The sequence below is a fragment of the Squalius cephalus genome (assembly GCF_949319135.1).
Source record: "Squalius cephalus genome assembly, chromosome: 17".
NCBI classification, from domain to species: domain Eukaryota; kingdom Metazoa; phylum Chordata; class Actinopteri; order Cypriniformes; family Leuciscidae; genus Squalius; species Squalius cephalus.
Window position 1 is genome coordinate 20,467,368 of NC_137138.1, and position 1,143,637 is coordinate 21,611,004.

Consider the following 1,143,637-nt stretch of genomic DNA (forward strand, 5'->3'; position numbering starts at 1 on the left):
ACACATAGTTTTTAGGCTTCAACTAAAAAAGGGCAGGACTTGATTTTGTCCATCGGGAACTGATTAGATAGTTAGATGATAGTGGTTTGCTATTGGTCGATCTCATGCGAGTGATAGGTTGTCCCACCCTCGTCATCAGAAAAGAGAAGTTATTTTAATTAAATATTACGAGGGCACACGAATCTAAAAAAATACTGTGTACTGATAAAGCAAGGCTTTCCACAAGGTTTAGGAGTGTGTTTATGGGAAATTTTGACCATTCTTTTAGAAGCGCATTTGTGAGGTCAGGCACTGATGTTGGACGAGAAGGCCTGGCTCGAAGTCTCCGCTCTAATTCATCCCAGAGGTGTTCTATTGGGTTGAGGTCATGACTCTGTGCAGGCCAGTCAAGTTCCTCCACACCAAACTTGCTCATCCATGTCTTTATGGACCTTGCTTTGTGCACTGGTGGACAGTCATGTTGGAACAGGAAGGTGCCATCCCCAAACTGTTCCCACAAAGTTGGCAGCATGGAATTGTCCAAAATGTCTTGGTATGCGACCAACTCACACAACTATCAGCATTGCCTGCTACGAGCGCAGAGGCAGCTTTTAGGGTTTAGTGGGTTATTTTGGGGTTCTTCTGGGGGATTCAGTGTCCCTTTAATGAAACCTGACCTGCACATTTAACCCCACACCATAATCCCCCCTCCACCAAACTTTACACTTGGCACAATGCAGTCAGGCAAGTACCGTTCTCCTGGGAACCGCCAAACCCAGACTCGTCCATCGGATTGCCAGACAGAGAAGCGTGATTCATCACTCCAGAGAACCCGTCTCCACTGCTCTAGAGTCCAGTGGCGGCGTGCTTTATACCACCATCCGACACTTTGCATTGCATTTGGTGATGTAAGGCTTGGATGCAGCTGCTCGGCCATGGAAACTCATTCCATGAAGGTCTGTAGTTATTGACTCGGCAGAAAGTTGCCGACTTCTGCGCACTGTGCGCCTCAGTATGCGCTGACACTGCTCTGTGATTTTACACGGCCTTCGTGGCTGAGTTGCTGTTGTTCCCAATAGCTTCTTCTTTGTTATAATACCACTAACAGTTGACAATGGAATATTTAGTAGTGAGGACATTTCACGAATGGAATGTTTTCTTGAAACATTTCTTCCCCTATTACTAAATTGCACTATACTATATTACAAAGGTTTACCATCCATCATCTTGCTCAGAGCAGCAGTAGAAATGCTTGGAAATAAAGCTTCATGTCTTTAAAACCATATGCAGTAAGCGGCTTTTCTCTGAATAAGTTGTGAAGCGTGTATATTATTTCCTGATGTCTTTTTGTTGACCAACATCCACTTTAGACTCTTGGAGGTCTTGGAAACCGGTAAAAAGCCACAGGTCAGTTCAAATGCCTTACAAAGCATAAATCTGTATTCATAAATCATTATATCATTTATATAGATCAGTGGTGTCCACTCATGATGGGGAAGGAGAGAGAGTGAGCAAGAGGGAGATTTGAAGAAATACTGTATAAAGACAGATGGCTGAGAGACATTACAAAAGAGAAAAGTTCGGAGGAATAACACTGGAAAAAGAAGTGTAATGATCAGGCAAGAGCTTTAGGACCTGCGTTAATATTAGAAAAGCATTCCAGCGCTGGTGAGATTGATGGTATGCTGCTGACGACTAATGAACTAACGAACCCTTGCTTGTATATACTTGTGTACTGTATGTTCATTTTTTGCTCACTATTTTGCTTCATTTTATTATTTTTTTCACTTCTGCTATGATTAAAAGACATCCACTCTTGTATTGCGTGTTCATACATATTATATTGTGGGTGGAGCAATGATGGGAGGGTGTGTTTGTTTGGGTTGGGGTTCAAATTTCAACAGTGTTCAACAATGATTCTCAGAAATCGTTTATTGCACCTTTAATAACACATTGGCCGATGCATCATCATCCTGTACATGCTAAACTTATATCTAAATATGCTACAACATAAAAGTAAATGCACATTGTTCTTAAAGTGGGCATGTTCACCCCTACTCAAAACAGAAACAAATATAAAGTACAAAGCATGCAAATATGCACATTATATACATATAATGTAATGAAATAAAAATAATACAATTACAAATAGCATACATGTAATGAACAAGTCAAGAAATAATTTCAGATTGAATAAACTTTTCGCCATTACTCATTTGTACACAGACAGAAAGAAAAATACACCTGTCACCCCAGCAGAAATAGCAGTGAGTGTTGCTCACAGTACCGCCAGTGTACAGCGTTTCAATGTAGGATTCGAGACTCATGGGATAGATTAATGTGGACGAGATGTCAGCATGATGTGTCTGTATGATAAATGCGGCCCAGCTCGATTCTCATGTATCACTATGGCTCATGGTACGTTCACATGCTAGTTTAGCATTCGTGAACTAGGTCAGAATGGAACAGAAAGAGCACACGTGGATGTCTGTGCATCTGCAAAGCCCGTTTTTTGGTCTCCTAACAGGCATGTCATGATGTTAGAGCTGTTTGAGGTCATGAAAATTCCCTCTGGCTGAAGCACTGATCCACACTCCCTCCACCTCATCACCTCACGTGTTCTACTCAGGATCCAAATCCATTCTGATCTGATTTAATCACGTAAAACTACTGTGTATTTATGGATATTACTGTTTACCTCCACAGATTATGACTGAATGGACCAGTGTGTTTATTGAGAGAATTTATTCCTGGTTGTTTTTTTTCTTCCACAAATTCTATTTCCTTTGAGCAGATCAGTTCAAAGTCTCTCCTCTAGCCATGCCATCTGGCCATGTTGTTTATGTAACCCTCTGGACACACACAGACACAGACACACACACACACACACACACACACACACACACACACACACACACACACACACACACACACACACACACACACACACACACAGTCTTAATGTAGGCCAGCTTTCCATGTCTGCATCAGGGGGATTAACATTGGAACTGGACTTTCGTATCTCCTCATTTTACTGAATTCAAACTGAGCTGCCAAGTGGAGGAGTCTTCTATGATGTTCTCAAACACAGCAGCATCAGTTACACACAGTTACACAGCGATGAGATGAGAATGTGAGACGAGGCCTGTGCACTGCCTGATTGGTGGTTTACTTAACCATCAGGCATGTAACCAAACAGTTATTTAGATACAGAGGTTGATGCTAATTTCCCTCCAATGAACGTGGAGAGCATGTTAATGAAAGATCAAATATAACATCTGGCTATGCCACTCAGAATCAGATCAGTATGATCAGTATTTTATATATAAAAATACATATGTAAAAATATAATTATATATAAAAATATAAAAAAGATATAAATTGTATCTTCATTTTAAATGCTCATAAACAATATATATATTTAAATGCTGTACCTGATCACCATGTCTTTGAAGATCATCACACCCATTTTTAAACACCTTTTTTTGTCTTTACTAGTTTACATGGTATGACAAATTACTTTGGGTAGCATTTGCCTTAGCAGTGCAGCACTCTTTCAGAAATCCTCCACCTTCCCCAGCTCCACCTGTATAGATCTGCTACGGGTAATTCATGTACTATATTGTACAGCAACAGCAGCAGCAGCAGCAGCATGTCTTGCTCACAGCAGCGTGTCGTGTATTGGAAGTAGCAAGTCCTGTGCTTGCTCTGCAACAGCAGCAATAACAGCAGCATTCTCATTACCATGCCAATCACTCCGAGAGTTGTCATGACAGAACTGTACGCATACACACACAAATATACATTAATAGTTAAAATAGTTTTAACAATGACTTCATGTTAACTACATATGCTTTAAAAAAAGGTATATAAAGATGAACGCAATATAAGTTGAGAAACATTTCAAACAATAGTATTGCATTTCAGTCACATGACTTCATTGTGTATGTTTAATTCAGAAATGACATCCATTTGGAGGTTTTAGCAATCTGACCAAACAATATTTCAATAAAGTGATGTTAAAAAATCACAGCTGATGATCATCCGGTTCATTCGTCACATTGAAGGTCAAGCCAAGTGGATTGCATTATGTGATGAAGTATTTCACACAGTGTGCTCTGGTTATATAATATAATATAGTGCACATTTTGACAAATGTAGTTGGTCATACGTGTGCTATGTGCATGCAGAAAATTTGCATACTGTGCACAGCAGGGATTACATAATATGTACTATTTTACTGGAGAAATAGTACCAGTACTGTCTCCTCTCAAATGCCTGCTTTTAGGAAGAACAATAAATCAATCTACCCTGTCACTCTCAGTGAACTAAACTCCTAAACTATGAGCTGTCTGTCATGCACAGATGTCAGTAAGGGAACATAATGTACGTGGAGGTCCGGAGATTTGCCTTCAGCCCACAGGCGCCCCATGATCATGAGAAGTTTAGAGGCGATCAGGAGGAGTTCATTGACGGCTGACTCATCAGACCTGAAGTTCAGCCAAATAGAAATCTGTTGCCAGACATTACATTCAAATACAGACCCTCAGAGAAGGAATGCAATGTTTTTTTTTTCCTCACTGCATTTCCGTGCTAGTAGCTATGCATAGTTATATGCCTCTACTATGGTGAAAAAGCTAAATGTTTTATTAGTTAACCTGAAAATGGTCTTTATGTGGTATCATTTAAATTAGCTGGATTTATTCAAGTCAAATTATTTTGTATAACTAAATAAACCTGAATTTAGCTACACCAATGAAAATACTTTTTTTATTTTTAAGATTAAGTAGAAATAGCTGCTTCAGGTCACTTTTTTTGTCAGAATATATATATATATATATATATTATTTTTTTTACAATGAGGCAGTTACTGTTGGTAATACACTAAGACGTCATGGTTTGAAATCATGCATGGCACGGAAGGTTCCCCTGCTTAAACCAGCACATGTCAAGGCCCGTCTTAAGTTTGCCAATGACCATTTGGATGATCCAGAGGAGTCATGGGAGAAAGTCATGTGGTCAGATGAGACCAAAATAGAACTTTTTGGTCATAATTCCACTAAACGTGTTTGGAGGAAGAAGAATGATGAGTACCATCCCAAGAACACCATCCCTACTGTGAAGCATGGGGGTGGTAGCATCATGCTTTGGGGGTGTTTTTCTGCACATGGGACAGGGCGACTGCACTGTATTAAGGAGAGGATGACCGGGGCCATGTATTGCGAGATTTTTGGGGAACAACCTCCTTCCCTCAGTTAAAGCATTGAAGATGGGTCGAGGCTGGGTCTTCCAACATGACAATGACCCGAAGCACACAGCCAGGATAACCAAGGAGTGGCTCTGTAAGAAGCATATCAAGGTTCTGGCGTGGCCTAGCCAGTCTCCAGACCTAAACCCAATAGAGAATCTTTGGAGGGAGCTCAAACTCCGTGTTTCTCAGCGACAGCCCAGAAACCTGACTGATCTAGAGAAGATCTGTGTGGAGGAGTGGGCCAAAATCCCTCCTGCAGTGTGTGCAAACCTGGTGAAAAACTACAGGAAACGTTTGACCTCTGTAATTGCAAACAAAGGCTACTGTACCAAATATTAACATTGATTTTCTCAGGTGTTCAAATACTTATTTGCAGCTGTATCATACAAATAAATAGTTTAAAAATCATACATTGTGATTTCTGGTTTTTTTTTTTTAGATTATGTCTCTCACAGTGGACATGCACCTACGATGACAATTTCAGACCCCTCCATGATTTCTAAGTGGGAGAACTTGCAAAATAGCAGGGTGTTCAAATACTTATTTTCCTCACTGTATATACACAAACTAAATGAGCTAATTAATTGAACAACAGGTGAACGGATTCATAATCAAATAAACTAGGAAACTAGGTCAAATGACAGGGCACACAGGCAAACAGGAACAGAACCAAAACACAATGAAACTAAGCCAAAACAGAACATAACATAATTTAATCGTTACAGTACCCTCCCCACCCCGGAAAAGTGAATCGTCACACCGTAACATTCCAACTGAGGAGGGAGGTCAGGTCAGGGGGTTCCGGAGGAGAATGAGGAACAGTAGAGGGTAGTAAACAGTCAGGGGCAGGTAGAACACTCCATGGGAGAGTGGAAGGAGAGAGTAGCTAGGGAGTAGCCAGGAGCAGAGGGAGCCAGGCAGGGACCCAGGCAACAGCCAGAGAGATGTTCCATGGCAGAGTCGCAGGAGGGAGGAGCCATGGTAGAGACCTGGATGGAGGGACCAGGAATGTGATCTCCTGTGACGGAGCCAGCTGCGGTGGGAACCAAGACAGAGACAAGAAGACACAGGGCCAGAGTGATAACACAGGAAGTCCACAACACTACAGGAAGTCCACTACACTGCCGGGAGCCGGCTGAGAATGAGCCAAGGGACTGACAGGAACCAACGGTGGCGGGCTGGGGAACTGGCTGGCTTTGGTAGAGGAAGTGGGAATGGAAGGCTGGGAGGGATCTCTGTAGACTTCGAGCTGGATTCCAGCGGGGACACAGGAAACTCTGAACTGGATGGGACCAGTGGAGAAGGCAGACTAAGGGGTATTACCTCCTCAAATTCATCCAAAATATTTCCAGAGGCCAGGTATAAGTCATTCACAGGGGTGGGAGTGTGGGCGGGGCTTCCATCCATCCTCGCGAATTCCACCAGAACTCCCTCGGGGGTGGGCGTAGTTGCCGGCTCGCATACCTGGTCAGACATGCCCTTGGGCTCAGGCTCCAGGGTGGAGTATGGCTCAGATGGGCCTTCTGGCTCGTTGTCCGCATCAGGCTCTTACTCCGGCTCCGTGTCTGTGGTGGGCACAGGCATCGTACCGTCCGGCGAGGTGAAGGCTGACTGGGCTCTGGGTATAGAGTAGGGCTGGTGACGTCCTCTGCATGGCTAATGGTGAACGCCTACTCGTTGTTAACCAGCACCCACTATACAAATATGGCGAAGTCCTCACAAAGACTGCTTCCTGGGAGGCGTGCCCTAGTCTAGATAGTGTGTTAGGCACGCCAGCTCCAAAAAAATCCTTGGTGTGAAACTCCAGGTCCGGTCTTCTATCATGAGTGGGTGCTGTAAGTAAGAGCACCAAGACGAATAGTTCAAGGGAACAGTATTTAATTAAATAATTCATGAAACAGGCAGGGAAACTTAGGAAACACAACCTCACTTACATCGACGAGACTGGACAAAGAACTGAACAAAACAGGCAGTATATATACACAGACTACATGAGTTAATTAATTGAACGACAGGTGAACGGAATCATAATCAAACACACTATGGAACTAGGTCAAGTGACAGGGCGGACAGGCAAACAGGAACAGAACCAACAAAGCCAAAACAGAACATAACAGAATATAATCGTTACAATCACTTTTTACTCAACTGTTACACCAGTATTTATACAACACAAATACACATTACATTTCGAAGAAGCAGACAAGTGCGTTTTGAACTAGATTATAAAAGATTTCTCATTAAATCAATTTAATTATTGCTTCATGCTTTTTATCATTACTACATCCATAGCCATATACCTGTATTAATGCTGCACTGTATTTGTTAGGCAACTGAGATGACAACAAAACCAAATCAATATATTAGAGTCAGCATTAACAGAACTGACCGTTGAACAACTATTGCTCTCAAACGATAACCACCGTCACTGTGAGTGTATCAGGTTCTAAACTGAAAAATTTAGCCATGAAATCCTGTGCAACATTAATGAGCTTCTCTTCTTACCACCATCTCCAAGGAAACATTATGATACCGGACTCAAAATGTCATATGCTGCAGCTTAGCACATAGTGTCACTAGAAATAACAGTGTTGATGTTGTGGGATCCATTCGTGTAACACTAAACACACCAAGAGCACATCTTATGAACCATATAATTCTCACAAAATAATCTTTGCGCAAAATGTAGCTGAGTGGAATAAATCAATTTATCCTGCACATCAAAGTGCCATATCTTGTCAAGGTGGACAGTGTGGTGGATCATGGATGAATGTAAGGACACACACACACACACACACACACGCATGCATGCACACACGTTCTGACCTCGGATATAGAGGCCTTCTCAAGGGGCTCCACAGCAAACAGAGTGTAAGATGAGCAAACACAGGTCTGAGACGTGGCCAGGAAGGAGAGAAAGACAGTGTGGACATGACTGCGATGGGATGAGCGAGTAGGACAGAGAGAAAAAGACACCCAGCTGTGTTTGCCAAACATACCTCACCCTGAATAAACAGCTTGACATGAAGCTTTTTGCAGAAATCATTTGATTACTACAGTAGTCAAAGGAAATAAGAGCATGTTAAAGTGATAGTTCACCCAAAGAAATGACAATTCTGCCAAACCCGTATGACTTTCTTTAATCTGTGGAACATAAGGGATATTTTTTTAAATGAATTTTCTAGCCCTAATTGACAAAAACAGTCCAAGCAGAAGAAAGTATTTGTTTTACATTTTAGTGCCTAGTTCAAATCTGAAAATGGTAAAATAACTGAAAGCATATTTGAACTTTTTTAAGACATTATTTTACAACTTTGGTTCAATAAATATCGAGTTATGACACATTTGAACCATAAAAATGCTAATGGGGCATTATGTGTGCCAATATGAAATGAAGTTTGATGAGATTTGTCTAAATATGGTAAGTCTCAGTTCAGCCTCAATGGATTTCCTCATTATGAACTATCAGTATTTAATTTATGATTGTATCTACCTCTTAAATGCTTATATAAAAGCTATATTTCACACTGTGTATGAATACAAATAATGAACACACATGGTGTTTTATGGATAACTGAACGTGGCTCCACAAATACAGATTAATGTGAAATGCTAATGAGTTTGAAGAACCTCTTTTGATGTGCTTGTGTCTGCTAGTCGATCACAGAAGCCTTCTGCAAAACCGAGTCACGTTTCCTCTAATCTATCATTATGGAGCTTTTAAAACGAAGTTGTCATAACAACTGTGCCGCTATCAGCCACCGCAAATATGAAGCTGATTGACTTTCTCTTTTTGATCTTCTATAAAGCTTCATTTCAAAGCTCTTCTCCAGTGATTTTTTCTAATGGAGTCTCTTATGTAAGAAGAGTTCATGTCTGAGGAAGAATACCACTTTAAGTGTTTGTACTCTCCTGTTGACATTTCCATTTATGAAATGCAATCTGCAAATCGCAATAGTTAAAACAGACAAAGGAGGAAAACCTTCATGGATTGAACCATCACGAAAACCGTCTGACAGCACTTGCAATGTTCTATTTTAAAAGTTCAGTCTCTCAGGTAATGTGTTGGTATGTGTTGTGTTGCTATTTGGATGCTACACTGAACAGCTGGCCAGCTGAAGATGTTACACCTTCAGGTTTAAGAGTTATCTGTCAAGAACTACCCATTAACAATTGCCACAAAAAAAGTCTAGCAAGTAGCTATAAAAAACCCCGAAACAAAACTATATTTGACACAACAGCCAATAAAAAAACAGACTTTTTAATTCTAAGGTTCAGAGGGAGGGTTAAAAAATGCTTATGAAAACTAAAATATGACAGGTTTTAAGTAGAGCTCAGGAGAAAATGTAAATAAAAACCACTTTACCACTGCCAGATAATTAACACAAAACAAACAAAAAGATGTCACACACTGCAGCTACTGGAAATGCAGTAGGACAGACTGAATGTTTTCAGCATCTCCATTATCTCAGAGACAGAGGCAGACAGGAGAAATTTTTAATAAGCACTTTCAATGTTGTCTTTGAGAATCCTGTCCAGTCAACAGATTTGGCCTCAGTACACTACAAAAGGCAATGACTGAGCAGCGTGAAAGAGATAAAGGTGAGCGTAACATCAAAAACAGCTTTTTGAAGAAAGTTGCATCACAAGGGGAAATATAAATCCACTGGACTGTTAACTCTTTCTGTTCATCCAGATAGATCAAACCTGCATTGTATTTCTGTGGGTCATTGTAGGTATCAAAGTACTTGTTTATCCTTGTCCTCATTTTTTAAATCTGACATTACAGTTTTTCTCAGTCGCTCAAAACTACTTGTTCAACCTCCACATCATCTAGTCACTTGAGCACATCATAAAAGCAATTTCTCATTCTTTTTAACTAATTGCTTTGGTACATTCATGCATTTGATTATGCACAATTGTCTGCTGTTTTCTACATTATCAACGGCTTATGTTTGTTCCCTGTTGGATAGTCTTACCTTCTAAAAACATTTGGCCATTAGATCATAAAGTTATTAAATGCAAAACTGTCAAACATATTTTATATACATTTCTATTAGACCTTTTTTTTGTAAATGTGTCCTGAATAATGAAGGGAAATGTAAAGGGCTCAGAGCCGAACGCCGGGCCGACATGGTGCCAGCGCGAGCAGGACGCTGATCCAGTAGCTCCGTATGTGACGAGTTGTTTTTAATATCTTAAGTGTGTTAAAGTACTTTTTAACTTTTTATATAAAACTAGCTGTGTAAAACTTTATATATCCTATGGATACAATGACTTTTTACGGACAACATAGCGGGGGACAACTTGTTTATTCAAGGGAGAAGCTACTTTCACTGCAAACAATGGGACAAGCCGGCATTTCCCACCACATACCTGAGGAGCTGAGGAAGAGGCACCGAGGCAGCAGAGCCGGAGTGAAGGTGAAGGCTAGGCTAGCGACTAAGTGGTGGAAGTACAAGCCCTCGGTTCCGTCGATTGTGATGGGGAATGTGAACTGTCTGACCAACAAGACGAACGAGCTGGCTGCCCTTGTGAGGACAGACAGGATGTTCAGGGAGTGCAGTTTACTTTGCCTCTCTGAAACCTGGCTAACCCAGAAAACCCCCCACGCTAATGTGGATCTACCTGGATTTACTACAGTGAGACCGGGACTGTGGACGCAGCAGCAAAAGCAAAGGAGGAGGACTCGCACTGTTTATCAACAACAGATGGTGCAACCAGGAGCATGTTACGGTGCAGGAGATCGTGTGCAACAAAGACATTGAGATGCTGGTGGTAGGTCTCAGACCGTACTACATGCCTAGAGAGTTCTCCCACGCCATTGCTGTTGTTGTGTACGTCCCTCCGCGTGCGCACGCAGAGACAGCGTGTGACGTAATCCACTCCACCATCATGAGACTGCAAACACAACATCCGGACGTATTCATCGCCATCTCTGGGGATTTTAACCATGTGACACTGGATTCCACACTGTCAGACTTTCACCAGTTTGTAAGCTGCCCCACCAGGAAGAACAGGACATTAGATCTACTGTATGCCAACATGAGGGAAGCTTACATTGCTACTCCTTTGCCCCCACTGGGAAAGTCTGATCATAACCTGGTCCTGCTCACGCCACAGTACAAACCACAGATCCAGAGACAGTCCACGACCAAACGCTCCTTCAGGAAATGGTCTCCTGAGGCAGCAGAGGCTCTGAGAGACTGTTTTGAATGTACTGACTGGAGCGTCCTGCAGGAAGCACATGGCAGGACATCGGGCAGGGTCACTCACTGCACTACTGACTACCTGAACTTCTGCATGGACGTGGTGGTCCCCACTAGAACTGTATGCTGCTTCCCCAACAACAAGCCGTGGATCACCAGTAATGTCAAGGACAGCCTGAACAGGAAGAAGAGAGCGTTCAAGGATGGTGACAGAGATGAGCTGAAGCGCGTACAGGGGGAACTCAAGGTCCACCTGAGAGAGAAGAAGGTGGACTACAGAAGGAAGGTAGAACAGAAGCTGCAGCATAACAACATGTGGGAGGTCTGGGATGGCATGAAAACCATCACAGGCTGTAAGAAGAAGGGCAGTATCACAGGAGATGGGGATACTGGGAGAGCAAACCAGCTAAAACTGTTTTTTAACAGGTTTGATACACCAGCTCCCACAACCAGCGACAGCACCCTTCATACCCCCATGTCCATCACCTCCCCCAATGTCCCCACCTTGCCCATTACCACCTCAGACTGCAGACCACCCACACCCTCCACACACATGGACAGTTCAACACCCCTCCCCATCACCATCACCAAGGATCAGGTGAGCAGACAGCTGAGGAGGCTCCGACCAAGGAAAGCAGTGGGCCCGGACAGAGTGTGTCAAAGGATGCTTAAAGCCTGTTCTGCTGAACTGGGGGAGCCACTTCAGCATGTATTCAACCTGAGCCTGCAGCTGGGGAGGGTCCCAGTGCTCTGGAAGACTTCATGTCTCATCCCGGTTCCCAAGAAAAAACACCCCAGGGAGCCGGGTGACTTTAGACCAGTAGCACTGACATCACACATCATGAAGACCTTCGAATGGCTGCTGCTCCATGTCCTCAGACCTCAGGTTCACCATGCACAAGATCCACTGCAGTTTGGATACCAGGAGAAGATGGACGTGGAGGATGCCATCCTCTATCTGCTCCACAGGGCCTACTCACATCTGGACAAGGAGAGGGGCGCTGTGAGAATATCGTTTTTTGATTTCTCCTTCGACACCATCCGGCCGCTCCTGTTGAGAGACAAGCTGACAGAGATGAGGGTCACCCACTCCTGGTGACATGGATTACAGACTACCTCACAGAGAGACCACAGTACGTCAGACTGAAGGGCTGCATGTCAGACACTGTGGTCAGCAGCACCGGAGCACCACAGGGGACCGTGCTCTCTCCTGTCCTCTTCACCTTGTACACATCTGACTTCCAGTATAACTCTGGGCTCTGTCATATGCAGAAATAGTCAGACAATACTGTGATTGTTGGCTGTATCAAGGATGAACAGGAGGGGGAGTACAGGAGCCTAGTTGAGGACTTTGTGAGGTAGTGCAGGACCAACCATCTTCAGCTGAACTTGTCCAAGACCAAGGAAATAGTGGTGGACTTCAGAAGGAAGAAACCATATCTCCAGCCTGTGTCCATTGAGGGGGTTGATGTGGAGATGGTCAGGACTTATAAATATCTGGGGCTTCTACTGGATGACAAGCTGGATTGGACAGCAAATATAGACTCTCTCTGCAGGAAAGGGCAGAGCCGTCTGTACTTCCTGAGAAGGCTGGGGTCCTTCAACATCTGCAAAAAACTACTGCAGATGTTTTACCAGTCTGTGGTGGCCAGCGTTCCTCTTTTATGCTGTAGTTTGTTGGGGAGGAAGCAGCAAGAAGAGAGACGCTGGTCGACTGGACAGACTGATAAGGAGAGCTGGATCAGTAGTGGGCTCAGAGCTGGACTCTCTGGTGACAGTGGCAGAAAGAAGGACCCTGGACAAACTGCTGTCCATACTGGACAATGTCCACCACCCTCTGCACAACACCTTCATCGGGCAGAGGAGTGTGTTCAGTGGTAGACTACTGTCCCAGCCCAGCTCCACCAACAGATTTAAAAACTCTTTCGTCCCACTGGCCATCAGACAGGACAATAGACAATTGGATAATTTCTACCTCCCTCTGCACTCTTTACCTAAATTTGCACCGTTTACTGTTTTGCACTGTTTATTGTGGCTATTGTGTTATAAGTTAAGTTAATTTAATTTTAATTTAATTTTAATAGGTTTAATGTATGTTTAATTTATGTATGTTTTCGTATGCTACTGGATACTTGAATTTCCCTCAGGATAAGTAAGGTATCTATCTATCTATCTATCTATCTATCTATCTATCTATCTATCTATCTATCTATCTGAGGTACATGAAGCCTCAAGATACATAGAAAAACTCTTAGATCTTTGAGCTCAGCTCATGAAAAATGGGGGCAAAAACAAAAGTGTTACGTTTATAATTTTGTTCAGTATATATATAGAGAGAGTCTTGTCTTTTTCTTTATATCTTAATGACATTGTACTGTAATTTGTTGACAGAATCATGTCCAGTCTCTTGCAATAAATATCCCACATAGAGTAATGCGTAAATTTGCACTGTTGAAATTGATATATGCGATACAGATAAAGTGCGGTCTTGTGCATTTTCAAACATTGTCATCAAAATTGTAGCCATAGTTTACATCTGAATATACTGACAGAGAACACTGTTATGTTGACAACATGGCTAAGCATTTTGATAGACAGACAGACCGGCAGACAGACGATAGACAGATAGAAAGATAGATAGATCAAGCTAAACAGCAAAACCTTGACCCCTTGAATAACACTGCACACACACTGTATCAGTTGTTAAAAGATGCTGGTGCACTGTAGTACATCAGTTTAATTGAAGAAACAATTGCTGCCTATTGATTATTTCATCGTTACAATTTCAATTAGAGTCTGGAATGAGTGACGCTGCTCAATGTATCCAGCAGGCCTGAAGGCAAGTTTAATAGGATAGCGGTAAAATCACAGCATTATGAAAACGATTAGATCATTTGAATTTCACACGACTACATGTGCTTCACTGGTGCATCACAGAGGTTATAGTACTGATTACTTTTTGATAGTAAATATTCATTAACATTTATTCCAAAGTATATTTGTAAAAATATATTAAATAATTTAAAATAATTCCTTTTTCCTTCCAAACACAAGCACGTTCTTGGATTTCTCTGTTAAATAAACAAATTGCACTATTATTATGACAGCCAATCAATGGCACCTGGGAAAACAGTTTCCTTTCTGCATCTCCTATATGTCGGTGGCTCTGTTGCTTTGGAAACTATGTTGTGGCTTTGTGTCGGAGCCCCGCGTGAACATGTCTCGGCAGGATGCAAAAAACACAGCGATTAGCGACATACTGCGCTTTGCTCCCCATACCTCCATACCCCATAGTGACTCAAAATGCTCCAAGCACTTCACCACAGGAGCCGACCACCTCCTGAGCTCACAGCGTCTCCAATGCATCGTTGTAAGACGTTTCTCCAAAAATATATTTTGGATAGGGACACCTGTAGAACAGCTTTGTAGAGACACTACTAGGTCCATACTGTTTAGCCCCCCGTGTTTTGTATCCCTCTGAGATAAAGCCCTGCAATACAGAAAGTACTTATAAAGGTGAATTGTTTAATTATCTCATAACAATGTTTGGCTTCTACTTACAGTTTAAAAAAATTGGTTATACAAAAGGATAATTGTAAAGGATCATTGTTATGTGCATAAGAGAAACCTACTTACACAATATGACCTGTTTTCAAAAATACTCTTTCTTTTTGATGCAGGTATTATTTGGCATAATTAATAACTGTGTTAGCTCAGTGGAGTATTTGTGTGGCCTCTCTCATCTCTGGCCTCCATTTCCATTAGTCGCATTTTTCTGGAGGGGCGTCTTTGTCGCAGGACTAAATGAATGCAATATGTCATTATCAAGCAGGGCACAGACCATATTTTCCAGCAGTGTTCTGGAGAAAAACATGTTTGTATCTTACCGCAGTCAGATATCCTAGGTGGAAATGTGTGATTACTTCCTCCCCAAATCCAGCTTGACACCCGTGAGCAAAGGTTCATTCAGTTGATTTTCATCAGTTATGTAGACACAAGGCAGACAGTTACAAAACCAAAAGAAAGAGAATTTAAATCATTTATCCTGAGCTGATTTCTGTGGATGGGTTTGTCTCACGAATGCTAAGAGCTGATTAAAAAAAAAAAAACAACTAAAAAAACCCCACTTTTTTTAACACTAAGTATTTTTTAATAGTTATTTATGAATATGTCAGCTTACACTTATAAATGCATCACCTTATATAACAATAAAGTAATACTGTAAAAGATTTCATGCTTAAGCCGTTTTACACTAACAGAAATTAAATCACTGGAGTTTGCTGATATCCACCTCTATCAGGCAAATGATCACTGTCTGACCTTCTATTGGTAGTTTATTGGTAATTTTCTGATCTAAGTCACTGTCAGTGTAAATGACACTTTACTAGTGGCCAAAGTTGATACCACATCCTAATGTCAGTGTCAGTAGGCGCGTTTCCATTACCCTTCAAACTGAGCAAATTGAAATTGCGCATTGAAAATACGCCCAATGGAAACACGTCAATTTCGCAAAAACTCACATTTATCGCAAAAAAGTTTTTACGCTCGCATGAGGTGGTTTTTCAGGCAATTCGAAAAATAAATATTTCGCAAAACTGCAATGGAAACAGTTTTTGCGCATTTACAGGTCACCTGACGTAGATGACTCGGTATGTTTGGACAGAATACAAGACCGAGTTCTTTATTAAATTCATATAAGACAAAAAAAATTACAGGAATAATGGATTCTAAACCTCAAATAAATGCCACAATCAAGACCTTGAAGCAGATATGAGGGAGAAACACCCAGAAACACCTCATATGTGCCGCTCACAAGTATATTAAGGATGGTTCCTTACCATTAATGCTTGGAAACACACATACATCTTCGATTAATAATAATGGCTAGTGCAGTGGCTGGGATATAGTACATAAACCTACCAACGTCCGTTGCCATGGTTTTTGGAATGATTTTACATATCGCGAGAGGAAAAAAATGAAGTTTTAGTCGCACAACATCGGTTAATGGAAACACCGTCATTTCGCAATAGTTTTTTGTCGACATTTAGAAAAAAATCGCAAAAGTTTTGCTCATCGAGACATCGCCCCTAACTACTGGTGTTCCTAGTGGCTAAAGTTGGTATTGCATGCTATTGTCAATTTCAGTGTCCTTACCTACTAGTGTTCCTAGTGGCCTTAGTTGGTATTACATGGTAATTTTATAGCCAAAGTCATTGGCTGCGTCTGAAATCATCCCCTATACCCAGTGGTGTAGTACAAATCCATGGGGCCCCCCTCACGAACCAAAAGTCCATGGGCCCCTTGATAGATATAACGCTCTGGGGTGTGGTTATACTGATCCCTGTGTTCCTGTCCGCTAGGCTGCTGTTATACCCTGATGTACACTCAAAATACCTATGCACTGTGAGTGTCCACCAAATTAATTCCTGTGTCTCGCCAGATGCTTCTGGTCCACTCAGTTTCCGAATTCGCTCATTCACTTTTATTCACTCAGTCAATGGACTATATTCGTTGAGTAATGTAGGGAATAGTGGGAGGGAATACGGGGCTATTTCGGACACAGCCATTAGCCCCTTTCGCACCGGGTTGTTCTAGGAACTTAGTTCTAGGAACTAAAAAGCAGGGTGGTCCCCCGAGAAGAAAATGTTCCCTTAGGCCATTTTCCTGGATGCATTCGCACCGCCAGGAACTCTGAAGTGACGCAAGCCGCATTGTAACTTTTATTTTCCAGCGCAGCGGACATTACATTTTTGCTGAGAATGCCAGCACACATTCGTCTTCATTAGTTTATGATCTGTCTAACAGTCCAGTCTAATATGTTATTAAATAGAACTGTTAAAGAAAGTAGACAGTATATAAAAAAATTAGGGCTGTCAAACGATTAATCGCGATTAATCGCATCCAAAATAAAAGTTTGTTTTTACATAATACATGTGTGTGTACGGTGTATAATTATTTTCTATATATAAATACACACACATGCATGTATATATTTAAGAAATATTTGCATGTATATACTGTGTATATATATTTATATTATATATAATTTATATTAAATATAAATATTTTATATATAAATAACACATTTTCTTAAATATATATATGCATGTGTGTGTATTTATATATAGAAAATAATTATACTCCGTACACAGACATAAATTATGTAAACACAAACTTTTATTTTGGATGCGATTAATCGCGATTAATCGTTTGACAGCCCTAAAAAAATATATATTAGCGTTTGCCATGTGGTTGATGGCACAAGGAACCACGCTAGCTGAGCAGAAATACATAAACATTTTTCGCTTGGTCCCCTCAAATTGCGTTGGATTTTCTCCTTAGCGTAAAGGTTGAGAGGTTCATCTATCACTGTTTTCCATGTTTGTAGAGTTAGTTCTTGGAGTAAATTTAAAGGCTATAATCTGTGCGTGTACACAGCTTTTTAAAAAAATGGCGGGCGCTGGTCTTTTGCGTGCGTTCAGCCAATCAGTGTACACTTACGTCACTGGTAGTTCCTATAGCACTGGTTCAGACCCTACTTTGAAGTAGGAGCTAATTTAGTTCCCCCAAATGATGTTTTATAAACAAAGTTCGAGAGGAGTACGTTCAAATAATCAATCCAATCAACTTGTCATCAAACAATTACTATGTCTACCCTATCAGCATGAGAAGAAGCATATATAGATTCACTCTGTCAACTCACCTAACATTCCTTGACAGTTTTTCAGCATCCCTCCACCACCCCGACTCCTCACTCTTGGCTCATTCTTTTACAGCCAGGAATACGGGGGGAGTACTCTGGGTTCGGACTGAATACCGAGCCCGGAGCCCTCTCCTCGGACAGCACGCCAAATACGCTTTTATTCTATCAAACTTATTTGTAAGTGTGAACTCGTGAAAAGGAGTACCTAGAACTAAAAATGTTCCCAGTTCCTGCGGTGCGAACAAGCCAGAAAGCGGGTACTTTCGCCAATAGTTCTAAGAACTATGAAAAGGTTCCTCTGGTGTGAAAGCCCCTGTTGGCCCTGTCCCAAATGGCACCCTAAATACTTGCGGTCTTCTTACGAGTCCACGCTTTCGTGATGTGATGCTGCTTTGACTGTTGGATAGAAGTCTGCTGCGGCGCTCACTTCATTGGGAGCTCTGAAAAAATGCGCATCGAGGGTGCATATCGACCACAAAGAGGGTGCTCGCTAGCCAAAAATGACAAATGGGACACCCTTCGGTCTTATGGACATATTAGATATGCGCACGCGGCAGCTATTGTAAGTCCAAAAGACCGAAAGTGCACATGAAGGCTGCATTCCAGTCCAAAATGGTTATGCCCTTCACTTGCTAACTTCCCTTAGTCTCATTCACTCGGATGTACGTCATTGCATACGTTGGACGAGTGCCCACTACTAGCAGAAACTGCGGCGGGCTGAATTGGAACGTCCAAAGCCCTTGGTCACTTGGAATCAGCTAGTTGATTTATTATTTACATTTTTTTTCCCTCTAATAATTTGTTTAATTCAGCATCCAAATGTATATAGGTGTATTTGGGTTGTTTTAAAAAAAAAAAACGAGGGTCTGTCCTCATCCACTTCACGAAGTGGAACGCACTTCAAAATGGAAGCAGGGATTCCCCCGAGGGGAAGTGCTTAGGGAAGTTTGCAAGTGTGTATCTAAAAGTGGACTGGAACGCAGCTGAAGTGTGCCATTTAAAATAGGGCCATTGATTGCCCTTTTTCTGTTAGTGCTCCTAGTGGTCAGAGTTGCAACCACATGCTAATTGTTAGCCAGCAAGTTGAAGTCAGCATAAAACGATAGTTGCGATAGCCTTTTTTTCCCTATTGCGACATATATTCAAATGAAACGAGTTATTGAACAAGAAAAAATGTAGGATGGGACTTGATTTTGCCCATCGGAAATTGAATCATTGGATCGTTTGCTGTTGCTGTGATCTCATGTGAGTCACAGGATGTCCTGCCCTTGGACCAGTGAACTCATTATTAAAAAAAAGAAGATATGTTGCAGCAAGAGGGAGGGGATGTTATTATGATTAAAGATTATGAGAGCACGTGAATTAAAAAAATAATGCACAGATTAATCATTTATAATAAATACTGAAAATCTAAAAAAATATTGCTTTCTTGCAAATTAGGGAAAAAAAAAGAGTCATAAACAAATATTAAAGTAAGTAACAAAAAAACAAAAACAAGAAACAAATATTAAAGCAAGTAAGTAAGTAAGTAAGTAAGTAAGTAAATAAATAAATGAAGGAAAGGAAGGCACTACAGGATTTTAATTTGTTTTCATCTGGCAGTTCCAGGCTTCCAAACCTTGAAGTACTAAAAATGTCTAAAATAATATACAGGTTCAGTTAGTCTAAGATGATACACAAATTCTCCCACAGTGATACCTCCACAGAGCACCAACAACACTTGGAGCAACACTCTGACTGGTTTAGGCAAACATCTCCTAACCCTCCCTCTGATTATCACAGCTCCACGAATGACAACATTTACACATGTGCTTGCTCTACTACTTAACCATTCGCCTTGCCCGAGACACCATGGACATCCACATCGGAATGGGTTGTTTGTTTTAGTTTTCTAGGTCCTCCTCGACGGACATCACCAGTACGGGTTTGTTCTGTAGCGTTAGAGACAGAATGAAATAAGTATCTGAGTGGAACGAAGAAACAGCGCGAGAACAAACACTCCGACGTGAGCGAGGACAAAAACTTCACAAGAAGAGAGAGAAAAGATGTGGTTATAAGAACGGGTAAATATTCTTAATTTATTTATTTTTTCTAACTGTCAGTCTAAATTCCTTCACTGCTATATCAGTACGGCTGTGCGCGCGCGCGCGCGCGTGTTTTATCTCATCCGCAGTAGCGGTGCTCGCATACTAACTAATATGCTGCAGTGAACGTGCATAATAACGCATTCAAGGGCCTAAACAACAATAATTGTGTCTTGTATTATTATTTGACAACTCCACCGCTGTCTATATTCGCAGACGTTCAGAGTGCTGCTGAAGGAGACAGGTAAACTAAGTGTTTTCCAGATTTGTGTTTTTCTCGTTAAGATGAACTTATAAAGTCTGGCCATTCTCTCACATATTGACAGTTTAAAGATAAGATGTGTTCTCTTATGCATTATGTTACTAAGTAGCCTAGGTTATTTTGCATGTAGCCTATTAGTCATGGTTGAAATGTGAAGATCTGAAGAACATTTGCATACTTTGTTGACTGGATGATAAGAAGCATTTCAGTTTGGACTCAGGTAATGTGCATGTTGCGCTTTTGGCATTCGCTGTTAGCTGCTTGTTTCTGTGTATAAAGCTTTGGTGGTCAGTTGCCTCAGTAAAAGCTTCATTTATCACCACCTTTGACACATCCATCATGTTAGAGCCTCTATTGGGAAAGTGCTGTTTCTTAAAGGGATAGTTCACATAAATATTCTGTCATTATTTACCCACCTCTATGTTGTTCAAAACCTGTACGATTGTTGTAGAACACAGTTTTGAAGCCGTGGTTGGACATTTTTTACACATTGACAGCGCATAACATACATTTTATAGTTATATCTTTATCTGTAAATGTTAGAAAGTCAAGTTATTATTTCCATTTTACATAAAGGCTTGTCTTGACAGCATGTAAATCTATGTTAAAGTCAACATGAAATAGAAGTTGTGATAGTGTTTTATTCCATATTGGATGTACAATCTTCTCGAACAATAAAAAATGTGGGGTGGGACTTGATTTTATCCCCCGGGTATCAATTGGATCGTTTTGTCTTGCTCTTGTTGTGATCTCATGTGAGTGACTTGTTGTCTCGCCTTCGCTCCAAAAATAAATAATCAGAGAATATGTTGTTATTGCAAGAGGAAGGGGAAGTCATTTTGATTAAAGATTTCGAGGGCACATGCATTTAATTCCACAGATAAATGATTTGCAATAAATACTACACTATTCCATATAAAAAGAATTGTCAATTTTGACTTCATTGTGAGATTTTATACATTACAGTATTTTACTTTAAATGTAGGTTGTCAGACATTAAGTACAGGTTTAAAATTCTGCATGTAGCACATGAATGTAATTGCATTTTTATGAGAAACAGTAAAGGGAGTATTGTAATAGGTTATGCAAATTGTCTACTGTTCAGTTGAGTATGTGTTCCTTGTACCATTTGTGCTTTTGTTTTTCATTTTTAATGCAGTGATTTTTACTTCTGCGTAAAAAAAATGTTAAGCAATCAGATTTTTTAAACTATATTTATATTTGAACCCTTTCTGTAAACTAAAGCATATCCTACATAGTTTTCGAACCTTCAAATTACGCATTGGAGCCAACATTGGGCAGGATGTAGAATAACATTTATTTTTAAATAATGAATTCAAATTAATACACTTTTTTTAATTAGAAAACTCTATGCACCTATTCCATCACTCTCTCTTGTTATGCTGTAGTTTAAGTTGAAACAGTCCAGCACAGACATCAATTCGAAGTATTGTGCAGTGTTTTTATTTATATAAAGATCACCAAGCAAAATAACAGCTGAATGACTACCACAGACAAGAGTAAGTAACTCACTAATCTCAGAGAAAAAGTGGAAATTTTGGAGGTCGGTAAATTAAGATTACAGCCAGTGACGTTTGGCCAGTCATTTTCAGCGCTAGGTATTCAAATTCTGCAACATCATGAAACTCGATCTTGAATATTTTAATAGTCTCTAGGCAAACTACAGGCATTCAGTCTCACGGCAAACTACAGGCAAAATACAGGCATTCAGCATCAGTGAAGGCACCTTAACTCAACATGTAACTTTTGCTACTCACTCCAGGGGTCATATCCTGGATCTCATATGTACATCTGACTTATAAAATATTCTTGTTAGTGGCTCTGATTTTACTTTCTCAGATCACAAACTCATAAACTTCAGTTTTAGTTTTCCAATATCTATATCACCACTGAAGAAAATGCTCACCTATCGTAAAATCAATTCTGTGAATCCGTCTTCTTTCTCTGTTTCAATAAGGGCTTCAACCTTGTCATCTAATGGTCCGTCAGAAATCTGCTGTATTTACAATAATGCTTTTTCTCAAATACTTGAGAGGCATGCTCCTGTTAAAATTAGACTGGTTCCATCTACTCGTGGCTCACCCTGGTTCACTCCTGAACTTCGAACGATGAAAACGGAGGGTCGCCGCTAGAAGACTATACAGGAAAACTGGACTCATTGTGCACTCTCTGGCTTTTAAAGAACATTTGCTCAACTACCGTACAGCCCTCAACGATGCAAGATCCTCTTATTTCTCCTCTACCATTAGGAATTCCATGTGCAGGCCCAAATCACTCTTTGCTATGGTTAACAAACTCACTAACCCACCACAACATGTTATTTCGGGGCTCTGGGGTGCTTGTGAATAACTTTTTCCAATTCTTTTCAGACAAATTGAAGTCAATCACTGAATCCATCACCAAAGACACCCCTCATACAAGTGACTCAAATGTTAATTTGATGTTATCTGATTCAGCTCACTCAACAAACTCTCTCTCTGCTTTTACTCTGACTACTCCTGTTGCCATATGTGATCTAATTGTGAAGTCTAATTCCACATCCTGCCGGCTTGATCCTACACCTACTGTTTTGCTTAAGATGTGTGTCCTCGAGGTTGCACCCTTCATAACACATAGCCTATGATAAACTGTAGTTTGGCTTCCACCATTGTCCCAGCAGAATTAAAAATGGCTGCGGTGACCCCCATTCTTAAAAAAAAACAGGCCATGACCATCTAAACATGGACAATTACAGGCCAATATCTAATTTAGGATTCTTAAAGGAGAACTCCGGTCAATTTTAACATTGAGCTCATTTTTTTGTAAATTTGGAGTGCTGTCAGTACAGAGAACAACGACAAAAATCAGTGTTGCCTACACCGTGTTATCCTCTTTTTAAAATTTGCACCCTGTTGACTTAAATGGGGCAAGTTTTAGACCTGCTTTTAGCCTCTTAACATCCTTGATGTGTCATTACAAGTGCCCAGCCATGTGAGTGATTCCTTCAGAGTGAACGCGGGTGAATCTGACTGCAGTAGATGTGAAAGATATGAATAAAAATGATGTTATTTCAGCCAGCGCACATACCTGTATTTACATCCTGTTTTCGGTTGAAGTCCACAGTAGTCAATTGTCGAGTTCGGGCGCATGATCGTACGTACTAAACCTATGCGCGTGAACTCGACAATCGACAAGTAGTTTTAAATCAGATGAAACTCAGATGAAACAGCCTCAACATTCCCAACACGACTGATGAGGTAAACAGCAGTAACATTGTGCCATGAACGAAGTTACAAACATTTACCATGAATGTACTGTAGTAATTTACTACGGTTTGGGCAGAAATGTGGAATATTTATACTGAATACTATTTTATAGTAATTTAAATTGCTTGCAGTAGATTAATTAGGTGGGTAGAGGAATATACAATTTATTTTGTGAAGCGTTTTTACCTGTGTTTAGACCTGTGTTTATTTTGTTATACAGTGGTAGTGAGTGAGTAGCCATGCATGGTTTTACCTGTGGTTATCAAGTCTCAATGTCAGAATATTTTAATTTAAGCCTATAATAATTATAATTAAAATAATTCTTACCAATAGCTATGATCTTGTATAATTCATATTTTTGTACATAGCTGTAAATAAGTTATTTATTAAAGACTCATAAATCTGCATGCTGTTGGATACCACATTTCCAAGTAAATACAATACTTTTTTAGGTTTACTTTAGCTTATTTATTGATACTGTTATTTTTATGTAATAAATAATGTTTCAATAAATAAGTTAAACCCACCGGCCCTTCTCAACATTTCAATTTCATAATCCGGCCCTCGAATGAAGCTAATTGAATAGCCCTGGTTAAGGCATTAAATGGTCTTGCCTCCATATCTGTCTGATCTACTTCACTCTTACCGCCATGCCTGGTCCCTTAGATGCAGCTGAACTCGGTTTATTGTCCATCCCTCGTTTCTGGTTGTCTACTGTGGTGGAAGGTCATTTAGTGTTAATGATCCTAAATTATGGAATTCACTACCCCTTACACTTCATAATATCTCATCTGTGGCTACATTCAAGACTCAGCTAAAAACATATCTATTTAACATGTATTTTGGATAATGTCACTATATGTGTCCTTATGTGATTGTAATGTGTGTGAGGGTGTGTAAATGTATTGTAATGTACAATGTAAAGCGACCTTGAGTTACGGAAAGCCGCTATATAAATAAAACTTCTTCTGCTATAACAAAAGGCATCCTGCATGGAAGATTATAGCAATAGAAGGAGCTTATCCACTGTATTTTCACAACAGGTAGTAGATTATCATCAGTTTTTCAACATTTCTAACAATTGCTAACCACCCATCAGATTCACATTAGAGAAAGTGACTCCATTTTAGTGCCTTATACCTGTCACTTTAATTACACCTTTTTTGAAAAGCCTTACTACAGCAAATGAAGGCTTGAAATGAGGCTGTATCTGATTGCATTGCAAAACAACACAGCAAAGCAGGTGGACAAGTGATTCATTCTGTTCTTCTTGTTTGCACATCGCTGTCCTGACTAATAGCAACTGTTCCTTAAGATGTTGTGTGTCAGTGTTATGTATTCAACTAGGGCTGCAGCTAATTATTATTTGTTTGCTAATTAATCTGTTGATTATTCTTTGATGAATCAATCCGATAAAAACAGTATTTTACATTCTTTTTTTGTGTGAAAAATAAATATTCCACACCACGCTGCGAGTTCTCATCTAATACAGTACGCAAATTTAATATGTGTACGTATGTATGCAGGGCCTAAAACCTGCCAGAAAATTTACTGGATATAAATATTTTTTACTTGCCGTGAAACTATTTTTGCAAAAACAGACAGTTACAACACAATTTTAGATACCGGTGAAAATTCACTTTTCAGATACAGAAATTTAATAAAGTAATCAAATGTAAAATAACACTGCATAGTCTTCACTGTAAAAAAATAAACAGAGATTAATCCATATTAAAGTTACAAAAGTTATTCAGTCAAGAGCAGTGAGTGATTTTGTCTTTGTCCTTTGCTGTTTGATTAACTTTAAAAACACAAACAGCAGCAGGATTATTAGGATGCTGTCACTTTAAGAGCTAATGCATGGATCCAATATAATGATACACATTTACTATTTACGTTCCCTTAAGACATAACTGACTATGTTTACCAGATCATTTTTGACATCATTTTATATGAATTTATCAGTTCAAGTGCAAGAAGGCATTTAACAAGCTTAATTCAGTATTCACACACTGTCTGATGCGGCTTTTTTGGGTGCGCGCATTGGATGTTTGCACACAGGAAACCTCCAAAACAGCACTCGATTAACACGCTTGAATATTTAAATTGGCATGGCTTAAACATTTGTGACGACGCAGCACAGTTGCAAGCATCGTTTACATTTGTTCATGTTCATGTTCTCACAACATTGCATTGTTAGAATTCATAAAAATGTTATCGGCCAACTGCCGATTGACATAGTTTCACATGCTCACCAAAGCCAATTTTTACTTGCATTTGGTGCTTGGCAAGTCATAATTTTAGGTCCTGTTTTAGGGCTGCACGATGTATCGTTTAGCATCGATATCGCGATGTGTGCATCCGCGATAGTCACATCGAAGGATGTGCTATGTCAAGTATAGGGTTCATAGTTGATCGATTCCAGTTCGGAACACATGTGATTCGCGGATTAATTGAAAAGTTTAACCATCATTGAGTGAAAGTTTCATTTGAAAGTTGAAAGTTTGAAATCATTTGCATGTGTTTTTAAGTCCTGTCAGATTAAACATCAAGCCCAAGAAGACTGGAACTTGCACGCATAGAGCTGCGCAGATAGCATGTGAACACCAAATTCTGGTCTCTTTCTCTTTCTTTTCAGCTTGAACAGACACGTGCATGCAAAAGTCAAAGTCAAAATGCCTGTCTCAGTGAGTATCCTCATAAACACAGCCGGTTATGTGTTGTAAACAAGAAAACGGATGCATATCATGATTATATTTGTTCCGTGCATTCGTCTTAAAGTGACAGCAGCCCATTAAACCCGCATTAAACCCGAGACCTTTGGTGGCAATGGTTCTACAATCTACTTAGACCTACAGTGCTTTTGAGAAATGCTGCCCTGGGGTGCGTTTCCCAAAAGCATCGTTGGCCAACTATGTTCGCAAGTTCCATCGTTATCAGCATAGTTCAACGAGTTTCCCGAAACCATCGTTACGACGAACATTTACAAACAGCATCGCAAAATTGTGTGGTTGGAACGACAGCTCTCCACCTGTGGTTTGAAGTATAGCTTCTAGTTTGCATGACATGTGGACTTAATAAATCCTTATCTTGAGCCAAATATGCAAGCTGACATTCAGTACAACCTGTGTCTTAAATTTAGAATACATAAAAAATGTAATTTACGTCTTTTAGTTTGTCAAGAGATTTAAAGCACCATTTAAAGACTGCGCATGTGTGAATGTGCTCGACTATGTAAGACCGAGCCTATGATTGAATCTGGAAATAAAGCAAAATAACTGAGAAAAATTAGAAATAGTCCTCAAATGCCATGTCTGTAATTTATATCAAAACATCTAGCGTTAATTCGAACTCAAACAGTTTCATTAAAAGAAGGTATTACTCCACCACGTGCGTGACATCATTAGCCAACGTGGTTGAACGACCAATTTGCGACAGTATGGTTTCGGGGAACATTCGTGACTAGCTGTTGATTTCTTCAACAATGCATCACACTACGGTAGTTAAGCAGCGAGTTACGTTGTTGTTCGGGAAACGAACCCCAGAACAGAAACAGGTGCGGGAATAATCAGAAACGAATGACCAAGGAACACAGGTATTTATAATTCTGTTAAAAAGGTTGCAAATATGTACTTTATACAATAAAAACAATTATCATTATATGTTACATGTAGAATTTTAGTTAAATATGGTCCAGATTTAACATCCAACAACAAATATTTTATATTTGTAATATTTAGTCATATTGACAATATAGACAATATAGTCATTGTATTCAGTCCATTTTAGAATGCATTGACCGATGTAGACTGATTACACAAATGATAGTAATTTCATTACCACTTTTTAACTCTTTTGTTGCTGCAGTATATTCAGTAGCTTAGGGAGTCGGGCTCTTCGTCTCATCGTCATGCATGACATCCGCAGCAGCTTTGCATGCCCTGTCACAAGCAACTCACCTGGGAAACTCATACAGCTACGTCTCAGAACGGCACCCTATCAACTGAACAGCTTACATCAAATTACAATGCATGAGTGTGGGCGACTTGTGTAAACATATCTCTGCCGAGGGAAGTGAATATGACATTTTTATGTTAAGAGCATTGCCCCGGCATTCCAGGGTCTTACAGATGTAGCCAGCTATTCCCTGAGCTCTGCAGATTAGAGGATTAAGAGATATAGCCTAGAGTTTGTGCAATATCCATAATGCCGCAACGGTAACACAGACACTGGTGGAAAGCGCGCGGCACGCGTCTCTCTAATGCGCCAAGAGACATTCACGACTGACCTCTGTGCCTGTGGCTTTGTATTTTTGGACTTTTGCTGACTGACCCACTTATTTGTCTGTGGTATCCCTGTTTTGTTATTTGAAAATACTACAGCTGAAAGCCACAGTCAAAACACAAAAACTATACAAGGAAGATCGGGGCTATGGTTTATCACTTTCTTCCTCCAGCTTCAATTTCTGTTTCTGTATAGGCACATACCTTGAAGACTAATAAGCCTGGACATTTGCATAGAAATACAGTTCATCGAACACACGTTGACCCTTTAACGTGTCATGTTGTTATAATGGAATCTGCTATTTAAATATTTTTTTGAATTTTAAAAAGTAAAACAATAATGCAACAAAATAATTCAAGAAACAGTTAATGAACTGAATTCAATTGCAACATCTAAAATGCATGTAAAAACTTATAAAAATGTGAAAACACAATCCTCTTAGACATGCATTTGTCTGCCAGACAAACAAACATTTGTGACAACTAGCCCCTGTCTTCTCTATACATTCATTTCAGAGTTTGGTTCGATTCTGTTGTGTTGGCTTGCAAATCAAGAAATCCATTCGGCTTTATTTGTTAAGCACTCATTAGAGCTGGGAACAGGTTTTTGAATTAAGACTGGCTTACTTCTAGCCTTGAAAGCCAAACTTTTCATTTGATTTCACACTTTTATTCAATCCTTTGTACTAAATGAACCTTTGAACTAAATGAAGTAGCCAGTGAGCTTAAATTTCTGATCAGATGCACTGATTGCTTTTCTCATTTGCATCGTTTCTAAGGAGCGAGACTAAGAACTCTTCAGACAAAGGACAAAATCAAATGCAGCATGATACTCAAACAATAGAGAATTTGATGATGCATCACCCGCTTCCAGATTGTAGTTTGTTTGGAAGGCGTTTGCCATGGAAACAAGGTTCTGCTTTCATGATGATTTCTTAAGAGTTATTAAGATTAAGTCAACACAGTCCAAACTTCAGTATTAACATAAGAGTCATTTGTTTGATAAACCATTTGTTTAACTGTTCAAATCGAAAGATCTCTTTTTGCCAAGTGACTACGAACAGCATGCAAGTTGATCTAAAATGGGGGAATAGTAGTAATGTCCCAGAACCCTAAGCTGGATCCCTGTTCCTCATGTAATGGATTTTAAAGATCATTTTAGCTCATCTTAAATGCTCTTGTCACCTGTGAGATAATGGCAGACTAGTTTTATCATTTGTACAATTAGTCCTGCCATCTCAGGAGGCTTCATAATGATCCTTTTAAATCAACTTATCCCAAGAAACCGACAAGGAGTCTGGCCTTGGAGGTAATGGAATATTGTCTAAGTTAATAAAAGCATGCAATCAATTATTCGTGCTGGCTGTAAGTTGAAAGTAACTACTGAAAAGAACAGCGATTTCCTCTTTTTCTTGCTCTTGGTCATAAAGTAATAATTGAAACCCCATTTAAAGAAGTAGGGTTGCTAAAAATTCTTTGACTTTTGTAATATGTCACCAGTGAAAAAGAGAATTAGGAGACTGCTCATAGTGGATTCATTGCATTATGGCTCTGTGGCTCATTTTTCCTTTTGGTACATGTCCAGTTGATCTACTTTTTTCTACTTCTGTCTTTTTCGTCACCTTTCTCACCCTTCTTTCCAAAGCTCTGTATTGTATTGAAACTGAGTAGCTATATTGTTTTAAACTAGTTTGAAAAGCCTATGACAACAGGAGCTATAGCACCAAGCAGAAATACTGAAATATCAACACTCTTTTCTGATATTTAGATTGTATTGATCAGACAGCAAATATATGCATGTTTGCGTTTGCACCATGTAATGGTTATGTCTCTGAAATTTACTTTTAACATTATGTTTAAATTGATTTTTATTATTTGGCAAAATATTTTATAAAGAGGTTATTAAATAAAGGTTAATAAAGTTATATGCAGCAGTATAAAGGCAAGAATTGCTAAATGCTTAACTGTGGGCAGTTATTGTTATAGAAATATGACTGATTTAATTTGTCGACTTAATTACAGTGCATTAGGGTTGAATTAAGAAAAGTGTCATATGATAGACAATCCTTGTTATTAGGATGATGAGAGCAGATTTGCGGTGCTTTGTTTTTTGGCTATTAGCAGCTTTATGATTATTAGATTTGTCAGGAGAGTGACATACATTGTGAGCGGTGGGCCAGGTGTTGGATCTTTCTAGAACAAAGTAATGAAGAATGGCAAATTACTGTTGACAACAAAATAAACTATGGAATCACGTTGCTTAATACCTGTTATTTGTGTGATTCAGAATGGCTCATTTGTAAGTTTTGAGTGACTACTGAATGAAAGGTGTTTTTGTGAGGGTTGAATTGGCTATAGGTAATTCTTATGTGGCAGGTTGTCAGTCATTGTCTGATGGTTTAACATTGTGATGGATCATAGTCCATCACAGAAAAGGAAAAAGGCTTAAAGCACCATGAGTAAATTCTCGAATCATAATGCATTCATCTTACGGAACACCTTAATATCCAAGACATTATCAGTACTTTTCATTAAAGTCAAACTGTTTCATTTCAAATTACAATCTCGCTGGAAATATACATACAATCTGACAGCTTGACTTTGTGTCACTAATGGATTTTTTTTTTGCAACTGGCTTGATAATGAACTCTTAAAGTTTTGACAGCTCATGATTTACATACATTTTTGTAGCTCCAGTTGCAGTTTGCAGTTGATGTCATTCTAACTAACTTGTTCTCTGGTGCACACCAATTGGAACAAACCATCAAAAGCTGAAAAGGAGAAAAGGAGCATCATGTTCTTACTTGTGGATAAACCAACATTAAAAAAATTTAGTTTAAGAAATTGTTACAGAACTAAACCGAGGTGACAGCTAACAACACTGACTGCCACCATGCAGAGAAAGCATTTCAGTACATTTCTTCCTGAACACCCTAAAATTATAATTGCCTGGGAAAACAGCTACATGGCAGCTTGAGAGACACAGCCCCATTACAGATGTCATTTTCTGACCCATCACAAAGACCTGGCCAGAGGTGTTGTGGCCCATCATTTCCTGTTCTGCATTCAGGCAGTCCTATTAGGCATCTGCATCACCTGCAGACCTGATCCCGGAACAGAATGGAGCCTCTATTTTGTATAATGCCCTCTTATTTAATCCCTCACCCATACAGTTGAGCTCCATGGATGTTGGCAGAGGTCTTGTTCTGCTGCCCAGTTGCTTTGCTCCAGTTCTCCCCCAAACAAGGTTAGGCCCATGTTTACTGATCTTGTGAATGATGGTTCTCCTTTATTTGCTTGGGTCCCTCCAATGTTTTGTCTACATTACAACTTTTTAAAGCTTTGATTCAACTTCATTATTCATTATGTAGCTGTTGTGGAAGCATCTAATAAAGAATACCAGTCACAACAGCAATCGTTCTTCCCTCCACCATGTCTAAAGTTTATGGACCGCGTAGGGGTGGGCGATATGTTCAAAATCTTATATCACTATATGAGTAATTTTATTCCATGATAATGATACATATATATAGTATATCTCACTATATAGTCATTTTTTATAATATACATTTTTGTATGAATTTTGTATAATATATACAATTTTGATACCATAGACATTTCATATATGTTGTCAGGCTTCCCAGAGTCCCTAAATGTTTTCCCTGTCTATTTAGCCCTGCTGTTTGCAGCTTGTTGGATGTCACTAACATGTTGTGGTAGTTTAGCCATCAGTGGCCTAAGAGAACTGCTATTTGCCCAGCTCTAATGGCCCTGTGCATTTAGTGGACCTCATCTCCAGAGTCATTTCCTTGCTTCAGAGGCAGTGGGTAGGGGTTGCTCACATATGCATATTTAAAAGTTTTGCGTGTTTATGTATTTATTCTGCACGCTTGTGGACAGATCTGTTCAGACGAAGCTCCGGCATGTTTCAGTGGCTTTATGGATTCCTACGCGGGTGTGTTCTGTCAACCGGCAAACTATCCGATGTTAAATGGTTGGGTTTGCAAAAATAAACTTGAGCACACACACACACACACACACACACACACACACACACACACACACACACACACACACACACACACACACACACACACACACACACACACATACACACACATACACAAGTGCATACAAGATATTTAAGAGCAGAAAGCGAGTGTTCAATTAGCAGTAAATAAAAAATAAGAGCAAGTTAGTTTGTGTGTGTGTATATACAGTATGTTTGTATTAGCCTTGACTCTTTTTCCTGTTTCAGAGCCTGAGAGCAACCAAGCATGGTGCATTTCATCAGCCTCTAATGGTGCACCATTGCTTTTTTCACATTAACAAATTATTAATTTACTTATAATAAATCACCACATAAATAAAGAACAAGAAAACTTTCACACTTCACTTGATGTATCACATTTCAGCGAAGGTTTTTAATGAGTTCCACCATTTCAGGGGGTAAAAAAACAAAAAAAAACTTGTTTGAATAGACTTTTTTAATTGAAAACCCATTTCCACAACATAAAACTGCAGGTTGGAGGACCAGCTGGTGGTGGGGCTGGGTCTGGCTCGCTTGGCAGCTCGCTGCCACTGAAATGGAGAATTATTGTAAAACAGAAGGGATGAAGAAGCACATGCCAGAGGGTGATCAGATCATGGCTCCCTTTTTTTGCCCGACTGCTTCAGAAGTCTCATTCAGCTCTGAAACTCTCAGAGCTAATGCTCCATATGGCGAGCAGGACCTTTAGTGATCTGTCAGGCCACTTACCATCCACAGAGCAAGTTTCATATGTCCATTCTGCGGCCTTCGAGAGACTCTGGATCGCTGAACTGAGACAAAGAGCTGTTTGTTTTTAATAGTGGCGTAGACACTGATGTCTAATGAGCCCTTGGGGCTTAACAATTACACCAGCACTTGAATTAAGTTTAAATTAAGTTTTTAGATTACCTCAGTCATTTAATAGTGCAGTGTGAGTTGAGACTGAGAGGTGTCGGCAAAGCTGATATCAAACCTGAAGTTTCACTCATGATCCAATTATGATACTGATGTAGGTCAATGACATATAAGAGTATCCATGATAAAGAAAATTAAAAAAATCTAGTTCAAAACATGTTTAAGTTCTTAGAAATGCACTTTGAATTCATGTTAGTTTCATGTGATTTGCAAAACTTTAATACCATTTTTTAGAAAATGAAATTGAATAAAAATATCACGTGGTCTGACCATCAAGTAAAAAGTAATAACATATTTTCCTCACAACTTGAATCATCAGTGTGCAAGAAAAACTACAACTCAAGCACACAATCTTTATTTTCACAATCATTATTTTGCGAAATAATAGGATCAGTAATATCTTTTTCTTTTGTAAAGAAATGTATGCTTTTATTTAGCAAGGATATGCTAATTTGATCAAAAGCGACATTAAAGACATTTATAATGTTACAAAATATTTCTATTTGAAATAAATGCTGTTCTTGAACTTTCTATTCACCAAAGAATCTTGAAAAAATGTATCACGGTTTCCACAAAAATGTTAGACTAATTGAATGAGTGTGTATGAGCCACTATATTCCAGTGATCACTCATCATCACTAGGTCATGGAAAACACACCAGTACAGAGGTATACATCTCATACATCTCTTTTGGTGTAACTAGAATACCCTATAACATTTCCCATATTTTTAAATGGCCTGCAAATGTTTATGAGTGTGAAATATCTTTAATTTAACAGCATGAGGTTAATGCTCCGCAGTTTAATAGGTTCATAACACAGATGTCTTTTTCTTAAATTAATCTACAGAAGATCTTTGTGTGCACTGTGGCGTGCTGTGTGCGTTTGTGCTATGATGTGTTCAATCTGGAAATTGCTATATATATATATTTCCATATATATATAGTAGACAATGATGAGGTCAGCTATACGTTAAAAGACTCTAGTTCCAGGCCTTCTGTAGTCCCTTGTATTGGGCCTCAAAAAATTTATATTTTGATAAGAGGCTTTTATGGCTTTTTTTCTTCAGACACATTGGGGAAAAGAGACTTTGACTTTGCTCAGCATGCACATTAAATGTGAAAATGTGTGAATTGAGTGAGACAGTCAATTCTATTCTAGTCTATTGCGCTTTGTGTGTTCAAACCACATTGTTCGTCTTTTTTTTGTCATTCAGTCGTTCGATCTACAGGCAGTTTTAATATAGCATTTACCATGATTGTAGCTAAGGTGATAGATATGAACCCCTTGCCGGTAACTTTTGCTTAATGTGAGAGCCAGGCAATGGAGAGAGTAAGTCATTTTTCAGCACGGTCAAGTACTGCATTTAAATAGCCATTTTCTCTTCTGTAATTTCCAAGGCATTAAAATGGCTGACTGCTTCATTACTTGAGTAGAATCTGATCACTTCAATAGGTTGTATCTTACTGCTCTCCAGGGCAATCTTCCAAATAATGGCGCAGAGGCCTATCTTTCTTTTGTTCCTATCTATTTCTCACTCTCTCTCACTTTAGTAGTCTCATTCCTTTACCTCACTAGACAAATGTAATCATGACATTTAAATGAATGAAGTTGGCCAGTGTAAGTATTACAGTAATTGGTTGTAAGTGAATAAATCTGAGATGGATACCAGCACTAAGCCGGAGGAAGTGGGTGGATGGATGGATATGATATACCAAGTTCTGTCATGAAACTAGATGGCGCAGGCTGATGCGTCCTTAACGCAACCTGCTGACAATCACATTGCTAACTACATGGTACAATCTGATAGGTTCACGTTGCATTTGTAGCCAGTGAGCTTGTAGCTCAAAATTTAAATAGTCGGTCAGTGATTGCTGTAGCAGTTTGTAGTGCATTTTCAGAGTTTCTCTGAAACCCTCCACCTTCCACAGCTCCACCTGTATAGATCTGCTATGGGTAATTTCATGTGCGAAGAACGGACTGAAATTTAAGCCATTATTCACTGATGTTATGTTGCCCTCCATTTAGTCTGGGCCAATCTGTGTAGTAAACTGGAGGTCTGATTGATTTCTGTCACACCAAATGGCATCTCCTTCCCTCCCAAAACTATATTTACGCTATCCACTCTTTCCTTCAGTCATCTTTTTTTGCTCTCTCAAACACAGCTGCTCTCACGCTGGCCATTAGCATGCTGAGAGGGTCTCAGGCCTGATAAAAATGCTGATTTATAGACCGGGATGAACATTAATCCCTGATTGCTCTGTAAATTGAGTCTTATGAAATGAATTATGTCCCAGCTTTATAAGGGCGATAAAAGAGTCCCCTGACACTTCAGACGCAGATGTGTAATGTGCTCCTGACTACCTTAACATGTTCTCTTCATATTTACACATGTAAAAAAATATTAGGAAGATGAAAAGAAAATGGATGTGTATGCACCAAAGATTACCAGCTAGCAGAACACAGTCCAGATCTGGACCCGAGTTTGGTTCTACCTGGACCACAAATTAAAATAAATACGTTTATTTATGCCTTTTTTTCCCCCCTTTCACATGAAGAAGCAGAGAATCGGAAGCTATGTATATAACATGAAATCCAAGTTAAATAAAGAGTCTTTTGATAAACAATGTGAAATTAACACACACTTTGTAAACAACCAGTCAGAGCATGAAATGACGTAATGATTTTTCTGAAACAATTTGAATACAATTAAAAAAAAATTGTTGTTGTTGAAAAGGATGCACTGAATTGATTAAAAGTGACAGTAAAGACATTTACAATGTTACAAAAGATTACTATTTCAAATAAGTTATGTTTCTCATAGTTATCACATTAATAATTAATAATAATAAGATAATAATAAACATTGATAATAATAAGAAATGTTTCTTGAGCAGCAAATCAGCATATTAGAATGATTTCTGAAGGATCATGTGACACTGAAGACTGGACTAATGATGCAGAAAATGAATCTTTGCCACCAATAAATTACATTTTAAAATATATTTAAATAGAGAACTGTTATTTTAAATTGTAATAATATTTCACAATATTACAGTTTTTACTTTATTTTGTATCAAATAAATCCAACCTTGGTGAGTATAAGCAACAGAATTGCAATTACGATTGTACAATTATAAAGTTTGTATCACAAATGTTTGACATTGCATCTTTGTATCTGGAGGAATAGTCTTCAAATTTAGTCAAACATTTTCCACATATTGTTGTATGTTTTAGGGGCAGTGATTTTATAGCATTTTTTTAAACTCTTATTGAGCTGAAGCCAAATGAGCTGGAAGTGCCTGCTGTTTTCCTCAAGCCGTGGTGTCATCCACTTAGTCTTAGAGTATGACTGTGCTTCTTTGAGAGTTCAGCATTTCGAGAAGAAACTCACTGCTCATGCTTTAATGAGACATCATGAGCCTGCACACGTACTTTTGTATTTTAAGCTGTCAGAAGATAAAAAGCTGAATTAAGTATTGTTAATGTATTTTACTCCAGAGATCCTTCAATCCTCTGTTTGGAGAAAAGCAATTAAATGTATCAAAGCCAAACGTCAAAGAAGATTGTCAAATGTTACATTTAATGTCACAAAAGAATAACTATTAATTAACACCATTCATCATTTTCACATTTTTAGAACACAACATAATTAAAAAAGTTAATAAGTTGAGTATAGGTATTTATTTCATGAATCAAGTCTGCAAATGATCAAGACGTGCCATTTCAATTAGATCAATTTAGAATGAGAGTGTGAAATGCAATGTTCCCTTTCGAAGGGAACTTCAACAATACGTCATCGACGTTATGGGGAACGCCGATGACGTATTGTCTCGTTCCCTGTTCTCAGGGAACAAAGGTTACATTTGTAACCTGAGATGTTTTCTTCTAAGTATATCAAGAGCAGGGCTCTGTTACTATTTTGAAATACACAAGTCAACAAACATGTTTACATTTCATTTTCCAGAAGGACTGATAAAAAAACAGATGTTGCTTATAGCAAAAAACATAGATCCTGTATGCAGTTAAATTTTTTTTTTTTTTTTTCAATTTCTTTATCCTATTTGATTTTAAATGGCCATATATATATATCTATATATATATATCTATAGTTCCCCCTGTGGTGAAAATCAAGCTTTTAAAGTTGTTTATATGTCTATGTGGTTGTTACGACCCTTCACTGTTTTTAAAAGTCTAGGAAATTAGAAGGGGAACATTAAGCCACCCCTCAGCACCATTACCATTAAAACACTGGGAAAGTGAATAAGACCATCGAGAAACAGCAGAACATGTGAACAAATTTATTATATGCAATGACCGGCCAAAAAGATATTTTAAATATATATATGTATGTATATATATATATATATATATATATATATATATATATATATATATATAAATAACAAAGAAAAAACAATTTAAGCAAAGAATTATTATTTACAATCAAAACGAAAGAAATTACACAAAAAAACCCCAGCAAATTATATTGTACCAGACCTGGGAAGGAAAAAGGGAAAATCGGACAGTGTCAACACAAAGAAAAGAATAAAACAAAAATAATCTTTCTAAACCATTTCAACTAACCTATCCAATACAAAAGAAAAATGTAGAAAGAAAAGTCTTCGACGTCCGAGACGTCGTATACTTCCCTACTCTACCTATCAAAACAAAAATTACAACAAATGGCACATGCCCCTAAACCTAGTGTATCTAAACAAAATAAATCAAAACTAAGTGTGCACGATGTACGTCACGTGACATAACTTACCTATCCCCTTTTCCTTTATCCAGCCCAAACACAGTGTTACCACTCTCAAATATTCAATAATAAACGAAATAGGACGGCAAAGTAATTTGATTTCACATGACAATAAAAGCACACTAACAAAGCTTGATAAGTTATAACCCAAAATAAAATCCAACAAAAACAAAACAAGCATAACAGAAAATACTAAGCGCACAATCACAGGTCAAGTTCACACACAAAGGGCCACTTCCTCTAGTGCGTTTGCGTGTCCTTTTATAGTTTCCCGGGCTTCCGGTTACAATATGATTGGATTTCGTCGTCTGACGTCAACACGCTAAACCCCTCCTCTCAAATGATTGACAGCAGAGATGAACCAATTAGCACGTCACCTAAGAGAAAGTAAAAATGGAAAACGGCAGAAAACAATACGGAGGAAAGAAAAACTAAAGAACACCCTAGCCATACATGTCACAAAATAACGTAACAGTGGTGTTTTTAATATGCTTTAAGACAAACCGTGTGCAAATTCATAAGTGAACACCATTGCTGAGTATTTTCTCTTTAAAACTGCAGTGAACCATAGACAGTCTCAAAAAACGCGGTTTGAAATCGCTGGTGTTTCTGACGTCACAAACTACACTGCAAAAAATGATTTTTTGGTGAAGTAAATACTACTGAAAATTTACTAAAATCTACTGTAATTTACATGAAAAAGTTAGTTCAGGCAAGAATAAAAAAAACTAAGTAAATTCCATATCAGTACTTAATTCAAGCGAGTAGAAATGAAAGCGTAAATATCAACTCAATAAAATTAAGTAAAAATTACTCAACTTTTCTGATACTGGGGTTCCCATCATGCACTGGACCTTGAATAATTAATGAGGTCCATTTTTCACTGGTTTCCAGCTGTATTTACACTGTTTTATCATTGCTTTTGTTGTCAGGATTAGTAACTTGCCATTTTGTGACATTTCGAGTAAATTTTGTTAAAATTACTTATTTTCTTTGTTACTTTCACTTAACTAGGTTAAGTAAAGTTTACTTAATTCCATATTCCATTAATTCCAAGTAAATTTAACTTAAAGATTTCTAATTAAAGCTACTGATAAATATGTTTAGGTTTTTCCTTGGCAAATCTTTGTAAATTTACTAGCATTTTCTGAGTGGAAAAAGTTGCCTAGCTTTTTTCAAGTAAATCCTACTCCAAATTTTTTTCAGTGTACCTTGTAACCAATCAAGTCAACGTGTGATCGTCAACAAGTGGATCTTTGAGCTGGTGTGAGTGTGGAGCTTGTGGAGGCGGGGCTAATTTGCATATTCATAGAACTGCGTATACTGAATGAGGCAGTGGTGTAGAGTTACATTCAAGCTATTTTAAAACATGAATCATTTTTTTTTCTCAAGGACAAAAACGTTTAAATATGTCATTTTGGTGATCAAAGATGAGTTTAAGCCAGGGTTCACCAATCTCGGTCCTGGAGGGCCGCTGTCCTGCAGAGTTTAGCTCCAACACACCTGTTTGAAAGTTTCTAGTATGCCTAGTGAGACCTTGATTAGCTGGTTCAGGTGTGTTTAATTGGGGTTGGAGCTAAACTCTGCAGGACACCGGCCCTCCAGGACCGAGATTGGTGAACCCTGGTTTAAGCGATAAAATTATTGACTACAGGGGGACTTTACTTTTTTTTCTGTATGAAACAAGAAACAGTTTGAGATTTTTCTTTTAAATGTATTTCATAGGATTCATGTAGTCTTTGCAAGAAGTAGGCGGTATGATTCATTGTCACTACACTGTTTTATAGCAAAACTAACTGTCAGTTTTATCTGCATCACTACATGTCTAAGGTGCTTTTGTAGCTTTTTCTTTTTGAACTGGATCAAGAGAATAGGTTGAATGTTGTGGCAGCGAGATCCTACATTGGTTCAACACTTGTTGCTATGGTTATGGGACGTCTTGAAGGTTTCAACACTTCCTACAAATAACCCCATGGAAATGGTAGAAGTGAGATGAAAATGCTTAAATTCTGTATCAAAACTGCTGTTAAACTCATCACATATTTCAAACGCACATTGTAGCTCAAGGACATGCTTTCCTTTGATTTCCTTTTCGGATTACTCAGTAGATTGATGAGCTGTTTGATGAGCCGGCTGTTTGTGTGTATTTGTGCTATGAGTCATTTTTGTCCTTTGGGTAAAAGCGAGGGATGCCACAGACAGTAATAAGCAGAGACAGATGAAATGTGCTAACAATACGTGTAACTAGCAGCAGTGTAAAAAACTTGATCTAGTACTTATTTGATTTACTTGTTTGATTGTACTTACAGAATTGATTTCAAGATCCTCTTATTCATTTTTATATTCGTGCATGGTGCTGCTTATTCTGACTTTATTTTCTTTAGTCTGCCATATGTGAATGTTTAGGCAGATTGCCAGCCTGTGCATGGTAGGCATTTTTTTTTATTAATTCTTTCAAGTAATACATTGATTTAATGATTTACTCATAAATCATTCAACCGATTTGTTCAACAACTCTGATTTATTCAGGAATGAAACAAGTGCCCGCCTTTATGGGTCATTGAATCATTCGCTCTGAAATTCATTAAAAAACACAGACTCATTCAGGAACGAAACAAGATAATGTCTTCATGAGTGAGAATGAAACTGTTTTTACTGAATGATCCATTTAGAATGATTCACTCAATTGATTTGTTCAAAACACCAATTAATTTGTGACAAAACAAGTGACTTTTCTTTATGAGTGCATGCGTGACTAAATTTACTTAGTTGAAACATTTCCAACAACAGTTGGAATAACAAAAATAGACAAAGTAACTGGCAATATTTTGTCTAAGGTATTAACTTCTTACTCAGTATTCACTTCTTGTTATACTGTTGTTATACTGAACTTATTTTATAATGTTGTATAAAAGCTACAAATCCCTCAGCAGAATCACTTTGTTAACAGTTCTAAAGCTGTATAAATAAAATATAATTTAATTACTAATCTTCTAGTGTGACCTAAATATGTATCCCTGCTTTTCATAAAAATTATTAGTTGAATGAGAAAAGAGCAGGGAATGTGGGATTTCTTCCCACAGTGAGATTTACACTGGCTCCACTCTCCGACAAAAACTCCTCTAACCCACGTTTTATTCCTAATAGCGTACAATATGTCTGACATCCTTGTGAACAATCTATAGTGTTTATTCGATTGAAGACCTAATTGGAGTGAAAAGTGCCATGGCCTGGGCCGTGGATTAGCCGGGCTTTTTGTCCAGTGCCAAGTTTGGACCTCATCCAGTCAATCATCTGTTACTGAACGTGAGGATAGTGCCGAGAGCTGGACTCATGCCAGTGGCTTTTTACTTAGGGACTCCATCAATATCAGGCCTGGCAGATAGCACTTTTCCTGCAGCTCTAATTCACTCTCACCCTTCGCTGCAGAACAAGCCCGACCTGTTTAATCAGGGGAAGCCTGGTCAGCGTGTATATCTGCATCTGCTAATGCCTGCCTCCTCTCAAAAGTGCTGTTTGTAGAGGGAGTATTGACCTTCTCTCTTTCTCTGCCCACTGCTTGTTGGAAGACTTGTCCGTTCGGCTGAGGTCTGGCAAGTGTGTGGTCCGAGTGCAGTCCCATAAGAAAGGCAAATCATAATGAAATCTCTTTTGCTCCTCCTAGATGGTAATGAGATGAAATAGAGCACAGTGGGAGACAAGTTCGCTGCTTTTCATTTTTTCTTTCTTCTGAATAAAATGTAGTCTTGCACTTGTCTCCTCTTGTTCAGGAGGTTTCAAACTGGAGTTTCAAAGAGGTTCTTGTACTTGTGTACTTTGTACTTAATGTACTTTAAGGGTTATCAAAGTTAACATTTAACAATTTAATATGTTTATTTTTTTGTCACAGTTATTTTGTTTTATTTGAACTATTATAATTATAAAATATTAGTGTTTTGCCATAGTTTTAACAGTGAGAAACAAATTTGCATATACTTTTTGTGCAACAAAGTATTAATGTTTTGTTGTTAAATCTTTATGTTTTATTTAAGCAGTATACAAATAAATTTGAATGTTATTCTCTTTAGATTTATAGATCTAACATTAATTGTGGGTAGAAAAAAGACAAATATATTTTTAATTATTAAATTGTTTAAAAATGTCCTTGGTTCTTTAGTTCAATGACAGTATAGAATTATGATAATATATTTTTGGAAACAACAAATTTTCTTTAAAATCACAATACAGTGTATATTTCTCAACACAGTATAAATGAAGATATATATCCATATATATATATATATATATATATATATATATATATATATATATATATATATATATATGGAGGTTTGTTTTTGAACTCAACGTGGTTGAATCTACCAACCGAACGGATCAGAAAAGTTCCTTGAATTAAGAAGCAGAGTCTTCACTTGACATTACACGTACATAATATATGACCATCCCAGACCGCATTCGAGCAATGGTGTAGATGCAAGTGTGACTGAATCTCAGTGATCACATTGATTTTCATGAGCTTGGTGAGCCATGATTCGGACATGATGCTTGAGTCAGGTTGTTGGAGTCAATGTTGATATGGTGTCTCATTCGGTAGTTTGCAGCACACTCTTCTATCTCCCCCAAACTTACACTTGCACACACCCCAAACAAATCTGCTTTGTGAAGCAAGTGGAAAAGTGTAAATGGAACGTTCACACCCAATTTGATAGCGATCCGATTAATAAAGACGCATGAAGTGCCTTTGTAAGAGTTTGTTAATGTCTTCTAATGGACTAAATTATTCCCATTCAACTCGGTGTGTAGGTGTTGCTGATGTGAGAAAACAGATGTACTACTCATTATACTTAAGAGGAAAGCAGCTCCATTTATAGTTTGTCATCTTTATAGAAATCTGAAGATGAGTGCTGAAATGTTACTATTGTATACTGCAAGTTATAATGTTCTCTTTCCTCGCCAGCGTAAAAATAAAATAAAATTGCCAGCCACCGCCAGCCTTTTTGATCATTTAAAAAAAAAAAAAATTCTGGCCCCCAGAATATTTGTTTGTATGAATATCTGAACATGCAATATATCAAAAGAAAGAACAGACCTCTGCTTTAAAAACGTAAAATTTATTCTAGCTTCATGCATTATTTTTTTATTAACTCTTGAATATGGGTAAGTTTCATAAAAAAGGCAATATTTTTAGCAAAAAGCTGAGAAAATCACAATTTTGTCAAAGACTACGTCTGGATCAGATTCAGAACAATGATCAAAATCACAGATGGAGTAAATTTAGTTTATCAACAGCCCTAATGCTTGTACAGTCATATAGCTCGTCCTGGGTCGACATTTCATTTTTGATATGCAGTTTTGATATGCTGTATATGCTGTTTAATGTTGGTGAAACTTTATGGCTATTTATTCCATTAATTTTAGGGTCATATAAATAACGTTTTCTGAAACTTCACACTTCACCACTTTAACTTTCCAAGTAAATGTATAATACTATAATTAATCATGTGAGGATATTTCACCGTATGCTCAGATATTACTAGATTCATATTAGCCAAGACGTCCTTGTAATGCCCTCAAACACATTCCCTCTGCCTGAAAATATACAGTTGCCTTTGGCAGACATTCTGCCAAACTAAATGTGTGGTTACTGCGCTTTCCTGAGCACAGCTGCTCCCCATTTCATTAGTGTACTGAGGCAAGTCTTTTTCCTCTTTGATTAAAACTAAGAGCATGTTGGCCTTGGTGTCTAGTGCGCTCCGTGCTTCCCAAAACAAATCGCCGACTGCAGGAATCAGCAGAGCACGGAATTGGCCTCATCTCCTCCTCCTCTCCTATCTGAGGCCCACAAAACCCCACCTTCCTTATCTGCCTCGTGTCTCCTTATTGGCTGCCTCGGCCTGGGGATTTGTTCAGGGTTATTTTTACCATTAGAGGCTCCATTACAAACATGAAAAGGTCAAAAAGCACATGTGCACATGTAATTTGGGGCCTGACCATTGTTAGCACGGCGTAGAAGAAAGAGCCGCCAGCAGCCTCCCTCGTTTGTCCGGGGAGTGTGAGCTTTTAATTATTTAGCCTGAACCTATTTGATCGATGCCGAAGAACCGCACTTCTGTACCTCCTGTGGCACAATACCAGCATCCCGGTTCCGTGCTTAAATATTTATGAGGAAAGAGTGTAAGGAGTTCGGAGGATGGTTGAAAGGGTGGAAATTGAAAGAGGATTCCTCAAGGATTTCTTTTTTCTCTCTCTTTGACTCTAATGAATTTTTGATTATCAGAAATATGTAGACATTTCCATAGAAATGAAGTGGATGAAAACGGCCGATGATTGTTTTTTAGATCAATTGAATGCCGGGTATCAAATGCAGAAATTCTAGAGACGGTTGGGTAATAGTCAAGAATAGCTTTTATTGCACAATTTATTGTGCTCGCATGCTCTTAATCCACATCTCTCGTTACTCTATAATCACTTATCATGCCCTTTTATACTGCACTCCATTTTGCCCTTTAGAAGCTCAGGATTCTCTGCCATTCTCGTATAAAGCTCTATCTAAATAATTGATCCCGATTCCATCCATCAATGTCTTGTCTTAGGGTTGCGTCAATATTAAAGGTCTCTCTGCTAATCCTCCACTTCTGTGCTTCCAAATGGTTTTTGGACCTGTGTGAGGCTCTTGTTTACATTTCCACATGAGAAGTTGGTGATGCCTTCTCATTTTTTACCAACCATTGAATTATAAGTGTACTGTAATTATTAATTATACGCTACATGGTCAAAAGAATGTGGATATCTGGACATAACACCTATATTTATTGTTGGGCATTTAATTTATTTTCATTCCATCAGTTTTGTAATTGTTACCTACAAAACTATTAAAAATCATTTTCGTGAAATGAAATAGTTAAAAACTAAAACATAAAACTCTTGGAGACACAAATTGAAAAATCTAATTTTCCTTGATCTTTTGACATGTAAGAGATCATCGTACTATAAAAACATCCTGTAAGTTTCAGAACTCAAAATTTCCAAAAACAGCTTTTATTGAATCCAAGCTCAGAAAACGAGTCGTTATGAATTTTGTCACATTATGACGTAATAGTGCGACGAAAGACCTCCTCTGCAGAATCAAATCAATGCCTACTTCTTCATCATCGCAACACTGGCGCATTAGTGAGATGAGAACAGAAGATACAGGATCAGTGGATTAAAAATAGCATTACATTCCAAACGATCCTAATGCTAGGAAAGGGGTTATTTATTCTAAATATGTGAATGTCTCAGTAGTGCATTGATTGTTTGTTCGGTACATTTCACTGTGGAGTCTTTGGTAAATCAGTCGCATTTCAGCGCTGGCTTTGCAACAGATTTTTACTGCAAGATATGGACCTGACAGTACCACAACTTATAAGTAACCGTGTTACTTCTAATGCCTAATCTGTGATGTAATGATTCATGTTCAGTCAGATGCTCTAAAAAAATCTAATAAAAAATCAAACAACCCTTACATCCCCACATGTTGTTTGGGAGGGTTTCAAGAAAAATCATCCTCGCTCATCCAAAAATAAACGACTGGAACTTAAAACGGCACAGGGTTCTGTGGTCAGATGAAACTAAAAAAAAGAGCTTTTTGGCAGCAAACACGCTAGTTGGGTTTGGTGCACACAAGGATAAAAAGTACCCCATGTGTACAATTTAATATACTGTTGGATCTTTAATGTTGTGGGCATATTTTTCTGCTGGAGGTCCTTGACATCTTGTTCAGTTACATGGCATCGTGGATTCTATCAAATATCAACAGATAATAAATCCAAAACTGACGGTTTCTGCTAGAAATCTTATAATGGTCCATGGTTGGATCTTCCATCAGGACAACAATCTAAAACAAACATCAAAATCAACACAAAAAGTTTCTGCCATGACCGTCCCAGTTCCCTGACCTGTTGAGTGGAGTGAACTGAACAGAAGAAGCACCAACATGGATCTGGGAATCTGAAGGATCTGGAGAGATTCTGTATGAAGGAATGGTCTCTGATCTCTTATCAGGTGTTCTCCAAACTCATCAGGCATTATAGAAGAAAACTCAGATCTTGGCGAAAAGTATTTAATAAAAGGGTGCCAATAATTGTGGCCAACGTGTTTTGGAGAAAAACATTTATTACATAATGTGATTTCCCCCCCACTTTAAATTCTTTTACTTCAATGAAAGGTTCGATTTTTGCATTTTTTTTTTAAATGAAAGATCAAAAGGATAAACAATGCAGATTTATTTTTTACAGCCATTTTTGATCATATTTACCAGGGGTGCCATTAATTCTGACCTCTGTAGTTTACAAAGTTTTAAATATTTATTTTTTTCTTACAAAAACCCGAATGCTTTGCTTCAGAAGGCATTTATTAACCCACTGGAGTCGAATGGATTACTTTTATGATGGATGAATGTGCTTTTTGGAGCTTCAAAAACTTTGGTACTTTTCAATTCTATCTAACTAAAGATAAGAGACGTGGATTACATAGGAGGTGTATTTGGACGACTGCAGCTATAACTGCGTTTCCAAGATGGTCGCAGGATGACCTGACCAGAAATGTACCTTTTACATTAGTGCAGAAAAAGCAGGTGAACATTTGTATTGTATTCACCAAACTGGATATTTATTTTCATTTAGTGTTCCGCAGAAGAAAGAAAGTCAAACAGGTCATAAATAATGACAGTTTTCATTTTTAGGTGATCTGTTGCTTTAAGATTGATCTTCTTTGGATTTAAGGAGACTAACCAAACATTTATTTTGTGTTTTTTGTGTTTTTTGTGTCAAATGTTTATTACATTTGGGTGGCTGTGTACTCCAGTGTGTATTTTTTAATATTTCTCTGTTAACATAAGTGTAAAAATTGTTTAAAAAGTAATTTCACTGGTTGGAACAATTGTAGTTGTTGTTATTTGTTGACACATTTCACTATGTAAATAAAATTTAAATAATGTTGAAAAAGCAGTGATTAGCATAATACATTTTTAAGTGGTGAATTGGTTGCTGGCTGTCTGAAACCCCTTTTTTCAATCAATCAAGCAAATTTGGAGCTGTTGTTGGTGGCAAAACAATGTTTCAGCGGAACGGTTATTAACATTTTAATGAAGTTTTTGCTCAGTGGGTTTTCATTAGATGACTCTGCTTGACTTCTTTTGTTGGGGTTGCTGACAGACGATATTTAATGGAAGTGCTCTACCTGCTGAGTCCAACATCAAATGCACCTGCCTGATAGTAGCTTCACAGATTCGCTTTATTTCCATGTTCATTTGGTCATTGTACTGAGACCGACATTGCGATAATGATAAAGTGGACAGGTCATTCTCTCTCACTGCCTCTCTACTGCTTTGCAATTGGTCGAAGTGTGGAAAGTCTCAGACGCTTTTATCTCTGAGCACTTTTATAGGACAGACAAATCTGATTACTGTCAGCCCTGCTCTTCAGATGCTGGGAGAGTCCATTAGAATAGACTGAGAGTAAGAGAGGGAGGAGGTAAAAACATATTAAGTGTTTTTGTCAATAGCAGTCATGATGTACAGGGCACAGTAACAATATTTCCCAGTATACATTGCATCTGTTTGTTCATTATTAGCACATGTTATTCTTTTACTTTCATTGTCATTTTGTTCAGCATGATCTGTTTCCTAGCAATTAGCACAAATGCTCAAATACATTGTGCGTGTGTCAGTCTATTCAAAGGCATTATTACATTTCATAGTCATATTTCATAATATTCAGTGCAGATTATGCAAAGAAATTTACTCCCACTTAAAGTTTTTCAATGAGACCAGTGTAATATTCTTAAAATTATTACCGAAATCTTACCGTTACTATCACTTGGCAAAGCTTATGTCAAAGCATCTGGCACACAGCCATTTTGGAAAAAATGCTTAAAGGGGAACTTGGCAACTATTTCAACTTCTTAAAACCGTTTAGAAATCATTTAGATGGTTAAATAACCTGTTCTGGTGAAAATGGTTACTTCCCCCATTCCCCCTAGCGTTCCCAGGTGAAAAACCAACTTTGCAACATGGGTACTAACGTTCCGGTAAGTTGGAAATAGGAAGTCTTGTGAGAAGCGAGAACGAGCGAGAAACATGAACTTTTACGGCAATTCGACATAAACACAATAATGTTCTATGATACCGTGTATTATGCATCACCCACCTCGGTAGACATAGCTCCACACGATAGAGTTGGCCGGCTCTGATAATAACAAATGCACATGAGCAGCGGTAGAAAGGGGGAGGAGGGTGCCGCAAGTGAGTTTTTTTATGACAGTGTTGTGAAATATACGCCCCACAGCTGTAGGGGGACCTTTTTGATAAAACATGCGACAACAAAAGTGAAAATCAAGCTGAGAAATGGCTAGAGTTGCCAAGTTCTCCTTTAATGTAGGTTTGTGTGTGTTTTTTATAAATCAATAAATACACACACACACACACACACACACACACACACACACACACACACACACACACACACACACACACACACACACACACACTTTCTCTCTCTCTCTCTCTCTCTCTCTCTCACGCACACACACACACATTCATATAGACCTGGATGCTTTAAAATGCTTTTTTTTTTCATGTGCATCGCTTCATCACAGGCCGTTGTAAATGGTATATGATATGATGCAACCTTTATAAAATATATGATGAAGAGATCATTCACCCAAAAATGAAATTGCCATAATTACTCACCCTCATGTTATTCCAAAAACGAAAAATCTTAATCTTAATAGACTAATAAAAAGACTAATCAATCTGGGGGAGAGTGCTGAATATTGAATTACTGAGTAATAACATGCTTGTATTGTAACTGTTGATGCAGGAAGTGGACACACGTGTGTTAGGGGCATTAAATGCGATCTCTATACAGGAAGATGAGTGTGTGTAATTGTGTGACAGTCTGCTTCACAGATCTTCACAATCCATATTGCTGAGCACATCAAGAACATTCCTTGAACAACATATTTCGTTTGAGCTTGTAAAGTGCTTCTTCCTGTACAGAACTAGCTGGTTAGTTGCTAAATTGTGTGCGGCAACTGAGCACCTCCTGTTCACTTACGTGATTCATTTCAGCCGCTCTGTTCATGCATCTGCTCACCTGTAACCAGTTCAGTGGCTGAGTAATGTTGCGCTCAGTGACTTGAGCTGTGTTTGATATTCCCATATGTCTTTAGCATCTAGTACAGGAATGCACATGGACTCTCTGGGACAGATGACACGTTGGAGTTTCTCTACAGTATGTCTCATGGAGTGAGACTGTACATGGTGAAACAACCCCATTTCAATACAATAGAGTGATTCTCTGAAAAGTAACCCACATGGTGGTACATGTTTGCCAGTAAAACTCACATTTACCACCTCCTCCAGCCATCTGCTGAAAGAGATCACGCATGAACTGTGACATCGACGACAAATCCATTGTAGAAATGTCACACAAATGCGGGCCAGAAACAGTAAAACCTCACAGGAAGTTTATCAGCCTGAATTGCAGGATCTTTTGTGACTTTGACCCTTCTGATGTCTTCTGTAGCCGTTTGGGTTTTTTTTGCTCTAACATCCCCAAATGCGAACAGTATTGAAATAGCTGTACTCTTCTGTAATTAGCTCTTTTGTCATTTCCTGACCTCAACTTCCCCTCTCAGCCATTCTGAATCTTTCTCAAAACAGGAAGGAGAGCTTCCTTTTCATCTCTCAGTGGCGCGGCGGCAAATTGGCGCTAATTGTTTTGAGATAATTAGGACTCCTGGAAGAGGTATGGACGGCCTTGACTAAAATGATGGGTCAGGAAAAAAGACGTGCGTTTAAGGAGAGCAGCGTGTGTGCTACTGTATGTGCCGTTCATCTCATACAACGAAACTAGAGGCCCCTCTGATTTTATTTTCTCCCCAAACAGAAAATTGCAACAAACACCTCAAACCACAGCAATGTCCCCTTGTGTTATTGTGGGTGTAATGATACACTCATGTCACGATTCAATACAATTCACTGAACTCATGATACGATACTATCGCGATACATTAGGCCAAAATGAAGAGTTTTTATTATTATTATTATTATTATTATTATTATTATTACTTCTAAGACATACAGTATAGTATAAATTTAACAAAAAAGTACTGTAGATTAAAATGCTAAATTTAGTATTACATCAGGGTTGGACTTGAATAAGCTTGGACTTGGTCCAAGCCCCTCCCCCTTTTGTCTCAAAATGCTTACCTATAATAAATGTATAACTTGATGTCAGCCTTCTGAGTTTGACCATGTCATTCGTTCTTATCCAAGGCCATAGCAAGTGTTATTAGCTTGGGGAAATACATCTAGTGAAAGGAAATTTTAAGTCCATGTCCAACTTTAAATTGTAAGGAATTTATATCTTTGATTTCATAGTAACACTTTACAATAAGGCTCATTTGTTTATTATTCATATTAACGAACATGAACTAACTATGAGAAACACATTTGTTACTGTATTTGTTAATCTTAGTTAATAAAAATACAACTGTTAACTGTTTGTTCATGTAATGTCACAGTCAGTGCATTAAAGTCCCCGTGAAACGGAAGTTGCAAACGACTTTTCTCCAGTGTTATGACGTATTTCCAAGTGAAACGGAATATTGAATAGAGGGCAGGGTTTTACTTAGCGCTCCTCCTCTCAATCTCTCGCTCATAGCAGACTAACGGTTTGAGGGGAGTGGTTAAGCGTTTTCAAACCAAGCCGTCAAACCTACGTCATCAGAAAAAGACGCCATTCCAGACCGGAAGTAAGTTAACTTTTGATTTTGATTAAAGATTACCATGGTAAAATTTTTTTTTATATATATTTACTTGCACGGATTAATTGTTCACCACAAGACTAGTAATATGCGCTAACAAGGTAAATAGGGTCAATTTTGATTTCATGGGGACTTAAACTAATGTTAACAAATACAACTTTTGATTTTAATAATGTTTTAGTAAATGCTGAAATTAATATTAACTAAGATTAATAAATGCTGTAGAAGTGCAGTTAATTATTAGTTCATGTTAACAAATTTAACTAATGAAAACTTATTGTAAAGTGTTACTGACTTCATGATAGCTAACACTTTCATGAATACATACATAAAATTTACAACATCATCAAAACTAAACATAAATTCCTCATAATTACCTTCTTGATTCTCATTGTTTTGTTTGGTAAAGTAAGTAATATTTAGTAATATTATCATCATTTCCCTATTTTTGTTTGATGTGTTATGCATGTATCAACGTCTTTTCATTTGTAATGAAGAGAGGCTCTCTGACCTACTGCCGCTCTTCATCGAGCAAGATATTCCAATTAATTGTGAGGAAGTCATTAAAATATTTAACCCTTTCACGCATAGTGGTCACTACAGTGGACAGCTATTAAAAAAGCATTTTCTTGAATTTGAACGGGTTTTTATGGCAAAGTTGTACATCAGCCTCTTCATTGGACCCTGGTGCATCATCCTATAAATTGCAATCAAGTGGCAAGCCTTTGTGTTTCGATTTTTTTCCCCCTCCAAACCAAGATGGCCAAGGGTCAGTCAGACATGCCAAGTTGCTCCGGAATATCCACCCATTGCTTCTATCCTAGGAGATTCTTGTAGGTAAAAAAAAATATTGCAGCATCAAGCAATATCTAATGAGTCATATCACAGTAAAATTTTCCAAGTTTTGATTTTAGATTGAGAGAAAACTCTGATTAATCACATGTCCACTGTAGTGGACGTCATGCATCAATTGCTAAATTTCAGCTACAATTCATAATTATAATGTGAATATTGTTTTTGAAACTTTAAAAACTTAATCTGCAGTGACTTTTTTTACTGTAAATAAATGTATTTGTATTATTAGAATGTAATTTTCATTGACATCGAAAAAAGTCATGTGATTACATAATGTATGACACTTGTAATGCATTACTTTACTTGTTAGATCAAAAAGTAATCTGATTTCGTAATGCATGTTATTGTAGTGCGTTTTTTTACTCATAACATCAAAAGTAATCTGATTACGTAATGCATGTTACTTGTAATGCGTTTCTTTACTCATAACATCAAAAAGTAATCTGATTACATAATGAATGTTACTTGTAATGTGTTTCCTTACTCATAACATAAAAAAGTAATCTGATTATGTAATGTGCGTTATTGCAATGCGTTTCTTTACTCATAACATCAAAAAGTAATCTGATTACGTAATGCATGTTACTTGTAATGCGTTTCTTTACTTGTTACATCAAAAAGTAATCTGATTAAGTAATGCACATTACTTGTAGTTAATTACTTGTTAGATCAAAAAGTAATCTGATTAGGTAATGCATGTTACTTGTAACACATTACTTTACTTGTAACATCAAAAAAGTAATCTGAATGCGTTATGCATGTTACTTGTAATGCATTACCCCCAACACTGATCATTTCAGATGAGATTGAAAAAAACGTATCGCTAGGTTTTCTCAGAGGAGGGCTATGATAGAAATGTACATGTCCATCTTGAACATAATCAGAATTATCAGCTAATAAGGGTAAATCTCCATACTCTGGTGCACTGGAGGGAGCATCTGAGTGGTTTCCACAGTTGTACCTTGACAGGCTGTAGAAAATTCTGATGGAATCACGTCCTCATGTTCTGATATCAAAGATACACGAAGTGCAACTTGTATGAAGTTGCATGAAGCCATTGCAATATTTCGCATTTATATTTTTTGTATATATTTTATAGTTTTCACATGATTTGATATAATTGTATTGATTAGTTTGTTAAATTCACATACTTTATCTGTTTGATTATTGTCTTATATTTAATACAGTATATCTTCAGTTTAAACCATAACCGCATGCTGTCCACTCAAGTGGACATCTGAAGATCTCTTTGAAAAATTTGTAAAAAAAATAAAATAAAAATCAATTCTTGTTTTTCATGCCCTAAGAGCAATAAAAACACATAGGGAAAAAAAATCCTGACTGAGGTTATAATAATTCATGCATGAAAGGGTTAAAAACACAACAGACAGACGGGTACTGCTTTAAATACAGGTAATTTATTTAACCCTCTGGGGTCTGAGCTGTTTTCTGGGCCTGGAGGTGTTCTGACATGCTCTGACATTTGTGGTTATTTCTGTTACTTGTTACATTTTCATGGCTAAAGTCTAATTACACTGTATTCAGCACAAACTCTGCTACAATAATATATCAGCAGCATGTATGTAAAAGTTTGTAGTTTTGAGATAATGACATTTATGCGTGGTTTGTGAAAATACAAAAAAAAAAAATTCTCACTGAAATAAGGCCATGAAACCCATACTGATTATTTCTTCACAAGACTTTTGAAAATTGTATGACGTAGCCTAGAATATTTGCTCTAAAACTATGTGAAAATCATTCAGAGAAGACAAAATATTGATTAAAAAATTTTACGACGTGTTTTGTGAGAGAAAGCTTTATGCGGGAGGTCATTAATATGTAAGGCTTTTCACACCTGAGAAAGACAAAGACCCTCCCCTAACGGCCCTATTAGGAGCTATCAGGCCCTGTCATTCTGAGCAACCTTTCATAAAGAATGAGGAGATTTAAAAAAGAATGGCTTTTAGATTGTTTGGATTTATTTACAACACAACATAATCCAAAGATACACAACAAATGACAAAAAAGCACTTATTGAAAACAATGATCCAAAGACAGAGACCTTTCTGCCATTCCTAAAAACATTGTACATACCTTTCATTTCCAAGGTGTTTGATTTTCACTTTACCATGTTCATGTACAGAGACTTGTGTGAATGTTGAAGTCAGCAGGACTCAGTGGCATCTGGGCCCTGAAAAAAAAAAAAAAAAGTGAACATACTGATATCAAGAGAAAGGCCTGCACGATTTTTGGGAATAAATTTTAGATTTTTCTGGTTAAAATTGCTTTTTAAAATTCACAGAATACACACACACACACACACACACACACACACACACACACACACACACACACACACACACACACAAATGTTTACAACAATATATAATATAATGAACACCAGGTTTGTTGTGCCTTGTAGGCATAGGCTATGCGCAGTGCTGCATAAAATAATAACAATAACCTATAGCAGCCTATAAATCTTCCAAAAGATTTCAGTAACAACTAAGCTAGAGAAAAATATATTGATTATCATGTTACTTCAAATGTTTCCATTCGTTATGATGATATGAAATTAGATAATAGTAAAAACATGAAGCCGTTTGGTGCGTTTTGCTTTTCAAACGCGATCGCGATCCAAAATATGATACATTCAAACGCGATCGCGCTCAAATATAAAACATTATGGTTACCATATAGCCTACATATCTACGTTTGAGGAGATATCCACAAACACAGTAACAGTAAACAAGGGTCTTAATATTATAATATTCACCATATATCTAGCAACAGTTCAACTGCAATGTGAAATTTATGCAACAATAACAAACTAATATGTAAGAATTTCTTACCTTACATCTTTCTTGTCTTGTCTTTCTTGTCTTTTCTTCTTCTTCTGATGTAAATCCAACGTAAGCTCACGGCGCGTCTTTCAAACTCGACGAAAAGCAGAGACTTGTGAAGTGTTTTGGTGTTTTGCTTTTGAGGTAATGAGCGCGTTCGCGTTCCATGTGGAAATTTGCATGTGAATCTCTTTTGCGCGAGTGGGCGTGGTCAAATTAAAAATAATTAGGAAGCGTTTGAGAAGCTGGACATCTTGTTGGTTTTATACAAATTACTTAAACAGAGAATATTTGTTTTCAGTTTGAATCCGATCATTTAAAAGTACACACTTAAATGTTTATAAAGGTATATGGCTCATAAATGTGTGACAAGTATTCGCTGAGTTTTGTTTCAGTTTATAGACGTGCTCAAGAAAAAAAAGTTCACCGCGACGGAGAGGCAGAACGCACACCCTGTTTATTTTCTTTATTTTACAAAAGCACAATGTTTTGATTTGATTGTAAGTGGACACATACAAAAGTAGAAATATCACAGATTCTTTTTTTATATTTCTTTTTTCTGTATGACCATAAATGACGGAGAAATTTAAGTTTATAGTGCTACAATGTGAAGAAAATCCAGCAAAACGCGCCGGCGCTTTTGCCGACCTCAGAGGGTTAATAAATAAATGTTTAAAAAAAATGGTGCCCTTTTTGCCCCTGAGGAGGTCTATGCACTAGACCTTTTTTGTTGGTGCCACTGGTTCACAGCCTCATCAAGCCACGCCTTTGTTATTGCTTTGAATAAGCGACCTCTAGTGGTCAAACTTACATACTGTGCCTTTAATATAGTACTGCCACTGAAACTCTGTAAACTTAAAAAAAATGTTTCATGCATGCCAATGTTTCTTGCAATACAGGAGGCTACAGTTTCAGGAATTCTAGGACCGCATTTCTAGCATCTTGAAATTGGTTAAGAATGGGAGATGCTAATACAAGGTGGTAGAATAATCTCAAGTACAGATGAACTAACAACTGGGCAGTTTAAACAAATCACTTAAATCAAGGATGCTCCAAAGGGACTGTCCTACAATTGGTATATTCTGAGGCTGCTGTTCTTTTAGGCAATTTTCAATTGGAAGCTTCATTTACATAGCCATTCAAGAATCAGAGAAAGCGTCTCTCAGTGGGGAACGTTAACAACCCCAGTGACTCAATTCCCTGCTGAGGTAATGGCCTTGTGACTAAATCACAACATCTAGAATGCTTGATATTATTACAAGCAGTGGCTGGGACAGACTCTCGTGGCCTTGGCAGTGACCAATGAGCTTCTTCTCACATTGAAGAACTGACAAGCACATGGTGCTGCTCAGATCTGATCCAAACTTTTTCCTCCGCACAAATCACATACTCTGATTGCATAACCAATATCTCCTACACTTAAATGACTAATAAAATAGAGGGAGAGCAGTCTGTGTTTTAGGCTGAGCAGTAAGTGTTTTTATTGAATATAAATGTTTTTCTTGCTGAAGCGGTGCATGACTTATAATGGCCCCAGAGGGACGAATACACATCCAAATCCTAATTCAGTCTATTACAATAGGTTTTTTTTTTTTGTTTCTTTTTTTTTTTTTGCATGGTGCCCCTGTTCTTATCTTCACATTGATTTGCTGCCAAATCGGGCCGTTGCAATACATGAGGGATTTTGGAGAGACCTCCCAATGAAAAGGGTGAGATTTCAGTGAAAAACAGTCGGTAGGTGTGACATCTCCACAACAATCTGTAGTTGTTCGAGACAGCTTTAGTGAGATGCCGCCTTTAGTTGCTTGGATGAAAAGTATCTGATAAATGCTAATTAACCAAAACAGTTCCCGCATATAAATCTGTTAATTTAGTGGCAAACAACCAAATTTTTCGTGTTTTGAAGAGGCAGTAATTGGGTCTAATTCTACACAAGCAAATCTCTGTGATCTGCTGTACCTTCTGTGGTGATTTGGTGATAGTTGCTACTTAGAACTAAAGAGACTTTACTTATGCATGCACAACCAAACATTTTGATTCACCTACTTATTCTTTATTATTGCTGTTTTTGACATTTTAGAATAATAGTATAGTCTACAAAATTATGATGGCAATTATATACTAACCAAAAATGTTAAACCAATCAAAGTACTTTATTATTTAAAAAAACCTCTCATATTTATTTTATGGTGGACTAAAAGTGTCATTTAAATGGTGAAATCAATTATTAATGTAAAAATAAAATTGAAAATAAATTACATTTTAAATTGACAAATGAATGAAAGAGTAAAATTAATAAACATTTTCTAAATGTATTTGTATTTATTTTAAATTTTCTAAAGTATAAACAAATTGCTTTTCTTTATTCTGTCTAAATATGTATTTATATCTTATTTATTTATTTAAGTTGAAAATATATTTGCATTTGCATTTTTTATTTAATACATTAATTCATTACTTTTAATGGGCCTCATTCATGAAACATGAGCAGAACACATTTTTGTGTAAATCATTCATAAAGGCGTATTCATATTTTTTAAATGTTTGTTGGAACAAAAGAATGTACACCTGCTCCCTACCACGCATACATGGTGCGTAAAATATTAAAACGTTCTGTGTTCTTTTAGGCAAACTTGATGCATTTTGGTAACACTATACCATAATAATATTTCACAAATTCATTTGCCCTGTTGTTTTTTTTTACCATAAGAATTGAAAACTGTTCAACTTTGGGTAAAACGTATGGTACGAACGATTTGCCTTCCTGTTAAAATGTAGGGAACCACTCTTTATACATAAATCATACATAAATCGCGCTCAATCCACTCCGCGTGTTTTGCTTATCAGCTTGCGCACAGCAGCTATTTGTTTAATATTCTGTTAATTAGATACATTTACTCCATAGACATCCTTTTCTGATTTATCCATTCTGCTCTATGTTTGCTCTGTTGTCAGTGTTTCTTTGTCTGGACGCAAACACTACACGCGCTGTGTGGTATCGTTTTTTGGTATCAGAGTATGGTATAATTTTTAATGATTATGAGTACATGAGCGCAGTGTCGGGATACTGGTATCGGTGCATCCCTATACGTTGAAAAATTGTCTTAAACTGAATAAACGTCTTTACTGTCTCTTTTGATTAATTGAATTTGCCCTGGCTAAAGTATTTACTTCTTTGAAAAAAAAAAAAAACATACCACAAACTATAGTGTTAGTCAAACAAGTCCAAATGTTTAATTGGGCTGGCTTTCATTGGACTTTACCAGGACACGGTGTGCTCTGACTCACTTTGTCCATGTTTTTATAATGGTCAAATAATTCCCCCAGAATACAACTGCACTGACTGAAAAAGCTAGAGGAGTATTAAGGGAAAAGGAGAGCGAGAAAGCTCTGTCCATTCTCATTTTTTAAAAGCTGGAGTGAAAAATACACTTCCATGTTGTGAATAGAGCAAATAATGAGATTGAGCAAGGGAAAGAGATGCGCACAGAGTGTGTGTTGAAGCACCATGTCGTGTCTGCATTCTAATTTTATGGCATTTGGGAGTACAGAGTACAGGCCTCTCTGGCCACTTGTGCTGCCCGCCTGCCATGGAATATAATGTGTTTTGAGAGCAGCCCTATTATCCAGGCTTGGGAAGAAGGAGGCTGAAGTGGCCAGTGGAGCAGCCCTTAGACAGTACTGGAGGTCTATTTGTGTGTGTGTGTGTGAGCCACTTCTCAGCGCTGCCTCAGTCTTTATTAGAGTCGCTCCTCGTAACAGCCACTCATGCTGCGGTCGAGTGAGAGCCAACCAGTGAGAGAACACCTCCGAAGAGCATCTCGATTTCTCCTGATCTCTGTCTCTTCCTTTAATTCCGCATTTGTTGAAACATAGTGTTAAAACTATTACAACGTACAAGTGTATGTGAGTGTATTCTTGTAAAATCAGGTTTCGTCACGCTGCTCAGACGTTAGTATTGGCACTGCTGAAACGGGACTGAAGTGTTATTTGTAATTCACAGGAGAGCTAAATGCTGGGTTATGCTGGATGAGATAATAGAGGGCTGTGATGAGTGACAGAGAGAGGCAAACTGAGGTATTCAGCCCACTTTTTGGTAATTTTGTGAAAAATAGCTGTTATTCACTGAAATGTTTCTCCCAAAGTTATTGTATTTTAAGCAGACAGATTTAGCACGTACAGGAGGTTTTCATGTTTCATGATTTTTTTTTTTTTTTTTTTTTGTGATTTCATATTTTTATTTAACAATATGAATCTATTAATAAAATTCGGAATTTGCAAAATATATTTTTATTCAAAAATATTCTTAAAAAGTAATGGATTAAATTTTTACTATAGCCATTCTATAATATAATTAAATATGAACTATACATATTTTTATTATCTATTCTATACTATGATTTAATATTAGTGCTTCATGTTATTATTAAAATGATTCTATAATGTAATTAATATTATCAAATTACATTTATATTCTAAAATATACTTAAATATGAATTAATTATAATAATTACATATTATCTAATCATATTTTATATTATAATTTAATTTTAGTGATTCATATTTTTATTAAACAATATGGATCTATTAATAAAATTCGGTATTTGCAAAATATATTTTTATTCTAAAATATTCTTAAAAATTTGTTATTTAGGCCTACATTTATATTATAGCTATTCTATATATAATTAAGTATGAACTTTTCATATTTGTATCATTTCTATATTATGATTTGATATTAGTGATTCATGTTTTTATTATATTTATTCTATAATAAAATTAAATATTAGCAAATTCTATTTGTATTCTAAAATATACTTAAATATGAATTAATTCTAATATAGCTATAATAAAAATTCAATTCAATTCTATATATTCTATATTATAATTTAATATTACTGATTAATTTAAACAAGATGAATATATTAATATAATTCTGTATTTGCAATATATATATATATATATATATAAAATATCCTGAAATATTAAATTACCAATTTATCATATATTTCATATCGTAACTAAATATTAGCTATTCATATTATATATATATATATATATATATATATATTTACAACTTCACAAGTATTCACAACTTCTATTTTTATTTTGTCACAATAAATACAGCTACTTAGAATGTCCATCAATGGCAGATGCTTCGTGGTAGCAGAATAGCACAGTAACACAGTTAACACATCCAGCAGGGGCTTATCGTTCTGAGGGAGTGTTTTTCAGTTATAAATAAAGTAATAAATAATCAGCACAGAGCAAGTAGGAAAAGAGAGTGTGAAGGAGATTGCTGAGAAACAAAGTATAAGTGGTGATTCTTAGATCAGCTATGAAACACAAGCTAAGCTTTTCTGCAATTGTTAAGCCCTTTTGCACATCTCTTAGGGTTTTTTCTTTCTTTTTCACATAAAAACCCGTCCACAAGAGACGCTAGTAAAAATAAATGGAGAAAACCCCACCGTCCCTCTCCTGATCTATCCCAGCCCAGGAGACAGAGTGCACAGCAGCCCCAGGGCTTTAGGTTCAGCAAAATGGTTCTGTGCTCGCTTTAGGGTGTACTGCGCTCCGGCTACATGCTCTGTACCGCGGTACTTTACCTTCAAAGACTTCAGAACCGCACAAAAGAGCTGAACATCGCCTCCGGTGCCCGCAGAGTGGGAGGAGATTTTGACATAGAGTTTGCCATGTTGAAAATAGACACTGTTCTTCTCCTGGAAAGTTCTTCAGAGATTGTAATTCCAGAAGAGGATGAGCAGTACAATGTATTGCCTTCTCAGCTCTGGCTAATATCAGTTCCTACATTTGTGACATTTTTTGCTGAAATTACAATTGTCATTAGAGAATAATCTGCATCTTCTACCCCATCTTAGACCCTGTAACCCTGGATACTCAAATATAGTTCTTTTTTTTGCATTTATGAAATGATTTAGTGTCAAATTGGATATATGTGTATATGAAACAGTTTTATGATAAATCAAATACAGTTTTTCCAACGGTTTTAAAACCCTTTTCTATAATGCAACACATCTCTTTAAATACAATTTACAGCTTTTGGCAGCTTTTAAGAGTGAACGATGAATCAAAATGAATGAGAGAGGACCATGAAAATGAAAATAGCCATAACTTATTCACCCTTACTTCATTCCAAACCCATGTTATATCTTTTGTGGAACCAAAAAGTAGATGTTTTGCTGAATGTTCATGCTGCTCTTTTTTTTATACAATGAATGGGGACCAAGGAGTTATTCTGGTGTTATTCACTTCCAGTTATTTTACCTGTACAAAAACAGTCCGGTATGTTGTTTTAACAGTCCGTTATGCCGCTTTTTAAAATGTATTATCATAAACACACTGGTTTGTAGTGCAAGTTTTCCTTTTCACTGCACTTTTTTGTTCTTCTAGTTATTTATAGCAATTAATGCATCAGAAGTCTCGCATAAAATAGCGTAGGCTACTTCTGTGTTGCAAAATAAAGTGGATGCTTAAAATAAGGTGGAAATAAAAATGTATCATGAAAGGATGAAAGAAAAGACGTACAGGTTTCAAAACACATGAAGGTGAGTAAATTTCCATTTTTAGTTGAACTCTCCCTCTATCTTTAAATTGAACCCATCAGGCACTCTTCTTCCTCATCACGCCACCAACCTCTCACACCGTTATAAATCTCTCCACTCTCTCCACCTGCTTCTCCTGCTATAATTATCATTCCCTTCCCCGCCGCTTGATCTAAGCATTTCTAATTGAACAGTCACAGTTAACAGTTGGTCACCCTGTTCCAGGCGCAAGCACCAGTCAGTCTCAGCGTGACATTCACTGTGGCCTTTTGTATCTAGACTGATTAAGAGGCTTCTCTGCCCAAGATGGTTTTTGGCAGATTATCTTTAATGGAGTAGCCCAATACGGCCTGCCTTTCTGTGCCACTGAGATTCCCAAATGGATAGGGAGGTTGTATCAATTATTGACGCGTAGGGATCGCTGTTGAAGCGGTGTCTGTATGCAACGTCTCCAATGCTGCAAACTTGACCTGTCCTTTAAAAATGTTAAAAAGCACATACAGTGGATGTAGTTGCACTCGGAACGTGTTTATCTGAAAGCTGTAATGGTTGACCTTGATTCAAGTTATACTTTGACTATTGAGTGTTACATGATTACATTTTGCTTGCTGCGTAGGGTACAATGGGGCTTTTCACTACTCCCATAGTGTATGATTGCAGAAAAAAAAAATATGTTAGCATTGAACATTGATGGAGCAACAGATTTTGTTTGAAAATAAATAATTTTTTTTAGTTTAATTTGTATGAAAATCTTATAAATGTATGAAGTGGCAAGGTGGGTCTTTTACCCTCAACGCCGGTAAAAGGCTCACCAACATGGGGCAATAAGGCACACAGTATACAAATACTTTAGCTAAAATAATATGTTTTTAATAATGGCTAAGTTAATACTTGTTCAAAACAATCAACTTGTTTGTTGAAAACTCAATGTTTTCTCTTAGCAAATTAATTGAGATGGTCGCTTAAAGGATTTGTGGGCTTTTCTAATCATAATATTATTTTTTAAAGTTTTGATTCTGTAATGTGTGAATACTAAACTACAGACTTATTTCTGAATCAATGGATAAAATCAAAATTTAAAAACAAAAGATCACGTTAAGTTATTTGTGCTTTACCTAATTAAAATTCATAATCCAAGTGTCATGTTTTTCTGTGTGTAAATGAGGCAGAAAAACGAGGAGCCTAAATATGTACAGATAACGAGCTAAAAGACTAACAGAAGCAATGATCAAATGAATATCCATCGCACCTAGTGTGGAAAATGCGGACGAGGAGCAGGCGAAGGGCTGGAAAACAGACAGGCATGCAGAAGAGACCAGGTAGGAGCAGGAGGCGGTAGAAACCAGGGATGAATGGATGGTGGACTTGACCAGGGAGGAGTAGACGTGGTAGTAACCAGGAGGTTTTGTGTAGGAGACGGCAGGATGACACCCAGAAACCCACCAAGGTAGCGCCCCACGGCAAAAGCCATGGTGGTTCAAAGATCAACGCCACCCTGGGGACGAACAACGGAAACGATGCCGAGGGGGAAGGAGTCCTGGGTGCAGACGGAGGGTTGATGGATCTGTGTGACACCGTGCGACAGAGCTGCCACAACGACCCCCGGGGTGAAACTGGAGAACCGGAGGGCTGCGGCGGAACCGGTGTGACTGAGGACTGATGCTGAGCCTGAGGGAGGGCGGAGCCAGTCTGAGCCGAACGTTGAAGTGAAAATATTGGCCTTGCTGTACAGGTTTTTAGTAGAGCAATGTGTCCTAAAAGACCTGATGGTAATTTACAGAGGTGTAGTATCTCTTTCATTGCCTTTGTTTTTCCCGTATGTAACATTTGAAGTGGTATTTTTCATGACTAAATGATGTCCTAAACAACAGGCTTTCTGCCAGAGATTCAATGTTTTGATTGGATCCTCCGGTGGCTCCCATGCCTGGCTAACTCAGCACACCAACACAGATGTAGAGTGGGAGGGTGTGATAGTCTCTCTGTCTCTACCTGATAATAAGACATCATGAGGATACGTCTGTCTCGAGCTGAAGATAGCACATTCTGTTTGGGAGGCTTGATATATTGTTGTGATGTTTTGGATTTGCATTTCTCCTGCAATGTGACATAAATGGTTGATCTGCTTACAGAGTTTTCACAGGTTATCGGCTTGATCTACAGCTGATAGTGAGGCATTCGGTATATCTGTAGCTTGGGAATTTGCTAATAGAGAAGCAACTGTTGGTTTTAACAGGTACAGATAGACATATTTTCCATTTTGCATTTGTGCATCCCTCTATAGAAGCTTTTCAAAAGTGCAATTTTAAAGGAAAATCATGGAATCATCATGTTGTCTTGAATCATAACACTCACCACGCTCTCCCAGCTAATTAGGTGCTAAGACCTATATATCAATTAAAATATGCAAAAAATTTATCTTTATCTCCTGTCTACAATAAAATATTCTTAGAGTGCAGACCTTTTTTGCATTTTTGCCATGTTGTCTTGGCAATGTAAACATTTTTGGGAAAATTGCTGCTATCAAAATGCTTTAGAATGATAATGTAGAGGATATATAAGTGAATAATTACAGTATACTACTCACGTAAAAAACAATGTACTGTGTATTATAAAGCAAGTCTCGGCTGTGTGATTGTTTATAACATTGCAAAAATGTATACTGTATTATCGCACAGTTCTATGTATAAAGTGTATATCCAACATAATTTGCATATATAAAGTACACTCAAGTAAAGCGATACTATATAGCAACTCTCAATTGACTGATTTATTTCATTGCAAAATGTAACAATATATACAACTCTATATATAAAATTGGTTATATAAGTATATCAAACTTTATTCACATACATACAGTACAGTACACTCACACAAAACGATACGCTATAAAATCTAAAAAATTAACTATAATCAATCTGCTAAATACGACATGAAGGTATTAAAATAAACCGTAACATCATGATTTTCTGTAAAGTTGATATGAAACTCTGTATTGTGAAAATTGCTATTTAAATAAATTTTGCATTCTACCTAAGATAACAAGAAAATCTAGTAGCTAGCTAGTTAAAAAATACTGACTTTAAGGTGGTGTTTAAAAGATTGGTATTTGTACTCTGTGATGCATATACTGTATTACCAAGTTTCAGGTTCTACTTTTAAATTGCTGACAAAGTAGAAGTGTTTGGTTGTATACTTTATGAAATATGATCATCATAATCAAAATAGGGATAGAAAACACCTTACAGATTGGATGTGCCTGTATATCGTTGGAAATGTTTCAACTAGGCCTAGTTGAAAACAGCAAGCATATTTGTTTCACTTGCAAATTATAGTATTTGTACATAAAAAAATACGCACATGCAATGGGGCGTTCACATAGAACAACTGAATGGAATCAAGCACAAGAACTACTTTTACACTTGTGTAAAACAAGAACAGTGTTTAAAAACTGTTAAGAAACGTGGCACACAGATGCCAAAGATGTCCGTCTAACATGTCTCTTATCGTATCGTACCCGTTGTGAGACTGCTTTCATACACGTTACTGCTGCCTTCACATGCTTTTAGAATTATCATAAACGGTGTTGGGGAAAGTTACTTTGAAAAGTAATGCGTTACATGTTACTCCCTTAAAAAGTAACTAATTACATTACTTAGTTACCTTTTATGGACAGTAATGTGCACTTTTTCTAACCTGGGCTTGTTGTTAGTTGCTTGTTGCTTGTTAGTTTTTTAACAACAAAGAACATAAAACAAAAGAAATGTTTTATTTTTTGCTAATGTAAAGGCCCTTTCACACCTAAAGTGTTTCATTCAGCCTGAGGCTTTTTCATTTCTCTTTAGGTGTGAAAGGGCCTTTACATTTGCAAAAAATAAAACGCTTATAAGCAAATAAGCAAAAATTACTTTACATTTTTTGTATTATTTTTTATTTTAAAAGTGTTGAACAAGTGAAGACTTCAGATGCAAAAGCATCTAAGTGCCATCTGAAATTTTCTTCTAAAATGAGCATTTTTATCAAGCTCGTATATTTAGGTTCAGTAATTTCACTTTAATGACAATTAATAGGTCATTTTCATTGTTCAACACTTTTAAAATAAAAATAATACATAAAAATTTAAAGTAATTTTTGCTTATTCGTATGGTTGAATTGGATCATTGAAGGTCAGCAGCAAATAAATTGGTTAATAAAGTGAGATTATATTTGAGTAAATTAACATTTAATGATTGAAGTTTTGCACAATATTCTGAAGTTGCATTTCACTGTTTTTATTTTCAGGAATACTGAATCTTTTTTTGTGCAAGTGTAATGAGCAAATGCTCACATTTAGTCTAGAACTACAGTAACCATCATGTTTAAACAGCCCACACAACACCTCTATACTTCCGGTTTCTCAACATGGGGAGGTGTCAGTTAATAAATGGGAAAACAAAGTAACTTGCGTAACTTATTTGAAAAATTAACTCAGATATTTTGTTGTAAATTTAAAAGTAATGTAAAGTAAAAATGTACTTTACTAGTTACTTGGAAAAAGTAATCTGATTACATGACTTGCGTTACTAATGCATTACCCCCAACACGGATCGTAAATACGAGTTACCTAAATAAAAATTGGACGTGAACATGAAGTCTTATTTACAACTGGGAATCATTTTGATGAAGTTCCAGTGTTGGGTGAGCCATAAACTTTAAACACAGCGGAGGGAAGAACGATTGCTGCTGTGACTGGCATTCTTTATTAGTCTTTTCCACAACAGCTACATCGCCTTGTCTTGTCATTAAAGGTTGTATCAGTGATTTCAGGCCCCAATTTTTTTTTTATCACATTCATCTAATCTTTCCTAACGATCCGCTAGCTGCCCGCCCCATAAGCAGGCCGTCAAAAAAAACGCGTCTCTGTAGGCAACCTAGGCTCTGAGATCTGCACACAAAAACAATTGGTTTCACCAACCACTCAAAACCAAAACAAATAGTGTTCCAACCAATCACCGACAGGGGGAGGGTGTTGTGAGGTTTTGTGCTCGTGCACGGCTGCACGCGAAGTCGGAGCTGAAGAAGAAGCTGGCTCAAAACCTCACAACACCCTCCCCCTGTCGGTGATTGGTTGGAACACTATTTGTTTTGGTTTTGAGTGGTTGGTGAAACCAATTGTTTTTGTGTGCAGATCTCAGAGCCTAGGCTGCCTACAGAGACGCGTTTTTTTGACGGCCTGCTTATGGGGCGGGCAGCTAGCGGATCGTTAGGAAAGATTAGATGAATGTGATCTTTTTTTTTTTGGGCCTGAAATCACTGATACAACCTTTAAAGTAATGCGTATTTACACATGAATGATCATTTGAAGCATATTTTATGTTGTATCACTGCAAAAATAGACTGAAATTCCAGAATTATCTATATCTAGATAACGCTGTGAATGTTTATATTGTTGTCAATGAATGGGACGCTGAATATCATATTGGTTTTAATAATAATTTTCCCAATAAATAGGCAAGAATGAACCATGTGGCAAGAATAAAACATGATTGTTGTTTCCGACAACAAAGCAATTGAATGCCACAAGCTTGTAATCACAACTGCAAAAAGTAGGAAATTTCCGATAGCAAGTGAAGGCAGCATAAGTGCACATTGCAAAGCCAATTGTGATGATTTGTTGTAGTTGTTGTTTTTTTGTTTGTTTTTTTCCCCCTAAAATAAATCTAAACCCACAACACACATTTCCTCTGTGTCTTCTTCTGCAGGTAATTGACATAATTGTCCGTCAGCTTCTGCAGTGATGGATTTGAAGGACGGACAGCAGCGCTCTCTGACACGGGGTCCGTGCCGAAAGGATATGCACTACGCTACATGCTCTCTGGACAATGAGAACTGCCATGTAGTGTCACAGAAATCATACAGTTCCAGCAAGAGGGTGAAGGCCTACCAGCAGGATGGACGCTTGCGCTATGGAGGATGTGTTGCGGAGTTGGTGCACCAGCAAACAGAAGAGTATGTCAGACAAGGTAAGACTGTTACTGTAATTAAAATATTAATGAAAGAAATCGTAATGGTAAATAATATGGCAGCTATACTACAGGTACATCACATTAGCTACATTTCGACCAAATTTTGCAAGCAAAAACAATGTCTGTTGTCTATTTTCAGTAGTGTAGAGATGTATAAAGCACGGGTCACACAGAAGTCACTTTTAAACCAAACAGCTTTTCTGTTTTTTTCCCAACTTGACCCGTTGTGAAATGTGTGAAGGGAAATCTTTCGCCCTCATGCGAAGTTCCCGATAGCATGGATTCCTATTAAAATGACTGGATTTCAATTTGAATTAATTTGACTTGTTTTATGTTGTCTTTTCACTTTCATCCAATATAACAAATACAGGTTTAAAGCAAATAGAGTGTATTAAAGCAAATAGAGTGTATAGTATGTGCAATTCTTAAGTGCATGTTGGATACAGCAGTCTTTAGGTCAGAGTTTTCTCATTAGTTGAGGCTTTAACACAAATGCCATCATGGATGAACGTTATCCATTTTAAACCACATAATCCCCCTGTAATAAAATCAGAGAAGATTTTCTGTGGTAAGTTTTAATTTGCAGCTATTGAAACTTTTGATCTGTGTGCACAGAAGTATGCTAAAGTTTCAAGACAAATATTTGTTGAAAGCTATTGTTCCTTTCATGCAAGTGACACTGACCTGGTAAATACAAACCGGACTGGAGCAGAGTGATTCTGAAAAAAGGGGGGAAAACTCACTAAATATACTAATTTAAGATAAATTAACTAGCTAAATTAAAGGATTTATTTTATATTACTAAATGAACCTGAATAAATTAGACCGTGGTTCCTAAAATTATTATTTTTTGGTCCTTGAATTTACATGGAAGAACCCTTCATCTATGTAATTTGATTGTTATTAAAATATTAAATTATATGCCATTTAATTTTAAATCAAGGCCATTTATATCAGGAGGGATTTCATGATTGCCATGTGAATATCATTGAGCACTTTCAATCTGTTTTGTCTTCATTTTAACCACAACCGGGAATTTTTACAGAGAATTTTCTTTCCGACAGAAGTTGTGTTCTGTCTGGTATTTAGCCATGACTTTATTTGCATGTTAGGGTCAGTTCATCCAAGAACACAATCTTGCAATTGGGTGGAAAAAAATAGAAATTGAATTTTTTATTTTTTTGAAAACTCTGCTGCCAGGTTTTGTTTTGCTCAAATTGATTTTGCTATGAAGTGTTAGCCGGTTATAATTACGGTTCGACCAACTGACCTTATTTTCCTGCACATAAAATTGATTGAAAACATGAAGTTTTAAAAACTTTGAGCCATGTTGAAAGATGTCCTTACAAACACACCTTAAGCCAGGTTTGTCAATATCAGATAAAGAGATAATAGAGGTGAGCTGCAGTGTTCGATATAGAACCTTCATCCTTTCAGTATATGAACTAACTTTACTATTTTCATCTAGTCAAAATACTTTATATATATACTATTAATCAGACATTTTTCTGTAATTAATCGCGATTAATCACACCTAAAATGAAAGTTTTTAAATATATTTTATATTGTAAAATTTTCACATATAATCTCCATATTAATGTAGAAACAACATAAACACAATATATTTTAAATATTTGATCTAACAGGAAATGTCCAGAAATGAGATAAAATTATTAAACACTTAAGTCTTCACTGCATCATTTATAAATTGAATATAGATTATATTTTATTAAGCTACAAATGTTAGTCAGTTAAGAGCAGTTAGTGATTTATTTGATTAACATTAATGACACAGACTGCAGCAGGTTTATTAGGCTGATGTCACTTTAAGACCTGAAGCACATGACACAGATCTGTCATGTCCAGGGGAATGGCTGGAAAAGGCTCTCAACCAATCAGATTCAAGAATTAGAATTGTAACAAAAACTGTTGTATATGGAACATCTCAGTGTTAACATATGATTTAAAAAAAAAAAAAAAAAACTTTGTTCAAACATTTTTTTCAAAAGTTTGTGGTCCGTAAGATTATTTTTGAAGAAATTAATACTTTTGTTCAGAAGGGACACATTCAATTTAGCAATAGTGACAGTCAAGACATTTACATTTCTATTAAAAAAATTCTGAAAAAATTTATCAATTTCCACAAAAATATTAAGCAGCACAACTGTTTTCAACATTGCTCATAATAAGAAATGTTTCTTGAGCAGCAAATCAGCATATTATAATGATTTCTAAAGGATCATGTGACACTGAAGTCTGGCTGCTGAAAATTCAGTTTTGCTATTATACAGTAGTAAATATATTTTAAAATATAATAAAAAATCTATTTATAATAAAAAAATCTATTTTAAATTGTAATAATATTTTACAATATTACTATTTTATTGTATTTTTTTCATTAATTTTTTTCATATTTTATCAAATAAATGCAGCCTTGGTGAGTAGAAGAGATGAGAGACATAGAGGAATAAGAGACTTAAAAATCTGACTGACCCCAAACTTTTGAACGGTAGTGTATACAGTATTTATATACGAAGGTGTTTGAATTAGCTTTTTCTTATAAAAATAAATGATCAAATATAAAAATCAACTGGTCACACTAAAAACAAGGCGAACTACAAGTCTTGATGTTGAATAAAACAAACTCATGTTATTCATCGACTACCCTTTATTATTACTCCTGATTATATTTGGGCTTTTCCACTCTCAGTCCGGATTGTTTCCAGAATCAACATACGGTTGTTTTGCAGCACAACATTTCTGTGGAGACTCAGCCAAACTCACAATACAGCCTGAAGCGTTTTTTTGTCAGGTTTTGATTTGGGAATGTCCAGGAGAGGGATACTGCCTGTCATTCAGTGCCCCCCCCCCCCCCCCCCCCCCTTTTTCCACAGGCTTCTGTGATTTTTCCATAGATGCTGGCTCAGGTGTAGTTCAAAGATTGCACGAAAATCTTTTAATAGTCTGAGATGAGATGTGCCCCACTGGCAGTGCCCACATCTCATTATAGCAAAGTTTCATCTACCTAAAGCAAGAGGTGACCTTGTCGTCACTTTTCTCCTTCACTGTGTGCTGTAAAAATAGCCCAAACCAGTGAGACCGAGCTACACACTGCTGCCTCATCTTCAGAGTGGATCAGACAGACTGAGACATAGAGAGAGAAAATGATAGACACAGAACCAGGACTAGCAGTCTCTAGCTTTCAGTAGCCTGAGGTTTCTGGTCCACGTTTATTTATTTATTTATTTATTACCTGCCAGCTGTAGTCGGCTCCACATTACATCTGAACAAACTCGCCATGGTTATGCTCATATGGCTTAGGGAGGAGTTTTTGGTTGTAGGACGCGCCAAGCTTGTGGTCCATGGCCGTATTAGATCTACAGGGCTCTGCAGACAGCTTTGCCTCAGTAAAGGCCATATGGCGAGGGATCTTCGGAAGTACGGGAGCACTCGTTATGGACATTTGCGGGAAGGAGTGCTCTGCCTCTCAGGCAGCCCAGAACCCCCTTATGGTCCCTTTAGTGCACTTTTTTCCAGCACAACATCTGGTAGCATGTGCTTATCGTCCTCCATCCGAGCCCTTACTAAGCAGAGCTGCTCCTAACATAGCGGAACATTGAGATTACAGTATACGGGTGATGTGGGTGAACGGGGAAGTGGGAGAGATGATGATGGAGGAAAGTACATTTGGAGGAAAGCGGCAACTATATCAATCTCTATGACCCTGCTTCCACCTGAGATTAACATCCAGCTCAGATGATCCTATCAGAAGTGATCAGACGAGAGGGATTACTGTTTATACTTGGTATGGACATATCATGTGGCAGATGCATCGCTGGTGACCACTTCTGATCAGATTTAGTCAAGTGGATAGTCTCTGATTTCATGACTGTCTCATCAGATCAGCCTGTCATTCAACAACATTGTCTTTTAATGGATGGCACGATGCCGATTATTTTTTATCTTTGATAATTGATATGCAGAATTTTGGTAACACATGATATATGTATTTACTATGGTTAACCCTAATTCTGTAGTAAGTACATGTTAATTAAAATGAGTGTAATTGCACTGTAACAATGTCACAGTAAAATAAATGTGACCGGAATTTTAATGACAGTTTTGTTTCTAAATAACCATTTCACTACAAAAAAAAAAACTTAGTTCACCCAAAAATTTAAATTCTGTCAGTAATTACTCACCCTCATCTTGTTCCAACCCCGTAAGACTTTCGTTCATCTTCGGAACACAAATTAAGATATTTTTGATGAAATCTGAGAGCTGTCTCACTCCTTCATAGGCTTCTATGTAATTTAATTCTGCCGGCCCAGAAAAGTCAGTAAAGACATCGTTAAAATAGTCCAAGTGACTACAGTGGCTCAACCTTAAGTTTATCAAGCGACGAGAATACTTTTAGTGCGCAAAACCCCCCTAAAAATAACGACTTTATTTCGACTATTCATTTTTCATGCACTAGAATTGAGAAGGTTCTTACGGGGTTGGAACAACATGAGGGTGAGTAATTACTGACATAAATTAAATTTTTGGGTGAACTAACCCTTTAAGCATGCATAGTTAATTTTCACATTCATAACAAATATTATTATATTATATTATATTATATTATATTATATTATATTATATTATATTATATTATATTATATTATATTATATTATATTATTATAACACTGTCGTATAAATAAAAAGAACTACAAAACATGGCGAAGAACAGGAAGCAACATAAAAGTACACACAAGACAAGGGGAACACAGGCAGAGATCATAACAATATCGCTTTATGAAGGTTTTTTTTTCTTTTTATTGCTTGATTAGCTCCAACTTAACTTGATTACCTTCTTAGCTACATAGATGTCAGAGCTAAATTAAGATTCTTTAAAACATTTTATTTTTATTTTTCATGTACAGGGTTGGACTGACATGAGGTTAATTAAATAGTGACATTTCTTTCATTTTTGGCAAACTATTCCTTTAATTCTGTGTGTAAACTGCAATGCCTAAAGCTCACTATACTAAAAGGAATATCTAGTCTGTACTTTTCCATTTTGAAATTTGCTCTCCCACATGATGGCTAATTTTAGATCTGCATCATATGGACGTGTCGCTCAAGATCAATACCAATGTGACTGCGTTGCTATCAGGCTTTCGATTTGTTTGGAGTAAAGGTAGGTAGTTTAACAAGCTCTTGATAGGATTTTCATCCATATTACAGCCAGCGGCCATCAAAGCCGACAGAGGGAGCTTGCGATAGTGTAGCAACACTCATGGTCTTTAACTGACAATGAAAAGCAGATTATGTTTTTATGCCGATCTAACGTATTCCTACACCCACCGCCTGTTAGAGGAACTTTGAAATATTGTGGGGGTCCAGGTGAGTCTCCATCTCAATTAGAGATCATTTCCATGTTGAAGAGGAACATTAGGCCTCTGCTAGAGAGTGGTGTGTAATGGGCAGTGCTTGAGATGTAATATTGATGGGAGTGCTCAAGTGGAATAAGAATGAGAATGCACTGGGAATGGTGAAAATGAGATAGCTGGTGTACAAACACCTAAACAGAACTGTCTCATTGGCATACAGTAGCTTTTGATGTCTGCGGTGGTTTTTCCATTCATGGAGATGTTGACCTTGAGTACAATCTATTGTATTTATATGAGCATACCTTCCATTCTGTGAGGCCATTTCATCTTTCTTTCTCTGTTTCTCATTTATTCTCTTCCTCTTCACTCTCTCACTCTCTATATGGTCAATGCAATGCAATCATTGGTAGAATTATGTCACCATGAATTCTGAATGATTCAACCGTGCAGTTTAAAATGTTATTTCGAAGCAAATAAGTTTCTTTTTGTATTTTTTTTTATGGAAATGTAATCACTTGATCTTTCTTTGAAGCAAATTTGCCTTTTTACTTAAGTCATTTAATTAGAACGTGGGCTATTAGATAACGTTAACCAAAAGCCAGGCACAGTTTTAGCATTCATTTTGGCTCCAATCTGGTATATAAAATAGATTTTTTTTTACAAAATTGTGTCGGTTAAAAATATCTATTATCTATTGTTGTGATGTGGGAAGTCACAGCAATATATTGTTGTTATGCAGAAGTCACATTCGAACCAAGCTGCCTTGTGTTGGTCAACACGGTGAATCTGTGTGACAAACTTTATCCCATTTCAAAATTTGAGTGGGAAAATATTTTGCTTTCAAGCTAAATTGTGTGGTTTCCTTTTGAAATTACTCGATTTAGTCACACCTTAATGCCCACTTTTCACCATTCAATCAAGTGCCGGCCTACAATAGTTCATTTCACTCAAAATACATCATAGTAAGGTAAAGAATAATTGCGAACAGTAACTCATGTTGATTTAAAACTGCATCAAACTAATGTATGACATTGTAAGTGCACCTTGCAGACCAAATGGTGAAAGATCTGGAAACTTCAGTGTTGTTGGTTCAAATCACACAAAGGGCAATCCTTTGTGCTTTTGAGGAATGGGCTTAGCCTCAGGTTACTCCTGGGCGAATGTCACTGTAGATAGTGTGTGTGTGTGTGTGTGTGTGTGTGTGTGTGTGTGTGTGTGTGTGTGTGTGTGTGTGTGTGTGTGTGTGTGTGTGTGTGTCTAGCAGTTTATTGAATTCGCCCCAAACCATTTTACATATTTATGCTTTTTTTGTTGCTGAGTTCTGGCAAAATTGTTTTTGCCTGGTTGTACTTTAGACTGTAAGAACAAAAAAGAGGTCTTAATGGTGCACTTAAATATCATGTTAACATTTAATTTGACAGAAGTAGTTTTAATTACTCGTCTGTTCTTCTTTTCTGCAGGCGGTATCTTTTGTAACAATTATATGACAGCATAATTTATTGTTTGCATGTCACTGCATGTGTCTGTTGTTCCCGGACAGGGTTTTAATAAAGGGTTTAAGCCAGGAGTAGGCCTTAATCTAGAATAGTTAATCGTGTCTTAAAAAATCTGTAACACAGATTAAGTATGGATTAGTTACACCTGGACTATAGAGTCCTGAACTAAAATAAACCAGATTAATTTAAAACCAACTGTGCTAATCTGAATTAGCATGATAGAGGTTGCCTATAAAACATGGAATGAACCAAGAAAAGCTTAAAATTGCATGGAACTGAGAAGAAAATCCAAGGAAACAATGGAATCAGAAAAAGAATTTTACTAAACAAGAGAAAATTATTTTAACCCTCTGGGGTCTGAGGGGTTTTTGGGGTCCTTGAGATGTTCTGACATGCCCTGACATTTGTGCTTTTTTCAGTTGCTTATAAACATATTAATGGCAAAGGTGTAAATTCACTCTATTTAGCACAAACAGGGCTACCATAATATGTGAACAACTTGCATGTACATGTTTGTATTTTTGATAGAATAATGTTTATGCATGTTTTTTTCAAAAACAAAAAACTAAAGTTTCTGAAATAAGGCCATAAAACACATTCTAAATATATGTAAATAAGACTTTTGACTAATGGATGACGTTGCCTAGAATTTTTTCTTCAAAATTATGTGAAAATCATCCTGCCTAATCATTCACATAACACAATACATTGATTTAAATCTTGTAAAACACTTTTTGTTTGGAAAGGCCATATGCGGGTGGGCGTGATTCACACCTGTGGAGTCAATGGGGCCCGCATAATGAGGCTGCATACGTAATGAGCCTTTCATTCAGGTGTGTGACTGAGCCACAAGAATGCAAGGACAATATATAACTGGTTTGTTGTTTTTTCCACAAATTTTGCTTGCAAATTGTACAATATCCAAGGTAAACATTTCTAGTAATTGTGCAGTTAATTGTTCTCATACTGTATTTTCAGATTTGGAATATATTCTCTTCCCAAATGTGTCACTAATAAAGCATAATAAAATTATTTAAAGAGAAGGCTTATAATGACCTTTTAAGATTTTGTTTACATCTATCCTTATATATATATATATATATATATATATATATATATATATATATATATATTAAGGTTATACAATTACAACAACATTTAAAATTGTAACAATATTTCCAGTGTAATCTTTCTTTGTATTCGCGATTCATATTTAAACAGTATTTTTGCCAGCTGTAGTAGCTCCACAACAGCGCGCATCTGTGCGTTCATTCATTCATAGAAACGCGATTCATATTTAAACAGTATTTTTGCCAGCTGTAGTAGCTCCACAACAGCGCGCATCTGTGCGTTCATTCATTCATAGAAACGCGATTCATATTAAAACAGTATTTTTGCCAGCTGTAGTAGCTCCACAACAGCGCGCATCTGTGCGTTCGTTCGTTCATTCATTCATACACAGAAACGCGATTCATATTTAAACAGTATTTTTGCCAGCTGTAGTAGCTCCACAACAGCAGGCATCTGTGCGTTCGTTCGTTCATTCATTCATACACAGAAACTCGATTCATATTTAAACAGTATTTTTGCCAGCTGTAGTAGCTCCACAACAGCGCGCATCTGTGCGTTCGTTCGTTCATTCATTCATACACAGAAACTCGATTCATATTTAAACAGTATTTTTGCCAGCTGTAGTAGCTCCACAACAGCAGGCATCTGTGCGTTCATTCATTCCGATTAGAACAAAGCAAACATAACTGACCTAATTCCTCAGCGGGATCCGTTTGCTCCTCGAAATGATACTTCCAGAACTTCTGAGGTAAATTTTTTGCAGGATTATTATCAAGATAGTATTATTCCTCACAGCATCGTAAAGTACATAAGTCTGAAAGTGAACTCGCGCGTGTTATCCAGCTGATGTGGGCGTTTCACAGGTTTGTTTGGATCGCCTCACATTTGCGTTTGAATAGCGCGCACTCTCCGTGGGCGGAGCACATTAAAACTTAATTAGCTGAGATGAGAACGACTGACATCTCTCTCTTTGCATACATATTACATAAACTGTGAATATTTGTTTTTTATAAAAATTACTTCATTTAAAAGTAGAGAATTCAAGCTTCATGCCTGTGTGACTGTATGCCTGTTTGACTGAGTATTCGCTGAGTTACAGTTCATTTTCGGACGCGTTTCAGAATTGACTTCACTGACGGAGAGTAGGCAGAACTCGCATCATGTTTATTTTTCTTTATTTGGCGAAAAGCACAACACTTTGTTTTTATTATGAGCATACACAAAAATAATACACACTAAACAGGATCGATTGATGTACAACACAAGCATATAAGATAAAAAGTAATATTTTTATTTTATTTTTATTTTGCACTCATACGGAAAAAAACGAGCCTATCGCGCCGGCGCGATAGCCGACCTCAGGGGGTTAAGCAAGCTAAATAAACTGCGCACACCAGCTATGGAATAAAAGAGAAGAAATGCTGGAAGTCTGTTTGTAATATATATATATATATATATATATATATAAAATATTATTATACACACACAAACACACACACACACACACACACACACACACACACACACACACATGTCTGGTGCACTATCTTTGTGAGGACTCTCCATAGACGTAATGGTTTTTATACTGTACAAACTGTATATTCTATCCCCTTACACTGCCCCTGCCCCTAAACCTACCCATCACAGGAGACATTCTGCATTTTTACATTTTCAAAAAAACTAATTCTGTATGATTTATAAGCTTTTGTACCCATGGGGACCTCAGTTTAGGTCCCCACGGTGACACGAGTCCCCATGAGTCTGTGTGCATTCATGTTTAAGTCCCCACCGGTGTAGAAAAACATGTCCACACATACACACACACACACACACACACACACACACACACATATGATCCTTCAGAAATCATTCTAATATTATGGTTTGATGCTCAAGAAACATTCATTATTATTATCAATGTTGAAAACAGTTGTGTACAAATTTTCAAAATTATTTAAAAAAAATGAATAGAAAGTTCAAAAGAACAGCATTTATTTAAAATAGAATATTTTCTAACATTATAAATGTCTTTACTGTAACTTTTGATCAGTTTAACTCATCCTTGATGAATAAAAGTATTGATTTATATAAAATTAAAATTCTTACTGACCCCAAACTTTTGAACGGTAGTGTTTAATGTTACAAAAGCTTTAGATTTCAGATAAATGCTGTTCTTTTGAACTTTCTATTCATCAAAGAATTTTGAAACAAATTTGTACACAACTGTTTTCAACATTGATAATAATAATGAATGTTTCTTGAGCATCAAATCATCATATTAGAATGATTTCTGAAGGATCATGTGACACTGAAGACTGGAGTAATGATGCTGAAAATTCAGCTTTGATCACAGGAATAAATTACACTTTACTGTATATTCACATAGAAAACAGCTGTTTTAAATTGGAATAATATTTCACAATATTACTTTTTTTTTTTTTTTTTTTTTTTATAAAATAAATGCAGCCTTGGTGAGCAGAAGATACTTCTTTTAAAAACATTAAAAATCTTACTGACCCCAAACTTTTGAACGGTAGTATATATATATATGTCCACTTTGAAACACAATGTTAATCTGAAGTTAAACCTGCCTCCTGGTAGGTTTAATTTAAGCCTTGATTTAGTCCTGGAGTAACTCTAGTCTTCCTCCAGGAAATCAGTTTATTAAACTCTGGACTAAACTAAATCTAGGACTATTTAAAGCCTTGACCGAGAAAGCAGATTTCTGTTAATCTGTTTTAAAGAGCAATTTTAGTCTAGGATTAGGCTTAATCTCTGTTCGGGAAACCGCCCCTAAATTGTCAGTAGTTGTGAATGCTTGTGTGTATGAGTCCTAATCCATGTAATGGGGAGGTTTTGGAAAAGACTGGCAACCTACCTTGTAAAAAATTATTGCCAAGAAAATTCATTGACAGTCTCTTGCATATGGCAAAAGATGGCCATAGAATCACCAAGAGTCAGATACGACTGAAATGGTAATAGATGGATGCTCTCTAAATCTGAGAAACCAGAAATAGGTCAAACTTTAGTTTGGTGTCCAATTCTCACTATTAACTAGTTGCTTACTAGCATGCTTATTACTAGGATATTGGCTGTTTATTAGTACATATTACTGCCTTATTCTGCATGACCACATTCTACATACCTTAACCAATTCCAATCCAAAACCTAAACTTAACAACTACCTTACTTACTATTAAATAAGCACTAATTAGGAGTTTATTTAGGCAAAAGTCGTAGTTAATAGTGAGAATTGGACCCTATAAAGTAACCCAGAAATTTTGTTAGCTGGTTTGGACCTTTAGAGCTACATTCGTGGCAAACAATTAGACACAAATGAATCATTGAACTGAAAATTAAATCCTGGGAAAGACATGAATTATGAAAAGATGAATTTTCTAATTCATCAAACCTGGCCACAACACAACATGGAAACAATGGAAACAATGTGGTATAAATTTAATAAATGTTTACAATACATGTTCTTTAATTGCTACAGGGTTATCTTTTTTTTTAGTGAAATGCTGTCACGGTTCTGTTAGTTAGGACTTTTTGTGTTTCACCACCTTCTGTCTGAGTTAGTCATTTGATGTCTTGGTCACTCATTATGTTCAGCTGTGCACTCATTATCTACCTCGTTATCACGTGTACTTAAGTTCAGTTCTGTTTGTCTTCATTGTCTGGTATTGTCTACGTTACGTGTGTGTGAGTAGCTCTCTCTCCGTTTTGGATTTATGACTGTGGATTAATTAAAGAGACTTTCCTCTTCATCATCTTGTTCGTGTCGATCATCTACACAGCATATGTGACAAATGCTTGGAATACCCTGTGGATGTAGAATATCTCTTACCAACGTAATAGATGTTAACCTTGAATGCTGATCTTATGATAATCTTTTTTTTTTTTTTACATTTGAAGGAGACCCAACACGGATCTTCTATAGGGATAAGAAAAATACCTCTTTTTTTCTTGTTTCAAAGTCCTGCTATTTATCTTGCCCCTCACAGTGTGTGGCTTTGATATGGTTATCTAGTGAAGCATGGGCTCAAGGATCTGCTACAAACTATGCCAGGGAGCATCTCACCTCTTCTCAGCCCATCTTTCGGAGGCTTAGTATTGGTCTTTACTATCACCAAGGTCAGTGTTGTCCTTGGTTTAGAGTTTAACATTTTATATATATGTATAAAAGGATTTGTTTTATTCTTCATTATGGCATGTTTCAGAAATGTTCTTTTAGTTGGGGGGAGACTTAAATGAACACGCTGACTTTTTGGGACTTTAGCTTATTCACTGTATCCCCCAGAGTTAGATAAGTCCATACATACCCTTTTCATCTCCGTGCGTGCTGTAACTCTGTCTGACGCACCCACCGCTAGCCTAGCTTAGCACAAAGACTGGAGGTAAACGGCTCCAGCTAGCATATTGCTCCCAATAAGTGACAAAATAATGCCAACATTTTCCTATTTACATGTTGTGATTTGTATTGTCACAGTGTGTACAAATAACAAGGTCACATGAGACACATGGAGTAAATCACTCCGCAGAAGTAGCAGTGCTTCGCCTTCTGAGAATATAGTTCCCAGTATGTATACGGTTAGAAGATGGCTGTGTCTTTGCCCGAATCTCGAAAGTAAGTCATATTTGAAATGAGCATTTTTTATTTATGTATTTATTTATTTATTTTTTAAGTTCCCTCTATAGCTTATGATGATTAAAAGTTCTAAATGTGCTGTTCAGTGAAAGAAAAGGAAAAAATCTCCAGAGAAAAGGGCATTGACATTTTGCTGTTCTCCTTGCACTCAAGGTAGCCTATTAGACTCTTAGTCACACCAAGCACCTGGACTCTCTGAGTTTTTAAGTCGGCTCATTTGCACAAGGCAAATGGTAAGCCAGTGGAGTGAACCCTAATTTCCCCCTCCCCTCCAGACCCTAATGGGCTCTAATGCAAGTATCCAGGGGTTCATAAGTCTTGCAAATTAGCCTGACAATCAAAATTGACTCTTTTATGAAGAAAAAATGGTGCTTTATAACCTGTCTCAAATAAGCCCCTTGAAAGCCTGATTTTCTTCATGCATGTAAATGCAAGTTTTTTCTTCTTTTTTCTTTTTTTGCCCTCTTTTAGTTTTTTTTTAAACTAATGATGTGGTCGTTTTGAGACCCTTGTCTTTGGAATAAAGTCAAACCTGATGCAAAGCATCTAAAGGTGATGCTTAAAAATCCAATTTTGGACAATGAAACCGAAACACTTGGTTTTAGACCACATATTAATAATTATAATGTAAAGAAGTTCATTATTGTGGAAAGAAGGAGGCAGAAACTGGCGAACATTCAACACATTTTAATACCAAAAATAAAACAAATACAAAACGAAAGTAACAGACAGCAGCCCCTCACGGACGACTGCTGTCACATAAAAAAAAAACATAAACATCAAATAAAATCCAGGCCTGGCCTCTCTCGATCTCCACTGTAGTCGCTCCTGCTTTTATGCTTCCGCTCCTCTGTGAGAGATACTCGCGTCGCTCTCTCACGGCCCTCCGCCTCGTCCTGCTCGCCACATATAATAATAATTTATTAGTATTGTGTAGGGCCTCCTTTTGTGGCCAATACAGCATCAGTCTGTCTTGGGAATGACAGATGCAAGTCCTTTACAGTGGCCAGAGGGATTCTGAGCCATTCCTCTTGTGATGCTGGTGGAGGGAAACGTTTTCTGACTTGCTCCTCCAAAATACCCCAAAGTGGCTCAAAACTATTTAGATCTGTTGACTGTGCAGGCCATGGGAGATGTTCAACTTCACTTTCATGTTCATGAAACCATTCTGTCACAAGTCTTGCTGTGTGTATTGGTGCATTATAATGCTGATCCGCAGCACCCCCTTCAGGTTCAGGATACAATGTTTGAACCATTAGGTGCACATGGTCCTCCAGAATGGTTCGGTAGTCCTTGGCAGTGACGCACCCATCAAGCACAGTAGGGAATGCCATGATATTGCAGCCCAAACCATCACTTATCCACCCCTGTGTTTCACTCTGGGCAGCGACAGTCCTGGTGTTAAGCCTCTTTAGGGCTTCTCCACACCGTAACTCCCACGGATGTGGGAAAGAGAGTGAAGGTGGACTCATCAGAGAACAACACATGTTTCACATTGTCCACAGTCCAAGATTTGCACTGTTGGTACCAATGAAACTGACATTTGGCATTGGAACAAGTGACCAAAGTTTTGCCTTTGCAGCCCAACCATGAATATTGACTCTGTGGAGCTCCAGATGAACAGTTTTGGTGGAAACAGGAGAGTCGAGGTGCACATTTAATTCTGCAGTGAGTTGGGCAGCTGTGGTTTTATGTTTTTTGGATACAATTCAAGTTAGTACCTGGACCCTTCCAGACAGCTTCCTCTTGCGTCAACAGTTGCTGTTAGATGTGGTTCGTCCTACGTGGTGGCATGCTGACATTACCCTGGATTCCATAGCTCTCAATACACCACCATAGCTCTCGATACACCACAAAGACTTGCTGTCCTGGTCACAAATGAGCCAGTACACCAACAATTTGTCCTCTTTTGAACTCTGAAAGGTCTCCCATTATGTTGTGTGGATTGCAATATATTACGTACAGCTGTGCTATTGCTCTGCTTATTTAACCTTCACACTCTGCTCTTACTTTAAAACATAGTTGGGATAATTCCTGTTCACGTGGCTACGCGGAAGCGATAAATAATTCTTTATTATAATTTTTTAAGGGCAGACAAGTAGTTTGTTGAGGGTTGGTTTGTAAAGAAGGACTACACGCCTGCGCACACACACACACACACACACACACACACTCACACACACACACACACACACACACACACACACACACACACACACACACACACACACACACACACACACACACACATATATATATATATTCAAATGTGCATACCTATAGACTAAACATGTGATGCGCATGTGCGTGCCGTCAGTGTTTTGGCGGGTTTGCGTTTTTGAGGTTTGCGCAGAGATAACCTTTTTTTTTTTTTTTTTTACATTTTCAAGGCTTGCACATTGGAATCTATTTCAGGGTTTGTGTTCTCGAGCCACCAGCCACTGTTTTGTGCGGATGAGCGGGCCGGAGCACGCTGAGTGTTTTCTGATAGATCGGTGTCGTGTTAGCGGCCCCTAAGTTAATAACTAATGATCTTTGCAACAGAAGTGAATAAATCAATCAAAACTAACTTTAGCTGGACATTAACTTTATTCTAGAGCCAAAACCATCTCTGTTACTGTAATTTCCTATTATCACTGTAAAGTTGCATTGAAACAATCTATATTGTTAAAAGCGCTATATAAATGAAGGTGACTTGACTTGACTTGACTAATGGAATGTATATTAGTGAAGATTGGCCATCAGCCTGTGGCAATTATAGGTGTGAAACCTCCAACATCATATTGGCCAGTGCTTCAGTTTCATTGTCCAACCCCTGTGTACATATACAGTATATATACACACACTATTATCATATGTCAGTGATACTAAAATAACACTGGAACAAACTCTTTCAAGTACTCTTTAATTACAAGATACTGCCTCACCTGTTCTGTCATAGTTGACGCCATGCCAGTGCTGTTGAACACATACCTGTACATGTTTCCTCTTGACTGCAATAAACATTCTGTATTCCACACACAGAGCAGCTGCTGTCTTAACAGTTGCTGTGCAAATGAAAGGCAAACAAAAGAAAGCAGAGGGATTAATAATAAAGGTGGCATAGCAAAGGGATGCAATGCTCTAATGTCACCACATGCATTTAAAGAGGAAAGTGAGTCAGAGGAGCTCTCATGAATAAGAGACCCAGATGAGAAAACAGCCGTTAGACAGTCAGCTCAAGCACGGAGCAATACACAACAAAATGACCCAAATGGCCCACGCTGGGGCTAGAGGAATTGGAGGAAGCTCTCTTTTCCACAGCAGCTATATTCTCCAACAGTGCAGTCAGGCGGACTGACATTATTCAGGGTATGCTGACTGCATCCTCTGTACCCTGATGGTATTGATCTCTGGAGATGGAAAGCGTGACTGCTTGGCTTCACAAAAAAGAAAGAAGTGCAACATAGACAATAATGCTCGAAGACCAAAGCATAAGGGATGGAATTTAGAAAGGTCGGAGGATATATTGAAATTGGCTGACATTTATGAAGTAATATAGGCTTCATTGAACCGCCTTCTAGCCTTTTTAGAAAGCATCATTTACACCATGAATGTCTGACTTCTCTGTGAGAGAGGATTTGTTTCTCCAGCAGGAAATGAGAAAAAGGCCCATCTTTCTTTCTTTCTTTCTTTCTTTCTTTCTTTCTTTCTTTCTTTCTTTCTTTCTTTCTTTCTTTCTTTCTTTCTTTCTTTCTTTCTTTCTTTCTTTCTTTCTTTCTTTCTTTCTTTCTTTCTTTCCAGCCGATTCCATTTCATTAAGGCCTGTCTTATGGTGTTTAGAAGCTCTGTAAATGTTTTTCTTTGTGAGATCTGGTTAGAGGTTAGAGAGAACTTTACGCATAACTGCCAGCCTGCATGGAGACTTGACTCCAAAGACACCAGCATCTTCAAATACCCGTTTGCTGCTCTACAGGGTTTTTTTTTTTTTTTTTTTTTTTTTCTCCACAGCTGGCCTTTTAATACAATTTATTTCTTTGACAGAAACTTTCCTTAATACGCCTTTGGGACCTATTTTAACAATCTAAGCGCATGGTCTAAAGCACAAGCCGCAAATTCACTTAGGGCATGTCCGAATCCACTTTTGCTATTTAACAAGTTTAACAATAGGAAAAATGGTCGTCGCGCCAGGCGCATGGTCTAAAAGGGTTTTCCCTATCCTCATAATGAGTAATGGGTGTGTTTTGGGATTTACGTGCTTTTACACGATCAGAGTCTCAACTCCCATTCCTTTAAAATGCCAGTTGTGCTCACGCCATGGCAGATTCGCTATTTACATGACGGAATTTGATAGTGGAAAGACCGAAGCGTCTACAGAGCGCAAACGGAACTGCTCGTGCGCGAGGTAAAAGTGCGCAAGCAGACCATCTACGGGACAAGCCGGATTCCACCATATCTTTATGTACACAAAAATAATCTTTTACATTGTAATCCTTTTATTTTAAATATTTGGCATGTTTGTGTGCTTCTGTACGTGTATCCCTGTGTGTTCAATAAGCAGAGTGTACATGCGTTGTGGACCCGCCTATAGGCGCAAATGCATTTGCTATTTAAACAACTTGGTGCAGGACGTGAAAATGATAACTGCGTCGGACTGAAACTAGCAAAAAACACTTGTGTCGCGTTTGGCGCTGCATTGCGCCGGGTGTAAGATAGGGCCCTTTATCTGACTGGGTTCTTCTGTGCTCTAAATTACAAATCTTTTGACAGGTCGACAAACTCTATTCATTTTTAGCAAAATATTAGTTGTGTTCATGTCTTTTGCAAGACATTGCACCATTTCATGCTTTTCATCTTCAGAAAGATCTTTCTTCCTCCCTATATTGCATGAGAACTGTGACTTGCTTAATAATGTGGAACAACTTCTTTAAGTATGTTTTCCATTCACCTAGGACCTGGCAAACTATTTAACAAACCTGTCTGAGATTGATACCAGTTATCTAAAAAGATATGAGCATCCATCCATCCATCCATTGATTTTTACCTTTTTTTACCTGCAGATTATGTTCAGCCGAATCTACCTGTATTATCTGAACAGCAAACATGTGTGCACCCTGCAAGAACAACTGATATGTGCTGATAGTTCTCACCATACACTTAGGACTTGAGAAACCATTGTCTTTGCTCTGTGCTCTGAAGATGTGAACATTTCAAATCATTGGGGTTTTGAAACAGCATGTATCTTGTTTTTCGTATCCTGTAATGTTTTGATGGGATCTCACAGTTTTAGCAGGCTGTGTTAACATTTGCATCTCCATCACAGCAGGACTCTTTGTCAATCAGGGCGTGTCTGAGGCCTGAAAAGAGATGATTGAAGTGAAAAGAGATTTTTTCCGAAATGCTTCACTGTACCTGACGGCATGTGAAAAATTCTATGTTGCCATGGTAACCCCTCCCTCAACAAATGACCTTGCCACTCTCTCGGATTTTAGCACCTGGTGAAAAAGGATATTCACTTTAATGTCCAGGGTGTATGAGCAAAAGGGGGAAATTGTGTCTAAACAGACAGGGCGCTGGAGGAGGCTGAGTTTTTGGCCTTTTTTTCTTTATAAAGTGTGTCTTCTGGGATATTTTTTTTTTCTAGAATGCCTTCTGGCTGTTCAGTTAGACACTATCTCAAATTTACACCTTGGAAGATTTTTCCCTTTGGAATAGACACACAACAGCGGGGAGGCAGAAAGCTCCGCATGACTTTTCCACACATAAAAACAGCCAGGGAGTTTCTGCTATACGGAGCAGGTTTGTTGTGCACAATGCAACTTTTGCATTGTGTTGCGGGTGATGTTATTAGATGATGGAGGGACATTTTGTTCTTACAGCTTACGTGGAGCTGGCCCCGATTGCCGTTGGTTACTACGTTTCAGGTATGCACTGCATTGGTATGTCTTGGTGCAGGATGAGACTCCACCCCCCAACACCTCCTGCTCCTATTTAAATCCTTGTGTGCCCTCTATTCTGTTTACTCGACCCTCATTAAATATTGTGTCGTGCAAACGTATTATGTGGATGTGGACTGTGCTTTCCCCCCATATTTGAGCAAAATGCAAATGTTCAATAGGTTGTTTTTGCAAAATGTTCCTCCAACCTGCTGAGTAGTAGGATGCAATGCACATTCAGCTTAATGTTTTTAGCTGCTTATGAAATTATTATTAAAGATTGGTGGTTTCCTGCTTTGCATCACTCTAATGTAATAGTGAGTCATTAGTTTGAAGTCATTAATGGCTGTGATTTTATGCAGTGCACATATTTGTGGATCTTCCTAATTCATGAATATTCCTGTCCTTTTAATGTTTATCTCATTAATGCCTAGTCTTCCCCTCATTAATTCATATGTAAATGAACTGAATTCATATATCTGTTGTATATATCTATTGTTTTATATATGCTACAAGTTTGGACATGTTGAAACTTTTAAAAGATTTAAAAAAAACTTTTCTTCTAAGGGCATAGATTAAATACATTGAATAATTAGTTTAAATAAATATGCAAATAAAACAATATAATTTAAAAGCTAAAATATATTTTTTTGCACGCACGCACACACGCACGCATGCACGCACGCACACACACACACACACACACACACACACACACACACACACACACACACACACACACACACACACACATTTCCTATATTTTGAATTGAAATGGTTAGTATAGTGATACGTTTGTTCTTATAGGTGTAAAAACAGCCAGTAGTCTTTGTCCCACCTTAATATAATTTAAATTCATTCCTTTCACTGCTTTACTGAATGAAGATGACTGGGACAATACAGAGCTTAAATTAATTTACACACTAAAATGAAGACTTGCTAGAATGAAGATTGTGTTGTCATTATGTAATTTAGCAAAGCCAGTTCTTAGTCAGAATCATCCAACTCGTTTAGGAGTCAGAGATGCCTTGCAGCCACACACACTTTCTTCTTTTTTTATTTAATACTTGTATTCTCATTACAGGGAGCTTCGCATTGGCTGATCTGGGCATGTGCGAGCCTCCACCGTCATCCAGTGTATATTGTTCCAATATGAGCCTGCTGCAGGACAGATACGCTCTGAGCGCCGGATCCGACGCCGACTCAGACCCTGAGGGGGTCATGACCCCTGAGCGCGCCGTCCAGCTGTGGAGCGGGCAGCCACTCAAGTCCCGCCGCAGCTCTTGCCTGTCCAGTCCTGACCACTCGGTTCTCACTCTCACCGACTCTGAAAACGAACACAAGACTGATGAAGAATCAGGTAGGAGAGAGAGAAAAACACTTGAAAACAAATGAAGAGACAAATGAAAAGACACTGATGATTAGAGATTTATCAGAAGGGTAGTGCATCTAAATTAAGTGGAAAATCTGTAATTTGGTTAGACATTAGTTACAACAATGAATGCCGGTTCAGTGAGACATCTAAATGAAATGTTCTCATTGCTCATTCCCCAAAGGCCTTCAGTTTTTTGGGAGGTGAAATTGAGCTTATTGAATCATTGAATAAGGACTATTTATATGATTCTCAACACTGAGGCGTCAATATGTGTAAAGCCAGTGCATTTTCTGAAGACTGTATTCACTGCATTGGTGAGATCAAAGCAATTTACAGACCAAAGAGGAATCATTTCAATGCCTGCGATCTCAAGTGGCGTTTTGTCTTTGATATAACAAGACTTTATTGCCAGCATGTCTAACTTGCCAATGACAAGTACCGATTTATTCATTTATCGGGTCAAATTTATAAAATGCTCTTCGCTGAATGTTACAACGCAGTTGTAGTTTCTTCTTTTCATATTACAAGCACCAGACATTAGTGTTTGAATTCAGAGACATCTGTATGGATGTACTATTGGTGAAGCTACAAGTGACTTTTATCAGTCTCATCAGAAAGATAATTGAAAACTAGTCACTACTCAATAAAAAACTTATCTTAATATCATTGTTCATTGTTCATTTTACATTTAATTTTGTTTTAGGGCCTAGTCATAGTTTTTGTCTTTTGATGGAAATGTCTTGTGAATTACGTCCATTATACATGTACTGAAATTACATCATTTTAGTTGATAAAAATAATATATTTAGTTAACAATGCAAAACGACAAACTTGCACATTTAAAAAAACGCATAAACATTTATTAACACACTACCGTTCACAGTTTGTTTTTTTCAGCAAGGACACATTCAATTGATCAAAAGTGACAGTAAAGACATTTATAATGTTACAAAAGTTTGAAAATATATGCTGTTCTTTTGAACTTTCATTTCATTAAAGAATTTGGAAGAAAAGATATATCAAGTTTTCATATGCAAAAATATTAAGCAGCACAACTGTTTTTAACATTAATCCTATTATAATAAGAAATATTTTTGCAAATCTTTTTTTTTTTTTACTTTTTTTTTAAATAATATTTTACAATGTAACTGTTTTTACTGTATTTTGATCAAATACATGAATCCTTGGTGAGCAGAAGAGACTGAGCAGAAACACATTAAAAAGTAATATTCACCCCAAACCTTTGTGCGGTAGTGTGTGAAAACTGTTTTTGTAAAGATATGGACTGAAATAAAAGCAGTATACGATGGTAATTATACTACAGTACACAGAGACAACAACAGTACACAGATAGTAAAATAAAAAATAAAGAAAAGAGATACATGAAAAAGATACACATATGTTTATAGAAAATATAAATAAACATAAATAGACACATTTGTATGTACAGGTGTTTTACTGTATATACAGCAGAGTAGAATAGAATTGACAGGGAATTAAATAAAAAAGGTAGGTTATTGTCAAATAAATATAAGTGATATTGCACAAATTTATCATTGCACAGTTGGAAGAACATTTTCCTGTTCATGAGTTAGATTGCCTTGGGAAAGAAACTTTTCTTGTGCCTGGCTGTTCTGGTGCTCAGTGCTCTGTAGCGCCGACCAGACCGCAACAGTTCAAAGAGGAAGTGGCCTGGATGTGAGGGATCCAGAGTGATTTTGCCAGCTCTTTTACTCACTCCGGATGTATACAGTTCTTGGAGGGTAGGTAGGAGAGCACCAATAATCCTCTCAGCAGCCCGAACCGTCCTCTGTAGTCTTCTGATGTCTGATTTTGTAGCTGAGTCAAACCAGTTATGGAAGTGCAGAGGACAGACTCAATGACAGCAGAGTAGAAGTGCATCAGCAGCTCCTGTGGCAGGTTGAACTTCTTCAGCTGGCGAAGGAAGTGCTTTTTTTTTTGCCTTTTTTGCAATAGAGCAAATATGATTGACCCACTTCAGAGATGCCGATGCACAGGAACCTGAATGACTCCAGTGCTTCAACATTGCTGTTCATGATGGTGAGTGGTTGTAGTGCTGGGGTGTTTCTCCTAAAGTCCACAGTCATCTCCACTGTTTTGAGCGTGTTCAGCTCCAGGTTGTTATGACTGCACCAGACAGCCAGCTGTTCAACCTCCTGCCTATATGCAGACTCGTCACCATTGTGTACGAGGCTGATGATGGTAGTTCAAACTTCAAAAGTTTGACAGAATGGTCTTTGGCAGTGCAGTCGTTGGCGTTGCTGTTGGAGAAGAGCAGTAAGGAGAGCACACATCCCTGGAGGGCGCCAGTGTTGATTGTGCAGGTGTTGGATGTGAATTTCCCCAGTCTCACTAGCTGTTGTCTCTCTGTCAGAAAGCTGGTGATCCACTGACAAATAGAGCTTTAGAACAGAGAACTGGGTGAACTTGAGTTCTGGGATGATGGTGTTGAAGGCTGAGCTAAAGACCACAAACAGAATCCTTGCATAAGTCTCTAGTTTGTCCAGGTGTTGCAGGATATATTGCAGTCCCATTTTGACCGCATCATCCACTGACCTGTTTGCTCGATAAGCAAACTCTATTCACATTGAGTTACATATTCTGGCACATAACTGATGTTCACCCGTGCATTTTCTATGCAAATATAAATTGTATTGTAAGATTTATGTTTTGGATACAGATTATTGATCATACATATATATATATATATATGAAGAGTTCAGATGCAAAAGCCTCTAAGTGCCATCTGAAATTCTCTTCTAGAATGTTCATTTTTATCAAGCTCGTATATTTAAGTTCAGTAATTTCAATTAAATAGCAATGAAAATTACCTATTAATTGCCATTTAAGTGAAATTACTGAACTTAAATATACGAGCTTGATAAAAATGAACATTCTAGAAAATTTCAGAAAATTTCAGATGGCACTTAGAGGTTTTTGCATCTGAACTCTTCACACACACATATATATATATATATATATATTGAATGATTTTGAGTGAGCTAATTAACCTGCTAGCAAAGCAGTTCAGTTTACTGGTGTTCAGCTTTTGCAGCTGAAGCGTGGCAAAACATATTTTAAGTGGATTATTAGAATCATCAGTTTTCTGAATTTAAACATTTTTATTCTTTTAATTTAATTTTTATTATCATCATAATGAGTCAGCGATATCAAAGATAGGGCGAAATGAAAAAGTAAACTTTTTGGTTAGTGTTTGGAAACAGAACTGCACATTCTCCAAAATGTTGAGATTAAAGGTTACACGCTACAGAAAGGCTTTTATTGCACACAGAAAAGAAAAAGAAAAGAAAATCAGACCAAACAGAGGAAGCAAATGGGGCAAAGTGTTTAGGGAGGAGATGTGAAACTACAGGGGGTACTAACAAACAAAGAAGCAAGATTTCCTTGTTGAGGTGAGCAAATGTGAAGAAAAGGGAAGTACAGTTGATCTAGAGGGGCTGAAAACAGGCAGTCATCGTTCAAAGCCGGCCCAGCTCTGCTGCTCCATTCCTGGACATCAAGGCCACCACATGCAGTAATGGAAGCAGGTTGTGCAAAGGGAAGGCACAATGTGGGATTTATGATACCTGCGGCGAGACGCAATAAGCACCAGGTGCGTCTCATCACGCATTGCCAGCAGTGTTCCAGTTTTGTTTCCCTTCTTCCTGTTGTGAGCCTTCACATGTGCTTGTGGGATGAGGGACAGGATGATGATGATGATGATGTTGGAAAGGGGAACTCATGGGTATTGATTATCTCTCACACAGTCAGAGAATTTAACATAGAGAATGGACGTTTGCAAAAATAGGGTTCAAATTGGTGTTCAGTGACTTAAAGCAATACATCTTGTGTTCTTTGAAGTGAGAACTAAAATATATAATATAATAACTGGATGTTGCTAGTGGTTGTTTTTACACAATAACATCTGAACACATGAACTCTATTCTATTCTATTCTATTCTATTCTATTCTATTCTATTCTATTCTATTCTATTCTATTCTATTCTATTCTATTCTTGAATAGTTTGGGGTACTAAGACACTTTTATATTTTTTTGAAAGAAGATTCTCACACTCACCAGAACGGTAATATTGTGATATATTATTGCATTTTAAAATAACTGTTTTCTGATCTTCTGATTTGGTGCTCAAGAAACATTATTATTATCAGTGTTGAAAACAGTTGCTGCTTATTGTAGTGTGAAACATTATACATGTCTTTTAGTGTCATGTTTGATTAATTTGTAACACTTTACAATGTTTCATTAGTTAACTTAAGTTAATGTAACAGTATTTATTGATCTTTATTTATGTTAGTTAATACAAATCCAGCTTTGTTTGTTTAGTTCACAGCGCATTAACTAATGTTAACAAATACAACTTTTGATTTTAACAATGTATTACTAAATGTTGAAATTAACTTTAATATACATAAATACATGCTGTAGAAGTATTTTTCATTCTTAATTCATGTTGACTAAAGTAGTTAACTAATGTTAACTAATGAAACCTTATTGTAAAGTGTAAATAATTAATTTAATGCATATTTGCTGAATAAAAGTATCAAGTTCTTCAAAAAACAAAACAAAACAAAACAAAGCAAAAGATCATAGTGGCCCCAAACTTTACAATGTTAGTGTCCTAAATTTTGGTGACATGGTTGCAAAATTCTAAATATATATATAAAATACATTCAAATATTTAAAATATTATAATTCAGTTCAGTTCCGTTTATTTCTTAAGCACATTTAATGACAGCAACAAAGCAGACCAAAGTGCTGTACAATAAAAAATAAATGGCCAAGATAACAGATAAAAGGAAAAAGAGAAGAACAAAACAAGACTAATACGATTAATTAAAAGCCAATGAAAAGAGAAATGTTTTAAGACTACATCTGAATGCAGATAAAGTAGAAGCAGCCCTAATGTACTGTAGTCTGGAAGGCTGTTCCATAAAGTGGGACCAGCCACAGAAAAAGCTTTATCACCCTGACACTTTAAGCGAATTCTTGGAATTTGTAGTAAGTTTTGATCTTCAGACCTTAGGCTTCGTGAGAGATTATAGGGGTGCAGTAAGTTAGACAGATAGCTCTGCATTTGATTATGTTAAGATTCATAGACAAGTAATAGGATTTTAAACTCAATTCTATAATTACCATGGCAACCAATGTAAATCTTGCAGAAGGGGAGTGACATGCGTACATTTTTTACATCCTTTCAGAAATCGTGCAGCTGCATTTTGAACCACTTGTAAATGAGAAATTTGAGACTTAGATATATCATAGTAGATTGAGTCGCAATAATCCAGCCTAGTCGTAATAAAAGCATGGATTGCAACTTCCAGAGACTTCTCAGATCGTAACGGCTTAATTTTAGTAAGCAAGCGGAGATGAGTTAATATGTTTATTAAACTTAAGAGAATTGTTAAACTTCACACCCTTTCCTCACAAAAGAAGAAACAAAAGTTTGTAGATAACCAATAGCGATCTTGTTACTTCCTGGAGAAACAGAGGGGCCAAAAACCATTACCTCTGTTTTACCTGAAATTCAAAAAAAGGAAGTTTTTATAGAAAGCCAATATTTAACTAGCCTGGTTCTACCAGACTCTCGTACATTTCATTTGTACAGAGAGTCTGGCCTCTCTCCATTGATAAGCGTTAACTTCCTTGTAGGCGGGTACTCTGTTGAAGTTTAAAACTATTGGATCTGCCCAGAGTCACTCTGGATCTGCCATAACCAATCGCTAACGTTTGGTCGTGACGTAACCCTATACTCAAACTAGCGCACGACCTCAACGTCATCGTTCTCAGCCACTCCCTCTGTTCGCTGATTGGACCGGTAAAAAAATGATCGGAGAAAACCCCATGTTTCGTAAAAATAGAATGGGAACCCAGGATAATTATTATATGTACAATTATAATTAAAATAAATTATTATTATTTTTATTTATAGATCATTATTATAGATTGACCTCCTGCAGTAGACAGATAATATTTTATGACAGTTAATCACACCCCTTCTATTACCATGTTTTAGATTTTCAAGCCCTGTACCATCTTTTGTGGAAGGTGCCAGTGGCTGCTATACACCCCTAGGGACTTTTCATAGGATCTTCGGTGTGTCTATGAAGGCACTTTGAGTCTTTTTGTTTGGAATGGTGGTTGATTTCTCCACCACGAAAACCTCTCGAGACTGCAGCGAAAGACTCAAACCCTGAAGACACTGAAAACAGTAAAAAGCAATTTTGACAAGTTCAACTCCTCCATTGCTTTTGCCCTTTCTTTCAAATGAGCGTGGACAATGTGAACAATGTGGACAGTTTCCAAAATAGAGAACGGTTTTTGAGAGTATGACAGTTATTTATGCAATAGAAATAAAGCAATATAGACACAATTGCGAATGACCAACAGTGAGTATCCCATATGCATTTGAGACATATACACTGCTGAACTCAGTTTTTTTGCATTCATCTTCACCTTCCTCAAAGAACGAATCACCATATACACACGGTTTCCCACTTAATCAAACTTCTTTTACTGCCATAATTAAATCTTTTCTCGATGGTCCACACCCTCTCAGATGGCTGCTTCTCTGAATAATCTTCATCCAGACAAGAGCATCTGCTTTGTGTGCAGCTGTGTTTGTAATTAGTACACAAGCACCAAAATGACGCGTTTTCGCAGCCACCTGCTGTCCAAATCCAGCGTCTTACATTCTTGGTGACATGGATCCTTTTGTTCAGGTAATGGACACCTGAGTCACATCATGCATTTAAAAAAATAAGTTTCGCTTGGAAGCAATTTTGGCCTGTGGGCGGCGTCGGTGGCCGTGTTGCCGCTGTGACAGACATTCACCAGAGCGTCGGCGTGCGCACACGCTGGGAACAGCGGGACGTTCTCAGAAGAATCGTTCACATTGTTTCCACCACTGCTATGAGCCATGCAGTCTTCAAACAACCTTGTGGCGGCCCACTGATCTTTGTTTTTCTCTTTCTTCTCTGTTCTGAACTTCTCTTTCAGTGCCACGGGCAGATATTGAATCCCTTTCCCTTAAACTCCACCCCTACCGAGACTGAAGAGCACGTCAAGTCTGTGTGGGTTATTTTAATGCGCCACGTTTGAGAAAAGAAGTTTCTCCATTTGTGTGTGTAGTTGTGTTCATTGAAATAAACCCAGCAACACAGCAGGGCGCAGACCACTAATGAATTTCCACTGTGGGAGCTAATTAATAGGGACGACAAGAGCTGGATTTGATCAAGAGAATGCTGGGTGACAAGCCGCAGAAGTGAGTCCTGAGGCATCGTGTTCAGCCACCATTTGCTTGAAGAGCGTGGCATGATGATATGATAAAGACGGCACCTTCAGGCAACACTTACACTCATTACCACTCGCTTTTGTTACCATTCACGGGTCAACTCTCTTGCTCGCCAGCGCCAAAGAAATGCCCTGCCACCATTCCCGGGCTCCCTATCCCAAGTGTCCTCGCTCAGATCTGCCCGTCTTCAGTTGTTTGCTGAGCCTTGGTTACTTTTACAGACACTGGGTTCATGTCCCTGGCAGGTTACAGCTAAATGATTAGAGAAGGAGCCCTCATTAAAATGCAACAGTTAGCCCCGTGGTGCTGTTTGCACTCTTTTAAGTTCTTGTGGTGAACTGTCACACAGGCCATTAACGAGTCTATGGATACAAACTTCAGCTCTCGGGAGTCATTGCGCGTGTTACAGTATGAGAAGTTGTAGCATTATCAACTGTGAAATGGGAAAACAAAGTTTGGCCAAAGATGATTGCATAATATGAGCATGCGGATTAATCCTCATTCATGCATGAATTATTAAATCACAAAGGGAAAAAGTGTTTCTGTTTACTTTAAGTCTTTGTTATATCATTAATTTGCATTGCTCTCTGTTGCGTTATTTCTACATTATCTAAGCAACAATGTTTAAAGTTGGGGAAAAAAAAGAATATACTGAATATACTATGCCCTAAAAGTATGTACTTTTTATGAAGAAAGAGTGTATGAGTGTGTTGCAAAATAGTAGGCAAGCTTTGGGATATACAGTACTACTTTGTCATAATCAGAGCTGCTTAGTGCTTACAAATTGTAGTCGGTTACTGATTCCAAATTGCATGACAAAAATTGTAGTTAGTAACAATCCATTACATTACACATATTAGGTAATATGATCTGACTACTTTCTGATTACTTTTAAATTACTTTTGACCTAAATCATTTATCACTTTGAATTAAATAGAATAATATTGTACCATTAAAAAAAACCAAGAGAATATATATTATTCCATTCTTTATCAACAACATGCATTAAACATTGCATTAAGTCAGGGTTTCCCAGAATGGGCTACATGATGGAACTGCAGGAGGTTTGTGTGTTTAATGAAAAGCTAATAAATAAATAAATCATAAAAATTTAAAATGAAAATAACTCATTTTAAAATAATACAACTTTTAATAAAAATGTGTTTTAAAGACAAAAGCCTTCCAATTACATAGCAATGCATGGTTAAACGACTTACAGCTTGACAATTCATATACCTGTAGTAATTAATGTGTTCCACAGGAGTTGATTCAATACAATGCTGAAATGTTGAGAAAACACTCCTTAAATCTGAAATGATCTCTATAAATTGAATGTAGTGGTCAAATGATGCTTTGTTGCCTCTCAATTTTCCATGTAATTATAGCCAACTGACTAGTGGCTGGTCTGTGTGTGCGATTTTACAAAATTAGAAGACTTTCTAAACGTATATAATCAGTAGGCTTTTTAAGAAAGGAAAATTTAAAACATGGAAAAGAAGAATAAGGAGAATCAATAAATTATGAATGATTTACATTGTGTGAATAATATGCAATCATGTAATCAATAAAAAAGTAACTTTAGTCTGATTACAAGTATTTCAAAACATAAAATAATCTAATTACAAGTACTTCATTTTTGTAATCTGATTATGTAATCCGGATTACATGTACCGTAATCAGTTACTACTACCCAGCACTAGTCGTAATTGCGTTCTGTCAATTAGTTACTTGCATTCTGTCACCCTTTAAACTGCAGCTGTCAATCATCTTGTCACAGTTAAAATCCTCCACATTCGATTTCATTTAATTTCCTACCGTATCTGAGAGAAATGTTGTAGCAGGTTTATCTTCCAGTTGTGTGTTTGCATAATGATGTATTTAAAGGTTAATGACCAAACGTATCTTTATACAAGTCTGTGTTGTTGCAGATGAAATATAATATGGATAACATTGAATACATATTTTGTGTTAAGTTTGATACTGATTATTAATCACTCAAACCCCTTAACCGTTGTTCTTACACATCCGCCATGTTTGTAGTTTTTTAAAACACGTTTTAGTTGTGTTTGTAGTTCTAATCAAATCCTTGTCCAATGCAATGGGTTGTGGGTAATATTAGCCGTTAGACTGTGCACGGATCTGCACTTAGTACGGAAATAGTAGACCATTCGGGTATCTTTAGAATACTCATTTCAACATACTATGATTTGGGGCACACTAATTCCAAATGCTATTTAGAATGGATAGTATGTGAATTGGGAAGCAGCACATGACATGTAAACCTGTTTTGGTTGAAAACATCACACCCTGAATGGTTAAAATGGCTTTTTAAGGTCTGTCCACTGTAGAGACATACAATTAAAACAGAAAATTAGTGTTGAATTCATTAGGCAAAGAGGATCATCTGTTAATTTCCAGTAGATTTCTGGCACACACACAATTGAAGTGTCAGAATAAAGAGCATGAAGATTATCTACAATTAGGAAAATTTGGTAATCTGGATTTTCAAATTTTCTGCTCATTTTCATGTTGGTGGCAGAAATAAAAATGTTCTGTGGATGTCCAATATGAAGGTAAAATAGTAGCAAAACTCGAGAGCACGTAGATGTGAATTTGAGAACTTGTACAATAAATATTCGTACTTGTACATGAACATTTACACTCACAGCTCCAATGTGAAAACCTGTCAAATAAAAATCTGAAGTTGAATGTTGAAATTTGCACTCGCATACAAGAGTCACAAACCTGTATTAACTTGTGCACTTGAAACTCAGAGGCGGTTAAGCCATGTTAGCGTTTCAGTGCACGCACGTTTCTTGACATCATCAAAGTCCCATTTCATTGGCTAGGTGCCAACCAATAAAACGGCTCCTTTGAAACCCCCCCGCTCCCGCCCCCCTTTCTCTCTCACCGCCTCTGAGTTTCAAGTGCACAAGTTAGTTTTGCACCTGATATATCGCGAAAAGAGTAGCAAAAGTTAAGGCGCGAAATTTGAAATTGCAGTGACAGATTTGAGAAGTTGCAAGTGCCTAATTGAGGTAGTACTGCGAATGTGAATGTAAGATTAAACGCAAAATATATATTACAAGTTTGTCTGTCATTGTATTTTTGTGAATGGCATTTTACACATTTGTGTCTACTTGTCTGCAGCTTCAGATTCAGAATACAGGTTTGTGACTCTTGTATGCGAGTGCAAATTTCAACATTCAACTTCAGATTTTTATTTGACAGGTTTTCACATTGGAGCTGTGAGTGTAAATGTTCATGTACAAGTACGAATACTTATTGTACAAGTTCTCAAATTCACATCTACGTGCTCTCGAGTTTTGCTACTATTTTACCTTCATAGTCCAACCTCATTTCTTGAATCGAAAAGGGAAGTGAAGACTGAAACTGAAGACAACTAGTGTTTTAATGAACACCTCAATCCAAATATGCCTAGTAACAGGTATGTCGACAACTACAAGTTTTAAATACTTATTGTAGAGCTTTGGTTTCCATGACAACAGGTGAAACCCATTGGAAGGAGTGTTTCTTTGGAAAGGTCAGTGATGAGTTTGTGTTTGCTGTGTCTGATTATTATTTATTTTTTATTTATTTTTTTTGGTTGTGTGCAAAAGTGTGTTTGTATGTTTTGGGGAAACATATTTTTGTTTCTTCAGCGTAATTATTCTAAACCTGGACTTCTAAAATTAATAAGTACAAAGTGTTGCTGTGTTGCTTAATATGATCTGGATAAGCACAGAATTTACATTAGTCCACAAATGAATCCATATACAATTAATGAACCAGATCATATTTACCAACCATATCAGGTGACGTGATTCTTTCATTCATCAGTGAAAAATACATAAAATACATCATGACATCGTGTTTGCACTGTTACTTATGATGAAAGCATTTGTGAGAGTGTAGAAATCGATGCTCATCGCTGCAACCTTTCATACGATGGGAAGTAGATCTAAATATAATGCTATAATCAACACTTTTCACGGTTAGTTAATCTCGAGAGCCGTAATAGTAAAATGTAGTAAAAGTTTTCAAGAGAGTTCTACGTGTAATACTGTACAATACTAACACGTGTAATAATAATTTCATATGCAAAGATGTTAGCCAATCACAGCAGTGGGCGTTTACATTTAAGTCTACAGCAGACACGCCCCTTCCAACAGAGCATTCAGGTTAGAAAATGGCCTTTAATTTCTAAATTTTGACCATTTTTGGTGTAAAAATCATACTAACATTATAATGAATCTATTATAGTGCACCTCAGGAAATATTATAAAAAATGCAGTTCATGACCCCTTTTAATTTTTTTTTTTTTTTTAAATGAAATCAGTTGCCATTCTTTTCAATGACTCCTTTCTGTCCAAATTAGAATTACTGTAGGCATAAAATAGGAGTTTGTGAACTTTTTAATTGATCATGGCAGCAGTAATTCATCAAACGATGGAGTGGTGCTTTTTAAACAGGCATTTATCCAGATGCATATTGTAGTTTCAGCACAGTTTCAGCATTATAAAGAGCCGCTACAGGTGTCTGGATCACAGTGTGGAGTGATGCTGTACAGTCCAAGTAAAGAATGCTAAAATTGGTCATCTGCAACAAACTTCCCTAACCAAGCACAGAAGTGCATTAAACAAAATGCGTAACATTTGATAGTTCACCCAAAAATGACCCAAAATGCTCACCCTCAAACCATCCTAGGTGTATATGACTATCTTCTTTCAGTCGAACACAATCAGAGTTACATTAAAAAATATCCTGGCTCTTCGAAGCTTTATAATGATAGTGAATGGCGCTTCTGATTTTGAAGTCCAAAAAAGTGCATCCATCCATCATAAAAGTAATCCATACGACTCTAGGGGGTTAATAAAGGCCTTCTGAAGCGAAGCGGTGGGTTTTTGTAAAAAAAATAAAAAAAATAAAATCCATATTTAAACCTTTATGAACTTATGAACTAGGTTACTGCAGATGAAGTTGACTTGCGGCAAAAGGGTAAGCCCTGTCGCAATGTAGGAGTATCGTAAGCTAAGGTGAGAGTAGACTCATCTTGCAGTTCAAACAAATAGGGCTGGGCAACAAACTCAAGCTCCTCTTCTTTTATATCGAAATCCTCCAATATTTAACAATTATCGTTTTAGACTTTTAATTTGTGACCATTTGTTTTGCTCTATCCTCTGTGCTTCCACGTTCTTCAATACGTCATGCGTCAGGTCAGGGGTTACTCTTTTGGCGTAAGTCGATTTGTGTAGACCGTCTGCCGGAAGCTAGTTATTTTAGTTTATAAAGATTTAAATCATTTTATTTTTCCTACAAAAACCCATTGCTTCGCTTCAGAAGGCCTTTATTAACCCCCTGGAGTCATATGGATTCCTTTTATGATCGATAGATGCACTTTTTTTGGACTTCAAAATCAGGACCACCATTCACTTCCATTATAAAGCTTGGAAGAGCCAGGATATTTTATGATATAACTCCGATTGTGTTAGTCTGATGATGAAAGACCTAGGATGGATTGAGGGTGAAATAATTTTTGGGTGAACTGTCCCTTTAAGACCCCAAAACAACGCATTAATTCTTAGTGTCTGTCTTGCCTGACTCTAAACTGAAGCAAAATACACCTGTATTCTTTTTAAACGATGTTTACAAATGAAAAAATCCTGTAAGATGCCACATAATTTTTGTCACATCAACTTTTAAATAAGATGAAGTGAAAATAGCACTGGTATATTGCAGCACAAGGTCATGTCGTATAACGTACAACATAACACACACAAAAAAGCTAATTTCTTAATTCCCTCATTCGTTTACATAACTTGAGTGCCCTACTTTTTGCTAATACTGCTTGTGGCTAAAAGGATGTTGTAAAAGGATGTTGACATGTGTTAGCATCTCTGTGTCTTCATGTGCGTGTGTTTCTGTGCTTGTGCGGCACACCGTGACAAACGCCCGGCAAGCAGTTATTCGGGTCAGAGTGTGACCGTTTCTAATGAATCTCCTAATGCTGCTTGTTCCTTCCGATGCTTATCTGTCCCACTTTCACATCATTCTGTTATTTCATGATTGTTTACAATCCATTAGTATTCGCATGGCTCTCAAATAACGCGTGCGCAGCTATTTCATCGTCGCCTCACAAGGAGAAATAGCTGTGACAGCGCAGAATGTTTATTTAACGTGTCGATGGCGGCGGCAAAGAGGTAATTGAGAATTGATTTGACCATAATGGCTTTTCATATGTTCCCTAAAGAATGCTGATGCCGCCTGATTAAGCAGTGAGACGGCAATTTGCCACTTAATGGGGTCTGCCCTTGTCCTTTGCACAAGACAAACTGGCGATGTGAGAAGTGGTAATAGCGGGACAGTGTTCATGGGTGTCGTCCGCATCTGAGTCATTGTACGGAGCACTGTGGTTTAATCTGCTCTCACTTTTGTCACCTCAGATCATCCGCTTTGTTGAGGGAAGTTTCTTAGTTCCAGCTTGCTGCACAGCGTCAACAACTGCAGCAGAAGCTGATGATACTACCACCTGAGTACATTTCCTGAGCCTGCAATGTTACAAGTGCACTGTTTGTTTCTTTCAACTAAAAATGTGGAAACTAACGATACTTTGTTAAAGTAATACTAAGCACAGATGTTATGTTACTCATAAAAATGAGAGAATCCAAGGCTTGAGAATCTGTAAGATGGAAGATCCTTTATTTGATCTAGTTTCAAATTGGAGGTTGCAATGTTGTTTGAGATTTTTTGTTTATTTAGAGCTGTCAAAGGTAATGTGTGCACTTAGATATTAATTCAATATTTTAAACATGGTGATTTTAGCATTCACATTAACCAAAGTTGGCAATGTTGATATTTAACTACTTTTTAAAAAAGAATTATATTAATTGCATATTGACAGCACTACTGGGGTTGGACAATGAAACTGAAACATCTGGTTTTAGACCACAGTCATTTATTAGTATGGTGTTGGGCCTCCTTTTGCAGGAAATACTTGATGAATGACAGATACAAGTCCTTTACAGTGGCCAGAGTGATTCTGAGCCATTCCTCTTCCAGAGCAGTGGCCAGGTCACTATGTGATGCTGGTGGAGGGAAACGTTTTCTGACTTGCTCCTCCAAAATATCCCAAAGTGGCTCTTTTAGATCTATGACTATTAGACTATTTAGATCTGTTGACTGTGCAGGCCATGGGAGATGTTCAACTTCACTTTCATGTTCATGAAACCATTCCGTCACAAGTCTTGCTGTGTGTATTGGTGCATTATAATGCTGATCCGCAGCACCCCCTTCAGGTTCAGGATACAATGTTTGAACCATTAGGTGCACATGGTCCTGCAGAATGGTTCGGTAGTCCTTGGCAGTGGACTTGGCAGCCCATCAAGCACAGAAGGGAATGCCATGATATTGCAGCCCAAACCATCACTTATCCACCCCTGTGTTTCACTCTGGGCAGCGACAGTCCTGGTGTTAAGCCTCTTTAGGGCTTCTCCACACCGTAACTCCCACGGATGTGGGAAAGAGAGTGAAGGTGGGCTCATCAGAGAACAATACATGTTTCACATTGTCCACAGCCCAAGATTTGCACTGTTGGTACCAATGAAACTGACATTTGGCATTGGAACAAGTGACCAAAGGTTTGGCTTTAGCAGCCCGACCATGAATATTGACTCTGATTGGCCATCAGCCCACACATATATAGGTGTGAAACCTCTGTATAACAAGTGAAACCAGTGTCTCAGTTTCATTGTCCAACCCCTGTAGTTTTTAACAATAAAAAAAATCAATCTGCATTGTTTGTTTGTTTGTGAAAAGTTAATAAAATGTAAATATGAAATGTAAAATACATATTTTCCACATTAACTATTTGCTTTACAATGACAATATAAAAATAAATTATTTAATTTTGTTGTAATATCCCACTTAATATTTTTCTGACACTGTATAAATGGGTGTTATGTGTTCAAATATATTAATGACTTTCTATTTTGCGAAGAGGTCCCTTGTCATTGGCATCAAAATGTAAAATTTTTCTAACTATTAACAGTTAGGTCTAACTATCTCATTAAATAAATCATGAGTTACAAAATATCCAGTGTAAAATCCAAGACCACAGTTGTATCAGCCTGTAGTGAAAGAGAAAAGCATGTCCACCCAGACATGCTAAAACTGTTTAGAGAGTTGTCATGATTGAAATAACATTAACTCATAATTTATGTAGATTATTAAGGTCAGCATTTGTTGATTATTAAAGTGGAAAGACTTAAACATTGAATTGGCTCTGTCAAAAACCAGTTACAGAAAGAAAAATGAATAGCAGGTCGTACAGTATAACTGTAACGGTCACCAGAGCCACCAGAGAGCACTCCACATAAGACTATTGTCATTCCCTCACAAACTACATTTCCCATAACTCACTGCTCAGACTTTTCATCCGTTATCACATTCACCTGTGTCTCATTATCTTGTTTAGCTCACCCTATATAAGCCTGATTTTCTCATTCATTACTCTGCAATTCCTAGCATTCTCCCTGGTTTCATGTCTCTTGGTTTTTGGGTTTCTTGCCTGTTCCATGGATTACTCTTTTGCCCGTGTCCCCTGCCTTATTGTGTTTGTTTGTATGGACTGCCCGCCTGCCTGTGTTTGACCTTGCCTGTACTTTGGATTACCCTGTTCAATAAATACTGCATTTGGATGCTCAACCTTCGTGTCTCAGAGCAGTTCATGACAATAACAGGTTGAGTACATAATATTCACCGGTGCTGCAATGCACAGTTGATCTTTTCTGTTTGCCTGTTGCATTCGTCAGGTTGCCTCATGCATAGGCACACTGTAATTACAATTTCTGTGCTTACATGCTTTAGTCTACACATAAATTACCCTTTTTTTTTTTTTTTTGGCTAAATTATGTTTCTGGTGTAGTCAACACATTCTTGCTTTGCACAGAAGCACACTGAACTGAAATAAATCCAATGCAGTATGCTTGGCATGTTACCTCAGTATGGACATCCTTAACATTCCCCACGAATAACACAAGACTTGAGAAGGGTTTTTATGAGCAATGCATTGATTTCACAGCATCAGATTGTTCAGAAAAAAAGAACAACTGGACTTTCTGTTTATTGTTATTTCTTTGATTTCCCAGGTCTTTTAATTTGAGTTAATTTTCGTTTGTTTGTGTGTTCACTGCATTTGTTGTTTTTATAATTTGCTATTCTTATTTCATTTTTCATTTCAAGCATACTTTGATGACGAGGATGAAGATCTGTTTGGTGATTACTATTTCAGTAAGTTACAATATGTTCAATGTGTTTGCTGTGTATTTATATATTTATTTTTAGATAAATGTATACACTCACCAGCCACTCTATTAGGTACACCTTGATAGTACAGATTTTTACCCTCAGAACTGCCCTAATTCTTCGTGGCATAGATTCAACAAGGTGCATCAGAGGATGGGTACACTGTGGTCATAAAGGGCTGGACATGGTCAGCAACAACACTCAGGTGGTGTTTAAAAAATGCTCAATTGTTACTAAGGGGCCCAAAGTGTGCCAAGAAAATCCCCCACACACATTACACCCCCACCACCAGCCTGAACCATTGATACAAGGCAGGATGGATCCATGCTTTCATGTTGTTTATTCCAAATTCTGACCTTACCATCTGAATGTCGCAGCGGAAATTGAGACTCATCGGACCAGGCAATGTTTTTCCAATTTTCAATTGTCCAATTTTGTTGAGCCTGTGTGAATTGTAGCCTCATTTTCATGTTCTTATCAGACAGGAGTGGCACCCGGTGTGTCTTCTGCTGCTGTAGCTCGACGTGTTGTGCGTTCAGAGATGCTCTTCTGCAAACCTCGGCTGTAATGAGTGGTTATTTGAGTTACTGTTGCATTTCTATCGACTTGAACCAGTCTGGCCATTCTTCTCTGACCTCTGGCATCAACAAGGCATTTTCGTCCACAGATCTGCCGCTCACTGGAGATTTTCTCATTTTCTGACTGTTCTCTGTAGAGATAGTTGCAAGTGAAAATCCCAGTAGATCAGCAGTTTCTGAAATACTCAGACTAGCCCGTCTGGCACCAACGACCATGCCATGTTCAAAGTCACTTAAATCGCAGTTCTTCCTTATTCTGATGCTCAGTTTAAACTTCAGCAGAACGTCTTGACAGTGAGTGAATTCCAATCGGAGGTGAGCATCCCTATGCCCTACTCACTCCGAAGGGCAGAGCCCTTAAAGTGGGATTTTGGCGGGAGCAGGGCACTTGTGTGTCATAATGAAGTGGTTAGGAACACGCTTGGCGAAGGGAGCAATGAAATGTTGCTATGACAACGCAGCATGGTGCCTATCACCCCATTAGCTGTCCTTAAAACACAAATTTCTTGTTACTGCTGTTAATATAATTGTTGCCAAAAAATCTGCGTATGTGTATGAATATATTCCCTCTCTGCTCTCATCTTTAAAACTCTTTTTTTGGACCCTACATGTATTGACATTTACTTGACATATTTACTATTTAACACATTTCATACATGGAACTTCATATGAAATGTATTACAAAAATGTTTGTAATATGTGACAAACAATAGAAAACAACTTACGTTATTCTGTTTGTATTTTAACTGGAACTCTCCTGCCATCTAACTTTAAAATTAATCGCGAGGATTCGCCACCCTGGGTCACATGACTATAAATGATAAAATGACTTCCTTGAAGTGATCATGGCATTGTACCCTTCGCTAACAGACTTCTGGAAGGGCCCTTCAAATAGCATCCCCTTCACAAAGTGCCCTTCAAGGGGGCAAACATTCCATTTGGAATTCGCCCCATGTCTGCATGCCTAAATACATGTGATTGGCTGATTAGATATTTGCATTACCTAGCAGTTGAACAGGTGTACCTAATAAAGTGGTCGGTGAGTGTATATACATATTTTATGGATACATAATTATTTTGGTATTTTGGTGTGTAATGGGAATCATGGGTGCCATGAAATATCTTTATTCAGCTTTCAAATCTGATAATAAGCCATTTTAATTAATTAAAATTCATTTATTGAATTTTCAGACTAAGCTATTAGTGGGAATGCTACAAATTGGATGGTGGTTTTTAAGAAAGGTGTTTTTTTTTTGTTTCCGAAAAATTCCCTTCGTCAAATCACCTTTGAACTGTTCATTTCTAGCCCTGTTGAGAGCTGCAGTCACTGGCTGACAGATTGCTGCCTTCATCATAAAGCTCTCATTAGAAACTTCATTAATCACAATGCCTTAAACAAACCCAAAGCCAATTAGCCTCACATGGCATAAAGCCAGACTTGTCAGTCTATTTCTCTCAATAACATGAGTAACTGTCTTTGAAAAGTCATTTTATAATGACTTTTTTAGATGGCATTCAAAACCCTGAAAGGCCTATTTTACAAACAGAATAACCCTGTTAGACCTTTTGTGTGTATGTGTCTGTGTGTCTGTGTTAATTTTAAAATTACACAATTAACCTTTGATCTACTTACTTATATAAAAGTATTTGAATATTCAGAATATTCAGTATTTATCATCTGCCCCCTTTTTTTTTTTTTTCTGTGTTATTTAGTGTTAATATTGCAGATTTACTTTTTCATGGAGGTTGGCATATGTTCCCACAACAAACCTTGACTATGATTTTCAAAACACTCACCCATGACTCTCATGTTAATAAAATTAGTTTTTCTCATATTGAATTCGTCCTTCGTTTTCTCACATTTGAACATACTTCCCATTTGACCTCAATATCAACATAATGAGCTTCAAAATGAGTGTGAATGAGGTCAGGAATAATATCCGTTCATAATGGCATCTGTGGTTGGCACTCAGTTATGAAGCGATAGTCTCATTTTCACCACGTCTACAGTGAGATTGCATAGACATAGAAGTGAAGTCGCGTCTTAAGAAGATTTAAAGAAACATATTCTTCTCCAAGGAACCATAAAAAGGAGAGCGTGGATGATATTATCATAGTAAACTGATCTACCTGCTGCTAGCAATTTCCTTGAAACTGTGCCTATTAAGTTAACTTACAGAATGCCCTTGTCGGCTACTGACAGTCATCATTTTCCAGAAGGAAACATGCCGTCTGGAACGATGACACTTGCAGCATGCGAAGACGTGATAAATGTTTGTGCTGAGAAACATGGGAAATGAAGTGAGAGCTGCAAGGACCAAACAATCTGTATATGAGCACATAATACTTCACAAACCATGATTTTGACCTTACTGAAATGTTGAAACCGTTAAAATATAAACAAGCTATGAAGAAATGGAGCCGCAGGCCAACATGTGTTGATTATGAATTGCAAGAGAGATTTATGAAAGATACTGATACCTACCAGAACTGTTAGTGGGTTTGTAAGGGCCAATGAAATAGTTTATTTTACCGTACACAGACTAATGCACCATATGATTCACTCTTTGATTGTATCATCTTAATATTGTTTCGTATATGAAATATTTTCTCTGTCGCTCAGTCCCCCTCCTCCCTTTTTCTTGTTCTCGAGCTCACAGACGTTCAGTGTATTCAAGCCCGAAGGTCATATGAAATGATAAGAGTCGGGTTTGTGCTGCACATTTGGAGTTCATTCTGCCCCAGTGTTATTGCCCTGGCAGCACATCAAAAGGGTTTTCGGATAGCTCTGGAGCTACACATGGGCCATGGCTCCATTCATATTACTCCAAGCCAGAGAAAACATTAATTTGTGGATTTAAATCCATAGTCAGTTACGTAACGTCTAAATGTTTTATTTTGATATTTGCGCATTTGTCACCATTGCTTCCGCACTTAAAAGGACGAAAAAACACTGCAACATCATGCGTGGATGATGACACCTCAATGTGTCATAAATGAAATGCAAAACACATCGAGACATTTCTTTTAGCCCACTCGCGCTGTGCCAAATATGAAATCATTTGTCAGTGGGGCTGTTTGTTGTGAGAAGATTATTGGGTTTTATTCTGAGAACTTGAGTAACCTGTAGAGGAAGAACCACAGTGGCTCAATAATGACTGTTTGGGAGAAAACGCTGTTTAAAGGGATAGTTCACCCAAAAATGAAAATTCTGTCAGTAATTACTCACCCTCATGCTGTTCCAACCCAGTAAGACTTTTGTTCATTTTCAGAACACAAATTAAGATAAATTTTTGATGAAATCTGAGAGCTGGATCACACCTCCATAGGCTTCTTGAATAATGCCTGAACTTCGTATTTTGAGCACTTCTTGCGTTGTTTTTGCCTCTTCACGATGACTCGCTTAATTTAGTCCTAATTTGTAAGTCGCTTTGGACAAAAGCGTCTGCTAAATGACTAAATGTTCTTAGGGCTCGAAACTTGCCGGCCCAGAAAAGTTAGTAAAGACATTGTTAAAATAGTCCAAGTGACTACAGTGGCTCAACCATAAGTTTATCAAGCGACGAGAATACTTTTGATTACATGTGATTGCATATTAGTGACAGCAGTTATAAACAAGTCATTAAATCATTCATAAAACCAATTCATTCAAAAATGCTGAATTAAACAAGTGATTTTTTTCTTCTTTTGATGATTCACATACTTCTTATTTCTTGCTTATTGCATTTTAAATAGACTAAAGCAGTTAACTTTATCAGAAGCTTGTTGTGTTTTCTGCAATTTCATTTAGGGGAATATTTTAAAACTATTTTTTGTTTACTAACCACCATATACTGTACTTGATTTTCTCAGAAATACAAACATGTACATACATGTTACTAACATATTATTTTAGCACAGTTTATTCTGAATACAGTGTAATCATAGCCTGGAAATCCAGACCTAAATCTGAAAGATTAATGGTCTGGCATCGACTAATAAAAATCGGCCAGCTCGAGGGGCGGCACCAAGCATGCATTTGAAAAGCTCACTGCACGCAATTGGATAACACTACGACCAATCACAACAAGTCCCATACGCTACCGGCGGAGCTAACTGGTAGATTAGACTCTTGCCATATCTGGTCGGCAAAACAGCAAAAACGCCCTTCTTGCAAAGGATCGATTCGAGCGCCGTCTTCTGTTCCTCTTTTAGATAAAAGGCCAAGTCTAACTCGAACAACTGGTGTTCATCCATAGCCATCTTGCAATGTTTACTAATGACTTCGACGTCACAGCGCTGTCGTCATCTGTTTAGCTCACCCTGAATATGAGGGTGGAATGATGAAATACAGATGAAAAATCATATGAGGTTATTCGATGAAGGGTCACCTTTCATGTTCACAACCTGTCCAAATTGAATCAAAAATAGACTAAATAGGTCAATCTGGTGAAAATAGATAGGCTAGTTGCAAAATTACACTCACTCACTTAGAAATCACCACTTTGTCACATCTGAATCCAAATTAAGTTATTGTGAAGTGATGTTACACTGTAAAAAATTTGCTGTAGTTTTTGCAGCTGTTTGCCAGTAACTTACTGTAGATTTAAATTTATGTTATTTACTGGCAACAGTTTGTTCAAAGTTAAATGAACATTAAACATTAACAAGTCTTTGTCTTTAAAGAATAAAATTATAAAATAACAATCTAATGCAAAGCATTCTGGGAACCAGAAATCTTCATCAACCTTTTTCTGTTTTTTTCCTTCAGATTTTGGTTCCCAGAATGCTTTGCATGAGGATGTTATTTTAGTTTTATTCTGTAAAGATAAAGACTTGTTAATGTTTAATGTTCATTTAATTTTGAACAAATTGTTGCCAGTAAATAACATCAATTTAAATCTACAGTAAGTTACTGGCAAGTAGCTGCCAGTAATACTGTAATTTCTACAGATTTTTCTAACAGTGTATGATGAAAATTATTCAGTGAAATAAGTGAAATGATTGTTTGTGAGTGAGCTGGATTTTAGCGACTTTACATCTGTTGAATTAAAGCTGCATCTCTGCGCCTGCGAGGCTGCGACCTTCATGACATCTGTTGTGTTTACAGAGGATCTGATGACTAAAGGTGACTATTAATGAAAGTTATAGCTACACAAATTTTTGCTTCTGGTGTTCAGTGACACCTTTGGTGCGAATCAACTGAACAATAAAATAATAAACAACTGGATAAAAAAAGTAAAGTTCTATTGTCCTCTCTTGTTATACAGTCTGTCAGCTCACCAGACACCAGTAGAAGAAGAAGCAAAGTTATTCACCAGATATCATAGGTCCATATCAATTTAGATATCCACCTGATGGATCCTCAGACAAAGCTCAGCGCCACAGAAAGCATTGAGTTTCACTCTTCACGCATGCATCCTTGGCACTTCTATTCAATGGAAAAAAATGTTAGAAAGTAAAAAGAAAAACAAAGGAAGTGTGTTGATGATTGTAGTGGAAAATAAATAGAAGACAGACAATGGATTTTTATGGAAGATAATGAGAATGACTGACAACCACCACTGCCAGTTGGTGAAGTGCTCTCAAATATCAATGCCACTTTGCCATACTCTTTTCAATGCCATATTGACAGGATAATCAGAGTGCAATGGAGACACTGCCTTCCACATGTGAATTTTTTTTTTTTTTTTTTGCTTGTTATGACCCTCTAATGTGACTCACATCAACAACAACTCAAATTAGTTTTTAATTTAATTTATTGTAATAAATGAAAAAAACAAAATATAATCTTTAGCAAAAACTCAAAATTAATATCCATAAATTATAATGCAGTCACCTTTACCTTTGCTCGGTGAAACTTTGTGGATGAAATGCGTGAGAGTGAAAAAATTCCCTGTGCAGAAAATTTCTAATGATTTTATTTATTTTTATTTTTTTTTCATTTAGACAACATCTGCTTTTCCCTGTGGAACACAGAAGCTTTACCTATTTTTTGTACAATGCAAATTTAATAGTTTTGAATTTAAGAATTTTGAATTTGGAGTTCTGACTTTCTTCTTCATCTGAAAACTTTCAAAATCAAATCTCAAAATTAAAATGGCCAACTATGACATATGCCACAATTTATTTTGTTAAATGTAATATCTAAATTCTATTTTACAAAATCAAATATTTTGTCATTTTTCTATCTCCATAATAATCCATCCTGAATCAACATGAAAATTCATAAGCTGGTCTTGATTGATCTGCCTGCACTGTTTTCTTAAGAACGGCTATATATATATATATGTAAATGAACTAAATTAATAACTTTTTTACAACAAAAATGAACCATCCCTGAACTTACTTAAGCTGGACTATGGTGCTATTTTCTTTTAGATCTGCTATATAGCCGAAACAAACTTTGTTGCATTATTTTCCTGTTATCACTATAAAGCTGCTTTGAAACAATGTGTATTGTAAAAATATCTATATAAATAAAGGTGACTTGACTTGTCAGTTGAAGGAGGAGCGACGACCAGAGGCCGTTTAAACAAAACAATTTTCAAATAAATTAAACTAAACTTGATTTACATGACAACGCCGTTTGGGGGGCCTGAGAATGCAAACTTTTTAAAAAACAGGATTCAAAGTGCAAGTTATTGAAAATTATACCATTATTGTCTATCGTGTAAACTACGAAAATGCAAATTGGTGAAAACAGTGACATCATGTGCATGCGTATTACGCATTACTATAGGTGCGTAGTGTTTCTTTGCAAAGTGACATCGCCAACTACTGGCCTGGCAGTAGAATACAGCGTTTATAGTCGTTTTTGCAGATCCGTGTGAACAGGGATGGTTTTGATGTTGTTGTCGTCTGTACTCTAAAACCGCAAAGTAAAAACGTTTCCGTTTTTAGAACATTGTTTTAGAACAGGACCGGCAGTTGGACAAGCCTGGACTGGGCAAGGTAAACAGCATCAGGCAGGACAGGACACAAAAGGTAAATAATGACACAGGGCTGAAAGCATAAGGGCTGCGTCCGAAATCGCATACAGGAAGGGTGGGGTTAAGACAATAGGTAGGAGAGCCCATGGCACATAGAAACAAACATGACAAGCCATTTGCTTGCACCTAACTCACCTAACAAGAGCACATGTCCAGTGAACACAATCACAAGCCATGTGCTCCAACAAAACATGACACGAACACGTGACCAATGAGAGCTCTCACCGACTGCGTGTCCACACAAAACATTAAAGCAATCAGCAGATGTAAACAAACCGCGTGCTATCCAGAACACAACACGTACGCCGTACGGCCCGGGCGAACTCGAAACTGCACACTCATTCAACGAGACCAGTGAACAACAGAACACAATGTCCGATCCCCGAAAGAACCAAAACCAAACTAGACCGAAGTGCCGTGATCCGAACACCACACTCCACACACAAAACTCACGAGGATGGAAGAGCGCACGACCCGAGCGAACTCGGAACCGCAAGAAATAGGAGTGTCAGGGCTCTGTCACCAAACAAGAATAAACCAGATCAAAGTGACAGAACCTTGACAGGTCTTTTCAACAGTCTTCCCCCCCCCCCCCCCCATTCTGAACTACAATACTCTTTCATTTGCTTTTTAATATTTTCACTGTTTACTTTGTACACTTCCTGCTGTCTTGCTTCCTGGCAACCTGGTAAAATCACCCTTCCGTGACGCTCTCTGCACTGCTGTTTGTGTGGATGTCAAGGTGGCACAGCATATTTACATTTAATCATTTAGCAGATGCTTTTATCCAAAGTGATTCACAAATGAGAGATACAAGTACCTGCCGAATGTGTTCAGAAGAGCATTGAAGCCATGTTAAGAGTATTTTAAAACAACCTTTATATCTCACAATTGCTATTTTTCCTTATTATTGTGATTTTATATCTTACAATGTTTATATTTCACATTGTGATGTTTTTTTATTTTTTTATGCATTTGCTAATTTGATTTTAATTTGATGTATCATATCAGCTATATGAAAACAACGTCGGGCATATTGTATCTGCCTCACTTGGCTTCAGTGAACAGATGATGAGTTGACTCCGAGTGGTAAAGGAAGTCTCTGCAGTTGCTGGAGAAATGTCCTGTGGTCAGATGCGTCTCCTCTTCCAGAGTCCAAATGGATGATGAAGCTCCTGTGAGCTCTTTGCTGACAGCTTCTGATAATGTGCCCTCTTTATGGAGGAGGCAGAAACTAATGAGAAGTTGAAGGCACTGAATAAATTGGAAAATTGTAGCATAATGATTTTGTCCGCTGGCCTGTTTATGAGGCTGAGAGGGCAGGAGAGAGAGAGACTTAACGGGCTTTCTCCGAGGAAGATATATGCACACAGACAAACTGGCGCGCTCTCTCTCGTATCCCACGGAGAGGCCATCCTGAGCGGGTCAATGGCTCCCAGTGAGTCTCCGGCATTGTTTGAGGCCAAATAAAGCCTGGCACAATTTGACGTAAATTATTATGGAAATGGAGAAGCTTGTGAAAGATTTACTGGCGAAATTTAGAAATAGACTTAGGCGCAAAATATGTTACAGAATGAAGTAGTATGCAACTCTCATTGCTACGCCGTTTATGCTAATCTGCTCAAGAACGTGTGTCTGCTGTATCAGCAGGCATGTGAGGACTTGTCGTCTCTTCCTCCACCTAAGTGATGAATCCATGGGCTGCACTGGTGCTCTGATTTCTACCTTACACAAGCGGCCACCCAATTGCAATGGCCTGATAAGAGCCGGAGGGGCAGTTCAGGCCTTGCTCGTGCTCTTCCAGACCCGGCATCTGCAGAGAGATAAGTGTTTCCTGGCGAGCAGGAGATGAAGGCCGTCGTAGACACATTCCTTCAACAGCATTAGTGAAAGAGTGATAAGCAGTAGGATATTTTGTCGACCGCACGGTTTCTATTTCTGCAGCATTGTGCGGGGTAGCCCCGCCCACTTTGAAATATTATTGGTCCAATAGCTCCCCTCATATAGCTGTGCATAAAAATGTCATGAAATCCTCCATTTCAGTATAGGTAAATTCTAGTAGCAGTGGAAAAACACCAAATAATCCCTTAAATAACCATTTTACATTATCTGTAGAGAGAGAGAAAAATATGTCTGTATGTATGTGTGTATATTTTTTGTCTATACAATGGAAGTCAGTGGTCACCAAAACAATTTAGTTACTAATATTCTTTAAAAAAAATAATAAAAAAAAAATAAAGGTTGGAATCTTTTGAGGCATGAGGTAGTTTTTTTTTTTTTTTTTTTTGGCTATTGGATTTAATTAAACAAAGAAATTAAAATATTTGTATATATTTACAACATTTAAGTATTTATATCATATAATATAATATAATCAAATATGCACATATAATTTAACATCACAAAATGTGATGTTTTTCATGTTTACTCTTTATACAAAGAAAATTCATTTCAAAAACATTCCAATCGGCTGTATTTGTGTTCCATTACAGCCGTCTTTTGTTAAGTTTGGACTGAGAAATAACTTGCATGGTGATGGACAACATGTAGACAACATTTCTGAATGGTTACTTGATGAATTTATGTAGCTCATGTGTAATCTTCTAGTCATTGATTAGCATATTCTGTCATGATAATCTATAAATCACGTTCCCGGGGGCGGGGTTTATGTAAATTTTAGGGTTAGTGATGTCACTAACCCTGGAGGAATGTTGTGTAGTCCCTACCAGCCGCTTGTTGCAGTCCTTAAAAAACAATTTCTTTAAAAGAAAATATCTCCCTTTGCTTTGAACTTTGAGCATTGTAACTTTGCAGATGTTGTTTATGCTCAAACAGCAACATTACTCACTAACTAAAGTTGGGAAAGTGAAATCATAATCAACCACCCCTTTAAATATCTTCTGATTGGGCCATGTTTTGTGTTTATTGTGCACAGTCAAATTGTTTGTCGCTGAAAACTTGTCCCATCGCACACAGTTCTGACACAGTGTAAGGACTCAGCAGGATTTGTGCAGTGTAGTATATAAATTTGTCCCTTGCTGGTATGATTGAGTTGATGGAGCATTCCAGCAACATTTAGCTTGGCAGCAGGGCCAAGACAGAAAAAATATACTCAGGATTACTCATGATGGAGAAGAGCTGTGGTTACATAATCAACCTTCTTTCCCCGCAAGCACAATTTGAGCGGAAGATGATATGAGAATCATTTAGACACTGTTTACTGTTTCCTTCTCTTAACATCTGTCATGAAGTCCTCATATCCACAAATCCTGAAAGACGACGGGTTCCAAACAAGTTTGTTTAACTCGTCTGTTTGCTTTTGGTTCCCGATCCACAGGCCCATATGGACTTTGCAAAATTTGATTTTTGTTAAAAATTGGTGGAATTCTGTGCAATAGATTTAAATGTGTTGAAGTTATTTGCCCCAAATTAAAGTAAAGCGAATAAAAAAAATAACAATACTGTTTGGGATCAGTCATTTTTTTAAATGTTTTTGAAAGAAGTCACATGATCGATAATGCTAAATTTATCTGATCAAAAATACGGTGAAAAAGTAATATTGTGAAATACTACTTCAATGTAAAATAACCGGTTTCTATTGTAATATATTTTAAAATGTAATTTATTCTTGTGAGGACAACGCTGAATTTTCAACATCATTACCCCAGTCTTTATTGTCACATGATCCTTCAGAAATCATTCTGATATGTTGATGTGGTGCTCAAGAAACATTTCTTATTATCAATATTAAAAACAGCTCTGTTAGTTAATATTTTTTGTGTGTATAAAGTTCAAAAGAACAGTGTTTATTTGCAATAGAAATCTCTTTGTAACGATATATATGTCCTGTTGATCAATATAATGTGTCCTTAAATAAAAGTATTCATTTCTTGAAAAAAAAATCATACTCACCCCAAACATTTGAATGATAGAGTATATTTATGTATTTCGTTGCCTTGTACTCTAACATGTGCGAAGACTATAAAGTTGAATCTAAATCTAATCTAATATACAGTATATATAATAAGCTTCATGAGAGTAGTTCATATGACTCATTCCCTATATTCCGAAGTCTTCTGTTGCCACACATAGCTTTGTGTGAAGGACAGACACAAATTGAAGTTTTCTACAGATTCCGTGTGGGTCTGCTGATCCGTAAGTGATCCTGCGCGTACCTCACCCTCTCCGTTTGGGACACAGCATGCTGCGACCCTGCAGTGGCCCAGATCTGCTGTTCAGTCAGCCTAGAGAGGAGACACAGAGATCCACAGGAACATTCAAAGCCGTAAAAATGCGGCCTCAACAAACACGCTCTTGCCTGGGGAGCATCTGACGACTCGCACCCCATTGCCAATGTGTAGCACTGAAGATAGCGCTGGCACGGCTTCAGCGTTGAGTGCAGACATATCAAACGAGCTATGTGCTTGTATCCTTATATTTGTCTCTTTTCTCTCTCTTTCCATCTCTCATCTCTTTTTCTCTACACCTTTTTATGCCTGTAATTTTTTTTTCTCATGCCGTTTGATACGTCTGCCAAAAAGCACAACCGCTTTTTCTCAGAAATCACAGGGATCACAGGTAAAGAGGCAGCAGGAGACATTATGGTGTGCTGCAAACAACTGCTTCAACATGCGTAATTAAGCCCAGCCAGCCTCCTCAAAGTCTCGTCGAGCCCTAGAAAGGCTTTTTTACCCAGTTGATGTTTTGTGTTTTTGTCAGTCTCTATCTTATTTTAGCTGCTCTTTGAGCAAAAGGTTGTTTTTATTCTTCATCACTCATGCTGTTTTGCATTCATATGTAAAAACTCAACAGCTGCGACTTGTGAATGATTATGCTCTTTATAGAGTCTTGTGAATGTACTAACATGTTAAAACAGGAAGCTTCAGACAAATCTACACAGCGAGTCATTATTAGGTTTGGACATTTTACTGAGGCGCTTCATATAACTTGGAAGTTTCCTTTGCTGAGATTGAATATATTGGATCTTTTTTTCTTTCTTTTTATTACAGAATATTACACTTTTTCTTCTTTGTCTTGGTAATTTTCTGCCATTCAAAGTTTGTTTTGTATATTTTTTCGGTTTCATGGATTTTTCAGCCTTTCACCATGTTCTAACAAGTCATGATGACAAAGCGACAAGTTATAATCTCCTCCATATAGGTTCGCATTCATGCAAATTCATGCTGAGAAGCCCCACCCACAGTGAAATCTCATTGGACCAAAGGCTGTATACAGTATTAATGGCCCACACCTCAAGAATATTAAACACGTTTTTTTTGTTTTTTTTACAGAATTTAAGATTCTATTTTCAATCGACTTTCATTACATCAACAGAATGTTTACAATTTTAATAATATTTGCATACTTGATATTTCCATTGTTGGTCTTCTTTCTTGCATATTAACTTTAAATATTTGTTAGACTGTGGCAATTAAATAAAACAACTCAAATATCAGCCAATAACCGATTTTGAACTGATATATCAAGCAATAATATACAAACTCTCTTGATATTAGAGTAACAGTTTCAGAAGAATAAAATAAAGTATATTTTGTTACCTTTTGGAGCTTGGAATGGTTGATGTTTTATACCATCATCGTTGTCCTCGTCAGAGCTCATTTCCCAGTACATTCAGTATATTCACAATCTCAAACATATTCTCAAAACTATCCTTTTCAACATCTTCAAAATCAATATTTTGATCGCTGACAGCTTCTTCACCAGATCCACCGTTAAGTGACAGAGACACTAATATTTGATTGCGTTCAGTATTTGCTCTGCAGTAAATCGCTGAGCCATTTCAAGTTTTGCTGATGATTCTTCCTATTCTTTTGTTTTCTACCTGCGGTAACTATGAGTGAAACGTCACTTAATCATTGTGTATCAGACATTGACACCTTGTGGAATAAAGGTGGATTACACTTATTCAGTCATTAAAGATTCAATTATGTTGTGCAGGAAAAATATACTTAAACTGTTACACACCTCGGGTCATTAGCGAACCTATACAATTTTTACGAAAAATTAATGGGAAAACAGGCATTCTTTAATAATTGTATTTTATTTTATACTTTTATTATATAATTAATTGAGGAATACTAAGAATGTTGATGTCTAACTTTAAAAAATGAATGAGGAGTAGGGTAGTGAATGACGTCTCGAGTGACTAATGACCCGAGGTATGCGTTTAAGGGTTAAATGGTTGTCATGCATAGAGATATTTTATCCATGTAAATGAAAGCGACAGGACATTTTGCATTTTGTCAATCGTCCGGTTTCTATTTATGCAGAGACGCACTACTCATCTCATTGGTCAAATTCCTTTATTAACATCACATATATTCTCACATCATGCAGCAGTTTTGCATTCAGTAATGGCAAACCTTTTTAGCTTGAAGCATTGAAATTTCCTTTTGAGCATACAAATTTAGTCTTATTTTGCTTTCTCCGACATTCTCCATAACATTACCGCCACCTCCATATCAGAAGTTTGATTGTTGCCTGCGTTCGAGAGGGAGAGATACATTAATGCTTTAGTAGATGGGTTGGACGTTAAGCACTAAATGAAGAGTGATGTGTAGTTGACTGCGAGTAGCTTTGCTGGTTGAACAGGGCCGTGGAGAAGAGTGTCATTATGATTGATTGAAAGCCCATCTCTTTGTTGTTCTTTGTTTAAAGTTCACCGCACTGCGGAGGTGTAGCAGCCTCTGCTTTGAAGTGATTGATTACAGCTGCGAGATCTTATACCTGAGCTCCCTGTCACTCGCGTGCCATAGGCCAAGAAAACCGCCGTTTCTATGGATACTGTTACAGAGTTCTGCTCGTCACACCCGATTGGTCGTGGCCTGTGCTGGGTGGGTTGTCCTTGCCGCTCTGCCATCTGGCTGTGGTCCGTTAGTTGCGCTTGAGGAAACCTTGGACGCAAGAATGAGTTGAGTTCTCCTTTGGGTCTCTGAGGAGCTTCATGGCTGCTTGTCACATCGCATCAGGTCTCTGGATCTGATACCGAGCCAGTTGCGAGTCCGCCCGCCCACTCTCTATCAATCACCGAGATGCAAAGTCAAATGGAAACGCTTTGACAGACAGAGCCAGAGGTCTCAGTAATGGCCTGGTGGTTTTTGAATCCTCCTGAAATATTTGTGTTGGCGAGAAGCTCAGCAGAACTGCGACTGGATTTCGATGAGATTGTGGTCTGAATGTGTCTGGAACTTCAGCCCAGTGGAGCTCTTAGTGTCACAGCGAGAGAGATATCCTGTCAGTCAGCAATACCGAGAGGACGTACGCACGTTTGCACGAGTGCGCAGTGCCATGCACATCATTACGCAGGCAGGCGTCGATAGCACGCATCTCTCCCTGACAAGCCTGCTGTCATTTTCCAGGCCGCTGCAGAAAGCTGGCTCAGCCTTGAGCCCGGCATGTTCTCACCTTGACAACGGGCAGAGAAGAAATCTGATCGTCACCTATGAATTATTGATTTTCTGCAAGGCAACTTCTCTGCTTTATCTGAGATGTTTGCAACCGTTCACTACCAGGAGCCCAAAAGAAGTTACTTGCTCTCAGCAAGTGTAGTTGGAATTCATTGACTCTCTCTCTCTCTCTCTCTCACTCACACACACACACACACACACACACACACACACACACACACACACACACACACACACACACACACACACACACACACACACACACACACACACACACACACACAGTGGTTTCTATATGTGGACGCCTGCCTGCCTCACACAATAATTGGCGCTTGGATATGCAGAGTTAGTTTTGAGATTGACACCTACACACACACACTTGAATGGCATAATATCGTAATAGTCCATTTCAAAGTAGAATAAGCATGAATGAGGTCTTTTACTGTAAATTATAGATAATATGCACTATTTATATCACTCATTATGTTTGTTTAGGGTGAAAAGAAAATATGAGTGATGGAGACAATACCACAAATTTAAATTTTTCATAACAACATAAAAAAGCCTTATATTAATTTTTATTTGACCTCAAAGACTGTTAGTATATAATTAATTCATGTTTAATTTGATATTTATGTAGTAAAGTTAAATATCTTTACAATAAAGGCCAGAGTTGCAAAGTCCTCTTTTTATAAGTGACTTTGGATATCGTTACTCTTGTGCCGTTATAGTTGTGGTGTGGACTTCCCTATTCTCGTAGAATTACAACAATTATTAAAACTTTATATAATTTTGATGCTAAATAAGTAATGTAATTGATAATATAAAAAAATGCCAGATATCAATATTTCTATGCCAGTATTTTATGATCAAATTTCCAATTCTAGTGAGCGATGTTTGCCCATGAAAAACTCACAACAATGGAGCTAGTGTAAAGACTATGCTTTTTGTCCTTTGACCTTGTTTATTTCAGTCTGTTATGTCATTCTGTTTACCTGTCTTCTAATTAACTCATTAGTTCCTTTGTTTGGTCAGTGTTTATAAGTCCTCAGTTTTGCCTTGGTCTCGGTCCGTTAATCTGTCACGAAACATTTATAAAAGCTCATGTAGACGAGGAATACGCAGGAAAAACTTTAATAAACAAACTCACAGGATATATACTTAGTATTAAACAAATCAGGCCCGTCGCGACAAGGCAAGCAAACCAAGCAATTGTTTGGGGCCCCGAGCTGATAACAGTGCAATGACACTGTTATCGGGATCTCCCTCAAGGGGGCCCTCTCAGTATTCGCTGACAGCCAGCCAACCACGTGATCTCTGCTGCCGGCAAAATACAAAAACTCCTCGGCAGTCATCATGAAGCGGAATTATGCTTCAGGAAGCCAGAAAAGAATGAAGAGAAAGGAAGAGGAGGATAAGAAAAAACAAGATAGTGGTAGGGGTGTAACGATACACGTATTCGTATTGAACCGTTCGGTACGAGTCTTTCGGTTCGGTTTCCGGTACGCATTTTCAAACCGAACGGTTTGTTGGACCATTTTTCCTGCCGACCAAAATTTCGTCATTTCAAATGTAGGCGCGTTGCGCGTGGCAAGCGCGCTCATAATGTAGAGACGCCGGCGCGACCACAACATTGCCCAACAGCAAATGGCAAACGTAATGCAAGCGGATAACGATACTGCTCGTTATTGTGTTGTTGACGGACCGTTTGTCAGTTTGGACCAAAGCAGCGCGAGCCGATCTTGATCAAGCGACACTGTTACACAGCGCTAATAAGAGATCCAGTAAAGAAAGCATTTGAATTCGCCACAGAAGTAATAACATCGCTGCAAGATCTAGTGAGAAACATTCACATAGTTTGGCAGGAATAGTAGGCTATAATGCCTTAAAGTAACATTACGTCGGTTTTATTTTGACATTATGAATACAATGCCCTCAAATGTTAATCTGAACTAAAACAAACTTGTTTATAACTACTACAATATTACATTTCATTTTTTTCCAAGGAGCTGTTTTGTTTTATATTCTCCTAAGAAGAGTCAATTATAGCTCCAGAATTGCTCAAAGTAAAAAAAAAAATCATATTTTATGATGTTAGTTTTAATTAAAAAAAGAAGAAAAATAAATAAATCAAGGAAATTTCTCTGGCATTTCTTTCTTTTTGCTGTATCGAAAACGTACCAAACCGTAACACAAGTGTATCGTATTGAACCGAACCGTGAATTTTGTTACACCCCTAGTGGTAAGTGATACATTACACTGGATAAAATAGCTCCACTTGTCTTGTACAAATGGTGTAATTTTGCAGCAGGTAGGCTAGAAAAAATATGTTTATGTTAGCTACCTGCCTGACGGCAAATGCTGCTTGTAACAAACAGTTAGTGCAACTTTTTTTTCGAACGGACGGAATATGGTTACATATTATAATATGTTTTTTATTGGGGGGGCCTCCATGTCCATTTTGCTTGGGGCCCCCAAATTCCTTCAAACGGCCCTGAAACAAATGCATTGACGTGAACGGACCAAGAACAAGGCAAAAAGCATACTCGTTACAGGGTGTTGTGGGTGGTTGCCAGGCAAAAATTGTAGATCTGATCAGTTTGTAGCATTTAAAGACCACATTTGTATCTGTAATGCATAAATACAGCTTGGATTAATGCTCTCCTGATCTTTCATCGTTTTGTTAAATAACACTTGGGCATTTGATCTCTTTTTTAAAACTGCTGTAATAACAGTGTCTTCATCCACTTGACCTTGATGTGTTTCAGAGTGATTGTGAAGAGGGGGCAGAGGAAGCTGGCTGATTATGTTCACAGTTTGAGCTGTAAGCAAAAAAAAAAAACAAAAAAAAAAAACAATGTGTCCTCTGAATAATCTTATTTGGTCAGCAGGAGCTCTTCCTGTTTACAAAACACACAGCAGTGGCACATTATGGTATAGCTGGAGTCTGCAAAAGCACGTGTGATAGATAGACAGGCAGACAGACGGACAGACTTTCCTGATCCCTGATGGGAAATTTGGATGCAATTCATCCACAATATGAAGCTAAAAGTGCATGAATAAAACACACACACACACACACACACCGGATCATTACTGTGAGGCACATTTGGTTGTGCTTTTGCGCATATTGTACACCAGAGGCGGTGTTCCTTGTTGAAATGGTGTACAGTTTTTTGGGACATAAAAAAAAAAATCCTCATTTGGTCAATGGATTTGTTTTATATTGCACCAGATAAATGGTTTTGTATACAACCTCAATTATTTAGTATGTTAGATCCTGTGCCAGAAATGCTAATGAACCTGACAAATCTCAATCAGAACTTTCTAAAGTACAAACTTTTTCTTATCATTTTCTGGATTTGCTAATTTCCACAAATGACGTAGAAAAGTGGGTGCAAATGGCATGAAGTTAATGAGACATCTGTGAGCCGATTTCCCTGTGAAATCACGTTTCACCAACTCAAACACATCCAGCTAACCACCTCCTTGTGACAGTGCGCATTCCCCCTAAAGTTGCCACTAGTTAAGGATTTAATTACACTGTGAAATCCTGCGACACATTAAAATCGTTAGCAGCGCATCGAGAGGCTCTCGAACGCTGAATTGCGGGCCCATGTTTGCCACGGTCACCCTGAAGTCGTGTGATGGATAGCTTGTCAGAATCACCCTCGTTTTATGGGCTCACAGATGGTACATCAGTCATTTTATCTTGAAGACGATTCTGTGATATTAGTATCAAGACATAAGGGATCTGGAATAAGTGTCATTTCCTTTCTGACGTGTTCAGCTGTGTACAGTAAGAGGTGTTTATTATGTGATGCAGACACGCTGTCGCAAAGGACCAAAGCCTAGTTCAGACTGTCAGTCCAAATCCGATTTTTGTGCATATTTGATTAGAATGCGATCATATTTTGCAAGTGTGAACGGAAAAGAAATGTTTGATCTACATTCATATGTGTTTTGAAATCCTATTCAAATCGCATTTCTGGAAATTCGTTTCAATCTAATTAATCTAATCAGATTTTGCGTGGTTTGTCACTTTCTCTCCCCACATAAAACGTAAACATGTCAGACGTTGTTATAGGAAACGTATTGGGTTACTTGACTGTAACCCTGAAAAGCGGGAACGAGATGCTGCATTTCATTAATGCTAATGAGAAAGTTCCTTGTGTGACCGGTTGTGAAGCATGTGTGGCAAACATGCCAGGAATTTGGCTTAAATAACCTCTCACTATGACGTCGTTGCAGTGCGGCTTCGCCAGAGGCTCTAAATAGTTGTGAAATAGTTGTGATGTTGATTATGATGATTTGAAACCGATTTTTTGATGAATAGAAAGTTCAAAAGAACAGCATTTATTTTAAATAGAATTATTTTGCAACAATGTAAAAGTCTTTACTGAAGCTTTTTATCAATTTAATACAGTCGTGCTGAAGTAGAGTATTCATTTCTTTTAAAAAATCTTACTGACCCCAAACTTTCGAACTGTAGTGTATTTATTATTGAAATTATATTTTAATTATTATTTTACAATGGAATTGCACTTCTTTTTAAATATCTTTTTTTTTTTTTCCTTTAAAATTTCTAGAACTGTTTAATTATTTACAATTCCCATCACTTGGCAGGAATGACTCCCAATAACTTTTTCTTGTAGGACAAGTGTACAGTAATATCTTATACATTTAGTGCCAGCTTACTATAAAAAAATAAAATAAAATAAAATAAAAAGTCTGTTTCTTACTCAGTGAAGCGGGGTCAAAGCAGTCATTCTTTCTGCATTATAATCTACAAGTCTGATAATGGCTCAGCTTTATCAATTTCACAGGTAGCATTTCTCCATCTGCTACAGATCTTTTAACCCTCACAATGAAATGATAATGAGCTGTCGTCATTAATTGATGAAGGCATATAAATGAGCTGGATATGGACAGAAAGAAACTGTGTAGGCGAAGACAGAGGTTCAAAATCGTGCTGATTTTCTCCCACCAGGCTTCCTGCTAAATTGGCAATATCCAGATTAATGTCCTTTCAGCTCCAGGTTTCAACCTCAATGGTCATTAAAATCTAGACGGTGCTCATTTGAAACGTAGGGGGTGACTTCATTTGAAAATGAATAAAATAATGCCTGAGCCCCTGGACGTTGACATTCTCTTATATGCAGGTCGATCACCCAGCAGGCACTCTGACACCTGAATATCCTGCTCCACGAGGTGCTCCGTGTCCCTAACTCCATCGATGACACTTCGGTGGGGCTGAGCACGGCATTTGCAGACTGCAGCCATCCGTGTCCGCATGCAAATGTTTCTCTTCCTCCCCGCATATGTCAGATGCTAATTAGCAAATATCTAATTAGTGTTAGAAGATTAATCACTCTTGGGAGAGACGGCTGGGGGGTTTCACCGATGTGATGTGACAAAGATAGTTGCAGAGCTGCTCCTTGCCAAACGCAAACAAATGGAATAAACGGAACGAGTTGTAGGATGTTCACGGATGTTCTTTAGTCAGTGGGGTTAAAGGTGAGGCGGACGGACACATCACTCTGTGACGTCGCCTTTAGCTTTCATAGCTTTCCTTTAGTGCTCTGTATCGTAAGCCTCGGAATAACTAAACACCTTAATAGAATGACATTTACACAATAGTAAACAATGTTTGGTAACACTCTATTTTACAGTGTCCTTGTTACATATGTTACATGTACTTACCATAGTAATAACAGTAAATTATGCATAATAACCAATCCCTAATCCTACCCTAACCCTAGAGTAAGTACATAGTTCTCAGTACTTAAATATATAATTACACTGTAACAATGACTCCTTAAAACCCAATGTTTTATAATCCCAAATAAATTAGGATCCCAAGGCACTGATACAAGAGTTCTAAAGTGGTTGATTTTAACCTTTAAATAAATGCTAAATGTGAATATTACATTTAGCCTATATGCTTTTATCCCAAGCGACTTGCATTCTATTCAAGGCAAAGTATACATTTTATAAGTTCATGCATTCCCTGGGAATCGAACCCATGATCTTGTTGTTGCTAGCACCATTCTCTACTGCTTGAGCTATAGGAATATTAACATGCAACTAACCATTTAATCATGCAAAATACAACATAAAGCATCATTTTTAAAAGGAGAAAATGCTGCACATATGCTTCATTGTTATTGTCAATTGTCGTTAAAACTCTAGGATATTCCATTGTAAACTCATCTGTAGCTTGGAAGCTGGCAAATTAAGCAATTGCAAATATGGACAGGTTGCGTAACTTGCCCTCATCTTTGAAAACTGTGAACAAAACTACCAAACTTAAAAGAAAATACGACACAAACTACACTAGGAATGGGTTGCTTAGATCGCTGCTTAATGTCTAATGTAAAATCTTGGACCTGGAGCAAAACTATCTCTAGCGTATTTTCCTTTCTTCAGCAAAACGTCACATGCGTGCAGGTGAACTGCGGGTTATTCTAATCAAATCGCTCTTGCTTTTATCTACACATTGAAAGCAGCTCCTCACGTAAAAGAGAATGTGAGAACTGGACAAGAAACGAGAGAAAAGGGCATAAGTAATCCCTCCGCCATTGATAGCCTTTGTTCTTCCTCGGCTGAAAGGGAATATTTGATCAGGGCCACCTCTCTGAACCACATTCATTTCACCATCGGCCTCATGAAACTGAAATTTGTGCCGTAATTAGTTATCGTATCCCAAAACTCAATGTGATCTTTGAGAGAGAGAGAGAGACAGCTATTCATTAATGTTTCTCATTTGAAAGTAGAAATCACAAGTTTGTTAGTAAAAGCCTGTAATATATTCTTATTTCCTAAAACATTTTGGATGACTGTTGTACTGTTGCTCAGTGAAATGACACCAGCATTTTTTGAGTCACTAATAAATTTAAACACTATCTGCCCACTCTGAATTTCACTAATATGACTTGGGCATGAATTGAACAATTTGACTAAGTATGCAATTATGGCATCAGTTCACTCGAACTGTTGATATGTTGGAAGTAATTTGCAATATGCAAGGACTGTCAAGTGCATGGCTAGCGGCGTTTTAGTGCAACATAGCCAAAAGCAGCTTCTGTGTAAGCGGTTTTACTGATAGCCCTTGGCTGCACGTGATGGCTGGGAAGGTGGACGTCTACATTCTGGTTTTTTTGCTTAATTGGAGAAGTCGACAGTTAGGCACAGCCCTGGAGGAAATCTACAAAGACATTTGGTGTATATTAATGGTGGTTGATTGGCTCTCAGCTTGGGGAGGAGTGGGAGGTTATAACTGATGCAGTTGGCACAAACCCATCCATGCAAAATGACATTGGATTGGACGATTCATCCAGCAGAGGCAACAGCATTTAAGATAATTTGCATATCGTAGTGAGCTAGATGAGTGACAGCCACAGGCAGACACCTGTGCAGTGATTAGCCCAAACCCATGACAGCCTGCAGAGTGTAAGAACAGAGATGCACGAGGGAATGAGCCGCCGCATCTCAAGAGACGTCAGTTCTCCCTTGGTATTAGATTCTTTTTCTGTTGGAGAGTATTTTATATGTGCTTAATCACATTTTCATTATGTGCTTTTGCTTATTTCTGACCTCATCGATAATCATCATCTTTAGAATTAATATTATCATCTCTGCTTTTTTCCTGACAAATATTCATTATCCTGAAAATCTCACATCAATATACTGCTCTTGCATCTGTAACATGGCAGAACAAATCCAGAAATCAGTTTTCATTTCATACCTTATGTGGTATCTTCCATTGTGTCTTTGTATGTATTTCTCTTCCTCTTGAAATGTATCTCATAAAAAAAAGAAATGAATTGCTGCTGACCCAATTGTGTCTACCTGATCAAAGCCTTGCATACAGAAAAAAGAAAATTCCAATGCTAGATACATACTATATGTGGATGTTGTGAACCAAAAAGTCGCTGTTTACAACATGTCTAAAATTCTTTGTGTGGGAAAGATTGCTTATGGGGAAATGCTTTAGTTCAATTCTCTTAAGGGCCAGTGACGTTTAAAAAACTGTGATGAAGAGTCTTTGAAAGTTATAAAATGTGTGGCAAGTTTTTAGAAATATATTATTTGTTTTTGTGTTGGTTTTATGGTTTTGAAAAACGCTCATAAGCATTTTTAGGAAAAGTTTAGATTTAATGACTCTAAAAAGTCATGTAGTGCAACCATCAAGTAAAAATAACATTTACGTGTACACCTTTTAATTCTTTTCTGAAAAATTTGTGAATGTTTTTGATGGTATAAATGTATTTTTATTACCAATTGCCAATTAATAAATATCAATTAAATATCATATCAATAAAAACAAGTTTTGGGGAGTCGCACCATTATATATTACAACCTGAACTAACCTTGCTTAAAAATTTCAAATCATCTGATATTTTAGGGCCTTTACACAGTAATTTGATCATTTTGAAATGATCGTTTCCTATTTTATGTTTTTTTCCGCATGTTGATTGGACCACATGACTTTGATTTGGCGCACATTTTTTCAAATTTTAATCAGCAGTGAAGCATTTTTAGTATTGTTTTCTAAAAAAAATATTATGTTAAAGCTTAGTTAATAAGGATTCTATGGAAGCTTTGTTTCCGCCACAGAATAAAACATTTTAAGAGATAATTGCGACTTTTTATCTCACAATTGCGAGTTTACATCTCGCAATTCTGACTTTATTTCTCAGAATTTCGAGATATAAAGTCAGAATTGCGTGAAATAAAGTCGCAATTGCGTGTTATAAAGTCAGAATTGCGAGATATAAAGTCAGAATTGCGAGATATAAAGTCAGAATTGCGTGAAATAAAGTCGCAATTGCGTGTTATAAAGTCAGAATTGCGTGAAATAAAGTCGCAATTGCGTCTTATAAAGTCAGAATTCTGACTTTTTTTCTCGCAATTGCGACTTTATATCACGCAATTCTGACTTTATAATACGCAATTGGGAGATATAAAGTCAGAATTGCATGATATAAAGTCGCAATTGCGTGTTATAAAGTCAGAATTGTGAGATAAACTATTCTGAGGTAAAAAAGAAAAAAAAAAATTCCGTCTTTTTTTCCCCCTTAGAATTGGACTTTATATCTCACAATTCTGAGAAAATATGTCAGAATTGCGAGATATAAACTCCAAATTGCGTGTTATAAAGTCAGAAAAAAAGTCAGAATTCTGACTTTATAACACGCAATTGCGACTTTATTTCACGCAATTCTGACTTTGTATCTCGCAATTCTGAAAAATAAAGTCAGAATTGCGAGATGTAAACTCGCAATTGTGAGATAAAAAGTCACAATTATCATTTAAATTTTTTTATTTTGTGGCGGAAACAAGCTTCCATAGGATTCCTTTAAAGAAATTCATTATTTTAATGGTGCTTTTTTCCTACATTATGAATATCAAAATGATTTGAAAATTAAAAACATGTTCTCCATAGAATGTGTGTATTCATGTCATTGTGCAGTATGCCTTGGATTTTGAGCATCATGTCATTGATCCTTATATAGCCTTATATAGATTGGCTAAATATAGCTGTCCATCATACATACTGTATAAAGGCACCAACCTCTGTAAGTACCACCACTTGGGTCTATTGAATAATCCCACTGCCATAAGTGCTCTCTCTTGGTTTGGGAATTGGACAGCTCTCATATACCCCACACGTATTCATGAACAGATCCTGCAGTCTAGTTATAGACCATGGTAGATGGAATTGCCAACATTAGTTAACTCGTATCGTCCAAACTTAGACTATATGTGCAGTATTGGTAGATCTGCCTGTTCTTCTGTCATGGGCGCTGGTCAGAGAGCAGATTTATAAAAGTGGCTCAGAGTCAGGATGGGATTTAGGTGAGCAAAACTGCTCATAGGTCAGCGTGAAAGGATAGGTTCTGTAAGGTTTTTGCCCAGCAGGAACAGGAAGCTGACCCATATGGGATAGGATGGTGAGCAGCAGGCCAAGCTTGGCTATGTGAAGCCCAGCAGTCCCAGGGCAACAATGTGGCAGCTTGAGCTTCACAGGAGTATTGGACATCTAATGGTCAGTGATACCCTTATGATTACCACCTGAACAAAACATGATCCTTTGGATCACATTTAGTGACTGGGCTTCAAAAGCTGCTACAGCACTTGGTGTTGGCTCTAGACTTGTCTAAGTTAGGAGGTTTCAAACTTTTTGATGCCAGAGACATCCACATACACTGAAAAAAAAGGTTTTCACTCATAAATTGCTTGTAAATTTTACATATAATTTCTAAGAAACGGCAAGTAAAAGATTTAATTAAATGTAAAATTTGGAAGTTGAACTGAAAAAAGTATTTTCTTGTAAAACTCACCCCAACAATCTTTGTTTTATTACAACTTTTTATAGTGTGTCATGATCCCCTTGTGAGGAGCTCTAAAATATATATTGTACTGTATACATACCGGATGTAGACCCACTTCAGTAACTATCTTTCACATTGTTACTGTATTGAAGGTAGCGAAGTGTTTTCTGGGAAATACTGAATTTGTATAAAGTATGTATATATTTTTTTCTCCTACCCAATATTAATGTTAAATGCATAAACCCAAAGATAATTATCAATTCAATTATTTCTTTATTTATTATTATTATTATTTATTTTTTGGTATATGACATTTTTTCCATAAACATTGTATTCCAAAGCAGTTATTAGATTTGATAATATATATTCTAATAGATTTATTAAGCAATTGAATCACTATTTTGTGTCAGTTCTTTTCAATGGATTGGTCAAACTTGCCAGTAAAATTATTTAAACTTTGTGTTTCTTCGCATTTTCTGGATCAATCAAGGTGAAATTGTTTTAAGTTTCAGATATGCAGACAAGTAGATAATTTATTAAAATACTGTATGCAGATAAGAAACTAGTGAAAAAATCTGTAGCCCTTAGTTTAAAATGGTGACAACATTAAAAGCTGACTGGGTGTCTCTCTCTCCCTCTCTCTTATGCAAATGTCATCCTTGAATGAGTTAAATAATAATAATAATAAACAAACAAACAAATAAATAAACAATCGTGATATTTGACTAATCTGAGTCAAGCTATCCCTCTCTCTCCATCATGACATGTCTCATCCCACCCCTCCCTTACAATATGCGCTGCGAGCATCTTGCTTTATGTGGAGTACAGAACAGGCACAGCTCCGCTCTGTCTCTCCAGAACTACACTCTTTTGTTCCAGGAATTCTCTCCGCTCTGCTACTTTTTAATTCATGTACATTTCTGAACGTTTACTTCCAAAACGAAGCAAAATAAAAGAAACGGAGATGACTGCGAGTGGTGTGTAGATCTGTTGCTGTGGGGAGACGCGTTAGTGTCTCTGTGTGCAGATTCACTGTCAGCACTGCGAAGTTTCAGGATCCGTTTCTCTACCTGTTTAAAAGGATTTCTGACTGACTTCACAGCCGGTAGCGGCGGCATCAGAGATGCACCACCCGGGCATACACAGGGCGAAAGTGCTCCACCACGATCCAGGTAAGAAAAGCCGCTTCACTCTTTCACTGACATCATCGCGTAAAAACGGTCGGCAAAGACAGGCGCGTGCGGTGCGCGCGAAAGTGCCACGGGCAATTAAAGCGCGCGCGCGCGCCCAGGTGAGACGAACTTTCTCTGTCATGGTGGATAAACTGATATATCTCTTTGTAAATATATGTTCACTTGCATTTCTATATTCAGATATTCTGTACGCGACGATTGTTTATTTTGTTTTTTTGATTTCTTTTTAAGCCAATTAATCACACCATTGCATACAACAATTACAACAATTGACTCTGGCTTTCTCTGGCTTCTTTGACACTGCCTAAGAAATAACCAGGAGAGAGAAAATGTTGTCAAATTCACCAGTATTAAATAAGCTTTAACAACACAACTTATAGCCTACCTGTTAACTTGCGCAGCGTCCCCATTTGGAACCCAAATCCAAGAAATGGAATGGCAAACCCAAAGTAAAATACATGTAGCTACTGTAGTTCATGAAACCTTTGGACTTCAAACATTGTAGAAGAATTTACAGAGAAAATAACATTTTGGTAGCTTGTTGTGATATTGTCAGAATTATTTAAATCAGTGATAAAGTTTTGAGATTCGTGGACTATTTTTAAGACCATGCTATGTGATTTCATTTAGAGGAGACTAAAATGCTAACCATTTTTAGGTGGTTTCACCCCCTTTTGCACTCACTGTTGATAGACTGGGGTGTCTAACGAGTAATTTTCTCTAAATCTCAATAAAAACTCCCATACTAGCGAACTTACTTTTTTGGAGCACAGGATTTTGCACGGCAGTAGGAGCTGCATGCGCTTATTGTACTTTGGGATGTCGACCAGGTTTTGGCGCTGGATTATTTACATGCCATATTATCATATGTGTACTATTCACTTTAAATATTATGGTTATTGAGATGTATTGTCACACCCTTAATTAACACAATATCGATATCATGTTTTGAATATCACAGTTATCAATATCACCCCTACTAAATGGTGCTGTAATTATGTAATACAGTGCGATTATTGTAAAAAAAACAAGTTATCAGTTCACTACTGTAACCCGTTCATTTGCACTAAATATAAATGAGATTTTATGATTTGTATATAGAATTTTATCCTACACTACAGACATCTATTAGTACTACTGACATTGCTGGGACAGTGCATCTTCACCATTTCTACCGTCTTACGACTTTTTGCAGTATCCTCTGGATTTATTCTCACAATGAATCTTTAGGGAATGGGAAAAAATGTATAAGCATCAAAAGAATACATAAGGCATCTGCAAAACCCGGGTGCTGCTCCAAAACATTGGCCATGTTTGCTCACCATCCACTTTGTTACAGAGAGAAATGTGTTCCCTGAAAAACAAGTAGAAATTACACACCTTTAAAAGGCATACGGAATACAAACCTCTCAAAATCATAGTCAAGTCTTCTTAATTGTCAGTCTCGATGTGGCTGGCATGCTCATGTCTTTCTTGTTGCTTTGTTGCAGTTGCCTTTGAAACACACACACACACACACACACACACACACACACACACACACACACACACACACACACACACACACACACACACACACACACACACACACACACACACACACACACACACAAAAAAAAATGCAGTAAATCTTAAATTCCATTAAAAAAAAACTATAACAAACTACTGCTAACTAGAAAGGTGCCTAGCCATAAAACGTTTGTTTAACCTAGTTAACATACAAAGTTATTTTCTCAACTAGGCTACTGGCCAACGTTAACTACAACCTGAACAGAATTTCACACAAGTTAACTTAATGTTAATGTAAGCTGAGCTTTCTCGTTAAAATTATTTAAATTCGGTAATTCAGCTTAAAAAGTATTTTGTAAAATGAAACGTTAGCCAGGTTTACTGTGGTAAAGTTTGTTACCGCCATGTTGAGTAAGTGTTAACCTATGTTAAACTGGGGTGCACAAACCTGACAACACACACACACTCTTCCACTCCTGAGTTCCATCCTGGGGCAAAACCTGCAGCGCTGCCGTGTCTACCCCGGATGCGAGCACGAGCAGTGCGACAAAAGACAATAGAACCCAATATAATCACTGACACTGTCTACACTGGATGCGGCTCGGTGTGACATTACAAATTCCAGACAGTAAACTGATTATCTAAAATCTAAAAATGATTATCTAAAAGTTCAAATCCTGTCAATCCAAATGTAAAAAAAAGCATGTTTTTAAAACCCAGTAAATCTCTTTATGTGGTGTTTGATGCCACCGAAAATTCCTATAATGCAAAGGGAATCACAGTTATTTACTGTAAAGAGAATTTGCAGTATTACTGGGTGATATATAGTAAATAACTGTACAAATTACAGACATGTCTAACAGTACACTTTCTGTTAATGGAAAACAGAAGCTTGAACATTTGACATAGGAAATGCCATGTTTCACAGTTGAAACATTAATAGTTAATAGTGAAAAAGTTACATTTCTGGGTGAGCTATTCCTTTAAGACAATGAAGTCAAAGATTTGAGTAGGCTGTACTTATGCTTAATTACCATGACTAAGCAATGAAGTTTCCATGTGTGTTTTATTTATATTCTGTCTTTATCAGCATTAGTATGATTCATCCACATGCTGTGAACAGTAGCCAAGAAACAATATAGTTAATAATGTGTCACTTTGAACCATTTTAAACTTGCATTTTGATTCATGCTGAAGAGGCGTGCAAATGAGCGTTTCACAATGTTTTATATGCCATCATTTATCCCAAGCAACCTGCATAATGAAGAACAGTTGCATTTTTATCTGAAATACAATCCACATTGATTATAAATGCTCACGGAGTGAAACTCAATGGCTGTGAGATGGATTCAGTCATATTTAGCTGTATGATGGAGGGGCCACACATGGAGAAGACGGCTGGATAAATTGCCCAGAGGTCCAAACTGAAATTAAATGCTTTCCACCAAGACAGGTCCAGCAGACTGCTCTGGCCAGCGTGTGTGTGTGTGTGCATGTACACGTGTGTGGTAAAAGCGTGCTGTCTCCTGCAGAGAAAGAGATCCTTTTTCTTCATCTCTACACAAGAGCGTAGCTGTGCACTTCGGGGAGCCGGGGAGAGAACGTGAGCGAGAGCGGCATATCTCTGCTTTTACGAGCTTCTTAAAATTAGACTGGCATGAAGCAATTTACCTCGGCTTAGGCCTCTTAGCCCACAGATGCAGGAGATGGAGAGAGAAGAGGGGGAGATTGAAAAGCCTCCTGTCCAGAATATGTGATCAATGGCAGGCAGTTCCACCCTCCCCTTCACCGCCTGTCTCTATCAATTCAGAACTCAGTGGGCAATCACCCCTCGACTTCACCTCCATCCGCCTCTGTCTCATACAGAAAGACACTGTGGCGTTCAAAGTCCTGATCCTGCCTCCTCCACACACCCCTGCTAGAGAAGGCCATTGCTACGGCATCAGTGTGTGCCTGTTTTACAGCATGTATTCACAAAGCAACACGAGCAGCTGTGCTTTAAACATGCAGTGGGGTAAGATACTGTATGTAGAGTTTGAGAGGGAAAAAAATACAAATCCTAGATCAGTAAAGAGCCCCAGAAGTGGATGTTGAGCTGCAAGATGCGTGCCTGTTTACTTCAGTCTCCTTAAGCTCTTTTGAGCCGTCACTGTCTAATTAGCTGTACTTTTGCATTGGTTCTTGAGCTAGAAGAACCCAATTTTTAAATTGAAAAATATGGAATCCATTAACCTTGCCGGCAAGGGCCACTTGCTGGCATCTCATTAGAGGCGAGGGAAATTGAGCTATACAGCAAAATATATTATTGTTTTAATAAGCCAACAGTTTGTTAATTTACAGGGTCTTAAGTGTAACTGGCATTTTTCATCAATAGCAACTTAATGGAATAGGCACATTGGGAGCAGCTTAGAGTGTTTTGGATAGCCTCAATAAACACTGCGCTGATAGAAACGCATATGCACAGCTCGTGCTGAAGCGCTGCCGTTTTGAGAGAATTTCTAATGTGTGGACACACAGGGCAAAGCTTATTTTTGAGTGTCAGGTTGGTGTTTTTTTAGTTTTTTTTTAATAAAACACCTCAGACTGCTTAAACTTCACTCATTAACCAATGATTGACGTTACTGCACTGATACTTATGCTAATTATATTTTTATTTTGAAGCCAATAACTAATATATTGGTGATATTGGATATAAATCTACATTTTATGAGACTGATTACAAAAATATAACACTTAAAGGTACAGTAAGCGATTTCTGAGAAGACCTGTTGAAATCAGCCCATACAAACACACCCCTTCTTTCATTGCTCCGCCCCTAAAATGCACGAACATGCAATGCAGGAGTGGATGTCTCTTTATCATAGCTGAAGCAAAACAAAATAATGCTTCACGGAAAATAAGGCAAAGATTAGGAACTAATGATGAGGAAAAAACAAAAAATCAGCATATACCGTGGACAAGATGACAAGCATTGATGCTCAATACTGTCCTGTTACAGCTAATATTTCAACAAAAGCAAATCTTGGTTCTGTAAAACATAGCAAAACCAATCTTATTTGCATAGTGCCCATACACAAAAGAAATATATTTGAAATATATTTTCAGATTATATTTTGGAATATATGCAAATATTTGAAATTGGCCCAATAAATATATTTCACACTTAACATCATATATTTTTGTTATATTTCAGAATATATTTCAATGTATTTTTTTCTGTATGGGTCCCCAAAAGTGTCAAAAATATATGTGGCATATATTCCAAATACATTGAAATATATTCTGAAATATAACAAAAATATATGATGTTAAGTGTGAAATTTATAGGGCAAATTTCTAATATTTGCATATATTCCAAAATATACTCTGAAAATATATTTCAAATATATTTATTTTGTGTATGGGTGAGCAAAAACAACGCGACCTCGGCATCCGTTTTCAGGCCTTCCTGCTTAAAGGCCCTTGCACACTGAGTCCGAAATTCGCGTCCGAAATTTTCGCACGTTAAAAATAAATACGACCTCACGTTATGTCAATCACACTTGTACACTGCCTCCGAAACTTTCGTCCGTCAAAAAAAAAATCGAATCGGGTTCGATTTTCTGCGTTTTTCCCATCCGTAACAAGGGTTTGAATGGTGTTTTGACAGTTTAGAGCCACAGAATGACGGATACGAAAAAACACATGCGAAAATTTCGGATTCAGTGTGCAAGGACCTTAAGTCTCTCCAGCACTTGAAAGCTTTTCAAATATTAACACGGGTCCTAAAGCCCTTGCCTGATCATAACCCTTCTTTTCCCTGTAATATTCAGTTTCTCTTGCGTAATGTCCTCAGCCATCTCTCTTTATACAGTATTTCTTCAAATCTCCCTCTTGCTCTCTCACTCTCTCTCCTCCCCATCATGAGTGGACACGCCCCCTAATGCCTATTGGCTGCAAATGTGTTGTGATGCTCAGTTTGATCCACTTTCAACAGAAATTGCTTACTGCCCCTTTAAATGTCCAAATCTCTATGTTCTCCAAATGACACCAAACATCATGTATGTCGTAAAAATGCTTTCCAATTTAAAACAGGTATCAATATTACTTATCCCACAATCATTTAACAAATTTAGGTTTACATAATTATTCATATCTTTGGCAAATTTCTTATATTTTTATAAATATATGGAAAATATATATAAAAAAATGCATTAATACACCAATGATTTTTCTGTTTAACAATAGGTATGCCAACTAGAAATTATGTGAGTATTTGGCTGTAATTTATTAACCGATTATGACCACCGATACATTCAGCATCCCTACTTATATGGACTAATTTAAACACATCTGATTGGCCACTTCATTTATGCTCTGATTCTTTTTATTGTTATTATTTTTTATTAAAGCAGCAGACCACAGTGTGTATGTGTGTGCATAGATGCTCACCTGCACCTCTGCTGCTCTCAGTGGGAAATGAGTACCAAGTTCATCAGTCGGCCGGCCTTAATTAACACTGGGATTAAGGGCTCACTGTGACATCGCCATTGATTTATCTGATTTGTCATTTGGCAAACCCTCAAATTAATCTGGAACAATTGAATATCTAATAGATTATTTGGGGGTTGACTCAGTGTTTTTCTGTGCAGTTTAAAACCTTTTGTGCAAAGTTTTAACTTCATTATCAGATATCAATGCAATGGACACTGGGAAGAATGTTATACATTAAGTAGTCGTGACACTAATATAATGGGCTGTGATTCATTGAAGGGAGAATTGAAAGTAGATTCATGGAGCTGTTGTGTGAGAGCAGGTCGAGCTATAAAGAGGGAGTTTGAGTGTGTGAGTCCATGGTGCTCTGAGCTCTTTATGTGTTAAACTCGCACATTACAGCCACTGTTGCAGGGTCAGACTGGAGTGGGTCAAAGACGGTAAGACGAGAGGGAAAAAGAGTAAGAGCTGGAAAGCAGTTATGTTGTGATGAATTGATGTCGTGTTTGTGTGCGCTCATGTCCTTAGTGTCTTAGATGGAGATGTAGAAGAGCATTACACAGCTGCTATTCTTCTGGGACCTTTCCATGCTGAAGGGCACAGCTGCGGTGTCACATGAAACATGGTCCAGTCTGCCCTGCATGATCAGTCTTTGCCACCCCTGTCGTCTTTCTGTGTAGTGTGAAGGCCCAGGAGATTCGATGCGCTCACTTTTTTTGCGTTTTGGTCAGATGGCAAGAGTGTTCCTGTTGAAACCTGTCCTCGTCTCGTCTCGTCTCCTCCCATCCTCCCGTTCCTTTCCTTTCCTTTCCTTCCCTTCCCTGTTTTTCTTTCCCATTAGCACCTATCTGTCACAGTCACACAGGTGAGAGCAAAGGTGAAAATGTTATGTGATCGTGTCTGTGCTTGTTTTTTTTTTTCTCAATGTTGATATGATCATGTTCTCACTTGTTGAAATTCTCCTCTTGATTTGCCCGAGGACACAATCATATGCGCATTAATGTAAAGTACACGATAATGTTTATGGATGAACAGACATTACCGTATCACTAAATATCACTGTAAGGGCAGGTGGACGCCAGTGATAGCGAGATATTTTATACCTTAAGGTCTCAGGGCAGCACAGCAAACAGCCTGGCTTATGGAGAACATTCATTTGCAGATTTCACATCCAGCTTTCTCTGAAACACCACATTTGTGGCACTGAATGATCACTGAGAAGAAGAGAGGATTCAGTGGCTGAATGATATTTTGTGTAGTTTTAGTGGTACCATCTTGTTTTGTAAGACAGAGATAAAGTGGGGCTTGATCCCGTAGTGAGAGCTTTGGCCCACTGATGGCAATGACAAATAAGCAGCGGTAAACTTCGTTGGGGGGGTGAGGGTTGGGGGAGAGACGAGTGCCCTCCTCATCCATCACTGGCCTACTCACACAAACAAACAAGTTCTCTCTCTCTCTCTCTCTCTCTCTCTCTCTCTCTCACACACACACACACACACTCACAGAAACACTGTTTCTTGAACAAAACCGCATCGTCACCTCTGGGAGAAGAGTTGTTTATATCGCTTCTGTCTCTGTCTCGTTCGTTTGTCACAGTGATGGAGACTGTCATTTGACCTTCATCAAGCTCCTATGCGCTCTTTTTTTCATCACAAGAGCTGTTGAGGTTTGTACGTGCATACACTTTAAATTGTGTTTATATATATATATATATATATATATATATATAGTGTGTGTGTGTGTGTGTGTGTGTGTGTGTGTCATTTATAAACAGTAAAGTAATTTATAATGTCACAAAAGATTTTTATTTCAAATAAATGCCGTTCTTTTGAAATTTCTATTCATCAGAAAATCAATCAAATGTTTCTTGAGCAGCAAATCAGCATATTAGAATGATTTCTGAAGGATCATGTGACACTGAAGCCTGGAGTAATGATGCTGAAAATTCAGCTTTGCCATCACAGGAATAAATTACATTTTAAAATATCTTTTAATATAACTTATAAAAAAATGTTTTGCAGCCTTGGGGAAAATACGACCTTTCTTTCAAAACATTAAAAAAAATCTTACTGATCCCAAACTTATATATATATTTGGTTTGGATAATTTCTGATAAGAAAGAAGTGTTTTGTCTAAAACGCTCTGGTAGAAATTACCTTTGATCAGTTCTGTTTGTCATTTGCCATTTCTATTTGTCTTGAAGCAAGTCGGTTGGTTGATGAAAGGTGCATGTGGTTTGGATTTCAAACAGATCAATGAAGAGAAGACGGGAAGAGAGAGAGAGAGAGGGAGAAGAGAATCTTACGATATCTGTCATTATGTTGGATGACTGCTCATGTCTGGGGTTTAGAGTCAAACCGTGTTGCATTTTCTCTTCTTCCCACGTAGGAGAAGAGCCCAGAGCGTCTGCTTTCATGCAGACTTCAGTGCCGGGGTGTCGCTTCGCAGAAAAATCTGCCTGTGTCTGATAGTTAGAAGCGTTGACTCATGGGTCTGTGGGAAGAGCAATGCAGAAGCATTTCTCTTTGTGTCACACTGCGTTCGGTCTGCACATGACGCTGACTGGGCATCAAAAATAGAACATTACACAAGGTGATGTCTATGGGTGCGTTCCAATAACTCTGCTCTGCGAAGAGGGTGTACGGCCATCTTACATCAAATACATCACTTCAGGATGTGGAGAGCACAATTTACACACCAGTTTTTGTACAGTACATCACACTGGCACTGAGGTTTGACTAAAACTGTAGGCTTTTTGCATATGACAAATCACATTGTTTATTAAACAAGTTGTGTTATTTAAAAATGTTGCAATTGTTACATGCAATATATTATTTAAATTTGATTCATTTTTATTAATATTAATTTCAGTATTTTTTGATGAATAGAAGGTTCAAAAGAATACAATTTATTTGAAATATAAATATTATGTAATGTTAAATAATTCATATCTTTACTGTCACTTTTTATCAATTCAATGTAATGCATCCTTGCTGAAAATAAAACTTTGAACGGTAGTGTATCATACGTTTTATATTATATTATATTATGTTATATTATCTTTCCATTTGCCTTGTGATGATATAATGGTGTTCAGCAGTAATAAGGGTTATGAGAAGCAGCCTGAACACATGTCAGTCAAAACGACTGATGATGGATGAGTGGCACATAGGCTGTCATTCATGTCGTTGGATAATTGTTCCTGTCATTAACTTAATGATTACTGACACGCTCCCACGCCTCCAACAGGTGCGCTGTCACACACACACACACACAGAAATACATCCATCTTAATGCGTCTACAATATCTCAGTTTTAAATGTTGTCTTTGCCTTTTCATTTTATAGGCTAGTCGTTGCTTAGACGAGACGACAGTTCCTGCCAAAGGCTTGTGGTGATTGGGTGGTGGGGCACGTGCTGTCATGTTTCCATGCCAACAGGGTGCCGAATCTCATAAGCTGAAATGTAGGGAGTTTGTCTTAATTATGATTGAACCCTTTTTTCTCTCTGTGGTCTTTGTAATACGTCTTTGTGGTTATCATAGAAAAACGACACTTTGTTTAAAAAGCAGGTGGCTTTGTTCTGGTAAATACCTAAACATTCGAGTCTTCCCAAGAAACCTAGCGGCGTCCACGGCGAGCAGTAGGCATGTGGTTCATGCCCCTTTGTCTGCGGGCACCCCGCAGCGGCAAACACGCTGCCCACGTCGCCCCCTGCCCGGGTCCAGGAACAGGCGCACACAGGGGGCCCGGCCACCGCTTTCTTCTCCCTCTGTCTCTGAAGTGTGTTTAGAACCGCTTAGCCCTGAGGGAAGCATGCAACACAATCACTCTAATCTGCATTTGACATCCAGGCAAGGGTGAATTGTGCCACACACATATGTAAATTTTCCCATGGGGCGATATTTGGCATCTGTGGATTTCGCTCGGCCTGCTTTTAATGGTGACTTTTTGAAATATGAAAAGTTTTTGAAGACATCTTTTTAATATTCCAGCTCATCCGGCATTAGTTGTGCGCAGTATGCGGTTTAACTGGCAGTATTGATCCTCACTAACAGCATAAATGGAGTTTAATTACCTGAGCTGCTTTGTCTGCCCCGTTTTTCCTAACTGCCCTCACGGGGATATGGCTGTATGTTCTCCAACCCATTTGCCTTTGTTTATATATCTTTATGGGTTTCAGCCAGTGTAGGTTGGGCACTGCAAATGCTTTCAGTGCACTACTAATTGATCCAGCTGTATTAACTGCACCCATTTGGGCATCCTCTGCTGGGTCTGGTATCAGAACATATGTATGAAACTGATGTAATGTTTATGCAGAGATATGTGAGGCCTCTTTTGGGTTCTGAAACATAATATAGCATATGATGTGAGGCTGAGTCACATGCTTATTCCCGAATCAGAGGCCCTGCTCTGATTAAAAATGCACACTTGTAATTGCAGTATGCATCCCGTTTACTGCCTCTCCACGGCAGGAGTTAGAAGGGTCCCGGTGTTTGCTAATATGGCCAGCATTAGTTTGCTAATAAGGCATTCTGCCTTAATGGCGTGCTGTACTCTGGAAAAAAAGAAAACGTGACATTGACTTTGTGAAAGTGAAGTTTTTGCACTCAGCTTTTTCAATAAATTTTCTCACTTGATATTAAGTAAAATCCAGTTAACTAAGTTAACTGAAAGTCATTCAAGTTTGGAACATGTTCTGTTTGGGGTCTAATTCACATTCCACAATGAAAAAAATAAAATAAAAGTATTACTAATTTTTGGGGTCACATATAGACTCGATATAAAGCCTGTAATATAATTTAAATGCAATTACTTTTCACACTAGATTTTTAAAATGATTTTGTGTCAGTTATTTACTAATTTATTTGTTTTATTTTATTTTTCTACAACTGACTCCAAAAATAATTTACTGGATGAAAATAAATGTCTGGATAAAAGGTGCATGCCTACTCTGTGGTAAAACAGAGAAAAGAAAAAAAAATGTTTGTACCTCTCTGATTAGATTCATTATAGGTAAGATAAACATATACAATGAATCTGAAAGCCAATAGTTCAATTTTCTATTTCAAAATGAAACATTGGGCTTTCTGGGACCCCATCCATCCATCCATCGTAGGTCCAGCATCCAGCGTCTCGGGCCTTTGCAAAGAAATTGATTGGATGTCAGTCCATCACAGGACCACAAATGCCTGCTACAGGCTGTGCGATTTCAGCAATCCTATAAGATCTTTACAAATCACACTGTATGACATGGATCTAATAAACTTGGGTACAAAATATATGTAGACTGTACAATGATGACACCTATTGAATTGTAGGTTACGACGCAAATTGGCACAAAAAAATAAAATGTCATCAGCATGTGCCATTGGGGAACAAATAGAGCAAGATGAATCGCACTTTAGCAATTGTGGTTTTTATGTGCGCTGAAACAAAGAGGAGGGAGCGAAAGAGGAGAATACACGGTCATGGCTAGGGAAGAGGCCAACTTGGCATGCATTTTGTAAGTGGAGCTTGAGGAATGTAGTTTTAAGTTTTAGCGCCATGTCGCGTTGGATTTTTATTGGCTAGTCAGTAGACGTAGATCGTAGCAGCAAACACACTGTGAGATGATCATGCTAAATTTCTGACACTGTCATTAAATTATCACAGGCTATCTTTGGTCGCAAGACCGTGACAACGGCCGTCTTTGAACCTCTCTCACTGTACGCCGTAGGACCATCGTTTAGGATCCATGACCACAGAAATTGCCACGATTGGTCATCTTTCGTCTGAGACAGCCCAAAATCGTACAAAGAGAGTTTCAACAAAGCGGAGTATTTGGGTTAAAAAATCTAGCTTTCAGTTTGTGTTTAAGCTTATTGCATTTGCACCGGATTGATATGGGTGATTAATTCAAAGATAGTCCCTCAGATATAATAGATAATATAATAATATTAATATAGAAAAACCAGCAACACCAGCAGTTAAAGTTAAGGCAGATAGCTCATATAAAGCGTTTCATGAGTTTGTTGGGGGGTAATTGAGAATGAATGGAGGAAAGTCATGTGAGAAGAGGCTATGCCTCCAATGTGCTGACTGGCATGTTATAAATACTGCCTCTTGTTTTCATAAGTGTTCCATGTTCCACGAATCAGTCTGAATAAATGTTTTTTTATTTAACCTAAAAATATGTCAACAATGAGTGTAACTGGAACATGAATTTATATTGAATTAAAAAAAGCAGTAAGGACGTTGCCTCCTTGTTACAGATTTAATGCCACTGCATTAAAAGTATGTAGCCTGGGAAAACCCAGACAACTTCCGGCAAATTCAGATTTGCTCGAGAAGTAGTCTGGCAAAGAGCTCATTCAAGCCCATTTCCGTGGCCTAGAAATCGCGGCACCAATCAGAAACGTTGAGGCGGGCTTTACACAATGGTCTATCCAATTGCGCCCAGAGGCATTTGAGCGACGTCCGTTCAACTTTTAAATGCATTATTATATTCAAATTGCAAACACATGAGGACAGTCTCCATGAAAGACCCACTGGCAGATGAACGTGCTACTACATGTCTCTCCGAAACAGTAGGAAATTCAATTAGATTTAATAGAGGATTTTAACTGTGACACGATGATTGACAGGGCAGTTTAAGTGACAGGATGCACGCGACAGATCCGTCCGATAAAGATGACGAAGTAGTATGTCCTAAAGTTGCCTACTTTTTTGCTACACATTCAAAAGTAAATACCTGTTCTTCACAAAAAGAGTACATCATTTTATGGCGTAGTGTAATTTAGGCGAATTGGGACGCAGCTTTACACGATGACGATCGCTCTTGACGAGGCATTTGAACGACTTCCGTTGGTGACGCCCCTTTGGAAATGATTTGTCTGCTTTGCCAGACCATAACTCAGTTACTACTGAGAATGGTCTGGTTTTAACCAGGCTAAAAAGTATGATGAATGTAGTCAAAATTACTTCTGTGCTATATCCCAAATCATTTGGTAGCTTTATTTGAGAAAGACATTGAAATGTAGGTAATTAAGGCAATTCAAATAGCTTTTATGGTCCTATTTTGACATTTTTGGAGCTTACCAGCCATGGTCATCAAGAATTAAAGGGTAACTCTCGCCAAAATGCAACCTAGGGTCTTTTTGTTAATCTACTCGAGGCAAACTTTAGTTTAAAAGCATAATTAGAATGGAAACGCCACTTTTAAGTTTGACCGTAATTTCGTTTTAGGTTAAATGCCTTGTGAATGGGAGTGAATGGGGCACTTTTATGATAGCATCAAAAATGTTTTAAAATTTATTTTTTAAAACACTAAGAAGGTTCGACACAACATGAAACTTTGCTCGAAGTATCACCAGGGGCTCTACACATGAACTCGAGCATTGAGAACTTTGTTTGTGTACACAGAGTTTACTAAAAAGAAAGATTTTGAACAACACTGTTTCCGTCCGCCGGCATTTTGTCAGTCAAAAATAGTCGATCTCCGTAACAGGGAGGAGAGTAAAGATGGAAAGCTCCTAAAGCTTAGTTCAATATAAATTCACAGATAATTTGTTGTTTTCTCATTAGTGAAAATCAATATTGACCTTGTATTTGAAAAAGGATCCTCATATAAGAAACAATACTAAAATTCAGAGTCAGTTCATTCGGAAATTAACTATTTTTGACTGTCAAAATGCCGGCGGACACAGCTACAGTGAGTTGTTCAAAATCTTTCTTTTTAGTAAACTCTGTGTACACAAAGAATGTTCTCAATGCTCGAGTTCATGTGTAGAGCCCCTGGTGATACTTTGAGCACAGTTTCATGTTGTATCGAGCCTCCTTAGTGTTTTAAAAATAGTGATTTTTGATGTTATCATAAAAGTGCCCAATTCACAAGGCATTTTAACCTAAAACGAAAATACGGTCAAACTTAAAAGTGGCGTTTCCATTCTAATTATGCTTTTAAACGAAAGTTTGCCTCGGGTAGATTAACAAAAAGAGCCTAGGTTGCATTTTGGCGAGTTACCCTTTAATGTTAAACTCTGTAAAGACTCTTCAAAATGTGTTCTATGAAAAGTGACAGCAAAGTGAATGGCAAAATTAGTTTGTTTGACTTTATTGTCTGTTCAGATTTACTGGACATAAATTCATCTTTAACACTGGCATAAAAAACAGATACATCAGAAAACACTGTACAACCACATTGTATACCACATAATAAACACATGGGGAATACATGATTAAAACAAATGAATACAATATGTATCTGCATAATACATGCACACATTTATGCATACACACGTTCATACACCTATAGTAACTACCTCAATTGAAAATGTTATTTAAAACAGTCACCGCCAATGGAACAAATGATCTTTTATAAATGTTCTTTTTAGCAAACGGTATACGCAGCCTACGCCCCGAAGGGCGCCTTTTTCTCCATAAAATGTGAAAACAGCCCTTGCAATGTACTCTGTTTTTGGCCGGTAATCTTATGTGCTTCGTTAATTACTCGTATTCATTTATTCTTCTGTCTCATTGTTAAATTGCCATACCATGAAACGATATTATAAGTTAAAATACTTTTGATCATCGATCTGTAAACAAAAGTTAGGATCCTCCTATCAATGTTAAAAATTCTTAACTTCCTGAGTAGACCTAAACGCTGTCTTGTTTTCTTATGTATATGGTCCACATTTTCCTGGAATGAGAGTTTGTCATCTATAATTGTACCTAGATATTTAAAATTTGAAACGTGCTTTATCTTTACAAATGGGAGGCCAGCTGTACCTTATATTGATTCCCACAGCTTAATTCCTTTGTCTTCTCAATGTTCAATTGTAGATGACTGTTGTCAAACCAGTGTACAAGACTTTTAATACACTCGAAATAGGTTGAACAATTTTTGTCTGTTTGGCAAGAAATGATAATTTCATTTTCTATATGTGAAATTCACATGTTAATTCTTAAAGGGTGAACTGTCCCTTTAAGGCATTATGTCCGCATGCAATTCACAGGCGACAATGAATTACTGAACATAAAATGTTAATTGAATCCAAACAATATAACAACACTGATAGCACAAAAGATCGCTCGAGGCTGTGAAGATAAACATAGTACATCCTCCTTGTTGTCTCTTCTTTATATTTACTGTTTGTAGAAGAGGTGTTGGGCGAAGATTCAAGAGATTGTAAAGTGTGTTTTCCTTTGGTTGTAGTTTGTGTGTTGTTGTGCACAAAGTTGGTGCAATATTGATTTCTCTTGCAGAGTCCATGGCAAATTTAGATAAGTTAGGTCGTGCTTCTGCACAGGATGCTGATAAGATCTGAGCTGGAGACTGAAGACCCAGACTGTGGTTTGTAGCTAACTGCAAATGCTAGTACTTATTGGCTTTTACCGTGTGGTGGCATTAAACTGCAACAAGTCATTTATGAGATTATGTGTGTGTGTGTGTGTGTGTGTGTGTGTGTGTGTGTGTGTGTGTGTGTGTGTGTGTGTGTGTGTGTGTGTGTGTGTGTGTGTGTGTGTGTGTGTGCGCTTTCTATGACTTAATCCTTGCTGTGATTCACTAATTCTCGTCATACAGAGCTCTGCAGAATGCATTGTACAGAGCCGATTTTGAGTAAAACCTCTTAATGGTTTAAATCAGGGGTGCCCAATCCTGCTCCTGCCGATCGACTGTCCTGCACAGTTCATCTCCAACCCTAATCAAACACACCTCCTGAAGACCTTAATTGGTGGCTTCAGGTGTGTTTGATTAGGGTTGGAGATGAACTGTGCAGGACAGTCGATTGGCATGAGCAGGATTGGGCACCCCTGGTTTAAATAATGTAAAGGTTAGTGCAATGTAATAATATAAAAATACTTTACCCATGTCAACTTTAAAACAAATGTTGGTTTAAAGACAATTCACCCAAAAATTCCAAATGTTGTTCCAAACTTGTATGACTTTTTATTTTCTGTGGAACATAAAAAATGTTTTTTGGGGTTTTTTTTTTGTCCATAAAATGAAATTCAGTAAAGACCAATACTCAACTTGAACTCCATTGACTTTCATTGTATGGACAAAAATATTCATCAAACTATCTCCTTTTGTTTTTTGCAGAAATAAATAAAGTCATACAGGTTTGTAACATGTTCTGTTTGGGGTTCTTTTGTTGTATCGTTGAAGTAACAAGTTGAAACGTAATGATTTATGCGTCTTGTTTTTGAGATAATTGATTATAAGAAAAATTTGATAATACACATCAAATGCATCAAAAGTATGCATCAAATTTCACCATATAAACAAATCATTACTTATTTTTTGGTCTCAGAGTCTCCAGATAATAGCATGTAATATGTATTTTTTTGTAATATGTAATTAGCATGTAAGCATGTAATAGCATTTAAATGCAATTAATATTCACATACTAGATTTTCACAGTTATTTACTTATTCATTTGTTTTATTTTGTTTTTCTACAATTGACTCCAAAAAGAATTTACTAGAGGAAAATTCATTTCTAGATAAAAGGTGCATGCCTACTTTGTGGTAAAACAGAGAAAAAAACTTTAAATGATACCTCTCAGATTAGATTCATTTGGTAAGATAAACATAAAATAAATCTAAAAGTCAATAGTTTAATTTTCTATTTTAAAATGACTACTATTATTTTTTTATTACACCCAGCATTTTTGTTAACTGGGACGCCATCCATTCATCCAATGTAGGTCCAGCATTCAGCGTCCCGGGCCTTGGCAAGGAATCACCCTGGATGGAAGTCCATCACAGGACCAGAATATTGGGTTTAAAAAAAATAGCTTTCAATTCATGTTTAAGCTTATTGTGTGTGCGCCAGATTGAGCTGCGTTATTAATTCGAAGATAGTCTCTCGAATATTACATGGAGGACAAGAGAGGACAAATGCATGTGAGTGTGGTTGAATCTCGGCAGATTAGTGTGCATCCTTGTGGGAGAATGTTCCCTCGGTCCATCAGCTGTCTCTCTGTTTACCCTTTTTCATTGCTGAAACAATTGCTGATAATGTGTACGAATCACTCATGCCATTGTTAGATGAATTCCAGCGTTACTCTGATCTCAAATAACATTAGGTTTTCTTCACTCAACCTGAAAAATCACTCGAATCAAACAGCAAAACCACAGTCATGATGACATCTTTCACTCACAATGTGCAATGTGAGCCTCAAACGCAGGAATCCTTATCCTATTTCTATTTGACAGTCATTGTCATTTTGAGTAAAATCTCTCATTTCGGTGGCCTGTCAAGGCGAGATTTACAATGGATCCTCCCAATGTTTGTTGATTTTTCTAAGCCGATTGGATGCCCTGGAAGAGCAAAGTTTGCCATCTTCGGGAGTGGGGCCATTCATCTCTACTGAGCCATGGGAAGCCATATTGTTTCAGCCACACCCAATTAGCTCTCAGTTTGAGTGAAGAAGGCTTGTTTCACAGTCTGCTGCCTCTGCCACACGCATAAGTGTCCTACACGAACACTCATGCATGACAATGAGACAGGAGGAGGAGCCGCTCCATCAAAGACTACTTATCTGCCAGTTAGTACCCCCGGATTCCCAAAGCACAACCCACAGACTGATCCAAAAGATTAAAATAGATGGTAAATAGCCGGAGTGATTTCACTTCACAACTGTAGTGTTGTGTAGGGCCAAATATGTGATGATTGATGTGGGTTTTATTGAGTTTGATGGTTGTGAACTGTGCCTACTGTAGGATGTTACTGAGCACATTAACTGAAGCTCGTCTTAAGGGAAGTGAGACTCAGTAGCTGGGGTGTACTGTTCTCTGTCTGAATCACTAGAATGTTTTGAATAGGACTGTCAAATTAATGTTCATTTAGTGTGATACACTACACATTGTAATGGTCGGGCTGTATAGATCACACAACCATATTTAATGATAAATGAAGGGAAACTCAGAAGAAAACAACCAAACTAACATTAACGATACAGGACAAAGAACTAGAGAGAACACAGGGCTTATACGTTACTAATATAACTTAGGAACATGTACAAACTCAATGAATTACCAAAGGGAACACAGGCAAACAGGAACAGTACAGAGAAAAACCAAAACCAAAACAGAACTACATGTGATATATACAGTATACACACACTACCATCAGTAACATTAAATTGATCCAAAGTGACCGTAACTGTTTCAAACAAAAATTTTTTTTTTTTTTTTTTTTTTGAGCACCAAATCGGCATATTAGAATGATTTCTGAAGGATCATGTGACACTGAATACTGTAGTAATGGCTGCTGTAAATTCGACTTTGCCATCACATGAATAAGTTAAATGTTAAAATATATTAAAATTGGACACATTTCATTTGAAATTTAACTTTACCGTTTTATACTTTTTTATTAAATAAATGCAGAAACATCAAAAATGGGTATGAACTGCCATTTAGGACAGATTGTGTTCATTAAATTCACAGTCCAATTCACGTAGACCCGGTGTGGTTTAAAAACCACTTTCTCAGACCGAGAATCTGAACAGACCAAACTCTGACGACAAACAGACTTGAGATTGCATCGGAAACAAGTGTGAAATTCATTTTTTTTAAAAAAATGGATTGCTGGAGTCTGCAAGGCAGTTGAAATGGAATTATGTTGATAATGGAAATAAAACAAGCAAAATATTAACTTATAAAGCCACCTTTTTAAAGCTTTTGACAGTCACATAAAGGTAATGTCATTTATTTTAAAAAATGTAATATAATATATATAATATATATATTAACATATATCAACATATATATATTAATTCATTAAAAAATTGGCATATCAATTATTTAGACATGATTGACAGTCCAAGTTTTGACACAGACATACACAATCTATTGTATTCCAGTGAGAGGATTCTTCACTCTTCCCTTTAGTCACCATCGATTTCTGCAGCCTGACCACTAACTTCACCATTGATAAGCATGTCATTGATGAGTTCAGCAAACTTCCCTCCTGGCAATCATTTTTTGCATCCTCCACCTGATTAAAGCCCTCTTTTTCTATGATGCAAACACTTTTTCAGCACAAACAGCAAGCTGCACGGAGCACTAAGGCTACCAAATAGACGGCAGGTGTAATTGGAATTCTCTTGTGAGGCAGAAGCAGGAAATGAATGTGACAGGATCAGAAGGCTGTGGTCTTCTGGAGCAATCTCAATTACAAAGCAGTCCCATGAGGGGAAAATATCTAGATACTGATATGAAATGGTAAATATTAGATTTATGAATAAGTTGAAGAATAAATGAAATAACACTAAAATTCTTTGGAACAATCACTATCATCTCATTCTGGGCCAAAGGTATGGCCACGTTGCTCCTGAGAAAAATAGAGCAATTGTCCTCTTTTGGATTAAATGAAAAGAAAAGATTCAATCAGGCCCCATCTGTATTAGATGAACAATTGTATTTCATGCAAATTACAGACACAAAGTCACAGGTCGGTCTGAAATATGAAAATAAGAGAGGTCTCTTAGCGCGCATTAGAAAGCCTCTCATTTGGAAGTGTTTGGTTTACCCCATTTCGCCACCTGGCTGAACCCTGAAATGAGGCATGATGGGAATATTCAAATGAGCCACAGCGAAGGTGAGTTGAGCCTGTCAGGCCAGAGCGTTTTTTTGTCGATTGCTTTGTATGCCTCTTGGCGTGAGAGAAAAAGGGGCCGATTCATTCCTTTGTTAAATAGCATAATAAACCTTTCCATCAGGCTTATCGGTAAGAACACGGTTCTGTTCACAATTGTGACTCAAAGAAAAGATGAGTGAACTTAAAAGCCTTGTGGCCTAATTGTTTTCAGGGGGTTTTGGCTGGTGGAACGTGTCACGTTGAGAGCAGGGCGAGAAGATTTGTTTTGAGTGTCGGCGATGCTAATGTGCATGTTTGTCGCCCCATTGAACCGCTGAATTTGCATGTGAAACTTTGCATGCCAACCACGCTGAGCGACGAGCTCCCTCACATCTGTGAGCCTGCGTTGTAATGACCGGCGCCTCTCCTAATACTCTTAAATCATGTCACATTAAGTTACAGCCGCTGCTTGGTATAGAGACAATAGCGTCAACAGCGACAACATCTCATAGCAATAGCAAGCTTACTTGCTACATCGCAACGTGAATAGCCTCATGCTAATGAAACCTGAGCCGCATTAAGAATAATGTGCTGTTTGTAAGATACACTCAGGATGTCATGTGGATCCAAAGAGCATTTGAATCCCAATGGAGAACACTGTCTGTTAGTCTTCCAGTTCTTGACATCCTTTCTGCCAGATGCCATGGTTGAAGGAAGCTGGCTGTCAGGTTGTTGGAGTAGCTGGAATTCCCTCTTTGAGACAATCTGATGCATTGAGCTTCCAGGGTCCCTGCGGAGAACAGTCCCTGGTGCTGACCACATTCAGACAAGGATGAAGAGAAGGAGAGGATATAACAATAAAAAAGCAATAAAATAAACAATAAAGGCAGGGCTCGATTTGAGGGGGGATGGCATCCCCTTTGTTGAAAGAAATTACAAAAAGCTTCCCCGCTGTCATTTTAGAGCCCACATTTGATTGATTTATATAAGCCTTGTTGTCACCAATTCTGCTAAACATCTGGCCACTGTGTGATCAAATGTGACCCAGAAATTTCAAGTCTCATCCTAAAGGAACCCTTGGCAGATTTCTTTAGTAGGCCTTGTTTTGAATTTGTCCGTAAGGACGTTTCGTCTGCACTGACTGACACAAACTGGCATTGAGCAGCTCTTCTTCACAGCCGGCCCCACAGCATCCCACTCTCCCTGGATGAAGAGCCTCTTCTAAACTGAAAAACATGGGTTTGAGCACTAGCCACTGAAGTTATTTATAGTGGATATTTTTCTACTTTTGATGTGACTCACAACAGTAAATCTGGTGAGACTATGGGCTTAACATCCCCAGCTGCTCTCTGTACTGTGAAGAATAGCCCTCAACTCCTTTTGGGAAGCTAGTAGTGTTTGTTTTCTCATTCCCTGCTACATTTTTATGTTTACAGAGGATAATCCAATACTGTATATTTCCTTCTGTTTTGGCTTCGGAATGGATGAGGCAGTTAGTGTCTGAGTGCTCTCAATTTTATGTCAGCATATTTAGGTTGAAACATAGTATCAAGCATTACTCTTTTGAAATATAAGAGTTTGATGAGAGCTCCTTCTCCAGTCCACCCACATCAATTATGAAAACTAAGCTGTACATAACCATAAAGATTCAGTCAGAAACCATGATAACCCTCAGGGAGAACTATGTCAAAGAGTAGCCAATCAAAGCTAACTTCATTTACATAGCCTTAGGTATGGCAGCAAAAACAGTCTGTTTAACTCTCAGGGTCAGAGAGAATGTGAAAAAAGTTTGTGTTTATCTTTCTACCAAACATCAATATATTAGTTTAATTTTTTTAATTATTATTATTTTTTTTTTTAAAGTTGTGCATGTTATAGGTCCTATAAAAGGTCACCATTTCTATTTCACCATTTCTTCCTTTACTAGTTCATTTTTGAAATGTTTGAATTCATGTGATGTGTAAAATCATATTACTGTCAAAATTATTGTAACCCACAAAATTAATATAACTATAGAAAAATATTATAATAATTAAAATTATTCTAATTTTAGATTTAAAATCCCTTCCGAGGGAACATCGACACCACATAGTGGTGTTGACACTATGGGAATTTCTGAGTCATGTGTAATACATGCCAAGCCATTGGCCATGGATGAAGTCAGGTGACGCAATGTCGTGCATGATCAAGTCTAGAAATAACACCTCCGCGAGATCGTCACCACCGTCTTGTCTTTAGAAGCCACATGTCTCATGTAACTCCGTGTCAAACTGTCTGTTTCTGTGTCTTAGATCAGGAGTTTGGACTAAAAATTTATTAAAATCAAAGTTTCGTTCTATTCCTTGGGACGACAGACAGGAATTCTGTGTGTTGGGAGAGGATCATGCTCAGTCAGTTCTCGAGGGGGCTGACTGTGTTCATTATGAGGCTCCACACCAGTTTGGCTCTCTTCTCGAGGGATGAGAGTCGGACATCTGTGCCCCATGGTTCGGGTCCCGCGTTTGCCGAGGCGGCGCGGTGACTTTGATCATGGGGATTGTAGCTTAAGTTGGTTAAGTGGAGCTTGAGACAGGTATTCCCCTTTCTCTTGCTCCTTCTCCCGTCTCTTTGTCCCACTTGGATCTGAAACCATTCTCAACGCTAGGGCTCCCTCAACAAGAAAGCTGTTTGCTCTTAAATGGCGTCTTTTCATGTCGCCATTGTGAGCAATGCCATCTTAACCTAGTTGACTGCTTGGTTGGTCTTTCAGCTAGACTGACCCCCACTACCCTGTCGGTGTATGTGGTCGCTATTTCGGCTTGCCACAACCAGATTAAAGGGGCTTCGGTGTGGAAACATGTCTTGGTGTCCCTTTTCTTTTGCGGTGCTAGACTGCTGAGGCCAATCTACAGACTGCAGGTTCTTCATGGGATCATTCGATTGTAATGGAAGGTTTGTCAGATGCTGCCTTCGAACCCTTAGAGTCAGCCTCAGAGAAGATTCGGACTCTCAAGGTGCCTTTGCTTGTAGTTATTACCTCTCTAACCTCTCTTGCAGACCTTGTCAGTTGCCTCCTCCTGTCTGGATTTCACTCCTGGAGTGTTTTATCCTGTTGTTCTTCAAGCCTTCTCCCCTCCATTGTTTAAAATTCAGGAGCAGGAGAGGCAAGTTATGTCCAGTCCGGGCTCTCAGGATTTATGTCCACCGCTCAGGCCAGTGGCGTAAATCTGATCAACTCTTTGTCTGCTTTGGGGGGCGCAACCGATGTATCTCACTGGGTTATGGATGCGGTTTCCCTTGCCAATGAGGTGCGTCTTAGGGCCCATTCTTCCCAAAGTGTGGCTGCTTCAAAGGTTCTAGTAAGAGGAGTGTCTTTGTAGGATGTTTGTGCTGCAGCAAGCTGGTCATCACACATTCACCAGATTTTATAAGTGTGGATGTCGGCTCAACCCCAGACTATTTACATTTTTGTGCTTCTGCAACCTTTTCACAACCTGGGTACCATGGGAATTGTCGTTCCCTTAGCGTCAACACCATGAATTGGCATCGATGTTCCCTCGAAAGGGAATGTTTCAGAGTTGTGTATAGAACAAGACGCCGTGTCACATTGCCATACTTCAAGTACGCCTGTGCTGCTTCTTCAGACAAGAGAATCTGGGGTCGCTTTCGTGCAAGTGTTATTTAAAGACTTGATCACGCACAACATTGCGTCATCTGACTTCGTTCTTGGCCAGTGGCTTGGCGTGTACTACACATGACTCAGACTCCAGCTCACACTTTCCCATAGCGTCAACACCACGATACGGTGCCTCATTCCCTTTCTCAGGGAACCGGGTTATATACATAACCCTGAGAAGTTTTGGTGCAAAAATCCTTTATAGATACTTTATAATTAATTATAATGTAAACATCTAAAGTTAAAGTTTTAATTTAACTGAAAATATAAAAAAAACTTGAGAATTTAATTTGGGCTAGTTCTCATTTCTATTTAGTTTAACTGGATAAAAGTAAAGTACAAAAAAAACTAATAAAAATGAAAATTAAAAAATTTATATAAAATTAATCGCATCCAATATATATTTATATATACAAAATAATTATACACAGTACACACATATATTATGTAAACACAAACTTTTATTTTGGATGCGATTAATCGTTGCCCACTATTTAAAATATGAATAAAAACTATAATAGTATCGCAATGACACTAAAATAACACTGATCTATAGCTTCTCAAACCATCCATTATTGATAAAAGAGGGAACAGCATGCGGAAAGAGAAGTAGGGGAGAGAGAGAAAGCGAGAGCGAGACAGAGTGAGGTGGAGGCCTCGCTGTAAGACACCGTTATTGTTCTGTGTCTGCCTGGTGAACAGCACTTGTCAGAGGTGAGGTGATTTTCCACTGCAGCTTTTCTCCTCAGTATGTAAGCCTGGCGTGAGCAGAAAGTGAAACTGTGACTGAAACACTAATGAGGCAGCTCGGTCTCTTGCTTTCGCTCTCTCATTACCTTCCTCTTCCTCTTCCTTTCCTCCATCTCTCACTCACTCTCTCTCTCTCTCGCTTTCCCTCCCAGAGCAAATTAATTTCAGGAGTTAACATTATCTTGGCTCTTTCTGTAGCTCTGCCTCAGTAGAGAGCTTCTCTGCCGGGGTCCACTGGGAGCGGCGTGTGGGGCGAGTTTGCTAGCCGATAACCTTGGTGAGGTGTTTGGGAGAGGGAGTGTGGCTCTGGAATCTCATTAGCCCCGGCGCCAGGCTGGCTTTAATTGCCGGGCACGTCCTCACAATGCCTGTCTGTGATGAGGGAGTGGGATAGAAGAGGGGGAAAGAATAGGAGTGCGAGGAGGTCAATGAACTGAAAGGAATGATATGGCTTTCAGTGTGGGTGCACCCGTCAGGACGAATAAATGGGTGTTTGGGTGTCAGATATTACAAGATAGAATCCTACACCATCACATTAGGACCCTCAATCATTAACTTGGATGTGGGGTCTCACACTTCACACTCCCGAAAGTGCCAAAAGGCATAGATACGCACGTTTTTTTTTTTTTTTTTCAATGAGTATTCATTAATGTCATGACATGCCACTTTCAAATATTATTCTTGGCCTTGGTTCTTATTCATTGACAGTTTTTTTTCTCATTTTGTGAATCAATTTATGTATGTACAAGGTTTTGCCAATTTGAATTTATTTAAAAGGGAGAAAAATGTCTGTGAAACACAAAAAGGCCACCAAAAAGGTTTATTCATGAAATAAATGAATACGATTATGTAAATAAATTAGATTGTATATATTTAATAGATTTGTTTTTAAAAGGCAATTCAAATCACAAAGGACATATGTATTAACAAAAGACAAGTTAGAACAAAACATTAAAAATTCATTATAACAGCATAAAAAAAGATAATCATTAAAAAGGAATTAAATCGATATCTGAGTCATCAAAGGCCGTTTTGAAAATGTTCACAACTCTGTTTCTTAGTGTGAGAGCTCAAACCCCCTAATCACCATCCTCTGACATGATAGTTTTTCTTGCGCAAAAACTCTTCAAGGACCAATTGACAATTCCCTCACTGCTCTGTAAGCCACCACATTCCCTTCATATAGACCTAGAGCGAGCAACACTGTCACAGTGGCAACACCATCAAATAATCTCACCCTCTTTGATCTTGAGGCTTTAAGCATCAAGTAGTTCATGAAAACTCATGAGGGAAGCATTTAGCTGCAGTGCTGTGCAGTCAGCTAGCATACGGCTTAATCAAAGATGCTAAACACAGATATGAAGGTGAACTATTACTGAGGCTGTTCACCGCATTAGAAATATAGGCACATTAAATAAAGCTTGTAGTTAAATGACATGTATGGTTAAGTCTTGCCTCGTACACAAAAGTCTCTGGAGGCAATTTAGTTTTTGACCTGCTTTAATATGTATAATTTACTTCATTGTACAGTACATGCATTAAATTGTTGTTTTAATATAACAGTATCTTCTCACCTTCCATAAAGGCCAAAAAATAAATACATTCTGACAATATAATAGACATATGCATATAGGTCTTAATCACAAATGACCTCTAACCAGAAAAATGCTGTTAAATTACAGAAAAAGACCATTTTTTCCTCCTTTTTATTGTATTTGTTAGCTTTTTTTCAGATTTTTTAATTTCTTTCATTAGATTTTTAGATTTTTTCCCTATGTATGTTTTCTTGTTTATGTAAATTTGCCTCATTGCATATTCATTAAATGTGTGAATATAACTTTATCTTCTCGCCTCCAATATAGAATAAATAGTAAATATATGCCTACATGTATACAGTACAATATAGATGCACATTTAGCCTTTACAAAAGCCACTTTCATTACACTGCCGTAAAATTGTCGGCACTTTTGTTTTAGATGTTACCCATAAGGATAAAGCCATTACTTTTTTTACACTTGTGAAAAAGTAAAAACGTTAAATTCATATTTGATGAGTCCAAACACACAGACAATTATATTTAGCAGACAACACACGGTGCTGTCAGATCATTCAGCTTCACCCGCGTCACACTTCTCCACTGAGGTGTCCAGGAACAAGAGACAGGAGTGAGTGAGGGATCCCTGTGGTAAAGCCCCACTTAAACCTCGGCAAATAAATTATTTCACTCTTTGATGGTGATGTGGTGGTGTTGTTGGCACATTAACTATTCTCCAGAAGTAGCTGTGCTGCGTGTTATTTGGAATTGGTCCCATTTGCTTTTCATGTGTCGGCAATGTAGGGATGAGTTTTGAAGTGGATGTCATGTTGTATGTGGTAAAAGTGTCAAAGGATGATTAGATGATAAAGAAAGGAAATCTGTCCTTTGATATACAGAATAATACTTTGAAATGAGAAACAATGATGAGTCAAATACTCTCTCTTGATGAAAAATCCAGTGAGCAACTCCTTCAGCCACTAGTTAAACTAGAAAATGATGCCAAGCTCTCAGCAAATCCAATATTATATCATATACAGATACAAATGCCAATAACTTTCAATAAGAAAGCATTCTCGTTGAGTGACCATGTTGGACTGAATTGTCATTCTTTAAGCCTTTTTATCCGATTTTTCATCTTTTTAAACAGATATTTTTAACTGTTCCTTTTATCATTATAATTTCTGATTTTTTCCCCCCGATTTTTTGTCTTTCACTTTTTTTAAACATATTTTTATTAAACCGCCATCGTCAAACCTACTGTTTCTTTCTTTACACAGTGTGGTTTACTCTACCTATGACTGTCGAAGGCTGTTTTCACTCCTGTAAATAACCAGTGTGTACAGAATAAGATTAAGCATTCACAATGAGTGAACTGTGAGTGACATCCGTAACTACTAACATTGCCAATGTCTGCTGTTTCTAGCTTTCCTGCTCGCTTTCTGTCCTCTGCTCTCTTACCTCATTTTACCTCGATTACATGAAGCTGCATGATCTAGACGAGTGAAATAAAAGGAAAGGTCGGCAATTAGCTGTGGGTGAAACAATCCTGGTCAGTGATAGCGAAAATGTTCACTCAGAATATAGTATTTAATCCTTTTCCTCCACTTACCATTTACCCTGCTGTTGCAGGTAATTAATGAGCACTCGCTGTCTTTTTCCTCTCTCCGCAGTGTGTCTTTTTCTGTCTGGGTTGCCTGTAAATGGTGACTGGGGCACAGTGTTTGAGCGAGAAGCGTTCCAGGCGGATATTGTCAGATCATAAATCAGAGACTCTCTCTTTAGGATTATTTCTGACTGCTCTCATTTGGACAGGATCAGGTCTTTGTTATGGTTCCACAGTCTGTTTCCTCAATCTGTCCCACAGAAGCCTCTATCATCCTCTTCCCAGCTCTCTGTCAGCCCTCTCACCTCCCTTCCAGACAATCGATAGGTCACCTCTCTCATTAGAGTGGGTATTCTAGACGTTTGCTTTCGCCTTTCACAAGTAAGCAAGTGTGTGCGCTCTACAGCATCCAGCTTGTTTTCTTGTCTGCTTCCCTCTTTGTACATTCTGTCTCCTCCATGTTTGTCTCACAAGACACCTTTGTCTCCTTCCTTCCTTCTTTTTGGATGTCGCGTTTTTGTTTCCTGCTGTTTTCCAAATGCACCATTTGCCTTTTCCTCCTAAATAAAATCTCTACCATTCTTCTCTCCCCTCATCTATCCTGAAAGGAAGACAGAGTAGGAAGGTGTCACTGCATGAGAATGACAGTGACAACAACACAGGTAAATATGTTTTGTTTGTGCAAAAAGTCTCATCATATTCCCTAGATTCCCCTCTGTCACAATATGTTTTTGTGTGTGACAACAACTGAGAATTATTTCCAGGTAGGGAAGGATTTTACTCATAAGTACCGGTGTTAGAAAGTCACTGGAACTATTTATTTCCTGCTTAATACCTTGTTCAAAGTTAAAGCTGTGACTCAAAATAGTTTTTCTGTAGTTTTTTTCTTTTCTTAGAATCAATATTGAAGTCAGAGCCGTGGTGTAGCTGCACCTGATACATTGAGCTCTGGTTCTCATGTGGGTAATATGGGTTCAGTGTTACTATTTAGTTTTTTATTCGTATTTTTAAAGTCCCCCTGTAGTAAAAATCTAGTTTTTAATGTTGTTGATATGTCTATGTGGTGTTTTAATATGCTTCAAGACAAACCATGTGCAAATTCATAAGTCAACACCATTGCTGAGTATTTTCTACTTAAAGGGATAGTTCACTTTGAAATTAAATGTTGGTATGTTTTAGCTTACCTGAAGGGCATCCAAGATGTAGGTGTCTTTTTTTCCGCAGTAGTTTCAATTTTGATATTTTTAGGTCAAACCGTTCTTGTCTGTCAGTCATATCATGCAGGTCTATGGTCACGGTCTCAAAGAGCATGCACAGAGTCCAAATTAAAACAATTCCCCATCGTCCAAATTAAACAATTCCCCATCGTAAGTACACATTGATGGCCTAAGACACGAAACGAGCGGTTTGTGTGAGAAAACGAACAGTATTTATATCGTTTTTACCTCTTATACACAGCCACGTCCAAGTGATCTGAGGGCGCGAGCGCATCCTTCTGTGTGACGTGTGCGCAGACTGGTGCATAGATATATATACACAAGATTTCGAATTAAAGACATTCTTTCCAATGAACTGCCGTAGCCAAGGCGAAATCTAGTGTATATATCTATGCACCAGTCTGCGCACACGTCACACACAAGGATGCGCTCGCGCCCTCAGATCACTTGGACGTGGCTGTGTATAAGAGGTAAAAACGATATAAATACTGTTCGTTTTCTCACACAAACCGCTCGTTTCGTGTCTTAGGCCATCAATGTGTACTTACGATGGGGAATTGTTTAATATGGACGATGGGGAATTGTTTTAATTTGGACTCTGTGCATGCTCTTTGAGACCGTGACCATAGACCTGCATGATATGACTGACAGACAAGAACGGTTTGACCTAAAAATATCAAAATTGAAACTACTGCGGAAAAAAAGACACCTACATCTTGGATGCCCTTCAGGTAAGCTAAAACATATCAACATTTAATTTCAAAGTGAACTATCCCTTTAAAACTTAAAAAGTGAATCAAAGACAGTCTAAAAAACGCGGTTTGAAATTGCTGGTGTTTCTGACGTCACAAACTACCTTGTAACCAATCAAGTCAACGTGTGATCGTCAACGAGTGGATCTTTGAGCTGGTGTGAGTGAGTGGAGGCAGGGCTAATTTGCATATTCAAGATTTTTTTTCAAAGGAAAAAACTTTTAAATATGTCATTTTGGTGATCAAAGATGGGTTGTAAGGGATACAATTATTTACTACAGGGGGACTTTTTATTTTTTTCCCATTTTTCTTTTCAATTTCAGTTAGTTTTAGCAATTGTTTGTGTTTTTTTAATATGCAGTTTTTAGTATGTATGTTTTTTTAAATATTTGATTTCAATTCAGTTCAAGTTTATTCTACTTAAAGTAACAGCAATGTTTTTATTTAATGGTTTTAGTTTAATAAGTTTAGTTTTAGTTAACTACAACAACCCTGGTTCAAGTCTAGCCTAGCCTGCGCTGGTTCTGATCCTTTTCCTTAGCAACTTCTTGTCATTTTCCACATTTTTTTTTACTTTTTTTTTTTGGACTAAAAAAGAGTGAAAACTCCTCCCCTTTTCCCCAAAATTTCAGGCTTAAGTTTAGAAACAAAACTAATTGGGACTGATTATCAACACACTAAAACCAAATCTTAGACAAAAGAGCATAAAACCACTTTGGAAAAAGCATCTCTCAGATCTGAGCAGATCACTTGTAGTTAGCTAGTTATTTGCTGAGCTTTAGTTCATGCTGATGAAACAAACCTCCATATATCACGCTTGATTTCGAGAGCCTCTAACTGTCTCCCCTCCAACTCTTATCTCATTCTGAGTAGTGACATCAGTGCCATGGCTTGTTACTCACTAACAAGACCTTTCACAACCTTCATTTACATCCCCCACTCATCCACTAGCTAGAAGTGCTTTAAATCATTGTTCCTTCATGCCCCGTTTCCCGCAATATCCATGACGTCCCTGGCCAAGCACAGGGCCCATTGAAGCCATCCTCATCTTTATCTGCTTGTTTAGGACAGCAACCTCTCACACTCCAGCTTTGTCTCTCGTCGCACACTCGCACTTCCCACGGTGGCGTGTCTGCAGGTTTTAATTAAACTTCCACAGCTGGCAAGGACACATCAGATCCTATCTCATCAGTCCAGCCTCTCGAGCCCCATAGATCCCCGTAGGACGCATCGGCCCAGCAGATTTCTCAACAGAGATGCCCAGGGCTTTGCGGGCACAATTTCATACCAGCTCTGGAACGAATGGACATACCGATAAAGAGCCTCGACCGCTCTCTCCCTTGATATGAAGCTAAATGTTTGATGGATGGCATTTGCCGTAAAGAGATGGAGCTCTTATGTCTCTGAAGGTTTGTCTTAATTGCAGCAGAGAGAGGACACACTGCAGTAATGGGATAATGGTGGAGCTGGACTGGACTCTCGAGTGGGGCTAATCAGATTCTCTTCACTGTGCTTTTCCTGATTGTTTCACAGATCTGAGCTGGGCCTCTGTAGATCTCAGGGTGTGTACCAACAAAATTAGGATCACTGTGACACTACGTAGCTTGTGACTACATTACCGTCCATTACTGAAGCAAGTCTGTGATTTTCCATTTACCTTGGATGCTCAATCTCACTCTTGGAGATCTAATTTCCTGCAGAGTTTAGTTGCAACTCGATCAAACACACCTGATGTCAAGGTCGGGGGCTTATTGAGGTCCTTGAGTTCATTTGAAAATTACAGGCAGGTGTGTTACAGTACGAGTCCACAGAATTAAAGGGATAGTTCACTTTGAAATTAAATTTTGGTATGTTTTAGCTTACCTGAAGGGCATCTAAGATGTAGGTGTCTTTTTTTCCGCAGTAGTTTCAATTTTGATATTTTTAGGTCAAACCGTTCTTGTCTGTCAGTCATTTAATGCAGGTCTGTGGTCACGGTCTCAAAGAGCATGCACAGAGTCCATATTAAAACAATTCCCCATCGTCCAAATTAAACAATTCCCCATCGTAAGTACACATTGATGGCCTAAGACACGAAACGAGCGGTTTGTGTGAGAAAACGAACAGTATTTATATCGTTTTTACCTCTTATAACACACCCACGTCCAAGTGATCTGAGGGCGCGGGCGCTTCCTGCTGTGTGATGTGTACGCAGACTGGTGCATAGATATATATACACAAGATTTCGCATTAAAGACATTCTTTCCAATGAACTGCCGTAGCCAAGGCGACATCTAGTGTATATATCTATGCACCAGTCTGCGCACACGTCACACACAAGGATGCGCTCGCGCCCTCAGATCACTTGGACGTGGTGGTGTTATAAGAGGTAAAAACGATATAAATACTGTTCGTTTTCTCACACAAACCGCTCGTTTCATGTCTTAGGCCATCAATGTGTACTTACCATGGGGAATTGTTTAATTTGGACGATGGGGAATTGTTTTAATTTGGACTCTGTGCATGCTCTTTGAGACCGTGACCATAGACCTGCATGATATGACTGTCAGACAAGAACGGTTTGACCTAAAAATTTCAAAATTTAAACTACTGCGGAAAAAAAGACACCTACATCTTGGATGCCCTTCTGGTAAGCTAAAACATACCAAAATTTAATTTCAAAGTGAACTATCCCTTTAATCTCTTGTTTTTTCCCTGTTTTGTATAGTCAAACGCTATTGTGGGTTTTTTTTTTTTTTTTTTTTTTTGCTATTTAAAGCAAATAGGAACTGAAAAATTATATGAGTTGTAGTTTCTGTTCACCACTATAGAAGTTTAACCATGATGACTTCAGCTTCTGAGAACCACTGGATACGTTTACATGCACAACTTTTGTTTCAGTCGGCCTGAATTCATTCCGGTTGATGAGTCTGAATGTAGTGTTTACATGAATGCTAAACAAGTGATCGGGTTGATGTGCGCGTTTATATGTCACAAGCTTAAAATCGGAATACATTTTTTGATATGCGCACACTGCACGAATATACGAGTTTCCCGCTGTTTAGGCATAGGCTACTAACAATTCTGCTACATTGGTTCTTTATTTGTTTTAAACAACAGACTTAATATTTATCCATTTCTGGTCATAATTTGGAGACAATGAACCGTTGTGCTGTGCTGCTTATATTTATCACGCAGTAAAAATGCCCCTCCCCGCGTCGTCTGTGGATGAGAATCTGAATCAAGGACTGGTGGGTCGTTGCCCTGCTTCACTTCACAGACAATGATTGAAAAGAGAATTTTAGAATGACGAGACACTCATTTATATGACACTTTATACGCGCGTCATACGTCATTACGCTATTTCAACGTCATTGCGTGTGCGCAGTTCTTTCAGTTTAGGTTTTCAATCCGATCAAGTGATTACATGTTCTCTCGACCAGATTAGAAAAGGAATAAACCACCCCTTTCAATCGGATCGAAATTTAATTCGGATAGATTAAGGTGAAGGCTTTTCAGTCCGATTGTGACGCCAATCCGATTACTAACGGATTATTTGGTTCCATGTAAATGTAGCCAGTGAAAAGGGTCCATCCGCTGGTCCATCGGCCTCGCTTTTAATCCAATAAAGTCATCATACACATGATTAGGAACTTTATTTCCGAATATTAATACATCAATCTATAGTATTTCTTTGAATTAAATGTATTACTATGTATATAAATATAGCAAAACTCCAGCACTGTCAACTGTTTTTTTTGTCAGTGTCACAACCTTGGCTTGGCTTCAGCTTCAGCTTGGCTTGTCCAGGGTTTTTGCCTCTCATTTGCATAAAGTTTAGCATTTCACAACTTTTTGCTGCTCTCACGTTGCCAATCCCACAGTTCCCTGTGCATGGAGAATGAATTGGAAATTAATTCTGACACTGGGATGCAACTAAACTCTGCAGGCAGGTAGATCTTCACAAGTACCTCTGATTTATGCTTTTACATGACATTTTTTCAATTTTGTTTTGTACAGCATTTCTCAAAATGCATGTTACTCCAAGTTCGTCTCATAAAATATATCACCAAATGACATATGACTTCATATTCACTAATGCACAACCTTAACAAGGAGGAGGATACGACTGCAGGTCTGCAATGTTGTTCTCGTGTTCCCCAGGTGTCACGGTAATTAATTAGGGTGAAGTCAAAGGAACGCTATCAGCGTTTTTTTGTTTGTTTGTTAGTTATTTTTCTTTTTAACTTGGAAAGGTGATGTGACTCTCTGTCCAATTAATGGTCTAATTAAGTGCAGAGTCTCAATAGGGGGCATTAGATTACATCAGACTAATGACCTACAGCCTTTTTATTCCTTGTCACATAGGGACGGTTGGAACCCAGTTTTACCCTTAGGTGCTGCCTCTCCCGATGGGTAAAGGGGCTGATGAGTAACGTTTTGGATTGTTAACTGTAATTTAGTACCCTTTTTAATTAAATGCTATGATTAAAAAGAAATTGAATCTTTTAAAAAATTTTTTTTTTTTTTTTTTTTTTACAACAATGGCAATCATAATGTGATATGATTAGCGTTTTATATTCGATACTACATAAATAAAATTATGATAAAAGATTGGATTTTGCTATAACTGATATTGCTGAAATGAATGCAAAAGCATGAAGAATAGATGATGTAAATAAATGGAAAGATATGCATGAAAGTGTACGTGAACAGATAGAAAGAATAAGAAATAAGTAAAATTCATGTGACTTGCGTTATTTTTTCAATGAATTACAAAATATACACTAATGCTCATAAGTTTGGGATCAGAAAGATTGTTTTATGTTTTTGAAAGTCTCTTATGCTCACGAAAGCTGCATTATTTGGTCAAAATTGCAGTAAAAACATATAATATTATGAAATATTATTACAATTTCAAATAACTGTTTTTTCCCCAGATTTTTTTTTTTATTACACTCGTCTTTACAGTAACGTTTGACCCATTTAAGGTATCCTTTTTTTTATTAGGATTAGGCATATTTTAAGTAGGCCTACTCTATGTGCAAAAAGTGTCATCAGGGTCGGCTGTCGAGTAATTCTGAGTCTTTGATGGGGGTTTTTCTAAAAGTTATTGTGAAAGTCTAAATTATAGCATGAAAAATAATCTATAATTTAATATTCAACTCATATCAGCTTATGCTGTTTCTCTCTTTCATTTAGTGTCAGTAATGAGAATGTGTCTTAATTGAGCTTTAGGAAGTTATGACTCGTTTATCATATCTTTCTGCATCAATGTATTCAGAGAATTAGCATCATCTAAAACAGTAGATCATAGCATCAACAACTATGCCTGAGAAATGCAGCAAAGTAACTTTTGTAACATTCTTATTTGGATTCTTATTTGTTGGTACGGTGGCTCAGTCGATAGTGCTGTCACCTCACAGCATGAAGATCCCAGGTTTGTGTCCTGTTTGAGCCAGGATGCTTCTCTGTCTGGAGTTTACATGTTCTCTCCATATTGGTTTGGGTTTCCTCTGCATCATAGGTGAATTGGGCACACATACTGTTGGACAAGTGGTTTGAAGAATGGATGGAAGTACTTGATGGAAAAAAAGTCAGAAGTTAAATGAGTACAAATCAACCTACTTTTAAAGGTACATAAATACCCTTACTTTAGTCCCAAAGCAGCTTGTCAGTCCAGACGACTCAGGAACTTTTTTTTTTTTTTAGATGGTGCTTGGGCGGGTCTTTTTTGGTCCTTTTCAAGTACTATGGATTATTCAGAATGTCTCTTTTCTATTCAAATACACTCCAAAATAATTGTGCCCTGGAAAAGAGAGGATGGAAATAAAACCCATACAGTACATCTGATTTTTTTCTTGCGGAATTATTGACTACTGCAATTCTTAGTCCAAACTGATGCTGGTATCCAAAGAGCAGATCCAGGTGAAGTTCAGGATTCTTTTTTTCTGCTGCCTCACTTGCCATCGGCTAGCCTTTAGAGAACGGCCCTTTACTGTGTGTTTAACTTTACAGTATCCGGTCTCCATTGTGGCCCTTTCTACAGAGAGCACCACCTGCTCTATAATCTCCTCTGCAGCCCAGCAGGCACTACACACACCTACAGTACTGAAATCTCAGTGGTTTGCTCACTCCTGTACATGTTTCCATCTCTGGGGCTTTTTTGTTGGCCTGTTTCTTTGTCCAGCATTCAGTCTCATTCAATGTCTCTCTCTCTCTCTCTCTCTCTCCTTTAATAAGTCAGGAGACATAGAGGCAGCCTGGCAGAGCGGAATGAAAAAGGAGGGGTCAGTCCCACTGGTCCCTCTCCGTCCCCTCCTTTTTCAGTGGGGATGGCACGACTTGGTGCCGGCGTCCAGGCATGTGTTCTACAACTAAGTGAAATTTAATGAGCGGGGACATCCACTTTATGAGCAGAAATCTGGACTGAGAGTGAAGGCTCCAGGGGTGTACAACATTGAAGAAATAGAAAGTAGCTCTTTGACTCAATGTTCTCTGACACACTCCCTGAGGACGAACAGAGTGGAATGTACAGCACCTTCAATTAGAGTTCCAAAATGCAACAGCACTGCTCCGGTAGACATGGCTCTGCCGTCTTTAATGACGTCTCTGAGTGTGCATGTAAGGTTTTGAAGATGTAGTTGAAGGATGTCGGTTGTATACCCGAGTATAGTTTAAAACCGAGTTTAAATGAACGCAGTCAATTCCATTATAATTATCTTTTAAAAGCTAGGGATAGCAATTATATTGGCTGATATCTCTTGAGTGGTCTAAATGAAAAGGATCATGTTGTTCTAAACCAGTATGACTGTACTTCCTTCTGCAGAACACCAGGCTCACTGGAAAAACATGCTGTGGCGACATTTCTGTAAAATTATATTAGGTTGCTTCTTGCACATCTCGCAGCATTTTGAAAGTAAAATGTTTTGTGATGCAAATGTCAAAATGTATTAGTTTACAAATCATGCACTAAAAGTGTTTTGAGGACTTAACACTTTATTGTGAAAGGAACCACGCAAAAATAAGTTTATTAATCGATAATCTGCCCTTATAATTATAATCAGTCTGAAAAGGAATAGATCTTGTTGGTGTTTTACTGACCCTATCATGTTAATTTTAGCTGGAAACTGCAAGTGAATTGTATTTATAGGTATGTTTTTGATGTTTTGCAAAATTGTTGGTAGAGGCATGTTTTTCCAATGAGCCTATTTAGATATTTTGAAGAATGCTTGAACTGTTTCAGTTCCATACAATGTCCATAAATGATTATGGATTTTTACATTTTTGGTTGAACTTCCCCTCTACGTTCAAGGTTTTCTGTACAATACTTTGCTTTGTTGTACATAATACATTTCATAAGCCCTCGCAACCTCATGCTTTCCCAAGTGCGTCAAATTTAGAAAATTATTGAGCTTTCATTGCTGCTCTGGACCCATGCACAAAGCAGTTTAATTGTTTAAAAAAAAAAAACAAGAATGAGAGATCTATTTGCATTCAGCAAAAAATCAAATAAAAATGGGTGCATAGAGAATAATAACAGCATTTTATTAGCTTGGATGGCACAAAGGCTTGCAAAAGTCTACGACACCTGGCAGCTTGCACATTCAGTTCAGGCCGTGGTTTACTCAAACAACGCTGGCGTAATTGCTTTCTGCTCACTGTCATCACAAAAGAACTGTTACACACAGAAATCTTGCTGCTCTGAATGAAAAACTATATGATGTTGCTTGAAAATGTCTCCCGTGGAACACAAGCTATTGGTCTTTTGTGTTTCCGTCTATTTGTTTATCATCAGTTCTTGGCGTACTGTTGTACCGAATCCCAGAGCATGCGTGTTTTGTATGTGCACAGCACCCCGTTTCTCTATATCTGCGCTTTTCTAAAACATTACTGATAATTGCATTTTGACTTCATTATGGGACGACCAGCAAGAGGCCAAATTGGATCTGTTTATCTGATGCCCAGCAGTGTGGAAAGATTCCATTTAGGAAAAAAATGAGGTTTTCTGGTGCCATTTTTCTTGATAGGGGAGTGGTTCCCAGCATGGGAGCTTTGACATGGCAGAGGAGGGTAAAAAAAAGAAATTACTCCACGTACCGTAAATGGGCCAAGCAGAAACAAACTAATCTTGCGAAGGAAGAAATGAAACGAAAAGAATGCGCTTCACAGTAAAAGAAAAGACTTGTGGCAGATAACATACATTTAAACAGAGACTGGTGCACCTTTAGGGAAAGACACTAAAGACCAGATGCTGAACAAACCAGTTTGCTGACACCAGAGTGACTTTCCCTCAATCTCTTTTTTCTTCCCTTAGTCTCTTTCTCGTCTCTTTCGATTATGGTAGGTAATAGGGGCTGAGCTTTCAAAGGCCGTTTTCTGCAGTATAGCCATTGATGCCATTTTGACAGAGACTGCTTCTGGAATGTGAATGCGTTTGAGAATCATACGAGATGAGATGAGAGGAGACGAGAGGTTGCTGCCACACAATAGGCCCACTGCCAGGATGAGAAGCATGAGGAGAAAGCTCGCCGTCCCTGTGGAGAGACGCAGTGTGTGCGGAGCGATGCAGACAGAGAAGAGAAGGACAGCCAGGCTCAACCTTTATTAGTGTGATAATCCTCTCATCAAAGCCAAAAACTGCAAGAACATCAGATATATTTTCTAATAATGAATAATGAACTTTGAGTGCAGATTTGTTCTACACAGACTGCTGATGCTGTATAGAATCTGTATAGTCTGGTTCACTTTGCTTTAAAGGATAGTTCAGTCAAAAATGAGAATGTTGTCATCATTTACTCACCCTCGTCTTGTTCCAAACTTGTACAGTATGTTTTTCTTTATTCTGTTGAACACAAATTAATTGAAGAATCTTGAAACAGTTGTTGGACCCCATTGACTTCCGTGGTATTTTTTCCATTCTAATTTTATCATGCTGCAAGCTGAAAGAGATGACAAATGACCCTCAGGAACCACCTGAGGAAGCATGCTGCATGCAGTTATATATAGTTTGCCATGTTCGAACATCTACAGTTGCCAGATCGGATTGGAGATGTTGGAGCTGATGGTGATTTCATTTCATTTTTTGTGGTATATAGGGGACTGTGTATGGAAGTCTATTTGTGAATAGCCAATGCAATATCATAATGAAACATTTTAAGTTAGTAAATCTTTACCTACACTGTAAAAAATTTCTAACCCTCCCAAATCAAAAATTTCAAGTGACCGATAACATCTAAATTTTTCAATTGGCCCAAGTGAAATTCTGTAAATTTCAATTGGCCCAAGTGAAAATCTGTAAATTTAATTTTATAATTTACAGAATTTCACTTGGGCCAATTGAAAAATTTAGATGTTATTGGTCACTTGAAATTTTTGATTTGGGAAGGTTAGAAATTTTTTACAGTGTAGAGCTAACTGATGACTATGATCACAGTTCTCATATGAGGTCCCCTCGGTTTCTAATGGCGCTTTCCCACTGCATGGTACAGCTCGGCATGGCTCACTTAAATAGTACCACCTCGGTTGAGGTTCCAAGCAAGCCGTACCGATACTAAAATGCGACATGTAAACACTGCAGATCACTGATTGGTCAGAGAAAATCATCACTACCAGCGTCATTGGGTTTGAGACACGAGACACCAAACCCGGACGTCTTGCAGTGAAAACATCCACGTGCCGAGAATCAAGAACACCATTCAATGCTTGTCAGGTTGTTTGTGTCGCGTTTACGATGATGTCACGGCACGTGCTGAGCCGTACCATGCAGTTGAAAAGAACCATAAGTTTCAGCCTTGGACAGACAGGCGGTTATTAGAGAAAAAGTGTCGTGGGCAGAGCGCAAGCTGATCTTCTTCAGCATTCTGGTCAGCTTGGAACACCTGAGCGGCTCATTAGAGTGCTTAATGTTCTGGTTCCACTCTCTGCGTTTGAGCTCAGGGAGATTCTGCCCACGCCGCATTAGATCAGCCTGTGACTTTCCTGCACAACTTGAGGACAAACTTGTTCTGCAGTTCATAAGTTGAGGACAGACTGAAGCAGGGTATAGAATTAAAACCCACCATCAGCCACATGCTGGTACTTTTTGCGCAGTGGGGGATAATTTTGCTTATCTACCGCCCTTGGTGACGGTTGACATGCAAGACATTATATTGACATTTGACAAGTAAATCCCATTGCTTAGATGCAAAGACGTGCTTGAAAAAACACATTTGATTGTGTCTTGATGAACGGAAAAAAGAAAGGCTGTTGATTTGCTGTTTGTTTGAATGTTCAGTGGCGCTCTGTTGCTCATGCATGCAGCACAAACATTTTCAATATAACTAATGCATGTGAGGAGTTAGTGTTCTTTGTGTCTTAACAGAGAAGTTTTATATACTGTACGTCGCATTCTATATATACATATTAGTACCGATACTATTATTATTATTAGTAGTAGTAGTAGTAGTAGTATTTAAATAAATAAATAAGCTAGTGTCTAATTCCAAATGCCATTGCTAATATTTTGTAGGTAACTTCAAGGGTCAACTTTTTTTTTTTCTTGGGACACATTCGGAATAATGAGGGGATATTACTGTATTTTGTCTTGCTCTTGGGTCAAGGTCAGACAATTTATTTGTTTAGTGTTTGTGATGCTGTTGTGAGCAATGTTTTAAAAGTATTATATGTACGTTTTATTTGTAAGTGCATAAAGGTTTTTCTGTGCATGGCTATCAGTCGAGACTCACTTTCTCTCCCCTATAATGGAGACTCAGTAGTCATATACTATCTCAGTGAAACAGAACCACCAAGGGCACTAAGTATTTTTGAGCGCTCTCTCTCTCTCTTTCTGTTTGTGTTTGTGTGTCATCAATACCTTTACCTTTGTTAGCAAGACCAAGGAAGTTTCATTTTGTCATAAACTGCAAGGCCGTTGAGTTCTGTATACAGGATTGCAACAATTTTGCCCAGTATTCAATTCTCATTTATTTGTATAGCGCTTTTCACACAATACATATTATTTCAAAGCAGCTTTACAGAAAATGCATGTATACATTACAATTTAGAGTGATCTTCTATCAGAGGTTATGTATTTCAGAAATGTACATATACAAATCACACAGTTAGCTATAATGTATTCATTTAAACAATGTATAGGCCGGGTATTCACCCACCACTCTCAATTCTCGTGTTAAAAACGGACAAAATGGACATACCTCCAAAACAATACATAACATGTACTGTATGTCATCAACCATTCATGCCAGAGTCATCCTTAGAGTAGCTTTATGACATAGCAGTGCCTATACACACTTTCCACTAGTTTTTAAGTGGGTTTATGGCGATTGCATGCACAAAGAGTTGAGCTTGGCCTCCTCGCTTGCTCTTTTAAATATGGGCACATACAGTCTCTCTCCTCCATTGTTCTTCTATTCCTGCATCACTTTCTCTCTTGTTTGTCAGTGTGCTGGAGCAGCAGTACTTGCGTTGTCTCTGGGCGGTTGGCTTCTTTGTGAGTGCTGGCAGCAAGGCCCGTGCTGGGGTAATGAGGACGGATGCCCGCGCGTGGGAAGAGCCGGCTGCTTTGTAGTGTCTCTCCGCACAATGCGAAGGTTCTTGGAAATGGTCGAGGAGCGGCACCGCAACACAGCAAATACATCCCCACGCCAAAAGAACGTCAGTTTTAGGCGAGACAGTTTGTCTCTGAATTAAGCTCTAATGAGATCTCTTCTTGTGCTCGCAGCCGATATCTCTAAAAGGGAGGGTGTGCCTTCAGATTTGTCTTGGAGGAAAGTGACACCACCTGGCAGTGCTAGAGGTGCTGCATGGGTAATGTTTTGTGCTCCTTAATAATGTCTAACTCGCACCTAATGTATTATCATAATATGCAGTGACATGAGTGTATCTACCATTAAGAGCACAAAGCTGACAGGCCCTGGGCGAGGACACTGTGACATCCCAGAAATCCCAGGGAACATCCCAGGGAAATTGATTCTGTTGTAATAATGTGACAGCAAACAGACCTTATACTCCTGAACTGATTCATTTAGGTGAGGATAAAACAGATGTTAATAAGGATTAATGTTAATAATTGGAATTCAATCTTTTAACTTTAGTTTATTACCTCAAATGATATTTCTGATCCAATCACAACCTGCTCATCCAGTTTTGTTCCAACAGACACCGCTGTTCACTTCTGACCTTTGTGAGAAAGATTCCAACACCTGTTTATTCTTTAGCATTAAAGAGACAGTTCCACTCAAACTAGCTATCATTTACTCACCCTCATGTTTGTCCCTCATGTTAGACATTCTTTCTTCTGTATAACATAAAAGAAGATATGAAAATGCTTGTTTTTTGTTGCTGTTGTTAATATTTCTATCCACCTAATTTTCAACATAAAAATGTGTGCAGCCATTAGTAAATTGAATGTGCAAGGCTTCAGGTGTCATCCGCTTCCAGTTATTTTATACAAAAAGCTGTCAGTTATACTGCTTAATATTGCAAACTGATATTTTCATATATATATTTTTTTTATTAAACCCACTGGTTTCAAGCACAAATCGTTTTACCTTTTACCATTTTGCCATTAGTTTTAGGCCTACCACTTCATAATTATTGTAGTTTTTTACCTCGAGTGGCTATAAAGATCGCACATTCAGAGAAAACAGCTTACTTTCGCGTTGCAAAATACTTTAAGGTGGATACAACAGCCTGTGAATGTGTGGATAAACCGGATTGTAAATTCTCGTATCTCTGCATTACATTTTGCCCGCTGAGGCTTGCCATTAATGCCAGTTTCAGCAAGACATTTACATGCTCAAACCATAATATTCTGGCTGTAAGGCAGCAGCAGGAATGTCAAATATGAATATTTCAGCACCTGATTAATTAATATCGATCTTTGGAAACGGCGTCAGTGATGAAATATCGATAAAACATCACTGCGTATCCGATGCGATCAGTTTTGGTTTCCTAAGGCACGGAGCCGCGACACCAGAGCGCATTTTTGGGAGGAGAATAACCGTGAGGGGCGCGCAGGAGGAGCCCTGATTCAAATCAGCTCAGTGACTATCACACACCATGAGCTCACCTCACCATCCTTACGCTCGCTCTCTCTCTCATTCGCCCGCGTCTCGGTGAACCGCTGGCTGTGGCGCATCTCGTGGTATAACCATCAGCGCACCAGACACACCTAAACAGCTCACGCGTCGCCGGACTGACAAACACGACGACACGAATACAACGCGGGGATTCAAAATTCGCGCCGTTGAGGAGCAAGCTCTCGTCCCCAGCACTCTTGTAACGGCAGAATGACTGAGTGACAGTGTGAGAGAGGACACTGTGCTCGCAGTATGGAGAAAAGGAAAGGTAAGAGACTGTCATTTGACAGAAGGCTCTCATTTGGTCTATATTAGGTCCATTTACGACTCAGTGACACAGGGAGTTTGACTTTTAGCGGCGTTTTCTTCTTTTCCTGAGGAGATACATTTAAGTTCAGTGATAAATGGTGACAAGGATTGCCGTGCGAGACGTAAATTGATGCGTTGGGATGCAGTATGGCTTAAATTTTACTTTCGTAATAATTATAGTGAGGTAGGCTAATTCATGTTGATATAAACAAGGGGAGGATAGTTTTAATTGGTTTTATTCACGCAAGAGTCATAGTCATAATGGCAATGTGCTAATCTCTACGACAGCGTAAACATCCACATACATTATTTAGTAGTTGTTTTGTATGCGCGCGTATGTAGTACATGGCCGAATTAGGCAACCAAATACTTTTTTTAGCTCACCAAGAAATGACTCCAGTTAAATATTTCTCATTATTATCAAATTATCGTTCGCCTTGAATAAGCATCAGTGTCGCGAGAATATGCGTTGCCTCCACAGTAAGTTACAAGTGAGTTTATATTCAGTATGACATTGTTCATCTGTTAAATGTAATGATTGTTGTCAAATGAGTCTGGAATGTATGATAGTAATAATTTATATTCGTCTGAGTTCTGATTATGTCAGGAGACACACCCATATGTAAAGTTTGACTTGTGGCATCCTGATTGCAATCAAAGTTTGCATCTGTGATACTGTAATTATCAGGATATCTCATGCAGCTTAGCAATTTACTTTTTTGGAGTTTGTTTTTTACTGCTTTATGTTATCCTTTTTTTCCCCCCCGTTTTTTTTACCATTACCATTATAGCATCACCAGCTAAACATTTATGTCTTAGGGCCGCTGCTGGCCAAATCTCTGCCCTAAGTTGAATATTTTTTGTGCACCTCACACAACTACAATAGGGGTCAGATAGATATACATCTTCAATAAAATGATTTTTTTTTAAATGATTTACAATTGTAGCTCTAATGTATAAAATACAAACTAAAATGATAGCCTACATATTAAAAAAAAAACTAACAGTTATTTTGGTAATCCAGTAATCTGTTTATTATTTTGATAATTAATCGAGTAATGGGATATTTTTTTTTTTATTATTATTTTTTTTTGGTGATAAAATAGACCTAAGTGAACAACAGCCTTTAAAGTGACTTAAAATGCATATATAATAACAATGAGGCAATAATAATTGGTTCAAAGAAAGTTTCAAAAGCAAGTAGTTTTATGGTTTTTTTTTAACAACACTGTTTAAATATGTATAATATATATGTGTAATACTTTAACAATCAACTTGTGTACAACAAATGCTTATTATAACAAATGCTGGCAGAGGGCGCAAGTGGCCTGGTGACTGTTTTTGTTACACTTTACAGCATGATTAAATCCTTTTTTAATTTTGGCCAAACAACATTTAATTCAAATGTCCACTTAATCTTGACTATTATGCGATAGAAATGCTATGCCTCTGTAGTTTTTTGAACAAGAACACGTGGACATCTAAACATGCAAACTCAGACCAAGGGTTTAAACATATTGATGGATGTTAGCGTAGCACTTGTACTGTAACACTCCTGTGTTAGCGTAGGTTTATAAATAATAGCACAATGCTATCCTATATTATGATTTTTTAATTGTTTTAATATATTGATCTAATAATGCGGTTCATGGATTCTCATCTGTGGAATTCCGGTATTTTGCTGGTTAATCGGCTCGGAAAAATTGCAATCGAGGATTTTTTTTAAATCGAACACTCGAATTTAATTTAGGAATCATGACAGCCCTACAAATATAGGCTGCACGATTTGGGGAAAATGTCATATTGCGATTATTGAGGTCAATTATTGCGATTGCGATATAGGCTAGCCTAATAAACAAATGGTTTCATGAGTCAACTTGCTTGGTTCTCAAGGAAAATGCTCACACAGATTAGTGATAATGCTGAAATGTGTTTTTCTCAACTCAAACTAGCAACAACAAGTGTTTTCAGATTAAAATAAGATTTTTTACAAAATTAAATAATGACGTCATCTTTGCATTAGTAGTACAATAAAACAAATAGAACAATAAATAAGAACATTTGTATGCTCATGAAAATAAGATATTTTTAACATTCTGTCCAGACAAGCAGGGACATTTAAGCAGGATATAACATAATGCTTTGTCTAAACTCAGTCTGTGGTGTATTTTTGGTGAAAGTGTATTGTGATTGTCAAAACATTTGGTAGCTAAACAGAATTTTAAGTTTAGTGACAACATGTTACAATATTTACATGACACAATGACTGGTAGGCTACTGTTTTTATTATTGTTTGACACAAATTTCACAATTTCAATTCAAATCTTGTGATTTGATTCCGATCTTGTTTCAATATAGATTTATTTGGATAAATATTGTGCAGTAGATACATGTAAAAACATACAGAGAGCCCTGTCAGCTGGTATTATTATGAAAGATTAAAAATAACAACTCAAATTAAATATGTGGTTTTTACTAGGCTACAATAACAACGTTACAATATTTTAATGATATAAGTAAAAATATAATAACACATATTTAGGAAAATAGCCCTCTCTCTATTTAATTTGTCTAGCCAACTAACATGCTATCAAATGACTTTCCTGAGGTAAATGTAACGTTATGTGACATTGTTCTCCAGCTGTTTTATTGACCTCTTTCCGCGGTTGAAAAACACTGATTCATCGATATTATGTATGAGGCATAAACCATTCGGTAAGCTGTACTGTATCTTTCAACACACCTATTGTTCATTCGTCTTTATTTACTATTAACTAGTAAAGAGTAAGAGATGTTCGGTTCACGACCACGATCTGTCACGTCACATTTACAAGCGCCAAAACGCTATTGTTTGAATTTCGTAATAAAATTGACAGAATCTGAGAGCTGAGAATTTGTTTCCTATCAAAAGTAAGCTGCTCTGTCTAGTCTGTCGGTGTCAGTGTCCTCTTTGCTCTGCAATTTTTCTCTGCGTGAGAAAGTGGATGTGTGGCGTGAGAGCGTGTGAAAAGTGTCAATTGCGTGAGTCTCAAGCTGAATGACTGAGACTTGGCAGCCCTGCTCTCTCTGCTCAGTGTCGGTTATCTTATAGCCAAAATATTGCCATAAAACAGAGGTAGATTTTTTTCTGGCCACCAGTTCAGTGTCCGTCTTCTCGGCATTATCTTCACCTGTTTTCCGCGCTGCACACCGGAAAAAGTCACGACGTGACCATAAGCGCCACACGTGCCACTGCCTAAACTGTCTTCTTTTTATTGGCGGTGTAGAAAATGGGCAAACAGCTCTCAGAGAGAATGGGTTGTCATGTCCACACATGCATTTATTTATTTTATAAAATTTTATAAAATTTATAAAATTTTATAAAATGTAGAAAATTTTATAAAATTTATAAAATGTTATAAAAATTTATAAAATTTTATTTTGCGTCATATAATCGCATAGGCTTGACATCGCTATTGCGATATGATTAATCATGCAGCACTAATCTTACCCTGTAAATTTGATAGCAAAAAAAAAGAAAAAACATCTTCACATGTTTGTGAAGTGTGATAGTTGTCGATCAATTATGAGGTGGGGACGGTGCAGAAGCGGGAATGGTGTGTCACAAGCGTGCGCGTTTTTTTTTTATATTTAAGTTAATATTAATATAAGAATGAAAGTTTTTTTTTTTTACCCCCGGGATTGTTGTCCTACACAAAATGCATACTCTGTGTATAGAGAGCGGCGGTACTGTCTCAAGATGTTGTGCTGCCATATTTCATGATTTATGGAGAGTTGTAGAGCCATTATCTCTGCGGCCCCTCATCTCCCTTCCTCTCTTCCCTGGCCTACATTTCAACATTTCTTAGGGACAGGGGAACACTCCCTCTCCCATCACTGTTGTCCAGCAGCTTCAGTCTTCCAGGGACACACTCATATCTCTCATCCACCGCTCATCTCTGACTCCCTCACTTCTGCCCATGCTTTAAGTATCATCACTGGTGCTGTCAAAGAGGAAGTACGTGAGAAATGGTGCCTATTTTCCACACACACTCCTCCAGCCTAATGGCCTGCGTCTCAAAGGCCCACTCCATCATCCTTAATGGACAGGAGTTTAGTCTGGACTAAGTTTAGTCCGTCTGCCATGGTCTCTCGTTTCACGCTTTGTAGTATAGGCTAAGTTTTAGTTTCAGTTGTTGTTGAGAAATATGCATAAAGGCTAGTATGATTGGATAGCAAATGGTGTCACTTGCATTTGAACTTCTGTTTTGCTGTTTCCGGTATAGCTAACCAGAGGCAGTCTGGAAAGGCTTTTGGAATAAGTAGGTCATATGGAATTAGTGTTTGCTGTTAAATCCCCAGTCTTTTATTCATGTTAATTACAGCTATGTGCTTTTTCTCTTTCAGTCTCTGTTGAATGTATGAAGCTTTAAATGCAAGATGGCTTGTTTTGTAGCACTTGTTCATTGTCATGCTCATGTACATCATTTCAACAATCATTTAAATTAAGAGTCTTATAGAGCGAGATTTTTAAAACATGACTCATTTCTATTAATATTTATAAACCCATTTTCATTTAGACTTCAGTGCACACTGTTTTCAGAGCAAGTTATTTTTTGTTCCCCTAACAGCAATATAATGTTTTCTACTGTATTTAAAGACTGTGCACTTGTGCATTGTGTTGCTTATCCAACAATTGATGCATCACTAAGCCTGCATTTAAAAAACATAAAAAAAACGTTACTGTTCATCCTACTTTAGCAACTGTTGCCATCCGCCATTTTCTCAACCAAGCTTTTTCCTCTTTTCTCAAGTAAGTCTATGGAGCATCTGTGCTTTTGGCTAGTTTTGATTGAATTTTGTGGACGTGATCCAAAAATATGGTAAAACATTGTTGCCAGGTCAGTTATAATAGTGACACAATCTACCCAAAGAGGATAAATGCTCTTGTTTTCCTTTAAATAAATCTTTAGAGGTTCATGCTGCGATTAAATGTATGTCATTAGAAAGCACACCTACATATGTTTCAAAGTAAATTAATGTTTCTAATTTAATGTCACTTCATAGTGTTGATTGAACTAAAGAGTTCACATTAGTCAAAGCATATGTTAGAAACAAATATGTTCACTTGAAATTGCAGTTAAATTAAGCCTTTTTATTTGACTGCAAGTACTGTTTGCCTTGATTCTGATCTGCATGTTTCTGTGCAATTTCTTTCAAAGAATCGTGGCAGATAAAAATACTTTGAATTGCTACTATTCATTCAAGCCTATGTAAGAAAAATAGCTCAAATATTTTTTCACCTCTTTACGAACACTGAACGCTCATTTACTGAATATCACACTCTCCTGTTCTCTCTAATGAAATGTTTTATAAAACTTGTAAGCAACAGTAACTAGGTGGCCAGAGTTTAAAATAAATGCATAATGTGCTTCAGAAGAGTATCCTTCAGAATTGAAACCATTTATGCTTTCTTTTCTTTTTTCTTTTAAGTGAGTGTGCATGTGTATGTTGTGATAGCTCCCTTGCTGTACAAGAGTTGCATCACTCCCAGCACTGATACTCTATAGGGGGAGCTGTGCTGAACAACAGCCGCTGCTCTTCTCCTCGGGGTCTGATGATGCAAAGCATTGCTGAGTTTGCCTCAGTGCAGTGTTCCTCATCCTTACTGGAATCAATGGTTTGCCCAGCCCACATGTCAACGGTCACAGCCCCACAGTGTCCAGCCTGATACAGGGTTGACCACCCTGCCCACTAGCCCTCTCCTCACTAATGACCCAGGACAGCTGTTCCCCTGGGCCCTTCTCATCGCCTCTGGACACTGACACACACGGCTGTCACATGTGTCAGCTCTGACTGACATCTGCCTCCCAGCACTAGAGCAACCCCGATCTCCATTAGATTAGGCACAGCTTATTTCAATAATTCATCACTTAGACAGCACTTGATTCTCTATTTATAGCAGTGGAGAACTTTAGGAATTGTCCATTCAGTTTCCTCTCGCTGAGGTTTGTGTGTGATATTTAAGCAATATGTTCGAAATGACAAGGACAATATTCTGTTTTTGTAGAGACAAATATTAATGAAGACGCTGCGTCGTTGATAATCTCATATTGCGAGGCCGCCGATTCATAAACTCATTACCGCTGAGACCTGCTGTGGAAAACTCTGGGCAATATGGTGTGTCTGTGACCAAATCTAGTGCACTTACTTCAAAGGCTTCAGTTAAATTTAGTAATCCCTATTTATGGATTAGATGGCACCGTTTGCGATGCTCAGACAATAAACTGCTCAAGAGGAAAAAACATTTGAGACAATGTGAGAACGCAGACTAATAAATCGTATTTTGTTATGCCAGTGATCCAGACAGACAGACAGTAGTCGGAAAAATGATGCAAGCTGATTGGAACGAGCCAAGTGTTGTCATGCGGAGAGACGGGTTCTCATTGGATGAAACTCATCCTCTTTGATCCCTGGCAAGGCTGCAGAGTTCTTAAGATTCGAGACATAGGAAGGCGTATCGGTGGGAGGATGTTCTATGGAGGAGCGGGGAGGAAGCTTTAGAGAAAGAAGCAAAAAATGAAGGAGAGGGTGAAAAAAGTAGGCCACTTTTGTTCTGTCGCGACACCAGTTAAGAATATTGTCTATCTGACATAGCAGATGTCAAAGGCAGCTGCAGTCGGTGGGTTGGTGCGGTGATTTATTCATGTCCTCGTAGGAGAGCCAAAAGCTGATGACAGAAGAGAAGTCCTAAGTGCTGCTTTGTGTTATATGAGAGCAGACTCAGCAGTTCACAAGCAGACTCTCTTTTATGATAAACCGGTCCAGATTGACTGATAAGCACTGATATTACCATGTATCTTAATACTGTAGCTTGCAGAATATAATCAGTGAAAAAGACTTGAAAGCTTTACTTAAACCGAGCAAGAAGCCTGTTTTTACTTTGGGATATATATTCTGAGTTTCATAATATCTAATGATGGGAATGTCAAAACATTTTAGTACTTTAACTAGTTAAGTTATGTACAATTTTGTTTATAACTTTTTGGATATCTTTCAGTTATTTTTGGTTGACTTTAGAGCTTTTTTAATTGATCAGTATTTGGCTGATAGTGCTATTTTTATATTTAGATAACATTTACAGTCAACACTTAAAGTTAATCTTTAAAAACTCTACGAATTTAATAACACTTAAATGTAATCTTTCTCAAAGGTGAAAATAAGTATTCCTTTTTCATACTGTACATTTTAATGTTGGGATTCCTAAATTCACTTGTAGCATAAATGACTGATTTTAGATTTAGTGTTTTATTTTTTATATTCATTTTGACTCTATTATATAGAATTTTTAAATCTGTCATAACATTCTACAGCCTGTACTAGTGATGCTTCACAGAGCACTGCCTGAATCTCCTCCAGTCATTTTCGGATGGATTTCAAAGACTATAAATTATCATAGGGAGCGACATCTACTGACTACACCAGCCAGACAGTGAAGCATGATTCACTGAATAATGCCGTTTTATAGGATTGGCTTATAAGACTTTAAATCAGTGAATATATCTTGTTAACATATTAAACAATTTATTCATTAAAGACAAAAAGTATTATACATACCATACCATACAGTTTATTGTTATTTGTGGTTTGCCAGAGGAGGATGGGCTCCCCCAGCTGAGTCTGGTTTTTTTTAAACAATCTTTGCCACAATCTCCATGCTACAGTTATAAACTGAAAGCATCTGCTATGCTCCATACAGATACAGCACTAGCTGCAGCGTCGCAGCACAGTGCATCAGGAGTCAGATATCACTTATCACTTATCATTCCAATGTTATCTGTAATAAAATTTCCTCACCATGAAATCCTTACTTGATATGCCTCCTTACTGTGATGTTTGTGACTAGCCTGACCAAAAGACTAAAATGGCATATAGATGCAAAGCCCCACATCTCAGCCAGTTTGACATGTTTGAAATCTGATTGACATGGCTTCAGGTGCACACCTTCAATAAATCGGAGAGCAACGATGAACAACAACCAATAAAATTGCGAGAGGAAAGAGTGTGCGAGGAGGATAGAGATATGGCAAGAGGGAGCAAAAACAAATTCAACTGTGTTTCTCCAACCACAGTCTCATCCATTTTTTAGTCATCTTTTTTCAGTGATTAGTGCTAAATCAAACACAAGCCCATTCTGCATGCTGTTTGTAGGGCCCTATGAAATCCATTTTATTTTTTCCCAAATTCCGTTTTTTCCGTTTAAATTTTTCTGGATTCAGTTTTTTTCCGTTTTAAATGTTTTGGACTCCCATTTTAATGGTTAAATAAATTTTTAGTTTTCAAAAAGCATGTCTAATTATTTGAAATCATGAAACTTATACAATTTAACAATAAATTATAATAAATAAATAAAACAAATTGCATGTTTAGGGCATTGTAAAATATTTTTTTCCCCTCAAATTCCTTTTTTTTTTTTTTTTTTTTACCAAATTCTGTGTTTTCTGTTTTAAGTTTTCTGGATTTCATTTTAATGGTTTAATTAAAAATTTTAAATCAATGATTTAAGAATCAATTCTATGAAATATCTCATAGATATCTATAGAAAGTCTGTGTTGTATTTACATTTTTCTGGCAACAGAATTAAGGCATAAAACTTTAATTTAATTTATCTTTTAATCTTATGTTTTAATTATTATTAATAATATTAGTGTTCGTAGTAATCATAGGGCCCTACTGTTTGTTGAATCCTGAAAAAAGGAATAAATTATATTTTAAAATTATAATAAACAGTTATTTTAAATTATAATAATATTACACAACATTACTGTTTTTTTTTTTTGTATTTTGGATCAAATAAATGCATCCTTGAAAGTGACCATAAGAGACTTTATTCAAAAACATAAAAAAATCCTACTAACGGCAATCTTTTGAGCGCTAGTCTGCTAGTAGTTGGGTAAAGTGAGAGCACCATAATTTCCTCAACATGGCAGAAAACAAGAACTGAGTCTTTAAATGATGTTTTATTAACAAAGGTCGGGAGAAGCACGTTCAGATAATTAACACGAGTGGAGAGCACTCAGCAATCAACGGTAAGAGGTGTATATATATATTCAGCAGTCTCACCTCAATTCGTTGACAGTTTTAGCACCCCTTCTCCCATTTACATACTCTGGGTTCGGGCCGAACTCCGAGCTCGGAGCCCTCTCCCCAGACAGCATGCCAATTACGCATTAAACTTTACTCCCTCTAATTGTATGTAAGTGTGAACTTGTGAAATGTGTGCACTGTCAGAAGCGTACCTATAATGCCTTAAAATACTGTCTCCGTAGGCAGCTCTCTAGGTTTTTGAGCTGTCCCATGTGCCCCCAAACTGTTGCACCTTTCCCAAAAATAGAGAGCCCCTCCCTTCTAGCAATCTGTCCCCAGGGGCTTTAAAGAGAAAGGGTCAAATCTCAGTGACATCAGTGTCATATCACATTATTACCAACTATCACATATTGTTAGAGTGCATCTGTTAGATACGCAGCCTGGTGTGTCATGCATTTGCAGCGACATATTGCACAGTGTCTCGTGTATATATACAGACGAGTTCAAATCTGTCATTTCCAGTCAGTTCTCTTACTACCTTTACTTAAATTACAGCAAAAAAATGTTTATTAAATATACAGTTGGACTTGACTTGATGTTGGCTGACTTTAAAAGAGCTTTTGTGTTCATAGATGCTGAAATTTTAATGATGTTTCATTAGGGCTGGGTATTGACACAAATTTCACAATTCGATTCGATTTCGATTCACAAGCTTGCAATTCGATTCGATTTCGATTACGATTCGATTCGATTCAATATCGATTATTTTGGCTATAAGGTACAATACATTGCAAATTTTCTCAAGGAAAACTTCATTAGCCTACTATAATATTGAAGGTAAAAATGAACTGATTTGTATACAAACACTTAAAATACACTTATTTATTTTTATAATAATAAAGTTATATGAAATTATATACAATTTTAAATGATGGCTGTCATAAAAAACTTTCTAGATTTATTCAAACATGCATTAAATATTGAAGAACATTAAAAATTATAATGAATATATAATATGGTGCATATATTTAACAAAATGCTCCTCTCTAGAGTTAACTTTTCTAGCTGACTCGTTAGTCAGCTAGAAAAGTTTATGGTCACTGGATGTGTTTTTTCTGAGGTAAATGTGACGTTACGTGACATTGTTTACTAACGTCTTTGCACTATTAACAAAGCACAAAGATTATTGCGATTTATTGGATGGGGTGCGCGCAACAATGATCTATTCATTCATCAACTGAAAACAGGATGACTAATCGATTCTTGGGATTTATGAATCGATATTGTTTCGTAAAAATGAGAATCGATTAAAATCGAGAAATCGATATTTTTTACCCAGCCCTAATGTTTCATGATGTTTGGCCATTATAGTTTTCAAGGATTAAAGGATTTGCTGGGAGTTTGACTGTATTGATAAGGGCCTTTTATGAATGTTTCGATCATTGAAATCAATGCCAAGGTTACCACACAGAACTTACTCTGCTGTTGTTCAAGGCTGAGATTTATTACACAGAAAACAGACTTTGGGCAGTCAACAGCTCTACAGCATCCCACAACACTGAAATGGAGAATCACTGTAAGCAAACAGACTGAGAGAGAAATGAGGAAACACAGATGGGTCGAGACAGACGGTGAGATGAAAAGGTAGCTCCCACACCTGTTTTCAACCAAGCTATAAAAGAAAAGAGAAATCCTTGCATACACCTGCACAGCTCTTGATATTTTTGAGTGTGTTTGGCATAAGCGGTTCATTTTTCCCTAGATATTCTTCTCAAGTTTAACGTCTCCATAATTATTCCCACAAACAACTTCACAAAACCATCCATGACGCTGAAGCATCGTGCTGCTTTGAACTTATCGCTTACGGGTGTTATCAAGGGAACTTACTGTGGCCCACTCCATTTCCCTCAGATTTATCTACAAACCACAGGTGCCCAGTCACCATGGGAACTACTGCACTTCTGAAGAGGTTACCCAAAAATGATTCAGTCCTGCTGAAAAACCTGCTGACTGTGATACTCCAGCTGGCCAGTGTGTTTGCCACCACTGACATTCAGACAGTCAGTCACAGCAGTTTTCTACTGCGCTACCTTTACCAATTTTGAACATTTATAGTTTAGATACGGTGCTTTCTTTATGTATGTTCAAAGCCAAATTTGCTGTTCACCCATCATTCCCGTTTTCTTCTTCCACCTACATTTACACTTTCTTTTTATAACTTTAGGGGAAAAAATCAGAAATGGGATGTTTATAATACAGTATCTGAATTGGTTTGCTTAGACAGCAATGAAAGCACATAAAGATCAGCTTTATGATAGATAGCTTTGTTTTACAGAAGTAAGAAAGGTTTAGAACGACGTGAGGGTAAATTATGATAGAATTTTCATTTTTGGTTGAACTATCCCTTCAAGAAAGCAGGTGCACCAAAACAATATGTGTTGGGATTTGAATTTTGTACGATTATTTTTTAAACCAATGTTTAGGGATTTTAAAGTCTGAGATAAAGTTTGTGCAAACTATATGAAAAATAAAGTTGACCTCAATTAATTATTTTGAGCTATAAAACATTAACCTCCAATAAATAAGTGGTTCCTCTATATCCTGTCTAACACAGATCCCATTCCATAACATAATTATATTGTGAGTCAGTCATTTTGTGTTCTTTTCTGTGACTTTAGAGCTGCATTCAAAGTTTATTCGCAAAATGGCATTATTAAGCTTATTGTGATTAACCTGACCAATTCGAGTTATAGAATTGTGTTAGATCTTGTTGATTTGAGTTGATAATTGTAGTTATTTTGGAAGTTTGAAGGCTTTAATTGTGTTCTGCGAGATAATCTTGGCAATAAAATTTGTTTTGTTTGGCGGCCTCATGTGTTGCATGACTTATGATTCCCCCCATTTTGTGCGGGGCGACACAGACGCTCCCCCTCCCCCCCTCTGTGCCCATGATCCTCTTTTGCCTTTGTTTGTCATGTTGGACACCGATATGATAAATCTTCACAAATGTCACTGACCAAACTATTGTGAACGCAGATGCAGCAGATCAAGAGGGAATGCGAGAGAGAACGTAACAGAGGAAAAGGTTTAGAAGAAAGAGATTGAAAAAGGGAGAATGAGTTAGAGGGATTGTGCACGAGTTACACTGTGTTTGCCTGAGAGGATCAGTCCTGAAACAGAGCTAACGGCTGCACTCCAGTTTGAAGACCTGCCAACTCACACTCACAGAGGACAGCGAAAGGCAACAAGATCGCCTGTGTGTGTGTGTGTGTGTGTGAGAGAGTGTGTGGTTTGCAGCTCTTGTGTGTGTGTGCTGTTGTCTCCTGGTCTGCCACAGGTGTCTGCTCTGTGTACCCGACAGATAAAGGAGTGTGGTGAGTGATAAATTGCGCTTGTTGCGGTGTGATTTGTCACTCTTTTTCCCACAGTTGGACTGCGTCCTCTCCCATCTTTCCTCCTTTGATGGTAGACAATAAAGTGCCACTGCAGATTTTCTCTTTCTCATCCACTCATCTGAAAAAGGATGTTAAATCATAATAACAGTGGGACAAGGCGTATACGCGGTGAACATGATTTCACAAAGTGCAACATGTTTCTGGATCAACATCTTTGTTGATGCTGGAACAACATTCCAATAAACCAATCCGATTTGACAGAAGTTTATGTCAAGTTTAACAACCAGGGTTTGGTGCTTCTACATCATTGTTATTCATTTCCTGCTGATCAAAATACATTGATCCCGGAACATGTCTTACTTAGCAAAATCACTGTGACCGGGTATGCGGACAGATAAGTTTTCGTGTAGAAATCGTGATTCATCACTGAGTTAACACTTAACACGCGAGTTAACACTGAGTTAATTGTATGACGCACATTTTTTGCCTGCATCTGTTCATTTAAAAATACATAAAACAATGCAATTCAGATACATACAAACCTTTAAGTGTATAAACATACTATCTTTTTAATATATTATAACTTGGTATAATGTAATACCTTAATTAAAATTCATTTGATATTTTTTGGGCATGAAGGCAAAAATGTCAGGTTGATTTAACAGTCCTGATATAAAAGTCTCATTTAAAGAATGGAATGGAAACTTATTGTGTAGTTTGACATAATCGCTTATTATTATTTCTGTAAAAATTATTCTATTTATTAAGCCAGGTTTTGGATAATAAATAATTACTCAAAACAATGTGGAATGAAATAAATGGTTTTAAAATAAGAAAAAAATTTATGAAATAAAAAGTAATTATATTTGTGTTTACCTGCATGTCAGTGTGACCATTAAACGACACAAGGGAACTGTGAACGTGATAAATATTAACTTAAATTTCAAAAAAATATTTTAGGTTAAAGGGGTTATTTGACAAAAAAAGTGTAGGAATTCCTGTATTAAGTCCACATTCACAAATACTATAAATAGGGTAAGAACAAATGGCCCTTTTTTTCTATCCAAGGACATTTACACAGCAGTAAGAAAGAACACTTGCTCATAATTAGTTGTGAATGAGAGCCATTAGGCTACATTTGGAGTGTGTGTATGTGTGTGTGTGTGTGTGTGTGTGTGTGCGTGTCCACAAAGATGGCAATATCCGGAATCCTTGTCCTTGTGGGGAAATGTTTTGGTCCTCATGAGGGAAACAGCTTATAAATCACACTAAGTGAAGTTTTTTGAAAATGTAAAAATGCAGAACGTTTTCAGTGATGGGAAGGTTTAGGTGTAGGGTTAGTGTAGGGCAGGGGTGCCCAACCCTGGTCCTGCCGATCGACTGTCCTGCACAGTTTATCTCCAACCCTAATCAAACACACCTGAAGCAACCAATTAGCGTCTTCAGGATCGCTTGAAAATTAAAGGCAGGTGTGTTTGATTAGGGTTGGAGATGAACTGTGCAGGACAGTCGATCGGCAGGAGCAGGGTTGGGCACCCCTGGTATAGGGGATAGATTATAGACCTTATGTAGCCCCGCCCCTTTTCAGCGCTGCGCTCGTTGTCTTTTGTCTTCCGGTCTGTATTTTCACAGCGATCTTGCGTATTTATTTATGAATGAACGGCTTGTTTTAAAATCTTCCCGGTCTACTGACTTTACATTGAGTAAATCCACTTCAAAAGCTAATTACTCCTGGACAGCAATGCCATAGAAATATACAGAGCGACCGCAAAAACAAAAGTTCAAAGACAATATTATAAAGATGGCTGCGCCCTCGTTTCTCTGGCGCATAAGGCCTATACAGTTTGTACAGTATAAAAATTATGTCTATGAAAGTCCCCATAAAACATGAGAACACAACGTGTGCATGCGTGTCTGTGTGTGTGTGTGTCTGTGTGTGTGTTTTGTCCACAGCAGGGCTGAATGCTGTCATAGACACAGAGAGAGGAATTGATTAAATTAGTCACTGTAGACATGACATGGAGAGCCCCGATGACACAGTTCCACCCCAGCATAGCAGTTCTTTTGACCGTTGGCTGCACACGAGTGCAGATAGCATGGGGTGGTAAAATGTCCAGAATATATCAGCTGGCCTTGCTCCCAATCACAAACTCAGCATGTGCTTGATGGTTTGATCATATCTGAATCCCTTTCTCTGCTTGTTGTGTCATCACCATGGCCATCCAAATGAGAAAACCACTGCAGCATTTTACAGCTTGATGTCGTCATCCTATTGAAGATTCATAATATATTCACAACAATTTTGTATAAAATTAACCATCATATTTTTATTGTTTTTTTTTTATTTGGCCATTAATCTTCTTGGAGGGTGACATTAGACTAGTTTTACAATATGTCTAGGTAAGATGACTATTAATAGCATCTCAGCTGTTACCTAATAAAAACAGTGTTAGAGTTGATATGTTTTTAGTTGATCGATTCAGAGATCTTTGCAAAAAAAAAAAAAAAAAGTGTTGTTTTTGTACTTAAGTGTTGCCAATTATTACAGTGTGTTCAATTTAAATTCTATATATTAAAATAGTTATTAAAATAGTGAAAATATTAAATATATTTTTTGATTAATTTAGTTATAAAAACCAAGAAAACGTGGCTTGGTTACTCTTATTTTTTATTTTTTTTTGTATTTTAAATTGATTTTAAATGCAAAATCTACTTGGCTACAGTGTTTGTTTGGTTTAAATGCTTCCTCTTAATGAAAAAAAAAATCTTTTAAGCCAATGAAGTGCGAATATATAAATATTGTAACATTTTTCAAGATTTTCAAGATAACCCTAACCTTACATTGCAAATCCCTACTGCATAGCTACAGTACATACGTCCATATGTTCTATCTGTATGTAGCCTGTTCATTAATTTAAAAGCCACATCAAAGCTGACCTCCTTTCAGATCAGGGTTTTTAGAGTTGAAGGTTTTTTAGAGTGTCTCAATGCTTCACAATTCTCTCTTTTCAATGTGTATTGATTCTACAAGCTGCTGTAGAATCTTGTATTTCAATGCTCCATTTCTGAGTTTTCATTTATGTTTTCTTTTGTCTGCCTGTCTCCTTTTTGTAGAACTCGTGTCAGAGTTTACTTTGTGAAGAGATTGAAAATCCACAGAACAAACATATGTGAAAGAAATTGTCTTTGGGGACAGTTTAGAATCAGAGTGTTGCCATCTAAAATCAGTGTTGTTGGATTTATGCTGCACATACTGTACAGTCCTGCTCTCATTTGTTTCCTACTCCCTTTTTTAAATAAATAAATAAATAAGAGGAATTATAAAAATTGGGTTTTGAATTGAAACTAATTATTTTATTCAAAAGGTTACATGCCCTTCTTTCTCAATATTCTCAGTCTCCTCGAGCTCCAATAGCTATGTTTCCATCCATCTATTTTTATGCGCATTTTGGGATATCTCCTAAAAAAAACACTGGATGGAAACAGCAAAATGCGCATAAATTCTAAAAAATGCACATAAGAAACGGAAGAGTCAGATACATTTTTATTCTATATGAAAACATGCACATAAACTACATTTATGGAACATATTTACAGAATAAATTCCTCAATGCACATCAAAGAAGACATGTGACTTTGCGATGGGACGACATATGGACAAACCAGCGGACCGATCTCGTTGCACAGCATCTGAAATGTTGTTTTGGTTGTTCTGAAATGCCATCAAAGAGGTTCAGTATAATAACCTCCCAGAACTGGACAGCAGCATCTGCCTCCAAAGCAAGATAACTTTATTGCGTTTCATCTGTGTGCTCTGAAGCGCAAATAATTTATTATATATGAAATTATTTTTTACAGTGGCTTTTCCTACTGCAGCATTTTTCTTAGTGATATTAAACGCCAGTTTATCAGGAAGTGACAATTTTGTTCTTTTCGGCTCACTGGAAGGAGAAAGTGTTTTATTCGATATTCCAATTTTGTGTACAAGGTAAATTCACAACTTTGGATGGAAACGTAGCTAATGTCTGTTTGTAGCGTCTTTCAGCGATTGATACACACACACACACACACACACACACACACACATATTTCAAAAGGCTGCCAGCAGTCATGGATAAATTATTTTGTCTCATAAAATATAACTGTGAAATGGAGGAAAAAATAAAGGTTGTGATTCAATTTAGTTTGTTGTAATTTCATCAAACAGCACCAACTTCACTCCATAAAGTAACACACTTTTCCCACTGTGTGTGTGTGTGTGTGTATGTGTCCCCTTCAGGTCGCCCCCTCCCTCCCACGCCTTCATCCAGTCTGCTTCCCCCAGCCCCTCCTCCCCCATCCGCCCCCCTGCACCAGGCCGCCATCTCCATCAGGGAGTGTCAGATGCCCCTTTTGGACAACGGCTCATCCCATGCCATACTGGACCCCCCTCCTGACGACGAGTTCTCCCCCAACTCCTACCTGCTCCGTGCACAGCCCCCCACCATCGGTAAGAGCGTCTCACTGCGCTGCCGCATTCTCCATCTTATCCAGCACCCTGTCATCATCATCAAAAGCAACATACGACACTGAACCGTCCTGTACAAGGCTTTCCCGTTGCCATAACCCAGATTTTAGGTAAATTAGATTAGGGTTATTATTATCCTGTTCTTTAAAGGCAAGCTAAAACTGTGTTCATAATACATTTAACTTCTATTATGGAATGTATTTCCAACTAAAACAGAACCAGAAATAATGCAAAACTTGACTTTATCAAAAGGGATTGTACTGGTAAATGAAAACTAAGCAATGGTATTATCACACAGTATTGATTTTGGTGAGGCTGAGAATTTTTTTTACATTTTGAAATATGAAAAACATTTCTCTTTCAAAATAAAATGATTGTCCATGCACAACTGACCCAGGGACTAATTACAAGAGTAAACGTAAATTAATTTACCTAAAATTAAAATTATTCATATAACTGTACACAATATGATTAACACTGCCAATGCTGGATGGACAAATTTATAATATTATAAAAACACAAAAATTATTTCTAAATGTCTGTTCGATTTCAAAGGTTTCATATTCCCTGCAGCTAATAATTAATTGTACAAACACATTGTGTTCAGCACAAACAGTGTTATTCTCGTTACAAGTCCAGTCTCGGTCATATCTTTTATTACCTTGCACAGTTGTTGCTCTTTTTTTAAAGGATGAGGGCACACAACCCTTCTGTGTTTGCATTTGCATTCAGCATTGTTTCCCCCTGCAGTTAGAGAGCCTATCAGAACACAACCAATTTTTTTTTTTTTTTTTTTTTTTGGTCAGAACCGTTCAGCTGAGAGCCACGGGTCAGGTGAACTCTTTGCTTATTTTGATCACAAATATTTAAGCGCTTGGTTCATATTATAATTTACACTCATCCAACAGTTTTAAAAATATAAATAACAAATATATCAATAATAGATTACAAATAAATTTGACATTTTGTCAATATATTTTTGTCAAAATTTTGACATTTTGTCAACAACATTTTGTAATATGCACTATTGTAAAAAGCATGGGCATTTGGCACAGGTGTGTGTTCATGTAAACGGGTGTTGTGTTTGAGTGCAGTCAGTAGTCTGTCAGGGGAAAGAGATCTGAGACGATTCTAGCCCGACACCCTCGGCTCGCAACAGCGCTTTTGCTCTCTCTCCCAATCTCTCTCTTTAGCGCTTTCTCTTTTCTCTCCATACGCTTGTACTGACAATCCTCCTGTTTTCCGTAACCTCTTGACCTAAAACACAATGCTGCTTGAATTGTTAACCTTGGATGAAAGAGATCCTACTGATTTCTCTGATAACCTTTTTGTCATTTTTGCCTAAAATATTTCTTTTGTATTAATATGCTAAATCTATTATTAGTAATGTATTTTTTTTTTGCCTCCAAAAAACAACAAAAAATGTCCTTGACTTTTGTGAAATCTGTTTCTTAACTTAAATGTGAAAAAGTGTGTGTGTGTGTGAGAGAGAGAGAGATATGCTTTAAAGCTTTATTTAAATACATTTCTACATTTCAGATTATTAATACTTATTTACCTTATTAATTATATTTTTCTTATTTCTTACCTGTGCATTCAAAGTAATTTGTTTAAAACATAACACATCATTCATGCAGACACCTATAATAGATTTAGTATTGTAGTTTCCAAAGGTCTGTGTTTCTGGTGTGTGGTTTTATTTTTTTTACCCACAGTGAAATGTGCACATCATTTCACAATAATGCAATGTTGTTGTTGTTTTTGTTTTTCTTGCCCCCCATTATTGTTTATTTATTATATTATAATACCACATGGAATGCAATAATCATGCATATATTTATCTTACATATATATGCACGAAAAAGTGATTTTGATGTGCAACCATCATACTGGTTGTTAATATTAATAAATAGATAATAATGAATTGGCTGTAATACAAATGCTATTGTATCTGCCAAAATTTGTATGATGCATAATGTTCAATGGTACAGAGATGAATAATTTGTTTAATCTTTATACCTAGCAATAAATAAATAAGCCATAAAAGTCTCTGTCTAATACTGATATTTAAAAAACCCCTGATATTGTTCAATACTGATATGTTGTATTATTGTTTTTCTATGCATGTTTGTGTGAGAAACGGTACATCATTTCACACTAATGCAATGTTTTTTTAGCCCCCCCCCCCCCCTTTTTGTGTTTTGTTTTGTTTTGTTTATTATCATACCACATAAATGCATGTAATTAATATATATATATATATATATATATATATATATATATATATATGTGTGTGTGTGTGTGTGTTTTTTTTTTATACCTAGTGGGTTTTAATTAGAGATTCTTTTTGCTCAGTAGTAACGGTATATACACATTTTACATTCAAAACCTTTTTTCCTGTGTGTGCTTAACCTATTGTACTCTAATCTGTTGTGATACATTAAGTAGATACTTCACTGGCATGATCAGAGCAACTGGATTTTTAGAATAATGCTTTATAATTATATTCAAATAATTGTTACATCTGGGCAATTAATCAAATAGCGTGAGATTGTAATTATTCACCACATGAGTATGACAACATTAGGCATTTTTTATTTATTTCTACACAGAAAATCTTTTATTAAATTGTATAATTTATTGAATCAGATTGAAAAATATTTTTTTCACTGCTTTCTCTTGTTCATACATAATGAAACCTGATGCAGGATCATGGGAAAGATATATTGTGTTCTACACAACCTAGCAAACAAACAAGTATCTGTTTAATTGAATTATGAAGGCTGTGGTGATTCCAGTACAAATATATTAACATCAAGCTTTGACACCTTTTTAAGTTAAGAGTGTTAATTAACTATGAGTCTTTCAACACTCTTTGAAAACATGCAGAATGAGAAAAACCTTTGATATTTATATCAGTCATTTTTTTTTTATCAGTCAGCATAGAAGAAATAATACGGATCATATCTTATCTGCAGCGGCTTCTGAAATGGGTCATCATTTTAGAGAAGTGAAATTACAGGCCTATCTTTGTTTAAGAAAGGTGGGATTATTTACCACAGATGTTTGCATTTTATATTCAGTAATCCTTTCATAATGAAGGTTCATTACATGACACCAGACAGTCACATTACTCCTGTGTGCATGTGAAACACTTGCAGATATTTAATATACAGGTGATCATGCAGAACTGTTTTATTCCTCCTCTGAAAACTTAAATCACGGTCAGCTCTAAGAATGTGTGAATTATCACAATTCGTCATGAGTACAGGAAACGGCATTATCTCTATGCTGACTTTTTTTTTTTTATGTTCATTTGGCAGATATGATAGCTGATTTTTTTTTTTCATGTTTTAGATGATAACTAGTATGATGGTTGATTTGTGTAAAAAACAAAAACAAACAAAAAAACAGGTTTATAAATTACTTTATTATTTTCTCTTGTATGTTATGCAACAATATAGAAATTTTGGCAAATAAATTAGCTTTTTAATTATTATATAATTATTAATATTATTAACTAGTATGATGGTTGCACATCAAAACAACTTTTTTTTTTGCATATTTAAGTTAAATCAAATATATTCCTGGTTGTTAAAAAAATTGTTTTGTTTTTTTTAATCATGCAAAATTCAAGCAAATATATCAAATATACTGTGTGCATAATAAAATAAAAGATTTAATATATTTTATTTTATTTAACTTTCATATATGCATGTAAATGTGGTTTTGATGCGCAATATCCGTCATACTAGTTGTTAATATTAATAATTATATTATAATGAATTGGCTGTAATAAAAAATGCTATTGTATCTGGCAAAATTTCTATGATGCATAATGTTCAATGGTACAGATTAATCATTTTTTCATTTTTATACCTTGCACTGAAAAGGAGTGAAATGAATAAATAAATAAGGCATAAAAGTTTCTGTCTAGGCCTAATACTGATATACTGTATATAAAAAACCTGATATTGGTCAATACTGATATGTTGTATCAGCACGACCATGGCAAGCTGTTCAACGCACAGGTCTGAGATGGCAGCAATGCTCACTCCCATCCCTGAAGCAAGAGTCATTGGTATGCACTGATGTTCTTGTCCTCGGTGTGCGTGTGTGTGTGTGTGTGTGATTATGCTGCAGTGAGACGGGTCGTGCTCAAGCCTCTCAGTCTCAGAGGTGTCATCCACACGGGCGAGGTGTGCTCGGGAACAGAGCTTAACCTGCGTCTGGGAGACCTGTCTTGTCAGTTCACTTGCTCTTTTTCCCTTCCCTCTCTCCCTCAGCCGCTCCCTCCTCCGCCAGTTTCTTTCCTCTGTCCTTCCTTTCTCTATCATCCTCTCCCTGTCGAGTCATCCTGTTCACCCAGTTTTCAGCCCTCCGTGCGGCTCGACGCTCGCTACTCCTGGAAAGAGCTTTGCTCTTAGCGTGCTAATGCCGCAGATAAATTATTCATATGTGGTTTCTGTGTTGTGCTTTTTTTTTGCTATTTCTGGAGTGTCTTGACTGTGGGAAAAAAAAATTATAATAAGGAAATTGGTGGAGGTTTGTGTTATGACTTGAATGTTTGAGTTCTCCTTTCTCGGCTGTGAGACAAATAAAACGGTTTCATTTGTGTCAGTCAAGCATCTGAATAAATTGTATATTAGGCGACCTAAACATTAGTGGTATAATGAATGTAATTGTGATGCATTCGTGAACGTGTTGAGGATGCGTTTGGGTGACATTTGTAATCAGAGTAGGATGTTATTACTCCCTAATTAGTGGAGGCAAGTGTCTGAGACTGACCAAACAATGTGTTCTGAATAGCGATTAACTTTCTTTCTCTCTTACACTCACTTTTAATTATTTTTTTTTTTTAAATGAGTAAAAAAAGAATGACTGTTTTTAAACAGTTTCTCTGAACAGTTCCTCCATCAGTCATTGGTCAGGCTGAAAGATGTCTCCACCCCAAACCACACCATTGGCTAAGCTACAGTGTTAGGCTTAATTGGATAGCGATAATGAATATGATATTGACAATAGTTTTGACACTTTTGGGGGAAATTAAATGGACTGTTCACCCAAAAATGAAGATATTTTGAACAATGTTGCTAACTAAACAGTTTTGGTGACCATTGACAAAAAACAAAACAATATATATGTATTATGTATGTATGTATATATGCAATATTAAAAAAAAGGTACAGGTTCAGGTTTAGAATGAGTTGAGGGTGAGTAAATGATGACAAAATTAGATTTAAACTATCCCTTTAAAGGAACACTCCACCGTTTTTTGAAATAGGGCTTATTCACCTTCTTTCCTACATTTAGATAGGTGGGCAAATGCATTTTTGTCTCAGTGCAGTGTCTAGCTTAGCTTAGCATAATGAATGGAATCCTTTGTTGCCAGCTAGCATGTCCTGAGATATTGACTTATATATTAAGGACTATATTAGGGGGAAGCACAGGCGAAGCACTGCTACTTGCTGTTACTGTGCTTCCCCCTAATATAGTCCCAAGTCAATATATGCCTAGGAAATCGCCTAGTGTTAATCTGCATCGCTATTTGTACTTGTTGTGAATACGCAGGCCACAAGAAGTAATTAGGTGTTTTTTTTTTTTTTTTTTTACTTTTACTCAGGAAATGCTAGCTGGCAACAAAGGATTCCATTCATTATGCTAAGCTAAGCTAGCGCCAACCCTGTCAAACAAAAACAATGCATGCACTGAGACAAAAATGCATTTGCCCACCTATCTAAATGTAGGAAAGAAGGTGAATAAGCCCTATTTCAAAAAACGGTGGAGTGTTCCTTTAACTACAAAATGTATATTATAGCTGTTAATTAAACTGGAATAGGAGAACGTATTTCAGTTTCTAAAAAGGACACATTTCAGCTTTAAATCCTAGAGCTAAGATGGAGAAGAAGGGAAAAGGCCAGCTGGTGTCCAGCACTGAGCTATTTCTGTCCATTCTGGATTCTCAGTTCTTTAATAACACAGGAGGGAGACATCAGCTGATCTCACTGTATGTCTCTGCATGCAGATTTGACTTTTATTGAGAATAAAACCGCTTGATATGTCAAGACAGTGTATTGTATTTAAAATGAATAATGAATTGGTCAGAAAGTGTTGGAACATTGAAGGAACTTGTTATTGAAGGGTATTGACAGGCACAAAGTAAGTTTCGTTGTTTATGCTTGTCAAACTAATGTACGGTCACGGTCATGATGCTCGTCCCGTCACAATTTAGCAGTTTTATCATTTTGCTTTTATTGTGTTGATTTTTTTACGTGTTGAATAATGATAAGATTTTATATTGCACATATACATTTTTACATGGTTTTATACAGATATTTTTTTACAGGCATGAGCCTGACTGATAATTCAAAATAATTGTATGTTTTTGGTTTTTGTGTCCATCAACTTTCAAATATAAAAAGAAAAGTAATTAAATGAGATGAAGTTCCTGTCATTTGTACAATATGAACAGAATCATTACCACAGTGTAATTTGATAAACAGTCCCTCCAGTTTTTCGCGATTCCGCGATCGCTGAATACAACGCAAAATCAACAAATTGTCGCATTTTTTTGCGATCCTGCATAATTCCTAATTTAACCGCAAAATAATCACAAAAATGAAAAAGACCTCACAAAACATTAAATTATAAATCACCCAATTGAAATATCTCTAGTTTAATTAAAGTTTCAATGCATTTTTACGTGGATACAGATGTTGCGGGAAAAGGGGAAACTCCTTTTCCTCGATTTACTGAAGCCTGTAATGTAAAACGCATTTTGCAGCTGCACAGCTAGCACAGTGTCTGGCTCACTCATTGGCTGTGCTGCGGCAACTGCACATCCAATGGCGCGGGCGCCTCTGACGTGTGCGCCAATGAGTTAGCATCACGACATTACTTGTCAGAGCCCGCCAAGGGGGCGCGGCCTTAGTCTATATTATTCCAGAGCTCTGATTATTCCCTGAAAAACGCCGTTTTAGCAGGTTTAACAACTGAAGCGACAACTTGCCAGGTTAGTGTGGCCGGCTGCGCAATACTCGTTCCCTACTCTAACCGAGTAGTTCCCTTTCGAACGGTCACTTCGTATTGCGAAGCTATACACAGTGGGGACGCCATGCAAAACGCCGCACTATAAGTAACTGGTTGCCTTCTGCAGCTCTGGACCCCTCAACTCAGGATTTACACACAGTTCTACAGTATAAATTACTACACCTGCTGTTAATATTTACATAAGTCAGGTAAAAAAATTGCCCATAGGTTGTTTCAAAAGTTTTTCATTTGATGAGAATTTGATTAGACCAAAATAAACAAGCTTTATGCATTTTGTTTGTGATTTGTGTCATGTATGACTATTGTGCATCTGACATAATACTATGGTAAATGTGATGTCCTAATTATAAAATATAAAAATCGCAAATTTTTTCACAAATTTCTGGAAATTACCACCACAAAATCAGTCATTTTGATCGCAAAAATCACACAAAAAATCGCGAAATCCTGGAGGGACTGGATAAAGACTATTGTTCAAAGATTTGGGGTCATAAGATTGTTTAATGTTTTTTGAGATTTTTGACGTCTAACTGTATGCTCACCAATGCTGCATTTATTTGATCAAAAAATACAGCAATAACTGTAATACTGTAAAATATTATAAATTAACTGTTTTCTATTTTAATATATTAAAATATAATTTATTCCTGAGGTCAAAGCTGGTTTTTCAGCATCATTACCCCAGTCTAAAGTTGTCACATGATCCTTCAGAAATCATTCTTATATGCTGATTTGATGCTCAAGAAACATTTCTTATTATTAGCAATGTTGAAAACTGTTGTGCTGCTTTATATTTTTGTGGAAACCATGATTCATTTTTTGATAAAGGATTCTTTGACGAATAGAAAGATTAAAGAGACCGCATTTATTTGAAATATGAAAAAATAAATCTTTTGTAACATTTTTGATTAGTTTAATGCATCTTTTCTGAATAAAAAAAAATCTTATTGATCCCAAACTTTTGAATGGCAGAGTATAAACCATTTTTGTTTGAATTTCCAGGAAAATACATTAGTTGCATCATAACATGACAGTATGGCAGAGGTTCTCAAATATTTTGGTCACCGCCCCCCATTAAACCTTTAAAAAATCTACAGCTTGTGATGGGGTCTGCTGAAGAGGTGCTTTTCTATGGAGAGGAACTTCTGCTGGGCTTGTTCAGACGGTGACAATCCAATGGTCTGAAGAAGAGCGATTCAGTGGAATTGGCGTTCAGTGGCGCTTTTTAAAGGCAGAGCGCCAAGCTCTATTCACGCACTTGAATGCCGTTGCAACGGCTGTTTTCTTTCCTTGTTTTTTTTTTGCTGATCTGCCGGGCCCCCGCCCTTGCAGTACCTGTGTGCCCAACACCCCCCGGAGGGCGCGCCCCCCACTTTGAGAACCACTGCAGTAGGGCAATGTTTTTGGCTCAGCTCCAAACGCAGTGTGTGCTGTAACTGTGTAGTGCTCAGTTCCAAATGAACTGCAGTCGCACTTATTTTTATATGTTTTGCAATTACTGTTTCATATATTAGTTCTGTGTCCACATGTTCTGAGTTCATACCTTCAAATGAAAGTGTGAACATGTTGTTGACAAGGTTCCCATACTCCCACTCAGTAGACCTCTGAAATATTGTTGGTTGTCATCTACCGTCTAGCCAGATCTGTCGAGCGAGGGAAAGAAAAAAACGGCGGTTGGTGCGTGGAGAATTAGTCTGAGGATGGATGAAAGACAGAAGGTGGTTGGCCACCAATCATGACACCTCATAGCTCTCTCCTTTTCTTTCTCTTTCCCTCTCTTTTTTGTAAACACTCAACTCTATAGCACAGAGCTCAATTACCCCCGCTCTGTCTCCAGGCTCCTCCTGCCACATTTAGATTGTGTCTTTTATCATTCCAAATTGACATTTATGCTTTTACTCCTATTGTTTTTCCACCGTTCCCACCGCTCATGTTGGGCAATTTATTTTAATCCCTGTCATGGCATGGCCTATAGCCTAGCAAAGCTTGGCTGCAGTAATTTTACCATTGCCATGCGCTGGAAACAAGAAGCTGCCATGCAGAGCTGTTGTCCCATGTCTCTTCCTCCATTCCTCCGCCTGTCTCACCAGCACCATCTCATTTCTTCTGGCCCGTTTACTTTCTATCGCATCTGTCTTTCTCTTACTGTTTCTTTTTACACTCTTTTTACTAATGATGTAGCTCAAGTTAAAGCTGGTGTATTTTTTCAATGCTAAAATTGTTCATTTGCCAAATTAATGTGCCAAGACAACTAGAAATAAAGTAATTATACTAAATAAATAGAAATGACAACAAATTATAAATATTAAAAATAATAATAATCCTGACAAAGCAGACCTAAAATATTTTTGAAAATGGTCCGAATCTAATTGTTACATTTTAATTAGTATATTATACAGATACTTCTCTTGTTCCTGGTTCAGTAAAAGTAACTGAAACTAGGTAGATATCATCTCTCTCTCTCTCTCTCTCTCTCTCTCTCTCTCTCTCTGTGTGTGTGTGTGTGTGTGTGTGTGTGCCTGGGGGCGTGGCAAGAGACACACTTTCTATATTATTTAGCCTGATTTCCGCACGACGCTCATGTAACTAGACAGAGGAAGCTGGAAATAAATTATATTCTGCACTATATCTTCATAGCAGTTTCTCATTTGTATGCCTTGAATGTACATGTGTCTTTTTGTTTTCTTTTTTTTTTAGAAAAGGACAGGCTGGCAGGAAGTTTCAAATCAGGCGAATAGGCCTTTTCTGAGCCCACATAGAGTCGCTTTCCCTGTGTTGCTTGTCGACTATTTTGTCTGCCTCCGCCGTTCGCTCGCTGAATCAAAACTCAATTATTCATAAACACTGCTAAATGGTTAAGAACGGAAAGCGGAGGGAGAAAGAGAAACAGCCTTGTGAAAAGAGATGGAGGCTGGTAGGAAATAAATGGATGTCAGTAGTGGAGGACAGAATAGCTTCACAGCTGTTTTGTGTCCCAATAAATCAAGGTTTTATGAAGCTTGTGTTGAAGCGGAAGTTTTGACAGGGAACGAGCTGCAGCAGAGCAGAATCTGTGACCTTGTGTCATGAAAAGGATTCTTTCTCAGCCCCAAATAAAGCCATTTTACTTTTAACAGAACTCAATCCAGGGTGAAGTTTAGTTATTTTCTTAATTGCGAGAAAAGAAGAACGATTTTAGTCCTGTTCTGTTTTTAGTCCTAGTGCTTTAGGTTTAGAATAATGGTTTTACCAAATAATTGGCGCTGATAGGTGCTATCGTTAATGGCAAAAGTTTGTATTGTATTTTATTTTAATTTATTTAATTTTATTTAAAAAATACATTTACATATAAAGAAACATAAGAGCATGGTAAATTATATAAATCTGAAACATGTGTAATATACACAATACCAGGGCCGTAGCTAGAGGATTCGGGGCCCCCTGAAAAAATATTGATGTGGGCCCCCACCACCCTCCACCAATATCATATACTGTAAATAGATGAGCATGGAGGCCCACATATAACAGAAGATAGTGATGCTGTTGTAAAACCTTTATTTTAAAAGTTAAATGTTTATATAAAAATTACAACTAATAAAAACTAACAAAAAGCAAGAAATTGTTAAATAATAATAAAACCAATTTTAAAAAAGTAACAGCAAAATAATATTTTTTTTCCATCAGTCTGTTATAATTCATAAATCAAAAAGTAAACATTTAGAAATTGATAAGAATGCAGTAAATTTAAAAAAAATAAAAATCATTTATTGTCTTATTTTTTAATAAAGATAATAAGGAACTGGTAATATTATTAAATAAATCTAATAAATGTATTCATCCAAGTGCAGTGTGTTGTATTTATGTTTTCTTGATGTAATAAATACATCATCAGCTGGCAGGTCAGGTGCATAATGCAATGCGTCGTGACTCGTGTAATTTTTTTTTTTTACAATATTGTAAAAAGACAGGAATTTTGACCACGTAATCATTCGGTCGATTGTGGTGCGCACCGATAATGAAGAGTAACAGTACCCGGCTGGCTGTAGACGGTAGTTTTCTTATTCCCAGCGAAATAACAATGCAACCTGTCTTTAAGAACGTCTTGATCGACTGGGATACAACAACTCTCCTGATCGGTTCCTCAACTCTGATTGGTTCTGTTCACGAGCTGGGGTGGGACTTACAATTTTATTGGGTCCATCTGATGTTTGTCACCGACTGAATTATTAATAAATACTTTAGATCGGACTAAACCATTTTTAGGGAGGTAAGAGAAGCAGATATTTGGAAAAAATATTTAACCAAATTGCATGTTTTTGTGGTTTTCATTTAAATCTCAGGCATACAACTAATATAAATATTAGAATGATTCATACAATAGGGGCCTATATAGTATTACTGCTGCATTTTGCCCCCCTGGGCTGCGGGGGCCCCTATAATTGTCACCACCTTTCACCCCACTAGCGACGGCCCTGCACAATACTATTATAAAATAACATGAAAAAACAAGACTTAAGTTTTCATTCATATCATTCATTTTAAAAACATATTATAATTATTATTGTTTTGTTTTGTTTTTTCCTTTATTGCAACAGGATAGTATAGAGTAGACAGGAAGTGAGGTGGGAGAGTGAGGGGGACGGAATCAGACAAGGTCCGTAAGCCGGGACTCCGACATATTATAAATCTGTCATTTATATAGTTTCGCTCTTTAGTTATATGTATTAGGCAGAATCCACTATTGGTCTACCTCTAGTCCACTTGTTTATGTTCAATTAAGTTGCCATATCATCCGTTGGAGGAAAGTTCCAGACAGCAAATTCATAGCTACACACACTGGCAATCAATATCTTTTTCCACAGGCGTCTTAAACGACCCCCTGTCTTCTGCCTCCTGCTTGGGTACGACGTGCACATTACATTGAGAGATTTTGTATTTAAGCTCTTTCCCGTAACTCTGTGCTAATATCAGTAGTCGCCTGTAATCTCTGCATTACTGTACTGACTTCAGCGCCGTTCCCTGGCTGTGCACCATGAGCTCCACATTCTGTATAATGGAGGCGCAGGAGCGGCCCTTTGTCCCTCCGTGATTGCAGCGCTTCACACTGAGACCCCTGGCGAGCCGTTCTCACATGCGAACGAGAAGAAAATCCCACCAGCGCCCTCCTTCATTTGGCCATTGAAGGCCACTGTCACAGGCTCCCATTCACAGGGCGCTTCTTCTGCGCCTGTCGCATCAATTTCCTCCGTATACGCCAGGTCCCCTTGAAAAAAACAAAGAATGAGGCCTCAGTTGTGGCAGCGCTTTGAGCCCATAAAAGCACAAGTTCCTCCATGCTTTTGTTCCAGTGTGTGGAGAGTGGCCTGGCTGGTTTTCATGGCCATGTCATCAGGCGATAATCCAGTGTTTTGAGCACCATTGTTGGAGCCGGAGAGTTCCTCCAGAGTTCCTCTGGTGCTGTAAGCTGAGAGAGCAGGGCTTTGTGCCCGGCCGGGTTTTGTCGCGCTCCGTTTTTAGAGCGCTCTGACAAACTGCATGTAGAGAGATTACACAGCCCTGGCCCTCAGACCGTAGCCGATCTCCCGTTGGTCTAAAATCCTCTTTCATCTCGGAACCTCTTCTTAAGGGACACAAAGGCACTTTTGAATCCCCTGCTTTCACCTCTTTTCACAGGCTCCTGGAAGAATTTGCTTCCGTTTACCTCATGCGCTGATGTCGGGAGGTGCGGCGGAGGGTGTGAAATGCGCATTATCATATTCGCTGTGTTATTTGCAGCCGTTACGTCGAAGAAAAACAAATAAAGGTGGAACATATGACAGAAATAAACCCAGACCTTTTGTGGTAGTTCATGTGGATAATTGATTTTTTACATTTGACACTCAGGAATGGAGACTCATCTGTTAAACCTCTAGGCACGCTTGACTGCACTATTTGTTCAGAGACTGTCAAGTGGGGCAAATATTTTCATTTATGTGCTGTGGAAAATCTTACCTTCCAATGTATCTCAGTTGTTAACAGGCTGAAATAATCACACATTTTTCTTTCATAAGTTAATTAAATGAACACCTATCCATGCCTAAATCATAAAACACTGCAGGCTGTTTTTATTATTATTGTAAAGTCTCTAAATTATGAAGGTTTTGTTTCATAATTTAGGTTATATTGTATTTTTATATTATATTATACATTACATTATGTTATTTTGTATTATAAAGATTGTTATATGAAATAATAGTCATATGAACATGAAATAATAGTCAGAAAAAAAATCTATTTAAAAAAAATAAATAACAATAATAAGAGGGCCATAATGAACAAAAAGAAGCAATTTGGTGCAGTTGCTGACATTTAAATTAGCAAAAAGTAAGATGACATTCTGCTAGCTTGTAATGTAAATAAATGAGATCTTTATAAAAGAATAGCAGACTACTTAAATAAAGTGCATATAAATATCAGTTGTCATGCTACATCTCTTAATAATATGTCTTAGTAAGATGATATTTAAATGCTTAGTTTAATGATCAAATGCATAGTTTTTATGATCAAAGCTCTATAGTCAATCATCAATGTACAAAGATGTACAAATAAACATTCCTCAAAAGCCTGATGTATCATATTTAATTTATTGTCAGAGTAAATGTTCTAGTAAATGTTCATCTCATATACTGTAATAACAATATAAAAATTCTTACTTTTACTTTCTAAAAATCAGTGAAGATTTCACAGCAAAAAATTTTTTTTTTTTTTTTTTGTAGCAAGCATGTCAGGAGCTAGAAGGTAAATTCAATCTAATAAATTCTAATTCAATCAGAGAATTCAGTTTAATAAAAATCCAGACTTGTTTTATTTTTCCTCCTAGCAATAGATTTTATCAAAGTCTTCTTTTTGTGTCTCCTTATCTTATTATCCATAATTGATCCTTCTCTCAGTTGCAAAATGTCTAGCATTTCACCTCTCCTCCTTTGGGTTACAATCATTTCACGCATGGCTACAGAACAGTAAACAGATTACAGCTGCATTGAATCAAAGTAAACTGAACAACTTGATGTTCCGAATCTGTGGTCTGAAAACATTTCACAGACAGCATCCTATGAGGCAACATAAAGGAAGAGATGTTCTGTGATTGATCTCTCTTCTCTCTTTCTTTCAGGTGCATCCGGTCATCACAGTCAGACCTCACTTCGACCTCCTCTGCCTCCCCCGCACAACCACCACCAGTCATCGGCTAATTCCCTCAATCGCAATAACCACGCCAGCCGGCGGAACCTGCAGAGCCACGCACCTACCGCGGCCCTGGCAGATGGACCCTCCACCCCTGAATCCGTCCAGCTCCAGGACAGTTGGGCTCTCAACAGCAGTGTCCCGCTGGAGACACGGTTAGTTTCACAAATACTCCAAAAGATTCCTGCTAGGGTTTCTCAGATTCCTTTTTCGGAAAATTATAGAGCTATTATCCATTTTTATTGGCTGCATATCTTGATGTGTGATGTGGATAAACATGCTTTCTAGTTGTCATTATAGTCATTAATGATCTTTTACCTGTGTGTTATGTTCTAATAAAGGGAATGGTATTGTCATATTTGTTTTGTTTTTTTATCTGAATAGAAAATTATATAATAGAAATGATATTATTAAGATTATATAAAAATAATTAATAAAAATGAATAATTATTAACTGTTAAATTGTTTTCATTTAATATGTTATAATTTATTTAAACATATATATTATAATTTCATTTGATTTCATAAATTAAATTATATGAAATAAGATCATATATATATTTGTTTTGTGATTAATGATACTATAATAATAATTATAGAATAATAGTAATAATACTATAAAAAATAGTATTGTATCTGGTCGGTACTGAAAAGTCAATTTAAAATTTTACGTAAAATGCGATATTCGTCGTGCTTTTCTGTCATGTTTTCTCCCTTTCTTTCCAAACCGCGACAAATTCCATTCTCCCTTCTCTGCAGAATGCCATACATCCGCTAAACCAATCACAACGCACCATTCCACGCATTGTAAACAGTAACGGCGGCGCTTTAAATACACCCGGCTTCCTAGTTTTTCTTATCTACACTGTACTTTTCTATCAACAAACAAACAAAATTGAGAAAAATTTATAATTTTGACGGCATTGATGAACCTGTGGTGGTTTCTGCGGTGGGTAAGAAACGTAAGGCATCGAAATCAAATCAATTACGTGAGGAGATTAAGAAGATGAGGCACTCGGGAGGAGGAAAAATGCCGGCTGTTGCTTGTTCTCACACTACAGCATCAAACTTCTGTCACGCTGACACATTGACCCCAGGGGATCTTTTGAAAAACTTTCAATTGTTTTATTCAAAGTCAATGAAAACCGAGCAGGACCAAGCCATTTTACAGCTGATCGCCGTCAAAAAAGTTCAGCGGCGAGACAACAGCGATATGCAGAAGAATAGGGAGGTCACACTCACAAACGAATACCATTTGCTGCTTGAAGATCATCCGACACAGATGTTATATTAATGCAATGGATGTATAGTATGCACAAGACAACAAATTCAGTGTGTTAAAAATTAATGTGATTTTTATTCATTGTTTAAAACTTGAAGCAGAACTCTGGCATTACTCAACCCATAGCCCGGTTGAGCAAGGTCATTGTGAGCTATTGATTGCTATTCCTTTACCCATCAATAGCTTGTGGTGAGCTTGCTCAACAGGGCTATGGGTTGAATAAAATCTTTAAAAAAATCTTTTAGGCCTACAAGTGATATAAAATTAATACTATAATATGCGAATCTTCTTTACAGTGTTCTTAATTTGACAAAGTAAGTGTTTTTGTCTGTGAAACTTATATATATTATACTAATATTATTATACTAATAAACTTACTTTGTTGTGTATTTTCAACAGTTTCAATATGAATAATAACTTTTATATTGATTCAATGGAATAATTGCATTTTGAAAAAAATAATTGTCATGGATTTATTGCATTTTGGGGGAAAGAAATTATCAGTTTTTTATAATAAATCTTTGAAAATCAAAATCTGGATTTGAATTTGTTATGTTATTATAACCTAAAAGTGCTATGCGAAAGTTTGAAACTGAAAATAGTGGTTTTCATCTTGCCACTTTCTTGGTAAAGAAAACACATTTTTACTCAAATTAATTCAAATGGATTTATTGCGTTTTGGAACCAAACTCTTCATATATATATATATATATATATATATATATATATATATATATATATATATATATATATATATATATATAATTTATTAGATTTTTTTAGATTTTGGAAATAGATTTTTAGAATTATATTTTGGCAGTCACTGCATGTAATTAGTCCCTGGTCTAGGGCACAGACACAAACGACGCAGACTCATATCACCCACCCTTCTAGAGACCCTCAACGAACACTTAGTCACAGCCTGTCGCACTGTCTCTGTGGGTTGTACTTGTGTTTATTTACTGTGTAGTATAGGGTATCTTTTCTTGCAGGACTGGAGGGTTGCTCCCCTTGACTCAACAATACTCTCCTCTATTGCTGAATGCACTATTTATGAGACACACACTCTTTTCATGTCTATTTCTTGTTCTCTCTCTCTCTCTCTCTCTCTCTCTCTCTCTCTCTCTCTCTCTTTCGGTTCCCATCCCCCTATTGTTCAGATGTTTTATTCACCAGGTGCTCCGATACACACCACAAACCAGTTTCTTTAGTACCCCACCCAGCACCACGCTGTGTGTCCAATACCGTGTCAGCATATGCGTTCACTCCACAGAATCCATGAACACGTATAAACACACATTCGCACACACTCCACGTCCATCAGCACCAGTCACCGTCTATCTCCACAGATACCTTCCTCTCGCTGTCTCTCCGTCGCTCTCTCCCATAAAAAAAACTGACACTCACTTTCAGATGAAGCAAGCACCGCCTGAAAAATAGGTCATGCGATGGCATGCATGCAAAACAGGGCTGCAACGGCGAGCACGGGATACGAGAAGTTCTGCTTTGAATGCTAGAGTGCTAGCAGGAGAGAGAAACAAGGCCATATGGTGACAGATTGGTTGAGAGTCACAGAAAGTGAGGAATGTGCAGCTGTCACATGAAATAGAGCGTCTTAGTGGTCGGGATTTTGTAGCCGAGGGGACCGCAGGTGGAGCAGGCAAAAGTTCGGAAGGAGTTTTTACCACCGACACGCAGCTGCATCACAGCTTTGAGCGGCTGCAGGTTTGCTTCTTCAATATTCTCCATGCACACACAGGCAAATGCACTCTCAGATCCTTCAAACGTATCAAGCTGCCTCCAGACGTTGGATGGACTACCCACAATCCCCTGACACTTCAAAGCTCTATCCTTGGCTGGCAGATTAGAATGACTTCTTTCAGGGCATATGGACGTGACCTCCAGCAGCCTCTACCTCATATTGCTTTGTCTGTTAGACAGCCCTGTCTGCCACAAAGTGCAAACCCAGCACTTCTCACGACAGTTTAATGAGATAAATACCATTGGGTATTTACAGAGGCAGTTTAGAGCTACTCTAGCTCTGCCATCTTTTTGTAGTGGAGAGTCGGTGGGGTGATTTGACCCACTATTTGATGCTGCTCTCTGACCTGTGGCTGTTTGGACTTGTGAAGCTAACCTTTAAAAAAAACAGTTAGCAAATAAACTAAAATGTTTAAAAAATAAAATACATGCAATATAACAAAATATAAACTATATAAACATATTTAAAAAATATAAAAAGAAACAAGCTGCTAACAAAAAGTTGCTGACTGACTTAGTGCATAAATAATACATAAATAGTGAGTATTTACATTTAGTCATTTAGCAGACGCCTTTGTCCAAAGCGACTTACAAATGAGGACTAAAGCAAGTGAGTCATCGTGAAGAGGCAAAAACAACACAAGAAGTGCTCAAAATACAAAGTTCAGGCATTGCTCAGAGTAGCATAAGCCAGACAAGGGAGGATTAAAGGAAAAGGAAATTTTTGGTAACACTTTATTTACAGTGTCCTTGATACATTATGTTACATGTATTTACCATAGTAATTACAGAAAATTATGCATAATTACATGCAACTAACCCTCAACCAAATCCTAATCCTACCATAACCCTATATTAAGTACATGTAGTTAATTAATATTACTCAGTACTTGAATGTATAATTACACTGTAACAATGACACCCTAAAATAAAGTGTAACCAATTTTTTTTTTAAATTTTTTTTTATTATTATTGTTATTATTTTATTTCTTTTTTTATGAGGTTAAGTGTTCACGGAAGAGATGAGTTTTCAGTTGTCTTTTGAATGTTGTCAGGGATTCTGCATTCCAGATGAGGGTGGGGAGAGCATTCCACCAGCATGGAACCATGAATGAGAATGTTCTGTAGAGTGATTTTGTGGCTCTTTGTGATGGTACCACGAGACGTCGCTCATTGACCGATCGTAGGCTTCTGGTAGGGATGTAGACTCGTAGGAGTGAGTGAAAGTAGGAGGGAGCTGAGCCTGTGATAGATCTGTAAGCAAGCGTCAATGCCTTGAACTTGATGCGAGCAGCGAGTGGTAGCCAGTGCAGAGAGATGAACTGAGGAGTGACGTGGGGCCTTTTGGGCTCGTTGAAGACGAGACGGGCTGCAGCATTCTGAATCATTTGTAGAGGTTTAGTTACACATGATGGAAGTCCAGCCAGAAGAGCATTGCAGTAATCAAGCCTAGAAATCACCAGAGCCTGGACGAGAAGTTGTGTTGCATGCTCAGTTAGGAAAGGCCTGATCTTCCTGATGTTGTGCAGTGCAAACCTGCATGATCGAGCTGTCTTTGTAATTTGGTCTTTGAAGGTCAGCTGGTCATCAAATACTACTCCAAGATTTCTGACTGACCTTGACTGGGTGATTGATGATGAATCTAGCTGGATAGTGAAATCGTGCTGCAAAGACGGATTGGCAGGGAGGACGAGAAGCTCAGTCTTTGCCAGGTTGAGCTGCAGGTGATGTTCCTTCATCTATGCCGAGATGTCCGCCAGACAGTTTGACATCCATGCAGCTACTGTGGGATCATCTGGTTGAAATGAGAGGAAGAGCTGTGTGTCATCAGCATAGCAATGGTAAAAGAACCATGTACCTGTATGATGGGTCCCAGTGATGTGGTGTAAATGGAGAAAAGGATGAGTCCAAGAACTGAACCCCGAGGAACCCCTGTGCTCAGTTGATGTGCTTTAGATACCTCGCCTCTCCATGCGACCCTGAGGGACCTACCTGTGAGATAGGACTCAAACTAGTGGATGGAAGTTGTGATGCCCAGTAATGAGAGGATGGACAGAAGGATCTGATGATTCACAGTGTCGAAGGCAGCAGACAGATCCAGGAGAATAAGAACTGATAATTTGGAAGCAGCTTTTGCAATCCGCAGGGCTTACGTGACCGACAGTAATGCAGTCTCAGTTGTATGCCCTTTCTTGAAGCCAGATTGGTTTACATCCAGCTGGTTGTTCAGAGACAGTAAAGATGAAAGCAACTCGTTCAAGTGTTTCGCAATGAATGGTAGGAGAGAGACAGCTCTGTAATTCTCTACAAGTGATATGTTTAATGTTTTTTTAAGCAGTGGAGTTACCTGAGCCTGCTTGAATGCTGTAGGGAAAATGCCACTATGGAGGGATGAGTTGATGATGTGTGTGAGTGCTGGTAGAAGTGTGGGAGTGATGGCTTGTAGAAGGCATGAGGGGATGGGGTCTAGAGGGCAGGTGGTAGGATGACTGGAGAGGAGAATTTTAGATGCTTCTTCCTCGGTTAGTGAGAGAAGGAGGAGAGAAGGTTTTTGGCTGTGGGAGAGGTTGGTCTGGGTTTCCTGTGTGTGTGTGTACCTGAGAACTGACTGCTGATAGTTGTTGTTTTGTTGGTGAAGAAGTTAGCAAAATCATCAGCAGTTAAAGAGGAGGTGGGTGGTGGTGGAGGTGGACAGAGGAGAGAGTTGAATGTCTTGAAAAGTGTTCGTGTGTTAGAGGCGATGTTGCTCTTGTTGTGGAAATGAAGATGAAGATTTTGCAGCATGAACATCAACAGTAAAGGAAGAGAGCAGAGATTGTTACATACTCAGGTCAGATGTGTCTTTTGATTTGCGCCATTTCCTCTCCGCTGCCCTGAGTTTGGTCCGGTGTTCACGAAGAACCTCAGATAACCAGGGGTTAGAGGGAGTAGCGCGTGCTGGCCTGGAGGAGAGAGGGCAGATATTGTCTAAAGAAGAAGTTAAAATTGATCATAAGATATCCGTTGCGGTATTTACATCCAGAGATAAGATTTGTGATGGTAGGGAGAAATTGAGCGCAGGTCTCGTATGAAAGTAAATGGTAGGGGGGTTGGTGGTGCACGGGTAGAGAGTAGTAGATTGAAAGTAATGAGGAAATGATCTGAAACATGGAGAGGTTTCACCAAAAAGTTGTCTGTGATGCAGTTGCGTGTTTAAACCAGGTCCAGTTGGTTGCCTGATTTGTGAGTACCTGTGGTGATGAGCCGTTTGAGGTCGAATGAGGCTAGGAGAGAGATGAAGTCTTTTCCATACGGCTTCTCTAGATGAATGTTGAAATCACCAAAGACTACAAGTGGGGTGCCATCCTCAGGGAAAGAGGACAGCAGCACATCCAGCTCCTCTACAAAGCTTCCCAGGTGACCAGGGGGATGATATATGACTACAATATGGATCTTAATGGGAGTTGTAAGTGTAATAGCATGATATTCAAACGAGTTGTTATTGCATAGACAAGAGAGAGTTGAGTATTTCAAATTGTTAGAAATGAGAAGACCTGTACCCCCAACCCTCCCAGACTGGTGAGGGGTGTACGAGAAAGAGAAGTTGTTAGAGAGAGCAGCAGGGGTTGCTGAGTCTTCCGGACGAATCCAGGTCTCAGTCAAGCCCAAGATACTAAGAGTAGATTGAGATTCAAAGGCTGGAATGAAGTCAGCTTTACTGACTGCTGACTGACAATTCCATTGACCCACAGAAAGAGAGAGAGGTGTGTGTGAGGATGAGAGAATGGGACGCAGATTAGCAGTATTGTGCTGGCTTCTGTGCGTGATGAGAGAGCGTTGTCGAGAGACAACAGGAATGTATTGAAAGCACATGTTAAATAAGATAAATAAGATAAAATTTGGAAAGAAAAGGGGAAAAGAAGATAATTAAGTGCCTTACAGGTGTCCTTGTTTGGTGGAGTCGCGCAGGTAGAGTCGCAGGTCTTTACCCAAGTCGGTCGAACATGAGAGCTGAACGCTTCCGCTGACGCTTCTGCGACAGCGCGCACACTACATAAATATAATGCTTTTAAACACTTGAATGAGGACAGCTGTCCCCGCCCTTGCAATTAGCACAGCAAAAGCAAATATCCCGAAAATGGGAGAAATCATTTAAGTGATTTCTTAAGTATGATGTTATGGTCACTTAAAGAAAAACTAGTTCTGAAAAACTAGTTCCACTCAAAGTTTACTACTGTTACACTTAAAAGTGTGCTTTTATACACTAAAAAGTGGGCCAATTTAGGCCCAGTCTCCATCATGACAAGTTTCCTCAAGATATATTGTGTAATACCTGTTAACATGCTCAGATAGAGCTTGAAAAATCCACCTCTGCACGCAAATATTTAAAAAGGACTCAAATGGGAAAATATTCATAGCGACATTGGGGACGTGATAATAAGTCATGGCCACGAGACCATTTTGTCGAAGTAACAACATCCTTATGTCGTGGCCTCATCAAGATCCTATGTTGAGGGAACGATATATAGGATATTGAAATATTCTCACATCTATTTCTCACATAAACTCAAAACTTCACAAATACAGACTTAGACTCAAGAAAAAGACTCAGGAACAGAACAACCAACATAACACAACATTAAGAACTGACAAAGACTGAACTAGACACAGGGCTTAAATACACAAACAAACCAGAGAGCTAACAAGATAAGACGAGACACACCTGAATAGAACTAACTAATCAATATGTAACCATAGGAACAATAAGGCAGGGGTGGAGGAAGACTAAACTGAACTAATAAACAGATAATCAGACACAGACAAGAACAGAAATCAAAACAGACTGCCAATGTGACACCTATAATAATATTTATTTTTAATTATGAATGACAAAATAAGGGCGGAATTAAGAAATTGTTATATTATGCTATATTATAGCCTATAATATTGTGCGCAGTGTTGCCTATAAACATCATTCGAATTAAGTTATGATGTTATTATCAATAAAAGTTTAAAGAATATGTAAGAACATTAAATAGTATTGAAGGGTAAAATAAAGCAACTACATAACAATGAATACAATTTTAACCAGTGAATTAAAAATAACAATAATATATTATTATTATTATTATTATTGGTTACATTTTTTATTCATAATAAAAATATTTAAAAATGATCAGTGAATGGATATAAAAGACTGTTGGTAAAAATGTTTTTTTGTGATTGTTGCGGGCAAAAATCCTTGATTATGCGGCACGTTTTATTAAAAGATGCGATGGAATATGCGGGATATTTATGCAATTTTATGCGCTGAAATTGCGGGAACTTGCAAAAATTGCGGGAACTTGCAAAAAATGCGGTTTGATGAAAAAGAGAAAAAAAAGTGATTCCCGCAACACCCTGTTCTCACTTGGCTACTACCTTAATGTAAAGAGTCATTTCTTATTACTTCCTATGATAAGTAAGCATACTACATCACAGAAAGTGCTGGGAATATTTAAGTTCTCATCTTGTTTTATTTCAGACCTTAATAAACACATGGCTCAAACTTACAAAACATTGATGCGTCAAACAAGTTCTGTAGATTTACAAAAGGAATATGCTGCAACTTCTGTAAAAATGAATAAATAAAATATAAAAAAAATTAAATGTGTGCTTCCTGTTTTACAGAGGTAGCTTCACAAAACAGACATCTTCTATTAAAATAAGTGCTTCCAATGCACAAAGTGCAATCTCTTACTGTAACGTAAATTTACTACTAGTATACTTACAACTGTAATAACGTCACTTCATAACGTTCCCATGGCAACAGGGGAAAATGGCTGCTCTTGTGTGAAGTAAACGCAACATTTTTAAATTTTCTGCTAATATATATGTGACTTTTTTGCAACGAAAATGCGTGGATTATGAAATCATGCAAGCCAAGATTATGTAATATTCTGCGTGCGGAAATCGTCAATTTATGCGGCGTATTTGAAAAAAGGCGGCCCCCGCATAAATATGCGGACTTTGGCTGATTATGCATTGAATTATGCGGTCGCATAATCGCGTTTTTCTGGAGGGGCTGGTTTTATAAGGCATATTCTTTTAACATTTATTGATAACAACCTTCATTCGAATGCTGTCTATAGGCACCATCGCACACAACACAATATAATAGGCAATATGTTAATAATATGCTTGTCATTTCTTTGTGCCGGTCAGTCTCACAATTGGACCTTATTATGCACATTTTGCACAAGTGTATTGGTCCAAATGAACAGACTCTGTGACGACCGTTCCTGGTTTTGCTGGGTTTCAGCAGCACAGAGGGGAAGCTCCAGATGCTCGAAGGTTTGAAAAAATGCAAGCTCACTGTGCAAGACTAATTATCTTATGAAATATGATCTCCATCGTTATCTCCCGTCAGTGCATAAAAAATGGCCCAGTTCTGAGGAACAGCAGAGGGAAGAAACTTTTTTTTCTCAAACTGTTTTCCTCCGGGACGTCACTCCACCATCAAAATCTCAACCGAGTGTTAGCGTGAGTGTGTGTTAATAGCGCAGCATCAGAGTGCACTGAACACTTGAGCTCTGGGAAATCTCCTCCATAGTCTTGAGATTTAAGGCTCCTTTTCAGGAAGCTCAGTATTTATCCAGAAGAAAAAAAATCTGGGCCTGCCACAGAGACAGAGCCCAATTAGAGGTGGTTTACTTGGCCTAAAACTCCTGCAGTGCCCCCCTGAGCTGGAGCTAATGACGGTGTGCTCCATCTTAGTGGACGGAAATGGGAGACGATTCTCTATTAGGCGTCATGGAAGAGGTTGTGTGTCTGCCTGCTGTCTCTTTCTTTTCTTTTCCCCTTCTATTGCTCTCCCCGTGGGCTTGTTTGAAACACCGGTGTCATTTCTCTCACTTGTTCTGCACATGACTTGTCATCCGCTAACAGGCCTCGAACTTCTCCACAGAAAAATAGAAGAAATTCTTGCCTCTCCTGCTCTGAATCTCAGCTATCACTTACTGTTTTTGTTCGTCAGATATAATCGGATATAAAAGATATAATCGCCAGATATAATCGGTGGAATCAGTTGGAATCTGCATACGTTTTGCACAGATTTTTGGGGGAAATCTTTGCAGAGAATTAAACATGGTAAAATGTGTTAAGCTGATAGTACTACATGTTCAGTGGTTGCAGAAAATATATACTCTACTGTTTAAAAGGTTTTTTTATGTTTTCCAATATAATATTGTGAAATAATTTTACAATTTAAAATAACTTTTTTCTATTTTATTATATTTTAAAATGTAATTTATTCATGTGATGGCAAAGCTGAATTTCCCCACTGTTCAGTGTCTCATAATCCTAGAGAAACCATTCTAATATGTTGATTTGCTGCTCAAGAAATATCTTATCATTATTTTAAATGTAGAAAACAGTAATATTTTTGTGGAAACAGTGAGGTATTTTTTTTTTTCAGGATTTTTTAATGAATAGAAAGTTCAAAAGAACAGCATTGTTTGAAATATAAATATTTTGTAACATTATGAATTCACATTTTATCGATTTAATGCGAATCCTTGCTGTAAATAATATAAATATGACTAACATCACTAATAAATAAGTATTTAATAATAAAATTATTGTATAATTTAAAAATCTTTTAAGATCACTGTGCATGTATTAATTCTGTCTTTTATTGGAGTTGTGGTTTACATCTGTGCTGATGAACTGTGTGATGTTGTTTTGTACTTGAAATGCATTTCAGACTTACTTGAACTGCTGTTTTTTTCCTCACTCTCAATGACCAGAGTGTGGACGCTTCAATTCTCACATGGTACAAAAAGGAGATCCGTTGTGCGACATTATTTTCATAAGTGGATGGGAATCACTCTTAGACACTTCACTAGCTGGAGATGGTTGAGAATAAAGTGGACAGGATGTAACAGCCTCAGCTTGAGGTTTCTGAATGCTGCCACTGCATCTTATATTGAGGACAATGGTAGATCGATGTGCTGTAAGAGAGAGTCTCCAGTCCTTTCAATGTATCTCAACATAAAAACATTTTTGGTTGGCTGGTATTCTTGGAGGCATTTATCATATTTTGAGTTTGTGGAAATAAACAGCAGACTTGCCTCTATGAAAAGACAATATATTTTGGACGCTACATGCAAACAGTAAAGGACCTTGGCCCTGTTAAAAATGTTGAACACCAAACCAGAGGCTTCGTCACTGATTCGGAAATCCCAATTAAGTGGACTGTTTATATATTTGTGTGGAATACTAATTCACCTTGAGAGATGTTTGTGTTTGTTTGCATTCTCTGTTAAATCTCATGTTTGCTTGTTAATTGCTCTGGACCTTTCCTCTTGTCCCACAGGAGGAGAGAAAAGGTGTTTACTGTGAAAGCGAGAATTTTTGCGGCTTTGCCTTGCTTTTGCTTATTGCCATGTTTCTCGGTCGTGCTCTGTTTGCGCTTGTTGGTGTGGATGGTTTGCTGGTGAGATGTCCCATAGGGCAAGCATTCTCTGATTGGCTCGCTGTTTTTTTCTCGCTAACACAAGTTAGCGAGTTTTTATTTATTTTTTACAAATAAAAATGTGCAAAAACTTGACATTGGTAAAAGTTTCAGAAGTAATTATAAGCATCATGTGTTACAACAGGGACCTTTCAAATTCACTGTGATGAAGAAGCTCTAGGAATTCATATTATGGCATAAACCGTGATAAACATAAAAATTATGTAAAAAAAAAAATGTATATAATCTTGAGGAATTCATGCGATTTTATGTTGGAAGTTGAAAAGGCATTAAGCAGTAACACTTCAGCTTAGAAACCAATATGTCCATAGCTTATCTATCTATCTATCTATCTATCTATCTATCTATCTATCTATCTATCTATCTATCTATCTATCTATCTATCTATCTATCTATCTATCTATCTATCTATCTATCTATCTATCTATCTATCTATCTATCTATATATATATCTATCTATCTATCTGTCTATCTATCTATATATATATCTATCTATATATCTGTCTGTCTGTCTTCTGTCTGACTGTCTGTCCATCCGTGTATATGTTTAATGCAATATAATTTTCAAACCTTCTAGTGAAAAAAGAATAAGATGGAGCATCAATTAATTTACCTTCTGTATGCCATTTTACAGTTAGTGTCCATCAGTTAGCTTTCCGTCACACATGTGATAACCACAGGGTCTGTCCTGTTTGTCTTTGTATGTGTGCTCATTAATCAATATGTGTGTGAACTGAACCTAAGTGTTGTTTCCATTACCTTGTAGATGCAGTTCAGGGATTAATGACTGTGGGTCACAATATGAATATTTTGCTACAATAACACTTTTATTGGTTGCTTTTTTGTCCCTCCTTTTCGGTCTTTCTCCATTTCTCCATCTCCGTTTCACTTTCACAAATCTCTCCCCTTCTCTTCTTCCACGGCAGTGTAATGTAATTTGAGGGTTTGAGGGTTGACTCTTTTAAGGCTTATTTTAAGTTGATTTATCACATGTCTGTCAAACCATATGATGAAATATGTTTGGACCTCTTATAATTCTAGAATATTATCAAAGTAGGACAAAGTTTCATATTCTGTGCATTGTGTTATTAAGATAGATTGGTAAAAAGATTGTCTGTTTATTTTCAGACAAATCGTAAAGGCTTGAATGAGTTACTTGAGCCAGAGCTTGTCCACAGATGACCATGTCTGCCCAGTGAGATTGCACTGTTTAGAGCAAGGACACACACACAAAGTAAAGGCAGTGGAGTAGGGAATGACAGATTTTCTCTATACCCACTTCACTGCTCTCATCCAGCTCATATGAAAAACACAGTTCAAACTCAGCCACTTATTCTGCTGTGAATTTGAACCATAGCTGTGCAGGAACCTGACTGCCATTTCACAACCTGTTACTTCTTCCCAGCACTGAAATGAGCTGCAGGAACCGAATGCAGAAAAGATTTTAAAGAACAATTCATACTAAAATGAAAATTCTCAATTTTTTTCCTCAACTTTGCCTTTCCAAAGGATAGGATTTTCTTCTGTGGAACAGAAAAGATGTTCAGAAGACGGTTCACGCTGCTCTTTTCCATAGAGTTAAAGAATACAGTGACCAATACACTCTCATATATATATATATATATATATATATATATATATATATATATATATATATATATATACAGTCTCAGTCATATTGACCACTTTAATATATTTATAGTGATTTTTCCTTTTGGAGCTTGACAGCTCATCACTTCATTCCTTTACTGTATTAAAAAAAATCTAAAACCGTTGGGTTCTAAGGAAAAAAAGAAAGTCATACAACATACACTACACTTTTTTTTAAAGAAATGAATTCTATTATTCAGCAAGGACACATTAAATGAGTCAAAAGTGACAGGAAAGGCATTTATAATATAATTTCTATTTCAAATAAATGCTGTCCTGTTCTTTCTATTCATCAAAGAAACCTAAATATTAAGCAGCACAACTGTTTTCAACATTGATAATGATCTGAAATGTTTTTTGAGCAGCAAATCAGCATATTATAATGATTTCTGAAGGATCATGTGACACTGAAAACTCAAGTAATGATGCTGAAAATTCAGCTTCGCCATCACAGGAAGAAATTGCATTTTAAAATATATTAAAACAGAAAACAGTTATTTTAAATTGTAATCATTTCTCAATATTACTGTTTACTGTATTTTTGATCAAATAAATATAGCCTTGTTCAGCATAAGAGACTTCTTTTTAAAATATATTTTTTTTAAAACACACCGACCACTTTTGATTGGTAGTGTATTTGACATGAAGGTAAGTAAATGGCGTCACATCTTATTCTAGACTGTTAAGCAGGTTCAGCTCAGATCTAGCGATAGATTTGTCGCTGAGTTTTGCTGGCCAGTGCTCATGGGTTGTTCTGGCTGTGGGCAGCAGGGAGCAGTTGGATGCCTAGCAGGGGGGCAACAGAGAGGCCTGGTGGAGTCTGACTGGACCTCCTGTCCCGAACAAGACACATGGACAAAGATCTGAGGCTGGTTTAGCATAGGACCTCAGCCTGAGCCAAACCTAGTGCTCATCAAAGCTTCCTGGTCAACTGTTATCTGCTTTCATCCCCTTCCCATCTGCCCCCTTCCCCAAACACGCACACACACGTTACCCCTTTCAGCCCACCTCTGACTCTCTTCACCACGGCTACCAGATCTGACATTATTTGCAATAACATTGCCATTCACCTTATCATTTGACCTCTCATTTTATGTCTGATGGTCATAATCTTTTGAATTATAAAGGTTTGATGCAGTCCAAGGTGATTAGAACTGTGTTATTCAGCATCCTACTGAATCTTAGCAAGAACAGGGATTTAACAACAACAAAAATCAATTCTCTCTGCTGAGTAGTCGATTGGAGTTGTCTTTATGATGCATTCAGTCTACACTGCTAGTACACAAAGTAGTAGTCTAATGCCTAATACTTTTTAAATGGCCAGAGCTGTGTTAAATGAGCCTCATTTAAAGCCATTATGTACAAATTGAACTCCTGTTTGTTAGAAAAAACTACAGCATGAGAATGAAATGAACAACATGAGCTTCTGAAAAATGTGAATGAAACAAATAGCCTACTCCCCCATTAAACACGCTTAAACAGGCTTCTTTTTAGTCATTCAGCTCATTAAAGAAGTTTTTTTTTAAGATTTATCAAAGCCGAGTAAAGCTGTGGGCATATTGACAATTTTCAGAACGTTTAGACTAGTGATACTGATAAGAAAGTGATTTGTCTTTTGCTGGCATTAGCTCAGATTAACAGCTGAGTCATGTTTAAGATGAGTCATGTTATTGTTCTTTTTTCTTTCTTCTTGTAGGCACTTTCTTTTTAAGACACCATCTGGGAGCACTCCTCTGTTCAGCAGCTCTTCACCAGGTTATCCCTTGACCGGTGGTACCGTCTACTCCCCACCACCCCGACTCTTACCCAGAAACACATTCTCCAGGAGTTCCTTTAAGCTGAAGAAGCCCTCCAAGTACTGCAGCTGGAAATGTGCCGCTGTGTCTGCGATCGCAGCCGCCGTGCTGCTGGCCGTTCTTCTCTCTTATGTCATAGGTATGTTCTTCAAAGCACTGTTCAATATAAAAACATTATGCTGTACTATACAATAATTATGTTACTTCACTAAGGCATTGTTCAAAAATGTATTGTTGCAAATTCATAGTTCGTAAAATTATTGGTCAGCATTGGCTTCATTTTTGTGCCGACTTTGCAGATTGCGCATGTCATGCAACATGCCATTCATTGTTTGCCATGGCTAATTTTGTCCCCAAATAATATGCAACTACAGAGAAAGTGTCTCTAGTTGTTCAGATGAAGTTTTCATGTCATTAGTAGGTATTGATGGCAACACCTAAATGAATGGCAATCTGGCACTTGAATTTGTTTTTCTGAGTGATACTCTTAAATGTGATCATCCATTTTCTTTGCGCTGTCCTTGAGGATTTACACTTGAGGCATGTAAAAAAACTCACTTGTTACTTTATAAGCAATTTATTATTTAGCATGATGAAAACAGTGATATTTAATTCACATTTTACAATTCAGTCATGCATAATTAGCTCCTGAACTGAATTGACGGATCCTTGATGGATCATTTATTTCTGTCTAAACAATAAGTCAGCAACCATGGCAAGATGAATAAATTAATGTAATTAGACACTCCTTAAATGTCATGAGCACAAGTTAGTGTAGTTAGCAGAGGGTTTGCTGGGCAGTGCTCGGTGTCCTCCAGCTCACCATGGCCTTTCAAAGCTCAAAGAATGACCCTGAGATGACTCGCTCAGAAGAATGACATTTATCACGAAGAACGAAGCGCTTCAAAGCTTCTTTGATAAACCATTGATGTGTGTTATTGTTGTGGTACAATTGCAGCAAAGCAAATACCCACGCAGAGGGGCGGAAGGAGCCTCAGCGTGTGGACGTTTACTTCAGACGGCAATGTGTGATTCATCCGCCGCTTGATATGGGTTGTGATTCGGATGTATTTGGGGAAGGAGGGTTTGATCTTATCAAGGCACCTCTGCTGGGAGTGCTGCTTAGTTTCAAGTCTAAAGTGCCTCTCTTTTTCTTAAAAAGAGTTACTGTAAGTTAAGTTCTTAGTAACTGAGCAGTGAAAAGTTATAAGGTTTTCTGATGCATCCTCAAGTGAATTTGAGAAAAAAGAACAGACAGAGAACACATTTGGTGTTTTTTCGTTGCTGAGAGTTGCACTTGAACGGTAAGAAAAGGTGGCCCTGAATGTGAGAAAGAGACTGCGTGTCGAGTCTGATAAGAGACGGACCCTTTCCAGCAATACAGTCAACGGTAAATGTCACCAAGCACCTTGAGTGTGTGCCAGCCTGTGAGTTACACCTTTACAAAGCAGTGAAAAAAAGCAGCTTTTTCTGCTCGAATAATCTGCACATTTACACGTTTAACATCTCATTAGTTTTTCCTTGTTTATTTTGCAGGAGCTTTGGCTCTGGCCTTATTTTTAGTTTTTGTGCACATTGCAGAGCCAGTTTCTGCCTCAATACTGTCAAGCATTTATACACACACACACATTATTTATGCTCCGAGTACTTTTGATGTGAGTGTGCTTTTAAATGAATGTGTATTTGTGTGTATCTTGTGTGCAGTGGTCTGTAAAGTGTTCTGTAAACTATTCCAAAACCTCAGGGACTTTTGCCCGTACAATGGGACTCTTAATGCATATGTGTGACTGCTCCACTGAGCTGTAACCACCCAGTTAGCAACACTGTTCATTGCCTGAATCACACAGGTTCTTTAAAGTTTGTACCACACTTCACACAACACCCTGCATTTGAACACACAGTCAGACTGAAAGCCAAAGCTTGAACCCAACTCTGAATGGTAGTGTATTTATACTTTTTTTTTTGGAACTGATGGTTACACCAGAATTTTTGAGTTGTTTGATTAACATTTTATTGAAAATGGTGTTAAAGATCTTCCAAACCTAATGAAACTAATGAGTACATTTTTTAAGAATATGCCACACGTGGTGTAAACTAAAACTAAACTATTTTATTTATATACATTTATTTGTATGTATCTATTTAAATATTTTACTTTATTTTAAACCCACTGGCTGCCATTCTTTCATATTTTTTCTGTCAGTGATATAAACCAGCTTCAAAAACATTTTTTGAGCATAACATCCATTCCCAGAACTCCAAGTGTGCTCCCTTTCAAATCCACTACCCCAGTGCTTTGTCCAATACTCACCCATGGCCTAATTACAGTGTCAATCTCTTGGATGGCTGTTTCTGAGAATGTTTGTTTTGCCATTCTCATGTCAGAGGCAGCATCCCTTGCTTGAGATCTGGATACAGGTTGCTAGGAGACAGGTGTTGCAGTCCTGATGCGGGAGGTTGGGGTTCTGCACGGGGCACAGCGGCTGCATCTGACTGCCATAAGGCCACTGTGACTAATGTGGACTAATTGGTGTAAGATGATGAAAGAAGCAGATGAAAGAAGGAGAGATAAATGATAGATGTCTAAAGGCTAAGTGAAGTATTCTGCCCCCCACCTTCCTCATTGCACACGTGAGCTGAGTGCAATGCTCCCTCTAAGCTGCACGCGTGCGCGCCTGCGCGGCCGCAACCTTCTGATGTCTCAAACGCGCAGAAAGAATAAAAAACGCACAGAGGACAGACGCAAAATGTGTGGGGAAATCCACAAAAACAAGTAAAACACAGATATTTCTGTATTGTGCTAGTGTGAAGCTCTGAATGGGGTATTTATTCTGTTCTTGTATTCAAATTAAGCGCGGTCCGCTGCTGCGCACGTGCTGCGGAATCGATAAAGAAGCAGCTGTATCAGTACTCTTATCGACAAGTAGTATGTGACGATACATTGTTGTATCGATGTATCGAACACAGCCCTAGTCATGCTCCCTGAAGCCATGTCGTGTTCTGTTCCCAAGCCTTGTTCTGCCAAGTCAAGTTGACTGGTCCTGTTAATCACACTGTAGACCCTTCTCTTACACCTTAACCTACCCTTTAACCTTGAAAGACCCATACTACCAAACATGTCTGTCCCTATATCCTTATCCCATATCCCACCTCATGCATTCACGTGTTTCAAGTCAGTAAAGATTTGTGGAATAATTGAGATACATTTAGAATCGTTTCATAATAGTGATTCTTTGAATTGTAAGAAGCCTAAAGATTATCATCCCTACTGTTGAATTATGTTCATTAAGGATGGTGAATTTATAAAGTATTTAGTCAGTTTTGATTTCCCGTTGATTGTAAATCATCTATTTAGTTGCAGAGCGATGTGTGCCGGAAGTGTAATGACTCACCATTCCAGCTCCTGCCAATGAAACAGTGATTTGTTTATGAAACAGGTCAAGACTCTGTCAGGTCTATGGTAACACGCTGTATGTCAGTCAGAATGAGTCATCATGTGTCCATTTACCACTGCTCTCTGTCAGCAGGGACTTTTAGTGCCTATTTTATATTTGTCCTCACCACACACACACACGCACCCTGGGAGCCTTGTGGCACGCTCCTCTGCCCATACTGGCACGCAAACAAACACAACAATCAGTCACACACCTACACACCCCGAGATCTTGGAGATTCTGTCTTTTGGAGATAATATGTTCACCAGCCAATCTCTAACTTGCAGCCCTGCGCCGTCTGCCTTACTGACACACTCCAGCGTACATGCCCGAAGCTGATTAAAATGACACTTTTCATTTTTTACTTTTACTTTTATATTTACTTTCCCCTATATTCTGTGTTTGTCTGACATCTGCTTAATATTAAAGCAACTGAGTGACAGGGGAGCGAAATAGTTTGATTAGAGCTTCGCGTGCAGATCGCAGGACAGAGATTGTGGGATCCCCATCGTTACTCTATACCTGTGATAAAAAATGCTGTCAGTCAAAGCATCAGGCTTTCTGCTCGGGCATAGGACTGAGAGAGGGAGAAGAGGTGTGTGTGTGTGTGTGTGTGTGTGTGTGTGTGTGTGTGTGTGTGTGTGTGTGTGTGTGTGTGTGTGTGTGTGTGTGTGTGTGTGTGTGTGTCTTAATACCGTGGGGAGTGATTGTTGTGCTTTGAGTATTTGACAAGCTGAGTGGAATAGATTGGATCCATCTCGTCATGCCCATGCAGGAGGTTCGGGGAAAGTGTGTGTGTGTGTGTGTGTGTGTGTGTGTGTGTGTGTGTGTGTGTGTGTGTGTGTTAAACTCATAGACCTTGCATGCCTGAAGCAACATCCATGATTTTTTATTTTTTTTTATTTTTTGAGCGCATATGTGTGTGTGTGTGTGTGTGTGTGTGTGTGTGGCATTATAGGACGTTTTATCTGGGGATTGCAAGTTTTCCCAGGGTACTATGAGAGTTTTTTGGTCAACAGTCAAGACTGAGTGAGCTGATGTAATCAGATGGAGCTGGTCCTCGGGGTGTGGCGGTTCACTGTAGCCTTTCATTTATATTCATAGCAGCAGGACTTGTGCACCTCAAATCAAAACACACATCAAAGCCACACACACACTCGAAGGAGATCAGCAGCAATGAAAACAACGTTTCACCTTCAGGGAAGAGGCTGATTTTGTGTGTGTGTGTGTGTGCTTTTGAAGTTAATATACAAAGGCCGTTGTGTTTTTGCTTTTGCATTCCTCTTTCTTGGTCAGTCAGAGAGTGTAATTCTTGGTCACACTTTAGTTTAGGGTCTAATTCTCACTGTTAACTAACTATTAACGATGGCTTTTGCCTCAATAAACTGATAATTACTACTTTTTAATAGTTAGTAAGGTAGTTGTTAAGTTTAGGTATTAGGGTAGGATTAAGGGATGTAGAATATTTGACCCGTGCTGGCAAAATGAGTCGCAATGAGAACATTTTCACAAATTAGTTATTTTCACATACTCTATTAAAAAAACCTTCCAAATTATGTATGATTTACTGGAATCAGACAAAAGAAATACTGAGCTACACCTATTTGAAGTCGATACAGTCAGCAAAGTCAATTTAGAGGAAAAATCAATATAAAGTTTTCTAAAGGATCCGAAACAAAATCACCTAGCTACCATACCTTAAAATCCCTGGTAATAACACCAGATTTGGAACACACCAAGTCAAAACCAAATATTTACAGGAAAAATATTTATTCGACTTTTATTTCCCATGATACCACAATTGTTTGATTAACATTAATGAGACAGACAGCCTATATATTAAGACCTACTGTACCGCACAGATAAAATATAATGTTACACATCAGATGTTTTTCCCCGACAGTTAACCAAACATTCACTTAAGACATAACAGACAATATTTGCGTGAATACTCACCAAGACAGATATTTAGAAATTCTGTAAATCTGTGTAGGCTATACGTACATATCGGTATCGCGCGCTGTCTGAGGTGTCTTTGTGCGTACGCTTCGGATCTGTCAGTCAGTGCGCATAAGATCGTTTTGTTTACATCAGCATGAATTTGAAAATCACATTTCATTGTTTCAGAATCATGCCATCGAGAATTCGCCATGGAATGCTGCGCTTTAAAATGATACCAAACTTGTGCTGAGGGGAAGCACGAGAAGCTAGCAGAGAAAAACAGCATTTTTCATGGACAAAGGAAAGGTACTCCTCTCAGAAAACGTACAGATAAAGATACTTTTAGATGTTTAATTGCTATTTGGAACACTGGGGTCACTAGTGTACTATAAGTATCATATAATGTAAATATCCCTGCAATATAATAATATTAATGAATATTAGAGTTTTATATATTACACATTTTTTATTTTATATAATATTTATGCTGTAATTTCTTTACGTTCATGCCACATTATTTCGGTTGAACCCCAGAGTCTTTATTCTTTTTACGAAACAAACCACTTTTGTGGAGCTTTTACAAACTGAAAGCTGCTCTAAAGACTCTGAAAGCTGTATCATTAGCTCCATGAATGTTTGTAGTGTGTAGTATACAACAGGCAGGACAGAGTGCTGCTCTTTTACTTTGAAGCACATAGTGCATGCAGACTATAGATTTATTTAATTAAATCACCGCCTTTTGCAGTATAATAATCGCAATAGCCTGCAGTGTGATTTTGATTGTATGTAGATTTATTGTGCAGCCCTTGTGTTGGCATTAAACAATCTTCTGTAACATCAGGTGAAGATTGCTGTGAAGTGAGGATGAGTTGCGTCAGGTTGATTTAGGTACATCAGTGTGTGTGTGCGTGTGTGTGTGTTTGTGTGTGTGTGTGTGTCTGTGTTCCATGGGGACATACTGCATGAATGTTTTCATTCACACAGCTCATTCTGGAAGCAACTCTTCCCAGACAAAGAGGGAAGTTGGAACGATGAAGCTTTGGAGCTCCAGGAATAGGACTCCTACCCTCTGGTGAGCTTCCGTCTCACTGGGTTCACTGGACATCTAGCTGTCTTCTGGTCCCCCCAGCCTTTGTAGCTGGACTTCAAAGTGGCTTCAGATTGTGCGATTTATTTGCTTTTTGCTGGAGTGGTACTCATAGGGAGCAGCCTGTTTCATCCATACATATCCCTCGTGGGTATAAATACAACACAAGGCTTAATAAATAATGAAACGGTGGGCAAATATCAGTAGTATTTTATATGAAGCATTTGGCAATGAGCCGTGTTTCAAAGGGTGGCAATAGAATAGCTAGTAGAACTGGGTTTGCTGGCTATGTAAAGTAGTCGTGTGTATGTTTTTGATTTTCTGAAACATTGGTGCACCACAAATCCTGGGGCCTCCCTGCAAACCATGAGATGGGGCTCCGCCTACACACTGTGACATCACGCACAAGCGTTTCTTATTGTGGGTGCAACAGAATAGAGACAGACAGTTATGGTCTTTTCCGGCATTTTTAATTTTTCGTTTAATAAAATTTTTAATACGAGTCTATTTCTTTCATTTTTATCCTCTGCTGTGTGTGACAGTTACTTTTTAAATGTCCTGCACATTCATCCTCCTCTGATACTCTGGTGCTCAAGGTGAAAGCATGTGCTGTCAACTTTGATCATTTGAGGATGCATCGATTTTTTTTCTTGTGGCTGTAAGCCTGAAGAGTAAGATGAAATGATTTGTACAATTTTATTTTTTAAGCCTCTCCCTAAGTCTATTTACATCTATTTACATTCTGTGTGTAACAACAACAAAAATATGGGGAAATACGGGAACATGATTTAATGACAGAATATGCTAATCAATGACTAGAAGATATTTAACTCCACATCAGCTACATAAATTCATCAACTAACCATTCAGAAATGCTTGCATTCTACATGTTGTCACTTCTTCTTCAGTCTCTCCATCTTTGTCCGACTCTGAACATAAAAGGCAGAGCAGTTTCTGACATTTTAGTGCTTGTCTGTGAGAGGTAATTGGAGCTGCGAACACACACACACACACACACACACACACACACACACACACACATACACACACACACACACACACACATACATACACACACACACACACACACTCACACACGCACAAGCTCTTGAAGCTCCGCCCTCTGTCCCGGGAGCAGCAGCTCATTTGCATTTAAAGGGACACACACAAAATGATGCGTTTTTGCTCACCCTCAAAAAGGGACAATTTTAACATGCTATAAACATTATTTTGAACTAAAACTTCACATACACACTCTGGGGATATCAGAGACTTATTTTACATCTTGTAAAAAGGGGCATTATACCACCCCTTTAACATCATAACGCAGCGTTGAGTTCCTCTCGAAAGGGAACTTTCTTTCCCTCACATTAGAGAAAGGCAACTGACAGATAGCTGCTCCTTGATCATGTTAATTTGTGTGTGTCTTCTGTTTGTTATGCACCTGATCAATAATCAGCATTTAAGCACATGATATATTGTCTCCCTTGATTTGGATTCTGTGTAAATACTTTTAGCCTCCGTGTACCCTCTTAGCATTTTATTCTATGCAGAGCAAAATCGTAATACAGCAATACACTCAAACGTTCACACATACCGTCAAGCCTCCAGAGACTATCCGCAGGCACCTTAACAGCACATCGACCACGTATAGTTGTTTCATAAAGCTGACACCACTATCTGTTTAGTGTCATCCTCAATTTCCAAGCATCTCTCATGCTGTCAAAGGTAAGTCAGCTCTTTTCTCCAGTTATTCTGCAAGCGTGAGCTCATGAAGGAGATCAGCTGACTTACCTGTGACTTGGTTTTCAGGGCCGTGCCTAAGGGCAGTGCTTCTCATGGATTAGATCATACTGTAGCTATCACATCAGCAGAACCTTCATATACTGTACACATCTATCAGAGGCCCCTTATGGACCACCAGTGGTTTTGAACAACTCAGACATCTTGTCAAAATGAAGTTCATTCAGAGTAGAAATGTCAAAATACATGTACTTTATATGTATGTACCAAGTAAAATAATGTGAGAATATCTCTGATAACTGATACTGTCTTTCTGCAGTATCGTTAGTGCAGAGCACTTAGTTTGCCTGACCAACAGATCTCAAAAACAATATCCATTATTCACACTATGATTGTGATACTCTTATTGTGATGTTATAACATACTATTATTTTTAATTTTACTAAATGTTTAAACATTTGATATATATTTTAATATACACCACCTTTTTAAAAGTTTGTGGCCAGCACATTTTAAAAAAAATGTTTTTGAAAGAAGTCTCTTCTGTTTACCAAGGCAAATATATGCAGAATTGGGTTGATTAACCAAATCATATTTAACTGTAATATTGTGATTATTATTACAATTTGAAATAAAAGTTTTTCATTTTAATATATTTTAAAATGTAATTTATTCCCGTTATGGCAAAGCATCGTTACTCCAGTCTTCAGTGTCACATGATTCTTCAGAAATCATTCTAATATTCTGATTTGATGCTCAAGAAACATTTATTATTATTATCAATGTTGTAAACCGTTGTGCTGCTAATTATGTTTTGTGGAAATCGTGATACTTTTTTTTTGCAGGATTTTTTTTTATGAATAGAAATCAAAAACAGCATTAATTTGAAGTAGAAATATTTTGTAACATTATAAATGTCTTTAATGGAGCCTTAATTAATGAAAATAATAATTACTGACCCCAAACTTTTAAACAGTAATGCATTTTAATATCATTTTAGTTATGGGGCATAATATGAAAATAATTATTAGATTTTCATCATTTTTATGTTGGTGAACCTAATGTAAACCCAGATAGTTATGTCAGTAAAATGATTTTAATAAGCCAAGATAAAAAATATGTTTTTTGTCAAATATCGGATTCGACATTCTAGTGTAAATCCATTTCGATCATAGAACAGTAATGCATTTTTTAGGGCTTTCTTCTGACCCTAAACTGAATATGTGATTCGTATAAGCATTAGCTCAAAAATGCATTACTGTTCTATGATCGGAATGGATTGCTAAAGAAAGAGTTCCACTTTTGCAATGTTGCTGTCAGCACCAACTCAACTGGTACAGCTCAGTGAAATAAGCTTTGCAGCTTAGATTTCATTTTCTCAGTGTGCTTTTAAGTCCGAGAAGAAATCCAGACTGAAGATGCAGACTTACTCAGGCAAGACAGGGAAATACTTTTGTCATCTGTATCCCAATCTGTTCTCTCACTCTTTCTCTTTCTTCCTGTTTCTTTCTCCATGCTTTAGGTAGGTAATATTATTCATCACTTTGAAGAGGTGAATTATACATAGAGATTACATAAAGATAGGGGCAGCATCTCATGAATTTCACATCTAACACATTTTCTCTTAATAATTAATGCTTATTGCACAGACCAAAAATGTTTGTTGAAGATCTCCAAATTTGATTAGCAAAAAAAAAAAAAAGTGCAAAGTGACGCTAATGCTAATGCTGCCAGACATGAGGCCAGTGTTCGGCCCTTACCTGACCCTTAACCATGCCCACATTCTTCCACAGAGGATATGAAATAACAAGGTACTTCTTGTGCTGTCCGTTTTATTCTCTAGATGGATGCTGAATGAACTTGCTGTATGTAATTTGATGTTACAATTATTTTAATTATATTTGTTTATTCCACTGTTACTGTGTTTACTGTTGTTACTGTTAATTGGCTATCCTCTGTTGACAAATACATTTGCAGCAAATGAAAATAAAAATGCTGTTGAAATGGCTGAACATTTCAGTTAATGAGGCATTGACATACTTTCTATAAATTCACATGGATTGTTAATTACTTTTGAAGCTAATTGATCAAAGATTTGAAGAGGTTGCCCGTACAACTGATAAGGCTTCTGTCCTTATCCAGCTGTGGTGAAAATTTCCATTTATTTTTTAAAACTTTGTATTAAAACATGCTTTAATCTCAATATGTTGACCACACTTGCTACATTAGAAGATAAAGTGATGCTAAAATGTTTTTCGGTGATATTTAAAGGTTGAGTGATTTTCTTTTTCCCTTTTGTGATTGAATTCAAGAATGTTTACATAAACGTGAAGAGAGCAATCCATTAGCCTTTCAATTCAAATCAATGGCTCACCAGTGCTTGCTGCCCTGTAGGTATACTCTGCAACCTGGACACTGGCATATTGCTTTAAGAAAACTCCAGAAGCTGATAACTCTCTATTATAAGGGGGAAATATACATCTATTTCAGATGAAAGCCATTTCTGCCTTTTTATATTATTTATACAAAAAAAAAAAACAAGAAATTAATTATATTCATTTAATGAAATTAAATATATAATAAATTAAATATTTGTTTTTGTGTGGCAAAATCAGCTTTCAACCAATAGCTTGCAGAGGAATAAAACATTAGCCTATGTTAAGAATTTCTCCACAGCACAAGATGTTTCAGGTCATAACAGAGCATCTCTGTCAGCGAGCACTGCGATGAAATGGACAAAAAGAAAGCAGGAGGGATGGAGGATACAAGAAAGGTGAAAAGAACAATGAAGGAGCGAGAGATATTGCTGATTAGAGGACAGAGAGATACGATGAGGAATAGTGCATGTGGGACAATGACTAGATGGCATCAGAGCATCTGACAGCCTGAAGGAGTCAGCTTTTTCTTTTAACCCCTCTACACAAGAGTGATAACACACCCTCAAATGTACAGTCAGGAGGTACCAAAAGACTGAGTTGGCATTGATTTTGCGTGGATGAGATTGAGGGAGGGATAGAAGAACTAGGGGGTGGAGGTGAGGTGTTACGGTTGATACTGCAAACGTCAGCATTTTCCCGCAATATTTTATGTCCGCGCGTGTGTTTGTATGACTGCACTTGTTTTTCCTTGGGGCACCTCATTTGTAATTTTCACCAGCACATCACAAAAACTAACTTTGTCTGATCATTATCATATTTCTTAAACAGACTTGACAGATTTGAATATTGCATATTGAGTGATCTCCATTGGAGCTAATCAGTCTCTACAAACTCTTGGAAGTGCTGAAGCACTGAAGCACTGATTATAGTACATATGGGGTGCGGAGAGAAGCAGGCATCTAGCCAAAATCTTCTCTAGCACACACACACGCACACAAGAATGTGTAGAGAATATTTGGCATCTGTCACCAACTTTAAACTGGCTTCAGTTTTTTTTTTTTCCCAAGACAATTTTCTTGTCCTCTCACAACCTTGCTTTGCAGTTTCAAGATAAGTGTCATTTCCTTTCTGAAATCGTATTGTGTTGCATTTAATGTTTTGTTTTTCTCATTTGCCACCCGCTTCTATGTGACATATTCATATCTTTGGAGAATTTAGGATTCCTGTATTGGTTTGGATTAAACCTGGTCCAACAAAACCTGTCTGGGCACAGAGCCCAAACAAAGCACAGACTGCAGTCAAAGTGTCATTTTCTATAATGAGTGTATTTGTATGCTAAAGTCACCTCTGTCAGCAAGAGTTATAGTTGTTGTGTGTCGCATGCTCTCAGCTGTCAGGACGTGGCATACATAATGTAGTTGGACGGTGTAATGTAGTGTCATGTTTTATTTTTTAATTCTCTCTTTCTCTCCCTTATAGCTCTTAATCTGCTTGGCTTGAATTGGCGGCTGAAGCCCACAGAAGGGCATCTAGTGAACACTGGCCTCAGCATGAGTATTCCTGGCATTGGCGATGTGGCAACAGTGCCCTCCGGAGGCAGAGGTAAAAGCAAAACACGACCCTGAACTCCTGAAACATGACCATGTGAAATCCAAATCACCTGATGACATTAAATGCAAACCCCCTGATAACATGAAATCCAAACTGCTCTCTGTTTACACGTCAATCGTTTTATATTGCACAATTCATGAGCATTCATGTTGTTCCAGTGCGGTAAAAAAAGCTAGTCATAATTCTGTAATTCTGTAAAAAGTACTTGTAATAACATAATTACAGTGTAACCATTAGTGATGCGTGGATCGGAGTTATATCCGCGGACACTGCGAATAATCCAGTGCAAATAATGTTGGGCGGGTCTGGTAACAAAAAAAATAACATTCCAAAAATTGCGGGTGGGACTCGCGGGTGGATGAGAGATAAATCATTAATGTGTGTTGATTTTAATAAAGGCTCGGAACTGTCATTTCACGGTAAAACGCAATGAATGTGAACAAGCTGTAACTTTTGTGTGTGCGTGATTGCTTTCAGAGCTGTGCGCTTTCATTGACTTAAGTGATTTAAATCTCACACAATCATATTTATGGCTTCTAACTTAATAAAACAAGCTGTGTTACTATGATGAATAATTACCTCAAAAGGTAGATCTCTATGTGTGATGTACTTTATCTGAATTGAATATATACACATCTCTCACTTTCGTGCACATACCAGCAATTACCCCTCCGTGTGCCATATAGGTTTCTGACCCCTGGTTTAGGCTATGAGAGAAATTAAATTTTGCCAAGAAGAACTTTTGCATTGAATAAATGTTCATTTAAAAGCAGCCTTCAGTGCTTAACACTGAGATTTTGAATTATTGTAATGTGACGATCGGGTGCGCGTCAGGTGCGGATATTTAAATCAGAGAAAAAAGGTGCGGGTGGGTGACAGGTGGATGATTTGTTTTTAACAGCAGATTCGGGTGACGTTAGAGCTGGTCTGCGCATCTCTAAGCATGTTTTCGAGCATAATTTTCTAGCTGATTTTTTTCATTAATTGAAAAGTAACTTTTTGTTTGTAATGTAGTAACTATGTAATAGCATAATAAAACAATGTAATACAAGTAATCTTGGTTCACAAATCAAGCCCAATTCTATATATTTTTCTAGCTATTTTACTAATAGAAATAATAACAGTGTAATGAAATCAATTACATCATAAACCATTTTTTCATTAATTGAAATTGTTTTAATATGACCTAACAATAACTATTTAATAAAATATTCACAACAACATTATGGCGTAAGTGCAACCCTACATTTTTTCTAACTGAGTATTTTGTTTCACTAAGAAATATGCCATGTTATAATAGATTTTGTATTGTCTTCAACTGGTCCAACTCTTCTCAATGCTCCTCCTGCAGTTCTATATGTAATGCTAATGCAGTTATTACACATGTTAGTCTATGTCAGACTGAGGTTTTGTAAGAATAATCTGAGCCCAAACAGGGATTCTTCTTTACTGGTAATTGAAAGAGTAAATTAGTGTAAAATTACAGTCTTGTGTGCCTTTTTCTCACAGCGACCTTTGATAAACAGTGTTATTTAGATCTCAATGGACTTTAGTTAATGGTTCAAAGCTCTGGCTAACTAACTCTCAGTGGCTCAGACACAAAGAATCTTGCTGTCTGTTGTCAAATGATTGTCACATCAAATGATTTATCATTATCAGTGTCAACACGTTTAGATGATAACGACTGTCGCTGACCTTTAGAGAGTGCCGGTATTGACGTTCTTCACACACAGTACAGCTTCTTCTCCCTTTAGATAGCTCGAAAAGAGTGTTTCTTTATGGAAGAGGACAAATAGGTGCTAATACAGTTTCATTTGGGGAGTGTGTGTGTGCACAATCCTATTTGTTTTGGACTGTATAATGCACAACATAGGCTCATTGGAAAAACGTGCTTCTAGCTACATTTTTGAAAAAAAATCCCAAAATGTACCTATACATACAATTCACTACAGTGTCCAGCTGAAATAAACACTAGTGGAAGTAAAACACCAACAACTTTTATTTCCATTCACACAAATTATGATTAATGGCACAGATTATCGATTAATACATACTTTCTTTTGCATGGTTTCTTGACATGCAATAATGTTAAAACCTAAACAAATATATTTTACCGACTGCCTCACATAACCAAGACTGCGTTTCCCGATAACGTTGTCACTACGAAGACTCTTAAGGTATAACTTAACTAAAGGTATACCATTTCTAGGCGTGTTCCCTGAACCATACCTTAGGAAGCTGCTTAAGCTATACCTTCTTACGTCAGACGTTACCCGGCTCTGTCTGTGGCGATGGTGCTTTATCTGTTGATATCGATGGCTCGAGAATCAGTTATTCTCTCGTGCAGGGGCTGCTCCACTGCATTATGCGAGAAAGCGGTGTTCTTTATAAAAGAAGCACTTCAGAAATAGTTGCATTTATTAGGACACATGGGATATTATAAAAAAATAATCCAAACTATAATAGCCTAGCCTATATATTTTAAAATTGTATCATATATTGCTGCCATAATAACCATTTCAAATTTTTACGTGCTTTCTTCTCTTTCCCAATTTTGTTCGCTGAGGTGGAGCTGCGATGAAATATTGTTCTTGTAAATACTTTCCAGCATTTCAGTAATAAAAGTGTACATCTTACGTACGGTGCTCGGCAGTTATCAAAAAGGATTTAAACAGTGGATTTTGAATCTCTTCTTGTAAACTCAGAGATGTGGATTCAGACGGCAGTTAAATTACCACACGACCTGTTTGTCAAAAAACAGTAGGTACTAATTTGGCCAGGGATTTTTACACGGGTTGGGTGAGAAAAAACACTGACATTATGGATCCGGACGGCAATAAAATCACCGACTTACCCCTGTAAATGTTTCAAATACAGTACAAGCCCATGAGAAACAATTAGCGTCCGAATAGGACTTAACTGACAGTAGCCTATGCTTTCACTGGCCTTTGAAAGCGCTCCGCAGACGGCGCCGTCTTTTAGAACAACTATTCGCTGTATCGCTGCCATAGTTTGAGCAAACTCCCCACCACAATCATTCCCTTTAAATAGACTATTAAGCCTTTAATGGTTTGCCAGCTGATGTACCTTTTACATAATATAATTAAAAATCTAACAACAATCAGTGTAATGACAATTTTATTCTTTGCATGAAAACACTTGAATTCGCCTAATTGAACACTGTCTGTGTGCATTAAAACTTCAGAATTATATTCATATAGACCTGCAACAGTGACAAGGTAAAGCTTAGAGTGGTCCAGACCAACCTTTCGAACGTATGACTTACAGAAGGTATACTTATCCAAGAACGTTTCGGGAAACACATATTAACGATAAGGTACAGCTTAAGGTGTAACTTAAGAACGACGTAGCGTTAAGAAGGTTTCAGGAAACGCAGCCCAGCTCTACAGTATAGCTTTTCTGACATTGTACAAGTCTTGTGAAACATGAGTCACAACGCTCGATAAAAGAGCACAAACGCTTGTATAAGCAAGCTAAAATGCCATGGTTTACTCACATTTGCTTTTGTTAACACTATCAGTTATGTTTAGGGTAGGATTTAATGTAGATGGTACATTACTTTCAAATGTGATTGACCTTTTCAGAGAAAATTGAACATGCACCACTTACTGGACTTGCCACTATGAAAATGCAGCAGAACATGCAAGAAGCAACGCAATATCATTTTGCAGAAATGCCACAGGCACGTTTTTCTAATGAGCCTGGGTTGGTAATGGAAGGACTTCTGTCTGATACTGGATGAACATAATGTGGGAGGAAGGACATCAGGTGCAAAAAGCTTTAGAGTGCATTTGCTTTCTCTCCTGCTCTGTTTTTCTGAAGTGTTTTTTCCCCTTCACTTTGATGGAGAGCTTTCTGGAGAAGGGCTAGCTGTCCTACAGACACACAGACACATGTGTAATGGTGAGCTGTCAGTGGGGGAGAAGAAGCATGATGCTGGGCTCACACCGTTCTCCAGTTTTAATGTTGTTGTTATGAGGATATACATGTCAGGACCTCAGTGAATCTCTCAACACAAGCATCATGTGCCTTTTTGACTTTCTCATGAAAAGTGCTTCTGATAGCGTCACGGACTAGCAATTTTATGTATGCATATAGCATGAAAGCCAGACACAGAAAATACAGAAAGCAAGCAAAAGAGGTCAAGACTGAATAGAAAACATCGCTGAACAGGGGCGCGGGAAAATGTTTTAAGTTGGGGGTGCTGTTTTATTTTTTTTATTTTTTTTTTTGGGGGGGGTCTCCACATTTGGATAAGAACCCATATCGAGTCTATAAAACACGTCAAAACTCCCATGAAGCACAACAAGTGTACCTGTGAGAACACTTGTTTAACAGCGGGACATTTGACTGCACATCACATTTTTTACATTATTGATACTGCTTTCAATCTTAATGCAACGTCTACGAGACACACATTAAGCCTTTTGAGGAATCTTTGATCCTTTTAAGCTCATGATGATAGATTCTTCATTAACATTTTCTGCTTGAATCAACAATAGCAGGTCATTTGACTTGTAATGTGAAATCCATTTGAGTGAAACAGAATTTTCATTTGGAAAACATAGGCCATTACTTGATTTCATCCACTGGGAATTGAAGGCTTGAAAAGGGACGGACTTTTGCTTTTCTGTTCCAACCCCCTCCAAGGGCCATTTGGAATTCCTAAAGGCAAAAAGGTACTGATAATGATCAAGGCCTATAGGCCAAGATGTGTGTACATCAAGGGTCTTCTAATTGTCACACATTTAGGATGGTGGGGGAAGTTGCAATCTACTCATTGGTCAGTTTGAATGTCTCACATTTGGGTTTCAGTCACATGGTCAAGGAAGGGATGAAAGAAGGTTGTAACTGTTGCTCGCGGGCTTCTTTGTCTCCTCTTGGGAGCTTTGCTCTTCATCTCTACCTGAGCTCTGCCTTCCATCTCTCTTTCTCTCTACACTTTCTCGCTCTCTCTTGCTCACTCTCTCTCTTTTTCTTAGGTAACATTCTACATACATTCTGGGTACAATTAACTGTGTTTTATTCAATTTCATATCTAATTATTTATCTAATTTATAACTTATTTAAGTGTAACCATAACCAAATACTGTTATTAAGCCTTCTCGATTATAACATATGTGCTAACTAGTTTTGATTCAGTATTAACATAGAAGTGCTACCTATTGCAATACTATATCGTCATACCATAGCAATGCTCTCCCACATATTTTGCTCTTATTTCCATCATTGGTATAAGTTATATAAGGCTCTGATATAGGCAGTTCTGGCTGATTGAGAGCATGAGGAGTGTGAACTTCAGCTCCTCAACAGAAGACTCTTCTCATGCTCCCTCTCCATGGGATTTTCTCTCCCACTTTTTTTTTGCTTCCCCACCTATCTCACTTTCTCCATCTCTCTCTCTCTCTCTCTGAGTGTATTGCTCTTCTTCAGCACAGAGCTGTTCATCCATGCTCCGTGTTAATGAGGGAGGTTGGTGCGAGCTCCCACTGGTTACGAGAATGGACCGCTTTAACCGACCTGTCACTCAGACCTGACACTGCGTGTACGTGCACATGTTCTCCAGCAAAAAAAAAAAAAAGAGAGGCTTGATCCATTTAGGGAAAGAGCCTGCTTGCGCTCGATCAATTCAATTCATCTCTCTCCATAACTCGTTTAAATGCAGCCAGAGGTTTTTGCAGGCAGGGAAACAGATTGTCTCTGCTTATCAGGGCACATCAAGCATCGAGAAAGCCGACTAGACTGACAGCTAACACCAAGCCCACTCATGTTGTGCTGGCCCATCAGACACAAAGAGTGTGTGTGTGTGTGTGTATGTTGCTTCTGATACCATCAAGGCCCGTTTGCTGGGTTATTTTCTGATTGGAGTTGCTGCGATCTATCTGCGCTGTCAACATGGCAGCAGTTTTCTCTCTAGAGGACAGAATTAGCAGGTGTAGTGGGAAGGGAAGTGTGCGTGTGTGGCCATTGCTGTCATGCAGAGGTATTATGATCTCAAGGGAAAAGACAGGGTTTGATTTAGGGTTGATGACTTTGGCAGCCCGCACCACACACTCATTAGCGCAGAGCTGCGTCTCCGCAGAATAATATATGTTGATTTTTCTTTGTACACACTGCAAATATTTTCATACAGAGCTGAGGATATTCCCCATTCTTCCTGTCTTTGAAAGACTTTTTTTAATCAAACAAATCTTGTTTCTTCTCTTGGCGTCCGTCTCAGGGCCGTGGGTGTTGAAGAACAGCAGTATAAACAGCGGGGAGTTGGAGCTGGGTCAGCGTGTCAGTCAGGATGTTCCTCCAGGCGTCTTCTGGAGGTCTCTGCTTCACCTGCGCCAGCCACACTTCCTCAAGTTCAACATCTCCCTGGGCAAGGACGCACTGTTTGGGGTCTACATGCGGAAAGGCCTGCCTCCTTCACATGCTCAGGTGAGCAAATCGCCTCATGTCTTGTTTCTTCTCTTAAAGGAGCCATGTCCACTTATAATTAAAGTTGAGTATCCAGTTGATAAATACTAAAACCACGTTCGGTTCAGTTTTTGTTAAAGGGTTAGTTCACCCAAAAATGAAAATTCTGTCATGATTTACTCACCCTCATGTCTTTCCAAACCCAGACTTTCATTCACCTTCGAAAAACACAAATGAGATGTTTTAATGAAACCTGAGAGATTTATGTATGTTCATTAAAAGCCCATTCCACCAAAATAATTCAAAAATGTAATAAAGACATATAAACATAATCCATATAAATTGGTTCTGTTTACCGTACAGTATTTGATTTGATTATTGTATGTGTGTTGATGTTTATATGTAAATAAAAGCCTAAATTAAATCTGTGCATTATATAAAGCGATCTTATCTCCTCAGAAAATCTAGACTAGACAGCTCAATTCATATAGATTACTTTTACAATGTCTTTATGGACTTTTTGAATCATGAAAGTGTTGGTGAAATGGACTTTCATTTGAGGGACAAAAAACTCTCAGGTTTTATTAACAATCATTTTATTTGTGTTCGAAGATAAACAAAATTTTTAAGGGTTTGGAACGACATGAGGGTGAGTAAATGATGACAGAATTTACATTTTTGGGTGAACTATCCCTTTAACGCTCATAAGCTTTAATTGAATATGTTGAGAGACAAAGACTATGCAGAAAGATAATATAATGAGTACTAAACCGACATTGCGTCTTAACTAGGACAACTGTGTTGCAAATGAATTAATCTTATGAGCCGGTTCTTTTTAATGATATATTATATATGAATTTTAATGACACTGTTATGTTCACACTGCCCCAGCAAACACCATAATCAAGCGTAGCGTCAGCTCTGGCAGGTCACGTTAGTCAAGCACGCATCAGCTGACTCTCAGCTGATACACGTCTACCTATAGGAATACAACGCCTATCACTGTATTCATATATAAGCTCCTTCAGTATTATCAGCAGCTATCGCGTTTCTCAGGAGCCAATTCCCTCCTCCATAACCAGCTCCTCCTCTTGTCAGTCAGAATGACATTCTGATTCCCCCTGAATCAGACTAAAATTCTCTAATTATGTTTTGCATTAAAATTAATTAATGCTATCTGCAATACATTCATGTTGGTCAATCAGTGGTCCTGACAGAAAGGGTTAACATACTGATCCGACAAAACCCAACCATTGAAAACTGGGATTTGTCACCATTTTGTGGGACAGTGTGTGAGGTAACCGTTTTAGAGAAAGGAAATCTGGTTCTCTATAATGTTCCTCCTTAAAAATACAGGTTTTTGTTAATTACCATGAAGAGACCATCTGTGTAGACAGGCTTTTATTATTTATTTATTTATTTTTTGCAACTCTTCATAATGAATTGTATATGATTTCCAAATTATCGCTGCATATTTGTCTGCAGCATTCTTACATGTGTCTTATCACATTTCAGAGTTGTTATCTCCTCTACATTTTGATTTAATTTGACTTTTTTGATTGTAATTACAGTGTTTAGTGAAGATGACGTCCTGTTTTCACCTCTCTCTCTGTGTCTCTTCAGTATGACTTTATGGAAAGGCTGGATGGAAAGGAGAAGTGGAGCGTTATTGAGTCTCCTCGTGAGCGGCGCAGTATTCAGACCGTTGTTCAGAATGAGGCAATCTTTGTTCAGTATCTGGACCCCGGCACCTGGCACTTGGCCTTCTACAATGACGGCAGAGAGAAAGAGCCAGTCTCATTCAGCACTGTGGCTCTAGGTACACACCTCCAGCTTTTATTTACACACCAAGGGTCAACATTTTCAAAAAGATGCTAAAATAAAAATTTGTTTGCTTGGTGACCTGCTGTAGGCCTATAGAGGATGTGTTTCACTCCAAGCAGCTTACACAGTACACATGATCCACCCTTAACCTTATAATATATTTCAGTTTGAATGTGTGCAGTTGAGGGAGAGCTCCTTTTATTGCTTTCACCAGTGTTGGGCAGTAGCGTCGCTAAGTAGTGACACTACTAGTTTATCTACATTTCTCAGTAGCATGGTGATAGCGTCGCTGTTTTCTGAATTAAATTGCTTTTCAGTAGCGAAACTCTTTTTTTGATCAAGTAGTGCGATAAGCGTCCACACAAGCTACATTTTCCCAAGCATTTCTAAATCTCAAATCAGAAATACAACTGCAAAGTATCACTGCTGGATCAGTAAGTGACGGTGACTTCTTCGTATTTCACGGCGGTTGGCAACCAGGGCCATATGATTTCATTCCCGCGATGTGGAAAACTGGGTATCTGGTGGTCAGTATCTGGTGTGACCACCATTTGCCTCATGCAGTGCAACACATCTCCTTCGCATAGACTTGACCAGGTTGTTGATTGTGGCCTGTGGAATGTTGGTCCACTCCTCTTCAATGGCTGTGCGAAGTTGCTGTATATTGGCAGGACCTGGAACACGCTGTCGTATACGCCGATCTAGAGCATCCCAAACATGCTCCATGGGTGACATGTCTGGTGAGTATGCTGGCCATGCAAGAACTGGGATGTTTTCAGCTTCCAGGAATTGTGTACAGATCCTTGCAACATGGGTCCGTGCATTATCATACTGCAACATGAAGTGATGATCGTGGATGAATGGCACAACAATGGGCCTCAGGATCTCATCACGGTATCTCTGTGCATTCAAAATGCCATCAATAAAATGCACCTGTGTTCGTTGTCCATAACATACGCCTGCCCATACCATAACCCCACCGCCACCATGGGCCACTCGATCCACAACGTTGACATCAGCAAACCACTCTCCCACACAACGCCATACACGTCTGCCATATGCCCTGTACAGTGAAAACCGGGATTCATCCTTTCCAAAGAGAACACCTTTCCAAAGTGCCAGACGCCATGAATGTGAGCATTTGCCCACTCAAGTCGGTTACGACGACGAACTGCAGTCAGGTCGAGACCCCGATGAGGATGACGAGCATGCAGATGAGCTTCCCTGAGACAGTTTCTGACAGTTTGTGCAGAAATTCTTTGGTTATGCAAACCGATTGTTGCAGCAGCTGTCCGGGTGGCTGGTCTCAGACGATCTTGGAGGTGAAGATGCTGGATGTGTCCTGGGCTGGTGTGGTTGGCACTTGGTCTGTGGTTGTGAGGCCGGTTGGATGTACTGCCAAATTCTCTGAAATGCCTTTGGAGACAGCTTATGGTAGAAAAATGAACATTCAATTAACGGGCAACAGCTCTGGTGGACATTCCTGCAGTCAGCATGCCAATTGCACTCTTCCTCAAAACTTGCGACACCTGTGGCATTGTGATGTGTGATAAAACTGCTCATATTAGAGTGGCCTTTTATTGTGGCCAGCCTAAGGCACACCTGTGCAATAATCATGCTGTCTAATCAGCGTCTTGATATGCCACACCTGTGAGGTGGATGGATTAATTTGGAAAAGGAGAAGTGCTCACTAACACAGATTTAGACAAATTTGTGAACAATATTTGAGAGAAATAGGCCTTTTATGTACATAGAAAAAGTCTTAGATCTTTGAGTTCAGCTCATGAAAAATGGGGGTGAAAACAAAAGTTTTGCGTAAAAATTTAATTGTAGTGCATTAGACACGGTTTAATACAATTCAAGATCTTACATAGACTTCATCTGTCTAAACGAAAGCTCTCTAGGATGTTCTCTTCTGTGAACCCAATATGCAATAGATGCAGTCAAACATCAGCATCACTAGGACATATGTTTTGGATGTGTCCTAATATTCGTAGTTATTGGATTTCAGTTTTTCAATTACTGTCAAAGGTGTTGGGAAAACCACTAGATCCAGACCCTGTTATGGCTATTTTTGGTGTCAGTAGTGACAATCTGGAGCTGTCTAAAAAACAGTGTATTGTGCTTGGAGTTGTCATACTCTTAGCACGTAGATTGATTTTGCTCGAATGGAAACAAAAAAATCCACCTCACTGCTCTGCCCTGGTTAGAGATGTTATGCACCACCTTCAAATCGAAAAGATTAGATTTTCCTTAAAAAAGAAGACTGATAATTTTGATGTAGTATGGAAACACTTTATTAATTATTTTAATAAGACTTTAATAAGGCAATAATTGAACCTTAACCCCACTACTACTACTACTACTACCTCCCCCCAACCTTTTTTTCTCTTCTTTTTTCTCCCCTATATCATTACCTGTGTTAAAATATAAATTGTTTACATATGTAAGAATATTACTGCACACTGTAAGCGCAAAGTTAATTTTGTTAGAGTTTTTCTTTGTGCCAATGTAGAAAATTTAATACAGAGAATGTTAAAAAATTATAAAATTTTTTTTTAAATAGCTTAGATGTAGTAAACTACTTTTGCCATATTGCTGTAGCTTTGCTCACTACATTTACCAAGTAGCTTGCCCAACACTGGCTTTCATTTACATTTCTTAAGGCCACACAAGGAATCGTTGTATTTGTAAAATAAAAGTAAGCACTGAAAAATGTTTGTCCAGGCAGTTTAGTCAATATCCACTATATCCACAAAGGTTGCCATAGTGATGACTTCGCATAAGCGAAATGCCAACTTCGAGGCTTTGTTCTACAACAGCTGAGAGGAGCTGTCAGTGAAGGATGGAAAAGTGGAAATTTGACCTCCTGTCTGTCAAATGCAGAACTCCTGAAGCGTATAGGAGGCATTGCTATATTTTACATATTCATGTACTGTATATATTGTGTTTAAATATTCATGCATAAACTGCTCACTTGTTCACTCTTTCAAAATTCAGAACATAGCAACTGTTGTATGCTTCAATATATGGACAAAGAATGAGTGAAAATGGATAGGAATTGTGTCCCAAATGATCTAAAAAAAAAAACAACAAAAACATAAAAAATATAAAAACATAAAAAATCGTATTAATCAGATTTACAACCAGATATGAATGTGTTTCAAATTGGTTTGTAAATATATTCTTTATATATTTAATACACTACTGACTAGAGTTTTTATTTATTTTTTAATTTTTTAAAGAAATCAACAGTTTTATTCAGCAAATTGATCAAAAGTAACAGTCAAGACTTTTTCATTGTTACATTGTTTTACATTACAAAAAATTCAATAGAATAGAAATGCTGTTCTTTTGAACTTTCTATTCATTAAACAATCCAAATTTAAGGAGAAAATTTGCTTGCAATATTGATAATAATAAGAAATGTTGGTAACACTTTAGAACAAGTATAGTGTAATAAAGTATTTACAAATAGTTTTCAAATAGTTAATTGATAGATTATAAACTGTAGTTAATACATTAATAGACTATATACAAATAGTGAGTTCTTCATTCATTGTCACTGTAATTAACAAAGTGTTACTGTTTAATTAGCTCATATGTAAAGAGTTAGATAATGCTTTGTTAACAACATATTAACTGTAAATAGTTATCACTTTAGATTAGGTCACGGAAAATGGGAAAAATGACATTAAGTGCTTTAAACCAACCTTTATTAGACAATAATTCCATTATTATTGAGTTCATTCAAATGTTTACAAATAAAATAAGCCTATCTCCAAAGCTAAACATAACCACTTAAAGGGATGGTTCGGAGTAAAATCAACCTAGGGTCCTTTGCACCATGACATCGAGCCAAATACACTTTTTCCCTTGGTTGAACATTTTTAAAGTTAAAGCTTATTTAGAGATATCAGCCGAATGGCTTAGTGCAGGCGCTATTGGCTCTAAATTTGTATCTCATAAATTACTCCACTAATAATGCCCAGAATGGTACCAAACTTCTACAGTAGTACAAGTAGGTTCTGTACTCATAAAACGAGGCATTGGAAAGTTTGTAAGTACATCAGGAGTTTATTTAAATAACACTTGCCTGATGGCTCATGCTACTGCTAACCCAGACACCGACATCACTTCACTGAGTTGAGAAAAGCACATAAAAAAGTCCTGGCAGAAAGCGATGCATAAGGATGTAGTGATAAATAAATAAATGCTGTCAATCTGAATTACGTTGTTAAAATACATAAGTAAGGATTAGGGGTAGGTTTAGGGCAAAATGTATATAGAATATACAGTTTGAACAGTATAAATCTTTGTTTATCAAAAGAATTTTTTTTTTATTTTTTTTTTTATTAAGAATAAGAAATACTAAAAAGTATTTGCACACTTTCTGGTTGTCAAACATTAGAGTAACATGTTAAGAACCACACCTATGCTTACTCTTTTAGGACACCTGGGTGAACTTGAGGAGATCCAATTTCATACATCCACTCAAAATAACCTTGAGATCAGTTGTTTACAAGTCACTGCAAAAAATGATTCTGAAAAGTCAAATTAGTTTGGAGAAAATGATGGACCATGATTTGTTTGCAGATGCCACTTTGATATTTATCTAATAGAATGACATCCATTAATTTTTAAGTGTGGCTCAAGTGTCCAAATATTTTTTTGGGGTCCACTATATTCAAAACAGTATGTATGCTTATCTATTCAGTTTGAGGAGTAACACACACACTCACACACACACACACACACACACACACACACACACACACACACACACACACACACACACACACACACACACAATGTGCTCTTGAGGTCTCTTAGATCTTGAGATCAAAAAATCACATTCTGTATTAATGTGTGTATGTGACATTCGGTTGATGGCTACTGCTGATTTGAAAAGCATAATTTATTTTAGCTTTGCCACAGTCATAGTGTTATATTTCCCATAAGGCTTTGGTGAAATGTGTCACAGTAATTCACACATTGCCACTGAACTGTCAATGACGCTGACTGAAAGTTCACGTTGCACCATGCTGTGTAAAAGATTATCTCACAAAATGCAAGACAGTTCATAGTGTTATGACTCGCTTTCTTCTGTCAGACAACAGGGTTTAAAAGGTTTTCTACATTCCACTGTCCCTCATTAATAACTGAGGGTTGTAAAATGCGTCCGTCTCTTATGTGTCGTCTCAGACTCAGTGGAAGAGTGCCCGCAGAATTGCCATGGCAACGGAGAGTGCATGTCAGGAGCGTGTCATTGCTTCCCAGGGTTCCACGGCACGGACTGCTCCAAAGGTACTGTTTACTGTCACACTGCAGGAGTGTTTACATTAAAAATGGTGTTTCACATTGCAGCATTTGTCAAAATATATTTTTTAGTAGTCTTACAGAAAAGTTGTGTTGTATAAAAACACTTTGTGCAGTAAAAAACACGTCACTTTCACATTTATAAATGCAAATAAATTATATAGTTTATATTTATTATGACAATTAAGATTTTTTCATATTGTGGCATTATTGTCTGCATTTTTTTTATAATGTTCTCTGAGGTCCACTTATAATGTTATCAAGATTATAACATACATTTTTTTTTCAAACACTCCATTTTGATGGGTGTGTAGCATTCAAGACTTAGAAGTAAACGCCCACTGTTATGATTAGGTAACAGTTTGCGTATAAAAATCATTATCAGTGTCCACGCCATTATACATGTGGAATGTGGAACAACTTCTGATGTTGAAAAATATCTTGTTACATAGTTACATAGTTACATAACAAACATCATTTGCTAACTATGTGAAACATTTATGCATACTAAAAATGCTTTATAAGTCTTGGTTGTGTTGAAGTACGAGTTGAAGTAGAGTTAGCACAGTTATAATTGACAAAGGATGACTTACAGTGTTTCGTGTAAACGGAATTATTAATGAATATACCATTGTTCGTCACACTGTCATTCTTATTGTCTGTTCATCCTTTATTATCATTTGCAGTGTTGCGTTTTATTAAAAATGAAACGTGTTGTAATGTCTTACTGATGACCAAACAGAAGATGTCGCTCACTGAAGCTTTTATTCAGGATTTTATACAGTATATGTGATCTTTGCATAAGCTTTTAAAGAGACAGCAGCCTAATAAATATGCTAATGTTAATCAAAGAACAAAAGACAAGTCGAAAATCACTCGCTGCTCTTGACTGAACTTTTGTAACTTTAATTGTGAGCGTTAATATGTATTTATTTTTTACAATGAAAACTATCCAGTGTTATTTTACATTTAATTACTTTCATATCTGTAGTATTTCTGAATCTGAATACTACTGTTTGACCCACCTGTAAAACTTAAAGCCATGTTTATTTAATTTGTCTCTTTATTCTATTGTATTTATTTGTGCTATTTTTTGCAATTTTTTTTATTTTTATTATTTTATTTTTTTTATCTAGTTCAGTGATTCAAATAAAGCATCCCTGTGCAGTGTGTAAGATATTATAACAAAATTACCCAAATTATCATAGATAAAAGATAAAAACTAATTATTTGTATGATGGGATGTATGACAGTTTCCCCTGTGGTATTGAAAATGTCATTGAATATCAATATTTTTCAAGGTATCGTATCGAAATTATAAATTCCAGTATCGTGACAACACTAATATGTAAACTAAGTAATATCAAGCTATATCATTATTGTGTCATTTAAAACGTAGTTGCTATTCAACATTTACTTTTATATTACATTTATTTACCATGACTTAAAAATAACCTTTGTGATCCACTGCATTTATTTTTAAGTGAGTTTTTATGTGCAATTTGCCATAAGTTGCACAAGTCATATATGAATATGACTTGCTACATGTTTGATTCTGAAGCTGTTTTTCCCAGCAGCAGAATTTTCCCTCGAGCTCAAAATGTGTCATGAGATCGTCAGTGTACATAAGCTCTGGACATTTGTCGAAACGGCTCCATGACACTGTCACATCACGCTGAGATCCAGACGGATGAATTACAACATCCCTGATTAATCCCGTCTCATTTATGCCAAAATGTCTAATGGGTTTGTTGGCATTACTGTGCCAGACAAATCTTTTTGAGTGATGAAGTGCTCTCAGTGGAGGCTTCGTAAAGAGAAATATGTGTGAGCTCACCTGAGGCTAGATACGGCTAGTCTATTACTGTCGATGCTGTCTCCTCTTGAGTAGCAGGGAGCACTGTTGATATTGGCTTTGAAGCGCGCTACCTTAATTACACATGGCATAGTCTTTCTTATTACTATATACAGAGAGAGCATGCAGCGTTTATGCCGAATAGCGAACCCTGTGACGGAAAAGAGCGAGGCATGATTCTTTTCTTCTTTTTCTATATTCATTCACAGGCAAGTTTTCATTGTAAACTTTAAGATTTTCTAATACGTTTCTGCTCATCTTGAGTATATGCAGGCTAATGTTGGAGAAACTATCAAAGAAAGTGTACCTCGTTAAGTTACAAGCTATTTTATTTAGTTTTTTTTTTTTTGCGAAAAAGTAAAATTATCTTAACTACATTGTAACTTTTTAGTTGGAAATACATGGTATGTTTCAGATTATATAATTTGATAATATCAGATTGTAAAATTTCAAATTTAATCTCAGCAGTATATTCTGGCACAAAAGCAAAGTTTTTTTTTTATTCATTTTTTATCTTGATTAGGGTGACATTAAACTTACTTTTATATTCCAATATAAAATATATACAAAATTCCAGGAAATGTATTATTCTTTAATCTGGTTCATCTGAACAATTTACTTTTTTTGATTTACTTTTTTTTTTTTTAAGAAATTGATTAATTAAAAAATCTACAAAGGCTTCATTAAATTGATCACAAAAAGTTACAAAAGATTTCTATTTTAAATATATGCTGTCCTAAAAAACTGCGTCATGGTGTTCACACAATAAAATTAAGCAGTACAACTCTTTTCAACATTGATAATAATAAGAAATGTTTCTTGAGCACCAAATGAATATTTTTTTTAATAAGTATCCATCAAACGAATAAATTACATTTTTAAAATATATTAAAATAGAAAACAAGTTATTTTACAACAATTTTAAAAACAATTATTTTAAATTGTAGTAATATTTCAGATTATAGTATAATTTAATCTCAGCAGTAAAAACAATGAGTGTTTTTAATGAATGACTTTTGATTGGGGTGACATTAAACTTAAGAGATCAATTTCTGTATTTCAATATAAAAGATGGAACATTCTGCCATGGAGTTGATTCTACATAGAGACTGGAATTGATGAATCATTTCTTTTCTTTTCAATCTTGTTCATCTGAACAAGCCAGTTCACATATATGTCAGGACAGTTCAGGAGGCTGCATTTGATTATTGCCAGAAAACAATCACATTAATTTATTTATTTATTCTGATTTGGGGATTCACAGCCCTTGACGCACATGCAGTTTGAGGTGTTTTCAAACAGTTCAGTGGATTCGTTTGAATTAACTCTATGCTTCATTTTTCTCTTATCTTATCTTACATTTCATACCTGAACTTCTCTTAATGAAGCTGGTTTTCACTAATTCCTCTCAAACATCCTCGTCTTCTGTCCTTCCCTCACTCCCTCATTTGTTTTCCCTCCTGCATCCTTTGGTTCTGTCTCCATTGCAGTGGCTTGTCCCGTGCTGTGCAGTGGGAACGGGCAGTACAGCAAGGGTGTGTGCATGTGCTACAGCGGCTGGAAGGGGCTGGAGTGTGACGTGCCCCAGAGCCAGTGCGTCGACCCCAGCTGTGGCGGTCACGGGACCTGCGCCCAGGGCAGCTGCACCTGTGAAGCGGGTTACCGTGGCGAGTCCTGCGAGGAAGGTAATGAGCATGTCGACAGCTTCTCATTTTCAAAACTTGTTTCAGCACTCACGGAAAAAAAACCTCTTCCTCTGAGAATCTCAGATTTCAAATGTCTGCTATAAAAGCGTGCTGATACAAGCATAGTAAACTTTATTAAAGTGATGAAATCCATTCTATTGATCTGGCTTTTAAGAAATTGGGCAGAAACGGAGTCTCTGAGTGCATGTTCATATGAGCAGCTAGTTTCTGAAAGTGTTGAGATCCCAGAGGTGAGTTTAGGAAGGAGAAGTGAAAGATGAGGAGGAAAGCGAAAAGAAAAAAAGAGAATGAGAGAAAAAAAGCTTTTTCCAACGCTCTGTTTCTTTCTCTGCAGTGGATTGTCTTGACCCCACGTGTTCTGGACATGGCAGCTGCGTGTCCGGTCAGTGCCACTGTAAACCGGGTTGGTCTGGGCCTCTATGTGATGTGTCCAGAGCCCAGTGCCCGGATCAGTGCAACGGCCACGGAGTCTACAGCCCCGACACGGGCCTCTGCAGCTGTGACCCCAACTGGATGGGTCCTGACTGCTCCACGGGTGCGTTCCCATCAGCCAATTCCACCTCCTCACTTGCTCTCTTCTCAAGCTGTGCTGCGATGTATTCCAATCTTTCATTTTCATCATCTGCACTCTCAGGGCGGGGGTTCACTAAGCATGAATTGCGCTCGCTGATAGTGTTGTTTATTTGCACTTGCTGCGTGTGCTGTTTTAGCACCAGATTCATATGTAAATAAGACACACCTCAAAACATTTGTGGACGCAATTCAAACTTGTGTGGATGAGGTGCAATCCAAAATAAGCTTCATAAATAAAATATAATAATAATAAAAAATGTTTTTAAATATTCGGTATTCGGTAAAAGCCTTTAACTATAATGCATTATAAAGGTATTCATTATGTACATCATAATGCACTATATATATTTTTTTTTATAAAAAAAAAATCTTATCGCGTTAAAATGCATTATACATTTATGCATTAATGCATTATACTTTCTAAAGGTGTATTATAATATATTATAACTTTGGTTGAAATTATTGATGAGACCATACAATGCATTATAACATGCATTACAAGGCATAATTAATGCATTAAAATACTGGCTTTTAAATACTTTTATAATGCATTATACATAAAGGCTTTAAGTAAAGTGTTACCAATCATTCTAATTCTAATTTACATGAAGGAGATTCATTTAATAATGTTATTGTTAAGGGTTAACAGTTTAGGACCCAAGGACCAGATGTTTGAAAGAAGACCCGGAGTCAGAATTATAAAAAATTGAAGAAAAGTTTTACTGAAGATAGTTTGCAGTTTCATCAGCAGAAGTCAGCTTCAAGACTCACACAGGAGTTCGTAGGCCGCCCCGCTTACAGTTACAAAGATCACAGCAGTTATACCATTTCCAAGGTCTAAGCTACGGCATTGCTTACAGGTTGAATGATTCTCATTGGCTAAGAAACAGATAAACATAGTGATTCCTTAACCTTGTAAGCAAGAAGACTAACACACACACCGATACACAGCTTTTCCAAGGTTGGATTTGGCCTGGCTCTAACTATAAACAGGAGTCTCGTCTCAAAACATTAAGATAATGCGTTCTTTCTCAAGGAGAGCTACATTTCAGTCTAAGTAAGGCTTTAACAAAGAAATGGTCCCTTAAATTATTGGCTTCAATGACCCCTATGTGTTTTAACATGTTGAAGACCTTTCTCAAACACAAAACATTTTCCTATTTAATTTCTTGAAGCCGGGTTAAATGAGCAAGCACTGTTACTGCATTCAGATATCAAATACAGACATTAAAGAAAACATGAAAAGAACATTTCAGTAATAACACTGGTAACTTCTTTAACAAAGTAAAATCTCCAAAGAAGTCATTCAACTCATTTGATATTTAGAAGGAAAAATATTGATTAATACCTTGATTATAATCACTCATTACATATACATTGAAGCAGCAGTGGATTCCAATCCACCCCCTTCAATATTAACTTGGTTAAAATATGCATGCCGCAACCAGCACAGAAAGTTCTCTAGATAGGAAACTATCTGTTGAACTAAATTGTGGGTGATTAGTGAATAAAATATTTATTTATAAATAAATAAATGAAATATTTAAAAAAAAAAAATTTTTGTGCTCAAACATGCATATTTACAAATATTTTGTGGATAAAAATGTAATGTAAAAGTTTGCGGTCGGTACAATTTTTCAAATGTTTATTATTAATTTTCAATTTTGATTTAAATTTTTATAAAGTCTTTTATGGTGACCAAGGATTTTTCAGGATTTTTTGATGAATAGGTTCAAACAGCATTTATTTGAAATAAATGTAGCATTATACTATCTAACATAATAATTATAACATAATAATTATCTTTAATGTCACTTTTGGTCAATTTAATGCATCCTTGCTGAATAAAAGTCATAATTTATTTTAAGAAATCTTACTGACTCCAAACTTTTGTCAATAATACAGCTATTTTAGTGTGATATTGACATAAATGGCATTCAGTACAAAAATTTGTGTTATTTTTTGGCAATGTAATTATTTACGTCGCCAAAGCATTTGCAGCTTTGCTGCAGATCATTAAAACAGTGCAAAGCCAAATAGCAATTAATTAAAATAACAGAATAAAACTGCAAATTGCTTACATTTGAAAGAAACAATAATAATTAAATTAATTAAGAAGGAATAAAATAAAGATAAATATACGAGATGAAAAACAAATGTGAAAACAACTCTCTCTTCCTCTCTCTCTCTCTCTCTCTCTCTCTCTCTCTCTCTCTCTCTCTGTCTCCAGAGGTGTGTTCAGCAGATTGTGGGAGTCATGGTGTGTGTGTCGGGGGCGTTTGCCACTGCGAGGAGGGCTGGACAGGCACAAGCTGTGACCAGAGACTGTGTAACCCACAGTGTGTGAAACATGGGACCTGCAGGGATGGCAAGTGCCAGTGTGAACAGGGATGGAATGGAGAACACTGCACCATCGGTAAACACACACACACGCACACAAATGCTCTTATTCTGCTTTGAAGCTTTGAGCTAGTCAAAGGCATTTCCCTCGGTTCTGTGACTTCTTTTTCAAAGACTTTTCAGCCGCTGTTTTGTTGTTTGGTCTTGATTAATTTGCTCATGTTTGCATCAGCGCATGATACATATTTGTGTGTGTTGCCATTGTTTTATAATCACATTCCGAGCAAAGGACAAAGTTTTCACTGTGTGATCCGCATCTATAAGAATATTAAATGACTTGTTGAACTGTGGAGTCCAGCTAGAAAAAGAATACTAACAGATGCCACTTTGTTTGCATGTATTAGTATGCTTGTTTTCATGCTAATGAGGACAGTTCTCCCTCTCTGCCACCGTTTTCAAATCATTGTTTTCAGACAATTATAGCTGATGGATTCTGAGCACACAACACATCTTGACGCTGAATTCACCATCCAAAATGCAGCAGTCAAACCAAAGTCATTCATAATGGTTTCGCTTGCGTTCATTGATAATAGATGTCCATCAGGAGTTTGTCCGACAGTTTGCATGCCGTCAGTATGGTAGTGAGTTTTAAGTGGCGAGTAACATTTCTCCTTGTGTTTCTAATGGGCATCAAACTAAATCATCTCAAATCCAATATATTCACACAATTGATCAATATCTCTCTCCTCTTTCAGATGGTTGTCCAGGGCTGTGCAATGGGAATGGGCAATGCATCATGGGTCAGAACAGCTGGCACTGTGAGTGTCACACTGGCTGGAGAGGGCCAGGCTGCAGTGTTGCCATGGAGACCTCCTGCAATGACAATAAGGACAATGAAGGAGGTAAGAAATGCATGATGAATGCAGAAATTGTTTCTTTCCCATTTGGCCTCATTTGCATCATATCTGTCAAGACTTGATGGGGAAAATGCTAAACTGATAAGATAGGACAGTTATTATCTCACTACTGCAAAGGCCTTGTTCACACAACGATAAATATCGGTGCGATAAACATTTTAATTTGAATGAACGGTTGTAAATGTGTCTCTTTAGACCAACACTAACTTTCATATGCCATCAATGCGACAGAATGTTTTTGTTCGGAGAGGTGTTGTAATTTTTATTTCTTCTCACTGTGAATAAAACTGGCCAAACAATAAGATTTGCTCTTTTTCTCATGTGCCCATTTTTTTTACTTTAAGCAAATAACCATTCGCATGCTGAGGACGTTTGCATTGTAAGAATGTACAGGGAGACTTCGGATATAAAAATGGTATCTTGTTAGGCAATGTTTTCTGATTAAAATCATATAATTTCCTATTAATTCAATACAATGTGTGAGCTTACTAGGGAATACCAATATGGCGGCGCGATGGCTTCACTTTTATGACGTCATGAGCAATCCAGTTCTCTATATAGATCAGTGGTTTGAACAGACAAAGTGTATCGAACATCGAACAGTTCCTTTATTTATTTACATAAACTGGAAGTATTGATATATCAAATTACAATAACAAAAAAACACAATTCATTTTGTAATTCTGGAAGCTTCTAGAATTGTATGTTCTTCAATAAAAGCTCAAATGTTTTTTTGTTTTTTTTTTAGAATTTGAATTTTGATTAGAGTTAGATTCTTTTTTACATACGAATAATAATTAATTTATTTAAATACTTTTAAGTCATCCTGCAGCCCGAATTCCCAACCCTTTTTCCATTTTTTTTTTTTTAGGTTAGATAGTTTTTTAGATAGTTTAGGTTAAAATTACAACTCAACTTAACAATACATTCGCATGTTCATGGTTCTCTGATTTAATGGTCAGCAGGAACTATTTAAAAAAAATATATATATATATATATATATATATATATATATATATATACAGTGCTATGCATAAGTGAATACACCCATGCTAAAGTTGACTAAAAAGAGGAATAAAAAATCATATTTTGGAAATTGAACTTAATGCCTTAATTTAAAAAATTAGGAAAAATCCAACCTTTAAGGACACCAATTTTCTTTGTGAATGAATAATGTATCGTAAATAAATAAATGTTCTTCCTTAAAATACATGGTGCATAAGTGAGTACACCCTTATGTTAAATTCCCATAGAGGCAGGCAGATTTTTATTTTTAAGTTTTTTTTTTTTTTTTTTTTTTTTAGGATACTATGCATCCTGATAAACTTCCCTTGGCCTTTGGAATTAAAATAGCCCCACATCATCACATAGAGATTGGCATGGTTTTATTTCAGTTAGCCTAAAAGCTAGTTTGATTTGCATTGAGAGATGATCTTATGGAAAGTACCCCATGCCAATCTCTAGGTATGGTGAAGGCTATGTGATGATGTGGGGCTATTTTAATTCCAAAGGCCAAGGGAACTTTATCAGGATGCATAGTATCCTAAAATTTTTTTTTTTTAAATACTTAAAAATAAAAATCTGCCTGCCTCTATGGGAATTTAACATAGGGGTGTACTCACTTATGCACCATGTATTTTAAGGAAGAACATTTATTTATTTACGATACATTATTCATTCACAAAGAAAATTGGTGTCCTTAAAGGTTGGATTTTTCCTAATTTTTTTAATTAAGGCATTACGTTCAATTTCCAAAATATGATTTTTTATTCCTCTTTTTAGTCAACTTTAGCATGGGTGTATTCACTTATGCATTGCACTGTATATATATATATATATATATATATATAATTTTTTTATTTTTTTATTTTTTTTATTCATTATTATCTTTTCATAAACTCCCAGCTCCCTCACAAATCCCAGTTTTTGAAACCCTGCTCTAAAAGAATTGATGCCTTGCCATCCACTCCCCACTCATAAAGAATGGATTTTACTCTGAGATTTGTCCAAAAAAAAAAAAGATAGAGCAGCTCCAGTCAACCGTATGAAAAGGTGATGCGTCTGTTGGCTGGCAGAGTGAGGGATTTGAAACTACCGCAAGGCAGAATGATTATATAACGGGTGGATGTTCAGAGTCAGCCCTAAGCACTGAGTGTCTCCCCTAGACCAATAAACAGCACAGAGGGGCTTTTAGATGGAGCTCTTTGTTGTGTCTTGTTTTAAAATGTTTTTGTTTTCTCTGCGTTGTCTTCTCTTTATCGTTCTCTCACTCTCTTACTTACATGGTCCGGCAAACATGCGGGTGTTTGAACAAACCCCTAACCATTGGTATCACATTGTTGTCACATTAGTCTTAGAGCATGTGAAAATACTTTAGGCCCTTTAATCTAAATATTCCTTCATATTAGAATAGGGAGAGAAAATGATATATAGAAGGGGGAAGGGGATTAGGAATCTCAATCTCTGCTAGACCATCAAACGTGTGATTTAATTTAATTGAATTGGCTGTAATGCAATTTATTTAATCTTAATTGTACTTCTTGTGGATTCAATTTTAAAGATGATCACAAAATACTTCTTAAAGCAGACATTTGAAGGCAATGTTCAGTCTATCCCAGACTCAAACAGCACAAAGAAAAGCGTCTTTTTCTTCTCTCTCTCTTGTTTGCCCTTCGTTTGGGGGTTACTTCATTGTGGTTTCAAAGATCAGAGAGCACCAGGCAAAACAACATGGAGCAAACGTCTCTGGCAACAGGCGCTTGCTGCGAGTTTGTTCCGGATCAAGAAAGACCCATTTAAGGAGAAGGGTTGAAAGGGTGTGCATGTACCTGTACAGTGCACTGCGATATGCAGCCAGTAAGAGATGGGAAGAGACAGAGAGAAAGATGAAACGAGAAGGGAAGCTCTCAGGGGTGTGAGCGATGCCCTCTGTGACTTTGATGCAAGTTCTCTAAAAGTGAAACTGAGGGGTAGAGAGAGCGGAACTAGCATCATTCGATTCAGTGATCATTTCAATCAGCTGGGCTCATTACCACAATAGGGAAAAATAAATATATTTGTTCAATTTAATTTCCATAATGATAAGAAATTCTGCATTTGAGCTCATTATGGTTTTTTTTTTTTAAATCACATTATTAGTCTCCCTCTCTTGACTTCAAAGAAGTGCTGGGTTTTGAACTGAGAAGGGTTCATCAAAAGTACACACTCTGAGAATAAGATGGCAGCCGAACAGAGAGACTTCAGAAGTCGCTTTAAACCATCTGCCACTCTGAAATCATGAAACTTTGTGTGCTTGGGATGTCAAATGTGCTGGTACTTCTGGAACCAAGTCAATACTAGATTTTTGTATTGAAAATATTAAGTACAAACTAAATTCAGTACTTTGGCAAAATGCAGCTGCACACTTTCAATTAAACAATTATTATCATTAGGAAATATTAATGTAAATTCAGAAGGTTATTTTAATGCAAACAGGTGAGACGAAAAAATCATATGTCAAAATATAGTATCTGTACATTAGACATTGACTATGGTTTGGTGTCAGTACAATTTTTTTTAATGTTAATGAAAGATGGGTTTTTTTATGCTCACCAAGGCTGCATATATCAAAAACAATAAGGTTGTGAACAATTTAAAATAACTATTTTCTATTTTATTATATTTTAAAATGTAGTTTATTTCTGTGATGGTGAAGCTGAGTTTTCAGCATCATTACTCCAGGCTTCAGTGTCACATGATCCTTCAGAAATCATTCTAATATGCTGATTTGCTGCTCAAGAAACATTTCTTATTATTATCAATGTTGAAAACTGTTGTGCTGCTTAATATTTTTTAGGATTCTTTGATTAATAGAAAGTTTAAAAGAACAGAACTGAATTGGAATAGACATTATAAATGCATTTACTGTAACTAATCAATTGAATGTATCTTTGCTGAATAAAATAATTGCTTTCAAAAAAATCTTACTGAGCACACAACTTTTGAATGGTAATGTACATTAGAACATTTTCTGCAAAAATGCAAAAAATTCAGCTAAAATATATACAAAAATATATTTAGTAGATATTGAGATATTGACACTGGCATTTCTATCAAGAAATGAATTTTTGGTATCGTGACAACTCTAGTGTGGGTTTATTTTCATACAAAATTAATGTCTCACTGCTAATGCATGCTACAGATCTGAAGTTTTTATGACATGTGGTGACATCTTTTCCACTCAGATGGTCTTGTTGACTGCATGGATCCGGACTGCTGCACGCAGAGCTCTTGTGTGACCAATCCTCTGTGCCGTGGATCACGTGACCCGCTCCAGGTCATTCAGCAGAGCCAATCAGAGGTCCAGAAAGTCCCTTCCTTTTATGACAGAATCAAGATGCTTGTGGGTAAAGACAGCACTCACATCATCCCAGGAATCAACCCCTTCAATGCCAGGTACCTCATCTGCCCTGTCCTTTGATGGACTAAAGACATGGTTTATCATGCTCTAATATTACTTTTTGTATTTGTGTGCGTGATTGCAGCCTGGCATCTCTAATTCGAGGTCAGGTTTTGACCTCTGATGGCACTCCTTTGGTGGGCGTCAACGTGACCTTTGTGAAGTACCCTTACTATGGTCACACCATGACCCGCCAGGATGGCACGTGAGTGACTTCAATTTATTTGAACCCCTTTTGCTATTGAATATGTGCTGAAGTATGTTTCCTGTGCCGGTTCTCCCTAGTTTTGATCTGGTGGCCAACGGCGGAGGCTCTCTTACTTTACGTTTCGAGCGGGCTCCGTTTCTGAGTCAGGAGCGGACGGTGTGGCTGCCCTGGAATCGCTTCTACGCAATGGACACTCTGGTGCTACAAACAGAAGAGAAAACCACAGCCAGATGTGACCTGAGTGGTTTTGTCAGGCCCGATCCTGTGGTGCTTCCCTCCCCACTGTCCTCCTTCTTCAGCTCCAACCCTTCAGAGAGACACATCCTCCCTGAGAGCCAGGTGCCACATTCAACACCGATCTAATAACATCTAATTTCTGTCATGTTCGTGTAGGTCATTACACTCTTCTGTTGGCTTTTTATTTGCATTTTATATTCTCTATCACTCTTCCTCTTCACTCACTCTCCGTTTTCACTCCCTTTGACCCATTTACTTTCTCATACCTTCTCGCAATTACAGTTTCTCTCAGCTGCTCACTTTCCATCTCTTTTATCTCCTTTCTTAGGCCGTTTTTCAAGACTGACGGCAGCTGCAAGAATTTTTGATTCTTGGCATTACTTTTTCCTTTCTCTCTCTGTCTAGGTCCTACACGAGCAGGTGGAAATTCCCGGCACTAGCCTTAAACTTTGCTATCTGAGCTCCAGGACCTCAGGCTACCTCTCACTGCTTAAGGTGATAATGACTCCAGCTCTAGTGCCTCTCAGTCTGGCCAAAGTGCACCTGATGGTGTCCGTGGAGGGCCATCTCCTCCAGAAATGGTTCCATGCCTCTCCTAACCTGGCATACACTTATATCTGGGACAAGACTGATGCCTACAGGCAGAGGGTGCACGGCCTGACCGAGGCTTTGGGTAAGTGATATATGGAGTCATGGAAACAGGTGTATTTCAGCTGTTATCTTGTTTCTTGTCTACGCCTTTGTCTGTTCCCCAGTGTCTTCTCTTAATTTGAGCTCCAAACCACAGATAGTTTCAGTTTAATGAGACTGTCTGTCTCTCATCCATTATTGTGTATGCCAGCGGCAAGTTCCTCATGTGAGCTAATGAATTGTTATGTCCCCGCTCAGTGATGGAGTGTTTAATTAAGATAGTACAGCTTTGCTCTTCCTCTAAGTGTCTTCCCTATCTGTCATTTTCTCCTTCATTCTTCACATTTCTTCACCTATCCCTCTTTCAATCTGTCAATCTTTCTCTTTAGTGTCTGTGGGGTACGAGTATGAGACATGTCCCAGTCAGATCCTGTGGGAGAAGAGGACAGCTGTGCTGCAGGGATATGAGCTCAACCCCTCGAACTTGGGCGGCTGGTCTTTTGACAAACACCACATGCTGAACGTCCGCAGTGGTACGATACTGAAACACCCATTCAAACAAAAGTTAATCTGCTCGATAGGAAAAGGCATGAGAACTCACAAATGACATCAATGATCAGCCATGGAAATACATTAATTGTGGGACTTGTTATTGGACTGTTACTGGACGTTATGAAATCAGCTATACACAACAGGGTTACTGTGGCATTTTGGGTGGTACATTGGGGTTCAGTTGGTTGCTGGGAGCTCCAAGAGAGTCTGCAGAAGAATTTAAAATAAAATAATATAAAAATACAATTTATTTATTTCTCAAATTGTACATTAATACTGTTTCGTTTTGTATTTTGAAGACCGATCAGAAATCATGAGAACTGACAACCATAGTTTTTTTTAGGTTTACACATTTAATATGTAATGGTAGGTGGACAAAACATACAGTGTCAGCTTAACAAAAAATATTTTATACATATTTATGAAAAAAGAAACACAATAAAAAAGTATTTTACAGACATATGTGTGCATAAATCTCCTCGCCAAGTACCCAAGTTCAAAATAGGCATCCCGAACACAGCAACGATATTTCTTTGTGAATTGGCCGTCTCACACATACACCCATAATGCATGTGAATAAAATAAATCAAAATCTTGCATATTATGTTGCAGTTTAACAAAAATACACATTGATAAGTGTCAGGAGAACCCTATGGCGTTCTAATGACTGATATGTTTACAGGTTAAGAGGGCCCATGATATGAGAGTAATTAGAACATGGATGGTTCCTTGAAGGCCCCTGTACTGCAAAGTTTAGCTCCATCCCTACTCAAACTGTTGTCTGTCGTTTTCATGTAATCCTGAACGACCTGAAGACTTAAGCACTTATTTTTGTGAAATACATTTGACAATGAAGAATAGACAGGTCGTCCCTGCAGCTCAAGGCCTAATAAGCTTCTCCAAGAAAAAAAACTGTTTATTTTCTCAAACTGTGTAAAAAGTGTTGGTATTAAGCACTATTATAGAAAAGAAGTTATGCATACTGTTTCACACCTGTGTATCTTCAGGATTTTGTGATTGGAGCTTGGCTAGTGGGAAGTCAAATAAGGACACAGGGATGGAGGGCATGCCAGTGGACTATAAAATAACATGAACACGCTGCCTAATGTTGCTCTTTTTCTGCACATTTGTCACTGCTCATAATTTCATCACTGTATTAGGGTGAAATTCTGTGTTTAAGGGCCCAGCAAGTTTTTTTTTTTTTTTGTCATTATTGATGATTATGAGGTCTTTAATGACTGCTGGTTTCACGCTATTGATCAAGAAATGCAATAAATATGTCACAGTGTAGAAATTGATGCTTTCATTTAAGCATCACATTTGTGCGTGTAAAGACCATTAAGAAATATGTCATGTTTGAAATCTCACTCAATTGCATTTAGTGACAGTGTTTGATTTATTTCACACAGCAATTCTTCATAAGGGCAGCGGCGAGAACATCTTCCTCTCCCAGCAGCAGCCGCCCATCATAAACAGCATTATGGGTAACGGCCGAAGACGCAGCATCTCTTGCCCAAGCTGCAGTGGAATGGCAGAGGGCAACAAGCTGCTGGCGCCGGTGGCCGTAGCCTGTGATGGAGAGGGCAACCTGTACGTGGGTGACCTTAACTTTGTGCGGAGGGTCTATCCTTCCCTCAATACCACAGCTGTACTGGAGCTCAGGTAAAGCTGATAGGATGCACACTTAAAGACAACATGATACAGCATTTTTAATGCATTTCACCTCTATAATGTAACGCATTACTGAGCACAACTCGATATTCAGCTGAAATAAGTGTCTGGAGTTAAAAAATTAAATAGAATCAGATCAAAAATGCATGATCCACTGACAGAAAAAGCTTTACTGAAGAATAAAAATAATCATTCACACTTTTCTTCAAGCTTCATGCTTTTTTGAATTTAGTTTGGAATTACACAGTATATTATAGTATGTTGTGAAATATTATTATATACAATTTAAAATAACTGTTTTAATATGTTGGCCTGAAACTTTTGTTACTTTTTGAAGTTGATTTTATCCATCAGAATTGAATTGAACCATGAAAAGTGGGCTGTTATTATTGGTCATTTCAGGGGTGTGGAGACATTTTATTGGTAGACACAGAAGTAGAGGGAGACAGGAAATTAAGGGAGAGAGAGAAATCCGGGTCTGTCATGAGCACCATAGCTGACCACAAAGCCAATAGTTATTGCAGTTTGATGAACATGCCTTGATGAATCATGCACTACTATACCAAGGACATTTATTAAATAAAGAGGTTTTTAACTACTAGAATAACTTTTACAATAATATATTTTAATGATTTTTTTAATTGATGCATACTTTTTTGTCTCTTCTCTTTCACTGCTCCATGAAGAAATAAAGATTTGAGACACAGGTAATTAAAATAAATGCTTAATGTAAAAATATTCATCATTTGTCTAAATAGCATGCTAATTTAAAAAATAAAACGTATTGTGCAGATTTCTATGCTTGTGCCCTATTCTGTAGCTGTTTTCTAGTTCATTCTATGTAGCAGAATTTCACTCTTTTTTTCTTTTTTTATCAAAGTGGTTTCTTTTTTGAGCTCCAATTACTTTACCTGCAATGAACTATTCACATTTCATCATGTTCACCAAGGTAACCATGCTGTTCGTCAGAGGTTTTTATTAAGAGACATTCTCCCAATTTGCCCTATTTCCATAGCAACAGTCCAAGTCATAAGTACTACTTGGCAGTGGATCCTGTGTCGGGTTCTTTGTTCCTGTCAGACACCAACTCCCGGCAGATCTACCGCATACGCTCTCTGAATGGTGCGCGGCCACTGCTGGAGAACGCTCAGGTGGTGGCGGGAACGGGAGAGCAGTGTGTCCCATTCGATGAGGCTCGCTGTGGCGACGGAGGCAAGGCAGTGGAGGCAACCCTAATGAGCCCGAGAGGTGATGGTTTTTAAGAAATATACCCGTTTTCTTTTCATTCTGTGAGTTGAGTGAGACATAAATGCCTGAACTTCTTCAGAATCAGCTTTTGAGACAGCATTTCTACGCTGTCTGAGACACATTTTTATTTTCCATGAACCTATAAACCTTTACCATTTAATTCCTTAGACAGTTACCAGATGCTGTCATTTTCTACGATATCACAAACCTCAGTAACCTGTAATTCTCTAGACTCCAGACATCATTCTTTAAGCCCAGCATGGCCCACTGATGTGAGGAAAAATAAATGACACAGAAGGTAAAGAGAGATCGTAAGGTTAGCCGACTGCACTCAGAGACCAACTCTGCCTTCTTATCTCAGAATAAAACGCATTCTAGACATGATCACCATGACAGCGTGAATCAAACTGTAGCAGTCTGACTCTTTTCCAGGTCATTGCTCCTACACACATAGACTACTAATTATTTTGCCTTTAAAAACACCTTTCCTCCAGGGATTATCAGAATAGGAGGGAAATAATCAGAGACTTAGGGCGCATTGATATTCTTGAGAAGAGTCAGGAGTGATTTCTGTGACACTGACGAGAAGTTTAAGAAGAAAATTATCATAATTATTAGGTAATTATTATAAAAGATAATTATTCTGTCTGAACCTCCCTTTTAATACCTGGTGAATGTGTCCTACTTTGTTGTAGTCATACATGTCTCATGCAATTTGTAGCATGTCTTAATGAGTTTTATGCACAAGTTTTGAGTTCTTTACTTTCATGCAGGTGTTGCACTGGATAAGAATGGCCTGATGTACTTTGTGGATGCAACAATGATACGAAAAGTGGATCAGAATGGCATTATCTCCACTCTGATAAAGACCAATGACCTGACTGCAGTCAGGCCCCTCAGCTGTGACTCCAGCATGGACGTCAGCCAGGTTGTAATGACTTTCCTCAACTATCTTGCACTTGCACATCAAGCAAGATTCAGCTTCCTGAAATCTCTCAATCTATTAAAACTAACATTGTTAGTTATCATTTTATGCTATCAAAGAGAAATCATTTTTGTACGAGAGCATATTCTAAATTCGAAATTTTTGAGCTAGTTTGATCATTATTAATTTACACAGTGTGTGATTTGTTAAAAAAGCATTTTAATGATAATGTCTTTATTGAAGTATTAATGGAAAGTGTAATTAATACAAAATGAAAAGTAAAAATACAGAAAATGATCGTTTAACCAACATATTTTTAATAATTAACTTGTTTACTATAAATTTAATGAAACAATTGACAGGCCCCATGAAGCAATTAGATAAGCTTTCAAACACAGTTGTGTGAACACATTTCAGCCTGTTCATTTCATTCTGCACTGCGAAATGCGTTTTCTTTACATTTCATCCTTGCGTGTTTGAGCTGGCACTAGCCAATATTTGCTTGTCAGAGTCTCTCTTTGGGTATTAACGTTTGACAATGACAGTGACAAACAATGGAACTGGATTATCAATCAAGCCGCTGTCATCATTTGTCATCATTGTAATAAATTCATAGGCCCGCTGATTCGTTCCACTCAGAAGAATCTGTAACACAATTTTTTTTAAATGCCAGTAGGAAATCTACTGCCAGAAATGGAAAATGCATCCCATCTGACCAGACACAGGGATAAAATGAACAGAGCGATATCAAAAGCAGAGGCTGAAAAATACCCCTCGTCAAAGCTGAATTTACACTCACGTACCACAACTGCTCGACATCCCCAATTATAGTACTTTTTTGTGTTCATGTACTTTTTCCTCTAATGTTTATCTAACATTTGATGTTTCAGGTACGTCTGGAGTGGCCTACAGACCTGGCCATCAACCCTATGGACAACTCTCTGTACGTGCTGGAGAACAACATCATCCTGCGTATCTCTGAGAACCACCAGGTCAGCATTATTGCAGGGCGGCCCATGCACTGCCAGGTCCCTGGCATTGATTACTCGCTCAGCAAACTAGCCATCCATTCTGCCTTGGAGAGCGCCACAGCCATCGCCATCTCCCACACAGGTGTGCTCTACATTGCCGAAACCGACGAGAAGCGTATCAACCGCATCCGGCAGGTTAGCACCAGCGGCGAGATCTCCCTGCTAGCCGGCGCCGCCTCCGAATGCGACTGCAAGAATGACGTCAACTGCAACTGTTTCTCAGGAGATGAGGGCTACGCTGCAGACGCCGGCCTCAATTGTCCCGCTTCGCTGGCGGTGTCACCGGATGGTACCCTGTACATAGCTGACCTGAACAACATCCGTGTGCGTTCGGTCCGCAGTAACCGGCCCAACGCCACAGCAAGTGGACAATATGAAGTGGGTTCATCTCTAGAACAGGAGCTTTATGTGTTTGGCTCCGACGGTCTTCATAAGCAAACGGTTAGCCTCATTACCGGCTTGGCCCTGTATAACTTCACCTACGGACTGGACGGTGAGTTAGCGGCAGTTACCGATGCCTCTAACAATACACTTCGGGTGAGGAGGGAGGCGTCTGGCTCCATCAGGCTTGTGCTGTTGCCAGAGAACCAGGTGGTAACACTGGGAATGGACCCAGCCGGCAGCCTACGTTCATTGTCCGCCCTCAGCCAGGAGGTGGCACAGCTCAGTTATGATGCTAACACTGAACTTTTAGCCTCCAAGTCGGATGAGACCGGATGGACCAACTTTTACGAGTGAGTATGAAATGTGGGATATGACAACAGAACTTTTTAAAATGCAGAAAAATCTTTTGATAAATTACTGATGCAATGTGCATTAAAATCTCTTTTCGTGGGAAGTAATAGTGCAATGTTTATTGACATATGTTAATAAGGTAATCTATAATAAGACCAATTTACATAATAGGAGGCCTGTTTGCACTGAAAAGACTGACATTTACTTAGATGGATGTTAACCTGGAGAGTGATTATAATGCAGGTTTTTTTGCTGAAATGTTGAGCGCAAAAGGGGTGCAACTGTTCAGAATTAGCACCCCAGATTCTCATGGTGTTTTCATCATGGTAGTTCTCGTGAATGATGAATTGGGACTTTTTATGAGTCTAAGCACTGTGGTTATCATCATCTGCCTGGTATCTTCGTCTACTGTCAGAGCAGAGGATGTTTTTGCAGCACAGCACAGCCACCTAGTGTTTGTATGCAAGAACTGCTCTAGACTCTTAAATAGATGAAGTAACATTGCAGTTGTTTTTTCAAACTGTTTTGCTAACTAAAACTAGAATTATTAATAGTTAGTTAATCTTAAAAAAAAAAATCCTTGGCAATTAACTGAGGTTTAAGTCGAAGCATTACAGTTACTAAAATAAAAAAATAAAATAAAGCTGTATAGAAATATTTTTTTTAAATGATAAAAGTGCATAGCAAAATTACTCAAAATATGAATAAATACTATAATAATGCTATATTATTTAAATAAAACTAAGATCACACTGGTTTTAAACTATTTAAAACATTACAAATGAATTATAAATTAATTTTAAAAATAATTAATTTTTACAGACACTGCTGACTATTTATTACAATCATAGTGAGTTTTGTCTTGATTCTCTTCTTCACAGCTACGACAGTGAGGGTCGTCTAACCAACGTCACATATCCCACCGGTGTGGTGACCAGTCTGCGCCGTGAGATGGAGGAGTCCATCAATATTGACATGGAGAGCTCAAACCGAGATGATGATGTCACGGTCATCACTAATCTCTCATCTGTAGAGGCGTCCTACACTGTGGTTCAAGGTACACACACAGAACACAAAGAACAAATCTCAGTCCAGATCTCATGCTGATGCCCCCCCCCCCCCCATTTCTCCTTTAAATCACATCCATTAAGACCAAAACACACAGCAGGCAGGTAGACTGATTTTTCTCTTTACTACCCACAGGGAAGCCACATTGTTTGAATGTGTGGAATCCAGCAGAGCAGAAAAATCCCCATTTTACAATTTACCATAGGCGTCCTTTAGGGGTTCTTTCAGGAGGCAAAAGCTTGAAAGCTTAAAATCTTTTCTTTATATCCAGTGGATTATGTGTTGTTGATGGATTTTCTCACGCAACTTACTTGTACTTCCTGTAAAGAGTATGCTTTTGCTGTTTACTCAAGACAAATTACATGAAAATCTACCCTTTGGGTGCCATCTGCTTGTTAGCAGTATACCAAAATGCACTTGGATTTTTTTTATGACTTTAAAATTGTACATGATTGTATTTCCCAGGTAAATTTCAGTGGAAAGCCGCGTCTGATCCAATTATAGCTTGTAAATGGAACTGAAGATGTTTGTGCTGCTTTTAGCCAAAGCTAAATCTTCTTTATAACCAAAAGCCGCATTACACATATCCGCCCCACAGTGCTGCGTTTCCCCTAATGCACAATAGACTGTCAGATCAGACCTAATGCTTCATACTAAATGAAATGAGGCTGGTTTTAGGGAACTCTTCATAATAACTTGCCTTAATACAAACATTACATTGTAAAATACTTCACAGATAAACAGTAGTTCATGTACTGTATATACATCACATGAAACTGTAATTATATATTTTCATATTCATTTCACTATCGTTTTAAAGATTGGTGTCAGTAAGATTTTAAATAAATTAATACTGTTATTTAGCAAGGACACATTACAATTATTGACAGTAAAGTTTCAGTTTCAGACAGTAAATTGACAAAAGATTATATTGCAAATGAATGCTGTTATTTTAACTTTCTATTCATCAAAGAATCCTGAAAAAATCAATTTCAACATTGATAATAATAAGAAATGTTTCTTAAGGCAGAAAATGGGCATATTAGAATGATTTCTGAAGGATCATGTGACACTGAAGACTGGAGTAATGATGCTGAAAATTCAGCTTTGCCATAACAAGAATAAATTACATTTTAAAAAGTATTCAAATGAAAACATGTATTTTACATTACAGTTTTTACTCTGTTTTTGATCCAATAAATGCAGCCTTGGTGAGCATAAGAGACTTCTTTCAAAAACATTAAAAAATCTTTCGGATCCCAAACTTTTGAACAGTAGTGTGCATGTGTACATTCATAATGTTATGTGAAATATTAAATAATGGTTGTTTATAATGTATTATTTAAAGAGTATAATCTGGTTTTATAATCCTTGCCAACCTCTTTTACAATTTATTGTTATGTTTTCACAGACCAAGTGCGGAATAGCTATCAGTTGTACCACAACGGCACACTGCGGGTGTCCTATGCTAATGGGATGGGCATCAGCTTTCATACTGAGCCCCACGTCCTTGCAGGATCTGTGAGCCCGACCATCGGGAGGCGCAACATCACCCTACCCACTGACAGCGGCCTCAACTCAATTGAATGGCGCATGAGAAAAGAGCTGACCAAGGGCAAGGTCACTGTGTTTGGCAGAAAGTTGCGCGTAAGTTTTTCATATTACCATTGATTAGTTTACAAGTAAAGTCAATTTTATAGTGCTTTCACAATAAACAATGTTTCAAAGCAGCTTCATAGAAATTCATAATATTAATGTTTATAATACTTTAATGCCTAATAGTCCACATGTGGCAGTTCAGAGCTGGGCGATGGGAGAATTTACATTTGGCGATGATATAAACAGTTGAGATTTGAGACAGATTTTGAGACAGTCAGTTGAGATTTGCTATGTAAAATTTCAACATTTGATGTTTGAATTTGGAGTTTAGATCTTGGAAAAACCTTAAATGTTTTCCCGTAGGTCCACAGCAGAAACCTTCTGTCCATTGACTATGACCGCAACACCAGAACTGAGAAGATCTACGATGACCACCGCAAATTCACACTGAGGATCATCTACGACGCCCAAGGCCGACCAGCCACCTGGCTCCCCAGCAGCAGCTTAGCCCTGGTCAATGTGTCTTATTCACCCACCGGACGGTTGGTGGGCTTGCAGAGGGGCAGCATGAGCGAGAAAAGTGAGTTCGACACATTCGGACGGATCTTGTCTCGAACCTTTGTTGATGGGAAAGTGTGGAGCTTCAGCTACATGGACAAAGTGAGTTGACTTTTTTCAACTGCAGTGGAGATTTGTTTTTCCTACAGTACTCATGTATGAATGTATTTTGCTCACCTTTTTAATTTTTCTCTTTCTATTTCACTCTACAGTCCATGGTATTGCTGCTCCAGCAGAGTCAGAAACAGTATGTCTTTGATTTTGACACAGCAGGCCGGCTCACGGCAGTCACTATGCCGAGTATGGCCAGACACACTATGGCCACTCATGTGTCTGTTGGTTACATTCGCAACACCTACAACCCCCCAGAGAGTAATGCCACCATTATCCACGACTTTAGTGAGGATGGCCGTCCACGTGCCATTTTCTACCTTGGAACAGGCCGGCGTGTGCTCTACAAGTACGGGAAGCTGGGAAAGCTCTCGGAGGTGCTGTATGATGCCACTGCGGTTACCTTTGGCTATGATGAGACGACTGGAGTGCTCAAAATGGTCAACTTGCAGAGTGGAGGCTTCTCTTGCACCATTCGCTATCGCAAACTGGGCCCCCTAGTGGACAAACAGATGTACCGCTTCTCAGAGGAAGGAATGGTCAACGCTCGCTTTGACTACACTTATCATGACAACAGCTTCAGGGTGGCCAGCATAAAGCCGGTAATAGGGGAAACCCCACTTTCTGTGGACCTGTACCGCTACGATGAGATATCCGGTAAGGTCGAACACTTTGGCAAGTTTGGCATCATATACTACGACATCAACCAAATCATCACTACGGCTGTGATGACACTCAGTAAGCATTTTGACGCACATGGCCGCATCAAGGAAGTGCAGTACGAGATCTTCCGCTCATTGATGTATTGGATGACGGTGCAGTATGACAGCATGGGCCGTGTTATCAAACGTGAACTGAAGATCGGTCCCTATGCTAATACCACACAGTACCGCTACGAATATGACGGTGACGGGCAGCTTGTGGGCGTCAAAGTTGACGACTGGTCTACGTGGCGCTACAGCTATGACCTAAATGGCAATCTTCATTTGCTAAACCCTGGTAACAGTGCCCGTCTGCTGCCTCTACGCTACGATCTTCGAGACCGAATCACGCGGCTCGGTGATATGCAGTATCAGCTCGATGAGGATGGCATGCTTGCACAGAGGGGCTCGGATATCTTCGAGTACAACTCCAAAGGTCTTCTCGAGCGAGCTTACAGCCGCACGGCAGGGGGTTGGAGTGTCCGCTACCGCTATGATGGCTTGGGCCGCCGTGTCTCCCGCAGAACTAATGAAGGCGAGCATCAGCAATACTTCTACGCCGACTTGAACTACCCCACTCGGGTCACCCATGTTTACAACCACTCGAGAGCTGAAATCACCTCCTTCTACTATGACCTGCAGGGTCATCTGTTCGCTATGGAGGTCAGCGGTGGGGAGGAATACTACATCGCCTCCGACAACGTAGGCACTCCACTGGCCATCTTCAGCAGCAATGGGCAGATGGTCAAGCAGATGCAGTACACGGCATACGGCGAGATCTACCATGATTCCAACCCGGATTTCCAGCTCATATTGGGCTTTCATGGAGGGCTTTATGATCCTCTCACAAAGCTGGTTCACTTTGCCCAGAGAGACTATGATGTGCTGGCAGGAAGATGGATTGCACCTGACCATACTTTGTGGCCAAAGATAGGCAAAGAGCCAGCTCCTTTCAACCTGTATATGTTCAAGAACAATAATCCACTCAGCGAAATGATTGATGTGAAAAACTATGTGACAGGTGAGAGGGTGATAAAGCTTCCTGCTTGGTATTGGTGGGCTGAACAGAAGTGATGTATAAATAACTCATATTGGTTTGTCTTGCAGATGTGAAGAGTTGGCTGGTTATGTTTGGCTTCCAGCTCAGCAACATCATACCAGGGTTTCCTAGACACTCGCTTTATTTTGTTGACCCTCCTTATGAGATACTTGCCAGTCAGGACTTGGATAATACTCAGGTGAGTTAAAGTTGGCGCTCCTTTTTAAATAAAGTAATTTGTCGACATTTGCTGAGCAAATGGCTTTACCATTTTTTTAAATTTTATTTATTTATTTACTTTCAATATTATCACTAATTTAAAAAAAAAATGTGTAAAGACAGTTATGTGAAATATTTGTTAGAAATTTTTTTTTTTTTTTACTTTATTCTGCAAGGATGTACTAAATTGACACAAAAAGGGAGAGTAATGACATTTATGGTATAAATGAGGTTCATTGGTTAACATTAGTGTATTAACTAACATGAAATAACAATGAGCAATACATTTGCTTCAGTATTTATGAATCTTTATTAATGTTAGTTAATTTAAATACAGATGTTCATTGTTAGTTCATGTTAGTTCACAGTGCATTAATTAGTGTTAACAAATACAACCTTTTTGATTTTAATAACGAGTTAGTAAATGTTGAGATTTATATGAACTAAGATTAATTTTATAAAAATAAGTATTTTTCATTCTTAGTTTATGTTAACTAAGGTAGTTAACTAATGTTAACTAATGAACCTTATTGTTACCACATTTCTAATGTTACAAAATATTTATTTCAAATAATTGCTGTTTATTGAACAAACATTGAATTTTCACTTAATCAAAAAATCCTGATTTTTTTTTTTAATCACGGTTTCCACAAAAATAATGAGCACAACTGTTTTTAACATTGATAACAATAAGAGCACCAAATCAGCATTTCTTAAGCACCAAATCCAAATATTGAAGTTTGTGAGGCTATAAAATGGACAAACAGAATTGACAAATTAACATTTTTAGTGTCAACAAAGTACTAGTTCAAAGCAGTTCTGGCCCTCAAGGTCCAGTTTCCTGCAGAGTTTAGATTGATGAACCCTAATCAAACACACCTGAACAAGCTAATCAAGGTCTTCAGGATTAGAAAGTTGCAGGTAGGTGAGGTTTAATCAAGGTTGGAGGGAAACTCTGCAGGAAAGTGGATCTCGAGGGCCAGAGTTGAGAACCCCTGCCTTAGACACATCTGACAACCTAGAACTGAAGGTGACCTTAAGCCCGGGACACACCAAGCCGACGGTCGGCCGTCGGGCAGTTTTTGTGCATCGGCCGACTAAGTTTTCTCAGTGTGTTTTTTTTCGGCCGATTCGACATGTTGAATCGGCGTCGGGCCGTCGGTGAGAGAGAGAACTCTGATTGGCTGTTCAGCTTAGTGAACGAGTCAGTGCACTAGAATAATAGCAAAACAGCGAGCAAAGTAGTCAAAACGGTACAGATAGAAGGTTACGTCATCTTACCTGAGTGTTCCTTGGCGAATATTTCAATATTAAAGGAGAACTTGGTAACTTTTTTAACTTAATAAAACTGTCTAGAAATCATTTGGATGGTTAAACAACCTGTTCTGGTGATATTGGTGACTTTCCCCGCTCCCCCCAGCGTTCCCAGGCGGAAAACCAACCTTGCAACTTGGGGACTACCGTCCCGGCAAGATAGAAATTGGAAGTCTCGTGAGAAGCGAGAAGGGAGAACGAGAACGAGCGCGAAACACAAATTGCTTTACGGCAATTCGACATAAACACACACGCATGTATGATGTATTACCAGATTACCCACCTCGGTAGACATAGCTCCACACGATACAGTTGGCTTGCTCCGATCAAAACAAACGCACATGAGCAGCGGTAGAGAGGGGGAGGAGGCCGCCGCAAGTGAGTTTTTTACGACCGTGTTGTGAAATATACGCCCCCCCCCCCCACAGCTGTAGGGGGAGCTCGTGGGGAAAACATGCGACAACAAAAGGAAAAATCAGCGAAGAAGTGACTCGAGTTCGCTAGAGTTGCCGAGTTCTCCTTTAACATGAACGGAGTGGAATGAAGAAAGTGTTTAGCAGGATTGATATTCAAAACGGTGAGCACGCACTGCTTTGTTTACGGTTTGTGTATAATGAATGTAGATGAATATATCTTCAGAAATAGACAGTTGTCTCATTTACATGCAGGTGCAGAACGTGCATTCTAGCTGAAAGTCGGCTGTAGTTCTCTCTGTGTGTTCAAGTGCAGGTTTTTTCCCCCGACACTGGCGACGCGATGCGACAGCACAGTCGGCTTTCATCAGCGCTAGTTCTTTGGCGTCGGTTTGGCGTGTCCCGGTCTTTACATAACGAGAATCATTACTATGGAACCACTTTTATCAGGTGTCACTAACTATTCATTTCATTACAGCTCTTCACTGGAGTTCAGCATTCAGTAGACAGACACAACCAGGCCTTCATGGTTCTTGAGGGGAGGCGGCTCAATAAACTGCGGCGTGCCAAGCATGACAAGCCCGGTTACTGGTTTGGCACCAGCACCCCCATCGTGGGCAAAGGCATGATGCTCGCTATCAGGGATGGCCATGTATTAACAGATCTGTCCAGCTCAGCTAGCGAAGACAGTCGCAAAATATCACAGATCCTCAGCAACGCCATCTACCTGGACGGCACTCATTACACCATCGATGGCCGGGATTGCCACTTCTTTGTGAAGCTTGGACTTGCTGACAGCGACTTGTTGGCGCTGGGTCTCAGCAGTGGCCACAAATCGCTGGAGAGCGGGATAAATGTAACGATCAGCGGACGCTCCCGCCGCGGCGTCACTCTAGAAATCCACTCCTCCAAACTCACATACAGCGTCCGATACGGGCTGTCAGCAGAGGTTCTGGAAAAGGAGCGGAGCCGCGTACTGGAACAGGCCCACCAGAGGGCGCTTTCCGGAGCCTGGGCCAGGGAGCAGCAGCAAGCGCGCGAGGGCAGGGAAGGAGGACGCGTGTGGGCTGAAAATGAGAAGCAACAACTGTTAGCAATGGGGAAGGTCGTGGGATACGAGGGCTACTACGTGCTCCCGGTGGAGCAGTACCCTGAACTGGCAGACAGCAGCGCTAACATCCAGTTCCTCAAACAGAACGAGATGGGCAGGAGGTAACAGAGTTCAGCTGTTGCTGATGCCACACCATCTCCTACGGAGAGAAACAACAGCGTGCTGCAGAGACGTTTCCCAAATATGGAGAACCGACAGCCAGCAGCAAGAACACTATGACCCAATATTGAAAAAAAGCACTTGTGAACAATGATTTTGTAGTGGCATTTTGACTTTATAGGAAGTGGTAAATATTTTTTAGTCATTTCAGACTGGCTGTGAGTGGGGGACGTTCATGTGATGATAGTGTGATGGCTCACTGCTTTGGTTTTTCATGACTGCATATCAAACCATTACAGAAAATCACACTCAATCAGTTCACCGCACGCTCGGGCCGCATTACCCAATAAAACAGTCACCTGCTCTCATACACAGGAACACATTCAAAAGGACCTGCATCATCTCGACATTTCCTCGTCTCGTTCCTCGTGAATTTTCCTGGTAGACATCACTGCAGTGTTCTGTATGAAGACCATCTGTCCTCTTCTGTTCGTAATATATGACAATCACAACAGGGGCTGATACATTGATCGACGACCTGTACATGAGACTACTGTTTTGTATAATATGTAAGAGAGATTATTGATTGTCTGGGTTTTTTTATTATTATTTTATTAATTTAAGTCATTCAAGTGATATCAGATGAAAGCGTAATATATATATTGTTTTTTTATTTTTAAGTCTTTTAAAACTGTGAAACATACTACACATGTAAAATATTCTCATTGACAACAGTTTGAGTGTGTTAAAGCAAGAACATTTCGAGGAAGTGGCTTCATCGTTACGTAATGTGAAAATCCATTGCAAGACTCATTGCAGAGGTTGTTTTCTTTAAATATTATGAAAGCTAAAGCAGCCATTGGCCTTTTTTTCTCTATTGATGTAAAATCTCTTCTGACTGTGGTAAAGTCAGCGTGGATATGAGCGTCATCTAGAAAAGTTACACTCAGACGCCGGTGGAAGGAGGTTCTTTGGAAATTCTATGAAAATAAAACATTTGCATTTGTACTTTGAATTCTTTCCTTTACAGCCGAGCAGAACACTTCAATCGATGCCATAAGTGACGCTGCGAAAGTTCAGAATTCACTTAATGAAAATGAGGTGATTCTCTGTTTATTTAATATAAAGAGCAACAGCTAATTTATCAGTGGATCAGCCTCAATCCCTACAGCTCTTTCTGTATAAAAGAAAAAGTTGTTTTTTTTAGGTGTACATGGTTGTAATGTTTTATTTTTTTCTAATATGTAACTTGATTTTTTGAAGGATTTTGTTTTTGTTAAATATGTCTGTTTTTGTTTATAATTATGACTTAAAGATCAGTCAACTCAACAAATCTAAATTCCCTAAATTTTGTCAAAATTGCTTTATATTCTGTCTAGTAGATTATTTTATACGACCTAGCATATGTCTCTGCAGTTGAGCCTACATTGTAATTACTGACTCAGCAGTTCCATAACACTGTTACATTGTGAACGCACAGAGAACAATGACTTCTCCTGTTATTCCCTTATCCAGAATTGAAGTTAAAATGCCAGATAACTAGAAGTCAAACAGTGATTGTCTTGGGCCAGTGAGGTGGAATGACAGTCAGCTGAGAACATTAGGAAGAGTTTTGGGAAGATTTCCGTGGACTGACAAACATAAACGGCTGCGGAGATTCATATTAAACTTTGTAAAAAAAAAAAATATATATATATATATATATATATACAGTGAGGAAAATAAGTATTTAAACACCCTGCTATTTTGCAAGTTCTCCCACTTAGAAATCATGGAGGGGTCTGAAATTGTCATCGTAGGTACATGTCCACTGTGAGAGACATAATCTAAAAAAAAAAAATCCAGAAATCACAATGTATGATTTTTTAACTATTTATTTGTATGATACAGCTGCAAATAAGTATTTGAACACCTGAGAAAATCAATGCTAATATTTGGTACAGTAGCCTTTGTTTGCAATTACAGAGGTCAAACGTTTCCTGTAGTTTTTCACCAGGTTTGCACACACTGCAGGAGGGATTTTGGCCCACTCCTCCACACAGATCTTCTCTAGATCAGTCAGGTTTCTGGGCTGTCGCTGAGAAACACGGAGTTTGAGCTCCCTCCAAAGATTCTCTATTGGGTTTAGGTCTGGAGACTGGCTAGGCCACGCCAGAACCTTGATATGCTTCTTACAGAGCCACTCCTTGGTTATCCTGGCTGTGTGCTTCGGGTCATTGTCATGTTGGAAGACCCAGCCTCGACCCATCTTCAATGCTCTAACTGAGGGAAGGAGGTTGTTCCCCAAAATCTCGCAATACATGGCCCCGGTCATCCTCTCCTTAATACAGTGCAGTCGCCCTGTCCCATGTGCAGAAAAACACCCCCAAAGCATGATGCTACCACCCCCATGCTTCACAGTAGGGATGGTGTTCTTGGGATGGTACTCATCATTCTTCTTCCTCCAAACACGTTTAGTGGAATTATGACCAAAAAGTTCTATTTTGGTCTCATCTGACCACATGACTTTCTCCCATGACTCCTCTGGATCATCCAAATGGTCATTGGCAAACTTAAGACGGGCCTTGACATGTGCTGGTTTAAGCAGGGGAACCTTCCGTGCCATGCATAATTTCAAACGATGACGTCTTAGTGTATTACCAACAGTAACCTTGGAAACGGTGGTCCCAGCTCTTTTCAGGTCATTGACCAGCTCCTCCCGTGTAGTTCTGGGCTGATTTCTCACCTTTCTTAGGATCATTGAGACCCCACGAGGTGAGATCTTGCATGGAGCCCCAGTCCGAGGGAGATTGACAGTCATGTTTAGCTTCTTCCATTTTCTAATGATTGCTCCAACAGTGGACCTTTTTTCACCAAGCTGCTTGGCAATTTCCCCGTAGCCCTTTCTAGCCTTGTGGAGGTGTACAATTTTGTCTCTAGTGTCTTTGGACAGCTCTTTGGTCTTGGCCATGTTAGTAGTTGGAATCTTACTGATTGTATGGGGTGGACAGGTGTCTTTATGCAGCTAACGACCTCAAACAGGTGCATCTAATTTAGGATAATAAATGGAGTGGAGGTGGACATTCTAAAGGCAGACTAACAGGTCTTTGAGGGTCAGAATTCTAGCTGATAGACAGGTGTTCAAATACTTATTTGCAGCTGTATCATACAAATAAATAGTTAAAAAATCATATATTGTGATTTCTGGATATTTTTTTTTAGATTATGTCTCTCACAGTGGACATGCACCTACGATGACAATTTCAGACCCCTCCATGATTTCCAAGTGGGAGAACTTGCAAAATAGCAGGGTGTTCAAATACTTATTTTCCTCACTGTATATATATATATATATATATATATATATATATATATATCATTCTGCCTTAATCTAATTATTTAGCTGTCATTGCCATTCAGGGGCCAGACCGAATGGCCAGTGATCACAGTAGCACCTCACTGCAGTACACAAGATCCAGGGGCCGGAGTTGGATCCAGATCTAAGGGGTGGAGATTGGTAGGTTTAGGGGTGGGTTTAGGGATCAGGGGGTGGAGATGGGTAGGTTTAGGTATATGTAAGGTGGGAGGAGTTGGATCTGGATCCAACTCCTCCCCCTGGATTTCGTGTTCTGCAGTGAGGACCATCTCAATGATCAGGCCAGCTGTAGCTGTCATTGCTGACAGCGGAAAAAAAACCCACACAACTAGGCTATAAATAGCATGTTGCAATGCGGGAGTTAAGTTTACACCCATGGTGACCACTTCCAGTTAAATGATGCACACTGGTGCTGGGGGAAGACATCACTCAAGAGTGTTGCACTTTGCTCTTGAGATTCTGGTATGTACATGTTGAAAAGACTCAAAACAAACACGTTATGTCACATATGCATAAACGCTGCTTACCTTACCTCGGTTATTTCAACACACACCAACATATGTAAAACATTAACATTCGGCTCTGGCAAAGCCATATGCTCAGCGTATCTAAAGCCCTAAATTAGCATTCATCTATCTTTGAATACCATCTATCTGCATACAACAGCATAGACTAGATTCCTGTCAGAGATTAGTTTTGAGAGTGGACAAAGGCATGTAGTCTGTAGTACCTGACAGCTGGAGCAGTTCAACAACACTATGAAGAGCCGGTGAGGTGTGAGGACTAATAAAAAGATTCCTCATTAAAAGTGCATTTGTAGCTCAGCAAACAATTCCTTACAGGATTCCCAGTCAATACTATTCTAGTTTAGCTAAAATTCATCATTAAATTTATAGCTGAAAATGCAGACAAGAAAGCTGATAATGAATTAGCATATAATCAGTTGAATATGTATTATACTTTGTGGCAAAGGTTCAGGTCTGTTGCCTCATATTGTGTTTAAAATGTTCACAAGATGTGCAATTAAATGTTCAGAGTGGATTTTTACCAGATGCTTCAGATGTGGAGATAAATATGTAAAACTAAATGTTAAAATACCTCCATCTCAGTTCAATATGCTGAAACTTTCCTCAAAATATAAGTAAACACTGTGGTGCTTTAAAAACATTGCTCAGCTTGTTTGAGCATCAAGACCTTCCCGGCACAGCAACACAACACCGGAGGAGTGTCCGGAAAATTTGTTTTAAAAGTCATTACTTTGGCAGTCCCATTTGATGATGCTAGTAGCGCAGAAACTACACTGAAAACACATTTTGAGTAAACAAAAGCGATGACATGGCTTATTTCCATCATTTTTATTAATAGAAACAAACTTTTTTTGTCTTTGACTCATATTAAGACATTCACAGACTGTGCAAGGCCATATTTGATTATCAAATCTGGCCTTATATTCAAGCAATTTTACATTTTTGCATTCATTAAAGAGATGACATTTGTATAAGACAAATAATAAAAACATTCTGTTTAATATGCCTCTACAAATAAGATCAATGAGTGTAATCAGTCTCTCAGTGCGTATCGTGCGTCATTGAAGGAATAAAAAGAGGAGCTTCAAGCTGGACTACTGGAAATGGAGGCTACATTTGTTTTTCAGTTATTTTTCAGTAGTCATACATTAAATAAGAATTGGAACATGGAGTGAAAGCTCATTACAAATGAAGGAGGGGGTCACAGCGGTTTTCCTCAGTATTCTAAGTTAACATGTCCCAGAGACAGCAGCAACACAGAGCAGTCCAACATGCAGTTAAACATGCCTGGTCCCCAGAATCTTCCCGTCTGCCCTGCTCCACAACATACACTGGGGGAAAAACACAGACATACAGCTCAGATTCTGAAATATTGAACAATTTCTTTTAATAACTTTTTTTATTGAAAAATTACCCCAATTATGGATTTTTGAAAGTGACCTTTCATGTAGTGTGTAACATAGCTCTAAGTGAATGAAAACATCCTGCAAAGTTTTAAATCTGAAAGTGCACCTAATATAAAGTTATTGTCTCTCAAAAGTAAGAGTCAATTCATTTTTCGTTTTTCAAATGAATCCTAAGCCGTTTCGTTTTGACCTCAAGACGAAACATTAGCATATTGCCCGCCCACTTATTGCGTGTGCAGACACCAGGGAAAACTTGAACCTCAAACCTGCAGCTGATTCCTGTGGATACTGGATAGCATCATGTCGAGAAGACGCTGTGCTCTACAATGTGAAGGTTAAGCCAGTTGTTTTCACTGCCCAAGGACGAGCATGTGAAGAATCAGTGGTTAAAATTCATATTTACCACGATACCACAGCAGTATAATCCTAAACTTTTGCTGTGTTCCCTTTATTTTACTGACGACTGCTTCTCAAATCTCGGAGTTCAATGCAGGATTCGCAAAGCGCTTGCTCTTGAAAGACGAGTCAGTACCCGGTTAATTTGGACTAACTTGGTCCTCAGAATCACAACCTGTAAGTATGACTAATTATTGATTTATATATTTTCTAACGGTGTTCAAAATACTAAGTTTTGAGTTTTATATGGTCAGGGTCTCCTGCTAACTCGCGTTATTACTGTCTTACTGAAATACTTCTGCTAATCAGTTGTGGGCCACGATTATCTATAACTGTGTCTATTAATGCAGATTGTCTGTTGTTCTCACTACTTTGAGTAAAGATAAAGGATGGAGCAAGATTTGTTTTACCAACGTTTATGTTACATCAGTCATTCACGCTAGAGCTCGGCTAATGTACTGTTATTGATAGAGTTCCCACATTTTCACCGCAATAAATTCGAAAAATACACTAGTAAATAAATGAGTATAAGTAAAATAATCGGTTTGTTGATGGACATACACTTGTTTATGCTGATGGTGAGGAATTACAGTTGCAACATCTCATAATGTACCTCAAACCAAGTAGTGTATCACTGAGAAACGCCCTGCTCGAGTCGGAGGTTCGGGTTGAATTACTTCCAGTGTTTCACCATCGGGATTGATATAGTAAAATCAATGTCATTGTTCGTTACTATCTTTATTTTACAGTGTAGAATCGCTGAGTCAGGACAGAGCTGGCGTTCAGTTATGCCAATGGCCGTTTTTGTTTTTCGACACGAGCGCTGTATGCGGTAGACCAATCACAACAGACTGAGCTGCCTGGCCAATCAGAGCAGAGTATTCCCAGAAAGGCGGGATTTAGAGAGACTGATTCATCTGATGAGTCGTTTGAGAATCATTAAAAAATGTGGTGATGTGCAAATGTATATATTATGATAAAATGAAACTGTTTTTTGACCTTTGATGCATGTAAACCTGTTGAAGGAGACTCCAAAACAACATTAGGAAACTTTAAAATAGATAATGTCAGAATCTCTTAGTAATTAGTATGGATTTTCCATGTTTTTAAAGTGTTCTCAAAGGGTCCCCACTGTATGTGAAAGTCCATTAGACTTAATTAAAACATGATTTAAAAACCTAGTAGGTGACTGAAGCTAAACAACGTATGTAATTTACATAACAGCTGTTAGACATACTGTAATCCTCTGACCCATGTTAACTTCCTATTTAAAAAAAAGAACACCAGGAAAATTAATACAGCTATTAATGATTACATGACTGTTACTCAAACTATGAGCAACAAACATTTCCACTAACTGTTCTAGCTGTGTTTTGTGTAAATATGTTGATTCCACTGTTACAAATGAAGATGTTTATGAGGAAGTTAGAGTGACACTAACCCAATGACTGTGTAAATGAGAATGTTCAACATGACAGGAAATCAAGAATCTCACCAGTGTTCTTAGGAGGTTCCCCATACATTGGGCCTCCATACTGTGGTTGTGGGTACCCCTGGTATCCTGGCTGGACTGGATATGACCCAGGGGGTCCAGGAGGGTAGTTTGGGTAACCAGGGTTGGGCTGGTCGGTATTGACTGGATATCCTTGGTATGGCTGTGCAGGGAATCCCTGAGGAGGGTATCCCTGAGGAGGGTATCCAGGAGCGTTGGGAGGGGGGTATCCAGGAGCGGTGGGACCAGGCCCTGTGTAGGGGGGAGGCTGCTCGTAATTCATCTACACGCTGGAACTGAGCTAGCTAGCTGGGAGAAAACAATGAAAAAAATTATAATTACTTCATATTACTCAGGCAGCAGTTAAGAGTTGTTGCAATTATGAAGTTAAAATGTGCACTTTTCCTTTTTTGTTTAATTGTTTTTAACAGGCTAGGCATGTATCTAGGTGTAAAATTATACTACTCTACTTCTGTTCACCCAAAAAATGTCCTCATTTTGTCCTCATTTACTCACCCTCAAGTTGTTCCAAACCTGTATGAGTTTCGTTCTTCTGCTAAACACAAAAGAAGATATATTAAAGAATGTCGGTAACCAGACAGTTGACTGTAGCCATTGACTTCCACAGTATTTTTTTTCTCCTATTATGGAAGTAAATGGGGCCCATCAACTGATATGGTTGCTGAATAAACATTTTAAACGATAGTGTATGCCTATATCACATAAATATCCATAAAAATGTTCAAGAGATATTGATAGATTAACAAATAGACCTTATTGAGGATCAATAAGCATATTTAATTTGAAATAAAAGACAATGAGGCTATGAGGGACAGACATATAGATCTTTCAATCACATCATATTAAAAATGACATTTAGCTGTCTACTTTGACTACAGTCTGTTATTTAGGCTATTCAAAGTGATTGTTTTGGGGGGAAAAATCTGAATCACTGGATGCATGAAATGTTGAGTCATATTTCTAAACATCACCCAGTACATGGGCCAAAAAACCTCTTTCTTTCTTTATATGATCAGTGAATATCAAGCCTCATTAACAGTGGATATTCTGTCCACGGAAATGGTATCAGCGCTGACTAATACACTTACAATGGCGGCGTGAGTATTTGATCTAGCTGAAGTCAAACAGTGCTCTCTTGACTCAGTGATGGTAAATTATTAACTTAATGGCTCTTAATGGAACAAGCTGGCAATGCATTACTCGAACAACAGAGAGAGACAATAATGAATGGAATGACTAATACACACAGAGCAAATCCACAAAACAACAACAAAAAAGACTATTGTTGTGGATCAGGACAATATTGCCACATAATCAGAATTCCAAACTTTAGGTTTAATCTTTGCTCTAGAATACCCTTAAATGTATAATTTAACAGGCATATCCACTTACATATGTCACACATGTACAAGTATTACAGTGTGTTTTAGGGGCCTCGGCTAGGGTAGACCATGGGCCCAATATATAGCAGATTGATGCTTTTATTAATTAAATATGATAATTTAATTTATACTTCAGTCTTCCAATTTATTATTCACACAATTTCATGCACTCAAAAGTGATCGGAAACACTTCACAAACTTGCTCTGATAATAATAGAGGCAATGACATCAAAACAGCTGAATGATCAAAGTACATGCTGATACCTAGCTAAACTAGACACCCCATCTGAAATGAGCTGAGTCTGACTCTGAGCTGAACTAATGATGATAAAAAGTGTCAAGCACATCTATTGTTTCTGGCCTATACATTAACACGCCCCACTCTCTGTGACGGTGAATGCAGTAGTGTTACAGACACTGCAGTGATAATCAGAATCAGGCGATCGGATTCATTCACAACAAGATGACTGTTCACCTGCTGCCAAACAAAGGTCAGGATCTCATTTCCCACGCGAATAGATGTGCGACACACACATTATGAAAACACAGTAGTTTACAGTACAGACACAACAAGTTGAATAATACGTTATATCTTCCATGTCTCACAATAGCTAATAATAGAATAGCTTTATATCCTCATGTTCAAGAGATATTTCTTGTGCGCCATAGTTTGTGTGGAGGAAAATGGAGGGGCGATAAGACCCTGAGGACCGACTAACAACCCAAACGTTACCATTCAGTGGTCAATGTTTGACAGAACCAAAACACAAACATATTCACTAGCAAATGAGACTAACTCATTTCTAAGACGAAAGACATTTCATTTGGTTAGCGTGTATTGCATTGAAAAGGCAAAGAAGTTGTTGTTGTTTTTTGTTTTTTTTTTACCTTTGGAGGAAAAACCTGTTTCTTTTCAGCGAATTGCGGTTCCTTTGTTGTCCTTCAGAATTTGGTTATGTTATTATTCCGCCGCTGAAGTTCGGCGTAAACCGATGAAGCTGCAATCACGGATAAAATAACGCTTCTCGATTTGGTCACAACGGTGATGTCACGTAGACAGCGGTGCGCGGACTCCCATTGGAAAGTTACTCGTGGTAATATCAGCTGACCGCTATACAGCAGCGCGTGAAGCACAACCCAATGACCCCGCCCATTTGAGGAAACGTCACCACGACCCAAGAAATAACTTCTCACACTAGCATACTTACGATTTCTGCCATTGTAAGATATGGTAAACTTAGTACGAATAGTATGCGGTTCCGAATTCCGCGATTATGAGGTTATGAGGTTTGATAAAAACAAGTTTATCACTTACGTTTTATAGTTGGCTAATATATTATTAATGACAATTTAAGATAGTCGTGTCTGTTATACCGGACTTTTTATTTTATTTTTATTTTTAGAAAAGTATGCTTGTTTTAGCATATCATATTTTCAGAAATATCCTCTGGTCAATCTCACCTTGATTACATGATGGCAAGACAATAACATGAAGAAAATAAAGAAATGAACTGCATGCCTTACAAGATATCAATAAGATCAGTGAATCACTGCTCACTGAAAGATTGAGAGTTTTTGAAACATCTTTTAAAATTCTGTTACTGTAATTTTATCCAACAGGATAGAATTCTTTTAAAAATGAACTAATAAAACAAAACCTTACAGAATTTATCAAATTCATTAGTAATATGGTGTATGTCACTTCTCTGCATAATTAGGGAACTGGCTTTTGTTGGTTAAATGGATCTTGCAAAAGGGATCTTGAAATTTAGGCCATAAGGAAGTTAGTCATTTATGATTTACCTGAGTTTACTTGAAACTGGAAACATTTACAGTATTTAGATGTAAATACAATAATAATGAGTCAGGGTTATTAGAATACTTATAAAGCCACAATATCTTGATGCTGTGCTTCTGGAACAAACTAGTATAATGTTTGTAGCTTCTGTGGTTATCCAAATGTGTGTAGCCTTATCTATTCATAAATAACACTCCTGTTATGTAAAGTATATGGGGAAAAAACTTTTAATCGTCAAGAAAGAAAGGCTCAATTTTAGCTTCCTGATACTTAACTTATTCTCTTTTCCTCAAATAAATGTCTGGTGTTTGTTATTTTTTATATATAAAAAAAAGAGGGAACAGCAGAAATTGAGCATATCATCCGTTCCTTTATCAAACATCCTTGTCTTCAACTTGTCATTTACATGAACTAATACAATTTAGGAAAGAAACACAAAGTACAGTTGAGGACTCATTCATTTATAATGCAATCCACACAAAAACACAAAGGTGAAACACTGTTGGCTATAACAAATGTATACTTCGACATCATACAAAGCAGCTGGAATTGTGAAGAGCGAGGATCTGTTTTATTTCAGGATTATTGTTTCTGTGAACTATTTAAACGCTAAACATTTAAAGAGTGTGGTCCAATTTCTTTCTGGAGTTAGGGATATAATCGTTGCTTTAATGAAAGACGGTCTGCCTCCATCGTTTGTCATGCTGGAAGGGCCATAGGCTGTCCCTTATGGCAGTCTTGAAAGGGGTGGACTCCACACTCAGGCCGAGGAGCTCCAGGCGTGAGCACTCTAACTGGGCGTTATGTGGCCTCTGAGCCCCTGCTCCAGCAGGCTGCTCTGTCATCTACACACACACACACACACACAGGTTAATGATAAAAACAGATTATCACATTAAACTAAACAGATCATACTGAACAAAAAGAGTCAAGGATTGGAGTCATATTTTTCACTATATTTACACAAACATTCCACATATAGCTATAATATGCATGTTACATGCAAGACAAGAGTGTATACAGTCTGTACCAGGGTCAGAAACTAACTCTTCTATTAAAGGGCAATATTTGCCTCCTGCCCTGGGAAATAAAATTACATCAACAAAAGTCATCTTTACATTATCAAATTAGCAGCAAATCATATTCTTGTAGGCTACACTGAGAAACCAAGCTAAGATCCGTTTATTAATCAGTGTATCGCTTTTTACACATTAAAAAAAATGAAAACTTCACATTGGTTATAATAGCATGAAAAACAAAACGGTTATTCAAATTGGGATTAAATTATGTACAGAACGCGAGCAAAGAACGTCTCCCATCACTGACACTTTTCCTTCATTTCACATCTTACTTTAATCGCGACAGTCGATAATTTATTCATTTTGCTGGAATTTTTGCCCTAAGCCTCTGTTCATTTCTGACCCTGGACTGTACCCACTGTCTAAAGTGTTTTTGGTTTTCTTTGTACTCACTGGTATTAGATGACTGCTAGGCAAGTTGAAAGCGTCTGCTATTGCACAGGCAATCTCATATTTGGTCATCTGCTCTTTAGCAGAGTAATGGAAGATTCCACGCAATGATGGATCCTGAGGGCAACAGGAACATGTTGTACAGAAATCAATGGTTAAGTTGATTCTGGACTGGAATGTGCATTGTGCATGCATTCTCTACATGGGGACACCAAAGTGACTTTACGTTCAATCCAGCCCTTGACCTAAACTGAGCTTGACACCCCTGGGGCTCACCTGAAGGGCTCGCTCAGCCATGTTCCGACAGACACGTGCCACATCTTTAGTGAAGGTGGGGAAGCGTTGCTGACAATGTTCTATGGTGCAACTCTCGGCTCCCTCCTGAACTCGGTCCCACAAAACGGTCACTGCGCTCTCTTCAACCTTCTCCACCTCTCCAAAGAGAATGGGCACTCGCAGTATAGCTGCCCCTGCTCAGAGCAAATACAGACAGAGAATTGTTTTTAAAGGGAACATACATGTTATGCTCTCCTAATATCATTGTGGAAGGGCTCTCACGCCTCAATTTAGCTTAAATATATTTTTATTTTGTAATGAAGAAAAAACTAGCAGATCCTTTCATATGTGGTTGAAAAACAGAACATACCTGGGCAGTGTCTGAGAATCTCCCTCTCACCCTCTAGCTTGGACTTCCCATACAAATTCAAAGGATTGGGGGCATCGTTTTCTCCATAGGGAGGATTACGTCCATCAAAAACGTAATCTGTGCTGATGTATATGAGGAAGATGCTACCTGTGGAAAGGGATTATGGAGAACTTTAACAAGAAATGTTGCATTTATAACCATATCTAATTTAACAGTTCTGTCAGGACCACAATTGACAGTTAGCATACAGAATCTCCTGAGAGTCAGCTGGTGCGAGCTTGACTAACATGACCTGCCAGAACTGACGCTACGCTCGATATGTGTCACTTTACTGACCTGCTTCTTTGGCCAGAGTAGTGCATGCATGCACATTCAGGTTCATGGCTGCTTCAGTATGACGCTCCACCACGTCTGGCCTCCTTTCAGCAGCACAGTGCACAATGACATGAGGCTGACATTCACAAAATGGAGAAAAACACTTTTTGACACATCAAGCATGTAGTGTATAAAAAAAATGTGTTGGTGGTAAGAGAGTAGCAGTGGGTGATCTTACTAGGGTTAGGGCAATAATGTGATAGAGCGTAAGTTACCTGAAAGCCCTGAATGACCCCTCGCACTGCGTCTTCATCTAAGAGATTACACTTCAGGAAACAGGGCCGGGCACGGTTGTAGCCACATCCCAAAGAATCCCAGTCATTGTTCTTGAACTCTTTATAAACAGCACGGCCCAGTAACCCTGTTGCACCAGTCACAAGCACACGCCGGTACGGTGTGTAGACATCATCCTAAATGACAGAATAGTTTAATAGCATACACACACATAGCAGAGGTGCCTTGATGTGCATGTTTTTATCTGCAGGATGCAAGTATTTTTCATCTGCAATGAGCCTTTAAAATGTTTCCTGTCAGATGTTAAAATGTCTTAACGATTTAGAATGTAGGCTATGTAAAACTGTTTGTTTAAAGATGTTTTTCTGATGTTTGTAGTAGACAACAAATGCTTCACAGATGAAGCACTCTTAGACATATGTGAACGTTTTCTAAATTATTCATAATTTGAAGAATGTCAATACATGGGGAAACATTTTATAAAACAAAAGATCGCTGTGTCTATAAGATGTAATATATATATCCTCCTGGGACACAGAAAAAAAAAGTTTTTTGAATTTAGTTTTTTTCCATGTCATCACACTGTTTAGATCACAATAAACAAATGGTAAAAAAAACATTTTTGCAAAATAATATTTTATTCATAAGTTATGCTATGTCCTCTGTAGTGGACGCCAGGACTAAGTTGTTTAAAAAATAAAATGACATGAAATTATATGTATAGGCAAAAACAATGGGATTTTTTTTTCAATCACCAATAAATTTGGGGGTTTCAGGATTTTTTCAACCAAAATTTGTATAAAGATTATTCTCAACTATGTTATGAAAGAAATAACGGAATGAATTGATACACCATTTTACATTATGCAATATGTGGGTAAAATGTCCATAAATTAATATTCCCATTCAATGCAATGTATATATAAACTGTATGTAATTTGCACCTTAATGTGTTCTTGGAGCAACATTTAATGAAAAAAGAAGTGTAATAATTGGAGTAATAATTGGCAACATTTTAATAATAATATCTAATATTTCATAGGAATATTGATGTATAATTTATTTCCATATTCACTTGTTGTGTCTCACAAAATGCCTGATAAACATGATTTAAGTCCTGGTGTCCTCTACAGTGGACACGTTTGAAATCAATGCCCTGTTCTGTAACAGAAAATATTTTTTTTATTTGAAACCCCTTAACATTTTCCTGAGATGTTGTTTTATGAAATACAATTTGAAAAGTAGTCCAATTTAAATTATAATTACAATATATTATCATATTTCCATAAGAATGCTACATTTGATCACTAAATTAATGTCAGACATTTTTAAAGACCAATGAGAAGTTGTTTTCATGGTGAAACCTCCAAACATTTGGTATCTCTGAAAAGTCCTGAATGTGCTCTTTACAGGACACCCAGGTTGTGTCATGTGACATGTATGACGTCAGAGAAATTCACTAAAATATAATGTCCACTACAGTGGACAAAAGTCTATTCTTGGGTCCCAGGAGGATATATAACGATATCAGGTCCGAGATTTGATTGACACAACTGAAAACCAACGAGAGCCGCCAATCACAGAATCTGAACACGCCCCTACAACATCATTGGCAGATGATGTCCATTCGTCGTGTAATGACAACTGATGGAAAAAGCCTAATGGGTGTTTTTTGTGTGCGACTGACCATTCTAAAAAAACAGCAAAACAAACGAAGGTAGGATATTACAATATTCTTGAGAAGTTTATCTGAATTAGCTATCGTCGTCGTCGTGTTGATGAAATGACTTTTACTAAAGTTAGTTAAGTGGCGTTCGATAATAAAATTTACCTCAAATGTTGTCCGTGAACGTCGCTTGTTTTATTATGAGGTAAATTGTACTTTATATTTTGTTATTTGAAAGATGTCATGTTGTTAATTGTAATTGTTTAATGAGTCTGACTATTTAGACTAATGTTAACTTACTTTTAAATTAGGACGTTTACAAGTGAAAGGAGTACGTTAATTTATATTCTATTATAGGCTATGATTGTTGTAGTACACATTCTGCACTGAGTTTATGGTAATACAGAGGATGGTGGCACTTGGAAATTGCCTTTAAAAATACATCGCTGTTAAACTAGCATCGCTTTCAGCCTCGGGCGTGACGACACTTAAACAATCCTATAAAGTAAAAGGACAGAACCTTTTTTAATACAATATTTGCATTTGTAAGTTATATGATGTGTAAACGTTTGTTTCAAACAGCCTCACAAGCTGAAACTACTGTTCTCGATGCTGTTGTGCAGTCGATGCTGAGGCTGCAGTATAGCAAGCCGTTTTAGCTTAAATTGTACCCAGCGTTACTCGTCGTAATTGCATTTTTACTAGTAAGAATTCAATTAGAGAGCTCTACAATTCAATTCTTAGTAGTAGCAATTACAATTAGAGAGCTCTCTAATTCAATTATTACTAGTAAGAATTACAATTACAGAGCTCTCTAATTCAGTTCTTACTAGTAACAATTACAATTACAGAGCTCTACAAATGAATTTTTACTAGTCATATGTCTCCATTGACTTCCATTCATTTTTAATTACGGAGCTCTACAATTGAATTGTTACTAGTAAGAATTACAATTAGAGAGCTCTACAATTGAATTGTTACTAGTAAGAATTACAATTAGAGAGCTCTACAATTGAATTGTTACTAGTAAGAATGCAATTGCAGAGCTCTTTAATTCAATTCTTACTAGTAACAATTTAAATAGAGAGCTCTCTAATCCTATTATTACTAGTAACAATTCCAATTAGAGAGCTCTCTAATTGTAATTCTTACTAGTAGCAATTCAGTTGTAGAGCTCTCTACTTGTAATTCTTACTAGTAACAATTCTATTGTAGAGCTCTGTAATTAAAAATGAATGGAAGTCAATGGAGACATATGACTAGTAAAAATTCATTTGTAGAGCTCTCTAATTGGAATTGTTACTAGAAAGAATTGAATTGTAGAGCTCTCTAATTGAATTCTTACTTGTAAAAATGCAATTACGATGAGTAACACTGGGTACAATTTAAGCTAATACGGCTTGCCATACTGCAATTGCATTCTTACTAGTAACAACTGAATTAGAGAGCTCTCCAATTGGAATTGTTACTAGTAAGAATTGAATTAAAGAGCTCTGCAATTGCATTCTTGATAGTAACAATTGAAATAGAGAGCTCTCTAATTGTAATTCTTACTAGTAACAATTCAATTGTAGAGCTCCGTAATTAAAAATGAATGGAAGTCAATGGAGACATATGACTAGTAAAAATTAATTTGTAGAGCTCTCTAATTGGAATTGTTACTAGTAAGAATTGAATTAGAGAGCTCTGTAATTGTAATTCTTACTAGTAATAATTGAATTAGAGAGCTCTCTAATTGTAATTTTTACTAGTAATAATTGAATTAGAGAGCTCTCTAATTGTAATTGCTACTAGTAAGTATTGAATTGTAGAGCTCTCTAATTGAATTCTTACTAGTAAAAATGCAATTACGACGAGTAACGCTGGGTACAATTTAAGCTAAAACAGCTTGCTATACTGTCACCCGGATTTCCACCAACTGCGGATCGGCTCCGCTGCGTGTCGGCTCCGTGCTCCGTTGTCCTTCAATACCCACCAGGTCCGGATTTGTTGCAGAACGGCTGCGGCCATGACTGACAGCTGAAGTCACGAGGACCCACGAGATCTCACAAATTCACGTATGATCACGCGATATAAGTGCTGAATTGGTGCGGAGCTCTCCGGCATCCGGCAAAAATAGAAGCTCTGCGTATCTGCTCCGGAGGGCTGCGGATCGCCGGAGTCGGAACGCAGCCGTTCCGCAGTCAGTGAAAATACACACATTGACTTTAATGGAAACCTATTGACTCCGCAGCCGTTCCGCAGTTGGTGGAAATTAGGGGTCAGGCTTTTCTATTTACAGCGCAGTAAGCTAATTGCCTGCACAGAATGATGGCATTATAATATAACAACGCAACATGTAACGATAAAGTTGGCAGTGGCTTCATAAATTAATTAAAAACATTAAAAAAAAAAAAAAGTACACCTGATGCACATTTCTTTGTTAATTTTCTAGTACAAGAGTTTAAGAAACTTACTGTATTTTTGTGTAATTAATTAAGAGAAAGTACTCCGCCATCTTACTCCGACGAAAGTGACTTGAACGCACCTGCCGTCCCACCTCGTACGTACGAACTTCCCAGGAGGACTTGAACGCACATTTCTGTGTTAGATGTTATTGCCATACATATCTTTCTTTATGGCATTGAAAGTTTTGCCATTCATATTTTTTTCATTTTTACTCCAGTCAGACATGTATTTTAAATTACATTTTACAGACTATGTTTACAGATAAAATTGGTTTTTCGTTGTTTTATAGCCTATATGCTCTCAAGCACGTTGTAGTTCAACTTTAAATCTGACTTGGATCTAGACACTTAAAGAGGAAACTGGTTAATGGGATTAACCAACAGCGGGTTTAAATGCAGAGACAACACATCAGTGTCGCACAGCATTTTAATATACCAATGAAAAACATCATAATAAGCACCGTATATCTAATTATTTAGGAAGGCACTCGTATGCCTTCTAGTTTAAAGTGCTGCCAAATTATAAACAATTCAAACATGATATGCATTCTGTCACAACTGAAACTAAACAACGCGATAACAATTACGTGATTTGTATTTCTTTTTAAGTATTAAATGACCACAGAACGGATCTTTCTGGATTATAAGGCAGTCAATTTGATATAAAGTTACTTTGGCTTGTATACCATGAAGGCTTTCTTAGAAATGGTCAACAGTCTTACCTGAACAACCTCAACGTGCCCGGGTTTGAAATGTATATTAAGCTCTTTATTTCTGATACTCATTTCAGTGTGGGTACAGTTATCATATCCTGGAGGAGAGACCTCTATTTGTAATGTGCCACTCAATCCTTAAAACCTCTTGGAACGGCTGGATCGTGCTGTCAAATTAGGCCCGCATTCGATATGATCTATAGAACATACGCACGTAACGCTGACGTGTGTTTGTGTTCTACAGATCTACTGAATCTAAACCTATCCGTGCAGTGTAAACAGCGGCTTTTAAACCATACAAAAACAAGTGTTCTAGCGCATCATAGCTGCGCAGTTTTTATGCGGCTGAGTTTCGCATTATTTCGCGTCAGCTGTTTTGTCTGCCAGTATCTAAGTCTATCATCAATATAATATATATCAGAATATTCACAAGTGAATGTTTAATATGAATGACAAAATACTGAAACACTCTTTAGGCGTAAAACTTTAAAATAAAGTAATGGCAGAATGGCTTCCTCAATAGACCTAAGCAACCAATTCAAAGCTAATGGCCATTAAACATTTCCAAACAGCTTGAGCTTGCTCAAATTTAGTTTTCTCTCTGAAACGCGGATTAAATAAAATTCTGTTAAATAAACATTTGAGCAAAGAATATGATTACCGGTAATATGACTCCGAACAGAGATGCAGCTTAAATCTCTAAAGATCAAATATACGGTGGCTACTTAAAATCACATACATGCCATTTAAGTGCATCTGAAATTTACCTGATCATCCCCGTAGTTAAAACCAGGCATATTTTGATTATTTGCAGTAGTGTGAAGCCTTCAGCATGTATCTGAAAATGTAATTTCAAGTCTTTTTTTTTTCTGCAGCCACAGTGTTGATTTCATAATAAAAGTCTGTCCATGTTTGTATAGAAGTCCCAACTATAAATGTATTTGCGTGCGTTTTTTATTTGTCTATTGATTTTAAAGAGAAAACAACAGGTAACGTTAGGTTACAAAACCTGATGTTTAGCGTTCCGGGGTTGTGTTTTTTTTTTTTTTTTTTTTCTGCTCTTGCTTTTTTCCCCTCGTGTATTTAACTTGACGTTTGAATGTGAGTGGTTTTATGAAAGAAAAAAAAAAGTTGTTTCCGCCCGGTTTCGAACCGGGGACCTTTCGCGTGTTAGGCGAACGTGATAACCACTACACTACGGAAACGCTACGCTACGATTTTTTGTTTCTTCCTGTGTGTAACGCTGTGTCTGTCTTTACAGTGTAACAGGCCTATAAAACGTGTATACCAGAGCCGTTAATAATGTTTTTCAACGGCTCTGGTGTATACTATCCAAAACGTAACACACAAGAAAGTAACTATCATCAATTATAATTTTTCGGTCTTATACAATATTGTTTTGAATAATTATGTTTACATCTTGGTAAGTGGTGTTACATATCTGCTGTGATCTGCATTTTCTTGTTCCTTCTAGTCATATGTATTTTTTACTTCACTCAAAATTAGACTGTTGTTGTTCTTCCTTCTATACCCCTTAGTCCACCATGTGATTTCAATTGCTGACAATTGTGTGTTGGGTGCTCATTTTATAATAATAATATTTTCATAGCATGTTTCATTAGAATCAATTAGTATAGTACTATTAAATATATCAGTAAAGATAGCCAGTATAACTAAATGTTGGGATAAACGATTAAAGTTGCTTCAAAATAATAAAAATGTAAATAGTTGTTTCCGCCCGGTTTCGAACCGGGGACCTTTCGCGTGTGAGGCGAACGTGATAACCACTACACTACGGAAACTACGAATGAAAATTTGCTTTGATTTGGAGTAAACCATTTATCTAACTGCTCAACTAATATAAATATTAGAATTAGTCATACAACAGGGGCCATAGTTTACTGTTTTTCATAGGCCCCTATAATTGTCACCACCTTTCCCCCCTTCAGGGACGGCCTGATCATATCATTAACAATAAGTGCTTTCTTGAAGTAAGGGATCGAATATTCAGCAACCCAAGCTTTATCATTTGCTCATTTGTATTATATATGTTTTTTATTTTTTGAACATCAATTACATTTTTACCCTCAGATGGATTTGGAAGTTTTTTGTATGGCAAAACCTTGTTATCTTCTTAGTACTTAGGGAAGCAGAGGTCTCACTATGACGACTCTCTTAATCGAGAGGAAAAAAAGACACCTACATCTTGGATGCCGTTGAGGTAAGCTAAAACATACCTAAATTTAATTTCAAAGTGAACTATCACTTTAATAAGAGTGCGCTGTCATTACACAGAGCGCTGAGAAGAGACTGCTGGCATTATACAGAGCGAGAGCGGCCTCTAGAGGCCAAATAAAAACCATCACTGGCAACTTGAATTGTTTATTGTACCAGGTGAGGCTGCACGCAGCACAGAGAGAGCTGACACTTCAGATGTGCATTTAAAACACTGACAGCGAAATGGTATGAATACAGAACACTACAGTCCATGTTGCCATATCATTATAAAGTAATTGATTTGTTGACTAGATGCTGCATTTGCAGAGAAAGTACAGAAGTATGTTTGCCGTCGAGGCTGTGAGGACTCTTAACATTAGTAGCCTACCTCAAGCAGTTAAAACAATGTGACAAAAACACGCAAACCTGACCCAAATGTTTAATGTCGCAATTGTTACCATCTATTTGCATTCGTTAATATCCAGCTGGTCACTTGTATGTATTCATTAGCCAGGGAAGTTGCCTATTTAAAGCTAAGTGACGTGATTGCTTTCTCTACATTGATGTGTCCATGTAGCCGACAGAAACAAACAAATCAGAAACGCATTCGATTAAATGATTTTTTTATCACTGCAATACATATTGTTATTTTGATTAGATAATCATCAAGTGTTCTAATATAGAAGCAAATTAAGTGAGAGACTATACATGTAATATACATTTGTGCAATTTTAATGCTCTGGCCTTTGCAGATATTTAAAGATGGCCATCTTTAAGCATAGCCTCTTTAAGACTCTTTGGATTTATATGAAATGGTAACACTTTACAATGAGATTACATTTTTAGCATGAACTAAGGTTAATAAATGTTGTAGTATTGTCCATTGTTAGTTTGTTAATGTCAACATTTACTAATACATTTTAAACTGACTTTTAATTTTATCTGTTAACCTTAGTTAACTAACATGCATGATCAAGGTACAACTGTCTTGCTCAAATATTAATACATGCTGTAATAATAAAAAAGTATAATGCTTATAGTTTATGAAAGCTAGCTAATACATCCTTGTTAACAAATGGGACTTGAAAAATGTTACCTATGAAATGTACCTATGTTTATAGGTTATAGCTAGAGAAACCTGTAATATTTGAAAGTCCCTGTGAACCGGAAGTTGCAAACGACTTTTCTCCAGTGTTGTGACGTATTTCCAAGTGAGCAGGGTTTTACTTTAAAAGAAATGGACACAGCGACCCCATTGGATTCAATGGAGAAAAGTGAAGTCAATTAGAAGCACTCACTTCCTGATGGCTGACCGTACTGCGCAGACTCAAACTGAGCTTGACGGAGTAGATGTGACGTGAGCAACCCGTCTGTCTTCTAGTAGCTGTGCCAAGAGAAATCTGAATCATTCCCTTCCGAAACTTGTAGAGACGGAGAGTGTGAGTAGGAGGTGTCCATGAGCTAGGAGCAGGAGAAGCTTTTCCTAAGTATTCTGATTAATTATTTTGTCATTTTGCCTCCACGTCCCCCCGATTGCCCGCAAGCTTCTCCTCCTGTCCATACGGTAATCTCTCTACTGTGCGACAGAGAGTCGCGTGGCTGTGACACAATCGTTAGCCTATTTTTACAAAAACTGCTTCTACGGGGCCATAACGTAAGATACAAGGTAATGGAGCCTTTTATACATTTTCGTGTTTCTTTATAAATAAATAATGGACAAATGGAGTCTTTAAAACGCCTCAGATGTAAAGTTATTCGCTGTAAAAGTGACGCCAAAATGAATGGCAGTCAATGGAATGCTAACAGCAGGTGATGGTCTGCTAATCAATGGCGGCGCCCGGGGAAGCTTCAGTTTTTTCTGAAAGATTACCCCCTTGCTCATAGCAGACTAACGGTTTGAGAGGAGTGCGTTTTCAACCCAAGCCGTCAAACTGACATCATCAGAAAACGAACGCCATTCCAGACCGGAAGTAACTTTTCAGATTTTGATTAAAGATTACCACGGCAAACAATTTTTTTCTGTGTATTAACTTGCACGAATTAATTGTTCACCACAAGACTAGTAATATGCGATAACAAAGTAAATAGGGTCAATTTTGATTTCATGTCGACTTTAATGTTTAAATTATTTTCTGTAGAATTAGTTCTGTAGAGTTCATTTTAAGATATTTATATTTATATATTTCTTTCATCTAGCACATTTTCAGTTCAGCACTGTTTTACTTGGTATGTTTTTTTGTTTGTTTATCCAGTATCCATTTTAAAAATATCAGTTGATTAATCGGTTATCGGCATGTACGGTCAAACCTAAATATCGGTATCGGTAAAATCCACTATCGGTCGCCCTCTAGTGTTATGCATATATCTTCCATCTCATCTCACGTTACGCCAATCATCGTGGAGAATGACTCTTGTCTCTCACAAGCACAAGTTAAAGGAATAGTTAACTTAAAAATGAAAATTCTGTCAGCATTTACTCACTTAAACACCCTCAAATCTGTATGAATTTCTTTCTTCTGCTGAAAACAAAAGAAGGTATTTTGAAGAATGTCAGTAACCATACAGTTGATGGACCCCATTGACTTCCATATAATTTTTTTTTACTACATCAGCTGTCTGGTTACCAGTTAAATTGTTTGGCATTTGCCATGTAACCTTGTACAGATTCTGCAAAAAGAGGAAGATGTTATAAGAGAACTTCCGAATGTAGGCTGACTCAGTGAAAATAAGGTCTTCAATGATGAACAAGAGGAAAAACGTACAGAATATCTGATGAGGGCAGCTGAGGCATTTTATGGACTGTGCTCACGTGAGGTAAGTAGGATAAACAGTATTAAAGATAAGAGACGATAAAGTTAGGAGAGAACTATCAATTTATAGTGGTGCCAGTGTAAAACATATGAATAGATGGGGAAAATATTGAAAACACACACACACGTTATTCAGTTTTATTATTATGATGCTAATGTAACACACACAAAATATTGTTCAATTAAAGCGGGTGCACATTTGCTCATTTTATATAAGTTTATATCCTAGGGTTACAACTAACCCGGACTATGGGGTGAATTGTAACATTTCACTCCTCATGTTTAAAAACTAAACCATGCATTTTGTGTTTGTGCTGCAAAAATAACTGCTGTTATTTGATAGCAGGCACTTGTAACTAGTTTGAATAACATTTTGAACGCAGTGGCTTAAAAAGAACTTCAAGATACAGACAGAAATGTAAAAAAAAAAAATGACAACCATCCCCGGTTTCTACCTTAAGTTATTTCCTTTTAATTTCCCCCTCAAATAAGAAAAATTCTCCCTTAAAAGAGCCACCTAAGCCTAAGGGGTTGGCCTCCTAAAACAGGGAAAAACAATTGATCACAAAACGGTGCACAGTAAAAAGTTATTCACACAATAAGTCATACTAGCCTTTAAATGTAAAAATTATCCATTTTATTTACACAAATTTTATATAATGCTCATTGAGGATGCAAACATCCCCTCACAAAAACAATGAATAAAAGACTAATAGTTATATTCAGTGAGGCTTCTTATAAACAGACAAGACTTTTACATGATATCAGTTATTATACTTTTCCCCCCACCACTCCACTGATGTATTTTAGTGAGCAATGGAACAAAAGATAGTATGCGGTTTCCTATTGACCAAGTGAAAAGAGTTTCCTGAGTACAGATTTGTCCATAGGTACACCAGTACAAATCCAGTGCAATATCCACATCACGTTCCTCCCTGTAGTACAGACGAGCCCTTCAGTTGAACTTTGGCAAAGCATTCTCACTCCATTTAGCCCATTCAGTGTCATTTAGGCCTTAGGCGATTGCTTGTCCTTGCCAACCTGCCCTGATTCTGAAGCCTCTTCCTTTCAAGCAAATATTTAATGAAGAATGCATGGGGTTGGTTCAAATGGCACCCAGAAAAGTAAGACAGCCAGTGAAAAACATCATTTGAAGTCATATAAGTAGATGCATTGGTCAGTCTGTTAGAAAGTTCAGGGTTATATTGGTTTAAGACCCATTCTCTCCTTAAGGACATCAGCAGCATTCTCTTGGCATCCACAAGCATTGAGTTCATGTCTCTTCTCAATATCAGTACAGTCTCAGCACCTATAATACTCTCTTCGTTGCTTTCCTACACTTGTTATTGTGGCAGTGGAGACCCCATCTTTTGTTAATGCAGCGATACAGACATTATTTTTGCAGGGGCTCCTGTATGAAAACCCAATTTATTAAAAAAAGAGATTACTAAAAAAAAAATTGGGAGAAAAAAAGCAAACGTTACTTGCAAAATATATATCAATATGTACAAATTCCATGCTCCAGGTTAGTCATTACTGCAAGAAAGCAATAGGAGAAAACGGTTAGGAGACACACACAAGAAGCAGTCATAATGCAATGTCCTTATTTTTATGACAAGGATGTTGGGAAAACTAGCAGGACTCATAGTTTCCCCGGATGACATATATAATTATACCTTATGCCAGCATCCTGGTATGGGCAGTCCATCTCGCCCCTGTCAATAAAGAAGAGAAGGAAATCAATGATTTGTTTCAAAGTTCTTACTGATGGGGCGGGAAGGAATGGCGAATCACATATGAAGCCTGCCACCAATGATTATGTGAGACTAAAGGAAGCACACTACCCCACAGAGGAACACCTTTGGCAGTAAATCTGAAAGTGGAACGAAGCACACATCATGCTCACATCATCACTACAGCTCAGATGGACAAAATCATAAACCCAGGTGGGTGCAATTATTTCTCTCATGTGATCTATATTTTTTACAAGGTTTGATATGAACACTTACAATGGAGTTAGAATTAGGGATCAGATAGGATGGTCAACTAGTTGTCCATGAACCAACTAGTCTGTAATTAGTGAGGTTGTTAAATCCAATTAATCTTTAAATATATATATATATATATATATATATATATATATATATATATATATATATATATATATATATATATATATATATATATATATATATTGGCTTCATTTTTCATATTTTGTGTTAACATTGAAAGTAAGGGAATTTGATTGTGTCAATTTTTTGAGAACAGAAGTTTTGCATGTCCCTAATTAGAATTGTATTCTGTATATGGGGCAAAACTTTGCTTTGCAAATTGAGAGACTATAAGATAACTTGTGCAAAAGTAGCAAAAGAAGCTCTGGTCTATGCCAAGCCACCTGAATCAGATCTCATGGTTGTGGACAGGGGGACCCACAGCACCAGGATGAAACATCAAATGATGCGAGCACAAACACAAGATTAAAAATACTGTACCAAAGGGCAGGGGGCATCTGATGGAACCCTTGCCTCCCCACCATGTTCTCAAACCCCATTGGTGTCCTGTCAGTAAAACCCATTCATGTCAAATCCTAGCTGTCGTAAACTCATTCACACAGATCTGAATTTGCCATTCACATGCATAAAAGGGACAGAAAAGAGCATTGTATTTATTTTTTTCCAAACAACATACACATGGTTTATTTACATACCACAGGACAAGGCTGATCAAGCCCTGGAGGTCCCTGCTCTCCCTTCTGTCCTTTCAGACCTTTCTTTCCCATTGAGCCTCTCTCACCCTGCATGGAGACATTAAGAATTGTTTGCTTTGTCAGATTGTACTCGAACAGCATACACCAGACTTGAGATTTGATTTTATAACAATATACCATACATACAGTATTACCCACATACAAACAGTAATTATTGAAAATAAAATATTTGTTTCTCTAACCTTCTCTCCCCTGTCTCCTCTCTCCCCCTTTTCTCCTTGAAGCCCTGGGAAACCCTGTCACAGGAGAGCCATGTTCAGTAAGTAATTACTTAATATACTGAAGTGTGTAACCAATAGCACAATAATCACTTACATCTAATCCTGGTTCACCTTGTTTTCCCTTGAAAACAAACCACAATGAGAGAAGAATTAGCGTTATATGTAGGCCTAGTTCTGTAATGACAACTCTCAAAGTGTTTGTCTTGGTAATGGGACAATGTTGATGTGTTTGGTCTTGGCGGAATAGATCTGCTACGCTGCTGCTGCTGCTTCTGGTTTTATTGCTGCTAGTGGAGAGCAAGTACAGGACATGTTGCTGTGAGCAAGTAAGACATGCTGCTGCTGCTGCTGTACAATATAGATTACATGAATTTAACCGTAGCAGATCTATACAGGTGTAGCTGGGGAAGGTGGAGGGTTTCTGAAAGCACTCTGCACTACTAAGGCAAATGCTACCCGAGTATTTGAAGGTTGAGCACGCAAGTTCATTGGCTACTGATACAGCAGGAACCAATCAGCTGTGCCCTATAAAGAATTATGTGATTACGAGCAGGTTGAGTTAAGGACCTATTGGGTGGCACCATCTAGAGTTTCATGACAGAACTTTGTGTTATTTTCAGACTTTTTGTCTTGTCTTTTTAAGGTGCACTGACCTTTTCACCTTTTGCACCTGGCAGGCCTACTAAGCCATTAGACCCTGGAAAGCCTTGAGGACCCTGTGCACAACAAGCAGAATTGTATCTGTCCAGACTTTTCACATCTATACAAGTCTTGGAATGGTTTCTGCATATTGGTTTTGTAACAAAACTTACCCGTTGCCCAGATGGACCTTTCTCTCCAGCATCTCCCTTTTCTCCTTTGACTGCCTCACCAGGCTCTCCCTGTGTTACATTTAAATTCATTTTAAACTTTGTATTTGCCATGACCACAAAATGCACCTCATTACTTTAGAACAATACTTCACAGTCTCACCTTGGGTCCAGGCAATCCATGATATCCCTGGAAGAAAAAATGGTTAGTCTTCTTAGCTTTCTTTAACAAAAAGCTTCTGAACTAGTAGTAAACTGTATTCCTTACGGCATGCCCAGGGGGTCCAGGAGGCCCTGGTGGGCCAGGCAAAGAGATAATCTGGGCCTACAAGAGAGTTATCAAGATCAGTCCAGTTAAGATACATCTGGATCAGGTTCTTCATATTTTAATATGTAGAGTATGCATTAAACTCACCAAATTGTCCTCAAGCCTAGAGTCTCCTTTATCTCCTTTTTGCCCTGCTGTTCCCTAAAACACCATGATACAATAATATAATCCTTGCAGTAAACCTCAGTAAACATCACATGCTATATGTTGTAAATACTCACTGAAGGCCCTGTTAGCCCAATATCCCCCTTTTCCCCTTTTGCTCCTGCTGCTCCAGGCTCTCCTGCATCACCTCTCTCTCCCTTTTGGCCCTGGATGAGACATCACACTATATAATGCAGTATACTTGCACGACTAAAGCCGGGTTTGCACTGTACGATTTTGGCCAGGATTTGGCCGTCTGAGACAAATTTTGTGAACCCCAAAATATTCTAGACCCCAACAAATCTGAAGTCTTTGATCGTTAGTTTGACATGTTCGGCAACGGCTGATTAATGACCATCGCAAACAGATTTGACCAGTGTCAGAAGATTTGACATACAGTCCCGTAGTGTGACTTCTCCTACCACAACCGTCAAATCAACAACCAAAAAGAGCGCCAAACCTGATGATGCAATTGACCTATCGGTAAGCAAATCCCTTCGAACGCAGATGAACCAATGGCAGTTGAGTATCAGTTGCACGGGACTGGAACTCAGACATCTTTAGGTTTCAGCGCCATAGAGAAACATTGGAAGATCCAAAGCTCTCATCGGTTTTATGGTGTTTATGCTACAAAAATGGTAAAACGATGTGCCTGGGGTACTTGTACCACTGATTCCAGGTATCATGAGAGAATGGGCATGGGTATTTATGTATTGAATCACCGTACTGTGCGTGCATTAACTAGCACGTTTCAAAAGTGTGATAAGATTTGCGTGAACGAACCAATTATCTGCACAATACAACTGAAGCCCGGTTAACTTATTATATCAATGATGCGAACGCAGTAACCTGGTTCCCTGAGGACTCAACCCCAATCCTAATGAAGGCGAAAACATTAATTATCTGGTTGGCATACTCTCATTAAGTTACAATTAAAGTTAGTGAGTCCATGCTAACGTACAAACCTAAATAGCTAACTGTTCTCACGTCATGTACAGTAGGTCAAAAACACCCGATGGCTCAAAAACAGCCATCTGTGATCGTGACAACCTAAACATGAGGCTTCTCCCACTTGCATAGTGATCTGTAAATCCTCCAATAGGTTAATTAGTGAGGCAACAACAAACCACATCTTGCTCCACACACACGTCTTAGTTTTTCCCAGTTTTCTTTTCAAGATCAAATTTAACCCAAGAGATTGTTTTTGTTTGCTAACCACCATTTCTATCCAGGGCCGGCGCCACGAGGCATTGCCCCCTCAGTTTCAATTTGTCCCCCCTCCACCATCGAATGCGATTGACTTTAATTGTCGATACTTCAGCAAAAATGAATACTAGGTTCATTAAAGGGGTCATATGATGCGTTTTCATGTTTTCCTTTTTCTTTAGTGTGTTATGTAGCTATTTGCACATGTATAAGATCTGCAAAGTTACAAAGCTCAAAGTCTCCTACTAAAAGATTTATTCTATTTGAAAAGAGAAGGCTGATCCAGACCTTTGTAAAACGTCACTCGGTGGAAATATTACACAATGCCGCCCTAATGCATACGCAAAGAAAGAAGGCGTGGCAGTAGTGTTGTTGCCACCATGTTGTGGAGTTTTATTATGTGTTTCTATGCGAAAGCAAAAGCAGCACTTTATTTGCCCTTCCGAAAGTGGACACAATATAGGAATCAGTGGTTAAGATTTATTTACAACACTGTTCCAGAACAGTACAACCCAAATGTTCATGTCTGTGCAGCATATTTTACGAAGGACAGTTTCCTGATGTGAACCTGGGAGAAAACCAAGGCCAACTGTGCACAGTCTATTTTAAAAAAAATTGGATAATTCCAACTTTGCTGTATTTGCAGTTCAGTGCAGTTTTGTGCAGTAGGAGGCCGCCTAGGGCCGCCTAACAGCATCTCTTTCGCATCTTAATGGGCTTTTAATAACAATTTTGTTTAATATCAAGCATGTCTTAGCAACAGTAGACTTCATTTTACAACACTCATTTATTCGGCTGATTTGGATGTTACGATTGGCTTAGGGAGGAACGAAAGTTTACTCTATTCTTCTCCCAGTTCACTTTTATATTTCAGGAGAAATTTATGAATTTACTTGATGTAAATCCAACAGATCTGATTCTCTGAATTGTGGCCATCAGGCGTTAAAGATCAACTAACATGATCATTATAAAGGCGACAAAACACATTTACTTCCACATATTTGACAATCGTAGTATATCATTTAGTTCATGATATAATTTACAAATTTGTGAATATTTTAAATAAAAAGAAAATACAAAATAAAAGCGATATATCTGTCATTCAGTGTGGCTGCATGACACGTCGGCATGGAATTCAAACGTTTTAAAATAACATTCTAAACTAAAATTCACGGTGGGAGCTCAGCTAGAATATAGAGACCCTAGAATATATAACATAGATCTCTCTTCCCACCAAAAAAAATAACTTGGCCCATTCAAGAATTATGAATACCCCTCCAGTTCATGTGTCTTGAGCTGGCGCCAGCTCTGTTTCTATCCCTCATATAAATGCAGCACAGTCACCAAATATCACAGATTGATCGAGACGGCTTGAGTATAATCAGATTATTTAGGAACCAACCTGCTTTCCTTCAGGTCCTTGCGCTCCATGTAATCCCATTTCTCCCTGTTACAAATACATATTTGAAATGAATGTAGTAATATTCCTGCAATGGAAACTGCTGAATGTCAATGCAATTCAGTGAAAATATATCACTCACTTTTGGCCCTTGCTCTCCAGGAGGGCCTGGAGGCCCCTATTGATACAAAGTAAATATTAATACAAACAGGTAATAGGTAATTGAGGGATATTCACACAGGATTTGACTTTTTTTTCTGACTAAAATGTACCTGCAGTGCTTTGAGTCTAGCAGCCAGATCAGCATTTTCTGTGAAGCCAGTAGCTCCTTTCTCTCCAGGCAAACCCTGAGGGAGAGACAGTTGGAAATGACTGTCAATAATCTGAGATGTTCAAAGAGAACAGATATGTAATGGGGGAAAAGACTTCAATAAACACTCACCTGGGGTCCTGGATCCCCAACATCTCCCTTTTCACGCAAAGGAAGAGGATCATGATTACTGTATTATCTTAGTATCTGCATTTGCCCAGTAAACTGACCTGAATGCAACTATATCTCATAAACACAACACAACTGCATCTACTTTTACAAGTTACCATCTTCTCAACAGACAGCTCACCTTCAAGCCAGGGGATCCATCAATCCCCTTTTTCCCCTCAGTACCTGGAGCACCCTGATCCCCCTATATGCAAAAACAATGCCTGCATGAAATTATGGTTGTCTTTGTGTTTATGAGGAAAAAAAAATGTTGGAGGGGGTAAAACAATCTAACCTTTGGCCCTAAAGGGCCCTGTGGTCCAGGCATGCCGTTGACACCATTTGTACCCTTAATGAGAAAACAATTGTAACCAAATATTGTGTCAAATATTCTTATTTTTGAATAGTATATTTATCAATTTACACTTAAGCTGTTAAGCATGTTCTGATTTTAAGCGTGTAATTGTGCTGTATTTCTTCTAAATAAATGCCATTTGGTGCTTGCAACATAAATTTTTAATTGTGGCTGAAGTGTCCAAATACTTTAGGGACCACTGTATGTGATTCGCATATGTTTGTAGACACACACAGGCATATTACCTGCATGCCAGGTGGCCCTCTTGGTCCCTGTAAGAAAAAAAATATAATTTATATTACAGAAGCCAGTATGTAAAGTCACCCTCATTTATGCATCATCACTTTGAATTCCATGAAGTTGTAGATTAAAGATTCAAAATATGAGTATATTTAAGTAAACAAAAATACATATATAAAGTTATACCTCATTTCCATCTTTTCCAGGAGGACCCTGTTATTTAGAATGCAAACACAAGGAATAAGTTATATTTAAAGAAACAGGCATAGGCTTGCTCTTTTGACTGTCCACTAGATGTAAGGCCTCTTTAGATCTAAGATGTTTAACATAGTAGTAACATAGATGTTTAACTACTTCAATCTTTTACTTTCAAATATATCATGTGAACAAAAAAGTTAAGATGATCCAAAAGCGTATAAATTATTTGATACAGATTTGTGGCAGGGCTATTCTGCCAACAGGTGTAATTTTGGAACACACCAAAACAACAGTTACAGCGGCAGACAACAGTCAGACATTTCTGGCAGACATCCAGTAAGCTTCCAAGGACATATTCAAGCCAGCTAGGGATTCAAAATTGAAGAAATATTGCACACCACCTGCTGAAAATCAGATTAATTTGTAAGACATGTATCCCTACAGGCACTCGATAAGTGCCGCAGCACAATGTCTGTCATGCTCGACAGCACTTCTGAGAAGGACAAAGGCATGGCATCAGGACTAATGAGATGGTTTCACTGAAGCATATATAAACACAATTTGAGACACAATAACAGGAAATGGCCTTTGAGCTTCTTGACCCAAGAACATCTGCTCCCAATATGAGGCAGAGTGCAGGGTGAGAATTGTTGCCCTTCAACACTGCACTATTCTTTGTTTGGTTTAGATGGTAGCCTGAAAAGGAAACAAAGTGCATAACATGTTGGGATAAACTGGCTGAGGAAAACAGGGCATTTACTACAAATGCAGAAACCATCAGAGTTACATACTCCAGAGCTGCACATCAATAGCCAAGTATCCTGCATCACAGAATGTTATATAATAATGCATTACTGAAAACAGCATGTTGAGGCTTCATACAGGGGCGCGGGAAGTGGTGGTGCTGTGTTTTCACAGGATTGTAAATGCAATGCAAATTTTTGTTTACTTACATTTATTAATTTTTAGCATTTAGTCATTTATTTGTGTTATTTAAAAGTGTTATTTATATGTTAAATTAAAGGGGTAGTATAATGCCCCTTATTAAATAAGTCTCTGTTGTCCCCAGAGTGTGTATGTGAAGTTATAGCTTAAAATACCCCAAAGATTTTTTTAAGCATGTTAAAAGTGTCCCTTTTTGGGGGTCAGTAAAAACGCGTGTCCCTTTAAATGCAAATGAGCTGCTGCTCCCGGCACAGAGGGCAGAGCTTCAAGAGCTTGTGTGTGCTAGCAGCTCTGATTACCTTACGGAGACACGTACAAAAATGTCAGAAATTGTTCTGCCTTTTATGTTTAAACTGAAGTCAGACAATGATGGAGAGACTCAACAAGAAGTGACAATATGTAGAATGCAACAGGACGTTTCTGAATGGTTGGATGATGAATTTATGTTGCTGATGTGGAGTTAACTATCTTCAATTAGCATATTCTGTCATGATAATCTATAAAATTTCTCGAGTGGGAACTGATGTAAGATGCTTACGGAGTGACATGCTATTGCATTTGTGTTACGTACTGTATTGCATGTAAAAAGACGGATGCGACAGCTTGAGCAGACTCACAAATGTGCTGTACTACAACAACTCTTCTTCTTCTCAATATGGACTGCGTGTTCCTGTGGGCAGGGTTTATGTAAATGTTAGGGTTGGTGATGTCACTAACCCTGGAGGAATGTCGATTAGTCCCTACCAGCCGTTAGTCCTTAAAAAACAATTTCTTTAAAAGCAAATATCTTCCTTTGAACTTTGAGCGTTGTAACTTTGCAGATGTTGTTTATGCTCAAACAGCAACATTACACACTAACTAAAGTTAGAAAAGTGAAATCATAATCAACCACCCCATTAGGTTTTTTAAAGCATACGCGGAGAGTGTGATGTCATGTTGTGCGCGTAGAAAGAACTAATCCGTTCTTCTCCTGAGCGCAAGTCCACCTTCTGTGTTTTGTAAGCAGGTAGGCTTTTTGTTCATTTTTTATTCCCTGTTGCTGTGCAGGCTGTTTTATTGTATGTGACAGTGTAAACAGTTTAATAACCCTTTTATTTAAAGGCTTATGTCCCGTAGAACGGTCTTTTGCATTACGATTGCGAGTAGTATCAATATTGTCAAAAATGTGATATGCAGTCAAATGTCCCAGTGTGTATGCTGTTTAAATGAGTGTTCCACGATACAATACAGCCCTGCCCCGCCCCACCCCACCCCACCCCACCCCACCCCACCCCACCCCACCCCGCCCCGCCCCTGATGATTTATGAAGATAGAATGTAAAACAACTGCGATTCTGTATTCTAAAAACAAGCGTCACTATTAATATTGCTCAAATTTGTTGTCAAATATTTTAGTAAACCCCAGGTCCTGTCCTACACAATTTGTGCATATTTTAAACCAAGTCACTTTGATTTGGGAGCATCTGCCAAGAACGCAAGTGTAGAAGGAAATGCAGTGTGTCTGAACCCAACACTGAGCACAGGGTTCAGCTCAGTGAGAAGCTGCACCTGGTCTTCTGAGCAGGGGTTGTCAGCACAGTGTGACTCATATATGAGACACAACAGCTGTAGAATGAGTGAGCTCAGTAAAGACACAGGCACAAGAGACCATGTGAGAGAGAAAGCAAGTGTCTCACCGGCTCTCCTGGGTGGCCCTGTGGCCCATCTTTGCCTGTGTTTCCTGGAGGCCCTCTGGGACCAGGTGTTCCTGGAGGTCCGGGGGGACCAGCCTGACCTTGATCACCCTGCAGAAAGAGAGACAGAACAAGTATTTTTGAATATTGTCTTTGAAAAGAATTTCATTGTTGCTTCTTATCTCCGTAGTCTTGAGTCATTTACTTTGCCTGCAGACTAATTATGCTTCATGTTTCATACCGAAAGATTGGATTCGGTATTCAGATGCAGCATGTAAAATGCTTCTGGGGCCAAAGCTTCAAAGAGCTATCTATAAAGAAATGTCTTTTGTTCCTCAAAAAAATTGTCTTGTTTAACATACTAAGATAATCAAATAAAAAGCTATTTTGGCTTGATTATTTGCTGTGATCTAGCAAACATGTTTTCGTCACTATTGTCAGTAAACACAACAATTACCCTCTGTTTGAAATTCAAAGCAGGAATGCAACACAACATTGTAAACTGCCATATTTGCTAATTGAGGACAAGGACACAGAAGAAATGGAGAAAATGAGAAAAGCAGCAAGGCATGCACAAGTCTGGCTCTTCCTTTAGAAGGTGCCTGTGAAAAGTGTGATGGTCAGCCGTAGCCGAGAGAAAGCCATGCTCATAGCGATGGAAGACCATCTGACAGCAGAGGACGGATAATGAGAAAGATGGACAGAGTGCATAAGAAACAAAGCAGGGATGCCAGTAATCACAGCTGGAGAAACAGACATTCAGCCTGCGCAGTCTTCTCTCAGCATAAGGGTTTGTGGGAACAAAGGAGAAGTGGAAACAAAATTGTGAAATAGAGTAAGGTATGAAGGCACAGATGTTTGTGAACATGGATGGCCACATGTGTCAGGAGATGCAGGGATGATAGGCTGAGAGGGACAAACCTTAACCGTGAGAATCTGATTACTGAGCAGGCCTGCAGAGGCAGCGTAGGCCGGTGGTCCCTGGGAGGTCAGAGGTCATATAGAAGAAAACGGAGGCAGGAAATGACGTAAGGGGGAAAGAGGAGATGATTCGGAGAATGACACTGTTAGGATACATATAATGGAGGGTGATGACATCTCACATTGTAATTCTGAGCTTCAACTTGAAATTGAATCCTGTGAAAGTTATTCTGGCTATTCTTCTGTTTTAAGAAACCAAGCCCATACACCTTCTGGATATGATTAACTTTCAGTGGGTGCACATGGTGATGAGGTTTATGTTTAGAGTTGCGGTTAGATAGGTCTGCAATGCATTCATGAAGAAAGGCTACTTTTTCCCTGGAGAAACTTTTTCATGATTTTCCTTTCTCACAGATTGTCAAGGTACGTACTCTGCAGGAACTGTACTGAAATGGTGTCGAGAACAACACAACATGCCTAGATTTCTGCACTGTAAGCAGAAAACAGGTACTTGCCCGTGCACAACTTGCCATCATGATGCTAAGTTGATTTTCATGGTTTCTGAGATATTACTATGCAGTTTCTAAGTAGTTTATAGTTTGTTGCTTGGGTGTTCTGGGGCTGTATTCACAAAGCATTTTATCTTACCACTAGGAGTACTCCTAAATCGCACTAAAAGATTTTAGCTAGGAGTTTTCTCTTAAAAGTTATTCACAACGCCTTTCAGACCTACTCTTAGTAAAGAAAAATGACAACTCCTAAACTAAGAGTGAGTCTTCGTTGCTATGGATGACGTCATTACTCATGCACGAGCTTGACTGAAGTGACCACCTTGATTGGCTGATGATTGTAACGCGGGAATGATTCCAAACACCTCCCCTACGATGATGAGTGACAGGTGACAGGTCTGAGAATGCGTGCGCTACACAAGTAGTGCGAAGGACGGAAGATGATGAATAACTGAATAAATAGCCTAAATGAATAAAGAGTAAGGCTAAACAAATAGCCTAGTAGCCTAAAGAAACATATGGATTGATGCAATATCTTTGCAACATTATTGAATGAATCTGTCACTATATGCCTCTGCATACGTTTGCAAAGAGAAGAACATTTTAATTTGATTCACAATGAAACGTTACAAATAGTTTACATGCAATGAATAGCCTAGTTTTGGTTGTTGTTGGTGGCGTTATTGCATCCCTAGTTATGCCTACAATGCAAAATTGTTCCCTCGCGATTGGAAGCTCCTGTAGCCGCCGCATACGCATTTCAAAACATCGCAACGTGAAATGCCACAAAAAGCGGTTTGTGAATAGGTCTTAGTGAGTTAGGAGTCCTCTCGACTTCTTTTAAGCTGTCCCAGGCTTAGCTGCTACTTTTAGGGCTAAAATGCTTCGTGAATTACTCTTAGTCAAAAAAATTAGGAGTCCTAAAGTTACGAGTGACACGGCCATTATTTTTAGGAGTTGCTCCTAAATTCACCAGTTAGGAGCTACTTTTAGCCTTAAAATTCTTTGTGAATACGGCCCCTGAGCTTTTTCTATGTTGTTTTTAGAGATTTTCTGGGTGGCAAGTCTATGCTATGATCTCAATATATCAGTAAGGCCTTGACTATAAGCCTTCAAACTTCAAGACTTTTCCCCAGAACTTTTAAATACGTCTTTGTCAAGTCAACATTCAAAGTTTCTCAGTTTCTTCTTTTCTAATTAAAATGTGTTATGTGAATTTCTTTAAATTTCAATTCATTGCAATTCTGAATCCTGCAATCTCAATTCAAATTCAGGAACTGAACTGGAATTTAAACAGTATTCACAGTTCAATTCTGAATGGTGCACATCACAACCCTACACAGGCGCAGGACATTCTTCTCAGCTACCTCCGATGACACAAAGGCTACTTTGTGAGTCTGATCTGCTTCTTCTGTGTCTGGGCATAGGGCAAAAGTCATAAGTCAAGAGTAAGCATAAGGTCAACTATCCACCTGCACTACAAACCCTAGTCCTGCCATCTGGAAGGAAACACGGCTTTAATCGACTTCCAGGTCAAGGGGCCATCGTCCCATGAGAGCTTTAATGGATTCCAAGGGGTAATACTCCTCCTGCTTAACTGGAGTTGAAAAAGAGCTAATTTGACTCTTATATCCACACAAAAAGAGGAACACAGCCCATGGGAGATGCTGTTTTCCTTTTCCTGACTGCTCACGTCGCCACTTCAAATGATTTGGTTAATTTTTTTTACTGTCAGACTGTGATGGCGTAAAGCAAAAACAATGTAGTGCATACAACACATGTTCTTAACATAAAGAAAGAGAGCAGCCAAAGCACATGTTTCTAATTGTGCTGAATGGTCATGAGGTATGGTGGAAAAGAAGTACGGGGAGCCAAATGATTTAAATGATAGCTTGAGTAGATATAGATAGAGAAGTGGTACGATCTTCACTGACGGATTCCTGATTTGTCAAGGCTCACGTTTTCTCCCTGTGGATAAGGCGAAAACAGGCTTGGTGGAGGCATACGGACAGTGATTGATACCATATTGAGGTTGTAATATGAATTAGTTTAACAGATTAAGATCTAACTTCTATCAACATCGAATGTAAGACTGATAGCAACCAAGCCCTGCCATCTGAAAGGAAACGGCTTAAATTGACTTCCAGGTCAAGAGGCATCCTTAGATCAGAGCAACCACTGTAAACTCAGACTTCTGATGAAACTGAGCAAAAAAATGAGACGTGACACTCACCCTGGGTCCCATGTCTCCCTGGTCACCCTGTGGAGAGAGCAACCCTTAGCACTTACTTATGAGTTTCTTTGTATCTCATTGGGTAACAGGCTCGAAATGCTTCAGTTAGAGCAATATTATCATTGTTATGCTTTGATGGCTCCAATAAATTGTACATTTATCATGCTGGAATGTGTTGTGGGGTGAGTATACCTTATCTCCTTTTGGTCCTGGCATTCCCTGGCAAAAGAAGAGAAAGATTCAAAGTGACAGATTAGAAATTGTTCTCAACAACGCAGGATATTTCCATTGCAAACCAAAAGTCACACCACTTACACCTTCAAAAATGACTGGCAGATGTTTTAGAGGTTGAATCTGAGTGTTTGAATGAACTACTGGCTAAATGAAAAGCAGTAATTTATCACGAAATATGAAGAGAGGGATTTAGAAGAGTGAAGATAAAACAATGTGATGACATTCCATTCTTGATGACAGCAAATATGTCTGCATATCATTTTACATAAGAGCTTTTATTTTATGAGTGGGCGGCTAGTTTGAGGGAATGGATGATATTATTCTGGTTTTATTCTGCTCAGCGGTCCATGCAGGAAACTTTGCTTAAGACCACAAAAACAACAAGACACATTCTGATTATCACATTTTCATCATGCTCTGTGGTGTCATGATCACTATGGCTTTTCAAGCGCTGTAATTTTGTGTGCTGTTTCATAAGAGCTTATTCTCAGAAGTCAGTGTAGTGTTGTCTTGGTATTGTTCAAAGTATGTTAAAAATGAGATTCTTGTCCTAAGTGCACTTAATGTTAACTTGAGCTCAAAACATGAATATGTGGACAGTTAAAAATGGTACAGCAGGAATCTTGGGAGAGTTTTTGCCACCTTTGATCTTTTTAAAGCGGACTGGAGTTTTATCATTATATGCCAGGATATGCTGTAAAATATGGACTGGATTAGAGGTTGTTAATGTTGGACCCAACAATGATGGCACTTAATAATTCACTTGATTTCATCCTCTGATGCTATGATTGTGATGGAGAAGCTACATTAGATGATTCTGACTTCATACATGGAGAAAATTTAGATAAGGTTGAGATGTTGTACATCTCTCCTGTTATGTAAAGTGGTTTATGCAGAGACCCTCTTCTTCATGTGTGCCCAGTCAAAAACGCGTCTCTCTTTTCTTTAATCTTTAATGGTCTTTCAAGTAAACACTCGACTAAAGTGCCCTTCTGCTTTTAGCAAGAAAACATCCATCCTCTTGAGTGTGATTTTTAAACCAGTGACTCTAAACTTGGACGTAATAGGCGAAAGCTGTTGGTGTTTCACTGATGTGCTTCACCCAACTTGTGTGCAGTTCTGAGCAATTAATTGCTCCAATGTTTACCCGTCAAATGGGTTTTAAAAGAGGCCTTTGGCCATTTCATTTCTCCCACAAAAGTGACACTGAGGCCCTACCTGGCCTCCCCCATGTAAACACATATATGAGAATAAGAGGAGGACGAGAGAACTGGGTATGATTGCACTAGCCATTCGTAAAGTCAATTCAATTTGTTAAGTAAAGACCACCAGTGGGTTCTTTGTAACCACTAGTTAGTTTGTAACTAATGCTGTACTACATTTGGTTGTACCAAGCCAGAAAGACAGTAGGTAAGTCCACTGTAATGTGTAGTCACATAATATGACCTTTACTGTCCCTGATTAAAGCAGCCACTAAGCAGCCTTCAAATTTGTAAAGAGAAGTAGTGTTGAAAAGCTATGCATTTCAGTTTATCTCGTTTTGGCTGGTGTTTTTAGTAATGGTAATAAATTACATCTTTGAAATACAATATATAATCATGAAATACAATAATTAGTGTGTTTAAATATGTAATTAGATTAATTTGTATTAGAAATTAGGCCTAATAAGAAACATTGACCTATATGTCAGCTACAGTAACTCTCATTAGAGTATTAGTTGATTAATAGACTTTTAGGGGTAGGGTTACGGTTAGTAGAATAAGAGGTGAGGGTTTGTTAAATAAATTGACATGTACCTGCAAAGTTACAGTTAGGATGGGGGACCTTCACAATAAAGTGTTAGCAGATATTAAGCAGACTGTTTGCTAATATAATACATGAGAGTTAGTTGACATGTAGGTGCAACGTTACTTATAGTCAACAGAATGTCTAAAGGGGACCATCAAAATAAAGTGTTAACTTAATTTTAAGAACTGTTTCCAAAATGAATGAGTAATAAATACTAATACAACAAACCTGATAATGAAAATTTAAATCTTTCATTAGGCTTTCATAAATTAGTTTATAAGTGAGGTTACATTTCTAAGTTTAATATTCAGTAGTGCATAAAATAAAGTTTTATCTTACCAGTTGGTGCAACTGGCCCCTGGAGTAACCAGAGGAATGAGATCTGAATGATGCTTTCCAATATCACACTCTTATGAATGAGGTGATGGGATGAAGTTTACTGTGATGTACAAACCAGGAAGTGTGGCTGGTTTATACCAGATGCTGTTGTGTAAGGAATCTAATAGGGATCTAATAGGGCCCGATACTGAGTTCATGTACTCGTACTCGTAAAAATGCTCCGATACCAACAACAGATACCAGGCAGCGTTTGTACACTTGTGTCCAGACAAAGAGAGTATAATGGGGATAAAAAAAAGAAAGCTGTCTATAAAGTAAATGCATCTTATTAGTGGAATTTTAAACAAAATATAGTAAGACATAGCTGTGGTGTGTGAGCTGATAAGAGAAAAACGCGCAGTGGATTGAGCGCGCAGCGGCACAGACGCGAGAACTGGTCGAGCGCATCCCTTTTTCACTGATGTCAGTGGAAAGTTTGTAGTTCAGTCGGAAGTCAATGGCAAAAAAAGTAAAACAAGGCATGTAGCTTATTATTAACGTTAACTGGAGAGAGAGAGAGAGAGAGAGAGAGAGCGAGCACTTTTGTTGAATGCTCTTGATTGCTGATCGTTCACTCAGCACGTGTTATTTGGATTAAAACGAAATCATATATGTAAGTAAAACATGAACTGTTACCTGATTTATGTATAATGAGTGATTCCCTACATTATTACAGGAAGTGTGCAAGTCAAGAAGTTCCATGAACGCAAACATCCAAAGCGCGCGCCCCGAAAACCAGCGTCTCAGCGCGTGAATACTGAATTGAATTGTCTTTCACGTCTCTTGCAGCAGTCTTATAAACCGGCTGCTGTGTTTTAATGTTAATCAAACAAAGGACAAATAAATTACTCACTGCTCTTGACTAAATAGGCTACCTTTTGTAACTTTACAAAAAGATCCATCTATATTTAATGGTTTCAGTAATGAATACGCAATGGGGTTTTTTTCACATTTGATTGATTACTGTAGTTTTTGTTGTAGTATCAAAATTGGAATAAAGAATTGATATTTCACTGGTGTCTAAACATTTGTACCACTGACCCAATCATCAGCACTGATCCCTGCTGGAGCTGCTCTAAATATGTGCACTATTAAATGAAAGATAAAATATGATAGAGCAATGAAGAGTGAAAGTAACAGAATATTACACAAACCTGCAATAATTAAATGTTAAATAACAAAAATATACTTTATGTATTTAATCTCACTTTATTAACCAATGTCTTTGCTGCTGACCTTCGTTGATCCATTTCAACCATACTAATAAGCAAAAAAGACTTCCGATAAACATCATATTTGTGTTTCTTTTTTTTCTTCTTTTTTTATTTGTATTGCTGAGGTAAGCCTGTTGAACTTTCTTCTCCTGCATCCTATTCTTTTTTTTTTTAACTGTGCCTTCTACTGTACAGGTGTGAATTTGCATTTATTTCAGTCTGAGGCTCATTCATTTCACATTTGGTGTGAAAGGGTATTTACATTTGCCAAAAATAGATTTTTTGTTGTTGTTGTTGTTGTTGTTATTAAAAAACAAACAAGTAAGCCCAGCCCAGGTGAGAAAAAAAATGTAACGCTAAAGTAATGTATCGCATTACTTTCCATAAAAAGTAACTAAATAACACAATTATTTACTTTTTAGGGAGTAACGCAATATTGTAATGCATTACTTTTAAAAGTAACTTTCCACAACACTGCTGACAACACACAATAATTCAATCACTTTTTAGACTGAAATGATAAAGAACCTAACCTGACTGCCTTTTTGTCCTGGAGGTCCCTATAAGGAGAGAGAAGTTAATTTTCTGCAGTATAATGAGCAGTGTATGCAATACAGCAAAAAAATATACACCCCTACAAACAGTATTAGTGGAATTAAACCAATGATGTTAAAAACTGATCTGATGCAATATGATCTGGTTTAAAAAACTGTACCCTGAGAGAAGATAGTACTTACAGGCTTGCCATCCATACCCAATGGACCCTTAAAGAGACAGAGAGAGAAAAGGACATTGAGTTATTACAGTTATTTCATGGCAATCATAAACTTGTGCATTAGATTTGAATTTTCTCTTTCGTTTATTTCTTCCATATTGTGACGTATATCTGACTGAAATGAATGATCAAAAGGGGGCGGGGGGAGGTCTAGGGCAGGGACTTTGTTTTAACAAATCGGTTGTTGAATGGATGGAGGCAGATGTTAATGTGAGCCTGCAGTTGATTGTAAGAAAGGGACGGAGTTTAAGCTGACTAAATGATCGGAGTAGTCTAGCATACATCACTGGAAGATTGAGTTTTGACATTTTGATTAAAATGTGGAAAGGACAATGAAATAATTAGCAAAAATATGGCTTCTTAACTTTATCTTTGGTGGAGTCTTATCTAAATATTATATAATAATGATCTGACCCCTGTTATAATTGAGTAGAGCAAGGAAAAGTTTAGTCCATCATCACTGGCTTCAGTAAGCTCAGACTAGAGGACGGGAGGTCGCTGTCCACGGCACTGAAGGTGCTGAAAGGGGTCTGTGCACAGAGCTCTTTGACCTGTGAAACATACTTAACTAAACGAAATATGAACACTTTCTGATTGAAGACCTTTAAAGCAAAAGATCATGATAAATGTAAAACAAGCTTGGTAGCTCTAAATGCAATAGCTATTAAAAGAATGTGTCAACATATCGTTGTATACACAATGTAAAATTAGACCAAAAAAACAAAACAAAATATAATGATAAACAGATTTCTGATCATTCTCTCCCTGTGTGTCTTTATTCAGACCAACACAGCCAGAAACCACAGACAATAGAGCTGTCTGTCTTGGTCTAATAGTGTGTGCTTGTGCTTTCAGAACGGACAAGTGACAAGAGAGCACGCAGTCGGTCTATTCGGCATGAGCAAAAAGAAACGGATGACTTGTGTGCTGATGGTTCTGAGTGCAGTTGGAAATCCGGTAAGGGCCACATGTGGTGCAGTCCAGCACACGGTTCAGTTTGGAGCAGCGCTCTTGTTATGCTTGGAGAGACTTCACACAGGGCCATATTTCCCAGTTGATCTTTATGCGGAGCGGAGGCTGCCAACGCATGCAACTGATCGCATCTGGATTGCGATGGCCTGTCAGGGAGGCTTCACGCAACTAATGCCTCTTTTAAAAGCAAAACTATTGGAAAGAACAATAGTTCTCTGTTCTGTAAGATTTGTGTAGGCGTAGAGGTTGATAACTACATTTGAGAATAACCATTGTTATATAATAATAACTTTATTCAAATCAGATTTGATGTGATTAAATTAGCTTATTTGATATTACTAAGTACAATTCAATTGAACTAATCTTTCTGAAGTTTGAGGTTCATGTTTAATAGGTAGGTTATGCATATAGATGGATAGTAATACATTGTATATGCATACAATTCTATAGGTCCCATTATATACCATATGAAAACCTTTGTGAAAAAAAAATATCTTGATGTATTTTGCCCCATCTAACTCCAACAAACCTGTTTTCCTCAAAATGAAAGCCAAGGACAAGCTTCTTGGCGATTAGAGAAATAATAGATCGTATCAGAAATTTTAAACCCAACCCAAATGGCATCAACAGGTTTATGCATGCGATAAATCAGATGTTTAACTTCATTTGATGAATGTTATTGACCTTTAAACTAAAAACCTTGTTTGGATATTTTTGTGAAATTTCTAATATGTCCAGCAGGTGGTGCACTGCGACACTTAACACTGCCTGTAAGCTGAGGTCTGAATGAGTCCTCAAGTACTGTGTGTGCCTGTGGTTAGAGCAGATGTGATCAGTGTATAACCAGAGTGACAATTACCGGGTAGCCATCTCGTCCTGGAGTGCCCTGTGATTTATTGAAGAAAAAAACATTACAATTAAACCATTAAAAAATTGTTCACATCCCAAACCCCCAAATATGCTACAAGTAAAAAGTGCTCCATACTGCATTGTTGTCTTTAACAGTGTGTTTGCAATACAAAAACACTACTTATGTGACAAATAGCTCATAAAAAATGGAACGTGTTTGGGGCAACCATGCATATTTATTCTCTCTTCTCCTTTATTACTGTGGCTTTCTGCTCATGTTGAGAAATATGACGCAACCAAAACAATAAAAGATTGTTGTTGCTGCTACAGTGTTAGTATGATAGGGAGGATTGCACACATACACACTTGAACATGTACTAGTGTTTACTATGCATTCTGTGCGAAGGCACGAATAGATTTGTATCAGCTGTTGGATTTTTAAAGGCACGTCTAGTTATTAGGATACAGGCGGTCAGGATGGATGCCAGACAGTGAAAAATGGAGTGGGATCAATTCAGAAACTGTCTCCTGGAGCATATATCCTCCCTTCCCTCTTATCTCACCTCATTTTGCAGTCTATATCAAGGTTGCAAAGCCAACACGGATCATGCCATGCTGTATCTGCCCAACTCCAGACCAACTCACATTTGTTCTGAATTAAAGCCTCAGTGATAACGGGGTACTTACTGGAGTTCCTGAAACAGAGAAAGACAAACAGTTGTATGCAAGTCACAACTATTTGTTGCGCTGAAGAGTAAGCGTCATGAAATACTGTGTGCAGGACATTAATCCTATAGAAAAAAATTATACAATGATTAATATGTTGTCTCATTTCTGTCGACATGAAGTCAATGTGAGCATATCTCTTTAGATGCCAGAGTCAATGAGGTCAGTGCGCACATACACATTTATACTGTATATCTGCACACACAGAAACCTGGTTCTGGCTCATAGCATTGATCAATCAAAGGATGGCGGCACAGATATAAATAGACCCTTGTTTCTTTTCCACTTTTGAGCAACTCCAGATTTGGCAAAAGTCTGTGTGTGATTAAAAAAAAAAAAGTGAATGGGTGGACAGCTCTAAGCACTGCCTAGAGGAAAGAAAAATTAGAAGTGCAGGGCTCAACATAAAATATTTGAATGGGCTCAAAGTTGACAAATATTTGAATATATATATATATTATAACTATGAAACAAACAGTATAACAGGCTTATAGTGAAAAACATGTTGTTGATGTTTCTAAGACCTCCAAATCATTCTCAAAATTTTGACAAAATGTCATCTATGTTAGCTTGGTAGAGAACTTTACCTCGGTGGCACATTTAAAGCGTTAGTTCACCCAAAAAATTAAATTCTGTCATAATATACTCACCCTCAAGTTGTACCAAACCTCTATGAGTTGATTTTTTTCTGCTTCAAACAAATATTTTGTGTTCAGTAGAAGAATGAAAATCATACAGGTTTGGAACAACTTGAGGGTGAGTAAATGATGACAAAATTTTCAGATTTGGGGTGAACTATCCCTTTAAATGTCCCAGTCAAATTCAAAACAATAACGTTCAATACTTCATCTCAGACGAGAGTCTTTAGTTTCATAAGAGGTATAAACAATGTCTTAAATCATGCCCAGGTTTGCAAAATACCAAAGTCTGCGATATAAAGACTTCGTTTTCAATATTAACTCAAGCTTAATTCAATAAATTCTTCTAAGATCCAGTTTTCAGAGCAGCTCATTTTATAGCTCTGTACTCCTGCCGTATGTGAACAGTTGTCTCATTTGTGTCGAGCTTTATTTTTGCAAGGGAATTTTATGAGAAACATCTAAGACAAAGTTGACACTAAAATGAAACATAGCCGAGAACTCCATTAAGTCTTCTGAGCTGAAAAAGAATAACTGCACATAGTGGGAGGCTCCGCGTTACCAGATATTTTGCACTTAGAAGGCCAAAATGTCTACAGAAATACATGTTTAATGGCGCTCATTTGGTGCAAGCGTAATAGATTTCAACAGTCTGTGAATCTGGAGAATCCTTAATGATTTCAGGCAAGAAAGAAATCCGAAACATTCCAGTAGTGTGGGAATGATCCTGGTGTCCAAAAAAACATTCTTGTGTAATAAGAAGTTCACATTTATGTTCACATCTATGATTTTGATTTAATGGCGAATTATTTCAGCTATGCAAAATCATGCGGTATACCAGTGAAAGCTGAATCATGCTCTCAATGGAAAATGTGCAGGGGTTCGTGAATAGGTCAAGATCCTGCAGTAACCCTTTAAGAAGTGTCAAAAGCATCATAAGTAGACATCTGGGTTGCTATTTCCTCTGCTGCACATCTTTCCTCGCTTTTGGTCAGCACAATGAACATAATGCACAAGACAGTCATTGGCATGTCTCTGCTCTGATGCCTGAGGGATGTGATAGGGAGTGGAATGTGACACCGAATAGATCCGGAGACACAGACGGTGCTGGGAGGATCCAGATCTGCCTCGGATCAGAGAGCCAAGTAAACAAGCGATAACTCCTACAAATGGCTGTGGTGATAAGAGTGCTTTCAGTCACATGGCCATGTGGGAGATTTGACCCGTCTCTGTCATGGTGAACAGAGGAAAGGAGATTCCCACTGTGTCAAGTTTAGGTCACCCAGAGTCCTGCGGCAAGAAAGGAGCTTTTTATGGACACCAGGCTGTGTGTTTTGGAGGTTGTTAGTCCTCCCATCAGCCGCCAAAGTCATCACACTCAGAACAAAGACACAGTTAGCGCATCATCTCTGCTTTGAGATCACTTCCAGGGTCCGCATGCTAAGCATGATGTGATGAATTTGGTCCATTAGCACTCATCTTGCATCATAATTTACTGTACATGAACACGACAATAAAACTGAAGACGAACATATTGAGCCTGCCACCGAATGTACTGGACCACCAGAGCAGCAGCCCCAGGGCAGAGAAAAACATCTCCCTTATTTACTGCCACCACCCAACCAAGAATTAATCCGAAATTGGCCGTTGCATTACGCATAAGGTTTCCAGATACAGAACAATTCACTTTATATCGCATACAAGGGACTATAAAAGCCATTTAATTGACCAGAGCTATCAGTAAACAGAGCTGAACAAAACATTTTGCAAGTGTAAAGGAGTGTTCAAGCCAGGTTTGCAAAAACAATTACATGTCCTGAATTCGATTATATGTTCATAACTCCAGGTAGGAGCAGAAAAGGACCTCCCAGAAGGAAAGAACTTCAGGAAGCTGTTTTTTCTTGGATGGCAATTTATACTTGGCTACTTCATAAAACAAGGCTGATTATTTATCTATCATAAATAAGCCCAACATAAATTCACCAAGCTAGTTGTTTAGCTTACCAAGCAGCATGATATAATAACAATAATAATAATGAAAATAATAGACCAAAAATAGATTTGATTAACATGATACCATGTTATTTTAACCGGCCACTTTATTAGGTACACCTGTTCAACTGCTTGTTAAATATCTAATCAGCCAATCACATGGCAACTCAATGCATTTAGGCATGTAGACATGGTCAAAACAATCTGCTAAAGTTCAAACTGAGCATCAGAATGGGCAAGAAAGGTGATTTAAGTGACTTTGAGGGCCCTATTTTAACGATCTGAAACGCAAGTATCAAGCGTAAAACGCAAGTAACTTTGTGGGCGGGTCTTGGGCGCTGTTGCTATTATACCGGCGGGATAAATAACTCTAAAAACGCAAATCTAAAATGGGTTGGTCTGAAGTAGCTTCATTATTCATAGGTGTGGTTTGGGCGTAACGTGAAATAAACCAATCAGAGTGACGTCTCACATTCCCTTTAAGAGCAGGCGCGTTTGTTCCATGGCGGATTGCTATTATAAAGTGCATGCGCGTTGTGAACATGCTACATTGATTATGGCCAAGCATGCGCCCTTAAAATAGCATATGAATAACATGCGCAATGTGCCACTGACTTTAGACTAGGTTTTTCCTGGTCAGTGGCGGAATTGTTTTCTAAACCTGCAAAATAGCACCAGGGAACGTTTGCGCCGGAACACACCTCCTCTTTGCGCTGAACCGCCCCTGGGAGCGCAAGTTAATTTCCTAATTTACCGACGTGCGTCTGTGGAGGGAAAAGTCCGCTGTGCGCGGGTGCAAAATAGAAATGATACATGCGTCGGTGTACAAAGTCAATTGCGCTGGGTGCAAGATAGGGCCCTGAATGTGACATGGTTGTTGGTGCCAGATGAGCTGCTGGGATTTTCAGGCACAACCATCTCTAGGGTTTACAGAGAATGGTTAGAAAATGAGAAAATCTCCAGTGAGCGTCAGATCTGTGGGCAAAAATGCCTTGTTGATGCCAGAGGTCAGAGGAGAATGGCCAGACTGGTTCGAGCTGATAGAAATGCAACAGTGATTTAAATAACCACATGTTACAACCAAGGTCTGCAGAAAAGAATCTTTGAACACACAACATGTCGAACCTTGAAGTAGATGGGCTACAGCAGCAGAAGACACACCGGGTGCCACTCCTGCCAGATAAGAACAGAAAACTGAGGCTACAATTCACACAGGCCCACCAAAATTGGACAATAGAAGACTGAAAAAAAAGTTGCCTGTTCTGATGAGTCTTGACTTCTGCTGCGACATTCAGATGGTAGGGTCAGAATCTGGCATAAACAACATGAAAGCATTAATCTATCCTGTCTTGTATCAAGGCTGCTGCTGGTGCTGTAATGTGTGGGGTGTTTTTTTTTTTTGGCACACTTTGGGCATCTTTGTAACAATTGAGCATCGTTTAAACACCACAGCCAACTTGAGTATTGTTGCTGACCATGTCTATCCCTTTATAACCACAGTGTACCCATCTTCTGATGGCTCCTTCACCAGGATAACATGCCATGTCACAAAGCTCAAATCATCTCAAACTGGTTTCTTGAACATGACAATGAGTTCAATTTACTCAAATGGCCTCCACAGTCACCAGATCTCAACCCAATAGAGTATATTTGGGATGTGGTGGAACGAGATATTCACATCATTGATTTGCAGCCGACAAATCTGCAGCAACTGTGTGATGCAATCATATCAATATGAACCAAAATCTTTGAAGTGTTTCAAGCACTTTGTTGAATCTATGCCATGAAGAATTAGGGCAGTTCTGAAGGCAAAAGGAGGTCCAACCCGGTACTAGCAAGGTGTACCTAATAAAGTGGCCAGATACTCTCACTGGCCACTTTATTAGGTACACCTTGCTAGTGACATATTATGTGTCACTAGATGTATATTGAGTGCAGGGCTGCTCCTAAGTAGATTTACTTGATTAGTATTTTATGGCTCTATTATCATGGGAAGGATATTTATACTTCCACAGTACAGAAAGCTACACAAAGAGCTGCACTGAAAAATTTACTGGACCACAATTCATTTTCTTTGACAGGTCGAAAACTATATCTTAAATGTCTATTAACAAAATACATCAGGGTCCATGGCCACTGCAAATGTGGGTAATCTCTGTACAAGTACAGGGATTATTTAAAATACTTTAGTGATTTTTTTCTTCTTCTGGGGAATCTGGTAGAGAGTACACGGCCTTGACTACTAATACCAAATTGGGCTGCAGGCTGACTGAAAGGCATTGATTTCTGTTGGGGTTAAGCACTACATATGCAGCTACATCATAATTATAATCATTTTTGCCTGCTGGAACATGGTGTTATCAACTTCAAAGCCCTCTCAGGTTTCTGAGGTTAAGAGATCAGCAGTAAAACAAACAGCATGCTGGGAAAATGACTGATGACGAGGAGAACGTCTCTCTTCGACCCCCACTGATCAATATGATAGAAACGTCACCTAGACTACCAAAGAAAAAATATCTTTTTCAAACCGCATAATATTTACGGGCATTTACATCTGTTCAATGGTTCCTCAAAGAAACACAAATCAAACATGACATGAAGAACGAAAGGTCTGGAACACATGAGAGGATCCTGATCCTTTCTCCTGGAGAACAGCTGAAAATCGCTTAACATTTGTTTTGCTGTAATTCTAGCTTAGGTTCAGGTCGTTTTAAAACTATGAGATGTGTGCAAATGTGTGTGTAATGTACAGGTACTCACCAGGGTTTCCTTTTCTTCCCCGTTTTCCTGGAGGACCTGTGAACAGAGGGTAACAAAGGGTGAAATGTGGCACTGACTGAAATGTGGCACCCAATCAAATGAGATACAATGTTTTTGTTTTGTTTGTTTTTTTGTGGGAAAGAAGAAAAATCCTGCCTACATGACAATAATCACTCAAATATATGAACATAAGAACTACTTGCATGTGTAAACGTAAAAAATAAGTAAGAAGTAATATGATCCTAGTGAATGAGCGCTGATCTTCCAGTTGTGCGCTACTATCCGCTACATTCCAGATGAGGGTGGGGAGAGCATTCCACCGGCATGGAACCGTGAATGAGAATGTTCTGGAAAGTGATTTTGTGGCTCTCTGTGATGGTACCACGAGACGTCGCTCATTGACTGATTGTAGGCTTCTGGTAGGGATGTAGACTATTAGGAGTGAGTGAAAGTAGGAGGGAGCTGAGCCTGTGATAGATCTGTAAGCAAGCATCACTGCCTTGAACTTGATGCGAGCAGCGAGTGGTAGCCAGTGCAGAGAGATGAACTGAGGAGTGACGTGGGGCCTTTTGGGCTCGTTGAAGACAAGACGGGCTGCAGCATTCTGAATCATTTGTAGAGGTTTAGTTACACATGATGGAAGTCCAGCCAGAAGAGCATTGCAGTAATCAAGCCTAGAAATGGCCAGGGCCTGGACGAGAAGTTGTGTTGCATGCTCAGTTAGGAAAGGCCTGATCTTCCTGATGTTGTGCAGTGCAAACCTGCATGATCGAACTGTCTTTGTAATTTGGTCTGTGAAGGTCAGCTGGTCATCCAATATTACTCCAAGATTTCTGACCGACCTTGATGGGGTGATTGATGCTGAATCTAGCTGGATGGTGAAGTCGTGCTGTAGAGACGGATTGGCAGGGAGGACGAGAAGCTCAGTCTTTGCCAGGTTGAGCTGCAGGTGATGTTCCTTCATCCATGCCGAGATGTCCGCCAGACAGCTTGAGATCCATGGAGAAATTTCACAGAGCAACGGAAAATGTGACGGCACCTTAAGCTGTATATGTGATGTAAACTCGTGTTCTTAACAACAGCCTGTGCAGATATCACTGATCCCCTCCCCAATGTGAGAGGAACACATCCTTTTCCACAAGCTGGGGTGATAATTTTGGTGGAAACTTCCCCAGGAGTGTCCACCCCCCAGATAAGAGAGGTGGGAAAAGTAGCTTTGCGACAGACAAGGAAAGAAAATCTTTGCAGTCCCCTTCTGCAGCACAATAGCTGCCAAAAATGACTTCACATGGGTCCAGTCAAACAAACACAATGACTTCTCACAAAGTAGACTAACAGAAATATACAAGAGAAGAGGAGGAAGGTTGAAGTTGGCAGAAGAAGCTTGAAGTTTCTAAAGTACAACTAGACAAGCTCTAGACAATATAAATTCATAATTTAAGATGCCACCACTAGAACACAATGATTAGCTAGATAATTTGCTTTGATTAATTTTGCTTTTGGAATTTGTTTTTGATTAATTTGAGATCATTTAATAATAATCTCATTGAAAAAGGTTTTTCAACGCTATTGAAAAAGTTTGTGGTTTTTCACATAGGTTTTTTCAACGCTAAGTTTGTGCAGTATATATTGTATCACAGCTGTGAATCATGATCTCCTAAATTCAAAAACCAGCATGGAGTCCATATTTTTGGTCATTTTAGTTCTATTCCACAATTTTAGTTAAATTCCACATCTGCTGAAAAAACATATTTGCATTACCTAGTTCTGGCATGAAACTCTAGATGGTGCAGGCTGATAGGTATTTAACTCATTTGGTAGCAATCGTATCGTCATCTACATAGCTGATTGGTTGCTGTTGCATCAGCGGCCAATGAGCTGCGGCTCAACATTCAAAACAATTACCGGTAGTTGATGTTAGCAACCTGCAACGCGCTTCCAGAAACCCTACTCCTTTCACAGCTCCACCTGTATAGATCTGCTAAGAGGAGTTATTTCATGCATGTTACATGCAGAAGCAGCAACATGTCTTGCATGCTCACAACAATGCCTGTACTTGCTCTGCTGCAGCAGCAGCAGCATAGCAGATGTATTCTGCAAATACCAAATAGTTTAACATTTCCATATCCATTCCCATTCCCATGCCAATCTGTCCGAGAGCTGTCATGAACTATAAGTCAAAAAACTTAAATCATGCTGAAAATTAAAGAATCAGTACACATCAAGAAGAAACAGTGGATCAAAATTCACCTGTGTCCATTATCCAGCTGTGTGTGTGTGTGTATGTGTGTGTGTGTTATTTCTGGCCTTTTCATAGATGCGTTGTGTCTCATTTACATGCGCAGAACTCTTCTGGGACCTTCTGGTTTCATTTTCTCCACTGGCATGGTATGCATCAAATTGATCAAGTTAGTGTTAAGTGAAGTTCGGCATTTCTCGATTTGCCAAACAACTGGGTGCAATAAACATGTTGTCCCCTAGACGATACTGTACACATTGTTCCTTTACTAAAATTATATTATTCTAATGCACACAAGCTTTTATTTGTAAGAAAAAGACATACTTCCACCCCAGCCTCTGAGGAAACTTTTGCAACAGGACCTGTGTTAAAAGTTGAGGCATATGAGATTCATTTATCATTTATTACTTGCATAAAACTTGATTGTATTACTCTATTAAAGTCTGAAAGTTTGCAACCATGTTGCAACCATGCAAACTCGTGCTAGTTATTATTTGAGGGGCTCACACAAAAATGGAAATGGTGGTTCGTGTGAAAATTTTCATGAGCTGAATGATTGACAGACATAATGTCTTTAGAATATGTGGATATCATATGGAAGACATTTTGCACACTCTGCTCTACGATCTGTAGTAATCTATACCAACACCCTTATAATGTCTTGCATAAACATCGGCTCCCCTCCACAGGGCATGAGATGGGTGTGGGAGATTTATCACAGGGAAAAGCTGGGTCGGCACTTTTAAGCTTATGCATCTTTAACTGTTGAAATTACCCTGGCCAAATATGTTTGGAGGTAGAGTTTACTTCCTGTTCTCCTAATTGAAACCACCATAATGCCTATCAACTGCATTAGCAAAACAAAGTAAAAATTGAAACATCTCAAAATAAACAATTATAGCTTACAAATTCCAATTCAATGCTGTTGAGGTAAATCATTTTCAGTATGCTCGTATCTAAAGAAGTGTGATAAAATACTTGAGAGTCAGTAAAAATCCCTAAAAAGCCTCCTCACGCTTCTGTCACATTGGCAAGCTCGTGACAGGCCCCTGTATTAGCAACCAAATGGGGCTTTATCTAAACCCAGACTACATCAAGATATATGTTAGGATTTATCTAAGCAATATAACACTAGCAAGAATGGTACTGTTCTGAATTAAAACCAACAGCATGGTATATGCTTTTATATGACTGCTTTTATAAAGCATTTCAATAAACAAACAAATAAATCAAGAAACTTGCATTTTATATGCAATATTGCAAGGCACTTTGTCAGTTTTGCTCTGCCAGGGATAAAAGTCCAACCAAAGTCAAAGAAGAATCAACTGTTGTGTTTCCGAGCAACACGCAGTAGTGGTGTTTCATTCCTGAATGAGTCAGTGTTGTTGAACAAATCGGTTGAGTGAATGAATCAAATGCTGTGTCTGAAATCGCCCCCTATACCCATAGTGCACTATCTGAGGGGGCAGCCATTTCTATTGGTCTCCAAAACCATAGTGGACATTATCGAGTAAACTTGAGTGTTTCAGTTGAAATCAGTTGAGTGAATGATTCAAAGACGCACCCATAAAGACGATGGCTACGTCCGAAAGCTTAGGCAGCTGACTTATTGCCTTGCTGCCCTAACCGGTTAACTGCAATGACTTTGCAGGCAGCATCTGCGCACAAAAGTACCAGATGAAACTGATTTCGGACAGACTTCTGAGGCAGCATAACGGTTTTAATGATCTACAACAAAATAGAGCTTTGGTGATAACTAAACAAATATGAAAGCTTTAGCATAAGTTCTGCCAGGAAGACTCAATTGTTGCGTCACTTTACCTTCTCATCTATCCAATCACATTCTAATACTCGTGGTATAAAAGATTGGTACTTACACACGTTTGAGTTCGCAGATGCTGATGCTTCCATTCACCTCCACCACCCCCCCCCCCCCCCCACCACCACCACCACCTCCACCACCTCCAAGATGGATCCCTCCCTCCATCCTCACCACCACCACCACCAGGATGGTCCCTTCCTATACCTCACAGGGGGTCGGCTGCGCCCCTGCCTTTGTCTTCAGGCAGGATATGCACAGTCCGGACCCTCAGATTGCGAGCTACAGACGGGGCCTACGGCAAAGAACTTTATTGCTTGCTGGGATGTCAATAAATGTATAATTGTCACAGTATTTATTCTCCCGAGTCTTTCTGGCAGAAATTTATTTACTGCAATACAAAAGTGGAAAAAGTTCAAAAAAGTCCAAAAACATACAAAAACAAACAAACTGAGCACCAACCGCAACTTTCAGACATCATACAGTATTTATTATTTAGTTCAAATGTCACGAAATGAACTGCACAGGATTGTGGGATATCATAGGCAGCAACAGATACATCTATGGCTGCTTTTACACTTGGCATTAACATGCGACCTGTATCCGGATGTTGTCCACATACACATTGAAAAGACAAGTGTAAACGTGCTTCTGATGGGAATGTTATCCGATCAGCGTGTCCAGGTTCGGAGGTAGTCGAGGACGCATTGTGATCGGATCTCAGTGTAATGTAAACACTTCTTGTCTGCATTCACAGGTGGACGTCACACAAAACCCCACCCATTGTCATTATTCCCCCTCCTCTCTCCAGGAATTTCTGCACGTAGCTGTGTGGTTTTACGATACAGTCGAGTGTGAAGTACATCGCAAATATACTAAAATGTTTGCCTTCGCACCTGAAAGTTGCAGAACCATTCATTTTCTGTAAAGAACGTGCATTTTTCCCACCACAGCTGGCAACGTTCTCGGACGCATACGTTTCTCTGTACCGTTTCCATTACGGCATCTATCCACATTATTAGTACTTGCATCCTCCTCATCCTCCTCATTTTGCGAGATTTGTAAAATGTTCCCCTAGTGAAAACTGTTTTTAAAAGAAAAGCCACCACTTCAGGTCGACTTTGCTTCGGAGCCATCCTTTTTTATCTTTTCTTTATTTTCCACGGGAATGCGAGATCCTATCTGTTATCCAGATACAGAAGCCACTTGATGTGGACAGGTGTAAACGCACCGTGTCCTGATTGGCTTATGATCTGATCTGCTTGATCGGATCACGGTGATCGCATGTTAATGCCAAGTGTAAACGCAGCCTATGCTGCCTCAAAAAAATCGATGAGAGATCATCGATCATTGGATTCAGGCGGGTCTTGTTGCCTTCCTACCTCCGTATGCTGCCTCCGGAGGCAGCATTTTTCAGGTTTCGGATGCAGCCAAATTTGTTTAATTTCTAAATGAATCAGTGTTTTTGAACAAATTGAACTTTTGGCCACCTACAGGTGTAATGATGTAAAACTGACCACCAAACACACAGAGTCCGAATTTGTTTCATTAAGTGAAATGATAACAATGAACCTGAATTGGATCTTTAGTGTTAATATTTGACTGTGGATCTCATCACACACACAAATCAATAGGGTCATTCACATATCCTTCAACGACAACTAGTAATTTTACAAGCAGCAAGTTAATGAAATCCGGAATGTTCATGGAAGACATTTCCTTTGAGAATGCTTTTAGACCAACATGAATGTACTTAAAAAGGAATGAGCCCTTGATAACATTTACACCTAGCTTTCAAAAAGACCTAACGTTAATTAATTCCTTAACACTTTGATTGCAAAGTATTGTCAGGTGCTTGGATAAGGGCTCCGGTCCTCCATCAGTGTTGTATTAGGAGCTGCCTGAGAGTGTGTAATTATTGGGGTCTTTTATTCTGAATTCCTTGGGCATTAATTGAACAGGTGTTATATGTTAAAACTTTAATTTTTAACACCAGAGAACAGGCTAATTTGGCAGAAAGGGTGTGAAAAGAGGGAGGAAAAGCCGTTAATTGCCCCCTCGTTACTCACCCACCCACCTGAGATCAAATTCAGACCAGACTGAGATGAAGACGGCTGATCCACATCTTAGGATATCAAGGCTCCGCTTCAGACCCTGCCGCCAACACCAACCAAGAGTCTCAATCGCTACATAGATGTGCTTTTAACACTTAAATATTAAACTATTTTTGTAGTTACACTAGTAAAACAAACAAACAGCTACAGAAAATGTACATACTTTAAATACTATCCAAGTCCTGCTATATATTGAAACATTTGTGAGAATAGTACATTACGCTTTTCCAAACATGCTATTCTTGGCCTACTAGGAATAAAGATCACAGCAACTGATTCAAAAGCATATTTCTCAAAAAATAAAGTTAAACAAAGATCAAAGACTGGGATGAAAACCGTGACTAAATTAACCGTTAGGCCTATCTGCAAAGAATAGAAGACTTAAGATTTATACAACGGCAATGGCAGATGTTCAAAGCACCTACCTAACAGAAATAATATATTGTATATCCCTTTCAAAAGATCAGCCTATGGAATATCTAGGGTGTATCTCTCCATCTATAACTATTATGATGTCTTTAAAAGCTTTATAACATATGAAATAGTGAGCATGATTTGGCTGTCAATTGGAAATATTCAAGATTTGATGTTTTCTTCGGACAACCAACCAATGACTTTGTTAACTGTGTCCCCATGATTTATTACTGATATGGGATACTGAATTTAGTCAGATTATTTGACAAGCAAAAATATTTATTTAAAATAATAATAAAAAAATATATTTTTACATTTCATTTTATATTTATAACAATGTTTTTTGTAATGTTTTTCATTATGTAATGAATATCACTCATTGTACATGCCCCGTTCGTCACCACAATTTCATCTTAAAATATCCTGCTTTCAATGTAATTTTTAATAAGAGAAAATTTTGCATGTCAAACTCGACATTTCCCCTTTAAAAATAATGTTCTATAAAAAAATATATTTTATTTGACCAGATTATTCAATCATAAAGTCTTTATCAGTATGTCATTTTTTTGCACTTATAATGGCCTTATCTCAGTATGTTTTGGGGGGGAAAAATACGGACTGTGTATTGGTATTTGCTTGGTTTTTATGATGAATTTCTGAACTGATCTTCAAGCCTTTAACCCCATGTTGAACCCCCATAACCCAGAGATCTGCTGTATCTCTGCAGTATGGAAAAACTTTAGTGCAGATATCTGTCTCCACAGCCCTCTCTTCCTGCTACTGTCTACAGGGCAGCCATCTCTCAAGATGAAAGACAATAAATCAAGTCTCTGCCTAGACTCTTATTTATAGAGGTTATAAATGGATATCAAAAGCTCAGACGTTTTGCATGGACCACGTCCTAGGGAAAAACCAGTATAACAAAACAGCCATGGTCCTGACTTTGATTTAATATGATCCATATAAGCTATTCAGCTGTAGTTACACATGGTTAAAGAGCTGAAACAATGAGTCAGTCAAGTGATTATAGTGTGCAGTCTTTCCTGAGCTCCTCTAAGAAGTTATAAAAAACAAACCACAGAACTGATGCTTTTAAACAACTCTGAGCAAATCTAATCAAGCACAATTAGGTTCACAAATAAGATTTTTGCATGTTATGAAGAAAATGTCAGTTGCATTCGCCTGTGAAAAACTCACCGCCATTGCTTCAGGACAGTGTTATGCGGTCTTCTGAGTGTTTTTAGCACAATTGTGGTTGTTTTTTTAGTCAAAAGAGCCCAAAAATACCATAGACCTTCAGTGTAAGTGTAAGGTATTTTTTCCTTGGTTTTGCCAGGTGAAAATTGCATGCTTAATTCTAGAAAACAGTCAACAGTCTTCACCAACTCATGTAAAACACATGAAAACAATACCTCAAATCAATTTGCCTTCCAAAAATGGCATCATTCCTCTTGAAGCAGTGTATTATTGAAAAACTAGATGCAGATCAACTGAAATGGCCACCTTATCCTTCACAGCTGTCTCTAACAAGTATTTAAACCCAGAAACAAGAGAGATTGATGGGCAGAATATCCAAGTACAGAAAAACACATTGCTGTTCTCTCTCTGTCTTGATTGGCTTTGAATAACAGCACGCTGTATTTTCTGCTCGTTGTTTCAAATAACCGACGTGGTTGGAAGGAGTCCGGGCTGTTATAATCTTATCATAATCGTTAGCGTATGGCCCCGAGAGGTGAGCGGCAAACGGCTTTACAACCTGATCTTTTGAGTCACGCTTGGCTAGTAAATTCTAATGACAGACTGGAACACACAACCCGACTTATTCTGTACGAGAAGATGTTTGCATGGCTAAACTCGCACGCAGAATATGAAGTTTAATATAAAATAATGATCCACAGACATGATCATACCACAAAATCTGCTTCATTATTTACAAGTATGGTCTTACTTTACTAATAATAACGTAACCTGAGTGTCAAAATATGTAGTAATCCGAACGGCATGCGCTGAAATGTGTCGGTTTCTGGCACAAAGTCTATTTATAATATGTTGCCAAAATACCACAATGGTATCTGTATTACAGAATACATTATGTTTGGCTTAAATAACTGATTTGGACCGAGGTTGGATTCAAATTAAGCTTTATGGCATTGGATTGGAATAAACAGCTCATTTGAGCTGATGAGCAACAGGATTTGATTCTGACACCCCGGTGTTTCACTTCAAAGAGCCCCTACAAAGGTTGAGCAGGAAGTTATGAGCGTCTCTGGGTTTACAGTAAATGCTCTTGATTTAGTGATCATAAAGCTCTGATGGGGTGAAAACTTCATTATGAAACTCACACATAATAATTCAAGAGAGAACTACAACATAAGGCTAAGATCAACAGGTGAACTAATGTACGAATGTAATCAAATACATTGCATTGGAAAGAGGTTTAATTTTGTTATTTAGATTCAAACCAAAGGAGGTAATAATAAAACTTCTGAGAAAAGCATGACCTAGTTCTTTCAGAAAATTATATTTAATATCCCTTTATTAAAGCAATCCATGGCAGTATAGTTATCCTTTGAGATTATTTAAATCAAAGGCATATTTATTAGGACATTTAGGGCATGTGCGTGTTTGCAGACGATTAGGGCTGGTCTAGGTGTACACACATCTTAGGGAATAAGCTAATTTTCTGTTTATTATGGTCACGTTTACTGGAAGGTCCAATAAGTATGACAAGTCATTATGCATCAAATTATATTTCATAAGTTCATTAATGAAGCTCCAAATCTTTTTTGGCTGAAGCTGAAGGCAGCTGAAGGCATCAAAACAAGTTGTCAAATAAAATGAGAGAGATGGAGGTGGAGGAGGAATAGACTGATCTTTTTCTCTCCTATTTCTTTAGTGAGACAGAGGATCATAGCCTCAAATAAATTACGAATGGCACCTCTTTGGCAGAGGAGAACACAAACTTTTGTTGAGCTTGATATCATGAAAAGCACACCTATGATGAATGAGCTGTGCTTGGCCAAATGTTCTCATAAATTTATACAGACACACATACAGGAGGAAAATCCATTTATTTTATATATGGAGTGATAATATTTACCTCTGGCCTCTCCTGTCATTAATGAGTTCATTAATGAGGGAATCGATGAATGTCAACACACCTTAAAGGGTTAGTTCACCCAAAAATGAAAATTCTGTCAGTAATTACTCACCCTCATGTCGTTCCAAACCCATAAGACCTTCGTTCATCTTCGGAACACAAATTATGATATTTTTTTTATGAAATTCGATGGCTCAGGAGGGGCTCCATTGACAGCTATTTAATTAACACTTTGAAGGCCCAGAAGGGTAGGAAAAACATCATTAAAATAGTCCATGTGACTACAGTGGTTCAACCTTAATTTTATGAAGCGACGAGAATACTTTTTGTGTGGCAAAAAACTAAATATCGACTTTATTCAGTCATTTCTTCTCTTCTGTATCAGTCTCCGACGCGCGTTCACGAGAGCATCCCCGTGACCTCGCGTGCGTCTTCCTCATAGACTGCTTGTAGGTCATATGTCAGAACGTCAGCTCCTGCGTCATCAACACGCGGATTCGTCGTGGTGTTCTCGTGAACTTCATATAATTAAGGTTGAACCACTGTAGTCACATGGACTATTTTAATGATGTTTTTCCTACCTTTTTGAGCCTTCAAAGTGTTAATTAAATAACTGTCAATGGAGCACCTCCTGAGCCATCGGATTTCATCAAAAATATATTAATTTGTGTTCTGAAGATGAACGAAGGTCTTACGGGTTTGGAACGACATGAGGGTGAGTAATTAATGACATAATTTTCATTTTTGGGTGAACTAACCCTTTAACATGTTAACATGCAACTTAAATTGAATTCAAATGGAATTTATTCTACAGGAATAAAACAAAAATACAGATATAACATGTCATACACTAAAGGCCCCGATATTCTCAAAACAAAGTTGTTTTTCATTCTTCACTTAGGGGTAAAACGAAGTTAAAAATATATGACTAGCGATATACTGTTAGCGAACATCTGACGCTGCCCACACTGCTGAGAGCAGTGTTTAGATGAATATATAAATATGTGCTGTGCACTTTCCTCTCAATAAAAAAATAAACACAACAAAACTGAGAAAACAGCAAGCATTTTTTTAATAAAGCTTAAGAAAAGCATCTGATCATAGCAAGTCACGTCACGTTTATTTATATACAATAGATTGTTTAAAATCAAGCAGCTTCTTCTATTACGTAATCACCACGGACCAATGGTAGTACAAAGGTGTTTACCAGGCGGAGAGAACTTTTATGAGAAGTAAAACTTTTTTTTTTTTTCTTTTTTTTTTCAAGCTGTTTCGAACTCCCAAAATGAACACCAAACAAACTTAGTTTCGGCCTGATTTTGTTCGAAATGAAGGATATACCAGGGTCTTAAAGAAAAGAAGAATGAAACTTTAAAGTTGCATTATGAGAGCAGCTTCAAAACTTTCTACTTAGGAAAAATAATAGCATGTGGGTTTGGAAAGAGGGTGAGTAAATGATGACATAATTTTATCCCTTTAAGAATGAGATGCAATTTTTCAAGAGGCCAACAGCTGTCGGCACAAAAAGATGCCTATTCTCTGATACCAGTGGCAACAGCATGCTGGTACCTCAGACTCCCACCTGATTTATCTATTCATTATCATAAGGACCCCCTTTTCTTTGACTACCCTGTAAATCTCCCATAGCTCTCTGCTTTTTCTTAACAATTCAGACCCCTGCAGCATGACACAGTAAAGACATTGAACATGATATCATATAGCTTTTATCTTACCAATCTTTTCCGGTACTCTATAAAGGCTGCATTCTTTCTGAAAACCAACTTTAATGGCGGAGCCGAGGAAATGCAGGGACAGCGTTTGTATTTACTAATGTGGTTCGTGAGTTCCTTAGAGGCAGCTTGTTATTCTGAAAATAATGCTGTTGTATATAAGAAAGCCTCTAGTGAGGGTAAATGCACACCAGTTGTGAAAACATTCCCTCTGTTCATTATGCTGGCCACTGGCCGACAGACTTTCCTGCAACCCTGCGCTCCAGGCATGAAGAGAAAGAGAGAAGGGATGACAGCAGGCCTCACCAGTCCCAACCAGGGGTTGTGGCAGGTACTTGCTGATAATTAGAATTTGCTTTGTTCACCAATATAATGGTTATCAGCCAATACTGATTGTAAATATATTTACATTAAGCTAAATAATTATTATAAATAAAATAAATAAAATGTCCTTTGCCCTTTTCTAATGCTCACTTTTAGTTAATCTTTCAAACTATAATTTAGCAGCACTTATCCCTTATTATGACTTAATTGTATTTCTGTCATGACAATTCTCTGATTTTTTGGCATGGTAATGGATATGACAATGTTGATATGTATGGTCTTGTCGAAATATATCTGCTTTGCTGCTGCTGCTGTTATTGCTGCTGCAGAGAAATTACGGGACTTGCTACTGCCAATACACGACACAGTGCTGTGAACAAGTAAGACATGCTGCTGCTGCTGTACAATATAATATACATGAATTACCTGTAGCAGATCTATACAGAAGGAGCTCACTGACTACTGATGCAGCAGGAACCAATCAGCTGTGCTCTATAGAGAATTATGTGATTTTAAGCAGATTGAGATAAGAACCTATCAGCCAGCACCATCTAGAGTTTCATGACAGCATTTTGTACTTTATTAATACATAGATTAGCTGTTAAGCCTTTCTTGAGAAACAGAGTGGTGCAGGAATGACATCACTTTGTAGGCCAAAACGCGGAAACGATTTAGCATTTTAGCACTTCCGGTTCCATCGTCCCAAAGTCAATGGGTTTTTTGAATGGTATTTTGGTTAAATGGCTGAAATAAGGTCTGTAGTGAACACAAGCTCAAGACACTTTCACATTTTATTCTACGACATAAAATACCTCAGTATTACCCCACTTGTGATTTTTTAAAGTCCAACTGAAATCAAAATTGACCCTATTTACTTTGTTAGCGCATATTACTAGTCTTGTGGTGAAAAATTAATCCGTGCAAGTTAATACACAGAAAATAATTGTTTGTCAATCGTAATCTTTAATCAAAGTCTGAAAAGTTACTTCCGGTCTGGAATGGCTGATGATGTAGGTTTGACGGCTTGGGTTGGGAAACGCTTAACCACTCCCCTCAAACCGTTAGTCTGCTATGAGCAGAGATGGAGAGGAGGAGTGCTAGAGTAAAACCCTGCCCTCTGACTTTAAGATATTATGTGTCTTGAAAAAATAGGTAAACTCAGTTCGCTTTTACAGCCTTGTTATGCTTATAATTGTGCTCTTATAAATTATTCTAAGAAAAAAGTCTTTAGGTAAAAACTGAAAGAGTTGTCGGAAGCTTAGTGATGGTGACGTTGAAGCCGTGGGACTGTGGTGTAGTTCATTAGCATACCTTTAGCTTTTACTTCGGGTGACTGCATTTAGGCATCAAAATTCATAAAAATTGTGTTCATCTTTGAAAATTATCTTGATGGACAAAACGGGGCAAGTATCATAAACTTTTGTTGATCACAGAGCTTGTTTTTTTGCGATAATCCAAAAGCCTATGGGAAAATCCTATCGGGTTGTGTTGTCATACCTGCACCACAATTTCCAAAAATTTAAATTTTGCCGTCATTTACTCACCCTCCTACACCCAACTGTTTTCGTTCGTACAATGAGTCACTGGGGTCCAAAACAACATTGGACACTATTCGTTTTCATTGTATGGACAAAAAAAACCCACTGAATATCTTCTTTTCTGAGAAACATGAGGGTGAGAAAATGATGACAGAATTTAATTTGTGGATGAACTACTCCTTTAAGGCTAGCTGTGAGGGCTGTGTGGGGGTACATTAGACAAAAAAAGGTTGGGAAACAACTGTAAGGTCTGCATGTATCCTCTTGACCTCTAGAGAAGACAGACGCTGTGCATATGTAGACAGACTGGGGGAGATCTCCAGGTTGGGAGGTTCCAGATGGCTCCAGATGTGGCGACCTGGTGTTTTCACAGGCTGTAAACAGCACTCCCATTGGACGGCCCCAGAGTCTGAGACATTTCTGTCACCCAGCTGAACAGACACAGCTAACGCTGATATGAAAGCTGCCCACAGGAGATCTCAGCAGGGAGGGTGTCATTGTTTAGAAGAGCAGAGACGGTGGAGAATGAGTCGGTGAAGACAGATCTCTGGCCCACAGAGGAAAATGAACGCTGCATATCCTGTTTCTGTGGTCTTCTGCTTTAGCACCCCTGGAGTTCTAGACAATATCGAGACTTCAGACAATACATGTAATGTAAATACTCCTTCTTTTGTGGACTGTTTCAAATGGACACATGTAGATATCTAGCACAGAAGAAGGTTATAGTATACGACTTGTTGTGTATTTGATGCATGCAGAGAAGTGAACGTGCACACATAAATATTGTATGTGATGTGTGCACATGTTTTGTGTTCTCATAGACTGTCCTTAAGAGGTCAAAAGAACCCAAGTGCTCATAACTTTGAGAATAATACCCGCTGACAGCTCAGTAATTCTTCCCCTTCCATTAGGAATGAAAGATTGTTATTGTTATACCACTATAAAGAGGGTTAATATATGACAACGTCATGAATCTTAAAATGAAGATGATATTAAGCAACACGAGGACGAAAGGCTATAAAGGAGACCTAAACATTTGAGCAACACATTAATAGAGAAGTCCGCAGAAGTAGATCATTATTAACTTACCCTGTATTACTCTTTTTTCTTCTGTAGAATTATTATTACATTAAGCTAAATTATTACATTATTAATTATTTAAAAATATAATAATTATTTATTAATAATTTTTGCAATTAGTTTAGCTTTGATGTCATCTAACACTCACCTAAATGTAATACTTAAAAACGAATGAATAATATATACAAGTTAAACATAATCTTAAGCAAAACTCAAAATAAATATCCCTTTTAGAAACTGTACATTTTATTGTTGTTATGTCTAAATTCACTAGTAGCATTTAAAATGACTGATTTTAGTTTTAAGTTTTTATTTTTAATTTATTCCGATGCAATTGTACTATATGCCATTTATTATGGCTTATTTTCGGCCTTACACCTAATTATGACAACTGTATTTAATTGTATTGTAGATAACATGTTTATTTAAGGATATTGAAATATTTTTACTTGAAAAAGGACAAAATAAAATGCTGTCTTAAGCATAAAACCACGGCACATCATTAATGTTGCTCTGTTTTTAATAAGACCCTGTTTATGATTCATCTCTGAGTGGCTGTTTTAAGAACATTTTGTTCAAGCACTTCAGCCATGCGAGAGCAACTCAAACAGTAAGTGAGCGCACCCTTCTATTAGTCAACAGCAAATAGCCACTTTCAGTAGAAGTGCTCTGATTCTCTTCTCCTGTGCTTGGTCATATACCACATCATATTTTCTTTGGCACCATAGAGCACAGTTAAGTTTGGAAGTGCATCATTATAGTATTAGTGAAAAATTTGATCTGTATGAGTTACTCGGTTAAGAAAGGCATGGGGTGTTGGCATCTTTCCTGGCATTTCATATCTGTATACTTAAAAATAATTCTAAGATTGATATTGAACTCCAGATTCAATCTGGATAGAAAAAGAGAAGTTCAGGCCAAAAAAAAAAAAAAAAAAGTTTTGGGTCATTAAGATTTTTTTTGAAAGATGTCTCTCAGCAAGGGTGCATACATTTGATAAAAAAAAAAATACAGTAAAAACTGTAATATAGTGAAATAGTATTACAATATAAAATAATGCTGCCTATCTAGAATGTGCAGAGATAAGCAGAGTGATACAAACGGTGAACAGTCCTGCTGATACTGGTGAGACATCAGCACTCCAGCTTTGAGGACCTGAAGTAACTGGTGTATATATATAATAAATAATATAATTTTTGTACTATAACCTTTTCCTGATGATCATCTATATTTCACACATCAGATCAATCTAAAAGAGTATTATGTGCCATTTATGCACATCTTGATTTAGCCGAGTTAGACTTGTTCCTAGGTCAACATATTTTGATGATCCTGAAACAACATTCCAGTCTGAAAATGTAGTCCTAACCATATCCCTACCCATAAGCTATCCCTAAAATCAGAGGGTGAATAACACTGATGTTGAAGCACCTATCCCTGGTTGTAAGCTTAAACTTGACATAAACTGTAAACTTGTCCCTCAAATCGAATTGGTTAATTGGAATTTTGCTCCACATGAAACATGTTTTACTTTGGTGAAATCAGGTTCGGCTGCCATTTATTAGAAAGGGGGCCAATTATTGTGGGCAGTTATCTTCATCTTTCTGATGTCAGATTAAATAAATGTTTACATTTTTCACTCAGGAGTTCTGAAAAGTATGGCTTTCATTGTACACTGAACTCTTTTATCTAAAAGGAATCAAAGGACAACTGTATGTATGACCTGTAGCTTTTGTGCTATCAAAAATACACGGAGGCAGGATTGCAGTGTCAGAACAACAACAGTTGTGTTTTTTTTTTTTTTTTTTTTTTTTTTTTTTTTTTTTTTTTTCCGTTTCGCGTTCCTACCCCAAAGCAACAAAATAAAATAAAATTCTTTATCAAAATTTATAGGGAAAGACAAGTACTTTGTTTAGGCTTGGCTTGTAGGGAATTCCAAACCTGCATATATTCAAACGCACATAACTATAGAACCCATTCTAAATGCGCATGTGAACGCCATCAGTGTTTCTCACAGGTTCGCGTTTAAAGTCTGTGTAGAGAGAATGGTGTCGTCTTAGCGGCCCCTAATTTAATAACAAATGATCAGTGCGACGGAAGCAAATAAATCAAAACTAACTTTAGATGGAAATAACTTAACTCTGCTGTAAAGCCGAAACAATCTCTGTTACCTTAAATTATACGCTTATCTCTGTAAAGCTGCTTTGAAACAATCTACATTGTTAAAAGCGCTATATAAATGAAGAAAAAAAAAAAAAAAAAAAAAAAAAAAAAAAAATATATATATATAATTTTTTTTTTTTTTTTTTTTTTTTTTTTTCTTCTAATTTATCATTAACAAAGACATTTATCATCAACATCCATTCATCCAATCTCCAAACCCAAACCGCTTATCCTCTCTAGGGTTGCAGGTATCGTAAACTGTGATGAGTAATTCTCCTTCATTTCACCCAAACTAGATGTTAGTTTGTACAAAGAAGCAAAATGTGTTGTGCACTTACAATGGAAGTGTATAAGGAAAACGTACAACCATTATGTGAACACTTTTTTGCCTTTACAAAATTAGTTGAAAATTATTTTCTGTGGTAGTCAATAGCATGCCACTGATGCTAAGACAATCTGTTGAGCTTAATTTATATTAAACCCACAATATTGCTTTAAACAGTAATAGACTTCATTATATTTTATAATAAACATGTCTGCACATACCATCACCCAGCACCCAAACTTTAGTGTATGTCTGGACTGTATTAAGTTATTTTTTTGTGCTATAGCATGTCTGATTATAATTTGACTTCTGGGAAATCTAATTAGTAGTCCTGTGTTATTCTGTTTTCACATTTTTTTTCTTTAGGGGCCACTTTCCTTTGCGCCCTGATGAGGGTAGAACTTCTGAACTGATTTTTTGACTTGTACCTAATTTAATGCACAGGAAAATCACAGTGTTTGTGGGGGGTGGGAGGGTTTGTCAGAAGGTTTTTTTTTGTCAGGTCAATTTTAGAGTAACAAGGAGGAATGAGTTTCATTTTTCTATGGAGTAATCATGTACAATGGCTATATGTTTCATTTGTAATATCTTCCTGAATATATCATGTTGATATAGTAATATTGGAAGCAATTCATTGTGCCATAATATACGCAAGTTTCCCCTCTGATCAGCCTTACAGGCTCAATATGGTTAAAGTTAGGAGTAGTTTTGTGGTTAGGATTATATGTCAGCCTGAAAGGCTCGATGTGGGGCACCTTTCAACAATGAGCACGTTACACTTTCAACAAACACAGTTTACTTCATAACTGTGACTAATCAATGTTTGTACTATATGAAAAAGAAGAAGCTTGTTTCACTTTTATTCTGGATGTTGTTTGTCCTCACCCTGCCTCTGTTGTTTTGGTCTCGGTTCTCTTAAGTTTTGCCAGAAAGGAGTCCTTTATTCTAGTGAAGTATGTTGTTTTTCCTGAAATCGAAACTTTAAATTCTTCAAATGTTTTGATTGTCAGAATATCTGTAGTTGAATTACAGATATTGTACATTTGTGTAATATACCAAATCATTAGTCAAGCTATTTATTTTTCATTTTATGCTCACTATCTTAGTTCCAGCTCTTATCTCAGCACTTACATCTCTGGATTTCTGAAATAATGTCTTCTTGGGTGTGAAAACTACACTTAGAGCACTGACATAAATAAGACAGACTCAAAAAAAAAAAAAAAAATTCCCTTTGTCAAGTCGCTATTAGCCATGCATCTTCACTTCATGAGAATTCTGTAATAATAAAATAGGTCCTCCGTTTGTGTTGAAGTCAAATTGACCCAAAATGTTTATAATTATATATGTCCTATGATATATGTCAAATCAAAACCAAAACTGAACATAAACATTACTACTATTATTATTTATTTATTTATTTTTCCTGATACTTTGGTGTTTTTCAATGTGCAGATTTTTGGCGGGTTGCATGGAAACCAATGGATGTCAGTTGGACCTCTAACATCATTGTTGGCACAATATTTGTGCATCCTTTCCATAACACATTTGAAACTTTGCATGCACATTCATGACCATGCTTTTTGTTTGTTTGCACTTTTATTTTGTATTTCTAGTTTCCTGTGTCTAGTTTTGTAGTCCTTTTGTTTAATTGGTTCCGCTTGATTGTATCCACAGGTACGTCTTGTTACTTGGGGTGCGTCTCAATCAGCTCCCTAGTTCAGTAGTCAGAGCACTGATCAGGAAGTCAGCCATTTTAAGGGCTGTCTCAATCACAAAATCCTTCCAGTCCACTGAAACGTTCACTCCCTAAAAGTTCCTACAATGCACTGTGAAAACCAGGGAGCATCTATGCTCACTATGTTCCCTTAAACTGAAGTTCTAAAGCGCAAAACATAAATCAAGCGAGCCAACTCACAACACATAATGACATTTGATAGATGTTTTTAAAAATACAAACCATTATTTAATTATATGTCAATAACATGCATTGCTAGACAGGTAATGAACATAATCTAGCTAACCTTTATAACTGATTTACGGCTGAAATGCTGCACATATATGTAACAAGCAAAGTATGCATCTTAATGGACGTTAAATAACATTAAAAAATAATGTAATAGAGTCCTGCTGTTGTTCATAAATACTAGAAGTGATGTTGTACAATGAGGACGTTATCATGCCACTGGAAATAGTCATCAGTGTCCCAATATGTTGTGAGCCAGGCTCCTTACTGTGTTTACCAGTGCCCGAATTTGTGTACAGTACATTATACACTGATTCATGACCTAGTAAGCTAAGGAGTTGATTGAGATGTACCCCTTGTTATCTTGTCTGTTTATATAGCCCTTGTGTTTTTCATGTTGTTTATCAGGTCTTTCTATTGCTGTATGTTGGTGCACTTCTGTTTAGTTCTTTTAGTTCTGTTTAGCCTTCTGCATTTGGATGCAACCCTCCCTCATCTCTCGCATCTTCTTCTGTGAGGAATAGACCGAAATTCAACTTTGTCTGTTGAAAAAAGATGCATTGATATTATTGACGCCACAAATTATTTTGTGGGGTACAGGAGAGGGTAATACATTTCTGTTTGTTTCTTACGCAAAGCTGTCATATTGCTTTAAACGTTTTTTTTTTTTTTTTTTTTTTTTTTTTTTTGAAACTCGATAGTCTCTGGTCACTATGAACTATTGTTGTGTGGCAAGTAACATGAGTAACATGAGATTGATTGAATGACAAAAATCATAGCCATCCCTACACCTTTCCTTTTTTCTCATGCAATGCAAATACTGTACAAAATGTAAAATGATAACATTTGTTGCTAGCACTGCTTGAGACCCATACTGTATACACAATACCAATCGCCGTGGTCCTCCTATGTTTGTTCTCTTTGCACGGCTCTGTCATACCTACCGCAGACACTCGTATACCATACAGGTTGATGAATCATTTCACACACACACAACTACCACACTGAGCTCTCAGGGTGTATATTTTAGGTTCTGCAATTATGCAATTAAAAATAAACCACATGGTAAGATTGATAGCACAAACTGGAGCATTAAGATCCTGTTAACATAACTCAAATGTGTGTAATTTCTGCTTCAGTGTGTGAATTACACATTTTGTTGGTCCATCTGGAGTCCAGAATAACTTCCCTTTAACAGGGGCCTCTTCATAGCAACACTGTTTGCTAAAATATGTTGATGCCACAGCCATCGACAGTCAGTTCAAAGCCTGTTATGTGGTAAAAAGTTACGAAATCAGACTGGATTCGTCCGCCTCACTCATCATCAATACACATGGAGCGTCTTCTTTTGATATGCATGTGAATATCTCCCCCATCATAGCCCATCATTTCTCCAGAGACCAACAGTTTGATGCGATCACATGATAGGTGCAAACCCCATTGTCCCCCATCTGGAGCCACGGAGGAATGAAATCAATTATGTGCACACAGACGAAAACATACTTCACAATTACAGACAGTATTCTCAAGTATGTCTTTGAGGACACAATGGATGGCATTGTTCAGAAAGATAAACATACCTCTAAAACTTCATAATGTGGCTTCATTCTTGCTTTGCTGGATGTGGGAGATCCAAATAAATCAGAAGATGGAGAAAACGCTCCGGCCTTTTATGGGGCGTTCAGTATTTGTTGTTGAATTATAAAGCCTGTCATTTCTTAGCGGGGTGTCTGAAGGAGACAGGAAGATCAGATGGCTGTCTTGGAATCTGTGGACAACTCATCCCAGATCTAGTTTGCATATGGTCAGACATATTTTTCCACTGCTGTATTAGTGTTTGTGTGCACACACAAGGAAGAGATTGAGCAGGAGAAGAAAAGAGGTACTAGCTATTCCAAAGACAACATTGTTGTGGTATAGAGCAAATTTCCTGTGTAGTACTACCGCTTCACAGAAAACATCACACTATTTACTATATGTCGTCATTTTCTCCACAAGACTTGATGGTGCATTTTGATGCGTCTTGGCTGCTTGTGTGAATCCTGATATGTTTCAGTCTTTTTATTTCAACTCTCTGTCTCAAAAAAGACAAAGGCCTCTTCGCAGTTCCCCACGTTATGTCAGTAGATTTGTAGATTTTACATCCATCCTAATGACTTCAGATAAAGGGGTCTGTAGGGGCAGATACAAGCTCACACATCACTGATCTACTGACATAATTCACACATCACCGACACGCATGCATATTGGACATGTCCCCTTTAAGAAGGCACTCATGAGATTTTGGGGGTTGGGGTTCATGTGTGTCTGTCACTCAAAAAAATTATATGTTGGCTTTAATAAAAAAAATGTATGTCAACAGGTTCCACATAACTGTTACGTTAAACTAACATAATTTGTTCATGTAACTTCAACATCATGGAATTAAGTCATTTTAAGCGACCCAATTTAAGTAGTCTCAAAGAGAATTTTTAAAGGCTTCCTGACATGATTCAGGTGTTTTTCATATTCAATATAAATATATATTTCATTTATTTTTGTGACACATAATTAAATTGATAGATTACAGATAGCTATTTGCTAGCAGTAGCACATATTATCATCTTAAATGCTAAGATTTACATGCTCTTTCAACCAAAGAAGTTGTAAGTAATAAAATCAGTCCACAGCCAAACAAAATGCTCCACTCTTCTCCACAATGGTAACACACTGTAATTTAAATGGTTCTAATAATTCCAATGTAATTGACCATTAAACACAATTACACACTATCAAGTCTTCCCCTTTTCTCATTTTCTCAAAAAAAAACATAAAATAACACTTAATTTTAACATTTATTCTCTCTTAATTCAACCATTTGCAAAGCATGCTGGGAACTAACAAGCTCCGTCCAGTTTCAGTTAATGCAACACAAATCATTCATGTAATCCAACACAAACGGATTAAGTAAATTTAAATTTTATATATATTTAAGCAGATTGAACACAATCAAATTAAGTTAGGGCAAAATGGCAGTTGGCGTCGCACTATACTGCCACCCTCTGGATGTAAGAATTTTTTACTTAACATAAATGGTTTGTGTTTTGACAACGCGTTAGGATTTTGTAGAGTTAAGTTGAGACAAAATTACGTGGACCTTAATAGAAAAAAACATTTAAAGTCAACAAACACAATTATTATAAGTAAACTGAATATAAATATATTATGTCAAGTGCACAACCTTCCTTGTTCATTTATTTTGAGTGTTCTGACGCATTAGTTCAATATATCAAATTTAGGGATATACTGTATTCGAGGGATATTCAGCTCCAGTCCTCGAAGGCTGCTGTCCTGTTGAGTTTAGCTCCAGCCATAATCAAACACACCTATATTGCTCAACTAAAGTCTTTAGGATTACTTGAAAATTGCAGTCAGGTGTGTAAAAGAACTACACTTTGCAGTTGAACAGCCCAGCTGTTTACTGTTACCTACCCAGTATAAAAATTATGCATTCTCCAGATGAAGTTGGAGGTGGAAATTAGAGTCCCAGCTAACAGTGAACATTCTCAGAACTTCCCTAAAATACTGGCAAGTTTCTCTCAATTATGAACAATCTTCCAATGACGTTAATAGAAAATTCGTACATTAGTTCAAGTTATTTGGTCTTTAATAACGTTCCAAAAATGTTAGCACAAAAATATTATCTGTACATCGTTAATTAAATTATATTTTTGGTAAAATATCTTTTTTTACAATGTCCTTGTTACATGTATCATGTAGTTACTATAGTAATTACTATAAATTGTGCATAAATACATGCAACTAACCCTAAACCACATCCTAACCCTAACCATATAGAGTAAGTACATGTAGTTAATTATTATTACTCAGTACTTAAATGTATAATTACACTCTAACACGGACAACTTACAACAAAGTGTAACCAAAAATTTAGCTGGACGTTTGTCTAGCATTTTTAAATCAAGAAAACATTGTTGAAAGTTTTGAGTTGTGAACATTACGTGATCTAGGACCTTTATACAGCACATGCCTTTGTAAAGGTTGTAAAGTCCATCCCTCACAGCCTCTTTTTTTATCTAAGTTAAAATCAATATGGCATCTAACCTAACTAAGGTCTATGCTTGTTAATCGCCACCATATTTTGAATAGACGTCAAGTTGTGCTTCTCGCTGAGGTCTGGGGTGAATGTTTTGATCATACCGCTTCCATAAAAGATACAAGTCAAATACTTTCTGTAGTAAAACAACCCACAACATTCCTTTAAAACAACCCCTATTAACAGTATGTCACAATAGTGTAAGTCCAGCTCTGATCATCGAGTCGCCTGATTTTGACAATTCTCACGAGGGTGGCCCAGGTTGACTCCCTCAGTGAGAGAGGGCACAGGTTTATAATAAGTGCCTATCTTCTCCTGGCCATTGGCTAACAGCCGTCATCACCCTGGTCCACTGGGCCCCAAAGCATGGAGGAACTCTGCAAGGGGTTTGAGCCATAGGTCACCGCTGGAGTAACGAGGAACAGCATTTTGTGCTTACGGGGTCGATAATGATGCGGTCAGTTAAGTAGTTTACCAACTCACTTTGGGATTTGTGTGAATTAAGACAATCATACTATTCAAATCCAGTTGACTGGCTAAAAGATGAAAAACATGTGTTTGATTATCCATTTGATGGGCTACATCTGAGAGGCTCTTTAATATGGAAATATCACAATGAAAACAACATGCATCCATTCCTCCGCTCACAAAATAGCTGTGAAATGCTGAGCCAGTTCAACCACACAGGTCATATGGGAATTTTCTCTCTGTGGTAAAGCTCTCTAGAGCCATGGCTGTATCCCTATGAGCAAAGCTATGTGAATGCCGCTATGATCCATGTGAAACTGCTCAAATCTGTGGCTGATTATGGAAAGATACTCCAGAGGACCCTTTAAAGGCGTAATGCTAGGAGATACTTTCATTCCAAGCCTGTTGGTCTCAGCGCTTCCAAGTCTGGTGGTCCCAAGTCCTGTGGTCTCAGTGCTTCTGAGTCCGGCTGTCGCAAGTCCGTTGGTCTCAGAGGTCCTTCCACCTTCAGCGGAGCTTCCTGTGATGGCTACTGCCATCTTGTGTGTTTGGGCTGCACACACTGCCCGCAGCAACTCTTCCCGTCACCACCAGTGAGGTCGTTCCTAACACCCTCGCATTGGCCAAGGCCTCATATCAGTTCCATGCCCCGCCTGCTCCACTTTGAGAGTCTCTTGCTCTGCCGTGAGTGTCTTGAGTCTCATTTGCTCTGCTGTGGTGGTCTTCTAATCCACCTGCTCCGCCTTGGTGGTCTCCTGCTCCGCTGTGGATGTCTTCTGTCCCATCTGCTCTGCTGTGGTGGTCTTCTGCTCCATCGTGGTGGTCTTCGCCTCCGCCTGCTCCGCCTTGGGGGTCTTCTGCTCCGCCCTGGACACTTGCTCTGACAGCTCCGCCTTGTTTTCCTGCCCTGCCGGCTCCATCTTGGCTACCTGAACTGCCGGCTCTGCCTTGGTCTCTAGGCCCACTTTCACCACATGGGTCAGGCCTCCATCCCTAGCCCTTGTTAGTGTCCATGGTTACTAATGTCCTACACCTGTTCCTCATTATCCCTCTTGTTACTCAGTGTATTTCTACCCTTGTGTTTCAGTCTGTAGTTTTCAGTCATTTTCTTTACATCTGTTGTAAAGCTGTTGCATCTCCTGTGTTCCCTTTGTCCTCATGTTTGGATTATTGCCATCGGCTCTTGGTTCAGATTATCTTTGTGTTTATGTGTTAATGGAATAAAGACTGTTTGCTAAAGATGCTCATCTCTCCTCATCCCTGCTACACCTGTGACGTATACTTTCACAGTAAATTATTCTTAAAATTATGTTTTTTTAAGTAAAAGTAAAAATATGAGCCACCTTAAATGTGAAAACTCTGTGAAATTGATACAATATGAAACACTTTCACAATATTTTTCACAGAATATCATGAAGATTTCAAGCTGGGCTCGTTTCACCTGGACCAGTAAGCAACCCCTTAGTAAGTAAGCATTTGCGCAAAAGCCTCTGTTTATCTTTCTTCTTTGCTCGCAGTGGTAAGGCCTTACAACTCCATGGGACCTCTGTGCAGATGTGCCGTAGCACCAATGAACTGTATACATTCCAATCTACACTGATATAACACTGCTAACAGCATCGCAACTGAGTAACCAGCACCAGCTTGTGTAAATAAATCACCCGAAAACAGCTCTAATATCCCATTTATCCATCTTTAATCCAGGAAGACTTTACAAGTAGGTCAACCACATGAACGCTACGCCTGCAGCCCTACCACCCGACTGTATGTCAACAACATGTGCATTCGGCCCACTGCAGTCTGACCAAGTAAGTCATGATAGCTGTCTGTCTGCATCACACTTTCTTTAGCAGACATGTCAGGTTTAGAAACCTGAAAATGTTTAAAAATATGATATACATTCCACTGTCTGGACTTCATGGGTCTCTAAACGCAAACACTTTCATCTTTGCACACCTGGAGAGACAAGATACGCTTCACCTTGACCAAAGAGAGAGGAAGAAACACAATAAACACACACACACACACTAGAGAAACAAATGTTTCACGTATTTTAACCTCTCAAATATAACCTCTATATATATAGAGAGAGAGAGAGAGAGAGAGAGAGAGTACATGACTGTATCTTACCACACTTAAGTACACTTTACACTAAAAGTGCATTTTGTCAAATTAAAAGTTTTACATCAATATTATTTGTACATTTTACATAATTTGTTACATAACTTATCAATGGCATGCTGTAAAGTACACTTATTTTTGATGTGTTGATTAAAATACTAAAACACAAGTAAATCATTTACTTATAATTTGAACTATAGAGTGTTAATCGAAATTAAGTGAATATATTGTTAATGTACTGAATTGCAGCTTCATCCATACAAATATCTAATTACAAATATATTTAAAAATATGACAGAAGTTTCAATAGAAATGTCTTTAAAGTAGTTTACCATAAATGCTTGTCGGTATATTGAGCAATACACTCTAATGTTCAACTAAATGGATTTATATAAAACTATAAATTTCAGTTAACATGCAAATAAGTGTCTGAAGACATTACATTCAGTTTGCACGTAAGAATATTCTATTAATGTATATTATTTCAATAATAACTACTCTTTTTACAAGTATGCTGAAGTGTAACCAAGCATTATGGGAAAAAAAAAAAAAAATCTGTCTTCAGTGAATGCAAAATGCTGTGCAGAAAAAGAAACCAAAAAAAAAAAAAATAATAGATTGAAAAAAACTTGATTAAAGCAAAAAAGAGATGCAATAAAATATTAATAATCTGACATTGCATAATAAAAGTCAGAAAATGAACATCACATTTCTTTGTAAACCAAAGATGTTGTGGTAGATGTTAACAAGCTGAGAGGGGAGAGTTTTTGAAGCGTCTATTAAACTCTGGGCAGAGTAATTGAGCGCAGATTGTGTCAAAAACAGGACTCAGTGTAGCTGAAATCACCAGAGATTCCTCTGAGAATTAAAAACAATTATATACAAGTATCTAATTTTCACTGCGAGCCTTAGTGCTCAATGCTGATTTATTGCTCAGATCTGATTTTTTAGTATAGCTGTTGACATTGTTGTTTTAAATGTGGCCAATATCAGATTCCAGTGAGAACAGATCATGGTCCGGGACTGACCCGCATGCATAATGTAAACATGGAGAACATTAAAGCAAGCGATTACGTGATTATTTATAACGTGATCTGCTGCGGAAGCCAGTGTATTTATGAGCAGGTAATATAAAAAACAAAGACAATGATGCAAAAAAAAGAGACATTTATGCAACATTTATGATACGAGCCCTTGTGTTTTGCTTGTATGAGCTGTCACTGTCATAGGCTACTTATGAGTATGAGTACAATGATCCCGAAGAACCAATCAGGGAGCAAATGTGGGCAGCCACGCCATTCGTTTTCAAAAGTGTCAATTTTGGTCCGTCTACACTGAAACGCAAGGGTCTGCAGTATTTGCAAAAGTCTCCGTTTTCGAGGTTCGGAAATTCCGGAGTAGTCAGGACGCCAGGCGTAACCGTAGCTAAAGCTATGCATTTTAAAAAACGGAAACGCACTAGTGTAAGTAGCATTACTCACATATGAGCAAAAAAATCAGATTTAGGCTGAACATGAGCATACAATGTGATTGTGGCTGAATGACACAAAAATATTCAAAATGATTTGTAATGTACTCTTTTGGAATCTGAACAATTAAAGAATCAACAAAGCCTCTGAATAACAATAAAATGACAGATCATAACAGTATGATATTGTGGACAGTGTGTCCTATTGATTCATTACTTAATTTGGACTCTTGATGATATTTAGCTATCATCTATTGTGGCCTTTTTTACATAGGTCATATCTTGTGTGTTGAACTACTATCTGAAATCCGCCTCTAATTTCAGTTAATACACATCAAGCTCTTCCTGTTTGTGTTTGTATGTGTCAGAGCTGTAAGGCCCTGGATACGTCTGTCAGTCATCGGCCCTGATATTCTCTCACCTCTGCTGACACAAAGACCTTCTCCCAGCACCCATTCCAGGCAGGGTCATGACCTCTGTACCTCCTGACCTGAGATCTGAGAGGCTGAATGACAGAGATGCTCCTTGGGAGAGCAAAAAGATCACTGGTGCTCCACTAACAAGCCATAGCGAATCACTCAAAGTAGTACCCACATCTGTTGGGTCTTATATATGTGCATATGTATTATAACTATTTTAATATATTTTAAATATAATTTGTCCTGTGATGTCAAAGCTGAATTTTCAGCATCATTACTCCAGTCTTGAGTGTCACATGATCCTTCAGAAATCATTCTAATGTTCTGATTTGCTGCTCAACAAACTTTATTATTATCATGTTGAAAACAGTTGCTCTGCAGTTGTGCAGAATAACAATTGTGACTATTTTTGTGGAAACCGAGATGCGTTTTATACATCCTTTGATGAATAGAAACTTTAAAAGAACAGCATTTATTTGAAACTGATTTTTTTTGTAACAATGTAAAAGTCTTTACTGACACTTTTGATCAATTTAATGCATCCTTGCTGAATAAAAAAAAAAAAAAAAAAACTCACCCAAACTTTTGATTGATGGTGTACATTATAATATTATGATGCTTAAATTAACTTAGAATATATATATATATATATATATATATATATATATATATATATATATATATATATATATATATAATAATTTTACTATCTACCATTTACCATTATTGTCCATAATAATTATCAGCATCAGCCAGAATTTTAATATCTAATATCCCTGGTTTTGCTTATAATGCAGAAATTTGTGTTATAACAAGTCACAAATATCAACCTTCACTAAATCTCAGAATCGGTAAGTTTCCTTCCTCATAACTTTCTTAACCAGCTTGTAAACCCTCAGGTCAGAGGTGAGACCCAGGTCTGCCATCTTCAGTGACGTTAAGTGTCCAGCAAGTGCAGGTGATTTATACGGCCAGAATTTAGTAGCAAAACGTTCAGCTGCACTGGTCTTTGTCAGGGTCATTCATGGCTGACCTCTGCTCTCTAGTTGTACCTTCACCCAAAAAACCCCACCGCTGGCTTCACTCACCACCCCGCCGGCCGGCCGGCCGGCCACACATGAGGCTCTGCAGGCTCAACAATGAGCGTTAGCAGAAAGTGCAGCTTCACACACATTCCCCAGTCAGCCAGTCAGTGCTGGGCTCCAGCGGGGTATCAAACACGGGGAGAAAAATCAGCACATTCTGAAGTGGGGAATTCAAGATTAAAAATAGATGTGTTTGGTTTCTCAGAGCCCATTGAATTGGAGATCACAACTAAAATGGTCTGTTCCCCAGATTGCTTATCATAACAGAAAGCAGGGCCCGTTTTTCTTTACAGCATATCATTATTACATAAGCACACGGTCAGACTATTAGAAGAGATGACTCTTGTGGTGCCTGTGGTCCGTGATGAATCCTAACAAGGCGACTCACTGGCAGAAAAACGTTGAAAATAATAAGTCTTTGTGACTAACAGCATATATTTATCTTCGAGTGTTCATCATTTGGGGTTGACTGCAGTGAGGAAGGGAAGCTATGAAGAGTTTGGCCAGGCAATAATAGATGCATTCTTCACTGCTATTTTTCATGTTGCAATCTGAAAGGTCAATGTTTCTAAAAAGCCTAAGGCGTAGTACAAGTCACTCTAAGTAAGAGAAAGAGACCATATAATGAGTCTGATTTCAAACAGACAGTGTGGTGTATGGTTTAAACTCAGAGATGGTAATGGATACGAAGAAGTGAGTCATGAACAGACCCCACATGGAGTCCGCGACTGCCGAAAGCTCAGCAAATTTCTCTAGAACTGTAACTCCTGTTAGCCATTGATTGATTGATTGATGAATACTTCATTCATCCCTTTTGGGAAATTCAAGCATCCAGTAGCTCACACTAGTGATGGGGACGAGACCGCCTATGTCGAGTCCGAGTCAAGACCGAGTCTGTGACGGGTCGAGACCGAGTCGAGACCGAGTCCGTTGGTTTTCAAATACAGTCGAGTCCGAGTCAAGACCAAGTCTTTGAGGAAGCAAGTCCGAGTCGAGACCGAGTCTTTAGGAGTCGAGACCAAGACCATAAAAACATGTTAGTTTTCATATTCATGATTTAATATCACCCCAGTTAATAATCAACAGTTAGGCCTACAAACTAAGCTAGATCGGGAATTGTTTAGAGGAGCAGTCTTAACGTCTTAATATGGACTAATTTTCTAGTGGTATGTATTCTAGTGGACTAGTGATGGGGACGAGACCACCTATGCCGAGTCCGAGTCAAGACCGAGTCTTTGAAGGGTCGAGTCCGAGTCAAGGCCGAGTCTTTGAAGGAACAAGTCCGAGACGAGTCCGAGAAAGCAGAAATCGGTCTCGAGACCGGACTCGAGTACTACATCACTAGCTCACACAACACATAACAATTGACTGTTCGCAAAGAACCGCCCCCTTTAGTTACTTTTGCTGCTATGTCCGACAAGTCATGCCGCTCTCAAGCCACACCATGTTCTCACGCAGTGAAAAATACATCGCGGAGCAAAGAGGACACTGACAACGTGCTGACAGACAGGACAGAGCAGGTTACTTTTTATATGAAACAAAGTCTCAACTTACAAATTTGGAAAAAAAATTTGGAAATTAAAACAATAAATACCGTTTTGTGGCTCTTTAATGTGTTATGACAGATCGCTGTAGCGCTTCAGTTAAAGCTGCGCGTGAACTGATCATCTCTTCCTTCTAGTTAATTTATAGCATCAAATATGAATGAACATCAGAAGGAATGTTGTTTCAACTGTGGAAAAACGTCAGTACACACCGTTTTTCAAGTTCAAAACCACTGACGTTAATCTATTAACTCTCCTGACTTCTTTGTTGTACAAAATGGCGGATTCGGCGGATAGCGGAATATGATGTTACAATTAAACTCCCTGCGTAGGGTGAATAACAAACAGGAAAATCACACAAACACCCAATTCTAATAATAAATAAATCAGCCACAACAACCTAATTCGAAAGCTCTACAGGGAACATATATGTTTAAAAGGCACATTGTCCTAAGAATAATTAACTCAAATTACTTTACAGACTAAAATATTGTGCATGGTCTCTAAAAATCCAATAATAAAAATGAATATCTTAAAAAAATAAATACCAAAACAGACCAGACCATATGATTATACCGATCCTTTACCCTTGTTTATTAAATATTTGGCCTAATTTGGTTATGCAATAACAAGCTAACATGAACAGTTTTCATTTTAAGCAAAAACACACATAAAATACAAACGTATGGTCCAATTCATGCACAAATGACTCTTACGAGAGTCATTACGAGACTTTTTGAGTGAATCAAAAACATAAAGTGACCAATGTGGCATCATTTCTGAACCAAATGACTCTTATGAGTCGGTTCTTTTAATAACTAGTTCTCAAAGATAAGTTACGGTGAAGTCACATTTATCGCTGTCCGGCAAATGTTTGTGTGTGAAAACCAGTCATTTCAATAAAAATCCACACAATCTGGAATTTCAAGTTCAAGTTGATGAATCGGATTTGTCACGTTGAGAAACAGATAACTACTTCTGTGTGAGCTGTGCTAGATCTTATTTGACTAGACCTTTTTTGCCTGCAATATTTAAGAAGTGTCACCAAATGGGCATTATAACTGAATTGTACGTCAACAAATTGAATCGAATCAAATCAAAATGAAACACAGTCAAATCTTACTGTACTGAGAGTCGAATTGGAAAATCTGTATTGTTTCCCAGATTTAGTGAGTTGCTAGGCCAATTCAAAACCATCACTGTTTTCTTTCTGTATTATTTCGCAGAGGATGAAAGAGTCTCCTAAATACTCCTCACTTATTCAAATGATCACGGCTTCTTTAAATAGGTGTGCCGTAATTCATGCTCGTGTTATGACCCATGTTTCGCAGTTCGGTTGAGAGACCACAGGAACTCTGTGTTTGCACTCAACTGCACTGCACTGAGTCACAAAAGGGGAAGAGGAGTCAGAAGTCAGGAAAACAAAGTTCTCCCCTCTTGATGGATGGCGGTGGACCAATAAATGTAAGCATCACCTCCTCATTCAACGGCTGCACCTCAGGAGATCAATTCATCCAAAAAACAGCTTGCGTATTTTCCTACAGCAATAACACTTGAGCTGTTTTAAGTAATGGCCGTGTAAATCCCATCTTCACTGGAATGAGATCTAATGGGAAAAAGTAACCCTTATCACTCATTCGGTCAGGAGGCATGCCAAATAACATCTCTCATCCTCGACATGCCGGGGAGAAGGGAGAGCCTCGCTCACTGGGTTGGACATGTAATAAAGGATTGTCTTTTTTTATTTTGGATTTCTTGATTTCCCACTGGACCGAGTCAATGTTGACAGAGAAAACAGCCAGGACTGATGCCACGAGGTCCGTAGAGGAAATTGCAGAGAATCCCTGGGAGATTAACTTGTGCTCAGTCCCCGGGAGTCCTGGAGAGGAGCTGTGTCACAGCCTTCCAGACGGAAAAAACACACTATATGAAAAATGGACATGACAGTGTATAAATGAAGCTTTCCACATCACTCAGCTCGGCTGACACAGGCTCCCCAGGTAACCTGTTTTCTCGCATAATGTGTCTTATCACGTAAACCGTGAGGATTGTCGGCGCTGACGTCTGATAATGTTTATGCTGCCTTCTTTCCCATTAAAACAGACTTTTACACCAAATACAACAGGACATAGCTATAAATCTAAAGGATTACATAGTGCTTGGCCCTAGTTTGTGACCTCTGATGTGTTTTTGCACTGTTCTAATCTGTCTTTCTCTCTCTCCTTTCTCCATTCACATCACAGCAGAGAACTCTTCTGTGTATTGGGAAACTGTGAAGAGATGGAGTACGTATGGAGTCAGTTTCACAAGACCAAAGTTTAATGTCTTTATATACAACATAAAGTCCAAAAGCACGCCATCAGCATTTCCTATTAAAGTCATGCGCAAAAACATACAGCCTGCAGGCGTACATTACAGCCCGCCTGGTCATTCCATGTGGCCTACCGGCTAGTAGATGAAATCCAATGCAGTTGCAGAATTACCCAAAAATGAAAATGAAAACATGAAAATGATCCCATAATTTGGTCACCCTCAAGCCATCCTAGGTGTATTTGACTTTCTTCTTTCAGCCAAACACAATTGGAGTTACATAAAAAAAATATCCTGGCTCTTCCAAGCTTTATAATGGCAGTGAACAGAGCCTGAGATTTTGAAGCTCCAAAAAGCGCATTCATCCATCATAGAAGTAATCCATACAACTCCAGGGGGTTAATAAAGACTGTTAAAGGCGTTCTGTCACAATCACGTTAGTTTGGACTTGTTGTGTTCGGTCTTAGGCTGCGTTTACACTTGGCATTAACATGCGATCACCGTGATCATAAGCCAATCAGGACACGGTGCGTTTACACCTGTCCACATCAAGTGGCTTCTGTATCTGGATAACAGATCGGATCTCGCTTTTTTGCAAAAAAAAGAAAAGCAAAAAAGGCTGGCTCCGGTGCAAAGTCAACCTGAAGTGGTGGCTTTTCTTTTAAAAACAGTTTTCACATTTTACAAATCTCGCAAAATGCTGCAAGTACAAATAATGTGGATAGATGCCATATTGGAAACGGTACAGAGAAACGTATGCGTCCGAGAACGTTGCCAGCTGTGGTGGAAAAAAATTATTTACAGAAAATCAATGGTTCTGCAACTTTCGGATGCGAAGGCAAACATTTCAGTATATTTGCAATGAACTTCACGCTCGACTGTATCGCAAAACCACACAGCTACGTGCAGAATTTCCTGGAGAGAGGAGGGGGAATAATGACAATGGGCGGGGTTTTGTGTGACGTCCACCTGTGAATGCAGACAAGAAGTGTTTACATTACACTGAGATCTGATCACAATGAGTCCTCGACTACCTCCAAACCTGGACACGCTGATCGGATAACATTCCCATCAGAAGCACGTTTACACTTGTCTTTTCAATGTGTATGTGGACAACATCCGGATACAGGTCGCATGTTAATGCCAAGTGTAAACGCAGCCATAGTCTGACTTAATCATTCATTTGTATTCACGGACACTAATTCTGTTCAGCTGTGCACTCATTAATCACCATCATTATCACCTGTATATGCTCAGTTCTGTTTCAGTTCAGTGTCTGGTGTCATCTATTGAGGGTGTGTTGTATGTTGCTCTGTTCGTTTGAATTACCTGTTGGATTTATTAAATATGACCTAATTGCCTTCATCTTCATCTTCGTGTATGTTTATACAACCAGCCCTCTGACACAATTATAAAAAATAAAAAATAATAAATACACACAATAAATACATATAAAATCCTTTAAGAGTTTTTAACAATCTGACTGCACAAGGAACAAATTAATATTTGTATCAGTTATTCTTCATCTTTGGTAGTCTATAGGGAAAACCAGAAGGCAAAACTGAGAGACCGGATTCAAGAAGAGGTCTAGAAGCACAGACGAGCTCGATTTAAGACATTTCTGTTAAACAAGATGGACAGGGTTCTTTGTTTATTTCCTATTAACTTTCCACTACACATGACAATTCTGTTTAATGCATTTTTATATTACACATTAAGATTATCAAACCAGCAACTTATGGAAAAGGACAACATTGACTTTATGTAAGACTTATAGAACAGATCAATCAAAGTCTTGTCTATATTAAATTATTTTCATTTTCTTAGACAGTATAGGCGCTGATGTCCCTTTTCACACAAGGCTTCTTACACATTGTCCCCAGATAACTTTCCACACACTCCTTCTCGCCCTTAATGAGCGTACGCTGGGAAGAATGAGCTTCTGTTTTAAAATCCATTATCATGTCTTTTGTCTTTAGCACCACATGTAAGGATATCGCCTATACATATCCTTTTCTAATATTTCCATTTGCGCTACTGCAGCATTTTTTCATACACACTGAACTTCAAACTCATCAATGCTGTTTTGTTCTTTCTTGAATTGAACTTATGGACTGTCATCCTGAACTTGAGCACACAAGTACAGGAAAATGTGCTCAGTGTGTGATACCTGTGAGTTGTCTTCGATGCATTACGCCACTTCTGGTTCAGTGTGTGACCTATGAGATTAAATGCATACCGGCCTACTGTACCTTGACCAGAGCCATATAGAGAGAGAGTTGCGACAACTCCATTGACTACAATGGAACGCTTTTTTTACAGCAATGGCGGCTCGTAGAGCCTCTCAATAGTTCCCGGAAGTAACAGCAGAGCGGTAGAACAGACCGTTTGTGATGCACTTTTAAAAGGTAAGACGTTTAAAGAATAAGATTGTATATTATGAGTACATCTGAATCAAATAAACTTGTGTTTTAAAGCATGCTAGTTGATTACGAAGCACTTCCTGGAACTATCTGAGGTCTACGCGAATCACGTGACAACTAAGCATTTTGAACTTCCGTTGTCGCAACTCTCTCTCTATATGGCTCTGACCTTGACCAAGTAATGGTTATGCGTAATAACTGTGTACTGTGAAAAAAAAAGTATCTTTCAAAGGAATGGAAGGTGGATTCAGAATGAATGTATTTCAAGAAAAATAAAATGGAGAGCAGAATACTTATTCTGGGAAATAAAACAAATCAATTAATTAAAAATGTATCCAAAAAAATGTTTTATGCTCCCAGCAAGTTTTCTCCAGTGTCAATTCTATCATTAAAAAAATATATATAAAAAGAATACTATTTTTTTTTTTTTTTTTTTTTTTTGTGTGTTTTATTTTGGATTTATTTAGACAAAATAGTTGAATTTTAATATCAGACATTTTATCAGACATAACATGAAAATAATTATCAACTTACTGGTATTGGACAAAATTGTAATATTGTAGTATCCCTAACATCTTTTGTTACTGATTCTGGTACTGGCTTTGCTCACCACTTAATAGCCAATGTAAAATCTGGCTAAAGCACAGCCAGGTTAATCTAAACCAAACTGTTTCCAAATTGTGGTGGAGCATTTGTAAACTTTAGGGTCAAACCACTAAGCTTCTTCAGAGCCATCAAACACACCACGGTCGATGTAGTGCATGCATAATCATCTGGCTGTTCAGTGTGAGATTCCTTTCCAGTGTGTCTCAGCCACACACAACACACTCTTCTTCACTCTGTTTGGTGTACCATTTGTCATTTCTTATGAGCCGTTAGATAACCTAAGCACTGTTTAGACGTAGATTATCAACAATGGTCAAGTGTCAAATGCTGTGTTAATACAGGCTTTATGAGATTTTCTCAAATAAATGTTTCTAACTAGGATGACCTTCATGTGTATGTATTAGTCAAAATTTGTGCATGTGTTTGTGTGTAAGTGAAAAACTGTAGTATGTACACTACCGTTCAAAAGTTTTGAAAAAAGTTTCTTCTGCTAACCAAGGCTGCATTTATTTAAACAAAAATATAGTAAAAACAGTAATACTGCAAAATATTATTACAATTTAAAATTACATTTATTTTATGATGACAAAGCTGAATTTTTACCATCATTACTCCAGTCTTCAGTGTCACATGATCCTTCAGAAATCATTCTAATTTGCTGATTTGCTGCTCAAGAAACATTTCTTATTATTACCATGTTGAAAACAGATGAAAACAAAGTTCAAATGAACAGCATTATTCAAATGCTATTTTTTTTTTTTTTTTTTGTCTTTACTGTCACTTTTGATCAATTTAATGCATTTTTGCTGAATAAAACTATTAATTACTAAGATAAAAATCGTACTGACTCCGCAGTTGGATGAACACTATATGTAGATGGTTGCTATGTCCATGAAAACGTTATGCATATATGCTAATTTTTACACATTATTACTGCATTTCACTGCATTACTGCATGGGAAAAAATCTGCAGTGGATGTGTGAGTGCATCATTTAGCTAGACAGTGTCACTAGACAGCTAAAATCCACAGTGACTGATTTCTGATTCATAAAACAAAACACTGAACAGCAAAAACATATGTTCATCCTTATGATGTGGCAATTTACAAAAAACATTATTATGCTAAAATGAGTTATGGAGGAAGTAACGACAAACTGTTGTTGGGGGGACACATTTAGGACATCCCACAACAATGTGCAATGTCAAGTACCGATTAATGCCTGATAAAAATGATTTTATCATCTGCTGTCAATCGGCAGCACTAGCTGACGCTAATGGAAGATAGTAAAAGCCTCTGGTGTGTCACGATGTTGGAATAGACCTCTTCTCAGCAGATACTTTCCCACAGTGTGCAGTGGCATCATTTCAAGAGGAACTTTCACAGCTGGAGCACTGCTCATTTTAGGTATGCCCTTGTTTAGCAACGAGAGCCAAGAAGCCATCTCCTAAATAAAAGTGTTGACTGACTCACTGACGCTGTGTGACAGGATGTGTGATTAATTAGAATAAGATCAAGGCCATGTTGTATCATCCCTGCCAAATTGTTTTCTTAACAGCAAATGAAATATGATCAGAACGACATGTTTGTGCTGACTATGACAACATTCTCCACGGGACGTTTAGTGTGTTGTGAATGTAGAGACACAAACGTACCGACTGATTTTCCGATTATTAACGTTCTGTTGAAGGTACATTTTTATCACAACTAGGGAAGCTGTCCATGTTTCTGCCTATAAAAACAATTAAAGGTTCTGTGCCACAAATGCCACTAAACAATTTTCTTCCAGAAGCAACTTGCAATTTTGTTTCAGCCACAATCAATAGTTTTTTTTTTATTTTTTTTAAGAAATGATTCCTTTTATTCTTCAAGGATGCATTGCTTTAATCAAAAGTGACAGGTTTCACAAAAATATTAAGCAGCACAACTGTTTTCAACATTGATAATGATAAGAAATGTTTCTTGAGCAGCAAATCAGCATATTAGAATGGTTTCTGAAGGATCATGTGACACTGAAGACTGGAGTAATGATGCTGAAAATTCAGCTTTGCTTTTACAGGAATAAATAACATTTAAAAAAGATATATTAAAACAGAAAACAGATATTTTAAATTGTAATAATAGTTTTTTAACCGTATTTTTTATCAAATAAATTCAGCCTTTGTTAGCATAATATTCGCTCAAGAAAATAAACTATATTTACGAGTATTAAAAAAGGCACCAAAACCATTAGACACTGATGCTGAATTTCTGAATCTACTTTTTTGATCTGTGAGATGTTTAAATTGTAAAAAAATTGACCAGTATGAATTGTTTAGCATCTGAAAGATAAAAAAAAAAAATTCAAACCAAACTATAGGCTAAATTAAAATATATATGGGATGGTGTGAAGGAATTTACTGGTTTCATTTGAAACAGTTTTGTTTAGAAATGTTAATAATGTATAGGCTCTTGACGTCAGACCTGACTGGTTAAATCCTTATTTGAAAGCGCAACACAGGCTAACTGGAAAAACGTACCTGTGGCAACATTTTTGCAATACGCAAAATACGTACCAATACTTATATCACTTCCGTTTTCCAACAGAAATGAACACCAGTGGCAGTAAAACACTTTTAATCGTTTTCATATTGAAAATATTTCATATTTCACCATTATGATTACAGGGGCAGATTATGGATTAATAAAGACTTGTTTAATAAAGACATAATGTTATGTTATGACCTCAGAACACTTTTTACCATAGTGCATGATTTGTAAACGAATACATTTTGGAGATTGGATCACTTAAACCGCTCCATATGTTCGGCTTTTCCGACGTACTAAGCTTGCTCGGTAGCTCAGCTGGTACAGCATTGTATACTTGTGATGCGGAAAGCTCGAGTATGAATCCTGTGAAAGACGAGTCACGATAAAAGAGCTCAAAAACAAGCTAAAATGACATGGTTACAATTTCATTTTTATGTCATATGTTGGTTTTGTTAACACTATCGGGTAGGTTTAGGGTTTAGAGTGGATGTATGTTATTTTAAAGGGGTGGTATAATGCCCTTTTGACAAGATGTAAAATAAGTCTCTGATGTCCCCAGAGTGTGTATGTGAAGTTTTAGCTCAAAATACCCCACATATATTTTTATATAGCATGTTAAAAATTTTAACTTTTTGAGGGTGAGGAAAAACCCACCGTTTTTGTGTCAGTCCCTGCAAATGAGCTGCTGCTCCCAGCACAGGGGGCGGAGCTACAACAGCTTGTGTCCTGAAAATTTCAATTCCTTTTATGTTCAAACTGGAGTCATACAAAGATAAAGAGACTCAAGAAGAAGTGACAACATGTAGACAACATTTCTGAATGGTTAGTTGATGAATTTATGTAGCTTATGTGTAGTTATCTTCTAGTCATTGATTAGCATATTCTGTCATGATAATCTATAAATCACGTTCCTGGGGGCGGGGTTTATGTAAATTTTAGGGTTGGTGATGTCACTAACCCGGGAGGAATGTTGTGTAGTCCCTACCAGCTGTTTGTTGTAGTCCTTAAAAAGCAATTTCTTTAAAAGCAAATATCTCCCTTTGCTTTGAACTTTGAGCATTGTAACTTTGCAGACGTTGTTTATACTCACACAGCAACATTACACACTAACTAAAGTTAGAAAAGTGAAATCATAATCAACCACCCCTTTAAAACGCATTAAGCTTTTAGCGGCACTCACCAGGCATTTCAATTCAGAACTGCGGTGGCACATACAAATGCCAACGTATTAAAACGTTGCCATATTCACGTTCATCTGTTCTGGAAAAAACTAAACATGCTTTTAGCGCCACTCACTGGACATATCACTTTTGAAATTGTCGCAGAACATGGACGACACGACAAATTCATGCGTTTTGCAAAAATGTTGCCACAGATACGTTTTTCCAATGAGCCTGGGCTTAAACCTCTCTGCTGACAAATCTCTGCTCATCTGGTGGTAAATATTTTAACAGTTAAAGTTGAGATCAAAAATGACTTTTGTTTTTGAAGGGTACAAAGCAATCCTCTTTATGCTTTGATATTTACCCTCAAGTCTAAAACTAAAAACAATTTGCTGAGCTTCAAAGAAGATCTGAACCATGCTAATGGACCCTCCTCCAGCCTTTCCCAAGTAATCAATGCCTTGCCCATGATCTTTTATAAGTTTTGAATTATTATAGACAAGGACCCCTGGTGCATCATACCGCTTTGTTTCCTCTCACACTGATTCGTACCACATGTCTTCCAGCGGCAAGACAGAGATGGAGGATAAGAGTTAGCATCCACAGGACCTCCTGCCCTCCAACTTCTCATCTCGGACATCTCTTTTTGCCACGTCAAACGCAGATAAAAGTCTGGCCTCCTAGTGGGTTTAAAGCTGAAAAGATGAGTTATGTAGCTTCGGACAATTTGTTCGCAAATGAAACCTCTTCAGTGTAGCTTTGAATGCAGAGCTAATTAAAAAAATAGCAAGAGTGTAGAATTTAAAAATGGGCTAAAATTAAAAGCACACTACAAAAGGTGCAATCATTTTTCAAATTACTCCTCAGATGACAACACCTCATTTCACCCTTTCCCCCTTCTGTGACCCGTCAAGAAAAGCGAAAGGTCAGAAGTTTTACAGACGTCTAACCACATCCATCTGGACTGACGCTGCCATATCCAATGATATATGAATGGACACTATAGACTTCACCTGAAGAGTATGGACAATTCAGCATCGCAGACACAGCGAGGGGCTTTCCTGCCTGTCTGTCTGCATTTCTCTCTTTAGATTGTCTTGTCACCCTTCACACTCTTTCAAACGGTTTCTTCATGTTTGTGAATGAGTGATGCACCACAATGATTCTGAGATGCAATGTGCAAAATGTTCTTTAATCCAATCATACAGTAGAGCTAAGATCACACAACACAAAACACACTCAAATCATACCTGATTCGCCCTGAGGACAGATACACTGCTGACCTGTAAGAGAATAAATTAAAAACACATGCTCTACTGAGCATCCATGCAGGAAACAGGAGGCAAGTCAAATCTAATTCACACTACGCTTGTTATAGGGTCAATGATGTGATGCTTATTTTAATTGATTCAAAAATACATTAAAAAATACATGACTTGAATACACATTTTTATGTTTTTAATTTCTGTATTAAAATTATTTTTTGCAAAAAAGTTAAACATAGAGTGATTACTTTTAAGTATCTTCTGTTAAACAAAATAAAAAAAGAAGTAAAATTCATCCTGTTTAAAAGTTTTCACCCCCCACCCCCCACCCCACCCACTCCTCAGTGTGAAAAGATGGATCTCAAAATCATATAGTCACTGCTGGAAAGAGTTCAAATGCAAAAGATGCTGGAAAACTGAACTTTTGCAGGAATTGGAGGATTTTTCTGAAGAACTTTGGGCAGTTTAACTGCTCAGGACAAACAAGGGACTCAAGATCAACCATCACAAAAAAACAAAAAAAACCGTCGTGGATCATTCAGGTAACGACACAGTATTCAGAATCAATATGTAAACTTTTGAATGGGGTAATTTTATAAATTCAGCTATATTTTTGTCCTGTGGACTATATGTAAACATCTTTTATGTAAAATATCTTATTCAGGACAGCACTAAATAAACTTATTTTGATAAAATAATTAACATTTTGCAGATTCTGCAAGGTGTAAACTCTTGAGCAAGGACTGTGCATATATATATTTGAGATGTTACATATATTCTTATATAAAATGTTATGATTACATTTTACAATTAGCTTCCATTTGTTAACATTAGATAACTACATATAGTTAACATAACCTTAACAATGAAAAACAATTCTAAATATTTTAAATATCAAACTGAAGAAAAAGCCTCATTTACAGAATAAAAAAAAAACTGTTTGGCATAACATTTGTATTATTATTTTCTTTTTTTTAACACAACTACTTCACCTTTATTACTTTTTATATTGTATACTATATTACATTTTAGTTATTAAATTAAAACTTTGCCTGAAAATGGTATAAAAGTTTATCAAAACCATATGAAACCAACAAAATTTCAAAGTGGTTTAAATAAGGTTTTTCTTCTTTATCATGGACACTATCCAACCACTCCAGTTTAGTCAGAAAGAAATTTCCTGCTTTTTCATAAAGTATGTGTTTTGGTTGTTTATTTAAGGATTGTGCCTTGTTTACACTCACCATCAATATCTTAGGGGTATGTTGGCTTCCATTGCGCAGTTAAACGTTTAACCTTCTCAGTGAGGGTTTATGGTGGATATGTGCGGGAAGGGCGCATATGGCGATAGTTATTTGTTTTCTTTCTTTCTCTCAATCCTCTGATGGGCAGAAAGCCACTGTGTTAATGTTTATTCTGCCTGAGTTCTCTTAACTAAGAAAACATTTGGGCTGTGGCTGCTGCGGGTGTGGAAGTCTATAATGAGGGACAGACGCATGCAGGATAGCGAAGACTGAGGCTGTCCGACAGGATTTGTTGTGTCTGTTGCTTTCTAACGCGTCCTAAACACAGAGTGAAAATCCATTACAGTGAAGGTCAGTTGCATATGCATGCACCATAAATCCTGAGCCACTGCTTTCCAAATCCTAAGCCCATCCCGCCCTCTCAAGAAAGACCAATCATCTGCAGTAGATCTTGAGGTAACCTCCCGACCGCCTCTTTGGTTTAGGCCGAGCCCTGAGTGCCCAGTCAGACGTCCCTTTGGGGGCTGTGTTCGAAAACCACTGCCGTTTCACCAGTTCCAAACCTACGGTAATCCACAGCTATTAGAGACCCATTAGACACGGAGGAAATGCTTCCCATAATTGTGCTGTACTTCCCAGCCCGACTCCACCAGCCTCATTCCCCTCTGTAATCATAATGAATGAGCGCTAATTAATGAGCGCTAGCAGAGCGCGCAGCTGCTGAAAAGCCCACTCAGTAATGAAATTGTGTTTATTCCCCACCACAACTGTCTTATTTAGATCGTTTGCGACTAAAGACGGAAACTGGACACGTGTTGTGTATAAACAAATGTAAACTCAGTGGACATGGACCTTAAAGTCTTTGTGGAGTAATCAGCAGAGGTAATGATTCAAAGAGAGTGCTGCTAAATGCTTTGGTTTAACTGGGCATGCTGGACTTCTCTCTGTTCCCCAGGCTGTAGGAAGGCTGGGGTCAGAGGGTTCAGTGCCCTGATTTGAGGCAGGACAGGAGCCAAACCTTGACCCACAAAGTGCCACTGATGCCACTAAAAACAATTCAGCTAAACCTAACTTAGGCACTTTAAATCTAGGAATGCTGTAGAAAAGAAATTACAGTTTTCCTCAGTTTTTTTCCATAATAATAAATAATATTTTTTTTATTTTAATATACTTTAAAATATCATTTATTTCTGTAATGCAAAGCTGAATTTTCAACATTATTACTCCAATTTTCGGAGTCACATGATCCTCCAGAAATCATTCTATGCTGATTTATTATCAATGTTGGAAACAGTTGTGCTGCTTAATATTTTTTTTTATAACCTGTGAAACTTTTTTCAGGATTCTTTGATGAATATTTAGCTTTTTCTATTTACTTTTACATTTTTTATCAAATAAATGCAGGCTTTATGAGCATAAAAGACTTTTGTTTAACTATATTAAAAATAATATTAAAAAGAGTAATGTTTCCAAACTTTTGACTGGTACTTTATGTATATAGCTAACAAATATATAGCTGACATATAGGTAACAGTTAACATAACCTAACAATGAAAAGAAAGAAAAAATCTAAATAATTATTAATTTTAGTTCATTCCAACTTTTACTAATACATTATTCAAATCAAGAGTTAATATTGGTAATATTATTTCATGGAGCTGAGCTAACATGAACAATGATCAGTTGTAATGCATTGATTATATAGGCCTATTTCATACAGACATTCATAATATTTTTATATGATAATAAATGTAATTAAATATATGACATATTTGAGTTTGGCTTAAAACCATGAAAATGAAAAGCACTGTTCTGTCTTTTGTAATTTTTCAACCAGAAAAAAAGCTTCAGTCTATGCCCCAGCTGTACAGCATCACTATTTATGTGTCAGTATTATCCAGGAAGCACTGTGGTTAAAAGAAAAAAAGATTCACAAAGACTCTAAAGCTTAAAGACCAAAGTGCCACAAAGCCTCAAAGAGAGAATTACGCAAGATGTGAATTAAACGCGGCCCTAGGAACGTTATGTAAACTGACATTCTCGAAAGGTTACATCTTCCAAGGCCATTGGGGAAGCAGAGCACAACAGATGGGCAATAGATCTAGTTAGATTCATAAAATGATGATCTGATTTTCACTCTTAAATAGAACAAGCAAAATTAGCACTGAGTTCATATTCAATGCTACCAACATGCATTCAAAAACAGTTCACTGATGCTGCCTAATGGATAACAGGTGTTTCTCATTTAAAACATGTGCACTTTGGGGGGAAATATCATGAATTAAATTTACTATCGGGAAATGAGAAACAAATAGCTTCTTAAAATGACTTAATGACATCATCATGTTTGAAGGTATTTTGGGACATTTAGAGTGATTAAAACTCTCTAATTATTTTTATTTGTGCAGTTAGGGTCATTTGTTTTGCTTGGAGATTTAGAGTGAGAATGTGTGAGAGAGAGAGAGATACTTTAATGGGTCGCCTCTAGCAATGCAGTGATGGTGCAGCAGGTGCTGTGCTGCACTCCTGCAGTGAATAAACATCACGCTGGGCAGGGCGTTGATCTATTGGCCATGCCAGGACTTTATACCAGAGCTGGCCAGTTGCAGCTGTCCAAAGCAGCAAATGGCCCACATTCCAGACATACTGCGGTTGGTAGGTTTGTCTTTCGTCATGCAGGTGGAGGGCCACATTCCTCCTCAGGAAAGGAACTTCGGAAAAGGTCAGGGCCATTTACTCCCTTCCGAAAATCACTCTTCTGTGCCAACACACTCTCATGGCAATGCGTAACTATTTTACATTTTTGTGAATTGTTGGCTATTTCATGTGATATCGTAATATCCCATGCATACGTTTTCGGCTTACAGTCTTTTCTTCCCTATTGTGATTTTTTCTTCCCTATTGTATATTCAAGTGAAATGGCTTCTTGAACAAGAAAAATGACTTGATTTTGTCCATTGGGAATTGATTGGATGGTTGTGGTTTGCTATTGGTCGAGCTCATGTGAGTGACAGGTTGTCCTGCCCTTGTGCTAGAAAACACGTCATCAGAGACGAGACCAGATGTAAATGCTCTCCGAAACGCATTTGAGGCTGATTTAAATCACTCAAACCACTTCAGGAGGTGGTTTGAGACATATTCCACATGAAACTAGCCAAGTATAAATTAATCTCCTCCCAAAATGGTAAAAAAAATAATAAAAAAATGAACATGCTATAGGCTACCAGCTCCCGATAGCCACATATGACAGTGCTACTGCAACATTCATCGCCACAGATATGACCTGCCGCAGATGAGGAGCCTATCTCCTCAGCAAGCCGACGGGCAAACTGCCACAAAATAATCTAAAAGTTCACCGTCGCATCCTGAAGGCTCAACACACAATCAATTAAACAACAGATTTATATTTTTTACAGAGACACATTTATGTGGTCAAGTGTAAATGGAAGAGATTTAACATAAAGATAGCTATCTGATCAGTAAAAACGCATGAAGTGACCGGAAGTAAACAGGCCCATAGACGCTAAATGAAGCTCCAGGATATCGGACATGCATTCACCAAATAAATATGTGCTAAATAACTGTTGATTGGCCTGAACCAGCATAGTCCTTACAAAAAATGGTGACCCATGGGTTATGCATAATAACAGGAACATTTGAAGGACGATTTGAAGTCTGACAGTAATTGTCTTGAAATTGATTGTTGAAGGCAGTGAATTTGTTACAAAAGTGGTGCTTTGATGGTTGTAGCGGCGGTGCTGTAAAGTGGATGAAATTAGAGACAGCTTTCTGTATAGGGTTTTTAGTGTGCTGACAGTCTCACTTAGGGGTTTTCAAACTTTATTATGCCAAGGACCCTTAAATAAGATGATCCTGTTGCAAAGGATTCCCTTCTTAAATATAAAGACATACACGTACAAAAGAAAATAATAAGCAGTTGGACTGTCAGCAGAAATATCAGACTGTCAGCATAGACTCTGTTTCTACACTCATTCGCTTTAAAACACATTCATTTAAGATATTAATGATATTAATAAGATAATAATAAGAATTATTAATAAGAATAAGATATTAATAAAAAAATCAATAGTCAACCTCACTAACTGAATATTCAACAGCCCACCCCAATTCCTATCAAACAAAAATAGCTCTAACCTTTGTAAAATATAGAAATAAAAAGAAAGTTGATCAAGCCCCTAACTCTACTGCTAAAATATGATTAGTTGATAAAATGTTGATCTAGGAAGTTAGGAACATGTGGTACTTGAGTAAATCATGCTAGGCATGTGAAGTGTATGAGGAGACCATCCCAAGATCACTATAGCTTCTATAAAAATCACCAAACCTTCTCATAGGCAATGATCACACTGCCAAGCTGGACTATGATGCTATTTTCTTCTAGAATCAAAATGTTTTCCTGTTATCACAGTAAAGCTGCTTTGAAACAATCTGTATTGTAAAAAGCGCTATATAAATAAAGGTGACTTGACCTGACTATTTGTGTATCCAATCTATCTAAATCTGATCTAAATAATATGTTGTGTATCACAACTGTTCAGATCCGATTTGTGTGTCCCGTGGCACTTTCGTTTTCCGGAATATCTGCATTGGTTTCTATGGCAATGACGTTTATGTTGAGGCTCTAGTGACCCTCCATTCACCCTTACAGTCTTGACAGAGGATCAGCTAAAGAGAAGTCAATCAAACTCCAACCAAACCAGCTGTCACTGCCTCTAACTGGCAGCATAATGATGTGAAAGTCTGCTAAAACTCAAAAACTGAGACTGAAACATATGAGAGCTTTCACACAGCTGTCACTGCTTGGACTTAATCACATTCACCCAAATCACAAATTGTGTAGGTGTTACCAGGCCGTGTTTGACTACTACATATTCAAAGCTAATTTAAGTGTCCTGTCTGCAGCCATGTTCCATAAGCCTGGACTGTCCCTGCATCTATCACAAATACTAGGTCCTTTTCCACATCAGTTTGACATACTCCTCACATCAGGGGTGCTGACACCGGACCGGCCTCTATCAGCGGGGTGGCGTAACCAGACCATTCATCTAAGCCATCACTCACAGGGTGACAATTCTTCTCTTCTACACTGCGTCTTTAACCCATGCATTTCTGGGCTCAGCTTACAGACGCTTTTGCTCTTAAACTGGAATCAAATTCTTTACCATGAAACCTAAAGTAGACACATGCAAAAACTCCAGCAAAACACTTTCCATTGATGTTTTTTTAAATGTTGCAATGACTTATGAAACACTGAGTTCCAGTTTAGATGTGTAATGCAGCAGTATTAGTCTTTCTAATATTGAATTGTCTTCGTTGGCTGCATGCAATAACAAAGTGCCACCAGTGTAGTCTGATTCATGAACAAATGACTGGTATGCGTCGGTCCTCTTCATGAATCAGTACAAATTGTCAAACTTTCACTGAATGAACCCACTGAATCTGTCAGATCAGTAACTGAATCAACATATTCAAGTTATCATGACATTCAGTGACAGAATATTTTAATAAAACACTTAAATACATTTCATACACTATGATTCAAATACTGTGAATTATTAATAAAGTTTTTTTTCTATTTGAATATACAGTAGTGGCCAAAAGTAATGTCCGGCCTAGGAAAATTGACATGCTTACCTTTTTTTCAAATACTATAAAAAATGTGTTAGCATATTGTGTAGTTGTGCTTGGAGTACATTTTTTATTTGTGATAAATCAATGAAACATGCCAAATGGAGCGGAACATTTTTGGCAAGGCTGCCATTTAAGAAATTCTGAAGACATGCAAAAACAAGAGATAACCAACAAAATATTAATAACTGATTATGTTGTAGTCAATTTATGCTTTTCCATGTGAGTTTCTTGTCTGTTTTTTTTTTAATAATTAATAATAATTTTGTCAGATAAAAACCTTAACCAAGTTTAGTGTTTTGATGGTTTAACCGAAAACAAACATCCATCTAATCACTTCTGCCTACAACTGTTTTTAAAATGTAATTTATTCCTGTGACATCAAAGCTGAATTTTCAGCATCATTGCTCCAGTCTTCAGTGTCACATGATCCTTCAGAAATCATTCTAATATGCTGATTTGCTGCTCAAGAAACATTTCTTATAATTTTCAATGTTGAAAACAGTTGTTCTGCTTATTTTTTTGTGGAAGACATGATATATTGTTTTCAGGATTCTATTCTTGAAAGAATAGAAAGTTTAGAAAGTTTACAAAATAAAGGCCTTTACTGTCACTTTAGATCAATTGAATGCTCCCCTTGCTAAATAAAAGTATTTAGTTAATGAAGATTTGACAGATGAACTCATGGCTTGATTGAGCTCTTGTCGTTTGAAAAGTGATACGATTTTTCAGTTTTAGGGACGTCGCCATATTTGATATACTTTGGTCACTGCTGATATGGATACTGGTAAGAGAATACGGGATTGACTCCCATTGCACGTTTATACAGACAGAATAAAAGACGCTACTACAAGCTGCTGTTTGAACGGCACTATTTCGAGACTCACACCTGTAAGTAAATGCGGTTGTCAATCCCAAAAACTGGCAGTGTGAACGTAGCCAAACTGAATAAAAAAAGTAACCAAATCAAATCAAGTAATTTAATCAAATTGGGAAATCTAACGATACCCAGTCCTTCTGTACTTTCTTAAAGTCAAAATTGACCCTATTTCCTTTCTTAATACATGTTCCTGGTTGTTTTGTGGATGATACATCTGTACATTTTCCATAAAAAAAAACAATCTTTCATAAACATAGCCTAATAAGTTGCTCTGCCTAAAATCAATTTCCTTTTTAGCTGATGTCAATTACCTGTAATATGGAGACCACTCCGTTCTAGGATCTGGTATGAATGTTTTCTGGTCAAAATTTCTCAACCTTTAAATATGGCATTTACTCTAAAGCCTATAAATAATTATGTCAAATAACTTAATGTGAAGCAGACTCAAAAAGTTACGAATCTCAGATAATTTGAGCTGAATTGCATATTAAAGACAGAAGCCTTTAAAACATTCAAGTGATGTCAGTCCATCTTGTATGGGGTTCAGAGCAGGTGTGTATTGTAAAAAGAAACACATTGACAACGGATCAATGAGTGTCAATAACCCTGACCTGATCTTCAAAGGTGGACCAGATCTGCGAACAAAGAGTGATACCTGATGTTAACTGTCCAACAATAAATGCACAGGAAGGATTCGGTTCTACTGGGTTTACTTTTACAACCTGTACTCCCAGTCTTTCCTCATTAACTGAATGGAGTAACGACAATAACATATGTAGGCCAGAAGCCCTGTCAGTCTCCTGAGCCCTTTCCTCCTGTATCTCTGCTGTGCACAGATCTCACACTCTTTCCATTAGAAGCGAAGGAGGGAAGACGCCACTCCAGAAAGCTTAAATCTCGATGCGTGGTAATGAGAAACACAGGTCTGAAGTCTGGACCATATTTCATCAGAAGTGCTGTGCTACTGGTGTACACCTGCACTGCCCGTGATCTCTGAGGCTCTGGGAAAGGCGGGTGCTAAGTATCTGTTTAGATTAATAGTTAATACAAGCCTTCAAACATTTCACAGAGGTCGGTCATCTTAACAGGCTCTTAAAAACAAGAAGTAATAATAAAAAGACAGCGGAGCAACACTTATGGGGCTTCGCTCGGTTCTCATGCACCAAGCAAACACTGAGGATATGTATACTCAAAATCTACCAAAACCAGGGGTCTCTGACCTTTTTCAGACTGTTAAGCCTGAAAAAAGTACTTGCCATATAAATGTATTTACATACTTTGTTGTGATGCTTACATTGCAAAGGCACTAAAATAATCATTAATAAGTCATCCATTTTACAACGTCTATGGCCCGAGGCGCTAGGATAAATAGCATCCCCGTAACTATTAAACATTTGGCTGAACTTTAGCTTTGTAACTTTAGGTAATGATAAAATGACCAAAATATTGAACACTGTCAGAAAAAAAGGTACAAAAGCTGTCACTGGGACAATACCCTTCAAAAGGGTTCTAATATGTACCATGTAGGTACTAATATGTACACTTTTGGTACCAATATGTACCTTTGAGGGACTAATATGCACTCTTTAGGTACAAAGGTGTACCTTTTGAAAAGGTACCGCCACAGTGACAGCTTTTGTACCTTTTTTCTGAGAGTGAAGGGCCAGTTCACCCAAAATTGAAAATTCTGTCATCAATTACTCAGCCTCACCCATAAGACTTTTGTTTATCTTAGGAATAAAAATAAAGATCTTTTTGATGAAATCTGAGTGATTTCTGTACCTCCATAGACAGCTACACAACTACCACTTTGATGCATCAAAAAGTTCATAAAGAGATTGTAAAATTAATCCATATGAATCGAGCGGTTTAGTCTAAATTTTCTGAAGAGACTCGATTGATTTATATGATGAACAGATTGAATTTAGGCTTTTATTCACATATAAACATTAATCAGCGAACACATCAGTTGTGGTATACAGAAGCTCAAGCATGTTCGCTTGACGTGCGAGAAACAATGAGGTTCATTCTGGTGTTAAAGCTTCAACAAGAACCAACAAAGTTCATTCTCGTGTTACGCAGCACGTTTGAGCTTCAGCAAGAACCAATGAGGTTTGTTCTCAGGCGTCAAGCAAGTTCGGTTGAGCTTCTGTTTATCATATATATATATATATATATATATATATATATATATATATATACAATGGATCTCTTTTTGTGTGACATTATTTAATTTTACAACTTTTCAATGCCATGAACTTCAGAGTTCCATGATATAAGTGATGCAGATCAGATACGGTTAACTGAACTTTAGCGTCCACTGTAGTGAAATAAAACAAGGCTCAGTAAACTCAATGAAGATTCACTGGAATTACTATAATCACATTAGCAGATGGCTAAATTAAATGCTCCCGGTCTTGGATGAACATTAATATAAATCCAAGCCAAACTGAGACAGATGTATTACTAAGTGGAGGAGACAGAATAATCAAAAGTGAAAGAAGTTTCAGTAGGAATCATTTCCTGGGCAGTGGATTAACTGTAAACAGACAGTTTGTGTGTATAGTTGCAGATGAGTCACTATCTAGATTGTCTGGTGAGTAATGTGTGATTGTGTGCATGCTGACAGGAACAGATGTGCTACTGAGTGAATGGCAAGAATTGATGTCAAACTGTGCAAAGCAGAAACACCTGAAGGCTCACTGAAACCGGGGCACACATAAAGATAAAAACAACACTGTATTTTCATAACCATTCCTCTATGGCCTGTCAATAAACAGCATGATACCTGAGCCTGCTGAGCAAAGAAAAGCAGTAGACCAAGACTATTTGTAATATTTTTTACAGAATGATATGCATGTTACGCACATTGTAGATAAAGCATTATTCTTTAACCAACATACAGTCATTTTTTATCACATCTTTATCATCATTTTACATTTTTATCATCTGGTGTTTTTAGGTTGCAAAACTGTTAATATTGTTAACATTTTTAATTGTTACGATCTGGATAATATAGATAATATACTGTAATAAATGTACAAAATAATATAATTTAATTTAATACATTTCTAATGAAAAAAAGTATCATATAATAATAAAATAAAATAAAATGTCTATTCTGAGAGCAGAAAGAACGTAATTGCACCCCAGTGATGCATGTTGTTTCGATGATGTCACATTTTTTTAGTTGTGGTCTGACCTTTAGTTGACTTTGTGTGGTCTGTGTCCAAGCTGACAGGGGAGCCGTCGGTCTAGATAACAGTCGAAGGTCTCACTAACTCGAGCTATCCTGGTTTAACACGTAGTAAACATTACTCCCTTAACATTGTTATACTTAATCTGTTGATTTCCATCACTCATTTAAAATACTCATTCCAAGGCAAAACACAAAACCAGACTCACATTGTTTAGGCAAACCTCTAATCCAGCCCAACACTTCAATGACCTCTCAGACACGGGATGTTCCTCTGTAAACCAGACTCAACATTTTTAGCGTTCAACAAAAGACGTACAAGAAAGGGAAAAACAAATAGAGGGTATTTATTCCAGCTCATTTAATTCATCTTGTTGTTCCACTATAGAACAGCATAAACAAACAGAGTAAAACGATGACCAGCACTTACATTTTCTAAATAGGCGGGAGAAACAGACCCACCTCTGTTCTCGAACACATACTAACATTCTCACCACGGCATGAACGCTAGGGGGACGTCCGGAAGTTTGTTTTTCTCTGTGAAGGATGAGAGGGATTTCAAGGTCTGTGATGCGAGTCACCAAAATGTCTACATAGACACATGCACAACACTACCTGAAGAGACACCCTTAACAAGCACATTCTGCATTTGAATCTCTAAACACAATCAATACCAAGAGATCAAACTGAAACCACAATGTCGGATCCAAATTGTGTCTCTCATATGTGTGGGGGAAAAAATAAATAAATAAAAAAGAATTATCAATGCCAAGTTTAACTGAGGTAATACAGACATTTTTTGGCCAGTGCCTAGGAACTTTGCACTCTAAAACTATACATATAGGTCACTATTGTTTTTGTTTGTTTGTGTTGTTGGTTGTTTTTAAAGAAATACTTTTATTTAGCAAGGGCGTATTAAATTGATCAAAAAATTATATTTCAAATTGATGCTGTTATTTTGAACTTTCTATTCACAGAATCCTGATAAAAATGATGACACATGAACACAGTTTCCACAAAAATATTAAGCAGCACAACTGTTTTTTAACACAAATAATAAGAAATGTTTCTTGAGCAGCAAATCAGCATATTAGAATGATTTCTGAAGGATCATGTGACACTGAAGACAGGAGTAATGATGCTGAAAATTCAGCTTTACCAACACAGGAATAAATTAGATTTTAAAAATAATAAAAAATTAGATTTTTAAAATAGAAAACAGTGATTTTAAATTGTAACAATCCACAATATTGCCGTTTTGACTATTTTTGATCCAATTAATACAGCCCTGGTGAGCATAATAATAGACTTCTTCCATTTTCATTAAAAAAAAAATGAAAACCATAAATGTTTAAACAGTACTGCTTATTGGATTTTTGTTCACACTTTAGATTAGGGTCCAATGCTCACTATTAACTAACTATTAACTACGACTTTTGCCTCAATAAACTCCTTATTACTGCTTATTAATAGTTAGTAAGGTAGTTGTTAAGTTCAGGTATTGGGTAGGATTAGAGATGTAGAATATGGTCATGCAGAATAAGGCATTAATATGTGCTTTATAAGTACTAATAAACCGCCAATATGCTAAAAATATACATGCTAATAAACAACTAGTTAATAGTGAGAATTGGACCCTAAACTAAAGTATTACCGAATTTTTATTAATTTATCTTGAGATGCCACAATGCAGTTTAACACTTAAACACGTTATTTGTCTAATAGAATGTTTGAAATGTACTTTACAACTGTGTGTAATCAACAGTTGTGGTCCAAAACAGGATCATGTTTATTTGACACAGCTGAAGCTCACTAGCAGCAGACAAAGTCTGACTTAGACTATCAGAGGGATGCCAGACGTTCAGTATACAACCCCCACCACCAAGTGCTAGAGGCCTACACATTCACTCAGACTCAAAAAACACAAACACAAACCGGCCTGCCAGAGCCAACACACACATATAAACAAGCTGTATACGCTTAATAGAAAATACAGGAAAAACTTTCCCAACAAGAGTCTGTTTATCCTGGGAGAATTTATCATAAATTTCAACAGGTCAGCCCAGTACACTTATAAAATATAGAGTGTGTTTTTCCTCCAGTGAAGAAAAGTAAAAATATAAATGACATCTGTTGAATTGCTCTTCAATAGAGTCTGGTTGAAGGAGGAAGGCAAAGCATCTTATCTCTCAGTCAATCAAAACAGGCTGCAATAACACACACAATTAGGAGATTACCATCATCCCAAATCCAACAACTGCACGCAACTTGGACTTAGTCTGCAAAATAGTCTTCACACGGATTTGAATTCTTTCTCTTCAGATAACTGAATGCAGCTGCACTAAGGCCATGTCTCGCTGATGCTTGTTTATCAGACGTCCCAGAATGAATCAGTACAGCAGTGCACAGAACTTAGAGAGCATGGAGAGTCACTGGAGCTCCACATGTAGTGTTATGAAGCTGCCTATTTCATTCAAACTCTACTACAGCAGCTTTTTAACCTTTTTGACTCAAAGGCCCCCCATGGTATTTCTGTTGTAATAATGGCAAAGCTGCTTGTTTTCAAAAAAAAAAAAATATTAACAGAAACTGGGATTGTCAATATCCCAAATTAATTAACCTCAATTCTGTTTGTCATTACAGAAATGTCAAGAACTGTTTGTTTGTTAATAAATTGAGTTGTTATGGGGGAAATAATAAAAGGAATCTTCAGTTCACATCTTGATTTGGTACTTTTTTGCATTTTAGTCAAGTTTAACTGTTTCCCCTAGCCTGGCTCCGCCCTACTTCCGCTCAATTTTCTTTTTCCTTCAGTACTCCGTCTGAGTTTGCAGTATATTCTTGGATTTTCTCCGGCCAATTTTTGGGCGGTCCAATCAAGGAAAAGAGGGAGTGGCTGAGAACGATGACGTTGAGGTGCGCTAGTTTGAGTTGTCGACATACGTCTCGACCAAACGTTAGCGATTGGTTATGGCAGATCCAGAGTGGCTCTGGGCAGATCAAATAGTTTTAAACTTAAACAGAGTACCCGCCTTCAAGGAAGTTAACGCTTGTCAATGGAGAGTGGCCAGACTCTCTGTACAAATAAAATGTATGAGAGTCTGGTAGGACCAGGCTATGTTTGCCCGGTATTGACAATTTTTTTTGCCTTACCGTGTTTTCACTGTTATATGGTAGGGGGCGCTATTACACATCTTCTGAAAGAGTACAGAATCTCCTGATCAAAACACTTGCGAAGATGAAGCAGAAACAAGCGATAGCATATGCAGGCAGATGTATGTGTAAAATAACACGATCATCAGCATTAAACAGCATATAAATCAAACCCTAATGTTACTGAATGAAATGTCGACCCAGGACGAGCTATAGGACTGTACAAGCTTTGGGGATGTTGATAGACGTGATCTATTCCATCTATGAGTTGATCATCTTTCTGAATCTGATCTGGATGTAGTCTTTGACAGAAACACGTTTTTCTCATCTTTTTGCTCAAAATGTTGCTTTTGTATTAAACTTACCCACATTCAAGTGTTGATAAAAAAACTAATGCATTAAGCTAGAATAAATGTATTTATTTGTATTTACACGTATTACGTGTTCAGTCTATAGGAGCGTAGTGTTTCTTTACATAGTGACATCGCCCACTACTGGCTTGGCATGAATAATACTGCGTTTTTAGTCGTGCTCGCGGGTCAATGTGAACGGGGAACGTTTTGACAACGTTGTCCTCTGTACGAGAAACTTTTCAAAATGACAAAGGAAAAACGTTCCTTTTTTCGCTACATCATTGTCGTGTAAACGTAGGCTACCCTTATTTTACATTTGTAATCATTTTCCTGCGACCTAGATGTTTGCTGAGGCTCCCTGGTTGAAAACCATAAGCTTTGTGCTTGCTAAGGCTAGTACTATAGCTCACACAGCATAAAAATGTTTGTAATTTTGATGGTAAAAAACGGTAAAGTTGCTTGATTGATAACTGGGAATGATGAGGAACCATTACTGTCTTTTCATGGTTTTACATTAAATTAAGCAACATCTGAACTAAACAGTCCGATTCTTTTTCCTTTTTTTAATCACGCAAGACCAGTTTCCAGAAAACCCCGAGGTGAAAACGATGTAAAACAAACCTCACAGCTTGACAGTAAAAAACGTTTCAGGAAAATGGCAAGATCTCCCCCTGGCACTGAAAAAAGTGCAACCCTGTTCAAAATCCCAGTCTAGGAAACAAGGCTCCACAGCTCCAAGTTTCTGCCGTGGACCATGCAACCCAAAAGTACAGTTAGGGGAGAAGTTTAAAATGTGAAAAGACATGGCACGCTGCCACACAGATGGGGGATACAACAGAGGGAGAAAATAAATTCTCTGGCTCGCTGGAGGCATTTGGGAGATTTGCAATTAAGATTAGGCCTGACGATGCTAGGACAAGGACCAGGCTCCTTTAGTACACACAATTATGCAAACAGACAGCATGATGTGCGGCATGTGTGACTAAACCGGCGACGGGTCCCCATTGAAAGATCAAGAATAACTGGGAGGAAATGGGATATGTGAATGAGATAATAAAGAATGGTTCAGTGGAGAGACTAGAGTAAATAAAGATAAATTCTCTCTTCTGTCTCTCTGTGTCCAATACAAATTTTCCCTAACCATTTCTCTGATTTGATTCAGAATCATTAAGGTACATTTCATTGTCCAGTTTGCTTTTATATTGATCTATCTGAAAGAAATTCTCTCTCTGCTGCTGTAAAATATACATGGCAGAATTTAAAAATTAAAATGAATAATCTTTCAATTTATTTTTAAAGAACCAGCTCAAAAGAGTTATTTATTTTGTGAATAGGACTACTCTGCTTTTGATTCACTAAAATAACCGGATCATAAGAGTAATTTGTTTATGAATCTGACAACACTTTTTAATCGTATTCAAAACAGACTTCGCTCTCACAATCACAACTCTGATAAAAACGCTTGTACATGATATGACATGAAGATAAATGAATGATGATAGAATCCAGTAAGCTGTTATGAGAACACTGAATTACTGGCTTACTTATATTTCAGAGAGCCTGAGAATTGGCTCTGTTCTGCCAACTGCAAGTGCTTAACGAGCATTTTAACACTTGTTTAACAAATTAGGAGACGAATTAAAACAGCAACAGCCCTGCCAACTCTTCCGTGCATGCAGACCGAAACAAACAAACAGCTGAGCCAAGATCTGATGAGTAAAAACTCTTAACCACTGAAAAAAAAGAAAAAAAAAAGGTCTTCACAGGCATGAAATTCAGGACTGCACCACAGAGAGAACACAGCGCTCTTATCATTTCTAAATTGACATCCTCTTTGAGATTAAACAGAAAAGATAAGGTTGATTACTTTTGACAAAGCAGAAAAACATTGAATGAGCTTTCATGGCAGTTTTCAAATAGTTACAAAAGCACCCTGGTGTTATTTTACTGTAATTGGAGATTTTTTAAATCATGGATTGAGCAAGGAGGTATAAATGTTCTCCAAATGTATAAAATCTTGTGAGGTGTGAGATGACGGCGAGAGTCTTCCATATGATCAACAAATCACCTATTTTTTCTTATTATCAGACCTAACATGCCATAATTGCTTCCATATCTCCTCTCTATTTTCAGTGGGCACATGGCCTCACATTTCATTCAAATGAAACTGGGAAATATTGCAGCCAAACAGGGAGGGAGTTTTTACAGTGATGTTGAGAGTATGGCAAAATGCCCTCCCACAAACTACAGACAGATGCTTTTAATAAGCCGAGAGTACAGAACCTATACCGCTATTGCCTTTATTTTCTATTTATTTAGCTAGATCCTGATGGAGATACATTCTGACTACCTATTTCGCAAAACCAAGCAGCTACAGACTCATGTAAATAAAAAGTAATAAGAAAAGTTTGTGCCACATAATATGTGCACGTAGGCTGCACTTAAAGAATAGTTCGTCATTTACCCACCCTTGTGTAGCTTCAAATCTGTATGGCTTTCTTTCTTCTGTGAAACATTAAAGAATATATTTTGAAGAATGTGGTAACCAAATTATTTGGTTACTACTGATTTCCATTATATGGGCAAAAAAAAAAGAGGCGATTTTTCAAAATATCTTCTTTTATGTTCGACAGAAGAAAGTTTTCAGAACCATATGAGTTTGGGTAAATTATGACAGAATTTTCATTTTTGGGCGAACTGTCCTTTCAAAATAGTTTCTGCATTGTTATTTTGGAGTCACCTTGACAAAGCAATGCGATATGTGTGCTGGAGATTCAATTGCTAAAGTTGGCCAGTCGGTTCTGGCGAGAAATATTTATTAATTTTCCAGAGCATCTCCTCGTATTCTCAGCAAAGTAACCTTCTAACACGGTGTGAAGAAACACGTAAGCACCCAGGGTGCATCGAAAGGGCTAGATTTTCACGTTAACTCGCTTCATGCTTACTTTAATCAACGTGAAGGTATAGCATATGACTACACTTATGCACAGAGGGGAAAGCTTAATGTAGATCAGACATGAAAAAGTTCAAAACCAACACAGAGGCCAACAGATAATCTGTACCCCTCCATCTCACCCACAGCGAAACCCTTACAGCCCTAGACAGCTTTTGGAGGAAGCATTAAAGCTTACAGCCGTCTCAATGGGTAGGCCAATAAAACAAGGGCGGATTACATTCTTAAGAGGCACGTTTATCCAAGCACGTCGCGCTGTTTCCAGAACAACCTCCCAACCTGGGAGAGGAGACTAGGTGTCCGGATCCGTGACGGGTTAGGATCTACATTGCCCTCAGGTTCAGAGTATACGGTCACGCAGTTATGTGAAACATGCAGATATTTCCTGCTGTAGATTTTCACAGTCATGCTCGGATTTTGGCTTTAAAATAATGTATTTGTCTGTAGCGACAATAGCAGTGGTTTTCAGAGCACTGGCCAGTATAGCTTCAGGCTTAATTGTGAAAAGTAAAAAAACATAGATGTATTATTGAACTCAGTCATGAATGTGGTATCTCTAGAGACAATGAATGCAAACATCTGTATTCTGGTGATATGGCTGTGTCACAACATGTAGAGTAGGGCACTTTAAAATGACGATTTTTCGTTCTTAAGACGACAGGACAAAAAACAAAACAGTAATAATAATTATGACAAGGAAATATGAAGAAAATTAATGTTGAATACTTTGAATGAATGCTTTCAGCTGTTAACCACAGAAAGAGGAGGGTTAAACCAAAAAGAGGAGGGTTTTAAAACTCATAAAAACAAAACAAAATTGTATTTTACAAGATATAGTAAATAAAGAAAACTTTACCAAAAGTATCTAGAAGACATTATAATTTATTGTTAAAATGTTATAACATTGCTAAAGACCATACTGTTGTATTCTCTATTACTGGTAGCAGCACTGTAAAAAGTGATCAGCTGACAACTTAAAAAAGGGTGAGGAAACCTGTGGCCTTAAAATAATGAATTAACTAAACTTCATGCATAATTGAAAAAAATAAGTTGTGGATTTATCGAGTTGGCAAAACTTAATTTTTTCAATTAGGCTACGCATGAAGTTTACTTAGCCTACTTAATAATTTTAAGGCAATGGGTTTCCTTACTTTTTCACTGATCACTTTTTTACAGTAGCTAGAATGAATTCAACCGTCTTTGGGAAGTGTCTGCGCGGCTAGTTGTTTCAATATCTCATTCATCTTTGAGCTCTGAGTGACCAGTGTCGTCATTTCAGGTTGAGAGGAAAGTCTGAGTGGATTCAGCTTTGACAAGGCCTGAGTCAATTAATTGCTTTGTTGAGCTCATTATGGTCCACAGGTAGTCCTTTTGTGTCTATAGTTCAAGTGTTTTTTTCTGATGTTTGCCATGAAAGGAAGCCCATTAAAGGCAAAGGAAGGAACAGCAAATTGCACAGATGCATGACTCAGGTTTACCATTCAGCTCAAGAAAACATTTCGATTCACCAAAAGCACCTTTAGTCTTTAATTGGAGATGGGAAGTGCAACATAAGTGAGAAAGACAAAAGGTCTATTCACTGTAGAAAACCTATAAGAAACAAGACTTACTTCCTGGCCACTTCAATTGTATTCTTCATGCATGTTTGGTCCCCAACCATGAATAATAACAACTAAAGAGAATAATATTATATCACAGTAAATAACATGATTAAATGTCAGTGTTATACTAGCAGTGGGCCTGTAAATTATAGACATCCTTATAACATTAACGTTAAACAAATGCCATCAACTATAGTTTGTGAGCCAATAAAAGCTCCCATGAGCATCATAAAAACGGGCTTTTTTAATAGAATTGACCTCACTATTTTGGTGTAAACTGGTAAAGATGTACATAATCAAATCAAAACTATTAAACATCAGTATTTTTATATTAATATCATTACATAATGTGATTTAAAACGTCACTGTGAAGGACAAATGTAATGTGATGGCCCACATTAAAAAGAGCCCACTATGATTCTGGCTAGTTGCAGCTCCTTTAGCGTAAGTATATGGACTTGTTTTCTGTTACATCATTCTCCAGGTGTAAATCATACACCTGACAATGATTGCTTAGAAAAGTAATAGAACATCTCTTGGGTTTAACACTACTGATGGTTGCCTTACCAAGCATCTCTTAAAAGAGCATCACAGAAGTATCAAGTGTCTGATGAATAATGTTATTGGGATCTACATGTATCAGAGGCCAGCTAGTAAGAGCTGTGAGAGTAAACCTCACTCCTCTGGCCTCAAGAGGCGCGCTAGCGACTGACACTAGATGCTTTGGCCTCCCGTGCCGGTTCGAATCCCGCTCAGAGCAGTGAAGTACAGCCGGAGGGGTTACATACACAAAACTTAACATGGAGAGAAGGTTCCTCCAAAGATATCTTAAAACATATGTCTGCCATAGGCAATGTTGGGGGTAACGCATTACAAGTAACGTGAGTTATGTAATCGTGTGCTTTTCAAGTAACTAGTGAAGTAATGCATCGCTTTTAAATTTACAACAAAATTTCAGAGCTACATTTTCAAAAAAGAAACGCAAGTTACTATGTTTTTCCATTTATAGACTGGCACCTCTCCTGTCCTCATGTTGAGTGAAATCATGAGTAAGTGCAGAGGCGTTGTGTGCGCTGTGTGAACATGAATTGTTACCGTAGTTTACTCATCACATGAGCAAAAACAGATTCAGTATTCCTCAATATGATTCAAAACACTGAAATGCAAACTAGGAATATTCTGCAAACCTGCAATGCAGATATTCGTTATGTATTTAATCTCATTTTATTAACAAATGTCTTTGCTGCTGACCTTCGATGATCCAATTCAACCATAATAATCAGCAAAAATGACTTTAGTTAAACATCACATTTGTGTTTCTTTTTGTTGTTGTTTTTATTGTTGAAGAAAGAGTGTTGGAGGTTTGTTTGAGCTGCACCCTCTATTGTACAGGTGTGAATTTGCATTTCCTTCAGCCTGAGGCTTATTTCACTTTTTGTGTGAAAGGGCCTTTACATTTGGCAAAAATAGAACTTAATAGAAAAAATAGAAGGGGGGGGGGGGGGGGGGGGGTGTTATTCAAAAACAAATAAGCAAGCCCAGTCCAGGGGCCTCCTTTATAAAACTGTGCGTAGGAATCTTACTAAAAGTGTACGTGCGCCCGAAAGCCAAAAATGGCGTACGCAAAAAAATATTCAGACTTATAAAACTGTGCGTAGGAATCTTACTAAAAGTGTACGTGCGCCCGAAAGCCAAAAATGGCGTACGCAAAAAAATATTCAGACTTATAAAACCGTGCGTACGCCAGAACCTGCGCAGAATTCACTTTATAAATCCCAGTCAGCGGAAGATTGTGCGTACATGCGTCTCCACCTGAAATAACCATATATGGAGCTTACAACGCCTAGTTTTACTATGCAGATCCTCATCTACATATCATTTGCATATGATTATTCATCCACGTGATAACTTAAACGTTATCACGTGGATGAATAATCATATGCAAATGATATAAACGGTACAAGAAACATTACATTAATACAAATCAAGTAGTTGTCTATCCTTGCCTTGTTTTTGAATAGCCTACATAAATCAAATAGTGTAAAATACATTTTCTCAATCTTTTCCACTTGCCGAATTGTATTTTTAATTGATTTATATTTTTAATGGAAACAGATAGGCCTTGGGCATTATTTGCACGAAACTATTTTCTCAGACAATCTGGTATTATCATGATAAGCAATTATCTCTGTGGTTAAAACATTAAAGCACGCCACAGGAAAAGTGTTCAAAAAACAATCGCATCCACAACAAATATTTCTAATGATTGAATTTAAAAAAATGTTGTAACTTCAGTAATGATTTCATGTTTAAGTGTTTAACTCCATTAATTTGAATGGCATATTTAATATAAATGTTTATATCTAGTATTTTATTTATTTAAACTTATTTGCGTCAGTTTCACTAAACGGCTCAACACGCTCGCTGCCGCGGACATTTAAGAAGGAATGGATATTTGCTTCAAGTGACAGGCTTGGTGATTGAAATTGTATTTGTATAATCTTTCTGTATAGGTTTAATTTTCTTTAGATTTTCTGTATAAAAGTGACCAAAAATACATTTAACTCCAGCTCACCATCGGTGTCGCCAAAGTGCTCCATCTCCAAAACGTTCGTACGCATGGGTCAGAGTTTGCGTGCAGGTGCGCAAATTTTCCCGTCAAGTTTTTCTTTATAAATCCCACCTTTTGCGCAGGAACTGGCGTACGCATGTTTTCAGCCCCGTTTTGTGCGTACGCAAGCTTTATAAATGAGGCCCCAGGTAAGAAAAGGTAATACAGGTACATAGAAACTAAAACAAGTCTCTTACAGACAATTGAAGATATGAGATACTGTCCTTTTTAAAGTTATCAGAGTTCACTGATCTTACAAGACGACTTTTGATGTATTTCCCGTTCTTCCTTCTGTTCTTAAGGCTTTTGTGCTCTTTGATATTTCAATATCAGGGATAAACTGAATTTATAATATGCTCTTTGCTCATGGCAAAGTTAAGCATGGAAAGAGAACAGAGTGCATGATAAGGTTGTATGAATAGATATGAAACCAGTCCTTGGGAAAAGAATTCAGAGAAAAAAAAAAGATAAAAGAGCTTTAAAGTTGAGTTGAGCTTAAATAAAAATGTAGTGTCCAATGGGACTAAAAGTTCAATTACACCCACATTTTAGCAACAACATCAGAGGGTATAAGGGGGGCCCTCTTTTGGTACAGGCACCACTACCATGAAATCTTCATAGGTTAGTAAATTTCTCCATAATTCCACAATGCCCTGGGAGAGTACGTCTCTTTAACAGTGCTGGTGTAAACCTGTCATTTTCTTTCATGCAACAGTCAAATTTCCAATGACTAAAACATGAAAACAGAGCAAGAAATTCATGCAAGGTTAAGTATCCTCTGTCTCTCCTCTACTTTGCACCGATAGCTGGTAATGAATTTTAATGTCTCGTAGCTGAGCTTACAAAATAAATCTGTGGCATCCACTGGCCTCTGTGGACAGAGGAGCGCCACTCATCTTTATAACTTCCACATGTGAGTTATTTAATTCAGCATGAAGTATATAAGCTGTGGTTCTGCCTGTGGTCACACCGAAAAGTCAGAACACTGTCACTTATCCACGCTGTAAAATGCTTTTTTTCATCATTACAACATCTCTGCATCCATCTATTTAACCTGCCACAATAATGTCTGCTACTCCGTCTCAATTACATGAGTTTTCAGAGTTTGAACTTGATTTTCTTTTTTAGTAATTCAATTCATACTGCAGGTTATAACGTTGGCACCATTTAACTTTACAGCAGCAATTAAACTTAAGTTAACAGTGTAAATTGCAATGGTGAGATGAAACAGTGACTAATTCCATCATTCCAAGAGCTTGATTGGAACAATTCTTTCAAAATACATACACAATGTTTTGGTGGGATAAAGTTCAACTGAAGACAGATGAATAAGACAAGTCCCTATTGAGCTGAACACTCTTATCAACATGCTAGCAGGAAGTCACCTGTCATGTCACCTGAACCAATTAAAGGCATTGTTCAGATTTTGAGATAAAAATAGAGCGAAGATGGCTCAGTAGTTTTAGAGAAAGAAAGATAAACAAAACTTAAAAAGTATCTCTGGCACATGCAGCAGAACAAACCTGGAGGACACGAGCACTCTTGCGCCGCTTCTCGAGCTGTGCGGATTTTCGACACCCCCTCTTTGAGTCTCTGAGAAAACAGATGTATATGACATACATTTACACATTAGTCATTTAAAATAACACTGTATGGGGGTGAAATCCATAGAAAAAAACAGAAAAAGTACACTGTAAAAATTATTTTCATGATTTATCAAAAAAAAAACATTTTTATCAAATCAACTTAAGATGAGATAAGATCATTTATGTGGGTCAGATAACATAATATTTTGAGTTTCTGTTGATTAAACCACTCCTTCATTGTATTAACTAAATGTTTTTTTTTTCATTTCAATTAACTTAAAGGCAACCAGGTTACTTACTAAATTAAATTAATTTTTTAAGTTAAACCAACAATATTTTGGTTTAAATTGACAGATTTTATTTAATCTTATAAGACAAAGCAACGCGTAATTCAAAATAGCCTATGGGGAAAACACATGAGACAAATCTAAACGTTTATAGTATGAACAGCTATTCTCTAATTAATTTCACTTTTAGTCGCATAATAATGTGTTCTAAACACATAATGCAATATAAAACCAAACTGAAAGCCAGATAAATTGCCTCATTTTCATTCAATGTTCATAAAAGTAGGCAAGAATGTTTTTTTAAAAGTCGCCTCACTCACCTCTTGCACAAGTTTCTCTATGGCATCCCAAAGAGTCGCGTGCGCATCCAATGTCGCGTGCACAGGTTGAATCACAGACAGTCTCTCCATCTCCAGAAGCTCAACTTTACGCTCAAGATGAGAAGTTTTGACGTTCATAAACAGACAAACTGCCACCGAAGACGCCGACAGCATAAAACATACGAGGGTTGTTAAGCAGTGAAATATCTGTGATGTGTGATGTCCATTGCCTTTTGATGTCTTTGACACATCTTTTGAATCCCCAGTTGAAACCATTTTTGGCATTATGGTTATCTGACAAAATAGTATCCTTGTTCTTGAATCCTTTTTTGAAACACGAGTAGCTCTTTATTTCAGTAAAGTGGAGTTTGTGGCTTCTGCGTAACTGCGGCTGACAGGAGACGCGACGATGTGACGCACACTAGAAGAGAGCGTGTACTACTGAGAGTCTGCTGCGCGAGACGAGCTGATGGTCGCGCGCTTCTCTCCGTCTCGAGCGCAGGTTAAGTTGTTTCCCTCTGAAGTGTCTCTCTCTAGTCAGCCCCTTCCTCGCTGCTCAACTACCGTAAACAAATCAATGTAAACGACAGTTGTGCGAATTGCGTGTGCGCGCAAGTGTCTTCTCCCCTCCCAGACCCAAAGGTCAAAAGCCAAAACAAAAGATTGACGGTGGGTTTTGAGAGTAGGTTTTCTATTCTTTTACTATGCAAGTATGTGATTCAAGTTTCAGTTTCCAATAGTTTCAGTAACACAAGATTAGGCTACAAGTCAGGTTGCGCGTTGATGGAAGTATAAGAACTATTAATATTTATCACTTTATTATTACCACACATCACAAATATAAACACAAATAAACAAAAACACAAATAAACAAAAACTATACTGTTTAAAAACAAGTCACCATGGAATTGAAATCGACTATTCTTATTTTTTTATGGAATGTTGCAGATTTTTTTTTATTAATGAGCAAGTACATCAAAAACCTTTAGTCTTTTACGTGATGTCCTTAAATAAAGGACAACAATTTTCTTTATATTTGCATCGTCATCCTCCAACATAGTGAAAATTTATAACCAAATATTTGACGTAGATTTTTCTTAGGCTATCCATCTTTCTCTTTCTTGCTTTTTTCTGTTATTTATTTTGTTTGTGATGGCATGAAAGCTCAAGTAGGCACTAAACCATTGTTCTTCCTCAAGTAACTTGTAAGTTTATGCTTCAACCACTAGAGGTCCAAAAGACGTTACCTCACTATGGACAAAATACAATTTGGTTTGTGCAAAACGTACTTACTGCCGATAAAGATGAAATGTAGCCTACTTATGATGCGTTGTTCAAAACTCGGTCTATGGAACACAAGGGTCAAAGAAAGACATCAAGAACATTTTTTTGTGTGTGCATACATGACATGACCCTGTAAATGTCCAATTAGGAGTGGTTTATTGCACAAAGTATTGTTTTTATCCGTCTGTAATAAAGAACACATATTAGGGTTGCAGCCAATATAATTTGCTTTACATATTGCGAAATCTCGAGATTTTCCCCACATGATGTCCATATGCTGTCCATTACAGCAAACATTAACAAAAAGACTGCAGAACTAGAAGAGCTTATGGTGCCATCTGCAGGAGAGACATTATATCACCGGTCCGTTTTCCTGTTGCCTAATGATAGATGAATTTTAATAATAAAAATGCCTAATGCACTCCAATACACTGTAATTGCTCACTATTATCAATAAGAATGACAAAATAAATAGACAACAATGGTGTGCATTCAAATCATTCAAGTTTAATTTGTCAAAAGTACAGAGGAATTTGGCCCCTATATTCAAAATGCCAATAAATACGGACAGAGGTAATGAAGCAGGCAGTCTTAAAGCAGACTGATACAGTCAGCAGGAGTCTCCCTGGGAGCAGTAATGTTCATTCGATGTCGCCTTCGAGTCACTTTCTCTCTTTTCTTAACGGATTGAAAAAGGGATGTCCGATGGCCTGCTCCAGGGTGATTCGTTTGGATGAATCATACTCCATCATCTTCTGCAGCAGGTCAAAAAGCAGCTCGTGGTCCGGGGTTTTAGAGGACATGTATTGCTGCGTACGGAGCAAAGATTCAACAACATTATTCTCATCTAGGCAACTCAAACAGCAGTATGTCTCAGTTACATACTGTTAAACATGCAGAGCAATCAACAGAAAACAACCATCAATGCAGTATTTCCATTCCAAAAACCTCTAACATTTTGTACTTGTGCATATAAATAGAACAAATTGATCAAATACAACTCTGATGCTATAGAAATTATACTAAATGGTTTACAGATTAAAAAAAAGGAGTCATTATTAGCATTGCAGCATAATATAGGGCTGTCCCGACTAAAGATCTTTCTAGTCGACTAGTTGTCGTTCATTTCAGCCATTAGCCGACTAATACGCAGACTTTCAGTTCATGCGACGCGCTGCAGTTCAGGGAGACTGAAGAAAGTGCATCCTGTTTGTTTTCTTTATTTTACAAATGCACAACGTTCTGTTGTTATTGTGAGTTTACACAATGAACAAACACGACAGATTATTTTCAGTTGTTTCCGCTGATATCAGGAAAAAAATGCAAGTGATCGTGCCGGCGCCTCCATGCCTATAATTTAGCTTCCACACAAACACTTGGATATGCACCTAATAATAGCACACATTTATCTAGGTTAACGTTAGAGTTATGTAAAGTTGCTACTATTTAAATGTTTCAAAAGATAAGCCAAGGTCGATGGATGATAGGCGAACGTTTGGATTTCCTGCCAGACATCCTGTAATTTCCACAAGGACCCGCCGTTAATGATCTGTCCCTCATGGACTGCGTGATTTCACCACTTCCTGTTGATTTTTTTTTTTTTCTATGACTATCCAACTAATAAAATTGATCAACTAAGCCTCATCTAGTCGACTATTATGGGGCAGTCCTAGCATAATATAATCAAGATTTTAGGATTTGAGAATTTAGTAGTGTTCAGTAGTCAATGTTCTTTACCTTTAGAGGTTTACAGTGTTTCCTCACGTATCTCCCTGCTGAGCTGTGCTCGTCCCAGTCCAGTTTGTCATGATGCACATAGCGCCGCTTCCTGACAATGAAGCGCAGTCAGAGTCAAAGAGAGATTGCATAAATCTCAAAATCACATGATAAACTTGCAACTAGAAACAAGCAACGTAAACTAGTCTCATGTTAAAATACTGCACCTAGTTTTCTGGAGTAGGTATGTAGGTATGGGGCCTAGAACCTTCTCCATCATGGCCAGATGCTCCTTACTGTCATGAGTCTGAAAAGAGCAAGTTTCTGTAAGTTCGCTGCATTTAAAATCATGCTACGTGGCATTTGGTAACGCTTGTATGCAAAATTTCATACTTGAAATAATGTTAATCCCAGATAGAACTCAATCAGGATGCAGCCCAAACTCCACACGTCACATGCCTGGTTCCAGCCCAGTTCTGCCAGAAGAGATCAACATTTAGCAATTTACAAAATCATGCACACATTTTTTTAAAGGTAAAGGCCTGGTTTCACAGACAAGGTTTAGATTAAGCCAGGATTAGGCCTTAGTTCAATTAGGACATTTAAATAGGTTTTCTAAACATGCCTTAGAAAAAAACATTACTTGTGTGCAACTTGAGACAAAACAATGACACTGACATATTACTTAAAACAGCTCAAACATGTATTTTAGTCTGGGGCTTAAGCCTTGTCTGTGAAACTGGTGGATAGAATAGTACAAATAGTTCACCCAAAATAACTTCCGGAGCTCTGTAGTGGCGGGTTGACACCAAAGAGGTGTGATGCTCATGGTCATAGGTGGCATTGCCAAAGTCCACCACTTTCACATCCAACCTCTTCAAGGTCCTCTCATCTCGCTTCTGTAACAATGAACATTACGGTCAGCATCCCCTCCTCACTATAAATCAACACTTATCTTCTAAACAGACATAACACTACTGTTCAAAAGTTCAGGGTTGTAAGAATTTGTAATGTTTTTGAAGAAGTCTCTTACTAAAACTGCATTTATTTGACCAACAATAAAACAGTAACTTAATTTATATGTTAAATTCTATATATGTTAATACATAGAAATTGTATTTTAAATTTATTCCTGTAATGGCAAAGCTCAAAGTTTCAGCATCAATACTCACATGATCCTTCAGAAATCATTCTAATATGCTGATAGATACTCATTTCTTACTATTATCAATATTGAAAACAGTTGTGCTGCTTAATATTCTTGAGAAAACGTGATACATTTTTTTCAAGATTCTTTAATATATATAAACTTCAAAAGACCAGCATTTAATTGAAATAGAAATCTTTTGTAACATTATAAATGCATTTACTTCCACTGTTCATCAATTTAATACATCCTTGCTGAATCAGTAAAAGTATTAATTTCTTTCAAAACCATATACAAATCTTACTGACCCCAAACTTTTATCATGTACTTTTACTCACCATCTTGAAGTTATAGTTAATGTCATAGTTGGAGTCCACAAAGAGAATGTTTTCAGGCTTAAGGTCAGTGTGCGTCAACTTATTTCGATGCAGAACTGATGGAAACAAGGTGTATAATAAAGTGATTTATCACTATTATGAAACAGATTTAGTGATTTTCTATGAAATGGTGCTTAACAAGGATCTGTATCAGTGATGCATACATATATACTCACAGTGCACGGCTCTGAAGATCTGATCTGCCATGAGTCTGATCTGGTTCAGTGAGAAGGGCATGAACCCATTCTCCTTCAGGAAGTCGTATGTGCTCAGTCCCAGCAGCTCAAACACTATGCAGATGTGGCCGTGATGATCGAACCAGTCTAGCATCCGGACACATGCACTGCAAAGAAATAGAGGTAAGTTATTACACTGCTCCATCCGAAAACTTCTGTCAATTTTACAAAGTATTTCTACCCTGGAGTCAAATACTCACAATCTTTTTTCGCCATCAAGCGAATTTATCCGCTCAAGCACATCAACTTCTGACATGGCTGCCTCACGGTAACGCTCAATATTTTTGATGATCTTCAAAGCCACTCGTGCACTACCTCTGCAAACAAAAGAAACAAGGTATGCTTACATGCATTTTTGTTAATGCGAATCACTCAAATCTGATTTCAGATTCTGAAAGTTCTCTTTATATGAAGCCTATACTTTGCATTTATGTTTACATGTGCATTTATGCATTTCCGCACATGCACAGATCCCAAGCCACTACATTCAGAGCTGGAGAAAGCCACCGTGAGTATAATTAACATTTTTGTCTCGATGACATACCTAAAAGGAAAGCTGATTAATATATCAGACGTTAATCAATAAAGCAGGCTTTGACGATGCTGCAACCATATCTTTGCATAAATGAAACGGTTATTTCTTTATGCCTTTTTGAACTCTTTTCGTATGTTGTGCAGTTTGCAAATGCATGTATTTTTGTTCACATGGTTCGAAATGTGCCATTGCTTTTCTATGTAAAAGCGCTATACGATTGTCTAACCAATTGTGCGCAATCTCTAGGCCTGCGTCTCATGTTTTTAACCGCAAACACACGTCCTCTGTGAATGACTCCTACTCTGTTTTGCCGCAGCAATAGTTTGACAGGTCTTGCAAATTACCTGGCTCTGTGATAGATCATCTCTCCTGTATTCAAAATATTCCATGAATGTTGAAGTCCTTATCCTGTCCTCAATTCACCTTCCCTGTTTCTGTACTTTCCTCCATGTCGTAACGGTAAACTTGCTCTGTTCTGTTCTCATGCTAGATTTATTTTGGGTTCACATGTTACGTTTTTAGGCTTTTTTTTTTTTGGCTGTCCGAGACCATTTTTGAGAATGCTAAAAGATTCAAAGAAAAAGCCATGATCAAAATTAATGCTAGAGATTGTTTTTGTTTGCAAGTCACCATTTCTATCCCACATGCATGCTCACGTCACTGACCATGTCACAGATTTATGATGTAAAACTCGACGAGTCTTCTTGCGTGCATCTGTTTTTAATGCGTCTTGACTGCCATAAAGTCTGACATTAAATGACAACTGAGATCCTACAGTACATGGCTGGACATTAACGCTGGTCAGGGACAAGTTGATTTTTTTGAAGATTTTTTAAGTGAAAGAATTTTACGGACAAGTAGCCTGATCAAAATGTCAGTAAAAAAAACAAAAAACTAGGCAATCACAAAAAGCGCAAGAAGTATTCTGATTTTCACATTTAGTCTAAGTGGCGATTGATGGTAGATAATAATACATAAATGTATAATGTACTGACAGTAACAAGGTTGCGCTGTTGAGGCTCACGCAGCCTCGAGAAGAAATCGAAACAAATGAGTACAGCACACACAAAGAAACTCATTTAACATACTGCCTTTTTTATATTATAGCATATGACACAGTTAAGCAACATAACATGACCAAGAGTGCAGTTTTCCTGAATACCATCACGATTGAAACGTGACACAGATAACAGTTCAATTAAAAAGTAGTTAATATTAATGTCACTTAAATTTTAGACAGCAGAACTATAGCAGAAACTATGAAGCAAATATTTAGTAAATGTTCAGTCTCCTCCACTGGCTGGTTTGTAAGATGTAAATAAACACGTTTTACTTTTTACAAATGTGCATATGTAAACAGATATTATTATAAAAAGACTCAAGTAAACATACACATTCAAGGAATTTTTTTATATATATTTAAGCATTTACATACTTGCCAAATTATTTTGGTGCATGTAAACATAGCAAATGTTAAAAGAAAAAAATATGTATGACAAAGAAGTCACAGAATCTGGCTTACTTTGAGTGATCGAGGCACTGCACCACTTTTCCAAAGGCTCCTTCGCCCAGAGTTCCTACAATCTCATCTATAAACAGGGTAAAGAAGCAATCATAAGTAAGGCTTTGTGACTGGATGATGCAACATACAAAAGCATAGATTTTACATTACTAACAGGTACTTAAACGGATAGTTCACACAAAAATGAAAATTCTATCATTAATTAGCCTGTTGTCATTCCAAACACGTAAGACTTTCATTTATCTTCAGAACACATATGAAGTCTCTTCAGAAAATTTGGACTAAACCACTCAATTCATAGGGATTCGTTTTGCGATCACTTTATGAACTTTTTGAGGTGTCAAAGTTGCAGTTGCGTAGCTGTCAACAGAGGGACAAAAAGCTCTCAGATTTCATCAAAGATCTTCATTTGCGTTCCGAAGATGAACGAAAGTCTTACAAGTTTAGAACAACATGAGGGTGAGTAATTAATGACAGAATTTTCATTTTTGGGTGAACTATCCCTTAAACAAGCTCATTAAATCATATTCATTGAGTAGCCTATAAAATTCTGTGCCAAATTAAAGTTTCACACATGAAAGTTAAATTCTAAGTGGTTAATATTAGAAGTCTTCAAAGGTCCCCTTATAACCCCCAAGTGTAGGCTGAATTGTCCCACTAATAGACACAGAACAGACAGTTATATAGAGAAAGGTTTGTGTTCTATACATCTTGCTCTTAGCATGTCTCCATTGTGATAGACCAGGTGACCCTCCTCATCATCCTCAATACTCTTGGTTCTTTTCCTGCGATGACTTCTCTGGGGTACATCATCACCACCATCAAACACCAGTCAGAATCAGGCCCGTACGCATCATTCATTCATTCAGCGAGGGGGGGTTGGATGAAGGGGAGGGAGTGATTCGGACCCCCACGCCAGGCCACGGCGGCAGCAGCAAATTCAAATTCATCGCCAAGCAACGGCACAGGGCCACCATAGTGTGTGTTACAGAAGAAAGACATGGCAACACATTTTCAGACAAGAAACAACTTTCTTTGAAGTGCAGCTAATTCTGTTCATGACCCTCAACCAATCAACAAATAGCCATTTCTGCAACCAATGAGTGTAGATCAAGTGAAAATCAACTGATTCCTTGACCACCTAATACTGCAAGTATACAGCGGATGGTTACTACGGTAAATCTGGATTTTAGAAACATTAACAAATGCATCAGCTAAGTAAAAATAATGACAAATGGTTTACCGAGTTTGAGGAGGGACTGGGGTGGCGTGAACGTTGGTGCTCTCTGCTGCTGCGTCGACTGCGCCCGCTGCGTGCGGACGACTGGCTGTAATGCTTGCCGTCTTTCTCCCTCTCCGTCTCGCTGACCGGGTCTACCTGACCCTTATAATCGCCATGCTCCGGAGTGGCCTCTCTGGCCCTGCGCTCTCGGCACTCCAGCCTCTTGGAGCTAATGTGACACCTAACAAAAACAAGCATCAGTGAGGAAGATGACACAGCTCTACATCGAATGACAATGAGATTTTGACAGCTAAATTTATAAGTGGCTTTCACTTTGCTGCAATTTATCAACCCTTTCAGCAGGGAGTAAGGAATGCTGAATCGTGATCTGCTGGGTGCTGAAAGCATCAAGTGTCTTCTCGAAAGAGTGGAGTTCAAGAACAAGCTATACTTAGAAAGAGCCACAGAAACTAACTCCGAGAGAGCAGTTATGAGTGAAAGCGATGCTTTAACCTGTCAATGTCGAAGCAGTAAATCTGATCGGATGCCTGAGTGTTGCTGTGTTTGATTTAAACAACTTATGGTCCAAGTCACAGCTGTCAGCCTGTAGCATAGTAGAGTAGCAGAACGTTCTGTGACAACTTGAAGCCTTCCTGACCAGTGAAATTTTAGGGTGTTACTTCACCCAAAAATGAGAATTCTGTGTTTTGATGAATATCCTTTCGATGCTTTATATGATGAACAGATCGAATTTAGGCTTTTATTCACATCTAAACATTCATCGACTCACACATCAGTTGTGGTAAATGGAAGCTCATCTTGATATGCAAGAACCAATGAGGTTTATTCTTGTGTTACACAGCACGTTTGAGCTTCCGCAAGAACCAATAAGGTTTGTTCTTGCGCAGCAAGCAGGTTCGGTTGAGCTGTTTATGTTCGCTGATCAATGTTTAAATGTGATAAAGCCCAAATTCAATCTGCTCACCGTATAAATCTATCGAGTCTCTTCAGAAAATTTGGACTAAACCGCTCAATTCATATGGATTCGTTTTGCGATCTCTTTATGAACTTTATGAAGCATCAAATTGGTAGTTGCGTAGCTGTCTATTCATAACATCCTTTTTTAAAGAATATCATCAAGTCTGCATATTTTCTGCATTAGAAAAATAAGTGCAGATTTAAGGCCCGTTCACAACAAGGACGATGATTATAATGCTAACGATAACTATAAATTGAGCAATTATTCTAATTCTTTGAGGATAAATGCATCTACACTCCACAGCTAGAAAAATAACGACAGGAAAAATAAGTCTGGAATAGCTTTCGGAACTATTTTTTCCCCACCTGATGAGTGATAAAAACATTGACGGCCAAATTAGAATCTAGCTCGAGCTTTTAAAGTCGGGATGAAACGAAAGTAGCGACAAACACTTTCTTCCGTATTTAATAATTACGTATTTGAAAGGGCTTACCAAACAAAAGATAGATAGATAGAGAGAGAGAGAGAGAGAGAGAGAGAGAGAGAGAGAGAGAGAGAGAGAGAGAGAGAGAGAGAGAGAGAGAGAGAGAGAGAGAGAGAGAGAGAGAGAGAGAGAGAGAGAGAGAGAGAGAGAGAGAGAGAGAGAGAGAGAGAGAGAGAGAGAGAGAGAGATAGATAGATAGATAGATAGATAGATAGATAGATAGATAGATAGATAGATAGATAGATAGATAGATGGCAGGCACTTGGTTCAATGCATTGGTTGTTGACTGGACTTTACCACAGATGAACGCAAAATTGCAGGGGCATGATTTAAGTGGACTAAATGATTAGAGAAGTCCAAGATACGTCACCAGAGGAGTCATTTTCACTAGAAGATCCAGGTATGACATTTTGACCCAATTAAACAAACACATTCATTCACAGTAAGATAGCCTATATAACATGCATTTAACATTTAATGTATTTAACATTTAATGTATTTCATGCCAACTTTAAAGTGTTGGACGACATAACACAGAGAAATTTACAGAATGCGTCACTGGTGTAGTGCTAATATAGTTATCATTCTTGGAGTTAACAAGCCTTTACAAGCTCTCAGTTTGCACTTCAAATTGCCTGGGTGGGACAAAAGAAAGCTAATGAAATGGCTTTTAACATCCTACCGTATAAAAACATCCACACAAAAACTTTCTGGGTAGGGGTGGGCGATCTGACGATTTTATATTGTGAATGATCTTGAAGACATCCACGATCTACTTTAAGTGAATCGTAGAGATTGTGATCTTTTATTTCCTCGTAATAATGTTAAAATACAGCAATGACTGCCTACTAGATGGCTGTGCTGACTGGCCAAATTATCGTGTGTCTCTATCATGTGTCTTTAAGGTGTGTTGACGCATTTGAAAACAATTCAACAGCAGTAATGCTGTGCAATGAATCAAATTTTAGTTCAGGTTTCAATTTTGGCTTCCAACGATATGAAAATGTGATAATCAAGATAAAATGATCATTCGCATGCAGTTTCTTCCCTTTAAAGGGTTGTGCTTTCACCTCTCCTTAAAAGCCTAACCTTAAATTCTAAATCAGTCTGTAGTAGACATGAAAGAGTTAATGTTTTATGATTGTCACATGATCATGGTGGGGGGTCACGGGATTACGTAGGAATGTGAATATTAGTCACCTGTTCACTGATTGAGATAGGGAGAGGGGGTGAGCAGGGACGACGTATTCTTTGTTGACCACTAAACTTTGTACCATCAAGAAACATCAGTCTGTGCAATAAAGAAAAGCTAGTAAAATTTCTTTCTTCACCCGATGTTTTATTTGTGCGTCACAAGTGCATAAAGTCCTTGTCTTAGTCCCTCAGCGGTTTTATCATTGGATTGAGTAGCCGCTCAAATCATGTAACGTGACTGTCGTAAAATGCAGTCTACTGCAGGACATGCTTTATTTTAAAGAGTTATTAAAAGCACATTAAACTGTGAAAGAGACCGATCCCCACGTGCTTTGTGCGCGCTGCGAGACGGAGCAGAACACGGTAGGGCAAAGTATAATTGAGGTAGGTGCGCGCAATGGTCAAATATATGCAAAAATATATCAAAATACATTTACATTATCTACAGTATTTATATAAAGACAGTCAGTTATGTCTTCAGTGAATAAACAGTTGGAAGAGAAATCGGATGCGTGTCATATTAGATCCATGCATTCGGTCTTAAAGTAAACACCTTCTGCTGTCGGTGTCATTAACGTCAAAAGAAAAAAGACAATCACTCACTGCTCTTGACTGAATAACTTTAGTAGTTTTAATAAGAATCATGCATTTTTAATTCATACAGGGAAGACTATGCAGTGTTTTAAAGTTCAAAAGAGGACCATTTTGCCAACTGATTGTTTAATGCAATACTGTGTTTTAAATCGTGCAAATAGTTAAGTCCAGTCTGGATATTCTCGAAATTGGGAAAATCGCGATTTAGATCGTGATATGAAATTTTGGGAAGATCACCCTCCCATATTTCTGGGTTATTGTAGTTGTTTTGACTTGGTAAAAGTTGAGCTGAACCGAATATTACATCACTTTTTAGTTACAAGCAATGAAACATCAATTAGCTTTAGTGGCAGCACTATGGACATACACTGAAACCTTCATAATCTCACAACATAAATTTTGTAACAAGTCCCACTTGCAGTCTTAATGACAGAAGGATTTTACATCATCAGGATTCTCTGAATTGCGAGCACAGATCAGGAGCCTCTGACAGGCCCGATTACAGCACTTGTCACCCTGACAGTTTGTCTTTGAGTACAAGAACACTACACTACATCTTGTAAGGCACTGCAAACATGCAGGATAAGACAACAAATAATCTATCAAATAAAGTCCATTTGTCCAACTGAAAGAAAATGAAAATGCACAGTGTAATTCTATTCATATCTTTACAGTGAATGAGTCAGTCTTACCTCTCGTATGTTTTATAGTGATGTGTTCGCCCGGGCTGCCGGTCTCGTTCCCCACTGGGCGAGCTGCGCTTCGGTCTCTTGTGCACCTCCACCCTCTCCTCCCAGCTGTACTCCGCGATCCAGCCATCCGGAGACCGCATCCGCTTAGATCGCCGCATCTCAACACACCAGAATAGAAAAAAAAGGGCCAAGTCATAAAAATAATGACGGGGGAAACACTATCCCAGGACATTCCCTACACCCCGCTGGGTTGTAAAATTCAAGACAGCCGAGGTGATGCCAGCAGCTCTCCGCTCCAGATCGAGTTATTGAATTTCATGTTGCCGCGTTGTTGCAGTTGTTTTGACTTGTTAAAAATTGAGCCGAGCAGTTTACCATGCAGTAAATCCGGATATTACATAACTTATTTACAAGAGATTAAACATCGATTAGGTTTAGTTACTCTAAATTAAGCTTCAACACTTACCCAGGCACACTGAACGCAGAATGTCCCGCAGTAAATGCAGAAATACAGTCATTTGGTCACGACGTCTATCAAACGGTTGTTTGTTTACAGTCGCAGTCTAACTTTCATTTTCTGGTTGCCTGGTCACAAAGAGCTAACGTTAATCTCACTCGTGCTTTAGCCGCCACCGCCCTTCTGCCTCTAATATAAACAAACCTACTCACGAGACAATGCCAGGCGACTGTGCACTAACTGGATTATGTAATTATTCAAGTTAGTGACCAGAACGCAGAAATATCTAATTTTTCATCAAAAACAAGACTTCAAGTCTGAGTGTTTTTCTTGGGTGGCTAGCCAGTTAACGTTAGCATCCATGCAGAGGCAAGGCACTTAACGTTACACTAGTCACCACCGCAGCCTCGAGGTAATTAATTAACTTGTAAAAGACAGTCTTATATTACATATTTGAACTTAAATGCACTCACCTTTCACCTGTTATTTTCAAATCGTGAAATAAGACACTTTGCTTTCCAGACTGAACTCCGTAGCCGTTTATGATATGACTTCCGCTTTACATTCAAGAACCGCTTCCGGTGGCGAGGATTTCTGGGTAAACACTCAACAAAGCACAAGTCTTCTTGAGTGAATTTGGTACTAGAATTGAAAGATTTTCCTGCCACAGACTAAAATGCATGTTTTGAGTTGTCTTAACTGAAAGCAACTTGCTCTGACATATCTTAAAATATGTCACTGCCATTGTTTTGTCTCAAGATGCACAACAGTAGTGTTTTTTTTTCTAAGGCACGTTTAAGAAAGCTACTTAAATGCCTTAATTGATCTAAGGCCTAACCCTGGCTTAATCTAAGCCCTGTCTATGAAACCAGGCCTTTCTTTATTCTTGTCGGAGAAGTTGTCTCAAAAAAATAAATCAAAGTTTAAAGATGATTATGAAACTGTTAGCCTATATAAAACAATCCCGGAGCAGAGTAGCCTGTCGCCTCCTCTGCAAACTCTTCTACATCTTTAAATTTATACACAAAACAAGATTGATGAATACAACTTTTTATTCTAATTATTATTATTGATACATCTTAATACTTATTCTGTATTCACCAGTGAAATTACATATTCATTATGTATAATCAGTTAAATGTTTTATAATTATATTGTTACTCTTCACTTGACAGAAACACTAATGAACAATATTGTAAATAGTCATATGAATGACAAAGTCAAGGTTTTCCAATTTCAGGATTCTGGATTTCAGTATTCTGTAGACCTCTAGGGGTCCATGAAGGAACTGCAGTGGGTCTGATGAGAAGATATTCCAAGTAGGCAAAAAAAAAAAGATTTTGCTTCAAAAATTGTACTGACATTTCCAAATATAAAACAAATCATCTTGTATTCGACACATAATGTTATTTAATGTATATAATTGAAGTGTTAAATTTACCTTTTTGTAGTGTGTCCCTGGGATGACTGAGAGTCTGGGTCTTTTAACTATCCCTTTAATTGTGAAGTTCCACCTTTCCTGTTCACAGTCACCTTGACTGAACAATAAAAAAAGAACAAACACTTTCCACTGTCATAAACAATTCTCCCCCTCAAATATATAGTTGACATTTTACTGCAGTATTTACTTATTTACAGTATTTACAGTAATACTTAACCGCCTGACTTTTAACCTCCAGTTGCTCCAGATGAATCGTCTCTGATTGTATGGCAGGGTAAGATGCCTCATTTTTTTCCCTCATGATTAAGTCACAAAATCTTAATTAGTAATTTCATCTGAATATCAACATTTGTGTCTCTGGAAAATATTGATCTGTGACATTGTATTATGTTGAATTATGTATCAAAGGTTGTTGTGTCTATTTGCTAATCAGGGATTTATGGATCCAAATGATTGTTTTTAGGCTAAGTAAGTAAAATCATTCAAATCAAATTCATAGTGTTACTATTATGAAATATCCTCATTTAAGATGTTGGCAATTAAATATGTATTCATATAAGCTAAGATATATATAAATCTCAGAATATCACTTACTGGGTTTCTATTTTCTGGATATCTGTTTTCAGTGTTTTATTATTCAGTTATTTATTATTTTATTATTCAGTAGTTGATTTAGTATTTTAATGATACTTTAAAAATTATATTTCTTATGTAAAATATATATATATATACACTCACCTAAAGGATTATTAGGAACACCTGTTCAATTTCTCATTAATGCAATGATCTAATCAACCAATCACATGGCAGTTGCTTCAATGCATTTAGGGGTGTGGTCCTGGTCAAGACAATCTCCTGAATATATACACTCACCTAAAGGATTATTAGGAACACCATACTAATACTGTGTTTGACCCCCTTTCGCCTTCAGAACTGCCTTAATTCTACGTGGCATTGATTCAACAAGGTGCTGAAAGCATTCTTTCAGAAATGTTGGCCCATATTGATAGGATAGCATCTTGCAGTTGATGGAGATTTGTGGGATGCACATCCAGGGCACGAAGCTCCCGTTCCACCACATCCCAAAGATGCTCTATTGGGTTGAGATCTGGTGACTGTGGGGGCCATTTTAGTACAGTGAACTCATTGTCATGTTCAAGAAACCAATTTGAAATGATTCGAGCTTTGTGACATGGTGCATTATCCTGCTGGAAGTAGCCATCAGAGGATGGGTACATGGTGGTCATAAAGGGATGGACATGGTCAGAAACAATGCTCAGGTAGGCCGTGGCATTTAAACGATGCCCAATTGGCACTAAGGGGCCTAAAGTGTGCCAAGAAAACATCCCCCACACCATTACACCACCACCACCAGCCTGCACAGTGGTAACAAGGCATGATGGATCCATGTTCTCATTCTGTTTTCGCCAAATTCTGACTCTACCATCTGAATGTCTCAACAGAAATCGAGACTCATCAGACCAGGCAACATTTTTCCAGTCTTCAACTGTCCAATTTTGGTGAGCTTGTGCAAATTGTAGCCTCTTTTTCCTATTTGTAGTGGAGATGAGTGGTACCCGGTGGGGTCTTCTGCTGTTGTAGCCCATCCGCCTCAAGGTTGTGCGTGTTGTGGCTTCACAAATGCTTTGCTGCATACCTCGGTTGTAACGAGTGGTTATTTCAGTCAAAGTTGCTCTTCTATCAGCTTGAATCAGTCGGCCCATTCTCCTCTGACCTCTAGCATCAACAAGGCATTTTCGCCCACAGGACTGCCGCATACTGGATGTTTTTCCCTTTTCACACCATTCTTTGTAAACCCTAGAAATGGTTGTGCATGAAAATCCCAGTAACTGAGCAGATTGTGAAATACTCAGACCGGCCCGTCTGGCACCAACAACCATGCCACGCTCAAAATTGCTTAAATCAACTTTCTTTCCCATTCTGACATTCAGTTTGGAGTTCAGGAGATTGTCTTGACCAGGACCACACCCCTAAATGCATTGAAGCAACTGCCATGTGATTGGTTGATTAGATAATTGCATTAATGAGAAATTGAACAGGTGTTCCTAATCCTTTAGGTGAGTGTATATATATATATAATCATTTACATGCTAAACTCGTATATTACAATTTAAAAGTAAATACACATTGTTATGTCATTTCATTCATAAGACTGTAGAAAGCAGTTTTGTTTTCTAAGAAAGGAAATATAATAAACTGGGTTAAGAAATCTAGGATGTGTACATTACATGCAAAACATAAATAGATACATTTGTTATAATAACTTGATTTACCTGATTTAGCACAGTTTCAGGTTGCATTTTGTTCTCGTGTCAGATGAAGTGATTGACAGATTTACGTTTGTATCTTATCAGTGATTATTTAAGTAAAGCAAAAGCTTCTATGTAGATTAAAAACGAGGGCTGTTCCATTCTCACAATTTAAGTTTCCTACTGCCTTCCATTTCAATTCCAGTAAAAAGATGAACCTGTCATGAGATGAATTGTGTGCGTGCATGCGAAGGAGTCCTAGTGTGTAACTTGTGTGTCTGACAAGTTTCATTTTCAGAAGAGCCTTTGCTCAGCACAAAACCGTGTATCGTGCATATTGACAAAAAAGGAGCGAAAAGCTCTTAGTGATAATTGGAACTGCCCTGCCACTGTGCAGCAGGGGTCAGAGCGGAGAAACCAGAGGGCCGAATTCAAAATGTGTGTGCCTTCACACATTCCAATAGGTTTGCAGCAGTCCAAAAGTCATTTCTAACAAGACTCATTCATGGTGCTGAATAGAGTGCTTCAGGAATGAGTCCTAAAACCTGGAATTAAGTTAGCATTTTTGCACTTCTCATTCCATTTACCCAAAGTCAGTGGGGTTTTAGTTAAATGCCTAAAATAAACTCTGTGGTTAACAAAAGCTCAAGATATTTTCATGTTTTATTCTACAGCACAAAATACATCAGTAATACCCCCTTGAGATTTAATTTTTATTTTATTTTTGGTTAAATGGACTGCAGAGGTTGACATTAAACGTCTTCACTGCAAACATCTACTCACTAGTCCGCTTTTACAGCCTTGCGTTCATAATCGCGCTCTTGCAAACTATTCTAACTTGTAGATTTTAAATAAAGACTGAAAGAGTTGTTGGAAGCCTAATGGTGGTGATGTTGAAGTCATACAACCATGGTGTAGTTTGTTTTTCGCATACGTTTAGCTTTTTTATTTAGGCTTCAAAATTCAGTTGTGTTCTTTTGTGAAGGTTTTCTTGATGAACAAAACATTTAAGAATCATGAACTTTTTTTTGGTGACAGAGCTTATTTACCACAATAATCCAAAAGCCAATGGAAAAATCCAATTGTGTTTTTTGTCAAGGGAACCGGGGTGATGCTATCTTCCGGGTTGGCCTACAAAAATACACCATCACTCTATAGGGGACCAAAGGTTGTAACAACACCAAGAGCACTGGCATTAACAGTGGTCCATATTTCAAACAATGTCCACTGAATAGCATCTGCAGAACATGTACATGTACACTTGGCAAACTTACCAAATAGCTACATTTTGAAGAAATCATTTAGTGAAAATGTACAAAGGTGTACATCACTGGATTGTGTATTCTCTGTGCCTGAGAATTCATGACAAGTCCGTGGCCACGTCAGTACAGCTCCAACTCCTGCACTTGATGGGATGTGTAAAGTCTACTGAAAAGACCCATTCCTCTTGCCAAATGAAGTGAACCTCTTTCATCAGGATCAATATATGCCTGAGATTCTGCCAGGCCGGGAATCATAAATCTAGCTTGCAGTGAGAAGGAAAGCGAGCGAGAAGGAGAGAGAGAGGGTAGATGGGGAAGGGAGGATGAGAGAGACGACGGCTCCTCTTAGTCTAATGGAGGACGGTTCAAAAGTTTAACGTGCCGGCCACCCGCTCGCGTCTTTATAACCTCTTTGAGTCATTGTGTGCGGGTGAGGGCCGATCACATCGATGGCCATTAAACCAAATGTGGGGCTGGTCTGGGGTTGGGTGGGTGGGGGGTAGTGGATGCATTAGGGAAATTGGTCCTGGCTGCCTGAGACGGCATATACTGTACTGAAGTAATTACAGTTGCTGGAGGGATGCTGAGGCCAGATAGTGTGTGTGTGTATTTGTGTGTGTGTGTGTGTGTGTTTGTATGCATGCGTGTCCGGAATAGTCTGCCGCAGAGGGTCCATGCCCCGCCCTTCCGTCTCCCCCAGCAAAGCGGCTGCCAACGGGATAGGGCTGGGGCTTTATTGATGAGATGGATGAGAAGGGAGATAGGGGTAGAGAGACAGATGGGGCTTGTGTCCAGGCCATGGCAGTGCTGGGGAGCCTGCGCTCAGGGATGCCGCCAGCGTGGCCAGCCTCCACCGATCAGGAGCCGCAAGAGCCCCAGCGCTGATGATGATGATGATGATGCGCACCCATAGAGGATCTGAGCTCGGCTGAGGCATCTCAAGAGACACCCACCTGCAGGATGGGACTCACCTGCTTCAAGTCCTGGAAGTACAACAGTGCTGCACAGAAAGGTGAGCGAGTGCTTCTCTGCTTCCCACTGGTGTGTGACATATGTGATGACCTGAGTGTGTGAACTTGATGTAGATGTAGCATGCACTAATATAATCTGGATTCAACATTACATTAGTATGGAATCGGATAGAGAGATGTCGATCAAAATTGATGTATTATTCACACTTCACAGTATGTTTAAAACAAGCAGTTCAACCTCAAAGACATAGTTTCTTGGAGTTTCTGGGTCAGGCGATTATTTCAAGTGTTGGAAGGGAAGCAGAACATGAAGGACGGACCCCATGCCGTGTTGACCGAGATTTCACTTGCGAATGCATTAAAAGCAAGAAGCGACAGGTATATAGCCAGTTTGGCTTTATGTGTGGGAGGGGCACTAAAATAATGAAAATAATGAGCTTGAAAAGACTCAGATGAGACAAGCAAGCAGAGTGACTGAGAATGTTTGGGACGGACTCCGAATCGATGTAATTTGCAGAGTAACTTAGGAGACAAAGGATAGATAACCTCCCTTTAAATACTGGGTTTAAAACCTTTGGACGAGGAACAGCTCTGCTACTATGTTTACCTGTTGCATGATATACTAGGTACAAGTATTTACTGCCACTTAGAAGAATGCAAACTATTAGATTTGTTTTTAACGCCAAGTTAGCATCAGGGCTATTTACATGGCAAACACAAGGTCAATATCACAATCCATACAATTTGTATTATTATATAAAACATTTCAACTTGACATAAGATTGAAAATTTAAAATACATTTGGTTTATACATTCTAAAACATTTCATGTAAACATGTTTCTGAATAAAAGCGTTTTCTAGCAGTATCATCAAAATTACAGTTCAACAGAATGTTTAACAGTCAAAGGAACTTGACACAAGAGACATAAAAGAGGTACTTTGCCAATCATTAATAGATTAATAGTGCAAACTATTAGGTAAGTCATGACCATGAGTGAAAAATGTCCATCAAATTCATGAAAACACGGAGAAAGACTATGCTGTTGTTTTCTGCCGTATAACCACTTAAGGAAGCACTTACCATTCTTTCAATTACTGAGTTGTCAAACAGAGTACCAAACCCCCCTGCCGCTCTTTGTTCCTGTCTATTGAACATATCATGTCAGTGAGCCAACTACTTCTTCTCTCCAAGTACTTACCTTGAGCCTGTTAAAGGAATATATACAAAAAGAAAATTCTTTCATATTTACTCTCACTCTCTACTTATTTCCTTAAGTGTAACACAAAAGGAGATGTCAGTCAGAATGTTAATGCAGCTCTTTTCCATATGCTCACAGTGAATGGGAAAGGACGCTGCTCAACTCAAAAAGCACAATATAATACAACTTTTCCCATGGTTGCTTTGCATGAGAAACAGTCTTCAGATCAGTTTTAGAAGACGAGAAATATAGCACACTACTTTTATGGTACTTTTAAGGTGCTTTATTGTAATTTCTGGAGTTTGAAAAAGTTCTTCACTTTTGTCATACTGAAGAGAAAAATGGGAACATCTCCCTTTGTGTTCCATGGAAAAAAAGGGAGTGTCATATAAGACATGATATGAGTGAACCAACCCTATAACTGTGACGGTCACTGCTCTGAATCTGTGAAATGCTCTTTTATGGCATTTCAATACTCTCCTTTTAATATCATTATTGCTCAGGCCAGATTCGACGAGCGCTCAGTATTGATAAACCACTTAGCTGGATTTTTACAGCTCTTTCTCGTTACGGAAAGTGTCCTCTTTGGAATTAATTACTGCACTCTACCGGCAAATGTGAGTGGGATCTGGGGCATACTTTAATTGTGACTGAGACCCATCCTGTGATTAATACGGTCTTTAAGAAATACATGAAGGAGAAAAAATGGCAAGAGTTTTTAATTAAATTATGAAAATCAATGCGCTCCTTTCCCCCGTTGAACTCTTGCAGTGCTTAAAGATAAGAAATGGTCATCTGATTCATCTTGGGCTGTCTTCCAGTTATAGCTCACAGATGGAAGCTTGAAGGACACAGTGACCATTAAGGACATAGAGAGATTTTTAACAGTAAAGAGCAATACATACCACTTAACATTAGCCTTACTGCACTCAGAAAACAAGTTTATTTTTTATTGTAATCATTAAAAGCACTTTAAAGGGTTAGTTCACCCAAAAATGAAAATGCTGTCATTAATTACTCACCCTCATATCGTTCCAAATCCGTAAGACCTTCTTTCATCTTTGGAAAGCAAATGAGCTTCAGCAAGAACCAATGAGGTTCATTCTTGTGTTACGCAGCACGTTTGAGCTTCAGTATGAACCAATGAGGTTCAATCTTGTGTTACGCAGCACGTTTGAGCTTCAGTATGAACCAATGAGGTTCAATCTTGTGTTACGCAGCACGTTTGAGCTTCAGTATGAACCAATGAGGTTCGTTCTCAGGCGTCAAAGCAGGTTCGGTTGAGATTCTGTATATGTTCGCTGATCAATGTTTATATGTGAATAAAAGCCTAAATTAAATTTGTTCATCATATAAAGTGATCGAGTCTCATCAGAAAATTTGGACTAAACCGCTCAATTCATATGGATTAGTTTTACAATCTCTTTATGAACTTTTTGAAGCATCAAAGTGGTAGTTGCATAGCTGTCAATGGAGGGACAGAAAGCTCTCAGATTTCATTAAAAGATCTTCATTTGTGTTCCGAAGATGAATGAAAGTCTTATGGGTTTGGAACGACATGAGAGTGAGTAATTAATGACAGAATTTTTGGATGAACTATCCCTTTAACATAAAACATAAATTCACTTCTTAAAAACAAACCTCGTAAATTCAAATCCCAATTTCCCAGTACCCACAGAGCAGCCACAAGATGGGAAAAAACAGTGGCAGTTAATGAGTGTGTGAATTTGTCATGTCGTGCAGGTTGCTGACAAAACCAAGAGGAACATTCCTAGATCTGGAGGCACATGTTCATTCACATGCAGTGAAACAATCAAAACCAAAGACTTATACATATATTCGGTTTCCTTCTTGCAAATACAATACGAGTTTATTGTATTTGTAAGAAGGAAACCGAATATATGTATAAATCTTTGGTCATGTACACACTGTACATTTTCTGACAGTGGTAACCATAGTAACATTCTGGCGCCACTATTTTGAACAAAAATATTACAGTGCAATTTTAACTAAACCATTGACAGAGTCATTATGTTTTGTCCTGTTTCTACAGAGTTGCCATGTCCACATATTATAAGCATTTTGGGTTTGGCACATAAAAAAAAGAGTCAATAATGTCTTTGTCATAACAACTTTGTTCATTACAAAAATAGGACTGATATTTTATGCATGCATGTGTGCATCAGGCTATAGGTCAAGATTATGTTGCTAAATTTGTTTGGAATTCTAAATTAAGTGACTTTTGAGTATTTGGATGATGTGGGATAAACAAATGAACTTTTTCCATTTCCCTCCGTCTCTCATTTAGGAGGAAACAGGGACGTATTGGTTAGTCCTGGCTCATATTTCTTCCTGTCAAACAGCTGTGGTCAGGGGGAGGAGTGGCTGAAGAGCCTAAATAAGGGCATTTGGATACCTTTTACAGGTACACACACACACACACACACACACACACACACACACACACTAGTTTAGGACCTGAACATCTGACTCTGTGGTCTCTGGAAAATCCAGGCCTGAGCGAGTCATTGTCATGATAAAAACATTCAGTGTGACTGCCATACGATGAAACAGCAGATCCAATCAGTCTTCAGGGCTCCAGCCATAGACATAACAACCCACTCACACAATACACACACACATATTCCAGTCATTTCCAAATCATGGGTCATGCATTACACACTCTAATGACTAGTCTCATCACAGACTGCACTTTGTCTACCGTCACAAATCTCACAAAATGCTGAAAAACACATGCCGCTAGAGCTGATGTCATTCAAAACAGCAAATATTGAGAATTTTCCTCATGATTTTGGCTAAAAAACAACACAAACAAGGTTGGCAAGTGTTTTTCAGCCAGTGTCATTAGTTCAAGCGCCATCTCAAGAACTTGTCTCAGTGGTTCATCCATCAGTCTTTTCCTCCTCTATTACTTGCAGCATTATGGAAGTGAGAGCGTGAAGGGTTGTGGGCGGCCGCGGCATGTCCATCTTGGCAGTGTGCCTGGGAATAATAATGTAACAATACACCTTGTTTTTCTCATGAGAGCCATCAAACCCCATCACACCCATACAATCCCATGCAATGAAGTAGTTTTGGGAGTGCAAGACACTAAAACAAATATACAAATATAAATTTTCATAAAGGAAAAAAAATGGATCAATCCCGATCTTCATTCAAATAATTGGGAAACTCAATCTTTTACTCTATTTCCAGTATGGTGCACTTCTGCTGCTAAATTTACAGCCCTATGGCAAAGGAAGTCATGTTTTACAGTCCAAATTGAATGTGATAAGTTAAGAAGGTTACAGGTAGCATGCAATAACACAATGCGACCAGTACAATGAATGACTCGTGAATTTAGTGAATCAAAAACAGATAGCGCAACCAGTGAGGTTTGATTCATGAACAAATTAGGTACTTTTTAGTAAATCCGAAACTCATACCACAGTGTAATCCCATTTACGAACATATGCCCCTTTTAATAACTCAAACAAAAAGACTCGAACACTTTATAACTGAAGCGTCAAATCAATTGTCAGTTTTAATTTTACTTCAGCTGTTATCCACAGACAAGTTTTTTGTGCTGATTATATCTGTTTAATAAATTATATTGAAATATACCCACATTAATCAAAAAATAATACAATTTAATTGTAATTGACAGGCAATCTGACCAATCATAATGCCGGTATTATGTTGCTATCCACCATTTTGTCTGACAAACAGACCAGACAGTAGAGTTGATTAACGTCGGTGGACTTGAACTTGAAAAATGGTTTGTACTGATGTCTTTCCGCGATTGAAATAACATACCTTCTGATGTTCATACGTGTTTATTTTGTGCTATAACTAGTAAAGAGGAAGAGATGCTCAGTTCACTTGGCACTTGAACTGAGGCGCTATAGTGATTTGTCATGACACATTAAAGAGCTACAAAATGGTATTTTTTGTTTGAATTTCTTAACGACAAAATTTGAAAGCTGAGACTGAGACTATTTCATGCCAAACGTAACCTGCTCTATCTTGTCTGTCGGCACGTCGTCAATGTCCTCTTTGCTCTGTGACGTATTTTTCACTGCGTGAGAACATTTACTACGTTTACAGTAAAATGTTTACATGAAAGCAAACCACGCAATTTTCATTATTCTGATTATTTGCAATGATGAGGTTATTTTTATTGCCACTTTTCGCATACCCCACAGCAACTCAGGTACAGTATTAATAGGCGTGTTACTGGCCACTGTTTAAATGAAAATCACATTTCTATAGACGTATTGGAAGGTTATTTTGCGCCGTGATGAACATTGCAATGCCGCTTTAATTGGGTTTGACTACACTACACTGCTTTCTTCGCGTTACTTTTGCTAAAATGGGCTTGCTTGTTTGTTTTTTAATAACAGAAAAGTTATATTTTTGGCAAATGTAAAGGCCCTTTCACACCAAAAGTGAAATGAATAAGCCTCAGGCTGAAGGAAATGCAAATTCACACCTACAGTTGAGGGCGCATCTCAAACTAATCTTTCAGCTCTGCTGCTGAAGAATTTTTAACACGCTTACTTCAGCAAATAAAAAAGAAAAAAAGAATGTGATGTTTATCTAAAGTCATTTTTGCTTATTCGTATTGTTGAATTGGATCATCGAAGATCAGCAGCAAAGACATTGGTTAATAAAGTTTAAATTCATTAAATACATAAAGTATATTTGTGTAATGTAACATTTCATTATTGCAGGTTTGCGTAATATTCTGAGTTTGCATTTTACTGTTTTTATTCATTTTGAGAAATACTAAATGTTTTTGTGCAAGTGAGATAAGTAAATGCATGCACACATTTAATCTAGAACTACAATAACCATCATCAGGGCCGGAGTGGGGCCACTTTTCAGCCCGGGAGTTTCAGGCCCAAGTCCGGCCCACTTTTTCCATGGTGGAATTCCAAATTAGCACTTTTTTAAAATTGGATAAATGAAGCAACAGTTCAGCTCGTACTATTGTGTAGTTAGTATTAATACCATGGGTTAACAAATAATGTAAAGGTTAAATAATAATTCACTTAGACTTTATAAGAAGCATAAGAAGCAATTGCAACTCTGACTTTATAAGCAATTGCGACTTTATTTCACACAATTCTGACTTTATAATTTGCAATTCTGACTTTATAATTTGCAATTCTGACTTTATAACACGTTTTATGATCTTATATCACACAATTCTGACTCTATATCTGGCAGTTCTGACTTTATAAGCAATTGCGACTTTATATCACACAATTCTGACTTTATATCTTGCAGTTCTGACTTTATAAGAAATTGCGACTTTATTTCATACAATTCTGACTTTATATTTCGCAATTCTGACTTTATAACACGTTTTATGACTTTATATCACACAATTCTGACTCTATATCTTGCAGTTCTGACTTTATTAGCAATTGCGACTTTATTTCACGCAGTTCTGATTTTATATCTTGCAATTCTGACTTTATAAGAAGCAATTGCGACTTTATATCACGCAATTCTGACTCTATATCTCACAATTCTTTATAACACGCAATTGCAACTTTATTTCAGGCAATTCTGACTTTATATCTCACAACTCTGAGAAAAAAAGTCAGAATTGCGAGCTGTAAACTCGAGATAAAAAGTCGCAATTATCTTTTAAAATGTTTTATTCTGTGGCGGAAACAAAGCTGCATACCTCCTGGCCTCTTCCTCCCATCCATCCTCCCTGACGCGTACCGTTACGGCCGGCCCAGCTATCAGTAGGCGCCGGCGGAGCCGCGGTAGCCTCCCTGAGAAAACGTTTTGGAAAAGACGGGCTATGGACCCAACCATTTCTATAGGAGGGGAGGGGAGAACTCCCTCACATGGTACAACCCATGCTGAGTTGCGCGCTGTGGTGGCAGAATGCGGAACGTGTGTATCCTAATGTAACTAATGTGACATTGAAATGTTAAAAAAAAAAAAACAAAAAAAAAAAAAAAATTCCTCGACCGGCCCAAAAGTGAAGCGGCCCACCGGGAATACTCCCGATTCTCCCGATTACCCACTCCGGGCCTGACCATCATGTTCACACAGCGCACACAACGCCTCTGCACTTATGATTTCAGGAGAGGTGTCAGTCTATAAATGGAAAAAAAGTAACTTGTGCTTCTTATTTGAGAAAATAACTATAACTAATGTGTTACTTTACTAGTTACTTGAAAAAAAAGTAATCTGATTACGCAACTTGTGTTACTTGAAATGCGTTACCCCCAACACTGATGGTCAGAGTGGTAATAATGCGATTAAGGTGTTTACATGACTGTTATTGCGATTAAAATAGGTGTTTACTATGATTAGAAGTGTAATCACATAAGTTTCATCGAAAGTATTGTGTTTACATGGGGTATTATGAGGGTGCATGTAAATGTATAATGATGTCTGGCATGAAGGCACCATGGCTGGTATTACTGGCCTGGTCCCAGCCTGATCCCAAAAACTTGTCAGACGTAGCAACAGTGACTAAGGGGAATGGGTCTTGTGAAGGGTCAATTGAATAGAGAGCTAGCCCTAGCATGCATTGATTAGGCAATATTATTTATAAAATGACATTGTTTTAATGAAATATAACCCAAACACCCAGTAGACGTTATTTTGCAAAGCTATTGTTTGAGGAAACGTCTGATACTATCCCTGTTAAAACATGCAAATCTGAGCTGAAGGCGAAACTTGAACTGCAGAGTCCATGTTGATGCTTATTTCCCAGGAGAGATTAACATTCCCAATGAATTCCCAACATTACCTCTCCAACATAACTCAACACAGCTCTGGGGCTCCTAAAAGGTGAGAGATGCCCTTCCAGATAATACACAGCCATATTCTCATGCACTGCACACTCACTGGGCCAATGTCTAAGGATCCATTTTAGACTGGGAATCTCATCGGGGGGGCAAGTTACCGGGCACAAATGTATAAAAAGGGTTGGAGGGGTGTGTTCAGCTGTGTCCAATGGAAATGTCTTGGAAGCAGGCCATGTGAGGTACACAGGGACAGAGAGAAAGAAAGGGAGATATAACTGAAAGTGACCATCACAAAGTTCTAGCTCATTTATTTTTAGTCAATTTGTGTTTTGTGGTGTTAATGATTCATGGTGAGGGGGCAGAAAAAGGAAAACCAGACTCCAGCAACCCTCTAGTGGAGTAGCTTAATACAGACAAGACGTTTGGAAAAAAGCAGACAGAAAACTGGCAAAGAAGGAGTAAGTGAAAGATAGTATAAACAATCAACAGCAGGGAATGACACAGCAAGAGAGAGAAAGTGTAACAATGTTTGTAATTCCTCCCTAGTAATTAAGAAGGCAGACTTAATTTAACAGTAAACCAAGGAGGTGCTGACTCACGTCACTGGAAACTTTGGACAATTAAGTACAGACAAACATAACCTCCCCTTCAGAGGCGAACACAGACATGTCTCTGTTGATGTCACTGTCAACAGTGGCATATGACTGAGACGTCCACTTCCAGAGGCGGCGTCAAAGGGAACATCAACTTTATACCAGACTTCTACCCATTTTATTGAAAAGCACCAGGTGGTACATCGGTGAACTCCCGCAGGAAGCAACCGTCACGGTAGAAGAGGTCGAGCACTAAATGGACAACAGTGTGTTCTATCAGGACGTATATTGAACTGGGACAAATTAAACCGGTTGTCTCTTTTTTCCCTGGACTAAGGACACCAAATTGTTTTTGACAAATACTTTGTTGTGATAAAAACCTTTGCTAAGCTTCTGTCCTTCAACTTTGGAACTTTCAGAATTGAAACTGAAGGAATACTTTTTACTGAAATGTGCTGAAAATGAGAGGTGTGCACTTGAACAATGCCTCCTCTTTCAGAATGAGGACTGTCATCTGATTTGGAATGCTGATATATCCGATAAGCATGCATATCTGAGCTGGAGGGTCACTGTTGCACATCAGCGAGAGAGAGAGAGAGAGAGAGAGAGAAAGAGAGAGAGAGAGAGAGAGAGAGAGAGAGCCTCTCTTCGGTGCTAAGCCTTACCTGCTGACAGGAGAGCGAGAGAGAGGGAGGAGGAAGGAGAGAAAGGAACATCCAGTCCTAGACTAAACAAGTTTGTAAAACATGAGCAAAAGGGATTTAGGTTCATTGATGACAATCGTTCGGTGCCAGTTTCAGGATTGCTACTGAGGTCAGGATAGTGGAAGTGTGTTCCAAAAAAAAGACAGACGGATAAAAGAAAAGATGCCTGAAAACAAGCAGACAATCCAGCGGACTGGAAGCTATCTGTCTCACTCTGCTTACAGGAAGATAAAAAGGGTGCTGAGCTTCAGAAGACGTGAGTATTAAATATTAGGCAGGGAGAGGGCACACCATCACACACAGAGGTAGATTTTGGTGCAGTGCAGCAGCAGCAGCGTGCATTAATCCTAAAGGCACTTTTTAGCCGAAAATTATTATTGTTTGATGCATTATGTCCTTTCTCTGCGGACTCAACAGGATATTTGTTTTCACTTTTGAGGTTAACTGCATTTAGAGAGTCCTCTCACTATTTCAGCACATATCCTTTGACAAAATTAGGTGAAAAGCTAAAGGGGTCTGTCACTGATAACTCTATACCTGTATTTTATCATCACAGGTGTGTTTGGTCAAAGGTTGGAGGAGACAGTCCTGTATGAGAGGAGGTATGGGGATCACATGGCTCCTCTGGTGGTAGAGCAGTGTGTCGATTTTATCCGAGAGCATGGGCTCACAGAGGTGGGACTCTTCAGGCAGCCCGGCCAGGCTACGCTGGTTAAAGAGCTGCAGGAAGCTTTTGATGCTGGGGAGAAACCATCTTTTGACAGGTATAAGAGATTGACATTAATCGGTAAATGTACAGCAGAGATAATGTTTAAATCAACATAATGTGCATCTTGAATAAGTAAGTCTTGAATTTTGAAAGTTGTATAGGCCTTACAGATAGACATATCTGTATGAAATGTCATCTATAGACATTTGTACTCCAATGTATGGGCAATGGTGCAAAGTGCAAAAAACACTATTTCCCAAAATACAATTATCTGAATATTTTTTTTTAATTGTAATTCAGTGAATTGCACTGCCTACAATTATAATTTAACTTCATGTTGGACATGGTCAATTTAATGCAACTTATGAATTAAAATGGCGCTGATTCAAGTCAAAATTTTGCCCACCGCTGCAACATACAAAAAAAAAAAAAAAAAAAAAATGGAATGGAATGGAAAAATCATTATGTCTATGGAGAGTCCCCACAAAGATATCAAAACCTAACGTGTGTGTGCGTGTGTGATTATTAGTAAGTAAATAAATTTGTACAAATACTTGTGTAAGTGAATTTACTCTTGTAGTGAATACATGTTTGCTCTCTCAGCAGCACAGATGTCCACACAGTGGCATCTTTGCTGAAGCTATACCTCAGGGAGCTGCCTGAACCTCTTGTGCCATTTTCCCGCTATGAGGAGTTTCTTATATGTGGCAAAAGAATCCCCTCAGACAGAGAAAAGGTATAGTCAACTATCTTACTCACTTCAAAGAAGAGCACGATCCCATTCGTGCTAAGACAATATGATTACATTCTGGACATTTAAGGGCAGACAATAATTTTGTTTCTTATAATCTCATCCTGAACTTCAGGGTTTGCAAGATTTGAAGAGTCTCCTTTATGAGCTGCCTGTAGCAAACTTCAACCTCCTGAAATACATCTGCCAGTAAGATAATTTTGTTTCATCCATTTGTTTTATTTGGTTTTCATTATCTAGATATTGGCATTTGGAGCTTTAACCTAATTTGCCATGAACTGTCTAGTCTTTAGTCATGGCTCACGTCAGATAACACTGCTATGACACATCTTTAACCAGATTCTTAAATGATGTCCAATCATACTCCAATGTCAACAAGATGAGTATCCAGAACTTGGCAACTGTTTTCGGGCCAAATATTCTCCGGCCTAAAGCAGAGGACCCAGAAAGTATCATTGGAGGTGAGCAATATTTAGATGTCGAAAAAAATGGTCTGAGGCAATGGGTTAATGACTTTTCTGAGATTTAGATACATCTTAAAGGTGCATTGTGTAATATTTAGGAGGATCTGTTGACAGAAATACAATATCATATACATAACTATGTTTTCAGTGGTGTATAAAGATCTTACATAATGAACTGTTATGTTTATATTACCTTAGAATAAGCCATTTCTATCTACATACACCGCAGGTCCCCTTACATTGAAATAGCCATTTTGCGCCGACATGTTTCTACAGTAGCCCTAAATGGACAAACGTGTTTCGTCACTATGTTGTTCTTTGTGCAAAGCAGCAAGCTAAAGTCAGAGAATAAAACAATGACACAATGATGAACAAGTAACAATAATAATCGCAATAACATAGTTTTACTGAATAATTACAGTAGCACCTCACTGCAGTACACGAGATCCAGGGGGCGGAGTTGGATCCAGAACTAAGGGGGGGAGATTTAGATATATGTAAGGTGGGATTATTACCTCCCCCTGGATAAATCCTCCCCCTGGATTTCGTGTTCTGCAGTGAGGACCATCTCAATAATTAAGTAAAAATAATTTCTTAATTTATATTTGTAAAGAAACCTCTTAACTGGCTTACTGCTACTCTCTGCTGTCTCAGACGACAACATATTTTCCTGTCGGCCACCGTAACTTCTGTTGGTTACCTCACCACTAGATGTCACTAAAATCACACACTGCACCTTTAAGTTAGTGTATGTGCTCATTTGCTTGTGAGGTCAGATACTTGTGACGCTGTTTGCCACATGGCTGTGGACCACACACTTAAACGTCCCTCTCTCCTACACTAGGGGCAGCAGTTGTGCAACATCTAATGTCTGAACTGATCCGTGAGCACAGCTTGCTCTTCTCCAGAGAGAACTGCAACCCTCCTGAAACATCTTTGCAAGCCGTCCACCAAAAACAAAGACACAGTAACCTTGTGGAATGGGTGCATGAACCACCTTCCCACCAGAGGGAACCTCTGCTTGGCAAAGATCACGTGACCCTTCTAGATCAGACTGTAGCCTGTCCACGGGTAAACTCTCTACCACTAACCACAGAGAGGAGAGCGTCTTTTCAAAGCCCTTGTGAAAAAAACATTAACCATCATCTATCAGACACAGAGAGACAGCTTCAAGATGACTCTTCACCAACCAGTTCTACTCTGATGTATGACAACCTCAGTCAACACAGCTCAGCACAAGAATATCTCCATAAAAGACATGTACCTACACCCTCCACCCCACCACCTGCCTGCCGATCTATGACCAAAGTGCTGGAAGCTGGGGTTGAAATTTGTGTGCAGTCAAGGAGCTGGCCTGACATAGAAGAACCCAGCTGGAGTCCAGAGAGAGCGCTAGGGGAGAGTGGAGGCAGCAGTGAAGTCCAGGATAGTACCTTATCTGTCTATGACAACATAGTTACTGAGGAGCGATATACAGAAGACAAGGAGGCCAAAGGTACTGCCAGCATGGCTGAGAGCAGCAGCTCTTGGTCCTCCTGTGAGATTGCGCCTTTGGAAGGGGGCAGTGGAAGCGGTGGAGCTGAAAGCCCATGCCATGGTTCTCCAGTACAGTTCCCCTCATTCAGAATGGACTCTGGTGAAGAAGACCTTCGCCCTAACTCCCCTGCCTCATCATCTGCTCCCACAGATGCCCCTTTAAGCACCGGCAGCAGTGAAGTCTTTTTGCCAAGTGCTCCTCAAGAGCCCTTAGGTTTTCCAGTCTCCCATGCCATGCAGTGCCTTGTTGCAGGGCTTCGTCAACAGATGACCAGGCAAAAGGCAGAGTATGAAGCAAAAATGAACAGGTAAGATCACATCATCAATTGTCTTTGTACCACAATTGTTTTGTAAGGGAAAATTGCAAATCTCTGGCACTGTCATTACATTAACGCAAAGGCAGAAACCCTGCTCTACTCTACTATAAAGAACTACTGTCCTGAAGAGTTTAGCAGTAATCCTTATCAAACACACTGGAACCAGCAAAATGAAGGTGTTTGGGATGACTTAAAAAATTGCATCCAGGTGTGTTGGAACAGGATTGGGTCTGAACAGTGCAGGAAGGTAGCTCTCCAAGAGCAAGGCTGGATTTGAATGGTTCAGGAAAGTAGCTCACCAGACCCTTCCATTTTAGGTCTCTGAGTCTCTACTAACAAGCTGATGAGTTGAATCAGGTGTATTTGATTAGGAAGATTTTGAAAATGTGCCATGTTGGTGTGCCTGCAGTAACACGGTTGAGAAACACTAGATGAATGAGTGTGCATGAACACAGTAAGTTTACCACATTCTCTTCTCTGTCTTCAGGCTGGAGCAGAGGAACAAGGTACTTCAGGGGGAAGTTGCAGGGCTCCGCTCAACTCTGGAGCAGCAGCGACGCTGGGTCAGTGTGGCCGAGATCAAGATGCGAAATGTAGAGCGAGCCCGTGTAGATGCTGACAGACGGAATGCCACTCTGCAACAGGAGATGGAGCAGTTCTTTGAAACATTCGGCGAGCTTAAAGCAGAGGCCCGGAAAACCAGTCGCATTGTTCAGAGTTTTTGAATTCACGTGCTGTTTGTGATTCACATGCTGTGCAACAAATCTAAGCTTAGCAGCATATGAAAGGTTTCAATGTTTTAGGGCAGTGTTTTCCAACTGTGGTCCTGGAGTACCCCTAATAGTACCGATTTTGGATATCTTCCTCTGATACCCCCATTTCAGAAAGAAGTCAGGGAGTTTCGCAAACCAGCTGCTGAGTTTAATTAGGGAGACATATGTAATGTTGGAACTTAGTACTCCAAGATCAGGGCTGGGAAACACCAGTTTCAGAGTAATAACAGAGTTAAAAACAGGAGTCTGTTTTAGGGCTGTATAAATGAGGATGCATTCCTGAGGGAAAACATTGCCCCACTTTTAAGTACAGTTCTGTTGCCTGAACGACTATATGGACCAGCATGTTCTAAATAATATTAAAGACAATTTTTTGCCATTTAAGTGTTCAAAGACAATGGAATGGACCCAAAAGTAGGATGGTCCTGTGTCATCATGGCCTGCGGATGGATGCCATATTTGAGAAAAGAGATTCTAATGAAATCTTGTCCCTAGGGATGCTCTATGATAAATGAGCTCAGACTTAAAAAGTCTCTGCCCTGGCTTGGGGTCACTGTACACTATGTAATTGAGTACTGTGTAGGTAACACAAGACACTCATACCTTGTACAAAAACAAACTCTTCATACACTGAATGTATTTATACCATATGAAATAAAATAAATATCAAACATTTTAGTTTGAGATTTTTATTTGGACAGAGACGTAACACGTGGTTCTTTTTTTCTTTTCGTAGAGAAAAGAAGTCTCACTCTATTATTGTAGACAGAGAATCCCATTTAAGTTTTGCATATGCTTCAGACAGGTTTGTGATTTGGGTAACTCCCATCATAGCCCACTGAGAGGGCACCCATATGTAGCACAACAATACAAAACACATGAAAACTAAACAGACATTACTAGCACAGAGCAGTTAGATATTAATTCCTTTTACAGGATTTGATTCAGAAGATTGATGATGACAATCATGAGAACTGTTTTCTTAGAAAGATAGTCTGAGAAGTAAATATCCAAGAAGTCAATAATTATTCAAGTCATTACAGATTCCACCTCTAGTGATAGATTGTCAGTGACAAAAAACACTGTTTTTCAAGGACACACACCCTCTCCCACAAGGGAAACAGACACCTAAAAGAAGAGCCCTTGAGAATGTGTGAGCCAGCTTTGTCCATTGTCTTGGAGGTCTAAATGAAACGGAGGTCCATCCCCAGTATTCATTAGAGGAATCAATGAGTCCACAACAGTGAAACGAATGTGCATGAGGCTCCGAAATGAAAATGGAACACAATGCACTATTGCGTTGTTGTAATACATTATCACTTTAAGGTGAAGTAAGGTGAAGCACCAAATGAGATCTCACAAGCTCAATGAGGTTGTGGCATGGTAGCAAACATTCCAGACTGCTGAAAAAGAAACAAAACTTGATTGCAGGCACATTACTGCCAATCATTTTGTGATCTCCAGGCCAAGCTGTAGTGATGGTGTTAGAGAGATGCTTAAGGCATGATTGTTATGGTGAAGATAAGTTCATCCTCCAGGCCTGTCCATCAGTGAAAGTTCTACATTCATGTTTCAGTCCATCATGTTTGACAGCTTGGATGTCCAAAAACTCAATATACTCAAAATGTCCTTCTGAGCCTCTCAATTTAGTCTTCTACAACAAAAGGACAGGTTTCTGCAATGTCCTCAAGTTTTAGATGAAGAGGGCTCATGTTTTCATGCATAACAATGAATTTAGGGTACAGGACACATCATACAGTCTACAACATTTGAACACTGGATGAAAAAGGAAGCAGAAAGGTTGACAAATGAATTGAATGGCTGGGTCTCCATCATGAATACCAGTGTTAAAGAACACAGTCCAAAAAGGGTCTCTAAGTGCATGGTTAGCCACAGTGTCACTGAATTGCAAGTCTGCACACAGTAAACTAAGGCTGAATAGACATATATGTGAAAAAAAAAATGATATGGCCATACAAACATGAAAATTCTTCAGTGTTTCACTGAAAATAAATCTTCAAGAGGAAAGTGAAGAAATAAAAACCTGCTGACAATCCTGTTTTTTAAAAAGGAAAGAAACCATAAATTTGCTTTGTACATTCTTATGGGCTTTTCAAGTTTGAGGAAATTAAAAAAGGCAATGGTTTGCATTAGCTCATGCAATTAAATGTACAATCTTATGAGATGTCACGAACTTGCCAGCAGTGATTAATTACCCTTGGAATGAGGAGGAACAGGGGCTTTGATTAGGATATTGCATCCACAGTTTGCCATCTCAGATCTAGATGCAAGTTTTTGTTCATTTTAAACCGAATATGCTCACTTTGAAACTTCTATGTGCAATTTTCTTTTAAAATCAGTTTCAAGTTCCATACATAGTTTGTTTTAGAGTACACATGCAAAGTCATATTCAGAAGCTGTAAAAATGTTTCAACAGTACAAAGAAAGAACATTTACACAAAATCAATGTACGTATATATACACATGACTACACCCTAACCAACAGAAATGCATCATTAGGTTCTCTTTTAAAATGGGTGTATGTATGGTGACTATGTACAGAGGCACGCACTATTGTTCCATTTCTTAGATGTGTTTAGGCATATTTCAGTGATCTGTAGTTAAATGGTCTGTCTAGTAAGTCTTCTTTGTTATCATGCAGCAATACTTGTATGAGGAACTTGTTCCAGTTGGGCTCACTAGCTATAAATTTGTCAGAGAATTTATATCTGTGCTTCTTTTAGGTGATGAAATGAACAGTGATAAAAGCTACATCGCACAGAGAGAGGGGACATAAATGACAAGGATAGATCCAGATATCACACATGCTTCTGCAATAATAATAACTCCACTAGCTGGATAAGATGGTAATTTAATATTAGTTTATGTGAAGTAAAATGTCAATGCATTAATGCATAAACCTATTACCTATCTACCCATTTTTAAACCGTTATTTTTAAAATCTAAAAGTAAAAGTGTGAAGATGCAGTTAAACATACAAGAAATGGATAAAGATTTTTTTGATCGATCACGACATAATTAAGAATTTCACATGATTTGTATACGTGAGATGGGACAGAGGAAAAAAGCAAGAGTAAACAATTACGAGTGTAAACCTGCAGCTGTATGAACGTGCAGCCACAGTTCTCTTCAGTCAAGGTCACGGCATGGGCCACACTGGCGAGGGAGAGGGACGTGACAAGCGAGAAGAGGTCACCTGTTTCACTCCTCTAACGGCCCCGTGAGGGTGTCGATGCAGGAGCTGTCAGTATCTGAGGCCAGTGTCTGCTCCGTTGACATGGACGAGATGTCATTAATAGAGGACGACTGGGAGGCAGTGGCACTACTGTTCACCGTACCATCTACAACACACACAGAGCAATGCATCAAAATTAGGGCCCAAGATAATGCGCTAAATATGTCTAACATTGTTATATTGAATGCAGATAACATTTTTACTATTACGTCTTTCCTACTTAGCTAGCATTAGCATTGCTGTTCTTTGTGTATTTAAGTACTAAAACCTCAATGGTGTTAGATGCTACATTGCCATCTATCGACGTGCAATGTCGAAGTTTTACGTAAATTACACTGATCCTAGTGAGTATTAGACAGCGACAATTAATTCTCTTAACTGTCCAACACAAAAGAAGAATCGAGGACATACTTTGTCATCACATCTTTCCATCCTGCAGGGTTTGACGCTTACTTTTTTTCCTCAAGGAGCACATGTGCTCTAAGTTGAAAAATTTAGGAGTGCATTAAAAAAACAAAAAAACTTTAGGGGTGCAATGAAAATGTATCAAATAATATGTTTTTCCTTAATAAGGGAATACAAAGAGACATTAAATAATAAATGTACATAAAGTTTTTAAATATTTCTGCTTAAAACTAAGTAAAATAGTTAACTTATTTAACTGTAATAAACTGATTATTGTGCTAATACCAGTCAAATCTATATTTTGAATATGTGTTAAATGTTTTTAGTCTTATATGCCAGATGGTTTTGCACAACCAAAATGCCAATAATAACCAGGTGAGAAAACCTATGCATAATGAGGGACTTTTAATTATGAACAAGCCCCAAATGCACCAGGAATCTTATTTTGGATTTACTATTGCTCATTCAAAAGGTGATGGAGATGAAACACACACTCTTACAACCATCTTAAAAAATATTACAATATGAACACATTGTCATAATTTATCAACAGTAATCATAAGCAATCAATTGGCATAAATGCATGGTGTTCAATTCATTGACACTGAATTGCTCTAAAACCACAAGCCTGTAAACGTGCAACAGTGTTGCATTTGTACTTTGAAATGTGCAGCGCTGATACATATTTAATAAAATCATAGCCTTTGGAAGTTTAATAACAATAACAACATTAGTCTGTAATCGCAATTTCAGTTTTTCCATCCTCTAATTTAACTCTTTAAATGATCTCATAAATTATCATTATGACGTTTGTTTACCTTTTAAGATATTTAAGATTTATGACTTTCAAGTAATTATAGATACATTTTACAGTTCTCACACATCTATTTTTAGTCACAAACGTGAGTAAAATGCTCAAAATATCTGTCGTAATGATGTTTACGCTGATTGTTTGACATTGTCAGTCTTTCTAGCTTCAGATCTTTGCTGCTTGTCTTGTTTGAACGTACAGGTACTGATTCTCCCGTTGTCTCTGCTGGTACCAATTATAATTAAAACGCTTTTTATAGAAAATGATAGGGCTGGGCGATATATCGCATGACATTGTTAGGCGCATCTCGTCAGTAAAGCCGGTTCCTTGATTAGTAGTAAATCGCCATCACCTGCTTTCAGATGGAGCGGCATTCACTACAAAGAGCCGTAGTTCACTGACAAGCTGAGCCATATCGCATTAATATCGCGGACGTATCGCCTGCTATAATTAATGCGATATGGCTCAGCTTGTCAGTGAACTACGGCTCTTGAATGCCGCTCCATCTGAAAGCAGGTGATGGCGATTTACTACTAATCAAGGGACCGGCTTTACTGACGAGATGCGCCTAACAATGTCATGCGATATATCGCCCAGCCCTAGAAAATGATTATAAGTACAATCATCTCATAAGAGTGTACACCATTCAAGTTGACTTCACAAAAACAATTTATTTCTTAATGTGTAAAACTTTTTAAATTAGCACCAAACTACTGAATGCACCTTAAATCACTAATTTTATTTGAAATAAATGGGACTTACAGGTGACTTATAAATATCTATATACATCTCCTCTGCTCAGTATGGCAAAATTTATTAAATTTATCTAGAATTATTATTTTCATCTGTTTACAGTCCAAAGTCAAAATTCAACCCAATTTCTATCAGTTTCAGCATTAATCTTTGTCAACTAGACAGAGACAGCTGGATGAATACAGATTTCACATTTGTACAAGTGACTCACCTAAACACTCCTCTTTCAGGACTCCATTCTTGTTCCTCTCCTCCCAGTCCATTACTTCTTTATAAATCAGCTCTGTACGGAGAGAAAACCCCCAAGAAAACATAAGCAGAGTTTGTCCATTTCCATCTTTTTACAAATCACTAATAAAGCCAACTCAACCCTTCAGCAGACATTAGCTTATAAGGTCAAGACTGAAAAACTACCCATTACAGTAGAATAAATGAGAATGCAAAAGATCTTCAGTGATCATTTTTGCTGTAGGCACTTATTTTCTACAAGAAGCTTGTAGCTCAACAGAAGGTAGTGATAGCAGAGGGCATTTGTACCTTTCCACTGCTCAATGCTGTGTTCCCGCTCCTCCAACTGCTTGTCTGAGATCTGTGGAGGTGGCTGAACACACAAAACAATCATTACAAGTCCTTCTCTCAAGGGGGAACCTCCTTGGCATTGTACAAATGTCCCCTGTAAAACAGTTTCAACTTGACTGGACAGGACAAAGTGACATGAAAGGGTGCACTGACCGCATCGGCCTCGGCTGGGTCGTACCACACGTGGATGTAAGGGTGACTGAGGGCCTCCTGCACAGAGATGCGGCTTTCAGGGTCGATTACCAGCATCTTGGACAGCAGGTCTCGTGCTTGACTAGCTACATAAGGAACGATGTAAAAAGTAATTGTTTAGTACACCATTAAGACTGTACTCAGAGAGACAGCAAAGTTACAGACATGGAAGATTTGGGATGTCTTACTTTTGATCCTGTCATGCTCGGTCTCTGATGGGAAGGCCCAATCGGGAAAAAGCTCATTTAAACTGACTCCGGGAAACTGAGGTTTGTTCATCACGTAGTTCCTTACAGTCTCCATCAAACGGTTCATGAACTCCAGCGACGGGGTTCCCAGTATCTCAATTACCTTATTCCACTGGTCAATATCTGAGATTGACTCAATTAAGGAGGTCAAGGTGAAAGATTCACATGGAATTGAAACAGAGAACAGCTTATTTTCCAACGACTAGGACAGACACAGATGGATGAATATTTAGTGAGACATTAAGTGTGATGAACTTTGCTAAATCAAAACCAGACCGGTAACATCAAACGTGTAACAATCACAAGTGAACGATACTTTGCAGAACTAGGTTACACTTTATTTGAATGTGTCCTTGTTACAGTGTATTATAAACATTTAAGTACAGAGTAGTATAAATAAACTACATGTTCTTTCTACAGGGTTGGGGAAGTATTATGGTTTGGTTTAGTGTTAGTTGCATGTAATTATGTATAATTTATAGTCATTACTATAGTAACTACATGTGTACCAAGGACACTGTAAAATAAAGTGTTACCCAAAACTATTCAGAGACAAGCAGTATGATGTCTAATCCATCACACCAGGGTTTCACACACCCATAGTTGCATGATAGAACTGCAGGCAGTTTGTGAAAAAAATACATACATTTATACACACACACACACACACACGTTCAAAAGTTTTGGATCAGTAAGATTTTTTAAAATGTTTTTAAAAGAAGTCTCTTATGCTCACCAAGGCTTCATTTATTTGATCCAAAATACAGTAAAAACATTAATATTGTGATATATTATTACAATTTAAAATAACTGTTTTCTATTTGAATATATTTTAAAATGTAGTTTATTCCTGTGATGGCAAAGCTGAATTTTCATCATCATTACTCCAGTCTTCAGAGTCACATGATCCTTCAGAAATCATTATAATATGCTGATTTAGTGCTCAAGAAGCATTTAAAATTGTCATCAAATGTTGAAAACTGTTGAAACAATTTTGATGAATATAAAGTTCAAAAGAACAGCATTCAGCGTTTATTTTAAATAAAATATTTTGTAACATTATGAATCCCTTTACTGTCACTTTTGATCAATTTAATGCATCCTTGCCGAATAAAACTATCAATTTCTTTCCAAAAAACTGAACTGACCCCAAACTTTTGAACGGCAGCTTGTTACAAAAGCTTTCTATTTTCTACTTTCTATGCTTTAATTTGCATTTAAAAGTTACATCTATATAAATGCATATTTTCACAGGTGATTATGGACAAGCTATTGAACAAGGATCAAGAGGATACGATCAGTGCCCTGGAATATGACGCTTCCTTTCACCATCTCACCCATGATGCAGCCCACCGACCAGATATCCACTGGCAAAACACAATCAAATATTAATAACAATTTATCTCTTCAATGGCTTTCAAGAATATTACTGACAAAAAAAAAAAAAAATAGCATTACCATTCTCCTTGTATTTCATTCCCAGGATGACCTCTGGTGCTCTGTAATATCTGGTCACTACGTAGGGTGTCATCATGAAGTTAGTGCAGGCGGTTCTGGCCAGCCCAAAGTCTAAAATCTTTAAAGTGCAGTCGGACTTCACTACTATGTTACTGGGCTTCAGATCCTGCGGGGCAGAGATGATACAGTCTCATACAGTCATGCTGAAAGACAATCTCACACGTTGGTATACTGTAATGTCAAATGGCTCAGAGAACACAGCTGGTGATGTGTCATGTTGGATTCGGTCTTTACTTAATGAAAGAAAAAATTTGCCATTATTTAAACCTGAGCTTGAAGCCTTTAGTAGGGTACAAATTATACAAATGATCTGAATTTGTAAAACTTCCATCTGAAAGAAAGTCCCCAAACACTCTTTTGTACTAGTGGCAGTGAGAATATTGAATGAAATTGAATGAAATTAAAGCTGCATTCCGTAACTTTTTTGGGTTTAAAATTATCCAAAATAAATTGAGCAGGTACATAACCAGCCAGTGTTCAAAACTATCTGCTTGCCTTAGCTCGATTCAAAACGGTAAGCTTGTAATAATGTTTTTAATTCCAGTGGTACTGGTGGATTTCCATGGGAAATTCGAACAGGTCTTTGCGTAATTACGTCAAATCTGTACACATAAAGAAGGTGTCTCGGCTAGTAGGCTATATTGCGTGTGAGGATGTTGGAGGTGGAGATTTATAGCCTTTTCTCACAGCACTTGATACAATTAAACTTATCAAGTTGATGGCAGATCCAGAAAGGTTCAAACAACAATCACCAGTGACAACTGAGGATTCACCCGTTGTAAAATGCAAAAGACTTCGGACTTCGGAGTAGCTACCGAAAAAAGAGACTGCAGACGGGCCCAACGGAAAACAAGGATAAATATCGGAAGGGCATTAAATGTAGTCACGCAATGCTGATGTTGTTAACATAAACAATTTGAGAAAAAAGTATAATTTTTACGGTTTGATGTGATATGATAAGCGATCGTTAGATTTAATCAGCGCAATTTACTGCAATGCTTTTTTCCCCTTAGTTGGTCGGAACAAAATTGAATGTAACTTACTTGTTCAGACGACATTTTCCGGTGAAAATTCTTATGTTGGTCATACTTCCAAAAAGTAGAATCTGTGATTGCGAATGTCAGTATCCACACCGGCACGGCGACTGACAGCCACATTCTCCTCAAAACATTGGATTCATCCGCGCTGTGCCGTGCCGAGGCACAACCCACGTAAAGTTGATAATTCCGCGAATAACTGCAATTGCAGATTTCGAACAGAGATGGCGACAGAGGAAAAACTACGGACTGCAGCTTTAAGTAAGGGCAAGAAGCATCGTTCGTGAGAAAGATTACTTTTATTGGGTGGTTGTTTTGAATTTGTTGAATGATTATAATTATTGTTTGTGTACAACATTTTTGTTTTTATGAGAAGGAACATTTTCATATTTGATGGAAAATTAAGTTCAATCAATCCATCCATCCAAGGTTATTATAGTTTAGAATTTTTCATTTAGTTTCATTTAAATTTCAGAGTAGTATCATTTTTAAATCAAGGTGCAACATTTTATACTGTACAGTGTACCAAAAAATGTAACAAATATGTTTAGTTAACATGGTTATTTTTGCTTTATTAAGTTAAGTTTGAGGCATTACATGTTTTTTTCAGTTTTTCTAATTATTTTAGTTTTATTCTTACTGAACTGCCACACGAGTTGTAGTTACATCTCACCCTGTGAATGATGCCAGCTGAGTGTAGATGTCTGATGCCACACAGGATCTGGTAGAGCAGGTAAGACATCCTCTCATGGTCCAGGTCCATGTGGATCACCTGGCAAAGGCTAGCATCCATCAGCTCCATCACCAAGTACCTGAGGAGAGAAACCAGATTCTTCAGGGTTTTCTGTAGTCCTGTACAGCTCATGCATAGTACTGACTAGCATAAAACAAGCCAAGATCCCAAGCTTAATACATTGAGTCAGCAACATTTTTATAAAACAGCAATAGAAGTGCTGTTGTCAGGAGTTGTAATTAATCTTGATTTAATAACATATAATTTCGATCCTAAAGCTGTAATTATCACATGCAGGAGTAGGACAGTGCAATTCATCAGTTCCTCTTGAGATTGCATTGTGGTCTCAGCAAAACTATGATTGTTAATAATCACACCGAGGGCCAAAGCACTAATAGACCCTGCGGCTATACAAACTCTGCTTACACTAAATTACAAGGTCAGCATAAACGCATGAATTTATAAACTCAAAACTTACAAATCCTGGAACTCTTCTAATGACTTCTGAGGCGTGAAGACGTTAAGCAAACGGATAATCTGAAAAAAAGAAGAAAACAAGTGAAACATGATAAAACAAATCTGGAATAATCTACACATAAGAATCAGCCTGACAACAAAGGCCAGGGTCTCACTATCTGATTTTCAATGATAAGCATCGTAGTCCCTGGAGAATTGTCCGCTATCAAATGAATAATTTAATCAAATATGCTTACTGGTTGCAGATTAATCAATATGAGTATATTATGTACTAGATTCAATATACTTATCAATCCAAAGTTGAAAGAAATGTTTAAATTATTTGATTTGTGTATTTTCCATTATTATTAATATTAACAGTAATTACCGCAAAATTTAATTGAAGTTCATATTGAACAGTCTAAATGTTTTAAAATACAGATGACTGAACAATTATTTAGAGGATACCAATTGAAGGTCACCAGTTACATGGTATTCAAAGCCCTCCACAAAGTCATTAATGTTAAAAAATGTCTGTCGTGTCTCAGGCAACATTCACGCTTTTGTTTTTATGAAACCCATTCAAATCCCATTCTGACTATACAACAACAACAACAATAAAAAATTATTACCATTAAATAAAAATTTAATGAAGTGACCTGATGAATGGGTCACTGAATCATTCCAACAACATTTTTGTTCAAAAACGCAATTTATTCAGGAACAAAACAGTAGTGCGTACTGTGCGTTTCTCTGAGATGTGCAGCCAAAAATATTTAAATTTAATGATAATAATAAAAAAATAAAAAAACTTTATGGAGCAATAGTAAAATTGCAATACCAATATTCATGGCTGTCGTAATTTCGTAAAATTGACATCCTTTAAAAAATAAAATAAATAAAGACATTCTAACTGGGTAATGTTAGTCCAAGAATTACATCTGAATTCAGGTTATGCCAACAGTTTGTGTTTATGTGGTACTCCTGTTCTTATTTCTTAACTTCCCATTGTTTTCTCAGCCATAATAGGCTGTTCAGTGACAGGCAATTGGAGAGAAATATCAGAGGTAGTTGTTTAGACCATTACTCCTCTGACATTCTTAACCGGTGAGTGAGACAGAAGTCTGACATTCCAGCAAAAACAGTCCGTAGGTGCGACAGCCCTGACCAAAATAGAGTTGCTTGAGTCAGTTCAAATTGTACTTCTGAGTGGAAGAGTGCACTGTTAAGGGGACGTACGTTCTTGTGATTAACACACTTGAGCAGAACCAGCTCTCTGTAGGCCCTCTTCGCATGGGTCTGGTTCTGAAAGGGCCGGCTCAGTTTCTTTACAGCAACTGGGGAGTCAAGTACGGTGTCCAGAGCGGAGCTTAATGGGGCAGAAAAACAGGCATGCTCAAATAATCACAATCATCATCGTAGTTTGTTTGTTTTTTAACGCCATGCCAGCTTCTGTGGCTATTTTAATGGTGAGAAATGTAAGACTATATCAGGTTTTTACAATTTATTTTTGCTAAAAAAAAAAAAAAAGAAACTCTAAAACTATATTTGGTTTATTATAAGAATAAACGTTATTTTCTACATTTCAAAATGCTTTACAAAAATAATAATAATAAAGGAGAAATATAATTATATAAAATAAATGCATTCATAAAAGAGATGTACATTCAGATATACAATACAAAAATAAAAACTTATCAAAACAATTCAATAAGTAAATAGGATAGAAAAAAAATAGTTAGAAGTAATCAAATAAATCACATAAAAGCTACCCTAAAAATGCAGTTTTGAGGGAAGACTTAAAAACACTGGTAAATTTCTTCAAAAGAGTTAACTGAGGTATCTCACAGGGTCACAATCTTATAAAACATGCTTTTATAATAAAGAGTTTTGGCAGAAAGAACATGATTCATCATTGTAGAAACCGTCATCAGAGTTTCAAACATGATTCATATCCATATTTGTGCATGGGCAATGTCCTATTGTACCCCGAATCCCTTCTAAATGTCATTACTGTATCGTACGGTTTAGTGTCCATCTCCTGCACTTGGATAAACAATTTAGACATGCAGCTGGCTGTAAAATCCCCCTTATTATTACTGCAGCTAAATCCAAATCTCTAATGAGACATTCAGGTCAATGACAAAATCACATCTGCTGCGTTCATGACAAATGGAGACAGGCGATGCCTAATGGGATGTGTGATGATGACATCATTAGTATGGAGGTAGATAAAACTCTGCTAATTCCAGCCGCCCACTCACCAGACGATACCCTGGGCACCGGATCCGATGGGGCGGAGCTGCTGGTACCTCCTGAGCACCGTAAAGGTGGAGTCCCCCACCTGCACGCTGTAGAACTGTCCCTCCCCCTCAGTCATGGCTCCTCCCACTGAGTGCCGTGAGACAAATCAAACCTGAGAGAGAAGGAGCGCAGTAGATGAGAGAGATGAAGAGATGATGTGAAACGTGGCAGTGATGATTGCATACTGAGCTCACTCCCCCGTGTTTACTGCACCGTGTGGGGGGATGACATTGCCGATGACTCATCCAAGGAGAATCAGATATAATGCATAGCCATACTGAATGACACAGGATACCTATAGGATGCCATTAGAGAGTCAAGCCAGAGATTGAGCACAGAGATAAAAGCACTGGTCCACTGAAAGGCCATTCTTGATGCATTTAAACAAACAAACTACAAACAAGTGATATCTATCCTTCATACACTTCCCTGACCTTAGTAAGCAAAACTTACATCCTTCTCTAATTAGCTACAGTTAGGGATTTGATCAAACCACTAGGTAACAATGTGTAACAATACACAATAACGGTTCGGTACATACATTGAAGTCTCGGTTCGGTATGTTTTCGGTACAAAAGGGGGAAAAACACAATTGCCTATTTTTTTTTTTTTCATGTAACACTGGTTACTAAAAGTGCAATAAACAGCGAAAGAGAACTCATTTCGCTATATGCGCGTGCTGTCAGCACTGCCTGAGAGATGCGCGCACATGAAGCCACTGTTCATAAAGTGTGTGAGAATTGATTGGTCTTGAACGGTTAAATACACATACTTGAGTCTTCTAGTGCTTGAAGTTTTCAGGTAGGTCTATTTCATTTGTGTCTTTGTTCTATTGTACTTTGTTTTCCTATATGCTTGTAATTAGTTTCTTTGTTCTTTTACTATAAATTACCTAAAGTAAGATTGAGTTGATTGAAATTCATAATTGAAATCATAACTCATCATCATAACTGTATTGTGATATATATAGTTTTCGTGAAATAAAATGACTCATATCGTGATATAAGATTTTGGTCATATCGCCCACTCTACCAGCATGTGGCAGTAGTCTGTATTCACCATTCAAAAAGGGAAGCCTAAAGAGCAAACAAGGCAAAACAGAGCCGTGCTTGCTTACCATTTTGCCCACTTTGTCGTTTGCATGCTTGCATCGCTTTGTTTTTTCTTCTCCTTCACTGGCTCACTAAGCTGAACAGTCAATCAGAGTGATCTCTCACAGACGTTTTTGCCAAAAAGCAGCTGGACAGAAACACGGCGGAAAAACTAGGCCGACAGAAACTCGCTGAGACACTCAATGAGGACGAAAAGGTGTGGTATTACTTTTCTAAGTGAAGTCGTTATGGTGGCATCAATGGACGACGTGCCCATGGTAGACATTGTGTAACAATGTTTTGAGAAACTATGAATCTAGTTACTTCTACTCTTTATATCCTGTCAAATGCACTGACGCAAACAATTTTTTATTCTTCTTTTTGTGTCATCTGACAAACTCACTGTGGGAGTCTGAATCTTAAGCTTTTCTTTCATGTCCTCTCTTTCTCTTCTGAGAGCAAGAGCAAAAACTACATCACAGCAAACACTAAACCTTTTGTCTTTTTAGAGGAAATGCCTTCAAATATCAGAAATATCATGCTACCTGGTAAACCGGTTCTCCTGTGGGATCCTCTTTCTGCTTTTTCCTGTCATTTTTTATGCAACAAAGAAAATCCCAAAGTGATTTGAAACTTCCATTTTACATGTTCAACATCGCTCAGTGACTCATCAGTAAACCAAACCAAGACGAAGTGCTATAGTTAGATAACTTTCATGCCAATAATAGACAAAGCTGGCACTGATATACTAAAAAAAAAAGGTTTCAACAGTGAGCTGGGACTTATAAATGTTAAGCTGATTCCTTAAAGCCATTAGATCCTATTTCACCATGGCTAAACACTATCCATTTAAAGCAAGCCCAATAATCCAATATTGTAATGGAGCAGAGATGAAGCATCACAGTGTTTGATATGAAATTCCAGACTACAGGAACTGATACAGGAATCAGTCACTTAAACATCACAGTTTGAAACACGTTTACAATCCTAACCCATATGTTCCTCATTATCAGAACTCTTCATAAGTGAAAATTAAAAATCCGACCGATATCTGGTTTAAATTGATTTATATTTATAATTAATTTAATCAATATTTTTAATCTATAATATTTATATAACAATGTCAAATCAGTTGTGATGCTTAAGTGAATTTAGCATCACAACAGTGTATAGCATGGAAATATACACATACGAATAAAAGTAATAATTGAGATAAATAGTTAAATAAATAAATAATTTTAAAGAACACAGCACTTTAATAAATGGGTCATTCTAGAATTGGGTGTACATTTCGAGTCTCCCAGCAGGTAAACTTTCTTTTATTTAAATAATAAAAAACTTTTTTGAATCAATTTTGAATAATAACACAAATTATATTACACTATCACTAAAATAATGCTTTATGTATATTTAGAAATACAATTTAATGGGGAAATATTAACTAAATGACTCCCACTGCACCTATTATTGACTGTCTCCGTCTCCTGATTCATACATTCAACTTGAATTATCATGAAACAATTAAGTCTAATTTTCAAATATTTGTTGTGTTTACTCTTTTAAGTTATATAAACAATTGCATAGAATATATATTTTCTGTATTATTTGTAATTTAATTAATAAATAAATAGATTTTGTGTCTGTCCCTACATTCTGGTCAACTCTGTTACCTCTGTTATAAAACAAAAAAAAACCTCCAAAGCATTTGTAGAAAAAGCATGTGACTTGCACCAAGTGATGTCACTTCCTCTGGTGGGAAACTCTGGAAAGCGTGAAGTATTTAATTATTCTTCTCTCATTAATTTGTACAAAATGTTTAGTATACACCAATAGTAGATTAATTATTTGTCAAATCTATTATTGTGATATTGCAGTGAATCTCTCATTCACTTTTAAAAAAAACGATAATATGGTGAAAACCCATAAAATTATGATTTTAGACATGCCATGTGGTATCTGGTTTGAGGTTAGCATTTTGAGATAAAGCACAAAATGGTGGAAAATGTCAACTCTGTTGTCGTCAACTCTGTTATCAACCCATATAAATCAACCCATTTTGTCTGTAACAGAGTAGACAGATTTTTACATTGATGTTCAGTTAGTAAATTGATGTTCAGCATTAATATTTTAAATCTTACAAGTTTAAGATCAGCAAATATTTAAAATGTTGAATTTAAAGTGCCTTCTATGAAAATAAAAAGGTTTAACAGAAAAAGAAAATCTTATTTTTTTGTTTTCTTTCTATACTTGAAATGTACCCGCAATTCTGGAATGACTCAAATAGTGCCGTTAAAAAGTTAAATATTTGCCATAATCTAGTGCTATCTCCAAGTTAGTGCTAGATGACATCAAAATGAATATTAAAAAAACAGGCTGCAACAAGGATCCACTGATAAATACCTTTACGATATATCACAGTCAATCATAGCAATTTCAGGAGCGACTCGCGAAACAATGTAGTAACAATTTCGTGTACAGTGGCAATTTGCCGTGCAGTTTTTTGCAAAAGGCCCACCCACTTAAATATTTCTGGCCTTGCCTCTGGCAATGTGAGGTATGGCATGATATGCAGCGAGCGGCGCTGTCCCAATCTCCGTCCGGCGTGGGTAAAATAGTTTAAAATGAAATTCAGGCCCTGAATTAATGTCTGTAAAAATCCTGACTGGAGCATCCCTATAAATAATTCTACATAATAAAAAGAAGGCTTCAAATAGATCAGTACCGCTAGATCATAGATCAGTAGATCGGCGCACCATTATCATCAGCATGTGCAGTTGCCGATACAACTGCCGATACAGTGTGTGTGTGTGTGTGTGTGTGTGTGTGTGTGTGTGTGTGTGTGTGTGTGTGTGTGTGTGTGTGTGTGTGTGTGTGAACGGAGTTGGTGATAAAGAAAAATCTCACGTCTCAATATTGGAAATATTTCAGTTTTAAACCAAGGCAAGCCAGTGGACATCACACAAGCAATGTGCAAACTTTGCACAAGAGTTATGGCAGTGAACGAGTGAAGAAGTTTCAAACCACAGTCAACTATTCACTACAGTAAAGTGAAAGTAGAGACTGACCAAGCTTTTGACATCTGATGCTGCAATAACGGCACATATTCTCTCAGAGGCGACGAGAGATGAATCTACTTCAACACATCCCATGGCCCATCTGCAGCAAAAAAATAAATTAGAAGAGAAGTATTTTGTTTTAAACAAGTTCTTTTTGAAATTCGTGTTTAAAATAAAGCTGCCCTTAATTTTCATTGAAGACTGATTATTGCAGTGTTCGGACCTATTATAGACTGTCACTGCTATAATATCATTTTAATTACATAATCAGGGCTTGACATTAACTTTTATGTTCACCAGCCACTGTGGCCAGTGGTTTAGCAAAGTTACTGAACATTTTCGCTGGCCACAATTCTGACATTGATATCATGGGAAAAAAATGGCCATATAGATATTTTAATATCATCTCATAATTTGGCAGCAGGAATATTAGGCTGCTGTTACACCGATCCATTATACTGTTAACCTACACGTGTGTTTACGTTCACTTAAAACATAACTGACTGTGTTGACGTGAATACTTGCCAAGACCGGTATTTGGTAATTATTTTGCGTGCAACACTAACAATATTCATCAGAAGCAAATAAAACGAGTGAGGGGAGGAGGGTTTGTGTGTCAACTCGCTGACGGAGAGCGCAGCCGGAATTGTGTATCTATTCTGCGGAAAAGCATTTCAGATATTTCAGTATCGATATGTATTGAAAAATCTAGATTTTTTGGAATATTAATTTAATAATAATAATAGTAGCCTAATAATAATATTTAATACATTAATTGGAAATGCCATATCTTCTCGATAATCGCAGATAGCTGATGCTTTTGACATTATATCTGGCTATCGTCGATACACAATATCATTATCTATTCTATCGGCACAACCCTAATCTATGCTCCAGCTAAAGTATTCGGCTGATCTTATGGTGTATGACAAGACAAGCTTGAGCAACATGATGCTAGAACCCTCTCCCTCCGCACAGACTCCACGGCCGTACGACTCTCAGTGGTACATGAGTCAGCTAATGCCCAGCCTGAATACGAGTCATGCTGCTAGGCCATGCTGTGCTAAATCACAGTCAAAACGGCCTGCCCTGTTTTAGCATGCTGCAGCCAACAGGACCACCAGCCTGAATTTTATTTCTGCCCGAAAGCTGTTTCGGGGCCATGTTTCCACATACGGGAGAAAAGAGCATTTTGTCAATGCATCCCTGACCATTACAACTGAACTATATCCTGAAAAACATGGCAAATGGGAGGACAGCTGTGGAGAGATATGATCCAGACAAAATGAGTTGGATGTTGATAAGATGAGAGTAAGTATTAGTGTCTCGTAAGCAATACATGTAGCCTAACTAATTCTCTAACTAGGTTGCTGTTAAAATGCATGAACATTAGGGCAGTGCTGCCAGGCTCTCTGAGATGACTTCATTGTATTGCTACAAAATAACAAATGCATTTGTCAGTCAAATTAGATACAATAAGATGCATATTCTTTCTAACAGTAGTGACTGGTGGGCCGTGACCTGAAAATGGGTCACAGCAGGTCTATTATCACAGGGCCGCTTACAGTACAAATAATAAAATGCTCTATATTTGCACATCATTAAGATAAAAAAGGCATATCAACATTTAAGCAGTTATGTTTCCTATATTGTATATCATACTCAACAGTATTTAGGCACAAATGCATCTATCAGTTGGTTGAAGCAAGTCAAATTAGGCGGATACCAACATTGACAGGTCATGTGACTTGTCTTGCACACTTATCTTCAACAACAATGAACAAATCTACAGGTATAAAAAAGTTAAAAGAAAATTCGAACAAGGAAATACAGGTTCACTTGCAGAATAAACATGCTTTGTGCCGACCACAATTTGTTTTGTGCGATTAAATGACCTTTTACTATCACGTTAAAACTGCGATGAAAAAGTAGTTGCGACAGATCTTTTCTTCTTTATTGTGACAACAGAGTGTTACGGATTATCGAGGAAAAAAAAAAAAGTAGTGTAGGGACTTGGTTCTATTCATCTGTGATTGGATTTTGAGATAAGGCTGTAAAGCGTACTAAATGAATGGAGAAGTCTGGCATACACTACCACAATGAAGACTGACGTTTTCACCAGAAGATTGAGGTATGATATTTCGATTAAAAATTACGAGGTCAAATTTAAAATAAATAAATATACATTCACATGGACAAATAATTCACAATAAAATCAATAACATGCATTTACCAAATAGACACCAAATTTCACTTCATGGCAACTTAATGTTGAATACTGTTGTGCCTACTCAGTTCATGGTTATATTAACATTATATGTTAGATTGTAAAGACAGTAAAATCTAGAACCTGAAACAAAACCAGAGCTTAATAACTAGGCCTACTTGTTGTCAACAAAAATACATTTCAGTGAAAATTTCAATCAGCACATGTAGCCTAGCTATCCTCAGGCCTGTCACTATAACAAGTATACTGAAAAATACTATGAATAAAAAGCATGCGGGTCATTGACAAATAAAGCTTAACATTTTTTTATAAATCATACAATTTGTTTATATGAAAGGTTTCAAACCTAAAATTATGCCACAGTATTTAGTTTGAATTTTTTTAACAGACACCATTTTAAATAGTTTTCTTGGTCTGTTCATGTTCGAACAGTTGCACCACCTTTTGGAGAATTTTTGGAGACATTTTTGGAGAATGAAGTGTTATAGGTCATGAATTTATCAAACTATTTTAAAATGAAATGATGCACTTGGACACAAAAATATGCACATCATGTCTAACCCATGTGCTAAATGAAAGCTTGCTATTACACTAAACCTAATATTTAACATGTCATCATATACAAGCCCTAAATGGAAAAAAAAAAAAGGAAAATCTGCTGACACGTGAACTAGGGGGATTGATACAAAACTCAATTTATTTTTAATTTTATTATTTAAAAAGTTATTCAATCTTCCTGACATCCACATATATGAATTGCGAGGTTAAATTGACTGGTAGTATGTCAACATTCCATCTTTTCATGCATCAATCACAACACTTCTACTGACCTCATTCAGATCCCTGACCTCTTCTTAGATGACATATACGGAGTTCTATGACAATTTATGAATACTAAATACAAACCCAGAGATTATTAAGTGTAGTTTCAATGTAGCACACAGTGTGTAGTTCACCACCACGTTATCAAGTCAGGTCAGGCTCCATCACAGCAAGCTAGTTAACGTTAGTCCTCCAATAGCAGCTAGCTACATCCAAGCAAAAGATGCACCACACACCACGCATAAAACAAATGTATTTACAGTAACAAACGCTCGTTCGCGTGTCTGCGAGTCACACTTGATTCGGCCTGATCCAGCGCGAGGCCAGAGCTCTGCTGCAGATGTTGTCGATGCCAAACTCCCGGCGAACTGCCACTTCGAGACAACACTATCGCACAAACACGCGCGTTCAAGTCGCTCGTTTGTAAAAACATGAAAGCACGTGTTCCTGGTCGCTAACAGAAATAGACGACTGTCTGAGGTGGATGAATTCTCGCTAGCTCGCTGCGTGCTTACCTCCTCTTCTTCTTCTCCTCGCTTTCTCCAGTTCACTCCCATGCATACATACACACGCAGGCACGCCAGCAAACAGATCCTCTGGACCGCGGAAGTGTCGGCGTTTATCGCTACCACGTTAAACACCGTCAGCCGGGATGATGGTTAAATCAGATTTTCCTCTTTTAAGAGGCTTGACAGTGAAGTCCAGAGCGTGGCATGACAGCAGGGGCGGAGGTTGGTGGTGGGACAGTTATTTTTCGACGCCTCTCTCTCTCTCTCTCTCTCTCTCTCTCTCGAGCGCGCGCGCTGGGCAGGGATGACGTAATGGCGCACTCGTCAGGTCAAGTTGTAACTTTTGATGCAGCCTGAAAGTTGCAGGAAGACTTTCATTGTAAGGTGTAACTATAACTTTTAAAGACAATATTTTAGGACACTACGAAACTGACAATTTTTTTCAATGCTTGTTTTGTTTTAAACGTATCGTCTGCAAATTTTATATTTAAGTTCACCAACAACAAACCATTATTCTTGTTTTTAAAATAAAAACAGTATTACAACACCATTTCATTTTCAGTAAATAAGAAAGCAAGAATAATTGCTTTCATTTGCAATGCATTTAATTTGTATTGATGCAGGTGCAGGCTATAAATACATTTTTCCCCCCTCCTATCTTTATCTTTTTCTGCCATTTCTATATTCTGTTGACAAGGGGTGTTTTACTGTTAAATTTTGTTTATTATATACACAAAAATTGTCAACTTTGTATTTTTGTTATTAATTTAAAAAAGTTATGCGCAGAATCAGATGAATTAAGGAAGTGCAGATGGATTAAAGTGCACCATATTCAGTCAAATTGAGATTGTGTCTCAAAGACAATTGACTCGCAGTCTAAACAGCATCCTGACTAGGCCATGCACTGTATGCAGTGCGCACTCAGGCCTCAGCCTGCACTGCAGCTTTGATGTTAAACAGCACAATGTATTTTTTCTTTAAAATATAAATCCTTTTGATGACATTGTTTTTAATTTAAAAAAAACTTATTATTATTCATTTTTTTTTATTCACTGTAGCTTTGTGCAGGGGCTAATTCTCTGAGCCTTGGAGAACATTTATGCTCTATACGCCTGGTTCAGAGTAAAACATCTCTGTAAAACGAATAAAAAGCCTAGAGTGCTTTTCTTTGGAAAAAGAAAAAGAAAATTAGCTGAAAAACATTCTGTAGCTATGGCTTTCATGGTGTATTCTGTAAATAGAGTTCACTTTGGTCTCCCATGATTTGTTTTAAGTATCAGACACACAAATCCATTGGCGCTTTTCCACTGCATGGTGCGGCACACTTTTGGGGGGTTTTCCACTGTGTACAGTACCTAGTACCTGGTACTTTTTTTAGTACCACCTCGGTTGAGGTTCCAAGGCGAGCCATACCGATACTAAAATGTGACGTGTAAACACTGCAGATCACTGATTGGTCAGAGAAAATCGTCACTACCAGCATCATTGGGTTTGCGACACGAGACACCAAACCCGCTAGATTTAAATAGTCAGCAACAGCCACTGCAGTATAATTTTGTTCCCATGACTTTTTAAACTACTTGCTTTAAACAACTGTCGCACGCAGTGGACGAGGTGCAGACGTTCCTCTCGTTGGTAGCCGAGGAGCGGCAGTAGAGGCAGCGCAACTATAACGATCAGTCTATAATCCCACCCACTTTTGAAGAGGTACTAAACTGCAGTGGAAAAGCAAAACGAGCCAAAGTAAAGCGAGTTGAGCCGAGTCGTACCACGCACTGGAAAAGTGCCTCATGTGTTGCTGTGAGATCTATCAGTTCCCTTTCGAAAGGGAACTCACGGTGCGTCCCCTAGAGAGTGCTATGGGGAATGCCTCCGGTGTGATTTTGTCTGAATCATGAGTCTAAACAAGACAATGTACTTGACATTGGCAGGCGGCAGCCTAAGATGCCACCACTGGTGCGTTCGTAAGTATAAAAGGGCACCTGTGAAATACGTCATCCTCTTTCTTGACTTCAGGATACCTGTTTGTTTGATCATGTGTTTAAAACAAGACGATTATGGCTATCACTAGTGCTAAGTCCTTTTCGAAGTATGTGCATCATTTGCATGGGCGAGAAGCATGCACGCTCAGTCTGTGACGGGGCTGTTTTTGTGCATTGTGAGCGCTTCTCTATGAAGAAACTTCGCTCTCGTCTGTCCCTTTTCTTTAGGGAATTGGGACAGCCATCTGTTCCTCATGGTTCAGGACCTGCTGAGGCTGAGGCGAGTAGGTGGAGCTTGCGGATGAGTTTGAGTAAGGTATTAATATATTTCTCATTCATCTGCGGCTGACGAGAGCGAGCTGCCTGGTTATGATGATGTGTTGTCTCTTATGTCATCTGATCTGGCAGCGAGCATGCTCCTGGCTTAGAGCCAAAAACGAGCAGGACGAGGCTGATGAGATCGACGATGCTTCTGAGCACTCTCAGTCCGCCTGCTCCGCATATGACGAGTTGCTGGAAGTTTAGCCTCCGCTCTTTTGAGCTTCACCAGCATACGGTCGAGTTCCAGAGGAGGCTTGATGGAGCTGTTTTGGGCTCTCTGAGCCCCCTAAGCTATTGCTTAGGTCTGGAGCATTGTTAGGCTTCTTCTCATTTTTAGTGGGCAGTGTTGTCAAGTCGTTAGGATCCCTTTAAGCCTCCTTGGCTACTGCTTTTATAGAAACTGCTCCTCAGTGCTCTGCTTGGGGCTGCATCGAGTTGTTAGGCGCACTACGTGGCTCCTTGATGGGAGCTTGATGAGGTAACAATGCTGAGTTGCTAGGCTCACTTGATCCTCCTTGGCTGCTCTTTTGATAAAGAGTTGCTAGGCCTTCTCTTTTCTAAGGGAATTGTACAATCCTTTATGCAATTCCTAGTTGTAGGCTCTCTTTGAGCCTCCTAGGTGGGAGTACTTTTTACAATTGTTTGTTTGCTCCCCTGAGCAGCCTGGGTCTAAGTTGTTCTCTATGAGCCTCCTTGGTCACTGCTCTTGAACTAGAGTTTCACGAGTTCACACTTACAAATGATCAGAGAATAAATAGTTATGCGTATTTGGCATGCTGTCCGGGGGGAGGGCTCCGAGCTCAGAAATTGGGCCCGAACCCAGAGTACTCCCCCCGTATCTCTTGGTTAGAAAGATAACCAGGCAAGTGTGAGGAGATGGGGTAGTGGAGGGATGCTGAAAACTGTCGAGGAATATGGGTGAGTCGACTGTGTGTATTTATAGGCCTTTAATCATGCGGATTGAGTTGACCTGTTGATTACTGATTGCTGACAGCTGGTTGGAATGATCAATAGAACATGTTCCTCCCGAACCTTGTTAATAAAACATCATGTTGATAGACTCTAAAACATCATGTTGTTAGACAACAATCATGTTGACTCTCACTATAGAGAGTCGTTCTGTTAGAGGCCTTTGCTCCTCTGAGCTCCGCCCATTATTGTGTCAGGCGGCTAGCACTGTTATGGAGCTTCCTTCACAGGCGTAGGACACAGTGTATTCATCCTATGGGTTCAGCCATAGGCTAAGTGGTTAGGCTCTCTGTGAGCCTCCTTGGCTACTGCGAGCGTTGCTAGGCCTGCTCTTGCTACAGAGATTTATCTTACTGAGGCCTCTGCTCCCAAGAGCTCCGCTATGATAGCAATTGCAAGTTGTAGGCTCTCTGTGAGTCTCTTTGCAAGATGTCCTGAGCATGGGGCATTGTTAGGTCTCTTCTCGATTTAGAAAGTCGTTGTATTAGTCTAGCAAGAGAAATAGGTTCCCATGCACCCATTTAGCTTTTTTTTGTAACCTGTTTTTTTGGCACCCTAATGGTGTCTAGTTAAGAGTTTTTGAAGTTGCCGAGGTTAACTAATGTCCCATGGGGTTCGTTTGGAGGCCATCTTGAAGTGATGTCAGCGCTAGGGGTGAAAAGGCAGATTTTCATATCTCCTGAACCACACAACATACAAAGACAAATGAACCCACTTTTTCATATAATTCTGACACCAGGACTCAAATGGAAAGATTATTGACATGGTACAGCTACTCTTTATTAAAGTGCAAATTAAATCAAAATTGACCCTATTTACTTTGTTAGCGCATATTACTAGTCTTGTGGTGAAAAATTAATCCGTGCAAGTTAATACACAGAAAAAAATTGTTTGCCGTCATAATCTTTAATCAAAGTCTGAAAAGTTACTTCCGGTCTAGAATGGCGTTCCCTCTCTGATGATGTAGGTTTGACGGCTTGGGTTGGGAAGCGCTTAACCACTCCCCTCAAACCGTTAGTCTGCTATGAGCAGAGATGGAGAGGAGGAGCGCTAGAGTAAAACCCTGCCCTCTGTTCAATATTCCTTTTCACTGGGAAATACGTCACAACACTGGAGAAAAGTTGTTTGCAACTTCCGGTTCCCAGTTCATTTGTACTTCTCCCTGAACTTCCAGACAAGTGGCAGAACCTCCATGCACATGCCCAGATCGAAGGTGATGATGGTGTACTTCTGACCGACCTGAGCTGTAGCCTCCTCAGACTGTCCTAATGTCCTGTAGTCCTCAAAAGTCCTGTTTGCTAGCAGTAGTCAAAGGAGCCAACCATCATGTCTCTAGGATGTTCTGATGCAGAGTTACAGGTCTTGCTAAACGGTTGCTAGGGTACTGTTCGGTTGCTAGGAAGTGGCTTGAAAGCTGCCAATGATGATACTCCAAAGGCTGTTTGTCTGTATGAATGACATAAACCAACTGCAATCCCTCTATGACATTTGGATTTGAAGATATCAGTCTTTGGGTTTGGGCTGTTAGGGTGTTCAACAATGGCTGCTAGGGCATGGCTAGGAAGTGTTGAAGGTGATTCGTGATTGGCTGTTTACTGCACCGAGTCGAATCAGCCAACCCTCATGTTTCTATGACACTTCTATCTAAAGATATCCCTTTGACCTCTTTCAATGTAAGTCTGAAGTATCAAGACAAGGTCTGCAACGGCTTGGAACCGGTTTCACTTTTTAACTTTAATTTCCTATTATCACTGTAAAGCTGCTTTGAAACAATCTATATTGTAAAAAGCGCTATATAAATGAAAGTGACTTGACGTATATGACAAACAGGACTAATGCAGGAAACTATTGCAAAAACAAAATAGCAAAAGTTACATCGTTATGAGCCTATTTGTCTATTTTTCACCAATAAAGAGTGGTTGTAACATGTCAATGGCATTTCTATTTGAGTCCTGGTGTCAGAATTATATGAAAAAGTGGGTTCATCTGTCTTTGTATGTTGTGTGGTTCAGGATATGAAAATCTGCCTTTTCACTTCAAGATGGCCGCCAAACGAACCCCATGGGACATTAGTTGACCTCGGCAACATCAAAAATTCTAATACAAAACTAGACACCATTAGGGTCCCAAAAAATAGGTTACAAAAAAATGCCAAACGGGTGCATGGGAACCTATTTCTCCTGCTAGACTATATTGAGGCCTACACTCTGCGGAGCTTCATGGGCCAGTTAGACTTAGTTTTAGCTCTTTCTGAGCTTTATCAGTCTTGCCTTGTTTGAGGCCTCCACTCTTCAGGGATGCCTGAACAGAAGTTCTGTGTATTAGGCTCTCTGTGAGCCTCCTTGGATGCTGGCCTGAATATGACTGTAGTTCATATAGACCGAGTCATCCTGTTGAGGCCTCCTTTCTTGAGATGCCCTGGTCTATGATCGTGTTGCTGGTGTGCACCTTAGGGATGAGGACTCCTTTGAGTCCTTCAACTTAGCTCTGCCAATAGGGCACTAATCCCTTCAGCATGGAAGCGTGGGTATTTCGTTCCCTATAGTGCCCTCTAGGGGACCCATTACGTGTTCCCTTTCGAAAGGTAACGTCTCAGGTTGTGCATGTAACCATGGTTCCCTGAGAAGGGGAATGAGACGCTGTCTCCCTTTGCCATTGCTTCCTGTATTCCTGCACACATCTCCATTAGACAAGAAGTGGATGACGTAATTGCACAGGTGCCCTTTTATACTCACAGGTGGTGACATCATAGGCTGCTGCTTGCCAATGTCAAGTTCATTGTTTAGACTTTTGCTTCAGACACCGATCAAGCCAGAGGCATTCGGGATGCAGCATCTCGTTCCCCTTCTCAGGGAACCATGGTTACGTGCGTAATGAAATGATTCACTCATTTTACATTTTAAAAAATTACTTTAGATTTTTGTGTGTGTGTGTGAGTGTGTGTGTGACTGTGTTAAAAGTGTGCTTTTAATGGTGTTTTTTTTGTGATTTTGATGTGATTTTATCTTTAGAATTGTGTGAACATGGAAAAACCCAATATATAATATATATAACCGGACAGGCTTCCATACAAAGAAAGTATGAACACATGCAAAAACAAAATAGAACCATCTAAATATTGATTAGGATTATGCTGTAGGATTATAGTTGATGTATGTTTTTTTTTTTTCTGTGAGCTTTTTTTGTTTGTTTGTTTGTTTTTTCATTATTGTAAAATAAAACCTGTAGCTGTAGTTTTTACCTTTTTTGCCAAAAAAAAGTCAGATAAACATAACCAAGCTTAATGTTTTGTTCTTCCCTCGTGTATATATATATATATGAGGAAAGAACAAAACACACACATATACACTCATATTTTGATGGTTTAATCAGACTTGTTGGATCATATGTTATATAATATAAAATTTAATTTGACCTCCTGAGGTTGACAGTCATCATTTGCTAAAGGTCTATTCATTGACAGGCCTTGTTTGTGGAAAGTGCTTTATAACGTTTGTGCAATTATTTATTTGCAGTATATTATACCTGTTTTTGAACATAATAAGGCAAAGGCAAGAAAATTAAGTTGAAATACCCTTTGGTGTTACTCAACTTAGGAGGCTGATATGTATAATATGAATTTCAATTTCTGCTGAACCATATTAAAATACATTCAATTATAATTTTTGTGTAATCCAATCACATACTGATATTAAGATATTTGAATTTCATGTTATATTTATTTAGTCATATGAATTTACTTGCGGAGATGAAGTCTGTCAACCAACTGGCACAATGAAACATAAAGATGTTAACATAAACATTAACAACTACAAAAAATGTTGCAACACTTGACTAAATAGGATTGCACTGATACACCAGGAAAGGTTGACAACTATTACATTTGTTTTACTGCTGGATTGATAAGAACGTTAGATGTCATCTAAAGAAGATGGATGAAAATTAACTATTTGCTACACCCATACAGTATGTTTATATCTCTTGTAATGGATTGTGCAACACTGGGATATGTCTGTTATTTGTTTCAGCCTGATGTAAAGTCATAAGATCAGTAAGAATAAGTAAGAATCAGTTTTGAGATAAGGAAGCCACCCAGGTTGAGATTGAGTCAAGTGAGCCCACTGGTCTTGATATTTCATCAAAGAGGTACAACTTCATGAATGAGCTAATAGGTGGGGGTCCATCCATCTGTCCCCCACCCTAATTGTCTCATCAGAAGAACAGTTCTGACTCAATCCCAGTGGAAACTGAAAAAGACATGACGGAATGCAATGGGAACGGAGAAATCCTTCGTCAGGCCTCCGTCAGAAAAGATTGCAGAAAAAAAAAAAGTCTAAAAATGCCTTATTTAGAATGAACAATTGACATACATTTAAATGAATTAATTTCAGTTAACAATGAAACTTCATTTTAAATTGATTTCATGTATTTAGTTGCTAAAATGCTATTTTAAATTAAGAATATTAATCATTAAATTTACAGTACATTACTTTTATTTTGTAAACATTTTTATATTGATGGTGTCAGAGATACACTCTTAAAATCCCAGGTCATTATTGTCGTCTGGGTTGTGTTGTGTTTCCTTTGAGTCCATAACATCCCAGTTTGTGATGCAGATATTGACTTCAACAAGCAATGACCTCGACTGAGAAGCATGGATTTACGCTTTAAAAGAGGGGTCGCTGCTAAACTGCCAAATGACCTTTCTGAGTGATGATAATGAACACACTGTTGAATTGGATTTGTAAGTGGCTCTCTGTGCTGCGTGATAAGGGAGATTGAGGAGCTTAACCACCATCCCCAATGATGTGGTTTTCCTGTGGTGGTTACAATCCTTTTAAATAGACTGAGCTCTTCAAAGTACTCTTGAATCATAACTGAAACCATGATAACTAAGAGAAATGTATCCAGAATGTATCCACTGGCCAAATTAATTGTACTTTGTAAATATAAACAAAGTTTGATTTTGATGGCTGCAACACACTCCAAAAAAGTTGGGACAGACGCAAAATAAATGTGAAAAGACTACAGAATATCGTAGTTAAACTGTTGAAAGAGTCCACAATTGGCAGGTGAACTGGTACCACTTTGTGCCAAGTTTCATTAGAGAATTGTCAAACACATTTCTCAATGCAAGATTGCAAAGTATTTAGGTCTTTCACCAACTACCATACATAATATTGTGAAAAGATTCAGGGAATCCAGAGAAATCTCAGTCTGTGAAGGGCAAGGCAGGAGACCTCTGTCGAATGTGCGTGACCTTTGAGCCCTGAGATGGCGCTGCATGAGAAACCATCACGCCACTGTGTTAAATACAGCCACATGTGCTCTGGAAAACCATTGCCACTTAACACAGTCTGACTCTGCATCAAGAAATGCAACTTGAATCTCTAGCAGAAAGCTATACATCTGTTCAAAGCAGAGATGCTGACGAGTTCTCAGGCCTGAGCTCATTTCAGATGTTTCAATGTGTGCTGTGGTCAGAGGAATCCATGTTTCAGCAAAGATACAGTATGTCTCACAAAAGAAGATGAGAGGATGAGAGATGAGAGCTGACTGGAGATTTACAGAGAAGTTAAACATCCCACAATTCCCACCACAACTGGTAAGACGTTTGATAAGTTGTGTGCCAAGTTAGACTGGAATGTTTTAAAGGGCAATTATTCTGTATTATTACTGTTACCATTTTCATCAGGACATTGTTATTTTTATTATAAATACAAGACTGTGTTTATATGATTATATGAATAAATGCATACAAAATTAATATACTATATACACTAGCTATGTTTATTCTGGGATCTATATAACTATACAAATTCATTTCAGTTAATTAACTAATTGAATAATTGACTAACTGCTCCAAACTGCCAAATTTAACACATTGCCAAATAGCTAGTAAAACCCCAGAAAGAAACAGCTGAGCTCATTTTAACAAGCAGATGGCAGTATGACGTTGAGCTGGTGTGGAAGGTAGATAAAGCACTTCACTCTAGAGACGGGCTCAAGCAGACTAGAGAAACATGATCACAGAAAAGCCATGCGTTGATACAAGCCAATTTAAAATGGACAAACAGCCAACTTTAAGTGACTGAACAACTTTTTGTATAAAATTATAGAACTGTTAGACAATTATTCCATTAAATTTATTCAAATGTTTTTTTGTTTTTTTTTTATCTTTCAGGCATCCTGCAGATCTATAAGCCCAAGATCATAAAATTACTACACTCTTAGAAGAAAAGGTTCTATATAAAACCTTAAAGGGTTCTTTCAGGCACCTCATACCATTCCATAGAACCTTTTATGGGTTCCCATCATGGGATCATTTAATAGATTTGGTTTTATTTAATTAGTTTAATTGTAATTAAATTGTATTAATGAAATAGTTTGTAAACATACTTTATCACTAGACAACATTTTTTAAATAACCTGGTAAACAAGTATTATGCAACCATTTAAGACATTCCTCCTTTTTGGCATCAAGGGTTCTTAAAAATTGAGTCAAGAACCCTAGGGTTTTATATAGACCTCCACTGAACCTTTACTTCCAGAAGTGTATCTGTAGGAAAATGAATGAGTAAATAAATGAACAAAAGACAATAAAATCACACGGAATGATTGAAGTAACTGACACTGTTGCTGGTTGCACTTCATTTGATTTATTAGCAATCACTGTAATATAAAGCCCTTTTTGTCACAGCTGCTCTTCATGTTACAACCCTCAACCCATAACTTTAAAAATATAAAACGGATTTAAAATAGACGTATATGACAACTATGTATACCAGGGAAAATTATGTTTAAACCACAATGTTTGAAACTTGACAGGGACAATCACGAAGGATTTTGTCCCAGCAAGGTTGTAAAAGAAAAAAAAGTTACACTGAGGGTTTGAAATCTCATTTCGGCACAACATATATAGATCATATAAAAATCACTGAAATCATTCATAATTAAAAAAAAACAAAAAAACATAAAATGTCTAATAACACAATGATTGTTCCCACAATGAGTGCTTCACAGTCAAAGTAAACTCAAACAGTACAGTAAATCTTCCAGTGGAACCCAGTTATTAATATGATTTTTTTTTCTCTAAAGCGATTGAATGCTGTATGTCAGATCATGTGATTAACACTTGTTTGCTCCATCTGAATATTTGACATAATTTTAACAGAGTACAGACAAATGTGTGCAATGTAATAACAATAATGACAAATAGTGTTTCCTACTATTGAAAATGATACATAATTTAAAAACAATTCACACTTGGCTTGCACATTCAGGCACTTCCACATCTAGGCATCACTTCCTTACCCAATCAACATAGCAAAGATCTTTGGTTCCTGCGACTGGTGGCACATTTCTTAAACACACAGATTAATTGTGCAGATTAAGGTATTGCACTTTGGTTTGTCAGAGGCAGGGGCGGTTCTAGGCCCTTTTCAGGGAGGCTTCAGCCAACCTATCTGTCGTCTCAGCCCCCATAAATCTATAATCACCAATCTGAATGATCGGGCCAGCGGTGCTTCCTCTAGAAAGTTGATTATTTCCACATGTTATGTCTTGTCAGTTTAAACATTCAAGTCATTTTAAGCCATTCTAGTGCAAGATGCTGCAAAACAGAAATTGGCGCAGTATTGACGTGCCGTGATCGTTTCTGTACCAAATCGAGTTATCTTTTTGAGCAAATACACACAAAATTAAGTCAAAATGCCCATTTGGACGAGTATCCACATAAACATAGTCTTAAGTAAACGTAAACAGTTATGAAATAACTTAAACTGAACATACAATAATGTTGAATATGAGTCGTGCAACTGCCAAAGCCATGCCAAAGCCATATCTGTTATAAATACTGCAATAACTTAAACTGAACATTATGTGCAACATTGAATATGAGTCGCGCAACTGAATGTCTTGTGTATGGTATGGTGTGTTATTTATTATTTATTTAATTGCTTTTTTATTTAATTTAGATTTATTTGATCAGATTATGCACCCAAAGGACTGCATTTCAATTTCGTTGTACTTGTACAATGACAATAAAGACATTTATTAATTCAAAATACAGGATGTGTCAATATAAGGTGACATCATTAGCTGTTAAAGTGAAAGCAGAATCATTGATTATCTGTTTTTCTTTTGTTGTTCGATTAACACTGTAAACACTTACTGTAAAGTGTTTAATTTGTATCTTTGTTCTCTTGTTTATTTGTTAATTGTTTATTTTTTCTTATTTTATTATTGACTGTTTACTTGTCTTTAATGTTTGAACTTTATATTATTTAGGCTAGTATTATTTTTTGCTGCGATCGTAAATTGGAATCGAGAATTGTCAAGTTTAACAAGTATCTAAAATTAGTATCATAAGTTTACCTAAGTCAAAATCAAACAAATAAATATCTAATTACTGTTTGACTAACCATTTTCTGTCAGTCAAACAGTGCACTGATTTGAACTGTACAGCAAAAAGACTGGTATCATTATATCATTGAAAACATTTTGTAATGAGTTAGTACCAATTTAAGTACCGGTAGACTACTTCTGACTTACTATATAGTAATATAGTGGTGTCGCTTTAAAGATGCACCACTTAGGCAATGGTCTCCTGCTACAGATTCTCACCGAGGGCTTAAACCCCCCTGAGGATGAAATCCTAGAACCGCCCCTGGTCAGAGGTAAACATTAGACAGTTGTGATCCTTCAGGCTCAGCTAAGAGCTGAGAGAAAAGGGTGCAAGGCACAGTTTAGGGGTTCCCTTCATTTGCACTTGGATGCTGAGGCACTTATTTAGCAAAAGTTACTGCGTCTCACTATCTCACTAAAATAAAAATACCCACACTTCCCCCCATCCCCCTCACCGGATCCATTCAGGTCTTGTGGCCTTTAGGGATTTGATCATAATTCATAAATACCCACACTTCCACATTCACACAGTTGCAAACACACATAAACACACACAACGGTAATTGCACTTCGGTGGTCAGTATTCTCCTCTTCTACCTTGATTAGTTCACATTTCCTGTGAAGAGCTACTCCACTGTCACAGATTTGGCCAGGTTCCTTGGGCAGTCCACCTGATGGGAACCAAACAAATAATAATATGTAATAAAAACACACAAAAATGATTCATCCATTTGCCTTCAATAGTTAAGTGTAAATAGTACTGCGAAGTGACAAATTAATTTTTTATCAATTATAAAATAATAATTAAAAAAAATCATTATCAAAATTATTATTATTATTCAAATTATACATCATTTTTTTATAGTTAACCGTTACATTTAAAAGGTATGTTAGCTCTGTATAGACCCTTTTCTGATTTCCGGGGTTCTCAGAAGCGAAAGTCGTCATAGATGGGTAAACGTCTATAGCGGTGAAAGGGAGATGACAGCAAATATAATTTTGTATTTGCATTTGCTCTAACAGCAAAATAAAAAATCTGTGATGGCGTTTCCATGACTTTCCGAAAGAGGGGAAAATGTCGTTAGATTGATTACAGCAGTCAGAAAAGAGAAAGATGTCAAATTCGCTGTCACTCCCTCAGCCGTTGTATTAGAGACACCCTCGCAGCAGCGTTAATTCTTTTTTTGTAATTTAACAAGAACTATTAGCGTTATGAATGTGTATTAAATTTTGTACAAATAAAAATATTTTTAAAAAGTGCATGCATGTTTCACGTCATCCAGTGGTCTTTTGACAGCTCCAGCTGTTGGTGAAAACTACAGATCGTACTTGCGCATTTTTGTAGCCCTTTTTCTCAGTTTTCTCTAGTCATGTAGCACCGATTAAAAAAAAAACCCACCTTTCTACTGCATAGACATCCATGTTTTATGGATGGAGAGCAGTGAATTACCCCTTTAATAGTTTTGTTAAGAGTGTAACATGTCACATCACATGGAAATTTAGCATATGCTTTTATCAAAAGTGACTTAAAACAGAGGAAATCAGTAAGCATGATACTCTTTCCAAAATCGAGACAGTTAGTGGGATGCTGCCTTTTTTTGATAAAACTTTAATAAATGAATAATGTAAATGTAAACGTACATCATATCCTCTGAGAACTGCCAGATGGAAAGACATGAGCTGCAGTGGAATGACACTGAGGATGCCCTGCAGACAGTCCACCGTTTGAGGAAGTTCAATAGTCTTATATGCCATTTTACTGATCTCTGGGTCGTCCTGGCAGCATATGATGATGGGGCGGCCCTAAAAGATATTCACAAGATATTAGTCATCACTAAGTGTTGGATTATTGGTGATATTTCAGAATCTGTAGATGTACACTACCGGTCAAATTTTGGGGTCAGTAAGATTTTTTTTTTAATTAATATTTTTATTCCGCAAGGATTTGATCAAAAGTGACAGTAAATAAGTTTATGTTGTTACTAAAGTTTGCAAATAAATGCTGTTATTTTGAACTTTCTGTTCATCAAATAATGTTGAAAAAAAAAGTATCAGGTTTTCTACAAAATATAAAGCAGAATATTAAAAATATTAACTGTTCATAACTGATAATAATACAAAAAAATTCAAGCACCAAATCAGAACATTAGAGTGATTTCTGAAGGATCATGTAACACTCAAGACTGGAGTAATGATGCTGAAAATTCAGCTTTGCCATCACAGCAATAAATTACATTTGAAAATATATTAAAATAGAAAAAGGTTATTTTAAATTGTAATAATATTTAACAATATTACTGTTTTTACTGTATTTTTTGATCAAATAAATGCAGACTTGGTGAGCATAAGAGACATCGTAAAATTTTTTTAAAAAATCCTATCGACCCCAAACTTTTAAACAGTAGGATATAGGCTATTACTGGTGAACTGTTTAATCACATGATCTCTATATCTATATCATTATCTCTAAGATATCACATGATCTAGAGTCTGATGATTGTTACCTGTCTAGCTGTGACCTGCTGCAAGGCATTGTGGCACTTTTGGTAGCAGGCATCTTTCATAATGATCATGATGACTGGCATATGCTTGTCGATCAACGCCAAAGGGCCGTGCTTCAACTCTCCAGCCATAATGCCCTCTGAGTGCATGTACGTGATCTCTTTGATTTTCTAAAGTGCACAAAGATCAAAAAAGTGTGCTTTACTTCACCATTCTTCTGATTATATGCTTGGTTATAATGCTTTTCTCTGTCTATATATTGCATGGTACTCACCAGCGCCCCCTCTAGGCAGGTGGCATAGTTATAGCCTCGACCCATGACCAAAAGAGACTTCTGATGGTGGAGCTCATCTGCAAGGCTTTTGATGATGTCATCAAGAGCCAGAACTTCCTTGATCAACTCTAAATGGATGACAATGTCAAAGTTAATATTATCTCACACTAATCAACTACTGCAATTTACCGGCCATTACGACAATTATGTAACACACACACACACACACACACACACACACACACACGTCTGGTTTACTATCTTTGTGGGGACTCTCCATTTACGTAATGGTTTTTATACTGTACAAACTGCATATTCTATCCCCTTACACTAACTCTACCCATCACAGACGTCCCCACCAGGATAGAAAAACGTCTTGGTTACGTATGTAACCCTCGTTCCCTGAAGGAGGGAACGGAGACGTAGTCGTACGTTACGACTGATTGGGATCACGCTCAGGGAGCCTGTCATTTTCGAGTATTGTTAAAATGAGCCAATGCACATTGGCATACGTGAATTGCATCTCGCGCTCCGCCCTGCAGCGCGAGTATAAACACGGAAGCGGATGCATGCACCACTTGTTTTTCGCTGAGGAGCCGAGCAGAGCCCGGAGTCAGCGGTGGTCCAGCAATAGTGGCGACAGGACTACGTCTTCCTTCAGGGAACGAGGGTTACATACGTAACCGAGACGTTCCCTTTCAGTCGCTCACGTTCACGTAGTCGTACGTTACGACTGATTGGGATCCCTATTAAAACGCCACTAGTGCTGCCACCTTCCAGTGCCTAGACAAAAGCCTCCTGATCCTCCCGCATATTGAAGCAGAGATAGGACAGGGCTTAGGCCAGGAAAGTCACTGCTGTTCCACAAGACCACTGGTAAAGCGTTACCTTTCGTTGGAAGGCATACGCTGTGGAAGCCACATCCTGCCCGTAGGGAGGTAACATGTGGAGAATAACACATATGGACTGAGCGTTTGAAAGTTTGGCGGCAGGCCGGGTGTTATTAACACACGGGGCGTGCCGCTGTGCCACGGCCACCTCGGGACTCGGCCATGAAGCCAGTGCTGAAGCGGTCTTCATTTGGAGGAAGCCGGTTATATGCGGCTGCGTCTGCCATATGCCCCAGGAGCCTCTGAAAGTTTCAGTGGAAAGGGTTTCTTACTTCTATAAGCACCGACCGGACAAGTTCCTGCTGAGGGACGTGTAGACCACATCCACCTCCAAACTGGAAAAGAGATTCTCAGTCCATGGATTAGTTTACTCTTTCCCAGTTTACCTGAAGACCCAAACTGGCTATGTTGCACTCGAAGGGAGGGACTTATACTGAAACTGCTCTTTCTTTGAAGTGTGCGTACCGCCGACTCCGCTGTTTTGGGAGCCAGCGGCGGAACAGACACACACACAAACAAAGACTCCACCCGGCCCTCACCGGGGGGAGGGAGTGGGTCGTTGACCAACTCCAAGAACATCCTTCTCCTTCCCTGAGTGGCCTGCTCAGGAACGCTTTCGCTGTCGCTTGCCACCTGGCTTGGCAGCGCCTGGAGCGGGCTGGGCTTTCCTACTGCGGCCGGCTCCACGGGGACGCCCTCGGCGACTGCGCTTGGGCGGCAGAGAACTGTTGGGCGCAGCTCTCCACCGCATCGCCGACCAGCCCAACCTGTGAAACTGGGGAGACCAGGAAACGAACCTTGTCCGCATCCGCCATATCAACCAGGCTGAGCCAACGATGGCGCTCCTTGACCAATAAGGTGGACATCGCCAGACCGATCGTGCACGCCATGACATTCGTGCCCCGGAGGGTGAGGTCGGATGCGGTGCGGAGCTCACCTATGAGCGCACTGTCTGGGCTACCCTCGTGCATGTTCATGAGTGCCCTGGGCTGATAGACCTGTAGCAGCGCCATGGCAAGCAAGAGGAGGCGGCTTGCCCACAGGCTTTGTAAGCTCTGCCCGTCAGAATGGACGAGAACATACAGGCCTTAGGGTGGAGACGAGAATCCCCCGTCCAAAAGGCAGCGGCCGCCGGACACAGGTGCACCTGTGTCCCGACAGACCGCTCCACTGGAGGGATAGCCTCGCAACCCTTCACCACTCCTCCGTCAAGGGTAGTGAAGGGGGAAAGTTATTCAGGCATTTTCTGGCAGAGAAAGGTGCCGTCCACGACCTGGTAAGCTCTCCATGCACTTCGGGAAAGAAAGGCACTGGGGTGGCAAGCTTAGAACTAGTGCGGCCCGTCCCAATACCCCTAAGCGTGATCCCAATCAGATGTAACGTATGACTACGTCGAACGTGAGCGACTGAAAGGGAACATGAACACACACACCTGGCAGTTTTTTGAGGCCGTTGAGGATCTCCAGTCTTCTCGGCTGCATTGAGAGCCTGTCTTCACTCATTATCAGACCAAACATGATCAGAGACACAAACTGACTGGTGTAAGCCTGCAGATGATTAAAACACAAACTCGATTCATAAGCAATTTGTTGTACCAAAAAAAAAAAAAAAAAACACAAGGCACGGGTAGAGAAAAACAACAATATAATGTAATATAATATTACCAGCATTCAAAATTGTGGGGTAAGTACAATAGTTTTGAAAGAAATTAATAATTTTATTCAGAAAGAATGTATTAAATTGATGCTTTTAAGACTTTGTAAGCCCATCTAGATCGGTCCAAAGGCGGCATCTGATAAAACGGGTGAAGGTCTCTGCGTGTTACTGTCTTTCCGCGTGGCAAAGTAACTTAATTCCATTTAAGCTTTTATCTGACTCGATTTTAGATTAGATTGCCATTTGGTTATTGGTCAATTATATAATAGGTTAGCAATACATTTGATTGTTCTATTTAACTCTTTACTTACATTTTACCCGTTCATTTTAGGAAGCTATGTCGCTCAGAGGTCCTCACGCTTTGTTTAACGTGGGTCTCACGATCACAAGTTTGCCAGCTTCTGTCACCAAACAGAGGTAGTTGCTATATACCTGAGATTGCGCGCATTCACGCTTACACAATCAAAGATACTTTGGTATAGCCCCTGTGACTGCATACACTTGAAATTAAAGTAACGTTTACTTCAGTAGAGGTATGGCCACTACTACAGATATAAGTCAACCAACTTTACTTCTCTTATAATAGCTTTGGATTGGCCATGCCGTGGTTTCCCATGTACACTTATCTAAAGTAACATTAAATTAAAACAGAGGTAAGACACACCCAGATTTAGGTTGGTCAAGCAGAACTTTTGCTGCCCTAAACGGAAATTCACTTCTTGTCTTTGCAAAACACATACACTTGAATTAGTGCCAAATATTAGTCGCCACTAATCTGACGCAAAACTTGCGGTAACATACAAATCCGTTTAATCTACTTGGGAAAACAATTTCAGAGTCAGTCAGAATAAAATCAAATGTAACAATTTATTATGTCAGGTAATGTATCATGCCAATTTCATAATTAGTTCAAAGATAATCAATACAAAACATCAAATGCTCTGGAATAAAGAGAGAAGATGCGAACCTGACATCATAAAATACATTTGTAACTCAAATTAGCCAGTGATGCGGAGTGTATGCAGCCACTCCGCACCATGGGCTAATTTGAGTTACAAATCGCCACGAGCCTTCTTCAGCATCTCCCTAAATACTCAGATAAAAGTCCTCTTTTCAAATGTAAACATGAGTGGGAATTTGCATTAAGCACCGTCAGGGGACAGAAGTTGATTTACATGGGGGCACACCCACAGAAGTTAACAAGATATCTCTAAACTCTCCACACCTTATTACCTTTTTGGTTTACTTCACGAATTTTAAATAGTAAAAATGTAAAAGTTTTACTGTATTATTGATCAAATAAATGCAGCCTTGGTGAGTATGAGAATCTTACCAACCCTAAACTTTGGACTATAATATAATATATTATAATATTTGTATGTTATATGCTACATATAGTTTTTTTTATTATTAGTCTAAGATGTTAATTCAGTACCTTAGTGCTGGCAACTCCGACCTCAGGCCCAGCATTGATGTGAACTCCACAGTCGGTCTCTCTGCAGATGGAGCTGCCCACAGTGTTGGTGACGCCCACAGTCAGTGCCCCGCGCTTCTTACAGTAGCGTAGCGCCATCAGAGTGTCCGCTGTTTCACCTAACCAAAAGAATATCATCAATATCATCATAAACTAATATCTTTATCAGCAGCAATGACATGCATGTGTTAAGTGTATATAATCAATGAGTTTTAGTAAAGTGCCACAGCTAGAAGAATATTTTATTGCTCCAAGGGTGCTCTTTTAGAAGAGAATCGAGTTCTCAGAAATGTTTGCACTCATATTCAAATATCTGACTTTTAATCTCAGACTTTGACATCCTGACAAATAAGAGCAAAGTTTGAGACATCCTGAGACCTCTTATGAAATTCATGGTGTCTTTTTTCTTGGGAGAAAAGGAGGTAGGAGACTTTCCATTTAATCTCATTAGCATCTGGGAGAAACAACTGAGATATCTGTGTTTTTTCTGTGCTGTGGGCATCTGGGTTTCTGGAGATTATATCACCTCATGCACTTACTGTTGTGTAATTCAGTGCCATATCAGTTCAAAGGTCATTATTATCAACCCTTTCTGGAATATAAATCATGAGATTGACGGTAAAGAGCTGCACTTTACCCGACTGACTGATGAAAAAACAGACATCGTCTCTGAAAACTGGCGTGATGCGGTCTAGGAAATCGCTGGCCAATTCGACCATAACAGGAAGCTCAGTCAACTCCTCAAGGATCTGACGTGTCTGCAAAGAGAATCAGAGATAATTCTGTGATGTGATCATGTGCTCAAGTAAGGGAAATGGACAGCCAGCTGGTCATTGAAATAAAGCTCTTAAAGAAGTCCTTCAATTTGAAATCGGACAGCAGTCAAATATACAGTTTAACGATTAATGTACAGTACAAAAAAACAGTTTTTTTTGGAATGGATACATTTGAAAATGTCGTTTTATGCATTGTAGCATGGACTATAAAAGTGTATGTTTAATGCATGTTTAATCATGTGATGCATATGGACTAGGCTACTTGCACAACTACTTTTGTGTTCTACTTATTACAACTCAGGAGTTTCCGGTCACAGCGTTCAGCGCACCTACATTATTCAAGAGAACGCAGATGATTACAACGTTTTATGGCTGTCAATTGATAAAACAATGAATCATGTTCTCTGCGTTAACATGGATTATACTGAAAATGTTCCTATAAATATATTTTCTTTCCAACTGTGCATTCTGACAGCATTTTGAACTGAAACTCATTTAAAAAAAAATAAAAAAATTGTGTTCATCTGAGAGGTTCAAGAACCAAGGACTTTTTTCGCACTTGAACCACAAATACCCAAGTAAAAATGTTTTACTGGATTCGAGGAGTTTTGTGCTTGAAAGTAACAAATCCTTCCCTCGCAAGTCAATTTGACCCTCATAGGAATGAATGGAATGCTTTAGTACACACAAAAACAAAAACAAAAATTAAACTAAAAATGCTAAAACTTCACAAAAAAATGATTTTATAATGTCTACATGTGTATCTGAATGCATACTGAAGAAAAACAGAATTTAGGACCCAGCAGAACAGCTCATTTGCTACATATACAGCTAAAAGGCCATCTAGTGGCAAGAGACATGAAATATCATGTTATATTATTTTTGTTCCACAAAAGGTCATGACCAAGACGAAATGTAAGATATTTTGAGCTGAATCAAAAGGGTTATGCATGAAATTGTGAGTTATTTTGGATTCAATTTGAAAGAATGTGAAGAATGTGCTTAAACTATTATTTATTGATCAAATCTAGTAATTTAAAGGAAACTAAAATAAAAAATAAAAACATTGCAATAAAAAAATATTATCAAATTAAATTAAATACATTTCCTGGCAAAAAAATTGAAAAAAGTATAATTTTAGGGCTTCTGGTCATTTTGAGGGTGGCATAAACATGTAAATTACATAAAGTGAAATGACTGACAATGAAAAATGACACAGAATAGTGATTAATATATTTAACACAAATAAATAAAGTTTCATATTGATCTTTTTCATCGCGGTCACTAGTTTAGACAAGCACTGACGTCCTGCGGTGAAATAATCACGCATGTTTAACAGCCGCTGCTTTATCAGATCGGCTTGGGTTGGATTAAAACCTCATGTTCTGTTGAGTTTGGAAAATTCTTTACACAGTAATCATCAGAATATCTCTTCGCCTGTCTCTGAAAATGTCCAGATTTTTAATCTTCTTGGGGACACTCATTTTAAGTGGCGTTTAGTGACTACAGCACATTGAAAATATACATAACTGGAAATAAAAGAGTTGTACTATTCAAGTGCGTCACAAAGCTCTGTGCAAGTAGTCCATAGTGCCCATTGATATTTATGGTTATACCAGCATTGTTGTGTCTTCTATTTATTTTCATAGTGTTGTTAAAAAATAAATCTATAAATGTTTTCTTGTGGCAAAACATGAGGGCAACTTTGTTTTAGACCATGCATGATGGAATAGCGATTTGTAAGAGTTAGAGGGGGGATATTTTGCTAATTAAATGATCGTGCAAGAAGAATAGCATAATAACTTTATTACTGTATGTCTGGTCTCTCGGTATCATCACAGTGATTTTTTATTATATTTTATGTGCAGTAAGATGATTTATGAGGTTTACAACATTTCAGTGTGGATGATCAACTTTTGGAAAAAGATAGTGTGGACAGAGAGCATTTTCAAATGAAAGCAAAGAGCCTTGTAATGAAAATGGATAACTATATTAGCAAGTATACAAAAAACAATCTCATTCTTTCATCATTTTCATATATGAATATCTGTTATGCTCCAGACAAAAAAAATAAAATACAAAAACTCACTGCTACTCCCGCATGGTAACTGGTTCCACAGCCAATAATGATCAAGCGTCTGCATCTCTTGATCTCCTTTAGATGGTCGGACAGTCCACCAAGAAGAACTGTGCACAAAAATAGACAAGCTAACTAACTGATCTGAAATAATTCTACAGTATCAAATCAGGCAGCACTTTCATGGATGTGCTACAAGAGGTAGCCTAATTTAATTTGACATGGATATTCTGTGGAAGGTCATGTCGTACCTATGTTGCTGTCAAAGCAGATTCTGCCTCTCATGGTGTTAAAGACAGATTCAGGCTGCTCAAAGATCTCCTTCTGCATGAAAGCCTCGAAGTTACCTAAAAGTATGAAACGGTGTTAGCTCAAAACCAAAACCAAAGTGCGGCGTGGCATTCAAGTCACTGTTATCAAACTAAAGACCTTGCAGACAAAGATCTAAAGAACTGATACTGATATGCCCATTTGACTGGAAGTTCTCTAAAACTGTTCCTGTTTGTGCATTTGCTATGTTATTTGGTACATAATGACCAAATTAACTTTTAGATGAACAAAAAACAATCTGCCAAAAATGTTCTGAAATGTAGAGCATGGCGCCAGCAACAGCAAAGTCGTGGGTTCAATTAAGGTAATGCAAGGACTGATAGAAATGTGTGAAAAATAAGTCACTTATAAAAGCGAATGCCAGATGCTAAAATGTAAATGCAGATATCTGTTGCATCATGAGTTATGGTCATATTTTCACCTGTTAGTTATTGTATTTGATGCGTTATCTCTTCATTCAATTTTAATACACTAAAAGTTTTTTGAATTATTCAGTGGTAGGGTGTTTTAACCATTGTTTCGATAGTGTTAGTGTGATCTGGGACCTTTCATGATCTGCTGGAGCTCCACCTGTAGGGTCTGAATGACACGGACATGGTCTTCCCCAACTTTACGCTTAACACGGTGCACAGACAACTTCCCCTCCACCACCACGGCGACGTCATCGTCTTCCAGATAAACCACCTTGTTGGTGTGCTCAATGATGGCACTGACAGAGAAAAATAAAAGTGAATCACCCTTTACTTTACTTTTACTACCACAATCACATTTATAATGAGGTTTTGTGTTTAGCAGGGTGCATTGCTGAACTGCCATCATCATTGTTATCACCATATAACTTAGCAACCGGTATGACCTGTTTAACCAGGAAGTCTGCAGTCTTTAAGGCTTCGTAACGTCAATATTATGTCAATGCTCCAGATCCAACAGTGTAATATGTGCGTGTATGTTACCTAGCATCAGAGGCAAAGTAAAACTCCACCGCCAATCTGTCATGGACTGAGTGCAAGGCATTGGTGCTGCCCACTTGGTTCAGTAAGTTTTTCTCCTGTTCATCTCTCCTGGAATCACCTTAAGGAAAAAGGAAATAACAAATCACACTTATTAACATCTAAAAGTACATTCGGTAAAATATAAACAGAGAATTAATTAAAGTCAGGTGATTTATTATACAATTAAATGACCATTTCTGAGCATACAGTTAAAATACTAATTAAAAATCTTAAAATGAAATAGAAAAATAGATGTTTTTTTAAATGTTTAAAACCATTTTAAATATACACTATACAACAGTTTTTGTATACTTCCACTATGTAATCATATCACATGCTCACATAAAAATATAATCTCGGAGCATTATGGTTATCGCAAATAGATGATGACGACTGTCATCATAAAAGACCATATTTCAAAACCAGGCTTGGGCAGGATGCCACACGCATTTCCAATAACTCGGCCCAAAATGTGCCAGAGGTCAAAACGATGGCAATGTTGCCTTTTGTCCTTTTCTAAAGCAAAAACTTTGCTTTTTGTGGCAAAACTTTATGGCCAAAAGTATGTGAGACCCCCCTCAGTTTAGTTTAGTTAGTCTCCTCAATTCCAGTTAAAGCCGGGATAGTTCAACCTAACATGAAAAATCTGTCATTAATTACTCACCCTCATATTATTTCAAACTCGTAAGACTTCCGTTTATATTCGGAAAACAAATTAAGAATGAACCTCATTGGTTCTCACACGAAGCTACAATACCATTCAAAAGTATGGGGTCCGCAATAATTTTGTGTTTTTGAAAGAAGTCTCTTATTCTCACCAAGGCTGCATTTATTTGAACAAAAATACAGTAAAAACTAGAATATTGTGAAATTGTTATGGGTGAAGTGGCTGCAATACAGCACATGGCTAAGGAGTAAACAACAAATACAGTATTTAATAATAATCCAACAAGAACACGCAGAAGATCTCTAGAGTGATAGTATAACAACCACATAAAGACGTCAACGAGACGTCTATTTTCTATTTTATTGTATTTAAAATGTTATTTATTCATGTGATGTCAAAGCTGAATTTTCAGCATCATTACTCATTGTCACATGATCCTTCAGAAATCATTCTAATATGCTGATTTGTCACTCAAGATGTTGAAAATCAATGTTGAAAACTGTTGTGCTGCTTAATATTTTTGTGGAAACCTATTTGTTTTCAGGATTATTTGATGAAACAAACAGCATTTATTTGATATAGAAATATTTTGTAACAGTATGCATGTCTTTACTGTCAATTTTGTTCGATTTTATGCACCCTTGCTGAATGTAAGTATTACTTCCTTTCAAAAAAAACAACAACCGTACAGTCCCCAAACATTTGAATAGTAATGCATGTTCCAACATACAGTACAAAACCGTCTTAGAAGAGAGCCAAGATGTTAGGGAGGACCAACTCTCACTATTTATGCAAATAGTTTTGGAATGAAACGTTTAACAAGCATATAAAAGAAGTATGGGTGTGGTGTCTTGGTGTTCACAAATGTATTTTAATGAACAGAACTGGTTTGAGCAGATGAGAAAAAGGTTTATGTGGGCTGGACTTACCACAGTTGTACTGGACGGGGATCTCATCGGTAGAAAGCTCAAACTGACTGCGCACACCAATAAGCAGCGGGCTGCCCCTCCTGTTTGTAACAAGATGAGACAGAGGGATCAATTTTGCTATCGTCTGCTTATGGTAAGCATACTTTGTGTGTGTAAGAAAGGGCAAAAACATTTAATCTCCTTTTCCCCTCACATTAAAAAAAGATTCTTTCGTTTCTATGGCACAACAGCACACCTGCAGGACTTTGCCCTAGTTTCAATGGACAATCAATGGACGGTGTTAGCGTAGCCCTGCTGTAAACAAGATCCCTGTGTTCACTCTCTCCCTATTTCATCATATCCTTGTTTAGGTCCACCCCCCTCACCACTGTTTGAGGAAATATTTCAGACCTGTCCTTTACATGCACCACCTATCTTGCTTGGCGCAGCCCACAGTCTCTTATGCTGACGTGCCAAAAGGGTCCACGCTGGAGCAGTTTCTCAGTGCTTGCTTTGTTTGAACTGGTTGGGCAGATGCATTTCAGTGTGCATAGCAAGCCAAATGTTCACTATCCCATGAAGTTTGTTTTGGATTCTAATTCCAAACCGGATGGACGTTTCCTGAATGAACCATGAACAACAAAATGCTTAAACTCAGCAGCGCACTTTTGAGATTACTTAGCTTTGGTGACACGAGTAATCAAATGATAATCAAATGAAGGTGAGACAGGAAGTATGAGAATTTGGAAGTGATGTGCTAATGTTAATCCGTTGGAATGGATTCTTTGGGATGGACAGAGCAATAAACTTGGCATTTAGAACTTAAGACTAAATACAATAATAAAACTACAAATATGTAATAAGTATTTATTCAAATTAAAATGAGCTATTATTTTGTATATTTTCAGCATGCATTTTAATTTGAGTTAAAAAGGTTGAGTTTTTTTTAACTCTTTCCCTGCCAGCATTTTTGATAATTTTCACAAAAATGTCATGACCCCCAGAATATTTTTGTTGTATGAATATTTGAACATGCAATATATCAAAAGAAAGAACAGAGCCTCTGATTTAAACAAACAAACAAAAAAAGTTTTAGTCTAGCTTAATGCATTCTGTTTTATCAACACTTGAATGTCGGTAAGTTTCATAAAAAAGCAAAAAATGTTGAGCAAAAAGTTGAGAAAATCTAGTTTTTTTTCAAAGACTACATCCAGATTGAATTCAGAATGATGATCAAAACATAGATGGAGTAGATCACATCCATCATCAACATCCCCAAAGATTCACAGTCCTATAGCTCGTCCTGGGTCGCATTTCATTCAGTAACATGAGGTAGTTTTTATGCTAAATCTTATGCTAAATTTTATGCTAGAATGCTTTTAATTTTGATGATCGCATTATTTTACACATGCTTCTGCTTACATAATATGCTATCGCTTGTTTTTGCTTCATCTTCGCATGTGTATAAAATCTATATAGGTATATAGACATTCAAATCAAAGTTTGTAGTGTTTTGATTCACCTTTTAGCTGCTTAACTTGTTGCATGGCTTATAACTCTTTAACAAAGACTATTTTAAAATACCTATGGGACTAGGGACTAAAACTAATGAAAAAACTAAAACTAACTAAAACTAATGAAAAAATGGGACTAAAACTAATGAAAAAAAAAATATATATATACTTAAAATGTTTTTTTTAGGGCTATCAAAGTTAAAAATGTGGTGTTGTTTTTTAGTCCACACAATAAAAGTCAATGGGGTCCTTGGCATCAAGGAGTTTGAAGAAACACCACTCAAAAATATTCCAAGCAACATCCCCCTAAAAGGTTCCATGAATAACCTTTCCAAAAAGTCTCTTACTTGTAGATGGTGCAAAAACAACAACATCATTTTTTGTCTATGCAGAAACCCACACTGATGGGTCTTGCAACATGGCCTGTCTTAAAATGTTCCCTTCACAGCAGGACAGAATTGACCAAAACCAACAACACATTCGTCACAATCAGTGATGGGCAGATGGAAATAATTAACTTTAGTCTTGGCCTCAGACGACTCCCAATTATATATACAGGGTCAGAGTACCAACCAAGCATGGTGAAATAACCCTTAATAAACACCTTTGTTATATCCCTGATTCCTGGACAGGCACAGCTTTTTAAGGACCCTAGTTCCTTGTCTTTAAATGCGTAAGTGAACATCATAAATCTTTTCTGACGATGGCGAATTGTAACCTTCTGGCTCCTGTTCACTGGCACGTAGGAAAATAATGGGAAGGAGTTCATCTCAGAAGATGGAAAGAGCAAGAAAGGAATGAGGAAACCTGAGTGTGTTACAGTTCAGAGAAATCATAGCTCTTGCTGACCTGGTGGCAACAGCCTCTCCTGGGAAATGAATGCTTTTGAAAACCAGAGCAAATGCCCCTTCCTTAGGGAAGATAGAGAAAAAAAAACAGTGAATGAGACAAATGTTCATTGGCGAGGCAGAGGAATAGCTATGATACAGATCTAAATGGAAACATTGTCATTCTGTTGAACAGGCAAAAGTAGGGTCTCGCGTTTCTTCGCCAGCCCACCTCTGTAGCCCAGCTGAGGATCAGGCCTGAAGCGGAGGCCCAGTGAGGTGGAGGGGCATCGGGAGCTGGGAGGAACAGAGCCCCACAGTGAGGGTTGAACTAAGGGGAATAGGGGCCCTCTCTGTGTGTTGAGGGAACTTATTTTTGCCCCTACCTCCTCAATGAGCCTCTCCTGACTCTCTGTCCAAAGGAAAGCACACACACACTCCAGTACACACAAATGTAACACAGACACAGATACACAACTCACTTTGTAGACATTTTACATCTACGTGCTTCAACACATGCAGCCTTTAATAAATTGCTCTATACACAGTTTGTTCCCACAAGACACATCTATCTATCTATCTATGTAATTACACACAGAATATCTAAACTACCATTCAACAATTTGAAGTCAGTATGATTTTTTTAATGTTTTTGAAAGTCTCTCAACTTCTTTCAAAACAAAACTGCTCATTTATTTAATCAAAATGAAAGTAAAAATAGTAATATTGTGACATCAGTAATACAGAAAAATATATTTTTAAAATTAAAATCAGAATAAAGGCAGTAAAAGTATAGGCAGTGTTTGTGTGTGTGTGTGTGTGTGTGTGTGTGTGTGTGTGTGTGTGTGTGTGTGTGTGTGTGTATATATATATATATATATATATATATATATATATATATATATATATTAAACAATAATTAAAATCTTATATAATTATTTTGAATTACAATAATGATAATTATTATTATACTACGTGGCAGTTAAATGCTTAAATATTCAAGACTCATGTAATTCACATACGCTTAATCTCTCTCTCTCTCTCTCTCTCTCTCTCTCTCTCTCTCTCTCTCTCTCTAATAACTGCATTAGTCTGCCATCAATGGCTCAAAAGCCTCCGTTACTAGCTCTCAAATGATGTTTTGGAATTAGCAACAGGGGATTGGAATGACAAAAACCTGACAAATCTGAACAATGTTTTGAGGTGTGGTAACCGTAGTAAAAGCTGAATAATTGACCCTGGCCCATTGAAGTATTGAAAAACATTGCACACCCAAGGCATTACCACCTCGGGTGTGCATACATTTTCTAATAATTCAACGACCTGTCGTCAATTATTCCTTATTTAAACAAAACCTCAACGTTATCATTATTTTATCTCTCAGCCTTCCATCACTAAGATGGCTGCTGTTTATATAGAGAGCTCAGAGCAATCAAAATTTAGTGTCATCAATTTACAGAAGATGCCATAAAACAGGCAGGATACTATAGAGATGGTAAAAACTGGGAATGTCATGCTGATAGGAAAAGTGGGTTGTTTTATAAACCAATGATAAAGACTAGATCCCTGTCAAGAATATCTCAAAGGGCACCTCCCTCGCTCATACAACGTCACAGAACAATGTTTCGATAGAGCTGAACTTCCCAGCAGAGAATATTATGGTTATGAAAGTCGTCCAAAGGTACTGACAAGGACTCATAAAACAAGGTCCAGGCGTCCACATTTGAAAATCTAGGTAATATCAGTCACCTAGTGACGAGGAAGAGTTGTATGATTATGTGCTGATAAATGTTACTATAGGTTATATAACTGACAGTAAAGAAGACCAAACTTTGACTGTGTAATCAATTTGTTGAAAATGAATATGCTTACAAAATGCTTCCTTATTCATGCCTTACTTGATTTATCAGTGCGAATTTGACTACAATTATTATGGTGGTGAAAAATCATGTAACTACCCTTCAAACAGAGCAGAACTTCTGAACTTCTTTTCCTTGTTTTTAAGAGGGCTGAAAACGAGCAAGAACTGGCTTCTCACTTTCACAATCCGAGCAAGGGGTTCCCAGAGGCATGAGTAAGACCACCCCCTCACCCCAAACACACACACACAAACACACACGTACACACTCGTGATGCTTACCAGCTGCTGAATGACGCGCTCCACTAGGGTGGAGAAGGACACATATTCGTTCTCGCGGTTGTCATAGAGATACTTGATCAACTTAGGGATGACCTCTGTGTCTGTGTCCGACTCAAACTCATAGCCTTTGGAAACCTGTCAATGGGTTGGGATGGAAAAGCCATGGTTACAGACACAAGCAGCGGCAAAAACAAAACATGTTTTTCTTTTGTGGAATAAGGACAGAAAGAAGGAATCAAAGATAAATGAAAGTGAAAGAGAGAGAGAGAGAGAGAGAGAGAGAGAGAGAGAGAGAGAGAGAGAGAGAGAGAGAGAGAGAGAGAGAGAGAGAGAGAGAGAAATACTAAACTTATATTGGTTTTCAATGCTTTCACATTGCTTATGAATGTTGTTTTTTGGGATACCGTGCAACTAACTACTAGACAATAAATGACGTGATGTGATGTGTACCACTAAAATCATAAAGACACAATTTGTGATATGTCATGAGTAATTACATATTTTCTACACTATGTCCTAATAAGCATCTTAACTTAAGGTCCACACCTAACAAATGATTATTAAGTTATGATAAGAAAACCAGGCTTGCGACATGTCTTGACTAATCAATCGCATTTCAGGTGCTGTCACATTTTTTTGCAGTTATGCAAATTTTCGTATGCGAAATTGGGAATTTGGCTTGAGAGCGAACGACTTCCCAACACAGATTTTGTAACAGGTTCAAGTTGGTCACGCGGATTCGCTGCGTTGAGCAAAGGAAAGCTGCTTGGTTTGAAAGTGAGCAGAACACTATTGACAAAAAAGGAAATTTCATGAAATTACACAGAAATGTGACTGCACCTTCAAAATCTTTATGAAATCAAAATGTTTTCCTGGTCTTAGGAACATTTCCACCTGGTCAAAATCATCCATTAATATGTATTAGCGTCCTCCTTCACTGAAACGACTGTCCTTTTCCGCTGGTGTCAAGTAGGCTGTGTGGGTTACTATCTTTTGACATTGTTTCAGCAAACTGGTTCTATTCTGGATCTTTTCTGGTATGTAGCACCTCCTTTTTACATTCAAAATGATCACGCCCTGAATTGTTTTCTGAATGGATGGCACAGCAATGGCTCCAATAAAGAGGTATTTAAAAATACTGCTCACCAGGTACTTTTTCAGCTCCTTGTAATTTGTGATGATGCCGTTGTGGATGACAACAAACTCTAGAGATAAATGTAAAGAGAAGGATGAATAAATACCCTGCAAAGTTATTTTAATCACTTTTGTTAAAATACATGTACAAATTATACAGGGGTATCCAATCCTGTTCCTAGAGTGCTACCTTCCAACATGATTAATTGTTTAATTGTAATGTTTAATTGTAAAATAGTGTAATTTGAGCAAAACTCTAGCTTGAAGGCCCTCCACATAAATTAACATAAATGGCAAAATTAGGAAGGCATCTGTGATAAAGCATGTTATGCGTTTTTGTAAACGTACTAATGTAACAGCAGCAAGTAGGGCCTCGTTTCTCTTTATGTCATCCTCACCTACAAAACATGCCTTCTGTCAGATCCAACATGCAGCATGTAATAGCTGATACACAACAATGGCTATCATTTATCAAGTCAAGTCATTCATGAATGTAAGCCTACATGCCTTCTATTTCAAAGTGAAATATACTTGAAGAATAGCTGTTTGACAAACTGTTGATGATCTACATGTGGTGTAGTAATTTTATATAGGTAGGTACTATTGTTCATTACAATTAGTCCTCATTGAAAGCACAATACTAGTCAAAAGTTCAGATACACCCTCATTTTTCTCATGATCTTAAAGACCTACAGGCTTCTACTTTAATGATACACAACAGGGTTATCGTTTACCAGTTTATAGTTTACTTTTTTTTTAATTGATGAATTGGACCAAAGAGTGAAGAAAAAGCATCCAGCGTGCTTAGCGTACATGTGAACTCATTCAATAATATTGGAAAAGCATCCCAGGATGCACCTAATGAAGTTGAGTGTAAAAGGTATAAAATAAAATAGTTTTGATCTGAGAGAGAGATTTGACGACTTTGACAAATATTAATAAATATGTACAGGTGCCGGATTCATGAAAATATTCTAAAGAAAGAAGTTTAGAAAATTCTTAAGATAAATTCTAAGAATGTTCCGAAGTGCAATTCTTGAAAAGTTCTCAAATACTTGACAATTTCTTAAGATGTTTTTTTTTCTTAAGAAGAAAATGATAGGCTTTCTTGTTACTTGATTGATAGGCGGATATTCTTCTTTCAGCCAAACACAATGGGAGTAATATTAAAAAATGTCCTGGCTCTACCATTCACTACCATTATAAATCTTGGAAGCTATTATTTTTAAATATAACTCCCATTGTGTTTGGCTGAAAGAAGAAAGTCATATACACCTTGGATGGCTTGAGGGTGAGTTATTCATGAGATCATTTTCATTTTTGGGTGAACTAATCCTTTAAATTGTACCTTAAGAACAATCTTAAGAAAAAAGATAAGAACATTCTTAAGTAAGGTTTTTGGAAATGCAAAATATTCTTAACTTTATTCTTAAGTTAGAAAATAAGAAGAAATTGGCAGTTTTTTATTCTTAAGAATGTTTTGTGAATCCGGCCCCAGGTGTCTAAAATTTTGACTAGTACTTTAAATCCTGAAGAATAATTTTAAAGAATTTAATACGTTTTAAAAAAATAAATAAATAAAAGTTATAACATAAAATATTAAGAATATAACATAAAAATACTTTGGAATTCACTACTTCTATGTCACAAATTGAACGCAAGTAACTTTCTGACAATGATCATCTGCACTGCTTTGTACAGATGCTCGTGTCCATCGAACCTAAGATGCCCACTGGATCATTCTCAAATCAAATTGGATAATATATTCATCAGGTAAAATATAAAAGAACAAAATATATAAAACTTTTGAACCTCACAAAACATACCTGTATGAATTACAGGAGAAAGCAGATCCAGAATCAGTAGCACAGCAAACTGTGTGGCGAGAGGAACCTCCTGCTGTCTGTTTCTACCCCCTACTTAGGTGTTTATTTTCTGAGGTGAACTTTCACATCTGAACCATTAGTGACAGTATTACAGCTTTCACTGGCCTTTCATTAACAAACAAAACCTAATGGCTTTAAAGCCTGTTTCACCTGCCAAGTCCTGTCTTTCCTGGATAAAGAGCACATAAACTGACGGCAACCACAGCTGGTTTACTAATGACCGGATATAAACCAGATGACCATCACGAGGTCAGTTAATTTGCGTTTTCTCTTCTCACTCGACATCTTACCATTGTTTTTGTCAGATCGTTGAGGGTGGCTGTTGAGCGAACTGGGCTCTCCATGCGTGGCCCAGCGAGTGTGTGCAATGCCAAAGTGTGTGTCCAGTTCTGCCTCAAGATCGATGGAGTTGTTCTCTGATGATACAAATGAATTTTTTTGTAGAAAATTAAACATTATGGAAGCGCTTTAAAGATAAAAGATAAGATTGACAATAAAGTGGTTTAACATACTGTAGATTTCTTCATCAAGAGCTTTCACTTTCCCTGTCTTCTTATAGAGGCTGATATTAGCTGTGTGATCTTTTCCTGGGCCATCTACTGCAACACCTGACCAGAAAAATATATACAAGAAACCAGATAAATCATCATTTATGGTCACAATCTCTCTTTGTCTCTATTTTAAAGTCTGGATAAAAACAAAATGAGTGCATAAGATGAGAAAAAAGGGCCTGAGAATGCAAAAAAACAAAAAACAAGATTAACTGCACAATAATCCCCTTCACATAAATATCAACTGACTGCTTCAGCTGGAAGAACTGACACTCCAGGCCCTCTGCGCTGCCAAAATACAAGAAACGAGGCCACTGTTCAGTTCCTGTGCCGTATCTGTTACCTGTGGAACAAACTGACATTACCTTCACAGAGGTGGGAGTGGCACAGTCTTACCTGCAGAGTCATAACCCCTGTACTCCAGCCTTAGAAGTCCCTTTATGAGGGTCTGAATGATATCCCCCCTCGTCCGTGGCACTCTGTAATTCAGGTAGGCGAAAATTCCTGCCAGATACAAGATAGCAAGGCTTAGAGAGGGAGCAAAAATACTAGTGACGAATGAAAAAAGTTCATCACATTAAGATGATAAATATGACATTAACAGAGTGAAGGATTCAGAGAAACCAATTTACTAAAATTTGCTTGTTGGCAAATAGACAAATGTAAAAGATAGACATTTAGATAGATGACATTTACATGTGATTTAGTATGATGACGTCAGCACATCAAAATAACTATACAGGTACAGCACAGCAACAAAATTATTAAAACTGAATGAAAATGTACTTTAGTAAAGTAAAACTTAATTTGACATTGTTACAAAGTGCATCAGTGTACTTTAAGAAACATAGTCATGAAAAAACATTAAAACTTGGCTTTCGTTTAATTAATTTTATATCAGCTGCAAGTACAATTTAAAAATATAAATATAGGCCTATACTTGTTATTTTTAATAAGAGCAGACAAAGTTATAAAGTTCATTTATCACATGTGGGATCAGCCACGTCGAGTTTAAGTGTCTTAAAACGCAGTTTGAGCTGCTACGACGTTGACAGGATTCTTCTGCGTCATATGAATATCACTCACAAACCGAAATACCAGGCAACATATTTGGCTATTGTAGGTGCGTTTGAGCTAAGAAATGATACCTAGGTAGGTCGTTCACTAGGTTTTGAGTCACAACCGCTGTCGCACTGCAAAGCAAACCGGATCTGTCACTTCAACTGTCACAGCTCCAATGAATGATGACCAAGCCAACCAAATATTTACACTTATATGATGACGCTGGCATTCGACTCTTCACGTTCACACACTGGGACTAATAATTTAATAGAGACAATAACTACCTGAAAACTAACAGTATGAGAAGACATTTATCTTATCATACGTAGCATTCCTTTTCCTGTACTGCTACAGTAACAAGCTGAACTTACCGCACATCGTTCAAGTGTATTCTTTCAAGCTGAAGGTAGTTTGGAGGGTCTGGTGGTGAAGCGGAGCAGAGCAAGTCGCAATATGATCCAAAGACTTCGAGGAGGAAATACTAACAGCCGCCTGGACTTACAACTTATAACCTGCTCCACCTCTCTGGTTCCCAAGACAACGTCCGCCCCGCCCACCACTGGCTGACTGAAAGGACTGAGTGCTTGATACTAAGGATTCCTGTTTTTGATCCTGTTTTTGTTTGTAACTCTAGTTTTCCTTATATTTATTACAGATTAGTGACTGTGAATACGCTCGACACAGTCTATGTGTTGTGCGCCACGTAGGCCTATACATTTGTTTATCCAAATTATGCCTTCAAAATGGAACGAAGCAAAGATGTAAAGGGGTCGTGAACTGCATTTTTTTTTTTATAATGTTCTCTGAGGTCCATTTATAATGCTATTAATATGTTTACAGAAAAAGCATCCTAGTTTAGAAGAAAATTGACCCTCTCTTTCGAACACTGCGTTTTGATGGGCGTGTCGCATTCAAGACGTGGAAGTGAACAGCCACTGCTATGATTGGGTAAAAGTTATTGCTTATTAAAATAATTTTCAATATCCCCGCCTCCATTACAACACGGAAACGTCTGATGTTGAAAACTATCTAGTAACCAAAACATTTGCCAACAATGTGAAACATGTATCCATGCTTTATAAGTCTTGGTTGTGGCAAATTAAGTTGGAAGTATTTGGAGTTACCACAATTATTAACTAACAATTAACTGACAAAGGATGACTTACGGGGTTTCATGTAGAAGGAATTATGAATAAATGTACCATTTGTCACAGGCTATTCATAGTTAATACTTTTCAATAAAGTGAAAAGCGTATGCATTTACAGTGAGTGGGGCTGAAGGTAGAAGTATATGCTGATCGGCCTTTCGTTGCACTATGATGAAATAATATGACAAAATCTGAAACGAGTCATTTTCTGAGCTTGGTTTTAGCTGTTTTTGGACTAACAAGATATTTTTGAGTTCTGAAATTTACAGAATATTTTTATAGGACAATGACCTCTTCTTTGTCAAAAGATCAAGGAAAATTTGATTTCTCACTTCATGACCCCTTAAAAAAATGGTATACTATACTATAGAATGGTAATTCAATAGTAACAACCTTAAGTAACTTAATATAATAAATTAATAAATGAATGAAAAATAGATTAGCCTATGCATATATTTAAACACTCCTGTGTAAATGATGACTAACCACATGCTTCTAGTGTTTTTGAATATAGCAATTTCCCACAACCCTAAGAAACATCTAAATGTGACAACTAGCCTCAATCGCCTGACTCGCCATGTATGCTTTATAGCCAAAAGTTTGTGGACACCACACCCATATGTGAGTTTGTTAAGCACATCATTTCAAAACCACTGGTATCAATGAGGAGTTGCTTCTGTGAAGAATTTACACTAACATGGAACACGGATACAGGGATTTGATCCCATTTAAACACAAAAGCTTCATTGAGTTTCAGGTACCTTGCGGAAAAAAACTTGTGTACTTCAAATCTTAAAAGTATATTTAAAAAGAAAAACTGTACATACAGATAATATCATACTGATGAAATTAAAGGCCACCTCAGTGTAACTTAAAGAGAGTACAATTTCATGACTATGTATCTTACCACACTTAAGTAGTACACTTATTTTGATGTGTTGCCAAACATTTTAAAGCACATGTAAAGTACTTGATTTTAATTTAAACTGTAGTGTTTTATCAACATTACATTTAAAGTAAATATAATTTAAATGTACTACATTTTAAGTTCATCAAAACAAATGTAAAATTACAAATATATTTAAACGAAATAGTTTCAATAGAAAGGACATTACATTTTAGTTTACCATAAATTGTCAATAAATTCGTTAGTACATTTTTATATTTCAAGTCACCTTAATTTATATAGTGCTTTATGCAACACTGATTGTTTCAAAGCAGCTTTACAGTGATAACAGGAAAATGATGCATTTCGGCTATTGTTCAGAAGATAATAGATGTAATTATGAAATGACATTAAAAGATGTAGGACCTACTTAAGTCCTACTAATTGCATTTACCGTAATCTAAATTTAAACTATAATACATTTTCCGTATAATACATTTTCATTTAATTGCAATTAAAAAGCATTACATTCAATTCACACTTAATGGGATAGTTACATTTAAATTCTGTCATCATTTACTCACCCTCATGTCGTTCCAAACCTGTTTGACTGTCTTCCTTCAGTGGATCATAAAAGAAAAGAGACATTGTCCCGCTGCGATAGAAAATGAGCCTCGCCAAACTTGTTACGAATTTGGAAGCACAGAATTCCCTATAATGTCTTTGTATGTAATAGAATTAAGGCTTCACTGGAAGTGAGCATTTTTTAGGAACTGAATTGTGTTTATTAGAAATGGTTGTAATTGCCATGATTGTATAACAAAAACAAAAACAAAACTCTTGAAAAGAACTTTTTTTTAACCTGCAGCCGCACTGGAAAACAAAGTCAATATTTTGTGACGGGAGTAAATGTCATTCATTTTGCTGGCTTCTAGTGCTAAAATGCATTTGAAACACTGTCTTTTTTTCCCATTCTTTTTTGAGCACATGAAGTTTATTTCAGGACATTAGGAACCTATTATAGAGAACTAAAATATCAGTGTTAATGTTTCCACTTTTTAACAATTGGTCCTGCTGCAGCTATAACACTGTAAAGTCTCTCTTGTCTAGGCATCTGTTTAATGTTAAGCTGAATAAGACACGGGCCCTGTGTGGTCACCCTGCGGGGGGCTTTTGTAAAGATTTGTGGATCCGTCCCAACACAGTGACTCCCAAGGGACCATAAGAATTTCCTCAAGCCAGACAAGGTGAGCAGAACTGAGGTGAGATGATATGTATAGACAGAAGCTGGAAGATTTATAGATTTGAATCTTTTGGTTTCAGGCCAAATATGGCTCAGGGATTTCGAATTTCGAATTAGGCAATTTCAGGTAAAAAGATACTTCCTGGAAAACGTTTGTGGACACCCCTTCTAAATAATGGGTTTGAATTTTTCACTTAATTCCAGTGAAAACAATCTGCTACGTCATCCAATGACGTTCTAATTATGTGCTTCTGACTTTGTTGCAAAAGTTTTCTGTTCCAGCACAACTGTCCCATATATAATCCCACTGTTTTCGGGGGAATTGAAACCAGACCTCCTTGATTCTCAGATCCATTATTAAACATTTAGAGGAAGAGTGGAAGCTGTAAAGGAGGACCAACTCGCCATTTGTGCTTACTGATATCCACTTATGCTGTATCTTTCTTTATCATATGATGTAAAGTGATTCATACACTGAACCAGCTTGCTAAGTTGTAAATTACAAACAGATCTATTTACTGTAAGTAACAATAGATATTTCTCTCTCACGTAAAAAAATGAGGTCCACTATTTCATAGCTGTAGTTTTAAGCTACGTCAGAATCCTATAATTTATCAAATTAAAACATAAAAAAACAAGATGTTAAATATTTGAATATGTGGTGTGAATAACAGTAAATGCTTTAATTGTGTACATGATGTCAGAGATACCCAGTGTCATGAGTGGGCAGTCAGTGACCACTAAAAGGGAGGTACTGTATAGACGGCAAACAGTCACACCCAAATACCTCTCTAACTGAGACAAAGTGCATTTCCAGTGGCGGCTGTGTTGCAATTGGTATTCCCTTTTAGCACCCAACTCACTGTAATCAGTTTATTCTTATCTCACTATCATGTTTTACTTTTTATTATCTTCTACTGTATATCAAGCTGGCATCACTTCAGAAGATACACAATAATACATTAAATGGGAAATAGGTTATGAAAACTCTTTATATAATGTTTAACAGATCAGTAGTTCATGGACATCCATATGTGAAATGTTAAGCTTTATACACTCACCTAAATGATTATTAGGAACACCTGTTAAATTTCTCATTCATGCAATTATCTAATCAACCAATCACATGGCAGTTGCTTCAATGCATTTAGGGGTGTGGTCCTGGTCAAGACAATCTCCTGAACTCCAAACTGAATGTCAGAATGGGAAAGAAAGGTGATTTAAAGGGTACATAACATGCACAGTTTCACCTAATCTCATGTTAATCTTGAGTACCTATAGAGTAGTAGTGCATCCTTAATATCTCAAAAAAGTGTTTAGTTTTATTATATTTAGAAAAGAAAAATACAGCTTTCCGATTCTCTCCGGAAAAAGCCGAGGTCCTGGAGGCGGAGCTATAGAGTCAAGCGGTAGTTCTTGATTTCCAGCAAAAGACAGAAATCTGATCCAGTTGTACTTACATGAATGGGGTCTTTTATCACTGGGACCGCTCCACGTTTTAATAGCAAACGATTTGCAAATCCAGCGTCGACCTGAGCCTTGTTAATAAAACATTCGTCACTGAAACGACCAGAACACACAACCGCACTTCCTACACTCCGTTGCTGCCCCAGAAAAACAAACTGCATCCACTGTTCCTGTAACACTGGGTTCTTTGGAAAACTGAACACGGTAAGCTTTCCCTCACATCCAAAAACACACTTTTTTGGAGACATTCTTGAACAAATCCTATGCAGCGCTGCCGATGATTTCCTGTTGAAGCGCGTTGACGTGCGCGGTCTCGCTCTCCTCTAGTCGACGTGCTCGCGGGCGAGCTTTTCCGAGAGAAATGCTCATATAAGGAGTTCCACTCTTATCTACGTCATTAGATCCACGATCTAAAAAAAACCAGCCGAAACTTGTACCAACCCGGAAGTAAGATTTTCAGCATAGAAATTCTCCGTTATTCGTCCAAAATATTTTTTTAAAACTTTGCCCATGTTTAGCATGAGAATCTATCTCTTTAACACTGTAAACAACTCTGAATACATGAAACACCATTGTACCCCCCCTTTAAGCAATTTTGAGCGTGGCATGGTTGTTGTTACCAGACGGGCCGGTCTGAGTATTTCACAATCTGCTCAGTTACTGGGATTTTCACGCACAACCATTTCTAGGGTTTACAAAGAATGGTGTGAAAAGGGAAAAACATCCAGTATGCGGCAGTCCTGTGGGCGAAAATGCCTTGTTGATGCTAGAGGTCAGAGGAGAATGGGCCGACTGATTCAAGCTGATAGAAGAGCAACTTTGACTGAAATAACCACTCGTTACAACCGAGGTATGCAGCAAAGCATTTGTGAAGCCACAACACGCACAACCTTGAGGCGGATGGGCTACAACAGCAGAAGACCCCACCGGGTACCACTCATCTCCACTACAAATAGGAAAAAGAGGCTACAATTTGCACGAGCTCACCAAAATTGGACAGTTGAAGACTGGAAAAATGTTGCCTGGTCTGATGAGTCTTGATTTCTGTTGAGACATTCAGATGGTAGAGTCAGAATTTGGTGTAAACAGAATGAGAACATGGATCCATCATGCCTTGTTACCACTGTGCAGGCTGGTGGTGGTGGTGTAATGGTGTGGGGGATGTTTTCTTGGCACACTTTAGGCCCCTTAGTGCCAATTGGGCATCGTTTAAATGCCACGGCCTACCTGAGCATTGTTTCTGACCATGTCCATCCCTTTATGACTACCATACCCATCCTCTGATGGCTACTTCCAGCAGGATAATGCACCATGTCACAAAGCTCGAATCATTTCAAATTGGTTTCTTGAACATGACAATGAGTTCACTGTACTAAAATGGCCCCCACAGTCACCAGATCTCAACCCAATAGAGCATCTTTGGGATGTGGTGGAATGGGAGCTTCGTGCCCTGGATGTGCATCCCACAAATCTCCATCAACTGCAAGATGCTATCCTATCAATATGGGCCAACATTTCTAAAGAATGCTTTCAGCATCTTTTTGAATCAATGCCACGTAGAATTAAGGCAGTTCTGAAGGCGAAAGGGGGTCAAACACAGTATTAGTATGGTGTTCCTAATAATCCTTTAGGTGAGTGTATAATATTTGTTAATTACTTAATAAAGATCATTATGAATGTTATTATGCAGCACTACTATCAAATACACAAAAAGTCTAAAAACCAAAAAGAATTTATGCCCGAAAAATATGGTCATTAATGTTCCATGGCACACTGAAACCCTGTGGGTGAGATAGATTTTTCCATCACTTCAAACCTTTGAGGTAAATGATGTCGTGCAAAGCAGCACAGCGGTTGAGATCATTTAGACTTTCTAGTCCAGCCAAATAGACTTTGACTTGATGCCATTAATACCAATGTTTAGAAAGATTGCCAGATTTATTTTTCTACTTTGAGTGGTATAATATAATATAATATAATATAATATAATATAATATAATATAATATAATATAATATAATATAATATAATATAATTATCTCATATCTGGTACACATGGATTCCACTATGTTGTTCGTTAGATCTAGATCGTTAGATCTAGCATTCTGCCCGCTTTGAATCAGACACAGAGATAAAGTAGTGCGGTAAGATTACAATTATTTGAATGAATGAATTATAGCATTAAAGATTGCCTGCTTGATATACCCCAAATGTAAGAGCCAGAGGCAAATTCCCGAAGGACTGGCCGAGATGACGCTGTTCTCTGCGGGTACATGAGCGCTGAACGGCTGGTGACGGCCTGGAGCGAAATCTATCTCCAAAAACTTCAAAACAAATTGTAAAATAGGAACTATATTCATATATGAGTCACATATTTGAGGTCTAAATAACTACATTCGTGACACAATAACAGTAGTATTTGTAAAAAAAAAAAATAATAATTTGGTGGATTTGCTCGACCGCCATGACAGTAGTGATGAAAACAGTGAAATGGCTCCAGTCCTGATACTGGTGGAATCGCAAGGCTGGAAAAGGCTCTCAGCCAATCAGATTCGAGAACCAGAAAGAACTGTTTTATATAATATAATATATCACTATGTTTATTCATTCATAAACAAATGTTTCCAGTTAGCAAAAGCCAAATATTAGATGGCATGTTTTAGTATTGAATACCGATTTAAATAAAGCTAAAACCCAAAGGTTTTCCAAAAATATGAGTAACAAACCCTGAATCTGTGTCTGAATAATTATTATTAAACATGTTGAATAAATATTTAACGCGCTTACTTTTTCTGTACTTTAATGCCTAAAAAAAAGGTATCACAATTCAAAAAGAGAATTCTGCATTATAGCACAGAAACATCCTCTTTGATCATTCATTTATATCAATATTTGAATGTCATTCTATGGAGGTTCCCCCCTCCTCTATGTATTTCCTGAATACAGAACCATGGATTTAATAGTTCACTGCTCACAAACTTGGATTGGCATCATTGCATTTGGCCGCTGCGGTGTTCACGATTAAATCAAGAGCTGTGGTAGCGGACCACTGAGTTCAGATTTGACTTTTCTTGCTCAGTGCCAATCAAACTGAAAGGCTCAATGCTCAGAGCGTCTGCATGTGACATTGGAATGTATGTCAAATGATTTAACTTCACAAGATCCTCTCATTAATGCATATTATGATCTCGCCCTTCTGCCGCAAGTCACCTCCAATTATAGCACACACTGAGCGCTCATTAATGGAAATTACTATTAGTCCCATTTCCCACAAGTCGATCAAAGGTGCTCACGAATGTGAATTCATGCAAACAGTAGATAATTTTTAAATATGTAATCCTATAAAGTCACTTCCTTGTGCAAAAGGACAAACTTAGCAGGAAAAACAGCTTATAAACAAAACCTGAACTAGTACAAATAGTAACATACACTGCCCGGCCACAAAAAAATGCATGTTTTTTCATGTTTTGAATTTAAATAGGCAAATGCTAAAGAGTCTGATTGGAACATTATTGCTGTGATTATTAGCATGTTATATGTTTAGCAACATTTCTTCTAACCCTAATTGACGGAGTGTGTAGGTTTTCATTTCTTAAACAACCATGTAGGAAGACACATCACGGCCATATTCCAGGCCGACGAAGCCAAGATTCATCAGGCTCAAATTGTGAAAGAATGGAAAGAAGAAATGAAGAATCATGTTCACACATGAATTGGCACATTGGCATGTGCTGGAGGAGACTTTACAGAGTGCTGGACTTTTGCATTGTCAATACAAGATCTTGATCAAATATGTATGCACCTCTTGATGGAAATAATTGTGAGGTTATTTCCATCAAGAGGTCATCAAGGAATGCAAGAGTCGAAATAAAGAGGTAATCTTCCAACATAAGTGATCAATACTCTTTAATGTCAGTATCCTTCACACAATACCACATCACACACACACACAAAAAAAACACTACACTACTAACATCCAACATTAGCTTCATCCTTCAGTGTTTTCTCTGTTTCTCTGCTGCTTCATTGGCAGTCTCCTCACAACTGATGCTGCCATGGTAAACACAGGCTTTCCTGGAAGTCCAGCCCCCATCAGCCTCCACCCAATAACGCTCTTTCTCTCCCTCACATTCACACACACACACATACAGATGCTCACCTCCTCCCAGAGCCCTTGTAATCCCTCTGTGACGTTGTGCTTTTACACGCTGACACATCGTAGGTCATTTCCTACGTTTTCAGTCCCACTGGGATGTCTGGATTTAATATGAAGGCTGGTGGTCCACCCAGCTCAGAGTGTGAGGGCCTCTGTTGCATGTGAGTCACTGTGATAGAGCTATGAGATCACAGTCTGACCACAACATGTGGACCCGGCTTCAGAGCTCACGGATAGCGCTCTGTGGTGTTGTCCACGTATAAAGTTTGATTGCATTCCTGATGTTACTCATAAAACAGCCAAAGTCTGCCATGCTGTGATTCAAGAGCACAATCATGATTATGATTACATACCCTTATGATGAGATCAGAATGGCTTTTTGAATTGGGTTCAGTGAGTATTTGGGGAAAAAGAGTTACATTTATTTTAAAGTTATTAAACTAGAAAGCAGAAATTACAATGATAATGTTAAGCTATAATAATCTTAATATTTTTTAATATAATGAACATAATACTGGTCCAAAGATTACCACAATTAATGCCAATCTATCCTGTTTTGTTAGTATTTTTATAATTAATCCCACTGGTAACATTTGTGGCCAGATTTAACTTTTTAAGTATACTTAATTTGTTCATTTACTTCGTAAGAGGATGCCTGTGTCCAAACTCCAATAAGGAAGCATGTAAAACATGTCATAATACAGATTCTTCATGTTGTATTGCAAAACACTTTAGCTTCTAGGGTAGGGGTAAGATAGGGACAGGTTTGGTGCTATGGGTAAAGGTCTAAGGGTAGGTTAAGGTGTAAGGGAAGGGTAAACCATTGTTATGACCCAGACCTGTTTTCCTATCTTGTGTTGGACTCTTATTTTGAAGTGTTTTTGTGTTCAGTTCCTGTTTCCCTTGTTGTCTTGCCTACCTCGTTTGTTACCATATTTACCCAGGGGGTTAATCCAGCACCCGGAAAGCATACCATCCCCGGGGGCCGCCATTGGCTAACAAGCCATCACCTGCTGCTAGCATTCCATTGACTCCCATTCATTTTGGCGTCACTTTGACAGCGAATAACTTTACATCTGAGGCGTTTAAAGACTCTATTTGTCCACTGTTTATTTCTAAAGAAACATGACTGTGGCGAGCAGGACGAGGTCGAGGGCCGTGGGAGGACGGCGCGAGGCCGGTGTCGTGATTATGATGAGCCACACCTGTGAGACGCACCGGTCTCGCATCTCTCACGGAGGAGCGGAGGCATAAAGGAGGAGCGACGACAGTGAAGAGCGAGAGAGGACAGGCCTGTGTTTTAGTTGATGTTTTGTTTTTGTTTGTGTCGCCAGCAGTCGTCCGTGAGGGGCTGCTGGCTTTTACTTTCATTTTGTATTTGTTTTATTTTTATTATTAAAAGTCTTTAAATGTTCGCCGGTTCCCGCCTCCTTCTTCCCATAACAACATACCCCGTTACATTGGTGCCGAAACCCGGGAAGGAGGAGGAACGCGCTGTCAAAGAGCCCTTGCCGCTGTTGGGAATCCGCGGTGCCATCGAGCATGGCGGGCAGTTTCCGTCGCCATGGACGCTCGAGGCGGTGCGCTGGAGTGAGTTGCCGGGGGGACGGTCGAGCTCGCTGCTGGCCGCCTGAGTGCTGGAGGGGCGGCTGCCGTCCGGTAGGGAGCGGAGGAGTCGTCGCCGTTCGCCGTGGGCCGGAGCCTGCTGCCATCCGCCATGACGGGGAGGAGCAGGGAACGGGGGACTCCTGCCGACTGCCCGAACCCGGAGGAGCCGTCGCCGTCCACCAGGCGGCGGAGGAGTGTCGTGCCGTCCACCGAGGTCTATCCAGCGTCACCGCCAGGCACCGCGGAGAAGATCGCCCAGCGGGTGGCGGGCCGGATGGCAGCGCGTTGTGGGAACCGGATCAAGTTTTTTTTTTTTTTTCCTCTCTCCCCTCTCTCGTCTCTGCCGCTCCTCATGCTTCCGTCTCCTTTCCTCTCGCCTCGTCTGTCCATACCCCCAGGTACCGCAGCCGCCGTGATCGGTCCCCCCGGGGAGGGGGGGGGGGGAGTAGGCGCAGCCTCGGGAGTACCCCCCGGCCTGCGAGGGGCGATGGGGGTATGTGGCGAGCAGGACGAGGTCGAGGGCCGTGGGAGGACGGCGCGAGGCCGGTGTCGTGATTATGATGAGCCACACCTGTGAGACGCACCGGTCTCGCATCTCTCACGGAGGAGCGGAGGCATAAAGGAGGAGCGACGACAGTGAAGAGCGAGAGAGGACAGGCCTGTGTTTTAGTTGATGTTTTGTTTTTGTTTGTGTCGCCAGCAGTCGTCCGTGAGGGGCTGCTGGCTTTTACTTTCATTTTGTATTTGTTTTATTTTTATTATTAAAAGTCTTTAAATGTTCGCCGGTTCCCGCCTCCTTCTTCCCATAACAACATACCCCGTTACAATGACAATGTATAAAAGGCTCCATTACCTTGTATCTTACGTTATGGCCCCGTAGAAGCAGTTTTTGTAAAAATACATTGCGTCATAACCACGCGACTCTCTGGAAATTACCGTATAGACAGGAGGAGAAGCTCGCAGTCAATCAGGGGGACGTGGAGGCATAAAGTCCAATAAAGTCAAGGGAGAAGTCCATAGAGAGTCATAAAGTTGCTCCTGCTCCTAGCTCATGGACAGCTCCTACTCACGCTCTCCGTCTCTGCAAGATTCGGAAGGGAATGATTCAGATTTCTCTTGGCACAACTACTAGAATACTTACAACTGTCAGACAGGTTGCTCACGTCACATCTACGTCATCAAGCTCAGTTTGAGTCTGCGCAGTATGCTCAGCCATCAGGAAGTGAGTGCTTCTAATTTGCTTCACTTTTCTCCGCTGAAGTCTATGGGGTCGCTGTGTCCATTTCTTTTACTGTCTATATATTTACCCTGATCATGGGCGGCGCTAGGGAGGGGCTAGCAGGTGCTTCAGCACCCGCAAGAAACGTAAAGCCAAAGCACCCCGATAGCACCCCCAAAATAATTTCTGGAAGCAATTATATTCAGGCTGTTTTCTATGGAAGCCCTAAACCGCATGGTGAAGAAAAAAGAAAAAAAACCTTATCTTGTTATTTCGAAATAAAGTCTTTTATTTCGACATAAGTCGTTATTTTGACATATGATCTCGTTATTTCGACATAATAAGGGGACATTCTAATCTGCATTAAGCGTTCTTATAATGGTTTTCTATGGGAGGAAAAATCTAGACGCACCCTAGCGGCAGCAAAATTTATTTTGCAGCCAGTGTAGTCTGGCAACTCTCCGTTGACTTTCGAGCTGGAAAAACCAAACTCTAGTCAGGCCAATCACATCGTGTATAGACTTTATGTAGCCCCGCCCCTTTTCAGCGCTGCGCTCGTTGCCTTTTGACTTCCGGTCTGTATTTTCACAGTGATTTTGCGTGTTCATGAATGAACGGCTCGTTTTAAAATCTTCCCGGTCGACTGACATTTGTTAAGTCATCTGCTTTAAACATTACAGTCCTCATGATAACTTTTGTTAACTTTACATTAAGTAAATCCACTTCAAATGCTAATTACTCCTGGACAGCAATGCCATAGAAATATACAGAGTGACTGCAAAAACAGAAGTTTAAAGACAATATTCTAAAGATGGCGGCGCCCTTGTTTCTCTGGCTATTAAGGGCTATTAAGGTCTATAGAGTAGGCGGGGCGGGCTTAACATAATGACGACAGAGTTGCAACGGTTCCCTGCTACTTGAAAACAAAGAATGGCTACTACTACTGCTGGCGAACACAAAGAATGGCTACTATACAAACTACTGCTGGCGAACAGCGGTCTTTCGAATCGGCTTTGGCCGCGACTCTGGAGGACTTGGAGTTAAGCTGTTCTTTGAGAAAAGAACAAAGAACGGCACTTAAGTAATTCTTAAAAAAGGAAGATGTGTTCGCAGTTTTGCCAACCAGATACGGCAAAAGTTTAATCTATCAATTAGCTCCGCTGGTGGGAAAACGCTCTGGTTGGTTGTAGCGCTGTCCTATTGTGTGCAGAGGGAATTTGAAAGACAGCCGTTTATCCCGCCCCTCGGATTGAGCCGTGCCAATGGTGAGTTGCCAGACCTAACATCTTGATGTAGGTGTGGCTTGCCAGGCTAAGGAAAATGCTTAACGTGTAATTAAATGCGTTGCGTTCATATTCTGGGCTCATCTGATTTTTTGTACATAGTATAGCCTACTTTATTATGATTTTAGTATCATAATTATTAATAAATGCACGCACAATTATCCGTGAACTTGATAAATGTTGCAGATATGTTTTATTATGCACAAACTAATGCCTTTCAACTTACGTGTGCAAAATTCAGAATTAAATGAATGTGCAGCAATTTGTAGCTACAAATAGAGAGTCTGTAGGCCAGGGGTGCCCAATCCTGCTCCTGCCGATCGACTGTCCTGCACAGTTCATCTCCAACCCTAATCAAACACACCTGAAGCAACCAATTAAGGTTTTCAGGATCACTTGAAAATTAAAGGCAGGTGTGTTTGATTAGGGTTGGAGATGAACTGTGCAGGACAGTCGATCAGCAGGAGCAGGATTGGGCACCCCTGCTGTAGGCCATGCGTGTTGTAGCCATTAAATAAGCGCATTTAGTTTCATATTTGTTAAAATATTATGTTTTTTTTTTTTTTACCATCTATGTTGATTATGAAAAGTGAGCAGCATGAGTAAGATAGGATGCACAATATATCGGGAGACATGGAGTGGGTCAGACATGATTTTAAACACTTCATTAAGTTTTGTTTTGTATAAATTGTATCTTAATTGTAATCAATTTGTCATCAACCAATTACCTGGATTTAATAAATAAGAAGAAAATATAGCAGACAATATAATCATGACATGGAGGCGCCGGCGCTATCACTTGCATTGCTCGTGAACTGGAGCGCATCTCATCATAAATTAACCGAAACTCAGCACATGCATATCTATAGAAAGCTTGAAATGTCTTAAAACAAAACAATTAAAAACGAAAAGAAATAGGCTACTCTCTGATTATGTAATCCGTTACGTGCATTTCTCTCTATAGGCGTGTTCACTACGGAGATGGCGATCGTCAACTTCATCTTTACAGCCGACACTGACACAGAAAACACTAGTTTATTAAAAAAAATCAATGCACGCGCGTCACCGGATTTACAAATGCACATCTTGCTTGTTGCACATACACATATTATGTTGAAATAACAAGATATTATGTTGAAATAACATTATTAATTATTAATAATAAATTTTTAAGAATATTTGATTGAATGCTGAATGTTGTGCTTGTTAATTATAATAAAATTAAAACTTTAATTGTGATAACTGAATATTAAATATTGAGCAGCCAAGTTTTGCTAATTTATTAATTGTATGTATATATACAGTGAGGAAAATAAGTATGTGAACACCCTGCTATTTTGCAAGTTCTCCCAATTGGAAATCATGGAGGGGTCTGAAATTGTCATCGTAGGTGCATGTCCACTGTGAGAGACATAATCTAAAAAAAAAAAAATCCAGAAATCACAATATATGATTTTTTAACTATTTATTTGTATGATACAGCTGCAAATAAGTATTTGAACACCTGTCTATCAGCTAGAATTCTGACCCTCAAAGACCTGTTAGTCTGCCTTTAAAATGTCCACCTCCACTCCATTTATTATCCTAAATTAGATGCACCTGTTTGAGGTCGTTAGCTGCATAAAGACACCTGTCCACCCCATAAAATCAGTAAGAATCCAACTACTAACATGGCCAAGACCAAAGAGCTGTCCAAAGACACTAGAGACAAAATTGTCCACCTCCACAAGGCTGGAAAGGGCTACACGGAAATTGCCAAGCAGCTTGGTGAAAAAAGGTCCACTGTTGGAGCAATCATTAGAAAATGGAAGAAGCTAAACATGACTGTCAATCTCCCTCGGACTGGGGCTCCATGCAAGATCTCACCTCGTGGGGTCTCAATGATCCTAAGAAAGGTGAGAAATCAGCCCAGATCTACACGGGAGGAGCTGGTCAATGACCTGAAAAGAGCTGGGACCACCGTTTCCAAGGTTACTGTTGGTAATACACTAAGACGTCATGGTTTGAAATCATGCATGGCACGGAAGGTTCCCCTGCTATAACCCAGCACATGTCAAGGCCCGTCTTAAGTTTGCCAATGACCATTTGGATGATCCAGAGGAGTCATGGGAGAAAGTCATGTGGTCAGATGAGACCAAAATAGAACTTTTTGGTCATAATTCCACTAAACGTGTTTGGAGGAAGAAGAATGATGAGTACCATCCCTACTGTGAAGCATGAGGGTGGTAGCATCATGCTTTGGGGGTGTTTTTCTGCACATGGGACAGGGCGACTGCACTGTATTAAGGAGAGGATGACCGGGGCCATGTATTGCGAGATTTTGGGGAACAACCTCCTTCCCTCAGTTAGAGCATTGAAGATGGGTCGAGGCTGGGTCTTCCAATGTGACAATGACCCGAAGCACACAGCCAGGATAACCAAGAAGTGGCTCTGTAAGAAGCATATCAAGGTTCTGGCGTGGCCTAGCCAGTCTCCAGACCTAAACCCAATAGAGAATCTTTGGAGGGAGCTCAAACTCCGTGTTTCTCAGCGACAGCCCAGAAACCTGACTGATCTAGAGAAGATCTGTGTGGAGGAGTGGGCCAAAATCCCTCCTGCAGTGTGTGCAAACCTGGTGAAAAACTACAGGAAACGTTTGACCTCTATAATTGCAAACAAAGGCTACTGTACCAAATATTAACATTGATTTTCTCAGGTGTTCAAATACTTATTTGCAGCTGTATCATACAAATAAATAGTTAAAAAAAGCATACATTGTGATTTCTGTTTTTTTTTTTTGATTATGTCTCTCACAGTGGACATGCACCTACGATGACAATTTCAGACCCCTCCATGATTTCTAAGTGGGAGAACTTGCAAAATAGCAGGGTGTTCAAATACTTATTTTCCTCACTGTATATATATATATATATATATATATATATATATATATATATATATATATATATATATATATAAAATAAATATATATATATAAAATTGCGCAGCTCCCCCTGTCAATGATCTAGCACCCCCTCAGCACCTGCGTTAAAAATTCTCTGGCGCCGCCCCTGACCCTGATTGTTCCCAGGTCTTGTTTGCCAGACACCCCTTGTGAATAAATACCCCAGGGTTTCTCATGTTCTTTGTCTGGTGTTGTCCTTCTATGTTTGTGCTTGTTATCAGTTTCATTTGCTTTCGTTGCCCATATCTGGATTTATCAGTTTCGCCTGTATTTACTTTATGTATGTTTGAATAAAATGTTTACAGGAGGTGAAATTAATTACAGATAAATGCAGGTGTTTTTTTAATGCAAGTACAATGTAAAAAACCTGTAAAAAAATAAGTGCATTGTATTATTAATTGCCATGTCAGTACAGTGTTAAATACGCTTAATATAGAGTGGGATCAAAAAGGCATGCAGATGGTTTTATTGGACTATCCAAAGAGTAAAATACAAGTGCTCATATATATGAGAATGATTTGAGAAAGAGAAATCTCAGCTTACCCATTGAACGTTTATTTCTATGATAATAGAGTTGCTACACTAAAAGACAACACTTTTGGGAGGCCACTGCCACTTAGTGGCAGATCGAGAATATTACAAGATGGAGGGAACATATCACATGACTAGTAGAACAAAAATTATTCTGGGGTCTCTAGTTTGTTTCACTATATTAGTGAGGACATTGCATAGACTTCCATTGATTTTATATCAGTTTAAGGATATTGTCTATTACGTTGCCCAACCCCTACCCATCACAGAAACTTACAAAACACTAGATTTAAAAAAAATCCTTTTTAACTAGTGAGTTGCCACAATATTTCACTATATCAGCGAGGACACTTAGCTCTCACAAGTGTTGCCAAACCTCACATACACACACTCGGTTTCACTATCTTTGTGGGGACTCTCCATTCACGTAATGGTTTTTATTCTGTACAAACCAGTATATTCTATCCCCTTACACTAACCGTCACAGAAAACATTCTGCATTTTTACAATTTCAAAAAACATCATTTAGTATGTTTATTAATCCATTTCCCTCATGGGGAACGCTGACTGGTCCTCACAATGTAGGTGATCTCAGGTTTTACTAGCCTTGTGGGGGCATTTGGTCCCCACAATGTAATATAAACCTGTACACACACACACACACACACACACACACACACACACACACACACACACACACACACACACACACACACACACACACACACACACACACACACACACACACACACACACACACACACACACACACACACACACACACACACACACACACACACACACACACACACACACACACACACACACACACACACACGGAGAGAGAATACCATTCTAAAGTTGGTAAAATTTTCTACTGTTTTTGAAAGGCAAGTTTGCATCATTTTAAACAAAGAATTAAATAATAACTTACATGTGACCGTATAAGATTTGTTTGAACTCATTGTCTTATATCATTAGCAAAAAAAAAAAGGTAAACAGGGAATTGCAGGAAAGAAATTTGAAAAAGCAAAAATCATTTATGTCCATTTATTTATTCATGTGTTAACATGTATAATAAAATGAAACGATTTTAAACTTGTAACAAAAATATAAGAAATTCTCTGTCCAGAGCTGTTACATTAAATAAAAATTTTAGCCAAAGTTCTTTTATTCTTCAGTCAATTTAGTGCTCTCGTCATTTCACACACCGTCCTCGACACAACCGTATCACAATGCTTTAAACGTCATAATACACACAGCAAAGACTTAAAGAATTAAGTTATCACTGAACCTATTGTGTGTATTGATGATGTTACACAGGAAATCACAACATCATTACTGAATATATAACAATTGCTCTAGGCAGACAAAAAAAAAAGTTTAACCTGTTGCTACTGTATGCGATGGAATGAAAAATCCAACACATAAAACACTGCTTTTGTTCATCATAGTCAGTGTTAAAGTAAGCCATGAGTAATTACACCACAGTACATCCAAAAACATCAAGGCACGCACACTCTCACACATACTAACTTAAAGTAACACTTTAAAAGGCAAAGAGGAGGCTAACAAAAGACAACTGCACCAACAAAAGTGCTCATACACACTCGCACGACATCTGAGGATGACCACTTACTTTAGACACTAGCAAAAAGATGCGCCTGTGAAGGGAAAAGCAATTACTACTGCAGTGACCCAACAGCAAGACAGCACAAGGGAAAGAGAGAGAGGGTAGACCAGCTACAGGTTCACTATGTGTACAGCTGAGGTGAATGTAGGGAGTTCTCTCAGAATCCAGAGGGTGTAAGGACGTTCATGTCCCGGTGTTTGAGTTTGTGAGGTCGGGTCACCTGTCTCTTCCCCTCCATGGTGGGGATCTCCATCTTGGGGGGAGCTTTGAAGTTGGGGTCCTCGGCCAAGCGGGTGGCCTGAGCCTTCATCACTTCCATAGGGGTGGGTTTCTGAGCTCCCTTATAGGACTGCAGGGCAAAGCCCCCTGTGAACACACAGGAATAACATTGGGTGTGTTGACACGGATTAGAGGGTGAAGTCCGATGAACTTCCAACAACTGAAGCACTGCATGTATGTGTAAAAAGCTGCCTGCAGAGCTTTAAACTGTTTTATACAGTGGCTAGTTCTGGTGCTTGAATTGGATTGGTCGAGCAGTGTTTACGTAGTAGAACAGAGTTGGTCTCTGCAGTGGTTAATACATATAGATGAAAGGACTTGGATAAACATAAGAAGCTGGTTGGTCTGAATGACGTAAAAAGGCACAGAAATTATGTGAATGATATACACTACTGTTCAAAACTTTGGGGTCGGTAAGACTTTTTCTGTTTTTGAAAGAAGTCTCTAATGCATATTTAATCAGAAATAATTATACTGTAAAATAATATTACAATTTAAAATAACTTTTTCTATTTATAGAAAATGTAATTTATTCCTGTGTTGGCAAAGCTGAATTTTCAGCATCATTACTCATGATTTGATGACTAGATTTGCTGCTCAAGAAACTTTTCTTATTATCAGCATAAACACCTTTACCATCAGTTTTTATTAATTTAATGAAAATAAAAACGTTTGAATGGTAGTGTTATACCTCACATCTCACCTGAATAGATAGCTGGTTCCTCTTAATAAAAAATGCAAACAAAGTCCAGCAATGTTCAATAAATAGTTAAATCATTAAAAAGTTAAATCATTAATAGTAATCAACATACACATAAATAATTCTTCTGCCAAGTATGCAAGTACGCACGCACATACATTTCATAAACTTAACTGTCAGCTATTTTCAGCTATTTTTGTATATCAACTATATTACAAAGGTTTCAAAGATGACTTATTCAATCTGATTTTTAAATGAGCTTGAATTTTTTTCCAGCACATGGCTGTTTTAAACTCAAATGAGTAAACTGAAAGGTATTGTGAATAACAGATTTATTCTCATTCTTAGTAAGAGCCTGCCTGATGATAAAATTAAGATTTTACTGACTGTAAATACTTCAAATTATGAGTAGATTGTAGATAAATTTACAAGGTTGGGAGCAATGTGCTGGATTGACAAAAATCACCAAAATCTAGCCTACTGTTATTATATTATTATTGTTATTATGATAACATGAGCACATCTGATCGACTCGAATGGATTATTTGAATGCAAGTGGGGGTGATTTTGATATTTAAAAGAGTATGCAGAAAGGTTTCTCTTCATGTAAAGTGCACTGTGTGGTTTACCTGTCATGGCTGAATCTGTACCTGGGTCAGTGGTGGACTTGCTGACTTGAGGCCGAGGTCCAAAAACACCCCAGCGCTCTACATGTCCGTCACCTGAAGCCAGATCTATACTGGAGCTAGAGCTGGTGCTCATCTCAGAGCCTGTGAGAGATGCTGTGGAGCCCTGACTAGTGAACCAGCCCCTGCCAAATACACACTCAAAATTACAACCCACAAAATGATTAATGCAAAACAAAGGATGTGAAGCTGCTGACTCATTCAGGCACCTGCGTTTCTGCTTGGGTGAGGATTGAGGGGTCCCAGAAGGCGTTGACTGATTAGATGAAGGCTGTTTCTCTTCTTTGGCATCCACACTTTGCATTTGAAGCTTCTACAACATCCAATACACACAATTTATGCTTTTTAAAAAAAGACCTGTATTGGAGATGTCAGACCAAAATCTATCCTATAACATTTGGAGCTGATGTAAAGAGGATCTCTGCCTACATGCATTGACTCTGCCAGACGATGGTATCGGGTCTCCTCTGCATTCAGGCCTTTGTGTGGAGTGTAGCCTGTATCGGTCAGTCCTGCCTGCTTCTCAAACTTGTGCATGCTCTCCTGGGTCTGCTCTGTAACGTAACACAACAGGTCCAATTAGGACTAAACTAAACTAAACTTTCCACTAAAGAGCAGTTAACACTGTGAAATATGATGCATTAGGCAGTCATCGTAACATTCTTACTGATGATGAGGGAGTTCATGACAGACGAAGCTTTGGCTTTCACCACAGGTCCTGCAGGTTTAGTGGATTCAAAAGCAGCACTTTGTTTTACCCCTCCTTCTGACTCATCCTCCTAAACGTATACAGGAAATACCAGAAGAATTGTTAGCATTAGTCTAACTGTGGTATTAGTCTTAAACTGTGGTATGGAGAATATATATATAGTTATGTGAAAAAGAAAGTACACCCTTTTGAATTCTATGGTTTATGAATCAAGGCTGTGCGATTAATTGATTTTTGCTCAATTAAGGTCCTGCCACAGCATTTCAATCGGGTTGAGGTCTGGACTTTGACTGGGCAAGTGCAACACCTTGATTCTTTTCTTTTTCAGCTATTATGGTGTAGATTTGCTGGTGTGCTTAGGATCATTGTCCTACTGCATGACCCAATTGACCTATCGTTAAGTCCCTCCCCTCAAACGCATATGAGCCAATGGCAGCTGAGAATCAGTTGTACAGGCACCGGAACTCGGACATCTTTAGGTTTCAGCGCCATAGAGAAACATTGGAAGATCCAAAGCTCTCATCGGTTTGATGGTGTTTATACTACAAAAATGGTAAAATGATGTGCCTGGGGTATGGGCATGGGTATTTATTTTATTACACTTCCTAAACCCAAACAAGACAGAGCAAAATGTCTGCTTTGGATTAAGCTGTGTATTAATCCAATGACGTAGTCACAGTAACCTGGATTCCTAAGGATTCAGCCCCAATCCCAATGAAGACGAAAACGTTCATTTTCTGGTTGTCATACTCAGATTAAAGTTATAATTAAAGTCAGTGAGTCCATGCTAACGTACATACCTAAATAGCTAACAGATAGCAAAAACACATAAACAAAGGCCTGCATTTCAGTGCCTCTCCATATTAAACTGGTTAACTGTAAATTCATTTAATCTTAGCCTGTGGTACGTGAACAGTGTTGATCCTGGATGTTGTCATCTGCGATCATGAAGACCGTAGCATGAGGCTTCTCCCGCTTGCATTGTGATCTGTAAACCCTTGCTTCCAAATTTATCTTGATACCCACCATATGCTCCTCGACGAGAGGTGGTCCTTCTGTGTCCAAAATTCATCAAAAACATCTTGGGACAAGGATGACACTGACAGCTGTCATTGTAAGACAGTTAGCAACTCTGTTAGCCATCCAATTTTGGGCAAGCTTTAGCTGCCGGACAGATGGCCTCACATTTGACACTAGAATACTCTGGTATGCAGAGGAGTTCATGGTCGACTCAATGACTGCAAGGTGCCCAGGTCTTGTGACTGCAAAACAAGCTCAAATCATCAGCTCTCCACCACCATGCTTGACAGTTGGTATGAGGTGTTTGTGCTGCTGATGTGTTTGGTTTTTGCCAAACATGGCACTGGGCTTTATGGCAAAACATCTCCACTTTGGTCTTGTCTGTCTAAAGGACATAGTTCCATTAGTCTTGTGTGTTGTTCAGATACAACTTTGCAAACATAAGCCCTGCAGCCATGTACTGTCATGAACTTTAACATGCTAACTGAGGCCTGTAGTATGGAAACGTGTATCCACCACATCCCGCCAATCTCACAATTCAGACTTTTTTTCTCTCACAATTGTGAGTTTACATTTGCGTGATATAGTCGCAATTGCAAGCTATAAAGTCAGAATTGCAAGATATAAACTCGTATTCGCTCGCTAAGTATTTTTTTCCTCAGAATTGGACTTTGTAACTCGCAATTGCGAGTTTATAAATCACAATTCTGAGAAAAGGAGTCAGAATTGCGAGCTAAAAACTCGCAATTGCAAGAAAAAAAGTCCGATTTTATAGTTTATTTCTCACAATTATGAATTTATATCTCGCAATTCTGACTATAACACGAAATTGCGACTTTATATCATGCAATTCTGACTTTATAACACGCAATTGTGAGATAAAAAGTCACAATTGTCTTATAAAATGTTTTATTCTGTGGCAGAAACAAGCTTCCATACTGTAGAGTCTGAGATGTAGTTTTTTGCATTTTCTCTGAGCAGTGCACGGTCTGTCTTTGGGGTGAATTTGCTGGGACGTCCACTCCTGTGAAGATTGGCAACTGTCTTGAACATTTTCCACTTGTGAATAATCTTCGTCACTGTAGAATGATGGACTTCAAATTGTTTACAAAACGGCCTTGTAACGCTTCCTAGATTGATGGGCAGCAACAATTGCAATACTGCTGATGTCTTTCCTCCTTGGCATTGTGTTAGGTTAACACTAGGGCTGGGCGATTTAAATCGTGATATTGTTATGCGCATCTCGTCAGTAAAGCCGGTTCCTTGATCAGTAGTAAATCGCCATCACCTGCTTTCAGATGGAGCGGCATTTACTACAAAGAACCGTAGTTAACTGACAAGCTGAGCAATATCGCATTAAAATCGCGGACGTATCGCCAGCGATAATTAATGCGATATGGCTCAGTTTGTCAGTGAACTACGGCTCTTTGTAGTAAATGCCGCTCCATCTGAAAGCAGGTGATGGCAATTTACTACTAATCAAGGAACCGGCTTTACTGACGAGATGCGCATAACAATCTCACGATTTAAATCGCCCAGCCCTAGTTAACACACACCTGAATGCTCCAGACCAGCAAACTGACAAAACTCCTGCTTTTATAGAGTTGGTCACGCTTGCTGATGATCAATTAACCCATGGCATTTGATTAGCAGTGCCTGACTCCTACTTACTCTCTTAATTCCTATGAAAGCAGTACGGGTGTACTTAGTTTGTCACAAATGGTTTCTCCATTTTGGCTTAGTTTTTGTTAAATAAACCATGACATGGTGTAATATGCGTCCCGGTGTCATGTGTTTATCTGAGGTTGTATTTACCTAATTTTAAGACCTGCCAAGGGCCAGAGGATTTTTTTATTATGTCTGATACATAATACCATAGAATTCAAAAGGGAGTACTTTCTTTTTCATATGACTCTATAATGTCTGTGTGTGTGTGTGTGTGTGTTGTATTTGCATGTTCCAGCGGGCAAAATCGGTCAAAGAATAAGCAATGCACACGAACCTCAGCAAGTCGTGCAAACTTCCTCTCCGGTATAACAGGTCGCCTCCACAGGTTGTTAATATTAATGTCAGTTGGAGGTGGAGACATAGGCCGCTCAAGATTATCATCATAGCTGAAAGCTCGACGGGTCATCCCAACTGGGATGGACATCCCTCCGAGGAGTCCCTCTGAGGAACCTGGACCTGCTTCCAGGGCTGAGGTAAAAGAGCAAAACAACAACATCTGAACAAACACATAATTTGATGCATTTAAAAGTAGAAACTGGTGTGATATAACCATCTACAATCTATTAAACATATTGAAAATGTAGGTTAATGTTTAATACCCTTGACCCCTTTCACTTTATGCACTGCAACGTGTAACATAAACAGGTCTAAATCTGTCCTTTACCTGGAAGGTCTCCAGGTCTGGACACCATGGCTACTGAATGAAGCGTTTCTGTTAGACCAAAAATTGAAGACAGCCTGGACAAACCCAATCAAAGCAGACTGGATCAAAACTACAGATGAAATAAAGAGAAAGGAACAAGTTACACATTAACCAAGCAATATTTGATTTTAAGGCCAAAGAAACATCCAGCAACCTCAGATTAATCATTAAAGAGACACCGTTCTTAAATCCTTTGGTACAGTGTTCAATTGACCCTCTGCATCATTGTGCAAGTGACTGACCACACAACAACATCATTACCGATGAATGAGTGGCTGAAATTCCAAAATCCCAGATATTATACAATTTATTACAACATTACATTTATTATTGCATGTAAGGAATATCATACAACCATGACGTTTTTCATCCATGTTTTAATATATATAGCAAGTATACAGATTATATTGTGCGGCACCTGATTTAACAAAAATAAAAATACAATGTTTTGTTGTAAATGACTTTGGATTTTAAAGGACTTTTTAAAAGTTTTATGAATTCATTTCATACAAACAAACAAGTAATGTGGTTACATTCATTCATGATATCTGAAAAATACATGAAATGCATTAACTTGACCTTTAATAGCATGAACAGAATTTTGTTATAAATACTGATATCGAATGACATGGAAAAAATACTGTCATAATATTTTTGGCCATGTCGCCCAAACCTATTCACACAATTTCAAAAACATGTGTTGTCCACTATTTAACCGTATATTAACACTTACCATGTCCAAGATAATGATACTTTATTTAAGACCCTATTTAAATCTTCTTTATCATGCCTTTTTCAATAACAAATATGATTGCCTTTGAATAAATGAATAAATGTCGGTCATGTGGAAGTTCTCTAAAGTAACTATGTATATCCAAGACCATATGCCTTTAATTTAGCATTATAAACATGAAATGATTTCCTAGCTGAGTGTAAAGTTGTCTACGCATATATGTTTAGATATCAAAAGCATATTTGTTCGTCTCTTACCTGTTAAGGGCGGCTGGATCACCACTGCTAGAGCACAGGTTGATCTTGCTGACAAGCTGAAGTTTGCTCAGTCAGCATTGTGGGACGCCAGGACTAACTTAGCACAGCCAGTATAAGACAGAAAAAGCTGGAGAAACACGAGGAACGTATGACTGACAGCAAGACAAACCTTTTGTCTATAATACGACTAAACACCGTTGTTGACGTGATAACGCAATGCTGGGAAAGGGATCACACCAGCTGTCTGTCCTGATGTTATGTAATGCTGTTCAATTTCACAGTAACGTTACTGATTTCCGCTACGTCAAAAGCCAACGCACTAGCGTTAAACACAACAACACGCTTCTTTTAACAAAGCATTATTTCGGCTAAGTTTAACAATAATTGAAATACTGAATAATACCTCACATTTTAACAAATACAACAATATTTGTTGAATCGTATGTAAATGAGGCTACTAACGTTAGCTGTTCAATCCAGTTTCGGCGACCTGAAACCGGTTTGAGGGATGCGATGGCGAGCTCAAGTCTTCCCGCACCTCCTCTACATCAGCTAACAGTCCAGCTGAGGTACTGGGGACACGTTTAATCGAATGGTTAAATTACACATCACATATGTTTGACAAGAGTTGGCCTTTATATCTGCCATAACTTCAACTTCCTTTTGGTCTCTGACAATAAGCCAACCACGACAACACAACTGGGGCTGCAGTCCCCCAATCTCGCGATACTTTGATTTGTTATTATCATCATAGCAACTGCTGCAGTACTTCAACTAGCCGCACGAGGCAGTAAAAGACCTAAAATAAATACACAGCAGCTATCAGAATCTGAAAGAGATTTATTGGCAAGTATGTTTGCACGCACATTGCATAGCTAATGATTACTCTGTGATTATTTCGTAGCTATGCAAGTTAATTAACCCAAACATAAAAATTAGTTATTATTTACTCACCTTCATAGTAGTAAAACTGTGTACGGTTCTTTTTCGGCATTACATGACTTTTTATTTAATACATCCCTTCTACATAAGCCAATGAAGAGAACTGCAAGTCCTCAATGGACAAGTAAAGATTTGTTCTACCTATTCCATGAATACCTATAGTTCTCTTTTCAGCAACATCATTACATTTCTACAGTCTTTCTGGTAGGCTATTGTATTATTATAGCATTGTAATGTTTCTACTGGATTCTTTTTTTACGTTTTCTTTCCTCTCTTTTTGCTTTTAAGGAATTAGAAGATTGTTACTGTATGGGCATACATTTGGCACTACCAAAATTCAGTAATGGCACCAAACTAACAAACTGCGTGTGATTCTTCAGTGATTAGTAAGAAGCTCCATTGGCACCCTCTGCAAATGTGGGGCCTCATGTACTCACATAAGGACTCCCAAGGAACCACATGAAGCCACAAGTAAGTAGGCTATAGTTCCCCCTGCTAGGGCTGTGGTGGGTGGTGCAAGGGACCCTATAGCACCTTAAGGAGGGTGTTGTGTAGTGTGTTGGTGTTTGGTGGGGGATGTGGCACAGGGATTAACAAAAGGGGGCTGGGGTGGTTATTCTCACTAATCAAATTAGCTTGAATGGTTTATAGCACCCCACCAAATTAATTCTAAATACACATAACAAATAGCAAAGAACATAAATTTCGGAAAATTAAAGCTACAGTATGTAATATTTTTGTAATAAAATATCCAAAAATCACTTGCACAGTGTGATATATTTCCTGCTGTGTACTTACAATATCCCAAAAGTTCCCAAAGATTTTTAATTTCAGAGAAATTCCAATTTTAAATAATGGCTCGTCCCTGTGCCCTGTCCCACTTGTTGCCTGTCAATGACGTAATATCCACGGTATCCCTGGTTTCCATTCGTACTGCCATAGTAACCAAGTCAACAGACGTGGACGTTACATCTAGCGGCACGCTCAAGCTGTTGTTGTTTCGTTCAAACATTATAGATCATGGCAAGCATACTTTGGGACAAAAGGAGAAATAAAACAAGGATCAATATCAGCATGGCGTTTTCGAGATGCCAAGAGCTCCATGTGACATGACAGAGACGCGCAAATGTAGAGGTGAGCAAATTTACATAAAACTAATCAATGTTATATAGCTCAACATGATGAAATGTTAGAATATGATCAGTATGTTATTCTTATGTTGATCTAGCTTACTGCTAGTCTCATACAGATAAACTAACACATAGAATAGCATTATAACTTTCAACACACTCAAATGCAGTTTAGTGTGATAGTGTAGACCAAGTGAAACAGCGCTGCGTTACCTCACAAGTTTCATTCATCTAATAAACTGACCTGTGTGAGTATTATTCAGCACTTGCGGGTACGTTAGTTCAGTAGAATGAAATGTCCTCATTCCTTTAACGTTATATCCGCGGGACTTGCGTGTGGCGCTGATATCTGTCTCTCATTAGCAATCGCGACCTGCTTCATACAACAGTCATGTTGAAAACATCAATGTATTCACTCATCCATAAACATTATTAGATCCTTCGGCATGACAGCAAGTTCCATAATTCCGCTTATGCGTCATCAACATACGCCTTTGTTATTGTAAGAGTTTAGCGACCCCTAGCGGTGTAAAAAATTACATATTGTAGCTTTAAGCATACCATAGTAAAACAGTTCAGTAATTTACAAAGCACATTAAAAACTCCAAATATATTTAATTGTGTAATAAACTAACAGAACTGATATGGTACGATCCTTGTGTTGTTGCCTTACTTCTTATCTGAGTGAGCTTCACAGTACATTTAGGGGATTTTTCACCTTTTTCAGCTCCTCTACACTATGGGGTTCCTCAGGGGTCTGTTCTATCACCATTGCTGTTCCCTCTTTATATGCTTCCTCTGAGCTCATTTATTCAGAAATGTAATATCTCCTGTCATTGCTAAGCTGATGATACCCAATTTTATTTACCTATAAACTCAAACTGGTATGTTGGAGTGCTTTGAGGTACTTAAAACCTGGATGGCTAGTAACTTTTCGCAGCTTAATAAATCCAAAACCGAAATGCTGATCCTAGGCTCTCATATAGCTCTGCCTCAGCTTTCTAAAGATCCTTCTCAACTAATGCTCAGTCCCAAGTAAAGAAAAAACCTTGAAAAAAAAAGTGTCTTGTTCAACACATCCTAATAGACCTTATTCACAGCAGCACCATCTCTGAGGGATAGACATAGGCTACATCTCTTCAGTGTGTTGTACTATTATTTAATGTGTTTCTGGATTGTTCTGCAGACGAAACACTGCAAAAATATTCCATGAAAATTTCAGGAGACAAAAAACTCCAGACAACATGAGTTATGGAAAATTATAAGTGATCTAGCAGTTTTATACAACGGATGCCATTAAAAACAAGTCTATCCCTCAAAGCATCGGTTTCATGGCGCTGCTCTGACTATTATTTTAATAAGCAAATCAGTGTAGTGCTTAGGGGGAGCTTTTTCCATCTTAGGGCTATCACTTTCTTATTCCAGGAAGGACTTGGAAATAATGATTCACTCTGTCATGTATGATGTGTACTTGTTGTATTTTAATAATGGAGTGAACGCTGTGAGGCGCTATTTATTACATCAATGACTACTGCAACACACTTTTTGTTGGTCTACCACAATTGTCTCTTGGCTGGTTACAATTGGTGCAAAATGCTGTTGCTAGAGTCCTAACAGGGACAAAAAAGAGGGAGCACATTACCCCAGTTCTTGCCTCTCTTCACCGGTTGCCAGTGAAGTTTTGTATTGATTTTAAGATTCTGTTGCTTTGTCTGGGCTAGGCTGGGCTCAACTTCTGTTAGTTGTCCCCCGTTCTAAATACAAATCTTAGGGAGATTGAGCTTTTGCGGTTACAGCCCCAAGTCTCCTGTAACATATTAGGTCTGTTCCTTCTCTGTCTAGTTTTAAATCAGCTTTTAAAATGCACTTTTATTCGTGAATTTTGTAATTGATTGATATTGTGTGGATTTGTTGGTTGATTGAATCTGTGCTGCTGTAATGAATTCCTAAATTCTGGTTTGTTTTGTCACACGTTATCTTGCCTGTGTTCCTTTTGTATTGGTTTTGCTTGTGTTCTAATTCTGTTTCCTGGGTTTGTATTTTTTTTGCTGTTTTTAGATTGTTTGAGCCGGCTGATAGTTTGCCAGCCCAAGCCCTGGAGTTTTGACCCTATTGCTCTTCCCAAACCCTACAAGCTTGTCACTCTACCTTGGCCTGTTGACTAGTCAGCTCCACCTTGGCTCCTCGCCCACTACGGCTCCACCGGGCTTCTTCGTCCCTCCAGCTCCACTTTGGTCAGTCGTCACTTTGCCATCACCATGGACTTACGGGCCTCCGTCTGTGACTCGTCCCTCCACCCCTTTTGGCTCCGCCTTAGTCTTTGAGCACACCAGCTTCGTCTCAGTCCTCTGGCAGTTCTGGTTTGTTTTGTCACGTGTAATTTTGCCTGTGTTCCTTTAGTAGTGGTTTTGCTCGTGCTCTGATTCTGTTTCCTGGGTTTGTATTTGTTTTTGGCCGTTTTAAGATTGTTTGTGTGTCCAGTATAAGCCAGGAAGGTCATTTTGTAACCCTGCCCACACTGCCCAGTCCTTTAGCCCCCTCTTTACTGACTCACATCAGCCCTTCGTCTCCACCTACCCTCTGTTCAGTACATCATGGATCTGCCTTGGGCTGATAGTTTACCAGCTTCTCCTCCCTCCGACTCTGACTTGTCAGTCGTCACTCTGCTGTAACCATGGACTTACGGGCCTTCGTCTTTGACTCATCCCTCCACTACTTTGGCTCTGCCTTCCCTCTGGCTCCACCTATGTCCTCCGGCAACCTGGCTTCGCCTCAAATGCTCGTCCCAGTGTCTCCACCTTACTCTTCAGACCCTTCTGTGTCCCCTGGTCTCTTCAGCTCCGCCTGGGTTTCCACCTCTGCCAGCTCCGTCTCAGACAGTCTTTCCTCTCGTTCCGCCTGCCAAGTCTCCACCATGTCTCCACCCTCCCTCAACCCTGTGTCCTGGTCATCCTGCTGAGGGTTCTGCCCTGGCTCTTCCCACCTTTGTCTCCATTAATTTGTCTCACCCTCCACCTAGAGGTCCAATCCAGTCCCAGTGTCTTCCGCCTAAGCCCCCTCCCACCGTCTGTGGAAATGTAAAGGATTCCTGAGTTCTGGTTTGTTTTGTCAAGTGTTATCTTGCCTGTGTTTGTTTTATGTTCTACTCTTTTGGCTTAAGTCGACTTGCGTACGGCCGTCCGTACGGAAGCTAGTTATTTTAGTCGATAAATTTTTAAATATGGATATTTTTCTTTCACGAACGCATTGCTTCACTTCTGAAGACCTTTATTAACCCGCCAGAGCCGTTTCGAGCACTTTTATCATGGATGGATGCGCATTGATGGACCTCCAAAAAATATACCCATTGACTCCCATTATAAAGCTTGGAGCCAGGAAATTTTTTAATATAAGACTGATTGTATTCACCTGAAAGAAGAATGTCATACACCTAGGATGGCTTCAGGGTGAGTAAATCATGGGCTAATTTTCATTTTTGGATTGACTATCCCTTTAAACACAATAGTAATGTGTAGTCACATTATGGTATTGCTGTTAGGTTGCTAAACCATAATGCTCATTAGCTTTTCTGTTGATCAACAAAATTGATTTAAATGTATTGATATAATAAGTCATCATGTTAACAGGTTTTTTCCCATCAATATTATTACTAATGGAATAGACTACTAATTGTCTCAGAACACTCACTGTAACTTTTTTTTTAATCCAGTTGATGGAACAGAACCCCCACCCCCCCATACATAAAACACATCCATACATAAAACACAGATATTTTATTAATTTAAAAAAAGTGGGGAAGAAAAGTACAAGGTTGCTGAAAATGTACAACAGGTTTTCTTTTTCATATAGTGTAATATACAGTTTCTCTCAAATCATTACATCCATAATAATAATAATTCAAAGAAATTTATTATGCATGAATACAAAATAATTTACAAATTCACATGCAACCGTACTAATTAATATTTTAACAGTAAGACAATCTCAAAATACTGAAACACCAAATCAATGCAGAGAAAACCAGATTTTCTGGGTGTGTACAAACAGTCTTACAGATAACAGTGCAGTTCTACATTGGCCTTTTGCCATACATGTGAATATCAAAATTATGTAGGTCAGATTTTTCATTTTATTTTCTGTTGCTGAACAAAGGTGATTCTTGACCAGGACATTTAATCATTTATCCTCTTACCAGATTACTCAGTTCATTCTACAGCTGTCACACCATGTTCCACTTTTAAACTGCAAAACAAGGGCCTGAAAACAAACATAATAGCTGTTTTCAACATGATCTCATGTCATTTGTCCTTTGTTGTCAGAAGATGGAACTATCATAGCTTCTTGTCTTGTGTAAATACCAATATATTAAAGTGAATTAAGAAGGGTTTGAGACTATATAGAAATAAGAGTTGGACATATTTATTTATTATACAGAAAGGCGCCCTAATCCAAGTCAGATCTTTTGCTGAACCTGTTTCCCAAAAATCTTGGAAATGCCATCAAATGTTCAATAATATTTCAAGTAAGCATGGCATATTCATTCTGCATCACAGTAGCTGCCTAATATACAAATTTGCTAAAACCCGGGTGTTCAAAAAAAGTGAGATTCTTATCTGTGAATATTATGCATTTCTGTACCACTACATTGTGTTGCGTATGTTAGAACTGCAATTGCAATTATATATTAGACCTGCAAAATCTCACTAAACAATGTTAAAGGCATCCAAAAATCAATGTGTTTATTGATCACAACTGGACATTACTAGACTGACTCAGTCTTATTGACATTCATAGTAACTCTACACTATGGCGTGGTATCGACATGGCACCATCTATAGGGTTACGGTTTTAGAAATACACCAAAAATGTATATGCATATAAACCTGAAGTGCAAAGTCATAATTCCAAAATAATCCACGTTACTCTACGTGATGTTTTGCCTCACCGGAAAGAGATTTTAGCAAAAGCAGATTACTTCTCGGCGATGGCGGGCAACATGCAAGCGCGAATGCGGGCTTCCTTCCATGCGCTGCGGCATTCTGCGATCCAGTGGGACACTATGGTCTGTTTGTCCATGCAGCGACTGCTCTTTCCCCTCCAGCCAGCAGGGGTGCCGTCGAGCTTGTTGGGAATGCCACTGCGCGCAGCCAGGCCACCGTCGTCCAGCTTCTTCCTGCTGAGAGGTGACCGCTGCAGGACCGTTGCTGCAGTGACTGTCTCAGCCAGGCAAATCTCTGGGCAGCTGCTCTTGCGCGGGGCGTCAGCTGGCGAGGAACAGCACGGGTAGGTGTCGCTGCGTGGCCGACGCGGAGGAATGCTCCCCCTTCTGGTGGGGAACGCTAGCTCACCTCTGTGGCTGTACAGGTACTCCAGCGGATCTGCAGGGCTGGGGACGTCATCTCTGCATCCGTTGTCCTCCTCTGGGGCGGCTTGGGCCTGCAGTGGTTCTGATGGAGCAGATCTGGTGGTCTCTTTCTCTTTATGAGCTTGTTCAACTGTCTGGTCATTGCTCGTGGAGGTGTGGGGCAGTGGAGACTGCAGATGCTGGCGCAGGCGTTGCAGTCGTAGGCAGGGCTTTGGGGAATCCAAAGGGCCGATGGAGAGGATGTCACAGTCGGGCTCATGCAGAGGGAAGGTAGGCCGGGCCAGATGGCAGATGGAGAGGAAGTAGTCCTGTGTGGTGGTGTGCTGGCTGTTGGTCTGGTTCAGGTCCTGTACCAGCTCCTCATAGCCCTCCCTGATGGTGGGGAGGCCCCGTTTAGCCAGTAATCTGGACCTGGGACGCATGACTGTAAAAGCGGAAATAGTGCTTCATTAAATAGATATGTACATGATAGGAAAAAAAAAACCGTTAGTTTAGGGTCCAATTCTCACTATTAACTAGTAGATTATTAGCATGCATATTACTATATTAGCTGTTTATTAGTACTAAAAGCACAATATAATGCCTTATTCTGCACAACCATATTCTACATCCTTAATCCTTCCCAATACCCAAACTTAACTATCTTACTAACTATTAATAAGCAGTAATTAGGAGTTTACTGAGGCAAAAGTCATAGTTGGACCCTAATAAAGTGTGACCGAAAAAAAAAAATACATAGTATATGTTAACACCTTACTATATGGTCCCATTAGATAACATGCTTTACCTAACATTAACTAACAAAGCAAGACATTTGCTACAGTATTTATTAATACTTACTAATTAAAATTCAATTGTTCATTGTTAGCTCAGGTCCATTAAATAATATTAGATAAATGTTAAAATTAACAAACTTAAGATTTATAAATGTTTTTGTAATTTTGTTATTGTTAATTCATGTTAACTAATTTAGTTAACTAATATTAACTACTCATTGTAAAGTGTTACAGATTACTTTAATATCTCAGTTGTTTCGACATAAGCAATGAGATTAAATGGAGAGCAAATGGAGACTTAGCACTTGAAGGTGTGGGCAAATTTGTGGGCAAAAACAGTCTTTCGTCAATAGTGTAGTGATGTATGATGCACAGTTCACACAGAAGTCAAACCAAGCAGCTTTCTGTTGGTCAGCGTGACAAATCTGCATGACAAGCTTGAACCTGTTGCAAAATCTGCTCTCAGATCACACACAGATTCCTATTGAAATGACTATTTTGTCTGTGAAATTCGCTAAACAATATATGTGACCTCTAAATCTCTTGGTTAAAAACATTAAGGTTTGTTACATGAAGAATTATTCTTCTCTCAAATCAGCTGTGGAGGCAGCATAGGGGTGGCAATGTTCGACACGGAGCGCTGCCCCCACACAACATGCCATTCCTTATCTCTAACTGTTCCAGCGAAATCACAAAATAAACTGCAACCAAATACACCACCGTTACTGATATACATCTGCTGACAAACAGAAACAAGACGGAAATGTTTATAAAAATATATGAAAAAAAATGAAAAAATGTTATATCTATTATATAATTTTATATACAATATTATAAAAAATATATATAATTCACTGTAAACCCATTTGTACATGATATGCTCAAGACAGGAAATCACTCTTGAAATATTCCTAGTCAAATTATCTGGTCTATGATATCCACATTATTAGTATCCTCTTACTATTTCTGGTTCTCTTAAGGCATTTTAGACAATTTGAGAAAGTCAATTCAAGAGAATTCCTGATCTAGGAAAGAAAAACCTCTGAATAATACAACTTTCTCCAGGGAACCATAACAACATGCATTCGCAGCCATATCATTTGGTTTAAAATAAGGTTCCTTTAGTAAAGATTAGTTAAGACATTAACTAATAATAAGCAATACATGCAGTATTTATTAATCTTTTATAATGTTAGTTAAACATCATTCTTACAGACATCAAATTCATCAGCATACACACATACTCACTGACAGACCTCTAATGCTTCTCTTATTGGCTTTGACCCACATTATTTCTGTATTCATAATTAATAACAGCATCATTTCAGAAGTTGTTATTACCTCAATCCTTCCTTAATGCTGCTCTGTACAGTAAATGCCAGAAATCAATGTATATAATGGGAGGGATTGGTTACAGGAATATGTGCAAGCCCAGTCTCCATGACAACACCTCTTCCCATCACATCCCAGACTGTGCTCAGATTTCACAGCAATCGGAGAGCACATACATAGACACACATATAAACACACACACACACACACACACACACACACACACACACACACACAGTGAAGCAGCTCCTACACCACCCCCTGCCGCCCCATGCCCAAATCATCTGAACACCCCTCTTTATTGTGGCAGACCAATGTAAACAACCCAGCACCAATTCCCACCCATCCCTATTTTCAAATAATTTCAGTTGCCTAAACATGCTTGGATTTTCCCAGATTTCCTACAACAATCTATGAAGGAAAAAAGAACTGCAAAATACTTCAAGATCAAAGCAGATCTGCCTCACACATCCCATTACGACGGACATCTGGCGTGGGTTGCTGTTTCTGACAACAACAGACGAAATTTAAAGTATCTCTGGCCCTAATCCTAAAATAAATTTGGAATTGTCGGATTGTGTTATATGTGAAAACCTGAAGTATAATGTAACCATACCCTTTCCCTGGTTTGTATTAAGGCCAGTGGTGTGAGTGGCGTCCCACCTGAGATGGGTCTCTCCGGCTGCCTGGTTTTGCTGTGGATCTCTTATTCTTCCTCCACTCCTCTCGTTTCGTCTCCTCTTCCCTGCCTTAGCTTAGAGCCTCCAACTGCTGCTACACACAAAAATAATGATTTTCCTCCCGTCTCTCCCTCCCTCTTTCTCTCTTGCCTGTTTGCTTGCTCGCCCTCTCCCGTGCGCCTCACTCTCTCTCCTCCCTTGGTCAGTGCTAAAAATAGCACCTTCGTTCCCATCCCTGTGGCTGCGAAGAATCATTTGCAAAACGGATTTTACCGGTGTGGTGGGGAGAAAGAAACAGGAGAGGGGAAGAAGTTTGTATGACAGTATGGAAAAATAGTCTGAGAAAAAAAGAACCTCCTAAATCATACCCCTAAATGATAGATAGATAATAAACAGATTGTGATGACACATTTATAAAAAAAAAACCTAAAGTTAAAAAGGGACATGATGCATATCAGTATTAAAATACACTAATTCTGTGGGAGACCCAGTTGGTCACACTTTACATTATCAACCTTATGAACTAACATTAAATACAAGACTATGGATTCACTGTGTAACCACATGTTGTTCTGGAAAATTCCCACATTTATATTTACAGGTTTAGGAGTGAAGGCAGTGTTAGGGTAAGGATTATAAATGTTAGAGTTAGAGTTAATGGTTGGGTTAGGGGTAAAGCTAACAGTGTAACTACGAATGTTAATTAAATGCAAGTGGTTTAAATGCAATTAATGCACTAACATGGTTAATAATAGTTCTGCCATTACAACTCTCTGAGAGATTGTTATGGTAATGGATATGGAAATGTTAACGTATTTGGCCTGGGCGGAATAGATCTGCTACTGCACATATAACATACATGAAATAACCCCCTGTAGCAGATCTATATAGGTGGAGCTAGGGAAGAAGAAGGGTTTCTGGAAGCGCTTTAGGCTCAAGCGGTTGAGGCGCAGCTCATTGGCTGCTGATGCCACAGCAACCAATCAGCTGTGCTATGTAGATAACAATGCAGATTGTTAACAAACTGAGTTACGGACCCATCAGCCTGCGCCATCTAGTGTTTCATGACAGAACTTTGTATTTAAGGCTACCTAATATAAAGTGTGACCACACTGGTCCATTCCTGATACCAAGTCAACAGTCATAATTATTTTTCCAATATCATGCATTGCTTTCTCATGGTTGCTTTTTTACAAGGAGGAAATGAGCAAGTAATTTTAGAGATATGCCTCTATTTTTTGACCTTGGTTTGCTGAGTGGTGCTCTTATCTTGAGTGAAGAAAGTGTTTATCCAACTATATATAGCTCCTGCAGGTATTGAGCCCTCAATGACCTTTCATCATGTTCACGTTGCTGTCAAACAGTGGAAGGGCAGTAAACTTGTGAGCGTCAAGATAACAAACAGCACGACTGTATGGTGTTGATTCCCCACACGAGTATAGACTGTACGTGCAATGGAAAATTTAAGAAAAATAGACAGAGTAATCTTTTGTATACTATAGTAGTCCTTCTCAAGCCAAACTGAAATACACTCTCAGAAAAAAAAGGTATACACTATCACTGGGACGGCACCCTATAAAAAGGTTCTATGTACCATTTAGGTATATACATTTGATACTAATATGTACCTTTGAGATACTAATATGCACTCTTTAAAATATGTACCTTTTGAAAGGGTACCACCCCAGTGACAGCTTTTGTAAATAAACATGTTTTTTTGTTCAAAGTCCATTACCTGTGATGGTAGATAGCTGTCCCGTATATTCCACGTTTGTTGGATGAACTGTTGTAGTTATCAGATGATATCGTCAACATAAGCTTCATAAAAGGTAGACTGCCCTGTTTAAGGCACAAACATCATGTTCAGTCTTAAAAGTGTTTGTCTGACAAGGAAGGGTGTGAGAACAAGAGAGAGGGAGTGGAAGGGTGGGACATGTTGAGAGGGAGGTGGTTGTTTTGAAGGTGGAGCAGTTTGGAAATAAGCACGTTTACAGACCAGCCCTGTTAAATTCAATATAATCCCATTCCATTTATCTCACTTCTGGTCAGAGGTCAAATGAGAAGATTTTCAGTCTGCTCTGATTGAATTCACTCCACTTAAAGCAGTGTTATTTTAGTATCAAGCGTGTAGTATAACACGCACGACTCAGAATGACTGCAGAAAGGGCAACTACACTTTATCATAAACAATGCCAGACAAGAAACAGAATGAAACACAGGTTTTAAATACAAGGGCAAACAAAGGGAACTAATCAAGTCCAGCTGAACAGAATGATTAATTAATGGATAACCTAGTTGACAAACTAGGAAATCAGATCAAATAATGATAGGGAGAAGAGAACAGAACTGAATCAAAACACACTAAACAAAACTATGAACCTGACAGATATTATATTATAGTTTTTTATTAATATTTTGAATACGTTTTATTTTTATGTTTTCCATTTTCATTCTAGCTTTAGTAAATTTGTTGTGCTGACTATCTGTCTATAGTTTTTTATGTTTTTATTTTACTTTCAATTTGAGTTATTTTAGTAAATCAAGTTAATAAATACATAAATAAATATGTCTTGGCAACTAGCTGAAATAAAGTAAGTTTAAGCTTTTTTTAAACTTAAAAATATTTTAATTTAGTAACCCTGGCTCAGGGATGGACTGGCCAAAGGAAGCACTGGGCCAGGTGCACCTTTACGTAATTTATTGAAAATGTCCTTTTAATTTGATTTAATCATTTAATTAATTATCAAAGACTTGAACATATCTCTAAGAACACATGCAATGTCCTCTTAAATACTCCACCCAAAAAATGAAAGATTCTCTCAGAATTTACTCACCCTCATGCTGTCCCTGATGTATCTTTCTTCAGATAAACACAAATAGAGATTTCATGAAAAATAATGGTAATATAGTCTATAATGGAAGTGTATTGGATCCCCCAAAGTTGACACCTAAAAAACAACACCAAGTGTACATCAGGGGTGTTTAATACTGTTCCTGGAGATCTGCCTATACCTTCACAATTCAGCTGCAACCCTGATCAAACACTACTGAACCAGCTAAATAAGGGCTGTGTCCAAAAACTTAGGCTGCCTCGCTGCCTTATCAGGCAATGACGTAGTTGGCAGCATTTAGACTCAAAGGTACCTCACAAAACTGAATTCAGACAGACTTCTGAGGAAGAAGTCTCATCTCATTGCACAAAAACAGCTTCAGCATTCATCAAAATGAAGAAAAATTGTGAAATGCAAACAAATATATTATGCAAACCTGCAATAATTAAATACAGATATACTTTATCCACTTTAACTATTGTGTTTGTTGCTGACATTCTATTATTCCAGTTCAACCAAACCAATAAGCAAAAATAACTTTAGATAAAAATTACATTTGATAAAGCAACATGTTGCATTGCTTTCCATAAAAAGTAACTAAGTAATGTAATTAGTTACTTTTTTAGGGAGTAACACAATATTGTAATGCATTACTTTTAAAAGTAACTTTTCCCAACACTGCTTTTATCATTAATATGTAATGTTCTAACCGGCGGCTTTTGCAATAAAAACGGTGAATAAAAATTTCAGACATCAAAATGCAGAGAAAATCAATGGTTCTGGACATATTTAGGTAAATTCAGCAGTAAAAATGCAAAAATAAAACAAATATTTAGAATTTTAGATGAAAGAGAGTTTTACAATGATAATTTTTTAAGTACCTCTGTCCAACAGCGACACCAATGAACAAATTTATGGCAAATGGCAAAATTAAATATAGATAAAAACTCAAATGAATGGAGGCAATGCTTCCACTTCACTGTAATTGGATGATCAATGCAATAATGCACACCTATCATGTCAGCAACTACTCACAGCCTAAATTGGTCAAACTGGAGCAAACTGATGGATTAATTCAAGCTAAAAATTAATTAGAGCTCTTTGAAATAATGGCCTGTGAGGTTGTTTTTTTTTTAGTGAGTGCTCAGGTCAATTAAATAAAACTGCGTCTTCGTGCCTGTGACCATTTGTCCAAGTGTTCATGTATGAGTACTTCCAAATACTGTTTTGGGGGATATGGAATGAAAGCTAAAAATTATTAAGAGGAAGATGAGAGAAAGAGGATTAGGAAAAGATAATAGATAAAAGAATAATATTCAGAAAGACAGGGGGACAGAGTCTTCTGTGCTAACTAGGTCGACCTGAGTCAGATGAAGGAAGAACAAAATGAGTGACAAGAGGGAATACAGAAGATCTATGGAGCTTTATAATAAGGACTGTAATAGCACGGGCAGTGAGTGCTGAAAGACAGAAAACCATGGCAACACATGTGGATCATGCTACAAACTGAACTCTGTTGCCCTCAGTGAACTACAGTCACACCGAGCTGATATATTCTCATGCTCATAACCATCTTGTACTGGCAGCGTCTCTCAGCAATGAAGAGATTCACATGTTCCTTTCATTTCCAGCACAGAACTGAATCATGTATGACAGCTCCATCTGCTCCAGGAGACCAAGCACATTTAAAGTCACCGTGAAATCAAAATGGACAATTCTTTTTTTCTTTCTCTCTCTGAACATTGCTGTCACACCCTGTGTCTCAATGTCCATACTATCCATCCTAAACAGTATGTGAGATTAAAATAAGTGTGTCCCAAAGCATTGTGTGTTGAAAAGAGTATGCCAGAAGTCCCCAGATGGTCTACTATTTCCGATTGATTTTCGAAGTGTTGATCTGTGCACACTATAAAGGCTAATATTGCCCACAACCCATTGCGCTTTGGAAGAGGATTCAGTTCAGAACTACAAACAAGTTAAAAGTGTTCAGAAAACTACAAAACATGGGGGATATGCGACTGTGAGAGGTTTAGATAAAGGTTTGAGTTACTAATGAAAGTTTAACCTCATTTCATCTGCAATAATGTGGACTTTTATAAAGATCCGTTTGGCCATTAACTCATTTTAGGAGAGTTCTCTGCGTGAAAGACCCGCGACTGCAGATCCGGTGACAGTATGCGACAGAGAACAACCGTTAAAGACGCAATTGTATGACGTGATAGTATGTCCCAAAACTTGTGTACTCTTTTGCTACACACTCAAAAGTATCTACTTTTTCTTCACGAAAAAAGAGTACATACTTTTAGGGCGTAGTATAAGAGGCGAATTGAGACCCAGCAACAGTCACACATGATTTGGACTTTTTTGACCGTGGACCAGCTGACGACGACCCTAGTCCCACTCCCAATCCAGTGCCCAGCCAGATACCATCTCACTGCGAGGAGCTGCAGCATGAGCCCATCGCAGACGAGTCCGCCTCCGCCACAATGTTTCAGCCAGTGCCAACGGGATCGACCGAGCAGAACATCATCCCGGAGCCATTAGAGTCTGACCAGGTGTGCGAGCCGGCTGCGCCATCCATTGCTGTGGGAGTCCTTGTGGAGTACGAGGGAATGGAAGCTAACCCCGCCCACCCTACCGCTACTGAGAGGACAATTTAGGTTAGTGTGGAGAGATGAATTCCCTGTGTCCCTTCATCATGCCAGAATGTGTATCGTCTTCAGTCCAGTGAACCCCGCCCAGCCTCCGTCTCCCTCACCTCTCCAGACTGCCATTATGAAGGCTTCGATTTTTGTTGGTTTTTGTTCTGTTCTGCATTCTCCTCCTCAGCCACTCCTGCCACTCTGTCTCCCATCAGCCCCTCAGTGCCACCCCAGCCTCCTCTCAGTGGCATCGATATACCTAAGGACTGCTGGGAGCCATCTCCTCCTGGGCGTGAGAAGCCCGTGTCTCCACCTCCGGCCTCAGAACGTTACGCTCCACCTCGACTCATTGTTCCAGTGCGCCGGAAGGGCTGACTCTTTTGCCTAGTTTGTGCTTGCTGTTTAATAATTATTTGAAACTTCGCAAACTGGCAGCTCCAGTAGTAAGATGAAAAGATTTATATCTCCGTTATGGAAACTATGTTTAAACCTTAATTATATAATTTAATAATCAATTAAAAAGGAATTAAAAAGGAATACCTGTATGATATTACGCTGTAGCCACATTGGACCAGCGGTTTGGAAAATGGATGGATGATTCAGCTGTGGACGCCATCTTCTGGTCAGATGAGGGAATTCATTCGGTGCCTGACTCTCACTGTGCATTATGGGTATTCTCTAGCCATTGAGCGTACATCAGTTGTACACTCATTATTGTGGGATTGAATGAGTGCACTTGATAACGTCCACTATGGTTTCGGACACCACTACAAATGGCTGCCCCCTCAAATAGTGCCCTATTTAAGGGTATAGGGGGCCATTTTGGACACAGCACTTGTTTCAGTATTTTATTTTATTGTTTTTTATTGTTTTTTTTGGTAACACTGGTGGCTCAGAAGCTCTGTTCACTGATGTCTGACAGAGCACAAGTTCCCATTATCACTATTAAATATTATTTTAGTTTAACAAAACAAATGATGTAACAGTTACTTCCAAAAAGAAATTGTTTAATTAGAAAATGTGTCATTTGATGTTATGAATGATCTGTTTGGTCATCATAACATGTCTATATCAAACACTAGCCTCAGGTACCTCATTTTCATGCTTGATTGTTAAAAAAAGCATTATTTTTCACATATTTTACATTAGCACCTCTCTCCCCAGTCTGGCTCGAACACACCGATTTCGAAGAAGCCCCTCCTTCCGAAATATGCTGTGATTGGTTAGCTGGCCTAGTGTGTTGTGATTGGCAGTGCTTAAAGGGATAGTTCACTTTGAAATTAAATTTTGGTATGTTTTAGCTTACCTCAAGGGCATCCAAGATGTAGGTGTCTTTATTTCCGCAGTAGTTTCAATTCTGATATTTTTAGGTCAAAACGTTCTTGTCTGTCAGTCATATAATGCAGGTCTATGGTCACCACCTCAAAGAGCATGCACAGAGAAGTCCAAATTAAACAATTCCCCATCGTAAGTACACGTTGATGGCCTAAGACACGAAACGAGCAGTTTGTGTGAGAAAACGAACAGTATATCGTTTTTACCTCTTGTAGTGATGTGTCGTTCATGAACGATTCGTTTATTTTGAACGAATCTTTAATATGACTCGGGACTACCGAGTTGTCTCAGAGAGACATGTTAGGGAAATGTCCTTCCCCTTTCACAACCGCAAGTTCTTCTTTAGTGATAAAAATAAAGATGGCGTCAATTTCAAACCAATTCGAGCCCGATTCAGACTCTGACACTGTTAACGAACAAGAGGATTGTGCAAAACGGATTTCACGCACAGACTTTGCAAGTGGATTTCACAGGATGTTTCAGAGTGGTATGTTTTTTGTAATTTTCTTATACATTATAGATATGATGTTATGTCAGAAATTTGACAGAAAACTAAGGTAATACAAACAGTAATCGATCACAAAACCATGGTTAATTTTCCTGAAGAGCGGCAAACTGTCTTACAAAAGCGACAGAAAACAAACTGTTCTCCATAAAATGTGCATCACACAGATAAAAAGGTTTTAATGTTTAATATTGTTTATGTCTATGAGGTGTTTTTAATATGCTTTAAGACAAACCATGTGCAAATTCATGTGTCAACACCATTGCTGAGTATTTTCTCATTTCTCATTCTCATTTTCTCATTAAAACTGCAGTGAACCAAAGACAGTCTCAAAAACGCTGTTTGAAATCGCTGGCGTTTCTGACGTCACAAACTACGTTGTAACCAATCACGTCAACGTGCGATCGTCAACGAGTGGATCTCTGAGCTGCTGTGAGTGAGTGGAGGCGGGGCTAATTTGCATATTCATAAAACCGCATATACTAAATGAGGCAAGGGTTTAGCTGCTGTGAGTGACTTAAAACATTCAAGCTATTTTAAGGCATGAAGAATTTTTTTTTCAAGGAAAAAACGCTTAAATATGTCATTTTGGTGATCAAAGATGAGTTTAAAGGGATAAAATTATCGACTAGGGGGACTTTAAATAAAATATCTCCCTTTTTTTGGAGTGGACTTTGAGCTTTGTAACCTTGCCTTTTTTACGCTCTAACAGCAACATTACACTAACTAAAGTTGAAAAAGTGGAAAAGAATAGGACCCCTTTAAAGTACTGTTTTTTTAAAGTGCGAGGCTGAATTGTATATTTTACATACATTTTATTTAAAGATAAAAAAAATTGTGTCTTATATTAACAGCTAAGGTATTTTATAAACAATATTGTTTGTACATAAATGTATGTTTGAAAAAGAAAAAGAAAAAACATTTTGGCATTATGCTTGCAATTGCAAAGCATTTATTTATTTGATCGTGTATATCCAGTGATGTGAAAGGACTTCTTCAAATATCATTAAGTAAACAATGAATTAATAACTATAGATAAATATTAACCAATACTGTTAAATAAATCTGAAGAGCCTGTGTGCTCAGATATCTTAATAAACACAACACAGCAGGGCATTTAGGTGTAACATGAACTGGAAAGACTGGTTTATGAGCAACTGTACAGATATATTTTAGCATGTGTCACCTGTTTATCACGTGCAGAATCGCGACCTGCAGTGAGATCCTTTGAGAAGATGACCTTTGTCATTCTCCCTCAGCATTGACAGCATGTTTAACGAGAGCAGGGGTTACTAAAGATGTTTTGCTCTCAGGCGACACGATACCTTTATCGACCTTCTGTTCGTGACTGCTGCATCATCTCCCTGTCTCTTTAATAAATGAAGCGTGCAGCATGTGATCTGGCATCAAAGGCTTTGATCGAGCTACATATGGCAAGCCAAACATAACTCATCCTCCCTTGATATTTTGCTAGTTATATTTGAAAAATACAAATCTTTTAACTGTTGAAGGAGTAATTTGCTGTCTCCAGACAGCATTTTGGGCCTTATGGTGCACATAACATACTGTTTTGAGACATTATATTAGACAATATTTTTCATGTACAGGACTGTCACCCGCCCTGGTTTTCTTAACACAGCTAAGAATGTCTTCTCTGTAATTTCTCTCATGGATATAACCTATTGACATGTTCAAATCAACAACAATTGTGACTAGTAGCCTAATTCCAAAGATTCAAGATAAATAAAGTCACCATGGAATCAAAATTGAATTTTTTTGGCTTTTAGTATGAATATTTTATCCTTACCGTTATCTATAAGCTAGTTTGCTCCAAAACAATGACAACATTTGCATTTAGAAGATATAAGCTTTCTGGCTGCATCCAAAACTGTACTCATTTTGAAGAAGTAATTTCTTCATGACTGCAAACTGTGAATTCGGACATAGTTCTTTTGTCACATGTTTTTCACTATATAGTAGGGAAGTATGCGGTTTCGGATGCAGCCACCATCTCTCATTTCTGCCAATGTAGATCAATGATTTTTTTTTACATAACTCTGCACTTCAGTTTCAAATCAGATTTTCTGTCCAATCAAATGCTCTCTAGAATCTAAAGTGTACCGCCCCCTACATTATAAATAGACGCTGAAACTGTGGCTAAAATCAGTCACTTGTTCACATATTTACTATTTTGTGGTGAATGGCACTACATTATTGCCACCTGCCACCTTAAGAGAGCAGCCAGAAAAATGGAGCGCAACTGGAAGAAAACAAAACTAGAGGTATTTCGCATTTCATGGAAAGAGAGCTCGATTGCTTACAGAGAGGCCTTAAAAGCTGCTAGATCTGCTTATTTTTCAACCCTATTAGAAGAAAATAAACATAATCCTAGGTATGTTTTTGAAACGGTGGCTAAACTAACGAAAAAGAAAGCTTCAAGCACCGAAGTTTCCAAGCAACACAGCAGTAATGACTTTATGAACTTCTTCACTTATAAGATTGATAATATCTGGGAGAAAATTATAACTATGCAACCGTCTACTACAGTATCGCATCAGGCGGTGCATTGTAGTCTCCCGGAGGAAAAATTTGATTCGTTCGTTGCTATAGGAGAGGAAGAATTTACTATACTCGTTAAATCATCTAAATCTACAACATTTATGTTAGACCCTATACCGACTAAGCTACTGAAAGAAATACTTCCAGAGGTCATAGATCCTCTTCTTAATATCATTAATTCATCTTTGTCTCTAGGATACGTACCAAAAACCTTTAAACTGGCTATGATTAAAACGCTTGTTAAAAAAACGCAACTTGATCCTACAGAATTAGTCAATTACAGGCCGATCTCGAATCTACCTTTTCTGTCAAAGATATTAGAAAAAGCAGTATCTTCACAACTGTGTTCCTTTCTTGAAAGAAATGATATCTGTGAGGATTTTCAGTCAGGATTTAGACCGTACCATAGTACCGAGACAGCTCTCATTAGAGTTACAAATGATTTGCTCTTATCATCCAATCGTGGTTGTGTCTCTCTATTAGTGTTACTCGATCTTTGTGCTGCATTTGATACTATTGACCACAACATTCTTTTAAATAGACTCGAAAATTATGTTGGCATTAGTGGAATTGCACTAGCATGGTTTAAATCATACTTATCTGACCGTTATCAGTTTGTAGCAGTAAATGAAGAGATGTCTCATCGATCACAAGTTCAGTATGGCGTACCACAAGGCTCAGTACTAGGACCGCTGCTGTTCACTCTGTACATGCTACCATTAGGAGATATCATTAGGAAACATGGCATTAGCTTTCACTGTTATGCCGCCGATACTCAGCTCTATATTTCTTCAAAACCTAACGAAACTTACCAATTCACAAAATTAACGGAATGCATAGCGGATATAAAAAATTGGATGACTCGTAATTTCCTACTTCTAAATTCTGAAAAAACAGAGTTTCTAATTATTGGACAAAAAACTTCCTCACGTAATAACCTAGAATACTGTCTAACACTTGATGGCTGCTCTGTTAAGTCTTCGTCGTCGGTTAGGAACCTGGGTGTGCTCTTTGATACCGATCTTTCATTTGAAAGTCACGTGTCCAGTATCTGTAAAACTGCATTTTTCCATCTTAAAAATATATCTAAATTACGTCATATGCTCTCATTGACAAATGCGGAACAATTAGTTCACGCGTTCATGACCTCAAGGCTAGATTATTGTAATGCTCTACTGGGTGATTGCCCTGCACAGCAAATAAACAAACTACAGCTGGTCCAAAACGCAGCAGCTCGAGTTCTTACCAGAACCAGGAACTATTACCATATTAGCCCGGTTCTGTCAAAACTGCACTGGCTCCCTATTAAACATCGCATCAATTTAAAATATTGCTGATCACGTACAAAGCACTAAATGGTTTAGCTCCGCAGTACTTGAGCGAGCTCTTAACGCATTATAGTCCTTCACGTCTATTGCGATCTCAAAATTCCGGCCAGTTGATAATACCTAGAATATCAAAATCGACTGCTGGCGGTAGATCCTTTTCCTATTTAGCACCAAAACTTTGGAACAGTCTTCCTACCATTGTCCGGGAAGCAGACACACTCTGTCAGTTCAAAGCTAGACTAAAAACACATCTCTTTGACCTAGCGTTCACATAATACATTATAGACTTCTATAATTCAATGTTAGGCTGCATAGATTAGGTCAGCTGGAACCGGGAACACTTCCCATAAATCCTGATGTACTCGTTACATCATAAGAAGAATGGCATCTACGCTAATTTTAGTGTCTTTGTTTATCCCAAGGTTTTCCCGCAGCCTGCCGGATCCAGGCCGTATCCAGATCTGATGAAGGCCCTTCGCCTGGACCCGATGACAACGCAGTGCTGAAGTGCCATCTAGTCTCTCCCTATGGAGGATCCTTTTACCACTCTACAGATAAAGCGTTGTCGGGAAACTCAATTCGCGTATCTACCCCGAATTGATAAAATAAAATAAAATTCTGTATCAAAAATTATAAGGAAACACCAGTACTTTGTTTAGGCTTGGTTTGTAGGGAATTACAAACCTGCGTACATATATTCAAACGCACATAACTATAGAACCAATTCTTAATGTGCATGTGAACGCCATCAGCGTTTCTCACAGGTTCGCGTTTAAAGTCTGTGTAGAGAGAATGGTGTCGTCTTAGCGGCCCCTAATTTAATAACAAATGATTGTTGCGACGGAAGCGAATCAATCATAACTAACCTTAGCTGGAAAATAACTTTACTAAAGAACCGCTATAAAGCCAAAACAATGTCTGTTACCCTAAATTATACGTTTGTCTCTGTAAAGCTGCTTTGAAACAATCTACATTGTTTAAAGCGCTATATAAATGAAGATGACTTGACTTGACTTGACTACATAAAGGATGTAGGGAACGATTCATCAGACAGTGTAAATATATTTTCCATGAGTGCGAATGAAGTCTGGTTTTACGTTAGTGTCACGCGAACCTTCACAGTTCCGGATAGACTATAGCACAGAGCAGATCATATGATCGAGTCAGCGCAGACCACAAAATGTATCGGATATGAATTCTACACATAATGCTATATTTTAAAGAGATATGGAGGAAATTAGGAGGAAACTGTGGCTTTACCGAGCTCAACGGCTCTGGCCGAGCTGTGATATAAATTAAAAACTATTGACACAGTTTTCTCAGCCTTTTTGTTCAAAATGTTGCTTTTATTAAATGAAACTTACCCACATTCAAGTGTTGATAAAAAAAAATTTTAACTTTTTTTTTCTTTATTTGTTTTAAAAACAGATGTTCTGTTTTTCTTTCTTTTGATATATTGCATGTTCAGATATTCATGCAACAAAATATTCTGGGGGCCATGAGATTTTTGTGAAAATTATCAAAAATGCTGGTGGTGGCTGGCAACTTTAAAAGAAAAAACAAAAACCTGGCAGGGAAAGAGTTATTAATAATAATGTCAGAAAACGAATTCATCTTTTAACTCAGAGTCTTATCTGTTTTATAACCATGGCAATTTCAATTAGGATCTAATTTAGGTTTCAATGAACTTTGCCACTTTATGTAATATATTCCCATGAGTATCACAGATGTGATTTCTACGAGTAACCACCAGAACTCACTCACATCTGCCAGCGAAGAGCAAAAATCATTAGCTGAGCAATACCAAACTGCCTTTCCCCACAGCATTCATTTTAATGACACGACTTTTGAAGACAGTAAAAACAGCCTCAAAGTCCGTAAAACGTCTGCACCAAATACTGAAGGAATTAATAGATAAAAAATTACTTTGGTGGGTAAGCTCAAAAACATATCGAAGTTCAACAAGGAGAGGAGCTCGCACACAAAATCGTAGAAAATTTCGTAAACAGTTTTTTTTTTTTATTTAGAGGCCAAATATACAAAGACAAAACGTTTTTAATTTACATTGTCATCAGAGTCGTAAATTGAAAAGGTTTTGTCTTTTATTTGGCCTCTAAATAAAGTTTGTATAAGAAATATTCTACGATTGTGTGCGAGCTCCTCTCCTTGTTGAACTTTAAGTACATGACTTAACATTAAAATTAATTTGATTAGCACAAAATTGAATATAGTTCCACTATTTAGAATAAAAATGGAAATTTTGCAAAATAGGCAGTATGAAAGTGAGAATATTGCTGTAATTAAAAGGATTAGTTCACTTCAGAATTAAAATTTCCTGATAATTTACTCACCCCCATGTCATCCAAGATGTTCTTGTCTTTCTTTCTTCAGTCGAAAAGAAATTATGGTTTTTGAGGAAAACATTCCAGGATTTTTCTCCATATAGTGGACTTCAACGGTTATCAATGGTTTGAAGGTCCAAATTTTCAATGCAGCTTCAAAGGGCTCGACACGATCTCAGCCGAGGAATAAGGCTCTTATCTATCGAAACGATCGGTTATTTTCTAAAAAAAAATTAATATATACTTTTTAACAACAAATGCTAGCTTGCACTAGCTCTGCGATGCACCACACATTACGTAATACACGTAATGAACTCGTAACACATACTTTTTTTTTTGAAGAATGCAACTATAATAATGAGTAATGAACTAATAATGCTCAGCTTTTACTTTCTTACTGACACTATTTAGACTGAAGGTAAAGAACAGGACCTGCAGTTTCATATCCCAGAGGTCATTTGCGTCCATTAACTCCATTGCTGACTCCAGAATGTCTCCGAGATGTTGGTGCCAGTTCATAATGGAGTCAAACCATCTTCTTAATGCAATACAACAAAATGTGCCCCACTTTGTTGAACATTTGAACATTTTTAAAGTCATTTTGTGAACATTTTAAGGTTAGCACAGTTGATTTAATAATCTAATTTTAACCTACAAATATACAAAATATCTAATTATTTGTGTTGCAAACTGCTTATAACACGTCCTAAAAGAGATGTAAAGTGATTTGGTAATGGAGTTTCAAAGCTAGCGTGATACACAAACTGTAAAATTATGCAACGGCATGTTACTTCACATAACAGAAAGCAATTTGCCCTAAAAAAAACTCCATTAGTTTGCCTCTTGTATTCAGGGATCGTTTTAAGTAACTCTTACACAATGCAGTTATATAAAATGCCACCAAGCAGAAGTGTGTGTTGGTTGAAGAGAGATCGAACAAGGCCTCAAGGTTCCAAAGGATTTTTTTATTCGCAACTCTGTTGAATTATTCAGGAATTTTTAAGACAAAGTCAACTTCACCAGAGCAGTGGAATGACCATTAAAGTTTCAGTGCTGCTCTCTGTGGTAAGAAATAAAGCCATGAAATATTGATTGGATGACATGAATGGATTTGTTTGTTGTAAATGTTCTGTACATACTGTATGGGAGAAGGAAGGACAACAGAACATTCCTGTTGATGTTCTATATCCAGATAAGAAGGATACATACAAAATGATTTAGTAAACAAGCTACCATTTAAAATACATAAATAGCATGCTATCTGCTATTTTCATTATTCACAGTAATATTTATAACTGGTTATGTTTTTTTTTTCAAATTGTTTTTTTTTTAACTCTTAAAATGCCATTTAAATATATATTAGGGCTGTCAAAAGATTAATCGCGATTAATCGCATCCAAAATAAACGTTTGTTTTTAATAATATATGTGTGTGTACTGTGTATAATTAAATTTGTATATATAAATACACACACATGCATGTATATATTTAAGAAAAATGTGTTATTTATATATAAAAAAAATTCTATTTATATATAATATAAACTATATAAATATATATACAGTATATGTATGCACATATTTCTTAAATATATACATGCATGTGTGTGTATTTATATATACAAAATAATTATACACAGTACACACTCATATATTATGTAAACACAAACTTTTATTTTGGATGCGATTAATCGCGATTAATCTTTTGACAGCCCTAATATATATATATACTTATATGATACTTTATGATATTTTCTTATTTTGCCAGAACTGGTTTTAAGCCAAATTTACAGTTTACATTACTTGTGTTTGCATATTTGTACATAAAACATGAATAAATACAATAAAGTATGTTATATGATTCATTGATTGGTGTAAATACTGCAAATTGTTCACTCCTGACGGTGGTTTGTTTTGATTTGTTTCATTGTTAGTGTTCTGACATTGTTAGTGTTCTGAAGTCAAAATGATCCCAAACAGAAACAATTACTAGAATAGTCACATTTCTGAAAAGCGCATGTCTGTTTTGTGGTGAAACAGTGTTAAAACTTCAATAATATCTGTCCAATGGGTTTTGATAAGGTCGGAGGAACATTCAAATAATTTGAGGGGAAAATAAGATGTTAATTTTGAATTTGCAATAAAAAAATTCAAAAGTATAAATGATGTAAACATCAAGCCAATCATACAAACCTACAAGTTTCATGTGCTATGTCTTAAATAGTATAAGTAGTCGGCTATCTCTGGCTGATAACAGAATACTTCCTGAAAGTAACATTGAAATAAGCATTTTCTGTGAAATTGCCTCGAGACAGTTTGGATTTTTTTTTTTTAAACTTGAATTGAAATAAGTACCATCTCCAGTCAAAAGGAAATAAATTTTGGTATTTAGTATTAGTTTTTGCTATGAGACCACAATTTTATATGCAGATAAGGTTTGTTTTTGTCCTGTTTGTGTTTCCACCATAGATAAGACAGTCATCTGATACAAAAGCCATGAAGAAGTTGACATATAAACATGTGCCACGGGGCAGCTAAAGTTTTTAAGATGTTATGTCATGTTATTATGACTACTAAAAAGACTCTAAATTACAGATTAGTCTGTAATAATTACAATGTTAGCTACATTATGATTATAAAATGAGACATATGTTTAACTGCCTAGCAGTATTAAATGAAATTTGAGCTATTATTGTGATAATTATAGTGTATGCTACACATTTTACATAATATTAATTATAAAAGCATGTTTCTAATGTATCATAATAAACTTAAATAGCAGCAGCATTGAAACTTTGAGTAGCCTAGTTGATGTTTTGCAGCAATAGGCAAGCTATGTTTGTCAGGCCTTCATTTAAATTGTCTAAAAGTAATAACACAAGGTTGCTTCAATGTGAAACCTTGACCGCCCAACAGTAGGAAAACATTGTAAAACATAGTAAAAGCATATTGTCTCTAAACTGCCACCTGCTTTCTTTAAATACAATATATTAGCGACTGAGAGACTCAAAGTAAAAACTGTTGTTCTCCATCCTTAAATAAACTCGTATGTGATTAGCAGTTTAAGCGTGTAGACAGAGACAAATAATTCCAGGAATGAGAAAATTGAGGGACATAAAGACTACTCACGTCAGTTCCAGGAAAACTGATAAAGAGAGAAGCACTGCCATCTTGTGGCCATTAGTTATTGTATGCCTAAAGGGTTAGTTCACCAAAAAATGAAAATTCTGTCATTAATTACTCACCCTCATGTCGTTCCAAACCCATAAGAGTTTCGTTCATATTCAGAACACAAATGAAGATCTTTTTAATGAAATTTAAGACCTTTCTGTCCCTCCATCGACAGCTACGCAACTAACACTTTCAAGCCCCAGAAAGGTAGTAAAGGCATAATTAAAAATCCACGAGAGTCTATTGGTTTAACCTCAATTTTATTAAGGGACACAAGTGCTTTGTTTGCACAAAAAAAAAAAAAAAAAAACATAATTTACCGCTTTATTTAAATTAAAGCGACAATCTGTCTTTTTTTTTTCGCCGCTAGAGGTCGCTAACCTCTTACAATAACAAAGGCGTAGATTGATGTGTGGAATCATGGAACTTGTCGCCATGCCGATGGATCTAACGTTAATAATGTTTAAGGAGAAATAATGTTTATGGATGAGTGAATACATTCATTTTTTTTAACATGACTGTTGTATGAAGCAGGTCGCGATTGCTAATGAGAGACAGATATCAGCGCCTCGCGCGAGTCCCGCGGATATAACGTTAAAGGAATGAGGACATTTCATTCTACTGAACTAAAGTACCCGCAAGTGCTGAATAATACTCACACAGGTCAGTTTATTAGACGAATGAAACTTGTGAGGTAACGCAGCGCTGTTTCACTTGGACTCTACACTATCACACTAAACTGCATTTGAGTGTGTTGAAAGTTATAATGCTATTCTATGTGTTAGTTTATCTGTATGAGACTAGCAGTAAGCTAGATCAACATAAGAATAACATACTGATCATATTCTAACATTTCATCATGTTGAGCTATATAACATTGATTAGTTTGATGTAAATTTGCTCACCTGTCTAATAAAGTACATCATCTCGAAAACGCCACGCCGATATTTATCCTCGTTTTATTTCTCCCTTTGTCCCAAAGTCTGCTCGCCGTGGTCCATAATGTTTGAACGAAACAACAACAGCGTGCCGCTAGACATTACGCAGTCCACTTCTGTCGCCATGGTTACTATGGCAGTACGAACGGAAACCAGGGTTAATGCTGATATTACCTCATTGACAGGCGACAAGTGAGGGGCACTATTTAAAATTGTGAATTTCTCTGAATTTACAAATTCTTGGAAACATTTAGGTTAATGTAAGTACACAATTGAAAGAAATATAACACTGTGCAAGTGGTTTTTGGATATTTTGATACAAAATTCTTACATATTGTACCTTTAATCTCCAATGCACGTTCACAAGAGCACCGTCTACGACACGTGCACGTTGTGTTGACGGCGCAAGAGCAGATGTTACGTGAACGCACAGAGATTAATATTTAGCAAATAAAGTGGTAAATTATAAAAATAATAATAATAAAAATTGCAAACAAAGCACATGTCGCTTCATATAGATGGTTTTATTAGGGTGACCAGACGTCCCGAAAAATTCGGGACAGTCCCGAAATCTAAGCTGTTTTCCCGAATCTGACCCTAATTGTTCCGAAAATTATACTAAAGCAAAATCTTGAGTTGTTATTGTCTGATAAAACATTTAAAACTGTCCGTGGAGCTTGAGTCGTCCTGCAGCCACCCCCCCGTCGGCTGCTCATTGGCTGCAGCATCTTTTTTGTTTCTTTTTTTTTAAGTTCTACAAAGATACCGTAGGCGCGAATTTATGCATTGATAAGCTCATTTTTATTCTTTCGTTTCGTTGACATGGCTGGTGTACCGGAACCCCAACACACCGCTAAAAAGCAAAAACGTCTCTGCAGGTACCGGGAGGAGTGGGTGGGGAAGTATCCATGGATTGCGATGAAAGTAAAGCGTTCTGCAAAGTGTGTAGTAAAGAGTTTGGTGTTTCTCATGGAGGGGAGGCAGATGTAAGGCTGCATGCTAGCAGCAAACTACACTGTACCAACACCGCGACAGTACAGACCTTATTATAGGCTATGTAGTCTAACATCATAAGCTGTGTCCCAATGTGAAGGCTGCATCCTCCGAAGGCCGATTGGCCGTATTTGAAGGCCGATTGCGTCACAGCGCCGCGACGAAATGTCACAGCGCCGCGACGAAGGATGTCCCAATTCAAAGGCTGCACACTTCGAAGGTCGCATTTGAAGGCCGATTGCGTCCCGCAGCGCGATGAAGGCTGTCCCAATTCAATTCTGCGTCCTCTGAAGGCCGTATTTGAAGGCCGGTTGCGTCATCGCGGCGCGACGAAGGCTAAAGTGACGCCAAATGCACCCTTCGTTTCCCCGTGAAAGAAAGGATACAAAAACGGATCCTTAGTGGCCTATCCTACCCCATAAGTCATCGCGCGCCGGTGACAACAGCATTTTTATTTAAAAAAAAATGACGGCCGAGAGTTCGGTGGTGGACGGCAAATTCACATTTAAATGTAAGTATTATGTTTTCATTTACTCAAATAGCTAGTGAAACCTGAGTTAAAGGTGAACTAAGTAACTTTTTTATCTTAACCGAACAGCTTCGGAGTCATTGGAATGGTTATATGACTGTTTTCAGGTTGAATGGTGGTCTTCTCACACCCCCCGAGCGCCTGTGAGCCGAAAAACCACTCTTGCAACTTTGGGCCGGCGGGTCGCCGGCCTCAGCGTCAGGAAGTATCGTGTGATATCAGGTTTCGCGATGTAACGAATTGCTTTAAGGCACTGCACACATACACTATCTAAACATTTATATGCTAGCCTTCTGTGTATCATACATACCTCAGTGTACATGGCTCCGTGCGTTCGCTAGCTTCTTTGAAAACAAATGCACATGACCAGCGGGAGAAGATGGGAGGGGGCAAGTCGCCAATGAGTTTTGACGACAGTGTTGTCAAATATCTATTCCGAAGCTGTAGGGGGAGCTCTATAGAGAAACCCGCGAGCAAAAAGCGAGAAAACAGCGAAGAAATCGGCAAAGCTGCATAGTGCTGCTTTAAAAGCCACAAGTTTTTCTTTCTTATAAACTTCATCTTAACTCCTTCGTCACCATTGCGTGGCTTCATTTGTCAGGTGGTCTGAGGCAAAACTTGTGCTAATATTAGTTTAATAATTGTTTCAGGGAGCAAGGAGCAGACAGCTCAATTTATTAAATTGCAATTAAAAAAATAAATAAACTAAATAAATTAAATTAAATTTTATTTAAAATTTGCACTAGTCTGTCTAACTTGTGTAAATAAGAAATATCACTCACCCTATAAAGCCCACAACAATAAGAAAAGCAGTAGATAAGGCAATGGGGTTTCACTTGTATGTGTTTTTGTAGTGCTGTCATGCAAGCTATGTCTACAAAGGTTTTAACCAAATTTGAGTATTCATAAATATGATTTCTGAATATGAATATGATTTTAAAAATACAAAGTAATAAAGTTGAGATCACATCTTTGCTGAAATGTATTGTGCTGTCGTTGTTAACAAGCCATGGTTAATTTGCTCTGCCTTAGGATTGCAAGTGTCCTGGGACATGTGAGGGTGTGAGTGGGAACCCACTGCTGAAACTTGGCCCTGGTTTGTCCTCATGGATGAGGTGTTGGGACAGAGGCATTGCACCACCCCCCTGTCCTCATTGCCTCAATCCCTGAGGACAGACCAGGGCCGAGTTCAGCAGTGTGTGACCAAGAAGAGGAGGAGCCAGGGGCAGCACCCGCACCTGCATCAGCACCAGCACCAGCACCACGAAGAAGGCGAGACAGAGAGGACGAGTTTTTGGACTTGATTAGAGAAGACATGGGACTGCAGAGGCGAGGAGAGCACAGTAGAGTAGGGAGAGGATGGACAGGCTGTTTTCTCTTCTTGAAAGAATATATATATATATATATATATATATATATATATATATATATATATATATATATATATATATATATATATATATTCTTGTTTAACTTTTTTCACTTATATTTTTTAAAAGGAAAAAAGAAATTCTGTACATTTATTTATTTTTATGCAACTTGAAATGTGTAAATAAAAGAGAATTCATTGCTCTGGACATTGTTTATTTTTCTAATGACAGTCATAATTTCTACATGAAACAAATTCTTCTATACCCTTTTTCCCCCAACTATTTACAACATATGTTAAACATCTCAAAATCAACATAAACATTTAAATTTACAGTACATAAAATAAGAAAAAATTATGTAGACTTTTATTCAGCTGAGTGGGAGACCCTGGTGTGCTGCTGGACCGGGATGGGCTGGCACTATAGAGACCCTGGTAAGGCCTCCTGCTGGTGGGACATCATCTGGGATGGTCTCCACAGTGTTTGACTGCATATTTTCACTATCCACTAAGTTGTCTACCAACAGGTTTGCAGGGCTGACTCATGGAATAAATATTGAGATACTTTATTACACTAAAGTACTTTTAATAACCACTAATACCGCATTGGGGAAAAACTACTAGTCATATACACTCACCTAAAGGATTATTAGGAACACCATACTAATACTGTGTTTGACCCCCTTTCGCCTTCAGAACTGCCTTAATTCTACGTGGCATTGATTCAACAAGGTGCTGAAAGCATTCTTTAGAAATGTTGGCCCATATTGATAGGATAGCATCTTGCAGTTGATGGAGATTTGTGGGCTGCACATCCAGGGCACGAAGCTCCCGTTCCACCACATCCCAAAGATGCTCTATTGGGTTGAGATCTGGTGACTGTGGGGGCCATTTTAGTACAGTGAACCCATTGTCATGTTCAAGAAACCAATTTGAAATGATTCGAGCTTTGTGACATGGTGCATTATCCTGCTGGAAGTAGCCATCAGAGGATGGGTACATGGTGGTCATAAAGGGATGGACATGGTCAGAAACAATGCTCAGGTAGGCCGTGGCATTTAAACGATGCCCAACTAAGGTGGCACTAAGGGGCCTAAAGTGTGCCAAGAAAACATCCCCCACACCATTACACCACCACCACCAGCCTGCACAGTGGTAACAAGGCATGATGGATCCATGTTCTCATTCTGTTTACGCCAAATTCTGACTCTACCATCTGAATGTCTCAACAGAAATCGAGACTCATCAGACCAGGCAACATTTTTCCAGTCTTCAACTGTCCAATTTTGGTGAGCTCGTGCAAATTGTAGCCTCTTTTTCCTATTTGTAGTGGAGATGAGTGGTACCCGGTGGGGTCTTCTGCTGTTGTAGCCCATCCGCCTCAAGGTTGTGCGTGTTGTGGCTTCACAAATGCTTTGCTGCATACCTCGGTTGTAACGAGTTTTATTTCAGTCAAAGTTGCTCTTCTATCAGCTTGAATCAGTCGGCCCATTCTCCTCTGACCTCTAGCATCAACAAGGCATTTTCGCCCACAGGACTGCTGCATACTGGATGTTTTTCCCTTTTCACACCATTCTTTGTAAACCCTAGAAATGGTTGTGCGTGAAAATCCCAGTAACTGAGCAGATTGTGAAATACTCAGACCGGCCCGTCTGGCACCAACAACCATGCCACGCTCAAAATTGCTTAAATCACCTTTCTTTCCCATTCTGACATTCAGTTTGGAGTTCAGGAGATTGTCTTGACCAAGACCACATCCCTAAATGCATTGAAGCAACTGCCATGTGATTGGTTGATTAGATAATTGCATGAATGAGAAATTGAACAGGTGTTTCTAATAATCCTTTAGGTGAGTGTATTTCAAACCTTAGTTAAGCAAAATTATCTTGCATACTCTAATGTACTTAAGGTATCAAGAGTAAAAGTAAAGGAATTCTGCAGGAAAAAAAACCTTGTCAGGGTTTTTATGATGGTTTTGCATTTATATTACTGCATATGTTGCATTTTACTTCAGAATATTTTCAAGGTTGATACATTTAAACTATATACTTTTGTGTAGTTTAATGTAAAACAATGCATCATATTGTAAAATAACATTTTGTAGTGTTGCTGTCCTGTGTGGGAAAATGACTGAGTATTAACAAAGTATGTAGTTCCTTACACACCACCACTGGTTATTTTGAAAATTAAAGTAACAAAATGTAGGCCTACTGTCACAATATTAACAAATTGTTGCTAACTACAGCTCCGTCCTATTTCAAAGGGTGCATCTGAAGCGCTCGGACCGGTCTAGCCTACAGTGACTGACAGTTGCCGATGACGAGCGGGAGTAACATTCGCACTGGACTTTTTATTTTCAACTGGGTTTTATATTCAAATAGGGTTGAAAACCTGTGTAAATATATTTACCATGGTCCATGTGAGTCCATGGGCTCACAACAAGATGGCTGCTCAGAGGTAGCTGCGTTTAATTCTCCTCCTGCATGATTTAATGTGAAACGGGTAGTCCATGTATTTTTCACTGGAAAACTGACTTCAGTATTTGAGGTTAAACATCTACCTATTTTTGACTGCTTTGGGTGAATTTGGACATTACATATGCCGCGTGTAACCAAAGCAAACCTACCACCTGCCACAGAGAGTGAAACCACAATGGCGTCTACTGAAATGTTAACTTCGCTCATTGAAACTGCACTCGAGAAACACTTTGCCAAGGCTGAGGCAACATCAAAGGAAGGATTTGCACGTTTGGAGCAACACTTGGATTCACTTCGCGCGGATTTTTCATCACTCAAAGAGGAAACAAAGACGCTTAGGGAAGCACACGCGAATCTAATGGCACGTACGGCTAATGTGGAGCAAACATCTACAGTTTTGTCCAAAACAATGTCAACAGTGGAGACAAAGTTAGCCGATTTAGAGGACCGGAGCAGACGAAATAACGTGATTGTACATGGTCTATGTGAATTGAAAGAGAATTTAAATTCTTTCCAGTATATCACGGCTCAACTACCATTGTGGTTCCCTACCCTGAGGGACGCGCCACCAGAGATCATGAGAGCGCACCGTATCGGACCTCCCCGGGGCAACGTGACCACAAAACCAAGGGTCATGATTTTCACGTGCCTAAGATACACTGACAGGGCGCGGATTTTGAAAGCAGCGAGGGACTCACCACTTGTTGTTGGAGGAAAGGAAGTGAGCTTTTCGGCTGATTATAGCCTGGCGACACGGGCCCGACGTAAATCCTGTTATCCTGCTATGGAGAAGGCTCGGCTGGTGGGTTTTCAGGCTTTCCTGTTCTATCCGGCGACTATAAAGGTGTCCAAAGGCCATGAGCACAGGTTATTTGAGGATCCTGTAAAGTTGGAGCTGTTCCTCAAGAGCTTGGAGAGTACGGAGTAGAATTCGCTGGAAAGATGCAGTCCGGTCGCTTAGATTAATGCTGGTAATTATGGGATAAGAACTTAAGTTGTGTCAGCTATCCCAAAGTGCGCATTTTGCATTCAATACGCCCTTATAATTGACTGTAATCCTCCAATGTAAAACACAAGGTATGACAAGAACTATTGTTTTGGTTCCCCACTACCGGGCACGTGATGAAGGGCGAATACGCTGTTGATTTGGTGAGTGCGTCACGTGACAATATCTGTAACAGCCTATTGGAGGATTGGCGGATCCTTGTAAATTGTATTATGGAAATATATGGGAACGTATTGAACGCTGATAATAATGGACTAAGATATGTACTTTTTTACAGCAGGACAATAAGGAGAAGATTATTGCACAAGTTACACAATGATCACAGATTTAGGGGGTGTGAATGAGTGTGAGTATGGGTGTGGGAGTGTTTGTTTTTGTTATATTGTCTTTAAATTGGGATTTAATAATGATAAAATTATGTGCAGAGATTATATGAGTGGTTTAATGGAAAATTTACAATTGATAAATGGCTAATTTTACTAAATTACATAGAAAGGGACTAAAATTGGCACATTTAAATATACGTAGTCTTAGAAATAAGGTGACTGACATTACAGATATTTTAGTAAAAGGAAATTTACATATATTAGGAATTACAGAGACTTTTTTAGACTCCACATTTGAAGACTCCTCACTTCATATCCAAGGCTATAGTATTTATAGGAAAGACAGAAATGCAAGGGGTGGTGGAGTTGCTATCTTTATACAGGACCATATACCGGTAAAAATGAGAATAGACTTAATGTTGTATGAGATTGAAGCATTATGGCTCCAAGTCCATATTCCACATTTAAAGCCGTTACTGGTCTGCTGCTGTTACCGTCCTCCTAATGCAAACTTAGCTTATTTAGATAAATTATGTACTATGATAGACAATGTGTGTGATAATCAAAACGAAATCTATATTATGGGAGACTTTAATATAGATTGGAATTCACTACAATGTCCGTTAAGGAACAAGCTTCATTCTATCACTGAGGCATGTGGCTTGATACAAGTTGTGTCTAGGCCAACTAGAATTTGTAATAGGAGTAATGGATCTAGAACATCGACTCTGATTGACCATATTTTCACAAACTCTGGTGATCTTTGTACTGAAGCAATATCAATCCCAGTCGGCTGCAGCGATCATAACCTAATAGCAATGGTGAGGAAAACCAGGGTTCCTAAAGGAGGGCACAAAATAATAGTTAAAAGATCATATAAACATTTTACTGAAGATGATTTTATTGAGGATGTCAGAAATATTTGTTGGGATGATGTCTTGAGGAGTAATAATCCAGATCATGCAGTTGAAACATTTAACAAAAAGTTTTTAGAAGTAAGTAATAAACATGCCCCTCTGAAAAAGAGAACAGTAAGGAACATAAGAGCTGGCTGGATTGATACTGAACTTAAGGACTGTATGGAACAAAGAGATGAGGCTAAGAAAGTGGCAAATATTTCTAATTATGAATCAGATTGGCAGGTATACCGAAAGATAAGGAATTACGTAACTAAATTAAACAAAAAGAAAAAGAAGTGGCATTATAAAAATCTGATTATAAATGAGAGGCATGATAACAAGAAATTATGGATTATCCTAAATAATATGTTGGGAAGGAATGCTAGATCTACTCCATCATTTCTGGAGTCTAGTGGTCATTTTATTACAAAGCCAGTGGATATAGCCAATCACTTAAATAACTATTTTTGTGATAAAATTGAAAAACTACGAGGTGATATGGAACAAACAAATAATACAAAAGCAGAAATTTTAATTACAAATAACATTATGGAAGGAAAGACTTGCAGTTTTGAGTTTATGAATGTTACTGTGAACCAGGTTGAAAAGTTACTAACAGAATGTAAAGAAAAACCATCAGGTGTAGATAATATTGATGTAAGATTGTTAAAACTTGTTGCAAGGTTAATTGCGGTTCCAGTTGCTCATATTCTAAATTTGAGCTTTGATAAGGGTTTCTATCCATTTGCTTGGAAAATGGCTAAAATTGTACCTTTACCAAAAAGCAGCACTGTACCATTCTGCGGCTCTAACAGTAGACCAATCAGTCTGTTGCCTGCTCTGAGCAAAATTTTGGAAAGGATTGTTTTTGAACAAATTCAAGAATATTTTACTGATAATGACTTAAATACAGATTTCCAACATGCATACAGAGCAGGTCACTCAACCACTACTGCTATGGCTCAGATGACAACTGATTGGTTGACAGCAATAGATAACAGAAAGTTTGCAGCAGCTGTTCTGTTAGATTTCAGCTCAGCTTTTGATCTTATTGATCACAACCTTTTGTTAAGAAAGATGCAATGTTATGGGTTTAGTTCAGCAGCGTTAATTTGGCTTCAGAATTATTTAATAAACAGGAGACAAACTGTTTTTTTTAATGGAAGTTTTTCAGAGGAAAGAACCGTTTGCTGTGGCATCCCACAGGGAAGCTGCCTAGGACCACTCCTGTTTTCTATATATATAAATGACTTGCCACTGGTTTTAAGAAAGGCAAAGATCGCAATGTATGCTGATGACTCAACTATTTATTCTTCACAAAGTACAGTGCAAGAACTGGAAATTGTTTTAATGGAGGAATTAAAATCTGTATTTGAGTGGGTCACAAATAACAAGTTAGTTTTAAATATTAGTAAAACAAAAAGTATAATTTTTGGAACCAGATATATGCTGTTGAATGAACCCAAACTGAATATTGTGGTCAAGGATATAAATGTTGTACAAGTACAAGAGGTCAAACTACTTGGTATAGAAGTGGACAATACATTATCATGGTCTGGTCACATAAACGCGGTAGTACGTAGGATGGGTAGAGGTCTCTCGATGGTTAGAAGGTGTTCCAACATGTTGCCTTTTAACATGACTGCAGATGTTATAAAAACTGTTGTACTGTCACAGTTAGATTACTGTTCTGAGATTTGGTCCTGTGCTGCAGCAGCACATATAAAGGCCATACAAAAAGTCCAAAACAGGGCAGCTCGGTGTGCACTTCGATGCCCACTAAGAACTAATGTGAACATGATGCATAATGTCTTGTCATGGTTAAAAGTAAAGGAGAGATTATTGGCCTCATTGCTAAATTTAACAAGAAGCATTGTTATTACCAAAATTCCAAATGTGCTTCAGCAAAAGCTATGTTTTAGCTCTGATGAACACAGCTATGAAACCAGGCATGCCACAGAGGGTAGATTTAAACTACCCAAAGTGAAAACCAACTGTGGAAAAAGTACAGTAATGTATAGAGCAATGTATAACTGGAACACTTTGCCAAGTGATATTATTACAGCAAATAGTAAATACCAATTTAAAGTCCTTGTGAAAAAACATCTTTCGTGTTAGTTGAATGTAAACTTAAGGTTGCAGTCAGTCACAATGTTGTCTAATATTTTAGTCTAAATGATGAATTTTTGCTACTGTAAGAGCTATGATAAGATAGTACTAATTAATTATGAGTCAAGTAATCTCTCTTTTACTGCTGAAATAATTGTAGAAATTAGGTCCTATGTATATGTATTGTATATATTGTGTGTATATGTGTGTGGGAGTGCATGAATGGGTGGGTGGGGGGGTTTGTGGTGTTTAGACATGCCAATGTTTTTTAAACATTGTTTAGGTGTGTGGTGTTGTGAAAAATTGGTGTAAAATTGTCTGAAGAGAAGCATGTTAGTTTGACTCCAGGAAGAATAGCTGTACTTGTGACAGCTAATGGAGATCAAAATAAATACAAATACAAATACATTTATGTGCATAATAAAAATAATACACTAGCCTACAAATCGCATCAAGGTAAGATATAATTGAACATTTGAATCTTCGGCTAAGCCGAAAGTACATGACCTGAAACATCCTTACCATGTCCTCCAATAAAATATAAAACATAAAAATGACAATTGTGCAATTAGGAAATACTACAAAGGCTATATGGTGCGTCTTTCGGAGGACGCATAGGCTGCATCATTTGAAGTCCGCGGCCTTCGAAGGATGCAGCCTTCACATTGGGACACAGCTATAGTAGGCCTACCTACTATGACAAGACCCTTCGCAGGGAGTTTGATTGACAGGCGATCTGACCAATCATAATCCGCCATTTTTGTCCGACAAAGCAGTCAGGAGAGTTAGTAGATTAAAGGGTAACTAAACCCCTGGTCAGAGCCTGACTCCACCCACTGGCAAATTTGAAAAATGCTAGAAAAGTAGGCAGAGCCCAGTGGAGAGGGGGCGTGTATCTGAGACGTATCTCTTTGCAGGCAAGGGCGTGGTTAGCTGGTACCCTCTGACATCACCGGCCACCATAACTTCCAATAGGAAAATTCAACTGCAGTAGCCACTGTTCAACCTGAAGAGGGCAGCACTCAGACGTTTTTACACCATATTTTGTAAAATTAAAACACTTTAAACACAAATGTCAAAAAAATTACTTGAATCAATGAACAGCACTAATAAAGCCCCATTCTTACAGATCATTAACTAAAAAAAGTTGGTTTAGGGTTTAGTTTTTTTTTAGGGTTTAGTTTTTGGACGCAGCTTTAACTGAGGCTCTACACAGCGATCTGTCAGACACATTAAAGGGATACTTCACCTCTGGGAAGATGAATGTGTATTTAAAATAGGTCATTTAAGTAGAAGAAATGTGGAGAAATTTTTGAATTTGGAGCTTTCTAGACTGAGAAAAGCCAGAAAATGTATTTTTGGCTTATGTGGATGAAAGACAACAACTCCCAGAATGCACTTGCTTCGCTGCCTTAGGAGGCCACGCCTACCGGTTAGAGAGCACAGTTGAAAACAACAAGGCTAGCCTAAGTAAGTGATGAGTTTGCCAGGGATTTAGAGACCCAAAATGTCCGGGATTCGGCTTTTGCGTTCTACAGTCGCCATTCATCATGTTTACTGTGGCGAGCAGGACGAGGCTGACGGCCGCGGGAGAACGGCGCGAGGCCGATGGCGTCATTACTGAGACGCGCCGGGTCTCGCATCTCTCACGGAGGAGCGGAAATTTTCTTAGCAAGGGTAAAAAACGCACATCAACCGATCACTTGTTTAGCGTTCATGTAAACACTACAGTCAGATTCACCGATCGGAATTAATTCAGTTAGATTGAAACGAGAGGTGTGCATGTAAACAATGAATGGCGACCGCAGAACGCAAAAGCTGAATCCCGGACATTTTTAACAGTCTCGCCCGCCGGACAAGTCCGGGAAAAGGAAGATGGTAACCCCTACTTACTCAGCTTTCTCCTATTATTCAGCTTTCTCCACAGAACAAGAGCATGCTAGCTTAGCTTCCAAAGAAAGACGGCTGATTACTGTGTACATTCTGTGAGTGAGATCCCACCCTGTATGGGCGGGTTGTAAACATGCGGAACAACGCCATCTACTGGCTGTAGTCTTTAGCCTCTGGACAGAAAATCCTCCGATGACGCAAAATGACGATTTTTGCGTCATCGGAGGATTTTTTCCAGACAAAAAATACATAAATCTCTCCTCTCAGGGGGATATGAGGGGGGAAAGCAGGGTAATTCGAAAATACTACAGGTTTTCTACTAATACAAAGCTTAATGCTAAATCCTGAAGTAACCCTTTAAAGAGCCACAAAACGGTATTTATTGTTTCAATTTCTTTAAAAAATGACCAAATTTGAAAGGTGACACTTTGTTTCATATCAAAAGTAACCTGGTCTGTCCTGTCTGTCAGCGCATTGTCAGTGTCCTCTCTGCTCCGCGATGTATTTTTCACTGCGTGAGAGCGGCATGGCTTGTCAGACATATCAACAGTAACTAAAGGAGGTGGGTCTTCATTGCGAACGGTCAATTATAAGAATAGACTAGAATGAAGTGAAGAGTGGAGGCGCAGGCAGCGATTACCTGAAAGGCCTAAGTGCAGCAGCTGGTCGTCGTTCACAAGTTAATAGAATAAATGCATTTGATTGGTAGCCTATACAAAATTCAAACGTGACGTTTCAATTCACCCTGCCCTGCTGCCCACGGGGCGATCTGACCAATCATAACGCCGAATCCGCAATTTTGTCCAACAACAAAGCAGTCAGTAGATTAAAGGGATACTTCACCGATTAACATTAAGCTTTGTATCAGTAGAAACCTGGTAGTATTTTCGAATGACCGTGCTTCCCTCCCTCATGTCCCTGAGAGAGAGATTTCTGTATTGTGTGTCTGGAAAAAAACCTCAGATGACGCAAAAATCGTCGTTTTGAGTCATCTGAGGCTTTTTTGGCCAGAGGCAAGAGACTACAGCCAGTATTAGTAGCTAGTTCTGCATGTTTTCAACCCGCCCATAGGGGGTGGTATCTCACAATAAAACAGCGTCTTTTCAGTTTCGAGTCAACTAGGCTGCCTTCCAGTCCAAAATTGTCATGCCCTTCACTCGCTAACTTCCCTCCATCTCGTTCACTCGGATGTACATCATTGCTTATGTTGCATGAGTGCCCACTACTGGCGGAAACTGCAATGGGCTGAATTGGAGCGTCCTAAGCCCTTGATTACTTGTAATCAGCTATGGAGTTGATTTATTATTAAAAAAAATGTTCCCTTTAAGAATTTGTTTAATGCAGCATCCAAATGTAAATAGGTGTGTTTGGGTTGTTTTAAAATATATATATATATATAATTAATATATCTTAGAGTTGTTTGTTGTGGTGGTGATTAGACGAGATCTATGGTGACGTCACAATCGTACTGCATTGTGGGACATATAGGTGCCTGAAGTGTACATGTGAAGTAGACTCGCTCCCTCTGTCGAAATCGAGGGAACGAGGATCTGTCCATATAAACTTCCAACATCCACTTCACGAAGTGGAACGCACTTCAAAATGGCGGCAGGGATTCTCCTGAGGGGAAGTGCTTAGGGAAGTTCGCAAGTGTGTGTCTAAAAGTGGACTGGAACACAGCCATAGTAGCCTAGTTGTATAATTTCACTTTATTTCCCCAGTTTTGGACATATGTTAATAAATGCTTCTCCAAGGCCTGACACTCCCACTGTGTCTGTTGTTTGCTCCTCCCGCCACTATATATATATATATATATATATATATATATATATATATATATATATATATATATATATATATATATTGGATCGTCAGTCGACACGGCGCGTTTACATTTGTTCATCAAGTGGTCTCTGTATCTAGCCTGGAAATCCAGACCTAAATCTAAAAGATTAATGGTCTGGCATCGACTAATAAAAATCGGCCAGCTCGAGGGGCGGCACCAAGCATGCATTTGAAAATCTCACTGCACACAATTGGATAACACTACGACCAATCACAACAAGCCCCATATGCTTAGCCACCAGCAGAGATAACTGGTAGATTAGACTCTTGCCGTATCTGGTCGGCAAAACAGGAAAAACGCCCTTCTTGCAAAGGAACGATTCGAGCGCCATCTTCTGTTCCTCTTTTAGATAAAAAGCCAAGTCTAACTCGTTCATTGTAGCGGCCAAAGCCGTTTCAAACAACTGGTGTTCATCCATAGCCATCTTGCAATGTTTACTAATGACTTCGACGTTACAGTGCTGTTGTCATCTGTTTAGCTCGCCTCTGGCCTAGGGTAATTTTTGGGTTAAAGCCCCAGCAAGCCCTGGTCTAGCGCCGCCACTGCAAATAGGGTAGGCTACTTAATCTACTAGTTTAAGTTTCCCAACATTATTCTTATATGATGAAACAAAGAAAAAGGTTATTCCAACGCATTGCATGATTGAAAGGAGAGCTCGCAAGCATTTATATAGGCTCTGTAACATGCAGAAAACGACACAGGACAGGGCTCGACATTAAGCCTTTTCATGTGCTTGTCCTATGGACAAGTAAATCGGTCATTCACTTGTCCGAGTAAAACATTTACTTATCCAGAATTTGTGTATGTGTTTGTGTGTTGTAAATATAATTTGTTCTGAAGCAATATTCTCATCAGTTTTCAGTCAGCTTGATATATTGAAATCAGCATATTTAGGATATTTTAACCTTTAGAAAGGGCAGTTTTCCCTAATGCTTCATCTTTCATTTAATTTTTTTTTTATTTGATCAATACATTTTAATAAGACATATAGGGCTGTTACCAATCAATTAATTAATTTACATTGAAAAATTACAACTGCATTAAATAATGTTATTGTTTTAAACACTTTTTTGAATATACAAAATGTTGTAAAGAATGACGCTTTTAAACATGAAACTAAACCACCAGTAGGTGGCGGCAGGTGACCGTCTTAATGAGTGAGTCATTTATTCAAATGATTCGTTCAAAACGCTAAATCATTCAGTAATGAAAACACGGTTACGTGTTCCTGTGAAATGCGTTATAGTTCTGATGTGATCTTTGTTTGGAACTATTTCCGCTGCTGAAATAGAACAAAAACAGTCAATATTGTGTCTAAAATGTTAGTGACTTAATATTAACTGAAATCAGTGTCAAATATTTTTTTTTCAATTGTGATGGTATACAGCAATCTTGGTCGTGTGATGTTGCTTAGCTGTATCATATGTTATAAATATAAAAACTCAACATGATTCTTTTACCGCAGTATGTTAACTGAGTTTCTGTGTGTGTGCGCTTTGCTCATTTGTTTCGATTTCTCCTCGAGAGGCTGCGCGAACTTCAACAGCACAACTTACTGTCAGTAGGCTACATTATACGTATTATTATTCACTATCAATCGCTACTTATACTAAATGTGTTTGCTGTCACAAAGCTTTCGGTGTCTATGTTTATTTTCACTAGATGGTGCTTGTGTACTTCAACACTTGTTTATTTCAGTAACTTTTGATCAGTCTAATCTGTATATTTTTATATTTCGACTATTTTATAATGCTTATTGTGATTTCTATACTCAACTGTTGTATATCTGAGCAATATTTATTCTTTCTAAGAGTTTGTTGGTTCTATTTGATTTTGTTCCCATCGTGCCTTTGTATGTCACTTCCTGTTTTGCCACCGAATAACGAGTCAGAACTGCGGTCCGAGTTTGACAGAGCAATTCTGCTGATCAGATGGAACGATTTAATCATCGCAAAGTTTAAAGTGTCTCTCTTTATGATCATAAGTCATCCGATCAAGAAGCTTCAAGATATAACCCCTTCTCTTAGCTCACAAGCGGGCAAAAGTGGTATGTGGATGTATTTTCTGTTTATTTATGAGTTTAAAGTCATGTGTGTTTTCCATGTAACTGAATGTATGACATGTTTGTTGTATATTCGCCTTTTTTTACTCAGTTCTACGGTGTTGGTGTTGGTGTCTAAGTCCAGAGTGCATTATATTCATCAGTTAACGTTAAAAGAACCTCAGGATTCGCGTTGTGACTAAATGAATGCAGAATCATTCTCGCGTTTTGGTGATTCCCTAGTTATTTTTTGTTATTGACGTTTTAATCAGGCTTGTCCTGTCAGGCAAGTAAAATTCACGTTTACTTGCCCCTTCAAAAAACCCACTTGTCCCGGACAAGAGTTAGCCTAATGTCGAGCCCTGCTTAGGCGGGACATTTCCCCCCACTCTACCCTACTGTAGTAGACAGAAACAGGAGATTATAATAAACATTCTGAAAACAATAAAAACATTAACAATAAGAACATTACAAATAAAATTCATAATGTATTCCGAATTTCCGATTATTCCTCTGGCAGTATCACTGAGCAGCGCGCAGCCATTCATTTAGATCTCTACTGATTTACACCGGCATCGCTGACAATGACCTCATCAGATGTTGCACAATTAAAATGAAGAGATGATAACGCATAAGAAAGATAACACAGCCTTTTTTGTTATTGATTCTTTGCAAAAGTCTATCGGAAGATTAGTTTTGGGCCACAAAGGCGCGCATGCAGGAACGTTTGTTTATGTTGTTGCCATTGAAACCGTCTATAATTAAAATATTTCCCTTCATAAAATGTATATATTGTGTTCTGAAGATGAACAAATGTCTTACTGGTCTGGAATGAGGGTGAGTAATTAATGACAGAATTTTCATTTTTGGGTGAACTAACCCTTTTAAAATAAAAAAACCTCCCCGCACACACTGAATGAAATGTGTAGCTGGAATAAGAACAACGCTGTTAGTTCTTTTTGGTTGCTTTATTAAGTCAAGAATGTTGAATAAAGAATGTTGACGTCCACTCGCCTTGAATCAAGTAGACAGTAATAAATGAAGAATGCAGATGTGACGTCCTCTGCATTCTTAAAATACTAACACTGATTTCTCAATACAGTACTTGGACAGTGTGGAGGAGATATCATATTGGCTCTTGGATATGTGTAGGATTGTCACTCATGCCGCATGCACAAAAAAGCTCAAAGTGGTCTGATGAACACAACAGCTCTGTGAAAAAGCACAGGTACTTCAATAAATACAAAAATAAAATTCTACTTCATATTTACAACATTTACGAAGGGATTCAGATCTGTGCATTTATTTAGAGAGAAGCTAGATGGACAAGTTTTGGCAAGAAACAGTCATGTGGTTACAGAATTAATGTTTTCCCCAAAAATGTCATAAGATGATCAAGGTTAAAAAAAAATCCTTAGCAACGTTTTAAGGGGCCATTCACACTTGCGTCCATCTGTGTTGTTTTTCCCATGTAAACATTGTGACATATTTGACTGCTGCAATGCTTCTCGCTGTTTATTTAGCATCTTTCTCAAGTTAGTAGTAGTTTACATTCCATTTTGCTTCATCTATCTGATTTACATTTAGGGCCTATTCATTTAGAAGGATATAAATATTTTTGAACACACGAATGACACCAAAGGTTTATGATTTTTCAACATACGGTTCATTAAGGCACGGTCACATTTTTCAGCAAATTTTCACAGGCAAAAATCATTTCAATTGGAATCAACAAGATCTGGAATGTTGAAAGATTTCCCCAAGCAGATTTTTTAACAGGGTCCAGCTGGTCATGTGGATAATAGTCATCAGGATCTACTGTATACAGTAATGACAATATATTCAAGAATAATGGTAAAATTACCCAAATGATTGGTTAAACCCCATAGAAGAAGGTCACGTGGATTTTCCACGCTGGAAAACAGAAAGATGCTTGGCTCGAAAGTGACTTCTGTGTAAGCTGAAGTCTTCATACATAACTTCAATATTTGGCAATATTGTCCCACATGGGTGCTATAAATATTGCATGAAAAACTCACAGAAACAGTCTTTAATTCAATAATCCACAGAATACAGAGCAGAATAATTGGGGAAACATCCACTACACTAAGACAAGACAATACAAAGAACTGAACAAAACACACAGACTAAATGAGTTAATTAATGGAACGACATTTGAATGGAAAATCATTAATCAAGGGAACAAACTGGCGCACACTAGAAAACAAGGTCACACAGGCAAACAGGAAACACAATTAAGCTAAGCCAAAACAGAACATAACAGAATATAATGGTTACAGTAAGTCGAGGAGACACGGAGCCAGGGTGACACTGCAGGTCTGTTGGGCCAAGGTGGAGCAAAAGGCTCATGGGGCCGAGGCGGAGATGGGAATCCGGAAGACCTCTGTGGAGCAGGTGCGACAGAGGGCAACGTTGGAGCAGGAGTGAAGGTGAAGCTCGGTAGAGTTGAAGGGATGGTACAGGTTACAGGTGTAACCGGAAGCCTGGAATCCTGTGGTGGAACCAGGGTGACGCCTGACCAACGCGGAGATGGTAGGACAAAGGTGCCTGGCGGAACTGGTGGGATGATGGGCCATGGTGGAGATGAAGGAACATGATGCCAAGACGGAGCCGATGAGTCAGAGGACCGAGTTGGATCTGTGGCTCGGCGGCTGAAGGCGGAAACGGGGGATCATCATGCCTAGGTGGAGGTGAGGACTGGAAGAACTGAGGCGGATCCGCAACACTGCAGGGAGCCAATAACTAAGGATGAGCCGAGGGACTGACAGGAACCAGTGGAGGAAAGGCTGGGAGGGATCTCTGTAGACTTTGAGCTGGACAGAACCAGCGGGGACGCAGGAGAATTCTGAGCTGGGCGGAACCGGGGAAGGGAGAATTAGGGGTATTACTACCTCAAATTCATCCAAAATATTTCCAGAGGCCAGGCATCACTTATTCACAGTGGAGGGAGTGTGGGTGGAGCTTCCATCCATGTCCTCAAACTCCACAAGCATTCCTTCAGAGACGAGTGTTATTGCCGGCTAGCGCACCTGGTCAGACATGTCCTGGGGCTCAGGCTTCGGAACGGGGCACAGCTCAGATGGGTCTTCTGGCTCATTGTTCGCGACAGGTACTAGCTCGCTGAGGCTGGAGATGTAGATGAAGGTCAGGATAGTGTATCTGGCACGTCAATTCCAAAAACTCCCTGATGTGAGCAGTCCTTCTGTTCCAGGCATAGCAGGTGAACTGCAGGTAAGTCCATGGTGAAATGAGGAGGGGAAAAAGGGAAAAACGTAGCAAATAATCCTTTTGTTTTCGGTCCAGTTCTTTGTCACGTGTGGGTGCTATAAATATCACACAAAGACAAAGAACTACGTGAAACAGACTTTAATTAAGAAATCCACAGAATAATGGGAAAAACACATTCACTACACTAAGGGTACGTTTACACGACAACGATATGCTTAAATGCTGTACACAGAGTTTTCTGCGTACAGCCGAACACCATTGTTAAAACAATCCCCATTCACATGGATCTGCGAAAACGAAAAAAAAAAACCCCACTGTATTCTGCTGCCAGGCCATTAAACACTATAGATTGAACACGTAAAATGCATGTGTATAACGTCATCGTTTTCAGAGATTCACGTCTTTGTTATTCACACAGAGACTGTTTTCAAAAACGTGCACTTTGAAACCCGTTTCCAAAAATTTGCGTTTGCATTTCAGGCACCCAAAAAGCTGTTGTTGTGTAAATGAACAGCCAAAATGCATAAAAAGTTTTATGTTTTTAGTTGAAAACGGTGTCGTGTAAACAGCCACAAGACCAGACAAAGAACTGAACAAAACAGAGTATATATACACAGACTAAATAAGTTAATTGAATGAGAGGTGAACGGAATCATTAATCAAGGGAACAAAAGCCCTATTCGGACGGGACTTGGTTTTCAGGGGGTCATTAGAGAAATTCACGTTTCACAGATGTACTGTACTTTGCGATTTTAATCCCATCCGAATCTGCCAAGTCAGTGTTTTTCTCACACAACCTCAGTAAAAATTCCAGAGCAAATTATCTACTGTTTTTCGGCAAAATCTAATCCTGTCCAAATGCGAATGTCTGTGATTGCGGATTCTAACGCTTCTCCTCGTGTGTTTTTGACCTATCTGAGCTACCATTTCCACACCAATCTTCGGCATGCTTTTATTTAGTTTGAATATGAATGGTATTAACATACATCATACTAGTGTTGTCCTAAGTACCTACTTTGGTACCAAGTCGGTACTGAAATTTAAAAAATGTGACAATACCAGCATTTCCTTCTAGCATTTTGAGTGTCTGCTTTCATCTGTGTAAGCCCTCAGTGAAAACAACATGTTGTTGATCATTGTAGCCAATTACAGACATATACTGTATGTTGAGCACGTGAACGCAATGGCAAACCAGTGGTGTTTAAGAATCCGTTCAATTTAAAAAATTTAAATTTTCAGTACTTTTGACAACATTACGTCAAGAACACCTTGCATGACCTTCTGTAATGCCCACGTCTAGAAAACACACTCGACCTCTGTAATAAACATAGAGATGTTAGTCCCGTCCGAATCTGTACATGAAATCACAGAAGTCGAGTGATAAGAATTGTAACTCAAACATCGTTTAGAAAACTAGATCTGTTCGAATAGAGCTAAACTGGCACACACTAGAATACTAGGTCACACAAACAGGAACAGGGAAAACAGAAGCTGAAACACAATGAAACTAAACCAAAACAGAACATAATAGCATATAACCATTACTAATATGGAGTGGACCTTTTTTGCCTGCAAAACTTTGCTGTTAATGTGACCACACTTTTATCAAAATCCAAAAATCCAATACAAAATCAAGTAATTTCAATATGAATACACGCAATCAGGAATTTCTCATGAGGGCGAAAGATTTCCGCACATAGATTGTGCATCGGGTTCAAGTTGGCCACAGAAAATGACAAATGTGACTGCACTTTTACTCATTGTTCTTGGGCAGTTAACTCTATACATACTGCAATGCAATGGATAGTTAAAGCAAGTTGACTTGAGAAGTTCTGAGAAGAGGGACCAGATGTTGAAAAATAATTCCACAGATAAAAGATACATTAAACCAGCTTTTTTTGGCTGGTCTTTGCTTGGTTTAAGCTGGTCAAGCTGGTCTCCTAGGCTGGTCAATAGTGTAAAGCTAGCTAGTCTGCCTGCCTCACCAGCTGACCAAAACTCATCTAAAACCAGCAAATCAGCTCAAGCTGGTTTCATTTTGTTTTAAGCAGAGTCAATAAACCTTTAAAGGTAGGACAATGACTATCAACATGACTTTTCCATCACAGGTTAGAGAAATATGGCACAGTTTGTGAAAAATAAGATTTATGGATATCTTAATTTTAAAATAATGAAATGTGCAACCATTGTTCATTCGAGTACATTCAAACAGCAAAACATCTGAGAAATTTTGCTTTAAATCAGGTTCAAACTGTACGATTTTACCACCCAAGATAAATTTTGGGATCATTCAAGATGTCTCTTTTTGTAGCGCAAAATCTGAGGTCTTTGTGTGACACGTGTATTCACTATGGGACAAATCATTTTCTACACAATGACACAGCCTCCAATGAAATTGTGGCGGTGAAATTTTCCGTCACAGTCACACAGTGTGACCGCTCGTGCAAGCTGTCAAGGGCACCACTGGGGCCGAAGACTTGCCTATGATGTGTTTATGACTTATGACGTCACACAGTGTTCCATGACTTTTATCCCAGATCTCATTGGGATCATGTACAAAAACCGTAAAGGACTGGAAAAATCATACAGTATGTGCCCGGTTTAAATGAAGCTTAAACCACCAGATCTCCACAACAGAAAGCTTCTTACAACCCTGCATTCATCCCATGTGTTTTTAAAGTAGCTAAATGTGATAAACCTCTGGGTCATCTTCAGAAAAAGCCTTGACAATGGTCATTTTTCTTTCCGATCAGATGGCTTAAACAGATACAACATGAAAGATTGAGATCTGAGGTTATTTCCTGTAAAAATATTGTATATGCCAAAAGAGAGTGTAAAGGCCATGAAACCACTTAAAAATATACTCACAAAATACCACAGGGATAAAGGAAAGGAAATCTATCAGTCTCCTGGTTTTCGTTTGAGTCTTTGAAGCAGGAAGTCTTTTTGTCTTTTCTCTGCAAGGAGCTCTTGAATTCTTTTATTATGCGTTCTCTCACGGAACGGCACTCGCTTTTTGGGGACAAAGTGGTTGAGTGCAACCTCGTTCGGACTGACAATCCTGTAGGGCACGTCGATGGAGTTATTCTCCTTCTTGTCTTCTGACCGATGGAGACTAACAATGGCAGGAGGGCTCGTTGTTGCAGTAATGTTTGGCGGTAGCGTTGTCATATCCGTTGTCTGGATGTTTTCATTCTCAGGTGTGCTTGTATACTGCGTAGTGGTTGACCAGCGCTCTGTAGACGATGAGATGAACTCATGAGATTCTGATTCCGAGAAGTGTTCAGCTGAGACGTCGGTCCAGGTTTCGTCCTCGTAGAAGGGGGTGCTGGTTTCCTCTTCGTAGTCGAGTGTGCTGGGACGCTTAGTGTCCACAGTGACAGAAACAGTGGTGAAAGTGATTGTGGTTCTTTGTTTTAGGGTCATTGGGTTCAGAGTGGTTGTGTGGCCCCAAGATGCGGGGTTGGTGCTGATGTTTCTCCATCTGATGACTGATGGTGTGATTGTTGTGCTGGGCTTCTGTGAGGTCCCGTACAGCTGTGTCATGTGAACGGGAGATGTTGCAGTGGGAGTTATGGGTGGGGCAACAGTGGTGTAGATCCAGGGTCTGGTCAGGTTGAATTCAGAGGTGTAGTTGCCTTCGTTGCAGGACTTGCAGCACATCTGCCTGTAGCCAAGGTTGGAGCAGTACTTACTGAGAACCTCCATTCGACAGATCACAGACTTGTCTCCTTTACAGCGGGACCCTGATAAAATAAACCAGCAGGAGACTGACGTCAGTACAATAATGGGGGAAAAAAGAAAATGTATTAAATATAACATAACAATATACACTACCAGTCAAATGTTTTGGATCGGTAAGATTTTTTATGCTTTTAAAAGAAGTCTCTTCTGCTCACCAAGGCTGCATTTATTTGGAATATAATATTGTGAAATATTATTACAATTTAAAACATCTGTTTTCTATGTGAATATATAGTAAAGTGTAATTTATTCCTGTGACCAAAGCTGAATCTTCAGGATTCTTTGATGAATGGAAAGTTCAAAAGAACAGAATTTATCTGAAATAGAACGTTCTTGTAACATTAAACACTACCGTTCGAAAGTTTGGGGTCAGTAAGCATTTTTAATAATTTTTTTGGGAGAAAGAAATGAAAAAGTTTCATCAAGCATGAATTAAATTGATCCAAAGTAACAGTAAAGACATTTATAATGTTACAAAAGATTCTGTTTCAAATAAATGCTGTTCTTTTGAACTTTCTATTTATCAAACTGTTTTCAATATTGATAATAATAATTAATGTTTTTTGAGCATCAAATATGCATATTAGAATGATTTCTGAAGGATTACGTGACACTGAAGACTGGAGTAATGATGCTGAAAATTCAGCTTCATTCACAGGATTAAATTTTAAATTGTCATAATATTTAACAATATACATTTTTTTTCTGTTATAAATGCAGCCTTGGTGAGCAGAAGGGACTTATTTTAAAAACATAAAAAATCTTACCAATCCAAAACTTCTTAGTGTGTGTATATATATATATATATATTATTATCTGTATGTATATATATATATATATATATATATATATATATATATATATATTATTTTCATATTTTATTAATATAATATAAAAGATTTATGAAATATGAAAATGAACAAACAAGAGGCTTAGTGCCGAGTAAAGTCAATACAAGAGAAATAAATAAAAAAATCAAACAAATTCAAAATATGTAATATATTAAGAAAATATAATATAAACATAAAAATAATATAATAATAATGTAAAAAAATATATGAAATAAGAAAATGAAAGATGCAGAACACCAGGAAATGAGGGGGGAAAAGTGCAATGAAAATACAGTTAGTCCCACTAAGTAAAACAGCAACAAAAAAATATAGAGCAAGAGCACATATTCAGAGGGTTTAAGTATTCAATATATTAGTTGACCCTTTATTCCCATAAACACAGCCGACAAGAAACCACATAGTTACATAGAGACTTCCTGTCAAATATAGAGCGTATACAAGACAACACATACTACTTTTCTTAGTACAATGTAAACTGCTTTGAAATGTCACACCATTCACAGTTTAGTAAACATTTTGGTAAAACATCTCAACACCATCAAATCCATTGAAAAACTGACAATTTTGAGTATTATAGTTATAAAAAAAAAGGAAAAATGGCACATCCTGAATTACATTTAAACAATCACAAAACGTAACCGCACGTACTGTAATGTTATTTAATGCTACACTGGAATGAAAGAGCCATGACAAATAAGACCTACAGAGGCCAGCATTCAGCAGAGATCTGACTACAGGCCACATGCTGCCTTCAACACCCTCTCTGATATTTAAACAGTTTTAAATACTTCAATAATGTGTCCAGATGTGAGGTGGTTTGAATATGTAATTCCAGAAACGTGCTGGAAGAACTGTTGAAAACAAATGCTACCGTTAATGCCTTTTACTGTAAAGTTTGTATCGAAGTCTCGTGTGTTTAAATAAAGGAGGATTTTCAGCCTAGACCCTGTTATATTTCTTCCAGTTACTCCGAGTACAAGCATTCCCATAAAAAAATAAAAAATAAAACAGGACCACACACACACACACACTTTATAATCCTTTAAAATATCATTGTAACTTTAAATACTCTTTTCATTATGATATATACTATATGCATCTCAAATCATTACTTTCCAGGCAAGGAAACATGGCCTGTAAGGTCAAAATACATAGATAAATACAATATATTACTTTTATTAATGGTGTAAGAGATAACAGTCATTGAATATGTTATTAACGTTACTAAGTATGTTCAACATCATTTAATATATACACATAATCGCTGTATAGTTTTAAAAAAGGCCTTTAGACATTGTCTGCATCGCTAAAGCTTCGTCTTTCCTCAGACTCATAATCATACAGCAGTGAGAGACTGTGATATAACCGAAGATCTGAGGAGCAGCAACTGTCTACACTCCCTTAGCTGTAAACATCCATATTCGTTGCTGTTCTTTTCTTTAGCTGCCTCTTTTTCGGAATTCAGTGGGCATGCAAACGTAAACTCGTGTCCCTTCAACCTTAAATAAGGCAAAAATGTCTGATGTGAGTGGAAACTAATTACGCAGAAGCATGAGGTATTTTTTATCCTTCAATACGACATCAAACGCCGGCACGCAACCGATTTATAAAATAAAATGCGAGTGTTAAAGCGTGCACCATCATCATATAGAAAATGAAATGAAATTGCTTTTAATGATTCCTTCTATATACTCAGTTCTTAAACCATTCTTCAAGAAAATATATACAAAAATACATGACATTTAACAGTCAAAATAAAGAAAGATTATGGCTCACATTGCCATTTTAGTGATATATTGTTTATGCTCATTTTGTATACGTATTGAATTGACAAATTGACTGAAATGCACCAGTTGCTTTCAGTACTGGACCAACTCCCTCACACAGGAGTTTGTTTCATAGAGTTCGTTGAATGATTCACCCTGGAAGTCGTCACAACAGTCATATCCATATTACCTGACGTAGCACAACCATCATGGCTTCTCAAAACAAGGCCCCTTCCGCACTTTTAGGCCGTGTTTTGCCCTCAGCCCTGCAGAAGACCATGTACAGAGCGAACAAGGGCAGAGGAAAGAAACAGCCTGCAGAATTCCCTCGAACGAAGGAAATGTTAAGACTCTGAGAGGGACAGAAAAGCGCTCAAGGCAGAGTGTAACAGAGCCATAGTGTAAGAGAGAGAGGCAGGGTCCAGGAAAGAGCGGCCATGCAGCACACAGCAGGCTGAGGACTGGAGACGGGACGTTTACTTGATGAGATCTTGGGCGCTGGGAACTCGGGGTCAGCTCTGGAGAGCCACTGGATGAGGAAGTTCCCTCTTTCATCTGGGAGTTGGGAGAGAGGATTTAAGAACAGGGTTATTGTGGTTTTAATGGAGTCTTGAAGGATTAGTTCACTTTTAAATAAAAATTTCCTGATAATTTACTCACTCCCATGTCATCCAAGATGTTCTTGTCTTTCTTTCTTCAGTCGAAAAGAAATGAAGGTTTTTGAGGAAAACATTCCAGGATTTTTCTTCATGTAATGGAGTTCAATGGCAAGCAACGTTTTGAAGGTCCAAATCTCAGTCTCAATGCAGCTTCAAAGGCTCGACATGATCCCAGTCGAGAAATAAGGGTCTTATCTAGCTAAACGATTGGTCATTTTCTAAAAATAAAATAAAAATTATATACTTTTTAACCACAAATGCCCATCTTGTACCATCTCTGAGATGCGCCACGCATTACATCATCACATTGGAAAGGTCACGCGTGACATCGTTAAACTTCCAGGATATGCCTGGAAAAGGACCATTTTGAACAATAAACCCTTATTTGTCGACTGGGATCGTGTCGAGCCTTTGAAGCTGCATTGAGACTGACATTTGGACCTTCAAACCGTTGGTTGCCATTGAAGTCCATTATATGGAGAAAAATCCTGGAATGTTTTCCTCAAAACCTTAATTTCTTTTCGACTTAAGAAAGAAAGACATGGACATCTTGGATGACATGGGGGTGAGTAAATTATCAGGAAACTTTTATTTGAAAGTGAACCACTCCTTTAAGTGAATTCTGAGGAGCTGTATAGACACTCACTTGAACACGGTGTCAGCAGACACGGTCTGATGTTCTCAGGCTTGGTGTCCATGCAGATGCCGATGGCATTATCAGGGGTGCTGCACATGACCTGCCGCTCCTGAGTCCCATTACCACAGGTCACTGAGCACTGCACATACATACACATATAAACATATAGCAGAATGTGACAATAATCCTCATTAACTTATAAACAGACTGCATTATGTTAAACATGACATTACGAGAATGCTTGTTTTGGGAATGTTTTGAAAATAAGGTTGTTACTGTACATTAGGATATAAAAGTAATCATATTTTAATAATAAAATCAAAATTGCAAGGAAAAAAAGTCACAGCATAAAAGTAACCTCAAAAGGGACACCCTTAAAAATATACCCAGAAATGGGCTTTCTTTCTTCTGTGGAACATAATAGACATTTTAAGGAATGTCTCTGTTTTTTGTTAACTGTTTCCCTGCCAAACACAGAATTTCCCGTTATTTGTGAGAAAACGCTTCCCCCGCCAAACACTCAATTTTCTGTTTCCGTGTTTTCAGTGTTATACGGTAGGGGGCGCTTTGACATTTTCTGAAAGAGCACTGAATATCCTGATCAAAACACAGGGGAAGAAGATGCAGAAACAAGCGATCTCATATGTAATCATATGCATATGTAAAATAATGCGATCAAGAGTTATTGCAATGGAAGTAAATGGTGACCAAAACAGCTTGGTCACCAACATTCTTCAAAATATATTTTGTGTTCCACAGAAAAATAAAAAAATATATAATAATAATAATATTAAACAGGTTTGGAATGACATGAGGGTGAGTTAATGATAACAGAATTTTCAGTTTTGGGGAAACTATTCTTTTAACATAACTAATAATGATGGTACAGTTGGACCTGAACTATTGTATAAAAACATATTATTTTGCCGTTCATAGGGATACACCGTATATTCAAATTATTATTTATTATTAAAACTATTTTGTCTAAAAATGTAAAAAATAAAGCACTAAACACTAAAATCAATTTTAAATGCTACAATTGAATAGCTTTGAGCACTAGATGGTGACAAAAATATGGGAAAACAGCATGTACAATTAAATATCCAATTGATACTTTGCAGTCACGTGATATCTGGCGGGCAACAAACACGGTTAGTGCATCCAATCGCACAACAACTATCTGGCATGTCGTGTACACCTCAAAACACCAACTTTTGTATATTAAAACTGGCAACGTCCTGGCAAGGTCCTTGATTAGTTAACTGGTTTTCGTTGCTAGAGAATGACGTTCTTGCCCGCCAGCCAGTACAACTGACGTCATGTGCAAAGTATCAATATTGATCCAGAGTTTTTTTCTATGTTAAATGAAATAAAAAAACTAACTCGCCTGAGACCAAGGTCCATTTCTCCACTGTGCGGGGCATAGGTGACGATTACAGGGTCGTCGTCCTTCAGGCCGGTCGTCGTTGCAATATTTGGCATTGATGGCTTTATATGAACCATCCAGTTCAGGTCTCACACAGCGCACAGGTCGAGTCTGAGAACCGGTCTTACCACATGATTTACTGCACTCCTCCCATTCTCCTGTCACCCAGCTGATATACACAATACACATTTAAAAAATGTCCACAAACCCCCATATTCCTTACACCATCATCTGTCACTCATTGTGTGTTCAAGTACAATTGTATGATATTGGTTTGAAAACTACCACATGGTGAACCTCATTAGCTTACATTGGTTCTGAGCACTCCTTCTGGTTGCAAGCTCGACTGATGGCACGGGGTTTGGGTATGTTGGCGCAGAGTGTGCGGTGTACCATTTTGCCATCCGACTTCCTCCGGCATCCAAAACGTGTGTACTGTTTCCCTGCAAGCCAGACAAATAGACAAAAGACCACAATACAAGCTGTTGTCTTCTACGGTTGATCCAAGTTTCATTCAAAGCTTGTGTCTGTCAGGGTTGTCCCATGTTCAGAGGTGAACTGAGAATTACATTATTTTATCAGTTTTCCTCAATTTGAATTGAATTGTAATTCAAACCTTAATTTAAGGAATTAAAATTAAATAACAAACAATCAATACTTTTACTTTTCAGTATGAATTATACACAAATATGTTCATATATGGTAATACTTTACTAATACTTTTATATTGCTACAAAATATTAATGTTACAAATAAATGCTGTTAAAATACTTTATATTAATAAAAAAATCCATAAAAATGAATCACGGTGTCCATAATAATATTAAGCAGCACACCTGTTTTCAACATTGCTAATAATATAAATGTTTTTTTGAGCACTAAATCAGCATATTAGAGTGATTTCTGAAGGATCATGTGACACTGAAGACTGGAGAAATGATGCTGAAAATTCAGCTTTGCCATCACAGGAATAAATTAAAAATGTTAAAATATTAATTAATAGAAAAGTTATTTTAAATTGTAATCAATTGTGAAAAATCACAATATTTTTTTTTATTAATTTTTACACAAGATCATTTTTTCTAAAACATATAAAAAAAAATCTTACCAACCCCAAACTTTTTAATGGTTATGTACATAAAACTTTTTAATTTGTTTGAAATGCTACCTATTCAAAAATGTATTTTTAAATGAGTTTTTAATTGTCATTCCTAACTAAATTCTAATTTACATTACAATCTAATGACATTGTCAAATCAATTTAAATTCTAAGTCTATTGAAAGTGAATTGAAAATGAGAAATATTCTTCTATATTGCTGTGTACCTCCGCCACATGGCTTGGAACAGTGCGACCACTTCCTGAGAGCCCACTCGAAGTAAATTGTGTCGTCCTGAGGCAGGGTGTTCTCCATTGATGAGTGCGGGTCTTCAGGCAGGATGTATTTGTATGAAAGCGTGACTTTAGAAATGCTCTGAGATTGAACCTGGAGAAGATGTTTGATATTGGAGAAGTATGTTACTTTTATAAAATACATTCTATTGACTAGCCTTATTGCTATCATGTGATTTAACCTTAATTGTACTTACCAAGTAGGCATAGTTAACCCAAATATTTTAATTCATTTAACTTAATTTACTCACCCTCATGCCATCCTCAATGTAAATTACTTTCTTCAGATAAACACGAATGAAAATTTGTAGGAAAATAATCTGTAGACGCTTAAAAAACCACACACAGCGATTGTGACGGTAATCCATATGATATAACCCCACTGGATGAATTAATGTTTTCTGAAGCAAAAAAAAAGGTGTGTGTAAGAAAAATACAAAGTTATGTCATGAAACTCTAGATGGCACAGGCTGATTGGTCCTTAAAGCAACCTGCTGACAATCACATCGTTAACTACACGGAACCAGCTGATTGGTTCCTATAGCCTGGCAAGCTAGACCTACATCAAGATGTTAGGTCTGGCAACTCACCATAGACACGGCTCAATCCGAGGGGCAGGATAAACGGCTGTCTTTCAAATTCCCTCTGCACGCAATAGGACAGCGCTTCAACCAACCAGAGTGTTTGCCCAACAGCGGAGCTAACGTTAGTTGATAGATTCAACTTTTGCCATATCTGGCCGGCAAAACTACGAACACCTCTTCCTTTTTTAAGAATGACTTAAGGGCCGTTCTTTGCTCTTTTCTGAAAAACGTAACTCCAAGTCCTAAGCCAAAGCCGATTCGAAAGACTGTTCGCCAGCAGCAGCCATTCTTTGTTTTCAAGTAGCAGGGAACCATCGCGACTCTGTCATCATTATGTTAAGCCCGCCCCGCCTACTCTATACACGATGTGATTGGCTTGACCTAATTTTTTTTTTTCCAGCTCAAAAGTCAACGGAGAGTTGCTAGACTACCCTGGCTGCAAAATAAATTTTGCTGCCGCTAGGGTGCGTCTAGATTTCTAGGCTATGGTTCCTACTGTATGCATCTGCAGTCAATTAAATAACATTTAAACTGCTCAACATTTAAATAGTTAGTTAGTGTTTGCAACCAGTTTGCAGCGTACTTTCAGAGTTCCTCTGAAACCCTCCACCTTCCCCAGCTCCACCTGTATAGATCTGCTCCTGGCAATTTCATATATGCTATTTGTGCAGCAGCATGTCTAACATTCTCATAGCAGCGTGTCTGTGTATGTATTGGCAGTAGCAAGTCTGTGTACTTGCTCTGCAGCAGCAGCCTAGCAGATCTATTGCACCAAAACCAAATACATTAACATTGTCATATCCAATTGTAATGTTTTGTCTGAAGCCCCTTGACTTCACCACTAGATGCTGTTATTTCAACCCAGATTAATTCTCTCTTCATTAATAACATTACCATGCTAAAAGAGTTGTCATGATAGAAATACTAATCATTTCAACTTTTAAAAAAATATAAATGATTGCTTCCGGTCTTGTTATACGTGACGTACTGTAAGTGGAAGAAGTGGTGGTCCTCTGTGCTTCTGTGTTACTTCTTGTGCAATCTTCACAACGCCCTTACGTTTATGTTAAGCTGAACTTGTGAAAGCGCCTTTATACATTTTTCTCACACACCTATCGTTTCGCTTCTGAAGAAATTGATTCATCCACTGGGGTGGTATGTGATTAAATTAAATTAATTATGAATGTAAATGAAATAAAAAAATAATAATTCATTTTTGGGTGAACTACCGTCCAACTAGTAGTATTTAGAAATACACTAATATATCTAGTGCCCTTATTATCCCTGAACTTCCTTTAGGTTTAGTTCTGGATTTATAGTTGTCTACTTTGGTCATTTTGGATATAATGCTCATTCTCACCATTATGAGAACTCCATATTTGAGTGGTCCGGTGGTCTGGACCGTCTCCATGTCATCATTGTTAGAATACTCCCACGCCACGCCTTTCTCGATTACTGTACGTGACTCAGGAAAATCACCCTCGTCGTTCAGGAAAAGATGATCTGTGGCCTGGTTCTTCACCGCTAACAGTGGACAATTTAACATTAGGACAATCTCATCTCCATGCAGTCCAATTTATGCACCCAGTGAGAAAAAACAGGGATCAGTCTTCATCAAGCTGATTTTATATGCGTTTCTTGTACCTATAAATCACAATTTTGGAAGGCATTACTTCAAAGTAGCTAAGGTGCTTCACGGCCAATGAGCTGGAGCTCCTAATGTTATCAGTGCCAGGAGGAGTCCAAACCTCTCCATCAATAACAAACAGTGGGAGGCCAGACACTTGCACTATGGGGGCCAGTGTCGGAGTAATTAATCACACTGCCATTTACTGAGAATGAGCTTCTACCTAGAATATGTGGAGTTCCTTTGAATTCACGGATCTGTACGTGGCGTGCTCCTCTAGGAATCTCCAGGATCTTCAGAAAACCTAAGAATGAAATTCATAAAAGGCTAAATGAGATTTGAAAATGGAAGGATTTCCTGAATATGATGAAATTTTAGAATGAATCTGGGTTGAAAACATTGAGTGACCTGCTCATGGAGTCTGCAGCGAGGGCAGAAGCTCACCTGGTTTCCTTGTGCTGCGGGTGAAGTTTCCTTTGACAATCTTGCAGGTGGAGTTGTCTCCTCCACACACGCCACACTTATCGTCTTCTAGCTCCGATGCTATAACGTTGTCACAGCCCACTTTCTGTGCAGAGAGCAGGGTTTAAGAGAACCAAGAATATATAGAGAAATGTAGGTCCAACTTAGGTGCTGACCTTGGATAAGTTGAGCAGATTCACACAAATGTTATTTCATAAAATATTTTTTGCAAGAACTTTTTGGAATTCATTCAAGGTGCATTTTTTTCATTAAAGGCACAATATGTAAGATTTTTGGATTAAAATATCCAAAAACCACTAGAAAAATGTTATATTGAGTAACACTTTATTTTACAGTGTCATTGTTACATATGTTACATGTAATTACTGTAGTACTAACTATAAATTATGGCATAATTACATACAATTAACCCTCAACCAAACCCTCATCCTAATCCTAACCCTATAGTAAGTACATGTAGTTAATTAATATTACTCAGTACTTAAATGTATAATTACACTGTAATACTGACACCTTAAAGTGTAACCTTATATTGTAGATTTTGTTGACTTGTGTACTTATGTACTTGTGATTTTGAAGAATGTTTGGTGATTTTCGGTTTTATTATGTAGAAACCATGAAAACACCAAAGCCACTTTAATATATTATGTTTTATTAGACAGGTGAACAACTGTTTGGATACATTCAACAACAGAAAACCTTTAAATCTCGTTTTCTTGATTTACCGTGAGTACCATGTTTTACCATGCCTAATATCGATCTAGCTCCGTGTGCAAGAAACCGTCTCATAGTAGCCGCCAAGTGAATGCACAGAGTAGCATTATAACATAACTTTCAACAGACTGAAATGTATCTAATATGATAAACCAGCGCTGCGTTAACCCACATACGCATGACCGGAATACGCAAAAGCGGTCGTCTGCGGAATAATAAAAGCTCCACTGCTCTGTGTGTCGTGCTTGTCTCTCATTAGCAATCGCTCCAGCGGCTTCATTCCACTCCAACGGCTTTCAGCCCCACCCTGCTTCATGTAATGTTAATAAATCTTTAATAAATTAGCTCATCCGTGAATATGATTTCTGCCCGAGTCCCATCAGATTTTTTCCCCCGCCTGTAGAGGTGAAGACAACAACTCCCATGATTCTGCAAAATCACGGTGTCATCAAGCTACGCCTTTGTTTTGAGGAAAAACATGTTTTTCTCAGTAAAAACATCCAAAAAATATAATTTATACCAATACATAATTGCAAAGATAATTGCAAAAGACTTTTCTTCAGAGCAATTATATATAATTTCAATTTCTTCAAAATACTTCTACAAAATATTTACATTTGAACTAAAAGCCTTTGCTTTTGTGTGTGGTGCAGCAACCATAGCAGCAAATGTCCTTTTAAATGCTAAGACAACATTATGTGTGGATGGTACATTAGCTCTAAACTCAATCCTAATTCAAACCAGTACTCCTATTTGCCAATAAAATCAATAAAGTTAAAGATGTTTAGGTAGGAAACACTCTTAAGCACACAACTGAATGGAAACAATCACAGATCCTCTCTTTCCCTTACTGAGTGCCAGTGCCAGAACAAATTCAAACCATCCTTTTCCAAACCTTCACATCCCTCTCAGATTATAAAGCAATACATATCGGAATGCACTTTATCTTTTAATTCCAGTAGCAAAACATAGAAATCAATCTGCCCTACCCACAGGACATCACAGTCATGTATTCCACCAATAACAGAACAAGCTAAAAACAAACCATTCAAGAGAGTTTTCTGTTCTAGCTCTACACTTTAACTGGCAATGAGGAGTGGAAAGGCCTCAGAAAGCTGATTATATTAGACCTGATATTATTCATTCTATGGCATTTTGGAGGATTAACTTCAGTGATGGATGGTTTGTGTGTGTGTGTTTGAATAACCTTTACCTCACACTCCCCACGCACACACACACTGTAAGGGTCTTTGTAGGAACAACGTGTGCCGTCATGCACCATTCTCTTCATGGGCACCACGTCTCCGGTCTCTTTTGACTGGCAGTATAGTTGACATCTCTCGTCAGCTGTCCAAAAAAAAAAGCAAAAAAAAAAAAAAAAACAGACCACAGACAAATTCATACAATTCATTTTTGTAGCTATTTGTATGCGAGGTGCAGTTTTAGCACACATACAGTTTTGTATGGTTGCACAGACACTGAAATTAATAATAAGCATTAAAGTTGCAGTAAGCGATTTCTGAGAAAGGCTGTTGATATTTGAAATCACCACAACACGCCCCCTACCCAAAATGACCACACCCCTATCTTGATAGCTCCACCCTCAAATTCACAAACACAAACACAGGCACCTCCCCCATCATGAGTGGACACACCCCTTACTGCTGATTGGCTACAGGTGTGTTTTGGTGTTTGGCCCGATCCACTTTCAACAGCGTTTCTCAGAAATCTTTTATAAATATGCCTTAGAAAAAAAACGTTACTTGTGCGCATCTTGTGACGAAACAATGGCACTGAGATATTTTAAGATATGCCAGTCAGTGCATGTTGCTTTCTGTTAAAACAGGTTAAAACAACCAGGGGATAGTGTGTTTTGAAGGATTCTGTCACTTTACTCAAGCTGACACTTTATAATTTTAAAATAAATCAAATGTATTATTTTGCATACATTTTTGTTTAAAACATCTGTATATGACACCGTATAACTGTGACTGTACAATGTTAATAAAAAAAATAAAAAAATTCCTGGTTTCCAAATAAATATTAAGCAGTATTTCTGCTTAAACATTGATAATAATAAGAAATGTTTCTTGAGCAGCAAATCAGCATATTAGAATGATTTCTGAAGGATCATGTGAGAATGAAGACTGTATGATGCTGACAATTCAGCTTTGTTATCACAGGAATAAATTACATATATTTAATAAGAATACCAGTGATATCGTTGCGGTGTATGTGTCCTAAATGAAGGTGTCTGCTACATGAATAATCATAAATAATAACAACGTTTCTGCAACCACTGCAACACTGTTCATACTATGTACAGAAAGCAAGACTGTTTATTTCTCTCAGCAGTAGAAGAGGACACTGGAGTGGTTATTAGCTGGATAGTACCTGCATTCCTTTTACTTCAGCCCCAGTGGATAACTGGAGATGCCATTGCTGCTTAATCACATTTCCATGTGCCTTTCTTCCAACTGCTGCTGTCCAACGCTTGGCTGATGCCCTTCTCAGTGACTGGACCAAACCTTTGGCGAATGTACCAGCTAAGAGTAACTCTCCAGTTGAGTAACAACCTTATTACTCTTTCTAAATTCTTGTGTTAACGTTTCCAAATAAATACATAAATAATGAGACCATAATCCTGAAGGAGAGAAAAATCCCAGCCAAAAAAAGGTTTGGTTTCGTCCTTTCCATTCAAATTCAAAGAGGATATCCCTGTAACACTTTACAATTAGGTCTAATTTGTTAACATTAGTTAATGCATTGACTAACACAAACTAACAACAAGCAATACATTTTTTTTACAGCATTTAACCTTTGTTAATGTTAGTATACATGTTTGTGCATTAACTAATGTTAACAGATCCAAATTTTGATCTTTAATTTTTTTTACTAGTGTAACCAGTCCTACTGACCTGCCCTGAGTGGGAATCCAACTGTGATTTCCGGCGTGGGCGGCGGGCGCTCTAACGAGGAAGCTAAAGACCACAGCCTCTAGTGTCAGTCGCTATAGCGTTTCTTGAGATCAGGGGAGTGAGGTTTACATGCACAGCTCTTACTGGCCTACGACAGTTACACTAGTAAATGCTGATACTTCATGCTAACTAATGTAATTAACTAATGTTAACAAATAAAACCTTACTGTAAAGTGTTACCGATATCTCAAAATGCAGAAGCGTAAAGTTACTAGAATACAAAAAAAGTGTTTCTAAATGCCACATAATAACTTCCTTGAACACAGATTACAGGGGCGAGGGAAAGCATTTACAGAAAACGTAGCTTTGTGAATATTTAAAAAGCACATTCCTTTGAACGAAAGACGAACATGGACCAAGACACATGGCGAACATCAGGAAGCATTAAAATGAAAAGTATAACATGTGAGTGTGCCAATGTCTTTTTCACCTCCAACAAAAGTGGAAAATGATTTGGGGATTAATAACACTAAATAAATAGCTTTGACTCACGTTCAGGGTGCTCGTAGGGCAGCCAATGGTGTTTGGTGTCTTCATGCTCAAAGTGGGGGTTCCACATCTTGCACTGCTCCTCTCTGAAGTCAGCCAGCTCCTTTGCACACTCCTCCATGTTACAGAGCTGGAACTCATAGTTGTTTCCATAACAAGTGCGCCCCCCATTGGCCGGACTAAAACACAGAACAGGTTTGTTCAAGTCAGCAGACGAGAAAGGTGATGGGACGATCAATCTAAAGACACTCACATTGGGTTGTTACACTCTCGAGTGCGGAACCGTACTCCACCACCACAGGTCCGAGAACAGGAACCGAACTTGGTCCACTGACCCCAGTGGCCATCCTGCCTAAGAATGTCTGGTGTCAGCTTGATACAGTAACCCTTAAAACAGTGCTAGAGAAACAGAGAGAAGAAAAAGTAAAAGATAAATGTGGTATCTGTTATTTTGGTTCTGTGTAATGTACAGTAGAACAGCGGGTCTACAAGTCCAACCTTTCCTGGTGCACACTTGGTCCCGTCGATAGGAGGGCCCTTCTTGGTCTTGCAGAAGAAAGGGTTCTCGGGGTGGCTGCACCACAACTGCTTGCAAGGATCGTAGGTGCTGTACTAAAAGAAACAGTCATGCTCTCATTCATACACGCAGCCTGTGAAAGCTAAAGCTCGTGAGACAAGCTCAGATTACATGGTGGCAGGGAGATAGAAAACTGACAGAGGACTTGTGTTTTTTAAATGGTTTTCAGAGATTTTATGTTGATTTAGTTGTTTACAGGTGAATTCCCTGCTTGCACCTGCATAAACAACGTTAGTTCTTAATATAAGATGATACACATACCCCCTTTCTTTTTTTTTTTTTACTTGTCTAACAGGAAACCATTAATGACAATGGGCAAAAAGTCATACACAAGTAAATGGAAAATACATCTACAAATGAGAAATACATCTAAAGCAACCTTGTTAATAATAATGATTAAAAATACTACAAATTAATAAACAAAATTAATGAAACCTAACTCTGTGTAATGTATTACTTTTTTATTATTATTATAAATTATATAATAACCATACACTCTCAGAAATTCTTTTTATTTTCAAATCTTGTGCCTTTAGGGGCACAACAGTTTGTCACTGGGGAAGTAACCTTAAAGGGACAACTTTGTACCTTATTTACCCATAAAAGTTCATAGTAGTACCTTACATATTACAAAATGGTTAAAGAATGTGTCCCTTGAAGGTTAACTCTTGTACCCCAAGGTAAAATTTTTGAAGAAGAAGAAAAGACCTGAAAACTGTGAAATCAGATGATCATGTTCTCCTGCATTCTCTTTGAGAATGATCCAAATAGCATATTGTACCTCAATGGAACCAAGAACATATAATCATCTGTACAAAGAGTTACATGAGCAATGTCATTTGATTAATCATATTAGAAATAATATAGAAACTTAAAGGGTTAGTTCCCCAAAAATGAAAATTCTGTCATCAATTACCCTCATGTCGTTCCAAACCAGTAAGACTTTCGTTCATCTGCAGAACACAAATGAAGTTCTGTTGATGAAATCTACGAGCTGTCTGTCCCTCCATTAACAGCTACGCAACTAACACTTTCAAGCCCCATTAAGGTAGTTAAATTAATCCATGTGACTCAAGTGGTTAAACCTCAATTCTATGAAGTGACGCAAGTGCTGGTAAACACAATGTACTACTTTAATTACAAAATATTAATCTACAACTCGTGCTCTTGTGTCAACACAACACATGTGTCATGGTGCTCTCATGAGAGCGCGTTGGAGATTCATATTTTGTAAATAAATTATGATTTTTTTTTTTTTTTTTTTAACAAAGCAATTACGTCACTTCATAAAATCACATGATCTCATGGATTACATTTATGATGCCTTTACTACCTTTCCGGGGCTTGAAAGTGGTAGTTATGTAGCTGTCAACGGAGGGACAGAAATATCTCAGATTTTATAAAAAATATCTTCATTTGTGTTCCAAAGATGAACAAAAGTCTTACGGGTTTGCAACGACATGAGGGTGAGAAATTAATGACAGAATTTTTATTTTTGGGTGAACTAACCCTTTACATACTCCTCCTTTATTTTATCTCATGGCTTTTCACAGTTTGAAACTTAAAAAAAGAAAACTATAGCCTACATGTATTTATTTGATGGTTTAAATGAAAACAAACATCGCACATTTTCAGCCTATCTCTTATTATCTTAACTTTTTGGACTTAACTGTATACTGCATTGCCGGATTCACTAACTATAAATCCTAGTAGTTTATGGTTGGATGTGGAGTCAGATGGCATGTCAGGTTGGTTGGTGTGATAAAGTTTCTGTTTCACTCACCGCAGTGCACATCATGTAGCCCATGCCAAAGTCAAAGCGGCACTGTTCGTTCATAGAGTAATGCAGACCAGGCAGCTGGGGCAGAGTTGGCCACTCATGATCAAAAGGGTCGTCGCGAAGACAGTCATATGTACTGGATAAGTAACAGCACTATTTTAGGATTTACAGTCAATGAACCGGGTGAATATGTACATATACTACAAATTAGGAAGCTACAAAAACAGTTACTCACTTGAGGTATCGCCTGAGCTCCTGTTGACTGCATAGGGACCAGTGAAAGCGGTGGAAGGCTGCTTGAACCAGAGGAGCCATGATACTGCCCATGGGAACCTCATCCCCGCACTCATTCGCCTGGCCGTCATGCTCCATCCCCAGTCTGAATATAACAAACGAATATTACTCTCTCAGTCATCTTTTGTACTTAAAGGAAACATGGGTGAGAGAATGTAAATATGTAATACATACTATATTATGTATATTAGGATATATTATATCTAATTAATAAGGATGCACCGATTCTGTCATGTTCGGTTTAAGTTAAGTTTCATTTTCATGGACTGTTAGTTTGTTTCTCTTCAGTAACCTGTTTCCTGTGCTCCTTTGTTCCGTTTTCCCAGCCAGTCATTAGTTTCTATGGAGACTCATTCAATCAGCACATCTGTTCGCCATTGAGCTTATTATCTTTGTATATTTAAGCTCCTCTTTGTTTTCAGTTCTTTGTCTGGTATTGTCTTGCCTGAATACCTGTGGATTATCAGAGTTTGTTTAATTGAATAAATACTTTTGTTTTGGAATCTTTATCATCTTAATCGGACCTAAAGCATTACAGATGCCAGTTTTTCCAGAACGAGTACAAACCCAATATTTTGGTACTTGCTGATACTGATACCTGTATTTTCAATGCATTTGTAATTTTAAAATATGGGGTAGAGAAACCAACAGAATTGAAATCATATTAGTTCATTAAATTCGTTTAGTAAATATATATGTCTGTTAGAATGTGTTGTACAAGTTTCTGTTATTTTTACTGTTCATACCATTTATACATGATGTTTACCTGTAATCATGTAGGGAACCACCCATTATACATAAATCAAGCTCTCACGTCTATGCTACTGCGTGAAAATATTGAATTTATGTTTAATATTCTATTAATTAAATACATTTACTTCATAGACTGTTGAAGTTCTGTTGGCTGTTTCTTTGTCAGGACATGTCATCTTGGTTTTTGGTATAGGAACATTTTAATGAGAACGAGTACGAGTGCTTGAGCGCAGAATCGGCCTGATACAAGTATCAGTAATTGTGGCACTTTCTAGTTTTATTGCTAATTTTTGTGCAATATAAATACTGCTCTGATTAAAAAAATAAAATAGTCTGATATTCAAAGATATTGCCTTTAGCAATTCCTTAGTAAATTAGTACCATGCATGATTCATTTAAATACTTTCCTGCCATAAACTCTGCATCTGAAAGGGAAACTCCTACAAATGCATATGCAATAAGGTCAGCCACACACACAAAAAAAACTGTGTCCATACCTTTTCAGCACAATTTTTTCATTGCGTGGCTTTAGTAAATCCTGACAGTAGTTTTTTATGCAAAAAGAGGGTTTGCGCTGGCACAAGCTATTAGTAAATCTGGCCCATAGTGGCTTGACTTGAGGACTTGACTGTAGTTCAACTACTTTAAATTAGGAGTATCTTGAGGCTTAACACTTTCATATTAGCTTCTCCAACATTGGTCAGTGGTGGCAAATTATGGTGGAAGTTCTGATCAAGTTTTTCTCACACATGTCCTGTCTCATGGGCCACAACAAAAGCAGAGGAGAAGCCATCCTCGTGGTTCAGAGTGCAACTTCTCACAGGGTGACACATTCCTGTCACAGGAGCATAACCTGCAAAGAAAGGGAAGATAAAAGTCAGAGTAGAAAAGTATTTGCATAGTCACATATCTCAACAGTCTGTTGTTTATGCTGCCTCAAATCGACAAGTCTTGCTGAAAATAACTTTGTGTAACTCTCCTCTTTACATGAATTTTAGCTGAATTTTAGATGCTAGAGTTGTCAAAAAGTACCGACTTCGGTACCAAGTCTGTACTGAAATTTAAAAATGTGACGATACCAGCATTTCCCTCTAGCATTTTGAGCGCTGTTGAACAGATTCTTAAACACCTCTGATTGGCCATTGTGTTGATGCGCTCAACATGTATGTCTGTGATTGCCTACAGTGATCAACAATGACATCTTTGCCGCTCTTCACCGAGCGCTTACATAGATACACAAGGCCCACTTTGAAAACTCTAGCACATGCATCATGTTATGTTTTCATAAAAGTATTACCCTGCATGCCAGTGGGCCCAAACTCCTGCCTGGTGAGGAAAATGGCATGATCGTGGTATTCTGCATCATTCTTGTCCTCTTTCTGCTGCAGGAAGGCCCAGCGACAGACGTTCTCCAGACTCTGAGAGGCGTTGCCCAGCTCAATCAAACCCATGGACTGACAAAGCCAACACAAATCACAGGTTCATACACTTCCACTTTGTTAACCAGGGATGTCGCTAGACCCTTTTTACTGGGCCATGAGTCCCATTAAAATATTATGATAAATCCTGTCAATGTACAGACCTGAGAATTATTTTCCCTGATAATATTTTAGCAATCATGTTGTGTGTTTTCTATCAGTTGTGCAGAATCACAGATGAGAATGGCAAATTTGTGAATTAATCACACTTTTGATCTGTCAAATGGGTTTGCAAAAAGGTCTGAAATTGTTCAGCGGTTTCTTACAGTGTAACAGGATATTTTATATAAAACAGAAAACAAAATTTGGGGTTCAATTACCAGATTTCAATTTAGTTTCAGAATTAAGTTTCTGTCTTAGAATACAAGAGACAATTCGAAAACAAATCAATCAAAGTCTTTCGTAGACGTCAAAAGCATGCAGTGAACTTCAACACCACTTTGACTGAACCTAAAAGAATTAAACTTATGTTTTCAGTTTTCGCAAAACAAATTTTTAGTGTACACATTTTTCACATTTTAAGCTTTAAAAGATTCTTAGGCATTCAGGCCATTGTTAATGTGTCCAGGCTCCAGACATAAATCCAAAAGTCTAACTTTAAAACGATCTTCTTCAGCTACAGCGGTGAGACTTTGCTTTGGATTGCGATAACAGGATATACTTCAAAACAGTCTCTGTTGGAAAGTTGAGTACACTAGATTATCATATTTTTCATAGTTAAGATATTTTCATACTTTGAAGTGGTGTTGATACAACCAAAGTCATCCAAAATAGTTTCAGAAGGGAGCTGGCTGATGCCGTCTTACCTTGGAGGAGCAGAGCATCATGATTCTAACCAGGACAACATTAATATTGGCACCCAGGGAGCTGTCCTGATAAATCTCATTCACCTGTGGAACGATTCATAAGAAAAACATAAAGGATAAACAAGAAGAAAGGTAACACAAACACAGCCTTAATAGAGACAGCCTAGATGTGATGCATGGATGTGTAATTCGTCTGGGCAATAACACGGATGCCAAAATTATGTAGGCAAGAAAAACTGTCACAGAGCCAGAGGCAATTTGAGAAGTTGAGAGTTTACTGCCTGTGAGCTGAAAAATGCACAGCCTTACAGTCACCTTGAGAAGGTTTTAAAGGTGAACCCTGAACCCTGAGTCATCATTTACTAGTGCCTTGACATGTGTTTACATGTGTCTATTGTACATGTTCATTCAGATCTTTCAGGCAGAGATTTTTAAATGGAAAAAAATATATATTTCTAGGTTAAAATTTGTAAGTAAAAAGTATATATAAAAGTGACGTCCTGGGACCCTCAAGGTACCTCAGAGGAAAAAAGTGTTAAAAATGTATAAAAATGCTTATTACAAAAGTTTATTAAAAACAAATGTAAGAGAATTGAACAAGGAGGGGTACAGTGTTATCGCAAAGTAAGAAAGAGAAAGAAAAACACCCCTGCATATCTGCATCCCTTCATAAAAGAACATAGATTTAAGATCTCCAGTTCAATTTCAGCATTACATGGGCCTAAAGAAGAGAAACAGTTTCACCATGCTCACAACTGACTTCTCTCCACTCATTTACACAATGCCCTGGGGGAACCTGGGAAGAAATCTGTAAGGAGGCGCTCAGCTCTGGCTAAATGACCAGGGTGTGTAAGAAAGAAAACGAATGAAGCACTAAACCACACACACAGACTCATACAAAAAAGACACTGACAGATGGATGACAGCTTGACTAGAGGCTGTTTAAAAATCTGAGCCTGATTATGGAGAGCAGACACTGAGCTAGCTATAGTTTCCACTAGAACGCTTCAACCTCTCACTAGAATGCATACAGATACAATTAGATGCCTACTCCTTATAACATCACTTGTTTTTCAATGAAACTAAACTTTATATGAGTGTGTGTTCACATAATCACAGATGGCTCCGGAAAAGACTGTTACTGTAACAAGAAGAAGATAATGTAAAGAAAATAATAATTTTTATACAAATCCTTTGATATTTTAGTCACCACGAAATCAAAATTGGCATTACTTTTTTTATGGAATATTGCAGTATTTATTATGAATGATTTATCTTCTCTTCTCTGATGATGTGTTTACTGGCGCAAGGCCGGGACAACCTGTCACTCACATGACATGACATCACAGCAATAGCAAACCACGACCATCCAATCAATTCCCCAACATTTTTTTCTTGTTTGAAAAGCCATTTCACTGGATATACACTCACCTAAAGGATTATTAGGAACACCATACTAATACTGTGTTTGACCCCCTTTCGCCTTCAGAACTGCCTTAATTCTACGTGGCATTGATTCAACAAGGTGCTGAAAGCATTCTTTAGAAATGTTGGCCCATATTGATAGGATAGCATCTTGCAGTTGATGGAGATTTGTGGGATGCACATCCAGGGCACGAAGCTCCCGTTCCACCACATCCTAAAGATGCTCTATTGGGTTGAGATCTGGTGACTGTGGGGGCCATTTTAGTACAGTGAACTCATTGTCATGTTCAAGAAACCAATTTGAAATGATTCGAGCTTTGTGACATGGTGCATTATCCTGCTGGAAGTAGCCATCAGAGGATGGGTACATGCTGGTCATAAAGGGACGGACATGGTCAGAAACAATGCTAAGGTAGGCCGTGGCATTTAAACGATGCCCAATTGGCACTAAGGGGCCTAAAGTGTGCCAAGAAAACATCCCCCACACCTTTACACCACCACCACCAGCCTGCACAGTGGTAACAAGGCATGATGGATCCATGTTCTCATTCTGTTTACGCCAAATTCTGACTCTACCATCTGAATGTCTCAACAGAAATCGAGACTCATCAGACCAGGCAACATTTTTCCAGTCTTCAACTGTCCAATTTTGGTGAGCTTGTGCAAATTATAGCCTCTTTTTCCTATTTGTAGTGGAGATGAGTGGTACCCGGTGGGGTCTTCTGCTGTTGTAGCCCATCCGCCTCAAGGTTGTGCGTGTTGTGGCTTCACAAATGCTTTGCTGCATACCTCGGTTTGTAACGAGTGGTTATTTCAGTCAAAGTTGCTCTTCTATCAGCTTGAATCAGTCGGCCCATTCTCCTCTGACCTCTAGCATCAACAAGGCATTTTCGCCCACAGGACTGCCGCATACTGGATGTTTTTCCCTTTTCACACCATTCTTTGTAAACCCTAGAAATGGTTGTGCGTGAAAATCCCAGTAACTGAGCAGATTGTGAAATACTCAGACCGGCCCGTCTGGCACCAACAACCATGCCACGCTCAAAATTGCTTAAATCACCTTTCTTTCCCATTCTGAAATTCAGTTTGGAGTTCAGGAGATTGTCTTGACCAGGACCACACCCCTAAATGCATTGAAGCAACTGCCATGTGATTGGTTGATTAGATCATTGCATTAATGAGAAATTGAACAGGTGTTCCTAATAATCCTTTAGGTGAATGTATGTCACAATAGGGAAAAAAACAATATATCAATTTATTGATATATTGAAAAACTCCTAGTTTCAACTCCTAGTTTTTTCAATATAATAACTCCTGTTTTAGGGTACTTTACACAACAACGATGTACTAAAAATGGGGAAAAAATTCCTTCGCATTTATTTATTTATTTATTTATTTTTTTTTTTGCGTACAAAAGACAATTTTGTCAAAATGACTAATGCTGCGAAAATGACAAAATTTGTGAAAACAGTGACTAAAAGTGCTGTATTATACATGCCAGGCCAGGCCAGGTCACTTTGTAAAGAAAAACTATAGACTGCCTATAGACTGAACACGTAATACACATGTGCACAACGTCACCCTTTTCACATATTTGTATCGATTATCGCAGTAACGATTTGTATCGAGTATCGATTTCAAAAACGTGCACTGCTTTCAACACTTTGCATTTTCAGGCCCCAAAATGCCATTGTCGTGTAAATGACGGCCAAAACGTTTTTAGGTGAAAGAAAAAAGGAAACCATGGTAAACGACTAGTGCACATGGTAAACGGTTTTGGCTTGCTGTGTATAGAGGGGTTCGGAAAGGATATTCTACTTGAACTCCGATTTGGCCCCCCTGGAGAAGGGGAGGAGGAGGGATGCCAAAAGAACTGAAGACAGGGTAAGAAGCTGCTTTAATATCCTGCCATTAATTTGAAGATTAGGGTGTACTCCTCTTGAAATTATGTTATTAAGTTCACTTGATATTACATAAAATATTTAATTTTATATTATAAAAAAAAATCATTATTATATATTTATAATGAGAGAAATAAAATATGTTTCCTTGTTGTTAAAGTAACAATTCATTATTGTTGCTAAGCATATCAGTCTCTAAGAAACAGTGGCAAGTAACCTTGTTCCCACCTGAAACCATGTGTCTAGGCACTCAGTATTGACAGCTATGTAACCCGGCACATTAATGACTATTATCAGCACATACTCTCTTGTTTGTATTCTCTTTTCTCCCACACACACACACACACACACACACACACACACACACACACACACACACACACACACACACACACACACACACACACACACACACACACACCATACTAATCACCTTAGCAGCAAGTCTCTCATTAGAGCTGGCTGTCTCTGGCCCTCTCCAGGACCCTGTCAGGATTTTATTAGTCCAGATCTCAGCTTGTCTTTAGCAGGTAGCTAATTGACGTGTAAGAGGCCAAAGTTCCAGAAAATCATTAGGACTTAATTAATAATGCAGCAAGGTATACCATCGGAGCTTGTCTTCTGCTTAGCCACGGAACAAAATTGAAGTGTAAATGAGAGAACTATGAGCGTGGAGGAACACTGCAATATAAGTTGCAAGACCTTTGGAACTGGTAGTCACTTTTATAAACATACTTTACACAAGCACAAACGTTTCTAGCTATGCAAATTCGATTTTGTATGTTTTTGCGTTTCAAAATGTCAGACCGCAGTTCATAACGCTAAGCAAATATGCATTGCATTTTGTACATTTCCACAAGGGGCACTATAACAGACACTAAAAGTTTGTGTTAAAGGGGTCATATAATGCCATTTTTGTACAAGTTAACATGATTCTTTAGGGTCTAAATTAAAAGTTTGTAATATACTTTAATTAAAAATTCTCATTAGTATTGCAAGAAAACACTAATTTTACCTGGTCAAAAACAGCTCTGTTTTCAGCACGCCATTTAAGTGCATGTGTCTTTAAATGATAATGAGCTTTGCTCACCCCGCTCCTCTGTTCTGTGGGGCGTTTTGTGGAGTGTTGCCTTGACAACAGTCGAGGGTATATTTTGGAGAAAGAATGGCAGCAACCGTGCAACCGTATTAATTTGAACTTGAGTCGGACCCGGAACAAGATGACGGCCCCAAAGAAGTTCGACAATTAAGGCTCGGACAGTTTCTGAATGGTTGGTTAACGTAATGTCACTTTGATCTATCTTTGTATGTACTGGCAGGGTAGAGTAGTGAGATTCGAACGCTATGTGTTTACTGATGTATACGTTAGTTCATTAACAGATTGATGTTACAGCTAATGGTCATGAAAAACTTTTTACTTTAGCTTTATACTGACCCTCGTTTATAAAGCAGTCTGGTGAGAAATGATTCGCTCAAACATGAAAGCATTGCCGTTGATCGTGGGTAATATTCCCTTCGAAAACAAAACTCAGCCAAGGCGTCTTCAGCGGTTCTGATTTAGGAACATCAAAATGACTGCTGTGTTCCTTATTACACCCAAGAACTGAACACCACAAGCGCTTAGACGGCATTCTGCTCCAGCGTATCAACAATGGCAGACTATGATGATAGCTCGCTCAGGGCGGGTCTGTGTTGAAACGCTGCTGTCAATTAACAATCGTGGGAGGGGCGTCCGACCGTGTGACGTCACACGGTCAGACGGCTCGATTTGAGATAACATATAAAGAGATAAAAAAAAAAAAAAACACTGGATGGATTTTTATCATTATATGATGGTTGTGTACAGGCACTGCCAACACACATTTCAGTACAATCAACTTGTAAAAGTGCATGTACCATTATATGACCCCTTTAAGTATCTTCAAATTGATTACGGGACACTGGATCTGGGGTTTTCTTTGCACACTACCATAAAGCCAAAACAAAACTAAAATGAAAAAGAAAAAGGAGGGAAAGACAGAAAATGTTTAGTTATGCAGGTTTGACGGCCAGTTCATTGCAAGTCTGGTCTTGTCGAGGATCTCAAGTACATCAATCTTTCAGGTAGGAAACTCTGTCAGGGATGTGGATGTAATTTCTTGACTTAGAGCAGTTGTCAGGGAAAAAGCATTCAAGCATTGTGTACAGTAATGCTAATTTCCCTCTTTGAGTTTAATATAATCATTGTTGGATATAACAATGATACTGTCTGCAAAGTGACATTGTGGGAGATTTTTGGTTTACACAAGACACAGAACCTAAAAGTTCCTAAGGTACTCGTCATTTAGCAGACAAATACTTAAGCAAAAGCCCTTTAGCTAACGCCTTTTATACAAAGTAACTTAAAGTAGAAGAACTCTTTCTCTGAACTCTTAAAGGAATAGTTCACCCAAAACTGAAAGTTGTCATCCTTTACACACCCTCAAGTTGTTGATGTTCTTTATTTTGTTACCCTCAATTTCTTTCCTTTGTTGAACATAAAAAGAAAATATTTTGAAGAATGTTGGTAACCAAACAGTTGATGGACCCCGTTGACGTCCATTGTATTTTTTTCCATACTATGGAAGTCAATGGGGCCCATATTCTTCAAAAATATATTTTGTGTTCAGCAGAAGAAAGAAACTCATTCAGGTTTGGAAAAACTTAAAGGAGAACTCCGGTCAATTTTAACATTGAGCTCATTTTTTTGTACATTTGGAAAGATATGTATAAAAATGATGTTATTTAAGCCAGCGCAAATACCTTTGTTTACATCCTGTTTTTCGGTTGAAGTCCAAAGTAGTCGATTGCCGAGTTCACGCGCGTGATCATAGGTATTAAACCTATGCGTGTGAACTCTGCAATCGACTACTTTGGACTTCAACCGAAAAACAGGATGTAAACAAAGGTATTTGCGCTGGCTTAAATAACATCATTTTTATACATTTCTTTCACATCTACTGCAGTCAGACTCACTCGTGTTCACTCAGAAGGAATCACTCACATTTTCTGTGCACTTGTAATGACACATCAAGGATGTTAAGAGGCTAAAAGCAGGTTTAGTACTTGCCCCATTGAAGTCAACAGGGTGCAAATTTTAAAAATAGAATAACTCGGTGTAGGCAACACCGATTTTTGTCGTTGTTCTCTGTATTGACAGCACTCCAAATGTACAAAAAAATGAGCTCAATGTTAAAATTGACCGGAGTTCTCCTTTAAGGGTGAGTAAATGATGACAGAATTTACATTTTTGCCTGAACTTCCCCTTTAAAGGGGTCATATAATGGTACATGCACTTTTACAAGTTGATTGTACTGAAATGTGTGTTGGCAGTGCCTGTACACAACCATCATAAAATGATAAAAATCCATCCAGTGTTTTTTTTTTTCATCTTCTTATATGTTTTCCCCTGTCTCAAATCAAGCCGTTCGATTTTGTGACGTCACAAAATCGACGCCCCTCCCACGATTGTTGATTGACAGCAGCGTTTCAACACAGACCCTCCCTCGCTCGTGAGTGAGCTGTCTGTCATCATAGTCCGCACGTCATTGTTGATACGTTGGAGCACGGTCTATGAGCAGAATGGCGTCTAAGCGATTGTGGTGTGGTGTTCTGTTCTTGGGTGCAATAAGGAACACAGCAGTCATTTTGATGTTACTAAATCCGAACCGCTGAAGACGCAGTGGCTGAGTTTGTTTTCGAAGGGAATATTCTCCACGATCAACGTCAATGCTTTCATGTTTGCACGAATCATTTCACACACCAGACTACAAACGAGGGTCAGTATAAAGCTGGTTTTGCTAAGAAGCTGCTCCTGAAAAAAGGATCGGTACCAAATATTCGTGTTCCTGCTGCACCTCCAGAAGAACTGAAGTGAGTGTAACGTTTCATTAACCTTTATATTAATATTTATATTAATCTTTGCAAATCACTAGCACGCTTCACGATGAATGTGGCTAAGGTTTACACTCAGGGTACATTACGGCATGTTTTCTATGTACGACGTTCTCAATATAATTCATAATCCCACTTTTATAATGAACAACGCGTTATGGTTATTGTGTTATTGTGTTACAAACGGTGTACGCACAGAACAGAGGGGCGGGGTGAGCAAAGCTCATTATCATTTAAAGACACATGCACTTAAACGGCGTGCTGAAAACAGCTGGTTTTGACCAGGTAAAATGAGTGTTTTCTTACAATACTAATGAGCATTTTTTATTAAAGTATATTACAAACTTTTAATTTAGACCCTAAAGAATCATATTAGCTTGTACAAAAATGGCATTATATGACCCCTTTAATAAAAGGGTGTTTTCACAACAGCGAAATAGAAGAACCATTTCGGAATTACCAAAAAACATTACTTTGAACAGTTTTTAAAAGAAAAATGTTTTCTTAGTGTAAAGAACTTTTTAATAATCTGAAGAATCTTTTTGCTCAGTGAAGAACCTTTTGCGCAATGCAAAGATTCCATGTTAAAGGTTCTCCATAGAATAACAATAAATAACCTTTATTTTTTTAAGAGTGTGGGGAAAACTGAGGATTTTGCTTTGCTTATGATAATAGGGTCATCTCCGAACCTCTTCAAACTATGTACAAAAGGTGTACAAATGTACACATATTTACATCAGTGTAAATTCTTTCTAATGGAGTTTGGGAAACTTACAATGTTCATGAGGGTGAGGAGGTACTTCTGGATGTGCTCTCTGCCATGAAACATCACCACAGAGCAGTCCACCCCCAACAGAACCTCAATGTTAAAGATCTCATCTTCATACGTCTCTCTACGAGCTCGCATATTGCTCATCATTTTCTTCTTAACATGGTGGGGTAAATACTCCATTCCAGCCAGACCACCCAAAGGGGAACCTGCAAAAAAATGCACACAAAATATTGAAGAATATCATTTAAAGAGGTCAAATCATGGGGAATCAAATTTCCTGTGATCTTTTGGGTACAATGAAAACATACTGTAACTTTCAGAACCAGAAGTGGAGCACAGAGGAAAACAATATTAAACAATAATTAAAAAAAAGTATGAAGACCCTTGGGAAAAAGAAGTACACTTTGGCATACTTTTTAAAAAGAGCTGTCCTACTTATTAAGGAAATAATACTTCGTATATATACAAGAACATACTTAAGTGCGAAGTGAATGTAATGTTTTCGAATACTTAACTGCATACTTTTTGCAATTAAGTTAAAATGTATTTTAGTTTAAATTCATATTTAATGCAATTAGTTGAACTTCTTTAATTAGTTGAATTAGTTGAAAGAGATTATGATTCACATAACTAGGATTTAAGTACATCTTTAGCAGTTTTGTTCTCTATGCTGCTGCGTGCGTCAATTCTCACCTGAGCTTACGCTACATCATATGTCCTATGTCATACGTCGGGTCAGAGGTCACCCTTCATCTGGAACTCGACTCTCTCGAGAACGCGCGTATGGCCGTTGCCTTATGCCAGTGATTATAGTTTATAAAGTTTTAAATGTTAATATTTTTCTTACAAAAACACATTGCTTCGCTTCAGAAGGAAATTACTAAACCACTGGAGCCGTATGGATTACTTTTATGGTGGATGGATGCGCTTTTTGGAGCTTCAAAAACTCTATTTAATTCAATGCACTATTCAATGCCATTACAAAGCTGGGAAGAGCCAGGATATTTTTTTAATATAACTCTGATTGTGTTCAACTGAAAAAGAAAGTCTTACAACTAGGATGGCTTGAGGGTGAGTAAATGTGATCATTTTCATTTTTGGTTGAACTATTCCTTTAACTGCATGAGCCATGGAAACTAAATTGCCCTTTGTATATTCTTCAGACTGTAGATTAAGATCATTATTCAGCCCATTTCTAGAATAAGTAAATAGCTGTACAATGATAAACAAAAATGTGGAAAAACAATGGCAGTATGTTTCTTATTTGATTCGGCACATTCTCTCTCTTGTCACCTAATACACGGCAAAAACACTCTCTTAACTCAAAGAGCTTTCATGTTCAGATTGGGTGCAACTGAGGCATGTCTCTCGGGCTTTGTCTGTGCCAAAACTGCTCGAGCGAAGGACAGTGTGAATCCAATGACAGGCAGAAAAAGATTACTGTACCAATTCAGTGATATCTTGCCTTTGACTTCCCTTACAAAATAATCACTGTGGTGTACCAATGATTATCATATTCATTTACCATGGTATTTACATGGATGGTATTTTACAACACCATGGTATCATGTCCAAAAACATGTTGCTTTTTTGTAAGTCGCTGCTATGTGCTCAGTGACGACTTCTCAGTTTTAAGAGAAATATGATGTTTCTTCCCAAGGTGATAAACCTTATGACTACAGATTTTTATATGCCATTTGATGTTCTAATATAATTTCAGAATTTATTCAGAAGTAATGAGATAATCCTAAAGGAGTGATTCACCAATCAGAGAAGTCGCGGTTACCATGGAAACCAGAATCCCAGCAAAAGAGCTTAGAAGTGTCCGCCCACTCCCATCAAAAACAGTGGATGGCATAATCAGTTCTCCTGACACTGTCAAACAACTTATATATGTTTTGCAAAACAACTTCGAATGTATGGTATTTTATACTCTATTCAATACTATATTTAAATGGAAGAACCCGATTTCACCAAGTGCAACATGTTCCTGGATCAATCTTTGTTGATCCTGGAACAACATTCCAATCAACCAATCAAATTTGAGGGACAAGTTTACAGTTTATGTCAAGTTTAGGCTTACAACCAGGGTTAGGTGCTAAGGTGCAGTGTTATTTACCTGTCATTTCCCTCTGATTTTAGGAATAACTTATGGGTAGGATTAGGTTTAGAGGTAGAGATATGGTTAGGATATAATTTTCGGACAGGAATGTTGTTCCAGGATCAACAAATCACGTTAACCCAGGAACGTGTCTAATTCAGCAATTTATCATTGGATGAGTTATCATTTTATCATGTGGATGATTCAATTTATCATTGGATGGTTCAGTTTGAGCAGATGTTTTATACCATCATCACTGTAATCATCAGAGCTCATTTCCCAGTACATTCAGCATCTGGCTCATATTCACAATCTCAAACATATTCTCAAAACTATCATTTTCAACATCTTCAAAATCAATATTTTGATCGCTGACAGCTTCTTCACCAGATCCACTGTCAAGTGACAGTGACACTAATATCTGATTGTGTTCAGTACTTGCTCTGCAGTAAATCGCTGAGCCATTTCAAGTTTTGCTGATGATTCTTCCTATTCTGTTGTTTTCTGCCTGCGGTAACTATGAGTGAAACGTCACTTAATCATTGTGTATCAGACATTGACACCTTGTGGAATAAAGGTGAATTGCACTTATTCAGTCATCAAAGATTCAATTATTGTTGTGCAGAAAAAAATATACTTACACTATTACACACCTCGGGGCGTTAGCGACCCTATACAATTTTTACAAAAAAATAATGGGAAAACAGGCAGTCTTTTATAATTTTATTATAATAAAATCTTGTTATATTGTTTATAATGAATTGATACTAAGAAGGTTGATGTCTTACTTTAAAAAAATGAATGAGGAGAAGAGTAATGAATGCCGTCCTGGGTCACTAAAGACCCGAGGTATGTGTTTAAGGGTTAACCCACAAAAAAAAAAATGTCCAACCCTTTTGGGTGAAAACAAATTAAATAGAAACAAGAAACATTTTTTTTTTCTGTGGATCAGCGATTCAGGATTTCAAGATCAATACCCAAAGAATTGTAATTCAAACAAATGCTCTTCTTTAGTTCCTTTCAGATTTTATTTCCCCTATAGAACCGTTAGGGTAATATATGTAAATACAGTCTATGAATATAGATCAGAATGGAGGCAAATGTTTAGGAAGAGGCAAAGCAGTGTACATCGTCTGATAAACTTCTTATTTATGTTTAATAATAAAATAGAATTTGATAAACTTCTGGCTTATTTTGAAACAAGCAACACCCTGATATATTAACCAAATGGGATGTCAAACAAATGCACCACAAAAATCAGCAATGTTTACTGCCAAAATTAACATTCATTTATAAGCGCAAATTCTGCAAATGTTGCCAAAAAGAAATTAGCAGAAACATTAGATGTACAAATTCCTAAAAAAAATTCTAAATAAACTATAATTTAGGTCAATATCTGGCATCAGACAATGCTTATTACCTTGTTTGACATGACAAATTACCATAAAAATGGGTCATCGGCTTTGTTTGTGCAATAGACATCTGCTTTACTACTTCCAAATAATCAAGCTGTGTATTTATATGCACATTACACTAGAAATAAACTAAAGAGGAAAACCAAAGCTGGCCCATGTCACTCAAACTGAAGTTTTCTGCATGGAGTCAACTTAGACTTTGGAAAACAAGCACTAATATGTTAGGGTGACCTGTAAATGTGCGTCTAGTGCTGGAACAACACAAAGGATAGAGGCAATTACCAGGACATCCACACAAAAGGCCAGTGTCATGGAAAAGGTTAAGAATTGGCTTAGAATAAAAATTACTTTCAAATGAGAATCAGCACAGACCATGGGTTGCTGTAACTAAAAGCAGTGCCTAGACTAAAATTGTATTAGTTGTTTTTGTTGTACTAAGTATGAATTTACCTGTTCATGTTTGATACTGTCATCCTAACTGAGATTCAATTAAACTACTTTACTGTGTTTGTACCAGAAAAAAAAACCCACTGATTAAATAATGAATTATTGGATAGTTATATTTTATTTACAAAAACACATTGGTCCCTAAGTAGCACTAATATAGTTAACTTTTATAGATAATGTGAGTATTAAAGGACAGTTTACCCAAAATTAAAATTCTTTCATAATTTCTGTCTCACACTCAAATTGTTCCAAACCTGTATTCTGTACCCGTGTTCAGCAGAAGAAAACTTAAGGGTGAGTAAATGATGAGAGAATTTTCATTTTGGGGTGAACTACCCCAAGGTAAAACTATGAAATTACTGTAAAGTCAGCATCATTACACTATACTCTCATTGCTACAGTCAAGCAAGTATCACAATGTCAGCTGACACCCAACCGAATCCCACAGTCATCATATTTCAAGGGTAACGGCCTTCAATGTGCCACTGCGTTCTTTTGTTATTGGCTAAAAATATAAAGCTACAAACAAGCATCTTATATTCTGGTTGCCATTCTGATATACCACGTCTGCTCCTAGTTATCCCTTGACCTGAAGTCATTGGCGTTTTCAACTGTAGCCGGGGTTTCCAACATCAGTCTGCAAGGGGCAATGCTGATGTACAGAATATTGATGAAGGCCAGGCAGTTAGTAACTGTTGCCAATTATCATAATTCTTCGAATCAATGAGTGCTGGGCTTGTCAGTTCTGACATATCAGGGTTATTTGTATTCAGGAAATGGGTGCGTTGCGAAAATCTGCAAGGATAAAATGAAAACTGAATCTTTTAGAAGCTTTCAAGTAGAACCTTTGCTTTGAAAATGAAATCAAAGTCATTCGGATCTGTTAACAACTGGAGAAATCCTCTTTGAATATGGCAGTGGAAGCTCTTTTGACATGTTTTTTCTGTATAAACATACCTCAGAGACACTGTTTCATGTTTACACTTCTGATGGTAAAGTTCATTTTGAATCAAATTAGACATGATTATTGCAAAACAAAACAAATTTCCATGCAAAACAAGTATACAGCTTGGTTTTTAAATCAATGCTGACAGATGTAACTGAAAAATGTGTGCTAAGTCAAAGTAAATTAAACTGTAAGATACAGAACTTGAAATGTTCAACAAACAGGTGATGCAAGGAAAGTTCAATAAACTCCAATCTGCACTGATTTCAACAAAGACAAGAACAATGACAAAATGTATTGGTTATGAATGTTGCACAAATGTAGGTTGTCTATGAATGGACCAACTTGTCCCTCTATTACAACAACACAGATTAAAAAACTATATTGCATGCCGGATGAATGAAGGTCTTGGACATGCAAGAGTATCCTCAATGAAGGAGTGACTCAGCACAGAGGAATATGAGCCTACACACACACACACACACACACACACACGTCTGATTTACTATCTTTGTGGGGACTCCATAGACGTAATGGTTTTTATACTGTACAAGTACAGTTTTTCAAAATGGTTACACACAGTTTTTGAAACCATGGCTCCTTTTCTCTAAACTCTACACACAAAACCACAAAACATGCACACAAGATGCAAAACGTCACTTGCAATAGTAAACACTTCATTCAAAACTATTTGAACTCTTCTAAAAATGCTATTTGTGTGTAGTAACTCTACACACAAACATAAAATGATTAGCTACATACACACCAAACTACACACAGATGTGAAACGTGTAAAACACTATTCTCTTGTGTCTTTTGCTTGTTCAGTGTGCAGTGGAGTGTACAGGAGTTTGTCACACGTATACATGTACAGTACAGGTCAAAAGTTTGGAAACATTACTATTTTTAATGTTTTTGAAAGAAGTTTCTTCTGCTCATCAAGCCTGCATTTATTTGATCAAAAATACAGAAAAAAAATTTAATATTGTGATATATTATTACAATTTAAAATAATTGGTTTTCAGTTTATTATACTTTAAATTATCATTTATTTCTGTGATGCAAAGCTGAATTTTCAGGATCATTACTCCAGTCTATCACTTAATATTTTTTCATAACCTGTGATACTTTTTTAGGATACTTTGATGAATAAAAACTAAAAAGAAAAAAAAAAAGCAAATTTTTAAAAAAATAGAAATATTTTGAAACAACAATATACACTACTGGTCAGTAATTTGGGGACAGTAATTTTTTTTCTTTCTTTTTTGAAATAAATCAATACTTTTATTCAGCAAGGATGTGTTCAATTGATAAAAAGTGATAGTAAAGAATATTTATATTATTAGAAAATATTATTTTATTTTGAATAAATGCAGTTCTTTTTAACCTTTTATTCATCAAATATATTAGGCAGCAGAACTGTTTCCAACACTCATAATAAATTAATAAATCAGAATATTAGAATGATTTCTAAAGGATCATGTGATAGACTGGATGTCACATGTGACACTGAAGACTGGAGTAATGATGCTGGAAAATTCAGCTATGCATCACAGGAATAAATTATTTTTTAAAGTATATTCAAATAGAAAACTATTATTTTAAGTTGTAATAATATTTCACAATATTACTGTTTTTTTTCTGTATTTTTGATCAAATAAACGCAGCCTTGATAAGCATTAGAGACTTCTTTCAAAAATACAAAAAAACGTAATGTTTCCAAACTTTTGACCTGTACTGTATGTGAACAAATACACTGTAAACAGTATGTGCACAACTGATGAATTTTACACAGTTATGGAACTGAACTGAATCAATACTGAACTGACTTGAGCTGAATAATAATGACACTATTGACTTGTTAGAGCTGCTTTACAGCAGAATTTGAATTTGTTTCTATTGTGAAGGTGCTTTGAAACAATCTATATTGTATAAAGCGCTTTAGAAAATAAAGTACTTATATACTTCATATATATTTCAGGACTTCAGGTAAAATTGGTTGCCGATTCATATCTGCTGGTTGACATCAACAAACCAGCATCCAAAAACATATGCCATTTTCTATAACATTGTCAACTTAAAATGACTAGTTGTGCAAGCACAACAAACAAATGAATGTGAATTGTAGATCGATTACCTCGATTTTCCCATCATCTCTCAGGAGTACTTCATCACATTTATACCTTGGCTATCAATCTTAAACATATAAACCCTGTAATCTGTAAGTTAATGTCTCATTCACATAAGCACCATCAGTTATCAGAGCATTGTTGAGTTAGCTCATCTCACAAGCCGGAATTTCGAAGGCACGGAAAAGATCATTCTTCATTAGCTCTCCTTTCTCCTTCTTAAGACATTGCACTGCTGCAAAGGTGGCCCAGCACAAATGGAGATATTTGCAGCATTTGAGGAAGCCGGTGCTCCTCCTTTCTGTAAGACCAAGCCAACATCTATTAGTCAATGGAACAACCGGAATGTTTTTGTTTCAGGGATTGGGAAAACGTTAAATGAAAAACACATGCTGTAACACATTTTCTAAAGCTGTGAACACACATACAGACACACACACACAGACCTATATGGTCTTCGATGGCTGTCTGGAGGCATTATGGCATATTTGGTATGCTGCAGCTTGATATGTGTGGGCTGAAATGTCACAAAAGTGCAGAAACGACACTCTTCTCAAATGCAGTGACAAGTGACAAGGCAAAAAGGCTCAGATTTTTCCACCTTTATATGTAAGGTCATCTTCAATTGTATTTGTTATGAGACCTATTGCTTTCAATAGACAGATTTGCATCCACATATTTAGCAAATATGAATAAGAAATCAAGAAATGTATCAAATAAAATTTCCAAAATGTTTACACTTACACTTTAAACTTGTAGTGTACAATTATTGTTTTTCTTCTGCATATAACAATGATGGAAAAATAAAAGTACTTTATTCTGTAATTTACAGAATAAACATTATGATGTAATATACAAATAAAAAATGTTTGCATTTAAAACAATTGATTCATATCTTTAGTGTTTTATTTTTAATTTATTTAGTCAAAACAGTATAGAATTTTAATATTAGCTTTGCATCCGTGAAAATGAAATCATGGAAATAGGCCTAATTATTGGTATTAGACAAAATGCCTAATTATACTTGCAACTTGGATTGAAACATGCTAATAATTTAGTTTGAAAAACAGCTGTCCTCAAATGGGAAACGTTCCACAGCGGAGGGAAACTCTGGATTCACCTGCATTATTCTGATAAGTCAGTGATCAAAATACCAAAAGCAATGTTTGTAGAGAAAGCACAAAGTATTGATGATTCAGTATTGTGAAGGCTAGCCCTCTTTCTCAGGTTACAGTAACAGGAAGTCCTTTTATGATTGTGTAAGTGAACAGAATAAGAGCTTTCTAGAAAGAGTGGAGCCACAGCTTCTGAAGTCATATAAAGGCGTGAGACTGGCAGACACTTCCAAAAAGTGCAATAAAATAAGACATTCATACACAATCTAATCCCCTGTTAGCATGAGATACATCATTATAGAGTCAATACAGATCTAGAAGGCCAAAGACTAAGTCAAGGTCAAATCTGGTCCATACAAGTTCATGGTAATTCACAAAACAAACCCTCTAACGCAGTTATCTAAACCAAATAAACTATAAAGAAATTATATAAACAGAGCGGAGGAGTTTTTCCAGAATATCTGATTATGAAACTTAGGGAAAAAACCTCTCACCCTTCTCTCCTCCCACCATTTTTTGCAGCAATTCTGAATTGTGCACGTCTGCCAAGCAGAACTTAAACTCTCATCAAGCTTTGCCACGTAGACACTGGCTGCCTGAGTCCAGCATGTCTCTGCTGGAATTCAATGAGAGCAGCAGCTTCTCATACGCACACACACGCTCCAGCTGATGTCGCCAAAGACCTGCTCGCTCAAGACACAGAGATTCACTTACAGATATATTGTCCTGTTATTTTTAGTACCGGCTTGGGCATAACCGCACTTCCACAATGCAATTCAACATCAAGCCTACTGCCACACGTGTAACCTTTCTACTCAAGTTAAAGCTGAATAAAGCTGAATCTGATAAACGGACACACCCCTGAGAGTTATGACTGATTTATGACTTTAATTTGATGTGTTCGGGGAAAAAAAGAAGAAGAAAAACAGAAGTATCAATTGCTGTGTTGAAACAATCGGCTGAAATGTGAGAGAAAACACTTATAATAGTTGCTGACTTCAGTCTTTATACTGACCATACACATTTCACTTTGAAATAACGTTTTAGAATCTTAATTTTAAACACAATTAAAAGTAACAAGTTGTCAGTGTCAAGACAACCAGCATACATCTTGCCAAAAAAACCTTTGCAAACCTAGGCAAACTTGAGACTTTGGTCTGTTATGGGTTTATTCATTTGTTCCTCACTATTTTCATTCTTGTATACCTTCATTTATCCCGCATTCAAAGAATTTGGGAAACACTGATTGATGTTATTGCAAGCAAAGTGGACTACCATGCACTTGTTTAGCAATGATGCATTCATTTGATCAAAAGTGACATCTGTCACACAGCGGAAGAGAACAGACAGGTGATCGTATAAACAAAGTTTATTAATAGGATGCAGGGAACAAACACTGGTCGATGGAAGGGTGAATGTGAAGTTCAAGCAGTTGCACTGTGACTTAGCTGGGTGGAATATGATGATCACAGGTGCAGGTGGTTGAAGGATGGTACAGGCTGAACACACACAACAGCTCGGGATCAGAGGATCAGACGACAGAAGACTGAAGCTGCCTCTGCACCATAAATGGACCTACGTAACGGGGACTCAGCTTACGGCAGGGCAGGCGAAGACGGATGTCCGTTGTCGAGAGCCATACCTTCTGGCCAGGCTGGTACTGCGGGGTCGCGGTTCTGCAGGCGTCAGCATGTCTCTTGTGTCTCCGCACTGCCCGTTGGAGATGCACGTGTGCTGAGTCCCACACCCTCTCGCTCTGCTGGACCCAATGATTGACAGCTGGAACCTCCGACGGCTCGCCTGACAGGCTCCAGCTGTCTTGGTTCTGGTGGCAGTATGATCACAGGTACCTCCCGATCTCTTGGATCTTCCGCTCAGTTTGGCCGTTAGTTTGGGGGTGATACCCCCATGAGAGGCTGACAGACTCCCAGGAGTTTGAAGGCTTGCCATACCCGAGAGATGAATTGAGGGCCTCGGTCTGATACAATGTCCTCAGGCAGGCCGAAATGACAGAACACATTCAGGAAGAGCTTCTCGGCGGCCTCAAATGCAGTAGGCAGGCCCTTCAGAGGGATCAACTTGCAAGCCTTCGAGAAACGGTCAACAATGACGAATACACAAGTATGGTGGTCGGATGAAGGCAGGTTGGTCATAAAGTCTATGCCCAGGTGAGACCATGGACGATGAGGAATTGGGAGTGGAACCAGCTTCCCTTTGGGGAGTCTCCGTGGCGTGTTGGTAACGTTGCAGACTGAGCCTGCCTTGACGAATCAATGTCCTGGTTCATAGACGGCCACCAGTAGTGATGACGTAAGAGCGAGAGGATTCAAGCTCTTGGCTTTGCGCAGATACTCAAGGTTCCGATGATCGGTTATTATCTCAAACCGGTGATTTGCTCCCTCCAGCCAGTGTCTCCATTCTTCCAGTGCCAGCTTGATGGCAAGGAGCTCGCAATTGCCAATGTCGTAATTTTGCTCCGCTGGGCATGGCTTTTTGGAGAAGAAGGCACATGGATGGAGGATCGCCCTGCCACTGCGATAGTACCGCTCTGACCCCAGTGCTAGAGGCGTCCACCTCAACAACGAAGGGGAGATCCAGATCAGGGTGAACCAGGATCGGAGCGGACTGGAAGGCTTTCTTGAGGGATTTAATGGCCTCGATGGCAGATTGGTTCCAGGACAGAGACTTGGGCCGGCCCTTGAGCAGTGAGGTTAGAGGTGAGCTGATCAGACTGTAGTTGTGGATGAAGCGTCGGCAGAAGTTAGCGAATCCGAGAAAACATTGAAGTTCCTTTACACTGCAGGGTTGGGGCCAGTTCTGGATGGTTTCCACCTTCCTCTGGTCCATCTGGATGCCATGTTGGTCGATGACATACTCTAAGAACTGGACTGATGGGTGGTGGAACTCGCACTTCTCGAGCTTCAGGTAGAGGTGATGGTCACGTAATTTTTGGAGAACCTGCTTGACGTGGTAATGATGTTCGGCCTGGTTTCTTGAGTAGATTAAGATGTTGTCTATGTAGACTATGACGAAACATTGGAGGAACTCATGGCAGACTTCATTCATATAACCCTGGAACACTGAAGGAGAGTTTGACCGGCCACATGGCATAACCCGGTATTCGTAGTGCCCCGATGGTGTCACGAAGGCCGTCTTCCATTCGTCACCTCGGCGAATGCAGATAAGGTTATATGCACTCCTCAGTTCTAGCTTTGAGAAGACACAAGCTCCGCGTAGTTGTTCCAGGGCTGCCGGAACCAGAGGAAGGGGATAGCTGTATTTAACCGTTTGGGAGTTCAGATGATGGTAATTGATGCACGGCCGCAAGCCTCCGTCCTTCTTGGCCACGAAGAAAAAGCTAGAAGCGGCAGGGGATGTAGATGGACGGATGAAGCATTGTTGTAATGCCTCCCTGATGTACTCCTCCATGGCCATGGGACCGGCAGAGGCAGCAGGTGAAGCAGCGGGTGTAGATGGAGGAAGTGACTGGCGAACTGCTTGAACGAGATCCGGAAAGTGATCGCTGGAGTGATCAACACCTAGGTTTGTTGAACTCTGCATCATTGGTGGTCTGGTCTTCTGTCACACAACGGAAGAGAACAGACAGGTGATCGTATAAACAAAGTTTATTAATAGGATGCAGGGAACAAACACTGGTCAATGGAAGGGTGAATGTGAAGTTCAAGCAGTTGCACTGTGACTTAGCTGGGTGGAATATGATGATCACAGGTGCAGGTGGTTGAAGGATGGTACAGGCTTAACACACACAACAGCTCGGGATCAGAGGATCAGACAACAGAAGACAGAAGACTGAAGCTGCCTCTGCACCATAAATGGACCTACGTAACGGGGACTCAGCTTACGGCAGGGCAGGCGAAGACGGATGTTCCTTGTCGAGAGCCATACCTTCTGGCCAGGCTGGTACTGCGGGGTCGCGGTTCTGCAGGCGTCAGCATGTCTCTTGTGTCTCCGCACTGCCCGTTGGAGATGCACGTGTGCTGAGTCCCACACCCTCTCGCTCTGCTGGACCCAATGATTGACAGCTGGAACCTCCGATGGCTCGCCTGACAGGCTCCAGCTGTCTTGGTTCTGGTGGCAGTATGACCGCAGGTACCTCCTGATCTCTTGGATCTTCCGCTCAGTTTGGCCGTTAGTTTGGGGGTGATACCCCCATGAGAGGCTGACAGACTCCCAGGAGTTTGAAGGCTTGCCATACCCGAGAGATGAATTGAGGGCCTCGGTCTGATACAATGTCCTCAGGCAGGCCGAAATGACAGAACACATTCAGGAAGAGCTTCTCGGCGGCCTCAAATGCAGTAGGCAGGCCCTTCAGAGGGATCAAATTGCAAGCCTTCGAGAAAAGGTCAACAATGACGAACACACAAGTATGGTGGTCGGATGAAGGCAGGTTGGTCATAAAGTCTATCCCCAGGTGAGACCATGGACGATGAGGAATTGGGAGTGGAACCAGCTTCCCTTCGGGGAGTCTCCGTGGCGTGTTGGTAACGGCGCAGACTGAGCATGCCTTGACGAATCGATGTCCTGGTTCATAGACGGCCACCAGTAGTGATGACGTAAGAGCGAGAGGATTCAAGCGCTTGGCTTTGCGCAGATACTCAAGGTTCCGATGATTGGTTATTGTCTCAAACCAGTGATTTGCTCCCTCCAGCCAGTGTCTCCATTCTTCCAGTGCCAGCATGATGGCAAGGAGCTCGCGATTGCCGATGTCGTAATTTTGCTCCGCCGGGCATGGCTTTTTGGAGAAGAAGGCACATGGATGGAGGATCGCCCTGCCACTGCAATAGTACCGCTCTGACCCCAGTGCTAGAGGCGTCCACCTCAACAACGAAGGGGAGATCCGGATCAGGGTGAACCAGGATCGGAGCGGACTGGAAGGCTTTCTTGAGGGATTTAATGGCCTCGATGGCAGATTGGTTCCAGGACAGAGACTTGGGCCGGCCCTTGAGCAGTGAGGTGAGAGGTGAGCTGATCAGACTGTAGTTGTGGATGAAGCATCGGTAGAAGTTAGCGAATCCGAGAAAACGTTGAAGTTCCTTTACACTGCAGGGTTGGGGCCAGTTCTGGATGGTTTCCACCTTCCTCTGGTCCATCTGGATGCCGTGTTGGTCGATGACATACTCTAAGAACTGGACTGATGGGTGGTGGAACTCGCACTTCTCGAGCTTCAGGTAGAGGTGATGGTCACGTAATTTTTGGAGAACCTGCTTGACGTGGTAATGATGTTCGGCCAGGTTTCTTGAGTAGATTAAGATGTCGTCTATGTAGACTATGACGAAACATTGGAGGAACTCATGGCAGACTTCATTCATATAACCCTGGAACACTGAAGGAGAGTTTGACCTGCCACATGGCATAACCCGGTATTCGTAGTGCCCCGATGGTGTCACGAAGGCCGTCTTCCATTCGTCACCTCGGCGAATGCAGATAAGGTTATATGCACTCCTCAGTTCTAGCTTTGAGAAGACACAAGCGCCGCGTAGTTGTTCCAGGGCTGCCGGAACCAGAGGAAGGGGATAGCTGTATTTAACCGTTTGGGAGTTCAGATGATGGTAGTCGATGCACGGCCGCAAGCCTCCATCCTTCTTGGCCACGAAGAAAAAGCTAGAAGCGGCAGGGGATGTAGATGGACGGATGAAGCATTGTTGTAATGCCTCCCTGATGTACTCCTCCATGGCCATGGGACCGGCAGAGGCAGCAGGTGAAGCAGCGGGTGTAGATGGAGGAAGTGACTGGCGAACTGCTTGAACGAGATCTGGAAAGTGATCGCTGGAGTGATCAACACCTGGGTTTGTTGAACTCTGCATCATTGGTGGTCTGGTCTTCTGTCACACAACGGAAGAGAACACTGCCGTGCAAAGGCAAAAGACCGTAACTTCGTTTTTGGTCGAAAATTAGTTATTTATATTTTTGGTACATTCAAGACCTTCTTTATCATGTGGACAAGAATCTTGTATCAATTCCGTTTTTTTTTCGAGAAAATAATGATTTGTCTTAACAGTAACTTCCAAAAGCCCATGAGAAACCAAGGCAGAACACCGTAACATCAGTTACCGCTCTTTGGCTTTGTTTTGGAACGCTCAAATTACGAGTTACGGTGCTCTGCCTTTGTTTAGCCGCGTGTCAATATGAAGTTACTGTGCCGGTGTTCAATCAAATAATGCTACCTACCAGATTGTACGGTTATCTGCCTTTGTTTTAATGTCCATTAAAATTAAAATTACGGTGTAGCCTGTGTACTTGTACAGCTGCCATCAGTCGCTCTAACTTCTGATGTCCTCAGAGCGGTCAGAACATTTAGTATGGTCTGCTCCATCGACAAACGTGCGATATCGATCGCGAAGGATTATGCAGAGTTGACAGAAAAACGTTACACATTGCCGTATCAGATGAATACAACCAACAATTAAAGCTCTGCAAACTAGCTGGCAGAGTGCCAAAACTTCGCCTTCAGCCCCGCCCTAAACGCGGTCGAGTCAACGCTGGACTAATAGGAGGTATTTTGTCATGTCAAATGTATTAATAATGCCATCAGAATGCAACCAAAGCACAGGATAGCAATAAGTAGATGGCTATAAATAATTGTAAATCATACAAAATAAATGCCATGATCACTAGATTTTATACAGGTGTTACTATAATGATTTTGTTAATGGTGATCAGCAACTAAATATTGATAATGTGGAAGTTACTGCCTTTTGCCTTGGCATGACTTCTCACTTTTTGCTGACAATACAAAGGCAGAGTACAGTAACTTTAAAATAGTGGTCAAAAGTCAAGTTTGAGCTCAAGATTTTTTTATGTATATAATTTCCATTACTAAAACATCTATTTGCCAGATTTCCAGTGTCCTACCTATAATTAATATGGCGGGACAACTAAAAATCTTTAAAGTCATTTTTCTCAGTTCCACACTCTAGCGACATAAGGTCTTTTGCCTTTGTAGGGCAGAACAGACAGGTGATCGTATAAACAAAGTTTATTAATAGGATGCAGGGAACAAACACTGGTCAATGGAAGGGTGAATGTGAAGTTCAAGCAGTTGCACTGTGACTTAGCTGGGTGGAATATGATGATCACAGGTGCAGGTGGTTGAAGAATGGTGCAGGCTGAACACTCAGGACACACACTCCTGCTCAGGAGCAGACTACAGAAGACAGAAGACTGGCATCCGAAGATGAGTAGTCAGGCAGGTAAGTCTCAGGCTGGTAACGGGAGTTGTAGCAAGAGATGAGTCTGTACGTTGTTAGACGTTGTTAGACTGTCTGGTGTGCAGAATGTGTGTGGTATATAAAGTGCAGGTTGATGAGGAGGTGCAGGTGCATTGAATCAGTAGTCCGGGGAGAGTGAATGAGTGGGCAGAGCGTGCTGATCTGGTGACGATGGGCTGATAGATGGTTGTGTCACCGTGACAACATCAGAGACATTAACGTATAATTTTACAAATGATTTCTAGTTCAAATAAACGTTCTTTTGAACATTCTATTCATCAATCAGTTTCCACAAAAATATTACTATATTATATTATTATTAAATATTTTTGATCACATAAATGCCTCCTAGGTTCAAAAACATTACAATATTGTAACAACCCCACGTTTTTGAATAGTAGGGAACTAGGGATGAATTCAGGGTGATTGGGACACTTTTTGCCATTGAGATGACTTGGAAAAGGTGTCCCAATCAACTTGAATTCACCCTAGTTGATCAAAAAAAAGAAAAGAAAAAAAAAAGCCAACAAGAGAGACTCTCAGTCAGCCAATAATAATAAAAAAGTAACACAAAAGCAACTTAAAGTATTACTTCCATAAAAAGTAATTATGTAAATGTAATTAGTTAAGGCCCATTCAAGGTACCTAAAATATTAACTATGACCATAAAAAATGTGAAAAAGTGAAGTCCTCACCACAACCATAACAATAACGACAAAGAGAAACGATATTGTTGGGATCCCTTTCAGAGCATTTTGTTTTAGTCGATGAATGATAGCCAATCAAAAACCATTCTACTTTCAATATAACAAAATTATCATATAACATTATCGTCCATTGGTGTAAACACCAATACAGTTTTCATTATTGATGTGAATGGGCCTTTACTTTTTATGATGCATAATGCAATATTGTAATGTTGCTTTTAAAAATAAAAGTAAATTGCTTACATACACCACTGGAAATGATTACAGTGCTAATCCCAAATTCCTTTAAAAAGGATAAGAAAGAATTTCTCTCAAATGGTCAAGACAGGGTTCTGTTATGCAGCACTGCAGTTAAGCAATTCATGCAGCCCTCTGAAACAACAAGGCTGAGAAGAAAAATGAAAACGCGAAAGGACTGTGACACGTCGAGCCTCTCCATATCCCCCGGCTGAACTCGACCGCTCAAACTCAAAGTGACATGTGAATCCTTTTTAGAGAAGTTTATGACTTTATCCAGTCACTATGCTGCTCCTCTCGTCACACGGGATGCTGAGCAAGACAAAGAAGGGGGTGGAGGGACGTACGAACAGCCTGGGCAATGACTCAGCCCTGGAGAACTTTCTTTACTTCATCCACATACGGTATCCTGATTTAGTAAGGAATAGTTCAACCGAAAAACATTACATTATTTACTCACCTGAATTGTCAGTTTTTAAAGAAACTATTTCTTTTACACTACAAGACTTGGCTTTTAGCTTTGATAGACAGTGAAACTCTGATTGTAATCTAGTTCAAATGGATACAGCCTAAGCAGTATTGCTAAAAGGGTTACATTTAACACGCTTTAAAATGTAATGTGCTTCACACATTATTTGAACAATCATGCCAAACATTTTATCTTACCCCGTTCATATCTGGATCAAAGTGAAAAGGCCAGTGCAGTCATGTACATACGTTTTTATGCCTTGTACACTTAAACATTCCTCAGAGATTTAATAGCAAATTCTTGTTTATCAACTTTTTCATGAAAATTACATTGTTTTTTTCTGTAGTATTTACTTCACCACAAAATAATTTTTATCTGTGAGGTTTTGTCGAAATTGCAATAATGATTTGAGATTTGAGAATGATTTGCGTCTTGGTAGCATCAATAAGAATGGATTGAAACTTACAAACCAATCAGTAATGTTTTGCCATGTATGCCATTATTTTACAGCAAAAGTGTTTATACATTTATGGAATTTCATAACTGTGTAGTGTCTATATACAATATATAGCCTAGATGTTGTAGATTTGGTTTATTCCAGTGCCTATTCTGGCAGGGATTTAGTTTATTTAAACTAAAACCTCTCAGCAATTGGGGAGGAAGGAGGGGGTCAGTGAGCTGTTAAAGTTAATTAAAATGAATGTACATTAAAATTAATGTATTTATAATCCTTTTATGGTGGGCACAGAGAAACTGCTGGTAAAGCAAGTAGAAATTTTAACTACTGGGTTGACCAGGCAAGAAGAAACTGCTGAGCCCTGCTAACTTTACCATCAATCCTCCCTTGGCCAACCAGTTTAATCAGAAAAACAAAGCCAAACCGGCACCAAACAGCCATAAACCAGCATTGAAATTGAACCTCAGTATCCCTCCCTAGTCATCAGCATGCATGTGAAGGACTCGCTGCAGCGCTCCATGAAGAGCTGGTGTCATAAAGGTGATCTGACCTCTGGGGTGAAAGTCAGCGGGTTGATTGACGGGCGGCTTCTTGATGTCAGAGGAGCGGTAGACGATGTGATGACGCCCGGGTCCTCCTTCCTCCTCTCCTGTCATGTCGCCTCCTCTCTCCAGTGGCTCGATAAAAAACTCCTCTTGACCTGCACGGATCATCCCCGCCTGACAGGTTTGAAAGAGAGAAAGAGAGAAAGAGAGGTAGAGATTAGGAATTTCAAAGGCAGGTACAGCACAAAGCTTGCACATCAAGTCCATTAAGCGAATCAGCTATAAAGGCTATTTCTGTAAGCCTGCTATATCATGTTTTCATCAGCTTTAGAAGAAACCCTCGGGCAACCCGATCTCTGAATCGATCCATCCCTTTTCTGCTACTAACTCGTGTGTTCGGGCCCCGACCATCTCTAAAACTCTGTGACATTGCCTGTCATAAGCAAAAACAAACTCTCGCTAATGTTTCAGAACAATTCGCTGCTTTAAGGGAGCAAACATGAGATCGTCTTGTTTGTGCAGTTAAAGATGACGGTGAGAATAGTCTATGAGGGCAAAGAGGGAAATCCAAACCGCGGGCAAAGATCAATATGAATCTCTCTGCCAGAGTGAACAAACTCACTGACAGACACACTTGACAGCTCATGTTCCGATCTCGCTGTCTCTAGTTGAGATCGTTGGCTTTGAGCGACGAGCCGCATCCACTGCCAGGGGTGCTGAGAACGTAATGAGAGAGAGAGAGAGAGAGTCTACAAGGCTTTAGACACACAGAGCTAATCGATTGTAGGACACGTCGCAGTCCCTACGACTTATTGGCTTTTCCCTGCCAGAGCACAGGGTCTTTTCCCTTTGCTTCCATAGCAAATTAGACAGCCCCAATGAGAGCACGAATTGAATAGCAATGTTAGACCTCTTCTCTGATGTGGAGGAATATCAAATGTGAACTTCAAACAGGGCTGTTAAAGTCACGCCGGAGCCCCCTCAGTCATCACAATACTGAAGCCCGGCAGAGTGCAGGCCGCTGAGCTAGTCGTTTAGCTTGGTCTCCCAGGAAATATTACACAGCGAGTGGTCCCGCCACCTCCCTCACTCCCTCCTGCTTCCCCCGAGGGTTCATTACGAAGGAAATGCCTGTGCGCTGCATAAATCGACACCACTGCATGAAGGGCTGCCGTTGCCGTTGGTCTACATTGACTGAAAGTGCTGATGTAAAAACAAAATAGACTCGCATATACTTCTGTCCTCTCCTAAAATCCACTCAAAACAGTGTGTCGTCTCTATTGCAAATGGAAATGACAGTGTCACTGGAGGTTAAAGAAGCAATTAATAGTATAATGCATGATCTGAATAACATGTTATACACTCTGCAAAGGAAGTATTTTTTCCTTATTTACCAATAAAAATATCAAAAAATATGTAAAACAATATCAATTTACTTGAGAAGCAGTAATGTACAAGAGAGTTTAAGATTTAAGTAAAAAAAAATAAAGAAATACACACGTTATCGTTCAAAAGTCTGGGGTCGGTAAGTTGTTTATGTTTTGAAAGAAGAAAGACTGCAGTTTATTTCTTAAAATGTATATATATATATATATTTCAAGGATTTCACCTTTTGGTAAAAAAATTGTAATATATACATTTTATTGTTAATCAACCAGTAGTTTAGTAAAGCGGTGGGGGTTTTTTTCTCCAAAATGCTCATCTATGCACACAAGTGTTTCAAGTGTTTCCAAAATCATTTTTGTTATCTTTGCAGGAATGTAATATGAAGTTTTCAAATGTATCCTCTTGGTAGAGTGTCTTCAAAATTTTCGCAAAAATGTGTGTGGACGGATGGCCAAAACAGAGAGAAAAAGATAAAGAGACAAAGAGAAACAATATTGTTGGGATCCCTTTCAGAGCATTTTGTTTTAGTCGATGAACAAATGTATATGTAACAAAAGTTGGTGTAGATGTATCCATAAATTACCCTTACGTCAGTCATTCAAGTCAGTCAGATGGACCCTTCCTTTTTAAGTGGGCAGATGTAATAGAAAAATCTGAGCACCTTTGAAAAATTCTTGTTCAGAGTCTGAGCACAATGCATTGTTTCCAATAACATTTTACCAAAAAACACATTTTCATACTTTGTGCAAGGAACTGAGGCTGACCGACTACTTGGAAAAACTAGTCACTATACAGTTTTAGAGGACAATCGAAAATGTCTGCGTTTCAACCGACTAATTCTTTCCATTTGGACTCCTTTGGGACATCTCCAGATCCTGTAATCTGAAATGGAACCCGTCATCAAAACCAAAGCCCCTCTTTCCTCATGGAGAAACTTTGGCTAATGCCTATCTTTTGGCCCTCTCGAGCACACACAGTTAGCCTCTAATGGTTTCAAATGAACAATCTATAGTAACATTTTTTGGTTTGTTACAGTCTAAGCAAAAAATAAATAAAAAATACAACACAAAACCTCCAACAGAACAAGCCAGGCCAGCAGCACCATCCAACTTCATCTAAGACCTCCATACCAGAGAAACTGTAGTTGGGTGGACATCAGCCGGTCTGAAGTGTCACTATCTGCCAAAATAGAGAGTTCATGAGAAGATTCAGAAGCATTATCTGTGTTTGTATGTGCATGAATGTGTGGGAACTGGCCACCCTCCCAGTCCAATAAGAAATCCGTAACCCTCTGTATGTGTGTGATTGCTTATAAAGTTAATATTTGTTTGACTCTGACAGCTACAAAACAAAGAGCACTGTAGCTATTCTATTGCCATTACGACTTCTAGTTTTCTTGGCTCCACCTCGCCACTTTGGCTCTAACATAACTTTTCTTGTTGTCAAATTTAACAGGAATTGATAGCCAAGATATTTTCACAAGGTATCTCAATGCCCCACCGCCTAGCAAATTACTGTCTTCACTTCAAAGAGTGAGAAATATTTTTCATTTACACCCAATCCACAGCCAGGAGAAAAAATACAATGAGTGTCAATTTAGAAGTTCCAATTTGAACTGAGGTATCACAGAGGGGAAACAGTTCATCATTCAATCATGACATTTAAGACAAAAGCTCTACTCTAAACTTAGCAAACTGCCTTGCTCCACAGTCCATACAGCTTGTAAAAAAAAAAGTATACTTTAGCATACTTCTAAAAAAAAGTACATATTACAGAAATTTGCTTAAATGTATTAGAATATGTTATGTATAGTTAAAATTTTAATTAAATTAATGTTTTTGACCCACAACAAAACACACTGCCTTTCTCATCTGGAAAACAAAGACAGTTATGTTTGAATGCTGTTCATTGATTATAGTTCATCATTCAATACAGTGATACCATCAAAGTTCATAAATAAGCTTGATACCCTTGGTGTGCCATACACCCTCTGTAACTGGGTTCTGAACGTTCTAATGAGCAGACCCCAGACCGTCAGAATTGGGAATTACACATTCAGGACAATGACCATAAACACAGGAATTCCACAGGGCTGTGTGCTGAGACCTTTTCTATAAACACTCTTCACACATGACTGTGTGGCCTCCCAGAACAACACCAGCATCATTAAATTCGCTGATGACACAACAGTCATTGGACTGATAACAGGAGAGGATCTTGTATTGACAATGCAAGAGTCAAACTTGAGAACATTTTTGGGATGTGCTGGAGTAGACTTTACAGAGGGTTTGACTCTTGCATTGTCATGATTGTCATGGTGCCAGGATAACAACAATCTCTACCTAAACATTAACAAAACAAAGGAGATGATTGTCGATCTACGGAAAAAGGGAACAGCACTCAACGTTACACATTGGTAAGACGGAGGTGGAGAGAGTGAGCATCTTCAGATTCCTAGGAGTTCATGTAACTGAGGATCTCAGCTGGTCTAACAACACCACACAACTCGTCATGAAATCATGTCAGCGTTTGCACTTTTTGAGAGGGTTGAGGAAATTTGGAATGTCCGGCTGGATTCTCAGATGCTTCTATAGGCTGGAACACACCGAGCCGACGGTGGGTCGACGGTAAGTGTCTGTCGAGCTAGTTTTTGTGGTGTGTTCTACACTTCGGCTCTCGCCGAGCTCATGTCGGCAGCAGTTTGCCCAATTCAGCAAGCTGAATCAGTGTCGAGAACTCTCAGTTCAGTTAAGCGAACGGCACAGACAGAAGGCTGATCTAATGTTGTTATCCTCCCCGAGCATTCCTAAACACGAATATATTTATAACAACATAAAATTAAGATGAACATAACTGATATTCAAAATGGTAAGCAAGCGCTGCTTTGTTTACGTTTCGTATATCTGCGTATATACAGGCGCAGAACGCACATGCTAGTTTGCAATCGGCTGTAGTCTGTGCTGTGTCACATCTTTTTGGTCCAGACCATAATTTATGTTTGTGGTTGCAGGAGGATTTGCAGAATAAGAATTTAATTTGATGGTGAAATGATTGTTTCCCCGTATATATGAAAATAAATTATTGAATCTTCAAGTGCACTTTCAATATAACTATGCACACTTATTTTTCACAAAGGAACTTACACAGGCAGCCGCCTTTTAAGACAGCATCCTAACTGTCATGAAACATCACACTCTCTACATAGGTAGACATTAGCATTTTGCTAAGCTAATAGTGCAATAATCCTTTAAGCATAAGTATACATAGCATTTTCAAATTTTGGGTAAATAAATCACTTTTTTTAATTACATAACATTTTGATTTTGATGCTTTTTAGTTCAATATCGAATTAAAGTTTATTTACATTTGACATTTCTCTCACCTTGTCGCCATCTTTATGTTTTCACTTCATCGCAACTAATTCTTGGATTGATTTCTGAGGATTCATATAACGCTGCCTTAGCAGCATTAGGTGAAAATGGGTATTTTAGGACACAAAAAATCTTCACATTTCAAAAATGCTGCCTCCTTTGGAACAGAGCAAAAGTCTCAATGCTTTAAATTCAAGATGAGAACTAAGAGAGGTAGAATTGAGACAAAGTAATTGTGTGTAAGAGAGAAAACAGACGAGAGAGAGAGAGAGAGAGAGAGAGAAAACAAAGTATTACAGTTAGAGCTGAGTCCATGAGACAGTGAGGAAGTGCATTGCAGTCCTTCTCCGGCATGAGGCCCATAAGAAGCCAGACTCTGACATAACACAGGAGGCTATTAGAAAGCTGTTTATATAGTGTAAAAAAAACACATGTGATGAAAGAGAGGCGTGTGGGTGGTTGGGTGTAATGACACTAATGACGATGGAGAGACAACACTTAACGTATTACTGTCCAATCCATCAATGGGATAATGTCAGAGTGTGGACCATGACAAATGAACAAGATATTAATGGGATAGCTCATTCTAAGGCATAGTCATAATTTAATCACCCTCTGTAACGTTGCATGTTAGGTTAGTGTCTATCATTCCTGTTCCTGTATTCTTCTAGGTGTCAGTTAATTAAAGTCTATATAGTGAATATTGTGTTTAAAGACCAGCAATTCGTGATCAGAAAAGATTATTACGGACTTACCAGCTGTCCAACTGCTCTCCAGAGCAGGAGCAACAAAGCCTTGAGGACCACACCAAAGGGCTTTTCATACTTGAAATAGTTAACCTTGGATCATTCTAAACCCGGGTAAACAGAATCCTTGGTTATCTTGCTTCACATTTCACACTGCTCATAATTTACCCGGGGTTAACAATTAATTCTGCATATTTGCGATGTCAGTGTAATTCATTGGATGAACCTGCATCCTGTTTATAAAGGGCATAAAATTGCATTGCGCATCCTCATATTGACGACTGTACTAACAGTACTGTAAGTTTATACAGTACTGAATGGACATTTCGGACTATAAAAGTAAGAATGAAATGGTCTCTTTTTTACTCAAATTACAGCGTTTTCTGTCAGCATTTGACATTTTAACTCTCAGACGCTGAATATACCGTTAATATACAATGCACAGTGTTTCCGTGTCGCACGCAAATATGTACGCATTTGGGCTGTTGCCTAAACGTCTAGCTGTAACATTCTAACACCGCATCATTTCACACTGTACAAATTTGGCACCATAATGTGGGGATAACACTGTCAAAGCGGTGCTAACCATGCTCTGGTGCAAGGTTTCATAACCCAGGGTAAAAAGCGTTGCTAACCCCGCTTCTAATTTACAAGTGTGGGTTACCCAGGGTTAAGTGCAGTATGAAAAGCCCTCAAGGGCTAACGAACGTTCCTAATGAACTTTCCCGACAGCTCGCTGTGCGTGTTTTTCAGGACCAGCCTGAATGAGCGCACAAAGGCACGCCTGCTTAGTGATGGTCTTCAGAGGGATTTTGCCCCCATCTGCTTTCACCATCTGCCCCGGGGAGGACGACACCAGCTCTACTCCAGACCCAGAGCCCAGCCAGCGACCTCCCCCACTCTGCAAGGAATAAATGTCTAAACCCACCGCAGACAGAGAGCCTGAGCCTGCCGCAATGTAAGCCAGCCATCTCCCCGGAGCCCGAGCCCCACAATGAGTCTGACCAGGTGCGTGAGCTGGCACCACTGTGCATCCCAGTGGCCATGCTCATGGATTACGAGGGCATGAAATGGAGCTCCGGCCACACTCCCGATGCTGAGCTGGGAATTATAATGAGGAAATAGAAGAGGTAATTTTCTTGAGCTCCTTCTCGGACGCTTGTCACTGCGGCTTCACCTAGGCCACCAGAGCCATCGGTGTCGCCTGGTCCCATCTGCTCTTCTGCTCAGCCTGGATCTCCACCTCCATTTGCTCCATCTCCGTCTGTCGTCCCCCTGGTTAAACCTGCCAAGTTTCCACCGTGGCTTCTTTCTCTGTCAACTCCGCCGTGGGCCTTTGTACTTGCTGCGGTCTGGGTCCCCACCTGGCTCCTCCTGTTCCTGGCTCCTCCCACCATCATCGCCACCTTGGTTTCTCCCTCCATCTCATCCTGTTTGTCGCACATCGTCAGAGCCCCCTCCCTCCTCGGTTGGACTTATTATGATGCGCCTTCCGGAAGGGGGGACTATTGTAATGTTGCATGTTAGGTTAGTGTCTATCATTCCTGTTCCTGTATTCTCCTGAGTGTCAGTTAATTTGAGTCTATATATTGATTTCTCTATCACTGTGTTTACTGACCAGCAATTCGTGACACCCTCATGTAGTTGAACTATTCCTTCAAAATGTTGCCCTGCAACTTAAAAAATCATGTAATCTTTGCCTGGTTAGCTTCCACAGTTTTCTCCTGGTGATAGAACTGAAACAGTAACAGCATCTGTAACTGCAACAATATGCAGACAAAAACAAGGTTTCTCCAATTGACAGCCATTCAAAAATGTACACCATTTTTTTTTATCAAGAAAACAATTTTGTTTTTCCTTTTTTCATAGCAGCATGCTTTGAGCAAGTACATGCTAATGAGATGAATGGAAATACTAAGAGATTCTCCAGCTGTATCAGAAATCTTAAAGAAAGTCATAAAGGTTTGGAACTACACAAGGATTAGTAAATGATGACAGAAATTTATTTTGAGGTAAATTATTTCTTTATTCAAAATTAAATAAATGCTATAACAGCATCCAAATACTTGTAGAGAAGCAAACGCTTCTGAGATAAATGGAAATGCTAAGCAATAGCTCTCTCCAGGTATATTAAAACTCTTTTAAAAGAGCGGCATATGATGAACTAGACTGTCAGTCAGGGAATATAGTACATAGAAGACCAGCTGCGTATGCTTTGGATCCTAGATGAGAGCAGTTTTTCCATAGTTCCTGATGACTGTTATTCAATACTAGCCTTGGGAGAAAGAAGAGCAGCTAAGGTTTAGGTTTCAATCAAGATCGGATTTGGACTGTTTCCAAACATGACCGCGTTATAAGAAAATGGGATATTAACCTTGTTTTTAAACATGATTTGCTTAATTCAGAACTGTAAGGATATCTGCTTCACAAAAGCAGTGACTCGTGTTTTCATTCACACAGAACATTTGCAGTGTTTTTCATTCATTTCGTTTTAAGCAAAGCCAAGGCATATGAGGTCTTTGATCAGTCAGACTTATGATGATGAGCTTCCTCATGTGTGTTTTTGTTGGGACAACAGAGCTGATTGTTCTTGCCTGTGATTTATCTTAAATTGGTCTCCTCTATCCATATCATATACTGTATATATTCAAATGTTTTGAGTAACTTTATGTTATGTCTAGATGACATGATTATCTAAATGTAAAAATAGAGGAAATGAGCATACATATATATGTACATTGTACATATACTTGAAAAATACAAAGCTACTAGGGATGCACAACATTAAAATTCTGGCCAATACCAATAAGCTGACAGCTATGTTCATGCTATGTATGATAACCAATAAATGGTTGATATTAAAATTCTATAGTACTTTTAAAGTGCCCCTATTATGCTATTTTAGAGTCTTCTAGTTTTGTTTTGGAGGTCTCCTACAATAGGTTTACATGCATCAAGGGTCAAAAACACTTTCAATTTCTCATAATATACATTGCACATAGCACATTTTTTAATGATTCTCAAAAGACTCAACAGATGAATCACTCCCTCCTTTTCGAGAGCCTACACTGCTCTGATTGGCTAGATGGCCCAGTCTGCTGTGATTGTTCTACTGCTTACAGGACGTGTCGGAAACTAAACATCCATTACCATAACTGAACTTCAGCTCCGGAGGCTTAAAGCTCACTGCAAGACAGTACACGATGGCGTTGATTTCACCATATCAATCCGAGCTCGACTCCGATAATGAAACATTGGAAAATCTAGTTATTCAAACCGAACCTCCATCACAAGGACAACTTGAAGTTGACGGAACGTTTCTCAGTGATACACTACTCATTTTGAGGTACATTATGAGATGTCACAGTTGTAATTGCTCACCATCAGCATTAACAAGTGTATGTCCATCAACAAAGGGATGTGTATATTTCTAATTTATTGCGGTGCAATTGCGGGAACAGTATCAATAACAGCGCATACGTTAGTCGAGGACTAACATGAATGACTGATGTAACATTAAAGTTTGCAAAACAAATCTTGCTAAATGCTTCATCATCTTAAAGTACTAAGAACGACAGACAATCTGCATTACTAGACAGTTTTAGGTAATAGTGGCACACAGCTGATTAGCAGAAGTATTTCAGTAAGACAGTAATAACGTGAGTTAGCAGGAGACCTATAAAACACAAAACTATGTATTTTGAACACCCCGTAGAAAATATATACATCAATAATTAATCATTCTCACAGGTTGTGATTCTGAGGAGCAAGCTGGTCCAAATACATTGGGTATTGACCCATCTTTCTAGAGGAAGTGTTTTGCTAATCCCGCTTTGAAGGACGGGTCAAGTTTTTCGCGACACAAGCTGCCAATGTAGAACATAGGCGGACATTATGCAAATGTGTAAGGTAGTGAAGTGTAGCCATAACTGATTTGGGATTTGGATTCCTGACGACTTGTTTAGGCGGTTCAGAGTCAATTCTTTCTTTTGGGAGACAATAACTTTATTTATCATGCTCTTTCCAGGATTGCTCCTGTCGATTGCTCCTGTCTGCCTCGTTGCTCCTGCTGCAGCTGTTTGCGTGGTGTGCGTCTGAAAGCTTTTTATATCTTTCTGTTTTGAATCATTATTTACCATCATTCCTTGTTGTTTATACTGTTAAATATAACTTACTCAACATCACACATTAACCTGACATCGCTAGCTTCAATCTAAATTGTTATTGCTAGCACAACACGCTAGTAATTCGCTAGCCTGTTAGCGTGCCATCTGTGCATTCTTTATTTCTTTATTTATTTTTCTTGCGCCGAGTCCATCAAACAACTTAGGTGAGTAAGATCAGTCAACAAACACGGTAAGTCATGTCATCTTCTCCTCTTATTGTTACTTGCACCTCATGCAACATGTTTAGCATATCCTTCTCTGTCAGCACAGGATTTACATGTGATAAATGCAGGGAGATATTAAAGCTGACAGGGAAGATTTCAGAACTAGAGACACGCATCCATGCTTTAATTGAGGTTAATTGTAAGAGTGCAAGGGTTTTAGATACTGCTTTGGATGCGACTAGCTTAGTGAACTCTTTACATTGTTCGGTTCCGGCTGAAGTAGAGCCCGTGCAGCAGAGCAATTGGGTGACAGTGAGACGCTGTAGTCGCGGGACAAAACACCGCTCTTCCGTTCCGATTACAACTTCAAATAGATTCGCCCCTCTCAGTGAAACACCCACTGTGAATCCTGTTGAATGTGCCCTAGTTATTGCCGTTTCTATTACACGGAACGTGAAAATAGAGACACCAGCCACCATAGTCACATGTTTGCCAGGAGCCAGAGTGCCTGACATCAAAGCAAATTTAAAAGTGCTGGCTAATGCTAATCGTAAATTCTCTAAGATTATTATTCACGTCGGCACAAATGATGTTCGACTCCGTCAGTCGGAGATCACCAAAATTAATGTTAAAGAGGTGTGTGAACTCGCAAGTACGATGCTAGGCACTGTAATTTGCTCTGGCCCCCTTCCTGTTCGCAGGAGTGATGAGATACTTAGTAGATTGTCCTCACTCAACGGCTGGTTGTCTAAGTGGTGTCCACAAAATAATCTAGAATTCATAGACAATTGGAAAAGATTTTGGGGCAGACCTGACCTGTTGAAAAGAGATGGTATTCATCCCTCCTGGGATGGTGCTGCTCTTCTCTCTAGTAATATGGCACATAGTCTTAGAGCTCAAACATGACAATCTGGGGCTCAGGTCAGGAAGCAGACAGACTGGCTAAACCGACCGTCTGCTAGCTGTCTCGCCTCACCAAGGTCAGATAAATCCCATCACATAGAGCCTCTTTCACCTAGATATTTCACCCTAGATACCTAGGGGGTGTTGCTGTAATTTATAGTAATATTTTTAGAATTACTAAGAAGTCTAGTTTCAAATATAATTCTTTTTAAGTGTTGGTGCTTAATATAGCAATATATAGTGTAAATGATAAATCACGTTTGAGATTTGTGCTGGCTACTGTATACAGGCCACCAGGGCACCATACAGACTTTATCAAAGTATTTGCTGACTTTCTATCAGAGTTAGTACTGGTTGCAGATAAAGTCATAATTGTTGGTGATTTAAATATACATGTAGATAACCAAAAAAAAGATGCATTGGGATTGGCATTTAAAGACATTCTTAACTCTATTGGAGTTAGACAACATGTGTCGGGACCTACTCATTGTCGTAATCATACCCTAGATCTAATATTATCACACGGAATCAATGTTAATGCCGTTGAAATTCTGCAGCAGAGCGATGACATCTCAGATCATTATCTGGTCTTGTGTAAACTTCATTTAGCCAAGGCTGCAAAGCCGACTCCGTGTTACAAATATGTTAAACCTATCACTTCTGCCACTAAAGATTGCTTTATTAATAATCTTTCTGATCAGTTTCATCATCTCAGCATCCCAGATAGCTTAGAAGAACTCGATATTGCGACAGAAACTTTTAACTCTCTCTTTTCCAGCACTTTAGACACAGTTGCTCCGTTGCGCTTAAAGAAGATTAAAGAAAATAGTCCAACGCCGTGGTACAACGGGCACACTCGGACCCTTAAGAGAGCAGCCAGAAAAATGGAGCGCAACTGGAAGAAAACAAAACTAGAGGTATTTCGCATTTCATGGAAAGAGAGCTTGATTGCATGCAGAGAGGCCTTAAAAGTTGCTAGATCTGCTTATTTTTCAACCCTATTATAAGAAGATAAACAAAACCCTAGGTATTTATTTGAAACAGTGGCTAAACTAACGAAAAATAAAGCTTCAAGCCCAGAAGTTTCCAAGCAGCACAGCAGTAATGACTTTATGAACTTCTTCACTTACAAGACTGATAATATCAGGGAGAAAATTATAACTATGCAACCGTCTACTACAGTATCGCATCAGGCAGTGCATTGTAGTGTCCCTAAGGAAAAATTTGATTCATTCATTGCTATAGAAGAGGAATAATTCATTAAACTCGTTAAATCATCTATATCGACAACATGTATGTTAGACCCTATACCGACTAAGCTACTGAAAGAGATGCTTCCAGAGGTCAGAGATCCTCTTCTTAATATCATTAATTCATCTTTGTCATTAGGATACGTACCAAAAACTTTTAAGCTGGCTATGATTAAAACGCTTGTTAAAAAAACGCAACTTGATCGTACAGAATTAGTCAATTACAGGCCAATCTCGAATCTACCTTTTCTGTCAAAGATACTAGAAAAGACAGTATCCTCACAACTATGTTCCTTTTTAGAAAGAAATTATATCTGTGTGGATTTTCAGTCAGGATTTAGACCATACCATAGTACTGAGACTGCTCTCATTAGAGTTACAAATGATTTGCTCTTATCATCCAATCGTGGTTGTATCTCTCTATTAGTGTTACTTGATCTTAGTGCTGCATTTGATACTATTGACCACAACATTCTTTTAAATAGACTTGAAAATTATGTTGGCATTAGTGGAATTGCATTAGCATGGTTTAAATCATACTTATCTGACTTATCAGTTTGTAGCAGTAAATGAAGAGATGTCTCATCGATCACAAGTTCAGTATGGTGTACCACAAGGCTCAGTACTAGGACCACTGCTGTTCACTCTGTACATGCTACCATTAGGAGATATCATTAGGAAGCATGGAATTAGTTTTCATTGTTATGCCGATGATCCTCAGCTCTATACAGGTGCTGGTCATAAAATTAGAATATCATCAAAAAGTTGATTTATTTCAAGAATTCAACTTAACAGGTGAAACTAATATATTATATAGACTCATTACATGCAAAGTGAGATATTTCAAGCCTTTTTTTGTTATAATTTTGATGATTATGGCTTACAGCTTATGAAACCCACGAAATCAAAATCCCAGAAAATTAGAATATTACATGAAATCACACAGTAATTACACAGTGATACCATGGTCATTGAAGCAGGTTTTGGTTCTTTTGGCAGTGTGGGCAGGTGCAAATCCTGCTGGAAAATGAAGTCAGCATTAAGTGCTCTGGAAATGTCCTGGTAGACGGCTGCGTTGACTCTGGATTTAATAAAGCACAGTGGACCAAAGTCCTCTTTTCTGATGAGAGCAAGTTTTGCATCTCATTTGGAAACCAAGGTCCCAGAGTCTGGAGGAAGAATGGAGAGGCACACAATCCAAGATGCTTGAAGTCCAGTGTGAAGTTTCCACAGTCTGTGTTGGTTTGGGGAGCCATGTCATCGGCTGGTGTTGGTCCACTGTGCTGTCCACTCAACACAGCCGTCTACCAGGACATTTCCAGAGCACTTCATGCTTCCTTCAGCAGACAAGCTTTATGGAGATGCTGACTTCATTTTCCAGCAGGATTTGCACCGGCCCACACTGCCAAAAGAACCAAAACCTGGTTCAATGACCATGGTATCACTGTGTAATTACTGTGTGATTTCATGTAATATTCTAATTTTCTGGGATTTTGATTTCGTGGGTTTCATAAGCTGTAAGCCATAATCATCAAAATTATTACAAATAAAGGCTTGAAATATCTCACTTTGCATGTAATGAGTCTATATAATATATTAGTTTCACCTGTTAAGTTGAATTCTTGAAATAAATCAACTTTTTGATGATATTCTAATTTTATGACCAGCACCTGTATTTCTTCACGCCCTGATGAAACTTACAAATTCACAAAATTAACGGAATGTATAGGTGATATAAAAAATTGGATGACTAGTCATTTCCTACTACTTAATTCTGAAAAAACAGAGATTCTAATTATTGGACAAAAAACATAATAATCTAGAATACTGTCTAACACTTGATGGCTGCTCTGTCAAGTCTTCATCGTCAGTTAGGAACCTGGGTGTGCTCTTTGATACCAATCTTTCATTTGAAAGTCACGTGTCTAGCATCTGTAAAAAAGCATTTTTCCATCTTAAAAATATATCTAAATTACGTCATATGCTCTCATTGACAAATGCAGAACAATTAGTCCATGCGTTCATGACACCAAGGCTAGATTATTGTAATGCTATTATGGGTGGTTGCCCTGCACAGCTAATAAACAAATTACAGCTGGTCCAAAACGCAGCTGCTCGAGTTCTTACCAGAACCAGGAAGTATGACCATATTAGCCCCGTTCTGTCAACACTGCACTGGCTCCCTATTAAACATTGTATACATTCTTAAATATTGCTGATTACTTACAAAGCACTAAATGGTTTAGCTCTGCAGTACTTGAGCGAGCTCTTAACGCATTATAGTCCTTCACGTCTATTGCAATCTCAAAATTCCGGCCAGTTGATAATATCTAGAATATCAAAATCAACTGCTGGCGGTAGACCCTTCTCCTATTTAGCACCAAAACTTTGGAACAGTCTTCCTAACATTGTCCGGGAAGCAGACACACTCTGTCAGTTCATAGCTAGACTAAAAACACATCTCTTTGACCTAGCATACACATAACACATTATAGACTTTTATAATTCAATGTTAGGCTGCATAGATTAGGTCAGCCGGAACCGGGAACACTTCCCATAAATCCTGATGTACTCGTAACATCATAAGAAGAATGGCGTCTACGCTAATATTAGTCTCTCTGTTTATCCCGAAGTTTACCGCAGTCCGCCGGATCCAGGCTGGATCCAGGCTGTATCCAGATCTGATGAAGGACCTGCGCCTGGACGCGACGACAGCGCAGTCCTGAAATGTCAACTAGGCTCTTCCCTGTAAAGGCCTCCCTCCCCTCCCTTTACCTCTCTACAGATAAAGCGTTGTCGGGATAATTCCGGTTTGCGTGGCTACGTGGAAGCGATACAAAATCTGTATTATTAATTGTAAGGCCAGACAAGTAGTATGTTGAGGGTTGATTTGTAGGGAAGGATTACATGTCTGCGCACATATATTCAAATGCACATACCTATAGACTGAACTCGTAATACGCATGTGCACGCCATCGACATTCTCACTGGTTCGCTTTTTAAGTTAAAAACTGGCGCCTAAGTTAATAACTAATGATCGTTGCGACGGAAGTGAATCAATCAAACTAACTTTAGCTGGACAATAACTTTACTCTAGAGCTGCTATAAAGCCAAAACACTTTACTTTAATTTCCTATTATCAATGTAAAGCTGCTTTGGAACAATCTACATTGTTAAAAGCGCTATATAAATGAAGATGACTCGACTTGACTTTCCATTTACATTCACAGACAAATATATTACACACTGCATGAAAGGGAATATTCAAAAAACCATAATGAGGCACTATAAAAAAACAAATACTAAAAACTAATCAAAGTAATCAAGTGAATTTATGCATCACTATCATCACTGTCATTGTGATGGTAGTGCAAATAATGTACAGTATGAAAATACATATATGCATATATTCATTTTGAGCTTTATCAAAGATTACATTCAAGTGTTATTTAATTAGTAGTTATTTTTAAGTACTTTGAGTGAGTGTTAGATGATAGCAAAGACAATCTAAATGTAAAAATAGAGGAAATAAGCATGTACAAATAAATATCCAGTATTTGTAATATATTCAATAATGACCGATAAAAAAATCATTAACATCATCTGATAACTGATATGGTACTGGAATATAATTCCAAAAGGCTACAAATGCCACAACATGGCCTCTCTAAAGGGATAGTTCTCCCAAAAATGTAAATACTATCATAATTTACTCTCTTTCCTTTTATGTTTCCCTGAAAAAAAGTCACACTGGTTTGGAACCAGACATGGCAGAAGAACAAAAACAAGTCAATGATTACAGAATTTAGATTTTGAGGTGAGCCATGCCTTTATTCAAAATTATATAAACTCTATCACACTTCATCTTTTGATAAAGTGGATTTTGTCTTTGTTACCCATGTGGTATATTGTGCCAGGCCAATGATTCATGTCAGATTACTCAAGGATTATTGAATCGTGATTTAAAGCAGAACCCTGAGTGTGCGTGATTAGACACACTGTGAAGTGGAATAGCAATTCCACAGAGAGAGGCACAGCCTTACATGTTCCTTCTGATCATTTATCTCCTGAGCCGGGCAAAGACAACAACATTCCCCGAGCCAAACCTACTGCTTTTCCACAGCCTGTCCAATGGCTGGCCTGTATTTCATATAGACATCTCTTCTCCTTTCTAAACAACTGACAGGGAATATGAGCAGCACTCAGAGAGGAGGAAGAGCTCTGGACTTCTTTGCAGATTTTTTGGTTTTGGTGCCATTAAAGGATGACAGATGATGGGGGAAAAAAGAGCCAGAATTCCCCAATTATGGCAAAGAGTTTAACAGGAATGTTGATGTGATGAAGCAATGACGGTGGGTTCTAAGTACTGGAAAGTATTTACACACATGTGCACACACACGCTGTATATGAATCAGGTCAGACCTCACACACTCGCACAGTTTTTCCTGTCAGGGGTCTTGAAAAACCAAAATTCAGCACTTCCAGTTCCAGCGCTGTTTCCTAAGAGCATTAGGAAGTCCAGCCAAATAGCTAATTACATATTTAAACCTAGAAACTGACCTTTTTTCAAAACTTTTCAGTGTCAGCTTTCACTGGAAATCTTTTCTATCAATGGGCCTATCGGTAACTGAAACCATGATCTCACGTTACAGGCTCTTCACCACATCATCAGCTGAAAGGAATTCATTGACTTTTTCCTTTCTCTTTCCTAAACACAAGGAAAAACTGACACTCACACCTCACACTTGCACTTCCACGGTTAAAACAAGGTTAATCCTTGGTGTTTCCTTTGAGAAGAGATCAAATCAAAGCCAAGCAAAAAACAAAATCAAATACTAATACTAAATAAGAATTGAATTGTCATATTTCAAGGTATTGAGAAGGAAATTGGTCTCCACTGCTTTCATCTAAGTTCCGCTGGCTTTGTAGTCTAAGTTTTGTATCTTTTTGGCTTTTAGTTCAAAAACGCTCCATGACTTGAAAAAAAAAAAGTATTTTTGTCCAGTAGAGACATTTGAAAATGTTTCTACTGCGATGCACCGCAATGCAATAAGAACATGAAAATGGGGTGACGGACCACAATGAACCACAAAACACAGCCAATTAGATCAGCTCTCTCTCTCTTGGCACACTCACTCGCACATGCGATGCGCTATGAACACATACTGTACCTTATAGTTTGAAGACTTCAGTGCTGCTTCACCAAACAGTTTTCTTTTTCTGATTTTCCTTGTGGATCTTGCGGAATTTGTCTCTAAATTTCCACGCTTCTTGCAATCATGATAGATATGGAGCGGTACTATGGCCCAATGAGGATTTGGTATGGTCGGGGCTATCAGAAATCAGAATGACTGACAAAATCACACAATTGTTTTCTGTGAATGTATATTGAGTTAAGTTGATTTGTTTCTTGTTTTAAGAAAAATACAACAACATTTTATGCTCACGCAAAAAAACGAAACTTAATTTATCATTTATTCACCCTATTTTCCAAATGTGTATGATTTTGTCCCCCCACAGAACACAAAAGAAGACATTCAGCAGAAAGTTCATGCTGCTCGTTCATATAATAAAAGTGAATCGGGGACTAGGGTCTATCAAGCTAAAAAAAACTAAAAAACTAAAATCGTGGATTATCCTGTTTGCCTGTGTATTCTGCCCTGTTTTTACTGTTTGGATTGTCTGCCCTGTGTTTTGTTTTATGGATTATAATTCTAATCTGGATTGCCTGAATAAAAGCTGCACGTGGATCCTTATCCTGTGTTTCAGAGCAGTACGTGACAATACTATATATAATATACTATATTATACTTATATAATTTGGCAATGGGGTAAGAAAAATAAACTTAATTCAGATATTCACTGATATTCAAAAGTTTGGAGTCAGTAAGATTTTCTTTTGAAAGAAATGAATAATATAACAGTTTTATTCAGCATGAATGCATTACATTGATCCAAAGTGATGGTAAATATATTTACAGTGTTACAAAAGATTTTTATTTCAAATCAAAGCTGTTCTTTTGAACTTTCTATTCATCAAAAGAAAATGCATCACAGTTTCTACAAAAATATTGATAACCTTTTTCAACATTGATAAAAGTATTGTAGAAATATTAGACAATAATATTCTGTTTTTACTGTATTTTGGATCAAGTAAACGGTGAACATAAGACACTTATGTTAAATCACCGACCCCAAAGTGTTCTTTTTGCAGTGTTGTGCAAAGAAAGTTTACTCGCCTGGAATCTCTGCCAAGAAATATCACTTTAAAACAGTGCTGTAGCACACATTCAGCACAACTGGGCCAGAGGGAGAATGAGAAACAGAGCAATAAGGGAAACACCTCTTTCTCCCCATGAACCAACAAACCCAAACCTTCATGTCCTCCAATAATTTGAGGAATTCAGATATGAGCTTCTCACTGTGAGTTCAAGTAAGTACAGCCTTAGGGAGGGACTCCTTATCTTGCTTATGACTCTCTTCCCAGTCCTCCCTGAACACATGTGAGTCAGTCCAGTCTCTCTTATTCCCTCCACAGGAAGGAGAAGCGTGTGTTTAAGGTATCAGGAGACTTCTCTGAAGCAGGCCAGACCACTCTCCCGCTCTCTCTTTCACAGCTGCCACATCACAAGACTCCTAAGTCGAGGTTCATAATAAAAGCGCAGAGGTTATTCCAGAAATGAGAGATGTCATACATCTGGAAGGCAACTCCCAGTCAATCCCATGCCCAAAGCTCTTGAGTGATTTCATTTGTACCTATAAACCGTTCTGTTACTTCAGCACAACTGAGCAGTGCGCTCTGGAATTTGCAAACTGTTTATTTCTTTCTTTCCCTGCCACTTTATGTTTTGGAGAGTGTTGCTGCTGGAATGTTAATGACATCCTCAAAGCACTCCGAAAGATTTCCAGGCGACAGGTGCCAGGAGATTTCTGGAGCTACCCCACCTGACTAGTGCTCCCCTTTCATCCTCCGCCACAGTGCAATGACACACACACAAACGCTGCAAAGTGCCACCAAGTCCTGCTTAAGTCTAACAGATGTCGTCCTGTTAAAAAAAAAAAAACGGCCCGGTTTCTCATTCTGAGCTTTTTTCAATTCATTTGAGACAGCTCAGAGGTCACTTGAGACTCTCAGCTCTAAGCTTGTGCACCGCTCTCATGGCGCAGCCTAAACCCAGACTGAACAAACCTGACATCAAAAGAGAGTGTTCAGAAGATTAAAGGCTTTCGGTTGGATCTTGAATCAGAGTAATGTACACTCAGTTTCATCAAAGGTGGAGAGAAAGGATTGTATTGGCACAGAGGATGACTGCTGGAGTCCACTTCAAGAAATGCACACAAGTAACACTGAATACAATGAGTAGGGGCATGCACATATAGCTTTTTTAAGGGTGTTCATTTTAATGGGAACAGCATCTTCTCTGATTAGAGGATTTAAGGCACTGTTCTTTATCAGAAATTCAGCTATATACACAGTTTGCAATATATCATTACTTAATCTCAGTGCTCATGGTAGGTTATTTTTTTAAGGAACAATTTCTCTATGGAGAAAGTCAATGGGATTTTTACTTCCTCAACCCGACTGTTGCGCTGTATTAGGCTGGTTTCTAAGGAAGCGTTTCTATTATACAAGTTTTTGTGTTCAACATCAGCTAGACAGAGCAAAAAATGGAATGGAAAGACAACACAATGGCCATAGACTTCAGTGTGATTGTGAACTTCCAAAAAGAGAGTTTCCCATGCAAACTTCCCATTCAAACACACTGTAAAAATGTTTGTTACATTCTATGTTATTTGGTTATGGTATTTGAATGTTTATTGCATTCTTGCATTGCATTGCATAGTGTCATGTTTGTTACTCTAATAATGTTTTTTTGTCTTTGTGCCTATGAGCTCCATCTATACTCTTTTTTATGTTTTATGGACAGTATACTTAAGATGAACTCGGATTCATCATGTAAAGCCTTTTATTTTAAAACCTGTATTATTATGGTGGTTTTCAGTACTGTAAGGTAAAAAGCAGATTTTGGTAGTTCAAGTATTTTAGCATTATATAATTTAATGAAATATGGCTATACGTTATAAACAGGCACCAATATGTCATTCAATAATACCTGAAACATTGTCACAGTATTTTCTACAGTGAATTCATATAACCACAGCTGTCAGGTTTTTTTTTTTTTTTTTTTTTTTTACAGGGCAGGACAAAATCCAATTAAAACTCCATGGCTAAAAATAATAAAACTAATACAAATATTATAAGAAATCTAGATGACCTAGTTGATACCTAGTTGACCTCATTAGTCTAGATACCTAGTTGACCTCATTAGTCAGTTGTTGGATGACTATTCACCTATCGAGGGCTATTGCTAACAAAGAGTAACACAAACATTCGCCCCGAGTCAAGAAGCCAAACAAGCAGCAATCGGACTAATGAGAAAATGGATGCTTGTTTCCATAAATGGGGCTTTTCATTTCCATTCAGTTTTCCAGATGTTTCTGTATTCCCTGATGTGCTGCACTAATGATGTCAAAATTACAAAAGAATGAAACAAAACATCTCATATCTCAGCAGTGGAATAAATTTGTAAGATGACACTTCATGATGCTTCCCCTCACTGTGACTGCGGACTCTAAAAGATGTAGAGTGTAATTTCAGAGCCAAATGCATCACCGAACAAAATTACAATAATAATTATTGTTACCAATACGTTTCCCAGAACACTCTCCGAACTTCATTGGTCAACCACACAGATAGTCCCGCCCCCAAACTCACACTATTGGTTGAGTAGATGTTGCTATGTCCGCCTGGGGAGATCAAACAAACAAGACTCAAACAAACAGTGTTTTGAAAGTAACACAGTCACAGTGTTTACACTTTTCAGGGAAAATCAATCCTCGAATGCCTTACGTATAACACTCTAATACAGGATAAGAGAATGAATATTAAAATGACACGCTCCACATTTAAAGACACATCTTACTTATCCACAAGCCCAAATAATCCCCTTGTATATTGTGCTAAGCCTCATTGAGTAGGAGTATCCTGCTAATTCCAGGCTTCCTGTTACAAACTAGCTTTAGTTGCAGCAACAGCTTGTGCCCGTGCTGGAGAACTAAGGCACAAGCTCACGGTGCACCTCCCACTCACTTCACACTTAGCAGGGGTTCAGACCTCACAGCGCGCAACTGCCCCAGTGATCTCCACGACAGGCTCTGCACCAATGAGCTCTGAACTCCATCCTCTGCTCTTGAAAGAACATGAGCGTGTCAGTGAGGACACAATGAGACTTATTTGATGCTCTCCTTGTTCATATTAGTTACAAACAGGAAGTGAGTTTAAAGGGATAGTTCACCCAAAAATAAAAAATAAATAAAAAAATATCTCATGTTGTTCCAAACCCATAAGACTCTGGTTAATCTTCGAAACACAAATTAAGATATTTTCAATGAAACCTGAGAAATTTTTGTCTTTCCATTGAAAGTCAAGTTCTAACCAAAACTTAGAAGATCTAAAAAGGCCATGAAAGTGTAGTGAAATAAATCCTTATGAATCAAGTGGTCTTGGGAATAAATACAATTACTTCATATGATAAACAGATTTAACTTAAGGCTTTTATTCACATATAAACACACATACACAGAGCGCTTCACATATTTTTAAAAAAAACACGGAAGCTAGTATGTGCGTCACATGCTAGAACAAACCTCATTAGTTCTCGCACATCAACCCACGCACATTTGAAATTCCGTGTTTTTCTATACATTATGCGCTCTATGTAGGCTATATGTGTTGATCATTGTTTATGAATTGAATTTGTTCATCACATAAAGTGATTTATGAAAGATTTCGTCTCTTCACAAGACTTGGATTAAACCGAGGTTAGCCTTTACTAACGTTATCTACTGGGTCCTTATTGTAAAATGTTACTGTGATTCCAACGATATTGTGAGGTTATTGTTATAGATGTGGTGTGGACCTCTCTTATCTCATAGAATTAGAATGATTATAAAAACTTTATAGTTACAGATATCTTTATAGTTATTGGTGGGAGTGTATGATGTCATAGTGGTTAAACACGTCAGCGTTCGGCTATTCAGATACCCTGGATCTAATTGTAACACATAAAAAACAAAGCCAAATGGTCATTAAATTAATGGTCAGAAACCTAAAAAAAAGGGCATCAAGCCACATCCTGATCAGATGTTTGTGTAACATCTGACTGGAAGACATTTTTGAAGAAAGCATAGATGTATCATGACATGCCTATAATATCCCACAATGCATTTGGATACAGCATATTCCTTGCTGTTATGAAGCGCAAATGAAAACGGTTGAAATGAGTCACTGACACTAATGCCAATACCAATGTTTGGTACCAATTACAGATTGTTACAACAGGTTTGTGGAATTACACATTGAACAAATAAAAATACAAATCACAACAGTCTCCTTATAAGGATATTTTGTTCAAGGAAGAATGTTAATGAAGAGCCTAGAGCAATGCTGTCTTGTCTTGTCAACTGCATTTGACCCTCCACCCTCAGCAGACAGAGGTTAAAGGTAGGGTAGACAGTTTTGGGATAAGCTAGCAATAGCAAGTTAGCTTTGAAAACATGAGATCCCACCCTCCATTCAGAGCATCTCTAAAACCATTGCTTGTCCAAAACACATAAACGCCAAACAAAAGCGTCACGAGAGATGGCGTTAAACTACCTCATACCTCAAAGCACATAACATTACAATAATAATGAACATAAAAATCAAAAAGAGAACTGACCTGTACCACCTGACTGTTGCAGATTCATTTCAGCGTTGATAGAGTTGCCATTGAAACACAAACTGCTCCAAGTATAATGGCACTACATTCAGACCGAATGTAATGATTGGACAAACATTTTATGGACCTCCGCCTTCCACAGACGATATGCATATAAATACATTTAGACCACTTATTTTAGTGATTGCTATCAGGATGTGAAGAGACTTTCGACCAGCTAAAAAATGTTTCTGGAACAAATCGCCTACCCTGCATTTAAAGTGGAAATGAAGCAGTCAGTCAAGTTTACATTATTTAGTAAACTGATTTCCACTTTAATAAATAAAAAAATATAACAAACATGTAAGGGATAATCCACGGCTAGCCATGCATTAAAGGATTTTAATGCACGACGTAGAGGCGAAGAACCACCCGACGCGAAGCGAAGCGTTTTCATATGCGTCTCTCACTCTGCTTGCAAGTGTATCTGTGTTCCTATGGTTACCAATGTAGCGGATTAATTTCGAACTGTAATCAAACTGACTGGAACTACCTGTGCATTAAACGGTTTTACTGCACACCTTCCAGCCAATCAGAATCGAGTATTTAAACAGCCCATGGTATAAGATTAATAAAACCATTTTAAAGGAAAAGGGATGTTTTGTTATAGCTTTTGGAGCAAGGGCGCCACCATCTTTCAATACCATGACGTCACGGGGTTGGTTGTCTTAGCTGAGGTAAATAGATATAGTACATTTCTCGGAGTGAAAAAACTTGAAAGGACTGTTGAGCCCATAATAAGTCATTGCTTACGCATTTGAGCCGATACGGCGAGGTGACCGTCAATTTGCACAGCTATATAATTCAAAGTGATATCAAAAACCACAAATCCCTTTACTGTAAGGCTATAAATGTCACAATCAGCTGCAGGGTCATTATTTAGTAGAACGGAATAATAACATGAAGTTTCTCCCTTTCTCTGATAAACAGTTTAAATCAGTGCATTGACTGAATGCTGTTTTCCTCTGCACTGTAAAAAATCTATATTTTTAATGATTTAAAACAACTTTTCACAAATCGTTTGCCAAATCTCATATATAAATAACTATAGAGTGTCTTCATGTTCTGTTTTCGCTGGAGGAAAACAATAGTGTGATAAGGGGTGATTTGTGAACGCAGCGAAAACTTGATTGGTACCGGCAAGTGCTGGGCGTTCGGTAGAGCGTTTTATAGCCGGAGAAATTAAAAACACACGAAGAAACTTCAAGCTTAAATTGCCCGAATCAAAGGTCTTCTCTTCAATGTAATCTTACTCCAAAAAGTACTCTTTTCACTGCATACTCTAACATCAGCACCCATTGAAGCGTTCTTCCTTTTCAGTGCCGCTAGCCAATGAAACTATGTTCTCTGTTTTAGTGACAGTTTATGGAAATTAACTATTTTGTCCTTTTGCTTTAACGCTTTAAACATTATTTCAACAACCAGGGGCAATAGTGCCCCTCCTTTTGACTTATGATGTGGCTTTCCAGTTTCCATCTTTAAATGTGTCTGTCTTTAACTTTCCCTGTCAATCAGCGAAGACAACCAACCCTGTGACGTCACGCGCTGTGCTGCCACTTGGAAATATTATAAGGAAACATGGAATTAGTTTCCATTGTTATGCTGATGACACTCAAATCTATATTTCATCACGGCCGGATGAAAACGCTAAATTATCCAAATTGACAGAGTGTGTTAAAGATATAAAAGACTGGATGACGCGTAATTTTCTTTTATTAAATCCAGACAAGACAGAGGTAATACTTATCGGTTCAAAAAAACGCCCACAAAACCTCTCACAATACAACTTTAACATAGTAGGATGTCCTGTTACTTTATCCTCTACTAGAGATGGGACGAAATATCGTTTGACGAAATATCGCGATACAAAACGTGACGAAACGCATCGAGGTCGAAAAAAATGGATCGCGAAATAAAGATAGATGGCACTGCTGCATGATTTGCGTAGTATATAAATAATTTAGTGTATTATATGTGTGTGTATGTATATGGGGCAGACATACAGTCTATGGTGGCAGGCTGGCAGCGCCATCTTGCTGATCAAGCAGGGTAAAACTAAAGGCCATTGCACACTGAGTCCGAAATTTTCGTATGCGTTTTTTCGTGTTCGTCAGCCTTAAAATTCGTCACGCACAGAAACCTTGCACACTGAGTCCGATGCGTATTTATTAAACCTTTGCGGAAAAAAACGCAAAAAATACAAAAAGATTCGTCAAGCAGTGAGGATGAATTTGTTGCACTCTTTCTTCTTAAAAAGAAAAAAAGAAAGGAAATATTGGGTCCATCCAATCCTGAGATTGCGCCGAGAGGAAGGAGAGTTTCACCTCCTTATCAAGGAGTTGCGAAATTATTCCGAGCGATTCAAAATTTACCTCAGAATGTCAGTGGAACAGTTTGATGCTTTGCTAGCGATACTGGAGCCACATATTAAAAAGAAGACCACCAACTTCCGTGAACCAGTCGATCCTGAACAGGCAGTATGTCTATGGACGGACACGCACACACATACACACACGCGCGCGCGGCCGGCAGAAGCGCTGGGCAGACAGAACAGCTGTATACAGGTTATATTTTATTCAGTGTCTTTGTAATCCGCATTTTGTTTTTCATACAGTACTGCGAGACGAAGTGTATCAACTTGTCAGACGTCATTCTGGATTTTGTCGTTCGCTTGTACGGTGGCTCTGAATTTTCAAAAAACCTCTCAAAACACTGTCTGTGGATGCGAAAAACGCAGAAAACCGAACCCAATCCGGTTCGGTTCTGATTCGGGAGTATAGATAAAAGCCCGCCCGCACTTACAATTGATTGGTTGGGTCCTTACATGCGCTGCGTGAGGCACACTAGCACACACACAAAAGGTCTCTCGCTCCCTCTCTCTACACGTTCTTCCCCCGGTAGACTAGAATCCACGGCTAGATCAATGAGAAGTCCTATTACAACGACCATCATTTGAAGTGTCACACAGTTCTGAAATTATCGTACATTATAGGATTTTTTCCATTATTGATCGTACATCGTACAGAGGTCAAAATTATCGTACAAATACGATAATTATCGTACATCTGGCAACACTGTTCCGTACACCACATCCAACACATCAAACATGAACCACCACCTTCAACGTCACCATAATAAGTTGTTGTTATACAGTAATATTTTTTTCTTTTTTGATATCGTATCGTGACGTATCGTATCGTGACCCTGGCATATCGAGGTGCATCGTATCGTGAGTTTAAGTGTATCGTCCCATCCCTATCCTCTACAGTAAAAGACCTGGGTGTTATACTAGATTGCAACCTGTCTTTCGAAAATCATATTTCATATGTTACAAAAACAGCCTTTTTCCACCTTAGAAACATTGCTAAGCTACGTAATATGCTATCTGTTTCTGATGCAGAAAAGTTAGTTCATGCGTTCATGACCTCGAGACTAGATTACTGTAATGCTTTATTAGCTGGTTGTCCTGCATCCTCAATAAACAAGCTACAGTTAGTCCAAAATGCCGCCGCTAGAGTTCTTACTAGATCAAGAAAATATGATCAAATAACACCGATTTTAACATCACTGCATTGGTTACCTATAAAGTCCCGTATTAACTACAAGGTATTGCTACTGACTTATAAAGCCCTAAACGGCTTAGCTCCAGTCTATTTAACGGATCTTCTATCGCCCTACAATCCATCGCGCTCTTTAAGATCACTAAATTCGAGGCTTTTGGTCATACCTAGGATATCCAGATCCACCAAAGGAGGGAGAGCATTTTCACATTTAGCTCCAAAACTCTGGAATAGCCTTCCTGATACTGTTCGTTGCTCAGACTCGCTCTCCCAGTTTAAAACTAGATTAAAGACGCATCTCTTCAGCCAGGCATTCGTATAATATTTTTTTTAATCTTACAGTTAATTCCGGTCTCTAGTTCATAAACGCCAGAGGAGAACTGGCCCCCGACTGAGCCTGGGTTCTCCCAAGGTTTTTTTTCTCCATTAGGTCACCTGATGGAGTTTCAGGTCACCATTAGGTCACTTGATGGAGTTTTTCGGTTCCTTGCCACTGTTGCCTTTGGCTTGCTCAGTTGGGGATATTTTGGTGATATTTAATTTAATTTTATCAATCAATAAATTCCACTAGAAACAAACCTTGTTGTATTATTTTAATTTAATAATGTGAAGCTGCTTTGATACAATCTGTATTGTGAAAAGCGCTATACAAATATACTTGACTTGACCTGGCTGTAGTATTGCAAGATGGCGGCGCCCTTGCTCCAAAAGCTATAACAAAACATCCCTTTTTCTTTAAAATTGTTACATCAATCGTGTTTGTTATATATTTTTTATTAAAGTGGAAATCGGTTTACTAAATAATGTAAACTTGACTGACTGCTTCATTTCCACTTTACGTGTTTTGCTCAGTGGTAGAAGGGGCGTGACCAGAGGAAGAGATAACTCCTGATCCTAGAAATCTAACTTCCTGCAGTTTAGTTCCTACTCTAAACAAACACACCTGACAGTCTCCCTTGAAAACTGCAGGCAGGTGTTACAGTGGTTAAGACTAAACTCAGCAGGAATGTAGATTTCCAAGAGAAAGATGGAGCCCTCCTGACAAAAGGAATAGTTTAGAGTGCTAGGGTCAATTGCAAAGATGTGAAAAATGTATCTATTAATGTTATCATTCTTAATAGTGATGTTGAGAGTGACATGCACTTTTTCCACAAATATTGTAATATTATTCCATTGTCATGAGGACAAAAATATACATTTTTAATAGAAAATTATGCAAAAGAGTTTCATGGCTGGTAAGAAAATATCCAATTTTAAGTTACTTTTGCACACTTCAGAAACAACCCCCTCTGCCTATTTTTTTTGTACCTGAGCACAAAAGTAAGGTCACCCTTTGCTCTTCTACCACAATTATAAAAGAAAGGAGAATTTGGACATGTATAATACGAATATCCATATAATTGATTATCTGTTGGTTAAGAAATGTCCGTGTTCCTTAATCTCCATAAAATCCATTCTAGCCCCTGGAATTACATAATTCTGTTCTTCCACAAACTCCTATTATGTAAGAATTAGGCGTGTGTTTGTACGTGCACATGTGGGGGGTTCAGACATTAAATATGCATGGAACTATGCAGTCTGCATCAAAAGCAGTTAGGTTGTGAGGTCACATGCTTTGAATGTGTCATTGAGTGTGAGACTGTACAACAAAGATTTTGCTGTTCAATCTGAGGACTAGAATTCACTAAAAATAGATTGGAGCCTACTGATAGCGTCATTTAGTTGCAGGTATTTGCTGTCTGCATGGATTTAACACTTGATTTGATAAAATCATGTATACAAAAAAGTCCAATTTACTGCATGCATGTACCCCATCCTGCAGCTCGGTTGTGGAGGATACAACACACTTCTGCAATCTGACATAGTTTACTGGGACTGTGCATCCTTTACCACTGCAACTCTTTTAACTGATAAAAATGTGCTTACTATACCACTACACCTGTTTATATTGGTCTTCTCCATTATTTGACCGTCATTTGATGAATTACTGATACCATGATGGATTGAAAATGAATATAAACAAAGCTTATTTAAATAAAATTCCATTTAGAGCCTACGTTTCTCTTACAATAACAGCACAACTTTAACAGCACCCAGCAAATAGTGCTTAGTTTAGTGCATAGAAAGTTGTTGTGCTGAAATACTGCATGCACTGTGAAACTTTTTAGTCAATTCGCCCTTGAATGTGCAAAAAAAAGTGTCTAGGAATAACACAATTACCGGTTAAAAACCGGATCTGCTGAATTAGACTGCATTTAGCTAAAGGGTAGGGAAGTTCTCCCCAAATGCAACATTAAATTCCTTTTACTCTTTTATGAGGAATCTAAAAAGGTGACTGTTTCCCCTTCAGATTCCGTCTCCGGAGTAACAACCCAGTGGGTCAAATGGAATAATCCAGAAATCCACTCTACATCGACTAAAAGCCAGGCCCTGCTCTCCTGTGGTGCTGTACGTGTCTGCGAGTTCACTGCAGGGCTACTGTTCCCCCGCCTCTCAGGCTGAATTGATGGAGGAGCTGGGGCTTGTACTTGTGAGGTCACTCCAGAGTGTTTTCCGATGCTGCCCAAACATGCACTAAACTCCATGTGCTCCAGGCACAGAAATGTAACACACTCCGCGTGAGGAACGCCTGAAGTTACAAGTACAGACAGTGGAGGGCTAGTGTATCAATTACTGAAAGCAAAAGAAAGCAGCTGCTCCCTCTTTTCTGAAAACCAGTTTCCATTCCACCTAACATCTTTTTGTTAATTTCAGGATTTCTGAAGCGTTGGTTCACTCAAAAATGAGGGAGAGCAAATGATAACTCTTCTCGTGTTGTTCCAAACCAGTAACCTTCTTCTGTGGAACACAAAATAAACTCTTTTGAATAACTGTTTTTGTCTATATACTAAATGGAGTCCAAAACAACACGGTTCATTTTTCAACGCTGTCTTTGTGTTCTCATCTCTTTTTGACTTCTAAATTAAAAATTGCACACAAAAGACTTAAAGTCCGCGTGAACCGGAAGTTGCAAACGACTTTTCTCCAGTGTTGTGACGTATTTCCCAGTGAAAAGGAATATTGAACAGAGGGCAGGGTTTTACTCTAGCGCTCCTCCTCTCCATCTCTCGCTCATAGCAGACTAACGGTTTGAGGGGAGTGGTTAAGCGTTTCCCAACCCAAGCCGTCAAACCTACATCATCAGAGAAGGAACGCCATTCCAGACCGGAAGTAACTTTTCAGACTTTGATTAAAGATTATGACGGCAAACAATTTTTTTTCTGTGTATTAACTTGCACGGATTCATTTTTCACCACAAGACTAGTAATATGCACTAACAAAGTAAATAGGGTCCATTTTGATTTCAGTTGGACTTTAATGGCCCAACACTTCCCTTTGCCTTGGGGTAGTAGCCCATTGTGAAGTCTAAACTAGACAAATGTGGTGCTTGTCAGCAACTTCCAAATCATAAAATGGCCAATGGGACACACTAATCACCAATGTGGATGCAAATCCATTTAGGACAGTCATTTTGTGTTTTTAAAAGCGAGGCACGCATGTTAGCCTTTAAGAACCCAAGCTGAACTGCGCTTGAATAAAGAATCACTTCTTCTTTACCACACTCAAACCACCAAAGCGTATGGTAATTCCTTTCAATTTCATCCAAGATATAAACACATGAATAATATCTATGTCGATCTCTAATTCATGGACAACAGCCAAGGCCGAATAGCTTTTCAAGGGCGATTTGTGAGGTGGAAAATGGTAGCAAATACTTGATGTCGTCCCTCTGTAAAGAGATGTATATAAAAACAATGTACAGCACACTCTTGTGATGTCAATAAGCTGCGACTGGCAGGCTTTTTTCAGTAACCATGCCAGTCAGCGCTCAAGCACGCACAGAAACCCGGCAGGAAGGACCTCTGGCGGACATCCAATAGCAAGTCGCTAAATAGCCTTCTCAACAGATAACAGTGGTTAAGACAGTATACAACTGATCTGAATCATTACCTTTGCAGCCCTCACTGAAAAGCACTGTGCTCTATTTGTACATGAGCAAATGTCATACAATTTATTGTTAAAGAAATGTTTTTTTTCTGGTTTAAAACGCGTGGCAAGCCTTAGAAATTGATTTTGATAAACTACGTAATTTTCAATAAAACAAATAATTACTCTAAAAATGTAATGTTGTGCAATCAAGTAAAAAAAAAAAAATCCTTAATTGTTATTTTAAGATGATCTCAATGAAAAAATAATAGCCATTACTCCAGTCTTCAGTGTCACATGATCCTTCAGAAATCATTCTAATATGCTGATTTCAAAAACATTTCTCTTTACTGCTGTTTTTGCTGCTTAGTATTTTTGTGAAAACTGTGATAAACTACCATTGAAATGTTTGGGGTAAGTAAGATTAAAAAAACAACAAAAAAACAACTTTTTATTAACCAAGGATGCATTAAATTGATCAGAAATTACAGGAAAGACATTTACAATGTTACAAAAGATTTTACGGTTTCCACAAAAATATTAAGCAGCACAACTGTTTTTAACATTGAAAAATAATAAGAAATGTTTCTTGAGCAGCAAATCAGTATATTAGAATGATTTCTGAAGAATCATGTGACACTGAAGACTGGAGTAATGATGCTGATAAATTCAGCCTAGCCATCATAGGAATACATTTTTTTATTTTAAATAAAAAATAAATATATTACAATGTTACTGTTTTTACTGTATTTTAATCAATAAATGCAGCGTTTTGTCTTTCAAAAAAATGAAAAAAATATGTTTGTTTGTTTTTTTACTTTTGACAGGTAGCCCCCCAATTTTAAAATGTATTTAAATGTATGAATTGTATTTTTTTTATATTTTAAAAAGTGGGCATCATGTCATTATCCTACTAGATGAACATCATGCAGTAAATGCTTTATACGATAGAGCAAAGAACTTACCAGGCCATCGCAGTTGCTGATAGCCACTGATGTATCCTGCACATTGGTCACATAACCCACATATAAACAGTCACTGGGCAACAAGGGCTCAGAGTGCGTTTGGTTATCGTCCTCAAGCCACTCCACCTTTGCTCCTGGGGCCACGAGCCTGGAATTTAGCCTGAGGCGAAGGTGAAACTCCTGTCCGAAAACAGTGATGTTATAAAAGAGTGTCTCCTTGTGCCTCAGGTGGTCCTGCTCCTCATCGGTCTCTCCATGCTGGTTGGCCTGCCTCCTCTTGCGCCGGTGGGACCCCTGCCCACTCAACCGGCTGGCAGAGATGGCGTGGGAGAGGAAGCGCCCGTCAGCATCCACGCTCACCGGCCTCACTAGCCCGTACTCCCTCAGGACATGCTGCAGGGAATCTGTCAGGGGCACGCACACAGGTACAAACATTCAAATGTGCACGCAAACACAAAGTCAATAGTTTTCACAGCAGAAGCTTAACAACAGTCAAAACTCAACCAATCTCGAAATCAGCTGCAATACTTACACAGCTAGCCAAACACATGGCAGTTGTGTATTTAAAATAACATCTTAAAGTTTTCAGGTGTAAATATTTTTAACCCTCTGATGCTCTTCGTGTGTTATTTCAATGAAATGAATGTACTATATTTTAGTTTGATAATGTTTTTTTATTTAATATTTTGTATTTTTATGGGATATTATGGTACTAAATTGTGACCCTGGATCACAAAACCAGTCATAAGTCGCACGGGTATATTTGTGGCAATAGCCAACAATACATTGTATGGGTCAAAATTATCGATTTTTCTTTTATGCCAAAAATCATTAGGATATTAAGTACAGATCATGTTCCATGAAGATATTTTGTAAATTTCCTACTGTAAATATATAAAACATGTATTTTTGTGAGTGAATGCAGCACAACCACGAACATAAATGGACAACTTTAAAGGAGATTTTCTCAATGTTTCGATTTTTTTGCACCCTCAGATTCCAGATTTTCAAATAGTTGTATCTCCGCCAAATATTGTCCTATCCTAACAAACCATACATCAATGGAAAGCTTATTTATTCAGCTTTCATGTGATGTATAAATCTCAATTAAAAAAAAATGACCCATAAGACTGGTTTTGTGGTCCAGGGTCACAATTATATTTACGCTGTATTTATAATGCATTTATTCACTTTTTGAGCATAGACCTGAAAATTGAATTTCCAACTTAAACTGTTGTAAATCTTGAATGCTTTAGCACAGACATGAGATGTTCTAAAAAGTGAACTTAAAAAAAGTTACAGAATTTTACATTTATTGTTATGAAAAAATTGCACAAATGCTATTTTCAATTTTTATATGAAATATATATTTTCAAAAACATGTTTTACTCTAAAACTGTGAGAAAATTAAAGCCAAAAATCTAAACAAGTTGTGTCTGATATCTAAAAAAAAATTAGCTTTCAGTAAGATTTTATTTGGCCATAGTACCAAATGTTTTCACTAGGTGAAATTCGTCTCCCATTCATTTCCAATGCGGCCATTTTTGACCGCGAGGAGCACAAGTGTGACTATTTTTTTCAGGACCCTTTAACCTGTTCGAATCATGTCCATGATTTGTTTGTGTGTTCATATAGCAAGTGCCAAAAACTTTACCAAGTTTCGTACCATTCCGATGAAGAAAAAAATTATAAAAAAAAAAAACAGATGTAAAATTCTTCGGTCAAAACAGAGTGTAAGTAACAATAAAAAATATAAGGAAACATATTGCATTGAGGAGAGTTGGTAAATTACCTTTTGCTTAAATTGTGCTCTAGGCAAGGAGAAATGAGAAATGCCATCACCTATCACAGAACCTGCCAAGTGCAAGATGTTCAACATCTTTGTTGATCCTGGAACAACATTCCAATCAACCAATCAGATTTGGGGAACAAGTTTACAGTTTATGTCTAGTTTAAGCTAACAACCAGGGTTAGGTGATTCTACATTATATTCACATATAATTTCCCTCTGATTTTAGGGATAACTTATGTGTAGGGTTAGATTTGGGGGTGGGGATATATTTAGGATTCAATTTTTGGACAGTAATGTTGTTCCAGGATCAACAAAATATGTTGCCCCTTGTTAGCGGTAAACTGTGTCATATCAACAGCCAGGTTGAGTAAATGCCTGATCAATTGAATTAAAAGTATGAACATTAGTTATTCGTACAAGGATAATAATAACAACAACAACACATTACTTGGATTGCAAAGTGGTATTTTGCTGCATATTTTTCTAAGACAACCATAAATCAGTCATGAGAAGATTTAAAAACCGTAAAACCCTTTTTTTATGGACTCACTCAGATTATTTAAAGTAATTTAGTCCTCACTTTAGGAATTTCAAAGAGAAATATTAGTATTCCTAAATTCAGATCACTAGTTCGGTCAGTGGCACAGCTTATACCCGAAAGCATCTGACACACCCCACAGGGGAAAAAAGGTAAATTTGCAATTCTCCGAAATGCATATTTTTTTAGAGCTGCATAGATTTTCTTTGACAGTACAGCTGTCATGAAATTAATTCAGACATGCAAAGAAAAAAAACAGCTTTTTAGCATAAAAAATAGGCTACTCATCACTTTTCTAATGTGCAGCTGAATACAAATACCTATTTGACAAAAACTGTAGTTTTTTTTTTTAGAATAAGGGGTATCTTACCCCATTGTCCCTTACAATGTGTCATGCATTCCTTTCATGCTGATGAGAGAGGCAGCAACACATTTGGCTGCTCTGTTTATGCATCCTATGCATAAGTGTCCTTCACTTCAAGAGCAGCTTACAGCAAACTAAACACTATAATATGATTTGGATGATCTAATTTGACAGAAAAGTAATGTGCATGGTTCTTCTGTCTAATTTACTCTTCTGTATCTTGACAGTAATGTCGGCATTTTGCGGCAGTTATTTCAAGCAGAAGACACAGATCCATCAGCTGTTTTACATTATTGACAGGTCGCATGGATTTTTGCGCTTCCTTTGAGTTTCACGATCAACGCGTTAATCGTAAATAGGCTATAATAAGATGCATATTGTATTATAACGTTCTTTTTCCTCTAACAAAAGTTATAGATCTTTCAGTTTACAAGCCATGAAAAGTTCCAGATCTACTCGAATGCAAGGAAACCGTCGCTGACAGTAAAATTCGTCTTAAAACTCGTTCATCTCTATAAAAGTACAAGTTGCTGAAACATGAGTTGCTGCTTCATACAGCTGGACACCCGAACGGATCCGTATCTCCTGCTAAAGTAACCGTGATCAGTACTGACAAATAAAAACCTTTCCACGTACCTATACTGTTGGCGATGTAAAGAGTATCTGCGTGCTGAAAGTGAAGGAAAATAAAGAAGAATGCACATCCAGGAGTAACATCCATGGCAGGTCCGCGGAGAGGGGAGAGCGCACGGGCGAAAGGCGGACTTTGAGATCTCAGATAAGCGATCCAGCAGCGAACGCTACCCCCTCCTTCCCCCCTCCCCTTTCAGACTGACTGCAAAGTGCACCGGGGAAGATAGGCTCTCATTCTCACCCTCCCTTTCCAGCCCCCTCTCCTCCTCCACAGTCCGCGGTGAGCGTGAATGCAGACCCTCTCATGACAACAGAAGACCACCAGTCTGATCGTTCTTCTCATCAACGTTGGCGGGGAACTCATTGTGAGACTCGCACTTCAGAGGCATACGTTTTTTGTTGTTGTTGTTGTTGTTTAAAAAGTTTATTAAGCTCAATAGACGGCATTCAATAGCCTACTCATGTAGCCTAGTGGACAGTAGATATAATGTGAAGAATATGAGGGTATGTGTGAAGGAAATCAAATTAAATAGGACTATTGTATAATTTGGATATTAGCAACTAAAGTTGCTAAAGTTTTACACAAAAAATAAATCATCGTTCACTCACATGAGAGGTCAATCATAGCAAAAAAAAAAAAACTGTTTTAGTCTACATGGAGGGGTCGCCCCCTCAAGGGCACCGCCATGCTGCCATCACATGACCAGCCATGTAACTGACAGAAAATAATACTCAAATACTACTACCAAGCCAGACCTACATCAAGATGTTAGGTCTGGCAACTCACCATTGTCAGGGCTCAATCCGAGGGGCGGGATAAACGGCTGTCTTTCAAATTCGCTCTGCATGCAATAGGACAGCGCTACAACCAACCAGAGCGTTTTCCCAACAGCGGAGCTAGTTGATGATAGATTAAACTTTTGTCATATCTGGCCGGCAAAACTACGAACACATCTTCCTGTTTTAAGATTGACTTAAGTGCCGTTCTTTGTTCTTTTCTCAAAGAAAAGCTTAACTCCAAGTCCCCCCGAGTCACGGACAAAGCCGATTCGAAAGACCGCTGTTCGCCAGCAGCAGCAGCAGCCATTCTTTGTTTTCAAGTAGCAGGGAATTCACGCGGAACCGTCACACTCACAACTCTGTCGTCATTATGTAAAGCCCGCCCACCGACTCTATACATGATTTGATTGGCCTGACTAGAGTTTGGTTTTTCCAGCTCGAAAGTCAACGGAGAGTTGCTAGACTACACTGGCTGCAAAATAAATTTTGCTGCTGCTAGGGTGCGTCTAGATTTCTAGGCTAACTACTACTACTACTACTAATAATAATAATCATTCTTTTTTTTATTAGTATTTATTATTATTGTTACTATTATTTATATATTGTTTACCTACAAACCATATGCATAAAGGTAGAATAGCCTACATCTAAACAAACCAAGCAAACCCAAATCCATCAACGCTGACTATTCTGAGCTGTAACAAGAAAGTCATCTCAAATTTATTTGTATAGCACTTTTCACAATACACATTGTTTCAAAGCAGCTTTACTTAAAATCATATCCCAATATCTTCATGCCTTAGAGTCGTATTTAGCAGATTAGAGCTGGGCAATAATATAGTGTACATTTTGTGACGATACAAGCAATCAAGCCGTTGAGATATGCTATATAATCGCCCTACAAGTATGTATGCGAATGAAGTTGGACACATTTTTGGACTTTTGGACTACATAAAGAGCAGGGTGATAATTTAGCTACATTTTGCAACACATTAAAAGTCAAGCAGTTGAGATTTTCTAGCCTATATCAATATAATATATATCAAACTTTATAGAGATATGCGATACAGTAAAGACAGCAGACAGGGGGAAAAAAGCATATAAGCTTAAAAATATAAAGTTTGTTAAATATCTTAAGGAGACTCAGACACTAAGAAATCATCAATATAAGTTTTTTTGCTCATCTAATGGTGTACGGCATCTACCGGCAGGACAACTGCGGAAACTAACCAGCCAAACTCCTTTACTTGTTTAGCATTTTAGAAGGAAAAATAAATTATTAAGATGCCCATTTCCAATTAAGACATTTCAGAATGAGAAGGTGAGTACTTTCGAATGGCAAAACAGGATTACATTCATGGAAAAGCTAAATGATCTTTTTGTGGTTTAGTTTTTGGTTGATGTCTAGAAATCATTCCTCATTTTCCCATTCATATTTCTTATACATCTGTCCTAGTATTTTTAATATCATACGTTATGCAGGACCAGAGCAGTTGGAGAAGAAGCATCCTGCTCTGTTATGAAGTTAGTGGATTATTGAAATAAATCACCTGGTGAGATTGGATGCTGGGTTCTTGGAAAAAGAATGTCTAATGCATCTTTGTGGCGCAGGAGGAAATGGATCATGTGCCATCTATCTGTCAGCAGCTTTACTTCTCCAACCTCCGCTGTGGGGCAAAGGCTCTTAAAGTACGATGATTTACCTTCATTATTTTAAAAACCTGATGATGAGAAATAACATGCAAGAACCCACCACCACAGGTTGCTTTTCATTTGCACTATTTGGAGCAAAAGCAACTCGACATTAACATTAGTAACCATTTGAAATGTGGTTGTATAAATAGCTGTTTCCAATCATTTTTCCTTTGATCATATATTGATCAAATATTAAGACTGTCATTACTTACACCCTGACTTTTTTTTGGTTTGTTTTTTTGGAAAACAAAAGCAGATGCTTAGCAGAACATTCTGCTTTTGTTCATACAACGAATGTGGATGATGAAATGGGACCGTCAAGATCCAAAAAGAAGAAAAAAACACCATAAAAGCAGTTTGAAAATGTTGCCCTACACAACAGCTGTTAAATCTCATCATGCCCACATATATGGTTGTTTTGTGATCAGCAAATTATTATTAAGGGCCAAGCACAGAAGTTGTAATGTTCTTCTTCTTTTTCTTCTTCTTCTTCTTCTTCCTCCTCCTCCACTTATCTATGGAATCCCATAGAACTGCTTGCGGGAAAGTTATAAAATTTGGTACACAGATAGAGGACAGTCGGAACTGTCACCATAGCAAATTTGGAGTCTCTAACTCAATCCCTCTAGCGCCACCAACTGTCCAAATGTGCACTCATTGCACCATATGACATAATTTTCCTTTGAAATTTTTTTCCCGTCATTTGGAATTAAAAAAAAAATCTCCTAATAATAATAATAATATTATACTTTTCTGGGTACTCAAAACGCTTTACATATGGAATGGGGACATCTCCTCAACCACCACCAGTGTTCAGCATCCACTTGGATGATGCGACGGCAGCCATATTGCACCACCACACACCAGCTTATTGGTGGAGAGGAGACAGAGTGATGCTAGTTACTTTTTCATATTTACTGACTGGCAGCTCTCCTGTCCCCAAGTTGAGAGAAATAAAGTGAGGAGGTAACTTTTATAATTAAGTATATTAAATAACACAAATATACTTTATGTATTTAATCTCACTTTATTAACCAATGTCTTTGCTGCTGACCTTCAGTGATCTAATTCAACCATACTATAAGCAAAAATGACTTTAGATTAGATTTAGAAATAAGAGTGTTGAACTTCCTTCTCCTGTATCCTATTGTTCTCTAATCCAGAATAACAGCAGCTGTTTGTTTCAGAGTGGCACCCTCTACTGTACAGGCGTAAATATGCATTTCCTTCAGCCTGAGGCTTATTCACTTAACTTTTGGTGTGAAAGGACCTTAATATTTGCCCAAAATTTGTTGTTGTTATTAAAAAACAAACAAGCAAGCCCCGCCCAGGTGAGAAAAAGTAACGCAAAAGTAATGTAACGCATTACTTTTCATAAAAAGTAATTAAGTAACGTAATTAGTTACTTATTTTTGGGAGTAACGCAATATTGTAATGTATTACTTTCCCCAACACTGGTCTTCAGCACCATTCCCTGAAGATACTCAAAAAGTTTAGGGGCAGCGCCACCTTGCCATAGTCAGACGAACTTCTTGGTTCATGCTGAGAACATAGATAATTTTGCCATAGTCGACCAAACTTCTGTCCACCATTTTGATTTTCTTTAAAAACCTTTTTCGAACTCCTCCTTAAGCGTTTATCTGATTTTCACCAAATGAGACAGATCATCTTTAGACCATGATGGCAAAAAGTTATGGATTTCGTATCGATAGATAAAATCGTTTTTGATGGCATATTACCAAAATGACTCTGAGGCTGTATCTCTGCAATTATTTGGCAAATTGACACCAAACTTTGCATGTGTCATTGTCACCTTACTCTGACCACACCACATAAATGTAGTCACAGCACCAGCTTTTGGTCAAAAGTGATAAACCTTAAATTTCAGCCATTTTGCCAAAAATCATCTTAATATGCCTTTAATTGCTCATTGTTGCAGTTGGTCTGATATCCATCCATGCTTGCATGAATTATTGTGCCTTCTTTGTGCTTGGCCCCTAAATATCTGCTTGCAGCTATATTTATTATTATTTTCATTTTGGCTATTACTGCTGAAATTATTCTTTTAAAAAATTGACATTATCAAGGGATCAATAACAGATCAACTTGTTTATCCCAACTCCAAAAGCCATCAAGTGAAAATATAAATTCATACACTTTATACCTTACACATACACTTTTTAGAATACACATTTAGGCTATATCATATGGAGTAATTAACTTTTATTTGCATTGCATTCACAACATAAATTTATAAAAACAAACGATTTACTTACAGAAATATTTGTTTATAGAAAACAGTTTTGGGAAGCATTTCGAATCAGATAAGACTGTAAAAAAAAAAAAAAAAACAGCACACTATTAAACTATAAGCTCAGTTAGCAAAAGTCAGCTGTGGTTAACTTTATGACATAATTGCAGAGACTTCAGATTGTGGGATTTTAAGTGCAGAGCAGAAGAGAGGGTTTCTGAGGGGGACCGCGTCTATTTCTCATGCTTCTCTGACTGAGGTAAAAGATTGAGGTTGTCACTGTGGTTAAGGGAGACGATGGTTTAATTGAACCTCTACATTCCAGCTTCATTGTTTAGCCAGATGGGTCAAGCTATCATGCTTGCAACTTTCTTGTAGCTGGGCATCCAGAATGTAAACTAGGTGCATTGAGTATACATGCTAAGGATAACTGCATTTAAAATTTGAGTATACACCATATAAAGGCCAAATACGATGTTAAAGCAGTAAAAGTATAATTTATACTTATGGGGAAGGTCATATCCTGGGAATAGTTGAGAGTTTTGTCATTTGAACTTGCATGATGAGGTCAGATGAGGAAAGACTATGAGTTTTGGTTCACTGAACTGAAAGAAGTTGCAAAAGAGTAAATGTGGAAGCAGATGGTCATGTATATTAATTCTTGTCTAAATAACACCATTGGAGACAATCTGCGAAAGGAACATTTTCTCTAAGCATTTAAAGAATTATAATACCTCTGTGAAAAAACTAAGCTATTGGATAACTAGCACTATAGATAAATAAATGATTGCGCACCAAATCAGAATGACTTCTGAAGGATAATGATGCTGAAAATTCAGCTTTGCCATCACAGGAATAAATTACATTATAAAAATATATTAAAATAGAAATCAGTTATTTTAAATTGAAATAATATTTCACAATATTACAATAGTTTTTACTGAATTTTTTATCAATTAAATGCAGCCTCGTTGAGCATAAGTGACTTCATTCAAAAACATTAAAAAAAAAAACAATTATTCTAGACTTTTGACAAATTTAGAGATACAAACAGTATAATCAAATTATTTTTTATTAATAATTATATTTATATAATTTTTTTCTATGAATTTTAAATTTAAGCAATACAAACAGCAAATGCAACACAGAACACATTTTTAAATTTAATTTACAAACACAATCTTGTCAGGCAACAATAGACTATTGCTATTCCTACCTATTTACTGCCAACTGTGGACAAAAAAGACGAGTCAGCAAATTTCATGTAATAGAGCCTGAAGGGAAAAACCAATAGATGCATACTGCAGCTAAACACAACCTTTAGATACATAAACCAACAGATACATTCAGTAGCTGGCTTCAGACACAACCTAAAGTCTAAACACAACCAGCCATGAAAGTCCCTGAGAGCTCAGACTTATGAGCAACTGAATTTACATTATGACCTATGATATTATCACACACCACATGTGCAACAACATGTCGTAATGCATGTATCACACTGTTTGAATTCCTCTCTTGTTCCGGTGCATCCGGCCAATTCCACCATATGTGTCATATGATTCACTCATGTGGATCCGGGAAATGCAGGACAGATATGCTGTGTTACATAGCCTTTGTTTTTAATCTGAGACTCCATGAATAGGGTCCAGAGTTGGCACAGGTTAGCAGTAAGGGACTTGTTACTGTTTAGTGGCTGTAAAAGAGAGATGGATCTATGTTGCCGTCACTGCTGGCTCTCAAACGAACCACGGCCGAGCCAGTGTGTCCCGCCAGGACGCGTGTTTCACATTTGTTCCTCCGCTCCCTCTCTACCCTCTCCTCCTGAAACTCCTTCCGCACAAACTCACATGTCACGTGACCTGCTGGGCTAAACGACTGCTGCTGAACAGACACATGGATTACATGAACATACGCTTAAAGGCATACAAGCCCTCAAATACAAGTACTGACAAGACACTTAAAGGCAAAGTTCACCCAAAAATGAAAATTCTGTCATCATGTATTCACCCTCAGGTCGTTCTACGGCCTTTCTTCTGTTGAGAACAAAAGAAGATGTTATGAAGAATGTTCATGCTGCTCACTTAGAATAAAAAATGGATGAGCCTCAAAGCTCAAACTTTTTTAGGGCATAAAATAAGTCAAATATTTCAGGGTGATTCAACTGTCCTGATATCATAGAAAAAAAGAAAAGAAAAGACAAGCTTAAAAAGTAGTTTGGCATGATTTATTGTAATTATCATTTCAGGGGGGGTGACTACAGTGGCTTATATATCAAGCGACGAGAATACTTTTTGTGCGCAAAAACAAACAAAAATAACGACTTTATTCCACTATTCATTTCCTTCTCTCTGGGCTTCTAGTTGGTTCACGTAGTGTTTTTGCGTAGCGCGTCTGTGTTACACGTCACCACGTAGGCTCACAATTGGCCGAAGCTGGTCATGTGTGTGATGCGTGATGACGTATAACACAGACGCGCAGCGCAAAAACACTACAAGGCCCAGAGAGAAGGAAATGAATAGTGGAATAAAGTCGTTATTTTTGTTTGTTTTTGCGCACAAAAAGTATTCTCATCGCTTGATATACTTAAGATTAAGCCACTGTAGTCACTTGGACTATATTAACGATCTCTTTAATAACTTTTCTGGGCCAGCAAGTTTCGGTCACCTAGAAGCCTATGGAGGAGTGATCAGCTCTCAGATTTAATCAAAAATATCTTAATTTGTGTTCCGAAGATGAACGAAGGTCTTACGCGGTTGGAACAACATGAGGGTAAGTAATTACTGACAAAATTTTCATTTTTGGGTGAACTAACCCTTTAACTTTTAGATTAACTGTTCCTTCAAGGAAACAATAAATCTGTTGAGTCCATTGATGAACAACCTCTGATAAGGTTGTACACTGCACATCTTGTTTTTGCCGAGTTAGACGCGTTCCTGGGTCAACATATTTTTTATGGATTTTGGAACAACATTCCTGTCTGAAAATGTAATATCCTATACCTCTAAATCTAACCCTAACCATAAGTTATCCCTAAAATCAGAGGGAAATAATAGGTGAATAACACTGATAGAAGCACCTAACCTGGTTGTGAGCCTAAACTTGACATAAACTGTAAACGTGTCCCTCAAATTTGATTGGTTGATTGAAATGTTGTTCCAGGATCAACAAAGATGTTGATCCAGAAACATGTTGCACTTAATAAAAACCAGGTTATTTTACACCTCAAAACCAGTGTGATTTGCTGCCATGCCTTTCAGCTGACACACAAATCCCTGTTTTGGTGGATAGATATTTGCATATGAAGCAAAAAAATATATAAAAAATACATCACCACACATTTTGGGTTTATACCTCAACAGTGTATTTTCCATGGCAAACCTGTTTTGCTTTAACTTTGTTGAAGGAATTATGATTTTATACAGTGGCTCACCCCACAAGAAAAATGACTTTATAGGAAAGTTTTGGCTGGAGTCCTTCAAGAGTCAAGAACAGCATCTCTGGGCAGCATGATTTACAAATGACATTTACAGGACCAGAAAGAAAACAAAGTGGACTTGTAAAGGGAGCAGTCTGGCACTGTTATGAAAGCTGTTGTTCAGCTTTCTGAAAACTTAAACTTTATAAAAACTCTATAAAACCCAGTCTTGTACATGCATGCAAACCTTTAAACCCGTTTTGACAAAAATCAGCTTTTTATTAAAGGTGTTCTCAGTATTTTTAGTTGTACTGACAGATGTCTTGGACACATACTATCACCTAGTGGATGCAGCATCAAGCAAACACAAGTGTTAGCAAATTAACAGCCACTCACTTTTCGCTGAGGGACATGACAAATTCTTTCTCAGCCATTGACAGAATTTTCCGTCATTTATGAGACAACGCTTCCCATGTGTATAGGTATCTGCAGGTTGGAGTAATGGGCATAGAGAAAGGTCTTCATCATTGGTCGTGATTGTTGTCTGTCAGGGTGTGGGGTAGGGTTAGGGGTTATGGGTTAGTTTCTGTTGTAGCAATTGACAACAGAATACTTGACCGTATACTTCGACCTGAATTATCCCTGTCTTATGCTTCCCCGCCACTGATGGAATTTTCCGGCTTTCCGTGTTTTCACTGTTATGTGGTAGGTGGGCGCTATTACACAACTTCTGAAAGAGTAGAGAATCTCTGAATCAAAACAGGCAAAAAAAAGGAGCAGAAACAAGTGATAAAAGCGATATTGTAGTCTTTGAAATTTCTTTTTTTTTTCTTTTATGAAGCTTGCACACATTCAAGTGTTGATAAAAAACTGTCCCTTTCATCCCATGGCATGAAGGACTAACATTCTGGACTTCTGTGGGGCGCTGGGTAGGTTACGACTTAAGGAGAGCAGTTGCCAAAAAGGCACGCTACAGCTTGCCAGCACCTGCATCTGCATTTCCATCCCCCGTAACACAGTTCAGTGGTTGTAGCGCTTTCCATGGGACACCGTGTGTCAGTCTTTTCGACATAACATCGAACTTGACTGACAGATAGGGAATGTCTTGGTTACTGATGCAACCCTCATTCCCTGATGGAGGGAACAGATAAGTTATGTCCCTCCAGCCACAACCCTGAACCACCACTGAAAGGCCGAGGCCCTCGTCTCGGCTCCTCAGCATAAACCTGAATGAGTGGATGTGTAGGCTACCGCCATCTTATATACCCGTTTGTAGGGAAGTGGCTCGGCATACAAAATCCACTTGCCAATTTCATTGGCTGTTTTTCTAAAACTGGGGTTTGGGGTGATTGGGGCTCCCAAGTGAGACCCCATTTGTCAGTTTTTTCAACATAACGTATCCGTTCCCTCCATTTTTAAAAAAAGCAGAGGCTCTGTTCTTTCTTTTGATATATAGCCTATTGCATGTTCAGATTTCCATACAGCAAAATATTCTGCTGGTCATGTGATCTCAAAATGTCTGCCCTCATGAGGTGACCCTCTTCAATGTCAAATAAAACAGCTTTTATTCAGCTACTGATATGTGCAAAACGTTTTTAATGACAAAAAATGCATACATTTAACAAGCAGAAACGGATGTGTGGATAAAATCTTACGCAGGCTCTGTTGTCTGCGTCATCAGTTTATGAGATCACACACAGCTGAGATGAATAATGGTGAGGGATTTTCGAGGAATGCATTAGCATGTACATCATTCTCTCAAGAGATGGAGACGAAGATCCGACTGCACCTTGATATTGATATCCCGAGTGGGTTCAGGTGAAGGTTATCCCTTTCTGCTGTTTAATGGAGGAAGATTGGGAGAGCTCTCTGCTGTAGCACACAATAAACCCACTGAGCTGCCATATGCCAGATCAGCAGTACACATTATGGTCCGGGAGGACCTCAAGGTCTTCTGGATCTTCTCCTGTGTTGACTTTGCACCGAATGAAAAGTCACCAATTCAGGACTGTGGGGCTAAAGCTTGAGAAGGCTGTATGAGACATGTCTGTGACAGCAGCCAGTGGAATCTGTCTCGAAAACGGACCAGGAAGACTGTCACCGTGGTTACACAAACAGCGACACCAGCGCTCCTCATTAGAGGGTGTTTCATAGACAAGTCGTCCCTGCAGGAAACACGTCCTCCTCCAAATCGACTGTTTCAATGTGCACTGACAGCACAGAGGAAATAGGAAAATGATTCAAATTAGAAGACAACAGATTCGCTTTTGTAAAAATAAAGGGTACTTTTCATGTATAAGGTGCAAATTGATTAAATCAAGTCATTTTAGTAAACAAATTCATAATACTTTTGCTGTCTCCCACATTCTGCAACCCTGTTATAACAGTTTTCCCCCATTACAAAAATGTTATTCAAGTTATCGTAATAAAAGAACAATAAAATAAATATGATCATATTTTATACATTTTATGGCTACATTTTCAAATCATATCAATTTCTAAAGTTTATTGTATATCATATGTGTCACAGTTAAGTTCTGTTAAATTCATTTTCATGGACTATTTGTTTATCTTCAGTCACGTTTCCCTTTGTTTAGTTTCCCGACATCTGTCTGTTTCCATGGACACTAACTCAATCAACACAGCTGTTTGTCGTTTAGTTCATCACCATTGTGTATTTAAGTTCTTCCTTGTGCACTCTTCATTTGTCCAGTACTGTTCGTGTTTTAGTTGCACGCTGTCTCAAGTGTTAGCTTCTTGTTTAAATAAACCTTGTCATTGTTTTCATCTGCCTTCATCTTCATCTTTGGACTATTTGTGATAATATGTCTATTTATAAAAATAACTTTTATTTTATGTCCCACTCTAGTCGTTCTACTAACTATAAGTGGTAACACTTTAGTTTAGGCTCCAGTTCTCACTATTAACAAGTTGTTTATTAAAATGCATATTACTATGATATTGGCTGTTTATTATAAAAAGCACATATTAATGCATGACCATATTCTACATCCCTTAATCCTACCCAATACCTAAACTTAACAACTACCTTACTAACTATTAATAAGCAGTAATTAGGAGTTTACTGAGACAAAAGTCATAGTTAATAGTTAGTTAATAGTGAGAATTGGACCCTAATTTAAAGTGTAACCCAATAAGTAACTTTGCAACTACATGTCAACTACTCTTTAGTGAATTAATCGACTGTCTGCTTAAAATCTGCTAACACTTTATTTTGATGCTCCCTCAACAGACCTTCTACTGACTATAAATAACTATTGCAACTACGTGTCAACTTATTCTACTAACCTGAACACTAAGAGTCTACTAATGCTCTAATAGGAGTTAGTTGACATGTAGTTACTTATAGACAAGTTACTTATAGTTAGAGTGTCTGAAGTGGACTATCGAAATAAAGTGCATCCAAAAAGACCAATATTGCAATAGTGACATTATATTAATGTTAATCTACTGTTTACTGCTTGAAAATAACAAAACCAGAACATTTTGGTTTAAAGTGTTTTAGACGTCCCACATTTCAGTAACAGGGCTTTATAAATAAAAACTAAATTAAAATCATATAATACAAAATAAAAAGCTCATATAATACTTTCTTTGACCTCTTGAGGTGGAAGAATGGCATTTTATGAAGGTTAGGCACCTCTTGTCACTGATTTGTACAATACTTTCTAGTTCCTAAGAGTTTCAAGCCCTATTTTGTACCCTATTCACGGAAAGTGCCGATTACATGGCTTTGAAACGTGGTGAGAGCGATAGACTATCATCCTCAAATGCGAATACGAACTGAATAACAGACTGTGTGCACCAAACAAGATTGCGAGGTTTAATCCCTCTGTTTAACCAGAAGCAGCCTCCATTGCTGGCTCTCTCGACAATGTGCTCCACATCTTCTGCTTCCAATTCCATGATCAAAGCCATTGAAATGTTGGACAGGAAAAGAAATGGAATGGATGGGAGGGAAATCTTCCAAAAAGTGACTTAAAGAATTGAAATCCCCTGGTGTTTCAGGAACAGTTTGTTTTTCACTGCTCGTCTTGTCTGCAAATCTGGTGAGTGTCTCCACAATGCTCAGCGCCACAACATAACTTACTGTCTCAGTTTTCGTCCAGTAAAAGAAATCAAAAGACGCATTACATCACAGGACAATTTGCTGAAAGGCCTTTCAAATGCACATAAAGAAATCTTCATTTTACTTTATTTTGATCATTTGTGGTTTCATCTTCAGACATTCTATTACAGCTTCTTGGTTTCATTAAACTGTCTTTCAGTTTGATGAAACCAAGTTCTTATTCTTAAATTGGATTTTAATTTTCCACATAGACAACCCCAAGTTCCCTGTAAACTTAAAACGCCCACTCAAAACACATTTCATTTCTTATTACCTTAATTACCACCAATAGATTCTCTTTTTATGGTACAATCGTGACCTTCACTGCACCCTGACGCGTGGACAAAATAGGGCCAAACTTTGCAAGCCAAATATGAGAAGTAAAGCAAAACACCCCAATTTAATTTCTCCTGATGGTCGAAAAGCAAGTTGCTTGAGGATGTGTGGCATGGACATCAAAGCTTATATAAAGACTCTGGACAAATATTTAGCTAGATTTAGAATATTACACAGGTCGCAACATGCAAGTAGTACGAACATAGCTGCTCTGCTTTTGCTTTCAAGAGAATGTAATAAACTGAGAGTATATGCACTGATTTTTCCATATTTAAATTTTTTAGCTCAAGCAACAACAACAAAAAAAGCTCTTTCGGAACCAAAGCACGTTCCCTTTTGAGCAGCTTCTGGTAAACAATAAGAAATTCCCATCTGCTCAGTCATGTTTGCTGTGCCTTCTCACCTCACACTCCTCCCTGCACTTTTGCAAGCTGCCTGTTCTGTTAACTTCACTTCAGACTGCTGAGCTCAGCATTCCCCCACGGATTCACGGATTCAGCTACCTGGAACTGCTGTCACCCTGCATCTTCTCATCCTACCTGTACCTGCACCTCCAGCTGAGCCTCGCTCCCCCGCTAACAAACATCAGTGTCCTTGATGTCCCGCCGACACTATGGCAGAGACAAACGCCTCTCCCCGGCTCTAGATGCTACAGTTTAGCTTTGGTCCTCTAAATCTCTCAACTCGGAGCGTGGCTTCATCAACAACTCAATTTGAGAGAGTTCACTTAAATAACTCTTTGACGTAACGCGGGTCCTTGTGAGCCTCAGATGGATGACGCCGAAAACTTGAAGTGACAAAAGTAAGGAAGTTACTCGCAGGGTGACAAGTAATCAATCGGGTTTGTTAGGTAAAGAGCGCAGAGGGTTCTCTTGCGAAATGAACTTTTCTGCTATAGCAAAATGGAAAAAAGCAGGTGACATTGTGAGTGGAGCACAACTCAGGGAAGTGTGGAGGATGCATTTGGGAGCTGTCTGCAGAGATTTATGTCAAATCCACCTCACTGAGGTGACTGCAGTCAGGACCCATCTGTGTGTGTGTGTGTGTGTGGCAGCACTTCTCTCGGAGCACTGATATTTGCACTACCACTGAAAATATGCGAGATGGCGACTTTCCCCATATTGAGTTAAACACTCCATTTAATCAAAACAGGAATTGTGTAGCTTTTAATCCTTCTCTGTGAGCTTTAAGGCCATCTACTGTATATGAATACCTAAAATTTTGATTACTCATCCTGCATTTCTTCAATTTGTCAATGCTCTCTAGAATGAGAATATTCCTGCCCCAATGATGCTGCCTTCAAGTGCACTTGGAAACTCGTACCTCCAAGTCAGACGTTTGTTATTACGACATGTCATACATTCCTGCCTAAACAAACAAAGGAGTTATATTGTGAACAATAAACCCACATGGCTATATCCGAATTCAAAATGATGAAAAATATTAATTTGTATCACTTATTTGTACATAGTGTTTTTGTTAAATTAAGCAAACCGTGAAAATTGTGTGATTCACTTTGTCACCATTCAATACAGAAATGGTTCCAGCTCACTGAGCTCTATATTATCTTCCTGTCAAATCAACCAGAGGTCCCTGACTACACATTTTGGTTTATATTTTTTTCTGTTGAAAGAAATACATGAATGAAGCAGAAATCCAAAATATTAAATGCCATGGATGTATATTTACTGAATAATCCACTATTTTGTGGAGGGGGGTCAAAATGACAATTTTCACCTGAGATTTGGAGCCAAATTACAAGGGGGTAAAAATGACTTTCAAGGCCCACTGAAGAGCCTTGGAATGTGCAGCTCTGTATGATGCGTTGTCATAAATTCCAGTGAAACAGGAAACTAAGGCAGGACATATTGAATGGCTCCTCCCCTTTTTCAAATAGCTAATAGATTTTAGTTTACCTCACAGACTGCAATTCGTACTTGACAGCACCATGGAAGCGAATCCGAGCGCTGATGATATGTTGGATTCAATAGTAGAGGTGTGAATACATTCTGGCTATTTCATTCTTAACCAACGTACAGTTGGAACACAGAATAAAACTCAAGCGTTTTAGCAACCGAACACACATCTCCAACTCATATTGCTCCGTGGTATTTATAGCAAAGGAGGCGGGACGCTTTAGATTCTAGAGAGCATTTGATTGGACAGAAGATGTGATGAGAAGCTGAAGTCATAAAAATCCGTGATCCATTTTAGCAGAAGTGAGAAACTGTACGTTTTAAATGCTTATATCTCCTAAATGCGAATTTTGTCATCGTTTTGGAACACACCAGCTTATTCATAACCTTAATGCTAACATATTCATACTAAAAACTACAAAGCTTAAATTTTGATTTCAGGGGGCCTTTAAAAAAAGATGGCAGCATCATTATTTTATTTTTACAACATGATTTCTGCTCAAGCCATTTTAGGGTGTCTTAAGCTTCTTATCCTCTTGCATTCCCCTCAAAGGAACAAAAAACTTAAACGAATTATGGATATGCCACGTGTATTTGATAACCAGCATGTATTTGAGCATCAAAGAGAAACATCTGAAATCTGTTAGAATATGAAATCCTAAAATACAAAGACACACAAGTATTACCAGCAACTCGTAAAGAACCTCAAGATACTTGATTTATTCATTTACGAAAGCCACTGAACAATTTATGAGCCTAAGAGAACGAAAAGCAGAGGACCATGAGCTTCCATTTTCCATGGAACAAAATCTATTTTTGTCTTTAAACTTGCTTCAAACTACATTTATAATATTATATATAATATATAAAAGTGTTCGTTTTAATTACTTAACCAGCACCAGGCATCAAATGTCTTTTCAGGAAAACTAAATTGTGAACCTTACAATAAAAATGTAAAAAAAAAAAATAACAAAAAATTATATATATATATGACAAAATCCTAATTAAATGATCCAAAGGATGGACTAGTACAACCTGGTCAGACGGTCAAATTATACATTTTTTGAGTCTCAGTGAAAAGTTTTGCCATATACTTTTTGCAGAATCTGTTGTTTAGCACTGTTTTTAAATAACAGCAAGAAATAATTTTTGTTTTTACTATTATTTATATGTACTATTTAACATAACCAACATGCATCAATTCCACAAGATAATATAAAATCCGAATTTACACAAATTACTTACAGTAAAAAATAACTTTCTTTATCAGTATTTCTTCTTGTTTTCCAGTAATAAAAAACACAATAAAATACATAAAATTTTGAGACTTGTTTTTGGAAATATTTCTTGAAATAGGCCTACATGCATTTTCCCTTAAATTGAATATTACTGCTAACTCACAAACATATGTTAAATTACAAAATCTCTAAGAATGTCATGCAAGCGATGTTAACCGTTGTAGAACTTCATCCAGAACTAGAAACGACCTTTCTACTCTTTGGTATTTTTACCTGTCAAGAAGAAGCAAAGCGAGCTTGGCATCCGTTTTCCTACACTTTGAAACTCTCAACTCCCTCCAGTGATGAAATAGCCTACGTTGCCTTTGCCAGCCTCGCCACTTTTTTTTTCTGTCGCCTTTTGGTCTCCTTATTTTATTCTTCATAATCCTTTAAGGACGTTTGGCTGTGTATGCAGGGAAATCGCAAACGTAAACATTTCGCAATGAACGCTACAAATTCATGTACTTCCGGCTTCCCATATATGGACTTCATATAGAGAGCCTAAGTCCCTCCCCTTCCGGTCGACCACCATGGGCCCTTATTTCGGAAAAATATTGTATGGTAGTCAATGGCGAGAGACAACAAATATTTTGATCTCGTTTGAATTGTGCCCTGATTTACACATATGATGTTTGTCAATTTAAAAGATACATTTTAAAGTCAAGAAAGTCGCAGCTTGATGTAAAACTGCTGAGGTATAAGACTGTGAAAATACGTAATTACAAAGACTACAAACCCAGAAGGCGCACATGCGACGTCATACCTTTTCTCTCAATGAATGAAGCTAACTTTACTGAAGCTAACGTCTGTCATGTTTTCTATAGTCTTACATTATAATCGTAACGTTACGCCGTCATGCCTGAGTGTTTTGAGCCAGAATACACACATACGAGCAACGGATCTTGTGACGTACATAGTGCGAGACGAGAGATGTAGTTCATTGAGCGATTTTCACATAAAACTAAACGTTACTCTTCTGTTTTATGACAAACTGCGACTTTCTTGACCTTCATAATTACCTTTTAAATTGACAAACATCATATGTGTAGTTCAGGGCACAGTTCAGACGGAATAAAAAAGATAAGTTATCTCTCGCCATTGACTTCCATACATATTTTTTCCGAAATAAGGTCCCATGAGCCGGAAGCGGAGGGGCGGGACTTAGGCTCTCTATATTATGAAAGCCACTTCTGATTGGTTAAACAAACAAACTAACCGCAGCCTGCGTAAACAAAATACCGATACACTGATCAGTGGATTTATACCGTTTACAGAGACAAGGGCAGTTCTTATTTCAGCGGTATCTTTCAGGGAGTCGCATACAATTGTGGAACTTAATGAAAAATCGCACGTTTAATTAAGTGAGAGTGAGACTTGGATTATCATCATCTGTGTTCAATGGAGTATTTGTGGATCAACTGTTGAAATTGTAGTAATGCTGACCAGAGCATGATGGTGCTGTAGTGTATAGCCTATATCCACTGAGCCTAACAGACTGATAGGCCTAATGTTGGTAGGAGTCCCTTTTTTTACTAACAGCATAAGGGCCAAAGAAGCAGATGGAACTCAAAGTGTCAGTTGAGTCATATAACCTAAAGAAATTAATTAGGCTATTATAGACCTCCTTGGGATAAACAGTTCCAGCAATGGGCATGTATTTTGTAAAAATTACTCTGCTGGCAGAGGACCAAATGATTTTAAATGTGGTTTTAGCATCAGCATTAAGCATTACAGCATAAGCCAAGCGAATTCTAAAGCGATCATGCCTCAAAAAAAATGGCCGTCCCAAGAGATTGTTTCGGAAAAAGTTTAGCAGGGATCATTGCTTTGGTTCGTTATAACCAACCTACAGAGAGAATTTAGACAGATTCCCTACGGCCCAAACCTTGAAATGAAACTTCAAAACTAATGAAGTCTATCCAAGGATAAATCCAACCTGTAAACAACTTCAGCTTTAAGGCAGCAAAATTACATAGTGATGTTCTAACAGCCTATTGTGGATTTTATGTGCAGAGAAGCACCAACATGAGCTCCAACATCCATCCATCCATCCAGCCATCCATCCATCCATCCATCCATCCATCCATCTGCATGCCTATCTCTGTTTGTCTATTTCTTTGTCTCACTGTCTACCTATTCATTTTTTATGTCTATCTAATGTGTAACATTTTCACCCGGGTAATTGTCTGGCGTTTCTTTTTCTTACAGCTTCAGAGACAGGTTAAGAGCAGATATTGTTTTGATACTTTGATATTTTCCACATTGTGCATGTGTTCATGATTATGTATCTCAGGTTCTCAGCGATACATAATTTGTAGCACTTGGCTGTCTTATTGACAAAGTTTTAACAAATTATGACTGACATGACTTATTCATCTCGGCGCTGCAGATGTTTGCCGCATTGCTACCCAAGACTGACTGTTTATGCTCCCTGTGATGATCGTTTTGCAGGAGGGTTTGTCTCCATGGTAATTGCATTAAATCACAATGGAACTGCAGGGAAATGTCTGTTTACACATTCATACAGACTGTCAATTTGAGGGTTTTGTAGACAATATAATACATATTCATCTGTGTCTGGTAAAACACACTGTAATCATACAAAACTTTGTACAGATTCTTTCTACAGGATTTGTAATCTTATAGTGTCATGTGGCTTTTGTTTTATAAAACACGTGTTTATATATATATATATATATATATATATATATATATATATATATATATATATATATATATATATATACAAACATTTCATTTAGAATTCTTGCCAAGCTTACAGATGGAAAAAAGAGACAAGTTCATAACCACTGAGAAGTAAAGAAAAAAGAATCATGATCATCCATGAAACATGCACTCCATCTGCTGGGTGAAGCACATCAGGGCAGACAAAACTACAAGTTATGGTTATAAAATGAAAGCCGAAGTGTGTCATTTTACTATCTTAAAATCTCCTGCAACAATTTCTTCTCTTGCGTGTCAGTCTCTGACGCTGTTTACGCGAGCACCACGACACGTGCGTGTGATGCTGACGCAGAAGCCGGCCAATACTAAGGCTGAATCCGAAACTGCCCCCACCCTCAAAAATGGCATTATTTGAAGGGACAGCCATTTGTAGTGGTGTCCGAAATCATAGTGGATGTTATGGTGTGCACTTATTCTATCCCACATTGCACCGCAGTAACAAGCGTATAGCCGACGTACGCTCAACGGTTGTCCGAATACGCTCACTCGTTTTCGTTCACTCCTTTAAGTGGACTAACGTAGGGAATAGTGAATGAAGGTTTATAGGGAGCGATTTCGGATTCAGCCTAAGTCGGCGTTCAGACACAGAACCCATAAGCGCTGCACTGTGTTTACAACGTGAATGGCGTCAGAGACTGACATGGCTGAGAAGAAATTGTTGAATAAATTTGTTGCATAATAAAATGAATCAAATCTCTTTTTTTTGCGCACAATAAGTATTCTCGTCACTACATAAAATCAAGGTTGAACCACTGTAGTCACATGGCCTATTTTAACGTTGTCTTTACTAACTTTCTGGGCCTCGAAAGTGGTAATAACGTTGCCGTCAACAGGGGGATCAGAAAGCTCTCAGATTTCATCAAAAATATCTTCATTTGTATTCCTAAGATGAACAAAGGGCTTATGGGTTTGGAACGAGTTAAGGTTGAGTAATTAATGAGAATTTTCATTTTTGAGTGAACTACCCCTTTAATGCTAAAGGAATTGACTCAAAGGAAATGTCTGTTGCATGCGTTGTAACCTACACAACGTGCTCTAACATTTACATCGAATCTATGAATAAACACAAAACACCAAGACTGAAACAGATATAGAATTTATTTAACCATGAGTAGGAAAAAAATACATAGGTGTAAAGGAAACAAGCTGACCCTGTTATAAACACATCACTACTCAGAGAACCAAGAGAACTGGAGAAACAGTGAAATCCAAAACGCTTGTTTACCATTAGGTTTTTATCCCCAACACTTAATATTGAATTAAAAACAGCTGCCATTATTTGATTTTCTATTATTAAATATCTATAATCTTTTACCATATATATATGTATTTATTTATATATATATATATATGCAACATTCTTATTTGAAACATTGTGCAAGTGTTATGCTGGTATTCCATAAATGGTAAACAAGAGTTGGTCCAGTGCATTATATAGTGACATTACCTAAATACTTATTGACTCTCAGCTGATTCAACCACAATCCTGACCATTGAACTACTACCCCTACTGACAGAGAAAAGTCGACTATGAAACAGGAAAAGGAAATTAAAAGGATTTCTATGGTGAAGCCAGAAACATCTGCTCAAGTGGATCAGAAAGGGGGGGGATGGATGCAAGCAATTATTGCCAAGTTGAGCATGTTGACGTGATTAGCATTATGTCGTTTTTGCTTGTTGTGCACAAGACACCACCTGAAACCATTGTCTTTGACCCAAAGGAAACAAAAACGTCTCTGAACAATATGGTGATGGCAACAATATCTAAACATGCACAATTTATTATTAGTGACTGTTTTTCAGAGATCAGTGACACTGAGATGTGCACAGGACACAAGGAGGGAGAACAAGAACACTTGTAAAAAAAAGAAAGTCTCATCTCATCCTACTCAGCCTTACTTTCTCCTGGAGAGCGGTAGCAAGAAAACACCTAAAAAAAAAAAAAAAGGAGAAAGAGAGAGATAGAAAGAAAGAGATAGAGAGACTGCTATTCTTGCCGCAATCCAAACACATTTGCACGCTTTAAACTAACTGGCTCTCAAACCAGGTGAAATGCCACATAAAGCTCAGGGTCAAAGTTGGAATTGTTTGGTGACAAAATGACAGCTCTTTATTTCTCTGTGACTTTACGATTTCATTGACGTATCTTTTTCTCAAAAGTTTCTTGAAGTGAAGGTTAGCAACAATATAAATCTATAATTCAGTGTGCCAACATTTTTACAAAAAATTTGGTTTTGAGTATTACAAAACAAAAGCAAAATGAAAATGACAAAAACTATTAGATATAATACACACATCAACACAATTCATGTCAAAGAAAGGAAACGTGATACATTATTTATTCACACTTTACAAAAATCTTTTTACTACAACACCATCAGCAATCCAATATAACCAGACAAGTTGCTTCCAATTAAAAACAACCAGAAGAAAACAAAAACGGACAGATAATGTGAGGAATAAAAAGGGACACCAAAAGGGGAACTATAAGATGGTCCTCCCCAGTTCATCTATTTACTCTTGCTTGATAAAAGCCATTAAAATTGACCTCTGCCTCACGGCAAAAGTATGTTTTCTTTTTTCTTTTTTTTTTTAAAAAGCAATGAGTAGCTGCACCAGTGATCTACAATAAGTGCTTGTCAGTCCATTCGATTTTTTAAAACATGACAAATTCGAGAGGGAGGGAGAAACGAAAAACAAATTGGCTTTGAGAGCACGCAGCAAGAAAACGACGCAGCGCTATCGCAACGCCACCGTAGACAAAGTTAAAAGTCAGACCACGCTACAGGAATGGTACTCTGGCCTTGCGTTTAGAGCAGAAAACCTACAAAAATCACCACATACGTTTTCATCAGGTCAGAGAACAGGCTTTACAGTAGTAAATCGAGCTTTACACTTGGCCTTGTGGCAGAATGCATTAGATGGCACGACACGAGGAGATAACCGTAGTCTAGCAGGAAGTGAAATACAGAACGAGATCCGAACGAATAGAGAAATACACAAGCAAAAATATACGGTTAAAGTGAATTGCCTGAGTCGAGAGGGAGGAAGTGGCAGTAAATAGAGGATGCAAATGGAAGGAGAAAAAAAATAATAATTTTGGAGGAATGGTGGAACTACATGAGAATGATCACGATCCCGGATCGGCACAGCAGAAACACACTTTACTCGACATTGTAGACACCCAAAAAGAAAAGAAAAAGAAAAACATAAATGAGGATATTGTATAAGTAGATTGAGGCTGTTCAGGTGTTCACTGATAGCACTGGCAGTGCGCTTAGAGAAACGAATCAGTGAGGCACAATGTCACGTGTTCTTGAATATCAAAGTGGGTAACAGGACCACATCACCAGATATCTGCCTCAGTGGAATACATCCAAAATAATAATAATAAAAAATAAAAAAAAACCTGGTACACTGGATAAAAATGGGAACCTGGACAAGTGCAACTTTACACAGCAGATACCTGAAAAAAATTATTTTACACACGCTGGTCTTTTGAATGTTCATTAGGATGAACATCTAAAAATGATAGAAATTTCGCTTTCATTTACAATACAATCATTTTCATCCAAATCTAAAAGTGTACGTACAAAAAAAAAAAAAAAAAAAAAAAAAAAGGAAAGAAAAAAAAATAGATGCAGTAGATCAGGACATTTGTTGCTTGTATACAATCATGTAGAGAGAAAGTAAAATTAAAAATAATAATAATAATAATAATAATAATAATTAGGAGTGAACTGGAGTCTTGGCTGGGCGAAGCGTCTACTGGTGGCATTGAGGGTTTAATTTATCCGTCTATGAGTGAGATGTGCTTTTCTTTGCCCATTCTAGCATATTCTCGCCATCTTAACATGATCTCCTGCTAAACTCCCTCAGGTGCAAAGGCTACGGTCACTGGCGTTTGCTAAAACACAGCTGGCCCTTTCCAGATGATTTCCCTTAATTGAAACTCTTGCTCGGCTGTACGCACCAGATCTGCGGGCACCTCAGCTCAAGGAGGGCTCTATGGCACATGAAGCTTGACAACTTCATAACTAGGCCATTTTGGCTCTTGAAATGTTGCTTTCTTAAAAGCATGAGTAAAAAAAACAAACAAAAAAAGGTACATCAATTGCTCTGGCATCCGACGGACTAAATTATGAGACGGGCAAAGGCCCAGTAGGTGATGGTGGGCCGCGCAAACCTGTCACTGGTGTACAGCTAGAGCGCGAGGCAGATCATCCGTGGAGAGGCCTCAGCACCATTGAGTGCAAACGTGAGAGTTCGGCCCGCTCTCTTTACACATTAAAAGCCCTTTTTTAAAGGGTTGCTCCTGGAGATCGTACTCTCTGGCCTAAGCTGGTGAAATTCGTTTTTTTCTGTCTTCAAATTCAGCTGCTCGCTCTAAACTGGCCTCATAATAGCATGATCCAAATTATGCATTTCATGATATTTCGCTTGAGCTGGACTCCCTGCATGTTTCAAAGATATTGCCATTTAGTTATTTATATAAAACAAACTTTTTTTTCCTGTCTTAAGGTAAAACTTACATGATCACTTGGGGCCCTTAGGGTTTTGAAAAAAAAATAAAAAATAAAGTACAGAATGGTAACTTGTGCCCAGAAACGGAGGGAGAAAATTAAACAAAGAAAAAGTGTGTGAGAGGTGGTATAGATAAGACTGACAAAAGTGTCTGCTTCAGTTAAAATCCATGGGAATAAAAGTTTGCCATACCCCATCTCCTCATAAGAGATTCAGATTTATACACAACAGCCCGTGCCTCGCTCCCTCGCCACCGAGAGAGCAAAAGGGCCGGAGCTCCCCCTGCTGGCTCGGAGAACTACCTGCGACCAGGCAGATGAATGCCGTTGACAGCAGGCGGGTAGGGCAGGAGCAGCTCCAGTTGTGCAAACAGGGAGAAGTGATCAGAGGGGATGTGAGGATGGGGGCAGCCAGTGATACTGTTCTCGTGGAGCCAGTGGGGGTCCAGGGGACCCAGTACACCCAGCACGTTGAGCAAAGGTTGAGAATAGAAGATGTAGTCAATGATGCCCTGAAAAAAGAAAAACAACATTACAATTGTGCCATTGATGGTTTTAAACTTTAAGATGAAAATTAAATATGGATTAATCCTTAAGCTATTTTTCTTTAAGCAAATGTATTCGCTCTATGACAAGTTTGTTTGCTTTATTACAGGCCGAACTGGTCTTAAGTATCTGTAGCCATTTGAAATTAGAGGCACCACTGCATTTTAATATGATCAAAGATGCTACACACGTAGCATGAGCAGTTGTTTAAATGAAATGTAATTATAGGATTTGAAGGAAAAACAGAATGGTCTGACTTTAGATTTGTGAAATAATGCATAGCTGGAAAAAAAAGACGGACTGAATGAAAGGGCAAATTCATTCTCAGACAGTAGGTGGCGCTTATGGAACAGCAGCGATATATTATAATAAAAGTATAAATAGAAATTGATTATTTTTACTTTTACACAGAACAGTAAAATTACAATGCTAACATTTAAGGTAATTTCTTTGTTTTCAAACATTAAACAATTGATCTTATTTTTGGTAGGAAACCACAGAAAGACATTTTCGCTTCTCTTGGTTGGTTTTATAAACTATTCTCATGACAAATGTTGCGTTCCCAAATGCAAATTATAGACGTTAAATTGAGTAGCATTTACTGTGAATTAAAAATGAAAGCAGTGCTGGTGCGGTACTCTGAAACATAAGCACGTCAGACTAGGGCTGTCACTTTTGTGAAAAAATCCTGTTCGATTTGAGACGCGTTCATTGAATCGATTGTAAAATCGATTTTCCATGTCTAAAGACGTTTCCATTTTAAACGCCAAATATGGGCAAATCCACTGACAACTAACAGGCATTAGGACGAACGTAAAGAGGGCGCTTGAGACGCGCACAAGTCAGCAATATTCCTGTTGATTTATTGCCGTGAAGTTTCGTGCACAATGACAAACAGGAGTGCAACATTCTCGAAAAGCAATAAGCAGAGTGGACTGCCATAACATCAATGAAAAACATTACTGCAGTCTTCAACATGGCTGTATTTACGGTTAGAAAAGTCAAACAAATGTTGCCTACGTAGGCGATTGTTGACCGTAGCCTGAATCTGTATCTGTATGCATGAGACTGTCTGAATACCGGCAGAATTCACAGTTTTGTAGTAAAAATAGAAACATTATGCAGAAGTATAATGTGTGTTTGTCAGAGTTGCTGTGTGACGCGCGTTCGCATTGTGACGAGCTGGACGTGTTCCGAGAAAAGACCGGTAAAATCGATTCCCTATTTTCGTTTTCGAAACTTGTGTTGGTTGGTCCGATCGATTTTCGAACGTAAAGTGACAGCCCTACATCAGACTATATATTTATATAATTACGTCACAACCGTTGTGATCTGATGATCGCACTAAGATCTTCACTGTGAATGAATCCACTCACACTCACATTTCATTTACCACACACAAGCATGTGACGCTCGGTGTTTTTTTTTGCCTATGAGGACACGAATGCATGAACTTCCTCTCCAGACCCTAGATCCGCTCTGAAAGTCACTTTGTGAGCATTTAACCGCTTCATTTGAGAAAAACTCAATGTCAAACACAGAAGGTCTTCACGGCAACCCGTCAAAATAAGTTTGGTTTAACTAGACAAATATATTAGTTGTACAGTAGAATTTAGATACGTCTCAATGTAATACTATCACCAATACAAATAAATTAAGAACAAACCTTTAATGAATACATTTTTCTTCCATGTTTTAATTGTAACAGTAAAGCTCATTGTGCAGCAAAAACAAGTTATTTAATTTCATTTAAAAGAAATTGAATAAATGTTTTGTCTTCATTTGATTAGCAGAAAAAAAAAAACAATGTGTGAAAAAAACATTTCATAGATTTTTTTTTAAATAAGTATAAGTTATTAATAAGTTTAATAATTGTTTATAATAAAAGTTCCATGATTTCAATTAATTAGACATGATTTGATTACAAAAATTTTTTACACTACGTATCCGTAACGCCCACTCCGCGACACTAGTTTCGGGGATCTACCACCCCCCCTAAAATAAATGCTAGAGGAAACACTGTGTGAAAGATTTTCATTATGTTAATGTAATTTATTATTATTTATTATTATTGTTATTTAGCTATTTATTTATTACACATACAGGAATTATTTTTATCACAATATTATGAACTCTTTTGGCCAAAAATTCAGGAAAAAAAAAAAAGATACAGTGAAAGCCCTAGTTTAGCCTTTTAAAGTTTAAAAAAAATGAAAAACAGCTAAAACAAACCTTAAAGTCAAAGGTGTAGTTGGTGTAAGGCATCAGGCCGTTCTCGTAGGCACTCTTCAGCTTGAAGCCGTGCGTGATCCTGGTGCTGGAGGTGCCGTTCTTGCCGTTGCAGTTGAAGTTGGTCAAGCTGTCAATGTATCGCAGCTCTTTGAAGTCCTTGTGGGTGCTGTCCACACCACCTGTGCTCAGGTACTCCACCACACCTGTGTGTGCATGAAAATCTCCATCAGGAACTGAGCAAGAAGGAAAATCAAATCTCGAAACACTCTGGTACGGGCATACATACCCGAGTCAGGTAGAGAGTTGAGGTCAGCGCACAGGACGAGAGGGATGGCATTGGTTTCCCCAGAAACTGAGGAGAGCTTCAGACTGCGAGTGGCCTTATCCACAATGTTCTTCACTTCAGACAGGAACATCATAGTCTGGACAAGCTTCACATCCGAGTACTCGGGGTCCCAGTGCATATGAGCATTGGCCACCAGGAGGAGCTGTTTCTCCATGCCATGCAGAGACTTTCCAGCTATGGAGCAAAAGAGAGACACTGCTTTAGATACGTGTCCGACCTTAGAGTCTTTGCGTCAATGAGATACTATTATATTTCTTAATATTTTGAATTAGTTTCTAATTTCATTTCCGGTTATCATTTGAAATTTTAGTTTGTTTAGTTTCTTTTCTTTGTTTTTATAAATCTGTCTAAATACTTATGAATTTTTAATTTTAGTATATCAAGTAATCTAAATGAAAGATACGTTGTCTTGGTCTTGTTTTATATTTAAAACAAGACCAAGACCATGTACAATTAATTAGAATGTACAATTAATTAGAGCTGCACGATTCTGGATAAATTGAGAACCACAATTTTTGTTTCAAATAGAGATCACGATTCTCCCATGATTCTGAACAGATAACAAAAAGTAATTTACTAGAGGTTCTGACAGTGTCAATTGCTGCAGTCTATTTAAAAATGTGTAGTTTTAATAAATAAATAAAAATCTGTTTGAATGATTCAAAATAATCAAATTCTCCTCTTGTTTCATAACTGGATGAACGAATCTTTTGAATGAATAATTTACTGACAAATACAAAATTTAACAGTAACTTGTCGCCACCTACAGGTGTAACGATGTAATGATAAAAGTTTTATTTTAAACACTTATTTTAAAGTTTTTTTATTTTACTTACAAAAGGTGACTTAATCGCTACCATAGACATCAGTGTTTATATTGGAACTAAACTTATCTCAGTAACAGAAATAACGATACGGTGTGATTGTAAAGACGTTTGTGAAGCTGTTTCATACCTATGTATATGACAACTGCTCTTTCTTGGTCAGTGGCAGCGTCAACACAGTAAGGCTGCTCCGATCAGGATTTTTCAGGTCGATCACAGGAAGCAGTATCGGCCGATACCGATCACCAATACAGATCATGGGTCTATTTGAAGCCTTCTTTTTCTTTTTATCATGTAGCATTATTTATAGGGATGATCAGGATCTTAAAAGACATTAATTCAGGACTTGAATTTCATTTTGGAAAATGGGGGGAATTCCCCCCCTTAAGTGATTTTTTTTTTCTTCTTTTTTTCTTTTTTTTAAGGAGTATGTTGGTGGTGGGGGACATTTTTTTAAAGATTTTTTTTATTTTTTATAACAATTCTCTCACCTAAATGTTGTTCAAATGTTTGTTTTTACGATAGGGCAATTTTGTTGCACAATAGCTTACACAGCACAAGCCTGATGTCAAACTTTGAATTACATTTACTAAAAAGACAAAGTAAGCAGTCAGTAATAAAATGAGAACAAATAAACAAATTACAAGCAGTAGCACAAATAAATGCAATAAAGATACAAATGAAAAACAGTGCTTTAAGTTTAATTAATAATTGAATAAGGAATCAAATGTAAAATAACACTAGATGGCCTTCCCTGAATAAATTAAATGCCAATTAATCCTAACATTTAAAGTTACAAAAGTTATTCAGTCAAGAGCAGCGAGTGATTTCTCTCTTTTGTTGTTTGATTAACATTAAATGACAGACAGCAACAGGCATCTATAGGCTGCTGCCACTTTAAAATCTGATGCACGGTTCCAATATACTGTTACACATGCATTTTTTTCTAAAACGTTGCGTTCACTTCAGACATGATCGACTACGTTTATGTGAATGCTCGCCAAGACGGTAATTTTGCACGTGTGCATTTAAACATTAAAGTGCAATTAGCCATGAAGAGACCTGAGAGCTGTTTGTGAGGCAGCTTTATGTGCGCGCTCTTTAATTGTGCATGAGCGCACAGTCTCTCGGAGAGCGCACGAGTGGTTTAAAAATGCTTGAATGTTTAAACTGGCAAGACTTAAAAAGATGTGCAGATTATACACTTTGGTGACGATGCAACACTGCCCAGCAAGTGACAAGTGTACATCAACTTCAGCAATGTTTAAAAAAAAAAAATAAAAAAAAATTCACCCACGCCGGACAGACGGCGATGCTGCAAGCATGTCATACCACACCTCTCACGGCGGGTGCGCGTCTTTTTGCGTCGTCAGAATGAGAATGGTTTCTAAGATCGGCAAATTGAGAGATTGATTATCGGCTGATAGCAATCGGTAGCTGATCAATCAGAGCACCCCTAGAACACAGATTTGATTGTTTCGCTGTGATTGTCAAAGGTTTAATATACATAGCTGAATCGTTGTCATTCAGGAATAAGATTGCGTGGGTGTTTGAATCGTGATCTTTTATTGATTAATCATGCAGCTCTAAATTAATTATAATCAAGAACTGAAACTATCTTTTTTATGATTGGCTGTTGTAAAATACTCTATAAACCCACACGTGACCTCATTACACCATTATTCCTCTATGGCAACCGTTCTGCTAAATGTTGCTGAAAACTGCATTGCTTGGAATAATTATTAGTTATCAAAATTCATTTTGATGCTGTGCTTAAATTATTAGTAGATCTGACATGTTTCAAACCACATGTATGATTGTGGTTCTGATTATCAAGTACATGAATCCAAAAGACCACACTGCAATGCTTTTTCTTTTAACACAGTGTCAATAATCATGCACTGTAAAAAAAAGTTAAAAAATATTTTTATATATTCTGTGATTTTATATTTTTGTGTCAGTAAATCATACAAATTTAGAGTACAACTGTAATGTAGAGAAAAGAACAGTGAAAAAGAAAACAGACCAGACTGCTCAATGATCTCTTTCCGCAGCTCTAGTAGTACAGCCACCCCGATGTTGTCCTTGGTCATCACCCTGTTCAACATGGCCTCTGAGCCCTCGGAGTTTGCCATAGCCAGCTGGTTGAACTCCACTGTGTGTTTCTGTACCAGACTGAACCTGCTCAACACAGAAACAGCAACGTCAGGATGAGAACACAATATGCTAGAACAACTGTTGTTCTAAAAGTCATCTTGCAGTCATTCTACACAATAATACAGTGGTTCTCAATCCTGGGGTACCAATAGAACACCAGGACCAGGATTGAGAAAAAAAATAAACTAAAGCCCTGCAGTCTGCTTATTTATGCCAGACTCACTTATCCGTTTTGTAGAAAACGGCGCAGCCGTCCACATGTTTGCGGTCAGATTCAGACATAGTCCTGGCTCGGGACTTAGGGCTGAAGAATCCTTCGTAACCCTGTTCCTTTAGCTCCACCAAGAAGTAGTTGTAGTACTGCTCTGTTTCCACTTCCTAATGGGCACAAATGTAACAAATGTGAATGGCTGCATCCAAAAATCGCAAATTTCCCTACCAGCGAAAACAGTATGTGACCATAGTAATGCACAGTACTCAGAAAGGCAAGCAAAAGGCACCCAGACAACCTACTAACTTCCAGCGAGAATCTGCATATGATGGACACTTTACTATTCCGTGAGTAAAGAAGTAAACTTAAGTAAACTTCTTAAATAAAGTAAAGAAGTGAGGCCTCAATAGAGGATTAATGAATGGCAGTGAAGCAACGCAACTAAAGCTGGTCACATGATAATGACAACATGACACGTTACATGTCCAGATTTCATTCATACTGCACACATTCATCAGCCTGGGAAAACCCAGACAACTTCCGGCAAATTTAGATTTGCTCTGCAAGTAGTCTGGCAAAGACCTCATTCAAGCCCATTTCCATAGCCTCGAAATCGCAACACCAATCAGAAACGTTGAGGCGGGCTTTACAAATGACGATCACTCTGATTGGTTTTAGGTCTAGCCTATCCAATTGCGCCCAGAGGCATTTGAGCGACGTCCGTTGGTGAAGCGCACCAACTTTTAAAATGCATTATTATATTCAAATTGCAAACACATGAGGACAGTCTCCATGAAAGACCCACTGGCAGATGAACGTGCTACTATTCTCTCCGAAACGGTAGGAAATTCAATTAGATTTAATAGAGGATTTTAACTGTGACAAGATGATTGACAGGGCAGTTTAAGTGACAGGATGCACGCGACAGATCCGTCCGATAAAGATGACAAAGTAGTATGTCCCAAAGCTTGCCTACTTTTTTGCTACACATTCAAAAGTAAATACATTTTCTTCACAAAAAGAGTACATACTTTTATGGCGTATAGTGTAACTTTAGGACACCGCATATGGCTTTACACGATGCCGATCGCTCTGATTGGTATTAGGAGTTTTAGGTCTATCCAACTGCGCCCAGAGGCATTTGAGCGACATCCGTTGGTGACGCCCCTTTGGAAGTTATTAAAGGAGCTTTGCCAGACCATAACTCAGTTACTACTGAGAATGGTCTGGTTTTAACCAGGCTACACATTCATATTATACAAAACATACTTTTTTTAGCTGTTGCAAAGTACTTATTTAAAATAAAATGTTTATATTATTCTTTAAGAAAGTATGTGATTTTGGACAGAGGCAATGTTTTTCACACAACCCTATATAACTGCATCCATAATGGTCAAACTTCTGCCAGATAACTTGTGACTGGATTGAACTGGGATTGGGATAAACTGGTATAACTGGGATAAACAATGTTGTGTCAATGGAATAAACTGCTTTTAAGGAAAGATTGCAACAAGATTAGCCAAACTAAAAAAAAGCCTTTAAAGCACAGTTCTCCAACTCGAGTTATTCATGCGAGTGGGTGACAAACCTGTAGGCTGATGATGTCCGCACTACAGTTGAGGATCTCTTGCATGATGGACTTCTTCCTGTACTCCCAGTTGAGGGCCCAGGAGGGACAGTAGCCATAGAGCTGACGTGTGGCGTACTTATCGCACAGCACGTTGTAGCACATTACAGAGAAAAGCGCTAAAGTACGAAGGGAGAGGAAGCAAAATTTCAGTGAGGATGTCAAAATAGTCATTCAACAAGACATTGTTGCTACCATTATTGTTCTTCTCATTAAATAAAATATTGATACAGAATATTACTACACCATAGCATTATATTCAGGGCTCAACAATAAGGACTGCCTGATGGACCCGGGCCAGCAAATTAGAACAACTCGCCCAATCAGTCCCGTAAAAATTTATCATCAACAAAGCAGGTCTATACAATTAAATTCAAATCACAATATGGGCTAGTGTCCTTGATTGGTAGACCACAAAGAGACTGCCATTTAAATATCAAGTCTGCATGTTCTGCGTATGCCCAATCACTATAGAAGAACACATTCAACATTTCATTTGGGGGAGGGGAAAAAAACATTTACAACAAACCATAAAATTAAAAGTTTGGTTAAACTTGAAATTGTATACTAAAACCTGTACTTCAATGTAATAATTATAGCAAACCTCTGCTGTGAAGCACTTTATTTGACAACAGCAACTGTAAGACTTTAAACAGTTACGTTTCATGAACTCATTTGATAAAATTTGTGTTGATCAAAAAACTAAAAGTTTCAGAAAAATAAAAAGGAAATCATAAGGTTTTATTAATAAATTTAATTCTTAATTTTATTGATTCAATTATGCCTTTTATGCTTATGCTAGATGCTTTTGGGACTAATTTCTTAGGACTATAAATTTGAAGCAAATCAAACACAGATGGCTAAAATTCCAAGAATATTACAGTAGGCTATATTACAGAAACAGTGGCTGCAGACAGTCTAATCAAATCTCAGCATTTTGCAGCTTAATTGCAAAACATCTTATCACAAATTCAGAATGATTTGATTAATAGTGCAACCATAGATCTCATGAAGTTTCTTGTTTTGTTTTTTGTTTTAAAGGAGTCATAACCTGCAAATTTCACTTTTCCACGAGAATCAATGTATGTTATGATTGCATAATGATTATACAATGGCCGGGAAGCCGATATTTAAAAGTGAAGCGTTTGTTTACCTCAGGGTTTGTAAAATAGCCCACGTGCACGCGCACTAAAAAACGAGATTTTGATTTCAGCCCCGTCTTGACGTCAAGACGGGGCAGGATATACCATATATGGACACCGCTGCAGGAAGCCCGCCCTTCCCCTCTCCCCCTCATATTCAGTTCAGTCGCGAAAGATGGAGAAACCGAGTGCACACGTGAGTTGCTCTGTGGTTGACTGCCAGAAACAACATGCGAATGTGTTTTCTATACCAAAAACGGACCAAACTATCAGGGACCAGTGGATAAAATTCATTTTTAATGACGCTGTCCCAGCAACACTTTCAACTGGCTTATTGTTCGGTGTCTGCGCTAAACATTTTACGCCGGAATCATTCACAAATTTGGGCCAATATCAGGCGAAGTTGGCCACGAAGCTCCGTTTGAAAAAAGGTGCCATTCCAACCATCCGGGACTTGCCTGAAATTGAAACGGTAAGACTGTTTTTATTGCTCTACTGTGTGTAACAAACAGCAGCTAACTACTAATGCGGCTATTGTATGTAACGTTAGCTTCAAGGTAAACACGGGGAATGGACTCTACGTCCACGACAGCCAAAACATCGCATCAGATCTCGCGAGACAATAATGCCTTCAGAAATAAAGGTTTTAGGAGCTCTGTTTTTATTATTTTTTCCACTTTTATTTTTTAGAAGGGCATGAAAGACTATAATACAGCAGTAGGTATCCAAATTAAGACTAGGTTATGACTCCTTTAAAGAATGGTATAAATTGCTGCACCGGGGTAAAGTTGAAGTGAAAGAACAAACGATACAGTTACGATCTGTGTAGCACATCTGAACTGAAGTGAAAGTCTCACCTGCTGGCCGTGTTCTGTCTGTATCCTGCAGTTGTATCCATGAGCGAGATGGTGGCTGGTCTATGGATACTATGGCCCAAAAAAAAAGGGTCAGTGAGTGAACCTCTCAAAAACCAAGCAATTACTCAAATGGATATGGTCCGACCGCTGCAACGCCATGCAAGAACACAGTTATAATCCCCACAGAAATTCAGAGCAAATCAAAAGAAAGTGTTCAATGAGAGAACAATGCCATGACTCATTTCATTGCATGAAATTAATCTGCACTAAAACAGCATGTACAAGAATTGAAGCTTTTCAGCGATCACTGTACAAGCAGGGCAGCGGTACAAGAGTTGACTCACCACGTTTGGTGCCTGCAAGATTGTCCAGCAGGTAGTTGAGGAGCCGGCGTGTCCCATCAGGCTCTTGGTAGAGGTTCAAGATTTCTTGTGCAAGAGGGTTTCCTACAGAACACAACCAAACATGAAGCATGACAGGAACATGGATAATTACAGAACCAGTACGTGGGTCATACTAGAATTGCATTTCCAACTGGATTTCTCTCAAATTCCACTAATCACATAGGCTAATTGTGAATCCAAGACGAAAAAAAGAAAATAAATTGCATAATAGGGAAACTAACAATTTAAAAAGAGCGTTTACATTGACAGGCACATTTATTATATATATATATATATATATATGAATTTTATTTATTTTATATATACACTTTTTATAATTATTTGTTGCATATTTTAAGAATTGAAATTATTATATATATTAGGCCTACATCACTTTATGGAATGGTGTGTTTTATAAAGCATACTTTACAGTTCCTATCTAAAAGTAACAGCTTGTGACTGCAATTGTAGAATGACCCAGATAACAGTCTAAAATAAGTGTTATATGCACTTAAAGAATAGTTACTGTAGAGCAACAAAACATCAACAATTAACTAGGCCCACATGGATTCATATTCTTTGGCCACTGAATGTTTATTATGTCTTGTCTAATTTGATTATGCATTTCAGCTACCAATAAGCTCAATAAAAACAAAAACACTTTTACCATGTCTACATCTATTCTGTAGATTTCCCTAAAACCAGCACATACAAAGCAAAATGACCATCTGGGCCTGCACAACTGAAGTTTTATGGGTTATAAAAGGAAGTAGTACCTTTCAAACCCAACGTTTGTAACTGAAAGAGTTTTCCAAGCTCAAAAGGCAGAACTCGTAACTGGTTGTTATTTAAAAGCAGTTCCCTGTGAAACAAACAAAACAAAAGAGATAAAAATTTGCACGCCATAAAAATAATCATACAGCAATAAGCATCTGAAGCATACAGGGATACAAAATGCTACATTAAATCCAAAGTCAACAGGCCATTTTGGCGTATGAACCCCCATACTGCACAAAACCTATTGCAGCCCAGTGCATTTCAGCTGTTGGATACAATCCCAACCACTTTAAAGGTACCTAATACAGTAGGCTCCTCTCAGAACATGATTTATAACCATCCACAGCAGTAATCACACTAGCAGAGAAGTGGTAACATATTTCAACCTGTGACAAATGAAATTGATTCAGAGTAAACCACTGTGTCACCCACATATGAGAACAGTGGTGTTCAGAGTTCAGGCCCTGGATGCAAACTAGCATCACCTTTGAAGAATAAAGGACCTAATTAACAATGCCCATAGGCTCAACAACTCGCACAACAGCAAGTATTGGGGTTAAAAAGTCTCTGCACACTACCACAATTGCCTTATCCATCTACCTAACATCACACCACAATCTTTACAGTGTGCAAATACATAGCCAATTAGCCACCCACCTGAGAGATACCATGTTGCCTAGCTCAGCAGGCAGGCTCCTGATCTTATTGGACGAGAGGTCCAGGTACACCAAGTTGTGTAGTTTGGCAATGTCGGGCGGGATTCGCGAAAGTGAGTTATCACTGATATGAAGAGCAGTGAGGTGGGTAAGGGACCATAATGATGTACTCAAACTTCTCACTTTCCCTGCAAAGACAACAGGACGTAAACATTAAATTGTGCGCTTTGGGACGTGAAAAGTGGACATAATTTATATCCACTACTGTAAAGTGACGGGACTGCTTGCATACGTTTTCATGCACATATTAAATGATAATCAAAAGTGTTGATTATTTTCATTATTGATTACAGACCTACAATAAAAAAATATATATATAAATTTTAACTAACATTAAATGTCATTATATTACTGCATTATTTATTGGCAAGATTTTAAAAGTGCAACATTGGCTACACCAACAGCCTAAAGGCCAAAGGATATATAGTTCTAAAAAGCATTCTAATATAAAAGGTAGCACAAGAGTCCACACAACAACTTTAACGGCAGAGAGAAACGATATCATTGCAATAACTTTCAGAATGATTTTTACCCCCAGCTGATGAACAATAAAAACATTAACAGCCAATCAGAATCAATTCTGCTTTGAAGCAAGTAATTTTGATCAAAGATCATGAGCACTCAAAAAAAGATTAAAAAAAGATAGGCACAGATAAATCATTTATAATAAATACTGCAATAGTCTATAAATAATACGAATAGTCCATTTTAATTTCATGGTGACTTTTTCCAGCTTGTCTCACCACGGAGCACATTACTCGTAGTACAACATTTTTCCTTTGGAAAAATGAGGACCGATGATTCACGCACATATCAAAGTCGCAATGAACCAGAAGTAGCATTTAGAAAATTCATACCAACTTTAAGTAAACTTGAGTCTATTTTGATATCATTTGTCTTTGACATGTTGGCCCCCACTGAGAACCCCAACATTACCAACAATCTCCAACTCTGCCCAATATGACTTCTTCCCATTTGCCGCCTCCTCAGTGGACATTATCGTGTACATCCGCCTTGGATCAGGCGGATCATATTTTTCCTTGGGCATCCCTGTAATACTGAAACACAAACACAACAATCACTTTCACTACTGAACACCATTACAGAAAATGTATTGCACGTGCACTTTACATAAACATGAAGCTGCTTGTATCCTGACAGGAAACCGAATGGGTGCAACTGTGCTAAGAACAGGTGAAATGCCTAGTGAAAATGACACTGAAAACCCTCTGAGAGTGAGAACACAAACAAAAGCAATTCCAAAATCAATAGCCGAGGGGATTTTTCCATTAGAGATCCTCGCACGATACTCGACGTCACTACTACGCTTCTCAAATTTACATAATGCAGCTTTCAAACGGCGTCGATTAAAACGAACACGAGTACGATTTTAATAGTCTATGGCAAATTAGCAGTCAAATAAAAACTTTGAGCAAAGTTTTATATGAAACTAACATCTATCGCCGCTAAATCCGCGTTCTTGCGCGAGCAGCTGGCACTGTGGGCAAAGGGCTACTATATCGAAGTGAATTCGATTTATACCACGTCTGAGTACAATTTTAGTCACACATGGCACAGAAAAAAGAAAAAAAAAAGTCGGCTCATATTACAAATCCCATGAAACAAAGGTGCAACTGAAGTCCTTGCAACTGCACTCCATATAAACACGGCGCCAGTACATTTCCATTACATAACTGTAGCGTTAATCGCTAACTAATCACTTAACCAACAGGCCAGAGGAGCGTCAATTTCGGTCTTTCATCATCGCTGTGCAACTCAACCCAAACAAAAACACCACCACCTCGTGTTTATTTCCCAGAGCCACGTTACAGAGCTAGGACTGCTAGCTGAGCGAGCCTGACTCATGAGGGGAACAAGGCGTCTTAATGAGTCGATTAAGGGCAAGCATTTAGGAAATTAATTGACTTTAAATCGTGCTTGAGACAGATTTGCTGTCTAACTGCTGAAGTGAATTAGTTTGATCGGACCCCCTACAATGTTAGCGCTACCCGTTTACAGTAGGGGACCTCTCTTGACAAACATCGACTTAACTTTGCAAGTGCATTTGAGCGATAGCAATCGCCTGGAACACACAGAAGTAAACTAATAAGAGGTTTTATGATGTTAATAAATGCATTGTGTTAGCTTGTGTAGCTTCCCTACGGACACAGCAGGCTGCTTACATAACCAACAACACAGACCTCAACATTTTAATTCGCTTCGTTGATCATTTCACTCAATCCGTCATAGTTTTCAAAGTGCCCACGCACGCAAAGTGGAGAAAAAACAGATGAGATCTTACCGATCCTTCATTTCCTCTCTGTTCAGATTGAGCGAATTAGCTTATACGCTAACTGGCTAACAGGCGATTATACATTCACAAACCTAGACCAACACTACGCGCAAAGCAGTAGGAAAGAAACATATTCCCGTGCTTATATACCACTAGATACAACTGGAACGCCTCAAACGCGTATTCGTTTTACCTGTAAGCTCATACCAGTTCACAAAGACGAGTGCGCGTTTCCTTTGTTTCTGATCCGTTGCTCTTTCTCACTGATGGCAAACAAGCATCATGGCGGCCGTGAGAGTTTCAGGGCGCGATAAGAAGCGCCCTGCTCATTGGCTGTCCCTGAAACGAGCGATCTGATTGGTCCGCTTGTCCACTCGACGCCTCCAAACTGTTTACGCCAGCGAGGCAGGCCAAAAATGGGAGTCACAAAAATAGGTCAATTTTTGCGGATGTTGACAAGTAGAGTACAACAAAGATGCAGTTTGCGATAAACGCGCTATATATCATTACGTGATGATAATAGTAATGACAATTGATTACATAAAATGTAAGAAACACAGTAAGTAAATAGGGGCGTGTTTTGTAACACTTTAAATAGGCTATTTGAAATTGTATAGTGACTGGTAAGAGATGGGCTTGCACTGATTTTAATTGCATCGACGTTTATGTGAACCTAAAAATCAGACGACTCGTGCAAAATATGCGAATCATTTAATCTCTGGTACTGATGTGAGTTGTACACCACATCAGTAACAGTAGGCTAACGGACATTAAATTATTCGCATATTTTAATATAATTATGTTATAGTTATAACATGTATAACTTCCCAATAGGCCTGTATTATTTCAACCACGTAGAATAATATGTGAAGAAACAGTTTTCAAGAAAATCAAATATAATCTGCGATAATTAAAATGCGTTTATGGTTGCAGTACATTTGATAAACACTGGATGGCATCATTTAGCTTTACACACATCAGGGCTTTGTTCAAAATTGAATGGGCCTAGTTTACTCTATACACACTAAAAACAATACCTGTTGTTTTGTCAAAAGTAGCTGAAATAGTAGGCATTAAATGACTAGAATGTTGCAAATGCTGCAAAAGACCAATCAGAGAGCCTATAATGACCCTTGTCCACCGTTTGAAAGTGCCTACAATGAGCACGGGTGTCGGAACTGGACATTGGAGCAGTTGAAGAAGGTCGCCAGGTCCGATGACTCCCGTTTTATTTTACGTCACGTGGATGGCCATGTATGTGTGCTCCTGGAGAAGTGATGTCAAGTGTTGCCCTGGCCTCCAAATTTCCCCAGATCTCAATTTAAATTAAGCATCTGTAGGATGTGCTGGACCAACATGTTCAATCCACGGCGGCTCCACCTTGTAACCTACAGCACTTGAATGATCTGCTGCAAATGTCTTGGTGCCAGATCCCACAGGACACCTTCAGGGGTCTTGAAGAGTCCATGCCTCGGTGGGTCAGCGCTGTTTTGGCAGCACGTGGAGGATGGTGACTTTAAGGTCTGTGTGGAAGCTCACCTGTGTATTCAATGGATACAGATAATTTGCATAAAGTGGACACAGTTCTCCTAAGAGAATTTTAGAATTTTGATTGGGCTATAATAGTGAAATGCAGTAATATTACATTGATTTATTTAGGATTTTTTTTCAAACTGTTATGCATATTGGATTGCTTTTATATTTTCATAAATCATAATCTTAACAGATGCTGAGAAAAGAATTTCTTAAGTGTCATTTTATAACTGATTAGGCCTAATTCATAAGTAAACCACAAACAGAGAAAAAAACACTTCACGAAAATGGCACATTGATAATAATAACTACAACTATTATTAAAATGGAACATAAGGAATCATTACAAACAAGTCGTTTTGAGCATTAATGACTATCAAACACAGGCCTTACTAACAGAAATCGTGTGCTGATGAATACACATCAAATCAAACCTAATTCACCACTGATATGTAAAAGGAATGCAGGCTTTTCAATAATCTGTGCTTGAAATGTGGGATGTAAAGATTTGGTGACAACACTGAAACTGTTAAGAAATAATCCTGCCATAAGCACAAACACACTCCCACCTGCTGAGGGCTAAATATAGTTTCATCCCTGACATCTACCACATCATGATGCATGCAACCAGGCTATACCTTTCATGATAGAACATTATTAGGTCTGAGATCTTGAGGTCAGGCGGAGGCCTTGAAGATACCTTGATGTTAAACGTGCCTTTTGTTTAATGAAATCAGATTCAGGATATTAAAGATAACAAAGCACATACGAAACAAAATGAATATGCAATCTAAAACCAAAGCATTTTATATGTAAACCGAACGTTCACTTAAGTCTTTTCTGTCTTCATTGATACATACATCACAGAAGAATTCTGTCATTGTTGTCTGAAAGTCTCATTTCCAACACATTTCAAATGAAATTTTGAACATTTTTGAGATAAAACAGCCAATTCCTTAAGGCTAATTTCACAGCTAGAATTTAATGCATTCTAAATACACGCAATTAAACAATGTTTTTCTCACCCTTTGCATAATTTGACAAAATGATAGCTTGATTGTAAATGACACAATATAATTAGCTTCAGATGATATTAACCTTGGTTTTCTTTGTGTTCTTCGAGTCTCATGTCTGACACGGTTGTCTCCTTGGTACACTAACACTAAAATTCTTGAGAAGGGACAAAAGTGATCATTGTAATGGAAATGATAAAAATATAAAACGATAAAAAGTTTAGTAAATATTAAAATGGCTTATGTTTGTTGCACTGTTTAGATGATCATAGTTGTACTTGAAAACAATCATATTTTTGATGATACATTTTCATATTTTAAAGTGCCCCTATGCTTTTTTGGGATATTACCTGTCATGTGTGATCCCCCTGTACACACTTCTCAGCCTCCCTGGGAAAGTCTATGCCAGGGTACTGGAGAGGAGAATACGGCCGATAGTAGAACCTCGGATTCAGGAGGAACAGTGTGGTTTTCGTCCAGGCCGTGGAACACTGGACCAGCTCTATACCCTCTACAGGGTGCTGGAGGGTTCATGGGAGTTTGCCCAACCAGTCCACATGTGCTTTGTGGATTTGGAGAAGGCATTTGACTGTGTCCCTCGCGGCGGCCTGTGGAGGGTGCTCCGGGAGTATGGGGTCCGGGGTCCTTTGCTAAGGGCTGTCCGGTCCCTGTACGACCGAAGCAGGAGCTTGGTTCGCATTGCCGGCAGTAAGTCAGACTTGTTCCCGGTGCATGTTGGACTCCGGCAGGGCTGCCCTTTGTCGCCGGTTCTGTTCATAATTTTTATGGACAGAACTTCTAGGCGCAGCCAGGGGCCGGAGGGTGTCGGGTTTGGTGACAACACGATTTCGTCTCTGCTCTTTGCGGATGATGTTGTCGTGTTGGCTTCATCAAGCCAGGACCTTCAGCATGCACTGGGACGGTTTGCAGCCGAGTGTGAAGCGGCTGGGATGAGAATCAGCACCTCCAAATCCGAGGCCATGGTCCTCAGTCGGAAAAGGGTGGCTTGCCCACTTCAGGTTGGTGGAGAGTTCCTGCCTCAAGTGGAGGAGTTTAAGTATCTTGGGGTTTTGTTCACGAGTGAGGGAAGGATGGAACGGGAGATTGACAGACGGATCGGTGCAGCTTCTGCAGTAATGCGGTCGATGTACCGGTCTGTCGTGGTGAAGAAAGAGCTGAGTCGCAAGGTGGAGCTCTTGATTTACCGGTCAATCTACGTTCCTACTCTCACCTATGGTCATGAGCTTTGGGTCATGACCGAAAGGACAAGATCCCGGATACAGGCGGCTGAAATGAGCTTTCTCCGCAGGGTGGCTGGGCGATCCCTTAGAGATAGGGTGAGAAGCTCGGTCACTCGGGAGGAGCTCAGAGTAGAGCCGCTGCTCCTCCACATCGAGAGGGGTCAGCTGAGGTGGCTCGGGCATCTGTTCCGGATGCCTCCTGGACGCCTTCCCGGGAAGGTGTTCCGGGCGCGTCCCACTGGGAGGAGACCCCGGGGAAGACCTAGGACACGCTGGAGAGACTATGTCTCCCGGCTGGCCTGGGAACGCCTCGGTGTTCCCCCGGAAGAGCTGGAGGAAGTGTCTAGGGAGAGGGGAGTCTGGGCATCTCTGCTTAGACTGCTGCCCCCGCGACCCGGCCCCGGATAAGCGGACGAAGATGACATGACATGACCTGTCATGTGTAATATAGATGTTCACTGGCTGCCTGCGAATAACATCTACTTCATATACTTATCTGCACTCAAACACTAGGTGAATTTACATGGACCCTGATAATCCATTTGGAATCAGACTAGCACAGCTAGAATAAAGAAAATCACATGTACCCCCGTCAATCGGAGTGAATTGGCCAAATCCGATTGAAATTTTATTCAGATTGTAATTCTTTTACATTCTTTTTCTAATCTGTTCAATAGTAAACAATTTATCGGATTGAAAACCGAATCTGGAAAGTTCTGCGAATGTGTAATGACGTAGAAATGGTAGGCGTATGTGACGCATGGAATGAGCTGTTGTTGTTGTTGGTTATTGTGTCCTGAATGACTGTCGGGTCAATCTATAATTCTCCTTCCACTCATTGTCTGTGAAGTGATGCAGGACAGTCTTTGCCACTGACTCTCATCCACAGGCGCCTTGTTTTGGGAGAGGGAATGTGCGTTTTTACTGCTTGATAAATATAAGCAGCACAAGCTCCATTTGCTCATAGTCTCAGATATGACCCGAAATAGATAAATATTAAGTCTGGTTTTTAAAACAAAGAAAAGAAGCAATGGGATATGGTATGAGTAAACAGCGGGCAAATCTGTCTATATTCTGCAGTTTGCACATGTAACATATAAACGCACATCAACCTGATCGCTTTATTTAGCATTCATGTAAACACTATGGGTGGATTTATCAATAGGAATGATTTCATTCCGATTGAAGCAAAAGGTGCGCATGTAATTAGCAAATTAATTTTGACCTTGCATGCATTGTAGACTGTGAGGGACCAATCAGTCAAGGGCAAAGAATGGAGTATTTCCAAACAAAGAAAATGATTTATTAAATGCCAAACAAAGTTACAAATTAAATTACTTGAAAACTGAACTAAATAAAAGCCATGTCTGGGCCCATTAAAAGGATCAACTGAACAGAACCAAACTTAACAATAATCAAAACAACTACGCAAACCAAACATGACCTCCCAAATGACACACATGGGGAACTTATATACACAAAGGACTAGTCCATTACACATACACAGGGAATAACACAAATATCACTTAACACAATTAAAATAAATAAAGTAATTAATTTCAGAAATATGAAGAAATTGGTCATAAACAAAGTAATATACCCAAATAATATAGTCAACAAAATATACATAGAATTATAATAAACAAACAAACATACAATTAATCCTGCACCCCCCGGCTAATTGGCTGCATGGATTAGCCCAACAGAACAAAATGGCGGCAACTGACACCAAGCGGTCCTTTATGGAACGGACCTCCTCTGAAGTGCTGTGTCCCAGACAGAGCCAAACCTCTGCTCTTCCCACATAAACAACTTAAACTCAAAATAAATGAACAATAACAATAAACCAATAATAACTAGAAAGTGTGCATACAAACTAGTAATTTATGGCAGAAAACAAATTTAAAATAAAACTGTGAAAATGAACCAAATCTCTGTCTGTCATTATTATGAAATCTGTATATAGCGTGATCTGTAGCCAAGGTTAATGGGTTAAAAAATAACCCAAAATAATGTGTAAACATCCCACAAAGAACCTTATGCATGTGTTCTCAGTTACTGTCCTTTTGTGTGCCCACGTCATCAGCCATCACAGAGACCTTGAAATCAAATGTAGGAACCTTTAAAATAGAATAATAGGGGCACGTTATAATTAATAAAATCTGCACAAAGTAAAATACATAGCTAAAATATATGTTGAAGACACGATAAAAAGTTTCCTAGACCGTTTTAGTGTGATCTTAATCTAACAAAAAGTTCTCAAGTTTAATAAACAGCAAGTTAAGAGGTAATGATGGGATTTGAAAGAATGTTGAAACTGCAATATCTGGTCTAATATTAGATCTGTAATTTATATATTTTACCAAGCCCCAACTTTTACTGCTCTATAGTTCAAATCTAACCAGAGATGTAAACATTTTATCATCTACATGTGCCCAACTGAATCCACATCATCCAATTAGCACCTACATTCAAAAGCGGCAGTTTAAGTAGCATCCTCATTTAGCAGCCACCCATTGAAATCTGAAAGATGCTTTTGCCGCATTCACTTATCTGAGCATTGCAAGGGTTGCGCTTGTCAAATGTTCTATCATCCTGTGTTTCTCTATCTTCTAGCACCCACTTCCGCTTACTGTGCTGATGTGTGCCAGAAAGCTCTCCAATGCAGTGACTTAACACTTTGAACTGTAGGATTCATTTAAATGACTATGATTGAGACATCCCTGCCAAAAGCTATTGAATGGCTTTCAATAGCATGCAAGAGTCGGCGTTATCAGCTTTTTCAAGAAATCGAACGCCTCGGGTTATATAAATCAAACACTTGATAATTATCTCAGCGTGGTAGGAAAGTAGTCTGGTAATGTCATCATTTCCCATCTCTAATGAATAGGCACTGAAGGTCAAGGGAAAAAGGAAAGGTTGTGATAGAAAGAAGGAAATCTTTAATCTTAGCATACAGTGCTGCATATGGTATGAGACCCTGTGGCATAAAACTTCCATCTCTCTTTACTCCCCAATTCTTCCAGTCACATCTTTCATGTTCACTTTTGATTCATATTCATTGGTGGATGGCAGTTGTACAGTGCAACTGAGTGATATAGAGGGCTTGTGTAGATAAACTTGACAACTTCAAAAAGAGTCTTACTTTGACTGTTACCAAGACTATGGGAAATGCCAAGATCAACAAACAGTGTTATACAAAGAGTACAATAAACGGAATGAACAAATAAACTGATTAATTATTGTTTACTGCAACTCTCCGTGTTTGAATTAAAGGGGATTAAGCATCTTTTGTTTGTAATTGGCTTATTGGAGTCTGAAGACACATTCTCTAATGTGGAAATCTGTAATGCGCTTGTTTTGATGGAATTATACGTGTTGAATATCACTTGTCAATAAATCCCTTGTGTCAATTTTTATTCATTAGCGACTCTCTGGAATACATTCAGGGGTTGAAACTGAAACCTGGTTTTAGACTTCAATTTATTAGTATGGTGTAGGGCCTCCTTTTGCGGCAAATACAGCATCAATTCGTATTGGGAATGACAGATACAAGTCCTTCGCAGTGGCCAGAGTGATTTTGAGCCATTCCTCTTCCAGAACAGTGGCCAGGTCACTATGTGATGCTGCTGGAGGAAAATGTTTTCTGACTTGCTCCTCCAAAATATCCCAATGTGGCTCAAAATATTTAGATCTAGCGATTGTGTAGGCCATGGGAGAGGTTCAACTTCGCTTTCATGTATTAAACCATTCCGTCACAAGCCTTGCTGTGTGTATTGATGCATTATCATGCTGATACACAACACCCCCTTCAGGGTACAATGTTTGAACCATTAGGAAAATCCATGCACATGGTCCCTCAGAATGGTTCGGTAGTCCTTGGCAGTGACTTGCACATAAAGCACAGTAGGGAATACCATGATATTGCTGCCCAAACCATCACTGATGCGGACATTACCCTAGATGCCATGTTGTGTGGATTGCAATATTTTATGTACAGCTGTGCTAATTCAACCTTCACACTCTGCTCTGACTGATGGAATGTAAAATCAGTGAAGATTGGTCATCAGGCTGCTCATATATAGGTGTGAAACCTCCAACACTGGCTGCGTCCGAAAGCTGAAAAATGCGGCCTTCGGCAGATGCATTCCAGAGTATGAAGGCATCATGGCATGTCTGAATCCAATGTTAGATTCCTGAGAATCCTGAGATTCCTCCATCTGAAAGATTTTTGAAGGCAGGATAGATGTATCTGTAATAAAGTCCACTGAAGGCGAGTAGAGTTGAAGAACCCAAGTGTAGTTTGTTTCAAATAAACAAAATACAAATAAATGAAGACTTGACTTGAAACATGAACTTAAACTTGAACGAAAACTCACCAACAGCAGTTACAAGGATCAAAGCTAGACAAAGGAACAATGAAACACAAGGGCTATACACAAAGACTAATGAGCAACAAGAACCCCCTGAACCTAATGAAACAATGAACCGATCAGAAAGTGACACAACCATTCAGAAGGCGAGAATGCAGTCCGCCTGACGATTTATGTAGGAGACTAACGTAATGTTGTCCACCCGCACTAGGACATGGTACCCCTTAACTGCTGGAGGAAGTACTTCAGAGCCAGAAATACAGCCATCTATTCGAGGCAATTGATGTGCCAATCGATATGATGACCTCTCCAGATCCCTTGGGCTGGTCATCCATCTAAGACCGCTCCCCAACCAGTACGTGAAGTTTCAGCCCGTTCTCATCCCAAGGCGTCATATACTGACGCTTTTGACATTTCGTCTACATCGAACGCACATGGCACCCTTTAGCGTCAATATGAGACGCAGATAGATATGGGCCAGAAGGCGCCTCCTAGCGGTCTAACCCTACCCCAGACCTAAACCTACCCATAACCGAACAAAGCTCTGTGCGTGTCATATTGACGCTAAAGGGTGCCATGTGCGTTCGATGTAGACGAAATGTCAAAAGCGTCAGTATATGACGGCCTGGGATGAGAATGCGTTGGAAGTTTCTGTCGTTAGCATTTTGCGACGACAACACGCACCTAGAGTGGGACCCAAGGTGAGGAATTTTATTACTCCATAATATTGTCAATGTATTTGGAATGCAATGCCATTAAACTTCCTGTTGGTGTAATGGTCAGTTGTCTCAATACTGTTGTCTATATAGTGTATTTCAATGCTTTTGCATTTTCTTGCAAAACTTTGGATTTAAAGAGTGCAAATGTTTTGCAAGAAAATGTTTTTTTTTTAAAAGCAAGACAACAAGAAAAAGGTTTTGTGAGTGAAAGCAAAAGCAATGAAATAATAATTTTCCTTCCCATGTAATTTATTTTACCGTCACCATGTCCTTTTAAATTCTCCATACAATTGAAAAGTCAGAATCATATATTCTGCTAATGAATAAAAAATTTTTTTTTTACTAATATTACAACAATGAAACTGAGAATGCCGTTTGCTCAAGCAGAGGTGAGAGATCAGATAAATATATAATTTTTTTGCCATCTCAGTTTCTCTTTTAAAACTAAGAAGCTGGGTTTGCAAGTCAACGTGAACAAAGAAACTGCCTGTGGATCTGAATAATGAACAGAGAGGGCCCTGGGACTTCCCTTCAAGCTGCAGCGGCCTGGGAATTTGTCACAGGGGTCACATTTTGACCTTTGACAGAGCTGTGACAGATTTTCTTTTCTGCATCTCATATAATAATTCAAGGTAAAAAAGGTTATTGTTTTTCCTTTGTTGTGTCTCCCTGTTTAATTCTCACACTCCCACCCCCACATTCTCACCTCCAGTGAGCGCATCTCTAGAAATAAGAGCAATGTTCCTCTTTGCATAACAACCTGAATGGCCAAGTACGCCTATATTGAGGAACGCAGGTGCCATTGTGGAGAGAAACAGTGTGGGTCATTAAATGAATTGCATTAGGGCCTGGGTTCACAGACAAGGCTTAGATTATGCCAGGATTAGGCCTTAGTTCAATTAGGACATTTAAGTATAGCTTTTATAAATATGCCTTTCTGGTGTGCATCTTGAGACAAACAATGGCACTGATATATTTTAAGATATGTCAGTGCAGGTTGCTTTCAGTTAAAGCAGCTCAAACATGCATTTTAATCTGGGACTAGCCTTAAGCCTTGTCTGTGAAAAAACGGCTAGATGTTAAACACAAAAAATAATGAGTGCTGCATTTAGCCTTTAACAGCTTTTTCTTGACTGTATGGTCTCCCATGTCACTAAATGATGCTTTACTAACAAAGATCGGGAGGAGCACGTTCAGATAATTAACACGAGTGGAGAGCACTCAGCAATCAACGATAAGAGATGTATATATATATATATATATATATATATATATATATATATATATATATATATATATATATATATATATTCAGCAATCTCACCTCAATTCTTTGACAGTTTAGCAGCATCCCTCCACCACTCCTTCTCCACACTTCTAGTCCTAACCATTTACATACGGGGGGGAGTACACTGGGTTCGGGCCGAACTCCGAGCTCGGAGCCCTCCCCCCGGACAGCACGCCAAATACGCATTAAACTTTACTCCCTCTAATTGTGTGTAAGTGTGAACTCGTGAACATTGTCAAGTCAAGTGGAGTTGCAGTTCATTTATATCTGACTCTGCCAATGTGTCCAGTTGCCACATCATGAGAAGACACATATACCATGACAGGATGTTCGCCTAAAGCTCCCCTAAAGCTTGAAAAATCACAACCAACATGCCCCATTAATCATCAGATGGACCTTGCCGGCCAAAACATCACAGACAAGATGCCACATAGTTTATTAAACACGGGCTAACAGAGCATTTAATGCATTCTGGGGGCATGCCATGGGTTTACATCATCTTGTACAACATGGTCAATACCTCAAATCACTGAGTCTGAAAGAAGAGGTCATGCTACAGCCCTTAGATTTTCACATACTAGCCATGAATCTGTCCTTTCCTCATGAATTGAAATTTTAAAGGCATAACACTTCTTTTCCAAGATCTATTGATTGATACTAGTGTAGAAATTCAACACAGCCAGGAGCAAAATAGTTCATACAAACCTCCAGTGAATGTCATCCCGCATCCATTTAGTATTTCTATGCAATGCATTTGTCTTAATTAGAAGTTTTATTAAGCCGCCATTTACTTTTTTAGTATTTTTGTATTTTGTATTTAACTTTTTCAGTAAAATGTTAGTTTATGCTTAAAAATAATTATATAACTTATATTATTTATTGAATTCAGTTTATTTGCCTATTGGCAAACTATTTGTTTTCAGCCTACGTACATACATACATACATCATGTAAGACAGTTGTAAGAACAATAAGCTTAATTCAAGAATTATCCTCTGAAATTGTCTTAATATCTTACTCAAAGTCTTTCTCAAGTAAAATTTAAGAATCTTCAAAATATATTCAGTTCTGAAGAAAATGTTAATCCTGAAATTGTACTTCATGTGGTAACATCTGAATTAATTGATTTTATCAAAGTCAGCCAGAATTAACCAAAATGATGCAACACCAACAAATATTTCACTGTAAAAAAAAAAAAGAAGTGCAACCAACAATGTAAAACATTGATTCTACACATATAAACCAAGCTTCTGTTTTCAGAATAAAAGGAAAATAAAGCAAATTTCTAATCCTTTTTTCCATTTTTTTCCCCCAGCACATTTTTTGAGATGATTTTCAGACTGTCTCTTTGAATTGAAAGAAGACAGTTAAAGGATGATAATTAACACAAATGAACAACGAAATCTTGGTTGATGAGACTGCTATATACAGTATATTTGACTTTTTTCTCCCCCTTTGAAGCTTTAAATAAGGAGCTTCATTAGCTGAAGGGAAACAAACCAAAATAGACTTGAGCGGAAAACAGTTCAGGGCTGTGTTTTGTAAAACATCTTGTGTTGTATCTGTATAATGTGTGGCAATGGCGTCATAGAAGGCTACAGCTGTGATGCTGGTAAACCCACCAAGTCATTACACACCCTGAGGGAGTTCAGCATCTCTGAGTCCATAAACCCCCAGAACCCACTGACCGTGGGGATATTCCACAGAAAAGTGTGTGTTAGCCTGTGTGATTGCATTCATGATATGTGAGCCAATATGCAGACAGAGAGTAAGAAATATGCACAGATCTGTGCTCATCACAGGAAGCAGCAGCAATAACACATCTTTAGACTGAGATATATATATGTGCTGGCACTAACTCCTGTAAATGAAGCAACCAAATGTGAGCAAAACATCGCAGTGCACTCCACTCATTAAACTGTGAACCTTCAGTATTCATTACTCTGAACTCACTATTCAAGCACAAAGTATATCAGCATCTGGCTATGAAATCATTGTGCAATTATGACCTTAATTACAATTAAGAGGGCTCAACTGAATTTGTAATTGCATCAATCAGCACTTCTAAGCCAGAACATTTGCCCTTCAGGCCATAAAAAGAGAACGGTTGATTACCCAGCAAAACCCTATGAGTCCATTGCTGACATTAGCAATGCAGCATTCAGAAAAACACACCATTGTCTTTTTCATGAGCTGCCTACAGAGGCAATATTTTAAGGCATCATAGGTGTTACCGCATCTTAATTATGGGAATCCACCCAAATATGAAAGTTCTGTCATCATTTACTCACCCTCATGTCGTTTGAAAACTGTTTGACCTTCTGTGGAACATAACAGAAGATATTTTGAGAAATGTCTTGGTGTCTGTGAAACCTGGCCATTATTTTGTCTGTGAAACCAGGTCAGAATTGTGAGATAATAGGCTTGTTCGACTTCATGCAGCAGTGCGCAGACCGATTGGTGGCTGACTTGAAGCAGTTCATGCCAGTCAGTCATCTGCTCTCGAATGAATCGCCCTCGCCCTTTGATGCCATACATCACAGTGACGTGGTGTCGCCGCTTTTTCAAGTCAGACAACATTTCTAACCGGCATGCACTGCTTCAAGTCAGCTGCAAACGGTCTGCGCAGCGCTGCATGAAGTCTATTGTCGCGAAGTCACCAGGCTCCATCATCACTCCCTCTCATGTTCACAGTCACCAGAGTATTGATCACCTGCACCTACACTATGAACTACTTATCTCCTGCGATATTACCCATTACCTGTATACTCACCTGTACCATCCATCCTGGGAAGTGTGGGGGCATTTCATGTAGGCTACTAAATGTTATATGTGCCGCAGCAGCATGTCTTACATGCTCACAGCAATGTTTTTGAATGTTTTGGCAGTAGCAAGTCTCTGTACTTGCTCTGCTTAAGGAGCAGCGTAGATCTATTCTGCCAAGACCAAATACATTAACATTGCCATATCTCAATGACAGAACTTATATTTACATGCATTTTATGTAAGTATCTGCTATACTGCTATAAAAAAATCTTATTGATTAAAGTGCCTCTATTATGCTAAGGTTCCTAATTTTGTTTTGGAGGTCTCCTACAACAGGTTTACATGCATCAAAGGTTAAAAAAAATACCTTTGTATTTATATACATAATATACATCATAATATACATTGCACATCAGCACATTTATTCAATGATTCTCAAATGACTCATCCAATGATTCAGACTCTCTAAATCCCACCTTTCCACAAGTCTGCTCTGCTCTGATTGGCCAGATGGCGATTCCATCCTTCTGACCTTACAGCGCTTGTCAGAAGCTAAATGCCCATTACCACAACTGAACTTCAGCTCCGGAGGCTTCCTAAAACTCAATGATTCTACACACTGTAAGACAGTAACATTGGCGTTGATTTTACCATATCAATCCAAGCTCAAGTCCGATGATGAAACATTGGAAGAACTAGTTATTCAACCCAAACCTCCATCACAATGACGACTTGAGCAGGACATTTCTCATTGATACGCTACTCATTTTGAGGTACATTATGAGATGTTACAGCTGTAATTCCTCAACCATCAGTATTACAAGTGTATGTCCATCAACAAACCGATGTGTATATTTCTAATTTATTGCAGTGCACATGCGGAACTGTATCAATAACAGTGCTTAAGTTAACCGATGACTGATGTAACATTAAAGTTTGTAAAACAAATCTTGCTCAATCCTTCATCATTACTCAAAATAATAAGAACGACAGACAATCTGCATTAATAGACAAAACTTTAGGTAATAGTGGGTACACAGCTGATTAGCATTAACTATTTCAGTAAGACAGTTAGCCGAAGACCTACACAATATAAAACACATTGAACACCTGGTAGAAAATATATACATCAATAATTAATCATACTTACAGGTTGTGATTCTGAGGAGCAAGCTGGTACAAATATACTGGGTATTGACCCATCTTTCAAGAGCAAGCGTTTTGTGAATTCCTTAACTTTTTTGGAATGTGTAGCTCTCATGAAATCCAAAATGAGCCAATATTTGGGATGACATTTCAAAATGTCTCACTTTCAACATTTGATATGTTATCTATATTCTATTGTGAATAAAATATAAGTTTATGAGATTTGTAAATTATTCCATTCCTTTTTTACTCACAATTTGTACAGTGTCCCAACTTTTTCTGATTTGGGGTTGTACTATCTGAGCCATAAAAGCCTGATGTGTCAAATATGATGTATTAAAGAAATACACAAATGCAAATTTTTTTTTTTTTTTTTTGCATTGTCAATGTTCTAAAAAAAAAAAAGTTTTGTTTCTGACTGTTATTACAGCATGTCAGGCATAACAGGGTTATGATACATATTCTAGCCAAATTCAAAGGTGGCATTAAATATATTCTTCACAGAGAAGGCTATCGCAGAATGCATCATGAAGAGTTCAGTAAAAGTCAGAGAAATATTGACTATAAATATGCTTAATGTTAATTTAATTGTAAAGTTATTTTACGAGCAGTATATTTTTATGTTTACTATTATTTTGCATTTAGCTTGCAAACATGTTTATGTCAAACTCTACTGAAATCAATTTTGAGTTGAGTGATGTGTTGCCTAGAGCTTTCCATATCAGAATAGTGGGGTGCACTGTTTTAGAAACAGAGATTTGGTGTCATTTTTAATAAACATGCACATATTTGAAAACCGTTCTGCCCAGTCTGTTTTATTTCTCTCATCAAATGGAAAGTTGAGTCAAACTTTCAGTTTTCATTTACATTTTGCATTCATGCAGAATACACTGACAGCACCTTTTTCAGGGAAGAAAACATACTATCATCGCCAGCCCCTCAATGCAATACTTCGAAAGCGTTTTTTTCCTCTCTCACTGCACATCTGACCTGAAAATAAAGTTGGGCCCAAAACTCTGAGACGACATTGAAAATCTGGATTTCAAAAAGAAATTAAAAATCGGGAAATACACAACTTTTTGGGATGTTGAAAAAAAGTAGAAATTTTTAAGGCTTAAGGAAAAGCAAACTGCTGTTGAACACAACAAGCCCTTGTTATTTTCATCTTCTAGTTTTATGCACTTTTATTAATTCAGCACCATGCTCTGCAAACACTTTTGACACTGAACCAAAATTCTCTATGCGTCAGTCCTGACTGGATTTCTCAGTATTCAACATTAAGGGTCATCATCTTCGTTGAATATCTGTGACTTATAGGTCAGCAATGTTACTCATGAATTCTGCTTTTACCCAAAAAACAAACAAAAAAACAAACAAACATGGTGTTATATATAAAAACATTTTAATTTTAGTTTGATTGGTAATAGCAAAAGTCCAGGGGTATTATTAGTTGGATACTGACATCTTAAATGCTAGCTAATTTGCTAGCAGTCAATGAATCTCTGTACACCACTTTCGATTACTATTCATTAGAATTACAGGCTTAATAATTGCATGGCAAGTTAACAACCAGCCATATTCACAAAACATCTTAAGGTAGCCTTATTAACATGCCGATTTAGGAGAAACTCTAAAAAATAATGGGCATGTCAGTCCTAATTTTAGGACTCCTACATTTTTGCTCTAAGAGTATTTTACAAAGCATTTTAGCACTAAAATCAGCTCCTAAATTTGTGAAGTTATAGGAGTAGTTAAGAGGATTTCTAAGTCACTAAGACAAAATCACAGACAAACCTAATGGCTGTTGCAGGCAATCTGCCTCAGTAATCCACCCAAAGACACTGTACACCATTGAGGCTGAAAATATCATCGGCAACTCGGCCCTGATGATGTGCAGCTCGGGTGACCAGAGTTCGAGTTCCGGATCATGGACCTTTCCCAATCCTTTTCTCTCTTCCACTTCGCTTCCTGTCTACTCACTGTCTTATCATAATAAAAAGGCAAAACACGAACAATACATCTTTAATAAATAATAAATAAATAAATAAGTAAATAATGTCTGTTTACCTGTGGCAGTTGTTTCATGAGTTCACACTTACAAATGATCGGATTGAGTAAAAGAGTAAAATAAGCCTATTCGCCGTGAGGGCTCCTAGCTCTGAATTTAGCCCAAACCCAGAGTACTCCCCCGTATCCCCGGCTGGGAATAGTAACCATCCGAGAGTGAGCAGTGAGGCCTCCTCTCAAGCTGATTTGATAGATTATTTGAACGTGCTCCTCCCGAACTTTGTTGAACTCTCTTGAGATGCAGACATATAAGAGGCTGACAATTATCTGAACATATACTTGTTTAATTAGTCACACTTAGCCAGATACATCATTCTACAATATTGATAACAATATTCTATTATATTTATCAGCCAATCACTGTGGTCATAGTTAGTAAGTGTGATGACATCATAGCAATGAGGTCAACCCCACCCTTACTCTTAGCTTAAGCCTTCTCTCTATTCCTTAGGAAAAGTTGGTCTCAGCAGCTTTGTGAATAGGTTTTAAGAGGAAACTAAGAACTTTTACTGCTATTTAGGAGAACTCATAGCGGTAAGACTAAATGTTTTGTGAATACGGCCCCAGATCTCTAAAGATAAATGGGGATATTTGTTGCTAAAGCTATTTATTACGTATTTATTACTTAAACCCATTTTGTTATGATAAGTTATGTATATTAGGGGGTTTCATGCTGCATTTTATGATTGTAACCCCACATTGCCAACTTATAACAGCTGCCCGTTCTTTCACATAAACTGTAGTATTATATGATTCTTTATAATTATATAATACTATATAATTCATTATTTGGTAATGGAATCGAACTTTGATTAATATATATACAATGCACACTCATGCCTTATTAACGAAAGTTATTATAACGTGCGACTATGGTTTTTAAAATGCTTGATTGCTAATTAATCACACTTCGAAAGCTTGTGTAGTTTGACAGCACAAACAGTACACCCCCGTGTCATGGAGAGAGAGAGAGAGAGAGAGAGAGAGAGAGAGAGAGAGAGAGAGAGAGAGAGAGAGAGAGAGAGAGAGAGAGAGAGAGACACACAAACACTCGCATAAATGTTCAGCGCCGCGACAAACTGGAGCGCACCGAAGACTCAATCCGTGTGTCTCGGCGCGCGCTTCTTTAGGAAACAAAACATGCCTTGGCTCGGTGTGGTTCACTACTGCCTAATCAAAAAGGCAGCTAAAACAGATAAACGATATCCAAATCATCGGGGAGTTTTAAAAGTTAGCACACCATCTTTGGTATGATACGTTTGGCGTGGAGTGTTTGGCGGATTGCGCAGCGCTTCAGATTGGATGCTACAAGTTTGAAGTCGAAGCGCATCTTGGGTGAGAATACGCCTGGACATGGGGGATCAGCGCCAAGGGTCATCAGAATGGATTTAACCACCATCACCTTCACTTCGCCGAACTCATCCGCGGATACTAATAGCACGACCGTGCCGAGACCACCTCCGCATTCACAGTCCATGGCGGTGCTCATTGTTCTCGTGGTTACCGTGATCATTTTGGTGACCATAGTGGGGAACGTATTAGTCGTGGTGGCCGTTTTCACCAGCCGCGCGCTGCGTGCGCCACAGAACCTCTTTCTGGTCTCTTTGGCGTCTGCTGATATTTTGGTGGCCACTTTGGTCATTCCATTCTCCCTAGCCAATGAGGTGATGGGCTACTGGTACTTTGGAAGCACCTGGTGTGCCTTCTACCTGGCTCTGGACGTGCTCTTCTGCACTTCGTCCATTGTCCACCTCTGCGCCATAAGTTTGGACCGGTACTGGTCAGTCACCAAAGCGGTCAGCTACAACCTAAAGAGAACCCCACGGAGAATAAAGTTCATGATCACGGTGGTGTGGATCATTTCTGCGGTGATTTCCTTCCCGCCGCTTCTCATGACCAAACACGACGAGCTGGAGTGCTTGCTGAACAACGAGACCTGGTACATCCTTTCCTCCTGCATTGTGTCGTTTTTTGCCCCTTGTCTCATCATGATTTTGGTGTACTGCAAGATCTACAGGGTGGCCAAACAGCGCGCGTCCACTGTGTTCGTGGCCAAGAACGGGATGCAGCGACAACCGTCGCAGTCCGAGACCTGCTTCGTGCGTAAAGGCAAGTCAGAGACGGGGAGCCCCAGTAGCCACAGCTCAGGCAGTCGAGAGCGCAAAGGCGAGCTCGACGACATCGATCTGGAGGAGAGCACCGTCTCCAACAGACAGAGGACCTCGCGCTTCGCCAAGAGCAGGAAGGTGGAGGGTGCACAATCGTGCCCAAAGCAAAATGGACGTCTGTCATGGGCTTGTAGCCGCGGGTCGGAGCTCGAGCAGGAGCCGACCGCGCGTCAGCTGTCTTTGTCCAAGTCCAAACTGGCACAGATGAGAGAGAAGCGCTTTACCTTCGTGCTGGCTGTGGTCATGGGGGTGTTCGTGCTCTGCTGGTTTCCATTCTTCTTCACGTACAGCCTTCATGCAGTATGTCGAGAAAGTTGCACAATACCGGATTCTCTATTCAATCTCTTTTTCTGGATTGGTTACTGCAACAGCTCTGTGAACCCCATTATTTATACCATTTTCAACAGAGACTTTAGGAAAGCGTTCAAGAAGATAATGTGTCAGCATTCTACACGCACGTAAATGTACATGTATATGGGTCAGTGACAAATAAGAGTCAGAGGGGCAATCTTTTGTAAATATAATACAATTGGTTATTATAATATAATATAATATAATATAATATAATATAATATAATATAATATAATATAATATAATATAATATAATATAACACATCTGCCTTAATGTCTTAAATTCTTTCCTTCACCAGTTTTCAAACAATATTTTATTATCATATCATGAATTGTGATTCATGAATATCAAGAAGTTTTCTTTGGCTGAACAAAACATGCCCTTTAATAACAAGCATTTAAAAAAAAACAAAAAAAAAAACATACACAGTAATATGGTTTTATGGCTTGTCACATGAAAACAAAATGGCTTTCTGCTTGTTAGTCACAATGATTTTGATTTGGTGGACTATTAATAATATTTTAAACCAAATTGCTTTACTGCTTGTTTTGTAGTGAAAGATATATAACGAATGCCAACCTTTCTCTTTTTTTTTATTTTTACAAAAATGTAAGCCCAGTTTACAATCTCCATCTAGTTACACTACCATGTCATTTTTTTTCTTTATGCCACATAAATGTGACTTATTTTAGTAATCAAAAACCATTTAATCATAGAAAAGGTGTATTTAAGTATAAATTGCTTTTTTGTTGTATTTTTGATGAAGTACCTCAAAAATGAGCGTCATGTCGTCATTGACCCATATATATCGTCTGTGTTGCCTTGTGTTTGTTTGAGTTTGTCTGTGCTTTGCAAATAGTTTTACAGGATCTCTAAGCATTTCTCTTGCTCTTTGTGCACATTTTGGAATGTAGTGTAGTCATATTTGAGATTTTAACTTACAATATACAGTATGTTTATTTCCTCAGAAAAACACAGGTTACCAGGTCAAATGTAAAAACCCCTTTAAAGACCACACATAATGTGGCAGTCCACTTGAATTATGTATAATTCATAGGAGTACATGTTCAAAACACTGCACAACTGGATCAAAAAATCTTAGATATGACATAGACACTTTCCTGAAATTGTTTCAGTGTACAAAGACATTAATGTGAGACGTTTTAATAAAGTTTTTGAACCCGTGTTTATGAAATGAACTTACAAAAACGTTCAACTGTTAAAATCTCTGAATATTTAATAGCCAATTACCAGATAGAACGATGCAACTGTTTGTTGATTAGAAGCACATGTTTTCCAGTCTTGTGATGGCACTGCACACCTGACTTCTTGCCCCTGTCCTCGGTCCTGATGGGCTTCAAAGGCCTGCAAAGCAAACCTGGCTGTGAATTTGTCATCCAAAGGCCACTAAATACATGCAATATTCATTTTTTCCTCCCCCCCAATCTGATGATGTAAAATTAACTAGATCAGTCAAAGGCTGTATAGATGACAAGGATAACTGGGTTTTTAAAGTCTAAATTTGATTATCCTCTTTTAAATGTAATTTATATGTTAATGCCACCCTAATTATGTAATGAAATGTCCATAGCGTTTACTTCTCAGTTGGACAGAGTAGCTTATTCATATCATGTTTAAAATCAAAGATTAGGCGATATGCCAATGCTGATAAGTCTGGGCCAAATAAGAATGATTCATTTATTATTTTGCTTGTTTCTCCTTATTTGGCAAACAATCATATCCTTATTGTTCCAAATCTTAACATTGTGACGTTAACTTATCATCACTATGTACAGGATTCGGTTACACTTTATTTTAAGGTGTCATTGTTACAGTGTAATTATATATTTAAGTACTGAGTGATATTAAGTAACGACATGTACTATAGGGTTAGGGTAGGATTTGGTTGAGGGTTAGTTGCGTGTAATTGTACATAATGTACTGTTATTACTATGGTAAGTACATGTAACATATAAGGACACTGTAAAATAAAGTGTTACCCAGGATTCTATTTACAATTCAGTCATGTAAAATCTCAGATCTGGATCAAAGGACAAAAGCCACAGGTATAAAAAAGGGATATTAGGGATATTTTCAGGGTTATTATCATAAAACTAAAATTTCGAAAACTACTATATAAATAATTTTTTGTAGTAATAATCAACAAAAATGGATAATCATTTGGTTAGTCATCTTATCACAGTATAAGAGCAGGTTAAGCAAGTTAATAGACCCTGAGGATGTGTGAAAATTATGCAAATGATGAAAGGATCCTGTTGTGATTTTGTTTAAGTTGTTTGATGCATACTGTTTGTGATTGTGAATTGTTCAAGTCCAGGTGCCCCTGATTACACATTGGGCTCCAGTTCAGTTCATATGGATCCTCTCTGCTTTTGGCCGCAGGGAGTCTGGGGCCCCAGGGCATGTACTCCACAAGCCCATTCAGGTTATATTCTGGAACTAAAACCAAGTTCCCTAATAAGAGCGCTGACAGAACTGGTAGTTATAGCTAAAGCAATCCCGCTCTCCTACTTGAAAGCTATTGAAAAACTTCTCTGCAATTGGCTTCTGAGAACAGATACATCGTGTTCAACGACCAGAGACACACTTCAAAGAGAATAAAACAGAATAGCAAAAAGCAAAGACAGATTCTCTCCGAGGAAATTCTTGCCGATCATGTGCACCACGTTCCGCTCTTGACACACCTAACACAGAGGATGCAGTTGTTTTACAACAAATAGTGTGATGTTGTGGTGGACACACTGTTTACAAGCTTTTAAGATGTCACTTTGGGAATGGTTAAACCATAAAAAAAAAAAAAACGCTTAGAACTGCATTTGGCAGAGATCCCCATCAGGACTCAAGCGAGAAGCTTAATACATTTTTCAGAGAACCATGATTGCAGTCGGTTGACATTCAGGCCGAAAAAAAATGAAATAAACCCTAAATGAACAGAGCTTTTGGTGAAGTGACTAAAAGCTGGGAGCCGTCCACTTTGCATGCTCACTGATTACTGTTAGGAAAATGAGAGAAAGGAGTCACATGAGTCCTGCTTTCCCTCTGAGAGATGGAACGGAGTCAGATCGGGGGGAAACCGGGGACGGATGGGCACTAATCTGATGAGGGGCAGCTTTGTGTACTGTGACACAGAGGGAAACGATATGAAGATGAAGCATTAAGTCCTTACTGGAATGTGTGCAACCTCTGAGCAAAACAACTCACGTCGTTGCAATAAAAAAAATTACACAGGGCAGGACATATCACATGACAACAAAGTGTTTCACTTAAAGAAATCATTGCATTATGTACGGTGGAGTCTAAAGTCTGAGATCACATTAAAAAAAAAAAACTATTTTAAATCTTATTTAAGGTTTCAGAAGTTTGAAAAATGATAAACAAAGAAAAGTTATGATGTGAAATATCATTGATTTTGCACTATTTCTGGGTAACTTATCATAAGTAAACTATGTGAACTCACTGTCTTACTGATATTCAGGCCAACAGCATTCTAGCTAGTGCTTTTACTCAACAGTTCAATAAAGGAGAAGTTAATATTGGGTAACTTACATTTTAGATACAATAATTGCCATTAAATTTTGCATTGACAGTGAAAATAGTTCCAAATGAAGTAAAAAAAAGAAAGAAAGAATTGACCACTGGTCATCTCAGAGCAACTCACAGTGGCATTTTCTTCTTGAAAAGAGTGTGGCACAACCTAATGCTTTTTGACTTTCTTAGTTTGTGTAAATCTACAGGGTTCAGAGTCATTTTTTTTTCTGGCATTAATTTCACACATGTCTAGTACAATTATGTTTATGTATTAACAAAATGTTAAAATGTTGAAATATTATCTGATCTAATAAAAAATATACAAGACAAACTAAAATATTTTCTCAAAAAAATACACTTAATACACTTAAATAATGGCATTTTTTAATAATTAAAAATAAACTAATTTTTGAGTTTGTCAACAAACACACCACAAAACACAGCTATACAGAATAGTTCAAAACATAATAATAATGAATAATTCCTGATCATTGACTCAGTCTTTATTCACCTTTTTCTCATGGTTTCTCAATGGAATTCATAAAAGTAATAGAATAGCATATAGTTCTAATAGGCGCACATTGTAATGCAGTGTTACAATGTGGCCCACCTGCGTAAATGGGATTTAACTGTTCAATAACAGATATAAGGTTAAAATAATATCAGATTTGACTAATTTTAAATAAACACAAAAAAAAAAAACAGAAATGAAAAAAATAACATAAGTAAGAAATTTACTTTTCATTAAGTAAATGTTCAGTGATATCTTTCAAAGATTTCTGAATTTTGGTGCAATTTCTTCTCCATTGTTGATATTGCAACTAGTAAATTTCTTCATGCTGGCATGTGTGGAAGTATTTAAAACAAGTGTGTTACAACTAGCCCTGCTTTAGGTTGTGCCCCGCTCCCCTTACTTTACAACCTTTAAGAAGTAAAAAAAAAAAAAAAAAAAATCACATAAAGTGCACATTACATATCTTTTTTGAGCATACTCTTGGAGCTCAAATAGTGAAAAGAATAATTTTGACTACTTCAGTTACGCTGCAATTTGAAGCTTTTGAAAGCTTTTGAAGTGGGTTGACATTGTGTTCAGTGTGAAGGTATGTATCGGAAGAAAAAAGGTTTGAAGTACATGTGAGATAAACATATTCCTTATGAACTTTCATTTATGTTGAAAAGACTACCTGAGCAGATGTGTGCTACTTAAATCTAAATTGGCAGTTTTCCTCAGGGCAATCAGTTTTCCTTCTCTATAGGGCAATCACAAGTGTCAATGGGTTTGATGTATGAATTTCTCAGGGGTGAAATCAAGAAACATTGTATGTTGCATATTCATTCAGAGTATGATTGTCTTTAAAACCCTGTGGTCACCCATCACAGGCGTCAGTTGTTTGAGAAAGAGGTAAACACCAATAGCTTTGAGAGCTACTTGAGACATCATAAAAAGGCCACACAGAAATAACATCTCTCGTCAGCTTTTTGCCACAAAAAATAATTGAATTAATTCATTTAAATAACAATTTAATTCACTCAAATCTCATGGAGATTTTTTATTAATACTGTAGCGTCTGGACCAATCTATTATCCAAGTTGACCGTGTATTAAGGATATAGAATATTGGATGACCTGTAATTTTCTTCTATTAAATTCAGATAAGACTGATGTATTATTGGACCAAAAGCCTGTACACAGAATATCTTACAATTTGCATTTAGAGGGATGTACTGTTACTTCACCCTCTACAGTAAAAAACCTGGGTGTTATATTAGACAGCAACTTTCGAAAATCATGTTTTATATGTTACAAAAAGCCTTCTCCCACCTCATAAACATTGCTAAGCTACAGAACATGCTGTTTCTGAAGCATAGTTCACGCATTCATGACCTCTGGAGATTACTGTAATGCATTACTAGCTGGTTGTCCTGCATCCTCAATAAACAAGCTACAATTAGTCCAAAATGCATGAAAATATGGTCCAATTTAACTTAACTTAATTCCTAAGTTCTGTATCGATTACAAAGTATTTCTACTGACCTTTAAGGCCCTAAATGGTTTAGCTCCTGTTTATGTAGCCAATCTTCTATCGTCCTACAATCCATAACACTCTTTAAGGTCACAAAACTCTGGACTTCTGGTTGTAGCTAAGACCACTAAAGGAGGGAGAGCGTTTTTGCATTTGGCTCCTAAACTCTGGAATAGCCTTCCTGATGATGTTCAGTGCTCGGACTCACTCTCCCAGCTTAAATCTAGACTAAAAACACATCCAAGCATTCACATAATTGATCTCATAACCTTGTACTCCAGTTATATGAGATCAAATGCACAAGATTGTCTTTGCATAATCAATGTTATGAACAGCAGCTACGCTTATTATTTTCCATTTGCTTTTCTGCTTTATCTCAAGATGCCCATCCCTAGGTAAATAGAAAAAAACTCAGCTTCAGTTTGGATCCAGCCTCTTAAAAGGTTAGTTCACCCAAAAGGGTCATTCTATGTAAATGTCAATTTTTTCTGTCCCTATAGCCTTTACAGAAATATTACACTTAAAAAAAAAAAAAAGCACTTTAGGATTACAATTTCTTTACATTTTAAAATAAAACAATATGTTATTTGACCAATTACACCTTCTTGAGCCATCAGTGTGGCAATATTAGATTTTTTTATTAATTATATAGAATTCCAAGCACCACAGAAGTGCTCGTCCCCACAGTCATGAAAATGCTTTATTTTGAGGATTATTTGCAGGTTTTTACACCATTTAAAATACAATTATGTTTACATAACTATCAAATATATTATGTAAATGACATAAAAAAAACAAAATGCAGAAAAAATATTATAAAATTTATAATGAAAGTAGCAGTCCCCTGGAGTTGTGTCACTGGTTTTACCATTAAACAAAAATCTCTTATTTTGAAATAAAAGTCACACTTGACTTCCTTCTTCCAATTTCCTGAATATATATGAAGAAAGGCCCATTTTAACAATATCTTTACTAACTTTTCTGGGATGGCAGATTTCGATTACCTAGCAGCCTATGGAGGAGTGAGACAGCTCTCAGATATAATCAAAAGTATCTTAACTTGTGTTCCGAAGATGAACGAAAGTCTTACGGGGTTGGAACAACATGAGGGTGAGTAATTACTGACAGAATTTTCATTTTTGGGTGAACTAACTCCTTTCGGAAGACTTCAGATGCCCCAACACCTGTGAAGAGATGACTCGAGAGGACTCCAACTCCTGTGAGGACTTCAGATGATGCAAACTCTAAACCAACATGCACCAATGCAAAATTTAATGCAAAAACTGCTTTGAAACAATATGCATTTAAAAAAAAAACCTATACAAATAAATGTGAAATGTGAACACCCCAAAAAGGCAGAACAGGCCTCTGGTTACCATGGTTATCATCTGATAAGTTTTATTGCTCAAAAGAATGTGGAAGTTGACCACATGAAAAAGCACAGGCCATAGAAAGACACATAAAGCCCATTAAAACAGACTTTTCTTCATTAATTTACAGACAAACTGTTCAATAAATGAAAATTCATATCCCCAGGACAGTGTATCCATTATTACTGTTTTGTATATTGTCTCTTGCATTGTATTTTTTTTAGGCATGCTTTGTGATTGAAGCACTAATGGAACCTGATTGGTATCATGCTTCCTATAGCATGCACTCTATGCTTGTTATATTAATGAGAGCATGAAGGGACAAAAACTGCTCCAATCATACAAATGAGTCAGCTTCCAAACAAAGGAACTTTTCCGCTTGAAAATTACACCTTTCTCATTGGCCAAGCCAAACTCGGGAGGTGTGACCTCTGTAGAGGTTAAAGAGAACCCACGCACTACTCTTCTCTTTTCTTTCTTCTCGTGGTTGCTGTTCGTTTGAGAAGGCTGGAAACATCCAGTCCGACCGCCCGACCTTTCCTCCGGTCCGCAGCCGGAGGGGCCTCAAGTAACAACTATTGTAACTTCCTCAACAACAACTGAGTCAGGCTAATATTGCAAGTTCATCATAATTTCTTCATTCAACATGGAAGAAATTTATTGAAACTTCAACACCATCGACTCACGGAGCCATCAAGACTTTCTGAGACTGCATCCGAATACTTGTTCAACGGCTATGGCTTTGCAAGTATCGTAAGGCACGGAAAAATGAAAGTCAGAAGAATACAGATCATATTTATTTTGAGTTAGCATGAAGCTGCAGTTTCACAATACATGAACTACACTTACGAATAACAGTAAAATGCTGCAAATATTTTTTTCTTACACTTGAAAGGCGATTTACACCTTTACAAATCTTCTCTTGCGCATGCAAATTTAATTTACGCTTGCAATCTTATGTACACTTTCACAAATCTTACCCTGCCATGCGATTCTATATGGCATCATATTACCTTCATAGTGTCTGAAAATATTCTTTCTGAGAGTTGATAGACGATCAATACTGTGTGTTCGCTGGTCGAACAGATTAATTGATTTTAACATTTATTTAGCTACTTCAAGTTAATTCTATTAACTTATCTAAATATTTATAATTTATTATAACAAGTAATGATTAATTATTCATATTTCCTATTTGAGCTACTTTACTACAACTCTTGAAAATACAAAATGATCTCGATAACCTAAGCCAGAGAATACAGCAGCCTTAGTTCCAAATATTTTCCACCAGCCATATATTTCATATTCTGCTCTCTGGTAATAAGGTATTCTGAGTAGCCGGAAAAGCTTCTGAAGTCTCTGAGCTCTTCTCAGCCTCAGAATCATCAATGGTGAATGAGTTAGGTGAAAAAATTTGCTGGAGATAACCTATGCACAAAAGCACCTGAAAACTTATCAAAAGAGAGTTTCTTTTCTTAGTCCTCTTGTTTCATTCTTTAAAAGAATGAATACTCGGGCATCTGCAAATTATTGTCCTTTAAGATTTCGGAGGATGTGTCAAGATGAAATTGGAGTATCTCTGATATCCTCAAGCTTTGAAACACAGATGTAAGGAATGAATGCCGAGTGATGCAAGATGGCGTAATGTATGCACAGGAAGTGACTGGCTTAATTGCGCTGCTTGACAACATATAATGATGCTCACTAGTCTTAATTTTAGAACATTTAAGTTCCCATAAAAGATCATTTTTGTGAAGGAATCAAACAACAAATCAGACATCAAAATGACCAAGATGAAATACAAGTTCTTAAGACATTTCTGAATCGATAAAATTGTTAATCCAGGGTAGTGACTTAAAAACACCTTCTTAGTGGCCAATTGTTGTTTCTTATGTAACGTGTCTGATTGGTGCACGTATTGTGATCATTACCAGCCAGTACAGCCCGATCTCATGAGAAAACATAATTTTCCAAGGTGCCAATTTAGTATCAATTCGTATGATGTGATTTGTACGGAAACTTACAATGTTTACAAAAATGCATGAAGGTCAACCCCTGAACCGTCAAAACTGTCTAAACCCCTAAACAGTCAAATGGGCATAAGCAGATCACACGAAAACGTAGGAATAAGATCAGTTTTCTGTATATCAACCTATTATCTATATAAGTGTCTGTTTCAATGAAAAAAGTAACTGTTTATTTATTTATTTATTTTATTTTTTAAATCATAGGCTCCTAATGCAAAGGTTAGTCCAAAAAACTATTTTAGCCAAATTCTAAAGCATCATCACATTTATCCTTAATGGAGAAGGCAATTCCTTAATGCATTTTAGGAAAAAAAATTTTTAATTATAATTGTGTCAATTCGGATGTATTGATCAAAATTGCTTTAAACATTTATATATATATATATATATATATATATATATATATATACACAGTATATATATTTTACCCCCATTTTACCCCAAATTTGTGAGCTATGTACATTTATCATAATCAGAGTATTACATTGTTCCTTTGCCACTATAAAAATCAATTGTGAGTCAAACACCTAAAGAATGTCACAGGTTCCCATGTGTTTGGTGTTTAAGGGCTTATCATTATGTAGTGTTTCATGTCTTTGTTTCTTATTTTGGTTTTCTAGTCACTTTGTAGTCCTATTATTTCAATGGTTCCCTTTGATTGTATCCCCAGGTGTGTCTTGTTACCATGTTATCTTGCCTTTGCATAAATAGCCCCGTGTTTCAGTCAGTGTTTGTCAGTCATTGTCTTCACATTGTAAAGCTGTTGCGTTCGTGTTTGCCTTGTTTTTTCCCCCAAATGGGTTACTTTTTGTTTCTTTAAAGGGATACTTCACCTCTGGAAAGATGAATGTGTATTTAAAATAGGTAATTTATGTAGAAGAAATGTGAAGAAATTTTTGAATTCGGAGCTTTCTAGCCTGAGAAAAGGGCTTTCCACGCCTACCGGTTAGAGAGCGCAGTTGAAAACAACAAGAAGGTTAGGCTACTAACTTAGTGAGTCTCCGTGACGAGTTTGCCCGTGATTTCGAGATAGCCCAAAATGTCCGGGATTCGGCTTTTGCGTTCTACAGTCGCCATTCATTATGTTTACTGTGGCGAGCAGGACGAGGCTGACGGCCGCTGGAGAACGGCGCGTGGCCGGTGGCGTCATTAATGAGACGCGCCGGGTCTCGCATCTCTCACGGAGGAGCGGGAATTTTCTTAGCAATGGTAAAACGCACATCAACCGATCACTTGTTTAGCGTTCATGTAAACACTACATTCAGATTCACCAATCGGAATGAATTCAGTTAGATTGAAACAAAAGGTGTGCATGTAAACAATGAATGGCGACCGCAGAACGCAAAAGCTGAATCCCGGACATTTTGAACGATCTCGCCCGCCGGACAAGTCCGGGAAAAGGAGGATGGTAACCCCTACTACTCAGCTTTCTCCTACTACTCAGTTTTTTCCACAGAACAAGAGCCTGCTAGCTTAGCTTCCAAAGCTGACACTATGTGTACATTCTGTGAGTGAGATCCCACCCTCTATGGGCCATTTGAAAACATGCGGAACAGCTCCTTCTACTGGCTGTAGTCTTTAGGCTCTGGCCAAAAAATCCTCCGATGACGCAAAATGACGATTTTTGCGTCATCGGAGGATTTTTTCCAGACAAAAAATACATAAATCTCTCGTCTCAGAGGGATATGAGGGTGGAAAGCATGGTAATTCGAAAATACTATAGGTTTTCTATTAATACAAAGCTTAATGCTAAATCCTGAAGTATCCCTTTAATAAACACGGTTGTGAATAGATCCAAGCCTCTATTCTTCCCTGCTACAACTATGACAGAACAACTGACCATACAATGGATCTAGCAGCAGTCCGCTTCCTTCTGGAACAGATGGATCGATCCCTCAAGGACCATACGAGGGACTTCGTGAATCTGGCGTGCCTACCCAGACGACTCCCTCGGTGCATTCGTCCATGCAGAACTAAATTAGTTATCAAAGGCACGCTTGCCCAATGAAGGTCCTCGAGCCTTTGCTGAGTATGTGGAGTGGGAGCTCTGTCCGTACAGAGCCCATGCCCACATGGACCTTGCGCATGAGCCCACTTCCACTACGGCGCCAGAGCCAGCCTTCATGTCCATTACAAGGCCAGAGGCTACAGCCAGATCCATCCCGGAGTCAGCGCCAGCTACCCAGCCCCTCCCAGAGCCAGAGAAGTTTCTTCTTTGTCGGTTTCATCTGGCTTTATGGATGATCCAATCCCATCTGAAATCCTTCCCTATCCGCTGGTGCCAAATATCTAGCCCCTTGACCCTGCTCTCTTCACTGGTGACATCCAGTACTTTGTCTCTGCCTTCTCCGCTGGTCTGGCACAGCTCCTCGGCTCCACCTTCACTGCCGAATCCATCCAGCTCTCTGGTTCCGCCTCAGTCTTCTCCACCACCAGGACAGTTTTGTGACACAAATCCCCTGGCTGTACCTCGTGCCTCAGAGCACATAATCTTACCTCGGCCTGTCAGCCCTGTCGGCTCCACGCTCCCTCTTCTCTACTGTGGTCCATCATCCCTTAGGCTCCACTGGGCTCCGTCGTTCCTCCACCTCCGCCTTGGTCCATTGTTGCATTGGTCTGCCTCACCCTGGAGGTCCTTTGCTCCACCGTGGAGATCCCTGGCTTTGTGTACTCCACCATGGGGGTCTACGGTGTGTCTGTGTATAAATAGCCCAGTGTTCAGTCAGTGTTTGTCAGTAAAGTTGCTGCGCTCGTATTTGCCTTGATTTTCCACTGAATGGATTAAAGATGGGAGAAATTAAGCTTTTCAAAACTTTGAATCATTTGAACCACACTGTTAGACTTTTCTGTAATTTCTACAGTTATTTACTTTAAATCCCCCAGTATTATACTGCTATTTCTCTTTACAGTAAATAACTGTGATTCCCATTGCATCATGGGAATTTTCTGTGACGTCTAACACCATATACAGAGACTTACTGTATTTTTTAAATTTGCTGTATACTACTGTATTTGTCTAACACCACATACAGAGACTTACTGTATTTTTTAAATTTGCTGTATACTACTGTATTTGACGTAACGGCCTCTCTGGCTGGCACCATTCCATCATGCTTTTTATTTCCTAATTTTTGCTTTACACCGCGTGTTTACAATGCTATAATAGCCAGAGGCTGACTGTCTATATTGGACACATTGAAGCGACCACCGGACCATTAATACAAAATGCAAACCTGTTTGTCCCTTGCCAGAAATAGCGCGAGCGCTTGGACTCGGAGTAACGTTAGAAATATAACGGCGCATCACTACACTGTCAGGGATTTGTCGTGTAGCGCCGGAGCATCCAGTGTAATATCACTGGGGTCTGACTGTCTTTTGTTGGACCGCGCCGTTCGTGTCTGGCCTGGGGAAGCGACGGAATTCACTTCACCGAGAGAGAGATCAGCAAGCAAGGTAAAAAAAAAAAAAAACATTCTGTGTGTGTTGACAGGATTGTGCTCAGTTTAACCTATGTTATACGTGCCTAACTTACTCGTCAACATGGCGGTAACGAACTTTACCACGGTAAACTGAGCTAACGTTTCATTTTACAGACTTTGTTAGATTATTGAATTGTCGAGTTTAAATATGCCAACGAGCAACGCTTAGTTTATGTTAACAATAAATTAACTAATGTGAAATTCTGTTTTGGTTGTAGATAATTTTGGACTACTGATGAGAACCTTTATAGTTTTAGCATTAGTTTGCAAACTATAGGCTAACATATTATAGTTTTTTTATGGAATTTAATATTTACTTCCATTTTTGTATGTGTTTAAAGGCAACTGCAACAAAGCGCCAATTCGCGCCTGTGACTTCTAGCAAGATTCCGGAGGTAACTTAGGCCATTTGTGATATATTTTTAGATAAGTTTGCTGAAATAATTAGCAATAGGCCTATGTGAAAAGTGCTTTGGAGCCACTGGTGCAGACTAGGTAGCTTACAATATCTTATAAAATCTCTATAAAATTGGCTAACTTTATATCAAATAAGTGACCTTTGCATCATGTCTAACTTTATATGTATTACACAGCAAATAAACCAATCAGAAGATGGACCATTTTCTGTGTTCAGTCTCACCAGATTAAATGCATTCAGGTAAGCACTGCAGTAAAACTTTCACTAATTCATTCATACCAATCTAGCATTCTAAACTACTTAGGTTTATATTTTTGCATTATTTTTATATTTTATTAGGCAGAAGACATACCATTGCAGTCCCACCTGAACAGGAAGGTCCTAATATCAGCGCACAGGTGGGTTAACTACTGTAGGAAGTAGAACGGTCATCACTCAGTGATTTCTTGCATGTGTCTTACTGTGTATTTGTCTCAAACAGGGACCCCTTCACTGCAGACAAACTGAAATGGGCTAAAATCATCGATTTCAGTCTTTCTCTCTATGGATCTCAGCATTTTTGGACAGAATTCAGGATTTGTAAGTATTAAAATTTAATCTGGCATAATTTAATTTAGTTCTTTTGTATGCTATTTATTGACAAAAGCTTTTTACAAATAGATATTCTTAAGCTTTTGTGAAAATAATAATAACATTTTTAAAAAAGGAGGTTTAAAATAATTTGACACTAATATTCTCTCTCTCTGTGTGTTTTATATAGTGTTGGAACCAGGATCTCCTCTGAAGGACTGAGTACATTTGTGTTTGTGGACACGCATGCAGACCAGGGAACATTCTGATGTTGTCAATCAAGTTCTGAACAGGAACCAATCTTTGGAGAAGTTCATTTATTCGCAAAGGTGGACAAAAACATTGTGTTGGCTTTTTAAAGATTATTTTGATGATGACTTTTACTCCTATGCTGTAGAAAAGATGGAGGAGTAGACAGTCAGACATTGATAGTGTTGCCAGTAAGTTACTGTAAAAAACCCTTGAAAAGTCTAACAGTGCAATTGCTTAGCGAAATGATTCACTGATTTAAAGTGTTCAAAATGCCACAAATTGGTGACTCCTGGTGTTCAGAACAGTGTAAATGCAGTGAAAACTCAACCCAAACATGCTTAAAGAACACTAAGCCACTTACAAATATTTCGTAGGCCTAAGATGTAGGCTCAATCTATTAAATACAATTAACAAATCATCTAAAGCTATTAAATATGAAGAGTATTTATAACATGTTATTTTATTAAATTGTAGGGCTTGTTTTGATAGCTTGGTTAATCAGAGACTTCTAACCACAACTCTTTGTATTATACATGTGTCATTAAATCAATGTATAATTATAACTGATCCAAAATCAGGTAAGAATCAGACACCGGTTCAGGTGACCCATTGAAATTTTAAAACAGTTATGACTTCAGAAAACATGTTTGAAAAGCGTCCATCATTAGAATAGTTTTTTTTTTTTCTTTGTTATAAATTCTGTTGCAAATAGATCCAAGCCTCTGCCCTTCCTTGCAACAACTGTGACAGAAGACTTATTTGCTGATGCTTTTTTGCTGTCATGTGTTTCAAATCACTCTCTTATGAGGTTTTATTTAAATTAGAATGCTTCCATAGAAGACGTATGGCAGTAGACAGTGAGGCAGCTGAGGACGTATTGTAAAGGAACCTGAGATATGCAAGAAAAGAGACAAAAGCAAAGAGAAGAAGAGCGAGAGAAAAAAAAGACTTACGGCTGAACTTTCCCTCAAGTCTTCATTATGTTTATTGAAAGCAGAAAATCCAGCACTGCCTCCTAGCATCTGAAAGTCTCATCAACAACATAAATAATATATTTGGCTTGCAGGACAACACATCTCCGATGAAACCTCAAACTGCTCATGATGAATAGACCTATATGCACACCTGCATTCAAATGAACAGAGGGGAAACAAGATGACAATGATTTGTCGGCACTTGCAAGATGCTTCTTAATAAGCCTTTGATGTAAGAGCAGTTTCTGAATGCAGCCTCTGTGAAATAGATGCAGGATTAGTTAACTTCAATGAAAACATGTTATGGACTGGCCATATAAGACACTGGGATAGCACTGGGATAGTCTCCAGCATTCCCATTCCCGCCCTAACATGATAGGATAAACTGTTTACTGGTCAAATCTTTGGTAACATTATAAATGTGTTTTAAAATACATGTTGTTCATTTTTCACCATAAAGTTTTTACCTCTAAAAAGGAAAAATTTGACAGTATTGACAGTAAAACTTGACTACGTTTGATAGTCAAATGAAATATAATGCTATCTTAAACCATTTACCTTTTTTATTCAATTTACAAACCATTTACAATTTTTTTAATGTGTACTCAAGGAATGTAGCAATAGGATTATAAAAACAACTGCAAATCATTATTTTATGACAAATCTGGTCAGCGGCAAATGCATGAAATTTCAGTGGTCTGAGGGGAATCGCTGACTGAAATTTCTTCACACTCAGGGCTAACAGGATATTTAGAAGCACAATTATATCTGATGACAATGAAAAGGGCTCAGCAGCAAACAATATTAGAAACTTATACTCTGCACAATCAGTAGAGTCAGAGGTGCTTGTGGGTCTTTGATGGGATCAGCAACAGAAGGAAGATTCATTTTTGTCTAAGAATTCAATCTAGAACAGCACAAAGATTGACAAACATTCACTTACAGAGGTTTACCAGCAAAACGCTAAGAAAAACAGTTTACCATTTTTTATATGCTGACGTATTGCATACTAAAGTGCCATAACCATTTTGGGGATTTGCCCCTTGATATGTTAAAATGCCCCTTGTTGGCCATTTTAAAGGTTCTTAATTTTGTTTTGGAGGTTTTCTACAATTTTTCTACAAGTTTTCTAGAGGTCATCACCTCTTTTCTCACAGTGGGCCCTATTTTAACGATCAGGGGCCGTATTCACAAAGCATTTTATCTTACCACTAGGAGTACTCCTAAATCGCACTAAAAGATTTTAGCTAGGAGTTTTCTCTTAAAAGTTATTCACAACGCCTTTCAGACCTACTCTTAGTAAAGAAAAATGACAACTCCTAAACTAAGAGTGAGTCTTCGTTGCTATGGATGACGTCATTACTCATGCACGAGCTTGACTGAAGTGACCACCTTGATTGGCTGATGATTGTAACGCGGGAATGATTCCAAACCCCTCCCCTACGATGATGAGTGACAGGTGACAGGTCTGAGAATGCGTGCGCTACACAAGTAGTGCGAAGGACGGAAGATGATGAATAACTGAATAAATAGCCTAAATGAATAAAGAGTATAAGGCAAAACAAATAGCCTAGTAGCCTAATGAAACATATGGATTGATGCAATATCTTTGCAACATTATTGAATTAATCTGTCACTATATGCCTCTGCCTACGTTTGCAAAGAGAAGAACATTTTAATTTGATTCACAATGATATGTTACAATTAGTTTACATGCAATGAGTTGTAGCCTAGTTTTGGTTGTTGTTGGTGGCGTTATTGCATAGTTATACCTTCAATGCAAAATTGTTCCCTCGCGATTGGAAGCTCCTGTAGCCGCCGCATACGCATTTCAAAACACCGCAACGTGAAATGCCACAAAAAGCGGTTTGTGAATAGGTCTTAGTGAGTTAGGAGTCCTCTCGACTTCTTTTAAGCTGTCCCAGACTTAGGTGCTACTTTTAGGGCTAAAATGCTTCGTGAATTACTCTTAGTAAAAAAAATTAGGAGTCCTAAAGTTAGGAGTGACACGCCCATTATTTTTAGGAGTTGCTCCTAAATTCGCCAGTTAGGAGCTACTTTTAGCCTTAAAATTCTTTGTGAATACTGCCCCTGAAACGCAAGTGTCAAAGCGCAAAGCGCAAGTAACTTTGTGGGCGGGTCTTGGCGCTGTTGCTATTTTCCCGGCGGGATAAATGACTCTTGCGCCAGGCGCAAATCTAAAATGGGTTGGTCTGAAGTAGCTTCATTATTCATAGGTGTGGTTTGGGCGTAACGTGAAATAAACCAATCAGAGCGTCATCTCACATTCCCTTTAAGAGCAGGCGCGCTTGTTCTAAAGCGGATTCCTATTATAACGGCGGATTTGCCAGACGCACGCGAGGAGCGGTTCACAGCCGAGGAGAGCAACGCTCTCGTCAGGGACGTTGGGGATGGAGAAACCCACCCATTCGGTTAAAAAGGCGTATGATAATTTGGGTAACTGTGTAAGCTAGATGTATGCTTTTATAATAAATTGTCTATCTATCTATCTATCTATCTATCTATCTATCTATCTATCTATCTATCTATCTATCTATCTATCTATCTATCTATCGTAATAATGTATGATTTGCAAAAATGAAAACTGCTGCTTCTGTGTAGATGAGAGAATCAAAGTGTATGCGCGTTGTGCACACGCTACATTGATTATGGCCAAGCATACGCCCTTAAAATAGCATATGAATAACATGCGCAACGCGCCACTGACTTTAAACCATTTTTTCCTGGTTAGTGGCGCAACTGTTTTCTAAACCTGCAAAATAGCATGAAGGAACGTTTGCGCTGGAACACGCCTCCTTTTTTGCGCTGAACCGCCCAGGGAGCGCAAGTTCATTCCCTAGTTTAGCGACGTGCTTCTGTGGAGGAAAAAACGCGCTTTGCGCGGGTGCAAAATAGGAATGATACATGCGTCGGTGTACTAAGTCAATTGCGCTGGGTGCAAGATAGGGCCCAGTGTCTGAAACAGTTTGATCAAGAATTCTGTCTCTCTAAGGCCTCATTAACACTGCAGGTCTTGATGCCCAATTCTGATTTGTTGCCTATATCTGATTTTTCTGACCGTCCGTTTACACGTTCTTTCAATTGTGACCCATATCCGATTCATGTGTTTACACTTGACATACTATCTGAAACATTGCGCATGCTTAAAGGGGGTTCTTGCACAGATGGACGAACGCAAAATATGCTTGATGCGATATGCGAAGTTCGCCAAACATCAGCATGATTTTGAGGCGGAGGAGGATGAAAAGGGCCATCATTGCAGCCTGCGCATATTATTGTGTGCGAGAGAGATCTCAGGACTGGTGCACTGTAAAAAATGTTACTGCTATTTACTTAAAAAAATGATGGTAACAATATTACACATAATATTTTTGAGTAGTTAAAGCTTGATTTCATTCATGGAATCTACCTGAATAAATCATGTAAAATGCCCTAATTTATTTAGTCTGACATAATGAATTACAATTTTTTAGTGAAATGTGCTTTTTTATTTTAAGTATTTTTTATTCTCAAAATTGTGTGAAGTCAAGTGAATGGATATGACCTGTTTATATTTAACTTTGAGATATATTGTTTTATAAAAAGACTGTATGCTGCTAGGACAGCACAGAATCAAACTTGTTACTGCACTATCATTAGCAAAGTTATGTAACAATATGATTCAGAATATTTAAAAAATGCAGTTATTCACAACCTAACCATAAGCCCTACTCTTCTGCACAATGGTAACGATCAAAACTTTAACATAATAGAAACTCTTTCAAATGTCAAACATACCTGAACATTAAACATTAACAGATGTTTTCCTTTACTCAAAAACACATGAAATAACACTTAATTTCAAGATTTACTCTCCATTTCCAGCCATGTGCAAAGCATGCTGGGAACAAACAATGGTGTCTCTAAATAACCGCATAAATGAGCTAATTCTCTTAAAATAAATAGGTAACCCATTTTCCTTAATTTGATGAGGTTTATCAGTTCCTCAATTCAAGCCTTAAAATTGTGCATGTTTCCTTAAAAAAATAGGAAAATGCATCTCTTGGTTTTATTAGTGAAATGTTCTCAATATTTTCAATAAAACACTGAACCACAATTTTCTTAATAAAATATACATAATATTGTTAATGATCACCTCAATTTTATTAATGAAAATTACAAGACTCATGATTCATTTTTTACAGTGTGGGAACATACAACACGATCTCATGAAAGTGCGTATCTATACCACTAATTTTATTTCTCGTGCCATTTATGCGCCAAAAAATAGTTTTTGCGTGCATGATATGCACTGTAAACCCCTTGGGTAGGATTAGGTGTGTGGAGTGCGTGTGTATTACACGCCATTAAGTGCATATCATATGCACGCGAAAACTACGTATCATATGCACGCAAAAACTATTTTTGGCGTAAATGGCACAAGAAATAAAATTTGTGCTATAGATACGCACTTTCATGAGATCGTGGCGGGCTTTAACGAGGAGCAGTGGGTCCGCAATTTTAGGATGAGCAAGCCAACCTTTGATATGTTGTGTCAACGTGTGTCCACATTCCTCTCTTACGACGACACAACGTTTCGTCGGGCCATTCTGTCCCTTTGCAGAGGTTTCTCTCGTCATTAAACCGCAGAGACGTAACCTAATGCCTCAGAAAATCCGATCTGCCTGTTTACATGACAGTCGCATTGGCACATATCTGATTTATTTCCACATATGAACAAGGCCTGAAACCGATTTCGAAATATCCGAATGCATTCGTTTTTTTCCTGTTTACACTGTCACAGAACACATCCGATCTGTGTCACATATGAGCAAAAAATCGGAACTGGGTCACATTTCACTGACAGTGTAAACAAGGCCTAAAAGGCCCTGACACACCAAGCCCAGTTAGCCCACGTCAGGCTGTCGTTGAGCGTTCTGCACCTTCGGCACTAGCTGGACATTGTAGGGGGTATTTTGGCCGTTTTCATGGTCCACACTGCAAATGCAAAACGGCGTTTTCAAATGTATCCACTTTGGAAACAGCTCAGTTTTCGCAGGACAAAAACTTCAAACGCAAACATTAGTGTGGACAAGGCCTCAGTTCATTCATGTCTTTGTTTCGGGTTGTCTTTGGATGTTATGTAAAACTGTTGCGCGTGATATCTGGATTATCTCTTATGTAGATTACTCATGTTTGATTTGCTTGTTAAATTAAATTCGGAAGTCTGCTGCAGTGATCCTTCTGACTCACCAAATGTGATTCCCATCAATGTGATCAATCACCAGAAAACATTTTATTTTGTGTCTAACTCTCCACAACAACTCAAATGTTCTCTAGTTAAATGCAAGCATGCCCTATCCATTTGCACCACTCACCCCCTCACTGCTATTTTGAGTGGGGAAGAAATGCTCTAGATTATATAGATTGCCAAAGAACAATGCTTCTAAAGATGGTAACTACAAAAAGTTGAAGATGGTTAATTAGAGAAGCCATAGCCTGCAGAAAACTGCTTTAGCAAAAAAAATGCAGTTTCTGTGGGTGCGTTTTAATTTTGAAGCTGAGTCATTTAAGGCTAAATGAGATCAGCTCACTGTGTCCTCTTATGAAGAAACAAAACAAAAAAACAGACTGCCTCTCTTTCGTAATATTTAATATGAGGGCAACATGACTGAGAACAGTGGATCTCTGCTAACAACATTATTGGAAGGTTGTCATTGAACAGAAGATTGCTAACACAGGTAAAATATGAAAGGAGTTTATCAAATGACCCAGCAGATTAGCAGGCGAGTCTCTTGATTTCAGATAGTTCTGGTAATACTGGCATGCGAATGAAAGTCTTATCATGTTGCAGGTAGTGAAGAGAAGTGGCTGGTGGGCTGAAGACTGGCAGAAGATGGGACTGGACTGGACTGGACTGAGGATTGTGACAAAGGTGTAGTGTCAGTGCAGTCCGCAGAGAGACCAGTAAATCAGACCAGTGTGTGTAAATGGGCCAATGACGTTATTTTTATTTTGTGTTATATATTTCTAGTAATCTTGAAGACCTGGATCATATCTGTTTATTTAGTATTGAAGCTAAACTCTGCAGGGCAGTTTGAGACCACTAGAAGGACGCTTTGACACGATTGCAGAGTACCAAATGAGTTCAGGTTTCGAGTTTTAATGAACAAAAATCAATGTGCCCACAAAGTGTGATTTTCAACCTTTCTGAGAGTTTATGATTAACTTTTCTCCACCTGTAGCATTCTCAATGGATTTCATACCCTAATCTCTTATTTCTTACAGCCTTTATGTCTTTCATACCTGCAGAATCTCACACAAAGGGCCTTGACTCAGAAAAGCCCAAGTCAACCAGAGAATATGTTCCAGTCATTTTACCAGCCATATGAAATATTAATGGCTGCATTTGGCATCTGTCATCTTGGTTCTCACGGTCCTTCAGATGTGAGTTTTTTATGGAGATGTGAATTTATGGCTTGAAATTCACACAAAACCACAGAGCTTTAAGAAAATCTATTTATAACTGACTAGCAAGGCTGAATTAGAGGAGTTTTCTATCCAAGCTCATGCGAGTGTAACAAAGTAACAAACAATTTTTGTGTACTATTTAAAAGTGCAAAAATATCTCTGAACTGTCACACTTTTATTATGAGCCTGCAGAAAAACTTAAAACCCTTAAAAAAAATCTTAAACTAGCCTAAGATGGTTATTTGGTCTCCCAGCAGCTTGCTGATTTTAGAGGGGTTTTGGACATTTGGCTTGAACAGAACAGATAGACTGGCAAACTACCTTTTAGACTGGTTTATTCTGGATTTTTAGTAGGGGACTATGGCAGTCAATACAAAAAAATAAATAAATAACTTAAACACATCACATCAACCTTAAATGATGACAGAATTTTCATTTTTAAGTGAACTATACTTTAATTGCAATTAATATAACATGCTATCGTTTGACAGTGAACAATTCATATTTCAATTGATTCTCTGTTTCATTTGTTCTACTGAGCCATCATCAGTATTACATTCTTGTTACTCCAAATATTCATTAAAGGGTCGAATAAACATTGTCATTAGCGAAAGGGCGAAAGGGCAAAAGTGCAAACGCTAGACTGAGGCTAAATGTCTGTGTTTTGCCAGCTAATTAATTCTGGAATAATTAAATAATTTAAGTTTCCATTAAAGCAGAGAAATCACTTGCTCTCACACAAACACAAATACACACAAACACACACCCTCAGGGACACAGATAAAGGTATTTTCAGGGCAGGGTGTGTGTGTGTGTGTGTGTGTGTGTGTGTGTGTGTGTGTGTGTGTGTGTGTGTGTGTGTGTGTGTGTGAGAGCATATTTAGCTATATGTGCTGTGCATGTGAGATGAAACATAGGGTTAGAAGCATTTCAACAATGCACTGAAATGAGACGACATGGGAATTTGAGGATTCACCCTGCAGTGACTGACCTACGAGTAGGAAATACAAATAGGTATCATTAGTATAGAGAGTGAACACATGCACTCTGTTATGTATGTACCGACAGGAGGTGGGATGCTAGAAGGAATTTAATGTTCTGCTTGCAGGGTTTCATGAAGAGACACGAGACACTCTGAAAACCTGTTTGTGAGAGGAGGTGACTGAATTAGATTGAGAAACTCTCTCACGGACAGAGATGTTATTGAGCACAGGTTTCCCTTTTTTTAACAACAAATTGATTTTTAGATATACAGGTGCTGGTCATAAAATTAGAATATCATCAAAAAGTTGCTTTATTTCAAGAATTCAACTTAACAGGTGAAACTAATATATTATATAGACTCATTACATGCAAAGTGAGATATTTCAAGCCTTTATTTGTTTTAATTTTGATGATTATGGCTTACAGCTTATGAAACCCACAAAATCAAAATCCCAGAAAATTAGAATATTACATGAAATCACACAGTAATTACACAGTGATACCATGGTCATTGAACCAGGTTTTGGTTCTTTTGGCAGTGTGGGCCGGTGCAAATCCTGCTGGAAAATGAAGTCAGCATCTCCATAAAGCTTGTCTGCTGAAGGAAGCATGAAGTGCTCTGGAAAGTCCTGGTAGACGGCTCTACCAAAACCTGGTTCAATGACCATGGTATCACTGTGTAATTACTGTGTGATTTCATGTAATATTCTAATTTTCTGGGATTTTGATTTTGTGGGTTTCATAAGCTGTAAGCCATAATCATCAAAATTATAACAAATAAAGGCTTGAAATATATCACTTTGCATGTAATGAGTCTATATAATATATTAGTTTCACCTGTTAAGTTGAATTCTTGAAATAAAGCAACTTTTTGATGATATTCTAATTTTATGACCAGCACCTGTATATATATATTTTTAATATAAGTATCAGCTTAGATGTTTCTCTTGAAGATCCCCATAAATAAATATTAAAAACAGACAACAGACAAATTTGGCAATTGGTCATTTTAGTTTTTTTTTCTCTTTTTTTCTGACATACAAAATTCAGTTCAGTGAATGTGTAAATTAATTTCAAAATGGTGGGGTAATCATTGTGTGCATTTTCGACATCCTCTTCTTTCTCCGAACTTTGACCTTGCAAGCACTTTATCTTTTTAAAACTAAAAAAAAATAAAAAATTAAAACTTAAAAAAAAAAAAAAAAAAATTATTATATTTGTAATATTTTATATATGTAGTCTGATTAACCCTGGAAAACAAATAATTAAAAATATATATATTTATTCAAACAAATAAATAACTCTAAATGACCTGAGGCAGTGTAGCCTAGAAGATGAATATTAAAAAAAAGTAGGCACTTGTCTAAAAAAAGGAGGAGAACACATTAAAATTTGTCTTTAGATTAATATCATTCACTGTCAGAAATAGGGGTACAGGAGTCCATTTCTGTCCCCCAAGGTACAATCTACACTAACGTACCCCATAGGGCTTATTATTGGACCTCAAGTATACAGTATGTACCTTTTTGAGGGTCAAAAAGCATTAAAAGGTACATATATGTACCATTTCTTTTAAAGGTTAAGGTACAATATTGTACCCTTGAGGGTACAGCCCCAGTGACAAGCCATTGTACCCCTAGGTATTTTCTGAGAGTGTTCAATGCAAGCTCTGTTATCAATTTGCGGTTATTAACTTAAGAAGTTATTGCCTGTCATTGAATGTTTGAAGATCTGTTTCTGATAATACCAACGCTATCTCACGACCAATTCGTACAAATTCGTACGAGTGATAAAAAAGTGGCTAATTCGTACGAATTCGTACGACCTCACTCGTACGAATTTGTACGATTTGTCTAAACCCACGTGATGGGTAGGTTTAGGGGCAGGGTCAGGGGTAGGTCATTCGTATGAATTCATACGAATTGGGCAATTCGTAAAATATGTACGATTTAGCAAAAATCGTACGAATTCATACGAATTAGCCACCTCGTAGAATTCGTGCGAATTGCCGTGAGATCAGGCTGGATAATACTGTCTCTGTGAATTGTGATACTGAATGCTCTCTGACACAATCTCTCTTTCTATTTAAGTAAATGTCGTTGTTTGAGAGCAGATGATTGGTGAGCGTTTGGCAGACTAGGTCTGAGTGATTTTCAGTTCTCTGAGAGAAAGCAGACGGCTATAAGATTGCTTCACCACCTTGGTTTGTTTTCAATTTCCTGTTGGCAAATATAGATGATTGTCTCTGAACCAAACTAGATTTCAGCGGTGATTTAACACACATTCATTTTGATCAATTGGTGTAAGTGTATCAATTGTCGTTAAACCTCCATATAACAGACTACAGATCACAGGACATCAGCTGGAGGGACACAACTAGGAATGAATGCAGATGCAATGCAGTCTTACTCGTGTCTCTTATATTGGGATGGTATAAGAATCTATCCGTTGGACAAGAAAATCAACACATACAGATCAATCAGTCTGCGCTTATGGTGCCCTCCTTCCAACTTTATGAATCACTTGATAAATAAGTCTTCGTCAGAACACTGATCACATAGTCTGCATCTGGAGTCTTTTAAAAACACACATGGGTCAAATACTGTATATGATGCTGCTTTCTATTGTCTGTATCTTCTAATTTATTTAAAAAATTTGAAATTCATATTTTAATTTAGATATGATGATTTCTGTCTACTGTGTAATGTATTTTTTTCTTTATCTTTATTGATATTGTTGATTGCAGTTCCCTTTCAAAGCCATTCTCCGCCGTAGGTTTGTAGGCCTTCCAGAAGCTTTACTTGCTTCTGTTAATCAGGGCACAAGTATGGTATCTTTTAAAGCCCTGTTTTCAGGAATTTCCCTGCAGGAAGTCTGTGATGCGGCAGGCTGTGCTTGCGCACAAACGTTCATCAGATTTTACAGTCTGAATCTTCCATCCACACCCGGATCACAAGTGCTTTCATTAGTTATTGTGGCAAAGAGGGTATTCATTCCCCATAGTGTCGTCTTTGACGCTGCGCGGGTTCCCTCAAAAGGGAACATCTCAGGTTACGACTGTAGAAGGGAACAAGAAGCTGCGTCACTTTGACACATTTCCTGAATGTCTGTGTAGCGTCTGGACCAATCAGACACACACAAATTACTCATTTATTTAATGAATAATCCAGCAAACTCACTCTCCCAACAAAGGTTTATGAAACTTCCCCAAAAACTAACATCCCAAATGAAGCTAACACACTGGCAGAACCCGGTTTCCTGTTACAGGACACATTGAGACTGATAAGAGTTTTACGACCTAAAGGAATTTCCAGAGAGCTGTGACTCTAACTTAATTCTTGCTGAGAAGGAGAAATAAACCCTGTTAATCCTATATATTCTATATATAACCACTTGAGAAATGTGTAGACATGTATCTAATTTTCCCACCTCATGATTTTCCTTTTATGTGGTTTGGCTTTTGTATTCTTGTAAACTCTATTGGGTTAATGTTTCAGACTTTGCATACTATGGTCAACTAAAATCATATGTGTGGCATGTTTGGTCTCTATAAACTCCAATCTTCGTCCCCGATTTGTTAATTTACATTACATTTTGCCAACTTTGTGACGCATTGGTATTGTGGGCATCTTAAAGATTCTTGTGTTAAACATCCAATCAAATTACATGTTCAAAGGCCTGCTTGAACAATGGGTCGTAAAAGGAATTTCCCTCCAAAGGAAAACACGTCTTATTGGTTCATACAACTCCAGAGGGTGTGACATCTTCACGCTTTAAAAGTCACTGATCACAAGATCAGCTCTCTCTAGCCCCTTTCTGAAATGCTGATGTGAAGATGATGCTGAACTAGAAGTTTCTAAGGACCCTCCAAGTTTGTGCCAGGCTGCGGCCTTGTCTTTCCATTCACCAAAGATACTCTGACTCCCACTGGTTCTCTCTCATCAAGACCAAATCAGCAAAGATCAACTGGAGCCTCAACAAATTGCATCAGGACAGTTTAATTCAAATGGGCGAGACATGCAAGTATCAAACTTAGTCTCATTATTTGATACATTAAGTATCCTTACCCCTTTTAAAGAAGGGCGTGTTAGAACTAAACTGATGGTTTGCACAAGGCTGTTGATCTGCTGAATTTCAAACAATGCTATAACTTCTTGCTTTCCTGTATTCTGCTTCAGCTCTTTTTCCCTTGGTAAACTGTTTGCATGTATGTGTGTGTATGTTAGAGTAGTTTAAGTGTTTAGACTAGTTAATAAAATCTTGTTCATGTCACACGTAAAGTTGTCTGTGTCTCAAGCTCATAACTGGAGTCACTAATTCTGGTAACTTTAACTTTCTAAAGTTACCAGCCAATCAGAATATCCACTAGCCAAATTTTTTCCGGTGAAAATAAGAAATTATGAGTGCCACTGAATGCATTTGATTATTTTATTAGAATTGCTGGCATGAAAAACACAAAGTACAATACAACAAAATATACACAGAAAGTGCAAACATTTAATTTCAAGTTTGGGATCTATCTATCTATCATTTGAATCGCATGTCTTCAGAGCTCTTCTTCCTACTACGAAATTGTTTGTTTTGTTTTTTTTTTCTTTTGCATACATGCGGCAATCCTGACAATACATGACGACATTATTGTGATCAAACCATAGACTGTAAAGAGATCAAACACTAGCCATTAACGACCCGTCAGCCATTTGGCATTAAATTTTCTTTTCTTAGTTTCTCTGTCGATACCCTCCTCATCCCCTGCCTCGTTCCTCTTCTTGCCCCCAGAAGTCTGTCCCAACCACGGCCGCATTTCGTTTAATATTAACCTACTGTACTAGCCAACTCCGTTCGTCTTATTTCTTGTGTTTTCTGTGTCCGTTCGTTTCCATGGTTTCTCGCAGCCAATGGGCGTATGAAACGTCATCACGTAGCATTACGGCACAGTGTTCATGGGAAATGTAGGAAGTACTGCCAGGGGGATAAATGACCGAGAACAGAGCGGAACAGAGCCCTTATGTATCATGCATGTAATGCCTCATGCATCACCGGCCAAACTGGCTAGTAAGTTTTAATTAACACCCGCCAAAATGAATTTTAACCCGCATTTGGCGGGTTGGCGGGTGTTAATTTAGAACCCTGGTTATGATGTAGCACCAATCAGGATTGGTCTAGTTTCACATGTTCTTCAGGCGCTATAGTGTCTTCCCCATAGTGTCATCTTCGACGCAGCATCTTGTTACCTTCTCAAGGATCAAGGGTTACGTTTTTCTTTAATCATTGGGGAAAAAAAACATCTTCAAAGCTTATAAATACTTTAAAAAACTTTTATCCGCGCATCAAAGTCATGTGGTGTCACCAATATGCAGAAATAAGCAACTAATCATAAAACAGGAAAATATATTTCAACCTCTGCAGAGCCTCATGACTGTGAGCCAAGGTCAAAAAGTCTCTTAAAACATAATTTTCATTGAGCCACCTGTCACTAAACAATCCATTAAATACACTGAAACATTCTTCAAGCAAGAATCACATCAAGCAAATCACTTTATTCACAGAGTTGTCGTCTTGTCAGGATAAGCTAGTGAACATGCCACATGGCTAATTCCCTTGACGCCTATTGCATACTGCAGTTATAGATAATTCATGTCAGCCTTGTGCAAAGCTCGGCTCTATAATTACTTCCCCACAATGCTTTATGTGTCAATGTTGTTGAATTAGGGTGAGAATTACCTCTTATCTGTATTCTGACTCTACAGCACCATTACTTTACATCTGGCAACTCATTCATGACCTCATTATGCACATGAGTGCATAGGATATGTTCAAATATTAAGTGGGCAGTATAACCAGGTTTATAGTCCCTCATGGTATCTGATATTGTGAATCACTATCCTACAGAGCCTGACATTGTGCAGCCAGTAAATTAATTTTACAAACAGCCGCTCCACTGCTACACTTTCAGGTTCTTTTGGCACCTTTGAAAAGAGCAGTTTTATATTAGAGCTTCATTCAAATTGAGTTAAAAGTGACCAATAAGAACTGGGGGGGGGGGGGGGGGTTCAAGTTCACAGACCCTAGTTCACCATGCCTGCCTCTGCTTTAATGAGATTGAATGCCCTGTGGCTGCTGTTGGTAGAAACGACTTGAAGCATCACACAATCCCAATCCCAAGTCACAAATGATTGATTTTAGCTTCCGAAGTGCAACTGAGGCAACAAATACAGTACAATATCATTGATTATCTACAGTGTATATTGGATCTTTATGAAAGAATATGCCAATAAAAATCTTCAATATAGACCAAAATCACCCTTGAATATATTTTGAATGCAGTAACTTGTGCTATTAAAACCACCTGTGATCAATGTTAAATATTTTCACAATTTTTATGCTGTAAAACTCTCAAAAACTTTCTCTGTTTTTAGAAGTGTTGGGTTATAAAATATAACCCAAAAATGAAACGTCATCATGCCGTTCCAAACCTGTATGACTTTTTTTCTTTTGTGGAAGACAAAGGAGATATTTTTTAACAATTTATCAACTATTTTTTGTCCATACGATGAAAGTCACTAGGGTCCAAAACAACACACGTTTTTCAAAATATATTTTATGTTCCACAGAAGAGAGAAAGTCATACAGGTTTGGAAATAAAGGTGAGTAAATTATACCATTTTCATTTTTGGATGAATACGCTTTCAAGACTGTATTTAGCAACTTGTTATACATCTTTCAAATTTCAAACAGTGTTATTTTAGTATTATTTATACAAGTTTTACCATTTTTTATTATATAGTTATATACTATTATATTGTCTTTATTAATATATTCATCTCATAATATATTCTTACATGTATTTTTTTTCAGTTTTCATTTTAATTACAGTTTTAGTAAAAAAAAGTGTTTTCATCATTTTTATTATTATTGATTTAATTGTACTCTTTGGGTTTAAATTATTTAAATTTTAGTTCAGTTTTATTTATTTACAAGTCATCTTTATTTAGAGTAACAAATTTTTTTTAACTTTTGAGGTTACAACCCTGATTCAAATAAATAAAGTTGAAAACGTATTTTGTCTGTAGTTCAAACGTTATAAATCATAACCATCATTAACAGACATTAGATTATGCTATGAGATCATTTGAACTGCTCATATCCATCACTCAAAGCTCAAAGCTGAAGAACCACAGCTTTTGGTATGATATCATTTCACACTGATGGCTTGTGGCGAACTTAGTCAAATATTTGTTAATTACTACAAGTTGGCTTTTTTGTAACTTTAATGAAAATGAACATAGGAGGAGGACACAGAAACAAAACTGGGATTTACTACAAACCAGATGGTAAACCAGAAGCAGTAGAAACACGGTAAAAAGTCGCATTAAGATACACGAAATGTCATCGCCGAGATATCTTACAGATTGAATCGCATCCCTCTCGAAAAGAATCAGAGTGTATCATTATCTAGCAGATGACAGTAAGATGGATCCTGCTTCGAGCCAAAGCAGGCACAAGCCCATGCATCCGTTGAGATGTGCATTCGGATCGCTTTGCACTCTAGAATACCAAAAACGCAGCCTTTTATGATCTGCGGAGATAAGTACTTTACCAGAAGTTCTTCTTCAACTTCTGCTTCACATGGTCACTTTCATATATATTGCCCACTCATTTTTTATATGAGTCGCAGATATGAAAGACATATAAATCAAGGGAGCGATCTAGCGCGAAGAAAAATAGTCCTCCTTTCAGACAAGATGGATTAGGCGGTGTTCCTGATGGATACCATTCTGCTGGTGACCATGGAAACCGCCGTGTTCCCTGTCCCAGCCTGCTTTCAGATCAGAGAGCAGCTACCTTTACATACGTCAGGATTTTACTTACGGAATGGAAGCCTTTTTCAGAATGAAAGTCTTAATGAGAGGAAAATGGTTTGAATTGGTACTAAACTTCTGTGGAAGTCACGGCTCCAGACCAACATTAGTAAGCAGTTGCACCGCTGTCACCAAGTTTTACACCTGATTTGGCAGATGAAGGTTATCAGGCAGACTTTAATAATCCACAGGTGAATCCATACACAGAGAACAGAAATCCAACACACGAGACCCGACAGCAATTAATAGAAATAAAGGAACTTAAGTACAGGCAAACAAGAATAATTAATCACACACACATGAATTGAATGACGAACCAATCTAGCCAAAATAACCATGACAACAAACACAACTTATGGAAACAGTGTGACTTTGTCCAAACAGTGTGAGATTGTGACAACATGGCACTTATGATGGTAGTTTCTACAGTTTTTGTTATGAAATTACAGTAGCCTAAACACATTTACTATAAATACAAATGCACAAACACTGCTAAATCTTAAAAAAAAAAAAAACACTGTAGGCTAATCCCAGATAGCATGGTGACATTAATACAATGTTGATGTTTGATCCAAACTATAATTTTGGTTGAGATTGACATTTCAATGTTTAAAGTGTGTTGGATCAGCATTGAAATTTGGATGAAAGCCAACAGCACACATGGGTGGAGACAGTGACATTGCACTAGTTGATGAGCACAAGATCGTTCAGGCATGTATCTCTGCAGAACACTAGTGGTGTTTCTCAATCAGTGTGCCGTTTTCAAACCACAATGGGCATTTTCAACCGCTTTACCCAATTTGCTCTAATGAGGGCTTGGTTTAGGGGTGGGCCTTCATGATTTTAACAAATGGCCACTGATTGGTAAACGCCCATTTTGGTTTTGCATGTGCACTTCTCGGTAATCTAATGCTTCCTCATTAAAGAGAAAACATAGGTGCATCCTATACAGAAGTCTTGTTTGTTGAAGCACCTGACATACTTACATGACTTCTCTAACACAGTTTCGAACAATGGTGCATCTACCTTATTTCTCTGTTCCTTTGTTTTGCGTGCTTGTTATTTGCTTTTGATTTGTGTTGTTACTCACTGTAATTAGATAGATTAAAAAGTTATTCAAGTGTTTGAATAAAGCATCTATTTTTCTACATTCTCAATAAATGCACCTTGCTTTATTAAAGTTTATTAGGAATTTCCTGAATAAAGTTCTAACGTCATTTAACAGATTTCTTGAAGTGCAGGAGACATGAACATGAGCAAGAAAGTTACACTGCAAACATGTCTTGCATCCGTCAGTGCTTGCATGCAGAGCACATTGCTCCTTTAGTAGGAGTGAAGCCAGATGAAGATGGACAATAAAAAAGAAAAAAAAAAGAGAAGCACCCTCCTGATAATGCTGACATTGATTATACACCAAGCTGTTGTCGACAGCATAATCACCTGATCTGGGACTTGATGATATCCTGTGCCTCATCACTGCTTAATCATTCATATTCCTGAATCTGTATTAAATTTGAGACATGTAACTGATTTCCATTCAGTTTAGCTTGTTTCCACTGAAACACAATAACAAAAATCATCTTGTGTTTATTAAGAAAGTGACTGACATGGCTATTTTGTGATATTTAAAGAGATTAAGGTCTACATAAGGTGAATCTGCAGCTTCAGAGGGATAGTTCAGCCCAAAATGAAAATTCTGTCATTTATTCACACTCAAGTTGTTCCAAACCTGTATGAATTTCTTTCTTCTGCTGCACACAAAAGAAGATAGAGTGAATAATGTTGGTAACCAGACAGTTGATGGTAGCCATTGACTTCCATGGTATTTATTTCCTACTCATACATGTTTGGAACAACTTGAGGGTGAGTAAATGATGACTGAATTTTAAATTCGGGCTGAACTAAATTTTCATTGAAAAAACCTAAGCTCTTTTATTCTACAAGATAAACTTGTTACTTGAATGCTGTAGTTTCACAGAAAATGAACTGAGATATAGTTAATGGCTATAGCTCATAGGTGTTTGTTCCTCTTCATGAAGAGTTTAGCTCCAACACCTGCCTGGAAGTGTTCATTGATCCTAATGACCTTGATTAGCTTGATTAGCTGCTTCAGGTGTGTTTAATTAGGGCTGGAGAAAGAAAGTGGACACCCCTGCCATAGTGCTTTCTTTTGATGTTGAAGCATTAGTAGATTTTAGAAAAATTAATGAAATAATTTTAAAAGAATTTAACGATTCTATAATCGTAGTTAGAATATTTTGTGTTCAGCAACTTTTTTTTAAAGTGAATAATTTTGTGTTTAGTATATTAACATTCTTGAATGTGGCAACTGAATTGACTTGTTCTTGAGTAACATCATGCTTGCTTTTTCAGATTTCAGAGAACCCAAAGGAAAAGAGGCAGTAGTCTGATGTAAGACAGATTTTTAAAAACCTGAACCGTTGGACAACCTGTAGTTATGACATCAGACTTCTGAAGCCAATTTTATTTTTAAAGGTTAATGCTTTTGTCCTATTTCTCCCCCTTTCTTTTTTAAAGAATGATCTTTTAATATATTTTTGTCATTGATTGATTGAATAAAATAAATTGACTCAACTGCTGGAAAGGTGTAATTTATATTCTACAAGGTTTTCGCCAAATTTTGAAATGGTCAGGAATTTGTTGACGCACCACTGAAGTTTAGTTGAAATATTAATGTTGTGGCTACATTGTTTGACATTAATTTTCAGTTGTATTTTCAGTGTTTCAACAAAATGTATTTAGAATCAACATCATATTGTAACATTGATCAAACCATATTACCAAAGATTATTTTTGTTAATTTCAGTGTTGATTCAACAGCAGTGATGTAGATTCAACATCATAGAGTAACATTGATTCAACAATATTACCATTGATTATTTTTGTTAATTTCAGTGTTGATTCAACAGCAGTGATGTAGATTCAACATCATAGAGTAACGTTGATTCAACAATATTACCATTGATTATTTCTGTTAATTTCAGTATTGATTCAGCATCGGTGATGTAGAATAAATCATAGTGTAATGTTGATTCAGTAGCATTACCATTGATTTTTTTTTTTTGTTCAACATAGTTTCAACATTAACTGAGGGTGCAAAAGTGATGTTGATAAAATATCATTTTGTAATGCTGAATCAATACTATTACCGTTGATTTTTGGTTGAAATTTCAACATTGCTTCACCATTAACTGAGGGTGCAAGAGTGATACTAAAGCAACATCACTTTGTAACGTTAATTCAATGCGTTGACGCATCAACACTGAGTCAGCATCGTTTCATTGAGTACATGCTATCTGGGATTATATTCCATTAATCCTTTAATACATTTAAAGCCCCCCTGTAGTCAATAATTGTATCCCTTAAAACTCATCTTAGATCACCAAAATGACATATTTAAAGGTTTTTTTTTTCTGTGAGAAAAAGTCTACATGCCTTTAAATAGCTTGAATGCAACTCTTCACCCTTGTTTCATTTAGTGTATGTAGGCCATGAATATGCTAATTAGCCTCGTCTCCACTCACTCACTCCAGCTCAGAGATTTCACTTGGTCAAATTTACCGTAGTAAACGCTGCACAATAGCAAGTGGAAATACTGGTTTAATTCAGCCATATACAGGTGCTGGTCATAAAATTAGAATATCATCAAAAAGTTGCTTTATTTCAAGAATTCAACTTAACAGGTGAAACTAATATATTATATAGACTCATTACATGCAAAGTGAGATATTTCAAGCCTTTATTTGTTATAATTTTGATGATTATGGCTTCCAGCTTATGAAACCCACGAATCAAAATCCCAGAAAATTAGAATATTACATGAAATCACACAGTAATTACACAGTGATACCATGGTCATTGAACCAGGTTTTGGTAGAGCCGTCTACCAGGACATTTCCAGAGCACTTCATGCTTCCTTCAGCAGACAAGCTTTATGGAGATGCTGACTTCATTTTCCAGCAGGATTTGCACCGGCCCACACTGCCAAAAGAACCAAAACCTGGTTCAATGACCATGGTATCACTGTGTAATTACTGTGTGATTTCATGTAATATTCTAATTTTCTGGGATGTAATACACATGTATACATTAATAATATAATTAATTAATATATACGTAATACAATTCGATTTGAATAGTCCTACATTTCTGCTACTGTAATGGTAAATGTTGGTGATTTGTGGATTGAAGAGCCCTCTAACTATAACAATCACCTTCTAACAATTATCTAGTTCCTAGACCATTTACACGTGTTATTAAGGGTCAAAAACGTTTTGAGCTTGTCCACTTTCGACAACTTCGACCGGATTGCTTTTGTATTGTAAACGCTCATGTGGTCAAATGTATTCGAACAGCCACAAAAGACCGTCTTCTCTCCGTCTACTGACCTAATGCGCAAACATTATGGGAAGCGCGCTAGCCAGACGGGATTTAATCTTTGTCGGCTGAAGCCACAAGTTTCTTTTGAAGATGAAAAATATGTATGTAAATTGTGCAAGCTTATTTTGTCCATTAGATCAAAACATCTGAAAAACGCCCATACATTTACCCGCCCATAGACCCTCCCCTCGAAGAAATCAGGACAGAAGTGGTTGAAAGTGGACAAAAGAGACGGATTAAAACACCAGGCATAAATTGGTATGTGTCTCCCTCATCAACTTGTGATCCGATCGACCAAAACACATCTTAATAGCAGGTGTAAACAGAGCCTCAGATAAATGTGGTTTGTCGCGTGATCAAGACAGGGGTTTACAATTTTTTTTTAAACAGTCTGAAGAGTTTGTGGTTTGACTATTGACTGTCGAGACATTCAACAAAGGCAGAGAGTAATGCTGGAAGCAAATCAATAAGTATACAAAGCTCAAGATGACGCAAGTACGCTCTAACCCGCTATCTGGAAAAGAATTGAATATAAATAAATCAAATAAAATAAATGCTATGTAGCTCTTGTTCGTAAATTCAATCTTGCAATACGCAAGGGCATAAAAGCATGCATGATGTGTTTACATATGAGGCGTCTGTTGACCGCATGCTCTGGCATTTGTCAAATTATGAACTTAATGTGCCTTTGGAGGCTTTTATTAAGAGATACATGTTTGGGTTTTTTTTAACTCTGATTACCCTGTGTGGAGGGTTATATCCTGAATATAGCCTGACAGTGTACAACCCCCTGGCAACAGATGAGAGGAATTACATATCCTATGGGTTGTTTATTGGCCGCTGGGAGCAGAAGTTGATCTGGGGGTCGGCGTCAAATAAATGTGTTGACGTCTGTTCCTGCACACCACGCTCCGGCAATGTTAAGTGTGAGCCTGAAAGGACTGAGGAGCTCAACATATGACATTTGAAGATTCGTTGGTACCGACCTCTTAAAAGCACCAGAGAAATGTGAAGGGCCAAAGGGAGACACTGGAAAAAATGAAGAACTGTCCACAGGGAAATTTAAGTCACAAAGCTCTGATTCCTCTTTTGTATGTCGCTTTGGATAAAGTGTCTGCTAAATGCATGAATGTAAATGTAAATAAAACAGAATTTTGTAATGGATTATTATGGTATGTATGATATATTTTATGATATTTTATGACACATATGGATTTGAAATGATAATTTTAGAATTTAAATCAAATAAAAAGTGAAATAAATAAATAAAAATTCAGCATCATGATGTCTTCAAGTGCACTTATAAAAATCTTTTATAACTTATAAGAATTTCATGTGCTCGGAACTCATAATTGCAATATTTACGATTCCACTTGAAGGGCACATAAATTACTCATAAACTACAACATATGAAGCATGTCCAGAGACATTAGAAGATTATATATTAAATAATCGGTTTCAAATTCCACTTTTGTTTTAGTTCATTTGGACATGCTGTATTTCATTATATTTTTGAAATTGACATTCATTTAATGGACCACGGTGAACAGACGCATCACTTACCAGAATCATTAGGTGGTTATAACTCAATATATAGGTTTATAAATTAAATTTGAATGCCAATTTTATTAATATTATATTGTGATTGATTTTGTTGAGCTGTTTTGGCAGTATTGGATTTAGATTAGTCAAATGAATCAGCTGAGCAAGAATGTTAATGAATAAATAGATATAATTAGCCAACAGTGTTTATGTACAGTAATTATTTATGTTTTTTGCAACACTTTTATTGGACTAATGAAGTGAATTTCTTTAAACTGTGGTTAATTCAGGCAAATTCTGAACTGAAAACTGAACTGAAAGCCAATTCTTAAACTGAATATTGAACCCTCAAGAAGACTAATGACACACATATTCTTTCATTTGTTCGTTTAGTTTCATTTTCATGGACTTTTAGTTTTCTTTTCATTATTTCCTGGTGTCTTTGTTCCTGCTCTAATCAGTTACCATGGCGTTTCATTGGATCATCACACCTGTTAGTCTTTACTTACATATACTTATATTAGTTGGATATTCTCAGTTTATTCTTTTATTAAATACCTTTGGATTAGAACTTTTGACTCATCTTTGTCTTTGGACTCTTTGAACTGTGACAACTACAACCTGTTCTCAGTTTAGTGTAAGTTTGCGATATTCAAATTTGACAGAATTAAGCATGACCCAACAGTTAATCCAAACAACAAGAAGCATTCATCCTTCAGTAAGGAGGATGACAGTTCTCCCACTCGAGGGGGATTTCTGAGAGAGGCTGGTTCAACAGACTATGATTTCAGCAAAGAAATCCAGAAAAATGACAGCTTAGTGGCAGTAGTGGACACTCAAGACCATCCTAACAAAACATGAGTGCTTTATTTACACGCTGTCTCGCATTTTTCTGTCCGCCTTTCTAATTATCAGTGTTACAAGGAGAGTAATTAACAGCCCAGTGTAAAACTCATAAGAGTCTATCAAGTGTTGTTCTGCCTGTGTGGTGCAATCAAGATTTTACAGTTCATCAGAAATTTAGGTCCTGTATATGGAAAACATAAAAGGTGATAAAAATTGATGATCCTTAATTTTGCATGCAGGCATGTTTTTCATTTTCATTTTCTAAGGGGAAATATGCTCCTGCAAGTGCTCTCAGTGAAGGACCAGGTGTGTTTGCTTGAGGAGAGAGGAGCACCTGGATTCTCTGGAGGAATGAATGTCTTAACATGAAAAGGAAGAGCACACGCTTTCTTCAATCTTTAATGCTATCTCAGAAGTGCATGTAATTGAACATTTCAGAAAAACCTGAAATCTCCTGATGTCTAACTGTAAGTGTCTCATAACCATTTGTGTTATCGAATGGCATCTCAAATCAAGTAGCTTTTTGATGAGAAGTGAATTCCTTGTCCAAATGACTGAACGTATTTGTTTTGTCAATGGACGATGAAGCAGGCAGAAAAAAATTGTAGATATGAATATCCTACAGATTTGGGGATCTGTTTTTTTGACTTGGTCTATGCAACCATGGGAAAAATCAACCAGAGTGCCTTAGCAACCGCATAGCAATGCCCTAGCAACCACCCACAAGATCCTAAAGCACAGTGGGAATGACTTTTACACAGGGAAACACTGCTTACATTTTCACAAGCTTGTGAAATGTCAATGTGGTCTTAAAAAAATGAATCCCTCAGACTATTAGGCCAACAATGGAATCAATAATCATTTTCAGTCCTCTAACCATTTTGTCCATGTATGTTCTAAGAAATATTTAAATAGATTTGTGACATAAATAAATGGTTAAATTAATAAATAAATATATATAAAATAAATAAAATAAACATTTCTATATTACAACTCTGTAGCACAATGGAAAATGGTTCAAAAATTGTTTTTCTTTAAAAAAAAAATCTCCTTGCAATTAATTTCTTTAATTTATTTTAATGAATGATTTATACACTTGGAGGTTCTACAAGGGTATGTTCGTCACCGTTTTCTACTAAAAACGTAAAACCTCTTATGCGTTTTGGCCGTTCATTTACACGACAACGGCATTTCAAGCGGGTTTCAAAATGCAAGTTTTTGAAAACGGTCCCCATGTAAACAACAAAAACGTGAATTTCTGAAGACGGTGACGTCATGCACATGCGTATTACGTGTTCAGTCAAATGTTTTAAACAAATCATAATAGAGTTAATTATACATAAATTAAATGATATAATGGTAAAGACTTCCAAACAATTGTGTAAATGTAATAATATAATTGATCGCATTTTCGGAGCAATTAAGCATTGAAAATTTAAAGGTCGTGTGTAGTTTAAAAACAGCATATTATCCTTTAAAGTCTGTCCTTTTATTTCCAGTATGAAAGCACAACGTGAGCCTGCTGAAATTATATTGGAGAGCCACTGACACGCTACTAATGTGTGAGCATGCCTGAAATCAACTTCACAAAGAGCTGATGTTCATTTACACCTTTAGAGCCACTGTACACTTTACAAGTTGCTCATAAACTCGAGCTGAGAAACTTTGGTAAAGGCATATGTGATCACAATCTCTTTATTAACATGAATGGTTAAGAACTGGAATACAAATTGTAAGGCTTCAACTTTATGTAGTGCTTTCAAGCTCGTTTGTTGTAAAGTATGTATCACTGACTTTTCAGTGAGTCAGAAGGTCTTTCATAAAGTTTACTTAATAGCACTATTTGCAGCACGGTAATTTAACTGTCATATTCAGTAGTACAAAAGATCACAGTATAGCGTGATGAGAAGTGATAACACGTTCTTTAGACTGAACTAACTGAGGGTCAATGCCTGCTCATCAGGTGCAATGAATGAAGCAATGATAAATTAACAAAGCATATCTGATGGCTTTGATTCACTCACACTCAAGAAAAAGTCCCTATGGAGAAACCGACCTCGAGTGCCCTTCCTGTGAGAAATGAGTGGGAAGCACATCCTGAAGTTTAGGTTTCTCATAAACCATAACCTATAGCTGCCCATGTTCAGTTCACTTACTTAAAAAGCTTTAGTAAACCCATTGCCTTAAAATTATTAAGTACAAAATGTAATGCTTAATTGAAAAAATTAAGTTATGTGAACTTCACAATTCCACATTATTTAATTTTTTTCGATTAAGCATGAAGTTTATTTACTTAATCATTTTAAGGCAACAGGTTTTTTAAGTTAAGTCAACTGATCACTTTTTACAGTGTACATACAATGTACGTAACAGGGAGGACCAAAAATCATTGTAAAGTGTGAGGGGCTTGATTTGCAGCAGGACACAGGCAGACCCTTCTCCTTTAATATATTATTTAATATAGTTATAACAAATAATTTATCAGGAGCCTTTGTGCTGAGATGTGTGTGTTACTAGGCGATGCAACTACTTCATGACATTCTATTTAAATGTGTTTTTAATGAGGAAGTGTATCTAACCTTAACCAGGATTTGGTTCACCCTCCTACGCCTTTAAAGACTGACACATTGTTTTGCTTTTCCAAAAGTTAGGCAGCACAGTTATGTTGCTCTCTAAGATACTTCATTTTGACTAAAATCTATGGTATCATCACATACATCCTCCAGATCAATTCCAGAATGCATTGTTTTAGGCTCAGAGAAATCATTCATCAAAGATAATAGACGTAGCCAAAAGCAATGACAATTATAAACAACTATTTAACCCAATATATGTGTATTTTATACTTATTAAAGGTGCAATAAGTGATTTCTGAGAATAATTGTTGAACACTGTTGATGTTTGAAAATCAACCCAAACAAAAAAAAAAACCTCCCTCCATTGCTCCGCCCCTCAAAATGCATGAACACGCAATGCAAGAGTGGATATCTCTTAATCACAGCAGAAGCGAAGCAAAATAAAGCAAGGAAGAACAAAAAATGAACATACACTCTCCGAAAATAAAGTACATAATTGTACCTTTAGGGATACAATGGCTTGTCACTGGGGCTGTACCCTCAAGGGTACAATATTGTACCTTAAAGCTGCAGTCCGCAGTTTTTCCTCTTTGTCGTCATCTCTGTTCGAAATCTGCAATTGCAGTTATTCGCGGAATTATCAACTTTACGTGCGTTGTGCCTAGGCATGGCATAGTGCGGATGAATCCAATGTTTTGTGGAGAATGTGCGGCTGTCAGTCACCGCGCCGGTGTGGAAACTGTCATTCATAAATCTCCACATCCAACATCCTGACACGCAACATGGCCTACTAGCCGAGACACATTCTTTATGTGTACAGATGTGACGTAATGACGCAAAGACATGCTCGAATTTCCCACGGAAATCCACCAGTACCACTGGAATTAAAAACATTATTACAAGCTTACCGTTTTGAATCGAGCTACGGCAAGCAGATAGTTTAGAACACTGGCTGGCTATGTACTTGCTCAAAAAATTATTTTGGATAATTTTTAACCCAAAAAAAGCATATATGTTTTTATTTCAACATATATGTACCTTGAGGTCCAATAATAAGCCCTATGGGGTACGTTAGTGTAGATTGTACCTTGGGGGACAGAAATGGACTCCTACTGTACCCATATTTCTGACAGTGTACTGTACACGAGTATACAAGCAAGAGTTCGTTGCTAGTCGTCAGCAGCACACACTCAAAACCAATGTTACTCACGTATGGAGCAGATACATCGCAACCTCAGCATTCGTTTTCAGGCCTTCCCGTTTTGGTCTCTCCATCTCTGGAAAGCTTAACGCAGATCCTAAAGCTCTTGCCTGATCATACCCTTCTTTTTCCAGTGTTAATCCTCTGACCTTTTCTCTTTTGTAATGTCTCTTAGCCATCTCTCTTTCTACAGACTTTCTTCAAATCTCCCTATTGCTCGCTCACTCGGACACCACTGTCCGACTCACTTTCAACAGCATTTTTTTCAGAAATTGCTTACTGCTTACTGTACTGCTTACTTTAATCATGTCATTATGCACTAATGCCAAACTATTGGTATCAATTGCCTGTTTTTTCCTTCTAAAGTGGCCTGTGAAGTTTTCCCATAACTCTTTTCTAACCTGTAAGATGTGATTTGAACTTATTAAATTTTTATGTTGTGTGTAGCCTACGTTTGCTTTCACAGTCTCCCATGGGCTCTTTTGGGGTCTGACACATGTATCGAGTCGGCTCTCTGCTCTCCCTGTACCTTCAAGAAACACACTGGTCGTTAGCTGCTATTATTTCTCAGATGAAATCTCAAATTGACATAGTCTGCCTGCTGTTTGTTTAAGGGCTGCCTGGATTGCACAGAGCTAATATGAAGTTCATTAAATTTAATCCCTGTAGTAAACTCCATATCTGCCTATACTGTATTAATTAATTCCAGGAAGATTTGAGTGTAGACTTTACATAGTGTTAGCAAAATAAAGCATGATCAGGTTGCTAGTACTGCAAACAAACACAGTCTGCATTTTTCTTTCAGGGCCGTAAACAATGGCCACATTTTACTGTGAAAAGCGCTCAGCTGCTACATTGTGGGTTTTTCTTAACACCTCTGAAATCACAATCTAGACTAAATGGAAGGCAAGCACAACGGAACAGGTGGACGCTGATTACAACACAGTAAGATGTGCATGACAACGTGCTTTGGAGATGAAAAGTTTTTTATTCAGTTTTATTTGTCTTTATTTATCCATCAAGCAGATAGAAACACATTTGCACAGCATTGCTTAATCTTTAATGATATAATGGGCAGTACATGTTTTATTTCTTATTTCACCCTATAAGGGAAAACATAATTGTAAGTATGCTTTGAAAACATGCCAGATTTAAGTCAGGCTCAAAGTAATCACTGAGCAGAGGTGTAATTTCATTCATAGTCAGTCAAAATATCAGGTATATGTTATCAGGTATGATGTTTAGTACTATAAAAATCAAACCTTTTCTTAAAGAAACTGAATATCATAATTTACTAGTGGGTTTTAAACCTTTCTTTCGTACAAAAGAAGACATTTTCAGTATTGTCCTGGTTGCTCTTTTCCATGCAGTGGCAATGAATGAGTGTGGAGGTTTTCAAAAAGGTTAAAAAAGGATGCAAAAACACAATAAAAATCATTAAAGTATAAGTACATTCCAAGTTTTATGAAATCAAATGAGGAACAGACCGTAATTCACAGATAATCTTGATATTTATGTCCTTGCAAAGCAGCGATGTTTGATTCATGGACAAATTCAGTAATTCACAATTTATTTCTGACATACTTCAAGTCCTCGTGTTACTTCTCACACAAAGAACAAATGGATTTTCAATGGTCACTTTAGTGTAGACAGCCTCAAGCTGTTACGGACAGTGTAGACATTATATTACAGTTCTTCAAAATGTCTTCTTTTGTATTCCACAGCATCATACGGGTTTGGAACATCATAAAGCTGAGTAAATCATAATAGAACAGTCAATTTTAGGTCAATTATCCCTTTATATAAATATTTTGTCAGCGTCTCAACAGGAAGGGCTAACTGAGGTGTTAGAGACATTATGTAAAACAAAATAAATACTCTTTAAACATTGACATTCTCAAACTTATGAATATTCCCTGTTTAACAATCAGAACCTCAGGGGGGTTTCAAAACTAATTACTGTATGGTTAATGTTACCACATGTCTGGCAAATGACCTTCAGGGTGTTTCTAAAACCAGCAAAAAAAAAAAAAAGAGGCTTAATGTGCAATTCATGATCTTGCCAGTCTGGCTAAACACTTCCATACTCTCAACAATCAGTCACCGGGCCTTCCCATAAATAAGAAATGTGACATTTTCAGCTTACATTTCTATTTCTAAGGGTGTATGAAAAACTCTAGATGTGGGTGAATTATAAATGTGCGAGCAGGTTAGTTTGTTTAGTATCACAGGCAGCAGATTTCACTGTGTAGGCTGAAATGGTTTCTAGGTCTATTAAACGTCTTGTAGTCTGATATGCATCCCCTAATGAAATAACTTTCAATGACAACACAGTAGAAACTTTATGACTTAATGCTTTTTGAAATCAAATCAATGAGATTTTCTACAGCATAGAAGTGGATCAAACCTGCAAACGGTTCTGCCCAACCTCAGTGTATCAAAGCCACAATGTTGTGTGATGTGGAGCAGTTTGCTTCTTTCCCTATGGGCCTGCTGGTAACATGCTCAGTGTAGGTGGCTGGAACACACGCTGCACTTTACATAAAAGTGAGGGGGAGGTGACTAGGATTGCAGCTCATTTAACTGTGTAGGTGACTCCATCAGTGAATTCACTGTCATAAGGACAGCAGTATGTTATTAAGATGCAGTAACGTATCGTCTAACACAAGGGAAGGATCTAATGTAGCTACTGTAATCAGGTTCGAACATAAAAGGTTGCTAACTAAATTTTGAGCATGCTGTTCATTAATTTCACAAAGCTTACAGAAAGCCAAAAGAGATCAAGACAGGATACTGTGAATTTAGTGACTTTGCAACTCTGGCTGAATATGAACCTTCAATCTGAATTTTTAATGTTACTACTGTACGTTGGCATAAACATGGAAATAAAAATAAAAGTGTATGCAGAGTTTAATCAAAGGGGAACTCTGTGATTTTTTCTTAATACTCTGTGACTGCAGTTTAGAGTGGTGAAAAACCTTCAAACTAAATCAACTCATATACCAACTCCTTGATGTTTCTTATGCCTTTAGGGAAAGTTCACCCAAAAGTGAAAATTCTGTCCTCATTTCAATCCAAACCATGACTTACTTTTTCTATCTTCTGTGGAACATAAAAGAATACATTTTGAGAATTTGTATTTTTGTCCATACAATAAGACATTCTTCAAAATATCTTCTTTTGTGTTCCATAAGGATGACCAAATATTCATTTTTTTTGTGAACCACCATGGTTCAGTTCATGGTTTATACCTGAGGCGACCACTTTAGTTAGACCACAAGTTGTGTCTTTGCAAGAATGGCTTTTATCTTTCTTACTAGTGGAAACTGTTTAGATCTGAAATGATTCAGAAATTACTGAATTACTGTACTTTGAATAAAATAACACATGAGCAAGATTTGTCATGGACCCTTTGAGACAAACTGCAAGCACAATGGGATAATTGTTAACTGTTGTTCGAACAAAAATCATGATTCTTTTACATCTTTAGTGCAATCACATAACCTCTTACATAATTTAATATTTTTTTGCTCCTCATGGTAAACGTGTTAGTGTCTAAAGCCATTTTTCAATCATGTCTCACCATAGGATAGCCGTAAAAACAATTTCCCGGCTGTCACCTGAAAGCAACGCTCAATAATTTTTGACACTTTAATCATAAACTGAAATAAACCTCTACCGCAGAGACAGGGTACAACACAGGGTACAACATGGCTAAAGCAGACCCTGAGGTAAAATGTCTTCTTGATTTGAATTGCTCCTAAAACACCAAATAAAAACAAAAAAATTTCACCACAGGACTTTCCTAAACAAACTTTTTATTATTATTATTATTAAATATCATGGAATGTAGAATCCACATGTCACAACTGGGTTGTAGGTATGAGGTGAGGATCTAGTTGCAGCAGCTTATGCTTTATGTTCAAGAACACAGAAGAAACAAAACACTTATGAACAGAACAACCAAGCTAATACGCAACGACGACAGTCAACTGCTCTTAATTTGACTGCTTCATTAATTTGTGAAAAATGCCCATACTAATATGCTATAGTAGTTTCAAGACACTTTGCACTTACTAAAGGCAGAATAATGCTGGAGTTCTTATAAAATAAATTTTGGTTCACTTGCAAAAAGGGCAGTATGAAAGCGAACCACACCAAACAAAAAAATCAACATTGTATTTGGTCTGGACCAAAGCAAGTGAACTAGTGGACTTTGTTGGAGTGAATACGCTCTTACTCAAAAGAAAAGGCCTCCCTCTATCTATGAGTAAGAAATGAGTACTCTGGCTCATTTTTTAATGACAAAGTTCTCCATGTCCACGTATGTTGAAGTCATGTGTTCATTTGTACATCCAAACACTGAGCAACTGCCATGCTTCGCTCGTTTGCAAGCCATGATGTCTCTCGAGGAAAAAACAATATCGCTCTCGCACAGTCGTAGCTCATTTTCTCATGGGCGGGCCAAATTATCTGGGCGGGCAAAGCAGAGAAAGGGGAGGTAACCTTTCCCCATATGACAACATATAGGGAAGATTCCAGATTGGCCCATCTGAGCTTTCATTTTCTCAAAGGCAGAGCAGGATACCCAGGGCTTGGTTTACACCTATCGCCATTTCTAGCCACTGGGGGACCATAGGCAGGCTAGGGGAAAACCTCATAAAAAATGTTCATGCCATGGGACCTTTAAACATAGATGCCAAAAATTCTGTCAACTTAATACGATACCCAGGACCACAAAAAATGTTTTGGTCTCTGTCAAAAAACAAACAAACCAACAAAAAAACGGCATGTTATCCAAGGAAAATACACATCCACATATTTGGTAAGTAAGGTTGATGTTCACAACTGTGGTAAATGTAATAATTTCCTTACAGATATTAAAAAAAAGTGACAGCCTATGATATCTGAACTAAAAATTCTTCAAAGACAGGGTAGTAAAGACTTGGCAAGCTGCGCTGGCAAGTTTCATATTAATTAACTGCTGTGCTGCTTGCTCTTCTCCAATTTCTTCCATGCCGTGTTGCCCGTGGAACTTGTCACAGATATCCCTTTTCCACCATCACTGTTCCGGTGTGGGTTCCCGGACTTTATTTGTACCATTCAAACCATTCTGCTCATTTCCACTGCAGAAAAGGGGTTCCAGGCTGGAAAGATCGTTTCAGCTCAGACCCTAAATCTTCCTGGGCTGTGTTCGAAATCGCCCCCTTACACATTCACTATTCCCTACATTACTCCGTTGATATAGTTCACTTGAAGGAGTGAATGAAAACGAGTGAGTGAATTTGGACACTGAGTGTGCCGGAAGGGCTGCCGGTTTTTGCATAGTTTGTGCTTGCTGTTTAATAATAAAATAAATGTGAAACTTAGAAAACTAGCAGCCCTAGTAGTAATGAAAAGATTTATCTTGAACTCTGTCATGGAAACTAGCATGTATAAACCTTAAAGGGATAGTTCACCCAAAAATGAAAATAATCCCATGATTTACTCACCCTCAAGCCATAAGTGTATATGACTATCTTCTTTCAGACGAACACAATAGAAGATATATGAAAAAAATACCCTGGCTCTTCTAAGCTTTATAGTGAATGGGACCCAATATTTTGAAGCCCCAAAAAAGTGCATGCCTTCATCATAAAAGTAATCCACACAGCTCCGGGGTGTTAATAAAGACCTTCTGAAGTGAAGCAATAGGTTTTTGTAAGAAAAATGAACATATTTATAACTTGCATTTTTGGATGAACTAACCCTTCAATTAAACAATGTAATAATCAATGAAAAAGGACTTTATACCTGTGTGATATTAAGCTGTAGCCACGTTGGACCAGCGGTTTGGAAAATGGATGGATGGATGGATGGATGGATGGATGGATGGATGGATGGATGGATGGATGGATGGATGATGATTCAGCTGCGGCCAGCATCTTCTAGAATTCATTTGGCGCGACCCTCACAGTGCATTATGGGTATTCTCTAGCTATTGAGCGTATATATTCTCTATCTGTTGAGCGTACATAGGTTGTACACTCGTTATTGCGGTGTATTCTGGGATTGAATGGGTGCACTCGATAACATCCACTATGGTTCCAGGCACCACTACAAATGGCTGTCCCCTCAAATTTAAGAGTATAGGGGGTGATTTCTGACATGGCCCTGGTCTCGAACAGAGCCAGTTTGAGAAGAAATACTGGTGCTGTCTCGCTGAGCAATGTAAAAACGCATCCGGTTTGCAACATGCTCCAGTTCGCTTGGTCGAAAACAGGCTCTGGCTCCAGAACACGAACCATTCTTTTCCAGTTCTATGCCAGTTCCGCAAGGTCAACCAAGGTTAACCCTTCATATGATAGGACAGCCAGGACCCGCCTGTTCCCATCAGTCCCTTTTAGAACACACTCTAGATTGCAAAGGCAGCAACATTTGACAACATTTGACATTCTACACCTGAAGAAAATGGTTCAAATGCCAAATCTGACAACAAACATAATTAAAGCTGCAGTAAGGAAATTTTGCCTGTCTATCGCCATCTTTGTTTGAACCATTCAATTGCAAGTTATTTGTGGAGTTATTATTTATGACCCCTTATTTACACTGCACATGTCTGTGGTGCATCATGGCTCCGACACGGCCACCAGAGCTGACCACGGCCACACTAGTCAATCCTTGTGCGCTGAAGCACGTTTCAGAAGCGCTCTCTGCGCTGCTTCGCTAAAGATAGGTGTTTAGTCTAGACACCGCGTCCAAGCCGTCCAAGCCAAGCACAGTTCAAATACAATATAAAGTTAAAAAAAGGATGTGCAGATGATCGTATTTCACATCACTATATCCTTGGCAGGAGGCCAGAAATGGACGAGAGGTTCATTCTCGAAGTTGAAAAACACACGGCCAACTTACCCATGGTTGAACCCCAAAAATCAAGAAAAACACAAAAAATCAAGAAAAACAACATCGGACAGGCAAATCTTGTGGTCTGGCGACCCCAGTTGCTTCTCTTCTGAAATGCTCCTGGTCTGAGTTGGAGCCGCTTGGAGGACGGAGCAAAACCTTGTCGGAGCCGTAATGCACCGCAGACGTGTGCAGTGTGAATAAGGGATAAGGGTTGTGCTTCAGCACTGCTCCTCTGCACAGATTAATCTGTGATCAACACATCAGAGCAGACTCTTTCATTGTACATCGGCATGACAATAAGAAGTACGTCCTAGGCTCAAGTAAGTAACATATCTGCCACTTTTGTTCTGACCAAATTAAAACTTAAATGTTTTAAAATAAATCACATTATGGAGTTGCAAAGACGACTGACCTCAAACTGGACTGACCTCAACATTTGAGAGTAGTTTAAAATTTTTTTTTTTTTTTTTTTTTTTTTACAGCACCTTGTTTGTGTGGGTGGTCCTCAAAGCCCACACATACTTGCTGTAGATGGAATCATGGAACGTGACCAAATACGCAACATCACATAATGAGACCACACAACATCATGTACGATAGGCCTATCTTACATTCAAATATTAATGAGAACTGTCACTGAGAGGCTCTCAGTGAAGTCAGTCAGTTTAATTCCATGTGAAAATGACCGTTGTGAAAAGCATGTTGAAATTAGTCATATGCTTGACTATGCGTGTCATTGCTTCTGAGGACTGAAATCGAGCATTTTAAAATTGACTTGTCAGTAAAGTCACAGGATCCACTCAAGGAAGTCAATTTAAAAGTGTTCATTCATATAGCCGGACTGAGCTTGACTGAAAATGAGTCTTCAATTTATGACTGGCCATTAATTCAACCTTATTCATATTTGCGGTGAAAATATATTATTTGCGGAATTCTCTGTCACATGCAGTAAAATGTGTGGTGTTCCATGCAAATTGGATGTTTCAACAGCAGTTTCAGTTGCTGCTAAGCGTTCTTCAAGCCCAGACAATCTAATTTCTCTCTTTAATTGTTCTTACTCAGATATCTTGGACTCTGTAGCAACTCTTAAATACAAATGTCCCAAATTTACTTCTCTGGAATAATCAGTAAATATTCTCATACCCCTAAAATCCTGTTCAGCACTATATATTCAATAATTAAACCTTGCATCTCTAATTAAGTATCCCGGTCATCCCTTTATATTTGTGAGAGATTTTTGAGTTTTTTTATTGAAAAGATTGATGGCATTTAATCCTTCCTTATTCCTTCTCACTCTAATACTCTGGTTGACTGTTCAGTTAATACAACCAACTTGAACAGCTTTCAGCCGGTGTCTTTCTCTGACCTGAGGAACTTAGTGATGCAGATGAAATCTACAACTTCGCCCCACGATGTTGTTCCTTCTGACATCGTAAGTTATTTTGATACAAATGATTCTAGCATTCAAGTAATTATTCATTCTTAGTCACTTGTACTGTCTCGATAGATCACAATATCCTTCTGATGCTTTGAACAGTGGGTAGGCATTAAGGATACAGCACGACTGGTTTGAGTCATTTCTTAAATCTAGGACATTCTCAGTGGCTATTGGCCAGTTTTTCTCATCATCTGTCTCATTCTCTCCTGTGGGGTTCCTCAAGGGTCCATTTTGGGGGCATTACTCTTGCTGCTCTGCAATATCATTAGGAAATATACAATTTCTTTTCATTTCTATGCCGATGAATCATAGCTGTTCCTTCCATTAAAATCTAGAGATTCCCTGCAGCCTCTCATGGACTGTCTTGAGGATATTACATGCTGGATGGCAAATCATTTTTAATAATAACAGGTAATAATTATACAGGTCTGCCAGTAAAGCACTCTTACATGTCCCACGGTCACGTCTTAAATCAAAAGGTGACAGAGCCTTTGTAGTTGGTGCTCCACAGTTATGGATTCAGTTGAGTGCTCCTTCTACTTCTGTTTTTCAATCTAGACTTAAGACACATCTTTACTCTCTAGCCTTTCCTGACTATTAACTTATGGATTATTAACTGTTATTTTGATTTGTTTTACTCTATTTTTTTATATTTTTTCTTTAAAAAAATTGTACAGCACTTCAATCAGTGTAAGCTGAATTTAAATGCTCTATAAATAAATGATAAATCACAGAAACTGTAGTTTTAAACTGTATTTAGACATGGTCACATGCAGGGTTGAAAAAAAATAGCCAACTTGATTTAAAATTAATAGAAAATAACAGCTTATGTAATACAATCATGCTGACGATCAGCATTTTATTTGAATGTTACGAATCTCCTTTCACTGAACAAAGGGGGGGAAAAATTGTAAGAGGCCCTAATTTGTACCCCATTGTTTGAATGAATTTCTGTGGCTGTGTCTGGTAGTTTTGCTTCAGAAAAACTCACAAAAAGTGCAGAGAGGACACCTGTTTAATCACAATATGAAAAGAGAAACTATTTTAAGAGCCAAAAAGCATTTAATTTACCACATATAGTCTACAGCCTGCTGCTCTTGCCATCCAACGAGTCAAAAACAGCCCCTGTCTCAGTCTCATAATCATAAATCAAAGTTGGGCAATTTTGTGCCAGAGGGGCATGATTTTTTTCAGCTTCATATTCTGTCAATTGTGGCAGATCCTCGGGTGACGTGCGGCTCTGATCACTGTTCCGGGTTTTCCTGCAGCACAATGTGACTCTTGTGATGATGGTATCCAATGGTTTGAGTGAGTGCATCCAGAGAGGTAGATGGTCCCAGGTTTGCAGCCACCCAGGCAGGAGGTGAGGCTTTTGCAATTGCAGTCTATTCACAACAACAATGCAGAGGAGGAGAGCAACACATGGCACACAGATCCCCAGCAGAACCTGCCATCCAGCCATGGAGAGGGCAAAGACAATGGATGGCAGAAGGAGGAAGCACAGAATCAGGTACAGCACAGCAAACCACCTATATTTTGCTGTCCGCTCACCCAAAAATCGTGCCATGCGAATAGGGAGACGGCTAAGAGGAACTGGGTACCAAAGCAATATCCCCAGAATGTTGAAGATGAAATGACATAGAGCAACCTGAGAGAGACAATGAACAGAGCATCATGAGGGATGGAACATGGTTTTATTTGCTTTACAAACAGACTATCTGAATAATATGTCTCTAGGAATGAGCAATACAACTTATTTTCAAATTCCTTAAGGCCAATATCGCTTAAATATACAGTATATCTGTATTTTTTATGGATGAAATGAATCAAATTTGACCATTTATTAACTTAAAGAGATAATTTAGGATAAATTTGCAAGCCTGTTTCTCAGTTTTGTTTTGTATTTTCAAATAAATTTAGTCTATTTAATGTTGATGTTTATTTAATGTTTATTCCTTGAAAATAACAAAATCAAGAAAATAAAATTAGCAATTTTAGACAATTATTATTAAATTGGAAAGCCATCATTCATTATCAACATTAAAAAGGATTAAATTGCTAACTATCAAACTTCTGTTTTATCATTTCTTAAAGGGATAGTTCATCCAAAACTGAAAATTCTTTCATCATTTACTCACCCTCAAGTTGTTCCAAACCTGTATGAATTTCTTTCATCTGCTGAACACACACACAAAAAAAGATATTTTTAAGAATATGGGTAACCAAACAGTTGATGGACCCCATTGACTTCCATAGTATGAAAAAAAAGTCAATGGAGCTCATCAACTGTCTGGTTACCGACATTCTTCAGTTCAAAACATATTCTTTTGTGTTCAGTAGAAGAAAGAAATTCATACAGGTTTGGAACAGGAGGTTGAGTAAATGATTACAGAATTGTATCCCTTTAAAGTTGACATGAAACAAAGGGCCAGATTTACTAAACAGGGAAAATTAGCATGAGAGCACAATCCCATAAAAGCGCAGATGGGAGTGGAAAGTTCAACACGCGCAAATTAAAGAAATACAGACAGCCGAATCTTTTCCATAATGACAAATGCAATCTACCAAGAGCAGCTCAAATTAGCATCTGATTTAAGACATGCTTTATTTCAGTGGTAAATAATGGCCCGAAGCAGTAAATTGGCCAGTGCAAACCTTAGTAAATCACCTTGCATAATTCCTTTAAATACTTCTGAAAGGGAAACTCCTACAAAGGCAATAAGGTCAGCCGCAAAAAATAACCCTGTCCATGCCTTTTCAGCACAAATTTTTCACTGTTTATAGTAAATCCTGACAGTAGTTTTTTTAACGCCACAAAGAGGGTTTGCGCTGGCACAATCTGGTCCAATGGCTTCGATCGTCTTTTCTTCCCTATTGTGACATATATCTGAGTGAACTTCTTGAACGAGGAAATAAATGTAGAGTAGGACTTGATTTTGTCCATCAGGAATTGATTGAAAAGTTAGATTGATGTTGTTTGCTAATAACTGTAATCTTATGTGAGTGACAGGATCTATACAACATTACGTATTACGGAAACATCAATATTCTAAGATCAATCCACCATTCCTAGAGTACTCTAACTCAGACACTGATTAATTGTGACAATGTTCAGGTCACAAATGTCATCACCTGAAAGGCCGCAGCTAGCTTGTCTCCTGGGCTGGCTAATGCAGCTAAGATGGCTGTAGTGGTTGTTCCGATATTGGAGCCTAGGGTCAGAGGGTAGGCCCGCTCGATACTTATAACACCAATACCTGAAAGCACATTGAACGTGAGAGACACCAGAGCAGATGATTTCTGTTACTAATGAGACCTTCCCGTAAGGTGAATCTAGCCTAATTAAGAGAAAATTGGATAACCGTATGACCATGACGGAACTGACATTTACCTTATGAAAATGGCCCTGTTATAAATAGCACACTCAGCCCTCAGAGTCTTGAATGAAATTATTATATTATAATAAAGTCATATACTGTATGTATACACACACCGTTCAAAAGTTTGGGTCAGTAAGATTTTTTTTTTTTTTTTAAAGAAACTGATCATTTTATTCAGCAAGGACTCATTAAAGGTGCAGTATGTAATATAGATAGCTAGTGGTTGTACTGTACTCGCACTTCTTCCTCATCACGCTCACGTGGGTTTCCATACAGAGGGCACGCAACGCTTTTTAGATGGATGCTGAGGCTTTTCAGGTCGGGTAGAATCTGCGATCTCTGACCTATTTTGTTTGCTGGTTTCTATGGCTAAAATACGCTGTGTTTTCCGCCAAATGGCAACCCTGGGTGTCGAAAACAATATTGGGTAAATCGTCAGCGGGTGGGATCGCACATACCAAAACAAAAACAGACATTCTGACACGGAAAGCACATTTCAAAGTAGAAAATCTGGCTGTAGCATTGTTTTTCAGAGAAACAAGTATGTGAACTTAGCATGTTATGGTATTTTTGTGCTTTAGTACAGTCAAAAAGAATTACATACAGCACCTTTAAATTGATCAAAAGTGACAGAGAAGACTTTTGAAGATATTGCTACAAAAGATTTATATTTCAAGTAAATGCTGTTTCTTTGAGCCTTCTATTCATCTAAGCATCCTAGAAAAATAATTATTAGGATTTCCAAAAAAAAAAAAAAAAAAATTATATATATATTAGGGCTGTCAAAAGATTAATTGCGATTAATCGCATCCAAAATAAAAGTTTGTGTTTAAATAATATATGTGTGTGTACTGTGTATAATTAAATTTGTATATATAAATACACACACATGCTTGTATATATTTAAGAAAAATGTGTAATTTATATATTAAAAAAATATATTTATATATAGTATAAATTCTATATAAATATATACAGTATATGTATGCAAATATTTCTTAAATATATACATGCATGTGTGTGTATTTATATATACAAAATAATTATACACAGTACACACACATATATTATGTGAACACAAACTTTTATTTTGGATGCGATTAATCGCGATTAATCTTTTGACAGCCCTAATATATATATATATATATATATTAAGCAACTCTTTTTAATATTAATAGCTAAAAAATGTCAGTATCAAGTCAGCATTTTAGAATGATTTCTGAAGGATCATGTGACACTGAATTTTCAGCATCATTACTCCAGTCTTCAGTGTCACATGATTTCTGAAGGATCATGTGACACTGAAGACTGGAGTAATGATGCTGAAAATTCACCTTTGCGTCACAGGAATAAATGTGTAAAATTATACGTTTAAAATTTAACTTGAAGTTACGTTTCTTGAAAATGGTATTAACGTTTTTTTTTTAAAAAACAAAGATTTTTTTTTGTTAAAAAAAATACAAAAAGTATGTTTCTAAGAAATTGGCACATGTATTTTAAACTAAATTTTTTAAATATTTTTCCTTTTATCAGTCATGACACTCTCTTTTGTCATTAACCCCTAAAAGTCTTCACATTGTGAAAAATTATATGATCAATAAGTTATGACAACACGTTTTAGATTGCTTAAACTCATCAAAATAAGTAAAGCAAATTTCAAACGTTTTATACAACGTTTATATATGAATTATAAAAGGATTCAACTTAACTTTTTTTTTTTTTTACAGTGCACATGTTTGAAAAGACTACCTGGGTTTGCCTTTGAGAAGAAGAAATAATGTTTGAAAAATATAGTCTGCACACATTATGGCTTGTGTGGCAGCTCTAAAGCTCTTTGGGATTAGTGGTCTCCCAGGCAGTGTAATTAGGATGCTGTGGATCCATAATATGTCATGCCTCACTAGAAAGTCTAATCACTGTGTAGCTAATTACAATAAATCCAGGAACACAGTTAGACAATCACTCGTCTTTCAATCAGAAGGCCAGGTGGATTAGAGAGGGTTGAGATCTCTCTTCACTTGGCACTGTTTCTCCCATCCTCAATTTCATTTCTCTCTCCCTCGCTCTTATTTGTTGAAGCACAACAACTTATGTCTGTCATTTCTCTGGGAAATCGAGTGCATGACTTACTGCATTGAGTAAAACCTTCACATTATTCATCGACCTGAACACACCATTTATTCCCAGAGCACAAAGCTCATAGTGAATACGAATGAGTGGAAGTCAACAGTCAACCCTGTGAGGGCTAAAGATTAACTCCTCTGAGGCTCAGTAGTGTCTAAATGCAAATACTAGTGCATTACTCAGAGGTGATCTTGGGTGAAATGAATTTCTCGGGTTATGTTGATGCACAGCTAAATTATACAGAAGAAATTCAAACTCTTTGCTGATATTCTTGGCCATAGGTTCAGCCTGGTCATCTTAGGGAGAAAGGACTCACCTATCAAAGGAGTGATGGCAGAAGTGAACACCGAACTGCTCTGAACAACAAACGTCATGCCAGCACCAACCAGAATGGCCAGGTAGCCAGTCAACCAGCCAAATGGAAAAGGAAAGTCTGCAGGAAAGTGATTTGTTTATCTCCTTAAAATGCTGGAAAAATGACAAGATAATTGAGGCTCCCTTCAGGGTTTCTCAGACTGAAACACTGGATGAACTTTTTAGCATGCTTTCGAAAAGGGAAGCAGTCTTTGAAACTGACAAAGTGCTTATTGGAGAACTTATATAAGTTCTTTAAAAAACTCAAGTTAGACACGTTCTTGGGTCAACATATTCTGTGTAATCCTATGTAATAAAATGTAATAAAATGCAATCCTACCCATACGTTATCCCTAAAATCAGAGGGAAATGAAAGGTGAATAACACTGATAAGCACCTAACCCTGGTTGTTGTAAGCCTAAAATTGGCATAAACTTGTCTCTCAAATTTGATTGGTTGATTGGAATTTTGATTGGTTGATTGGACAGAGATTTTGATCCAGGAACATGTTGCTCTTGGTGAAATCAGGTTCTGCGTCAGGGGTGGTTCTGCCATTAACCCCATCATGAGGGAAGTGTTTCAATAGGGCAGTGTGCATTTACTCCTATAACATATTTCGAGAGGAGTTAGTATGTACAGGATAATTATGCAGCATTCAATTATTAAGGGAAATAAACAGAAATATTTGCTAAAAGTTGGCAAGTTAAATTAACCCCAGGGTAAACTAATCCCAACTTTTATCTGAGTTTTGCAGGGAAAAAAACATATATATTTTTAATAATTAAAAAAAAAAAATCAAGAAATAAAATATTCAATGTAAATGCATGCAATTTGAAAATTTAGTTGAATAATATATATATACATATATAGCAAATAAGTGAATTATAATATTAATATGTGAGGATAATGTGTGAGCAGTATTATGAGAGTCTTAAAATTAAAGTCACTAATGAATAAAATGATTTAAAAGAAATAGACATCTTTTAATATCCGATAGATATATTATGACAATATAAAAAAAAATCTAAATTGTTCAGAATAAATCTCATAAATGTGCTGATCGGACCATTGAAATTCATAAGAGCATATCAATGTGTTGAGATGCAATACAGTGACATATGTGGTCAAATAAGAAAAATAATGTTTCTTTTAATCTTTTAAAGCATTTCACACGGCTCCTGACAATCACATTAACTGTATAAACTGGCAGTTACCTGTGTTGATGATTTTCTGGATAGCTTTGGCCACTTGTCCCTGGAGGAGGGAGTTGAGAAGCTTAACCAGCAGCAGGAGGCAGGTGCAAAGCACCAGCAGTGAAGAAGACAGCAGAATCAAGCCCACAGCCAGATCAGACAATCCCGTCTCCACAAATAGATGAGTGCCTGCTCCAATACACACATGCATTTACATCTTCACTCTCCTGTGGAAATGTGCCCGTCAGTCACGCATTGACAGGCATGTGTTCATCTTAACAGTGATTAGCCCATCAGCTGCTGATTATGGGATGTGTTGGTAGAAAAAGGATTTCAGATTCTTACAAAAAAGTGGCTTCTAGAAATGAGGCCCACGTTTATAATTAAGGGCTTGAGTCATAGACTGTCCCCTGATAAATATTACCTATTTTTTCTCATTATGATGGCTCATGAGATTATAAAATTTGATTGTCTCAAAGTCAATATGTGAGGCAGGATGACTCAAAAGCTCATTGAAAGTTTAAAAACATCTTGCTTCCTAAAACGGCATGTACGCTGTTTGTTACTGTTGTTGATGTCGAATGTGTAATTAGTCTTTTACACAAGCATCTGACTCAGAGGCTTTCTATCGCAGGATGTGCTAATACAAAATAAATGACAGTTATTAGCCCAGACGGAGCTCTGAGTAAATGCAGAAGAGCCAAACAGTCAACAGAGGGACTCAGAAATGAGTTTTTCTTGACATAAAAAAAGGGTGTGTTGTTTGAATAAGGCATTTCTCTGTATTAAAGTTTGAAGCCAGATAGAATGGATAACAATACTGTTTTATTTCAAAAAGTATGCATAAAATGACTAAAGGCCGACTGATCAAAGGAAGGCCCTTTGCTGTGTTTTTGGCCATTTTGTTCACTATCCCTTTGAAATTTGATAGAGTTTTGACTCACATTTTTCGGCATTCATGTGTAGTGATGTGGTTGGTACAGCTGAGGCTTCTGAATGCGCAAAAGAAATATTCTCTTGGATCTGTGGATAAAAAATGTTTAGATAACGTCATGTGCTGCATCAAAAATCTTCATCTGTAGGCCAACAGAAACGTTGCTCACCGTGATCCGTGTCTGACACCAAACTTTTATCAGGCTCTTATTGCGCAGCCCCTCTTGCCCTGTGGCTATACCTACGATTACAGTCTTATCCAGCTGAAAGGGAAAAATAACATTTTCTTTTAATTCTAAACTCTAAGATTAATGACAGACTAAAGAGTACCAGAGGGCGTACAGTGTGATATTTAATTAGGCTACACAAGTTTTAACAAGCTCCAAAGTATTTAACAAGAAAACTAATGACCAGTTTTCTTTTTATTTATAATGACACCCATTTGGCCGCATACTTTAATAAATAAATCACCAAAAATTATAAATCTTTCATTATTTAATTATACTCATTCCAAACTTTCTTCCTTCCATTGAAAGCAAAAAGAGATGTTTTGAAGAACGGTCACGCTGATCTTTTCCATACAATGAAAGTGGATGATTATGAAGGGCTGTCAAGCTCCAAAAAGGTAAAAAAAAACAAAATAAGAGCACAAATAAAAGTTGCGAATAAGACTTGCGTGCCACATTCTAAAGGTGATGTCACAAAAAAGGTCCATTGTCTGTTGTCAATACTGTGGTAATTCTGTGAATCACACAGAATTCACTTTCAAAGTGTAACATGGTTTGTGTTAAGGGAAGGAGGAGGCGGGAACCGGCGAATGTCAAACGCAACTTTAATCACAAAACAAACAAAACTGAAGTAAAGTGTCTGCCTCTCACAGAAGACTGCAGCATAAACTAAAATAAAAACACTAAAATAAACGTCCCAGGCCTGGTCCTCTCTCATCCTTCACTGCCATCACTCCTCCTTTTATCCTTCCGGTATTCCTCAGTGTGGTCTCATTAGCATTTGCGCCACCGGCCTCGCTCAGTTCCCACTGCTCTCTGCCCCGCTCTGCTTGCCACACAAACCAAGCAGCTTTCTTTTTGTCACCACGTTAAATCCATGTGACCAGGTGTTGAGAAATCTGTGTGCGTAAATATTTTGCCCTCGTGTAGAATTCACCATTGTGTGGATTCCTATCAAAATGACTGGATTTCACCTGCGAGATTTCACTGAACAGTAAATGTGACTGCACTGTAAAGTCCTGTTAACACTAACAACGAACAAGTAAACAATATAAACAATATTTCTGTCGTGACAATTCTGTTGAGTGTTTCAATTTGAGTGTTTGTCATGGTAATGGGTATGACAATGTTGATATGTTTGGCCTTGGTGGAATAGATCTGCTACGCTGCTGCTGCTGTTTATTTTTGCTGCTGCTGCAGAGCAAGTAGGGGAGAGCGGGGCACAACCTAACGCTTTTTGACTTTCTCAGTTTGTGTAAATCTACTTATGGTTCAGAGTATTTATTTTTCCCTACATTAATTTCCCACATGTCTACTACAATTATGTGTTTTTGTTTTATTAATACAGTATATACTTTTTTCTTGATATACCCCGAAAGAATGGAAGTGAAATGTGACAACATGCCCCATAGGTGGGGTACATTGTAACATGTGTGGGGCACATTGTAACATAACATATGGCAGCTTAAAATGTTATCTGATCTAATAAAAAAAATATACAAAACAAACTAAAATATTTTCTAAATAAAATACAATTTAAAAACTTTTTCATATAAAATAATGGCAATTTTTAATCATTAAATATAAACTCATTTTTGAGTTTTGACTACAAGCACATGAAAACACAGCTATACAACATAGTTCAAAACAAATAAATAATTAGTAATTTCTGAACATTGACACTCAGTCTTTATTCACCTTTTTCTCACGTTTTCTCAATAAAATTAATAAAAGTATAGAATATAATAGCATATTTCTAATAGGGGCACATTGTAACGCAGTGTTACAACGTGCCCCCTCCTGCACAACTGGGATTTAAACCCTGCTAGTGTCTTCTGCTAGTTAGCGAAACATTAAATAACTATCTCAACTGTTAAATAACATCTTGGAGATTAAAATAATATCAGATTTGTCTTATTTTAAATAAACACAAAAAATAGAGATGAAAAATTAACTTAAGAAACTTACTTTTGCTATGGTTTAATAAATGTCTATGGATATCTTCCAAAAATAAAATAATTTTGGCGGATTTTTTTTTCTATATAGTGTTGATATGGCAACTAGTAAATAAACAAAGTTTCGTCATCCAAGCATGTGCGGAAGTATTTAAAACAAGCATGTTACAACTAACCCCGCGTTAGGTTGTGCCCCGCGCTCCCCTGCAGGACTTTCTACTGCCAGTACATACACAACAAGCTGCTGTGAGCAAGTAAGACATGCTGCTGCTGTACAATATAATATACATGAATTACCCATAGCAGATCTATACAGGTGGAGCTGGGGAATGTGGAGGGTTTCTGAAAGCGCGCTGCACTACTAATGCAAATGCTAAACAAGTATTTGAGGGTTGAGCAGTGAGCTCATTGGCTACTGATACTGCAGGAACCAATCAGCTGCTCCCTACAGATAATGATGTGATTGCAAGCAAGTTGAGTTAAGGCCCTATTAGCCTGTACCATTTAGAGTTCCACGACAGAACTTTGTATTAGAGTCCACACCAACACACTATAACATTCTGTTCTGCTTTGCGGTTTGTGTTGTCTGCTGCTTTAAATGCTTAAGCTCTATATATATATGTGTGGATTCTGATTGACTGTAAATGTTTTTTTATCATTCATCAATATAATTCTGAAAGTTATTGCAACTATGTTGTTCCTCTGTGTCTTTATAGTTATAGTTTTAGTGTGGACTTTCGTATTGTCATAGAATTAGAATGATTATTAAACTTTATAATTATAGTCATCGTCCTATGGTGTGAATGGCCCTTAAGTCTTCTGAAGCCAGATTTATGTGAGGAACAGACCAAAATGTAGAACAATATTCTCTGAAACATTTATTGCATAGCTTGAGAACATTTTTTTTTATAGAGCATGGACCTCTTTTTTGATATGGTGATTTTGTCATATTGACAGCCTTTCAACTGTGTACTAAAACTTTTCTTTTGCTTTTGTTCTTGTTTTTCACAAGAAAGAAAGTCATTCTTGTTAGTCCTGGAACAAATATTTCTATCAACCAATCATACTGTATTACAGAATAATGGTGCACCTGTATAATACTTTTGGTGAGGGGTTCTGTGATGACTTTCAGGAGCTCTGGACCATCCTCTCCGGTCACGATGTTGAAACTTTCAACCACTGCCCCCGATGCGAGCCTCATCACGCCAGTGACGGCTTCCAGCGGCAACAACACCAACACTGACAGCCAGTTAAAGCAATCGTGCACTGTGGCACCCGCAAAGGCTCTGAAACAGTCCCACGCAGAAAGTGTCATTAAAGAGCTCCAAACTTTTTATTGATGGTTGAATGCTGACAGTGTGAGGTAATGTATGCTCTCTCTACCGTTTGAACTCCTCTCTCTCCCCTGCCTGCATCAGAGCCACAATGGTATTGGTGACAGATGTGCCAATGTTTGAACCCATGATGATGGGAATGGCAGATCCAACATCCAACACTGCATGAAACACAGAATGTAGAAACCCGGTCGATAGATGTGAGTCACGTTTCAATAACAATCATCCTTAGGCAGTTGAGAGAAAAAAAAAAACAGGAGGCTATTATTGTGCACAAAATGTTAATTCTCAGAAAGTAGGCCTATTAGACTGCTTCTCTCCAAATAAATAAAAATCGTAATTTTAGTTTAAATTATTTTAGCATTTTTTACCATAATCCTAAAGCTTCCACTAAAGAGAAAAATATGCTGCGTTCTCGCCATGTCATAATTGCTGTAATTACATGTGACATTGTACTCGGAGCTGTTCGGAATTCTACACTGTGGCAACAATATCAATGTCAAAATGAATCTGCGGTGCACAGGTGGTACAGTGTTCTCACATGGTACAAGTTGGAGCAGTTTACAAGTTGTAATTAAAAGTTCTACGAGAATGTGAACGCTTTTTTCAAGTTGTAATCTCGTAATTATGATAATTAAAACATGGCGTGAACGCACCTTGTCCAGTGCAATATAAATATAAAACAATCAGCAACAAGAAGAACATTAGGTAATAATAATACAATAATAGCCTATTAATCATTGTCACTGCATTCGATAACTGGGACACAAGAATAAGATGCCGCCATTTGCATTTGTATGAAATAAGAGAGAACAATTTCACAGTGTGATATATGAGAGACACAAAAGTAGTCTGAGTTGAGTGAGGCAGGATGCGATGCCATAAACGACACTGACACTTACCGACCAATTTAAAAGTACATTCTATATAGTATGAATGCGTGTAGTATGAATGAAATTCAGACATACATTTAGAAGGGTCTATCTGCGTTCCTCAGTATTGCAAAACACAACCTAGAAGTTAGGCCTTCAAGTTATGCCTATTGATGAAATATAGGATGCCCCCCTTAAGAAAATTGTGGATTTACTTAAACGGTAACATATTTAGATATAAGTTTAGCATGTCCTGGATGATTATGCATCAGCCAATGTGTTATTATAGGAAATAAATAGTAGCATTTGCTAATTTAGTTGTTATAGCACAAAATGTCAAATATTAAAAGAGGGAAAAGATTGCCCCTACTGGGGTAAGAAGCCATGGATAAACTTTTACAGAATGTGTAAATTAAATTTTATATAATTCTTATTAATATAAGTAAGCATATTCAATGCACAAACTGAATATTAAGAAATATCAGCCCGCTAGCAATTAACCAATGAGAATCGAGTATTCCAGAGGGCTGTGCTTTAGGAATGTTAATATTCTACATGGGTTTTTGGATTATGCTGAGCGAGACCAGGTTTGTAATGACTGCATCTGACTTACATCCAGAGGAGACCAAACTGACAACAATGGAGGTGGAAGTGCTGGAACTTTGGACCAGGACAGTGACCAGTATTCCGACCACCAGTCCCGCCACAGGGTTAGAAAACACTTTGTTGTTTTTGAATATGTCCCCTGCAACTTTACCTATCCAAAAATACAACACATCCCAATCAAAGCTTTTTTTTCTCTCTCTCTCTGAGGATGTGATATTGAGATTAGTAGTTAGTGGTCACAAAGTAACCAGCTTTTCACATTTCATTTGGAAGTATGGTGTTTACAATATAGTTACTATATCAGTGAACAGTGGAAAATGTAAAACAAAAAGATGTTAAAGTTTACCTCCAGCTAACTGAAAGGCTGAGCTCAGGATGTCCAGAGAACAGATGAACATGTACAGCAAGAAGAGAAGAAAAGGTATCTTGCAAATATTGATGAAGATGTGTTTTCCCATCATCCCCATCATATATGGTTCTGGATAAAAAGTCTGTTTTAAAGATTTTTTTAGGGATTACAGTAATCAAGAATTTTGTATTTGTTTGATCATACTCACCTACTATTTAATGGACTGATCTGAGATCTTTGTTGTAAGACAGGTAAAATAGTCCTACTTTAATTCTTCTATGGCTCAGATGACGTTATGGGGCCCAGATCACCGCTGGGAAAAAAATATTTTATTGATTTATATTTATCTTAATAAAACATTTTTAATCTTATAATGAAGCAAGAGAGCCAGTACAATGTGCACAATGTGACTTGTGAATTCAGTGAAAATATAAATCAGCTTTAATTTCATCCCTCCTCAGCGAGATCCATTTTCACTTATCCAGTATTCAGAAAGCAGAAATATATGATTTAATTCTCCTAATATCGTCATTCAACAAAAACATCATTGTAAGAAAATGTCTCGTTTTTGCTTTATTACCATTGTGATGCATTTTACCACCATTTCATGTAGTGTCTGTTTATGTGTTACCAATTAGCAAGTTAGCATGTGTATGTATCTCACTCAGATTGTCATGACCATTTGAAAACTGAACATAATAACTATAAAGTTAATTCTGTTCCTGAACATTCAAAGCTCTGAAATGGTCAGTTGCTTAATTCTTCTTTCTTAATTCTTCTTTTTGATTTAAGTATAATTCTGTTGATAACTACAATCTTGATTGTGAAGCAATTACACACACCATATATAAGATAAAAAGAAAACGGCATGCTCAATACATACCTCATCATATAATGCTGCTCTGCGCACCTGGCTGCATGTGTATTCATTTATCAGCCAGCATTTATACATGCTATCTCAGTTTGGGGGACAAAGTCATTCATTATGCAGTGCATAGTTAAAAAGTAAATAGAAAAACATGGGGAAATAAAAGTTGTACATTTACTAAAGTCTCAAATGATTTTATTCAGAATGCTTTAGCTGTGACAGAGCACTTTGATAAGCAGAGCAATAACTGTGTTTCTCTTAGGGGACAAAGAATGGACAGTGGGACACCAAGTGGTGAGACTCTGATGAATGGTTTGTATATTTCCAGACCCGCTATGCTTTCCAATTATATCGTCTGATTGCAGTTACTAAAGTGCATGACTTGTGCATAATGCATAAAGAGACAAATTATTGATGTTCAGATTTATAGAAGGCATGCAGAGTGTCAAATAATCAGTTACACTATAATTCACTGCATACTCTAAGATGCATGAATGAATAACATGCCTTCAAACTCTTATGAACTATAAAATCCCTGATGTATTCAATCCGGCCACTCACTGTTCTGGAATGAGCGACCCCGCAAATAAAATGATCTCACAGGTCATATTTAAACAGTCCCATTAGTTAACATTAGTTAATGCATTACCTGACACTAACCCTTAAATGCATGAATTTTTCGCCAATCATTATTACATATTTCACATTGTCTTTAGTGACCCGGAAATATCTTACACGAATGGACTTCTACTTGTCGCAATAATATTGTGGCACTGACACTGTTTATTCTCCGTTATAAATATGCTTACTTGATTCACCTGCTGGGGGGAGGTGTCTGAGAGGGAAATGGTTAAGAGGGAGGGGCTAAAGACGGAAGGGCGGAAAGAGAGCGGTGAGCGGTGCGGAGGAAAGTTAGTCTAACGTTAGGGTTAGGGTTATGGTTATCTCTTCTTGGGGAGTTCTTGTTGTTTTTGGGGACAGTTAAGAAACCTCCTGATACCCGTATTTAGGTTGTACACGTTCAGGAAATAAACCTCAGCCGTTTGGTGCTTGTAAACAGGATCCTCGTCTCCTGTCTGTTTCTCTGGGAAAGTGCACAACGTCACACTGGTGTCAGAAGTGGGATCTTAAAACCACAGCTTTCTACTTGTGATTCCCAGAAGAAGATGGAGAATAAGCCGGTAAGATCGCTTCAATTATCCGCTGAGAAGTTAAAGCAAAGCAGGGGAGAGCCCCGGCATGGGCGGGATGAGCGTAATCCCGAGGGAGAGCGTGCACGAGAGGGAAGAAATGTGCTGATTAGCGCACTAGCGCCCAATAATCCTTTTCTGCCGCTTTTGCTGAACGAATATGATCAAGAATATTCCCTTAAAGCTAGATCACAGTCCCCCGCACCCTGTTTTAGCATGTCTCGTGCTTTTGGTGAACATGATTTCATCGCAAGCACTCCAGTCTGGAACGCGGAGCGCGGATCGCGGAACGCGGATAGAAACGCTGGTAAACAAAGATGCTGTACATGGGTCAAGGCGGATGAAACCTTTTCTATCTGTCCTGAAGATTCAAGCTACAGTTATAATCATACTCAAACGAGCCATATGCATGTCAAAGAGGGGCTTTTTGGCGAGCTGTACAGCTCCTTGGCAGCCGAGCTAATCCATTTTTCTCACCAGAACAGATTAATAAACCTTATTCAATCGCCCCCTCTTACAACGTTCAGTGGCCAACTGCACTGCCATATAACTCCCCCCACCAAATGAGCTGTGTCCACACCCACCGGCTGCTCCTTTTCTAACCGGCCAATGCAGTCCGCCACACTCATGCCTGACCAGGGGTCTAGTAAAACCCGTAGTTGTCTGAAATTGGAGCGCTATGATGGTCATTCTTCTTATGAGGCGTTCCGGAAGAAGTTCGAGCTGGTGGCCAAGGCTAATGGCTGGCACGAAGCTGAGAGAGTGGGCCAACTCGCAGTGGCTTTAGATGGCGATGCACAGCAGTACCTGTTGTGCATCGCCATCTAAAGACACTACATCCCCAATGGCCTTACAGCAGCAGTTTCAGGAGCGTATCCGTAAACCAAAAGAGCCCCTGGGTGTGTTTATGGCTGACCTGCGACACTTAGCCCATCACAGCTACCCAACATTCAGTGAAAGCGTGAGGGATGCATTGGTTCTGGACACATTCGTACGGGGATTGACCCCAGATTGGTTACGGCAGCAAGTACGAATAGCTCAGCCATCTAACTTTGATAAAGCCCTTGATCAAGAGCAGGTTATGGAGGGGATATTGGATGAACGGCTCAGCGGAATGTTAAGCAACAATAATGTTGGCCGCCCCAGGGTTTTTGCTGCATACTCTGGGGAGCAGACTTAGTCGTAAACTGTTGAGGCGAATATGTCCCAGAGGGAGCTTGTGGTTTGTTGGTGCTGTGGAAAAACAGGTAATTTGCGCCGGGAATGTGTGACCCTGGATGTGGCTTTGTCCACTCCACCGTCTGGAAATGGACAGGGGCCGAAGTAGAGGGAGGTTCTCTCGGCCCATCAGCCATTCCAGAACCTCCCTGTGGATCGTCTGTTGCTTTGGTTAGTCCAGTAGAGTGCTACCGAATAGAGGCCAAAGTGGATGGACAACTGGTGCGGGCCTTTTTGGATACTGGCTCTGACCAGAATAGCCCAGGGTCCCTGGGTTCGCCACTGTTGCTGCTCCCCTCCATGAGTTGACAAAGAAATCACAGCGGTTCCAGTGGGGGCAAGAACAGCAGCAGGCTTTTGAAAGCCTGAAGGAGGCTTTGTGTCATACGCTAGTCTTGGCCACCCCAGACCCTAGATTGCCATTCATCCTGGACACAGATGCCAGCAATGTAGGTCTAGGTGCGGTTCTCTCCCAGGAGTGGGAAAAGGGAGAGAGGGTGATTGCCTACTACAGTCGGGCCTTCAGCAGGGCAGAGCGTAATTACTGTGTGACCCAACGAGAACTCTTAGCCGTGGTGGAGGCGATCAGCCATTTCAGGCATCACCTCTGTGGTCTTCATTTTGTGATCCGAACAGATCATGCTTCCCTGTGTTTGTTGTTGTCTTTCCGGGAGCCAGAGGGACAGGTGCACGGTGGATAGAATGCCTGCAGGAGTTTCAATTCACCATTCAGCATCGCAAGAACTGACTGAACTGAAGAATGTGGACGTGTTGTCAAGGCGCACCTGTATGACATCCTGCCCACAATGTGAGCAACTGGATGGATATGTGATGCAGGGACCAGCTGACATAACCCCGGAGATGGGGATGGAGATGTCTTGTTGTGCAGTGCTGCCTGATTCAAATGTAGCACGGGCCGTTGAGCAGCGCAAGGACCCCGAGCTCCAGGTAGTCATCAACTGGGTGGAAGCCGGGAGGAGGCCTACATGGTAAGAGGTCATGGCTTTTGGACCAGTGGTGAGGGGGCTTTGGTCCATGCGGGATGGCCTGGCATTGAATTCGGGAGCATTGAAACCTGTATGAGTTTCTTTCTTCTATTGAACACAAAAGAAGGTATTTTAAAGACAGTTGACAACAACTGGTTACCGACATTCTTTAAAATATCAGGTTTGGAACAACTTGAGGGTGAATAAGTTTAATACAATGAACTGTTTAATAAATACTGATTCATTCACTTTTCCATAACAGAAACCGCATTGTTGTTGTTTTTTTCATGTTAAGTCCTTTACCATAGACGGGGTGTAACAATCCCTTTAATATCTGCTAATACTTTATTTTGATGAGATGGTGAGATACATGCTCACATTTAGTCTAGAACTACAATAACCATCATGGTCACACACAACGCCTCTGCACTTACTCCCAATTTTTCTCAACATGAGGACAAGAGAGCTGTCAGTCAATGAATGGGAAAACAAAGCAACTTGCGTTACTTATTTGAAAAAGTAACTCAGATACTTTGCTGTAAATTTAAAAGTAATGCGTTAGTTACTTTAAAAAAGTAATCTGATTACATAACTCGAGTGACTTGTAATGAGTTACCCCCTACACTGCTATCTACAGTCAACTTATTCTACTAACCTGAACTCGAACCAAAACACTACTACAGTCTACTAATACTCTAATGAGAGTTAGTTGACATGTAGTTGCAAAGTTACTTATACTTAGTGGAATGTCTAAAGTGGACCATCCAAATAAAGTGTAACCATATTGACTAAATAATATTAACAGATACATATTTTGTTTTTTAATAATGTATTAGTAAATGTTAAAATTAATATTCACTACGATTAATAAATGCTTTATCAGTATTTTTCATTGTTAGTTCATGTTAACTAATGTAGTTAACTAATGTTAACAAATGGAACCTTATTGAAAGTGTAACCTCACCAGACCTTTAATCTTACAATTAACCATACAATTTTCATTTAATCTCTCAAGATGTTGCTCCTTAGTTTTGTTTTATTTTTTTCTAATGTTTGTTTTCCCAGAAACTAGTCAGACATTCATAACAACAGAGGTGAGTTTGATAAAAAAATAACTTTCCCCCCAAACATTCCTATAATTTATGTCTTAGCCAGCTGGCAAACATGAACACCCACGAACAATGAAATGAAAACTTGACAGTATTGATTTGTTTCCTCATAAAGTGTCACTCTGAGCACATTATTTTCTGAAACTCGAATTTTCTAACCCTGGTAATCTGCTTCGGGTAACCTGCCCTTCAGGATCATTCCGTACTCATACCGGGAGCTCACTGTGGTGATGTGACAATGGAGCAACAGTACTAATGATCCGGCGCACAGTAATTTTCAGTGCCAAATAAGCAGAAATAATTTCGAGTGGGTGAAAGCTCATGGTGTGAACTCTCGGCATCTGTCTGTCTGTTATCAGTCAGGGGACACTGGCATGGTTGTTAGCAATAGATAGGAGGTGGTAGCCTTTGACTGCATTGGAAACATTTGGAAACACAAAGCTGAAAATTTGATGCTGCTGCATCATAAACCATAAGTAAATAATTTCATAATGCTTTGTGTCTGCTTTTTGTTAGCCAGTCATAACAGTGGCCGTTAGGATATTTAAAGGATATTTTGCCGGATTAGATAGTTTATTTAAATATTTTAGATGTTTTTATTGGAACACAAGAAAAAAAAATCAGATTAAGGAAATTTCCATTTTCAGGGCACTTCAAATATAAAATATACTTTTTTTTAATATTATGATAGTGTTTGTGAAAAGTTGCTTTTAAATCCATTTTATTTATATTTTACAAGCCACTACAACTGTGCATGTATTAACCTACTAATATGAATTGCACACACAAATCACTGTCATATCCATTTCTGCATTTATTTCACAAACAACATCAGGCTCATACAAATTCAAGAAGCTACACATGATTATTGTTGGTTTTCTTCTATGCTGACTAAACTAAAATCACAATTCCATAAACAGAGACATTGAATCATCCTCTTGTTATTACCCATAATTCCAGCTGATCGCTCTAAACCTCAAAGCACTGAAGTTTGAATCCGGCAATCATTTGAACTCCTCCGATGAGGCACTCAGTTCTGAGGTCTCCTATAAAATATACAAACATTAGACACAATATAATCAAGGATATCAAACAACACAAAAATGAGACACATAATAAAGCAGCTCTGACAGCACAAGCAGTACTGACTGGTCTTGGGACTAATCTTTGATCTCATTTTTTCAAAGTCAAGCTCTAAAGCGGCCCATAATCCATAATTTCATGTTTACCTCTAGTTGTTCGGTTTCTGGTTTAGCCGGAAGAGATTTTTGTGGTGTATGAAAGGCCTGTGGCAGGAGGGCAAAAACCAAAGACTTTAGACTGCAGTAAGAGGATTTCTGAACACATTTACTCCGCTATCTAAATGACGACATACACTGTCCAAAAATGACTTTTTGCTTGCGACTGGGGTAACATCTTCCCTTAGAGAGTGCATTACCTTGAGAAATGAATTGCATTTATAAAGGTTTTTTTTTTTTTACACTCCTGTTAAAAAAATAAAAAGGGGATTTGTTGTCAATCGACCCAGTGACAAGCTAAAGGTACAATTTTGCACATATTTACTGACAGAGTTTAGCCCATAGAAATCACTTTACAAGTTAATTATTATTAGTATTAATTATTATTTTCTTTTTTTGAAATATTAAAAACATTTCTATTCGCTCAAAGAAAGCTAGATATACTTTGTACATTCCAAAAAATATAATAATAATAAAAGTATTAAAATAAGTATTGTTATTATTATTGGGAAAATTTTTCAAATGAGGACACCTCTATGGACTCAAAAAAGGTAGAGATACTTTGTCCCCAAGAAAATCCACACACACACATTTAAAGATTATTCGACCATATCACTAGATGGTGCTGGACAGCTTCTGAAATCTTTAGTAGAGTGACACACTGCTTGTAAAAACTGAAAACTTACATTTAATCATCTTATTTTATGTACAAATGCCACATTGTCATATACATGCACATAAGGCACATTAAAGATGTAAATAAAGATGAGGTGAGCTTCAAATTAAATTGAAATGTGTTGGATATTAGCATTCTGCAGAGCCATTACCTTTTTGGCTTGCTGTACCTCATCTGTGGACTTGGATCTATTTTTCACTGTCTGTTTTTGTGGGGAGATGGTGGACACCTTGGGAGAATGAAAATAAGATGGGCTCAGACCAGAAAATCATCAACTTTCACTTATGAAAAATCTGTGTTTTCTATTAGGACCATTTCCGCTCTCTTCAGTTATGCTCTCAGCATTTGGTTCAGTCTCCACTCACTTTATTCTCTGTCCTTTCCATGTCTTGGCTTGAGGAAATCAGCTGTCTCTAGGTAATGTAGTCAATGCTTTTGGTTATCTGAAAATATGAAAGAGATGGAGAACAACAACATTAGCCATGACAATACTTCACAAAGAGGAAATTTCATCTCTGAATGTCACTCATTAGTTTAATAGGATGATAACTGTAATTGGTCTAGAGAGATTATGGGTCTTCTTCTTTAGAAGCTTGCTTCACTTTCACACCTTTTGTACCATGTCTCTGTGGAATATTTGTCACTGAACAAACTGATTCCAAATTGCTCCTGGCGGGAATCCCATGACAAGGTACTGTAGGCGTAGCTGAGAATGAGACATGGCTTTTGAGGTAAAGTGAAGCAAGAAAGGTACCATTGAAAGTGCATGTCAACAAAAGCCTGAATTTGAATATCCCAAAACATCTAAATTTTTACGTGAGAGAACGTGAACGTGAGTGCTATGCAAAAGTCACTACCAATCTGTTCATAATATAAAGAGATCCTGTCTCTTCAGAAAATTTTAATTAAACTGCTTGATTCATATGGATTAGTTTTATGATCTATTTCTGAACTTTTTGAAGCGCCAAAGTGGTAGTTGAGTGGACTGTCAATGGGAGGACAGAAATCTTTCAGATTACATTAAAAATTAATTTCTGTTCCGAAGATGAATGAAAGTCTTACGGGTCAGGAACAACATGAGGGTGAGTAAATGATGACAGAATTTTAATTTTTGGGTAAACTATCCCTTTAACTTTCCTTACTGCGTAATGTTGCTGTTTGAGCATGAAAAAAGGGTCTACAACGCACAAAGTCACTCCAGAGGTAGTAATTCTCTCTATCATTAAGCATTGTAAACTCCCTGAAACACCCTGATTATTGTCTTTCAGGGTTTTCTTCAGGTAACGTACATGTCACAATATCCCTCATTTAAATAATCACCACTCAAAGCATACACAAAAAAAGGGTACGAGGCATGGTTAAGTTGCATTCACGTTACGTGCATTCACTTTGCGTGACAGAAGATCGGACCTAAACCAGTGATTTCAAATAATTATTCATTTCTCCTTACCCCGCTGGTTCTGCCCAGCCCTGACTCTCTTGTTCCCCGCTGGTTCCAGCCAGCCCTGACTCTCTTGTTTCCCCGCTGGTTCCAGCCAGCCCTGAATCTCCTGTTTCCCCGCTGGTTCCACCTAGCCCTGAATCTCCTGTTTCCCCGCTGGTTCCACCTAGCCCTGAATCTCCTGTTTCCCTGATGGATACACCTAGCCCTGAATCTCCTGTTTCCCTGCTGGTTCCACCCAGCCTCATGTCGCTTGTGATCCCTGCCAGCCTCTCTCTCCCATCTCCTCTGATAGCCAGATCCACAGCCCCACCTCCGCTGGTTACCTTCACCACACTTCACCTCCTACACTGTATTGTGAGGATCTGGCTCGGAGCTTCAGGTCACCAGCTCCGCCCAGTAAGAAGGATCCCCTGGCTCCGCCTCCAGCTTCGGAACCCATTGCTCCACCACGGAATGTTGAACTGTCGGCTCCGCCTTGACTCTTCCCTCCCTAGGCTCCACCAGAAACCATCATCCTTACGGCACCACCGGGCTTCCTCTGTCCCATCGGCTCCGCCACGGTCAGACGTTGTCCTACCTGCACCTTTGGCTTCGTCTGGCTCTGTCTTCCCCTGGCTCCGCCTTCATCCTCAGTCCCACCGGCTCCGCCTCAGGCTTTAGGCTTCTTGGTTCCACCTCGGACACTCGTAGCTGCAGCGCCACCTTGGTCTCTAGTGCCAGCAATGTTTCTGGGCTCTTCTGGTCATCAGCTCCACCTGGGTCTCCATCTCCAGCTTGTCCTTCTCCATCGCTTGTCCCTAGGGTGTCGTCTGCACAGTTTCTCCCTTTGGCTCCTCCCACCCTCCACTCCCCCATCGACTTATGTGTTGGACTTAGTTTTGTTTCGCCCCTCTCCAGTTCCACGTCCTCCTCCAGAGCCCCCTGCGATTCCTCCTCAGTTGGACTATTTATGGCGCGAGGACGCACCTTTTCGGGATGGGCGTAATGTCTGAGTTATGTTCTGTTTTGGCCATGTTTCTTTGTGCTTTGGTTCTGTCTTCCTTATCTGCCTGTTTAACCCAGTTTCCCAATGTGCTTGATTAGTTATCCCATTCACTTGTTCTGTTAATTAACTCATTAGTTCCCTCATTTGTTCTAGTATTTATACTCCCTGTTTCTTTCAGTTAAGTTGTCCGATCTCGTCTATGGTTTACGTCTGTGTAAGCTGTTGAGTATTCTCTGTTTATCTCCTACGTTTCCCTGTGGATTTCTAAATAAAGACTTTTTCGTTTGACTCTCATTCATCATGCGCTCCTTGCACTGATGTGACAGACCAAGAGGTCCTGTTTTTTCCAGCCTGGATCTAAGGCAGCTATGGTAAGGGATGTAACATTTTCAAAACACGCTCAAAGCAGTTGACCAATCACACTGGTCCAACCGAACAACTTTTTTGAAGGAGGGGCTTCATAGGCATAAACTAAATGGAGCGTAACTGACAGACTGGGAAGAGAGGTGCTGCATCAATCTAAAATATGTAGAAAAATAATGTGTTTTTTTTAACTTTCAAGTATTAAACCCAAAATCAACACTTTGTAAAAGGGCATAATATAGACTCTTTAAGAAACCATTTGCTCAATTAAAGTTCTCAGAATCTGGAGCAGAGCAGTGAAGTCAATGTCTTCATACTGTGTCACTGAATCATCACAGCACAAAGGACCCATGAAGCACCAAGCTTTTGAAGCAGAAATAAGCCTGGGACTGGCTTAGGTATTTCTCTTTCTGCACTCATCATATCTGAAACTGCTTGTGTAGAAATATCGATGTTTTCTAAATGCATTCATGAATGCCATCTCTGCTTCAAATAAATAATCTCTGTCCTTGTTCTGTTTATATGAAATTATTAAACCTCTATTGTTATTGGCTGCTCAGAACCTTGACTGCATAAATGCCTTTAATAATTCTCAGGATTTGGCAAACTAAGCCTAGACTGCATCTATTTGCTGCGTGATTAGTTTTCCTTTCACTGATATGACTCATCAACACCTTTCAAAGCTCTTAAATTACAAACACATCTTAGCTCAAATACTGACCAATGCATAGACAGAGATTGAACATGGAGGTACAATACAATATTATAAACAAAGCAGTTTATAAAACAGCACAACATTAGTCTGCATCAGGTCAGTAAAGTTGGTCTGTTCTTTGTATCAAATTAATGAAAGTTTAAACGTGCTAATGGGAATAGCATTTATTTAGTTCTGTTGTGTTTGTTTTATGTTTGTTCTGAGAATAAAATTTATTTTCCCAACCAGAATTCTCACAACTTTTAGCTAACATTCTAAAACAACATTCTGAGGCAATAAATAGTCCTTTAAGGCATTCTATGCATGCAAAATGTTTATTATAAACTAGGGCTAAGACTCAGAATCTGAATGTACGGTCAGGAGCCGCTACTGATAGCCTACAATTTAGTATTGGTGTTATTGGATACACATCATTTTAGAGGAACTAGTATGTCACCCAGCAGGACTCTTGAAAAGTCATGTCAGCTGGAAGAAGGCCACCAGCTGAGGCGAGTCTGAGCTCAAACATAAGATTGGTGCAAATGTCAGCATCTAGAAGACAGCAGACTGTGACTCATTAAACCCTCAACCCTGCATGCATGTGTATTAACTGGCAGGAGAGAGACTATGAGGGCGAGATAGAGCTATAGAGATGGATAGATAATAGACAGACGGGGCAAGAGGGAAAGACGGTTTTAAAATGAGATGCAAATACTGAGCAAGAAGAAAGATATATAATTATAAAACAGGGCCTCCGTTTTCAGCCCTGCATCTTAGTTCGGTATTATGTGAATGTCCGTAAAACAGTATCCTTAATCAGTATTCAACAGTTCTAAATAAGAGAGAAGCATGGAAGCAGCCATTCAAAATCTCACCCAGGACTGAGTCCAATTAGGACTCTACAGCTCCAGACACATTACCATGGCAACAAGCTAGTACCAGGAGCCTGACAGATGAACGAAAGAATGTGACGGGCGGTGTCCCTCCAGGGTGGGTTTAGATTACAGGGACCCTTGTCTCAAAATGTGATTTTTCATCTTTCAAAACAGAGAAGGGTAAAATTGTATGCCTGTGCACAGTGTTCTGGAGAACATTAAGAACGGTTACAACAACACTATTGAGTTTGCTGTTGAGTGATGGAAAATGATTAGCTTGACCTCACCTTTTGATGACACTGAATCATTCGCACTGTTTAAAATTGTCTTTGTTGTGTATTTTACATCTTTGTGTTATGAACAATATACTGGATCAAGATGAGTCAAAATAATTAGTAATAAACCAAGCCAACTAAATCTACAGATTCATCTCGGATCATGTTGTACATGATCTCTGAACTCTGAAAGCATTTAAAATGTTGTAAACAGATAATTGATATCTATTAAAATATGAAGATCAGGAGGAAGTATCATCATCGCAATCTAATACATCGCAGGAAATTCAATTCATGCAAAGCACTTTGGGCAGTGTCTTTAGTGTCAGTGTTTTTAGTCTCCGTATTCTATTTTCTAAATGCATGTTACAGATCGCATCATGAACAATTAATTCATTCATGATTCATATTTTCCTTCTTTCTTGTGACTGGTCATGCAGGACTGTCAGATATACTGTAACAACAACACCAAACACCTCTCTGCACAACTTATTCTAATAAGTATATTTTGACCACTTAACTACATATCAGCCAAGCCTTTGGTTGTTTAACAGATTCATATTTAAGAAAGAATTAAAACTAAGATCATTTTAACAAGCAAAATTATATCAATTCTGTAGTAATATATACACATTATATGATTAATTTGGCTAATGGCTAATTTGAATGAACACTGTGGGAAGTAGAGTGCAAAGGGATAGTAAATCCTAAAATCAACTAAATTGTAATGACTGACTAATGGTCCCCAAGACCCTGTTTACACCTGGTATTAAGCTACGCTTTGGTTGATCGGATGACAATTGGAAGACGCTAAATACAGACGTAAACAGTGTCTAAGGGTACACTTACACGACAGCGATACTAAACATTGAAGCTTTTAGCGTAAGTTCTACCACGAAGACTCTAATGCCACGTAATTCATTCATACTAATTGGCTTGGCCAATCACTGCTTGACACCAGCCGGTTGCACCAACAGGGCTTATGTCTGGTCTTAAGGTAAGTAGGTCTTAACTCAGCATTCTAAGTCCGACCTAAAAGTTACGACAGTTGCACCATCCAGGCTTAAATCCTCTTCTCACTAAGACCGGACGTAAATCTTACGCCTAGTCAGTAGCAGGCGTAAATTCAAAATCTAGGCATATAATAGCGTTAATAGCCGTTATCCGACAGATAGTGTTTCTATAGTAACCACTTGATAACTCAGCAGTAAAGACATAGCGGGCTTTTAGACGGGAGAGAGTTTTTTTTTATTATTTTTTTTTATTATTATTAAACAAAAAGCACAAGGGATACATGTATCAATCACAAAAAATTAGACGGGAGAGAGTTATTAGGGACAGAAGCAATCCATTGGATGTTTACATTGTGACAATGAGGTTTCGATTCTGTCGGAGAGATAAACAGTTACAGTTTGTGTCGAACCACAACGCAGCATTGACACCAGCAGTACAGCTGTTAATAGCGCTATGTTTTTATGCAAATGGTGCGTTTCAAAACACTGTTGGAGACATGATTAATGTCCACAAATCCACCGCGTGTCGACTGATACGGCTACAAGTTAACAAAACAGCGGAAGATAGTTTACAGCGTAACCTAGCAACGCACGCTGCTAGTCAACTGCTATAGTTTCGTGGTCATTCACATGAACGCGCTACGCTAAGACCAGGCGTAGTTAAGCCTAGGCTTAAGTTTGGTTGGTGCAACTGACGTTAAGTCAGCTCTAAAGACTGGTCTTAACTAAGACCTACTTAGCAGTTAGGACCAGGCTTAGTAAAGCCCTGTTGGTGCAACCGGCTCCGTATAAGCACTGAACTCTGTTTCATGTTCACAGTTGATGATGTTCATCCATCCATCAGGAGTAGGGGTAGGCCCCTGCCTTTATCTTCAGGCAGGGTTAGCCGAATCTGCATCCCCAGGATTTGGACTAAAGAAGGGACCTACGCCAAATAACTTTTCTATACTACTAAACATGAATCATTGTAGCTCACTACCATCTGTTAATACTTTTTATGGAATAAATACCATGCAAACGTTCACCTGCACTCTAAGTCTTTCTGGTAGAAAAGTATTTTCTTTGCTTTTTTCGCGTAGATTCGACAATGTTGTCAAAACGATCACCGTTAAAGGCACACTATGCAGTTTCTGTTTTTCTCAAACAGCGACCCCTAGAGTCGCTGTGGAGTACTTGTATTTAACGTTACTGTCGTAAATGCCACTCACGCAGAGCCGTCTCTGCACTCTTCTGACCGCGCTTTCTTCGTTTTCTTCGTCGACTCTGCCATGATTCACGTCTGAAATGCGTGCTAGTGTTTTCCATAGAGGCTGCTTCATATGTTGTTGATGTATGAGACGAGATTCTCGCGAGATTTGTCGGGGCACCACCTCTCAAACCTGCATTGTTGGTTTTGCCAGCGGCGTTTTGCACATGACGCCACAGTTTTCACAAATTCACGTTTTTGTCGCTTACATGGAGACGATTACAGTATTGTCAAACACTTGCACTTTGAAATCCGTTTTCAGAAGTTTGCATTTTCAGGCCTCCAAAACACCATTGTCATGTAAATGGTCTGTCAAAGGTTTTCCGTTTTTAGTTGAAAACGGTGTTGTGTAAACGGCATGCAGATTACGTGTTCAGTCTATAGGTAGGTAGTGTTTCTTTACAAAGTGACATCGCCAACTACTGTCCTGGCAGTAGAGTACAGCGTTTTTAATCATTTTCCATCATTTCGTCTCATTTTGAAAACATTGTTATCTGTATGCGAAAAACGCAAAGGAAAAACATTTCCATTTTTAGTAGACCTACATTGTTGTCGTGTAAATGTACCAGAGTAGTGTAGAACTTCACGTGGTTGAATGCCACAAAAGACCGCCTACTCTCCACCTACTGACCAAATGTGTAAACATTATGGGAAGAGCGCTATCCAGACGGGATTTAAACTGTCGGCTGAAGACCTAAGTTTGGTTTGAAGAAGAAAAATGTACCAAGCACAATGTTCTCTCACCATTCCTGTTTTCTAACACACATTCACAGCATTTGTCGTGTCTTGCGGCTGTTAGAGCAGAAATGAAAGCTGCTGCTCTCTGTCTGTTTTTCCATCGTCTAAGGTCGCATTCATATGTAAATTGCGTGAGCTTATTTTGTCTATTAGATCGAAAGATCTGAAAAAACCCCATACATTTACTCGCCCATAAACCGTTCCCTCTAAGAAATCAGGACATCAAGTGGTTGAAAGTGGACAAAAGAGATGGATTAAAACACCAGGCATAAACGGGAATGTGTCTCCCTTGTCAACTTGTGATCCGATCAACCAAAATGCATCTTAATTCCAGGTGTAAACAGGGCCCCAGATGGGAAAAAAAAAAACATGCAAAATAATGTCTTAATGAAACTGAAAAGGGTTACGTGTTGGGTTGGGGGATAGAAAATATCATTAGCTCAGTATTAAAAACAATAGAAGTTGATGGAAAGTTACCAACATGAAAAAAACAAGCGTGTGTGTGTGTGTAGACTCTGTTCTTCTTCTGACACACACACAGGGTTAAGATGACATCAACATCCCAGATTAAAATAATAATTACAATTCTTTAATGCATAAATTAATCTAAAAAGAAAAATACGGTGTGTATCCTGTAATTAGCATAACAAAAGATAATATAAAAGACACATTACGTATTGGAGTTTGTTAAAGTGGTCTTACCTGTTGATATTTCAGTGTTTACTCATTGAGGACAGACACAGTCTTGCAGCAGTTCTGTTTGAAACAACACAAAATGGACCTTTGCATACGAGTTAGAACAGTAACAATTGTATCCTCAGTAAGACACGCTCAGTGATGTAAGGCAGAATCCTCACATCTCAGATTCTCCTCCCTCCCTTCACTCTTCTTTCACTCTCCCTGCCCTCCCATCCCTCCTCTCATTCTCTCTCTTTTTCTCTTTCTTTCTGTGCCTCAGCTTGGGGGCTGGTCATCTGATTGAGTCTGATTACCTCTCTACATGCTGTCCATTCAGAGAAGATAAATATAACGTCCCTGATGAAGACTTTCCTGAGGACAAGGTGCACTAGGGGGAAATGTGTGTGTGTTTGGCTTTGTGTGTTATTAAATTCTAGGGAACCATCAGCATCAAGGTTACGAGCAGAATACACTCCATGCATTAGCGCCATCTCTCTCCCTGCCTCTATTTAACCTCCTTCCATTTCTGTCATTCTCTCTTTATTCACCCCCGGGGCAGTTGCATGACTTCGGAAGACACACCAGCAGTGAACGAAACTCAAATCTTGAATCTCCACACAGAACCCCAGTCATTATCAATCTTTTAGTCAATCAAATCGCCATTGAAATCATCACGAAAATTAAAACTGATGGTATATCATGGTCTTATTGTGGAAATTCATTGGTAGATGTTATTGTAAACAAAATAATATCTTTATAATATTTCAACAAAATGTAATCGCTTGAAACAACCTCTGAAATGCTTCCCTATTCACAGTTGACGTCACTTAAAGCCTCACAGGCTATTGGTTAAAGGTACACTATGTAATTTATTATTATTATTTTTTATTTTTTTATTTTTTTTCAATACATCATCAATCCTTCTTCCAAAACATGTTTTGTCTTACCCTGGTTCACTATCGTAAGCCTATTATAAGTGTTTATATTTTAGACCTGATGGGATGTTTTTCACGAGCCTGCTGGCAAAAAGAGAATTCAACAGAGCTTGTAATAAAACAAGAATCAACATTGGCTTGGGTTTTCGGAGAGGGTGAGACCTGAGGGATTTGAAATGTTGCAAAAGCAATGCGGAGATGGTGGTTTTATTACTCAACCGGTCAGAAAGGTATTTTATTGAACAGATAAATTGTCATATGTAGCTCTCTAACAGAGTTCATTATAAAGCATCATCTATTGTGAAGGGTCATTTCATTATGGCGTAGCGCTGTGCTGGCATGTATTTTCAAGGAAGTACCGTGTCTATTAATGGGTATAGCTACAGTAACGTCTTCAGCTAGTTAGCTTGAGATCCACTTCCATCTAAACTGGTTATATCTATTAAGCACAGTAGTAGTGAATGTTATATGAGCTGTAGGATAACCATATTCGTCCGCACAGTCAAGCAGAGCCAAAGCACAACCAAAACAATGTTCTTCCACAAAATACATGCAGTATTGTTTTTTAACCGCTAGAGGGCCAAAAGTTACATTGTGTACCTTTAAATAATCGCAAAATATCCATTCAAGCATTTTAGGCTATAGTCTGTAGCCTATAGTTGTAGAGTTATGCAACTTCTCTAAAACCATACTGCCTTAATTTAATTCCACTCAAAGGTAAAGGATGTTAGTTATTCTAAAACTTCCGCCAACTCATTTAAACATGTTTTACCTGTCTAGCAGGAAAAAAGCAAGCTCGGCATCTGTTTTCATGTGCTTAGATCCCTCCGGTGATTAAAAAAAAGTTTAACTCTTGCTTTTTGATTACTTGATTGTCTTCTTATTGCTGAAAAATATTGAAATATTGTATATATTTTGCACCCTTCCAAAATGAAAACTGATCCAAGTTCATCTATCACACACTCAGCTTTCATTTTACCATATGAACTGCCCAATGAAAATGGGCAAAATGATTGACTGTCAGAAAATGTATACAAAGAAAGACCACTTTGTATTATACGGTTTACAGAGTCTAGGGCTGTGACTGTCACAGTTGCCGCGACATCTCAAGACGGTTAATGCGGTTTTGTATTTTACCATTAATTTACAAATTATTTAAAATATTTTATATTACCATAGATGAAAAAGAACCATTAGATGCACTCAAGGTGAACTTGAGCCTTCATACTCTAGTCACAAGTATTCCCTAGAAGGTATTTCTTCAGGAGGCCTGACTTCATAATGGAATGGAGTCGTACTTTTATTATCCGATCAAGTCACAATGGAAAAAGTCTTGTCCTTTTTTTATTGAAAATAACCTGTTTCCCATTAATGGATTTGTTAAAGTCATAAAAATAATGATGTCAACTTTTACATAAACTAATAGGCTTTAATTGCTCGTTCATGATAACTAACGCATCAACTTAATGTAGTAAAGTGTACATAATAAAGTGTTCCCAAATACCAATTTCGAATGGTTTTGAAAACCTCAATGAAACCTTTAAGGGAATTACGCAATGTATGTCTTCATTAAACAGATAGAATGTATTTTTGTTATGTGAATCAATTTGAAATAAATACAAGCAGCTAGACATTAACATGTGCAGAATCACATCTACTGTAAACAATATTTCGTAGCATCTGCTTTTATCAAAAAAATTATAATCCTAATAACAAGTGTCCATCGTTAAAGACCGTCACATTCACTTCCCTGAAACATTATTCTCTATTCTTCGTGTTCCAGTGTGACTGATCATTGAAGCAAAGGATGTAACAGGTCCATTAAGCTCACACCACAGTTTCTCGGGCTGGGTTTGAGCACTGGCTCTCAGATGGTCCCTCCCCTAATGTGTCTGATTGTCCTGCAGGAGAATCCACTTCAAGAGACCCCATACTGGAGCAGGACTCCTCCAGCGATCTGTTGTTCTCAGCCTCCTCAGCCTCCTCCAGGGGTAACTGAAGGAACTGAGGCAGCATTAGATGTTCTTTCTTCAGGAGACCTCGCTGATCATCAGCACTGCAGGTCTGTGCTCGGTTTAACAACTCCACCAAACCTGAAAGTCCCGAGATGAGCACATTTAGATAAAGACATTAAGATAAGCAGGTTGTATTCTACGGTACTATAAAGACCAGCGAATAGAAACAAGGTAATCATCATTTACCCTCCATGTCATAGGTTCTCCTCAATCCAGGGTTCTTCTGTCGGGCATTTGATCGAGAATTCCCTGGAGGGAACATGTTCGCATCCACACCACCTCTCCGATCCTGGTGACAGATGCAGCAGAGGTTATACCTCAGAGAAGGACTGGAGAATATCAAGATATTGAGATACGCTGTTCTAAAGCTGTAGACTCACTTGTAATGAAGTAGGTGAGAAGCTCCCTTTTAAGCTGCTGGCTTGATCAACACCTGCAAGAGTGATTAGATCGATCAACAGTTTAGAATTTTTATTTTAGGGTGAACTGTACCTTTAAGAAGACTGATTCCAGAGAGTAAGAATAAATCAATCTGTCTATATATCTATGTCTGTCTATATATCTATGTCTGTCTATATATCTATGTCTGTCTGTCTGTCTGTCTGTCTGTCTGCCTGACTATCTATCTATCTATCTATCTATCTATCTATCTATCTATCTATCTATCTATCTATCTATCTATCTATCTATCTATCTATCTATCTATCTATCTATCTATCTATCTATCTATCAACCCATCTATCTATCCATGTGTCTGTCTTCCCACTCAGTGAATTCAGTTGTTCATTAGATCAAAATGAAACCTGCAAGATGTAGAATTTAAAATAGAATTTGTACATACGTTTATCTAGAATTAGTGTCTTATTGGCCAGAGAGGTGACAGCTGTGTTCATACTTATTATCTGTCCGCTTCCACTCTGAAAACAGAGGACAGAAAACATGTGAGCACATGGCTGATGTAATGCAAATGTTGATAATATTTGAATAATATTTAGTAATTAGGATTGTATGACAAGTAGATTTATTAGCATTTAGTATGTCTAAATAGCATGAAGTTTGGTCACTAGGGGTGTGAAGGCACAATTCTTTGTTACTTTGTTTTTTTTAATTGATGTTACCGTAACGTAAATTACTATGAAGAATACTAAAGAGCATGTGGAGGTTTTCTCTGCATATTGACTGTATTGAGTTTTTCATGTTTCTGTGTGTAAGGGTTTTGATGAACATAAAACATTAAATGATTGTTTAGTACTGTCACTGTCCTACTTTTGCAGCTGCAGTTTAATAACAAGAGAAACAGGAAAATCTGTGAATGTCTCCCTGTAATCTTGTGGTCCATCAAAAAAGGTCAAACTGTTAGTTTCAACAAAGAATGAAATACTTGTTCTGGCCAATCTAGACCTCCCCCTCACCATGGTAACAGTGGCGTCCTGTGCCCTGAGGCGGTATTTGTTAAGCATCGTCGCAAGGGCGTCCTGCAGGGTCTTATTTGACTTCACCACAACAGCTACCGTCTTACCTGCGAATGCTACCTTTACCCTGTACGAGAAACACACATATTACACATATTAACACCTGGAGACAACAAGCAATTCAAACGGATTGTTTGCATTTAAAGGAACTGGCCATCCATAAATGAAAAGTCTGTGATCATTAACTCACCCTCATGTTGTATCAAATCTGATGTTTTTTCTTCTGTGGTACACATAAGAAGTTTTTTTTTTTTTTTTTTTTAATGCTGGTAATTAAACAATTTCGGTTCCCATTGACTTTAATTTTATGGACAAAAAACACAAAGGAATCCAACCAAAACTGATTGGTTACCAACATTCTTCTAAATATCTTCTTTTGTGTCCCACAGAAGAAAGAAATGCATACAGGTTTGGAACGACATGAGGATGATTTTCATTTTTGGGCAACTTTTTTTGCACAACACTCACGCAAATGTGACCCTCAGTTCCAAAAACACCTGCTGATCCTTCAGCACAGAGCTGTCCTGGTCCAATGACAGCGGTTGCTATATGTGACACACAACGGGAGATCCCAATAAAAAAAAATTCATATAAAGACATTTTGCCTAGTAATGTACATGTAAATGTTTTGCACTTCTCACTTTGTCTTTGCCTTGTAGATAAATAATGATGTCTGACAGAGGAAGGCCTCTTTTTTCACATACGCCGGTGAGCATTTTGCGGACGGTGACACCAGGTCGGGCCGGGGTCAGAGATGCCGTACCATCGGGCAGGAAGACACAGCAATACTTATCAACCCCTCCGTCTGCAGAGCGTGCCACTAATTTCTCAACCTGCAACAACAGATATATGTGTTGATACCAGTACTTGTATGGCATTGTATAATGCTGGTATCTACAGACTTTGTAGCAAGTTACCTCTGAACTCTTCACAAGTCCAGTCTTGAAGCTGATAGGTGATTCTGGAAATGGCCAATAGAGAACAGAGATTTTATTAGATGTCTAAAAACCTATTATTAGTTAAATTTAAACCCTGTGTGGGTTAGGTGGGTTTTGACATCATAAAATCACCTCCCCAGGACCCTCTCTTCTCTTTGCGTTTGTCCTTTCCTATAATGCCTTGCAGATTGACCTTCCTCCTCTCTACCACATCATCACCCTCTGCTGTACTTGTCTTCGCCTTTAACCTCTGGAAAACAACAAACTCATATAAATCTCTTATTAAGATCAAATACAGTCATGTTTTACATTGAGATATCAAGTTACCTCCTTAGTTTTATCGAACTTGACTTGCTCTCTGGGTGAAGTGCTGCTGGTGTGTTTCGTTGACGTGAGGGGTTTGCCACGAGGGTCCAGCCCTGGCAGAGGCCTGCCCTCCACATTAGCTAGCATGCAGCTTTGATAGAGCTGTGAGCGCACGAAACGAGTGTAGCTGTCAAACTTCATCAGTTTAAAGATCTGAAAGGGGGAAGAGAGAATGGAGAGGTTAGGTAAGAAGGACGCTTCTGCTCAAGAGGGAGTCAAAGCAGGGTGGGCTCTTTGCTTTTGAGTTGATTGCTTTTAGTAGCTCTGGATAATTGAGTTATGATTGCTGTATGGTCTTCAACTAAAGTGGTTTGCCTTACCATATGACACAACAAATACGTCTTCGTCACGAATGTAACAACTAATTCATTATGACACATATCTTTGTTTTTACACCACACAAATGGGCAAAACTACAATAGCATCCAGTGTCAGTTTTTTCCCCCTGCTTGTTTGACAGATGCAAAAATCTACTAATTTGTTGTTGAGGCTGAAAGCATTTGAAATTGATTGAAAAAGACACTTAATACGCCTTCTTGCAGTGAAGACAACTTTGCTGATTATAATGGGAATGCTCTAGTTTATATTATTGCATCACTAACCATGTACATGGAACGCTTTATGCACTTGGGATGCACTGTCATGAGCAGAGGCTCCTAAACTCTTTTTCTTGAAACCCTGTGTGTGTATATATATATATATATGATGCATAGTTCAGTCATGAAACTCTTTCAAGTAGCTGATCTCTCAAGCCAGCAGTACCAATCGATTTCTCTTTCTAATCTACACAACCTTTATTCACATTCCACTCAGTAGCTTCTGTGCACAATGAGAATTCATTTTTTTGGCCCTCCTCCACCCCAGAACCACCTGTCTAGATCGGCTACGGGGTTCTCTCAACCTTGAAGCGGCATGTATCCTAATATCTCTGTAATTCTGAGCATGTTTCAACATTAGGCCTTAGCTCATGCCAGCGTAGCAGATCTACCTCACCAAGGTCAATCCTCCCTACACTCTATTCTTATCAATGAAATGCTCTTGAAATCTATTTCAATTGACATTTCTACCCGATATGATGTCACATACCTGTTGTTGGGCTTTTTGAAAGATTTCAGCATGAGGGTTTTGAACATCTTTCTCCTCGACTCGTACTCTGTCATCTATGTTAATGGGAGAAGTTGCGTTGCTGGACAGGAAGCTGTTATAAATTGACAACGCCTCTCTCTTGAGCTAGGGTAAGAAAACAAATGTAATTTTTACATTTTCTGTAGGAATTAGAAAGGAAAAGAAACAGTGATAAAATAGTGGTTAGATACAATACGGAGATTTACCTGTTCTGATTGATAGGCAGGTATCTTGCGAAACTTTTCACACGCCAGCCAAAATAAGATGTTCTCAGCACTGACCTCAGATTTCAGAAATGCCTTTGGTGCATACAGACAAAATGTAACGCTAAGAATATGCCTCAAATCTGGATGAACTGCATGTGTCGGTGGGCATGATAATTGCTATCACCTGTATTATTATTAAAAACAAGACAATTTAGACAATTTAATTTCTGGTTCTGGCTGGTATCTCTGTTGGCCACCAAATTAGGAATTCACAGAGGTGTATCCATCTCAGAGCTCTCTCACCTAAACACCCAAATGTTTCCTTCCCCCCCCCCCACAAACTCTCTTCCAGCCTCCCTTCTGAAACATTCTCCACACCTCCTCATTTACCTATGATTACAGTGACTCATACCGTGGGCTGTTTTCCTCCTCACCTCCTGTTTTTTGTCTGATTTTACACATTTCACAATGAATTGGGGTTGAGTTGCTTGCTCTGCGTGGTCGGTAAACAAATGAGAGCGTCGAGCAACATGGCAGCATCTCTCTACGAAAATCTGTTTATTACGAAGTGAATAAGTGCAGAAGTATATGACGTGTACACTGAGAAACTAGAAGCAAAGGCTTATTTCTAGGACACCGCTTCTGCTTTTCTCTTCCGAGTAAGACATTACCTGTTTTTAGGGCTGTCTTTCAATTAAATCTATATTAATCAAATTAATTGCATGATTTGCTGATTGATTCATTAATTGCAATTAATCACACTTATGTCAATATTACTTGAGTTGCCTGTAGGAGTAGTTAGTAGATCATTCAGCAACCTTCCCACCCAGTAAACTCAAGTGCTTTTTAGAAGATTCATTAGTGAAAATAACCAACACAGTAAGCTAATCAATATCTTCCCCTAAAGCCCATTCATCTGTGTATTTTTTCAGATTTTGATGTGCTTCTTTATGGCCAGAAATATTCACTCTTTCGAATGACACTTGTTTAGTTCACTCACCGTGAAGTAGCGTACGCCCATGGGGTCCTCCAGCAGCCTCTCGAAGCTGACGGCCCAGCTGGCCACCTGACCCACACCTCTGGTCCCTTCACTGGGCACGGTGGGCAGACTGGAGTTACTGCTGGAGTACTGCGGCGTTGTGCGCTCATCGGTCTCCAGCACATTCAGTTCTAACACCCACGAGACGGAGAGGATGTTGAGAAGCACTGGCATTTGAACTTAAAGCATTTCAGTGTATTGTGAGGGTCTGTTGACAGTGTGTCCCAAATGACACATTATACACTATGTACTTATATACTCAGCTGTGTAGTGTATGAACTTTTTAAGGTTATTTTGTCATTCAACATCAGAATTTAATAGCCCCTCCCCCTATTAAAGCTGCAACAGTTGAGTGTGTGACGTGTCTAAGGCCCTTTCCCAAATGGCACCCTAAAAACTCGCTGTTTTCTTCTGAGTCCGCACTTAATGCCTCTTTGACTGTCGGGTAGACGTCTGCTGCAGAGTCGGCAAAAGTGCGCATCAAGGGCGCATATCGACTAAAAGGGGGTGCTCGTGCTCGCACCCTTCTGAAACCTAAAATGACTAAATGGACAAAAGACAAAGTACATATGAAGTGTGCCATTTGGGACAAGGCCCAACATTCCACACTTCGTTTTTTTTTCGGTTAATTAAGTGCATTATCCACGTATTTAAAGTGCACTTTTTCCATTTGGAATGTTCAGTGTGAACACAATACTCTCTATATTTATACTACATGACATAAGTGACATAGAATAGTGCAAAAGTACGCAAATTTTGACCCACTTTACCTAACTAGATAAAGTTTGACATGAACTTTTAGGTAAAGTGGATTATACTATAAGTCATTAAATATAGCCTACTATTGAGCAAACATGAACCATGCCACGCAACACTAAGGGTTTGGATATACTTGTGAAAAATAAGTGCACTTCATTTTATTTGTGTACTTCAAATCTTAAAAGCAGCCTATATTTAAAAAAAAACTGTATTTGCAGGAAATTATATCAAGGAAATAAAAAACCACTTAATAGTACTTAAAGAGAGTACACTTGTATGACGACTTCTTAATTTAAGAACACTTTTAAGTACTTTATATTCATCACAAATGAAAAGTTTTACTTTACATACTTTTCAAGAATGGTTTGGAATATAGACATATGGTTGGTCTAGTGTTAAAGAAGACATTTGCCAGATTATTGTAGAAGTGAAATACATTTTATTTTTAGAAGTACATTTTATATAAAATATATATATTCCAAAATATATTTTACTCTAAAACTGCAAGAAAATTAAAGCCAAATAATCTAAACAAGTTGAGTTCCAAATTTTAGGTTGATATCTCAAAAAATGAGTTTTCAGTAAGATTTTATTTGGGCACAGTACCAAACTTTTTCACTAGATGGACAGCCAAGCTTCCTTACTGACCATATAAGGGCGCCTCCATTTTCATATATGTTTTGAGTGATCTGAACCATGTATTTCCATAATTTCATACATTGTATGAAGTATACATCCTATTCAGAAATACTGGTTTGGCAGTATTTGAATCTCTAATAAACACATAAAAAGAGCACATGTGCGTTATAGCTCGCTGCCACATCACAAATCGAGAATCCATAATATTTTTCTATATATTCAAAACATTTTCAGACCTTTTTTTCTCATAAAATTTAATTGGTGTTATCTTTTGAACTCTTGGCATGAAAACAAACTGATGTTTACCAATCTTTCATGATTTTTCATGTTTATTTCTATTTCAAAATAAAGGCCTAAACACGCCTAATGAATATGAAATATTCTTGCTGCAAATTGATGAATTACTGCTCCTCTGTAATTTATTTAAAAAAACAGCCACAAAATATGAAAACTAGAGATTGTAAGCTTTCAAATGATATATAGTTTGTCAAAATTACTTTAGGTTTTTCTAAGATATTATTGTTCTAAATATATATGACCGTCCCACCTGTGACACTTAACGGGTTAATAAAGAACTACACAGAAACAAATGAGTAACGCACTATTAACATTCTAGTAACTGCTATTAACTAACAGGAAACTCTGATTAATTAATTAATAAGTCATTGCGCTCAGTCAAATGTGGTAGTTCACTATTAGCTAATCAGTAACTACTATTTTTTCCATTCCTCCCAGAGAATTACTATATACAGGTTCATAATTAACATGAATAATGCATAATGTATACTCTCAGAAAAAAGGTACAAAAGCTGTCACTGGGACAGTACCCTTCAAAAGGGTTCTAATATGTACCATTTAGGTACTAATATGTACACGTTTGGTACCAATATGTACCTTTGAGGGACTAATATGCACTCTTTAGGTACAAAGGTGTACCTTTTGAAAAGGTACCGCCACAGTGACAGCTTTTGTACCTTTTTTTCTGAGAGTGTAACATAAGGTAATGGTAACCCATTAGTAATTAATCAAGTGTTGCTACATGCTTCTAAAGGAACTACTAATAATTTGGATCAGTATTCTAAAGTGAAAAGCTTGATAACTACCTAATATTGACTGAAGTCATTGTAAGCTTTTGAGGTTTTTGTAAGGTCTTGGATAGTAATGACTCAAGTGTGATCATTAGTTATAGTCATGACTCAAAGGAACTAATTATTTGGATCAGTATTTTAAAGTGAAGATCATGGGAACACACTAGTAATGACTAAAGTGTTACCAAATCCATCGGAAGGAATTACTATTCAAAATCTTACAAAAATCTCAAAAGCTTACAATGACTCCAGTCAATATTAGGAAGTTATGTTTTTCACTTTAGAATAATGATCCAAATAATTAGTAGTTTCTTAAGAATGATGTAGTAACACTTTAGTCATTACTGGTGGGTTACCGTTACCTTTTATTTTAATTATGCATTATTCATGTTAATTATGAACCTGTATATAGTTCTCTGGGAGGTATGGAAAAAAAATAGTAGTTACTGATTAGCTAATAGTGAACTACCACATTCGACTGAGCGCTATGATTACTAATTGTTAATCAGAGTTTCTTGTTAGTTAATAGTAGTTACTAGAATGGTAATAGTGTGTTACTCATTTGTTCCTGTGTAGTTATTCATGAATTATTAATGAAGGAACAGTATTCTAAAGTGTTACCGTATATTTCAAATTTTAATGATCTTTTGTTTAATAATCTTTTGTATAAGTACACTTATTCTGATGTGTTGACTAACATACTAAAGCACATGTTAAGTACTTGATTATCATTTTAATTGTAGTTTGTTATTCTATATTAGCCTACATTTAAAGTTAATATATTTTATATGTATTAAATTGCAGCAGCTACATTATTTCAATTGTGTGATTACAAATATATATATTTAAATAGTTTTAATAGAATTTATATTAAAATATATTTTAGTTTACCATAAATGCTTTTCAGTACATTTGAAAGAACACCTGAACCATATTTCAATGATAATAGAAGAAATTACTTATATTACATATAAAGATAACTCTAATTGCATTTAATATCAGTTTAAACTATAATAAATGTTAATTTAATTGCAATTAATATGCAATCAAGTGCTTCTTTGTCATATTCTTTGAAATTATATAATAATTTTTGTAAAGGTAAAATGTTTATATATTTAAATTCACAGCAATCCCATTTTTGCTGTTGATCTGTCCCATTTTATCTGAAAAAAAAACTATTTTTTTTATACATTTCAGCAAATATTTTTTCGATATATTGCAAAAAAACGAGCATCAGTGCTGAATTTTTTTTTTGCACAGTTCTTCGGGTCATCTTTGTTTTAGGCTCTAAACACTTTTCCGTTTGAATGTGAAGTCAATTCAAAAGCACAGCACATAAAACCGTGAAAATAAAACCCAGTGTATAAACATGTCAGTCAGCGAATCTCAATCTTTTGTCAAAGGACGCATGAGCTGATTTAGCCCTGTTTTGTCTTTCCTCATGCAGGCTGCGGGAATGTGTGAGACATGCTAAAGAAAGAGCTCGTCAATATGACACCATTAATGTTTGTGCGCTGCTAAACTGTCTCAACCCAAAATCTGTTGATGACACTTTTTACAGTTCTCTTCCTTTATTCCGACACTTCACTCGTCACTTGTTTTTGCGGCTCTGATGTGCAGTAGAGGAATTTCCCAAGCATGAGTTCGAGTCACACTTTATGAATGACTAGCATCAGACGCTTGATGATTATACTGGTGCGATCGATGATTGTCTTCACTTCCAGACAGTCACATGACTTTCTATACCTCTGTCTGTCTGACTTTCTGCCTACCCACCTGTTTTTCTCTCCCAATCGCTCTGTCTCACAATGACACTTGAACAGAGAGAGAAACTGATGTGGTTACACCCCCACCCCCAAAACCGGATGTAAACAGGTCACTGATAAAGTGATAAACCCAGAGGTATGACTGCATTAGAACTGTGGATAAAGTATAAAAACACATGGCCGCACAGACTTCTGACCTTTGTTTCCCCCGATGCCGTAGATGGGGGAGAACATATCGTTCATCCTCCATCTCCTCTAAAAAAAACATGATTAATGAATAACTTACCTCCATCTGATACTGCCAGTGTCTGTAGGAGAAAATGAAATGATATCGATCAGAGTTATAATTATACTAATCAAAAATATGTATGTTGGATCATGGCATACATTCATCTGTGGTATGAGTTGAAGTACACATTTCTTGGTAATAAATGGTGTTTGATTCAATGCCTGCAGGCGATTGAGACACACACAAGCACCAGAAAGGCTGAGTGAAAGAGCTCAGAGCAACAAAATGAGACACACAATTGGAATCTGAGATAAAATGGCTTTCTTTTTCCCTCAAATTGGATATTAACTGATATTATTGTTCTCTGATCGTCTCATTCCCGGAGGGTAATGTAGTAGAGCTTACATCTTCAATGATCTGCAGGAAAAAAAATCAAGCAAGTCCCTAAAACATTTTATTTTTATTTTTTTTGCCACCTGAATAAAAGAAAGTAGTTCCAACTCTACATTAGTTAGTTCAAGGGAACTTTTAACATTATAGTTTGACCTGATATGGTTAAAAAATACTCCTTGAGGAGAAAAAAATGTTAAACTCACTCTCAACAGATGCATTTTCATTTTCATTGCCATATTCATATTCTGTGACAACGCTGTGTTTACACAGACCTGCACATACATTTTTAGTCAGGCTCTTTGAACGTACCTTGAGTCCGTTGGATATCTCAATGTTATTCCCTTTCAGAGACATATCCTTGGAATCACATGTACTTTAGATTATTAAACGCATGAGTGAGTTGTTTCTGATGTGCGTTTGAGACAGCTCTGAACACAATATAACTTCCTGCTCGAGCAGGAAGTCTTACCATGGTAACATGCCGCAAGAGGAAGTGTGGGCATGTTTCAGACAGAGCTCTTTTTTGAACTTTTTTTTTTTACAGTGAAACCATGGCTGCAGTTCTTCCATCATTACATAATGAATAAGGTCATTCCTGTATAAAAACATTCATTGGAATTAAATGATTGGGTATTTGTGACATTTAACATTTGTTTTCTTGTTATTGACATGTTTTAGCACTGTCCCGGTCAGATTCTGAAAGAGCACATGGCAATTAGATAAAACATTATCACTCAAGCAATCATGACCAAAATACCATATACCACTGCACTTCTGCTGGTGAACTTCAATCAGGTTTTCTTCAAACAGCAAATCTACCGTTTTGAGATGATTCAACATTTAAAGGTCATAACAGGATCTTTAGCTAATGGCTAGCATGGCAGTAACTTCATATGCCTAAAAACAGTAGACAGATGAGGAAATGAGGGCTCTTCTGAAATCAGTCAAAGCTTTTACCTTGTTGAGGCTGTGAGGCTGACTGTCTGACAGGGTGTTGTGTCTCCCAAGAGTCCTTCGTAAAGAGTTGCGTCGAGCGAGGTTTGAGAACCCTCTAGTTATTTCATTGAAACTCAAGGTCCTCTGACATAAAATTCACACAAAAAATGTTCACATATTACAACCTCACAATATAAAAGCTTTACAGTACAATAAAATACGAATTATCAATTTACGGTTTCATAAAAATATTCATGGAAAAATGTAACCGAAACAATTAAATCATTGTATGAAGGTATAACATCTATGTATATACAACATGTATCATGTATATAAAACATCTAGTTACTGGGGTGCCTCAGGGCTCAGTGCTTAGACCACTTCTTTTCTCCACATGTAATCACTAGGATCTGACAGACAGACAGACACATACATGCATGCAAACATACATACACATACATAGATTTTTATGAAAAAGTAAAATGATTACTATTCAGATCAAGTAAACAGTTAAACATACACTCAAATGTTTCAATTTGGCCCAAATCCAAACTCAGAAAAAGCTACAAATATAGTTGTGAGAAGCAAAAAAAGAAGAAAAAAAAAGAGTAATCATTTTGTATAACTGTACCCTGAAAAGAAGAAAATTCCAATATCATAGTATCATGACCAGATGTTTCCACCTTACCAGTTGTATATCACAGGTAAGAAGTGAAGAGGAAATTTGGTACCTTTTCCCTTGACTGGACAGATGGTTTCTGTTGGAGGTGAGACAGAGAGATCTCCATGATGAAGCTGGCTGTGTGCTGGAGACCAGTGAGCTTACACAAAACCTGAGCTAGAACTTCTTGGCTCACAGAAACAACGTGTCACTGCGCAAACACCATAAAACACAATGCCGCTGGGTATAAAAGTCACTGAGAAGGAAAACTCACTGACGTACATTCAGGCAACAATCATCCAGAGAAACCTGAGGATGAATCTAGACAGAAATGAAATTCACAATTATTATGAAAAAAAGAAAGTGTTAGTGTTAAGTCTCACCCGTTTGCATTTGATTATCTGCAGCACACCTTTCACATGTGATTTGTTGAAATTCTGTCATCATCTTTACCCTCATGTCTTTTTTTCCTGTGGTAGACAAAGAGATTCATCAAAATGTGAAAACTGCTTTTTTATATTCAAAGGCAATCTATAATGATCATTTAATGTCAGATTCAACTGGTTTATTTTTCACATTTTTGTGAACTGGTGCTCTTCAAAAAAGGTCCCTCTTTATGTACAGTATCTCCTAAATGGAGACTGTGATTTGTGGGGAGCTTTATGAAGAAGTTTTTCTTCACAAACATGTCCAGTCAATCGTCCAAACTGCCCAAAGCAGGTCCGGACTGAAAAAACCATCCAGAACCAGTTCTGTTTTGCGTCACCAAAGCTCCTTCTGTTCTGCAATGGTCGACACCTGTTCCTCTTAATTCATCAGTGCAGCAGTCCGTGTGGCCATAAGCCCGTTCACCATCTCACTCTCCCTCGCTCTTACAACTGGAGAGATGAGATGAGCTCAGCCAGCAACAAAGGCATTTGTGTTCCTGTGCGTCTGAGGAAAAAGCAAATGTAGTAATTAATGACCCTTAGCAAAAATGAAAGAAAGTGCTTATCATGATCTTCACAGATATGGTTGTCACATCTCCTCAAAAGAAATATTGAATAATGAGTATAAGTATGAAGGTAAAAGAGTAGCAAAACTCGAGAGCACGTAGATGTGAATTTGAGAACTTGTACAATAAATATTCGTACTTGTACGTGAACATTTACACTCACAGCTCCAATGAGAAAACCTGTAAAATAAAAATCTTAAGTTTTTTATTTTTAACATGTTGCAACCGTCCCTGGGTTGTGTTGCAACTGTCCCCTGGGTCGGGGTCAGTTGCAACATCTGACTTCTTCCATTCAAATAAATACTGTGAACGATATGTCATATATAATCATCTTTAAATGATATGGGTAATTAGCAGACAGATGCAAGTTTAATACAATACAAATTTGGTTGGTCTAGTCCAAATAGTCTCTGCGTAACTGCAAAAAAGAGAGAAATGCAAAAAGTGTTGCAACTGTCCCCGGTCTCCCCTACATAGAAAACATGCCGTAATGTACCCTGAGTGTAAACAGCCGCATTCATCGTGAAGCGTGCTAGCGATTTGCAAAGATTAATATAAATATTAATATAAAGGTTAATAAAACGTTACACTCACTTCAGTTCTTCTGGAGGTTCAGCAGGAACATGAATAGTTGATACCGATCCTTTTTTCAGGAGCAGCTTCATAGCAAAACCAGCTTTATACTGACCTCGTTTGTAAAGCAGTCTGGTGTGTGAAATGATTCGCGCAAACATGAAAGCATTGACATTGATTGTGGGGAATATTCCCTTTGAAAACAAACTCAGCCACTGCGTCTTCAGCGGTTCGAACATCAAAATGACTGCTGTGTTCCTTATTGCACCCAAGAACAGAACACCACAATCGCTTAGACGCCATTCTGCTCATAGACAGTGCTCCAGCTATCAACAATGACCGCGCCGGTCCGCGCGGACTATGATTGACAGCTCGCTCACGAGCGAGGGCGGGCCTGTGTTGAAACGCTACTGTCAATCAACAATCGTGGGAGGGGTGTCGATTTTGTGACGTCACAAAATCGAACAGCTTGATTTGAGACGGGGAAAACATATAAGAAGATAAAAATAAAAAATAAACACTGGATGGATTTTTATCATTTTATGATAGTTGTGTACAGGCACTGCCAACACACATTTCAGTACAATCAACTTGTAAAAGTGCATGTCCCATTATATGACCCCTTTAAATAGGATATAGTCACATGAGCTAACTGCTTCATATTTAAAATTAGTGGAGCTTGCAGAAATGTTTATATGAAGAATAACCATAGAGAAACATAGTCTAGTCTAGTTAATTTTATGAGAAATTTTGTTTGTATCTTGTCACAAGAGTTTTCAAACTTTTTGATTCCACAGAACCCCAAATATTATGATTGTGAATGATTATCATGATTATATAATTATATAATGATTGCAAAATATAAAATATAAAGCCTGCTATATGTTCCCTGTCAAAAGCTACTCTCAATGCTGTGCTGGATCAGCGCTTTGGGAAAACATCTTTGTTTGACCGGTTGTGAACACGTGTGTCACAGTCACCAGCTCAGTCACCAACTATGTAACCTGTCTGCACTACACTACCCAGCATCCCTTCTGGTCCCGAACCTGCACTCAGTCAGCCATCACCACACCTGCTGCTGATCATCACCAGATACTGATTCCCTGCACCTGCACTCCCTCATCAACACAGCCTATATCAACCTGCATCACCCTAACATCAGTGTCTGGTCTCATCAACGTTACTACGAACGTAACTGCTATGTAAACAGTCAGACTTCTTACCTGTACACTCACCTGAGATCGTCAAGTCTCCTGTCTTCCGTCCGTCTCCTGTCCGTCATCCCAATCCAGATCTCCAGTCATCGTGTTCATCCTTCACCTGCACAGAGAATCCACTTCAGTCATCACCAGCTAAGTCTCCATCAATATTCGTTAAGTCACCATCCTCTCACCATCGTCTGGTTCCCGCTGTTGTCCCATCATTCTGCTCAATAAACACTGTTTTCACCTTACCATCTGTCTGCTACCTTCTGTGAGTGTGACAACGTGTGGCAAACGCATAGAATTTGGCGTAAATAACCTCTGATGATGACGTCATTGGAATGCGCACTTCAGAGGCTATAGACGTTTGACAGGTGTGCTTTCAGGTTCCTTTGTCTTCGGAACCGCATTGTGTGCCATGTGTGTTGAAAACTTTCTCTGTTAGGAGTTAGTTTTGCCTGCAGGCAGGAATAAAGCCTTTTTTCACTCCTTTTCTTTTTCTCTCTAAACAAAAAGAAAAGAGTTGAAAAAAAGAGAATCATGTCAAGTGAATCCAGTAAGAGATGCATGCCGCCCTGCTCACAGCCCATCTCAGGGGATGATCTGCATGATTTCTGTATCTTGTGTCTGGGGGAACATCACCCTGTATCAGCCCTCAAGGTCAAGGTGTGAGCACTGCGATTTATTCTCTGTCAAAGGGCTCCGCTCCAGGCACGCATTCTTGTGGGAAGAGCAAGCCTGCACGTCCTCGATGGCACGATCATGGGGCTCGCGTGTCGATCTGGCTGAAGGCAGGAGACAGGTCCTCCCTTTTCTCTTGTTCTCTCACCAGATCGTGAGGTCCTCGAGCCTGCTTCTGGGGCGGCGCCTCTTCAGACCGGGCTAAGGACACTAGTTCTCGTGTGGAGATGGATTTCGAGTGCACTGCCTCCGAGCGCTCCTCTCGTGACGAGAGATCTTACAATGAGTTACTTGAGGTAGTCACTTGCACTGTGGATTTAGACTGGCCACAGTAACAAGAGACCCCCAGACGATACAAGTTAGATGACAGATTTCTGTCGGGTGGCCAAGGGGAAGCATCAGAGAGACAGACCCTCCCCTTCTTTCAAGATCTCCATGATGAATTACCTAAATCATGGAACAAATCTTATTCTTCCCGCGACTTTTTGTGCCCATGACATTGGTATATTCAACTATTGTTGGTGCAAAGGCACCGGGTTATACGATGATGCCCCCGGGTGAAGAGTTGCCCGTGGGCTATCTCTCCCCTGGCAGTGTATCATCACTCAAAAAGCCTGCTCTTCCCTCCAGATCATGCAGATTACATCTACGCAGGTAGGGAAAGCTTTTCAGGCGGCAGGTCAGGCTGGTGCTGCCCTACACACCATGTTGCAGGCATACCATGCTGACCTGCTTAAAGAACTGGGCACTGGTGGGGAAACGTCAGTGAGGAGGTGTTTTCTGAGCTGTGCCAAGCCACAGATCTGTCTCTACCCGTGACTAAGCAAACAGCCCATGCCAACGGCCCTCCGGCCTATTCGGCGACTCAATCAAATACTTTCGCTTGGGGAGGTTCCGGGAGGTTAAAGGCACAAGGAGGCTTTTGACAAGTTCCTCCCACGCCGTGCCCAAGGTTTGGGGCTGTCGGCCACCCAGCCCCAACCAGATCCAGCTTCTCAAAAACGAGAAGCTCAGAAACAGAGCATGGTGAGTCGCGTGTCGCGAAGCACTCCACCAAAAAAGAAGCTGGACCTGAAAAGAAAAAGAAGTTCTGAGGCTTTTGCACCCAGGACAGAGAGGGTGTGCTCCCTGGGAAGGGGTGCGTAAAAATACATCAAAAACGAGCTCCTTCTCGAGCTCCTTCTCCACCACCTCCGGTGTTTTGGGGGGCAGCAGGTTTCCAGCAAAATGTTAAATGTTCAGTTGCTTCCTGCCTTGAATCTAATTTCTATGCTCTCCAGGAAAATTATATTAATGAGATCTCATTTATGATTTTGTTCTTTCCTAAGGGATCAATTAATATTAAATGAGTCTACACATATGTGACTAGTAGACTAATGTAATCACGAAGACTCAAAGTAATGTAATTATTGCTAATGATGTCGTAATTAACATGCTAGACAGTTTTGGAAATGACAGAGACACTATCATCATAGAATGAGTAATATCTCAACTCTCAAAGTTTTGTTGGAGTTTGTTGGTCATTCAGTAATTGGTTCCTAATCCCCCAGAATATTATGGAATCCCTACAGGAGGAAACAGCCAACAATAGAGTGCAGTACGTCTGCAGAGCAATGATAAGGACCCTTGGGATGCACCAGGAAACTCACCATTGTGAGTCTGGATTCTGACTGCTCTGTGGATAGAGATGCTCCCCACTGCTTTCATTAACAGGGAGAAAGGAACATTGTGGCTTTTCAGCGTAATACAAAGGGAGGGAAGGACTGTTTTTAAACCCCAGAAAGTGTTCCTTCAAGGGAAGGATGAAGTCTGGATGTTGACATCTATTAGGCTACTGCTACTGAATAAGATCTGAAGCCAGCTTGTATATACTGAGGTCTTATGCAGGAAGGTAAAGTAGCTTTAAAAATTCAATATGAAGTGGAATCTTGGACATAAAGACTCTCTATTTCGAGGTCTGCAGGAGAACCAAATATGCAGGGAAATAGTTTTTGACACAGGAAATATAGTGGAAATGTTTGTTGGTCTACTTCAATGCAGGATTAATATTTGACAGTTAACCGGAAACTTAAGACACAAAAATGGCATTAAATAACCTTTACACAAATGTTTTGGTAAGAATGGAAAGCTAATTGCCTTAGCTATAAATGTCAAGTGACATAACACTGATTGGCTGATAACATCATGAAGACACTCAAAAGTCTGAAACTCTTCACTAGCATCTGTCCTGAGGTATTCACAAAAAGACAACAGACATTAAAAATAAGTCAGATTTACTTTATTATCTGCATTATCATAAAACTGTTTCCTTATCTCACATTATAGCCTGCATGTAGAACCCTAATTTCAACAGGGGGGGAGCAACATACTGAAGACAAGAAGGAAGCAAAGAGAGTCTCAGAGGCCTATCCTAAAGCAGGTGGTGGTTAAGGATAATCCAGGTAAGTCTTTAATGCTGGAGATGTGCTGGAGGAGACGAGTGGAGGGGTGGCGGGCGGAGAGATTGCTAATTGTGTCCTACTAATCCAACCCCTCCCCCATCTTCACCCACCTCCACATCCTCCCGTCACATATGAGGAAGGCCAGGAACAAAGGTACTGCACACTACGAAGTGAAGAACACGTATTCTGAGGGAAGAGGACTCAAGAAACAGTGGACCAATAAGAAAACCCAACGCTTACCTGGATATATCCCACATAGAATGTAGCTACACCTTTCCATCTCTTTCTGCATCCTCTTCCAACAACGAAATTCACGGCACTATGGGAGAAGTCCAAAAGGTAAATGTTTCGATCTGCTTGAAGGGAATATTTAGAAATTATTTGGAACAAAGAATAGTTTTTTAATGTTATACACATCATTGTGTGGGAATTACCTGATACTTAAAATGAAACTATTTAATCAGATATTTTAGGCACAAATGTTTGTTTTCAAGGGTTTGTTTTCAGTCATTGAGAAGTTAAAGGGCACTACAGAGCAAGAGCTTCGGATAGTCCTTCTCGGTCTGGATAATGCCGGAAAAACCACTTTGTTAAAACAACTTGCCTCCGAAGATGTGAACACCATCACCCCGACTCAGGTGAGAAGTGCAGCTTTGAGGGGCTTTCAAAGCTTTGGATTTTTTACACTTTCTTAATATGCTAGATCAAAAAAAGTCTTAAAATTTTTGACAATTAAGACACATGTGGTTATGAAAGCAGCGACAGCCCTCTGACATTACAGAATGTACGTTTACTGCTTATCAAACTATTAAAGGATGTGTTATGACTTGCAAAACATGAGTAATTCAGACTAATCTGTTGACGTGTGAAGTTATTAATGAGGCAGGCTAACACATTTATTGTGCCTTTTTAGTGTTTAACAAATCCAGCAGAAATATTTTCAAAGCCTTCGACAGTTACGCTTCAGTTTAAATACGACAGTGAATTGGAAATGTTCATTCTAAAGTAATTCTTTGCCATAAAACCAATGTGTATCTTTAGCTGCATCTTGGATAACACTAGACTGTAGACTGAATCAGGTTAATCAGTAATAAAGAGGGCAGACTGTGGACAAATACTCCTGTAAAAAAAACCCTTCAAAGGTCTTTGACAATGGGGGTAACTTTTTGGTGGTTTAAGAAATGTGTAATTATGTAAATGAGTCTACAGTGTGTGTGTGTGTGTGTGTGTGTGTGTGTGTGTGTGTGTGTGTGTGTGTGTGTATATATATATATATATATATATATGCTGGATACTGCTGGATTAAGACGTCTCAAGATAAATAGTGAGATTTAAAATCACAATTCTGAAAAATAAAGTCTCATTTACCTTTGTTTTAGTCTAGGGTGCAAACAGACTTCCGTTAAGAAAATATGTACAAGTTCTTATATACTATTGCTAATATTGTTATTAAAATTAAAATATAAAAGAAAAGTAGTATTAAAATGTAAATAAAAAAAATAAAAAATATATAATTAATTAATTAGTAATTCATTAAATCCCTGGCAAAACACACAATAATATAATAAATATTTGCAATTTATCATTTGTAGAAAATGTATTTTGTCAGAATACAGCGCTTCATTTAACACTATTGTTTTAGTCTGAGGTAAAAACCACTTCCATTTAGAAACTATGTACTAATTTAACCTTCACGAGTTTAACTGATGGCTAAATGTCAGTTGTTTCAGTTGTCATAAAAAAAAACAATCTTGCCCTTTGTTCCCCTATATAGATATATGTGGTTCAACAATTGTGTGTCTTGTATAATACAACACTGCCGCATGACGAAAGCGACCCACTAGATGTTGAGGTCTACCTCAAACAAAAAAGCACCCATACAACTCAACCATTTGAAGGTGGTGACTGTCCTAGAAAGAATTACTATCCAAATAAATGGTATGAATAGACATGATGGCATCTCAAACTTCCAAGAAAGTTTCAGTTAATAGGATCAAATGTGATCAGTCTGGTTTACTGTTGAGGGGTCAGAGATAGAGCATGCCATGACTGTGTGTATTAGTGCTTTTATTTTCATTAGTGCATGAAATCAGCCATAGAGCATGCATCTGACATAAAAAATTATTCATGTCAATTCTAAAAATTGTACATTTATCTACCATTGACTGACAGTATTGTCAACCAGTGAATTTGTACAGTGGATGCAATTGATGGCTGTTAACACAACATTCAGCATGGATTATTTTGGACTCCGCTGTGCACAGCTTGCTAACAGTTAAGATGTTGGCACACTGTTGCTTGATTACTTAAAATATCTTGGGACCTGAGTAATGCGAGACTATTTTCTGTTTAGCACGAGTTTTGTTAACAGCTATTATATATTGCAGCCAGTTAAAGCTATAAAGAGCCGAGGCCTGTGGGGAGAGAAGATCCTCTCTAAGAATAGCACCATAACAGTGTCTTTAATCCCACGGTTAAAGATTACTTAACCATAAAGTCTCAGTAGTTGGAGGCTACTTAGGGGCAGGATAAATTTAGACTAGGAGTTTAAATACACCGTGCCTCTATCTATGGCCTTATGATTTTGGCCCAATCAAACCAAAGAGTTTATTGAATAAGAAAGTCCCCATTAAGGAAGCCAATTTCTGCCTCAAAGTAAAACATGAGAAGTTAAATGTTAGATTATTTTGGATAAGTATTTAAGTAATAAGTAATTACTTTGTCACAGCTAAAAAAAAAGTATGAATGAGTGTGGTATGAATGTAATCTGGACATTCGCCATGTTGTCATTATCATGTGACCTACCGGCGTCAGTTACGTCGCTTCAGTGCCATTCACAAATCCTCTCCCGTGGCCTAATGGGATAGTAAAGTTTCCATCAGATGCACACTTCAGAATTTCCACGGAAGTAGTAGGTCATCCAGGTACTTTTAGCCTACTCTTTTATGAGTACTGTGAATTCGGACATCTTTTGTCACATATTGTTTTTCGCCTATATTTCGCCTTTGATTTCGGATGCAGACTCTTACTTCAGGAATAAAAATTTAAAAAAAGAAACACAAATGTGATGTTTATCTTTAGCATTTTTGCTTATTAGTGTGATTGAATTGGAACACTGGAGGTCAGCAACCAAGGCCGTAGTGAATTAAATGAGTGAGAGTATATTTGTGTACATTACTTACTTTACTAGTTACTTGAAAAAGTAATCTGATTACATAACTAGTGTTACTTGTAATGTATCACCCTCACAGTTGTGGGATATAGTCACATTATGAATTTATGCCAATGTGAGATTTAAAGTCACAATTGTGAAATCTAAAGTCACAAGTTTGAGATGTAAAGTATTATTGTGTGATATATGAATTCATAATTGTGAGATTTAAAGTCACATTTGGAAAATGTAATTTACAATGTGAGATAAAGTCACAATTGTGATAAACAGTCATTTTCAAGAGCCATTGTGAGATGTACCCCCGGTTTCACAGACAAGGCTTAAGCTAGTCCTGGACTAAAATGCATGTTTGAGCTGTTTTAACTGAAAACAACTTGCAACTGGCATATCTTAAAATATCTATAGCCATTGTTTTGTCTCAAGATGCACACCAGTAATGTGTTTTTCTAAGGCACTACTTGGCTTAATTTAAGCCTTGTCTGTGAAACCAGGCCATAAATTCACAATTGTGATATAAAGTCACACTGACTGACAGAAAATCTACAAAACATGTATCCACAGCTGTATCATGTGCTAATTTTGCTATTTCAGGGTTTCAACATTAAAAGTGTGTGCTGTGATAGCATGAAGCTGAATGTGTGGGACATCGGAGGACAGAGGAAAATTCGACCATTCTGGAAAAAGTACCTGGAGAACACCGATTTATTGGTATGACAGCAATGCTCAAGGGGGAAATTCTCAAATTAGCTTGTTGTGAGAGTATTTGCTGTCACATTTGTAATTAGATTTCTATTTTGTGAATCAGTCAAAAAATAGTTCTCATTCTTTTTTTTCTTCTTCTTTTTTTAGATCTACGTGATTGACAGCGCAGACAAAAAGAGATTTGAGGAAACAGGACTGGTAAGACTAGACAGAATCAATCTGTGACAATCACAGCTTCTCATTTTTTTCCTGAAAAGCATTTTATCTAATATATTTATACATCAAGCATTTTGCCCAAAATTTTGTTTACTTGTAATGTGCATAGGCTGGTCTCTAGGCTCAATTGAAGCAGCCGTCGGCACAAATACAAATAAAAGGGATCCTACATATGGGTTATTCCTAAATGAGATTAACCTTTCTGTCCCTTAAGACAATTTTCCAGAAGAAATGTTTTCAATACAATCTTTCTAGTTTCAAACAATACATGTTAATGGCTTTAAACTTTTTATTGTGTATCCTTAATTAGTTCCTCATTTGAAGAGTGATGAAATGCCAGTTATTTGCCAGCGTTGCATTATTTTGGGCTTGACCACTAACAAGAGTTTAACTTCCCATCTATAAAAAATATGCCTCAAGTGTTACAATCAGGGGAATTTTACATCGCTCTTGCTCCTGAGAAATTCAAAATATAATTAATTTGGCATTGTGTAAACAACAAGCATTACAGAGAACAATGTATTTGGTTATGGTGGAAATGAGAAGTGAAATATGAACACATTTGTATCATGCCAGACAGTCTGAAGTTTAAAATGTTTATTTTAAGATAAACTATTAATATTATATTATATTAAATATAGTTTGAAGAATCTAAATTTAACCCTTAAACGCATACCTCTGGTCTACCCTCCTCCACATTCATTTTTTAACAATCAACCTTCTTAGTATTCCTCGATCAATTCATTATTATCAATATAACAAGATTTTATAATAAAAAAAATTGTAAAAGAATGCCTGTTTTCCCATTAATTTTTTGTAAAGATTGTATAGGGTTGCTAACAACCCGAGGTGTGTAACAGTGTAAGTATATTCTTTCTGCACAACAATAATTGAATCTTTGATGACTGAATAAGTGCAATTCACCTTTAGTTCACAAGGTGGCAATGTCTGATACACAATGATTTGTTTCAATGATATACAAACAATTTACTGCAGGCAGAAAACAACAGAATAGGAAGAATCATCAGCAAAACTTGAAATGGCTCAGCGATTTACTGCAGAGCAAGTACTGAACACAATCAGATATTAGTGTCACTGTCACTTGACGGTGGATCTGGTGAAGAAGCTGTCAGTGATCAAAATATTGATTTTGAAAATGTTGAAAATGATAGTTTGAGATTGATAATTTAAAACAGATGCTGAATGTACTGGGAAATGAGCTCTGATGAGAACAGTGATGATGGTATAAAACATCTGCTCAAACTGAACACTTCCAAGCTCCATAAGGTAACAAAATATGCTTTATTTTATCCTTCTGTAATTGTTACTCTATTATCAGGAACGTTTTATATTATTGCGACAGGTAGAGATCCATTCATGTTAGAAATAGATCCGTGTCTTTAAAGATCCGAATATGTAATAATGATTGGCAAAACATTCATGCATTTAAGGGTTAAGATTCCAGGTAGCAAAAGGTCCTGACTCCTACAATGATCAAAATTCACTGCACTGTGTGAAAACTATGTACCACTCTGATGATGAATACAGTGTCTTTCCAGTTTGTGCATTAGGGGTCCTACAGCTCAACTGATAAGTCTAAGTGTTAGCAATGCCATGATCTTTGGCTCAGTCCTTAGAGGACACACAAAAAAATCTATAATGTAAATCACTCTGGATTAAAGCATATACAAATAGTATATGAATTGGGATTGACCGTATGCTAACCTCTATTTGGTGCTGACTCCTCTGGACTCCTCTGTGTTGACCTTCTTCCACAGGAGCTGTCGGAGCTCACCGATGAGGAGAACCTGAGGGGTGTGCCATTGCTCATCTTTGCCAATAAACAGGACTTGGCCACAGCTTCCCCTGCCAGTGAGATCGCAGAAGGCCTCAACCTGCACACATACCGGGACCGAGAGTGGCAGATCCAGGCCTGTTCTGCCGTATCTGGGGAAGGTGTACAGGTTTGTAAAGTGAATTTTAATTTGTATCAGCTTTTTAATAAAACCTTTGAAATATGTATATATATATATATATATATATATATATATATACAGTGAGGAAAATAAGTATTTGAACACCCTGCTATTTTGCAAGTTCTCCTACTTGGAAATCATGGAGGGGTCTGAAATTGTCATCGTAGGTGCATGTCCACTGTGAGAGACATAATCTAAAAAAAAAAATCCAGAAATCACAATATATGATTTTTTAACTATTTATTTGTATGATACAGCTGCAAATAAGTATTTGAACACCTGTCTATCAGCTAGAATGCTGACCCTCAAAGACCTGTTAGTCTGCCTTTAAAATGTCCACCTCCACTCCATTTATTATCCTAAATTAGATGCACCTGTTTGAGGTCGTTAGCTGCATAAAGACACCTGTCCACCCCATACAATCAGTAAGAATCCAACTACTAACATGGCCAAGACCAAAGAGCTGTCCAAAGACACTAGAGACAAAATTGTACACCTCCACAAGGCTGGAAAGGGCTACGGGGAAATTGCCAAGCAGCTTGGTGAAAAAAGGTCCACTGTTGGAGCAATCATTAGAAAATGGAAGAAGCTAAACATGACTGTCAATCTCCCTCGGACTGGGGCTCCATGCAAGATCTCACCTCGTGGGGTCTCAATGATCCTAAGAAAGGTGAGAAATCAGCCCAGAACTACACGGGAGGAGCTGGTCAATGACCTGAAAAGAGCTGGGACCACCGTTTCCAAGGTTACTGTTGGTAATACACTAAGATGTCATGGTTTGAAATCATGCATGGCACGGAAGGTTCCCCTGCTTAAACCAGCACATGTCAAGGCCCGTCTTAAGTTTGCCAATGACCATTTGGATGATCCAGAGGAGTCATGGGAGAAAGTCATGTGGTCAGATGAGACCAAAATAGAACTTTTTGGTCATAATTCCACTAAACGTGTTTGGAGGAAGAAGAATGATGAGTACCATCCCAAGAACACCATCCCTACTGTGAAGCATGGGGGTGGTAGTATCATGCTTTGGGGGTGTTTTTCTGCACATGGGACAGGGCGACTGCACTGTATTAAGGAGAGGATGACCGGGGCCATGTATTGCGAGATTTTGGGGAACAACCTCCTTCCCTCAGTTAGAGCATTGAAGATGGGTCGAGGCTGGGTCTTCCAACATGACAATGACCCGAAGCACACAGCCAGGATAACCAAGAAGTGGCTCTGTAAGAAGCATATCAAGGTTCTGGCGTGGCCTAGCCAGTCTCCAGACCTAAACTCAATAGAGAATCTTTGGAGGGAGCTCAAACTCCGTGTTTCTCAGCGACAGCCCAGAAACCTGACTGATCTAGAGAAGATCTGTGTGGAGGAGTGGGCCAAAATCCCTCCTGCAGTGTGTGCAAACCTGGTGAAAAACTACAGGAAACGTTTGACCTCTGTAATTGCAAACAAAGGCTACTGTACCAAATATTAACATTGATTTTCTCAGGTGTTCAAATACTTATTTGCAGCTGTATCATACAAATAAATAGTTAAAAAATCATACATTGATTTTTTTTTTTAGATTATGTCTCTCAGTGGACATGCACCTACGATGACAATTTCAGACCCCTCCATGATTTCTAAGTGGGAGAACTTGCAAAATAGCAGGGTGTTCAAATACTTATTTTCCTCACTGTATATATACACACACACACACATACATATATATATATATATATATATATATATATATATATATATATATATATATATATATACACATACATATATTTCAAAGGTTTTATTAAAAAGCTGATACAAATTATATATATATATATATATATATATATATATACACACACACACACACGTATGTGTATATATATATATATATATATACACACATGTATGTATGTATTTATTTATTTATTTATTTATTTATTTATTATGATACCCATGATTAGACATTAATTCATTATTTTGTCTTTTAGGATGGCATGAACTGGATCAGCAACAATATTGTAAATAAGAAGAAATGAATCTGCTTACTCCCAAGTGTTATTTTGTACAATTGCTCTAATACTTCTGTTAATCTAAACCACATGTAAAATATTTACTTTGGAAAACTCTTTTTGTAATACAAAGTTCTGTCATGAAACTCTAGATGGTGCTGGCTGACAAGGCCCTTAGCTCAATTTGGTAGCGATAGCATCGTTATCTACATAGCACAGCTGATTGGCTGCTGTTGCATCAGTGGTCAAAGAGCTGTACCTCAACATACAAATACTGGTAGTGTTGCTGTTAGCAGTTTGCAGCGCGCTTCCAGAAACCCTCTTCCTTCCCCAGCTCCACCTGTATAGATCTGCTACAGGGGGTTATTTCATGTATGTTACATGTGCAGCAACAGCAATGTCTGTGAATGTATTAGCAGTAGCAAGTCTCGGTACTTGCTCTGCAGCAGTGTAGATCTATTCCGCCAAGACCAAATGCATTGACATTTCCATATCCATGACAATTACCATGCCAATCTCTCCGAGAGTTGTCATGACAGAAATAATATGAATGATCTTTCTTCCCGTTTGTAAATTAGCTGCCTAAAGAGACAAAGGAAAACAACTAAACAAATTATTTTCCCCTCTCTCATCTCATATGCTCTTACAGAGCGTTTTTGTTTGACAAGACGAGTTTCGCTATCTTTTAATCAAGATGTTGCGGTTACATTTTCGAGGGAAATGACATACCAGGGCATGAATAATGCACTCAAGCAAGATTTTCAGCCTAAAATAAGCATGAGGCATTCAATCTATTAAAAATATATATAGTCTTCTTCAGCTGTTTTGATAGTTGTCACACCAAAGAATTATCTGAAACTGAGCAAAACTCTTGTACTTTGTAAGGTGATATGTGAAACCCATGTTTATATGTTTTTTGTCTCAGAATGACTGGATTTGGTAGTTTCTATATGATTACCCTGTGTGGGCATAATGTGTATGATTATGTGAAATGAAATTGTGACTACATTTTCTAGTAGTTTAAGATTATGACTTGAATTCTAATTCAAACAAGATCCTGGAGTAGTCATGTTCGTTTTATCCACGTTTTCCAACCTTTTTGGAAGATCTAAAGTAGATATTCAATCAATAACACAAAGCAAGAGTGCTGTTGCTCTGAATAACATGTAATCACAGCCGTGGTGATGTTGGAATCAACAGTAAGATTGTGAGTGTGATAATTGCTTTTGTACAGCACATTAATAAACAGGAAGTTAATACTGAATAACTTACATTTGAGACGCAATATTGCTAGTTGCTTTGTTTTGCTAGTCCAAGTCCACCTCTGTGTAGACCTGATTGGTGGAGTTTTGTAGCAACAACTAGTAACAACTTTTTTATATATATACATGCTTTTGTTCTGTGTACCTCATATCAGCCAGCTGTGTAAAAGTATATGCACTTTTATAAGGTCATAAGAGCATGTGATTTAAACCAAAAAAAAAAAAAATATATATATATATATTATTTTTGCATACATGTGGCTTCGGTTATGAAAGTTATAACGAAAGTTATTGATGATTCAAGATTTGTTCGTGAAAACTTTCATACTTCATACATTTGTGCGTAGCGTACACACAATTATTGAATGAGATCCAGTGTCTCTAAAACTTTTTGTATGGAATTTGGCTGGACTGATATTATTCAATTCAACTTGCATATTTGATAGCACAAACAACAAAGTGCTGCAGTGATGATGGTCTTAGGCCAACCCGGAAGTTAGCATCACCCTGGTTCCCTTGACAAAAAACAATAGCATTTTTCCATTGGCTTTTAGATTAATGCAGAAAACTAGATTTGTGTCCAACAAAATTTAGATTTTTACATGTTGTTTTTTTTTCCAGGATAATCTTCACAACTTTGAAATTAAAGCTAAAAACAATCACCAATCACAACCATTACGCTTCCAACTTTTTCAGTCTTAACTAAAAAAATTGAATTAAATTTCCCCTGAAAGTTTGGATTAGAATAGTTTAGCAAGAGGTCAATCACGAAGCTGGGAAAATGGATTAATGAGTAGTTTACCTGTTCGGTGTGATGCCGTTTAATGTCGCCAACAACCTCTGTAGTTCCAATTTAGCCACTTGTTAGCAATCGCCTTTAAGACAAGTGAAAGCACAGGGGTGGATTACTTATGTGTTTTATGTTGTAGAATAAAACGTGAAAATTTTGAATTTGTGACATCTTGAAATCTTGAGCTTGTGTTAACCACATACCTTATTTCAGACATTAAACCAAAAACTCTGGACAAGACATCTGGACAAAAAAAAAAACTGTTTCTGGGTTTTGGCCTAAAAATACACGTCATCCCTGCAGCAGTCTATTTAGACAAACACTAAAAAAATGGGTCACACTTTAGATTAGGGTCCAATTCTCACCATTAACTATTAACTATGACTTTTACCTCAAACTCCTAATTAGGGCTTTTTATTAGTTAGTAAGGTAGTTGTTAAGTTTAGGTATAGGATAGAAATTGGGTGGGATTTTTACGGATGTAGAATATGGTCATGTAGAATAAGGTATAGTAGGCCTATTAATAAAGAGCCAATATACTAGTAATATGCATGCTAGTAAGCAACTAATTAATAGTGAGAATTGGACCCTAAACTAAAGTGTCACCAAAAAATGAAGTCCCTTCTCAGGCCCATGGCATCCCTTCAGCAAAAGGTGTTGAACCCCAGAGGCAAACAGACTTGGGCATGACTCAGAGTCTTGCCTTCCTCCCCGGTCACTGGTCTGGACGTTTAGTGTTATGGCCTGTGGATCAAATTTTCATTAGTGTGGATGCTGAAGCTCTACCGTGCTAATCCATGCCCATTAGATACCCTCTTCACTTGCTATAATAAGACAGTGATCTAAGCAGGGCAAAAAAGAAGGTCCACAGTGTATCTGACCCACAAGCGTTTCTACCTCGGGACAGGATTCATCATAGACTGGCATCAGAGCAAAAACAGGATTTTAAAATTGGTAAGTTTTGCTATAATGAGAGGATTCGTTTGTTCCGCAATGCGACTCCGTTTAAACGAGTTTTCAGGCATGATTTGAGATCAAAGGAGTACATATGAATCTATCACAATGAAAGGATAAAAATCTGATTATTTTAGTGGGGAAAAATCTCAAAATAAAATATTCTTCTGGCCTGATTTTATTGAAGACTGGACACTATTAATATCATCATGCCTGTGCCATACACTGACGTATCTAAGGAGAAAGATCAACAGGAGCTGTGCTCGGACACAGATGGAGGTAAGAGGAAAAAAAAGCTGAGTTTCTTCAAACAGCATGCCATCTCAATGGATATGACTGATTCAATGAAAGCAGCTTGAAAGAAACAGCACTATGACGTGTGGGAAAATAATCAAAACAGTCTGTAAAGTGAAAACAGAGCCAAATTTTCACTTTCTTCTCTGGCATGTCTCAACTGCTTTGACTTGGTTCCCAAAACAGTAAGGGTATTTGTAATGTAATATGACAGCCGGAGATGAAATGCTTTACTCCAAGAGATCATGACTCATCCACGCCTGATTGGGAAAGATCTGAACCCTCTTAAACATTACAGAACAAACAGCAGGCTGAGGTTACACCCAGACGCCTGTGTCAAATTTAATGATTTAATCAGCCGCACATATTGAGCTCATGCTTGGAGTGGTGATGGTGACATTAAGTAGGAATGATTACACAGTATTAAAGCAAACCTCTGAATGTCTATGAAAAATAACGTTTTTGATTAACATTTAAATGTGACGTAATTACTAGTTTATAGTGCTGTAATTACTAGCTTATAACATTGTTATTTCATAATGGATGGTAGTTCTGTGATTAATATAAAAAGCGTTTCAATATATCTGTGCATGTAAATCAGCATGTCTGAACCTGGGAAAGAAGATCAGTGTTCCTCAGGATCTGATGATGGAGGAGCTCAATCTACTGTCAAACAGAGGATCCATTATGTTTCACGAGAGACTCAAAAGAGTGGAGAGATTCACCTTGGAGAATATAGCAAACAGACAGATCAATGTAAGATATCTTACTGTGTTCACAAGGTTCATGAAATCAGAACGGACCCTATTTACTCAAAGGAATATTCCTGGTTCAATACTGTTTATATTTATGAATTTGGTCCCAATGTTAACCAATAGTCAAATAGCCATGTTATTTGAGTGTAATGTGAATAATCAAATATTATTTATATGCGGATTAACTTTAAGATTGCAGCGATAACAACAAATAATATATTTGAATAAATCATGTTACATTTGGGACTATCTTGAGGGTGACCTACGTCAAAAAGCCTCCTTAAAATTTTCAGGAGGAAACTCCACAATCAACTGCACTCACATTTAAGTCCGGCTCCATTCTGGTCTGCAATGCCCACTTTTCATGATCCAATCAATCCCTTATGGAGAAAATCACACCCTGCCCTATTTTCTTCTCATTGAATATCCTGTTTCATTCAGAATTGCAAGAGTTTAACTTTACAGAAGTAAAATGTGTTGTGAAAGTTTATTTGAATGTGAGACCAGGGGTGTCCAATCCTGCTCCTGGAGGGCCAACGTCTATCTCCAACCTGCTGACAGGAGGTTTCTAGTCGCCCTGAAGACTTTGATTAGCAGTTTTAGGTTTTTAAACTGTTAAGCCTAAACAGGATTGGAGACCCTGAAGATGTTTACTGAGGTAAACCAACTAGGAAATAACTGGAGGACCTCATAGCATTTAGCATTTACCTCAACCAGTTAATCAAGGTCTTCAGGATGACTAGAAACTTCAAGGCAGCGGGTGTTTTGGAGCTAAACTCCTCAGGCCCTCCAGGAGAAGGTATTAGACACCCCTGAGGTAACTATTAATCCCCTACTCACAAAAATAAAGGTTCTTTTTGCATCACTGCCAAAAAAAAAGAAACCTTTTCAGAAACTTTATTTTTAAGAGTGAGGTTCAGAAATAATGGATGATGTTTTAACACTATACCTAGCTCTTAGAGGAAAGCCTTCAATGTCAGAACGACAAACAAGGAGAGAAAGAAGGCGAGTACTTCACCTCTGAAATCTACATCACCCAGCCTGGAAAAAATAACCTGGTCACCACACTCAAGAGCACAGTCGCTAAGAAAGGAAACCCAAGCTTGCTTGCACCTGGTAAATACATGAACAATGTGTATCTTTAATTCTATAGGAGTATATTAAGTTCAAGTTTGTACCCAAAGTCAAGGGAAACCCACATTTCTTTCACACAGGTTATGGGGGGCACCTGAAAGAGGTTCCTCCTGAAAAGTTCAATGTCACTGTGATCCCCAAGTCTTACCAATCACCCTGGGAGAAAAAGCTCATTGACAGAGAAACACTTCTGGCTACTATAAGTACCAGTCTTCCTGAACCACCTTACAAACTCACCCCAGCCAACTACAAATGCTTCAACAGGTACCCATTAAGCACAACCACTGGCATCCTCATTAGTAAATTCAGCATTAAGGACATTTAAGTAAAACTTAATTCCATTTACTCTCTAAACATAAGTTACTGGTCTTATTGTAAATGCTTCATATAATAATAATAAAAATGTAATATTTGATGAATGTTTTGCTGATGTCACAAGCTACTGAATTGTGTTAACAAATAGGCCTAGCTAGTTAGCTACCTACTTATTTTCCAGCTGAAAATAGTTTCATTTGGACATTAGATTATGAAAGTAAAATGGGTTTCAAACAACAAGAGTGCAAAAGTGTCTGCCCACTTTTTTAAATGGTCTTGGTTTTGAAAGTAGTTCTCCCAATAATTTCCCCCCGCCAAAGGTATTTTAAAAAGTCTTTAAGAGTTATAAGCCATACGAACCAAACCAACCAGCTATGTGGAGAATCACAACATAAAAAAACTTTTATTTAAAGCTCAAGTAAAAATCGGACAAAAAGGCAAAGGAACAAGACGGTGCACTTAATGGCTTCTCAGCACGTCCACTCGTCTGTTAGGAAAAATCGGATTATTTTTAATCACTGTTGTTCTTTACAGAGCTCCTACGCCATTTGGTGGGACAGCAGGTACGGCGAGGACTCTGCCGCTACCTGGTTTTGAGATGCTGCAGGCTCACACAGAGCCACACCTAACCTGGGACAGGATGTGCCACCGGCCCAATTTCAACCGTACGCCACGGGGCTGGAGAACCCAGTACTTTATAGAGTCTCCGGATTTGTGAAGCTGGTGAATTTTGGCAAAATATAAGTGAGGAATAAGTTTCTGAGGGATGCCTAAGACGCAACAGACGCCACTGTGAATTGTGAGCTGAGCCATCAAATACCAATTTAACGTTTACATACATTATCTGTTAATATGCTATGATACGGTTTACATAAACATTCACAAAGTATTTCAAAATGTGAAGCATCTTTAATGTAAGCACAAACAGACCGCTGTACATTAAAAAAAGTCTTAAAAACAATTCGGGATGACACACTTCATTCTTTATATTTAGAGGACAAGAAATGGACACTAGTGGGAACTGTAATATCAACAATGGAATATTCTAAAGGTGTAGGATAATACAGTGTCAAAAACAAAAATGAAGATGTCAGGCATTTGAAATAGTCAATGGTGCCCCCATTTGGTAATTGTTGGTCACTGCAACCAATTCTTTGCCATTTGGCCGTAGAAAAGGCATGATATCTCTTTCATCAAGGGCCATTATAAAACAAAAGCTTAAAAAGAAAAGTTCTTCTCTCGTGGTTTAAATTCTAATGTTTTTGGTATGCATTTGCATCCCATCTTACTCACTTGCTCTGAAAATGAGTGACATAAACATTCCAAAAAATGAGAGCAGAGATGACACCACTCTGGGTTCAGTTGTTCAGTGGACCTCACTGAACAGTGAGGTAAGCTCTATGACTATCTAGGGGCCTCCATGGCGACTTGCATGAGCACCCATCCGCTGAGGATCCTGGGATGGGTAGTGGACCTGTCCAGGGGGCCTCATGCCCATTGGAGGGGGCATTGAAGGGGCCATGGGATCCATGGTGTGGAACATAGGAGGACCAAAACCTGGAGAGAACAGATTAGGTTAATGGGGATAAGTGAAGCGCCTCACCTTGGATTACTAACAGGCCAAAAAAAAAGAGGAAAGGGGAAGTGAGTGGGGTGAAGCTTACCCGGTGGTGGGGGCATGGCAACCCCAGGTGGAGGAGGAAGTCCCAGGTTCATGACAGCAGGGGAGGTGGTTGGAGGCAGGTTGAAGTAATTGGTGGAGGCATCTTCATCAGACACAGGGGGTGGAGGCAGAGCTGTTGAAAAGATATATGAGAAAGGAAAAATTCACACACTGCTTCAACTTATGCAATATACAGTGGCCCCCAATTTATTTTGGAATAATCTTAAAAGTACAATTTAATTTACTAGTGTGACAAGTCAAGCTAAAAAAAAATATAAATAAAAATAAATAAAATAATAATAATAATAATAATAATAATATTATATATATATATATATATATATATATATATATATATATATACACACACACATACACACACACTGTTCAACAATAAATAAATTAAAAAGAAATATTTAAATAAAAATCAAAACCTTTAAGCAGTACATTTAAGCTTAGTTTTAATTTTAATTACTAAATCACTGTAAATTTAATTTACTAGTGTGAGGTCAAACTCCAAAATAAATAAATAATTATTTAAAAGCAATCCATACAATTCTCAATAAGTAAATCAATTAATTTAACAAACAAATTTAATCAGTATTAGTATTAAATTAACATTGTATTTAATTTACTAGTGAAAGATCTAACTACAAAAATAAAAAAAATATTTAAACGCAATCCATTCAATTCATCATAAATAAATGGATAAAAATAAAATACATTTATAAGCAGTGCATTTAATCATACTTTTATTTTAATTTATTATTAAATTATCATTGTACATTTATTTAATTTAGTGTGACTGACAGGTCAAGTGTGACTGACAGGTCAAGCTCCAAAAATAAATAAAATAAATTAATTAATAACATGCATACATTTCAGTCAGAATCACTGACAAACTCATATTATTTTACTAAAACAAACATGTATGCATGAGAGACTTTGGCACATACCACCAGGGAGCCCTGGCACTGGCTCCAGATGGATTCCACTCTCCGTCACCCCATCCTTCTCTTTCCCTCGAGCCGCCTGTGACCTAAACGACACACAGCAACATTCAGTACCGCCACCACATACATGAGAAGGGTGATTTTCAAGTTATTGCAGCCTCAGTCACCGACCTGCCCCATTTAACATTGAGCCGGCGTCCATTAATGATGAGTTTATTAAAGGACTTCTCAGCAGCCGTCTCTGCGGCCTGCCGTGTGGCGAACTGGATGAAAGCACACTGCTGCCTTTGAACAATGGTGATGGTACGAATCTCCCCAAACTGGTAGAAGTGATTCCTTTGTGGAAAAAAAGAAAACTGGAATCTTTAATCAAGAAATGACACAGAAGAAAAAAAGGATGGGATTTTTTGGCCTCAATATAATATAAAATAAAACAGCACATTATTAAAATAATAACTCTTTAAAATGGTTCCTAAATAAATTACATTTCGTTCAATTCCCCCTGCGGTGAAAATCAAGCTTTTGTTGCAATGTTGTTTATATGTCTATGTGGTGTTTTTAATGTGCTTTGAGAAACTCAAATTCATTCAAACTCAACACCATTGCTGAGACTGCAGTGAAAAAAAAGTGTCACAAAAACACAGTTTGAAGTCGCTGGTGTTTCTAACGTCACAAACTACCTTGTTACCAATCACATCAACATATGATTGTCAACGAGTGGATCTCTGAACTGGCGTGAGTGAGTGGAGGTGGGGCTAATTTGCATATTCATAGAACTGAGTATACTAAATTAGGCAAGGGTGTAGAGTTACATTCAAGCTATTTTAAGGCATGAATAATTTTTGTAATCATTTAAATATGTAATAGGGACAAAAATGATGGACTACATGAGGACTTTATTTTACAATTATGCATGCAGCTTTATATTGATCATGTGAGACTATATAAAAACATTAACTTTTTAAAAATTCATGGTAACACTATTTTGATGGTCCCTTTTGAGCATTCTGTTGACTAAGTAAATTTGCAAGTCAATGAACTCTCATTGGAGTATTAGAAGACTGTCTGCTTAAAATATGCTAACTCTTTATTGTGACGGTCCTCCAACTGACATTCTACTGACTTATAGTGTAACTTTGCAAGTACATGTCAACTTATTCTAACCCTAATCCTACCAGTCTGCTTGTAATCTACTAACACTCTAATGAGAGTTAGTAGACATGTATGTGCAACGTTACTTATAGTTAATAGAATGTGTTAAAGGGACCATCAAATTAAAGTGAAACTAAATTCATGTCACCAATGGGCCACTTAAAATGAACTAATAAAGGTAGTGATGCACCGATGTGAAAATTGTGGCCGATACCGATAACCGATATTAATATTGCTGTTATGGCCGATACCGATATTTACCGATGTCGATATCTCTGTATAGAAAACAAATTTTAATGATTATCAAATAAAGAGCTATTTTCCAAAACACATTTTTTTTTACTTTAGAAATGACTGATATTGGGCACCTTTACCTGTGTGCAAAATATGTCACACATACGACACATGCATTATATTGCATTGCATATAATGTGTGCTGGTCAACTTGTCTAAAATTAAGAAACCCTTAGAAAAAAAACAAAAAAAAACAGGAACATTGTGTACAATTAAGATAGGCTACTTCATTTATTATTCCAATATCCAAATATGATACTAAAAAATACCACAGGGAAAAGGGCTTCTTGTGACGTGCTGTCTTTGCCTTTGAACATTGCACATTTTAAACAGGACACGCATTAGCTGAATAAATGTTAGCCAATACAAACATATTTATAGAAAACAGTTGACAATGAATAGACAGGAGTCCAATAATAGCATAACGAATCACTTATTCTAAAAATAACAACAAGTAGGCTATAAGACGAATCCGACATAGGCCTATGGGCTGTGTTAACAGTAAAACGTCCGTCATTTAACGAATTTTAAAAACACGGATAGATAATACAAAATGCTTTCTGACATTTTGACAGAAAAAAAACAAACAAGCAAGAACAAAATTTAAACTTAACCCGTCTTTTATCTTCTCTCCCTGTGTGCGCGCGTCCGTGTTTGTGAGAGAGAGCTCGCGCAGCACTGATACAACGGTAGCCTACTTTTTTAATCCATAAGTAACGAACGCGCTAGTTTTCATACAAAATAATTATGTAACACAATTAGGTAGGCTACTTTAGTTATTATTAACACAATAACACATGAAGGCTACGTTTCTCAACACTGAGAATGAATAAATAAACGCCTGTTTCTCCACTCGCGCTTATCAGTAATCCACAAATCACACGTGCTGTCACTTTTGAGAAAAATCAAATTCGAACGGGTATCAAATATCAGGCAATATATTCAAATATCTATGAGTCAAAAAAACGATCAGTCAAAAATGTGTCATGAAGAGGAAAAAAACATTCGCACTGGACTGCATTAACAATGTTACGGACGGGCCAGTTCTCCGTTACGGACGTGAGCGCTCTGAAAGCGGCACTTAAAAACTGCTTTAAAATTTTCACAGAGACCTCAAGCAGAAAGCACAAAGCCTGTCTTTAAATTTAATTTCGTTTTGTATTAATTGTATCTTAATTTTGATCAACGTTTCATCAACCAATTGCCTGGATTTAAATAAGTAAATATAGTAGAAAATATTTAATCAGGACATGGAGGCGACGGCGCGTGCGTGAACCTGGAGCGCGTCTCATAAATGAACCGAAACCTACCTGCCTCACAGACCTGAGACATGTATAGAAAGCTTGAAACGTCTATTTTTAAACAGAACAATTCAAAACGAAAGAAAACAGACTGTTCTCTGCTTATGTCATCTGTATGAAATGTGTATTTCTCTCAGGCGCGTTCTCTACGTCAACATCTTCAACTTCACACGTCAAATATCGGCCTGTTCACATCGGCCATATTTTGACATCGGAACGATACCGATTTGTAAAAAAAATGACCATATCGGCCGATATTATATCGGCGGCCGATATATCGTGCACCACTAAATAAAGGCAAAACAAATATCATTAAAAACTTGAAAGGGAGATACTTTCTGTATGCTGATTAAGATCGCACTTTATTTTACAGTCCTGGCCCCCATGTACATACTACGTACTTATAATAATCGCAATAACTGGGTAACAACTAGGTACTAACCCAGAACCTAACCTTAACCCATGAAGTTACCTTATATTACCAGTACTTTCTTAGGCAAGTACCCGTACTGTAAAAATAAAGTGCAACCCTGATTAATAAAAAAGTCCATGGGCAAGTTGCGTGTCAACTAACCAAATATAGCTTTAAGAGCTCTAAAGTGCACTTACCTGAGCTCAGAATCTGTAACGTTTTCTCCCAGCCCCCCAATATAGAGCGTGGTGATGGACTTGTCCTCAGGTACGTCCAGTCTGGGCATAGTGGAGGCCCGCTTCAAGAGTTTATCAGCCACAGGATCATTAATGCCATAGTAACGGTCCTTAATGTTCTGATCAGCCAGCGGGTCATCTGGATCGGTGGGCTTTTCATGCCTGTGATATCAAAGCAATGCATTTCATCACAAATGTAATCAAAATTCACAATTGCTAATACATAATTCACACCTTAAGCATATTTCATTAAAAAGCCACTCGAAAAAAAAATGGACGAGTTTATCATCAAGCAAGCAATGTGATCCAAAAGACATGAAGAAAAATCAAAATCATGACCACCAATACTGGGTGTTTTCCGCCAATGGAGAATTTTGGATCATCATTTCACACCGATAAAAGACTGTTAAGGTGTTGCTCACCTGTACGGACACTCTTCCCCTCTCTTACACTCCCCCTTCACCCAAAAGGAACAGATGTGAGGTCTGTTCCTCTTGTAGTACGGTGTGGTACGAGCCAGTTTCAGCAGCATATCGCTGCTGCTCGGTGCCTTCCCAAGCAGCCCTACGGGTCTCGTGCCATCAGAGTTAGCGATCTACACACCAAAACATTACAATTATTTCACCCACAGACACTAAGAAGTATTTTCATTCACTATGCTATGTTATCATGTGGAAATCCTTAAAGATTTCTTTGATGTGCCAATGCAGACAGACGTCACAAAACACATGAATAAATGTGTAATATAAGGAAAATTCACCTCTCTCTCCATATTCTGAGTGTAATACTCCTTATTCACGTCCGATCTCGGTACTTCATCTTTGACGGACAGCCCAGTGTCACGAACCTGAATGGGCAAGCCTGTCCAAAGCAGAAAAATTATCTTGATTATTCAGGAATCTTTACAATACTATAATTATGATATTAAAATTCAAAACTGACTTTGTATCTCAATGACTTTTAAGCTTTAACTTCAACTTTAAGTCATTATTTTGATTTTTTTTTTTTTTAAAGTGATAATTTTGACTATGAAGTCATAATTTCAACGTGCCGTAGCATGACATTTTCTTATGTGGAAAAGTCTACCATGCTGCTTTCTCACTAAAAGTTCACAATGTGCAATGATGTGAAGCTACCAGCAAAAATATTTCTATACTAAAGATATAGAAATTTGTCAACAAGTGTTGTCAAAAATATCTATTTTTCGATACACGTCAATTCTAAATATTTGAAATGGTTTCAGTTTTCCTCAGTATAACAGCTGTGCCTCCTCACTAGCGATGTTTCCATCCACCTATTTTTATGCTAATTTTGGGATATTGCATTAAAAAAAAAAAAAAAGTTGGATGAAAAAGATGAGCATAAATTCTAAAAATGTGCATAAACAAAACGTACACGCTCAATTGAGGTGGACACATTTTTTTATCCGATAAAATGACATCTACCGAATAAATCCCTCGATGTGCAACAAAAACTCACATGACTTTGCCTAAACAGTGGATGTGATTGGATAACTTGGACTTCATGGCAAAGCATCTCAAATGTTGGTTTGATTATTGAAATGTTTGAGCCAAACTCTGTCATCGAAATGATTTGGTATAATGTCCTCGTGTAATGAGAAGTGTCTCGCATGATTGCGTTCCCAAACACCAGGCATCCAACTCAAGTTAACATGACAGCGTTTGTTGTGTTTGTCTCTGAGACTCAGTTGTGATGTAGGAAAATGAAGCCACAGTGACTTTCATTTTTATTACAGATAATGTTCTCTTGAACACATGGAATAGAAACGCTGCTCTATTCACAATTGTTTTACATGGTATTCCAACTTTGAATGGAAACAGTTACTGTGATAACACGCATCTAGCTCATGAGCCAGTGCTTTCAGCATCTCAGAGTGCATTCTCAATCTCTGCATGTGCTGTGAGTTTAACACGCACTTGGGAACACAACATTCACCAGTGAACGAGTCTTTAAGGTTGTGGCAATTTTTCCAAGTGGTATCAAATGGTATTGAACATCGATTTTCATAGCGGTATTGTAAGGCAAGTTAGAAATTCCTGTATTTTGATAACATTAAAGGAATAGTTCACTTAATTTTTAATTCTGTCATAATTTACTCACCCTCAAGTTTCAAACCTGTATGAATTTCTTTCTTCTGCTGAACACAAAAGAAGATATTTTGAAGAATATGGGTAAACAGAGAGTTGATGTACCCCACTGACGTCCATAGTAGGAAAAAAATACTATGGGGTACATTAAACGTTTGGTTACCGACATTCTTCAAAATAAATTATTTTGTGTTCAGTGGAAGAAAGAAATTCATACAAGTTAGAAACAACTTGAGGGTGAGTAAATGATGACAGAATACTCATTTTTAAGTGAACTTTTCCTTAACAGATATTTATATATCCACAGTATAGCCACAAATTAGAATTTTATTAGCTGAAATTCTAAACCATAACAGTTCTGCATTACCATATTCCAGATCCAGGAGGCAGGTCTGACAGACATTCTTCATTTTACTGCAGGTCTGACACACTTCTGTCTTCTTAAAGCGCATCCTGACTCCAGGACACCAGCGGAACACCGTGAAGGGACGCGCACAGATCTACAGGATAGGAAGAATAGAGAATATAATAACATGCTGCACTTTCAAAATGTGGGGGAAAAAATATGGAGCATCGTTTTTCAAGAGCAATTTTTGTTTTTTGTTTTACCAATGAAAATCCATGACTTTGTTGTGTACTGGATAGGGATTTTTGACAAATAATTGAAGTGATTACTGGACTGAGTTTCTACTTGTATATTTGAATTAATATATTAGTAAATAGAAACGTTCTGAGATGACTGTGGGAACACTGTCAGGAGCACATGTAGCATTTTTGTGAGGATGAAAGCAGCAGTACCTTGCACTCCTTGCCAAATTTCTCTTTGGTCTGTAAAAAGAAATACATGTACAAAGTGAAAATTGATCAAATTATCATTGAATATACTAATAATTAACACATGAAACTGCATTAACTCTACTTACCATGCGGATATAAGGGTTTTCTCCCAAGCATGTTTGACAGAGGATGGGAAAATCCTGTTCAAATAAGTACAAATCAACAATTAGATAAATAAACATACAAGTTTTGAACTACTGTTATTATATATATATATATATATATATATTTATTATATATATATATATATATATATATATATATATATATATATATATATATATATATATATATATATATATACACACAATCATAGTTCAAAACAAAGTGCATCCAATATAGGATTTAACTGTAAACGTTATGAGCCAACAATATCACTATTATACATGCACGTTTTAATTAAAAATATGTTATATAAACTCTTTTGTTAACAGAACACTCTTCATTTTAAACGAATATAATAAGCCTTTCTCGTCATTTTACTTTCAATGAGAGGTTTATTTGCGTCTATACAATAAATATCAGTTACAAAACAGTGACAGGAGAGAGGATGTTCACACTATTCTGTTAGCAAATACCGGTGATTCGTTGACGGTTTACAGTAAATGTATATAAAAACATGTTGACTAACGATAAGAATGAGGTTTCATTAGCCAAAAGCTAGGACACTACAACAGAAGGGGATCCTATTAGGAAAGGCTTTGATTTGGCGAGCTCAAAATAAAGAATGTAAATGCACCAGTCGCAACATGTAATACTTATTAAATCAACTTAAAATATTTTATACTCACCGAATCCTCCCAGTTTTGCCTGTTGTAAGTGTTGGATCCTAACGACGTCGCCATTGCTACAGGCTAGCGCGAACGGAATCTTTACCTACAATGCTTTGCGTCTATAGGCTGGGAGAGAATCGCAGCGCCACCTAAAGTCATGGAGGAATGTATACATTTCTCCTCCTTCTGGATGGGAAAATTCTGCATAAGATATGGCCTGGGGGCTGTGGCTGGTTGCATAAACATAATCATATGTTAAAACAGTGTCTTGAGTTCTAGTATGATCCACTTGCAGTCAGTCAGGGGCAGTCAGTCTTACTTTTCGGTATCAGATAAGTTTTTATGAATGTGCCCTAGAAAAAAAAAACATTGGTTGTGCATCCTGAGGTAAAACAATGTCAGTGACATATTTAAAATATGTCAGTGCAAGTTACTTTCAGTTTAAACAGCTCAAACATGCATTTTAGTCTGGAACTAGGCTTAAGCCTTGTCTGTGAAACCGGACATTTTAATGTAACTTGTAATTTACCCAACGTCTGTGGAATATCATATTAAATTATGCAAACAAACGTAATCAAAACATTTTAAATGTGCTCTACCCTCAACATTTTCAACATTTAAACTAATTTCTGTGGTGGTATTTGTTTTAGTATTCTTTGCTTTGTGAATGTTTCCTTTCTTCTTATATCAGTGTTAAAGTTTATGAAAGCTTGAATTCATGTTTTAAGTGTACAATTGGCTGTTTGTGAACAATTGTTGTACCCAAATGTAGCCTGTCACTTTCGTTTCAAAGTTTTTTTATTATTGATTTTTACAGTATAAATCACATTTAACAATGCCCCAACCCTCATCATCAGGCTCCTATCACTTTCAACAAAAGTAACAAATCTAATTGAAAGCTATTCGGTGGAAGTGTCTTTTATCTTTTTATCTGAAATGGGACTGTGGTGATGTTAATTGCAATTCAAAGATCCACTTTTAATATTTAGTCAATAACTCATCAAAACTGCGATTTGACTGCAATTTGGAGGGAGTAAACAAATGTGACATGATCTAGGATGTACAAAGGAATGTCGGTTGAGCAATGGCATAATAACCTGTGTAATGTCATTACAGCCCCCTGCACCATTAGTGTCAAAGCATTGAAGGCCATGCTGTAAAACACTGCAGCTTATAAATAAAGAGTGACCGAGATTGTGTAGACCGTCTCTCCACTATACAAATGATAAATGCATAATGACAAGGTCTGTCAGGCTTATACTTTTGATGTTAAAAGGCATTAATATTTTAGATAAATCTAAGTTTGGATGGCATGTGTGTAATTGTGCACTATATGAGTATGGAGAAACTTTCTCTATAAACAAAAAGAAATCACTATAGTGATATCTATCTATCTATCTATCTATCTATCTATCTATCTATCTATCTATCTATCTATCTATCTATCTATCTATCTATCTATCTATCTATCTATCTATCTATCTATCTATCTATCTATCTATCTATCTTAGTTCACCCTAAAATGAAAATTCTGTCATTGATTACTCGCCCTCATGTTGTTCCAAACCCGTAAGACTTTTGTTCATCTTCGGAATACAAATTAAGATCTTTTTGATGAAATCTAAGTGATTTCTGTCTCTCCATTGACAGCTAAGCAACTTAAAATTTGACACTTGAAAAGGTTCTTAAAGAGATTGTAAAAGTCCATATGAATTGAGCGGTTTAGTCCAAATTTTCTGAAGAGACATGGTCACTTTATATGATGAACAGATTGAATTTAGGCTTTTATTAACATAAAATGATCAGCGAACATAAACTGAAGCTCAACCGAACCTGCTTGACGCCTGAGAACAAACCTCATTGGTTCTTGCTGAAGCTCAAACGTGCTGCGTAACACGAGAATGACCCTCATTGGTTCTCACATGTCAAGCAAACATGCTTGAGAGTTGATGAATGTTTATGTGAATAAAAGACTAAATACAATCTGTTCGTCTTTATAAAGCGATTGAGTCTCTTCGGAAAATGTTGTACTAAACCGCTCAATTCATATGGATTAGTTTATTGATCTCTTAAAGAACTTTTTGAATCGCCAAAGTGGTAGTTGCGTAGGCTGACAATGGAGGGACAGTCATGGCATGTAATTGAACACATAGCCTACAAAACAATTTGAATACGGTTTGTACGAAATATATTCAATGCACAAAGATCAAATAACTATGTGCATTAATTATCCATCATAACAGATCACCGTTGATCTTCATCAAAGAGGTTAAATAATAAAGTCTGATTGTATCCCTCTACGTTGCTGCCCACTAGCGGCGAGTGTGTGCTCAGTAGCCTGTGGAGATTGAGAATAGTGAGTCCAGTGTGTGTGCGAGAGGGACAGTCAGGCTCGAAGCTCGAGTTCTGGTGGGTTCAGCCCAGCAGAGACACACCGCTCACTCTGTGCTCGGACCGGGACACTCGATTCTCCCTAAGGCTTACATGATCAGGCTCCAATCCTCCCATGCTATATTCATATATCTGAATTGAAGACTGTCTCGCTGCAGCTGCCTCTGGCTGATATTAACTTGGTGAGTGGATCTTTCTTTGAATTCTGGACCAGCTAACTTGCTAACATGTAGATTAGACGGATTTTTGTGAAATAGCGTAAGTAGTCCTAGGTATTGTCTAGGTTGGCATACGCCCTGGAGGTGCCGAATTAGTATAACCGCGTATAGATAAAGGCTAGTGTTGGGAATGGGTAGCAGGCTAGGTTATAGGTGTCCGTCTTTAGCATAACAGCAGCCCCAAAAGGCTGTTCCAGTACACAGAGAGCTGTCTACACAGACAGCATTTTTGGGCGTGTTCGAACGACCCCCAAAAGCTGTCTAGGTAGGCAGCTCACTAGTTTTGAAACACAGCTCAAAGTCTCTCTGGATCATGAACCTCATTTACCTTCTCCACTGTTTAGCCTAGCTTAGCCAGCCTGCTACTGATCTGGACCTGTTTTCTGTTATATAAACACCCACGTTGCCCCAGTGTTTTCCAAACGCGTCTATAAACATACAAACAGCGCTGGGAATGATATTGTATGTGGTAGTTCTATCCGTCCATCCCAACACAACTCGACATTACACGTCGCGCTGAATTAAACGGGTCGACTAACTTAACGTTAGCTGTTAGCAAGCTAACAAGCCGGAGAAGAGAAAGAAGTTTGGACTGTTCAAGTCAATTGTCTCCTGCGTTTGAATTGGATTATTTTGGGAGTCGTTTGGTTCTTTTAATGGTTCCAGGTCAGTAACTCTTTCTCTTAAGAGTTGTGGTTAATATTAAGTTACTGTTACTAATGTATTTGCCTGTGTGTTATTTGAAACAGTCGTGTTGTTACACGACACTTTTTTTTTTTTGCTCAATTTTTAATTAAATGTAAATGCATTCCAGAGCAGCCTGGTGTTGACCCAAATCTAAAGGTTATGTTTCTGTGTAAACAAGCTAATAGAAAAAAAATGTCCGTATGGTATTTTACTGTATGTGCAAACAGTGTATCATGGCATCATCATCCCAAATGAGTGCTTATCAACACTAGGACAACATTTACTGATGAGCAGATACTGTATCAGTATGTGTTTAGTTGATAGGATTGTGAAAAGGAATGTGCTTGTTAGTTTATAATTAGATTTGTGGCTTCATTTAAGCCTTTAATGTATTAAGGAGCTCATAAATGCATTATAGTGCTGACGAAGTAATTGGAGTCTTAAGGTTTCTCATTGAGGTTTAGATTAACCTTCATGCACCGTGAAATTCAGCCACCCCGGTCAAAGCAAGTTGCAAACCCACCAGGTAAACAAACAACATGCATGAGACCGGTCAACATTTGTCAAGTAGTATTTTGGCACATGCTTATTTATCTGTGGTACACTGACTGTCAGTCTGAGCAGATTCTTTGGGAAATATTGGCTGTAGGCGCTGAAAAAGCAGCTTTGTGAGAAATCAGTGGTGGTGTTGTGGAATATCTGTTAGTGCACAGCAAAACATGTTCAGGCAGCATGAGGCGTTCAGTGTGGTTTGTCTCTGGGATTAGGGTGAGAGGCTCTTGTTTTGCTATTTGAAAAGCTGCATCTGGGTGGAAAGGTTAGAAGATTCAATGATGAGAAATGACGGGGTTTTTGAGCCTCCTCGCTGAATCACCGGCGACGTTAAATGTCTGTGGTCATGCAGGATTTTATCTCCTGTTTGAATGTGAATGAAGGAGTCAGATGGAAACCGGGGGCATGATAATAGGTGGCTCACAATTTGCGTGGCTCTGTGTGCAGCAAGATTATATCAAATTGAGTTTTTCATTAAAGAAAGGATGGAGACCTTGCCGGCAATGCAGAGAAAACCAGAGTATGACCTTGAGTCAATAAAGTACGATTTCAGACCGCCTTCTGGCTAGCGGTGAAAAGCTGAGAGTGGTGAACGTTGAGTCAGCTAGTTGTGTGGCTCTCTTAACATCAGATTCGGTTGTTTGCCTTTGATTCATCATGCAGTGCATTTCGGCATGCACACTTTAAAGGGATGGATCGCCCTAAAATTAAAATTCTGTCATCAATAACTCGCCCTCATGTCGTTCCAAACCTGTAAGACTTTCTTTCATCTTTGGAACGCAAATGAAGATCTTTTTGGTGAAATCTGAGAGCTTTCTGTCCCTCTACTGACAGCTACGCAACTACCACTTTGACGCTTCAAAAAGTTCATAAAGAGATCGTAAAACTAATCCATATGAATTGAACGGTTTAGTCCAAACTTTCTGAAGAGACTCGATCGCTTTATATGATGAATAGATTCAATTTAGATTCACATATAAACATTGATCAGTGAACATAAACTGAAGCTCAAATGAACCTGCGTGAGAAAAAACCTCATTGGTTCTTGTGGAAGCTCAAATGTGCTGCATAACATGAGAATGAACCTCATTGGTTCTTGCTAAAGCTCAAACATGTTGTGTAACACAAGAATGAACTTCATTGGTTCTTGCTGAAGCTCAAATGTGCTGCGTAACACAAGAATGATCCTCATTGGTTCTCGCTGAAGCTCAAACATGCTGTGTAACACAAGAATGAACCTCATTGGTTCTTGAAGAAGCTCAAACGTGCTGCGTAACACAAGAATGAACCTCAATGGTTCTCGCTGAAGCTCAAATGTGCTGCGTAACACAAGAATGAACCTCATTGGTTCTCGTTGAAGCTCAAACATGCTGTGTAACACAAGAATGAACCTCAATGGTTCTCGCTGAAGCTCAAATGTGCTGCGTAACACAAGAATGAACCTCATTGGTTCTCGTTGAAGCTCAAACATGCTGTGTAACACAAGAATGAACCTCAATGGTTCTCGCTGAAGCTCAAATGTGCTGCGTAACACAAGAATGAACCTCATTGGTTCTCGCTGAAGCTCAAACATGATGTGTAACACAAGAATGAACCTCATTGGTTCTTGCTGAAGCTCAAATGTGCTGCGTAACACAAAAATGAACCTCATTGGTTCTCGCTGAAGCTCAAACATGATGTGTAACACAAGAATGAACCTCATTGGTTCTTGCTGAAGCTCAAACGTGCTGCGTAACAAGAATGAACCTCATTGGTTCTTGCTAAAGCTCAAACATGCTGTGTAACACAAGAATGAACCTCATTGGTTCTTGCTAAAGCTCAAACATGCTGTGTAACACAAGAATGAACCTCATTGGTTCTTGCTAAAGCTCAAACATGCTGCGTAACACAAGAATGAACCTCATTGGTTCTCGCACATCAAGCGAACACGCTTGAGCTTCCGGTTACCAGATCTGACTTGTTAATGAATGTTTATATGTGAATAAAAGCCTAAATTCAATCTGTTCATCATATAAAGCGATCACGCTTTTTCAGAAAATTTGGACTAAACCAATTCATATTCATAATCAATTCATATATGGATTAGTTTTACGATCTCTGTATGAACATTTTGAAGCGCCCAAAGTGGTAGTTGCGTAGCATAGATATCATATTTAATCAAAAAGATCTTAATTTTTATTCCGAAGATGAACGAGATTCATACAGGTTTGGAACGACATGAGGGTGAGTAATGAATGACAGAATTTTCATTTTTAAGTGAACTATTCCTTTAAGGATTATTCAAAGTTTCAATAAAAGTTAATTGTCAGCATTTGTGTTGGGCTACAACTAATGATTATTTTGATAATCAATAATCTGTTGATTGTGTCTTTGATGAATTGTTGCCTAAAGTTGTTCTTGTCAAGTTGCAAAATTGGATATAACTTTACCCAGAACATTTTTGTTGTAAATGTAAACATGGATTATTCCTTTAAGGTCACTATGAAATCAAAATGGACAATTCCTGTTTTTTATTGAATATCGCACTATTTGTTATAAATCATTTATCTGTGCACATAAATTCATTCTAGTGTGAGGGCGGGACAACCTATCACTCACATGACATCACAGCAACAGCAAACAACAATGGTCTAATCAATTCCAGATGGACAAAATCAAGTCCTTCCCTACATTTTATATTGTCTTAGAAGCTGTTTCAATGCGTCAAAATAGGGAAAAGACTATCACGACTTCTGTTTCATGCCGACTATAAGTAGTGATGCTTTTGTTTGTGATTCTTGTTACCCAGGCCTAAATGTTCCTCCAAAACGAGGCTAATAGCAGATCGTTTTCAAATGAGATTGTCCTTATAAGTTGGTATATTTGTGCAAACAGGAACAAGGGCTGAGGCATTGCAAGTGTGGATATCCTGACCCTCTCCCATCAGGTTAAAACCCCCTTTAGAGGATTGGACCCGGGTGAGACTGCAGTCTGGAGCGCATCTGATGCTCTTGAGCTCTTGCCGCGCAGTGCCGTGGGTTCACCTCTCATGACTGGATAGAGTCGGGGGGGTGGTCTCGTATTCCCGGAGCAATCAGGCAAATTAAGCAGGGCGGTGGGAAGCGGTGTGCGCTTAGAGCTCGGGTTTACTCCTGCAGCACATTAATAGCTCAGCTTTCTTCTCTCTTTCTCTGAATAGCTATGTTTCTGATTTATGAAACATTAGGACAAGTGGATTTATGTAACAATGAAAGAAATAGTTTTAAATCCCTATAGTTGCTGTTTACTGACATTTCAACAAAGCTTTCAATTTGAGGCATTCCTAGTGATTGGGTTTTTTTGTGTGTAATGCTATCTCTCGTTTGGTTTTGAAAGAATTATGGTGAGCAAAAGGGTAATATCCCAAATTGCATGAGAGCATTTGGTTTGATCAAAATGCTCTTGTGATCATTGACTCAAATGGTCTGATTTTAAAGACAGTTTGCCCCAAAATGTAATTTATTCTTCCATATGTTGCTCAAAACCTTTGACTTTCCAGTTTCCCAGCTGCTCTTGCATACTTTGGGAAGCAGTGGCTTTCAAGCTATCACTATTGTATAATTGTGACTTTTTAATGTTAACCAGTACCTTCGTTAAGTAAAATAGGATACATGTTAAAATGTTACATTTTTGTGTGGCTTAAATTGTTAAACACAAATAAAATAAAATCATCCAATTTTCTTCAGAGCCTATAAGATTTATTTTTTATCCATGGAATTTTGTTTATTTGTTTTTGTTATATTTGCAAAAGTTATATTTTCGATTAAATTATCATGAAAGTTCATAAGCATGTATAATTGTAGTCAGTCTCACGCATGTGGATTGATTTCAAATATTATCCAATATATCAGTTGTTTGTTTATATATAAACAATTATTGGTTATTTTATCAGAAAAAATTCTAGATCAATGCATCCCGATACGAATGCTTTATTAGCGCACTAAAATGTGAAGTTATTTAATATTCCAGCAAGCGCAGATTGATTGCACATATTGAAATCAAGTTTTTTTTTGTTCTGTTTGGAGTTTGACAGCCTCTAGTCAGTTAATGTTCTATCTCTAATGATTTCCTAGAGAAGTCTTTCTAAGCATTTGTCTTGGTGTGAGTGATTTTGTCTGTTCTGTTCTCGTGGGTGTAGCTTCAGTACCAAATCTCTGAATTTGCTATTCCTTTCATTCTTGGTACATGTTAAGTAGTGCTCAAGACAAAGAGATTTCAGGTCAGGGTAATAAATGAAGAAGAGATATAGACCATTAATTTAGTCAGAACCCTAATGAAGAGGTGTCAAGTGTCAGGTGTTGAAATGTGAAGTGCGTTACATAATAGCTGTGTATCAAATCAAATGATAAGGTATAGGCCTACTCAAGAAAATTGTTAACGTATCATGTTAGTTTACTTCATGTCATTCACCACTGCACATGGACCTCTGGATGTTTTCCCAGGAAGTTGATAAAATGAAGATAAAATACATTGAAATATCTGCAAAATGAAGCTTAATGTCCTTCTTGGTTACAAACAGCCTGGAGGCGAGTTTTGCCATTCACCTTTGCTTTGAGTATTATAGAAAGCAAGTTGTTTGTATGTTCTCACTCGTACTGAAATATTTCGATATTCCTGGCCTCCGTCATTCAGGAAGCAATCTCTTTTGTTGCATAACACAAGAGCCTGTGCTTACCTCCCCATGTTTGATTAATGTTCATATGTCTCATGGTTGATTAGTTGACATTAAACGCTCACACAAGTTAGCCTAATTGCTCGTCAGTAATTAAAGTCAGCGTCATTTGAAGAGCGACTCTTTGCCAAGGCTCTGCCACTGAAGCTTGAAGTGTAAGGCGGTGACAGATAATATATTGAACAGGCTCTGGAGTACATCCCTTTTTCACTTCTTTCTTTTTCTTTTTTGTTTACAAGTGACCCAAGATAGTGATGGTTTCTGTTCTTGCGAAGTGTAAGTGCACTTTGGGCCATTGACCAAAAGTTGGTTGAGTTTGTGCTGAGTGCAAAAGTACAAATGTTAATAACCGCAGTAATCTAAATGCTCAACTGCTGCCCTTGAACTGCCTGTTTCATTTCATCTGCTGTTATCAGCCTTTTTAGGGATGTTCTGTTCATTTAACTTGCCTGGAATATTGTGAAATTGCATAGACTGAAAAACATCAAATATTTTGTGTTACTTTATGCACTGAAGTGTAGTTATTTTTTAATTTATTTTAAGCCTGTGGCCCTATTAAATATTTAAATTTCCCCCCTAAAATATCCTTTTTTGTCATTTTCATTTTACTGGATTCTGCTTTAATGGTTAAATTAAATGTAATTAATCAAAAAGTATGTCTAATTAATTGAAAATATGAAGCAGCATGTTATAGAATTTAACAATAATTTTATCAAAATGAAATGTTTTGGGTCCTACGAAATCAACTGAATCGGGAAGAAATAAAACCGATTTCGCAGTTAAACTTTTCATAAATTACTGTTAAATTGTATAGTAATCTGCTACATACAACACAGAACGTGAATACAGTGAATACAGTTAAATTTTTCCCAAGTTGTTTCAATTTCCTTTTAATAATCAAAGTCAAATTAAGAATTCATAAAACTCTTAATTAATTTTTTTTTAATGTTTTTATTTTACAACAAAATAGTTTTTTTCAGACGTTCTGTGTTGTCTGTTTTAATTTGCCTGAGTTTATGATTTAATGCAAATTTATTATTAAAAAACGCAGAAATCTATTGCCCTACTTTTTGCTGTGTTCAGAACTGGTGAAAGTCTGGTGAAGGAAGTAAATATAATATTACTGGAGGAGCTACCTTGGGTATGAATGTTGTTTTTGCCTTCTAAAAAGATCTATATTTTAAAAGAATGTTAACATACTGTACATGTTTTTCTTAAGCAGATATTTAGGTAATATTCTTAATAGTCTTCACCACTGAGCAGTTTGTAAGATGTAAATACACATATATCCGGTCAGAAGATGTAAAATGTAAACATCTATCACAACACTGCATATATGCGAAAGGCATTTTTTTAATCTGATTGAACAAAAAGGTTGAATTTAAGTATTTACACACTTACATTTTTCCTATTGCACCATCATTGACATTTTATTCGAATCAAACTGGTGTTTTTTATGAAACCTTTTCAGATTGATTGAGCCATTAATCCAATTACTAACAGATTATTTGTTTGCATTGTAAACTAGGGCTGTGACGATAACCGCATTACCGCATATTGAGGTCATCACTGTCATAACCGCACTTTTTTTAATTTTTAATTTTACATATAATGTTCAATTAAATACACACAAACACAGGCATAAAAGACAAAAACATAACGTAAACAGTTGGAGTTAGATTTTAATTGCAAATGCAAGTGATACTTCTCTTATGTGGTATCATAGTTAACGGCGCTAGCCAGATGACATTATTAAAACAGAACATTGGTGACGACTTTCTCACACAGCAGGCAAAAGAAGAGAAAGCTGCAGAAAAAACTGTTCCATAATTCATATTAAACTTAAAAGATATTGAAAAAACAACAAAGTTATATAATTAAATATTATTTCATATTATTATTGTTAATATGTTTATTAGCCTATGTTAACAATATAAATGTTTCAAAGCAAAAACTAAACGAAATAGCCTGCATCATCCCGTAAATAATTGGGCAAAACGTAAAAAACTGGGCATTTCAAGCAAAAATAATAATCGATGATCGCTGGGAATTATTAGATTATCATTCAGAAGTCGCACCTATTTCTCACATGCTCACCGATAAAACGACATTATATTTCTCTGTACTGTACTATAGGCATACTACGCGTTATAGCCATTAAAGAAAACGCATTTAGTTTCATATTTATGTTTAAATAATATAAAGTTTTATTTCATCTATGTTGATTATATGAAAAGTGAACAGCATGAGTAAGATAGGATCATTAGATGCGCACTATAGACATATGGATTGGGTCAGACATGATTTTGACCACTTCATTAAGTTTTGTTTCATAGAAAGCCTTTCTTTAAAGTGAATTTAGTTTTGTATAAATTGTATCTTACAATAACCGCCAAACGCGTATTAAGAAAAAATCCCATACCGTCACAGCCCTAGCAATTGAGAACCAGAAAGAATTCCTTTCATATAATATTATTTTTCCACTCTCTTTTTCACCATGAGAAGTCCGCACCTTGCACCAATGCTTTTCGCTACACTTCTGCGCCACCGGTCCAGATCATCTGTTCAACACATTTATTGTTGTGTGGCATCACAACAGCGCAGGCAGCCAACAGCTGAGAAGCTCGCCGGTGTTCTGTAATGCAATCGCTCTTTATGGCATTGAAATGTCTGGGATTCTCTCTAAATCCAATGCTGATACGTTTCAGATGCATGTTACAAGCAATTAACTCTATTGCTCTGCTCCGCCGGTATTATCAAAATAATGGACACTTAGCAGAAACTCAACCAGCTGTTTTTCCTCGGCTAATCTTTTAATGTTGAAGGGAGTTGAGGTAAAGGCCTTTATTTTTCCTAGAATCATCCTTTATTTTCTTTTCATAAAGCCCTCTTATCTTTAAAAGGTCCTGCAATCGTTCGGTATCCATTAAACGTGAGCGTAATTGTACTAATCTTTTGAGTCTAATCTGTAGTATATCACAGAGAGGATGGTTTTTCATTGGATAAGTCTGATCCAATCAGAGAGAATGTAATGTGTAATAGCAGTCAGGTCCCCAGTTTTATGTGTGACTGTTGCCTCATTCAACCCTAGTGACATTGGGGTGGTGAAACTTATAAAATGAGATGTGAAAAAACAAATCAGCGCTGGAGTGATTTGTGAAGGCCCCAGAAGAGCACTCGGGTGTGATCAAATCCTGGCCTCCGTTTCAAAAAAACCTCATTATCTGTACTCCCACAAGCACAAATTATCGCTCCACCCTGAAATGCATTCTCTCATACACCCTTAAATCACGCTTTCTTCCCTCACTTTAGCTACTAAGCACCCTTATTTAGCATTTCACAAGTCCGCATACGTCCAGGTACATGGTTGGATTTCTTGTACCCTGTCATCCAGTTTAAGGAGTTAAGGAGACGTTCCCGCAGATCGTTCCTCACCTGGGTCGTCCTCTGCCCCCTCCGACGCTGATTGTGTTGGTCGTGCAGGGAAGAGTAATTAATCTCCAGGAGGAGCGTGCCAGATCGGGGCACTGCATAACAATTTGTCTTCTTCGCCGGGGAGTTGGCAAAATTTTTGCACTCCCCCTGCTTCTCTTCCTGCTGGAACGTTACACTGAGCAAGCTGTCGCTTCACCTCTCCGTCAACAAGCCAGTGCTGTGTTGGTATCAGCTTCTCGTCATCTGAGCAGGGGTACATCAGCAGCTGGCTGCTTATCTTTTGGCCCGCCTGAGACACTTCACTTCATTAATAGAAGGCAGTGTTGCTATGATCGTGCCCAGAGGTCAGATCCGCATGCAGTCCTCTGCGCTCTGAGATGGAAATCTACTAACTAGAGTCAAGATCTAATCTTACAAAACCTGGAATGTTTTGATTCAAGTAGTTAAGTTTCCTACAACTTTATATTTGAATGATTTATTCTTTATTTCTTTTATTTTTGTACTCTATGAATTCATAAAAAGCTGGTGATTGTCAGACTTTAGCTTAACTAAAGAAACTCTGTTAAAGAAACCTTAAAGGAATAGTTCACCCCCAAAATAAAAACTGTCATCAATTGCTCACTCTCAAGTCATTCCAAACCCAGACTTTTGTTCATTTTCAAAACACATTCATATGTTTTTACTGAAACCTGTGAGGTTTCTGTCTCTCCACTTCAAGTCAAGGTAACCACAATTTAAAGGTCCAAAATGGTTATAAAGGCATTGTAAAACAAATCCATATGAATCAAGCGGTTTAATCCAAGTCTTCTGAAGAGATACAATCACTTTAATATGATGAAAAGATTTAATTTTAGGCTTTTATTTACATCAAAACTAGGCCTGCACGATTATTCGCAATTAAGTAGTAAATGCTGCTCCATCTGAAAGCACTGTGAGTTTGGGTCGCTTAGGCCTCACGCATCAAACATCTTTCCAAACATGAGAAGCATTTATGAACCTCTTGTCCAACAAAAGACAACATTTAATAAATCAAAGCGTTTCAATCTTCTGTTTATTCAGCTACAGCGATAGTATGATGCATAGGGATTTCCTTGTCTACTTCTGCGGCGGGACATATTTGGCGTGTCTGCGTGAGAGCGCCCTCTGGCTTTCAGATGGAGCAGCATTTACTACTGATCTCAGAGCCGTGCTGCACTGACAAGCTGCGCATAAAATAATCGCAGTCCTAATCTAAACTATGACTACGTTTGCATGTGCCATATTGCACACATTTGTTTTCTGTTTTTGTAGATACAACAGGTTCTAATGGGACCCCATTGACTTGAAACAGTCTTCAAAATATCATCTTTTGTGTTTCACAGAGAGAAAAAGACATACAGATTTGGAAAGTCAAGTCAGTAGATGACAGAATTTTCATTTTTGGCTGAACTATCCCTTTAATACAGTGCAAAGTAGTTGTTGTTGCTGTCTGACATTTCTTGATGAAATTGCTTAAACCCACTTCCATGTTTGAGAAGTATTAACTTTTCCATACAAATTCCTCTTAAATTATGCCATCTGGTCAAGTTTTTTTTCTTTCCTCACTCCAACAAGCTTGCAGATTGAGTTCATTTGGAGAGATCAGACAAGATTCTCGGTAACCAGCCCATGCTGGGTTAAATTTGTCTTAAGAAGGCCTGCACATTTCCTGACAGATGGACGGCATTTGGAAGGAAAAACAACTGCTCTTGCTCTGAATTTTTATAAGCTGTTGGTTGTAGGCTGGGGTCTGGTAAAATGGCCACGACTGTTGTCTGAGATTTTATGGATCTTTACAGACAGCTTCACCGTGACCTGGTTTCCATCAAACCAAAACAAACTTGCAATGTTGAGTTAATGCAATTTGTGTGTTTCTTGCTCATGAACTGACACCTGTATTGTGAGACGTGAGCCTGTAGTTGTGTTGGCATCTGTTTACATTCTCTGATCTGGTCACACTTGTTTTTGGCGGGGCTCCAGGAAGGCTTTGCTCCTCTGGCAGCGGCGGAAGCGATTGGATGCCGAAACGTCTTTGTTACAAGCCTGTAAACAGCAATGCACAGAGAGGAATATAGTATCAAATGCACTGAGCTAAGAAAGCTGCAACGTTTCCAGCACAGCTGCTCACCCCGTTCATGGTTTCTCAGTGCACTCTGATTGCCAGAATGCGACGGAGCCGCGAATGCTTTAATCTGTGCGTGATCCTGTAATCCAGTAGACGTGAAGTGTGCAGTTCGGTGCCGCTGCAGGTGGGCTTTGCTGACAGCAGCGCTATTGCCACAGCATCTGTAATCACCACTGATACAGGCTAAACAATCTCAGCTGTGTTTAACATCCGACATGATAAATGAATCAACCTCATTCACCAGAGCCAGGTATAACAATGTCTCGTTAGTTGTGTTTGCTACGGCAAGCATAAGTGGTTCTATTTCTCATACATGGGATTATGTTTTTTTCAAAACCCATAACTCTATATATTTAACGTCAGCACGTAACTCAGTCCGCACCATTTGTGCTACGGACATGAATGAGCTGCTGTGTTTCTGAGCGATTAGTATGCAATCATTTTTGTGAGCTCATTTAGGAATTTATTTAGTAAACATGTTTCCATTATAGATTTTGCATGATTATGCATGCTGACTAAAACCTTTATCCAGGTCAAATGAGCGTTTTTTTTTATTTATTTTTTTGAAAATGCTCACATCTTGGTGTTTCTATTCAGCATAGCAATATCTCTATTCCTTGCATAAAATTACATTGAGATGCACCATACAATTTTGGCACATTTTTTATGTAATCTAAATACTCTAATACAAATAATCTAAATTTGAAATTGCTGTCAGTGTTTTTATCCTTCATCATCTGGGAAAAACTTTTTTCTGAAAGTGAATCTAACGATATCTGTGTCGTTATTTTTGTAGTTGTGGTGTGGACTTCCCTATTCTCTTAAAATTATAATGATTATGAAAACTTTATAGTTATGGTTATGTTTTTGTTATGGATATGTATTGTACTTTGTGTGAACAGGCCTTTAGGCTGCAAGGGAAGTTTATATTAGAGGTCGACCAATTGATCGTTTGCCGATTAATCGGCACTAGGGCTGAAACGATTAGTCGACATTGTCGACAACGTCGACAATAAAAAATTGTCGACAAATATCTTTGTTGTCGAGTAGTCGTTTGATCCCACGTGACCTAATGTAAGGGCCTGCAATATCGTGATTTGACCGCTACGGCGCTGTAGCGCTAGAGTTAATGCAGCCGTTACAAATGCGGTAGAAGAAAACACAGCGCAAATTTTATGACGGAGTGCAAACGAATCCGAACCTGATCCGAACTAGCAAGGTGTGTGAAAGTTTCACAAAACTTCAAACCAAGAATACTGTCGTGTGTAATACATGCAAGGCAAAACTTTCTTTTCACGAGAGCGCAACATGCATGTTAAAGCACTTAAAGAGGAAACACCCCGGCACGAGACGAGCCGGTGAGAGGTGAATGTTCTCCAGCTGGAGCTAAATAACTAGCAGTGAATCTCTTTTTAGAGAATGCAATACTACTAATACTAGCAATAATATTAACAATAATAATATAATTACAGTAATGTGATGATTTATTTTTGCATAGAATAAAGCTTGATCGAGCTTAGGAGTCAGGGCTGTTTTTATTATTGTAACACTATTAGGTAATGTTATTACGGTCTTATCACTTGCCTGTATGTTGTTCTATATTCATTAAGACTTACATAAGGAGATGTTATGAAGAATATCATGTCAGTTACTTTTTTATTCTGTAAATTAAAAGGTGAATGAGTGTCTCTGTCAGCTCAGCTCAATTGTCATGTCATTTTTTATTCTTATAATAATTGTTTGCAGTTTAAGTTTTTCTGTAATGCAGCTTATTATTTTTTTTGTTTAGTTTTTTCTATTGAAAAAGAACAGAATATTTAACCAATGCTTAGAGAGCATTTGTGTGTGATTTGAGTTGGACAGAAATCTGAAAACTTAAAGAGAATGACCTGTTTAGTTGCTCAAAGTTCATTAAAACAACCATTTCAAAAGCTGAAGTGATTTTCTTTTTTTATATTATAGTTAGAATATGTATAACTCAGTGTTTTAACTAATTGAAAAAGCTGAATAATCGTTCCAAACTTAATGATTAGTCGGCGAAATAATCGACGATTAGTCGATTAATCGCTCTAATAATCGTTAGATTAATCGATTATCAAAATAATCGTTTGTTGCAGCCCTAATCGGCACCGATAAATGATTGCTGCAGAATCGGTTCTTGACAAAAATCCATACCGCTAGTTTTATTGGGTTGCATCCGTTGCTGGAGCGACTGAGAAGGGTGCGCTGTCATTATACAGTACAAGAGTGGCGAAATAAAAACTATCACTGACACCTCGTGGAGTTTGTTTTGACACATGAGACTGCACGCTGCACAGAGCGAAACATGCGATTATATGATGCTAAATGCTGCGATTTTTATGGAATAAATCAATTTGTGCTGTCAACGTTAACGCGATAAAATATTTAACCCAATCAACGCAGCATCTGTTAATTGTTGTCAATTACGTGCTGCCTGTGAATGTCCTGACTCCAGTGACACACAGAAAGACGCGCACCAGTATCGTGACCAGAATACAGTTCTCTGTCACGCTCGAACGAACGATAGCACACATAATTTTACCAAAATGTCCGTTTTGTCGAGTATCTTCATAACATAAGAGCAGTGCAGACTGTTTGATAACTTAATTCAATTTCTGTATATGTCCTGTAAGGGCACAGGTAAATATGACATTTATTTTATACTATTGTACTATTGAGACAATAACAAATTTGCAGTAATGCAAAGATGTCACTATTTAATTTTGTAAAAAATATTTTTTTATTTGAAAACACTGTGCATTTAGTTGTTGCTAGTTTGTGTTGAGAAATACACATTTCAGCATTATCATTAATCTGTGTGTTGACTCTGGCAAGTTGACTCATGAAACCATTTGTTTATTATATCGCAATCGCAATATGACATTTTCCCCAAATCGTCCAGCCCTAATGTATACAGTACACTATCGTACATGTTTTCATATCATTATGAAGTAATGCATTTGTTGACTAGATGCTGCATTAGTGGAGAACAACAGTATGTTTGCCGTCGAGGCTGAGAGGACGCTAACATTAGTAGTGCCTCAAGCGGTTAAAACAATGTGACAAGAACATACGCTAGTCCGACCCAAATGTTTAATGTCACGATTGTTACCATCTATTTGCATTAGTTTAGATCCAGCTGGTCGCTTTTATGCATTTGTTATCCAGGGAGATGACATATTTAAAGCTAGTGACATGGCTTGAAGCAAACTGTGTCATCATGCAGCTGACAGAAACAGAAACAAATCAGAAACGCATTTGATTTCAGTTCTTCTTTTTTTATCGTCACTGTAACATATTTTGTTATTTTGATTAGATAATCAAGTGTTCTAAAATAAAGCAAATAAAGTGTGAGAGTATGTGTCTGATTTCAATCCTATGGCCTTTGTGTAGATATAATGGCCATCTTTAAGCATGACTGTTTTGGATTTATATGAAATGGTAACACTTTAATTCAAGTCCATTTGTAACATTTAAGGTTAATAAAAAATATTGTTCATTTGTTGATTTCAACATTTTACTAATAAATGTTTACATTTTAAAGTTGTGTCTCTTAACATTAGTTAATGCACAATGAACTAACATGAATGATCAATGTATAATTAATATATGAATATTTTTATATATATTTAAAAAGACATTTTCATGGTTCAGTACTGTTTTTCAATATTTATTTTGTAATAAAGTTGCAGTCTTGATGGTCTTGTCAAAACTGATGAGTAAATAGACTGGTTTTCAAATATCAAGACAGGGTTGGGCTTCCACTCTCATGTCTGAACTTGTTTTTGTGTGTATGAAAGGGTATTAAATTGAATGCATCAGTCTTTGTAAATGGAAGATTGATGAAATGTCATTAGGTCATGCTTTAGCAGAGACACTGCGTGGTTTTGCTTTCCCTTCGGGCTGTTGTTGCCTTTTATCCCTGCTTACTTTGCTTGACTGTATTTAGGCATCAGTGTAGTTTTTTTGTTTGCATCAGGCCTCTTGTGCGACGGGAGACGATGGTTATTCACGGTTAAAGAGAGCACTCAAAGGTTTACAATGTGTGCCGAGACTGATCTTTACACTGTTAAAGGTAGAGTAGGCAATTTGTTTTATTAACATTTTTTGTTATACTGGTTGAAACTCTGTTCACATCCTGATAGCAATCAATTCGAATTTAATTGAGGAATCGTGACAACCCTAGATATACAAGTCAGCGCTTTGTAAGTTGTGTAGGTTCATTATTATTTTAATGTTATGTGTCTCTTGTGACGCATTGTAGAATCTGCTATGTGCTTTCATGTGTTTTGAAGGAGACGTAGAGTGCTCTGAAAGAAGTGTGGGATCTCATGCTTTCAAAGCTAACTTGCTATTGCTAGTAGGGGTGGAACGGTACACAGAAGTCATGGTTCGGTTCATACCTCGGTTCAGACATCACGGTTCGGTACGAGTTCGGTACAATGGAGGGAAAAGCAAAACAAAAATGCAGAAGGCTTGTGCATGTCTCAGGCTGTACCACCAAAAGAAAAATAAATTACTAAAGCCTTGTATTTTTTAAATAAGTTTTATTAATAAAGTAAACATATAGATCCAGTTTATTTGTAGTGCACTGACAATAGTTTTATATAATTAGTTTATTAATTAAATTAATAAAAAGACAAAAAGACCTTGAGATATATTTGGTAATTGTACCTGAATGAATTGAAAATTAATTTGCTACATTTCAGATTAATATTTGTTTTCCTTCATTTTAATTAACAGTAACTTAAACACTTTGCATTTTGAACGATGTCCTGTATAAACAAAATGACGGAGTATGTTTTTATGTTTCCACTGTTCGATCGCGCCCGTGCCTCACACACACGCACGCACGCACGCACGCACGCACGCACACAAATGTAAACACTTTGCGACTTTTCGATCGCGCCCGCGACTCTCTTTACATCGCAGCCTGCCTCAGAGCTAAGGCGGGGCTATAGATTAGGTGTCCCTAAAGAACCCACGTATAACAGTAGTTCCGCATTACATTAATTAATTTGCACGTGAGTTTTATTTATTTTTATACCGTGTATTCTCCGTGTAAATGTATGCACCAAACCTTGACGCCCATACCGTTTCGGTTCAATACGAATACATGTACCGTTCCACCCCTAATTGCTAGCCTCTCCGCTATTGCCTACCTTACATTTAAAGGAACACGCCGACTTTTTGGGACTTTAGCTTATTCACTGTATCCCCCCAGAGTTAGATAAGTCCATACATACCCTTTTCATCTCCGTGTGTGCCGTGACTGTCTGACTCACCCACCACTAGCCTAGCTTAGCACAAAGACTGGAGGTAAATGGCTCCAGCTAGCATACTGCTCCCAATAAGTGACAAAATAATGCCATAATTTTCCTATTTACATGTTGTGATCTGTATAGTCACAGCGTGTACAAATAACAAGGTCACATGAGACACAGCCATCTTCTAACCGTATACATACTGGGAACTATATTCTCTGAAGGCGAAGCACTGCTACTTCTGCGGAGTGATTCACTCCAACTCTGAGCGAACTCTCTGCTCCTCACCACGGGGCTTCTCAGGTGCTGCGAGCAAATCACTCCGTGCATTTTTAAATTGTAATAATATTTCACAATATTACAGTGTTTATTGTATTTTTTTATCAAATAAATGCTGCCTTGGTGAGCATAAGAGACTTCTTTGAAAAACATTTAAAAAATCCTTTGACTCCAAACTTTTGAACGTTTGTTAAAAATCCATTGTTCATTATAAGTGGTTCTTGCTGATGCTTATACTTATTTGTTTGTTAAATTTTTAATCTTATACATTCATTATTATAATATTTTTATTTATAATTTAATTTAATTTTGTTTATAAATATTTTATTATATTTTGAGTAAGCAAATAATTTTAGTACCTATAGGTGCATCAAAAGATTTTCCTTCTCCTGCATTGTTTTTTTTTTTTTCTATTTGTAGACTTTATAATAAATCGTATAGATTTACATTGAAGGAGGGAACACAACAAAGCCATATCTTGGGATTAAAACATCAGAGAGTCTTGGGCTTGATTTTATTTATTTATTTATTTATTTATTGAGGCTAGTAAGCATCCACTTAGCAACCATCTAGCAGTGCCCACAGCAACGCTTATGAATCAGAACAGCTTAGTACATGCATAACAACGCCCTGGCAACAACAGCATCTTGCATCGCCACGTATTCTAGTTCTATTTGCTCCATGTAGTTGCATCATTGTTTACACATCTCTGAGACTGTGAAGAATTAAATTATCTTCAGCAAGTCTGGAAAGGCCAGCGACAAAAGCTCACATTAGTAATCTCAATCAAAAGAGGCTTCTCGCCTCTGCAGAAACATTTTATTGGTAAGACGCGGATTATATGCATTATGACCTACGAGAAGTTCACTGAGCAACACTGTGATTTCGGGTATTGTGGCAGCGTTGTTTTCCTTAGCATTTGCTTGCTTGTATCAGCGGAGTTTGGAGGACTGTTACACCCTTCTGGCAATGAGGCAGTTTTGATTACTTTTGCAGAGGAGAGGAATTGAGTTCAGATGTCAAGAGCAGTGGCAAAATGACTGCCTTGTTTTTCTCCCCCATCCACGTTGTTTTGGTGGAGAGCCAACAAAAGGGTGCTTTGTCACGGAGAGCGGCTTTGAAACACGGAGCAGAGACGAGGGAATGGCAGAGGTTTGCCCAGCGAGTCCCTGAGCTCCAGTGATTCTGCCTTACTGAGAAAACCCAGCAGTTCTTTGTGCTTCTCAGGGTTATCAAAGGTCTTTAGGATAGATTTACACCACGATTTCTATGATAATAAGAAGAAATGTTTCTTAAGCATCAAATTAGCATATTTGAATAAATTATTTCTGAAGAATCGTGTGAATGAAGTAGGGATGCACCGATATGAAAATTTTGGCCATTAAAAATGAACATATATAGGCCGATACTGATATGGTGGCTGATATATATGTGAATCAAGAATGCTGAAACTTCAGCTTTGCCATCAAAGCAATAAATTACTTTTTAAAATATATATATGTACATAGAAAAGTTATAATAATATTTCACAATATTACTGTTTTACTGTATTTTTGAGCGAAAAAAAATCAATGCAGCCTTGGTGGACATAAGACACTTCTTAATATTTTTTTATTCTTAATTATTCCAAACTTTTGATCGGTAATATACATTAAATATTACACTGTCATTGAATGGAGTTGATTTTGTGATCTTTAGCAAAGCCCTCAACTTTATATCGCTTCAAGGGATCTCTGAGGTTGGATCATCATTGTGTCTCTTCCTCTGATCTCTTCATTAGCTCTATATAATTATCACTAGTGGCATCTCATGAGACCTCATGTTTATGCATATTCAAAATTGATTAGCACTTAATTAAGTCCCCTGGTCCAAACACGTTTCAATTCACGTGATTCTGCTTCCTATAGAACACAACTTCCACTGAGGCAACTGCATCTTAAAAAATTAAATTATACGGAATAGCTAAGTGCGTTTTTACCACTAACCTTTTCCTTACCAACATGTGCTGATGAAATGCTGACACACGGGCTGCTTTCATTTCCCTATCTGAATTTTTTACATGCTCGCCTTTGTTGTTCCATTTTTTTTTACTGAACGGCACCCAGAGGCATATCCGATATGTAGCTTCAACCTCGTGTGGGTAATTTTTCCTTTCCTCTGCTTGTCTGTATTTGTTAGGATAAATGTAGGCCGAGAGGAAGGGAACAAACCCGTGTGTCTCTTTGTAGACGGCTCTGTTAGCCCGTGAAGATGACAAGCAGCATTTCTCACGATATCTTTTACTCTGTCAAGCGCTCGCTGTCCTGGGCACAGATGGTGCTGGGAAAGTAGGCGGTCAGTCATTTTACTCCCCTTTGAAAGATTAGTTTAATATAAATGAGGACTACAGGATTTGATATGAAGAAGATTTGGATAAGATTAAATTTATGTTTGACTGTAACATCAATATAAAATATCCAAAAGTACAAATGTTTTTTTTTTTTCTTCTTCTTTGCTATTTGCTGAATTATCATAGGTCAGAGGTGATCACCTGATAAACCAGATCGCCGGAGTGGATAATACAGGCTCCTTTGGAAGATCAGATTGAGATGACCTGCTTACGGTCATCAGCAGGCCAGTTCCCATAATTCCTCCATGAGCCGCTGCCATTAGCTAATAGAAATGGAGGATAGTTTGTCAAGGAGGCTGTTCAATGCAACATGGAGTTCTCGTTTAGTGGACTATAACCCTGTTCGGGCGGTAATTGTTTCTCATGGGGATGTCTGTAAAAATACATTTGCATGGCTCCTCAGTGATAAAACTCCTGCTTTCAGATGACGATTTATTCACGTTGGAGGAGCGAGCCTGGAAATGTGCTTCTCACATGGTCAGTCACATGTTTAACATTTAATTATCCTATTTAATAATAGGAAAATTCCTATGGTTTAAATGGTTTTCTGTCCTGCATTTTATCTCTACAAATTATGGATGTCAACTTAAATATGTGGAAATTTAGAGAAATAGGTAATACAAACTCTTATTTGTCTAAGCAAACATCCAATCTGGATACTTGCTTGACTAGTAAAATGCATAGTCGTGCAAGTTCTAATTTATATAAATGTATACAATAGACTAATAACGAATAATTTATTGCGTACCTGTTGCTGACATAAAGGCCCATTTCAAAATTTGAGTTTGCTCTTTTTTTTTTTTTTCTTAAGAGCCCATTCACTCTAGTTGAGCAGTGATATAATATTATTTTTGTAAACAGTTTCTAGCATTTTTCAGAAATAAAAGCCTATTTTTAAGGATGCACCTATATGAAAATTTTGGCCGAAACCGATAATTATTTATATTTGAAAGCCGATATATTGGCCGATAAATCCAAATCCAAATTTGTAGATAATTTTTGAGAGCCAGATTATAAAAACAAAAGTCTCACCATTAAATATGACAGACTTATGCTGCACGTTGCACTTAACTGTATTTTCCTTTTTGAAGTGATTCCAATCATATTTCGAGCAAAACCATCATGGCATCTGAAGTGTCTCAGCAGAATGAAATCCATTATTTATGGGCTTAATATATTGGCCGAATTTCAATTTCAATAACGATAACATTAAAAATGAACATATATCGGCCAATACTGATATGATTGCTGATACATCGTGCATCCCTGCCTATTTTTACTGCAAACAGTTACCGTACAGTGTTTGGCACTGGTCAAAAACCACAAGATCCCTTCTTGTAAACGCAGTTAAATTACCCAAGCTATTTATTTACAAATGTAGTCTAAATATAAAAATAGAGGAAATGAATATTGACAATTAATACAGATCAACCGATACAGATCATTTAAAAAAAAGCTCTGAAAAATTAGCTGATAACAGATATGATATTGATGTATCATGCATCCCTAAACTATACTTGTGTGCAAAGTGTGCTGCATATTTATGTATGTATGCATATATGCATTTCTCAGAAATCCTGCTGGAACTCGTGCTCTTCAAATATGCTTTGAGAAGCTGTGGTTTGAAGTTCATGCCATCGCTGGGCATGCATTACTGTCTGGTGTGCAATTGATTAAAATCTGTTGGGCTATTATCATCACTCCATTTAGGATGCATGAGGGAATGTAATGGAGGCAAGCATTTACTGTTATAGCTTTATTTTTCACCACCCACTAGTCAGGTGCCTGCTGTTTGTGAATGCCAGCAATGATGGGTGATTCTTTGAGAGCTTTAGCCAAAGTACTTTTGGCAAAAAGATTTGTGATTCTTAAAAGCCTTTGTGGTTTATAAAAAAAATTCCAAATTGAGAGGCGATCAGTGAAAGAAATAAAAAAGCAAGCACTCGCGTACCACGTTTTAGCCTGGGGAGGTTTTATTCATGGCATTCTGGAGGTGGTTCTTCAGTTGAGTTCCTCTCCAGAGATGTGCACCTACCTACACAAAACCCTCCTACTGAGAAACTGTTATTGGGTGATGATAATTATTGAGCATTTTTAGCCTTGATTCTCATGTGTGGGACCCAGCAGAGAGTCCTTCTTGTCTTTTATTGTCTTCTACTCGGTTCATTTGAATTAATTCTACATGTTTTAAAAGCGTGTAACCACGGTAGATGATTGAATCAAGCCAAAGAGCTAAATATAACTTTTCTTTAAATGTTATGTTGGCAACCAGAAGATGGAACTTATCCATGACATTCCCATAGTAGTTGCTTCTTCTTTTTTTAAAGCAACTTGACCTGTTAGCAGGTCCTCAACCCAAGCGCACACTCAACACTTCACCACAATATTATAAATACCTACATAATAGAACATTAATAAGTTTCCCCATCATTTTTGATGCATAAAATAACACTTTATTTTTACATTTCCTCTTCCTATTCTGCCCCATGCAAAGCATAATGGGAAATTGAATCATGATGCTATCGTATTTGAATTGAGAAACCTGATAGAAAGGTGTTAAATCAAAATAAATTATTAAAATAAAGTGAACAGCATCAATGAATCATTTTTTGAGTGTATGTCCTCTATCTACTGTAGGCCTACATATCAAAGTTGGGAAAATTAAAATCAGTTTGTTTCTTGGCTTGTTTATCTGCCTTTGATCTCTAATTAAAATTCATCTGCATGTGGTAATTCAATCTCATTGATATAATTACAAAGAATGGCTCTGGTTTTGTACAATAATCTAATCAGAAAGGCGTTCCAGATGTGTTAAACGGATTGTAATTCGAAATCCACTTGCTTTCATTCATGGTGCATAAAAGGAAAAATTAGGTAATGTCAAGCCCCTTAAGAGTAGTCTTACATGACTTCCAAGGTTTCTACATCTGTATGATAGCTTTGTGTGAGTAATATAAAACATTTTTGAATAATATATAAGATATTGTTCTACATTTTGCACAGTTCCATTCCATGACACACAAGTACCACTGGCATTCGCCACTGTTGGTGTCACACTTGGCACGATGCGTCTTCACATGGCATATCTGAATAGCCTACACACTCAAATGAGAGATTATCAGGGAATAATGATTGTATTTCGGTCTTTTCGGGCCACAAAGCTGTTGCATGGATTCAGAGGACTTGTTGTATATCACACAAATGTATTCAATAATAGATTTGAATTTTGATTTTGTTGTGTAATTGTTTTTTGTTTTTGTTTTTTTTTGCCAGAATGTTGGTTAACCAAACAGTTGACGGTAGCCATTGACTTCCATAGTGTTTTTTTTTTCCTACTGGTTACCGACATTCTTCAAAATATCTTCTTTTGTGTTCAACAGAAGCGAGAAACTCATACAGGTTTGGAACAACTTGAGGATGTGCGTAAATGATGACAAAAAATGTCTTTTTTGGGTGAACTATCTCTTTAAGTGGCACTTATAATCCCTGCTTATTATGGAACAGCTCAAATATTATATCTGAGAATCATGACTGAACTTTAACATTTGAGTGAAGGGTAAGGATGTCCCAATGGCCCGGATCCGGTGTGAGAAAGTTACGGTTTAGCTGACAGTCTGTCACATTCAGGATACACTTTCACTACATCTTCCGTTCATTGATCATGTGTTTTATTTTATTGTTGTGAATTGCGCTATCCAGCTGGCTAACGTAGATAAGGTTTGGCTTTGAATGACTTGTTATGGTCTTGAATGAAATGAGAATAGATGGAACATAATATATATCATAATGCAGAGGTTTTCTTAGGGTGGGTTTCTTTGCATAAGGCTCAGGCAGGGAGCTGTCTCGGTGCGCTCATAAGCCACCACCTGGGTTTGGGAAAGGACCTGGAGTCGTGCCAGGGTCCGCTGTGGAGAAGGCCAAGCCAGCGACGCATGGATCCAGAGCTGTCAGGGCTCCAGCTCCTCCCGCTTCAGCTGCTGATCCAGCCAGACAGCTGTGAGCTGCATTCCTTCCCGGATTTAGGGGGTGAAAAACCATTACTTCACTGATATCTGAGATGGGTATCTTGCACCGGGGAATGATTGGACCAGCTCTGTGCAGTGACCCAAGACATAATGTTTATAAAATGTATTCATTCCTTCTGTTCACACTGCTAGGAATGAACGCGAAACGGTTATTACCACATGCTGCCGAGTGAGAGATACCTCATGAAATCGAAGTTTTGGGGATTTTAGTCCATGTATGTTTACTCCGAGGTGTCTATATGCTAGTGTACTTCTACAAAGGTTGACAAAATAAACTTGTATCAGACGCATTCAAAAGGTATAGTTTTTCTCTTTTTGGAAAATGGGTGAAAAAATATTTAAATACTCTTATTAATTTTATGGGATCTTTAATTTTCAAACCATGATCTTTGGTTTTAATTTTTTTTATTGTTGTGCTTTTAGTTTGTGTTTTTGGCTGTGTGTGAAATCGCAGAGGCTACTCTCTTAAAGGGGTACTGATTTTGAAAAAGTACTTACTTTGCAACTGCTAAAAAAGTATATTCTATAGGCCTATAGTATAAATGTGTGTAGTATGAATGCTGCATATTACATTCGCCATGTTGTCATTATCATGTGACCTACCAGCATTAGTTATGTCGCTTTACCCCCGTTCACAAATCCTCTCCCGTGGCCTCATGGGACAGTACAGTGTCCATCATATGCACACTTCAGAATCTCGCCAGAAGAATAGGGAATAGAATCTTGCCTACTCTTTTTAGTAACGAGAATTTGGACATGCTACTCTTGTCACATACTGTTTTTCACCTACTATATAGCAGGGGAAGAATGCAATTTCGGATGCAGCCTTTGTTTTGGTCTTGTTTTAGTTTTTTATTCCACTTCACAGTTTTACTCCAAACACAGTAGAGGTAAACAAGTTTTTTTTTATAAATCACTCTTTTGATTGGTTTGGCTAACCTAAAGGTAGGGTAGGCAATTTTGGTGCGGCTAGCAATGGCAAACTAGCTTTGAAAGCATCAGATCCCATCCCACCCTCCCTTCAGAGCGTCCAAAGCCACGCCTCCTCCAAAACACATGAACCCGCAGGTCACGCAGACTCAGAGCAGATTCATCAAAGCGTCATAAGAGATGCCGTTAAACTACCTCATGTCTCAAAATGCATAACATTACAATAATAATGAACGCAAACAACTTAAAGAGCTTTTTCATGTACCACCTGACTGCTGCAGATTAATTTCAGCATTGATCGTGTTGACAATGACAGAAACGCATAAATCTGAGTCTGAGGATGTGAACATCATTGGTTTCTGTCTCTAAGTTACGGTTACGACATGGCGTGAACTAAGCTTGTTGTTTTGGTTCAGGAGGAACTGTAAAATTGCGCTCTGTGACTGGTGTGTGCGCAAGCAGTGCGCGTGGAGGTATGGAAGTACATGCTGACAGGCAGGTAGGACTTCGAATTATTGCATTTGGACTGAATGCAATGATTGGACAAACATTTGTTTTGTCCTGAGACTTCCACAGAAGATTTATTTATTTATTTTTATATTTAGACCACTTCTTTTATCTAAAAATTGCCTACCCTACCTTTAAATTCAGTATGGCTGCCTGCATACCTCAGACTCTTTAAAAAACACTCAAACTCACCTCAAACTCTATGACACAAACCTTTTGAATGCAAAGTATTGAGTGTTGTAGAAATTGGTTGCCTCAAGTTCCTGTCAACTGTCCCTTGGTCACAGAATAATGAAGCGTAATGGAAATCTAGCCGCACTGTTGATGGAATATCAAAGTCATAGCCCAGGGACAATGTTTGTGACATTTTGTCAGTTTTTAAATGATTTTCTGTCTGAAGCAGAAAAGCATAAATGCCTTTTGCTGAAGGTAATACTTCACTGTTGTCATTGTAAAGAAAGGGCTTTAGATAACAAAACCACCCCAAAAGTTTTGAGCAGCTGTTTAGTGAATGCTTTTTCTGTAACATCTTGGCTTGGCATTTGCACACGCAGGGGAGCAGGGGAAATGGCTATATTGAGGTATGTGGTTCTGTAGTGATATTCTGGCTTCAGGGATATGAACTGTGATAAAGAGCAAAGCAACTTCTGTTTTGGCAAGAGGCACAGGAAAAGAGATGACAGGCCGAAGGCATGAATTTGATAAATTTACCTTAAATGTGCAGCCGTTTTAAGAAAGTTTTGTACTACTCTCCCTGTCCTAATCTCAGTTCTGTCTAAACTATATGACAACAAATCATATTTAGAAAATGGGGAGATGTTCGGCGTAGTAAATTGAGAGGAGTGACAAACAATAAAGATGTTAAAAAGATAAAGATTAGCCTCTTTAAGCCCTGAAGGCATTTTCAGAGTTGTTTTAGTGACATACACAAGTAAAGACTTATAACTCCAAAACTATAGAAAGGAGAGTCAAAAGTTAGGTATTGTTTGATAGAAAACATTTTTAGAAAAAAAATAATAATTAGGCTACATTTGGGCATATCTCGTGATCGACCAATGCATTAGGTTGATTTTTGGACTAATTATAATCGTGAGAATCTGCTTTAAATAACAATCGGAGCATGTTTCATAAAGTTACGAGCGAAAACGTCACATAAATGCTGCATCCGTATATTATTTACACATGGGTCTTGCAGGGCTTCGTGTACAAAAACTCACTCAAGTTTAGTCGAAGCCCAAAACAAGCATGCTTATATTTTTCTTCTCTGTGAGACCTTTCAAATATGACGCATGACTATATGAACTGTATGATGTTTTTGACACATTACAGTGCATAGCTCAAAAAAAGTATTTCATAAATTATGAAAACTTTTTTTTTTATCAGCAAATAACTCCTACTTAGTTAATCAAATTAGCTACATGCATTGTAAAGTTCAGACTCTTGAGCTTTCAAATCTCTGCATTCATGTCAAACTTTTTATACAATTTTATTTTTATACAAAAAACTTTGGAGTTTTTTACTTGGATTTTAGAGTATAATGATTAAGGTGTATACAGTCACATGTATTCAAGGTGCTTGGAAAATGTTATTCGTCATATTCCTTACACCCTGAATACATGTGACTGTACTTAAATCTTTAATCTTTTAAATACAGTTATTAATTCATAAATATGTTTTTGAGGAGGCACACCACAGGGCATTTTTGAAACCTGAACTTGCCTTGTCATAAAAAGTTAAATTATTTGATGTTTAAGAGACTGTCTGGGGTCAAGGGTCTCTATAATATAATTTCCTGTTTTTCCTCCCTATGCGTCTGCACAATGGTCACACTGCATGACTGATTTGGCAGACTTTTTTTTAAATACTAAGATGAAGCTTTCTTCAGATGGTATAGCTTCATGCAAACGTTTCTAATTCTGAACTAGGATTTTGAATGTTGTTTTGTTATTGATATTGCCTTCAATAATACTTCATAAAGTTCATTGTTCAGTCTGTGAGGATTCAGGAAGTCGTGAGCTCCCGTAATAACCCGTAGATTTGCATTTGTCCAGAAAGCGAGCCTGCAGCAGTTGTGTGAGCCGGCGAGGAACGGCCTCAGCTGTTCAGACAGGCACCAGTGAAGTGAGAAGTTGTTATTTTTGGCTCCGTTCCTTGTGCTCACCTACACTGTGTTTTGATGCTCTTTTAAAGTGGCTCTTGCCAGCCGGATATATGAGGGGTCTTGGCCCCGAACAGCTGCAATAACTGTTCTTTCTGCCTGTCACTCCTCAGGACTGATGACGGCACCCGGTGCAGATTTCATGCACCTCTGATTGTAATCTGCCACTCAAGACCTCTCCATGCGAGGCTCTTGATTAGAGAGCAGTCATTAGAGCAGAGAACGATACCCTACGCTTGAGCACTTGTGCGTCGGCATTTATGGCGTTCTACTGATATCTCGCGTCCTGCTTGGACAGATCGCCGTTACATTAACCCTTTTGGAGCATAGCTGTAAGAGCATGTTGGTGTTCTTGCCTCTTTGCCAGTATGACAGACTGCAAGATATGACTTCTTTTTTTTTGGAGGAACCAGTTGGCGATGATCCAGAGCTGCCGCAGTATCATTGCCAATCCCTCAGTGGCTTCAATCCAACTGCTCGGATTCAGCACTTTTCCCCTCCCGCCGCTGTAATGTGGCCTTTCTAAGATAATGTATCTTTTTGGAAATAAAATGCACATCTCAGCATTGATATTAAAGTTGATTTTACTCCATTTGCGAGAGTTCCTTGTTCACGTTTTCTCCCGTCAGGGGCAACAATGCGTACTGTAGCTCATGCATGAAAGCTCAATTTAAAGAGTTTTTGCAGGCTGAGAGTTCCCTGACTGCACCGGTAGGAACCGGATAAATTGACCTGTGGTTGCCGGAGCTGTGGAGCATCAAAACAGGGCAAATACTGCTTGAATTATTCATATAATATATCTTGCAGCACGCTGACTTGCTTTTGAGGGCAGTAACTGGATTTAGATACTCCAAATGATCTCTTGATGCAGCTTCTGGAAGCTATTAAACAGTAGTGACTCAACCATTGCTGTCTTTTAGTTATTTAGTTAATCTTCTTATAGAGTAGTATGGTTGTTTAAAGGGATATGAAAATTGTCAACATTTAATCACCCTGATGTCGGTCCAAACCTGTATGGCCTTCTTTATTCTGTGGATCATTAAAGAAGTTATTTTTAATAATGTTAGTAACCAAACAGTTTTGGTTACCATTAACAAAAAAACTAAAAAAAACTAAAATTTCTCAACCACTAAAAAAGTATCTTCTTCTTCTCAAAGTATCTTCTTGCACAGTTCCATAAAACGTCCACAGATGTTTGGACTGATGTGTGGATGAGTAAATGATGACACTTTTAATTTTTGGGTAAACTACCCTTTTAACTCCAGATTAACATGCTTTCTGCCCCACTTTTTTAATATTGTAATGGTACACGTATTGTTATCCCAAAATTTTCAGCATGGGTCTTTTGGTTTGGCATGCATGTTACCGAACAAATTCAGCGTTGTTTTAACCACTGAATATGCAGAACATAATTTGAAACTGAGTTTCCCACCTAGGATGGGACATTTGCATTTATATCGATATACTTTGTTGCTAACACATCAGATGTCAGATGCATGTGCTGTTTAATGCATTTGAGACCTGTTTTCTTCAGTGCTTAACTTACATTTTATGGTTGTATTCTTATCTGTAAATGTTAGAAAGTCACACGAGTATTTCCATTTTGCATGAAGAACTTCACAGACTTGAATGGTCTGTCTGCGTGTGCATTAGGGGTGGAATATTTTGGTACCTCAGGATTCGATTCTTGAGGTCACGATTCGATTAAAAGTCGATTCTCAATTTTGAATCAAATTTAGATCCGATATATGCATAGATTTGATTGTAGCTTTGTATTGCTTTTTTTATTTGACTGCTGTAGACAGTTGAAGAGGTCTACAAGAAAAAATCTCATTGTAAACCTCGAAATTTATTTTCTTTTTTCTTCCCGTTTTATTCAACCCAGTATTATAAAATAAATCCCATTTAAATCTGACTGCCGTGCTTGTATATTAAATGAATGGCACGCATAGAAGGGGAGTGCAATAATTCTGACTAAAATATATATAAAAAAAAAAAAATGTAAAAAGTATCCAAAAGTGGAAAAACTTCAAATCTCTTCCCCCATTTACAAAAGCATCATAAACCGAGTGTGTTGCAGCCGGTTGCAGTAGTACGGACTTTTTTTGGTTTAAAAACAGAGCCATAGTTTGTTCAGTAAACCACTGCTTAATAAAAAAAAAAAAGGGAAAAAAGCCATTTTATTTTTCCCCCCTCTACTTTACTAAAAACTGATCATTTAATTCAAAACCAAGGTACATACTGAACCGTAATTTTTGTGTACCGTTACACCCCATTTAATAAATTTTAAATCCGTCCAGCTACTTTAATTGAATGAATCTAAGAAAGGACTGTTTTTCCACAGAAAACCTGGGTGGTATACTGTCTGAAGCCCACCAGCGTGTCCCTTATATTCTCCCCTGCTTGCTCCTGTTATTGCTTTGTTAATCGATGTGCTCTGATTCGTTTCGCAGGAATGCCTGCAGCGTCTCGGAAGACTCACCTGCAGATCCCGAGCTCAGGCGAGCAGAGCCACTTTTGATGAGATTCTGGGAGGACCACACTGTCAAACAGAGGTAGGAACGGAGCCGGTCAGGGTTTATTGCTTTACCAGTTGGAACGTTGTTGTGTGGCCTTGTTGTTTCTTGTAGTGTGCTTGCACCAGGTGTATGTCTGTCAAAGGACAGAACACTGAGTAAACAGAATTTACAAAGTCCTTAAATGGGCACATTGTTGCTGTTGTCACAAATAGTCACAGCATTTACTTCTGACATGATAGTGTGTGTTAATATGCTCTCATAAATAGTCAGAAACTGCCTAATAGAGGCCTGCAGGGATGACACATTTTTGAAAGCCAAAACCTGGAAACTAGCATTTTAGCACTTGTGGCTCCGTCTTTTCCGTGGACATTAAACATCATCACACCGAACATTGTGCTCTTGCAAACTATTCTAACTCAAACTTTCAAGGAAAATATCACAGAGCTTATTTTATGCAATAATCCAAATGCCAATGGAAAAAATCCTAATGGGTTTTTGACATGGGAACAATGGTGATCCTAACTTCCAGGTTGGCCAACAAAAATACATCACTGCTGCACTCCATTGACAACTTTTATGGCGCAGTGTGTAGTTTTTAGGCTGTCATTACTTACTCAAGCTCATGTCGTTTCAAACATGACTTCCTTTCTTCTGTGGGACAAAAAAGTCGATATTTTGAAGAAGGTTTCAACTGTTTTGTCCATACAATGAAAGTCAATGTGGTCTAAAACAACATCAACATCTGAATTGAGTTGGTCCTCCTAAAGGTCCTTGCACACTGAATCCCAAATTTTCGCATGCGTTTTTTCGTATCCGTCATTCTGTGGCTCTAAACTGTCAAAACACCATTCAAACCCTTGTTACGGATGCGAAAAACGCAGAAAATCGAACCCGATTCGATTTTTTTTTTTTGACGGACGAAAGTTTCGGAGGCAGTGTACAAGTGTGATTGACATAACGTGAGGTCATATTTATTTCTTAACGTGCAAAAATTTCGGACTCAGTGTGCAAGGGCCTTAATACTGTAGAAAGTCGCAGTAGCGCCTGGTCATCCTTAGTTTGCAGGAATGATTTCTTGGCCCCTCTCTATTGTTCTATTATTAAAAAGTGGCAAAAGCCCAATAAAAGCCTCATTCAGTCTACAATATGTTAACACCCGAGTAGGCCTGTAGAGCCCCGTATCAAATCTTCATCGTTGGAATTGGAATTCGTCACCATGTATAAAGCATTTCCCTTCTGGTTTCAGAGACAGAAAGGCACATGAGTCAAACTGATGGCAGGTACCAGTGTTTCTGATCTGCCAAAGATCTAGACCTTGACTGTATCTCTCACACGGTTCACATTCCTGCCCGTGGGAATGCATGAAAAATGAAACCTTGGATTCCTTAACAAATTGAAATTCTGCCAGTCTGTTGTTTGGCTGTGAGCTGTATTTGATCATTTAAAATGCCTCAAATAGTCTCTACTAAAAATTGTCAGATGTTTATGATGTTGTAATTCGCATTCATGTCAGATACAGCCGAGTACAGGCCTGATAATGTTGTGATGCTCACAGGCATCATTGATCTTTACATCAACCCCTCTTTTTGTTTTTCACCTTATGGAAGTGAAGGTGGAAGATGAATTATAAACTTTCATAAATAATTGAGAGCCATCGGCAGAAGTGAATTATTAATAGGTGAAAAAGGCATCTCTCTTGATGCGTAAGGATGGGCTAACATGAGCACAGACATGTTATTTCCTTTCATTAAGGAAAAGCGTGATTCTGCTAGATAGAGCAGCTGGAGTATTTGGGATTTTTGTGCTCTATCCTCTTTTAGAATGTTTAAAATTATGATCTGAAATCTGATATTCCATCTCCGAAAGAAAATTAAACTGTGCTAAATGCATTAAATAGCATTACGCATACGTACAGATATGGGGCTGCATTTACACTGCAAGGCGTAATGTTCCATTCACTTCCAATTCCATTCAGGTGATGCATGAACCGTTTTAAAAGAGGTTTCCTGGACAGGCCCCTTCCTTACATTGGAGGAACAGCCAGATAGTCCTGCCCCCAAAGTAACGCCATTGGTCCAGCCAATGTTGAGTCAGAGTGTATACACTTTTCAGTGGAATCAGCCTAAAAATGTCTTACTACTCATTAAACTCAAACACAAAAGTATTTTACAAAAAAAATTACACACTTTAAACACGCCTCTCTGGAACATCGTCATACAAACCCATCATTTCACCAACAAATGAAAGTTTTATCAGAAAACTAATCTGAAAGAAGTCACTCTAAACTAGCAAGATCGCAAAAAGGACATATAAAAGTGGCCGTTTGTTGGCATTTTTGTTGTTTACGTATAGATTTTAAACCTAAGCATCGATGTTTTACCACAGTTTTACAATAATAAGTGATACAGTGATCATGATGACGTAATTGGTGTCAAGATTGCACATTAGTCACACAGAAATAAAGTGGTCACAAAAGAAAGGATACGCGTACTTAATTCAGTCGCGTCGGTTTCTGTTTTTTTGTAGTCACAGGACAGTATGTTTTACATCACATTTAGAAAATATCATTCTTTCCATCAAAAATACGACCTGAGGAGCTTTAGCACTCTCTCCAGTGACAGTCCCAATGCAGTTATATTCTCAGTCACAGAAACAGAGGAAGCTCCCGAAAAACTGGAGTTGCTTTATTTTATGACACATGCGGAGCTAAATATGGATATCAGACAGTCCGGTATAAAGAGACGAGACGTACTGACAGATAAAATAAATACATGATTGTGATAACCTATATGATTTATCTGATTTCTTCAAGCGGTCGTATTGACCATGTTTACTATGGTAATGGTTTTCATATAAATATTTATGCCTTGTACGGTGATCAGAATCCATCGGATCACAAGCAAGTTATTTCAAACACTCGCTGCTGCTTTAATGCTGATGCTCTGGTATATGAAGTCATCTCTGGCACTGCTGTCTCCAGACTCCGCCTTTGTTTGTAACCACTCCTCAAGCCCCAGTTGGCCCGCTTTGGACAAAGGTATTCGGCGGGCCAAAAAACCCTGGCCGTTGGCCCCAAGGAAGCCCCGACGAGGCCCGATCAAGCCCCGGGAGTGACAGTGGAAACTCGACTGGCCCTGGCACTCACTAGCATGCCTGCTTTTGGCCCGACAGAGGAAACGTGGCTCATGATTCATTTATTCTCATATGTTTACTAACCTTTCACATCAGACCTATCTTATCTAGCCTAAGAAGATGGTTGAATATGAATGTTGAAATACAGGTACAATAAACAGCTATCATACTTAGAACCACATTTGAAAGTGAAATCAAATCAGAATTTCCTTTTACGCGCATGCATCAAGATCTTGGGCTGCGTTTCCAAAAAGCATCATAAGCTTAAGTAGACCATAGAAACGTTTGGCACCAAAACGATCTGATCTCTGATCTACCTACAGGCCTACAATGCCTTTGGGAAATGCAGCCTTAGTCTGTGCCAGTTACCAAGTAGTGGCTTGACTTTGACTCGATGTGAAATGACTCTGGAATAGAAGTGAATGACTTGGCATGGTCTGGAGATTTTCTTTGTGAAAACTAATTTAACCTAATGAAATCTTATTTATGAATCAGTGATTAAAAACTTCATCCAGCTGGAGCTCAACTCGACTTGCTTGACTTGAAACACTGACTTCATTTTCGTCTGGATTATGTGCTTTGTCACACTCTTGTGCTTATTGTCCTTGTTTTGCAAGTTAAAAAAATACAATAATGAAAAAATATGATTTGCATTTTTTAATTTAGCATACGCTTTTATCCAAAGTGACTTACAAATGAGAAATACAAGTGATTCAGCTGGAAGTAAGAAATAGTGAAAGTATTGAGAAGGTTATGTTTTATAGAATTAGTGCATAGTGTGATTGTATAGAAATATACACACTACCATTCAAAAGTTTGGGGTCAGTAAGATTTTTATTTAAATGTTTTCATTTGAAAGAAAGAAATAGTTTTATTCAGCAAGAATGCATTAAATTGTAAATCTAAAGTAAAGACATTTATAATGTTACAAAAGATTTCTATTCAAAACAAATGCTGTTCTTTTGAACTTTCTGTATGTCAAAGAATCCTGGAAAATTGCATGATGGTTTCTACAAAAATATTTAAGTTTAATAAATTCGCCATCACAGATTTCACCATCACAAGAATAAATTGCGTGCTTTCGTCCGACTCCCTATTCTTGCAAAATTAAGCAGTGTCCAGCATTTTAATTGTCTATTGTTTTTTTTTTTTCTTACGTGACATTACAATACCACAATAAGAAATATGATGGTATAAAAAAATGGCATTTAAAAATCCATTTGGGAAGAATAACCAGTCATTGCAATCTTAGAGAGGGATTTTTGATGACTGGATGGAGCAAAGGAAAAAAGAAATCAAAAGTCGTTAAATAGACAGGACTTCATCCAGACACATACTGGTTAAGAACATCCTAAACAAACCGACCAGATCTAACAAAAATTACAACTTCAAGATGCACTTATCTTCATTACGTGCCCCTCCTAAATAATAAAAAAAATAGTATTGAACTATCCAGTACTCTAAAGAAAAAATGTACAAAAAATACCCAATCCTAGTTTCAACAACAGCAATTTCAGTAGATAAGTGTCTAAACAACCACAAGATCTTTTACACTCATTCTCTTTTGCACTCATGTCAATAAGGTTAATTATGCACAAAAGATCATTTGCTCTAGACAGTGCAGTGGCAATGCCAAGAGCTCTAGACTTGTGTTAGTCTTTTGTGCGAGTGTTCTTAAATGTAAATGCAAACCTACAACTGTTGCGGAGGGCTCCTGGATCATGTTTATGAATACTAATGAAACAGACTTTTGAGCAAATTCACCGTGGTGCCTAAACAGTACTGGATTACTCGTTTTCGCTCTCTCTCTCACCGCTACACTTTCTCTCCTGTTTTATCATTATGTTTTGTGATTGTATCAGCAGTGGTCAAGGTGAAGTTCTATTCCAATTTTCGAAATGATTCTCTGTGGATGTAACACTGTCTGGGCTCAGTATATGGCCTGTGCTGCTTTGTCAAAGGAAATGAAGGTGAGATTTCAAACAGCTGACAGCTGCATATTGGCCGGGACCTCTGATGACTGTACCCGACACACTCCAGAGTCGTCCTGCCCTGCGAAATCATCACAATCCACACTTGAAAGAGATTTTTCTGACAAAGCAGTGTCCGCACATGGCCCAGGTGGTCGCGAGTCCTGCGCTTAGTTGAGTTTCGGAGTGCAGGAACCGGTGGGATCGCTTGGCGTCTGGCATAAACATTCACACTGAGCCATATGGAAAAGTGAGATAACCAACCATGCTTTGTTGTCCTTTATCTGTGTGTAGCATTAATCTTACACAAAGTTCATTACTGAAGAGAGTCTACCTACAGAAATGTGTATTAAACCAGTGCCTATATTCTAAAGTGCAGAGTGGAAAGAGAATGGATTAGAGTAAACATGTATGTGCTTGCAATACTGTATTTTATGAATATAAGCATAGCAATTATAGTTGTTTTTTTGCCAATGGAGCTGTGTGTTCATTTTGAATATTTGCTGTCCATTACAATGTTAAGATTATTATAATGATGATTAGTTATGAATAGTTGTTTCTTTTTTTAGGATTATTTTATAAATTATTATTACTACTAATTGTTTTATATCTATGTTATTATAGTTGTTGTTGTGGTTGTTATTATAATATTAGCCCCTTTCACACATGCAGTCTTTAATGGTAAATTACTGTTACGTTATCATGTGTGAACAGGACCTTTTCAAAAATAGCGGTAAATCGGTTCTGGCAATTTTCCAGAATGAGAAGTTGTAACATTACCAGTAAATTACCGGTATGATGCTGTGTGTAAATAGAGAATGCAGATTATTGGTATGAACACGTTCGAGGTCCAAATGCGCTGACAAAAGAAGCCTACTTTGGACCAATCATAAAGTTCTTATGGAGATGACATGATTACTCTGTGTCCTTTTGGTAATATGACATAGAATTTGGTCTAATAAGGTGTAGTGGGGCTTGATATGTCACCAACAATGGGAATATAATTGTTTATTCCTTATTTTTGGTCAAGCATCTTGGACTAAAAAATGTTTAAAAATGCTATTTGTCCCTTTAGGATTTCTATGTGTAAATGAACTCTTATATATAGGCTACTAGCGTTGTTCCCATTGTTGACATCAGCATTTTCCGCATCCTACTTCAGGTTCAGCTCAATGTTTAGATTTTTTTGCACCCTCAGATTTCAGATTTTCAAATAGTTGTAACAAACCATACACCAGTGGAAAGCTCCATATCCTACTTCAGCCGAATGCCAGCTGTAATTTTTTTTGTGTGTGTATATGTGTATACATGCCCGTCTTCGCTCAATCCTGTTCCCTGCTCGCCCCTCTGTGTCTTGCGCCACTGCCCTCTAACTGCTGATTGATCGAATCCGCCTGGAGACCAACACCCTTCTTTCATTTGCCAGCACCTTGGGAGACAAGAAGCAGGTTGCCTGCCAGCTCCACACGGCCTCCTTTGACCCACAGGGTAGGCATGGATGCAGCACAGCAACAAGAGTGCTACCTTGACCCACTTTAGTAGACACAGAAGTGCTTTAACTTGAGCTCATGTCCTTTTTGGGCGGCCTAAATGGAACAAGCACCTGGTATCGATCAGTCTCTCTCATGGGCTCCACATGCTTGCACTTTGTTTCTCGGTGCAGTCGTAATGCTACTAACATTCTCAGACATACACACTCATTCACAATTAGACATCCCCCTGTTTTCCTGGCAGGCCCTCATGTTCCTTTTGCTGTCCCTGAACAATAAGTCGTCTCAACAATCTGAGTGCGCCCTCTTCACGATACAGGGCAATCACTAGTAGGCCACATGTGCTAGCATGCTTCAACTGCTCGAATGTTCTCCTAGTAGGGTGGAGACCGAGAAAAGAGCTGTCAACTGGGATGCTGGGTGGAAATGTATTCCCCCCTGTAACGTTCAGCGGAGATGCTACCTCTTCTCTCTCGCTCTTTTCCTCCCCAGCTGCTGTTCAACTCAATTATATGATTCGCTGAGTAGTCTGTTCCGCTCTCTTAATGTGCGGTACTATTAGGAATTCTCTGCATGCTGTGGGGGGAATGAGGCCTATAGGCCTCGCCCCCAGGATCCATCCTTCAACTGAGCGAGCTCAGAGCTGACGCAAAACAAAAAAGAATCCCTGCTTTTTCCACTTAATCCTCTATAATTTCTTCCATTGATTCACTTTACACGTAGTTTCTTCCAGAGAATTATTATGAGAGATGAGCTTTAGGATTTCTGACTATGAATTCACTTCACTTATCTTGTTTCCTTGTGCTTCTAGTCACACATAGCCAGACCTTCAGACTGACCGCAGAAGGTCAGCTTTCATTGGGTAAGGACCATGCAGAGGCAGTCTGACTGACATGTAAAACAACCAATCAGAGTTCGTTTTGTTCAGCGTCATGTTAAGGGGCGTGAAAATGTAACGTCGATGTCCCTACAATAACAGACCGTTGTGTGTAAATCTCTTGGACGAATTGTAAAGAGTCTATTCCGCAAATTTTACATACCTCAAAATCCTCGTTTAGTTGATCCTGATAATCACTCATTGTCACAGTTGTAAATACGCCGGCGTTCTGCTTCCATGAGGGGGTTTGGCATCATGTCATCTTTGTTTCCAGGCGGGCCATTAAAGAACTCGACACACGTCTGCCGAACATCCTGTAGAATTCACCCAATCAGATGATGACTTTGAAAATCCTGAAGTGTTTCCAACGGTCCATTGTGGCTGAGACTATTGTGCATCATCCTGCACCCCTCAGCTTAAGGTCATTTGTGTTTGTCTAAAGAGGAACCTCTGTTTTTGGATAACTAACAATTGGGTCAATGACATTTTTGTCGTCCTAATTTATTTAAAAATAATCTTATTTCTCTATTTTCATTAACTTTTTGTAATCTTATTTTATTTCTATTTTTTATTATTACTGTTAAAAGATCAAAAATTTTAGAGGTCACTATCCATTGGCGAGTCATATGAATTGATGATATTTGTAAAAAAATATATATATACTTTTATTTTTTACTTTTTATTTTGTCACACCTTTTCACCAAGTGAAACTTGTATTGAAAATGGTATTTTTTTTAACATGAGTAGACATTGTAAATTTCTAAGAACTTGACAAAAAAAAAATGTAACTAGATTTTTCAAAGATTTTTCCTTTTCTTTATTGTGGACACCCTTATAATTCATTGACCCAATTGCTCTTGCTTTTGCTCCAGAATATGGTCATCTTCTCCATTTGCTTATTCCAGAAGGGTTATCATCCACCTCCTTCCCTACTCCCCTGTTTTCTAAGGCAGTGGAAATGGCCCTCAGCTGGAACCACATCCAGTAATTGTCCATCATCTCTCCCTCTCCATCATGTGAGACCTGGGCCCTGATGTATAAACAGTGAATATGCACAAAAAGGCAGTGAAATGTGTGTACGCAATTTTCAACACACATATCGGGATTTATAAAAAATAAAGTAGATGTAAATATGTGCGCACGGTATAGACACTCGACTGCGTACGCACTTTTACTGGAGTGAGCGAAGTAATGAAGTAAACAGAATAATTTAAACTCTGCATGCTACTCTCATTAATGGAGTTAAGCACTGGAAATCATTGTCCAGCAGATACAATATTTTAATATTAATTTAAATAGGAATATTTGTAGTGGATGTGCTGCTTTTGAACACTTTTCCTGTGGAATGCTATGTTTTAATGTTTCAACTACAGTGAGGGTTGCTTGGCACGTGATAATTCCGCTTTGAAGAGAAATTTTTTTCATGCGAATAATGATCAATGATTACTCTAAGCAGATGGCTTAGCAACATAGACTGTATAATGACTGCTCGGTGATCGAACGGTCCATTGGCCGTTTCGAATAAGTTTGATGACCGTAGGTTGTAAAACCTCTGCTGCATGCAGAGTTGGTGTCGTGCACAGACAGACAGTAGCCTAACCATTTTCGGGGTCTTCCCAATATTATGAAAAATACTATTGTATTTGAAGGGTAGAATTTGAAGGAAACTGTAAGATATCCACGTTTTTTTTATTTTATTTTATTTTATTTTTTTTATTATCAGACAATTGTTTACACTGCAAAAAAATAAGGCGTATCTGTTTCCATTAAAACATATATAAACCATCCTAAAATATATGTTTACCTTATAGGCAATATTGCATCAATTTGATTTGCTTAAAGCAATTAAAAATAGCCTGCTATTTGGCTAGTGGAAAAGATTGAGAATAACTCTTCTCTGAAATGTATTTTATACAATATTGGTTTATTTATTCTAAAACAATGCAAGGATACTGAATGATTTTTAATTATGTAATGTGGCTGCACATAGTCTTATCTCATATTTGCCTAATGTTAAACATGGCATCACGTGGATGGGCATGGAAATGACATGCATATGACTTTATGCATAGTAAAACGAGGCGTTGTAAGCTCTATATTGTTATTTCGGGGAGGAGACGGGGTAGAGATGCATATACGGACAATCTTCCCGTGACTGGGTTTTATAAAGAGAATTTTGCGCAGGTTTAGGCGTACAATCTAAAATCTAGATTCAAGGTTGAAGGTAAAATCTAACTTTTGTGCACTTTTAGGATGAAATCAATGGAAGGAGGCCCCTGGTCTGGTACATTTAGACCATTCCCAACCTACCTGCTCATGGGGTGACTCCATTTAAGCATGCTGTGCCGATGAAAGTGACAGCGATGGCTCCTCTGTGTATACATTCCCCCTCGCAGAGAGAACGTTTCCTCCACAGTAGCCTGAAAGCTGGACTCGACTTAGCACCCTGACGGTGGAACCACTTAGTGGATTTTAGCCTCAAATGTCAGGCCGATACCCCTGGGATGTGTTGCACTGATGGGATTTTATAAATAACATTATTCAGCACTTTATTCTGCCTAAGGTGGAAATCTGCACAAAAGAACTAGCACATACACTACTGAAGAAGCAATAATATGTGATCTCAGTAATGTCCGAAATTTGATGAAAGTTGAGTTGAAGACTGACCTTTCGCTCTAAAATTGTAGAGCTTATTATCGATCGGCGAGCCACATGCTCATCTGTCAACACGAGTGAGATTTTCTGCAGATTCCTGCAGTGATCCTTGAGCCAAGTATCACTGATGACTCACTGTGTCACTGTGATTTAAAATAGCTGGGCTTGAAGTCCTACTGTGCAAAGAGGCTATGACAATTCCAAAGTGGCTTTTGCTGACTTTTCAACAACAAAAAAAGCAAATAACTTTTTTGAAAAATTATGTTTTGAGCCGTTCCAACGATGTTGACATTTTAAGATGGTCTTCTCTGCAAGAGTCGTTCCCTGCGTCTGACAAATAGCGCTGCCAATTTCAGAAGAGATGCCAGCCAGAATTCCCCACTGAGAGCTTGGACACACACGCTGATGATCAAGGCAGTGCAAATGCTACACCTCGCCTTCAAATGGCACCCAGCTCTCTGGCAGTTGGGTAGATGAGCAAAAAAGAATAAAGCAGAATGGTTTCAGGGTGTTTCAGGTGGGTGGATGTGGATTGACGTGTATCTTTGTTCCGGCTTATTCCAGCATGAGTCAATGCTCTGGCAGTCAAAGCGGATATCTTAGGGGCTGACCATAAAAAGGTAGACACCGCAAGTCTCTTACACTCACCAAGTCGGTATAAAATATAGTAAAATATTAAAAATGTATTAAAATAAAAACGTTATTTAAATGATAATATTTCACAATATTAGTATTTTACTGTATTTTTGATCAAATAAATTCAACCTTAGTGACTTCTTTGTCCACTTTGCACTGTCCATCAGTTCTCTGTGCATAAAATCAAGTCGCAACCTGCTTTATTTTTCTAATTAAGTATCCTTTTTCACATGGAAATGGGTTACGAACACAATTTCAAAATGTCTTTTAATGATTTGTTGTTCTCCATCTCATAAGGTAGCATTTACCAAAATACGTAGCGTTGTTTAATGTGATGTAATGTGTGTATATTGCCATTACCACTTTTAATCTAGCACTGTGGTTTAGTGAAGCAAAGATGCATATATTAGCACTCATCATTAGCACTATCCCACATTACTCACACACAAAGCTAACTCTGTGGCCAAGTTTATACCTGTGACTTTCACCACCTGGCTTACTTAGCAGGATTTGGCGTCAGAAACGGGATGCAGAGGATGGCAGGTGCCAATGGAGTTGTGTGGGGCGCTGCCCTTTGAACTGATTGCTGCACCTGTGGTGAAAAGGAAGACCTGTGGGCTGAATGAACTTCAGAAGTCATTTGTTCAGTTCCAGGGTTAGGACGGGTTTCTCCTTGGAGTGTCTAAATGTAGCTGGACCAACCCCTAGTGCAGATGTAATTTAGGCCACGAGTCCTTTGAGATCAGAACTGTAGTTTTTGTCTAAAGACGAGGCTGGTTTCAGATATTTATACATGTTGGTCAGTTAGTCTTTGGTGCCCAGAGTCTCGAGTCATGAGTTTACATAAGAGATGCACCGAAATTTGGGCCAAAACTGAAAATTCAGGATGTACTTGGCTGAAAAACGAAAAATAATTAATCAATGAATTAATCAAAATAATTTAATCAACTCAAATATCTACAACGGAGATGTACAAACATTTAAATTACACACACACAGCAGTTTTTATTTAATTCAAAAAATTGTTTCTACTCCAGTTTGTTGAAGTATAAACATTTAAATGACAATAAACTGTAATAACTTGTTTTCATGACAGATTTATTCAAACATACGTTAAATAATGAAGCCATCACTAACATGTTAAGTGCAAATATAATGAATATGTAATACCGTGCATATATTGAGCAAAATGCTCTTTTATCAAGATATTTTTCCTAGCTAACTTATGAATTTATGGACATTGAATCGCTTTCTTTAGGTAAGTGTAACGTTAAGTAACATTGTATAGCCTACAATCTGTTTTATTGATGCCCCGATTGAAACACTGATTGAGCGCTTTCATGTTTACATGCTCACCCATGTTTATTTCATGCTGTAACTAGTAGTAAAGAGAAAGAGATGATCTGTTCTGGTGTGCTTGATCCATGCTGCCGCTTGAACTGAGGTGGCTAGTGATCTGCCACACCATATTAAAGAGCGCCAAAACAACATAAGTTTGTACTTGATACTTTGCTTCATATTAAAACTAACAAAACCCAAAGCTTGTTGCGATGGATGACAGGCTCGCTACAAATGTTTAGTTAAGTTTTCTTCACGATTCAACAGAAAACAGCACGGACTAAAAGATAATAGAAACCATGTCGTTATCAATAAAATCGAGCTAGTGTCCACATAGCTAACATGTTTAACTGTTGTAGCTTATCCATGTTGTGTGCACGAAATAGACTCTGAACAATATATGTATATCATATGATTGTATGTATATGTTTGTATATAAGGTTTAGGCCATGTGTGTCAGGTACATAAAAAATCTGACCCTAAATGGTTGCATTTTTTCTTCATCAAATATGTTCTTATTTTCATATTCATATATTCATATTTTAACAATAATATTGTTAGCTCAATATATTTTATATAAAATTAAAATTGCATACATAATTGTACAGATTGATCTTGAGACTGATTAGCCGATTACTTGTTCAGGCAACCCGCCAAATATTTAATTTTAATATTGTGGTTATGCACAAACTGCTGATCAACACACCAAAATGCGACTGGTGCACACACAAGTGTGTGAGTAATCACACTCACAAACACATATACTCCTCCTTTTTTCAGCAGTTAATCTCAGCAGTGTGATTATACAGTTGTTTCTCAGTTTTTGCCAAGCTGCAGCCGTGTGAGCGTCAATTAAGGTGTAACATAAGGCTTGACCTCTCAGAAATCGATGGCTGCTTCTGCTCTGCCCGTCTAATTGGTAGTCAATGTGATGAATCTTGAGGGTGGCCAATCGTATTTGTTTCCACTGAAATCCAATAGAGTAAATTCACTCTCCCTCTGTTCCTCGTTCATGTCAGCATGATGCATTGCTTCTGGCTGCGCTATAACTTCTAAAGCAACATCCTCTCGCTTTCTCCTTCCTCTCGCCTCTCTTAACCTAAATCCCTCCTTCTCTCTCTCAAAGTGAAAGAGGAAATCTTCTCGTTCCCTAAAGCCGTGGGGCATATAGAATATGCCAAAAAGATTAAGGCACTGGGTTTTTTACCCGCCTGTTGCAACGACCCTACACAATAGCATTTGCTCTCATTTCTGCTTATTACAAAGTAGATTCAGCCTGCAGTTTTATGTAGGCTACATATTCGTCTTTGAGGCAGTGACATGTTTGTCCTCAGTGGAATGGTTTCTCACATTATTAGTGGGAAAGTTGTTTCAGTAAGGTGTTCCCTTATGCCGCCTTTCTTTATAAGAAGGTTGAGGTGGAATAGTCGGTTACAGCCTTGATAGTGGATGCATTATATCCAATCTTGCATATATCCTTATGGCTTTAGCTTATTACTTTTTCTGTACATGGATTATTGGACCAAACCCACTTCACTGGGAGTTTTTGCACTGACTCTTGAGCACTGAACCGTCCTCTCAACCACTCCGCCTGTAATCATGTGGCTGTTGTGTACTTTTGTTTGGACTCGAAGAACTGGCTGCACTTGTAAATAATTGATATGATCAGTAAGTCATAGCAACATATGTTTTCCCATTACTTCAATTCATCAAAAAATACTTTTATTCATCAAGGGTGCATTGAATTGATCAAACATGACCGTTAATACATTTCTTCTTCTTGTTCTTTAGAAAAATATATTCATCAAAGAATCCTGAAAAAAAATGCTTTACAGTTTCCAAAAAATATTAAGCAGCTCAGCTGTTTTCAACATTGATAAGAAATGTTTGTTAATCAAGAATTTTTTTTAAATTATTATATTGAAATATATAGATCACATAAATTTAAAATAGAAAAGTTGTTTTTGGTACAAAAAGAATCATCAATGAATTAGGGAGCAGGAATCATTAGGAAGAATCAGAATAATTAAATTCCTTAAGATTCCTGATAATAAAAATGTCTATAATATGTAGGCCTTTTTCAGTTCTCAAGGCTCTTTACAAAACATAAACCTCTCAAAGTACATGTGGCCTAATCCAAACGATTTAACTCAAGCAATATACATATTAAAAACACAGCAAAATGGAGCAAGAGTCAGTGCTGTAGTCCAATAGGGTGTTGTCTGTCCCGGTGGGATTAGAATGATATTGGAAGCAGATGATATTAGGATTTATTTTTCCAATTAAACAATGTACTCCATGTCTGTTCCACATTTCAGTTGCTTAACAGATATTTATTTTCCTTAAGCCTGTACATTCAAGCCTTGCTTGATTGCATGTGATCTAAATTATTATTTTTTGTGAATGCTGTCTAGAAGAACAGACCATTGCCATTTTTTGCAGTCATATCAGTCAAAATGTCTGTTTCTACCAGTAACCTGAAGTTTATAAATGAGAAAAAGAAAGCACTGTGGCCTTATCAGGGAGCTGTTTTTTTTCCCTCCTTCAGTGAAACCTGAAGCGTCTTTTGTCCTGCCTCAGCAAAAATGGAGCCTGGATAACAAGAGAAATGTACGAACTGACACGGCCACTTCATTGTTGTTTGTCTCTTAAGAGGAGCCTTACATAGACGTCTCATTGTGTTTCAGACACAGGACTCCAATGCAGAACTGCACACCCGCGCTGATGGCGATCCATTATGCTCTAGCATATTAAACCCGATCTAATCACAGCTAATAAAACAGCTTTGCCACAGTTCTCTTTTAAACAACGGGTTAAAAAAAGACGTGTAAGCGGTTTGTGCAGCTGTCCTGGATCAATCGAGCGTGAGCCGTAGGAGATTAGACAGCCTGTTATATCCTTCTTTATGGCATTGTAGCATTGTGTCTCCGCTGAGTTTGATGGACAGAATAGTATATGGCATTGGCCTCAGGACAGCAGTCGAAGCTGAGAATTGAATCTTTTTGAAGATATTGAAGAAGCTGTTTTTTTTTTACTAGCCACAGTAGGGCTGTATTACTATATATCATGTCTGGAGGTGTTACAATGTGAAGCACACCTTAACTCCTTTTTAAATATGTTTGTTAATTTAATTTCTGATTAATAGAGAATATAATGAAATTATATTTGATTAAAATTAGAATTACAAACATGGCAGATTTACAGTCTAAACATGTACTCATTTTTCAATTAAACATGAGAAATTTGTAAACTGGTTTTTACAGAGAATATGATGACATTTTCAACAAAGTCAAGACTATAAACTCAAAGCTTCCACAAAGAAAAATAGTTCCTAGAATGCGGCTTTGAGCCAATACAAATGGAAAAGTTCCAAACAAGACAAACATTTAAGGGATCATGTACAGTCATAACACTCGTTACTCTGTTTTTCTCCAAATAAATAATTATGTGGACATGCCATATTGATGTGAGTTGAAACGGTTTTAAATCGTACCTGTTCATTATCTTATAATCCACTACAGTGTATATAACAACAACAGTCATTCTGGCAACCAAACGAATATTACAGTCCCCTGATTGATTTTCAATACTATCACTAACTGAGATGCAAGATATCACTTAAGAAACAAAAGAGAGCGATATGTATGCATGGTCACTGTGAACTTGTGTTTGGAAAGTAGCTGGTTTAACATTTTCCTGTGGTAAAGGGTAAAATCAACAGTGTGTGGATTTATATCGGCATGAGTACATAAATGTAAATTTTTAGATGAACTAACCCTTTACACTTCTGTAATGTGACCCATTTCTGAGTACGACAGGATAGCAGGAAGTCCTGTAGAGCGAGACTTGATTTATCCACTAGCATTTGATTAGCTTGTGAAAGTGGGCCGTGATTATAATTTTTAGCGATGCTTCCTAAGGCAGTCATAAACTGTGGGGTGCAACTCTCACCATTTGAGCTATCGACATGAATGATCCCTAAAATTGTGCTACTTGTTGCGGTCACTTATAACCACATGGACCTACAAATAAAGCAGGTGAAACAGAATAAAGTGCCAGGTCAGTTTGCATTTATAGTCTTTGATTATGTAAAACATAATAGTTTATGATAATACTTTAATAATATTACTGTTATGAGGGCGAGTGAGTTATGCTTTTTAAGTTGTGACCTAGAAGGAATGTGTATAAAATGGGATATTTGATTTAGTTACTCGCTCTTTTAAAATTGATTTTGTGTGACTGGCCTTCAGCGTAATCTCATTCGCAAACTGCTCCCAACATCCTGAAGATGAATTCACTGTTATCGTTGGAGGTAATTTCAGGGTCAAGTCTAAATTTTCTGGCCTGAGATAACAAGCAGCATGTCTGATATTTATTTTTGTAACCTTTTGTGGCTCCAGTGTCCTCTGAAATAAAGGTGACATTTCTGTTTCTCTCTCTCTATCTCTCTCTCTCTCCTCTTGTTTCTACTCTCTCCTGGTCTTTGAGAGCCCTCGGTAGTTAAAGGGGCTAAAAATAGCCTAGTTCCCTTCGTGTTGTGCAACCTAATTAAGAGGAGAGGGACGGAGGTGCTTCTGAGCATCTGGGCTCGGCATGTAATGGCTGCCCTTGTTTTTATTTGCTAGTGGATGCGCACCGCTACCAATTATCCCCTGTAGCATTGGCTAACCACCGAAGACATCCTTAAAGAAGCTGACGGGAGTTTTTCTGCACCCGTTCTTCACACGGGCTTCAGTATAAGCACTTTCTTCTAGCACTGAATGTCATTCTGAATCTGAACAAGTCGAGTTAAGTTATTTTGGGAATTCGAGATGTTTGGTTGTCCTTATCGGTGTGCAGCTTCACTTGTAGATACCAGGTGGAGACATACAAAGTGTGTGGTTGCTTTCACCCTGAAATTTCTTCAAGGCATCCCTGCGGCTAGCGTCCACATGGGCCTTAAAAGCTGGTTAAATCCAAATATCTCTGTGCTTTTAACCCTGCATTTTGTCATTTAAAGTGAAATCGAAGCTTGGATGACTTTATAAATGATGGGGTCAGGCTTGGACTGTCTTTTTTCGTCTGAGCCATTAAGGTGCACTGAGGGAAGAGATTGAGCTGACAGCTCATTGATTTCTTTCTGTGCCTGTGTCAAACATGTTTCTGAAATGCTTCTTTGTCTGAGAGGTATTTGGATATTAGCGACACATGAAGAGAATGGAGCTGCACTGATGCACCTCGTGGTTAGCTTTGATTCGTTGGCATGTCTCACGGATAAGAGGACCCCTGTTGGTGCCGCTCCTTCTACTGTGATTCATCATTGTGCACTGTCTGATTGGTCTCGGAAAAACATCCATCTGCCTAGTTGCTCTTTATATTCTGCTCACTTTTTTTGTTTACCATCAGGATTGCCTAGACTCTGTGTAATTAGCTAATTTTGTGTGATTGTGGGCTCATTTGGGTGACACCTGCTAAATGATTGCTCATGGAATGTTAATAATGATGGTAATTTCTTTTTTGCATTTTCTTTTGATGGGGAAAAAACCTTTTCTGTCACAGCAACATTTTAATCAACAGAAGGACTAAAGTACTCAAAGTAAAACTTAAATCAATAAATAATCATTTCTGTTGTTTTATTTTATTTTATTGATTTTGATTTATATTTTAATCATTTATGTATTTTAATATGTGGTACAATTATAGGTACAAAAAATTGGAGAAATTAATGTATTCTGCAAGGATCACAAGTTGATCAAATGTGACTGTAAAGACATTCATAAACTTAAAATTGTATTTACTTATTAAATATGTACAATACATTTGTATTTTAAAATTACAAAGATACAAAGCGGTTAAAAAAATAAAAACACTAAATTAATATAGAAAAATAGCGTCATATTATACACTTACTAAACTAGCTCTGGATTTCATAATAAATTTGTAATAAAATTTGTATTTCCAAATGTTGCCCCATTTAAAATAAATAAATAATAATAATAGGTTTAATTTTCTAATGACATCTAATAGATGAATTTTGAATTTTCCAATTTTTACTAGGGTGTTTAATGCATTTGAGATGCATTTTCCTCAGCACACAACTTATATCTTACAGGTTGTATACTTAGCTTTAAATTTACGCAAATATTTACATTTCGCACGAAGAATTATCCCGACAGCAAGCGAGTCTACGTTTAACTTCGGTGAACAATTGCCTGTGCACACATGCGCATCAAATAGATGGAGCGGATTAGCCTACATCAAGATGTTAGGTCTGGCAACTCACCATAGACACGGCTCAATCCGAGGGGCGGGATAAACGGCTGTCTTCCAAATTCCCTCGGCACGCAATAGGACAGCGCTTCAACCAACCAGAGCGTTTTCCCAACAGCGGAGCTAACGTTAGTTGATAGATTCAACTTTTGCCATATCTGGCCGGCAAAACTACGAACACATCTTCCTTTTTTAAGAATGACTTAAGTGCCGTTCTTGCTCTTTTCTCAAAGAAAAACTTAACTCCAAGTCCTCCAGAGTCGCGGCCAAAGCTGATTTGAAAGACCGCTGTTCGTCATCAGCCATTCTTTGTTTTCAATTCTTTGTTGTCGTCATTATGTTAAGCCCGCCCACCGACTCTATACACGATGTGATTGGCCTGACCTGAGTTTGTTTTTTCCAGCTCAAAAAGTCAATGGAGAGTTGCTAGACTACCCTGGAAGCAAAATAAATTTTGCTGCCTCTAGGGTGCGTCTAGATTTCTAGGCTAGGAGTGGATTAGAATGTGTGCACAATAATGCTAACCTTATTTTAAATTATTAAGCACTTCCTATTTACAACAGTGCCATAAACTGCTGTACGAAGAGTGTGTTGCATCTGGTTGCAGCAATATTGATAGACTTTTTTTTGAAAACATATTTAGATACCAAGGTACTTACCGAACCATCGTTTCTGTGTACCGTTAAACCCCTAGCTTTTACATAATAATAACTTTGATTTTGTTTATTCATTTAATTTAGTTTTTTAGTCCCATACAGTCAACTCGTGTTGTTTTAATCTCAGAGAGTCCACGCCGTTCCCCTAACAGCCTGCGGCCCCCACTGTTCACCCTCATTTTATGAGACAAGCCTCCTCCCTACCCATAATCCCATTTCCCCTGCGGTAAAGACGGTCATTTGGGCACACGATTGCGTGACTTTTTTTTGTCCAGTTTCTCGGGGTCAGCATGGTCCCGGTGAAACAGGAGATTACCCCCACTGATTATGACGGACATTAGATCAACAGTGCGGTGGATGCAGATACAGCAGCGGCCCATGTTGTGCGTAGGGTGGGGAAGGATCTTTTGGCAAGTCAGCCCGTCCTCGAGCTTGGCACCGGCTGCAGAACGGTGGCAGCACACTGTGTGCAGACAGACTGGAGTGTTTACCAGTACAGTTGTATCAAAACTGGTGTGTGTGTGGATGCCGGGTGTGAGAGCGCACAGGATGGAGCTCAGCACACACACCGTCTGGCCTGGCAAGGGCAAATGCAGTCTTCTGATGGAGACTGAGTGCCCTTGAGATTGGAGCCGCCAGCAGGGAAGATTGATTTGTTGCTCTCTGCAGCTTCCATTGTGCCTTCATACATAATAGTGACTTTGAGTGTCCCCTCCATATCTGCCACAGAGGAAGTCCTTACATCTCAAGTATTTCGGATCTGTAAAGATGTCTTGAGCTGCTGTCGTTTCTCAGACTTCACACTTGTTTATTCATGAATATCAACCCATTAAAACTGCATTTTTTAGGGGCGCGATTGCCTTTTAAACTGAAGTCCGGCTATGTTGATACCTGTGCTTGAGGTGTAATTGCATCGCTTGGCTGTGTAGCTTCCGTATTCTCATATTGTCGTGCCCTGCTTTGTAATGGCCTCTAATTGATTTGAACTGTGAACTGATCTGCAGAGCTGATCTTTTTTTGCTGTCGGCAATGAAGTTTCAGGTTACACTTAGTCCACTCGATGTGCATTCATCTGCCATTTTCATCGGCACATTTGGTCCAGCCCAGATAAACAGGATTAGGGATTTAGGATTACACTTCCCCGACCTTCTCCAGATTGTGCTGCGTCTAGGCCCTTTGGGTATCTAATGTTGTTTGTCAGTTCAGTGTTTGAAGCCCTGAGGAGTTTACCAACCGTTTGTCCCAATGGCATCTTTACCCTTTGAACCAAGCAATCTGGTGAAGCCTTTTTTGTGTAGCTCTTGTTTGCTCTCATCCTATCAGCCCCTTTATCTCTTACTCTGTTTCTCTGACTGTCCATTTCTCTCTCTCTCTCTCTCTCTCTCTCTCTCTCTCTCTCTCTTCCTCTCTCTCTCTCTCTCCATCCTATCCAGTTTCATTCCATCTCTGACAAAGCACTATTAGAATCTATTAACACATTCAATAAATACTTAAAGGAGACACACATTTGTCGCATTTTTTTAATTAAATCATTAAATAATTGAATTATATTAATTTCATTAATTTATATTATAATAATGTATATACATGTAAATAATCTATTTTAATAATTATTTCAATGTGTAATATAATTATATGTAGATTTATCTTTCTTAGTCTTTGAAATATCTAATAAATGAATTACATTTTAAAAATACAAAATGTTATTTACAGATTAAATGTAACATCATAAAAGACATTTACAAAACTAGCACTTGATTAAGATCTTTTTTCATCATTTTCAAATGTTGCCTTTTTAAAAAAAAATAAAAAAATAATAGTAGGTTAAATTTCCAAATGACACCTAATAAAGAACAAGTCATGAATTTTCAGTTTTTTCCTAATAATAAGAGATTACTAAGGGTTTAAGATTAATAAGGTTCCTTGCGACCAAAACAGTTGTCGTCTAATTTGCCGTCATAATTTTCCATCCTATTAGACCCTTATAATTACTGTTTTTTTCTATTTTACCTTTAAAACATCTATATGTTAATGAGCTCTGTTATGATTGGCTTGCCTTTATTTTTCAATAATTTGAAATGCTACAAATGGATTCAGGCATCACAACATTATAATGTACAGTATAAAAAAAATATGTGTCTATGATATGGATGTATTGTACATAGTTTATATAAACATGGCCATTCCTGTGCTCTGTCCTATGACTTCATAACCTTAACTATTTCAGAACGGCCTTTTTCTTCTTCTTCTTTTTTTGTGTGTGTTTATCAGTGTGAACTGGGTAGGATTTGCATTGTGGATGCTGAAGTATGTTTGTGTATTAAATCAAATTCAGATTTTGATGATATGGCCCCTTTAAAACTACCATTAGCTAAATGAATTTCTTCTGTGGGATTATTGCACATTATTATATCAATATTCAGGCCAACATCATAGTTTTTGAGACCTGAGACCAATGTCAGATGGGTTCACATCAAGCCAAAAGCCCATAAAGACAAAAATATGTCCTCTTCTGCTAGTGTGGCATCCCATATTCATTATTATTAGCTATTTATTAACTATAAAAGCAAAATTTTGCTTTGAACACATTGGCAGTGGGAATCGCTGGCGCTCCCTTTCAGACAGATTTAGATATTTATCACTGAACATGGTCTTTGAACTTTAAAGCTTTTGTTTGTAGCCCATTGCTTTTGAAAAATAAGAGATTTCAGCAAATTGTCTCCTCACGTCTTCAGTTTGGGGTTAAGATTAGAGCACATTATCCAGTTAACCCTGAAAATAAGCGCTGCATGTTTTTGAGGCAAAAGCAAGAAACCAAAACAAATAAAAAATGTACAATACATTTAGCTCCTTACTGTGCACACTTGATAAGTCAAGTCACTGATCTGTATGACTGTAGACTTTAATGTGTTACTTAATTGTGGTCAAGACTAGGGTTGTCAAAAATACCAGTACTTCGGTACCAAATGTTAAAAAATGTGATGATACCAGCATTTCTTCAGTACCGTTAGTGCTGAGAACCAGGTGGCTGCTTTCAAACACTCCCGTGTGTATCTGTGAGACTGTGACAAACCAAACCGACATCAAAGAACTTGCGTCGACTCCGTCTGGGCCAAAAAGCTGCACTTGAGCACACCACAAAGTCTACAGCCGACTGTCAACTAGCATATGTGTTCTGCGCCTGCGTGGAAGGAAATAACTGTCTATATCAGCAGGTATCAGAAGTCAATATTTGTCATTCAAAAAGGGAAACCGAAACTAGGACTGCAGATATACAAACCATGAACAAAGCAGCAAAATGTTGCGCCTCCATCTTGAAAATACATTAGCCAAAGAGGGACATACCTGGAAACGCTACCTCACGCTTCACCTTTCGCGCTTTTACACTCAGTGGCACCGTGACGAATGCGAGGGGGGGATTACTCGCAACTTCCGGCAGATTTGAAAGCCTGTTGAAGATGGAGGATCACGTATCATGTAACAGAGTTGATAACGATAGCACTGATATTTTACTAAGATTAGCTTGCATTCGTTTGGGAACCTGATAGCTGATGTTAGCAATGACGAACGAAAACGTAAAACTATTATTCGTTTTACATGGAGGTCATGACCTACATGTTAACTGACTAAAAACCTAATGCAATTTGTAATAGTTTTCTAAAGTAACCTCATCACTTAAAGGAACACTCATGGACGAAGTCGAACTGGAAGCCATGTTAATCTTGGAATAATACGGCCACCGTAGGAGTTAAAACGCCCTCGGAATGGGAGGGGCTAGAAAGTAATATTCAGTTGGTAGTCATAGACAATTTCACTGTTAGATGGGAGAAAATCGTACACAGTGTAGCTTTAATTTAATTAATGTTTTTATTTTCAAATAGTTAAATGGTAAAATAGTTCCAACAGTTTTTGCTATGGTACCGGAATTGGTACAGAGAACCGTGAAATTTTACTGGTATTAGTACCGACTACTGGAATTGTGTAATTTAAGTAACCCTAGTCAAGACAAATAACATGGCATCTTTCTGTCATGGGAATTGTCACTAATGTAATGGTGTTGATGGCTGTGTTCATAAATAAAGTTGTTTGTTGGGTTAGTGGCCATTTCTGAGGAAAATGTTCTGAGATATATGGCTGGCCATCTGCAGGTCACGTTCGTTTTGATAGCTGTGTTTTTGGCTAGGTAGGGGTTGTTTTGGCTCCATGTTGAGAGACTTGAAAGGTGCTACCTAAACAAAGAAGATGCAAGCTGAGCAGATGATTAGTTTGTATAATGAAGTCTTGGAAATCTACCAGCCTTTCTAACAGAAGAAAAAGACTTCTGAATAACACTTCTTTTTTTAAACAACTCACTTTATACAGACGCAATCATCCTGAAGTCAACATCGTTTTGAATGTTGCTCATCTGGCTGAGTTCATTCCCAGTGACCTGCAGCTGGTGATTTGTCTCTCTAACAAATTAGACTATTTAGCTTTTTCCCTTGGGTATGTTTTTTTGCGCTGTGCATTGACACATCATGAATTAACAGGCACATATTAACGGCACAATTTTTTTTCAGCGTCAGCTGAGCGTAATAAGAAGTGCATGTTTTTTTTATTTATTCTTTTTATGAAATACACAAATATTTTACTGACAGGCAGACTCAGGCTTTGGAATGTTCTTATTGTCGGTTTAGGCCGAACTTGTAACAGAACAGGGGTGGTCAGTGCCAGCATTAGTCTCAGTCTGACTACTTCCATTCATGAGCATGAACGGACCCCACAGCAGCCGTCGCCGTCATCATCATGTGCTGTGAACAATGTCCGGCATTGTGAACGTTGAATGGCACTGTACCGATTTGGGTGGGGTTCTTTTGATTTTTAGGTCTGCCTGTGGTTTAAGCTCGGTAGAAACTAGTCCTGCGAGGCGAGCTGTCCAGGGCGAGCGGCCAGCTATTGTCCTGCTGTCCTGGCACGCAGATGCACAACTCTTGCTCCAGGAAGTGTCCTGTGTCTCTAAACGGCAGTGAATGTGGCCTCGGTGTTCAGAGCTGTTCAAGCATGCCATCCTTTTTTATCGCAGCAGCAAATCTATACCATCACTTTGCCTTGAAATAAAACAAGAAAGTGGAGACAGTGCAGATAAACATTTGATGGCTCCATATCTTCTTACCTGTCAGTAGATCCCTCAAAAACACATGTGTATATGGATGTCCTCTGCCTTTTCCATTTTTATTGCTTTTTTTCCTTTTTTTGTTTGTTTGTTTGGTGCCGTTTCCAGATATCATGTAGATGTCGCTGTTCTGATGTGTTTTACAGTCTCTTGGTTTTATTGCACTCATAACTGGGAGCACATAAATCTTAAACATTTGAACACCCTGGCAGCATTTGTTAGCTTTATAATGTCTAATCTAACTTTATTTAAAATTTTGTATCTGTGTTTTGAAATATAATAGTTGTTGAGCATTGTCTAGGCTCATGATTCTACCAACACTTGAAGCGATTTGAAAGAGCCAGAGCTGACAAAACGGTGCGAGCTGTTGGGAATGAAGGTATGCTGTGCCCTTGAGATAGGGAGTGTTATGGAAGCTATCCTACCATCAGAAAATGTCTTTTGTGACTCCCAGGCAGGGTGCATTTTTTCACACGTCTGTTGGGCTTTGAGACCGTGAAAAGGGAAGATCTGGGACAGAAGAAACTTGCTGGCGTGGGTGAGATGGTGACAGGTTTCTAAATGTCAAGGTCCTTATTTTTCCACGTCTTGACACTTTTGTTTCAACACTTTTTTTTTTTGCTTCAACCTATCAGCTTTTTGTTTATTTGTGCAATGTTAACGGCAGTTATCTCTGTTTTTAGACCTTTAACGTAACTATAATCTAGATATGTATATGTACACATCACGTTTATCTAAGTCTTCATCTACAATATGACCATTAGTCTAGCCTAATTAAAAGGAATGTTCAACCACAAATAAATAAATAAAATTTTAAACCTGTATGACATTCTTCTGTGGAATATAAAATATTTTTGAGAGCATATTTTGAAGTGTTTGCATTTGGACCTTGGTATTCTTCAATATTCATACCGATTTGAAACTATAATTGAAATGATGACAGGTTTTCATTACCCCCTTTTATATTCTAATAATATTAATTACAATTAATAATTTAATAATTGTATAATAATATTGCTATTTATTAGCAGTAATATTTTTATAATGAATATTATTAATAAAGACTTATTTATTGAATATTGTTCTTTTGAACAATGTTTGTTGTTGCCATTCACGGAAAACTGACTCGATTAAATAACTCAAAACAACCATTTAACATTCTTTCACTTAATGCACAACCTTGGTTTTGTAGATTTATGTGTGTAAAAGCATCTGAATAATCAGTGTACAGTTCTGCAATTCGCTTTTTCATATTTTTATTGATGAAATAATGTACTTGTACTGTATTTATTTTCACTCGTACACAGTGTTTATTTTACAGTGAACATTTTATTACCTTCGCTCAAGTGAAACAATATTGTATGCCACAAAGCCATTTCGTGTCCTTAGACTTTTGTTCTGGGTGTGGGATATCATGCTTCATGTCATCCGAGTCATACTGTTTAGAGGATGCATTACACAGTGAGCTGCTTCAGCCGACTCTTGTCAGAACTTTTGCATATTAAAGAACCAGGCTCTGAATAGGGAAGCTTTAAAGACTGTAATCCGACCTCTGACGACACGCTGATGGCTGTTCACGTTTCTCTGCTGGACACAATGAGAGCCCAGTGACAGGTATTGTGGCCTGAGTGTAATCCTGGTGTAAAGGGAAGGAGATGTGAAGCTACTGGGTGCAAAATCATTATTCTTGAGTGTCCCTTGTGGAATGCAGCCTAGATTTGGTTTATAAAACCCAATGCCTCCCCACTATTCAGCTCAAACACTTCATGTTCTTCTCTTAACATCACCAGCCCCTAAAATTCCTGATGAGAATTTTGGATCACGAGCAGACAGGAGAATCAACAGCTGTGTTTCAGGATTGTGAATGTGAGAGGATTGTTACATGCTGTACTCCCAGCAACCTTTTGAAGAGATAAAATGATCTTCTCTAAGGCTCTTTTATTTCTCTGGCAAGATTTTCTTTTCCCCTTCATCCTCTTATTAGAGGCATACTCTTGTGCCTTTTGCCTTTTTTTGCGGTATTCATGCATTTTTTATCCCAGAACCCCTGCAAGGCTTTGATTCTTTGTTCTACTCTCCCTTTTCACATAACCCATACATGAAGTAGGTCTGTGATGCCTTTGAAAATTGACCTGTATTGCTTCTCAGACACGTTGTGTCTTGTTGATTCACTTCAGTCTTTCCTCAGACGCCCTGTGTGCCATTGTATGATCCTCCCTTTAGTTAAATGACATGTGGGCCAATGATAATGGCATGTCTATAAACTCTGTATCTTTTGAAAATATTTTATTGAAAGTGAACAAAAACCTAAAAACACTGTGTACTTCAACATAGAAGATAAAAGTCATAGTTGTTTTATTTGTTTAGGTGTCTGCCTAATGTGAATGGCTTTAAATCAGCTGCTGACTGCTATGTTTGCTGACTTTTCAAACTTTCTACCGTCCTTTTGTCTGAAACAAGATTTAGTTCAAATCAAAATGTATTTGAAATTTACATAAGGAATATTTGAAAGGTTTAGGTAACACCTGAAGTTACACTTGCATGAACCCTCTTGCAAGATCCTTTCACACTTGCCAACAATTTAATGGCTTCCCTCACCTTTTGCCTTCGATACTACTTCCTGCAATCACCATTGGTTCTCTCCTCATTCTGCAGAGGTCTTTACTTGGTTAGTGCTAATCTGAATCATATTCAGCTCATTCACCTGTGCCACACTTTGCACTAAACCCTTCATTTAAGATGAAAAGATTTAATGACTTTTGCCCTTTGAAGTGCATGAAGGATAGTGAGGATCACTTTTTAAAGCCCTCACTAATCAATACAAGCCTCCTCCATTATCCCATAATCTTTGCATTGCCTTTGTAAATGCCTCTCTAGACGTTCTTGGTATTCAGTGAAAAGAAACCCAGGTTGTAGGGCTCCCACGGCATCATGTGGGTTTGGCATTTGCAGCCGACATTCAGAGAGCGGTAATACAAGTTGCTTGTGTGGTCTAGTCAAAATTCATTGCCCTTGAATACACAGTTGCACCTTAGAGTTAATTTAAAGGATTGTTCTGTCCAGAAGTAAAATAATTGATTACTAAAATGGTGCAGAGTAGATATTTTTGCAAAAATTGCATTGAGTTAAGGTGTACTTTTGTTAAATTAATATTGTTTTCTTTTTAGGTAAACTCGAGGAGGCCAGAATGCTCTGGGCATGATCTGTCTAGAGCATCCAGTGACGAAAAACAAGAAGCCACCTTCACCAAGTCTGAAACCCAGATCTTCTCTACACTGGATCAGGAGATAAGGACTCAGAGAGGGTAGAGAAGGGGCATAAAGGTGTTGGGCAGGGGGCCGCTGGTGCATGTGGGGGCAGTGCACATCCCTTGCTGGAGAGTGGAAGCCCACCTCGCCCATGCAGTCCCCTGCCCAATCCAGTCTCGCCACCCTCTGCAATGGTGACATGAGCAAATGCATTAAGGAGAAGCCCAATTTTGACTTATCTTTTTTGACTCATTGGAAAAACCATACAATAGATTTGTAAATAGAGGACTGTGTCTATCCTAATTGGTGTGGTTGCAAGGTGATGATGCTGATGTGTGGACGTGTAAGGCGGCTCTTCCGTCAGCTCACGCTGCAGACCAGCCTGTTGCTGCTCTTCCTTTTTTGCATGGTCAGTGTCCTCATCTCAGCTTATTTCCTGTATGGCGTCAAACGGGAACTCGAACCAGCAGGAGTCGGAGGTATGGTGGTCCCAGAAGAAGGTACTGCCGATTGGGAAGATCCCAGAGCGACTCCTTCCCCTCCGTCGGCAAGGGTGCTGCCTGCCAGAACCGCTAAACCGGCAGACATGTCTCGAACTGACCCTGTTGTGCTGGTGTTTGTGGAGAGCTTGTATTCTCAGTTGGGCCAGGACATTGTGGCCATCTTGGAATCTGGGAGATTTCGGTACCAGACTGAGATTGCACCAGGGAAGGGCGATATGCCCACACTCACAGACAAGAACCGGGGGCGTTTCACACTGGTCATCTATGAGAACATCCTCAAATATGTCAACCTGGATGCCTGGAACAGAGAGTTGCTGGACAAATACTGTGTGGAGTATGGTGTTGGAATCATCGGCTTTTTCAAGGTAAGCCATTTTGTTTTGTACAGTGTGACCTTTCACAGAAAATTGTGTCACTAATGGATGTTAATGTGACTCTTAATTCCAGTGGGTCAATCACCTTGCACTTAACGATCTCACGATTGACATTTCACAGTCTGATTCTTATGTTAGTTTGCAGAAATATTTGCAACAGAGGGAGGTTGGGGCATTATGCTAAACATTGCAGTAATAGCACATTTCTGAATATCTTTGTTGATTGTCTTGGCTCTTGTTCTATAAGGGAGCTGCTCTTTGAAATCAGTATGAGAAAATAATAGGCCCTAGAGCCACATTTGACTATTGCTCATTGCTGTCTGTCATTACCGTCTTGTAAACCTCCTCTCCCAGTTCTCATATATTGTTTGCCTAAGGCCAGGCCTGCTTTTATTACCCTCACATGCTTAAGTGCTGCACACTAATTGTTAGTGGAGGTTAACTCAGTTGATGAGACTGTTTGAGGCTCGCTCGCCTGCAGCAGAAGGGCAAGGACATCAACACATCTTAAAAGGAACCGCACAAAATTTGCGCTCGTTAAGTTTTATTGACTCAGGCTGCTCCGATTCTCCTCGAAGCTGTTTTTACCCCAGGCTTTGCGGGTTTACACAATAACAGGAGCAGTTCGATCCCTGATTGGCTGGAAATGTTGTTTTCTTGTTCAGGCAGTTAACATCCTTTCCTTGCTGGATTTCATTGATTTTAGAACCTTGGGCATGTCTGATAACAGGCCCTGTAGGTAAATGAAGACCAAACCTTTTTCCCCCTTGAAGGAAAAAGTGCTGCCACTAGTAATGGAACATGCATAATTACCTTCGCATCAAGCCTTGACTTGCACCTGTCGATGCCAAATGCATTTATCTCTCACGAGTTGGAGTATGTCTGAACGCACACATAGAAACATCACGGTGGACACCAGCGCTTCTTTTAGTTATGCTTGCATGCATCAATGGGTTCAGGCTTTTGTTTGCCCTCCTATTAGTCTTCTGACAAAATCCCATATCCATAGATTCAATGTGTAATTGGAATAAACCCTTTCGGTTTCCTAACCAGCACTTGAGTTGGCATAATCTCTAGGGACCATATTAAGTCTCCGGCTGCAACCGAACACACTAGCTCTGTTCTAAAACCTAGTGAGCTGCCTTCTTAAACTACCTAGCATTTTAAGGGATCATAAGATGCCTGACATGAAGGCTGTTAACTTTTTTTTTTTTTTTTGGTAAACGACGGTAAACTATTCCTCCTTTTTACCAAATTTAAAGGCAGCATCACATGTATCCTATGTAGAAAAGCAAACCCCAGCTCAGTAGGAAAATAAAAAATGATTGAACTTTCAGACAAGACCAGAGTTTTTGATTTTAAATATGCTTATATTTAGTTCAATGCCAAAAAAATAAAAATAGTTCTAATTGATTGTTTACCCAATATTTGTTTACTGTGTGTTTTTGTTAGAGAAGTGTGTTGTTAGCTTAGCAATATGCTAACATCAAACTATTGTAATCAACTTCTTAGAGTTACTACATGTATAGTGTTTCAAATCAGTCACTTAGGAAAATCCAAGTGACTCCCTTTGTGAGTTGCTTATGTTGGCAGTAGATAACAAGGTGGCTTACAAGTCTTTTAACAGCTTTTTGGAAATGGACTAATTATCTAACACGGTTCAAGAATTGTTCAGAGTCAATGAAAGTTAAATGCTGATAAGCTTCGAAAGAGCCTTTGGCTTGGAAGTGTTGCTGTTACAATGGAGACAGGAATATGGAATTAGGGAGAGAAGGAGAGGCTCAGGGAAGTTATTGACTTAGGCCTCTGATATGTTGAAAATCTCCCATCCATCCTTATTCTCCTTATTCATCCATCTGACATCACCACCTCTTGTTTCAGAGTGTTGCCATTAAAAGAAACAGATAAAATGTGCATGATTCATCAGACATGTCATATGGACTGTGCATCTCTCCAGAGGGGTCCCATTGCTACCTCTGGTGGCAGAATAATGGCTGTGTTTGGAGATGAGCAGGATACAGGCCTCTCTCCAAATTGTAAGGCTCATTGTGTTTGTTCCACTCAGTGTGCAGTTTATCACCAATTGATCCAGCTTCACAGGGTCAGCTGGCCTGAGAGGAGAGTGGGCTGCATGCAGATGAGTGCGGATGGTGTTTAAACAAACTGGCACCCATAGTACCACAGGGCATCTCATTCACGAAAAGAAGTACATGAGCAATACATTACTGATATATTAAAGGGGAACAAACAAATTAAAAAATCTGTTTGCAAAGCAATTGTCCTTCACAGTAAATCTGGTCTTTTTCTAACTACAGAAGGCCTCCATTGCTGCACATTAGCTTTGCAAGTGTTTGATTTCTCAACAGTTTTCTCTTAGCAACCAAATTGAGGATATGAGATGCTGCACTAGCTTCTGAAAATCAGATTTCTGAGTTTGAACATATTTTTACAAGTTAGAAATCTCACTTCAAGTGGAGTTCCATTGCCATGAGTTGGAAACTCATGCTGAATTTAATTCAGCTCAGTCTAAGCTGTTAAAAAATGGTTTTAACATCACAGCCATGAGCACATTAAATATGAATAATGGTCTTGTAATACAAAATTATGACTATGACTAAAAGTATGAATGGAGGGAAAATAAAATGCTAAAAACCTGAATGTGAATATGACCCCTTTTGAAGTGGATTTTGATCTTTCTCTCTTTTACCAATAATTTCTCATTTGCTCTCTTTTCTTCCGACACTTCATGAAAGGCTAATGAGAACAGTTTGCAGAGTGCCCAGCTTAAGGGTTTTCCTCTCTTCCTGCACTCCAATCTGGGTTTAAGGGACTGTAGCATCAACCCCAAGTCTCCACTGCTGCTCATAACCAAGGCCCGGGAAGTGGAACATGGCCCCTTACCTGGAGATGACTGGACTGTCTTCCAGTCTAACCACACCACCTATGAGCCTGTGCTGTTAGCTCGGGGACGGAGTACGGAGGCTAGTGGAGCGCCCGGACCCCTTCATGCAGCCGTGGTTCAGGATTTGGGTCTTCATGATGGCATCCAGCGGGTACTCTTCGGCAACAACCTGAACTTTTGGCTGCACAAACTGGTGCTGGTGGACGCAGTGAGTTTCTTGACTGGCAAACGTCTCTCACTGGCTCTTGAGCGCTACATACTGGTGGATGTCGATGACATCTTTGTTGGGAAGGAGGGCACACGGATGAAGGTTTCTGATGTCAAGGTGGGTGCTTTTTTGTTTGAAAATTTGCTTTACGTGCAGTTTTTGTTTAATAAATAGCAATTGGTTTGCTAGTTTATTATCAGTTCCATCACATTTATACATTTCAAATGTGAATCGAGTGTAACTATATTAAGCCTAGCTATGATTGGATGTCTTGGATTATGGGCCATATATCCATGCAGTATACATCCACTTAAAAATGATGCTCTCCTCCTATTTTCTTTATCTCTCTCTCACCCACTCCTTGTTTGCTTAACCTTCCAGGGATCCAGACATATGCATAGAGCGAAAGTAGGGTTCAACAGTAAGAATGGATAAGGACCCATGTGAGAGATTTTCGGGCCAATTGAGAGAATAGTCCTACCCTATTGCCCACTACGTCCTATGCTTTTTGATCAAGTATATGAGATATTTCTGTGATGTACAGAAATACATGAATACATACATTAAGCCCAAAGTATACTTCGACCATCCGCGTCCTTATTTGTGAGTCAAAGAATGGGAAATGGACAGAATGAAATATGTACAGAAGGGAATTAATTTAAACTGAGGGAAATATGCATTGAGGAAAAGAAGCAGCAGCCACGAAAAAGACATTGATGAAGACTCAGAAGGGGAAAGACCTGTTTATATGATGCTAATCTGTCTAAAGCACCTCAGAAGCAGAACATGGAGAAACTGGTTTGGTAGATCCATATAATTCACCAACTTTTCATGGTATGAGAGCACTTTTCCATAACCAGTTTTTCTTTTCCTTTTTTTTCAGTACTCCAACCTCTGCTGTTCTTTTTCCAAATCTCTCCTCTTCTTTCCATTTCGCTTTTTTATTTTATTATTTTTTCACGACTCACTGTTCAAAGGGCATCCAAAGACTCGCCACAAGCATGAATATTTCAAATGCAGTTTTCTGCATCCTTCTTGTGAATCTTTCATCTTCGGGGCGCCCCGATGCAGATGTTCAGCCGAGGGAAAGGATAGAAAGCAAACATAATCAAAGTCTTGTCTGTCTGCGGACCTCTGTGCAGTTAAATATGAATCAGGCTTTTGATTGAGTCACACTGGAGAGACAGGCAGTCAAAAACAAGCACAGTAAACAAATCAAATGAGAGGCAGATGTAGAGCTAAATCTGAGAAGGGTAATGAAGCAAACAGAGGAGACGAACAGACAGTAGACATGCTTGTGCTGTCCCTCTAGCGCTGTTACTGTTGTGCGCATACGTGCGTTGGCGTGTGTTAAGCTATGTATCTCTTTTGTGTTCTCATCTGCTGTCTTTGTACTTTTTGAATGTGTTTTGTGTGTTTATTTACCTAGGGGTGTTTAGGCAAGTTTTATTAAATTGCTAAACTCCATGTTTCAAAGGCACTTCTAGAGACGCAGAATGAACTCCGAACCCACGTGCCCAATTTCACTTTCAACTTGGGATTCTCTGGAAAGTTCTTCCATGCGGGTAAGTAAATATCACGCTGTTCGCTTAGCAAAATGCTAACAACATACTCTTTTGGGATCTGTGAGTGTTAAGCCTTGTTTATACTCGACGCGTCCGCACGAGCGTGAAGGTGCGTGCGGCAAAAATGACGTCATTGCGGTGTGGGCGGTCGTGCGCGTTGGGTTAGCAAGACCCAATTTTGCCTGGCGGTGTGCGCGACATTTTTTGTAACAACGCGCGCGGCGCCACATCCGAAGATGAACGACTTCGAGCCGAATCTGGCCGAGCTCGAACTTCTCACCACACCAGCACCCAGTTTGCACGTCTAAATTAGTTACTTACATTTAAAAAAATGAGCATACAATAGCATAACAAGTATTTTTAATGAACATAAAGGTCCATGTTTAATAAAAATGTTCACGAAACTTAATGAAATGTTTAGTGAAATTAGAAAATATGTAAGAGATTGTTAATTTAGTTATATTGTATACACATTCTCATATCCATATATTTTGTTTTATTGTCACGAGTAATAATCTCAGGGTTTACTGGGTTTTACACGATTCTTTTTGTAGTGTGGTATTGGTGGTGGTGTAGCCTACTAAAATAAACATTGTCACGTGTGTATAGCTTTCTTCTTCTCACCGCTGATTCCTGATGGTTTAGAGGACAATTACTCGAGTCGCCACCTATCGTTTCAAAGAATAGTACAACGGCGAGCGCGTCAAGTATAAACGACTCGTCCGTTTGGGGAGGTGCGCGCGCAGTCTGCAGAGACTCGCGCTGTGGAGCCAGGCGAAAGTATAAACAAGGCTTTAGTCAGGTCTCCTATGTGTGAGTTGCTGCTCATGTAGAGCGTTCCTAATCAGTCACTTATGAGCTGGTTAGGATGCTGTTTTATAAGGCAGCTTTTGGAATAGAGTCAAGATGTTCACCGTTTGTGTCTGTGTAATTATTTTCTAGGCACAGATGAGGAGGATCTTGGAGATGACCTGCTTCTGTCCTACAGTAAAGAGTTCTGGTGGTTTCCCCACATGTGGAGTCACATGCAGCCACACCTCTTCCACAACCAGTCTGTGCTGGCTGAACAAATGCTGCTCAACCGCAAGTTCGCGGAGGTAAGCTCTAGCTGATATAATCAGAGATATGATCAGATTTTTCTTGAATATTAATTTATTTTAATGTTTTTTTTTTATTTTTTTTATTAGATAAAACCGTTTTAGGGCTTTTAATTTTATTTATTTTATGTCTGTAGATGATATTTACAATTTGTGTATATTTTGAGTGTGTGTGTATATACATACATGGATTTCGCAGAATTTTTTTTTGTGATGTGGCACATTTTTTTTCATTTTATGCTTATTTGCAAATTTGGCGGTATATATTGCGAGGCGTTTTTTCTCTTCTTTTTTTGGGGTGGAAAACTACTTGAATTGGCATTTTTTTTAAACTACTACCTTCTAAATACAAATTATTTAATCTCTATGTACACCACAGACAACATTAAATACAAATTTTTATTACTTTTCTGACATGAAGAAAAGTAATAAACATAAATTTCATAAAAAGAAAATCCTGAAAATAACAATTCATAACAATGCAATCTCTGCGTCTCATTTCATTCAAATTTAACACGAAATCAAAAACATTGAAATCTTCATTTTATAGTGCCCATTGTTTGTTTTACCTAGTTTTATGTTAATCTGTCTTTTTGCAGTTTAACAGAACACAGTGATGTTAGATAGAGATAGAGATACTTTATTGATCCCGAAGGAAATTAAGGTGTCCAATAGCTTATACATATCATACATACACATGGACACACAGACAAGACCTCCACGCAGACATACATACTACAAAAATACAAAGGAAGATGTCAATAGTGTGCCATTACCGTAAGGTTAGATAGTAACATGTTTGTTGGTAACTGAGAAATTTTAGCTGGGCTCGTATTCGTCGCACTTTGGCTGAATACGCGATGACAAGTAATGACGTCACACGACATGTCTTAAGTCAAATTCTGTGGAAAATCCGCAACATTTTCAAAAAATTGCAAGCTTTATTGCGGAGTTTGCTTGCGTTTGCGTTAAAATCTGTGCTCGCAAAATTGCGAAATCCTGGATGGACTGACTGACTATATATGCAAGATTCGAATTAGCATGGCTTAAATACATGATGGCCCACAGTACATTGAAAGTGCCTGGATAATATAGTTTTTTTTTTTTGGTGCATCCATGGATGTGCCTCCAAGCATGCCATTTTAGCTAATATTGCCTACAAGCCCTGTGGAGGAGTTTGTGACTATTTTTATCTCATTTTTTGTAAAAGATTAGCAAGATGTTGTTGGCAGTAGCTGTCTCAGCACTTTTAAAATGCACAAACTTCAAAGTTAAGGTGTAATTAACTTTAAATTAACAAATCACATTCAAATGCTCATAGAATGTGGCATCAAAGCACAATTTAACACCATAAAATTATCAAAAAATAACTTATTTTCTGTTCACCAGAGATGTACATTTAGTACATATAGAAATTGGGATGAAGTTATACACAATTATTAGTGCATATCCTGAAGTACACTATTTTTGACCATTACTGTGTTGTGTTTGCTGTTCCCTTACAGGAGCATGGCATTCCCACAAACATGGGTTATGCAGTGGCTCCTCATCACTCTGGAGTGTATCCCATCCATTTGCAGCTGTACGAGGCCTGGAAGAAAGTGTGGGGCATCAAAGTGACCAGTACAGAGGAGTATCCCCACCTCAAACCTGCACGCTTTCGCAGGGGCTTCGCACACAGTGGCATCAGTGTAAGAATGCTAAGCTTTTATGTCTTTAATGTATAAAGTGAAGATGATAATGTGGGAGAAATAGGGAGAAAGTGTTTGAGAAATAACATAGACTTGAACCTGCATCCCTGGGGCTAACATGTTGCAAAACATATGCACTACCAATGCACCAAGGCACAAATTTATGTAGATAAAAACAGATTGCACATTTTTGAGACTGTAGCCTGTAGCCTGGACAGTTATATGGTTGAACGATAGTATGTTGAATTCGTATTCGGGCTGGAATCAGTACAATAAACCCCAGGATATTTTGTGTACAGTTTGAGCTTTCAGTCCCAGTAGGGCGTTAATGGCAAACTGTTTGTGAAAGTACAATTTTATAGATATATATTAAAAAAAAAAATTATTTTCTTTTTTTTTCATCATTTGTGCATCGCTTTAGGGGACAACAGAGAGAGAGGTTGACAAAAGCTTGCTGAATCATGACAGAGCGGTTTCTGTGTGTGTGTTAGAATGCATTGGCCACGATGGGTACAAAAAAAAAATTATCTTGGGATTCATAAACTGCAGCTATTTTTTTTCTTTTTTTCTAAAGACACACATCTTACATTTCCTCAAGCTGACATACAGTTATTATCCAATGTTCATATCAGGGAACGATAAACGTGCATGAGGAAACAAAGACAGTGGTCTCATCGTACATGTATGATATAAAGAATGGTGGAAGAATGACTAAAAAAAGCACATTTAGTGTAAATCATATTCATTCTACCATGTACATAGGAGTCATGTACACTGGCTGTCAAATAAGATCATGTGTGGGCCATGTCATTCGTCATCCTTTAACTCATTCAACTCTGGTGGAACGTCCATTTTTCAACACTGAGGTCATTCAGTTCCGTTCCATTCCAGTCTAAAGTGACTCTCAAATGTGGAAATTGAATTTGACATCAGATGTGTATATATGGCTTTTTTTATAAATACAATTGAAAATCGATTATTTTAAATAAAGAGATTACATACTGAAAGAAAAATCTTTGTTTTTTAGGTGTTACCCAGGCAGACCTGTGGTCTCTTTACTCACACTATCTTCTACAATGAGTATCCTGGAGGCTCTAAAGAGCTGGACAAACTCATAAATGGAGGAGAGCTTTTCCTCACTGTCCTCCTCAACCCAGTGAGTGTTGACACTTGTATTCTTTATCATGTCTAATCCAGTGTGTGAATCACACAATGACTGTTGGGGCATGGTCTGTTGGGGTTGATTAGAAAAATCTTTAAAAAGTCAGTATTCACTGAAAATCTTTCCTGCTCACTGTAGCTCTCAGGTCTCATTTGCATATGCATAATATGCCTTATTTCTATTGAGGATTGTGAACCGCATATTCATTATTAAACTTAAAAATACTTTTATTTATTGATGCTTTAAATGAAAGATCAATTGATTTATATAGCACTCACAATCTACTATAGATCTCAAAATGTCTCACAACCCAAGGAAATCAATGCTTTTATTCAGCATGGATGCATTAAATTGATCAAAAGTGACAGTAAAGACATTTATAATGTTACAAAAGATTTCTATTTTAAATAATGCCATTTTTTAAAACCTTTTAATTCATCAAAGAATCCTGAAAAACATGGTTTTCATAAAAATATTAAGCAGCACAACTGTTTTCAACATTGATAATGAGAAGAAACAAACAAATCAGCATATTTGAATGAATTCTGAAATAGCACGTGACACTGAATACTGGAATAATGATGCTGAAAATTCAGCTTAGACATAAATTACATTTGAAAATATATTATAAAAGAAAACTGTATAGAAAAATAATTTTCTGTAAATAGAAAATTTTAATATTTCACAATATTACTGTTTTTTTTTTTTTTTTTTTTTAATAAATGCAGCATTGGTGAGCACAAGACCCTCCCCCAACATTTTAACTACCTTTGGGGGACAGTCCCAATGTAATTTTCACCCTCACATCAGATGTTCAATAGGAGAATCTTAAACATCGTCCTTCAAAAGGAGCACAATAAGAGGCTATAAAAGATCCATTGAATTAAGAGTAGTTTTGAAGTCAGCTGTTCATAGGATGGGACATTAATCTGTGGATTGGGCCTTCATGACTTCTTACGCTTTATTTTGAACCAGATCAGCATCTTCATGACCCACCTGTCCAACTACGGGAATGACCGTCTTGGCCTGTACACTTTTAAGAACTTGGTGAAGTTCATACAGATGTGGACCAACCTGAAACTGCAGACCCTCCCACCTGTACAACTGGCACAGAGATATTTCCAAATCTTCCCTGAAGAGAGGGACCCCATCTGGCAGGTAACAAATGAGCACTGTTGGGGGTCTGTTCTGTCCTGGGATCATTATGGGAAACAAATACAACTTTATTTAGTGGGAGTGGATCAGCGGAGGTTGAGAGTGTTGAGCGCTTTTGCCGTAATATGTGGCGAAAGGTTTCGTATGGCTGTCTGCACATTTACTCTGATGTACAAAGAGTGAAAATGGTTTTCCGTGTAGCCTGCCAGGAAATCAGAGAATGCTATTTTTGAAATTGGTTCCTATAATTCAGTTGAAAGTTGGAGGCAATGCAGAAGATCTGTCTTTCTCTTTGTATCTCCCCCCTCCACCCGCTCTCCCCATTTCAATTTATCCAGCTTCTTTATTTCTTGTCTCACTCTTTCTAACTCTGTTGTTTTGTTTCACCCTTAAAGAAAGAGAAAATGGGTGCCTGAAAGCTTTAAATCCCTCTTTTGATCTCTCTCGTTTCTTGTCAAGGTTGAGGTCCCATCTTTTCTGTCGGCTCTCCAGCGTTCCACAGCTTGCCCTGCTCTGAATAATCTTCTTTCTTCTGCAGTTGTTTTCCCAAGAAATCTGCTAGCTGCTAATACATGCAGAGGAAAGATACAACTTGGAAAGAGTTTAGTTTTTTATTTTAGACTTAATACAGCATGCCCATGGCTCTAGTCCAAAATCTAGTGAGCTGCCTTTGTGTACGTCCCACATGGGCACCTAAGGCAGTAACTAGTGTGGCAAATTAACGTCTTGCACTACAGGTAATTTTGCTTGGGGCAGGTGACCCATTTTGGTTAGATCATGAGACTCTCCTTAACGCCCATTCACACCAAGAACTACAACTACTAAGATAACGATAAAGATATAGTTCTCAATATTAAAGAATAGTAGTGTTCACACCACAGCTATATCGATAACGGCATTGAGAAATAACATCGTTGGAATCACTTTCAGAACGATTTTATCTAGCTGATGAACGATAAAAACATTGACAGCCAATCATAATCCATCCTGCTGTAATGAGCTTAAGCATTTAAAGTGACAGACGAGCACCCGCTTACAATGAACAGAACAATATCGTCCGCTGGTGTGGACGCTAATATAGTTATCTTTATAGTTAGTGTTAGTGTGGTGTAAATAGACCTTTACAATTGATTCCAAGAGAGTTAGCATGTTGCTAAACTAACAACACAATACTCATAATAAACCTAATAATACTCTGCATACACAGTGAGTAAAAGTAAATCATTTTAATATATTGAATTAATTGGTACACTACCGTTCAAAAGTTTTGGGTCTGTACGATTTTTTTAAATGTTTTTTTGAGAAGTCTCCTATGTACACCAGGGCTGCATTTATTTGATCATAAAAATTATAAAAATGTAGTATTGCAAAATATTATGAATAAAAGTAGTAATTTCTTTCAAAAAACTTTTGAATGGTAGTGCATAGTGTTGTCACAATACCAAAATTATGACTTTGATACGATACCTGACTAAAATACCTCGATACGGATACTGAATCAATACCACAGCAAAAAAACAGTAAAAGTAATTGAATAATATGACAGAACTTAAAATGTATTGTTTTATAACTTATTTAAAAAAAACTGAACTCACATGACCAGCATGTCTAATAAATTGTGGTATTGTACCGTTTTAATTGCAGGGTATTGCGATAACTTTCAAGTACCGCTGTATCATGCAACACTATAGTGTATATTTATAAATTGCATTCCATTCACAGTCCACCATCTAGTGTGTCCACCAGTTTCTTACTGAACAAGTCGCAGTGCATTTCGGGATTTTGGATCAGCCTTCGCATCGTGCCTACAATGGCTTGAAGTGCTGTCTAGGTAGGATTTGGAACAGAGCTTACGTTATCATGTTATCATAAACTGTGATCCCATGAGTACATTAGTAATAAATTCACAAATGTGTTAAGTAATGTTGCTTTTAGCACTGGCGTGTACTCAAGCAAGACTCTTCGGTCATTAGTGCGGGGCGCTAGCCGTTAATCTCCTCATTAGGACGGACAGGTGTTGGATTGCTAGTGGTTTTTCAGTCTTGGTGCACCGTTTAACCATCTTGCATTCGTGCCAGATTTTAATTTAGAGGCAAGGGTTAAAACTATCAATTTATTACCACCGTTTCCTGCATCTTTGGCTGTGATGGATGAAGGGCTCAAAATGTTTGCTGCAGGACATCTTTCTCTTGAGATGCTTCAAAGCTCTGGACTGGGGTTGGTTTATGCCTCTGATTTTTATCTGGTGAATCCCATAAAACTGGGAGGCTACCTCTGGGATGATGTTGTGGCGAGTTTAAAGGCTAAGTCTGAATTAATATAAAATCTGCTTGTTATTGGACTCTGCTGATGTGTTGTAAGATATTTGACATGCTTGACTAATTTGTTTTAGTTTGGCTGGATAACAGCCTTTCCTCCATAATGCACTTTTCCGGCTGATGATAAATCCAAGTCAAAGCGCTCAGGCTGCATCCTAATTCCTATATTTCCTGAGCATGCCATGTCCTGAACTTTTGGACATCCTACTAATCTGACTTAATATTTTTTTTGCAGGAAAGTATGCATATTCAGATGTAGGTTACATCTTGCCCTGAGTAATTTGGTAAAACTCCCAAGTTTTTCATATTCTTGCTAGCTGGAACGAGAACAATTTCTCCAGTTTCTTCATAATTTCCCGCTGGTTATTGAGGCACAACGATAGACTCGCTGGAGGGTTTTTTATTGTGAAGGTGCTCATTTCAGTGATATATGGGTACTATTTCACTTCAGCTTATTTCTTACCGTTACAGGACCCCTGTGAGGACAAAAGACATAAAGACATCTGGTCTAAGGAGAAGACCTGTGACCGTTTCCCCAAGCTGCTTATCATCGGACCTCAGAAGACTGGTGAGTGTTTTCTGCTCGCTACACATCCACACGTGTGTGTGCACTTGCACCATCTAGCTGTGTTGGCCAGATATGTTCTCTTATTAAAATCAATCCAATGTATACTTATTATTCTAACAAGAAGAACTGGGGGATTAATGCAACTGAAGATGTGCTGGGGGGATGAGGAGGATTTTTTTCTGAATTATTTTTTATATAAAAAAATGGGGAACGAATTCTTAATTCGTGGCTACAATATAGACCTACTAGTCAAATTTATTTGTATAGCGCTTTTCACTATAAACATCGTTTCAAAGCAGCTTTGCACAAAGTTATATAATGCTTTAATGCTTTGATATGACGAGATGTGTTGCTGATATAAATGATCCACTGTTTGAGATTCAGCTATTGCATTTAATAATTTATCCAGCAGATAAAGCAGATAAATCATTGCCACTTTTAGTGAGCAGGTCTGCATGAAATTTACTGGCATTGGAGTGCATCGGAGAGGTATTTTCTATAGGCTGATATAGTAGACGATATTTCCTCATGCAGGGCTCAGTAATTTTGCACCAGCACTTCATTCATTTAGGCTGCTTCATATTTTTGTCAGAATCTGTGGATAAGCACAAACTTGGGATCTTGAGATGAGAATTCACTTTATTTCATTATATAGTTTATATGTGAATAAAAGCCTAAATTTAATCTGTTCATCATATATAATCCACAGGAATCACTGTAAAATAGAACTATATACTTTACTGAATACCCTTTTTAGCTTTTTTGTAGTTAATTATAGTCATCACTTGATAAGTACTGTAGTATAACAATAAAGGTCTATTTTACTCACCTTCTTAGTGATTTTTGTAAAAATTTTATTTGCTAGTTATGCGTCCATATGGCTATACAATGAGTGCTGATAATTGAAACTAATTTCATCCCATACATAAGCAGATAATAACACGCACACACACAATGAGGAGGTGGATACATAAATAATTGTATTTTTAATACCTGATGTTACAGGTATACATGTTAAGTTGACATGTATTTACTATAAAATAGTAAGCTTTTAAAGCTATAACTTACGGAATTAATATATAGGCCCAAATATTTTTATTATGAGGAAAAAAAGAAAACATGAGTTTGCCATGAAAACATTTTATTAGCACTAGGTAATGCAAGTGAAGCATTGGACAACAAATCATATTGTTTAAAAAAAACAAAACAATTGTGCTTTAAAATGTAAAATCAGCCGCTTAATTTCGTGTTTGTCTGATGTTTTGCTGAAATACAGTGAATTATCGTTTGTTCTGATCCACCGATCCTGTTGGGAATATTAAGCCAAATGAATGAAGCGCTTGTGTAGTTAAGTAAAGTGACGTGAAAGTGACATGTGAAAGCCAAGTATGGTAACCCATACTTAGAATTTGTCCTCTGCATAACCCATACACTTTAGTCCACACACATTAGGAGTAGCGAGTAGTGGACACACACTGCAAACCGTGGACACACACAGCCATTTTGCTGTGGCGCCTGGGGAGCGATTGGGCACTAGGTGCCGTTATTGAGAATTGAACCCGCAAACTTATGGGTTACCAGTCTGACTCTCTAACCATTAGGCCATGACTGTATAAAAACAGCTCAATTCAGCCTGAAGAACCCGGAGGTGCCGTCGTCAAACTTTCTTTTGTAAACAATAAAAAACGTAAGCCAATAGTTCCAAACTAAAATTACCATGGATACGATTCTAGAGTTAGCACTCAATATTTCTGAAATGCGGCCAAATCATTCACAAAATTGCACACGAAGCAACAGGCATGCTCAGGCTTCAAGTGTCAAGATTTGCTGTATAATAAAGCAGTGAGATTGGGTCCTGACTGTGTCCAGAATGCACTCTGGAGTAATAGTTAAATGACAGTGCATACCGCCACCTACTGCACGACACCTGCGTGACAGCTGACGATACCGATCAGTTAAAACAATGCTTAATCGGCCCGATACCGATCCTTGAGATCAGCTTGGGACATCCCTAATTTTTGTTATTGTTAAACTTTATTTTTAATTTTTTTAATGACTATTGTTTTGGTTGCCAAAAGGTTACCAGTGATAGTGATTCAATATTTGGCCATTTTAAGATTATCAATACTTGATATGATCAAATAATATAGATATAGATTATATAAGGAATTTTATGTATAAATAATTTATGTTGTAAATAAATTATTTTGGGTTACTAAATGATATTATATGTACTTATATCTGTGTGTGTATGTATTTTTTTACCCTGTACAGGCTCATAGCTTTTCTACTGCAACCCTGGCTGCTCCTCAGTAAATGTGAATTTGAGTTTTACAGCGTTGACTAATTAAACTTCTAAAGATGTCTTCAGGGAGCAATAGCCCACTCTTAGAGTGGGTAGTAAAATGGCTGTGTTAATCCTCTCAATAAAATTTAGATTAGGGGGTTGGGCCTTAGAGTGACTTTATTTTATTTGTTCAGTTATTATTCTTTTTTGTACTGTTATTACTTCTTCTCAGACTTGTCTATTTAGTAAACAGCATAATTTCAGTGAACCTTTATTATCACATCTTACACAAGACATTTCCTGCCTTTTGCCCAATTTAACTCTGGGTTATACTACAAATGAACATGTAATTACTCCTATAGCTCAATAACAGAATGAGACACAGTGAGGTCCAAAGGTCTGAGACCACAAGTAAAGACCACTTTTTATTAAAAATAAATAAATAAATTGTTACAAATTCTATAATCAATATAACAATTTGAGTGAAACATTATATAAAAAAGTTGATGTGAATGTGAGAATGTTTTGCTTTAATGAGTGTGTGTAAAACCTGATCATGTGACAGTAGACCTGTTCACTCACTGCTGTCTTGTGTTTGTTCAGGAACTACCGCTCTCTATCTGTTTCTGGGCATGCATTCCGATTTGACCAGTAACTACCCCAGTAAGGAGACCTTTGAAGAAATCCAGTTCTTCAACGGCCGAAACTACCACAAAGGCATTGACTGGTATGTGGTGATATTTTGAGCATAAATGTTCCCGCCATACTTTTAACTTTGTTGGCTGCAGTCTCTTCAGGATCATGCATGATTTAAAGGCTCCATGAAATAAAATAAAAAATTGAGTTTTGTGTCTTATAGTCCATATCTGGTGTTAAGTATGAGGGTGTCTATATGCTAGTGTGTACATGTAAAAGTTGACTAAGTAAATGTTTAGGAGATTGAAGGCCTGTTCACACCAAGGATGATAACTATAATTCTAACTATAACTATAAAGTTTTAATAATCATTCTAATTCTATGAGAATAGGGAAGTCCACTCCACACCACAACTATAGTGATTATGACACAGAAGCCCTGTTTACACCTGGTGTTAAGATGCGTTTTGGTCGATCGGATTCGGATGTGACCTGGTGTTTTAATCCGTCTCTTTTGTCCACTTTCAACTACTTGTGTCCTGACTTCTTCAAGGGGAGGCTTTTTCAGATCTTTCGATCTAATGAACAAAATAAGCTCACGCAATTTAAATATGAATGCGACCGGGAACGACAGAAAAACAGACGGATAGCAGCAGCTTTCGTTTCTGCTCTAACAGCCGCAAGACACGACGAATGCTGTGAGTGTGTGTTAGAAAACAGGAATGGTGAGAGAACATTGGTAAGTTTTTCAAACCAAACTCGGGTCTCCAGCCGACAAAGTTTAAACCTCGTCTGGCTAGCGCGCTTCCCATAATGTTTACTCATTAGGTCAGTAGGCGGAGAGAAGACGGTCTTTTGTGGCTGTTCGACCACATGAGCGTTTACACAAAAGCAATCTGGTCGAATGCGTTTTCGACTACCTCTGGAAGTACCTCGTCCACATGTGATCTGATCGACCAAAACGCATCTTAATACCAGGTGTAAACAGGACCTAAGGAACGATATCGATGGAATTACTTTAAGAATACTTTTTTTTTTCCAGCTTTTCCACCATTCTTGGTGTGAACATGCCTTGACATGTTTGACCTAAATGATTCATTTTAAATAATGAATCATTGCACTCATGGGCGTATCCACAACTGTGTCCAGTCATGTGCTTTCTAGAATGATAAGGTCCCCTCCCCCTAAACCGACTCTTTTTTGCTGCACCCTTGCTTCTTGTTTTCCCTTCCCCTTGTACGTCAACACAGACAAGACAACCACATGTTTTAATGGGTTCTTAATGGTAAATAGCTCTTGTAAACTGCTGTGAAGTATATCGATTGTAAAGGTCTGGCATGCTTTGAAGATAAGAGTATTAGGAGACATGAAGGCTAATGTTCCCATGAGAGGAAAGTGTTATGGGTCATTTCAAAACACAGCACTGCCTTGACTACCAGCTTTTTCTTTTCCTTTCAGTTGTCTGAAATGTAACTAATAGAAAGCAGGTGTCTGATGTACATCTAGTGCCTCTCTCTCTCTCTCTCTCTCTCTCTCTCACTCTTTTCCTGCCTTTCTTTTTCTCTTTAATCAGTTTGTGGAAAAAGGATGGTAGTTGATGGTTCATGTGGTGGTTTGATCGCAAAAACAAGAGACGAAAACAATGCTGATTATAAAGAGGGAGATTCATTTCACCAAACAGTGAAAAACAATGGTGCCGTAATAATTAAACAATTTTTTTACAGGTGCTGACATGTCTTTCCCATCTGGTTTCCTTCAGAAGTGTTTACTAAATCCTCTCCTTGTATTCTGTAACAAATCTTTCCCTCATGGGTCAAAATGACCCGAAGCCCTAAAATGATTAAAAAATATATATTTTTCTTTTTTTCAAAAATCTTTGACAATAATTTTTTTAATTTTTTAATGCAGTTTTTGGGGGGATTTTTTTTTTTTTTTTTTTTTTTTTTTTTTTTTTTTTTTATGTACCTTTAAATTACTAGATTTTATCTATAAAGAATATAATTTAAGCACATTCCTCACATTCTTTCAACTTAAATTTAAAATAACTCCAATACATGCAATAACCAGCTCAAATCAGCTCAAAATATCTCACATTGGCTTAATTTGGGTGTCTCTGCCGACCTCTTGTGGGAAAAAAAATATTTTTCATGATTCTTGCCACTAGATGGCCTTATAGTAGCCTGGCAAGCCAGACCTACATCAAGATGTTAGGTCTGGCAACTCACCTTAGACACGGCTCAATCCGAGGGGCGGGATAAACGGCTGTCTTTCAAATTCCCTCTGCACGCAATAGGACAGCGCTTCAACCAACCAGAGCGTTTTCCCAACAGCGGAGCTAACGTTAGTTGATAGATTCAACTTTTGCCATATCTGGCCGGCAAAACTACGAACACCTCTTCCTTTTTTAAGAATGACTTAAGTGCCGTTCTTTGTTCTTTTCTCAAAGAAAAACTTAACTCCAAGTCCTCCAGAGTCGCGGCCAAAGCCGATTCGAAAGACTGTTCTCCAGCAGCCGCCATTCTTTGTTTTCAAGTAGCAGAGAACCGTCGCAACTCTGTTGTCATTATGATAAGCCCGCCCCGCCTACTCTATACACGATGTGATTGGCCTGACCCAATTCAGGTTTTTACAGCTCCGAAAGTCAACGGAGAGTTGCTAGACTACCCTGGCTGCAAAATAAATTTTGCTGCCGCTAGGTTGCGTCTAGATTTCTAGGCTAGCCTTATAGCTCTAAATGGAGCAAATTAGCTGTTCCGCTGGGTCCTAAATCAGTTCTTGAGTTTCTCTCTTCAGTATGCATTCACGTACACATTATAAAAAAAAATTTTTTGTATTTTTTAATTTTTTTTTTAATTTTGAGCATTTTTTAGGTTTTTCTATGTGTACTGAAGCATTACTCCCATTCCATTCATTCCTAAGGGGATCAAATTGACCCTGAAGGAAGGATTTGTTACTTTTTTTTTATTACAACCACATAAACCTCCTCAAATCCAGTCAAATTTGTGTGTGTGTTTTCGTGGTTCAAGGTCTTGAACCCCTCCGATGAACACTTCACTTTAAAAAAAAAAAAGAGTTTCATGTTAAAATGACCTGAGGGAAGGATGAGATGAAATGTTAATTGTTTGTTTTTAATGATAGGTACATGGAGTATTTCCCTCTACCCTCCAACACTAGCTCAGATTTCTACTTCGAGAAAAGTGCCAACTACTTTGACTCTGAGGTCGCGGCCCGGCGAGCTGCTGCTCTTCTGCCCAAAGCCAAAATCATCACCATTCTTATCAACCCAGCTGACAGAGCCTATTCCTGGTATCAGGTCTGTATCTAACTGCTCCTGTGTCAACCAGGGTTAGCCATGGCCATGATGCCTGCTCTGGACAGTAGATTAGATCTGCAGAAAATGGAAAAATATGTAATTCAGAGATGATTGTAAATGGCATCATTCTGCTGGGTCCTACAGAGCCCATATTTTACACATGTGTAGCTTATTCATTTTTTCCCAGAAGTCCACCTGTAATGTTAGACACGGTAAACTGTTTTTGCAGCAGATTTGATTGCATGCTTTGATTCATTGTTATGTTGAAATATCCATTTCAGCTTCAATGATTTTACTGATGCTTCACATTATGATTTGTTATTCTTAGTTGTCGTTATGATGGCAATCTGTTGCTAGAAATCATTACAAAATTTACATTACATTAAGTGTCATTTGTTAAATTACACTGCCTTTTATCTCTTAACACTGGTAAAATCCTAATACAGGAAAAATACAGGGTCCTTAAAAAAGCAATGAATACCATACATTTATGTATTTTATATGATCTATTGTTGATGGGTTATGACAATGATTATTTTATGTTTTTTATTTTGTAATGTGTAGATGGTTAGTACTTAAAGGGCTGCTATTTTTTTTCATAAGATGTAAAATAAGTCTCTGTTGTCCCCAGTGTGTGTATGTGAAGTTTTAGCTCAAAATACCCAACAGATCATTTTTTACAGCATGTTTAAATTGTTACTTTTTGGGGCTCAGAAAAACGCACCGTTTTAGTGTTTATCCCTTTAAATGCAAATGAGCTGCTGCTGCCGGCACAGAGGGCGGAGCCTCACAAGCTCATGCTCAGTCAGGACAATCTCATCTCTCACAGAATGATAATATCAGAACAGAAACTCGCAGTTGCGGTGTTCATTTCGACCCGGAGTCGGACAATAATGCCCACAGAGTCAGAGAATATATGCTGTATGGAAATAGAACAGGTATAGTTTAGTTTAATTACAGTTATAACTTATTTTTCATCTTGCTCTTATCCACTATTAGTACAAGCCTGTTGTAGGTGACCATGTCCGAGTGATGGCCAAAAATGTACTGATGAGTTTAATGAAGTTTATTGTACATCACACAAAAGATGAAGCGTTAGTTTTACTCCAGAAAATCACTGTAAGAGCTGAATAAACACAGTATAAGAAGTGCGCATTAAAGTCTTATCCATAAAAACTCTCTCCCTCTCCCTTTCATTATCATCAACATATAAGTTACAGCGAAGTACACAAAACACTCGGTACAACTAACAGTAAACAAACAAATACACACCTTTTCAGTGGGTGCTTAATAAACTGGTGAACTTTATATCCGTAAAACGACTCGATGAGCTGTCATAAAGTGCGCGCTCTCACTTTCATCACTTTCTCACCTATCAATCCGGAGACTTTAAGCTGGATCACAAACAGTACAGATCCATCCTCGAGTAACAAGGAGAGCAAATGAAGACTGCTATGTTCATTCACATCTTATAACAAAACACCTCAATCACTTTAGAAGACATTCTTGTCTACAGTTGCTCCGGTGTCGAAACAATGGCGGACTGTGTTTAGCTTACTCAGGGCGGGTCTATGCTCAAACTGCAGTGTCCATCAACAGTGGTGGGAGGGGCTTGTGCAAAAGTACGTCACATTGCCCCGAATCTGAGAATGGGTTGTTCTGAGACAGTGCTTATGATTTATAGAGATTTTTAAAAAAAGTATTTGTATAGGGTGGTTGTGTACACCATGTGTTCAAACACCATGTAAAAGTGAATTTTGCATAATAGGTTCCCTTTAAGAGTGCATATTATCTCCCTCACCTTTTTGAATGAGCAGCTGAAAGCAGTAAAGCATAGACATTTCGAGATGAAAGTAAAGTTGAATTTCCAGCTCGTTTATAATTAAAAGTCCCGCTTTATACATAAAATCTTTTTACACAATAAGTTGAATCAGGCATTTAATTCAACTCTTCTTATCTTTCTCCTGCCCATAACAGGAGAAAAAGTCTAAGAACATTAACACGTTCAGTATATAGATATAGCTAGTATTGGCATAATAATCTGTTTTTGCCTTTCATTAAACACTGTCTTCAGATAAGCAAAATCCAGTATCATTCTGAGATGCATGATTTATTTTGAGATTTTTTGGGGTTTGTACTATATGGACATATGATATTAATTCTATTTGTGCAAAAAAAAGGTCTTAAGTTATAAATTCGATTTTACGTTCATGGGGTGTACTTTCTTTTCCACAGCACTATATTTGTATTATGAATTTGTATATTCATTGCCGTTTTTGCTGTTGTCCAGCACCAGAGGGCCCATGATGATCCTGTGGCTCAGAAATATACATTCCATGATGTCATCACTGCTGGCCGGGACGCGCCCATCAAACTGAGGGTCCTGCAGAGCCGATGTCTGTTGCCCGGACTTTACGCCACACACCTTCAGCGTTGGCTCACACACTATCACCCCAGTCAGGTATTTTGCTAAATGCACGTATGTCCATCAGTACGTTGTGCTTTTTAGAATATTTCTATGACTTCCATTAACCCGTTTCTTTCTTCTCAGATCCTGGTCCTGGATGGACAGATGCTGAGGACAGAACCAGCTTCAGTGATGGACAAAATCCAGAAGTTTCTAGGCCTGACAAACACGCTCAACTACCACAAGATCCTTGCGTAAGAAGCTTGTCCTCAAAAGCTCCAAGTTTCTCATTTCTCTTTTATGATTGACAATTAAGAGTCATTAATATGCTGTACATTATTGAGCACCTGAAGTGTTTTGTTTGGAGCTGCTTTGAAGTGTTTCACAGTAGTCTCCTCATCTTGATGGATCCCATTAGTCTGACAGGATCACAAGAGCGCTTGTTAATTCCCAGCCTTCTCTACCACCTCATGTACACTCTTTCTTTTCACTCCACCCCTACCACTTGTCTCTCTTTCTCTCTCTATCTGTCCTCTGTCTTCTCATGCTGTATCACATAATCTCATAAGCAGTAACATCTGCCAGCCACATCTCCCACTGGACAATAAAGATGGTTTGTCCTGTGGCAGCCTCTCTGGAGGCCTTGCTGTGCTCCATCTGTCTGTTATGTTTCCTTTTGATTAGGCTGATGTTGAAACATTGCCGTTTTTAGCTGCCTGTCCTCCATTTTGTCCCTTCTTTCTTGCTGCAGGTTTGACCCGAAGAAGGGCTTCTGGTGTCAGCTGCTAGATGGAGGGAAGACCAAATGCCTGGGGAAGAGTAAGGGCAGAAGATATCCTGACATGGACATTGATGTGAGATTATGATTCTAGTTCATATTCATAATAGTTTTGGTTTAAAAATAAAATCCAGTCTTTTTCGGGTTTGATTGACATTGCAAAGAGAAAGAAGCTTGTTCATACAGGTGAAAAACATGTTTTGGCATATTTTACTCTAATCTCTTTAGTTGTTTAATATCTCAATAGCAAAAATTGCATGAAACATGATTTTTAAAAATATACCACTGTACAAAAGTTTGGGGTCGGTAAGATCTTTTCATTTTTTTGAAAGATGTCTCTTATGTTTACCAAGGCTGCATGTATTTTATCAAAATTACAATATAGTGAAATATTATTGCCATTTAAAATAACTGTTTGTCTATTTGAATATATTTGAAATGTGTCATTTATTCCTGTGATGGTAAAGCTTCATTACTCCAGTCTTCAGTCACATGGTCCTTTAGAAATCATTCTAATATGCTGATTTGGTGCTCAAGAAACATTTATTATTATCAATGTTGAAAACAGTTGTGCTGCTTAATATTTTTATGGAGAAGCCTTTGATACCTTTTTTTCAGGATTCTTAGATGGATAAAAGGTTTACAAAAAACAGCATTTATTTGAAATAGAAATCTTTCGTAACTTTAAAAATGCCTTTACTATTTTTTTGTGTCCTTGCTGAATAAAAGTATTAATAGGAAAAAAAAAAAAACCTATCAACCCGGTTGTCTAAATTGTCATATCAGATTTTAAAATAAAGAATAATAACCAATGCAATCATATAGATTAACATCTAAAATCCAGTTAAATCCAGATAATTAGAATCGTGCCCTGCAGTATTTCCTGTTGAATATTCAGTTTTATTCAGAAATGTCACATTACAGAAATTAAATTAATTTTGAATGATGTTTTAATACAAAATTTTTAGTTTTCAGTAAGACTATTTGCAGCCACTGAATTCCTTTCTCATTACTTCAGAGTCATTCAGACTGGTGTATTTTCTAGAAGGGCCCAGCTTCAGTCAGTATCTTTTAACAGAGTATGATAAAGAGAGGCTCAGTCGAATGCCGAAGACCTTGATGTTACCTTGAGGCTTCTTGGCAGACACATCAAAGTTAATGAGGGGTGAAAGAACAGGCTGATGTGTCGTGGCTTTGCAGACGCAGTCGCAGCAGCAGCACTCCTGGAAAAAAAAGAGCTTTCATTTGAGCTGTTATTTAACACACACACACACACACAGCAGTGGCTAAAGGTTCATGACCTTTTCTAGGCCAGAGGCGTTTGGTCTAATATCCAGTCAAAAATATTTAGCTGTTTAGCGTGAGGGTATAATAAGCCATTTTAAAAGTAGATTATGATGATGTTTGAATAAATGAAAATCAGTTCCTGCTCGTTTCACATTTACACCATCATTTCCTCTCCACTCTATATTGTTCCTGTCAATAAGTGACAAAAGTCCAAAATAAAATAGTGTGCTATATTAATCAATCAGTATGTATTCAGTATGTATTCATGTGGTCAGTAAATGATTTGTGATTAAAAAATCTGTCCGATATAAAAGTCCAGTAATGATTTCCATATGATTGCTGATAAATGGCTGAGATTACCATTCTAATCTGTTTAGGCTAAATAAATGTATAATACTACACTGACTAATAACTCAAAATAATGTGTGAAAAAAATAAGTGAATTTTGACATCACAACATTATAAAGTGTTAAAATTGATATTTATTTTGACATTTGCCAAAGATTACATTTTTAAAAAAATGTATTAAATGATTAGTGTTTTTAAAGATTCATTTTAACTGAGTGTCAGATAATGGCATACCTGATCTAAATGTAAAAATGATATGTAGATAGGTATGTGTGTGTGTGTATATATGCATGTATGCCTATTGACCTTTCATGCTAGACACAATAAAAAAGCCCACACATAGCTTTAGCATGACATGTACATTACATGTTGGTAGAGAAACTGACCCCATCCTCTTCCTCCACAGTCTCGGACCTTCCTGAGAGAGTATTACCATGAGCACAACATTGAGCTCTCCAAGCTGCTGTACAAAATGGGCCAGCCGTTGCCTAGCTGGCTGAGGGAGGAGCTACTCCAAAGCAGGTAACCTGAGGAGGGGGGTGGGGACACACTGGTCAGACTCGGACACCCCTCCTTCTGCTCTTAAGGGGACTTGCCCTCTTGTCCACCCCTGTCAGCCGCCGGCCACGGCCGGTCAAGTCTTCTTCAGCGGCTTCGAGGACCTTCAGAACTGAGCTTCTAGAGGACACGACGGAGCGGTAAAGAAAGATGGGCTTGGATGCGCTAGTGGCTCTGTTCCGTTTTGGAGAACAGTGATGTGCCCAGGACATAGCCTTGAGGTACACCTGCCACAAATCTTGTCTCGAACAACGGGAGGCTTCCAAAAGACATTCTACTTCTCTGGTGTGTTGAAGTACCAGAGCGACGTAGTGTCACTCAGAACAAATGGACATGCAATATGGGAGAGGAGGCACATATCTCCTTTGACAGAGCTGTAGGACACACACAAGTCCACAACAGATAAATAAGTGCCAGGGTGGTACCTTAAAGTCAGACTTTCTTTGTTTTCTTGGTTAAATCTTATTTTAACACTCATTTCATGTGTTGTGTTGCACAACACAAGGCTGTTCGCCTTGTAGTTTCATTCTTCTGTTTTAAACGTTTTTTTTATTTCATGGATATTGAGCCCATTCGTTACAGCTGCACCCTCCGGGCTTAAAATGTGACATTTAAAGGTGAAACTTCATTACAATGTATTTATGGCTATTAGTTGCGAATCCACAGGACAGCTTAATAATGCGTGATAAATTGTGGTACTAAAACACAGATAAGCTACATCCATAACCAATGTGACTGTAAATATGAAACTGTAAAAAATTTGGGTATGTTGTTGGCCCGTTATATGTGCAGTGACTGCCTTAATGCAACTTTATCAAGCCAATTACGGTTAAATTCACTAAAGTATACAAGCTTGATGTGTTTCGATCGCCCTCGAGGGGTGGATCTTTTTAATCGTAATTCGAATGATGAATGTCCCTGTGAGAACTGGACCCATGTGTTATTTTAGGATTATATCACAAATCTCACCAGAGCATTAAGTAAGGGTATTGCCGTTTTAATAGTGATTCATAAAACCTGCCCGCCAGTAATCTTTTATCACCTGTATTTTTTTATCTTTTTTTTTTTTTAATGAATGTTTTACCCATTTTTTAGCATATCACAACATCTAATCACTTTTCATTCAGGGTTGTCATCAGAATGTGTCCTGGAATGTATTTCCTCTGCCAAGAGACCATTTTAAAAGGCCATTTTATATGACTTGTGTTCTGTAGGAACTGTTGACTGCTACTGAACCGTAGGAATTACACCCATGAATGTAAGCAAGGAATTAGGATGCTATATAATAGACACGATGCCTTTTCAGTGGCAGGCATGGCGATCCATGGAAAGCTCCACAAAGCCCCTTAACCCAGTCCCTGGGGCTGAATTAAACCACTGCGCTAATGGATTTCATTTCTCTTGCTGCCGAAATGAGAAGTCATGGAACGAACCCAAATCTCATTTTATGTATAACGTAAAATTAATTGGTTTTAATTTTGCTCCCTTCTGTTTTTTATTTGTCTTTGAAAGGTTTTTGTGCACTTTCATTCGTACTTCCATGCACAATTACATCAGACTCACTTTGCGCAGCATATATCAGTCTCCTCTAACAGCTGTGTGCCTCTATAGACGTTTGGCGTCCCGATTCAAGTGCGTCCTTCGGTCAAGTGTTTCATGATGAAAAGGCGCCAAAAAGTACAATGTTTGTTGAGAAATAAATCACCCCTGATATTCCCTGCTTTAGGATGGAAGGGGTCTGGCAATATTACAGTTGGAGATGTGACAGTATCTCAGAGCGTTTATTTTCTATAATATAGATCTTATTTGTAAAAAAAAAAACTGTACAACCCTTCAATTTCTTCATTGACCTCAAAGTATGATGCTTGAGAAGCACAATATTTGTGTTGTTGACCAAGGAGTGGAAAAGCGTACAATGCCAGGATATCACTTCCCACAAAGGTTTTGCAACAGTCCACAGGAAGACGTTTGGGTCCACAGAGCATTTTTGTATTACCAGTAGCTTTTACAGATAGTTTTACTGGGTCTTGGTTAAAATATAAGTAGTTTACAACTGTCTGCGGTACAGAATCATGCACCTTACATGCTGCTTTCGTATTCTTCATAATCACACACACGTAAACGTTCATTTTCTCTATATCATTTAGTATTTCTGCTCCCAAACCCACAACTGACGTCTAATAATGCAATATCGTGTTTCCTGGTAAAATGGGATGTTTTGCACCAAGCACAAATTATGTTTAAATAAAATTTCTGTCAGAGTGTACAGAACCTGTTTTTTTGTTTTGTTTTTTTATGAATGGAACAGAGAAATTATAAAATATGAATGAACTAGTTATAATTTTTTTTTTTTTTTACATCGACACACTCACAGACGTGCAGAGGGTCCCAATGACCTTCACACTGCCAATATTGTGCTTTCTGTATCATAATGTAGGGTATCAATAGGTAGAATAAAATAACTGTAAGGAAATAATCATCTGGACTGTACAATCAAACCTACTGTTGTTAATATTTTTTATTGTTGGTAGCCAATATTTTTGTGATTAATTTGCAAATAAAGAAACCACTGTCTTTTTAATTCTTTGTCTTTTTTTATGTTATTAAGTACAAATATACAGTAGGTTTCATATGTACATATGGATACTGGGATGGGATAGGCTCCAGCCATATGATTTTTCAGAGGTTATATATATATTATATATATATATATATATATATGTACACACACGGGTTGGACAATGAAACTGAAATGCCTAGTTTTAGTCTACAATCATTTATTATTAGTATGGTGTTTGGCTCCTTTTGATACAAGATACAAGTCCTTCACAGTGGCCAGAGTGATTCTGAGCCATTCATCTTCCAGAGCAGTGGCCAGGGGCCGTATTCACAAAGCATTTTATCTTACCACTAGGAGTACTCCTAAATCGCACTAAAAGATTTTAGCTAGGAGTTGAAAAATGACAACTCCTAAACTAATGCTGGGTACGCACCAAAAGATAATCGGGCTGATTTTGGGCCGATTTCCCCCCTTCCGACAATCCTAGCTATGTCCCGATTATCTTGATGGTTCAACAGATTATCTTATCAGATTTTCCCTTGGTGTGAGGTGTGTTAAGAGTGTCCGAACCTGCTCGGAAGAACGTCGGAGCCGCCCCGATCGCGAATCGTAAATATTAAACATGTTTAATATTTACGATCAGAAATCCTGATGTGTGGGGGGAACCCCGCGGACAAACGCGCGCACGTTCTGGAGATTATCACGTGAAATGAAACAATATCCAATCAGAAAGTGAGATGATGGAAGACGGTCATTCTCACACACACACACACACACGCACACGCACATATGCAGGAAGCTGAGTGTTATAAGGGTTCAGTGAGGGATTAAATAGGCTAACTTTTTCTAAAGAGAAAATAAATACAATAAAGAATAAATTAAGACAATAAAGAATGAATATATTTCTGTAAAGGTTATATATAATGGTGGGTACAATGTTTTTTTTTTTTTTTTTTTTTTTTTTATGTGAATTTTCTGTGAAAATCATTCCAAACACTATCATCATAATTTCTTCTTGCATATCATCCGACATGCTTATTCTGAAGTCTCGCGAGATTTCCTGTGTTCACAGTCGAGAATCTGGTTGAAAATCTGTTTGTGTGTGGTGTGCTGTCTTTGTCACATCATGGCACACCACACACTATTGAGAGTGAGGAGTCACGTGCCGACTTGGGTTGATTTGGGCGGGGTCTGAGCCTGTCGGCCATGATGGAAGGAGACGCTATCGGTTGCCAGGGGCAACGCCTTCAGAACTACACAGAAGCGCGACTAAACATTCCAGAGCTCTTTCATTTTTGCGCATTTATTAGGCTATTATTATTAGGCTATTTATTATTTCAGCGGGACACAGACTGATCTACGAATACGAAAAAGAAAAGGAAGAAAGTAAAGCAATGCAAAAAGATAAAGCGAAAGAAAAGGGACCTTACAGGAACAAGCTCACACCAAGCTCAAAACAACGGTATTTAGAGAAGATAACATGAGATATAATTCGTCTTGTGTTGACCTAACGGGCGATCTTTGGTCTTGTGAATCTTGTTCCCTGGCCAAACTGAGGGCTAAGTGAAATTTCATAACTTTATATTTAGGCTATTTAACTTTACCGTTGTTGTTAGACTAGAGCGCTGACTTTGTATGTTTGACTGAATCGTTTGCTTTATTTCTTATTGTATAGCTTCTTGTACTTTTTACTTATAGGCTACTTACTTTTATAATGGCTATTATTGATAAAACTGAAATTCAACAAAAAGAGACAGGGTTTAGTTTTGTATTTTTTTTTTAAAATTTTATTACAGTGATGATCAGAGTACAAATGCACATAATATATTGCCTGAACCATATTAATAAGTTTAATATTTTTAAAATTTAAACGAAAAGAACAATTTAAATATAACAATTTAAAAAAAAAGTTTTGTTATAAATATGCTAACGTTACATGTAGTGAATATAATAAATATGCGTTGCCTGAACCACATTTGTGTAATGTTTAAGATTTCTTTAAATGAAAACGAAAAGAGGCAGTGTAGTGTTTTATAACAGATTTCGTTTTATTGTTGCCTAAAATGTACATACAGAGATAACCGGAGTAGCAGAGCGAGCTGAGTGACGCGCTTCCTCGGGAGTCATTCTCCTGAGCTGGACTTGGCATTTAAGTCCGAACTTTGCGTACTTGCTATTGAGAAATGCCTAATGTCGGCGCTTGGCTTCTTGTAACAAACACTGGAGCAGTTTTTACTTCCAGGCATGGTAAAACAGTGCGGAATTGCGAAAACCTCCTCTACTACCGAGTTAACAACACACGTAAACAATGATGTTTTGCCGCTGGAATCCTGCCAACATGGCGGATCGGGGGAGGGGCTCTATACCGTGACGACAACTCCTCAATCTCAATAGGAGCAAAACGCTTAAATCTAGGATTTTTTGTCCTCATGTTTGTGGTCTATCACATTTTGAAAATCTTATAAGATGTAAAAAATCTTTTGGTGTGTACCCAGCATAAGAGTGAGTCTTCGTTGCTATGGATGACATCATTACTCATGCACGAGCTTGACTGAAGTGACCACCTTGATTGGCTGATGATTGTAACGCGGGAATGATTCCAAACACCTTCCCTACGATGATGAGTGACAGGTGACAGGTGACGTCTGAGAATGCGTGCGCTACACAAGTAGTGCGAAGGACGGAAGATGATGAATAACTGAATAAATAGCCTAAATGAATAAAGAATAAGGCCAAACAAATAGCCTAGTAGCCTAAAGAAACATATGGATTGATGCAATATCTTTGCAACATTATTGAATTAATCTGTCACTATATGCCTCTGCCTACGTTTGCAAAGAGAAGGACATTTTAATTTGATTCACAATGAAACGTTACAATTAGTCTACATGCAATGAGTAGCCTAGTTTTGGTTGTAGTTGGTGGCGTTATTGCAAAATTGTTCCCTCGCGATTGGAAGCTCCTGTAGCCGCCGCATACGCATTTCAAAACATCGCAACGTGAAATGCCACAAAAAGCGGTTTGTGAATACTTAGTGAGTTAGGAGTCCTCTCGACTTCTTTTAAGCTGTCCCGGGCTTAGGTGCTACTTTTAGGGCTAAAATGCTTCGTGAATTACTCTTAGTCAAAAACAATTAGGAGTCCTAAAGTTACGAGTGACACGCCCATTATTTTTAGGAGTTGCTCCTAAATTCGCCAGTTAGGAGCTACTTTTAGCCTTAAAATTCTTTGTGAATACGGCCCCAGGTCACTATGTGATGCTGCTGGAGGGAAACGTTTTCTGACTTGCTCCTCCAAAATATCCCAAAGTGGCTCAAAAATATTTTGATCTGTTGACTGTGCAGGCCATGGGAGATGTTCAACTTCGTATTATCATGCTGATACTCAGCACCCCCTTCAGGGTACAATGTTTGAACCATTAGGTGCACATGGTCCTCCAGAATGGTTCGTTAGTCCTTGGCAGTGACTCGCCCATCAAGCACAGTAGGGAATGCCATGATATTGCAGCCTGGTGTTAAGCCTCTTTAGGGCTTCTCCACACCGTAACTCCCACGGATGTGGGAAAGAGAGTGAAGGTGGGCTCATCAGAGAACAACACATGTTTCACATTGTCCACAGTCCAAGATTTGCACTGTTGGTACCAATGAAAGCGACATTTGGCATTGGAACAAGTGACCAAAGTTTGGCTATAGCAGCCCGACCATAAATATGGAGTTCCTGATGAACCGTTTGGTAAAACAGGAGAGTCGAGGTGTGCATTTGATCCTGCAGGGAGTTGGGCAGCTGTGGTTTTATGTTTTTTGGATACAATCTGGGTTAGTACCTGGACATCACTTTCAGACAGCTTCCTCTTGCGTCGACAGTTACTCTGTCGGATGTGGTTTGTTCTCGTGTGGTGGTATGCCGACATTGGACACCATAGCTCTTGATACACCAAAGACTTGCTGTCCTGGTCACATGAGCCACCAACAATTTGTCCTCTTTTGAACTCTGATATGTCTCCCATTATGTTGTGTGGATTGCAGTATTTTATGTACAGCTCTGCTAATTCAACCTTCACACTCTGCTCTGACTGATGGGATGTAAAATCAGTGAAGATTGGTCACCAGGCGGCGCATAGGTGTGAAACCTCCAACACTAAGAGCACTTTTGAAGTGAAATGTTATCTAGTGCGGGTAAGGAAAGAGAAGAGAGCAATAATGAGTAATGACACTTTATAAATAATGTAGAATTTTGTGATTATTACCACCTTATTTGGAACATCTAAACAATAAAAAATGAAATAAAGGATTAAAATCACCTTGAAATTATGAAATTAACACGCATCACCACCATTATTTTTTACAATAATTTTTATTATATATTTATAAAGAAACTTTACATAAAACAATATATTTTATGTTAAGAATAATGAACAATTACAGCCTGAAATTTCTCTTTAAAACGGAACAAGTACACAATATTTTGGATACAAATCCTAGGGCCAAAATAGCCTTTTGTAGCTTCATTTGGATGTAATTTTATGTCACCGAAAATGTTTATCTTCATTCTCAAAAGAAGCCTCTTTCCATGTGGATTAGCAGACTTACAGCTGATCCTTGTCCCATGAAACATTGGCGTGTCGCTGGTTGGTTTGATATTTAAAACAAACATAAACTACAGCTGCATCTCAATCTGTCAGCAGCGGCGGGGCATCTGTGAGCATGGCTTGCATCCACATCACACGCTCATCAAAGCAGAGTGCATATTGGCCAGAGCTGTACACTCCATCATTCTGACACTGCCAATGAGCCGCTACATTAACCACAGACTGTTCATTTACATTTGGAAGGCTGCACACTGTATGGCCACAGTATATATGGCTTGTGTGATTTGTTTTAGTACATGAACATGCGATATAGACGCATGTGCTGTCCTAGAGGACATTCGTCATTTTAATGAAGTCTCTTACTTTTTGGAGAATTAAACCATACTGAAAAATGTCAGATTTTGTCAGAAGGGTGTAGCCTATGGATGGTGAAATTGTCTGGTTGTTAGATGTGATTTAATGTTGGGGAAGTTTTCCATAACGGCGTAATATATATCATATACATACTTGTTGCAAAACATGACACTGGGGAAAAAAGAAACTGAAAAGAAATATCTCTTGCTGCTTACAAACAGTATTTTTGTTGACTCTTACAAAAAAAAAAAAAAGATTTTATTTCATGACAGTAGTTGCAGTAAATTATTGTATGGGTTGAAAAGTGCTGCAATATAAATGTCTGTATCAGCAAATTAATAAAAATTGATTTTATTAAATGATTATTAATATGTGGATAGGTGTAAATTCATGGCTTTTACAATGTTGCACGAGGGAACTGTTAAGATGTTTAATTATTTGTCATAGTAAAAAAACTAAATGATTTATTCTTACCAGATAAAAGCAGTAAAGCGAGCAAGAGTTAATGACTTACATAACGTGAATAAATTAAGCAAAATAAATCATAATCATGCAAAAATAAATAACTGAGGCATAAATGGGGTTATACGGACAGCACCTATCTATCTATCTATCTATCTATCTTTTTTTTGAGAACCATACATATATTTTTTTTTTTACAAACAAGAGTACAAAACCAGTCACATGGGTAAAAAAAAATAATTAAATTGGGATTTATGTATCACCTGAAAGCTGAACAAATAAGCTTTCCATTGATGTAAGATTTAGGACAATATTTGACCGAGATGCAACTATTTGAAAATCTGGAATCTGAGGGTGTAATAATCTAAACATTGAGAAAATCGCCTTTAAAGTTGTCCATTTATGTTCGCGATTTAGCTGCATTCACTCACAAAAATAAATGTTTTATATATTTACGGTAGGAAATTTACAAAATATATTCATGGAACATGATCTTTACTTAATATCCTAATGATTTTTGGCATAAAAGACAAATCGATCATTTTGACCCTTACAATGTATTGTTGGCTATTTCCACAAATATACCCGTGCAACTTGAGACTGGTTCCGAGCATATGAGGAGTATACATAGGGGACTTTTATTCTATGTACTTTTACTTCCGCTTGTAGAGGTTGAACTTTCAACCCGGCAGCGATTTCTCTTTCCTTTCCTGTTTCGGCCTCGATTAGAGACACACATAGGTAAGAGAACACTGTTACAATCCGTTTAAATCCTACCTTTATAAAAAGTGTGAAATATAAAATCGAACTTCTGTAACGTCCCCAATCATCTCAAGCACCAGTAAAACGTGATATTACTCCCATAAATGGTGATAAATGCAGTATTTTAAGCGGATTATCAGTGTTGCTGTAGCGGGGTCCTGCACCATATTGCTCTGCCCAGCGCCGCTGCACGAGCCGCTACAGTTACAGATATACTCGACTGCTTTACAGTATGTGTGGGGAAATAAGCTTAATTTCTCGCACAAATCAAACGTCTTCGTTAAAAAATATCTTAAACGTTTTAATGCTGAACGTGCTCTAGGTTTGGTAACGCAGCTTTGGCGATTAAATACATGTCGGTGGATCCTTTGGCCTTTCTGGATTTTTTTCCCTTAATATTTCATGATATAGTCAGCAGTTAACGTTCAATTAAGTCAGTTTATAATGCTATGACTAACTAGTTTAAACGCGCAGTCGTACACCAGCAGGTCTTTACGAAAGCATTAGAAGAGCATGTCAATAAGAGAGACCGTGTTCAACTTTATTATGAGACGCTGGGTGTTTTTCATATCATGCTGATCTGACTGTTGAATATGGATGTTTTTCAGCTATGGCACCTCGCAAGGGTAAGGAAAAGAAGGAAGAGCAGGTCATCAGTCTGGGACCTCAGGTTGCCGAAGGCGAGAATGTTTTTGGAGTCTGCCACATTTTCGCATCCTTCAACGACACCTTTGTGCATGTCACTGACCTCTCCGGCAAGTAAGTAACCCTAAAATGTGGAATAAAATCTGTATGCAAATTAAAAGCACAGATACCAGCAAAGCAATTGTTTTTTTTTTTATAAATGCGCAGGGAAGTGTACATTGAAAACTATATTCATGTTCAACTATTTTAATTTCTCAACCCTTATTGTAGTTTACCCAAAATGAATGTTTTAACTTGGTCGCCCTCTCATTTCAAACCTGTATGATTTTCACCACAAATAATATATTTATTCTGTGTAATTAGTGAAAGTAGACTGGGACGCTCCAAAATTAGGCATCATAATCATATGTATTCATATCATATGTATGTTAAGCCCTGCGTTTTAGCTTTGTGTGATGAACAATCCAAAATGTTTACCCATTAAAGAGGGCAACTGTGCCTGTCCACTTTTGAAGTCTTAGTTCTGGAAATGTGTCCATTCACTTATCTCATAGGGTTTTTTTTAAAAAGTGTTATAAGCCATGAACCAAGCCAACCAGCTTACGAGGTGAATCGGAATATTCCACATTTTTATTTGAAGCTAAAAGTATTTGAAAATCGGACAGAAATACAAAGGAGCAAGACTTTTACTTTAGTGTACGGCTTTAGTGAGGAAAAGAACTACAATCCCATGAAGCATTGCAAAATCAAATTAAACTGAGTAACATAAACCTACTAATTTAAACATTTTGATGTGTGTGTATATGTATATATATATATTATATATATATATATATATATATATATATATATATATATATATATATATTTATATATATGTACTAGGGCTGGGCGATATGGACCAAAAGTCATATCCCGATATATTTAGGCTGAATATCGATATACGATATATATCCCGATATTTTTCCCGCAAAGTGAGAGCAAATGTTCAGTCAAAGCCAAATATGACATGTCACAAGTAGTTTAATTGAAACCGGCTATTTCAGTGAACAGTTGCAAAATCAAATGAATAAATAATAAACAGGTTTCTTCACCTTAGGTCTGCACGATTATGACAAAAATCATAATAATTACATTGAATATATATAAACAAATTTTGTGTAAACATGTTATAATTTGCCTATATATATACATATATATAAAAATACATATATATAAAAATACATATATATATATATATATATATATATATATATATATATATATATATATATATATATATATATATACTTTTCCCCTTTACTTAACATGAATTGTAAGGATATGACTAATAGTAAAGACTAGTACTAATAAATAAACATTAGGCCTATGCTAAAGCTATTAAATAGCAGTCCCAAACTAGTTTTTGTTAATGCAATGTTGGTATGAGCCACTACAGTCATTTAAAAATATAAAAAATAACACAAAGAAAAATAGTGGCATTTTAGGGTTAATATGGAAACGACAGTTACCATGGTGAATACACAATACTAACAAGAACTGTCAATGAAACATGGAAACTGCTCCTGGTGAATAGAATGAAAATCATCCCTGCATTACTTTTATTTCGTGTAATTTACAACGTAACGGCGTTGCATGCTCGTAGTTTCTTTTGCACTTGATCAGTGAGGCGATACACTGCGCGCGCCGCCGCATTTGCGCGTGCAATTGAGTGTGCGCTACGAGAACAGGATAACGGCTGACAGGACAAGAAAATCCGCTTTTCTGAGGTGAAAGACTTTATTTTAGCGTACACTTATCTCACTGCCTGGTAGTTCCTATTGTGCTGGGTTTTCTGAAGTAGTCATGATTCGCCTCTCATAACATAACATGCTCTAAACACGCACGCAGAGTGGAAAAGGAGGAGCGGAGGCGCGGGGAGCGGAGCGCAAATTTGAACTATATCGATATATGCGATATGGTCTAATTTCATATCGCATTTAAAAATATATCGATATATTTTTTATATCGATATATCGCCCAGCCCTAATATGTACACACACACACACACACACACACACACGTATATAGTTTTGCAAAATGTGTATATACAAACAAGAATTTTGAGTGTAGGGTGACTCTATTACGTTATTTGCAGTGATTCATGGGAGTGTGAGGAGATTAAGGACTTTTTTTGTGTATTTTGATTGTGGTGACTCTGATTGGTGGATTTTTCTGTGCTACATCATGGGTAATATAGTTTTTCAAAAGTTAAGTTGAAAATATTGGGGCTAACGGCTTCAGCAGAAGCGAATATTATGGTGTAACAGCCTCGTAGCCACATTAGACGGACTGGTAATGAGAGAGCGGACACGGCTGCCAGCAGGGATGAAGAATCTGACTGCCAAATACCACCTAATTTCAGACCGATAATTAGCTTATACATCACTAACAAGTGGCAGAAGGAATGGGACGAATATAAAATAATGAACTGTATAAAAAAATAAACCCCAGTATAAAGTGTCTTCCATAACTTCAAATCGACACATGACCAAGTTGTCTTCACTAGGTGCCGACTGGGTCACTCAAGACTTACACATGGGTTTCTAACGATTGGCGAAGTTCCTCTGCCTCTCGTGTCAAGTTCCTTTGAGTGTTAAACATATTCTGTTGGTCTAATTTTTATGATACTGCTAGAAAATGCTTTTTTAAAAACATGTTTACATGGAATATTTCAGAATGTATAACCCGAATGTTCTATAATTTTAGATGTTCTATATTATGTCAAGTTGAAATGTTTTCTATAATAATTTAAATTAAGGATTGTGTTTGCCATGCATGTAGCGTCGATGCTAACATGGTGTTAAAAATTTAATAAACAACCTCATAACTCACAGTAGCTCTGTCTTTAACTCTTTCCCTGCCAGCGTTTTAAGTCGCCAGCCACTGCCAGCTTTAATCATTTTCACAATTGTCATGACCCCCCAGAGTATTTTGTTGCATGAATATCTGAACATGCAATATATCTATAGTTTAATTTTCTTTATAAAACAAACATTTTGAACAAAAAAATCGCATTTGTCTAAAATACTACATGCATAAGTAATGTTTATAAAGCTTGTTTCTACTTACTCTTCACCTGTGTTTTGATCAGGAGGTTCAGTAATCTTTCAGAAGATGTGATAGCGCCCCCTACTGTATAACAGTGAAAACATGCATTGCCAGAACATTGTCCACGGCAGGGAAGTGTTGTCATAAATGATGGAAAACTTTGTGAATTTTGCAGAAAATGGTGGGGAAAGAGTTAGGAATTTAAGTGTTTGTTAAAAATCAACATTCCTATTGAGAAAATGAATGTTTTGTGTTCCGGAACCTGACTGTTGCAACAAGATTTACATAATATAGATAAAGTTGAAATAATGCAGGCTGATAGTGGGTTTTTTTTCCCATTTGGAGAAAATGAATGGGATGATTTTTACTTCCAGAACCGGCTGTTTCACTCCATTCACTAACAATTTAGCCTTTTCCTTTAGTTCTCAAATATTTCATATCCTAAATATGGCCATTAGATTCATCACACAAGGTTTTATATTGATGGCATGTGGACATGAGATGAAGTTACATTAAACATCTATGGTTCTTGCACATTTTGCCATAAAAACCCTGGTCTTCAGTGACTTTAATTTTGGTCTTCCTCTTACACAGGCCTATTGTTTTTGTTTGTTTGTTTTTTTTAACCATGTGATGTTGACTTTTCATTTTTGGGTGAATGAAATCTTTTCATGTGATTTTTTTTGATGTTGCATCCTGGTGATAATCTTCTGATTGAGTTTTCCTTCCTCTTGATCTCCAGAGAAACAATCTGCCGTGTTACTGGTGGGATGAAGGTGAAGGCCGACAGAGACGAGTCCTCCCCTTATGCTGCTATGTTGGCGGCTCAGGATGTGGCTCAGAGGTGCAAGGAGCTGGGTATTACTGCCCTGCACATCAAGCTGAGGGCCACTGGTGGAAACAGGTGAGACCTTTACCGACAGGGACTGACGAGAAATGTCATGGTGTGAGTGTGGGGTTATGGGAATGAAGAACATGGGCTTGCATCATGATTTACTTGCTCCTTTTCCCCCCTCCCCTTAAGAACCAAGACACCTGGACCAGGGGCACAGTCTGCCCTGAGGGCTCTGGCTCGTTCTGGCATGAAGATCGGCCGTATCGGTACGTTTATCTAATGAAGACTGATCTCTGTTCAGTGGGTTATAAAATAGTTTTTCATGAGGAAGTCTCATTCACTTTCACTTTCTTCTCCAGAGGACGTCACCCCCATTCCATCAGACAGCACCCGCAGAAAGGGAGGTCGTCGTGGACGTCGTCTGTAAACTATTGGATTTTTTCAGAATAAAGTGTCAAATAATACTTTTGCCTCCTGTCTTCACTGAAGCACAAGTTCTTATGATTGCATTGATTCCCGTGTTTGGCTTCCTTCAGCTGATTATACATGTCTAACCGGTTTAATGGATAATGTTCTGGTGTGTTTTGAAACCAAATGAATGAATGCTAGGGGAATACCAAGAAAACATCCTTATTCAGATTATGCCAGAACATTTAATTTCCTCATTGCAGAAGGTATTCTAAGACGCGTGGAGACTGAAGATGTGATTCGAACTGCAAAAAGTTTAAAAACGAAATGTTTTTTGAAATTTTAGACTCTTCTACTAGTAATATCAGACTGCAAAGTATGGCACTTGCATAAAACCTGTATTATGCTCTAATTGAGTGGTTTTTAATGTCATTGGGTACATCTGTACCGAGTTGGGAGACAAACTGCTGGGTGTATTTACTGTGATTTAATTTTCTTGAAAAGTAAAGCAAGGGATTACTCTTAATTTTTTTGTAATTTAATTAGTTGCTTCCGATGTAGTTACATTAAATACTGTATATAGACTATAGATCAATTCTATATAAAACAATAGTGGATTAAACATCAAAATTCAACGTTGAATGTTAAAATGTATGTTTTTCTTTTTTTATATAACCATAATCATTTATGCAATAGTTTATTTGAAAGAATTAGAGGAGTTGCATGTCTTTTCCTGTATTGTTCAACTGGTCGAGGTTGATATGGGATTTAGAAAAAAATAAGTAATGCAATACTTTTTAGAGTAATTAGTACAGTAATCTAATTAAACCGTTGAAGATATAATTAATGGCTAGTAATTCATACATTTTTTAGAGAAATTTACCGAACACTAGGGACAAACAAGATGAGTGAAAGTGAAAGTTGCACTTTAATATGTAATTTTAATAATTTAAAATAGAAAAATAACTATATCTGGTTTAATTATGATGATCCGTGTCAGACATTAACAAAAGATAAGTACTGTCATTATTTATGGCTTTATTGTACATTTATATTTGGTAAGTATGTTTCAAACGTTTTTTGTTTGTTTTTTTGTGCATAAGTTAAATCTCACGAAATCGATTACGCCTCGAAAATTACTGACAGATTTCCTTAAAATGTTGAAAATCGCACTTCGAAATTCACAAAATGAATGCATAAGGCTAGTATGAGAGACAGGAGGAACCGTATATTCAAGTTCACTTTTGTCTGACAACTGATGATGCAGCGCGTCTTATCCAATGAAATAATGACCTCAATCTGCTCTGTAGACACTTTCATCCGAGTGTCACACTGCAAGACTCTCAGTTCTCACTTTTTCATATTAGAGAGCTGTTATAAAAAAAAATCCCCTGATCAAATTAGCAACATTTTGAGAAGTTCCTGACAGTAAATCCGAAATGTCCACCGACAGCACCGACGGACCGCTTCTCAGAGCTCCGAGTGAGCAGACTTCAATCAACATGGGACCCCAGGGAGGGTGAGGACACTTTGGGTTTTTATTTCTTTTATAAACAAATCTTGGTTTCTCTCAATTATACATGCTAAATGTAGGTCAACTAAATTTGCTAAGTGGTTGAAAATACCTTGATTGGTAGAGAGCTTTTTTTTTTTTTTTTTACTGATTTCTTCCATAAATAAGCAGAAAATTTGTGTAAAAACATAAAACATCGCTATACATTTGAAGTCCTCACTCGCAGAGCTTCATAAAAAATATGCTATAATGTGTTGTGTAAGAAATATAAGCGTTTTTTTGTCATCGCAATGTTTTTGTTTCTGCGTATCACATCATTGCACACAGTGCGTATTCATAACTCAATACAACTTAAAATGATATTTCACCCCCCAAAAAATATTTTTTGTTATCATTTACTCACCCACATGTTTTTTCCAAACCAGTATAAGTTTCTTTCTTTCTTTTTTTCTTTCTTCTGTTGAACACAAAAGCAGATATTTTGAAGAATGTCGGTAACAGTTGACTGCACCCATTGACTTCCCTAGTAAATGTCCGTCAACCGTACTTTGGTTACCGACGTTCTTCACTCGATCTTCATTTGTGTTCAAGAAAGAAGAAAGAAACTCATACAGGTTTGGAACAACTTGTGGATGAGCAAATATTGACAAAACTTTCATTTTTGGTTAGACTATCCCTTTAAATGGCCAAGCTCTATTATTCTGTTTTCTAGACTGTTTTTTGTTTTGAATAATGTAAACCGAAGTTGATCAAACGGGCGTCTTTGTTATAATCTGTTCGTGTTGTTGCTAAACGCCGCCACCACAGCATGGCACTCTTATTTTAAATTTGTTTTTATTTTTATGTTATTAAATTTCAACAACACAAACAAACATGGTACATTATGAAATCTCAGAATATAACCAATTATAAATAATTCTCTGTTTGCCAGCAGATCTAACAGTCAGGCCCTGAAGGTGGCAGGAGTGACTCTGCTGGCTGGAATACTGATCGCAGGTCAGGCCTTCACCGCTTACATGGTGTACAACCACAGAGAGCAGCTCAACACCCTCGAGAGACGCAACGACCGCCTTCATGAGCTCAGCCAAAAGTTTGGTCAGAGAACTATTACCATCTTATGGGCTTCCGTTCAGACTACCATTTCAGTCACCATTAACCCATTACCATAGATGTCCTATTAACTCTGGCTTTCTTCCCTTTTTTGTGCAGTCATGCGCAATCAAGGTGTTCCCATGAAAATGCAGCTCCCCATGAGCTCCCTCGCTCTGACTCTTGACGACTCGACCAAAGAGAAGGTAAAACTCATTTCCTCTTGATCTTGTTGTAATGTGAACCGGCGGCCACGTGGTGTCAGGATCGAGTCCGAAAATCAAATCAAGTTTTAGGGCTCAGACGGGTTTTTCGGATAATTCATTTTTTAATGTTTTTGAAAGAATTCTCTTATTCTCACCAATGCTGCATTTATTTGATCAAAATACAGTAAAATAGGGAAATTTTATTAAAATGTAATTTTCTAATTTAATATTATTTTAAAGTGTCATTTATTCCTGTGATGCAAAGCTGAATTTTCAGCATCATTACTCCATTCTTCATGATCCTTCAGAAATCATTCTAATATGCTGATTTAAAATTTACTCAGTTATTAATAATACTTCTTATTATCAATGCTGAAAACAGTTTTTTGCTGATTAATATTTTTGTGGATTTTTTTTGAGGTAAGCAAGATTATTTAAATGAAAAAAAAATAATAATTAAATAAAATATTAAGAAATGAATATACTTTTATTCAGCAACGACGCATTGAAAATACATTAATAACATTTCTATATGTTAAAAAGAGATTTCTATTTTAAATAAATGCTATTCTCTTGAACTTTCTTTTCATCAAAGAATTTCATGTGACACTGAAGGCTTGAGGAATCACGCTGAAATTTTATTTTAAAATGACTTGTTTTTCAAATATAAAACAGTTCTTTCATTTTACCATATTTTTGATCAGATAAATGCATTCTTGGAAGTATAAGAAAAACATTTAAAAATAGCAATTATTACAAACTTTTGACCGGTAGTGTAGAAACAGGAAATGATAAATAAAAAATATAAAAACATACAATAATATAAATCCTGCCATCTACAGCTCTCATGTGTTGTTTTTTCTATATTTCAGGATTCCCCTTCCTCATCTGCCAAACCAGGTATCAAGATCTTGTCATTGTCAAACACCAGCTTTAGTTCTCAGCATCTGTATGTCCTCTGCTCACACACACACACACACACACTCATGTATGCTCTGTTCATTCGTGTCCCACAGAGCCCAGTGTCCTGTCCCAGTGCCTGAAGGAGGCCGCCGGGGTGGCCAAGAGCTCCCTGCCGTCCTTCCGCCCCAGGTGTGATGAGAACGGGGACTACCAGCTCCAGCAGTGCTGGGATGAGACTGAGTGGTGCTGGTGTGTGGACAAGAGCGGCGTTCAGACTCCTGATTCTCTGACCAAGGGTCCTGTTCAGTGCCCCGGTATGAGCTGAATACTGTGGCATAGATGAGAAAAATGACCCAAAAATGACAATCATAACAATTCTGTCATATTTGAAATGTACTCAGCTCTGATATTAAAGCATGCGTCACTGTTCTTTATTTTAGCTGATAAAAAGGTGATGGAGCCTCTGGTGGGAGAAGATGGCCAATGAAGAAGAGCAGTGAAGACTTCTTAAATATCATATTCTGGTGTCTTTATCTTTAACTTTAACAGCTGAACTTTCACATTTACTTTAGATTCGTAGCTTGGTTTGAGGTAAGCTAGATATTTTGCTGTCATGAAAATCTAAAAGTTCATTGTGTTTCGTATTGTACTGGTAATAATTACAGACTTTAATAGATCATCTGTAGCTGTGTTGACCTTTTATAAAAACCTTTCACTTTAATTATGGAATTGTACTATTGTTTTTGTTTTTTAACTAACAGCTAAAGTAACATTTAATTACCTTTTATTGAATATTCGTAGACTGGATGATGAGAGATAACTATTATATGGAAGGATAGAGAATGGATGATGGATAGCTAACAAAGATGGCTAATAAACTTAATTGCTAACCATTTGTGTGATCTGTTTGTTTTGGAGAAATACTTGTTCTTTCAAGTTGTATGGAAAAGGCTACGTTTGATGTGAATTTCCATGACCCAAGGGATACTTGCAAATATTTTAGGATCTTTAAATTAGCAAGCATAATTTAAGGCTAGAGCAAACACACACACACACACACGAAGATGAAGCTGAAACAGTAGAGCATGGCTCCAGAAACGGCAAAATCATGCGTTCAATTTCCAGTGAAATTAACAATCTTGAACTGATAAAAATGTACGCCTTCAACACAGTGTACATTTCTTTGGATAAAGGTGTGTGCCAAATGCATAAATGTACATTTAAATACCCTCAGAGGGTTAGGAGAGAAACTGACATAAAAATATATATATATATTTTTTAATTTTGGGTCTGTGCAGCTGTGAATAACCATGAAATTGTGTGTCAAATTGACCCGTGAACATAAATATTGGCAGAATTTTTTTACATGCATTCCACAATACCTCAATGTCAAAACACTGCAGGCATGTTCATGACCTTAAATGAGAAAATCACAAAATGTTCATAAATATTCATATTGAAATTTCAAAAGGTTCACATATATATATCCTAGCTTAACCAGTATTTCCGATTTGTCAAATTGACCCACAACATAATACAAGAGTTAAAAGGTGATTGGATTGTATATCATGGCCCAGAATTCCAAAACATTTTTAAAGATTTAACTCTTTTTGTTAACACTTTTCTACAAAATAAATAAATGAACTTTTCACATACATTTTTCTATAGAGAGCAATTTGAGATTTTATTTATTAAAATAGAACATTTTCAGAAATTCTTGGAAAAAATAGCTTGCATGCAAAGTATGTAAAAGAATCTCTTCAAAAACAGATCACGCATTATGGCAATAAGCGCAAAGCCAAAACAAAAGAACATCAAGCAAAGAAAAGAAAAAACTCAATATTGATAACTACTGTTTTTAAATAATTCTTTAAAATGATGCATTACACTTTAAAAACATAGCACTTGAATTTAATACCGCATCTGAAAACCAACTGCGTGCGAATTAGTTTTCATGCTCTCGTTGGGCTACTTCCTGTTTTCTATTTCACTTCCATTGGCTGACTACCATTATTATTCATTACAAGCAGAAGTGGTAGAGTTGAGAGTGGTAAAGTGCAACATATATTTATTCAAAAAAACTATATCAAACATTTCAGCAACTCAAGTCCAGCAACATCTGATATTTGACAGATACAGGAATTGTTCAATGCCAGACATTATTTACAGAGTGTGTTGGGCCTGATTCACCGGTTTTAGTGCATATTTGGCAAAAAATATTCATGTAACAGACAGAACATTAACACCAGAAGCATTATGAAGGACTGATAACAAAGTTTTGGCCATTTGCATCATCATGAGGAATTTGGGTTTATATAAAAACACAGCACTCATCAATTATAAATAGAAAACAGCCTAAAACTGCAAACCAGAGAAGCTCAGTTATATTATATACACAAAGTGTCATTGAAATATATCCAGTTATTCTGTGGTCTGATGAGTGGCACCCTCAGTTGAGGAGGTACATGTTGAAGTTCTTGAAAGAGGCATTGGTTTTCTGAGATTGTTTTATATGGCTCCCTCTATCTCTTCTTGAATGAGCTGAAGTAGTTTTTGATGGTCTGCTCGATGTTAGGCACTTGATAGCTCTGAGCGGCGTATATGCCTGTACAGGTTCCTACAAGAACTCCCAGGATCGCAGAGGAGCGGAGCTTTGCCACCACATACCCAGCCAAAAAGCCCTTGAGGAAGGGAGAACTGAGCACACTTCCACCCTAGATTGAGGAAGAGGGCAAGAGACGGAGAGTGAGAGAGAAAACAAAGAACTTGATTAAGCCAAGTGATCATACAGACCCTTTTCACATTTACGGGGTTAACTTACATTTACTATTGCATTTCCGCAACTTTCCAACAGAGGCAATCTAGAAAGTAGAGCAGCTGTATAATGTGGCTTCCAGAAGTAAAAATACCATTCATTTTCTCCATTAGAGAATTAAGCAATAAGCCAAGCGAAGCCGTGCTTTACAGTGGATTTAGAACAGCTAAGGGACGTTGTTAAAACCCCCTTAGCTGTTCTAAATCCACTGTAAAACACGGCTTCAAGGGGCTTATTGCTTTTATAAACCGGTTACTCCATAAAAATATTCCTTTTATTCATAAAATAAACACCAGCAACAAAAAAATATAACGTTATAACACATGTATTCCTCCGCCAAGCAGTGTAGTTCCAAAGAGGTTGCTAAGCAACACATGCAGCAACAAAGTATAAACAAACGGCACTTGCGCAGTAATACTAATGTAATGCGGTCACAGGTGTATATTTGTTGAGTAATTTACAACGGCTTCGAACGCGGCTCAACCAATCAGAATCAAGGACTGGAACTATCCGTTTTATAATTGATTTTTTTTTAGCAATAACTTATAAACCTTTAAAAGACAGACCAACTGTAAACTACGAGGTTGCTAATAGATGGTTAATGCTTTTATTTAAGCCACTATTTTCACTTTTTTATTTTAGTGATTTAATGCCACGGTAATATAAGTAAGTTAGAGAATTGTGAATTTTCATTTGAATTATTATTATTTTAATTAAATATAACCACGCTGGATTAACAATGTGATTTAAAATGTACCTTAACACTATTTCATCCTCAGTAACAAAGCAAGTAAAACAACCTCAATTTGTAATTACTTTAATTTGTACACTCTAACTGATAAAATATCATGATTTTAAAAATGATAAAATAATATGACAAAAAAATGTGTTTGACAAAAATATAAAGTCCTGCCTGTGGAATTCCAACCCCAACTTCATCCTCCATCCGACGCTGAATGTCTTCGAGCTGGCCTTTCAGCAGAGACAGGTCTTTCAGCTGCCGGAATGGATCCTGTTCAAGAAACATAAAGACTCTGAGAAATGTACAGCAAACAAACAAACAAACAAACCCATCATCATCATCATCATAGTTGTGGTTGATGGGACTGTCAGCAGAATGAGTCATCGCGGGTGTGCCAGCTGAAAAGGGATTGCAATTCTATCTTACATGTTTCATTAAAAATATATATTTAGGGATAGGGATAAAATACAGGTTCTATAATAACTGACCGATACGTGACAGGGAAAACACATGTAACAGAGTAACGTTAATGTCTGCTGAACTGGACAGGGTCGCTAACTCAAACACTGAACTGAACTGCAGAATTTGTTTTCTTTCCGTTGTTTCGCGGACACTAAATGCCATGACTAAGTAGCTAAACAGTAATCGAGAACAGTATCAAATATACAGAACTTAAAGTGACTTGTAAAAATTCGAATTAAATTCGGTGGCACACCAACCTTGTCCGCCATGACTGCTTGTGCGGGATCAGCGATTCTGAGCTCGATTGAGCAACCTAAAACCTAAGTTTGATTACATTGGTCTGTCTCATTCACTTCTTTTGAGGTTTTAATGGCGGTTGACAAACAACGAAATGGTGAATTACCGCCATCGATTGGTATGGAGTGCGGATTCTAACGTCATATTCTCCTTTCCTTTTTATATCCTCTCCCACAAATTAAGATACTGAAAAGGACAACTATAACACTGATTTTGTTGAATATCTTGTTACCTTGTGTTTTGTTCAGCACTTTGGTCAGCCATGTTTGCTGTTTTTAAATGTGCTATATAAATAAAAACAAACTTGAAACTTGAATATCTGCGATCTTTGCATACATTTTGTTTCAGGATCCTTCTTTCAGACGCTGTTTCTTCTTGCCCACAGTATTCACTCCTTCCTGTATTATGTTTCCCCATTTTATAAAGTGTACCGTTTAGTCTTGTGTATACAAATCTTAACCTTGATATTATTATCTCATCTCTCCTGTTTATGTCTGCACATCTAATCTCTTCCGTCATTTCCTCTCTTCCTCCCGTTGTTTTTGCCTCCTTTCCTTCAACTTTTTACTCAATGTTTCAAAATAAGTGTGCTTTAAAGCATGACATAAGATTTGGCCTATTAAAACATCATTTAATACTTGACATTATTACAAAGTGTGTTAAGAAACTATCATGAAATGGGTGCTTTTATTTCATTAATATTACATTGTCTGCAAGTTGACCTACAGTTTTTAAAAATATATATACATTTAAAGGGATAGTTCACCCAAAAATGAAAATGTCGTCATCGTTTGGTCACCCTCAAGTTGTTCCAAACCTGCATGAGTTTCTTTCTTCTGTTGAAAACAAAAGAAGATATTTTGAAGAATGTTTTCCCTCTATGGACGTCAATGTCTACCATCAACTGTTTGGTTGTCAACATTCTTCACATTATCTTTTGTGTGTGTGTGTGTGTGTGTGTGTGTGTGTGTGTGTGTGTGTGTGTGTGTTCGTGTGTTCAGCAGAAAAAAATAAACTCATACAGGTTTGGAAAAAACGTGTGTGTGTGTGTGTGTGTGGGGGGGGGGGGGGGGGGGGGGGGGGGGTGTTTTACCCACTCCACAGTACACCAAAAGCAAATAAATTATAATGCCAGACTATCCATGTAAGCTGTTGAGAGAATAATGTTAGAAATCAAAGTACTGTTGAATCTCAATTATCTGCGGCAGGTAATACACTTGCGTGATTGTTATGTGGACCGGCTCTCTCGGTTGCCTAGGTAACCAAATATAACTCCACTGCTGCTGTAGACTGCTTATAAATACAGGGAACAAATTATAACTAATGCAATGTGATGAAAGGGTAGTTTGATTTCTAACATTATTCTCTCAACAGACATTTACATCGATAGTCTGGCGTTATAATTTATTCGCTTTTGGTGTACTGTGGAGTGGGTAAAACTGTTTTTAATGGCAGGCTAACGTGCACCGTTGACTCGCGCTAGCCTAGCATAGGCGAACTATCCAAAAGTAAGGACTGGATGAATTTTTTGGAAAACTGTCTCCACTGATGAATAACAACCAGGCTCACTTGAAAATGAGGTCCGATGTCGAAAATCCTGAACCACCCCTTTAAGCGCACTTCATATTCAAAAAACAATTGAGACGGTTATGCTTCATTTTCAGAATCATGTATGACATTATTTTCATATTTCAACATAGCCTACATCAAGTGGCTTAGACATAGGCCTGCAATGTACATTGTTATTAATTACAGCAGCCTATGTATTCCACTGATTATGAACGCGCGCGCCCGTCTCCATTTGTGACTGCAGAAGCAGACAGACGCTCGCGACAGAGAAGTCGTTGCCGTGGCAACCAGTCCAGAGTGATGATGCAAACGGAGCATGGACGATGACGGACTTCGCTTGAATTCATGACGGGAGGAATTAAGGTGGACCAACACAACGCAAACCACAAACCTATTTACACCCCACAGCTCTTTACTGACCACGACCATTTCTTAAAGAATATTTCACGTGCGGGTCATATGTTTATATTATTGTGTTTACAACACGCGCTCGGTATTTAGTAACATTAGCTTGCTAATCTCATTAAATCACATCTTAAGATGTTTCCCAGAAACGTTTTATGAAGTCTAATGAAGCTGTTAGATTGCAAATGAATAAAAAATTCCTCGCATAACATAATAACATAAACTCTAATAGCATGGAATTTAAATGCACGGAAAGTGACCCAGTGTCAAAAATGAGAATTTGTTGCACTCTTCACATTACAGATGGTGATTCTCTGCCTCATTGTGTGGAACAGATTGGAGACACTAATTCTTCTCAGGAACACACGTCACAGTTTGTGCCCTGTATGATTAATGAAGAAGAAAAAAATACTACAACCCTTTTTGCTGTATATAGCCTATATTTCCGTATGTATCTTCTCCATTTAAAATATTTACTCCTACATTATTATCAGCTATATTCAGCCATCCTTAAGGCACAACCATGAGCTTAGGGGGGCAAAGAGAGCTAGCGAGAGAGGGATGGGAAGGAGGGGGAATAGCTGCAGGCATTACTGAATTACAGAATCCACAGACACACACACACACACACACACTGACAGAGAGAGAGAGAGAGAGGCAATCTCACAAACAGCATCACTCTCAGCTTGACGGAACGACAGTGAACAGAATAGGGAAGAGAACAGAAGAGCAGCATTAGGCAACAAGACAAAGATGAGGTTGATTAGACAGCAGTGAAATTACCTGAGCGGGAAATAAAAGAGGGGATAGACGGAGAGAGGAAAAGAGGAGTGTGGGTTTTAATCCCTTTGGCATGTGAGCGTATCTCTGAGTGCAGTGGTCACCCTGTGTGTGTGTGAGTGTGTGCTGCAGAGTTTGTTGGTGGTGTTGGGACGCTTTGAACTGGAATGTATCTGAACTAACCTTAGGGGACTTTCGGGAAGACACCATGCTGGGCAAGGATTACATGCTCGCCATCATCATCGTCAACTATGACGGTAGGTACACGGATGCATCTGCACTTTCCCCTCCTCTTTGTTCTCTCTCTGCTTAGTGCACTCTCTACTACTTAGCTGTCGAAGTGAGCGGAAGAGTTTCTCTTCATCTGCAGACATTGTCTGTTGTTCAACGCTCCGCCGCTCACTTACGACTTTAACCACAGGTGCTGTGTCATACTAGACCCAGCCGACTTTTTGAAGACCCTGTTTTTGAGACGTTTAGTCAAACGAACTTGATTTTGCTGGAATTAATTACAAGGAGTTTTGCATCGATTGATTTTCACACTCGAGACCAACACAATCTAAAAAAGTTGAAATTGAGAGGTTTGCCTGTTGATATTGTTGAGGGCCAGGCGTGCAAGCGTTCATGGACAATGTCACCTGTGCGGTTTTGTCGGGATTATGCATCTGTTGGAGGATTAGATTATGGAAACACAGAAGCATAATTTGCCCACACAACATGAAGCATTAGGCTATATAGACCAGTAAACTTTCCATTCAGTCAGTTTGTGTGGTAGAGCTTGATATCGGTACACTTTGGAGTGCAATCACTTTGAATGATTTATACAAAGAGCTCCAACTGAAAATATTTTATGTTTATTAATAATTGTTACAGCCACCTGAGGTAGTGTCAAAGGTGATACATATTAACTATTATAGTCAAAACAGAGCCTTGATGCTAAAAGTTGCCTCCAAAAGTGTTCAAATGAAACTTCCTAGATGATGAAGTGATAGTGGGCTGATATGTTGAGTTTTGCTTTCAGAAGATAATATTAACGGGATCCTAGATGGTTGTTGACCAGTAAACCATCACGTTACATGATATAATATTCATATTCTGTTCACAGAATAGGGGATTGTGATGAAAACGTTTCAGTTGAAAAAAAGTTGACGTCCTGTGGCGTGACATGCTGAAACTCCATCTAAAACTCTATTGATGAAAATATTATTGACATGTCTATGTAAAATTCAGAGACTACATGGAATATGTCACAACAACAACAAAATAATGTCACACCACAGGACCATTTAGTATGAACTGCTGAAGGAACAAAAGTTGATTATAATGGTGAGCCTGAAGTATACACCTAAAATATCAGAGGACCCAAAATATACACTTTGTTTTATAGACTCATATAAATTTTAACTTAAAACCTTGATGTTTATAATAAAAAAGGACACATTATGTGTCAAGTACCCAGTATCTGTACAAAGGGAGAAACTGTCCTCGCCGCGTCCTACCCACGTCATCACTCTTAAAATAACTTCTGTTAAACACACAGAGAGGAGGTGTGTGTGAGAATGAATGTTTGTCTGTTGTCTCTGTATTAGAGACATTGAATGATGGAATAGCTTCTCCAAAAGCAAAGGCATGGACACTAAGGCACTTAGACACAATGCTGAATGGTGCTGAGTGAACGCTGATGGCAGGAGCTCCTGTAGATGTGCAGGAATCGATTGCATTTGCTGCAAATTTTCTTTACTTAATCAATTTTGTTGTACTTTCAGTTACTGAAATACTGCCTGCCTCCATGTGAGGATGTCTTCATAAGGGCATCCTAAATAAAATGCTGTGTCTTGCTTCTTGATTTATTGAAGGCCCAAGGATTAAGTCCCAGATGGATTTTTAGATCCACCTCTAGTCTTAATCTTCCCGGTCTGACCTCACATGGACATAACTGAACTGGGATTATCTGACCACTGACATAACGCCATTGGGATTATTTATCCCCCAGATGTAGCTACAATTCTCTCTTTCTGCTTCTCTCTTTCTCTCACCTCCAATATGTCCAGTTTTGAAATCTGTCAGGACAACTTTGTCCTTTTCTTGGCTTTTTGCAATATTCCCCTTTTTCTTCCAATAGTGCCTCTTAGGTTTTTAAAACCAGTTTATAATTGGTTATTAAACAACTGTTTTTGGTTAGCAATGCAACTGCTAATACAGTGCTAATGCTAATACAGCGTTCGCACTGTGTTGTTTGGTACCACAAAAGCTGGGCTAAAGGTATGATATGAAATTCAGTAATTTCAGTAGGATTCCATGCAGTTGGGAATTTTACATGCGGGTAAATGATTTTGTAATGATTACAAGTTGTCCATGTGGATTCACCACACTGACCAACAGAAAGCTGCTTGGTTTGAAAGAGACTTTTCTGACTGAAAGCAGAAACGACAAACTGAGGGCTGTATATACACAGGATAAACTAAGCTGACTAGAAACAGGTGTGCAACTAAATCAGTTGCCATGGTGATAAATGAGGAGCGGGGAACTGGGGAACAAAGGAAACAGAAACAGAATACAGAAAAACAAAATTACCATGATGACCAATAGAAAGCTTCTTGGTTTAAAAGTGACTTCTGTGTGAGATGTGCTTCATACATTTCTATACAGAATTGACATTACACAATTGACCAATTTTGCCCCCAAAAAATGTACTGAAATGTTTGGTAATGTGTTGCATCTTAAGCCTGTAGTGTTGAAGGGTTATAACCCAGGGTGACAGCAACCCTAACTAAGGGTTAAGAGTAGAGTAAACACTTTTCGGTACTCTCTCTCTCTCTCTTTATTTTACATTCGTCTCAGTGTTCTTTACCTCATACTTCAGCTTTACTTTGAAAGTGGTTGAATTGGTAGGTGAAAAATCTATTGATTGCAATCAGTGCCTTTTATTACAGTTGTTTCAGTGGCTCATGGGAGTCAGGAGTGGTCAGTTCTGATTGGCCACTAGAGCTCTCTGGTAAAAGGCACAATTCAGGCATATTGGTTTTTTAGACTATTTAGTTGCCTGTGGTTACTCTCAAATGTATCTGGGTGTCGAGTTATGTGTCTTGTTTACTATTCAAGTAGTTTTCCGGAATAATTTCAAAAATTTGTGGTGCTTGAATTGCAAGTATCAGTGTTAATATTGCTTAAACAGGTTTAACACCAACTCATATGTCTTGTTGAGTAGAGGTGCCTTTGATGAGACTATTACTTTTCTAAGACTTTATGCATACTATAGGGAAAATAAGACCAGTTTTGTAAGCAGCCACTTTGCAACACGCTAGCAATCACCCAGAACACCCTAGCAACTGCATAACATGATAGCAATATGCTTTAAACTATTCGGACTGTATAGCAATGGCCTGGCAACCACCCACAACTAGCATTGTGCGCAGGCAAGCACTCTTCAGGAAAAGTACTCGAACATTAAACTCTGAGATGCAGAGTGCCAAGTAATAAACATGTATTAATGTCAGACTTTGTCAGCATGATGCCACTAACAGTGAGGTTTTCTTGCACCAAATTGGACACAATTTGAGTTTGACACAATCATTATGTAACAGTTTCTATAGGGACTGATCAGGCAGTGCAGTTTTTCTCAGGAGATCATCAATAATTCACAAACATCCTCTTCTCAACCCCTCCACCCCCCAATCTGTTGTTATCGCTTCATCCTCATAGCCTTGAAGTTGTTGCTGGGTGCGTGATGGGAACTGCGGCACCACCTACGTGCGAAAAGCTGTGATACCACAATTACAGGAAGTGATGCCGTGTCTCACTGTAGCTGCTCCACAATACCCTTAAGAGTTCATAACCCACACTTTTTCTTGAAACCACAGAATTGCATTTGAGATTCGTATGTCTGCAGACAGTATTACATGATGTATCATGTAATATAACGTACATTATGCTGATGGTAGCATGGGTGTCATTTGAAGTAAATTGGCGTCAGAATAACAGATGAGTTGTAGATTAGCAACTTATTCCTTCTTGTAATATCCATCAATATTCATCTACCTGCCCCTGAGCCTGAAAAAAGTGATAACCATGTTTCAGCATGCATCCACTCATTGCACTTTTATTAAAACTGCCTTCAGCTCCAAACACAGACAGTAAGAAGACAGCATTTCAGGTGCACCGAATGGGGAACAGAATTAGACTGAGAATAACCTTTATTCTTCCTTCAGCCTTTTTCTCCCTGTGTTTTATTTCAGCTGACAGCACAGCTAGCCAGCCCAAAACACTAAAAATGTCATGGTAACACAGTGCGATTATTAAGGCCTGTCAGGAGCGGAGACGAGGGGTGGCTTGTGAGAAAGAGGAGTTCGATCTGGATGTGATTGATGATCTCTTGGGAGGGCCGGAGACACACAAACATCCACAAAAACGTTTATATGCTGCAACTGCTTGAAAACGCTGGAAAACTACTTGAATTTCACTCGAAAAAATCTGTACGAACCCTGATAACAGTCCAAGCCATTAGATAAATCAGCTTATAAGTGTAAAAATGGTCATCTAGTAAGCCTCAGGACTGCAACAAGTTTAATTGGACTGAAGCAGATTTGAGGTGTTGGTTTAGAGGTTAAACCCACAGTCCTTTGTGTTGTAAGATTATTGTGGCTTTAACAGGATTCTCCAAGCTCTCAAATCTGTTGAAAGCAAAGGTAAGTGAAAGCACATCCTCTCCTCTTCACTTAGTGCCAGTCCTGTTTATATCGCACACTCTCAGAAAACATACACTACAGTTCAGTTGTTTGCGGTCAGTCATTTTTGAGTTCATTTTTAAACAAATTCACACTTTTTTTTCTGAAAGAATAAAAAAGGTAGGTATGGATACACATTACATTTTTGTAAGTTTAGGAAGACACTAATGTGGCACAGTATCAATGTTTGGACATCAAAGATTCTAAAATGTAAATCTTTTTTTACATATGTGTACGATAAAATCATAACTGCATTGTAAAAAGATACGCTCTTGATATAACTACACAAATACAAACAAGTCACGAACTGTGATGATAAAAACAACAACAGCTGCATAAATAAAGTCAGTAAACAACAAAACAATAAGCCTGTAGCGCTATCCACATAATTTATTCATGTTGCAATGCATGCTGAGAGCTCACAGATCAGCTGTTCAGCATAATGTGGGTAAAAAGGTCCAATATTTATTGTCAAGCACAGCTCACAAGAAATCATTTAAAAAACCAAACACTCGTACTGATGTGTGTTAAAATCTATTCTGACTAGTGTATGTAAAGCCATAAGGGCTTTCTCAACAAATCAACAATTTACATGTATGTGCAAATGCACACTATGAGACTGTCTGTGTCATTGAATGTCAGAGGCAACTCTTATACCCGTGCTCAGGCAATCTCGTGTCACTACTGACCCAGTTCTAGTACCACGCACACATAGTCTTTTTTTCTCCCCAAACGTCCCCTCCAGCCTCATGCATTGTGTTTTTTTGTGAGAGTGGACAGAGCTCTCCAGATGCATTGTGTTAAATGATTCTCTCAGGCTAGAGATAAATTCAGGCACATATAATTCAGCAGACAGAGCTGCTCTTTCCTGCTTGCTGTTCTGCCAGTAGCCCTATGCACTAAATCAGAGACGTGACAGAATGACTTTGACACACATAAACACTGTAAAAAAGAATATGAAAATGCTACAGTTAAAACCTGCCAATTGGTACTGTAAAATGTTTGGTTGCTGAAATGCTATATAATGTATACAATTTATTCAATTATGTAATATTCAACATGTAAATACATTTACAGTAAAATATTGTTGAGTTTTTTTTTTTTTTAGTCGCCTTATATTTTACAGTGAAAACAACACAAGGACATTCCTTGAGGTCCCTATTGCATCACAACTGATTATATTTTATTTACATAGTTTTGTTTTTTGCTATTTATGAAGATTAGGGTCTTTAGTGTTACATTTGATGTTGTTTAGGTCATATTCATTTCATTATTTTAGTTACCTGATGGTGGTTTGACTTTGTGTGACACTGTATATACACAGTGATGATGAGATGATAATGAACAGGTGTGATGATCTAATGCGTGTCCATGACAACTGATGACTGGCGGGAAACTAAGAAATACATGTGACTGATGAACACAAACTGAAAATCCAAGAAAACAGAAACTAAGAACAAGCAAAACTGCGTGTGTGTGACAGATACTAGACACGTATTGTTAGCTGAAAACATAATACAATTATTTAATACTATTTAATAAAATAAAAGATGGCAAGCAATGTGCCCACCTTTACAAATGACAGTCATTCCAATTCTGTGAAAATGTGTTTCCTAATAATAGGTTTATTAACAAAATAACAAAATGTAGATTAACAAAAATCATCTGTAACACTTTACAATAAGGTCTCATTTGTTAACATTAGTTAATGCATTAGTTAACATGAACTAACTTTGAACAATATATTTTTACCGCATCTGTTAACCTGATATTAGTCAATAATCGAATTAATAATCTCATAAAATCGAATCTACTTGTTCATTGTTTGTTTATGTTAGTTTACAGTGCATTAACAAATGTTAACAGATACAACTTTTGATTTTAATAATGTATTAGTAAATGTTGAAAGTAACATTACCTAAGATTAATAAACCCTGCATGTGTATTGTTTATCGTTAGTTCATGTGAATAACACATGAAAACTTATTGTAAAGTGTTACCAAATTATAAATACAATTTGAATGTATGTACATGCCATAATAAAATCCAATAACAGATACAGAAGTTACATACAGGAAATGTTTGTGTGAGAGGGACATGGTGATAGAGTAAGAGATAATACAAATGAACATTAGTCCAGCTCTTTTTTAATAAGACAGAGCTGCTTTTAGATTTGACCTCATTTTGGCTTGTGTCATGTGGGCAGATTAGGGCCTGGTCTGTCTCTTATGAGTAGATCTGAGCCCATCACTGCAGTGACCTCACCCCAGAGTGTGTGTGTGTGTGTGTGTGTGTGTGTGTGTGTGAGGGCTGCTGGCTCTGTGTTGGGAATTTTAACATGGCACATTTACAAGAATCTTGCATGCTGCCCTCAAACTAGCATGTGAAATGTTTATTTCAGGTACGGATTAATCCAGTAATCCATTATTTTTGCAGATAACATCTGGAATGATCAGAGTCTGGAGCTGGATTCGGATCTGCCTCCAGGATGGCGCACTATACGTGACAGCACTGGCACCTATTACTGGCACGTGCCCACGGGCACCACTCAGTGGCAGCATCCCTCCTACAGCGCAGAGGAGGAACAAAACACCATTAACGGCATCACTGCCAGCCAGATCAAGGTGAGATACTCTGATCTGTGTGTGTGTGTGTGTGTGTGTGTGTGTGTGTGTGTGTTTCTGTCAGTCATCACATCTCCACTCTTGATTTCTTCAGACTGCAGTGGATGGTAGGCGGGATTCAAGAGGAAGACTGACTGAAAACCCTCTACCCTCGCTGAGCGAAAGGTGAGGGAATCACGCATACGCTGGAGGTCGTACGGCTGAGGAAAGGCTACAGATGTTTCTATGAAACTAGACATTAAAACATGCAAGTGTGTGAAGCTCAATATGATTTAACCAAGTTGGAGATGCTCTTGGATGTTCTTGGAACATCCTTGTTGAAATAAAATGATTTCATTAGGATTAGGATAATAGGCTTGTTGTCAGCTATTTCCCTATACTTTTAGGGTTAGGAATATTCCAGGTTCGATACAAGGGGTTGTTTGACTGAAATGTTGTTCCAGAACAATGACTGGCTGATTGTATAATATTCCACTTATTACACAGGAACTTGACTATTTTTATTTTCACTGTCTTTGTCCCAGGCACCTTTTTTTGATAGCCTGTACTAAAGGAAAATCACTAATCAGATCTTATAAAAACCTCAGTTGTTTCTCAGACAGCAATGAAAGTAAATCGAGAGCAGTTTTTTTATAAAATCTCCTGCTTCTCAGATTTTTCTTGTGAAAAAATACCCCAGTAATTAATGCTAACTGTCTCATTCATGTCCATTTTTATGTCTCCTAAGGAATTTGAGGAGAAACATCTGAACCGAAGTTTAAACTTAAATTAGGAAAAAATGGAAGTTTGAAAGAGAAACGTCTAAGCTAAATTGTTTCCCTCTGGGCAGTTATACAGTTCATCAGTCCGTTTTTGTAATCACACCACGTTTTTGAATCAAGTATTCCATTGCGCAGTGCAATAAACAATTTCCATTTATGTGCACACATTTGATTATAAGTCATTATAGGAACATGTCTCCCGGAGAAGACATTCACCAAGCCACAAAATATTTTGTTAACCCTTAAATACGTTTTGCCAATCATCGACCCCGGATCTATATCTAACACGGATGGATCTCTAACTACCGCAATAGTATAAAACTCTCCTGATATTTTAACAACAATTACAAAAGAATAAAATAAAGAGTATTTCGTTACCTTTTGGAACTTGTAAGAGTTCAATTTGAGCAGTCATCAGATTAAATTATTGTTGCGCAGAAAAATTATACTTACAGTATTACATACCTCGGGTCACTAGCTACCCTATACACATTTACAGACTATTAATTAGATTTAATTAGACATTTTCATTAAAAAAAGTCTTGTTATATTGTTTATAATGAATAGATAAAATACTAATTATAAGAAGGTTGATGTCTAAATAAAAAATAAATAAAAAACGAGTGGGGAGGGTAGTAAATAACGTCCCAGGTCACTTAAGACCCGAGCTATGCGTTTAAGGGTTAAAAATGTGTCTTCAACTAATTTATCGCGATTGTTTTTAATGTGTTGGGTGTAGTAACACATTACCCATGGACTGTGTCAATTTGCATTCTTTATGCAAATGAAACTCTGGCACAGCTTAGCAGCCAAACACACACAAACAAGTTAAGCCAAATTCTCCTTCTGATGCTCTGGAGATGAAAAAGCACCTTTTCTTTTCCTCATTTGTTTACCCCACTATTGAAGCCTGTAGACATCTAACTGAACAAACACATTCCTATACCTGAAGGTGGTATTATCTGAACAGATGTCTTCTCCGCTGAAAGAGGCTCTGCTTCAGACAGCCAGTCAGGTGTAGACTTCACAACTGTGGGACGGAGAGTAAAACTTTAACTTTGGCTAACCTCCAAACACTCTGATATCAGGCCATGAGGCCCCAGTCACGCTAATGCTTGAACATAAGCGAGCACTCACCTGGGGAATTATGAACGCTGAGAAGATTTTTTTGTAGTGCAAAACATGGTCTTTGCCAGTGAAGGACAAAATACTGTACACACATTTATGTAACAGGCTGGAACGTGCCTTTATTCAGTGCCATGTTCGTTATTGACTGACCTTTCCAATGACTTTGTTCAGAGAGCTGTGATTGGCTGCCGCTAAGTTGTTTGGGAATTGTTGACAGCTACAGGGAGTGCAGTTACCTTCACATATATTGTCAGCACCTTGAGGCGGCATAACACAACAGAGCGCAAAATTATACTCTGGCATGTTAAGTTCAGATACCATTGATTGCAATTTTTAATGTATTAATTAGTGTAATGAATTATTATTTTATTTATTTGGTTTCTACCGAGACAAAGTCCTCAATAAACGACTTTCTATTTTATAGCTCTGTTCTATATAATTTTCCTCTGCGGGACCTCTGTTTATTACAGGGAGGAAAGTATGCTCAAAATGCTCTGGACAAAGCTGAGTGTGATAATTATAGGGGCTGCTTATTGTTTACAGGACAAACTAACCCAGCGGTCTAAATGGGCTTTTCTAGAGCATAAATGAAAGTGCTTTCAGTAGACCTCCAAACAGGAAAATAAGTGTTCAGCATCTCAAGACTTAATCTGTATTCCTATTTTTTTTTTTTTTTGTCTGCTGAATTGAGCCCAGTATTTAATTATGGGTCATTATCATAATGATGTGCTCTCTTGCTCTGCTTCAGGCCCTCCTGGCAGGAAGAGTATTTCTGTGCCAACATGGATCCCGACTCCAAGGTAGAATCATGCTGTGTGCTGCCCTAATACTGTTCAACATGTACAATTTATGACTGTTTTCTCTGCTGTTAGTCACTGTGACCCACAAATATCACACTTAAGAGAAAGCACATGCTGAGGTAACCACTGAGGGTCAGAGTTGGAAAGCAGCATTAATCAGAGCATGTTTAGTGATTCAGTAGTGTGTATATGTGCGTGTGCAGGGCTATGACCTCTAGAAGCACAAGGGATGCTATTTTAAGACACAGCTTTATTGAGTCTGTGTAAAATGATCCTAGGCAGGGTCATAGATGTATGCTCTGTACAAAACATTTTGACTTTCATCAGTCACCAGGCTGGTAAACAGTAGCTTACTGGTTTGATTTTCCTACAGGAGTTAAAAAAACACTGAGGAACGACAATATAAAACATCCTACCTGTAATCACTGTAATATAAATGGATGTTATCCAGAATGTCAACATGAACTGCATGCCAAATGTATGCAACTAATTAAATTATTTAAAAAAAAACCAATTTTGATAAATATCACTAAATATGACATAATATGACTAAATATGACTAAATATGACACCAATTGTGACCTTATTTATTGTAATTGTGTGACTAGATGGCTCACATTTGGCACTTTATATTTCACATTTTAGACTTTAAAATATGTAATATAAATATAACTTTATTTCTTGTGTTTGTGACCATTTAGTTGTGACATTTTATCTTGCAATTGTGACCATTTCTTTTAATGGCAACATTATTTCTTTTAATTGTGTGACTACATACAGTAGTGGCTAAAAGTGATGTCTGGAGGGGATATTTGATTTTAATGACCCTACAAAGTCTGATTAAACCATAAAAAATATGAGGAAAATGTTTTAAATATGAGGGAAAAACAAAACACTAAACTTGGTTAAGGTGTTTATCTGAAAAAAATATTTGGCAAAAAAGGCAAATATGTGTATACATATATATGCTTGGAAAAAAATGAAAAAGCTCACACAAAAAAGCATATTTTGACTACAATAATCAGTTATTAATATTTCATTGATTCTCTCTTTTTTTGTTGTTGTCGCATGTTTTTATATATTTTCCCCTTTATATGACATCCTGGCAAAAAATGAAGTCTGCAGAATTTGGCATGTTTAATTGTGTTATCAAAAATAAAACTGACTCCAAGTACAACTACACAAACAAAATCTTTTTTTAATAATATTTGAATAAAAGGTGAAGATTCCTAGACCGGACCTCAATTTTGTCCACTACTGTATCTCTCAATTGCCACTATATTTCACAGTAACTTTAAATGCAATTGTGACTTTATTTCTAGTGACTTTTTCCCCCCTCATAATTCTAACTTTATGGCCCGGTATCACAGACAAGGCTTAGAATACGCCAGGATTAGGCCTTAGTTCAGTTAGGACTAAATAGCTTTTTAAAAACGTGCCTTAGAAAAAAAAAAAAAACATTACTGGAGTGAATCTTGAGACAAAACAAGGGCAGTGACATATTTTAAGATATGTCAGTGCAAGTTGCTTTCAGATAAAACAGCTCAAACATTTAGTCTGGGACAAGGTTTAATCCTTGTCTGTGAAACCGGGCACATTTCTCACAGTTGCAACTTGTGTGAGAAAATGTGACTTTAAATCTCACAGTATACCTTATTACCTTTTTTTTTTTTTACTTATGTTAATACAAAGAGTGGAAAGGTTTCTCAGAAGGATTAGGGAGATCCAACTCACTATTAATGCCAATGGATTTAGCAACAAGTGTCAACATATTTTGCGTCACATTTTATCTATCTGAAGTAAGTACTGTTAGGAGAATCTCTTCATTTGTCTTGCAGTGTTTTGCTGTGCGTTCTCTGGGTTGGGTTGAGATCCCCGAGGAGGAACTGACCCCTGGCAAGAGCAGTCTGGCGGTGAACAACTGCATCCAGCAGCTCTCTCACAGTAAAGCAGAGGGCCGGGACGCAGTTGGCGCCTGGGGAGAGGTGAGAACAGCCTGGACTCATACACACGTGACCTAGAATAGATGAGATGTGCTTAGCTGGGGCCCACCAATGTCCTTAGAGGTCCGTTGAATTCATTCAGACAGGCGTAATAGCAGTACTAGCGTGCTAGCCCTGTAATAGCACAAACCATTGTTGCTACATACTGCTGCTGAGTGTTGCAGGATATATTTTGGTCTGTCCATTAGCTATTTTTTTTATTGTGTGTGTGTGTGTGTGTGTGTGTGTGTGTGTGTGTGTGTGTGTGTGTGTGTGTGTGTGTTCAGGGTCAGGATATGATGATGGTGCTCAAGAAGGACACTCTCAGTCTAATGGACCCTGTGGACCGCAGCCTCATCCATTGTCAGCCCCTAATCAACATCCGTGTATGGGGGGTGGGCTGCAACAATGGCAGGTAGACTGGCCTGTACCATTCTTCTATTTCTGGGTCTAAAATTCCTCAGTTTTTCTCCTTTTCAATGCTATCACACAGAATAAATATGGATTTCTGCACAGACTCTATTCACTACAGTTTAACAGAAAATGTATGAGCCCGCTAAATGAAAAATGGCCTGTACATCAGTTCAGTTCATCATATTTCCTCATGCAGTGACAGGCAGTGGCAGGTTTTTGAACACAGAGTGCTTTTTTTAATTTACGCCTAGCGAAGCCCAGTGTAGCTCGAGTTTCGGTTTTCCTGTAAAACGCAGAGCCACTGATGATGAGTATTTGCAAACCAAGCTATAATAGGAAATGTTTTGCATGGACTGTGTTGCTTTTGTTTTCGATTTGTGTGTTGTTGAAAGCTTTAATTACTAAATAAAAAATTACTATAAAATTACTGGCTTACGCTGAGAAAGAAGAGTAGCTCCCCTTGTGAAAAACAAGTGCACTTAAATGTATTGAATGTGCACTTGTAGTGTACTTCAAAGTACACTTTTAAAAAGTATAAAAAGTAAAAGTATAAAACTGTACTTGCAGATAATATAATATTAATGAAATAAAAGAGGCTTAAAGAGAGTACACTTTCATGACAATGTTTTTTAACGAGTTTAACGTTCCAGTCCGTAAGTTTTTTGGGTTAAAAATTATCCAAAATACATTTTTGAGCAAGTACATAACCAGCCAGTGTTGAAACTATCTGCTTGCCTTTGCTCGATTCAAAACGGTAAGCTTGTTATAATGTTTTTAATTCCAGTGGTACTGGTGGATTTCCGTGGGAAATTTGAGCATGTCTTTGCGTCATTATGTCACATCTGTGCACATAAAGAAGGAGTCTCGGCTAGTAGGCTATATTGCGTGTGAGGATGTTGGAGGTGGGAGATTTATAGCCTTTTCTCACAGCACTTGATATAATTAAACTTATCAATTTAATGGCGGATCCAGAAAGGTTCAAATGACAATCACCAGTGACAACTGGAGATTCAGTAAAATGCAAAAGACTTCGAACTTCGGAGTGGCTACAGAAAAAAAAGAGACTGCAACCGGGCACATGCGATAAATATCGGAAGGGCATTAAATGTAGTCACGCAATGCTGATGTTGATAACATTAACATTTTGAGAACAAAGTATAATTTGCACGGTTTGACGTGATATGATAAGCGATTGTTCGATTTTTTCCCTTAGTTGGTCAGAACAAAAGTGAATGTAACTTACTTGTTCAGATGACATTTTCCAGTGAAAATTCTTATGTTGGTCATACAAAAAGTAGAATCTGTGATTCCGAATGACATTATCCACACCGGTGCGGCGACTGACAGCCGTACATTCTCCTCAAAACACTGGATTCATCCGCGCTGTGCCGTGCCGAGGCACAACCCACATAAAGCTGATAATTCCGCGAATAACTGCAATTGCAGATTTCAAACAGAGATGGCGACAAAGAGGAAAAACTACGGACTGCAGCTTTAAGTCCTTTGTGATAATGCCACCTTAAAGGGTTTTACTTTAAAATACATTTTAAATACACTTATTTTGATGTGTTGACTCACATATTTAAGAACATGGAAAGTACTTGATTATAATTTTAACTGTAGTGTTATTCGATTTTGCATTTAAAGTTAATGTATTTTAAATGATTCAGTATGCTCTTTTAAAGTATATTATTTCTGTAATAAGTACTGGTTTTAAAAGTATACTAAAATTAAGCGTAGCGTCAGTTCTGGCAGGTCACGTTAGTCAAGCTTGCATCAGTTGACACTCAGCTCCACGTCTACCTATAGGAATACGATGCCTATCACTGTATACATATATAAGCTCCTTCAGTAATATCAGCAGCTATCGCGTTTACCTGAGTTACCCTCCTCCATCCCCAGCTCCACCTCTCATCAGACAGGATTTGGCATTCTGATTCCCCTTGAATCAGAATAAATTCTCGAATTATGTTGTACATTAAAATCTTTATTAATTAATGATATCTGCAACACATTCATGTTGGTTCTATTCTGTTTACCCTAAGGGGGGTTATTGCTGCTCTCCCTGCTCTTATCCATGCTAGGCTGCATGGATGCACAGGGAGTTCTTGCCCAGAACAGAACCATACCGCCAATCCAAACTGTATGCTAATTGTCAATCGTATTTGACAATAGTGGTCCTGACAGAAGTGTACTTCTTTTTCACAAGGGTCTATAGCTTGCTAAAATATTCCTCGCTTATTTTGCATTATTTGAACTATTATTAACCTTTGTTTCCTTTTTCTTTTTTAAACCACCACTCGTGAAAACAGAGACAGGTAATAACTGCACTTGTTTTCTTTTTTCAATTAGAACTAGAAAACAGTGATGTCTCGTGATGTTGTGAAGTAGTGCTCCTCAGTAGCCATGTTTTCTTTCATTTCTTTATTGTCATGCATCTCAGGTTGTGCAAATTGTACTAAATGCAAAAAGTATAATAAAATTTGTTTTGTTTTTTATTAACCGGTGATGATACATTTATTTAAATGTTTGCTTTGCTTCGCATGTTTTAGAAATACCCTCCCCTGTGTTCAAACAAACATTAAATGCAGATGATTCTGCCATGATGGACCAATCAGAGTCTCAGTATTCATGACGTTTTGGGGTCTGTCAAAATTGTTTGGACATAGGGGGAACAGATTAGTTTGTAATGGGACCATCACTAGAGCATGTTGGCATGTGCCAATGACATCATCTTTAGGCCTTATTCATATTGTGAAAATGTGCTCAGATCGTAAATCCAAAAATAGACCCTGACTAAGTATAAAAGTGGAACCCTGAGCTCTTTCATCACTGAGATCTGCAGGGGCTGCTACGATGACTCTATATTCACACAATGAAGGTTTCCATCTGTCTCTTTTCTAACCAGATGAACTCATCTGTTATTCTGTTTGACTCGCATGTTCTCCTTTAGTAGTTGAGAGTAAACGAGTGCTGGATTTCACAAGCATCAGTATGCTGTGCGAGCTTGAGCTGCACGCCATATGAAGCACCACTGCTCTACATTTCTCCAATGTAATATTCATGAATAAAACATTCTCTTTGAAGAAGCCAGAGCATGCAGCTTTTGGTGTTGAAGAATCAGAGGGCCTGCACTGTTGCATTGCATATAGATTTGGAAAATCATACTGCCCAGAAATGCAGATCGATCTGTATTTATAGAACATTGACATCTGATATTGGCGCGAACAGTCAGCTAAGAGAGACTTTCTAAGGTTAATGTGAGGAGATTTAGTGAATAACAATTAAGGTTGAGAGATTAGAGTTGGTTTAGCATCACTTTGTGATGAATACCCAGCTGGCCGATGTCATTTTCTGCTTGCAAGGGTTTTTGTCCTATTTTTATTTTAGCCCTATTCTTAGAAGGGCTGCTTCCTACTGTGGCCATCCAGCATGCTTATGGCAAAGTCAAACGCAATTCATCATGATGCCATAGCATGGATATATCTATATATGTATCATGCTTTCCACAGAAATGTTCAACATTGATAATAATAAGAAATGTTTCTTGAGCTGCAAATCAGCATATTAGAATGATTTCTGAAGGATCATGTGACACTGAAAATAAAAGAACATTTAATTTTACGTTGTAATAATATTTAACAATATTACTGTTTCTAGCCAGGAGGCCTTCCTGTGTGGAGTTTGCATGTTAGCCCTGTAACTGTGTTGGTTTCTTTTGGGTGCTCTGGTTTCTCACACAATCCAAAAACATGCAGCATAGTTGAATTGGAGACACTAAATTGTCCATGGTTCTTGAAATACACCTCTGGTGCAACTCAGATACATCATCAGTGATGTATCCTGGGTTCATTGGGTGTTTCGGGTCTCACAACATCATACACCCTCGCCCAGGCGACCCAGACCCTTGTGTCTGAGTAGCTTGTATGCTCCACGGATCGCCCCGCTTGATCCACAGCCATCTTGACGCCTTTTCGGCAGCATCCGTGATGTTCTTGGCGGCTTTCCTGATGTGCAGTCCCTTCACTCCAAGCATCTTGAGGGCCCTGATGAGTGACTGGCCGACGAATCCTCTGTACCCGACCTCGATGGGATTACATCGGGTCCTCCACCCCCTGCTTCGAGATTTGCCTGTCAGCTCCTCGTACTTGGCCCTCTTCCTCTCAAATGCCTCCTCCATCCGGTCTTCCCAGGGAACAGTCAACTCCAGCAGGACCACTTGCCATGTTATTTCTGACACCAGGACAATGTCTGACCTGAGCGTGGTCACTGCGATGTTTCCTGGGAATTTGAGCTGTCTCCCTAGGTCAACCTTCAGCTGCCAGTCCTTTGCTGTTGCGAGCAGCCCCCCTGATTCCTTCAGGCGCTGATGTGGCTACTCCCCGGCTTTAACAAAGGCGATGTTCTGTCTTGCTGGTTGCTGGTGTCTACTGCAGGCGATCCCAGTACTGATGACCTCTGCAATGACCCTCAGTACTTGGTCGTGGCGCCAACGGTAGCGCCCATCTCCCAGTGCTTTTGGGCAGCTGCTCAAGATGTGCTCCAATGAACCTCCTCTCTGGCAGAGTGGGCACAGTGGTTGTGTCTGCCAGGCCCCAGCGGAAGAGATTGGATGGACTGGGGAGGACATCATAGACAGACTGAACCAGGAATTTGATCCGGTGTGGCTCAGACTTCCACAATTCTGTCCATGATATCTTTCGGTCTTCCACCTGCTCCCATCGGGTCTATGCCCCCTGCTGCCGCATCCCTACTGTCCTACTGCTGCGGGCTTCTTCCACCCCAGCTCGGACCTCATCTTGGATCAGCTGTCGCCTTTCCTTTCCCTGGGCCTTGTTAAAGAGAGGTCTTGGATTACACCCGTGTCCTGCCCGTCCAGATGCCACTGCCCCCACCAGCTCACTGTGTCGCAGCCGTGACTCAGCCTGGTCTACTGCCTCTTGGGCCTTCCACTTCCTGCCGGTTCTGACCTCTATGCCTGCCGAAGAGACCTTGATGTCACTGGAGTCTCTGTACAGTAGCACCTCTCTTGATCGGGCTACCATAAACTCTTCCTTCAGGCTGCTGAAGGGCAGTTTTAGCCTGTTCTTCCTCCCGTACAAGGCGATATCACTGAGGCTTCGTGGTAGGCCTAACCACTTCCACAGGGAACAGCTGACTTTCCTCTCGAAGCATTCAACGGTGGTTATTGGCACGTCATAGACCAGCAGTGGCCAGAGCAGTCGGGGCAGGATGCCGTGCTGGTAGATCCAGGCTTTATATTTACCTGGCAGACCTGACTTGTCCACAGCCGTCAACCAGATTCCCAACTGGTTGGTGGTTGTCTGGAGTGATGCCGTGTCCTTCAGGGTGCAGTCGTAGATCTTGCCCAGACTCTTGACTGGCTTTTCTCCGACAGATGTATCTGGATGTCTCCTAGTGAGAAGCGGAACTGGTCTGTAACCTTCCCTTTCTTCACCACCAAGGACCTGAACTTGGCTGGCTTAAATTCCATCCGGGCCCAGTTGATGAGATGCTCGAGCCCTTGGAGGATCCATCTGCACCCCGGAACCGATGTTGTTGTCACCGTCAAATCATCCATAAATGCTCTGATGGGAGGCTGCCGTATACCTGACTTTGTGAGCGGGCCTCTGCACTCCACCTCTGCTGACTTAACCAGCATATTCATCGCCAAGGCAAAAAGTATCACGGAAATAGTGCATCCAGTGATAATGCCCTTCTCCGATGAAATGCAGATGTTTCCGCTCCAGAGGTGACTCTCAAACTGAAGGAATTGTAATAATCCAGTATGAGGTTCTTGATCTTGTCTGGAACGTGATGTCGGTCAAGTGAGGTTTCTACCAGCCTATGTGGGATTGACCCGCAGGCATTGGCGAGATCGAGCCAGAGGACTGCCAGATCCCCTTTACCTTCACGTGCCTCATGTAACAGTTGGGTGACAACTCCTGTATGCTCAACGCATCCTGGCATCTTTGGGACTCCGCCCTTCTGCACAGAGGTGTCGATGTATGTGTTGCTCAGAAGGAACAGGCGTCGGGCAAGAATACTAAAGAAAATTTTTCCCTCAACACTGAGGAGCGAGATGACTCTGAACTGCTCGATGGTGCTTGAGCTCTCCTCCTTCGGGATCCAGACACCCTCTGCATGTCGCCACTGCTGCGCCACCTTCCCCCTCCTCCAGATGACCTTGATTAGTATCCATAACCTCTTTAAGAGTCTGGGGCACCTCTTATAGATGACGTACGGCACTCCACTCGGGCCTGGTGCTGAGCTGGTTCTAGCAGCTTTGACGACTTCTTCAACTTCCTTCAAGAAATCGTCAAAGCTGTCCATAGGTGTAAGTGAGAGTGTGAATGTGTGTGATGGACTGTCCACTTTAGACATTCTACTAACAATAAGTAACTTTGCAACTACGTCAACTGCCAGTCATTAGTAAACTGTCTACTTAATAGCTGCTTTCCGACCAAGTAGTTATAGGAACTTAGTTCTAGGAACTGTCCACTTCTAAACAGTTCTAAGAACTACTCTCCCCCAAACTCGGTTTTGCTGTTTGCGTTCGCACTGGCCAAGTGGCCATAGGAACTGGTAGGAGGGGTAAGGGAGTGACGCAAGCACGGTGACTTTTATTTTGACGGCGCGACGGACCTTTATTTTGGCGGCGCTGAGAACGCCAGAGCAAACAATGCTCGCATTCTCTGTGTTTATTAGTTAGCAATCTGTTTAACAGTACTGTTTAATATCTTATCAGATAGAACTGTTATAGAAAGTAGACAGTATATGAAAAAAAGGTTATTAGCCTATGCCGTGTGGTTGATGTCCAGTGTTGCTAGTTGGGCAGATAAACATAATCATGTTTGGCTTGGTCCCCTCAAAGTTGCGTTGGATTTTCTCTTCAGCATAAAGGTTTAGATGCCCATCTATCACTGTTTTCCATGTTTGTATAGTTAGTTTATGGAGTAAATATATAGGCTATAATCTGTGTGTTTACATTCTAGCTGTTTTAAAAATGGCGGGTGCTGGTGTTCCGCGTGCGTTCGGTCATCAGCGTACACTAACGTCACGGGTAGTTCCTATAGTGCTGGTTTAGACCCTACTCTGAAGTAGGACCTAAATTAGTTCCTCCAAATGATGTTTTATTAACAAAGTTCGGGAGGAGCACGTTCAAATAATCAAGCAATCAATCAATCAACTCATCAAACAATTACCATGTCTACCCTATCAGCATGAGAGGAAGCATATATATATATTCACTCTGTCAACTCACCTAACTTCCTTGACAGTTTTCAGCATCCCTCCACCACCCCGACTCCTCACTCTTGGCTTGTTCTTTCACAGCCAGGAATACGGGGGGAGTACTCTGGGTTCGGGCCAAATACCGAGCCCGGAGCCCTCTCCTCGGACAGCACGCCAAATACGCATTTTTTCTATCTGACTTATTTGTAAGTGTGAACTCGTGAAATGGAGGTCCTAGAACTAAAATCGTTCCTAGTTCCTGCGGTGCGAACACGCCGACATCCGGGTACTTTAGCCAATAGTTCTAGGAACTGTGAAAAGGTTCCTCCGGTCGGAAAGCGGCTAATATCTGCAAACACTGAATTTTGATGGTCCCCCAACAGACATTCTACTTACTAACTTTGCAAGTACATGTTAACTTATTCTAACCCTAATCTTGATTCTTTAAATCTACTAATACTCTAAAGACTGGTAGTTGACATGTAGTTGCAGAGTTGCTTATAGTTAGTAGAATGTCTAACATGGTTTATTGAAATAAAGTGTAACCTAAACATTTAATTATTTTAAAACAAAATACCATCAACCATTCTTTTCATGACCATATATGACTACATGTGACTGATTTTATATATATAACATTTTAATGTGGATATTATGTTTAGTGTTTCTATCAGGCTGTTAGAATAAGCATGAAAGTCACTGTGATGAGTATTTACTCCGTTCTCCTGGTATCCGTAGGGACTTTGCCTTTGTGGCCAGTGATAAAGACACCTGCATGCTCAAGTGTCACGTGTTCCGCTGCAACGCTCCAGCCAAGACCATCGCATCTGCCCTGCATGAGATGTGCTCCAAGGTAAGATCACATGATCCTGATAAATCTATTGTCATCATTAACATTAGCATTAATATCATTTCATGGTCAAAAATGTCCATATTTCAAAGATGGTGGTTTGTTTGTGATCGGTCTGTGTCCACAGATCATGGCAGAGAAAGCGGTGCAGCAGCCCTCTATGGCCCGTTCTCTCACCATGGAGAGTATCTCCCCAGAGGACTTGCCCCTCCAAGGTAAAACAACTGCCTTTTTGAGAAAGTGGCGTCTTTTAAAGCAAATTGATTGGTCGACTCAACTGCAAATTGTATTGTTTCATGAGACTGTTTGATGTGTGCTTTCCAGTTGACTTCTTGGAATCAGTGAGGCAGAGGGTGCAGAAGTTTGAGGTGGAGTACATTGGAAACCTGCCTGTATCCAGAGCAATGGGTGAGTGTGATTTGGGCCATTCGGATATCTAATTGTAGAAGGCTGAGAGCCGTGGGAACGGAGCGAGGCCGGTGGCTAATGAGCGTCACCTGCACGCCACACCGGTCTCAAGTTCCACGGAGGAGCTCTGGGAGGATAAAAGGAGGAGTGATGACAGTGAAGGACAAGATAGGACCATGTTGTGTTTTGTTATGTTTGCTTTGTTAACCCTTTGCTTTCTTTTTCTTTTACTTACTTTTGGATTAAAGTGTATGTTGAACGTTTGTCGGTTCCCGTCTCCTTCTTCCCTAAACACCCCTCGTTACACTAATAAACTTTTATTAGTTTTATAAACTTTTATAAACTTTTATTTTTATTAACCTTGTTACACTTTGACACATTTAAAAAAAAAAAAAAAAAAAGTATATATATTCTCTGAAATACTCTTAAACCTCAGTGCCAAACATTTCTGCTCTCAAGTTTGAATTAAAATGTAACATTTAAAACATTTTAAGTGTCAAATATGAGTACAACATATTGTGGATCCAATTTGGACCTGTATCAAACAGTTTTAAGATGAAGACAAAAAGCTTAAGTTTATAAAGATTCGGCCATTAAGATTAAGATCTAAAACCAGGTTAATTATTACTTTAGTGGCTGATTAGAGACCTAGAAACCCTAGCTTAAACATCAAAGAAAGTCATGTATACCACCTGAGTGAATCTGATTCCACCAAGTACAAAATGTTCTTGGCTGAATCAACATCTTTGTTGATCCTGGAACAACATTCCAATCAACCAATCAGATTTGAGGGACAAGTTTACAGTTTATGTCAAGTTTAGGCTTACAACTAGGGTTAGGTGCTTCTACATCAGTGTTATTCACCTGTCATTTCCCTCTGATTGTAGGGATAACTTATGGGTAGGGTTAGATTTAGGGGTAGGGATATGGTTAGGACTACATTTTTGGACAGGAATGTTGTTCCAGGATCAACAAAATATGTTACTTAGCAAAATCACAGGGACCTGCTAGGGATGTTTTGTATGGGTTTGTGGTTAATGTGTTTTTCATGTATATGCTGACAGGAATGGAAGTGTTGAACAGAGCTATTGAGAGTATCATGCACTCCAGAGACAGAGATGAGTGGGAGCCGATAGTCATCCATGTGTCTGATAAAATTCTGTCTTTATGGAGAGGAGAGGTGAGAGTGTATACTAACTGACATTGAGGTTTTGACTGTACTCCATTTGCATACTAACAGGCTATGCTATAGAATACTTGTGTACTTCATACTGTACGAGTTGTACTGTATATTGCTTAATGTTTAATAACAGTTCACAAGTTTTATATTAGTATGTTTGATGCTGCACCCCTATATGTTTTAGACGTGGGTTTCTTCTGTTGGTATTTTTCTATTGCATGCGTAACAGTATTTGTTATGCAACGATGGGTTTCAAAGAGTAGTATGCTACATTGCTGTCACCAAATAATGTTTAATTCATCAAATGCTGTCTAGCTTCATAAATTCATTCTCATTTTATAGGTACATTTGTTTTGTATTTTTCATTCAAATTTGTGTGAAAAAAAAGTTTAAAATAAATAATTACACATGAAATGGAAAGTCAAGTCAGGTGCACTTAACTTTTCGGTTTTCTTCACTCATACTACTGTTTTCTTCACTTTTTCCCCTCTTGCTTTATTTCAGGATGGAGATGACCCATTTTGGGAATGCCAAGTACGTTACTTAACTTTCCTAGGTGTGGGTCATGACACACACACTTTTGCAGTCATAGTGGATGCTGGAACCCAGCGCTTTGAGTGCCATGTGTTCTGGTGTGAGCCCGATGCTGGGATCATCTCTGAGGCAGTTCAGGCTGCATGCATGGTGAGGCAATACTAAATTTATTTGACTTTCAACCCTACATATCTGACAAAATATCCCACACTTAAGTCATAGTTTCATAGCATAGATACAGAATTCAATGCAAAATCTATCACGTCTTCTTAAGTATTTCTAAATGTCTGCTGCCCCCTTCAGGTCCAATACCAGAAGTGTTTGGTTGCGCAGACTCCTCCTGTGAGGTCCAAAATGTGGCGGGCCGGCTCCAAAGTCAAACGAGCCAACTCCATGGACGGCTCCAGCTTCCCGCTCCGACACCAAGGACACACACCTTCCAAAATGGCCTCTCCCAGCGTGAAGAAGGGCATGTTGGCATTTTTTGAGACATTCCGTAACAAACAGTCTGCCGTACCCACACCCTAACAACAGCGGTTCTGGGAGGGGAATGGGGCCTGATGGGCTTTGAGGGGGGGGTGGAAGATGAAAGGAATGAAGAAACATGAAGCTTAAGAAAGCTCAAGATATACAAGTATCCTTTGCCTTTGGCATTTTTAAAAAACAATTTAACTTAAAAACTGAAGTTCCCCAGTACGACCTCACAAAAAACAACCCACCTAATTGCCCTTAATAACAGTGTTTTTGAGGATTGACATATCTGAATGTAGGTGTGCAGAACAGTGTTTAAATGACATTGAGGTGCTGTGCTCTCACATTCCAAAAACTGAAAGAACACCAAATGCTCTGCAGTTCAAATGCTGTTATACAAAAGTTAGTTCCTGTCCTAAAATTTGATTGGTATAACACTGACAGACACCAACCAACACCAACAGACATGCTTGTCTGGTTTTGACCACCTGCTGTTGGTCGACGCTAGTTTTGAACGTTCAATCGGCATTTGTCGGGTCATGGAATGTCTGAGAAGTGACTTACTGTAAACTAGTGATTGACGTTGTTGGTCGGTGTTTGTCAGATTAGTCTATTCAACTTATTTTTGATGTAAGAGCGGACATGGCCATTTGTAAATTGAATGCGAAAGGCTTCCGATGTCGATCGCTTCCAGTTATTTTAGCTGTTCAAAAACAGTTCATTATGCTTGACATTGCATACTGGCATTTGTTATCATATTATTTTAATATACTATCAATCATTAACACAATGGTTTGTAGAGCAAATAGATTTACCGTTTACTACACTTTATTATTCTTCAAGTTATTTGAATTGGAATATATTAAATTGGAAGTCTTGCACATTCACAAGAAATAGTGAGTACAGATTAACCTATAGAGTACAAATGCTCTGGGACTTTGCTTCACTTCGCTTGTCTGTTTGTTCCAGACAACCTGTCTGCGTGCATCTTCAGTGACTTCTCTGCAGATTACACCATTCTTTATGAGTCAGGTGGACCTTAAGCCAAAAGTATACTTAAGCTGTGCACTTTCCACTCCAGCTCAGGACAGTCTGCGTGATGTAATTGTCCTCAGCACCGTCCTCTGATGTTACCCCCCAATTTTGTGTCCGTGCAGACTTGTGCGCAGACAACAGCACCTGTGTGATTGATTTTTGAAAGGCTTGCGCAATTGTGTGCAAGATGGAGCAGAATTTTTACTTTAACCTTTACTTTGTCCACACAGACAAAAAAATCGGGCATGGTGTAGACTGTAGACATCAGCAAATGACAAATCACATGTGTACTGTCCACGAACTAGAGCGGAATTTGGAAAAGGGAACTATACTTTCGGCTTAAAGGGATAGTTCACTTTGAAATTAAATTTTGGGATGTTTTAGCTTACCTCAAGGGCATCCAAGATGTAGGTGTCTTTTTTTCCGCAGTAGTTTCAATTTTGATATTTTTAGGTCAAACCGTTCTTGTCTGTCAGTCCTATAATGCAGGTCTGTGGTCACTGTCTCAAAGAGCATGCACAAATTAAAACAATTCCCCATCGTAAGTACACATTGATGGCCTAAGACACGAAACGAGCGGTTTGTGTGAGAAAACGAACAGTATTTATATCGTTTTTACCTCTTGTACACAGCCACGTCCAAGTGATCTGAGGGCGCGAGCGCATCCTGGTGTGTGACGTGTGCGCAGACTGGTGCATAGATATATACACTAGATTTCGCCTTGGCTACAGCAGTTCATTGGAACGAATGTCTTTAAGGCGACATCTAGTGTATATATATCTATGCACCAGTCTGCGCACACGTCACACAGCAGGAAGCGCCCGCGCCCTCAGATCACTTGGACATGGCTGTGTATAAGAGGTAAAAACGATATAAATACTGTTCGTTTTCTCACACAAACCGCTCGTTTCGTGTCTTAGGCCATCAATGTGTACTTACGATGGGGAATTGTTTAATTTGGACGATGGGGAATTGTTTTAATTTGGACTCTGTGCATGCTCTTTGAGACAGTGACCACAGACCTGCATTACCTGACTGAGAGACAAGAACTGTTTGACCTAAAAATATCAAAATTGAAACTACTGCGGAAACAAAGACACCTACATCTTGGATGCCCTTGAGGTAAGCTAAAACATACCAAAATTTAATTTCAAAGTGAACTATACCTATAAGTCATTGCATCGCTGACTCAACTGTGTATTGCTCAGAAACACAATGGGTTTTTTTTCATTGGCGGAGCAAGAAAAGACAAAGTAACCAGCAATATTGTGTATGAACTGTGTATAAAAGCAGTATCACACATGCTAAAGTACAGCTCTATTGGTTGAGTGATATTGCTGAAATAGGATCCATTTTTGAAGGAACAATAACTCAAATCCAGCAACTGTGTGATTGAGTAACATCTAATAACCCTGGACTCTGTACAACCTCAGACTCAGAAGTCAGAGCATCTCAAATTTTCTAATTTTATTTCCATCTAACATCTAATGGAACATCCAATAAGATGTATATCGCAGTTGAATCGCAATGTGTGATATATTTTGATAACAAGTATCGATGTACAGTGACCTAATTCTTGTATGACTAATATGTAGACAGTAGAGATGTTCCCTTTAGGTCACATTTATGTTCAAAAAGTAAATTTAGCTTCAAACCTACTAGGAGCATATCCGTACATTAGCAGATGGATGTTGTTTGCTGTTATAATATACCTTTAGAATCAATTTAAGCTCAGAATATTCAAGGTCGTTATTCAACTTGAGCAAACGGAGCAATCTTCACACACAACAGAAAGACCTCAATTAACATAGTGCTGTCAGTGCAAGAGTCGTGCTTTAGATAGACCCTGCTTTTGTCACTTTCACTCTTTCTATATCGTGAGCTCAGAAAAGCAGATGAGGAGATATCAGTGGCCCCTATTAAAGACTCGCAATGCTGGTTTGTGGAGCCCTCAGTTTAATGCCACCGTTGCATGGTTTTGCACATGCTTGGAAATTCGAGGCTTCGCTTGGGTACTTGCGAACGCAGGCAGAGGGCTTTAGAGCTTTAAAAACGAACTAAGTATGTACTTGGATAATTCAAGAACATTTTAAAAGACACAGTAAAGATGCTTCATGCATGGCTCCCCTATTGACAATTGCACGTGAAAATTCACTTACGTGACCGTGCCTGCAAAACATGTGATTTTCTTAAAGTCTGTGCGGATCTTCACGATAGTATCCACAGGAACAGACCCTTGAGCCCTTTTATTCGCATCTGAATGTAATAAGCTCTTTAAAAAAGCTCTTTGAAACTCGATCTCAGCGCATGTTGATCTGAGAAGCCCATGGGCACTTGAGCACCCACATGAATGCCACTGAAGGAAGTTATGTGATACTATATCTAATATGCAACTGCTCCTTCCCTTACTAAAAAAAACTCACATGTATTATATCACAAATTAACTCAGGTCTCCTTAATGCTAAAATAAAGGGGGGAAGTATAGAAGGGGACGACTCTTCAGCATGTAAAATCATTGATAAAAAGCCTTGAGAAGTGAGTTTAACTGATAATCTTGGGCCCTGTTTACTCCTGCTGTTAAGATGCGTTAAGATGCACAAGTAGACCAGGGAGACACATTCCCATTTACACCTGGTGTTTTAATCCGTCTCTTTTGTCTACTTTCAAACACTTCTGTCTTGGTTTCTTCGAGGGGAGGGTTTATGGGCGGGTGGTTTTTTTCAGATCTTTCGATCTAATGGACAAAATAAGCTCGCGCAATTTACGTGAACTCGTCCGGAGCGGACGGACCGCAAGACCACGCAGAATGCGGTGAGCGTGTTAGAAATCAGGAATGGTGCGAGAACATTGTGCTTGGTACGCTTTTCGTCTTCAAACCAAACTTGGGTCCTTTTGTGGCTGTTCGAACACATCCGACCACATGAGCGTTCACACTACAAAACCAATCCGGTCGAATGCGTTTTCGACTACCTCTGGAAGTGGTCGAAAGTGGACAAGCTCAAAACGCTTTAGACTGCGTTTACACCTGTATTTAGCGTCGTCCACTTGTGATCCGATCGCTCAAAACGCATCTTAATACCAGGTGTAAACAGGGCATTAGTTAAAGGGATAGTTCACTTTGAAATTATTTTTTGGTATGTTTTAGCTTACCTCAAGGGCATCCAAGATGTAGGTGTCTTTGTTTCCGCAGTAGTTTCAATTTTGATATTTTTAGGTCAAACCGTTCTTGTCTGTCAGTCCTATAATGCAGGTCTGTGGTCACTATCTGAAAGAGCATGCACAGAGAAGTCCAAATTAAACAATTCCCCATCGTAAGTACACATTGATGGCCTAAGACACGAAACGAGCGGTTTGTGTGAGAAAACGAACAGTATTTATATCGTTTTTACCTCTTGTACACAACCACATCCAAGTGATCTGAGGGCGCGCGCGCTTCTGGCACTTTCTTCTTCTTGTTTTTTTTTTTACGGCGGATCGCAAACAAATATGTGCATTACCGCCACCTATCTCAGAAATGGACCATTGACACTTTCCTATACTTCTTTAACCTATCAACCGACATAAATTCCCCTTATTTACCCGCATAGAGGCTTTATAGAATTTCATCCGGCGCTGCGTGTTCAGCTCCTCCGTCCACTCTCAGCCCCCATGACAGGAAAAAAAAAACACGTCCAAGTGATCTGAGGGCGCGCGCGCTTCCTGGTGTGTGATGTGTGCGCGCTGCGCAAGCGCCGGAATTAAATTCGTTTTTTTTTTTTCCTGTCATGGAGGGGAAATGGTCATTTTTCCGCAGCGCCGGATGAAATTCTATAAAGCCTCTATGCGGGTAAATAAGGGGAATTTATGTCAGTTGATAGGTTAAAGAAGTATAGGAAAGTGTCAATGGTCCATTTCTGAGATAGGTGGCGGTAATGCACATATTTGTTTGCGATCCGCCGTAAAAAAAACAAGAAGAAGAAAGCGCCGGAAGCGCGCGCCCTCAGATCACTTGGATGTGGTTGTGTACAAGAGGTAAAAACGATATAAATACTGTTCGTTTTCTCACACAAACCACTCGTTTCGTGTCTTAGGCCATCAAGGTGTACTTACGATGGGGAATTGTTTAATTTGGACTTCTCTGTGCATGCTCTTTCAGATAGTGACCACATACCTGCATTATAGGACTGACAGACAAGAACGGTTTGACCTAAAAATATCAAAATAGAAACTACTGCGGAAACAAAGACACCTACATCTTGGATGCCCTTGAGGTAAGCTAAAACATACCAAAATTTAATTTCAAAGTGAACTATCCCTTTAATGCTCATGTAGCGCCCTGTTAGTTAATGCTCATGTAGCACCTGTTTCTTATTTTTTTCTTCCTGTTTATACTCTCTGTAAAGAAATCTCTCTATATATATTTGCAGTATTTCAGTACAAAACTAGGATGTCATGTAAATGGTTTTGTATTATTCTTTGTGTTTGTTATTATTGTTATTATTAATCAGAATGACATCGACCTGAATCCACCATTTGGTGGAGTGTGTTGGGACATTAAACTGCTTCAGTCTCTGGCTCTGTTCTCATTTATTTTTCAGTGTCTTCTTATACACCCACTTTTTCAAATCCCTCTTCTCCTTCCATTTGTTGTGTCCAGAACAATGTTATTGTGTGTATTATTCCATTGAGTTCTTTCAAGTTAAAGGTCTTTGCCATGGGTAGAATCCTCCTTTTCTAAACTGGGCTCCTGTTGTTTTGTGTACAGACTCTGGTAATCTGTAAAATGGAGAAAAGACATTTATTTGTCAGACATACCAGCATCATTTCATTCATAGCAACTTAAATGGTCTGACTTCCTCAGGAAACACTGCTAGCAAAAGTGTCAAGACCTTTGGTTTATATTGTCTTTGATGTGGGAGATTTGAGACCAGTGTACAGATGCAAATGTACAAAATGCATTTAAAGGTCCCAGATAGACAGCACGTCTTTGTATTTGCTCTATCGGGTTATTTATCTCAGATTATGTGCTTACCGTCATTTCGGTTGGTACATCCTTTAAGAGATTCATACTGTTCTGTTTTGCTTTGTTCAAGATCTGTGACACATAAAACAAAATACACCACAAACAATTACATTTTATAAATGAAATAAAATATAACAGACTAAAAACAAACTAACTGTTTAACAACATGCAGCATAAAATTACACTTTGAAATGTACTTTTTATGACCATCATTATCTTATGCCATATTATTGCTTGCCTTTTTCGACTCTAAGATCAGTAGTTTCTCCGGAATGTAAATCGGTCTCTTGCATCTCTGCATTATGTCGGTATGAAACATGGAAACTGGAAAGAAATTTGGTTGATATGTAAATGCTGAAACATCTTTATATGACTGGAATTCTTGATGGCAATGTAAAACAAATGAATAATACCCTGGTTTAAGATGAATGTGTCTCCAGTACAGATAGATAAAAAACACGGATGCAATGACAGCGATCCACATTGCTATAGCAGTACTGATGAGAGGATCTTTGCCTGAGCAATTCTTCTCAAACGTTGCATTTTCTTCAATGCCAGAAACATTCATTGGGGCAATTGGGCAAAAATTAAATTAAATTAATGTTGCTCTGAATATTACCTTATACAGCTCTGTTTTATGCCAAAAAACATAAAAGATCTCAAATATACATATAAATATTGGATTGGAATCAAATTTTATGCAAGAAATGAAATCAGTCTTACCTTGGGAATCATGAGACATTGTTCCTGGTTTTATCAAAAAATGTATTTGATAGATTGATACAGCAAATGATAGAATTTTGATTTGCACATCAAAGTGTCTTGTTAAAAGTGTGTGGGCAAGGGGCGTTAATTTCCTTTTTTAACTGAAGTCAAAACCTCAGTTTCCTGGGTTTACTTAAATGTCCACTGCAAAAAGTGAAAATGATTGCCTCGTGACCACATGTTTGACTCTAGTCAATGTCATGGGCAATGGTAATTGCAATTAATTAACTTTAAAATTACATATACTTTTAACACAATCTGTGTGTTGTTCCTCTTAACACTGACAGTAGTCTGTGATCAGTTTTTTTTTTTTTTTTTTTTTACAATTTAACAAAGAGTATGCAATAAAAAAGCACATGCATATAGTTCAAAATTATTACATTTAATTTCTACATTGACAAAGTCAATATTCCTAGTCATTTGACTTCCACAACAATCTATGACTATACATTCTTCATCTCTGCCATCACCCTCACTGCTTCAATCCTCCTTAATCCTCATCTTCTTCCTTTCTTCCTGCGACCTCATTTTTCTGATGCACTATCATCAATACTTTCCTGAAAGGGTACAGCTTTTCCTCTCTGTCTTCTATAAAACTTATACATCAATCTAAAACACAGGCAAAAAGGCTAATACTGCCTGCCAGTACTGAACAATAGTGCCAGAAAATATGTACACAGAAAAAAATGACCAAAAACTTGACCAAAAACACATTTAGATGTACAATAATATTTTTTTTAATGGAATTGATATGCATTTTCTTGTCTGAAATGAACTCACTGTGGTGCCCTGACCGCATGTGACCTAATAAGCTAATGTCTTTACTTCCTTGTTGCTAAAAATGTCAGGCACATTGCAAATTTGATTTTAATTTTTTGTTGAACATTATTATTATTATATTTTAAATGTAATTTTCTTCACTTCATTTATAAATGATGATGTCCCATAGAGCGTTAAACAAGTTTATACGTTGGATTTACAAAAAAATTGTTCTTTAAAAGAAATGAAGTGGTCTTATATCAACAGCATCTATATCATTAATAATGTTGTATTCTTTTGTTCTTTGGACTGCATATGCATACAAGTGAGGGTGAAAATAATTCGTGATAAGATTCTAAGAAACAACCCTTTTCACATTGTGGAACTTTGATAAGTTTGACCAAACACGCTACAGATCGAGCTGAGTCAATATCATGCAAAGATCCGACTCTTAAAACATGTGGTCTGCCAAATTCGCAGCGAAACCGTATTAATCTGATTCTTGTAATCGAATGTCTTGGAAATACTTAGGAAATGAAACAGCCTGAGCGAGTCTTTTCAATCACCCATGCTTTCATTCAACAACTGAACAGCATCTCGGGTCAGTCACATTGATGCACACGGCAGGCGCCACTGCCCAGCTCTGTCTTTTGTCTGGCTTTCGTTGAGTGCATAATTTCATGTCGACAAATGTATTATACACATTCTGTTTACTTGCTATGCCAAAAAGGCATAAAAAGTGTCTTACGTGAGGGGGCACCCGGATTTGAACCGGGGACCTCTTGATCTGCAGTCAAATGCTCTACCACTGAGCTATACCCCCATCCATACCACAGCACTTCACGGTTACATACTTAAACATCAGCCTAGGATCAGTGCAATGGGTTTTCGCAGTTTGCATATGTTTAATATATAATTTTTTTACATAAATATTCCCCTAGTATATATGTTCTCATAAACAATAACATAACAATAACCTTGTATTAAACAACGTCCAAAAAATATTGCCGCAATCACATGATAAAAGTATTTCCGGAGATTGACAGGAAGTGCATTTATGCTGATAATCGTCAAGACTAAAGTCGCTAGAAGATGGTAATGTGGAGCTCCATTTAGTTATTTCGTTATTGATTTAATTTAGTTTAATTTAATAAGGTTATGGTGTGTGTTATTTCCTTGCTCCGCATACAGTGTGAAAGTGTTTGCATTTGCTGTTAATAAAGCGCTTGTTTGTGTTGTGCAGGCGTTCAAGCTAGCTAGTTAGCTAGTGTAGCATAGCACAATGGTTCGTGTTTGTTTATTTATATTCAAGGAAAGATTACACGGGCATAATTTCCTTTTAAAAGTCTCGACCATTTATTATTTGCCGCGACAGAAATTAATAATACCAGAATTAATTTTGCCACTAAGTTGTTAGCTTCTAAATGAATTGTGATGTGTCATGGCCTTACTTTCACTTTGTATTAGCCTTTTCTGTTAAGACTGACAACCTTAATGTAGCGTGGTAACTGTCAAACACTCATTGAGGCCACTTTTTTCTGAATTTCCACATCAGGTTTATTTTCTGCATGATTCTATGATAATAATACTGTGTGTTTCTGCAGAATACTCGTGGCCTGCGCTCTCAGCTGAAGGACAGTGTTCCTGTCACAGGTCTGTGTCCACAGGCTGGTCCTTATGGGGTCCAAGACTCTCTGCGCAGAGGGTGAGTTCTGCCCTTATAAACCTGGAAATGCTTCTTTATGCGTATTTATATTCTAAAGATTTCATTTTTCTGTGATCGCAGGTTCTCTAGTGTAAAGAATGAGCTTCTACCGAGTCATCCATTGGAGCTCTCTGAGAAAAATGTAAGTAGAAAAGTAGTACATTGCCAATATGCAACCATAATAAGCCTCTGAAACGTTTAAAATGGTCATTAGCTCGGTAAGTGAGTATTCAATCCACCAATGCTTATTAGTGGTGGAATGTATTTTTCCCAAATTACATGTAGGCTTGTCACGATTAATCATCTAATCATGGTTATTTGATGAGATAACCGCAATACTTTCAATCACATTTTGCCAAAGAATATGTTGTAAAGTACAGTCTAATGTCTTCCTTCATACACAATGAAGGTTTGTGCGTTTAATCATACTGCATTGTTATATTACAATTTAATATTTCCATTTTTATTATATATGATTCCAAGAAATAAAAAACAACACATTAGGCTTACACTGTAAGTGGCCCGAACAAAACTGAATTAAATGGTGAAAGTTTCTGACAGTTAATCATCATGATTGTGATTTATAACCAGCTAGGGCAACACTTAATTTTACATCGTCTTTGTTACACATTACATGTACTTTCTATAACAACAGAAAATGATGCATAATTACAAGCATCTTACCCTATAGTAAATATGTGGGTTACACTTTATTTTAAGGTGTCCTTGTTACAGTGTAAGTACTCAACTAAGTACTGAGTAATAGTAATTTACTATATGTACTTACTATATAATTAGGGTTAAGGTTTGGTTTAGTTCAGTGGTTCTCAACTCCAGTCCTCGGGACCCGCTGCTCTGCACATTTTGCATGTCTCCCTTATTTAACAGACCTGAATCAGATCATCAGCTCGTTAGGAGAGACTCCATGAACTGAACTGAGTGTGTCAGATAAGAGAGACATACAAAATGTGCAGAGCAACGGGTCCCGAGGACTGGAGTTGAGAACCACTGGTTTAGTTCTACGTAACTAATGGACTTTTTTTACTATAGGAACTACATGTAAAATGTGTAACATACACTGAAAAATAAGTTACCAATTACTCCTTACTTATTTGTGTAAGTACACTGTAACAAGGACACCTCTGAACAAAGTGTAACAGCTTGCACTGTGAAACCAGTTTCAGCTTAACCAGGACAAGATGAATTTCAACACACTAAGGAACATCCAGGGTCTCCACGCACCCCTCAAACTACAGATGGAGTACAGAGCGGCTAGACAGGTATTGTTTGACACTTGCTCACATCTGAATTATACCATAAACACCCTATGCTCATTGTGTTTAAACGTTGCACTTGCCTTCGTTCAGATTCAGCGTTTGCCCTTCCTGCCAAGCTCAAACCTGGCCCTGGATACCCTCAGAGGTAGTGATGACACCATTGGCTTTGAGGACATCCTCAATGGTACGAAGAAACATTCGACACGTTACCTGTCACGCTCTCAAAGTTTTATGAGCCGTTTAGTTCCTTGAGTTTGCTTTATAAAAATATGATACTGACGATTGCTGGTTGTATTAGTTGATTTGGACAATTTGATTTTTGTGTAGTATACTTGGTCATATGTAAACATTTTTCCCCCTCAGATCCTATCCAGTGCGAGATGATGGGCGATCCTCACATCATGACCGAATACAAGCTTGGCATCCTGTGAGGATGGCGATTCAGCACAAGCCTGTAGATTGTGTTATTATATGCATTGTTTGACTGCTGTTTCTAATAAAATGTAAAATTTAAAAGCAGAAATAGTTTGTGATGCAAAACATTTAGCTGGACCTGGTTATGAATCTTGTTTATTAGAAGAACATTGATACACTGTAAAATGGCTTGGATACATTTACACAGAAGTGTTAATATGAGGAGATTACTTGCAAATGAAAGCATAAAAACAGCATACATATCTTGGAGAGCACAATGATCAGGTAAAATACAGATTTTTTTTTTTTTTTTTTAAATCCTCAGGATTTGGACAAAACTGTTAGGGTTACAGCTTGTAATGTTTTTATATGTTGAATATTGTGTACTCTGTACTGAATTTGTTACAATCATGCAGAAGCAATTTACACAGCAGTGCGATTATGAAATTATAATGCTAAATCTTCAGGGCACACACTTTAACAACTCAAAAGTTAGCCATGCTTTATGATGCCAAAAATAAAAGGCCAGATTGATGACATTAGGAAAAGTTCAATCCTTTCAGTCCAGCTTTTCTTCCTGGAAGAAATCGGCAGAATTGAGATGTTCCTGAAACTTCTCGTATTGCTAAACGGAGAGAAAGAAAAAAGCAATCAGTGTGTTCATACACATTTAAAGGAATAGTTCACCCAAAAATTTGAATTGTCTCATCATTTACTCACCCCTATGCCATCCCTGGTGTATATGACTTTCTTTCCTCAGATAAACACAAAGAAGATTTGTAGGAAAATAATAAATCTCTGTGAGTCCATATAATGCAAGTGAATTGGTGCTTTGGTTGACGCTTGAACACCCGATCGTGGTGTTCATTCATATAACCCCAGTGTCTTCCGAAGCGAAATGACTGATGTCCCCCTCGCGATCCCTTGTACAAACAGTAGACTGGATGCAATGCTTTAGTTAAAAAGTCTCTCTTACACACACCTATCGTTTCACTTCAGAAGACACTGGGTCTCATTCACCAAGCATGCATACGCAAACATTTTAGTGTGAAATCTGTTCATGAACATTTTCACAAACAAATGATTACCTTTTACCTTAAATATATTAAGAAAAGCTGCGTTATAGCTTCAGCTGTGAGGTTTCTCTGAATAACGCAGACTACAGCTGGCTAATGAAAGGTCTGTAATCTGGGTCTATATAAAAGGTGTTTGAACTGGTTTTAAGAATGATATTTGGCATTGCTTGAGGATCTGGCAAGAGCTACATGTGTTTGACGAGAGTGACAACAGGCTGTAAAGTAAAGGGTGTGCGGAAAGCCTTTATTTCACATCACTATATCCTTGGCAGGAGGCCAGAAATGGAGCACTAGAGGTTCATCCTTGAAGTTGAAATACACACGGCCAACTTACCCATGGTAGAACCCCAAAAACACGTAAAAAATCAAGATAAACAACATCGGACAGGCAAATCATGTGGTCTGGCGACCCCAGTTGCTTCTCTTCTGAAATGCTCCTGGTCTGAGCTGGAGCCGCGTGGAGGACAGAGCAAAACCTTGTCGGAGCCGTAATGCACTGCAGACGTGTGAATAAGGGGTAATATGGAGATGGTTTGAGCGTGTTTTATGCAAATGACTAACCTGCTCATTTAGGATACTCCAAATTCACTAACAATAGAACGAGATTAAGAACAAACTCATGCGCGTACGCACGTGTTGTGAGTTAGTCAAGAGATATTTCATGAGAAGTTCTCCTGTGCTAACAAATATGAAATAATCCACGCAATTATTAGTGAATGAGACCTGTTGATTCATCCACTGGGTTCGTACGGATTACCACGACTAATGTGTGTGGGAGCAGCACCCATTCAGTGCCATTACAAGGACTCTCAGAGTCAGGGGTGTCCAAACTCGGTCCACTGTCTCCAACTTGGAGACAACACACAACTTGCCTCAACACACCTGCCTGGAAGTTTCTACTAGAATGCCTAGTAAGACCTTGATTAGCTGGTTCAGGTGTGTTTAACTGGGATAGGAGCTGAACTCTGCATGACAGTGGCCCTTGGGTGAACTATCCCTTCAAATAGCTTTTAAAGGCACATAAAGAGCAGGTTCCATATTCCCACCTCACTGATCCAGCCTCCATCCTGCAGTTTGGTAAACACCTTGTTGACTGTCTCCTTGACTGGTTCGTCGTCCTCTCCTGTTTCCCCTTCCTGTATTTCCTTCTGAGCTTCTAATGCTGTACGACACCTCTCAAACAGATGGTATTTAAAGTGCTTCAGGGCATGGTAGACCTCAGTACGACTGGCACAGACAGAGCCAACAAAGAAACTCTGCAATTGTTAACATAAACATTAGATCAAGAAGCATTCTAAATATATCTTTGGACAATTTATGGCCAAATTGTACAAGTGAGTTGCATGGAAAACCACCTGGGCATCATCGGGCATGAACTGGTCCTCCTGCAGGGTGTTGTTGTGGTACAACTGGCCAGAGAGTCGCACGGTGAAGCGCCCCGTTCTGTGAAGCTCACAGGCTTCACACCCCTTCGTCTGGGTCCTCGTCATCATAACCCGCAATTTAGGATAACACTCTACCCTTTCCTTTTCATAAATAAAAACGATAAATAAACATGAAAGTATGTATATTATTCTACACCACACAAAAACTTTCAATATTCATATTAAGTGAAGTGAATAATAGTAAAGCAAGCAATTATACATAGAAATGTGACATCTTTTCACGAAAAAGACACAAAGGGCTTTTATCTTACTTTGTAACGTTCTTTCCAGCGGCTCCTTTGCTTCAGGTTCTCCAGGCGAGGAAGAACCAATCGCTCATCAAAATGAAGCAATGATGATTTCATCTCCTGGGCGTATCGCTTCGTTCGTTCACCACCTGTAGTCATTGATACAAAGACAATTTTTTTTATGTATTTTAACCATTTATTTAATCAAAAATACAAACATTTGTGTATTTTAATATATTTTCAAATGTAATTTATTCACATTCTGGCTTCCCAATATGTCGATGATCAAAAAACGCGGACAAAAGAGTCACTCTTTTTGTAAACTTTGTTAACCAGTCATTTATGCCGTCATCACCCAGGTGTTGATAATGCACGAGAGCAGGTGACAACTAAACAACATACATTGCTATCTGTGTTTAAACTAAACTCATTTAAGCCATGCTAATTTAAACATTCGAGTACAAGACAAAAGAGAACTTGTATACGCTGTAAGAAGATTTGTGTGTACACTCATCCGAAGCACGCACACGGAAAGCGTGTGTATAGCACACAAATATTAAGTCTTGCACTTATATGCCTAATATTCTTGCTGTCTGTGTTTTTAATGTTAATCAAACAACAAATGACAAATAAATCACTCACTGCTCTTGACTGAATAGCTTTTGTAACTTTAATAATGATTCATCTTTATTTCATTTATACACTGAAGATTATATGCAATGTTGTTTTCCATTTGATTACTTTATTCAATTTCTGTACCTGAAAACTACTGTTTGATACCTGTAAAGCACTGTTTATTTTATTTGCATCTTTGCTTTATTGTATTTATTTGTGCTGTTGCTTGAAGTTTGATTATTTATTCTTATTTTCTTCATTTCTATTTGACAGTAGTCCTATATTCCCTGAACATAGCACATAACAAACCGTACCAAAACCATGACCCTAAAACTGTGATAAAAACCGAACCGTGAGTAATTTTAACCATTATGCCCCAAATATATTATAAATATATATATATATATAAATATATATACACACACGTATATTCAGTGCTAAGAAGAGAAGGAATAAATTGACGAACATACTGTAAAGTGAACTGAGGAAAGTTGAGTCCAGTACATTGATCAGCAAGGCTTTGACCACCACCTGAAAGTGGGTGAGCTGCGATCCTGTGATAACTGTAACGAGAATAGAAACAAATGAGATTTTAGAATTCATTTAAATTAAATGTTAAAGACACATCTACACATGTTTCCAAACAGCAAATAAAAAACAAAAGCCACAACCACATAGTCTTACACTGGCGTGGAAGGTGAGAGAGAAAGTCCTTGTCTTTGGCCTTCCCCTCTTCCCCCTGCTCTTTGTCATTTTTCTGTTCTTCCTCCTCCACAATAAAATCCTTCAGACTGTCACTACTATCAGCAAGTTTTTCCTCCTCGCTGCTGTCTAGAGGGCCGCCGTTCTCTTCCACACTAGATTCATCACCAGTATCGTCTGCTTTACTTTTCTCTTCAACTTTGTCCTTCTTGATGTCCTCTTTTTCCTCTTCCTCTTCTTCTGAACCCTGCAGAAAAAAAAGAGACAAGTATCCTTTTTAAAGCAAGCTGTTGTTTTTGTCACCATTACTATTATCATTGAAGACGATACATTATTATCAAAGTGTCGACAGTGGAAATTATAAATGGTTAAGAGTGAGACATTTTAATTAGCATTGAAGCTACTCAGTGAATTAAAAAAAAGTTACATGAATTGGATAATGATGCTATAGAAGTTTTATAGAAGAATTTTTCCTGAATCATGTGGTTTTCCTGAACAAATTACAGTACTGTGCAAATGTCTAATGGCACATTAGTATTTTCACCCCCCAAAAAATGGTTTAAGTCAGTTATTTATATCTTTTGTTGTAGTGTGTCAGTAGGAAATGTCATTTTACATTTCCAAACAATCCTTTTGCCATTAATTGTAATAATCTAGTGAGATTTTTGTATGGACAAGGAGTCTGACAACAACCTGTATGGTTGAGTTTTTTTAAGGACTAAAGAGGTTATGGTGGTTTAACCCGTGAATGTCTAACTACTGTTTCTTGCTCATTCCTGGTCAACTTACCAACGTCCTGCGCCTGCGCCGCGGGGTGCCTGACTTTCTTCTCTTTGACAGCTCCATGAGTTTATTCTTTCTCTCTTTTCTCTTGGCAGCAGCTTCTTTTACCTCTGCCTCTCTCTCCTTCTTCCGCAGAGCCTCGTCCTCGGAGTCCTCCGGCAGCCTGAGCCGTTTTCTCTGCAACGCTCTCCTGAGCGGCTCTCCGCCGACGTCGCTCGAGGACTCGCTAGAATCGCTGGAACTGTCGTCGAGCGCAACAGGAGCGCAGGCGGGTCTCTTCCTCGGTCTACGGGACGCGGCGCGTTTCTCGTCCGTGTCGCTGCTGTCATCCCCGTCACTCTCGCGTGCTCGGTACGAGCTGTCGGAGGAACCGGACTGCTCTTCGGAGTTCTGGTATTCGCTCCCTGAACTGACGCTGGTCGTGCTGCCGTACGAGCCCTCGTCGCTATCTTCCAGCATTTCATCAACGGGGTTCACGCGCGTCTTTTTCTTGTCGATGCGAGACTTTGGGGGCGCGCATTTTCGCCTTAACCCAAAAAGCTTTCCTACGCTTTTCATCATATTGACGGAGAAAAAGTGACACTTGGTTTTACTACCAAAAGAAATATTGTTTTTTTTAAAACTTAACCTATTTTAAGCCAGCTGTTATGCATCTACAGACACATGATGAGCAACAGGATGCTGCGTGAGCGTGCTGTCAAATTACATTCCGTCTCGTGAATGATTTTTAGCTATTTGTTTCTTATATTAAATCATTGATCCGAGCTTGCAGTTGCAGATAAAGCCCAGTATATCGTTGTAATCAATAATTGACGAGTGATTTGAATAAATATGCTTATCAGCATGTATCATTCTTCTCCAGTCCGCTGCACGCGCCATAACATGAGGGGGCGTGTCTGTGTTTTTGTAGATACGCACTTCCGGCGTTCGCTTCACATCAGCTCGGACACTCGCGCCACCCAAAGACCAGGAGAATAGTTATATCAGATTTGTATTCGCAGAAATAGGGGTTTATATTTTTAATAGGTTGAATTTAAACATTGATAACAATGAGAAAATGACTTAAAATAGTTTCAGTATAGTAAAGTTTTCTATAAAAGCTTCAAGAATCTTTCTTTAGATAACAAACTTTAGTTAACTAAACGTTCAGATTAAATCCTATGTTTTCCTATCAGTTCTTATGGGTTAAAAAATAACAACTTTAATGGAGTCAGATTAATAATTGAGTTATGCTTGTCATCCTTTTTGTTCAGATTATTGGATGGAAATAGCAGCGTAGGCCTCCAGCCTTACACAACCAAACTGTTTTACAGTAATTCAAATTAAAGGCTGCACTGAAGACTTTTAAATACTCTTAAAATGACATGACACCTACAATGACCAATGGACTCGGGACTCTCAAACCCGGTGGTCTTTAAAGGGGTGGCAGTGATGAACGGTGTCCCCAAAGAGCAGGAGCACAAAGTCCTTAAAAGGTTAGTTCACCCAAAAATGAAAATTCTGCCAGTAGTTACTCACCCTCATGTTGTTCCAACCCCGTAAGACTTTCGTTCATCTTCTGAACACAAATTAAGACATTTTGATGAAATCTGAGAGCTGGATCACTCATCATATAAGGCTGCTAGGTAATCGAAATCTGCCATCCCAGAAAAGTTAGTAAAGACATTGTTAAAATAGTGACTCTTTTTCTTTTTGCGCACAAAAAGTATTCTCGTTGCTTGATAAACTTAAGATTGAGCCACTGTAGTCACTTAGTTGGACTATTTTAACAATGTCTTTACTAACTTTTCTGGGATGGCAGATTTCAGTTACCTAGCAGCCGATGGAGGAGTGAGACAGCTCTCAGATAATCAAAAGTATCTTAACTTGTGTTCCGAAGATGAACGAAAGTCTTACGGGGTTGGAACAACATGAGGGTGAGTAACTACTGACAGAATTTTCATTTTTGGGTGAACTAACCCTTTAAGCGTTGGGGCCCGGCCAGGTGAAAGAGACTCGATGTAGCTATTTGGCATATTTGAAGATGACATACTGTCTCAGACCTGCGCTCCTGTCATACTTTAAGTGTGAGAAACACAAAGCACATGTAAACTTTAATGCCAAAATTCTTCGATTCAAAAATGCTCTTCTTATTTATTTTCATTTGTCATTCTTCTGTGATGCAGATAACCACATATGGTTAGGAGGAAGAGCAGGGAATGACCAGATTTGAATATTTTTAGCAATATTATTTTAATATTAGAAGAAAAAGAATATCATATACATATTCCAGTATGTTTTGAACCATAAATAAATGTATATCTGACAGATAGGCTGGAAGGGGGGTGCAGGCATTAATTTTCATGAGGAAAGCGATGTCTAACGGTCCTCATGTGGCTGTGAGAGGAAACACAATCACTTCCCTAAAGCCACTTCTGCAGGCGAATCAATAACCGAATGGCCACTGACCAGTGAGTTTCAATGAGAGAATAAGGAATTGGGAAATTCAAACCTAAAATATGAATATGATCTCAGATTTCTGAAGATTGTTAGAAACATTAAATTTGAATTATGAGTCTAGTTGTGAAGTTGTCACAAGGGCAATATCTCTCCAACTATAAGGTTTTGAGACAAAAAAAGTCTAACAACAAAACGATTGTTTTCTTTGGCAGTGGTTTTATCGGTTTCAAACATATATATTTTTTTAAATAAATAAATTCTGTCCTCCAATGATTTTTTTAAATTCTGTACTCCAAACTAAAATATATTTTTGTAGTTGTTGTTGAACACAATAAAACCACACTGAAATGCATTCAGAAAAGAGTCAACTATGCCATAAAGGTAGGTTTTTACTGAATGGTTGAAGCATGTTCTAATGAAGGACTTTTTTTCTGGTAGTTGCACTTGTCTTTTACGTTTGCCAGTAAGCATTTACTTGGTTGTTTTCTCATGCGATATGCAAATGTTAACGAGTAACACACAATATTTACAAAACGCATTGATAGCATATAAAAATTAAAAAAACATTAACAATAATTTAGGAATAAAGGTGGAAAATGAAAAATGTAAATAAATTCAACTTGAGTTCCAATACAGTTAACTGGTTGGCCCCTATATGCATTTTTTTTAGTCATGCAGTTAAACTTTATCTAAAAAAAGAAAGAAAAGTCTAAGCTACCAAATTGAATAGTTGTATCAGATTTGTATTTGCTATAGGGGTTTTACATCTTATTAATTGAGTTAAAACAACAATATAACAAAAGAAAGAGGAAAATATGTGTCATTACAGACTGAGAGCAAGTTATAAAGTGTGTAGACATGCAAATTTAATAAGAACACGTAGTTAAACGTTGCCTGTTATTATACAAAAGTAAATATTCCCTTATTGTCAATGTAAAGTGCCAAAGCACAAAAAAAAATGAAATTGTATTCAATTATAACAAATTAAATATTTTTGGAAAATATTCTTGCAATGCACTTTTTGCTTTAAATAGCTGTTTAATTTGGTTATTTAAAGCTTATATAATAAAATTCTCCCAGAATTTAGAAGCTTGTCTTTTGTGTGCAGGAAACTTTGTTTTATTTTTAAACAAATAGGGCTACTTTGCATATTTATTAATAACAAAGGATGTCAGAATGTATTTAAATTTCGATTTATCCATTTCACATTGTAAATATGTTTTGTTATGACCAGATGTGAATTGCACCATCAGAGCCTGCAGATAGAATGTATTCCCCTTTATGGTCAAAAATGACACTCTGAACGGCATCATCATGAGCTATTAGACTAGACATATGTAAAGATGCCACTTCTACTGTTTTCACAGAGCCGTCGTTACTCGCCACTGCTAGCATTCTTCCATTTGGACTGAAGGCCACTTGATTGCTGGGATGAGGCCCAGTGTCTATGGACACCATTGCTGACACATTCCTCACATCCCATAATTTGACCACCCCAAAAGAGTCGCACGAAGCAATTGTGTCACCGGTGGCATTGAAGGCTGCATGGTTGCACGAATGCTTGTGCCCGTAGAAAGTTTGGGCACACAATCCAGCGCGGGCATCCCAAAGAGAGAGGGTCTTGTCTGCCGAGCAGGTTAGTAGAATATTTGAGAAGGGCAGGAAAGAAATGCTGTTCACAGAGTCAACGTGTCCTCGCAGAGTGCAGCGGCAACGCTCGCTATTCAAGTCCCACACTTTAGCAGTGTTATCCATAGAACAAGAGGCCACAAAATCGCCACAGGAATGGAAGGAACAGGCCCAGGTGGCGTGGATGTGTCCCTCCAAACTGAGCATGCATCGACCTTTGGCAAAGTCCCAAATTTTTACTGTGGCGTCCCCACTTGTGGTACCCAGGTAACCACCACTGGGATGGAAACTACAGGATGACAGCCAATCAGTGTGACCCTCGCCAGTCATGATCATCTCTCCCTCTGGTATTCCCCATAATCTCCAAAGCTGGTCATCACTTGAGGAGGCTACTATCATTTTACGGGGATGGAGAGCGAGGAAGCTTACTGCCGTTGTGTGTGCTTTAAAAGACTTTGAGAGAGAGAAGTTGGCTGATTTGGTGTTGACAGAAGAGAAAGCTTTGATTTGAGGCAAGTAGGGATTGACGCGAGTGCTGGCTGGGAATTCCGAATCCTTAGGATGTTTTGTGTTCTTGTTGGGGTCTTTTATAGCATCGTATGATGCAATGTTGTCACATGGCGGGTGTGCTCCTTTCTGGGGTTTTTCTCTTTCCTGTGGAGGGTTTGCAGCTTTTAGAGCTGTTCGAGTTCCTGGGGAAGAATGCGTGATACGTAGAGAGTCTAGGTTCTGAACCTGGCTGAACGCTCTGTCTCTCTCCAGACTAACCAGCATCTTCTGCCTCACAGCTGTCTGATACTTATCGTTTAGCTGTCTAAGAGCAGGCTCGTAGGACGCATAGTGTTTCTTCAGCTTTTTTATGTCCTCAGTAAGTCTGTTCTTCTCTTGAACAAGACGCTTGTGCTGAATCCTATGGAAGTCTCTCTCTCTTTGGAGTTTTACAATGGTTTCTCCAGCTTCAAATGCAGCCTGTTTATAGCTATCCCGCTCTCTTTGTATCTTTTTTAGCTCATTCTCCAGGAGCTGGTTGTGTGTATAGGCATCAGGTACGAATTCCATTTGGTCTGTTTTAATTAAGCCTTTGTGTATCATCTCAAACCACTCTGTCTGGAAGCAGTCTAGTGTTCTTTTCATGCCCATTTTTACCAGATAATTGCGGAGAAAGTCGTCCACCACTTCAGGTATTTTTGGAACTGGATGTTTGGCTGAACTGACACTCTGTGTTGTGCATTTGGTTTGATCCCGCGCTGCATTAACGGCAGTTTCCAAGTCCTCTTCCCCCTCAGTTATGCTGAGTTCGTCGTCGACACTCACTTCGTCGTATGTATATTCATCCTCGGAGTCCTCTGGAATTAAAACTTTTTCGAGGTAATATGGACCGTCGACGGATTCTTCCGCTGCCATTTTTACTTCAACCGCTCTGTTGTGCTTTACCAAGTTGTGTACTGTTTCCATGGTGAACATGAGAGCGTGACCATGAAAACTGTCCTCGTGTAAACACCGATTTACATACTGACATGTTGTTGTTGTTGTTTTATTTTTATCTATTTTTACTTTTTTAAGATATGAGAAACCTATTGATTAAATTAACCATACAACGGACACAAATAGTTCGTGTTCAGACATAAAAAAGCTATAACTTTTAACTAAACTTTACCATGTATATTAGAAAGCGTTGTATTTTGGCACTTCTTTGTGAATATTTACTTATAATTTTCTACTTTTCACTTTTTATTCAATTTAAAAAGGTAAATGTGTTGGCTTCATGCAGTAGATGGCGCTCAAGGCGCACTGTGGCCTACTGAGCGCGTGCCACGCTTGATTTCCACACTAAATATCATAAATACAGTTATAAAAAATATGACAGCCAGCTATGCAATAATGTTAATTTAAAAATGTGTCTTTGGAATAGCATTCTCATTTCTTTCTTTCTTTCTTTCTTTCTTTCTTTCTTTCTTTCTTTCTTTCTTTCTTTCTTTCTTTCTTTCTCTAGCCTATATTAGGCCTGCATTTAAAAGTTAGGCTACATTAGCCTAAATATAATAGGCTATAACAACAACAATAAAAATAGGCTATTAAATATTAGCCTATTATTATTATTAGCCTAGCTATTATTATTAGGCTAGGCTATTATTAGTGTTATTATTAATGACATTCTTAAGTAGCCTAGTCAATTTCAATCTGAAATGTGTTGGATAAATGTGTAAGCGAAAGTGTCTTTAAACGGAAGGACACAGCCTGTGACAGAGGCTTTTATCGGAGAACCAATCAGATGCTCTAGATCAGTTTTGGAAGCTGAAGCATCAGTACAAAGGTCGGCGTGCGCGAGCTTTTGCAGCGAGAGCACTGGGACGCGCGCGCTGAAATGGATTTTTGATTTCTGTATAGCCTTCATTAAAGCCAGAGATATGAGCAAAGAAGCAGAGGGGGAAAATCCAGACCAAACAAACTGCAAATATAAATCCCACATGTTGTCCTCGTACTGCATCGACAGTATTCTGGGAAGGAACAGTTCCTTAAAAGTTAAAGGTAAGTCGCTTATTATGATGCATTCCTGTTTTAGTTGTTTTCACATGTATTGTGAACTGAATTATTATTTCTAAACTCAATGGTATTCAAGAGATGAAGCCTCTGCTTTAAATAATAATGTATTTCTGTGGACTTGAAATAGGCCTATAACAATTAATTAGTGTGTAGCAAATATTGTATTGCAATTAGCCTAATTACAATAACAATTTGCTGTTACAAGTAGGCCTACAGAGTAATTACGTAAAAGAATTATGCATGACAACACGTTTTTTACGTTGCTTTAACTCATCAAAATAAGTTAAGCAATTTTGATTTTTTTTAGCTGTAAGTTAAACAAGATTCAACTAATTTAAGTCAGTTTAATGTAATTTAAGTTAAAATGACTGAATGTTTCTGCAGCTTAAATACTCATTAAGAACAAATCATGTTAAACTGCACGGACATTAAAAGTAGCCTATAGTCTTCCCTGTGTAATTTAAATTAGGCTATATTCTTATCTATAACTTAATTAATCCTATTGATAATAGTTTAGATACATTATTTTTACTGACAGCATCACCGAACAGTTTGTGGTCCCTTCAACCAGACATGCACCTGCCGCCGAAGCTCCGCCGCCCCTTCGCCGGGTTGACAGACTCCTCCACCATAGACATTCACACAAACGAAAACGAGGCAAGACTGCTACACACAGCTTGTGAAAAGATCAAAATTACTGAAGCCTCTCTAAGCATCACTCGTGCTAGGTCGTATCAGGAACATGCGTCTCTACAGTCCTGCAAAAACGCGTCCAGTCCCACGCCAAGACCGGAGGAGGAAGAAGCCAAAAGAGAGACAAATGTGTCTCCGAATCTATTGGGGCTGCAAGAACGAGACGCATATTTGAAGAATTGTGAGGAAACTACTTTATCAGCGGGAAGTGACACTGAAGATGGGATGTTAAAACGAAAACAGAGGAGATACCGGACCACATTTACCAGCTATCAGCTGGAGGAGCTGGAAAGAGCTTTTCAAAAGACACACTACCCTGATGTGTTCACAAGGTAACGGCAACACCTGGCAAATAGTTTGCCTTACATGTAGGCTACTAGACCTTAATGCTTTAACGTTATGCAATAATACATAATAATAAAATAAAGTGATTTATTGGTTAAATGGTATTATCCGTCACATCTTCATTTAACACAACAGTGATTTTCAGTAGAATAAAAAAAAAAAAAAAAAAAACTTTTAATGTTTAATTAAAAAAAGCTTAGGCATTAATTATAAATCATAATTTATATTTCATATATTTTCGTTGCAATACAGGCTGCCTAAATTCACATTAGCCGTTTCAATAGGGAATGTGTAAATAGATAGAATATTTGCTCACAAGAATGTAAACGAATAAATAGCCTATATATTTTTTTTAATTTAGTCAAATTCATTCTCAATGTGAGTAAAAATAAGAGATCAAGACTCGACCTCTCTCTCTCTCTCTCTCTCTCTCTCTCTCTCTCTCTCTCTCTCTAATTAAAGGGAGGAATTAGCAATGAGACTTGATCTTACAGAAGCACGGGTGCAAGTAAGTCACTTTCTTATTCATCTCACCCTTTTCAACATTCAGTATATTAGCCTGTTCTCTTTCACTCTTCATGACTGGGCCCACTTAAAAGGCATGAAACATTAACAAAATCACATAATTGGATTCTTAATTCTATAGGTAGCCTAACTGTCTATATAGCCTGTCCTAAATATTGTTGGCATTTTTAAAGTACAATTCTACACAATGGCAACAATTCGTGGGACAAACTATCGAAAATAAGATTCATATTGAACATACAGACAGCCTATCTGAATTGTGGATTTGTGTATGAGATGCTTATTTGCAAAAAATAAAAAAATAAAAAATAAGATCTAGATCTGCAGATCTAAGTGAGAAGTGGGCAATTAGATAAGCTATTACGTCAGATAAAAAATGTCCAAAAATATAGAAACATTCAAGGTTCTTTTATTTGGCTCTTTATATAGCTCTATAATAAAAATGTATTTTATCATTGACATTTACTCACCCTCATAGTTGTTTGTTTCACAACTTTATTTTTTCTTCGGAATACAAAATAAGATTTTTTTTTTTTTTTTTCACATTTTGTTTTACAGAAGACAGAAAGTCATTCAGTTTTAGAAAGACGTGTAAATGACAGGATTTAAATTTTTAGGTACAGTTATTCTCAGTCATGACTCATGTGTTATCACAGATATGAGATGCAGAAATAATAGGCTACAAGTACTGTAACATTGCATTTCTTGTGATATCCAAGAATATTCTATTTGAGCCTGTGGTCTAGCTTTAATTTTTCTTTGACTAAGGGAACAATAGCAACACTTTAACACAATTAAAACAACACAAGTTGACCAATGTGCTTTACAATGTCACACAGAAAAGAAAAATATATACATGAAAGCACATCAATGGCTTGATTAAGATTTGCTTTGGTAAAGATTTCTTTACCAAATGTACAAACTGTTCTTTTTACTTATTATTACTTGTAACTGACAAAAGCATTGTTTTCCTCGCAAGGTATGGTTCCAGAATCGACGTGCAAAATGGAGGAAACGGGAAAAGGCGGGGGTTCAGTCACACACTCTGAGCCTACACTATCCTGGAACCCCCTCTGCTCCACAGTCCTTATGTCATTACCTGAGTGGGAATCCTTTTGTCCCAAACCCGCATCCAGCTATTGATTCAGCTTGGCCTGGCCCCCTCCAAAGACTGGCTCAGCCACCCCCAAACTCTGCTTCCCCTCACGGCTTCAGTGCTCTGTTAGGAGCGGCCATGTTTAGACATCCCGCTTTCATGAGCCCCCCTTTTGGAAGGTGAGCCTCATCTGCATGTTCAACACAAAACCATTCAGTTCCGTTTCACACTATAATATTCTGTTTCTAAATTTCCCAACAGACTGTTTACAAGCTTAGGTCCAATGGCACTGCAAAGGATACCCCTTCCTGCCATCGAGAGTCGAATTCAACGCTCCCACCTCACCAACAACCTTCTCTCCTCTTCACCACCCTTACCGTCCCCCCCGACGGTGGACTTCCGTACTTCCAGCATAGCAGCACTGCGTCTCAAAGCGAAGGAGCATTCTGCTCAACTGACTCATATCACCCCGGCAGGAATAGCTGGAAAAGAGGAGTGCTGAGACTCATCTCACTTGAGATATGGCAAAAGACCAAAGTCAAGCAGAAGCACTAATATCTACAGAGTTATTATAGATAGACACATGTCTCTTTAGTCTCTGGAAGTTGAACTGTAGCCTTCTAATAATTCTTTCTTTGTTTATTGCTGGTTGTTGATGAGTGCTGAAAGTTTTTGTTTTCAACAGTTGTTGAATGAACCATCTAGATTTCCATTCTGTTTTCATAATTGTAAATGGATACAACAAAAATAACAGCTATATCTGAGCAGATTAACAGGGCAAGCTGCTTTTACGTGTTACTGTTACACATCCGACACTTTTTCAAGGTTTTTTCTGTAACAGTGTTTTATTCTACAAGTATTTATTCTACATCAGACATACAGTATTAGGATTTTTTGAAAAAGGCTGCACTTTCTGTTCACAGAATAGTAGACTATAACTATTTTTATTTATATTTATTAAACTTATGAGCCACAATTCAGGGAAGGAAATAAAATAACCATATGCTTATGAATTAGCCAGGGAAATATTAAGATAATGTGAAAATAAAATGAACTGAATCGAAAATGCTTTGTGTTGTCTTAAAATTTCTTCTGTATTTAATGCATTCAATAAATGGACAGGTTAAAAAATACATAAAGACTTATTGTTCAATTTCTGACCTAGGCTAAGTGTAATGGGCATTTTAAAATGCTTTCCCCCCTTTGCATTATATTAGACATTTTTTTTAAATCACAGATTGTTTGCACAAAACAGCGTTTTAAGCAACCTTGCAGAAACCACAAAATGTACATTAATGCAGACTGGGCTAACACGTTTGTTTTTAATTATGGCAACAGTTCGCTGATCTGATTGAGCGCTTTTTTAATATCTTTATAGGTATTTGAAACAAACAAATATATAGGTATAGTATGAGGACGAATGCGAGAAAATAAACATTTATTTTAAAATTATTTCTATTACCTTCTGTTACCTTCATTAGAACAAGGGGTCTTCTCTGCCGCCATGGGAATTGCTGAGAAGAAAGGCAAAATTTAAAGCTTTAACACCTCCATAGGTGTCCATGTAATCTGGGCATTAATGCCCAAACTTGTTTTCACTATTCACGCAAATTAAGAGGCTTACGCTTGTCTCAGCTTCCTACTGTCCTTTTTTCTTGTCAAAGGCAGTTGTTAAGTCGATGCCATTCGTAAAAAAACTTTTCTTTCTTTAAAAAAAAACTAGTTTAACTCCTTCGAACTAAGCTTCATCCAATTAGTTTGGTGTCTACGGTGATTTGTCATCTGATCAGTGAAAAACAGCATGTCGTTGGACCAGCGTGGGACTGTAGCATCTTTGACCTAACATTGAAAGCAATGAATAATATAGGCTAGAATAGCCTTTAATGTCCTAATTAAGATCTGAAACGCTATTCAGAAACCACCATTCAGAGGTCTGCCCGTGATGACGTAGGGCTTTAACGTGTTAAAATGTTTGAATGGTCAATTTAAACCACTGATTACCAACCACGGATTAAGACACTTTCTATAAAGAAAGGAACTGAAAATTTTTTCGGGGCTTGCTAATGTGAGACCTCTGGTTATATGGTGACTTGAGGAATAGGAGGATTAGCAAGTATTAGGCTACTATGGAAGTGCAGGTGTCTTTATAAGCCTTTTTTCAATCACAAACTGAATAACCCACTGATAAAGTTGTATGAGAACCCAAGAGATTGGGGACACATTATATTTAGTGCTGTAAAATCGAATCATCGCATCATAAAAGTTAAACACACTTTTATGTTAGATGCGATTAACCGATTTGACAGCACTAAATATAATGTGTCCCCAATCTCTTGGGTTCTCATACAACCATACATATATAAAATATATATTTGTGTGTGTAAAGAGGTTCGTTGTTATGAGAAGGAGGCGGGAACCGGCGAACATTCAAATATATTTAATGATAAAAATAAAACAAATAAAAAAACATAACACAAACTCAGGCCTGTTCCTCTCTCGCTCTTCACTGTTGTCGCTCCTCCTTTATGCTTCCGCTCCTCCGTGAGAGATACGAGACCTCGCAGGCCGGGGGGTACCCACGAGACTGCGCTCTACTCCCCCCCCCCCCCTCCCCTCCGGGGAGACCGGACACGGCGGCTGCGGTACCTAGGGGTATGGACAGATGAGGCGAGAGTAAAGGAGACGGAAGCATGAGGAGCGACAGAGACGAGAGAGGAGAGAGGAAAGAAAAAAAATCTTGGTCCGGCTCCCACAACGCGCTGCCATCTGGTCCTCCACCAGCTGGGTGATCTTCTCCGTGGTGCCTGGCGGTGGCACTGGATAGCCCTCGGTGGACGGCTCAACACTCCTCCGTGGCCTGGTGGACGGTGATGGCTCCTCCATGTTCGGGCAGTCGGCAGGAGTCCCCCGTTCCCTGCTCCTCCCCGTCATGGCGGATGGCAGCAGGCTCCGGCCCATGGCGAACGGCGGCGACTCCTCCACTCCCTCACGAACGGCAGCCGCCCCTCCAGCACCCAGGCGGCCAGCAGCGAGCTCGACCGCCCCCCTGGCAAGTCACTCCAGCGCAGTGCGCACCACCTCGAGCGTCCATGGCGACGGAAACTGCCCGCCATGATCGATGGCACCACGGATTCCCCACAGCGGTGAGGGCTCTTTGACAGCGCGTTCCTCCTTCTTCCCGGGTTTCGACACCAGTGTAACGAGGTGCGTTGTTATGGGAAGGAGGCGGGAACCGGCGAACATTCCAATATATTTAATGATAAAAATAAAACAAATACAAAACATAACACAAACTCAGGCCTGTTCCTCTCTCGCTCTTCACTGTCGTCGCTCCTCCTTTATGCTTCCGCTCCTCCGTGAGAGATACGAGACCGGTGCGTCGCGCAGGTGTCGCTCATCAGTAATCACGCCACCGGCCTCGTGCCGCTCTCCCACGGCCCTCGACCTCATCCTGCTCGCCACAGTGTGTGATATGTGTATGTATATAACACATTAACAAATGTTTATGTTAGATACGATTAATCGTGATTTATCGATTTGACAGCACTAAATATCATAGTCACGGTCGGTTTCTGTAATGAAGCGCACAAAGGAGATACTCAATATAAATCTTTAATCTAGGAATCAATACAATAAGCACGGGAATAATTCGGAGGAAACACAACCATGAACACACTGACATCAAACAAACGACGAGCCTGACGAAGGGCAGCTCAAGGACAGCTGACTCAGGGGGCTGGAGCCAACAATGGAGGTGACTGAAGGGGGCTGGAGCTGACACTGGAGCGGACTGAGGGGCTGGAGCTGACACTGGAGCTGACGGAGGGGCTGGAGCCGACACTGGAGCGGACTGAGGGGCTGGAGCTGACACTGGATCAGACTGAGGGGGCTGGAGAAGACAATGGAGCGGACTAAGGGGCTGGAGCCGACACTGGAGTGGACTGAGGGGCTGGAGAAGACACTGGAGTGGACTGAGGGGCTGGAGCCGACACTGGAGCGGACTGTGGGGCTGGAGCCGACACTGGAGTGGACTGAGGGGCTGGAGAAGACACTGGAGTGGACTGAGGGGCTGGAGAAGACACTGGAGCGGACTTGGGGCTGGAGCTGACACTGGAGCGGACTGAGGGGCTGGAGCCAACACTGGAGCGGACTGTGGGGCTGGAGCCGACACTGGAGCGGACTAAGGGGCTGGAGAAGACACTGGAGCGGACTGAGGGGCTGGAGCCGACATTGGAGCGGACTGAGGGGCTGAAGCCAACACTGGAGTTGATTGAGGGGCTGGAGCAGAATCTGGAGTGGACTGAGGGGCTGGAGCCGACACTGGAGCGAGATTGAGGGGCTGGAGTAGACACTGGAGCGGACTGAGGGGCTGGAGCCGACACTGGAGCGGACTTGTGGGCTGAGGCAGACACTAGAGCGGACTGATGGGCTGGAGCAGACACTGGAGCGGACTAAGGGGCTGGAGCCGATAATGGAGCGGACTGAGGGGCTGGAGCCGACACTGGAGCGGACTGATGGGCTGGAGCAGACACTGGAGCGGATTAAGGGGCTGGAGCCGATAATGGAGCGGACTGAGGGGCTGGAGCCGACACTGGAGCGGACTAAGGGGCTGGAGCCGATAATGGAGCGGACTGATGTGCTGGAGCCGACACTGGAGCGGACTAATGGGCTGGAGCAGACACTGGAGCGGACTAAGGGGCTGGAGCCGATAATGGAGCGGACTGAGGGGCTGGAGCCGACACTGGAGTGGACTGAGGGGCTGCAGTGGATTCTGGACTGTGTTCAGGGGCTGGTGTGGATCTGTGTGTGACCCAGATACATAAATGTTAGAGCCATTATGGACAGTGCAATGCTCTCCGGGTTGAGCTCTGTGATTTCCCTCACTGGAATGGACTCTGTAATTTTTCTCACTGGAACAGACTCTAGAATTTTTCTCACTGGAACAGACTGGGGAACATTACTCACTGGAACGGACTCGGAAAGATGACTCTCTGGAAGCATGTGACCATGAGTCTAGACAATGCTGTAATCCTTGGACCTGGAGACACTGTGACCATTTGTATTGGCAGTACTGCTAAGTCCATCTGTAACGGTCTTCCATTCTGTCACGGTCGTTGGCTGTAACGAAGTGCACAACGAAGGAGATTCTCAAAATAAATATTTAATCCAGGAATCAAAATAATAAACAGGAGAATAACTCACAAACAACCACAAACACACTGATGTCAAACAAAAACAATGCAAGACAAGGAACAGACAGAAACTGAGGGCTTAAATATATGAGAGCAAACAAAGGAGCTGATGATAAATTTAACGAGACACACCAGGACAGAATACTCAAATCAATCAGAAACCATAGAAACAAACAGGCAGGGAACAGAGAAGAACTGAAGTAATGAACAAGTAAATAATCAGATTATCAATGAAACTCAGACATGAGCAGAACATAAAAACAGGTTAAAAACAATATATAATAAGACTATTGACCTGACAACATTAGGTTACAGCAACAAAAGTCACTTTTAAAGGTTAGATCAGTGTAGAAATAGGCCCACAACCACTTTTTACAGTGTGATTTCAACAGTCGCAATACCTCGATCCTAAAATGTTTACTTTCTCTCTTGTTTTCTTGTTGAAATGAAAACTCATTCCACATTCCCTACTAAGAAATGAGCCAAGTCAACCCCACATGTCAAAAAGAAAGAGATAGAGAATTGCAAATGCAAAGAAACAGAACTCTTTCTAACTTGGAAGAAAAGACCATATACTTCTTAAACCAAAGATATGTTTAAATGGTAAAAAAAAGCATGAAGGATTGAAAAACGTGACTAGACAGACTGTAGGTTTTTATTCAAATGTCCTGAAATTGTACATGAATTAGTGCCGCATGGAACAAGTCTTTAATTTCCTTTCTCTTTTGATTTCACAGTCATCTCATTCACCACCACCTCTTATTGACCTGTTAAGCCTACTTTTCCTCGATTACCGCTTTACCACATCTGCTGAACTGACCCCTCGGCTGTCTTTTGAAAATCTTTAACCCCACAGCCCTTTCTGTTTCCCTCAGCAGAAAGTGCTGCATGTAAATTTTCCTCAATCACAGCAATAGCAGGTATCTGCACTGGCTTCACTGTGAAGGGGAGCAATCAGGGATAATTGAGTGCCTTTCAGACAGAGCCTGGAGCATTCACTCCCATTCAACACCCGTCCATTCACCACATAATCACTCTTTAAACACACCCAATTTTCTGGGGAGCAAAGTCCTGTTATAATTTTGCTTAAGTGTATTCGGAAATCATACCCCCTTTGAGCCGAGATAATTGAAATCAAATCCTTTTCATGGCTACTGACATTTTTTGCGCTGCCAATCCAGTGTAATTAATTGTTGAAAATTGAGCCTGAATATCGTTAAATAGAAGGCCATTATGTTTTGAAAGGGGTGAAATGATCTACCATGCAGTGTGGAGATGTCAATGTGTGCTTCAGTTAAATGTCTTTGTTTCCCATGACTGTTTGCTTTGTAAAGATTAACAAAAATTGGCTCATAGCATAAGTTTTACTCAAGTCTTAGACGATGGACCCTTTCTTATTATTTGTTCATTGAGCACTTCAGATTTCTGGATAAAATATGCTTTTTCTTCATGAATGTCCTGTTCTGTGGAGCTGTGCTTATGGCTGTCACTTCATTAGTTTACGACTGGACTGCATTTGAGTCAATTCGACATAATATGGTTTGCTGTGTGACGATCAGAGTCAAAGTGCTCTGGGCTGATAATAAATAATTTTTTTAAGTGTACCAAAAAGAATAATATGCAAACATTTTTATTTCATTCTGAATTCTGCATTTCAAAGGGTTTATTTCAGACTTATTAATATGATTAATGAGTTTTATTAATCTCTAATTTGATGAGTTTTATGCATTTATACTAGATATATCTCAAAAAATTATATCCCTCTTTTTTTTATAGTTCGCCATGCTCCGTTTATGATTCTCTGATGCGTATTCATCTGTTTTTGATTGGCTAGAACCACAGTTGGTTTTCCGTATTCCTGTGCTTTAAATTCTGATTGCTTTGAAGCTGCATTCTCAGCTCCATCATTCCACTATTCGGTCATTTACTCGTGTTTTCTAGCTTTCGCTCATTCTCTCAGCGGTACCTCTAGCCATTTGAATTCTGATGTGACTCCTGCTGGGTTGAAACTATTGGGCAGTTCGTAGCAAACAGAGCAAAACAAATTTCAGATTTCATCACCATAATGGTAAGGCAATTATATATAGATGGCTACATGAAAACACTCCAAATGGACCAATCAGTGATCAGCTGACTGAAATCAAGATTTAGATTATGGATCAGGCCAATGGGGCTGATGCCCTGGGGTCTCTAAAATTATTTTGTTGCCCTATTACGATACTAATGTTCTTAAAAAGAACCGAAAGGCGATTTTCTAGTTTTTTAGCGTTAACTCTGTGTCTTGCTTCAGCTGGTCGTATCTCAGTTCAGAGGTCAGAACCTCATCACCTTTATGCAGTTGTTCCACACAAGAACAAATCTCTTTCTTCCCCTCCCCTCGCTCTCTTACCTTCTCCTTCCGCAATCGTGCCCTGTTCTGTGTCAGTTTCCATTATATAAAGTCATTGTAAAAGTGATTGCTAGCTTTTGAAAATCAGTGATAGGAAGTCAATCAGCTTCAGCACTCAAAACGACTCTAGTGTGATTACCTGACTGAGAGTGTGAAGTGTACAGGGTTAGGAGTCTCTGCTCTGCCACGGTTAGTTAATGTGTCTCTTTTGAGGCCTTTTCTGTCTGTCAGTGTGAAAGAGACAGAAATGACAAAAAAAAAAAAAACATGGCTTGCTCATTTAGGACTTTTAAAGCACTCCCTCGTTGGTCAGTGGTCGACAATCATCTTTGCTGTGTAAAATTTGGATTACTTGCAGTAAATTTCTCTTCAGGTTTTGTGAAGAAATTCTGTTTTTTGTGGTAGGCTACTGGCACCATCCTGAGGGAACTGATTTAAGGACAAATATGTTGGAAATCATATTTAGTACTGTTATTTATGACAGGAACAACTTCCTGTCATTCCAAACAAAGAAGATATTTTGAAGAATGTTTTTGTCCATACATTGCAATTGGGTCCAAAACAACACAGAGTGCCACTGATTTGCACAAATTTGCGTCTCCTATAAGTTAACGAACCCACACATGAAAACGCGCAAGACACATGTATATGCATCTCTCTCGCACTGCGACAAGTTGTCCAGTCCATTCACAGAGCAGGGCTTCGCTAAAGATGGTGTTGTGTTGTGAGTCCTGAAAATTTACAGACGTGAGTTTGGCTATAGAATGTGGTTGTCAGTCCCGTAAATAGGCTAACTTTGTGTGAACGTATCCGTATTAAAGGGTTAGTTCACCCAAAAATGAAAATTCGGTCAGTAATTACTCACCCTCATGTTGTTCCAACCGCGTAAGACCTTCGTTCATCTTCGGAACACAAATTAAGATATTTTTGATTAAATCTGAGAGCTGATCACTCCTCCATAGGCTGCTAGGTGACCGAAACTTGCTGGCCCAGAAAAGTTATTAAAGAGATTGTTAATATAGTCCAAGTGACTCCAGTGGCTCAATCTTAAGTATATCAAGCGACGAGAATACTTTTTGTGCGCAAAAACAAACAAAAATAACGACTTTATTCCACTATTCATTTCCTTCTCTCTGGGCCTCGTAGTGTTTTTGCGCAGCGCGTCTGTGTTGCACGTCAGACGCATCACACACATGACCAGCGTCGGCCAATAGTGAGCCTACGTGGTGACGTGTAACACAGACGCGCTACGCAAAAACACTACGTGAACCAACTAGAGGCCCAGAGAGAAGGAAATGAATAGTGGAATAAAGTAGTTATTTTTGTTTGTTTTTGCGCACAAAAAGTATTCTCGTCGCTTGATATACTTAAGATTGAGCCACTGGAGTCACTTGGACTATATTAACAATCTCTTTAATAACTTTTCTGGGCCAGCAAGTTTCGGTCACCTAGAAGCCTATGGAGGAGTGATCAGCTCTCAGATTTCATCAAAAATATCTTAATTTGTGTTCCGAAGATGAACGAAGGTCTTACGCGGTTGGAACAACATGAGGGTGAGTAATTACTGACCGAATTTTCATTTTTGGGTGAACTAACCCTTTAAGGTCTCAAATAGACTGACCACAGTATTCTGCTGTGTGAAAGTGACTGACAATCAAATTAAATGCCCCCTGAAATCTAAATTTAAGTTTTTTAGCTTTTAGTATGAATATGTTGGCCTTAAGGTTATGAGTAAGCTGGTGTGTTCCAAAACAATGACAAAATTCACATTTAGGAGATATAAGCATTCAAAACTTACAGTTTCTCACTTCCACTAAAATGGATCACGGATTTTTATGACATCACTGCGGACTTCAGCTTCTCATCACCATCTTCTGTTCTGCTCTCTAAAATCTAAAGCGTCCCGCCTCCTTCGCTATAAATACCACCTGGCCAAAGCCACCGTTGACACGTCACGGAGCAATATGAGTTGGAGATGTGTGTTCGGTTGCTAAAACGCTTGAGTTTTATTCTGTGTTCCAACTGTACGTTGGTTAAGAATGAAATAGCCAGAATGTATTCACACCTCTACTATTGAATCCAACATATCATCAGCGCTCGGATTCACTTCCATGGTGCTGTCAAGTACGAATTGCAGTCTGTGAGGTAAACTAAATGCTATTGGCTATTTGAAAACAGGGAGGAGCCATTCAATATGTCCTGCCTTAGTTTCCTGTTTCAGTGGAAATTACGTCAACACATCATACAGAGCTGCCCGTTCCAAGGCACTTCAGTGGGCCTTTAAATGTTATAATATGAGGTTGAAGTGCCAAACAAAGCTAAGCTCATTTCTGGTCTGACAGACTGAAATGAAGAAAAAATGCAAGAAAGAGGATGAATAAATAAATAAATTCCATCCTGTGGAATACTGTGCAGACACCATGGCAGATATGAAGCAGGCAGCAAACTGAACTGTATTGAATTAATAATACATCTTTTATAGTTTGGTTGTTTCTTCTATATCCTAATTTATATCATATATTTATATTTCTTACTATATTTTTCAGTTTGAGCATCTTTCTACATCCTTTTATTTCAACATATAGACCCATTGTCCACTATTGCAATTACGACCCCTTCCTCCAGCTCTGCAGGTAATTATGTATCACCGACTTTTTATGGTTGACATTATACATACTAGACTGGCCTAACCACTGTGACTGAAACACTTTTCCTTTAGAGACAGACCACTTGTCCATTCTAGTATCCTCACTCTCAGTCCCCCACTGACTATGTCATTCAAATGGAATTATATCTCCTTTCCCAACCACTGCTGCCCAGCTGGTGCCCACGGGCAATTAGCCCAGTAAGCATAATTGCAGTAATTTGTTAAGCGCTGTGGCAACCTCCATTTAGGCCCAGAGGTAAATATATGTCTCCAAGTGTGCAAGACGTTTATGGATGTTCAAGACCGACATACATAGGGCTCGGGAATGTACACGTTCTAATGTAAATTTGCTTTAGTCCTACTAGAGAACAGAGAACTGCTAATAGGAACAGTAACCATGTGTCTAGTACAGTCAATACCAATGCTGATTAATGAGAGTCTTGTGTTTAGACAGCGTGCTTGTGAAGCGAAACTTACTGTCGCTATGCAAATACAGCCAGTGCTACGAAGATTACTTTTGTCTTCTTGTCAAATAAAGAACGATGTGCTAAGGGAGAAACAATTCGTCTTATAGCAATAGAGCTTGGATGACTCTCTTTGCCGTTTGTCTGCCAAACGAGAGTAAATGTACAGCCGTGGCCAAAAGTATTGGCAGAGACCAATCATTGTGTTTCATAAAGTTTTCTGCTTCAGTTTTAAAGGCTTTTATTTGTAAAAACATTCAATATATGAAAATAATTAATATTTACTTCTTCATGGCCTCTGCAATTCACTCTGGCATGCTGGATGTCAGCTTCTTGGCCAAAGTTGATCACAATTTGTGGACTTCTGCTTGTCCATTTGCCTTTTGAGGATTGACCACAGGTTCTCTATGGGATTAAGTTTTGGTTGAGTTGCCTCCATAGACACGGATCCAAAATTTCAATGTTATGATCTCCAAAACACGTCATTATCACTCTTGCCTTGTGACATGGTGCTCCATCATGCTGAAAAATGCACAGATCATCACCAAATTGCTCCTGGATTGTCGGGAGAAGTTGCTCTTGCAGGATGTTTTGATACCATTCTTTATTCCTGGAGGTGTTTTGGGGCAGAATTGTGAGAAAGCCCACTACCTTGGATGAAAAGCAACCCCACACATGGATGGTCTCGGGATGCTTCACTGTTGGCACGACATAGGACTTTTGAGACATCCTTCGTTCACCTTTTCTTCACCGGACAAACGATTTTTCAGATGTCCCAAACAGCTGGAAGGGGGTTTCATCAGAGAAAACAACTTTGCACCAGTCTTCTGCAGTCCAATCCTTGTACTTCCTGCAGGATTTGAGTCTGTCCTTGATGTTTTTCTTGGACACAAGTGGCTGTTACCCTTCTTTAACACAAGGCCGTTGTCCAAAGGTCTTCGCACTCACACCCACCTGCTGCCAATACTGATCAAGCTCTGCACTGCTGGTGACACAACTCCAAAGCCGACGACTCAGTAGGAGACTGCTGGTCCTGGCTCATGCTGGACACTCTGGGACGTCCTGAAGCCATCTTCACTGGAGTTGATCCTTTCTACTTGAAATTCTTGATGATCCGGTAAATGGTTCTTTTCAGGTGCAATATTCTTAGCAGCAATTTCCTTGCACTTGAGACCATTTTGATGCAAAGCAATGGCTGCACATCTTTTTTTGGAGGTAACAATTGCTAACACAAGAACACAATGATTCCCTCCTTTTATAGCAATCAGCCTACTCTTGTAATCCAATCAGAATGATACTGACTTGTACTCGTTTATACTTTCCCATGTGCTGATGATGGGATTAGTAAAATGATGTAAGCTGCTAATTTTGTACCAGGAAAAAAAAAAGAAATAAAGAAAAAGAAAAAGAAGGAAAAATTGGGGAAAAAATGATTTGGGTTTTTGTGATAAAGTAAACATTTTTGGTCAATAAAGCTTTTTGCAATTATGCATCTGATCTCTGCACAATAATATAGATAATGTGAATCAAAACCACAACAACAAACTTTGCAAAACACATTACTTTCTTTCTTCTGTGGAACATAAAAGAAGATATTTTGAAAAAAGTTTGAAAAGTTGATGTTGATTTTCCTTGTGTGGACAAAAAACACAGATTTTTCAAAACATCTTTATGTTCCACATAAGAATGAAAGTCATACATGTATGGAACAACATGGGGGTGAGTAAATGATAACCAACTTTTATTTCTGGATGAACTATTCCTTTGATCACAATTGCTGTATTTGAAATAATGTTACATACTGCCTACAACTTTACTGCGAACAATAAAAAAAAAAATGCTACACAATACAGCACAGAGAATGCAACACCACATGTTTTATATTGATTTGCGATGAATCGAGGTTTCAAAATGATAGTGTGTTATGTAAAAAATTACCAGAGCTTGCACTAGCAGGACACTTCCAAGAAGATCGATCAAGAGCATCAGGATATCACAGCATTTGTGAAGAGATGGAAAATGAGGAAAATCTTTATCATCAGATATTTTCCCACGGATGAAATAAGTACAAAACAATCAGCAAATAAAATATTTACCATGTGGAATGTAAGGGTATAAAATAAAATAAAATCTAAAAAGAAACAGCTGCAATCAAAGACTGAAATAATGCACAGTAATATTATGAAGTTAGGGGCCCCTGAGGGTTGTTCCATAAAACAAGATTAGAATACAAGCCAGGCTTATTTTGGTTAGTCAGACTTATTGTCGGTGGATTCTGTTTCATAAAGCAAACTTAAAATAGTTCAAACTCAGTTACCCTGGCAACTTATGCTGGGAAACTAACCTGGTCCAGGGCAGGCTAACTGTCAGGCTAAGCCTCAGCTGTTACACAGATCCTCTAACACTGACCGACAAGAACACAATGATATTACCACTGACACTCTCTCATACCATTATTGGACTTTATTAACCACTATTAGTCCAAAAATAAATACACAGTACAGAATATAAACTTAAATAAGGCAACAATGATAAATTAGACAAATATATATATATATATATAGATAGATAGATAGATAGATAGATAGATATAAATATAAATACAATATATATACTACAGGTTTTCTTTTTTTACTGGCTGAATGTTTTGTGCCCATGATTTAATTAGATTGTTATAAAGATTTATGAATACATTTCTCTCTGGTTTTGTTTGGCAGCTGTAGTACATGTTTATGATTAGAAGAACATTAGAACACAATCTAAAAAAAAAAAAAGCTTTTTAAAGCAGAAGTTAAAATTTAAAAATAAATAATTACAAAAGCACAGTATAAATTTTAACTGGTAAGATGAATCTGAGCTTAGTAATTGACAGTATATATTAGCCTACATTTGATTTACCCCATTACAATAGTCCCTTTACAGTTATTGCTATCATAAAAATACACTTGTAGGTTTAAAATTCTAAATAAGGCACATCTAATGTCCAAATAACAAATATTTTAGCGTATATATATATATTATGTACTTTATTGTGGCTTTCAACACATTTAACACAATTATACAAATGGACAGTTCCTTTAAAGACATCATATTTTCCCCCAATAAATATTCATTTATTATTTATTTTTCCTTCTACTTTTTTTTTTCTTTTGTGATAATACCCACCAACACATAGCCTAAAAAACACATGATTAGAACAATAACCAAAAAGTACACACTTTTAGATATGATTTAAGGGGGAAAAGACAAAAAACAATAAATAAATATTAATAAAAATGTAACATTCACATATTTATATCAAACTCTTATAATGACACATAATTCCTAATAGTTATTCAAGTAATATTATTTGAATATCAAATAGTCAATATTAAATAAGTCAATAAATAAAATTACAAATAACTAGAAATAAAAGGGAGGGGGGGGGGGGGGCGGTATATAAAAATGTAGTTAATGAAGGCTAATATATATTCCTTTATTTTATGGAATATTCTTTGATTTTAGAGTTGCCCATATCTTTTCAAAATGTATACATTTGCTCTTAATTTCATGTTATCCTCTCCATAATGTACTTTAGAAACTAAATCTACTCATTTAAAACTGGGGATTCTTGCTTTCTCCAAAAAAGTATTGCATTAAAGGAGAACTCCGGTCAATTTTAACATTTTTTTGTACATTTGGAGTGCTGTCAATACAGAGAACAACGACAAAAATCGGTGTTGCCTACACCGAGTTATTCTATTTTTAAAATTTGCACCCTGTTGACTTCAATGGGGCAAGTACTAAACCTGCTTTTAGCCTCTTAACATCCTTGATGTGTCATTACAAGTGCACAGAAAATGTGAGTTCACACGCATAGGTTTAGTACCTATGATCACGCGCGTGAACTCGGCAATCGACTACTTTGGACTTCAACCGAAAAACAGGATGTAAACACAGGTATTTGCGCTGGCTTAAATAACATCATTTTTATACATATCTTTCACATTTACTGCAGTCAGATTCACTCGTGTTCACTCTGAAGGAATCACTCACATTTTCTGTGCACTTGTAATGACACATCAAGGATGTTAAGAGGCTAAAAGCAGGTTTAGTACTTGCCCCATTGAAGTCAACAGGGTGCAAATTTTAAAAATAGAATAACTCGGTGTAGGCAACACCGATTTTTGTTGTTGTTCTCTGTATTGACAGCACTCCAAATGTACAAAAAAATGAGCTCAATGTTAAAATTGACCGGAGTTCTCCTTTAAAAGCTGTAATTCTCAGCATTCTAAATAAGTAGGCTATACATCATCTTTATTAAGTAGCATAGGTCCTATACCCAAAACTATATTTTGTATCTTTATATATTTAGTTTCTTAAAATAAACTTCCCTGAATTAGGCTACTTCTGTTCACTGAAGTACTTCTGTTCGCTAGAAGTTCACTGCAACTTATCCAACATCCTAAAGATAAATTATTATAATTATAAGATATTTCTAGTGTTATAAAATATCGCGTATTAATTTTCCAAGCAAAATGTATATTTTAGTCAGAATTATTGAGCTCCTATTTGGCGCGCATGCGCGCAGCAGCGCTCGTTCAATATGAAGATTTGCAGCAAAATGGATACATTTGCATGACTTTCTAACATTTACAGATGAAGAATATAACTGTAAAATGTAAGTTTTGCACTGAGGGGGAAAAAAACATGTCACAAACGCATAAAACAGCACAAAATATACGCTGTTTGATGGTGGATCGATTTGATCCACGATCGACCTCTAGGGCTGCTTCAAAAACGCGTGCACACGCAATTATCTAGACTTGATAAACCTGGATCAAATTAGTGAGATTGCGTGAACTTCAATTACCTTTTATGGAACCACTTTAGCCCCAACTTATTTGTTAGGCTCATTCAAGTCCGGTTTTGGAGTTTAATCCCCGCTTTTCTAAGCGTCTTTTATGGAACAACCCTCTGGTGGTGAACTTGGAACATTTCGGGCTATGCATGACTCTGAAAACAAAACATTATTCCGGTGTAATTGGTATATTTTTATGGTATATTCAATGTTTTAGGCCAGGGAAGTATGGAGATAGATTTGTGTCTTTATTACATGCGAGTAAATAAATGATCTGAGAGAAAAAAAAAAAGTTTGAGAAAAAAAGTTATCACACTGATAGCAAAAAAGCATTTCATGAGAGAAAAAATAATATTTGAGAGAAAAAGTTTTCATACCAATAGCAAAAAAATAATCATATTTGAGACTAAAAAAAGTTTTGAGAGAAAGTATTTTCTCATAGAACATAAAAAATATAAATTTTAAATTTTAAAGATTATTTCTGAGAAAAAAAATCTCTCTCAAAATACTTTGAAAAAAACTCTCAAATATATATTTTTTGCTATCAGTGTGAAAATATTTTCTCTTAAAAAAAAGTGTTTCTCTCAAAACGCTTTTCTTTGCTCTCGATGCAATTTCTTGCTCTCGTGTCAGGATTTTGCTTTAGCTGTGAAATTTGTGTCATGGGCGGGGCCACGTTCCTATTGGCCAGTCGGGTGAGCATCGTCTTGTCTTGGGAGTCGAACTGAATCATTACACCATTGTTCGGTTCACCAGCATAGATGTCGCCTCTGCCTTAGTTGAGCACGGACACTCCAATGTTTGGGTAAGATGATGACACACACAACTCGATGGATAGCTGGCTGAGCAAGTTCTGCATCACTGAAGATTAAACATTAAAAAATAGCACTCATATTCATGAATGAATGTTTATTATATTATTAGCTTGGGTTGCTAATGTAAGAGTTAGTAGCCTACTAGACGTACCTCGTCAGCTCTAGACCTCGGCTAGATGGTAAAATTGGAGTGTCCGTGCTCAACTAAGGGCAGAGGCGGCATCTATGCCGGTGAACCGAACAATGGTGTAATGATTCAGTTCGACTCCCAAGACAAGACGATGCTCACCCGACTGGCCAATAGGAACCTGGCCCCGCCCATGACACAATTTTCACAGCTAAAGCAAAATTCTGACACGAGAGCAAAAAATTGCATCGAGAGCAAAGAAAAGCGTTTTGAGAGAAACTTTTTTTTTTTAGAGAAAATATTTTCACACTGATAGCAAAAAAATATAGTATTTTGAGAGAGATTTTTTTTCCTCAGACATAATTTTTAAAATATGATTTTTTTTTTTTTTTTTTTATGTTCTATGAGAAAATACTTTCTCTCAAAACTTTTTTTAGTCTCAAATATGATTATTTTTTGCTATTGGTATGAAAACTTTTTCTCTCAAATATTATTTTTTCTCTCATGAAATGCTTTTTTGCTATCAGTGTGATAACTTTTTTTCTCAAACTTTTTTTTTTCTCTCAGATCATTTATTTACTCGCATGTAATAAAGACACAAATCTATCTCCATAGGGAAGGAGATAACATTGAGCTCCACAAAAGTCAAAGCACTTACCTGACAACAACCTCAGATATCACTATTTTGCAATGTCATTTTGTGCGCACGCACCCAAAGTTATGTGTGAGAGTAGTGAATGACTGCGTAGGCTATATGCTAGCCCTGTGATTCACTAGCCATGTGTTCAGCATGCTATCAATGGTTCAAGATGCTGGGATGGGCTCCGCAGCATCCCTGTAATCCCTGTAAAAGTGGTTTGGAAAATCAGCAGTTTAGGATAGATGGATATTGTGTGCAGTAAACGCCTGTGACGATTGCTACTGACAACACATGAGAGGTTCATGTGTCCATTTGTAGGCACTAGATTAGCACCATTATTTCTGAACAAACACATACCACCTGTCCAAATCCCTCTGCTTTAGAGGTCACCACATGTAAACAAATCACTTCCAGTACCTAACATAGCCTACACACACATACTCGAAGATAAAGTGTAAAAAATAACAAAAATTGAATAAAATAAATAAAAAATCTATTAAAATGAATAGATTAAAAAAAAAAAAAAATACAGCTACAACACAGTAAAAAAACGAAATTATGTAACAAAATAGAAACTAAATATTTTCCAATCACTATTTTATGCAAATTTGCAGAAGAAATTTGGTCTTTATACATGAAAATATATAGCTGCCTTTTAAATTTTAGGATGGGGGGGGGGGGGGGGGGCTTGCACAGGATGATCATATTTTGGTGTCCATGACATCTAAAAGACTGCAAACCCCTCTAAAATACTTCAAACACATTCAGTACTACCTGTCAGCATATCGTTTCATAAACACACACATTCAGAAATTAAAATTCATTATAATTTTGTCACGGGTGGTTGCAGGTAAACAGACGAAGACGATGAATAAAGTTCTAACACCAAGTTTATTAATAATGTTCCAAAAAAACAAGGAAAACAGGCAGGAGCAACACACTAAACGTAGACGTGACCGGATAACAAACAGAAGAAAAGGAGGAACTTAAATACACAGTGATAATGAGGATGTAACGAACAGGTGTGATGATCTGATGAGTGTCCATGGTTGAGTGGCGGGAAAATCAAACAGGAACACATGTGATGAAAACAAACTGAAAGTCCATGAAAACCACACTAGGGGCAAACACAACTGAGTGAGTGTGACAAATATGCTGTTTGATTAGGACAAGGCCCAAACATGGATAAGCTGTTCCCCAGTCGGAAACAGGATCACAATACTTCAGAAAAACAATCATTGGATAAGTCCATGTACCTTGATGAAAGGATGTTTTTGAATAAGACACAGAGCAATGGTACATTTTAATTTTGAGTATTCAGAAATGGGTAATATTCAAATCTAATATTTTGTTCTGTCTGCATAACCTGCAGTGACTTCAGGAATGTTAGACTATCTGTCTACATGTCTGATTTAAACACCTTTACTGTCTCTCGTTAGACTAATGCAGTTATGTTTACAGCCTTTTGCTCTCTGCCAGGACATTGCACACAGTAGGAGTATGTCTGCTTTTAACTTGACCGATAAACAGAGAATGATATATGAGAGGGATCACAGGGGCAGGCAGTGGAACAAACAGATGTCAGATACTGTAGGCCTACAATCCTAAATAAGTGGAGAGGTTAAACTTAATATATGAACAAATAGGGCATGATGATAAGTAAACCAAACAATGATCAAGGTCTTTCTGAATGAACAATACTGTGTTGAGCAGGAAATAAATAACTTTTTGTTAAAAGTAACAAAAAGAAAGTCTGATTTATTCTTGTGAAACTGTTTGTTCTGTAAATTAACAATTAAAAATCCATTCACTGATTCAAGTCTCTGTACTTTTATTTCAACTTCGGTGATTCATGTTAGGGTATTGTTGTATTTTCTATACCCTAATTTAGACGGTCACTCAGTTACTTTCACTCAAACCCCCTCGTTGTTTTTGTGCAGTTCTGTTTGTAGTTAAATCTTTTTAAAAACCAGTAGCTTTAGTTTAACTAACTGAAGTTGTTAGCTTGTGACTTGGTAAGATACAGTTCCAAAGCAGCTTCCCCGAAACACCTTGAATGTCTTCCAGTTTGAGTGTGACGCTTCTGAGAAGGAGAATGAACAGAGACTGAAAGACAAGCGGTTGGTTGACCGGTCAGTGAGGTGATGTTACTTTGAAAATGCACGACTGACACGTCCTCAACAGACAAAACAGTCACAACGGACTGAAGAATGACACGTTGACACAAGCTCCACATGTCGCTGTCTCAGACAGGAATGTCTTCATCCAAAGGGACTCACACACTCAGGCTTAAACTATAAGCCTTAAAATGATGTGGAGAGTGGATGCACACATATTAGATACTGTATTTAAGCATACAGTTTTTTATGCTTTCTGAAATTTTTGTCTTGCTGACAATCTCACACAAATGCCAGACCTGAAATTACTTGTGAAAAAAATGCAGACTTTTCACTATAGGAATAAGGACTTCTTTTCATCAGTTCTTGTTAAGTTTATTTGCTCAATAATTTTTCTTTATGCATGTTGACATTTTTTTTTTTTTCATGTTCAGAGACACTTTAAATAGGACAACCATTACAGGTTTAGTAAGACTTAGCTAGATAATAAACTCAGTAAAACTACAAATATTGCCTTAAGTAGGCCTGCTGTAGATAAAAGTCTTATGATCCAAGTTGTAATTTGTGGCATTTGCATTTTATGTGGTTTTAAAATGCGTCCCTCTTGGCCTCTGAACTTGAGTACCCCAGATTTAAATAGTGTATTATTTTGCTTTATTTTTGTTAAGAATTTCCATGATCTCCATTCAGCCATTATGTTATGAAACATACTGCCATGGCAATTCAACCTGCCATTCAACCCACTGTGTTAAACGCACACACTTCATTCAATGTAGGCTATTTATTATTGGAGATAATTATAATGGCTTAAGTGACATGTGAGGGATAATGTAGAGCGAAGCGGTTGATATAGCAAATACAACCCTGACAGGCTGATCTTGAATCAGCCTGAAGGGGTTGTATTCGCTATAACAACCTCCTCGCTCTACATTATCCCGCTTATTACATGGCTACCTACCAAATAAATCAATAATTTGACACAAAATATTGATTTAAAAAGGAGTTTATTGATTTAAAAACGATTGTATTGCTTCCGCTAAAGAAACGGTTATCAGAAAAGGCATTCTACATTAGAATTCAACCAGGCCATGTAATAATTAGTATTATCACATGGCTTGGTTGAATTCTAATGTAGAATGCGGTCTGTTATTTCTTGATAACAGATCGCTGCTAAGTATAACACACCGTTGCCATGAAAAACAGAGCGTTGCTATGGATGCAGGATTCTAACCGTAGAGACAGAACGGACTATTTTCTTTAGCGGAAGCAATACAATTGTTTTTAAATCAATAAACTCCTTTTTAAATCAATATTTTGTGTCAAATTATTGATTTATTTGGTAGGTAGCCATGTAATAAGCGGGATAATGTAGAGCGAGGCGGTTGTTATTGCGAATACAACCCCTTCAGGCTGATTCAAGACTGATCAGCCTGTCAGGGTTGTATTCGCTATAACAACCGCCTCGCACTATCCCTTACTTAACAGCATGAATAATTTCCATCAACTTCTAGGAAAATGTCAATCAAAGTGACCACCCTTTTACACACACAGAACTTTCCATGAATGACAAGAGGGAATGAAGCTGTTTGTCATGATGTAACTTATGATTTGCTCTAGAACTCCATTTTATCTTCCTGGAAACCTAGAGAGCACTGCCTGTGGTTATGAAAAACCTGTCACTGAATATAGAGCACTATGTATGAGCACTATACAGAGCCATCTTCTTTCCATAGTTGCATAGTTGATCCGCTCATGCATGACCCCAGACCTACAAGGCATTCACACACACACACGCACACACACTCACTACTGATCAGATAATGGTGCTCATTTAACTCTGCACCTGCTCTTCAAAATACTTTAGGCTTAAAATGACACATGGGTAAGATTTCAAAGAGGAAACTTCAATTATAAGCTAGCTAACATATTTATGACTCATCATATAGCACATAAACCTACATGAAAAAAAAACATGCAATATAATAATACTCTTTAAAAGACTAAAGTGCTTACTTGCCGCCTCTTTGTTACCACCTTACTAAACCTAAATGGCATCCAGCTATGAAGAGATAAACTCATCCATGTTTTCTCCGACAGGGTCATGATATTAATGAGGAATCGCACGATGAAGGGTATCATAAGGAATAACAGTCTTTATTATGATCCACAAAACCAGGAGAAATATAAACAAAAATGCAAGCTGAAATGAGAATCGACAAGGGAGAAGGGACTGAACAAAACAGAGATTTTAAATACAAGATGAACATAATGACTGACAGGTGATAATTATACATAACCATAGAAACAAACAAGGAGATAATCTGAACTGAGCAGAGAAGCAGAAACTAAACAAAACAGAATGTAAAAGTCCATAACCCTGACAATTATTATATTATATTATATTATATTATATTATATTATATTATATTATATTATATTATATTATAAAAATGTATACTGTACATGGGCAAATTAGTTTTTGTGAAAAACTTGAATTACATTCAACTATTTCTTCCAAAGAAACAGCTGATATTGCATATATGTCATCTTCCTGGTAACACACCAGAGTATGTTTCTATTGATTTTGATTTCATCACAGTTCCCTGAAACTGGTGGTGCCTCAGGTTGCCTATGTAGTCCTGCATGAGGCTAAATCTAGCTGGTGATTTACTTTGGCAGATAATTGGGATAATCTGTCCACTAAATGCCCAACGCTTCAGACATGCCTCTGAGAACAGTGAGGTGGTTGTTTGCCATTTTGCTTCTGGACAGTAGCCTGCACAAGGCCGTTGACTATGAGCTTGAAATGCTGACTAAGTTCATTTCAGACAAATGAGTGGCCTACCATGTATTTATAGAGTTGCAAGTGGTGAATGAAGTGATTTATTACTCTTAACACCTTATTCAAACAGCACAACAGTTATTTTGGCAGACATATCAGTCTGTTATTGACCTCTTTGTTCAAGGACAAGGTAACAATGGCCACATGATTAAATTAATCATATTTCTAATTCAAAATGAGGCATTTTCTTATTCTGTCTTTGAAAACCAAACTGCCCCATTGCATTAAATAGCACTCTACAACAACTCAAATGAAATCATTGTTCTTGGATAGTATGATCATGTTTGGTCACTAAAAACAGGTGCACACATGCCAGAGGTGATTGTTCATACAAAGGTGACTGTAATCTTTTGGACACCCATGGAGAGGGACAGACTAAAGTAGTTCCTTCTCCTGTTTCGTCTTTCTCTGTCCTTTTCCCGCTAACAAATTAAGCGTCATGCTTTAACAATGTTTCAAATTGTCAAAGAACTCAAAAGCACTTACAAAATAGATTATGCATATGTAGAAAACACAGCACATTTGTGAAGAATTGTGTCACTCACAAAGTTTGATATGTTTCCCACCAATTTTTGTTCACCATTTTCTTCCATTTCTGTATGGTGGAAACAGAAATCACTGAGATCACTAGATCGGCTGCCAAAAGAAGCTTATGTAGGACCTGGTATTAACCGATCCAAGGTAAAAGTGGTTGTCTGTACTGTTAACTATCTCTGCCAGACATGTATAAAATTCAGCATATAACTCAAAAATGAAGAATATAGACAGATTAACAAAGAGATACCTCACATTATGAAAGGGGACACACCAAGAGGTGAAATTTTAACTCTAACCTGTTTTAAGTTAAAATGTTATGCTGACCTCTGCTGGTCATGGTGTGGCTGCACACTCCTTAATTATTTGTAAAGTTTTGCCAGTTACATTCTAATGGCAGGAACTTGGCAGGAAACACTAGCATAGCATAGACTCTGGTGTATATGGTTGTTAATTCTGGCCTAAGCCTGCTCAGTTAAACAGGAAGGGGCCATCTGACCAAAGCGTACAATGACCAACCACAGTTTTATGTGATTTAAGGGGCTGGTTATCTCTGAAATGAATATAAATGAATATAAAAACACTAAAGCAGACCATCGTACAAGACCTTAAAAGGATAGTTCACCCAAACATTCTGTCATAATTTACTCACTCTCATGTGGTTCCAAACCTGTATGACTTTATGGTTACAGTGTAATCACACAAATAAGTAGGCTACTGAGTAATATTAATAAACATGTGAATTACAAGTAACTAACCATACCCTAACCTTAAACCTATAGTATGGTTTAAGGTTAGGGTATGGTTGTAATTCAGTACAATTTACTCTTATTGTTATAGTAAGTACATCTAACTTGTAACAAGGTCTAAGTTACTTTGCAACTAGATGACAACTAGCAGTTATCAGGGTTATGTTTAAGGGTACGTTTACTCAACAACGATATGCTTAAATCTGAGAAGTTTTTTCCACAACGACACCATTGTCAAAACGATCCCCATTAACACTGATCCACGAAAATGACTAAAAACCCTGTGTTCTGCTGCCAGGCCATTAGATGATGATGAAACATTATAGTCCGAACACGTAATACGCATGCGCATGACGTCATCGTCTTCAGAGATTTGCGTTTGTGTTGTTGACACGGAGACCGTTTTTCAAAAACTTGCACTTTGAAACCCGTTTTCAAAAGTTTGCGTTTTCAGGCACCCAAAACTGCATTGTCGTGTAAACGAATGGCCAAAACACATACAATTTTTTATGGTTTTAGTTGAAAACGGTTTAGTGTAAACAGCCCCTAAAGCCCTATTCGCACGGGATTAGTATTATCTGGGGACCTCGTGTGATTTAGAAATTACCCCCCCACATCTGAATTTCGTGTGGCGCATTCGCACGGGATAACCGAAGCCTGTGATTTTACTCGAATTTACTGACTTATCTCCCGGATATGATGTCAATAGGCTATTGCTTGGAAATGACTTGTCGTTATTATAGGTCTAGCTGTATGATATATCATAAACAGAAGAATGTTCCTCACCGCATGCTGCTATATATGCAGTGGCGTAACTTTGTTTTAAAAAGTGGGTGTGGGACGGGTTTTAACGGGGAGGGGGGGATTTATGAATGCTAAATCATAAATCGATGTAGGCTTATGTACAATAACATTACGATGTCCAGCAATCGATTTAAATAGTGCATTGGGTTTAATTTGTCGTTTAATGAGGTTTGATAAATGTTGTTTATGGTGAGAATTTTCACGTGAATAAATACATAAATCCATTAAATAAAGTGTATTAAAATGGTCTAGTGTATATTAAAATGTTTTTTTTATCAAAACCGATTATGTTTATCAGAGGTTGTATATCAGGCAAGCATACGTTTGTATGCATTTTGTTTTGTAATTTCACCGGAACGAATAGAGAGTCTCCACAACGGATTGAAGCGCGCCTCCGAGTGAAGACTGTGCGCGAGCCACAAGAGAATACAGTATCCGCGCCACTGATCGCAGCGGCAACGAGCACTTTGATCACTTGATTTCAAAAACAACACATTTCAGCGCTAGATCGTAAGAGGCGTTCTTTGTTAACCCTCTGGGGTCTGAGGTGTTTTTGGGGTCCTTGAGATGTTCTGACATTTCTTACATGTGTCATTTTTTCAGTTATTTATAAACATGTTAATGGAAAAGGTGTAAATTCACTCTATGTAGCACAAATGGGGGTACCATAATATGTGAAAAAACATGTATGTATATGTTTGAATTTTTAAGAGAATAATGTTTATGCGCGGTTATTGGAAAAAATAAAAATGAAAGTTTCTAAAATAAGGCCACAAAACACATACTAAATATGTGCCCACAAGGCTTTTGACTAATGGACTAATGACTAATGTCGTCGCCTAGAGTTTTTTCTTCAAAATGATGTGAAAATCATCCTGCCTAATCATTCTCATAAAACAATACATTGATTTACATTTTTTAAAACACATTCTGTTTGGAAAGGCAATAAAAGTCTTGTCTATGATTTAACATGGTTGTGTTCTCCTGAGTTTTTCCTTGGATTTATGATTAAAGATTGTTTATTTCCCTTAATCTCCAGCATTGTGCGCTTACTTCAGCCCCACACTGTGACAAGATTGAACCTAAAGATACGATTTTTTGGTGGCATTTATAATAATTGACTTACCAGCAGTCCCTCTGCTTTGCTTAGAGCAAGAGGAGCAAACCCGTAAGGACCACATGAGTAAATTTTTTGTCTCACCCACTACCCAGATCGTGTTTCAAGGCACGCTTGCCTGATGATGGTCCTCAGGGGAATTTCACCGCATGTGGAGTGGCCGCTGCTGAACAACGGATCACAGTGGAGCCAGAGGATTGCTTGGCAAGTGGATCCCCTGGCTTCATCTCTGGACGCAGAGCCTGTCATTCCACCTCGGCCCTTTGACCAGTCAGCTCCACCTTGGCTCCCCACCCCTTCGACTTCACCTTGGACTGTCGCCTATACGGCTCCACTGGGCTCCTTTATCCCTCCAGCTCTGCCTTGGTCAGTCATCACTTTACCTGCACCACAGACTTTCTGGCCTTCAGCTGTGCTTCGCCCTTCCACCCCTTCAGCTCCGTCGTGCTCCACCTTACCTTCAGCAACGCCTTGGTCCTCAGTTCCAACGGCAGCGACTCAGTCCTCCGGCACCCTAGCTCCACCTCGGCCGCTTGTTACCGCGGCTCTGCCATGGCCTCCAGGACCTTCTGTGTCGCCAGGTCTAATCGGCTCTTTTGCTCCGCCTGGGTCTTCACCTCCATCAGCTCTATCTCAGTCTGTCGCCCCTTCGTCTGCCAAGTCTCCACCATGGCTCCTCCCTCCCTCAACTCGGGCCTTCGTCCTGGCTGTATTCTGGGTCCCAACCTGGCTATTCTTGCCATTGTCTCCTCCCTGGCTTCGTATTTTTAAAGTATTGTCATATTATTTACGCACATTGCTTTGTCAGGATACTTTGTGCATCACGGAACCATTACGACTTTCTCTTGAGACTGCATCCGGACGCTCGTTCAACAGCAAGTATCGTACATCTAACTAACTAAACAGAGGTTAAGTATAAGCTGCAGACCCCTTGTTTACAAGGTGCTTTGAACTAAGAAACTGATGGCTCTGTTACTCTTTTCATAGCTTCATTCCCCTGTTCTGTGTTTCTATACTTTGATCTTAACACCTTTAACCTTATTATCAGGTTAGGTAAAGTAAATCAAGTCTGACCTAAATTGCCAACAATTTGGTCAGACTTCTCTGTGGTATGTTCTTGCTCAAAGCCTTAAAACACTAAAAGTCAAAGCCTCAGTAGGCAGTTTTTGTAATCAATTAAATTAAATTTAATTGGTTACTTTTCTTTTTATAATAAACAAAAATGTAAAGGCATGTCCTCATGTCCTTGAACTCCAGTAAACTCAACCAACATGGCTGATGTCCTTTTAAGGTTCTAGGAGTAGAACCACAGTTCACTTAAGTGTCCTTAAATAGCAATTACTGTACATCTCTGTCCATACAGTATAAGGCATTTGTTAGAAACAAACAAAAATAAATAACAACATTGTAAGCAATGCATTATTTAATTCATTGGCTAAATATGTGTTGGAAAAAGGGATCTAAAATAAACAAGAAAAAAGTAGGCAGGATAATTGCATTTTCTTGATATTATGCAACAATATACATGTAACAAAGTTAGAGGCTCAGGGAAAAAGGAGGTGGGAATCTTGAACGTTCAACATAAACTTTAATCCAAAAATAAACAAAGAACAAAACAAAAGTACAGCGGCATCCCCTTACAGACGACTGCCGCACAAACATAGACAAAACACAACGTAAAGCCCAGGCCTGGTCCTCTCTCGTCTTGCACTGTCGTCACTCCTTCTTTTATCCTTCCGGAATTCCTCCGTGTGACTAGAGGCCGGTGTGGTTCCCACGACTTTCGGCCTTGCTCTGCGTGCCACAATACATTTTTACATTTTCAATTACAGATACAAGTTTACATGTATATGTGATTCAATTATAAATAAACATCACCATTTTTGTCCAGGTCTTCCATTTGAGAGATGTGACAGGAGCCTTGGAAATGATTCATGGCCAATCGGCATTACTCCACCTTCACCCTCTGGATTCTCCAGGCATTTAACAGAAACCTGAAACACATTACAATGAATTTAAATATGTAAAACAACACCTAAGCTGCTCCTAACCATACTAATTTCATTTAAACTGTTTAAACAGAAATTTCATTTAACTTTTTCACACTTTTTGTTTACATTGACAACAGCATAATTATAATTTCAGGTCCAGATTTTAAATCCTTTAAATCGCATGAAAGCATACATTACAAATGAATCAATCATAATAGGTTGAGTGAATTATCATGACATACGTTTGGTTGAATGATGTACTGGAAATGAATAGGAAATGACTCAGAATCAAACACGACTATTCCATCTTCACCCTCTGGATTCTCCAGGCATTGCACAGAAACCTGAAACAAATTATTGTATTGATAGGCAAAACTTAATAAGCACTTAAACTTTATTTAATTTTGAACTTTGAACCTTTTTTGGCCGTTTAAAGCACATAAAATTTACCCATGACATTTGACATTTGAGCATTATCAGGTTGAGTGAATTATTATGACCTACATTTGGTTGACCGATGAAATGGAAATAATTGGGAAATGATTCAGAGTCAAACACCACTTGTCTATCTCGACCATCATGGTTTACCACACACTGGACAGGATACTAAACATAATGAAATGGATAAAACTTAGATTGTTAGTTTTTAGATGTTTAATTAATAAATAGTTTGGATAAACTACCTTAATCTGCCAAGAGGCAATGGCAGTTGGACACAACTCCAAATCCGTCAACCAGGAGAAATTGCAGCATGTGTTGCCCTAAAAAAAAAAAATTAAAAATAAAATAAAAATAAATAAATAAATAAATACATTTTAAAAAATATGATCATGTATATAATTAATGTAAAATGCCAAAAATGTGATGCACAAAAGATATTTATTTCAAGAGCAATGCAGTCCTTATGAGACTGTGTGCCTGTTCTGCAATGCTAGCATGTTTGCATTCCAAAACAATTGTAATTGTATATTTGCAATCCATTGTTTAAGTTAAATTTGCAAGTTAAAATCTCTGTTTAATCTTTATTAATCCTAACTAATGAAAGAGACTGGTTATACTATCTGATAATATAACAGTATTATAACCTTTATATGTTACAGGGGAGAGGAAATGTGATGATTGTGAAACTGCTGTGTCACTTGCTAGCATGAAGCACAACTAGAGCTTCTACAACTTTTTCACGTTGTACAGAATTTTTTAAAAACTAAATCAAATTGTAGATAGTTCATACTGATTGTTCAGATTAACTATTTTTTTGTCTTATATTTCTGTTCTTGATGCCACTAGCATGCTCATCTCCATTTTTTTTTTCTGTCCGGTCGGACATCTTTGCCAGATCTTTAGTCTCTGAAAATTCTTTAAGTTTGTACACCCTTGATAGCTATAAATAGTTGAAAACATACTTACCATTGAAATATAATGTTGCTGTTCTTGATGTTCCAGATTTTTTCTATGTAATGATGTGATTAGCTTAGCTACGTTTTAGACGTGATTAACCCTCGATTGTTAGCATGTATAGAGATTTGTTACGTAGTGCGAAGCATTCATTCTGATTGGTGGAAAAATAACCCATTTACATGAATAAATACATAAAGAAATTATATAAGACCTATGGATGAATGGATTATTAATACATTATATTTAGCAGCAACATACACCAAAGGTTAAAACCTAATAATAAAATTAATTAATAATATGAACAAACATTATTACATTATAGGCCTGATCATTATAATACATTTAAATAATTAAAAGTCTCATAAAAATGTGATTAATTATTTGGACACTTAAGTGATTTAATTAAACATTTTGAATATCCATTTTATCCAATTTTGAATATCCATATTGATATATATATTGGTTTAGGATCTGAAACCTAACAAATACATTTTATAATGTTTTGTTTAAAAGATGTTCTTGTGCTATCTTTCATTACAATAACTTGGTTAAAAAAAAGTGAAAAAGGTCACTATAATAGACATATTTGATGTCTAGTGTATTACTGTTATGTAGGCCAACTGTTTGGAAATTAAAGTTATTACAAAAGTTATTGCCAACCAAAACCAAATAGAAGTCAACAATGTACAGCTTTCTAAAAGACAATTATCAAGTTCATATCACCTTTTTGTCCCTGGGCTCAGCATTGTGAAGGGAAGGCTTGACATTGTGAATTTCCAGACATCCATCTACTCCACAATGAAGTAAAAAATCCAGACAAAAAATAAGCCCAAATGATATAGCATATACAGTATCCACAGGTGACTACAGAAGTCTGACTCCTGACTCCAACACCTTTTATGACTCTCACTCAAAACATTTAAAAATTCTTCACATTTTCTGAAGTAATAGTACAAACAGGATTGGCAGGCTTCACAACTAAAGGAATGCAATGCAAGATGACACTGCATAAAGGAAACTATGATCCAGGCGGAGCCACCAAAGGCAAATGAATGGAAAAAAGAGAGACAAACATTTGCCTGTTTGCAAATTACCTGCAGTAGGAAGTAAATCCTAATAAATGGACGTTTTGCAGTGAATAAAAGATACTAGAGGTACATCAAATATTTACAATACGTATTTCTTTAATGAAGATAATTACAAATTCAAATAATTCTGCAGTTTACGTGTGTGTCCTCAAGATAACAAGCATGCTGGGTGATTAATAAGCTGGCCCACCACAACCCACAGTGGGTAAGGTTTTGCATGTACAGTATATAAAAAGTATACACACCCCTGTAAAAACTGCTCTTTTTTTGTAATGTAAAAAAACTAAACGAAGAAAAATAATATCAGAACTTTTGCATGTGTAATGTAAAAATTACAACCTATGCAATGCCACTGAAAACCAAAGTGACACATTTCAGATAAAAACAAAATACTGTATTGTGTGTAATAACTGCATAAGTGTGCGCACCCCTGAACTAATACTTAGTTGAATCACCCTTTGATTTTATCACAGCGCTCAGTTTGTTTTGATAGGAGTCTATCACCTTGGTACATCTTGACTTGGAATATTTTCCCAGTCTTCTTGGCAAAAACTTCCTAGATCTGTTAAATTGGGAGGGTCGCCTGCATACACGGCCCTCTTCAGGTCCCTCCACAGATCTTCCATAGGATTCAAGTCTGAGACTTGGTTGGGCCATTCCAAAACATTCATCTTTCTTTGCTGAAGTCATTCTTTTGTTGATTTACAGTGCCCTCCACTAATATTGGCAACCTTGGTAAATATGAGCAAAGGCGGCTGTGAAAATAAAATCTGCATTGTTTATCCTTTTGATCTTTCACTCAAAAAAAAAATCACAAAATTCTAACCTTTCATTGAAGTAAAACAATTGAAAGTGGGGGGAAACTCACATTATGAACTACATGTTTTTCTCCAATGCATGTTGGCCACAATTATTAGCACCCCTAGAAATTCTTGTGACTGAAATATCTCTGAAGTATATTCCCATTCATATTTTTAGCACACCAGGGTGACTAGGAGCATGAAATTGCCCAGCCATGACTTCCTGTTCCACAGGAGTATAAATATGAGGAAACGCAAAGGCCAAATTCCATTAATCATCCATCACAATGAGTAAAACCAAAGAATGAAAGCGTAAGCGTAAGTTCTACCAGAAAGACTTCACTGCCACGTCATTAATTCATAATTCAGCGCTACCAATCACAGCTTGACATCAAATATAAAAGACTGATCTTACCATCCTATTTTGTTGCCTGTAGGTGTCGTAGCAAAGTTTTCCCCCATCCTCCCCACCACCACCAGGATGGCTCCCGTCCACTCGTCAGGGGGGTAGGCTCCGCCCTTGCCTCTATCATCAGGCAGGACCTACCAGCTAACTTTCAGACCCGGACGGAGGACTGTGCCTACGCCAAAGAATTCTGAGACGGAGCTTGTCGAGCATCTACTTTTATTTTTACAAAATAAAATCTATTTCATTTGAGAATCCTCCTGAGTCTTTTTGGTAGAAATATAGTTGATGTGCAGCAACTGATGGCTGTAAGAAAATAGCTAAAGCATTGAAAATCCCCATTTCCACCATCAGGGCAAAAATTACTAAGTTCCAATCAACTAAAATGTTACAAATCTGCCTGGAAGAGGACGTGTCTATATTGTCTTAATACACGGCGAGGAGGAAAGTTTGAGTGGCCAAAGACTCTCCAAGGATCACAGATGGAAAATTGCAGAGATTAGTTGAGTCTTGGGGTCAAAAAGCCTAAAAAAAAGTATCAAACAGCACCTACATCACAACAAGTTGTTTGGGAGGCTTTCAAGAAAAATCCTCCTTGCTCATCCAAAAACAAACTCCAGCTTATTCAGTTGTCTACACGACTGGAACTTCAAACGGGACCTGGTTCTATGGATAGATTAAACTACAAAAAGAGTTTTTTGGCAGATGGGTTCAGTGCAAACAGGGATAAAAAGTAACCCATGCCCACGGTTAAATATACTGCTGGATCTTTAATGTTGTGGGCTTATTTTTTTTAATGGAGGTTCTGCACATCTTGTTCAGAGACATGGTATCATGGATTCTAGCAAATACCAACAGATTAAAAAGAATCAAAACCTGACTGCTTCTGCTAGAAACTGTCAGGGCTCTGCCCTGGCAGCTTAGTCTGTTGTGTCTTTGTTTAATGTTTCCATGTTTGTTTTGTGCTTGAGCACATGGCTTTGTCTTTGTTTATGTTGGCCATGTGCCCCCTCTTTAGTCCTGGTCTAGTCCTCATTTCACTAATTGTGTTCACCTGGTCCTTGTGTGCTCCACTCCCTTTATATTGTGCTTCCTTGCTTCTTGTCTTTGCTGGATTGTTGAGGCCACATTTACACATAGCCAGGTATTAAGAGAAACGAATATTTCGCCCCCTCCGTTTTCAATAATAACATCGTGCACACAACATCGTTTTCAAAAAAGTTGTCATTTACATCAACCCGCATAAATACGCCGTCGAGCGCCATCATAACTATGCCAAACCTATGGGCGGCAGTGTAGGGAGAAGGATAAAGCCATGCAAGCCAATCATAATCCTCAGAATCGACAACAACGAATAACACGAGCGACACATAGGGCGCTCACATGACGTTGAGCATTTTCTGGTGCATAATGTGACGCTTGAGAACCTAAAACCCCGTTTCTCCCAGTTGACACGGCAACACAACCGGCGTTATCAGAAATCTCCACTTTGGAGAGTTTTTAGAAATAATCGTTTTCTGTGATAAAAACGGGGTTTTCGTGTAAATGAGAGGCCAAACCGAAGGGAAATATATGCATCTTCCCTTCGTGTAAACGGGGCCTGAGTTGCATTCATGTCTTAGGGGCTGTAAAAACGTAAAACTTTTTATGCGTTTTGGCCGTTCGTTTACACAACAACAGCGTTTTGGGTGCCTGAAAACGCAAAGTTTTGAAAATGGGCTCCAAAGTGCATGTTTTTGAAAACAGTCTCCTTGTAAAAGCAAATATCTGAAGACGATGACGTCATGCACATGTGTATTACGTGTTCAGTGTTTCATCGCCATCTAATGGCCTGACAGCAGAATACAGAGTTTTTATTATTTTTCACGGATCCGTGTGAATGGGTATCATTTTGACAACGGTGTCTTCTGTACGCACAAAACTCGAAGGAAAAACTTCTCCGTTTTAAGCATATCGTTGTCGTGTAAACGTACCCTTAAACTGTTGTTTAGTATCATGTTCTTACCCAGGTGTGATTGTCCAGAGTTCTCTCTGTAGCTTCTTGTATCCTTGCAGTTTTTCCTTTGGGGTTTTCTTAGTCTAACTTCTCTTTATTATTTAGTCTTTTGTCTTGTTTTACTTGAGCTATTCTAGTTTTTCGTACATTCACGAAGTGCATGGATGCAGCTCTCTCCCCCCTGAGACAGCGGGGCATGCGCATTCTGAACTACCTCGACGACTGGCTCATACTGACTCAGTCAGAGGCGGAGTCCCATACTCACAAAGCCTGGCTCCTCAGCCATCTGGAATGCCTAGGGCTCAGGGTGAATTTTTCCAAGAGTATTCTGTTGCCCAGCCAACGTATCACGTTCCTGGGAACAGTTCTCGACTCCGTACTTATGAGAGCATGGCCCACATCGGCCCGTGCTCTATCAATTCAGCAGCTCGCCACATCGTTCATAGAGGGCTCTTACGTACCCCTCAGAACGTTTCAGAGGATCCTGGGCCTGATGGCCTCAGCATCATCAGTACTCCAATTAGGCCTACTGCATATGCGTCCTCTTCAGCTGTGGCTAGCACCTCAGGTGCCACCCCACGCCTGGCACTCAGGCCGCTTGAATATCAGGGTGGACCAGCGCTGTATTCGAGCCCTGGCCCCCTGGAAGAATGCCAGCTGGTACCAGCAGGGCGTAAGCATGGGGGTGGTCTCAGAAAGGAGGGTTATTTCGACAGACGCTTCCAACTCAGGTTGGGGAGCCCTGTACGAGGGCAGGCCTGACTCCGGCCTCTGGTCGAGCTCGGAGAAACGCCTACACATCAACTGCCTCGAGATGAGAGCAGTTTTTCTAGCCCTAAAAGCCTTCCTCCCATACCTGGCAGGACACCACGTCTTGGTCCGGATGGACAATATGTCAGTGGTCTCTTACATAAATCGCCAGGGCGGCCTCAGGTCCCACAACCTGTTTGCCATAGCCACACAGCTTCTGCTATGGGCTCACACCAACCTGCGCTCGCTCAGGGCAGCTCACGTGCCGGGCACGTTGAACACAGGAGCAGACATGCTCTCTCGGGGCAATGTTCCCCCAGAGGAATGGTCTCTCCACCCCCAGACGGTTCTCCTACTTTGGGAGGTCTTCGGGAAGGCAGAAGTAGACCTCTTCGCCTCAGAAGACAACTGTCACTGCCCAATCTTCTTTTCAAAGAACAGGGATGCGTTGGCCCACGACTGGCCCAACCTCCCCCTCTATGCGTTTCCACCGGTCTCGATGGTCCCTCAGGTCATCGAACGGATCAGGAACACGGAGTGCGCAGTCCTCTTGGTAGCCCCCCTCTGGCGAACCCAGACTTGGTTCCCAGAGTTGATGCAACTGTCTGTAACAGACCCGTGGCCAATTCCAGTGAGATGCGACCTCCTGGCTCAGGCGAACAGGACTATCTGGCACCCCCGTCCCGACTTGTGGGCCCTACATGTATGGCCACTCAACGGGTACCCCAGGACCTCCCAGAGGGCGTCCTGAATACTATTATGGAGGCTAGAGCCCCGTCTACTAGACGCCTCTACCACCTCAAATGGTCAGTGTTCTCCAGCTGGTGTTTAGCTCGGAACCTCGACCCACACACTTGTGAAGTACCAAAGGTGCTTTCTTTTCTCCAAGAGATGCTGGACGCGGGTCGCTCCCCCTCCACGCTCAAGGTGTACGTGGCAGCCATTGCTGCATTTCACGTACTGGTAGCCGGATCCTCCTTAGGTAAAAGCAACCTTATAGTTCGTTTCCTTAAGGGTGCTAGAAGGCTTCACCCGCCTCGGCCACCTTCAGTACCGGCCTGGGACCTTTCCCTGGTTCTACGGGCTCTTAGGGGACCCCCCTTCGAACCACTTCAGTCAGCTGATCTAAAACCCCTCTCCCTGAAAACCGCCCTGCTGTTAGCACTGGCGTCAGTTAAGAGAGTAGGGGACTTACAAGCGCTTTCTACCAGCGCTTCCTGTCTTGAGTTTGGCCCCAATGACTCTAAGGTCCTCCTTAGGCCAAGACACGGATATGTTCCTAAGGTGCTCTCAACTCCGTTCAGAGCCCAGGTCATTTCTCTGTCAGCTCTCCCTATCTCAGAGGAGGACAGTGATGCTCACACGCTTTGCCCCGTCAGAGCTCTGAGAGTTTATCTGGAGCGTTCGGCCTCTTTCAGACAGTCTGAACAGCTCTTTATTTGTTTCGGGGGCCGGACCAAGGGTCTTCCGGTCACGAAGCTCACGCTGTCTAGATGGATAGTGGAGGCCATTGCTCTGGCTTACACCTCACTGGGCCTCCCTTGTCCCATAGGTGTTAGAGCTCACTCGACAAGAGGCATCGCCTCCTCGTGGGCTTGGTCGAGCGGTATACCTATCGAAGACATTTGTGCGGCGGCCGGCTGGTCCGCTCCGTCCACGTTTGCAAGGTTTTATAACTTAGAGGTCCCTGCTCTGCAGGCACGAGTTCTTTCAATCTAGACCCTGGCTCTGTGGACCCAGACTAGTCTTGACTCAGACACATGGTTGTCACCTCGAGTTTTGTGGGTTTTACTTATGACTGGCCCTTTGGTCCAGATCTTGTTCACTTGGATATCTCTTTGGCCCGATGTTCTGGTCTTGGTATCCTGGCTACTCTGTAATTTCCCGGGCCTCCCTGGAAACTCAGAGTGGCCACAAGACTAATAGCACGGCGTTTTAAAAAGTGTTCCCACAGCGTTTGCAACGCAGTACGAGAGAACGTTCTCGTAAGGGAACGTACTTGGTTACTTACGTAACCTCGGTTCCCTTAGAGAAAAGGGAACGAGTACTGCGTTGCCTTGCCGTGCTATTTCTCTTACATCAGGTGTTTTTCGCTTCAGTCGATTAGACCTGTCAAATGGCGGATTTTCTCTGTATATATACTCTTGTGTCACGTGCAGTTTCGCGCGCTCGACTCTGGCAGAGCGCCAAGCGCCCTGATTGGTTTGCGCGCCTCTGCTAACCCGCCATTGGTTTGTGCAGTTGCCTCAGCACAGCCTATCAGCACGCTCGCGCGAGCTGGATGCTCCCGCCTGTGCTGCAGCAATGCGTTTTAAAATAAAGGCTTCAATATTCTCGAGAAAAGGAGTTTTCCCACAGCGTTTGCAACGCAGTACTCGTTCCCTTATCTCTAAGGGAACCGAGGTTACGTAAGTAACCAAGTATGTTTTCTTCCCTTATATATATAGGTTTAGGTTTTCAGTCACATAACTCTTGTGTTTGCCCTGCCTTGTATTTATTTAATGTGTTAGTGGTTTTGTTCTTGTGTCTTGTTTCTCCCGTTGTGTTGTGTGTCTGTGTGTGTTCGAGTAACTGTCCTGCCCATCCTGAGACTGCACTGACTGCTGGTTACTGGGCTGCTCAATCCTGTGCCCAAGTCTCCTGTCTAGATCTCTGTTGTAAGACTCTGTCTCTGGACTGTGCAACTGTTACACACTTTATTGTTAATAAAACACCATTCACCACTCATCTCTGTGCTTGGGTCCTGTTATTTCCAGTGATCCCTGACAAGAAAGAATTGGCTGTGGTTGGGTCTTTCATCAGGACATTGATCCAAAACAAACATCAAAATCAACTCAAAATCAATCGTCAAATGTGTCACTGAGCAAAAAATGAAGCTTCTGCCATGGTCGTCCCAGTTCCATGACCTGAAACCCTATAGAAAATAAGTGGGGAGAAGAAGAAGCACCATCATGGAGCTGGGAATCTGAAGGATCTGGAGAGATTCTGTAAGGAGGAATGTCTCTGATCTCTTGTCAGGAGTCTTGTCTCCAAACTCATCAGGCATTATAGGCGAAAAACTGTTTTAACTGTTTATAGAGCTGTTATCTTGGCAAAATGACGTTGCAAAAACTGGGTGCCAATAATTGTGGCCAACGTGACCTAGAGAAACATTTATTTCATAATGAGATTTCCCCCCACATTCAATTGTTTTACTTCAATGAAAAGTTAGAATTTTGTGAATTTTTTTTAATGAAATATCAAAAGGAAAAACAATGCAGATTTATTTTCACAGTCGCCTTTGCTCATATTTATTAAAGGTGTGTGTTGGATAAATACAAAGTTCTGGCATGAAACTCTAGATGGCACAGGCTAATAGGTCCTTTAAATCACTTCATTCTCTATAGGGCACAGCTGATTGGTTCCTGCTGTATGAGTAGCCAATGAGCTTGCTACTCAACCTTCAAATACTTTTTTTTTACTTTCAAATACTTTTTTTTCATTTGCTACAGCAGTGCAGCATGCTTTCGGAAACCCACCACCTTCCCCAGCTCCACCTGTATAGATCTGCTACGGGTAATTCATGTACACTATACTGTACAGCAGCAGCATGTCTTACTTTCTCACAGCAGCGTGTCTGTGTATGCATTGGCAGTAGAAAGTCCTGTACTTGCTCTGCAGCAGCAGCAATAAAAGCAGCAGCTGCGTTGCAGATCTATTCCGCCAATACCAAACATACAACATTGTCATATCCATTACCATGAACACTCAGAAAGTTGTCATGACAGAACTGTCATGCTGAAAGGTGAAAGTTCTCTTTATCTTCTGATCAATTTTGGAAGAAAATGGTAGAAGAACAGTTGAAATTTATTTGGAGTTAACTTGAGTCACTTCAGGTGAAGACAGGTGTACAATTTTACATGAGCTCGATGATAAGTTAATTCTGTAGACAGCTACATACCCAACTATAAAAGGGTGTGCACACTTATGCAGTAAAGCTAATTTAAGTTTTTAGTAACAAAAGCACACAATAGCAGCAAAAGTGTTTTGTAATACAACATAAGTACACTGTACCAAACAATTATTTTTAAGGCAAGTACATAGTAAAGACACCTAATATAAAGAGTGACCAGTATATCTAACTTTGATATTAATTTGACACTCCCCATGTGCAGAAGTTGTCGAGAGGCTTCCAGTAAATACGAGACTCACGGCAACAAATAGGAAGAACACAGCACACAATATTTTTTTTAAAACAATACATTTGATTGAGCCTAGAAAGTATTAAAGGCACATGAAAAACAACCTTTGCTCCTTTGCCTCGTCACAAGGGTCAGTGTGACTGGCCAGTTATCAGTACAGGAGTAAAAGCAAAGGCTTGTCACATATCTGGGTGAGTGCAACTAGTGCAAAGCCAAATAAGAGTAAACTAAAATCTCTGCCATGGCGAACAGGAGAAGAAATGGATCCCGTGCTAATGGTCGTGCTGGTCGAGGAGGAGTTCAACCACAGCAACAGCAGCAACGCAAGCGGCCACCTATTAAGGTTAGTTTGAACAACTAATAATATAATTTCATAATTTGACTATGCAGCATCTGTTTGGCTCTGATTCCGGCCTGTTTCTGTCCTCTCTAAAATATTCTGGTAACACTATATTTCGATGGTCCACTTTAAACATTATACCGACTATAATTAACTTTGAAACTACATGTCAACTTATTCCACTAACCCAAACCCTAACACCTAACCCTAACCTAACACTCTATTACAGTTCACTATTACCCTAATGAGAGTTAGTTGACATGTAGTTGACAAGTTACTTATAGTACAATGTCTGAAGTGGACCATCGAAGTAAAGTGTAACCAATATTCTTAACCATGAAGAAAATAACTTACTGCGGTGAAATATGTATCCACTTTATATGGATGCTTTAAGATACACTGAAAATTAATTTGATGGAAATATGAAACCAAAAGAGCAGCACATGGCTTTCAATCATTGGTATGTCTCTTACATAATCTATGAAGTTTGTTATCTGAGTACATGGTACAGATTCCAAGCCTGGTGCCTTCCTCTATAAAGTCACGGCCATTATTATTTATTTTATATACAGCTCATAGTTCATATCCACCAATGAGATCCATCAAGCAGTGGTGTGGTGTGATTATAACTATCTAGATCTGTCTGAGGGGTTCCCTCCTGAACAGCTGATGGTTCTAAAGGGCAATTCCAACATCATAGATTATTGGGAATTTGTGCATACACTCATTCATGCACGTTTATTGAACACCTGCATATTTATAGAGTGCTTGCTCAGCTCCTCTTATCAAACAAGGACAAGATAATTGCTCAAGGAGGTACAAAAAAAATAATTTGTACATTTTGCAATCAAATTTTTGTATAGTATTTTAGGGCACGTTTACACAGTAACGATGTACTAAAAATGGAAACGTTTTTTTCCTTCAAGATTTTCGCGTACAGACGACAATGTTGTCAAAACGATCCCCGTTCACACGGATCCATGATAGCAATTAAAAACGCTGCATTCTGCTGCCAGGCAGCTTTAGAGAGCTTTTTAGACCGTTTCATGTACTTTACAGGACCTGATTCCAGTAATTCTTTATAATAGCAGACAATATTTCTTTGATAGGCTCTAAGAGAACCAGCCATTTTTGCTAAACAATCAGGCAGTGCCTCGGACACCCCACAAGACAAAGTGACTTTAGCCCAGGCACGCCGTGGCACTCCAGGTGAGAGAAAGAGTCAAGTGTAGTGATACCGGTAAGAGAAAATATTTTCATACAAATTGGTGAATCTAAATTGTACTCAAAGTATGTATTTGTTTTTTGTGCAGCTCATCGGCCCGTGCGAGTATATGCCGATGGAATCTTTGACCTCTTCCATTCGGGTCATGCCCGTGCATTGATGCAGGCCAAGAATTTGTTCCCAAACACACAACTGATTGTTGGTGGTGAGTCACACTGGCGTATGCACAGACTCTTGTCCAGTTTTGCAACAAAACCACATCAACACATCAGGTTAGACGCCATATTGAATTTAACACAAATGAGGCTGTGAGTGAAACAGTCTTTACAATGGCACACACTGTCCATCGGTCCTAGTGTCACAAACTGCTATGAGACAGTTAAGGATCCAAATGCAGCTTTATTAGGGCAATCCAGAATCATAATCCATAAAACAGGCAATAGGTTAAAAACCATAGACTGTAAAAAAAGGTGTCTGTGACGTCACCTGTAGGTTTCTGAAGAGCATTTTTGAAGCACAAAGTGGGCGGAGCCATCTTGGCAGCACGTCAATGTGCATAGCTCCCGGATAAACGAAAATGGGCAAAGAGGCGGAATTAACTGAGGTGACGTGACGGCTAACAGACAGCAGACAAACAGCCTTAATTATGCACTTTAAGGCTTAATATAAGTTCAGTTGTCATGAAGGGCAAAATTAGATATATAGACCAAAACCACTTTTTGTACCGGGCTGTAAACATATTTTTTTTCTGCTGTAAAGTTGGGCATTTTAACATGAGGAGTACATGGGATTGACTCTGTTTTGAAGCCTGTCTCTAGCGGCCAGTTGATGAATTTCAGTTTAAGCCACTTCCGTGTTGGATTCAAGAGAGAGATAGGAAAGTTGTCGCTTGATCAAAACACAGGGAAGATAATCCAAAAAGACAGCAGGGCAGAAAAACACAGGCAAACAGGGAAATTCAGGAAACTAGGCAGAAAGTCGAAACCAAAACACAGGTAACCAGAGGGCGCGCACTCAGAAATGCAGTGTGACACTTACAAGACTTTGCAAAGAATGAGTGAAAACACAGGGCTTAAATAGGCAGGCATTAACAAGATAATGAGGCACAGTTGAAAGTAATTAAACATAATAATTCCAGGCAATGGGTAATGGGAAATGTAGTTCATGATAGGAAATCCAAGGAGATGGGAGGAGTGCCCTCTGGTGGCGATCATGTGCACTCCAGCTGATGGAGTGATCTCACTCCAGCAGATCATTTAATTTTCAAAAGTACTTTCAGAATTGTTTTATATAGTTTTTGTCTACTGAAAGTTATTTATTTATTTATTTTTTTCGGAAAGATGTTTTGTCATCTGAACAATCAGTATTTTGTTAAACAACAGTACAGTCCATTGAACGCACTTTATTTTATCTCTCCACCTCCCTAAAAGCTGATATGCAGAAATAAAGCTGAAGTATTTGTAAACAGAGACTCGTCTCCATGTTCATGACTCTTCCCATGGGCCCATACATACCTGAGCGAAGGGGGACTGAGAACATTGTGGCGGCACTGAGCAATAAAGATATCATCTAACACTCTCACAGCCTCGTTTTCTTTCCTGTCAAAAAAAATTATATGGCGCTATCCTGACTAAGGTCTATCATGTCCAAAATTTGGAAAAGCCAAAGGTTTATTTGACTTTAGTCTCTTTTTCATTGTCTTAAACCATGCCTGATGACTGCTCCATACCTTGTGTGTATCTCTGTCAGTTTGCAGTGATGCTCTGACGCACAAGTATAAAGGCTACACAGTGATGACGGAGGACGAGCGATATGAAGCCCTCATACACTGTCGTTATGTGGACGAGGTGGTCCGTGATGCTCCCTGGACCCTCACTCCTGAATTCCTTAAAAAACACAAGGTAAATTAATATTCAGTTCACTGTAGTAAAAAAAACATTATTACATAAAATGAATGATTTAATTATGTCCACTTTTATGCAACCCTGTTACCACAAAACTTTTCTCCTATTAACATCTATAACATTCTTTAAAATCCAAGAATTAACACAATTTGGACGAGAGTACAAGTAAATAATTTCATTCCATTTTCTCCATTTTTACACAAGTTGTTCTGTTGACTGCATTTGTCAAGTTATTGTATGAAAAAATAATCAAAGAAATATATATTTTTAAATTGAAATTGATATAAGTTTATTAATAACTACAAGCCAACATTTGTTGTTCCAAATAGTAGCAAGCTGCTAATGTAACGTGTGTTCTGTTTTGGTTTAGTTTCACTGTTCTGGTTTGCCTGTGTTCCCAAGTTAATTTTCTTGGTTGTTAATTAGTTCTACACACCTGTTTCTGTTCAGTTGATTACTCTCCCTTGTATTTAAGCTCTGTTTCCTTTGTTTCATGGTCTGGTTTTGTTTATGTTAAGCTTGGTAAGCCTTTTTCCTGAGCTTCTTCCCTGTGATTCTCCTACATCTTCCTAGTGGAATTTACTATTAAAGCAGCACTCAGTAGCTTCGGGATTTCTTCGCTGTATTCTCACTTTTTGCTCGCAGGTTTCTCTCTAGAGCTCCCCCCACAGCTTCGGAATAGATATTTGACAACACTGTTGTAAAAACTCGTTGGTGATTCTCAGACACCAGAGGCTATAGATCAACGACATCAAAGCAGATGGGACATTCTTTAAAACGTCTTCTTCATTCGGGTTCGGACAGCGTGAGGGAGCGCAATAATGACAGCATTTTAACATTTCTTTTGGCCGTAAAGCAATTGTTTACATCGCGAGACCTGATATCACACGAGACTTCCTGACGCGGCGGCCGGCGGCCCGCCGGCTCAAAGTTGCAAGTGCGTATTTTCCGCTCACGGGCACCAGGGGGGTGCGAAACGACCACCATTCAACCCGAAATAAGTCATATAACCATTCCAATGACTCCGAAGATGTTCAGTTAAGGTAAAAAAAGTTACTTAGTTCACCTTTAAAGACTCCTTTTGTTATTAGATTTAAAGCCTACACTGTGACTGACAGCTACTGAGTGACACCTTAATTTAGACTGCATTTGCAACCCTGTTACGAGTGCTATTTTAGTTGATTATAATTTTTGTTAATATTTTGTCATTTTTATTAGTTTTTTTTAAAAAAAATTTTTTGTTTATTTAGCTTGTTATTTTGCTGTCTTAACTTAAACTAAATGAAAATCTGAAATGCTGCCTTGACAGCTAGCTAAAATAATATATAGATATTTGCCATCCATTTTTATATATTTTATTTCATTTCGGTTAATGCTCAGTTCAATTAACCTTGCCTGTTAAAATATTCGGTACAGTTTTCTATTTTTACTGTATTATTATATTTACACAATATTGACTGTTTTTGCTAGACACTTGCAAAATCACGTTTTTTAACTATATTTAGACAGGATTTTAAACTGCATTCTGTCCAAAACTTTAACAGGGTTGCAAAAATGACAAATTACATAAAAAAATAGAAAATAAAACAGCTCATTTCAAAATGAACTTGAGCGCTCTGTTTTATTCCATATTCATGGAAAAGTTAATCAAAAAGACTAGAGAGATCATTGAAAATGTGAATTCATGGTGTCATACCTATTTATTTATTTTCCTGTTGTCCTCAGATTGACTTTGTGGCACATGATGATATCCCATACACCTCTGCTGGATCAGACGATGTCTACAAACATATTAAAGAAGCAGGTAAAGACTTTAACAGCAACCAAACTGCACAATTATAGAGCTGAGTCAAAGGACTCATAAGAATAAACTTCTTCTACATGATCTGTAAGGAATGTTTGTGGCTACTCAAAGAACGGAGGGGATCTCCACCTCTGATCTCATCACGCGCATTGTTCGAGACTATGACGTCTATGTCAGGCGTAACCTGCAGAGAGGATACACAGCACGGGAACTCAACGTGGGCTTCATCAATGTAAGAAAGAAATTGTATGGCTTCAGAACACTTGGAATATTATAGAAAAGTGGCATTTACTACTTTTATATGATCTTTGAAACACATCGCCAGCAAAAGAGTTGACCGGTCATTCCAAAATTTGCAAAATGTGTGTTCCGTTCAGTGTTCAACGGAGGAAATTTGGTACGGTATGAGGAAGAGGAAATGAAGATGGGATTTACATGTTTAGGTGAACTATTCCAACTCTTTTGATTGACAGGAGAAGAAATATCGTCTGCAAGAGCAGGTGGACAGAATGAAGGAGACTGTGAGGACGGTGGAGGAGAAGTCCAAACATTTAGTGCACCGTGTTGAAGAGAAGAGCCACGACCTCATCCACAAATGGGAGGAGAAATCTCGCGAGTTCATCGGAAACTTCCTGGAGCTGTTCGGTCCAGATAAAGCCTGGGTACGCTGAAAAAAAAAAATGAAAAAAAGTGGTGTAGACACAAATTTCTCTCAGAAATTGCTAGTAAATTTCACAAAGGTTTACAAAGAAATGGCAAGTGACACACTGAATTAAAAGTAAAAGTTTGTACACAGCAATAAATTTCCTTATCAAGTATTTTTGGTTTAAGACTTAAAGGTTTGGTTCACCCAAAAATGAAAATTCTGTCATTAATTACTCGTCCTCATGTCGTTCCAAACCTGTAACACTTTTGTTCATCTTCGAAACATAAATGAAGATCTTTTTGATGAAATTTGAGAGCTTTCTGTCCCTCCGTTGACAGCAACACAACTACTACGGTTGACGCTTCAAAAAGTTCATGAAGAGATCATAAAACTAATCCTTATGAATTGAGCGGTTTAGTCCAATTTTTGCAGTATAGTAGAAGAGTATTTCCTTGTGAAACATACTTGATTCATCTTTATTTTATTTATTACTCCAAAAAACAATCATGGACATTAACAAAACTCAGGCATTAAATGTACAGTGTTATTTACCATTTTTCAAATTGATTTCTTTTGTGCTCTGTAGCACATGATCCAGGAGCGGAGTGGCCGTGTTCTCCAGGCTCTGTCTCCCTATCAGTCTCCAAGCACGTCGCCCAGCTCCAGTCCCACCAGAAGACGCTCAACATCGCCCGTCACCCACTGGCCTCCGCGTCCATTCACCGCCACCCAAAGGAGCCTCAGTCAGCAGTAGTGAGGGTGACAAGGAGGAGAATGTAGATGGATGCTGGCTCTACCTCCTGCACATGCAGTCACCTTCTCATTCTGTTTACTGTATTTTATGCACCAAAATGTTTCATAACTGAGATCTACAATGGCATGCTGCTCAAAGATCCAGACTGAACTCATAATTCTGTAGAAAAAAAAAAATTAAAATGCCATGATTTGTAATACCATTTAAACACAGAACTGTGCACTTCATAACCTATCTGTCAAGTTATGGCCTGTTCACCCCACATCAAGGGACCCTAACGTTCTGTTTATTAAAAGTCAGCAGCACTAGTTGTCATCTGCATCTGCTGCTTTAAATGCTCAAGCTCTTTAAAGTTGGGTAGATTCTGATTGTCTGTCAATGTTTTTAGCATTCATCAGCTGAAAAAAAAATTGTATAAGGATAATTGTGCCATTATCATTATAGCTGTGATGTAGAATGTCACTATTCTCACAGAATTAGAGTGATTAGTAAACCTTTATGGTTCTAATTATATAACATATTTATGAATTATGTATTTTATTAAACACACCCAACTAACAACATGTTTTAAGAATGTTTTGCTAATGTTCTCTGAATGTTCAAAACGTCCAGTTTTTTCAATGTTTTAAAACCTTTTTTCTTTGGTTATGTGAACATTTCATTTTGCAAACATTATGGGATTGTTACTTTTGAATGTTCGCTGAACATTCTGAAACATTAGTAACATTTAAAAAAAAAATGTTTTGAGAACATTATTGAAGACCATGGTCCTAGTTTATAAAACGTGCATACACACAGATTTGAAGACTATCTACGCTAAAATCCAGGCCAACATATTTCCAGTTTTTGACGTGTTTTCCTTATGGTAGAGAGTCGGAGTACTGTAGGTATTTGGAAATCTAATCAATTCTTGTTGCAAGCCGTTCCTAAGTAAGGATTTGGATGCTGACTGCTGCTCTTTAATGGTAATGACAATAATAAATTACATTAATTAGGTGGCATTTACAAGGCGGAAGTTTGAAACCATTCAGCTGTGCACAATTCTGAGATCATTTGCAATTTATAATTTCACTTCTGGAATAGAGACGTAAGCCTACGCACATTTTTTTCTGAGTATGCTTCGACGGTTTCTACGCAATAAATAAATTATATAAATGAGGCCCCAGATAACTTTGGGCAAACATTCTATTAAAGTTACTGGAATAATGTTTGTTCATAACTTTGAGAGAACCTTGCCAGAACGTTAGTTAATGTTCAGAGAATGTCCCCTGTAACTGGGATGTTGTTCTGAATGAAATAAATGGTGTACCATTTGACCTAATGTTTTAGAGTGTTTTAATAAAATGATTAGGTTAGATTTAACATGAGCTAAGAAGCACATTGCAAAATATGGCATGACATAATCATATAAGGAACATAACAAATATACAAATTTACGGTGGCCGAGAATTGCTGACAAATTTGATAGATGGATACTCACACTATGTCTACAGTACAAATACAGGAATATTTTGAAACTAGTGTAAAATAACTGCATTATAAAAGCCTGTATTGGGAGGCATTATTGAAACATTGCTCTCAAGTACACATGCAAACCATAGCATTGACTGCTATAAGATTAGTTACTACCCCAGTTATGAGTCACATGATCTTACAAATGAGCGTTAATCCATTAGCCAATCCACTAAAGTGCTATCAGTGCGTGTGCATTATGTGCATTCTTCTAACAGAAGAATGTATAGCAATGCACTGAAATGAAAATATTTGAGCAAAACAGGAAACTGAAATTCACAATACATTAGCCAAACACCAAACCGATCCGATAACTGACGTAACCTCGGTTCCCTGAGATAGCGGAAACGAGTATTGCGTGAGAGATTTTCTCTCTTACGCTATGGGAAGCCTGATTGGTTCACGTCTAAATTTTAAAAAACAAATGGCCTTTCAGCCCGCCAGAATGGGCGAGACCGACTGCCTATTTAAGTCGCACTGAAATGGCCATATACTCAGATTTTCTCAAATGAATCATGACAGTGTCGACTTGCGCATGTTTACTCGCATTACGTGAGAGATTTTCTCTATTACACTATGAGGAACGGCTACAAAAAGCCGTGCTACCGGCGCAGAAAGGAAGCCATCCTGCGAAGCCGTAGCCCGGAGGTACTCAGTGAGGAGGGCCCCAGGCAGGCTACAAGAGTCAAGGACTTCAAATGTCCAGAAAGGGCAGACTCTGATTCGGTGACCGGAGTCTGAGGGTGTGGTTATTTTAGAAAAACCCTGCCCTGAGGGTGGGGCCCACTCTAGGCCGACAGAGGACCCATGCCTGAAGGGCCAGGACGTCCAGATTGTAGAACCTGATAAAAGTGGACGGCGAAGACCAGCCAGCCCCCGCACAGATGTCATCCATGGATATTCCACCAGACCATTCCTCTGGTGGAGTGGGCCCTCACACCAATGGGGCACTGACTTGTAGGCTAGTACTATCACATTCACTATCCAATAGGACAGTCTCTGCTTCGTGACTGTGTTGGGACAAGGCGGATATAGTCTTCTGGCCCCTCAGAGAAATCTGACCATCAGGTTGTGTTTCCCAATCGACTGGCTGTGTATACTTTGAGCGTGGACAGAGTGTGTCCGCCGTCCAACAGCTCATGAAGAAAAGAGAGGATGGACTCGATCTCACAGGATATGGGGTCTATAAGCTGGGTTGACCACCAGCTGGAAAATATGTCACACTTTTATCAATAGAGGTGCCGGGAAGGATAGTAGAAGGATAGTAGTAGATGGTAGCTTGTGTTCATGACCCTCTGGGGGAGTCTTGGAGGCTCCTGTCGAGAGGCCATAGGTGGAGGCTGCACAACTCGGGATGGGGGTGCCAAATTGACCATTTCGCTTGGGAAAGGAGGTCCCTTCTCAGAGGGATTGGGCCTGGCCCGAAAATGCTCCAAATCATGCGGAATGTCAGGGGGTGGAGTCTCCATTCACCTGTGGTGATCCGTTCCGGGACAGAATATCTGCTCCCATGTTCATGGAGAGATTGTTCTGTGCCCACAGGAGTAGGCATCGTGCCAGTCTGTTCAGTAGACGGGACCTAAGACCACCCTGGTGGTTTATATAGGCTACCAATGTCATGTTGTCTGAAAGGACCAGGACATGGTGTCCCCTGAGCTCAAGCTGAAATTCCTTAAAGGCAGGCAGTTGATGTGCCAGCTGGACAATTTTCAGGGAGCGATCCGACGAAATCTAGGCCTGCATTTCGGACGAGTCGAGGAACGTAATGTGTTGGCTGGGGGCGGACTCCCCTTTGACTCAGGGGGGTGAAATCTGCATCCACGCATTTCGTAAAGGTGCATGGAGCTAGAAACAGTCTGAATGGTAGGACTGTAGGCTATATTGGTGAGCCACCCCCTCGAATGTGAATCTCAAGAGCGGTCTGTGGTGGAGGGGGGGGGGGGGGGGGTATCTGGATACGAAAGAAGGTGTCTGCAAGCAAATTGGAGAGAGTAACCTCATTCTATTATCCCAAAATCCAGCACGGCACTCCGGGGATGGCGAGTCGAGTGGCAAATGGTTGAAGTATTCCAGTATTACAGCACTGAGGTGGGAGAAAAGCACTTGTTACAACATTGAGAGGAGGAAGAATGCTCTTTTCGTGAGAATGTAAAACTTTTTTTTTTTTTGGTTCGCTATAACAGCGAGAAGTGGTTTGGGCTGGTGGGGTGGGCCCAGAACCGGCAACAAACACAACATTTCCAGTGCCCTGAATTGAAGAGGGGTCTGGAAGAACAAGCACGCTTTGAGGGGAGTCCGGCTTCAGCAGGACTTAACCCTTTCCTTTTCCGTCCTGAGGCATCAGGACTGCTTCGGCTACACGGGGCCCAGCTCTAGGTTGGGGCGAGGCCCTTGATGCTTCATAAATAGGTAGCGTTTGGCCGGGCGGAGGCGTGGCTTGACTTCCGGCTCCGCTTTCGGCTGGGGCTGGCCGGTTGCTGAGTCTGGCCTGGGTTGCTGCTGAGTCGTGGTCCACGAGCACAGCGAGGAGAGACTTGCGCTCTCGCAGTGAGAGTGTCTGTCTTTGATGAATGTGGCTTGTGTGGGAGTGGCCTCGGCAAGAAACGTGCTTAGAGGCGCGACATTTAAAAAAAAAAAAAAAAACTCTGTTAGAAGAAGAAAGAAATTTCTTTCTTTTTAGAATAAATTTGCTCTTCTGTGATTTCGCCGGAAAGCCGCAGGGGAGAAGCCATAGATTCCGCTGCAGGAGGCTGTTCTTGGTGGCGAGTAGAGAGGCTTCTCTTCTTAGTCTTCAGAGTCAGCGAGGAGATGTGTCTTCGCGCTGAAGGAGATTAAATCTGACTAGATGGCCGTTTCAGTGCGACTTAAATAGGCAGTCGGCCTCGCCTATTCCGGTGGGCTGAAAGGACGTGAACGAATCAGGCTTCAGTATTTTACCATAGTGTAAGAGAGAAAATTTCTCACGCAATGCGAGTGAACCGTATCGAAAGGAAACTAAGAAACAACTTCTGTTGACAACTTTGCCACTGCATAAGTACAAACATATTTGATAGTAACTTTAATTTAATAATAATTTACACTACCATTCAAATGTTTTGGATCAGTAAATTTTTTTGAAGTTTTCGAAATAAGTCTCTTATGCTCACCAAGACTACATTTACAAGACTGAAATGTTATTACAATTAAAAATAACTATTTTCTATTTTAAATATTTAAAAATGTAATATATTTCTGTGATGGCAAAGTGGAATTTCAGCATTACTCAAGTCTTCTTCAGTGTCACATGATCACATTTTTGATGATTCAAAAATCATTGATATGCTGATTTGCTGCTCAAGAAACATTTATTAGTATCAATGTTGAAAACAGTTTTGCTTTGATAAATAGAAATTTTAAAAGAACAGCATTTATTTAAAATAGAAATCTTTTGTAGCATTATAAATGTCTTCACTTTTGATAAATTTAATGTGTCTAAGCTGAATAAAATTGATAATTTCTTCAGAAAACAAAATCTTCCTGATCCTAAACTTTTGAACAGTAGTGTATGAATAATAATTTATTTATATCATTTGTAGCATTAAAATAATTTATCATACACTGTAAAAAATATATATATATTGTTGGTTTAACTTCAAGAAGTAACCTGGATGCCTTAAAATGTAAGTTTATTGAAGTAAAAAAAATTGTTAATACAATAAAGGAGAAACTCAAAATATAGAGTTATCTGAACATGTGGTTCAGATAACTCTATATTTTGAGTTTCTCCTTTATTGTATTAACTATTTTTTTTATTACTTTTATTTATAATTATAAGTTACTTATTTATAATTTAACTTAATTAAATTAAGTTAATTATAAGTTTATATATTATATAATATTATAATTATAAGTTACTTATTTAACTTTTTATTACTTATTTATAATTACTTATTATTACTTACTACTATTACTTATTACTTATTACTAAGTTGATTTGACAAAAGAAAAAATTTTGTGATAACAAATCAGGAAAATAATTTTTTACAGTGTATAAAGCAAATTGCTAGAAAAAGCCACATGGTACATCAAACTAACAATCTACTGTATTCTCCACATAACATTCTTCATACCCTCACTGATGTAAAACTATTCACTCAAGTCTGACGTCACACGTCACCGCTTCCGGGTCCAAGTGTTCTATCAGATGCCAAAGAAAACAACAAACACTGCTAAAATACACTCACAGCATGTTGTAATACTACCAAAAAATCATGATCCTAACCTTTATCTCCATACTGAAATCCCAGAAGGCCAGACAGTGATTCAGCTTTTATAAATTGTTAAAATATTTATGCCCGGGATGCCGTGAGACTGCCATGAGACTACACAGCGACTGTAGTGTGTACACTAAGTTTTTAAATGCGTTTCTTAAATGTGTAATATTAATAATTAGGCTATAAATGGCTGTTGAGATAGCATTCTCAAGTGAAACGAGTAGAGGCCTGCACCCGGAAACAGCATTCCTTACATCACGACTTAATGTAGTATTTTCAGACAGTTAGAAGTGGTAAGCAAGTACTAAAAAGGCCTAGAATCAAATTTCCTGATCTGGCAGTGTTCAGTATAGCTTGGCAGCTGTAAGCAGCTCATTACTAGTTACTGCAGCAGGTTTAATAAAGTCATCTGTTGGCTTTATATGTGGATGCATCTCGTGGGTCACTGCTCGGGTTACTCCAGTCATCAGCCTCAGGACCTGTCTGGTAATGTCGCCATGCTGACTTATTGAAGACTGGAAGACGCTCAAAAGATTCACTCGAAAGAGCCTGGAGAGAGTGGAGAGAGGCGACTTCTTTCTAGTCAAAGCTAATATTATTACTCACTGTAATCCAAGTGTCCCACAGATAGAAACGTCAATGCAATTACCTTAAGATGAATTACTGCATCTGTCCCGAGCCCTTCAATCGAGTACAAGTTTAAGTCTCCCTGAAAGTAGCGCGCATAGAGTCTAGAGATTGGCAACCCATAGCCAAATCCAGCCTGCAGAGACAATGTAAACAGGTTGCTTGAAACCACACATACATATAAACACAGACGTAAGCTGTGTGATAGGTATTTACCAGTGGGACAGCAGCTTGAGAGGAGTCTAGACGTGGTGTTGGGGCAGTGGAATACATATAATTGAAGAGACGATCAATCTTTCGTAAAGGGACACCCCCACCTTTATCACTAATCTTAGAAAACAGACACATTAGCATCAAATGAATAAAGTGCACTTGTTTTGAGATTTAAGCAAGTCTCCATCAACATTTATGTTTTTGTGAAATAGGCATGCGCTGAACCTTTATGGAGAGGTCTTCTTTTCCCAGAGTAACCATTGCTTTCACTGGAGGAAGACCCTCACTGTTTTTTTCATAGAGCTCTACTGTTGCCCGCATGGAATTCTGCACAAATACATAATATACTGACTTACTCAAAAAAATATATATTAAAATTAAAAGGAATAAAATGGCTTCCAAAAGCCCACCTAAAGTGTGATCATTTGAGAAACACCTAATTTAATTCCACATCATTTAATTCCAAAACGTCACTTAAAAATATAATCAACTTTTTTGTGACAATTCATTATAAGGTTCATTTTGTTAACATTATTTAATGCATTACATAAAATAAAAAATACTTTAAGAGCATTTATTAATCTAGGTTACTGTTAATTTCTACATATACTAATAATTTTTACAATTTCGAGTTACATTTCTACATATAGTAATGTCTTTTTAAAATAATTTTCTTTTAAATAAAATACATAACATGAGTTATTGTAATTATTGTACAATTATCTAGTGATGGTGTTAGCTACATATGTGCCAACATACCAGTGCATGCGTACCAGTAAATGGTCTATGCTATTTGTGCCTGAGCCGATACGGTTAAAACGTACCTAATTAGAAAGTGCACTATGTTAGCTCTAAATTAGTATGATAATTTAGTGTCATTTGATAATTGTCAGTCAAAATGAAAATGAATTGAATCCAGGCATACTACATTCTCCATGTTGTCATTATCACGTGACCTACCAGTGTCAGTCACACTTTACTCCCATTCACAAATCCTGTCCTGTGGCCTCATGGGACAGAAAAAGTGTCCATATGCACACTTCAGAATTTCACCTGAAGAAGTAGGTCATCAGGTACTTTTCGCCTACTCTTTGTACTGTGAATTTGGACATACTTCTTTTGTCGCATACTGTTTTTCACCTACTATATAGTACTATATGTTTGGCATGTGATGATTTCGGATGCAGCCAATGTGATTGCAAGCAGATTGAGTTAAAGACCTATCAGCCTGTGCCATCTAGAGTTTCATGACAGAACTTTGTATATCTGCCCTCAAATGTTTGAATAAATAATTTAGTTTTTTTTCTTTTCGTTTTCTTCTAATGTATTATGACTAAACACAAATGAATAATGAATGATAGTATATTTATAAATTAGCTTTAACCTAGATTAATAAATGCTGTAAATGTTGTTTGTCAATTTTTTCATTGTTTGCACCTAATGCATAAACTAATATTAACGAATTGAACCCTACTGTAAAGTGTTACCCAGTTTTCCTTCTCCTTTCAAATGACCCCACTGTCTATTTCTCTTGCCTTGAAGAGCTCAAACAGCATGTGGAAAAGATGAGAGGGCACATAGACCACCTGTATAGGCTTCTTTGGAGTTTTGGCTATAGCAGATAGAGTGAGATAAGACAAGAAGGCACAGATAGATTAAAAACCAACTATGATTTTGATATATGTTATTAAGACAATAAGAGAGATCACATTCTCACAGTTGAATTCCCCGATCTTTAGTTCAGGTGCCATCATGTAGTACTGCTCACAAAGCATCTTTGCGGTCTCATATGCATCTGGAAGGAGATATCAGAATCTTTAAAATGGTTTATGTTGTGTATCTGTGCATTTTAAGTATCTTTTACCCTTACCTCTGACCACCTCAGCAACATTGCAGGCTGGGTCGATGCTTCCGATGTGTTTTGGTTGTGCAAGAAAAGTGGCATCGCCAAACAGAAGAGCTGAAACAGAATAAAAGAGCTGCTTATTGCCATACTTCAGTAGCTTGAGGTCCCAGTTCTAAGCAGTATCAGGACATTTCTTCTGTCGTATTTAATTACATTTATCCAACATGAATGTGATGTCACCCACTGTGCTGGTTGATGAGCATGCGGAAAGAAATGCGATTGGTGTAGAAGCGGTCAAGGAAGTACTGCACATTGCTGCTGATGAAGGGGTCGAAACCAAACTTCTCTTTATATTCGATGACACCCTGGGCCATGGTGGGCACCACGTCATTGTGCCTGTTCCGAATCTTAATCAGGATATCTAGGAAGCTGAAGCCCACAATAATAAGTTCTTTACTACTAGAAGACTTTGGTCTTATGACTTAGGAGAAATAGGTTGTGTTCACACTTGCAGTTTAGTAAGAAAATGATACAATTTACAAAGATACAAAACTTAAAGATACAGGAAAAAAAAGGCTTTTATGACGTATTTTTATGGAAATTACCGAAAATCCATAACAATGCTGTGTGCTGGGCTAAATGCGCTTGTTGTTGTATATGCATACATATTTTTACCAGCTGAGAACTCACAAAGAGCTTATAAAATGTGTAAAGGAGACAAATGGCAGCAGGAATTGTAACAAACTGTAATAGACAATGTAGCTCTTATGGTGAGATAAGACACCACAATCTTGTTTTGGGTAATTTAGATGTCTTAGGTCTGTTGCATTTATATTTCAGTCGAACTGCACCAGAGTTAATTTGGAAGCGGATGTTTTCGGCTCCGCTTTCACACGTATTCAAATGAACCGCATTAACAGAGCAATCGCACCAGAGTTCGTATTATTCATACCAAACCTGCCAAGTGTGAACACACCCAAAAGCAGGTTTGATCTATTCATTTGATCTATTATGTTAAACTATACTGCAGTATTTGGGTAAAATTAATAGTGCTAAATGTGCATTTTTAGTAAAAATACACATTTGATACACATACCTTAGTTTAGGCAAAAAATAGAAATAAAAATTATTTTACACTTTCCCTGGCAAAATTGTGTTTGCTGAAAAACAGGACAGCACGTTTTCAAAGGTTGGAGACTCACTCATTTAGGGTGTGGGGATCCTCTGGACTTCTTGTCTCGTATTCTAACAGCTCTTCAAAGCTCTGGCTGTACCTGATACCACAAAAAAAAAAAAAAAAAAAAAACGTATTATGTAACAACTGGCTCTTCCCTATACTTTATGGCTAAAGCTACTCTGTCATTCCTCTCATAACCACTAAGTGGCGTATGTGGCTCAATAAACCTAAACACTGCTCAGTGATAGTTAACAGTTCTTAAAATACATTTTTTGTAGCGTGAAGAACCTTTTTCAGCTATAAAGAACCTTTCTGTGTAATGGAAAGATCCCATGGATGTTAAAAGGTCTTCATGCATACTGTATGAGTCTGCACAGCATGCACTGAATATCTAGATGACTGATTGCACTGCACTACAACACTGAAAATTTACTTTGAATTTACATTGATTTTCACTCATAAATTGGTAGTAAAGTGAACAAATAACTACAAAGATAAATGACAAGCAACACACTGAGTTAAAAGAGAAATGTTTAATTGACGTAGAAAGACTGAACTAGTATTTTCTTGTCAATGTATTCCAAAAATCTTTACTTTACTCACAAAAATCATTCAGTGTGCTGTGTCCCATAATTCAATGTGCTCAACCTGTTCTTTCTTTTCCAGTCTGAGACACATTTTTTTAAAGGGATAGGCCTAGTTCACCCAAAAATGAAATCTGTCATTAATTATTAATTACTCACTTTCATCTCGTTCAAACCTGCAAGACTTTACAAACAAAAGATTTTTTTGATGAAATCTGAACGATTTCTGTCCTGCCATTGACAGTTACACAATTGACACTTTGATGCTTCAAAAAGTTCATAGAGATCGTAAAACTAATCCATATGAATTGAGTGGTTTAGTCCAAATTAGACTTAGTCCAAAGAGACTTGATCGTTTTATATGATGAACAGATTAAATTAAGGCTTTTTATTCAAATATAAACATTGATCAGCGAATATAAACAGAAGTTCAATCGAACCTGCTTGATGTTGACGCACAAGAACAATCCTCTTGCGGAAGCTCAAATGTTCTGTGTAACACAAGAATGAACCTCATTGGTTCTTGTTTAAGCTCAAAAATGCTGTGTAACGCATGAGAATTAACCTCACTGGTTCTCACGTCAAGCGAGTTCGTATGTTCACATGCTTGAGCTTCCGGTTACCTGGGGCCTATACCATGAAGCCGGTTTAGGTGGCTAGCCAGGTATGTTTCAGTTTAGTTTGTGCCAACCCTGGGTTTTAGGCACCATGAAAGTGGTTTGGCTTTTAGCAGTGTTCATTGCCATAGAAACTTACGCTCCACGGCTAACCTGGTCCGGGGCAGGTTATGTTCCAGGTAAGAGGTTGCAATCCGAACTTGGACCAATCAGCTGTGAGCAAAGTGACACATGTCTGATGCGATAACGTCACTCTACCTGTTTCTACTCCAAATTAAAGGTCACTACATAGCAAATAATTTTTAAAGACAAAATCATCTGGCTTTTAGTAATGCTTATTTAGAATAATAATTTTGTATGATTTAGATATTATTTATGTAATTATTATACCCCTAATCGATCACACACGTACAATTTTGATTTATCAAGTATTATTACGCAGAGTTTAAATGAATAAATATAAAAAGGTAATATAAATACGCTTTAGAATCAACAGATAAAGCTATAAAATGACTATGTGAGCTTAAATGTTAAATTCTCTCTGTACCTGTCACACTACTGCAAGGACGAGGACACAGAGAATGACATTAACAGGATTTATTTAGACACTGTATGCAACTCCTGAATACAGGAAAGGCTTCGAGATCCACACAGGGAAGCACAGGGTGAATACTTGAACTTGATGCAGCCTCGTAGATACTGGAATGGATTATGACTCGGAGATACTGGAATAGATGACCACGGGAGACCTGATTAGAGATCCGAGAATTCACTGGAGAACACGGAGAGGCGGTCTGGAGAATCCTGGAAAACCGCCGCACACCGATGCTGCTTGGAATACACACATAAAGAGAGGTTAGCGTAGAACTTTGATATACTTGCTGAGAGTGTACAGGGTATCCTGGAACCAGACAGAAGTGTTAGGAACCTGGGAGTCACAAGCGTCGAAAGACAAGACCGGCTAGTGAGCTGTGGACTGACTGGGGTTTATATGCAGAACTGGCGTGGTGAGTGAAGTGATGAGGTGCAGGTGCTGTGAATCAGAACTCCGGTGATTGTGATCGGGACCAGGTGTGCTGAGTTGAGAGGTGCAGTGTAAGGTTTTAACAAGGAAACATGGAAGGTGGGTGCAATCCGGTAGTGACGGTGTAGTGCGAGACGATACGTGACTTCATTGACCTGCCTCAGCACCGCGAATGGACCTATAAACCTGGGACTCAGCTTACGGGAGGGCAGCCGGAGGCGGATATCCCTGGTGGAGAGCCACACCAGCTGGCCAGGAGTGTAGTGGGGTGTGGCTCTTCGACGTGCGTCGGCCTGTTGTTGGAACCTCCGTACTGCCCCCTGTAGGTGGACATGGGCTGAGTCCCAGACCCTCTCACTCTCGGTGAACCAGTGTTGGACCGCTGGAACGTCTGATGGTTCGCCTGTCTATGGAAACAGAGGTGGTTGGTATCCCAGAACGCATTGGAACGGCGTCAGGCCTGTGGATGTTTGGCGTAGAGAGTTCTGAGCATACTCTGCCCATGGGAGGTACTGATTCCAGCGGTCCTGCACTTCATGGCAGTAGGTCCTCAGGTACCTCCCGATCTCCTGGATCTTATGCTCCGCTTGGCCGTTAGATTGAGGGTGGTACCCCGACGTCAGGCTGACCGATACTCCCAGAAGCTTGAAGGACTTCCAGACTCTTGATATGAACTGCGGTCCTCGATCCGATACTATATCCTCTGGGATTCCAAAGTGGCGAAAAATCTCGGTGAATTAATATCTCTGCTGTCTTGAAGGCTGTGGGAAGGCCGGGGAGGGATATCAATTTACAGGATTTGGAAAATCTATCAACGACCACTAGAATGCAGGTCTTGGAATCGGATGATGGCAGATCAGTAACGAAATCCACGGCGAGATGAGACCAGGGTCTGTTCGGGATTGGTAGGGGCATCAGCTTCCCTTCTGGGAGACGCCGGGGTACCTTGGCCATAGCACAAGCTGCGCATCCCTGCACGTATCGGGAGGTATCCTGGGCCATGCCGGGCCACCAGTAGCACTGTTGGAGAAGTGAGAGGGTTTGTTGGCTGCCTGGGTGTCCAGAGCCCGGAGAGGTGTGTACAGAGTCCATGAGGGGAAGACGGAGGTTGGTAGGTACGAAAATCTTCCCCTCAGGACCCCCCGGCGGAGCAGGTTCGGCAAGGGTGGCATCGGCTATGAGTACGTCGATGTTCCACTGGATGGGACTGACAATCATGGCTGGAGGGAGGATAGTTTCGTTGATCTCAGTGAAGGTCTCAGATTGATAGAGGCGTGTTAGGGCGTCTGCTTTGAGATTCTTGGAGCCAGGGCGGTAGGTAACTGTGAAGTTAAAGCGTGTGAAGAAGAGAGCCCATCGAGCCTGGCGAGGATTCAATCTCTTGGCTTCCCGGAGATACTCAATGTTGCGGTGGTCTGTAATCACTTGAAATGGATGGTTGACTCCCTCCAACCAGTGTCTCCACTCCTCTAAAGCCAACTTAATGGCCGGGAGTTCTCAATAACCGTCATCATAATTCTGCTCCGCCGGGGACATTTTGCATGAGAAGGCGCATGGATGGAGTCGTGGAGGGGTCCCCTGCCGCTGAGATAGAACAGCTCCTACTCCGTTGGTGGATGCGTCTACTTCCACTATGAACGGTAGATCAGGATCGGGATGACTCAGCATAGGAGCAGAACAGAAGGCTTTCTTCAGATTCTCAAAGGCTTTGGAAGCTTCAGTAGACCAGGTTAACTGTTTGGTACCCTTCTTCACCATGGATGTCACTGGAGTGCAGATCTTACTGTAGTCGCGGATGAACCGGCGATAAAAATTGGCAAAGCCAAGAAAGCGTTCCAGCTCTTTCAGGGTTTGAGGTTTAGGCCAGTTGATCACAGCTTCCACTTTATTTTGATCCATAGAGATGCTGTCTGGACAAATCACGTACCCCAGGAAGTGCATGGATTCTTGATGGAATTCGCATTTCTCTAACTTCAGGTACAGCTGGTACTCACGGAGGCGTTTAAGGACTTGCTTCACCTGCAGGACATGTTCATCGAGGTTGGAGGAGTAGATCAAGATGTCATCAATGTAGATGATCACAAACCGGTGGAGCATATCTCGGAAGATCTCATTCATGAAGCCCTGGAAGACAGCAGGACTGTTTGAAAGGCCGAAAGGCATGACCCGATATTCATAGTGCCCAGCAGGAGTGATAAAGGCAGTCTTCCACTTATCTCCCTCACGGATACAAACCAGGTTGTAAGCACTTCTCAAATCGAGTTTGGTGAAGATGGGAGCTGAACATAGTTGTTCAAGAGCTGAAGGCACCAATGGCAATGGATATCTGTACTTGACGGTAGAAGCATTAAGGATGCGGTAATCAATACATGGGCGGAGTCCACCATCCTTTTTCCCGACGAAGAAGAAGCTTGAGGCGGCAGGGGATGTAGATGACTGAATGTATCCTTGGCGCAAGGCTTCCTCCACGTACTCCTCCATGGCCTTCTTTTCTGGGATGGACAATGGGTAAACTTTTCCATGCGGTAGAGTGGCCCCAGGCATCAGGTCTATTGCGCAGTCCCATGGCTGATGAGGTGGAAGAGTGGTGGCGAGTTGCTTACTAAACACGTCCTGGAAAGCCCGGTATTCAGGAGGAATCTTGCGAGAAGAATTGGTGGCTGGAGTCTCGACGGAAGTTGAACCCAGGATTGCAGGGACAGTTGATATGGAAGAAGCAGAGGGGTTCCTCTTGACAGGACATAGACAATGCGTTTTAGACAATGCGTTTTAGACAATCCAGTGACGTACTTCTCCAGATGTCCAGCAGATGTCCGGCGAGTGTTGATTAAGCCACAGGCGTCCCAGGACGATATCTGCTGTAGAGCCCTCCAGTACCAGTAAAGAGCATTTTTCTTGGTGTAAACAACCGATGGAAAGTTGAAACTCGGGACTGCAGTGATGAATACTTCTCTGACTGAGGGGTTTTCCTAGAATGGAGTGTATACTAAGTGGTTGACTTAATCGTCGACAGCGGGCTTGCAAACGGTTGAGTAGTGAAGTTCCCCGCCGCGCCGGAGTCAATCAGAGCTTTTGCTGGAATAGAGTGTTTCAGATAGGTAATTAATACCGGAGTTTGCTTCAGGTTAGAAACTGGAAATGGTAGATCTACTGTACTCACCGCCGAACGGCTGGGACGGATGGGACATTCGACACGATAATGTCCAGAAGCTCCACAATAGAGACATAAGTTATTGGTACGACGTCGGTTACGTTCAGATGTAGTTAGATGTCCCATATCGATTTCCATAGGCTCTGGTACTGGAGGGCTTACGGGCGAGGAGATGCGAGGAGAGCGTGCAGTGGAATTATAGAAGCATGCAGTGCGGTGTTGGGCTATGAGTATCGAGCGTTGGATGAATTTTTCAATCCCGATGGAGTCGTCATATATGGCCAGTTGTAAACAGATATCTGGGTTGAGCCCTTGACGATAAGCTGTCATCAAAGCGATTTCGTTCCATCCGCTGCTTGCAGCGATCGTCCGAAACTTCAAAGCGTAATCTGAAAAAGAGGAGGTGCCTTGTCGTAGGCGAAATAACTGGTCATGAACAGATATGGCATTAGATGATTGAGCGAATACTGTGTGAAAATGTTCAATGAATCCGTTTAAAGACTGTAATGCGGGTGCATTGGAATCCCAGAGAGCTTGAGCCCAGTTCAACGCTCGACCTGTGAGCAGAGAAATTATGAAAGCAATTTTGGCTTTTTCGGAAATGAACTGAACAGCGTTTACCTCCATGTAGAGTTTAAATTGTAGAAGAAATCCATTGCACTCTTCCTCGCCAGAATAAGAAGCAGGTTTGGCCATGGGACTTACTGAGGCAGGTCGGTAGTTCTGAAGAGCATGACGGAATTCTGTGAGGGTTTCTTGAAGTGATTGATGTTGTGCGATGGCTGCATTAGCAGTGGCATGTGCTGTGGTATCCATAAGTGGCTGGGGTGCGGCGGCGCCCCGAGAGGCTTCGGTGGATACAGCGGAGATCTCAGAAGCCGAGGGAGCTTGCATGGTGTGTGGTCCGGTCTTCTGTCACACTACTGCAAGGACGAGGACACAGAGAATGACGTCAACAGGATTTATTTAGACACTGTATGCAACTCCTGAATACAGGAAAGGCTTCGAGATCCACACAGGGAAGTACAGGGCGAATACATGAACTTGATGCAGCCTCGTAGATACTGGAATGGATTCTGACTCGGAGATACTGGAATAGATGACCACGGAAGACCTGATTAGAGATCCGAGAATTCACTGGAGAACACGGAGAGGCGGTCTGGAGAATCCTGGAAAACCGCCGCACACAGATGCTGCTTGGAATACACACATACAGAGAGGTTAGCATAGAACTTTGATATACTTGCTGAGAGTGTACAGGGTATCCTAGAACCAGACAGAAGTGTTAGGAACCGGGGAGTCACAGGCGTCGAAAGACGAGACCGGATAGTGAGCTGTGGACTGACTAGGGTTTATATGCAGAATTGGCATGGTGAGTGAAGTGATGAGGTGCAGGTGCTGTGAATCAGAACTCCGGTGATTGTGATCGGTTCCAGGTGTGCTGAGTTGATGCTGGCTGGGGTGTGTCGTTGAGTGAACCCGTGACAATACCTTTATCAACTTTTCAATCTCGTAATATTCTGCAGAAGAGAGAAGTGAATCACGCTGCTTCTCTCGCGAGGACTGAATCGCATTTTCACTCTTTCTCAGCATGTGATTGGCTGTTCGCTACTGATGTCACACCTAAACTCCTAAACTCAGGATCAAAGCCTGAGTTGACAGAGAAAGTTGATGATCAGCATCATGGTACCAACAAAGCCTGATTAAATTGGTTTGGTTTGGTTTTGTCAACTCGAAACTAATCCTGTAACCCTGAGTTTGTTCAACTACCATCATGGTACAGGCCCCAGATCTGATGTGTGAGTTGATGAATGTTTATATGTGAAAGTCCCCCTTTAGTCAATAATGTTATCTCATCTTTGATCACCAAAATTACATATTAAACATTTTTTCAGTGAATCTTTTTTTGCTTCATGCCTTAAAATAGCTTGAATGTAACTCTACACCCTTGCCTCATTTAGTATACGCGGTTCTATGATTATGTAAATGAGCCCCGCCTCCACTCATTCACAGCAGCTCAGAGATCCACTTGTTGACGATCACACATTGACGTAATCGTTTACAAGGTAGTTTGTAACATCAGAAACACCAGCGATTTAAAACCGCAATCTTGAGACTGTCTTTGGTTCAGGCAGTTTTATGGAGAACATACTCAGCAATGGTGTTGACATGAATTTGCACATGGTTTGTCTTAAAGCATATTAAAAACACCACATAGACATATAAACAATTAAAACCTTGATTTTCACCACAGGGGGGCTTATGTGAAGAAAAGCCTAATTTAGATCTGTTCGCCATATAAAGCGATCGAGTCTCTTCAGAAAATTTGGACTAAACCACTCAATTCATATGGATTAGTTTTATGATCTCTTTATGAACTTTTTGAAGCGTCAAAGTGGTAGTTGCATAGCTGTCAATGGAGGGACAGAAATCACTCAGATTTCATCAACAAGATCTCCATTTGTGAACTATCCCTTTAAGGTCTCAATATCTGTTCAGACAGCCAGACTTTTAGATATTTTTGTACAAAAATGGAATTAAAATGTTTTTAAAATGATCACTGGACGCCATGCACTTGACAACAATGTCACATACTACTATTAATCAATCATGGAATAATGCCTACTGTAACTATTTTCAGAAAATAGTACAGTATAGTATGCAGAGTAGTATTCCAGGACTTTTCCAGCATTTACGTTCTGCTTTATAACCTATGTGATGCTAGTGTCACATTTGTATTCAGAACACTCACTCTGAGCACTTTACAACAAACCCAGTCACTGTTACTCACAGCTTACTCACAGCTCACACTCATCATCACACCTGGCCACAGGGACGGATGACGCAGTCGTGCCCTGGGCCTGTCAAAAGGCCCCCAGTGCTCCGATTTCTCATTGTGTATGGGTTTAGAGGTGCAGCACGGCACTCCGGGTGGTGAGTCGGGGGTGAGTCGATCCAATCATCACCCTCCCACCCCCGGAAGCTTGTCCGGGCCGCCCTTCTAAACTAGTGCCCGGTTGGCCCGTGCGTTTATCCGTCCCTGCCTGGCCCTCACTGAGCCCTGCCCTCCTCACCAGGACTCCACCAGTTTGACGGACGGCTGGCTCTGAAGATTGGGGGGCAACAAGGTAACTTCCCTCATCGTATTGGCCAACCTCACTGCCAGTTCTTTCCGCAGAAACATGTAGGAGGTTTTTTCACATGCATTTTCCCTGCCTGGTTAAACAAGAAGCAAGAACAAGTTATTCTTTGTTATCCAATGATGCGCCTGTTTAGTCTGTGTGCATGAGTGATACAGCAGTATTACAACCATTGTTTAATGTCAAAGATTCGAAAAAGAAAGCAAATTCATTATAAATATAATAAGAAAGTAGATAATGACAATGAATTACAATAATCAATCAATCAATCAATCAATTAAGGGCACTGAGAAGGAATGTGACACCTCAAGTATATTAACATATAAATTATATATACTATACAAGTAGAAAGTTTATAATTAGGCTACTATTTCACACATTTTAGAATAATAATGAAGTCACCCAATTGGTGAAATAACACAAACGGAAGTTGGGAATTAGGTAGTGAATTGTCTGCATACTCCAGTTTTGTTTAATAAACTAGGTAATATATAGGTTATATTTCTCTGTCTTTCCAAACTTTTGACTGGTAGTGTATGCTTGACATCATGCATAAAAAAACACACACACATTGGACTCTTGAGATACAAGTTGTGTAATAATAATACATTTATTTATTATAGATAGATAGATTATGTATCTAATATACTCATAAAGCACGAATTATTTAGCCTTTGCAAAACTGGACCAGGTTCATGATGTTCTGAGTGATATGAAACGGCGAGTCTATTTTTATACAGTTGATGTCAGTGCTGTGCCAATGCTGAGCTTTAGCTTTCACTTGACCTTAACATTCAAGGTTAATATAGGTTATGGCATATGAATATAGTCAACGTGTTGATTTAATCACGCGGGATATGTGGTGAAATTAAAAACAATTTATTCAAAATGAGACACACAGCAGAAATCGCTGATTCAAGTTCAGCACGAGACAATCCTACATTAAAAATACAATTTGTTGCATCATTAGCGGTTCTTTAACTCTATGCGTTTATCCCAACGTTTCATTACTCACCAAAATCCAGGAACTGCTTGATTGACATCGGTGAGGGCGAAAACCTTGAATAATATTCAATTTTGTGCCTGACATCTTTCAGCAAGTAGTTAAACAGTTTCATGTTTAGGTCTGTCAACTTCCAAACAGCTCGAGTCCCGCGCTGCGCGATCACTCATTCAACACTTTACGATCTATTTCGTTTCTATACAGCTATGTTGTAGCGCTTGTTATCGAGCAGAAGCTTGTGGTTCTCGTCACGTGACATGACAGCGCGTGCTATCACTTGCAGGGTTGATTACACTGGTTGTCTGTAGGATGGATTGAGACATGGATCTGGTATGTAATATAAATATATAGGGGAGAGCGGGGCACAACCTAACGCTTTTTGACTTTCTCAGTTTGTGTAAATCTACTTATGGTTCAGAGTATTTATTTTTCCCCACATTAATTTCCCACATGTCTAGTACAATTATGTGTTTTTGTTTTATTAATACAGTATATACTTTTTTCTTGATATACCCCGAAAGAATGGAAGTGAAATGTGACAACATGCCCCATAGGTGGGGTACATTGTAACATGTGTGGGGCACATTGTAACATGACATATGACAGCTTAAAATGTTATCTGATCTAATAAAAAAAATATACAAAACAAACTAAAATATTTTCTAAATAAAATACAATTAAAAAACTTTTTCATATAAAATAATGGCAATTTAATAATTAAATAGAAACTCATTTTTGAGTTTTGACTACGAACACATGAAAACACAGCTATACAACATAGTTCAAAACAAATAAATAATTAGTAATTTCTGAACATTGACTCTCAGTCTTTATTCACCTTTTTCTCACGTTTTCTCAATAAAATTAATAAAAGTATAGAATATAATAGCATATTTCTAATAGGGGCACATTGTAACGCAGTGTTACAACATGCCCTGCCTGCACAACTGGGATTTAAACCCGGCTAGTGTCTTCTGCTAGTTAGCGAAACATTAAATAACTATCTCAACTGTTAAATAACATCTTGGAGATTAAAATAATATCAGATTTGTCTAATTTTAAATAAACACAAAAAATAGAGATGAAAAATTAACTTAAGTAAGAAATGTACTTTTGCTATGGTTTAATAAATGTCTATGGATATCTTCCAAAAAAAAAGAAAATTTTGGCGGATTTTTTTTCTATATAGTGTTGATATGGCAACTAGTAAATAAACAAAGTTTCGTCATCCAAGCATGTGCGGAAGTATTTAAAACAAGCGTGTTACAACTAACCCCGCGTTAGGTTGTGCCCCGCGCTCCCCTAGTATTAGTGCTAAATTCTTGCTTAAACTTCTATTTTGTGCTAACTTGTACCCTATTATACGGGGAGATCCATTAATAGGAGATAATATATTAATGACTTTGGTTTTGAAGATAAAAACATATTGAACGAAGACAATTGAATACACAATCAATAGAGCGTGCAGTTGTTGAACAGACTGGGCGGACATGATTTCACCAAGTACAAAATGTTCTTGGCTGAATCAACATCTTTTTTGATCCTGGAACAACATTCTAATCAACCAATCAGATTTTGGGACAAATGTCAAGTTTACCTTAGGTGCTTCTACATCAGGGTTATTCACCTGTCATTTCCCTCTGATTTTAGGGATAAGTTATGGCCGGGTAGGGTTAGACTTAGGGGTAGGAATAAGGTTAGGACTAAATCTTTGGACAGGAATGTTGTTCCAGGAGGATCAACAAAATGTGTTAGTCCAGCAACATGTCTTGGCAAAATCATGGTGACCGAACAGACTGTTAAGAGTAGATCTTACATTGTTTCACTGTTACAAGGCACATATCCCTATATAAGATGTTAGGGCTGCACATCAGTAAAGCATATACCAAGTAATTTATGCTCATAATTTTTAACATTTTTGTGACATTTAAAAAAACTGCAATTTTAATGTAAAAAAGAAAAAGAAAAATGTTGTTTCAACTTTTAAAAAAGTAAGTGTTTCTGCTGCCTTAAAATTGTAAGTTTAATCAACTTGAAATGTGAAGTTGTACTAAGTGACAACTTGGATATTTGAATTGACTAAACTTAAAATTTGAAGGCAGCAAAAACTCACTTTTTAAAGTTGAAACAACATTTGCATCCAACCAGTGATCTAGCATGAACATACAAAGAAATATAAGAAATAACTTTTATTGAACTAGCACTTGATATCAGTGATATTTGCCACTCAGTTAATACATTGAAACTTATATGATAATTACAAATTCAAATCAAGAGGCAATACTGGACCAAATCCAGAATAAACAGCAAAAGTAAACAACTCAAATTATATAATGGTTTAAAATTAACCATGAAATAAATTATATTTAAGGAAATAAACAATCAATAATAAAAGTTGTATGAAAATGAATGCAAACTAAATATGTTAACAAATGAGAACATAACTGTCACGAAACTGCTCCGAGACACGAAGGTAGATCCAAATGCAGCTTTTATTAAGAGGCAATCCAGACACGTAATCCAATAAACAGGCAGTGGGTCAAAACACAGGTAGGCAGTCCAAACAAACAAACAACAAAACAAGACAGGCAGGGGTCAGAGGCAAGAGAGTAATCCAAGGAACAGGCAAGAAATCCGAAAACCAAGAAACAAGAAAACCAGGAAAAACACTCAGAGTTGCAGTGCGACACTAAACAAAACTTCGCAATGATTGAATGAACAAGGAATAAATAGGCTGAAACTAACAAGGATGAGACACAGATGAATGCAATTAGTGATGAGTCCGGGCAGTGAGTTATGGGAAATGTAGTTAGTGAGAGAGTGACAATAGTCGGGTGTGGAGTGCCCTCTGGTGGTTCTCAAGGGCACTCCAGCTGGTGACCGTTACATAGCCCCCCCCCCTCAAAGGAGCAGCTTCCAGACGCTCTGAAATTTTCCAGGAGGGAGGTGGAGCGGAGGCGGACCCGGGGGCAGGATGGAGGGCTAGGCCCGTGGAGCGGAAGACGACCTGGAGACTGCGGCAAGACGGGAGGCCAGGGCGGATCAGGCTGTGCAGGCGACCAGGGCGGATGAGGCTGTGCAGGCGGCCAGGGCGGATGAGGCTGTGCAGGCGGCCAGGGCGGATCAGGCTGTGCAGGCGGCCAGGGCGGATCAGGCTGTGCAGGCGGCCAGGGCGGATCAGGCTGTGCAGGCGACCAGGGCGGATGAGGCTGTGCAGGCAGCCAGGGCGGATCAGGCTGTGCAGGCGGCCAGGGCGGATCAGGCTGTGCAGGCGGCCAGGGCGGATCAGGCTGTGCAGGCGGCCCTTCAGGCGGCCAGGGAGGAGACGACCCTTTAGGCGGCCAGGGAGGAGACGACCCTGCAGGCGACCATGGCACAGGAACAGACGCCGGCTCAGGCACAGGAACAGATGCCGGCTCGGGCACAGGAACAGACGCCGGCTCGGGCACAGGAACAGATGCCGGCTCGGGCACAGGAACAGACGCCGGCTCGGGAACAGGAACAGACGCCGGCTCGGGAACAGGAACAGACGCCGGCTCGGGAACAGACGCCGTGGCAGCGGCTATCTCTGCTGAGGGCTCAGGTTCAGGCGTGTCGGCGACCATCTCTGCTGAGGGCTCAGGTTCAGGCGTGTCGGCGACCATCTCTGCTGAGGGCTCAGGTTCAGGCGTGTCGGCGACCATCTCTGCTGAGGGCTCAGGTTCAGGCGTGTCGGCGACCATCTCTGCTGAGGGCTCAGGTTCAGGCGTGTCGGCGGCCATCTCTGCTGAGGGCTCAGGTTCAGGCGTGTCGGCGGCCATCTCTGCTGAGGGCTCAGGCGACGTGGCAGTGGCCATCTTGTCCGGAGACACTGGCTCGGCGGCAGCCATCTTGTCCGGAGACACTGGCTCGGCGGAGACCATCTTGTCCTGAGACACTGGCTCGGCAGCGACCATCTTGTCATGAGACACTGGCTCGGCAGAGACCATCTTGTCCTGAGACACTTGCTCGGCGGCGGCCATCTTGTCCGGAGACACTGGCTCGGCAGAGACCATCTTGTCCAGAGACACTGGTTCGGCGGCGGCGGCCATCTTGTCCGGAGACACTGGCTCGGCAGAGACCATCTTGTCTGGAGACACTGGCTCGGCAGAGACCATCTTGTCTGGAGACACTGGTTCGGCGGCGGCCATCTTGTCCGGAGACACTGGCTCGGCGGGCGTGACGTGACGAGAACAATCTCTGGATCGGCAGAAGTGATGTGAACAGTCTCTGGATTGACAGACGTGACTTGAACAGTCTCTGGATTGGCAGACGTGACTTGAACAGTCTCTGGATCGGCAGACGTGACCAGTCTCTGGATCGGCAGGAATGACGTGAAGCTCTGGCTCGGCAGGACTGACGTGAAGCTCTGGATCGGCAGGAATGACGTGAAGCTCTGGCTCGGCAGGACTGACGTGAAGCGCAGGCTCGGCAGGACAGACGTGAAGAGACTCAGGCTCTGCAGGGCTGACGTGAAGAGACTCAGGCTCTGCAGGGCTGACGTGAAGAGACTCAGGCTCTGCAGAGGCCATGGCGGGATGAGGCTCTGGTGTGACTGCGCTGGTGAGCGGTGTTAGCACAGGAGTTGCCAACACTAGAGTGGGCATGACGTGAAGCTCAGGCTCGGCAGGCGTGAAACCCACAGAAAAAGTTGAGCAACTCAGTTGCAGGGCCAATGGTGCATTCAAGTCATCTCGTATAGATCGTATTTACGAGTTGAATGCACATGAACGCCACCACAATGTCGTAAATACCAGTGGGGAGCTCGGGATTTTCTTTAAGCCCCGATCTGTACGAGTTGGGGGCGTGTCAGTGAGAAACATGGCGGAATCAATGAATGCAACGTCTGTAGTTGAGCAAAGTGATAGTAAAATATCACAATACTTATTTAGCAGTGACATTGTAAGGCTTTTTCATTTATAACAAAGTAAACTCTCTGCACAAAATATGATATAGCCTACTTGTAATATAACAATTATATATATATATATATATACTAATTATATAATGATACAGTTAATTTACATTGGCTTCATAAGTTAATTAAAAACATAAAAAGAAAAACACACCTGATGCGCATTCTTTGTCCTTCGTTTTCTATAAGCAGAGTTAACAAACCTTGCTATATTTTCGTGTTATTCATTAAAAGGTACACCACCATCTTGCTCCGACGAAACTGACTTGAACGCACCTCACGTCGTCAACACGACTTCCCACCTCGTACGTACGAAATTCCCAGGAGGACTTGAACGCACCACAAGTCAACATACTGCTTTAAGAGTCCAGCTAGGGTGATAAAGTGGCATTACGGAGCTAAGCGGCTCAGATAGTCCTCCACGAAAAAAGATCATCAGACATAACTCGTCCATACAGGTCAAGCGAGCCAGCTCCAAAAAGTCCATGACGTATTCCTCTATGGGCTGGTCTCCCTGACGGAGATGCATGATCTGTGCTGCTGGATTCATGATGGGTCTGGGTCTTACTTGGCTGCTGGATCTGTGTGGGCGAAGTTCTCTTTCACGAAACTGCTCCGAGACACGAAGGTAGATCCAAATGCAGCTTTTATTAAGAGGCAATCCAGACACGTAATCCAATAAACAGGCAGTGGGTCAAAACACAGGTAGGCAGTCCAAACAAACAAACAAACAAACAAAAACAAAACAGGCAGGGGTCAGAGGCAAGAGAGTAATCCAAGGAACAGGCAAGAAATCCGAAAACCAAGAAACAAGAAAACCAGGAAAAACACTCAGAGTTGCAGTGTGACACTAAACAAAACTTCGCAATGATTGAATGAATGAACAAGGAATAAATAGGCTGAAACTAACAAGGATGATGAGACACAGGTGAATGCAATTAGTGATGATGAGTCCGGGCAGTGAGTTAGTTAGTGAGAGAGTGACAATAGTCGGGTGTGGAGTGCCCTCTGGTGGTTCTCAAGGGCACTCCAGCTGGTGACCGTTACAATAACACAGTGTAGTAGAACACCGATCTAAATTATAGAAATGACTAATTATTAGTGAACAATAGGAGTAACTTATAAAGGAAATAAAGAGCCATCTTGTAGCTTGAACAGTAAACCATGGCACTAGCAATGGCAAGTTTTGGGTTCGATTCCCGAGGAAAACAAGAACTGACAATACCTTATGTCGCTTTGGATAAAAACATATGCCAAATGCATAAATGAAATTAGTTGTATTTGTAGTAAAGTCAAATGCAGCAAATTTAATGTTAAACAACTTTTATTTGAAAACATATTAGGTTAAATCTGACATGAAAAATCTATTAGCTATGCTTAAAATAATGGATAATGTAATAAGCCTATTACATTAATCCCAAGACATCCTCTATAGCAATTTAGGCGGTTACATAAGAGGTGATAGCTAGGCAGTCAATAGAACTTGATATACTGTTATCTGCAATGTCAGCAACCATTAATCCTCACTGAACTACAGATGCAGATGATAGAATAAGGGTCAGCTGTTATTTATGACAGTGATAGTCAGTGGAGGTGTTTGTAAACAGGTGAGATTGATAACACTCAGATTCTCTATTGATCTGATGGACAGCACAAACATCATGCTTTTGTTTGCATAAAAGTGTACCTTTGTAACCCACACAATATTGTAGTTTGAAATACGTAAAATACTGTGGAAACTGTTCTCAAACTGTTCCAGATATCATCTTTTTACAAGCTTATAGGGCTGAGGTCATTTTATTAGCATTTCACACCAGTGAGGCCTTTGCCAATTACAAATGTTATGGGCCAGCAAAAACTCAAGACATGCCTTTCTCCTCAACCTTTCTCCTCTGCTGACTGCCTTTCTCTTTGTGTTATACTATTTTTGAGGTTATCTCCAATCATTATTCTTATTTCCTAATGGTAAGTGTTTGCCAGATGTAATCTGTGTGAAGTGAGTTCAATGTGTCAAACAACTCTAGGTGATGCAATAAGGTGTTGCACAATTAGATTTACATTAATAAAGTAAATCAGAAATATTTTAGATGCTGCGCTATGGGTAGGTCACTAATCAAATATATACTATAAAATAAATGTACTATATTTGCCACCAGCTAGAATGCCACCTGTCATTTTTTGTTAGGTTCCATAAGTCAATTTGTTTTATATAAAATATCTACAATATGCATCTACACATTTATACACTCACCTAAAGGATTATTAGGAACACCTGTTCAATTTCTCATTAATGCAATTATCTAATCAACCAATCACATGGCAGTTGCTTCAATGCATTTAGGGGTGTGGTACTGGTCAAGACAATCTCCTGAACTCCAAACTGAATGTCAGAATGGGAAAGAAAGGTGATTTAAGCAATTTTGAGCGTGGCATGGTTGTTGGTGCCAGACGGGCCGGTCTGAGTATTTCACAATCTGCTCAGTTACTGGGTTTTTCACGCACAACCATTTCTAGGGTTTACAAAGAATGGTGTGAAAAGGGAAAAACATCCAGTATGCGGCAGTCCTGTGGGCGAAAATGCCTTGTTGATGCTAGAGGTCAGAGGAGAATGGGCCGACTGATTCAAGCTGATAGAAGAGCAACTTTGCCTGAAATAACCACTCGTTACAACCGAGGTATGCAGCAAAGCATTTGTGAAGCCACAACACGCACAACCTTGAGGCGGATGGGCTACAACAGCAGAAGACCCCACCGGGTACCACTCATCTCCACTACAAATAGGAAAAAGAGGCTACAATTTGCACGAGCTCACCAAAATTGGACAGTTGAAGACTGGAAAAATGTTGCCTGGTCTGATGAGTCTCGATTTCTGTTGAGACATTCAGATGGTAGAGTCAGAATTTGGCGTAAACAGAATGAGAACATGGATCCATCATGCCTTGTTACCACTGTGCAGGCTGGTGGTGGTGGTGTAATGGTGTGGGGGATGTTTTCTTGGCACACTTTAGGCCCCTTAGTGCCAATTGGGCATCGTTTAAATGCCATGGCCTACCTGAGCATTGTTTCTGACCATGTCCATCCCTTTATGACCACCATGTACCCATCCTCTGATGGCTACTTCCAGCAGGATAATGCACCATGTCACAAAGCTTGAATCATTTCAAATTGGTTTCTTGAACATGACAATGAGTTCACTGTACTAAAATGGCCCCCACAGTCACCAGATCTCAACCCAATAGAGCATCTTTGGAATGTGGTGGAACGGGAGCTTCGTGCCCTGGATGTGCATCCCACAAATCTCCATCAACTGCAAGATGCTATTCTATCAATATGGGCCAACATTTCTAAAGAATGCTTTTAGCACCTTTTTGAATCAATGCCACGTAGAATTAAGGCAGTTCTGAAGGCGAAAGGGGGTCAAACACAGTATTAGTATGGTGTTCCTAATAATCCTTTAGGTGAGTGTGTATATATATATATATATATATATATATATATATATATATATATATAGTATAAGTATCTCCCAGAATCATAACGATCTACCTATTCCCTCTGAGTTATGAACTTGACGTTCAGAGCAGTTTTAGCATCATAAGGAAGAGAAATTATATCATTGTATGACAAATAACAATCTGCCTATCCAATTTTTTTGACCCCAAAGCTGAGAATGCTTTGGTGTATTTAGCGTTCTCTAAAGTACATTTATCACACTCACCTTGTCAGTTGCTGTTAAAAAAAGAATTACACCTAAAATAAACAAAAGTGCTTATTATATCTTCTGACTGGATTTTTTATGACCACAATCTGTCAAACACCTTATACAAATCAAAATACAGATATAATATTGTATAACATAATCATTGTCTTAAAGTGAAAATAGATTTTTTTTCTTATTAAAAACAATATCAAAGGTGCAAATGTTGAAGCTATAAAGCAACAAATGTGGAAAGAAATAAAAAAGGACTTAATGGTACATATTTAGAATGGGAAGAAAGGTGATTGAAGTGACTTTGAACGTGGCATGGTTGTTGCAGACGGGCTCATTTTCAGAAACTACTGATCTATTGGGATTTTCACGGCATGCACAACCATCATAGGGTTTACAGAGAATGGACAGAATAAGACAAAATATCCAGTGAGCGGCAGTTCTGTGGGCGAAATTGCCTTGTTGATGCCAGAGGTCAGAGGAGAATGGCCAGACTGGTTCGAGCTGATAGAAAGGCAACAGTAACTCAAATAAGCACTCGTTACAACTGAGGTCTGCAGAAGAGAATCTCTGAACACACATGTCGAACCCTGAAGTAGATGGACTACAGCAGCAGAACAACACACCGGTGTCACTCCTGTCAGAGAGGAACAGGAAACTGAGGCTACAATTCACACGGGCTCACACAAATTAGACAATAGAAGATTGGAAAAAGGTTGCCTGGTCTGACGAGTCTTGATTTCTGCTGCAACATTCAGATGGTAGGGTCAGAATTTGGCGTAAACAACATGAAAGCATGGATCCATCCTGCCTTGTATCAACGGCTCAGGCTGGTGCTTGTGGTGTAATGGTGGGGATATTTTGTTGGCACACTTTGGGCCTCTTTGTAACAATTAAGCATAGTTTAAATGCCACAGCTTACCTGAGTATTGTTGCTGACCATGTCTATCCCATAATGACCACGGTGTACCCATCTTGGCTATGGCTGCTTCCAGCAGGATAACACGGCATGTCACAAAGCTCAAATCATCTCAAACTGGTTTCTTGAACATGACTATGAGGTCACTTTACTCAAATAGCCTCCACAGTCACCAAATCACCAAAAATCCATTAAAGCACCTTTGGGATGTGGTGGAACGGGAGATATCATGTCAATATGGACCAAAATCTCCAGCACCTTGTTGAATATATGCCAGAAAGATATAATGTGTACAGGCTGCTTTAACACACACACACACACACACACACACACACACACACACACACACACACACACACACACACACACACACACACACACACACACACACACACACACACACACAAAAGCCTGTCAACAATAAAGACAAGGATGTGTGCCCATCTGTGTCAATCACAACAGATCTAGAGTTAACCATAAAACCAGTTTTGCCTGTCTCTCACAGTTATGAGACAGTCTGGGCATGTTTTCCATATAGGTATGGATACTTGTCATGCCACATTATAGTGTACGATGAAGCAGAAGGAAACAGAAAAGCAATGCTTTTCGGGTTTGGTTCTTTGAGTGGGTTATCTGGGCGGTGTGGGAACATATGAATTTGATGACCGGCAGGTGGCTTAGAGCTATATGTGGAAACCAAGCCTAAAGTTACATGTTAATCAGCTAAGAAGCTCAGCACACTACAACTGCAAAGTCTCTCACTCTCACCAAGGATAAAAACACTGAACGAGTCCTCTGTTCTACTACACAACCAAACATTTCCTGCAGAAAGAGAAAGTAATGTAATGGGCTGCTTGGGGCATATTGATTAAAGTTATAATATTGATTTGGAAACATACTGGTTTGTTAATGGATAGATTAACTGCTCAGAGCTTTTTGCCTTAGCCTTCTGTGATTCCATGTCATTGACGATTCTGTAATAAATCATTTAGTTTAGTAACTAGCCTACTGAAAAAGACACCTTACAACTTGGTAAGCTACTTCTTTTGACCACGCCCAGCCTGTTGTGAATGCTTCACACTAGGTGAAGTCTGACTCATTCCCACAAATCGTGTTTTTGAGCAATTCAGATCCCAGCGTAACATAGCCTAGGGCTAGTACTCTAAAACTTACCAATAAAGCCACCTGCAAAAACAAATATATAGAGAGACAGCAGTCAGAAAAGAGAAAGATGACTTTTCTAGATTTGCGATGTTGATAACTCTGGAAACGCATTATCATATTCCGTGAAAAGGGTCCATTGAAATTGGCTACATTTTGCCAAGTGAAATTTTGCTGAACATTTTCGCAGGAGAAATTTATATTTACCATTGTTCGGTGAATTTTCATACGTGAAATTCGTTCATAGGAATTCACTCAATCTGGAATTTAGCAAGAGTGCGTAAGATTTCCCCACGCAGATTTTGTGACTAGGCTACACCTAAACTTTTCTGCAAATCTGCTATTAGTATTAACTTGTAGCTTGCAGATTTGAATGCTAGAACTCATAAATAATTTTGTAAACTGTAGCTATTTGTGTGTAAATTTTATCTCATTTTACAATTAGGCCTACAGTTAACATTTGTAGGCTACAACGTTTTACATAGAATTTACATAGGTTATATTTATTGCTCCATCATTTCAGTATGAATTGGAAATTGACTTGAGATTCTCTCTGACCAATTCAGCCAGATTCGTGAACGACTAGATTCATCGGTTGATCCGATTCAAAAGAACGATTCGTTCACGAGTCGAACATCGCCTCTGTGCTGGTTGGATTGCAGTAGGAGCAGAGAGAGTGAGGTGTGTGAGAGAGAGAGTGAGAGTAGAGAGATGAAAATCACTGCCCGGCCACAAGACAGACGGGCCACGCATGAACAACTTTTACGGCCGAGGCGACATTGAAGGGCTGTCATATCTCGGGTGGATACAGAGAGCGCCCGTGGTGTTGTTTAAAGAGCCACCCATAGCATTTCTCCCGTGTTTTCCACGAAGGGAAGGAGGTGAAAACTACCCGCCGCCATTTTTTTTGGAAGTGACTGACTGGGAGTGGAGAGTTAGCTGTAAACTGGCCACAGCTGATTTAGTTTATATTCCCTGTGAGTCATCACCTTCGACACTGTCAGCCCGGACGGCCTGGACACTGTAAATACACCGACTCGTCTCAACTATACGAGCTGTCGAAGGTCCAAAGGAATAAACAAGAAGAGAATTTGTTTACACGTTTCTCCTGAATTCTCACTAACTGTTCCTCCCAGGATTGCTGGTGTGGGCTACGTTAGCCACATTAGCAAGCTGAGGATTTCTCCTGGAGTCCAATCAAACCTGGCCTGGTGGACGGGTGAGTTCAACTAACGTTACACCCTCAAACGAGCCGTTTATCTATTCTTGTCAGGACCTTACAGATGTCTCGTTGCGGTTGTGTCGTTATTTTGTCGTCGTATGAAGTTGGCTAACATTCCATGAACTGCTCAGCTAATATGTGGCTAATATGGCTAAGTTGGGTTCTGGTCTACAACTTTTCACGTTGTTTAATACTGTGAAACAGCCAAACTGAAAATATATCCTCTTTAAATGAGTCTTCTCTCAAATAGCCGGTGTCACTAATGTGAGAGAGTTTTGTTGCTGGTTAGGTAACGTTAATGGCAGCTTTATTTGTGCCAGCATGCAGGTTTAACAAACTTGATTTATTTTGGTGTGAATACTTTGGCATTCATAAAACTCAATGTCGAATGGATTGCTCAATTAGTGTTTAGCTAACTAGCCAAATGTTTAAACTTGGCAAACTTGTGCCCTTCTTTGAAGGATTAAGGATTAAACCAATAGATGAGGGGAAACATGATGCTTTTTCCCCTGAAATGTATTTTTTTATTTTATTTAGCATTCGTTTTTTTTTTTTTTACTCAATTTTTCAGTAATAATATTTTGTTTACAAGACATTGTCCAGTGTCGCATATTATTGCAATGACACTCCCTCCCAGTTTCACTGCACTGTTTCCAACAGCAGGCTTTGATAACTAAATAAAACAAGCCTTTTAGGGGCTTGTAGTATAATTTGCTTCTTCACTGCTTCCTCGTTATATAAATTATGCGTCTGTTATGACAAGTAAGCAGTTGATTAAAGTGCTGGTTTATCGAGCTGGGTATTCCCTTGTTGTGAGCTGCATTCAGCGCCGCATTCCTCTTCTCACAGTGTTGACATTGCGTAACACACACTGGACTGGCCAGAAGCCCGTGTACTCTTCTCCATACCTATTTAAAGCGTCATTCATGATAGTCACCTGGCCTAAGGACAATACAGTTCACCTATCAGCGTAGTTACCGCTATTTAATAGACCACTTTCAAACAGCATCGTCTCAGAGCTCAGCCTGAATATTGATCGCCTATTGAGTCTGCGCTGCTCTTCCCATTCTTTGTCAATGTGGATCTATCGGTTTGTATATTTACGAGATTCGATGTGCTTATGTGGAGTTTAGCAACCATTTGCATGTTAAAATATCTCTAAATGCATATCACATAGTGTTTGAATGATAGTGTTTGTTTATATTTTGCTTAACAAGGGGCATGCGCTTGGTTTTTGTATCTGGTTGCAAGCCCTTCGTATGTGCTGTTACTGCTTATGCTCTGCATTGAATGCTTAGTGCGTTTTCATGGATGTGATTGTCTAGCAATTTTGAGTACAGATTTTGTGTCCCTATAATTGACACTTTTTTTTTGGTCCTCGTTTACCTTTGTGGTGAAGTGGCATATTCATGTTCGTGTAATTTTACTTTTTTTGGGGGGGAGAAATTGTTGCATATTTTATATATTCTAGCCCAAGTAAAAATTTTATTTTGTATGATACTTTTATGAACCACATCTTGCTTTTTTATTATTTTATAGTAGTGAATAGTGATGTAAAGTGTTGCTAATTCTAAATGTAATCAGTTTAAGCATTCAGGCACATATTTTCAACCTACTGTAAGGATAGGCTACATTTTAATGATCAATAATTATATTTTCAGTACATATTTTAATAGGTTCTCCTGCTGTAGGCAACCATCTAGTTATTGCAATGGCACGAGTAAGCAACAGCAATTACTTCTCTAGATTATGCATTATAAATCACTTTTTGTTTGAACTCCTGTTCATCAGTTCTCCTTTTTTTCCTTGGCCTCGATTGCAAATTCTGATTGTTCCTCGTTCACTTTGGCTTTCTCAATGTTGTATCATCTTAATGATGTGCTTTATATCTTCTGTCCTTTAATATTTTGATACTTGTTATGTGTGGAGTAGACTCATTTTCAGTTATCTCTGTAATGAAAACTGAAGTCACACTGCTTTGGCTAAAATTCTGAGATAAATAGCCATTCAGAATTGCACAATTTTTACAACATGTCAAGTTAGGCCTGCTTAATGCTAGACTATATCATCTTATTTTTGTAGTCTATTTCTGTTGACAGAACTAACATTTCTGGGAATTGTAGCATGACAGTCATTTATGAGAGATCATGACCTTGCCGTGATTTGATTGACTTTATCGAACCATTTTGCTTTATTGTACATAAATAAGCATTTCTGTCTCACAATCTCACATAGGCTATTCTGAAATGCCATTGAAGTTTAGTGACGCATGCATTTATCTAGCCTAGCAGATGGAAACTTGATGAGTGTGTGAGAATGTCACCTTTAGAGAATCAAACTGGATACCTGCACCAGGAAGGAGGAACCTTCTGTCATGTGAACAGTTTTAACAGCAGAGATCTTGATCAATATAGGAGGCTTCCAGTGAAGAACAGTTATGCTGTTTTGCACAAACAAGCTGGAAAGAACACGTCTGATGTTGTCTGGTATCGTTTTGACTCGTGTAAACCGCTTCATTATGACATTACCAGTTAAGAGAGGCAACCTTTTCTTTATCTGATAAACGACTGCAGGGATTTTGACAACATTGTCTGTCCATAATAGATTTATTAATGTGACGAGGGAACCAGGAGGATGACCATAGCTGTCAAACTTGTTGACGCCAAATTTAATCTAATCACAAAGGGAAACTTTATCGGGAAATTGCTCAAATAGCTTGGTCCTCATCCTCAGAAAACCAAGAATGTACTGCACAAATTGTATGAACTTAGATTTTGGATCTTGACAGCTGTGGTCACCAAACTGTCATTGTCGGGCTGTACGATTAATACAAATTTTGTTTCAATTTGGCTTATGAAAACACAATCATCAAGAAAACAAATGTTTATTGTGCCGCATTTCGTTGCTTTCCCTTTATTGCGCTTTTGCCCCTACAGGATCAGTTTGATTCTTTGAGACGTAGCGAAACATGGACCAGCGAATAGGAATGTCACGGTGAAGAATTTTTCACTCTGGCATATAAACTTGTGACAACACCGGTCTTACCGATAACACCAGGAGGAGGGGGGTTATTTTGAACGGGTGCTTGCTTTCCGCTTTTGAATTCGCAATACACGTACTCTGTGTATAGGCCTATTATTCGTGGGCAATACAGGGAGCTGCTATCAATATGCGGGGTGCTGAAATCACTTATGAATGCACGCTCTCTTTTCACTTAAGGTTTTGCGATCGCGCGTACATTGTGTATAGGGAGCAGTGGGACTGACCGCACATTTTGCAAGATATTTGTCAATGACACTCAGGATATGTTGCACACTAGGCTTGCTGCGATAGTCCAAATTATCGGCGTTACAGAACAGACACAATTAAAAACTGAACGCGTCTGCTCAATTCAGCATGAGCCGAACGTGAGTCGAAGCACAGATCAGCTGCAGGAGTCAGATTTAATTTTTCGCGTGACGAGAATGAGGCGAGCTGACTGACAATGGCGGAAGATTTGGTTTTGCTGATTTTCAGTTTTTTATTCAAATTTTCTGTAAGTTATTTTATATTAGGCCCATGGTTTATGCTGTGCTTGTTCACTTTGTTGATAAAAGTTCTGTTTAATACAAGCGGGTTCATTGTACTGTTTTGATATGTATTTCATTAAGAATAATAATGAACCCACCATTCAAGCTATTGCCGCCCCCAAAAAGCCACTAATTTGAAAGCAAAAGTAAAATGCACAAGGCATTCATAAGTGATTTAAAAGCGAGGTAGAAAAGAGGGATGTTTTAATTTCCTCAAATCCTCCACCATCGCCCTGTCAGTCATCTCATCTCTCCTTACTCTTGTCATGTGATCAGTGAAATCTGGCTCCGTCTGCACTGTGCTGTGACGCTACAGCTCGTGCTATGTGAAGCAGAGCAGGAGCTTTCAGTTTCTAATTGTAGCGTCCGTTGTCTAGCTGAACTAAATGGTTTTTATTTCCATTAAAAAGTAATGTAATCATTGTATGGCCGAACACTGTGTAACACAGATTACCAAAGCAAGCCTACAAGCGAAGTATAGCCTACTTTGGGGTTCGGATACACATCAAAGCAGTCAAATACACAAAAATGTCAAAATGTTTTGGCGAGTATTCACATAAATTCACATAAATTCATGTTCACTTTTTTTCAATAATTGTTTGAGGACTTTTTCTAATTGCATTAGTTTGCAGAGTATTGGTTTGGTAGTTTGGTATTGTGAAATTGCACTGATATAAAAAATTTAGATACCCCAACAACCTTGTTTCCAGAAAAATATATTTGATGTATAGCACTATCATAAAATAAAAACTAGGCCTACTCGTATTACAATTTGGTCGTACTTAATGCCCTATTAATTACATATAACTGCTGCTGCTAGTCGACTTGGAAATAGTCGTTTACATTTTATTTTGCACATTTAATATTTTGTTTTATATTTTTACAAAGGCTACGGTTAAATTACCATCATATTAATGTTACACTTTTCTAAATAATACATTTTAAAATGTATGTCGGAATGTAAAACAAAATCGTTTTGCATGCATTCGTGGTGGCTTCAGAGAAATGTCCACTCGAAGATGAGCAAGGTGAAGGCGTATTTTGAAAGCCTACACAAAACTTTTCCGTTTTCTTCAATGTCATGTCAAATTAGCATATAACAATTAAGCTTGCTTATAGGCTTGTTATACTAACCGGTTATGAGGGACAATGCAGAAAGGAAGTTTAAACTAGCCTGGTTGACTTGTCAGATGCAAAATGTCCGTTTAAAGTGCCCCTATTATGGATTTTTTTAAATTACCTTTCAAATTACAGGTGTTCAAAATACTTAGTTTTGTGTTTTATATTGTGTAAGTTTCTGGCTAAGTGGCTAAATCACGTTATTACTGGCTTACTGAAATACTTCTGCTAATCAGCTGTGTGTCACTATTACCTAAAACTGCATCTATTAATGGAGATTGTCTGTCGTTCTTACTACTTTGAGCAAAGATAAAGGATGGAGCAAGATTTGTTTTTACAAACATGTATGCTACATCAGTCATTCACGTTAGTGCTGGGCGAACATATGCCCTGTTATTGATGCAGTTCCCGCATGTGCACTGCAATAAATTAGAAATATACACATCAGTTTGTTGATGGACATACACTTGTCAATGCTGATGGTTGAGGAATTACAGCTGTAACATCTCATAATGTACCTCAAAATGAGTAGCGTATCACTGAGAAATGTTCTGCTCAAGTCGTCCTTGCGATGGAGGTTCGGGTTGAATACCTAGTTCTTCCAATGTTTCATCATTGGACTCGAGCTCGGGATGATATTGTAAAAATCGATGTCATTGTTCTTTACTTATTTTTAAACTGTCTTTAGTTTACGGTGTGTACAGTCGCTGAGCTGTAGGAAGCCTCCGGATGGAGCTGACGTTCAGTTATGGCAATGGGCGTTTTTGTTTCCAACAGGAAAGCTGTAAGCGGTAGACCAATCACAACAGACTGAGCTGTCTGGCCAATCAGAGCAGAGTAGCTCACAGAAAGGAGGGATTTAGAGACATCGATTCATCCATCGAGTCATTGAAAAATGTGGTGATGTGCAATGTGTATTATGAGAGAGTGAAACCTTTGACCTTTGATGCATGTAAACCTGTAGGAGACTCCAAACCAACATTAGGAGCCTTTAATATTGACCAAAATAATAATTATAATTTTTGCCATAATTGAGCAGCCCTATGTTTTTGTATTAAAGGAATTTTTAATCCAAAAAGGAAAATTATCCCATAATTTACTCACCTCAAGCCATTCTAGGTGTATACCTATGACTTTCTTCTTTCAGCCAAACACAATCAGAGTTATATTAAATAATAATATTATAAAAAGCGCATCCATCCATCATAAAAGTAATCCATATGACTCCATTGGGTTAAAGGGATAGGCCTAGTTCACCCAAAAATTAAAATGATTAAAGACCCTTTAATTTGTCAGGTCCGAGGTCACCCTTCCGCCGGAACTCGACTCTCTTGTGAACACGCTTACGGCCGTTGCCAGAAGCCAGTGATTATAGTTTATAAAAGTTTTAATTATATATTATTCTTTCTAAAACCCATCGCTTCGCTTCAGAGGCCATTTATTAATCCACTGGTTTTGTATGGATTACTTTTATGATGGATGGATGTGCTTTTTGGAGCTTCAAAAACTCAAGCTCTATTCAACACCTTTACAAAGCTGGGAAGAGCCAGGATATTATTTAATATAGCCTAACTCAGATTGTGTTCGGCTGAAAGAAGAAAGTCATATACGTCTAGGATGGCTTGAGGGTGAGTAAATTATGGGATAATTTTTATTTTTGGGTGAACTATCCCTTTAAAAGGGCTGTGTAAATTCTGCAGCATTTCTCCTACATGACATGAGGGTAGTAAATAACGAACTTATTCCTTTAAGGAAACAATGCAAGTATGTATAAGATGAGTTTGAGTTAGAATACCATGGTTAATTCAAATGCCTCTGTGATTTGAATGTCAGTACACACAAGAATACCAAATAATCAACTTAAACTCTCAGCTAGACTTCACCTTTTCTTTGGCTCTTTGGAGTTATTTTTCTATTCTTTCAGCTATAGATTGTATAAAAGTAAATTCTTTATTCTTTGCTATAGTTGGTTTCCAAACAGCACAGCAGAAAACTTTGTGTTAGTTATGAAATACTAACTTTCAATCTATTTCAAAACTCGCTGGAACAAACAGATGGCACTGATTGTGTCATTTAGCGATTCGTTCATTTACACTCCCTGGATATTTGTCAGTCAACAGTTCCTTTTGGTTTTGAATCACACCTGTAACTCCAGGTAGGCTAGATGTGATGGATAATCTCTTTTCGGCTATTGAAGTTTTTAATCTATGCATTTCCTGTTAGTGCTGTCTGGAAGAATGTCAGTATGGTTGCAATCATTCAGCAGTAGCGTGACCTCAGAGTAAATGACATGCTCCAAAAAATGTATCTGTCCTAGTTTGTTGTTTTCAGTGGTTTTGAAAATCAGCCGGAAAAGTGTTGTGAAAGCTGTTCTCTATGTCTACTCTCTTCTGACTGTGTCGTTGAGAAATTAACTGCACGTTATGTGATGGCGATTTAATCGTGGTGTGAATTCCTTGCAGAGGTTAAGACCTGGCAAATCCAAACTCTAAATCCGCACAGCTTATTGGAGATTAAGGCCCAATAGACCCCTCTCACTTATTTTTTTTTTTTTTTTTTAAAGCATGTTGAAGGGAATTCCCACAGAGACTAACCAGAGATCATGGCCAAGTTCCTGGAGTTACTAGTCTGTGTCCCAGACTTTTCTTGCTGAGCTTCTGTTCTGTCATGTACAGGCCTGCAGCACAACAAAATGTTGCTTATGAAAGACCCAGGCCTAAGTTAAAAAAGCGTCATAGTCTTCTAGTTAACCGCTCCGCTTTACTTAGTGTACTGCCACCCAGCATGCCATGCAACCCAGTTTCTTTTTCTTTTTAATGATATATTGTTCTGCTGATCATGACCACGTTTAGTTATGATAATTTTAATTTCCATTTAGATCTTGTCTGAAATTCTCCAAATTATCCAACGCTGAAGTACAGTTGTTAAAGACATTATCTATAAAAAGTGAAGCCTGTAATTATAATTATAATGTAAGCACTAAGCAGATTTTGGAAGTTGGATTGCAAATGACAGTGTGAAGATCAAAATTGTACATTATAAATATTCTCTGGCGCATAACAATATTCCCTACAGCCTTATGAATGCTGAGCTGTTTTCTGTTTGGTCCCAGAGGAGCATCAGTAAAGAGTAATTCAGCATTTTTTCTCAGTTATCTGTGGAATAGGCTGATAGTGTTTGATACTTATGAAGGAATTTTTCTTTAATGAACCGAATCAATCAATGAAGTCAACTTGGTTAATTAGGCTTACTCAGCCTTGTGAGGCAAGATTTTGCCCTGTGGGGCTTGTTTGTCTGATTTCAAAAAAGTCACTGTACATGAAAAGCTTGGAATTTATGTGAAATATTGACTGTTTTTGCTGTCAGCCATCAAAAAATCATTTTTAAAGAAGTGTTTTTTTTATATTGATATACTTTCTCCCATCTTAAAGGGATAGTTCACTTTGAAATTAAATTTTGGTATGTTTTAGCTTACCTCAAGGACATCCAAGTTGTAGGTGTCTTTGTTTCCGCAGTAGTTTCAATTTTGATATTTTTAAGTCAAACCGTTCTTGTCTGTCAGTCGTATAATGCAGGTCTACGGTCACTATCTGAAAGAGCATGCACAGAGAAGTCCAAATTAAAACAATTCCCCATCGTAAGTACACGTTGATGGCTTAAGACACGAAAGAGCAGTTTGTGTGAGAAAACAAACAGTATTTATATCGTTTTACCTCTACACAACCACGTCCAAGTAATCTGATGGCGTGCGCGCTTCCTGGTGTGTGACGTGTGCAAGCGTTCTGGCTTAGTCTGCGCAAGTGCCGGAAAGTGTACAAGAGGTAAAAACGATATAAATACTGTACGTTTTCTCACACAAACCGCTCGTTTCGTGTCTTAGGCCATCAATGTGTACTTACGATGGGGAATTGTTTAATTTGGACTTCTCTGTGCATGCTCTTTCAGAAAGTGACCGTAGACCTGCATTATACGACTGACAGACAAGAACGGTTTGACTTAAAAATATCAAAATTGAAACTACTGCGGAAACAAAGACACCTACATCTTGGATTCCCTTGAGGTAAGCTAAAACATACCAAAATTTAATTTCAAAGTGAACTATCCCTTTAATGTAGATAGAAGGTTAACTGTTAGTGGGCAATTCCACGCAAAGGTCATCCTTACCCTGAAAAAATAAAGTTTTTACCTAAAGATCAAAACCCCTTTTAAGTTGTCCATTTAGGTCTGTAATATACTGTATTAATGTGCTGTATCAAAAAATGTAAGAAAATTGCCTTGTTTTTCCACCACATATGAGGTGAGCAACAATGCTAAAATTTTAATTTCAACCAGCCATATTTCATGCTTTCAAAAGAGGTATCAAAGACCCCCTTTTAAAAACTTAATTTGAATATAAAGCATTTTGCTGAAAGATGGAGGCATGCCTGAGAAATAAATATACTAATTTGGTCATAACAGCACTGCCTGTTGAATTTATAAGGGCTTTAATAAAGAGGTCTGGACGCTTCAGTGCTCTGTCACGTCCGTAACGTTTTAAAGATTAAGTTTATATAATATAACAATTATAAATGCAAATAACTTGAAACTTTATATGCAAAGCTAAACTATGTTTATGCTTACTAGGATCGACATTTCATTCCACTACTTTGCTTTGAACAACCATAATAATGCGTTACGGACGTGACCGTTACGGACGCTTCACATCAAATCATATGCACTTGTGATCGGTTTCAGGCTTACCATATATTCAGTGCATATCCAATAATCGCAATAATATTTGTGCTTTGTTAGTTTTAATATGAAAAAATTTCTCAACTTTCAAATTCAGTCTATTTTATAACAAAATGTAAACAATAGAGACCGCTCTTTAATACGGCGTGGTATATTTCTGTATAGCGCCTCAGTGCGCGGCGGATAAAGCGCACATTAACGGATCTTCTCTTCCTCTGCCAGTTACAGAACGAAATATGAATATCAGAAGGTAGTATATGATACAGTACAACTTTAAGAGCATATGTCTTATAGCCATAGGACACTTCCTTCGGGATGTCGCGTTTTTCCCTCTTGGTTAAAACATGAATATTCATCATAATCCCGCGATCAAGCTGACAAAATAACAGTGATATTGCAATCATTTTGACTCACGACTTAAAAGTAGTTTAAAAGTAGACATTTCAGACGTCCTATAGATATATTTCTCAGGTATGTGAGGCAAGTAGCCTACATTATACGCGGAGTTTCGGTTCATTTATGAGGCGCGCTCCACTTCACGCGACGGCGCCTCTGTGTCCTGATTATATTGTCTGCTATAGCCTATTTTCTTCTTATTTAAAAAAATCCAGGCAATTGGTTGATGAAACATTGATTAAAATTAAGATACAATTTATACAAAACGAAATTCACATTAAAGAAAGGCTTTCTACAAAAAAACAAAAAAAAAACTAAAGAATTGGTCAAAATCATGTCTGCCCACTGATATACCGTATGATACGGTCCGTATCCGATATATTTGCATCTTATGATCTTACTCATGCTGTTATCCTTTCATATAATCAACATATGAAATAAAAAATACAATTATTTTATTTAAACATTTATATGAGACTAAATGCCTACTCAAATGTAATGTTGGAGCTGGATTTGAGTGAACGCGTCTTACCGGTGAGCATGTTGGGGGAGAGGTACGATTTTCGAACAAACATCGAATATTATTTTTGCTTATAATGCCAATCCTTAATATTTGGTGTTTTAAATGCCTGTTTGAGGTCTCTGTGAACGTTTTAAGCAGTATTTTAGTGCCGCTTTCAGAGCGGTCACGTCCGTAACGTCACGTCCGTAACATTGTTTTTTCCTCATAAATGCGAAAACGAAAAATAACATAAAATGAATATTTTATGTTCTGTGGAGAGCCAACCCTTCTTCATTCGGTGGGTACTATTACTTTTGGTTTGCGCAGTGTAATTCACAGAATTACTAAAAAATATTTTGGCAACAAAAAGTTAGAGATTTTTTTTGTCACGTCCGTAACGCATGTGTATTTCCCTCATATTAAATATAAAACGCATGCGTAGACTGATATTTTTCTAATGTCTGGACTCCTTTATTAAGGTAGTATGGAAATATAAACAGATGTTTACAATATATTGGTATTAAATGCATTTTCTGAGAATTAAAAATTCAAGTTTTGACTGCAAATGTCACGTCCATAACGCTGGAATTGCCCTAGTAGGTTGCACCCCCCCCCCCCACCCCCCAAAAATCTAAATATTGTAGTACTATCAAGGATCCCAAACCCAGACCACCCTACAAAACCCAGACCACCCTAGCAACCACATTTAGAAAACCTTAGAAGCTGTATAGCAACGTCCTGGCATCGTGTTGACGACTGTTGTACGGGCAAGCACAACAATGGGCATTCTCACAGAAACAGTTGTTACATTTAAAACTTGAGATGCAGGGCAGTGAAATGAAATAAAATCCTGCAAAATCTAAAGACATTTTTCATAGGTTGAACTAGGGCTGTGTGATTAACCGTAATTGATTTTCAATTTCGTTATTGGCTTCCAACGATTATGAAAACAAGATATGTAAAATGTTCATTGTGCCGCTGCTGCATTCCGTCTAGCGCACCTTCCTTTCCTTCACAGCGGTGTGCTTTTGAACACTTTGTTCCTAACCAGCCGCGACGCGATAAAAGGTATCTTTTCCATGTTAATCCGAGTTTTTGTTCTAACCAGCCGTGACACGCGACGATTCTATTTTAGAAACGGTTCCTATTTCTGCAATGTTGCGGAGAACAGAAAGTATTCTCAGGTAGGCTACTATTTATTTGCTTTATTTAATGTTAAAAGCGTCTGTGTGAAGTTTGCATATCATTTTGTGTGTCTTTTATAGCCGTACTGAAAGCATCAATTCACCTCAGATCTTCTAAATAAATAAATAACTCATTGTTAACAGTCAAGTGTATTCTATGACAACGATTGTTTCAGCAACTCAGTATGTATTTTTAATAGTGTTAAAATGGTGTAAAATTCATGAATTTGATTATGTAGCCTACTTATCCATTTAGTTGAGAGTGCCGGGAGCTTGCCGAGAGAGCCCACTCACTCGCGCTCTTCTGATTGGCTGTGAGTTTTGATTGACTACATCGCGTCCCATAGTTGCATCGCGTCTGGTGTGGACAGTCAAATTATTTGTCGCTGGAATCTTATCGCATCCGTCTGGTTAGGACACGGTGTGACATTTGCCTCTGTGCCAAATGATAAAAAACACGTTAAGCGGCGCGTGGCCGGACCCGAACAATACACAATAGTGTCTCGAACCGTGACAAGTGAATTGAACGGTTCGGATTTTTTTCATGAACCGTTCCACCCCTAGTCTTATCCGTACACAGTTGAGAAAGAAAACCCGTGTGTAACACTATATTGGATCCGTGCATTACCTAGCTCTTAAAGTGACAGCAGCCAAATATACCTGCTGCTGTCTGTCATTATTAATAAACAAACAACAAATGACAAAAAAACACTCGCTGATCTTGACTGAATAACTAGCTTTAATAAGGATTAATCTATATTTAATGTGAACAATAAGACTGCAGTGTTATATGCAGTTATTTTACATTTGCTTATTCCAGTTTTTTTGGTGTAGGCTATTACTTATCTGAATACCACTGTTAGTATACATCTTCCTGAAAAATGTAAAACACTGTGTCTGTTGATTTAATTTGCATGTTCATTCTGTTCATTTATTTTGTAATTAGTTTCTTTGTTCTTATTGAATTTCTGACTAAGGGCTCAACAATAAGGACTGCCTGATTGTCCGGGTCCAGCGTGAAAGACACTCGGGCCAGTTGACGGAACTGTCACTTGCCCCATTGCGCAAGTGCTGCATCTTCACGGATGTTGATCATTTGCCATAATCGATCAGCCCCAGGTTTAGCTACTTTAAACTTCAGTGTTGTGTGCAAGAAGCTGCAGTAGACATGCAGTGGTCAATCATGTCCGTCTAGCACGTTTACGTCGAAAAATTATAGAAAATTGGCATTAAAGTTCTGTAGGAATTACTTCTAATACTGTCTTTAGAAAATCTACAAATGTAGTTCTCTAAAGGAGAAAGATTAATAAATCCCAACCTGTCAGAGCATTAAGTGTTTAGTAGTCACCCTCCACGGCCTGTCTTGTGACTCGAGCTTCCCTTCTCTGTTATCACATGTCTAAGGAATACTTTTTGAAGGGCTAAATCTGTTTACCCACAGATGCTCTGACTAATGCAGTCACTGCAGGAGAGATAAAGGATGGTGAAAAAGCCAGTGGTTTTAACTGACCGCACAATGGACTTTTTGGAATATGTTTGCTTTGAGCAACTACATAAGAAGTGTCTACACAGGGTGCCAATGCCCAGCCTGTACCCTTTCCACACATTTCCAGCCAAAATAATCAGTTCTGCACTTGACAAATGTTCTGGTCTCGACCAGGAATATAACTTCACAGAGTGCTGAGGGTGGTATAATGTCGACATCAATTAGCCTAAAGTTTTTAACGTAACAACAACTGACGCAAAAAAACAACAACAACAGCAATATCGTGCTTTATAATCAACAAAGCACCTTAAAGTAGAAATATGATTTGCAGTGATTATGTGACATGCTAGGCAGCCACTCTAGCCACTTCATTGATAAATTCAGTACTGAGTTTTATGTCTGACGGTTGCATAAAAAGCAGCTTGTCATGGCATAAAAACTCATAACCTCCCTACAGATAAACATCTACAAGTGTTATGTTGGAATGTAGTCAGTTATGTCATCGCTTCGGCTCTCAAGTCAGTGGAAATTCCATTTGAATGGAAAAGAGGTAACCTACCCACAATTGGTCTTTCATTTATCCAGCTAATCAGCTCTAATGGTTCGTGAATACGCCCAGAGTTTGACTGTTATTCAACACATTGCTTCAAATCCCTCCAAACCTGTATGAGCCTGAAGAGGTGATAAGAATGCAGCAGAGCAGGTCAATGTGAAAGCTGGGAGCACGTCAGCTGTCGTGCTGCGACATTACTGAATTTACAGCCTGTAAACAAAGGTCAGGTCACCGGTCGTTGTTTGGAATTAGTATCTGAAGATAAGACAGGTACTGTGGCCTCATGGTCTGTTCCTGTTTAACAAATCCACAGACGCTCATCTGGCTTATCTTGTATTTGCAGCTCAACCTACAGATTTGTAAAAGGAAAATAAAGATCTAGGCAGGTAACTAGTGTTGTCAAAAATATAGATTTTTCCTGAAATATTTGAAACGGTTCTAATATTCATTTTCCTCAGTATTGACACACGGACACCAGCTGCGCTTCCTCATCTCTGACACACCCGCCTCCTTTTAGGCCATGTTCACACTGTGAGCTTTAGTGCTCAATTCTGATTTATTGCTCAGATCTTTTGTATAGCTGTTCACATTATTGTTTTAAATGTGGCCAATATCAGATTTCAGTGTGAACAGATCATTGTCCTGGACTGACCCGCATGCGCAAAAGAACAATAAAAAGATGACACACAGCTGTCATACACTCTAGGGCCTTTCACACTGTGCTTAACCCCGGGTTATCGTTGTTCTAAACACCCTTTTAACCCCGGGAGCATTTCACACTTGTAATTTAGATGTGGCGTTAGCACCGCTTTTTACCCGGGGTTATGAAACCCTGCTCTAGAAAATGGTTAGCATCACATTTGCGGTGTTAACTCTGCATTGCAGTGCCAAACTTGTACAGTGTGAAACGATGCGGTGTTAGAATTTTACAACTAGATGCTTAGCATCCACAACCAATCGCGTGCCTTATATTCACGCACTTTAGGCAGTCATGGCAACAACGCGCGATGCATATAAACAGTTGTTTCTGTGTATGATAGGAAAAATATCAAACGGCGATGGAAAACGTGACAATTGGAAGAAGAGACCATCATTCTTACCTTTTATAGTTTAAAAAATTCACTCAGAAAAAAATTGATATTACAGTCAGCAATGTGTAATTAGTCAGACACGCAATGCTAGAGCCTTTAGAGTGAGCCAGGGTTAACTATTTCAAGTGTGAAAAGCCTACAAGGTACAAAAGCTGTCCCTGGGGCGGTACCTTTCCAAAAAGTACACTTTTGTTACTTTTAGGAATTAGTACACTTTAGGACAGGTATTAGAATATGTAACTTTAAGTTCTCAATATGCACCCTTTAGGTATAAAAGTGTACCTTTTGAAAAGGTACTGCCCCAGTGACCGCTTTTGTACCTTTTTTTCTGAGAGTGTACGAAAGTAAATACAGATGTCAGATGACATTAACTCTTACCTCGCCATTGACGGAAATTTCTGGCTTTCCGTGTTTTCACTTTTATAAGGTAGGGGGCGCTTTGACATCATCTGAAAGAGTACTGAATTTCTTTATCAAAAGATGTGAAGTAGTAGCAGAAATGAGCGATAGCATATGCAAGCAGATGCAAATGTAAATATTATAATCATCAACATTAAACAGCATCTGCCTAACGTTACTGAATGAATTGTTGACCCAGGACGAGGTATAGGACTTTGCAGGCTGCAGAGTATGTGTGCGGAGTGGAGCGCCAATGATTTCCCCTCCGTGCTCTTAAGCGTTCAATAATCACTACGCTCCTGGTTCACCATTTCCCGCTCCACTCCTCACTTACTGATATCAAAAACACTGCTCCATCTTCACTCCCTGAGGAAATTTGTGGCTAAAATATTTATATGCTTTGAAATCTCACCCAAAATCTGTTCATAACATATATTAAATACTAGAAGAATAGTTTCAATGTGGTTTATTGGAACACTCGTGTGCAAATTATTTTTTCCTAGGACATGCCAAGCTTATTACATAGTGATCAGCATTAAAAGTTAAATATCACTGCTGCTTTTTGCAGTTCAGATTTTGTTTGAAAAGATGAAAATAACGTTTTTGTCAGTTAGTTTATCTATGGGTCGCTACATTTGTTACAGATTTCTGCTCATTCGAAATCAGATACATTTTTTGATTGCGTTTGTGAATAAGTGCTACCTGTTTAAAATGTGCTTTCACTCGATCATATTCAGTAGCCTATCTAGAAGATACAAACAAAACCTGTATTGGATTTAGGACCACATATGGAAGTGGCCCAAATCTGAATTGAAAAGATCAGATTCTATGTGGTTTATGAGTCACATATGAGCAAAAGGGTTGGTCCACATTTGGTTAGTCCTACCTGCAGTCTGAACTTAATCACTCTTTCATTTGCTCCGGTTGAATAGAGTTGGTGCTACAAGGCCTGAATTTCGGCATACATTATTTTTTTCCGCAGGTTTCGTGCTCACACACATGAAGCTGCTTCTCAAACTGCTTGGGATTTCCCAATTGAATTCTTTTACGTTGCTTTTGCTCTTAAACTGTCAAATACACACACATTTTCATGCATTTGGTCTTAAAGGTCTGTAAGGATTATTCCTGTATTTATTTTTTTTTACAATTAAGACAATCCAGTGTAGGGCTGGGTTATATATCGCATGACATTGTTAGGCGCATCTCGTCAGTAAAGCCGGTTCCTTGATTAGTAGTAAATCGCCATCACCTGCTTTCAGATGGAGCGGCATTTACAACACAGAGCCGTAGTTAACTGACAAACTGAGCCATATCGCATTAATTATCACGGACGTCTGCAATAATTAATGCGGTATGGCTCAGCTTGTCAGTGAACTACGGCTCTTTGTAGTGAATGCCGCTCCATCTGAAAGCAGGTGATGGCGATTTACTACTAATCAAGGAACCAGCTTTACTGACGGGATGCGCCTAACAATGTCATGCGATATATCGCCCAGCCCTATATAAAATTAATAAATATTCTTATTCTTAATAAAAATAATTTTTAAAAATAAATGTTTTCAAAAGTATTCATTTTCAAGCCCCCCAAAACACCATTATCTTGAACGGCCAAAACGCATAAAAGGTTTTCGGTTTTTAATTGAATATGGTGTCATCATGTAGCCCAAACGGTACATAAATCAGACTGTACTTTGCTGTTTGGTGATCATGCATCATCAAACCACATTTACAGTATCAAAGTGATGTTCAGAGGAGAATATATGCAGATTATAAAGCTTTATAGCTTTCTTCTCATCATGCAAGCATCTTATCACTTCGAGAACCCAATGAAAAACAGAGAAAATCTTTATTCTATATTTATATATATTCTATATTTATATATATCTACAGATGACTGTACTATTCACTGAAAATAGTAGGGGTGGGAATCTTTTACCATCTCACGATTCGATTCGATTCCGATTCTTGAGGCCACGATTCGATTCAAAATCGATTTTCGATTCAAAAAGATTTTCGATTCAAAACAATTCGATTTTATTCATAATGATTTCTAATCAGGTTTCTGATCATGATCTACTCTCATCTGCTTTGCTATACAGAATGACAAACATAATGACAGACATTAAAGTGTCTTTTTCACATTTATGAAGTTCAATTCTCAGGGAAGTGCCTTTTATCAAAAACATTGAAAAAATGTTTTTACTTGGTACTTTTAAAGCAAAGTATTTATGATGACCCATAACGAACTTACTTCCAATACTTCCTATATTAATTTTATTAATAAAACAAATGGAAGTGATTTGGCAAGTCAACTGTAAGGTTACATTTGCCAGCATATGTCCCAACATTGCTGAGAACCAACAGGAAAATAAATGTGTGCTTGTACTAGCAGCATACTTGTAGTAAATTAATACAAACTTCAGCATATTCTGAATCTCTAGCATAGTAGCATTTAATAATAGACTTCTAACCAACATCCTCTTGTTATTTCCAATGAGCAATATAATCCTTCAGACAAAAAAAACATTTTGCTGTAGCAAATTCACAAACAGTTTTCGTTCAAAAATATAGAATTATGTACCAGAAGCTATCATAACGTATAATGCTTGTGGACTTATGCATATTCTGAATAATTAGTAACATTCAAAGTCGCTCTTGACTTATACACAACTAAATAATAAAGAGTTATGACTTGAAATGTTTGCTGTATACCACAATCAAAAACAGCTTATACAAAGAAAGTGAATGAACATCTGCAGAGAGTAACTTACAGTCAAAATGTAACTTTTTGTGACTGGCATTGCACATTTGGCGCTCAGCCATCATGCGTCCGTTATGTGCGCGTCTCTGTTATGTGCACGCCACAGACTGTCCGCGCACGTGCACGTCCGCTTCAGAGTTCCGCCTTTTGCGTTCCGTCAATGTTACATTAGAAATTTTTTTTTTTTTTAGAAAATCGATTTTTGACATTTGTGAATCGATTCAGAATCGTCCACGTCCCGAATCGCGATTCATCTAAGAATCGATTTTTTCCCCCACCCCTAGAAAATAGTTCTGTGTGAGCCATTTATTTTAAATATGGTCTGAAAAATCGTTTGGAACGAGGTCTGGAAATTTGAGTCTGGAAAAGTATGAAATTTTGAAATAGAAATATTTTGGGTGTGATTCAATGTCAAAACAGGATACAACCAAAAAGAAATGTATGAATAATTTTATTAAAACGCTGAACATTGTTTTTTATTTTTTCAAAATGTCTATAGCTGAAAGCCTGATATAGTATCAACTCTATTACAAATGTTGATTAGGCCTGTATTTGTTTACCTGCAGGTCTCTATGCGTACACTGCCTCCCTCTGGCAGATGAGTAACCAGCGGGGCCTGACGGCCAGATAGTCCCCTGCGAGCGCGGCGCGGCCCCGGCTCGCAGCATGCCCTCCACCAGCAGGGCAGGGAGTCTGAAGGACCCCGAGATCTCAGATCTCTTCTTCAAGGAGGACCCCGAGAAGCTCTTCACAGACCTCCGTGAGATCGGTCATGGCAGCTTTGGCGCGGTCTATTTTGTATGTTTTATCTATTTAATAGGATTTGTCATTTTAATGCATGTTACAGTACATTATGAAGTGTTTGGGAGATTAAATTGTGAAATATCAGATGTGTATATTGCTCAGGCACGGGATGCGCGGACTGCAGAGGTGGTGGCCATCAAGAAGATGTCCTACAGTGGGAAACAGTCTAATGAGGTCAGTTTTCCTACATTCCAGAGTCATTACATACAGTCATGCAACAGTTTGGTTGTGGATTCAGCTTTTCCTTGTGAGGGTGGGCACAGCGATAGAAATGATTGCATTACAAGACTATAAGACTTTTTTCATATTTTTGAAAGAAGCTTCTGATGCTCACCAGGGCTGCATTTATTTGATCAAAAATGCATTAAACACTGTAATATTGTGAAATATTACAATTGAAAATAACTTTTTTTTCTATTTTAATATATTATAAAAATGTAATTTATTCTTGTAATGCAAAGCTGAACTTTCAGCATTATTACTCCAGTCTTCAGTCACATGATCCTTCAGAAATCATTTGAATATGCTGATTTGCTGCTCAAGAAAAATGTATTACCGTATTATTATTATTATTATCAATGTTGAAAACAGTTTTTTTCTGCTTAACGTTTTTGTGGAAACCATACCATTCAAGAGTTTGGGGTGAGTATATAAAAAAAAAAGCAAAGAAATTAATGGAACTTTAATTTGATCTAAAGTGACAACGAATTTAACGAATTTATTTATAATGTTACAAAAGATTTCCATTTCAAATAAATGCTGTTCTTTTGAACTTTCTATTCAGAAAAGTATGATTTTCACAAAAATATTAAGCAGCAAAAACTGTTTTCAGCATTGATAATAATAACTATTATTAATTGTACTCAGTTATTAATAACTTAAAATAATCTATCATCATATTACAATTTTCTGAAGGATCATGTGACACTGAAGACTGGAATAGTGGTTGTCACAGGATTCAAAAAGAATTCAAATAGAAAAAAGCTATTTTAAATTGTAATAATATTTCACAATATAACCTTTAGATTTTTCCAAACTAATATATATTGTATCTCTTTGTTTCATACTCACAAACAACTATGGCTTGGCTCTCAAACAGTGACTTGGCTCAGTATCATACAAGCAAATTAAAGTCAATTGCTGAAGTCACATTAAATCTCCTGTAACACCTCAGATTGAAGTGAAGCACCAATGCCATTCATACTTTAGCTGGTGGCAGCATTTCCTTTGTAATTTCAGATTAGCAGTAATCGGATTACACATAATCTCTGCAAAGAATCCTTCAGAAGCTTTAGGACTGACTTTCTTTTTCAGGACCTGTACTAGTAAATCGATATGTCCAGTCTGCTCTTGTCAATAGTGGATACAGTGATCAAGTGGAAAATTGGAATACATTGTATGCTTTTCCGGCCAGTTTGAAAGAAGACTGTTTGACTTGATGCTTTCTTCTCTTTACTTAGAAATGGCAGGATATCATTAAGGAAGTCAAGTTTCTCCAGAGAATACAACACCCAAACAGCATAGAGTATAAAGGATGCTACTTGCGGGAACACACAGCATGGGTAAGATCTCTTTCTTTTTCTCTTCTGAATCACTCATTCTCACTATCACTCTTTGGCATGAGATGTTAATGAGTGCATAAACACAATATTCATTTTATCATCTTTTTTACCCCCTCCTCAGCTTGTCATGGAGTACTGTTTGGGCTCAGCCTCGGACCTCCTTGAAGGTGAGATGTCAAACATTTGGCTTCATGTGGAAGCATGATCAGTATTTTATCCAAAATGTGTGATTTATTTATTTATTTGTTTATTTCTTCAAAAATGAGTTATGATCAAATCTAAGCTTTAAAGACACAATATGTACGATTTTTGCATTAAAATATCCAAAAACCACTAGCCACTAGTGTCATATATTTTGTTCGCTTGTGTACTAACATTATCCCAAATATTTACAACAATTTTTAAATCCAGAGAAATTCGCAATTTTAACCAGTGTAACGTCCCCCCAACGTCGCCTGTCAATGCCGTAATCCTCGGTTTCCGCTTTTGGTGCCGTAGAAACCATGGCAGCATAGCAAGTCTAATGAAAAAATGCGGAAGTAGTCATTTTAGCGTCTGGCACGCCACTCCTGTTGTTGTTTCGTCATGGACCTCAATTATTCGTTATTGTTTTCAGCAGGCTTTGTCGAATAGTTTTGGAAAAGATGAGAAATAAAACAAGGATCAATATCAGTGTGGCATTTCCTAACACTGTTTTACAAGTCTATGGCCGTGTAATTAAATACACAGTATGTGTTAAACATAACTTAAATAGTAAGTCAGCCTTTTTGCAAATGCTGTGGGTACGCTTAAATGTGCTTTTAGTTTAATAGTTTTGCACATGTAAAACTGCGCTGCGTTACCCCACCATTCAATTTTACAAATAAAGTGACATGTATGAGTAGTAATTTAGCAATGAACATTACGTTACTTGTGGCTAATTAAAATGAAATAAAATCATGTGATCAAATTTAAAGGTTATAAAACTCTATTTAATTTCATACCTCATTCATGAACATGATTTGAGTCCTGTCAACTCCCATCATTCCACGCTCCTTCACAGCGTCATCAAACTATGCCTTTGTTATTGTTTTGAATATGTGACCTCTAGTGGCAAAAATGATATACTGTGCATTTAACATTTACATTTATTGCTACAAATAATAGAGCATAGTGCTAGCATTACCAAGTTATGGGTTTGATTCCCAGGGAATGCATTGTACATCACTTTGGATGAAAGGTCTGTCAAATGCATTAATGTAATGTAAATCATTGTCACTTTGATGAACATGCAACTTTACTGGTTTTTTTTTGTTTGTTTAGTTCACAAGAAGCCCCTTCAGGAAATTGAGATTGCAGCAATTACACATGGTGCTTTGCAGGGCCTTGCATACCTTCATTCCCATAACATGATTCACAGGTTTGTGGGTTTTTCTTTTACTTTTTCCTATTAGTGTTGGTCATCGAGAACTGGTTCCACAGGAACCAAATGAATTTCATGACTGCTTCCGCTAATAGATTTTGCATTCTTGCTCTGAAGACAGGAAACCTTGTTGGACTACTCTGGGAGGGTTTCCTGCTTATTTATTAATTTGCGGCACAGTGCAGTCTCTAATTAAATTGTTTTAGCAAGTCTGCATTGAATTCAGTGCAAGGGATGACAAACATACAGACCACTATTGTCTGATTCACAAACATATGGTTCTTATGGTCACAAAGTCTCACAAATAAAGCTACAATGAAACATTAGTAATCAACCTTTTTTTCCATATTGTGGGGTATATCTGAGTATTACTGATTATGGAAAAAGAATGTAGGATGGGGACTTGGTTCTATGCATAGGTTGTTGATTGGATTTTGAGATGTGGGAAGTCTTCACAGTGCATTACCTGTGGGTGTCAAAGAAAACGTTGATTATTCTGTGTATATTGTCATCTTAACTCAGGGATATCAAAGCTGGGAACATCCTACTGACCGAGCCTGGACAAGTCAAACTGGCAGATTTTGGTTCTGCCTCCATCGCCTCTCCAGCAAACTCTTTTGTGGGGACACCATATTGGTGAGCACACTGAGGATCTTTAATAATAATGACCCCATTGACACAGCCTGGTTACTAACACATACGTCTCCTCTCAGGATGGCCCCTGAAGTGATTTTAGCCATGGACGAGGGACAGTATGATGGAAAGGTTGACATCTGGTCTCTTGGGATCACCTGCGTTGAACTAGGTGACGAAGAAGTGCTGCTCATCGTAAATTGAATTGTGCGTCTTTCACAGTGTGAAAGTCGTGCTAACTTTTGCCTCTCCTCTTTGCTGTAGCGGAAAGGAAGCCTCCTCTGTTTAACATGAATGCGATGAGTGCCTTATACCATATAGCGCAGAATGAGAGTCCCACACTGCAGTCAAGTGAATGGTGAGTCCTCTTACACGGGGTTTCAATCTTTTTGATGAACTCCAAATATGATCAGTCTCATCCTAAAACGTACTGTACTGTTACAGTAGATGTATTAGTTATTTATATCAATTTACTTATTTAAATTATTTTATTTTAATCAAATTTTAATTTATTTATTTAGTGATGATAAATTCGAACATACTCTAGTGTTGTCTTTAGTAATCTATAGCGGTCTTTTAGATGCCACAGAGACCCCAAATATGATCTTTCTCATGTGAGACCCCATCCTAAAATTTAAAAGGCAGCTATATTGTTTCATATCCAGAGAACCAGTTTATACGGTGTAAAATTGTATATTACAAATATGCATAAAATATAATTTGGAAAATATTTAGTTTCTTTAAATTATTTCCCTTTTTGTTCTACTCGCTATGGTATGATACTAAATAAATAGATTTAAATAAATCTAACAGTATTTATTTAGTAGATCTACTAAATAAATGCTGTTAGATTTATTTTGTTCAAAACCATTATTCTTATTTAATTTTAATCTTATTTAATTTATTTTATATATATTTTTTTTTCATTAAGGTTAGGTAAATAAAATATTGGGGTGATTTTTGCATACTTTTTATTTGACCATTTTTTCCATGTGAATTGCGAGTATCTGGGCAATAATTAAATAAATTAAGTCTCTTAAAGGGTTAGTTCGCCCAAAAATGAAAATTCTATCATTAATTACCCTCATGTCGTTCCAAACCCGTAAGACTTTCGTTCATCTTTGAAACAAAGATATTTTTTATAAAATCTGAGTGATTTCTGTCCCTCCATTGAACTACGCAACTACCACCACTTTTATGCTTCAAAAAGTTTATAAAGAGAACGTAAAACTAATCCATATGAATTGAGCGGCTTAGTCCAAATTTTCTGAAGAGACTCGGATCGCTTTAAATGAGGAACAGATTTAATTTAATTAACTTTATTTAAAAATATTGAGCGATTTCTGCATTAGCGAGTCGATTAACCTGCTGTGTTATTCTTTCCTCAGGACGGATTATTTTAGAAATTTTGTTGACTCTTGCCTTCAGAAAATCCCCCAAGACCGACCACACTCTGAGGATCTGTTGCAGGTGTTCACTTTGCATTGAATTATCAAGAAATTGAAATAACCTTTTTGTTTGTTAGTCTTAATAATCCACTTGAATACTTGGTTAACTGCCTTATTTTCTGCACTCTTTGCAAAAACAATAGCATGCATTCGTCCTGCGAGAGAGGCCAGAATCTGTTCTGATGGATTTAATTTTGCGGACAAAAGATGCAGTCCGAGAGCTGGACAACCTGCAGTATCGCAAGATGAAGAAGATCCTCTTTCAAGAGTCCCACAATGGGCCGACCACTGAGACCCAGGAGGGAGATGAGGTCAGATCTCAAACCATCCCTAGTTCCAGTACTTTAACATTGATTGGCTCATATAAATTAGTCCAAATGTCTGAGTAAAGATCCGAGTGTTCAAAATCAAATTTAAAGGTACACTATGTAACTTTGGCCCTTTAGCGGTTAAAAAACAAAACTGCATTTTGCGGAAGAACGTTGTTTTGGTTGTGCTCCGGCTATGTAATATGGTTATCCTACAGCTCATAAAACATTCACTACTAGACTTAATAGATATAACCAGTTTAGATGAAAATGGATCTCAAGCTGACTAGAGATCCAAATGTTACTGTAGCTATACCCATTAATAGACATGGTACTATTCCAGCACAGCGCTACGCCATAATGAAATGACCCTTCACAATAGATGATGCTTTATAATGAACTCTGTTATGGCGCTTTTCCATTACCAGTACCAGCTCAACTCGACTCGCCTCGTCTCGGCTCGGCTCGCTTTTCGCTCCGTTTTCCATTGCAGATAGTACCTCCACAATAGTACCTGGTCGTCATAGTGACGCCGCAGGAAACTGCCATGACTTAATCTTCTATGCGAGACCTTTATTTTAATGTCTATGCGTGAGACACACCTGCTACCCACACACACAGGACAATGGAGGAAATCGAGTGTATGCTGTTTTTGGATGTTCCAATTTTTTTTATTCAGGATACTCCGTCTGGCGCGTGCAATGATGACGCAGTGAATAGTGACGATTCTCTCTGACCAATCAGCAGTCTGCCGTGTTTTCACATCACATTTTAGTATCGCCTCAGCTCGCTTAGAACCTCGCCGGAGGTGATACGAAAAAAAGTACCTGGAAGCGGATACAGGTACAACTTTTACACAGTGGAAAACCAAACAAAGCCGAGGCGAGGCGAGCTGGTACTGTGTAGTGGAAAAGCGCCATTAGAGAGCTACATATGACAATTTATCTGTTCAATAAAATACCTTTCTGACCTGTTGAGTAATAAAACCACCATCTCCGCGTCGCTTTTGCAACATTTAAAATCCCTTAGGTCTCACCCTCTCCGAAAAGCCAAGCCAATGTTGATTCTTTTTTTTATTGCCATCTCTTTCGCGTTCTCTTTTTGCCAGCGACTCTCCTCTGTTCGGTGTGATTCAGAGGTGATTCCTCTGAGGTTTGAGATTCAGCGGCTCCACGTCAACCTTTTTTCGCACGTTGTGACAATTAACCTATGCCGTTCCCACACGTGTAAAAGTAGGGGGACCAACTTTTCTCTAGATGGGTGAGTGATGCAAGTATGAAATTACCCACAGTAAATCAGGGTAAAATAAAAACAAGATTGATGATTTATTGACTAGTTATTTAAATAAATTTGTAACAAAAAAAAATGTCATAGTGTACCTTTAAAACTGAACACTTTTGAAAAAAGGCCGAATGTTCTCCTTTTGTAAGTACAGGATGATCTTTGGGTCATTCTCAAATCCTGGTAAATAACACGTCTATCAGGTTTAACACAATCTTATGAAGTTTATGCAGTTTATTTAACATATATTTTTTCAATTTAATTATAAGAATTGTCAGTAATGATTTCAGTCTTTTTAAGCCAACTCTGTTTTTTGACTTAAATAGAGTTGTTGTTTTACTGCTGTGCTCTGAACTGCTGTTTTTTTGTGTGTGTTCAGGAGTCGGAGCACAATACTGGTCGCACGGGCACAGTGAGCAGTGTGGGCAGTAATCAGTCCATTCCCAGCATGTCGATCAGTGCGAGCTCTCAGAGCAGCTCAGTGAACAGCCTTCCTGATGCTGCCGATGACAAGAGTGAACTTGATCTGGAGAAAGACCACACTGTTATGTCTAACAGTTCGGTCATACATCTGAAACCTGTACGTTCACACACCTCTTCTTAAAATATCACAGAAACCTTCAGTATAACCCAAATCAGAGATTCTTTACACTAAGCAACTGTGAACAGTGAATATACATTTTCCTGTTTTTGTGTCCATTAGGAAAGGGAGGAGGTTTACCCTGAGGATCCTGAAACACATCCTCGTCCCTCAGAAGTCCAGGCGCCACCTGCACAGCCCCCACAGCGCAAACACCATCGCAACCCTGAGCACTTTGCCACCATCCGCACAGCCTCACTGGTGAGGCAGTCAAGTCGAATCTGTACTGAAATGCTTCACAACCCTAGTGTCCACATCAGACTTGTCAAAACTTAATTGCTCATATTATAATTGATCAACCGTGGCATTGGTCGCTTCCAGTGTAGACACAGTGTAAAATGAATGACATCTCAAGAATTTATTGTTCACTTCCAGTCTCAGGTTCTTGAAATGTTCAACATTCATTTAATTTTTCTTAAACGTCTCTTGATCATTTTTATTCCTCTTCCCTGTCCCTTCATTTCCTTGTGTCCCTCCTCTTGCCTCTTACAGGTAACACGTCAGATGCAGGAACACGAGCAGGACTCTGAGCTGAGGGAGCAGATGTCCGGTTACAAGCGCATGAGACGGCAGCACCAGAAGCACCTTATGGCCCTGGAGAACAAACTGAAAGCGGAGATGGACGAACACAGGCTGAGACTGGACAAAGAGTTGGAGGCCCAGAGGAACAGCTTTGCCAGTGAGATAGAGAAACTTGTGAAGAAAAACCAAGCAGCCATTGAGAAAGATGTAAGTGCACACGAGACATGTCACATGACGGAATTCCACCTGAAAACTGCTCAGGAATCGGAAATTCCCCTCTTCCTCATATGCCATTCAAACAGTTTCTTAATCAAGTAATAATATCTTTCATATATATAACTTGGCCAAAAGTATGTGATGCCCCTTTCTGATTAACTGTAAGCAAGACCCCTCAATTCCAGTGAAGACAAATCTTAATGTTACATCATAAAATTACATTCTTGAGAATTATGTGCTCCATACTTTGTTGCAAGGGGAGGTTCCTGTTCTGCTTCATTATGATTAAAAGGTTCTGTGCACAAAGCTATTAATATTTCATTTATTTATTTTACATTTTCATGAATATTGTCTTGAAGGCCAAGTCATTTGCCAATGATGAGAAGAAATTCCAACAGCACATTCAAGCCCAGCAGAAGAAAGAGCTTAGTAGCTTCCTGGAGTCACAGAAACGAGAGTACAAGCTACGCAAGGAGCAACTGAAAGAGGTATAGGCATATTTCAGCAAGGCTTTTTGCCCACCTTTGAATCCACCAATTGTGTTTCATCTTGGTGTAATTCCACCTAGATTGACCTCTATTATGAGATCTTTTTGCATGAACAGTGCAAATGAATCAAGATAAGTGAAAAAGCAGGAAAGTGGGCATGGTCAATACAGCTGAAAATTAGAGATGCACTGAAATTTCAGCAAACTAAAAAATGTTGTTTGTTTTTGGCTGAAACTATTTTTAAGGGCCAAAATCATTGACTGAGACACTGACATTTAATTAGTACTTCTCCTTAGGCTGGCTTTTTCGTGGATAAGCTACAACAGGTAAACTTTCCGGTTTATAGCACAAAATAAACATGAATGAACATCAGAAGGTATGTTGGAAGAAACAAGTTACTGAAATGTATCATGTCTTATGTAATCGCTCAATCAGTGTTTCAGTCTTGGAAAACATCAATAAAACAGCTTGTAAACAGTGTTATATAATTTAATATTTACCTCAAGATAGCAATTCAATGTCTGTAGCTTGTTAGCTAACTAGAAAACAACTCTAGATAAGGAACATTTTGCTAAATATATGCGCTTATTCATTATTTTTACTCAACATGTTGTCTTCATTATTTAATGTATGTTTGAATAAATCTGCCATGAAAATGTACATCTTTATTATAGCCACCGTTTAAATTTTAACAAATCAGAGTAAAAACATTATAATATAATCAATTAAAAATTTTATATAAAAGAGCCTTATATGCAATTGAAATAATTATATAAAAATTAGTTTTGAGTGTTAATTATTAAATTAATTTCATGGATTAATTATTAACTTTATTTTTGATTTTGGTTTCAGTAAAAAAAAAAAAAAAAATTCTCAGCATCACTACTAAAAAGTAATGTTTCTCTATTGTTCAGCCATTTGACAATTTTCAGTATACATCCTAGAGGATGAGAAGGACTTTTGTTAGTATATTCAAGTAGATTGCAAATATACATTTTATATTTATATAAATATAAGTAGCTACATTTTATTTATTAATTAAGTATTTCCACCTAACAACTCCCATTAATGTTTCCCACACTGTTTAGGAGCTGAATGAGAACCAGTCCACCCCCAAGAAGGAGAAGCAGGAGTGGCTGTCGAAGCGGAAGGAGGACTTTCAGCACTACCAGGCAGAAGAGGAAGCCAACCTTCTCCGCCGACAGCGCCAGTACCTGGAGCTCGAATGTCGCCGCTTTAAACGCAGAATCCTCATTGCAAAACACAATGTAGAGCAAGACCTCGTGCGGGAGGTAATGTTGCTTTTCCTAAACTGTCAAATGTCTATTTTTATTATTGACTAATCTATCCATGATTCCTTCGATTAATTGGATTAAAACCAAAGAAAACAAATATAATGACAAGAGGTTTTCTCGATCCAGGAGCTTAATAAGCGGCAGACGCAGAAAGATCTGGAACATGCCATGCTGCTCCGCCAACATGAGTCGATGCAGGAGCTGGAGGTGAGGCAGCTGGGCACCATCCAGAAGATGCGTTCAGAGCTGACCCGCTTGCAGCATCAGACTGAGCTCACCAACCAGTTAGAGTACAACAAACGCAGAGAGCGAGAGCTGCGCCGCAAACATGTCATGGAGGTCCGGCAGCAGCCCAAGAGCCTTAAGGTGCGTTTCCTTTTAGCCTATGTTTGTTTCTGTAGTGCATACCAGCCGCGGCTCGTCTGTAAGGGCCTGTGGGGCAGCGCCCCACCAAAATATTCATTCAAACATAGACCTCTATATACACTGAATTAATAATAAATTGTAAATATTTTTGAGTCGTAAAGTGAGCAGAATATATTAAAATTTGGTGCATGGATTCGGCAGGCTGTATCACCGTGTATCTGCCATTGGGGCTATTGGGGCAATTATTTTCACGTTACCTGGCATAAACCTCGCTCCAGACCAAGACGATATCAGTGCGCTTAAGCTATGTGTCTGCATCAAGTCAGTAACTAGTTGGCGTGTCAAGTCAAGTTAATTCAAGTCATCTTTATTCATATAGCGCTTTTTACAATTCAGATAGTTTCAAAGCAGCTTCACAGTGATAACAGGAAAATAATACAACAAAGTTTGTTTCGGCTATACAGCAGATCTAGAAGAAAATAGCATCATTGTCCAGCTTAAGTAAGTTCAGTGATGGTTCATTTTTCAAAAAAGTTATCAATTTAGTTAATTTATTGATGTCATCGTCCAGCTCAGTTCAGTTCTCATATAGTGTCAATGCAGGCAGATCAATAATATTGTTGAATGTTAAGTCCCCAACTAAGCAAGCCAAAGGCGACAATGGCAAGGAACCAAAACTCCATCAAGGTGACAGAATGGAGAAAAAAACCTTGGAAGAAACCAGGCTCAGTCGGGGGCCAGTTCTCCTCTGGCCAATGAACAAACAGTGTATGATTATGATTCAGGCAGCATTACAGGTCAGAAGTCAGATTGGATCAGAACATTCAGAATATTATCCAGTTTCATCTGATTGAAGATCGGAGTCATCACGCCGGTATGGAGACGAGTTTGGTGTGGATCAGTGCCGAAGAACAGTGTGTCTGTTTTTCCTATGCGGAGTAGTGTATCAAATTAATGAATGTATAATGTATAAATCCTTTAGTTTAAATGTGTTCATTTATATAGTTGTTCTGTTGTGTTTGTTCTGAGAATAGACAACTTTGTTTTCCTCACAGGAATTCCTACACAGGATTCTAAAACAACATTTTGAGGCACACAGTGCTACATTAAGGCAATATTAAGATAGCAATCTATAGGTTTGTCATGTGTAATAAAGTCTGTCAGTCATCATAAGAGCGCCACCCTCAGGCTGCATACTGCAAGGACATTAGAATTCTACTAAAAGATATCTGATATGTTCAGCGTTTAGAATATAAAGCTTACAAAATGTGTATCATAAACTAGCCCTACCTTAAAGGTATAGCGGAGGATTTTCTTTTTCCGGGTGGATCATCAAGACTATTGGTCCTCCTAAGTGTCAATCATTCTGGTGATATGTTTACGTAAGGCCGTCGTACGTGCTCGTGCACACAATTCACACGATGGCGTGTGCTCAAAACACAGGTTGGGCTTCCCACTGACGCCTCAGTCGCGAAGTTTCTACTTGACAGGTAAAGTTTGGCATGCTATTTGGAGAAATCCAATTAAAATCACTGCTAGTAAAAGTTAATGTAAGCTATGATTAGCGAGTGCATACGTTTAATAGGCGTTCCCTCTCGGGAACAGGTAGAGTGTTGCGCATGTGCATTTTTTCAAAAAGTGGAGAGGGCGGTTCTTTTCTAAAATTCGGGAAAATCCTCCGCCATACCTTTAATTTATATATAAGTTTACGCTACTGGTGCATACTAGTTTTGCGGTGCAAGTAAGCCTTTCCTCCTCTTTGATCTGTATCAGTCTAAAGAGACGCAGATCAAGAAGCAGTTCCAGGACACGTGTAAGATCCAGACACGGCAGTATAAAGCCCTGCGCAACCACCTCCTGGAAACCACACCAAAGGCCGACCACAAGGCTGTGCTGAAGAGGCTGAAGGAGGAGCAGACACGGAAGTTAGCCATCCTCGCTGAGCAGTATGACCATTCCATCAATGACATGCTCTCCACACAAGCTGTGAGTCCTCCCATCTTATGAGTATATCTTCCTGTAAAGCCATCAAGGAACGACGGCTATGTAATGCAGAAGGCGAAAATGTTATCCTAATTGAAAAATCTTTTCTAAAATCTTTTACACACTGATTCTAAATGTATCTCCACCTCCCGTCTTGCTCCTCAGCTGCGATTGGACGAGGCACAGGAGGCCGAATGTCAGGTGCTAAAGATGCAGCTTCAGCAGGAGCTGGAGTTGCTAAATGCCTATCAGAGCAAAATCAAAATGCAGACGGACTCGCAGCACGATCGTGAGAGGAAAGAGCTGGAGCAGAGGGTTTCGCTGAGGAGGGCTCTTCTTGAACAGAAGGTAACTGATACAAATCCAAGCAGCACACTACAGAAATTACAGGGGGAGAGCTTTTGACATTCCAGAATGAGAATTAAAGGTAAAGTTCACCCAAATATGAAAGTTTGTTTCCGGTGGAATACAAAGGTTGAAAGTTCGGAAGCATTTAAAAAAAAAAAAAAAGAGGAACGTGTTTAGCCTAAATTCATGTCAAATTCACTTTTTATGTTTTGCCATTAAGGATGTTGACCCTGCAATTTTCTACCCAAACAAATTCTACTTTTATGTTCTACGGATTCTAGAACATAAAAGAAGAATTCTACTTTTGTTGCAGTTTTAGAATGACATGAGGGTCAACAATTGAGACAGTATTTTGACTAAAGGCTGGAATACACTTTTAAAATCTGAACTCTAGGCATCATAAACTTGCCGACTGAGGTTCCAACCACAAAAAACCTTGGAGATGCATGACAAATGAAAACGATGTGTTCTAAAATCTGCTCAAAATATCAAAGATGTTATGCAATTTTTTGTGCAATCTCTCAACTCTGACTGCCCAAAATCTGCAGAATCGCTCTGACTTTCGGCACACTCCAGACTGCAGATCAGGGCAAAAATCATTGTATAGTGTATTCCAGCTTTAACTATCCCTGTAGCAGCTGGGAAGATTTCATGTCATCATTGAAGCGTTACCTGATTCTATTTTGGTTTTGGTCAGATTGAAGAGGAGATGGTTGCCCTGCAGAACGAGCGATCAGAACGAATCCGCAGTCTGTTCGAGAAGCAGGCCCGGGAGATCGAGGCGTTTGACTCTGAAAGCATGCGTCTGGGCTTCAGCAACATGGTGCTCTCCAGCCTGGCTTCGTCCGACGGACACAGTCACAGCTTTCCAGGGGCACAGAGTAGCTGGGGCTCTCAGCACGGTCCAGGCTCTCAGGGGTCACACTGGGGAGGGCAACATAGCGGCAGCCAGCACGGCCACCACCAACACCCAAGCCACGGTGGCTCTATCCAGCAGCCCTGGGGTCACGGCCTGTCTTCAGGGGGACCACCTCCCTGGGGCCACCACGGGTCTGGAGGCAGTCAGCGCTCGAGTGTGGGAAGCAGTGGGCTACGGAACAGTCCCCAGGCGGTACGGCGGGCCACCTCAGGGGGCCGCAGTGAGCAGGGGATGAGCAGGAGTGCCAGCATCGCCTCTCAGATTTCCAATGGCTCGCACCTGTCCTACACGTAAGATCCCCTGCTGCTCTCCCACAACACCTGTCTTGGCCTAAAATGCCATAGGGGAAGGGATAAAGGGGCACCATGGTCTTTTTTTCTTTTCTTTTTTTTTTTAACACCCATTCCTTTGTTTCTAGTCCTCGGAATACATATTTTATACACATGGCAAGCACAAAATGCATTCACTGGAAGTTCCAGTTAGGGAATGTCTATATATTTAGTCAGAATGTCAAAATATTCTGGCCTGTTTTATCAAACTTCAGCTAGAATCCAGAATGTCAAAATATTCTGGCCTGTTTTATCAAACTTCAGCTAGAATCCAGAATGACTAAGTCATTTTTGCAGTGATGCGATGTGCATTTTAGAGCGCGTTAGATTTGATATGAGAATGTTAGTGATGGTAAGAATGAATAAATGAATGCTGTGTATTGTATGCAAGTCTTTATGCAGTGGGTTTTATCATGGTCTTATTAGCAGGTTGTTTCGGCTGGCTTCGTTTGCAAAGAGAGGGAGTTGAATGAATCCAAAAGGAAATGATCGGAATAGGTTGGTTAGCAGAATGTGAAAGAATCAAGCTTTACAGTGCACTTGATTTTTGTCTAGCGTATTCTTTTATAAAGCACTAATGTTTTAATGTGTTAATAAACCGTATGCTATTTTGTGCCAGAACAAATTTTAACTATGAAAAGATACTGTGAAATTCCAAGATTTTGCTAGGAGTATTATTTTGATTATTGGATTATCGTGATTTTACAATTTTGCCATGCATTGCCATCCCTCCACTAAAAACTGTGGAGAGCAGGATGCCATTTTGCTTTTTGAAAACAAAGCTTAAAACTCTGATAATAGGTGTAACAGGTTTGTTCCATTTCTATATGCCAAAAGGACATACAGTAGTAGTAGGTGGTTATAAGTTAGGTGTGCAAAATGACTACATTAATGTGAAGGTCTTGAAAAGTGGGGGTGTCTTGGACTGAATATGTAGAATGACACTTTAAAAAACAGGGTTTGCTATGTGAATGTACATAAGCATTAAAGCATGTTGGCAAGGTAGATCTTCACTTCTGGATACCAGTATGACAAAAGCTGTTGAAAGTATATTAATGTTCGTTTTAGTCTTTTGATTTAGTGATGCCAAAGGTAACAATCACAACTATGCAAAAGGAGAATAGCCTGTCACATTCACATCTTCTTTCACTGAGCGTAACATCCCAGAAAAGCACTTTACCATCCCTTTCTACTCTTAGTTGATCACTACAATCATATACGAGCAGATCTCCTGGACCTCGGGTGCCCCCTCCTCCCCTTTCTCAGGCTGGGTTTTACAAGAGCGTGTTGTGTGGATTTTAAGGGTGGGGAGGTCTAGGTTGGGTAGGCTTGAGACCGCTGAATGTTTTTGCTGGGCGGGCGGGTGGGTGCCGCTGCTGTCGTCCCTGCAATGCCTTGGTTTCTTCCATGCCCACCCCAGAGCTCCAGTGACTGCTGCCCACCCTCCAACCGAACACTTATCACAGCATGTAGAAAAACAAAAAGTGATTAAAAATGCAATGAAAAACAAGGTTAGATAGCATATAAAACATTATGGTGGAAGGGTATACAGCCAGAAGACAGCTTTAAGTGAGATGTATAGGAAAACATTTGTGTATATTGTATATTTAGAAATTTAAATAAATGAATAAATGGAAATCAAGAGAGACCCAAGTTAAAACTAGACTAAAATTTAATTGCTTGAATGTGAAGATAAAATAAAAAAATAACTTGGTTTCTAATATTGAATATTTAAAAAGAGAAAAAATTATTATATACACACACACACACACACACACACACATATTACAGAGGTGTCAAGCGAAGCCAAAAAAGATTTTATTTTCCCTGCAAGTTAGATTCACACAGAGGAGGATATCACTCTTTATATGGATTTTTCCATCGTCCTCTCTTTGCTTCTTGCTCTCCTTGCTTTCAAAGGTATGAATTACCATATTCACTCGTGCCAGTACTCATGTTCTGTTATCTGTGAACCAACAGTGAACTTTAATATTCTGAAACACAAATGCCATGGGTTTTCTTTTGTTTCGGTCAAAAAAAGAGAACATTCATGGCATTCAACTGCCATCATGCCTATTACAGAAGAGCTTCAAAAACATTGTTTTCCAGGAAAAGAAATTCTGGTTTGGAACGTCAGTGCTGTCTACAATATTTATCAATTCTGAACACTATTTTGGCACACTTCTGGTATATGCATGGGATTGCAGATTACATGAAGTTGCCTATCTCAGTCTAGACTAACTAAACCAACTGAGCCAATGCATAGCCAGTCCTAAAGATTTGGGCCAAGTGTAACAAATTAACGAGATTATATATAACATGCCAATCATCTAATCACATTCAGTACTCTAATGGAATCACTGGACCTGAGGAACAGCCATAGACTCAAAATGTGATCGTGTTTACTCTTGCAAACAGGGTCATGCAGTATTTTCCAAAGGAGAGCAGTGTGCCCTGTTATATGAGAGTCATTTCTTTGGAAGCTCTTAGCATCCTTGTTTTAATGAGCCTTTGAAAAAGTGTGAAAACAACAGGATAAATAATAATCAAGGAAGGTGGTACATCTCTGTACAGTGCGTTTACCAGTATTTCAGCCATTTTCTTTTGATGGTCATCCTCTCATTTTTCCGGCTTTCAACATTACCATAGCAATCCATATATAACCTGTATTAAAATGTATAGATTGTGCAAAACTGAATGTCGGAGAGATTACAAAAAGTTATGACTATTCATAACAAAAAACACTTACAAGTGAATTAAAATATACAAAAAATATGAAAACTTAGGGGGACAAATGTAATGTTTTGTTTGTAATTACTCCTTTTGTTGGCAGGGGGCTACTGGACAAATAAATCAACTGTAATAAAGTAATTTTAGTATATATTGGTTTTGTCATTTGTATCTTTTAACACATTTGTGTATGTTTAAAATCGAATTGTACTTAAAAAGTGTAGTCTTTCCTGTACATACTTTTCATGGTCAATGTTCAAGTTATTTAACAATATTGATTCCTTTCAACACGGTGCTCTTGAATTCAGATACTGAGTCCAAAAAATTGTTATAGAGATCTTTACTGTGGTATCATATCTAGTGAGGAGAAATTGACTTGCATACAGAGAGTTGCCCAGCTTGCTCCATGTGATTAGTTTGTACAAAGAAAATGGGATGGCTTAATATAGCATCTAATGGTATAGGCTGATTAAGCCCCATGCCAGTCAGTACATGTATTTTTATTACATCTCCATTTTGTTCGCTTTTTAAATCTGTATCTATTGTAATCTCCTTCTTGCTCATTTCCACACAACTGTGGTTTCAACAGTTTTTAAGCATGTTCTGTGCCTCTTGGTATTAAGTTTAGCACTGCCATTCTACTATGATCTTATGATACCACCTGCTTCTCTCACTCAGCGAGTGTAGGATCTATTCCAAGTAAAATCCACCTGCTCTTCTTCAAATGTGAATCTGTCCGAGGGAGTTGAGATCTGCCGTCTTCGTGAACCTAAGATGGGCCTTTCTTTTCGGAGCAAGGTTGACCTCCTCCTTCTGGACAGCACAGCACTGGCGCTATGCCTCAGGCCCTGGCTGCCACGGTGTGCAACATCATCCTTGAACCCTTTCTTCTCCTCTACCCCAAAGAAATCGGCAACTACCCTAAAGTATTCCAACACCACAAAATGACTCCAGTAAGTTGTATCTCCATGTCCATCCTCATGAAGAAAGCCACAGTGGCCTCCCTGTTCTGTTATGGCCAGCAGAAAGTAAGGGCTATTATGAAAAAGTGCCTTGGGTACAGTGGAGAGAGGTGGAAGTAAAGGATCATCTCGGCTACACAAACAGAGCACTGGCACTGCCACTTCGTCTGCATCTCGCAAAGGTTCATTCCTATCCCAATAACTTGCCCAATCAGGCTTTGTTGATGATCTTGAACGGTCCTTTCCAACTTGGTCTATTGAGTCTGACATTCTGTGATCGGACTGCTTGGTAGCACAGAACATGAGCTCTTCTATATTTTGCAAAGAGCTGGACTGTAGAATTTTTGCTACATCCATCACAGAGCTCAAAGCAGTGGCGTACCTGTGGAAGGGGTCAAATGTTTAAATTCAAACAGTTTGTAATCCTAGTTGCCTTTTAATATGGCAGATTTGCACTGTGACATCTTACAATACCCTAACTTAGCTTGTAGATTTTGGTAATTTTCCATTCACAAGATTCAGTTCACCCAAAAATAAAAATTAAGTGTTTTTTACTGTTGTTCCAAGCCAAAGATTTTCTTTTGTGGAACACCATAATGCTGCCCATCCGATATACGAATATACTGCAGACCTTGAATCGCAGATCACGGCTTTTGTCTAAAATCTCCATTGACTGTCGCAAGTGGAAAATCAGAGCTAAAATAATGTGGTGTGTGGGCAGCATAAGAGAAAATGCAATGGATTGATGCTGTAGGCCAAGGGTGCCCAATCCTGTTCCTGGTGATCTACCTACCTGCAAAGTTCAGATCCAACCCTGATTAAACACACCTGTCTGTAATTATCAAGTGCTTAGATCTTATTTAGCTGGTTCAGTTGTTTGATCGGGGTTGGAGCTGAACTTTTCAGGAAGGTAGATCTCCAGGGACAGGATTGGGAACCATCAAAAATGATCATAAAAGTAGTCCATATGATTTGTGTGCCAAGTTGTGGCAAGATCATTATTAAAGGGATAGTTTTTAAAGGAAAAATACCTCATGATTTACTCGCCCTCAAGCCATCTTAGGTGTATATGACTTTCTTCTTTCAGACGAATGCAATCGGAGATATATATAAAAAAATGTCCTGGCTCTTCCAAGCTTTATAATGGTAGTAAATAGGGGAAAAGTTTTGAATGCCAAAAAAATGCATCCATCCATCATAAAAATACTCCACATGGCTCCGGGGATTAATAAAGGCCTTCTAAAGTGAAGCGATGCATTTGTGTAAGAAAAATATCCATATTTAAAACTTTATAAATTAAAATACCTAGCTTCCGACAAACGGCCTACGCAAGTCGACTTGCGTCAAAAGAGTAACCCCGACGCAATGCATGACGCCATTCGCTATGACCGCCATTCACTACCATTATAAAGCTTGGAAGAGCAATGATATATTTTTTTTATATAACTCAGATTGTATTCATCTGAAAGAAGATAGTCATACACCTAGGATGGCTTGAGGATAAGTAAATCATGGGATAATTTAATTTTTTTGGTGAACTATCCCTTTAAGGCTCTCAAAATTCAGTGTCACACAAGGTTGCCTTGAGGTGATGTCAAATGGCATAGGATGTTTCTTGAAATGCTGTAGTTGAATGAACTACTTTTATTATGCTTTTTTTTTAACCAGTACCTTAACAGTACTTCAGTAAAGGAAAGAGTATAGTAGAGTACAGTATAGATTATGCAGTCCAGAATATACTTGCAAGATAACACCTTCATTAAAGATCAAATGTCTACATTTCTGTGTAATTTGCTACCTGTTTATTTGAAGCTTGCGATAGATGAGGACTATCCAGTGATAGAGCCAAGGAAGCTCATACTCAAACCACAGTTGGCCATGAAACACAGGAGAAATGCAAGCAGCAGCCGTCAGATAGGATGAAGAGCCACATTCCCCCAGATATGACAGCAGCAACCCTGATCCCGAGCCCTCACTTATTGCAAGCAAAGTTGAGGATGGATGATGACTCCGCAAGTATGCTACCGCTTGCACAAGGTCAGACGGATTTCCGAACTCCTGATAGTGTGGAGTGGTCAGTGGGCAACCACCTTGACCACGTCGATGGAACACCACTGGATAGAAACCCTGCTGTAAAGCCTGGTGGCACAATCTGATCAAGTGTGGCGTCACTCTGCCCAGGGCATTAGGAATTATAATAACAATAGCCGGATTGTTGGAGTGAAGGCCCAGAACTTTTCCACCAGGATGATGATCCCTTTTGGCCTGAACTTGTTGCTCCATCAGACTCACAGCCCAGTCCAGGGCCACAATACCCCCGTCCTCTAGGAGAAGGTTATCCCTTTTGAAGCGGACTCCTCCGTGGAGTTCAGCACCTTCCTCTGTGGGCCACATGAGATGGGTGATTATCTGAATATGAGGGTCGGCTTGAGGCCATCGTGCCAATGGAGGCTGGGTCAAAGCATAGCAGTGTTTCTTCAGGTGGCTGGCAAGGGCCGTGGGTTTACAGATCAGTCTGACCTCTGCCTGGCATTCTCCTATAGATTTGAAGACTGGAATATGCGGCAGTTTCAGGACTCTACAGGCCATAATCCACATACAGCGACCCAACTGCTGAACGGTACTATCTGCAAGATGACAGATCCAGTTCAATCGAAGCAAAATCTTTACCAGGATCAGCATTAGAGAAGGTAGCAGGCAGAGAAAGAATTCCCACATTGCTGTGATTGCTCCGAAGTCTGTAACCTGTAGGTCTATCCAATGGAACAATGAACATACCTTAGCACTGAGGTTGGTAGGCAATGGTTTCCTCAAGTGAGCAAGTGGAAAAACTCAGAGCTTTAAACCAAATGTTCTGTCCTACTCTCACTAGTGCGTCAACCTAAATGGACTTGCACCTCCCCCATCCCCATAGCAAACATCTCTACTCCCCCTTCAGAAATCATTAACAATACTTTGGTCCAAAGACTGTTTTTAGCTATAAGAAGCAGTTCAATAGCACTATAATGGAACTAATGGAGGATTTGCTACCTAAATGTCTGAGATTCAAGCCATTCTTACTTTACTTCCATCTGAACCCACTTCAAGTGCTGTGGAGGTTGGACACATTGACTATTAACAGTCTGAAATAGGTAGGAGACCATGAGGATATTACCCCCAAACCAGTACCCTTTGTTTCTGGGTTGTTTATATACCGGTAATAGAAATGAGATAGCTGTATGGTCCCATAACTAAGCAGAGAAACTGTTTGCTATATGACTAGAAATACATTAGTCTCAGGAACAGTAATTACCCATTGTGGTAAATGTGTGGTGTGTGTCTTTCCATTTTTATGAGTGACAATGCATGTAACAACGGCAACATTTTGTACAAAAAGGGTTTTATTCAAACTACAATACTCAATGATCCTCTACATAAAACAAAACAATGTCTTTGGTTTTGATATTTTGATGTTTTTTCCCCCTAGAATAATATTTACATTTTAAAATGTTAAACAGAAGCCACATGAGTTTTAGTTCTGTTGGTCAAAGCTGGAAAGGCAGAGGTGTGTAAAGTGAGAGTAGCAATTTAAGAATCAATAATGCAAGCACTCCTTACAGAAGAGGGACAAATGGAGACATGCTTTTTATGCTAACATTCTTTTGCTTTCTATGTCAAATCATTATACTTAGATTTATAAGATTTGTGAACAAAGATTTGCCCAGGAGCAACCTGCATCTGCCTTAAGGAACAGTTCAACAAAAAAAAAAAAATTAAGATTCTGTTCTCACTTACTTGCCTTCATGTCATTTAAAATCCCACCTGATTTTAGTAGAGTTTTAGCAAAATGTTCAGGCTGTTTTTCAATACAATAAATGTCATTGTCTTTTGATGCTGTCAAGCTTCACAAAGGAGGAAAAAAAACTGTATAATATTAATACAATGCACTACAATTCCAATTCTTCTTAAGTTATGGTCTATATATAGTTTATAGACCAAAATGATGGCATGATGCATCTTGTGCCATGTTTGTTCCTCACACAAAGCAATCGTAAGGCTTCAGAGCACTTGGAATATATAGTACATGACGGTCATATTACCACTTTTATGCTACATTGTGCTTTTTTTATTTTTGGAGCTCAACAGCCCTGGTAATCATTTACATTCATTGTGTGGAGAAGAGCAGCTTGTACATTCTACAAAACCTATTTTATATTTTACTGAAAATAAACATTAAAATTTGGAACAACATGAGTGTGAGTAAATCCTGACAGAATTTAGATTTTTGGGTGCACCGTTCCTTTCCGATGAAATGGTAGGAAGGGATGTGCAGAACACTTACTGAGCTCATTATTACTGTCCTGACGTATTATTGGGCGAATTCCAAACAGCGTTTTTGCACCCTTGGAGGGCAGTCTGGGAAGGGGACGCCATTTGTAGGCACGTTCCAAAAGAAAGTGAACAACTGAATCCCTTCACGAAGGGCCCTTCCACAGGTCCGTTAGCGGAGGGAACATGCAATGTCACATCAAGGAAGTGATTTAATCATTCATGGTCATGTTCTGCCCTTCGAAGTGAATGGGGCATAGGGATGCACACTTCCGAATGGAATTTGCCCATAGTCATAGATGTTGTTTGGCCAGAGCTGACTAAATAAGAGCTACATATGCAACCATCTGATCCCAAGTCCTGGTCTTTACAATGAGGTATGTTCACACAGAGACTACCAAAGACACTGTGGCTGTTAACCGCTGCAGTTACATTTCTTCTGTCATTCTTTGTCAGCATTTCAAGGTTAAAAGCGGTAAGTGCATACAAGGATTTGTAAGTCCTAAAATGAAGGTGGTCTTGCCTACCCTTTACATAGCTGACATAAATGGTTTCTGATATGATTCCTTAAGCATTTAAGGAATATAGCTAATACTGTGTACTACTACACAATATTAACAATGTAAATACAAAGCATCAGGAAAGAATTATAAGTGCCTTTGCTAAATGAAATCGCCTAATGCTCCAAAATGTAACTACTATAAGTGATTTATTCCCATTTAGAAAGAGCCTGTGAAGTCAAGTGGCAGTACAGCCACTTGAACTGTAGTTACAGTGTTGATAAAACTAAATCATAGCTGGGGTGAGTTGAGGTGGCTTGGCCTATCTGTGCTCATACTTTAGCTGTGAGAGTTAGCAGTGAATTGGACAGTGTGCACAGGATGAGTTAGTTTTATTCAGACTGTGCCATTAGTGTACTTGGAGAGCTTATTCTCCAAGTCACAGATTCGCTTCTCCTGAGAGAGAACTGTGGCCTTCAGATTTTGGATCTCCTCAACAAGCTTCTCCAACAACTGCGGCTAGAGTTTGAAAGATATGAAGAGAAAGCGGAGGAAGAAAGGAAGGCAGATGGAAAGAGGAAATAGAAAGGAAGAGTAGTGGAAGGAGGATGAATAAGAGCAAAAAAGAGGGAAAAAGCAAGAGGAAGTCAAGGACAAACGGAATCAGGAAATGGAAAGACATGCTTAGCTTCTAGGGATGGGAATCGAAAAGGTTTGAATGATTTTGATTCAGATAACACTAATGGTTCTTTTACGATTCGTAGAAATCAAGAAAGGACCGAATTAGATTTTTTAAAAAACTGATCCAAACAGTATTATAGCATTTACTATATTTTGTATATATATATATATATATATATAGATAGATAGATAAATAGACATTGTCTCCATGTACAAAAAAAACACGAATTTGTGAAAATGGCGACGTCATACGCATGCATATTACGCGTTTAGTCTTTTTCTTTACAAAGTGACATCGCCAACTACTGGCCTGGCAGCAGAATACAACGTTTTGAATAGTTTTCGTGGATCCGTGTGTGAACGGAGATCGTTTTGACAATGTTGACGCATTTACGCGAAAAACTTTTTTTTAGTGCATCGATGTGTAAACGTACCCTTAAACTGTTACATAGAACGTTTTTTTTGTTGTTGCATGGACAATGTAATGCAATGTAAAAAAAACTAATTTTTTAATTATATAATTTAGTCATAATAATATCATATCAGACATCAAGCAACAGCGAAAACATTCATCTGCCTTTTTTTCTTCTTCCAATAAGCCCGGTTCTAAATAAGATTCCCAGCCCTTTTTGCTTTTGAAGAACTGTTGATAAAAGCAGGTGGTGAAGGAACAAAAGCCATGAAAGAGACATTTCAAGACCAAGATTAAGCAAGATATTCTACTCACTGGCAAACTGCTTCCATCTACAGCAGACATGCTTCTACGTGTTGCAGGTCTGGTGTCTAAAACGTTCTTCTTAGCCACCTTTAGCTCTCTGCTCTTTGGAGGAACATAGCCATCCCTCATGGACACTAGTATGGGGTCTGCGTCTCGTCCAACCATCCATTCTTCAGGTTCCAGAGCCGGATCTGGACCGGCTGTGTCTGGGTACAGATCATCCTGGAACAGGTCCGACTGGAATCATAAAAAGAGAAAGAGTTGACTTCTTCATCATCAGTAACCTACTTTTGTTTCCAATACTTGCGTTTTGTGGGGGTCATTCAGAATTAAAACAACCCTCAACAATGAGCAAGTGCTTACCTTTCTGGGTACTGTCATCATGATAGGCTCACACTTTCTCTCATGGAGTTTATATAATCTATATGATGAAAAAAGAAAAGGTTCAGGAATGCTCAATGTGAATGTTTAGAATAATGCATTGATGAATTATGCACAAAAACACAAAATGTGTATTGAGAAAAATAAAGAGTCTGTTTTCTAGTGTGATATGTTTGAAAACTGGAGTAATGATGCTGAATATTCAGCTTTGCCATCACAGAAATAAATTACATTTTAAGTGTCACTTGATCCTTCAGAAATCATTCTGATATGCTGATTTAACGTCCAAATGAATTTTCAAAAATGAAAATTCTGTCATTTATTACTCACCTCATGTAAGACTTTCGTTCATCTTCAGAACACAAATGAAGATATTTTTAATGCAATCTGAGAGATTTCTGTCCCTTTACTGACAGCTACACAACTACCACTTTGACTCTTCAAAAAGTTTACAAAGAGATCGTAAAACTAATCCATATGAATTGAGCGGTTTAGTCCAAATTTTCTGAAGAGATTCGATCTTTATATGATGAACATTTAATTTAGGCTTTTATTCACATTTAAACATTGATCAGTGAACATAAACAGAAGCTCAATCGAACCTGCTTGACGTGTGAGAATGAACTTCATTGGCTCTTGCAGAAGCTCAAAAGTGCTGCGTAACACGAGAATGAACCTCATTGGTTCTCGCGCGTCAAGCGAACATGCTTGAGCTTCTGTTTGCCAGATCTGATGTGTGAGTTGATGAATGTTTATATGTGAATAAAAGCCTAAATTCAATCTGTTCATCATATAAAGTGATCGAGTCTCTTCAGAAAATTTGGACTAAACCACTCAATTCATATGGATTAGTTTTACGATCTCTTTATGAACTTTTTAGCGCAATTTTCCACCGGACAAAATTGCGATTGTTAACTCATGATTTCTGTTCTGTCTGTGCGCACCAATCTTGCACTTCTATCTACTCCTCAACCAGACCACCTAGAGACTTCGGGTTTTCGGCATTATGTTAAGGAAGGTCTAATCTCGGGAACGCACAAAAAAAATCCAGGAAAAGATTTACTATCTCTTAGTGTTGTGATCCCATGACGTCAGAAAATTGCGCTAAAACACTCACTGAGTTTTTATTACTTGTTTAAGTGTCAAAGAGGTAGTTGTGTTGCTGTCAATGGATGGACAGAAAGCTCTCAGATTTCATCAAAAAGATCTTCATTTTTCAAAGATGTTTCGAAGATGAAGGAAAGTCTTACAGGTTTGGAACGACATGAGGGTGAGTAATTTTTTTGGGTGAACTATCCCTTTAACTCGGCTAACACATAGCAATGGATCAATATTCCAAATCAACAAGTATAATCATGCAAAACTGACCTGGCAATCTCACACTTGCTGACATCCACTCCTCTCTTGGGCATGAAGCCCATTCCTCTCTGTGGCTCCTTGCTACTGAATGTGCTGATGTAATGAACATAGGGAGGCTCCTCTGTGATCTCAAAATACCGAATACTGCTGTCACCCTGTGGATACAGAGATAACGCTACAATGCCAGTTGGAGTACCATAACAAATGAAGATGAAACATGGATTCATACCTTGCCACTGAGATATACAATGTTGGTGTCTGGATCATAAAAAGGCAATAAAACTCCATTACTTGTGTCCAACTCCAGTAATGCTATGGGCTCTTCAAAATTAGTCTAAAATTACAAAAATTAACAGCATCAGTTATTTGAAAGAAAACCATGGATGTGAAATCAAACATATACATCACATAGACAGGTAAAAACAAGTGATGAGCCCTATTTATGTGTGTTTATATGCGAATAAAGGTCTAAATTATATCTGTTCATCTTATACATCAATCGTATCAAGTCTCAAAGCTTGGATTAAACTGCTCAGTTCATAAGGGTTAATTTTGCAACTCCTTTATAACCGTTTTTGCATCTTCCAAGTTTTGATTACCAGTGAAAATATCTTAATTTGTGTTCTGAAGATTAACCAAAGTCTTATGGGTATGAAACAACATGAGGGTGAGTAAATGATGACAGTATTTTGATTTTTGAGTGAACTGTCACTTTAATTTTGCTCCATTACCGGATCCCACAGGCCAAGCTCCCTCTGGCTCATCCTGGTGAAACCTGTGGTGAAAATGTTGCCCTCTTTGGTAAAAATAGCTCTCATTGGCCGGATCCCCTCATGTGGGGCCAGTCTTTCCTACAGGAGAAAAAAAAAGTTCACTTCAACCACCACATCTCTGTTAATTTTGACATTTTTGTTTTTTATTAGACATCTTAAAGAAATAGTTTACCCAAAAAGCCATCTTGCAGTGCGCACTGCACAGAAAGCGCGTGGGGATCAGTCTCTTTCCCAGTTTAATGCGTTTTTAATTACTCTTTTTAAAATAAAGCATGTCCCGCAGTAGACAGTAGATTTTAGGACAGTCACGTTACATGATTTGCCTGATTTGGACGTTAAGTTTAGGCTTTTAAGGAAAGGAACGGCATGCAGCACTGATCATTTTATCTTGATTATCACGTTTTCATAATCGTTGGAAGCCAAAATCGAAACCGCAACTAAAATTTTATTCATCACACAGCCCTACTGCTGTTGAATTGTTTTTCAAATGCATCACCACGCATGAAAGACACATGATATAATTTGGCCAGTCAGCACAGCCCTCTAGTAGACAGCCATTGCTGTATTTTAACATTATTACGAGAACATAAAAGATCACAATCTCTACGATTTGCATGAAAAGTAGATATAAAATCGTCAGATCGCCCACCCCTAATATCAATTGAGTGGTTTAGTCCAAATTTTCTGAAGAGACTTTAGGCTTTTATTCACATATAAACATTGATCAGCGAAATAAACTTAAACTCACACAAGCTTAACCGAACCTGCTTGACGCACAAGAACAACCCTTTTGCTGAAGCTCAAACATGCTGCATAACACGAGAATTATTGGTTCCCCGTTATCCACAACTGATGTGTGAGTTGATGAATGTTTATATGTGAATAAAAGCCTAAATTCAATCAGTTCATCATATAAAGCGATAATATCTCTTCAGAAAATTTTAGACTAAACTGCTTGATTCATATGTGCAGCTGTCAACGGAGGTACAGAAAGCTCTCAAATTTCATCAACTGTGTTCCAAAGATGAACAAAAGTCTAATATTTTTGGAACGACGAGTAAATGATGACAGAATTTTCATTTTTGGGTGAACTAACCCTTTAATGTGTCTGGTCCAAGAGTACCAACAGGTCTGTGGTTTTCCTACATACATACATGCCATAATACTTACCGCCACCACCTCGCTTTTCCGGGGGTCGCACACTCGGAGACGACGGTCCTTGCAGGTGGTGCAGAACAGGCTACCGTTGTAGTTCCAGCTGACGTTGTAGATGAGATCAGGATGGTCATCCATTGTGATCAAGGGTTCTCCAGTGCCCACATTCCATACGATGATCAGATTATCACTGCCTGAGACACAAGCACACTGAATTAAGCCATCTTGCATGGCGGGAAAACTACTAAGTAACCTTATTTTTTATACATTATCTGTTAAAAGTGAGATGTTAAGACAGTAATGCAGACTGATCTTTACCTGCAGTGAGGAGTATGTTGCGGGCAGTTGGGTGCCATTTGATGATGCCCACACGTTTAGAGTGACCCTCCAGCACCACAATGGGCTCACTGATGGGGCGAGAGGGAGTGTGGTCAGGGATCTGCCATACCTGAGTAAACACAACTGTATTAGAGTAATAGTTCTCAACCAGGGGGACTCAGCAAACTTTCAAGAATGTAATTTTTTTTAATATAATTAACTGCAATATTTTTAGATCATCTTGCAACCTGCATGATTTCTGTCATGACAACTCACATGTGTTAGCATGGTAATGGGTATGACAATGTTGATATGTTTGGTCTTGGCGGAATAGATCTGCTACGCTGATGCTGTGTACGGGACTTGCTACTGCCAGTGCATACATGACACGCTGCTGTGAGCAAGTAAGACATGCTGCTGCTGTACAGTATAGTGTACATGAATTACCTGTAGCAGATCTATACAGGTGGAGCTGGGGAAGGTGGAGGGTTTCTGAAAGCACGCTGCACTGCTATAGCAAATGCTGAACACAGATTTGATGGTTGAACAGCGAGCTCATTGGCTACTTATACAGCAGAAACCAATCAGCTGTGCCCTACAGAGAATGATGTGATTGCTAGCAGATTGAGTTAAGGACCCATCAGCCTGCGCCATCTAGAGTTTCATGACAGAACTTTTTTATTTAAATTTGTATGAATAAAATTATTAATATAATAATTAAAATGCAAAAAAAAAGTTAAAAACATACATTAATTTGCCTCTGCTTAAATGGGTTAATATGTATAATGTAAATTCTTTTTGTTTAAATTTTGCTGTAGTAACATAATAGAACAGTTAAAAAATTCAACGATTCAACTTTTTAGGTATACTTATAGATATATATTGGTTTGCAATATGTAGTGGGAACGTTCCTTTGGTGTTCAGTGAGCACAGCAGCAATGCCAGCACAGATGACAGCTGCAGTTAACCTCCTCTAACAGCAGTGCATACAGTGCATGCCATTCACGTTTGTAATGTAGTGTAATGAAATAGCTCTAATACCATTCATATTTTATAATACATCTTTACATCGTCTTGCTCAACTTTGGGGAAATGCTTCTGATACCAGTTTTCAATATATTATCTAATACTTTTTAGTATTTATACTCACATTTCAAAATGTCTGAATGTCAGTAGATACATCAAACCAAGTGACATCTGCAAGCAAATACGTACTTCTAGAGTTCTCTTCAGGTTCACACAGGTATAACTCATCACTTTAACTATGAACATGTCCTTCTAAAGTCGCAGTGTCCAAATCCCATTTGTCTTGATTTTGAACAGTGACATACACTGAAAAAATCACTCAGAAATTGCTTGTCAATTTCACAAATAATTACAAAGTAACGGCAAGTAACATAGAATTAAACTTAGAAATGTAAAAGTAAAAAGACTGAAACAGTCTAAAACATGCTTCAATAATCTTTTATTTACAGCTGATTTCATTACATCTATTTCTAGTTTTTCAGGTCTCAGCCTATTGGCCCTAACTGAGACCTGGATCAGACCTGAGGACACTGCCACACCGGCTGCCCTCTCCACTAACTTCACTTTCTCACACACCCCTCGTCTGACCGGAAGGGGTTGAGGTACTGGTTTTCTCATCTCAAACGACTGGAAACTTTATCCTTTACCATCTCAGTGTGACAACAGCTCATTTGAATCGCATTCAATTACCATCACTAGGCCTATTAAAATTGGCCTATCGTCCACCAGGTCAACTTGGCAGTTTCTTGGAGGAGCTTGATGTGCTACTCTCATCCTTCCCTGAGGATGGTACTCCTCTCGTAGTTCTTGGAGACTTCAACATCCACCTAGAAAAGCCTCAGACTGCTGATTTCCACACTCTGCTTGGCTCATTCGACCTCAAACGAGTATCTACTGCGGCTACTCACAAATCAGGTAACCGATTAGACCTTATTTACACGTGCTACTGCTCCACTGACCATACACTGGTCACTCCACTGCACACCTCAGATCACTTCCTCCTCACTCTCAACCTCAACCTGCCTCAGAACACAACACACATGTTACCACAGTGTTGCCACAGAAACGCATAATTCCCAGTACAAAGACGTCAACAGCTCTAAGTAGAACGCCATTACGGTAATTACGACATGGCGTGAAGTTGAACGCAGCATACTGTAAGTGTCCAAATACTTTATAGGGTCACTGTATACAGAAGTGTTTGAGCATGAGGACATGCACATGTTTCAGTGTGTGCTGAAAATGAAATGACTCATCCCTATAGACACCTCAGGCCCATCTTTCCTTGTCTGTCATTACCACTGGCTTATTTGAGAACAGGTTTCTGGCTAAGCACTCCCTTCTAACATGCGTTTATAAATACCAGCTCCTGTCCCATGCCTGGACGTTAACTCCAGTCATCACCCTTCATATTAACACTATTGACAGTCACTGTGATCTTTCCCTCCAGTGTGAGCAGATATATGGAGACGTGCTTCAAAAAAAGGCAACTGAAACATGTTTATGACTACAAGGCTAGTGGAGATGTTTATGAATGTCACGATGATTACCATGGAAGTGGTGTCTTCAGAGCAGCTGGCCAGGATGTTGTCATTGTGAGGACACCAGTCAATGTCCAGAACAGGCCCTGAGTGTCCAACCACTAGAGGGTAGTTTTTGTCCACTCGACCCATCTATAGCATAGAAAAACAAGGAACAAAGGATAATGTTAAGACTTGTCCTTCAAAGAAGTCTCTTTTGCTCACCAAGGCTGCATTTATTTGATAAAAAAACAGTAATATTGTGAAATATTATTACATTTAAAATAACAATTTTATATTTTAATGTATTTAAAAAAAAAAATTTTTTCTTGTGATGGCAAAGCTGAATATTCAGCATCATTACTCCAGTCTTCAGTGTCACATGATCCTTCAGAAATCATTATGATATGCTGATATGGGGAGAAAAAATATTAATTTGGTGCTCATGAAACATTTCTTATTATTATCAATGTCGAAAACATTGAAAGTATTTTTTGGAAACCATGATACATTTTTTCATGATTCTTTGATGAATAGAACGCTTAAAATAACAGCATTTATTTGAACCAGAACTCTTTCTTAACATAAATTTCTTTGATCAATTGAATGTATCCTTGCTAAATAAAAGTAATTTCTTTCAAATAAAATCTTACTGACCCCAAACTTTTGAACAGTAGTGTATACAGCTAAAAACGTTTAGCTGCGTCCCACATTTTCCCCCCATCAATAAATGAAAGATTATTATAATTGTGACACACTTGATTCAGGAAGAAACTTAATTTGGCCCCTTTCTACAGCCCAGCTCATTTTCTCAAATTTTACAGAATTTGAAGCCTGTGTTCGTCAAGCTCAACTATTCAACCCTGTTACCAAAGTTTAAACAAAATGATCAAATATTCTCAAAATGATCAAATATTCAAAATCACACAAATCAGGGTTTTAAACATTTAAAACATGTAAATGTCTCCCAGGTTTTGTTGCACAGTTTTGCAAAATGAATAGACAATAAAACAGCTCTTTTAATATTTATTTTGATGGTCAACATTTTCTGAAGGTTCTGAAGGATACACACAAAAATTCTTCGTTTATTTTTCCACCCTTATTTTGGAAAGTGCCTATAGCATGTATTTCTAAACTGCTGTTATTCTATAAGGAATTCTAGGAACCTTTGATGTTATTTTGTTATTCGTGTTGAGCTAATGTAAGCACGTGTTGGCTCTGTGTTCGGCTGCTCCTTCTCCAGTCACTCCCCTCATACTCCTGGTGTGTATTTATAACCCTGTGATGAGGCGTTGAAAAGAGAGTTTTTCTTTTGGCCTGCCTGAGACTGAGCACAGGGGAGATGGCTAGCTGGGTATTTATAGCGTGTCTATCCAGGCCTGCTGATATATGCTCGTGACTCGGCAGAGAGGCTACACTAAAGGGCATTCACTGATGGACCCTTAGAGAATCAAGACAAACTAAAAAAAAATGGACCCAGCGATGTGACACACTACTGTGGATCAATATATTATGTCTGACTGAGTCATCTGACAAAGGTTGCACATGCATTAGGAACAACTAGAAATAATGTAAGATGTTTTAATCTCCTACATGTTTTATAGTGTAACCTAGCCCAATTCAAAATACTGGGCCCTATTTTGGGCCCAATTCTACCCTTCCGACAAGTCCTGATTATCTTTGTAGTTTATCTTATCAGATAAACTGACCGACATCAGTAGCAGCTTTGTGGCGATTTGAAGGTTGCTGCTCTCTCGCTTGGTCTTCAGATTGAATATAAAGTACTGCTGTTTTCTCTGCTAATGAGATAGTTGTGCAAGAGATTCCCATTGCATCATGAAATATTGCCCACTCCCACAGTCATTGAAACATGGGAGGAAAAGTGTTCAGCATCCAACACTTGTTAAATCAAGGAAGATTTTGTTACCACTCTCACGCATCAAGTTGGGTCTGATGAAGAACTTTGTCAAGGCCATTGAAGAAACACAAGCAGCTTTCAAGTACTTCAGTGGAAAATTTCCAAGATTAAGAGAAGCCAAGCTAGAGGAAGTTGCCTTTGTCAGTCCTCAGATTCGTGAACTTCTTCGAGATTATGCATTTGACTATGAAATGATGGCATGAAAATCCTTCCAGTTAGAGGCAATATATCTTCTCAGAAACAACAAAGCAGACAACTTCAGGTTGTTGGTTGAAAACCTTCTCAAGGCATACAAAAGATACATTTCAATAAAGATACATTTTTTGCACTCTTATCTAGATTTTTTTCCACCGAGCTCAGAGAAGTTAGCGACGAGCACAGCGAGAAATTTCACTGTTGCTGGACAGAGACGAGAGATGCTCCATTTAATGGATACCAGAGACAAGTCAAGAAGCGCAGAGTAGACACTGAATAGGACTAATCTATGCACAAAATCGTTTTTTTGCCTTTTGTTTCATAATACATTTTATTTATGACCCTTTTGCTGATTCTTAAGGTGTTACATAAACAGGACAGGTGACAGGTACTGGCCACACAGGTAGACAAGTATTCTCTAATGCAATGACGTTTAGGCAATATTAAGTGTCCAAATATGCAATGTATCTGTGAAATCCATTTATTTGAAATATAAATATTTTGTAATATTATACATTTATGAACTGTAACTTTTGATCATTTTTCCTTGCTGAATAAAAATGTATTCCTTTCTTTTTTTTTCTTTTTTTTTGCATGTGATGTCATGTGATGACATTTAGGCATTTTGTGTGTCCAAATACGTTTTGAAACCACTGTGAAACCACCTGTGAAATCCCAATAGGAACACCATATGCTTACATTTGTCAGTGTCAGTTTAATGATGAGTTTTCCAGAAGGTAGATACAAGTATGGGTGCATTCTGAAGAAATCGGCAGATTTCAGAGGTTCTGAAACACGAGAGCAGACGTTGAGAGTAGACACGCGAGAGCAGATGTTGATGCATGAACATGCGTTGGAGATTAATATTTTGTAAATAAAGTGGTAAATTATGTTTGTTTTTTGCGCAAACAAAGCACTCGCGCCACTCCATAATATTGAGTTTAAACCACTGGAGTCACATGGATTACTTTCACTACCTTTCTGGGGCTTGAAAGTGGTAGTTGCGTAGGCTTTCAATGGAGGGACAGAAAGCTCTCAGATTTCATTAAAAAGATCTTCATTTGTGTTCAGATGAATGAAAATCTTACGGGTTTGGTACGACATGAGGGTGAGTAAATGATAGAATTTTCATTTTTTGGGTGAACTATCCATTTAATAAACTATTAGAAATCTGATACTGAAAAAAACTATGATACTATTTTCATAGTTCCATCAGTATTTGTGATAAAATATTACAGATTATAAGATACATGGACATAAGATCTTCATATTGGCATAATGATTTGCTTTGCTGATATTGCAATGCAAGCTTCTAAAGTTCAACAGATAAGAAGAGATAGCAATGTATGTAGGGATTACATCAACTCACAAACGCTTACTTATCATCTCTAAACTCAGCTGCGGTATGTCACAGAAGTAGTTTCAGACAACATATGCAAGTTGTGTACCCTGTTTCCATGGGATCCAAACCTTTGCCTCTATGAGGGTGAAATGGAAGCCCTGTGGGGGATGGGCCCCTCTAACATCAGCCACGGTTAAGACTCTTGAACAAACATACCCATAAATATAGTCCCATGAAGATAAAAGAAAAGACAAAGGGGTTACGCTTTATTTCGATGGTTCACTTTAGACATTCTACTCACTACAAGTAATTTTGCAACATGTCAACTAACTCTCAGAGTATTAGTAGACTGTTGTAGAGTTTTAGGTTAGGGTGTGGGTTAGTAGAATAAGTTGACAGTAATTGAATGTCTGTTGGGGGACCATCAAAATAAAATTGTAGATATTAAGCAGACAGTCTACTAATACTCTAAAAAGAGTTAGTTGGCATGTAGTTGCAAAGTTACTTATAGTTAGTAGAATGTCTAAAGTGGACCGTCAAAATAAAATGTTACTGACAAAGGTTACATTTAACATGTATAAATTCCATTGTATTTGGGACAACAGATAACAGACAATGCACTACCTCTAAAGACAAAGCAGAGCCCTGAACTTTACATGTTCTGGTAGTTCTCTCCTCAAGCCACTTACCTTTGAGAGAGGCAGGACAAGAAATGCTCCGCCACCACTGGATTCCACAATAACTGCCATAAACTTTGGGTTAACTGCACAGAATGAGCTGTCCCATGTCACTTTGGAAACCCGAATATCATCATAACCTTGATCCGCCTTCACCGCCTGCCCAAAAACATGCCGGAACTTACTCTGGCGCACAATGCTGCGACTCATGGCTGTGAAAAACAGAGAAGGGTGTAAGAAAGATATGTGTATAATATAATATGTGTATCTATGAATATATATATATATAATGAAATAGCCTTTATAATACATACAATATTTAATATTTATTATTTTGAGTACACTCCATAGTAAAGCTGTTCAGGAATCACTATCACACTGTTATTTGTTTGTGTTGACTATTGTCTGTTGTTTATTTTCCCTTTTTAATATGTCATTAAAATACATGCTGGATTATTTTTTTTTATATGTGAGTTTATGAAACAGATTTTGCCAAATTACAAGTATACTGCAACTATAAGGTTAGTACAGCATAAATGAGAAATGTGTGGCTGATGAGACACTAACCTATAATCACAACCTATGTTGTGATTTTTTATATTAAAACATATATATATATATATATATATATATATATATATATATATATATATATATATATGAATGATAGTAATTATTTTGATATTGTAATATTTTATTTAAATATGTAACATGTCAATGACAGTAAAATAAACCAATTAAAATAATAAAAATGAAATTGCTTTAAAGTTTTAAATACACAGCTTCATATTAAGATTACAGTAATACAGCATTAGACATACTAACATTGAACACATTGTTATAGTTATTAATAACAATAATAATAATTTAAGAATAATAATGAGGAAATATTATGGAGACAGGGATAACTATGATAAACATATTACTGCTGTAGTTATCTTGTCTTTTAAAATCCCGTTTTTTTCCCAGTTGTAATAGGAGAGAGTATTATTTGTGGAAGTTTCAACAGATCATTGACATAAACAAACACACATTCCACATCATCAACACAAAGGTACCCTAAATAGCGCCTACTGAACAACAAGGAACAAGTCATGGCTGGGCAAGAGCTTAAAAACATTGGAGTGTTTTAACACAGACTGAATGATAACCCCATCAGTTTAACCAATTAGAAATTAGTCACAGGGATGAAATAACTATCATGTTTGACCCTCCTGTGGTGACAGCAGAAGTTAGCTTACAGGATTTACAGGAAAGAAAAAAACAATTCTGAGATAAAAATGGATTAATAACATGATTGTTACAGACCATACTGTCTGTTTTGGGTGGGTTTTGCTCTTGTTTTAGTTCAGTTTCCTGTGTTTGAGTTTGGTTTCCTTGGTTTTTCATTGTTGAAGCACACCTGTTCTCTATTTCATTGATTAGTTTGACGTGTGTTATTTAAACCCTGAGTTTGTTCAGTTCATTGTCTCAGTGCTGGTCCTCCATATACGCAAAGTTGCTTAGATCTCGCGAACCACCAGGGGGCCACTTTACTCTCAAAAATGATTTAATGACTATTGCTGTGCGATTAATCGTGTAATGTGACTGTCATAAGTTAACATACAGTCTCCTGTCAGATGTGCATGATACACACACACACAAAAAAACACACGAACGAGACGCTGTTCCCCAGGTGGCTTTCTGTGTGCGCGATCTGAGACGAAGAGAGCACGGACAAGAATAGGCTACATTGGGCTTTGGGCGTATGTTTAAACAGACAAATACACACAAAAATATGTCAAAATGTCCGTCTTGGGGAATTTTCACTTAAACAAAGTCAGTAAGGCTATGTCTTGAGTGAACATAAACAGTTGGCAAAGTGAATGAGAGAATCATTCACTGCTCTTCACTGAATAACTTTAGTTACTTTAATAAGAATCAATGTATATTTAATTAATACGGTGAAGACTAAGCAGTGTTTTTATTTTTTTTACATTTGATTACTTTATTCAATTTCAGTATAGTAGATGTATTATTAGTAGTAGGCTAAAATTATTTAATTTGTATCTTTTTTCTTTTGTATTTGTCCTTTTGTTTGTCATTTTTAAAATTTATATTACTGACTGAGTAATATATTTATATTACTGACTGGCTCATTTTCAGTGAAACTGCTCTGAAAGAACAGATTAAGGGGTTGGGGTGTCATTTGGGTTTTTTTTACGAACGCACTGAAAAGGTTATGCTTAGGGCCCCCAGAAGTCTAGGACCAGCACTGCATTGTATGTTCTGTTTTACGTGTTTTTGTATCCAGTATTCTGAGAAGAGTTATTTTGAGTTCTTACGATTAAATCCAGCCTTTTATTTATTGTGATTGCAATCAGTGCTGACAATGATGTATAATCATGTTAATTAACCAACAAAGTATGAGCAGTCTTTGATAAAAGATTTACATGTTAACTTTTACAGAACAGAACTGGTATAGGCTAATCTAGATGACCAGACATGTACTGCTGTGTTTTTAGAACTTTTAATATATATATATATATATATATATATATATATATATATATATATATATATATATATATATATATATATAAAATTTATATTTGTTTCCAATTTTGGCTGTTTTTAATTAAAACATTTGCCATAGGTTTACCATTTTGAATTAAAATTCTAGGTGGCAAGGGGATGACAATAATTATGTTGAACAAGCATATCTGAATGATTACCACAATTAATATTCATAATTTAAAACATCCATGTTTTCTACTGGCTTTATGTATAAGTTGTAACAGCAGCGCGCAAAGTTTGAGACACACAATTAAACGTAATTGACACTGATACTACACCACATAAAATTGTTAAAACCCCTTCAGAATGCAGTATAAACCACACAACAGTGTGTCCCATGTGAGAAGGCCCTCTCCACTGTCTTCAGACACGGTCACTTTCCTAATATAGTCATGCCAAACTAACCATGTGTCTCCCACTCTGTCCCCTCCAGACAAGATCCTTCCAAATGTACAAAGGGACAGAATGAAAATATGCCAATGTCAGTGTTTACCGCCTCAGCTATTCCGCGCACACCTGGCCTTTAATTATAGATATTCCTACATCAGCTCAATGATCAAGCAGAACGTGCTGCACTGATATGTTATGATGATGTCACAGCATGTACGTAACTATAACAGAATAGAACTTTACAAAACTAGACAACGCGCGTGTCGTCACAATGCAGCATTCCATCACGAGGAACTGCATAACTGTCAATCAAATGAATCACTTACCTCTGTCTTTGGGGAATATTCGCTGATTCTGTCTTTAAATTTGCTCTCCCCCTTTCTCGAGGCGGTTAACGGCTCCTCTGGACGCTGCGCTTTTAGAAGCGTCTCGTTTATTCCAGCTCACAAACTTGCTACGGACTCGCAGAACTAGCAGGAGTTCGTCCTCACTAGTTGTTCCTGAACATCGAGAGAGAGAGAGAGAGAGAGAGAGAGAGGTGGATTGGGGGGACTGGATGAGTGCATAGACGGGGTGTATAGGCTATATATGGCAAGCCATTTTGACAACACATTTACACACATTTTGTTTTTCCTTATTGTTATAGCCTATGAAATAAGGAAAAACAAAACGTGTTTAAATGTGCTTTAACAAATGTTGACATGTCCACATTCAAGCTTGCCCTTTTGCAGCAGATAGTCACAAACAACTGACAGTCATTAGGCCTATGCAAATGTGATTTTACAATAATACAATAATAAATCCTAAAATTCGGCATAACTTACTTTTCGTGGCATCAGTTGAACGTTGAAGATGAAAAATACAACAATGTTACAGTAGCCTAGTATTAATACTGAAGTATACACATCAATAACTGAGACGCAAACTACCATCCAAGAGAGAGCGAATTTGCGGTGTGATATGGGAGACATACGACAGCTTCACATACCACATAGTCTGTTATCCACCTTATTTTTCACAAGAGCGGGCGCGGCCATTTGTAAATTTAATACCTATAGCTTCAGTGTCATTCACTTCCAGTTATTTTTAGCTTTACAAAACAGCTCATTATGCTGCTTGATATTGCAAACTGTTATTTCTTAGTTACCAGATTATTTTAACGTATTGTTATAAACACTGGTTTGTAGCACAAAGTTTTACTGTTTACTGCACTATTCTTAACGACTAATCATGAATCTGAAGTCTGGCACATTCAGAAAATACGGTGGATACAATGCTCATTATCAGGAATGATAAGACCTCGAATGTCATAACAAACCAATCACAATCAAGTATTCTAGAGAGCTGTGCAATAACTGAATATATACTATGTACTAACTAGAAATTAACCCTTTCACGCATAGTGGTCACTACAGTGGACAGCTATTAAAAAAGGATTTTCTTGAATTTGCATGGGTTTTTATGGCAAAGTTGCATATCAGCCTCTTCATTGGACCCTGGTGCATCATCCTATAAATTACAACCAAGTGGCAAGCCGTTGTGTTTCGATTTTTCCCCCTCCAAACCAAGATGGCCAAGGGTCAGTCAGACATGCCAAGTTGCTCCGGAATATCCACCGATTCCTTCTATCCTAGGAGACTCTTGTAGGTAAAAAAAATATTGCAGCATCAAGCAATATCTAATGAGTCCTATCACAGTAAAATTTTCCAAGTTTTTATTTTAGATTGAGAGAAAACTCTGATTAATCACATGTCCACTGTAGTGGACGTCATGCATCAATTGCTATATTTCAGCTACAATTCATAATTATAATGTGAATATTGTTTTTGAAACTTAATCAAAACTTAATCTGCAGTGACTTTTTTTACTGTAAATAAATGTATTTGTATTATTAGAATGTAATTTTCATTGACATCGAAAAAAGTCATGTGATTACATAATGTATGACACTTGTAATGTATTACTTGTTAGATCAAAAAGTAATCTGATTATGTGATGCATGTTACTTGTAATGCGTTTCTTTACTCATAACATCAAAAAGTAATCTGATTATGTGATGCATGTTACTTGTAATGCGTTTCTTTACTCATAACATCAAAAGTAATCTGATTATGTAATGCATGTTACTTGTAATGCGTTTCTTTACTCATTACATCAAAAAGTAATCTGATTAGGTAATGCACATTTACATTACTTGTAGTTAATTACTTGTTAGATCAAAAAGTATTCTGATTAGGTAATGCATGTTACTTGTAACACATTACTTTACTTGTAACATCAAAAAAGTAATCTGAATGCGTTATGCATGTTACTTGTAATGCATTACCCCCAACACTGATCATTTCAGATGAGACTGAAACAAACGTATCGCTAGGTTTTCTCAGAGGAGGGCTATGATAGAAATGTGCATGTCCATCTTGAACATAACCAGAATTATCAGCTAATAAGGGTAAATCTCCATACTCTGGTGCACTGAAGGGAGCATCTGAGTGGTTTCCACAGTTGTACCTTGACAGGCTGTAGAAAATTCTGATGGAATCACGTCCTCATGTTCTGATATCAAAGATACGCGAAGTGCAACTTGTATGAAGTTGTATGAAGCCTTTGCAATATTTTGCATTTATATTTTTTGTATATATTTTATAGTTTTCACATGATTTGATATAATTGTATTGATTAGTTAAATTCACATACTTTATCTGTTTGATTATTGTCTTATATTTAATACAGTATATCTTCAGTTTAAACCATAACCGCATGCTGTCCACTCAAGTGGACATCTGAAGATCTCTTTGAAAAATTTGTAAAAAAATAAAATAAAAATCAATTCTTGTTTTTCATGCCCTAAGAGCAATAAAAACACATAGGAAAAAAATCCTGACTGAGGTTATCATAATTCATGCATGAAAGGGTTAAAATAAATGTTAAAAATTGTTAACTCGTTCCCCGCCAGCGTTTAAAAACAAAAAGATAAAAGTTGCCAGCGTTTTTGATCATTTTCACAAAAATGTCATGGCCCCCAGAATATTTTGTTGTATGAATATCTGAACATGCAATATATCAAAAGAAAGATCAGACCCTCTGTGTTTAAACAAATTAACAAAACAAAAACTTTCAGAAGATGCGTTATAGCGCCCCCTGATGTATAACAGTGAAAACACAGAAAGCCAGAAATTCCGTCAATGGAAAGAGTTAAATGTGAAAATGGCTTGCCATAGAGTATGAGCAGGGGGGTCAAGGCGGTCTGTCTATTTTCGAAGTGGCTGTCGGTGTCGGGCTATTTCTCTCAGGCCGGTGACAGGGCTATAGATTGCAGTGAGCACTCACTGAGGCACAGCATAAATCCCTGCATTTTCCTTTGATTTAACCCTCATCCTTCTCTCGCACTTTGTGACAAATCCTTCCCTCGCAGGTCAAAATGACCCGAAGCCCTAAAATTATACTTATTTCTTTTTTCCACAAAGCTTATTCCATTTCATTTTGATAATATTTTTTCTATTTTTATTTTTCTATTTCTATATATTTTTTTTATTTACCTTTAAATTACTAGATTTTATCAATAGATAATAATTTAAGCACACTCTTCACATTCTTTCAACTTAAATTCAAAATACAATTTCATGCATAACCATTTTAATTCAGCTCAAAATATCTTACATTAGGTGTCTCTGCCGACCTCTTGTGGGATTTTTTTTTTTATAAAATGATATTTCATGACTCTTGTCACTAGATGGCCTTATAGCTCTATAAGGAGCAAATGAACTGTTCTACTGGATCCCAAAGACAGTTTCATTCAGTTTTTTCCCAACAGTATGCATTCACATATCTATTTAGACATTATAAATTAATATTCGTTATTTGAATTCAGAATTAAAAAATGCTGTTATTATTTCACCATTTATTTTGCATGTGTGTGGGGTTGCGCTGGGGGGAGGGGGTGTTCTGCATTGTAAATGTGTTAAAATATAACCACTTCATATCTGTGAGCAGTCTGCATTGCAACTAACTGATTTTTTATTTAAAGAAATGGAAGAAGGAAAAAACATTGTTTTTTGATATGTACCCCCACTCACTTGAATGGAAACTCCTAGGTGTGTGTATGCATGTGAGTGTGTTCTGCATTGGTAATGTATATATATATATATATATATATATATATATATATATTTTTTTTTTTTTTTTTTTTTGACAAATAAAAAAAAAAATCCTCACATTCCATTCATTCCAATGGGGGTCAAATTGACCCGTGAGAGAAGGGTTTGTTACCTTTTTTTAAATTCAGCCACATACACTCAATTTAGAGTCAATTTTGTGTGTGTGTGTGTGTATTCCGAGAAAATTCTGTGTGTATTCGACAAAAGTCCAAAGGTCTGGGACCACTTCGATGAACACTCAACATTTTTATTTTATTAATTTAGGGTCAAAATGACTCAAGAGAAGAATAAGGTTATACATCAGTTCTGTGCATGTCAGGCATTAACTCTGATGTATACCCCTGCCATTTATTTTTACCTTCTAGCTTTACATACATTACTGTACTTAGTAAAAACAGTTTTGTTAGGTTTAATTCAAAATATTATCTACTAGGAATAAAAAATCCTAGAGACTACATTTGGTAGGTCTGAGGAGATGTACATTTTCAGTTTTTAAAGTGTAGCAAGCATCAGTTAAACATTATTAACTATGTCTTGAACACTATAAATAACACCATACAAGTAAAAAATTAAGATTAATACAGGATTCCCACTGTTTTTGACCAATAGATTTCCATTACTTTCCTTGTCATTCATGATTACTGGATAATGATTATTATTTTATAGAGACTGGATTCACAAAGAGCAATTTCTATTTGTATATTCATTACAAAAATTGTTTGAAAATTAATTTACCATGACATTTTAAGATTACATTTTTTTAGACATCAAAAATAATACTTTTTAAGTAAAAATTGAAGTGTTCTGTTTTTTTTAGGACCGTGGGAACTTGGTCATAAAATACCCCCTCCCCCAAAATACCAAAAAATACTTTGTGAATTTGAAATCTTCTTTAATTGTCACAGTTTATGCACAATAAAAAGAGAAAATATTTTCCAGTCTTACAACAAACAGAAAGACACATTTCAGTTTTCTTTCTTTTCTGCACTGTACAACAAAAACCTTTACAAGCAACTCTAAATACATACTCTGTGAGCATGCTTCCAGAATACAAACCACAGTTTTAAAAAAAAGTAAAACAATAATAAAAAGTGCATATTAAAATACCCCATGTCTCTTTTTTGTTGTCCCTTTAATAAAACAGAAAATTCTGAAGAAAGAAACTGCACTGAAAACAGACCAGAAATACACACACGCCCATGTTTAAGTATACATATCATACACATCCACAAAATATACATACGCACACTGACTGAGGCCCATAAACTCTACATTCTACGAGTACCACAGAACTGATCCCATTCTCATTAAACCAACATGCATACACATATTAATCTCACATCTGTAATAATTTTACACTCACAATTACATGTCATTCTTTTCTGCATGTATTTAAACACACTCATCTATGGCTCTCCTTCAATCCCCAACACACACACACATATATACTCACACACACCTCCAGAATCCAATTCAGCAGAGAACATTGTGGTTTTCGTTCATAAACTGACAGGTAAAGGATGAAGTGGTAATGTACTACCATAGTATTGAAAGAGCGACCTGATAGACACTGTGCAAAAAGAATATCAGTCACAGCACTTCATTGTTTCAACAGAGCAGCAATTTTTCTACTCAAATGATGGGTCAGGATTACACAATTCCTATTTTTTGAGCCATCAATCCCACCAAAAACATTCAAATCACATTGTGCTCTAAAATGTCCACATTTTGTTTGATTTCCGGTTGGATAAGGCCCACTGAGGTATGCGTGGCAAGTTAAATGGATAGTTCATCCAAAAAATTACAATTCTGTCATCCTTTACTCACCCTCATGTTGATCCAAAACTGTAAGACTGTTACTTCTGTGGAAAAACAAAAGAAGATATTTTGAAGAATGTTTTTATCCATACAATGAAAGTCAATGAGGTCCAACATTGGTTGTTTTGGACCCCATTGACTTTCAATGAATGGTGAAAAAAAGTGTTCCACAGATGAAAGTCATACAGGTGTGGACTGACAGTAAATGTTGGCAGAATTATCATGTTTGGATGAACTATCCCTTCAAATCACAAATTCACTCTCGCACTCACAAACATACACTCACACATACAGAATAAAAGTCACATAGTGTGGTAAGGGTTAACAGTTCGTTTCTTCAGCCTCCGCAGGGGATGTGTCCTCCCATACTGTTGGCGTGTTGCCACGGGTATCGAGGCAGGAGCAGGTAACGGGGCGTAACCTGCCTCCTCCTGTGCATTATCCTCCCTCCAAAATTGATTGGAGGGTGAGGAGAGTGGCAGTGGCATGGGCATGACATCACAGTCACTATACTCCGCCTCTTCAGTCTCATCATTATTCTCTTCGTGTCCGGGCGAATGAGATCCAGTGGACGAAACAGGAGAGGCAGAGGAGGAAGGGAGAGCAGGAGTGCAACGGGGCAAAACACACTTCTTTTTTGAGGTATCGTCACTGTACGAGTGGGGCCGTGGCTTATTGGTGGGAGCAGGGAGTAAGGCGGGAATCAAGTCGAGCTCGTTCAGGTCAACGGTCGAGAGCTCCAACGACCCAAGCTTGGCCAACGAGGCCGAGCGCTTCATCATTGAGGGTGGGGTCAGTCCAGCCTGCCGGATCCGAGCCTCCACCTCTTTGGTCCTCTCTCGCGTCGCCCGGCCCTTTCTATGCTCCCTCCTTGACCAAGGCTGGCTGAGCCTCCTGTCCGAGCAGCCACTCACCTGCCAGAGGAACGCCCCAAGCTCTTTCAGGGTCTCCCAGGTTTCTCTCATGTCCTTTGGACAGCGTACCAGGGGACAGTCAGAGTCAGTGTAACTCTCCTGCTCGGTGATTCCCTCAAGCTGGAGAACCACACCTGGAGAAGAGCTAGATGAATCAGAATGGCTTTGTCTGGAGTGTCTGAGGCCGGTGTTCCTGTGCTCTCCCTCCCTGAGTCGTCTCTCGCTTTCGCTTCCTGTTTGGTCCTCTTCAGCCGAAACACTCTCGTCTTTCTCCATCTTGTCCGTGTTGTTCTGAGGCTGGTGATGGTGTGTTGACACAGTGCTTGGATCAGGTGTGAGGTGTGTGTGGGTTGAGGTCTCCTCAGTTTTCTCTCTGCTGCTGGTGTTGACGGGGGAGTGTCGCGAGGGACATGCGGGGGCCGAGGACACCGGTGCCACTGAAGAGACCACCTGCTTGATCTTCTGCTCAAGCTCCCTGGTGGCTCGCCGCACGGTGCCCTCTGGCCAATCTTTCCCATGCTCCACCTTCTCAGTTTCAGCTTCTGCTGATGTGACTGGAGTGAACTCCTCTTCCTCACTGCTGCTACTGGAAACAGGTTGGCTGGTAGGAAGGGGGGGAGGGGTTACGCTGTGCTGTATGGACTCCATTTCTGAAACTATGTTATGGACTGAGACACTGCAGCTCTCCTGTAGCAGAAACACAGGGGCATGGGGTGGTCAGTTGTATTGAATATGTATGTCCATTATTTTGTGATTTAAAGGTGAAGTGTATAATTTTTGTGCCTCTAGTGTCACAAAGCAGAATTGCAAAAATAAGTAGATAAAATGTGAACAATGCTTGCCCGTACTAAACCTTGATACTAGGGTGTTGCCAGGGCATTACCAAGTAATTGCTATGGCATTCTGGGTGGTGGAATAAATTCATAGACTCATATAAAAAACGTTTTGTTTCAACTAGTCATGTGACTGAGGAGCTAGCTCCTCAAAAACATGTTTCTCTGGTCATTCTAAAATGCGGGAGCCAAAACCTGACAGATGACTGGCTACTATTACTGAACCATCAAGTACATTTAATACAAGAGCCACAGTGGCTTTCCAGTGATTCCAACTTTCATTTGCATTAATATTTTGTGACAATTTTGTTCTTTTGAACACATTGGATGGAAATGCTGCTTTATTCCCAAGTTGTTTTGGGGACTTTCAGCTTTTTGGTATAAATTAAATTTTCAACTGGGATGGAAACAGCTACTGTTAGAACTTTTCAGTTAGTCAATATACGATTGGTGTTCTTTTAGTGTAAACGGGAACATGGAACTGGAATGGGTAAAAGCATTTTAAATGTCACAAAATTACACAATTCACCTTTCACTCTATGTGTGCATAAAACTCCAATGCAACTTCAGCAGATTGATCAACACCATGACAGATGAATGATCCCATGCAACAATTCTCTTCAACAGTGGGTGGCAGTGTGGGGCATGAGACTTCACTCAAACATGGTTATGGTGAGACACGATATGAGAACGGATCCTGATTTTAATAAAGTTTGACACTTACTCTCTGGAACGTTATTGCCTTGCTGCAGGACGATAACATAATATTAAGACAGATACATTCAAAGATTTGTCCAGCTATCTAAATAAGCATTTTAAGTCATTCATAGAGATTTGTTTATTTTATTGATGGTTAACACTGTGCTTTTGTTTTTTCTGCAAGTAAGAAATTAATTAAACTTAAAATTATAGACATTATAGAATGGTAGCACATTAATGCATCATATACTTTGAAGTTCATGAAAAAAAGTTTTGCTGATTCCTTTAACGGAAAAGCCCCCACAAAATGAAAATTCAGTCATCATTTACTGTTGTTCTAAACCTGTAAAACTTTCCCCACTGACTTTCATTAAAAAATCTTTACTTGTGTCCCACAGAAGAAAGCAAGTCGTACAGGTTTGGAATGACATGAGGGTGAGTAAACGATGACAGAATTTTCAATACTAATACGGTAAGTTTCAAACACTCCACAATCCCACCATTTTTCATTACCCCTTACCTTTTTCTGTTCCTCCTCTTTAATAGGGTTGTCAGGAAGTAGCCGTTTGGTCTCTACGCTCGGACTTTTGTCCCGAGGTGCTTGCTGCGACGTCTGCTCAGAAGTCCCGCGGATCTGACCCTCCTGAGAAAGGCCCTGGAACTTCTCTCTGGCACTGAAGAAGTCAATGCGGTCTGTGCTTAGAGTGGAGGGAGGGGTAGTAGATGTGGCACTGGGGTGGTGGTCTTCATCACTGCTGTGACTTAACCCCGCACAGTCCGTCTCCGTGTTAGGCACTTGCTGGCTGATATCCTGCAGCCCTGAGGAGTCCGGGGCCTCTGTGCATGGCTCAGGAGTCCTACTCCTAACGTTTATAGATGAGAGGACCTTTGGACAAGACTTCTCCAAAGGCACAAGATTGGACACCTCAGGCTGCTCAGGCAGTACTTGATTGGCCTTTGCATCTGAGAGAAGCCTGGGGGACGAAGGTGGGTGATGTACAGCAGCGGGAGGATGAGGACGACATAGCGAGACCGCCTCGGTAACGGTCACAGAGGTGACATCAGACCTGGCCTCTGGGACCACAGTGGCAGCCCTGGGTCTTGGGATGAAGGGGGTCTCTGTGGGTTCATGGAGGTTGTCGTCTGGGTTCCCCAGGCCGTTGTAAAGGTGAGTATCTGACCAGGCTGTGGTATCAGGCGCCGCCTGCTCCTTAACTCCAGTGGGTGTGAGAGTCTGCAGTAGCTCCTGTATCGAGGGTGACGTCTGGCCGAAGGTCTGGTTGCGAGAATTGGAGCGTCCGAGAGACTGTGCAGCAGTGGCTTTACAGAGCGGCTCGTGGTGGTCCGACAGATCACTATCCGAGTGGGAACGCCACAACTTATTGTGTCTCTGTTTGCTAGAATGGAGAAAAGAAAAAGGTCGAGTAAACAAAACATGCAGGGAGTGGCAATAACCAATACAATCAAAAAGGAGGCATGTTACGATGTTACATTGTGTTTGGGCTAGTTTTAAGTGAGATCATCTGCTGTAAGTAACAACATGCCATTTTCATATTCTGTGTGTTTCACACTGCACAAACAGTTGATTATTGGTCATTGTAGTTAGGCCAGAAATTTCAGTGCATCTCTAAGATAACAAGTTTAACATATTTTGCCGTTTTTGAAGCAAAATACTAATGAATCATAACACAGTTCTGCAGAAGAGCAACGAGTCACTCGCAACACATTTGTCTTATTTCACACCCTCTGCTTTAATCAGCTGAGCGACTATTAACTGTGACAGCACATTATTTACAGACTTACAGTACACATGACAGCTTGTGGTACCAGACAAAAGAAATGTCAACTATGGTATAAATAACTACTAAAATTCAAATTTGTTCATCTCAAACCATGGAAAACAGGATTTGTCTGGCTCTGCTGAAATAAAAGAGTATGCATTAATAGACATATTACTGTTTAAAAGTTTGGGGTCGGTCGGTAAGAATGCTTTTGAAATAAGTCTCGTGCTCACCAAAGCTGCATTTATTTGATCAAAAACACAGTAGAATAATTATTTTTGTGAAATATTATTACAATTTAAAATAATTGTGTTCTATATTTATATATTTTAAAATGTAATTTATTCCTGTGATGCAAAGCTGAATTTTCAGCAGCCATTTCTAGAGTCTTCAATCAGTGTCACATGATCCTTCAAAAATCATTTTAATATGCTGTTTTCTTTCCTTCTTCTTCTTCTTAATTTTCAATGTTTAATACAGTTGTGCTTCTTAATATTTTTTGTGGGAACCGTGATATGTTTATTCAGGATTCTTTGATTAATAAAATGTTCAAAAGAACAACAGCATTTATTCAAAATAGAAATCTTTTGTAACATTTTAAATGTCTTACTGTCATATTTTTGATCAATTTATGGCATCCTTGCTGAATAAAATAATTTATTTCTTAGAAAACAACAACTCCAAACTTTTGAACGGTAGTGTACTTTAAGTTTCATAAGCCCAGATAATTTATGAGAACTAAGCTGCAAAAATGGGTCAGTCTGAAATAGTCACGATTGTGTTTTTTACATATTAATGTTGTTATGATTTTAAAATAAACATATTACCACCTAGTCGCCTACATTTACACATTCAGTATTCAGCAACATGACCCGCCACCATTGTGTATGTGACAAATAAAAGTTTGAACTGTTTTAACTGGGTCAGAGAGAGAATGGAAAAAATGATGTAAATATAAACTCCAGGGGGAAAATGTTACGAATGTGTATAATATGGATCCATCTTTGGATTGAGTGGTTTTGCCAGACCTTAAAAAAATGTGAATAACCCCATTCAGTAATTTTACAGGAAGTGCAAAGTGCATTGTGTTGCAAATGCATACCCACCCACACCAAAGCCCACATGCACAAACCTACAATCTCTGAGACGCAAGCACACGATCAAAGACGCTCAAGTTACTAAGTGGAATGTGGTCGAACAGCCAGTGTAACTTCTCAAAGAAAACAATCAGAGCCCTATAATTAACTGTGTAAAGAACAGTGTCATTAACATGGAGGTGAACATGTCTACGGTCATTTAAGTGAGTGGCATACTTACATGTTTAAATATTTGAATGCACACAGACATTTCCTACTATTCACACACTTTCACTACATATTTACCTTGCCACCAGGATTCCCTGATACTCTTCCAGCTGTCTCATGAACGATGGATTGGGTTTGGTGACGGCCCGCCGCTCTTTAACATACTCAAAGGCCTGCTGCAGGTCCCATCCGTACTCCTTCATAGCATATGCGATCACAGTGGAGGCCGAACGACTGACACCCATCTTGCAATGCACCAGACACTTCGCCCCTGCTTTCCTGTAGGTATCAGATTAGTCATGTTTAAAAAAAAATGGATGTAGTGCTGCTAGTACATGTTGGTAAAGAAAAACTAAAACATAGGTTAACAATTAATTTGAATTAAGACTATCTGAAACCTAGAAACCTTTCTTCTGAAAGAAGAGACTTTGAACCTAAAACTACCATTCATTTATACAAATGTTGTGCTCACATTATATCAGAATAACCGTAATTTCGAGTTTCTGACTGAAAACTGTTCATACCTTGTCAAACCTGAATCTGATGAAAATTCTGACTTCTTTATCCTTATAATTTTTCTGCCTGTTATTTGATTTCTAAGTTCTTATTCATTTGGATTGTGAGCATTTGTATTATTAATTTGTTTCCTTGTATAAAATTCAGAAGAATTCTGATTGTGTCATCATTTTAAAAAAGTCAGCAATTGCAACAGTAACAGCTAGTTAGACACCTCAACATATTTTAATATGCCATTTTATTATAGACAGTGTTACAAGGTGTGCCATTTTGTTCTATTTTTCAAGTGCATATAAAGGATGGTAATAAGGGTTGCACAATATACTGAAAAATGCTTGCTCAATGTAATTTTTTTTTTACTTTACAATGTTGTGATGCCTAAATTAACTTGTTTTGAATATTTTTAATTTCAATATTGTATTAATATTTAATATAATAATGATTATAATCATTGTATTAGTTATCGGTTATATTGAGTTATATCCCTAGAATAATGTAGTGATAAAGTATTTTTCTCCCATTAACAACAAAACCATAGATGGATCCATTATGAGCATTACTAAAATGATTCAAAGTAGAATCTCAGGGTTGTCAACTCACAATTGTGGTAATTCTGACATAACAAAAGTAGCAGAAGTAGTTTGAAACAACTTTATAACAATGACAGCTAGAACAGTAGTGCATTTTACTCCAAAGTTATTCCCACTCACTTGGCTCTAGAAATGAACTTGTAAGTGTCATTCCAGTAAGCCAGCAAGTCTGTGACCTCTTCATCGTAAACCCGGATATTGTGGTACTCGAATAGCCCTGGAAAGAAGTTATCGATCTCCCGCGTCACATTAAGGATGTATTGCACCCTGATGGTAAACACAAAGACATAACCGAAAATCTGTTTAATCATTAACGCCAGGAACAGATTTCAAAGAGAATATAAAAGATAACAGGTTTATGGCTAAACATCAAAGTATCTTCTACTTGCAGGCATGAGAGTGTTTTCAGAGACGAGGATGTCAACAAAACTCACCCGCTGTTTTGTAGTTCTTCCAGATTAGATGCATTCCATTCAGAACCCTATAATTAGGTACAATTCAAAAATGACTGATGGTTCAACGTAACTGAAATGTATGATCAAAATGTGTGGGTGACATCACTCTCACCAGGTAAACATGCTCAAAAATCTCTGTGGGTCTGTCCATCTGCCCTAAGATGACGATCATCTCATTATCAATGTACTCCTTAAACTCCCGTAGGTTACACACCATCTGCATCTCCAGCTCCGTGCGAATCTAAACAGGAGTGTGTGTGCAGGTACAGCGTGAGCTGAATACACATGAGAAGATTCTACAGAATTAATAAAGTCATCCAGGAAGTGATTTTTAGGATGTGTATTTGCATCATACATCTTTTGAGGTGACGTTCTCAAGGTCCTTCTGCATCATGATCTCTCTCAAGCGATTCTTGATGAGTCTCTCTGTTCTTTCTCGCTCAGTTGGCCTGGAGACACACGCAAAAAAAACTCACAATTCTGTTGAAGCTTCAAAACAATAAATAAAATAAAAATGTTTTGTTCAAATCTAACACGCATTCACTAATACAACTTTGCAGGCCAAATATATGATTAATGAATGGCATTTAGAAAAAAAGTGTCTTACTTTAAAGTGCCTCTATTATGCTATTTTAAAGGTTCCTAATTTTGTTTTGAGGGTCTCCTCCAATAGGGTTTCATGCATCCAGGGTCAAAAAACACTTTAATTTTCTTTGCAGCATCACCTCTTTTCTCACAGCGTCTCACACAGCGTCTCTAAACCCCTCCTTTTCAAGAGCCTGCTCTGCTCTGATTGGTCAGATGGCACAATCTGTTATGATTGGTCTACTGCTTACAGTGTGTGTCAGAAACAAAATACCCATGACTATAAATTAAATTTCAGCTTCAGAGGCTTCCTCAGCACCTGATATGACCAGTAACAATGGGGTTGGTTTTAGCGTATCAATTCAAGCCCGAGTCCAATAATGAAACATTGTCGAGCGCTTTGATCTTTGAAACTTTGCAGACCTTTTACATTCACAATCAGCTATATTACACACTACATGAAAGGTAGTATTCGAAAAAGCATACCAGGGCATTATAAAATATATATGAAGTCCCATGATGCATCAAAACGCTTCAATTCGCTCAAATTGCAGGACCACTGACAAATTAGTACTCACACATCAGAGAAGAGCACAGGCGAGTCTGCGCGGTGGGACTGCACGTCCTGCATGGCGTTCCACTCGTTGATGCGGGACTGATCTGAGGACATCTGGCTCTGGTAGTAGCTCACCCAGGTCAGGAAGAGGCTGCCGGGGAAGTAGTTATGACAGCGGGCCACTTCACAGGCCTTATGAAGAGACTGCAGGGCTGACCTGAGAAAAAGAGGTGCTCCATATCAAAACATGCCACCATATCAAGGTTGGACTGATACCAAAATTCTTTCTTAGGTACAATAATAGCCCAGTTTTGATATTAATCAAAACCTTAAGTAACAAATGAGGGTCAAGTGATTCAGTAAATCAAGGTTAATGTCAAAGCACTCATATTAATAATTTGAATTTTTTCAAAATATATCATAATCACATATTAAATTAGATACATACAGTTAATTATCATATGCAAAAACAAAATGTTACTAAACTCTATTTGTAGTGCGCCTTTCATGCAATAAACACAATAATCTTTGTGCTTTGTGTTTTGATATGGAACAAAGTCTCTGCTTTCAAATTCTGTAAATTTTATCAATAAATTCAAACAATAAATGTCTTTTTGGTGCTCTTTAATGTGACGTGACAGATCACTCTGTCCGCCTCAGTTCAAGCAACAGCATGTGCACGCACACGTGAACTAATAATTTCTTCCTCTTTACAACTAGTTACAGCACAAAACAAATATGAAAGCCTTAATGTCAAAAACAAATTTCAGTGCATCACTACTTAAAACTACATTTTAATGAATCTCAAGAAGAAAAGAAAAGCACCCACCACATGGCTTGGACTGAGACTGGCTTGAATATGTGGATCCTATTATCTGTAGACACACTGAAACCCCTGTGAAGAAAACAGAGGGGTGAAACACTATCTGAACAACCTACAGTACAGGAGAATCAGAAGTGCATTTGTCAGTTTTTAACAGATATGCCACACCTACCCGTCACCATCCAGGTGGATCCGTGTGTCACTCCACAGAGGAAGCACCATGCCTATGGAAAAGGAACTGCAACACCCCCCAAACAATTACTTATTTGCTGTTAAAACATTTGATTGGTTTAACTTAACAGTACAAGCAGCAGCACACAGACCTGTCGGAAGGGCTAAAGTCCATGCCCAGCACCACGCTCTCTTCTGTGTCCTGTCTACCATTAGTGGAGACCACCACCATGTAGCGGGTGCACTGGGGGAAGGTGCTCTCCAACCGCACAGCCTGTAGGGAAGGTAGAGAGTCCATTCAGAAAAACACTCTATCAATATATTAGCCTTTTAGCTTTTTATGGATTGTTTTAATACTTTTATTAAATGCACACTATGCATGATTTGTACCTTAATATAACAGCTTCGAAATAATTTCAATGGTAAACAAACTCGTAGTAGGGCGAATCATCCCGATAGCAAAGCGCCACTGGCAAAACCAGCAATGCAAGTTTGAGAGTGGTGCCCCGACAAATCTCATGAGAATCACGACTAGCTTTACGGCACGACGTCACATACATCAACAACATATGAAGCAGCCTCTATGGAAAACACTAGCACGCATTTCAGACGTGAATCATGGCAGAGTCGTCGAAGAAAACGAAGAAAGCGCGGTCGGAAGAGTCAAGGAAAAGAAAACGACGGATCTGCGCGAGTGGTATTTACGACAGTAACGTTAAATGCAAGTACTCCACAGCGACTCTAGGGGTCGCTGTTTGAGAAAAACAGAAACTGCATAGTGTGCCTTTAAACAAGGATGCATTAAATTGATGAAAAAAGGAAATTTATAATGTTACAAAACATTTCAATAAACAAAAACTTTTCTTTTCACAATTTAAACAAAAAATAATAAGGATCATGTGACACTGAAGACTGGATATATGACTGCTGAAAATTCAGCTTTGCCACATCACAGGAATAAATTACATTCTAAAACACATTAAAATAGAAAACAGTTATTTTAAATTTCAATAATATGTCACTATATTACAGCTCTTACTGTATTTTTGTATAATAGAGATATACAAAATGCATTAGAAACTTCATTGGAGACTTCTTTCAAAAACATTTAAAAATCTTATCGAACCCAAACTGTTGATAGTGTATATTTGTTTTATTTCGCTTTTTATTACTATCTTTAATTCATTTAAAGGACAAGTTCGGTATTTTACACTTAAAGCCCTGTTTACAGATCGTTTCTGATGAAATAGAACGGTTAAGATTAAATGTTGGACAAACATTTGCTGTCCCGAGAATTTTAGGTTTCTTTCGCTTTCCCCCCCCCCAGTAGACTGGGTGTATAGGTGCACTGGAACACTCCTTCCTAAAACGCATTAAACTTTCGTTTACAAAGACGTGAAACTCAGCGAGTGGTCAGGGGTATTCACTGACATGCACACACAAAAATCGCTGCAAAAGATGCTTTCCAACAGGTTTTATCGTAGTTTTTGTCCAACTCCATTGACTTGCATTGGATGTGCTGTGAGGTACGGTATTACTCCGCGCCGGAAACTGAAATGGGGTTCAGGGGTTGTTTTCTTCTTCTTCTTCTTTTTTTTTTTTTTTTAACGGCGGATCGCAAACAATGAAATGCCAGTGGTTTGCTTGCAAAGGTGCATTATCGCCACCAACTGGGCTGGAGTGTCTATTATTCAAGCTCTCAACGGAAGAAGTACGGGTGTGAGACGTTTGGAAAAATAGGTCCACAGTTTTACAACGAATGGTAAAACACCTGAAAGCATCTTTTGCAGCGATTTTTGTGTGAGCATATCAGTGAATACCCCTGACCACTCGGTGAGTTTCACGTCTTTGTAAACGAAAGTTTAATGTGTTTTAGGAAGGAGTGTTCCAGTGCACCTATACACCCAGTCTACTGGTGGGGGGGAAAGTGAAAGAAACCTAAAATTCTCGGGACAGCAGCATTTGTCCAACATTTAATCTTAACCGTTCTATTTAATCAGAAACGATCTGTAAACAGGGCTTTAAGTGTAAAATACCGAACTTGTCCTTTAACTTATACTGTAATGTTTTGTAGTGTTGTCATTGTATGAAATTTGTAAGCTGTTACATTTACAATGTCAACCGTACAGCCTGCAGCTAAAACAATATTTTAGATAAACCTTTTAGCTTTTTATAATGATTTATATCTTCCCGTCTTAGAATTCACTAAGGTTGCGGCAATGCATTTTGGTATTTTATTAACTACAACGTATTCATGCAGTGTGGCTTGATTTTTTCCAAAACTTTATTGCCTACATGGGCAGCTCAATAGGTTTTGGTAGAGAGCTAGTAACTGTGTGTGAGATTGTGTGTGGAGCTCACCAGACGGATGTTGTCCTCTGGTCGCAGTAAAGTGAACATGGTCTGCAGGTGCTGCTGAAGGTCCCCTGCACAAAGAGAGTAAAATCATTCATTAACCATAAATGGTCATAAGCTTTCTATTTCCTTGTTTGCATGTGTTGTCAACTGGATGCCCATACCTGCATGTTTGCTGCGCTGTCCTGTAATTCTGGAGGAGCAGGATGAGGAAGAGGAGGAGCCATTCCCACGTGGAAGAAAAAGGGCGGCACCTTTCACTGTTAGAAAGCTCTCACTGATGCTGAGGTCAGAGAAAGAGACAGAAATAGAGATCATGTGTATTGCTGAATATGAATACACTACTGTTCAAAAGTTTGGGGTCAGTAAGATGTTTTTGAAATAAATAAATAAATACTTTTATTCACCAAGCAAATGTTTCTTGAGCACCCAATCAGTATATGAAAATGATTTCTGAGTGAGTGAACAAAAATAAGTTAATGAAAATGAGGAGTGAATTTGGACACTTAAGGCCCGTTCACACCAAGCACGATAACTATAAAGATAACGACAAAGATAACTATATATGTGTCCACACCAACGAACGATAACGGTCTTTTTATTCTAAGCACGCGCGCGCGCGCCCCATTTTAAATGCGCGAGACCTTTAAATTAGAATGGATTCTGATTGACTGTCAGTGTTTTATCGTTTGACAGCTGAAAAAAATCGTTCTGAAAGTGATACCAACGATATCGTTCCTCATATCTTTATCGTTATAGTTGTGGTGTGAACTCTATTATTCTTTAATATGGAGAACGATTTTTAGAATTATATCTTTATCGTTATCTTTATAGTTATCGTCCTTGGTGTGAACGGGCCTTAATGGTCCAGGTATACTTCGTTTTCTACGTTCCACTCCGTCTTGCGCAGTTGAGTGCACGTGCCTCTGGCCGTGAGCACGGAAAGACGCGTTCAGCACGTGCGCACTATCTAGTCTTAGATTTCAAGTGCTCAAATCACTCGCACATGTGCTGTTGTTCGCGCACCGTCCGCACAGACACTAAAATTGGGCTGAACGCGGATAGTGTGAACGGATGTCCACGGACCCTCCTGATAGTGAAAATTACGTCTTGGAAACAAACTGCGCGGACTGTCGCAGAACCCGGACAGGCGAAGTAGTCTATACATTTGCGCCAGAAGTGCTGCAGATGGGAGACTCTCTTCTAGTGAGATGTAGGGATTTATTAGGCCCAATTCTCAATTTGAATGGGTTTTCTCTAGTAGTTGGCCATTGAATTAAAGGGTTAGTTCACCCAAAAATGAAAATTCTGTCAGTAATTACTCACCCTCATGTTGTTCCAACCCCGTAAGACCTTCGTTCATCTTCGGAACACAAATTAAGATATTTTTGATGAAATCTGAGCTATGTCTCACTCCTCCATAGGCTGCTATGTGACCGAAACTTGCTGGCCCAGAAAAGTCATCAAAGAGATCGTTAATATAGTCCAAGTGACTCCAGTGGCTCAATCTTAAGTATATCAAGCGACGAGAATACTTTTTGTGCGCAAAAACAAACAAAAATAACGACTTTATTCCACTTTTCATTTCCTTCTCTCTGGACCTCTAGTTGGTTCGCGTAGTCTTTTTGCGCAGCGCGTCTGTGTTCACGTCACCACGTAGGCTCACTATTGGCCGACGCCGGTCATGTGTGTGATGCGTGATGACGTGCAACACAGGCGCAGCGCAAAAACACTACGAGGCCCAGAGAGAAGGAAATGAAAAGTGGAATAAAGTCGTTATTTTTGTTTGTTTTTGCGCACAAAAAGTATTCTCGTCGCTTGATATACTTAAGATTGAGCCACTGGAGTCACTTGGACTATATTAACGATCTCTTTATTAACTTTTCTGGGCCAGCAAGTTTCGGTCACATAGCAGCCTATGGAGGAGTGAGACATAGCTCAGATTTAATCAAAAATATCTTAATTTGTGTTCCGAAGATGAACGAAGGTCTTACGCGGTTGGAACAACATGAGGGTGAGTAATTACTGACAGAATTTTCATTTTTGGGTGAACTAACCCTTTAACATTGTTTGTAAATTTGTTATTTAGGTGCATTATGGGATTGAATGAGTACACTAAATCAGTTTATAACATCCATTATGGTTTGGGACACCACTACAAATGGCTGTGCATTATTGGGTTAGGACACAGCCCTGGTCTCTATGAATTAGTACCTTTCTTCAGTGTGATTTTTTTTCTCCCATTATTTCATCCATCAGGTGAAAATCATAAGTCTAACTTGCTTACTGCGTGATTTGTATACTTACATTTCTGAAATCCATTACTTGGACACAGTCGCCTCTGATAACAGATCACTCTAAACTGTAATATAGACACATGCATTTTCTGTAAAGCTGCTTTGAAACTATTTGTATTGTGAAAAGCGCTATACAAATAAATGTGAATTGAATTGAACTTCTTAAGTACTTAAGCGCTCCTGGGATGTGTGTCAAGACTTTTTGGGTGGAATACAATGGACTTATTGAACAATGTTTCTCTCTTTTTCACTTCCTTAAAAACGCAGAAAGCTTGTTTAGCTCTAATTAATCACAATGAATTGCACAATGAATGGCAAATGATGCACAATAGGTGTGGAAATTATGCTTTATCTGTGTATTTTATCATTCCCGTGCTGCAGCAGAGAATCAACAGTAGACAAAATGTTAAAAAAAAAAATAAAAAAAAAAAAATAAAAATAAACTTCACATTATGATAAATAACAATTTGCCTTATAAATCCCCACTAATGAACAAAAAAATGAAAAGAAAGCTAAAACGGAGAGGAAACTTAAAAAATCTACAGAAATTGATGTTTAACATTATTTAAAGAGCTTTTTAAAACTTCTAATTTTCTTTAGTGTGTATTTTTTGCTGTTTGAGCATTAAAACGGTCGGCAAAGTCACAAAGCACAAAGTCACTCCAAAGGGAATATTTCTCTATATCAGTAAGCACTGTTTCTGAACTCCCTAAAACACCTTGATTATAGTCTTGAGTTTTCTTCCGGAAGCATACATCACAATATTCCTCATGTAAATTATTCCTTCCCAAGGCATTCGGGAAAAAAAGGGGCCAGGCCTGGTTGAGTTGCGTTAGTCATGAGTTGAAACTTGCGATTATGGTAAGGGGTGTGACATTTACAAAACACGCTCAAAGCAGTTGACCAATCACAACACCCTAGTCCAGCCGACCAATCAGAGCACACTGCGATTTTCGGAAGAAAGGGCTTCATAGAGAGAAACTAAACAGTGTTACAGACAGACTGGGAGAAGTAGAAATGCAAAAATGTAAAATATATGAAGAATAAGGTGTCTTTGAACATTCAAGCATGAAAACCTATAGTAAACCCCAAAAACAAAATCAAGACTTTGTAAAAGGGCATAACATGGCCTCTTTAAATAATGTGGGTGCACTTCCCAGAGGTTACTTTCTGACATTTTAAATACTATTTGCCGGCACTAAGAAATTAATTTCATTTTTAAATTAGCCATCTTAACTGTGTCTATCATGTTAAAGAAACACTGTTATTTCTATCTTTTCTATGAATGTCTCTGATGTGTTTTAAATCCAGAGTGGAACATGAGACACTGAGTTCAGTAGGGAATATGGGAGGACTCCTTTTTGAAAGCATTAGCTCACACATCGAACTCTCTGTCCAGGACGCAAACAAGAACACTCTGTTCCCCATCACTGCGACAGCTGGGGGATCTGTGTGTGCGAGTTTCTGTTCTTTGAATAATACCAAGCAACATATCTCCTTCCAATCAATGACATTCAGACTATGCAGACTGTAAAACAAGAGCGAGTGTGAATAGCAGAGAGAGCAGAGAAGTGAGAGAAGCACAGATTTATTTTTGTGTGTGCGTCTGCTTTTGAGTCATGTGCATAACCATATGTCTTTTTACGAGGGTGTTATTGTGTGTCGGCTCAAAAACGTGAGAATGAAGTATTATGGGAGTGTGTACATGTGACTTTGTGTGTCTATTGTCTAAAGTATGTTGCATTTCTTCAATGATCTGTTGTTAATCATGAACCTGTTACTTTATTTTTTTATTACTACTATAAAGGCGTGTTTCTAATAGGACATTTTTTGCAGCATATTTGGGCTTAAGAGCTTTCTAAATAAACTAAATCAATATGTTCTGTGCTCTAAATGTTTCTGTGCTACAAAAAATGTATTTTAAACAAAAGTTTGTATGACAACTAGTCAGTAATTTGAACGATTTAAAGGGAAATTTTACACTTTACAATAAGGCTTCATTTGTTAACATTAGTTAACTACATTAGTTAACATGCTTTATAAACATATTGTTAGTTTATGTTAGTCAATACATTAACAAATGTTAACAAAAATTAATTATTGTAATGTGTTACCATTATTTACTATATCATTATTTATGCACCCACATGTCAGTTTATGATAGTTTTAGATACACTGCAAGTCATACAGTAATCCAGTGTGATGAACAGATCAAAATTAAAGTCGCTATTCAAGTTCTCTCAATTGTAGCTCTTAGATGTCATCTGCACTTCCACATATTCACACTTTCTGTATGACATGTACGCCCTGTTCAAATACAATACAGCGATTACATGCGGACAGCATAGTGGAATAAATGGAAGTTGAGACAGATCTTTTCTTACGTATTAAGAGTGAAACAGATTATCATAGAGGAAAAAAAATTAGGGAGGTCAAGAAGATCACCAGAAGATGAAATTATGACATTTTGATTAAAAACTTTGAGGTACAATTTTTTTTTTACAAATAAATAAATCAAATGTATACATGGATGAATCATTCACAACAAAATCATTTAGAAAATAAATGCCGACTTGATATTTCTGATTGTTCATCACACAAACATACCGTATGGCTTCCGAAAACTGGAATACATTTATTTTTTGTGATCTATAGACGAAAAAGGTACACAGGTTTGGAACAACATGAGGGTTGAATTACAATTCTTATCACCCGACGTTTGTGATTCGACGAAACTAACTTTAGTTATAAACCTGTAATAAACCTGTGTTTATTACAGAGGCGGAAGTGTGTGTTTTCTAAACGTGGGCATTACAGAAGGTCATCTGCTGTGTTTGTGTGCATCACGTATGAAGTATAGGATTTTTTTATGAATTATTTATCGATCTTTTATTAATTATTAAAACCCTATTTAAATAAACTTCATATAAGTTTATAGAAGTGGCTGTTTATAATTAACCACATAAGTGAGCAGAGATGTCTAGACAAGTACCTGATATTAAAATGGGCAGTCTTTGCAGCTTAATAAATCTATTTATTAATTTTATAATTTTATTTCGTTTGACACCATGTTGAAATGGCATGAAAGCATGAGGAAGATTGATGCACAAATGGTAGCTCAGGTAGGTAAAAAAACACACGAGGGAAAGTGTTAGTATAATACCATATCGGCAATCACAAACATTCGCAAATCGGGCGGGATTCTCAGAGGACCATTGAGTTTGCCGAAAAACAGTAGGTAATTTGCTCAGAAATTTTCACAGAGGTTGTGTGAGAAAAACAGACATGGCATATTCAGGGGGATTAAAGTCACAAAGTACGTTTGAAAAACACAAATTTCTCTAATATCCCCCTCGAGTTGGACATAATAGCCTACAGTTGAGAGCAATCTGAGTTGATTCAATAAGGAAGTTCCCAGTTAAATCCCAAAAATTCCTTCTACTTTTTCACAATATACAACTATTCACTGAATACCCACCACAGTAACTAACAAACTCAAGAGAAGCATACAAATAAAGTGGCAGATTTACAGCGGTCAAGAACTGTCCAACCACACTTCAATCTACGGTTGACTGTCTCCTTGCACTGTACACTGAAATAATAACACACATGGTTTCATTCAAGCAGTGGTTTGTGTGTTACAGCAGGAAAAGGGGAAAGACAGAAAGAAGAGATGACAAACGTGTAATGCTGAACCGAACACTTCATCAACGTCTATATTGACAGCATCAAGTTTGAGTCATTATTGAAACCAGCTGCATGGGTGTTACTCTCCACGTACATTTCTGAATCAATTTCGATCTGTTGATTTATATGAATCAAGAGTCTGCATAATCAAAAGAATGTTTCTGAGAGAGTTTGTTTATTCTAAATGCTTTAAAGGGATAGTTCACTCAAAAATGAAAACACAAATGAAGATCTTTTTGATGAAATCAGGGCCTTCTGTCCTTCCATTGACAGCTACACAACTACCACTTTGATGCTTCAAAAAAGTTTATAAACAGATCGTAATACTAATCCATATGAATTGAGACGCTTAGTCCAAATTTTCCGCTTTATATGATGAATAGATTGAATTTAGGCTTTTAATTACATATAAACATTCATCGACTCACACATCAGTTGTGGTATACAGAAGCTCAAGCATGTTCTCTTGACGTGCGAGAACCAATGAGATTCATTCTTGTGTTACGCAGCACGTTTGAGCTTCAGCAAGAACCAATGAGGTTCGTTCTCACCTAAATTAAATATGTTCATCATATAAAGCATTCAAGTCCTTTCAGAAAATTTGGACAAACTGCTCAATTCATATTGTTTAATTTTACGATCTCTTAACTTTTTGAAGCGTCAAAGTGGGACAGAAAGCACTCAGATTTCATTAAAAAGATCTTCATTTGTGTTTCGAAGATGAACGAAAGTCTTATGGGTTTGGAACGACATGAGGGTGAGTAAATGACAGAATTTTCATTTTTGTGTGAACTAACCCTTTAAAACATTCAAAACATGTCAATGTTGTACAGTATATGTAAAGACAAAAAAGGCCACATCTTAGATCACACTTTGTAATGATGCTTAATTTACACATAAATCACTGTTAAAATGTAACGATGCGTCTGCACCGGTACAGTGCCATATTTTCACACTTAACGAGATTGTGTGGTCTGCAGCATGCTTGAATGGAACGTTCTATTTCTGCATAATGATAAAAACGTGTGCGCGGCAAGGACTTCCTGTTTACTGAGGACAGGAAGATGGTGTGTGAGTGAGGTAAGATGTAAAACTATACTTTGTTTGCTTTGACTGCTTCAATCGCCATGCGACACGAATACATGCATATTTAGTTAGATAAACTAAACAACAGTTTTCAGTCATGACATCAATGATAAAAAGCTCAATGGCAGGACTCCAGACAAAAAAATGAATTAAGGAGCCATTGGCTCCAATAAGGGGAAAAAATAAGCACCAGTTTTTTTTTAAGTGCCCCAAAAAAATAAACATGTTTTAATTTTGTCATGTGTTGTCACATCTGCCCTCCTTTTACAGAATAATCATTTTCATCCATCTTGTGGATGTCCTGGGAACTAAGATTCACTTAAAGTAGGAACTGAATTGCTTTTCCAACTTGAGAACTACATACAGCTAAAAAGAATTTCTTTCCACAGAATCAGTGTCACAGACTATAATAATGTCAGCATCACTTGGCCACTGAGTATAGTTTGGCCTCCTCCTAATGCATACTAAAAACGTTGTCGTATGTCTTGCACACACCCAATCTATTTTTCTTCATTAGTGATATCTGAGAGGTAAATTTGGTGAAAGGCAGCTCTTCACATGAAACTCTATGGGTAGTGTTGAATGTGATTTTCAGCTCCTTGCATTCTTTCTCATGTAGATAACAGGTTACGTAAACATATAAGGATGATGTGATATAGTACATATATTCAGCAAAATGCCCCTTTCAATAGTTATTTTTCTAGTTGACTAACAAGTTTATGGGCATTGAATGGCTTTTCTGAGGTAAATTTGACATTACGTGACATGACTGTTCTCAAGCTGTTTAATACAAGCTCTTTCCAAAGTCGAAATGCTGATTGGGCGATATGCCAGGCCACATTAAAGAGCACCAAAACGACATTTATTGCTTTTATTTCGTGATAAAATTGACAGAATTTGAAAGCTGAAATTTTGTTAATTGTTTACTAAAAGGTGCCAATTAAGTACAAATCTTACTGCGATTATGAATGGCTGTGCTACAAATAATGTTAAGTTCAGGCAGTAACAGAAAACAGCAAAAATTAAAAGATAATCTCACTGAGGTTTTTTTCCACTGCAACTTTGCTGCGCGTCGCCTCATTTTATTACGTCAACACAACAAGATGTTATGGGCTACTCATCACAGAACATGTAGGTAAAAAGCCATGCAATTTTTAACCATAACATGTACATTTATATTGTCGCCAGTGGCGATCTCAGCAAAAAAAAAATTAGCGCAAATTAATATTTTCAGTCTGGATCCCTGAATGCAACTGTAATATAACTGAACTTTGGAATCTATGCATGAGAGAAAACAGAAAAAAAATCAATTAAAATAAAATTAAAACAAAGAAAAAAAGCAAAGAAAAAAAGAAAAGGACCCCAAAATGTTCATAAGAAAACAAAAAAATAAATAAATCACAACATAGACCCATAAGGAAATAATTAAAGAAAAAATAAACTCAATGAATATATTAAAAAATAACTCCAAAAAAAGGTTAATAAAGAAATTAAAACAAAAAAGAAAGAAAAAAAGAAAAACACTCCAAAATTCTCAAAATAAAAATGAAAGAGAAAAATAAATAAGAACAAAGAAAGAAAAAAAAGAGATGAAAACAGAAAACTTCTCCATAAACTTCAATGATAAAAACATATGCTGATCTTTTTCAAACTTACAACCGGTTGATGTTGTCCTGGTACATGAAGCCGCTTTGCAGCAGTATTTGTATTCCATCGTGAGCAGACAGGCATTCTGTGGAGCTGCTTAAAGCAGTCGCCAGACCACCTAAAGTCATCCTTTACGCCGGACAGTGGTGAGGGAACCCTCACTAGAGCTTTTCCATCCTTCTACCACATGCTGAAGAACCCATTAAAACACACCCGCAACTACTAAGTTCTTCTGAGCTTTAGAGTGACTGAATGGATAAACGTATTCAGAGCAAATTTAGCAAGTCATCCTTAAAAACATTTTCCCTTGTTGTGTAGTCTCTCTCAGTTCGGATCTCTAGTGTATCCGTCTGCTCCACGAGTAAACAGGCAGACACTGAGACAGTGGGCGGAGTCAGAACACGTGCTCTAGTGGACAGAAGACTCCTTATCAACCGACAGAGTAAACACACATAAGCTGGATTTAGAGCTCTCTGGAAATGGATTCTAATATGTGCACGCATACTAATCTTTTAAAGTCACAAGTCTTTTACAAGTAATAATAATCTGCCAAATGACTATTAATTAGGCTAACATAACTATCCTGTGATAAACCAAAAATGAACTGATGAAACCATAAAATCTAGACAGTGTCTATACAGATTAAACTGTATCTGAATTAGTGTAAATAAATCCACGAGACTAGGGACTATGGCATGTAATTATCTCAAGCAAAGCTATACAATAGGAGGAAGCTACAACAAAAGTGAGGAAATTGCAATAAGTGCTTATAAATAAACTATTAGATGAATATGAGCGTGCTACAACAGTGTTTGATCGAGGCAGTCCTATCTTCTGGTAAAAAAAGGAAAGATGATGGAATTTCCTTTGGTAATCATAGCAATCATGAGAGCCCTTGGTAGGGGAAAGGATAGGTCTTTTCCCATGGGTCGCACTCGCCCTTTGTCCAACCCAGTTTCCCTTGTTGTGACTGACTGAGCTAATGAAATCCTAAACCAAAGGTGAAACACAAGGCCTGTGTAAACATTTAGGTTGCCCGTCATGTGACAGTGTGCTATGACAATGTATTTAAACCAGTCCAGGTCGCTAGGGCCATCAAAACACAAATAGCACTCTTATCAGTGAAACTTGTAAAAACAGTGAAAATTACTAGCAAAGCATTGTTTGTTGTCCATTCTAGTGCAGCATTTACTACACCATTCTGCTATGAATTTTGATCACAGAATATAGTTGATAGTTTTGCCGCAAGAAATTCTAAGCTAATACACATTTTTATGATCATCCAGATTTTTATCCATTGACTAATTTTGTTCTGTGCACTGCAAACGTACACTCACTAAAATGCAAACCTGAGAACATAAGCAGCGATATTGATTATCAGGATCTGTCTCACAATATAATCAATGGGACCAAACAGGTCAAGGTATCTCTTGACATAATTTACAAGGGGTTTTATGAACTGGTTTAATTAGGTAATGGCTCACATGGGTGAATGGAAAATGAGAACCAATCTGATACGATCTCAGAGAGCAACTGTGATATTGTTTGTCAAACACTTAATGGTTAATTCATTTTAGGGGTGGTAAAATCTACATATTTTTTTAAATCAGCTACACTAGTTTTGAGTTGTCTGAATGACTAACAAAGTGTCTACACAGGACACGACGGTTGTCGCATTACGCTGCAACAGCTTCAGGCTGTCTACACTAGATGTGACAAAGCGACCGCTGAAAATCAATTTGCTCTTCGGATCAGAAGTAGTGTTGTCACGATACTGAAATTTCCAACTTCAATATGATACCTTGAAAAATATAGACATTAGATACCATTTTAGATACCACGAGGAAAACTGCCATATATACCGCCATACAGATAATTTGTAATTATCTCATAATTTTATTCAAATAAACAAATTGCAAACGATAGCACAAATACATACAATAGAATAAAGACAAATGAAATAAACATGGTTTTAAGTTTTCCAGGTTGGGTCTAACAGTAATATTCAGATAAGACATATCACAGAAATTAAAGTAATCAAATGTAAAATAAAACTGGATAGTTTTCATTGCAGAAATTAAATTCAGATTAAAAGTAAAAAAAAGTGTTCAGTCAAGAGCAGCGACTGATTTTCTCTTTGTCTTTTGTTCTTTGATTAACATAATCAGAATCAGGTTTATTAGGCTGCTGTCACTTTTAAAGGGATAGTTCACTTTGAAATTAAATTTTGGTATGTTTTAGCTTACCTCAAGGGCATCCAAGATGTAGGTGTCTTTTTTTCCGCAGTAGTTTCAATTTTGATATTTTTAGGTCAAACCGTTCTTGTCTGTCAGTCATTTTATGCAGGTCTATGGATACTGTCTCAAAGAGCATGCACAAAGTCCAAATTAAAACAATTCCCCATCGTCCAAATTAAACAATTCCCCATCTTAAGTACACATTGATGGCCTAAGACACGAAACGAGCGGTTTGTGTGAGAAAACGAACAGTATTTATATCGTTTTTAGCTCTTATAACACAGCCGCGTCCAAATGATCTGAGGGCTCGGGCGGGTATAGATATATACACTAGATGTCGCCTTGGCTACGGTTTCGTTCCAATGAACTGCAGTAGCCAAGGCGACGTCTAGTGTATATATCTATACCCGCCCGAGCCCTCAGATCATTTGGACGCGGCTGTGTTATAAGAGCTAAAAACGATATAAATACTGTTCGTTTTCTCACACAAACCGCTCGTTTCGTGTCTTAGGCCATCAATGTGTACTTAAGATGGGGAATTGTTTAATTTGGACGATGGGGAATTGTTTTAATTTGGACTTTGTGCATGCTCTTTGAGACAGTATCCATAGACCTGCATGAAATGACTGACAGACAAAAACGGTTTGACCTAAAAATATCAAAATTGAAACTACTGCGGAAAAAAAGACACCTACATCTTGGATGCCCTTGAGGTAAGCTAAAACATACCAACATTTTATTTCAAAGTGAACTATCCCTTTAAGAGCTTAAGCCAAAATATACTTTTACCCAACATGCGTTTTCTCTCAACTATTGCTTTCCAAAACTGACTGTATCTAACTGAATACTCACCAAGACAGGCATTTTGACATTTTGTATATTGAGCGTTTAAGCCCAATAAGCCACGAAAAAGAAGCTTGAAGTATGTCAGAAATCAGTTCAACAGGCATCAGTTAACTGTCGGGAATTTGTCGTGTCGCGCCACATCCAGTGTAGACAGCATCGCCTATTATAATGGGTTTTATTTGCTTTTGTCGCGTAGGGGCACTCACGTGCGGGGTCTTAAGGAAACCATCAATAATTTGCTATTTTTGGGTTAATATGACCCTGAGCAGACATACTTCTTCACAGGTGTTCACACAGTATGTGTTCTTACGTTTAAAGCAAATTATTCTTAATATAACGTATGGTACACGATGGTACAAAGGCGTCTACATGTATGGCTTTAGCAATGTTGTTTTAAAGGGGATGACAGTAGAGACATGACTTTTCCAAGAGGGTTTTATAACGTAAAAAACAAATAAATAAATCATCAACATTATTATCATGACCCATGCCTAATTTACATAGGTTGATTTTTTCTTATAAAAGGAATTAGTCTATTTATTTTTCATACAGAAGATAACACCTTTCCTAAAAAAAAAAAATAATCTAAATAAGCAACATGGATAACACTTGGACATCCAATTATGTCTTTTTTATAGATGTGAGAAAAGGATTGCTCAGAAATTGTGGGAATATTATCAGTATTACATATAAAACACAGCTGTTCAAACATGAAAAACAGTCCGGTAGCACCTGCAGACCATCAAGAGGCTGTTCCACTAAAGGCCATCAGCACGTTATCAGAACACACGTGACTGACCCTGAGTCAATATGTATTTTACACAGAAGAAAGTTTATATTCATATATATGCAAAAAAAAAAAAAAAAAGAGAAATTAAAATTATTTTTGTATTCTTATTGTATTCTATTATATTCTATTGTAATCCTGCAATTCACCAAATGAGTGAAATAAAAATATATATATATATGAATGACCACCATTCAAATGTTTGGGGTCAATAAGATTGTAAAAAAATTTTTTAAAAGGAAACTTATGCTCACAAAGTATCAAAAAAACTGTAAAAACAATAATACTCTATATTATTGTTACTATACAGCCATATACTATACAGCCATTACTCCAATCGTCAGTGTCACTTGATCCTTCAGAAATCATTCTAATATGCTGATTTGCTGCTCAAGGAACAATTCTAAATATCATCAATGTTAAAAACTGTGGTTGACAGAAATACCGTAAAAAATACTGTGACAATGTGCAGTTTTACAAGATAGGCGACCTGTATTTTTTAAACTATATTTAATTAAGTGATATAATGTTACCAAACTAACTACCAAAAACTGCCTTTTTACCAAAATGAACCAATAACCACCACAATAATACAGGAGGCACAATAGAAAGCCATGATAAATCAGAGACCAGCGCAAGCATCCTGTTCATAAAACATGGTCATCAATACTCGTATGGGCGGTGCACAGGGTCATACACACAAACACAAAACACCATCAGGGTAACACACAACTTGCTTCAGACTTGCTCTATTTGTTTACCACTGCCACATGCTGATGACATTTTATTCTATACTAACTTGCGTTGAAGCCTACGATTCAATAGGTACCATCATCGTACAGTCTACATACATGTCGTACCCAAGTTTATTAGATCCATGTCGAGCAAGTGTGATTTACAATGATCTTATTAGATTGCCGGAATCTCACAGTCTGTAGACGGCATAACACAGCCTATCAGAGTCACCTGCTTAAACAAATCTTATTTTTCTTTAGGTCAGTCTAACGATCATGGCTTAGAGACAAGTAAGTACAAGATTCTTTTAACAAAGTAAATCTACAATAAAAAGTAAAACAATTAGTATGCTAGATCAGTCATGAAAGTACTTGCCTAATCTCTACAAAACCGCAAACACAACAATCTTGAATCAGCCTGTCTCGTCTCATTTCCCTCCCTCCGGTGTTTTTACCAGCAGTGACTCCATCCCTGTTTTGACTTGTTTTAAATGCAGCTCTACTCACCCTCTGGTGCCCTTCAGCATTGACTAACAAAAACCACTGGAAACCATTGCTTGCAGCTAGGGGTTAAACGGATCGCAGTTGATCCGTACGGACCAGGCTGTACGGTTCGGGACTAGGGGTGTAACGATACACTCATGTCACGATGCGATACTATTGCGATATTTTAAGCCAAAATAAAAAATGACATATGACATTTTTTGGGTCTTTAAGTTTTAGAGGAACAGACTTTAAAGTTCCATAAAAAAATATCTTCATTTGTGCATGGAAGTTGAACGAAAATCTTATAGGTTTGAAACGTCATGAGGGTGAGTACATGACAGAATTGACATTTTTGGGTGAATTATACCTTATAAATACAGTAAGCTGAGCCTTTATCAGTTAATCTAGTAGTTTTGCTGTGGTATAAGTGTGCATTAAGCAATAAACGGAAAGCAAAGTCACATTTGCCACTCCCAAATTGCACTTTTTTTTTTTTTTGCTGATCCAAATGCATGCAGCCCTATTCTTCATAAATCAGAATATATTAGCCTTTTTCAAGTACCTCAAGACAGAACAATATTTCTAAACGCCTTCTAAAAATCTACTGACGTTTACTGAAATTATAATGTTAAAGAACCAACAACAAAAAAAAAATTATAATTAACTTTGGTTTTGGTGTTTCCCATTGTCAGCTTCAGAAAAATACTGATTAATGCACATCAATTTGATACAATTTATTCTGCTGCTATATTAAGTGTTATTATTAAGTGATATAAATATGCAAGCACACTAAAACTGTTAGGGTTGGGGTTAAATGATATGTATAACTGATTTGATATTCTACTGTTGACGATGAAAGAAATGGGAAATATTGCAGGATGCAGAAGTTCTAAATTAACAACGATTTACGGAAACCCGAGTAAAGACAAAACTTGCTTGTTTGGTGTGTCTATGAGCAAACATAAGAGGAAAAACTACATGTTATCACAAAATGTCTGTCAAACTTAACTTGACGATATCACTATGATGTGTCTGCTATCATGGTAATACTGTCCATAGAAATCAGAACTGCTGCTCAATAATCTGTCAATCTACCGCATACAGTGTGTGTGTGTGTGTGTGTTATTAAAGAGGTCTGATATCTGATGGCATATTCAATGACACTGATATATGAGAACTTTCCATCTCATTTGATACTCTCTCAAAAAAATGGAAGTAAACTCTTAGTCTCTTACTAATCATCATTTAGGGATGTCTGATTAAAATGTCACCGCTTTGCAACAGGAAAACAATATGATATGCACATGAGACAAGAGCAAGTGAGGTATCAGTTTAGTTAAGGACAGTGCTATTGATTTCTGACGGAGCTCTAAAGATCTGAGATACCATAGAGCAAATAATATCTGCAGAGAAAATGATCTTGTAACATTGTTACATATTTTAAACTTTTCATCATGAAAGTGAGAGCTTTTTTTACTCTGAGTCAATCTATTAAATCAATGTATTGCCATTATATCATAAATTAGGAGTCATTAGAGATAATTTGTGAAGGTCCTTGTTTGTGTGACTGCGTAATGGACAACTTTTGTGACATGAAAGCAAGCCTTTTGTAACATCTTCACATGGGTACCTCAAAGATCTATCAATCTATCAATACATTCACTTGTCATTCCAGTTAAAACTGTATTTAAAACTACTGAAGTATACATCAAGCAGTATGTGCATTTTATGTACAACTATCTGTATTGTTAAAACTGTTCTGTACTGTTAAGTAGCCAATAAGATGCTCTCACATGTTTATTTTTTACCATTTTGGGAGAAGTATAATTAACATATGCGTTTATTTTTAACCATGTTGGGAGGAGTAAAATTTACATATGGTAAATTTACATATGTAAAATGTACATATGTAAATGCATCTGGTTTCAACAACAAGATATACGTGTATAGTTTCGTTTGGAATGCGTCTCAGACTCAGACAGAAGTGGTTTGGGTGATCGGATTTAAATCCATCTTGAAAGTGATTCAGAGGGCATTTACACATGTACAAACGTTATGTATGCACAAAAAGGGCATTTCACACACATATCAGGATTTATAGGTAAAAGGTTTTGCCACTTGCTATGTGAACACAAAAAAAACATGATTCGAAAAGATGAAATGTTCCTGAAATAAAAAGTCACACTCGTGCTCCTCACGGTCAAAAATTACTGCATTGGAAATGAATGGGAGATAAATTTCATCTAGTGAAAACTTTTGGTACTGTAGCCCAATAAAATTGTACTGAAAGCTAATTTTTTGAGATATCAAGCTCAAATTTGGAACACAACTTGTTTAGATTTATGCTTTGATTTTCTTGCCGTTATTTTAAAGTATAGATTTCATGTAAAAATTGAAAATAGTATTTCTGTGCATTTTTCATAACTATAAACGTAAAATTATGTAATTTTTTTAAGTAAACTTTTTTAAAACTTTTTTTCCACTTCAGCAATAATTTGCCAAGTGTCGTCTTTGAAAAGAGAAACTTAAGTCTGTGCTCTAAAGCGTTCAAGATTTATGACAGTTTAAGTTTTAAATGTCATTTTCAGGTCTATGCTTAAAAAGTGAATAAATGGATTATAACTACAGCGTAAATATAATTTAGTACCATAAAATCCCTAAAAATACATAATATTAAGTAAAAAATATTATAGAACTAAAATATAGCCTAGTACATTCATTTCATTTTATATATATATATAAAAAAAAATTGGTCATTTTTGACCAACACGCGAAGCGCACCAGATGTGTGCACCATCCGCATACTCTAGACCGTGTGTAAAAAAAAAAAAGCCCTTTCTGGCGAGAACAATGATCAATGACGCGCACTTGACTGATATTATGGCAGACATTGCTGGATTCGTTCGCTAGGTAAAACGGTCGATTGTCCGGTTTGAATATAGGTCCGATGACAATACTGTACAATCATTGCGTTAATGTTGTGTGCAGGCAGACAGTTTCCTAATGATCCTCCTCGTCTGTGATCTTCCCAACATTATGAAAAATACCATTGTATTTTGAAGGATAGAATTTGAAATAAATGGTAAGATTTTGTGGGAAAGCAAATTTATTAAAATGTTTAATATAGGTTTACATTGAATTTAGCATGTTAAGGTTAGGTATAAATTATGATTATCAGAGTTTTCTAGCAAAAGACTCTGGTCAGTCCTGTTTTACTGAAACTCTTGGAGTTTGTGTTTTAGCAAGAAAGTCCAGCCAGTCCTGTACTCGGGTCTCAGTGTTTGAATAGATATGATGAGTGGATTAGGGTGGGCAATGCTCCCAGTCTAGAACCGGTTCCTAAACCTGTCTTTTTCGGTTCCTGCCCCTAAATGTATATAAACTGTAAGAGAACATTCACGTTCAGACTTGGTGACTGCAGCTACCGACAGCTTGTGTTCTCAATAAAGAATCCTGCTGAAGAAACAACCAAGTCTCCTGGTCTTTCGATTCTAAGTTCACAACAATTTGCATGTTTTGTTTTAAAAATGTTTTGTCAATGACCCACTGAGTCAGTCAGTTGTATTTAAAATGCAAAAAATAAGTAGGCCTATCAGTTTGCATTAAATGACGTAAAGCTTCATTGAGAATGAATTTTTATTTTACCTTCTGGGCTGAGACCGGCGGTCATCTTCCCCACTGCCAGACTCCTTAAAAATAAAATAAAAAAGGAAACAGATTTATTATTCTTATCAATCCGTAGCATGACATATTACCTCTGGTCGTAAAATTAGCTGCGTTTCCATTACCCTTCAAATTGTGCAAATTGAAATTGCGAATTTAAAATACGCCCAATGGAAAACAAATATATCGCAAGAAAGTTTTTATGCTTACATAAGGAGGTTTTTCAGGCAATTTGAAAAAAGGAATATGTTGCAAAACTGCCATCCTTGCCAATAAACGGATAGGCCTAGTTCACCCAAAAGTAAAAATGTTGTCATCGTTTACTCACTCAAATTGTTCCAACCCTGTATAAATGTCTTTGTTCTGCTGGACCAACTTGAGGGTGAGTAAATGACGACAGAATTTTTGGGTGAACTATCCCTTTAATGTTTGAATAATACACCTAGCCTATGTCTTTGATTAAAAATAACAGCTAGTGCAGTGGCTGCGATATACGTAAACCAACATCCATTCCCATGGTTTTTGGAATGACTTGTAGCGAGAGGGAAAAAAAATGTTTTGGTCGCATAACATTGGTTAATGGAAACGTAGTCATTTCGCAATCAACATTTAGAAAATATTGCAAAGGTTTTGCGTAAATCTGTAATGGAAACCCAGCTTCTGAGGCTAAACAATAAGATGAAAATGCAATGTAAAGATTAGCATCAAAATCAATCTTTAATACAGGGGTCTTTTAAAGATATCCGTTCATGCAGAGACAGATTAGTGACACCTACTAAAATCAAGTGTTTCATTTTATAAAGTTTTATAAGGTTAGATTTGGTTGAAGTTAACTTAATATTGTATTGCACAAATTTTCAATTTTCACAATTTATTTGAAAAAAAGTGTGGAGACCTAGCCTGGGTTTCCCCATACTGCCTTGCTCGCAGCGCGATTTTATTCACGCTGCTAGGCAGTCTGGACACCATGGACCAAATTTTCCCCTGAAAAAGGGAACCAATCACAGAACGGGGAGGGAGCAGCAAGACGATGACGACACCGAAGCAGTTTGTTTATATCTATGGATCCAACATGGCATCAGACTCGACGTTAACTTCTACCCTCATGTTTATCTTGCACAAACGGTAATATTCGCTAAACGCCATCGTGTACAAATAAACCTTTGACCCATCGTCTTTTTCCTCGTCGAATTTCTGCCGCTCTACATGCGTCATCTGGTATAATTGAAGCGATTGGCTATGAGCTACATACAGGCGCATTTGATAGACATTCATAGCGCCCAATAAACGGCTCTGGGCATTCGTAAACCACGCCTCAAATACGAGAAAATGCACACGTGGTTCCCAGACCAAGTCTCAAATGAGACTTGGTCTGACGTTAGCCAGGCTAGTGGAGACCCCTACTTTAATCCATACATAGTAATAATAATCATAATACTAATTTGGTTTTTGCATACACTGATTATTTTGTGCACAAAAAAGTACAGCTGAGGCTGGCATCTTGCATTGCTATCTATTAATTGGACATCACTGAAAAATCACCCATACCTTGAACAAGTGCAATAATTGGTTCCCACATTTTGTTTGGGGAACGTCTAGTTCTGTACACCTACTCTGTCCAAGAATTCATGCAGCTTTCTTGCCAGTGATCAATAAATTCTATCCAACTTAGGCTATATGGCTTATTAGACCTAATTTCAAATGCTGCACCATTTATTTGGGTCTAACACTTCAGATCAGTGCATAAACCTACATTATTATATTCAGAGCAGAAGATCAAACGAAGAGATGGGGATTTCATGCTAAACGCATTTGAACGTTTTAAGAAGAGTTTGGAGTTTAAAGCCTAAAAGATTTTAAAATGAACAGTTCACAGAAGCATGATGCAACTTTATTCCAGAACATAGACAAGCGAGAGGCACAATATTATATTAAGACAGAGTATGATAAAGGCTGACAGGACATTGAGAAACTTGTTTTGTTTTATACACATGGCACAACCAGCTCAGTAAACTCTGAAGAAACTTCCACCTGACCAGTTGTGTGACAATAACAATTCTATTGCAAAAATACAGGGGGAACATTGTTGTTTTTAATGTAACAGAGCCACATCTGTACTTGAAAAGCATTGCATCAATAAGCCTGAGATTTATCATGTTCAGAAATGCACTGAATGCACCAAAAAAGACGGGGCTATCAGATAACCAATTCATCTCAAGTTACTCATGGCAGTCAGACATTACCCAAGATGGGCATGATTTTACATAAACCCAAATGAAAGCTCAGTGTTTTGCATTATGGAAATGTTTGACTCCATGAAATCTGTGTTTGAATGAATTATTTGGTTTTAAGCAGAAAATGACTGGCAATCTAGACCTCCAAAATATTTGACTATCCAATGCATACGTTCAAATAGTTTACAGTACAGCAAACTAAGACCGGATTTGTTGCATGTATAGTATTGGTACACCATAGACATCAAACAGGAGTCTCACAAGAAGATACTCTCACATGAGATTTCTCGCAGATGTCGTCACATGATACAAGACCTTAGAAAGACCAACGAAATTGCCTATAAGAGTTAACATTTGTCCACTGGTTACCTAACAGATGATTTTTAACAAACAAGTTGGAAGGAAGTCTCTTTGAAGTAACCTGGGGTTAAGTGTACTGCTCAAAAGATAATAGTGAAAGCACATATTGGTTCCTAGAACCTGAATCAATCCAACCTGGAACCAAACCTTCGAATTCTGTCATACTGACTCTTTAGCAGCACCATCATGGCTGCAGTTTCAGTCACTAAATAGACAACAGTGAAATATCATATGACTATGTAGTGGTAAAAACGAATTGCTTCATCATTGCTCTTGGCCTTTATCTTTACATAAAAATTTACATTTCTCTAGGTCAAATGATGTCAAACAGGAGTATAAGGACCCACAGAGGCTAGTTTTTCTTGTGACATCTGTATTATTGCATGTAACACATTAGTATTTAACTTTATAATATTCATTCTGCTGTCTAAAGACTGGTGGAAATTGTGATTTATCACACATTTTATTTATTTTATTGCTTGCTTTTAATAGTAATAAAATAAAACAATCTGCATATAATTGAAAAACAAAAGTATAATCCCTCCTTGCTTACAACACACGTTCAAGAATAGTTTGCATTTGTGTTTTTCTTTTCCTTGAAATCATATTTATTTTGAAAAAAATTAATATATATCAGTCTAGTTTTAGACGTTAATAATCCCACATGTTTACTACTCTACAGACAGCCCGTTTACTACAACTGGCTCAGTTTTTAAGGGGGCAGCTGTGTTTACTTCCTGGTTCCAAGACGACTTTCGTTTGAAGACCAATCACATCGTCATAGTAACCTTTGCATATGAATATCACTATTTGATACATTGTCAAAGAGAAGCTTTGAGTCATTTGAGCAATTATCAAACACTTCCTGTCTGTGACATGCCACTGCAAACAACCGGTAGATTTAGCAGAAAATCTCAACGGCTGAGATACAGCCCATGTCAAACGCTCGCCAGATATTTGATGAGCCATATGGACAACAATGTAATTCCGAGTCTATATTTCACGCATGCGTGTTTCTCTAGCGTCTGAGGACAAACGGACCGTAGGAAACAGCGGAAATGAACCCAAAACTACCGAGGCGGTGGAAGGTGTCGGAGAAAAAAAAAGAAAAGATGCGAGTCACTCACCGAAACGCACGGGCTGGATGTTGCGCTTGGAGTAGGCGACCGCTGCACAGTTACCAACGCCATTCAGGCTCCGGTAAACGGATACCTGAGAGAAACTGGTGGTGGCGAGACAGACATAATTGTGTCAGAGGAGATCAGCCGCTGCTCGCCCGTTGCTACTGCTCTCTGTCGCGCTTCCTCTCTGTGACTCCTCTGCGCATGCGCCGGAACCGCCAGCTGTCAAGATTCAGTGGCCTCAAGCCATGGTTAACTACTGTGTACATGCTGTGTACTGAACAAGCACGTGAAATAAAGAGTTAAACAGCATTTTCAAAAGGTCCAGGTTGGGTTTCTCTTAATAATTTAGTCTATCTAAAAAAACAAAACAAATTTATATAAACTGCTATGAAATGCCTTTAAAGCTAATTTAATAGTTCACACAAAAATGAAAATTCTGTCATCATTTACTCACCATCATGACGTTCCAAATTGCTCTCTTCTGTGGAACATAAAATTATATATTATGAAGAATGTTGATAACCAAACAGTTTCGCATTGACTTCCATTTTATGGACAAAAAATTACAATGGGAGTCAAAGGGAACCGAAGCACTTTGATAACCAACATTCTTCAAAATATATATTTTTCCTGACATGATGAGGGTGAGTAAATGATAACAGCATTTTCATTTTGGTGTGATCTATCCCTTTAAAGCAGGGTTTCTCAAACTCGGTCCTGAAGGGCCACTGACCTGCACAGTTTAGCTAGCTCCAACCCTGATCAAACACACCTGAGCAAGCTAATCGATGTCATGTTCAGGATCACTAGAAACTCACAGCTAGGTGTGTTTGATCAGGGTTGGAGCTAAACTGTGCAGGACAGTGGCCCTCCAGGACCGAGTTTGAGAAACCCTGCTTTAAAGCTTCCAACTATGGTTAATTGGTTAATAATAGCTTTACATTTTCATGGTTAAAGTAATTAAATTACAGTAATTAATTACTTAGTAATGCATTACACTCAACAACACACACACACACACACATCTCTCTGTTTTCTCAGATAATGTGCAGACAGGAAATGGGTTTACAGACAAGCTGTGACTTTTCTTTTCTTTTGCTCGTAACCTCCACTCCCACACTGCTGCTTCACACATGCCAAAGCAAATGCAACTCAGTTCTTTGTAGGTCATGTGATACTCTGAAAGATGAATAGATTGTAGGCCTACAGTTTATTTTGCTTCATGACCAGTGTGAAGCCACCCAAAGCATTTGACACACACAACTTCATTTGTAGAGGAAACTTCCTCATACCTTATTTTACTCTATTTGCCTCTGACCATTCAACCAAATTCAGCGTTTACCTAAATCTCTCTGAATGGCATTAACAGTGAGAGTAGAGAGAGTAGAGAAAATGAGATTAGGATTACTGCAGGTGCAACAGAGTTTGGGTTAACGCTGAGATACAATATAAAGAATGCCATCCACTTTAAGTAAATCATTTAACATTCAAATCAGGAATGGCACAGTAGGACACATTACAGAAAGAAAAACTGTTCACATACAGAAATCGGCAAAAATGTCGACTCTTATTTTTAAATGGACAAAAATAATTTATGGATGTATAACTATACACACAATAGAAATAAAGAACTGCTGTACCCAATTACAGATTATGGAAAAAGTGGACCCGACTTTTAACCAGATCAGCCTTTGCAATAGGCCTTTATACATGGTCTTACATAATAGACCTAGTCATAAGACATATAAGATAAAAAGATAAAATATGTATAGTACTTATAAAAATATAATAGTAGCTACTGTACTGTCTGTTCTGTAAGAATGACTGCAATTTGCCAGGGGTGTGGCTCTTGATGATTTAGGGATTTATTAAAGAGATTGTCACCATCTAGTGGCAGCCTGTTCTGTATCTACTCGAACAGTTTCGTTCCTTTTTTTTTTTTTTTTTTTTAGCATAGGCCTACAAGAAAAACTTGACTATGGACATGAATTAAATGTAGCCTAGCCTACTAGGCTATTTCAATAATTATTAATAATATAAACAAATGTTTATCTCTCAATTTGCTTACATTATTTCCTTTAAATGCCTTTATTTAAACATGTAAACATTTAATTTTCCTTTGATTGAGAATTTTAGCAGATAGTGAAATGATAAAACAAATTTCTATACCGTCAGTAGAAATTTGTTTTCACTAGGCTATCTGCATGTGCCTTATTACTTTGTAAATTTAGTTACTAAACATGATTAAACTCCATTAATGTACAATTATAATCACGTTTCTATATATTTTATATTTGTGAAACGTTTTATGGACACTCCCCAAAGAAATGGGTCAAGTTGATGTTAAAAACCAACAATATCGTTCGATTCGTATACGGTACTTTCACAAAAACGTAAACGCAATCAATATGACTAATTTGTGATCACACATAGGGTATTTTAATTTATCGTTGTTTTTTAAAATAATTGTGATTAATTACGATTCGATTCTGCTTTGTTGCTTTAACGTCGTATTGATCTTAAAGTTATCGAATCTGCTGTACGCCAGATAGTTTTGGAAGCAAGATGGCGACCTCTGGTAAACAGTAAGTGCCTTAATTCTAACTTTCAGTTATTTCGTCCCCTTACACAAGACATATGAAGAAATTATAGTTTATAATAATGGAGATGGAATGATGATTGTGTGTGCATGTTGTTAAAGAGTATCTTGATAAGAACAAGCTAATCAAAATAGTCCGAGCCTCTGAGCTAATGCTGCTATCCCCAAAACACACGTGAATACAATAATATTAGCCACATTATAAATCATAAAGAAATTGTATTTACATGTTGCATTTTACTAAAATCTCTAATTAGCTCTACGTAATTTTCTAGCTTTTTTGCAGATAACTGTCCTTACATGAAATTGGGAGTGGTTTGCTTGGCTAAGTTACCACTGCTGAGAAAAAACATCTAAAACCAGCCTAAGCTGTTTAGCTGGTCTTTGCTGGTTTAAACTGGACATAGCTAGTTTAAGATGGTCAAAACAAAACCAGTGTTTGGCTGCTTTTAAAACCCCAAACCAGTTATGATCAGGCTGTGAGATTGACAGCCAACCAGCTTAAGCTGATTTTAGCTGGTTTATCTTTCCCCCTGTAGCCTAAATATATATATATATATATATATATATATATATATGAAGAGTTCAGATGCAAAAGCCTCTAAGTGCCATTTGAAATTTTCTTCTAGAATGATCATTTTTATCAAGCTCGTATATTTAAGTTCAGTAATTTCACTTAAATGGTAATGAAGATTACCTATTAATTGTCATTTAAGTGAAATTATGTTGAAGATGAAAATGTTAAACTAAACTTAGCCATTACTTACAATATATACTAAGTCGTATTCATACTGTCTTGTGTGCATTTAAGGTATGGGCTCATTTTGCCTCAGAAGAGTGCATCAAAATCTGCCCTTCTCTCCCGCCCCTCTGTGTTTGGAGATGATTCTGATGATGAGGTGACAGCTTCTATGAATCCGAATATGACTTTCTCTACACTTAAATCAGTGTACTGTAATAAAACACAACCTCTTATATTGTAGACCTCTGTTGGGGAGAGCTTGAAGAAGGAGGCAGCCAAAAAGAAGATGATGAAGCAGGTGAGCATGGAATCCATGGCATCCCAACAACCTTTGGATAATTATTCCAGGTTAATGGTGTTGAAATTATTTTGTTACACATCCCACTTCAGACCCGTCTTGAGATGCAAAAGGCACTTCAAGAGGACAGCACTGTCTATGAATATGACAACGTGTATGATGATATTCAGAAAGAGAGACTGGAAAGCAATAAAAAATTGCTAGGTGGCACTGATAAAAAGGTATATTTTAAAATTGTATAACAAAAAAAGCTGCTTTGTTCATTCAATAGACATTCTTTGTTCATTCAATAGACATTCTTAAAGGAGAACTCCGGTCAATTTTAACATTGAGCTCATTTTTTTGTAAATTTGGAGTGCTGTCAGTACAGAGATCAACGACAAAAATCGGTGTTGCCTACACCGTGTTATCCTCTTTTTAAAATTTGCACCCTGTTGACTTCAATGGGGCAAGTTTTAAACCTGCTTTTAGCCTCTTAACATCCTTGATGTGTCATTACAAGTGCACACCTAATGTGAGTGATTCCTTCAGAGTGAACACGGGTGAATCTGACTGCAGTAGATCTGAAAGATATGGATAAAAATGATGTTATTTCAGCCAGCGCACATACCTGTATTTACATCCTGTTTTCGGTCGAAGCCCACAGTAATCGATTGTTGAGTTCACGCGCATAGGTTTAGTACGTACGATCATGCGCCCGAACTCGACAATCGACTACTGTGGACTTCAACCGAAAACAGGATGTAAATACAGGTATGTGCGCTGGCTGAAATAACATCATTTTTATCCATATCTTTCAGATCTACTGCAGTCAGATTCACCCGTGTTCACTCTGAAGGAATCACTCACATGGCTGTGCACTTGTAATGACACATCAAGGATGTTAAGAGGCTAAAAGCAGGTTTAAAACTTGCCCCATTGAAGTCAACAGGGTGCAAATTTTAAAAAGAGGATAACACGGTGTAGGCAATACCGATTTTTGTCGTTGTTCTCTGTACTGACAGCACTCCAAATTTACAAAAAAATGAGCTCAATGTTAAAATTGACCGGAGTTCTCCTTTAAGACCAATTCACACCTAGAATGATAACTATAACTATATAAGCAGCATCCACACTAATGGATGATATTGTTCCGTTTATCATAAGCATGTGTTACAGTTTTGTCGTCTGCTACTTTAAATGGATTCTGATTGGCTGTCTATGTTTTTATCATTCAGTAGTTGGAAAAAAATGGTTCTGAAAGGGATTTCAGTGAAATCATTTCTCTTTGTTGTTATCATCATAGTGTGGATTTCCCTATTCTCATAGAATTAGAACGATTATTAAAACTTCATATTTATTGTTCTAGTTATTGTTTTTGGTGTGGATGAACCTTGAGTTTAAATCAATATAAGTCTGTATAGCTGTTGTATTACTATATAAAGCTTTTGAAATAATTTTTTGAAGTAGCACATGATCAATAGCTAATTGTTCACTTCAACATTTTCAGCCCAAGTATATTAACCAGCTGATCCGAGCAGTGGAGGAGAGAAAGAAGGAACAAGAACGTCGTGATGAGAGGAAAATTCAGAAGGAAAGAGAAGCAGAGGGCGAGATGTTTGCTGATAAAGAGGCTTTCGTCACCTCAGCTTATCGCCAGAAGCTTAAAGAAAGACAGGAAGAGTTGGAGAGAGAGAAGAGGGAAGCAGCGTTAGAAGGTGAGTTCTTGAAGTGTAATGCAGTGTTGTTATGAGTATTAAAATGGACATACTTAATAATTTTCTTTTTCATTTTTAGCTGCACTGGATGTAAAGAAGCAGAAGGATCTCAGTGGATTTTATCGACATCTTCTCAATCAGACAGTCGGAGAAGAGGCAGTTCCTGATCGTAGTGCTCAAAGGTGAGGCATATCCAGCTTATCTTGCAGTGCGGAAGCAAGATCTTTTTTTATTTGCGCTACACACCAGGGTTTATGACTATGATAATAATACCAGTTTATGATTATGATCAAGCACTGTTTTTTGACTGCTAAAATAACTGGAAGTGGCTGACACCAGAATCAAAATGGCTGCACCTGCTCTTACATTACAAATAAAGTGGATATGTTTATCATAGATGAGTGCAAAACAAGCAGGAACTTCAAGCATAAAGTGCATGAAAACACAATTACATACCCCAGGTTAACATTAAATTGTTACAGGTAAATGGTCTTTCGTGCAGTTCTGCTCATAAGTTTACAAACCCCTTGTAAAACATGCAATGTGCTTAACATAAAAAAACCTGCAAATGATATTAATTTTAAAAATTTGTAATAATTAAAAGCTTACATAAAAATAGCATAGTAAATAATAATTATTTTGGATTAAGAACCTGACTGTAATTAAGGTTATTTTCTGTATGTTGATGACACATAAATTAACATTTAATTTCATTTAAATTCATGTATTATGAGACGCGAGTTCAGTTCAAACGGCATCATATATCTGAAAAGGTTAAAGGGATAGTTCACCTAAAAATGAAACTTCTGTCATCATTTACTCACCTTCAAGTTGTTCCAAAGGTGTATGAGTTTCCTCGTTCTGCTGCACACAAAAGATATTTTGAAGAATATGGGTAAGGATACAATGGAAGTCAATGGGGTCCTTCAACTGTTTGGTTACTGAAAGTCTTCAAAATAACTACTTTTTTTGTTCAGCAGAAGAAATTCATTAAAATTGAAGGTGAGTAAATGATGACAGAATTTTCATTTTTGGGTGAACTATCCCTTTAACTACTCTTTTATTCTTTGTTACCTGTCGCATTTTAAATTGCTAACTATTTGAAAGTTTGTGAAAGCTCTAATAAAATGATTAATCTTCAACTTGAAATTGTTTTAGAGAGGAAAAAGCCACAAGCTCTGCAGCAGCAGAAAGGTCACCGACCCCGGAGCCCACACTGAAACAAAGAGAGAGCGAGGCTGAATCCCACAGTGATGAGGACCAGAGCGATAACAGAGCAGTGTTCAATAAAACCACCACAAGTGGCAACCACTCAAAACGCCAATACAGACAAAAATCCCCTCATTCAGACAGTGGTGATGAGCAAGACCGGGAGAGGAAAGATGTTAGAGACAGAAGTCTCAAAGATAGAGACCGGGATAGGACAAAGGAGAAAGAGAGGACGAAAGACAGAGATAGAGAGGACAAGCACAGTCATAGAAAGGAGGACAGGGACCGCAGAAGAGAGAGGGAACGAGACAGGGACAGAGAAGAGGATAGAGGCCGAGACAGGAGGGAAAGGGACAGAGACGACAGACATGGTAAGAGGGACAGACGAAACAGCAGTCCAAAAGACAGAGAACGGGAGCGGAAAGGAGAGCAAGATCGAGACAGAAGAGACAACAGCCCAAAGGACAGAGAACGGGACCGCAAAGGAGAGCGAGATCTGAGGGATGGAGAAAGCCAGAAAATGGACAGCAAAGGGAAAATCGGGGATGAAGAAAAGATAAGCGAGGGGAAAACTGACATTGCTAAAGAAGAAGAAAAGATAATGGAAACTGAAGATAAAGGTGAAGCAAAACAGGAACCTAGTAAATTTGCAAAACGCAGCTGTGACCAGACTGTAAATTCAGCCAGAGAGAGATACTTGGCTCGGCAAATTACTCGTTTTGCGGCGAAGCCCTACATTGAAAAAGATGACGACTAGTTAATGGATTGACCATTATATCTCACTTTTGAAGACATTGTATGTTTCCCTCTTTGAAACAGGAAATATTGGTTTGATAAAGGCAAATAATTGAAATAATTTATGGTTTAAGAACATAGGGAGAATTGAGCTTGTTGGGTGCTTTTTTGTGTGAATTTCACTTTAAATGTGTAATTGTCCATTGGTGTTAATAAAATAAACTCAAATGGTACCAATTGTGGCAAAGCTTTTTAGGGGCCGTTTATATGACATCGTTTTGAATTAAAAACGGAAAACTTGTGCGTTCTGCCCCAGCGGCAAACTTCCGTCTCTCTCTTGAATCCAACATGGAAGTGACTTAAACTGCAATTCATTGACTGGCCACTAGAGACAGGTTCCAAAAGAGTCATTCCCATAGAATCCCCATGTTAAAATGCCAAACTTTACGAGATGGTCCTCACTGCAGAACACAAAATCTAGGGGGAGGAGTTGGATCTGGATCCAACTCCTCCCCCCTGGATTTCGCGTTCTCCCACCTTACATATACCTAAACCTACCCATCTCCGCCCCCTGATCCCTAAACCTACCAATCTCCACCTCTTAGATCTGAATCCAACTCCGCCCCCCTGGATCTAGTGTACTGCAGTGAGGTGATACTGAACTTTACAGCAGAAAACTATTTACAGCCTTGTACAAAAAATGGTTTTGGAATGAATATTTCTTTATTTTCATGGCTGTGTTGAATAGGGGTAGTTGACAACGTTGTCATTTGTATACGAAAAATACTTCTGTTTTTAGCACATTGTCGTTTAATCATACCACCAGCAAAAGCCATTTTGCACCATGTTTTTTTGTGCTCTTCAAGGTATTGGACTTGCTTGAGGCTTTTAATCAACAGAAATGGGGAAGGGCAATTAACCACTTCACTTTTATTTAATGGTGATATTTCCCCATTGTATACAACATGCACAGGTCACGATCTCCTTCCCCACCACTGATGGAAATTTCCGTCATTTGTGAGAAAATGCTTCCCCACCACTGACAGAATTTTCACTGATATATGCTAGGGGGCGCTATAACATCTTCTGAAAGTACTGAATTTCCTGATCAAAACAAATGCGAAGATGGAGAATAATTTGCATATGTAAAGTAACGAGATCAACATTCAACAGCATATAAATTAAAACTGCCTAATGTTACCGAATGAAATGTCGATCCAGAATGAGATATAGGACTGCGCAAGCACTCGTCTGAATTCTCAGCTTTTTGCTCAAAATGTTGCTTTTATTAATGAAACTTACCCACATTCAAGTGTTGAATACATGAAGCTAGAATAAATCTGATTTTGTTGAAAAGCAGAGGGTCTGTTCTTTCTTTTGATACATTGCATGTTCAGATATACAAAATATTGTGGGTGCCATGAAAATTGAGAAAAAAGGGAAAAGAAAACGCTGACGGTGAAAGTTACAAGGGATAGGTCACCCAAAAATTCAAAATCTTATTTGTTACAAACCTGTAGAAATGTCTTCTGTACACAAAGGAAATTTTGAAGAATGTCAGTAACCAAACAGTTGATGGACCCCATTGACTTCTTTAGTATGCCCCACAACTGTTTGGTTGCCCATATTCTTTAAAATATCTTCAAGCAAAATAAATTCATACAGGTTTGAACTACTTGAGTAAATTTTTTGGGTGACATCCCTTTAAGGTGTTAACACGTCTGCATTGTAGGCAACAATTTCCCCTCACAGAAACAATGTAGAAAACACAAAATATGTGCATAAACAACTTTTATTGGGTTGAGTTTTTTCTTAAAGTTACAATACAAAGAAGTTCATAATACACACACAAAAAAAATCTAAAGCAGCAGTCGTCCCAATCCCCTTCGTTTGAAATCTGGTGGAAAAAAAAAAAAAGATTTACATTTAGATTTACATTTGCGGGCCATATTTCTGAAAAGCTTAACATTTTGTTTAGTCAGAAAACCGTTTATCACCACTGATCAATCTGACGGTAATTCCAGCTATCAGTTTAGGTTTCATCATTATAAAGAACTCAGGCAGTATTTAAGTAACATTCCTGTAAAACTCACCACAAATGTGTGAAGTCCTCGTAGAATATCTGCAAAAGACAGACAGATTGTTAAGGAACAGATAATACATGTGGATGTGGGAAGTACCTCTTCCACATTTAGTGTGCTCAGAAAACCGTTTATCACCACTGATCAATCTGACGGTAATTCCAGCTATCAGTTTAGGTTTCATCATTATAAAGAAATCGGGTAGTATTTAAATAACATTTAGGCAGAACTCACCAGAAATGTGTGAATTCCTCGTAGAATATCTGCAAGACAGACAGATTGTTAAGGAACATATCATACATGTGGGAAGTAACGTTACTTCTTCCCCCTTAAGTGTGCTCAGAAAACCGATCATCACCACTGAACCATCTGACGGTAATTCCAGCTATTTTCAGTTTAGATTTCATCACAACACAGTATGAAAGAAAAGTATTATTGTAAAATAGTGGAAACTTGGTCCATTGCGTCTTACCATAATCAGTCGTATATTTTTTCGAAACTTCTCTGAACACACATTCACTGCGTCGCAACTTCAGGACAGAAAGACCTAACACGCGTGCGCCTCGTGATTTATATACACGAGTTGCTTGATGACGTAGTCCTTCCTGTTCTTCTGGTATTGAAAACACTAAGCGCGATCTGCTCATTTCTGCCAACTACTGGATTCACTTATAACCTAGAATTCGTACCTCAGGTCGTATTTTCGTTGATTCTTTTGGGGGCATTGATTTCCTTTTGAGGTGTGACTTAGTTTGTTACTTACTAAAATGTAAATTGTCATCTTTTCATAGTCAGGTAGGCTATTATTATATCGGAAACTGATATACAAGCACTATTTCCCCCCACATGGTTGTTCTTTGTGGAATAATAAGTGTATCCTTCCTTATTAATAGGAAATCTGTGTTCTCTCAGGACTGGATGGATAAAGGTGTCTGGTCCATTGTACACATTATGGATGGGGAAGGAAATGTCCTTATAACTTATAACTATAGTTATGACAATTTTTGTGAAAAATACCATATTATTTGTACTCAGAAATTATATGTTTCTTTGTTAAAAGCTGTTCCTGATGGTTTGGTTCAGCTGGTTAAAGGTGCATTGTGTTATTCACCTGTGATTCCAAGTCTTAATTTTGTGAAGGAGAGCTGTAAGATTAAAGTTTTAAGAACATTTGTAAATACAGAGACTTTCCTTCTAAAGTTAGAAAGATACCTCTTGTTTTTGATTTTCCTAAAAAATAAAGTGGTTCAAATTAGAACAAGATTTCTCACTTTCCAAAGGTCAAAGAGGTTCAGTTTAAAATTATGAATGATATTTATCCTTAATGAGTTCCTCAGACACATATTTAATTTGGGTTATAATGAGCGCACCTTTTGTGAAGCAGACATAGAATCATTGGAACATTTATTTTATTTATGCAAATTCTCAAAGAAATTCTGGGATGACCTTTATGTTTGGTTGAGTTTTAAATATCTAATAGACTTTTATTTTAAATCTATAAAATATTTTTTTAATTATGATAGTGAATTATTTGGTTAACAATATTGGGATGTTGGCCATGCAGATTCTTTAAAGGAACATGCCGACTTTTTGGGACTTTAGCTTATTCAGCGTATCCCCCACAGTTAGATAAGTCAATACATACACGTTTCATCTCCGTGCGTGCTGTAACTCTGTCTGACGCACCCACCGCTAGCCTAGCTTAGCACAAAGACTGGAGGTAAACGGCTCCAGCTAGCATACTGCTCCCAATAAGTGACAAAATAACGCCAACATTTTCCTATTTACATGTTGTGATTTGTCAAAGCATGTACAAATAAGTACATGAGACACAGCCATCTTCTAACTGTATACATACTGGGAACTATATTCTCAGAAGGCGAAGCACTGCTACTTGGGTGGAGTGATTTGCTCGCAGCAATCACTTCCCAGAAGTAGCATTTTATCGTGAGATTCCACCCCCTATGGGCTGGTTGAAGACATGCGGAACTAGCTCCTACTACTGGCTGTAGTCTCTAGCCCAGGGTTCACCAATCTCAGTCCTGGAGGGCCGCTGTCCTGCAGAGTTTAGCTCCAACCAGCTCCAACACACCTGTTTGAAAGTTTCTAGTATGCCTAGTGAGACCATGATTTGCTGGTTCAGGCGTGTTTAATTGGGGTTGGAGCTAAACTCTGCAGGACATCGGCCCTCTAGGACCGAGATTGGTGAACCCTGCTCTAGCCTCTGGCCAAAAAAGCCTCCTATGATGCAAAATTTTGCGTCATCTGAGGTTTTTTTCCAGACACACAATACAGAAATCTCTTGTCTCAGGGGGACATGAGGGAGGGAAGCACGGTCATTCGAAAATACTACCGGGTTTCTACAGATACAAAGCTTAATGCTAATCGGTGAAGTATCCCTTTAATTTTAATGTCCGCGTGAAATCAAAATTGACCCTATTTACTTTGTTAGCGCATATTACTAGTCTTGTGGTGAACAATTAATCCGTGCAAGTAAATATATTAAAAATAAAATTTTTACCATGGTAATCTTTAAATCAAAATCTGAACAGTTACTTCCGGTCTGGAATGGCGTCTTTTTCTGATGACGTAGGTTTGACGGCTTGGGTTGAAAACACTTAACCACTCCCCTCAAACCGTTAGTCTGCTATGAGCGAGAGATGGAGAGGAGGAGCGCTAAGTAAAACCCTGCCCTCTGTTCAATATTCCGTTTCACTTGGAAATACGTCATAACACTGGAGAAGTCGTTTGCAACTTCCGGTTCACGGGGACTTTAAAGTGCACATACAGCCACCACAAAACAAGAGAACCAATCAAAAGCATCAGAATACCATCGCTTTACTATTTCATTTCATTCATTTACTTTATTTATAAAGCACAATTAAAACAACATGATGTTGACCAATGTACTGTACAGTCACACAATAAAATTACATAATAAAATGTTTCTTTTTCAGACAGAACAAACAAACATCTGAAAAGAGCCTCTTACTAGTTAACCTACTGAACCAAACGCTAATTCTAGCAAATGCAGTTTCAGATTTCGTTTAAAATAACCTAAGGAAGGAGCCAGTCTGAGATGTAGAGGCAGGTTATTCCAGCGCTTTGGAGCTGCCACAGGAAATGCTCCATCACCACTCAATTTTAATCTAGTCCTTAATGTCTAGGATCATCTGATTTGCTGATCTGAGAGACCTAGAAGGTTTGTGTATATGAAGAAGATGCGCAAGGTATGATGGGGCCAAATTATGCAAGGCTTTGTACACAAATATCAATAA

At 38.2% G+C, this 1,143,637-nt stretch overlaps 35 protein-coding genes and 4 long non-coding RNA genes across 78 annotated transcripts; 15 read left to right on the forward strand and 24 right to left on the reverse strand.

Moving 5' to 3' along the window:
• The first annotated feature begins 19,865 nt into the window (after positions 1–19,865).
• Positions 19,866–273,183, forward strand: tenm2b (teneurin transmembrane protein 2b). 6 transcript variants are annotated; one of them, XM_079898743.1, is made up of 31 exons: positions 19,866–20,205; positions 66,553–66,813; positions 85,269–85,313; positions 86,410–86,685; positions 189,019–189,228; positions 203,426–203,651; positions 218,380–218,618; positions 230,542–230,664; positions 236,915–237,120; positions 238,723–238,918; positions 244,129–244,230; positions 247,588–247,782; positions 248,138–248,338; positions 250,607–250,792; positions 251,472–251,618; positions 255,857–256,067; positions 256,157–256,276; positions 256,357–256,618; positions 256,922–257,189; positions 257,536–257,679; positions 259,108–259,360; positions 260,056–260,076; positions 260,385–260,617; positions 261,391–261,545; positions 262,433–263,307; positions 264,190–264,365; positions 265,788–266,023; positions 266,339–266,635; positions 266,746–268,366; positions 268,453–268,583; positions 270,809–273,183. In XM_079898743.1, exons 2-31 carry the CDS (start codon positions 66,588–66,590, stop codon positions 271,544–271,546), a joined length of 8,319 nt encoding a protein of 2,772 aa, XP_079754869.1. In that variant the 5' UTR covers positions 19,866–20,205; positions 66,553–66,587; the 3' UTR covers positions 271,547–273,183. The 6 variants fall into 6 exon arrangements, with proteins under 6 accessions (XP_079754869.1, XP_079754870.1, XP_079754871.1 ...); XM_079898744.1 differs by lacking the exon at positions 85,269–85,313; XM_079898745.1 differs by lacking the exons at positions 19,866–20,205; positions 66,553–66,813; positions 85,269–85,313; positions 86,410–86,685 and adding an exon at positions 129,582–129,822.
• Positions 273,184–276,210: 3,027 nt separating this feature from the next.
• LOC307144438 (cysteine-rich and transmembrane domain-containing protein 1) lies at positions 276,211–281,258 on the reverse strand. 4 transcript variants are annotated; one of them, XM_079846818.1, is made up of 4 exons: positions 281,008–281,257; positions 279,233–279,272; positions 278,720–279,025; positions 276,211–276,753 (listed from the first exon to the last, which is right to left on the reverse strand). In XM_079846818.1, exons 3-4 carry the CDS (start codon positions 278,997–278,999, stop codon positions 276,647–276,649), a joined length of 387 nt encoding a protein of 128 aa, XP_079702944.1. In that variant the 5' UTR covers positions 279,000–279,025; positions 279,233–279,272; positions 281,008–281,257; the 3' UTR covers positions 276,211–276,646. The 4 variants fall into 4 exon arrangements, with proteins under 4 accessions (XP_079702944.1, XP_079702945.1, XP_079702946.1 ...); XM_079846819.1 differs by having other exon boundaries at positions 276,242–276,753; positions 279,233–279,269; XM_079846820.1 differs by lacking the exon at positions 281,008–281,257 and adding an exon at positions 280,595–280,985 and having other exon boundaries at positions 276,242–276,753.
• Positions 281,259–282,267: 1,009 nt separating this feature from the next.
• mat2b (methionine adenosyltransferase 2 non-catalytic beta subunit methionine) lies at positions 282,268–290,374 on the reverse strand. 3 transcript variants are annotated; one of them, XM_079846824.1, is made up of 7 exons: positions 290,235–290,374; positions 284,623–284,817; positions 284,369–284,483; positions 284,033–284,179; positions 283,663–283,856; positions 283,390–283,503; positions 282,268–282,762 (listed from the first exon to the last, which is right to left on the reverse strand). In XM_079846824.1, exons 1-7 carry the CDS (start codon positions 290,262–290,264, stop codon positions 282,586–282,588), a joined length of 972 nt encoding a protein of 323 aa, XP_079702950.1. In that variant the 5' UTR covers positions 290,265–290,374; the 3' UTR covers positions 282,268–282,585. The 3 variants fall into 3 exon arrangements, with proteins under 3 accessions (XP_079702950.1, XP_079702949.1, XP_079702948.1); XM_079846823.1 differs by having other exon boundaries at positions 283,663–283,859; positions 290,235–290,342; XM_079846822.1 differs by lacking the exon at positions 290,235–290,374 and adding an exon at positions 289,477–289,662 and having other exon boundaries at positions 283,663–283,859.
• Positions 290,375–294,618: 4,244 nt separating this feature from the next.
• On the reverse strand, positions 294,619–385,974 carry col23a1b (collagen type XXIII alpha 1 chain b). Its single transcript, XM_079847497.1, is given in 30 exon segments — positions 294,619–296,030; positions 296,171–296,209; positions 297,202–297,288; positions 297,444–297,497; positions 297,577–297,603; positions 298,136–298,198; positions 298,295–298,363; positions 298,455–298,481; positions 298,560–298,616; positions 298,707–298,760; positions 298,841–298,930; positions 301,372–301,416; positions 301,511–301,546; positions 301,641–301,715; positions 301,811–301,837; positions 301,989–302,051; positions 302,142–302,195; positions 302,447–302,473; positions 302,628–302,654; positions 305,260–305,367; positions 306,178–306,237; positions 308,920–308,946; positions 309,112–309,138; positions 313,067–313,093; positions 313,271–313,297; positions 315,140–315,166; positions 321,236–321,241; positions 321,244–321,281; positions 384,714–384,783; positions 385,384–385,974. Coding segments are annotated over 30 exon segments (1,626 nt in total). The 5' UTR covers positions 385,669–385,974; the 3' UTR covers positions 294,619–296,027.
• An 833-nt stretch (positions 385,975–386,807) lies between these two features.
• Positions 386,808–398,402, reverse strand: clk4b (CDC-like kinase 4b). 3 transcript variants are annotated; one of them, XM_079846700.1, is made up of 13 exons: positions 398,296–398,389; positions 397,366–397,523; positions 393,444–393,663; positions 392,909–392,999; positions 392,201–392,267; positions 390,344–390,460; positions 390,084–390,250; positions 389,869–389,963; positions 389,153–389,282; positions 388,777–388,859; positions 388,611–388,690; positions 388,405–388,495; positions 386,808–387,476 (listed from the first exon to the last, which is right to left on the reverse strand). In XM_079846700.1, exons 2-13 carry the CDS (start codon positions 397,521–397,523, stop codon positions 387,330–387,332), a joined length of 1,446 nt encoding a protein of 481 aa, XP_079702826.1. In that variant the 5' UTR covers positions 398,296–398,389; the 3' UTR covers positions 386,808–387,329. The 3 variants fall into 3 exon arrangements, with proteins under 3 accessions (XP_079702826.1, XP_079702827.1, XP_079702828.1); XM_079846701.1 differs by lacking the exon at positions 398,296–398,389 and adding an exon at positions 397,832–397,944; XM_079846702.1 differs by lacking the exon at positions 392,909–392,999 and having other exon boundaries at positions 387,156–387,476; positions 398,296–398,402.
• Positions 398,403–403,755: 5,353 nt separating this feature from the next.
• On the forward strand, positions 403,756–418,198 carry LOC307144852 (rho GTPase-activating protein 24; the record flags this gene model as incomplete). Of its 3 annotated transcripts, XM_079847503.1 has the most annotated exons (8): positions 403,756–403,807; positions 407,275–407,391; positions 413,602–413,809; positions 414,358–414,490; positions 414,621–414,694; positions 414,845–414,966; positions 415,814–416,813; positions 417,310–418,198. In XM_079847503.1, the coding sequence occupies 8 exons, from the start codon at positions 403,756–403,758 to the stop codon at positions 417,545–417,547; spliced, it is 1,944 nt and encodes a 647-aa protein (XP_079703629.1). In that variant the 3' UTR covers positions 417,548–418,198. The 3 variants fall into 3 exon arrangements, with proteins under 3 accessions (XP_079703629.1, XP_079703627.1, XP_079703628.1); XM_079847501.1 differs by lacking the exons at positions 403,756–403,807; positions 407,275–407,391 and adding an exon at positions 412,916–413,301; XM_079847502.1 differs by lacking the exons at positions 403,756–403,807; positions 407,275–407,391 and adding an exon at positions 413,057–413,301 and having other exon boundaries at positions 414,361–414,490.
• Positions 418,199–419,555: 1,357 nt separating this feature from the next.
• On the reverse strand, positions 419,556–519,658 carry mapk9 (mitogen-activated protein kinase 9). Of its 3 annotated transcripts, none has more exons than XM_079847505.1 (12): positions 437,599–437,892; positions 429,848–429,999; positions 428,823–428,952; positions 427,606–427,664; positions 427,068–427,206; positions 425,298–425,463; positions 425,135–425,206; positions 423,780–423,962; positions 423,553–423,677; positions 423,358–423,409; positions 423,032–423,103; positions 419,556–420,957 (listed from the first exon to the last, which is right to left on the reverse strand). In XM_079847505.1, the coding sequence occupies exons 2-12, from the start codon at positions 429,961–429,963 to the stop codon at positions 420,818–420,820; spliced, it is 1,254 nt and encodes a 417-aa protein (XP_079703631.1). In that variant the 5' UTR covers positions 429,964–429,999; positions 437,599–437,892; the 3' UTR covers positions 419,556–420,817. The 3 variants fall into 3 exon arrangements, with proteins under 3 accessions (XP_079703631.1, XP_079703630.1, XP_079703632.1); XM_079847504.1 differs by having other exon boundaries at positions 423,358–423,421; positions 437,599–437,879; XM_079847506.1 differs by lacking the exons at positions 428,823–428,952; positions 429,848–429,999; positions 437,599–437,892 and adding an exon at positions 519,654–519,658 and having other exon boundaries at positions 423,358–423,421; positions 427,606–427,661.
• gfpt2 (glutamine-fructose-6-phosphate transaminase 2) lies at positions 448,039–471,457 on the reverse strand. Of its 2 annotated transcripts, XM_079847500.1 has the most exons (20): positions 471,302–471,420; positions 470,265–470,372; positions 469,830–469,925; positions 469,608–469,733; positions 467,444–467,502; positions 466,298–466,432; positions 464,180–464,241; positions 461,838–461,917; positions 460,203–460,320; positions 459,795–459,958; positions 459,171–459,266; positions 458,932–459,029; positions 456,704–456,824; positions 456,028–456,185; positions 454,369–454,483; positions 452,047–452,174; positions 451,775–451,942; positions 450,912–451,073; positions 449,868–449,941; positions 448,039–448,227 (listed from the first exon to the last, which is right to left on the reverse strand). In XM_079847500.1, exons 1-19 carry the CDS (start codon positions 471,306–471,308, stop codon positions 449,897–449,899), a joined length of 2,046 nt encoding a protein of 681 aa, XP_079703626.1. In that variant the 5' UTR covers positions 471,309–471,420; the 3' UTR covers positions 448,039–448,227; positions 449,868–449,896. The 2 variants fall into 2 exon arrangements, with proteins under 2 accessions (XP_079703626.1, XP_079703625.1); XM_079847499.1 differs by having other exon boundaries at positions 448,039–449,941; positions 471,302–471,457.
• kiaa1191 (KIAA1191 ortholog) lies at positions 488,451–498,002 on the reverse strand. Of its 4 annotated transcripts, none has more exons than XM_079847511.1 (9): positions 496,325–498,002; positions 495,863–495,989; positions 494,834–494,942; positions 494,444–494,637; positions 491,380–491,491; positions 491,142–491,266; positions 490,922–491,025; positions 490,677–490,837; positions 488,451–489,413 (listed from the first exon to the last, which is right to left on the reverse strand). In XM_079847511.1, the coding sequence occupies exons 3-9, from the start codon at positions 494,859–494,861 to the stop codon at positions 489,205–489,207; spliced, it is 933 nt and encodes a 310-aa protein (XP_079703637.1). In that variant the 5' UTR covers positions 494,862–494,942; positions 495,863–495,989; positions 496,325–498,002; the 3' UTR covers positions 488,451–489,204. The 4 variants fall into 4 exon arrangements, with proteins under 4 accessions (XP_079703637.1, XP_079703635.1, XP_079703636.1 ...); XM_079847509.1 differs by having other exon boundaries at positions 490,656–490,837; positions 496,325–496,579; XM_079847510.1 differs by lacking the exon at positions 496,325–498,002 and having other exon boundaries at positions 495,863–496,129.
• LOC307144857 lies at positions 497,859–564,670 on the forward strand. The gene is made up of 2 exons (XR_013818838.1): positions 497,859–497,938; positions 564,613–564,670. It is a non-coding gene; the product is annotated as an uncharacterized lncRNA (long non-coding RNA).
• On the reverse strand, positions 501,690–509,162 carry LOC307144856 (uncharacterized protein). 6 transcript variants are annotated; one of them, XM_079847513.1, is made up of 4 exons: positions 508,922–509,162; positions 507,823–507,926; positions 506,071–506,181; positions 501,690–503,723 (listed from the first exon to the last, which is right to left on the reverse strand). In XM_079847513.1, exon 4 carries the CDS (start codon positions 503,719–503,721, stop codon positions 502,906–502,908), a length of 816 nt encoding a protein of 271 aa, XP_079703639.1. In that variant the 5' UTR covers positions 503,722–503,723; positions 506,071–506,181; positions 507,823–507,926; positions 508,922–509,162; the 3' UTR covers positions 501,690–502,905. The 6 variants fall into 6 exon arrangements, with proteins under 6 accessions (XP_079703639.1, XP_079703641.1, XP_079703638.1 ...); XM_079847517.1 differs by lacking the exon at positions 506,071–506,181 and having other exon boundaries at positions 501,696–503,723; positions 508,922–509,161; XM_079847514.1 differs by lacking the exons at positions 506,071–506,181; positions 508,922–509,162 and adding an exon at positions 507,331–507,440 and having other exon boundaries at positions 501,696–503,723; positions 507,823–507,972.
• On the reverse strand, positions 542,595–626,139 carry adamts2a (ADAM metallopeptidase with thrombospondin type 1 motif, 2a). The gene is made up of 22 exons (XM_079847498.1): positions 625,943–626,139; positions 622,613–623,016; positions 591,321–591,489; positions 573,522–573,724; positions 565,509–565,592; positions 564,522–564,678; positions 563,972–564,077; positions 562,413–562,556; positions 562,181–562,313; positions 560,319–560,432; positions 560,074–560,219; positions 559,824–559,999; positions 557,567–557,700; positions 555,601–555,724; positions 555,380–555,460; positions 554,890–555,053; positions 552,880–553,039; positions 551,865–551,997; positions 551,516–551,723; positions 550,138–550,267; positions 549,313–549,387; positions 542,595–546,217 (listed from the first exon to the last, which is right to left on the reverse strand). Exons 1-22 carry the CDS (start codon positions 626,025–626,027, stop codon positions 545,373–545,375), a joined length of 3,975 nt encoding a protein of 1,324 aa, XP_079703624.1. The 5' UTR covers positions 626,028–626,139; the 3' UTR covers positions 542,595–545,372.
• A 22,677-nt stretch (positions 626,140–648,816) lies between these two features.
• cnot6a (CCR4-NOT transcription complex, subunit 6a) lies at positions 648,817–663,405 on the reverse strand. 2 transcript variants are annotated; one of them, XM_079898575.1, is made up of 12 exons: positions 663,317–663,405; positions 661,767–661,888; positions 660,772–660,958; positions 660,114–660,199; positions 659,299–659,400; positions 658,955–659,023; positions 656,917–657,074; positions 655,341–655,495; positions 654,987–655,141; positions 652,077–652,310; positions 651,791–651,993; positions 648,817–649,524 (listed from the first exon to the last, which is right to left on the reverse strand). In XM_079898575.1, the coding sequence occupies exons 2-12, from the start codon at positions 661,876–661,878 to the stop codon at positions 649,312–649,314; spliced, it is 1,674 nt and encodes a 557-aa protein (XP_079754701.1). In that variant the 5' UTR covers positions 661,879–661,888; positions 663,317–663,405; the 3' UTR covers positions 648,817–649,311. The 2 variants fall into 2 exon arrangements, with proteins under 2 accessions (XP_079754701.1, XP_079754702.1); XM_079898576.1 differs by having other exon boundaries at positions 663,331–663,383.
• A 16,911-nt stretch (positions 663,406–680,316) lies between these two features.
• Positions 680,317–681,937, forward strand: adra2db (adrenergic, alpha-2D-, receptor b). Its single transcript, XM_079847886.1, has one exon. It carries the CDS (start codon positions 680,519–680,521, stop codon positions 681,896–681,898), a length of 1,380 nt encoding a protein of 459 aa, XP_079704012.1. The 5' UTR covers positions 680,317–680,518; the 3' UTR covers positions 681,899–681,937.
• A 49,801-nt stretch (positions 681,938–731,738) lies between these two features.
• slc34a1b (solute carrier family 34 member 1b) lies at positions 731,739–744,102 on the reverse strand (the record flags this gene model as incomplete). The annotated part of the gene is made up of 10 exons (XM_079898751.1): positions 731,739–732,305; positions 733,790–733,914; positions 736,478–736,594; positions 737,730–737,897; positions 738,653–738,731; positions 738,812–738,904; positions 741,914–742,109; positions 742,207–742,318; positions 743,643–743,786; positions 743,982–744,102. 10 exons carry the CDS (start codon positions 744,100–744,102, stop codon positions 731,739–731,741), a joined length of 1,722 nt encoding a protein of 573 aa, XP_079754877.1.
• A 6,050-nt stretch (positions 744,103–750,152) lies between these two features.
• LOC307144290 lies at positions 750,153–759,861 on the reverse strand. 2 transcript variants are annotated; one of them, XR_013818718.1, is made up of 6 exons: positions 759,760–759,861; positions 759,605–759,658; positions 751,635–751,712; positions 751,421–751,498; positions 750,585–750,641; positions 750,153–750,401 (listed from the first exon to the last, which is right to left on the reverse strand). It is a non-coding gene; the product is annotated as an uncharacterized lncRNA (long non-coding RNA). The 2 variants fall into 2 exon arrangements; XR_013818719.1 differs by lacking the exon at positions 759,760–759,861 and having other exon boundaries at positions 759,605–759,749.
• Positions 759,862–760,484: 623 nt separating this feature from the next.
• On the reverse strand, positions 760,485–774,337 carry rgs14b (regulator of G protein signaling 14b). Of its 2 annotated transcripts, XM_079847845.1 has the most exons (16): positions 774,218–774,337; positions 773,508–773,630; positions 772,215–772,236; positions 767,638–767,807; positions 766,638–766,730; positions 766,393–766,536; positions 765,268–765,459; positions 765,073–765,190; positions 764,920–764,963; positions 764,644–764,835; positions 764,471–764,547; positions 763,943–764,069; positions 763,372–763,447; positions 762,911–762,963; positions 762,717–762,819; positions 760,485–762,608 (listed from the first exon to the last, which is right to left on the reverse strand). In XM_079847845.1, the coding sequence occupies exons 1-16, from the start codon at positions 774,272–774,274 to the stop codon at positions 762,343–762,345; spliced, it is 1,857 nt and encodes a 618-aa protein (XP_079703971.1). In that variant the 5' UTR covers positions 774,275–774,337; the 3' UTR covers positions 760,485–762,342. The 2 variants fall into 2 exon arrangements, with proteins under 2 accessions (XP_079703971.1, XP_079703972.1); XM_079847846.1 differs by lacking the exons at positions 773,508–773,630; positions 774,218–774,337 and adding an exon at positions 772,860–772,986.
• Positions 774,338–780,068: 5,731 nt separating this feature from the next.
• arl3l1 (ADP ribosylation factor like GTPase 3, like 1) lies at positions 780,069–789,567 on the forward strand. 2 transcript variants are annotated; one of them, XM_079898755.1, is made up of 6 exons: positions 780,069–780,377; positions 780,533–780,676; positions 783,802–783,918; positions 784,060–784,110; positions 785,907–786,092; positions 788,072–789,567. In XM_079898755.1, the coding sequence occupies exons 1-6, from the start codon at positions 780,360–780,362 to the stop codon at positions 788,117–788,119; spliced, it is 564 nt and encodes a 187-aa protein (XP_079754881.1). In that variant the 5' UTR covers positions 780,069–780,359; the 3' UTR covers positions 788,120–789,567. The 2 variants fall into 2 exon arrangements, with proteins under 2 accessions (XP_079754881.1, XP_079754880.1); XM_079898754.1 differs by having other exon boundaries at positions 780,075–780,377; positions 780,512–780,676.
• A 1,396-nt stretch (positions 789,568–790,963) lies between these two features.
• LOC307174680 (myozenin-2) lies at positions 790,964–794,685 on the forward strand. Its single transcript, XM_079898753.1, has 6 exons — positions 790,964–791,098; positions 791,286–791,377; positions 791,994–792,148; positions 793,101–793,263; positions 793,362–793,545; positions 794,131–794,685. Exons 2-6 carry the CDS (start codon positions 791,308–791,310, stop codon positions 794,312–794,314), a joined length of 756 nt encoding a protein of 251 aa, XP_079754879.1. The 5' UTR covers positions 790,964–791,098; positions 791,286–791,307; the 3' UTR covers positions 794,315–794,685.
• Positions 794,686–794,746: 61 nt separating this feature from the next.
• rbm22 (RNA binding motif protein 22) lies at positions 794,747–803,441 on the reverse strand. The gene is made up of 11 exons (XM_079898752.1): positions 803,344–803,441; positions 802,639–802,692; positions 802,514–802,543; positions 802,083–802,215; positions 800,368–800,468; positions 800,030–800,202; positions 799,569–799,769; positions 796,384–796,548; positions 796,216–796,298; positions 795,261–795,392; positions 794,747–795,153 (listed from the first exon to the last, which is right to left on the reverse strand). Exons 1-11 carry the CDS (start codon positions 803,395–803,397, stop codon positions 795,005–795,007), a joined length of 1,275 nt encoding a protein of 424 aa, XP_079754878.1. The 5' UTR covers positions 803,398–803,441; the 3' UTR covers positions 794,747–795,004.
• Positions 803,442–805,647: 2,206 nt separating this feature from the next.
• On the forward strand, positions 805,648–890,042 carry ndst1b (N-deacetylase/N-sulfotransferase (heparan glucosaminyl) 1b). 2 transcript variants are annotated; one of them, XM_079898749.1, is made up of 16 exons: positions 805,648–805,898; positions 835,468–835,569; positions 862,856–863,804; positions 866,567–867,040; positions 868,401–868,488; positions 869,431–869,585; positions 871,091–871,276; positions 872,304–872,432; positions 873,414–873,596; positions 876,383–876,479; positions 879,370–879,493; positions 882,540–882,714; positions 885,005–885,175; positions 885,266–885,375; positions 885,873–885,975; positions 887,941–890,042. In XM_079898749.1, exons 3-16 carry the CDS (start codon positions 863,259–863,261, stop codon positions 888,058–888,060), a joined length of 2,661 nt encoding a protein of 886 aa, XP_079754875.1. In that variant the 5' UTR covers positions 805,648–805,898; positions 835,468–835,569; positions 862,856–863,258; the 3' UTR covers positions 888,061–890,042. The 2 variants fall into 2 exon arrangements, with proteins under 2 accessions (XP_079754875.1, XP_079754876.1); XM_079898750.1 differs by lacking the exon at positions 805,648–805,898 and adding an exon at positions 805,976–806,600.
• A 6,655-nt stretch (positions 890,043–896,697) lies between these two features.
• rps14 (ribosomal protein S14) lies at positions 896,698–901,851 on the forward strand. The gene is made up of 5 exons (XM_079848087.1): positions 896,698–896,796; positions 897,426–897,576; positions 901,295–901,456; positions 901,577–901,653; positions 901,747–901,851. Exons 2-5 carry the CDS (start codon positions 897,428–897,430, stop codon positions 901,812–901,814), a joined length of 456 nt encoding a protein of 151 aa, XP_079704213.1. The 5' UTR covers positions 896,698–896,796; positions 897,426–897,427; the 3' UTR covers positions 901,815–901,851.
• Positions 901,852–903,070: 1,219 nt separating this feature from the next.
• Positions 903,071–906,399, forward strand: cd74b (CD74 molecule, major histocompatibility complex, class II invariant chain b). 2 transcript variants are annotated; one of them, XM_079898451.1, is made up of 6 exons: positions 903,071–903,314; positions 904,243–904,403; positions 904,518–904,603; positions 905,476–905,503; positions 905,620–905,820; positions 905,947–906,399. In XM_079898451.1, exons 1-6 carry the CDS (start codon positions 903,235–903,237, stop codon positions 905,991–905,993), a joined length of 603 nt encoding a protein of 200 aa, XP_079754577.1. In that variant the 5' UTR covers positions 903,071–903,234; the 3' UTR covers positions 905,994–906,399. The 2 variants fall into 2 exon arrangements, with proteins under 2 accessions (XP_079754577.1, XP_079754576.1); XM_079898450.1 differs by having other exon boundaries at positions 903,102–903,314; positions 904,240–904,403.
• A 1,407-nt stretch (positions 906,400–907,806) lies between these two features.
• Positions 907,807–909,871, reverse strand: LOC307174691 (SLC35A4 upstream microprotein). The gene is made up of 3 exons (XM_079898770.1): positions 909,783–909,871; positions 909,235–909,333; positions 907,807–908,220 (listed from the first exon to the last, which is right to left on the reverse strand). The coding sequence occupies exons 1-3, from the start codon at positions 909,792–909,794 to the stop codon at positions 908,029–908,031; spliced, it is 303 nt and encodes a 100-aa protein (XP_079754896.1). The 5' UTR covers positions 909,795–909,871; the 3' UTR covers positions 907,807–908,028.
• Positions 909,872–909,896: 25 nt separating this feature from the next.
• Positions 909,897–937,055, forward strand: apbb3 (amyloid beta (A4) precursor protein-binding, family B, member 3). Of its 2 annotated transcripts, XM_079898765.1 has the most exons (15): positions 909,897–909,940; positions 911,636–911,754; positions 912,100–912,243; positions 912,709–912,833; positions 919,737–919,924; positions 920,019–920,089; positions 922,562–922,613; positions 924,452–924,598; positions 924,883–925,010; positions 932,981–933,095; positions 933,220–933,307; positions 933,417–933,500; positions 934,565–934,680; positions 935,185–935,364; positions 935,518–937,055. In XM_079898765.1, the coding sequence occupies exons 4-15, from the start codon at positions 912,785–912,787 to the stop codon at positions 935,740–935,742; spliced, it is 1,443 nt and encodes a 480-aa protein (XP_079754891.1). In that variant the 5' UTR covers positions 909,897–909,940; positions 911,636–911,754; positions 912,100–912,243; positions 912,709–912,784; the 3' UTR covers positions 935,743–937,055. The 2 variants fall into 2 exon arrangements, with proteins under 2 accessions (XP_079754891.1, XP_079754890.1); XM_079898764.1 differs by lacking the exons at positions 909,897–909,940; positions 911,636–911,754; positions 912,100–912,243 and having other exon boundaries at positions 912,256–912,833.
• A 3,987-nt stretch (positions 937,056–941,042) lies between these two features.
• Positions 941,043–942,534, reverse strand: LOC307174690 (uncharacterized protein). Of its 2 annotated transcripts, XM_079898769.1 has the most exons (5): positions 942,446–942,534; positions 942,136–942,268; positions 941,961–942,046; positions 941,732–941,794; positions 941,043–941,475 (listed from the first exon to the last, which is right to left on the reverse strand). In XM_079898769.1, exons 1-5 carry the CDS (start codon positions 942,462–942,464, stop codon positions 941,399–941,401), a joined length of 378 nt encoding a protein of 125 aa, XP_079754895.1. In that variant the 5' UTR covers positions 942,465–942,534; the 3' UTR covers positions 941,043–941,398. The 2 variants fall into 2 exon arrangements, with proteins under 2 accessions (XP_079754895.1, XP_079754894.1); XM_079898768.1 differs by lacking the exon at positions 942,446–942,534 and having other exon boundaries at positions 942,136–942,297.
• A 1,738-nt stretch (positions 942,535–944,272) lies between these two features.
• pomp (proteasome maturation protein) lies at positions 944,273–946,751 on the forward strand. Its single transcript, XM_079898721.1, has 6 exons — positions 944,273–944,341; positions 944,851–944,951; positions 945,033–945,093; positions 946,130–946,231; positions 946,319–946,412; positions 946,592–946,751. The coding sequence occupies exons 1-6, from the start codon at positions 944,339–944,341 to the stop codon at positions 946,657–946,659; spliced, it is 429 nt and encodes a 142-aa protein (XP_079754847.1). The 5' UTR covers positions 944,273–944,338; the 3' UTR covers positions 946,660–946,751.
• A 22-nt stretch (positions 946,752–946,773) lies between these two features.
• Positions 946,774–952,396, reverse strand: ccdc82 (coiled-coil domain containing 82). Of its 2 annotated transcripts, none has more exons than XM_079898720.1 (7): positions 951,497–952,396; positions 950,690–950,954; positions 950,476–950,568; positions 949,415–949,539; positions 949,074–949,244; positions 948,765–948,974; positions 946,774–947,267 (listed from the first exon to the last, which is right to left on the reverse strand). In XM_079898720.1, exons 1-7 carry the CDS (start codon positions 952,049–952,051, stop codon positions 947,202–947,204), a joined length of 1,485 nt encoding a protein of 494 aa, XP_079754846.1. In that variant the 5' UTR covers positions 952,052–952,396; the 3' UTR covers positions 946,774–947,201. The 2 variants fall into 2 exon arrangements, 1 of the variants encoding a protein (XP_079754846.1); XR_013824021.1 differs by having other exon boundaries at positions 946,784–947,267; positions 947,363–948,974.
• A 2,385-nt stretch (positions 952,397–954,781) lies between these two features.
• Positions 954,782–957,014, reverse strand: spag16 (sperm associated antigen 16). The gene has a single exon (XM_079847905.1). It carries the CDS (start codon positions 957,011–957,013, stop codon positions 955,154–955,156), a length of 1,860 nt encoding a protein of 619 aa, XP_079704031.1. The 5' UTR covers position 957,014; the 3' UTR covers positions 954,782–955,153.
• Positions 957,015–957,908: 894 nt separating this feature from the next.
• Positions 957,909–961,808, forward strand: arxb (aristaless related homeobox b). Of its 2 annotated transcripts, none has more exons than XM_079847920.1 (5): positions 957,909–958,087; positions 958,641–959,127; positions 959,603–959,648; positions 960,645–960,940; positions 961,023–961,808. In XM_079847920.1, exons 1-5 carry the CDS (start codon positions 957,967–957,969, stop codon positions 961,261–961,263), a joined length of 1,191 nt encoding a protein of 396 aa, XP_079704046.1. In that variant the 5' UTR covers positions 957,909–957,966; the 3' UTR covers positions 961,264–961,808. The 2 variants fall into 2 exon arrangements, with proteins under 2 accessions (XP_079704046.1, XP_079704047.1); XM_079847921.1 differs by having other exon boundaries at positions 958,674–959,127.
• A 25,639-nt stretch (positions 961,809–987,447) lies between these two features.
• On the reverse strand, positions 987,448–990,339 carry LOC307144442. The gene is made up of 6 exons (XR_013818744.1): positions 990,151–990,339; positions 988,713–988,790; positions 988,534–988,635; positions 988,272–988,373; positions 987,917–988,032; positions 987,448–987,832 (listed from the first exon to the last, which is right to left on the reverse strand). It is a non-coding gene; the product is annotated as an uncharacterized lncRNA (long non-coding RNA).
• A 7,613-nt stretch (positions 990,340–997,952) lies between these two features.
• On the forward strand, positions 997,953–1,005,321 carry pcyt1bb (phosphate cytidylyltransferase 1B, choline b; the record flags this gene model as incomplete). The annotated part of the gene is made up of 8 exons (XM_079846825.1): positions 997,953–998,991; positions 1,000,098–1,000,197; positions 1,000,302–1,000,418; positions 1,001,963–1,002,114; positions 1,003,843–1,003,921; positions 1,004,011–1,004,153; positions 1,004,395–1,004,583; positions 1,005,154–1,005,321. The coding sequence occupies exons 1-8, from the start codon at positions 998,890–998,892 to the stop codon at positions 1,005,319–1,005,321; spliced, it is 1,050 nt and encodes a 349-aa protein (XP_079702951.1). The 5' UTR covers positions 997,953–998,889.
• A 5,519-nt stretch (positions 1,005,322–1,010,840) lies between these two features.
• pdk3b (pyruvate dehydrogenase kinase, isozyme 3b) lies at positions 1,010,841–1,024,764 on the reverse strand. The gene is made up of 11 exons (XM_079846978.1): positions 1,024,481–1,024,764; positions 1,023,400–1,023,541; positions 1,014,975–1,015,046; positions 1,014,017–1,014,201; positions 1,013,797–1,013,886; positions 1,013,644–1,013,721; positions 1,013,462–1,013,538; positions 1,012,152–1,012,253; positions 1,011,930–1,012,043; positions 1,011,736–1,011,849; positions 1,010,841–1,011,635 (listed from the first exon to the last, which is right to left on the reverse strand). Exons 1-11 carry the CDS (start codon positions 1,024,581–1,024,583, stop codon positions 1,011,492–1,011,494), a joined length of 1,221 nt encoding a protein of 406 aa, XP_079703104.1. The 5' UTR covers positions 1,024,584–1,024,764; the 3' UTR covers positions 1,010,841–1,011,491.
• Positions 1,024,765–1,035,832: 11,068 nt separating this feature from the next.
• Positions 1,035,833–1,071,466, forward strand: taok1b (TAO kinase 1b). Of its 4 annotated transcripts, none has more exons than XR_013824024.1 (21): positions 1,035,833–1,036,409; positions 1,054,770–1,055,001; positions 1,055,110–1,055,181; positions 1,056,468–1,056,569; positions 1,056,691–1,056,736; positions 1,057,872–1,057,968; positions 1,058,494–1,058,607; positions 1,058,685–1,058,776; positions 1,058,869–1,058,962; positions 1,059,993–1,060,074; positions 1,060,196–1,060,363; positions 1,062,021–1,062,221; positions 1,062,345–1,062,482; positions 1,062,774–1,063,010; positions 1,063,379–1,063,507; positions 1,064,596–1,064,799; positions 1,064,929–1,065,168; positions 1,066,942–1,067,154; positions 1,067,317–1,067,499; positions 1,068,197–1,068,927; positions 1,068,974–1,071,466. XR_013824024.1 is itself a non-coding variant. In XM_079898759.1 (21 exons), the coding sequence occupies exons 3-21, from the start codon at positions 1,054,870–1,054,872 to the stop codon at positions 1,068,710–1,068,712; spliced, it is 3,060 nt and encodes a 1,019-aa protein (XP_079754885.1). In that variant the 5' UTR covers positions 1,035,833–1,036,254; positions 1,036,327–1,036,409; positions 1,054,770–1,054,869; the 3' UTR covers positions 1,068,713–1,071,466. The 4 variants fall into 4 exon arrangements, 3 of the variants coding, with proteins under 3 accessions (XP_079754885.1, XP_079754884.1, XP_079754886.1); XM_079898759.1 differs by having other exon boundaries at positions 1,035,833–1,036,254; positions 1,036,327–1,036,409; positions 1,068,197–1,071,466; XM_079898758.1 differs by having other exon boundaries at positions 1,068,197–1,071,466.
• LOC307174685 (protein ABHD15) lies at positions 1,071,297–1,075,309 on the reverse strand. The gene is made up of 2 exons (XM_079898761.1): positions 1,074,238–1,075,309; positions 1,071,297–1,072,821 (listed from the first exon to the last, which is right to left on the reverse strand). Exons 1-2 carry the CDS (start codon positions 1,075,155–1,075,157, stop codon positions 1,072,152–1,072,154), a joined length of 1,590 nt encoding a protein of 529 aa, XP_079754887.1. The 5' UTR covers positions 1,075,158–1,075,309; the 3' UTR covers positions 1,071,297–1,072,151.
• coro6 (coronin 6) lies at positions 1,071,458–1,092,794 on the reverse strand. The gene is made up of 11 exons (XM_079898767.1): positions 1,092,583–1,092,794; positions 1,089,323–1,089,522; positions 1,085,209–1,085,331; positions 1,082,633–1,082,762; positions 1,082,330–1,082,508; positions 1,081,118–1,081,237; positions 1,080,616–1,080,720; positions 1,080,396–1,080,541; positions 1,079,010–1,079,067; positions 1,078,656–1,078,883; positions 1,071,458–1,077,766 (listed from the first exon to the last, which is right to left on the reverse strand). Exons 2-11 carry the CDS (start codon positions 1,089,518–1,089,520, stop codon positions 1,077,644–1,077,646), a joined length of 1,410 nt encoding a protein of 469 aa, XP_079754893.1. The 5' UTR covers positions 1,089,521–1,089,522; positions 1,092,583–1,092,794; the 3' UTR covers positions 1,071,458–1,077,643.
• Positions 1,092,795–1,098,013: 5,219 nt separating this feature from the next.
• Positions 1,098,014–1,131,212, reverse strand: ssh2b (slingshot protein phosphatase 2b). 2 transcript variants are annotated; one of them, XM_079898757.1, is made up of 15 exons: positions 1,131,002–1,131,212; positions 1,127,263–1,127,306; positions 1,109,975–1,110,093; positions 1,109,817–1,109,881; positions 1,107,608–1,107,729; positions 1,107,457–1,107,522; positions 1,107,291–1,107,356; positions 1,106,484–1,106,678; positions 1,105,676–1,105,769; positions 1,105,433–1,105,561; positions 1,105,300–1,105,346; positions 1,104,986–1,105,132; positions 1,103,838–1,104,038; positions 1,101,195–1,102,071; positions 1,098,014–1,099,829 (listed from the first exon to the last, which is right to left on the reverse strand). In XM_079898757.1, exons 1-15 carry the CDS (start codon positions 1,131,062–1,131,064, stop codon positions 1,098,531–1,098,533), a joined length of 3,534 nt encoding a protein of 1,177 aa, XP_079754883.1. In that variant the 5' UTR covers positions 1,131,065–1,131,212; the 3' UTR covers positions 1,098,014–1,098,530. The 2 variants fall into 2 exon arrangements, with proteins under 2 accessions (XP_079754883.1, XP_079754882.1); XM_079898756.1 differs by lacking the exons at positions 1,127,263–1,127,306; positions 1,131,002–1,131,212 and adding an exon at positions 1,118,537–1,118,882.
• A 2,282-nt stretch (positions 1,131,213–1,133,494) lies between these two features.
• On the forward strand, positions 1,133,495–1,138,511 carry nsrp1 (nuclear speckle splicing regulatory protein 1). Its single transcript, XM_079846703.1, has 7 exons — positions 1,133,495–1,133,583; positions 1,134,409–1,134,496; positions 1,134,581–1,134,637; positions 1,134,730–1,134,858; positions 1,136,127–1,136,334; positions 1,136,414–1,136,516; positions 1,137,493–1,138,511. Exons 1-7 carry the CDS (start codon positions 1,133,564–1,133,566, stop codon positions 1,138,298–1,138,300), a joined length of 1,413 nt encoding a protein of 470 aa, XP_079702829.1. The 5' UTR covers positions 1,133,495–1,133,563; the 3' UTR covers positions 1,138,301–1,138,511.
• A 1,441-nt stretch (positions 1,138,512–1,139,952) lies between these two features.
• On the reverse strand, positions 1,139,953–1,140,941 carry LOC307144373. Its single transcript, XR_013818732.1, has 3 exons — positions 1,140,832–1,140,941; positions 1,140,372–1,140,622; positions 1,139,953–1,140,175 (listed from the first exon to the last, which is right to left on the reverse strand). It is a non-coding gene; the product is annotated as an uncharacterized lncRNA (long non-coding RNA).
• Positions 1,140,942–1,143,637: the final 2,696 nt, after the last annotated feature.

What these genes read in the sequence shown, in the direction of transcription:
- mapk9 (XM_079847504.1), bottom strand. Translation starts at nt 429,963, where the DNA reads ATGACTGAGGGGGAGGGACAGTTCTACAGCGTGCAGGTGGGGGACTCC. An exon ending in ACCCAGCCGAGGCCGATGCG is followed by an intron (nt 423,422 to 423,552) that starts GTCAGTGCACCC and finishes TTGTGTGTTCAG; the next exon opens with CCACCTCCACAGATCTCAGA. An exon ending in CCTGAAAGAGGAGTGTTTAG is followed by an intron (nt 420,958 to 423,031) that starts GTGAGTCACTTG and finishes TGTGTGTTGTAG; the next exon opens with ATGGTACGGTGAACAGTAGT.
- mat2b (XM_079846822.1), bottom strand. Translation starts at nt 289,539, where the DNA reads ATGAGTATCAGAAATAAAGAGCTTAATATACATTTCAAACCCGGGCAC. An exon ending in GGGTCATTCAGGGCTTTCAG is followed by an intron (nt 284,484 to 284,622) that starts GTAACTTACGCT and finishes TGTGAATGTCAG; the next exon opens with CCTCATGTCATTGTGCACTG. An exon ending in CTAGCAGTCATCTAATACCA is followed by an intron (nt 282,763 to 283,389) that starts GTGAGTACAAAG and finishes GTGTGTGTGTAG; the next exon opens with ATGACAGAGCAGCCTGCTGG.
- pdk3b (XM_079846978.1), bottom strand. Translation starts at nt 1,024,583, where the DNA reads ATGAAACTGTTTAACTACTTGCTGAAAGATGTCAGGCACAAAATTGAA. An exon ending in GATCCCCACACCCTAAATGA is followed by an intron (nt 1,014,202 to 1,014,974) that starts GTGAGTCTCCAA and finishes TGTGGGCTTCAG; the next exon opens with CTTCCTAGATATCCTGATTA. An exon ending in CTCAAGCTGCTGTCCCACTG is followed by an intron (nt 1,011,850 to 1,011,929) that starts GTAAATACCTAT and finishes TTGTCTCTGCAG; the next exon opens with GCTGGATTTGGCTATGGGTT.
- LOC307174691 (XM_079898770.1), bottom strand. An exon ending in TTGGGGTTGGAATTCCACAG is followed by an intron (nt 908,221 to 909,234) that starts GCAGGACTTTAT and finishes TCCTCAATCTAG; the next exon opens with GGTGGAAGTGTGCTCAGTTC.
- adamts2a (XM_079847498.1), bottom strand. Translation starts at nt 626,027, where the DNA reads ATGGATGTTACTCCTGGATGTGCATTCTTCTTTATTTTCCTTCACTTT. An exon ending in CCGCAGCACAAGGAAACCAG is followed by an intron (nt 555,461 to 555,600) that starts GTGAGCTTCTGC and finishes TTTCATTCTTAG; the next exon opens with GTTTTCTGAAGATCCTGGAG. An exon ending in AATATGGAGTTCTCATAATG is followed by an intron (nt 553,040 to 554,889) that starts GTGAGAATGAGC and finishes CATCTTCTCCAG; the next exon opens with GTTCAATCTCAGAGCATTTC.
- coro6 (XM_079898767.1), bottom strand. Translation starts at nt 1,089,520, where the DNA reads ATGAGTCGCAGCATTGTGCGCCAGAGTAAGTTCCGGCATGTTTTTGGG. An exon ending in TTGTCCTGCCTCTCTCAAAG is followed by an intron (nt 1,085,332 to 1,089,322) that starts GTAAGTGGCTTG and finishes TCTATGCTATAG; the next exon opens with ATGGGTCGAGTGGACAAAAA. An exon ending in TAGATGGAAGCAGTTTGCCA is followed by an intron (nt 1,077,767 to 1,078,655) that starts GTGAGTAGAATA and finishes TTCAAACTCTAG; the next exon opens with CCGCAGTTGTTGGAGAAGCT.
- LOC307144856 (XM_079847513.1), bottom strand. Translation starts at nt 503,721, where the DNA reads ATGCGTCCCAGGTCCAGATTACTGGCTAAACGGGGCCTCCCCACCATC.
- taok1b (XM_079898758.1), top strand. Translation starts at nt 1,054,870, where the DNA reads ATGCCCTCCACCAGCAGGGCAGGGAGTCTGAAGGACCCCGAGATCTCA. An exon ending in TTTGTGGGGACACCATATTG is followed by an intron (nt 1,058,608 to 1,058,684) that starts GTGAGCACACTG and finishes GTCTCCTCTCAG; the next exon opens with GATGGCCCCTGAAGTGATTT. An exon ending in GGGCTCTTCTTGAACAGAAG is followed by an intron (nt 1,067,500 to 1,068,196) that starts GTAACTGATACA and finishes GGTTTTGGTCAG; the next exon opens with ATTGAAGAGGAGATGGTTGC.
- kiaa1191 (XM_079847509.1), bottom strand. Translation starts at nt 494,861, where the DNA reads ATGGTGTCCAGACCTGGAGACCTTCCAG. An exon ending in CATGAACTCCCTCATCATCA is followed by an intron (nt 491,267 to 491,379) that starts GTAAGAATGTTA and finishes GTTACGTTACAG; the next exon opens with AGCAGACCCAGGAGAGCATG. An exon ending in TACAGATTCAGCCATGACAG is followed by an intron (nt 489,414 to 490,655) that starts GTAAACCACACA and finishes GTGTGTTCACAG; the next exon opens with GGGGCTTTGCCCTGCAGTCC.
- ccdc82 (XM_079898720.1), bottom strand. Translation starts at nt 952,051, where the DNA reads ATGATGAAAAGCGTAGGAAAGCTTTTTGGGTTAAGGCGAAAATGCGCG. An exon ending in TTTCCTCAGTTCACTTTACA is followed by an intron (nt 949,540 to 950,475) that starts GTATGTTCGTCA and finishes CAATGACTACAG; the next exon opens with GTGGTGAACGAACGAAGCGA. An exon ending in ATGGAGGCTGGATCAGTGAG is followed by an intron (nt 947,268 to 948,764) that starts GTGGGAATATGG and finishes CTCTCCGTTTAG; the next exon opens with CAATACGAGAAGTTTCAGGA.
- ndst1b (XM_079898749.1), top strand. Translation starts at nt 863,259, where the DNA reads ATGATGCTGATGTGTGGACGTGTAAGGCGGCTCTTCCGTCAGCTCACG. An exon ending in TCAACCGCAAGTTCGCGGAG is followed by an intron (nt 869,586 to 871,090) that starts GTAAGCTCTAGC and finishes GTTCCCTTACAG; the next exon opens with GAGCATGGCATTCCCACAAA. An exon ending in ATCCTGACATGGACATTGAT is followed by an intron (nt 885,976 to 887,940) that starts GTGAGATTATGA and finishes CTTCCTCCACAG; the next exon opens with TCTCGGACCTTCCTGAGAGA.
- spag16 (XM_079847905.1), bottom strand. Translation starts at nt 957,013, where the DNA reads ATGGAAACAGTACACAACTTGGTAAAGCACAACAGAGCGGTTGAAGTA.
- gfpt2 (XM_079847499.1), bottom strand. An exon ending in TCTTGATGAAGAAATCTACA is followed by an intron (nt 469,734 to 469,829) that starts GTATGTTAAACC and finishes TTGTATCATCAG; the next exon opens with AGAACAACTCCATCGATCTT. An exon ending in TCGGAGTTGCCAGCACTAAG is followed by an intron (nt 454,484 to 456,027) that starts GTACTGAATTAA and finishes AATCATCTGCAG; the next exon opens with GCTTACACCAGTCAGTTTGT.
- LOC307174690 (XM_079898768.1), bottom strand. Translation starts at nt 942,290, where the DNA reads ATGAATGTTTCTGGCATTGAAGAAAATGCAACGTTTGAGAAGAATTGC. An exon ending in TGATCTTAGAGTCGAAAAAG is followed by an intron (nt 941,795 to 941,960) that starts GCAAGCAATAAT and finishes TATGTGTCACAG; the next exon opens with ATCTTGAACAAAGCAAAACA. An exon ending in ATGTACCAACCGAAATGACG is followed by an intron (nt 941,476 to 941,731) that starts GTAAGCACATAA and finishes TCCATTTTACAG; the next exon opens with ATTACCAGAGTCTGTACACA.
- cd74b (XM_079898450.1), top strand. Translation starts at nt 903,235, where the DNA reads ATGTCCACCGACAGCACCGACGGACCGCTTCTCAGAGCTCCGAGTGAG. An exon ending in AACATGGGACCCCAGGGAGG is followed by an intron (nt 903,315 to 904,239) that starts GTGAGGACACTT and finishes TCTGTTTGCCAG; the next exon opens with CAGATCTAACAGTCAGGCCC. An exon ending in TGAGCTCAGCCAAAAGTTTG is followed by an intron (nt 904,404 to 904,517) that starts GTCAGAGAACTA and finishes TTTTTTGTGCAG; the next exon opens with TCATGCGCAATCAAGGTGTT.
- nsrp1 (XM_079846703.1), top strand. Translation starts at nt 1,133,564, where the DNA reads ATGGCGACCTCTGGTAAACA. An exon ending in AAAAGAAGATGATGAAGCAG is followed by an intron (nt 1,134,638 to 1,134,729) that starts GTGAGCATGGAA and finishes ATCCCACTTCAG; the next exon opens with ACCCGTCTTGAGATGCAAAA. An exon ending in GAGGGAAGCAGCGTTAGAAG is followed by an intron (nt 1,136,335 to 1,136,413) that starts GTGAGTTCTTGA and finishes TTTCATTTTTAG; the next exon opens with CTGCACTGGATGTAAAGAAG.
- tenm2b (XM_079898743.1), top strand. Translation starts at nt 66,588, where the DNA reads ATGGATTTGAAGGACGGACAGCAGCGCTCTCTGACACGGGGTCCGTGC. An exon ending in AGTGTCCCGCTGGAGACACG is followed by an intron (nt 203,652 to 218,379) that starts GTTAGTTTCACA and finishes TTCTTCTTGTAG; the next exon opens with GCACTTTCTTTTTAAGACAC. An exon ending in AATAAAGATTTGAGACACAG is followed by an intron (nt 260,077 to 260,384) that starts GTAATTAAAATA and finishes CTATTTCCATAG; the next exon opens with CAACAGTCCAAGTCATAAGT.
- LOC307174685 (XM_079898761.1), bottom strand. Translation starts at nt 1,075,157, where the DNA reads ATGTGGGAATTCTTTCTCTGCCTGCTACCTTCTCTAATGCTGATCCTG. An exon ending in CGCAAGCTTCAAATAAACAG is followed by an intron (nt 1,072,822 to 1,074,237) that starts GTAGCAAATTAC and finishes CCCCTTCCACAG; the next exon opens with GTACGCCACTGCTTTGAGCT.
- LOC307144438 (XM_079846818.1), bottom strand. Translation starts at nt 278,999, where the DNA reads ATGAATTACGAGCAGCCTCCCCCCTACACAGGGCCTGGTCCCACCGCT. An exon ending in GGAACCTCCTAAGAACACTG is followed by an intron (nt 276,754 to 278,719) that starts GTGAGATTCTTG and finishes TTTTTCCCCCAG; the next exon opens with TGTATGTTGTGGAGCAGGGC.
- ssh2b (XM_079898756.1), bottom strand. Translation starts at nt 1,118,655, where the DNA reads ATGACTTTAGGTGGTCTGGCGACTGCTTTAAGCAGCTCCACAGAATGC. An exon ending in ATCCACCTGGATGGTGACGG is followed by an intron (nt 1,107,357 to 1,107,456) that starts GTAGGTGTGGCA and finishes TTTTCTTCACAG; the next exon opens with GGGTTTCAGTGTGTCTACAG. An exon ending in AAGAGGAGGAACAGAAAAAG is followed by an intron (nt 1,099,830 to 1,101,194) that starts GTAAGGGGTAAT and finishes TTTCTGCTACAG; the next exon opens with GAGAGCTGCAGTGTCTCAGT.
- arxb (XM_079847920.1), top strand. Translation starts at nt 957,967, where the DNA reads ATGAGCAAAGAAGCAGAGGGGGAAAATCCAGACCAAACAAACTGCAAA. An exon ending in CAGTTCCTTAAAAGTTAAAG is followed by an intron (nt 958,088 to 958,640) that starts GTAAGTCGCTTA and finishes TTTTACTGACAG; the next exon opens with CATCACCGAACAGTTTGTGG. An exon ending in TACCCTGATGTGTTCACAAG is followed by an intron (nt 959,128 to 959,602) that starts GTAACGGCAACA and finishes CTCTAATTAAAG; the next exon opens with GGAGGAATTAGCAATGAGAC.
- apbb3 (XM_079898765.1), top strand. Translation starts at nt 912,785, where the DNA reads ATGCTGGGCAAGGATTACATGCTCGCCATCATCATCGTCAACTATGAC. An exon ending in ACATGGATCCCGACTCCAAG is followed by an intron (nt 922,614 to 924,451) that starts GTAGAATCATGC and finishes TTTGTCTTGCAG; the next exon opens with TGTTTTGCTGTGCGTTCTCT. An exon ending in CAGTTGGCGCCTGGGGAGAG is followed by an intron (nt 924,599 to 924,882) that starts GTGAGAACAGCC and finishes GTGTGTGTTCAG; the next exon opens with GGTCAGGATATGATGATGGT.
- rgs14b (XM_079847845.1), bottom strand. Translation starts at nt 774,274, where the DNA reads ATGGAGATCTCTCTGTCTCACCTCCAACAGAAACCATCTGTCCAGTCA. An exon ending in CTGCCTATCAATCAGAACAG is followed by an intron (nt 766,537 to 766,637) that starts GTAAATCTCCGT and finishes TTCTTACCCTAG; the next exon opens with CTCAAGAGAGAGGCGTTGTC. An exon ending in TTCAAAAAGCCCAACAACAG is followed by an intron (nt 765,460 to 766,392) that starts GTATGTGACATC and finishes TCCCCCTTTCAG; the next exon opens with ATCTTTAAACTGATGAAGTT.
- clk4b (XM_079846700.1), bottom strand. Translation starts at nt 397,523, where the DNA reads ATGCGGCGATCTAAGCGGATGCGGTCTCCGGATGGCTGGATCGCGGAG. An exon ending in CACTATAAAACATACGAGAG is followed by an intron (nt 393,664 to 397,365) that starts GTAAGACTGACT and finishes TGTTTTTGTTAG; the next exon opens with GTGTCACATTAGCTCCAAGA. An exon ending in AGCTCCGGAAGTTATTTTGG is followed by an intron (nt 388,860 to 389,152) that starts GTGAACTATTTG and finishes CTCTTCTGGCAG; the next exon opens with AACTGGGCTGGAACCAGGCA.
- pomp (XM_079898721.1), top strand. An exon ending in CAAGACTCTCTGCGCAGAGG is followed by an intron (nt 944,952 to 945,032) that starts GTGAGTTCTGCC and finishes CTGTGATCGCAG; the next exon opens with GTTCTCTAGTGTAAAGAATG. An exon ending in CTTTGAGGACATCCTCAATG is followed by an intron (nt 946,413 to 946,591) that starts GTACGAAGAAAC and finishes TTTCCCCCTCAG; the next exon opens with ATCCTATCCAGTGCGAGATG.
- rps14 (XM_079848087.1), top strand. Translation starts at nt 897,428, where the DNA reads ATGGCACCTCGCAAGGGTAAGGAAAAGAAGGAAGAGCAGGTCATCAGT. An exon ending in AGGGCCACTGGTGGAAACAG is followed by an intron (nt 901,457 to 901,576) that starts GTGAGACCTTTA and finishes CCTCCCCTTAAG; the next exon opens with AACCAAGACACCTGGACCAG. An exon ending in CATGAAGATCGGCCGTATCG is followed by an intron (nt 901,654 to 901,746) that starts GTACGTTTATCT and finishes TTTCTTCTCCAG; the next exon opens with AGGACGTCACCCCCATTCCA.
- arl3l1 (XM_079898754.1), top strand. An exon ending in ACACCATCACCCCGACTCAG is followed by an intron (nt 780,677 to 783,801) that starts GTGAGAAGTGCA and finishes TTGCTATTTCAG; the next exon opens with GGTTTCAACATTAAAAGTGT. An exon ending in TATCTGGGGAAGGTGTACAG is followed by an intron (nt 786,093 to 788,071) that starts GTTTGTAAAGTG and finishes TTTGTCTTTTAG; the next exon opens with GATGGCATGAACTGGATCAG.
- adra2db (XM_079847886.1), top strand. Translation starts at nt 680,519, where the DNA reads ATGATACGTTTGGCGTGGAGTGTTTGGCGGATTGCGCAGCGCTTCAGA.
- LOC307174680 (XM_079898753.1), top strand. Translation starts at nt 791,308, where the DNA reads ATGCCTGTGCCATACACTGACGTATCTAAGGAGAAAGATCAACAGGAG. An exon ending in GTGCTCGGACACAGATGGAG is followed by an intron (nt 791,378 to 791,993) that starts GTAAGAGGAAAA and finishes CATGTAAATCAG; the next exon opens with CATGTCTGAACCTGGGAAAG. An exon ending in TAGCAAACAGACAGATCAAT is followed by an intron (nt 792,149 to 793,100) that starts GTAAGATATCTT and finishes CACTATACCTAG; the next exon opens with CTCTTAGAGGAAAGCCTTCA.
- cnot6a (XM_079898575.1), bottom strand. Translation starts at nt 661,878, where the DNA reads ATGCCCAAGGAAAAATATGATCCGCCTGATCCAAGGCGGATGTACACG. An exon ending in ACAAACGTTGGGTTTGAAAG is followed by an intron (nt 659,401 to 660,113) that starts GTACTACTTCCT and finishes TGTGTTCTGTAG; the next exon opens with GAAACCCTCTTGCACAAGAA. An exon ending in AGACAGAACACGGCCAGCAG is followed by an intron (nt 657,075 to 658,954) that starts GTGAGACTTTCA and finishes TTCGTACTTTAG; the next exon opens with CGCTTTTCTCTGTAATGTGC.
- rbm22 (XM_079898752.1), bottom strand. Translation starts at nt 803,397, where the DNA reads ATGGCGACGTCGTTAGGATCCAACACTTACAACAGGCAAAACTGGGAG. An exon ending in CCTCCTGGATCTGGAATATG is followed by an intron (nt 800,469 to 802,082) that starts GTAATGCAGAAC and finishes TGCTTTGGACAG; the next exon opens with GCTTGCCCATTCAGGTTCGT. An exon ending in TGCCATGCCCCCACCACCGG is followed by an intron (nt 795,154 to 795,260) that starts GTAAGCTTCACC and finishes TGTTCTCTCCAG; the next exon opens with GTTTTGGTCCTCCTATGTTC.